Here is a 1100196-nt window from a genome sequence, read left to right as displayed (position 1 = left end):
CCTTCACTTTCTTCTTTCTTCAGAGCCCTGACACCGCTCCTCTCCTCTGTGGGTCCACCCCTTTGCTGTTTTCTCTGGGTGAGGGCCTCACCCAGCCTTCTCTGTTTTCTCGGACTCGGTCATTAGCATCATGGCCCTTAAACATTGGCACCTGAGGTCTCAATCTTGGCCCCCCTTTAACTGATGCCCCTATACCCTAACAAAAGCTCAAGCACTGGTTTTGGGGCCAAGTCCTTTGTATATTCATCTAATGTAATCCTTACAATAATCCTGTAAAAATAAAACACCAAAACTTGAGGTTCAGAAGGCTTAATCTCCTTGCCCAATTAGGCAAAGAAAAAGCTGGATTCAAACCCAGGCTTTCCTACTCTTAACCACCTCCTGGTTCTGCCTCCCCATCCACCTTCTCCCCTTCCCCTTCCCCCCAGTTCCAAGGCAAGCCCCAAAGCCTCTGAGACACAGGATGCATGGTTTTAGTCTCCCTTCCCCCACCCCCCAGCAGAATCATTGGACCCTGCCAGGGACCCCTGAGATATGACACAGGGAACAGGAGGGTGGTGGGGGGGGGGTGGTGGTCTAGGAGACAGAGCACAGAGCCAGAAATTGCTGTTTCCAGGAAAGAAGTGGACCATCTGCTGCTGCGGCTGGGGCCAGCTCCTCTCCCGAGCTGGGGGAGAGCTGCCTCTGATCCTTTTGCAAGCTTTAGGGAGAACAGGATGCAAGAAGCGATGGACGCATTGGGGCTGGGACACCTGGATTCCCCTGGAGTTTGGGTCTGAGAAAGGGGCCACTGGGAGGGTCTTGGGTAGATGGCTGGTTGACCAGATGCCTGGGTCACCTTTTGCCCTTTTTCTCCCACCCTGCCCCACAGTATGTGGCCTTCGCCTCCCTCTTCTTCATCCTCATCTCCATCACCACCTTCTGCCTGGAGACCCATGAGGGCTTCATCCACATCAGTAACAAGACAGTGACACAAGCCTCCCCGATCCCTGGGGCTCCGCCGGAGAACGTCACCAATGTGGAGGTGGAGACGGAGCCCTTCCTGACCTACGTGGAGGGCGTGTGTGTGGTCTGGTTCACCTTTGAGTTTCTCATGCGCATCACCTTCTGCCCAGACAAGGTGGAATTTCTCAAGAGCAGCCTCAACATCATTGACTGTGTGGCCATCCTGCCCTTCTATCTGGAGGTGGGGCTCTCAGGCCTCAGCTCCAAGGCCGCCAAAGACGTGCTGGGCTTCCTGCGGGTCGTCCGCTTCGTCCGGATCCTGCGGATCTTCAAGCTCACGCGGCACTTCGTGGGGCTGCGCGTGCTCGGCCACACGCTCCGCGCCAGCACCAACGAGTTCCTGCTGCTTATCATTTTCCTGGCCCTGGGTGTGCTCATTTTCGCCACCATGATCTACTACGCTGAGCGCATTGGCGCCGACCCCAACGACATCCTGGGCTCCAACCACACCTACTTCAAGAATATCCCCATCGGCTTCTGGTGGGCCGTGGTCACCATGACAACCCTGGGCTACGGAGACATGTACCCCAAGACGTGGTCGGGGATGCTGGTCGGGGCACTGTGTGCCCTGGCCGGGGTGCTCACCATCGCCATGCCGGTGCCCGTCATTGTGAACAACTTCGGCATGTACTATTCGCTGGCCATGGCCAAACAGAAGCTGCCCAAGAAGAAGAACAAACACATTCCCCGGCCCCCGCAGCCTGGCTCGCCCAACTATTGCAAGCCCGACCCACCCCCACCACCCCCCCTCCCTCCTCACCATGGCAGCGGCGGCATCAGCCCCCCACCCCCCATCACCCCGCCCTCCATGGGGGTGACTGTGGCCGGGGCTTACCCACCGGGCCCCCACACGCACCCTGGGCTGCTCAGAGGGGGAGCGGGTGGGCTCGGAATCATGGGGCTGCCTCCTCTGCCGGCCCCTGGGGAGCCCTGCCCATTGGCTCAGGAGGAAGTGGTTGAGATCAACCGGGCAGGTGAGGAGGGGTCACCAGGGGTGGAGGGGGGCGGAGTGGGCAGGCAGAGGTGGGGTAGTGCTGAGGGGGGCAGGAGGTATGTGCTGAGGCTCGGAGGTGGTCACCAACGGACACAGGAAAGAGGAAAGGGAACAGCAGGTGCTGAGGCCAGAGAAGAAGCAGGGAAGCAAGCAGTGATGGAGAAGCAGATTTCGTGTGAAAGAGTTTTAGGGAGAGACAGACCTACAGCCAAGGTATTCAGGGGGTCTGGGGGGAGGGCAGAGTGATCAGCCATATGGTGAGAGGGACTCAGAGTAAAGGGGGGTGGTTCAGAGAGACATGGGGAGAGAGTTTCACATGGGAATCGAGGACCAGAAACAGGCCAGGGGCAGCTGCAGCTTATGTGATGAAGGAAATGAGAGGAAAGTTGACTGAGCCTGTGCGTCCCTCCCCCCAGGGGAGTCAGAAGCAGGGATTGGGGTGACTGTCCGGGGGGAGGGAGAGGCTTGGGGGCCCCACCCCCATGCCTTAAATAGGTCAAGAAACGGAGCTGGGCCGCCCGGCCCCCCATCTTGCTCCCTCAGCCGCTGACCCAGTTTCACACCAATTAAAAATAGCTGGAGTCAGAGCCTAGGGGACCCCCACCTCCCCCTCCCTCATCTGTCACCTTCCCAACGCCTCCCCACTGTGCCCTTGCCAGCGTCCAACACCCCTCCCTAGACAACCACCTCCCAGCCTCCTCATCCCTCCCAGCCACCCTTCCAAACCTATCCCACAGCACGCACCCAACCACAGCTGAACCTCATTCAGTCCATTTCAACCACGCAGCCCACCAGTACCCAGCTCACTTCCCAGCCACCTCTTCTGTTCCCATCCCTCCAAACACCCAATGCCCTGTTCCAGTGCTGCCCTTCTCGGCACCCAGTGCCTGGCCTGACTCCACTTCCTGGCCTTCAACACCCTTCCCTGCTGTCCTTCCCAAGACTCAACACCCTCCTGGCCATGACCCTGCTCCCCAAACCCACCAGCCACACCCCCCTGACCCCCTGCACGTCTGGCACCCTCTCCTCCACAAGTTCCCACACCTCACTGTCGCCTTTGTGTCTCTGTCTGCCCCTCTGAACACAGATCCCCGCCCCAATGGGGACCCTGCAGCTGCTGCACTTGCCCACGAGGACTGCCCGGCCATTGACCAACCCGCCATGTCCCCGGAAGACAAGAGTCCCATCACCCCTGGGAGCCGGGGCCGCTACGGCCGGGACCGAGCCTGCTTCCTCCTCACCGACTATGCCCCATCCCCTGATGGCTCCATCCGGAAAGGTGAGGTGCCCTCCACTGGCCCCCACCTGGGACCCTCCCTCTCTGCCCTCCCCTAGGGGAGGGCAGAGAGGGAGATGGGGGAGGAGGTGCTGGACTTCCCTTCCCCCACCTCCTGGCCCCCAATTCCCTCCCTCTCAGACCCCCTCCCCCGAATTTCCTCACCACTGACCCTTCACCTGTCTTTATTGCATCTCCATTTCCCCCCCACCCCACCCCACCCCGGACCCTCTGGCCTCTTCCCCCACCCCCCAGCCACTGGTGCTCCCCCACTGCCCCCCCCAGACTGGCGTAAGCCAGGCCCCCCAAGCTTCTTGCCCGACCTCAACGCCAACGCTGCAGCCTGGATATCCCCCTAGTGGACGAACCCCCTCCCCCCGGGGTAAGTAGCCCCCATCCCTGTGAACCCCTTCCCTCCTGACTAACCCATCTGAGAACATGCAGCCCCCACTGACCGAGACTCCCACCCCCTCACTGTGAACAGCTCCATCCAATTAACCCCCAGCCCCGACACTGACCCCACACCCATCTGCCCAGGACTTGCCCTGCCTCTCACTAACTGCTAGAAATCACCCCACCCCTTCCCACCGTGTGCCTGACCCCCCCACCCCAATGGCCTCACGACTGACCTCCATCCTCACCCCCATCCACATCTCTTCCCCTGCCTCCCCACCTTGGTTTTACTTTTGTTTGTTTAATCAAGAAAAGGGGGCATACACCCAGGACGTTCTGAGTACAGGATGAGGTGAGAAAGACCAGCCACTTATGCAGTCACTTGTGGCTTGGACAGCACTTACCAAGCACCCACATACATGCTCCTGGTGCTAAGCACAGGGAATCAACGGGGAGCACATCAACCCTGTCCTCTACCCCCAGTTTGGTGGGAGAGGCAGATGCAGACCCAGACCTGAGGCAGGAGAGCAGGCTGAGCTGAGGAGCCCTGTCCTGGGATCTGGGAAGGAGCAGGTCAGACATGAGTGTGAACAAGCTCTGGGAGTTGGTGATGGACAGGGAGGCCTGGCGTGCTGCAGTCCATGGGGTCACAAAGAGTCGGACACAACTGAGTGACCGAACTGAACTGAGGTCCACTCTGGGACTTCATGAGGAGGCACTGGAATGGGGAGACTGCAGGTCGGGAGGCTGAGGTGGAGGCTGGAGTGAGGGTCCCAGGGGAGAGGACAAAGCCTGAGCCAGGGTCAGAGCTCCAGGGATGGGGAAGAAGAGAGGCAGAGGAACAGGGCCAGGACTGGACAGTGGGGAGGTCAGAGAGAGAGTGAGGGGACAGCAGGTGAATTATTCAGCAAACATAACTGCACACTTTCCACATGCCATATATTCTGTAATCCTCACAACAACCCCAGCTAACCCCTAACTTCATTCATTAATTCAGCAACTAATGATTGCGGGTGGAGTTCCAGGCAGTGGAGATTTGGCAGGGCACAAAGCACACATCTCCCATCACAGAGCTGATACTCTAGAGCCCTGTGACAACGTACTATAGCCAAGGGCCAAACCTCTCCGCCAGTTGCTTTGTAAATAAAGCTTTATTGGAACACAGCCACTGTGTACAACAGCAGAGTGGAATAGTTTCAACAGAGATGTATGTTATGGCCCACAAAGCCCTGGAAATATTGACTATCTGGCCCTTTACAGGGAAGTTCTCCACTCCATGAGTGGGGGAAACAGAAAACAAACAAGATAATTACTCTAACCAGGTCAGATAAAGGGGGTCTGTTAAGGTCTTTCTGAGAAGGCAACCTAAAACTTGAAGCTCAAAAAGGACCAGCGAGCAGAAGAAAGAGCAAGTTCAAAGGCCCTGAGGTGCTGAGGTGGGATGCCCTTGGTTTGTTAAAGGAATAGCAAGGAGGAAAGTGTGGTTGGAGTTGAATGGCCAAGAGGAGAGGGGAGGAGCCTAGGGGGAAGTGTTTTGGGCCATGGTGAGAGGCTGGATTTGATCTTAAAAGTGTTGAGAAGCCACCTGAAGGCACCTGGTCCATCACTTATTCATTCAACAAACACCTATGAGTCTTCCTTCCAAATGCAGCTTAAAGAATCCCTAGCTGCAGCCTAAGGAGATGGCAGAGCAGGACTCAGGGAGCCTCCAAGGAGAACCACATCTAAAGCCCCTTCTTTCACGGCCCTTTCAGAAGCTCAGAGAGGGCCATGGCCAACCGCCAGCCACAGAGTAGATGCAGGACAAGAAGTAGGCTTGCGGGCTCCTAGTCCAGAGGGGACTGTCTGGCTCTTCTTGTTCCATTCCTGGACCTCTCCTGTTGCAACCCTCACCTCCCCCATCATCCTCCACTGTCATCTCATTACCAACCCCCACCTCCCTGTTCCCATCTCAGCCCATCCCCGCTTGCACCCAGCCCTGTTGCCTACTCCCTTTGTTCCCCCACCCCCAGGTCTGGATGGGCCCCTATGAAATTGAGGGATGGGGCAGGAGGACTTGGGAATGTGGGTAAGGGAGGAGTTGGGGGATTGGCGGAGGTTGGCTTGGGGGGGGGGGTCTCTGCTTCTTTTGCCTCTAATGCAAAATCCATTCATTGAACTCAAATAATGGCTGGAGCTGATGGGGCTGGCTGAACTCCCTCCCCCGACTCCCCACCCCTTCCACACACCTGTCTTCCTCTTTTAACTTCTCCTTCACCCTCCACTGTTCCCTAGCCCCCCTTCTTTCAAGACCCTTCCTCCTGACCTGGTCCCCACCCACCCCATCAGCCCCCTTCTCTGTCTTCCCTCAGGTGCTGCTGGGTACAGCACCTGACCTGCATCCCCCCCTCCTCCCCAGTATTCCCCCTCCTCTCTCCCTTCATCCTCCCCCCACCCCCCCAAGCCACCCCGGAAGCTCCTTCCATATTTGATGTCTCTGGCCGCCCCCCATTTCACTGCTCCCCTCCCGCGGAAAACACCAGAGAGGAGGAAGAGATCCCGGCATTTCTCCGGCCCCCCAACAGTGAGGCTGTGTTGGGGGGTTCTCCCTGGCCACCCTCCCCCCGCCGTGACTCTGTGTATTTCTGTCCCCAGCTCTTGTCACCGCCTGAGACCTCGCGAGACCCTCGATCCCCCCCTGCCCCTTTCCCCCAGGTTAGCAACTGGGAATGGCTGGGAGGGGGTGACTCCAAGATACTGGGCTTCTGACTCCCCCCCAGGCCCTGTCTCCTCCTGTCAAGATGCCCACGTCCAGAGTGACCCATTGGTACTGGCTAGGAAAGCCCTAGAACAGCCCAGATACTGGCAGAACTCTCAAGACATTCCTAAGTTTTCAAGAAACCCCACACCTGCCCCTAAGCCTTAAATCCCTTGAGTATCCAGATGCTATCAGGACCTTCCCATCAGAAGGTTCCCATCTGAAAGCTTGAGCCTTTAAAGACAGCCCATTACAACCTTCGGCTGAGCCTTGCCGACATCAGACTGCTCTTGGAGCTGTCCTTCAGCACCACCCTGCCCCGGCCCCGCCCAGGGGGGTACTGCCGACTTGTGCTCCATTCAGCCCCTCACAGTCCACCCCGCAACGCCCCGTCCTCCTCTTTCTCCGTCTAGGTTAGCCCCCCACCGCCTGCGGCCCCACCCATCACTTCCCAAGCCCTCCCCACCAGCTGCTCGCCCACTGGCATTCCACCCAAGCTCCCTCCCCACGCCCGTGCTGCCCACCATCTGCCTCGCTGCCCTCCCACCTTTTTGCCTCAGACGAGGGGGCCAACTAGGGGGGACGGGGGTTGGGGGGGCGGGCGGTGGTGGGGGCAGGGTGGAGGAGGCTCGGTGGGTGCCACCTTGCCTCCTAACCCTGAGTCTCTCCCCCCTCCCCATGTCTGCACCTTTCTCCTCGATGCCAACTGACTGTCCGATTTGTTCACTTCTCTCTCGTCTCCTTGGTCCGCCTCTGTCCATCTACCCGTTTCCTGCCGTCTGTCTTCTTGTGTCCTGGTGTCCGGCTCTCTTGTCTCCACCGTCTCTCTCTTGCCTTCTGTGTCCCACCTTCTCCCTCCACCTCTTCCTGTCTCTGTCTCCGTCTTTCTCTCCATCTCGTATCCCTTCTGTTTGTTTCTCTCCTGCTTCCCTCTGTCTTGGGGTCCCGCTGTCTGCTGGACCCTCCGCCTGCACCCGCATCTCCTCTCTTCCTTTTGTGTTTCTGCCCTTTCCCCCGCCCCCAGGTTACGAGAAATCCCGCAGCCTGAGCAGCATCGCGGGCCTGAGCGGGGTGTCCCTGCGCCTCGCCCCCCTTGCCACTCCCCCCGGCTCCCCCAGGGCCGCCCGCCGCGCTCCCCCAACCCTGCCCTCCATCCTCTAGCGCTCCCCTCCCCCCCGTGGGGGGACTCGGGGGTGACAGGGAAGAAGGTCAAAGGAGCTGGGGGTGGGGGGTGGGGGAAAGGGTTTTTTTTACAAAAACAAAAACAAAAAAAGTCATTAATAATATGCAACGGAGACGACGACGCCAGCAGACACCCCCGGGCCCCTCACCCAGACCTGGGCCCCCAGGATGGAGGGGGAGGAGCCAAAACCCATTCCCCCAACTCTGCCCCTCCTTAAAAAAAAGCCTTCTCAGGTCTCCAGAGCCATAGGAAACCCCCGCCCCCCCCATCAACTCGTGTAAATACGTCCAAATTATGCCAATCACATTTTGGGTCGCCTCCCCCCAACTCTGCATGCCTCCTCCAACCTGGACCCCCGCCCTCTCCAACTCCACCTCAGCAATAAGCCGCGGGGGGCTGCATGCCGCGAGCAAGGGAAGGGACATTCTGGGAAGCGGGTGGGGACCTTCAAGGGGGTCGGGCTGGCCTTTAAGCCACACCACAGGAGGGTCTCTTAGCCTCCTACCCTTCACCCCAGGGGGGCAACCCATCACGCACTGATTTTTTAAAAAATTAGCAGCAGTGTGGGGGAAGGAGGAACAGTCACCCAAGCCAAAAACGGGAACTGAGCTCAGATGGTAGAAGCGGAGGCACGAAGGGGGGGCGGGGAGGGCCTGCGGACAGCTGCTCCCTCAGCCTTTAGGAGCATCCCGCTGGTGAATTTCACTCTTTCCGCCTCTCCTACCCACCCACCGCCCCCAACCCCAGGGATCTGCTCGCCTCTATTGCTGCATGGACTCAGACCTCCCATCCTGGTATTCCTGGGATGTTCTGGCCCTAGCACACAAAATTCTGCAACACCCCCTCCAGATTCCCAGGACATGAGACCTGCCCTCAGAATTCCTGAGGCCGATTCTGGCACGCATCTTCCAAATCCCAGCACGCTCCTGGGACTTAACCTCTCTGCACACAGATGCTACCCGCCCCCCCAAGTCCCCCCACCCCTCAGTCCTAACCCCTGGGCTGCATCCCAGCACCTCTCAAACCTCCAAGACTTGACCCAGCCCTTGAACTCACGTTCAGCCTTTGGGATGCTCCAATTTTTGCCACACTCTGAACACTTCCTGGACATCCTAAACCTGACATCAGACATCCAGCTCAGGTTCCCCTGACGCTAGAATTTTCAAGATAGGTTCAACCTGTCTGCAATTCCAGGGAACCAGATCTTTCCGGGACACCCCCCTTCTTATGGATAACCCTGTCCCCTCCAAGATCCCCTTTCTTTAAATGGTGTCCCAAAGGCACCTTCATAGACACCAATGTTTCCCAGAGGGTCGTATTTGCACCCCTGGCGATGTGCTAAGGTTTTAAGCAGTACAAGGACAAACACTTTTTGTCTTTCCTGGCATTTTGCATATAAGCCTGTAAGTCCAGATACTGCTGCTTGGCCAGGACACCGTTTATTTAGGTTAGAGGTGTCTACATTTAAAATGTAGAGACTGTTCCCGAGTGGAGGAACGCTGGAATATCAGAAGCTTGGGAAACTGACATATCCACCCGGGCTGGGGTTCCAGCTAGCCCCTCCCCCACGTTCCTCAACCCCCGACGCTCGCGGGTGGAAAATCATTTCTTACATCCCATCCTGGCTCAAGGATGCGCTACCTCCCCCATGCCCAGAGACCACACCGGTCCCAGAGTCCTTAGGGGACTCCCCTTTTTGGAGTTGGGGGCCCACGGAATTAGCAACCTCCCTCCCTCTGCTCCCACCGGCCTCAGGAACACCCCCTACCCGAGGGTTGGGGGGACGTCACTGAGCACGATTCTCGATGCAACGATTCCTATGCAAGGGGCATTTTGAGTCCCCCCATTCTGCCCTCGGACCCTGAACCCTGGCGAGCCAGGGGCGAGGGGTGGGGCGGGTTCTGGTGGGAGCGGGGTGGGGCGGGGTAAAGGGCTAGAGGCTTCAGACACCAGGGTATGGGGTTGAAGACTGATTATATTGCCAAAGGGTTTAACTTCTTAAAACCCCAGATACCCCTGACCCTCACGGAAGCCGAAAGGTGCGGGGAAAGGGGGTGAGGATTTTTCTAAAGGGTACGGACTTCTTCCCAACGTCTGCCCTCCCCCCCTCCGGCTCGCCAATCTGCCACACGTACCCAGCTTTTTAGTTCAGCTTTTGAAAATAACCACAATCATTACAAACCTCTACAAACGTTATTCTCGTTCCCTGTCCCCCAAGTCAACAGTGTGGGAGTCGGGGAGGGAGAGAGAGAGCTAAAGGGACAATTTCCAAGTCCCGCGCCCCTTTTCCCTCCGGCCGCCAGGGTGCCTGCAACTACACGCATGCGCTGCATGATGCGCTCCCCACACGCATGTCGCGCCCCTCCTGCGCTCCGGGAACGCACCGACAAGGGGCAGGGGGCGGGGTGATTGGGGAGGAATGAACGGCGGGGGTCTTTCTGAACACAGCGGCTCCTCCCCAACACGCACACAGCAATAAGTTTCTCACTCAAAAGTGGGCGGGGCGGGCCTGGCCTGTCTTTGGGGTGGGGGGAGTGGCAAGGGGGCGCTCTCAGGGATGGGGGAGGGTGTCCGGAGTCAGTCTGGGGAGGGGAGGTCTGCAAATCGTCCAACTCTGGTGCTAATGGTGGGTCTTCTCAACCCACCCCCAGGGCAGGGAGGGAGGGGTCGGCGTGGCCCCTCCCCCAAGCCTCCCCCACGCCCACCCTGGGTGCATGAACCGCCCGTTGCAGAAGCTGCCGCATGTCACCCCCACTCCCCAAAGAAAAAGTGTCATGCCCCACCGTTCCCACCCACCCTGTCACTCCCCACCAAAATAAAAGTTTCCTTTTCATTTAAAAGTTTCACCCTCCTTGTCTGCAGAGAAGGTCTCCTGAAGGGGGCTTTGGGGGCAGACCTAAGGCTTGGGTCTTCAAGAGCAGGGGTCATATTAAAATGGCAAGGGCATGCACTTTGAGGGTGCAGACATGCCCCTCATCGCTGGCTTTCACCTTGTGATTTGGGAGGGAGCAAGTATCTACCTCAGTTTCCCTGATGGTAAAAATGGGGATCCATGAGATGGTTGGATGGAGAAGGAAATGGCAACCCACTCCAGTGTTCTTGCCTGGAGAATCCCAGGGACAGAGGAGCCTGATGGGCTGCCGTCTATGGGGTCGCACAGAGTCAGACACGACTGAAGTGACTTAGCAGCAGCAGCAGCAGAGATGGTTGGATGGCATCACAGACTCAATGGACAGGAGTTTGAATAAATTCCGGGAGCTGGTGATGGACAGGGAGGCATGCTGCAGTCCATGGGGTTGCAAACAGTCGGATACGACTGAGCAACTGAACTGAACTGATAGCCCTAATTGGAAAGTCATATGACCCAGGTCATGTGAGCTCATAGATGAGGGTTTCTAGTCTCCAGAAAAGGGATGGACATGGATCCCCAGTGTGGGCTCAGAGGTTACCCACTCTGATGCCAGACTGGGTTCTATTTCTCAGTAGCTGTTTGTCCTTGGGCAAGTCTCTCAACCTCTCTAAGCTTGTTTCTACCACTCAGAAAGTGGAGGGGGTGCTCTATTCATTTGACCAATATAAAAAGGAGGGGGTGATCTAGTCATTCAACAAATATAAAAAGGTTAACTACACCAGGCAGTGTTCTAGACACTGGCAATGTCTAGAAAACAATGAAATCTCTACATCTACGGGTTGAGACTAATGTCCCAAATTTAGCACAGTTCAGTAAATAGTAACCAACAAACAGCTCAACGGTCACTACTGTCGTTGCTTTGCAAAGACTTGAGGGTCAGCTAGAGTGCAGCTCCCCCTCCTACCACTCGTTGACTGGAAGGCGTGGAGCCAGGGACCCTCCAGCTCTGAGCCTCAGTTTTCCCATCTGTATAATGGAGGGGATACCTCAGAGGGAGGCCGGATGAGAGGGGAATGATTTCTTCCACATTAAATGCTGGGTAAGCGGGAGGTCCCCGACACCAACACCCACCAGCTGAATTAGAACCAACCGACTACCCCTTACACATCACGACCCCTTGCCCGTACTGTCTCCCTACCCCCTGGAGGAACACACATAGCCCTCAGGGTCCAGTTGGGGTTGGAGTTTATTTCTGCCACAGTTTGAAGGCTGGGAGGGTATGGGGCCTTCTCCAGCCCCCATGGGAAACTCCAGCTGAACTGTGATCACAAAGAGCAACGGGAGGGAACCTGAGGGGAGGGGGGGATGTGTGAGGTCCCCTTAACCTGCCCTTCTGCAAAGGTCAAAGGCTCAGGGCCGCCTGGAGCTCATAAGGTGCTCCAGGGTGCTGTTGCTCATAAGTTCTGGGGTCGGTGGCTAAGTGGCGAGACAGGGAGAGGGAAATGAGAGGGGGTGGGGGGGGGGAAGGGGCATGGAGAGCCAAACTCCCTTCCCAACAAAGATCATTCATAACCGAAGGAAGGATTTGGAGCTGGATGGGAACCCAGCTTGCCGACCACACCCGAATTTCTCCCAAGTGAGATCACCCCAGTCCGCGATCCCTGCTTGCCCGCTCCTTTGTTTAGGGGTTCATGGAGAAGTCTCCCGGGACCCCCGGAGTGGGCTGGATAAGTGCTGTCATGCCGGAAGGCGGCACTTCCAAAGTGCAAGAAGCCAGAGGGCGGTTCTCAGGACAGGCACCTGGGGTGGGGGTGGGGGGGCGCCAAGGAGGGAGGGCCCGGCGGCTGCTGGGGGCAGGGTAGGGTCACTGTGGTGGGGCCGCAGCGGACCCTTCGGGCTCTGGGGGCGGCGGCCCGGACCCCGGCTCCGCCTCCTCCGCTGCCACCTCCTCGTCGGACGCCACGCCCTCCTCCAGCCTGAAGACCTGGCGCACCGTGCGGGTGGTGAAGGTGAGGGGTCCGCGCCTGGCGGGGAGAGGAGGAGAGACCAGGAGGCAATTACCGGAGGAAGGGAGAGAGAAAAGTGAGAGGCGGGGGGGATACGGAGAAACAGAATAAAATGGGGAGGTGGGCACAGAGCGAAGACAGGGGAGCTGGGGGTTTACGCAGAGAGGTTGCGCGTGCACCGGGTGGCCTTACCGGAGCCGGTTCCTCAGCGTGTTCAGCTCCCGGTTCATGGACTCGGAGGCCTCTGTGACATCCTCCAGCTCGTGTTGCAGTCTCCTGCGGACCGCCTGGGCCCGGGAAGCCTCCTCCTCGGCCTCTTCCAGCTGCCGCTTCAGCTGCTTCACTCGAAGGTTGCCCTTCTCCAGCTTTTGCGGGAGCCGGGGAGTCAGGTCATGTCTCTGGGTGCGGCTCTCACCCAGAGCTCCCCACGTCTCCATCCCTCCTCTATCCTTCTGTTCACACTTTTGTTCTGCTCTCCTAGATCCTCTCACCAGCCTCCAGGTCAGGCTCAAACGCGAGACCACCCGCCACTTGGCCTCAGAGGGGTCTCTCTATGCTCAGATCTGATCCTGCCTCTGCCCTGCTCAAGGTCCTCCCATGATTCTTCAGTGCCCTGGGACAAGGTCCCAGCAAGCACCTCAGCCTGGCGTTCCAGGCCCTTGCAGGGTCGTCTTCCCATAAACACATGGATTAGGCCATCTGGAGTGAGACCCTCCCCCGGACCCTGCCATCTCTCTCTCCAAGGAGAGGACACGCATAACCTGCCTCCCGCCAACTCCTCTAACCTCATGTATCACTCAACCCCCGCCCCCCCCACCCCGCAACCCCATTCTTCTCTCAAGTTATTCTGCTCTGCTTCTTTGCTTGGGACTCACTGAGCTGGTTTCCATAGCCCAGGGTCCTTGCACTTGCTATTCCGTCTTCCTGGCTCTTTCTCACCCTTCAGTATCAATTCAAATGTCACTTCCTTAGAAAGGTCTTCCGGACCACCTCCCTCCCAATCTAGGGAGGATTCTCCAGTCCTCTGTATTCCCCTCTCTCTTTATTATCTTTTTTCTTCATAACCCCTTTCACAATCTGTAATTATCTTTGCTTGTTTATAGGTTTTATGGTGGTGTCTTCCTCTTCCTGTGTTGAAAATGTGAACTTCATGAGGGCAGGGACATTCTCGGTGTCGTTCACAGCCATATCTCCAATGCTTTGCACAGTGCCTGGCACGCAGGTTGAGCAGGTGCTCAACAATTGTTTTGTGAAATAATTGGCGAATAAAACACAGCTGAGCTTTTAAGGGCACAGCAAACAGAGTCAATCACATGTGAGCCTGGGGTGGAGGCTGGCAAGAGGGTCTAGGAGGATCTGATCCAGACTGTCTTTATTAACTGTGTGACTTTGGGGCAAATTATACCTCCTTCTAAAGTTTCCATTTTCTCACCTGTGAAATGGAGCTGATGAGAGAATGCAAGCATGCTGTCTTTTTGTTTGTTTTAAGTAGGCAGCACAGTATGGGGGACACATTTACTGATCAATAAATAATTAAGGGCACAGATATGCAGCCAAAGTGCTGAAGGTTGAACTCTGGCTCCATCTCTTACTAAATAAATAATTGTGAGCAAGTTACTTCAGTTTGCTGACATGAATAAGAGGGAAAATAATAGTACCTACCTCATGAGTTCTGATTAGACTTAAGTGTTACTACATGTTATGTCTTTAGCACTGGCTAAAGAAAGCTCTCAATAAACACCACTTCATTATTTAAGCTGTGGCCTAGCCTCTGGGTAGGATTTAACTTCTGCCCTCTCATTAGCTGTCTCAGCTCCCCACCAGGGCTTTTCCTAGATTCCAGAATTTACGGATCACAAAGTCACTGATTCAGGCTCTCCGCTGATGCACCAAGGCCCAGGACCTTGTCTGCACTCGGTTTTAGTCCAGCACTCACACATTACCTCTTGTGATGGGAGCTCACTACCTCTAGAGATGTCACGTGCTACTTCTCGGTCAGTGGTCCCCCCCACTCCCACTGCTTCTCTATGATGTCAGCTGCTCACCTGGTCCCGGAGCTGGTCAGCCACCCTCCGCTCCTCCTCCACCTGGAGCACCACCTCTTTAAGCCTCTTCTCAGCCCTCCGCACTAGCTTGCCAGAGAGGATGCGCTCCCTGAGGAGAGGCACGAAGGGGAGAATCAAAAGGGTTGCTCACCCAGGGTTCTACCCCCGCCAAGCCTCGTCCAGCGGCTGCCTGTTCTCGGAGTGGCTTCTGCCCACCTTCCCACCCACCTACAACTGGCTCCCACAGTCAACTGAGGCCTGGTGGTACCAGGCTACCACCAGGGCATCTAATCCTTAACTTCAGCTAAGATGCTTGATGTTCCTAAAAGTGTCTCCATGTCTACACCAGTTTTCCACACCCCACTAGGTCTCTTATGTTCAACTGTATCCTCCACCCCGCTCCCAGTCTTCCTCCTCTCAGGGAACTGACCCACTGACTGCAAGTCTCCAAATCAGACCGCCAAGCACCATCCTCACCCATTTTCTCTCCTTTGCCCCACCCCCGGCCTGTCAGTACCCAAACTTGTCCCACTACCCCCTGGACTCTGCCCTGCCCCCTCCTTAGCCTCACAGCCCCAGCCCCCAGGGGTTCAGGATCTATCATCTCCCACCTGACCTCCCTTCTTTCTCCCTCTCTTCTCTCAATTTCCTTTTCAAGCTCTTTGTGTTTGTAGAACACTCTGGGAGCCCAAAACTCCATCCTTAACCATCTCTGCTATCTTCCTTTCTCACTCACACACTTTTCTTTGGACACGCTCAACTGTGCCCCAGGTTTCTACAACCATCAACAGCCTGGTGTCCACTAAATCTGTCTCCTGAGCTCTAGCCTGGTTCAGCCCCCAGCCTCGGCTGCCCACTAGACCCTGTACACCCTGCACTGGGCTCAATGCCTTCTCCCAAACCTGCTCCTCCTCCCAGTTCCCCATGATCCACCTAGATCTGCAGGTCAGACACCTGGCACCATCCTTACCTACTGTCTCCTGAATTTCCCTATTCTGATGCTCATCCATTCTCTCCTGCATGGACCATCATACTAGGGTGAAGTCCATATGATGGGGCCTCTAGCAATGGGTGGTGCTTGGCAACCATGACTGGATATTCTCTTATGTCTGAGCTGGCCACATGGCTTGCTTTAGTGACAGGATACGGCAGAAGTGACATTGTACCAGTTCCAAGTCTAGGCCCTAAGAAACGTTCTCTCTTGGAACCTTTACTCTGTCATATGAACAAGCCTGGGTCAGCCTAGAGCAGAGACAAGTTAGCCGAGTTGTTCCAGGCAAGGCTGTAGACATGTGAGAGCCCAGCCAAGATCAGCAAATCCATCTAGCTGACTTTCAGCTGAGCAAAGATGCGTGAGTGAGGCTCACCAAATCCAGATCAGCAGAACCTACCAACCATTCCAAAGACTCATGAACAATAATAGATGATTGCTGTTTTAAGTCACTGAAATTTTAAGGTGGTTTGTTAGGCAGCTTCCCTGCATATGGGGCTTCCTTTGTGGCTCGGATGGTAGAGAATCTCCTGCAACGCAGGAGACCAAGGTTTGATCCCTGGGTCGGGAAGTCCCCCTAGAAAAGGAAATGGCAGCCCACTCCAGTATTCTTGCTTGGAGAATTCCATGGGCAGAGAAGCCTGATGGGATACAGTTCATGGGGCTGCAAAGAGTTGGACACGACTGAGTGACTAACACTTGTTATGCAGCTATAGCTAACTGCTACATTACTGTTTAAATTATATAGTGGGAATGCAATTACTTGCAGCATAGAGCATCCTAAATGATACAGGAAACCATCAACCATTAATATCATGATGCCTTTTGGATGTTTCTAAACCAGGTGCTTGTAACACAGCTCCCCTGTGCCTCAATTGCTCAGAATGTGAGGGTTGCCCTCCAGCTGTGCCCTCTCTTCCCACTTACCTACTCTCCTGCTCCAGCTGCTCCTCAGCCTGGGCCAACTTAGACTCAAGGGCAGCGATGATCATCTTCTGGCGGGCTCGGGCCCCAGCGTCTTCCTCACCCAGGCGTTCCCGGAGCTCCTGGACCTGCCGCTCCAGCTGCTGCCGCCCGCTCTCTGCCTTAGCTGAGAAACTGCGCTCAGCTGACAGTTCTGTGGTCAGTGATTCTACCTGTAGCAGTGGGGAAGGCAGGACTGTCATGGTGGAGTCTCAGAGGGAAGGTGGGAGGTAAATGCCAGAACCTCCCAGAACTAAGTGAGCTGATGCTTGTTAAGTGCATAGCATAGAGCCTGGCACATAATAAACACTCAATAAATGTACTTTTCCTTGATTGGCTTATCAGCCAACAGCAGTGCCAACTCTGGGTTTTAACCTTTTGTATAGGTTTTTGCTATTTTAATAAGACCACAAGAGGAGAGTGGTGGTCCAGTGGTTAGGACTCTGAGCTTCTAATGCAAGGGGCTTGGGTTAGATCCCTGATTGCGTAATTGAGGTTCCACATGCTGTACAACTCAGCCCAATATATAAACAAGTCCAGAAGACTATCACAGGCTTGTTTAAATGCTGTTGATTCTTTGACTGTGAATGAGCCTATTCCAAGGGTTATCACATTTTTGTTTGCACCAGGCTCATCCAGAGAGCTTGTGGAAAAAAAAGAAAAAAAAAATGGACCACAGTATCCCACCCTCCAGAGATTCTCATTCAGCAAGTCTGGAATGAGGCCCATGAATCCACATTTTCAACAAGCACCTTAGGTGGTTTTGATAGAATGATATGCAGGATCGTTTTGAGAAATGCCAGCTCAATTAACAGGAGCTACTATATTGCTAATGTGTAACCACACCCCTAATAATAGTGCCTGTTTATTTATTCATCTCGTACTCTGAGTGAGGTCCTATGCTGGGGACACGGAAATGAGTCAGATGCAGTCTGATTCATACTTTACTTCATTTCACCCTCACAGGAAGAGACCGACGTGGTGATTAGCATATGCTATTTTTTTTTAACCTTTTATTGGAAAATAAAACCGTGAGACAGGAAAAGTAAAAAACAGATCAACTATATGGCTTAATAGGTTGGGCTTCCCTGGTGGCTCAGATGGTATAGAATCTGCTGCAATGCAGGAGACCCAGGTTTGATCCCTGGGTTGGGAAGATCCCTTGGGCAAGGGAATGACAACCCACTCCAGTATAGGTTAATAAAAAGCAAACATCATTGTCACCCCTGCCCAGGTCAAAAAATAGAACTTCACGCATCCACTCTACTAACAACCTCTTCCTTTCACCCCAAACAACATGTCATCCTAACATTTTTCTTTTTTTGGATGTGCTGTGCAACTTGTGGGATCTTATTTTCCCAACCAGGGGTTGGATCTGAGCCTCTGCACTTTGGGAGTGCAGAGTTTTAACCACTGGACCACCAGGGATCCCCCTCCTCCTGACTCCTAGGGTGATCACCCCCTTGGTTGGTTTGTTTTTTCCTTTTGAGTTTTATTATTCAAAGATGCATCCCTAGATTCTATAGTTGAATGCTGCCCATTAAATTTTTTTTGTACATGATTTTTAAGTCTCTCTTAATCTACAGTTTCCTCCTCCATCCTTTCTGAAGTGTGTTAGTTGCTCAGTTGTGTCTGACTCTTTGTGACCCCATGGACTACAGTCCACCAGGAGTCTACTGTGTCTCCTGCATTGGCAAGTGGGTTCTTTACCACTGAGCCACCTGGGAAGCCCATGCTGGATTGGGGTGGGCCCTAAATCCAATGGGCTTCCCTCTTCACTCAGTGGTAAAGAACCCACTTGCCAATGCAGGAGATGCAGGTTTGAACCCTGGGTCAGGAAGATCCCCTGGAGATGGAAATGGCAACCCACTCCAGTATTCTTGCCTGGAGAATCCCACAGACAGAGGAGGCTGGCGGGCTCAAGTCCATGGTGTCACAGAGTCAGACATGACTTAGCAACTGAACAGCCTCGCACTAAATCCAATACGACTGGTGTCTTTTCAAGAAGGGAAGGAGGCACAGACACACAAAGAAGACATAGGGAAGGTCACGCAAGGCAGAGGCAGAGACCGGGCTGATGGATCTACGAGCCAAGGGTTGCTGACAAGCAACCAGAAGACAGCCTGGAAGAGATGTTCCCTCAGAAAGAACAAACCTGATGACACCTTGATTTTGGACCTCTAACCTCCAGAACTGAGAGAGAATAAGTTACCGTCTTTTTAAGCCACCCAGTTTGTGGCAATTGGTTGCAGCAGCCTCAGGCAACTAATACAGTGACTAATTAGTATTTTTTAAAAATGTCATTGTGTACTTGAGGGTTTAAACAGATTTGATGGATTTAAATGAGTTGTAATTATGAGCCTGGTTGAAGCTCAAGCTGCTCCATTTGGGGCCAGTTGGGACACTTTCCATGTTGACTTCTAAATGCTTTTGAGATCACCAGGCTAGCTTCCTGGGGAACTGGTGTATTATGGGCTGAATGTTTGTTGCCCCACAAATTCATATGAAGTCCTAACCCCTAGTGTGTATCTGGAAATGGGGCCTTTGGGAGGTAATTAGGACTAGATGAGGATAAGAGGGTGGGGTCCCGATGATGGCATTAGTGCCCTTATAAGGAGATATCAGATAGCTCCCCCCACATGCACAGAAAGTCAAGCCCAGTGACTGCAGGATGAGATGATGGCCACCTATAAGTCACCACTTATAAGCCAGGAGAAGAGAGAGGCCTTGGAAGAGGCCTTGGACCCATATTACCAGCATCATGCTCCCTGGATCCAGCCTTTGAGAAACCTCAGAAATACAACAGAATGAATGCATCTATTCCACCCCCACCTAGAGAACTCCTATTCAACCTTCAAAACCCAACTCAAATATTCCCTTTTCCTATGTGAATTGAAAAAGGATTGAGGGTGTTATGGTCCCAGGTCAGTGGGGCCTCAAGGCTGGCAGGGGTGACCCAGCTGTGCTCACCTGCAGGAGCAGCTTTCGGTAGCGGTCATTGAGCAGCTCTGCATTGCTTTGCTCCTCCTCCAGCTCCTCTTCCATTTGCCCCAGGCGCCCTTCCAGCTGACGTTTCTCATCCAGAATGGCAGCTCTAGGGAGAACAGGCAGGGCAAGGTCAGGGGAGGTGAGAGGGCAGGATGGCCAGAAGAGGGCGCCCTGCCCCACATTACCATGGGCCACTCACTTGCTAAGGCTGCCGTTGGCCACCTCATCTGCCATCTCATCCCTCTCCTGCTGGGCCTGCCGCCGGGCACGGTCAGAGGCAGCCAGTTCCTGCAACGAGCAAAATAGGCAGGTGGTCAGCTGCGGTGATGGGAGGCTGGCTGAACACTGGCCTCCCTACCCCTCATGCCTCAAGTCTGTTGATCTTTTTTTCACTGCACTTGAACATGCTGCCCCTGGATAACCTTGGAATGAGCTTCAGTCTATAGGCAGATGTCTCCTAAATCCATCTCCGTAGCCCGTGATCCATGTCCACTTCTTGCTGCCCGCCTGCCAGGATCCCTCACCCTCATGGCCTCCTCACTGAGCCCAGCATCTCTTTTCAGACCAGTTCCTCCTCCAGTTTCCCTCAGTCATCAGGCCAGACCCCCTCTCCTCCCCTCCTCTGCCCCCTTACCACCCAAAGCCCTGTCCATCCTGCTCCTTTACGCTCTCTGTTTGTTCCCTCTTCTGCGTCCAGGCTCAGGCGTCATCGTCCCTCTCCAGCCCCCCTGCCCCCAGTCTCCCTACTCTAGCCCATCCCCACACCGACCCTGTGGCTTTCCGGTTCAGGACCCTAGCGGGGCTCCAAGACATCCCTGGCCCCGCCCACCCGCGACCCCACCCTCCTGAGCCCCGCCCACCCCGGCATCACCTCCTGCAGCCGCAGCACTTCCGCCTCTAGCCCCTTGAGGCGCTTCTCACTTTCCCGGTTCTGAGCAAAGATCTCCTCTCGAGAACTGCGCGTCTCCTCCACCTCGCGCCACAGCTCCTTCATCTGGGCCTGGGCGGAACGGAGCGAGTGAGTGGGCCCAGCCAGGTCACAGGGACTGCCCCCAGCCCCGCTACCCTCGCAGTCAGCCCTGTGGGGGCTCCCCGTGAAAAAGCAGAGTCCTGAGGACTTGGGCTTCTGCACCCCGCTCCCAGCCAATGGCTGTGTGACCATGGGCCAGCTCTCCCCCCGTCTCTGAGTCTCACTTCTTTAAAAAAAGAAGCACATCAAAATTAAAGCAAGCGTAAAGTGGGGGTAATATGTGGACTCTGGAGTAATAATAGAGTTGGGAGGGACTTCCATGGCGGTTCAGCAGTTAAGACTCCAGCGCTTCCACTGCAGGGGGCGCGGGTTCGATCCCTGGTGGGGGAACAAACATCCTCAAGTCAAGCAGCTTGGCCACAAAAAAGTGATGGAAAACACCGATCACTTACCTTGGGCCAGTCGCTACTCTGTACACATACTGAAAACCTTAATCCTCACAACTCCAGTTGGTGGGGACTATTTTCCTACCCAGTTTACAGATGGAGAAACTGAGGCACAGAGAGGTTCAGCAGTGCACTCAGGGTGGTGAGTGGCACAGTCACGATCTTAACCTAGGCTGCCTGACCCTGGCGTTTACACTTTCGGCCACTTTGCTACCTGGCAACTATTTATTTATGTCCCCATCCAGCGGCATGTGGGATTTTAGTTCCCTGACCAGGGATCAATCCTGTGCCTTCTACAGTGAAAGCGCAGAGTTTTCATCACTGGGCCGCAAAGAAGTCCCAAAGATTAAGCAATTTAAATGAAGGAACTAAAAAATATAAAAAGAACCAAATGAGCCTTTGGGGCATGGATAGAGCTGTTGTCTAACGTGGGTGCTGCTCCTGGGATCGAAAGGGCGGGGTCCGAGCTGGTTTGGGAGCCGGAGCGAGGGCGGGGCCTCCCCTTTCCGCGGCTTAAGCCCCACCCCTTACCTGCATCTTGCGAAGCTGCTTCACTGCCTCCTCCTTGCCCTGCCCGGCCGCTGTGGTCTGAGCCTTCAGCTCCTCCAGCTCGGCCTCCAGCTTCTTGCGGGCAGCCACGGCCAGAGCACGCTGCTTGCGTTCCTCATCGCGCTCTACCTCTGCGTCCCTCAACTGGGAGAGGGGAGGTCGGGAGGGGCGGGCTCAGGGGACAGGAAGCCCAGGCTCCCCCTACATGCCAGTGGCGTAGAGGTCTACCCTCCAGCCCCTGCCCAGGTCTCCAGCCCCACTCCTTCTGCCCCTTGCCTCTCTCTGCCACAAACCCAATCATCCTCTCCAACCCCACAGCCCTGGCAAGCTTTACCCCTCCCTCTTGCCCCAGCCTCCTCTTTGCTCCCATCACTCCTCTCCAGCCCATTCCTGAAGGCTCTAGAAAGGTCCTTCTACAATCACAGCTGACACTGCTCATGGCCCTCCTGTGGTTGGCTCCCTGGTGCCCTCAGGACAAAATCGTGCATGAACTCATGGCTGGATCAGTGGGGCCAAAGTAGATTTAAAAAGAAACGCTCAGATACTGCTCCCCATCCCGGCCTTGGATCATCTCTTCATCACTTGCTCTAGGCTTCCCAGCTCCAGTCTCCTCTGCTCCAGTCTGCTGACCACATGGCCCCAGAGGGCTCTTTCTGATATTCAGGGCTGACCCGCCCCTCCCACGCTCAGCACACATCACTGAGTGAAAAGCCTTGCCCGCTGCAGACCATAGGAAATTCCTCCACTGAATGAAGAATGAATGAATAAATGTGCAGAGAGAGAAATATGGAGTGAATGAGGAAGCAAGTGAAGAAATAAATGAAAAAGGAAGGAAGGTCATGGATGAAGTGGGGTGAAGACAAGCTGGTCAATGAGCAGGTAAATGGGTATACGGGTTGGTTGGGGGTGCAGAGGAGGTGGGTAGATACTGGGGTGGTTGGGCTGGAGAGAGGAGGTTGATTGGAGCGGGTATTGGGTGGATGGAGAAGTCGGATGCAGAGTTGGTTGTGTAGAAGTCTTGGTTGGTAGGGAGGCTGTGTACAGGCGGCTAGGCAGCTGGCTCAGTAGATGGGATGGTGGTTGGGTGGACCGGTTAGTGGATGGAGGGTGTCCGAATGGGTCCTTGTGCGTGTGGGTTCTTGGGTCATGGTGGGTGAGCGGGTTGGGGAACAGGAGGATGGCTGGCTAGTAGGTGGGACTTGGATAGAAACCCACAGTAGCAGGTGGGTGGTGAGACTTCCGGGCACACTGAGCTGGGCGGCGCCCTGCCCATACCTGCTTGGCCAGCTGCCGCCGCCTCTCCTCGCCCGCCTCGTCGCGGCCCTGCAGGTCCCGCTCGTGTTGCGCCTTCAGGGCCTGCACGGTCACCTCCAGGCGCAGCTTGGCATCCTCGGCTGCCGTCAGCTCGTCCTCCAGCTCCGTCACCTGCGTTCGCAGATCGTTCGCTGCCTGTTCAGCCACCCGGCGGGCTCGCTCCAGCTCATGCACCTGGGAGGGTGGGAAGCAGAACGAGAGTGAGCCCTGGGCACCTGGACCACCGAGGAGGCGGGAGGTTAGGCCCGGAGATCTATGCTAGGCTAGAGGGGAGGGGAGCTTTGATAGACGAGGGGGAGGCAGCGAGGTGACATGTCCATCCTAGCTCCTTCTTGTCCCGAGTTACCTACACACGCTGTGAGCGGCTCTCGTGGTCAGTGTGTACACGTGAGCAAGTGTGTTTGACGGGAGAGTCCGCTCACATTTCATGAACACGCACCTGCACATGGATGTTTTCTAAGAAGCTCTCGTGCTCAGTGTGTGCACATATGTTTGCTAGAAGATCTCCCCGTGTGCTGGGCCCATGAATCGTTGCCTGTTGATGCCTGGCTTTCCTCACTTCCCGGGTGTGTGCGTGAACACGGGGACTCTCTGACGCCGGTTCCCTTTGCCCTCCGTGTGGGAGAGCACACACGTGTGCCTGTGTGCCCCAGCGTCACGGGGTGGGGGTGGGGCGCGTGGTCGCCCACGTGTGTGTGTGCGTGTGTGTGTCTGTGTGTCCCGGGGACCTGGGGTCGCTCACGCTCTTGCCAACGTCGTCCTTGCTGCTCAGCAACGCCTCCAGCTCGGCCCGCAGCGCACGGTTCTGCCGCTCGAGCTCCTCGCGCGCCTCCTGCTCCTCCTCCAGGGCCCGGGTCAGTGACAGCGTCCGGGCCTCGCGCTCGCGGCCCTCGGCCTCCGCCCGCTCCCGCTCCTCCACCGCCCGCAGGACTGCCGCCTTCTCCTCCGCCAGGAGCTTCCGGGGTGAGGGAGATGGGGTGGGGGACACAGGTTAGCTAAAAGGAGTGTACAAGGGAATGGGGAAGAGAGAGGGGCCAAGGACGGAGAGACAGACAGACAGACAGAGGCAGAGACACAAGAGGGAGGTATAGGGATTAAAGTTTCCACTGGGTCCCAGACCAGCTCGCTCTTCAATGGATCCCTCTGTTGATGGGAATGTAAATTGGTACAGCTGCTCTGCAGAATAGTGAGGAGGTACCTTTAAAAACTAAAAATAGAGTTACCATGTGCCAGAGTGCTCAGTGGCTTCAGCCCTGTCGGACTCTTTGTGACCCCATGGACTGTAGCCTGCCAGGCTCCTCCGTCCATGGGATTCTCCAGGCAAGAATAGTGGAGTGGGTCGCTGTGCCCTGCTCCAGGGGATCCTCCCGGCCCTGGGATGGAACCCGAGTCTTCAGTGCCTCCTGCTTTGGCAGGCAGGTTCTTAGCACTTGTGCCACCTGGGAGGTCCTAGAGTTACCATATGATGGAGCAACCCCACTCCTGGGCAGAGAGCTGGAGAAAACTTTAATTCGAAAAGATATCTACACCCCAGTGTTCACTGCAGCACTACTTACAATAGCCAAGACATGGAAGCAACCTAAATCTCCATGGATGAAGGAATGGATAAAGAAGATGTGGCCTATATATACAATGGAATATTACTCGGCCATGAAAAAGAATGAAATAATGGCATTTACAGCAACATGGATGGACCTAGAGATTATCACAGTAAGTGAAATAAACCAGACAGAGAAGGACAAACATCATATGATATCACTTCTAGGTGGAATCTTGTAAAAAAAATGATGTAATTAAATGAATTTATTTACAAAACAGAAACAGACTCACAGATACAGAAAACAAACTAACCAACCTGCGGTTACCAAAGGGGAAAGGGGGGATGGATAGATTTGGAATCTGGGATTAACAGATATACACTGCTGCTGCTGCTGCTGCTAAGTCGCTTCAGTCGTGTCTGACTCTGTGCGACCCCGTAGACAGCAGCCCACCAGGCTCCCCCGTCCCTGGGATTCTCCAGGCAAGAATATTGGAGTGGGTTGCCGATATACACTACTATATATAAGACAGATAATTAACAAGGACCTGCTGTAAAGCACAGGAAACTCTACTCAATGTCTTCTAGTAACTTATAAGTAAAAGAATCTGAGAAAGAATACATGTATCATGTATAAATGTATGAGTCACTTTGCTGTACAACTGAAACTAATGCAACAGTGTAAATCAACTACACTTCAAGTTTTATAAAAAATTAAATGAAAGGAAATTTTGAGCCAAAAAAAGGAAAAACCTTAAATGGATCAAACTGATCAGCCCCTCGCTTTATATACCCAAGAGAGGAAAGGGTTTTCTTTCTTCCTCTTGTAGTCATAGTAGGAAAAAAAATACATAAAATTTGAAATGTACTTCAAACCTTCACTGTTTTTTTATGACATAGCAATTGATGAACAATAAAACTTACAAGACATGCAAATATATATATTTATATGTATATTTGTTGCTGTTCAGTGGCTAAGTTGTGTCGACTCTGCGACACCATGGATGGCAGCATGCCAGGCTTCCCTGTCCTTCATCATCTCCTGGAGTTTGCTCAAACTCATATCCATTGAGTTGGTGATGGTATCCAACCATCTCATCCTCTATTGTCCCCTTCTTCTCCTGCCCTCAATCTTTCTCAGCATCTGGGTCTTTTCCGATGAGTCACCTCTTGTGTTGTTGGAAGAGGGTGTTTGCTGTGACCAGTTTGTTCTCTTGGCAAAACTCTGTTAGCCTCTGCCCTGCTTTATTTTGTACTCCGAGGCCAAACTTGCCTGTTACTCCAGGTATCTCTTAACTTCCTACTTTTGCATCCCAATCCCCTATGATGAAAAGGACATCTTTTTGTTGTTGTTGTTGTTAGTTCTAGGTGGCCTTATAGGTCTTCATGCTGCTGCTGCTGCTGCTAAGTCGCTTCAGTCATGTCCGACTCTGTGCGACCCCAGAGACGGCAGCCCACCAGGCTCCCCGTTCCTGGGATTCTCCAGGCGAGAACACTGGAGTGGCTTGCCATTTCCTTCTCCAATGCATGAAAGTGAAAAGTGAAAGTGAAGTCGTTCAGTCGTGTCCGACTTCTAGTGACCCCATGAACTTCAGCCTACCAGGCTCCTCCATCCATGGGCTTTTCCAGGCAAGAGTACTGGAGTGGGGTGCCACTGCCTTCTCCGATAGGTCTTCATAGAACTGGTCAATTTCAGCTTCTTCAGCATCCAGTGGTTAGGGCACAGACTTGGATTACTATGATGTTGAATGGTTTGCCTTGGAAATAAGCTGAGATCATTGGGTCGTTTTTAAGGTCACATCCAAGTACTGCATTTCAGACTCTTTTGTTGACTATGAGGGCTACTCCATTTCTTCTGAGGGATTCTTGCCCACAATAGTAGATATAATGGTCATCTGAATTAAATTCACCCATTCCTCTCCATTTTAGCTCACTGATTCCTATAATGTCATTGTTCACTCTTGCCATCTCCTGCTTAACCATGTCTATATATATATAAAACACAAATTAATTCTTTTAAAACTTTTTCAATGATCTATGGAATAGTATTAAGCAATCGAACATACATGTATTTGGAGTTTGAGAAGAGGAGGGGAGAAAGAGAGAATGGGGCAGAAAAATATTTGAAAAAATAATGGCTGAAGATTTCCACATGTGATTAAGAACACTAACCCAAAGCTGTTGGAAGCTTGGCAAACTGAAGTAGAATAAACACAAAACCCCACAGCTGGATATCATAGTCAAACTGCTAAAAAGCAAAGATAAAGAGGAAAAAGTCTGAACCAGCTAGAAAACCACATCACATTACCTACAGGGAAACCATGATTTAGATGATTGTTAACTTTAAATCTGAAACAGTGGAGGCCCCAGAACATGGAATGATCTCTTCCCAGTGTGGAAAGAATAAAACCTGGAATTCAACAGCCAGTGAAAATTCCTTTCAAAAATGAAGGCAAAAATAAGGACTCTCCCATTTTCCAGATGAAGAAAATGAGGCAGAGAGACTGTGCAATTTGCCCAAGCCACACAGCCAGAAAGGGCCCCAACTGGGCTGTGAACCTCAGGGTTGCCTGATCTTAATGCTCTGGGGTTCTGAGAATTTTATTCCATTCTTACATTGTCAGATGCTTAGTATTATCCCCACTTTCAATTTTTTCTTTTTTCTTCTTTTTTTTTGGCTGTACCGCATAGCCTGTGGGATCTTAGTTCCCCAACCAGGAATCAAACTGGAGCGATGTAGTTCACAGGGTCGAAAAGAGTCGGACTCGACTTAGTGACTGAACGACAGCAACAGTACTGAGAGCATGGAGTCCTCATCACTGGACTGCCAGGGAATCCCCTTATCCCCATTTTCTAGACGGGCAAACTGAGGCTGAAATGGGACAAGCAGTTTGCCTGAGGTCCACAGTGAGTCAGCAGGAGAAGCAAGACGTGTTATTTCATTTCGCCTTCCTAAGTACACCCTCTGGTGTATCTGCAGGACGCCTTTGGGAGTAACACTGGGTACCAGCAGTAATTATTTGGGGGCAGGAGACATAAGCCAGGATCGATGGGCGTTCTATCCTACAGGGGCTCAGAGGGAAGAGGCATCTTCCCCGAAGGTCCTCGCAGGTTCACAGCTGAGCTGTGACATCACCTGTTACTGATCGCTCACGGTGACCGTGACGGGCAGCGTGGGTGAGCATCCCAGTTCCCCAGGTGGCTAACCCAAGGTGCCTCACCTGGTCGAACTTGCGCTGCTTCTTCTCCAGCGCGCTCACGAGCTGCCGCTGCTGCTCCAGGTCCACTGTGGCATCGTCCAGCTCCTGCTGCAGCCGCCGGCGGCCCCGCTCCAGCCGCTCCACCACTTCCGCCTTTTCTGCCAGGCGCTGGTTCAGGGCCTCAGCCTCTCGGGCCGCCCGGCGCCTAGCCTCCTCCCCTGCCTCCAGGGCCCCTGCCTCCTCTTCCTGGCGCCGCCGCCACTCTGACAGCTGGGGTTGGGGGTGGAGGAAAGAGAGGGAGGGTGGCACCCATGTTGGCAACCCGAGTGTGAGTTAGTGGGGCCCCATTTCCCAGGTGAGGAGACTGAGGCCCAAGAGGGAAATGATTCACTCCGTTGGGCACTTCTGCCTGAAGAGTAGGGATAAGGTTGTGAGTTCTCAGAGCCCCAGCTCCTCCAGGATGTTAAAATGGTTCCCACAGAACCAGAAGATGAATCAGACCTGGGTTCTGCCCTGGGGAACCCCTAGTCTGATGGGGGAGACTGAGTGTCACAACCAGGGTGATAGAGGCTAAGGTAGAAATAGGGAAGCCACAGGAGTCCACCAGACAGGCTCAAAAATCTATTGAGAACATTCAAGAGACTTCCTGGAGGACGGAGCATTTGTGATGGATCTTGAAGTATGCATAGGAGTTTTCCAGTTAAAAAATGATATTCACAGGCATACATTCATCATTCATTCAACAGGCATTTCTCAAGGCATCCCATACATAAGGCACTATGTTGGCTTAGGCTGGGGACCCAGATCTAACTCTGATGGGGTCCCACCTTCAAGGAGCTTTCAGTCTGGTCGGGGGACTCATGGGCAATGACAGTTCTAGCCAGTCAGGGTGACTGGAGTGGGGACAAAGGAGAAAGAAGGGTTAAGGGAGCTCAGAGAGGGCTGGTGAGTAATTTCTTAGAACAGGAGAGGCGGATGCTAAGTCCTAATAAATGAAAAGCGTTTTCCTACATGAAGTGAGGAAAGAGAGATGAGAGGTGAATATAGCTAACGATGGAAGAAGGCCAGAGAATGCAGGGTCTCTGACAACCTGGTGAGAGGCATGGATTTTGTCCAGGGTGGGTAGCTGGGGAGCCCTGGGAGGTGTGTGAGCAAGGAAAAGGCAGCATCAGCTCCGGCTTTATAAAGACCATGTGAAGGATGAGCCAGAAGGGGATAGACTAGAGGCAGGGAGGTTTGAAGGGAGGCTGAGAGGATACAGGTGACAGAGGATGAAGTTTGTGCAGGGCTGGGGCTGTGGGGACAGAGGAGGGGAGTCTGGCTTGCAGTGGTCTGGCTTGTGACATGCTGGCCTGTGGGGTCACCCCGTGAGCCACGGAACCCAGCAGGAGCCGGGTGGGGGATCTCCCTGCAGGGCTGTTCACCTGGGCCTGGGCGGTCTGCAGCTCGCGGCCCGCTCGCTCCCTGGCGGCCGCTTCCTCGTCCAGCTGCTCCCGCAGCCCGGCTGCCTCCGCCTCCAGGGCTCGTGCCCGGGACCCCAGGGCCAGCTTCGCTCTGGTCTCCTCCTGCAGCAGCTCCTGCAGGTGGATGAGAGGACGATGTTCAGTGTGGGCAGGAGAGTTGGGGGTGGTCTGGGTTGGGGAGCGAGTGGTGAGATGGGAGCTGGGGTCACCTGGGCATCGTGGAGCTGGGCCTCCATGCTGGTCAGCTCCTTGCTCAGCCTGATGGCTTTGGACTCGGCCTCGCTCAGGGCTCCAGACACATTCTCGAGTTCAGCCTGTGGGCAAGGGGCATCTTATAATGGCAGCTTCCTGCCAGCCGACCCCTCTGTGTACCTGCCTCAGATCCCCACTACCCACTGCTGGTGGGGATGTAGAAGGGTGCAGCTGCCGCGATAATCAGTCTAGCAGCTCCTTAAAATGGTTAAATGCAGAGTTTCCATGTGAAAGTGAACGTGTTAGTCGTTCAGTCCTATCTCACCCTTTGTGACCCCATGCACCGTAGCCCACCAGGCTCCTCTGTCCATGGGATTCTCCAGGCAAGAACACTGGAATGGTTTGCCATTCCCTTCTCCAGGGGATCTTCCCGACCCAGGGATCAAACCCTGGTCTCCTGCATTGCAGGCAGACTCTTTACCATCTGAGCCACCAAGGATGTTAAACCAGAGTTTCCACAGGGCCCAGCAATTCCGCTCCTGGGTCTGTACCCAGGAGAAATGAAAACAAGTCCATGCAAAAACCTGTACAGGGGTGTTCACAGAAGCAGCATTCACAACTGCCAGAAGGTGGAAACAACCCAAACGTCCATCCACGGATGACTGGATAAACAAAATGTGGTCTCTCTAGACAATGGAATATTATTCAGCCATAAAAATAATGAAGTACAGATGGATGCTACAACATGGATGAGCCTTGACAACACTATGCTAAGTGAGTGAAGTCAGACACAAGACACATATTGTATGATTCCATTTCTATGAAGTGTCCAGAATAGGAAATCTAAAGAGACAGAAGGTAGATTAGTAATTGCTAGGGCAGGGGGTGAGATTGGAGGACCTTAACCCTAACTCTCGTACGGGATTTCTTTCTAGGGTGATGAAAATGTCCTAAAATTAGATTATGGTGATAAATGTACAACTCTATGAATATACTAAAACTCGTTGTTCAGTTGCTCAGTGGTGTCCAACTCTTTGCAACCCCACGGACTGTAGCACACCAAGCTTCCTTATCCTTCACTATCTCCTGGAGTTTGTTCAAACTCATGGCCATTAAATCAGTGATGCTATCTAACAGTATCATTCTCTGTCACCCACTTCTCCTCCTGCCCTCAATCTTTCCCAGCCTCAGGGTCTTTTCTAAGAGTCGGTTCTTCATATCAGGTGGCCAAAGTATTGAAGCTTCAGCTTCAGCATCAGTCCTTCCAATGAATATTCAGGGTTGATTTCCTTTAGGATGGACCGGTTTGATTTTAAATGGGTGAGTTATACAGTATGTGAGTTATATTTCAATAAAGCTGTTCTCCTGGCACCCAAATCACCACCACAATGATCCTGGATGCAGCTCCTGGCCTCGTGTTCTCAGCAATAAACAGGTATTGGTCATTTAGTTTAAAAACATAATAAAATAAAAAGCCCACATCTCTCCTAACAATTACAGTATGACATTTTCTACCTGCAGGTTTAAATGTTCATCCTGGGTTTTTCTAATCAGACCATGGATTATTTACGGCCAGAAGATAAGAGGGTGAAACGTGGGCACTGCGGCAGGGTTAAGAGCCGCAAGGTTAGTCATGCCTGGATTCACGCTTTGGCTCTGAGGGACCTTAGACAACCAGCTTCACCTCCCTGGGCCTCAGTTTCCCTGTGTGTAAAATGGGAACAATATTAGCAGTTCCTTCAGAGGAGGGTCAGGAGGCTTTAGTAAAAATACACAGGATGTTTGGTATAAAGCAACCACTCACCCGATACTAGCTGTTAATGTGTGATAATGCTGAAGAAGTTGGCAGGGACGGCAGGGTTGATGTGGACCAAACCGAAGCCCAGAGAGGGCAGGCATCTCACCCAAAGTCACACAGCAGACACCACTGCTGAGCTGGCCGCCCCACTCACCTGGGCTCGCTGCAGCTTCTCTGCAGCCTCTGCTCGGGCCCGCTCCCCGTCGCCCACGCGGCCCTGCACCTCCTGCAGCTGTGACTCCAGGCGACGCCTCCGCTGCTCACCCTCCTGCCGCGCGGTCTGCAGGTTGCTGAGCTCCGTCCGCAGCTCAGACACTTCAGCCTCCAGAGTCAAGCGGGTCTTCTCCCATGTGCCTTTGCTCTGAGGTGGGAGAGGGACGGCAGAGATTTATGACTCCCTTTCTCTACCAGGCCAGGCACATGCATGCCCCATGTCCCTTGCACTATTTCCTCTGGAACCCCTCACCATTCCTTAAAGACCCAGGCACACTCCTGCCCCGGGGCCTTTGCACTGACTGTTCCCTCTGCCCAGAACATGTTTCCCAGGATGCCAAGATGGGGTCACCCTTCGCTTCCTTAATTTTTTTTTTATTATGACCTTATTTATTTATTTTTGGCCATGCTGGGTCTTTGTTTCTTCGAGGGGGCTTTCTCCAGCTGTGGTGAGCAGGGGCTGCTCTCTAGTTGCCATGTATGGGCTTCACATGGCCGTGGTTTCTCTTGTTGCGGAGCATGGGCTCTAGGGCAGGCGAGCTTCAGTAGTTTTGGCTCCTGGGCTCTAGAGCACAGGCTTAACAGTTGTGATGCAAGGGCTTAGTTATCCCAAGGCATGTGAGATCTTCCCTGCCCAGGGATCAAACCCATGTCACCTGCATTGGCAGGCAGATTCTTTACCACTGAGCCTCCTGGGAAGCCCTTTCCTTCAGCTTTTCACTCAGAGGTCACCTTTTCGTAGAATCTCTCCATGGCCTTCTATATTTCAAATCACAAAATGCCCCCCCTCGCCCCGCTATTGGCATTCTGACCCCGCTTTTTGTTCATCATTTTCCCATAGCACTTATAACCCTGATATATACTGTGAATCTGTTTAGATCGTTTACACTCTGCCTCTCCTGCTAAAACATCATCTCCACAATAGAAGTGTGTACTGATTGTCTGGTTCATATTTGGGGCCCTCAATATCACACCGGGAACATAGCACATATTCAACGAACGTTCGCTGAATGAAAGATGGATCGGTGGGCTTCCCTGGTGGCTCAGTGGTAAAGAATCCACCTGCCAATGCAGGAGACATGGGTTCGATCCCCGGTCCAGAAAGATCCCACATGCCTGCAGAGCAACTCAGCCCCGGGGCCACAACTATCGAGCCTGTGCTCTAGGGCCTGGGAGCCACAACCACTGAACCCCAAAAGCTCTAGAGCCTTGCTCTGCGGCAAGAGAAACCACTGCAATGAGAAGCCCGAGCACTGCAACTAGAGAGCAGCCCCCGTTCACCACAACTACAGAAAAGCCCGAGCAGCAGCGAGACCCAGCACAGCCAATAATAAGTAAATTATTTTTTTAAAAAAGATGGATCAGAGACATGAATACCTGAGAAGAGAAGCGGGCTGGCCTAGGACCAGCCAGACATACCTCCTCCACCCAGCATCCCACTTTGCCTCCCCATGGCTCCCCAGAAACCCCAGCCCCATCCCAACCCACCCTCCGGGCTTGCTCCAGCTGCTCCGCCAGCTCTCCCAGGGCCTGGCCGTGGCGCTGCCGCAGCTCCTGCACTGCCACCTCATGAATGCGCGTTTCCTCCTCCAGAGCCTTCTTCAACTCCGTCACCTCCTGTTCTCTCTTGGACCTTTTATTGGGGAAGGGGGACAGGGAATAGAATTTCAGAATAGAGGAAGACTGGGACTTTAGGGCAGCCCCCGACAGCCGGTTGTGCCTCTTCTTATTCTTTCCCTTCAAGGATGGGGACTTCATTCTATATTCCCCGAGGAGTATGGGTGGTGATGCTGCAGGAGGAGTGTGGCTTTAAGAGTGAGCTCCTATGCATCTGTCAAAACCCTATTCAAAATGCCCCCTTCTCAAGAAGTCTTTTTGGACTCCCTCCCATAGCGTGATACAGGGGTCTTCTCTGATCATCCACGATGGCCTGTCCTACTCCATTAAAGCTCACTTAGCTCTGGACCAGGTCTGTCTTTGCCTGAATCTGCTTACTCCCAGACTGGGAGTTCCAGAGGACAATGCCTGAGTCTGATCCATTTATGTCCCCAGCTTGGTCCAGAGCCAGTGCCCAGAAAACAACTGGTGAATGACTCAACATCTGTGCAGATGGAGAGTTTGGACCCATGTCCTTTTCCTCTCCTCCCAACCTGGTTCCACAGGTCCCCAACCGGTGCCAGCTGCCGGCCGCCCAGCCTCACCGGAGCTCCTGCTGTGCATTGGTGGAGTCCAACGTGTCCTCCAGCTCGCCCCGCAGTGCCTCCAGCTCCTCGCCCAGGTCCCGGCGCTGCTTCTCCGCCTTGGCCCTGGCCGCGCGCTCAGCCTCCAGGTCCTCCTGGGCTTCGGCCAGCCCAGCCTGCGCCTCCCTCAGGGATTTGAGTAGCTGGGCCCGGACTCCACCCTCTTCCTCTGCCCTGGGGGTAGACAAGGATCAAGGGGGTTAGTACAAGGACAGGCAGGGGGTGGGGATGATTTCTGGGGGCGTGGAGGGACTAGACATGGCCAGTTCCAGATTCGAATCCCAGCTCTGTCCTTGGACACGTGCCTCTAGGACTCAGAGCCTCAACTTCCCTAGCTGTAAAGTGGGGATGACACCACTGGTATCACGAGGATGCTTACTAAGTTCCCTCCACTTGAGAGCCCTCTGCCTTATCATCCCATGTGATGTTCATGCCCACGCAGGAAACTGGGGCGCAGGGTGGGAAAGTACTTGCCCTGGTCACGTGGTCAGTGGGTGGCTGACCCCTGAACTCCTCCTCATAACCCTTCTAGGATCAAGCTGTTGCAAAGAGGAGCCGGATGAAGGGGCAGTGTGGACTGCAGATTAAACAGCTCAGGGAAATATGCCGATCACAGTTTGTGTCCTCTGCTTGGCCACCTGCCCTGGCAAGTGACAGCCTCTCTGAACTGCAGGCTCCCAGTTTGTGAGAGAGCATGACCGCCCACGTCACAGGACTGCCAGGAGGGTGGTGATGGAAACAGTAATACATAAGTGCCAAAGGCTATGTGTTACACAACTCCACTTAGGAGAAGTAGCAAGAATCAGCAAATCTAGGCAGACAGGAAGCACACTGGTGGTTGCCGAGGGCTAAGGGGAGGGAGAGATGGGGAAGGATTGTTTAATAGGATTTTTTTTGAGGTGATGGTAGTGATTGCACAGCATTGTGAATGTACCAAATACCCCTCAGTGGTATGCTTTAAAATGGTTAATTTTGCTATGTGAATTTCACCTCAACGCAAAAGGGAAAAAAATAACAGTGATAATGGAAAGTAGGAACAGACACACCACAGCATCAATTGAGGCCCTAGGTTGTGCGAAGCATGTCCTCAGCGCCTTCTTATTTAACCCCCACACTAACCCTGGGCTTCCCTGGTGGCTCAGATGGTAAAGAATTTGCCTGCAACACAGGAGACTCAGTTTCAATCCTCGGGTTGGGAAGATTCCCCTGGAGAAGGAAATGTCAACCCACTCCAGTATTCTTACCTAGGAAATCCATTGGACAGAGGAGGCTGGTGGGCTACAGTCCATAGGGTCACAAAGAGTCCAACACGACTAAGCGACTATTACACTAACCCTGGGAGAGCTTCTATAATCACCCCCATTTTCCAGATAGAGAAACTAAGACTTGAGAGGTGATGTTATTCGGGTGAGGTCATGAGGCCAGAAAGGGGAGGAATTGGGATTTGAACTCAGAAGTCAGGCTGGAGGGTGCACAGTTCTTAACTCCCCTCCACCAACCCATGTCCCATCGATTCTGCAATCCACATTTCCCCAACATTGTAGCTGCTCTGAATTCCAGCTGCATCCATACACAAGGGCGCCTAAGGTCGCAAGGGTGAAAAGCATCTAAAACAGTGAGCGCCATATCTGGCATACAGTAAGCGCTCAATAATTGTGAATGGCTGGCATTATGATGATTATGATTCCTAAGACGGCCAGATCACTTATCCAATCACAGCAGATTCTGAGTGGTTCAGCTTTGAGAGGCTGGGGAGAGGAAGGGGGAGGGGGGATAGGAAGAAAAAAGCATTTTCTGGCCTCAGTGCAAGAAACTAAGTTACTAGACACGCAGGGCCCGCTTTCAGTTTTCCCTTAACCAGGAGGGCTTGGAACTCTGGCTGTGTCCATCTTACAGAAGGGTACACTGAATCTCTGTGGGTTAGCGGGTCTCAGCCGGGCGTCTCCATCGCCGCTAGGCGGCGCCCTCGTGCCGCGCGCCCCGCCGGCCCACCCCGCACCTGGCCAAGGCAGCCTGCAGCTCCTCCTCCTTGCGGCCCAGCTGGGCGCGCAGCTCTTCTGCCCGCTGCTGCTGTTCCGCCATCTGCTCCTGCAGCTCCGAGCCTTCCACGTCCAGCCGCCGCTTCAGCTTCTCCAGTTCCTGGCGGCTCTTCTCCTCCTTCCGGAGGCGGTCTGCAGGCAGGAGGAGTGTGGGCCACGCATGAGGGAGCCAGACCCACACCCCCAGGGAGACCCCCAGCCCCCTCGCCCCAGTCATCGCACGCACTTTCAGGGCGTCAGGCTGAGCTCAGCCTCTTTTTCCACCCCTCCCCATCTTTCCCAGCTTCCCCACCCCTGGGATAGCCCACTGGTCCTGATCCGCAGCAGACCCCAGAGGCCGTCCTCTCCCCCACCGCTCCCACGCCCCCGCCAGCCCCTGCCGGCCAGCCGGCTCGCTCTGCCCTGTCTTCTTCTCCCTGCACCCCCGGCCTCCTCCTGTGCTCCCTCTCTTCTGTTTCTGCTTCTGAGTCCTCAGCAAGGGACAGAGCGAGAAAAAAAAAAGTGTCTGAAACAGTTAGTGGAGCCATCAGCTAGAGTCACCCAAGATACCAAGGAGATAGGAAGAGAACTGGATTGGGAAGGAGGACACACAACCTGTCCCCAGCCTTCTTTCCTGCCCCCATTTAGCAGATGTGACCACTGAGGCCCCACAGCACATGAGGGCTGTCCCCCCACCCCACCCTCGCCCCTGCTGGAGTGTGCATAGGCCCCCCTGGGGGGCGGGAGCTCACCCTCCATGTCCGCAATGGTGGCCTCATATTTGAGTCGAAGCTTATTGAGGCTCTTGACTTTCTCCTCCTCCTCGGCTGCCTGGGATGAGAACTCGGACAGCCGCTCCTCCAGCAGCTTCCGCTCCTGAGCACAGTGGGAAGTGGGGGTGGGAGTCAGGGGCTCTGCTCATCTTGGCTGTCATTCCCATCTGTGTTTCTGCTCACCTCCTTCCTCCCCTGACCCTTCCTGCTCCCACCCCTTCCCTCCTTTCCCATTCCCTAGTGTCCCTAGTGTCTATGAACCCATCACACCCCCATCAGACTTAACCGCATAGACTCCCACTATTGGAAGGATACCCCCATTCATTAACCCGACGGCCCTCGGATGGATGCTCATGTTGATTCGAATCACCTGCTATTATAAACAACACTGCACTGAACATCCTTGCACTTCAGCTGCATGCACGGGTGAGCACTGGAGCCTCATCACTACTCCAGGTCTGATTCACGGACCAGCGTCATCAGCACCAAATGGGAGCTTGTTAGGAATGGAATCTCAGGGTCCCCCCCTCCAGACCTGCTGAGTCAGAATCTGCACTCTGACAAGTTCTCCCTGTGAGTCTTGGGCACATGGGAGTTTGAGAAGCACTGGCCTGGACCAGCACTTTTTTCTTTTCTGTCTTTTTATTTTTTTTTTACTTATTTTCATTATTTATGTATTTTTTGAGCAGCGTTTTTCATACTGTGAGTGGTTTTGGAAGTCTAGGCAGTGGGTTGGCACTACCTTAAAAAGGAAGACATAGAACAGAGTAGGAGAGAAGAGCCACTGCATCCAAGGAATGTTCCAGAAGACTCCTGTGCATCGTTGAGCTCTCAACTCAGGCAACACTGCCTCCGGGAAGCCTGTCCTGACCACACCTAGTGCAGGTCAGGCCATCCCCTTCCACAGTTTTCTGTTCTTTTCTGACAGTTTATAATTCGTTCGCAGTGTATGATTATGTTGATTTCCTGGGGTGACTCAGCTAGCTTCCCCCTTGCCCATGCCTTTGTGAGGACAGAAATGTTTTTCTAGTTAGTTAAATGCCATATCCCCTGTGCCTAGCCCAGGGGTTTAACCCTGAGCAGGTTAAAGATGGTGGCAGACTCTTCACCACATGCCCAGCCATGGACAGAGTCCAATTCTCCACCCCTTGAATCTAGACTGAGTCTGCTTTAAGCTCTGCTGCTGCTGCTGCTGCTAAGTCGCTTCAGTTGTGTCCGACTCTGTGCGACCCCATAGATGGCAGCCCACCAGGCTCCCCTGTCCCTGGGATTCTCCAGGCAAGAACACTGGAGTGAGTTGCCATTTCCTTCTCCAATGCACGAAAGTAAAAAGTGAAAGTGAAGTCACTCAGTCGTGTCCGACTCTTCGTGACCCCATGGACTGCAGCCTACCAGGCTCCTCCATCCATGGGATTTCCAGGCAAGAGTACTGGAGTGGGGTGCCATTGCCTTCTCCGGCTTTAATCTCAGTGGTCGGCAAATCACAGCCTGCAGGCCAAACCTGGCCCACTGCTTGCATTTATAAATAAAGTTTTATTGAGACATAGCCACGCCCATTTGATCACAGGCCATCTGTGGCTGCTTTCACATTACCACAGCAGATTTGAGTGGTTGGCACAGAAACAGAGCAGCCTGCTGAGCCCTGAATGTTTACTATTCGGCCTTTTAGAGAAAACCTTTGCCAACGCCTGATGCATAGAATTCAGAGAAAGTGATGTCAGTTCCAGGCTTAAGCCTTTAAGAGGCCTGGTTGCTTCTGCTTCATTTTCTGGGAGTCCTGAGCTGCCAGATGAGAAACCCAGGCTCTCCTGTAAGCAGAGAGGCCGCATGAAGGAGCACCCAGATACCACCTTCCAGCCCCTGCCATCATGTCATGGCAACTCTTTAAGGGGACCATAGCCCAGTGGACCCACAGAGCAATGGGATGTAATGAAATGGGGGTTGCTTTTAGCAATGAGGCTTTGGGGTGTCTGATGACACAGAGATAAAGAATGACTCATAATAGCTGCTCAGTAAACACTGGCTGGAGTGAAGCTGTGACAGAGAGGCTAGGAGATGGGAAAAGTTCAAGGGAGACACAGCCAAGATGGAGAATCCAAAGACTCCTAGAGGTGGGCATGCTGGGGGTGGGCGATGCAGAGAGGGACCCAGCCCACCAGTGGGCCCACACCCTCCACGCTTGGGGGCTCACCGGCCACTGACCTTGCTCAGCTTGGCGTTCTGATCTTCCAAGAGTAACAGATCTTCCCCCAGTTTTTTCAGCTTTGCCTCCGTCGTCACCTTCTCCAGCTGCAGCTTCTGCCGGGCCCCTTCCTCAGCCTCGAGGTGAGTCTCCAGCTCCTGGAGTGTGGAGGAGGTGGGGTGAGGACCCAGGGGTGGGGACTGGGGTGTGATGGGACGGACAGGGGTGGTGGGGATGGCTCACAGACCCCCGGGGCTTGTGGCTCAAACAGGTCCACACTCTGGGCAGGGCTGGGAAGGACCCAACTATTACTTTCATTCATTGGCTCAATAAACATTGACTGAGTGCCTGGCAGGGGGGCCAGGCACTGTTGGAGACATTGAACCTGGTGCCCAGCATACAATATCTATACACTGTCTACACTGTCTGTATAGATATCTATACACAATATCTCTATAGGATACAGATATTATATCCTGGGGACAAGACAGGGTATCTGCTTATCCTTGTCTAGTGCACTTCAATTACCTGGTAGTCCTTGGAATTATTTAAACAAAGTAATTGGGACTTCCCTGGTGGTCCAATGGTTAGGACTCCTCACTTCCAATGCTGAAGGCATGAGTTCAGAGGCATGGGGGTGGGGTCCCTGGCCAGAGAACTAAGATCATGCATGCCATGTGGTGCAGCCAAAAAATAAATAATTAATTAAATAAACAAACCAATCACATCTTCCTGCAGGGAAGTGGGGTCACCTCGTTCTCTTGTTACTACTAAGCCTGCCTCCCATAGCAGCAGCTGGTTCACTGCATTCCTGAGTGCAACCCCACTGTGACTCTCTATGTCACGGTGTCTGCCTTCCTCAGGCTGTGAGTATTTGTGACCAGTAACTTGCTTTCTAGCACATCTGCCCAGGATCAGGTGTGGTGTGTTAGGCCATCTCCATAACCGCAGGGCAGGGCTCTCCCTCTCCAATGGGGTCAAGAGGCAATGATTAAAATGCTACTGAGTTCTCAAAATGTGACCAGTCTGACTGAGGAGCTGAATTTTCAATTTATCTCAACTTCTCTTAAACTGAAAACCAGTCACTCAATTAATTACTGGGAAACTTTGAAGTATGTTTGGACCAAGTTGGGGATATGAATCTACGTGTTTCCACTGAAGAAGTTATGGAGCACAAATGCCGATGAAGTCCTGCCAGTGAGAATTTAGCATCTGAATTGAGATGTGCCTCAAGTGTAGAACACATCTGTGGATTTTGAAGGGGAACCAAGGGAGGGCAGCCAGCCTCAGAATGCAGCAGCACAGAGGCAAATGGAGCCAGAAGATGGAGAGAGGCAGAGTACTGAGGCGACTGCTTGAGCACCTGGATCCAGCCATGCCTGAAGCTTACAGAGTCTAGAGTCTCCCATTATTTGAAAAGAACAAACAAAAGTAGTCTCTTTGCTTAAGCCACTTTGAACTGAGACTTGTTTTTAAGAGGCAGGGCTTGCTGAAGCAGAGGTGGGCGGGGTCAACAGAAGGGGTGGGGGGAGGTGGCCTCGCGGCGCAGGCAGGGGGTGGGTGGGCAGACCTGTATGTGTTGCTGCAGCCTCTTCTTCTCGGTTTGCAGCTGGCGACTGCACTCCTCCTCCTCGCCCACGCGGGCCTCCAGCTCGGACACCACCAGCTCAAGCTCCTGCTTCCGGGCTGCCAGCCGGCCCCGGGTCTCCTCAGCCTCAGCACACAGCTCTGCCTCTGCGCGCAGCTGCTCTGCCAGGCGGGCACGCTCCTCTTCCAGCTGGGGAGGGGGTGGAGGGGAGGTCAGCGGCTGCTAGGCAGTGCTCCCAGGATGGCCCTCCGCAGAGCATCAGGGTCTCCTGCCCCCTGATCTAGTCTGGCCTGGGGGCCTGGGGGGCAGGAGGGAGGGATGGAAGACAGTCCCCCAACCTGCCCGTCATCTCAGGATGAGCCCCAGTCACCGAGTCAGCCAGCTGGGTTCCGCCCTCTCCCTCACTTCCCTATAGTCCGTCAGTCCCCCTCCATCCCCTGCCGCCCCACTCTGCTCCCATAACCCTAACAGGCTCAGGTTTCATCCTCTCCCAGTGGACTCTTCTCGGCCTCCCAGCCTCCAGCTTCTCCATCTCCAGTCCATCCTCCAGAGAAATGGCCTCTGGAGGACTTTCTGTCAGCTCACATTGCATTTACTACTCCCACGCCTAGAAATTCAACCAAAGGAAATAACTCCGAAAAAGCAAACAGAAAAAATGAACGAGAAGGGCTCTGTCTCGGCGTTATTTTAAGATACCAGAAATGCTGGCAACAGTGGAAGGTCCACCGCCTGCGGAGGGTGGCCCCGCCACGAAACTGGGCTTCTGCCCTGCCCCCGTGCTGGACCAGCTACCGAGCATCTTGTCTCAGCAGCACCAGCCCCACTCCCACCAGATACCTTGGCCACATCCCCAGGACCCTGCTCCCTGCATCTCACTGCTCACCACACCACAGTTTCCGCCCCCATTCCGCCCGAGTGAAACTCGGCCGGCAATCTATTCCTGCAGCGGGCTCCGTCGGAAGCCCCGCCCACCACCACCGGTCCCACCCACTGGCCCCGCCCCCGCGCGATGGCCCCGCCCCTTACCTGCGCCACCCGACCCTGGAGCTCGCCCACCTCGCGGGCACTCTGCTGCTGCAGCTCCTGCACTTTCTGTAGTTCCTGAGCCCGCGCCTGCAGCACCTCATCCTGCCGCGTTACCTGCAGCAGCGGCTTCACCTGTGGGGACAGGAGGGGGTGTGGATGGCTGGCTCCCACCGTGGGAGGCCACTGGGCTCGGAAGCTAACAGCTCACGCTCTGAGGAGAGTCCCATTCCTGGGTTCCCATGCCAGCTCCTCCACTACTGCCTGTGTCACCTCATCTAGAAAAGTGGGATGAGAGGGGCTTCCCGAGCGGTCCAGTGGTTAAGACTCAGCCTTCCAATGCAGAGGGCACAGGTTCGATGCCCTGGTCAGGGAACTAAGATTCCACATGCCTGCTGGTTTGGCCACAGATTTAAAAAAAGAAGAAGAAAAAGACTGTGCTTTCAATGAAGGGGGCGTAGGTTGGATCCCTGGTCCGGGAACTAAGATCCTACATGTCCCTCGCTGGGGCCAAAAAACAAACAGAATTGGGAATAATAGCAGCCCCTATTTCACAGGGTTTTCGGAATGCATGAATGACTTCATATTTACCAAGAGTCTAGAACAGTCCAGGGTACATGACAAGCAGCACTAAAAGTGTCCCATTTTGCTACGGGATCGCTTTGCCTACAGCAGCCACTGGCCACTCACAGTGTGCCTCAAAGTTCTTCATCCAAGTCCATGATGAAAGACGCACTTTACACTGAGTGATTCTGGCTGGAGAAACAGGCCAGCCCCACCCACACCTGAAGAACCCAAATGGAAGTCTGGACTATGCCCCGTGCGCCTTTTACCTTTCTTGACTTTAATGTCCATCCTTTCACTGTAATAAACTGTAACCACGAGTGGAACAGCTTTTCTAAGTTCTGTGAGTCCTTCCAGTGAATCCCTGAATTCTAGGGGATCTTAGGGACACCCAACTCAACCCTAGACCCAGCTGCACATAAAGCTATCCCGAATCTACTATCCATGCTGGTTTGAGTCGGATTTTCTGTCACTTGTTAACTGAAGAATCCCAAGGAACAAGTGTTGGGCTGATTGGTCCCATTTTACAGATGCAGAAAACTGAGGCCCAAACCAAGGAAGTCACTTGCCCAAGCAGACCTGGCCCCAAGGACCTGTCTCCTTGCCACTGGGGTCACCCCTCCAGATGCCCTCACCTTGATGAAGAGCCGCCACCACTGCCAGTGTCTCAGCTTGAGGTAAGCCGCACAGTTCCGCTGCATCACCCTCAGGGCGCTCTGCTGCTGCTGCCGCTTCTGGAAGGCCCTGGGTGGGGAGACAGGCAGGTGGGAGAAGGGACACGCGGCCCCTCCAGGCCCTGTCCCCTTAGCAACCATTATTAAATGTCTACTGGGCTTCCCAGGTGGCACTAGTGGTAAAAAACCCATCTGCTAACACAGGAGATGAAAGAGGCTTGAGTTTCATCTCTGGGCTGGGAAGATTCCAACCCACTCCAGTATTCTTGCCTGGAGAATCCCATGGACAGAGGAGCCTGGTGGGTTACATTCCATGGGGTCACAAGCGTCAGACATGACAAGCAACTTAGCCGCACCAGCCGTGTGCGAGCATTGTTCTATTGTCGGTAAATCTTGTGTGGGCAGTTCATCAGTCTTTCTGCCCTTGACTCTGCCCCTGCCTCAGCTTCAGTTCAGATCTCATTTTCTACCCCACCAGACACCCCAGCTTCCTTCCCAGCCTCCAACCCATCCCTGACATGCTTCCAGAGAGGTCTTTCTACGCCCACAGCTGACTCGGCCCTCTGCCACTCCCACTGCCCCTGGACACAGTCCCTGCCTCTCAGCCTGGTGTTTGGGGAGTCCTTTATTCTCTGATCCTTCCTCTGGGCCAGTTCCCAGGGAGAAGGGGACGTTCCTGAAAACTCGCCGCCTTCCTGAAATGTGCCAGGCTCTCACATCACCAGGCCTTGGCAGGCTGTCACTCCTGCCTGGAACACCTTTCCCGTGGTCTTTCATCTACCTGGTCTGCAGGGCCTCTCGCTGCAGCTCTACGACCCCCACTGAAGCACATCTCACCCTGGACTGTGACCCTTTGTGCTGGTGTATGTCTCCTCCTCCAGACTGGAGTCCCTCGAGGTACTGGCCACTAGGGTGACCACCTCAACCCGGTTTGCCTGGGGCTTCCTCTGTTTTAGCACGAAGATCATGCATCCCAGGAAACCTCCAGTCCCAGGCAAACTGTGATGGTTGGTCGCCCTATGGCTGAACTGAACTCTTCTCTGTGGTCCTAGCATCACTCAGGAGCCTCAGGGACTGTAGAACCAAGAAGCCTGGGCATCTAGTAGCTCCATCCTTTTGTATCTCAGCCCTTCTACCATCTCAGAGGCCCTGCCATCTGGACCCAGCTGGTCAACCTCTTCCTGCATCGCCTCTGGGGACATCTGATCAACCCTCCCTGAACCAGTCGTGGCCAATATGACCCCAAGAGATAGTGTGGAGCCCTACTTGCGAGCCAGGTATCCCCGGGCAGCTGCCTGGAAGGACACAATGATATCTGTGACCTTCAGGTCCCGCTCTTCCTCTAGCTGGGCCAGAACGCCTGCCCGGAAGAAGATCTTGCTTTGTCCCACGCGGTAGAGGTTGGGGTCCAATTCTAGGGCCTGGATCTGTGGGGTTCAGGGAGGGGTTGTGAGGAGGAGGGGCGAGGAGTGGGGAGGTTTCCAGCTCAACCTTCTCCACCCCTTGAGACCATACATACACACACACACACACACACACACACACACTTGCACTCCACCTCTCACTCACCATCTTCTCACAGGCCTGTTTCCCATCCATAAAGCCCTTGGGGATGGCATTGGGCGTCAGGATCTCATACCTGCAATGAGGGGAGAGGGGTAGGGTAGGGTGAAGAGTAACAGCAAACTGTCACCACGGCCAGGCACTGGGCTCAGAGGGACAAATAACAATAGGAACAACGACAATAGGAACAGTAACAGAAAGAAATATTCAAATATCACCGAGGGTCGCTCACCAGCCTGAGAGCATCGATATCACCACCAGAAGCAATGTCATCAATAAAAGCTCTCCTCCTGGGACACAGCACTTGCTGATTACAAGTGTTTAATTACACCAACACCATAAGTAATTGGGGCTTCCCAGGTGGCGCTCGTGGTAAAGAACTCCTCTGCCAATGCAGGAGACTAAGAGATACGGTTGTGATCCCTGGTTTGGGAAGATCCCCTGGAGGAGGGCATGGCAACCCACTCCATTATGCCTGCCTGCAGAATCCCATGGACAGAGGAGCCTGTGGGCTACAGTCCACTGGGGTTGCAAAGAGTTGGATGCAACTGAAGTGACTTAGCAAGAATACGTGCATAGGTCATTGAGATGTAAAAAAAGGTGCGTCTCGGAAGTGTGAGAATAACAAATGGGGGCTGATGTTTTTGAACTTATTACGTGTCAGGTCCTGAGTTAAGTGCCTTACAGATGTTTCTTTTACATTTCTCTGTGCAAATCCGAATTTGAAAAGTACATTTCATTAAACACATACGTGTCCATCCTCAGCGCCTTTCTCCTTCTATGCCCGCTCCCTGGATCATGACATTTCATTAAAAATATGGATATGATATATATATAACATACACACACACATATATATCATATGCATGATATATTAATGTCATATATTAATATGCCATATTTTTAAACTGGTGATTGGGAAATGTGTGTGTGTGTATCTGCGTGTATCAGAGTTTCTCAGTCACCAAGGATCTTGTTAAGATGCAGATCCTAATCCAGTAAGTCTGGGGAGGGGCCCAAAAATATGCATATCTAATAAGCTGCTGGGTGATACTGATGCTGCTGATCCAGGGACCACACTTTGAGTAGGAAATTGCAGACCTGAGCTGTCCAATGTAACGCTATTGGCCACACGCAACTACAAAGAGCCCTGGAAAGATGGCTGGGGCAACTGGAGACCAGGATTTGTAATTGCATTTCATTTTAATTAAATGAAACTTCAATTTGAAAACTGAAGCAGTGTAAAATATTTTTCTTTTCAACACAATTTCATTGTCTTAATAGGAGTATATTTCTCTTTGACCACTGGAAATTTGTGTCCAAGCTGAGATGTGCTATGGATGGAAGACATACACTGAACTTCAAAGATTCAGTAAGAAACAAAATAATGCACAATGTCTCACTACTAAATTTTTATATTGACTACATGTTGCGTGGGTGCTCAGTCGTGTCCAACTCCTGTGACCCCACGGACTGTAGCCTGCCAGGCTCCTCTGTCCATGGAATTTACCAGGCAAGAATACAGGAGTGGGTTGCCATTTCCTTCTCCAGATTACATGTTAAAATGATCTAATATCTTGGCTGTATTGGGTTACATAAACTCTCTTGCTATCATTAATTCCCCCTGTTTCTTTTTACTTTTAAAAATATGGCTAATAGGAAAATTTTAAATTGTATATGGGGCTCTCATTCTCAGTGAATGATTCTGCTACATACAGCTTGTGTGAAGCATAACTTTTGTTTTAATATTTACCGTATATATACATGCACATAAATATCATATACATAATATATTAATATCAAATATTAAAGTGCCATAGTTTTTATTGGTGATTGAGAAATGTGTGTATCAGACTTTCTCAATCACTAGGGATCTTATATGTTGATATTTTCTGTTCTCTTGTTCGACTGCATTTTTATAAGAAACGCTTGTTGCGATAACCGATTACAACGTAATGCTCTATGCCCTTTCTCTTGGGGAGCCCACTGAAGCGGACGTTGAAGGCGACGTTGCTCTCCCACAACACAGAGTAAGCTGAGACTCAGCAACCAAAGGAACTCGCCCAGAGGCCCCGCCCCTCCCCTCGCGCCGAGGCCACACCCCCGCCCAGCCCAGAAGTAGCGGCGCGGGAGAGGGGAGCTTTGAATGTAGATGCAGCGGCTTCCAAACCTGGCCCCACCCCACCCATGCCGCTCACCGCTGCCGGAACTCCTGGAAGAGGATGCGGTTGGGAAAGCCCTGGCGACAGATGCGGATGCCCTCCAGAACGCCGTTACAGCGCAGCTGGTCCAGCACCAGCCGGGGGTCCAGCTTCCCCGCCTGTGGAGAGCAGTGACAGACACGCGAGGTCAGCGGCCACCACACGGGGGCGCCATGCACCGGCCGGCAGCCGGCAGGGGAACACAGGTGGATGGCAGTTTGGGCAGGTGGAAAACGGTAGGCAGTTTCATCTGGTTCAACCTATAAGTTTGGGCTTCCCAGGTGGCCCTAGTGGTAAAGAACCCGCCTGCCAGTACAGGTAGATGTAACAGACGCGGCTTTGCTCCTTGGGTCGGGAAGATCCCCTGGAGAAGGAAATGGCAACCCATTCCAGTATTCTTGCCTAGAGAACCCCATGGACTCAGCCTGGCAGGCTACATACAGTCCATGGGGTCGCAAGAGTCGGACATGACTTAGCAACTGAACCACCAGCCTATAATTTACTGAGCACCTACTATACGCCAGGCAGAAATGCCTGCCCCCGGGGAAGCTCACTGTCCACTGCAAGAGACTGACAGTGAGGTCAAGACATCACTGCTGCTGCTGCTGCTGCTAAGTCGCTTCAGTCGTGTCTGACTCTGTGTGACCCAATAGACGGCAGCCCGCCAGGCTCCTCTGTCCCTGGGATTCTCCAGGCAAGAATACTGGAGTGGGTTGCCATTTCCTTCTCCAATGCATGCATGCATGCTAAGTCGCTTCAGTCATGTCCAACTCTGTGCGACCCTATGGACAGCAGCCCACCAGGCTCCTATGTCCATGAGATTCTCTAGGCAAGAATACTGGAGTGGGTTGCCATTTCCTTCTCCGCAAGACATCATTGATAAACGTCAAAAGTAAATGATTAACAGCGTTGCGTGGCAAAGAACAGAGTAGAGGGGAAGGCGCGCGGGAAGGCTGAATTTGCATAGCATAGTCTAGGAAGGTGAACAAAGCACATACATTATTATTTTGGGCAGTTAACTTTCAAGGACTTTCTTGTTGCTCCAGTGGCTGAGACTCTGGGCTCCCAATGCAGCGGGGCATAGTCCGATCACTGGTGGCAGAACTAGATCCCATATGCTGTCACTAAGACCCAGTGCAGCCAAATAAATATATAAATATTTTTGCTGTTGTTTAGTTGCCAAGCCGAGTCCGACTCCTTTGTCACCCTATGGACTATAGCCCCGCAGGCTCCTCTGTCCATGGGATTTCCCAGCAAGAATACTGGAGTGAGTTGCTATTTCCTTCTCCAGGGGATTTTCCCAACTCAGGGATGGAACCCTCATCTCCTGCATTGACAGGCAGATTCTTTACCACTGAGCCACCAAGGAAACCCAGGAAGTGTTCACCTCCTCCAGGGAGCCCTCCCTGGTTTCACTGTACCCCTACTACCTGGCACTTGGTAAAAATCTAAACACTACGAAAACCATGCATTCTAAAAGACAACTCTTGCCTTGCCCAGGCCTCCAGAGTAATCAACACAATAACCAGTTTTTTTTATGGACTTCTAGATCAGTTGTTCTCAACCTCATCTACATGCTGGAATCTCCCTGGAGTGACAGCTTGATACCATTGAGCACACCGAACACCCACATCTTAAACTCTAAGCACCATTTTCCACGTAAAAGGACCAGGGTTCTATGGAGACGTGGCTGAGTCCACGTATACCATGTTTCATCAAATATAAGGCACCCTCAATTATAAAACACATTGTTATTTTATATACCACCAAGAAAGAAAAACTCCTGCCAGTTACACCCTGACAGGTCACTGATTGTTAAGCCACTTTCCAACTTCAGAGGGGCTTCCCACGTGGCACAGCGGTAAAGAATCCACTTGCCAATGCAGGAAATGCAAGAGATGTGGGTCTGACCCCTGGGTTGGGAAGATCCCCTGGAGTAGGAAACGGCAACCCACCACAGAATTCTTGCCTGGAGAATCCCATAGACAGAGGAGCCGGGTGGGCTATAGTCCACAGGGTCGCAAAGAGTTAGAAACAACAGAGCGACTAACATACACACAGTATTTACAGAGAAGGGAAACACACACACAGAGCCACCTCCCCAATAACTGCAGCTCCTACTTCCTGAGGACAGTACAAGCCCCAAGCACCTAATTCTGTAGTTTCATCTTCTCTTATGTTGACCCTTCTCTACAGGGTCTATTCTCTGATTTTCCCAACTAGAAAACTTACTGATGGCCTGGAGGCCAGGCATGGTCTCCCTAGCTCCAGCGGCCTTTTTTCTATCCCTTGCACATTTCATACTCCAACCAACTACTGGGTTTTTGCACAAGCAGCTTGAAATACCACTTATCCTTCCAAGCTCAGACCTCACCTCCTCCAGGGAGCCCTCCTTGATTTCACTGTATCCCTACCACCTGGCACTTAGTAGGTGCTCAATAAAATGTAAGCCCCATGAATGAATGAATTTTCCTGACAGGGCCATGAGCCTGGGAGGGAAAGCAATGTACTCAAGGTCACACAGACAGACAGCCAGAAGTGAGCCTGGGACCAGACATAGCTCCAACTAAATTCAGTGAATGGGACTTTTCCTCCCCCCAGAGCCACCTTCCCTCCCCAGGCCAGGTCGCTCACCCTCTTCTCATGGTTGGGGATGATGCAGCGGACGAAGCTGGGGTTGGTGTTGCTGAGTGTGGCCATGAGGCGGCTCAGGGACTCCTTGTAGAGTTGTCCCACTGTCCGGAACATGCCCCGGCGCGGGCGGCCACCAGGCGGGCCATCCCCAAGGCTGCTCACTTGCTCCAGCCCCACGATGCCCTCCACTGTGGGAGAAAGAATAAAGTCAGGGGTCAGTTTTAGGGGACTGAGTTGGCCGAAGTCAAGGATCTCATTATTTATAAGACCTGATACTTTGTATATGAGCCATCTCTCATAGCCCAGCAAGGCAGGTATTATCAGCTCATTGGGCTGACGAGCAAACTGAGGCTCAGAAAGCTGGACAACTGTGCCCAAGGCCACACAACTTAGGATCTGAAGATCCAGGATCTGAACCAAAGTGGTGTGAATCCTCTCAAACCCTGACCCTTCTTCTCCATTTTCCTTATCAGCAAATGATGATGATGATACCAAATGCTTCCTTCGCACCAATTCTCTGCCCGGTTCTGCTCAAAGCACTTGACATACATTGGCTTATTTATAAGCCTATAAGAGTCACCCCCATTTGACAGATGAGGAAACTGAGGCACAGAGAAAGAAAAGGGTGATAACCACAGGTGCATTTTTAGGAACTTAAAACAGTCTCATGTTAAAAATGCAGTGAAATGTGGCTTTATTATGATATTTGAAAGAAGGTAATATTTAAAATAAGGCCAAAAATAAAAAAGAAATTTTAAAAAAGAAAAGAAAAAACAAATAATACCAACTACCTCCAAAGTCACCATTTTCCCAGAAAGGCCTGATGGTAACTTTGTCTTTTAAAAATACATATTTATTTATTTATTTGGCTGGCTGGGTCTTATTTGTCACACGTGGGATCTAGTTTCCTGAGCAGAGATCGAACCCAGGGCCCTTGAACTGGAAGCATGGCACCCTCGCCACGGGGCCACCAGGAAGGTTCTGTAACTTTGTTTTATTATTTGATGCTGTCACTTCAGCTAGAGAGCAATAGCCTCTCCTTTGTCACAAATTCAATGTATTAAATCACGTGCGGTTCCAGGACCTGCAGCTGGGGCAGAATCTGATGGCCTGCAATCCCCAGTCGTGAGGGTTATGGAATCAATAGATAATTCTCTCGGAAAGCAGAGCTTGGTGAGCAGTGAGGGTTCAGATATGATATTTTCCCTCCCCAGGACTAAGTCTCCCAGCCCCCACCGCCATGCTCCTAGTTATCATCGGAAGGACAGATGAGAGGGGAGGCTCTGGGTTCGAATCCCAGCTCGGTCCCTTACTGGCTGCGTAACCTCAGACAGATGACTTAACCTTTCTGGGCTTCCATGTCCTCATCTATAACAGGGTAAGAGCTCTAACACCTGATTGGGTGTCTGGAAGATTCCATGTGTTGATAATAGTAAAGGGCTCTGCGCAGCACACAGCACACACTATATGCTCGGTTAATGCCAGCTGATAGAGGGGTGGCCAAAAGATTCGTCCGGGTTTTTGTACAATATTACAAAAAACCCCAAATGAGCTTAATACTGTCATAATTGTTTGTATTTTTACATGTGGTTTAGTTCGAAGAAGGCCTTGTGCTGCTACAAAGAATCTGGAAACTGCTGAGGGAGCTGACAAGAGGGGGGAAAAGACGAGGGGGAGATCTCTGGATGGAGAGGAAAGGGGATAGACATTCAAAACAGGTTCCCGGTCCAAAGGGCCCACCCTCCTCGTGCAGGAAATCTCACCCGTTGATGCACAGCAACACCCACCCCCTGATGGAGAAATGGCAGAGCTGTGCCTCCCTGAAGATCCTGGGGGCGACGGTGGGAAGGAGCCAAGGAAAGAGAACTGCTGCAAGCCCCCGTGTTCTGGGGGGGCGGTGAGGACAGATGGGGGAAGAGTCAGGGAGATGGGGTAGGAGATGCAAGGGGAGCGGCATGAGAGGACAGAGAAGGCGGCAGGAAAGAAAAAGAGAGGGTTATCAGTCAACAGCACACAGCAAAGCAGGAGCGGAAACCTGATCTTAGCCATAAATTTTTTTTTCTTTTGGTCACACTGTGCAGCATGTAGCATTTAGTTCCTTGATCAGGAATCGAACTTCAGCCCCCTGCATTGGAAAGGCAGAGTCTTAACCACTGGACCACGAACTTTTAAGCCAGGGAGACTGTCCTATTCACATTTATGTTGACTAGTGATGGCACCAATGTTGGCTGAAAGGATAAATGTCCTCTGAGAATTTAATGCCCAGGGTTGCGGGGGTGGGGGAAAGAAAACCTCTTTCCCTAGAGGTTGGGTCTGTATCTATTAGGTATCCCCTTTTTGCCCTGGCTGCCAGGAAGCTCAGGACTAACTCAAGGTTCCCACCCAGCTTGTTGCGTTTGCCTCTCTGAAGAGAGCATGTCTCACTGGTCTCTTCCCCTGAGCTGCCAAGGATGCTGGGTACCCAATGCTGGGCTGTCAGGATGCCAGAAAGCAAAGCCGACTCTGGACTCAGGGCAGCTGTAGTGAAGACTGATGCAGAAATGGCCCCAGTTCCCCATCCCACTCTGGGACTGGCAGCTCCTTGAATCTGGGCTAGTCTTAGGACGTGCTTTGTTTGGGAGAACTGTGGAGGAGACAATACTGTGCTGGGTTTCAGACTAGGACACTCGAGAGGCTTTGCCACTTCTACTTTCTCTCTTGAAGCCTATGAGAGCCAAGCATACGTGGGGTAGAGAATGTGAGGGGTTGGGGGAACGTCACGTGGCCACGAATAGGGCATGAATTTTAAGGAGGTTGAGAGGGGAGATTTTCAGTCTGAAGGAGATGTTTCTCAGCAGAACCTGGTTCTGTTGCACGTGTGTGCATGCTAAGTCTCTCAGTTGTGTCTGACTCTTTGCGACCCCGTGGACTGTAGCCCGCCTGGCTCCTCTGTCCATGGGACTCTCCAGGCAAGAGTACTGGAGTGGGTTGCCATTTCCTCCTCCAGGGGATCTTCCCGACCCAGATATCAAACCTGTGTCTTTATGTCTCCTGCATCGGCAGGTGGGTTCTTTACCACTAGCACCACCTGGGAAGTCCTTCTGGTTCTGTTACTGAAACTCAAACACTGCTTTTCAAACCTTCTTGTATAAATGGCATGAGATACTGTCTAAAATCAGCTCACTGTATCAAGATGCCCTATGCCATTTTGCTCTGAGTTTGTTTTGGAGTGACTGTTCTTGATTATTTTGTTTTCTTGTGTAATTGCATGGGTGGACATTTCTACTTCCATACAAGATTAAAACAATTGACAGATTCTGGAAACCTGGAATCAGGGAAAACAGAGAGGCGGGTTTTGCTAGTTTTATAAATCATCTCTCAAACTTCCTCTAAGGATAGGAGACAAGCATGGACACAGCTTTTCTATCTGCCTCCTAGGAGTGTCCATCTGAAAAGACTGATGGCCAAACTCACATGGGTCTTGTTGGAGCGGGAAACCAAAACTCTCTCTTGGTTTCTGCTCCTTCCTTCTTCCCCGAATCCCTGAAGGGAAAGCAAAGTCTGAAAGTTGACTAACATGTAAAACATCACTCATCTGAGTTCTCTTGTTATTCATTCTTTTTCAGTCAAATCTCTTGATCTTTTTTTTGGGGGGGGGGTAGCATATGACATCTACAATTAACTTCATAGCTTCCTTTTGACTATTCATATGCTCGTTTATTTTGCTGGTCTGATTGCATAAACTACTATCACCAAAACAGTATTTCACAGCAGTGTTGTCAGGGGGCATCCTTGTTTCATTTCTGATTAAGCTGGAGTGTTTTATCACTTGGTGCGAAGCTGGTTTGAAATATCGATCCCTCAGTCACTAACTGGAAACACTATTGTGAGGCTGTCGGTCCTGATACCAGGTCCGTATCTGAGCAGACAAGTCAGGTTCAGAAACAGTGAAGGGAGGCACAGAGCTCCGGGGACAGGGCCGGGGGAAGCGCGTCCTCACCGTCTTTCCAGATCTCTGCCGTCAGCCGGTCTGTGCTCTGGTGGAGCAGGGTTGCGACGTTGTCATTCAGAGGGTCCATGTTTTTCATCAGCCACTCGTTGGCTTTGTAGTCGACCTGAATGAGATCGGGCAGAGGAGGGTGGTGCGGGAGTGGACTGAGGCTCTTCGGATTTCCCAAGGAGCCTCCCAGAAGCGCTGAAAACCCCCAGTTGGGGGGGCGGGGGGGACGGAGGGCGTGCTCACGGCTCACGAGCGCGCTGGCGCCACCTTGTGTCCCTCTCCTGAACTTCACCCACCCGCCCCCTGGCTCTTCCCTTTCTGCCTTTCGCTTGGGAGAACTCTGCCCCCGCCTCCATGACCTCACCCAGTATCATCGCTTCTTTCCTTATTTTTTCAGCCACACTCTTCCTCAAACGTGCAAGCGCCTTTCCACCTCAGGTTCTTGACGCCTGCCGTTCCCGCCTCCTGTGACTCGCCCCCCGCGGATTTTCACAGGGCCGGCTCCTTCCCCAGGGAGTCACAATCTTGGACCACCACGAGTCCCTGCCTGTGCCCTCCTGCCCCACCCTCCGGCGTGGCTCCCAGAGGCCAGGGTCTGAGTCTGAGTCAGAGTCCAGCACAGCACTGGGCACGCGGGCAATCTTAGAAAGTGTGTGGGAAACAGCTGAGTTCTCGGACACACGGCTTTCCTGCCGCTCAGCCCTGGGGTATGTGGTTCCCTCAGCCTGAAGACCGCCCCCTCTCCACACGTCCTTCACCAGGTAAGTGTTACTCATCATTTAGACGAGGGGTTGCCAGACAGCCCCTGTCCACAGGCCAAATTCAGCCTGCCACCTCCTTTTGTGAATAAAGTTTTATTGGAATACAGCTTTCATTTATGTGTGAACTTGTGGCTTCTTCTGTGCTTTGATGGCAGAACTGAGTAGTTGTGCCAGAGACTGCTCCACAAAGCTGAAAGTAGTGGCAGAAAATGCTTGCTGATCCTTTAGTTATTTATTTGGCTGCACCGGCTCTTAGTTGTGGCATGTGGGATCTAGTTCCCCGACCAGGGAACAAACCCCGGCTCCCTGAATTGGGAATGCAGGGTCTTAGCCACTGGACCACCAGGGAAGTCCCTGATCTTTGATTTAGAGCTCGATCAAGCATCAGTCTCCTCTGCGAGACCTTCCTTGGCTTTCCTCCTCTGGACTTTGATACTCTCTGTAGCTGCCTCCGTTAAGGCACCATCAGCCTTTTATGCCAATGGTCTGTATTAGTCTCCCTCCCAGATAAGGAATTTTGTGAGGACAGAATCATGTCTGACGTGGGTCCCCAGCTTTGCTCAGCACAGGGCTGAGCACACAAAAGGCATACGTTGGCCAAATGAATGAATAAGGAAAGGAAAGTGAAGTCGCTCAGTCATGTCTGACTCTTCGTGACCCCATGGACTGTAGACTACCAGATTTCTCTGTCCATGGACTTTTCCAGGCAAGAATACTGGAGTGGGTTGTCATTTCCTTCTCCAATGAATGAATAAAACGCATCTAATTCTCCACCTGGTGAACTCCTATTCATCCCTCAAAACCTACTGCAAATATCCCCGCCTTGAGGAAGGCTTTGCTGACTTCATCAGAGTCCTCACTCCTGGCCCCTGGCCTGGCTATGACTTTTCCCCTTGCATCCTCCCTTCATCCTCACTCCCACCCACGTGCCTCAAGGCTGCCCCACCACTCCCTGTTCCCTACCTTGCCTGCATAATGCAGGACACTGAAGTCGGCCTGATCCCGAAGGTGCCTTGGCCTCTGGAATTTGGGGTGACCACCCTGCTCCTGGGCTACCTTCTCCACAAAGGACTTGTCCGTGGCTTTTGGGAACCAGCACTCTTCATCCAGCAGAGCCAGGAGTCCGGGGGGGTTGGCCTGACCATTGAGAGAGCAGGGAGAAGCCTTAAGTCAGATCCCCCAAAACTGGACACTTAGGTTGCTGCTAATTTGTAGCTCTTGTGCCACTTGGGACCTACTAGCAAACAGGAGAACAACTATCACCGTTCTAGCTGTCAATCAGCCCTTGATTGGAGCCAGGCTGCTTGTAGGCACATTCTGGGTTCCAATCATCTAGGGGTCACACAGATCTAGACTGTTTTCCCCATTTAACTGATGGAGAAGCCCGAGGCCCAGAGAGGGGGAGAGGCTGGACCAAGTTGACACGGGTAAGTGGAGGGGTGGGGCGGGAGGGGCCGTGCGCTCACCGGCCGCTCGATGAGGTCGATGCAGGGCTGCAGGTCGAGGCCAAAGTCGAGGAAGGTCCAGGGGATGCCCTCGCGCTGGTACTCCTCTTGCTCCAGCACGAACATAGTGTGGTTGAATAGCTGCTGCAGCTTCTCATTGGTGTAATTGATACAGAGCTGCTCGAAGGAGTTCAGCTGCAGTGGGGGAGGGACGCATAAGAGAGAGGGGCGGGGATCCAGAGAGGGTGGATAAAGATCCAGGAAGAGGGGACAGGGACCCAGGGAGAGGGGGCAAGGACCCGGAGAGGGGACAGAGGCCCGAGAGAGGGGCACAGAGATCAGAGAGAAGGGGTCAAAGACCAGAGAGAGAAGGGGACAGGGACCAGAGAGAGGGGGATGGGGACCCGGGAGAGGGGGACAGGGACCCAGAGAAGGAGAGCCAGGCCAGCGTGGTGGAGCCCTCCCAGCCCCCACCAGACACAAAGAGCAGACCTGGAAGATCTCAAAGCCCGCGATGTCCAGGATGCCCAGGAAGGAGGCGCCCTGCCGGGGGCTGCGGTCCAAGGCTCTGTTGAGACGCAGAACTAGCCAGCGGAAGAGGCGCTCGTAGGTGGCCTTAGCCAGAGCCTCCAGCGCAAAGTCAGCCTGCGGGGCGGGGTGCACAGTGAGGACCCGGCCTGCCCGTCAGAGGCCCTGGTCTTGAGCCCTGGGGGCTGGCGGAGGGACTCTGGGTGCAGACACCGCCCTGTCGCGGCTCATCAAGAGTTATGACATTAACACTGGCGGACCATTACTGAAGGCCTACTGTGTGCCGGGCCCTGTATGAGGTGCTTGGGGGCTCATTAGTTCATGAATCCTCCACCCAACACTTGAACCAATTTCCACTGTAAAACAGGGAAGAGAGTGGGGTCTGGGGCCTAACACCAAGGTTGGAATCCTAGCGCTGCCACTTAAAGGCTGTGTGACCTGAGGCATGCGAATAAACCTCTCTGTGCCACAGATTCTTCATCCGCTCTTTCACTGAGAGTGGAACCTGGATCAGTGTGACACTCAGTCTCCTGTACCCCACTGTGCCAGCACCTCAAGTGCACTTGAGGGTCAGGCGGAGGCTGTAGCCCAGAATTGGATTCTGAAAATAGCTGGTCCGTGTTCACCTCTCCCCCCCCCCCCACCCCCACCCCGCACCACCTGTGTGCGTGCCGCTATCATCACTTCCCTGGACTGTGACAGTGGCTTCCTCCTGTCTCTCTGCTTGCACCGGTGCCCCCTGGAGCCAATTCTCCACATAGCAGACAAGAGAATTTTTATAAAAGACAAACTGAATCAAATTGGTCCCTGGCTTACATCCTCACTGGCCTCCTAAAGCACTTTGAAGAAAACTCACCTCCTTACTGTAGCCCTTAAGACCTTGGATAATCTGTCTCCTTCCAACCTCTCTGGCTGCAGCTTCTATCACCCTCTCCCCAACTCTCTAGCCTCACTGATCTCTTTAATGTTCCCAACTCACCAAGCTTGTTCCACCTTCAGGGCCTTTACACATGCTATTCCCTTTGTCTTAAACCATCCAAGCCTCAATTCAAATGTCACCTCCTCTGAAAAGGCTTTCTTGACCACCCCAACCCCTCTCTGCATAGAAAGCCTCCCTGTTTCTTCTATTATCTGATTCCTTACTACCTTGAGCTCCCTGAAGGCATGGTCCTTGTTTCCACGACTGCCTTTATGCTAACACCTAGACCAGAGTTGGTAATTGAACAGATATTCAGCCAAAGTTTGCTGAGTGAGTGAGAAAGAACAGGCATAAACTGCTTAAAAATCCAGGACTCTCCCTGTACCCACTGCCCCCAGCCTCGCCCACCTGTTCCTTGGTCTGTGCTTTCTGGACGTAGTCCCGGCCAACTTTGATGCGGGGGGTGAGCAGGGCGCGGGAGAAATCCGTCACCCCCAGGCCCAGGAGGCGGCAGAGCTTCTGTGCAGCTGAGGGCGAGAGGCACCAAGATGGGGTCAGCACTGGGAGGTGGGGACAGCGAGGAGTGGGGGAGAGGGTGCGACCTCCCCAGCTGTTGGTGGGACCCCAGCCTTTCCTGCTAGAGGTATTAGGGGTCCTAAAAGTGTGTGTTTTCTGGCCTAACAATTCTCCTCCTGGGACCCCAAGTTGGCAGAAATAAACCTGGAGGTGAGTAAAGGCTGGACTAAGAAGGTGTCCATCACGGTGTTATTTACAATAGAGAAAACCAGGAAGCAACCAGAATGCCCAATGGTTGGGGATTGGTTAGAGAGTCAGGGTCCATCCATTTGAACGAGTGTTCTGCAGCCACTAAGTATTATTATTATAAATAATTATTTAATAAGTAAACAATAATTATAAATTGTTACGTGGTACACTTAAGCCATGTACATTTCATGATATGTATGTTTCACTTCAAGTTCAAGAAAAAATTGTAAACAAATGTTGGACGCCAGTAAATGATACCCATGCTGAAGGGTCTTTATCAGTATCTGCAACTTTGAAATGTGCCAGGAAAAAAAGACAAGTGAACAGAGGATGGAAAGATAATCAATGAAGCAAATGTGGTAAAATGTCAATGGTAGAATCTTGGTGGTGGATCTGAGTGTTTGGTATAAAATTCCTTGAACTTTTCTGTACGTTGGACAGTGTCTCAATAAGATGTTGGGGGGACAGCTCTTGGAATAAGAATCCATTGAGGTGGCCAAACCCAAAAGAAATCTTTAAAAATTCATTGATCTTCCTTACTTCTGTAGGAAAAATAATTGCCAAAATGTCAACGGCTCTTTTGGCAGAAGATGGAGGCAGGACTGTGCGGGCAGTTATGTTTCTTCTTTCGCCTCTGAATTAAAATGATCTTTAAGAAGTGTTTCGAAGCTTCTATCACTTGCATCATGGGAAGTTAGCTACTACAAATACTCAGCACCAGCAAAAAGGAAATACACCTAGGAGAAGTTTTTCAGCAGTGGTTATTTCTGAGAGGTGATGAAGATTTAAATCTGTCTCTCTCTCTGCAATTGCAATTTCTAATTCATCTGCAGTGATTCTGCCTTATCCAAGAATATCTTAAAATGGAAAAAAAAAAAAAAAAACACACACAAAAACCCAAACCCAGCACGGAGTACCACACTGCCAGTAACAGGATGGCCTATCAGGGTTCTAAGCCCTCCATGTGAACTTTTTCTAAGGTTTTTTTTTTTTTTTTTTTTTTAATGTGGACCATTTTAAAAGTCTTTGTTGACCCCAATATGTAAACCAAATGAATGAATGAGTTCATACCACACACCTGCTGGGTGTGTGAACCCACCAGATGTCACAGGAATAGCTCAGATCAATGACACTATCAGAGGTGCTCCTTCCGGATTCCCCTAGTGGCCCAGTGGTTAGGACTCTGAGCGTCCACTGCAAGGGGCGCAGGTTTGACCCCTGGTTCAGAATTAAGATCCTGAATACTGCATGGCTCCGTACTGATATTGGTATACATCCCACCACCACGAAAAAAAAAAAAAAAGAGAGAGAGAGGGATGCCCATTCCTTCATATGCTCTGTGTCGCACAGCTTTTGAAAATGAGCCCATAGGGTTTCATAATCAGGACAGCAAGCTCTTCCCATCCCAAGGGGAAGGGGGTGTCAAGCACGATTCCATTTCTGTGATAATTATCTCCACGTTGATATAGACATAGAACAAAGCCCAGAGAGAGCTGCCCCAAAATGTGAGCAGTAATTATGGGTAATTTCCCTGCCTTTATCCTTCGCTGTCTTGCCAGAGTTTCTTCCCCATCCAGATTGTATTATTTTATAATAAAGAAGCAGAGCTATTTTCATTTTGATAAAAAAAGGAATATCAACTATACTCCTGCTTTTGAAAGGGAAAAAAAAGCAAAGCACAGAGGCCAGGAGGAGACATGCCCAGCGCTAATGGTGATTCTCTGGGAGGGGCTGAGATGATGGAGGACCCTGCCCACCCCCTCTTTGGCACACTGGTGTTGTTCACGTTCTCAGCAGAGCTCACACTCTGTATAATCAAGTAAAGAGTGGAAGGTGTTTTTCAGTAAAGATTCAGCCAAGGGCAGGAAATCAGGGCGGGCCTGGGGGGAGGCAGCTCTGTATGAGGGTGGGTAGCAGGCCAGTGGCGGTACCTGTGTTGTCGGGCATGGAGGCTTGGTCGGTGTTCCGTTCTCTCTTTAGGACAATGTTGCCAAACTGGAGAACGGCCGAGACCATCCGCAGCATGGCTAAGGGACAGCAGAGAGAGAGGTCACGACACGTGGCAGAGGGTGTGAACTAGCCCCTCAGAAACCCAGCAGAGACAACGAGGACGTGCCGCATAGCCCAGGGACTGTACTCAGTCTCTTGTAATAACCTATCATGGAAAAACATCTGAAAAAGGATATATACACATATAACTGAATCACTGTGCTGTACATCTGAAACTAACACATAATACATCAGCTATACTTCAATTCCTCAATTACAAAAGTAAAATTTTTAAAATAAATCTAGCTTAAAACCTTATGTCAAATTACACCTCCACCTGACTCCAGGCAGGTCTTAAAATACCTGAATGGATAAATGAATTCTGTATTTTACAGATGTGCGTCCATGCTAAGTCGCTTCAGTCGTGTCTGAGTCTTTGTGATCCTATCGACTATAGCCCGCCAGGCTCCTCTGTCCATGGGATTCTCCAGGCAAGAATGCTGGAATGGGTTGCCATTCCCTTCTCCAGGAGATTTTATATACGAGGTTTGCTTTATTGCCATTTGGTGTCTGCTCATATCTGTTTTGGGCTTCCCTGGTGGCCCAGCGGTAAAGAATCCACCTGTAATGCAGGAACCACAGGAGACACAGGTTCAATCCCTAGGTCAGGAATATCCTCTGGAGGAGGGCATGGCAACCCACTCCAGTGTTCTTGCCTGGAGAATCCCATCGACAGAGGAGCCTGGCGGGCTATGCACACTAGTCCATTTTATAAAGTTATGTATATAAGATTTATATATAAAAAACTATATATATATACACACACATATATATATGTATACATCACTCTGGTGTACAGCAGAAATTAACACAACATTGTGAATCAACTATATTTCAATAAAAAAATGTTAAAGACACCTTATCTAATATATATAGCATTGATCACATTGAACTCACAACCAACATTCACTATAACTGGAACCTGAAGGAAGCTTTTCTTACACACCTATTTTCTCTGTACCCAGCATCACAGTCTTTTTGCTCCTAGCGACACCGGATGGCATTAAGCACTATGCTTGGGGGAGCATTTCAAACAGTGAAATCGCCAACCAAAAGCATCCCCAAAGTGAAAAACGTGGCACTCAGTAGGTTGCAGAAAGGATACTGGTTTGCAGTATGAGCTAGAACAAGAAAGCGGACTGCAGCCCCCGGGACCTCGGTTGGGTGCACCCTGGGCAGCTCAAAACTTTCACTCCTCTATGAATGACCCCAAGGACCACACAAACACCAGGACTGTTGGCTTGGGGGTTACAAATAACTGCCGTGTGTAGCTGATTTCTCCAACTCGGACACTGTAAAAGATGGATTGTATTTGCATGTCTGTGAAGAAGAGCCTGGCTGGCTACGGTCCACGGGGTCGCCAAGAGTCGGACACGACTGAAGCGACTTAGCACGCACGCACCAAAGGGCTTAGACATCTCGCCATAAGTGGGCAATGCTGCCCCCTAGAGGACATCATGGGAACGTGCAGGGGTTGGTAGGCACAGGGATGGGCGCCACCCCAGCAACATATTGGGGTGTTTCTGGACATCACAGAGGCTGCGCGGGTGGGCACCAGACGTGACGCAGAAGCCTGTCTGTTCACAAAGAGATATCCACATCCTGAGTGATTCCGAAACGTCCCAGTGGACATTCGTGTCTATGAATAATGGTTTCAAATGCTCTGAGACTAATCCGAGCTGCTTTACATATACACACGAAAGTGTTTGGTGTTTGGTTTTAATACCCAGTGCATTTTCCAAGAGGGTAGTCACTATGGTCTTTTGTTTTGTTCAGAACTTGATCTAGATTTGGTCAGGACCTCCCTAGTGATCCAGTGGTTGATACTGGTGCTTCCAGTGCAAGCGGTCTGGGTTCAACCCCTGGTTGGGGAACTACGGTCCATATGCTGCCAAGCAACTGAGCTCTTGCACCACAACTAGAGAATCCAGGCGGCATAATGAAAGATCCACATGACTCAAAGATCCCAAGTGCTTCAACTAAGACCTAATGCAGCCAAATAAGTAATTTTTAAAAAGGAAAGTGCACAGAGTCTGTGGGTCTGCTTGCTCCAAATTCAAGAGCAGGCAGAATAATCTGTTCCAAATTCAAGAGGGCAAGAGGAGAAGGGGGCGACAGAGGATGAGAGGATTGGATGGCATCGCTGACTCAACGGACATGAGTTTGAACAAAGTCATGGAGTCACAAAGAGTCGGACATGACTGAGCAACTGAACAGCAACAACAAAATAACTCCATGCTGTTAGATGCCAGGTTACAGGGGTTTCTGGTGACCGGAAGGAGCTTGCGGGGACTTCAGGTGCTGATCATACAGGGTGTCACTTGTAGAAACTTTCCCAAGCTGGGTGCTTCGGCGCCAAGCTCACTTTTTGGCGTCTGTGCTACATAAGCTCCTGCACAACGTTTACTTAGGAGAAAAGCGTGGTGGGAGGTGGAGAGGGCAGGGAACTCTTCTGGGAGACCCGTGCCAAAAACACGTAACCCGAATCTAATCAAGAGAAAGTGCTCCCACACTGAGGAAACAACTAGCCTTTAATCTCCCAAAGTGTCAAGGTCGCAAAAGATAGAGAAAAATTCAGGACCAGTTCCAGATGGATGAAGAGTAAAGTGTGACAGCTAGATGCAACGTGTGTGATCTTGGACTGGGGAAGTGTGCGTGTGCGTAACTTTTTTTTTGTTTTTTTGTTTTGCTATAAAAGACATTACTGGGGAAATTGGCATAAGGTCTGTGAAAAAAAAAATTTTTTTTTGCCATAAAGGACATTACTGGGGAAATTGGCATAAGGTCTGTGGATTAGATAAACAGTACCCATACTGCCAATGTTAATTTCCTAATGATGACACTGCTGCGTTTGTGTCAGAGAATGTTCTTGGGCAGTATGCACTGACAGATTCAGGGGGTGGTGAGATGAATAATGTCCCTGCCCCAAATGTCCACGGCCTGAATCCCACGAATGTTACCTTGAAGGGAGAAACAGACTTAACCAACATGATGAAACTGAGGGTCTCAAGACAGGAGATTAGTCTTGCATTATCTAGGTGGGTCCTAAATGTAACGGGAAGGTCCTTCTAAGAGGGAGGCCAATGGGGCAGGCCACGTGAGCAGCGGTTAGAGTGATGTTCTTTGTTTCTGTTTTCTCTTTTTTGGCCCGGCCAGACAGCTTGAGATATCTTAGTTCCTCGACCAGGGATGGAGCCTGGGCCCCAAAAGTGAAAGCACTAAGTCCTAACCACTAGACTGCCAGGGAATTCCCTAGAGCAACGCATTTTGAAGATGGAAGAAGGGGCCACAAGCTAAGGCATGTGGGTGGCCTCTGGAAGCTGAGAAAGACAAGAAAACAAATCTCCCCAGAGCCTCCAGAAGGGACCGGCTCTGCTGACACCTTGATTTTAACCAGTAAGATTGATTTTCAACTTCTGACCAGGGGAGGGAAGTACTTCTGGTCAGGGAGTAAACGTGTTATTATGAGCTACGACATTTGTGGTCATTTGTGTCAGCGGCCATCAGGAACTAACACGAGGGGTGAAGGGGGCCCTGGGCAACACCCTTACTCTCAAACGACTCAGAACAAGTAATTAGAAAGACAGACGAGCATAAAGTAGACGTAGCAAGGTGGTGACACTTGAGAAGTCTGGGAGAAGGCATGCAACGTTTTTGTGGACTCTCCACTACTTTTCTGTAAACCTGAAATTATTCAAAATAAAGAGGGTTTAAAAAAATCCCTAAGGGACTTCCTTGGTGGTCCAGTAGCTAAGACTCATTTCTAGTTGGGGACCTAGATTTCTAGCTGGGGACCTAGACCCCACATGCCACAAGTAAGACCCGGTGCGGCCAAATAAATAAATATTCTTTAAAATCTCTGAAAACAGAAGTGGAGAGGGTGGTGGTCACTGGCTTGACAGCTTCAAGAAGCCTTGCTCTGGAGGACACACAAGAAACTGCTAACCGAGGTGGCCTCCTGGGAGCCCAGGACACTGAAACGATCACATACCTTTAATTTTTTTTTTTTTTTTAATTTCATAGCCTTTCAAATGTAAGACCTAGTCTGGAAAAAAAATCACTGCTGAGAAAAGACTCAGTTTCTGGAATTAGGCAGTGAGATTGCACTGATGATCACACAGCCTTGGGAATATAGTATTAATACAAATGCTGAGCTGTGTACTTGACAATGGTGAATTTTACTGGGATGTGAATTCTAGCCCTCAAAGAAAAAAGGAAAAAGGCTTTGGCAGAGTTTGTGGGACACGCCGGGGTGCGCAACAAATATTCATTTTTCCACCGAGATCATAACTCCTTGTCTATCGGTTCCTTATTCATCTTCTAACTGCTTCTAAGCCCTCCATCAATGTGTTCGTGAATGAACTTCAGCTTGCCACTTTAGGGGGCAAGAATCCCCTCCATAATCATCACTACCTCTGGGATTCAATCTAGTCCGTTGTCAGGATCCTTGGTACACCCTGTCCCCAATCCTCCCACCCGCTCCAGCCCAGGGTCCCCTCACTCCAACCAGCCAAGCCAACCACGCTCTCGACATGCAACACTCTCTTGCCCCCAGGCTTTTGCCCTGGGACTTCCCTCACCCTACAGGCCTTCCAGGCCCATACAGTCCACGGAATTCTCCAGGCTAGGATACTGGAGTGGGTAGCTGTTCCCTTCTCCAGGGGATCTTCCCAACCCAGGGATCGAACCCAGATCTCCCGCATTGCAGGCAGATTCTTTACAAGCTGAGCTATCAGGGAAGCCCAGTAGTACCATTGGCTGCTGCTGCTGCTAAGTCGCTTCAGTCGTGTCCGACTCTGTGCAACCCCATAGAAGGCAGCCCACCAGGCTCCCCCGTCCCTGGGATCCTCCAGGCAAGAACACTGGAGTGGGTTGCCATTTCCTTCTCCAATGCATGAAAGTGAAAAGTGAAAGTAAAGTCACTCAGTCGTGTCCGACTCTTCGTGACCCCATGGACTGCAGCCCACCAGGCTCCTCCATCCATGGGATTTCCAGGCAACAGTACTGGAGTGGGGTGCCATCACCTTCTCTGAGTAGTACCATCTCAGTTCAGTTCAGTTCAGTCGCTCAGTCGTGTCCGACTCTCTGCAACCCCATGAATCGCAGCACGCCAGGCCACCCTGTCCATCACCAACTCCTGGAGTTCACTCAAACTCATGTCTATCAGGTCAATGATGCCATCCAGCCGTCTCAACCTCTGTCGTCCCCTTTTCCTCCTGCCCCCAATCCCTCCCAGCATCAGAGTCTTTTCCAATGACTCAACTCTTCTCATGAGGTGGCTAAAGTACTGGAGTTTCAGCTTTAGCATCATTCCTTCCAAAGAACACCCAGGGCTGATCTCCTTTAGGATGGACTGGTTGGATCTCCTTGCAGTCCAAGGGACTCTCAAGAGTCTTCTCCAACACCACAGTTCAAAAGTGTCAATTCTTCGGCCCTCAGCTTTCTTCACAGTCCAACTCTCACATCCATACATGACCACTGGAAAAACCATAGCCTTGACTAGACGGACTTTTGTTGGCAAAGTAATGTCTCTGCTTTTCAATATACTATCTAGGTTGGTCATAACTTTTCTTCCAAGGAGTAAGCGTCTTTTAATTTCAGGGCTGCAGTCACCATCTGCAGTGATTTTGGAGCCCCCAAAAATAAAGTCTGACACTGTTTCCACTGTTTCCCCATCTATTTCCCATGAAGTGATGGGACCAGATGCCATGATCTTTGTTTTCTAAATGTTGAGCTTTAAGCCAACTTTTTCACTCTCCTCTTTCACTTTCATCAAGAGGCTTTGTAGTTCCTCTTCACTTTCTGCAATAAGGGTGATGTCATCTGCATATCTGAGGTTATTGATATTTCTCCCTGCAATCTTGATTCTAGCTTGTGCTTCTTCCAGCCCAGCGTTTCTCATGATGTACTCTGCATATAAGTTAAATAAGCAGGGTGACAACATACAGCCTTGACGTACTCCTTTTCCTATTTGGAACCAGTCTGTTGTTCCATGTCCAGTTCTAACTGTTGCTTCCTGACCTGCTTAATTCCTGCGGATCAATGGGGCTCAGCCAAGCGCCGCCCCCTCCAGGGGTTGCCCCACCCTTTCCAAGACACTACGCCCCCACCTCTCCAGTCCCTTCGCCGCCACAGTCACCGCACCATGCACCTTCCAGGGGTCACTCTTCCACTGGATCAACTTTAATCTATTTGTGTCATTTGATGCTCCCTGGGTCTCAGCGCTCCAGGGGGCAGAGGCTTGTTCTGTTTTGGCCACGCTTCCTTTCCCCCAGTGCCTGCAGAGATCCGGCCCGCAGATCCCATCAGGTGTCCAATGAATGAAGAATGAATGAATACACGACAAAGGGTTAACGAGTGGAGGTGTTCTCTGGCTGTGTGATCTTGGGCAAGCCGATGGCCTCCTGGACCTCGGGTTCCATCCCCTCCCCCTGCAGCACAGTGGGCGGGCTGGGGCTGGGATCAGGGGGCTGGCTAGACGGGGACAGCCAAGAATCCCGGAAACACTGGGAGGTTTTGCGGGGCGGGGAGCAGAGAGACACCTCCCAAAAGATAAATACATGAAGACATCTCCTGACGGACAAGGCCACCATCAACTGAATGATCATTCATCCTTAACGTCAGGCCCGACTCAGACTCGCGTTCCCCTGGTGGCCTTTAAATGGCCTTTCACGGTTGGCTTAGCAACCTTCGTAGGTGCGGAATACCTGGTGAACCTGACGCCTGAGGGGTTGGCAGTCAGCACTCCCTGGTGACTTCAGCCCAGCCGACCGCAAGCAAGCCCCGGCCTGCGAGGGTAGGGGCGTGGGGCTGGCGATGCTCTGACGGCCTCACGTGAGCGCGAGCCCGCCTCTCTGCGTGCCAGGCTCCCTGCGCAACCTCCCCGGTGGCAGTGGCACTGACGGCGCCAGTGTGGACAGGAAGTCGGGGGTGGGGTGGAGGGCTTCCCTCCACCGGCCTCCAGTGCTCTCTGCCCTGGGCCTCCCGAGGGTGACCCAGAGGCACACATCTGCCTCTCTGGGAGCGGATCAGGGGCTGGCTTTGGAGTCAAACTGGGTTCCACCACCTCCTGGTCAAATGTACTGACTAGGACGGACACCCCACTTCCCTGGACCTGTCTCCTTTTTCATTTTTGTCTTTTGGCCGAATTGTGAGGCTTGTAGGATCTTAGTTGCCAGATCAGAGATAGAACCCAGGGCCATCCCAAACCTACGAGTCCTAACCACTGGACTGCCAGCGTTATGTGTGTCTGTCTCCTCTTTTGTCCAAAGGAGTCTAGAGAAAAAAATAAAACCGCCTGACCCCACTCCTTGGAAGGGAGATACAAAATCACACTGTTATGAGACCCCAGCCACCTGCCACACCAGCAGAAGCGAAAAAGGTGACAACACCGGCTGCCGGCATCCCGTCGGGAACAGGTGCGACAGAGGCAGGGTTTGGAAACTAGCGCCCCCTTATGGGCGGCGGCGAGGTCGATTCAGCAGGATTCTAAAAACAGCCGCTATTTCCCTAGGGGTCCAGTGGTTAGAATCTCGGCTTCCAATGCAGGGGCCGCGGGTTCCATCCCTGGTCGAGGAGATAAGATCCCACATGCCGCGGGGCACCACCAAAAAAAAAAAAACAGTCAGGGGAAGAAAAATGGCGGTGACGGGATGGAGATTAGAGCTGAAGACCAAGAAGCCATGAGCAGGTAATTGTTGGTGCCTGGGGATTCATGACCTTCAGGGGTTAGTGGTAGAAACTGGCAGGAAGACTGCAAAGGGGCCCACGTTATCTTCTTGGGTCACTGAAAATGTTCTAAATTGATTTTGGTGATGGCTGCACAACTCTGTGAAGCTAAAAGCCACTGACTCATACACTTTAAATAGGTGAATGTTTTAGTATATGAATGATATTTCAAACAGTCGTTAAATGTCCTGCTAAGCTGGGTAAAATTTTAAAATGGCACTTCTCCTTGAACTCAGAATTTCGTTGCTAAGAACTGATGCTGCAGTTCTGTTCACCTGTGAGCACAGAGACCTACTTCTAAGGATGTTCTTGGGACTTCCCTGGTGGCCCAGTGGTTAAGAATCCATCTGTCAATGCAGGGGACACAGGTTTGATCCCAGGTCCCGGAAGATACCCACATGCTAAGTCGCTTCAGTCGTGTCCGACTCTGTGTGACCCCATAGACGGCAGCCCACCAGGCTCCTCCATCCATGGGATTTTCCAGGCAAGAGTACTGGAGTGGGGTGCCATTGCCTTCTCCATACCCACATACCACGGGGCAACTAAGTCTGGGCGTCACAACTACTGAGCCCAAACCCGAGAGCCCCTGCTGTGCATCGAGAGGCCACCACAGTGAGAAGCCCATGCACTGTAACTGGAGAGCAGCCGCCCCCAGCCTCGCCACAACTGGGCTCACTAGACCCAAGTAGCAGTGAAGACCCAGCACAGCCAAAAATAAATTTTTTTAATCATAAAAAGAATAGTTTTGGCCCCCTTTTGGGGGTATGTTTCATCCCAACAGCAATGGGATGCATTCACCTTAAGAGTGCGTCTGCAAGGGGCAGACATGTTCCAAGAGTCACAGTTCATCAATACAGTGAAAGAGTACTGCAGGAGTCATGGATTCGACCCCTGGGTCGGGATGATCCCCTGGAGGAGGAAATGGCTACCCACTCCAGTATTCTTGCCTGGGAGATCCCACAGACAGAGGAGCCTGGTGCGTTACAGTCCATGGGGTCGAAAAGAATCAGACACGACTGAACACACACACATGCCTGAACCTCAGTCCTGGAACTGGAGAATAATGTGTGTCTTTTCTTTCATGTCTAAGATATTTCTGGCAGGAGATGCAGGAAGCTTAACAGTGGGCAAACTAGGGCTCAGGGGGGCTGGGGGAGACTCGGTTTTCACACCATGACCTTTGATCATATTCAGATTATGTCATTACACACGAAGTCGGTGCTGCAAAATTTTTGTCTCAGGTTTGCAAAAATCGGGGCTGCTGTCCGTGCCCACCACACTGCAGGAGGGTTACTTGAGGTGACCTGTGTCCAGAGGCCAGGAGGGACCTGCAGGGCCCAGGCCCCCACCGTCACTTCCCTCCAGAAATTTGTCAGCTGCTCAGGGAGGAGAGCGGAGACACACAGGCGGGGCAGTTACGCAACCTGCAGTTGGGAAATAGAGCGAGGAGGCCTGGGACCCTGTGTCAATATGCCCGAGGAAGCCCGGCCTGTTTGCAGCCTGGGTGGACAGCCAAGCTGGCACTGGGCCTCCAGCCCTCCCCACTGGCCCTGGAGCCAACAATAGCTCCCGGGGCCTCCTGCAGCGCCGGAGACCAGAGGAGAATGAGACCCAGTCCGGCCCCTGCTCAGTCCTGGAAATCAGGGTCTTTCTCTACTGGACTGGTGAAAGAAATCACAGTTCATCCAAATAATGAAATGCCAGGCAGCCACAAAAAAGACTGAGATTCGCCCTCTATGTATGTGTCATGGGTTGAACCCTATCCCTCTGCTGCTGCTGCTAAGTCGCTTCAGTCGTGTCTGACTCTGTGCGACCCCATAGACGGCAGCCCACCAGGCTTCCCCGTCCCTGGGATTCTCCAGGCAAGAACACTGGAGTGGGTTGCCATTTCCTTCTCCAATGCATGAAAGTGAAAAGTGAAAGTGAAGTCGCTCAGTCGTGTCCGACTCTAGCGACCCCATGGACTGCAGCCCACCAGGCCTCTCCGTCCACGGGATTTTCCAGGCAAAAGTACTGGAGTGGGGTGCCACTGCCTTCTCCGTGTCCCTCTACTCCCTCCAAAAATATATTAAAGTCCTAACGCCTGGGACCTCACAGAATGTGACCTGATTTGGGTATTGGGTCATGGCAGCTGCAATTATTTAAGTGAAGACAGGATTACACTGGAGTCCAGTGACCCCTAATCCAAAATGATGGGCATCCTATAAAAAGGGGAGTCTGCAGACAGACGTGCAGGCAGGGAGGTGTGCCCCGTGAAGCTGAAGGCAGAGATCAGGTGATGCTTCTACCAGCCAGGGGAAGCCAAGCTGTCAGGAAACCACCAGAATCCAAGGGAGAGAAAGGAAGCAGAATCTTCTAGGACCAACCAACCCCGCTGACACCCTGATCTCAGACTTCCCGCCTCCAGAACAGGGAGATGATTGATTTCACGTGTTTAAAGCACTCATTTAGGCTTCCCAGATGGTGTTAGTGGCAAAGAACCCGACTGCCAATGCAGGAGAAGTAAGAGACCCAGGTTCGATCCCTGGGTCAGGAAGATCCCCTGGAGGAGGGCATAGCAATCCACTCCAGTGTTCTTGCCTGGAGAATCCCATGGACAGAGGAGCCTGGAGGGCTATAGTCCATGGGGTCTCAAAGAGTGGGACACGACTGAGCGACTTAGCACACCAGGAAGGCACTTGTACAGTACTCTATGATGGCAGCCCTGGCAAATGAAAACAGTACTGCAAATGAACTGTTGTCAGAACATACTGTTGGGTGAGAAAGGGGCGGGGCAAAGCAGCAGAGCACGGGCTGATGAGCCCAGTGCTCCAGGGCAGACTCGGGGCCACAGTCAGGGTCTTCCCTGTACCCTCATTTCAGCCTCCTCTAGCCTTCACACAACCCAGAGCTGCTCCTCTGCGGTTCCCAGCCCTCCCATGGCTCCCTAGTGCCCTCAGAAAAAAGTCCCCCGCCCCAACTGCCTCTGCGGCTTCATCTCCCCAACCACCTGGGTCACTGACTAATTGAGGCCATTCGAGAATTAGACAAGTTTCTTTTTTTTTTTTTTTTGGCCATACTGAGCAGTGTGCAGGATCTTAGTTCCCTGACCACGGCTCGAACCTGTGCCCCTGCGGTGGAAGCATGGAGTCTTAACCAGTGGACCACCAGGGAAGTCCCTCGAGAAGTTTCAATGCCTCAAACACACCATGCCTTTCCTGCCTCAGGGCCTTTGCATACTGTCCCTCCCCTCCGCCGCCTAGTCCGTCCTTCCCTGATAGCACCAACATTCACATGTGAGCTCTCCAGACCTCCGTGCAATCATCACCATCTCACCATGTCCCTCCTGATCCCCTATTTAAAGGTCCCTCCCTTCTCCGTTCCCTGTTGCAGTTTTCAAACCGAGCCATGAACGGCCAGGTGCCCCTCCTTCCCATGCAGCCCACAGCCCCACCCTTTACCAGGCAGGGTCTGGGCTCACTCACAGGTGATCTCCTCATGGGTGAATCCCAGGACCCGCAGGGACTCCAGCGTCTCCTGGAAGAGCTCGCGCTCCTGGCCCGGAGAGGAAGACGGCCCGTTGGTCAGGAAGCGGTAGTGGGAGAAGGGCTCCAGGAGCAGGTCAGCTGTAGGGGTTAACGGCAGGGGCCAAGGTCAAGAATGAGCCGTAGCGTCAGACTCGTGTCCTGGCTTCCTAAATGGCCACCCGAGGACGTGCATCTCTGCCCCACTAGGGACCTCGGGCTCTTCCTCTGTCAAATGAGTCGAGATCCTTTCTTCACGGGTTTGGTGGGAAGGGCTGGCCTGTGAAGTGGGTACTTAGCACATCTCAGACCTTTCCTCTTCCCTCCTTTCATAGTGATTCTCAAGACGCAGAACTGCCCAGAACAGGTGAGAGGCACCCACCGGCAGAAGCAACAGGGCTGCGGGTGCCCGAGTTAGCAGAAGCCACGGGACAGCAGGGCTCGGGCGGCAGAGTGTGTGTGGGTTCGGAAGCCACCGGGAGCGGGAGGCTGGGTGCGGAGGGATCAAAAGGCGACCCAAGCTACAGGGTGGAAGGAGCCAGAATGCGAGGGAGCCGCAGGGCAGCGGGGCCGCCATAGAAGAGAGAGCCTGGGGCGTTTCCGCAGCCAGAGGGCTGGAGGGGCGCAGAGCAGGAGACAGAAGGGGTCTCAGGCAGGAGACAGGAGGCAGGGGCTCAGAAGCCACGCAAACCACGATCATCATCGGGAACCACGCGGTGGCAAAGCTGGAGTCGTCACAACACGCGGCTGGAGGAAGCAGAGCCCCTTGGAGGTTCAGGAGAGGGTGGGCAGGAGCCATGTCCCCGCGGAGCTGGCGTGAGCAAGACCCAGGAGACAGCAGGAGCCAAAGGAGAGCAGAGTCTGGGGGCGGTGGAAGTCGAGAGGCAGCGGGATCCGAGAGGCGAGAGAAGCCGCCACCCAGCAGGAGCCTAACATAGAGCAGGTGCTGGACAAAGGTTAGCGCCTCCCACGTCCTCCTCCCCAGGGGGTCCGCATGCAACTCGCGCCCAGTCCCCCAGAGCCAGTCCCCCGACACTGACCCTTGAGCTGCTCCCCGGCGCCTCCCAGCAGCTGGTAGAAGATGTGGAAGCTACACTCGTCCTTAGCCTGGCGGATGGCCCGCGACTTCTCCAGCAGGTCTGGGCGGGCCGAGTCAAGGTGCCGCAGAGGAGGGGACCCCCTCCTGCTCTCTCATGGAACAGTAGAGGCACTCACAGACCTGGTGGGCAACCTAACTGGACCAGTAACTGTGGATGTGTCACTTCAGCCTCGTGCCTCAGTTTCTTCACCTGTGCAAGGAGCCTCATACTAACACCATCCATGAGTCCCTGAGGTGCCGTGAGGGTAAATGAGTTATTATGTAGCCAACACCTGAGCAGGTGCCTAGTTTGTCGTTTACCATGGATAAGAATACTTCCCATGAGGACTTCCCTGGCGGTCCAATGGTTAAGACTCTGCACTTCCAATGCAAAGGATGCAGGTTTGATCCCTGGTAAGGGAACTAAGATCCCACATGCCATGTGGCATGGCCAAAAAAAAAAAAACCTTCTGTCATCATGACCCTCCCAGCCTCGGTTTCCCCATACTGGGGCTCTCGGCTTCTCCCTTCTGGGAAAGCCAGATGGCTGGTTTACACACTAAAAATTGGCAAGACGCCTTAAAGGAAAATAAAACAATTGATATTTGGTGTAGCCATCTGTGTCCTATGCTCATGGACCACCAGGCACATGATACTTCCCAGGTGGCCCAGTGGCAAAGAATCTGCCTGCCAATGCAGGAGACACAGGAGACACAGGTTCAGTTCCTGGGTCAGGAAGATCCCCTGGAGGACGAAGTGGCAACTCAGTACTCTTGCCTGGGAAATCCCATGGACAGAGGAGCCTGGCGGGCTGTAGTCCATGGGGTGGCAGAGAGTTGGACATGGCAGTCCAATGGTTAACACTTGGCCTTCCAAGTCTTACAAGGGGGTGAAGATTCAATCCCTGATCTGGGAACCAAGATCCCCACATTCGCAGCCAAAAAACCAAAACATAAAACGGAAGCAGTGTTGTAACTAATTAAATAAGGATATTAAAAAAAAATGGTCCACATTAAAAAAAAAAAAAGCCTTAAAAAAAAATAGCATCTGCCTCACAGGGTTACAGATATGAGGGACTGAATTAACAGACAGAGAGTTCTCAGGGTAGCCCCAGACACAAGGTCAACCCTCCAGAAATGTTGGTCATGAGGGATGCTGGTGTGAAAGGGATCAATCCATCTGTTTGGGGGTGAGAGCATCAGTCCACAGCCTGGTCATTGGCCCTGAGGCAGAGACAGCCGAGCAGGAGAACTGTGCCCAGTGGGAGCAGCCCCAACGGGATGGGGAGTGTGGACAGGAGAAAGTTAGCATTCGGAAGCTGACAGGGAAGACACAGGTGAACAGGAGAGGTTGCTGGAACCCATGGGGTCCACGGAGGCTCAGGGTGGCAGGATGGAGGAGGGGGTGGGGCAGAGAGAGCCCTGGGCTTTAAGAAGCTGTGTGAGCAGGAAGCACCATGAAGTGGGGTGATGGGCCGCAGGAACTGTGGGGATAGGGGCTGGTGGCTGCAGGGGTCACGAGGCCTTGAGCCCAAGGAAGTGCTTACCAGGCAGAAGTAGAGTCTATGGGGCCCAGGGCTTGACAGGGAGGTCACTGCTTCCTTACTCCCTAAATATCTAGTGGTAATGAATCTGCCTGCCAATGCAGGAGATGCAAGAGACTTGGGTTTGATCCCTGGATTGGGAAGATCCCCTGGAGAAGGAAATGGCAAGCCACTCCAGTATTCTTGCCTGGGAAATGCCAGGGACAGACGAGCCTGGTGGACTACAGTCCATGGGGTCACAAAGAGTCGGACACGACTGAGCGCACACACACAAGCCCTCTTAGGAGAAACTCTTTGCCAACGCACTGCTTCTCAATCTCTCCCTGGATGACAGGGAGAGGAAGCAGGTATGCGATAGTGAGCTGACACCCCAGGGATGGAAATATGATTTGTTATTAATATGTCCACATTACAATTCATAATTATTAACCAACAATATTAACATATTAACATTATAAGGACAGTGCTAACTTCATCATTCATTTCTAATAATGATAGCTCATTCTTTTTTTTTTTTTTTCTTTTGGCCCATCCTTGCAGCGGCTTGTGGGATTTTAATTCCCAGACCAGGGATTGAACCCAAGCCCTTGACAGTGAAAGCACCAAGTCCTAACCTGGACCACCCACCAGGGAAGTCTCAGGTAGTTCAGTCTTCCTTTTTAAAAATAAACTTAAATATATATATATACATATATTTATTTGGCTGCACCGGGTCTTAGTTGCAGCACGCAGGATCTAGTTCCACTGACCAGGGATCGAATCCGGGGCCTCTGCATGGGGAACATGGGAGTCCTAACCTCTGGACCATCAGGGAGGAGCTGTGCTAAGAATGTACCTCACATTGTCCTTCAGACCCTTCAAGGGTAGCTTTTATGATTTCCCCCCTTCTACAGATGGGGAAACTGAGGCCCAGAGAGGTCAAATCACAGGCTTAAGGGCCCCCAGCCTCAAAGCCAGGATTCGAACCCAGGGTCAGTGTGATGTTTTCCCTTGTTCTCTTAAGTTTTGCACTCCTGGGCCTTCTGGGTTCTATCTTGTAAATTTCTGCTGCTGCTGCTGCTAAATCGCTTCAGTCTGTGTCCGACTCTGTGCGACCCCATAGACGGTAGCCCACTAGGCTTCCCCATCCCTGGGATTCTCCAGGCAAGAACACTGGAGTGGGTTGCTATTTCCTTCTCCAATGCATGAAAGTGAAAAGTGAAAGTGAAGTCGCTCAGTCATGTCCGACCCTTAGTGACCCCATGGGCTGCAGCCTACCAGGCTCCTCCGTCCATGAGAGTTCTAGGGAGCGTTTTTGCCACCGGTGGGGAAAGTTGGACACAGCTTGGCGGGAGTCAGCAGGCTTTCGAGGCCCGTCTTTGGCTGGTGTCTGGGAATCTGAACTTCAGGAGGCTGATAACACGGGCTCCCTGCACCTCAACTGTGTAAACCAAATGCTTTCTGCTGAACATCTGTTTTCCTTCCCGGACTCTGAAATTTGGGTACGCGCTGGGCAGGCGGTGCCTATGTGACCAGCCCCCAATAAAAATTTCCAGTGCGGAGTCTCTGATGCACTCATCACACGTGTTGTAACACCTTGGGATTAAGCACGTCCCACGTGACTCCACGGGGCTAGGGCTCTGGCCCCCACACGCCTTCCGCTTTCGCTGCATCGTTTCTCTGTGCTCCCGTACCCTCTGCCCCGTGGCGAGGTTGGGAGGGCGTTCTCTTAAAGGCTATGAGAGGCCCCGCCATCCTTCCCGCAACGTGGAGACGCTGCGCCTGCCCCTTCCTGAGGTTCTAGCGTCCCTCTCCTTCGGCAGAGCCGGAAACGGAGGCACAGGGTGGGCAGCAGGGAGCCAGGGTTCCGGGCGAGTGTGGACCCCTGTTTCCTATACGCGGTGAGACCCCGAGGGCCGCCCTCTATGGCCGCTACCGCTCTTCCCCGCCCCCGGGCGCCCCCTCTGGACAGTGAGAGGATACAGGTCTCGATGTTGGCGCCCACGATATACCCGGCAACGTCGAAGTTGATGCGGATGAATTTGCCCTGCAAGGGAGGCGGGTGGAGGGGCTTAGCCGAGGGTCCTGCGGGCCTGGGGAGCACCCCCAACCCACACTCACCCCTCCGAGAGTCAGCCTGTCTCTTGACTATCTCCCTCCAATCTGAACCCCTTCCGATCATGAGGTTCCAGCTGGGGCCGGGATGCGGTGGGGAGCGGCGCCTCCCGGGGAGAATTCAAGGTCCACGCACCTCTGACTTCTTTCCTTAGGACCCAGGTCCCCAGTTCCCCTTCATCCTTCAGGCCCAGGAGCCATGGATCCCAGGTACCTCCCCCCTCACGAACCCACACGTCCTGTCTCCCCCCAACCTTTCTTCGCTCCCAGTTCCAGGTTCATTAACTCGAGCCCAGGCCCTGCCCTCCCCCAGCACTCACGAAGCGGGAGGAGTTGTCATTCTTCACCGTCTTGGCGTTGCCAAAGGCCTCCAGGACCGGGTTAGCCTGAAGAAGCTGCCGCTCCAGCTCACCCTGCAGGGCGTCGGGGGATGGCTTGTCAGTGGCGGGGTCGGGGCGGGGGGGTGAGGGCACTGGCCCCGTTGGGGTGGGGGGTCTGGCTGAGTGTCTGTGTGTGAGGGGCCTTTGTGTGTCTATCTGGGCGTGTGCCAGCTTTCCCGGATCTGGGCTTGCCCTTCAGTCTGTTGTGAAGTGAATGAGGAAACTTCTCTAAGATCCATTGTCCAGCGGAAACAAAACCAAAAAAGCAAGTCTCAGGACAACACCTACAATGTGATCCTATTGATAATAATAAAAAAAAAATGAACCGAGAAAACAACACCACAGAACAAGACTCCCATATCTATACGTATAGATACATGTTTGTAGACGTTTAGAGAAAGGTCTGCAAGGATACATACCAAAATATCAACAGAGTAAGCCACTCCAAGGAAAGAGGACTGAGAGAAGGAAAGAGGAATTTCATTTTGCCTGGTTTGTTTGTTGTTGTTGCAGTGAATGCATACTCATGTATCCCCTGTGGACCTAAAGAAAAATCTATACCATCTATGTAGAGTTCCTCAAACTGTTTGACACAGAGTACACATTCAAGAAATGGTAGTTTCCTTCCCCAGTCAGGCTAATCCTTGAGTGGGGACTTTTTTTTTTTAAGACAGCAGTTTTAAAAAATTGAAGTATAGTTGATTTGCAATACTGAGTTAGTTTCAAGCGTACAGCAATGTGATTTGGATATATATATATTTTTTTCTGATTCTTTTCCCTTAAAACTTACAAAATATTGACTACTGTTTCCTATGAAAGTGCTAGTTGTGCAGTTGTGTCCAACTCTGCAACCCTGTGGACTGCAGCTGGCAAGGCTCCTCTGTCCATGTAACTCTCCAGGCAAGAATACTGGAGTGGGTTGCCATTTCCTCAGGGGATCTTTCTGAACCAGGGATTGAAGCCGGATCTCCCACATTGCAGGCAGATTCTTTACTGTCTGAGACTCCAGGGAAATTCAACTGTTTCCTGGGTATATAGTAAATCCCTGTTGTTTATTTATTTTATACATGGTAGTATGCATCTGTTAATCACCTACTGCCAATTTATCCCTCCTCGGGCCCCCATGGCTAGAGATCTTATTCTGAGCTTCCCTACAGCCACTTGGGTGTCAGAGCCAGGAACACAGTAGGTGCTCAATACATGACAACCCTCTTCTCCTCTTTCCTAACCAGGCTCTCAAAGATCCCGACTGTTTCTTTAAATGCCCTGTGAGCCCTCAGACACCAGCCTGAGCTGGGGGCACAGAGTAGGCCTGCCTACCATGAATGGCCCTGTGGGTCCCTGGGCTGTGTGATAGCGTGGTGTCTGTGGGCTCTGCCTACATACATTTAGCAGATCAACAATAAATGGTAGTTATAGGCTCTGGGTTGCTTCCCCCTGGGATCTGTGGCTGCTCTGCACAGATAGAGTAGGGCTAATATACACAGCTATGTGGTAGGGTCTGCACATGCACCACAGGACCACACGAAATGGCCCTGGCTGTGTGCACACAGTTGTTCAATCGCTAAGTTGTGTCTGACTCTGCAACCCCATGAACTGCAGCACGCCAGGCTTCGCTGTCCTTCACTACACAGTTGGGCTGCCATAAGCAACAGTGGGGGGCCCTGGGTATGTGCCCACTGTAGGGTTGCATGAAATGACAGTGTGGCGCCTGCTGTGCACATAGTAGGGCCATCAAAAGTGACAATGTGGCCTCCAGGCAGGGGTGACCGTCAGTGCCTTGGGACCTGTCTGCCAGGAAGACTGTGGGTTGGGGTGACCCGGGTGGTATTAGGGGTGGCAGGACTCGAGGTGATTCCCTGCTACTCACATAAGACACGGTGCTGGCGGAGGCCTGAGGAAGTCACAGGACACGAGACACGGACCAGGACACGGCACATGGAACATGGACAGACACACAGGTGAACGAGGTTGGGGGAGGGGCAGGGGGTGGGATAGAGAGACAAGGGGCTGGGGAAACTGGCCTGTGGAGCGGGGTGCCTGGGGGTGGGGAGCGGGCGGCGGCCCCATCACCTGGGGTTTGAATCGGGGCTAGCCCTTCCTGGGCGTGTAACCTTGGACAGCCGACCCACCCCAGGTGTGACTTTGCTTTCCCATCTTTAAACCACACCCACCTCACTGGGGCGTTACAGTAATATAAGTCAAAGGACTAGGGCTATATATAAACGCTCACTTACAAAGCAAACCTGGGCACTGCAGGAACCTAAACAGGCCAGACACATAGTGGGTGCTCTGGGATGTAAGCTCCTACTATGTGCCAGAGGCACTGTTCCAAGGGTCAATGAGGCGAAGGACTGGCTGTTGCAATTTTTATGTCCATCCTGCCTCGGCTCCCAGCACTATATATATCAGGCACATAGTAGGGATTCAGGGGTGGGGGTGGGGCAGAGGCAGCCAGGAGAAGGCCTGTGACTGTGTTCTTCCATGGGAGAGGTGGGGAGTTACTTAGGAGGGGAAGCAGAGCCTGAGAGGGAGGGAGCATCTGGTGGCAGGCTCCAGAGTACGTCCCAAGGCAGGTCACTTACCGGGACACCAGGCTCCTTCCGGCCCTTTGGTGATGATGCCACGTGGGCAAGGTACTGGATGACTTTCTTGGTGTTTTCTGTCTTCCCGGCCCCGGACTCCCCACTAAGGGGGGGCACAAAAGGAAGCAAAAAGGGTCAGCCCAAGTCACCAGGTAAGCCCCGTCCATTCCAAGCAGAGCCATGCCCAGCTGGGATCCCACTTCCTCCAGGAAGTCCTTCAGGATTACTCACGTGCAGAGAATGGACTGGTCCTCACGATCTGTAGGGGACAGAGGGGGACGGGTCACCTGGGAGGGTTTTTCCAGCGAGATGCTGGCCACCCTATTTTCAAAATCCTTCCCAAGGGCTAAGGAAAAGCTGGGTTTTTGACATATGATCTTCCTAGATTCTAATACCTGATCCTGACTCAGCCTCTTTTGGCTGTATGGCTCTGGGAAAGCAGCTGTCCCTCCCTGAGCCTCAGTGTGTCCTAACCTGTAAAATGAAGACAACAAACTCCAACCAAACAGAATGTAATTCACTCAACAAACTTCAATTTGAGCCCCTACTATGTGCTGCCTCGGGCTGAATGATGACATTCAAAGATGTGAGAGTGAGATCCTAGACCCCAGGCTCAGCCTGTAATAGCAAACAGGCCACAGAATGTAGTGATGGTGACTGATGGCCCACTGGGGGTCGTCTGCCCTGAGGGCAGAGAGCACAGCTCGGTCCCTACTATCTCCTCCTCCGCTCATCCTGGGTCTGACAAGTTGCTGTTAGTCATTCAGCCGTGTCCAACTCTTTGTGACTCCATGGACTATAGCCCCCCAGGCTCCTCTATCCATGCAATTCTCCAAGCAAGAATACTGGAATGGGTTGCCATGCCCTCCTCCAGGGGGTCTTTCTGACCCAGGGATTGAACCTGGGTCTCCCTCATTGCAGCCAGATTCTTTACCATCTGAGCCATCCCTTCAATAAATGCACACAGACCAGCTACTAAGTGTTAGACACCAAGGACAGTGGGAAGTGGCAAGGTTCATGGCTCTCCCTAGGCTTTCTGACTCTGCAGGTCAAGAGTAAAGGCTGAGTTGACATTTCAAACAAGTTCCTAAGTGATGCTGAGGCTAATGATGAGAGGACTACACTCTGGGAACCACTGCTTTGAAAATACAGCTTATATGCTGCCTACTATTAATGTCATGATAGAAAGATACAAACTTTAAAATGTTTAATATGTTTTTTAATATATACAAGTATTTATTAAAATAGATGACCTACAATAAATAGATAATGAGTGTATTACATGTACCACATGGAATTATGGAATTTTGCCCCGAGTAATCAATTGTCATGGAGTAAATGGCACCCCTCTGATGGACATCCTTATACAACGCACAACCTGCCCAGCTGTACACAGCGAGCCCATGCTGCCCATTCTCTAAGGGGTGGCATTCACTCACAACAACATAGATCGTGTCAGCAACATAAATGTTGAATGAATGAACGCTCTTAAGAGACACTGTTTCAAGAGGAATTTTTATAGAAGCCTGGAACCAATGAGCTTCCAAGTGATGCTTGTTGCAGGGAGGGGTAAACAAGGAGACAGATGAAAAGGGACCTGTCTGGTGGAACTCAGAGCCTTGCCCACTCGGCCCTCCATTTGTGTTCCCTCCTGCCCCACAAAGAAGCCTTGCAGAGTCTGAAATCCTTGAGCTGACATCTAATCCTGACCCCCAGCCTAGTCCCCATTGAAGAGGCACCTCCAGCAGCCCCTACCCCACACTCACCCTGGAGCATGCTTCGGTAGGCTCCCTCGGTCACTGCGTACACGTGGGGCGGCACTTCGTGGCGCTTCTTGCCCCGGTACATCTCCACGATGGCCTCCGTGTAGATGGGCAGCTGCTTGTATGGGTTGATGACCACACAGAAAAGGCCGGAGTACGTCTACAATGGGCAAGAAGGGAGAGGGCCTCAGCTAGCTACCTGCCTGTGACCCAGGGGCAGCACGGAGTTGCCATGTACAGCTGGGCAGGTTGTGCACTGCACAATGACATCTGGCAAAGGGACTGCCATTCGCACAATGACAATGTAGATTTAAGCATTTGTTATGGTTTCAGGCTGATGGTTGAAAAGAAGCTTTCCAAACTGCACAAAGGTGCTGTATGAATGAGGATTCACAAGGGGAGAGAATGGAGGCTTTGTAGCCCTGTCACTGCTTGGACTCACACCATGAAAGGACCAAGTGCAAGTTCATCTGTAGCATCATTCTTTTAAAATAACGAAGGACCGGAAACGATCTGGATGCATGGTCATGCAATGAATTCCTATGAGGTTTCTGGCCTCTACAGACAGAGAACTATCTCCGAAACAACATAAGAAACAAGGTAAGAACTTTGCAAGAAGAACACTTTTCTGAATCTGCTTGAATACACACAGAATATTTCTGGAAGAGTGCTTCCTGTATCTGCAGCCGCTGAAACTTGACGGGAACATGTCTGCGGTTTCTGTTGATAACAGACTCACAGGACCTGCGTACATGACAGTTTTGGTGGTTCCCTCTTATTGGAGGACATGCTAAATTTCAGGTTTGAGATGCGTGAAAATAAAGATGTAATTTTTTTTTTTTTGCATCCAAGTTTTTTTTTTTTTGCATGGATGCCCTGAATTTGTCCACACACCCTTTGGGCCTGAGTTCAGGACCTGGTAATCATTTAAGCACTGTTCCAGCTCTAACGGAGCCTCAGGTAGACGAGAGACAGGAGGGATCAAGGCAGTTAGACCGGCTAGAGAACTAGCTGACCACCTAGCTAACACAATCCAGAGAGCTAACTAGTTAACTTAGCTGGGTCAAGCTAGCTAATAAAGCCAGAGAGTTGCTTAGGGGCTCAGCTGCTGTTTAGTTGCTCAGTCATGTCCGACTCTTTGCGACCTCATGGACTGCCAGGCTCCTCTGTCCATGGGATTTCCCAGGCAAGAATACTGGAGTGGGTTGCCATTTCCTTCTCCAGGGGATCTTCTGGACCCAGGGATCGAATCCATATCTCCTGCACTGGCAGGCAGATTCTTTACCACTGAGCCACTGGGGAAGCCCCAGGGTCTCAGCTAGTTAACTATGAAACCAACTAGCTACTTAGGCAGCTAGTTAGCTACTTAGCGAGTTAAATGACCAGCTATTTACTTGTCGATTGACAGCAGAACTGCTTTAAGCTCCCAGACAACTTGAGCTTCTCAAGCAGAGTGAGGGTGTGGCCACCGCAGGCTGCCCGGTGCCAAGCTTTTAAGGATGGGAGAGTGGGTGGCCAGCCCGGAGCAGAACAACCGGTTTGCTGGGTGTCTGCCCGCCCTGCCAGCAGCTCCCCAGAGCTCTCAAAGGGCGGGGCAGCCAGACCACATTCCCAGGGAGGGTATCTCATGGCTGCTGGCGCCTTGGCCCCCACTTCTGGCTGGCTGAGGAGCCCCCTCCTGCACCCCATCCCCGTCCCAGCCCCCTCCTGCCAGCCATACCTTATAGCCAGGGCAACACCCTAGAGGGAACCTGAGCTGGCTGCCAAGGCCAGGGGGAAAGGGGCTGAGGCCGGTGCGCCTAGAGAGGGCCGGGGCCACCTGAGTGGCCGGCACACAGCTGCAGAAGCCTGGCTGGAAGGGCCTGGGGCAGGACTCTGAAGGCGGACCCGCCAGGTCCAACTCCCCGCTGCCACCGCCCCTCTGCAGCCCAGTGACTCTCCCCTCAGTCTCGGTTTCCTCCCTGAGAAACCCTCCCCAGCTCATTACCGAGGCAGTAGGGATTAAGGAAGACAGAAAATAAAAACCAGACAGCCCAAGGCGGGGCGATAAAAGGTGCTCCAGTCTTGGCGCTGAGACACACTCAGGTTCCCAGCCCACCCGGGAGCTAAGACTCAGACTCGGATGCTGTGTCATCCCACGTATCTAGCCTGTGTGACTGGACTCCAGGTGTTTGCCCTCTCCAAGCCCAAGTTTTCAGCTCTGGAGAAATGGAGCTCTGAACCTCCACCATCTAGAAGGATTCTGAGAGTGACATGATGTCAAGCATCTTCAGGTGCCTCCCGGAGCAGAGGGCACAGCCAGCGTCCAGCAGATGGGGTCCCCTTCTGCCCTGGGCATCTCAGGGAAGGGACCACATCAGGCCAAATAGCCTATGAGCAACAGGATCTGGTTTCTGGAATCCTGGACACCATCCACTGGAAGGCACTGTCTTTCCCTTTGGCCAGTTAGTATTTACTAAGCACAGCCCAAGGACAAGCCAGGTGGAGCTTGAATCAAATCTTCTAGCTGGGTGGCTTGAGCACACTCCTTAACTTTCCCGGGTCCCCTTTTCATCACACAGACATGGGAACAGTGCTTCTACAGAGGGCTTCAGGGAGCTACCCACAAGTTCATGTTGCGAGTACCGAGCTGAGCGTGAGCCCTGGAACCCTGTGTGTGCTTATTTTTTATTTATTTACTCAATTATGTCACATCTCAAAGCATGCAGGATCTTAGTTCCCTGGACAGGGCTCAAACCCGCACCCCCTGCAGTGGAAGTGTGGAGTCTTAACCACTAGACCACAGGGAAGTCCCTATGCACGCCTAATACATTAGCTGTTAACTACTCCTGGGCCAATGTCTTTTCCTCTCCAAGCCGTGGGCAAAGGAGGTGATGACCCCTACCTCACAGCCTTATGTGGTGAGGGGGTCAACAAGATCATACTGAAATGAAGTTTAGAATAGCACCTCACGGAGAAAGCAGGCACTCCCTGAGTACTAATGATTATTGTTAAGGCCGAATTTCCTTCCTGTCTGGGCTTCCGGAAACTTCCATCTCACTTTCATTTGTCAGGTCCCAATTCTCTGACTCTCAGACCACACACAGCCTTCACTCAGGCCTCACCATTTTCCCCCCTGAACTTTCCCAACACTCTTCGCACTGCTGTGGATAGAATGGGGGGTCTAGAGTCAGAAGGCCTAGGTTCAAATACTGGTTAAGCTGGTTGGTAGCTGGTGGGGCGTGGCCTAAGTCTTGGCCCCTCTCTGAGGCTAAGTGTCCCCACTGACAGAATGGGGATGATAGGAGATACCCTACAACATTGCTGTGAGGGTTCAGAGTGTTTACTAACAGGAAAGGGGTGGCTCAGGGTTTTGGGTGCCTCTCTGATCCCCTGACTTTGATGAGGTCCAGGGCAGTGGCCTGGACAGAGGCTCACAGAGCTCCCATGGCTCACAAAGACAAGTGAGGAATCCTAAGGGCCCCACATAGGCTGCAGAAGGTGTCACCTCAATCCAGGGCCAGATAATCCTGAGGTCAAATCCCACCTCTGCCACCAAAAGCTGAGGGGCCCTGAGCAAGCCACCGGCCCCTCTCACGGCCTCAGTCTCTCCCCCAAACAGGAGTCAGAATTCATAAAAATACCCTTATCTTGTGCTTATGACCCTTAACAGGGTGGACATTGAGGCCAGGTTATTTATTTTTATTTTTATTTTTTTGATACATCTCATCATTTAGTGACGTATTCTTTTATTACTTTCATGAAAGTTTTGCAGTTTTTATAACACATAAAACCAGCACTTTTCCTTTTAGGGTCTTAGGGAGATATTTTGCATCTATTCTTGACGGGCCAGTTTCAATGAGCAAGGCAGTGAGACTCCAGCCCTCTAAGCTGGTATTCAGAGTGTGACTCTGCGGCCAGCTGCCTGGGTTCAAATCCTTCACGTCCATGTGACCTGGGACCCAAGTCACTTAACATTCCTGAAACATCAGGCGATAAGGACAAGTCCCCAGCCCAGAAGTGAGCTGATAACCCACACGCAGCACTTAGAACAGTACTTGGCACATCATTAAGTGCTCGATAAATATTTGCTAGCCACCCATGATCATTATTTCTCATTATTATTGTCGACATTCCTTGTCAACATCTCTAATCCTGTTTGCTCTGAACGACACTCTGGCTGCCCATTAGAACCACCCTGGAAGCTTATTAAAAATGCCAGTGTCCATGTCACACCCCCCAGAGAGTCTGATTCAAATGGGGTGGGGCAGGGCTCCAGTGCTGGCATTTTGTAAAATTCCCCAGCTGACTATAACGAGAAGGCAGAGCTAAGAACCACTGCCCTACTCCACCTGCTTGCTGTTAAGATTAAACAACGTGAGACATTGAAAGGTTAACAGTGACTAGGGCACAGTCAACCTCACTGTGACCTGCTGCTGCTGCTAAGTCGCTTCAGTCGTGCCCGACCCTGTGCGATCCCGTGGACGGCAGCCCACCAGGCTCCTCCGTCCATGGGATTTTCCAGGCAAGAGTACTGGAGTGGGTTGCCATTGCCTTCTCCACTATGACCGGTCCTGTCTTAATCCTGCTGCTGCTGCTGCTGAGTCGATTCAGTCGTGTCCGACTCTGTGTGACCCCATAGACGTCAGCCCACCAGGCTCCCCCGCCCCTGGGATTCTCCAGGCAAAAACACGAGTGGGTTGTCATTTCCTTCTCCAGGGAAACTTCCCTACCCAGGGATCGAACCCACTTCTTCTGGGGCTCCTGCATTGCAGGCGGATTCTTTACCACTGAGCTACAGGGGAAGCCCAGTAAAGGAGCATCCACCCTTCTCCAGTACTTTTGCCTAGAAAATCCCATGGACAGAGGAGCCTGGTAGGCTGCAGTCCATGGGGTCGCGAAGAGTTGGACACGACTGAGCGACTTCCTTTTCACTTTTCACTTTCATGCATTGGAGAAGGAAAGGGCAACCCACTCCAGTGTTCTTGCCTGGAGAATCTCAGGGACGGGGGAGCCTGGTGGGCTGCGGTCTATGGGGTCGCACAGAGTCGGACACGACTGAAGCGACTTAGCCGCAGCAGCACTGTATAATATGAGACGCCTGCAATGGGGTCTGAGGCAGTCCTGGTAATCCAATAATTTATCACTTGGCAACTAAGGGTGGGCACTGTTATCCGACCTGAGGGGAGAATTAGAAACAGCCTCACGTCGGTTCCAGCTGGGGTGCTGACACCCAGCCGCCCCACCCCCCAGGCAAGGCCCTCCCGGGGAAGGAGGCCACTCACGTAGATGAGGCCGGAGTAGTAGCGCTCGCGGAGGTTGTGCAGCACGGAGGCCTCGTTGAGGCAGGTCAGCTCGGCCATGTCCTCGGCCTTGCTGAACTTGGGCGGGTTCATGCGCTGGATCTGGTCGCGCGGCAGCCGCAGCCGCCGGCCGCTCTCCGCCAGCTCCACCTCGGCCTCCTCGTCGCCCTCGTGCCGCAGTGCCGCCGCCTCGAAGCCGTGTAGCTCCGACGGCACCCACACCAGGCGCCGTGCCGTCCACTCCACCTGCGGGGACGTGCCCGAGCCCCCGGGCCCGCTGCCCACGCCCGGCCCGCGAGGTGCGAACAGGAACGGCTGGGCGGCCTCGGGCACCGGGCCCGGCCTGGGGGGCGCCTTCCGCCCGGGAACCGACACGGTCACTGCTGCCATGGTCTGCAGGGAGAGAGCAGAGCACCGGGGTCAAGGAGGGTTTCCATCCCCACCCCAGATTCCCCTGACAGTCGCCACTGCCTTCCCCACCAAACCTCAATTTACACTTCTGCAAAACGGGTTCACAGACCTCTTTTTACCCATTCTACCATCCACCTCTCTATCCACTCATTCAATAATTCGTGTGTGTGTGTGTGTGTGTGTGTGTGTGTGTGTGTGTGTGTGGCTGGACCACCAGGCTTCTGGGATCTCAATTTCCCCACCAGGGACTGAACAGGGGCCACTGGCACTGAAAGCTGGGAGTCCTAAGCACTAAACCGCCAGCGAATTCCCAATTCAATAATTCTTGAATAACAACCTTGAATGTCCATTGACAGATGAATGGATAAAGATGTGGCACATATATACAATGGAATGCTACTCAGCCATTCAAACAACAGAATGAAGTAATGCTGTTTGCAGCAACATGGATGGACCTAGGGGTTATCATATTAAATGAATTGTCAGAGGAAGACAAATACCATATGATACAACTTACATGTGGAATCTAAAATATGTAACAAATATACTTATCTAGGAATGAGAAACAGACCTACAGACATAGAGAATAGACTTGCTCGGGCCAAGGAGTGGGGGATGAGGGAGACAAGGACTGGAAGTTTGGGATTAGCAGATGCCAACTATTAGAGATAGAATGGATAAACAGCAAGGTCCTACTGTTGAGCCCAGGGAACTCTATTCAATGTACAGTGATAAACCATAATGGAAAAGAATATATATGTATAACTGAATCACTTTGCTATACAGAAGAAATTAACACAACATTGTAGATCAACTATATTTCAATAAAATACATTTTCTAAAAATAATTCTTTAATAAGCCAGTCTATGCTACTGTTCAAGGTGTCAGCCATATGGCAAAGAACAAGCCAGAAAAAGATTCCTGCCTTCCTAAGGTGTTTACATTCTAGCCCTGATCTGGCTATCATAGGAGCCATGGCCATGTGAGGCTACTGGAGAGTTGAAATGGAGAATCCACACTGAGATGGGTTCTGACCATAAGACACACACCCAGTTTCAAAGACAGCACAACAAAAAGCTCATTCGTGTTTCTTACATTTGGTAACATATTGGATTAAAAAAATACATCATCAGCACTTACGTCACTTGTTCCTTTTTATATCTTTATTTTTAATGTGGCTAGAAAAATTTAAATTACACATTTGGCTTGCATTGTGTTTCTGTGAGTTAGTGCTGCTCTAATCCCAGGAGACAGATTCAAAGATAAATAAGTAAATTATACCGTATGTTAAATGATGATACATGCCAAGGGGGAGAATGAAGCAGAGAACAGGGACTGTTAGGGTTGAGGGCCATTGAAGTTTTAATTGGGGTGGCCAAGGAAAGCCTCTCTGATGTGGCATCTGAATAAAGACCTGAGGGAGATGAAGGGAACAGGCCATGGGAATGTCAGACAAAAAAGCATTTCAGGCTGGGAGAACAGCCTGTACAAAGGCCCTGGGGCAGGCATGTGCCTCTATGTCTATGTGGCACTATGAGCTGCCAGTGTAGCTGGAGCCAGGTGATCCAGGGAGAACGGGTGGTAGGTAAGGAAAGATTACGGACAAAGGGGGTCAGACTGGGTCACGCTGAGGACCTTGACCTCATAGATGTAAGCCCTAGAACAGTGTCAACCTGATTTCTGTAACTCAGGTTCCCTGACCACCTCTAGGTCACTCCAGAACAGACCTGAATTTCATCACTTGGTTAGCAGTGGCTTTCTTCCCTGCAACCTGAAATCCTTCTCTTTACCATGGGCTGGCCCCATTCATTAACTTCTGCATTCACTCAACATTCCCTGAAGTTTTCTTAAGTTCTGAGCTCTGCCCAGAGTGAGTCTGGGGATCCAGATATGAGTCAGACGAGGCCCTGCTTCGAGGAGCACCTGATCTGGGGTCTCAGACACGTCTCAAACAGTCACAACCCAAGATGAGCTTTGAGATCTGAGCCAGCCTGTGCTAGACCCCCTTCCTGCCCTTAAAGGGGCTGCAGACCAGCAGGGAACAGAGCTTGGCAATCCCAGAGTAGTTTAAGCACCCTTGAGGAAAACTATGCCCCCTGTCCCTCACCGTGCCCTGCCCCTGAAGAAGCTGGACTCTGTTGTCTCCCACGGCCTCAGATGGCCACATCGCTGCCCACACACCAGTCACAGGACCCCCCAGTGCTCTGTCTCCCCCACCTTGGTGCTTCTGCCTCTGCCCTCCAGGACCCCCAGCCCCCAACTCCAACATATCTCTGGAGATGTCCCTCCAAACACCCAGCTCTTCTTGGACATCTCTGGATCTGATCCCAGCAGGCCCTTGTCTTTCCCTTACCTAGACACTCAGCTCCAGGCACACACCCTTCTTACCCCCAGGCACTCTCCCCACCACCAGCGGCCCCAGGCCCTCACCCTCACCCTATGACATTTGGTCCTGCTGCTCTCTGGCCTCAAACCCAAGGCCCCTGCATTCAAACAGCGGGCGTCTCCCGCCATCCAATGCCATATCTCTCTCCACGTCCCAGGCCCCAGGTCGCCCAGACTGACCAGGCCTCCTAAGTGGCCCTCATCCCTTCAGAGCCAAGTCCCATCCCTGGGACTTTACCCTTACCCTCACCCCACCCACTTCCTCTCCAGCTCACGGCCTTTGACCAGGAAGGGTTTGGGAGTTTTTTGCAATCACCCAGCCCTGTGCCTCCCTTCACTAGAGCCAAGAGTCTGAGCCCCAGGTCCCTCCTCCCTTGGACCCAGGAGTCCAGGCCCCCAGCCCCTCCTCCTCCAGACTCAGGAGTCTGGGCCCCCGGCAGCCTACATTTTCAGGAACCCTCAGACCTCTCCTCCCTTGGACCTGTGAATTCCAGCCCCCTTACCTCACTGCAGCCCGCTAGAGGCGAAGAGGCTAGAGGCGAAGAGGCTAGAGGTGAAGAGGCTAGAGGCAAAGAGGCTAGAGGCGAAGAGGCTAGAGGCGAAGAGGCTAGAGGTGAAGACGCCTGGGACCAACTTCTGAGAGCTGAGAACAGCTCTGATGGGGTGGCCTGGCCCTCTGGCAGCCCTGCCCTCCTTAACCAGCAGGAACACCTCTGCCAGGACTCATTTCTGTCACCAGTGCAGGTGAAAGCACCTGCCTGGGAGGGGCAGGGACTGCTGGCTGGAAAGGAAGGAGCCAGGGATCCACCCCTGGGGCAGGGGTTGGGGCCCTTGGCATCCAGCCCTCTGACCTCAGTCTAGTGCTAGGATCCAAGGGTCCTCTCTGCCTCCAGACTCAGAAATCTGGGCACTCAACCCCTCCTCCCTCAGACCCAGGAGTCCAGGCTCCCAGCCCCCTCTTCCCTCAAGATGTACACATTCCAGCTCTCAGGGGAGTCCTGGTCCCAGCGCCTTCCTCCCTCGAGACCCATGAGCCCAGCCTCCCAGAGCCGTCCTTAATCAGACCTGGGGTTCCCGGCCCCGGGGCCCCCTCCTCACATCCCGGAATCCCAGCGCGCAACCCCCATCTCCCTAAGACCCAAGTGCCTCACCCCGCGGACCCTGGGGGCTACCTGGAGGGCGCCGGCTGGTACAGGAAGCGGGAAGCTGGGGAGGGGGCCCAGGAATCCCCCGGCCTCTTCAGAGCTCCCAGGTGCGGCTACCTCCGCGGTCCAGCGCGGGGCGGGGCCACGTCGCGTCACCGGGAGGGAGCCCGGCTCTGATGTCACCTAGCACCTGCCCGGCTGGGGAAGGGGGCGGATCCCGGGGTTGCAAGGCCCTAGACAGGGGGATGGGGAGAGGCGGGGATGAGCCTGTTGCCAGGTGGGCGGAGGCGGCGCCAGGGCCCCTCCTCCTTTGGGCGAGCAAAGGTCAAGGACCCGCAGCGGAGAGGGCTGAGGACTCTGGAGGTTCGAATCCCGCTCAAGCTTTCTGGGCTTTGGCTTTCCTCTTCGCGAATGGAGGCCAATGAAATGAATAAACCCATGTGGGAGAAAGTGCCCAGCCCAGCGTTTAAACAAGTAATGCCCGGAGACATCATTTAATCTCGCAGAACTTTAGTTTCCTCAACCCTGGAAACGGGGCCGTACAATTCACAGGGAGCTCGAGACATACCGAAGAAGACGAGAACATGATTTTCTAGAGTCTGGAGCTTCAGTTCTCTGAACTGAGGACTAAATAATGGTAACTAAGTGCACCTACTATGGGCCGAGGGTTTTCCGGCTTTTAGAACAGTTGACCAAACTCATAGAATGATCTCAAAACCAGTGAGATAAGGACAATCAGCATCTCCATTTCCCTGGAGAAACTGAGGCATGGAGACGTGAAGTAAGTAACCGGCTCAAGGTCACACAGCCAGTAAGAAGGAGGGCTGGGGTTCAAGCCCAGGCCATTTTCTAAAGAGGGGATTTGGGTGGAATGCGTAGTAGGTCCTCAAAGATTTCTATTTCCTCTTCCCAAGTGGTAACTCTCAACCTCCTTCCCCATTTACTTCTTAGGAACTACAGCCTTCCTTAGCGGACTTCTGTTGGATTAAAAACGTTAAGGAACCCAGCACACAGTTGGTCTTCGAAGTGTTATTCTCGGCCCTGTCGCCCTGCAGTCACCGCCTCTGTGCGGCCTGTTTTTCTTTCTCTGTTAAATGGGTGCAATATAACCCATCTCGGGTTAATATAAAGTTAATTATTTAGTTATAAAAATAAAAGTGCCCAAGTACATCGCGGGGGCTCAAAGATGTCTTTCCCCACCCCTCTGCTCTGCCAGTCACGATGATCCCTGTCTCCGGTCCGCAATTTTTACACGTGAAGACAGAGACACAGTCATCGAGTGCGGGGAATTGAAGGCAATGACTCAGTATTAAAGCGCCCAATGTCCCAAAGCGAGCCTCAGTTTCCCCATCTGCGAAACAGGCCTGGGGCCTCCAGCGAGGACCCCAACCCGGCCTCTCCTAGAGGAGGAACTCGAGTTGTGGGGGCGAGTGGAGACGCCCCGCCCCACCCCGTCCCCAGGCCCCCAGCTGCCGTCCGGCTGAGCGCAAGGTGAGTGTCCACGTCACCGCCCCTTCCCCGCAGTTCGCGCCGGCCTCCGGAGCCCCGACCGCAACCTCGGAGCTCCAGCCTCCCGGGACCCAGTTCCACTCCCCGCCGCCTCAGGCGGGCAGCGGGCCCCGGGCACTCACCGGCTTCCAGGGCCGTCCCGAGGCTTCGGCCTGGGGAGAAGGAGGGGCGGGTCAGCCAAGAAAGCCCCACCCACACAAGCGCAACAGGGGCCAATCGGCGCCTGCTGCGACAAGCTATGGACTCGCCCACAGGGTGCGCACCCGCCAATCAAGAGGAGCGGCTGGCGGGAGGGGCCAATCAGAAGTTGCCGGAGTGTGCCAGCCGTGGGAAAAGAACGGCTCTGGAGCGTGGAGCTAGGCGGCACGGCAGCAGGCAAGACCCGAAGCCTGACAGGCAGGGGGTCCAACCAATGGCGAGGTACAAGGGGCGGCCAGGGGCGGGAAGCCCAAGGGACCAGGGTGAATGAGCCGCTTTGTGCACCAGACATGAATGAGGGCCTTTGTAAGGGTCGGCGTTGGGGGGGCGGCCGGAGGCCGGAATGCCTGGGTCCCCCGGGAGCCGGCAGGCATGAGAGAAGGGCGAGAGAATTCACTTTTGTCAAACGCCGACCGCGTACCACCAGGCACTCTCCAGGCTCTCACCCACCCAGAGGTGTGGGCATTACTGTCAGTAATAATAATAATGATCATTTATTGAGTGCCTGATGTATGCCAGGAGCTGTGCTAAGCGCTTTACCTGCATGATCTCATTTAATCCTTACAACTACCCCCTTGGAATTAGTGCTGTTAAGATCTTCATCTTCCAGATGAGGTAAACCGAAGCTTAGAAAGAGGATGTCTAACTGCTGGAAGTCATAGAGCTGGCAAGCGGCAGACCAAGGACTCGGATCCTGCCAAATCTGACGCTAGAACTTGCGCTTTTAACCACCAGGCTACACCCAGACGTTGGTTAATGCTTCCCAAATTATAGATGGGAAAACAGAGGCTCAGGAGAGAGGTAGGCACCTTCCCAAGGTCACAAAGTGAAGGCTCCTCTGAACCCTGAGGTGGTGCCCACTTCTGGAGCTAGCATGTTGCTGGTGAGCCGTGCACCACTGGTCTCTGACCTGTGTCCCAATTTTACAGGTGTACACTGAGACTTCAGGAAGGGTGAGCAGCTAGGCTTGAGAAGGGGGAGGGGAGGCTGGACTACACAGGACTCAAGTCCCAGACAGCCTGCCAACCTGTCTCCACTGCTCAACAGCTGTGGGGGCTTGAACCTGTTGCTGGCCTTTTTTTGACATTTTGACATTATTTCTGCGTCCGTCAAATGGAGAGGATGGCCCCTCTGCCCCCACCTTCACCACCCCTCCCCCCACAGCCTATTGCCAATGGGATCCTGTCAAACTTTGTCCAGACTGCACCCCTCCTCATCTCAGAACCTTTCATGGCTCCTTGTCAGAGTAAAAACCAAAGTCCTCATTGTGACCCACAAGACCCTGCATGATGTGGTCCCAGGGGGCCCCTGTGTGAGATCAACTCTCCTTCATTCAGCTCCAGTGATACAGGCTTTCCGGCTGTTCCTCAACTCCTCAAACACTCCCAAGGCATGGTTCTGCCTCAGGGCCTTTGCACTGGCTGTTTCTTCCCACAGATTTTGCATGGCTGCCCCACCTCACATCATCAGGTCAGATCCAATGTCACCTCCTCCAGAAAAGTGTAAGTGATAGTTGCTCAGTCGTGTCTGACTCTTTGCAACCCCATGGACTGTAGCCCACCAGGTTCCTCTGCCTATGGGATTCTCCAGGCAAGAATACTGGAGTGGGTTGCCATTCCTTTTGCCAAGGGATCTTCCCGACCCAGGGATGGAACACGTGGCTCCTGCATTGCAGGAGAATTCTTTACCATCTGAGTCACCAGGGAAGCACACACCTCCTCCAGAAGGCCTTTCCCAACCATTCTATAGAAAACATTTCACTTTCTTCCTTTGACTTCCTTGGCTTTTTTCCCCCATAGCACTAGAAGAGGTGTTTTTTGTTTGTTTGTTTACCTTTTTATCTTCTGTCTCTCCACTAGAACGTGAGTCCCACGAGGGCGAGGATCTTTCTTTTGCTCCGAGCTGGATTCTCAGGGTCTGGCACACAGGAGGCACTCCGTAAGTGTTTGTTGAACCAACAGTAGCAAGTCTTTGTGTGAATTAAATGAGTTAATACATGCAAAGAGCTGTCCTAGTATGGGGGAAAGATTAAATACACAAATTATGATTGCTATCACTATTTATTGCTCTACAAACAGTCTTCTGATAGCATGCAGGAGAGAAACAAGAGAGAAAGAAAAAGTCTAGAACAAGGGAAAGAAGCCAGAGAAAGGGGAAAGTTGACAGTTAAGAGATGGGGAGTGAGGAGACAGAAGGAAAGAGCTGGAGCTGGGCTGAGGGCAGACACGGGTGGGAGCATCCATCTCCCAACACCTACACTCAGCGATAGCAAAGGTGAGTCCTTATAGGCAAGAAGCTTTGAGATTGCCACAGTCGCTGCCCATTTCTTTGCAGGTGGGCAAACGGTTCCAAGGAGGGGAGGACCTTTGCAAGGACATCCTCAGTGATTATACGGTTCACGTGTACGAAGGCTGAGTGCTGGGAGCATGGTCGTCATCATGTTGATGCCTCCTCGTGCCAGTCCTGTAAGCTGGCACTGTCATTATTCCCACTTTCAGGCCTGCAACGTGCCCAGGGTCTCCTGGCTGCCTTTGAAGGCAGATCTGGGCTCAGACTGCAGTGGGTCTGTGCTCTTAGCCAAGACTCCCAGAGACAGAGGAGAGCACCTGTTACCCTAGCCAGCATGTCTACCGTGGAGTCCTCTTGCCATGAGGCTAACGGGAGCTGCTGTTGATTGAGTGCCAGCTGTGCGCGGGACACTGTGGCCTTTGTCTGTATCTAACTCATTGGATTCTCTCAACAATCCTAGGAGACTGATACTTTTATTATCTGCGTTTGATTGATAGAAAACTGAGACGCAAATAGGTGATAATCCCATGTGCCCCAGAGAAGAGTGTGGACTGGGACACAACAGAAATTCAAGTGGGAATGAAACCTCTGGCGAGTACATTCTAACCATTTTCTACCTGGTAACTGGTGATGTCATCATCCCCACCCAGGGTCTAAACTGAAGATGTCGTTCTTTCTGCTCAATCTATAGGATAATTGATGACATCACTAAATGATAATAGGATGCCTGTTGCTAAGCACTTTTAATAGTTGCTGATATTTACTGAGTGCCTACTCTGCGCCGGGTGGGCTTCCCTGGTGGCTCAGCGGTAAAGAATCTGCCTTCAGTGTAGGAGATGTGGGTTCGATCCAGGGCTTGGGAAGATCTCCTGGAGAAGGAAATGGCAACCCACTCCAGTATTCTTGCCTGGGAAATCCCATGGACAGAGGAGCCCATGGAGAGAGGAGCCTGGTGGGCTATATATAGTTCATGGGTTCATGAAAGTATGGGACACGACTTAGTGACTAAACAACAACAATTGTGTGCCAGGCACAGTTCCAGGTTCTTTGTATGTATTAACCCCATGATCCTCCCAATAACTCTAAGTGGTAGGTATTAGTCATACCCATTTTACAGTAAGGACACTGAGGGAAACCTACCCAAGACTACATAGTTAGAAAGCATGAGAGCCTCTGGATTTGAACCCAAGCAATCTGGCCCCAGTGTCTAGGGTGTAGATACCTATGTGAAATCACCAGAATGTACACCAGGTCAGAAGGAGGCACCCTGCTCCCTCAGAGCCCTCCATCTGGCCTCCATCCAAGTCTGCCAGAGAGGGTCCTCAGCATAAAACTTCAAACTCATTCCCTTGACAGTCAAGTCATCCCCACCATGGATGGTGGGTGGATGCATCCCAGCGTGCATCCATCTCTTCACCCCCAGCACTGGGACTGTCTCCATTAAACTGTGAGTTCCCAGCTCTCAGGGACTGGCTCTGATTGCTCTGTGGATCCTGAGGGTACAGGACAAACTGCAGTAAAGGAGAAACTTGGAAAGTGAGGACAGATAGAATACTGTGATCGATGTGTGTAAGAAGAAAAGGAAATTGGAGTGTGGGAGCTTTCTCAGTTCCCAGAGATATTCTGCCAGCTGGCACAGCCCCATTATTCTTAACTCATAACTGCCTCATTATGCAGAATCTGAGTAATGGGCATCGGAAGCATGGGGAAAAAAAAAAACAAAAACAGCTGGGACCTAAGTCATGTACAAAAACAAAACGTTGGAGTTGACAGGAGAGGAGACAGGAAAGTCAGGGAGGGGGGGCTTCTCTATGGAAGAGGGTTTGGGGGATTTTTTTAAGTGAGAAAAAAATGGGGGGAGCAGTTTCCACGCCTGGCAGGGGTAAAGGAGCCCCGAGTCTTAACGAAGAAAAATAAAAGGACGAAGAGTATGCTGAGTTTCTCTGTGGGTCCTGACTATATTCCTGCCTGAGCAGTTCCTCCGTGGCAGAGATGTGAATGGTTCCAGTATTTTATTTTTGGTCCCTGGGCTGTTGTTTTCCCACATGTGACTGGAACTGGCTCTGAGACAAGAGCAAGCTGGCAGCCTCGTGTGGGTCACAGATGAGAGACCGGCTCAGTTATGTGACAACAAATATTTACTGAGTGCCTACTATGTGCCAGGCCTTGTTCCTGACCAGGGGTCAGCACAGTTTTTCTGTAAAAGGCAAAACAGTAAATATTTTCAGGTTTGAGAGCCAGATGGTCTCTGCTGTAACTATTCTATTTAGCAGGAAAGCAGCCATAGATAATATGTAAACAAATGGGTGTGGGTTTGTTTCAATAAAACTTTATTTATACAAACAGAAAATCCGAGGATTTAGCCTGTGGGCCATAGTTTGCAGACCCTTGTACCAGAAGCCAAGGAGACAGAAGGGACAAAGATGTAGTTCCAGCCCTTAGAGAGCTCACATCGATCTACTCCTACATGGCAGGCAGAGGGAACCAGTTCACACCTAAGTTAGATCTTGTCCCTCCTCTGCTCAGCGTCCACCCCTAGCTCCAGTCTCAAAGTTAAAGCAAGGTCCTACCCCATCTGGCCCCCCTTGTCCCCTCTCTACTCACAGCTTCCTCCCTCTCCCCCTTGATTACTTTGCTCCAGCCACGCTGGCCTCCTCAATGAATCACCAACACACCAAGCTCAGCCCTGCCTTAGGACTTCTGTACACATCATTCTCTCTGTCCTGGAATGCAATTCCCTTAGAAAACCACTTGGCTCCCTCATCTCCTTTCAGTCTTTGCTCAGAGACCCACTTCCTCCACGACGACTTATCTGAGCAACCTCTCCTCTGAATCACTAATACCTCTCACTGGTTCTGTGTTTTCTTTGACCACAGCACTCATGGGTGCAGGCTAAGTCGCTTCAGTCATGTCCGACTCTTTGTCACCCCATCAGGCTTCTTTGTCCATGGGATTCTCCAGGCAAGAATAGTGGAGTGGGTTGCCATGCCCTCTTCCAGGGGATCTTCCCGATCCAGGGATCAAACCCTTGTCTCTTACATCTCCTGCATTGGCAGGCAGGTTCTTTACCACTAGTGCCGCCTGGGAAGTCCACAGCACTCAGAATTCTCCAACTTGCCAGTAATTTACTTAGTACACTTATTACCTATTGTCCAATGCCTCCCATTATAACATCAGCTCTGCACAGGTGAGGATTTTTGTCTGTCTTCCCAGTGCCTACAACAGAGCCTGGCACTCAGTCAATCCTCAACAAATACTTGCCGAATGAATGAATGTGTTCTGGTGGTGGACACAGACACCAAACAAACAGACATATAATTAGAGAGCACAGTGACAAGTTGGGGTAAGTGCTACAAAGAAAAAGTACAAAGTGGAGGGTCAAAGAGGGAAGGTCTCAGGGGGTTCTTTAGAAAGAGAGTCAGGGAAGGCTCCCTGAGGAGGTGACATTTGGAGTGAAAAGATCATATGACTTTGGATCTCTGAGATGAGTGAAAGTCATTCAGTCAAGTCCGACTCTTTGTGATCCCATGGGCTATACAGTCCGTAGAATTCTCCAGGCCAGAATACTGGAATGGGTAGCCTTTCCCTTCTCCAGGGGATCTTCCCAACCCAGGGATCGAACCCAGATCTCCCACATTGCAGGCGGATTCTTTACCAGCTGAGCCACCAGGGAAGCCCAAGAATACAGGACTGGGTAGCCTGTCCCTTCTCCAGCAGATCTTCCTGACCCAGAAATCAAACCAGGGTCTGCTGCGTTGACTTTGGATACTGATGAATAAATACATGAATGAGTGGATGTGTAACTGCTGGAATAAGTGGATGAATGCGGGCATAGATGACTGAACAGATGGATGGATGGATGGATGGATGGATGGATGAAGAGTATACACAATGAATAAGTGGATAGATGGCTGGAATAATCACTTACTGCATAAATGGAGGAAAAGCTGGACAAATGGAGGCAAGGATGGATGGACGGATGGATAAATGATCTTTCATGCCTCCATACCTTTGCACGTGCTGTGCCTCCTACTCGTTACGCCCCTCTATCTCTTCACCCAGGAACTCCAGATCAACTTCTCAAGGCCCGCTCTGTGCTCAGAGTGTGTTGAGGGCTTCCTGGTCTCACTCCACCCTATGCCCCACAGGAGTTTGCTCGCTCTCCTGTTGATGCTCTGATCACACTGGATTGGAATAATCTGTCTGTGAATAGCTTACAGACAGGCATCCTCCACCTCATTTCCCTAACCAGATGTACCCCCCAGTCATATCTGATGTGTATTCTCCACAAAAAGTTTACTATGTAATATTATGAGGTTCCTGACCCATTGAAACTGTAAAATAATAAATATGTGTTGTTTTGAGTCACTAATTGTTTTTTTCCATTATGCAGCAACAGGCTTGGGTAGTAGGCTCAGAGAGGTAAAGCAACTTGTCCCAGATTACACAGCCAGAAAGTGACAGAGCTGGAAATTGAACCCAGGCAGTCTGACTCCAGAGTCTACGCATTTAGCCATTCTGCCATGCTCCTTTTAAGCCTTGAACTTGCTGGAACATTCTTGGCACCTCCACCTTTACAAATGTCCACAGCATTGTCCTGCTGGGCACTGTATCTGCCTAGAATACTTCTTTTCCCATCACTGTCAGATCACTGTCAGTTCGTGCTCCTACTCTGGGCTCCCATAGCCCTGCCCCTCCTCTAATATACTCTGACCTCCCTGGGTCCTGCCTGTTTGAGCCCGGCATTTCCTTGCCCACCAGACGGAGGTCTCTGAAAGATGAGAAGAGGGTCTAACTTAGCACCTTGTCCCTGTATTCGTCGACACGGGGCCAGGTTCACTGGAGTCTGCAGGAAACTATGACTTCTTGGTGATCAGTTTGGCTCTTCGCCTGGTCTTTATCATCTTTGGAAGAGGGTGCTAATTATAGCTGCCCTTTATTGGGAGCTCGTGTGTGCCAACACCAGTTTAAATATTTTATACACAGGAACTCACTCAAATCATACATCAGCTCTAGGAGGCAGGTGCTGTCACAGTCCCCTCTCACAGATGAAGAAATCTGTGGCTGGGAGATGTCACCCCAGCCTGCACAGCTAGGAAGTGACAGGGCAGGACTCCAATCTGGGAACCCGCTCAGCCAGCCGATGTCCTGTCCCTGAGTGAACCCCCAGAGGGGCCATCATGGTTACCTTGGGGTCTGCAGTCCCCAGCCTTCACTCGAGGAACTAACTCAAAAAGTGGGTTCCTGCACCCTACCCTAGAGGTGCTGGTTAAGTAGACCTGAGTGGGCCCCAGGCACCTGCATTTCTATAAGTTCCCAGGTGATCTCGTGGCACGTGGTTCTTGGTCATACCTGGGTCAAAGAGCCTGGCATCATCCTTGATTCCTATTTGCTCCTTACCTCCAACATCCAACCCACATATTGTCAACTTGACTTTCAAAAAGTCTCCAGGATCTGATCCCATGTTGCCCCACCCCCACTGTGACCACTCAGGTCACATCCACCATGATCTCCTGCTTGGACCATGGCAGTCACCTTCTCTCTGGTCCCCCTGCTTCTGCTCGTTGCCTCTCTCAGCCCATTACCCTCAGTCAGCTCACATCCCTCTGCTCAAAGTCTTCCTATGGTTCCCATCTCACTCAGAATAAAAGCAAAGTCCTCACTGGGGCCCCAAGCCCTTCTGGATCTGACCTGCTGTCTCACCCCCACCCTCTCCCCATCACCCACTCCATCCATACCACCCTGCCCACCATTCCTTGAACACACTCGTGCTCCCACCTCAGGGCCTTTGCATGGGCTGCTCCCTCTGCCTGGAAAGCTCTCTCCCAGATAGCACCATGACTCTCTCCCTTTGTTCACTCAGGTCTTTGCTCAAACGTCACCTCGGCAATGAGGCCTTCTCTGACCAATCTCTACCATCGCAACCGGCCCCCAGGCACCCCAACCCCAGTCGCTTGTTCTCCTGTCTGTTTTCCTGTAGCGCTTTGAACTGTCCAGCATATTATGTCATTTACTTATTTACCGTGCTTGGTATTTCCTGTCTGTCTCTCCTTGATCACAGAATATTCAGCCATATAGAGGATGGGGGCTGTGCTTTATTCAAAACTCTCTCCCAGCAAATAGAACAGTTCCTTGTACCTACTCAGTGCTCCATAAATATCTATGGCATGAATGAAATAAATCCTTTAAGAAATTCTGCTTGGCCTTCCCTGGCAGTACAGTGGATAAGAATCCATCTGCAAGTGCGGGAGACACAGGTTCAATCCCTGGTCCGGGAAGATTCTGTATGTCTCCAGGCAGCTAAGCCCATGACTGCAATTACTGAGCCAGCGCTCTAGAGCCCGAGACTGCAACTACTGAGCTGAGGTGCTGCAACTCCCGAAGCCTGCATGCCCTAGAGCCTGTGCCCCTCAACAAGAGAAGCCTGAGCACTGTGACAAAGAATAGCCCCTGCCCACCACAACTAGAGATAACCAGTGCCCAGCAACCAAGACCCTGGCAACCAAAACCAAAATAAATAAATAAAAAAGAAATTCTGTTCAAGCTGGTGGGATGATGGGGAACTTTTTGTTCCTGGTTATTTTTACAGGCTGCTGCTATTTTGCAAAATGACGACCATTACCTTATAATCCAGGGGGAGGAAAGGTCACCAAGCTACTTTTAAAGCATTTCTTCTCTTTCAAATTCAAATTTTTCATTACACAAGGTGGAAAAAATTCACATAAGAGGGTAATATTTCCTTTGACCAGCACCTTCCTTCTCACTTCCCCTTTTGTACGTACCCATGAGAATATCTTGGTGAGGAGTCTTCTAAAAACATGTGCTATTTATTTACATCGGGGGTCTACAGCCTGTGTCTGTAAATAAAGTTTTATTGGCACACATTGGTTTATGTATCATCTATGACTACTTTCACACTACAAGGGCAGAGCTGAATTATGATAGAGATGGTGTGATGTTCAAAGCTGAAAATATTTACTCTTTGAGACTTTACAGAAAAATTTTGCCAACCTCTAATGAATACATAGAAACAAGTATTTAAGGAAATATTCCCACTAATTTCTTATGTTCAGGCAATGGAATTATACTTGATATATTGAACTGTGACTTATTTTTCTAGCTTATAATATGTCTTGGGAGACCTGATGCTCCTACATTTCACCTTAATCTTTTTTGCACCTGCATAGTATTCCACACAGAGAAAGCAATGGCACCCCACTCCAGTACTCTTGCCTGGAAAATCCCATGGATGGAGGAGCCTGGTGGGCCACAGTCCATGGGGTCGCTAAGAGTCAGACAAGACTCAGCGACTTCACTTTCACTTTTCACTTTCCTACATTGGAGAAGGCAATGGCAACCCACTCCAGTGTTCTTGCCTGGAGAATCCCAGGGACGGGGGAGCCTGGTGGGCTGCCGTCTATGGGGTCGCACAGAGTCGGACACGACTGAAGCAATTTAGCAGCAGCAGCCGTATTCCACAATCACAGTCTAATTCCTTTGACTTCTCTCCAACTGGTGGAGCTTTCAGTGACTTTCCAGGTTTCATCCTTACAAAAGAAAACCCAGCGAATGCCGTTCTTCCTCCTTCCTTATGAACATGTAGAGATACTGCTGGGTCAAAGAGTATAATGCAGTTAAGATTTTCATAGAAGTTGTCAAACTGACATCCACAAAAATACTAGTTTCCTTTTTAGGAAAGAAAATGAAAAAGAAACCAATCCGGTCAAGTATTTATTCCCCGGCTGTTCTGTGGGAGTATCTCCCTGTAGAGGAGGTGTTCCCCTATAGTTTCCTGACCCCTGGACACGCTGTGGACTTTCCCAGTCCTGTGCACTGGCTGCTCCCTTGCCCACCCTTCTCTGCCCAGCTTGAAATGCTTCTAGGACCTCCAGATCCACCTTAGATGACTGGACAGAATTTTGTGACATCAGCTAGGTGCTTATCCTCTGTGTAGCAACCCTGTTTCTAAGTAGGTACCCACAGGAAAGCATGCACAGTGACATAAGAGGATATATCCAAAGATGCCCAAGGCAGCGAGGTGGGTGGGAGTCAGGACAGACAGGACAGTGGGTGGCTGTCAGAACAGATAGCCACGGCGTCTGTTCCTTTGGGAATGGGCAGGTAAAAGGGAGTGGATTGCCTCATGGTGTTCAAGAAGCAATAAATCAGAGTTACATATGGAAAGAGGGAGAGATCCTAAGAACATATCGAGTGAAAAGAGTGAGACCCAAAACTGGGTCTATAGCACCATTTAAAAGATATAATTTCTCTTCCATATCAATTTAGAAGATAGAGTTATACCAAGTCAGGCTGCCCAGTGTGCAAGCGCTTATACCTAAAGGATGCATGGATGTTAAATCTGTTGGCTTTGTTAAAAGGGTACTGAGGAGGAGACAGGAGTGAGCCGAAGAATTAGAGAGAAAAAGAAAAAACGAAAGCAAAATAGGGTCTAGAGAAATGAGAGAGAGACCAGGACTGAAATTATGATGCATTACTCTGCATTTAACTCCATCCTCCATCTCAGGAGGTCATCTCTTCTCGGGGTTGGGGTCTCCCCAAACCCTCCACTCCTCTGCCCCTTGGTTCCCACCTCTTACCCCCATTAGAACCCAGGTTCACTAGACTGAGACTCTGTCCATGTCTCCCCAGCCAAAGTAGGGGCTTTTGGAAGTGGGGAACCAATTTTGTGCCTCAGTTTTCCTCATCTGTAGAAGGGGGATAATGGTAATGGTCACTATCTTATAGAGTTGTTGGGAGGTTAAATTAACTGATTCCTGTCCTGGCTTGGCACAGTGAATTTGGCACATTTCAAACATCAAGGTTGGGGGCTGTTATCATATTATTAGTATCAATATTTGGATTGAGATTGGCCTCAGGACATTGGGAAAGGCCTCTCCCTTAAGGAAGTCTTCCATGATTTCTAGCAGGGAGCTCTGCCAGTGCCTGGGGTCCTTTCAGTATAGCCTCTTCCCCAGGTAGGGGCACTCACCTGTCGCTCTCCCACACTGGGCAGGGAACTCCTCAAGGGCGGGGACCAGGGTTGGCTCCCCTTGGGTTCCTCAGAGCCCGACATAGTGGCCGGTGTCCCTCTGGCCTCCAGGACTGTCTTCCCACCTGAATGAAGTGCAGGCTGGGAGGGCAGATAAGGCAGGTGTATCATTAACGAATATACAGCAGGCTGTACATGATAATAGCCTGGTGACAAGGTAGAAACCATATATGGCAAAGAGTCCCCATCTGGTTTCTACCTGCCTCCTCTCCTCCCCACTCCCCTGGATCATCCCTGCGTTCCATCCTCCTGGGCGCACCTGGCCTGAGACCCAGCTCTGAGCCCCAGCCTGAGCCCATGCAAGGACCTCTCCTTGGAATGCCCTTCCTTTCCCTTCTTTAATTCTCACTGTGACAGGTGATTCAGACAATGCCCACAATTCACCCATGTGAATTCACCTTTCCACTCCGGATGATCCTTGCCTTTGTCATGAATCCCTTCAGCATCTGATAAAGCCTACAGACTCTTTCTCAGAATAGTTACGTTGGGTTCATGGAGGTATAATTTGTAGACGAACAGATAATCACATCATCAATATGAGCTTTCCTGGTGGCTTAGACAGTAAAGAATCTGCCTACAGTGCAGGCTTCCCTCATAGCTCTCAGTTGGTAAAGAATCCACCTGTGATGCAGGAGACCCCAGTTTGATTCCCGGGTTGGGAAGATCCCCTGGAGAAGGGATAGGCTACCCACTCCAGTATTCTTGGGCTTCCCTTGTGGCTCAGCTTGTAAAGAATCCGCCTGCAATATGGGAGACCTGGGTTGGATCCCTGGGTTGGGAAGATCCCCTGGAGGAGGGAAAGGTTACCCACTCCTATAGTCCATGGGGTTGCAAAGAGTCAGACACGACTGAACGACTTTCACTTCCACTTTTCACAATGCGAGGCCCCAGGTTCGATTCCTGGGTGGGGAAGATCCCCCGGAGAAGGAAATGGCAACCCACTCCGGTATTCTTGCCTGGAGAATCTCATGGACAGGGGAGCCTGGTGGGCTACAGTTCATGGTCGCAAAGAGCTGGACATGACTGAGCACACAGCACACACACAGCATCAGTATGTGCACAAGTTTCCAAGGTAGAATTCATTCTTTCTAGTGTGCAGTCCTGTGGGTTTGGACAAAGGCTGACAGCTGTGCAGCCACCACCAAGATCAGGATACAGGGCAGATCCATCACTCCCGCAGTCCCCTTGTCCAGATCTACAAGCAGTGCCGCACTCAGTCGACTATATAGCCTCAAGATTTCTTTGTGTTAATACATTCATGTCTTTCTCATTAAAAAAAAAAAAAAAAAGGGCAGCACAGAATTCCATAGCATAAACGCACCACAGTTTATTTTAGACAATCCCCAGTTGATAGGGGTGGATGGTCATTTAGATTAATAGACCGCCTGAGACTGTTTCCAGTGTTTCACTATTATAAACAAGGAAGTGGGGAGAACGCGGAGGTCCTAATAGGTGCCTTTCTGTGAACAAGGACCAGTTGTTTCTCTCTGTTGTTGTTTAATCGCTAAGTGGTGTCCGACTATTTTGGGGTGGATTCTAATAAATGGTACTGCTGGATGGTAGGGCACGTGCATTGTTCTCTATGCTTGTGAAACATATCAAGCATATGGAAACATTGGGGGAAAAGTATGCGATGAACACACAGTAACACTAATTAGATCCTATAGATGTTACCCTTTTACTGTATTTGCTTTATTACACTTCCTTCCTTCTTTCTCAGTGGTTCTGAACCAGGAACAAATTTGCCCCCAGGGAAGACATTTGGCCACCTCTGGAAGCATTTTTTGATTGTCACAACCTGTGTGTGTGGGAGAGACTCTCATTAGTATACTGAAACCCACAGGACTGGCCCCTCATCGTCTGGCCCCAAATGCTAATGGCGCTGAAGTTGAGAAACATTGTCGTCTGTCCACTCACTTAAATAATCAGTCCAGTTCATCCTACACACTTCATCACACACATGATCAGCAGGAGTTTGCTGTTTCTTCAGTGGATCTTTCTATGAGCAAATTTCTTTATATACAGCAAAATGCCCAAGTCCTAAGAACACCATTCAATGCGTTTTGACAAATACACACCCAACTATAAAAATACAGAGAACGATGGCATGCCCCAGAAAGTCACCTCATGTTCCCTCCCAGTCAATCCCTGTCTCCACCCCACCCCAGGCAACTACTGTTCTGATTTTTATCACCTTAGATTAAGTTTTATCTGTTCTAGACCTTTTTATAAACAGAAACCTACAGTAGGTGTTATTTTGTATCTGCTTGCCTTCACTCCACATCAAGCTTTTGATATTCATCCATGATGTTGTATGAATGGGTAGTCTCTTCCTTTTTTTAAAAATTTATTTTTATTATTTATTTGGCATCATTGCATCATGTGGGAACTTTCTGTGTGGCGCCAGAGCTTAGTTGCAATGCAGCATGTGGGATCTCAGTTCCCTGACCAGGAATCGAACTCAGGTCCCCTGTATTGCAAGGCAGATCCCTAACCACTGGGCCACCAGGGAGGTCCCTGTAGTTGCTTCCTTTTTACCACTGTTTGGTAAAGCATAAGCTGGAATCGAGATTGCCGGGAGAAATATCAATAACCTCAGATATGCAGATGACACCACCCTTATGGCCAAAAGTGAAGAGGAACTAAAAAGCCTCTTGATGAAAGTGAAAGAGGAGAGTGAAAAGGTTGGGTTAAAGCTCAACATTCAGAAAACGAAGATCATGGCATCTGGTCCCATCACTTCATGGCAAATAGATGGGGAAACAGTGGAAACAGTGTCAGATTTTTATTTTTGGGGGGCTCCAAAATCACTGCAGATGGTGGCTGCAGCCATGAAATTAAAAGACGCTTGCTCCTTGGAAGGAAAGTTATGACCAACCTAGACAGCATATTGAAAAGCGGAGACATTACTTGGCCAACAAAAGTCCGTCTAGTCAAGGCTATGGTTTTTCCAGTGGTCATGTATGGATGTGAGAGTTGGACTGTGAAGAAAGCTGAGCACCAAAGAACTGACACTTTTGAACTGTGGTGTTGGAGAAGACTCTTGAGAGTCCCTTGGACTGCAAGGAGATCCAACCAGTCTATCCCAAAGGAGATCAGTCCTGGGTGTTCTTTGGAAGGAATGATGCTAAAGCTGAAACTCCAGTACTTTGGCCACCTCATGCGAAGAGTTGACTCATTGGAAAAGACTCTGATGCTGGGAGGGATTAGGGGCAGGAGGAAAAGGGGATGACAGAGGATGAGATGGCTGGATGGCATCACTGACTCGATGGACGTGAGTTTGAGTGAACTCCAGGAGATGGTGATGGACAGGGAGGCCTGGCATGCTGTGATTCGTGGGGTTGCAGAGTTGGACATGACTGAGCGACTGCATTGAACTGAACTGAACTGAACTGTATGCATATACCCATTTGCTCATCCCTTCTCCTATAGATGGACACACATTTACAGTTTTGGGTTATTATGAATAAAGCTGCTGTCAATATTCTTCTACTGGTCTTTTCCATGGATACAAGTTTTTATTTCTCTAGAGTGGAATTTCTTGGTCACAGAGTAGATGTGAATTTAATGTCTAAGAAAATGCCACACCTTTTCCGGAGGTGACTGTACTAGCTTCCTATTGCTCCTATAAAAAAAATTGCCTATAAAAAAACCTGCATTGCAGGCAGTTTCTTTACCACTGAGGTACCAAGGAAGCCCATAGCCCTTGAGGAAGAACTAAAGACCCTTGACTATGCTTAATGACTACATTATTACTATTTAGTCTCCTTTGACTGTTTTCCTTTGCTTCTGTATTTCTTATTTCTCTCATTAAACTTATTCTTTGACTAAAGCTTTCCAGAGACAAAAGGCAGGCACAAGACATGGGGCTGGGGAGGTGAGTGAGGGGCAGTGGGCAGGGATCGTAGGGGTTCTGCTCCATGTCAAATCCAGAAGAATCCGCCCAACTCAAGATCCTGAATCTAACCATATCTGCCGAGTCTCTTTTGTCACACAAGGTAATAGTCACAGGTTCTGGGGATTAGGACATGGACATCTTTAGGGGATATTACTCTGCCTACCATTTACCTTCCTTCCAGCAATAAATGGGTGTTCATGCCGCTCCACCTCTTCATCCACATTTATCACTGTCAGTCATGTTAATATTAACCATCATGGTTGCCACTAGTCACATAATTCTAAGTTGAAATGAATTAAAGTTAAATAAGATTGAATATCTGGTTCCATAGTCCTGCTAGCCATATTTCAAATGCTCAATAGCTACTGTGTTGGCAGCACAGACGTGCAACAGTTCCCTTTCCAGAAAGTTCTAGAAGTATCTACCAGGGAAATCAACCTGTCTCTTGCAGAACTGACTGCCTTTCTTAAGATTACACAAATGTGTTATTATGCCAGACAACTGCCTTCCCACTAGGGTGAGAAGAGGAAGAAATAAAGAAGAGGTGAGAATGAGAAAAAAATCCAACCATAATAATAATTGTCTGGCACTTTATAAGCATTCATTACATTAAAAAAAATACACACTCAATTACCATCTAATGAGTATTTACTGAGTGCCAGGTACTTTCTTGACTAAGTTATCTGATGTGTGTTTATTCCCAGAGACATAAAGGAAAAGAGAGAAAGACACTTTTGTTGTTGTTCAGTCACTGAGTCGTGTCCTACTCTTTGCAACCCCATGGGCTGCAGCACTGCGAGGCTTCCCTGTCCTTCACTAGCTTCCTAAGTCTGCTCAAACTCATGTCCACTGAGCCGGTGATGTTATCCAACCATCTCCTCCTCTGCTACGCCCTCTCTCCTTCTGCCTTCAATCTTGCCCAGCCTCAGGTTCTTTTCCAATGAGTCTGCTCTTGCCATTGGGTGGCCAAAGTATTGGAACTTCAGCTTCAGCAACAGTCTTTCCAATGAATATTCAGGGTTGATTTCCTTTAGGATTGACTGGTTTCATCTCCTTGCTGTCCAAGGGATTCTCAAGAGTCTTCTCTTGGAGAAGCATCAGTTCTTCAGTGCTCAGCCCTCTTTATGATCCAGCTCTTACATCTGTACATGACTACTGGAAAAACCATGAAAGTGAAAAGTGAAAGTTGCTCAGTCTTATCCAACTATTTGTGGTCCCATGGACTGTATAGCTCGACCCCATGAATTCTCCAGGCCAGAATCCTGGAATGGGTAGCCATTCCCTTCTCCAGGGGATCTTCCCAACCCAGGGATCAAACCCAGGTCTCCCACATTGCAGCGGACCCAGGTCTCCCACATTGCAGGTGGATTCTTTACTAGCTGAGCCACCAGGGAAGCCCAAGAATACTAGAGTGGGTAGCCTATTCCTTCTCCAGGGGATCTTCCCATCCCAGGAATCAAACCCAGGTCTCCTGCATCACAGGCAGATTCTTTACCAGCTGAGCTACTAGGGAAGCCCACAGCTACTAGGTAAACCATAGCTTCACATGGAAAAACCATAGCTTCCATGTGGAAAAACCATGGCTTTGACTATACCAGCCTTTAAACTAGCCCTTTCTTTTCCAAATAGCAGAGGAATTAACTCTTTAAATTCCACATTACTTGGGGCCAGTCATCCTGGAAGAAATTCTCTCATGGGTGTGCCTTGCACTTACCCTAAAACAGGGCTCATTATCTTCCCTGCCAAACCTGCTCTAATACCTCTACTTTCTCTCCTGGTAAATGGCCTCTCCACACATCCAGTCATCTAGGTTGGCTAACAGGGACACCATCATCACTGCCTCTCATTGCCTACCCCCCACAACTGGACCATCTTGTCCCTGTCTGTGCCCAAGCCCATCTCTCCATCCCCAGGGCCACAGCCTCAATTCAGACCCTTACCTTATCCTCCTTCCAGGCCTCCAGGTTTCCTCTGTGGCCTGTCCCTCATATGGTTCCAGGTCTTTCTACGCCCAGAATTCATCCCTTGCTCAGTCCTCCCAGGGCTCCCAGTGCTTCTAGAACAATATGTCAGCCCTTCAATTTTCATCTCTGCACAAGCACTGCCCCCTTTCCCAGAATTCCCTCCCCCTCTCTCTTTGGTGAACTCCTATTCATCCTTCAACACCCAACTCAAATATCCTCTCTGCCTGGGACTGAGAAGGAGGTTAAGTGTCCTGGGATGCAGGGTTAAGATGCCTGGGTTAAGTGTCCTAGAGATAAAGCAGCCTGTAATACAGCCTGGAACAGTCTCATCAAACTAACCTGCTCTTTCTCCTCTGTGTACGCCCAGGGGGTTCCTGCCTCCTTACCTTTACGGAGTCTGTTCCCTCAACTTGAATGCCCAACCTCTCTCTTCCACTTATCTGAATTTTGCCCATCTTGGTAGTTTACTAGGACTGTCATAACCAAGTTCTGCAAAAATGGGTGCCTTAAACAACAGATGTATCATCCCACAGTTTTGGAATGTAGAAGTTCAGAATCAAGGTGTAGCTTCGGTTGGTTCCTCGTGAGGGCTGTGAGAATCTTCCCAGGATCCTTGGAGATCAGGACTCCAACATCTTTGGAGGGTTGGGGACATAATTCAACTTGTCAAAGCTCAGCTCAAACCCAGATTCCTCCTTAAATGTTCCCTCATTGCCCAACCCACACTAATCTATTTCCTAAGACTTCAGAGCCTTGTCCTCCAAAACCACTTCCTTTTTTCTTTTTAAATATTTATCTATTTGGCTCTTCTGGGTCTTAGTTTTGGTAAGTAAGGTCTTAGCTGCAGCATGTGGGATCTAGTTCCCTGACCGGGGATGGAACCTGGGTGCCCTGCATTGGGAGCCCAGAGTCTTAGCCCCTGGACCTACAGGGAAGTCCTCTGACCCATTTTGTATAGATTTGTCCAGTTGTTTTTGTCTGTATTCTGTAACTGTCCCCTTAGGATGGGAGATCACCGAGGGCAGTTTCAATGCCAAGACCAGACTCTCTGTCCACACAGGGCACTGATGTATTAATACAAAGAAAGTGCTTGTACATTTTCAGGAATAATAAATTAATTCAACACACATATATTGAGGACCTATTAATGACAAGCTCTGTGTTAGTCCCTGGTGCTGCAGCAGTGGACAAGAAAGACACACTATCCTTAATTTCATGGGTTTTGCATCCCAGTGGGACGAGAATAAACAAGGTAAATAAGCCAGAAGGTGATACACACTATATCTGTTTCCTAGAGTGGCCATTAAAAAAGTACCACAGGGGACTTCCCTGGCGGTCCAGGGGTTAAGCCTCTGCACTCCCAGTGCAGGGGATATGGGTTCGATCCCTGGCCAGGGAACTAAGGTGCCCCACGCTGAGTGGGGCAGCTGGATGGCTAAGAACAAAAGAAATTTTCTGTCTCAAGGTTCAAAAGGCTAGAAGCCTGAGATCAAAGTGTCTGCAAGGACGTGTTCCCTCTAAAACCTGTAGGAAAGAATTCTTCCTTGCCTCTTCCTAGCCGCTGGTGGCTGTCAGCAATCTTTAGCTTTCCTCAGCTTGCAGCCGCCCCCTCCAATCTCCACTTCTGTTGTTACATGGCATTCTCCCTGTGCTGTATCTTCACAAGGTGTTCTTTTTATAAGGGCACCAATCACATTGGATTAGGGGTCCACCCTGCTCCGGTATGGGCTCATTTTAACTAAATATATGGGCAATGACTCTATTTCCAAATAAGGTCATGTTCTGAGCTATTGGAGGCTAAGATTTCAACATATCCTTTTGGAATATGTTGATGTTAGCCCCTCACACACACTAAGATAAATCACAAACAGAGAAGGGGGACAGGAAGTGGTGGGGTGAGGGGCTGCTCCCTCAGATAGAGCAGCCTGGGAAGGTCTCTCGGCCACTCAAGTCACAGCCTGAAGGAGAGGAGTTGACAGCGTTCTCCTATGAGAAACATATAAATTTCATCACCTGGTGTTTATGACATTCCCCTTGGTATCTTGAATGTGTTTAATTTGTTGGGTTTTTTTTTTTTTTCCCTGCTCATTTCCTGGTTTGAAACCAGTGAGATTAAGAGGCAGTAGACTCATTGGGGGTGTGGTTCCTGTAAGAATCTGAGAATGTTTCCACCATGTCTAATTCACTCCCATCAGTTGTGAGAAGCCCCAACAGCTGTGAGGCTGCAAAATCCTCAGATCCTGATTCCAGCGAGAGGTCAGGGGGCCAGCTGCTGTAGTCCAGCCAACGCCCCTACCAGCTTTATTTAGACTAACAAGCACACAAAAGAAGGGCTCACACCATAGGTGCACAGCTCAATGAATTATCACAAAGCCAGTGCATCCTTGGACAGGGAGGCCTGGCGTGCTGCGATTCATGGGGTCGCAAAGAGTCGGACACGACTGAGCGACTGAACTGAACTGAACTGAACTGAACCAGTGTATCCAGGAAGCCAGATTAAAAAAGCAGGACACCTCCTCCCAAAGCCCTCCTTGTCTTCCTTCCCCCAAGGCTCACCTTTGTCCTACCTTCTAAAGCCATAGACTAGTTCTTCCTGTTCTTCTTTTTATTCTTTTGCTCTCTTTTCTTTCAGTCCTTGTTCTTGAATTTCATATAAATGCAATAGGACAGCCTGTTCTTTCACTTAACATAATGTATCCAAGTTCTGAGGGTTGGACCACAAAGCAGGTTGAGTGCCAAAGAATTGAGGCTTTCAAATTGTGGTGCTGGAGAAGACTCTGGACAGCAAAGGGATCAATCTAGTACATCCTAAAGGAAATCAACCCTGAATATTCATTGGAAGGACTGATGCTGAAGCTGAAGCTCCAGTACTTTGTCCACCTGCTGCAAAGAGCCAATTCATTGGAAAAGATTCTGATTCTGGAAAAGATTGAAGGCAGGAAGAGACGGGGACGATAGAGGATGAGATGGTTGGATGGCATCATCGACTCAACGGACATGAGTCTGAGCAAGCTCTGGGAGATAGTGAAGGACAGGGAAGCCTTCGTGCTGTACTCCATGGGGTTGAAAAGAGTAAGACACGGCTGAGTGACGGAACAACAATGACAATAATCCAGGTTCTATATTGTGGATTTTTTTGTATGTCTGTATTTATTTATTTGGCAGCATTGGCACTGGCGATCTTCCTCACATCAGGTGGGATCTTTCACTGTGGTGCACGGATCTCTAGCTGTGGAATGGGGGCTCAGGGATAGCCATCTCTCCCATTTAGTTGCTCTGTGGCATGTGGGATCCTAGTTTGCTGACCAGAGATCAAATTCGTGTCCCCTGCATTCCAGGGCTTATCTTAACCACTGGACCACCAGGGAAGTCCCTGTTGCGGATTGCTCATTCTCATTGTTGTATGGTGGGTGTTGGCAAACTAACTACAGCTTGGAGGCCAGACCCAGTCTGTTACCTGTTTGTTTAAATAAAGTTTTATTGGAACACAGCCACACCCATTCATCTACTATTGTCCATAGCCACTCACATGGCACAGTGGCTGAGGCAGAGATGGAAAGCTGAAAATATTTACTATCTGGTCCTTAACAGAAAAAGCTTGTCAGCCCCCAATGGATGACATTCCATTGTAGGAAGACAACACTGTTTATTCATCCAACTGTGAATGGATATTTGTGTAGTTTCCAGTGGGGGGGTATTACAATCAGGCTCCTAAGAAACATTCTAGCAGGGGTTGTCAAACTTTTTCTAATCTTTTTCTAATTAGATCAGTGATTCTCCGTGGGGAGCAATTGTGTCACTCAGGGGAAGCATGACAATGTCTGGAGAGCATTTGATTGTTGCTAAGGTCTGAATGTTTATGTCCCTTAGAGATTCATCTGTTGGAATCCTCATACCAAGGTGATGGTATCAGGAGGTGGGACCTTAGAGCGGTGATTAAGTCATGAAGATGGAGCCCTCACTACTGGGATTAGTCTCCTTATAAAAGGGGCCTCAAGGGACTTCTCTGGTGGTCCAGTGGCTAAGAAGTTGAACTCCAAATGCAGGGGGCATGCCGCAACGAAGACCTGGTGCAGCCAAATAAATAAAAAGAAATCTTTTTAAAAGTAAAACTTAAAAAAAGGGGGGCCCACCCCTACAAGCACGTTTAGATACAATGAGAAGCCTGTGACCCTCACTCAACCAGGCTGGTACCCTGGTCCTCAACTTTCAGCCTCCAGAATTGTGAGAATAAGTGTCTATTGCTTATAAGCTACCTGTCTATGGCATTTTGTTAAAGACAGACTAAGACAGTGGTCATGACTGGGGAGGAGGGGTAGGTGGAGCCCAGGGATGGAACTCAACATCCTACAGTACATAGGAAGTCAGCCCCAAATGTCAGGAGTGCCAGGGTTGAGAAACCCCCCGGCAATTCACGGAGCAGCAGGTCAGCAGCATAGCTAATCTGAGAAGCTTGTTAGAAATGTAGAATCAGGGACTTCCCTGGGAGTCCAGTGGCTAGGACTCTGCGTTCCCAATCCAAGGGGCTCAGATTCAATCCCAGGTCCCGGAACTAGATCCCACATTCTACAAAAAAAGATGGAAGTTCCTGGGTGCCACTAAGACCCAGCACAACCAAAAACAAATTTTAAATTTAAAAAGTAAAGTTTTTTTTTAAGGAGCCTTTTAGAAATGTAGAACTTCAGACTCCACCCCAAACCTTGATCAAAATCTGCATTCAGGGGAAAAAAAAGTAATTTAGAATCTGCACTTGAACACCTCCACCCCCAGAGGAGTTACACATTGCCAGGCTACATAAAGAAGCTGCCAGGGCTTGTATGCATAACAGTCAACATGAAAGCAACAGTTACCAACCCAGCCTGACGAGGGGACAAGTATGAAGTCAAAAACCAGGAGATGCTTTACTATTAGATGTGGGATTTTTTTTCCCCCAAAGGGCAGTCAACTCTTGCTAATGTTCCCAGGACGGTGCAAAATCTCTCAGTACACGTACCAGCCACACCCCTGGAACAGTTGGTATAAACCCAAACTGAAAAAGAGGTAATTCAAGTTTATAGGCAAAACAGAGTTATGTTCCAGGCTCAGGTCATTATAATCAGGTTTTACATTTACCCAGTTCTCTTCCCCTTGCCTGCCAGTACCCAAGAGGCTGATGTTCCTTGATTAAGACCATACAGGCAGGATTCTAACCCTCTATTCTTATCTTCAAAAGACAAGCACACTTCCTGCTTACTCCATTCCTGTATTTACTCGATCTTTTACACATTCATTCATCACTCATCCTATATATCCCTCCAGACTCATCTATCGCCTCCTCAATGGGCTCCCTGCTTCCATCCACAGCCTATTCCCTCCCTGGAAGCCAGAAGGATCCTGTTAAAACTTCAAACACCCTGCTCAAAATTCTCCCAGAATGGACTGAATGCTTGTGTCCCTCCCAAATGCATCTGTTGGGACTTCCCTGGTGGTCCAGTGACTTAGACTCCCTGCTCCCAAGGCAGGGGGCCCAGGTTCAATCCCTGATCAGGGAATGAGATCCAAGCTGCTACAACTCAGACCTGCCGCAGTTAAACAAATAAATAAAGATATTTTTAAAGCTTCTGTTGAAGCCTTAACCCACAGTGTGACAATATTAGGAGGTGGGGTCTTTGGAGATAATTGGGTTTAGCTAAGGTCATGAGGCTGAAGCCCCCAGGATGGGACTGTTATCCCCATAAGAACAGGAAGAGAAACCAGAGCTCAAGTTCTCTCTGCTGTAGGACAGAGAGAGAAACTGTCATCTGCATGCCGGGAAAACAGCTCCTACTGGGGAAAGTATCTGCTGACACCTTGATCTTGGACTTTGCAGCCTCCAGACTGTGAGAAATAAATTCCTGTTGTCTGAGCCACCCAGCCTGTGGTATTTTTTTATGGCAGCCTGAGCCAGCCAAAACACCGCCCCTGGCTCCTACCTCACTCAGAGGAAAGGCAAAGTGCTCACCATAAGGTCTATAAGGCATGCGTGACCCACCCCATCTCCCCTCTCACCCTGTTTCAGATCTTCCACTCTTTCCTGCACACACTCAGCTGTTGTCACACTGATTTCTTAGCTGTTCATTGAAAACCCCAAGCATGTTCCCACCCCAGGGCCTTTGCACATGCTGTGCCCGCTGCCCAGAAAGCCGTCCCCTGGAATACCCTCCTGCCTCACTTCCTCATTTCCATCCAGATGTCTCCTTCATCACTGAGGCCTCCTCTGGCAAAATGATGGAAATTATCAGCAGCCCCCTTTGGTCTCATTCTCTTTTCCACTTTATTTACTTCTCCTTGGTGCATAAGACCATCTAACAGTTTACATGTTTTTGTTTGGCTGGTTGGTTTTATTTTGACTGCACTGGGTGTTCATTGCAGGACACGGGCTTCTCTAGCTGTAGTGCATCGGCTCAGGTGCCCCACAGTATGTATCTGGGATCTTAATTCCCCAACCAGGGAAAGAAATTGCATCCCTTGCACTGGAAGGCAGATTTTTTTTTTTTTTTTTTCTTTTCAAGAGGTAAAATCCCAGTGTATTATGCCAAGAAAATAAGACCAACAAGAATAGATACAAATGAAATGACAGGTAATGGCAAAAATAAAATGGAAATTGAGAATATAGTGAATTGTGCTTTAAGCGTACAGATAAATGATAGTGAAGGCTTAAATATGATACCATATTTATACTTTAAAAAAGATTTTTAATTATTGCCTGTAACTCCCAAATCAGTGTTGCTAGTCCTCAGCCCTCCCCTAACCACCGCACTTATGTCCAACTAGCTGGTAGACATTTCAATCTACATGTCCCAAATATACCTCAAAGTCCTCTCCTCCCCACCGCCAAGTCCACTTCCCTTCTAATTCTCTTGATGACGTCATCATGTTCTCTGTCATTCAAGTCAGAAACCTGACAATCCCAAGTCCTAATGTTTTCTCATTTCCAGTGTTCAAACTATCACAAAATTCAGAATATTCTAGTTGTTCAAACGGAGAAGGCAATGGCACCCCACTCCAGTACTCTTGCCTGGAAAATCCCATGGACGGAGGAGCCTGGTAGGCTGCAGTCCATGGCGTCGCTAGGAGTCGGACACGACTGAGCGACTTCACTTTCACTTTTCACTTTCATGCATTGGAGAAGGAAATGGCAACCCACTCCAGTGTTCTTGCCTGAAGAATCTCAGGGACAGGGGAGCCTGGTGGGCTGCAGTCTATGGGGTCACACAGAGTCGGACACGACTGAAGCGACTTAGCAGCAGCAGCAGCAGTTGTTCAAAATTTCTCTCTTTATTCCTGAATCTGGAAGGCAGATTCTTAAAGTTACACGTTTAAAGTGTTCATTTGCTTTATGGTCTGTCTCTCCCTTCGGAACATAAGCTTCAGGGGTTTGAGTCTGTGTTGGTCACTGTTATAGCCTCAGTGTCTAGAACAGTGCCTGCGTGTGTTGTCTCTGTGAATCAATGTATGAAAGAATGAATTCAACCAATATTTCTGCTGTGCTCCTAGGACAGGGGTGTAGGCTGGGTTCTGGAGACCCACAGAGCTCAGATAAGGCTCGTGATTAGAGAGTTCAAGGTCTGGGCGTGGGGAGGGCTGGACCCCTAAAGGGAAAGAGAAACTGATATCATAATGCAGTCTGATAAAACCTGAGGGAAATGACTTTGGTGGTTGGAGGGGCATAGAAAACCTTTTAAAATAAACAGTTACCTCTTCTTCAATGCTAAAACAGATTTCAACTATGACCCATGGGCCAGCTGTCTGTTATGTTAAATAAAGTTTTACTGGAACACAGTCTCGTCTATTCTTTGATGCATTATCTGTGCTTCTGCCCAATAACAACAGTATTGAGTCATTGCAACAAAGACCATATAGCCAGCAAAGCAAAAAATGTTTACTAACTGACCCTTTACAGAAAAAGTTTGCCAACTTCTGCCTTAAAAACTCACATTTAATATGTATATGCGTGGTTCCCTTCTCACGATTTGTTAGTAATCTTCACCTCAGTCTTTATGATGGATATCCCATTTTATAGACAAGGAAATAGGGGTTCAGAGAGGTGAGGTGATTTTCCCAAGCTCACACAGCAGATGAGGAAAGGGCAGAGCACAGAGTCCACTTGATTTTGCACCTTGGTTTTCCCCTTAATAACATATCTTGAAGAAGTTTCCATCTGCAATTGTGGGCATCTATAAACTTTGTTTATTTTACAGTCTCCTCCTGAGGTTTTCCTGGCAGTCCCCTCCTGATGAACGTTTAGGGCATTTCCCCTCTAATCTGCTAGCATGCATAGGGCTATGGTGAATATTCACATGCTTAGTTCTTCAAGCTCATGCATGAGTGTTATCTGAAGGCTGAATTCAAAGATTGGAGTCCCTGGTCAAAGGACACATGCCAGGTTGTGTCTTGGGCGTGGAGTTGAGTCCACTGGGCAAAGTGGGGAAGGAAAGAATGGGGCAGACATTCTGCGCAGAGGGACCTGCCCAGACAAGGGTCTGGAAGTGTGAGTCTAGCTATTCTTGAGCGCTTGAATCTACACAGTAAAGGGCAGGAGATGCCGGGTGTCTCCAATGAAGGGCTGGGCTCCATCCTGGGGGCACTGGGGAGCCATGGGAGGGCAGAGAGCAAAGGCGGGACTGGATTAACTCTGCGGCCCTGGAACGGGCTAGATGGTGAGACTGGGGCAGGGAGGCCAGGGAGGGGGCTAGGGGAGAGGACAGAGGCTGAGTCTTTCCAATCAGAATTTCTGAATGGATCAATGGGACACCTCTCCTGCTGCTTCCAGCTCATGTTTATGGGGGTGGCACTTGCATCCAGGAGTCACGTACAGCTGTGAGAGTTGGACCATAAAGAAGGCTGAGTGCCGAAGAAATGATGCTTTCAAACTGTGGTGCTGGAGGAGACTTTTGAGAGTCCCTTGAGCATCAAGGAGATCAAACCAATCAATCCCAAAGGAAATCAACCCTGTACATTCATTGGAAGGACTGGTGCTGAAGCTGAAGCTCCAATACTTTGGCCACCTAATTCAAAGAGCTGACACATTGGAAAAGACTCTGATGCTGGGAAAGATTGAGGGCAGGAGGAGAAGGGGACGACAGAGGAGGAGATGGTTGAGTGGCATCACAGAATCAATTGTCATGAGTTTGAGCAAACTCTGGGAGATAGTGAAGGCTAGGGAAGCCTGACATGCTGCCATTCATGGGATTGCAGAGAATCAGACACAACTTAGTAACTGAAAAACAACAAATTGCATCTCAAGGGCAGAGGCCAGAGATGAGGCTAAATATCTTACGGTGCATGGGACGGCTCCCACAGAAGAATCATCCAGACTCAAAAGTCAGCAGGACCTCAGAAATTCTGATATTTATTAATAAACATAAGTTAACACTATAGAAGCCTCATAGCTCAGGGTGAGAGGTGGGGCCAGGGCCAGGTGATCTGAGTTCAATTTCTGATCCCATTACTTACTTGTTTGATTCTTGGGCAAGTCTAACCTGTAAACCCAAGTCTCTTTATCTGAAAACTGGGGGCAATGCCTTACCTCCTTCACCGGGATGCTGTGAGGGGTAAATGAGTCATCATGTCTGTAATCTTAGCCCAGGGCCAGGGGCAGAGTCACCAATGTTGGTTGTGGTCTTGATTGAGCCCCAGCTGTATACCAGGTGCCCTGAGGATATGTGGCAACTCCTTTCAGCTTCAAAGCAGCCCTGTGAGTGCCACAGTACAGATGGGAAATTAAGGCGGAGAGAGGCAAAGGCTCCTGCCCAAGGTCGCACACCGATTATGCGGCTCCCCGAACAGAGAGGAAAGGATGGGGCAGGAAGGAAGGAAGGAAAAGAAAAAGTAAACCGAGAGAAAGGAGAGCCATGGGAAGATGGAGATCCAGAGATGAAGGACAGAGACCCAGAGAGAGGGAAAGACAAAAAAGAGAGAAAAACAGAGTGAGGGGCCAAGCTTGAAGAAGAGGAGGGACCTGGGGAGGGTGTGGGCTGCCCTGGCCCCAGGAGCAGCCTCGGAGCCAAAGTCTGAACAGAAACAGGGTAGCCGCCCCGCAGCCCAGGGCGGGTGACAGAGCTGAGAGGAAGCTGGCTGGAGGGTGTGACAGTATTTGGAGCCTGGAGTTTGTGGGTGTGAGGGTGCCCCACCCCATGGGTGTGAGAGTCACTGAACCAGGGGAGAAGTGCCCCAGGAGATGCCCCAGGTGACAGGCGCTAGCTCTGCCTCGGGGTAACACCCAGGCACAGGTCAGGGTGTGCGTGTGTGTGTGTGTGTGTGTGTACTATTAATTCAGCAAACGGCATTGTGCATTATTTATTTTTATTTTTTAACTGAAGCATAGTTGATTTACAAATAATAAATAAAGCTCCTCTGTCCATGGAATTCTCCAGGCACGAATACTAGAGTGGGTAGCCATTCCCTTCTCCAGGGAATCTTCCTGACCCAGGAGTCGAACCTAGCTTTCCTGCATTGCAGGTGGATTCTTTACCATATGAGCCGCCAGGTAAGCCCACTGTCTACTGTACTGCAAAGTAATTCAGTTTTGGACTATACAGTCCATGGAATTCTCCAGGCCAGAGTACTAGAGTGGGTAGCCGTTCCCTTCTCCAGGGGATCTTCCCAACCCAGGAATTGAACCCAGGTCTCCCGCATTGCCCAACGTTTCTCATGATGTACTCTGTATACAAGTTAAATAAACAGGGTGACAATATACAGCCTTGATGTACTCCTTTTCCTATTTGGACCAGTCTACTGTGTGCTCCAAAATCACTGCAGATGGTGACTGCAGCCATGAAATTAAAAGACGCTTACTCCTTGGAAGGAAAGTTATGACCAACCTAGATAGCATATTCAAAAGCAGAGACGTTACTTTGCCAAGAAGGGTCCGTCTAGTCAAGGCTATGGTTTTTCCTGTGGTCATGTATGGATGTGAGAGTTGGACTGTGAAGAAGGCTGAGCACCGAAGAATTGATGCTTTTGAACTGTGGTGTTGGAGAAGACTCTTGAGAGTCCCTTGGACTGCTAGGAGATTCAACCAGTCCATTCTGAAGGAGATCAGTCCTGGGTGTTCTTTGGAAGGAATGATGCTAAAGCTGAAACTCCAGTACTTTGGCCACCTCATGGGAAGAATTGACTCATTGGAAAAGACTCTGATGCTGGGAGGGTTTGGGGGCAGGAGGAGAAGGGACAACAGAGGATGAGATGGCTGGATGGCATCACTGACTTGATGGCTCCTCCTCCAAGGAATTCTCCCAACAAAAATACTTGAGTGGGTTGCCATGCCCTCCGCCAGGGAATCTTCCCCACCCATGGATCGAACCCAGGTCTCCTTCATTGCAGGCGATTCTTTACCATCTGAGCATTAGCAAAAACTCAATGTAAAAAGACCCCACATTTCTGCACCTGCCAATTAAAAAAATTGTGTTCTAACGGTTGAAAGGTCCAACCTTGTATTCTTGCTAATGAAGAAGTGGTAGGGAGCTTTGCTGGCAGCAGCAGCAGGGGGTTGACACCAGAGGCCCAAATGAACATCATTAGGCAAAGTGTAGGTCCACGTGGGGCTTGTGAGGAGGAGGGTCAGTAACAGTCCAAGTACAGAGTTGGCAATGGGGCAACACAGAGATGTTAGCAAGGTTCATAGTTTAAAAATATTTTAAATATTTAAAAGACAATGTCAGTGAAAAAATTATAAAAATTAAAAATTTTCATTAAAAACCAAAAAAATATTTTCAAAAACCATAAAGCTGCAACACTTGTTTATTATACCTGGGTACCTGCTAAGTCGCTTCAGTTGCGTCAGACTCTTTGCCACCCATGTAGACTGTAGCTGGCCAGGCTCCTCTGTCCATGGGATTCTCCAGACAGGAATACTGGAGCTTGTTGCTATGCTTGCCTTCAGGGGATCTTCCCCACCAAGGGATCGAACCTGCTTCTCCTGCATTGGCAGGCGGGTTCTTTACCAGGAGGCCACCTGGGAAACCCCTTTTAACACCCAGTTACTGAAAAGGGAAGGAAAGCCCTGATTGGTTTAAAATGGGAAAAGGAATGCATTTTTACTAATCCACAAAAGAACACAGCGGGTTTATCCAGTGAGTCTCTTGTTGATAGACACTGGGATGGTTTGGGGATCCTTACAGAGAATGGGGGCTGGGGGCATCCCTGCCTCCTTGGCGGCCGCGTGCACCCATTTCTCACCGGCACACGCCGAGGAGGGGACGTGCAGACTGCCAGCCCTCCCGGATCCTGCCAAACTGTCTTCCAAAGGGCTTGTCCCAATTTCTCCTCCCACGGCAGTGGGAACAGGCCACTGTTTTCTGCCACCGCACGGTGTGGACTGGGGCGTGGGGGCGGGGCACGGGCTACAGACGGTGGGAAAACAGCTCCCTGCCCCACCCCCACCCCGGGCGCTGGCACGGCCATCTCTCATTCCTCCTCCCCTCCCCACCCCCGGCCTCCCCGGCTCAAAGCCAGATCCTTTCCCTGGCATTCTTTCCCGCCTGCCTCGCGCCAACGCCAAACCGGGCCACTGGTGTTGCCCAGGGGAGCGGCTCATGGCCGGGACCGCGTCCTTGGCTGCCGGTCCCCAACCTGCTTCTGTCTCTATTTACTCGACCCAGCGCAAGTGGCTTGACCCTGCTAATCCTGAGTTTCCACCACTATCCCATGGAGATCTTTTTTAAAAGTGGCACGACCGTTAAACGTACTAAATCATGCCTTCATTCAGGCAATACACCGTTTCATGTCAATTACTTTACAAGGTTCAGAGAGCACAGTAAATCCTCTGAAAATAATGGAGCAGCGGGCACCGCTTTTTACGATCACAATGGGTGCGTGGAGCATAACGTCTTTTCTTTATCATACAGTGTTCCAGAGCCTGGATGCTGGAACCCGACTGCCTGGGTTCAAATCCCAGCCCTCCCACTCTTTTTATTATTAGCTGTGCCTCCTTAGAAGAGTTTACTTAGCCTCTCCACTCCGAAGTTTCCCTGCTTGTCAATGGAGGTCAAACTGTACCTGCCTGATCCAGTCGGTGTTGAGATTAAATGTAAAGCACTTAGGACTGTGCCTGATGCTTAGCAAGGACTCAGTAACCATAAGGTGTTGTTCTGTGACCGAGTGATTGTCATGAGGATGACTTGAATTAAACACATGCTCAAGGGGAAATCAGATTTTGGTGGCAACTAGCAGGCTTCCCTAGTGGCTCAGTAGTAAAGAATCCACCTGCCAATGCAGGAGACACTGGTTTGATCCCTAGTTCAGGAAAATCCCCTGGAGAAGGACGTGGCAACCCACTCCAGTATTCTTGCCTGGAAAATCCCACAGACAGAGGAGCCTGGAGGGCTACAGTCCATGGGGTTGCAAAAGAGTCGGACACGACTTAGCGACTAAACAACCAGCAGTTTCGACCCCCATTTCCCTTGTGCCCCTGAGCCTATAGAAGTTTACGGCAACTTCTGATGTCCAGACACACACCCATTTCACCATATGGCTGCCAGAGGTGGTTTTAGAACATACTCACACATTCTTTGACCCTCCTCCCTTCAAAAGGTGGAGACTAATTCCCCTTCCTTTGAATGTGAGCCAGACTCACTGGCTTGCTTCTAACAGATAGAATATGCTAGAAGCCATGGTGTGTGCCTTCAGAGACGAGGTCACGAAAGACATGGCTGCTTCCTCCTGGCTTTTTTTTGGAATGTTCACTCTGGGGAAAGCCAGCTGCTATACATTGTGGACTCTTGACAAGCCTGTGGAGAGACCCACACAGCAAGGACACAACACTTTCTGCCAAGAGCCAGTGCCAGCTTGCCAGTGAGCCATTCTGGAAGCAGACTCTCCAGCCCCAGTCGGGCCTTCGGATGACTGCAGCCCAGGCTGAACGTCGCAAGACCCAGTGACAGAACTATCCACCTCCTAACACCTGACCCATAGAAACTGTGAGATAACAAGCATTTATTGTTGTTTTCAGGCAGTGTGTTTGGGGGGTACTTTTTTTTAAATTGGAAGATAATTGTTTTACAATGTCGTGTTGGTTCTATAAGTACACAAGTGTCCCTTTCCTCTTGAACCTCCCTTCCACCCCTCACCCCATCCCAGCCCTCCAGGTTGTCACAGAGCACTAGGCTGAGCTCCCGGTGACATGTAGCAACTTCCCATTGGCTATTTTGTACATGGTAACGTATGTTTCCGTGCTACTCTCTCAGTTTGTCCCATCCTCTCCTTCTGGGGGGTACTTTGTTACACAGCGGTAGGTGACTATTACACTACCCCACCATAATGGCATTAGAGAACTTTTCTGACAGGCTTGTCTTCTCTCTAAGCCAGCCCTCGACTTTCAGGGTAAGTTTTCTCAGCTCTCAGGTCCCTAAGTTTAAAGAAGGTTTCAAGCCGATCATTCAAGCTGCTCACACATATCCCAACCCTCAATCCTTCTGGACCCCTGAAAGATCATTCTTCCTCCCTCTGGTAAAGTGTGATGTGGCCTTGTGACTCATTTGGCCAACAAGCAGGTGTCATTTGAGAGTGAAAGCATTTAAGAACTGTGGGTTCTCTTCTTTTTTCCCCTCTGCCAGAGTTCTGACCAGCCAACCAAAATGGCATCACAAAAAAATAAGTTTGTGGTTTTAAGCCACTGAGATATTCAGCCTATTTGTTACGGAAGCATAATCCAGCCCACTCTGACTAATACAAGCATCTTACATGCCCCTTCACCCCTGCCATACTCAGAAGTCTCCACGCTCACATGCAAATCTTGTTTTCTCTCTCTCACAACTCTCTCCCCTGCCCCAGCTCAAAAGGCCTCCCTTTCCTTTCCATTTCTAATAACTTCAGGTGTATAAGATTAAGTAAATAATCTTCAGTTCCTAAAACGTATAAAAACTACTAGCTGTTAGATAGCACTTGCTATGTACTATTGTAAACTCTCTATATTGTTGTAGCTCAGTTGCTAAGTTGTGTCCGATTCTTTGGACCCCATGAACTGTAGCCTGCCAGGCTCCTCTGTCCTCCACTATCTCCCCGAGTTTGCTCAAATTCATGTCCATTGAGTCAGTGAAGCTCTCTAACCATCTCGTCCTCTGTCACCTCCTTCTCCTTTTGCCTTCAATCTTTCCCAACATCAGGGTCTTTTTCAATGAGTCTGCTCTTCACATCAGGTGGTCAGAGTATTGGAGCTTCAGTTTCCTCATCAGTCCTTCCAATGAATATTCAGGGTTGATTTCCTTTAGGATGGACTGGTTTGATCTCCTTGCAGTCCAAGGGACTCTGAAGAGTCTTCTCCAGCACAATTCAAAGGCATCAATTCTTCGACATTCAGCTTTCTCATATTTTATGTTGTTCATTCTTGGGAGAACCCTATAACTTCAGGACTCTTGTTATCCCATTTTATGGATGAGGCAGTTGAGGCACAGAGAGAATTACCTAATTTCATGGAGGGCTCCCAGTGATTAAGTGGCAGAGCTTAATTTTAACTAATTAATTAAAACGGGCAGTCTGACCCCAGAAGGACCCTTAACTGCCTGGTTCACACAAAAGCCAGTGTTTTATTTATTTCTTATTCATTTACTCCAGTTTGTCCTCACCACCTGCTCTCTTTTCCTTCCCAGCCAGAGTCACTATTTCATCATGTTTATTGCGGTTCTTTTCTTTGCAGGTGCTCTTACGCATTGTGTATTTTTGCTTAGGACACATGCATTTTACATTTATATAAACAGCACTGGGTTGTTAACTATTTTTCACTCAGATGTATTCCTGGTGTGTGAGCACAGCCTAGTCGGTTGCTTCCCACCCACAGAACCCTCCGTTCTGGACACCCATAGACACCTCCTCCTCCCCAGTGATGAACACCAACTTGCCTTTGACCCCCCCTCCCCCGACCACTAGAAACACCGCTGGGTTGAACACCTTTTTCCCTGATGGACGAGTGTGAGAACTACTTCAGCCTCTTCTCTAAAACCAGTGGGATTGCCAGACTGTGACACCTGCAGATAATCAATTTAACCAAATTCTACCAAATGGCTCTTTAGCGTGGCTACATCATCAGAGAAACCAAACCGGTTCTGCTCCCTGATTCTTCCTGCCTCCTACCTGGACCTGAGGCTTTGGGGCTTAGAAGCAGAGGAATTTGCAGTTGTTTCCCCACCTTTGTTTTCCGTCCCCTTCTGATAACTCCTTTTCTTAGGGCAAATAGCCCCTTGCTTCCCTGCCTGCCTGAGGCATGGTAATAGGGAAAAAGGAAAGGACGGAGAAGAGCATATCTCGATTCATGTCTCAAAGTTTGATCTGCACAGCATTAGCTGTAATTTTAAGTGGCTAATTCTGGGAAAGGTAGGCGAGGGCGGCAGGAAGCCAAGAGTTGAGATTTCTCAGGTGGAAAAGAGAATTTCACTGGGGTGAGAGCACCCCCTTGTGGTCCAATCTCCCCATTACACCTTGAGTCATTATTTTTCTTCCCATTCAGTTCAGTTCAGTCACTCAGTCGTGTCCGACTCTTTGCGACCCCATGGACCGCAGGACCTGTCCATCACCAACTCCCAGAGTTTACTCACACTCTTGTCCATTGAGTCGGTGATGCCATCCAACCATCTCATTCTCTGTCATCCCCTTCTCCTCCTGCCTTCAGTCTTTCCCAACATCAAGGTCTTTTCAAATGAGTCAGCTCTTCGCATCAGGTGGCCAAACTATTGGAGTTTCAGCTTCAAATCAGTCCTTCCAATGAACACCCAGGACTGATTTCCTTTAGGATGGACTGGTTGGATCTCCTTGCAGTCCAAGGGACTCTCAAGAGTCTTCTCCAACACCACAGTTCAAAAACATCAATTCTTCGGCGCTCAGTTTTCTTTATAGTCCAACTCTCACACCCATGCATGACCACTGGAAAAACCATAGCTTTGACTAGATGGACCTTTATTGGCAAAATAATGTCTCTGCTTTTTATATGCTGTCTAGGTTGGTCATAACTTTCCTTCCAAGGAGCAAGCGTCTTTTAATTTCATGACTACAGTCACCATCTGCAGTGATTTTGGAGCCCCAAAAATTAGTCTGTCACTGTTTCCACTGTTTCCCCATCTATTTGCCATGAAGTGATGGGCCCAGATGCCATGATCTTAGTTTTCTGAATGTTGGAGCTTTAAGCCAACTTTTTCACTCTCCTCTTTCACTTTCATCAAGAGCCTCTTTAGTTCTTCTTCACTTTCTGCCATAAGGGTGGTGTCATCAGCATATCTTGATTCCAGCTTGTGCTTCATCCAGCCCAGCATTTCTCATGATGTACTCTGCATATAAGTTAAATAAGCAGGGTGACGATATATAGCCTTGATGTACTCCTTTTTCTATTTGGAACCAGTCTGTTGTTCCATGTCCAGTTCTAACTGTTGCTTCCTGACCTGCATACAGATTTCTCAAGAGGCAGGTCAGGTGGTCTGGTATTCCCATCTCTTTCAGAATTTTCCACAGTTTATTGTGATCCACACAGTCAAATGCTTTGGCATAGTCAATAAAGCAGAAATAGATGTTTTTCTGGAACTCTCTTGCTTTTTCGATGATCCAGCAGATGTTGGCAATTTGATCTCTGGTTCCTCTGCCTTTTCTAAATCCAGCTTGAACATCTGGAAGTTCATGGTTCACATACTGCTTGCTGAAGCCTGGCTTGGAGAATTCTTCCCATTAACCCCAGATAATTCAGTTAGACTTAGAATCACATCTAATTCAATTCAAATGATACCTATTGGCACCATCTATGTGCTAGACCAGCGATGTCTAATTCAAACATAATTCAAGCCCCACATGTGATTTCAAACTTTCTGCTGGCCAAAATAAAAGGTAAAAAGAAACAGGTGACACTAATTATAGTGTTTTCTTTAGCTCAATAGATCCAAAATATTATCACTTCAACTTGCAACCAATATAAAAATTATTGAACTAGTTTACCTATTATTGTACTGAGCCTTTAAAGTGTTCTCAGGACAGCCCAGGTTAATGTGGACACTAGTTTTTTCATTAAAAACACTTGAGCTCTATTTCGACTTCATTACATTTACAGTTGAAGAGGTAGATTCCCATACTGAAATATTTTTCCAAACACATTTAAAAGGTTTAGATAACTGAATTAAGGTTCCATTTTTTTTAAATCTAAGTTTGAATAGATTACAGGTTCCCTCCTAGGGGTTGGGGACATGCTGGTAAAGAAGATACACATGGTTCTTGGCCTCAAGGGGCTCATCAGATGATATAAAAGAAAGACAAAAAATAATGATAATTAATGTTATGGCAGAAACTAACAGGATAATGAGTTAGAGTTAATGGCAAACCACCATGACTCTTCAGCTAAAAATAGTTTTTACATCTCTAAAGGTTAGTCATGTATGGATGTGAGAGTTGGACTATAAAGAAAGCTGAGCACAGAAGAATTGATGCTTTTGAAATGTGGTGTTGGAGAAGACTCTTGCGAGTCCCTCAGACTGCAAGGAGATCCAACCAGTCCATTCTAAAGGAAATCAGTCCTGAATATTAATTGGAAGGATTGATATTGAAGCTGAAACTCCAATACTTTGGCCACCTGATGTGAAAAGTTGACTCATTGGAAAAAGACCCTGATGCTGGGAAAGATTGAGGGCAGGAGGAGAAGGGGATGACAGAGGATGAGATGGTTGGATGGCATCACCGACTCAATGGACAAGAGTGTGAGTAAACTCTGGGAGTTCGTGATGGACAGGGAGGTCTGGTGTGCTGCGGTCCATGGGGTCACAAAGAGTTGGACACGACTGAGCAACTGAACTGAACTGAAAGGTTTAAAAAGTCTGAATAATATTTTGTGACATGTGAAAACCATGCAATTCGAATTTCAGTGTCTATAAATAAAGTTTTATTGGCACACACCTTTTCATTTCCATATTGTCTGTGGCTGCTTTCCTATTACAGTAGCAAGAGAACTATGGATCACAAATCCTAAAATATTTACAACCTGGCCCTTTCAGGGTGTAGGCTGATCCCGAAAATAGAGGAGAACAGAAGGAGACATGCTTTACAGGCAGGAGTAATGTGGGAGGACTTCTCAGAGGAGGTGAAGCAGCAAAGTGTCACGAGGCATTTAGGAAAGTCCGAATATGGTTAAACCAATCAAACCAATGTTAAATATCCTGAGTGTGAATTTACTCTAGGTATTCTAGGTACCTTGTATAAGCAGATTTATGCAGTATGTGTCTTTTGTGACCGGCTTTATTCCACTTAGCATAGTGACCACCAAGGTTTATCTGTGCGGTCACATATATCAGAATTTCCTTCCTTTTTGACTGAATAATATCCCGTTGCATGTGTATACCGCATTTTGTTTACCCATTTGTTAGTCGATGGGTTGCTTCCACATTTCAGTTTTTGTGAATAATGGTGCTATGAAGATGGTGTACAAAGATCTTTTTCAGTCTCTTTTCAATTCTTTTGGATAAATACCCAGAAGTCGAATTTCTGGGTCATATAGTAATTTTATTTTTAATTATTTGAGAAACATCCATACTGTTTTCCGTTGCAGTGGTGCCATTTTACATTCCCAATGACAGTCCACAAGGCTTCCATTTCTCCACATCTTTACCAAGACTTGTCATTTTCTGTTTTTTAGATGGTAGCCATCTTAATTGGTGTGAGGTGGTAGCTCATTGTTTTTTTATTTTATTTTTTAATTATTTCTTTTATTTATTTATGCTTGGCTGTGCTAGGTCTTTGCTGCCATACTCGGGCTTTCTTTAGTTCTGGAGAGTGGGGGCTACTCTGTAGTTGTGGTACCTGGGCTTCTCATTCTGGCGGCTTCTCTTGTTGCAGATCAGAGGCTCTAGAAGTACACGGGCTTCAGTAGTTGCAACACGTGGGCTCAGCAGTTGCAGTTCACAGGCTCCAGAACACAGGATCAGTGGTTGTGGTGCACAAGCTTAGCTGCTCCTTGGCACGCGGGATCTTCCTGGACCAGGGACCGAACCCGCGTCCCCTGCATTGGCAGGAGGATTCTTATCCACTGCACCACCAGGAAGGTCCTCTCACTGTGGTTTTGATTTGCATTCTCCTAATGCTCAGTGACGTTGAGCATCTTTTCAAGTGCTTATTTGCCATTCTTATATCTTCTTTGGAGAAATATCTATTCAAATCCTTTGTCCATTTTTAATTGAAACTAACACTTAATTAATCTCTACATGTTATATTTTCTTGAACAGATCTCTAGTCTTTCCTATTCTATTGTTTTCCTCTATTTCTTTGCATTGATCACTGAGGAAGGCTTTCTTATCTCTCCTTGCTGTTCTTTGGGACTCCGCATTCAGATGGGTATATCTTTCCTTTTCTCCTTTGCTTTTAGCGCCTCTTCTTTTCTCAGCTATTTGTAAGGCCTCCTCAGACAACCATTTTGCCTTTTTGCATTTCTTTTTCTTGGGGATGATCTTGGTCACTGCCTCCTGTACAATGTCATGAACACTATAATGTTAGTAGTTCTTCAGGCACTCTATCATATGTAATCCCTTGAATCTATTTGTCACTTCCACTGTATAATTGTAAGGGGTTTGATTTAGGTCATACCTGAATGGTCTAGTGGTTTTCCCTACTTTCTTCAATTTAAGTCAGAATTTTGCAATAAGGAGTTCATGATCTAAGCCACAGTCAGCTCCCAGTCTTGTTTTTGCTGACTGTATACAGCTTCTCTAACTTCAGCTGCAAAGAATACAATCCCTCTGATTTCAGTATTTACCATCTGGTAATGTCCATGTGTAGAGTTGTCTCTTGTGTTGTTGGAAGATGGTGTTTACTATGACCCTCTTAAAGTTTGCAAAACTGTTAGCCTTTGCCCTACTTCATTTTGGAGAGAGAGATATACAGTGGATGTGAGTGTTAATAAGGTATATTCGAGTATTTATTGTGCTGCTCCTACAAATTTTCTCTAGGTTTGAAGATTAAAAAAAAAAACCCAGGGCAAAAACAAAGTACATTTTCCTCTTCTGTGGCGTCACTGAATTTGTTAAATATTTATCAAGCACCTAGGGCGTGCCAGACATTAGACAAGAGCAGTGAACACAACCCTGACCTCGGGGCACTAGCATACCAGGAGCTCATCATATATCACAGGGTTTATTTGCTTCTCAGCACTTAATGCTGTGTCAGGATCTTATTTACTAATCTGTTTACTAGGTTTTACATTTCTTTTTCCAGCCGCACCTCCTTCCACCTCTGCTAGAAGAAACCCCGTTAAAAGGAACTGTGTCCATCTCCTTCAGTGTGTCTCCAGCGCCCAGTACATAGTGGGCTTTCCACTGACATTTCTTTAACGGTAAACTATGTGAGTAGAGACTATCTCTGTCTCCGAGCTCCATCAGGAGCCTAGAACTGGGCCGGGCACATAGTAGGTGTTCAATAAATATCTGTTGAATTAAAGAATGTAAGTGCTGAAGAGAACAAGGAGCTCCTGCTTTTCTCAGCTCTAATCCTAATTTCTGGAGGAGCACCTGGCATATAGTAGGTGCTCAGTACACATAAGTTGAAAGAATGAATGTTAGATCCAAGAGCACAGGACAGACTTCTGGGTTTTGAAGACTGTCTCCTTAGCTCCCAGCTCCACGCCTGGCACACAGTAGGTGCTCAGCCAACCCGCCCCAGCGCGCACTCCCCCGGGCCTCCCTGACTGCTCCTCTGCCTGAGGGGCGGGGCCGACCGGGGTGCCCTCTGTGACGTCACAAAGGCCCCGCCATGCCTCTAGCCTGGGCCCTTCTGCTGCTCTTGGGCCTGAGCGCCCGCCGAGACTGGGGCTGCCTGCAGTGTGACAACTCGGTGCGGGAGGCCCTGAAGCAGCTGCGCCTCGCCCTCATCCCCAGCCGGTTCCAACAAGGGCAGCTGCAGGCCCGCGCTCAGGTCGTGCTGCGGGGCATGGAAGGGCCTTTCTTCCGGGACTACGCGCTAAACGCCTTTGTGGGCAGAGTGGGTGCGTGCTGGGGCGGGGAGAGGGCCCTGGACCTTGGAGAAAGGGACCAGTGGGCGAGCCCGAGGCTGGGCGGGGAGGCCACGCCCTCCAGAGGGGGGACGGGGCCGTCCCGAAGGGAGATGGAGTCGATGATCCCTTGGCTTTCCCAGGGACCCACGGGAATTTCCTCCCCTCTCGTCCCCAGGGATAGACCGTCTGGACCTAGTGGCGTCCTTTGTCAAGAATCAAACAAGCAACTTAATGGCTAATTCTCTGAGAGGTAGGAGTTAAGAGGGAAAACCTTTTCCCAGCTCCCTTGCCCCTCCTCCCTTTCCACCGGTCCACTAGGCCTTCTCTTCATATAAAAATAAAAGCAATCGCATGTATAGCCTTTACTGTGTGTCTGACAGCGTTCTAGAAAAGCCTAGGACAGTTCATCAAGGTAGGCGTTGTTGTGACCTGCCCTTTACGGAGGGGAAGACTGAGACTCAGAGGGGTTAGGCAACATGCCAGCCCCATTGTTTTTTTTCTTTTTGGCAAATAAAGTTTTATTGAAACACAGCCACACCCATTTATGTAGGTATTGTTTATGTTGCTCCTGCTCACCAAGGCAGAGCTGAGTAGGGACAATGACCATATGGCCCTTAACGCTGAAAATATTGACTGTCTGGACGGACCTCCACAAAAAAGCTTATAGCCGCAGGTTTCAACTCAGGCTGTAGGCTGGAATCCCCTAGGAAACTTTTAAAACAGTCTAGGAGCCCAGGCCAATTAAATCAGAATATAGGGGATGGGGCTTGAACATCAGTCATTTTTAAAGCTCTCACCTTTAAAAAAAAAATGATTTTTATATTTCAAAGAACTTCTAATAGAAAAGTTGTATGAATAATACAATAAGCACCTATACACCATTCTTTTTAAATATTTTTAATTTGGCTGTGCCAGATCTTAGTTGCAGCATGTGGAATCTAGTTCCCCAACCCAAGGATCAAAGCAGGGCCCCCTGCTTTGGGAGCAGGAAGTCTTAGCCACTGGAAAGTGAAAGTAAAGTCACTCATTCGTGTCCAACTCTTTGCGACCCCGTGGACTGGAGCCTATCAGACTCCTCCTCCATGGGATTTTCCAGGCAAGAGTACTGGAATGGGTTGCCATTTCCTTCTCCAGAGGATCTTCCTGACCCAGGGATCAAACCTGGGTCTCCCACATTGTAGGCAGACACTTTACTGTCTGAGCCACCAGGGAAGTCACCATTCTTAACATTTCACTACATGGTAGCCTATTGCCACATTTGGTCTGTGTGTGTGTGTGTGTGTAACCATTTCAGAGTTAGTGACACTTTAAATTCTTTAGCAGGCAATCTTCTAAAAACAAAGAAAGACATTCTCTTGCACAATGAATGTAACTTGGAATTTATATTACAGTGTATACAGATTTATATTACAATTCCATACTATTATCTAGTAAGTAATCTTCATTCAAATGTTTCCAATTGTCTGAATCATGCCATTCATCGCTAGTTTTCTTTCAACTCTGGATCTGTTCTGATTCAGCTATCTTTTATAACAATGACATTTTTGAAGAGCCTGGGTCAATGATTCTACCAACTAATATTACTGGAGGTCGGCTCCATAGGCATGGAGCACCCAAGTGGCTGATCTTAGTTATTCTGTCTCCAGCTCCCCCAGAGATCGACCTGCTACCTTGTGGCCCACAGCCACCACCAAGAATCACATCGTTAGCACAGACTACATGGTGTGGCCCAAGGCTCCCAAGTAAAGAAGGATACACTTGACAGGCAGGATATTCCAAAGGACTTAGAGGTTACCTCCCAGGAGGCAGGGAGTCAGATGAGAGCCAAAGCTTTTGTGGAATGTGCACATTTGGACAACTCAGGCCTTCTGAGTTAACCCTTTACTAGACAATATGTCAAATGGGGCCAAATGCCATGGAGAAAAGAATAAAGCAGGGACCGGGGATAGGGCGTGCTGGGAATAGGGGCGCGGCTTGCAGGTGAAAACAGGCAGCCAGGGGACTTCCCTGGTGGTCCAGTGGTTAAGACTCCGCACTTCCACTGCAGGGGGCATGGGTTCAATCCCTGGTCTGGGAATTAAGATCCCACATGCAGCGTGGTGCAGCCAAAAATAAAAAAATAAATACATAAAAGGATGTTTTTTTAAAAAATAAGGCAGCCAAGAAGGATGTCACTGAAAGATTAGCATGTGAGAAAAGATGTAGAGGAGAGGGGGAAGCAACCATGAAGGGGTAGAAGTCTAGGGTAGAAGGCTGAAGGCAGAAAGAATAACCACGGTAATACCTGAGATGGGTCAATGATTGGCATATTCACAGAACCTCGAGGAGGCCAGGGAGGCTGGAGTGGAGAGAAGAGAGAGCAAGGGAGAACTGTAGAAGATGAGATTCTAGAGGTAACGGGGTGGGCATACATAGATTGGTACCCATTAATTAGTAGGGACTTATAATGGTAAGGACTTTTGACTTCTACTCTGGGTCACATAGGAGGATTCTGAACAGAAGCGTGATGCTAGTGAACTGCCTGAGCTTTTAATGGGGTCCCTCTGTCTGCAGAGAACAGATTTAGCAGGGCAATGGGGAAGGCTGGGGGACCAGTGGGAAGGTTGTAGCAATCAATGGCCCAGACAAGAGACGATGATGGCTGGCACCAGGATGGCAGCGGTGGAGGGGGTAAGAAATGTTGGATTTCTGGACCTCTCTTGAATATTCACAGACAAGATTTGCTCACATGCATGTTGACAAATTGCATATGAAATGTAAGAAAAAAAGAGTCAAAGCACCAAGGATTTTGGCTTGGGTAACTAGAAACATGATGGCTCCCTCAATGAAGATGGAAAAGACATCGTCTTCATAGATGGAGTTGCAAGTGGGTTTGGAGGAGGATGTCAAGATTCAGTCTTAGATTCATTGAGTTTAAGATGCCTGTTACACATTGAAGGTGGAGATCCTGAATGGGTAGTTGGAGATATGCCCCTGGATATCAGTGAGTGGTCTAGGTTAGTGACACCAGCTCAGGAGGCCTCAGTGTATTTAGAACAGTGCTGTCCAATGGAGATATGTGAGGCACAAATAGTCACACGGGTAATTTAAAAATTTAAGTAAAATAAACTTTAATAGATTTTATTTAACCTAATACCTAAAATATTACCGTTTGAACATGAGAGCAACACAAAACTATTGAGACGTCATAGTTATTTTTTTCATACCCTGTCTTTGAAATCCAGCATACGTTTTATACTAACATCATCTCTCAATTCAGACTAGCCCATTTCAAGTGCTCAATCCTCATGTGTGTCTAGTGACTGCCATATTGGACAGTGCGTGTCCAGGTAATATACAAAACTATTCAGCTGGATGAAATCGTGAAGGTGTGAGTGTAGACAGAATAGAAGAAAAGAGGAGAGCAGGTCAGGGAAAAGGAGAGGAGAGGTGCTCGAGTCCACCCTTCTATTACTTACCAGATGAGGAAACTGAGGCCAAGGCAGGATGGTTTAGCCTGGGTCCCCACAGTGGATCAGAAGGTAGACGTAGGTTCTCCAGGCCATAGATTTGCCCAGCGGATCCAGAGGAATAGACAGTCTTGCTTAGAAAAGGAGTTTCCTCATCCCTCCTCTCTTCTTTCAAATGTTTGTTTCGGCTGCATCTCAACTGGGGATAATCCTGCCCTCGGCAGTGAAAGTTCAGAGTCCTAACCAATGGACCAGCAGGGAATTCCCATCACCTGTTCTCTTTGAAGCTGCAGGTGAGGCGGCTTGCTGAGTGCCTCCCATCATATAAGGATCTGCTTCTTTCCTCAGATGAGCCTCTGCTGGATGAGCTGGTGACTCTTAGGGAGAGGGTAATCAAGGAACTCAAGAAAGTGTTAAGATCATATGAATTAAAAGGTGTGGCATCTCTCTCCACTAAGCCCCCTTCTCCCCTTCCTCATCATCACTTGATTCCCTTCTCCCACCTTGTCTTCCAGACTCCTCTCTTTACCTCCCCTATGACTCAGCCTTCTCTGCCTCTCCCCCAAATTCCCTTCTCTCCTTTTCCAATCTCACTCCTTCCTCCCTCTCCCAGTCCTTTCCCATTAAATTCTTAAATTGCTGGCCCAATCTAAGTCACCTCTGTTCTTTTCTCTTGCAGCCTGTGATCCCAAAATTTGCCGTAAGTCCTGGGTTTATTGTCTGTTCTTCCCTTTGCTACCCTCCTACCCTTTGGGGCTTCCCTGGTGGCTCAGCTGGTAAAGAATGCACCTGCAATGTGGGAGACCTGGGTTCAATCCCTGGGTTGGGAAGATCCCCTGAAGAAGGGAAAGGCTACCCACTCCAGTATTCTGGCCTGGAGAATTCCATGGACTGTATAGTTCATTGGGTTACAAAGAGTTGGACACGACTGAGCAACTTTCACTTCACTTTACCCCCTTTTGACCTTGTCCCCCCCAAATCAAGCCCTGCTATCATACCTACTCCATCTGGTATTTCCTCCACCCCAAAGCTATGGCACGAAGGGGTATCTAACTTTTGAGGGCTTATGAAAGTCATTGCAACCTGCAAAAAAGGATTTGTGGGGGAGATTTTAGGCTAGGATAGGCTATGTTGTAGTGAAAAATAAACCCCCACATCTCAGTGGTTTAACGGAAAAAGGGTTTATTTCTCTTTTGCCAAAATTCCATTGAAAGTTGAACAGATATTCCAAGTAGCTCAAGGATCCAGGCTGCACCTACATCATGGATACTAAGCTAGCTCCAGAAGGGAGAGTAAATAGAGAATCCCACAGTGCCTTTTATAACTAGGTCTGGGCGTGACATACATCCCTCTGCCCACCTTCCATTGGCCAGAACTCAGTCACATGGGTGCAACCTACTGCAAAGGAGCTTGGGAAATGTAGTCTTCCTGTGTGTCAGGAAGCAGCGAAGACAGATGAGTGAGCAGGCAGCCAACCTATGCCTCTGGGGGCAGCAGAGTGGGAACAGAGAAGAAAGCACATTCTTTTGGTAGGCATTTAATTTAAAATTAATTTAACATAATCACATGTCTACCAACTGAATGTTAAGTCAACTACACAACTAATTCCACCCTTCAGTGCTGCTGCTAAGTCACTTCAGTCCTGTCCGACTCTGTGCAACCCCAGAGATGGCAGCCCACCAGGCTCCCCCATCCCTGGGAGTCTCCAGGCAAGAACACTGGAGTGGGTTGCCATTTCCTTCTCCAATGCATGAAAGTGAAAAGTGAAAGTGAAGTCACTCAGTCGTGTCTGACTCTTAGCCACCCCATGGACTTCAGCCCACCAGGCTCCTTCGTCCATGGGATTTTCCAGGCAAGAGTACTGGAGTAATTATGTACAAATTATTTTTAATGTGACTCATCAGTGCATTGAGCAAAATGGGACCTCCAAATTCAGGAAGGCCAAGGGACTCCCTGTCTTCTTTCCCCTTCTGCCTTCCTACCCTTTGCCAGTCCTCTGGTATCTCCCCTCATCCCACTTCTCCCTTTCCTCTTGCTCAGGCTTGCTGAAAGAAGAAGTCCTGGATTGTTTACATTGTCAGATGATCAGTCCCAAATGCATCAGAGAAAAGTACTGTTTCAGTAAGCTCCTGGAGTAGGGGAAGGCATGGGACAGGTGCATGAGAGGTGAAGTCAGCCACATCCCAGTAATACGGCTTTTTAAAAAGATGTTTATTTATTTATTTGGCTGTACCAGGTCTTAGTTGCTGCATGTGGGATCTAATTCTCTGATCAGGGATGGAACACACCGCCCCCTGTATTGGGAGTGCAGGCAGAGTCTTAGCCACCCAACCATGAGAGAACTCCTGAATATGGCTTTTGAGGTCTCCCACATACAACCTTGAACCCTTCCCTTGCCATTTGATTACTGTATGGCCCAGAAGTTGCTTCCATATTCTGAAATTCACTTTCCTCCTACTAATTGGAAGACCCCTCTGTAACTTTACAATGCTTCTAAGGCCAAAATGGCAGGTACTAGAAAAGCATTTTATTTATAGCCAGTGCCATACTTGGGGAGTATGGCAGGACGTGCTGAATTCACTCATTCAGAGGCTTTAAAAATATGTATCTTTATAGTACAAAGCGTAATACAGTGAACTGCTATAAATCCATCAAGGTTGAATAGTTATGTTCAACCTTTTCACATGCTGTTCCCACTCTCTCACTGCTCCTCTTTCTCCCTTACTTCAATAAAGTCTCAGAATTCCCCTCCTCAGAGAGAACTCCCCGATCACAAACTAAAGGATCACTTCCCTGGGAGTTGTGGGTTTCCCTGGTGGCTCAGATGGTAAAGAATCTGCCTGCAATGCAGGAGACCTGGTTTAATCCCTGGGTCAAGAAGATCCCCTGAAGAAGGGAATGGCAGCCCACTCCAGTATTCTTGCCTGGAGAATTCCATGGACAGAGGAGCCTGACAGACTACAGTCCATGGGGTTGCAAAGAGTCAGAACTGAGGGACTAACATTTTCACCAAGTCCTCTCTGCCACCTCCACCTCCCATCCAATGAGATGCATTTGGTGCTGTGCTATGTTGACTGCTCCATGAGAGCAAGGATTTTGCCAAAGGAATTTCCAGCAGTATCCCAAAAGCCTAGAAAGGTGCCTGGGACACAGAATATGTGGAATGGATAAATGAAAAAGTCAGACCCAGGAAAGGGCAGGGACTAAGCAGGGAGAAGGGAGAGAGAGGCCCGACCCTAGCCAGGTTGCGGAGTGAGCAGGTGGGTGTGGGTGCATGCCCAAGGAAGGGTGATGACTTGGAGGTCGGGCTGTTTCCCCTCCCTCTCGACCGCCCACCCCTCCACCCCAGTCGACGGGCAGCCCCGCATGGACCTGCAGTATCATAAGAAAAATGAATTCCAATGGAGTCCTGGCCTGACTGGCAGCATCATTTCCGTGTGTCTTGCTGTCTTGGCCTTCGGTATCATCGTGGCTTCGTGAGTCATCCCTGCCCTCTCCTGAGGTCGCCAAATGCCCCCACTGGGCCCCTCAAGGAATGGCACTGCCCTGGATCAGTCACTGTGTCATTTGGGAATCTCCTCCGCAGTCACTTTATGCCTCTGTCTCTGTTTCCCTGTCTCTCTGCACCTCTCACTATCTCTTTTTTCTTTCTTTCATATCTCTCTGTCCATTTCTTTCTCTCCTCTCTGGGCCCAGGAGAGAGCTGGTGGGTGTGGCCCCATGCTCTCCCCCACCCCTGGGCCCCATTTTGTCTTTTCTGGGTCCTCAATCCAGAGCCTCCTGTCTTTTTCCCTTCTTTCTGTTTTCACATTTCATACCCTCTCTCCCAGTCCCAACTTTTCTCTCCTCCCTCCTCATGTAACTGATTGGCTGAGAACCCTGGAAATCTGCCCAGAGACTCATGATGTCACTGGCTGAGCCAAATAAAGCCAATGATTGGAGGGAAAGTTTTGGGTGGTCAGTAGACCTGGTGGGGTCTGAAGTTCTTTTTCTAACCGGTGGGCTTTGTCTCTCTGACCAGGGCTATTACATACAGGCGAAACCGAAAACTCCTGCTTCAGTAGGGCGCTGGTTTTGAGGTTTGTAAGGGGAAAGGAAAAGAAGTTTATTAAAGTCTGTGACAAATTCCTCAATGTCTCCATCAGTATCTGGAGGACTCTGCCTCAGCTGGTGTAGCTCTGCACACCTGACTGAGTGCATCTCAAGGTTGGGACCATGTCTCATTCATCTGTCGATTCCAATTACCCTAATTCAAAGTGGAAGTTATTTAGATTTTCAAGAGTGATCGATAACCTACGATGAGGACTTGAAGGGGGCAACCATTCCTACTTTGGGGGGAAAAAATGCATCCAAAAGGAGAAGTACTGTGGTGTGACCATAAAGGTCAAAAGCTTGCCACCTGTTGCCAAGATACCAGTTTTAATACCTGCACAGTAGAGCTCACTTTGACTGGGACGGTTTTGAAGAGAGATAACAGAGGAGGTGACCTTTGAAACAGAACCATCTCCAATTGAGAGGGTTTTAGAGTTGTTTCCAGCCTCTCCAAGCATAGGCATACTTCTCAGGAGGCTGCAGATGCTGGTTCCCTTGGCTACATTGCTCCTGACGCGCTCGCCATCTCCTTCACCTGCACCGCTGGCCTGTGCTTTGGGGGTACTGCAGCCCCTTCGGAGATGCTCACTTCTTAAGCTGGTGGGCAGACCAGTGCCTACCCCGGGAAAGGTTTTAGCTTGGGGGGATGAGGAGAGCCTCAGCTGGTGGCTTCAAAATGCTTTTTGCTTGGGTAGTAGTGTTGTTTTGGTTTTTAGAAATATCTTCACACTACAGGTCCAGCCACTGCCTAAGTTCCTGGGAATTTCATGGAGCAATGCACAATAAATGGGTACTTAAATTGCTCATAAATTATAGCGTGATAAAAAAATTATAGTGTGATGAGAGCTCCAGGAGAGCTCAGTCTGGGATGGGAGAGACAGTTACCTAATAATTACATTACAGCAATTATTATACTATCAAGTTAGTGGGAACCCAAGGGTGGGAGTTGCCAATTCTGGCTAGGCCAAATGGTAATGAAATGGAGCAGGACTCCATGGTCCTTCCCCCCATGTCCTCAGCCAGCCTTTCCCCACCCCAGCCCTGTGGAAAAACTTCAACCAAAGAATAAACATCATCAGAAAAATGAGAAAATGCAGAAGAAGAAAAAAAACAATCCAACAAGACTAAATAAGAGTTTAGTATTTAAGCATGGTTAAGGAACTTTAGTTCCTTCTCAGGGGTTATAGCTAATATTCTGAGCCACATCCAATGAGTTGTCTTGTAGATATTTAAATACCACCCCCATCACATGGCAGAAGTTATCTACATGATGGCCAGACTGTAGCTGTGACATAAACTGCCACAATTCTGAGAATTGGGCTCAAGGAAATAGTAACAAATCAATTTTGGAACTGAAGGTTAATTGTACTTAAAATAATCAAGATGACACTAGTCAGACGACCGATGACCAACTTCAAGATGACTGTCAGAGCTGACTGTTCTGTTTCTGCATGTAGCCCCCTCTCTCAGCCTATAAAAGCTTTGTTCACTGGTTGTGTGTTGGGGGGTGACCACTATCTCCCCAATTTCAGTTCAGTTCAGTTCAGTCTCTCAGTCACGTCTGACTCTTTGCAACCCCATGAACCGCAGCACTGTAGGCCTCCCTGTCCATCACCAACTCCCAGAGTTTATCCAAACTGATGTCCATTGAGTCAGTGATGCCATCCAACCATCTCATCCTCTGTCGTCACCTTCTCATCCTGCCCTCAATCTTTCCCAGCTCAGGGTCTTTTCCAGTGAGTCAGCTCTTCACATCAGGTGGCCAAAGTATTGGAGTTTCAGCTTCAGCATCAGTCCTTCCAATGAACACCCAGGACTGATCTCCTTTAGGATGGACTGGTTGGATCTCCTTGCAGTCCAAGGGACTCTCAAGAGCCTTCTCCAACACCACAGTTCAAAAGCATCAATTCTTCAGTGCTCAGCTTTCTTTATAGTCCAACTCTCACATCCATACATGACTACTGGAAAAATCATAGCCTTGACTAGACGGACCTTTGTTGGCAAAGTAATGTCTCTACTTTTTAATATGCTGTCTAGGTTGGTCATAAATTTCCTTTCAAGGAGTAAGCATCTTTTAATTTGATGGCTGCAATCACCATCTGCAGTGATTTTGGAGCCCCAAAAGATAAAGTCAGCCACTGTTTCCACTGTCTCCCCATCTATTTGCCATGAAGAGCAATATTGCATAGGAATCTGGAATGTTAGGTCCATGAATCAAGGCAAATTGGAAGTGGTCAAACAGGAGATGACAGGAGTGAACATCGACATTCTAGGAATCAGTGAACTAAGATGGACTGGAATGGGTGAATTTAACTCAGATGGCCATTATATCTACTACTGTGGGCAGGAATCCCTTAGAAGGAATGGAGTAGCCATCATAGTCAACAAAAGTATCCGAAATGCGGTGCTTGGATGCAATCTCAGCAACAGAATGATCTCTGTTCATTTCCAAGCCAAACCATTAAATATCACGGTTATCCAAGTCTATGCCCTGACCAGTAATGCTGAAGAAGCTGAAGTTGAACAGTTCTATGAAGACCTACAAGACCTTTTAGAACTAACACTCAAAAAAGATGTCCTTTTCATTATAGGGGACTGGAATGCAAAAGTAGGAAGTCAAGAAACATCTGGAGTAACAGGCAAATTTTATCTTGGAGTACAGAATGAAGCAGGGCAAAGGCTAATAGATTTTGCCAAGAGAACTCACTGGTCATAGCAAATACCCTCTTCCAACAACACAGAAGATTCTACACGTGGACATCACCAGATGACCAACACCAAAATCAGATTGATTATATTCTTTGCAGCCAAAGATGGAGAAGCTCTATACCGTCAGCAAAAACAAGACCAGGAGCTGACTGTGGCTCAGATCATGAACTCCTTATTGTCAAATTCAGACTTAAATTGAAGAAAGTGGGGGAAACCACTAGACCATTCATGTATGACCTAAATCAAATCCCTTATGATTATACAGTGGAAGTGAGAAATAGATTTAAGGGACTAGATCTGATAGAGTGCCTGATGAACTATGGATGGAAGTTAGTGACATTGTACAGGAGGCAGGGATCAAGACCATCCCCAAGAAAAAGAAATGCAAAAAAAGCAAAATGGCTATCTGAGGAGGCCTTACAAATAGCTTTGAAAAAAAGAGAAGCAAAAAGCAAAGGAGGAAAGGAAAGATATACCCCCATTTGAATGCAGAGTTCCCCCCAAGTTGCCAGCATCCAAAATAAAGCACATTTTCGTCTCCACCAGCCTAGTCTCTTTATTGGCTTTTGAGAAGCAAGCAGTGTGATCCCACTTTCACTTATAGAAATAGAGGAAAGTTTCCTACAGGAGGTTGTAAGAGCTTTTCCTGCAAGAAAAGTAGGAATTTTCCAAAAGTAGAAGAGAAAGGATATTGTGGGCAGAGGGAACAGAAAATACAAAGATCAAGAGATGGGAACTATTAATAACTTGACATAGATGGTGTTTTCCATCTACATCACATATTCTACTGGCATTACTTATATCAACCTATTCAAACTTCACAACCCAACGCAGAGGATATTTTTTAATCTCCCATCTGCAGTGATACTGAATCAAACTGGAAGGCGGTTGCCCAGGAAAATTGAACAATTAAGTAACAGGCTCGATTCATTCACCAGCAGTGTTAGTTGGTGTCTTGAAGACTTTTGCTTTAGTAGGAGATATTTCAGTTAGATGGGTTAACTTGCCTATGACGTCGCTTTCTGTGGAGGACAGTGAAAGACTCTGGCTATAATAGGAACACTCACTGTGCCAGCAGAGCCATGCATTTCCCAAATGCCATGATTTCACGAGCTGCAAAGCAGCTATTTACACCTGTTCTCTCTCCCGACCTTCTATTTCTGGACTCCATTTCCCAGCATTCCCGCGCTCTCAGAGACCCGAGGCCTGGAGGAGCGTGAGCCGCAATGGTTTCCGGGAAATGTGGTCCAGTTTGCGAAACCGAGTTTAAAGTACCGGGACTTGTGGTACCGCGCAGGCGCTCTCCGGGGCTCGAAGGAGGGCGGGAAGGCCTGGCCGCCGTGCACCACCCAGGGGCGCCCAGGTGAGTTCCGACCTGGCGGATCCGAGAGGTAGCAGCTGGGTGTGGGCTGGCCCAAGCAGGCAGGCAAGCACGTAGGGGGCGGGCCAGAGTCCGCTTGGGTGGGAGGGGAAGGGCGCTGTAGGCAACGCCCCGCCCCCTCCTGCCGCTCGCGAGGCGGCCCCAGAGCCGACAGCCTTCCACTCAGCGCGCAGCAATTGGGCGCCTGCTGTTTTCGAGCAGTCTATCCGAGTGCGGAAATGTTGCGATTTCTTAAAAAGGACAATGTACCAGTTCTTCACTTGGCAGGTGAAGAAAGAAGCCAAGGAGATTCCGTGGCTTCTCCCAGAACCCAGTGCTGATGAGTGGTCAACCTGGGCTCACGCCCAGGGATGTCTAGCCCCAAAGCCCTAGCCTACTCTGCACGGTCACGCCCTCGGTGCCTGTCCTGATACTGAGCGTCTGTTGCCCTCTCTTTGGGTCTCATCTTCCCTCTCTAATCTCCCACCATCACCCTAATCCCCATTCTGTCCCCCTCTCTCCCTAGGTCTCTGCTTCTTTATCTCTGAGTCTGCCCCCTTCTCTCTGTCTCTGTGTGCCCCCGGCCCCCATAAGTCTCTGTGTTTTTTCTAAAAACAAAGTTTCAGTTTACTCCAAAACCATTGCATCACGATCACACGAGGAGTGAACATCCATACAATACTATTGATTAGCTATTCTGCAAGCTTTCCTTAGATTTTGATAATTGTCCTAATGTCCTAAACGGCAAAAGAAAAATCCCATATCATGCACTGCATTCGTGCTCCTGTTTAGTCTCCGTTAACCTGTAACAGTTCAGTCTTTTTTTGACCTTCATTCATCTCGGCAATCCTGAATATATAACAGACTGTGTGCTTCTCCTATGGTCCCTCAGTTTAGACATGTTGAAGTTCCCTCGTGATTAGATTTAGGTCACATGCTTTTGGCAGGAATACCTTAGGAATGATGCTGTGTCCTTAACAGACCAGCAGCCTGTGATGTCAGCTTGGCCATCATCAGTCACATTGGTCTTGATCATTTGGCTAATGTGGTGTCTGCCAAGTTTCTCCGCTTAAAAATTATCTTCATTTTATAATTACAGTAGATCCCCTTCCCCTTGGAGGATACATTCCAAGATCCCCAATGGATGGCTGAAATCTCGGAAAGTACTGAACCCTCTATATGCCATTGTTAACTAAAGAATAAAACAACCAGTTATTTTACCAGCAAAATGGGCTTATTCAGGAATAACAGAGAATTGTAATTCTGGAACAGAAGGTTAGAGCAAAAGCCATGGGAAGTCCAACAAATGAGAGAGGAACTTTATTTTATAAAGAAAAAACAAAACAAGGAATTCGGGAAGAGTTGTTTCTAACAAAAGTCCATTGGAGAAAAGTGAGAGTTCCAGGCGATTATGGTTTCTCATTGGCCTAGTTGCTGCAGTAATTTCTTGAAGGAGGAGATGCAGTGTACATCTTTTCCAGTTTTATGCATGTCAGTCGCTAAGTCATGTCCAATTCTTTGCAACTGTAGCCTGTCAGTCTCCTCTGTCCTTGGAATTCTCCAGGCAAGAAAACTGGAGTGGGTAGCCATTCCCTTCTCCAGGGGATCTTCCTGACCCAGAGAATGAACCTGCGTCTCCTGCATTACCGGCAGATTCTTTACCATCTGAACCTCCAGGGAAGCCCCACTTTAAATGAGGTTCCCCTTTATTAATTTTCACACCATGTTTTCTTCTAAGCATTTGTACCTATGATAAAGTTTTATTGATAAATTAGGCACAGTAAGAAATTAAAAATAATAAAATAGTATATTATAACAATACACTGTAATAAAAATTTTATGAATGTCATCTCTCAAAAAATATCATTGTACAAATTTAATGCCTCTTGCATCTTAACTAAGCACTTAGGCACTGTGACTAACTTTGCAGGTTGAATTTTTTTTTTTTTTGGCTGTGCCACGTGACTTGCAAGATAATCCTTGACTAGGGATTGAACCCAGGGCCATGGCAGTGAATTGTCCTAACTACTGGATGCCAAAGAAGTCCTGAATTTCTTTTTCTTTCTTCACAATTTCACGGTTAGAAGATTAATTCTTACTGTAGGTCTTAGCAACCGCAGCATGATTTTTTCTTCTTTCCTTATTAAGTTGAAAACTTTCACCTTTTCACTTCAAGCTTCTTTTTGGCGTATTCAAGTGGCCAGCATCAGCATGACTACTCTTCAGCTTTGGGGCCATTATTAAGGAAAATAAGGGCTACTTGAACACAGGCAGTGTGATACTTCAAGAGTCAATCAAGACAACTAAGTGGCTATCACACGGGATGGAGCTTCCCAGGTGGCTCAGTGGTAAAGAATCCACCTGCTAGCACAGGAGACATGGGTTCGATCCCTGGGTCAGAAAGATCTCCTGGAGTAGGAAGTAGCAACCCATTCCAATACTTTTGCTTGGAGAATCCCATGGACAGAGGAGGCTGGTGGGCTACAGTCCATGCAGTCGCAAAAGAGTTAAGACATGACTGAGTGACTGAACACCTGACAGGATGCACTGGACAAGGAGATGATTCACACCAGGTGGGACAAAGCAGGACTGCACAATACTCAGAATGGTGTGTGATTTAAGACTGATGAATTGTTTCTTTATGGAATATTCCACTCTGTTTTTGGACCACACTTGACCTCAGGTAACTGAAATCACAGAAAGCGAAATTGTGGATAAGGGGAAACTCTGCAGTAATGAGTGACTTGTGAGGAGAGAGTTAAGACTGTGTAAGACCTTCATGAAAATCCCACCCACTGGTTTCAGGCCTCAGGTGCATGCGTTCCTGTGGAGCCAAGTGTGTACGTGTGGCTGTTCGCCACCTGTGAGGCTCTGAGTCTATTTCTGGACTGTGTTAGTTTCCCATTTCTGCTGTAACAAATTACCAGAAACTTACTGGCTTAAAACAACAGAGCTGTAGTGTTCTCCTACAGTTCTGGAGGCCAGAAGTCTGAACTCGGTTTCAGTGGGCTTCTATCAAGATGTCAGCAGAGCCATGCCTCCCCCCGCCCGAGTCTCCAGGGGAGAATCCATCTCCTTGCCTTTTCCAGCTTCCGGGGGCTGCCTGCATCCCTCGGCTAGTGGCCCCTTCCTCCAGCTTCAAAGCATGGTGCCTTGTCTCTCTGACTCCACTCCTCTTTACATCTGTCCCACCGCCTTCTCCTCCGTGTCAGATCGACCTCTGCCTCCCTCCTATAGGAACCCTTGTGATCATGCTTAGGGTCCAACCAGATAATCCAGGATGGCCTTCCCTTCTCAAGATGCGTGACTTACTCACATCAAAAGTTCATCCTGGGGGACTTTCCTGACGGTCCGGTGGTTGAGACTTCATCTTCCAATGTGGGAGATGTGGGTTTGATCAACCTGGTCAGGCAGCTAAGATCCCACATGTCTCGTAGCCAAAAGACCAAAACATGAAACAGAAACAGTATTATGGCAAATTCCATAAAGACTTTTTAAAATGGTCCACATAAAAAAAAATCTTTAAAATCCTGTTTAAAAAAAAAGAAGAAGTTCATCTTAGGTCTTCTCTGGTGATCTAGTGGCTAAGACTCTGATCTTCCAACGCAGGGGGCCCAAGTTTGATCCCTGGTTGGGGAACTAGATCTCACATACTGCAACTAAGGGTCCACATGCCGCAACTGAGACCCAGTGCAGCCAAATAAATAAATATTTTTTAAAAGTTCATCCTGGAGATATGTTTGGAGACCATTATTCAGCCCACCACCTGGTCTATTGCTCACACCTATTTTCCCCACAGGCAGAAAGTCCCTCCAGGGCAGAATCACAGCTTACTCATCTCTCTGCCCTTAAAACCCTAAGTGGATCCTGTTACTCACATGGGGCACAGAGCATGTTTGATCAATGAATGAAGGGGACCACAGTCTGAGCACCAGCTTCTCTGTCTCTCTTTCTTTTTTCTTTTGGCCGTGCCACGCAACATATGGGATCCTAGTTCCCTGATTAGGGATCAGATCCATAGCCCATGCAGTGGAAGTGTCAAGTCCTAACAACTGAACCACCAAGAAAGTCCCTGAACACCAACTTCTCTATGTAGAGGATTCTTTAACTTGGTTTCAGTAGCTGCAGTCTTTCTTTAAATGACATCTTAAGCAGGAGTCCAGGATCCTGAAGCAGGATTTTGGGACAGGTAAAAGGAGCTCTGCAAAATGTAAGGTCCATCCATACAATGGAATATTACTCAGCCATTAAAAGGAATGAGGAGGGACTTCCCAGGCAGTCTAGTGGTTAGGACTTCACCTTCTGATGCAGGAGGCGCGGGTTCAAGCCAGGGGTCTGGGAGCTGAGATCCCACATGCCTCGGGGCCAAAAACCAAGTATAAAACAGAAGCGATACTGTAATAAATTCAATAAAGACTTTAAAAATGGTCCAAATGCAAAAAATTTTTAAAAGGGAAACCATCACAATATTGTAATTATCCTCCAATTAAAAATGAAATAGGAATGAGGCACTGATTGTGTGCTGTAACATGGATGAGGTTTGAACACACTGTGCTGAGTGAAAGAAGCCAGACACAAAAGGTCATATGTGGATGGCTCCATTTATGTGACATGTCCAGAATAGGCAAATGCATTGAGACAGAAAGATGAGCGATTATGGGGGGTAGGGGAGGCTGGCACGGGAGAAGAGAGAGTCAAGGGCGACTGGTTAATAGCACAAGGTTTCCCTGCAGGGCGATGATGAACGTGTCCTGGAACTAGATAGCGCTGACGGTGGCACACCATTGTGACTGCATTGTGACTGCCACCAAGTTGTATATATTCAAATGGTTAAAATGGTATATTTTCTATGTGTTTTACTACAATTTAAAAATTATAAGACACTTCTATGTATAAGATAGATAACCAACAAGGACCTACAGTAGAGCACAAGGAAGTCTACTCAATATTCTGGGATAACCTGTAAGAGAAAATAACCTAAAAAAAAAAAGAATGGACATATATATGTGTGTGTAAGTGAATCACTTTGCTGTACACCTGAAACGGACACAGCACTGCAAATCAACTCTACTCCAATATTAAAAAATTTTTAAAAGATAAATAAAAATTGTAAGACAAAAAGGAGGGGTTGTTGGGATTTCCCTGGTGGTCCAGAGGTTAAGAATCCGCCTTGCAGTGGAGGGGACACGGGTTTGATCCCTGGTCTGGGAACTAAGATCTCACATGCCGTGGAGGAACTAAGCCCGCATGCCACAACTACTGAGCTGTTGGGCCACAACCAAAGAGTCCGTGTGCCACAGTGAAAGATCTCACAAGATGCCACTAAGACCCAACACAGCAAATCTGTAAAAAAGAATTAGCTCTGTGAGCAGACTTCTGGATTTGATTCTCCCTCCAACACTTGATCTTTCTGTGACCTTGAGCAATGACCTTGGCCTCTTGGGCTTGGATTTCCTCACCTGGGGATAACTGTAGCTACTTCTCTGAGAGCTGTTGTTTGGGTGCAGTGGGCTGAACCCCTTGATTGTGAATGGTGATGGTTACAGAATGGAGGCCTCAGGCAGCCTGTCCTGAGCCTCTGCTTTGGCTCTCAGGAGAGCAGGGGCCCCTCTATCACGAGGCGTCTTTGACAAAGTGTCTGTCCAAGCCAGAACTGACACCCTCTCTGTTCTGTCTTCCTCTAGTAGCTTTGTGGACTCAGGCCTGGTCCTTCCTTTTGGAGATGCATTCCTGGGACCCTGCAATGGCCATCAGGACCCTGACGAGCAAGGGCCAGGTGAGTCTGGGCTCCCTCTTCCTGGAGATAACTTTGTGGGCCCTAGAGGGCCTCCCTGCCTGTGTGTGTGCCCTCAAGACCTGCCTCTCTCAGTACTGGGAGAGATACAATGATGGGATTTCTCTGAAACTGGGAGGTGCGGGGTGGGTCACAGGATGCTCTGAACTGGGTAGGGTGTTAGATGAGGTCTAAAAATCAGTCATCTAACGCTCAGCAGTCTTTTGGTTACCAGGTGAAGTGGGTAGTGATGGCTTTGCTTCACCCCTGAGCCTTATTATTGGAGTCAGGAGTGAGGGTTGGGATCCGAGTAGGAGTCTAGGATGGAGTGTGACTTAGGAATAGCTCTGGCACACAATGACTTGGTAGTTTTTTAAGTGTTTCTCAGGGTTGTCATGTACAGGTGTGCAGGTTACGCACTACACAAAGGCACCTCCTCTCAATGGCATGATTTGCATATCCTCCCTCATACATCGATATATTTATTATAGCAATTTACACGCAGATGGCAGTCAACTGTCATATGCTAGAAATAATTGGTGTAGTATAACAACTTTCCACCAGATGGCGGTAAAGACGGGGGGGAGGGGGGACCGTGTTCTATACGGTTGGCCAAAAAGTTCGTTCGGGTTTTTGCCACCCTAATCTGCCGAGTCAGAATTTCAGGCCAGAGAGCAAGTGGTAGGCTCTTGACCCATGACTTGTCCCACCCCAGGATTCTAGAAAGACATGCCCCTCTGTGATGTAATATTGGCCCTGGCAGGAATCAGTGACCTTCAAAGACGTGGCCGTGGACTTCACCCTGGAGGAGTGGGGCCGCCTGGGGCCTGGCCAGAGGGAGCTGTATCGGGACGTGATGCTGGAGAACTACCAGAACCTTCTCTCTTTGGGTGAGGCTCTGCCTCCTGCCGTCCTCTCATGGCCTCTATGCCCACCCACTGCTTAACTGTGGGCATTCCTTCACTGGGGTCCTCTCTGCTCCTCTCCCGGGCCCTTGCTGGGTGGCCCATTCATCTGTCTCTCCAATGGCTTCTCCCAGAATCCCAGCATACCCAGGCCCCGAGTCTTCTGCCTGTCCCACCGACCCTTCAGCCAGTGCCCCTGCCTTCTGCTTCTTTTTAAAAAAATTTTATTTTAATATAGTTGATTTACAATGTTAATTTCTGCTATGCACCAAAGTGACTCAGTTATACATATATATATCCTTTTTCACATTCTTTTCCGTTTTGGTTTGTCACAGGATGTTGAATAGAGTTCCCTGTGCTATACAATAGGACCTTGTTGTTTATCCATTCTATATGTAATAGTTTGCATCTGCTAATCCCAAACTCCCATTCCTTCCCTCCCGCCCCCCCTCAACCCTTGGCAACCACAAATCTGTTCTCTATGTCTATGAGTCTGTTTGTTTCATAGAATGAAACATCTGTTTCATTTGCCCTGTACCCGCATTACCCCAATCTCTGCCTCTATCTTCACCTGGCCTTTTTCCCTCCCAATGTGTCTGTGTGTCTCTATTCTTATAAGGACCGAAGTCACTAGAATTAGGGTCCACCCTAATCCATTAGGACCTCATCTTAATTAGTTACATCTGCAAAGCCCCTTGTTCCAAATCAGGTCACGTGCTGAGGTCCCTGGGGACTCACTTCCCCCCACTGCAGGAAGAGAGGAATTGTTTGTTTAGTTGCTATGTTCAACTCTTTGTGACTCCATGGACTATAGCCCACCAGGCTCCTCTGTCCATGGGATTATCCAGGCAAGAATACTGGAGTGGTGTGCCATTTCCTTCTCCAGGAATGTCCCCACTCAGGAATCAAACCAGCATCTCCTGCATTGGCAGGAAGATTCTTTACAACTGAGCCACCTGGGAAACCCAAAGACAGCAGGTCTGAAAAAAAAAAAAAATCAGATGAGATGAATTTTAGTTATCTGTTTTGTGACACCCAATCTAGCCAAAGTATGATCATGTGGGCATATGCTGACATCATAACACCCAATTAATTATTAATGAGATCATTTTCTTTTTTCTCCATGTCAAGTCTTCAGAATGTGGTGTGTATTTTGCATTCAACTTGAACACAGAGCTGGAAGCTTAAACAGTGACGTCGGGGCTCAGGCTCTCTCTGGAATGGAGTAGGCACTCAGTAATTAAGTTTTGTGTTGGCCATTAGATCATCCAATCATTAGGCATCCAACGTATGCATCTCCTCTGTAGACCCAGGGCCTGGAGCCCAGCCCTGAAGCCTCCCTGTAACCATGGCCTCCATGGCCAAGTCTTGTGTCTTTTCCAGGAGCAGGGTTTCCTGGGGCCAAACCCGATGTGATCTCCCGCCTGGAGCGAGGGGAAGAGCCCAGGACGGAGAGGAGAGAAACCCAGCAAGTTACCTGTCCAGGTGGGTAAGTGTGTCTAGCAGGTGTGAGACATCTTCCCACCCCATCTGTTGTGATCAGTGATGGTTATTCAAGAGTGAGGGAATGTAATATACAGGCTGTCACTGCGGGCCCTGGATTTGAATCCAAACTCCACTACTTCCTGGCCCTGTGACCTTCAGGCAAGTCATTTAGCCCTTGTGTACCTCAGTTTCCTCATCTGCAAAATGGGATCAATGATAGTACCTGGAATTGGGAAGAATAAGTGAGTTAACATGTAGAGGGCAGCCTGGAGCTTCTCACCCAGGAAACCCCATGCTCAGACTAGGCTCCAGTGGTTATCATTGTGGTACCCAGAAGTGGTGCCTGGCCTGACATGTTAGGAGACAGGAAGAAGGCAGATTTCTGCCCCTACTAGCCCACAACCTCATCAGAGGAGGGAACAGAAGCATCTCTGTTTCCATCACTGTCCGTCCTGTTGTGGGACCAGGACTTGCCCCCTCCCTCCCCTTCAATCATCACATCAGGCTCCAGTCCTATCCCTCCTGCCCCTTCTCTTTGCCCAGTTCTGCTCCCCCTCTCCCACAGCACTGGCTCAAGGCCTCAGCGACCCTTACCTGGACCCTCACCCCAGCCTCCTCCCTGGCCTCCCAGCTTCTAGTCTTACACCCTATGGTTCATCTCACAAACAGCCCCAGAGCCCATCCCTCCCCTGCCCACAGCCCTCCTGTGACTCCCCAGTGCCCTGAGTCAGAGTCCTAGCCCAAACCTGGTACTCGAGGCCCTACATGGTCCAGCCTGTTCTGTCTCTGGCCTCATCTCTCATCACCATCCACCTGTGGTGATACCCTACACCCTACCTCACTCACCAAAGCCCCTGTCCCTCCCTGAACTTGAACATGTGTTCCCACTTTGGGTCTTTTCATATGCTGTTCCCTCTGCCTGGAACACCCTTCCCTGCTTTGTCTGCCTGGCAAACCCCTTTCATGTTCCTCAAGGATACAGGTCTCCTCTTCCAGGAGGCCTTCCCTGACTTCCAGGCTGAGTGACCTGCCCCTTCTTGGTGCTTTCACGGCTGCTTGCTTGAGCTACTATTACTGCACTGGTTCACGCGGCAGTGAGACTGTGGGCCCTAGAGCCAGACTCTCTGAGTTCGAATCTGAGCTCTGCCACTGACAGGCCATGTGACTGTGGGCAAGTGACTTAAGCTCTGGGTGCTTATATGTAAAGTGGGATACTAACAGTACCCACTTCACTGAGTTTCTTATGAGGACTAAGAGAACTCTGGACTCTTGAGACTCAAGTGGGTTTCCATGGATGAGATCATCTCCCATATGTCTTTGAAGTTCACATCAGTAGAGAAAAGCACATTCACGTGACTCTTGCAGAGAGGATGACTCAGAAGCCCACATGTGATCTCTCTAGCCTTTGCGTGCTAAGTCACTTCAGTTATGTCCGACTCTTTGCAACCCCATGGACTCTAGCCTACCTGGCTCCTGTAGGAGAATCCATGGGATTCTCCAGGAAAGAATACTGGCATGGATTGCTGTGCCCTCCTCCAGGGGATCTTCCCGGCCCAGGGGTCAAACCCATGTCTCTAAGGTCTCCTGCATTAGCAGGCAGGTTCTTCACCACTAGCGCCACCTGGGAAGCCCTTTACCCATACACATATTTGTTATATACTTTGCTGTAGAAACTTTAACTGGGCGTTCAACTTGTTGAGTCATGTAAATCCTTCCAGAAAAATCACCAAATGGGTGGATGGTGGTGGGATCACCTCCAGAGATATAACAACTAAATGCAGTGTGGGATTTTGAAAATAATCATGATGTCATTGGATTAGGCATTGGTTTCTTAGATATGACATCAAAGGAACAAGCGGCGAAAGAAAAAATAAATCAGATGACATCAAAATTTAAATTTTTTTGCTTCAAAGACACTGCAAAGAAAAGGCAACCCACAGAACACAAGACAAATTTTGTAAATTATATGTCTGGCAAGCAGCTGATAATTCATACAACTCAATAATAAAAAGACAATCTCGTTAAAAATAGGATGGCTTCCCTGGTGGTCCAGTGGCTAAGACACCACACTCCCAGTGCATGGGCTAGCTTCCCTCCTTGATCAGGAAACTAGATCTCACGTGCCACAACTAAGAGTTTGCATGCTGCAGTTAAAGATCCTGAGCACTGCAGCTAAGACCCGGTGCAGCCAAATAAATAAATACAAGGAAAAAAGTGGGCCAAGGATCTCAATAGCCATTTTCTTCAAAGACACACAAATGCTCAACAAACACATGAAAAGATGCTCTAACATTAGCCTATGTGTGTGCATGCTAAGTTGCTTCAGCCCACGTCTGACTCTTTGCAACTCTATGGATTGTAGCCCAGCAGTCTCCTCTGTCCATGGGATTCTCCAGGCAAGGGTACTGGAGTGGGTTGCTGTGCCCTCCCCCAGGGAATCTTCCCAACCCAGGGATCAAACCTGTGTCTCTTACATCTCTTGCATTGGCAGGTGTGTTCTTTACCACTGGCACCACCTGAGAAGCCCAACATTAGCATATACCTGCTACACAACCAGCCATGGTGAGGTTGAGGTCCACAAACCAGGTGCCAGGTGGACATCATGAATCCTCCACGTACAGTGAACAGTGCTGACAGCCTAGCACATCTTGACCCATGGTTTCGAGCACACCAAATTTTGAAAGGTATTTTTTACCTTTCAAAAAAGATAATTAATTTGTAGCTATGTAAACATCCCAGGAGTTCAGTGCTCAGAGCTTAGCCAAGTGTCGTTGCCATGGTTACAGAGATAGATAAAAACTGAGTACAGTGGACTTTCTGTGTTAACTCTTTACAGCGATGGTATGAGAATGCTCCTACCATCCTCATTTGCCAGCACTGAATATTTTTTAATATTTTCCAATCTAAAAAGTATCAAATGGCATCTGAGTAACTTGACTTTTTCGTAGAAGGCAATGGCAACCCACTCCAGTACTCTTGCCTGGAAAATCCCATGGACGGACGAGCCTGGTAGGCTGTAGTCCATGGGGTCGCTAAGAGTCGGACACAACCGAGCGACTTCACTTTCACTTTTCACTTTCATGCATTGGAGAAGGAAATGGCAACCCACTCCAGTGTTCTTGCCTGGAGAATCCCAGGGACGGCAGAGCCTGGTGGGCTGCCATCTGTGGGGTTGTACAGAGTCAGACACGACTAAAGTGACTTACCAGCAGCAGCAGCAGCAGCAGCAACTTGACTTTTTAGACTACCACTAATGTTGAGCATCTTTTTACAATATATCAGCCACTTGTTTTTCTGTAGAATGCCTGTTCACATTCCTGCTTCACTATTTCATTAGACTATTTCTCTTTTTCTTATTGATTTGTGAAAATGTGTTAAATATTATGGCTAAGAAATGACTATGCACATAAACTGCTTTGCCACTCAATTTTTTGTGTGTTTAGAGTATACTGAGTCCATCCTTCTGTGTCACAACATGAGTCTACCTCATGCCTTTTGAACTAGCAATATGAACTTGGAAGTCTTTTTGAGATTACAATGCCATATCTAAATAATCAGCTTCTTTTGTCCTGGGACAGATGAAGTTGATATTTTCCATTTCTTTCAGACTTGGAGACAAGCTCTGCAACTAATCAGGAGATGCTTCTAAAAAAGAATATTTCTGAAGAGGTGGCTTCCCCAATGGCAAAGATGGAGGGAATTTTAAGGGCAGTGCTTGGAGACGCCAAGCTGGGGGAGTCCTGGACGCGTGGCTGTCAGCTGGAAGACCAGGGCAAGCAGGAGAGGTGTTTGAGATGGTTGTTCGCTACTCCCAAGGAAGATACCCATGGGGAGAGGGGCCTTGGCTGCAATGAGCTTAGGAGAAGCTTCAAGAGGACCTCAGCCTTCATCAGGAAGCAAAGAGCGCCTGGGGGAGAGAGGCCTCAGAAGTGGACTGGGTCAAGAAAGAGCCTCAAATGCCAAAGGACCCTTGTAGAGAAGAAACCATTTAACTGCATGGAATGTGGGAAAGCCTTCGTCTACCATTCTGACTGCATTCTACACCAGAGAATTCACACTGGAGAGAAGCCCTACAAGTGTAATGATTGCGGAAAGGCATTCAGCAACAGCTCGTATTTCATCCAGCACCACATGATCCACACAGGAGAGAAGCCCTACGCCTGCAACGAGTGCGGCAAGACCTTTACCCAGAGCTCATCACTCACCGAGCACCAGAGGATCCACACTGGAGAAAAACCCTACAAATGCAAGGAGTGCGGGAAAGCCTTCACCCAGAGTTCCTCCCTCATCAAGCACCAGCGATGCCACACAGGGGAGAAGCCCTATAAATGCCACCAGTGTGGGAAGTTCTACTCCCAGGTGTCCCACCTCACCCGCCACCAGAAAATCCACACAGGAGAGAAGCCCTACAAGTGTAACGAGTGCGGGAAGACTTTCAGCCACAACTCATCTCTGACACAGCACCAGCGAGTTCACACTGGAGAGAAACCTTATGAGTGCCCTGAGTGTGGCAAAGCCTTCAGCCACAGTTCATCGCTGATTCAGCATCAGAGAATTCATACTGGTGAGAAGCCCTATGAGTGTCACGATTGCGGGAAGGCTTACACCCAGATCTCCCACCTCATGAGGCACCAGAGTATTCACATAGGGGAGAAACCCTATATATGTAATGAGTGTGGAAAGGCTTTTGGTCACACCTCCTCCTTTACTCAACACCAGACAATTCACACTGGTGAAAAGCCCTACAGGTGTAACAAATGCGGGAAAACCTTCAGCCAGAACTCCTCGCTTACACGCCACCAGCGAATTCACACTGGGGAGAAGCCCTATGAGTGTAAAGTTTGCAGGAAGGCATACACCCAGATCTCCCATCTCATTCAGCACCAGAGGATTCACACTGGAGAGAAACCTTATGAGTGCTGTGAGTGTGGGAAAGCCTTTAGCCGGAGCACCCATCTTATCGAGCATCAGAAGATCCACACGGGCGAGAAACCCTATAAGTGTAAGGAGTGTGAGAAAACGTTCAGTCACAGCTCATCCCTCACTCAACACCAGAGGATTCACACTGGTGAGAAGCCCTATGCCTGTAAGGAATGCAGGAAAGCCTTCAACCAGAGCATCCACCTTATTCAACACCAGAGGATTCACACTGGGGAGAAGCCCTACAAGTGTAAGAACTGTGGGAAAACGTATACCCAGATCTCACACCTCATTTAACACCAGAAAGTTCACAGGGGTGGCAAGCACTCTGCATGTAACAAATGTGGAGAGGATTTCAACTGGGGATCACACCTGGCAGAACACCAGAGACTTAATGCTATGCATGGCGTCTATGTCTGAGGTGATTTTGAAAAAGCCATTTCTTGGAGCATGCAGCTCGCTGATCAGAGAACTCATGCTGACTAGAGAGCCTGCGAGTGAAACAGATTGGTGATTCTGCTGTTGGATTCCATTCAGCCTTCATCAGCAGTTGTAACTTCCTCCCAGAGAGGAGCCCTAACACTATGTATTGAGAGAGTTGGTTCCTTTATTTTCCTAGAAGGAGGATGGCACCATTTATCACCAGCTGGGACAGCTTCTGATCATTTAAAGGGCTTCACCCTAAAACCCTGGCTTCCCCTCTATTTCTCAGCCTTTCAGTGTCTCCAGGTGGTGGTAGATATGGGGTGGTCTAAATGAGATGCATCTTCATCTGGGATCTTTAATGTCTCTCAGTTTTCTGCTGTTTCTCCCTTTCTGTTCTTATGAAGATTATGAAAACTGAAAATGTTAGTCATTCATGTCCAAGTCATCAGTCATGTCAAGAGTCAAGAGTCATGTCCAACTCTTTGCAACTTCTTGGACTATAGGCCACCAGGCTCCTCTGATGGAATTTTCCAGGCAATACTGGAGTGGGTTCCTGGGTTGGGAAGATCCCTTGGAGGAGGGCATAGCAGCCCACTCCAGTATTCTTGCTGGGAAAATCCCATGGACAGAGGAGTCTGCTGGGCTTCAGTCCATGGAGTGGCAAAGAGATACAACTGAAGTGATGAGCATGGTATGGCACGCCTAAAATATTTATTGGTATAATCACAAATATGTGATTTTATAAACAACTTTTTAACTTGATATAATGTGAATATTTTCCCATGACAATGCAAAAATATATATATACATATTGTACAAAATTAATATATATACATGTGTATATATCTGTCATCATTTGCCATTTTTAACAGCTGCATAGTATTTCATACTAGAGTTTCTTGAATTTATTCAACCAACCGCTGTTAATGGATATTTGTTTTATTTACTTTTTTTTTTTAATCACTGGACATACATTATTTAACACTTGTGCAAATTATCCCCATAAGATGAATTCCTAGAAGTAAGCTTATGGGATCACAGAATGTCCATATTTAAAATTTTGATAGTTACTGCTAAATAATCCTCAGAAAAGAATGAACCAATTTACATGACTCCTGAAAGTGTATGTGAGTGCATATTTCTTTGTTCCTCCATGTTGTTCATAAATACTCAATATTAGTCTCATTATTTTTAACATTTCTAATCTAATAAATAAAACATCCTACTGATAGGGAAATTAATGATCTTTTTATACATTTATTGATATTTTGTCTTCTTCAAATTGCTTCCTTGTGTATTTTGCGCATTTTTAATTAGGCTGCATTTTTTTTTATCAATTTATAGGAACAAGTCTATGTATTACACATATTAATTCTTTGGAATTTGTTTGTTATTTCTCTTAGAGTTGCTTATAGTATATTTGGCTATATAGAGTTTTAAAACTTCTATGTATTCAATTCTATTTTCTTTTCTATTTCTTGGATAAACTGTCATGCTAAGAAAGACCTTCCTCAGGCCCAAGATTATGAAAAAGGTTCTCCTGTATTTTATTCTAGTACTTTTATGATTTTTAACAATTAAATTTGTATCCCTTCTGCATTTAGTATGTCTTATGGTATAAAGTTTCAATTTCTAGAAATCACTGGCACTGATTCCTTGGCTGGTGGCCCCTTCATCCTTAAAGTCAGCAGTGTGGCATCTTTAAATAACTCATCAGAATATACTCCACAACATATGGAACTTTCTCAGCACTTTCGGTCCACTCCCTTCTCAAAGACTCACCCCTCCTTTACTAACATACTGGTGCGGAATAATTGGATTTTAGGTCTAAGAGAACCTGATTTTGAATCTTGCCTTTGCCATTGTCTTGCTGACTGATCCAGTTTATTTGTACTTAAAATTACAAAATGTCTGGGTTTCAGGTAACAGAAAACTCAAAACTACCCGAACAAGAAAGACAGTTTAGGGCTTCCCTGGTGATTCAGTGGTTTAAAAAACAGAAATCTGCCCCTCCGTGTAGGAGAGACGAGTTTGATCCCTAGTCTGGGAAGGTTCTACATGCCACAGAGCAACTAAGTCCATGTGCAGTAACTACTGAGCCTGTGCTCTAGGGCCTGGGAGTTGCAACTGCTGAAGCCCATGTGCCCTAGATCCTGTGCTCTACAACCAGAGCAGCCACTACAGAAAACCTGCACACTGCAAACAGAGAGTAATGCATGCAGCAACGAAGACCCAGCACAACCAGAAATGAAGCTGACCTACATATAGGTTTCTAAAGAGGCAGGTCAGGTGGTCTGGTACTCCCATCTCTTTCAGATTTTTCCACAGTTTATTGTGATCCACACAGTCAATAATACCAAACTGAAGCTTGTGTTACTTTTTATCTCACTCTTCATGGTAAGGGGGCTTCCCTGGAGGCTCAGACAGTAAAGAATCCTCCTGCAATTCAGGAGACCTGAATTTGACCCCTAGGTGGGGAAGATCCCCTGGAAAAGGGAATGGCTACCCTCTCCAGTATTCTTGCCTGGAGAATTCTATGGACAGAGGAGCCTGGTGGGCTACAGTCCATGGGGTTGCAGAGTTGGACACCACTGAGTGACTAACAAAAAAGTCTGAAATGCAGTACTTGGATGCAATCTCAAAAACAACAGAATGATCTCTGTTCATTTCCAAGGCAAACCATTCAATATCATGGTAATCCAAGTCTATGCCCCAACCAGTAATGCTGAAGAAGCTGAAGTTGAGCGGTTCTATGAAGACCTACAAGACCTTCTAGCACTAACATCCAAAAAAGATGTCCTTTTCATTACTGGGGACTGGAATGCAAAAGTAGGAAGTCAAGACACACCTGGAGTAACAGGCAAATTTGGTCTTGGAGTACAGAATGAAGCAGGACAAAGGCTAATAGAGTTTTGCCAACAGAATGCACTATGGCTCAGATCATGAACTCCTTATTGCCAAATTCAGACTTAAATTGAAGAAAGTAGGGAAAACCACTAGACCATTCAAGTATGACCTAAATCAAATCCATAATGATTATACAGTGGAAGTGAGAAATAGATTTAAGGGACTAGATCTGATAGAGTGCCTGATGAACTATGGATGGAGGTTTGTGACATTGTACAGGAGGCAGGGAGCAAGACCATCCCCAAGAAAAAGAAATGCAAAAAAGCAAAATGGCTGTTTGAGGAGGCCTTACAAATAGCTGTGAAAAGAAGAGAAGCAAAGAGCAAAGGAGAAAAGGAAAGATATACCCATCTGAATGCAGAGTTCCAAAGAATAGCAAAGAGAGATAAGAAAGCCTTCCTCAGTGATCAGTGCAAAGAAATAGAGGAAAACAATAGGATGGGAAAGACTAGAGATCTCTTCAAGAAAATTAGAAATACCAAGGGAACATTTCATGCAAAGATGGGCTCAATAAAGGGCAAAAATGGTATGGACCTAACAGAAGCAGAAGATATTAAGAAGAGATAGCAAGAATACACAGAAGAACTGTATAAAAAAGATCTTCATGACCCAGATAATCATGATGGTGTGCTCACACACCTAGAGCCAGACATCCTGGAATATGAAGTCAAGTGGGCCTTAGGAAGCACCACTATGAACAAAGCTAGTGGGAGCAATGGAATTCCAGCTGAGCTATTTCAAATCCTAAAAGATGATGCTGTGAAAGTGCTGCACTCAATATGCCAGCAAATTTGGAAAACTCAGCAGTGGCCACAGGACTGGAAAAGGTCAGTTTTCATTCCAATCCTAAAGAAAGGCAATGTTAAAGAGTGCTCAAACTACAGTACAATTGTACTCATCTCGTACATTAGCAAAGTAATGCTCAAAATTCTCCAAGCCAGGCTTCAACAGTACGTGAACTGTGAACTTCCAGATGTTCAAGCTGGATTTAGAAAAGGCAGAGGAACCAGAGATCAAATTGCCAACATCCATTGGATCATAGAAAAAGCAAGGGAGTTCCAGAAAAACATCCATTTCTCCTTTATTGACTACGCCAAAGCCTTTGACTGTGTGGATCTCAATAAACTGTGGAAAATTCTTAAACAGATGGGAGTACCAGACCACCTGACCTGCCTCTTGAGAAATCTGTATGCAGGTTAGGAAGCAACAGTTAGAACTGGACATGGAACAACAGACTGGTTCCAAATTGGGAAAGGAGTACATCAAGGCTGTATATTGTCACCCTGCTTATTTAACTTATATATATGCAGAGTGCATAATGAGAAACGCTGGGCTGGAAGAAGCACAAGCTGGAATCAAGATTGCTGGGAGAAATATCAATAATCTCAGATATGCTGATGACACCACCGTTATGGCAGAAAATGAAGAACTTGAGGCTCTTGATGAAAGTGAAAGAGAAGAGTGAAAAAGTTGGCTTAAAGCTCAACATTCAGAAAACGAAGATCATGGCATCTGGTCCCATCACTTCATGGGAAATAGATGGAGAAACAGTGAAAACAGTGACAGACTTTATTTGAAGGGGCTCCAAAATCCCTGTAGATGGTGATTGCAGCCCTGAAATTAAAAGACGCTTACTCCTTGGGAGAAAAGTTATGCCCAACCTAGACAGCATATTAAAAAGCAGAGACATTACTTTACCCCTAAAGGTCCATCTAGTCAAGGCTATTGTTTTTCCAATAGTCATGTATGGATATGAGAGTTGGACTTCAAAGAAAGCTGAGCACCAAAGAATTGGTGCTTTTGAACTGTGGTGTTGGAGAAGACTCTTGAGAGTCCCTTGGACTGCAGAGATCTAACCAGTCCATCCTAAAGGAAATCAGTCCTGAATATTCATTGGAAGGACAGATGTTGAAACTGAAACTCCAATATTTTGGCCACCTGATGCGAAGAGCTGACTCATTTGGAAAGACCCTGATTCTGGGAAAGATTGAAGGCAGGAGAAGGGGACGACAGAGGATGAGATGGTTGGATGGCATCACTGACTCAGTGGACATGAGTTTGCGTAACTTGAGTAACTCATGTTACTCCGGGAGTTGCTGATGGACAGAGAAGCCTGGCGTGCTGCAGTCCATGGGGTCGCAAGGAGTCGGACCCGACTGAGTGACTGAACTGAACTGAGTGACTAACACTTTCACTTTGTCATACCAGGTGTAAATAATCTCTCAGGAATGGAATGGCCCAAGCCTTGTGATGCTATTTTCCTGGTGAGTTTATCAGTACTTTCTGTTTCTCTGTAACAGCTGATATTTACCAAATAAGGATGTCTTCTGACTCAGCAGGGATTTGCTTTTATACAGCTTCTGATACAAAGGGAACAATTCGTTTCTATCTTGTTGGGACTTTCTTTACCAACAGAGAGGTAAGTCTACCCATAAGTTTCAAAACCAAGCAATTAAATGCTATAAGACCCCCCCTCCAAAAAAAGGAAATCTTCATTTAATAATCGCTTTTTTTTTTTTAACTGTACCACGCAGCTTTTGAGATCTTAGTTCCCCAACCTGGATTGAACCCTGGGACCAGGGCAGTGTTAGTGCCATGTCCTAACCACTCAACCACCAGGGAATTGACTTTTTTTTTCCCTTAGTTATAGCCATCCTAGTGGGTAGCATCTCATTGTGGTTTGGATGTGCATCTTGCTAATGATGTTCAACATCTTTCATGTGCTTCTTGGCCATTTGTGCATCTTCTTTGAGGAAATCTATATTCAGATCCTTTGCCCATTACTAAGTGGGCATTTTGTAAAATTGCCTTTTCCCCCAGCTCCTTGAAACCACTGTTTCTATTAATAGGTATGATTTTCCCAGACCAGTAACTTCTCAGTGTTAGGTATCCACATGCCACCTCCTTGGTTTATGCAGAATGGCTAACTTCCATCCTCCTAAGATGCCACTGCCTGTCTGAAGATTCTACTAATTTCAGTCTATGTCCTTAAAAACTTTCAACCACAACTATGATTGAATGATCAGTATCACTTGCCATGAATGGAAATTTGCACATTTTCAATGGACAGCAATGCCCACCCAAAGGGCAGAGTTTGGAGTCCTGGAGTGAGGCGGTGTTAAAGGTACTTTCAGCCACTTAAGGTGGATAGAGCAGATACAGCCCGACCCCTGCCAACCCACAGTGAACATGAAGCACTAGTGAGGGGAATGAACAGTTGCTGTGATCTGACACACAGTGATCAGATCTGGCAACTGGACTGCCATAGCATAATCTAGTTTATCCATTGGCAGGATGCAAGGCTTTAGCTGAATATTCCCCAACCTCAGTGATACACTGCCATCAAATTTTTTAGCTGCAGATGTGTGCCATACATTTTCCTTCAGATCAGCTTAAAAAAAAAAAAAAAACTTAAAATTGATTTATTTTTCAAGAGGACTTACTACCTTTCCAGGAGTGGGAAACTGGTATCTCTCATCAGTAGAGGATAAAGGGGGAGAAGGAAAGTAAAATAAGTACCAGGAGAGCAAAATAATGTTAAATTCTAGCAACAACTCTTGCCTGAGCCCAACTGTATCTTTTAACTAGAAAAATAAACAACATGCAGTCCACACTTCCTCCTTGATTAGGCAGAACTAATGAGGATGGAAAATTGCTGGCTGATGATGTGCTGACGAACAACTGAAAATGAGTGGCTCCCTAGTTGTCCTTGACCCTCCCGGGCTTTGGAAAAACAGAATTAACCATCTCATCATGGGATGGTTTTCACCATCAGGAGCCCTCCCCTCCCAGAACTGTGAGCACTTGACAGTTAGTGACTGTACATGCCCAGCCCCTGGCTGGGTGTGTGGCACTGAGCTGAGAAAAGCAATCAACCCTTAGAAATTAAAAAACTTTTAATCAGAGAACAAACACTCAAACATGAGGGTAGGCGTTTCTACCCTGGTCCACAGAACACAGATCATTAGTTACACAGATAGCACACACACACACACACACACACACACACACACACACACACACAAATGGCTGCCAACTTTCCACAGGGCCTCTGACTTCTACCTTTGGTGTCAAAACTCTTGCTTGAATACACTTAGCAATTTGAGTTCCCACCCCTACCCCACCCTTGGGTATATATCAGGCCCCTTGCTCAGATACAAATAAGGCAGAAGTTGGGCGTTTTCAGCCATTTGAAAACCAGTACACTCCCCACTGTGGTGTGGTCAGCTGCTAAGTTCCCATTTTCAACAAACCAACTGGTGCAACTCAAGGTGCAAGGTTTTAAATATCCCAGGGGCCCAGAGCATAGACTCTTGAACATTTTTTAGCACCAAAAATAAATAAATTTATATTTAAAAAAAAGAAAGAAAAATATGAAAGAATATTAAAAGTGCCAGAGTCCAGTATCTTTGTAAGATTGTTTGTGCTTCAGGTAACAGGTGACTGGATCATGTAGCAAGTGGAACACAAAAGCTCAGAGCTGAGGAGGTGCCATCAAAAGAGCTGGTCACGTGGTTCCCTGAAGTGAGACTCAGTTGTAGAACAGGCCTGGCCATGGTGAGCAGTGAATGCAAGGGCTCTAACTCCAAGGAATCACCTGGCAACGAATAGCACTCCTCTATGAAATGAGGCCATTCATTTCCCCGATTCCAGAAGCTTCAAGGCAAGGGCAGCACTTTAAAGTATTGGTGTTCCCCAACTTGGAGCCTATAGTAAAGTGCTTGTGAGTGGCCAGGTTGGACAAATGATGGAGGAGGAACATTCCAGAAGTCATTTCTGTGCATCACTATTTTTGCACCAAGCACATCTTCTGCATAGATCGTGTGAACCATGTGGAGACAATGATAATCCACTGCAGCTTTCATAACTGAATCCAGCTGTTTACAGCTTTAACTTTCATGATAAATTTGGTCTCGTCATTTAACCAACCATTTGAAATGGGAGACTATGGGAAGGGGTAGCATGTGGATGTGGGAGGGATCCTTTTGAGTGAGACGTTTGGGAAACTAGGAGTGGAAAGTTCTTTCTGTGAGATGTTAGATGTTACAGATTCTTCTTGGCTTTTTGTGGGTTAGTTAAGAAAGTACTAGGACAGACCTGAGATGAAGGGAAGGAAAAGGCTAGACTTTTTTTTCGTTTCAATAAAGAACAAAGTGCTGATATTTTGCAAACAATTAAACCAAGGGTATACTGAAGGAAAACTTTGAAAATTAAAGCCATGAGTAATATTAGTAACAGTAACTGCAATTGAATACAAATAGAGGGTTACTGAATCATCTCTTTGTTTTAATGTAAAAGAGTGTATTTGTTATATCTGATGCGTATTTGTAGCTCACACTTGGTGAGTACTCACTATCTGATAGGTACTTGGTTCTAAGTGTTTTGCATCTATTTATGTTCACAGTAGTCTTTTGAGGTAGTAACTAGGATTGTGCCCATCTTACAGATGAGGATACTGAATCCCTGAGAGGTTCCATGACTCTCTGTAGATCACCTGGCAGATGGCAGAACTGGGATTGAAGTCAGTAAACAGGGTCCAGTCTATCTGACTTCCAAAGCTCCAGTTTTCATTGTTTTAATGAAACGTGTGTAAATTTTCTAATCAAAATTTATCACCAGAGAGATTAATTACTCACGGCAGGGAGGGGCTTACACTGGGATGGTTTCAACTCTGGGCCTCGGAGGAACATTCTCAGATGTCTGGGAGCCTGCTGCTACCCAGGGGTCATGGGGAGGATTGCTACCTGCTACTTTGGGGTGTGAACTCACTGCTGTCGGCTGAGACCTGAGCAACAGCACAAGGCTTTCTGACAATGTTGACACTGATATGATTTCTCCTGGGTGTGAATTCTCTGGTGCTGACTGAGATGGGCCCTAAGGCGAAAGGCTCTCCCACACACACCACAAGCATAAGGCTTCTCCCCTGTGTGAGTTGTCTCATGCTGCATCAGATTTGTTTTCTGCGCAAAGGCTTTCCCACATTTAGCACACACATAAAGCTTCTCCCTGGTATGAACTCTCTGATGCTTAGAAAGGCATGAGCCCTGCTGGAAGGCTTCCCCGCACTCCTGACAAACGTAAGGCTTCTCTCCAGTATGAATCCTCTGGTGTTGGATGAGCGGAGTGCCCCGAATGAAAGCTTTCCCACCACTGTCACATTTATAAGACTTTTCACCTTTGTGAATTCTCTGATGCTTAGAGAAGCACGAGCTCTGGCTGAAGGTTTTCCCACATTCCTGACAAATATAAGGCTTTTCTCCGGTGTGAACTCTCTAGTGGTAAACGAGCTGAGCACGCAGGCTGAAGGTTCTCCCACAGTCACCACACATATAGGGCTTCTCATCTGTGTAAACTCCCTGGTGCTTAGAAAAGCATGAGCTCTCCTGGATAATTTCCCCACATTCATTCTGCTCAAAGGGCCTCTTTCCGGCCTGAGTTCCCTGATGCTGAATAAGGTGGTTACTGTGGGCCAAGACTGTCACACTTGTTAGGTATCAAGGGCTTCTTCGTAGTGTGGATTAACTGATGTTCTAAGAGACATGCACTTTGGCTGAAGATCCTTCCACATTCGTTACATTTAAAGGGGTGCTCGATCACGTGGAGGGACTGATGTTTGATGAGGGAGGTCCTGTAGATAAAGGCCTTCCCACAGTCCCCACATCTGTATGATCTCAATCTAGAGTGGATCTTCTGGTGCCAGATGAGATGTGAACTTTGCCCAAAGGCTTTCCCACAGTGGTTACACTCAAAGGGCTTCACCCTGGCATGAATCAACTTGTGCTGAGTCAGGTATTTTCTGCAGTGGAAGGTTTTCTCGCATTTGTTACACTTAAAGCGCTTCCCACAGATCCTTGGATGCTCTCTGTGCTCGGGTTTCTCATATAAGATCTCCTGGCTCTCACTGAGTCCTTTTTCTCTATTGTGAATGCTCTGGTGGCAAATTAGGGTTGAGCGGCAAACAAGTTGCTCACCACACTCCTGACATTCGTTAGGGGGTTTCCACAGCATGGATTTTCTGGTGCTGAACAAGGTGTTCATTGTGGCTGAAGGTCTTCTTGCATTTGGCACAGCTGTAGAGCTTTTCTGTAGCGTGCATGGACAGGTGTCGAATCAGGTGGGAGGGCCGGCTGAAACTCTTGACACATTTGTGACATTTGTGGGGCCTGTAACCCGTGTGAACCCTCTGGTGTTCACTAAGGTGACTGTTCCGGTAAAAGGCTTTCCCACATTCGTTGCATTTGTAATTCTTCTCTCCACTGTGAACCCTCTGGTGGATCTTTAGGGCCAGGCTATGGCTAAAGGTTTTCTCACACTCATCACACTTATAAGGCTTCTCTGCAGTGTGAACAGACTGCTGTTGGACAAGAAAGGAGCTCTGCTTGCAGGCCTTCCCGCACTCCTGATCCTCAGGGATCATTTTTGCAGCATGAATTTTCTGATGTTGGAGGAGGTATCTGTTGGAGTTGAAGGTTGCCTTGCATTTGGCACATTCATAGCATTTCTGAGTATGGGTCTTCTGATGCACAGAGAGATGAAAGGTTTGGCTAAAACTCTGGCCACATTCTTTACAATTGTAGGTTTTACCTGGGGGTGGTTTATGACACTCAAAAGGCTGTGAGTTGTGATCTGCTGGACAGTCACCATCTTGACTCTCCCATGGTTCTTCTTCAGTGTGAACTTTCTGATGACACAGAAGGTGTGTATTCTCACTAAAAGTTTCCCCAAACTTGTTATACACATAGGATTTGTAGCCTGTGTGAGTCACTGGTTGCATGGAAAGGCAGGAACGCTGGTTGACATCTTTCTCATACTCTTGAAGCACTGTGGGATGCTGCTCCCTGTTGTGAAGAATCCAGTGCTGGATCATATGGTAACTCTGGCTGAAGCTCTTCCCACACTCACTGCACTCATATGGTTTCTCCCCTCCCTGGATGGTATCGTGCTGGCTGTGGTCTGAGTAGCACCCAAAGTCATTCCCACATTCCTGAGACTTAGCTGGTGCCAGGCTCTTTTCAGGGAGATCAAGTGTCATGGAACCCGCTCCTGGGGAAAGGTGGGACTCAGGACTGAGGTCTATCTTGAGTTCATGGCTCTTGAATTTGTGGCTTTTGCATTCTGTGGGACTTTCCAGACTGATAATATCAGACCTCAGAAGACTTTCTGAATCTCCTAGCAAACTATCTAACCAGGTTTGGCCTATGGAGGCTTCTCCCAAATGGGAGTTCCAGAGATCATCCTTGGAAAAAGTCTCAGTAATCTCTTGGAAGAGTCCTGCTTCCAAGAAGTCCTGAGGCAGAGGAGAAGTCTCAGCTATGCCTGAAAGAGAGGGCAAGTGCAAATGTCTCCTGTTCCCTAGGAGTTAAAGACAGGAGCTGCAGGCTAAGAGTAAACAAGAAGGAGAGCAGGTGATGCATCCTGAGTCATCTGATGCATCCTGATGTTGGCTGGGAAGAGAATGAAGGAGGCAGGGCCAGCATGGTGATCCAGTGGGTACTGGCATCACAGGAAAAAGAGCCCATTTCAAGAGGTATTAGGAGGGGGAGCTGGGGGACTTGCTTAGTGACCCAGTGGCTAAGACTCATGCTCCCAAGGCAGGGGACCCCAGTTCAATCCCTGACCAAGGAACTAGACTCCATGTGCTACAACAGAGACCTTGACATAACTAAGACCCAGCACAGCCTAATAGACATTTTTAAAAAAGGGGGGGTGGGTGTGGTGCTGGGCAGCCATGGAGGTTCCAGAGGGATACTTGCCATCATCAGCCCCATCAGCTAAGGCATACTTCCTAGAGAAGTGCACTCGGGGAAAAGAGGTATAAATGATGACAACATAATACCATGTCACCACAGGAGGACTTATTTGGATGTGGCTACACAAGCTTGCAGTCAGCCTGGATGTCAAGGTGGCAGAAAGGGAAACGCATGGTGCCTAGGTCCATGTGAAACACCTGTGTGCTCAACAGGAGGCTACAGAAGGTCCACGCTCACGAGAGGTGAACCAAAAAGAGTTGCCTGCTGACGGCTAGGGTGCAGGCTGAGACTGAGCCATGCAGCCCCCACACCATGGCCTCTGGTTCAGGGGCCCTTCTCCTCATGTGAACCGTCAGTCTAACAATGAGAAAAGCTGCTGGCACCCCAGAGAGGGCTCCTGACTCTCCCTTCAGGGATGTCTCAACCAGCACACCCGGGAATCCTGACTGCCTGACTGATCCCCCAGAGAAACTGTGGCCTGGGAGAGGGCAGAGTGAATGCTCTTAGCTGTGTTTAGGCCCAGGCTTGAGTCACTGACAGACAGGCCATCTGCTGGGCCAGAAGGAAGGATGGGCCTGCCTGAAGGCAGGTGAAATAGGCAGACCGGGAGGTCCACAGTGCTCAAGGGGCACAAGACAGAAAGGAGGAGAGACTAACTCAGAGAATGGAATGCTGAGCCCTGCTGAGTCTGGAAGGATGCAGAGGGGACAGAGGAAGGGCACCAAAACAGCCATGTGCTGAACACAGAGGTACACGGAGAAAAGGTATGCAGGGCGAGGCTCCCCAGCCTGAAGCCACTGCATGGCAGAGTGAAGCCGAGAGGCAGGGGGTGGAGATGTGTCAGCAGACCTAGTGGGCGGGATGGAGGTCCTAAAGACAGAGGGCCTACAAAGGACCACACCCCGTGAGCTCCCTCCACCCTCCCCTGGGGGGGCCTGGCTGCCCACTCACCAGTGTCTGTTGACTCTGGGCTTTCTTTCACCAGGGCCTCCAGCTTTTCCCCACCATCTGGATGGAAGGTCAGGTTGGGTCCAGGGGGGTCTGTAAGGAGAGAAAGGCACTGTCACCAACCAGATGACATCAGGATGGGGGGCCATCGGGCTGCTAAGCAGGAACTTCCTGGGTGTCCTGATGATTATTCAGCACCTGATCCAGCTCTGCAGGGTTCCTGGCCCAGTGGAGGAGAGGGACCCGGTCACAATCCAGGGTGATCAGAGATGTGACCACTGGGGCTGGGGACACAAAGGATCTGTAACAGCTCTTGAGAGATAAAAGAGTTGCCAGGGAGAGTCATGTACCTCCTCAGTCATCTGTGATTCACTCATTCTCCCATGGACTGGACATACCAGAGGCCTCCATAAGATGGGCCCCATGATGGGAGTGTGTAGGGGGTCCCGAAGACCAATCTGCTTCCTACCCTCTGCAAACTTCCTCAAGGGCGGGAACAGAGTTGTAATCCCAGGGGATACATGCTACAGTGGGGAGACAGCCACTGCTGACTTCAGAGATGAGAAGCCGTGAGCACAGCAAGTAGGTTTCATCTGGCTTTTAGCTTGAAGAGGACAAGGAAAGAGATTCTCCCCAACGGCCCCCAGAAGGAACCAACTATGCCCATGCCCAGATTTTAGCCCAGTCAGACCCATCTCCAGAACTGTCAGAGTCAGTGTATGTTGTTTTCAGCCACACTTGTGGCATCTGTAAAAGTAGCTACAGGAAGGGAATACACTGCTAATAAATACACACAGATGAGTGTCTGGAGGACTAGAGGAGAGCATTCTAAGTGCTGGCCTGGCACAAGACCTAGTTCTTAACACACTGACTCCCGCTGCTCCCTCTTCTATTCATTGAGCCCTCAAAGCCAGTACTGTCTGTTCCAGACACAGGGGCTCCACCAGGGAGCAGCATGAGTTCCTGCTGCAGAAACTACGGCAGAGGGAGACAGACCATAAAATGAGCGGTGAGCAAGCCAGGCAGGGGAGAGGCAGTGAGTGCTCAAGGGGTTGCAGTTTGTCTTAAAGGAGTGAAGCCCCTGAAGTGTCAGCTGGAGGAATTCCTCTACCATGAGGAAGAGGAAAGTGCTGATGGAGCTAGAGGGCAAGCACAGGTTTCTCTTCCCAGGCAGTACTGACATGTGGGGTTGGATAGTCCCTGAAATTCTGGAGTGTGTGGCAGCACCCCTGGGCTCCACCCACTGGATTCTAGGAGTACACCCTCCACTTCTCCCAAGTGGTGACAACCAAAAAGGTCACCAGGCACTACTGATGTCGCAGAATCAGGCAACTAAGCACAGTGATCTGAGGCGCTCAGGAGCCAGGAGATCACCCCATGGGTGACAGAGAGCCATGGGTGATCCTGAGCAGGGCGGTGACTCCCAGGGCAGGGGTGGCACTCACTCAGCAGGAAGAGGTTCCAGTAGTTGTCCAACGCCATGTCCCAGAACAGGTCTCCCTGCCCCTGCCCCAGCTGCTCCCAGTTCTCTGAGGTGAAGTCCATGGCTATGTCCTTGAGGGTCGCAATTTCCTGGAATGCAGCGGGACGCCAATGGCTCACCTCAGTAGCCTCATCCGCCACATGCCAGGCCTCTGGCAAAAATCATCTTGTGAGACGCTTCAGATGTGAGATCTCATATTTTCCAGGCAAGGACAAGGAGTCTAGAAAAGGCGACGTGCTATCCCCTCAAGGTCACAGAGGCAGGTCTGCCTCATCCTAACATCCACCTACCTACCTTGACTTTTGCTTTTTTCAGTGTTCAAGATTTTAAGTTAAAAAAATTTTTTTTTATTTTAAAAATTCAAGCATAGTTGATTTACAACGTGTTATTTTCTGCTGTACAGAAAAGTGATTCAGTTGTATATACATTATTTTCCATATTCTTTTCCATTACAGTTTATCACAAGATATTGAATAGCTCCCCAAGTTATACAGTAGGACCCTGTTTACCCATTCTACAGTTTGCCTCTGCTCATCTCAAACTCCCAATCCATCCCTCCCCTACCCCCTCCCCTCTCTGCAACCACAAGTTGGTTCTCTATGTCTGTGGGTCTGTTTCTGTTTCATTTCCATTTTCATTCATTCATTCAACAAACACCTCAAGGCTTTCTGTGTGCCAGACTAGTAATGTCCCTAGGGACCCAGAGATGAGTCCCAATTAGTACCTGTCCCTGTGGAGTGCACAGTCTGATGGGACTGACAGATATGGGCAGAGACACCCCAAACTGATGGATCTGTGTTACAGTGGAGGAGGCAGGGGTGACCTGGGAGACCAGAGCAGGGAGGAGCTAATGCTGCCCAGGAAAGGTGGGGAGAATAAACTGAGTCTTGAAGGCTATGGAAGATTTACCAGCTGGAGATAGTGGCTGCAGTATATTCTAGCAGAGGGAGGAGCCTGATCAAAGGCAGGAAGCTGGAAAGTATGGAGTAATATTTTCACACAAGGCCAAGAAGGGAGTAGTACAGCTTGTGTGGGGGAAATGGAAGAAGAGGAAAGAGGAGGGCAGGACCCAAGCCATGCAGGGATGGGCTGAGAAACCTGGATTTTATCCAGGGGGCAATAAGGATTTCTGGAAGGGTACTGGGCAAGACAGTGATGGTGTGAGAGCTTTCCTTTGAGACTGATTGGGGGCAGGGGGCGGGCATCATAAGACAGTGAGCTGGAACAAGGCAGGCCAGATGTGCAGCCTCTGGGGATGACAGGTTGGGATGAGAGGGACACTTGACTCACCTCAGTTGTAGCTGATGGGGACCCAACAACCAGTTCCTCATTTAAGCTCCCCCTCCTTCCCCTCCACAATCCTAGCTGGCAGGGCGGCAGAAAGGACTAGGAAACTGGGAGAAAGTGTGCCTTCCTCCTAGAGCTGACTCTCTGGCCATGCTGGAGGAGCTCCCAAAACGTCCGGAAGTAGGAAGAGTGAGGACGTGCGTCTCCCTGCAGGAATCACACAATTCTATTTACTAAAAGCACCCAGCCCCAGTGCTGCAGAGCCTACACAGCCCCCCTTAGCACTTGTCAGGGTTAAGTACAGTCCGTAAATATCCACGTGGGAGATGTGGACGTTCAGATCTCTCACCTTGCTGGAACCTTCTGTCTTGCTCACCACTGTGGGCACAGTGCCTGACACACAGTAGGGACTTGTATCATCTCTAAGACTAGAGTTCAGGCAAGTCTCCAAGACTGTGCTATTTCTACAACAGCATGATTTCAACTTTTTTTTTAAACCATGACCCACAGTAATATAGATAATATATACTATGACTTCTCATTTGCATACATAACTGAACAAAAGCTTCGTGAAACAATACTTCATCTTACAAAGTAGGGTGGACTAGGATGTTTACCATTCTATTTACTTCACTTAAAAAAAAAATATATATACGGTCACTGCCCACTGGGTCATTCTCAACTCATAACAGGCAAAACACTGTACACTGGTGTGGCCTCTATGTACTTCCTTAAGTGGCGTATATCTATGGGTGTTGAAAGCATTCCACGTCATGAAGCCACACCACAGGTCCATAATTCTTAAGCTTCTGGGCCAAGTATGCTTTAATTCAGAAATTTTCAGATAATAAAAAGGTAATCCACCATACATGGCGTAGTTCATTAAAATCCCAGTACAGGGGGGAGGGGAGAGGAATAAGGGGAGCATTTCATAACTGAACACTTCAATATTCCAAGAGTGGAGGTAAAAATATCCACTCTAGCTAGGATAATTAAAAGTAATAAATCACAGCATTTCTAGTCAGGTTCAGGCATCAAATTCATGGAAAAAATATCTGGTTTTCAGAGCTTCTAGATTTTGTGACTGCAGATAATGGAATGTGATAGGCCTAAGAAGTGAAGTGAAGTGAAAGTTGCTCAGTCATGTCCAGCTCTTTTCAACCCCATGGACTGTCACCTGCCAGGCTCCTCTGTCCATGGGGATTCTCCAGGCAAGAATACTGGAGTGGGTTGCCATGCCCTTCTCCAGGGGATCTTTCCGACCCAGGGATCGAACCTGGGTCTCCTGCATCTCAAGCAGATTCTTTACCGCTGAGCCACCAGAGAAACCTCAGGCCTATAATAAGAGCTAATGTTTTACACAACAAGGATTTTCCTCACAAAGAGGTTAAGACTTGACTTGTGAGTGTAAGTCAATCTACAGATTTAAAAAAAATTTTTTAAGTATAGTTAATTTACAATGTTGTGTTAGTTTCTGGTATACAGCAGTGATTCAGTTATATGTATATATGTATATTCTTTTTCATATTTTTTCCATTATTATAGGATACTGAATATAGTTCCCTGTGCTATACAGTAGGATCTTCTTATCCATCTTATATATAGTAGTTTGCATCTGCTAATCCCAAACTCCCAATCCATCCCTCCCTCAGTCCCCCTCCCAATTGGCAACCACAGGTCTGTTCTATGTCTGATCCGCAGATGTTTTATCTGGCCTGAGTTGGCATAGAATGTTTGGTTTGTTTTTCTTTAAAAATTTTTATTTTGGGTTGCACTGGGTCCTCATCGTTGTGCAGGCTTTTTGTAGTTATGGCAAGCAGGGTCTACTCTGTGCTGTGGTGTGCGGGCTTCTCATTGCAGTGGCTTCCCTTGTTATGGAGAACGGGCTCTAGGGCATGCAGGCCTCAGCAGTTTTGGCTCATAGACTCTAGAGGGCAGGCTCAGTAGTAGTTGTGGCACACAGACTCAGCCGCTTCATGGCATGTGAGCTCTTCCCAGACCAGGGATCGAACCCAGGTCGCCTACATTAGCAGGCAGATTCTTTACCAGTGAGACACAAGGAAAGCCCCGGCACAGAATGCTTTGACAGAAAATTCTTCTAAGTAATCCCAAACTCAAAAGCTGGGAGATTTCACCTAAAAATTCAATTTCCAGTTTCTGAAAAATCCTAGGATTTGGCCACATGGGGTCTGCATTCCCACAGAGCTAGTTTGTTGGAAGCCATTTCGAGCTCTCCACCCCTTAGATGGGATGATCCCTCTGAGAGGCCGCACAGTCCTCACCCAGACTCTTCTCTTCATTTCCTTATCGGCCTGGCCCTCAGACATCTGAATTTGAGAACTCTATGGACAGTTTCCAAATCCCATTCTGTCCACATCTCATAAACTCTTAGACCTGGGAGGGAAGAAACTGGAGCCCTGAGGTGAAGCTCAAGGTCACCCACTCTGTCATAGTAACTTAAGGCAAATCATTACCAGACTGGAAAGTCTTAGGCCCTGGAGCCAGGGAGTCCTGCCTCTTCCTGGTGTGGGACCACGGCCACATCATTCACCCTTTTTGTGTGTCACTTTCTACATGTACAAAATAAAGCAGAAAAATAGCAACCCACAATCTCTTATCTACAATTCTAAAAACAAAAGGCTTAGAACCAGAACTTCATTCATAAATTGGTAGTCAAACTGAACCCAAATCGCCACAGGCTATGCATAGTCTTTATTCTCCTTCAGTGTGATTAACGCCTTTTCCAGCAGAAATATTCAATTTCCAAGAATTGCCCCAAATATCACTGGGGGTGTGGCTTAATTATGAAATACTGTTGTTTGGTTTGCGACTAGATGGACTGTAGCCCGCCAGGCTTCTCTGTCCATGGGGTTTCCCAGAAAAGAATCCTGGAGCGGGTTACCATTTCTTCCTCCTTCCCCACCCAGGGATTAAACTCGCATCTCTTGCATCCGCAGGCGGGTTCTTCACCACTGAGCCACCTGCGTGCCCCCGTGCTCAGTCGCGTCTGACTCTGCAACCCTAGGGACTGTAGCCTGCCAGGCTCCTCTGTCCATGAGATTCCCCAAGCAAGAATACCGCAGTGGCTTGCCATGCCCTCCTCCAGGGGATCTTCCCTACCCAGGGATAGAACTCGCGTCTCCTACGTCTCCTGAATTGGCAGGCAGATTCTTTACCGCTGAACCACTCACTGAGAAGCCTTGAGCCGCCTGGGAAGCCCCAGTTAAGAAATACGCACACTATTAACTTTCTAAAGTCTAGAAAATTCTGATGACGGGGTAGCTGCTGCGGAGATTACAAGAGAAAATGTGAGAACAGCACCTGGCACACAGATAGCGCTCAAATGAATGGTAAATATCTTGAATTCCTAAAGAACTCTAAATATCTTGAATTCCTAAAGAACTCTCATTCATTCATCCCCCAAGATCCTGCCCAGCTCTGCCAAAGACTTCAGGCAACTCACCACCTCCTTCAGTATCCGTTTTATCATCCGAATAAAATGAAATAGAATCGTTCCTCTCAGGGCGGCCGGTTAGCGTTGGAAAGCACTTTAGCAAGATGCGGTGGTGGTTTAGTCGCGTCCGATTCTTCGCGACCCCAAGGACTGAAACCTGCCAGGGTTCTCTGTCCATGGGATTTTCCAGACAAGAATACTGGAGTGGGTTGCCATTCCCTTCTCCAGGGGATCTTCCCCACCCAGGGATCGAACCTGGGTCTCCTGCATTGTAAGCGGATTCTTTATCAACTGTGCTACCAGGGAAGCACGTTAGCAAGATCCTGATCCTTTACTCCGAACCAGCGTTCGAGGCTCCACCTAGATAACCACAGCCCAAAGCGACGCGCCCAGAGCCGAAATCGCCCCAGAAGCATTCCGTCATCCCTCGGGAAGGACCTTGCCCACAAGGCTCCAGAGTCTTCAGTGAGCCCAGCCCCGGTATATCCTCACCTCGAGACTGCAATCCACTGGATTAACAGACACGACGGGAGCCAGGCGGGAGGCGGAGACGCAACTGCTCTCACGCGCCTCCTCGTATCCACTTCCGGTGCCGGGCGAATATCTTCACGACTACTTCACCCAAGAGCCTCTGCGCCAGAGCCAGGACTGTTTCCCAGAGGGCTGTGCGAAGGCCTTCCCTTGTCTTCCCATCTCCACAGCCCCTTGTCTTTAGCCGGCCCGCTGAGCACGCTGGGAAATAGACTAGAAAAACAATCGGCCCCAGGTGGCATTTGGGTATTGTAGACAAGGTTTTGATGGGCAACCAAATCAGTCTTCTGCCTTTTCGAGAAGATTGAGAGGGTTTTCCATTTCTGAAGGAGACAGAGTGTCACCATGGAAACACATTTAGGAGGAAACAATTCCTGAGGGGACGCGCGATGGTAAGAGGAGGAGTTGAGGCGGGAGAAATGAGACTGTGACCTCTGATTGGCGGGAAAATGCCTCGGAATGCGCAATAGAACCAGAAAGCGTTCCACTAAAGGTGGAATAGGGTTGGGCGATGAGGGAATAATCCATCCCCCAGCCTTGAGTCAGCGGACTGGCCTGCCGCAAAGGTGCCTGGGAAATGGAGTTCCCAGGCAGTCACAGTCCACAGGCAGTCGGGAAGTCGGCATAGGCTGCGCGGGCGCAGTCCTCCCTCTGGCGAGAGGATGCGCGCGCAGCGCCTCCCGCCCTAGCGGAAGTTTCCGCAGGGCAACTGAGAAGGTGAGTCCCAGTTCCCCTGGAGGGTCAAGAGAGTCTGGCTGCAAATATCTGTCTGCCCACTCAGCTCGCCAAATCCAGAGGTGAGGGGAAGACGAGGCGGAGTAGGGGCCTAGCCACAGTTCGGTCGTGGTGCCTGTGACGTCAGCGCGACCCTTTGTGGGAGACTGAGCCCTCGGGAGCGGGGATCGCGGGTCAGGATGAGAGAATCTTCTGGCCTCCGAGATAACCTGTCAGCTGCAGCTGTCCGGTCTCGGTGGTGGGCGTGGATACAACGGAGACGGGCAAAGCTAATGGAGAGTGTGACGGAAGCCCCGCCTTGGTACTACGTCATCCGTGGTCCCTGCAAAGGGAGGGGCCGAGGCAAATCATTTCACTGTTACTCCTCCTGCCCGAAGGTGGAGTCTAGCCGTTAGCTCTTTTGCTGTGCTGCGTTTCAGGACCTGCCAGGAGGGATACAATACTTAACACACTCCATATGTTCAGTAAATATTGAACAAATCAATAAAGAAAATGTATGAATGAATGATAAAGACTGACTTGAGTGTTGGAGCCTTGGTTTTGAGTCCTGAGCTAGCCAGATGACATTGAAATGGTGACTTCAGCCCTCGGATTCCTTTCTTCTATACATATTTATTGAGAGTTTACTATAGCTCTTTCCTTTTGTGACTTTTTAAAGTTTCTTACTTATTCGTTTATTAAGCTTGTGTTCCCCCACTAGAATGAGCTTTGTCAGGTCAGGAGCTGTTGGTTTCCTTTGCTGCTGTAGGAGTTCAGTGAAAAATTGAATAAATGAATGAACTTAGCATGTGTTGGTTGCATAGCCAATTCTCAATAAACATCAATCATTATTTTTTACTCCCACGTACAGCAAGCCTGAGTCAGCCTCTCCACGTTTATTCATTTCCAGGACACAGTTAAGATGGAGTTTCCAGCCCAGTGAATCTGAGGGCCAGATCGTGACCCCATAAAGGTACCATCCCCTCGGACACATGCCCCTGAAAGCCTATTCCCCACCAGCAGCCTATTCCTCTTCCATCTCTTGTGTGTTGCTTCTCTCAGACTTCATTCCCAGGAGGAAAGTTATCATGGGCATGGCAGTGGTTTCAAGGGCAAACACTGGAGTTTCATGAGTCTGCCCCAAGAGGAACTAGAGAGATCTGAGAGGCTCAGAGCTTAAGATAGAGAAAGAGGAAAGGGAGGAATCGAAATATTAACAAATGGAAGATGATAACCAGTAACGTAAAGGACTTTCCTGTTCTTTGCAGTTGATAGAAATGTATTCCACTTATGCCTCCAACCATTTTCAAATGTGAGCAGGCTCAGTTGTGTCTGACTCTTTGCAATCCCATGGACTTCAACCTGCCACGCTCCTCTGTCCATGGAATTTTCCAGGCAAGAATGCTGGAGCGGGTTACTGTTTCCTCCTCCAGGGATATTCCCAACTCTGGGAACAAACCCGCGTCTCATGTATCTCCTGCATTGGCAGGCAAATTCTTTACCACTAAGCCACCCAGGAAGCCGCTCTGTCAAATAGAAACTGTTAAAAGCCCCATTTCACCATTGAGAAGACTGAGGCATAGAGAGGCTAAGTAACAGGCCCAGCAAAGAGCACATCTGGAATTCAAATCCAGGCAGCCTGGGACTAAAGCCTGGGACTGTAAGGACTCCTCTCCTTGCAATTGCAACAGAGACCAGCCTTTAAAGTGAATAAAGGAAAACGTTTTAATTGGATTGAGCCAGGCACAGAAGGATAAGTACTCCATGATCCCACATATATGTGGAATCTAAAAAGAAATATCAAACTCGTGGTAACAGAGTGGAATAGTGCTTGCCAGAAGCTGTGGGGGAAAAGGGATATTGATCAGAGGGTACAGACTTCCTATTGTAAGATGATTAAGTTCTGGAGACCTAATGTATAACATGGAAACTATAGTAAATAATAATGTGCATCAGCTGCTGCTAAGTTGCTTCAGTCGTGTCTGACTCTGTACGACCCCATAGATGGCAGCCCACCAGGCTCCCCCGTCCCTGGGATTCTCCAAGCAAGAACACTGGAGTGGGTTGCCATTTCCTTCTCCAATGCATGAAAGTGAAAAGTGAAAGTGAAGTCGCTCAGTTGTCCAACTCTTAGCGACCTCATGGACTCAGCCTACCAGGCTCCTCCGTCCATGGGATTTTCCAGGCAAGAGCACTGGAGTGGGGTGCCATTGCCTTCTCCAAATAATAATGTGAGTGTATACTTGAAATTTGCCAAGAGAGTAGATTGCAAGTTTCCTCACCACACACACACATACACACAAGTTGGAATTATGAGAGGTGGTGGATATTTGAATTAGTTTTATTATGGTAATTATTTCATAATATATACTGATAACCAAAATTTCAGAAATGGGGACCTGATTAAAATAGGCATTTATTTGAGGTTTGTTAGGACTGCAGCCCAGGAGACCCAGATTCAAGAAGCACTTGAGAACATCCTAATAAATACATCAGGACTTCCCTGGTGGTCAAGTGGTTAAGAGTTCGCCTTCCAGTGCAGGGGGTGCACGTTCAATTCCTTATTGGGGAACTAAGATCGCATGTGCCTGGCTGCCAAAAAACACAAAACGTAAAACAGAAACAATGTTGTGAAAAATTCAATAAACACTTTTATTTTAAAAAGGTATACATATATTCGTATTTTGGTAAAATAATAAAAAGAAGCAACTTGAATTGTGTTCTGTTGGACTACAAGTGGAGGAGGCTTCTAAAGGCAAAAACTGCAAGGCCACAGTTAGTTACATGAGTTGTTTATCAAGAATTACAATTGGAGCTGGCAAGAAGTAAGGGTGCTTGTTAAGCAAGAATTAGTTGGGATCCAAAATGGTTGTTTGGTTACAGGGGAAACAACCCTGACACACAAGATGCCAGGTAGCAGATGTTTCAAACACGGTTTGTGTCCTTGGGTTAGGCAGCAGTCACAGAAAGTTCGAGTTCTCACAGACCCTCAGTGACCACCCAATTGTAGTTTTTTATGCCTGAACTATGATCACTGTTTTAATCTCAATTTGTCATATATGTATATATATGCTATGCTAAGTCGCTTCAGTCGTGTCCGACGCTGTGCGACCCCATAGACGGCAGCCCACCAGGCTCCCCCGTCCCTGGGATTCTCCAGGCAAGAACACTGGAGTGGGCTGCCATTTCCTTCTCCAATGCATGAAAGTGAAAAGTGAAAGTGAAGTCGCTCAGTCGTGTCCGACTCTTAGCGACCCCATGGATTGCAGCCTACCAGGCTCCTCTGTCCATGGGATTTTCCAAGCAAGAGTACTGGAGTGGGGTGCCATTGCCTTCTCATATATATATATATAGGCTTCTCTGATAGCTCAGCGGGTAAAAATTTGCCTGTCAGTGCATAAGACCCAAGAGACACAGGTTCAGTCCCTGGGGTGGGTTCAGTCCCTGGGTCGGGAAGATCCCCTGGAGGAGGAGATGGCAGCCCACTCCAGTATTCTTGTCTGGGAAATCCCATGGGGAGAGGAGCCTGGTGGGCTGCAGTCTATGGACTCACAAAGAGTTGGACACAACTGAGCACACACACAGGCATATACTTATACACACAAGTTTTACACTTTAAATATAGACAGTTATTTGTCAAAGGTAAATAAAAGTAAAAAGAAAAAAACCTTTGTCTTGCAAGGTTAAATGAAGTCATGAGCAAAAGTTTATTTTAACTTTGATTTTGATATCCCAGCTAATAACCCGGACTGTACACTAAGAACAAATAAAATAATTTTGCTTTTTTTCCTTTTGCTGTTTAAAATATATTCATTGAAAATGCCTGTTGTACTGTTATCCCTGTTGAGTTTCTCTACTTGTCTTATGAACTAGTTTCATCCTGCTCTCATGACCTGAGTTGTGTCCCACAAAAATTCGTTCACGGAAACCCTCAACCTGAGTATTTCAGAATGTGTCCATATTTGTAAATAGGGCCTTTAAAGAGGCAATTAAAATGAGATCTTTAGGGTTGGCCTGCTATGGCCTAAATGTTTGTGTCCTCCCAAAGTTCATATGTTGAAATGCCCAACGTGATGGTTTTAGGAAGTGGGGCCTTTGGGAGGTAGGTAGGCCATGAAGGTGGAAAGTGAAAGTGAAGTCGCTCAGTCGTGTCCGACTCTTTGCGACCCCGTGGACTGTAGCCTACCACGCTCCTCTGTCCATGGGATTTTCCAGGCAAGAGTACTGGAGTGGGGTGCCATTTCCTTCTCCAGAGGATCTTCCCACCCCAGGGATTGAACCTGGGTCTCTCACATTGTAGGCAGACGCTTTACCATCTGAGCCACCAGGGAAGTCCTGGAGAAGGTGGAGCTCTCATAAATGGAATTACTGCCCTTATAAGAGACCCAGAGAGCTTCCCAGCCCCTTCCTCCATATAAGGACACAGGGTGAAGTTGTCAGTCTGTAGCCCAGAAGAGGGCCTTTATCAGGACCCAACCACAGTGGCACCTTGATGTTGGGCTTCCCAGTCTCTAGAACTGTAAGAAGTAAGTTTCTATTGTTTGTAAGCCACCAGGCTATGGGCTTTTTTGTTTTGTTTAGTTTTGTTGGCAGTGTTGGGTCTTAGTTGAGGCATGCAGATTCTCTAGTGTGATTCATAGGCTCACTAGTTGCAGTGCTCAAGCTTGGTTGCTCCATGGCATGTGGGATCATAGTTCCCCAACCAGGGATCAAACCCACATCCCCTTCATTGCAAGGCAGATTCTTAACCACTGGACCACCAGGGAAGTCCCATGTCTGCAATATTTATTATATTTATTACGATTATTATATTATTATAATATTGATCATAGCCATTTAAACAGACTAAGGTAGGCCCTAATCCAATATGATCAGTATCCTTATAAGAGGAGGAGATTAGAACACAGACAGAGGGACAAGCACGTGAGGACACAGTGAGAAGGTGGCCGTCAGCACGCCAAGGAGAGGCCTCCGAAGAGACCAAACGCTCATACCTCGATGTCAGGCTTCTGGCCTCCAAATTTGTGAGAAAATACATTCCTGTTGTTTAAACCATCTAGTCTGTGGGAGTGAGTTGTGGCTGCCCAAGCTAGTGAATATACGCTGTGTCCTCATTTGTCACAAGCGCTGTATGTGATTTTGGCTTTGATTTTTGTTTAAAGTATTAGGAAATACTCCAGAAATACACAAGGCTTAGAGTGTATCATAGTGACCATCCATTATCTGACTAAGTTAGGATACGGTGGACTATGCTGCAGTAACAAATAAACCCTGAAATCCTGGTGGTTTGTAGAAGGAAAGTTTATTTGCCAATCACAGGCTTGCAGTGTGGACCGGGCAGCTGCCCTTCATCTCGTACCTCTGCTGCCTCAGGGCCATCCCTGCAGAGGAAGGCTGGCAGAGGAGGTACTGGGGCCCCTAACTACCTTGGCCGGAAAATGACTTCTGCTCACACTGCATTGGCCAGAACTAGTCATGTGGCCCTAATCTCACTGTAAGGAACTCTGGGAATTGCAGAGGGAGTATGTGGCTCTCTGGTGAGCACTAACCATCTCTCCCATCCCCATCACGTGGTTCAAGAGGTGAGCGTCACAATTACAGTTGAAGACCCTCCATGCTTCCATGATTGGAGCAGTTCTCCTGCCCAATTTTATTGACCTCAGGGCGTTCTTGTACCTTTTGTGAGCTCTGTATTTTCACTCTGCATTTGTTCTACTTTGCACCTGCCCTGGGCCCTTGGGGAGAGACTGGACGCAGAGGGCAGGAACTCATTTTAGAAGTGGCCATTTTGTGGGAATTCCCTGGTGGTCCAGTTGTTATGATGCTGTGCTTCCACTGCAGGGAGCACAGGTTCGAGCCCCGGTCAGGGAACTAAGATCCAGCATGCCACAGGGTGTGGCCAGGAAAAAAAAAAAAGGCTACTTTCTGAGAGGGTATTCCAGGTATGATAACTTTTCTTCCTTCTGCATTCTTGTCACCATGAGGAACTCAGGTGACTACTCGACAGCAATAGATTAAGTTTTTCAGCTTCCTGTCCCCCCCACCATTCTGTTTTGTAGCATGATCTGTCCAGACTGTGGCAAAGGTATTGAAGCAACATTCAAATTCTGCCCCTACTGCGGAAAACCTTTGCCTGCAGAGAAGCATGAGGGGTCCCAGTCCTTTGTCAAACCGTTTACATCATCCTCCCAAGGTAAGAACCGGGCCTTCGTGCTTCTCCCTGGAGGAGGGGTGATGTGTGTGTGCGCGTGCATCTAGGAAGAGGCCACAGACGCCTTTGCAGCTGGCCAGACCCCGTGTGGATACTAAAGCCCAGAGCTCAGGCTCACTCTCTCTACTCAGTCTCTCTCTACTCAGGTATCTTTAGCAGACTCACGACTCTAAACTAGACATTGACTCATTTCTGTCTCCAGCTTGACTCCTCCCCTGAAATCTATATCCATATAAATCAGACTGCCCGCTTGACATCTATTGGATGTCCCATATATGTCTCCACGTGCCCAGAACCAACTTCTTGATAGGCCTGCTGCCCCGTCTGCCCCTTCCAGAGATTTCTCCATCAAGGTAACAGCAACTCAGTTTGTCCAATTTCTCAGACCTTAGAGTCATCCTCCAGTTCTCTTTCTATCCCACCCCACAGCTGCAGCCCTCCAGCAGATCTCATCAGCTCTCCCTTTAAAAATCACGGCCGAATCAGACCACTTCCTCCCACCACCCTGGTCCATCTCACCCACACCAGTATTGTCGTAGAAGCTTTTTTCTCCCTGCTGTCCCTGCTTCTCCATCACCTGCGGTTCTCTTCAAGTGGCAGTCCAAAGGATCCTATTAAAACAAAGTCAGGGGACTTTCCTGCTGCTTCATTTCTTTCTCCAGAGGCTCTTCCTAACCCAGGGACCGAACCTGCATCTCCTGCACTTCAGACAGTCTCCTGCATCACAGGCAGATTCTTTACCGACTGAGCCACCAAGGAAGCCCTAAATATATTGTTTTACTCATTTATATTACTGTGCAGCTTTGAGCTCTGGAAGGAGAGGAGTTTATCCTGGTTTGTAAGCTCCGTTGATTGTGGTTTGTAACCCTGTTGTTTGCACAGCACCCAGGACCATGCCTGGCACAGATTTGGGTGCAGAGAAATCTTATTGATAATGAAGGAACAAAAACTAGTTAGAATTGATTAGGCAGAATTTTAAAGAACCAAATAAAATCTATGATAATAAAAATAAATATTGGGACTTCCTTGTGGTCCAGTGGCTAAGACTCTGTGTTCCCAGCACAGGGGGCCTAGGTTCACTCCCTGATCAGGGAACTAGATCCCTTCTTGCAACTAAGACCCAGCACAACCAAATAAATAACATTATGGCAATCAGAAACTCATAGTATGGTTTAGGCTGTGGACTAGACACAGCTTAAGGGAGAATAGTGAGTTGGAAGATAGATCTGAAGAGATTATGTAAAGGAGACCACACAGTGCTCTAGGATATAAAAGGGGTTCCGACCCATGAAGAGAATAACTAAGAGGGAGAGTTTGCTTAGATGATTCAGGTGATGGAAGTAGAAGTTGGCTGTGAGGGTCAAAGGGAAAAGAGTGGTTGAATTTGATCTCAGGGTTTCTGGTCTAATGGTTCCTGGAAAGGACCTTTGTAACTGCAGTCTGCATTCGGGCTGCCTCTCTAGGCTCAAGGAGAAAGACGAACACCAGTTCTGAAACATCTTCCAAGAAAGTGAAATGGTGCAGCTATGCTGCCTCCCCCTCCTTACCCCTCCCCTCAGAAGGCAAGAGTTCTGGATCTGAAGACACCTTGAGTACCAGTGGGAAACCCAAAGGTGAGAGTTTTACTCAACCTGGCTTGACTCTCGGTGAGGGGAGAGGAGGGTCATCTGCCAGTGGGGCATCATGCCTCTGCTCAGGCCTGCATCCCCCTCGCTGGACCCTCCTCCCAGCATCCTCCCCCGCCGCCCTGCCTACAGGCTGCCCTTGCAGTCCATCTCTCCATGGCTGGAGCTGACCTCTCCCCTCCCTGCTCACAGCTCCCTGCCATCCCCATGGCTGCCTTTGCTTTATTCTGACCATCCTCCTGCAGGGCACCTGAGCAGATCCCCAACTCCCCGTAGCAGCCCTCAGACAACCAGACAGAGCCCTCAGACCCTGAAGCGAAGCCGGATGACCGCCTCACTGGAGGCTTTGCCAGTGGGGACGGTGCTGACAGACAAGAGTGGGCAGCACTGGAAGCTGAGATGCCTGCAGACCAGGGATGACCAGGGCATTCTCTATGAAGGTACGCTGTGTGCACAGGCGGGCAGGTGCTGGGCTGGGTGGGCCGTCTTGGAGCCCAGGCAGAGGGGAGAGAACCCCTTTCTGAGAACAGAGATGAAAGTGTATCCCAGCAGCAGACCTGCCTCAAGGCAGCTTTCTCGTAGATTTGGGACTGCAGACGTAGTCACCTACAGCGTAGGTGCCTGCAGCTACCCGGCAGGTAGAGTAGGTAAGAGCAGGAGGCGGGGAGTCAGGCGACTGGGAGTGGTGGGGACTATGGCCAACCACAGAGCTTGTGCCCTGTGTAGAGGCTGCTCCTGTCCTCACACGGGAGTGCAAGCCCAGTGTGGCTGGGAGATAAGGACACTGATGACTGTTCTGTCCGCCCTGCAGAGATAGGATGGATGCATGCATGCTAAGTCGCTTCAGTTGTGTCTGACTCTTTGCAACCCTATGGAATGTAGCCCACCGACCTCCTCTGTCCATGGGCTTCTCCAGGCAAGAATACTGGAGTGGGTTGCCATGCCCTCCTCCAAGGGGTCTTTCTGACCCAGGGATTGAACTTGCGTCTCTTATGTCTCCTGCCCTGACAGGCGGATTCTTTACCACTAGCACCACCTGAGAAGCCCATCTCTGCCACCAGAGATAGGATGGACCCTGCCCCCGAACGTTGGTCGGAATCAGTGAATGAGAATATGAGGGTTTATTGCTCGCATTATGATACGAGGTCGGGGCAGGGAACAGCTCTACAAGAACAAGGACAAGCACCCAGCACAGGTTTTTGTTGTGGTTAAGAGGTGAGGTGGGGGTGAGGAGTCTACATGGGCCAGAGCTTCGTGCGGTTTGAATTTCCACCATTAGCAAAAGAGGGAGCTCCAGGCTTTATCAGCAGAAGGGGAAGAAGCAGGGCCGAGCTTAAAAACTGTCAGTAGGTAAACAAACCCCCATGGACGGAGGAGCCTGGTGCGCTGCAGTCCATTGGAGAAGGAAATGGCAACCGACTCCAGTGTTCTTGCCTGGAGAATCCCAGGGGGAGCCTGGTGGGCTGCCGTCTATGGGGTCACACAGGGTCAGACACGATTGAAGCGACTTAGCAGCAGCAGCAGCATGTAAACAAAAAAATGCAGTCCGACGCCTTGTTTCAATGAAGAAAAAAATAACTGCGCTGGAAATATTAGTCTTAACCTGACATTTACCATGTACATACTCCAGACCCAGACCCTGTCTAAGTAAGAACTTTATGTGGTTTTGTGAGATTTTTTTTTTGCCTTTTTAAAAAATTGAGATAAAATTCATATAACATAAAATTCACCATTTTAAAGTCTACAATTTAGTGGGTTTTAGCAGATTCACGATGGTGTGCAACCATCACTGCCATCTAGTTCCAAAATGTTTCTGTCACCCCAAAAGGAAACCCTGTACCTCTAACAGTCACTCTCATCCCCTGGCAGCCACTAATCTACTTTATGTCTCTATGGATTTGCCTGTTCTGGACAATTCGGGCAAATGAAGTGATACACTGGGTGGCCTTTTGTGTCTGACTTCTCCTCAGCACGATGTTTTCAAGGTCCATCCCACACTGTCGCCTTTGTCAGAACTGCCTTCTGTTTTATGGCTGAATAAGATGTGTCTGTGTCACATCTGGTTCTATTTATCGGTTGGTTTTAAGTGTGTCCACTTTGGGCCGTGATGAATAATGCTGCTGTGAACATGTGTGTGTATAGGTTTTCACATGGACATATGTTTGCTTCACATTAATCAGTTTAATTCTCACAACAGCTTCATGATGTCAGTATGGTCATCATCCCTGTTTTCTCGATGAGGAAAATGAAATCCAGAGGTGTTAATGACTAGCCCTGGCTCCAGAGAGCTTCCAAGTTGTCAGGAAAAGCCAGAAATTTGGATTTGGAGAGGAAACCTTGGACTTGGAAGTGCCAGGCAGACACTCGTGCAGGCAGTTCTGAGCCTCAGGTTGGTTGTCCTGCCATAGAGCCTGGGCGTTGGAGACAGACCCGGATAGAGCCGTGACTCGGCTCTGGTGCACCCAGTGAGCCTGGGCAAGCAGCTGTCCCTCAGCGTCCCCGTTGGAAAAGTGAGAGTGTCCTGCCCGCCTCCTGGGGCTGTTGACCCCAAAGCACGAGAAGGGACAGAGGCAGTGAGCTTGGAAAACTGTAAAGGGATCTTGTCAGGCAGAGGCAGAGTTAGGCGTGGAGGGACAGAAGGCACGGGCGAGAGAGAGGGGAGCGTGAAGGGACACTCGGGAGCTTGCACTCCCTGCCGGACACTGTTCTGGGCCACTTATTGCTCCTAGCCATGCTAGGGGGAGACACTCATGTTACCTCATCCTACCACTGGAGCACAGAGAGGGGAAGCCACTCACCCAAGGTCACATGGCCTCAAAGTGGCAGAACTGGGACTTGAACCTAGGTGTTCTGGCTTCATAAGCATTACACCACAAGACGGGGAGAGAGGGAGGGAAGAGGAGGGAATCTGAATGAGAAGGAGTGAGATGAGGATAGAGGGAGTGTTACCAAAATCTTGACCCCCCTCTGTCCATCGATGCTGGATAAAAAAAATTACAGAGACAGGGTTTGAAGGAAATAGAAGAATTAGCTTTATCACAGCAGGCAAGCACTTCAAGAACTGCGCTCCCCTCTCTGGTGAATAGGGAGAGGTTTTATATCCCAGTGAAGATCTTACCTTTTTGTTTTTCTTTCTTTGCAAAATTTCAAAACGACTGCAGCTAACATCAGGCAGCTCAGCAGCCGGGCGTGGTGTCCCTGAAGTTATCAGCCCATGACCTTCTTTCTGAAATGCAGGCTGCTACAGAAAGTGTAGGAGGAGAGGGACGCTGGGTGCAGAGCGCGATCTGTGTGGGGTCAGGGTAATGAACCTCAGGAAGGACAAGCCCAGCCACAGGTGTCTGTTAGTGGTGCCGCTCAACAGTAACCAAGATTGGCAAACTCGGCTGGAGGGAGAAAGATGGGGAGAGCCCCAGGGGGCGGGGAGGGAAGAGGGAGAAAGGCACACAAGGCAGGAGGCGTCTGAAGGCGGAAGCCACCCATGCCCTCACCCCAGCACCCGCAGTGGAAGGTCAGGCTCTGGGCCGCGTGTCTTCACCTTCGTGGCTCGGGTTGTTTGATGAAAAGAGCAAACCCCTTCCCAGCCTGCCAGTGTCATCATTCTTCTGCAGATACCCACCTGGTGCCAGGCCCAGGTGCTGGCGTGGGCACAGTGGGGCGGGGGGCTGCGTGTGGATGTGCTTCAGGGCGGTGTTACCCCAGGACGGTGCCCCTGGCTTCAGCCAGTCTGCACCAGTCGGGAGGACGTAGTTGAAAACTGACAGTAAAACAACAGCAGCAACCAGAATGGTGATTTGTATTACAGCAGCCGCCACTCCCGGCCTCCTCTGGGTGCCCCCTGCTAAGTCCTTTATGTCTGTTAACTCACCAACTCGTCTTACTCCCGTCTTACTCCCGTAACAGCCCTGTGAGATGGCACTCTCTCTTTGTCAAACACTGAATTGTAACATCACCCTCCCTGGTCTCCCTGGCACAATTTGGGAGGACCAGTCTAGAGGCTTCTACATCCGTTTCTGCAGCTGCTCACTGCGGTGTGTGTGGAGAGCTGCTCCCTAGAAGCAGCTAGGATTCAAGTTCAGGCCCACCCTCCGGCTCTGTGCCTGTACACGCCTTGTAGTTCCTTCCTGTGGCCGCCATCACAAATCACCACAATCTTAATGGCTGAAGACAGCACACATTTATTCTCTTCTGGTTGTGGAGGTCCCAAGTCTGAAATCGGTCTCACGGGGCTAAAGTTAAGACATGGGCAGAGGGACTTCTCTGGTGGTCCAGGGGTTAAGACTCCAGGCTTCCATTGTCGGGGGCAGAGGTTCAGTCTCTGGTTGGGGAACTAAGATCCTGCATGCCTTGCGGCGTGGCCAAAAAAATAAAAAGATGTGGGCAGGGCTGGTCCTGCCAGAGGCTCCAGGGGAGAATCTGTTTCCTTGCCTGTTCAGCTCCTGGAGGCTGCCTGCATTCCTCGGCTTGTGGCCTCTTCATCCTCAAAGCGCAACATCACCCCAGCCTCTGCTTCTGCCATCACATCGCCCTCTCCTCCTCTTGGTCAGATCTCCCCCTGCCTCCCTCTAAGGACCCTTGTGATTACCCTGTGTGTGTGCGTGCTAAGTTGCTTCAGTCGTGTCCGACTCTGAGACCCCATGGACTATAGCCCGCCAGGCTCTTCTGTCCATGGGATTCTCCAGGCAAGGATACTGGAGTGGGTTGCCATCTCCTCCTCCAGGGGATCTTCCCGACCCAGGGATTGGACCCACATCTCCTGCATTGGCCAGCGGGGTCTTTACCCACTAGTGCCACCTGGAAAGCCCTTGATTACACCGGGGCCCCCCTGGATCCTCCGGGACAGCCCCACAGCACAAGGCCCTTAATTTACTCACACCTGCAAAGTGTGTGGTTCTAGAACCTCCACTTGCAGCCCCTTAACACACCCGTGTGTTTCTCCCAGCAGCATGCCTGAGCCTCTCCCTGGTCCTCAGTTTCAGCTGCTTTGGGGGGAATTGTTGCCTCTCTTTTCCATGGGTTCCCCCCGGGGTCCCTTAGAGCTCGTTTTAAGTATGCCGTTTACCCTCTTATAAATTAGGCCAGGGTTTCTAAGCCTCAGCACCCTTGGCATTCACTGTGGGGACTGTCCTGTGCACAATAGGGTGTCTAGCAGCATCCTCGGCCTTTACCCACCAGCTGCCAGGAGCAGTAGTCCCCTGTCCTCCTCATGACAACTGGAACTGTCCCCAGACATTGACAGATGCCCACTGTGGGGGCAGAACCGCCCACCGTTGAGAACCACTGAGTCAGGCTGTCCCAGAGTACCTTCCAAAGACGGAGAGACCGTCGGCTAGTAATCCTCAGGTGGAATCCCTGTTCTTTAAAAAAAAAAAACACACACATTTGTTTATTTACTTGGGCTTCCCTGGTGGCTCAGTCAGTAAAGAATCTGCCTGCAATGCAGGAGACATGGGTTTAATCCCTGGGTCGGGCAGATCCCCTGGAGAAGGGAATGGCTGCCCACTCCAGTATTCTTGCCTGGTGAACTCCATGGACAAAGGAGCCTGGCGGGCTACAGTCCATGGGGTCGCAAAGAGTCGGACACGACTGAGCGACTTTCACTCACTCACTCACTTGGCTGCGTCAGGTCTTAGTCGTGCACACGGGCTTAGTTGCCCCACGGCATGTGGAATCCCGGTTCCCCACCCAGGTATCGAACCTGCGTCCCCTGCATTGGAAGGCAGATTCCCAACCTGGCTCACCTGCAAAATGGAGAGCTTTAATATTGACCTCACAGGGTTGTCGTTGGAGAGTTAAATGAGTAGAATAATGCAGACAGCAAGCAGCATATGAGTGCTGCCTGTTGTCATTCTGGGTTTTTTTTTTGTTTTTGTTTTGGTGGGGTGGGATTGGGGGTTTTGGCCACACTGAGAGGCTTTCAAGATCTTAGTTCCACAACCAGGGATTGAATCCAGGCCCTCACAGTGGAAATACCGAGTCCTAGCCACTGGACCACCAGGGAATTCTCAGTTATTGTGGTTATGATGGATGCCAGCATGGCATTCTTGCTCCAAGTTCAAGGTCACCTGTCTCTTGGCGATCGGAGGCTCTCACCTGCCTGCCTGCCACACTCTTGTCTGCCTTTGGCACATGTAGGGACCTTCCATACATCCATCAGGGGTCTCCCAGGTCACAGCATCTGGAGCTCCAGGGGTTTACATCCAGGCTCTCCAGGGGCCTCGGCCATGTCCACTGCCCTTCCTGGGTCTCTGCTCGCTCCTGTCTGTAATGGGAGTTTCCCAGCTGGCTCTCCAGCTGTCGGCGGGAGGGATGGTTAGAAGAGTGGAGGAGAAAAGCCCTTTGTAATCTGCAGAGCAGTGCAGGGAAAATGTATTTAAATTGCCAGCTCTCCTACCTGCTTCCAAGTGTTGGGCACGTAGGATAACGCTTTCATCGAGTGGTTGATTGAGTGGTACTTACCCTCAGACCTCGAGGTGACTCTGTGAGACAGATCCTGCTATTATGCCTACGAGGTGCCCCGGCCATTTCCTGGTTGCCCCTCGAAGATTCTCCCAGCCCCCTCCTCACAGGTGAGGAGGACCCCCTTTCCCCCGAGATCCAGCACCTTCCTAAGTTTCCCTCCTAAAGGCCAAGCTCAGGTCACCTTCGGCCTTGACTCAGTAAGCCCTGGTTCCCGCCCTGCTCCAGCCGGAGCTTCTTGTGGGCAAGCGTGGCTTCTCAGTCACTTTACCACCTCCCTGCCCTTTATTTCAGTGTCTTAGACGACCGCAGCCTGGGTGGTTAGGAAGGGTGGGGAAGACGAGAAAAAAGGATGATGCACAGGGCCCCTGGGACCCTGGGCGATAGTTCAGTTCACAAACTCCAGAATGAGCTGTGTCTCGGCCAAGGCCGCTCTGCCACTTACCAGCTGTGGGCCCTCAGCTGATGATATTAAAAGCTGCCACATATTGAGTGCTCCCGGCATGCCCAGACTGGTGCCGGGCTCTGAGGCTGGGAAGAGGGTCATTGAGTGGCTCATATGAAGGGTGAAGCTGGGACTTCCTTGGTGGTCCAGTGGCTAAGACTCCCAAGGCAGGGGGCCAGGGTTCCATCCCTGGTCAGAGAACTAGATCCCATGTGCTGCAGCTAAGACCTGGCATAGCCAAATAAATAAACATTAAAAAAAAAAAAAAAGTGACACTGAGGGATTCCCTGGCGGCCCAGTGGTTAGGACTCTGCACTCTCACTGCTGAGGGCCCAGGTTCAGTCCCTGGTCGGGGAACTAAGATCTCACAAGCCATGCAGCACAGCCAGGAAGAAAGGAAGCTGGCTGCGATTCCTGCTCAGTGGCACCACTGTTGTTCCTGCCCTCTGAACCATCGCATCCACTCTCCGGGGTGAGCTTCATTGCTCCTGCTTTACTGACGTGGAGCAGAGAGGCCCAGGGGGTGAGCCTGGGTGACACCAAGTCACACAGAGCTGACAGAGGGCCTGGGCTTGAGCCCAGATCTGCCTGGCACAGAGCCTCCCGTGTCACGTGGCCTCTCTAAGCTTCAGCTGTCTGGTCTCATCCGTGAAGTGGGAACACGGAACATTTCTCAGAGCTTTCTGAGATACTCTTCCCAGGTTGTAATCCTCAAATTTGGCTTGGATAAAATTTTTCTGTTTCTTTTTTTAAAAAAAAGAATGAGAACGTCCCCATTGGTCCACTGGTTAAAACTGCGCTTCCAATGGATGGGACGTGGGTTCTATCCCTGGCACTAAGATCGCACATGCCACAGAGCAGCTGAGCCTGCATACTGAAACTAAGACCCAATGCAGCCTATATATATATTTAATATAGCTAATGACAACCACCATAATTTTATGGTAGTAGATTCTTGTTTGATCCCTGGGCCAGAAAGATCCCCTGGAGGAGGAAATGGCAACCCGCTCCAGTATCCTTGCCTAAAAAACCCCATGGACAGAGGAGCCTGGCGGGCCACAGTCCATGGGGTCGCAGAAGAGTCCGAGGCGACTGAGCGACTGAGCACACAGACCTTCCCTGGGCTGTCATGAGCCGTAAAGGAAACAATGTGTGCAAAGTGCACACCTGGCACAGGACAGAAGCCTTGCAGGGTCTGTAATTAAGCACAAAGGGCCGAGCTCGAAGAATGTTTATGAGGAAGTGCCCCAGGGGAGATCGACACCTAAAGATGGGAAGGGAAGGAAGTGGGGACGCAGCGGGAGAAACGGGTAGGGGGGCCTCAGCTGGAGCTCTGGGCTTTGGAGCAGAAGTGGTCCTTCAGTATGGTTCTGTGCTAGGCCACCACCACTGGGCCTTCCTATCCCATACCGCCCCCCCCCCCCCCCCCCCCCGCCGCCCGCCATCAGCCTTTGCATACCGGCCGCCCTGGCACTTGGAGCTCAGGGGATCCCTGAGGGGCTGAAGGCTGCTGCAGGGGCCCTCCCCCAAGGGGAGGGAGCTTATATAGTGGTAAAAGACAGGAATAATGAATAGTATCCCCTGACCTGAGAAGGAACCTTGAGATTTAAAAAAGAGAAAAACGAAGTGGAGGGACTTTCCTATGGGTCCAGTGGTTAAGATAGCCACCTTCCAATGCAGGGGATGCGGGTTCAATCTCTGGTCTGGGAACTAAGATCGCATAAGTTCCCACGTGCTGCGGGGCAGCTAAGCCTGCAACTTCCGAGCCCACACACCACAACTAGCGAGTGTGAGTGTGGCAACTGAGACCCAGCACCGCCAAAAAAAACAAGGAACATAAAGTACAGTTATGAAGATTATCGTGGGTAACTTACATATGGATAGGATTCAGTGGTCAGCAATCCAGAAGCATTTGCAACTGCGCTGTGTTTTGCCAGAGGGGTGCAGAGGGATTTAAAAGGGACGAAGCTAAAGATAGAATCCGGCTACTGAGGGAGAAGCACGTCTAGGCCAACAGGAACCAGGGCGTTCCTCCCCCAGGGATCTCATGACCATTATTCCTCATGAACCATTAACCATCTGTGTCAGCAGAAGGTGTTCTTCCAGTTTTCAGAGGAAGGCAAGAGTTAAAGTTAATGAGTAACGCAGCTGGTTTGGGTACACTCCTCATAAGCAAAAGCTCAGTGGCTAAGAAAGGGGAGGGGGCAGAAGAGTGGGCCTAAGATGGCCCTGACAAGATGGAGTCAGTGTGGTTCAGCCACACACCCGTATATGCAGACACATGCATACAGCGGCTGAGTCAGGGGCTTCAGGACCACCCCCCAGGCTCAGTGATTCGCTAGGGGAACCCACAAGTGTGCACAGCTGTGTATTAGAGAAAGAGGTAGAAAGAAAGAAGCTGTTTGAAAATGAGAAGGTTCGGGTCTCTTGACCCCGTGGGAACTCATTAACCACAACTGCTGCTCATTACTCGGAGGACAGTGACCCTCATCTTCCCTGCAGATGATAACCTCGCTCATTTTGTCCATCCACAGCTGAGTCTGACTCCACCACTGGCAGCGAGTCAAGTCCCCAGAAACAAAGATTCTCACTTAAACTAGTGAGTGGGCCCAGGTGGGGTGGGCAGCCCTGAGGGGAGCGGAGGGGAGGGCTGGGCTGGGCTGGGCTGGACGGGCCAAAGAGCACAGCCTTGGCCAGCAGGGAGCAGTGGGGCCTTGGGCGGGGCACACCTTCCTCTGGCCTCGGGCTCTCCGACACGGAGCCCCCAGAGGCTGCAGTCAGGTCCCCAAGACCTGACTCGGATGTTTTCTGGCCGTGTGATCTTCACAAGCACCCAAAAACTGGGACAGCTAGTTCAGGTGCCCTCCCTTGGATCTAGATGGAGGGCCTGTGAGTGATTTGGAGTGAGGGCTCCGGAGCCAGACTCACAGATGAGTAATAGCACCTACTTGCTGAGAGCTTGTTCTGTGCCCAGCCCTGGTTCATAATCAAACCTTTAGGATAGTCACCGTGTGCCCCCATTTAACAGATGAGAAAATAAAATCTTGGTCACTTGCCCAGGGGCACCAGTGGGCAAGTTGCTTTGTTCACTGCTGTATCACCAATACCCAAAAGAATACTAGGCACATAATAGGTGCTTTATAGAAAGAATGAATGAATGTCAGAGCTGGGATTTGAATTCAGCTCTCTTTGATCCTGTGCTCTTAAGAACCCAGCTTTACTAGTTGTATTTAATTAAAGTATTTGGGTTGACTGCTTGGGAAAAGTGACCCAATGTTAGTAATGGCTTACACAAAAATAATATTTTATTGCTCTTTCACTTAAAAGTCTGGGGCTGTGGCCCAGGGCTGACATGGTGGTTCCATAAACAAAGGGTTAGTTTCCTTCTCTCTTGTTGTTCCAAACTTCAACCTATAATCATCTCATGGGCTGAAATGGCTGCTCCAGCTCCTGCCATCTCATCTGCATTCCAGCCAGCTGGAACAGGAGAAGAGAAGGGAGAGCCTGCCCTAGCCCTTTAAGAGCATAACCTGAAAGTTGCCCATCTCTCTTCTGCTCACATCCCCATTGGCCAGAACTTGATTGTGTGGCCATTCCTCGCTGCAAGGGAGACTGCAAAAATGTAGTGTTTAGCTGAAGGGCCTGTATCTAGGGAAAACTTGTGGATCCTGTCGTAAAAGAAAAAGAACCTAAGCAGTAACTCAAAGTCTCTGATACGTGGTCACATGAAGCAACCTAGGGTGTTGCTGGCATTACCCTGGGATGACCCACGGCCAGTGATGATCTGGGAGCCCTTGCCTGTGAGATTCCAGTGTGACAGCCTTTTCCCCTCCCCTCCCCCACTAGGATGCCAAGGATGGGCGCTTGTTCAATGAACAGAACTTCTTCCAGCGGGCTGCCAAGCCTTTGCAAGGTATTCCTCAGGGAAGTGGGCAGGTGGGGTGAGTTTGGCGGTACCAGCTTGGTCAGAACAACTGGCTCTATAATCTGAAGGTTTGGGAAGGGTGGGGGTGAAATTCAAGGCCCGGGTTTGCTCCCATCACCCTTCGGGCCTCGGGGGACAGACAACAGACATGGCCTGAGGCTGGCTCATCGTCCCAGCTCTTGAGAGCCGAGTATTACGTTTTCAAAAATACTGTAAGCCAGTTATTAAAACACAGCCGTCATAAACTAACTGTACCAGAGACTTCCCTGGTGGTCCAGAGGTGAAGACCACTCCCAGGTTCAGTCCCTGGTCAGGAAGCTAGATCCCACAGGCCAGGAAGCTAGATCCCGCAGGCCACATCTAAGAGTTTGAATGCTGCACTTCAACTCAGAATTCCCATGCCGCAACTAAGACCTGGCACAGCCAAATAAATAATTAATTATATCAATTTACAATCAGGTTAAGAACAAGAGTGGGCTTCCCTGGTGACTCAGTGGTAAAGAATCCGCCTGCCAATGCAGGAGACACAGGTTTGATCCCTGACCCAGGAGGATCCCCCATGCTGCAGAGCATCTAAGCCCATGCACCACCACTGCTGAGCCTGTGCTCTACAGCCCGGGAACCGCAACTACTGAAGCCCGCACCGTAGAGCCTGTGCTCCACATCAGACAGGAGCCCCAGCTCGCCACAACTAGAGCAAAGACCTCACAGCAACCAAGATCCCACACAGCCAGAAATAAAATGTAAAAAAGAGAGGAGCAAGGGTAATAAGCACTCGAAGCTTATCACTTCCTTATTATTTGTCTACATTTTCCATTACCTGTCATCTATAATCTGTGCTTTTTTTTGGCCAGACTGTGTGGCATGTAGGATCTTAGTTCCCTGACCGGGAATTGAACTGGACCCTGGCAGTGAAAGCACGGAGCCCTAACCACTGGACCACCAGGGAAGTCCCTATTATCTATCCCTTGAAGTTGCTTCCATTCACTGTATCCGTGTGTTGGAAATACCATATAAGGGCATGCTACTGCCTCTCACCCCAACTCTCTATCTTCGGTGATACCACATTGGTAGCTTGTAACTGGCTGTACTGGGAAACATTTACACCACGAAAGTCCACAAACATAAATCAGGGCTATTTTTTTTCCTGAACAACCCAGTTATTAAACTTTCATCCGCACACTGCTCCATGTCTACCATCCAGCTGAGATCCTGAAAGGTGGTCAGACATCTAGTGACACAGTGACCAGTTTACACTTTTCCCGATCTCATTAGCTCTGTGTGAGAATTCATGGGTTACACGGTCACTCTTCCCACTCCATTCACTCCAGACTTGTCAGTGCTTTCTCAAAACCACCTTCACACCCGCCATCATTCCCCCCTAGCCCTCACCCACCCAGAGAAACAATGTCTCTAACCAGGAGACCCAGGGTCTGGCCGGGACTCAGGTGCATTCTGCTTCAAGTCTCAGAATGGGCTGTGGTCTGCTGTGGGTGTGGGGCCAGGTGGGCCCTGATCTCTCTGGCCCCTACCTCCCGCAGTGAACAAGTGGAAGAAGCTGTACTCAATCCCCCAGCTGGCCATCCCCACCTGCATCGGTTTCGGCGTTCACCAGGACAAGTACAGGTGAGTCACTTCACCTGGCACTCGCTTTGCTGGCTGCTTCCTGTCTCTCTGTCTCATGCCCAGGTGTGGCTGGGACCCTAGAGCCACTGGCCAGTTAGTCGCTTCCTTCCTCCCGCAGCTTTGAGCCAGACCTATCCCCCACCCATCCAACCCTTCATCTCACCCTGGACTGGGACCTGGTAGTCCCCAGCCAGAGTCCCTCCTTGGTGAATGATACTCTGTCCCCGCCCCGGTCCTCTCTCCCACCTCCTGGGACGCCCGTGTCTTCCAGGTTCTTGGTGTTTCCCACCCTGGGGAGGAGCCTTCAGTCGATCCTGGATGACTTCCCAAAGCACGTGATGTCGGTGAGGTCTGTGTTCCAGATGGCCTGCCGGCTGGTAGGTACTGGAGGGTCTCAGGCTCCCATCCAGGGCATGCTGCCCCGGGTCCTAGTTTATCAGTCTGTTTGCCCTTTGACACATTCAGACCGCATCTGCCCCTGCTGGGCACTGGGGCATGCAGGGTGACTGGCACAGCTGAACCCCAGACCATTAGAACCAGAGTGATAAGTATTGCCATGAGGGATGTTCAGGAGGCTGTGGGAGTTTGAGGAAGGGTCCCAGCTTAAATTGAGGGGTTTGGTTGTGCTTCCTGGTGGAGTTTATTTCTAAGCCAAGAGTGGAGAATAGCAAGGTGCTGGGTAGAATGGGAGTGGAAATGCATGGGGAGAGCGTTCTAGCCCAAGGAAGTAGCTTAGGCAAAGGCTCGTGTGGGGGAGAGCGCACAGGACATCTGTCATTCATTCCTTCCTCCATCCATCCTTCCATGAAATATTTGTGCTGTCCCTGCTGAGTGTCAGATACCGTCCCAGGGCCTGGGAGTGCAGTGCGGGGCAGCACAGACATGGTTTCTATGTTTGCTGGGACAGGGTGAGTTTAAGCCACAGTTGCACCAGTAGTGAAAAGTGCTCTGGAGAGAAGTGTCCCCATGCTGTGACGGAGAAGAGGACCTAACTTAAACTGCTGGAGGGGGGACTTCCCTGGTGGTCCAGTGGCTAAGGCTCCTCCCTCCCAACGCAGGGGCCCCCCCGGGTTCAATCCCTGCTCCAGGAACTAGATCCCACATATTGCAACTAAGAGTTCGCATGCCGCAACTAAAGACCCCGCATGTGACAACGAAGATCCCATTTGCCACATGTGAGACCCGGAACAGCCAGATACACACACAGTGACTCCCCTGGTAGCACAGTGGCTAAGACGCTGTCTGCCAGCGCGGGGGACGTGAGTTCGATCCTGGTCCGGGAAGATCCCAGATGCCATGCAGGGCAGCTAAGCCCGTGCACCGCAGCTACTGAGCCCACGCTGTAGAGCCTGTGCGCCTCAACAAGAGAAGCTACCGCAGTGAGAAGCCTGGGCACTGCAGCAAGGAGTAGCCCTCGGCTGCCACAAGTAGAGAAAGCCCTCATACAGTGGTGAAGACCCAGGGCAGCCAAAGATAAATAAAAATAAATTAAATGAGAAATATAAATAAACAGCTGGCGGGATGGGTCCCAAAGGTATGACATGCAGTGTTTGCCGTGTGATGTGTCAAGGGTGAAAGGCAGGAGCTGCGGTTGGTGTGGAGGCTCAGCAGTGACCTGAGGACCCAGGGCCTTGAACACCAAGCTGAGGGGCGGGGACCCCTGTCCCGAGGGCACCGGGAACCCACGTGAGGACTGAGGACAGGGGAGGGGCAGCGTCAGTTCTGGGTGTAGAAGGACCCCGTGGGCCACGTGGGGATGGCTGGGGAGGGTACAGTGGAGGCTGAGTGAGGTGGGCAGGAGAGAGGACCAGGCCTGAGGAGGAGCTGGGCTGTGGGGACGGAGTGTTTGTGGAAGCAGCAGAATGGGGTGGGCAGTTAAGCCTTGGAGTCAAGGGGGTTGCAGTCAAGATACCGCGAGCACCTGGGGGTTCAATATATGCAATCAGAGCTCAGTGGAAAAGTCAGGGCTAGAAATAAAAATACAAAGTGCTCAACTAAATGTATTTCTGCTTCTTTGAACAAATAAGGAAACCTCTTTGGTATATATGAGTGTGAGTTGGTTTTTTTTTGCAAGGGTCAATAAGTAACCAATAAGTAACCAACTGTTTCCCCTCCAGAGATTTTGATCAACTAAGAAATAATGGGTTGGTCAAAAAGTTAATTCGGGTTTTCCTGTACCAGCTTGAGGACAAACAAACTTTTGGCCAACCCAATAGATACAAGAGATTGATGGGAAATGAAATATCAGCTTTAATACGGAATTTTTCAAAACCCTAATGTCTTCTAAGACATTCTTAGGTGTGCTGTCACAGCGGGCATCCAGATGCTTCACTCAGAATTAGTCAGGCTCAATCCACCACCGGGGCTTCCCAGGTGGCTCAGTGGGTATAGAGTCCGCCTGCCAACGCAGGAGACTCAGGAGACACGGGTTCAGTCTCTGGTTGGGAAGATCCCCTGGAGGAGGGCATGGCAGCACACTCCAGTATTCTTGCCTGGGAAACCCCACAGACAGAGGAGGCTACAGTCCTGGGTGGAAAGAGTTGGAAATGACTGAAGCAACTGAGCGCACACACAGGCAATCTACCAGTGTTACCAAGCCCCTGACAAGCAGGACCTCGTGACCCCAGGCCCAACAGTGGGGTTTCCTTCCAGGGCTTCGCATCAGAGCCTGTTTGTGTTGTCAGCGCTTCTCACAGAAACACTTGCTTTCCTCCCCTAGCTGGATGCCCTGGAGTTCCTCCACGAGAATGAGTACGTCCATGGCAACGTGACAGCTGAGAATATCTTTGTGAATCCAGAGAACCTGTGCCAGGTAACTGCCAGATCCTCGCCCTCCCTGGGGGCTCTCTGGGCTCCCGGGCTCGCCTGTCTTAAAACCTGCCTTTATTTCACAACGCTTATTGCAAAGAATTGCTATCCATCATGTATAAAGTGCTTCTTCGAGTAAATGAGGAGAGAGAAGCCACTTAGTAGAAAAATGGACAAAGGATAGGAAAAGCAGTTCATAGAAAAAGGAATCCACAAGTCAGTTAAATGTATGAAAAAATGCTCAACCTCCTGCAATTATTATTAGATTCTAGTAATCATGGAAATTAAACTTAAAATAACTACTACTTTTTACCTTTCGGGTGGACAAAATTAAAAGAAAAATAATATCTCTTGCTGATAAGTATGTGAGGAAACAGGAATTCTTTACTTATTGGAAGGGTACTTGGGCAAACTTTTTGGAAGGTAATTTCTTATAGCAGTCAAAATTTTAAATGTATATGGATTTTTGTTTTGCTTTTTGCAGGATTCACATTTATTGGTTCAAATACAGTACCTAACATTTGCTAAACATGCATTTCACACTAATTGGTCACCATTTCCACAGGCAGTCAGTGCACAGAAGAGGGCCTCTCCCCTGCCAGTTGTCGGGGTGGGAGGTAGCAGCGGGCCTGGGTAGCAGAGCCCACCAACTGTCATTTGGTTGCGCAAGATTGATGGAGCTAACTGCATAGGTTTTTTGATCTACCGGTTCCTCTGTGAGGAATTTATCCATTCCATATATTGAAAGATATATTACAAGGACTTCCCTGGTAGTCCAGTGGTTAAGAATCCGCCTTCCAATGCAGGGGACACAGGTTCAGTCCCCGGCAGGGAGCAGAGATCGCACGTGCCTCAGGCCAACTGAGCCCATGCACCACACAAGAGAGAAGCCCCAAACGAAAGATCCCTCATACCGCGATGAGGATATCGAGTGCCGCAGCTGAGACCTGATGCAGCCAAAAATAAGAGGAAAAGAAAGATACACGTACAAAGTGTTCCTGACAAAACTGATTCCGACAGTAAAATGGGAAAACCTCAATATATACTCCTGATAGCGTACTGATTAGTATTTACAGTAAATCATAATTACTCTTTCTAATGATAGAAACCAAATGTAACATGCCTTAAGCCAAAAAAAAAAAAAGGAGGGGGTTAGTTTAAAAACAGGGAGGTACTATTTATTGCTTCTTGGAGTGAAAAAATCCAGGACTTCACTGGCTTCAGGTGTGGCTGATTCTAAAAATTCAGAGCCTGTCATTAGGAAACTGGATCTTCGTCTCTGGGCTCTTGTGTTTGCATTGCTCATTATCAGGCAGTCCCTCTTTGCTATGATGACAACCACCAGCAAATGAGGCTTAAGTCCCCTCCATTTAGCCACCCCAGTGGAGATAGATTGGGTGAGCCCCACCTCAGTCACTTGGACTGAGTTGGAGAGGGGTGGTCTCAGAGAAAAATCCTAGAACCATATTAGGCAAAGCTAGGACTTCTCTGTTAGTCCAGTGGTTAAGACTCTGAGCTTCCAATACAGGGGTCATGGGTTTGATCCCTGGTCAGAGGACTAAGATCCCACATAGCAGGAGGCCAAAAAGAAAAAAAGAAACAGAACCAACAGAATGTGTATGTGTGTGTGTGTGTGTGTATACATACACATATATATGTATCTATGTATATATACAGAGAGAGAGGGAGACTATAAGAATTTGACTCAAATTCAAAAAGCTCAGAGTCCCTAGATCTGCAGTTGGCAAGCTGGAGAACAGGAGAGCTAATGGTGTGCTTCTGGTCAGAGTCCAAAGGCCCGAAGAAACCTGTGTGAGTTCCAGTCTGAAAGGTGGCAGACTTGAGACCTGAGAAGAGTTGGTATTTCTGTTCAAACCCAAAGGCAGGAAAATGCTGGTGTTCAGCTCAAGTGGACAGGCAAGGGGCATTCCCTTTCACTTAAGCCTTTGTGTTCTGTTCTTCAACTGATGAGATGAGGCCCACACACTAGAGAGGGCAGTCTACCATCCACTCCAGTCACACCCTCACAGACATACCCAGATTAACCTTTGGCGACTTGTCTAGGCACCGTGTGGCCCAGTCAGGTTGACGCACAAAAGTAACCATCACAAACTGACCAGAAGAATGTAGGTCTCGCATGGACAAAGCCAACAGGTGTCCCCTCTCCATTCAGCAGAATAAGAGGTAGCCATTAGAAAGCCGATGTGGCTGACTGAGTGTCTGGTGGCTAAGTACTTTGTGTTTTAAACTCAGTTAAGCCTCCTCACAGCCCTGCAAGGTAAGGACTATGATTATCTTCATTTGACCAATAGAGAAATCAAAGCACAAAGAGTTTCATAATTTCTCCAGAGTTGTATGGGCACTAATGGGCCAAGCTGGCACTGGAGTCTGGTCTGTCTGGCTCTGCAGTTAATACACTGTTAAAGTGCAGAAAGCTGTGTGCCCAACAGGAAGTACAGTGCATCCTCCTTATCCACATGCGTTTGCTGATTATTTAAAGAAGGTGAACATACAAGAAAGCTATTAGTGGTTACTTCTGGGAACTGGGACTGAGCAGTGATAGGAATGACTGGTTTGGGTTCTTTCCACATCCTCCTGTACTGTTTGGCATTGAGTTGTTTCAAATTGCACCCACAGTTGAAATCTCTGACTCCAGAATACAGATTCCTAATCTTCAAACTGTATGCCTTCTCCCACGTGCACACAGGTGACCCTGGCAGGCTACGGCTTCACCTTCCGCTATTCACCGGGTGGCAGACACGTGGCCTACACCGAAGGCAGCAGGAGCCCACATGAGGGGCACCTTGAGTTCATTAGCATGGACCTGCACAAGGGATGCGGTAAGAGGCCAGAGAAGGGGTTCAGGAGCTTGGAGACATGCTGCTCAGACGAGGGCAGCTCCCGATTGTCACAGCCATGGACAGCAGGTGGCCAAACGCAGGAGTCAGGCTGAGGCGGGGAGCCATGGTGGGGGTCAGAACCACGGACAGCATCCCCGCGCATCAGGCGTTGTGGGGCAGCACTGACACCAGTGATCGGTGGACTACCAGGAAGCCCTGCGAGTCCCCAGGCTCGAGTTCAGGACCTGTGTGGACTTAGAAGGCGAGAGGGGCTCTGACGTCATCCAGGAGGGGCTGCTGAACACCAGTTGTAAACCATTGACTATCCATCTCTGCAGCACACCAGTGAGGTCTAGACAGAGACCCAGATGTCAGCGCTATTTCAGAAGTTGTCAGTTGAAGCCCAGGAGTGAGATTATCCCGGGCAGGTGCACGGGGAGAGAAGAGCACACTTTGAGGAGATGCCTTGAGGAGGTCTTGGCCTCTCTCGCCCAAACCCCTTGAAACCATGGCCATCCAAGTCCCTGCCCGCATCCTCCCATTACACTAAGTCCCCCAGGGACGGGATGGTGCATGTGCCCCCAGCACCAGGTGGCAGAGGGTCCGACACAGTCAGCTCGCAGTGTTTGTCGAATGCTTATGTGAAGTGTTTAAATCATGTGATTGAGGAAGTGTAAGAAAACCAAACCCCGCTGTCTGCTTTGTTTGTCCTTCCCTACCAAGTGAGGCTGAGGTCAGTGGCCATCCTTCTAGGTACCTTCATGCCTTGTTACATCTCTCCACTGGACTGTCAAGGACTGTCAAGGGCTGGGACCCAACCAAACTCTTGTCTGGAATTTAAGACTATGGGAAGGAGGCCTTCCCTGGTTGTCCAGCGGCAAAGACTCTACGCTCCCAATGCAGGGGCCCCAGGTTCCATCCCTGGTCAGGGAACTAGATCCCACATGCTGCAACTAAAGAGTTCACACGCTGCAATGAAGATCAAAGATCCCACGTGCCAGTTAAGAGCCAGTGAGGCTAAATAAATAAATACGAAAAAAGAATGGGGGAAGGGGCTTGTCACCTGAGGCTCTGAGGATTCACGGAACAAATAGGTTCATGAATGAAGGACAGGTAGGTGAGGGGAGTGAGCTAGTGAAACCAGGGATGAAGAGATGACCAACGGAGTGAATGAGTAATTGACTCATGAAAGAGTGAGAGTAGGCAAGTGAAAAGTGGATGAACAGTTGAGAGCCAGTATATGTGGATGGTTGCGTGTGTGAGCACATGCTTGAGTTGGTGAGAGAGAGAAACGATGAGGGTGGGCGTGTCAGAACGTCTGCCTGAGTGGCCACGTTCCTTCCCTCCTCCCCAGGGCCCTCCCGCCGCAGTGACCTCCAGACCCTGGGCTACTGTTTGCTGAAGTGGCTCTATGGGACCCTGCCATGGACAAACTGCCTTCCCAACACCGAGGAGATCGTGAAGCTGAAACAGAAGTGAGTCTAGGGGTCAGCAGAGCCCAGTGCTGGTCCAGCACCCCTGCAGGTGGGGCAGAAGCTCAGAACCCAAGAAGGGACAGAAAAGAGGGGGAGGCAGCCTCGGGCCTCTGCAGTTCTCAGGCACGTGCTCTGCGTCAATTCCAGCGGACCAGAGCATGGGCTCTGGAGCCACACTGCCTGGGGTCAGACTCTGGCTCATCACTTCAGACTCCGTCCCCATCCCACCCACCACTGCAGGCTGTGAGGTGCAGCTTAACCTCCACAAGCGTCAGTGTCCTCCAGTGTCAAGGATCCTATTAGCGCCCACCTCAGGGTGGAAGGATTTGAGGGAGTTGGGTGCACAGCACTCAGCACAGAGCCTGGCCTGTAGAAAATGCTCACGGTGTGCAGGACACCATGATTCATTCACTCCCACAGGGACACACGGGCAACCTCAGCAGTTGGGCCTGGGCTTTGCCTCAGTATCTGGCAACACTGGCCTCTGGTGTCCACACTTCCCTCTCTTCTGCATGTGAAACCACCAGATCTTGCTAGTTCTGTTTTAGATGTTCAGCACCAAGGACAATGAGATAAAACCCGAAGTGTTGGGTGGTGTGGTTCAGCACCAAGGACAGAGGGCAGTGGGGGTACGTGTGGGTGGGTGCGCGGTTCAGCACCAAAGACAGAGGGGCTGTTGGCTGTAAAGGGAGGTGCTGCTGCGTGTGTGGACAGTAGACAACTAGACCCAGGGCAGCTCTGCAGGTCCAGAGCTCGGGATTCAAGCTGTGGGGTAGGCTTGGGGCAGGAGAGCTACCCCAAGAGGAGCCATTCAGGAGATGGTTGGGTATCACATCTGAAGTGCAAACTTGAAGTTCAAACGGAGACTCAGAGTTCAGCAGTGTCTCAGGAGCTGTCTGCAGAAGCCCTGGGAGAGTGGAAAGAGAGAAAACTCTCCAGTGAACAGCATCGAGTCTGTCTGTCTTCTCAGTTCCAAGCATGCTGTGTCGATGGTTCATGTTGAGCCTCTCACTTTGCCCCCTTTATTATCCCATCTTCCTTTACTCAACCATGGATACCCACTCATACATACTGAATATATATGTGTCCTACTGATACGCTTGCTTAAATGTATTTGTATCTTAAAATTGCATGACGCTCCTGGCACTGTATGTGACTCGCATAAATGTTACTCTGCTTCGAATCTCACCCGTTTCTGGCTTTCTTCACTCAATACTTCCAGTTTAACCCCAGTTACATGTCTGTCGAGTATACTGTTTCTGACTATTGCTTTTAAATAAGGTATAGGCACATCTGTGTCCTTAAACAACAGTTTTTTTTTTTTTTAAACGTGATGAGTGCGTTTGACTTGCATAAATGGTCTTGTGCTCTAAATCTCATTCTCCTTCTTTCACTTAATGCTTTATTTCTTTAACTTTTTACATTGCTAAAGAAGCTCAGTGCTTCTCAAGTAATTTTAGATGTAGCTGTGTCCTTGAAAAACACATTGTGTTTGATTTTTGCCAATCGAACACTCACCCATATGTGTGGTACCCCACCATAAGTGGTACCCCACCCCAGATCTCATCCTCCGTCATGTTTCAGCTTAGTCGTCACTCCCCAGGGAGCCCTTCCCTCACCCCCCACCGCATCGGGTCTCCCGCTTGTTCACTTCCGAGGAAGGGACACCTGTCACATTGGCCTGCCCGTAACGACCTGTTCACGGCTGACATTGCTGTATGCTTTTCTGCCCCAGGCAATGTGCCCACCGATTCCCTGTGTCAACTCTGAGGCCAGTGCTCTCCCGATCTGAAGCACAGAGATCTTAGGTGATCGGCCTGGGTCAACAGCTGATGAGAGGCGCTCCCAGGCCCTTTGACTCCCGAGGAGGCCCTTTCACCTGGAAGCTGGTACCTCCCAAGTGTGAGAGGCTCATCTCAGGGGATTGGCGGCGTTTGGATGCAGCCACCCTCCACTCACCAGATACTCACTGAGCACTTCCCTGCACTAGGCTCTTCTAGGGCCTGGGGATACAGAAAACTAAGACAGACACCCCTGCCCTCAAGGAACTCAGGTGCTAATGGGAGAGGCTGTGAACAGATAGTGAAACACAAAGCATGTCAGAGGTCAGAGGGTGGGGCAGTCAGCTCAGAGCCCTGGGCATCAGGGTGTGGGCAAGCCTGATCTTTTAGATTAAAGGGGCAGGTCTCCTGGCAATGGTGACAGGTGAAGTGACTCTAGAAGGTGAGTGAGGAGGTCCCACCTGGGTGCTAATACGCCCTAACATCTCTGCAGAAGGGGGAAACAGAGAGAGCAGCCCTCAGCAACCAGGCTTCTGCAGGCAACCTCTGCATTTGAAGGCAGCCTCAGTACCTGCCGTAACACAAGCCCATTGCCCTGTTTTCTTCTTTTCTTTTTGTACTTATTTTCTAGTTTTCCAGTAACTTTGTGTTTTTTGCAATGAAGCTAGGTGAAAACAATGGGTCTCAGGATTATGACACAGGTAGTCGGAGGACACAGCCCAATCGGTGACGTGTTTAGTGTGGCTGAAGTCTGAACTGCTCCTTGACGCACTCTGCTGTGTTAGCGATGAGACTGAGCTGCTCTTACGAGGAGACCCTGAGAGAATAAGTAACAGTTCCTTCCAGAACCCCAGATCCCAACCACAGCCACAGAGAGAGGGCCGGGAACATGAAGACGCTTCTCAGGGAAATGTCAGTGGTGATGCGGGACTCATTCTAGACCCCCCAGCCCAGCCTGTCAGCTGACCTGGGGGCCCACAAGGGGGCATGTTGCAATATGAACATTTTCTTCCCTGGCGGCTCAGATGGTAAAGAATTCACCTGGAACTCAGGAGACTTGAGTTTGATCCCTGGGTCAGGAAGATCCCCTGGAGGAGGGCATGGCAACCCACTCCAGTATTCTTGCCTGGAGAATCCCATTGACAGAGGAGCCTGGTGGGCTATGGTGCGTGGGGTCACAAAGAGTCGGACTCGACTGAAGCGACTGAGCGTGCGCACAGGCACACACACAGGTGAAACCAGGTGATGTATTGATAAGTTGGTAAAAATGTTGCAGTTGGAAGCCTGCAAGTACTTACGCTGCGCTTCCCCTAAACGCCTTGTTTAGAATTCACTCATCCAGTGTCCACGGTGACTCTCTCGAGCCGCGGTCCCCAACCTTTCAGGCGCCGGGGACTGGTTTCGTGGAAGACAGTCTTTCACAGACTGCTGGAGGGCGGGAGGATGGTTTCAGGATGACTCAAGCGCCTCACATGTATTGTGCATTTTATTTCTATGATTACGACATCACCCCCACCTTGGATCATCAGGCATTATTAGGTCCCGAAGTCTGGGGACCCCTGTTCTAGATCACAACTAATGAGAATAAGGAAAACTAGGGCAGGTCTACCAGACCTCCTGTTTCCGAAGGTGACTGTCCTTCCCTGAAAGGCCTTTCACGCGTGCCTCTGTCCCGTCAGGTTTCTTGACAACCCGGAGGGCCTCGTGGGACAGTGCAGTCGCTGGATCACCCCCTCAGGTATGTCCCAAGGGAGGGAGCAGGCGGGGGCCGCGGAGGGACCAGGGCTCGGGCCCATCCGGGGGGTGCCTGTCCTCACACCCCTCTATTTCCCTCGAGTTTTCCAAATCACATGTGTATCTGTGCCCCTCGTAGAAACAAAAATTTTCCCCCCGCCCAGATTCAGAAGTGTGTCTGAACAGTAACAACAGCAATGCACACAGACACACGTAACCACATACACATAATGTGTGGTTTTTTTTAAGAGTCATATCGCCTATATTTGTCTCTGACTTACTTTTTCATCTAAGAAGATTCCTTGGAGATTTTCTGTGTCAATACTTATAGAATTTTATGGATATTTTTTAAATTGTGGTAAAATACACTTAATGTCAGCTGAAACTGCAGTTGTGACTCATTAGTCAGTCATGAAATCCATTTAATGGGGATTTTAAAAGTGAAAAAGACAGGGACTTCCCTGGTGGTCCAGTGGTTAGGACTCTGGGCTCCCAATGCAGAGGATCCGGGTCCGATCCCTGGTCAGGGAACTGGATCCCACATGCTGCAACTAAAGATTCTGCATGCCGCAGCGAAGCTCAAAGATCCCACGTGCCACAACTGTAGGACCCCTTGCAGCCAAATACGTACAAATATATATATATAAACCACACATGGTCAGATCCCATTTTCATTATTAAAAGGTCTCATCAGAGAAGAAAATCTGCGAAGAAAGCATTGCAGAGGATGTGAAGCCAATGTTAACAGCAATTCTCAGGGATGGAGGGTCAGGTGGTTTTTTTTAAAAATTAAAGGACTTCCCTGGTGGTCCAGTAGTTAAGAATCCACCTGCCAGTGCAGGAGACGTGGGTTCGATTCCTGAGCTGAGAAGATTCCACATGCCAAGGGGCAACTAAGCCCCTGTGCCACAACTACTGAGCCTGCGTTCTAGAGCCTGGGAGCCCTAGCTGCTGAAATCACCCTAGACCTTGTGCTCTGCAACGAGAGGAGCCACTGCAGTGAGACGGCCAGGCGCCACAGCTAGAGAGCAGGCTCCCACTCGCCGCAACTAGAGAAAGCCCAAGTACAGCAAAGGAGCCCCGAGACAGCCAAAAATAAACAAACAGATAAGCAAAACTTAAAAGACAGAAAAAGTATGAGTGCCTTGCGGAAGGAAATGCTTAATGAGATACTAGCTTCCGTGATACATATTTATAGTCATATATATGTATGTGAGTAACGGGTTATAATTCGAAATACATATTTCATATGACAAAATGCCTTTCTAATTATACATCTGTTTCTGTTTTGTTTATAATTTCATTTGTATCTTTTGAAAAAACATCAAAAGAACATCATTTCGTGACACATGAACCCTGTGAGGTTCAAGCTGCAGCGTCCATCAGTAAAGCAGTCTTGGTGCACTGGCTTCCCGGCCTCCCTCTTTGGGCCTTTTGTGGGAGAACAGCCGAGTTTGGTCCTCCCCTCACAGGCTCCCTGCGTTCTGAGCCAAAAATATTTACTCTCCTGCACTTCACAGTAAAAGCTTGTTGGCCCCCATTTCAGAGATATGCACCAAATAGAGATAAAATCATATAATCAGCTGGGATTTGCTTTAAAACAATACAGGAGGGGGAAGCAGTAGGGGTTTTGCTGAAACAAGGTTGGTGTGAGTTGATAGCTGATGATAAATCCGTGCACCTCAGATTAGGCCTTGACCCCACTGTCTTTTAATTGGAATCACTCACCTGATGCCTGGACTTACCGAGGCTCAGATTCTTTTTGTCTCAGCTCAGAAGAGGCAAAATGATGGGCACGATGTAGATTTATTAATACAGGATGCTCGTGAGAGGTGCAAGCCAGCAGGCAAGTGGGCTCTGCCCCAGAATTAAGCGGGCTGTGTGTGTGTGTGTATGCCTGATCAGTTGTGTCCAACTCTGCGACCCCACGGACTGTAGCCCGCCAGGCTCCTCTGTCCATGGGATTTCTCAGGCGAGAGTACTGGAGTGGGTTGCCATTTCCTCCTCCAGGGGATCTTCCTAACCCAGGGATCGAACTCACATCTCCTGTGCCCCCTGCGTTGGCAGGCGGATTCTTTTACCACTGCACCACCGGGAAGCCCCAGTAGCTTTCTTGAGGCAGCATCAACTTAAAGTGGTCTCCAAAAGCTGCCTAGGTTTCCTCTCTATCTATAGTCCCCTACTGGGGCTTCTACATTGTCCTGACTAACTGTCTGTCTTGCCATAGTTGAGCCCAGGGTAGGCCAGCTGCAAGCCAGGCACCAGATAGGAAGCTGGAAGAAGATTCGAGGAGCTGCAGACACGCTTTGTTTGCAGCAGAAAGGCAGACAGGCTTTATTCTTCTCTAATGGTTGACATCACCCCACTGCGTGGCAAGGGCTTTTCAGGTGGAGCTTCTGTAGGCATGATTCTCCTGCGCAGTGCTGTAAACGATCTCAACTGTTCCATAACCACGCAGAGTCACTATTTACACAATGTGGACCAGAGCAAGCGGACCGTGGGACGGCAGTGAGAGGGAGCCGGGCGAGAGAGCCTGACCACTGCCATCTTGACTGGCTGTTGTTTCCCTACACTGTCCTATTCTGTCCCTATCAGTGACGCTAGGCGACAGACACGCTATTGCTCTTGGTACCACTTTCCCGGTGCTCATGTTTAATGTTTTAAAAAAACTAAAATCTAAGTGGCTGCAGCAGTGCCGGGCACAGAGGAAGCACTGAGCAAAGGAGCACCATGGCTGAGACCCTCTGGGCACGGCCCCCCAGGCTCTGGGTTGGGGGGCTGCTCCCCTCAGGCCTCCCCCGTGTCTTGGCCGCAGAGACCCTGCAGGAGTACCTGAAGGTGGTGATGGCCCTCCAGTACGAGGAGAAGCCGCCCTACTCCACACTGAGGAACGAGCTGGAAGCCCTGCTGCAGGACCTGCGGGCGTCCGCCTACGACCCCTTGGACCTCCAGGTGGTACCCTAGGTGGGTTCCAGCAGGAAGAACCGGGGGGGGTCTCAACCCTGTCCCTGGCTCCCATGGCTGTCTCCACTGATGCCGTGTGATGGGATGGGCACAGAGCGCTCCAGAAATACCAGGTTGTTTGTTCAGGAACCTAGCACACTGTCCACCTTAACCACAGACACTCTCCAAAAATGAAGGCATGACCTCCTCCACCCAGCTTGACCGAACCCCCCTCCCCACCCAGTCTCTGTCCCCACCCCCACAGCTGTCTGAGAGACCTCTGGCTCCTCCCACACCCCTCTCTCCCGCTCCGGGCAGTTGCTAAGTTCCTTCTAGTCCACCTTCTCCAGGGCTCTGCGTCTGTCCTCTGTCTGGGATCCCCTGGAGCATGGGCACTTGTCATAGTCACCTGCTGGCGATGAGCTCTGTGAGGACCAGGTCGAGTCTGTCTCTGCATCTCTGCGTTCCCCGCGCACGTCGCTGGCCTGGCTCACAGATGCCCTACCCATATTTACCGAGTGGGCCATCCGGTCTTCCTGTCGATGCTGGCCTGTCTTATAGTACCTCCCCGTCCAACCCATATGGTGGAAATTTAAAAGCAAACCTAACGGCCCCTTTCAGGACTGTAGTGTCCGGTCTGCTCAGTCTCCGAGGACCACTCACTCAGCAGCAGGGTTGTCCCTCGGTTAGGAAGTTAGTGAGGAGATGCTCCTTAAGGAGCCTGGGGACCTTGGAGTAACTTGGGGATCCTCTTGGCTCTGCCTAGGCCTGACTGCCCGTCCTCCCCTCAGATTCCAGCCCACGCGGAGATCAGTCCCACCTCAGGACCTTGGCATGCACCATCCCCACAGCCTGTGACCATTGTCCCCTTTGTTTTTGCCACGACCAGCTCCTTCACATCACCGCCCATCAGACCCCGAGGCCTCCCCAGATCGCCCCAGTGAGGTGCCTCCTGACCACCTCCCTTATCATATCTCCTGTTTTCTGCATACCCCTTGTCCCCTCTTGGGGGGAAGCGTGTGTTTAATCTGTCGTGTCTTCACAACTCTCCTCCAGCAAAGCCTCCTTGGTCCTCTTGTTTGTGGTGGTGTTGCCCATCCCTAGAAAGTATTGATGGAAAGCTGCTATCACACTGCTGCTGCTTCGTAGGGTCTTAAAGGGTACCCTTTGAATGAATGACACTGACAGCCATTTCTATTGTCTTATAGAACTTTCAGCCTGGAGTTTGAAAGAGAAAAAAAAAAAAAAAAAAAAGGAGCTATGTGACTGAAGGCCTGCTGTAGAATCACAGATAAGCTTCTCAAAAGATCCCTCAAATGTGCATTCCTGCCACTTCTTCAGGTGAAACTGCTCATCATCGGTCTAGATCAGCCTCAGGGAACCCGGAAGTTAGGCCCCAGATACTGTGAACTCCCTCCTTTCGACTGTCCCTCCCTTCAGCTATTGTCTCCCGCCAGCCCCTGGGGTTTTGGGCGGAGAAGACCCCCGATTCACAGATGGGGGTTGGGCTGGTCCCCTCAGTGGGGACACTGCCATTGGCACCACTGCGCTTTGACAATAAATTGTTTCATTGGAACTTGGAGAGTTGGCTGTCTGCAAAAGAAGTTCCTTTTGGAAAAATGTAGCTCATTTTTCTTCCCCATCCATCCATCTCCTCAACCTTTCATCCAACCATCCACTCTTTTTTTTTTAATATCTATTTATTTGGCTGTGTCGGATCTTAGTTGCTGTGAGAGGGCTTAGTTGCCCCAGAGCATATGGGATCTTAGTTCCCTGATCAGGGATTGAACCCACGTCCCCTGCATTGGAAGGCAGATTCTTAACCACTGGACCACCAGGGAATTCCCTCCACTCTTCCATATATCTGTCCACATTTTCGAGCAGACACTCATTCATCCATTCTTTCACTTATTCATCCATCATCTATCCATCCATCTATCTCTCCATGCACCCGTCCATACGCTTGTCCATCCATCTATTCACCCTTTCATCCATCCACTCATTTACCGCTCGTTCTCTCATCCACTTACCCTTCTTCTCTTCCACACATTCACCCTTCCTCTTATTCAACAAACATTCAGCAGACATGTCTTGAGTTCATGCTATACGACACCCATTGTGCTGCCCAGAGGATCCCGATGAACCAGACCTACGTGCCAAGGCCCTTGAGCTGATGGAGTCTACAGTCAAGCAGAAGGACACGACTTGGGGCTGTGATCGGCACTCTGAAGACAAAGCACGGGTTGTGATGGAGAATGAGGGTCCTCCAGACTGGAGGGCACCTTTAGGGGGAGCCTGGACACAGAGAGACCAGGGAGGAGGCCACAGGACAGACAGAGAGAGCCTGGGGAGAGGTTTCAAAGGCAGGCTGGCCGGCAGCATGTGCAAATAATTAGGCTGGGAGGGATTGCGGAGGAGGAGCTTCAATTAAAAAGAAAAAGAAAAAAAATGGAGGAGGAGATAAACATGCCTCCTTGAATTTCGCTTTGGATATTTTAAATTATGCACCCTGCTTTGGGATGGGAAGAATCAGAAGCCAGAAGCAGGGATAAACTGCTCAGAGAAGCCTCGATTCTCCCCCTTCTCTGGAGAGGAAAGAAGAATGAGCAGACTGATGACCATTTCCTGGCTGAAAGGAAGGGTGTATAACCCTTTGCAGAAGGATGTATTCCTCAGTGAGAGAGAAAACCATCAGAAAATCTCCCACTGGCAGCCCCTCTGTGTTCGCGAGTCCATAAGGGAAGAGGGATGTCAGCCACCCTTGGGGATCCCAGATCAGGCAGGAGGACTGGTCACAGTCGACGCCTGCCCCCCGACCCCGCCACCCTCCTGCCCTTGAACCACTTGGCCAAGGTCCAGCTACCCTCCTCACCCTGGTCCTCCCCTCCCCTCTCTGAGCAAGCCCAGCCAGCAGGACCAGCACTGTTCAAACAACAGGAGAAGCCCACATCCAGGCAGAGTGGCAAGAGTGTGGGCAGTGGGCAGTCTCCCTCCCTGTCTCTCAAGCAGCCTCTCTCTGTCTCCAGAGCCCAGGTTTTGACAGTTCATCCCAACTTCTGAAAGAGGAGGGTGTTGTTCTCAGCATTAATGGTCTTAGTTCTTGGAGCAGTGATCAAACCTGTATCCTCTGCGTTGGCAGGCAGATTCTTAACCACTGGACCACCAGGAAGTCCAGACACCATTTCTAAAGGTCATTGATCAAGAGATGCAATATAATCCTGAAAAATGGCAAGGCAAAATGTGCCACGAAAGATGGAATTAGGACCTTCAACACCTCTAGTTTGTAGAGCAGTTACAGCCTGAAGTTATTAACTGTATGCTAAAACATATTCCTGTATTGGCTCATAACACTACTGTTGGGCATGTTCCCTCATGAATGGAAACAATGGAAAAAGTTAAATGGACGCTCAGTGGGAAAAAGAACAAAAGCAGTTGGCCGTGACCCTTGTAAAAACTATATTACAATGTAAATGGATACAGAATGGAACTGCAAGGAATTTTATAAGCAGATTCTACAAAAAAACCTCTTTAAGGACCACAATATCAAGGACACAGAATTAAAAAGAACCTTGTCATTTATTTCAGATAATCAGTGAATGATTTTTGTGTCTGAGAAAATAGACAAGTTGGGTTTACAGGAAGCAGGCTCAGAGAAAGACCAGTTTGCAGTCTGTTTGCAGGAAGTGCCCCAGGGGTGAGTCCCAGTGGAAGGGAAGGGAGGGGCGGGCTACGGGGAGCCTAAGGATGGGATCCTGCCTAACGACAACCTCTGCTCAGCCTTGGGGGCAGGGGGAGGCACCTCTGGAGCTAGATAGCCCTGCAGAGTGGTCCCCATTTAGCCCAGCATGCCAGACCTTTATCCCAGCAGGTTGTCTTGGGAAGAGGTTTAAGCTTGGGTGAGATGCCCTTTGCACATTCATCCCCGTGGGACACTATATGCGTTAATTACTGCCTTGACGCCCCACGACAACCCTGTGAGTTAGGTTTGTGGTGTCCATTTTATGGAGCGGGAGACTGAGAAGGGAGAAGGTGACTCGCTCAAACTCACATGCATGGTTTGGTGACACGTCTGAAACGTGAGCCCAGTTCTGCCCATCACGCCACCAGCGGGACTCGCATACGCTAGCTGGTAGCCCGTGTGCATGGAAAACTGTTCTCTCAGGCATCGTCCCGGATGTCTCTCTTCCCTGAGAAGCCCCAGGTCCCCCAGCCGCAGGTTGCAGAAGGTTGCGGGAGGCGGGGTCGTCATTTAAGGATCTTGACCTCTGCATATTCGGTGGTGCTGGTGGCAGCCTGGTCCCGAGGCTCCCGGGGCCTCAGCTTGAGGAAACTGAGGGAGGCGTAATGAAGCTCCTGATCCTCCCCCGAGAGGGGGGTGGCCACGGCTGGGGGCGGGTAGTCCAGGGGGCTGCCTGGAGGACACTCATCCTGGTAACCCTGTGTGGAGGGGAAAGAAAGGCGTCATATTAGGATAACAGGGTCTGGGGACTTCCCTGGTGGGCCAGTGGCCAAGACTCCGCCCACTCAGTGCAGGGTCCCTGGTCAGGGAACTAAGATCCCACGAGCCACCACTAAAACATCCCACATGCCCCATGGAAGGTCAAAGATCCGCAGGCTGAAACTGAGACCCAACACAGCCACATAAAAATAAATAATTGAAAACATTTTTAAAGGGATAAAGAGATGGAAAAGAGCAAGAAGCGTCCACAAGTGAACCAGGAAACTGAACGTTCAGTCTTTTCATCTATTCACTCCAAACATTGGCTGGGCCCCCATTCATTCGTTCATTCAATGCTTGAGAGTATTAATGCCCGGCACTTGGTAATCAGTTGCCAGTCTTTTGGATTTCTCACAACAATCTACTTGGGAGACACTGTTATCCTCATTTATCAGGTGGAGATAAATGAGGGCTGTGGCAATAAAATTGGGCTTCCCTGGTGGCTCAGACGGTAAAGAATCCGCCTGCAGTGAGGGAGACCTGGGTTTGATCCCTGGGTTGGGAAGATCCCCTGGAGGAGGGCATGGCAACTCACTCCAGTACTCTAGCCTGGAGAATCCCCATGGACAGAGGAGCCTGGTGGGCTGCAGTCCATTGGGTCTCAAAGAGTTGGACATGACTGAGCGACTAAGCACACACACATCAGGTGGAGAAATTGAAGCTAAGTGAATGTCCCCAAGCCCGACATTTAATCTTTGGTAGGGCCAAGATTTATGCTAGGTCCTTCTGACTCCAGTACTGCCTTAAGGACCTGCTCTCCTGGTGCCAGGCGCTGGATATTCAGTGAGGAACAAAGACAATGCCACCCCCTATCTCGCAGTGGCAGTGGGGGAAGCAGACACTCAAGCTGTAGTCAGTTATATTACTATCTAATAGGACCGGAATGGGATGGATGTTATAAGAAGGTCAGGGATTTGCTCAGGCCTGGACTGACCTCAGGGACCACTCATCATTACAGAGTCAGGCAAACACAATCCCCAAACTGCATTATAAGCTTTTTTGTTTGCTTGTTTTTTGTTAATATTTATCTATTTATTTGGCTACACTGGGTCTTAGTTACAGCATGCCAACTCTTAGCTGCAGCACGTAGGATCTAGTTCCCCGACCAGAAGTGGAACCCGGGCCCCCTGCGTTGGGAACGTAGAGCCTTAACCACTGGACCACCAGGGAAGCCCCCATTATGAGTGTTATAATTGAAAGATCTTATGCCGGAAAGAGTTAACCTTGCCTGAAGAAAATTTGACCTTTTGCTCCAGCACCTGGGAGGGAACCTCTAAGCCCTTGAAATGTCTTGCCTGATAAGTTTGTCTCAGAACTTGCCTGGTGGTATCTTGGGGACCCCTGAAATTGATTTTGCTGGTAGTACATAGTAGTTATTTTGGGGAGATCCTTGCGGCATCCTGTCTTGGGGAGGTGAGGTAGGAAGTGGGGGCAACGTGGGTCTGGGGTCCAGAGAGAAAGGAGGAGGGCCCAGTTGGAAATAAATGCCATCAGTAAGATGGATTAGTGGTCCTTGGCTCTTGAGAGAGGAGCCAGAGGGCAAAAGGGAGGGGCTCCCAGGTCATTGGACTGAGTAGCTGTGTTGATGGGTTGTTGTTTTAGTGTCTGACTCTTTGCAACTCCATGGACTATATCCCACCAGGCTCCTCTGTCCATGGTACTTCCCAGGCAAGAATACTGGAGTGGGTTGCCATTTTCTCCTGCAGGGGGTCTTCCCAACCCAGGGATAGAACTCATGTGTCCTGCATTGGCAGGTGGATTCTTTACCAGCTGAGCCACCTGGGAAGCCCCATGCTGATGGGACCTAAGAGGAAAAGTCTGTGTGGGTCGTGATGAGCACCTGAGTCATCACGAGGACTGCGGCCATGGCAGTCAGCCAGGTGGGGAGTCAGCCAGCTGGGATCCTGAGGGACAGAGGGCTCATCACTCACCTGGGAGGTGGGACCCAGTGTGCAAGGTTCATCCTTCTCACGGGCTGCCTTCCTGCAGGTCTTCACTCTGAGAGGGGAAGCCAGGACCTCTGAGCAGCCCAGCTGGCTCAGAGCTTGCAGAGTGGCTATTGCCCCCTTCCTAACCCCCTCCCCATCCCCACTTGAGGCTAGAAGGGGCTGGAACTTCCCCTGGCAGGCCAGTGGCCAGTGGTTAAGACTCGGCACTTCCACTGCAGGCTTGATTTCTGGTTGGGGAACTAAGATCCCACTTGCTGCGTGGGGCAGCCAAAAGATAAGAAAACTTGAGAGAGAGACAGGCTAGAAGGGCTGACCAAGGCCAAGAGGTAGGGCACGCACCTCGTCTCATGACCTTCATAGCAACAATGGGCATCCTTCACCAATGGCTGCGGTGCATGGGGGGGGGACAGATCCTGCTCTGATTCCCTGACCCATGACCCGGTTCTCCAAAGCGCCATACCGTCCAGATTCCTCCAGAGGGGGCCCTCCAGGGATTCCAAGGCCATCCCCTTCCCCACCCTGCACTCGCCCGGCCCCCAGAGACGACACTAACCTGAAGAAGATGAGGCAGGAGCAGAGACTGAGCAGGCCAGCGGCGCCAGCTCCCCCGATGGCCCCCAGAAAAAATTCCCCTCCAAGCCTGGGCTTCCCTGCAGACGAGCAAGATTTACCCACGTGCCCCCTCCTCCTGTAGAGTTTGAGCTCTCCTGTCCTCAGTCCCCAGCCAGCCAAAGAACAGTTCTCTGCCCCCACCCCTGCCTCTCAACCCTCCTGCCCAGGCCCTTCTCCACACCAAGCATCATCTTCTCTAGGATGACTCCTGTCCCCTCTAAGCTTCTCCCCCTCCAACAGACCCCTGACCTGGCAGCAGCAGGACAGACCCGCTCCGGGCCCCGTGGACGTTCAGGGCCTCGCAGCTGAGGCTGAGGCCGGAGCTGAGCCCCTCACGGAGGCTCAGGGAGCCATTGGCCCAGGGCCCGGCGGAGCTGGAGGCGACCTCGAAGGAGGCGTTGCTGGTGTTGCTGAACTCCCCCTCCAGCAGCCCCTCGCCCAGCCACCAGCGCAGGGAGGGGGCCGGCCGGGCTCGGGAGGAGCAGCTGCAGCGCAGACCCTTGTCCTCCTGGGAGCAGGAGGGGCCCAGCAGCTGCGGGGGTGCTGCAGGGAGGGAGGAGAGTCAGTGGTGTCTGTCCCCTCCCTGCACCCGAGTTTCCTCTCCCCGGGGGGTTTTCTTCCCCCCTTCCCCCGCAGCTCACTCTGCACAGAGAGATGCACGGAGATCCACAGGGAGCCCCGAGGGTGCTGAGCTCGGCAGGTGAGTTCGCCTTCGTGGCCCGACTCCACTCGGGGCAGGTACAGGACCCCAGGGCTTGAAGGATGTGAGGGGCTCAGGGTCTGGCTCCCCCGGGACCAGCTCAGTGTGGCCGGGGGGTTGCTGTCGGTGTCGCAGGCCAGGCGCAGAGAGTCTCCTTCCAGAACAGGAAGAGATGAGCCATTCCCCAGGTGTTTTAGCTCTGGAGAGAGAGAGAGACACAGAGAGACATAGGGGCACAGACAGCTGAGCCCAGACTCTGAAGCCCTGTCTCTGTTTCTCTATCCTGTTTGTTTTTTTCAAGTTGCCAAGAGATCCCACAAGTAGCTTTAAGCAGCTTTATAGAGACATAATTCACAAACCATACAATTCCATTTACATACCACTTGAAAGTCACTCGGATAACCATCACCACAGTCAATTTTAGAACATTTTCACGACCCCCTCCGAAACACTCTGCACCCCTCAGCCATTTCCCCCAATCCTTCCATTAACCCAGCCCTATGTGACCACGACTGTCTCTCTAGATTTGTGTCTTCCAGACGTGGCGTGTAAACATCGGGCTTCTTCCCCTCAAGGTGATGTTGCTGAGGTTCATCTACGTGTATCCGGAATGAACGGGGGGTGGGGCCTGGGGGGGTGGGGCTCTCCCTTCTCTGAGATCCCTGCCATGCTGCACGGCCCTCCCTTCCTACCTGTGCCAATTCCTCCGGAGACGCTGATGGTCAGCTTCTGGGGAGGATCTGGGGGCAGAGACGCCATGGTGAGGAAGGGAGTCAGAGCTGCCCCTGCCCCAGCCCCCTTCCCAGGGTCCCCCACACTTCCGGAGGCACAGAACCAGAAGCAAAGCAGAACAGGACCCCCCCTACCCAAGCCCCTGGCCTGGGGTCACCAGCGCCCATTCCCAGCCCCACAGGCACCCTGAGGGCCTGGCCCGGTGCTCACAGGACACATTGAGCGTGACAGTCCTCTCCGCGCTCACAGAAGCCCTGCGGAAGGTCACCCGACAGGTGAGGCTCGTCCCGTGATCCTGCGGGCGGGGGGTGAGCAGGATCTCCGAGGAGTTATAGGCCTCCTTGGAGTCCAGTCCCGGGGGTCTGAGGGCAGCCCCGGTCCAAGAGATGGTGGGGGGCTTGGCCCAGTCACAGGCCTCGGGCAGGGAGCATTTGAGGTGGCTGCTGGAGCCGGACTCCAGGGGCTCCTCGATGTGGACATTGGGGGTCCATGTTCGTGCTGGAGAGGAGAGATGGAGAGGCCAGACCCCGAGGGGCACCCCTGTGTGTGCCCACCCTGATCTGACTGTGGGCCACTGTCCCCCACTGCCCTCAGAGATGGAGGAGCAGGGTCCATCCTTCCCACCCTCCCTGACCTCGGTTCCTGGGGACCCTTCCATACCGATCACGTTCACAGTGAGCTGGTTATTCTTGTAACTGTGTTCTGCAGCTTCTCTTATCAGCTGAAAATAATAGTTTCCACTGTCCCTCTTGCGGGCCTCTGCGATGCCCAGGGAGCAGTTGTTGGCCCTGGGGTCCCCAAGGAGGTGGAATGGGATATTTCTCTTCTTCTTCCCACCCTGGGCTGAGTTGTCTGTGGCCACAAGAACGTCCTCTTGGAGTCTATCCTCTTTCCGGAACCATGCACCGTAAACGTGTGTGGACTTGGCCCAGCCAAACTGGGGGTAGGAGACGTTACAGGGCACGGAGACGCACAGACCCTCCTGCACTGTCACCGATCCCTGCACTTGCAGCTGGTATAGTGATTCCTTCTCCGGGGACCCTGGGGGAACACAGAGGCTCAGCTGCAGCCCCAGAGCCAGCCCGGGACCCGCTCTCCCCATGACCCACTCACCCGCCCATAGCAGGGGCAGCAGGGGCAGCAGCAGCAGCCTCTCCATGTCCAAGGGGCCAGGAGTTCCCAGGGCAGTCCAGTTTCTGGACCTGCTTCTCTGTCCGTGAAGGAAGCTCCAACAGGACAGGGAGAGTGACCATCCACAAATGAGCAAAAGAGGAAGCTCGGAGCTGCCGAAGTCTGGTAAATATCTCTTCTGACTTCTCCTTTCCTGCTTGGACGTTGCAGGGCAGCTCTAATTCAGGATGCAGCCACCCTGGGTGAGCCTCGGGCCAGTGGGGCTCTCAAGGGAAATGGGTGGGGAGGGGCTGCAGAGGCAGGGATGCAGTCATTCATTCATTTGCCAGGCAAATGTCGACTCCATGAAGGAGCTGAGGGCAGAGGAAGGCAAGACCTCACAAATCCTGCCTCACTGTTTGTGTGACCCCAAACCCAGGATCCCCAAAGGACACAATCTCCCCGCCTGTCCTGGGGACATGTCTGTGTCCACATAAGGCCTCCAGCTCCACAGTAGGAAGTGAACTATTTACACAGGGCCCCATGCTCCGAAGGGCTTCCCAACTGAGGTTTGATGCTCTAAGAGGGTCATCTTGAAATTGCTAATAATTTTGATCTTTGACTTTGTGTTCTGTAAGTGAAATCTCATGGGATAAGGAGCACACACCTGGGGAACTGGAAGCTTGGATCACACCAGGTCGATCCAGGGACAGCCTAGATCAAGAGACAGGTTCTCAGCCCCCTTCCCACCTCCATCCCCCTACTCAGGCATAGAGAGAGTCTGGAACGTGCTGTGTTGAGTGCCTGTGAGAGTCTACACTGCTCACCCGCCCCCCAACTCCCAGTCAAACCTGAGGAATTGGCCATTAGCTAGTAAATTAAAAACACTGAAGAGGGACTTCCGAGGTGGTCCAATGGCTAAGACTCCGGGCTCCTAATGCAGGGGGTTCAATCCATAGTCTAGTTGGGGAACTAGATCCCACATGCTGCAATTAAGATTTGGTATGCTGCAATGAAGATCAAAGAACTAACAGCTGGCTCAGCCAGATAAATGTATTAATATATATATACGTTATAATTTATTATTATTATTTATTATAATATATATATATATATTTGCACAGGGCCACATACTTGGAAGGGGACTATATTTTAAAGTAGACTACTGGTTGCCTGGGGCTGTGGGTGTGATTGCTGATGGGTGTGAGGTCTCCTTTTAGGAGAGATGTAAAAGTTCTGGAACCAGATGGTGGAGAGGGTACCACACCATCGAGAATGCACTTTGTGTCATGGAATTGTATACTTTAAAATGGTTAAAATGGTAAATTCTACGTGATGGGTATTTTACAACAATTTTTTTTTTTTTTTAATTTGGCCACACTGCATGGCTTGTGGGATCTTAGTTCCCTGACCAGGCATTGAACCTGTGCCCCCTGCAGTGGAAGCTCTGTGTCTTAACCACAGGACTGCCAGGGAAATCCCCCATCAATTTTTTTTTTAATGCTAAAAAAAAAAGGAAAAAGGTTTTTCCTACTTTTTTTTTTTTTGGTCAAAGGGGCCGCCCTTTTTCATTTTGCCTGGGGGCCTGCAGAAGATTTAGGCATCTCCAGTGAGAAGCTTCCAGACTGAGACCCGTGCTAACAGGAGAGCATGGTCAGCACTGCCCAGAGGCTGAGTTGATGAGTGTCCATCCCTCTCCTGAAGGTCAGAACAAAATAGCAACGAAGGACGCGTATCTGGGGCGACTCTGTTGGCCAGCTCCAACCCAGCTCCCCAAGTGACTGGCAATGCACGTAGTCAAGAATTAACCTCGGGATTTCCCTGGCAGTCCAGGGGTTAAGACTCCATGCTTCCACTGCAGGGGGTTTGGGTTTAATCCCTGGTCTGGGAACTAAGACGGCCAGAAAAAAAAAAAATTACCTTCATCCAAAGAGAGGTGTGGGCTTTGCCCAGCAACTGTGAGGGAATGCTAAGCCCTTGGCATGCGTGTCTCGGTGTCCACATTTCCTTTTTTTTTTTTTTTTAAAAAAAAAAAAAGAATACCTACCAGTCATATTGGATTGCATGCATGCGTGCTAAGTCGCTTCAGTTGTGTCTGATTCTTTGCAACCCTATGGACTGTAGCCCGCCAGGCTCCTCTGTCTATGGGGATTCTCCAGGGAAGAATACTAGAGTGAGTTGCCATGCCATCCTCCAGGGGATCTCCCCGACCCAGGGATCAAACCAGAATCTCTTACGTCTCCTGCATTGGCAGGTGAGTTCTTTACCACTAGCGCCACCTGGGAAGCCCTCATATTGGATTAGGGGCCCCCCACCCCGACCATGACTTCATCTAACTTGATCACATGCAAAGACCTTGTTTCCAAATAAGGTCCCATTCACAGGGATTGGGGGTTGGGACTTGAACATCTTTTGTTGGGCGGGGGGACACAAACCTATAACAGGCCCCCAGTAAACACTAGACTCCAAGGTCTATGCTCCATCTGCGTTGTCACATGTTGCCCCTGGGTGTATTGGTCAGGTTTGAGTTGCCGTAACATACCACTCAGCTGGTAAAGAATCTACCTGCAATGCAGGAGACCCTGGTTCAATTCCTGGGTTGGGAAGATCCCTGGGGAAGGGATAAGCTACCCACGCCAGTATTATTGGGCTTCCCTGGTGACTCAGACGGTAAAGAATCTGCCTGCAATTCAGGAGACCTGGGTTCGATCTCTGGATTGGAAAGATCCCCTGGAGGAGGGCATGGCAACCCACTCCAGTATTCTTGCCTGGAGAATCCCCATGGACAGAGGAGTCTGGTGGGCTGCAGTCCGTGGGGTTGCAAAGAGTCAGACACGACTGAGTGACTAAGCACAGCACAACATATCACACTCTGGGCAGCTTATACAACATAAATGTGAAAAAAAAAAAAAAAACAGAAATGTACTTTCTCACAGTTCTGGAGGCCAGAAGTCCAAGATCAAGATCAAGATCAAGGTGTCTGCCTGGAGAGGGCCTGCTTCCTGGCCGGGAGATGATTGCCTCCTCACTGTCCCCTCACGTGGCAGAGACAGAGAGAGGGAGAGACAGAGAGAGGATGCTCCTGTCTGTGTCTCTTCCTCTAAGGACACTAATCCTATTGTATAAGGATCCCACCCTTATGACTTCAATAACCTTGCTCCCTTGTCTTCCTCTCCAACTACAGTCATGTGTGGGGGTTAGGGCTTCAACTTATGAACTGGAGGGGACACAGTTCAGTCCATAGCACTGGGAAAATTAACCACTGTCCACAGTGGAAGAGGCCACCAGAAGCGTGTGCCTGGCCTCCCCTCAATACTGCCTTGGGCAATTTTTACTTTGCAGATTCTATTCTACTTTCTATTCTCTTCTATTCTATGGACTTCCCAGGTGGCTCAGTGGTCAAGAATCCACCTGCCAATGCAGGGTACTGGCTTCTATCCCTGGGTTGGGAAGATCCCCTGGAGAAGGAAATGGCAATCCACTTCAGTACTCTTGCCTGGGAAATCCCATGAACAGAGGAGCCTGGCCAGCTATAGCCCATGGGGATCACAAAAAGAGTCAGACAGGACTTAGTGACTAAACAACAACACAACATTCTATTTTTCCCTTTGGCTGTGCCACATGGCTTGCAAGATCTTAGTTCCTCCACCAGGAATCAAAATCGGAACCTGGGCAGTAAAAGTGCAAAGTCCTAAACACTGGACCACTAAGGGATTCCCAGGTGTGCAGATTTTAATCTGTATCCTTCTGTTGTAACAAAGCATCAGTATAACAATTTCTCTGAATTCTTTAAGTCTTTCCAATGACTAATTAAACTTCAGAGTGGTTTGGGGGCATAACTAGAACAGTCTGTTTCCCTCCTCAGACTGCGGTGCAAAAAGCCATGGTTTCCCTAAGTGGGGGCGATGGTGCCCCCCTATGAGGGTCTGTCCAACCTGGGGACCAGAACTCACATTTTCGGGTGCCACCTGCCCCCCACCCCCGCTGCTGCCCCACAATCATCAGCTCTCACAGAGCTCAGAGCTTGTGTAGGATGGAGAGTTGCTGACCAGGAAAACTGCTGAGTTTTATTACAGATACTAGAAGGAAACAGGGGAAATGCAGCCTGAAAATGCACAAATGCTCAGTTCCTTTTCATCTCTGGCTAGTTCCTCACTTTACTTCCCTATTGCTTGGTCTTTCAAACAGGAGGCTACATCACTTTTAACTGAATGGCCCCCGCTGGTACCAAGCTGCGGCATGTCCCTCCCCTTGCCCTTGCTACTGTGTCATCTGCACCCCGGGCTGGGGGCCATGGAGAGCAGCCCTCGGGGCACAGGCTCTCAGGAGAAGGAGCACCAGGACCTCTGTCTCTGCTTTGTCTTGTTTTGAGTCAGTTTTCCAATTTCTGCTGAGTTGCAGAATGGGCCCAGAACACTTCCCTTCTTTCAAATCAATTAGACTGTTCATTGCTTGTCCAATAGATGGCCAGAAAGACTGGGAGCGGGGAGGTCAGCCGCTGGCAGGATTCCAGGGAGACCCAGGGCCACAGGACATGGGCACTTAGTGGGTGCTCAGGACCCAGGTGTCACTCCAAGTCAGGAACTCTCTTCCTTCTCTGCTGCGAGAGATGTCATTGCCTCTGGGTCTTCTTGGCCTGAAAACTATGTTCGGCTGCCTGAATATAGGGTTCCACCCCTCTCGGGAGAAATAGTAGGGTGGAGAGTGTATCCCAGATGTGTGTGTATGTAAACTCTTGCACGTGTCTGCAAGTGTGTTTGGGGCCCAGGACAGACCATCTCAAAATATGCTTCAGGACTTCCCTGGTGGTCCAGGGGTTAAGAATCCACCTTCCAGTGCAGGGGACATGGGTTGGATCCCTGGATGGGGAACTAAGATCCCACATGCTGTGGGGCAACTAAACCCACAAGCCTCAACTATAGAGAAGCCCATGCAACTGAGACCTGATGCAGCCAAAAATAAATGTTTTTTAAAAAAGAAGAAGAAAATGGCCAACATAAGACACTCTGACCCCCCTTTCTTTCTCCCTGAAAGCAGAAAATAAATCTCTCCTGTGAAAGGTATCCTCCCCATACCTGAAGGAGGACACCCTTATCAGCAGACATAGGGAATCAAGCCAAGAAGCCTGAGTAAACAAACCTTCCTGTGCTTAGTCATAGACGTGTCCGACTCTTTGTGACTCCATGGACTGTACTCTCCAGGTTCCTCTGTCCATCGGGATTCTCCAGGCAAGAATACTGAAGTTTGTTGCCATGCCCTCCTCCAGGGGATCTTCCCAATTCAGGGATCAAACCCAGGTCTCCCGCATTGCAGGCTGATTCTTGACTATCTGAGCCACCAGGGAAGCCCAAACAAACCTCGGGAAACCTTGGGTTACTGCCTTGATTTCCTGTCACAAGACTAAATTCTCTTTAGATTCTCACTAATTGGGCCCCCAAAGCCTCTTTATCCTGTCAACTCCTCACAGATTTATTGTTTCTTTGCCTGAAAAGTATAAATGCTGTCCAAGTTGGCCACTTCTTAAGTCCCATCCCAGGTGGAGGATTCTAAAACACAGTGTCTGTGACCAGCTGATAGCAGCCCCCAGAGACATCCTGGTCTTAATCCCTGGAACCTGTGACTATGTTACCTTGCAGGACAAAAGGCCTTTGCAGCTGTGATCACGTTCAGGATTTGGGGATGGAGAGATTCCCCAGGTGGACCTCACTGTGATCACAGGTTTATGAGAGAGAGGCAGAGAGAGGGAACTCGGACCACAGCAGGGGGAAAGGAGTAGACTGCAACACAAGAGATTGTAGTGATACCTTCAGGGCTTCCCTGGTGGCTCCCTGGGAAATACCATGGACAGAGGGGCCTGGGGGCTGCTGTCCAGGGGGTCACAAAAGAGTCGGACACGACTGAGCGACTAAACACGTGACGCCACCACCCAAACCTGCAAAAAGCAAGGAGGAGATTCACCTTAAGATCCTCTGGAAGAAACAACTGCTGCCAACATTTTGATTTTATCCCCCTGAGACTCCTTTTAGATTTCTGGACTCCAGAACCATATGACGATGTATTTGTGTTGTTTTAAGTTGAAATTGAAGCCCTGCTCCCCTGAGAGGCTCCAGGGGAGAACCCATCCTCCTGCCTCCGGGCCCCTTCTGCCATCTGCAAAGCCAACGGTGTCGCTTTCTCTGCCTGACTCCGCTTTTATCTGCTTTTCCATCACGCGTCCTTCTCTTCTGTGCTCAAATCTCCCTCCGCCTCCCTCTTAGGAAAATCCTTGTGGTTACATTTAGGGCCAACTCAGGGAACCCCTGATAATTGCCCCATCTCAAAATGCTTAGCTTAAACCACATCAGCAGGGTCCTTTCTACCACAGAAATTACCATCCACAGGTTTCCAAAGATAAGGACCTGGATACCTTGGAGGGCTCTGTTCTTGCACATAAATATTGCATGATTCCCTTTACACGAAGTGCTCAAACTGGGCAAAGTCACAGGGGCAGAAAGCAGATTAGTGGTGTCCAGGAGCTGAGCGGAGGGCAGTTTGGGGGGTGACTGACTGTTTAACTGGTTTAGGGTTCCTGTTTGGGGGTGGGGGAAGGGATGAAAAAGTTCTGGAGTGAGATAGCAGTGATGGTTGTGCCACATTATGAATGTGCCAAATGCCACTGAATTACACACTTTAAGATGGTTAAAACCGTAAATTGTACGTTATGGATTTTTAAAAAATGGAGTACAGTTGATTTACAGTGCGTTAGTCTCAGGTGTGAAGGCAATGGCAACCCACTCGTGTTCTTGCCTGGAGAATCCCAGGGACGGGGGAGCCTGGTGGGCTGCCGTCTGTGGGGTCGCACAGAGTCAGACACGACTAAAGCGACTTAGCAGCAGCGGCAGCAGCAGCAGCAGTCTCAAGTGTACAGCAAAGTGATTCAGTTACATATATACATACATATGTTCTTTTTCAGATTCTTTCCCATTACAGGTTATTACAAAATATTGAGCAGAGTTCACTGTGCTGTATACAGTAGGTCCTCGTTGTTCGCCTGTTTTATATATAGTAGCTCATATCTGTTAATTCCAAACGCCTCATTTATCCCTCTCCCTGCTTTCTTCTTTGGAAGCCATAACTTTTTTTTCCTGCACTGGCAGGTGGATTTCTTTACCACTGAGCCACCTGGGTCATGTATGAGTCATGTATGGATGTGAGAGTTGGACTATAAAGAAAGCTGAGCACTGAAGAATTGGTGCTTTTGAACTGTGGTGTTGGAGAAGAATCTTGAGAGTCCCTTGGACTGCAAGGAGATCCAGCCAGTCCATCCTAAAGGACATCAGTCCTGAATATTCATTGGAAGGACTAATGCTGAAGCTGAAACTCCAGTACTTTGGCCACCTGATGTGAAGAACTGACTCACTGGAAAAGACCCTGATGATGGGAAAGATTGAAGGCAGGAAGAGAAGGGATGATAGAGGATGAGATGGTTGGATGGCATCTCTGACTCTATGGACATGAGTTTGAGCAAGCTCCGGGTGTTGGTGATGGACAGGGAAGCCTGGTGTGCTGCAGTCCATGGGGTTGCAAAGAGTCAGACAAGACAGGGACTGAACTGAACTGAGCCACCTGGGAAGCCCAAGATGGTCATAGGGAACTCCAAGCGGAACTTGAACATGGTTGAACATTTAGGGCAAGACCACAGAGCAGCAGGTATGATACAGGTATCCTGGGACCTGGTCATGTAATTGGCCTGCACCTTCTGGCCCTGTTAGATCCCCTTCTCCTGAGAGGGCTAATGCCACGCCCAACCTTACTTCATAGTTCATCACAATTCAGAACTGAAGAGGCAGCTCCATGAATCTTACTGACCAGCTCACTTTCCTTTCCTTGTACATCTATACTTCAGTGTGGATGTCGTTGACAGTAAGAAAATGATTTATTTACTTGTCTGGCTATTCTGCTGACCCAGAGATAGGGCCCCAAGCTAGTTTCAGTCGTGATTCCAACACTGACTGTTGTGTTGTTGGGGCCTAGGCTCTGCTAGAGTATTTCACTGGCTTCAGCACCCACACCGCCCCCTCCTCCGCCCCACCACTATACCAAGGAAATGGGGTTTATTTCTACCCCAAGTTCTATGCCAAGGAAAAGCCTCTGGGCTGGGAATTGGGGATCACTGGGCTCAACTCAAGAGTTCTCCTTAGGAGAAAAAAAATATGGCTTTGGTGATCCCTACTCTGATCCTCAGTTTTCTTTTCTGTAAAATGGGAAATTTTAGCAATTGATTTAATAAACATACCAGACCCTTCAAAATAATTTACAAATATTAACTCATTTAATATTCATGATGACCCTATGAAGCAGGTGTTATTAGACCCATTTTAGAGCAGAGGAAATTGAGGCACAGAGAGGCTATGCAAGCTGCCCAAGGTCACACAGCCGGCAGGACTCCACCCGGGTTGTCTCATACAAGTCTAGGCGAGGAGGCCTCCCTGAACCGGCGGGGTGGTGAATTTGAGGTACTGTCCGTCCTCACCCACCAAATATGCGCTCTGGGAGATGCACGGAGGCGTTTAATGAACATTGTGGAATGAAGGGATAAGTGGGTATCTTAGGATGGCCACATTCCTTCGTGACCACCTGCGCCCTCCTGCCATGCTCTGTTCGGGGAATTCTATTCGTGGTCAGGGCTTCAGTCCCCGTAAACCCGACCCTCAGGGCGAGCTGGAACCCCAAGATCAAGCGCTTGGGCTGAGTAGAGGATAGAGGATAACTCATTCACGTCGGGGCACGGGCGCCCCCTGGCGGTAGAGTCCTGCTAAGACTCTGAAGTCTTAGCTGAAGCTAAAACTCCAGTACTTTGGCCACCTGATGTGAAGAACTGACTCCTTGGAAAAGAAAAGACCCTGATGATGGGAAAGATTGAAGGCAGGAAGAGAAGGGAATGATAGAGGATGAGATGGTTGGATGGCATCTCCAACTCTATGGACATGAGTTTGAGCAAGCTCCGGGTGTTGGTGATGGACAGGGAAGCCTGGTGTGCTGCAGTCCATGGGGTTGCAAAGAGTCAGACAAGACAGGGACTGAACTGAACTGAGCCACCTGGGAAGCCCAAGATGGTCATAGGGAACTCCAAGCGGAACTTGAACATGGTTGAACATTCAGGGCAAGACCAGGAGCCTCCGGGACACAGGAAACGTTTGCTTTGGGCAGAGTGGGATCTGGCATCTTAGAGTTGATAGTGATTGTATTAGGTGGCAGTGTCTGAAAATCAGTGTTATGATGCTGGCTGCCATCTACCAGTGGCTTCCAAACTTTTCTTACCGTGATGCAAAGCTATTACATCAACATAGTCTGGCAAAATACTACTGATACATGGTATTTTCTACTGTTCTATTCGTATCTTTCAACACTGGTCAGAACCCTTTAAATTGATTCCCAACTCTGTAATGGGTGCCCATCTGCACGAATTTTTTTCCAGCTCATAAAGAAAGATTATCATGGAGAAAGTGTTAGCACCCAGATCCGACTCTCCATTACCAGGTCACCGCTCATTTACCTCCTGACTTCCCCTGTAATCTCGGCTCTGACAGCGCAGCGAGATTGCTCTTCAACACCGGGTGCCCCACAACTGTGCTCCAGCCACCCGGCCCCTTTGGTGTCACCCTCTTTGGTGACAAGGACCAGGGGGAGCTGGCACCTTTGGCTATTCTTTCTTTCACTGTCTACATCCTAAATGGAAGTTAAAAGCGGGTCTTGTATCTCTACCAGTTCAATCAGTCTCATCTTGGCTTTGACCCTGTGTGGAAAGTGTGTGCTTGACTGTATTATGTTATTTCCATTATTATCATTATTGCCTTTGGTCTAAGACTGCCCTCCCCCCAGCTTCTCCTTTCAAAGACCAGACGCACATAATCAGAGGAAATTCTTCCTTTTATTTCCACTCATAAAGCCCCCTTCCAAAAGGATCAGTCCCTGCCCTCCCGCACCTCCCCCAACACCTTCACAAAACACTGATTTCCTTCCAGAGCTAAAACGTATACCCCGTCACCCATTATGGCCACTCCCCCAGAGCCCCCAAATATGCACCTGCTCTGCCAAGTCGGCTACCTCTTGGTTCCACCTCCAAATGTAGTTCCCAAGGTCACTTGGCTTGTTTTGCTCATTCCTTGGGCACCTTTCTTTGAGCCCTCCCTGACTTGGTCTCGAGATGGCTTCCCTGTTCTCCTTTGCACAGACGTTCTGCAGGGCTTCCTGGGCTCACTTCCCTGCTTGAGAGATGAGGTTTCCAAGCTCTCCCCTGCCTCCCAAATTCCTCATGGGTCTCTGTTCCTCAGATGTTACTTGAAGGGTGTAAATGCTGACTTATGCCAAACGTTTCATGATTCTGGGGGGTGGGAAGGGGAGGTAAGAATAAAAGGGGAGAGGGAGGGAGGAGAGAGGGAGAGGAGGGGGAGGGAGGGTTTGGAAGGAAGCTGGAGGCAGGGGGATGACTGGGGACCCTCCCCCCTCCGCCCCGGAGCCGAAGACCAGCGCCCCCTACAGCCCGAAGCCCCCGCCCGGCTAGCTGTTCCTGGTCCTCTGGCTGCGAGCTTTGTACACTTCGATGAGCAGATCCTTGACGTACTGGATCTCCCGCTCCACCGACTCCGCCCTCTCCCTCAGCTCCCGGTTCCGCGCCTCCAGCCCCTGGCACTCGCCCTCCAGGGCCTCGCCCTCTGCACGCTTCCTCTGGCGGTACCTCAGAGCCGCGGACTTGTTCTGGTCTCGCTTCTTTTGCTTGCGGTCCCCTCGGCTGGCAGCAGGACTGGGGTAGGGGGCGGGGCGGGGCGGGGGCGGGGCTTGCGGAGGTGGGGGCAGGGGCGCCAATCCCGAGTCCCCCTGCCCAGCCTCACCGCGGCAGTAGATGGCCAGCAAGTCGAGGGTGTCCAGGGAAGGGGGCTGGGGGAGGTCAAAGGTGGGCAGGGGGAGGGGGAGGGGGAGAGGGAGGGAAGGTGCCGGTGCCGGCGGCTGCGGCGGCGGCGGAGGTGGGGAGGATGGTGGGAGCAGAGGGGCATCGAGGAAGTAGTCTTCCATCTGCTCCAGCTCCTTCTTGAGCAGGGAGGCCATAGCTTCCAGGTCAGGTGGGGGTGGGGAAGGTGGGGGGAGGGCACCTGAGGGCAAGGGGGGCTCCAGAGGGAGCAGGGCTGTAAAGTCCACCCGTTCGGTCATCCAGTCAGAGAAGCCGTCTCCTGGAGGATTGCAGAGGGACAGAAAGCTCCTTGATTTCCTAATCCTCCACCCAACCAGATCTCACTCATGCCCACCTCATTCATCCCATTCATTGAGTTAAACCACCAGCCAGCCAGCTAGCCAATCAACAAATCATCAAACCAGTCAACAGACCAGCCAACCAACCAATCAATAAACCAAACATCTAACCAACCCGTTAACCAACAACCATCAATGACCCAAATGAGAAAACAGTCAACCAGCCATTTCTTCAACTGTTCCAACATCCTCCTTACTGATTACCCTGCATCTCTGGTTTCTTGATTTACTCTCTAGTTTATTATAAATGGCAAACTAGATCACATGTAAACACACCCTGTTTCATCTTTAATTATTGAAACCCTACTATGTACCAAGCATTTGGGATACACTTCCCTCATAGCTCAGTTGGTAAAGAATCTGCCTGCAACGCAGGAGACCCAGGTTTGATTCCTGGGTCGGGAAGATCCCCTGGAGGAGGAAATGGCAACCTGCTCCAGTATTCTTGCCTGGAAAATGCCATGGACAGAGGAGCCTGGTGGGCTACAGTTCATGGGGTCACAAGAGTCAGACACAACTTAGCGATCAAATCACCACCAATGAATAAAATGGGCTTCCCAGGTGGTGGTAGAAGTTAAGAACCCACCTGCCAATGCAGGAAATGTAAGAGATGCAGGTTCGATCCCTGGGTCGTGAGTATCTCCTGGAGGAGGGCATGGCAACCCACTCCTGTATTCTCGCCTGGAGAATACCATGGACAGAGAGAGGAGCCTGGTGGGCTACAGTCCATAGACACGATTTGGCGACTTAGCACCCATGCACGCAATGAATAAAATAATTCCTGCTTCAGGGGCTCTGCCTGTGCTGTTTCCTGCACCTGAAAAGCTCTTCCCTTGGGTCTTTTTATGGGTCATTCCTTACCATTCCTTAGGTCTCAGCCAAAATGTTACTGATTGGAGAGGGTTTCTTGGCTCCCCCCACCAAACTTGTCCTTGTTGTCATTTTTATTTTTTTTTTCTCATTGCCATTTTTAAACTCAGCTAAGTGCTTCCCACTTATTCCCATGCATCATATAATTTGTCTCCTGCGTGTCTTCCCAGTAGAGTGTGTGCTCCAAGAAGGCAGGGATCATGTCAGTCTTGTTCCCAGCTGTGTCCCCTAAAACAGTGCCTGACATATTATGCTGTTGTTGTTGCTTAGTTGTTCAACTTTTCAAGCCATGTCCAACTTTTTGTGACCCCATATACTGTAGCCCACCAGGCTCCTCTATCCATGGGATTTTCCAGGCTGGCGTGGGTTGCCACTTCCTCCTCCAGGCTTTCTTCCCAACCCAGGGATTGAACCTATGTCTCCTGTGTCCCCCGAACTGCAGGCAGATTCTTGACCTGCTGAGCCATTGGGGAAGCCCTATTACAGGTACTCATTAAAAAAAACTTATCAAATGAATGAATTTTTCTTTCTTCTCCCTCTCCCCCTAGCTCACCCCACCTCCATTCTTCACCTACTCTTACCTGCCAGGGGCTCTCCCCCCCCTGGAAGCCCGCCCTCCAGGGCTCCCCCAAGGACCTCATAGGGGCCCAGGGGGGCAGGGGCCAGGGGGAGTTTCCCATAGTCTACGAGCCAGCCCAGCCCGCTAGCTGGGAGCAGGGTCCTGTCCAGCTCCAGCCCCAGGGTCGCCAGGAGTGACATGGCTGCAGCACGGGCGCTGGGCACCGACGGCAATGGAAGAGGCTGCACCAACAGCTGGAAGGAGGCTCTGGAGGTTGCTCAGCTGGGCGAAGACAGGCACCAAGGCAAAAGTGGAGGGCCTGCAAGTGTGACACAAAAGTGAGTGGGTCAGGATCAGCCTCACCTGCTATTGCCAAAGCCACAGGGAAATCAAACCACGCCCGCAGAATCCCAGGATTCCTCATCCTTTCAGAATTCTAAACCTGTCCTTTCCCAGTATCTGAGCCCCACCCACTCCCAAGGGAATTCTCTTTACGTTTGGCTTATTTCTCAGAATTCCCAAGACCCAATCCTTCCAATACAGAAACCTAATGGTCTCCCAGGGAAATTTCCTTAAAGTCCTTCCCACTCACCCCATAATATTCCCTTTCATTAAAAAACAAAACAAAACCCACACTCAATCCCAGGGGAATTTTCTTCCAGTCACATCTCTTCCTCTAAAATATAACTTTTAGGCCCCACACCCTCCCTAGATTCCAGCTCAAATCTGTTCCCATGGGAATTCCCCCTTGTCCCGACCGGTCGTCAAAGTTATCCGTTCAAATCGCAGTTCTCCCTTTGAATTTTGGGGCTGATCTCCACTGCCTCTCGAAGTCCCGCCCCCACGATTTATTTTAGCTCCACCCCTCCCCGATGATTCCCCAGAGGCCCCGCCTCTTTCTCAGGCAGAAACCCCACCCCCCTCTGCAAAAGGTTTCGTTAGCCCCGCCCCTTCCACAATGGGTAACCCCGCCCCAACCTCGTCCTCGGCGACGCCTCTTATCCTAGCTCCATCCCCTAAACCGGTCGTTTCTAATCCCCGCCTTCTCCCCTGTCAATCTAAACCAGTTCCCGCCCCAGCAGGTGCCTGAATGAAAGGGAGGGAAGATGAGCTCTGCGCCTGAGCAAAGTGGGAGGCGGAGCTCTCGCTGAAGGCTACAGCGCATGCGCCATCTCCCAAGCCGCGCCACAGTTACCTCAGGCAACCGCCCTCCTGGAGACCAGTGCGCATGTGCGGCTGCTTAATGACCGCCCTTTGCGCAAAAAAAAAATACAGCCTCAGGTGGACAGCTGCGCATGAGCAATCGCTCGCAGACGGTCAGGGCGGGGATGGGGGGAAGCCATCGTGTCTGGGAACTAGTGCGCAGGCGCACACGCACGTGGCTCTCTTCTTTAAACACCAATTGTCTGGAAGAACGCACCCGCCCAAGTGCGCATGCTCGGTCGCGCGAGACCGCTCGCCTTCCCTCTTCTGCGCCTGCGCGACCGTGATTCCTCAGTCTCCCCACCCCCCCAGGCTCGGTCGCGAGGGCCGCGAGCTTCGAAAGGGCGGGAAAGGCGGTTGGAGAGGGAGGGGCGAGCGGTTACTCACTCCATGGCTGCGCAAAGGAGAGGCGGCGGCGGCCTCGGCTGAAGAGAGAAGGCAGGAGCGGAGAGCGCAGGCGCGGTGAGCGCGGAGACTGGCCGGGGGCACAGAGGGGTCGCGGCTACAGAGCCATGGCCGGGGGTACGCGGGCGGAGGCGGCGTGGCAGTAGAGTGAGGAGAGCCCGTGATCTGAGGGTGGGGAATGAGGCGGCCCCGGGGACTGGACACAGATATACCGCGGGCGGCGCAGCACGGCCTGCGCGGATCCTTCCGCGCCCCGCCCCGCGTGGCCCCAACCCGGAGGCGGGCCTGCACCCCTGCCCTCGGGGATCGGATCCTGGCTTTCGATCCCGGGGGTTCAGGCCTCTCCTTCCTTTTACCCGTGGCTATCTCTAGCCCCGCTTTTCTCCCGACTCCGGGGGTTCCGACCCTCCGTTCTCTCTGACTCTGAGGTCCGGCCCTCTGCTCCCTCTTATTCTGGTGACTCGGTAACCCCTCTTCCCTGAGACTCGCGCCAGTTCATTTCTCCTTTGCTTTCCCCTGCTTCGCGAATTTCCGGCCAGCCACATGCTACTCTCTTCATCCTTCAACTGCCGTCCCACTCTGAGAACCTTTCCTGTGGCTTAGAACCTGGTGTGAGTCACAGAGCGCGCTCCATTCAAATCACAGGCCGGCGAAGGTGGCCTTGGGCAAATGACCTGAATTCTCTAGCAGCCTAGATAGGAGACTATCTGTAAAACGCGGAGAATAATCAACTCTACCTGGTGGGGTCATTTGTGAGAATGAAATGAGTCGATGCCTGTGAAACTTGAGAGCCCACTTCATACATGCTCTCTCAACCTCTTATTGTGAGCAGGAAGGAACCCTGGGGCCTGGTGTCACCCTTTCCGACCCCGCTGGCAGGAACCCCAGACGCTAGACCATACAGCACTTGCTAAAAGGTCATCCTTGTGTCTCCTTTACCTCCTCCAAGGTATTTCCCAGCCATCCCGGCCTTTCCCATTCACAACATGGACGCTCAGCCCCATCTTGGTGCAGGGAGTCAGTTTTCGCCCTCAGGCCCGATATCTTCTCTGTGTCTCCTGCGCACCTACCCTCAACGCTTATCCTCAGCATTCCTTTGAGGCCAGTTGGTTCCTTCTTTTTCCATAGCCCCCACCTAGGCTCCCTTTCAGACTGTCCTCTACCTCAGCTCCCCCCACCCCACCATCAGTCGTGCAGGTCTGCCAGAAATAGGAAGATCTGTAATCCATTGCTCAAAGAGATGGGACTTCCTAGCCATCCCCTCCCAGCCCAAGTGGTTGTGGGTCTTTCCTGTGCTGCAGAAACCCCTCCTCTCCCCACCTCCGTTCATCCACAGCAGGACATTACAGCTGGAGTTGAGCTTTTCCTGGTGCTTATGAGACTGAATCAAGATCCAGAGAAGACAGGGGACCTTGATCTTGAGAGTTATCTGAGAATAAAGACATCCAGGCTTTTTTTTTTCTTCCTCTAAGTTCAGATGCTTTTTTTTTTCTTCCAGATTTACTGGGATATGATTGACATGTAGCACTGGGTAAGCTTAAGGCGTACAGCATAGTGATTTGATTGAACATACCTCATAAATTGATTAGTAAGTGTAGTGAACATTATCTCCTACAGATACAAAACTGAAGAAATAGAAAAGAATACATCCTGTTTTCCTTGTGATGAGAACTCTTAGGATTTGTAACAGCTTTCATACACAACATATGGTGGTATTAATTAGGTTTATTGTATATTGCATCCCTAATACAGGCTACTCTTGCATACCGGAAGTCCTTGGGATCTGACCACTTACTTTATCCACTCTGCCAGTATTTGAGCTCTTGCCCTATAGGGGCTATGTTTTTTACTGAGGTAACAGAGTAATGTTTAAGGGCACGCACCCTGGAGCCAAGTTGTTGGATTCAGCCCCTGACTACACCCCACTTAACTAGCTTACTGGCAATTTCCCTTCCATGTGTCTTGCTTTCCATGAATAGTTCGAGAATCAAATATGGAGTTGAGTTAATAGAAACATGCTGATGGCCAATGTATGTGGCCATCGACAGTACCTATTTCTTAGTACTGTTTTGAGGATTAAATGAATTAATCCACATCAGGTGCCCTTGGACTAGTGCCTGGCACAGAGTAAGGTGTTACATAAGGGGTTCATTGTTATTATTAAGGTGGATATGTTTTATGTCCGGTGCCCAGCAGTAGTGCTTCTAAAGGTGTTTTAAGTAAGGACTGACTTCCACTCCTCAGTGTTGAGTACTAGCTGGTGGGATTAGGGGAAGCCACTGGACAGGCTGCTGGCAGTGAGGGGGGACAGTCATCCCCCAGCCTTCTCGTCTAGATTATAACTGGCGGATTAGGTGGAGTATTTTTCTTTAAATAAACTTTTTATTTTGGAGTAACTGTAGATTGACCACAAAGCTGCCAAGACAATACAGAGTTTCCCGAGGAGCCCCTCACACAGCCTCCCCCTCCCCGTGGGCATCTTGTGTTACACTGGTGTTTGTCACAACTCGGGAGGCAATGTCAGTCTGTTTCTGTGACCTACCCCCTCGCCCACCCCATCTTCTGATTTCACCTGTTGTTCCCCAACCCCTTCTTTTCAGGATCCCCCCAGGATGCCGAGTTACACTTAGTTTTCACGTCTCCTCTGCAACCTCTGGTCTGTGGAGGCTTTTCAGACTTTTCTTATCTCCTGTGACTTTGATGTTTCTGAAGAGTGCAGGTTGGGTATTCTGTGAACTGTTCCTCTTTAGTTTTGTCTCATAGACTGGGACTTGGAGAAGGAAATGGCAACTCCTCCATCCACAGGATTCTTGCCTAGAGAATCCTGTGGATGGAGGAGCCTGGTGGGCTGCTGTCCATAGGGTCGCACAGAGTCGGTCACGACTGCAGCGACTTAGCAGCAGCATAGACTGGGACTATGGGGTTTTGAGAGGATGGTCAGGTTAGACAGTTAATAACTTGAGAATGAACTTAGTATCTGAGAAGACCCTGGGTACGCCGCGGTCCCTGCCCCGTGTGCCTCTTTCTCTCTTCAGCTGGGTCCCACAGAACTGAGTCCTGGTGCCAATCACCCTGCCCACGCGGCCTGACTCAGTCCTGCAGAGCGGGTGCCAGCAAGCACACGGCGCTCCTAGCCCTTCCCAGCCTATTCCATCTTCTGGGCAGCGGGTCATCAGCGGTGCCTGGGAGCCCGGGTCTTGGCACGCTGCGCCCTCTCCCCACACCCACCCCTGATCTGGATCCATGGGCCCTCCGGGACTCAGATGACTCCGCCTTCCCGAGCTTGGCCAAGTATTTGGGGTCCAGCTGCCCGCCGCCCCCGCCCCTTGCGCCCTTCAGCTCCTGGGCTGAGGCTGGGAGCCTGGGTGGGGCTGCTGGGGACTCTTTTTCATTGCGGAGGAGCCATGCTTGGGGAGTGAGGCGGTAGTTGCAGGCAGGTTGCGTCACCCCGGCTCTTTGATGGGGAGGGGGAGTGGGGGGCATTCTCTGGGGGCCGGTTGCACACCTGGCAACGGTTAGCGAAACCCTGGATTGGGGAGACGCCCCAGTCCAGTAAGGGAGGGGATTAGGCAGGAGGAAGGAGAGCCTGTGCAGTACCCTGGGAATCAGGCTCGATGCCAAGAAGGGGCTCAGATCACAGAGGCTGACCCGCGGGGCTTGCAGGGGGCAAGGCGGAGGCCCGGGGAGGCAAGAGGGATTGTGCAGGGCCACATTGCTGGTTAGAGCGCTGCCCCGCCACACACCTCCCAAGGGCCTGCAGGCCCCAGGGAGAGCCTGTCTCCTCTCAGACGTGTGGGGTCCCTGACCCCCAGCTTGGGACATAGCTTGCTGGGAGGCCGCCAGACCTGGACCTTCACCTCAAGTCTGCTGCTGCTTACTGCTGTCAGATTCTGTTGGTTGCCACCTGCCCCTCCCCAAGCCCCCCTGCGCCAAAGGAGACCCTCCTTGCCTGTTCTATCCCAGAACCCACTGCTTTCCCATTCACGGTGACAGCCTGGTGTGATGGAAGAGGCACCGGGTTTCCATCAGATGGACCCAAGTTTCAGTCCCATGCCCACATCACCTGATCTTGGCCAAGGGTGCTGATGTGGCCCTGACTGTTGGGCTTCCGCTGCGTTCTTACAAGTGGCTCCGGTAGCGCCTTGGCCTTTTGATCAAGGAAAGGTGGCTCAGAGCATTGTCTCTGGAGTCAGCCTGCTAGGTTCACGCTCCAACTCCGCTTCTTCTTTGACCCTCAGCAGGTGGCATCTTCTCTGTGTGACTCAGTTTCCTCATCCATAAAATGGGGATAAGATGACCCACCTCATAGGCTTATTGTGAGGATTAAATACGTAAATGTATGCAAAATTCCTAGAACGGGGCCTGCCTGCCTAAGTGTGAGCATTATTTCTCTCCAAGACGTGGGTGCTGAGAAGATTGTGTGAAATGCTGTAGGTAAAGCCCGGCACTATGGCCAGCCTGTGGTCGTTTCTCTTCCTGTTCCTACCACACTTCGTTCTGCTTTCAGAGCCCCTCGAAAGCAGATATCTGTGTGCCTGACTGTTTCCCTGAGCACTTAGAGGATAAGTCAGGACCTCCTCATTCCCAGGAACTGTTCCACACAGCCCCCAGCCTTCTGCTGTGGCCTCACAAGGCATCAGAACTTTTTTGCCTGGCTGCGCCTTGAAGCCTGCAGGCTCTCAGTTCCCCAACCGGGGATTGAACCCATGCTCCACCCCCCTGCGATGGGAGCATAGTGCCACCCACTGGACACCAGGAAAGTCCCGCGTCAGTTCTGATTTTGGCTTTGCTGGGTCTTTGTTGCTGTGCAGGCTTTTCTCTAGTTGCAGTGGGGGGGGGGGGTGCTCTTCGTTGCAGGGCATGGGTTTCTCGTTGCGGTGGCTTCTCATTGAGGGGCATGGGCTCTGGGGCGTGTGGGCTCAGTAATTGGGGCGAGTGGGCCAAGTTACTCCTGGGCATGTGGGATCTTCCCGGACCAGGGACTGAACCCGTGTCTCCTGCCTCTGAAGGTGGATTCTTTACTACTGAGCCACCAGGGAAGCCCTCACATCAGTTCCTTTTTAAAATGAGTTGCTGAGGCACAGAAACTGGGGAGTTCAATTCTGTGTTCCCTGAAGAGGCCCTCGGGCAGCTGTCTCGATCATGCAGGCCAGGAGCAAGGGTTGGGAGTGGGCGTCCTGGCAAACAAGGACAGGAAGGCCAAGGCCAGTTCAGCTGGGGAAAGGGCAGTGCTGGGGCCAGACACACAGCACAGGTCTGCCACGTGGCCTGGCGGCTCAGAGTCCGCCAAAGCCCCTTCTCTTAGTGGCTTCAGACAACACACATCGATTCCTTTTCCGTTCTGGAGACCGGCAGTCTTTAAAAGAGTCTTCCTGGAACAGTGATCCCAGTCTTCTAGGCACCGGGACAGGTTTCGTGGAGAACAGCCCCTCATCTCACTGTGCAGGCTGGTGCTAACAGGCCACGGGCTGGTACAAGACCATGGCCCGGGGGCTGGGGACTCCTGTTCTCAAGGCTGTAGGGGAGAATCCGTTTCCTTGTCTTTGGGCCCTTGTGAGCACTCTGGGGCACACCCCAATAATCCAGGATAGTGTCTTCACCTCAAGATCCTGAATGTAACGTCTGTAAAGTCCCTTTGACCGTATAGGGTAACATACTCACAGATGCTAAGGATTAGGATGGGGACGTATCCATCCCACCACGCCTCCCTCTCAGAGCCTCAGTTTCCTCATCTGAGAGCTGCAGGCCACCAGCCCTGGGGTGCCCCTCCTCACATGCATGCAGAGACTGGACAGGGCAAAGTGAAGGTAGTTGGCAACACAGTACCCTGGCCCTCGGGACACTCACTTCTCCCCGTGTGCCCTTAAGCAGGGCCCCGCACACCCGTGTGCTGCATCAGCGGAGCAGGGACAGGAGCGGGGCGGAGGACCCGAGAGAGTGCGGAAGGGTCTCGGATGACGCCAGCCCCTCAGGCACGCGTGCCAGCCTGGCGGTGCGGAGCTTCAAGTTTTACAGAAATGAGAAACAGACTTTTCCACAAGGTCCAAGTTTTAAAAGGTTGGTGAGTCACTCACAGAAACCCTGGTGAACTATGAGTGTGGAGAGGTGGGGGCCAAGGGCCCTCCTGACCTTTGCGTGCAGAGTCACCCCGTCACACACCCCAAAAATATGTCCTTCTCTGCCAGGGCAGAGACCAAAAGAAACTGAGAATTCTCAGGGCAGGGTCACCCGCTGGCCTGACCCAGGTTGAGAGGGTGCCAGCCTTGCTCAGACACTGCCGGGTCCTGTGTAAAGACGTGAGGGGCAGTGTTTGTGGGGAGCAGGGAAAGGGGTCTCTAAGAGTCATCTGGGAGGGTTGGGGGCCTCCGTCAGCCATCCATACCCCAACCAGATGCCACCACGGACACTTGTAGTTAAACAATTCGGGTTTCCTGCTTGTTGCAGTTGGGGGTGCCCACCCTGGGGGCCCACGGGGCATCTCAGGTAGGGGCTGGGCTGGGCTGAGTGACTGGGGAGGGTTCAGGGAGGCAAGCTTCGCTCTGGATCAGAGGCCAGCAGGGAGCAGGGGCGTCTGTGGCCAGCGCCAGTTATCCGTGGAGCCAGTGCTGTGCCGAGTGAAGGAGCGGCTGTCAGCTCTGAGTCAGGAGGGTAGTGGTTGGTCATTCTTATGCTTTGGACAGCATTTGTGTTCTGGTCTGTGTTGAGCTGTGCAGTGATCCAGCGGTCTGCGTGGCCTTGCCCGGTGCGTCCGTGGAGTTGTTTGTGCCCAGCAGGAGAGCACCAGGCGGCTGTCAGAGCTACTCTTCCCTCTCTCAGCAGATAGGCTTGTCCTGCCCGATGGGGGACGGGAATGGGGGCAGCCTGTACCCCTCCCTGGGTACATGTACCCCTGGGGTCCTCGAGCTCAGAGCAGAGGAGCAAGGCCGAGATGAAGGCGGCCAGCAGTGCTGGATGGCCGGTCACTGGGAGAGCTGGGGAAATGGGGCAGGGGTGGAGGCCGGGGCAGGGGAGCTCAGCGGGGAGACCTCCCAGGCCCCCCCACAGACCCGTGGGGACTGCCCCGTGGGGATGTTCGCGGGCCAGCAGGGCCCTGGACCTCAGCCCTGTTAGGTTTGCTCAAGAGCCCTTTGTCCCCTTCCTCCTGCCCACTCCCACCCAGAGCAGGAGCAGACTCCGGGGCGGGGAGCGGGGGGCAGGAAAGAGCGGCTGAGCCCCCCGTCCTCCAGGTCTCTAGGTGTCTAGCCTGCAGTGGGGGAAACAGGCAGCACTGAACTGGATTCTGGAGTGAAACCCGAACCACTGAACTAGTCTGGAAGGTGACGAGATGGCTTGGGATGACGTCAGGGAACAGGAAGGGGTACTGGGCGTAGCATGCAAGGGGGCGTTGTGTGGCGGTGGGAAAGGCCCCTCTGGAGAGGCTCCCGAGGCCCCGGTTCAGCTCTGGGGCCAGACGGCCTCAGTCATTGCTGCCGTCTGGGCGACTCTGGGCAAGTTACTGAAGTTCTCTCCACTCCTGTTTGCCCATCTGTGAGATGGAAACTCTGGTGGTTCCGCTCTTTGGGTTGTAGTCGGTACAGGTAAAGGTTTCCCAGGTGACTGAGTGGTAAGGAATCTACTTGCCAATGCAGGAGACGTGGGTTCAGTCCCTAAGTCAGGAAGATCCCGTGGAGGAGGAGACGGCAGCCCACTCCAGTATTCCTATCTGGGAAATCCAATGGACAAGGGAGCCTGGTGGGTACAGTCCATAGGGTTGCCAGAGGAGCGGGACACGACTTAGCACACACACTCAACAGCACAAGTAAAGCACTGCAGACGAGGCACAGGATAAATGTCCAGCGGCGTTGGTGTGGCGACTGCCAGCCAGGGACAGGTAGGAGCTGTGGCTGGTTCTAATCTCAGTCATAGCCACCCCGCCCCCCACCTCTGGTGGTTTTTACTTGGTTCCCAGAGAAACCATCTCCATGGCGATTGCCTCTCCCCTGGGACTCGGGTGTCGGTTGCAGGAGAGAGGCTGGGCAGGGGGAGCACAGGGCTGTGGATTTCTGTCTAGCTGCACGCACACATGTGTCCACCTGTGGGGCCCATAAAGCCCCTGGCCCTGGCAAGTCTCCCTCTCCGAGTCTTGTCTGAGTGGTCTCTCTGCTCCAGGCTGTGTTTCCACTGGAGTCCCCTGCTGGCCTCAGCTGACTGGAGCTTTTAGGCTCCAGTCTCCTCCCCAGCCTGTTCTCAACCAGCTTCACTCATCCCCAGAAAAAAGCACAGTCCCGCCTTTAGAAGCATCTCTGCCCAGCCCCTCCCTGGCATCCTGTGCTTGGTTGGTTTGTTTAATGGCTTTATTGAAATAGTGCATAATTCACATCCATTTATTAAACTGTATAAATTCAGTGGGTTTTAGTACATTCAGAGTTGTGAACCTATTACCACAATGTAATTTTGGAACATTTTTATCACTCCAGAAAGAAACCTTATACCTCTTAGCAGGCACTCCCCATGCCCCCATCCCTAGGTAGCCTCTCCTCTGTTCTCTGTCTCTGTAGATACTCCTGTAACGGGCATTTCGTGTGAATCGGATCATAGAGTAGGAGTCTAGTTTTTTAGGTTCATCCGTTTTATAGCATATATCAATAGGGTTTTTTAAAGACTGTATAATATTCCATTTTATCCACTCATCAACTGATGGTCATTTGGGTTGTTTTTACTTTTTGCTGTTACAGAATATTTGTGTGCTAGTTTTGTATGGGTGTATGTTTTCATTTCTCTTGGGAGAGGTCTAGGAATGTAATTGCTGGATCATAGGCCAACTGTATGTTTAAGGAACTGGCAGACTGTTTTCCAAAGTGGCTGCCCCGTCGTACACCCCCACTGGTGATGAATGAGGGTTCAAATTGCCCCACCCTCACCAGGCTTGCTGTTACCCACCTTCTTTATTATTGGCATCCTAGTGGCATCTGTAGAAGAAGGCAGTGGCACCCCACTCCAGTACTCTTGCCTGGAAAATCCCATGGACGGAGGAGTCTGGTAGGCTACAGTCCATGGGGTCGCTAAGAGTCAGACCTGACTGAGCGACTTCACTTTCACTTTTCACTTTCATGCACTGGAGAAGGAAATGGCAACCCGCTCCAGTGTTCTTGCCTGGAGAATCCCAGGGGCGGCAGAGCCTGGTGGACTGCCGTCTATGGGGTCGCACAGAGTCAGACACGACTGAAGCGACTTAGCAGCAGCAGCAGCAGCAGTGGCATCCGTGAGCTGGTATCTCCTGGTTTTGATTTGCATTTCCCAGTGGCTAAGGATGCTTTCCCTGTGCTTACCAGCTATTGGTATACCTTCTTTGGCATCCCGTGGTTTTGACACAGGGCATTTTCCACTGTTCCTCAAGGCAGCAGACCCTTGCCCGTCTGAGCTTTGTCCTGGAATGAGCTACTGATCTAACCTCTTCTCACCCTAACTCCTCCACATCCTTCAAAACAGATTTAAACACCCTTTCCTTCTCTAGGACAGTGTCCTTGTCCCTCCCCTGAGCTTCTAGTAGGTTCTCACCAAAGCCCTTGCACGGTGTCTACCATGCCATCCGATAATCTGATTCTTTGTTACCCTCAGTAAGCTCTGAATTATCTGAGGGCCGGGACCTTGTTTGACCCTGACTTTGACATTTATGTTGACGCTGAGCAGGTTTCTTAACTCTAGAAAGGAGATGCTAATGGTACGTACCCCACGGTAGGAACATTGTAGAGCTAAACCGATCATCAGTACATGAAGAGCACTTGGAATGGTAGCTGGCAAAAAGCAACCTGGACCTGTTTACTCGGTAACAAGCATTTGCGGAGTGCCTGCAGGAGCCCGCAGCTGTCCCAGACGTTGGGGTACAGCAGAGGAGAGCACAGACCCAAATCCTGCCCTTCCTGCTCTCTTCTAATGGGGAGACATACATCTAACGAGATGTGTAAATGGAATGTACCTTATTTCAGGTGGCGCTGGCTTCCTCAGGACAGCCAAGGGAGACGTCGCTGAGCAGGTGACACTTTACATTTTAGCAAAAACCTGAAGGAGGCAAGGGAGGAAGCCATGGCGCCGTGGGGAGAGTGTTCCACGGAGTGAGAACAGCAGGTGCAAAGGCCCTGGGGCAGGGGTGCTCTCGGCATGTGTGAGGAGCAGCAGAAGGCTTGTGGGACCAGAGTGGCATGACAGAGGCATGCGTTGCTGAGCAGGTGACACTTTACATTTTAGCAAAGACCGGAGAGAGGCAAGGGAGGAAGCCATGGGGCCGTGGGGAGAGTGTTCCACGGAGCGAGAACAGCAGGTGCAAAGGCCCTGGGGCAGGGGTGCTCTCAGCATGTGTGAGGAGCAGCAGGAAGGCTTGTGGGACTGGAGTGGCATGACGGAGGCAAAGGGCACTTAGAGGTTGGCGCATGGGCACCTTTTGGCCATTTGGGAGTAATGCTGCTGAGAACATTTGCGCACGAGTGTTTGTGTGAATACCTGTTTTCATTTCCAGTGGCTTTTCCTTCACCACATTTATAACACTGGGGTGTTAAGGACAGGCGGCCATGCCATATTGTCTTTTGTTTGCCCAGTTCAAGGCCTGTCTTGTCCCAAGTCTCAGTGGATGTTTGTTGACTGAATGAATGAGGTATGTTTATGGATTATCCACACACGTGGCACATAAGAGCACTGAATGGCTGGTGCGTTTATCATTATTTTTTTAATAAATGCAGTTGGTACATCAGATCGGCAGAACTTTGCTAACAAGGTGCTGACAGGTTGTAGGGAAATGGTTGTCTCGGGCACTGCCAGTTAGAATAAAGTGGATAGAGGCAGGTTGGAGAGTAGTTTGGTTGTCCCTAGTAAAACCAAGATGCAAATATGTGGCCAGTAGCTTCTCTTCGGGGATCTGCCCTGGAAAAGTGTCTGCGCCTGTGCCTGAGAGCGTGACTGCGCGCGCTTGTTGCAGCATTGTTTATAGTGAAGAAAAGCCAGAAGCGTCCTAAATGCCCATTGGTAGTTTGTTTCAGTTGCTCAGTTGTACCCGACTTTGTGACCCCATGGACCGCAGCACGCCAGGCCTCCCTGTCCATCACCAACTCCCAGAGTTTACTCAAACTCATGTCCGTTGAGTCGGTGATGCCATCCAACCATCTCATCCTCTGTCGTCCCCTTCTCCTCCTTCCTGCCTTCAATCTTTCCCAGCATCAGGGTCTTTTCCAGTGAGTCAGTTCTTCACATCAGGTGGCCAAAGTATTGGGGTTTCAGCTTCAGCATCAGTCCTTCCAATGAATATTCAGGACTGATTTCCTTTAGGATTGACTGGTTCTCCTTGCAGTCAAGGGACTCTCAAGAGTCTTCTCTAACACCACAGTTCAAAAGCATCAATTCTTCGGCACTCACCTGTTTTATAGTCCAACTCTCACATCCATACATGACTACTGGAAAAACCATAGCTTTGACTAGATGGACCTTTGTCAACAAAGTAATGTCTTTGCTTTTTAATATGCTATCTAGGTTAGTCATAGCTTTTCTTCCAAGGAGTGAGCGTCTTTTAATTTCATGGCTGCAGTCACCATCTGCAGTGATTTTGGAGCCCCAAAAATTAGTCTGTCACTGTTTCCACTGTTTCCCCATCTATTTGCCATGAAGTGATGGGCCCAGATGCCATGATCTTAGTTTTCTGAATGTTGGAGCTTTAAGCCAACTTTTTCACTCTCCTCTTTCACTTTCATCAAGAGATTCTTTAGTTCTTCGCTTTTTGCCGTAAAGGTGCTATGTATCATCTGCATATCTGAGGTTATTGATATTTCTCCTGGCAATCTAGATTCCAGCTTGTGCTTTATCCAGCCCAGCATTTCTCATGATGTACTCTGCATATATGTTAAATAAGCAGGGTGACAGTATACAGCCTTGATGTACTCTTTTCCCGATATGAAACCAGTCTGTTGTTCCATGTCCAGTTCTAACTGTTGCTTCCTGACCTGCATACAGATTTCTCAGGAGGCAGATCAGGTGGTCTGGTATTCCCATCTCTTGAAGAATTTTCCACAGTTTGTTGTGATCCACACACTCAAAGGTTTTGGCGTAGTCAATAAAGCAGATGTTTTTCTGGAACTCACTTGCCCATCGTTAGAGGCATGGGTGAACGTGGTCTAGTCATACCACATTTTATTTATCATTCCTTCCAGCTTACTGGTTTACAGCAGCTGTAAGGAATGAAAAGCCTGTTGAAAACTACAAATTGTGGAGTGACCCACGTAGTATGAGCCCTTGGGAGTAGAGAAAACATGTGAGTAAAAGTATTTCCTCTGGATGTGAACACGTGTGCAAGTGTATGTAGATAAGAGATATGTGACAGCTTTTCACCTGAGTACCTCACAGGTGTGGGGACCAGTAGTGACAGATAGTGATCAGGGGACTCTTGGCTTTGTCAGTGATAGCCAAAACAAGATTTTAAAGAAAGGACTGGTGTATTAATTGTTCCATTAAAATTTAAATGTTGAATGCACTTAGGTGGAGGGAGAAAAATCTTTCAGTACCAGAACAAGATCTTGTCTAGTCCTATTATATTAAGAGTGTTTCTAGAATCTTCCTTAAAATCTACCCCTCTGGCTGTCCTGACTTTTCCACACATCTAACCTGATTTGTTTTCCCTGTGGGGAAATTTGCCATTTCCCACCACCTGAGCTCCTTCGGGTGCAAGTTTGGGCCTCAGGAGTGAGAAGTGAGAAGGAGAGTGTAATTGCTCATTAGTGGTGAGGTGATTGCTTGGGGTAGAGAGGCTGTTTTCCAGGGAAGAAAGGGAGAAGCCAGATAGCTGAGAACCTCTGGGTCCAAGAAGCTTCTTTGTACCAGCTGGAGGCAGTTCAAAGGGCAGGAAGCCGAGGGGTTTCTGAGAGCGCTTCCTCCTCCATCTGGTGAGGATGATACGTGTGCGTGCTCAGTCGTGCATGACTGTTTGCGACCCCATTGGACTGCCGCCCACCAGGCTCCTCTGTCCATGGAGTTCTGCAAGAATACTGGAGTGAATAGCCATTCCCTTCTCCAGGGTATCTTCCCAACCCAGGGATCGAACCTGTGTCTCCTGCTATGGCAGGTGGATTCTTTACTACTGTGCCACCTTGGAAACCTCGGTGAGGATGATAAGCCTGTTTAAAATGACCTCTAAAATATTGTCAGTACAAAAAAGAGTGCTCCTGGCTCATGCAGCCTTGTGTGTACAGGGGGAGAGAGTGCAGACTGCATTTGCTTAAATGTGTCAAAAATCTCTGGAAAGAGGCCCGAAAAACCCGAAAGCTTGTCTCCAGGGAAGAGAGGTAGCTGTGGGGGTGAGGGGAGACCATGGAGACCCCTCTTGTATCTTTTGAACATAGAACCATGTGAGCAGACTATTCACAAAAAGTATGTAATTTTGTTTTTAAAAACACCCACGAGTAGAACACGTGTGCGCAGGCCTCCTGGGGGGTTGGTGTGCGGGGGCATTTGGGGATCTGTTCATGTGAGCAGGGCATGGTGGCAGGACAGGGGCCAGGCTTCCCACACACCCTCCTCCCCGCCCCCTGCAGGCAGGCAGGCACGCCTCCTGTTTGTCTGATGCCTGGGAGGGTGAGAGGCCTCCGGGGTGCCGTCCACACGGAGGCACAGGCCCACAGAAATCAGGACCAGAGCCCCGGCCACCTGAGGAGGTGAGAGGGCAGCTGGAAACTGCCTCTCCCTGGTCTCTGTCCTGCCTCCCAGTGGGGACACCTCATGCTGTGGAGGAGGAAGGGCCTCTAGCTGCCTGGTAGCGGGGCTCTGTTTCCAGCCCCTGGGACTGGCTGGTCCTACCGGGCAGGGCGGTTGGGTAAGAGCCAGGCGGAGTGGCCCAGGTCCCCAGCAGCTCCTGCCCGGCCCCTGGTGCTGTCTGCCCCCGCCCCCCACAGCCTGGATGAGTCTTCCTGTCCCTTCGGAGCCTCTCCTGTGGCTTCACCCCGCGCTCTGGTTGGACCCCGCAGGCCGCTTCGCTGCTCTGGAACCTGGAACAGCTGAACTCTGCCCCAGCTGAGGTCTGGGTAGCAGGCGGCTTGCCCCGATCGCCTGATTTCCATTCTTGCAGGACAGGCTCTCTGGGCTCATCTATCCCCTGAGGTTTAGAGGGGTTTTCTTTGACTCAAGGGAGAGAGGGGATCTGTTTCAAGAGATTTAAGAAGCAGGAGTTCGTGGGCTTGGGCCTGGCCTGTGGTGAGACAGCCCAGGGGAGGTGTGGGGGCAGGCAGGGGTGGGGGCAGTCCCTGCACTCACACTGCAGAGGTACCGGCCCGGCTGATAACCACTGGTGTCTGATCCCCTCTCTTCTCTCCCCTCTCTCCTCCCTTCCTCTGGTCTCTCCGAGCCCATAGCTGCACTTCCTCCAAGTCTTAAATGAAGAGCTAATTCTGCAGGGAAAGCGTAGTGGGCACTGAAGCTGCCTGACCTGCCTGGGCCCGGCTGGGCTCGGCACTGTGGGCAGCGCCACCAGGTGGCTGTGGGCGGGATGCCGGGAGCGGCTGCTGGGTCACTTCCCACAGCTGCAGTATTATTAACTGCAGTGATAGGTTGTTTCCTGGGCCCCAAGAAGGCACTGGGCACAGTACTAAGCGCTTGACACAGATCGCTGACCGCTTCATTTTCCCAGGGACCATATGATTCTGGAGCCATCATCCTGTTGTTTTCAGATGAGGAAACTGAGGCCCCGGGAGATGAACTTAAAACTAAGATCCCAGGGCTGGGAGTGGAGGAGCAGGGGCTCCGAATGACAGGCTGCAGCAGCTGCTTCTCGGTGCTGGGCTATGTCCTGCTGGGCGCTGACAGAAGAGCTCGGGCTGGACATGTCAAGACCGCTGCGGGCCTGCTGCCCTCCTCCCGGCCCGTTGGTAACTAGACAGCCCTGGGCATGGAGCCCATTGGCCAGACTCACTGCTGCCCCGAGTGAAGAAGAGTTAGTTACGAAGGAAGGAGGCGGCCTGTGGGGAGGCAGCTGCCCCTGCCTGGTGGAAAAGCCTTGCTTTGGGAGGGTCGCTCAAGCTTCTGAGGTGACAGGTGAAGGGCTGCGGGGGTCGGGCATGAAGCAGGGTCTTCCCGGCTTTGCTGTGGGTGTGTGGCCTGGCTGCCAGTTCTCCTCCATGACCGGCCCCTGACCCCGGCCGGCGGCCTGGAGGTGCATCACTCCCTCACTCCCTGGGCCACACGTCTGCCCGAGCACCCCACCGCCCCTCTAATACTGATTTCTGACACCTGCTCATCTCCTGCCCCAGAAGCTCAGCTCCCTTCCGGGAACTCCTGTTTGCTGCTGTGTGATCTTAGAGAAGTCGCATCACCTCTCTGAGCCTGTCTCCCGTCCAGGAAGGTTCGGTGTGCTGCCCCCTAGCGCTCCTGGCCGGTCCTGCTCACACAGGTGGCGCCCAGTGAGCGACACAGGGACATCCTGCCCCGTGGGGCTGACCCTGTCACTCCACGAGCCCCCTCAGTGCTCCAGGCCACCCTGTCCCTCCCTTTGTCATACACGGCCCATTGCGGCTGGGCGTCTCACACATCCACATCCCAGGAGGTCGCCCTGCGGCAGAGGCTGTCCAGGTTCTCAGAATCACAGCGTTCTTACCCCCTCGCCTGCAGCTGCCAGGCCCAGCGGTGGCAGCACCCTGTGTCCTCAGCCAGCACCCCCTTCCTCAGCCCATGCCAGGGCGGGTTTCCCATTCACTTACTTTACCACACCCAACCCTTCTCTTTCTTCGTCCCCGACTCTCGTGTTAAGTTCCTGTTGCTCTTGTTACACATGACCGCAAACTTAGCAGTTTAAGATAACACAGATATTTCCTTGCAGTTCGGGAGGTCAGAAGCCTGAGTCGGGTACCCAGGGCTGTGTTCCTTGTGTGGGCTCAGGGGAGAGTCTGGACTGTGCCTTTTCCAGCTCGCGGAGGCCACCTGCTCTGCTTGGCTTGTGGCCCCGTCCTCCAGCTCCAGAGCAGCAGCGTAGCTGCTCTCAGAACATCTTTCCAGGGTCACAGTCCCTCTGGCTCGCCTCTTCTGCCTCCCGATTCCATTCAGAGCTCTCATGATCACATCAAAAGCTCACGCAGGTAAGCCAGAGTCACCTGCCCGCTCGAGATCCTTAATCACATCCGTGATATCCTTGTTGCCACACGAGGTCCCGGGTTCTGAGATTAGGGTTAATCTTCCCTTTGGTCCAAGGCTGAGGTCTTCCCTCCCCTCGTATTCATTCCCAGACAGACACCCCTGTTCTGAGTATCTAAGGAAAGGGGAGCCCAGGGCTCAGAACAGTGCCGCCTGCCCCGGCTGCCCCCTCGCCCCTGCGCTGGCACCCCGCTGCCCCGCCCCACCCGGTCTTTCCTCCAGGACGCTGAGCCTCATCTGACACCCCGAGTACTTCCTGCTGGGATGTGAGGGCAGACTCCTCTGTCTCGTCCACAGCCTTATTTCCGGGGCCTTGAGCGGTGTCTGTGCAGAGCAGGTGCCCGCATATCCCTGTCGTGTGCTCTCGGTGCCCCCGTCCTCCGGGGATGGACCGTGTTTTGCTGTGTTGTTGCTGTACGTAGGGTAGGGCCGAGTCAGTGCTGGAGTGAATAAAGTAGGTGCAGCTTGGGCTTGGAGAGGCTGAAGAACTAACGACAGAGGGGAGGTTGGTGGATCTGAGCGAAGGTGGCAGTGACGGCACAAAACCTGCGTCCTTGAACCTGGGGGTGGGCTGCGCCTGTGCATGGGGATCCCAGACTCTCGGGGCTGTGGAGGCACCTGGATGTGGTGTGGAAAACAAGGGCAAGTGTGTGGCTGGCGGCTCTGCCAGTCTTGCCCTCAGTGGCCTCAAGGTAGCCCAATGGGCTAGAGAACCCGCTGTGGCCGTGGCTGCCCAGGCCGAGCACCCAGCCCCCGGCCACCTGCCCCTCCTCCCAAGAACAGCATCACTTCCCCCCAACAGCGTCCGCTTCTCTTTTAGGAAAGCTCACCCCTTTGGTAACAGTGGAAAAGCCCTCATAAAGGGCAGAGGGTTTTTTGCGTGTGTTTCACCATGTCTGTGAGAAACTCCCAGCGTTCTGGGGGTCAGTGGTAAGTGAGCAGTAACACCCAGGACGAACTGCCATCAGGTCCCTGGCATCCGAAGTGTTGGAAGGAGAGGAGGCGTTTAATAAACAGTGAACCGTTAAACCAGACAAGACACCGGGGCGGGGGCGGGTGGGGGAGATAGTCTTCTTTGTGGTTTCTTAATCATATAAAAAGTGAAAACTTTCTATAAATGCTTTTTGGAAAAATTTTAGCTGCAGCTTATTAATAGCAAAAGCTCTCTTGAGTGCGCTGTTGCGAACTGAGCCTTGTGGGAGTCCAGGCACTTCTGTCCGCTGGCTGGTAACAGACCCGGCTCGAGATGGCGCTGCAGTGAGCTGGGCTGGGGTCTCTTCATGCCCAAAACAAGGAACCCAACTTCATGTCTGAAAACAAGGAGCCGTCTTGCAGCTGCTTTTAGATGAAAAGAAACATGTGAGGGAGTCGAGTGGAAGCCCGGGTACAGAATAGTGGCCATGCACCCTGAGCGGGGCCGCTGGCCCTGTGACTCAGGGCCCACGTGATGAAGTAGAAATGAGAGCTTTACAGTGCGGGCTGCGGGGGCTTGGCTACTGCCCACCTGGGGGTGGGATTGCAGATTACTTCCGTCTGAGCCTGCCCTCCCCGATCTGTGCCCCGGGATCATCATCCGACCTCCTCGTAGGATGGGTGTGAAATTGGCTGGGGTGGGGGGCAGGGGGTGACAACGTGCTGGGCACACGGCGCTGTCGGTGCCCGAGCAAGCTGCCCCCAGACCACGCTCGTCTCAACCGGGGAATGGGTCACGTAGCCCAAGGCCCTGGTGGGCAGTGGCAGCCGACCGTGAGTTCGCATTAGACTTGAGGCTGGCTACCACCACAGTCTTTTCCTGAGAACGTCACAGCTGGGTTGGACTCACGGCCCCTCTGGGCTCCCTCCCTTCCTCCCCGGCTTCCAGAGGTGACAGTGCGGCGTGTGTCCGCGCGGGGACCGTGGCTGTGAGCACCGTGCCCTCCCGACTTGGCCACGCTCCAGGCCCACAGCGGCCACTCCACTTTCCTGACAAGGGCGCTGGGTCTCGGGGTCCTCAGGAGTCACGAGGTGCCCCCGTACCGTCAGACACTTTCTGCTCCCCAGCTGTGTTCATTTCCTGTGCTGTTCTCACAAATATCCCAAACTTAGCAGCTTGAAACGATGCACATTTATTCTTTTGAAGTTGAGATCAGGGTCCAGAATCGGTCTCACTGGGCTGAAATCAAGGAGGGCTGGTTCCTTTTGGAGACTGCAGGGGAGAACCATTCCTTGCCTTTTCCAGCTTGTAAAGGCCCCCCGCATTGCTTGGCCTGTGGCCCCGTCCTCTGTCTCCTGAGTTCAAGGCATGTTACTGCAGCCTCCGCTTCCACCTTCCAGTGGTCTCTTGTCTAGTCCGGTCTCTGCCTCCGCATTTCAAGATCCTTAGTCACGTCTGAAAATCCTTTCTGCCACTTAGGGTCGTTCGCCCCAGGCTCTGGGCAGCGGGGCCTGCATGTCTCCGGAGGGCCACATTTTTGGTCCTGGTGTTGGTGTTACATCCACGTGCTGGCTCCCTTGCTTCCTTCAGCACAGCCTCTGGGATCCAGCGCCGCCCCACAACCAAGACCAGGTGTGGCTGAGTGCCAGCCTGGGGGAGGTGGTTTAATTCAGTGACCCCATCTGTCCCGTTCATATGGTGATTCTAGAACCCGGCTGCACAGGTTCGCTGGTTCTTCGGAGTGAATTTACACTCTATAATTAGAGGGTCGTTTTCAAAAACCTGTGTTTATTGTACAGGCAGGAATGAGCACTTGGAAACTATTGCAGATTAGCAGGGAGGCCATCCATGTGTAGTCCCACATCTCGGTGTATTTCTTTCCAGCCCTCCTTGTTCAGGGTAGCTGTGTTTTTCCATAGCAGAGATCACACTGCAGTAGTAAATTTGTGTTGTGCTTCTCTGTGTTGTCATTCCCAGCGTTTCTTGAGTATAGTTAAGAGGCTGTATCAGTAGGTAGGATGCAGAGCTTGCCTTATATCTGATGCCCAGTTGCCCCCTAATTGGTACCTGTGCTGGACAAGGAGCTTGGTGGATTGGGCTTGTGGCCTGGGGTCAGCTCCTAGTAGATCACCGCAGCCCCCTGAGCCCCAGTTTCCTCATCTCAGACACGGGGACACCATCTCCGCCTCCACACAGCAGTGAGATGTCAGTTACGTGACAGCAGCCCGCCAGCAGTCAGTGCTTAGCCTGTGATCACTTCCCTGAAAACATCTCTACACAGGACACCCTCCAACTCTCTTCTCCAAGTCACCTTTGACTCTCCAGCTACCAGATGGCTTTGCTCGGGGCTTTTTCAGATAGAAAGCAGTCACCTTTCACTGAACAGGGATGTGCTGGCTCCCGGAGCTTCTAATGAAGACCGGGCGGGGTTAGTGAGCAGGACCAGGATTTCTGGCGGCTCTCTCACTCTCTGCCCTTTGCCTCTCTCTGCTCGCTCTGGTGGCGCTCACTGTCCCCCAGTGCTCATCCTCCGTGCCCTGCACCTGCAGGTGGGGGCGGTCTCTTGGCCAGCTCGAGTCTCCACGTCCCCTTGAAACCAGTCCCTGCGGCCAGGGGCCCCAGGTGCTCTAAGCACTCGGGTCTCCTGCCCACCCCAAGTTAGGGCGGGGGAGTGCGCCCGCGTGCCTTCTGTCCTCCTAAACCGGCTGGGGTGTGACCAGAGGGAGCCTTTGGCGCCCAAGGCCCTGTCGTAACTCAGCTTCCCGGGGCCTGTGTCTGAGGTCCAGAGGGGCACTCAGGGTGGTGCCAAATCAGCCTACCCCTCACCCATGTGCAGTCAGCAGGGAGACCTGGGGGCAGGTCCCAAAGGCTCCTGTGTGTGTCTAATCCCACTCGCCAGAGGCGCCTGCTCTTCAGCCCCCCCTACCCCAAGCAGTGGGCCTCTCGCTGGTACTGACCCTGCTAGGCCCCCGGGGCGGGGGCTGTGTCCTTGTCCGTCTTTCCTAGTTCAGCAGGGCCCGGTTAGGTTCCACAGCAGGAAGAGGAGCGGGGGGGGGGGGGGGGTGCTTATCAGACTTGAGTCCTGCCCCCTTGCAGACCGAGCTCCATCATGCTGCTGAGGTGGTTTTTCTAGATCTGCTGTCTGATCATGTCACTTCCTCTGCTTTGCAAATCTTCCCAAGGTTGCAGATACCGGTGGATTTGCTTGGAGCCGGAGTAGCTGCTGCCCCCAGAGTCTGGAGCCATGAGCGGGTTTAATTTTGGAGGCACTGGGGCCTCCACAGGAGGGTTCACATTTGGCAACACAAAGACAGCAACGACCACGCCCGCCACGGGCTTTTCTTTCTCTGCATCCAGCACTGGCGGGTTTAGTTTTGGGACTCCCTCCCAGTCAGCCGCCAGCACCCCTGCCACCAGCCTGTTCTCACTCAGCACCCAGACTCCCGCGACACAGACCCCGGCCTTCAGCTTTGGGACCACGACGCCTGCATCAGGAGCCACCGGATTTTCCTTAGGGAGCAACACCCCAAAGCTGAGCCTGGGCAGCACGGCCCCGGCCCCGGCCCAGCCCGCCGGCTTCGGGCTCGGGGGCAGCACGCTCAGCAGCGCGGTCTCCAGCGCCAGCACGTCCGCCCAGGGTGCAGCTCCCGGCGGCTTTGTGTTTGGCTCCGCCACCGCATCTGCCGCCCCACCCACCACATCCACGTCCGGGGGCTTCTCGTTCACGGGTGGGAGCACATCCCAGACTGGGACCTCTGGCTTCAACATAGGCTCCCTGGGGGGCCCGGCCCAGCCCCCAGCCCTTGGCGGGCTGCCCTTCACTGCGGCCGCTCCAGCAGCCACCGGAGCGGGAGCCGCACAGCCAGCCGCGCCCACCCCGGCCGCCACCACCACCAGCGCCGGGCCCTCGCTCTTCACCTCGCTGGCAACTGCTCCCACCTCGTCCGCCGCCACCGGGCTCTCCCTTGGTACCCCAGCGACCACTACGGGGACAGCAGGAGCGGGGACGGTGGGCTTCAACCTGAAGGCCCCTGGAGTAGCTTCCACCACCTCCACGGCGACAACCACCACGACCACGACCGCCGCCACCACCAGCACCACCGGCTTCTCCCTTAACATAAAGCCCCTGACGCCGGCCGGGATCCCCAGCAACACGGCGGCCTCTGGGAGTGCACCCAGCGGTGCCAGCGCAGCTGCCGGGGGGTCGGGCAGTGCTGCGCTGACCTATGCCCAGCTGGAGAGTCTCATCAACAAGTGGAGCCTGGAGCTGGAAGACCAGGAGCGGCACTTCCTGCAGCAGGCCACGCAGGTCAATGCCTGGGACCGCACGCTGATCGAGAATGGTGAGAGGATCACCAGCCTCCACCGCGAGGTGGAGAAGGTGAAGCTGGACCAGAAGCGGCTGGACCAGGAGCTCGACTTCATCCTGTCGCAGCAGAAGGAGCTGGAGGACCTGCTGAGCCCGCTGGAGGAGTCGGTCAAGGAGCAGAGCGGCACGGTGCACCTGCAGCACGCCGACGAGGAGCGCGAGAAGACCTACAAGCTGGCCGAGAACATCGACGCACAGCTCAAGCGCATGGCCCAGGACCTCAAGGACATCATCGAGCACTTGAACACGTCGGGGGGCCCGGCCGACACCAGCGACCCGCTGCAGCAGATCTGCAAGATCCTCAACGCGCACATGGACTCGCTGCAGTGGATCGACCAGAACTCGGCGCTGCTGCAGAGGAAGGTGGAGGAGGTGACCAAGGTGTGCGAGGGCCGGCGCAAGGAGCAGGAGCGCAGCTTCCGCATCACCTTCGACTGAGCCCGCTGCCCGGGGCGGGGGTGGGGGGCTGTGGCGTTGTCGGGGTGCAGGGAGATATGTGTTTGTGTGCTCCTGTCTTTCAAACAGTTGTGCTGTTGATAGAACTGTTCTGTGGTTTGACTTTTCGTCTTAGTGAATAGAAAGTATTCTCAGCGATCTGGGCTAGGCCGCAGCCTTGTAGGTGTGGTTTCTCCACATCCTAGACCCTCTCCACCTGCTACAGCCACCCGCCTCCAGTTGTGTTAGAGGAGGGCTGAGCTGCCAGAGAGCCGCCTGTCTCCCAGGCGGGGTGCCGGGCCACCACTCTGCCCGACAGAGTCAGAGATGCGGGGAGGAGAGCTTCATCCTCAGGGAGCCAGCCGCCTGGAGTGAGTGTGAGCGGCTCAGAGAAATGGCCTGTGGGTGGAGCGGACAGTGGGACGTAGGATCTCAGAGGAGGAGAGACAGGTCAGAAGAGAAGAGAGGTCTCCTTGCCTGGCTGACACACCGCGTCGGCCACCCTGAAGCCGGGTCGGTGTCGTCCGCGGGCCACTCCACGCTGAGCCTGTGAGCGCACACCTTTGGTGACACTGGCCACACTAGACTGTGCACACTACTCGCTTCTCCGCCTCACCGTGAGGTTGTGCACCTGTGGGCGGGGCCTGTTTCCTGTCCCCCCTGTGTACTCAGCACAGCAGTCCCTGTCACAGTATCGAACAGATGAACAGTAGAGATGAGACCGGCATAAAACGCTCGCCCACCGAATGAATGCCTGTGGAAGTGGCCAGGTTGCCAGGGGCAGCCACAGACTTGATTCTGAACCTCCCAGAGTCAAGGCCAGCCTGGTCGGTTCCAGTGAGATCCAGTGTCCAGAGCCAGCTGTGTCCTGGGTGGCTTTTGTGTTTGTCTTTATGCTCTGCTGTACTCTGAAATACCTACAGCTGTGTGTTGCTTTCCTAAATAAAACGTGGAATTTAAAAGCTGCTGTTTCTGTGGGTAATTTAGAAGGAGAAGGTTGGGAAAAGAGTAGGTTCCAGGTCATGCTTGGGGGGGAAGGTGCTCAGATCTTGCTCGTGGCACAGGGCGGGAAGTCTGCCCTCCGGCCTCCCTTGGCTCGCGCACACTAAGCTGTGTTTTGGCTCTGGAGTGCCCAGGGCTCGTTCCTGAACATACATGGTCCAGTTTCCCAAAGTCATGATCATGAGTCATTTCCTCAGGCCATCTTGGACTTCTAGAGAACACTGTCTCATCCAAGCAGAAGCCACGGAAGAGGGGGGGAGACAAACCAGAGGCGGGAGACCCCAGCAACCCCAGTTGCTTCTCCAAAGGCTCCACCCCCTGCAGCAGTGGCCCTCTGAGTAGTCTGGGAGCCGTGACCCCGTCCGGTACCCATATCCCACACCCTTGAGTCCCCTTAGGAAGTAGTATTTTACCTACATGTATTCATTCAGCATCCATCTTTGGAGCATTTGCTGCACACCAGATCCCAGTCTGGCACAGGGGTTTCAAAAATGGAACCACCCATGAGGGTCCCTGCCCACCCGTGAGGTCATCCTGGCAGGGGCCACATAGTCATGATAAGAAAAACAAATTTCTTTGAGCCTGCATTTCCAATGCATAGCATATACCTGTTACTTGGCATGTTAAACATAAGTGAAACTTAATTGCTTTCTTAGTTTTTTAGGTTGTTTGTTTTTTTTTTTAATCAGAGTTTCCTGGCTGTCAGTGATGGAAAGATTGAAAGACTTTGCCTTTCGATACGGGGGTGTGGGTTCAGTCCATTGTGGGCAGCTAAGATGCCACACGCCTTGCAGCCTAAAAACCAAAATGTAGAACAGAAGCAACATGGTAACAAAAACTTTAAAATTGCTTCATGTCAAAAAATCTTTAAAAAGACTGTAGTTCTAATAATTTCCTCCCACACCCCGAGGGGTCTCGCGCACAAAGCTTTTGAAGAACGCAGGTGGTTGTAATAAGTTGGCACGACAGCCATGCAGGAGGGGTGGTCCTGGTACTCAGGCACCATGGGGAGAATGGCCCCCAACGGCTTCCTGGGGGACCAGGGAGTCCACAGGATTGCAACAGGGCCAGCCGCTGTGACTGGATGCCACCCTGTGATGCCGGCTTCATTGTAACTGCAGTTTCCCTTTCCAGGAAGAAAACACACAGATGCGTTTCCCTGTCAGTGCAGACACAGTGCAGGCTTCTTAAGTTCCTCTTCATTCATTAACATGAAGACAAGTGTGGTGACTAAATTTGGAGTCAGAGGCTTTTAAAAAGGTGAATCTCTCTTCTCAGTAAGTGGTTACAGCATTTCTTCCCCCTATTTAGGGAGAAGAGTAGCAGCTGGGGGTTTATGGTTATGACTGTTCATCTCCCAAGACACCCTCAAACAGCTTACGGCCCATCCCCTTCCCCGGGAGAACGCCCCTGCCTCCTCTGGCACCGCCGGGCATCAAAAAGTCAGTGTTTGAAACATTTCCTGAGGGACAGCAGCCTTGATCTCCAGCGGGAGGTTGAAACATGATCCCCAAGCAGTGGCGTCCCGGCCAGTGTTTTAGCAGCTGGTCCTCCAGGGTCAGAGGTGGCACGTGCCCATTTCCACGGTGTGAATTCTCCCACTGTGGATGATTTCAAGCCACCAGGATGAAGTTGGCAAACACGAATTTGGGAAATGGATGCACACTGTGTAGATAGAACCAGTTTACCTGGAGAGTATATGTGTAATAGTAAAAGGTAATCAAATACTTAAGGGATGGGTTTTGAGTTTTACCCTTGTTTTTAATAAGACTCATTGTAAATATTTTCATCTTTTAATAATGGTTCACAAACCAAAACTGCAAAGAGATCTGCAAATTAAATAGTTCTCGTGAAAAGGTGTGAGCTGGCTCCGGCACACCACTGCTCCTGAGGTTTTCAGTCAACCTTGAAATCGCCTGGGTGCTTTGAAAATCTGCCCTCCTGGGACTTTCTCAGATTCTGCTTCTGCTGCAGGAGCCACAGGTTCAATCCCTGGTCAGGGAAGTTGAGCTGGTGCACAACACAGCCAAAAAAAGCCTCAGTCTTCCTTCAGAGCAGCGGCTCTCTGCAGAACGTCCCAGGAACGAGTTGCCTCACCCTCACAAGTCAGGTCTGCTCATGGACACCACCCAGACCTAACTGTCCCGAGCCGCCCCTGGGCCTGTCTGTCCCACAGCCCTCACACACCTCAGCCCTGGTCCCTTTCTTTGGACTCCAGTACCTCACCTGGGCACTGCCCACACCTCACCTCAGACCCATCCTGGTTCAGACGTCCAGAAATGTCCTTGAAGCAGTGATCAGATCTGGTGGGCTTCTCTCCCAGGCTCAGGCCAAGCCTGGGGTCTCATCAGATCCCCCCAACTCTCCCAGTTCTAGGAACACAGACCCCAAATCCACTAAGCTGAAAGTGACAATTAATGACAAGGATAGTATCACTCAGATGCAGTGTGGGCTCTTTGAATGTTGATTCAGCTGTTGTTTTAAAAAAAAACAAACATGTTTTGAGTCAATCAGGGAAGTATAAGCATTGGTTTTATGTCATTTTTTAATGTGATGATAATACTGGAATTTTAGTAAAAATTAATGCATATCTTTCAGAGCAGAGGTTGGCAAACTATGGCCCCACTTCCTGTTTCTGCAAATAAAGTTTTATTGAAACCCAACCCAGCCACACCGATCCATTTACACGTGACTGTGGAAGGATGGAGTTGAGTAGGCCAGGCAGAGACCACGGGGCCCCCAAAGCTTCAAATGTTTATAGAAAAAGTTTGCCAATCCCTGTCTTAAAGAAACACTCTCAAGCATTTACCTCCAAAGAAAGAGTAATGTCAAAGTAATCCAGTGGGGGAGGGAGAGAGTGTAAATGAAATAAGACTAGGCGGTGATCAAGGCACCTGGCTTCATCATCCTAGTCTCTCTATTTTTTGAAATTTCTCATAACAAAAAGCTTTCGAGACAGGAGGGCCTACGCTCCACAGCCTCCCAGCTGCTCCAGCCCCACACCAGGACCCTGGCATCTCCAGTCTAACAGGGGAAACAGGACAGAGCCAGAGCCACTCACCCCGGTTTCACCCTCACCCGACGATGACGTCCGTCCCGGGCTAACCAGAAAGGCCATGGGCACTGAGAGAGCCTGCCAGAGCCAGCCATGCAGTGAGTGCCCCCACAGTAGCCCTGGGGTTCTGGAAACCAGGGAAGGAGGGGCGGGGCGCCCTAGGGGAAGGGACCTCAGGTAAGTCTGTCTGCCTTCCACTCTATGTGCCCCCTGCCCCTCCAGGTCAGGACCCCTGACTCCCTCCTGGGGCCCTTGGCATCCTCCGAGTTGGCCCTGCCCTCCTCTGAGACATGGTGGAAGTTCTAATACTGACTGTGCAGGGTCTTGGGCTTCCCTGGTGGCTCAGTGGTAAAGAACGTACCTGCCAATGCAGAAGGTGCAGGTTCAACCCCTGGTTGGGAAGATCCCCTGGAGAAGGAAATGACAACCCAGTCCAGTATTCTTGCCTGGGAAATCCCATGCACAGAGGAGCCTGGCAGGCTGTAGTCCATGTGGTCTCAGAGAGTCAGAATGACTGAGCAACTAAAGAACAACTCGGGGTCTTTGTTGACCCAGAGGAAAGAACATATGTGAGGGTCTAGCCCTGTCCCCTGCCCATCACTGTGGCCGCCATCACTGTTAGCTGTCCTGAGGGGCCATGGAGGCTCCTGGGGGGCGAGAGCCAGGTCTCTGGCTGCTCTGGAGGTGACCTAAACCGGTTAGAACTGTCATCAAGGTTCCAGAAGCAAGTCAAATAAGGTAGGGCTTTCTCCCAAAAGACAATTTTTATCTGAGAGGGTTGACATTGTTTTTAGAAACACCAAAAGCACCTCCAAATCAACTGAAGCAACCGGTACTGGATTTGGTGGGCGGCCTGGTGCGTCTTGTGTCTCCTGCTCACAAGCTTTGGAAACCCAAGCTAACCTAACCCCCATTTTCCTGCCCCTAATTTTCACCCCGAAATCAACCCTAACACCGATCTCTTTGATATTATCAGGAATGACTCTGAGAGGTCCCGTTTCTACCCAAGCAATCCCCAAAAGACTCACAATCTCTTGACCCCAGAGTAACCTGTTCGATCGACTTTTCCTCCTGCCAGGTGTTTCCTGGATCACATCTGGCTGCTCTTGGGCGTTTCACCCAACATCAACCAAGCCCTAGCCCAGTGCTTCCCCCCAGCCTGGGAATGCAGACATCGGTGGGGGTTAAGCCTTGAGGGGCAAAGTGCTGCTGGCATCCAGAGGCCAGTGGTACTCCTCTCACATCCTGCAGTGCATGGGACCACCCCACAAAGATGGTCCCAATGGCCGGCCCGCCCCCAGTCCACGAACCTGAGCTAATAACCAAGTGGTTAAGAACACCGCCTGGACACGCCCAGACATGCCCTGGAGCCCCTTGGCTCCACTGCCTCCACCCTTTCTGTGTCCCTGTTCTTGCCACTTCCTTTGTGGGGCCATCGCTGTGCTGTTTGGCCTGTAGAGCAGAGGGGCCTCTGGGCAGGGCACGGGGACCTGAGGTCAGCTGGACTCCCAGCTCTGCGGTTCCCCACGGGGGCCCCCAGTGCAAATGCCCACCCCCGCCCTGCCGGGACAAGCCAGTTCCCTCCCTCAGAGGGCCTGACCAGGTGCCGCTCCCACCCTCCAGGCACTGAAGGGAGCTGGTGGGCTCTGCGACGGGAAGGCCTGCCAGTTCTGGGGCCTTGGGCAGGTCCGGGGGCGCTCCCCGGTCCCTCTGAGCCTCAGATTTCTCCTCTGTCCAGTGCAAAGCTCTGATCACAGACCGGCTCAGAGAGGGGAGAGTCCTTGACTCGCCCTTGGCTTTGTCTCCGAGGCTCTGTCCAGTTCACTGATTCTGTTTCCTTCTTGGCCACGTCTCTCCACCCACCCGTTTCAGATGCCTTCTGACTCACTCTGCGCACTCCCCAATTCCCTACCTCCACCAGACCACATCCCTCTTTGATTTAAGGTTTGGGTTTTCCCATCAGCTGAAAGGACCCGCTGCCCTCTGCCTTTCCTCCTCACCACCCGCCCGCCTGGTGCTCTCTCCTCCAACCCCAAGAAAAGTCCCCACAATCGCCTCTCCACACCCCCCCACCCCTTCAAGGGACCCATCGTACATCCCTTGGCTAAAGCCCTGAAGCCGTGAGCCAGGTGGGGGTTCCTTGGAGGCAGGTCAGCCTCTTCTCCCTGCCTGCAGCTCACCTCTCAGGAGAAGAGCACCCACAGGCAGCGAGTGGCGATGGCCAAAGGCAGGGACAGGCAGAAGAACCCAAGCGGTTTCTCTGAGGTCGCCCCCACCCCCACGCCCTGGCCTGAGTGAAGCGTCACAGTGGTTCCCAGTGCAGGCGCAGGGAGCACTCCCAGTGCAGGGCTGGGGTTTAGGGGTCTTCACTGAATCCCCCTGGGCAGCACTCATTGGTATTTCCTAAGAAGCAGCTTTTAGTCCTGACCCCAGGGGCTGTTCCTGGCCCCGACCTGGATTCACTGCCTGTTCCCACCAGTGCCGCAGTGGCCTCCACTTGACAGATGCAGGCCCGAGCCACAAAGGGAAGGCCTTCCCCGAGTGTCCGCTGGCAGGTGCCGGGCTCGGGACCTGGGCAGGCTTGCCCAGAGCTCTCCCTGCTGCCCACGGGTCCCCCTGCTGTGCCCATTTCACTGAGCAGGAAACAGGTTCAGAGCGGCCACATGGATAGGAGGGGAGCCAGTGAGGACCCTCCAGGGCACCAAGATGGCTGACACCCAGGAGGACTCAGGACAGGACTCAGCTGTCCCTGGGAGCATGCTGCCTCAAGGCCAGAAACGCACCCGCCCCCGCCCCCGCCTTGAGAAGGAGGCAGAACAGAGGGCAGGCACAGGGGCCAGCTCAGGGGGACCAGGGGCTCAGAGCGGGCCGGGGGCAGCCCCCACAGTCAGCACGGTCACCTGAGCGTGTACTTGCAGCCGCCCAGCTGCCCCTGAACTATTTGGGGCAAGAGGAAGAAAACAGATTGATGTGCTCCCCCCACCCCCGACCCGCTCCAGCCTTGAGTAGATTCTGAGCATCTGACCGGCAGCCCAGGAACGGAGTTTCATTTCCCACAGCTGGGTTTCCCAAAAGGGAGGGGAGGGCGGGGTGCCGCTGGGTTTAAGGCCAGCGAGGGGGACACGGTGGCAGGCAGATGAGCAGAGGGGCCGGAGGAGAGAGGGGTGCGCCTTGGAGCCCGAGGTGGCAAGGAGGCTGCGGACAGACGGGGCCCCACAGACCCAGACGGGGGACGGGGAGACAGGGCTAGCCGGGCAGAGGCGGGAGTAGCAAGGAGACCAGAGGAGGTGAGACAGAACGCACAGAGAAGAGACAGGCAGGACAGGAGAGCGGCGCTGGGCAGGAGCCAGGAGCCAGCCAGCCCAGGGTTAGGGGACGCACACGGCCCTAGGGGCGAGGGCTGAGGTGGGAGCCGGCAGCCCCCAGCGGGCCAGGCTTGGGGGACGCAGGCTCCTGTCACAGTGGCCTTGCTTCCCCTCCGACCCAGACACATCTCCAACCCAGACACGAGAGTCATGGACCCCTTGGGTAAGTCAGGAGGGGAGGGGGCAGAACCTGCTTTGCTCCAGCAGCCCCTGTCCACACACCTGCTGACCTGCCCACTGACCCTGTCCTCCTGCCCCCAGCCTGGCGCCTCCTCGCCCTGGTCCCCGTCTTCCTCAGCCTGGCGGCCTCCCTGGACTGGCAGACGGCCCACATCTATGACCCCTTCGAGAAATGCATGCACGACCCAGACTACGAGCAGCTGCTCAAAGTCGTGACCTTGGGCCTCAATCGGACCTTGAACCCCCGGAGGGTGGTTGTGGTTGGTGCAGGCGTGGCTGGGTTGGTGGCTGCCAAGGTGCTCAGCGATGCTGGACACAAGGTGAGAAGTGATGCTGGAGGTCTACTTCGAGTCTTTCCTGCTGCAGCTGGGAGTCCTGGGTGGAGGGGTGGGGATGATGGGGGGAGGGGAGAGGGATTTCTGCTTTCCTTGTGGTCTGGGGGTCGGGGGCCTGGAACCCTCTGCAGTAACATGAAACCCAGAGAGACTGCGCGTGTCTGCGCTGAGACCTTTCACTTCCCCTGCCCCACTCTCATCCTAGAATGAAGTCCCTGGAAACCTCCGCCCAGCTCCTGGGGGGGATTTGTGTTGGTGGAGAGGGAAGGAAAGTCCAGACAGGGGAAGTGCCCCCTGAAGTCGCACCACTGTCCCCCTCACTGAATCCAAGAATGAGTATGGGCCGGGCCAATGGCTTTAGTCTGCACAGGGAATCTCCCTACTCCCTAAGCTGGGAAGTCCCTCTGAAATCTGCCCAGCAGCCTTCCTGCTGAGTCTGGAAACCAACCGTCACACTGTACATGTTCACTGTGACTTTCTGTTCTCCTGCCAGCCCCTCACCTCCCCATAAAAAAGGGTCCTTCTCTGGTCTCCATCTTTGCTGCTGTGGGGATGGAAGGCGGGGTGCAGGGGGGCTGCCACAGAGTGGGGATGGGGGCCAGTGGGAAGAGCTGGAAGACCTGCTTGCCGCCTCTCCCCAGGTCACCATCCTGGAGGCAGACAGCAGGATTGGGGGCCGCATCCTCACCTACCGCGACCGGAAGACAGGCTGGATTGGGGAACTGGGGGCCATGCGGATGCCCAGCTCACACAGGTGAGGCCGGGCCTGGCAGCCAAGCAGGTGCGAGGCCACCCCAGCCCCGAGCCAAGGCTCAGTGGGATGCTCGGCTCCATCACTGCTCCAATGCCAGCACAGACCAACCCGGACCCTAAACTTGCTGCCCTGGTCAAGTCAGGCCTAGACTCCGCCCCCAAATCTGGCCTCCCGCCTCTAGCCCCACCACCGCACCCCTGAAGCGCCCAGGCCACCGTGTCCAGCCCTTCCAGACCCCCAGCTCTGCCGTCCCCGACCCTGGTCCTTTCCCCACCCCCAGCTCCCACCCCATCCAGCCCACTCTGTCACTATCCCACTTCACCCCCAGTGAAAGCAAGCCCTGAACTCCCGCTCCAAACCCTAACCCTCTGCCTTCCAGCCTTGTTCCCATTTCAGTCCCTGGTCCCTGGCACCGAGGACCCCCAATCTAGCCCATCCCTAAACCCCAAAACCAGCTGCCCCACCTACGCCCTTCCCTTCTCCAAGCCCTGCTGGGGAGAGGGGTCCCCGCCCCCGCCCGACTCTCACAGGCACCTCCACCCCCTCAGGATCCTCCATGAGCTCTGCAAGAGCCTGGGCCTCAACCTGACCAAATTCACCCAGTACGACGAGAACACGTGGACAGAGGTGAACGAGGTGAAGCTGCGTAACTACGTGGTGGAGAAAATGCCTGAGAAGCTAGGCTACAAGCTGAGCCCCAAGGAGAAGGGCCGCTCACCCGAAGAAATCTACCAGATGGCTCTCAACAGGGTAGGTGCATCCGCGAGCCCTGCAGCCCCGTTCCCCTGCCCCGTCCTCCCAGGCCCACATTCCTCCTCCTGACCTGGCTACCGTTTGTTTTCCCATTCCTTCTGGTCTCCCGTCACTGGCTCTTCCGTCTTTAGGTTCCCCTTAATTACTGCTGATCCCCATCTCCCATCCCCTTCTCAGTGGCCTGGACCACCTCAAGGGTGGGCACTTAGTGGAGGTCTTTTCTGTGCCCTGGCACTGCCCAGTTTAGGGAGTCCAGGAAAACATGAGGGGAAGGGTGAGTGTGAGTGAAGGGACACCTTCGGGGAGTTCCCTGGCCACCTGGGAGAAGCCAGGTGGACAGAGAGGGCTGAAATCAGAGGGGCAGGAGGCTTCCAGGATGGGAACAGAGCGGTGAACGATGGCCACTCAGGTGCCCTGCAGAGATGATATGGGGGAGCAGGAGCAGGGGCGCGGAGGTGGGGGGCCAGAGGGCGGTCTGGGCACGGGACACTGAGCTGTAGACCAGAGCTGCCCTAAGGGATGGTGACCAAGGGCCTGGCAGCCGCCTTGAACGCCAGGCCGAGGGCTGGAACTCTGTGGCTGCAGGCGCTGGGGAGCCACGGGAAGGCTGGGCTAGGGGAGGTGCCAAGAATAACTCCCCGGGAGGAGTCATGCCCTGTCAGGGCTGATGGCTGACTCGGCTTCTGTCTGGATGCACGGCGATCCAGATGACAAATAATTACTGGGCACCAGAAGGACACAGGGCCGACTGAGATCGGCTCCATCCCTGCCTGTGAAGGGCCGAGAGCTGGACAGGCAGGCAGAATAACACCCAACCAGGGCTGTGTGACGCTGTGACTCGGAAAGACTTCCCAGGGGGAGACACTGAGTTGCAGTGGAGGGCAGAGCTGAGGGCACAGCATGGGTCACGTCCTGGGAGCTCGAATGAGAGCAGTAAATGGGCGGCCGTGGGCAAGAGAGGTGGGCAGGGCCTCCCAGGTCCTGTCCCCACAGCTCAGCAGCTTGTCCCACCACAGGCCATCAAAGACCTCCGGACACTGGGCTGCAAGAAGGCAATGATGAAGTTTGAAAGGCACACGCTCCTGGTGAGTGGGGCCTCCGTGTCGCTACCTGAGCGGGAGTCGGACAAGGAGGGTGCTCCTGGGGCTTAGGCGCCGACGGAGTCAGAAGGCAGGAACCGGGGATGCCGGGCTTGGGCTTGCCACTACCTCCTTTCCTGACGAGGCTGGACACGCCCCTCTCTGGGCTTTGGTTTCCTTCATCTGTCACAAGAGGAGGGACCGTATCGCCAAGGTCCAGGGAACCGACACAAAGCGAGAGGCTCCGCGGGAAGCGCCCCCTCCCCCGCCCCCCGGGAGTAGGGACGGAGCTGGTCGGCCTGGCCTGCCTGGGCCCTGACGCGGGCCGCGCCGTCCCCAGGAATACCTCCTTGGGGAGGGGAACCTGAGCCAGCCGGCCGTGCGGCTCCTAGGAGACGTGATGTCCAAGGACGGCTTCTTCTATCTCAGCTTCGCCGAGGCCCTGCGGGCCCACAGCTGCCTCAGCGACCGGCTCCGGTGAGACTGAGGGGCGGATCCGGGCGGCCACAAGTGGGCGGGGCATGTGGATGGGGCGGGGCCGGGACAAGGGGCGGGGAGACACGCTAGGCCCCGCCTGCACTCTCCCTGCGTCTGGGGTCCTCTGGAGGAAGGAAGGTTCCTGGAGAGGGGCGTGGTCCAGAGGGGCCGAGATGGCGTGTCCGGGTCACATCGCTCTACCTCCCGGCCTCGAGGGGCGTCTGGGACGGGCGAGGGGGGCGGTGGACGAGGAGGCGGGGAATTAGAGGGAACCGGCAGGTGAGACCTGAAACGGGTAGCTCCCCGGGATGGGGGCCGCTGGGGAGGGGCGGGGCCCCAGAGCCCATCACACTCGCGCCCTGCCCGCAGGTACAGCCGCATCGTGGGCGGCTGGGACCTGCTGCCGCGCGCGCTGCTGAGCTCGCTGTCGGGGCCGGTGCTGCTGCACGCGCCCGTCGTGGCGATTAAGCAGGGCACGCACGAGGTGAAAGTGCACATCAAGCCCTCGCGCCGGACCCGGAACCTGAAGTCCATGATGGCCGACGTGGTGCTGCTGACTGTGAGCGGGCCGGCACTGCAGCGCATCGCCTTCACTCCGCCGCTGACGCGCAGGCGGCAGGAGGCGGTGCGCGGGCTGCACTACGTGCCGGCCACCAAGGTGTTCCTGAGCTTCCGCCGGCCCTTCTGGCACGACGAACACATCGAGGGCGGCCACTCGAGCACCGACCGCCCGTCACGGGTGATCTTTTACCCAGCGCCGGGCGACGGCGCGCTGCTGCTCGCCTCGTACACGTGGTCGGACGCGGCGGCCCCGTTCGCCGGCCGGAGCCTGGCTGAATCGCTGCGCTTGGCGCTCGACGACGTGGCGGCGCTGCACGGGCCCATCGCGTACCGACTTTGGGACGGCACCGGTATCATCAAGCGCTGGGCGGAGGACCCGCACAGCCAGGGCGGCTTCGTGGTGCAGCCGCCGACGCTCTTTCAAACCGACAAGGACGAGGGGCGGGAGTTCGATTGGTCGGTGCCCTATGGCCGCATCTACTTCGCCGGGGAGCACACGGCCTACCCGCACGGTTGGGTGGAGACGGCAGTCAAGTCGGCGCTGCGGGCCGCAATCTTGATCAACAGTCGGATCTCCGGCTCTGGCTCTAGCAGCAGCCTGAAGGAGCCCCGGATTGTCAACAAGGTGGGGCATGGGCACCTGACGCCCTCCCACCACCAGCACCACCACCACCACCACAGGTGCCCCTTCGAAAGTGGGCAGGGCACCCACTCTCCAGCCTCACATGCGGTAACCGCCGCGCACTCGACCCTAAAGAAGAGCCAGTATTAAAGTACTTTTGGAATCAGCCGTGTGGTCCCGCCCCTCCCCTCGCTCAACCGTTTGTTTCCCCAGTTCGCAGGAAGGAGAACCTGAAGCCTTCGCGGTAGAAGGCGCTGCGCCTGTCCGGGAGCCCCGGAAGAGGTCCTCCTCCTTCCTGCGCCGTGGGGCTCCGCTTGGGGTAGTAGGAGGTACAGGATGGACACCGCTTTGCGCCACTGGTAAACAGTGGTAATCATAGTGCCCTTCACAGTTGTAAACGACACCGATGCATCCTTGTGCAAGTAAAAGCCCAGCTGACAGTGGATGAAACACGAGTTTATTTTTCTCATAACAAGAAGCTGGTAGGCAGGGCCGAGCGCAGGCCCTGCCATTGAGTTAGGTCCGGGATTACCCCAGTTCATCTACTACGTGGCGGCCGCACACCAGTACCCCATCCTCGCTCCTCCAAAAGCCCCAAACTCAGGCAGGTAAGGGAGCCCTGCCTCCACAACCACCCATCACTCACCCACCCCCAAGGGGCTGCTTCTTACACTTCATCGACCAGATCAGGGTCACAGCAGTCAGACATCGACTCTGCAGAGCGGTCTGGGGAGACCATGAGCTGCCACCACCCGCATCCCCATCCAGGGCCAAGCCAGCGTGGTGGCCTTCCTCCTCCACCCCCTCGAGGCCACCTGGACAGGAAAGTGTCAGTTTCAAGAAATCAGCGGAGAGAAGGGAGGCGTGGGTGGAGGGCCCCGCCCCTCTGCTCCTGCGTCCCCAGACTCCAGCAGGGGCGGGGTCGTGGGGGGGGAGCTGGATAAAGTGTCTAGTCCTGTGGGGCTGCTGTGGTCACCCAGCACGGTTACGACTCGACGCCTTCCTCGTCGTCCTCCTCCTCAGGCAGGATCTCCAGGCTGCTGTCAGGCTGCGTGGCTGTGGCCGTGTCCGCCGGGGGCAGGGGAGCCGGTGGGGCCCGGGTGGGCGACAGCGGCAGTGGGGAGGCAGAGGGTGAGGGGCTTTGGGGCTCTGCGGGCGACGCCAAGCCTAGGACCTCCTGCACGTTGTGGGGTAGCTCCTGCAAGGTTGTGGGGTGGGGGGTAGGAGCGTCAAGTCAGAGGTTTCCTAGAGGTTGGGGGGAGGGTTTGGGGAGGGGTCAGGGACTCACCCCGCAGGCGGTCAGCTGCCGGTAGAGGGCCTCGGCCCGTGTCAGCACGTCCTCCACGCTCAGCTTCATGGTCAGCTCGTTGATGTGCTGCGGGAGGGGTAGGTCAGGCCCGCCTGCCTGCCAGCCAGTACTCAACCACCACCACCCCAGCGCCTGCTCTGTGCCTCTTGCTGGGGACACAGTGGAGGGAAGACACAAGGGGCTGGCCCTCTTAGGGTTCATAGTGGAGCCCGGGGATCAGGACAGGTCATGCTCTCAGGCTGCTTGCCAGGCACAGCATACAAGGAGGGGAAGGGCCCGCCCCACACTAGTGCACTGGGGGAGGGGCAGGTGGCCCACTCCTGCAGGGGCCACATGCTCTCTGAGGGACCCGGCGATAAGACGGGGCAGGAGACGCACAGAGCGCCCCCAGCCGCTGTGCCCACAGCTTAGCTCACCACACTTTCAACAACCCTATTCTGAGGACCCACCACCCAAAAGGACTGTAGCACAGGGGAGGTGCCCACCTCCACAGAGCTCACACCCTGCTGATGTGCCTCCAGGGGAGGGGACTGGGAGGGACCCAGGGTCTCACCTTCAGGATCTCATTGGAGCCGAAGCCGGAAAGCATGAGGGTGTCCCGCTCCATGTCCAGGATGGCGCAGGCCACCAGCAGATGCAGATTGGGGCCGGGGAGCCCTGTCCACAGCACCTGGCGGTGCCCGAGGTGGGGGGGGGGTCACTGGCAAAGCCTCCACCAGCCCCACCCAGGTCGGCCCCATGCCCTGCCCACCTCCCGTCAACGTCCCCGCCCGCCCTCCAGTCTATCTGCCTCAGTTCTCCCCCTCAACCCAGCTGGCGCACCTCCCACAGCCGGAGGACATCCGGGAAGGGGAATTCCCTCTTGAACCAGATGAGCAGCCACCGGAAGCAGAAGCAGAGAGAACCAGAGTCCTGGGAGTCTGGAGCGGGGGACAGTGGCAGGATGGGCAATGCTCTCTATCAACCCCAATCCCGCTCTAATTCACAGGGCACCTGACGTTTGGATTGGGCTCTAAGAAGTCATGCTGGTGGCTAAGAACCCACACCAGTCTCGCAAGTGGATAGAGAGCTCATGGGGGTGGAGAAGGTGGTGGGGGGAGCTGCTCCAGTCAGCAGGAACCCTTCCCATCCTGCCTTCCAGGCTCCAGATGCAAGGAGGCACTCCTGGTCTCCACTCTCATGTGGGAGGGAGGCAGTAAAACCAGTCCACTCAAAGGAAGAATAACAATCTGGTCAACACCCAAAGCTGGTGGGGAGGGGTGTGAGCGACTGGGCCCTGGTGTACACTGCTAGCGAAAACGTAAGCTGGCAGACCTTTCCAGAAAAGCAGTGATGGGAATGCATGTTTCAAAAGATGTAAAAACATGTGCGGATAGAAATCATTTCTTGGAATTTAAAAGCATTACCCACAAATAAAGACTTATCATGGTGAAAAACTATAAACAACCTAAATGTCCAGCAAGTCAGGCTAAATCTACTCTTGTACATCCTTAAACGGAACAGAACACCATATAGTTGATAAAACTGATGGTTTAGAAAACTTCCAAATGACAGAGAGAGGCAGCTAACGTCCTAGTGTCCCTGGAAGTGGTGTGTGCTTTCTAAGCCGTAGTTTTCTCTTTAGTGATGGGAGGCCAGCTACGTCTCCCCTCCCCAGTGTGACCCTAAATTTCGGTGAAGAAATGTCCACCAATCAACTAGCTTATTTATCACCATCTGTGTTCAAAAGAACAGTTCTAGCAACAGCAACTTCAACTTCCTTTCCCTGAATTGCCTGCATTTTTTATACTGAACAAGTAATGCAGACAAATTTTAAAGCCAAAAATGCAGCAGTCCCACCCTCAGGAGCCCAAAGAACCAGTATCCAATCCCTGGCTCAGGGGTGAGTGCAGATAAGAGCTAGATGGAGCTGGGAGTTGTGAGGAACCAGGCCCGGGTCCTTCATCTGAAAAGTATAACTGACGGGACACGGAGGAGCCACCTCACTGGGCAGCGGGGACATGGCGGGCGGGGAGGCGGGCGGGGGGTGCCCACATCTCCATTTATCGAGATTTTGCTCCACACCGCGGTCCTGCTTTTACACATCACTTCTGGGTTCTGGGGGCTTGTTTCTCCTTTGGACCACATCCACACGTCCACACGTTTGGATGTCATCTGTGGCCCCACCATCCCCGGCCCCACCCGCCAAGACACGTACCCAGGAAGTCGCAGAGCGGTGGGTCCAGCACTCTGAGGAGCAGCAGGAGTTGCCCGAGCTGCCGCTTCATGGTCTCCTGACTCTCCTCGAAGTTCCCATGCTGTGGGCAGAGGGCCTCGTGAGGAGTCAGAGCCCCCGGGGCCCGTCAGGGACCTGCCTCCCACCCCTGCCCTGAGCCTCACCACGAGCTCCATGAAGCCGCAGAAACACCAGAAGGCGTCCACCTCATTCTGGGTGACGTAGAGGATCGGGGAGAGAAGGTCACTCATGCCCTGGACGTAGCCTGGGGGGACACGGGGTCAGGGCCCAGCCCAGGCCTGCAGTGCCCCCCGGCCCCCTGGAAGGCCAGCCCCAGCCCCTCCCCGGATTGCAACGCACCGAGATCGAAGTGGTACATGCAGTAGGTTAGGAGGATGTCGTTCAGCAGGCCCAGCCCTGGGTTCTCGGGACCCTCATAGAATTTGTTGGTCCTATCGGTGCGGCTCACGTCCCGCTCTGCGGGGACAGAGGACAAAGTGAAGGTGTGAAAGGAGCGGGGTCCGGTCCCTGCCGGCCGCCAGCACGCCTAGGCAGCTGTGGGCCCTCCAGAGACCGTCTGGGCTGCTCCCACGGGAGGTGCTGCACCTCAACACTCAAGGGCTGGCCACGCCCTCCCAGCCTCAGTCACCAAACCAGCGACAGGTGGGGACACGGCAGCCCAGGGAGATCACATCACTTGCCGAGATCTCTCAGTGAATAGAGATTTGAACCCAGGAAGCCTGGAGCGCCCCCCGCGCCTCGCCTCGCCATCCTGGCCACTCACCCCTGCTTGCGCCCATCTTGCTCCCCCCCTCATCCCTAGACGACCTCGTTTCTGGCCTGGCACCCCCATCCCCGCCGCCACCCACCGATGAGGCTGCGGTATCCGTGTAGCAGGGAGTTCCTCCGCTCCTGCTCGGGGCTCACAGATTTCCACTGCAGCTTCATGCGGAAGTACTCATCCCTGAGGCGGGGAGAGGGGAGCAGTAAGGTAAGCTTAGCCCAGCTCACCGCCGCACTTCCCCTCTGCGGCGTCTCTCGGGACACAGGACACCCTTGTGGGCTTTGCTCACAGTCTGTCAGCCCCAGTGGAGAGAGAGCCCCAGGGGCAGGGACCAGAATACACAGCAGAGGCACAAGATAAGCCAGGAGAGGGGGCCGCACGGTGGGGAGGAAGCCCGCTGCACATCGGTGATATGGCATGGCCCAGGGATGAAAATGGCATCAGACACCGGCCCACTGCCTCCATCCCGCTATGTGTGGGCTGATGTCCCTGATCCCTTTGATCAAGGGATATGCGGTTGATCAGAAACCTCCAGTGGACTCGGGAGGCTGGGGCAGTCGGGCTGAGCCCAGCAGGGCAGGGGCCGTGCCTTCTCACTCACGTTTTCTTGCGCACGTGGGCCTTGTGCTCCTCCATCGAGCCCTCCCAGCTCAGGTACCCCAGGAGGAACTTCCAGGCCTCGCGCCGCAGGCTGGGGCTCAGACCCTGGGGGCAGAGGTGGAAGGCAGCTCAGAGGGGCCTCCCCTTGGCTGCCCGCCGCCCTGCCCCTCCCTGCCCTCCCACCCAGTTCCTCACCCCTGAGAAGATGCGGGCTTTCAGCTCTGGGACCCGCTGCAGGCGGCCCTCGGGACCTACGTGGCTGGCCCACTCCTCTTCTGTGACGGGAGGCGCCCGCTCCACGGCCGGCCGCGGGCCCAGCTCCACCTGGGGGACACGAGGCGAGGCGGGTGAGCCCAGGGCCTAGGCCGCCCAGCAGTCCCCAGCCCTGCCCCCCGGCCCCCTCCAAGGCATCTCAGAGCCTCTCTCAGCTGGACGGACACACAGAACATGCAGGGCTGGAAGCATCTCCTATGTGGCTCAGTGAGAAGCCCCCCACCATTAACCACAGGCGCCAGGCGCAGCGGCCACAAGCGCCTCCCGCACAGCCCGTCAAGCAGCCCGGTGAGGGAGGCGCTGTTAGAATCCGAGCCTAGGGAGACGCAGCCCCGCGCCCACGGTGGCTGCGAGAGCAAAGGCGACCACGCGGATACTCACACAGGAGATGACCTCGAACCCGGGCTCGGGCTCGTCGTCCGGGGCCGGGGGCAGGTCAGGGGAGGTCCCCTCCAGGTGCGGCTGCAGGGCTCCCCGGAAGAAGTTGGTCACACGAGAGAAGCTGCTGAAGGTGGTGGAGTAGGGGTCCTGGAGAAAGCGCTGGGGATGGGGCAGAGGAGTGGTCACAGCCTAGCCGCCAGCACGGTCCGCCCTGCGCTGCCCATGCCCGCCAGCCTGGCCCTGCGGACTCACAGACACCACGTTGGAGCTGTCCTGGTCGAAGAGCTGGAGGTGGTGGAAGGAGCTGGAGAGCGCTGAGGAGTCGTGGGGGAACACGAGGTAGAGGCGGGAGTCCTGCGGGGAGCTGCAGGGGGCAGTGGGGCGTGTGGGCGACCCCAGGCAGCGTCCTGACGGCCCGTGGGGAACCCCCATCCCAGGCCTGAGACCACAACTGCACCCCAGGGGCGGCCCGGGTCCCAGGGCTGGCCAACGAGGCCCTCTCACCGCCTGGCTAGCGTGACCAACTCAGGCACAGGCCACAGAGGGACAGCCCCAGGAAGTGCTGGGGTGTGGCCTAGAGGCGCTTTCTGCCCCCAGGCCCCCCAGAAAGTAATACAAACTGAGGGAAAGGAGACCAACTCTTTCCGTGATCTGGGGCCCGTCCAGCCCGATGCCAAACTACCCTTTATCTCGGGGTTATACGCGCCACGCCCCTTGATTCTCTTTTTCTGCCCTGAAAATCAATCTGGGTTGTATCTCCTTCCCAGCTCCGAGGGGTCAGGCTGTGGCCCGGGACCAGGCTCACCTGGCCAGGAGCAGGTAGCGGCTGAGGACGCGGAGCAGGGCGCGGGTGCCCCCACGGTGGAAGTGCAGGGCGGGCAGGGAGCCGCCAGCCTGCGTGACCAGCACCAGGTAGGCCCAGCTGAGGCCCGGCTTGGAACGGCGGATGGACCTGAGCTCCCCCAGACTCACCGAGAAGGCCCAGGAGCCCCGGGGGGAGCTGGGCTCCGCACCTGGAGGGGACAGGTAGCGGGAGGGGCTCAGACATCTCCTGAGAGGCCTCCCCACTCCAGCCCCGACCCCAGTCAACCCAGGCCCTCCAGGAAAGGACTGAGGAAAACAAGGGGAGCCCGGGGGAGACACGTGCCTGTTCTAAAATCTCCCTGGGCTCCCCTCAACCCCTCAGGTCTGTCCCCTGCGCCCCGTGTCTCACCTCCCACCCTCTCTTCTCTCCGGATCCCACACTCCAGCCACAGCAAAAGGCTGCGGTTTCCCAGCACCCCACACCTCTGGCCTTGCCACGGCTGCCCTGTCTGTGGGGAGAGAAATCACTCACACGTCCCCCAGAGCCCGTCTCTTGCAACATCTCTTTCTGGAAGGCTTTTCCATTCCCTGGGGGTTAGATACCTCCTCTGGTGCCCCCAGCCCCCCGTGTGACTCCAGGATGGCCTGAATTACCCTGTCACCCTGCGACTATTACCCCACAGCCTGGAAGACTCCAGGGGCAGGACTTACATGGGAGTGCCCACAGTCAATCAGGGAGCCTGGGGTAGGGGTGGACCAGGATGCATACCCCAGAGACACTGGCCATGGGCTGGCGACCACCCTGAACCCCCACCCACTCTCGGGGACTGGAGGCCAGTGTGGGTGGCCATCTTGACTGAGGGCAGCAAAGCCCATGGAGCCATGACCACTGAGGGCAAGTCATGTGTCTCCACCTGCCCACCCACCCCCAAGCCCGGGCACCAGGTTAGTCTACCTCTCTTGGGCTCTGAGTGGCGGGGCCGTGGCCGCACGGTGCTGATGACAGCCCAGTCGGGTTCATAGCCAGGGTCAAAGGTCGGTTCCTCCTCAGAGGTGCAGGAGTCACCCCCACTGGTGTCCTTGGGGGAAGACAGGAAAAGAGACTGAGGGACCGTGGATTTGGAGATTCCAGATCTGAGCCTCGAGGCCACCCTGGGAGGTAGCCCCACTGAACCAAAAGAAACTGAGGCAGAAAGAGGGCACCGCACTTGCCCTCAGGGTCACCCAGCTCAGGAAATTCCTGATAAAAAGGCAGCGACAGGAGTGAGCGTCCTGTTCAGGCAGGCCTCTGGGTGCCATGAGGGAAGAGCGGCACAGACAGCTGCCACAAGCTGCCAAACCAGCCCCTGGGTAGTTTCTGCCCTCCGTTTTGTGACCTCAAGAATTTTATACTTTTGCCAACATTTACACAAAACAGTGATAATTAGTAGCACTACGTGTCAAATGTTTGCAGCTGTCCATCTCGCAGGCATACATCAGGATGGATGATAGCTCACTGAACTCTACCGGCTGAGTGGAGACAGGCACCTAGTTCTGGCCAAAGGGCTGGATATATCACTTCCAAGATGGACCATTTAACTGCCAGGGCAAGACTTCTAGAGACTTCCTTCTACCACTAGGAGTGGAGACCTTTAGGATGGTGGCTGCTCTGGCAGCATGTTTCCTCGAGTAATCATGATGAGTAGAGCACTTCTGCCCACCTGAGATACACACGTAAAGTGAACAAAAACAGTGAAAAAGGCTGGAGCTCCAGCAGCCCTTTTGGGCCACAAGGATATGTTGAGGAGAGATGCCGTGTGCCGAGGATTACGAAGCAAAGCCGGGAGGAAGCTGAGTCACTGACACCATATAAACCTATACTGCTGCCTTCTGGGCTTGGTACAAAAAGAGAAATGAACTGCTGTCTTACTTAGGCCACTGGCATTCCTGTTTCATTTACAAACACCCAAATGCAACTCCTAACCAATATAGAAGACTTCTGGGAAATCTCTTGCTTTTCCTGATGAGAAGGATAGATGTGACTGGTACCCTACTGGCCCCCTTTTCCCTTTTTATATGCTCCTTCAAGCCCATATGGGCTGACAGCCCCTGGAACCTGAATCCACAGACTGAGTTGTCCTCTTGCACCCTGGCAGGGCTGTCCCAACAAGCAAAGGGGGTGAGGTAGCAGGCGCTGTCTCCACGGCCACAAGTCGCATGGTGTCTGCTTTCTTTCCGTGAATGGGCTTCTTCAGCCTCATTTCACAGAGAAGAGGAAACCAGGGGGGCAGAGAGAACTTAAGTCCCAACTAGGCTCATACATGCCCCAATGGTAGGTCTGGAATTCTACTCAAGTCCTTCAAATGCTTTCGACTGCTCCGACCTAGAAAAAAGCAAGCAGAGAAGGGGAAGCCAAGGAAGCCTACCTTCTTGGAGAAGAAGATTTGGGAGGAATCGCCAGCCTCCTCTATAGGAGCCCAGTGCAGGAGGACATCATTGTCCTGTGGGAAGGAAAGAGGGATTGGAAAGGCTACCCTCCAAACTCCCCAAAGCCTATTTCCAAACTTCTTCCCAGTTCTGAACTCTCAGCCTTAGAAAGCAAAGCCACCTCTCCTTCCTAAGATCCCATCGCTGACTTCCACACTGTACTCCTACAGGTGCCGCCCTCCATCCCGCTCTGGGCCTGCCCAAGCCCTGCTCTCTCCGGGCCCACCTTCTCCACAACACGGATGACGCCGGCGATGAGGGAGTCCGGGTCTTGGTGCTTCTTGGCACTGGTGTGCAGGTACACGCCTCCTTTCTCAAACACCACCTGGGAGCAGGTACCATTAAGGGGCGGGCCCAAGGGGCGGGGCCCCAAAGAGAGCCAATGGGAACAGACTCAGGGGAGGGGCTATTCACCAGGGGGCGGGGCCCCGAGGTACCTTTACCTAGGGGATGGGGGTCGGCGAGGTGAAGCCTGAATACCGACCACGCTTCTCTGGGACACTGGAAGACGGGGAAGGACTAAAGTGCATTCCAAAGAGGGCGGGGCCCAGAAGAGCGCCTCAGCAGCCCAAGGGGCAGAGCTAAACGATATGAGTCTCCCTAGGAAGTGGAAGGAAGGGGTGACAGCGCGTTTATTAAGGGAATGGTGTGCTTGTTAAGGATGTGCCGGGCTCCCAGAATCCCTGCAAGGCCTGAGAAAGAAGCAGGTCACCGGAGAGGGAAGTTTCGCATTGACAAAAAGAGAAAGAATGCGTCTCTGGTACTTACCCTGTAACCGGCTCCCTCCATAGCCGCGGCCGAAGCCCCACTGCCCCGGCCCTCTCCTTTTCCGGGTCAGCGTGCTGTCACATCCGGATTGGACACTCCCTGCAAGCCCAGACAGTGGTAGCGTCCCTATCTGTTCTAGAGCAGGAGTGGGTGTAACCATTTCCCAGAATGGGGTGATTGAGTTTGAACCACGAGGTTTTGAGTCACATGCTACAGACGCTAGAGGCGGAGCGGCCAGTGTGCAGGCGCAGTACTACATTCCTAACCACGAAGTAAACAAGGAGGCGGGTCCAGGAGCTCCACCCCCTCGATCAAGCTGGCTCCGAGAGGCCTAGTCCTTTCTCCATATTGCATGCTGGCATCGAAGCCAAAAGGGTGCCATTTTGCTCGAGGGCAAGGCCAAGGCCGGCGACCTGAGGCCATGTTAATGCGGGGCAGTCCCATCTCTCTGCGGGGCGCGAAAGCAGGGTCCTGGAAGAACAGGATAAAAGAAAAGGTGAGAGGAGCTGTGCATCACAACAGGCCCTGAAGGACTCGTGTTAAAGGGATGAAACCGTCGGTTTCCCCGGGAACGGAGCAATCCCGGATAAATTCCTAAGTCACCGTCGAAAGCGGCCTGAGCCGCCATATTGAAACTGGGCAAACTGAAGCAAGAGAGGCTGCCATGTTGGCTCTTTGCCAGTCTTGGTGCTGAAGGGGGATAGGCTTGGAGAGCCTATGTTTATGTTATGGACAAACGATGTCTGGCTGGTTGCCATGTCATTAATGGACATTGCTTGCCACTAGTTCTGTGGAAGAGGTTATTAGTGTGAGGGACGTCAGCTCGCTTGAGTTAGTATACTGTAGTCCTGAGTGTGCATGTAGCATTTTCCCTATATTTTGGGGGGACAAATCGAAATGTGGGTTTGTGTCTGGGAAAGTTGAAGCCTTTCTTTCACCATCTTTCTTATGGACACTGCCGTCGCCAATGCCCCACTGGGATCCGGCGAAACACCCGTGCCGCCATGTTGGTCTCCGGAGTCTGGTGTTAGGGAGGCGGGGTGTGCAACGTGGAGGCGGGGCAAAGACGCGGAAGTGACGTAAGATACCGCCATGTCTTTTGAGGGCGGCGACGGTGCCGGGCCGGCCATGCTGGCTACGGGCACGTGAGTGGAGGCGGCGTTGTGAACCGCGGTGTGGGGAGGATTTGGCCGTCCGGAGGAGAGGGGCGCTGGGTGGGCGAGCCGCTCGTGGGAAGGGTATAGCCTGCGTTGATCAGAGGGCAGAGATCGCCCAGTGACCTCACGCTGAGCGCTGGAAAGGTGTCGGCCGCGGGAACCGTTGTGTCTGACCCTAGGCAAAGCTTGGACAGCTTTATCCTCTGTCTCCAGACCCACTAGGATTCTTGACTTAGGCGTGGACCATGTCCACAGGGTCGGGGGGTTACTCGGTGAGGCCGCGGGGCGCCCCTCACCCGTCCAAAGGCGGGACTTCCGGTCCTGGCCCCTACCTGGGCGGGATTTCCTGTGTGCTTCCTAGAGAAGTGGGTCTTTACCTGAGCCCCCGGACCAAGTAGCGAGTTCTGTGAGCGGTAGAGAAAGACCCCGGACATTCACCTGCCCCAGGCCACAGGGTGCATCCCCGAGTTCCTCCCACCTTGGGCCGGGGAAGGGGTTTACTTCCAGTTTGACAGGTGATTGGGGGGGACTTCGCTGGCATGCTAGCATCCCTCATTCCTTGGGGGACTTTTCCTCTTTCCTCATCTCTTCCTGGAGTCGCTTTCCTCACCTCACCCCCCACCTCATCCTAAAAAGCCAGTCGCCTTACCTGTCCCTTCCTCCTATGGGGGACAGGTCTCACCTCCCTCTTTCCCTAATCTTCAGTTCAGTCGCTCAGTCGTGTCCGACTCTTCCCTAATCTTAAATACCTCTATTTGGAGGGAGAGGGGGTCTTCCATCTATCAGCTCCATGGAAGATAACAGGACTTCCTCTGGAACCTGAACGGCTGGGAGACTCTCCTGGGGTGGGGGGCGATACTTGGCTTGGCTACTCTCCTTTTAGGTAACCAATGCCAGAGACGCCCGCCCCAGCCAAGATCCCCAAGCCTTGGCAGAGGGGCCTACGTAAGTCACTCTCCTCCTCTTTGAGCTATGTGTGGAGCTCTTGTGACCCGCTCACTCCCACTTGACTCTTTCCAGGTATTCCCAGGCTCTTGGAGTTTGATCTGCTCTCAGATCTTCTCTAGGAGAGGAGCCATACCTTGATGTCCCAAGGAAGAGCCCCCTGGCCTGGCATTACCAGGCTGTGCGACCTTGGGCCACTCACTTTCCTGCCCTGAGCCTCAGTTTTCTCCATCAACTGGGACCCAAGGAGTGGCTGTGAGACCCTGGGTACCTCCCAGTTTGGTTGGGCTTTGGAGTCCGTCAAGCAGACCACAGTTTCACTTCACTTCTGCCCTTTCTAGCTGTGCGCCTCTGGTCAGTGCCTTAAGTTTCTGAGCCTCACTTTTCCCTTCTGGACTATGAAGTCATAAATCTTTCCTCATAAGATAGGCAGGGTGGCATTTAGGATTAAGAACAGGTTCTGGATCCAGGATGACCAATCCAGGTCCCAGCCGTCCATCTCGGTCAAGACATTGACCCCAGTCAAGACATTGAGTCTCCCCGGGCCTCAGTTTGCAGCTGTAAAGTGGGATGATCGTAGCTCCACCCTCACAGGGTGGTGAGAGGGTGGGATGAGACTGGATGACACGCTCAGGTTCCTGCCTGGCCCGTGGGAGGGGCGGTATCAACTTGCTTCAGGGTCTGTCCGGACTGGCAGTGCTTGTGCTCTGACTGCATGTGGCTTCCGGCAAGGGCTTTGTACTCCGTGAGCTTTGACTGTCTGGTTTGTGAGGTAACAGCTCCCACCTTTGTAGGTCAGGTAGCAGGGATCATGACCAGTGCAGAGTCCCTGCACAGAGCAAGTGCTCAGCAAACTCTGGCCTCTCTGATCATCAGTCCCAAAGAGGATGCGAATTGAAATCTAACTTCTCCGACCCGGGAGGGCTAGATCACAGTCCTGCTTGAATGCCTCTTTGGGGAGGCTCCTCAGCTGTCTAGCTCAACCACTGGTTTACAGGGAGAGGATACTGAGGCACAGAGAAGGCCTCTCAGTGGTCCGAGGTCACACAGCAGTCAGGGCGGGAAGTCAGGCTCCTGGTCCCTTGTTCTTCTCCGCTTGTAAGAAGATGCATCCAAGCAGGTCATCTACTTAGGGCAAACCTGTCCTGGGGACACAGATCCCTGACCTCGGGTGGCTTATAGTCTGATGGAGGAGGCAGCCAGAGGTACAGCTATCACAAGCTTGTGTGACAAGAGCTGTAATGGAGGTAGCCGAGGGCATTTTGGGTCGAGGGGAGGCATCTGATCCATCTTGAGGGATCAGGGGAGACTATCAGAGGACCTGCTGGAAGTGCAAGGACGTTGTGGGCAGAGCCCAGGTGCAGAAAGCAGCCAGCATCCCATTTTCTGCTCAACTCCAGCTTGCTGAGACCTGCCGTGTGTCAGGCAAGGCTGGTGTCTCAGGTGAATCTGACAGGCCTGGCCTCGAGGGCCTCCTACACTGGTGGGGAAATGGATGTGGATCCATCCACGTAGGGCTCCCAGAGGGATCTGGGCTAGAATGGGGATCATTCAGACATTGCAGGAGCCTGTGGATGGGGAGGGGCCCCCCTGAGATAGGGGTGGGTGCAGAAGTGACAAGTACAGAGGACAAGTGGTCCAGGCTGGGGGTCGGGTGGGGGGTTCACCTGGACTGAAGGCCTTGGGCTTCAGGAGTCTGGAAGTATGTGAGGCCGGGGCGGGCCTTCTGGTACTGGGCTGAGGGACTATGACCTTGTCCATGGGATGCTGGAGCAGGTCAGCTCCGGGGGTAAAAGGACCCTCTGCCCCCAGCCCGGGGCCTGGGTGCTACTGGACTGGAGGCTGGGGCCATGGTGCAGGGCAGCACAGTCCATCAGAAATATGATCTGAGCCATGTGTATAACTTCACATTTCCTATGAGCCACATTAAAAAAGTAGAAAGAAAACAGATGAGATTGACTTTTACCCTCTTATTTTATTTAGCCAGCATAAATAAACGTCATCATTTCAACATTTAATCAACTTCAGATTGCTCATGAGATATTTTCATCCTACCTTTTTGTGCTAAGTAAGCCTTGACAGTCCGGTGTGGATTTCACCCTCTTGGCACGTCTCATTTTGGATCAGTTACATCTCAAGTGCTCCCCAGTCACGTGTGGCTGATGGCTTCTATGCTGGACAGGGCAGGGCTAAGAGGAGAGTCGGGGGCTGAGGGGACAGGGTGAGGATGGGCCGGGGGCCCAGGACAGGGCCTGGAGGTCTGGATGAAGAGGAGTCCTGCAGAAACAGAGGGCGGGGTCAGGTTGGGGGAGGGGAGTGGGAGCTGGGATCAGGTGGCGAGCAGGGCTGGGTGTGTAGTCCAGGGCCTGGTGGACACGTGGGGCTGGGTGGACAGTGAAGTCTGCTGGGCCTCAGCCTCCTCTGTCCTGCTCTGCCCCCAGGGCGCGGATGGCGTCGGGGCGGCCCGAGGAGCTGTGGGAGGCCGTGGTGGGGGCCGCCGAGCGCTTCCGGGCCCGGACGGGCACGGAGCTGGTGCTGCTGACAGCCGCGCCACCCCCGCCACCCCGCCCTGGCCCCTGCGCCTACGCGGCCCATGGCCGAGGGGCCCTGGCCGAGGCCGCCCGCCGCTGCCTCCATGACATCGCCCTGGCCCACCGGGCGGCTGCCGCGGCCCGGCCCCCTGTGCCCCCACCAGCACCTCAGCCGCCCAGCCCCGCGCGAAGCCCACCCCGGCCTGCACTTGCCAGGGAGGAAGACGAGGAGGACGAGGACGAACCCACAGAGACGGAGACCTCTGGGGAGCGACTGGGCGTCAGCGATAATGGAGGTGAGGCGGCAGGGGCCGGGGTGGCTCTTGGTCAGTCGCCTCCTCAGTGGACTTTCCCAGAGGGGTGCAGCTTGCTTGTCCTGTGGGCTGGCCTGTAACTCACTCTGTGACCTTGAGCAAGTCATTTCTCCTCCCTGAGCCTGGGTTTCCTTTCATCATTCCCTGGGACCAGCTCTGCTGGGAGGTGCTGGGTACAGAGAAAGTCAACTCAGGGCCTTTTCTCTAGGTACTGCAGGTCTGGCCAAGGAATTAAGAGTCCTGGCATGAAGCAGTGCCCTGTGGAGGGCGTGGGGCGGGTGGGGAGGGAACCTTCTGAGCTGGGAGCGTGAGTAGGACAGGACTTGTTTGCAAACTTGGGGTGCCTAATGCCAGTGAGAGCAGAGACAGGAGTTAAAGAGGGTCAGGGGCACAAGCAACGATGGAGGGTGCAACTGGCTGCAGTGGGGGAAACAAGAGCTTGGATGCTTTCTAGAGACTGGACTGTAACATTAGGGTTTTGAAGAGTGAGTAGGAGTTCTCCAGCGGCGGGTGGATGGAGGGCTTAACTAAGTAGTTGCTCGCTTGTTACTGTTATTACCAACAGCTGACTTTCTCAGTGTTGCTGGACAAACCCATGGGGTTAAGGGCTCAGACTGTGAAGCCAGGTGACGTAGGTTCAGATCCTTATTAGAGGTGAGACTAAGGGCAAGTAAGTTCATCTGTGTGCACCATCGGGTGCTGGTTGTCAAACAGGGATCATAATCATCTCATCTCCCTCTCAGCCTGTATTTTGAGTCAGTTCATCCCAAATGAACCTTACAGATTTTGTGTTCATCCAACCAGTTGTTTTCACCCAGGGAGATACCAGATAGACAGAAGCTAGATTTATTTCTGCCGAAGGCCAGCCAGATAACCAGGGGAAAGGTGTGCGAGGCCCGAGGCTTGCAAGGGCCTGGCCAGTGCAGGGGATGGGAGGCGTTGGCAGTGGCCGCAGTCCAGAGCACTCAGAGCGCAGCAGGCACCAAGTGGCCGGGCCTCTGACACCACCCACAGGACTCTTTGTGATGGACGAGGACACCACGCTGCAGGACCTACCCCCCTTCTGTGAGTCAGACCCCGAGAGCACGGACGGTGAGTGTTGCAGGCTGTCCCCATCACCAGAGTGGGGGGTGAGGGGAGCTGGGATCAAGGCGGGGACAGAGCCTGGAGTCCACACTCTCTCCCAGATGGCAGCCTGAGCGAGGAGACTCCTGCTGGCCCCCCAGCTTACTCGGTGCCCCCGGCCTCAGCCCTGCCCACACAGCAGTACGCCAAGTCCCTGCCTGTGTCCGTGCCCGTCTGGGCCTTCAAGGAGAAGAGGACAGAAGCTCGGTCGTCCGATGAGGAGAACGGGCCGGTGAGGGGCAAGTGGGGGAGGCGGGGAGGAGGGTGTGGGGAAGGGCTCAGAGGTGTCTCCTCCAGGAAGCCCTCAGACATGGATGCCACGTTTCCCAGATTTGATCTGCCCCTCCTCACAAGGCTAGTTCTCGGGCGAGAGCCCTGCAGCTTTTAACTGCATCGTAGCCTTGTAGAGAGAGAGCGGCCTCTCCTTCCCCAAAACAGCTCTGTTAGTAGAATACCTGATCTGGACAGGGCGCACGTGTTTGGTGTCCCCTCCAGATGGGGAAACTGAGGCTCAGCGGGGTCAGATTGCTTTCCGGCCCCCACCCCTCATATTCCTGGCCCCTCCTGGAGTCTGTGCTACCTCTCTTGTCCTCCATTCCTCCCACACCATCCTACATGGATTCCTGGGCTGGCCTGGGTGGGTCCTCATCGCCCACCACTAAAGCTCGGAAGCAGAAGGAAAGCCGATGCACTGAGAGTACACATGACTTGCTGAGACTCAGCTGGGATTAGAACCCTTTTGGAAAACAGCTCTGGAGGGAGGTGGCCTTGGGTCCTGTGGTTCCCCCTCCCTATGACACTCAGTGTCCTCCTTTACAGACTGGCAGGGTTCACTAGCTGCTGCCGTCCTTGTTTGTTGGTGGAAACATAATTAACCGAACCTCTGAGGTCCTGGGCTGGCCTCCAAGAGGGCCTGAGTCCGGCTTCTGTCTGTGGCCTCTCTCACTCCGCTGGGTGTCAGGGCCCGAAGGAAGGTAGCACTGGGTGCTGGGGCTGCAGGTAGAATGAGGACCCCTCCCTGGTGGAGACTGACAGGGAGAGGGCTCCTTTCTCTACAGCCCTGGTGACTTGGTCGTTCAGCTTTCTTTAGCAATCACTATGGTGATTAGCCCACACCCTACTATCTGCCCCATTTTTCAGAGGGGAGACAGGAACCTAAAGAGATAAAATCCCTATTGACAGCTAGTGGCTGGCAGAAGCCTGATTAGAACATGACTGAGTCCCAAACCTGGTCCTCAGACATGAGACTCTGGGTGCACACAGCCTTGATGGTCAGCACCCAGGCAGCACTTCCACTCTGGAAGGACGGCGGTGAGACAGGCTGCAGTGCGTGCACAAAGGACCAGGCTGAGAATGCGGGGAGGAGAGGGGCAGGAAGGCTTCCTGGAGGACGTGGTGCCTTGAGTTGGGTAGCAGAACCCTAAATGGAGCAGGACAGGATGAACGGCCTGCCAGGCCGTAGGCGTCGCAGGGGCAAAGTGCTAGGAGAGGACCTGGAGCCCTGGGGTGCAGGCTCTGACCCCGTCCGTGTCGCCGGTCCCGCAGCCCTCTTCGCCGGACCTGGACCGTATCGCGGCGAGCATGCGCGCACTGGTGCTGCGGGAGGCCGAGGACACTCAGGTCTTCGGGGACCTGCCGCGGCCACGGCTCAACACCAGCGACTTCCAGAAGCTGAAGCGGAAATACTGAGGCCCAAGGAGCTTCCCGGCCCGGCGTCCGTCCCACCCTTACACTACACCCCTGCCCCGCCCCCGGGGCCAGCCAATCCGAGTCAGATCCGGGACCGGCCTCCCACCCCCGGGCCACCAGGATTGACCAGTTCCTGCAGATTCCCGCCACCCTTCCAGCCCACGATAACTCCCGCGCCGCCGAACGGGGCCTATCCAGTTTCCGGATTGGGTCTGTCTGCTCTCTGCCCAGCAACAGACTTTTTTCTAGTAAGGAATTGGCTCGCTCCGCGACCGGGGCGTGGCTAATTCGCAAGGCTTTGGCTCCATTCCCGAAAGTCAAGCTCCAGGATTGGGGGTAATGGTCCTCCCCTTCAGCATAGCGAATGGACAGCTCCTTCATTTGATTGACTTGAACACTGTAAAGGGCTTGACCAATCTCCCGAGAGGCTGAGTTCCCCCATTTGATTGGCTCTAGCCTCCTGGGGGCGTAGCCAACTCCTCCTGTGCCCAGGATTGGCCTGTGGCGTTAAATTTACGTTCTTTACACTACTGGGGCTGGGGTTGGTTTTCGCCGAAGTCCTGACAATTGTCCCTCTGGCACCCTCAGGGATGGCCTGACCCGGTTCTTGCGTCTGACACCCTCTCATTGGTTACATCCCACAACTGCCTGCCAATCAAACCCGTCCTTGCATCCAGGACGTTACCAGCTCCCGCCCCTCTCCCCCCACCCCCACAGGTGCCTTAAAGGGCCCTCGTCCACCCAAGGTGGGGGGCAGGGGGCCTCACTCTCCGGCCCTGGTGTTGGGGGGAGAGAGTCGGGGGTGGGGATCGGGAGTTGGGAGGGGCGCTCTGAGATTAAAGAGTTTTACCTCTGACAAATGAATATGAAGTGTGTTCTGGGTATTCATTCAACATTTTTCGAAGCCAAATGAGCAGGTCTCATTGCTTCTCAATGTAAAGTTGGGAATTGGGACTCGTCCCGATTTCACAGATAAGAAAAGGTAGATACACAGGGTGGAAGAAAGGATTCCATTCCTGTGTGATCGTGGAATCCCAATCTTCAGGGCTGTAAATTTCGGAATAAGCGTAGTTTTGAGTCGGTCTCCTGAGCCCACATGCTGCTGCTGCTAAGTCGCTTCAGTCGTGTCCGACCCCGTGCGACCCCCATAAACGGCAGCCCACCAGGCTCCTCCATCCATGGGATTTTCCAGGCAAGAGTACTGGAGTGGGGTGCCATTGCCTTCTCCGCTGAGCCCACATAGTGCCCAGGAACCCCCAGCTGAGGCCGGGAGGTTTCGGACTAATGTAAGACAGCTGGAGGTAAAAGAACAAACGGCTCTGGTCTGAGGATGCAAACGCGGAATCCCCGTCTCCCATCAGATCACCACCGATGGAATGCTAACGACAAGACTTCAACAGGGTAAACTATTACCTAGACAACTTTACAAATTATTTACATGTACTAACTCTATCTTTTACAACTCTAACTTTACAAATTATTTACATGTACTAACTCTATCTTTCCTTCCACAAAGTGGAAACGATTATCCTCACACTAGACGAGAAAACTGCAGCATTGCTGTCCCGACGGGGTTTCGTCAACTGACAATAACCTTAAAGAGAACTTCATGCCGCTGTAACTATCTCCGGCAAAAGGAAACATTAGACTTCAACGCGGAAAGAGGAAAATCTGTGAGCATGGAATCCACTCCCCCCTACAGGCCTGAGTCTCATACTGCAGCAGAGGAGATGAAGGTCAGAGCTGCAGAGGGACCTTAGGGTGCCTGGGCCTGAGAGGGCGGGGCTTATGCCGCAGCGGCGCCAATGCCCCGCCCACCTCGGTAGGAAGAGTCATTTCCGTGGGCGGAGAGACAGCAGCCAGCCGAGTCGCCGGCACAGCGCCTCCGGCAAGCCCTCCCCGGTCGGAAGTGGCGAATGAACCAAGCGGTGGGCAGGGGTGAGCGTGGGGCCGAGGCGAGAGCGCGAATTTTTCGGCCTTTGCCCTGGAAAGCGGGGGTCCAGTCTCCGGAGGTAGAGCGGGGCGTCGTCGCCTGGGAAACCGAGCTATCCCGAGGCCGACGAGTGGGTGGGACTTCCGGAACCTTTAGCGGAAGAAAGGAATTCCTAGTGGAGAAGGCGGGAGGAGGCGGGACTTCCTGTGGCAACTGAGGGCTGCCAGTCAAACCGGTTTCCCTATTTCCCCTTAGGCCGACTCCCAAAATGGCCAGGGTGGAGACCCAGGGTCGCCTGTGGCTGGAGAGCCCCGCTGGGGGAGCGCCTCCCATCTTCCTGCCCACAGGAGGGCAAGCTCTGGTCCTGGGCCGGGGACCCTTGACGCAGGTTACCGACCGGAAGTGCTCCCGAAACCAGGGTAGGCGGGGCGGGGCCTGAGCTGGACCGGGTGGTGTGGCGTGTGCTTAAGGAGCGGGAACACAGGCAGTTGGAAAGACAGGAGGGGATATGCTTGGCCACCATGCGGAACTGCGTGGTGCGGCCAGCCCCGAAGTTAGTAGGTGCCCCCTGTGGAGAGCACAGAAAGAAAAAGGGTACTTGACCTGGATTTAGCCAGACGCCTTGGACGGGAGCGGAGGGAGTCCATCCCGAGACACTTGTCACTGGGCAGAGAAGGGTAGTCACAAGTGCCGCGAAGACTTGAATGAGGCCACGACCCTTGTTAAGCAGAGAGCCGGTTCTATGGAGAAAAGTGCATATTGCGGGTCAAGCCCGGAATCTGCATCTTGTCAAGGTCCTACATTATCAAGGAGAAGCCATTTCTACACAGAAAAATACCTGCCGTCTCCCTAGGCGAGGACTAGTGTCCCAGGCAATTGTAAGGCCTTTATTGGCTCCTGCATGTCAAGGAGTGAGCCAGTCCTACTTAGAAAATAAACTGCTTCCTCCTGCCGAATGGCTGCTGTGGCCCCATCCTGTGGTTTGAAGCGGGGCGTGCTCCCCAGTAAGGAGGGAACCAGTCACCCAAGGATTCAGATCCTGACTCCACCCCTTCAATCTTCAGTGGAGCTGGTCGCTGACCCTGAGACTCGGACGGTGGCAGTGAAACAGGTACCGATTCCTTAACAAGAGGCAGCAGGCCTGGGGGTGAGGATGGAGGGTATGGAGAATCGTCACCCAGCGGGGAACGGGCCCAATTGGGAAAACCAGACTCTGGGAGGGGAACAGGTGTAGCCCGCTGCAACCGGGTAAACATCCATCCCCATTTAAAATGAGTAAGACTGGAGGCTGCTAATCTTCCCAGAGCCTGATTGGCGGTACACGGTGAAGAGGCGGGGCTCGAGGGTCTGATTGGCTGGTGGAGAACGGCGATTCCTTTCCCGGGTTATTTGATTGGAGGAGGTTGCCGGGGGGTGGGGCCAGCTCCAGTTACCGCCTCTCTCTACAGCTGGGAGTTAACCCCTCAACTGCCGGGACCCAGGAGCTGAGACCGGGTTTGAAGGGCGCACTGGGGGTGGGGGACACGCTGTATTTGGTCAATGGCCTCCACCCGCTGACCCTGCGCTGGGAAGAGGCCCTCACTCCAGAATCCCAGCCAGACACTCCACCCAGTACCCCTCCCGTGACCCGAGAGGGAGAGGAGGAAAATGTTGAGCAGCAGAAAAAGCGGATAAGGAAGTCATCCCCTGGCTGGGAGACCTTCGAGAAGCTGCTGGTGTTCACAGCACCTGGTGTGAAGGCTCGGGGCAAGGTGAGGCCCAAGCTGAAGACTGAGCTCTAGCACAGTCCAGTTAACACCCAAACAAAACTTAGCTCCCATTTGGATTTTCGTGGTTATTAGTCCCCAAAAGTGAAATGGAAGGAGGCTGGGTCGGATACGAAACCCATTTTAAAGATTGAAATACTGAGGGGCTCAGGAGGAATGGGAGGTGGTAGAGAAGATTTCACTCTCTGCTGTCCGGGTGGCATCCTTGTCCTTACATAGGATGGGTAGGCCTGCTGTGACTGGGTTTCCCCATCTGTAAGGGGCGGGCGGTCATAGTCCCAGCTTGCAGAATTGATGCGAACCAGCCTGTGAGCTAGGTGGACCAGAGGTGTAACAGTGCTGCTCTTTTTTCTGGGTGACGCCAGGTGGCTGGTTTTGATCTGGACGGGACCCTCATCACCACACGTTCTGGGAAGGTCTTTCCCACTGGCCCCAGTGACTGGAGGTGATTGGAGGCAGTAGGAGGGGATGCTGAGGCGCTTCCGGGCCCCAGGTCACCTTGCGCTTCCTCGCCCGCCCTAGGATCTTGTACCTAGAGATTCCGCGGAAGCTCCGGGAACTAGCCGCCAAGGGTTACAAGGTGTGTGCCCCGTGGGGGCCGGCTCACAAGGCGGGCCTGGGCCTGATGAGGGGCCCGGGTGACACCCCGTCTCCTTCACAGCTGGTGATCTTCACCAACCAGATGGGCATCGGGCGCGGAAAGCTGCGAGCGGAGGAGTTCAAAGCTAAGGTGGAGGCTGTGGTGGAGAAGCTAGGGGTCCCCTTTCAGGTATGGCTGCACGGGAGGCTGAAGGACTATGTAGAGGGACAGAGAGGCTGAGACAGGGGCCAGAGATAGCGCGGTGGGCCGGAAAGGAGGAAACAAAGACCCGGGGAGAAGGTGTGACATGGTGAGCCAGTTGGGGAGTGGGTGGGAGCCCCAGGGGTGGTTATGCTGACAGATGCCTTGTAAGTGGTGCTCACCTTGGTGAGGGTTGGAGTGGTGTCTTTGGGATTCAGGTGCCCTTGAAGGACTCTGGGTGTCGGAGCAAGAGTCAAGGATGGTGTCTGACCCCCACCCCACCCACAGGTGCTGGTGGCCACGCACGCAGGCTTGTACCGGAAGCCAGTGAGCGGCATGTGGGACCACCTGCAGGAGCAGGTGAGCCTCCGACTCCCAGGGCTCCGCGCCCGTCTGCCCACTCCAGGTCTCTGCTCCATGACCTTCCCTGTCACCCCCTCCCCAGGCCTGGCCGCCTCAGTTTTTTTGCTATCATGTCCTAGTGCTGGTGGGTGAGGCCAGTGCTTTTAAACTCGGAAAACCGGAGTGGTCTAGAGAGAAATCACCTGTGGATTCATTCATGGGTTTGCTCTTCAGAACAAACAAAGCTTCTTGAGCTGAACGTATTAGTGGACAAGACAGACCTGCCTGCGCCCGGGTGCTCCTGGACTAGGGAGGGCGCGGACGATGATAAGTGTGTTGATGGATGTGTAAACAGTGAGGGTGCGGCCAGGTGTTGATTAAAGGTGGTGAGGGAGCCGTGTGTCATCTGAGGAAAGAGCAGAGTAACAGCAAGTGCAAGGATCTTGAGGTGGATGGGGTCTGGTGTGTTCGCGGGCAGGGAGGAGGCCTGGGTGGCTACCGCTGAGCGGGTGAGGGGGGCGAGTGGGAGGTCAGACTGCGTGGGGTCCGGGGCCGCGCCCGGTGGGAGCGGGCGCCCTCTGGCGGCCGCTTGTAGAACAGACGGTGAAGCGGCTGAGAAGTGGCTGAGGTCTCAGAGGCTGGAGGGCACGCCTAATGCGGGGCACCGACGGAGGAGGACCCGTTAGTGCGACAGATGTGGGCGTGGGTCCCTTACTGCCTCTCATGTGTCCCCATCCCTGCCCAGGCCAACGAGGGCGTGCCCATCTCCATCGGGGACAGCGTCTTTGTGGGAGGTAAGGGCCTTGGGCTGGGGAGGTGAGTGGGTTCTGGGCGCTGATGGGGACGGGCCGCCCCCAAGGATGCGGGTGGAGACGGGGCTCCGTGTTCCAGACGCAGCGGGACGCCCAGCCAACTGGGCCCCTGGGCGCAAGAAGAAAGACTTCTCCTGTGCAGACCGCCTGGTGAGTGCCCCACACGATCCCGCCCCCGGAGCCCGCCCCCACCCCGCCCCATCCCACCCCACCCCACACAACTTGCGCCCTCGCCTGCAGTTCGCCCTGAACGTGGGCCTGCCATTCACCACACCAGAGGAGTTCTTTCTCAAGTGGCCCGCGACCCGCTTCGAGCTCCCAGCCTTTGACCCGGTGAGGCCTGAAGGGCGGTGCGGGGGGCGCACAGGGATGGGGCCGGGTCTCTCTCATCTTGTCTGTCCCTCCTAGAGGAGCGTCGCCCGCTCTGGGCCTCTCTGCCTCCCCGAGTCCAGCTCCCTCTTAAGCTCAGACCCGGAGGTGGTCGTCGCCGTGGGATTTCCTGGGGGTGAGACTCCCTGACCCCCAGAAGCCCCAGCCCCTTTCCGACTCCTCAGGCCCCACTCACCCTGCACCCTTCACAGCCGGGAAGTCCACCTTCCTCCGGGAGCATCTCGTGTCAGCCGGATACGTCCACGTGAACAGGGTAGGACTTGGTTTTCATTGCCCCCCGACCCCACAAGAACTGTCCTCTTGGTCTCCACTCCCTGGACAGCTGTCCTTTCTGACTCTCCGTCACTCTGCCTCGGTGTCCCCCCCCCACCGGCCCTCGGTCCCTGTGCCCCTGGGTCTCCCAGGCCCCATCCCTGATCTCTCTCTGGGTCTCCAGGACACTCTGGGCTCATGGCAGCGCTGTGTGACCGCATGTGAGGCAGCCCTGAAGCAGAGGAAACCGGTCGTGATCGACAACACAAACCCCGACGTCCAGAGCCGGGCCAGGTACCGGGGTCCCAGGGAAGGTCCCTGGAGGGCGGCCCCGGGCCCTTTACCAAGCCCCCCGCCCTCCTCTCCCCAAGGTACATCAAGTGTGCCCGGGATGCGGGCGTGCCCTGCCGCTGCTTCCTCTTCAGTGCCACCGTGGAGCAGGCGCGCCACAACAACCGGGTGAGCGAGCACCCCCAGCGCCCCCAGTCCCCCCAGACCCCACCGAGCCTTGGCCTCACCGGCCCCACCTCTGCCCCTGCAGTTCCGGGAGATGACAGACTCCTCCCACGTGCCCGTGTCCGACATCGTCATTTATGGCTACAGGTGGGGGCCGCAGGGTGAGGGGGGGGGGACATCGGGGTGAGCCCCAAGGTTGGGCCTCGCCTCCAGCCCGCACCCTCTGCCACCAGGAAGCAGTTCGAGGCCCCCACGCTGGCAGAAGGCTTCGCGGCCGTCCTGGAGATCCCATTTCGGCTGCATGTGGCACCGCAGCTCGAGCGGCTGTACCGCCAGTTCTCAGAGGGCTGAGCCATCCTGCACCGCACCCCCCCCCCACCCCCCCCCCCACCCGGCCCTCGCCCCTCACCACAATAAATGCTATTTTTCCTAACTCTTGGCCAGCATTTTGCTGGGAAGAAGTGTGGTTCACCCAGCCAGGCCAGCAGCACAGACCTGCTGGGCTCAGGGTCCCAGGAAGGCGCTAATGGGGACTCTGCCCCCTGGGGGGCCCCTGCCTCTCCTGGGTTGGAGAGATTTATGTTGGTGGCAGCTGGAACCTGCCTGGCCCTGCCTCGTGTCTGCTTCCAGCCGAGTGAGGCCCATGGAAGCCACAGGGCAGGGAGGGCAGCCTGGGAGCAGCTGCAGGAAGAACCCTGGAAGACTTGGAGCAGAAGGTACCACCCAGGCTGGGCAGCTCTGTGCGCGGTGGCATCCTCTCCCAGCTCAGATGAGGGGCCCGGCCTCTCTGGAGGCGGGAGTCTGAACAGAGCCAAGTGGCCAGACGGCTTTTAAAAGACTTTATTGGGGAAACGTACAGGGTGGGGGGCTGTCCTCGGAGACATCTCAGGACGTGGTCCTCCATCTCGCCGGGCGGGCACAGTCCCCAGAGGCCCCTGCTCAGAAGCATCTGATAGGGGTGGGGGGTGGGGGGCATAGAGGAGGACTGGGTGGGGGACCCCGCACCCCGCCCCAGGCCAGAAGCCTCCCAGGGGCTCAGCGGGGGCGGGCAGGCCTCTCCCTCTCTCATCTCCTGTAAGCCAGGGTCACACCACCTCCCAACCGCAGGCGTGTCCACGGGGCCCTCCTGCCCTGGGCCGGCTGCCACTCACCAGTCTTCGCAGGGGCCTCATCTGTGACTCCTGGAGAGGCCCGGCCCCAGGGGGGCCCACTACCCTCCCATCTGTGGGGAAGGACAGTAGGGAGGAGTCAGCCGCGGGCCGGGGCGGGTTGGGGAGAAGCGGCACAGCGAGGGGGGCCCTCACCCCTCGCTGCTGCTGCTCCTGCTCCAGGTTCCGCTGCAGCACCTGCTGCTGGTTGGCGATGACGCGCCGGATGCCGTTGACGAAGTTGCTCTGATCGTGGGGGATGAGGCCAATGAAGATCTTCTTCTCCGAGGAGTACAGGAGCATGAGCACGCGGACCTCGCAGGAGGCCTTGTAGGAGAAGTGCACGCAGCCCGCCTGGCGGCGCAGAGAGCAGTCACAGCCAGCCCTCAGCGCACTCCTTCCCTTGAGAGCCCGCGTCCAGAGGACAGAGCATTCCGGGCTGTCCCCAGGCCTGTCACCACTCTCAGGAGGGGACCTGAGACAGAAGCGCCTGCCCGAGGGTCCTCCCAGCACGCTCCGGTGATCCTGTGACCCCCACGCCGACTGGGCGAGCACCCAGGCACCAGGACCAGCCACAGCCGTGACGGACAGCACCGCACACAAGCCACCCCACGCTAGGGGAGAGACGGCGGGGCCCCAGGGCGGCCTCCACTGGGGAAACCCTAGAGGCAGTCGAGAGCAAGGAGGCTGGGCAGGTGACGCACCCCGTGGCTCAGCACCACAGCACCCACAGGTACCAAGCGCCTCCCGACCCATCTCACCGGATCCTCGCCCTCTGCAGGCCCGGGCGTCACCATCCCTATCTCCCAGGCTGAGAGCTTGAGGCCCCGCGGGCCCCCAGAAGAGGCTGTGCCGCCGTTGGCTGTGCGCCACCACGGGGACCAGCGGTGACAGGGCCAGGGGAAGGCGCTCCCAGCACCCACCGGAGCTGAGAGCCTGCAGGGGTGCTCACAGTAAGGTCTCCCTGAGGAAACTCTGAGCTTTTCAACTCTTATTTACCACAAAAGGCATACACAACCAGCCCCTCAAAGGCACTGAAGCACGACTATGATGCCTTCAGCTGATTTAGAAAGAAATGCTGAGCTAGGACAGCCGGACCCAGTAGAGCAAACACCCAAAAGCAGACACGGACAGCTGTGGCTTCAGGAGCCCAACACCCTTGCTTCCCAGAGGGAGAGACTGAGGCCTGCAGAGCAGAGGGACCAATTGAGACGCGCAGCAGATGAGACCCGGGGCTAAGAGCGCGGGCTGGAGGAAGACAGACCCCGACCCAGGGAAGGGCGAGGACACGGGGCAGTAAGGGCCTGGAAGCAGGGGTTAACCCAGACAGCGAGCAGGACCCAGAGGCCCAGCACGTGCGGGCACAGCCTCTGAGCCTCAGTTTCCCCATCTGTGAACCGGGGTCAGGACAAGTGATGTCCACGCAAACAGCACTGCATGCTTCCCCAGGGCTGGTTCTGGGGGAACCTCCCCTCCGTCTCCTTTCGGTTTCTGCGCCCCGAGTCGCTCTGTTTGGGGTCGTCAGCCCGGCGCGCGGCCCGCCCCACTCACAAAGCCATTGTCCATGATCCGGCACAGGCTCTTCAGCGTCTCCAGGTCCTTGGTGAAGTGGAACTGCACCAAGCGGGAGTTCCGGAAGAGCGGCACCAGCGTGGTCTGCAGGGCCCAGGGGCGGCTTCATGAGGCCCCCACCCAGTGGCCACCCGGCGACCCCGCACCTCACCCCGGCTGTGACCCCCTCGAAGCCAGGCCTGCAGCACCCCCACCCCCGCCCGGGGGTGGAGGCAGGCGCCCCTCCCCGCTCACCAGGAGCTGCTGCGGGATGAGCTGCATGTACAGCTTCCTCGGCCACTGCTCGGTCCTCCTGCGGGGACACGCCTGCAGTTCAGGAGGCGGGGCTCCCTCCAGCCCCGCCCCCGCCTTCCAGCCCCGCCCCCTGCCCACCACTCACAGGATCTCCCCTTGGTTCACATAGATGTGCGAGGGCAGCCACCGCTTAGACCGGCTGTGGGGCTCAGGCCTGGGCTTTTGCGGGGAAGAGGCTCAGGTCAGGAGTGGAAGGCGCCCTGGGTCAGTGACGAAGCACTGGTCCTAAGGTCCCCTTGGCCTCACCTCCTGCCACTCCATGACTCCGCTCCACGCCAGGAACTTGTTGTTGACGATCTGGACGGGGCCTGCCACGCCACCAGGTCCCACTGCCTGTGGGAGGAGACAGGTGGGCTGGTGCCCCAGGCTCCCCAGAGGAGCCTGGGAACCTGGAGGCTGCCCCAAGGCCCAGCCCCGCCTCGGACCCCTGCCGGGCTTGTGTTTCCAGGCTGCCCACAGGCCTAGAGGACTCCCCAGTGCTGGCCCAGCCCCGCTGCCCCCGTGCCCTCGGCTGGGACACTTTCAGGTGAAGGGGACGCTGTGAACCGCTGATGAGGTGGGAGCATGGTGCGCACACACCCCGTCCTGCCAGACTGCTGTGCCCGCCAGCCCGTCCAGCTCCCTGTGCCCCCCGGCCCTGCAGAGCCTCAGGGTGAGTGGCAGCCCCAGGGCACACCTGTTTCCGGGTGGTGATGACCTGCCGGATGGCGTTGACGAAGCCGCTCTGGTCGTAGGGGATGAGGCCCATGAAGATCTTCTTCTTGGACGAGTACAGCAGCATGAGCACGCGCACCTCGCATGGGGAGATGTGCGGGAAGAGCATGCAGCCCGCCTGCGGGAGGGCGGGCATCAAGGGGCAGAAACCCTCCAAGGGACCAGGGCCACCGCGGCCTAAGAACCCGCACCTCGGTGTCGGCCCCACGGTGATCTGGGGTCAGGACAGGGGCCCCATGTTGGGAGGTGAGGGTCCTGAGAGGGCTCCATCTCCCACGCCCGCCCCCCACCCCAGGCCGGCCCTGTCCCGGGAGCCTGGGCCCAGCGGACAGAGGCCACCACACCGGGGGGAGACGCCAGACCAGAGCCGGGGAGCAGACCCAGCTCTGCGTCCTCCTAGCTTTGACCCAAGGCAAGTCACCTCTGCACCTCAGTTACCCGATCTGTACAATGGCATAACAACAGTGCCCACAGCAAGTGCCACGTAAACGCCTGTTGCATGAGAAGCTACTGCCTCCTCGGTGGGACTGCAGGAGAACCTGAGCCCCATAGGCGTCCCTGTCCCCACCGGGGTGGAGCAGGCGTGCTCTCAGCAAACAGTGCTGAACCAGGCAGGAGAGACCCCCCCACACCTGTCAATCCCACGAAGAAAGGGAGGACCGCACAGCGCCCCCTGAAGACCACAGCCGGGAGGCAGGCTGTCCCAGAGGGGACGGAGGACTGGAGGGACCCCAGAGCAGAGCCCTCTGGGCAGCTTCCCTTGGGCAGCTGCTGGAAACGTGCCCACGCCAGCTGTGTCTGAACCCTGACTCTTAACAACCTCACCAGCTCGAGTTTACTGAGCACCCACTACTCTCAGACCACTGCCTCGGTTTTACACAAATGCCCTAGCTCCCCCTAGGGGACCGCAGATAAGAACTATTCCCTGTTCCAGCTCTTTCCCATCACCCCCACTTCCAGGTCCCTGCCAGGGGCTGTGGCCCCAACAAGCTCCTGGCTCGGCGGAGGGCGGGCCCAGGCCCCTCCCTTTGCTCCTGTGCTCCATGCCCGCCACGGCCTGGCCTGGCGGAGAGCTGGGTTCCTCTGCTGTCCCCTCTAAGCAGTGAGACCCCAGTTCACAGGGACGGGGGATGCCCCCGGAGGTCTCCCCGGACCCTGCCACCTGCCTGATTGTCCCAGCAGAGCTCTGCCTACCACTTTACTTGGTCACCACGGTGTTCCCAGGGCCTCTGTCCCCACCCGCCCCCATCACCCCTGCCCAACTCACGAAGCCGTTGCCCATGACCCGGCAGAGCCCCTTGAGGGAGTCACAGTCTCTGTTGGTGAAGTGGAACTGCGCCAGCTGGGAGTTGCGGAACAGGGGGCCCAGGGTGGTCTGGGGGCGACATGGGGGCAGCAGGGTCAGGGCTGGGCAGGTGCTCGTGGCCGGGGCGGGTAAGGGTGGGGTCTCACCAGCAGCTGCTGCGGGATCAGTTGCATGATCAGCTTCTGCGGCCACTGGTCAGTCTCCCTGCAGGAGGAGAGGGTCAGGAGGGCGCACCCCCTCCGCCACCCACCCTCGCACCCTGCCCGCACTTACAGGTTCTCGCCCTGGTTCACGTAGGCCTGGCAGGGAAGAGCCCGCTTCAGCTTCGCGGTGGAGTCCGAGTAGGGTCTGCGCTTCTGTGGTGGGGGCAGAGGGGTCTCTGGACACAGCCCAGCTGTACGGGCTGGCTGCCTACCTGCGGGACCCCCAAATCAGCCCCCACCCTGCAGACTCGCAGGCCGCGGGTGCTCACCTCCTGCCACTCCAGGACACCGCTCCAGGCCAGCAGCTTGTTGCTGAGCCGGTGCTCACCAACGGCCAGGCCCCCGAGGGCGAGTCCAGGCGAGGAGGGCCCGATGGGGCCCAGGGCCCCAAAGACCCGAGCACCTTGCTGCGGGAGAGGGGGAGGCAATTGAGGAGCTGCCCCCACACACCCCAGAAGGGACACCCCAACCTCCAGACCCCAGGCCCCCTGCGGCAAATTGCCCCAGGCAGTCTCCAAACCCTTTCTTCCAGAGCTGACACTCAGACTGGGTGGCCCCCACGTCCTTTTCTGCCCGGCCTGCCTGTCCTCTCAACGCTGGTCCCTGAAAGCGACCAGCTGCTTCCCCTTCAGCCTTTGCTCGGGCCAGGCTCTGCCCTGGCCTGCCATGCCCTCCCCTTCAAGAGATGCGCCCCACTCATCCTCCCAGGATCATCAATTTTGGGTCCCTCTATTGAGATACGACTCTCAGAACACCCCACGACACACAGCCAGACGCACACCAGCTTGCCCCATCCCGCCCAAGCACAGAACTCTCTTCCACGGTTCCCCCGGCCCTGGAGAGAGAATCCAGGCTCTCCCCCGGCTCCCGCCAGGCGGGCTCCAGCCCTCCCTCACGCAGCCCAGTCTGCAGCCACTTCAGGCTGACCCTGGGGAGGCGGGAGGAAGCGACCGGAAGCACAGAGAACAGAACTCTGGGAACCGGGAGCCAGACGACAAACGGAGGGTCTCCCAAACACAGTGTCTTGAGAGCATCTGCAGCACACCACAATGTTGGCAGGACAAAGCCAAGCAGGACACATCCTACTCGTGGGGCACTATCCCGTCATCTCTAAACACACACACACCAAAAACATCTCAAAACAAACAAGGGGGAGTTTTGGACTGCGGGGCAGCAGGAAACTCGAAAACCTCTCTAGTAGGCGCCTCCAGGCAGCCAGAAAAAATAAAAGTGGTTATTTTCATCTTACTACTAATGAGTATTTTTTTCCAAATTTCCTATAAAGCACACAGGTGTCTTCTGCCCCAGAATATGAGACAGGAAAAACTATATTTCGCAAGAGCTTAAAAGGCAAAGAAATCTGAGCCAAGCGTGCTCTCCGTGTGGGCAGGTGGTTCTGGGATTCAGACAATCCAGTGAGATCAGGAAGAAAGGCAGAGGGCTTCCCGCTCTAAGAACATGGTGGTGTGTGTTCCTGAGATGGAGATAGACCGTTGGAGCCCTGGGTGCGTAGGCACCACGGCCAGAGCCCATAACATCCAACAAACTAGTTAGATCACACAACTGTAGAAGCCCTTGGGATCCAGACAAACGCACTTAAGGACCTGGGTCATGTGAGCACCAGGGACACCTGTTTAAACTCCGCCGTATTTCTAGCCATCAGACTAACCACGCTTTAATCTGCGGGGTGAAGATCAGAGAAGCTTAAGCCCAGCTCTCAACGAATGCAGGATGAGCATCAAGGTGGAGGGGCACGTTTAAGGACTAGACCTAAATGCAATCCTAAAAGGAAATCTCACATCTGGACAGGTGTGCATGTAAACTGGCTGTACCTCCCACATGTGTTTTGCTAGTCACTGCATAGGAAGCCTTTTTAGTACTTGAAAAAAGATGAAAGCCTTAGGACGCACGTTTAAGGACCCAGGACACGCTTGTGAACAAGAGGACATGAACGCTAAGAAACTGGGAAGCAATGGAGTCAAGGGTGATGTTTAAGAGCAGAGAGGTGTTCAGAGTCCGGGCATCTGACTCTTAACATCAAGAAAACCTGCTCAAGGCTGGTGTGCAGCTGCCACAGGTCCCCGCCACGTACAACGGTGAGGCAGGGTATTTATTAATTAGCCCCAGGTTAGGGTAAACGGCGCATCTGAGCAAGCGTGTCACAGTTTAGCTGTGCGTGATTTTTAACGTTGGGATGTGTGAATTTACCGCCCCAAAAACCTTAGGAAGATTTTTGAGAAGTATGTACAGGTTGTGGGTCTGGGGAAGCGTGTCTAACTTAGCGTCCCTGCGAAGCTATGTTTATGTTTAAGATCTGGGCTTGCCGTGATCAGTGGGGACATCCCACACCTGGGCAAGCGCGCAAACGAACCCCGGGCGCACACGCCACGGGCGCCCTGCTGAACGCCCCCGGGGGCAACACCTGGGCGCCCGACTGCGAGACGCGGGGCCCCTCGCCAGCGCCCCCCGCTCCTCCCCCATCTCCAGCTTCCCTGCGCGGAGAGAGAGCAACTTTCCAATTGGAAAAACAACAGTACATGCCGACCGTCCGCCCGCCCCCCACCCAGCGTTCGAATCAGGCCGCGGAGTCAGCAGTAATTTGAGCCCTTGCCACCCCCGTACCCCACCCCCGCCACCCCATCCCGAACGCGAAACAAAGGGGAGAGCCCGGCGCGTACCACCCAGGGGGTTTCACGGGGGGAGCGGGTCCCAGGCGGGACCACCCTTCGGGTCACCGGAGAAACCCCCGAGGGGGTGGGAGCCGGGGGACAAAGACACCAGCCCGGGGGAGGGGCCGGCGGGGGCGGGGCCGTGGAAAGCTCTGGAAAAAGGGCGGGGGGCTCACCATGGGAGGGGCCGAGCGAGCCCGGATCCGTGGCGGCTGCGGTCCCCGAGGGCTGGCCGGCCAGGAGCGCGAGCGGGCGGCGCGCGCCGTGAAGGGCCGCAGGGGGCGGCCTCGACCCCCGAGGGGGCCCCCAGCGCCGGAGCGGTGCGGGGCGCGGCGCGGACGGACCATGGCGGGCGCGGGCCGAGCGGGCTGGGGGGCTGCCACGGGCCGCACGGGGGGCTGCGGGCTGCGCCGACTGAGGGGCGCGGGCGCGCGGCTCCGGGGGAGACGGGCCGGGCTGTACCAAGCGCAGGGGACGCGCCTCCGGAGAGGGGTCGCCGCGGCCGAACCACTGCGGCGAGCAGGGGAGCGCGGCGCGTACCAACCGCGTCCGCGAGGGGGCGTGGCCGGGGCGTACCAAACGGGGCGGAGGGGGGTGCCAGGGAAAGGGTGTGTGGGGCGGGGAACTCGGCAATTGGACGGGGCCGTGGGCCGCACGCGCACGAAATGGAGGGGCTGAGAGGACGTGAAAGAAACCACCTCAGGGGGCGGGACTGGGAGGCCACACCGAAGGGAGACGGGGCGGGAGGCGGGGAATGAACGTAGAGGGTGATACTAAGCGGGCTCCAGGCCTGGGGGGGCATGCCGGGCGGCGGAACCGGGAGACTACGTCGGGACGCGTCAGAAACAGAGGGAGGAAGGAATAATAGGCCTGGAGGCAAAGGAACCGACCTAGAGGTTCGGAAATACGGATCGTTCCAGAAACTCAGGAGAGGACTTAGGGTTTCAAGGCAGTGACGTGGCCAGGCGGGCGAGGGACCACAACTCCCAGCGGCCTCCGCGCGGCTTGGGCGGAGCCGGCGGTCCCATAGCTGCGTGCCCATTGGCTCCCGCGACCTAGGCTCCGCCCGCCTCCCTCTTCTCCTTGCCACTCGGCACTCAGGGCCATTCATTGATTCGCTCATTCACTGAGATTAAAGGACTGCGTATTCACATGCTGCTGCTGCTGCTGCTGCTGCTGCTGCTGCTAAGTCGCTTCAGTCATGTCTGACTCTGTGCGACCCCAGAGACGGCAGCCCACCAGGCTCCCCCGTCCCTGGGATTCTCCAGGCAACAACACTGGAGTGGGTTGCTATTTCCTTCTCCAGTGCATGAAAGTGAAAAGTGAAAGTGAAGTCGCTCAGTCGTGTCCGACTCTTCGCGACCCCATGGACTGCAGCCTACCAGGCTCCTCCGTCCTTGGGATTTTCCAAGCAGGAGTACTGGAGTGGGGTGCCATTGCCTTCTCCGATTCACATGCTAGTTCTTGTGTATAACATTTCTTGCTTCAGTTTCCTTGTTTTTTAAATGTGGATATTAGCTATCCCTAAAATGGCTATGAGAATCAAATGAGTTGATAAACCATTAGATCGGTATTTGGCACAGTGACGACGTAAATGATAGTTTTTCTCCTTTTAAAATCATTATTAGTGCCATTTCCAGTTCTGTGCTGGGCACCAATTGTGGTGACCAAAGAGACCAGCCCCACTGGAGAAAATAAATAATCGCATTTTGTGATGTGTTACAAATAGAGCAAATGCACACTATTTATGGGGGGTGGGATGATGATGACCGTGAGAACTCAGCAAAGTGACCTTTAGGCAGCCTGCAAGTCCACATAGGCTGCAAGAGTGTGCTAAGATGAGGGATCAGCCAGGGCACAAATCCTGAGAATGCAAGGGAACCGGGGGGTGGGGGGAGGTGGGGGGCAGCACGACTGGAGCAGAGTGAGGGTGAAGGAGAGCTGAGGAAGCAGAATGGCCAGGTGCCACAAGCCGGGTCCTATAGCCTCACGATGGAATTTGGATTTTAGTCTCACTTTGCTGGGGAACCATCAAAAGGTTTTTATCAAGGAAGTGACAAAGTCTCATTTACATTTTAAACAAATCATTCACAAATGCATAGAGTCATGCCCACAGTGTCTCTACAAGTCTACAGAAGAAGCTGGATCCAGAGTCACCTCTGAGGAGAGAAGACAGCAGATGGAAGAGTCAAAGACATGAAAAGGAGACTCAGTTCGTTCTTGTAGATTATTTGCAATTCTTACCATATGCAAACTTTTGAAATAGTAACATCTTTTTTTAAAAAGATCCCTCCAGCTGCTGTGTTGAATATGAGGTAAGGACTAGTGGAGCAGGAGGGCAGATAAGAGACTATGGCAATAAGCCAACTGAGAGTCACAGGTGGCTTAGATCGCAGGGAGTATGGCCACACTTTCACAATTTATTTTCAAGCTGAAACCCAGAGGACTTATGTGGGGAGTGAAAGTGAGAGGGAGAAGTGATTTCAAGGGTTTTGCTTGTAGAGGTGTCATTTCATGAAAGGGAAATAACTGTGGGAGGAGCAGGGTGGGGTGGGCGGAGATGGAACTCCAAATCTGACCTGGATTGTGGCCAAAGAGGGAATCACTACTCTCTGGACCCAGACTGCCAGCTAGATATCAACAGTTACCTCCAGAGGCCTGACTATGTCAGGAGACCCCACTGCTGGCAGTAGAAAGGAGAATCATAGGGACAGAAGTCCCCTTCTCTTCCTTAATGTGTTTCTGTATCTATGTGGTACATTTGCAATGTTGACTAAACAGTGTAAATGGGGGAAGGTCTAGAGATACAACTTTGAGAACCTTCAGTGTTTCATGAGAATGAATGACATCATGAGGAGGTGTGTGTGTACAGAGGCTGGGACACTCCATCCCTTTAGAGTTCAGATCTATGAGGAGCAATCAGATGGGAGGAGAAGCCCCAGGTAAGGTCATATTGGAGCCCCAACCTGAGCCCCAAATCTGACCTGGATTGTGGCCAAATAGGGAATCACTACTCTCTGGACCCAGACAGCCAGCTAGATATCAACAGTTATCTCCAAAGGCTGGACTATGTCAGGAGACCTCACTGCTGGTAGTAGGAAGGCAAATCGTAGGGACAGAAGTCTCCTCCTCCTCCTTAATCTCCCTAAATCCTCAGTTCTCACTATTCTTAGTACAAGCCATTATGATCTCTTGCATGGGTAATAGCCTTTTAGCTCTTGTCACCTTAACTTTCATTCCACTCATCAAAGACTCCAATGAGACTTACTTGGTGGCACAGTGGATGGGAGTCCTCCTGCCAATGCAGGGGACACGGGTTTGATCCCCGTTCGGGCAAGATTTCACAATGCCGCAGAACAACTGAGCCCGTGCACCACAACTACTGAGGCTGCGTGCTGCAACAACTGAAGCCCACACCTACAGCCCGTGTTCTGCAGCGAGAAGCCACCGCAGTGAGAAGCCCGTGCACCGCAACGAAGAGCAGCCCCCGCTCACCGCAACTAAAGAAAGCCCGCACAAAGCAATGAAGACCCAGTGCAGCCGAAGATAAATAGAAATACAAAAGAAAATGTTTTTTTAAAAAAGACTCCAATGGCTTCCGAGTGCCCTTAGAATTAACTACAAACTCTTCCTCTAAGGCCCCACATGGTGGGACCCCTGCTGCTGTCTCTAGACTGATCTCTTCTGCGTTCCACCTAGTTGATGCCTTCTCATACTTCAGATCCCATCAGGACAATGTCTTGGTATGAACCCCTAGGATTTTGTATAAGCATGGAGAAAGGTGTGCCAGGGTCCACTCCAGCATGAGCAAAATGGCAACATTTCAGAGTGAGAAGTGAAAACACAGGGTGAAATTCTATTAGTAATTACTGTAACTAGTACAATACAGCTCTCTGAAACCATCTAGCTTACCCAGTTTGCCGATTTGGAAGACATGGTTCATCGTATCTGTAAAATCTGCCCAGCCTAGCTGGCTACTATTATGACGAAGCAATTCTGCTCCCAACTGTTAAGCTGTACACTTCCTGAGGAGTAGCTGTCTGTTACCAAACTTGTTTATGCCAGTTAAGCCTCAGTTAATAACTTCACTCTATCAAATGAATCAAATATTCAAAGAGTTGTTTGTATGCAAAGCGTGTTGCCTGCATTGGAAAGAATAAAAGTGAGTTGCCTTAAAAAAATGCTGCCAGATGAATCGCAAGCAAAGTAACTGTAAATGATTAAACGGAAAAGCTCATAAAAACCTAGGAAAGTCCACCCTTCAGTTTGCTTAGTAAGTGTCTTTAGGTTCTCCTGTCACTTTTTAAAAAGAATTGGAAATGATAAATTACTTTTTATGGTTTATGGGTGCAGTTTATACAAGCATGTGACACAGAATGAGAACTGGGAGGCTGACTGGTTGTCAGAGCTGGTACCTGCCTGTAAACTTAATTTAAAAATATATCATTCTTGGAGAAACTTCCCTGATGTGGTTAAGACTCTGGGCTTACACTGCAGGGGGTGTAGGTTCAACCCCTGGTTGGGGAACTAACATCCTGCATGCTGTGTGCGGTGCAGCCAAAAATATAAAATTTTTTTAAAAAAATAAATCATCCTTGAAAAAGCAATAATAATAATAAATGTCTTAGCTCACTGAACCCTTACACACTAGGCCATGAGGGTGACCACCTTATTACCTCATTCTGCAGATGGGGAAACCAACAGTCCACAGCTGCCCCCCACACCCACTGTTTGAACACTCCCACATTGGAAAAACTCAGACTTCACCCATCTCCAAGCCCAGAGGGCTTTCTCCTTGCCTTCAGAAGCAAGGTGCCTTGAGATGGCTGTGTCCTGCCCAGCCTCTTCGATTGCAGTATCATTCACACTGGTGAACTGGCAAGAAATGAGTTGGTACAATCACTGACATGCCACATATTTTTTGGAGGGGGCAGTTTGGTCACAGTTTAAAATGGGCACCCTGCTAAAAAATAAAAATAAAATGGGCACCCCAAAAGACCAGAAACATTCTACATAACCAGTAAGAGACCGACTGAGAAAATGATGGCATTCCTCGGGGGAGTACTATGCAGCCATACAAATGGATAAGAGACTTCCCTGATGGTCCAGAGGTTAAGACCCCGTGCTTCCAACACAGCAGGTGTAGGTTTGATCCCTGGTCCAGGAGTTATTAAGATCCCGCATACCTTGCAGCCAAAAACCAAAACATAAAACAGAAGCAATATTGTAACAAATTCAATAAAGACTTTAAAAATGGTCCATTAAAAAAAAAAAAGGATATAAGGTTTTTTGCCCTGGTATAACCTGCAAGATACATTGTCAGATAAAGCAATCTACAGAATAAGGCAGAGCAAGTTCTAGAGACCTTCTGTAGCACAAAGCACCTGTGATTACTGACACTCTACCATGCACTGACATTTAAGAGCGTAGGTCTGCTGAAGTGTCCTTACCACACACACGTAACACAGAGAAGACCAAAGGGACACAGGAAAACTTGTGGAGGCGATGAGTGCCTGCTACCTTGTCTGCAATGATTCTTTCACAAGTGTATGTGCATATCCAAACTCAATCATACCTCCATCAAGCTGCTTATAAAAGTATAAAGTAAGCTGCCACTGGCCAGAAGAGCCAGAAAACAAATATACTTGTTTGCTTCTACCTGCTAGTCCAGATCATCAAAGAACACACAAGAAATCGGTTGCTAGTCTCCAGAGAGGGCTGGGAGAGGCCGTGCATTGGGTTGATTTGGAGGCCTCTAAAAGTGTGAACCACAGGAGGCTTTATTATGCAAAAAATAAGTTGAATTTTTTTATAAGTGAAGTAAATAAAAACAGAATCGGCATACACCTCAATTTGGAAATTCTCCACTTGGAAATATATCACACGGGAATCCCTGAACAGGAACTCCCCTGGCTGTCCAGTGATTAACACAGCTCACTTCCACTGCAGGGGGTACAGGGTTGATCCCTGGTCAGAGAATTAAGATCCTGCACGCCCCAGGGTGTGGCCAAAAAGAAAAAAAGGAATGCCTATACAAATGAAGGGGAAGAGATACATGTTCATGCTGATTCTCTGAAGCTTTTTTTATAATAGTGGAAAACTATACAGCTACCCAGCTGCCGCGAAGAATGTGGCAGAGCCTCAAAGACAGCCCCCCGTGACCCCACCTCCTAGTATTATAATCCTTTTATTGTCCTCTCAGCCTCACTGTGCGCTTGACCTAGCAACTGTTCTAATGAACGGAATACAGCAAAAGTGATAGGCTATCACTTCCACTCTTGGGTTACAGAAAAAACTGTGCCTCCCACCTTGGGTGTCCTGTGAAAAGGACTGCAAGGTGAGGGACCAAGCGAGACCTCCAGCCAGGAGCAAACAAGATCCCGCCCCCAGGCATGTGAATGAGCTTGGAAGCGGGCCCTCCCCCAGTGGAGCCTTCAGATGAGACCGCAGCCCCAGCTTGACTGCCACCTCGAGAGATCTTGAGCCAGAAGCACCAGCTAAGCTGGGCCTCGATTCCTGATGCGGAGAAACTGTGAGACAGTAAATGCTATTGTTTTAAGCCCTGGAATGGTTACATCAACAGGCAGTTTATGCAGACTGGATGGTCTGTGGGATTGGAATGCGTCCACTTAATGGACCAGGGGAAGCAACCATTTACTAAAAGCACACAGAGTTACTTGTAGTGAATGATGTGGACAAATGGCCATGATTCAAGCGAGGTGGGGAGGGGGAGGCAAGATCAAGAACATATAGAAACTGACCTCGTTTACATAAAACATTTAAGAAGCTATCAATGTGTGTCTACAACCGTAAGCATATAAACCCAAACACCAAACTGATAAACCTGCCTCTGAGGAATATTTCACTTTTTGTTCTACACTTCAGTAGTTTTTTTTCATCTTTATGAAACTAGATTCCTATGTAACTCAATAGAATTTTAAGGTTAATTTTCTTAAAAGCCCAAACTGATGGGAAAATATTAGTGAGTTTTATGTACCTTTAGACAAACATGTTTTTTAGAGGGTGTCATTTTTCTCATAAAATTTCTTCACAGAGGTAGGAGGTGGGCAGTCTCTCACCCAAAACAGATATCTAACCATTAACAAGTCAGTGATCTACCTTTTTTTTTTTTTTTTTTTAATTATGTTCTCCCACTTTTGCCAGATCTGTTCCTGTGCAAGAATTCTCATCAGTTTCCCAGTCTTGCTTCCAGTCCTACATGCCTGGCCCCAAAAACAAACTGGTCAGAAATGAAATGTTTCTAACCAGTCACTCACCCAAATTACAACCGTCATGGATGCCCTGGTGGTTCTGACAAAGTAGCATGCATGCAGTTCTGCCCTCTAGGAGCATATTTTGACCAGTGATGGCAACCGTGGCTAACGGCAGCTCTCCTTCGAGGGCTCAATTCTGCAGAAATCACTTCTAGCCACATGGGGTCAGAGATTCAGAGAGGCACGGGGACCTGCCTAAAGCCGCACAACCCATTGGTACAGAAGCTGGAGTCTCAACCCTGATGTTTAAGGCCTGTACTACTACACTGCAGCAGCTTTAACAATACCTCATGCTCAGAGAAAAACTTTCTGGAAAGATTGCTCTCTCAGTGTTGGCTGGTTCTGAGAGGCTGTTGTCTACACCTGGGCTGTGAAATGTGGAGGTGAGTGCTGCGTGGGTAGATCTCCTCTCTCTGGGCACGCTGTAACCCAGGGCTTCCTTCTCATCTGGGGTACAGTACGGGGTGATGACACGGGGACAGTCCCTTCAGTTCATCTAACTGGGTGCTGAGGTCTGGGGCCTCCAGTGACTGGGAACAGCCACTGGTTTGTTTGATCAATCTGTCCCAGGAGGACTCGAGCAGTGTCTGTTTGCGCCCATGGGGCAATGTCCACCCTGTGGGAAGAGCATAGCCTGCATCCTGCTAGTCCTCTTCCCTTTTGATGGCTTTGGACACAAGTCGGTCACTCTCTCCTTGAAAACACTCGTCTTCCAGAACACACCTGCCTGCTCCTCCTGTCTCCCAGCCCTTGCCCAGCCCTCACATGTGGGTCCTCCTCTGGCCTCTGGCCTTGTCCTTGCGTCTTCTTCTTCCAGAGGTCGCAAAATGGCAGCCCGGCGGCCTCCTGAGACCCACCAGCGGATTTTGTTTGGTCCTCACAGTGTTTTTTTTTTTTTGGTTTTAATTTGAATGCCGTGAGGTGGGGCAAGCACTCCCCAAGTTCGCCACAGTCCCCGTCAATCCCTGTCGTCTTACACCCGCCTGTGTCACCCATTTCCATCACCTGCCTGGCCCCTGGAGCCATCTGAGCTTTCGAGAACCCCTGCGACACACGCCGCCTGGGACACGTGGCCCGCTTTCCCTCCTTCGACCTCGTCTGCGTCAGAGTTGCCGAGGGAGCTTGCGCTTGATGCTGAAGCCCAGCCTCCCTCCCTCCCCCGATGGAGTATTCGCTTCGACCGTTCTAGAAGACTCTAGGGCAGGGATCGTAAACTCAAATGCCTGCAGGAGCCAGGTGGGCCACATAAATGAGTGAACTCGCCAGGTATAAGAAAAGTCGACGGCCAGAAATATAATCAAATGGAATCTTTACTGAACGCTGGTGAATGCATGGAACATAATACAAACAGGTATGGTACTGGAGTTTATCTTTCAAATCCAAATTGAAAAAATACAAATTGAAAAATAGAAATATTTAATTACTAAATTTTTTTTGTTTTCTCTTTCGTAATTCTTCTGCTCCCTGGACTATGAAGCCGGGGGGTGGGCCTCATCCATGCCACCCCCAGATGTCAAGGGCGGGACTGGTGGCTGAGAACTCGACCTGGACTCCTGAAGCTGGGGGCAGCACTGAACTTGATTCAGTTGTGTAACGGAAAATGGCTGCTCACAAGCGTGGGCGCTTCCAGACATGGAGATTCAGGCGACTGCTGGAGAGTGGTGAGGGCTGTCTTCCGAGGGAGCCCACTGGGCGACCGGCAGCCCACTGCCCTGGAGATCAGCGGCTAGTATTTGCGGTCCGCACTCACATGATCAACAGCAACCAAGAAAAGCAAATGGGGCAGTGTTCGTTCGTTTTCATCAAGTCTGGACGCCGGGAGCCTTGGGGCAGTTTGGTCTTTAGCCCCACGAGTTGAGTGGACGCTGTCCAGGCCATGCCCTTTATTTCTGGAGACCACCTGCAGCCACGGAAAGGGAGTCAGAATACTCCCTGCCAACGGCGTCCCCATTTCTGCCTGGACTGGGTGAACATGATCATACATTCAAGTAGCTATTTGTGAATGTCCTTGGGAGAAAAAGAATGTTCAGAAGGGTAGGAACTTTGACCCAAAGTCTCTGACTGACCTTCTCAGGGGGACCAAGGTATGGCTGCTGGCTCACCTGAAATGAGCTAAGCTGATGGACTGCAACAGTTCAGACTGCTTCCACATGTCACATGACAAGGTCGCAGAGCTTCTATAAAACACACTGGGGTCAAGTTCATCACCAGCCTGCCATGGTTAAGGTACAAAACCCTGTCACAGGTGCCGTGTCGTGTGTTCCACTGACCTCTCACGGCAAGGTCGGGGCCTGGTAATTGATGCGATGACCTGACTTGAGTCTCTGGCAATGACGCCCCCTCAGATTGAGGTAACCCGCCTACGTCCCCAGGGACACAGATGTCTTTCATCACCACCGCAGTCTGTAGCTGTGCTTAGGTGTAGACCAGCTTTCATGAAAAGTGTGTATTTCTCTTGACACACAGAAAACAAGTCACTTCCCAAGGTCGGGCCTGCCTTGGCACCATGTCACAGCTTTGTTCAGTCACATCGAGATTCTCCATGCCACAAATAAATAAAGCTAACTGGGTGGTGATAGTTCATGAGCAGCGATAGTAAAGGCCACGACTGATCTGACTCGGTCAAGCAACTGGACGTGTCGATCTTCAGATTTCTCTTCCCCTCCCGCGAGACGCGGATGCCTGCTGGACCCAAACGACGGTCCAAGCAGACGGGGGTTTCTGTTCGGGGGGCGTCTCTTCAGCTCCCTTATAAACTGGATGTCCGTGGGCTGGAACGCCTGGGTGATTTGTGTCACGTGATTCTGGAGCCTCGAGCGGCAGCCACGCCACTGCTTCCGTCGGCTTTCCGAAACCGGCCCTACTGACACTTGAGGCCCTTCTTCAGCTCATTGAGAATCGCGTCTCGTGTCTGCTCTGTGTACTGGTCGAAGCTCTTACTGTGCTTGGATTCATAGTGACGCTTCAGGTTGTATTCTTTCAACACAGACACGATTTTTTTGCATATTAAGCACGTAGGCATGCTCTTCACCTCCACAAAGAAATAGGCTCGCTCCCATTTCTCTCGAAACACGTGGCCCTCTCGTTCTCTCTTTCGTTTTGCCACTTTTGGTAGAGACATGGGTACAAGAAAGATTTCACTGTCTCCGAATACTACCCCGGGGACACCAACCGTGCCAGCCCCGTGCCAAAGGCGACAGCCTTCTGCCTCATGGTGGGGGAGTCAGGAGGGAGTGGTGGGGACTGTGGCGAACCAGAGAGCACACGCCCCGTGGAAAGGGACGGCTCCAGCCCGTTGTTTGCTGGGCGGGAGGGTGGACCCAGGGGAGCCAGATCTTCTGACTTGTCAAGAGAAGACAAGACTACAGATTTTGTGTGTGTGTGTGTGGGTGTTTGAGAGAGAGAATCATCCTGATTTTTACAACTAACTCGTTAGGGAAAAAAATGCCACATAGCCTAACACAGGGAAGGCCAAACAAAACTCATCTGTAGAGTGGCCCAGGGGCCACCAGATTGCAACCTCTCTCCTGGGAGGGGGTCTGGGCATCTGATACTAACAGGCATCTCAAACAATGCGGACGCTGGGGGTCCACCTCTAGACCACACTCTGAGCATCACTGCTCTGGGTTCGGTCTGACAACAGACAACCAAGTCTCTGCTCACAGGCCAAAGCAGCTGGCCCTTGGATGTCTCCCTAAGGACAGCCTCAGGCCCGTTGCCTCATTACACCCAAACCTGTATCTCCTCCTTAGATCCCCGCCGTGTCTCCCATCACCAGGATGGCCCCACTGTCCACTCGTCCAAAGCCCCAGAAGCCTGGTCTCTGCCTGCTCTCTCCACACGAGACCTCTTCTGTTCCTGTGTCTTCAACCACCAAGCACACACGCTGCCGCTAAAGACACACCCCGGGCTCCCAGCGTGGCCTCTGTCCCTCAGATGTCCCGGACCATCAGCGATCACCACTGGCTCCTTCTCCCGGCTCCTGCCTCAGGAAGGCCCACCGTCTACCAGCACCCAGGCCAGGTCCTGGGGACCACCCTGGACCCCACCCTACACCCACAACTTTTTCCACATGGGCACACCAGTTTCTGGCCTCACCCCTCCTGCCCCCCAACTCTGGCTGCTCCTCTGGCCTCTCCCTCCCCAGGAACATTGCCCTCGGCTCCTCCCTGCCTATCTTGCCCCATCACATCCCGCAGCCCACAAGGGGCTGACACCCAACCGACCCAGGCCTGGCCCTAGGGCCTGGCCTCCTGCAGCCCTTCCGTACGCCCTGGACAAGCCTCCAGCTGCTCAGTTTGGAATCTGAGCTCCCTCCCCACCTCTCCAGGCCCTCCTTCCCCCACAAAGGCTTGTGCTCCCAGAGGCCTCTGCTGACTTGTCCTCTGACCATCCCAAGCTTCCTCCTGCCCCACACTTTCCTTTCTGTCATCTCAGCACCTAGACTGTCACCACCTTCCTTCACTGCCTCACTGACTGCTGCTCACAGACCCCACCTGCCTGGCTGGCTCACAGGCCTCCTCTGGGCCCGCCTGGTACCCTCTCTACCTCCATGGGCACTCGTGGTCCTAGGACCTCTGCCTACAGCCTCCTCACCTCCCGGAAGCCAGGCTGCACCAGATGGCCTGACTCACCGCGGAGGCCCCGGCCTCACCAGCCCGGGGCCTTGGGGGCATCTGCTGAAGCGAGAACAAGGGCAGAGGTGTCTCCCCCCATCTCCTCCTGCCCAGTCCTGGGGGATGTCAGTGACGGGAGCCGGGGCGTGTGTTAAAAGGAACTTTATTGGGTGTCGGGGTTCAGATGAGGTCCATGAGGATGTCGTCCTCCATGACGCTGGGCTGCAGGCCCGGCTGGGGGACCGGGCCCCGGGGCCCCCCGCTGAGCAGCATCTGACCTGGGGGGCAGTGGGAAGGGACTGCATCTCCCGGTAGTCCCTGGGGCCCGGGAGGGCCCTGGGCCTGAGTCCTCCCTCCGCCTCTGGAGGCCCGAGGCACGGGGGGGTCGAGGGAGCCCCGGGGGGACCCCAGGGGCACCTCCTGACCCCACATGGCCACGGGCCGTCCACCTCCTGTGAGCCTGTAGGGGCCCATCCCCAGCACAACTCTCCGGCCCTGAGACTTTCCCAGCAACCCCAGAGGACACAGAGGCGGGGAGCCGGGGGGAGAGCACCTGCTGCCTTGGCTCTCGGTGCCCTGGGCTGTACCTCCCGGGGGCCCATGGAGCCCCCATGAGCCACAAAGGCCCAGGACTTCACTTCCCAGAAGTCACGGGACACTGGGACACTCAGCCCAGGCCCCGGGCCTCCCCCAAACCCCCTTACCTGGCAGTGAAGCCCTCGGGGGAAGCTGAGCAGGCCAGGACTGGGCTGGCGGCGGGTGCAGGAGAGGGGGCCCCAGCTGGGGCTGCCCCAGGCCCTGATGCGGTGGGGGCAGCAGCGCAGGGGCCCCTGGTGGCTGGAGGTGGTGGAGGGAGGCCTGAGGAGGGGGCACCCCAGTCTGGGGCTGGCGGGGGCAGAGAAAGTGGCTCAGAAGCCCTGGCGGAGAGCCCCCACCTGCCCCACTCCCTGGTGGAGCCTGTGGTCTTCCTTCAAAGGAATCTCGGCAGAAGCCCACGTAGGACATGTGGGGAATGGCCAGGCCGACCTCCAATCACCCACTCCCATCAAACCAACCTCCCGCCTCCACGAGGAAGGGAATCCGACTGTCAAGCCAAGAACCCCCGGCTCCCATATGACCCCCTCCCCAAATCTCACCGGGGGCGGGTTGAGGAGGAGGCTCCGCAGTTGGGGGTTGGCCCCAGGGTTCTGGGGCCGGAGGAGGGGTCCAGGAGGGGGCGGGCCGGGGGCTGCTCCAGGAGGGCCTTGCGGGGCGCCTGGAGGGGCCGGGGCAGCACCCTGGGGCTGGGGCTGCCCGGCGGCTGCAGAGGCCCCCACAGTACCCTGAGGCTGGGGCTGCGGTGGGCGGAGCTGGAGCTGACGGGAAGAGACACGGGTGAGGGATGGAGCCCCCAGACCCCTCCACCTCTTCAGCGAGATCAGAATCACAGTGTCCTCTACACACACCCCCACCCCCTCCGCGGCCCTGTCCTCACCAGGTTCTGCGAGGGTCTTGCTTGGTCCTCCAGAATGGGACCCAGCCCAGGGGGCGCCTGCTGGGCACCCATCTGTGTGGGGAGAGAGGGAGCAGGTCAGTGGCTGGGCGGGGAATCCCCATGCTGCGGAGAATCTGCACCCTGAACGGGACCCCGTCAGGAGCTGGGAACGTTTTCCCGGGCAGGGGGCGGGGTTGTCTAGGATGTAAACTTTATGCCCCTAAAGAGGGGACTGTGTCTTAGAAATTCACTAAGAATACTCTTTATAAAGGAAAGAAAGATTGCAGGGAAACATGGGGGGAGACTGAACTTGGCGGAGGAGGACGTGCCCAACACTGGAGCCCCAGGAGGGCCCCAGGGGTCCTGCCGTGAGAGCTGGGACCCAGGAGGGCAGCACAGGCCCCAGGGCGGGGGAGCCGCGGGGTCGCTCACCCCACGCTGCTGCTCCAGCTTCTGCTGCTGGACTTGCTTGTGGTTGGTGATGACCTGCCGGATGCCGTTGACGAAGCCACTCTGGTCGTAGGGGATGAGGCCCATGAAGATCTTCTTCTTGGACGAGTACAGCAGCATGAGCACGCGCACCTCGCACGGGGCCGTGTGGGGGAAGTGCACGCAGCCCGCCTGCGGGAGGGGATCAGAGCCATCACGCCCTGCAGGAGGGGGCAGCCCACCTCTCTGGGTTTTAGAAGCTTCTAGAAACCGCACAGGCCAGGCGTGGCCAGCTTTCTGCTCTGAAAGGTGGAGGAGGGTCCAGGTTTGGCTTGAGGCTGCTCCAGAGAGCTGGGTGCCCGAAGGAACAGGGTGCAGCTGGGACTGCTGCTAATGGCTGGATGGAGAGCAGAGGAAGCCCCCTCCAATCCTGCCCCCCTCAAAGGGCTCACAGCTGACAGGGAGGGAATTCAACATAGAGCTGACATGGGAAGTGCGTGCTCAGTGGTGGTGGCAGACACCCTGACGGACCAGGGATCCGAGAGGCCCCTGGGGTGCCACACCACCTCGACCTCAGCGTCTGCAGTGAAACTCACGGGAGGCGGTGCTCACACCTCAAGGGACAGACCCGGGTATCATGTCCACTGTCCTGCAGTGGGCTGTATACACAGGAAGTGCCCAGGGAACGCTAGTGAACGTGAAGCGAGGCCGTAACATGCAAGGCTTCTGGGAGAGGGGCTCTTAGTGGAGGAGGGGCTGATGAGCTTACGGAACCGGTGGAACCTCGGCCAAGCCAGTCTCGCTTTCTCAGGCGAGGCAGACCCTGATAGCTGCTTAACATCTGCCCCTCTCCCTGTGTGGAGAACCCCAATTCTGTTTGGGTAGCAGCACGTCTGGGCCCCAGGGCACTCATTGGTGCCTGCTCCCCCACGGTCTCCTCTGTCCCTACGTGGGGATCAGGGGCCCGGGTCTGGCCCAAGATGTGAAAGGAAGCCTGCTTGGTGTGGGAACGTGTTTTCCTAAAGAAGGGGAAATACAGGCTGATAACACACCTCCTTTTTGCCCTCCTACATTAAGTCAGACAGGACTCCTTGAGCTTCAGGAACCATCTCACAGTCACGAGAGAGAAACAAGGGAGCCCCAGAGATCCTGGCCCTGACGTCAAGGGGCTACAGACCTAGCCCTGAGAGTGCCCTCCTCTGGGCATCCTGTTACACGTCACAAGTGAACGCCTGCTTGTATCCGGCTCTCAGAACCCAGATGCCACGCTGTGAGGGAGCCCGAGCCACACGGGGAGGCCACATGGAGGCACTCGGAAGACCAGGCGCAGCTGAACCCCAGCTGATGGGCAGCACCATGAGAGGGGACCATCTTGATTTCCAGCCCAGACGAGCTTTCAGATGAGCACAGTCTTAGCTGCTATCTGACGGCAACCCCATCAAAGACCCCGAGCAAGACTAGCCCAGCTGAGCCCAGCGGACCCACACAGGACTGCGAGAAACAGTAAATTGCTGGTCCAAGCCTTCACCCCAAGCATCTATCTGTTCTAAAAAACCTGCCGGCTGGGTGTGCTGTTACTTGCTGTTGGAGGCATTCTTAACTCTCAGGATTGCCTTCTTTGGAGAATTTTCCTCAAGGTACCATGAGATAACCTATGAGGAGTCCCCTCTCCTGAAAAAGAGCTAGGTTCACAGAATGGACTCAGTAACTGGTTCTGGTCCTATTTAGAGACCCTCCCTTAGTGCTATGAGCTGAATGGTGTCCTCCAAAAACACGTTGAAGTTCCAGACCGTGGCACGTGGGAACGGGACCTTATTGAGAATAGGGTGCTTGCGGAGGTAACAAGTTAGGATGAGGTCATTCGAGTGGGCCCCAATCCAAATGACAGGCGTCCCCATAAGCAGGCACACACACCAGGAAGAGACCACCACGTGAGGACACATGGAGAGAGGACGGCCACATGACGACAAAAACAGGAGACAGGAGCAGGCTGTCTAAAGCCAAGCCCGCCTGGGGCTGCCACCCGCAGGAGGCAAGGAGGGGTCTTCCCCCAGAGCCTTGAGAGCACGCAGCCCTGCCGACGCCCTGATTTCGATCATGTTTCTCTCTTTCAGGAGCTCGAGAGAATGCACTTCTGTTGCTCTTGGCCCCAGGAAGCTGTGACACCCCGCAAACCCGTCAGAGCCAAGAGCTTTCTCCGATGGCTCCTGTCATACCCTGCCATGGTTTTAAAGTGAAAGAAACCTCAATCTGGGGCAGACTTTAGGAGCCCAGCATCACAAAGGCAGCCCCACCATCAAAAACAGCTCCCTGGGCCCAAGACAGGAAGCCACTGCCTGGCCACCCAACTCACGAAGCCGTTGCCCATGATGCGGTAGAGGCCTTTGAGAGAGTCCAGGTCCTTGTTGGTGAAGTGGAACTGGACCATCCTCGAGTTCCGGAACAAAGGGCCCAGGGTGGTCTGCGGGAGACACCCAGGTCAGCGGGCGTGCGGAGGCAAGGACAGAGGCAGGAGGGGTGGGAGGTCACCCGCCACCGGCCACTCACGAGCAGCTGCTGGGGGATGAGCTGCATGATCAGCTTCTGGGGCCACTGCTCCGTTTTCCTGGGGTGACACCAGGAGAAGCATCAGGAGACGCACATCCCAGCTCGCCACCCACCACACCCCTGGCCACCTACAGGTTCTCGCCGTGATTCACGTAGACCTGACAAGGCAGTGACCGGGTCAGCTTGGTGTTGGCGTCCACAGAGGCGGGTTTGGGCTTCTAAGGGGGAAGGAAAGGTGTATCTGGGTGAAAAGGGCCCTGAGCCACCATTTCTTTGACCTCTCCGCCCTTCCCGGGGAGCCCCAAAAGCTCAGGATAACCCCCCAGTTTAAGGCCCACAAGCCCTGGGCCCCTTCATCAGACCACCAACCCTGCAATCCTCCAGCCTTCGAATTCCATGAATGTGGGCCTCTTCCTCTTGCCCTCAAACCCTACCACCCAATGTCCCCTCCATGCCATGATCTCCTGGGTCCTCCCCGGACCGAGAAGCTGAGACTTCTCTTAACCCTGAACTCTGGGCTACCCATCCCAAGCTTCCTCGGGACTATCCTGAGAACGACAAATCCTATGACCCCACGGGCGCTGGTCCAGCCCTGCAGCACACCAGGGTTGGCCCAACAGAGCCGCTCACCTCCTGCCACTCAAGGACCCCACTCCAGGCCAGGAGTTTGTTGGAGACTGACTGCTGCCCGCCAAGGGCTGGGGCCCCGAGCTGGGCCGGGGAAGGGCCACTCACCCCGCCTGGGGCCACGGTGCCCGCCTGGCAGAAGGGAAAGAGAAGGAAAAGCCACAGGGCAGGATCAGACCATCTCCTGGGAGGGGCTGTCCTGAGAGGACCAGGTCAACAGGCAGAAGAGGACAAAGGTCCCTTCCTGTGTTTCCCCAGGCCCAGAACGCCACTGGGCCACACCTGGGGCCACAGATGCTCTAATCCTGGAGGATTCAGGTTCTCTCAAAGACCCTGGACTCCCAGGACCCTTTGGACTCCTCGGAACAGTCTTCACCCACCCGCAAGTACCCGCCGATTCTGCCCCCAGAATTAGTCTCAGCCTCGCCTGAAGCACAGGCTCTGTGAGCTCCCGAGGACCCCAAACAATAAGACCCATGTGCCCTCGGGCCCTCTTCAGGAAGGCCGACCTCTCCTCCCTGCACTGTTGGCGGCCAGGAGGCAGGCACCTACCATGGACGGTGCCCCGGGCTGTGCAGGGGGCGCCAGGCCCGGGCCTGGAGCCACAGTGGAGACCAGGCTGGGCTGGGAAGCAGGAGGTGGCTTGGGGGCACCGGGGGGCCCTGGGGGCAGCTGGGTGGCCTGGGTCTGGCTGTAGGGGGGACCCACTCCTGGAGTGGCTTGCTGAAGAGGGTTGATAGGCGAGACTGTGGGAGAGACCAAGGGAAGCGGTGTGGGTGGGGGTGCGGAGACCTGGCTGCCCAAACCCACGTCCCTGCTGGTACTCACAGCGAGGGCCCAGCCCCGCCTTCTGGTTCTTGGCTGCCTCCACGGCGTTCTGGGCAGCCACCTGAGCTGCACTCAGATTCCCAGGGACCTGGTGACAGAGGGGAAGAGCTGCTGAGGACCATCCTGCCCAGCTCCAAAATCCTAAGAGGACGTGACTCCTAGCCTGAAGAGTCCCACCCTCCAGTGTTTCAGGGGAGACTCCCCTATCCAAGACTTAACAATTCCAACCAGGTCTCTGCCAAGGGGCCAGGGCTTCCGCCAAGCCCTAGGAGCACGTCCCTCCCCTGGCAACATCCATACCTGGTACTGCTGGGGGACCGGTGGCAGAGGCTGCTGGGGGGCTGTTGAGAGTGTGGCGCCTGCGGGTGCGGCTGGAGGCAGGGGTACAGGTTGCTTGGGCTGGAGGGGGCCTGGGGCTGAGCCACCCCCAACTGAGCGCCGAGGATGATCGGTAGAGCCCATTAAGGAGGGGATTGAGAGACACGAAGCACATCTGAGTGAGAGGGAGCTGGGGAGGACACCCCCAACCCTGCCCCCCACCAGCCCCCGGGCTCACCGGGCAGCACAAGCCCCCGCACCAGCACCATGTGCCGTGGGTCCTGGCTCACGTCTGCTGGCGGCTGCAGGGGCTCCAGCATGGCTGGAGGAGCCGCCTTCTCGAACAGCAGCCTCAGGGCAGGCAGCTTCCGGGGGGACACAATGGAGAAGTAGATTCCTCGCTGAACAAGAGGGGACAAGCAGTCAGGACGAAGCCACGGGGCCAAGTTCCCACCAAGCTCTGGGACAGAAGACCCAAGACCTAGAGTAGCTGCCCTGGGCGATTCTGGGTTGTAGGTCTCCCAATAGGAGCCAATGGCATCTGTGCCCATCCTGAGACCCAGGCTGGCAGCCCCCTCCTCCCTCAGGTCAGGAGTCGTCACCTCTCCGATCTTCTGCACCAGAGTCTCCGTCGTGCACCCCGAGTACGTGGTGCTCTCGACAGCAGGCAGCAGGTACGGGGGTGAGTTGCAGATAAGGAGGCAGACTCGGTGTGTCTGGCCGCTACCGGAGACAAGCAAAGGTGAGGAGAGGGTGGCAGCAGGGACCCCAAGAAAAGACCCGAGCCAGCAGCAGCAGTGACCAAGTCCTCCACCCCACTGGAAGTCAGGAGTGGGGACCCATTTCCCAGCTGAGAATGCTGAGGCCCAGAGAGCCTCCTGAGTCACTGGAAGTCACCCAGCCACAGGGAAGGCAGGAGGCACACTCCGAGCCAGCTCCCCTTTCGGATGAGGACTCCGAGACAGGGAGTGGGCCAGGGGATACCTCCTGCCTCCTGGCTCCCAGGGCCCAGGACAGACAGCCCACCCAACGCCCCACAGGGAGGCTGGGGGTGGAGCCTGTGACCCACCAAGCGGGCTACGGGCCAGGTGGACAGATGGGTGTGGGCCCCACACCGGGCACACTCACATCTGCTCCCGCATCTTCTTGAAGTCGTCGAACAGCTGCAGGGCCGTGCTGAGGCCTTCGGCGATGAGGCTGCAGCTCTCACCACCCCCGCCCATGAACCTGCAGGGGGCAAGGGGTCAGCGCCTGGGGTGCCCAGGGCCACCACCCGCCAGCCCCCAGGCCACCAGGGAGGGGCCCACACTTGGGCCAACCCTCTCCGCAGTCTGTGCCCCTCAGGATGGGGACACTCAAGAGTGCCCTGCCCTAGCCCCAGTGGGCAGGGGCTGTTTGTCATCTCCTGAGAGGGAGTCCCTCTGGCAAAAGGCCCCATGAGAGCACAGAACAGAGAAAGGACCCGGGACACTAAGCCCAGGAGCCTACGCTGAGGCCCAGTCCCCATGCGCCTGCCCCACGCTGGGCCGTCTGCCCGGCCTTCCCCTACCTTCCCAGCCTGCTGTGGGGCCTCCTCTGCCCTCCCACCTTTAGGGGTGAAACTGCATCCTTCAAAAACGTATGTTGAAGTCCTGATCCCCCCACTACCACAGGAGGCAACTGGATTCGGAAACAGGGTCTTTACAGAGGTGAACAGGCCATGATGAGGTCGGCAGGGTGGCCTGAACCCAATATGACCAGTGTCCTTAGAAGGCGAACGGGGAAGCAGAGACAGACACGCTCAGAGGAAAGGGAACATGGATGTGATGAGAGAGGGGGCGGGACACCACGTGGAGATCAGAGGGACACCGCACAGGCCAAGGAACGTCTGGGGCAACCGGAAGCTGGAAGAGGCAAGGAAGGACGACCCTCCCCTACATGCTCCAGAGGGAGCATGGCACCCCACCACCCCACGTCGGCTCACGCTCCTGGACCCAGACTGAGGGGCGGTAACCTGCTGTGGCTGTAAGCCACCTTGTTTCCAGTACTTTGCTCCAGCAGCCCCAGGAAACTATGACACGCAGACTTGGTCTCTCCTCCACCTGATCCACAGAGGGGTCACCAGTGTCCGTCCCTGTGGGGTGGGTGGCAGGCCTCTGCCAGATGGCAGCTGCTACCACCATGACTCTCTGGGTCACGTGGTGGCAAGGCTGACCCTTTGCCACGAGGGACATCTGTGCAGACTGGGCCCTGTGGCTCTGGACCATGGCCCCCGTGTCTGTGTCTGCACCTGTCTCCCCCACCAGGCATGGATGAGGTCTGGACTGTTCTTGTCCCAGCCACACACGCCCCGCCCCCCCAGTATGGCACAGGGGAGGGCTTGGAACTGTGTGTTACATAAACAAACAGCTTCAAATCCAACCTTGGTCATCAAGAACAGAGCCAAGCCTGCCCCGCCCTGGGCCCTGCCCACCTTCCCGCTCCATCGCTCCCTGGGTGCCTCCGAGAAGGTCCTGGATGCCCCTGGAGTCTGTCATCCGCCACACACCCAGGTCTCTGCCTGTGTTATCCACCCGAAGACCACATAACGCCACCCACTCTGGCCCAGGAAACCCTGCATACCTATTCCAACTCCCAGCCCCGTGTCATCCTCCTCCAGGAAGCCTTCCCCACCTGCCACATGAATCACCCTTGATCACATGTCCCCCAATACCGTGACTGTCACACTTCCTCCTACAGCCCCAAGAAAGCGCAGCCCTCAGTGAGACCTCAGCCGGCTCTATGATGTGCCCGAGGACACACAGGCTCCGGGAAGTACCTTCTGAATAAGTGAGCCCCCAACTCGTGGCCCGTCCGTGCTCTACCTGGATTCTTCCCCAGTGTAGATTTCGGTCTTCTGCCCCCACACTCAGGGAGCTCAGCCTACACCACTCCCCCTCCCCGCCACCCACTCCCCAGACCTCCTCCTCCTCCTCCTCACCATTGAGACTCTGGTTTGCACAGGAATTTTAATGCCACAGAGCTGGGGCAGAGGCCGATGAATCAACCAATCCTGGATCCACCCTACTGCCAACTGCCTGTGCTAGAAGAAATCAAGCCATCTTCCCGGCCGGGCTAAGGGTAGGAGTGAGGGGTAGGGGGAGAGACAGGAAGCAGCTGCTGCAGGCATGCGGGGTCTTCTCTTAAGAGGGATGAAAATGTTCCAGAACTACACAGAAAAGACGGCTGCACAACATTTTAAATGTACTAAATGCCACTGACTTGTCCACTTCAAATTGACTGCTTGTGTTATGGGAATTTCACCTTAATTTCTAAAAAAAATAATAATTTAAAGGAAAGTGAGATTGACCACTCTGAGACCCTAGAGTTTGTTTTTTTTCAATGAATATTAAACATAAGCCATCTGTTACCAGCTCAGAAAAAGACACAAAACAAATATTTTGTCTAGAGAAAAAACTGGGGAGTAGGGAAAAAAAATATATGGCCAGTTAGAAGTAAGTTTTTAAATATTAAAAAATTTCAAATAAATCCCTCAGATTAGAAACAGAAAGTGAAACAAAAATGAAAGTATGCTGGGAGATACAGGTGGGATCTGACTCACTGCTTCCTTATCCTCACACCCCGCCCCTGAGGTCATGCCCCTGAGTCCTTGTCACTCACTTTCACGGGCTAAGGGGCCCCTCCTCTGGAGCCCCCCAGAGGGACTAGTCAAAATGAATGAAGGTGAACCGCAGCCAGCCCTGACCAATGACTGCCACAGCCTGTCACCCCAAGGAAACACCAGTTCCTTAGGGCCAGAACCCTGCTTGCCTTCTGCCCCCTGTTGAATGAATGAACACACAAACCAGTGAATGAATGAAGGCACACACGCACTGTCACAATGCTGTGGGGAAGTCACCTGGGCTGTCCCTTCTGATGCTGGGTCACTAGCTGTCGGGGGTGGGGGAACCGCCTCGCTTACATTTCAGACAGGAAATGTAACATCAGAAACGAATCTCCTCAAAGCAAGGACTTTCCAAAAATCACACTGCCTGCTTTGTACTGTAAGTAATGGATGTTCCAGGAGAAGATAAGATTTCTCCATGTGAACAAAACTTGCTGACTTTCTTTGTGACTCTGTTACAGACTTCCCCAGAACGTCACAGAAACTGAATTTAGATGGTTACATAGGGCCTGATAAAACAGTGATGACTCTGAATATTCAATAATGGCTTAAAATGTTTATCGGCTGATTGGGAGGATTCTGGTGAGCAGGCAGCACACAAAGCTTTCTTTTTTGGTTAAACAGGCAGTGTATTCGAAGCTGGTTAAGGGAGAGGGTGGATATGGGATGGAAGTGTTCAGAATATATTTCCCTCTTATCTTCCTAGTGCCCTTGACATTTTAAACAAGCGGGTTTCACTATTTCTCCTGACACCCACCAAAAGGTTCACTTTCCTGGTGATTCTCTTCCTTACAGCTTTCACTCGTTTATTTATTCAGCAAAGGTCTCCCATCTCAGGCAAACAGCAGGAGAAACACCCAAGGCCTGGACATTCACAGTCCAGAGGTGTGAAGCTGCAACAGGGAAACACCTGAGAGCAATGGGGGCGGAGGAGAGAGCAACTGACTGCTTGCCGGAATCAGGGAAAGGACGTTTGCGTTGGCTCTTGATGTTTAAATAGGCGTTTACCAGGGAGAACCAGAGTATCAGGTACATTCTGGACATTCGTTCATTCACTCGTTCTACAAAGTTTTCCTTAGGGCTCTTTCATGCCAGGCCCTGTGCTGGGTACTAGAGACTTGAGGGAAATCAGACTTGGACTTGAACCTCAAGGAGCCCCCATTCCACATCATTCAAGTCTCACCACAATCTGTTCCAGAGGTTTTCGACTGGGGCGGATTCTGTCCCCAAAGGGACATATGACAATGTCTGGAGACGTCTTTGTTTTTATTGTTTATCACACTGGGGACGGAGGGGACCACTGGCATTTGGGGGGTAGGAGCCGGGGATGCTACCGAACTCCTTACAACACACAGGAATGCCCCCCACCCCTCCACAACATACATACAATAATCATCTGGCCCAAAGGGTCAACAGTGCTGAGGTTGAGAAACCCCGCTCTGCCCTGACCATGAATTCTAACAACCATAAGGGGGGTAAGTGAACATGCAGCGCCTGGTCTAGCACATGAAGCCTGGAACAAACCAAGTGTTCAACAAACATTTGCTGCAGGGGCGAATGAAGATAACGGCAGCCCACGAATCCGTGTTGTTTAATGGACTCTGACCAGACCCTGAGCTGAACACAGTATGAAGATTAGCTTCTGTGACCCGCCTCTGAGTGCCCCCATGGACTACCGTTATCCCTCTGCAGACCAAGAAACCAAAACACAAAAGAACAGCAAAAGCTGAGGGAGCACTTAATCATGTCAGGCACTGTTTTCAACAGTCATCAACTCGTTTGATTCCCAAAGTTCCCTACAGTGTCACCAGAACTAGATCTGCGATGAGCGCCATCTCCTGGTATTCATGCCCCCTCCAACACTGAACAGAACTGACCTGGATACTAAACAGAATGTGACACAAATGATGGTGTGTGATTTCTAAGACTTGATTATAAAAAGCTCTGTGGCCTCCTTTTGCTCTTTCTGTTGGATTGCTCAGGCTGAGGAAGGCCAGCTGCCATGTTGGGAGGACACTCAAGCAGCCCCATCAAGAGATGTCTTAGGAATAACAGCTAGCAAGGAACTGAGGCCTCTAGCCAACAGCCACAGGGTTAGCCACCTTGGAAATGGATCCCCTGGTCCCGATCAAACAGTCGGATGACTGTGGTCCCAGCTCACCGTGACTGAAATCCCACGAGACAGTGAGTGAGAACCATCCATCAAAGCCATCCCTGAATTCCTTACTTAAGGGAAACAAGGCACTAAATAAGTTTTTTTCTTTTTTTTTGGCTGTGCCCCTCAGCATGTGGGATCTTAGTTTCCCCACCAAGGATCGGATCCATGTCCCGTGCAGTGGAAGCACAGAGTCCCAACTGCTGGACTGTCAAAGAATTTCCAAGTCAGTAAGCTTTAATCTGTTTTCCCAACACTGGATAAGTAACAGGATGACTGTAAATACTATTACCGTTCCCCTTTAAGAGATAAATTCTATTAGACACAGAGGACAGGGACTCGTGGGTCTGGGAGTCCTGTTGTGGTAGAGCTGAAAAGTGGCCCCAGGCTGTCTGCATCTGCAGTGTCAACTATCAAAATTTACTCCAAAGCACAGAGGCTTAGCCCCAGCCCTCTTGCACTCAAGCTTCAATGCCCCTGGTATGAAAAAGAAGGACTAGAGTAGAAAAGAGAAGCAACAGACAGAAAGGGGAAGAATACATGAGGAGTAGGACAGGGGTGCTGGACTTCCCCAGGCTTCCTTGACCAGGAAATTCTTTCTACTTCCAAGCCAGACAACACCAGCTGAGCATACAGAACTGACCATTTAAGTGACCTAGGGACAAAACCACAACCCCCATCGCAGCCCTTTTTAGCAACCAATGTGAGGGGCTGGATGCCGGCAGCTCAAATCCAGGCCACCATTCCTCTGCGGTCCCTCCCAGGTTCCCCCAACCCTTCCCGAAGCCAAGAAAAGAGCTCACTTAATGCCATCGAGCCAGGTGACAAACTCATAGGCGCTGCTGGTGGGAGCGTGACATTGTACGTAGGACTCTGGAGCGCAGTCCACCGTGTTGAACACCACGAGGCTGTACTGGGTGCCCCCATACTGGGAGGGGAGGACAGAAGAACTTTTCATCTGGGACCCAGTTTCTTTTTCCCTCAGGGGAGTCGGAGCTCCCAGCCCCTCCTCCCTCGGACCCAGGGGTCCGGACCCCGGTACTCCCACCTCAGACCCAGGACCCGAGCCCTTCCCGCCTCGGACCCAAGACCTGAGCCTCCTCCCCTCTCGGACCCAGAAGTCCAGACCGCAGCCCATCCTCCCTCGGACCCAGGACCCGAGCCCCATTTTCCTGGAAACCAGAGACCAGATCCCAGCTCCTCCCCGCTCGGACCCGCAAATCCCGACCCCAGCCCCTCGGACCCAGAACCCGAACTTCCCCCTCCTCGGACCCAGGAGTCCAAACCCCAGCCCCTCCCGCCGCCGACCCCGGAGTCCGGACCCGAGCCCCTCCCATCTCGGGCCCAGGGTCCAGGTACCGCCCCTTCCTCCCGCAGACCCAGTCCGGACTCCCATCTTCCCTCCAACTCGAGAGTTCCAAGACTCACGTCTCCCCCGAAGTCCGTCTCGGCAGGAGGGCCGCCATTAAAATACCTGTGAGGGTCGGAAGTGAAAGGTCGGGGTGAGGAGAGAGACTGGAAAACTAAACTCGGAGGGCGGGGCTGGGGCCGCGGAAACGGCACTCACTCTATGGCCGGGAGCAGGTAGTGCTTGCGGAGCCCCTCGAAGTAGGGCCCCAGATTGGCCGTGCCCTCAATTACAAACACCACGTCAGCCACGAGGCCCCCGGCGCGGGCCGGGCCCTCCGACCCGGGGACCATGCCCCGCGCCGCAGATGCCGCCGTCGCCGCCACCGCCGCTGCCGCTGCCGCCGCCGCCGCCTCAGACACCACGGGTTGAGCGGAAGTGCGCCTGCGCCGCGCGCGCCCCCGCGCAGGACCGCCTCTCGGCGCTGGCGGCCATGTTTGTGCGGGGCGCCCAGAGCGGGTGGGTTTATCTCCATCCTCCTTCGCACCCAGTGTGTGCAAGACTCAAAAAGGACCTAGAGAACTCCTTCGGGGACCAGAGGTGGAAGCTTGAATTATTGGCAGAACTTTCGAGGGCGAAATATACCGAAAGCGGCGCGTCAGAGGCCATTTTTGAGGGGGGCGACCTTTCCAACACCGGTTTCAATGGAAGGGCCAGGCGACCTGGTTGCTATGCAACGCATACGCTGCCCTTGTTTTCCTAAAAAGACAGATTAGGTTTCTAGTTAAGTTCTTTCTGGTTCTTGGGGGATGGGGGTGGGTGGGTCGTGTGAAGGGTCCAATCACAACGTCTGAAACGGGGTTACTAGGCAACGCTTTAAGGCGGCAATCAACTCAGAAGGGAGTGCAGCTGTTTTTTCCCGACTAAAAGAAGCCGAACTCTAACCCAAGTGGAAGTTGCTAAGCAACACCTGATAGTTGTTTTCTGGGAGAAGAGCCAGAAACTGGCCTAGGACATAAATACATTCCAGGTGGATTAAAAATGTAAATATAACAAATGAAACCATAACACTGTATAATCCTGAAGACTGGGGAAAAAAGAGTTTCTTATCATTACAGCAAAGCCAGAGGACGGAAAATATTAAACTGTTTGTCCGCAGAAGACTTCATAAACCAAGCTGAAAACGATACGGTAAACTGCGGAAGTCACTGTAACATATGTGTCGACAGAAATGTACTACCCAAATACGTATTACTGATCAATAAAAACTTAGGAAAGCAGAAATGCTTTTTTTTTTTAATTGGGGAGAAAACTAAGCAGGTTTTTCCCATACGCAAAAAAATATTAAAGTCGCTCATATGCACAAGTTAATAAGTGCTAACACAGAGTCCAGTGATATGTCATTTTATCTTTGTCATGTTAAGGTTGGAAAAATAAGTCCATGAGGGTGGGAAGGTTTGGGTGAAATGAGCAGGCTCAGACGTGATCTAGTGGAGATGGAAACCAAAACAGCTTGCGCAGTTTGTCAATGTATTTCAAGGTAAAAGGGTGCATTGCTTTGTACTCAACAGTATCACCATTTTGTCACATGTACTTTATTGATCCCTTTCTTTTATTTTCTTTGCTGAACGCTTGTAAAGCAAATCCCAACATCGTATCATTTTACCTCTGCCTGCTAGATAGGCATCTCCAAAAAGTTGCAGGTAACCACTATGCCATTAACACCTCCAACAAAATTCTTATTTCTTGGTATTGTCGAACACTTAAATCCATAATCAAATTTTCCCAGTTCTTGCAAAATGTCTTTTTACAGTTTTATTTGCATCAAGATCCAACCATGACTGAACCTGTGTTTAGACATCTTAAAATTCCTTTAAATCTAAAGCAGATCCCTTCTTTTGTATGCTAGCGTAATTAAATTTTAATAAAATCATAAGGAAGATAAAAGTAAACTGGAGAAAGGCAAAATGATCAACAGGTATGGAGCTTGAAATGGCACCTAAAATGCCCTCCTAACCGTAAGGAAACTTTCCTTTAGATAAGCTGAATGCATAATTGGTTCTGTTAACTGAGTTTAAACTGTTACCATGGTTACCATCAATGGATTACGAATGGTAAAACAATGAGATACTTTAGCTTGGACTTCAGCTTCTGGCATTGATAATTAGATGATATGACATTGTTTTTGCAACATTGGTGGTTTCATAAGAGGTATGGGTAGTTTTCAAGGATCTTACCTCCCCCAGAGAGGAAACAGAAATCGACAACAACAAAAAAAGATGGGGTTGGAAAAGAAATTCCAGAGGTGCTCATTGTCATTACCAAGAACCTGAAGGCAGCTGTGATGTGAAAAACTTGGTGTAGTTCTTCAGCTAAGCAATGGCCTTCCACAGCAGCTGATCTAATTCTGGGATAGTCTTCGAGCCTCTTACACAGAGTGAAGTAAATCAGAAAGAGAAAAACAAGTATATTAATGCAAATATATGGAATCTGGAAAAATGGTACTGATGAAATCTAGTAGAGGGACTTGTGGACACAGCAGGGGAAGGTGAGGGTGGGACGAACTAAGAAAGTAGCATTGACATATCTACACAGTCATGTGTAAAATTGTGGGAAGTTGCTAAATAACACACGGAGCCCAGCCTGACACTCTGCAATGACCTGGAGGGTGAATCCTCCCTAGAGGACTCCGATCAATAGCACAAAGACCACAGCTGCAGAGACAAGGATTGAATTTAGAATTCACAGAAACAAAAATTAACGGGATGTTGCCCCACTCCCACCCCCAGGATTCAGGTACAGGAATTGTCAGGTTCATAAAGTACCACAATATGCAAAATAATAGAAATAAAGGACACTATTTTAGTTACCTTGGGCTGTGTAACAAATTACCCCAAACTTTAGTGGCATGAAACAACAACATTGTTACTTTCAAGTTCCTGTAGATCAGGAATTGAGATATGGCTTAGCCGGGTCTGTGCTTCAGAGTTTCTTACAGGCTATAATCAAAGGGTCAGCAAGGGCTGGAATCATCTCAAGGCAAGACTAGAAAGGACCTGCTCCCGTGCTCATTCTTGTCATTGTTGGCAGGGTTCAGTTCCTCCCAGGCTATTGACTAGAGGTTCCATGTGTTACTGACTAGGGTCCTTGGACTTTTTAATCAATAGAAATTGATAAGAGGCCAAATGAGAAATTCAGGCAAGGCTTTATTGGGACTCTCCCACGGACTCTTAGCATGAGGGAGAGAAAAGACGAACAAGAAACAGGCACCCCTGCTTGCTTGTGAGGGGAAACAGGCTGGTTCTTTAAATGAGGCGAGGGTGGGGAGGGGTTGGGCTAGAAAGGTGGCTTAGGTGGTCTGCCCACCCCTTGGTGGTGCTGTGTGCAGGAATTGGGCACAGTACCCTGCTTTTGCTCCTGGAGCCTCAGAAGTGGCAACTGGTTTGTGGCCTTTTTGTATCTTATTGAACATTAATTAGGGCTCAGCAGTTAAAAAAAAAAAAAAAACTGCTTTCAATGCAGGAGCTGCAGGAGATGTAGGTTCAATCCCTGGTGGGGAAGATCCTTTGGAGGAGAGCATGCAACCCACTTCAGTGTTCTTGCCTGGAGAATCCCATGGACAGAGGAGCCTGGTGGGCTACAGTCCATGGGGTTGCAAAGAGTCGGACAGGAAGCGACTTTGCACATATGTACATAATTTTCCCCAACTGCATGCATGCAGTTATTTTTAGTCTCATAGTTTCTTTGTATTCTCTTGCTCAAGGAGATGTCTGTCTTAAGTGCAAGCACTCTAGTAAAGGTTGCCAAGTTTCAGGTCCCAGCCTGACTCACAAGGACCTCTTTTTGGGTAAGTCACAACACGGCGTTGGCTGCATCAGAGTGAACAAGAGAGGGCAAGAGAGAGAATACAAAGAAGGATGGAAGTTGCCACTTTATAACCTAATCTCAGAAGTGACATCCCACCACTTTTGCCAAGTTCTTTTTTTATTATTTATTTGGCTTTGCCGGTTCTTAGTTGTGGCACATGAAATGTTTAGCTGGGGCATGTGAACGCTTAGTGACAGGATAAGGGGTCTAGTTCCCTGTGCGTGCCATGTGCATGCTCAGTCCCTTTAGTTGTGTCCGATTCTTTGCGACCCCATGGACTATAGCCCGCCAGGCTCCTCCGTCCATGGGATTCTCCAGGCAATATACTGGAGTGGGTGGCCATTTCCAGGGATGAAACCCAGGAGCCCCCTGCATGGGGACTGTGGAATCTTAGCCCTGGACCACCAGGGAAGTCCCATATCCATGTAATTGTTTGTGTCTCTAATTCCAAAGTCCCGATCTATCACTCCCCTGGCTGTTCATTTTTATCCTTTGTAATATCCTTTATAATAAACCAACAGTAGTGAGTAAAATGTTTCCGTGGGTTCTGTGAACCCTAAGAGCAAATTATTGAACATGAGAATGAAATAGTGTACAAGCCCTGTGTCCTTGTCTTTTGAAGTAAAATGCTGACCCAAAAGTTAATGGTTTGGAAATATGAAGATGTAGAAACAAAGTATAGCTGTTGAATTGGGGAAATGGTAACAATTTAGACTATGATTCTGCCACACAGCAGAAATGCTGAAATCCCAGTTCCCTGAAAGATATAGATAAAGGCCTGACACACATTCCTAAGTTGTTTTTTACAGGAAGCAGACCCGCTCCAGATGAAAACTGCTGACCACAAAAATGTAGACCCTAGACTGGTTGAAACCAGAAAATTGATGATGCTTGAAACTTCACCTAAATGCCAACCAATCCAAGAATGGTCCACGAGCTGATCATGCCCTACTCCCTGAACACTGTGATACTCCTCACTGCCCGCTCCAGAGTGGGTCACAGTCTTTAGGACATCAGCCCACTTGGTCCCTTTTGCCTGGCAAAGAAATAAAAGCTACTCTTCTCTACTCCACCCAAAACTCTTATCTCCACGTTTCTATTCAGCACCAGTGAACAGAGGCCAAGTTAGGGCAATAAGAAGAGGGGGTCATGGGGATCCTTGTTATATGTAGGCCACTCAGACCGAAGTGTGGGTAACCTGGGGACCCACTACTTCTAATTGGTGTGTGAAGTGGCTGTAGTCTTGTGGATCCGAGACCTTAAGGATGTGAGTGTGTGTGTGTGTGTGTGTGTGTGTGTGTGTGTGTAACTCTAGGTGGTTGGTGTCAGAATTTAACTGGCTTATAAGACAGTCTGTGTCCACAGAAAACTGGGGAACTGCTTGGTGTGAAAAGCCTGCACATTTGGTATTAGAAATATTGTGAGTACAGAGTTTTCCAGTAGGAAATCATCTAGGAAGCAGGAAAATTTTCAGCTATCCCTAGAAAGTGATCTGAAATGCAAGAAGGAACAGGGAGGGCAAAATGAATCATAAACATACAATTACAATTGCCTGAATAAAATAAGAAAAAATATTCAATGAAGGCATTAAAAAAGTCAAGTTGAATGCTAGCGACACTAGTTGCTTACTCTGGAGGGAGTTTAATGGAATTAACTTGTCACATTCTTTGTAGTTTTTGAGAGACGGTTTAAAAATCTTTAACCTTTTGCTGAATTAAATGTGATGGCAAAATTTCAAAAATTAATAAAAGAGAATTAATGTATAAATTTGAAACCAGAAGAAAGAGGACAAAATGGATTGAGGAAACAAATCCAGTAAAAGGAGGAAAAAAAGCATGGAAAAGGCAGGACAACAAGAAATATAAAAATAAAAAGATAGAAATAGGTCCCTTTTGCCTCTGAGATGGCCCCCATGCTGTCTATGGAGTGTTCTACTTCTTACCAAAAAAATAAAGTGATAGAAATAAACCTAAGTATATCAGAAGTCTAAATAAATATAAGCAGACTAAAGGAAAAATTCATAGAACTACAAGGAAAAATTGATATTCTACTTCATTTGTTATCTTATGCACCTTATTCCTCTTTAAATTTCATGTAATTTAATGTGCAGAGTAAACGTCTTATTTCTTATCAGCTATTAGAAATCAAATCCAGAATGCAGGCAAAGCATGTTTAAAAGAAATAAATGCCTTCTTAATACAACTATATGTTTTGTAAATATATTTGCATAAATGAAGGCAACTGTTCTGAGAAAAACGATCTGATTAACTGATAATGAATATTTATCCCTTTAAACACATAGTGAAAAGAACCTAACATGTCAGTATAGGATGAGCTAAATATATTGTTACATCCATGATATAGGTTAGGATAAGACATTTTAAAAAGACGAGGTATATTTCTACAATTTCATGAGAAATACAAAGTTTGAAAACAACATTAGCACAGTAGTATCTGTGAAAACGTGAATATCCTGTGTTAAACTGTCAACTTTTTATTTCAGGGAAAGGATTTCGGTAGGAGTATTTTCACATTCTGCACTATACACTATCATGAATAAATTCATTATAAATATTATTTTACGATTCTGGAATATAAAGGACTTCATCTTCCTTCTTCTAATAACAAAAACAACCAAGTCATTTGTTGGTTACTAGGCAACTCTTGCCGGACCAAACCATCCTCGAAGGTAAGGGGGGAGATGGTGTCTTTCTCAATTTTGCTCTAAGGAAGATTGCTCGTGATTCGTCATGCGGCCATCTTTGAGAGGGGCACAGCTATTTACAGCCTTAGAAGGAAAATAAGACTGGTCGTTGCTAGGAAACCCCAAGGCAAGGTCGGCATCTTTGAGCGGGGCATAGTGTTTCTACTATGAAAGAGAAAGCCAAGCTAAAACGGTTGCTAGGCAACGCCTAGACGCCATCGCCATCTTTGAGTGTGGTACGGTTGTTTGTCAATTCAGAATGTGAAACACACTCGCTTACGTGGTGGTTACTAGGCAGCGCCTTGGGGTTGTCACTACCTTCACATTGGGCTTTTCATCCTCTTCTTTAAATAAACTCAAATCGCTTCAAGTAGCGACCAGTCAACTTAGCAAATACAAAACCGCCATCTTTGTTAGGGGTATTGTGACTTCCGGCGGGGGCGGAAGAGAGCGTAACGGGGCTCGGGGGGAGGCGCTGGAAAAGGTCTTGACGAGGGGTTTGAGTTGGGATGAGGAAGGCGGGAATTCAGTCCTCTTCCAATCAGCTCCCTATCTCGCCCTCTGGCGGCTCCGGACCGCAGTAGCCCGGCTTCGTGTGACTATGGGCGTGCTCAGAAGCGGGCATTGACTCTCTCCACGAGGGAACTGGGTGGCGAGCGTTCCAGATGGGGGAGGAGGGGACCGAGGGCACGATACATCTGCTGTGCCTCGCTGCATCTAGCGGGGTCCCCCTGTTTTGCAGGAGCAGCCGCGGTGGCGCCCCCGCCCGCCAACAGGTGGGACCCCGGGCGCCTGGATCTCTGAAATAGCAGGGTTTTAGAAGGACTTTGGGTCCACAAGAGAGTAGAGGCTGGGGACGTTTCAGAATTTGTTTAGACCGTCGAAGGTGCAATTGACCAATGATCCTGGTTCCTTGAAGAGGAGGGCCCAGGGGATCTAGAGAGAGGAACGGGGTTGGGGGCCTGAGTAATTGGTTCCCAAGGAGGAGGAAATTGGGGGGCTCTTGTCTCAAGTTCACAATCTTTCCCCAGCTCCCATTCTCTGTCATCGGCTCTCTCAATGGAGTCCACATGTTTGGGCAAAATCTTGAGGTGCAACTGAGCTCTTCGAGGACGGAGGACACAACCGTGGTGTGGAAGAGCTTCCACGACAGGTCTCCAAGGGCAGCTTGGGGGCAGGGCCAGGGGGACAGCCCCCGTTGAAGATGACCAGCTGAGACTGGGTTGTGGGATCTTTGACAAGGCATTCAGCCTGATTCCTGAGCTTCTTTGTATGAGAGGCCGGTTGTGCTGGGGCATGGGTCCAGGGCAGACCTACTCTCCTCTTTGCCTTGTTTACTTGGCCTGGACTCATCCTTCTCACCTTCCTTTCTCACAGCATCACCCTCATTGTTCTGTCGTCTGAGGAGGGCACCTCGGAGCTGAGGCTGGAGAGACTACTCCAGATGGTATTTGGGGCCATGGTGAGACTCCCTACTCCTCTTTTTTTTTTTTTTAAAGTTCTTGTTTGTTTTTGTCCACACCCTGTGGCATGTGGGATCACAGTTCCCAGACCAGGGACTGAACCCGCCCCCTGCTGGGTGGAAGTGCAGTGTCTTAACCACTGGACCACTACGGAAGAGAGAGAAGTTGCTCAGTTGTGTCCCACTCTTTGTGACTCTATGGACTGTAGCCCCCAGGGTCCTCCATCCATGGGATTCTCCAGGCAAGAATACTGGAATACTAGGAATACTGGAATACTAGGGAAGTCCCTCCTTAACTCTCTTTCCCAACCCCAGGAATCTGAGCTCTCAGCATCCCTCTCCCTCAGACCCAGGAGTCCAGACTCCAGCAGCCTCCTGTAGAACCCAGGAATTCTGGCCCTCAGTCTGACTCCTCCCTTAGACACAGGAGTCTGAGTCCCAGCCCCTCCTGTCTTATAACCAATTGTCCAGGGCCCCTACTCTCCTATATGTTTCTTCTAGGTTCTTCTCGTGGGACTTGAAGAGCTAACCAATATCCGCAATGTAGAGAGACTGAAGAAGGAGCTGAGGGTGAGGCTGAAGGACATGAGGATGGGAAGTTAGGGTACCTGATCACTGATATTTGGGAACTGTAGTTCCCAGAAAACCCTGGGGCAGCCTTATCCATTGGGCTCCCAGGGCATCTTGGTTGTCTGACATCCCCTAGCAAGGCCCAGTGGGCCAGTTTTCTGAGGAGGAGCCAGCAGATTTGGGTGCCACCCGCATCTTAGGCTCCTCCATTTCCCCTTCTGCTAGGCCAGTTACCGCCTCATCGACAGCTTCCTGGGGGACTCAGAGCTCATCGGAGACCTGACCCAGTGTGTGGACTGTGTGGTTCCTCCCGAGGGGTCCCTGCTGCAGGTATTGGGAATGCCTTGTAAACTTTTAAAACTATCCCTCTGGCCCTGGCTCAGTGTCCATCCTCTTACCTTTGGACCATTGCCTCTTCCTATCCTTTTGGCTTCCGGTCCAACTCCCACTTGACCCCGGAAGGATCTTTCTACACCCAGAGCTGACTCTGTCCCTCCCTTGGTCACAGCCCACCCGCGACTTCCATCAGCCCCAGGACAAGGTCCCAGCCCCTTAGTGTCAAGTTGAGGACCTGAGGAATCTGACGCCTGCCTGCCTTCTCGCCCTGACCTCTTCTAACTCCTAACTCCACAGTCCACCCTCTCCTAGCTGCCTCATGAGTCTCGCAAATCCCCACAACTCCCCAGTTTCTCTGCCCTGGCACATCCCGTTCTTTCTTCCACGGAAATCTCTATCTACTTTTCCTTAAATATCGATCTGATTTCATCTGGCATGGGTGCCTCCCAGCAGTGTGGCTCTGGGCAGGTGACGACCTCTCTGAGCTTCAGTAGATTGTGGATTGCGCCCACCTGGCACTTAATAGCACTCAATAAACTGTAGCTGCTGCTGTTAAAATTACTAGCTTCGGCAGGATGTGTCAGACTAGGCAGCGGTCACCCTACCTGTTTAATTTTACAGTGTGACTTGGGGATGGTAAGCTGCATGTGAAGGTGAAGGAACTCAGGCCCAGGGAGGGTGAGACACAGGAGCACGGCCACCAAGCTAGCTTTGAATTGTACGCCGGTGTCTTCCCCCTACTAACCCGCCTTGGAAGTCTGTCGCCTCTGCTCATGTCCTCTGACTTGCAGTCGGCCTGCCTCCCTTACCCAGGAAGCCCTCTCTGGGTTCGCTGAGGCGGCGGGCACGGCCTTCATCAGCCTGGTCGTGTCAGGCCGGGTGGTTGCAGCGACCGAGAGCTGGTGGCGGCTGGGGATGCCGGAGGCCGTGCTGCTCCCATGGCTGGTGGGGTCCCTGCCCCCGCAGGCCGCTCGCGACTACCCGGTGTACCTGCCGCACGGGAGCCCCACGGTGAGTGGGTGGGTGGGGCGGACAGGCGGAACGGTGAGGGCTGGGAGGAGCGCGCCAGGGGTAGGACCTGGAGGACCGCCTCTAGGAGCCCGGGCTTGACATGAGAAGAGGAGGGGCTCCGGCCAGCCCACCCTCCTCGCTGCTGCAGGTTCCACACCGGCTACTGACCCTGACGCTTCTGCCGGACTTGGAGCTGTGTCTTCTCTGCGGCCCGCAGCCTCCTCTCAGCCAGCTGGATGCGCAGGTGAATCGGGGCTCCGTCCCGCTTTTCTCCTAGTTTACCTTTCTACTCGCGAGCCCTGGCCTTTCTCTGAGCACCATGCGGGGCGAGTGCGCCTTTACCCTGGACCCGCCCTGTGCCCGCCCCGCCCCTCGCAGGCCCCGCCCCTAACAGACCCCACCTTCTCGTAGGCCCCGCCCCTTTGGGCTCCGCCTCAGTGGCCCCCATCCTTCCAGGCCTCCCTCTCTTCCCTCCCGCGGTCCCCTCTGCCTTTGTGGTCTCCTCCCCAGCTCCCTGGCCAAACTGCCTCCCCTTGGTACCGCCCTGACCTCGTCCTTGGGCCTCGCCTCTCTCGCTGATCACGCCCCCCTGCAGCTTCTGGAGCGCTGGTGGCAGCCCCTGTTGGAGCCGCTGCGGGGCTGCCTGCCGCTGGGAACCCGAGCGCTGCCCGCGGGCTTCCCACTGCACACGGACATCCTCGGGTAGGGCGCGGCAGGGGGAATGGGTTGGGGGTCCTCCGCACCTCTTTCCTGGCCGTGACACCTGTTTCCCCACAGGCTGCTGCTCCTCCACCTGGAACTGAAACGCTGTCTCTTCACGGTGGAGCCCTCGCGGGATAAAGGTGACTGGGAGGTGGGCGGGGCCGGGAGGGGCGGGGGCTGGGCAGGGGCTCTGCGTTACCGCACCCCTCTTCCACCTTCAGAACCGTCTCCGGAGCACCGCCGGCGCCTTCTCCGCTCTTTCTACACCCTGGTTACCGCCACTCACTTCCCACCAGGTCAGCGGCGGGCACAGCGACCCCTTTGCACACACTGGGGCACTGGGTCCCAGTTCTCACGAGGCGGGAGTAAGAGGCAGGGGAGGGGGAAAGCGGTAGGAGAAGCGTGGACTGGGGATGGCCGTCTGTGAGCCCCGGGCATGTACACGGGCACGAAGGGAAGAGAGCTGAAGGGAGGGGCAGGAAGGGCCCAGCCTGCAGGTTTCAGAGCCTCCTGGCTGACCCTAAACACCGAGACCTCATCTCCTGCCAGGTGCTTTTTGTGTATTGACTCACTTCTTCCTCGGGCTTCCCTTATAGCTCAGTTGGTAAAGAATCCACCTACGATTCGGGAGTCCTGGGTTCGATCCCTGAGTTGGAAAGATCCCCTGGACAAGGGAAAGGTTACCCACACCAATATTCTGGCCTGGAGAATTCCATGGATTGTATAGTCCATGAGATCACAGAGAGTCAGAGAAGACTAAGTGATTTTCGCATCCTCATAGTTGAAGGTTATCTCCTGTTACATCATTATTTCCATCTTATAGATGAGCAAACAGGCTTAATAAACAGCAGAGCTCTGCTGTGATTCAAACACAGGCAATCCACACGCTCCTGCTCTACTGCTAAAAATACAGGCTTTGGGTGGAGGAGGTTGGTAGATTCCACAGAACACAGGTCCAGGAGGAAAAGCTGTCACACAGAACCTGAGGCCCAGACAAAGAAAGGGACCCAGAGTGATACTACAATCCCAGCAAAGACCCTGATGAGTGTAACAAAATAGTGAAAAGTTCCATCTGGAGGGGCAAAGGACTGCCCCTTCCTAGCCATGCGACCCCACCTCCCTCACCTGCTTCCCAAGTGGGGTGGGGTCCTCTGGAGGCCAGTGCCTGGCACCTGGGCAGCATCTCTTGCATGTCTGTGATCTGTACTGCTAACCAGATTGCTTGGGGCTGCACACACAGTGTCCCCAGGAAAGTGGGGCACTGGGGCTGGAAGAGGGGGAGAGTCTGATCTCAAGTCCTGACAGCTGGCTGGAGCTGCGAGCCTCTTCCATCAGATGTTAAACTTAGCCCAGGATGGGGGTTGGCTCCCTCAGGTTGGCATTCTAGTTGTCCAGGCCTCACTGGTCACCTCGACCTTCGTTGTCCTTCCTTCAGAGCCGGGGCAGCCAGAGGAGAAAGCAGAAGAGGCCATCCACCGGGCCCAGGTAGCCAGAGCCTGCTACTTGGTGTTGGGGACTGAGGAGCCAGGCACAGGATGGCGGCTGGTGGCGCTGCAGTTGGGGCCACGGCGGCTGCTGCTGCTGCTGTCTGCTCAGAGTCCCACATACGGGCTGCGGGGCCTGGCCACCCACACTCTGCATGCCCTCACCCCGCTCCTCTGACCACTGGACCTGAACGCCAGACATAGACAAGGACGGGGGCTATTAGCGTCTCTGTTTATTCGCTCACAATAATACACAGCCCCTGGAAGGGAGAGGGCAGGAGGGGCTATGACAGGATGGGGTGGGAGGGGAGGAGGCACCCACTTCCCCACCCCTCTCCCCTCTGTGCTTCAGGGGGAAAGGGAGGGAGGGGGCTCCCCCTTACCCCCCAGAATGTAAACAGCAGCAGATAAACAAAAATAAAAATACAAAAGGCCGGAGGAAGTTCCTGGACATCCCCCCACCCCAGGGTCTTCCCTGTCACCAGCGGAGGTCCCTCGCTGCCCCATCCACCAAAGCTGCCTCAGTCCTGGGGGCTGCCCAGTGCCGGCCACATCCCCGGGGGGCAGAGTCCAGGGCTCAGAACTGCTGCGCCAGCAGCTCACACAGGTGACGGGAGACGGGTTCCTTGCTGGTGCGCAGGGTCAGCCGGTACATCTAGTGGGGACAGGGCGACTCAGGGGGGAGGCAGAGAGGATGGAGAGCCAGGGGAGGAGAGTTAGACACAGGGCAGATAAATGATGAGAAAGGATCAAGCGGTCAGAAAAGTAATATAAGAGAGGGAAAGGATGAAGGTAAAAAAGGTCACAAAGGGTATAAAGGATATAGAGACAAAAAGCAGGGAGGAAAAGGGAGAGGAAGACAAAAGGGCAGAGAATGCACAAAGAGCAGGCCTTGGAAACCACCACTCACCTGAGCCTGGGCATTGGGCTCCAGCCGGAGCAGACAGCCCACCTGCAGGGCTTTAGTCTGGATGATTCCAGCCCCCACGAAGTTCTCAGGGTTGGGGTCCACATTGTCCAGGAGAGCAGAGCCAAACCCCAGGAGCTAAGGGGGCGGGGGGCCCAATCTCTGTTAGCTCCCAGACAGCAGCATGCCAGTTACCCCAAACCCTTGGGAGTGGAAATTAGTCCGACTTTACCAATGGGAAAACAGGCTCAAGTAGAGCAGCCACCGTACCCCAAATCCCAGAGTTCGGGAGAGGAGAGTGAGGCAGGACTGGGATGGTAGCCCGCGTGCCTCTCCTGTCTAGCCTCTCACCTTGGCCTTAGTGACCTCCGCGTCCATGGGGTGGTTGGCTTTGAAGATTTTCTGGGCCTCCTGTTGGGGGCTAGGGGCAGGAAAAGGTCCAAGTCAGGGATCTGGAAGCCCCAGTCCCGCCCACCCTGAGGGCGGCTTTGGCTCCCCTCGCCCTCGGCTCACAGGCTCAGCTGCTTCCAACGCTGGAAGAAGTCCTGGGCCGCCATCTCCGTCGGCTGGAAGAACTTGTTGATGGTCACTGGGAGTTTCAGGGTGAGGGACTGGGGGGCGCCCCCGTACCTGGCGGGAGAGGGAGGGCTCGTCAGGCCCCGCCCTCGCCCTGGAGGCCCCGCCCACCCGGCAGCGCCTCGCCTCCTGACTCACCGGAAGCGCACCGACAGGAGCGGCGGCGTCAGGAAGTCCCGCAGACACTCAATGTTGAGCACCTGCTGCACCTGCGCCCCGCCGTCCACCTGCGAGGCCACCCGCTTGGTCTGCACGGCCAGCTGTGCCCGCCCGTGGTCAAGGAAGCCAGAAACGCGAGCGGGGGAGTGGGGAGGAATGGAGGGGAGCCGACGAGGGCTCGAGGACTTCACCATCACCTGATGGTTCAGAACTTCCCTGGCGCCCCCAGCCCTGCCATCCCAGGCTCATCCAACATGAACCAGCTCCAAAGTCCTTCCTAATCCAAACCTCTGACCTGGGTGCCTCTGGCTTTCCACAGTGGGCTCAGCCACCTCCATTACCGCACAGGTCATGCCCTGGCTCTGAAGGCTGACCTAGGCTTGAATCTCAGCTCTTCTTAGAGGTTAAGAAGTCACTTAACCTCTCTTAGCCTCATCTTCGAAATGGATATAAGTGTCCTCAGCAGTCAATGAAATAATCTCCCACAAGTACCTGTCAGTGTGTCTGGCACATGGTAAGTTCACTGAAATGGTAGCAATCAGTGTTACTACCATCTATCTGTGTCGACAACCCATTGGCAAGTTGGGGCCTTATTTCTCTCCTCCCGCCCCTGCCCAGAACAAAGCTGAGCCTCAAGGAGGTCTCTGGAAATGATGAATGAAACAAAGAGCTAAAATGGTCTTCAAATTTTGGGGTATAATCACTCTAATTTCCAAGTTGTGGAAACTGAGGCCAAGAGAAGGGGGACAGGGGACTGACACTGCTCAAGCAGTTCCTTCATGCCAGCACCCTTCCAGGGTCTTCCAGCCACACTGATTCTCAAAACAAGACTGAGAAGGAGAGGAGGGTCCACATTTCACTGAAGGAATTTCAGGGCTCGGAGAGGCCAAGAGACTGGCCGAGGCACTGGAATCACGGGTGTGGAGCCCGATGGAAGACAAGGTTAGGACACGGCGGAGGGGCCTAACAGGGACCAACTGAGGCCCAGAGCATGTGGGATTCAGGAAATAACACCTCCTGCATCCCTGTCATGTCATGTCAGTGTCCTCTCCTGTCCTGGGAAAGAGGCCCACTCCCTCTTACAGATGATGCTAAATCTCAGAGAAGTACCATGGGCTCAGGCTCTCAAGTAAGGAGGCCAAACAGGGATCTGGATCTGTTTCCCGGCTGCCAGGAAGGCAGACCTGGAGGGGCGGGGCTGGGCCAGGCCGAGAGGATATGAGTCTGGAGGTCTCCAGGGTGAACCACAGTGGGAGAGAAGTTCTGGAACTGCACCGAGGTCTTGTTGCCATAGAAGAGATACATGCGGCCTGAGGGAATGGAGGTGAGAGGCAGGGTTCTATCTGAGTTCCTTCCATGTCCTCCCCGAGCCGGGGTCTCCTGGAAACCTCACCCCATTGCCCCCAGTACCCACCCAAGTTCTGCCGGAACTCTGACTTGACTCCAATCTGCAGCAGCTGGTTCTCAAACAGGACCCCATTGTTCCTGCACACGAACCTGCATGGGGCAGTGGGGGGTCAGGATGATGGTGCCTGCCTGGGCTCTGCTCTGTGCTCCCTACTTGTCCCCACTTCCCTCCCCAACCTCACCCACAACTCACTTATTCAGCAGCTCATCAGCTTCTGGGATGGGCGGGCCAATGTCCTCAGGACCTGGGCTGCAGATGGGAAAAGAGGGAGATGGGAGGGGGCTAGAGGTCAAGGCCCAGAGCTAGTGGTGGGAGACAGCAAGCCCTGAAGGAACAGAAGCCCAGAATCCATATACCTTGATTCCCCACAGAGCCCCTCAATCAGACTGGCAATTGCCTCTGATGGGAATAGGACCCTGGCAGGAGCCATCACCCCCCTACCCTGTACCAGACAGCCCTGATTCTCACTCCCACGCCCTTGCAGCTCATCAGGAGAGTCTGCTGAGAGCTCCCAGTCCCCTAACCCTCCCTGGGGGATACAAGAGTCTGCCCCCCAACCCCCTGAGGCCACCCCTTACTCAGCAGCTGGAGCTGGGTCAGCCAGCAAAGCCATGGGGCTCTCAGGGGCAGGCGGCTCCAGCTCGCTGGGCCATCCAATCCCAGAGCAGACAAGAGAAGACAGGCGTGGCAGGCAGCCAGTCCCAGAGAGGCAGCAAGAGGGCGGAGAGAGAAAGAGAGAGAGACGGGAGGAGAGAAGGAGAAGGAAGAGCAGGCTGAGACGGTGACAGGGAAGGACGACACAGGGTGGCCAGGGTCAGCGAGAGCCCAGAGAGGCCCAGAGGGAGCGAGGGGGGAGACTGGGGCAGGCGGCAGCCAGGGCAGACACGAGGCTCAGGGAGAGGGGGAGCTGGGGTGGGGGGCAGATGAAAAGGGGGCCCACCCTGGGCCCAAGGCCAGTACCTGAGGAAGGCCTCCTCGGGGCTGGGCCCCAGGCCGGGCTGGGCGGCCGGGCTGTCGGAGAAGACGTCCACCAGGAGGTTGCCTGCACCCGAGGGGGCCGGGGGTGCCGCGGGGGGAGGGGCTGCCCGCAGCCCCAGGAGGTCAGCGGAGGGCGAGGGTGTGGACTGCGGGCAACGTGGAGGCAGGTGAGAAGGGGCCGGCCTGGCCGGGCCAGCCGCCCCCGTCCCCAGCCCAGCCCCCGGGTACTCACAACGGTGCTGGGGGTGGGCTCCACGCCCCCATTGATGTCGTGGCTGCTGGGGTCCCTCCGGCTGTCATCCAGGGCGCTGCCGGCCCCCGGCCCCTTCTTGCGCTTCAGCTTGGCCAGGATGGATGACTCACGCTCGGGGAAGGGTGGCATCTCCTCCAGCACCGTGGCCTGCAAGGTTCGGTCAGGGACGGGCGTCAGCGCCGGTCTTGGGCTGGAGCAGGGGCAAGGCGCAGGGGCGGGGCACGTGGGGACTGGGCTCTGACCAGGACGTCCGTGCTGGCCACCGAGCTCAGGGTGAGGTACTCGACAGCCCGCTGCTGGAGCTCCACGTCGGCGTTGCGCAGCTGGGAGCCGGCTCGCAGCACGCCCTGGATGGTGGCCTTGGTTTCCGGGAAGAGGTTGATGAACTTGATGTAGGTGGAGAGCAGTAGGGCCCGCGTGGCCACGCTGCACAGGTGGAACTTGGAATGCAGCAGGGAGAACTGCACCGGGGGGCTGCGGGAGTGGGCGGATATCGGTGGGTGGCCGGCTCCACCACCCTCTCCTAGAAGCCCCCACGGGAGGTGCACCCTCCCTCAGAGGGACCCTTCCCAGGACCCCAGGTGGGCCCTGGAGCCCCAGACCCCTCACCTGGAGCGGGGGTCCCCAGCAATCAGGTTTCCAAACTCCCCAAGGATGTAGCCGCCGACCTTCACCATGTTCTCATGGCAGGCGGGCGCCTGGAGCGCCTGCAGGTGGGGACAGCGGTGAGCAGCAGCATCCTGGCTCAGGAGTGCTCAGCATGTGCCAGGCGCTCCACTGAGCCCTTGACTCCTATTAACTGCCGAAGCCTGGTGACTGCTGCGGGTGGGTTTATAGCTGGGGAAACTGAGGCATGGAGCAGGTAAGTGACTAAACTGAGCTCACACAGAGAATAAAACGGAACTGAATGGGCCCTCTTGTCTGGGGTGGAAGGCGCGGGAAACTGGCGGCACCCAGGGACCAGTGACTACACAGCAGGCACCCTGTGCCCTGCTGACCCTCACATTGGCTCGTGGTGGCCCAGCCCCTCTGAGGATGAGGCCCGAGCCAGCTGGCCCCACAGCCCCAGCTGTCCTGGCTCTGCCCTGATGCCCCATCATGGGGTGAGACGGGGGCGCTGACCTCGAAGACGGTCTTGGCAGCGTAGCCCTGCACGTCGTCGCGGTTGGTGACGATCTGCAGCACGCGGTACCACACCTCCTCGCTCACGTAGTCGCCCGCGATGCGGATGAGGTTCAGGATGGTGTCCACGTACCAGCTGTAGTCCACGGCGTACTTCTCAGCCAGGATGGCCACCTTCAGGACCTGCCGGTCAGAGGGAAGGTTGGGCGTGCGTGTGTGCCCCAGGCAGGGGAGTTGGGGGTGTGGACTCGCCACGTCTGGGCAGGTCCCCACCTGGAGACCCTGGAATCTGGGTGCCTGGCCCTCCCAGGACTCACAATCTCTTCACGAATGGCGTAGTCGGCCGTTTCCAGGTACCGCAGCATCTCTGACACGATCTGCTTGGCGTTGCTCCGATCACACATGGCGTAGAGGAGGTCAGCCGCCCGCTGCCGCACACTGACGTCCCGCTCCGTCTGAGGAAGCAGAGCAGGTAGAGTGTGCTCTAGGCTCCCTGGGCTGGTCACCCAGGGCCGCTGGGTCCCCAAGCTGCTCCAAGGGAGCAGAGGAGCCATAGGCCAGGTCAGTGTGGCCAGGACAGGCTCCCAGAAGTTGCACCTTGAGGGCGTTGATGACGGTGTCGATGTGCGTCTTGACCGCCTCGTGGGAGAACTCGGAGCTGGCCAGCGTGCACATGCTCTCCAGGGCCAGGTAGCGCAGGTTGGTCTCCCGGTGCTGCAGGAACTGGCCCAGCTGGTTACAGGCCCGAACCAGGAGGTTGGGCTCACTGCCGGCGCGAGAGGGAGAGATGGCAGGTGGGGGCGGTGAGAACACACAGCTGACCTGAGGAGACGCAGGACTGGCCCCAGCCGACGCATCTCGTGTCCCCCTCAGGACCCCGCTCTGAGCTCCCGCCCTGTCCCAGTCACAGCCACGCTGGGGACCTGACACCTGGGCTGTCCAGCCTAGATACGGAGAGCCAGGAATTCTGCCCCGCAGAAGGGGCCCAGCGCCCACGAGTCACGGCAACACTCCAGAACCACATCGCCCTCCTACCTCGAAGTCACGTTCCCAGACCCCGTCCCCTAGGACCCGGGAGCCTGGCCCCCGCAGGCACCTGTCGTAGTGGATAATGAGGCTGATGGTCTCGAAGAGGATGGCGTTCTTGGCGTTGGAGTGCTGGACCTTTTTGGACTTGGGCGGCTCCTGGGCCTTGTTGAGCACGGTCTCCAGGCACTCCACCAGCCGCCCCTTCACGGCCGCGTCCTCTGAGGAAACAGAGGGCACGCCCCGGGTTGAGCTCCCTGCAGGCCCAGGCCCCCTGCCAGGGGGCAGAGGCCACGCCATGGCCCCTGTCCTCCAGAGGAAGAGGGCGGGCCCAGCAGCTTCAGGCTGGGGTCTTGACTTCCCCAAGCCCTTCTGGGGTCCCCAGGCCACACGAGGAAGCTGACAGAGGACAGGACCCCAGACCTGGGCTCTCGTCCTGCTCTGTTCTGATTCTGCTGGGCCAGAGGGAGCACCCTGGGAGCCCCCCTTTCCCCCCGCTGTAGCACCCAGGCCCTGGAGGAGTCTCACAGAGCAAAGACAGCGCCAGGAACCCTCCCTAGAGACACCCCCAAATCCGGCCCTTCCCAAGGAGGGGTCTGAGCGCCTGAGATAGCTGCCAACCAGGAGCTCACAAAGCCCGGAGAACCACCATTTCCTTGCCTGTGAGGTGACCCCAAGTGGACAGAACAGCTGGCCACTGTTCCAGCAAAGAATGAGGCACCCAGATCTATCAGAAAATTCACGAGACAGAAAACCAGCTAAAGGACCCAGGGAGCGATCAGCCGAATCCAGAACGTTTGACACACCACAACACAAAACTCTCCTGTTTTTTAAAAACCAGGCAGTAGGAGGCACAACTGTTCCAGATGTGGGGCAAAAAATGACAGACGTAAAAAAAAAAAAATGACAGTTGTAATCACAGTTAATTTGCAGTCCTGGACTGTAGTTTTTAAGCCCGCCCTGGGCACACCCCAAAATTATGAGGTGGGGCTTAGGCTCCAGCTGTACCTTTTCTTAAGGGGTGAGCAAAGCAGCTCAGCTTGGGAAGAGCCTTCCCCAAGGATTCACAACCAAATGCATCCCTGGCTTTCACAGGCTGAGAAGGGCCTTCTGTGTCACATTCATCATACACTCTGCTACAGTGTGTGCACACGGGCTGCAAGATTCAGGGCCACACACCAGCCACCATCCCCAGCAGGCGCCCAGCACCCTGGCTGAATAGAAAGGCACTGTCTCTCAAGGACCTACTATGTGCCGAGCACCTCAGCATAGGTGCTCGAAACTGCTCTGTGAGGTCAGACAGCCGAGGATCGGGATGTTCCGAGGGAGCCCGGCCCATGTGGTAGCGGGAAGGGGTTACGTGCATGGACTCAGGGGTCAGGCTCTGCTCTTTTGTCACTGCCCAGGGCCTGGAAAGATGCCTCATCTCCAAGCCCCCATTTCCGAGATGGCTGCCCCTCGCCAGCTCTGCAGGGGCAGCAGGCCACGCTGGTACAGCACCTGCTCACTGCAGGCCCTTCATCCACACCAGCGCTCGTGACCACGAGCACTGAGGGCGTGAAAACCCCTAACAGAGCTATGCTGACTCCTACCACACAGCCTGGAGTTACCCTTTGATCTGCTGGGTGACCCTGGGCAAGGCCCCCCTCTCCAAGCCTCGGTTTCCTCATCTGTAAGAGACAGGTGACAAGAGCCCTGACGTTCCAGGGCCAGGGCATGAGTCTGGCTTTACAGGGCCCCTGGCCCACAGCAGGGGAATCAAACAGCGATCTGTCCGTTCCCTGTGCTGGGGGGAGGGCTCCCTGCTGCAGGTGCCCTGCACCCCGGCCCCTCACTGTCTCGAACAATAAACTCGTCCCAGCGCCTGAGTGGGCCGTGGGCTCGGCACTGCCCCCACTGCAGCCTCACATCAGGGGCTGGAGGCACCAGGCCAGCCTCTGGGAAATCTGGACACAGACCCCTGGCACCCCACCCCGTGGCCAGCCTTGGGGTCGGAGGCCCCCAGACCCCAGCCCGTGTGGGCTTGTTGGTACCTGGTGGCGGGTAGCACTGCAGCAGCCGCAGGAGCTTCACGGAGAGCCAGGGCGCTGGCACGAAGTAGTAGGTGTAGTCCTGGAGGTCAGTGGAGGCCGAGGAGACGATCTGGGGGCAGAGAGGGGCAGGCAGGGGCAGGGGCATGGGGAGGGGCGGCTGTCACAGTGTGAACCTTTATGGAGCAGAAACTGGAGGCTCAGGGAGGGTGGTGAGGAAGCCTTGGGGACACAGAGTGTGACCGGGTGGATCCAAGCTAGGACTGGTCAATTTTTCCAAGTAAAGCTGGTGTTGGGTGGGCAGGGAATCTTGGCCAACCGATCCCCTTCTGTGAATGCCTGACGCCAGCTCGGCACCTCACAACACCTGGACCACCTCCACTAGCAGCTGGACCTCACCAGCTCCCGGAGCGCGCCCCCTTGCAGCTGTCCCCCAACACCGGAAGCTACTCAGGAACAGGAACTGAGTCTGACCCTTTCCTGGGTCCCTGGGCCTACTACACAGTCAGACAGGAGAAGGGCTCAGCAAAGGGGTGGGGGAATTAGTGAAAGAGCGTGTGACTTTACTGTCCTCACGGCAAACTCCTATGCAACTGTGAAAACCCCTTCTCCAAGAGGCAAGCCTCATCCTGCTCTGAGCCCCTTCCATGACAGTAGCTGCCCCTCCTCCACTGTCACTGTCTGTGCCTCTCCTACCAAGCGTGGCCCACAGGACTATTTGAATGTGTGGTGAATGACTGAAAAATATGGTTGAATGAATGAGCTGATGTTTTGTTCTCTTTGATTGAGAACCCAGGCCTCTCTTTACCTGCTCAGGAAATGTTTTTAGTTACTCCAAGTTTCAACTCAGGCAAGGATCACCTCCACCAGGAAGCCTTCCTGGACATCTAGGCTGGGTGGAGTGCCTTCTTTGGGGGCCTACAACGTCCTTGCTATCTCCATGACCATACACACTGTCCCTTTTATGATCATCTGTGCCTGAGTTGGCCTGTCCTGCAACGCATCCCTCCTCCGACCAGGACAAGAAGCCCCTGAAGGCAGGGTCTCACTCATCTGTGTCTCCAGTGTCAGCCTGCACAGAGCTGGACACAGAAGCAGCCTCAGGGCATGCGCCCAGGATAGGGGCGAAGGTGGTGAGGAGCAGAAAGGAGGGAAAGAAAGACGCATGAGAAGGAGAAGCCAGAGAAGAAGCAGGAGGAAACAAGAGGGTGCAAGAAGGAGGGAGACAGGAGAGCAACCTCCCTTGCTGGGAGCTCCGGGTGCGCTGGACCCTGTGCTCACACTCTGTCCAGGTTAACTCACAGCAGCTATGCCGTGAGGCAGGCACCTGGAATCATCCCGTTGAACAGATAAGGCCAGTGAGGCCCAGAGAGGTGACGCCACTTGCCTAGGGCCACACAGCCAGGGAGTGGCCGAGCAGGGATGAACTCCGCTCCAATCCTGCGTTCTTAACTGCCGGGCTAGGTGGTCTCTCAGGGAGAGCGAGGGGGACCAGAGGGGTGCCCAGGGGACAGGCGCACCAGGGCCACCTTCCTGCAGTTGGCACAGACACCACACCTACCCGGCTTAGGCGAGACACAGCCAGGGAGACGCACGTCTTGAAGTCATCCGGGTTCTTCTTGCAGAGACAGGTGATGAGGCTGACAGCGGCTGTGACCACGCCCTGCGGGGGCAGGAGAGAGGCAGCTCAGGGCCCGCGGGGTACTAGGGCATCGGGGAGAGGACAGCGGTCCACGTCTCTACGCTGGCTGGGCAGGCGCTGGGATGTGGGGGAAACCTCTGGGTGTCAGAAACAGAGGCTGGATGTTCTCTGAGGGGCGGGGTGAGTGATGGATGCTGGGGACACTGGACAGGACCCCGGGCAGCCAGGAGGGTGTGGTGTCGGGGACAGGGGGCCTCAGGCGTCCGGGGGTACCCAGAGTAGGGCGGGTCGTGGGGGCAGGGGCCTCACCATGTGCTGGTCGTTGAGCAAGTGCACCACGCGGGCCGTCCACTCGCCCATGGGCACCAGGTCGGGCGAGGCCTTGTAGAGCCGCAGCAGGCACAGGGCCGCGCTCTGCTTCACGCTGTCCATGCTGTCCCTGCAGGCACACAGAGTGGGTGGGGGGGCTCAGCGCGACCCCAGCCTGGCACACCCCCTCCTCCTCTCACCCCTCCTGGGAAGGCTGTCCAGCGAGAGGCGACAAGAGCCTCCCAGGAACCCTCTGCTACTGCCCTCACTGCCCACTGGGCCTCCGTCTCTTCCTCTGCAAAATGGGTTGCATCCCAGTGACCTCATGGGGTCACAGGCAGGGCAAGCGTGGCTCTGCACCTTCACTCAGTCACCGTCTGCTTATCTGAGCACCTACTGGGCACCGGGCGCTCCTGTCGGCACTGCGGACTGTGTGTGTGTGCTCTGTAGCTCAGCTGCGTCTGACTCTGCAACCCTATGGACTATAGCCCGCCAGACTCTGTCCGTGGGATTTTCCGGACAAGAATACTGGACAGAGTGGTGGACAAATTGGTCCAAAGTGTGTCCTCAGAGAGCTTATGTTCCTGCCAGGGCAGCCCCATCCTACAACAGATACTGTCTGGGTTCAGTGCTCCAGGGCCACCTAGCGCAGGAGCTCTGGGGATGGTGTTTAGGATGGAAGCCTCACTGATAAGGCACCAGGTGAACAGAAAACTGCGAGAAAACACTAAAAATCTACACAGATCTTCCCCGCAGACCCAAGAGCCTGTGGAGGCCCCCAGGCAGGTGCGCCTGTGTGTGGGAGGAGCCCGGAGGAGGTTTGGCGCCCCCTACAGTCTCTAGGCTATCTGAATCTTAGGATCAAGCTCTTGCATTGATTCTTGGATCTCCTTAGCTGTCATCTGTTCAAACACTGCCTCTGTTACGATTCTCTCCCTTTTCTCTTTCTAGAACTCTAAACGGTGTTGTTAGACTGTATCTCCCTTGACTCTTAGCCTCTCTTAAATTTTTCCACCTCTTTGCTTCTCTGGGCTGCATTCTGATCAACGTGTCCAGTTCCTCTGCCTATTTCCAATCCCTGCTTTGGTTCTGTCTACTCTGCTGCTAAACTAAAACACTTATTTTCTTTATGAAAACTCCCAGTTCTTTTTTTGGCTGTATTACGTGGCTTGTGAGATCTTAGTTCCCCAACCAGGGATTGAACCTGGGCCCTCAGAAGTGACAATGCTGAGTTCTAGCCACTGGACCACCACGGAATTCCCTGAAAACTCCAATTCAACTGTTATTTTCCGTTTTCTTTTTGCTGGCTCTCCTTCATGGCGCCTTGCAGCCTGCATTTAGTGATTTTCAACTGTGAGCTTCTCATGTAACCTGGAGTTTCATCTAGGGAAATTATAGAGGCTTGTGGTGAAAGTGGCTTTCTCCAGAAAAAGACTTGTTTGCGTCTGTCAGGCACTAGGGTACTAGCCGTGTGTATCACTTTAAACTACAGCTTGGCTTACAGATCTATGGATGATCCAGGAAAGGGAAAATCAGGCTGAAAACCAGTGTTGTGGCCTGTTCCATGCCAAGACTTGAAAGGGGTAACTCTGCCTATACTCCCTAAGGGGATTTATTTCTAGGTCACCCTCACTTTGAAGTGTGGCCTCTGGAGCCTCTGCTTGAACAAGCTTTGTCTTCTGTTCCCAGAGGCTGAAGGGCCCCAAAACCAATACCCAGGTTCATCCAGTTCAGCTAATGCTCTTAGCAAAATCCAGTTCAAAACAGCAATGGTTTTACCTGCTCAAAACACACCAATTGCTTCCCATTTCGATCAGAATAAAATCCAAACACCACTATGGAAAAACCCAAGTGAACTTTTTGGCCAACCCAATACAAAGCTCATACCCACCCAGGGCCTTTGCACTTACTGCTCCTTTTGCTTGGAACACTTTCTCCGATACTTCTAATTGTCTTCTCCTCCTCATTCCAGCCTCCAGGTACATGGCACCTCCGTGAAGACACCCTCCCTGATGAGTCTGATTTAAGTAGCCAATCCGCATCCTGCCACCTGTTTTCTTTCCTTCAGTGTAGCTGTCACTGTCTGAACTCAACTCACTTCTCTGCCTATGCGTTCGCTCTTTGGAGCGCCTCTCAGATGCCAGCTCCCTGAGGTTGGGGACAACTGTTCCCCCAGCTCCCTCCTGCCTCCCAACGCCCAGAACAGAGCCCGGGACTTTGCAGGTGCTCAAGAAATAATTGCTCAATGCCCTCCTGCTTTAGAAAGATCACAGGCTGATCACGGACCTTCATGCCTTTCCTTTTTCCACAGCCAACTCCTCCTCCTCACCCAGTTCTCAACCTAATGCCACTTCCTCTGAGAAGCCCTCCGACCCCCAGCCTAGTTCAAATGCTCCCACTAAATGCCCTTAGGCTCCTGTACCCCACAGCAGGGTTCCGAGAGGAAGTAATACGTTTCATCCTGCAATTATTCAATCAATGTTTATCTCCCACCTCTGGACCGTGAACACCGGGAGGATGATAAGCATGTCTGCCTCTGGTCATGGCTACGTCCCCAGCAACGAGCACGGCGCCTCACACATAGATGCCCAATAGATGATTGTTGAATGAATGAATGGAGAAGAGGCAAAAGTTCTGGAAGGCTGTCACCGACATAATTTAAGGTCATTGCCTCTTCTTTACCAGATGTTAAAGGTCAATCAGGAATTTTGCAAGTTTTATCACATTCAGTGATAGCCCCTTCATTCCTGCGAGCAAAAAGTCATTTAATTCATTTTGCAGGACGGCCACCCACTCCAGTATCCTTGCTGGAGAATTCCACGGACAGAGGAGCCTGGTGGGCTACCGTCCACAGTGTCGCAAAGAGTCAGACGTGACTGAGCGACTAACACTATCATTATATTTATTTCCAGTGTTTCTCATTACTAGGCCTGTGCTTCCTGTTATTTTTATAAAAAGGTTATTTCACTCTCTTTGTATTGGTTTATCTTATACCACATGGTAACCAACGTTGTATGAGAGTCAAAGGAAAATGCCTAGGAAACTCTCCAAGCCTTTCGACTGTCTCTTATTTGGGACAATACATTTTTCTAGTTCTTACCAAGAATAGTAAGTTATTAATAAACAGTAACAAATTTCTACTTTTTTTAACTGTACTTTTGACCTTATTTTTTCTTATGGTACATAAACAATAATTTATAAATATGAAAAAAAAAAGGTCAGTTAGACAGACATCCCACTGGCTTTGCTGGGGAGCTGCCTTACAAGGCCAAGTCAGACTGGTGAGATGATAGGGGACAAGCATGGGGCTGTCACCAAGCCCAGCATAACCCCCACGTCCCGGCTTGGAGACCTGGGCAGGCGACGCAACCTCTCGGCCCCTCAAACTGGGCTGGGGCTTGTCTAGCCCGCCCCAGCAGCTGGGTCCCCAGCGCCTCACCCGGCCACCAAGATGCGAGGGATGTCAGCGGCGAAGGCCTCTCCCATCTCGCGGCTGCCCACGTTGGCGATGCAGTGCAGGGCCAGGCACATGAAGGTGGGGTTGCGGCTGGCCAGGTCATTCTTGATGGCGTTGTTGATGAGCCGGATCAACTCGGAGTTGGAGTTCACCAGCACCGAGATGAACAGGTAACCCTGGGTGGCGAGAAGGAGGTGGGGGGCTTGTGGCTAACTGACCCTCAGCCCTGCAGTCTACATTTCTGGCTCCTCCCGACTCAGACCCAGGGGTCCAGCCCCCAGGCCCTCCTCCTGCAGACCCGGGGTCCAGGCCCCCAGACCCTCCCGACTCAGACCCAGGGGTCTAGGCCCCCAGCCCCTCCCGACTCAACCCAGGCATCCAGGCCCCCAGGCCTTCTGACTCAGACCCAAGGGTCTGGCTCCCGGCCCCTCCTCCCTCAGACCCAGGGGTCCAGGCCCCCAGCCCCACCCTCAGACCCAGGGGTCCTCCTCCCCAGACTCACAATCTGCTTCTCTGTGTACTTGTTGGAGCTCAGCAGGTTCACAGCCTCCATGTGCCCAAAGTCAATGTCGTGGCCAAGCAGGAAGATGAAGAGCAGTTTACACACATACTTTTTCTTGCTGTAGCCGTCCAAGGCTTTGTCCCCTGGGGTCAGAGGAAGGAGGACGGGGTGGCAAAAGTGAGAAAGGACTATACTTACAAGTCCCGGGTACTCCAGCCCCCAGCCCACTCCTCCCGCAGACCCAGGAGATGGGCCCCCAGCCTACCCTTGAACTTGGAGCGGATGTTGGCCAGTTCCTTGTTGATTCTCTTAATCTCTGCCTCCTTGCTCTTACCTGGGGAGGAGAAGGCAGGGCAGGTGAGGAGGGTCCCAGAGAGTTGAGCTGCCTGACCTCACTTTCCGGGGCCAGGACCCTCCCAGGAAGAAGGGCGATTCTCTCTATGCTGGGGTCCCGGTCTGGGGGCTGAAGTCAGGCCTCGGACTCCATCTCTATATGGGAGCTTCAGGGAGGTGAGAACGTTCACTCAGGGGTCCCTACCACCCAGAGGAAAAGCCTGACACATACTCTGAAGCAATCCCTGACCCCCTCCCTTCTTCCTCCTCCTGTTCCCATCACATCCATGGCTCTGCACCAGCCCCCAGCTGAAATAAGCCCCTGGCAGAGAATGTGTGATGAATGAATGAGTGAAGAGATTGGCTGCCCTCAAGCCAACCCCTGGGACCCTCAACCCCACATCCTCACTGAGCTCAGCATCTCCTGAAAACCTGCTCTGCCCTCAGCTTCCTAATTTGACTCGTTCACCAGGCCTTGCATCCTAAGCTCCCCGCTGCCCTCCCCTGCCGCCACCTGGTCCCTCCTCACAACCTGCCAGTTCTCTCCATACCCCATCCCACCCCCGAAGCCTGGCCCACAAACCCACTTCCTCCTTCCCCGCTACACGTCCATCTGCCACATCCCTACTCTTCTCACGAGACCCACCCAGAGGCGGACTCGAGAGGGCCTCCCTGGGCCCCATGAGCCTCTGTGCTCCTTGATGCCCAGGAGACCCCATCGGACCACGATCCGACTGGACAGTGACCTGGTCTCGGCCGCCCTCACCGCCAGCTGTGTCCCTCCCCCAGCCTCCCAGTCCCATTCGAGCCAGACTTCACCATCACACCCCTGACAGGCTTTAGCACTCACTCAGCTCCTCCGAGAAGAGAAACCTGGGTGTCCTCACCCCTCACTCAAGTTGTCGCCACGTCCTCTCTGTTCGACCTTCAGAACATGAGCCCAGACAACCTCCACCATGACCACCTTGTCCAGACCCCATGCCCGCCCACCTGGATCACTGCAGCAGCCTCCCTGCCTCCCAGGGCGGGGACTCCACCCCGGGGCCAGCAAACCCTCTGGCCCTGCCCTGGTCACCCCTCACATCTCACTGTGTGTCCTGCCTGGTGGGCCTCCGCCAGTTCCAGGGCCATTCCAACGCCCTCCCACCTCCAGGGCCTTTGCACCTGCTATGCCCATCTGTCCAGTTCTCATCTCATCATTTGGGTCTCAGCTCTTGTCACCTCCTCCATGTGGCCTTTCCTGGCCAGTTCTTTAAAGGCAATGCTTTATTCTTCGGTTTCCTCATTTTAAAAAATGTCCTCCCTGGCACATGTCACATTGCATAACCATTTATCTCTACCGTCAAACCTCGGCTCCCTCTTCATTACAAGCCATCATGAGGGAGTTTCTAGAACAGTGCCCAGCATACAGCAGGTGCTTAACAGATGTCTGGTGGGGACTTCCCTGGTGGTCTAGTGGCCAAGGCTCCAAGCTCCCAATGCAGGGGGCTGGGTTTGGTCCCTGGTCAGGGAACTAGAATATGCTGCAACAAAGACCTGGTACAGTCAAATAAATAAAAATAAATATTATAAACAATAAAAATAAACGGCTAGTGATATGAAGGGTGGAGACTGCTCTGACCCATGGCTTGTGCCAAGGCAACAAGGAGGTTCAGATGAATGAATAAATGAAGGAGCAATTGAGAGTATGTCCTCTCCTTCTCTTTAGAAACCCTGCCTCACCAACCACTCCCAACTTCCAGGGAAGCTCCCACAAGCCCCACTTCAGTGGCCAGCTCCTCCAGGAAGCCCCCTTTGATTAGCACCTCCTGGTCATTTCCAAGCAGATGCCTCCAGGAAGCCCCCTCTGATGAGCACCTCCTGGTCATTTCCAAGCAGATGTCTCCAGGAAGCCCCCTCTGATCAGCACCTCCTGGTCATTTCCAAGCAGATGCCTCCAGGAAGCCCCCTCTGATGAGCACCTCCTGGTCATTTCCAAGCAGATGCCTCCAGGAAGCCCCCTCTGATCAGCACCTCCTGGTCATTTCCGAGCAGATGCTACAGCTGCCTTGTGCAATGTGGCGGCTGTCAGCCAGGCAGCTCTCGAGCACCTGAAAGGTGGCTGTTCTCTACTGAAGTGAGTGGCAAAGACACATTTAGAAGACTCAGTGCGGGGGAAGAAAAGGAATGTAAACTATCTCATTGCAAAGTTTAAAATATTAATTATTTGTTGTTGTTCAGCTGCTAAGTTGTATCTGACTCTTTACAACCCTATGGACTGCAGCACATCAGGCTTCCCTGTCCTTCAACTATCTCCAGGAATTTGCTCACACCCATGTCCACTGAGTCAGTTGATGTCATCCAACCATCTCATCCTCTATCACCTCCTTCTCCTGCCCTCAATCTTTCCCGACATCAGGGTCTTTTCTAATGAGTCGGCTCTTCGCATCAGGTGGCCAAAGTACTGGTGCTTCAGCGTCAGCATCAGTCCTTCCAAGGAATATTCAGGATTGATTTCCTTTAGGATTGACTGGTTTGATCTCCTTGCAGTCCAAGGGACGCTTCTCAAGAGTCTTCTCCAACACCACAGTTCGAAATCATCAGTTCTTTGGAACTCAACCTTCTTTATGATCCAACTCTCACATCCATAAATGACTACTGGAAAAACCACAGCTTCGACGAGACCAGCTTTTGTCAGCCATGTGATGTCTCTGCTTTTTAATATAGATATGTAGTTTTGCCATAGCTTTTCTTTCAAGGAGCAAGTGTCTTTTAATTTCATGGCTATGGTCACCATCTGCAGTGATTTTGGAGCCCAAGAAAAAATCTGCCACCATTTCCATTTTTTCCCCATCTATTTGCCATGAAGTGATGCGACTGGATGCCATGATCTTAGTTTTTTCAATGTTTACTTTTAAGCCAGCTTTTTCACTCTCCTCTTTCACCTTCATTAAGAGGGTCTTTAGTTCCTCTTCACTTTCTGCCATTAGGGTGGTTTTAAATGAGAAAAAAAAAAATCTAAATACTGATAACATGTTGAACTGATGCTTTCAAATTGTGGTGCTGGAGAAGACTCTTGAGAGTCCTGTACACAGAAAGGACATCAAACCAGTCAATCCTAAAGGAAATCAATCCTGAATATACATTGGAGGGACTGATGCTGAAAGTGAAGTTTCAATACTCTGGGCACTTGATGTGACGGGCTGAGTCACTGGAAAAAACTCTGTTGCTGGGAAAGACTGAAGGCAGGAGGAAAAGGGGGTGACAGAGGATGAGAGGGTTGGATGGCATCACAGACTCGACATGAATTTCAGCAAATTCCAAGAGACAGTAGAGGACAAAGAAGCCTAGCATGCTACAGCCCATGGGGTTGCAGAGTCGGACACGACTGAGTGACTGAACAAGAGTGTATCAAATTACATAAATACATTAAAATTAATTTGGCCCATTCCTTTCTGCTTTTTAACAAAAATGTGGCTCCCGAGGAAGTTAAAAACCACACATGCTGCTCACACTCTGGGTAGGACTGCTCTCAGGCTTTCCCGGGGCTCCCCACACTGCCCGGGTCAGCGCTGCTGTGGTGTCTGGGTCTGCGCCGTCCCCAGACCACAGTGGGAACCACCTGAGGGCTGAGCATGGGCCACTTTTCTAGTAATGACTCCATGTTTCACAGGCTTACTGAGTGGCTGCGCTCAGGAAAGACAAGATGTGAAAAAATACAAAGAGCCTGAAGAGGTACAGTGACCCGCTCCCAGTCCTCAGGGAGGGAGGAGGTCTCCGGGACCTAGGCGATGAAGGGCCGTGATGAGGCTGAACCAGCCTGTGTGGCCCCAGAGCCCATCTGACGCTTCCTTTATTAATTACACGGTTCCTGAGCCCTGCGGGGCAGGCTGAGGAGGGCCACGCCGGGTACCCAGGACTACAGCAGTTCTGAGCCTCCCCCACGGCCTCCGGGCCCGGTGGGGCGCAGGCTGCATATCCCCCGCCCACACCTGAGCAAGGTATGCGTGGATGGAAGTCACGGGGGCACCCGTGGGGCCTTGCTGGTGGCTGCCGAGAGGAGGGGACATTTGAGGAGGGCCGTGAAAGATGAGGAGAGTTCAGGCGCAGTTCACCAGGGAGAACTAAGCCACTCTTCTGAGTGCCCAGGGGAGGGTGGCCCGGGCGTCAGGACAGCACCTCCCCTGGGAGCGGGGCAGGGGCGGGGACCTGCACCCACGCAGGTGGTGCGCATGCTCCACGTGTGCATGCTCCGTTCATTCTCCCAGCCTGTGCAACACTCTTAAGTTGACTTAAAGCTATTCTGTAGGAACCAGAAAAGAAATAAAAACAAAAACAGTTTTTCTAAATGGACCACATACCACACAGTGGCTGCCTAACCTTTACCACAGGCAGATGGAAACCTGAATGGTAATTACCTTTCCGACACTAAACCCCTCTCCGGCCTTTGCTTACACCTCTATTAAAAGCTTCAAGAAGCAGGCAAAACTAACCGAGAGTGTTGGATGACTGAGCAGTGAGCAGGGGTGCTGGGGAGCTGGGTAAAAATTTAAAATGAATAAATTATTCATTTATTATTTGTTCCTGCATCTGGGGGCCAGTTATGCAGCTGAGTTCAGCTGGGGAAAATTCATCAGATTTTGATGATGGCTTCATCAAAATTCATCATTTATGATCTGTGAGCTTTTTTATAGATACACTATATATATATACACCTATAAGTGAATATATATATTTGTATAGGAATATATATTAACATGTCTTTATAGTTAAGTACATCAAGGACATAGAAAAGAATATCAAACAGATAAGGAAAATTTAAAGAATATTCAGAAATTCCTTGGGACTTCCCTGGTGGTCCAGTAGCTTAGACTCCATGCTCCCAACACAGAGGGACCAGGTTAGATACCTGGTCAGGGAACTAGATCCTGCTGGCCACAACTAAAGATCCCGTGAGCTGCAAGTAAGACCCAGCACAGCCAAATAAATAAACAAACATTAAGGGACTTACCCACGGTCCAGTGGTTAAGAATCCACCTTCAATTAAGAGGACATGGGTTCAATCCCTGGTCAGGGAACTAAGAGCCGACGTGCGGCAGAGCAACTAAGCCCACCCCAAAACCTGCACGCCACAACTAAGACCCAATGCAGCCAAATAAATAAAAATTTTTAAAAAAGAATTTATGATAGTCAGCTGAGTGAATTATTCATTTATTATGCTATAGTTGGACATTTCAGTCCTTTAATAAAAAATATTAGTGGCTTCTATGTGTAAAAATTAAAAATAAACTTTAAAAAGTCTTTAAATTGTCCACATCTATTTGACATTGTCTTCTGGATCACCAATATACTTCCCTATAAAAAAAGAATTCACAGAAAGAACAAAGCATCAGGTCTCCCAAAGAGAATGCTCTGTGGCCCTGAGGAAGGGCATTCTGGCAGAGCACATAACCTCTGCAAATATCTAGTGCCCAGGTGCCCAGAGACAGCACCTGGGTGCTGCTGAGGGTAACGCATGGGACAAAGAGGCTATAGGCAGCTGTGACAGAACTGGGCTTTTGGAAGAAATTTTTCATCACTCAGGGGCAGCTTGCAACAGAAAGTGAGCTTCCTGTCACAGGAGGCATGTAAGCACTTCAGGGTGTTTATTATAAAGAGATTTCTTTATCTTCAAACATTCCCTGGGCCAGGCTCAGACCCTGCTCTGCCCTGGGGATGCTCCCTGATTGGAGGGGAGGCTGATAGGGCTAACGTGGAAACCTTTGACAGAGGCAAACACGGTGAAGGCTGGGAGGCTAGAATCAGATGGGAGGAAGAAAGCTTCCTGGTACCCAGCTCCTGGTATACTTTTTTTTTTTGGTGGCCGCACAGCAGAGCATGCAGGATCTTAGCTCCCAGACAAGGGCTCAAACCCATGCCCCCTGCAGAGGAAGCATGGAGCCCTAACCACTGAACTGCCAGGGAACCCCACTCCTAGGATTTGAGGCTCAAAGGACAAGGCTGAAATGCATCAAGCAGCAATAAGGGGAGGTGTGCTTGGGGTACGAAGGTCAGCTTGTGTGAAAGCCCAGGGGCTAGCACAGCAGGTGGCGGTAGACTGCAGGGTTCCCTGCAGGTGCTGGGGAGCCACGGGAAGGCAGGGGACCTCTTCTGCCTGCAGCAGTTGCTGTGAGGGCCGTGCAGGAGGGAACGAGGCCACCGTCTGGCTACAGGCCAGGGCAGGTGACTGCTGAACGCTCCACATATACCAGGGGACTCCTGGCTGGGGGAGCTGCAGCTTCCCTGAACATGTAACCTGGGGCATCGGGGTGGGGCTGTCACTGCCATCAAAGGGATCTTCACCAACCCTGACTGCCAAGAAGGGACTGTGACGCTTTTACAGCAGTCAGGTAACCCAGGCACTATCCGGCGCCTCACTGCCAGGCCCTTCCGTGCCTTCCAGACAACTGCTGTTTACAGTACAAAGGAGCAAATGTTTCTCTCTACGAGGATGTGCCCTGCTGTCTCCCACACAAGTCCTGACAGCCCGGAGTCCTCAAAGAGGCTTCTGGGAGATCAGACTGTTGACTCTGGATCCCTGTGAAGTTCACAACGTGCTATCCCCGCTCCGTCCACTAGGGGAGCCACTGGCCACACGCGGCCACTGGGCACTCCAAATACGGCTGGTGCCTCTGAGGGACTGGATTCCTAATTTACTTGTAATAAGTTAAAAATTAAAAAATGATCCTCCACTCAGTTACCGGGAAAGTATGTTTGGAACGACTTGGACCCTTTTGTGAAGCTTCTTTTTAACCACAAGTTTTGTAAACTATTCAGACAGAGCAAATTATTTCCAATGAAAACGGAGCTTCCGAGTGGAGAAAGGAACATAAACTGTCTCATTAATCATTGAAAAATATCGATTACACATTCAGATAATATTTGGGCCATCCTGGGGTAAAGGAAATAAAACATGTTAAAGTTAATTTCCCCAGTTTTACTTTTGTAATGTGACTCCTGGAAAATTAAAATGTCTATATGTGGAGGGACCTCGAGATTGTCATATTAAATGAAGTAACAAATATATGAGAGAGACAAGTATCATATGATATCACTTATCTGGGGCATCTACAAAAATGATACAAATGAACTTCTTTATGGAACAGAAACAGACTCACAGACATAAAAAACAAATTTAAGGTTACCAAAGGGGATAGCTGGGAAGTTGGGAGGGATAAATTAGGAGTTATGGATTAACATACATACACTACTATACATAAAAGAGATAAATAAGAACCTACTGTATACCACAAGGAACTATATTCTCAATATCTTATAATATCCTAAAATGAAAAAGAACCTGAAAAAGGATATATGCGTGTGTGTGTGTGTGTGTGTATATATATATATATATGAACTCAATTAAAAAACTGAGGTATAGTTAATTTCCAACTCATTGGAAAAGACTGATGCTAGGAAAGATTGAAGGCAAAAGGAGAAGGAGGGGGCAGAGGATGAGATGGTTAGCATCACTGACTCAGTTCAGTTCAGTCAGTTCAGTTGCTCAGTTGTGTCCAACTCTTTGCGACCCCATGGACTGAACAACTTTTAAAAAATGTACCTATGTGGATTGACATATGAAAGCCCCGGGTTAGATGTTATCAAAGTGCTCAACATCCCCTAGACAGAGTTTTCTCCTTGAGCAACCAAGTCATACCCTGTCATTCCCTGGCTTGAGCTCAGCTGCAAAGACCTCCTGAACTGCTTCCCAATATATGAAGAGGGCATGTGCTGCTCTGTAAACCCCAGGCCTCTGCCTGGGAACACTGGTTCCCCAAGGGCAGGGGTAGGAGCCCGAGATCAGGGCCAGGGCCCAGGGCAGTCCTGACACAGCGCTCAGTTGCTTCAGTCGTGTCCAACTCTTTGCAACCCCATGGACTGTAGCCCTCCAGGCTCCCCTGTCCACGGGATTCTCCAGGCAAGAATACTGGAGTGGGTTCCCATGCCCTCCTCCAGGGTATATTCCTGACCCAGGGATCGAACCCACATCTCTTGCATCTCTTGCATCTCTTGCATTGGCAGGCAGGTTCTTTACCACTAGCACCACCTGGGAAGCCCCTTGTCCTGACACAGGGGAGGTGCTGAATGCGATTGTGGACCGAGGTCACAAGAAACACAGCGAGAGGGAGAAAGGGGGCTCAGGCCTGGATCTGTCTGTTGCCGGCATCGAGCCAGTTCCTTTAACACACTGATGCTGGAGCATCACCAAAGTGGGACTCATTCCTTCTGCTGAGTCAAATCCTATTCCTTTACCGCTCTGAATCTCTCCCTGGCTCCCATCTGGCCCAGTGTAAAAGCAAAGTCCTTATTGGATCCACTAGTTCCCTCTCTGACCACAGTTCCCACCCTCTCCCCACATTCCTATTCCTCAAGCACAGTCCTGCCTCAGGGCCTTTGCACAGGCTGTCTGTGAAACCAAGAATGTCTTTTCCAGATTTCTATGGGCCAATCCACCCACCAAATTTTGCTCCAATGTCACCTCAGAGAGAGATTCTGACCAGCCAATACCAGAGTGCCATCCCTGACCTTGTCCCTACACCCCTTCCTTGCTTTATTTTTTCCCAGCACTCTGAACAGCTGAACACTATATATTTACTTGTGGGTTGGTCCAGCTCCCCACTAGAATGGGAGCACCACAGGGAGGGGACTTTTGCTCACCACTGTGGTCTCATCACTTAGAAGAGTGTCTGGCACTCAGTCAGTGCTCACAAAGATAGATTCGTTCATTCATTCATTCAATCAGCAAGTACCTCAAAAGGGCTCCCATGGGCCAGGGCCTGAAGAAGGTAGAACTGGGGACCCAGGGAGCAATCAGACCGGGGCCTGTGTTCCAGGGTTTGGGGAAGACTGCCACAAACAGGATGGGTCACAGTTTGTTGTAATATGTGCCCCCTGGAGAGCTCGGGGCACTGCGACAGCCCAGCACCTACTTCCCAGCACCCACTTCCCATCCATCACCTGCACTCTCCTCAGGCTTGGGGAGGGCTGGGGCCCTAGAGAGGAAGGAGCCCCGCCCTTGCCTTAGTGAGCTCCCAGCAGATAAGTGTCTGGAGGCCAGACTCCCCCTCCAGACAAGACAGGACCACGCCTTCAGGCCAGGCCTGGCCTCACCCCTCCCTTTCTTATCTGCAGAATTTGCCCTTCCTGGCTCTTCTCCTCAAAGCCTGCCTTCATCCCCTTCTAGATCCTCCCCCCAGCTCCACTGTGCCAATCATCCAGTAGGAGGCCTCCACTCTCCTCCTGTCCTCCACCTGCCCCCCCACCCCAACCCTCCTCTTTCCCTCACTCGGGCTTGAAACCCTCTCCAGCGCTCTCAGAACAAACACCATCCTGGCCTCTGCCCACCTCCCCAAGGTCAGATCACATCCCTCTCTGTACCAGCTGTAACACAGACCTTAGAGAGTCTCGACGGGGCCTCAGGACCTTTGCACGTGCTGTCCCTCTGCCTTCAGAGCTCACCTCCCCTTCCTCTGGCCTGGCTAAACTCCTCCACATTGTCTGGGCAATGCAATAAGACAGCTCCTGTTCTCCCAACACCATGGCCCTCTCCCTCATTGGACTTAGGGCGGCTACATTCTTTTTTTTTCCCACTTAAAAAAAAAAAATTGGGCGACTTCCGTGGTGGTCTAGTGGCTAAAACTCCAAGCTCCCAATGCAAAGGGCCTGGGTTCAATCCCCGTTTGGGGAACTAGATTCCACATGATGCAACCAAGACCCAGTGCAGCCAAACAAATAATGCATATAAAATTTTTGATGAGAACAAGAAAGGAGCCAGGATAGGGCTTTTAAACAAGTCGATATCAATTCTGAAAGTAAATTTCACGTGACTTTCTGAGGGGCAACAAGATATACCTCCCTGAATGCTTTGTAATATATTTAGATCTGACTTTATGTTACATAAAGAAAATAAATTTAATGTATCATCAAACAGTGGCATACGTGAAATAAAAGGATTTGCTGTATAGCACAGGGAACTATATTCAACCACAGTGGAAGAGAATATGCGAACAAAATACATATATGTGTAACCGAATCTCTTTGCTGTACGCCTGAAACTAACACAATATTGTACATCAACTGTACTTCAGTTAAAGAAAACTTGAGCTACAACTTACAGAGCACACAGCTCACCACTTGGCAGTGCCATTCAGGGCTTCTTTAGCAGATCCACAGTGCTGTCCATCTGTCACCACCATCTAACTCCAGGACATTCTCATTACCCCCTAAAGAAACCCTGTTCTCATTAGAAGTCACTCCACATTCCACCACCCCCTCGCCCTAGGCAGTCACTCAACTACTTTCCGATTCTCTGGATTTGCTTCTTCTGCACGTGTCATGTACTGGAATCCTACAATATGTAGCCTTTTATGTCTGGCTTCTTTCCCTTAAAATGGTGTTTTACAGGTTCACCCATGTTGTAGCCTCCACAGTACTTCATTCTTTTTGATGGCTGAATAATATTCCATTGTGTGGGCGTCCACACTGTGTTTTTCCATCCATCTGCTGTGGACATCTGGGTTTGTTTGTGCTCTCTGGCTATGGATCATCAATGATGCTGTACAAACATCCATATACGAGTGTTTGGGAGATGGACAGCTGCAATTTTTATGCAGTTCCTGTCTCCCTCTGGGTTCATGGGGGTACAGACAAGTCTGTCCTATCTACCACTGTGTTCCCGGCACCCATGATAAGGTTTGAAACATACCAGCCATTCAACATACACTCGATGAGAAAACCAAGGACAAGGGGCACCCTGATCCTCCAGTCCTGATTCTTTTGGCTAAACGATCTCCACTGCCCCCAAGTCGGAGTCTCTCCCCCATCCTATGGCTTCCCACTGGGGTCCAGCGGTGACACCCACTTGTTTTCTCTTTCCCTCCTCATCCCTGCCATCCAATCCCTTTGCAGATCCTCCAAGATCTATCTCTAACCCAAACACTTCTCACGGTTTCCTTCCCACCCCAGTCGAGTAAATCACCATCTTGTGCAGGGATGCCTGCAACAGCCCCCTAATTCTTTCCCTGCTTCCATGCCTACCTCCTTGGGTCTATTCTCTATCCAGCAGTCAAAGGAACTATTTTAAAACATCAATCAGGTCTCGTCCCTCCCATGCTCAAAACCTTCCCGCCGCCCTTGCTTCAGAGAAAGGCCAAGGTGCTCCCCATGGCCCACAAAGCCGTACCCACTCCCTATCCCTTCTCTGCCCAAACCTCCCACCTCTCCCACCCTCCCTCGCTTGGCTCCAACCACACAAGCCCCCTCGCTCTTATCTGAACCCTCACCAAGTGTGATACAACCTCAGGACCTTTGAACACGCCATTCCGCTGCCTGGACCCCTCTTGCCTCCAAAATCTGTACCACTTGCCCCTTCTCAATCCTGTTCCCTTCCCCCTCTTCCCATCCTTATTTTTCTTCACAGCACTAGTTATCATCTGTAGTTCCTGGCACGAATGCTCCAAGGGGCAGGAATTTCTGTTCACTGTGGTAGCTCTCGTCCCTAGAAGTGTCTGGCACACTGGAGTGATCAAAAAGCATTTGTCAAATGAGAATGAATGAATGAACCTTCAGAGGCAAGATGTTCTGGTCAATGGAGTCAGCTGACAAGAAAAGGGAGCCTTCAAGAGATTGAATGACTTGCCAAGGGTCACAAGGTAGGTGTCAGAGGCAATGCACACCTGCTTCTAACAGCTGCCCCCCGCCACAACCCACAACCCCTCAATGTTCCACCCCTTTCCTAACAAACATAACCTCCCTCTGCCACTTGTCCACCCTTCTTGCTCGCTGAGCACCTACTATGTGCCAGATCATCCCATACCTGCTAAATTCTAAAATCATCACTGGGCACTTGCAGAGGCCGCTCCTCAGATTCGGCCAAGTAACAAAAACAAGAGCCAAGACATCTAGTGCCTGGAATGTGTGAAACGCTTCACTCACATTCAGTTATCATCACAACCCCATCAGGAAGATGCCATCGGCAGCCCCTCCTGACAGATGAGGAAACTGAGAGGTGAAGTCCCTCATTCAAGGTCACAAGGCAAGGGGAAGGGAGCACTCAAACTCAAACCGAAGCCTGGCTGACCCCGGAGCCTGTGCGGATACAGTCTCTGAAGCTCTTGGCAGCTCCAAACACCAACACCCGCTCCCAAGAGCTGGGAGCTGACTTGGCGCCAGGCCTCCCATAGTCACGACCATTCTTCCTGCTGGTGAGGGCTGTCCCCATGTTGATGTGGTCAGAGGGGAGAGGGCTCCAGATTCAGGGCTGTCCTGCTCCCCGACTCATGACCCCTCTGGAACCAGGCTTCCCCCCATGCCCCCCAGCTTTCCAGATCTCTTCCCCATGGATGTCTAAGGCCCCCCCAGGCCCCTTCTTTGAGATCTGAGCTCTCTACCTTCTGGCACTTCCCGCAAGTCCCCACATTATAATGACCTCTCCTTTCCAGGCCCCCCAGCTCCCTGTTTCGGGTTCTCCCAAGACTATCCATCTGCAGTGCTTCTCCTCCGTGCTCCCCTCAATAATCCCTCTAGCCCCTTCTCCACTGCCCGCCACGTCTCCTAAGCAATCCTTCATCCAGGATCCCCTCTATGCCTCACCAAGGTCCCAGAGAGTCTCCCTTGTTCCCATCTCTCCTCCCCAAATCCCTGGGACTTTCTATCATTCTCAAGTCCTCTCTATGAACCAGCTGGGCGCCTCCGTGACCTGTCTAGCCCCTTGGTCTCTATAACACCCCCTCGCCCAGGCCCTCAAGCCCGGTTCCTTTTAGGTTTCCTGTGTTTCGCGTCCTCCCAGTCCTCTTTGGCCTCTTCCTACTCTACCTCTCCACAGGGTACCCCCACCCACCCTCCCCACCCACCCACCCATGCACCTTCTTCCTTTTTCATCTACAACAACAGGGATCTCTCTAACCCTACCGCTAATACGATTCCCCAGTCTTCCTTCCATTCCCAGGGGACACCTCTATGCCCTGTTCCCGGGACTTTACTAATCTCCTCTCTATTAAGACCCTCCGCGATGCCTCTAAACACTCCGCGTCGTCACCTCGAGAGACACACTATGACACCCTAACCCCCTCCATTCCCCCCAACCCACCCTTAAGTACCCCCGCCCCGGTGGCCTCTCTCGCCTCTCACTCTATGGCCGCAATGGATTTCTAATCCTTGGGCCCCTCCGTAACGCTCCCCCGAACCCTTCCATTTCACGCTCTCCCCCCTGCCCGATCTCCCCCGGCCGCGCTCTCACAGTTCCGGATGTCGGAGATGAACACGGCGAGCCCCCGCATCCCATCGCCCTTGGACACGGCCGGCATGATGGCGGTGGCGTCGGCTCCAGGCCTGGCCCGGCAGGGCACGGCACAGCGGGGGCTGGCAGGCGGTGGGGGGACCGGGAGGAAAGGACCCCAGGCAGCGCTGAGAAGCCGAGCCGGCCGGGGCGGGGGGAGGGCGGGCTGGCGGGCGGGCGGGCAGGCCGCGGCTCCGCCCCGGGCCCCTCCCCTCGCCTCCGCCGGCCTGCGCTCTCGGGGCCGCCTATAGGCTGCAATTACTGGCGCTCAGACACAGGCTCGGCCCCTCCGCCTGTCTCATTGGTCGCTGAACAAAGGCGTGCGGCTCCGATTGGCCCAGCGCCCCGCTATTTCCGCTCGGGAGTGGAGGGGGTGGGGGCGTTGCCCGAGCGACGGGCGGAGTTCAATGACGTACAGTGGGACCGCCCCCTCCGCTCGTCCGGGTGAGGGACCGATTGGATCCGGGGGCTCTCCCAGGAAGGAGGGACGGACGCGAAGGACGGAGGGGGCGTGAACTTGCAGAGGCGGGACTCACGTTGACGGAGGCCAATGGGCGGGTAGATCGCCCCCGTGGGCGTCGCGGATTCGCCGGGCCAGTCCTACTCCCGCCCTCGATTGGGCCGGCAAAGGAGGAAGGCTACGATCCGTAAAGAAGGAAGGAGAAAGGAGGGTCGTTACTCGCCTGGGCTGGGATAGGTGGAGCGGCTCCTGCAATTCCCTGCTGCAGAGGAGTTGGGAGGGGCGGGAGAGCGTGAGGTGCTTACTGCGCAAGCGTCTTTCTGTCCACCCCCCCCCCCCCCGCTTTTTTCCCCCCCTCCTATCCTCCACCCCCCGGACTCCTTAAATCTTCTTCCAGGGAGCCGTCCCTACCTCCTCCCCCTCCCTTCTTCCTTCCTTTCCCTTCTCTAGCCGCGTAGATGTTGGGACCTAACTTGTCCGGAAGCCTAGTATCCCAGAGCTGAAGAAACAGTAATTCAAGTCTACTCCCATTAAGCAGAGGTTAAAACTGACGTCCAGAGAGGTTGAATGACATGCCCAAGGTCACAGAGATCGGGAGGATTAAACTATATACTAACATTTAACTACTTTCTCATATACAATGGCTTTTTTTGTTGTTGCAACTGTAACACCATTAAATAGATATCAAATACAAATTGCGAGTCTTTCCACCAGACTTTGAGTTCTTCCTGAACAAGAAGGGGACCTGGTAATGAATGAAGAACGTTGCATAAGGAAAGCAGTCGGTGAGCCCGCTTTGTTTGACCCAACCAACACCGCTTGTCGCCCCAGAGACCTTCCTCATTAGACTGTATTTGGGGAAGGCAAAAACCTCAGAAACTCCAACGCCCCGGGCTATTGAGAAATTTGGGGCAAAGGGAACTGGAATAGTCCATTCTAGCACCTAGAGGAACTAAGCCCCCCATCAGGCTTTTCCAATATCAGAAGCCTAGTATGCTTGGATTGAGCCTTAGGTGTGTCACAGGTCCGGGAACATCCCCTGGGGGAGATGGGGACGGGGCAGAAGAGCCCATCTTCCAGGTTCAATGGATTCGTCCACTTGGGTTTCCAGGGATGGGGCTTGGGAAAATCTATTTTGGATTCTAGGAGGACAAACATCTCTGGTGTGGGGGGAGGCGGTCTGCCCCTGAAGACTATAGAATGGCCCCATAACCAACAATAACGACAAATTATTAGGACCAATAGGAGTTGGGAAAACTCCTTTTTATGGAAGATATGGCACCCTGCTCCAGTCCTCTTGCCTGGAAAATCCCATGGATGGAGGAGCCTGGTGGGCTGCAGTCCATGGGGTCGCTGAGAGTCGGACACGACTGAGAGACTTCAGTTTGACTTTTCACTTTCATGCATTGGAGAAGGAAATGGCAACCCACTCCAGTATTCTTGCCTGGAGAGTCCCAGGGACAGAGGAGCCTGGTGGGCTGCTGTCTAAGGTGTTGCACAGAGTCGGACACGACTGAAGCGATTTAGCAGCAGCAGCAGCATGGAAGATAACCTCAAGCAATCCAAGGACTGGAGGAGTCCATGACAAGGGAAGAAGCACTTTTCTCCCTGAGGATAACACCATTAAATATAGATAGATACCAGATAGATAGACAGATAATAGTGGGTTGGATTTAGTCTGCTTTTCAGGGGATGCAAAGAGAGCCATCCAGAGCTGGATGAACAGAATTATGTCCCTAAGGAAGAGGGAAAAGCCACCCTCTTCCTAGACTTCATGGGGATGGATGTGGCACCCCAGAGCTCATGGGCTCACCAGTGCCAAGTTAGAGCAGTGCCTTCCAAAAGAAATGCAGTGGGAGCCACAAATACAGTCACAAATATGCTCCTCCCGCGTTAAAAAAGTAAAAGGTGAGATGAATCTTAATAATATATTTCATTTAACCCCATGCACCCAAATATTGGGCTTCCCTGGTGGCTCAGTGGGTTCAATCCCTGGGTTGAGAAGATCCCCTGGAGGAGGGCATGGCAACCCACTCCAGTATTCTTGCCTGGAGAATCTCATGGACAGAGCAGCCTGGCAGGCTACAGTCCATGGGATCACAAAGAGTCGGACACGACTGTGACTAACCACAGCACAGGTGGCCCAGTGGTAAAGAATCCGCCTGCCAATACAAGGGATGCGGGTTCGATTCCTGGGTCAGGGTGATCCCCTGGAGAAGGAAGTGGCAACCCACTCCACTACCCTTGCCTGGGAAATCCCATGGATAGAGGAGCCTGGTGGGTTATAGTCCCTTGGTCACAAAAGATTTGGACATGACTTAGCGACTCAACAACAAACAACAACCCAAATATTATGATTTCAACATAGCTGACATATCATCCTAAGTGTCTGAAATCTGGTGTTGATAAACATAGCACATCTCAGTGGAAACTCACCATGTCACAATCGCTCAGCAGCCACGGGGCATTATCAGAGGCAGAAAATTAGAGACCGGATTTGAGCGAGACCATTCTGGGGTGCAAGGGCTCAGCAGGTGACCCTTTGCTAAGTTTTAAGACCATCATGAACAAGCTCATGTGTGGGGGTCTAGATGAGGTTTAGACAAGTCCTTGTTGGTTTCAGGATGGAGCACAAAGAGAACACGAGGAGTCCCTCGAAGAGCTCACAAGTTGAACTGCAATAGTTTCTGAGATTCTGACCTGAGCAAATCAACTCAATTTTCACCAGAAAAACAGGACTCATCCCCCGTCTTCCCATTTTGGCAGATGGGCCCACCATCAATCACCCAGGCACTCTCACCAGAAAGGACCCCGCCGTGTCCTTCACACCAAACCAAAGCCAGAACACACCCCCAAACCAGCCACCCCCTCCCACGGCCACTGCCTCCCCCTGTGCAGACCACCATCACCATCGTCTTTTGCTGGAACCTTGCTGTGACATCCCACGCTGTTTTCCCTGCTTCCATCCTGGCCACTCAGGGTGCTTTTTGCAACATCAATCAGCTGTGTCCTTCCCCAGCTTAAATGCATCAGCCACACTGGCCTCCTCTAGGCAACTCAGACCCTCCAGACTTATTCCTTTGGCCATCTGATGCGAAGAGTCAACTCACTGGTAAACACCCTGACGCTAGGAAAGATTGAGGGCAGGAGGAGAAGGGGGCGACAGAGGACAAGATGGTTGGATGGCATCACCGATTCAATGGACCTGTCTCACTCCAGGAGACGGTGAAGGACGGAGGAGCCTGGCATGCTGCTGTCCATTGCAGAGGGTTGGACGTGACTCAGTGACTAACAACAGCATGAAGACTCACTCGTGCCCCTGCCAACCCTGGCTTTCCCCGCGGCTGGCTTGTCCTTCAGGTCACAACAGAATGGCGCCTCTTCGGAGAGAAGTCCGGATTTAGGGATTTAAAGTGATCTTTCCCTGTTATACTTGCACACATTATCCAGTATTTTTTTTAATGTGTTTTAGCAATTCCATTCCTGGGCATATATACAGAAAAGACGAAAACTCTCCTTTGCAAAGACAGGTGCACTCCAGTGCTCATAGCCTACTATTTACAATAACCAAGACACGGAAGCAACCTAATAAATGTCCATCAACAGAAGAGTGGATAAAGAATATATGATCTATATATACAATGGGATATTACTCAGCTATAAAAAAAGAAGAAAATAATGTCATTTGCAGCGACACAGATGGGCAAAGAGATTACCACACTAAGTGAAGTAAGTCAGACAGAGAAAGACAAGTACCGTATGGTATCACTCATGTGGAGTCTTATAAAATGATACAGGGGGACTTCCCTGATGGTTCAGTGGTTGAGAATCCACCTGCCAATGTAGGGGACAGGGGTTTGATCCCTGATCCAGGAAGATCCCACGTGACATGGAGCAAATAAGCCCACGCGCCGCAACTAGAGAGCCCACATTCTAGAACCTGTGAGTCAAAAAATACTGAAGGCCGAGAGCCCTAGAGACTGTGGCCCACGATAAGAGAAACCACCGCAATGAGAAGAAGCCCGCACACCGCAGCTGGGGAGTAGCCCCCGCTCTCTGCAACTAGAGAAAAGCCCGTGCAGCCAAAAATTAATTAATTTTAAAAAATGCTACAGGGAATTCCCTGGCATTCCAGTGGTTAGGACTTGGTGCTTTCACTGCTGGGGCTGGGGTTCAATCCTTGGCTGGGGAACTAAGATCCCGGAAGCCACACAGCACAGCTGAAAAAAAAAAAAAAACAATAAAAATATATGTCAACTTTATTCAATAAAGAAACCATTAAAAAAAAAAAGTTGTAGACATCAATACACGTCAACCCTGTTATGGGTTGAATTACATCCTGCAAAAGATGTTCAAGTTCTAACCTGCAATAGGTGTGAATGTGCCCCTATTCAGAAGTAGGGTCTCTAGCAATGATGAAGTTAGGACGCAGTCATCTGGGTGGAAATGGCAACCCACTCCAGTGTTCTTGCCTGGGGAATCCCAGGGATGGGGGAGCCTGGTGGGCTGCAGTCTATGGGGTTGCACAGAGTCGGACACGACTGCAGAGACTCAGCAGCAGCAGCAGCAGCAGCATCTGGATGGGCCCTGATCCAGTATGTGTTCTTAAAAGAGGGGAAACTTGGAAACTGGTCCAGAGAGAAGACAGTGTGAAGAGTCCTAACCCCTGGACCACCAGGGAAGTCCTTAGTTTAGGGGGGTTTTAAATCAGCAGAATTCACACAATAAGAGGCTCAAATCCCAGGTGCACAAATCGATGAGCTTTGACAAATGTCCACTTTGTCACGCGGTTTTGATTCGCTTCATATCACATTCAGACTTTTTCGGTTTGTTGCTACTGCTTGTCTGTCTGTTCCCTTCCAGCCTCCCATTGAATGTGAGATCCTCCAGCGACCCTCCTTCCAATCCTCATCCTCCCCCAGACCCTGGGAAAGGGACAAGTCCAGCAGGATGAATCAAGTCTGACTGCAGGTGGCAGGGGTGGGGGTGGGTGGGGAGAGTGCTGAAATAAGAGAGTTTCAGGGAAAGGGAATTTGGACCCCTCCCAAGAAACAGTGAGGCAGTCCACGTTCAGAATGAATCAATTTCACTATGGTTCTGAAGTGGGGGAAAGATCAGGGCAGAACTAGAAACCTGGACAAGGAAGAGTTCACTGAACCCCTCTGGGGGAAGGTGATAAGTCACGTTTCCCACCCCTGTGCCCCGCCCCAACCCCCCACCCCCGCCTTACTGGAGCCCAGTGGTTGGGTCCTTTATGAGGCAGACTTGTGGGGACCGGGGACCTTGAGGGGCAGTGGTCAGAAGAGGTGGATAGTCTCGGAGGAAGGAGCCCCTGGGAGCCGGGCCCCCCACACGCCATGGCGAGCGTGGTGGTGAAGACAATCTGGCAGTCCAAAGAGATCCACGAGGCCGGGGACCCCCCTGCGGGGGTCGAGAGCCGCTCCCAGCTGGTCCCCGAGACTCCTGGGGGGGTGACCAGCCCAGTCAAGGGGATCGCAAAGAAAAAGAAGGCTGTGTCGTTCCACGGGTGGGTTTGTCGCACCCTGGCGGGGTCCTAGCCCCCAGCGCTGCGTCCGACAGAGCACGAGTCCCACCGTGGGTGCTGGAGGAAGGGGTGGGGAAGGAGAGGACAGCGCAGAGGAGAGGCAGGCAGGGGGCCAGTGGCCAAGGGGGACTCGAGAGTGTAGGAGGAAGAAGGTAGTGGGGATGGAGTCAGAGGGACTAGGGGATGTGCAGACAGGGAGGCGGGAGGGGCCGTGCCCTGCTGGGGCCACACCCTGACCCTCCTGCCCGTTTCTCCGCCCCAGGGTTGAGCCTCGCATGTCCCATGAGCCGATGCACTGGTGCCTGAACCTCAAACGGTCCTCGGCCTGCACCAATGTGTCCCTGCTCAACCTGGCGGCCATGGAGCCCACCGACTCCTCGGGGACAGACTCAACCACGGAAGACAGCAGCTCACTGGCACTGCCCGTGCCCCCTGCCTCCCCAACCCCACCCTGGGCACCAGATGACCCAGATATCACGGAAATACTGGTGAGGGGCCCCTGGCTGGGCTGGGGAAGACCAGGGCCCTCACCCTGGTGGTAGACAACTGAGGATGGAGGGGTGGTCTTCATGATTGGAAATGAGAAGGTTCTGGTCACCCTACAGGGCCCTGACAGGCAGCCACGAATCTGCTCCATAGAGGCTAAATGATGCATGTTGCTTGGGGTTGGTCTTCCATTCATTCAGTCACTTCCAAATGCCCTGAGTGAGACTGGGTTCACAGCTGGGAATCGGGCCAGGTCCCTGCTCCCAGGAAGCTCCCAGTCTGGTGGGAGTGACAGATACAGATGGAATGATAAATTCCATGATGGAGGTAACACCAGAGATCCCAGAAAAGGGCCCCTCAAACCAGACTAGGTATATCAGGTAAAGCTTCCTGGAGGAGGCGGCATTGACACTGGGCTTTGAAGGATGAGTATGAGTTCTCAGAGGGGACCACTTCAGAAGTTGTGACAAAACTGCCAGGTGAGCAAAATCTAGGAAAATTTAGAGGATTTCTGACTAGAGCATAGAATGTTCATGCTTAATTGTGTCCAACTTTTTGCAACACTATGAACAATAGTCCACCAGGCTCCTCAGTCAACAGGATTCTCCAAGCAAGAATACTGCAGTGGGTTGCCTGCCCAACTCCAGGGGATCTTCCCGATCCAGGAACCGAACCAAAGTCTCCTGTATTGCAGGCAGATTCTTTAACCAATGCTATACCTTGGTCCTTTAACTCCCCTATCACCTTCCACCCCTTGCCAGGTTTCTCCTGGGCCAGGCTCTGAACTAGGCTTGACACAGACATTGAGAATCACACTAACAATAACCCTGGTTATAATGATACTAAGATTCATTAGCAGATACTGAACACTTTCTATGTTCCGGAGCCTCAGTTTCTTCATCTGTAAAATGGAGACGCATGTGTATGTTCTTTCAAGAAATATTTCTTCAGTTCAGTTCAGTTCAGTCGCTCAGTCGTGTCCGACTCTTTGCGACCCCATGAGTTGCAGCACGCCAGGCCTCCCTGTCCATCACCATCTCCAGGAGTTCACGCAAACTCATGTCCATCAAGTCGGTGATGCCATCTAGCCATCTCATCCTCTGTCGTCCCCTTCTCCTCCTGCCCCCAATCCCTCCCAGCATCAGAGTCTTTTCCAATGAGTCAACTCTTTGCATGAGGTGGCCAAAGTACTGGAGTTTCAGCTTCAGCATCACTCCTTCCAAAGAACACCCAGGGCTGATCTCCTTCAGAATGGACTGGTTGGATCTCCTTGCAGCCCAAGGGACTCTCAAGAGTCTTCTCCAACACCACAGTTCAAAAGCATCAACTCTTCGGTGCTCAGCCTTCTTCACAGTCCAACTCTCACATCCATACATGACCACAGGAAAAACCACAGCCTTGACTAGACGGACCTTTGTTGGCAAAGTAATGTCTCTGCTTTTGAATATGCTATCTAGGTTGGTCATAACTTTTCTTCTAAGGAGTAAGCGTCTTTTAATTTCATGGCTGCAGTCACCATTTGCAGTGATGGTTAAACACCTACAAATGTGTCAGGCGCTGGTCTAGGAGCGGGAAATAAAGTCGCACCTAAGAGTTCTGTAGAGAACTTCTGCCTCCTCATGAGGTTGTCATGACAATGAAATGCAATTCATTCATGTAAAATGTGTAGCCCAAGAGTCAGCCGTATGCACAGAATACAGGTTAGTTGTTGTTATCCCCTCTTCACAGATGAAGATACTCAGGCTCTAGAAGGTTAAACAGCACCCCCAAAGTCACACAGCTTCTAAGTAGTGGGGCCAGGTTTAGGGGTCAGGGGTGGGGGGAGGCACCCTGCATTTATGGGGGCAGTAGAGGTCACCGTGAGAGCCCTGAAGAGCAAGGCCTTGGCCCAGCTGGCCGTGGTCAAGAAAGGCTTTCTCTCTGGAAGAGGCAACTCCCAGGTTGGATCTTAAGATAAAGAAGGTGGAATACAGGGAAGGGTGTTCCACCTAGCTGGAACAGCACAGACAAAAGGACAGGGGTTGAAAAGAGTCCCAGGGGGAGCAGGTCCTTGTGGCTCAATCATGGTGTGTGGGAGAGGTGAGGCTGGCAGGGGGTAGAGCACAGGACACAGAGGCTGAGAAGTGTGGACATTCTCCTGAGAGCAATAGGGAGCCATTGAGTGTTCCTGGGCAGGGGGAGAGGAGCCACGCTGGAGTCTGGGCTCTGTACCCATTTACTGAGCACCTACTATGTGCCAGGCACTGTGCCACATCCCTGTGGTGGGGAAGGGGGTCTCATTTTCCTCTCTGAGAAGTTCTGCAAAGCAAATGGAATAATGACCCATTTGAAGAAGAAGAAAAAAAAAAAATAAGTGAGGCAGAGAGAAGTGGCGTGACCCTCTGCGAGGTTAGAGAGCTTGTAAGAAGCAGGGCCAGGACCAGAGGTTTAGTGGGTCTGATGCTTTCTTTCCTTAGGAGATGCCTCTGGGCCCAGGTGGGACATGTTTGGAGGGGAGAGACTGGAGGCAGGAGGGCCAGAGAGGAGGCCAGGCGAAGATCCCGGGTAAGAGGACCAGGTGGAGAGAAGGGAGCAGGCAGAGAGAGTCCAGCTGGGATGGATGGCCTGGGAGGCATCTTCTCCCCGTCGCTGCCAGCATCGCTCAGGCATCTCTTGCAGAGGTCCACCTCCCACTGGAGCTATTTCTGAGTCACATCCCCCAGAGGACTGTGATGCCTGAGAAAGAGCCCTGGGCGGCCAAGATCAAGGTCTGCTGCAGCTGCGAGCTCACTGTGGGGCTGCGGGGGAGCCCCGGCCTCTATGAGGCTTCTCTGTAAAATGGAAAAAACTACTGACAGGCAGCACCTTGGGCTAGGGGCAAGAAGAGCGAAGAGGCGGGCAGTAACAGGGACTGGCTCACAGCGTCAGAGCTACATCAGGAGAGAAAGCTGGAGATGGACCGAGAGGAGCGGGCAGAAACCCAGAGATCAAGGAGGACCAAGATCCGGGGTAGGGGGGAGGGCAGGGACCCCAGAGAGAGGAGGACTTGGACCTAGGGAGGGGCACAGAGACCAGCTGAGAGGGAGACAGAAAACCAGAGACAGAGGAGGGGGCCAGAAACCTAGAGAAGGAAGGAACGGACACCATAGACAGAAGTGGGACAGAGAAGTGGACAGAAGAGGAAGACACCCCTGAGTGATGGAGAACCCCGGTGAGAGAATGACAATTCCCAGACTGGAAGGAGGGTCGGAAGAAGATGGTGAAGCAGACAGCTTTGGTTCGTGTTTTCCTTTTTGTTGTTTTTTTCAGCCATACCGGTGCAGCTTGTGGGATTTTAGTTCCCTAGCCAGGGATCGAACTTGCGCCAACAGCAGTGAGAGACAGAGTCCTCACCGCTGGACTGCCAGGGAAGTTCCTGGTTCGTGGCTTAAGCTCTGAGATCTTTATGAGGCCAGAGGATGCAACTGAGGAGGTGGTATTGCTTTTAGGAAACGTCGGCGCCTCCGTGCAGAAATGGCCAGATTAGGTCTTTGCAGCCTTGCTTCCCACTTGTCCTGCTGCCTGCAGCCTTCCCTGAGGCAGCTGTGCGATCTCAGTGTTAAACCCCTTCCTGGTATGTCCTGCCCTATTGTTACTTTTAATGATGCTGACTAATCATGGCACTTGCCTTATGGATCCTAACATCTTGTTGGCCCTTCCTCACCACCATCTGCCAAGGTATTATCATTCCCATTGGACAGGGAAGAAAACTGAGGCAGGCTGGGAATGGGGAATTGGACTGCCCAGCTGCATGGCGTGTGGGTGGCCAAGGAGGAGAGGTTTATCTCCAGATCTGGCTGCCGCCCACCTCCACCATGGGGCTTCCCCAGTGGCCTAGTGGTAAAGAAGCCGCCTACAACACGGGAGACGCGGGTTCAATCCCTGGGTTGGGAAGATCCCCTGGAGGAGGGCACGGCAACCCACTCCAGTATTCTTGCCTGGAGAATCCCATGGACAGAGGAGCCTGGTGGGCTAGAATGCACGGGGTGGCAAAGAGTCAGATGCCACTGCAGGGACTGAGCAGGTACACACGGATGTACCTCCTTCACGCCATTCACTTTTCGGCCAAGGCTAACAGGCTCAGCCTTCACTATTTCCCAAATGTGCTCTCAGAGAAACTAAAACTCACCTCCAGTGACCCCAGCTTTTCTCCAGTGCCCTTTCTCTTTCCCCAAGTGTTGACCAGCGGCCTTTGTGGATCAGCCTGTACTCTTCCCAACAGCAGCCCCGTGAAGGTAGCGATTAGTCCTTCCCTGTTTTACAAGGAGAGAAACAGAGGCTTAGAGAGGTGAAGTCCCCTCTCTGAGGCCTTACAGCTAATAAGTGGGAGAAATGAGTTGATCCCAGAACCTGCTCTCCTAGTTTTCCAGAACCTCTACCTACAAGAAGTCCAAGACTTTTCGGGTCTTCAGTTTTAAAATATCATTCTGTGTATCTGTTAGCGATTGCAGTGAAACAAACAATTCATGACCTTAAAACAACAAATCTGGAGTGGTTTAGTTGGGTGCTCCTGGCTTAGGGTTGCAGTCAAGATTTTGGCCAAGTGGGACTTCCTTGGCATGTCAGTTTTTAAGACCTCATGCTTTCACTGCAGGGGGTGTGGGTTTCATCCCTAGTCAGACAACTAAGATCTCACATGCTGCTTGGCCAAAAAATATTAAAAAAAGAAAAAAAGATTTTGGCAGGGGCCACAGTCATCTGATGAGAAGGAAATGGCAGCCCACTCCAGTATTCTTGCCTGAAGAATCCCAGGACAGAGGAGCCTGGTGGGCTACAGTCCATGGGGTCACAAAGAGTCGGACACAACTGAGTGACTAACACATAGTCATCTGATGCCTTCCCAGGTGGCACTAGTGGTAAAGAATCCACTTGCCAACGCAGGAGATACAAGAGACCTAGGCTTGATCCCTGGGTTGGGAAGATCCCCTGGAGGAGGAAATGGCAGCCCACTCCAGTATTCTTGCCTGGAGAAAATCCCATGGACAGAGAAGCCTCGTGGGTTACAGTCCATGGGGCCACAGAGTTGGATCCAACTGAGCAACTAACCACACATCTGAAGGTTTGACTAGGGATGGAGGGGGTGCTTTCAAGACGGCACACTCGTATAGCTCTTGGTTGGTGGCCTCAGTTTCTTGCCACATGGGCCTCTCCAGAAGGAGCTGCTTATGGCCTGGCAGTTATCATCCTCCAGAGCCAGGCAAGAGTAAGAAGGAAGCCACAGTTCCTTTCGTGAACTAGTTTTTTAAGTCACATACCATCACTCTGACTTATGCTATTTACTGGGTATGAGTCACTAGGTCCAGCCAACACTCAAGTGAGGGAATAAAGCACTACATTTGGAAACAGCCTCAAAAAATTTATGGGTATATTTAAAACCACCATGGCTTTGTTGTGGGTTTTATTGTTTTTAATTATTTCTTTTTTGTAGGTGCTTTTTACCAGGATGAGGAAGTTCCCTTGTACTTTTAGTTGAGTGTTTTTATCATGAAAGGATATTGGATTTTGTCAAAAGCTATTTCTGTATTCAGTGACATGATTGTATTCCACCCTCCCCTTCTCTTTTACTAATATGGTATGTTACATGGGTTAATCTTCATGTTGAACCAATTTTGCATTCCTGGGGTAAATCATATATGGTGTAGTGTATAATCCTTTTCTTTCTTTTTTTTTCTTAAGGGCTTCCCAGGTGACTCAGTGGGTAAAGAATCTGCCTGCAATGCAGGAAACTCGGATTCAATCCCTGGGTTGGGAAGATCCCCTGGAGGAGGGCATGGCAACCCATTCCAGTATTCCTACCTGAAGAATCGAATGGACAGAGGAGGCTGGTGGGCTCCAGCCCATGGGGTCACAAAGAGTCAGACATGACTGAGCGCACATGCACACAGTCCTTTTTATATGCTGCTGGACTTGGTTTGCTAGTATCTTGTTGAAATGTTTGTGGCTATTTCCAGAAAGGATACTGGTCTGTAGTTTTACTATCTGGTGATGTCTTTGGTTTTGGTATCAGGGTAACACTGGTTTCATAGAATGTTAGTTCCCTCCTCTTCTGTTTTTTGGTGAAGAGTTTGAGATGAGTTGGCAGCAACTTTTGGGAAAAAAAAAGATTGGTAGAATTCACCAGTGAAGACATCTGGGCTTTCTTTGTTGGAAGTTTTAAAATCACTAACTCAAACTCTTTACTTATTGTAGGGCTATTCAGATGTCCTATCTCTTCTCCAGTTAGTGTTTTGCAAGGAATTTTTCCGTTTCATCTAGGTTATCAAATTTGACACCATCCAATTGTTCACAGAGTTCTCTTGTAATCCTTTCTTTTTCCCTAAGACTGGTAGTAATGTCACCTTTTTCCTTCCTGATTTTAGTGATTTGAGTAATCTTCCTCTTTTTCATAGTCATTCTAGTCAAGAATTTGGCAATTTTGTCGATCTTTTAAAAAAAAACAACTTCCGGCTTGCTGATTTTTCTCTACTGTTCTATTTCATTTTCTCCACTGTAAACTTTTTTCATTTTCCTCTCATTCCAAAGTATAATTTCTCTTGTGATTCTTCTTCCACCCATTATTTATGAGTGTGTTGTTTAATTTTCGTATATCAATACTTGTGATTTCCTCAAATTTCTTTCTGCGTTTGATTCCTAATTTCATTCTACTGAGGTCTTTAAGTTCAGAAAGCACACTTTGTTTTCATATCCTTTAGTAGTATCTGTCCTTGACCATATGAAGAATGTTTCATTCCACTTGGGAAGAATGTGTATTCTGCTGTTGCGTGTTATGTTCTATAGATGTCTGTTAGGTTTGGTTGGTTTATAGTGTTGTTCAAGTCTTCTATCTCTTTGCTGATCTACTTTCTAGTTTTCAATTCATTCTTTCTTTTTGAGGGGGGAGGGAAGGGTGCTGTGCCATGCGGCATGTGGGATCTTAGTTCCCTGACCCAAGGACTGAACCTGGGCCCTCGGCAGTAAAAGCACAGAGTCCTAACCCCTGGACTGCCAGGGAATTCCCAATTCTGTTAGTTTTTGATACATGTACTTTGAAGCTCTATTAGGTGCATATATATTTATGATTGTTGTAATCTTCCCAGTGACTTGAGTCAGTTTTGGTCACTTTTTTTCATTGTTTTCACTGAGGGGTGGAATTTGGGGGTTTCCAACTCTTCTATTTTGCTGATATCACCTTAATACAGTATTTATCATGGTATTTATCCAGAGCAGTTGTGCAAGAAATGTGAAGTTGTTCCCATTTTACAATGAAGGAAGCTTGTTCTCTTTTCTCTTTGTGTATTACTTAAGCAGCTGTGAAAGAAATCCCAAATATCTGGTTGAAGCAGGATAGTTTATTGCTTACATAAACATCTCAAGTATAGCAGGTCAGAGGCCCCAGGGTTCTGGAGGCTGTTATTAAGTCACAAGTTTGGCCACTGTAACAAAAAAGACACAAAGTAGCAGTGTTGGGTTTTTTAAATATTTATTGGGCTGCACTGGGTCTTCCTTGTGACATGTGGGGTCTTTAGTTACCTTACTCAGGATATTTTTAGTTGTGGCATGTGTTTATGCAAACTCTTAGTTGCAGCATGGAGGATCTTACTTCCCTGACCATGGATCGAACCCAAGCACAGAGTCTTAGCCACTGGAGCACCAGGGAAGTCCCCAAAGTAGCACAGTTTAAACAAGGTGGAAAATATTCTCCTTCTCACATGTAAAGTATTCGAAAGTGGTTGAAATTGAGTATGGCAGCTTCACAGGGTTGAGAATTCAATATTCTTTTATCTTGTGTCCTCCATCTCATAGTCCAAGATGGCTGCTCTGGCTTTAGCCATCAACATCATGGGGAGAGAGAAAGGGAGGTATGTTCCCTACTTTCTTTTATTAAAGGCATGAATTGGAAATTGCCTACATTATTCCCACTCATATTCCATTGGCCAGAACTTAGTCACATGGGCTTGCCCAGCTGCAAGGGCACCTGGGAAATGTAGTCTTTGGCTGGGCAGTCATGTTGCCAGGCTAACTCTTCTATAAATGTGGAAGAGAGGAGAGTGGAGATCCTGTCACATGCGGCCTTCCTGAGCCAGTTTTTTTGACAGGGGTCACAAAGCATTTTATGATATAAGGTAGCTATGATCAGCAGCTGCACGGCATCATGGTTTAAAACAATGGTTCTGAGTATAAATTCTGACAATGGCACCTCACGTACCATGTACCTGGAAATACAAAGGAAATCCCCTCTCTGGGCCTCATTTGCCTCCCTTGCAAAATGCGCCAAAATAACCTCAAGAGGTGCGGTTATGGGGAATAAAAGGGAAAACGTGGGTAAGTGCGTGACTAGGTGCATAGTGAGTGCTTATATTTGGAAAGTGGGTTATCTTTAGAATTCTCCACTGCCTGGAGAGAAAGACAGGGCATGTGTTTTAACAGTTTATCTTATTTATGTCTCTGGACCCAAAGGCATTTATCTCAGGTTAAGAACATCCTCCTTCTCCCACATGTCTGAGCAACCCCCCACCCCCCACTCCCTCCTGGATCCTACTTATTTTTCTTCCCATCCACTAAGCAGAAAAAGAGTCTGCCCCCTGGCTTAATGGAGCAAGAACACCGAGAATCAAAGACGCGCAGCCCTGGCCCCCAATTCCACCAGCCATTCCAGGGCAGAATCAAGGTGTAAAGCCAGTTTTAAGACTTTCTCTTGGGGTTGGGGTTTGCTCCCCTACACCCACCGACCCCTGGCTGTCTCCGGTTCTTCCCCAGAGTGGGGTCAACAGTGGATTGGTGCGTGCCAAAGATTCCATCACCAGCTTGAAGGAGAAGACCACCCGGGTTAACCAGCACGTGCAGACGCTGCAGGTGTGAGGGCCACCCCGTCCCCCGCCAATACCTCCTCTTCTTTCGGGGCCACGTTCCCCTTCTTTGAGCTATCCTCCAGCTCAATGCACCCATAGCCCAGTTGGGGGAGACTGAGGCTCAGAAGGGAAAGGGATGTTCCCACCTCTCCTCCCCACGGGGTGTCCCCTGGAGGCCCTGGCTAACCCCTCCTCCCTTCCATGCTCCAGAGTGAGTGTTCTGTGCTGAGTGAGAATTTAGAGAAAAGGCGGCAAGAGGCGGAAGAACTAGAAGGGTACTGTAGTCAACTCAAGGTGAGCCGCTGAGGGGCAGGAGCGGGGCGGAAAGAAGGGAGCAGAAGTAGGAAGAGGGTGAGAGGAAATGGGGAGGAGTGGAGTGGTCGACAGGAGAGAGACGGGGGCAAGCGGACAGGGAGCATGGGAGAGGTCCGAGGACAAACTGGCCCTTTAGCCAAGTGAACCTTGGGCGGAGGCAGTCCTTGCAGAAGAAGTGGGTGTGTCTCAGCTGAGGTGGGTGGAGCCTGCATGGAAAATAACGGGGATAAGGGTTGGGAGACGGAACCAGAATGGGAAGGCAGGGCCCCTGCCCTGGTGTCCTGCAGGAGAACTGCCGGAAGGTGACCCGGTCGGTGGAAGACGCTGAAATAAAAACCAACGTCCTGAAGCAGAACTCTGCCCTGCTGGAGGTAAGGCGGAGGGGTCTAAGGGTTTGAGGAAGTTACTCAAGTACGTGAGGTACTTGAGGTGGACTTCGGGTAGGACTTGCCGTCCTGCCAATCACCTCTACCACCACCACCACCACCACCACCACCACCACCACCACCCTGCCCTTTCGTGTTCACGGTCATACGTCTCCACCCACAGTCATATTCAGGTCCCAGGGAGAGGAATTCATGTCAGACCTGGAGTGGGTGGGATTGCCTGTCCTGCCCACACGCCCACTGATTTCCCAACAGAATGTTAGAAAAGCTTCAGTTGTTCTTCCTGAACAGGAGGGACTGGAGTTTGAGGCCTATCGAGGATTAGAGTTGGGGTGGAGGGCTAGATGGAGACAGAGAGGCAGGCATTTAGAGGTTAAGGTGAGTTGGGACTCCAGCTGGGCGTCGAATGGAACCTCCCTCCCTAATCGCGTCCCCACATACATTTACTTTCTAGTGTCAGGAATTCATTGGGCGGATCTGGGGGGTGGAGGTGGCGGTGGTGAGAGGCAAGGGGCCGGATGCTCGAGCTAACCCTGCCTGCCTTCGCCGCCCAGGAGAAGCTGCGCTACCTCCAGCAGCAACTGCAGGATGAGACTCCAAGGAGGCAGGAGGCCGAGCTGCAGGAGTTGGAGCAGAAGCTGGAGGCTGGCCTCTCCAGGCACGGCCTGGGCCCCGCCACCCAGCCCCCAGGCTGCTCCGGTCCGCCCGGGAGCCCCGACGAACCCCTGCGACCGCGAGGCCTGGCCCCAGGCGGCTGGGGAATGGGGCCCCGGGCAGGGGAGGGCCCCATCGTGAGCGAGCAGGAGTTGCAGAAGGTCTCTGCCGGCCTGGAGGAGCTGAGGTGAGTGGGATCTCGAGATGGGCCCGGGGGGTGGAGCCTCGAAGAGCCTAGGAAGGAGTATTCTGGGGCCATGACCCGAAAGGGCAGGACTTCGAAGAAGTGAGTAGAGTATAGGACTGGTGGCAGGGAGGCCCGTGAAAATGAGGTGGGTGAAGTTTGGGGAGGTGGCAGGTGGCTCCAAACTCAGGGGAACAGGGTTGGGGCGAGTGGTATCTTGAGGAGGCAGTGTCTGGAGCGGTTGATGCAGGGCTGTGAGGCAGGCCGAGAGAAGGCCAGGATATCTGACAAGGGGATTCTTTCCGGGCCGGGTTCTGGAGGACGTGAGAGGATTCCAAGACATGGACAGGACGGGAGAATTCGGGGACTGGGTGGGTCCGGAGCCCCTGGCCGGGCGGACGGGGCGTGTCCAAACTTAGCGTTGCCGGGTTCCTTACCTCTGCCCCTACAGGAGGGAGGTGTCTTCGCTGACCGCCCGGTGGCATCAGGAGGAGGGAGCCGTGCAGGAGGCCCTACGGCTGCTCGGGGGTCTGGGTGGCAGGCTCGACGGCTTTCTGGGCCAGTGGGAGCGGGCGCAGCGCGAGCAGGCGCAGACCGCGCGGGGCCTGCAGGAGCTGCGGGGCCGGGCGGACGAGCTGTGCACCATGTAAGGGCCCACCCGAGAGCACTGTGGGAACCTGCGAGGGCGGATCCTTGAGTGAGGGGGTGGGCCAATCAGCTGGAGTCAATCGGTGGAGACTGTAGTACTGACAGGGGGGGGCCCCAATTAGAGAGGAGGGGAAGGGTGCTTTCTACCTAAGGACTGAGGGGCGGAGCCACTACAAAAGAGGAGCTTCTTGGACAGCTCAGCTGGAACAGAATCCGCCTGCAATGTGGGAGACCTGGGTTCGATCCCTGGGTTGGGAAGATCCCCTGGAGAAGGAAATGGCAACCCCCTCCAGTATTCTGGCCTGGAGAATTCCATGGACTGTATAGCCCCTGGGGTCGCAAAAAGTCGGACACGACTGAGCGACTTTCACTTTCACTGTACCTTAAAAGGGCAAGGGGAGGCAAATGGGAACAGGACAAACCAGTTAGAGAACAAGGAGAGGCATTCCGGAAATAAAAGGAAAAAAAAAAAAAGATGAACCCGTCAGAGCAGAGGCTGCACGTATGGCGAGGTATTGCAAACTGTACGGAGGCAGAGGTACTGGGCTAATCTTGGGTGGAGCCTTGCTGGGCCCTCACCCTGCTATACAAAAGTAGAGCGGTTCCTGTGAAACCTTTGGTAAGCCAAAATAACATAAACCGAAGAAGCAACTACCTTAGAATACATCTTGCCACCAGATGCACAAAATAAAGTGAGGTAAAGCACAGATGCCCACAGAACACAGTTCAAAGCTATGGTGGCGTGATGCCTAGACACTGAGTGCAGTTCTCAGAGGAGGAGCTTGGTGGCTCCACTCTCACTGCTTGTAGTGTGTCCTGCTTCTGTAAAAACAGGCTGAGCGCGGAAGAATCGATGCTTTCCAACTGTGGTGCTAGAGAAGACTCTTCAGAGTCCCTTGGACAGCAAGGAGATCAAACCAATCAATCCTAAAGGAAATCAACCCTGAATAGTCATTGGAAGGAAACTGATGCTGAAGCTGAAGCTCCAGTACTTTGGCCACATGATGCGAAGAGCCGACACATTGGAAACGCCCCTGATGCTGGGAAGGATTGAGGGCAGGAGGAGAAGGGAACGACAGAGGATGAGGTGGTTGGTTGGATGGCATCACCAAATCAATGGACATGAGTTTGAGCAAACTCCAGGAGATAGTGAAAGACAGGGAAACCTGGCCTGCTGCAATCAATGGGTTGCAAAGAGTTGGACGCGACAGCGAATGAACAAGAGCTTGCTACAAAACAAATGCTTTGTGCTTTTTTCATAAAAGCAAAAATCCTTTTCTGATTTCTTTTGGTTAGTGAAAACAGGTACTAATGTAGGTCTTTCCTAGAAATGGACTGGGATAAAGTGACCTTTCAGAAATCGGAGAATGCCTGTATTCTCTTTGAGAGGCAACCTCACTGCATTGCTTATTCTCACATCGCAGGGTGGAGCGGTCTGCAGTGTCTGTGGCTTCACTGAGGAGCGAACTGGAGGGGCTGGGCCCAGTGAAACCAATTCTGGAGGAGCTTGGACGGCAATTTCAGAGCTCTCGGAGGGTGTCTGACCTCTCTATGAACCTGGATCGGGGAGCCCAAGGCTCCTGTACCCGCTGTGCCAGGTAAGGGGGCAGCGCCTGGCTCCAGGTGCTGCTGCTGCTAAGTCACTTTAGTCGTGTCTGACTCTGTGCTACCCCATAGACGGCAGCCCATCAGGCTCCCCCGTCCCTGGGATTCTCCAGGCAAGAACACTGGAGTGGGTTGCCATTTCCTTCTCCAGTGCATGAAAGTGAAAAGTGAAAGGGAAGTCACTCAGTTGTATCCGACTCTTAGCGATCCCATGGACTGCAGCCTACCAGGCTCCTCCATCCATGGGATTTTCCAGGCAAGAGTACTGCAGTGGGGTGCCATTGCCTTCTCCGGCTCCAGGTGCATTCTGTGTCATATTGAGAACACAGCATCAAAGGAAATGAGACTTTAGCATGAATGGAGAGGGAGATGTGCTGTGGGACACAGGGCAGCCCCACGTATTATAGGACGGGCCAGTCTTGCTGCATTTGGGGAGTCACATTTCTTCCCTTCCCCACACGGTGAAGTCAGTGTCTTGTGGAACACAAGAAAGTCTTGCTTTGTTTCGAGCATCCTGGATTTCCAAGTGCATCATGGGAAGGTTGGGCAGTGGTACTGGTGGGAGGCAGAGTTGCCCAGTGCACTGTAGGGAAGTGTGAGAACTTGGGGTATTGGAGAGGCACAGAATACCATGTTTAACCTGTATTAGGAACAGTGGGGGCACTTCCAATACAATGTGGGATCAATTTTAACTAGCGCATTGTGAGAAGTGTGAGTTTTTGATGCCCTGAGGGCCATCTGGTGTCGGGAGTGGAAACCCCCAGGCACTGTGGGAGTTCCCCATGCTGTGGAAGCCAAAGTACACCAGATGCACTGTAGTCTGGCCCCTGTGCATGGTGGGAAGGTGGCCTGGGTGAAGGCAGGTTGGCCTGGGCCATCCGGGTCTGAGGCCTCTTTCATCTGGTGACTACCCCTCCCCCAGCCAGGGGCAGCAGTTGTCCACGGAGTCCTTGCAGCAGCTGCTGGAACGAGCGCTGACCCCGCTAGTAGACGAGGTGAAGCAGAGAGGCCTGGCTCCTGCCTGCCCCAGCTGCCAGAGGCTACACAAGAAGATTCTGGTACCAAGGACCATGGGCCACCGTGGTCCAGTTTGTGATCAGGGCAGGGGGAGGGGAGCCCCAGGCACAAGGATACTGCTGGTGTGTGGCAGGATGGGAAGGGTGAACTGGGGGCAGCAGGTGTTGGGGTTACGATCGGCTCTGATATGTCAGAATGGGGGGAGCAGGGAGAGCAGTTTGGTGGTTAGTGAGTCATAGGTCAGTCATTATGGAAGCTTGGGTGATGGACTTGGGCCTAAAGCATCATGGAACCTGGAACATGGACAGAGAAGACAGACACCAGTCTATAGCTTCGTGGAATATAAGCCTGATTTTCTACGAACCTTGAGAGGCAATGCATTATATGGGATCATTGCGGTCAGATGGGGGACCAATGAATACAGCTCACAGTAAGCTAACGCATTATGGGAAATGGGACCACAGCTCTTCCTGAGGCATTGCACACAGACACAGGCGCAATAGCAGGTGGAATCTGAGACCAGTGTACATTCTGAAACATAGCCATCTAGTATATTATGGGATATTGGCCTAATGTGTGATGGGATATGAGTTGTAGTGGGTAAGACGGACAAATGAGGCAGTAAAGGACCTGGGGCCTGGTGCATTGTGGGACACAGGGCACCAGAGCACTGAGGACTATTTATTGGGACAGAGAGCCCTGATAGATAGGAGATGTGGGGTCTTGTGAATTATGGGATGGTCACGGTCACCACGTGATGAGATGGGGCCCAGACGTCAAGTGCATGATGGCTCATGGGCAGTAAGGAACAATTTAACAGATGCTGATTTAGTGCTTACAGGGACAAAGAAGGCCAGTGCAATCAATAGAGGACAGATGGTGGGACAGATACAAGTCTAGTGCACAAGGGAATCAGGAAGGCCCAGTGCAATGTGGGAAGCTGGGGTCAGCCTCAGGCTCAAGGCATGATGGGATACTCCCGGGGGGATGCGGGCCCCAGAGGACCCTACCCCTTGCGCTTCACGATCCAGATCCCCCCTCCACCCCCAGCCCAGTCCAGCAAGCCCAGCGGCGCCTACGCTCCTCTCCCCAGGAGCTGGAGCGCCAGGCCTTGGCCAAACACGTCAGGGCAGAGGCCCTGAGCTCCACCCTTCGGCTGGCCCAAGACGAAGCCTTGCGGGCCAAGAACCTGCTGCTGACGGACAAGATGAAGCCGGAGTGAGGAAGGAGGCTGAGGGCATGGGAGGAGGGTGAGGTCTTGGGGAGAGGGCCTGAGACACCCCCACCTTCCACTTCAGCCCCAAGGCCTCTGGCCTCACCAGCACTAACTGCCCGCTATCTCATTACAGGGAGAAGGTGGCCGCTCTGGACTATCTACACTTGAAAATGTGCTCCCTTCACGATCAGCTCAGCAACCTGCCACTTGAGGGGTCCACGGGGACAATGGGGGGAGGAAGTGGTGGGGGAACTCCCCCAAAACGTGGGGGCCCAACCCCTGAGCAATAAATGGCCCTTCATGCTGGCATGAATTCAGTCTCCTGTTTGGCACCAAAAGAGAGCTAGTAAAATTGCACATGCCACACACCAGCATCTGTGCTCACTCTGACTTGATCCTCAGCCGATGGGATGTCGATGATGGTACACTCTTCCGAGTTCTGCTTGAAAGGGGAGTCAAGAATGAATTGATAGCCGGTGTGGAGAAATGGGAACAAACAAAGTTCAAAAGTCTGAAATTTATCTGTGTTCAACCAGATGTTCCCATTGTAAGTCTCAGGCTTCCACTCCTTCCCAATCAATGTCCCAACCTTCCTATCAGAGACTTAGCAAGGTTTTTAATTCAACTTGGTATGTAATTCTGGAACCCATACAGCTACAGCTTGTGTTGGATTTTCAGCCATGTTGACCCTGTGTTTACAAGAAATGTGAAATTCTTTTAGGGTTTCCATGGAAGCTCATTGGTTCTCTGAATGTGATTGGAGCTGAGAGTTTAAAGATCTCAGCTCAGGGGGTACAGGTTCCATCCCTGTTTGGGGAACTAAGATCCCACATGCTTTGCAGCCAAAAAAACAAAACAAAACATAGAAGCAATATTTCAAAGATCTGAGCTCATAATGTTCTTTCATTAAGCCTGTCAGGGCACTCAGAAGAAGCCACTGAATGCCACTCTCCTTGTGGCCATTGTTAGTGCCCTGATGGTTCATTGCAGCAGCCGCTCATCCCTGAAGTCACAGACTTCAGTTAGAACCTCGTAACAGTCAAGATGGATGCTAATATATGATTTACCATGATGCCACTGCAGACTGTGGAATATTAGCATTCCATTTCTTGACAAGGAGCTCATCACTATGTTCAAATCCTAAGAACCAACTAAACCATTTCCCAAACCAAATTTGAGAATTCACTTCCTATTGCAAATATTGATGTCAGCCAAGGTATATTCAGGAGACAGAAATCACACTGGTTATTTTTACAGAGATGATTTCATATAAGGAAATGTTACTTAGGTATAAAGAGTTGGTAACTAGGAAACTGAAAAGGCAAAAAGAGAGCGCTATGGTATCATAGTGGTAATAACTCGTGGCAGTGGAAGCAGCTTATAACACTGGTGAAGGACAAACAAATATGGCTTAGAATTATGAAAACTAAGCACTTGGGTGAGAGGCTCACCGAAGATGAAATCCGAGGAGGACAATGAGGAGGGGGGATTGCTCAGCTGCTGCAGATGTTATCTGAGCTTAGAGGACCACCAGGGACTGGGGCCTTCTCTGAAACCATGCTAAAATGGTACTGGCATTTCTCAGGGTGCGCAAGATTTGGAAAAACTGCAAACTGAACTTAGCAGCTGCTGCAGGAAGGAAATGCCTCAGCTGGGATAAAGAAGCTATGCTGGGTGATAACCGATGAGTAGGAAAAACTGACAGGAAATAAGCAGAGCGCAAACCGGAAGAGCCCAGTCTCTTAGCTTCCTTCAGTCCCTTTGGTGCCCCCTACTGGCAGAGTCGAAAACAGCCTGTTGGCAAAGAAAAAGTGGTTTTCGGTGTCCCAGATTCACAAGGGAGGGAATTTGAATCCGAGAGATAATAGCTTAATAATTGGCACACGTAACAGGAGTGTGTACCGATGATCAGCGATTATGAGTAATCCAATTCCATACCCCTAAGGCCCAAATGCATCTTTTAAGGAGTCCTTGAATACTTGAGAGACTAATTATTTTCCTGGATAACTAGTCTGAATGTTGTGCTGATGTTCATTCTATCCAAATTCTATTGTGGTTTTAATGAAAATTCAATCAAAATCCCAGTGAGATTATTTTTAAAGGAATTGACCCAATTATTCTAAAGGTCTCCTGAAGAAACACATAGATGAGAGAAGCAAAGTTTTTTGTTTCTACAGAAGAGTAATAAGATAAGTCTACAGCCAGTATGTTAAAATATAAAGTTACACTGGAAATTCCCTTGTGATCCAGTGCCTAAGACACTGTTTTGAGCTCTCAATGCAGGGGGCCCAGCTTTGATCCCTGGTCAGGGAACTAGATGCCACATGCCACAACTAAGAATTTGCATGCTGCAAAGACCCAGCACAGCTAAGTATCTTTAAAAAATCATATTTAAAAAGAGAAAAATAAATAAAAAGTTTAAAAAAGAACAAATCAGGCTGCTCTTTGGGGAACACTTATTGAAGATACCCCACAGACACAGAGAGCCCTGGCCATCCCATTTCCCAGGTGACCCTTCAGCTTAATGCAATGACCAATGACTGGTGACCACAACAAGGCCAGTGAGTCCAATTCAACCCAGATTGTATGATCGTGAGCATATTGAATGACTGGCTTTCAAAATTTTGGCAAAATATGCATCATATACAGTTTACCCTTTTAATCATATTTAAGTGTCTAATTCAGTGGCATGAATTACACTCACAACAGTGGGTAACCATCACCATTGTCTATGTCCAGAGCTTTTCATCCTCCCAAACAGAAACACTGTAGCCATTAAACAAAACCTCCTCATTCCCCATTCCTCCCTCCTCCCAGCTCCTGGCAACTGCCAGGAGCATCTTTTCATGGGCTTATTTGTGAATCTTCAGTGCAGAAATGTCTATTCAAGTCCTTGGCCTATTTTTTGAATGGGGTTGCTTGGCTTTTGTTGTTGGATTGTAGGAGTCATGTCATATATCTGATATTAACTCCTTATCAGATACACAATATGCAGATTATAGTCTCCCAACATGCCAGCTCTTTTCACTCTATTGATCGTGTCCTTGGATGCACAGAATTTTTTAATCTGGCTGTAATGCCATGTATCTTTTTTTTTTTTTCCTTTTGTTGCCTGTGCTTTGGCTATCACATCCAAGCTGAGAAGTCATTGCCAAATCCAATGTCATGAAGCCTTGCGCCTGTTTTCTTTGGAAGGGTTTTATAGACTGGGGTCCCCAACCTCTGGGATCTAATGCAGGATGATCTGAAGTGGAGCTGCCACAGTACTAGTAGAAATAAAGTGCACAATAAATGTAGGGCACTTGAATCATCCTGAAACCATCCCCCCACCCCCGCACTGGTCCATGGAAAAATTGTCTTCTACGAAAGCTGCCAAAAACGTTGGAGACCGCTGTTATAGAGTGCACGTGGTGGTCTCACAGACCCTCTTTCTTCCACAGTGTTTGGATGCGACAGACCCAGGGATGTCCCTTCCTCCAGCTTCCCACCACCCTCCAACATTTTTTTTCCAGTTGCAATCTTTGGAATCAGCTACGCAGCTATCCTCGGTCACCAAGACCAGCCGACACCATTTTTTGAGCTTAACTCCTTACTACTGATCAACCATGGGTTCCCAGATTCGTCAGAATCATTTCACCGAGGTAGAGGCCGCTGTCCACCACCTGGTCAACAAGTATCTGCAGGCCTCCTACACCTACCCGCCTCTGGGCTTCTTTTTCCACTGCCACAATGTGACTCGAGAGCGTGAGCCCCCTTTTCCTTGAACTGCTCTAGGAGAAGCGCCAGGGCACCCACCATTTCTTGAAACTGCAAAACCAGCATGGCTGCCATGCCCTCTTCCTAGACGGGCAGAAACTGTATCAAGATGAGTGGGGTAAAACCCAGGATGCTACGGAAGCCTTCGTGTTCATGGAGAAGAACCTCCATGAAGCAGGCCCATATGGATCCGCACGCCCTGGGTTCTCCCTGTGCAGACTCCCACCTCTGTGACTTCCTGGATCCTCAGCCTAGGTGAGCAGGTGACATTTATCTGCAAGATGGGTGATCACCTGACTGACCTCCGCAGGCTGGCTGGTCCCCAGGCTTGGCTGGGCGAGTATCTGTTTGAAAAGCTCAGCCTTAAGCACAACTAGGAGCCCCCCCGCCCCCAGAACCCCGCAGCCCTTGAGGAGTCCCCCTGATGTCAGGCCTTCTGCCCGAAGCCGCTCTCTGCAACCACTAGGCAGCTTGTTAACCACTCTGGTGAACCAGCCCCACCCCAATGACCTTTCCCCTAGTTTCCCCACTTACCAACTCATGGCCAGTATGGTTTCATCTATGCACCTGTGGTAGGCAGAAAATGGTTCCCCCAAAGATGCCTGGACCCTGTGCATATGGTATTCTACATGGCAAAGGGGAATTAGGTTGCAGAGGGAATTAAGGTTGCTAATCAGTTGGAGTTGAGATTAGGAGCTAATCCTGGATCATCTGGATGGGCTCAGTCCAACCACAAGGGTCCTTAGATGGCAGGAATCAGTCACAGGAGGTATGACTAGTGGAGAAAGGCATAGAGGGATGCAACAACGATGGCTATGAAGATGGAAGATAGAATCAAAACTGCATTAAGAATATTGGGGGATTCATTTGGGAGTTCTCAACCTTTTAAGTTTAGGGTGGGCAGGGACTCCCCTGGTAGCCCAGTGGCTAAGACTCTGTGCTCCCAAGGCAGGGGCCCCCAGGTCCAATCCCTAGTCAAAATCCAGGACAGCCCAATAAATAAGTATATATATATATTTAAAATGCAGGGTGGGCAGTAGGTGTTGGGGCAGCAGGAACTGAGCTCATGAAAGCTTGTGGGGTTGATTGGGATGGGTCTTGCATGGTTGGGTGTGGTGTGACTGGAGCTGAAAGGCAGTAAATTAAGCAGGTGCCAGGGTTATAGCTGACATGGTGACTGTAACTGAGAATTCATGGCAGAGCCTGGGGATGGATGGGAACTTTTCTCTTCCTCCACCATGACCCTCACCTCACCCATCCCTGCCCAGCCCAAGAGCACAGCAGACATCACACCCCCAGCTTACACATCTTTATTAGTCAGGATGTGGGATTTCCAAACCCAGACAGGCTGCCTCTGTCCTGCACCAGCCCAGCTGCAGAGACCTTCCCCCTAGTTCCTGGGGAGACCAGCTCCCCTCTGGAAGGCGTCAAAAGTTAGTGGCTGTCGTGGGGGCTCTGGAGCCCCCGGTAAGGCAGGGGAGAGAGCCACAGCTGTGCTCCGAGTCCTCCTCCCCTAACCCGAGTCTTCCTCCCCTAACCCTCTGCGCTTAAGACGCTGCCCCTCCGGGAAGAGGGCGGCCACGTCCAACAAGGCGTCCTGGATGCGCTGGCCCAGCCGGTGGGAGTCCTGGAAGGAGAGATGTGTCACGTGCAAGAGAAGCTGGGAGAGGGGTTCCGAGAGGCTGAGAAACAAGAGGGCTGGGGTCCCTGCCCCTGGGCCTGAGGGCTGCGGGGTTTGAGCACTGGGGCTCCGGGATCGTGGGCAGGCGGCAAGCTGGGAGTCTGGAATCCTGAGCTGTAGGAGAGGAGGGAGGCGGAAGTCCCGAGGGAGGAGGGGCCGGGGTGGGTTAGCCTCACCGTTCTTGTGCTTGATTTTTTGCTCGAGATGTGGAAGGTGATCACGTCATCGCCCATGAACATGTAGGACACACCGTAACCATGGTCATCGGCCTGCAGAGGGACGAGTGAGGGCAGCAACACAGCCCTAGGTCCCATCCCCCCGCCATAGGTGGGACGGCGGGCCTCCCAGCCCCCTCCTCTTTCAGGACCCAGTTCCACTCACAGGCCCGAATCCACCACCAGAGGAGACATAGTCGGGGTAATTACGAACGTCGAACAGGTGAATTTGCTGAACAGGAATCTGGCTGGTGGCCAGCTGCCACTGCTCTGAGTGAACCTGAGGGACAGAAGTCGGTCACGTTGCGCTAAAGACAAGCCACGGCTGCTGAACTGCCAATTTCTCTTCAAGATGTGCCACTCTGCCCCGCCCCTTCCTGACGTCACCGTGTGATCTTTCCCCTCTAGACCACACCCTCTCTCCTTGTTCCCGCCCTAACCACGCCCCTCTCACCAACTCAGAACCCGCCCCTCTCCTTGTCCCCGCCCCTAACCACGCCCCTCTCCCTTTCAACTCCTGACCCTGCCGTCTTCTAGACCACATTCTTCTCCCACTGGCCCCGCCCCTCCGCCCTGACCACGCCCCTCACATCCTTTCCATAACCTTGCCCACTTCTCTAGGCCCCACTTCCCTCTCCACTCCTTCCCTCTCTCTTGCCTGGCCTCCCTAGCTCTCTCCTCTGCTGATAACTCCTTTTTCCAACATCACCCTCCTTGCCCTGAAGTGCCTCCCTTCTCTTCTTTAACCCTTTCCCTGCTCCCAACCTGGTCCAGGAATGGAGACTGCAGGTGGAGGAACTGGGACACGATGTAGAGAGCAAAGAGGTGGCGATCGACCCCCTGTCCACTCATCGCTGCCTTCAGCAGAGCTTGGTGCTTATCCACCGCCAGGCGGAACAGGGCGAGGCACTGTGCGTCCTGGGGACCCCCGGGGAGGTCACAGGTCATGGAAAGACAGGAAATGGGCTTACTGCTGGGGCCTGTCGCACCCCCGGCCTCAACCCAGCTTGCAACTTCCCTGCAAGGCAGAGATATCAACTCCACTTCGCAGCAGGGATACAGGCACAGAGAGGGGAAGTCACTTGCCCAGGGTCACACAGCAAGGCAGAATCAGGTGGGTTCCCAGGTATCGAGGGCCCAAACTCCCTTCACTGAGCCTCAAAACAAGTAGGGGGAGAGGAAACAGAGGTGCCTGCGGGGTTCTGAGCGAGAGATTATGTAGGGAACATGAGGAATGGTACAAATGAAAGCTACAAGGTCACACAGAGGTTAAATAAAGAGACCTACATTTTGGAAACGGGTGCCCACTCGTGCCCTCTGTGTGATCCCCATTAAAGCATGTAGTACACTATGCTGAACTACCTCTGTCTCCCCCATCAGTGAGCTCCTTAAGGTCAGAGACTCGGCTTGTTCCTCCCCTGTCTCATCACAGAGCTTGGACCTCAGAAGGCGCTCCTTAAGTGTTTGTAAATGTATGAATGAGAAGGTGGAAATGACCGAAGCCTCAAATGAGGCCCACACCCACTGTCTTCTCTTTGTCCTCCATGGCTCTCACAAAGTCGCGGGCCTCCCTCGTGCAAGAACGCACCGTCTCTGTGCGGCCTTCCAGGAACAAGCGAGTCATGGTGGATTCATAAGTCAGGCAGAACTGACCCCTGTCCTGGGGACAAGGAGGAGACACGCCTGTCAGCCAGGCTCAGGAAGCCTTCACAGACCTGACCCACCTCTGTGTGGCCCTCCAGCCTCCTTCCACCCAGGAACATGCAGTTGGGAGAGGGCTCGATGGAGCCCTTAATCAAGATGGCAGACCCACCACCAAGGAGTCATGAAAGGGCTCGACAATACGGGTCTTGGGGGCCCAGGGGAACTGAGGTCCTGAGAGGGGGGCTGGGGTTAAGAACCCAACTGACCCGGAAGTGGGCCAGCTGCAAGGTGGTCTGGATGAAGCTGTCTGAAGAGAGATGGCAGCGTTTGATGAAATTCTTGCCAAAGTGGGAGAAGGGGAAGACGTGGCAGTCGATGTTTCCAGACAAGGTCTTGGCTGCCCTCAGGGCTAGAGAGATGGATAGATGGATCTGCCAGAGAAGGAGGGAGGGAGGAATGGCTGGGGGTTACAGACAGGAGGAGGTTGGAGTTGGGGCTGGTGCTGGCAGTGAAGGTCAGGATGGGATTGAGGTTTGGGGACAGGGATGGGATGGACAGGGAATGGAGCTGGGAATGAGGAATGAATTAGGACTGGGAATGGGGTTGGGATTGGGTATAGGATGGGATATGAATGGGGGTTATGTATGGGATGGGGTTGAGGAGGGCATGGCAACCCACTTCAGTCTTCTTACCTGGAGAATCCCATGGACAGAGGAGCCTGGTAGGCTACAGTCCATGGGGTGGCAAAGAGTTGGACATGACTGAGGCCACTTAGGATGCATGGGATGGGGTTAGGGTTGAGGATGGGATTGAATTTAAGCATGGTGATGGGGAGACTTTCCTGGTTGTCCAGTGGCTAAGACTCCATGATCCCAACGTAGGGGCCCGGGACAAGGAACTAGATCCCGCATGCCCCAGCGAAAAGACCCACATGCCAAAAAGACCCCACAAGATGAAACTAAGACCCGGCACAGCCAAATGAATGAATGAATGAGTGAATAAACCAAAAAAGAATGCTGCTGGAGATGGAGGTGGATATGAGTTTGGGATGGAGACAAAGTTGGATCTGAGTTCGGATAGAAGTAAATTGAGGTTGAGGATGGTGTGGAGATTGGGGTTGAGCAGGGGTGGTGGAAAGAGGGTTAGTTTGGGGTTAGGGTTAGAACAGAGGATGTGGTTGGGATGGGGTTAGATTAGAGACAGGATTGGGGTTTGGGTTTGGCTTGATTTGGGATGTGGGTTTGGAATTGGGCTTAGGGATGGGATTGATTTTTTGCTTGAGACTGGGGTTGGGGATGAGATTAGAGGCAAACCCAGGAATTTGGGGATGTGGAAGAGGAACCTAGAAACTTGGCCTCACCTTGTCTGGAAGGTCCCAGTGCAGCCTCTGGGGCTGGGGCAGCAAGGGGTCAGGGTGCCCCTTGCAGTGACCGTCTGCCGAGTAGCCCAGCTGAAAGCATTCTGTGGCCAGAGTGAACTGCGTGCAGATTGAAGCTGTCAGAGTCCCTCCTCCCGCTGGACCAAGCAAGGGGCATCGAACCAGGCCCCCCTTTTCTGAAGTCCCCTCTTAAGGGAGTCAGGACAATCTCTGAGAAACAGAAACCTCTGGATGGTCACAGGTGGGATCTTGGGGTCACAGTCATTGAGAGCAAGGCTAATACTAATACTCAGTTGGTGCTTACTGCCCTTGTACTTCTGACTGGTTCAAAGTATGATATGCAGAGATGACAGATGACAGGAAGTGTCTTGTAGGGTCTGAGGTTAAATTGAATTAAGAGTGTCATTTACCAATATAATCAAAGGCAAAAAAAAAAAAATTCGTTTTTTAAATAAAAAATAGGCACAGAGGAATCAGTGCTTAGCTAGGGCTGCTCTCAAGATCTAGAATCAGCCCTCCTTCCTCTCATACATGCCTGATCCTCACCCTGGGCCCTAGCCAACCCCTCATGCAACACTATGGAAGACTGGGAACCCAGTGGGATGCAGACACCACCCCCGATGGTTTAAAGACTAAATGAAACAGAGAAGAGAGAGAGGCTAAGTTTCTCAGGACTGCACAGGAGCTTAAAAATGAAAGAAAATACAATCCTTTCACTTGATGAGGCAGAAACTGAGGCTCAGAGGAGGGGAGTAATTTGCCCAAGGTCACACAGCAACCCAGAGCCAGAGGATGGTTCTGACTCAGGGTGATATGGTTGGAAGGCCTCACTCTGGCCTCAGAATATTCTGGATTTTTATTCTCACTCGGCAGCTTCTAACTCTGTGACTCTGGGCAAATCAGTTCCTTTTTCTGAGTCCCAAATGCCTATTTGTCAAAGAAAGGTCATAGGGAGTTCCCTGGCAGTTCAATGGTTAGGACTCATTTCTTTCACTGTGGGAGCCTGGGTTCCATCCCTGGTCAGGGAACTAAGATTCTGCAAACTAAGCAGCATAGGCCAAAAAAAAGAAAGGTCATAATCCTAGATGGGCTTCCCTGGTGGCTCAGATGGTAAAGAATCCGCCTGCAGTGCAGGAGACCGGGGTTCAATCCCTAGGTCAGGAAGATCCCCTGAAGAAGGGAATGGCAACCCACTGCAGTATTCTTGCCTGGAGAATTCCATGGACAGATGAGCCTGGCGGACTACAGTCCATGGAGTTGCAAAGACTGAGTAACTAACACTCTCCCTTTTCAATCCTAGATACCCTTCTTTATTGGGTGACCCTGGTCCGGTGTCTGCCTCTCTCTGAGTCTCATTTTTCCTCTAACCTTAAGGCACCAGAGAGGAAGGTCTTTGGAAATGGTGGGGGGAGGGTGGCGGTCGCCAGGGTGGAGGGCCAGCTGGCTTGCCGTACCTCCCACATGTGTCCTGAGATGGGGCAGTCAGCCCATGAGTGCTCCACGCTGAGGCCCAGCTTCCCATTGGAGAAGACGATTAGGGAGAAGGATTTGTCAAACCAGCTGCCGGGAGAGAGTTCAAAGCGGTCACCAAAGAGTCAAAGAGGCCAGGAGGGAAGTCAGGGGACTCTCTGTGGGAACTGAGTGGGTTTTGGTTGGGAGATCTAGGAATCAGGGCTGGGGGCCTGGTGTGGGGATCCCTAAGAAGGTAGGGGTCTCTAGTGGGGGGTTCTGATCATCTCTGAAATGTATCTCAGGATCATAGGGTTCAGGGGTTTTGAGAGAACATTTTTTTTTTTTTAAGTTCAAAAAAAATTCAGAAAAAATTTTAAAAGTTTTCAGGGTTTACAGGTGCTGAGAGCTTAGGGAAATTCTCCCAGGAGTCTCAGAAATCAGAGTGGTGCCTTGTGGGCATCTAAGAATTTATCTGAGAATCTCTAGGTAGGGGGTCCCAGGGCTGAGGTCCTGAATTGGGGCACCTACATTAAGGTCCGAGGATTCCATGGTCTGAAGTTCTGAGTCTGAGGTCCCCAGGCTTAGGGTCTGGCTGGCGGATTCCCTGGGTCCTAGATTTGGCACCTATTAATCCTCAGATCTGGGGTCCCTGTGTCTGCAATTGTGAGTCTGGAGTCTGGGTCTAGAGTTTCTCAAGGTCTGAGAATCCAGGTCAGGAGTTGGTGGTCCTGAAATCTGGGGTCCCTGGTCTAGAGGTTAACGGCCTCAGAGGTCTCCAGGTCTCAGTGCATTGGGTCTGGGGTCGCAGGTTGGGTGGGGGCCAGATCTGCGGGCTGACTCACCGGTCGTGGCCCTGGCCGGCCAGCAGGGCATGTGCGTAGGCGTCTAAGGAAGCTGCGGGGTCCTCCCTGGTGAGCCCCGCGGGCTCTGAGTCGAGGGATACGAAGAAAGCGGCCCCTTCGACAGCTTCCAGGGCCTCCTGGGCCTGGGTCTTCAGAGACCTCCGCACCTGGGCCCAGGTGTCCCTGCCGGAGGAGTGACTGAGTCCACCCTCCTCCCTGCCCAGCCTCCGCCAGGCCTGCGACCTCAGGGTTCTGGCCGGGCCTGGGGCCCCCAGACCTCTGACCCTCACCTCGGAGCAGCGGTCAAGGCCGCCAGATGCTCCTCGTGGGGGCAGGCGGGAGAGGGGTCGTCCAGGATTCGTTGAAACTGCTGCTCCAGGGCCCGCGGGGAAAGCAGGCGGCTTTGCGAGTGGGTCCCCACGCGGAAGAACCGGCCCCGGTGGAAGACAGCCACGTGTCGGCTGTCACGGAGGTGGCGGATGTGATCTGGGGTTGGGGGGGATACGTTGTAAGAATAAGGACCTTTGTTAGCCACTTACCAAGTGGCTTGCGGGTACCCTTATTGTCCCACTTGAGCGAAGAGGAAACTCAAGCTCAGAGAGGGTAATAACTTGCCCAAGGTCACTGAACTGAACTGAAGGTCACAGCTTGGGAGTTACGGAGCTGGGATTCGAACCCAGGTAGGCTGGCTCCAGAGAGCGTGTTCTTAGCCACTATACTGTTCTACCTCTATTAACGAGAGGGGTAGAGGGGCCTCACCTCTGTGGACCCCGGGAATTCGCGTGGTGTTGAATATCTTCTCATACTGGGCAGAGCACAAGGGTCGCATTCCCATCAGCAAAGTCTGCAGGAGATCACAGGCTCGTGACCTGCCTCCCAGGACCCAGGTGGTGGCCACACATCTGAGGACCACAGCCTCCATCCCCAGCCCGCAGGGGCAGCCCTCTTACTGGCAGGATCTCCTGGCGGTCCAGGCGGTGGCGGTACAGAAGGAGGGCGTGGACTGCGTTGCCCGCGCGCGCCGCCTGCACAGGAGTGGGCGTGACGTACAGGAAGTCCTGTGGGCCAGGCCAGGCGTCAGGTTTGCGCAAGATGGAGGCACTGACCTCAAACACAGGTCTTGATCCCAACAGGCGGGATGGTGAATTCCAGACTGTGATTGGGGTCACTGACCCTAAACCCCACATTCTAGCCAGACACCCCAGCCCTAGACCCGAGGAACAATGAACCCCATCCCTTGCCCACTTCCTAACCTCCGTCTCCCCTTCTCACCATCATGTAATAGTTGCTGTTCACCATCAGTGAGTTCCTGGAGCGCAGGTACACGAATTCTTCCCACCAGTCACTGACCTGGGAGTGGGGCAGAGACACACAGCTGGGGTGGTTGGGGTCAAGGGAGGGGGTAAATGAGGGGGTGGTCCCTCCAGACTTTGCTATGTCAAATGGGGAGCGTCGAGCTCAATGAAGCAGGTGTCAAGAGAGGTAACTAGCAATAACTTAGATGTCCATCCATGGGGGACCAGTTAGCTAAACCGTGCAACCCTCATGTTATGGAATAAGATAGCTGTTTAAAAAGAACAAGTTACATCTATATTACTGACAGAGAATGAGCACCAAGAAGGGCTGCACAGTGAAAAAGGATAGGCAAACAACAAGAAATGTGAAATGATCACATTTTATTAAAAAAAAAAAATTCTACTAAGACCCAACCTGTCCACCAAGTGGATGAATAGACAGTGTGGTCTATCTATACAACAGAATAAAAGGAATGAAGCTCTAATTCTTCAGAGTGACAACACAGATGAACCCTGAAAACACACTAACTGAAATGAGTCAGACACAACAAGACTAATAGTGTATGATTCCACATCTACGAAAAATCTAAAATAAGCCAATTCATAGAGACAGAAAGTAGAATAGAGGTTACCTGGGGCTTCAGAGAATGGGGACAGGAATTAAAAAAAATATTTAGGGACGTACCTGGTGGTCCAGTGGTTGAGAATCCGTCTTGCAGTGCAGGGGATGTGGGTTCAATCCCTGATCAGAGAACTAACATTCCCACGTGCCTCAGGGCAACTAAGCCTGTGCGCCACCACCACTGAGCCCGCGGGCCACAACTAGAGAGAAATCTATACGCCGCAACAAAAGAACCCACATGCCACTTGTTGTAAATAAATATTAAAAAATGTTTATTCTACTTATTTATTTGGCTGTGCTGAGTCTTATCACAGCATGTGGGATCTAGTTCCCTTACCAGGAATCGAACCCAGGCCCCCTGCATTGGGATCACGGAGTCTTAGCCACTAGACCACCAGGGAAGTCCCTGGGATAGGAATGTTTTGCCTATGGGCACAGAGAGTTTCTGTTTGAGATGATAAAAAAGCTCTAGAGATAAATAGTAGTTATGGTTATACAACACTGTAACTATACTTAGTAGTACCACTGAAGTGTACACTGGAAAATGGTTACGATGGCAAATTTTATATTATGTACCTTGGAATCACAATTAAAATTATATGATATTTATGTTATGTGGCTTCCCTGGTGGCTCAGATGGTAAAGAATCTGCCTGCAATGCAGGAGACCTGGGTTCTATCCCTGGGTTGGGAAGATCCCTAGAGAAGGGAATTGCAGCCCACTCCAATATTCTTGTCTGGAGAATCCCATGGACAGAGCAGCCTGGCGGGCTACAGTCCATGGGGTCACAACATTGTGACTATACTTAGTACTACTGAATTGTACACTGGAAAATGGTTACAATGGCAAAGTTTATATTATGTACATTTGAATCATAATTAAAATTATATATATTTATGTTATGTGTGTTTATATACTATATATTAAACATGTAATATGATATATAACATGTTATATTATTAAATATATTAAAATTATATATTATAAATAAAATATATATACCTGAAGAATATCTACATAACCCTGGGTATCAATATATGTATACATACACTCAGAAAAGACTCTGACCAAAGTGTTTCTCACAGGCAATGTTGGGAGGGACAAGAATTAAAAGGGAGGTGGTCAGAGATTTTTAGTGTTTTCTAGATATTTTCCTTCCTTTTTATTAAGGTTATTTTTTAAAAATATATTTAATTACTTATTTATTTGGCTGCACTGGGTCTTAGTAGTAGCCCACAGGATCTTTGGTCTTCCTTGCAGCATTTGGGATCTTTTAAGTTGGTGGTATCATACATTTCCTTAAACTTAGACCAGCCAGGATGTAGCTGTTATTCCCTGGGAATAGGCAACATATTCTGGAAAAATCCAGAAGTTTCCAGCAAATGGTAGAAAAGTTCTATACCTTGATCTAAGTAGGGGTTATCTGGTTATATACATACATAAAACTTAAGCCGTACGTGTAAGACGTGTGTGTTTTACTATATGTATAATATTGTAACATTATATCCATGTGATGCAACAGTATATGCAAGTGATGTCTCTACATTGGGTCTTAGTTGCTGCACGCAGGATCTTCATTCCCGCGGCCAGAGATTGAACTAGTGTCCCCTGCATTGGAAGGCAGATTCTATAAACACTGGATCACTAGGAAAGTCCCTAAGTGAGCTCTTTTTAATATACACCTGTTACTCAAGGTCGTTATGTCCTACAAAGTGCCAGTGAAGGCTGATTAGCCAACACTGAGCCATTTTTCCAAAGGGAAATACAGGGTCAGATTCCTTCCACTCTTGTTTCACCTCAGTGAAATGTGCACTTCAAGCCAAGTCAAAATTTTTGCAACCTTGCACAACTCTCCAAATGATCACGAAAGTGCCACGTGTACTGATTAGGGGTTACAAATATAAGTAGAAGAATCTCAAATACAGAATGTGTGAATAATGAGGATTGATCTGTATAAGTGATAAGAAAGCACTGTGTTAGACTTAATTCTTTTTCTTTTCTTGTCCATAAGGTAATGGTGCATGTTACAGCTGACAGTGCCTTAGAGGTATAATGAAATGTATCAATTAATATACATATGGTGTGTATATATATTATTTATATAACTATACATGTACATTATTTATACATTGTATAATTATTATGTTATTTAAGTGTTTTATATATATATATATATTTTTAAGAATGGACTCTAGTCTAAGAACATGAAGGAAAAAAACCCCTCTAAAACTAAGGCTTGCATAGAAAAGAATGAAATACTGCTATCTGCAGCAACATCAGTTCAGTCACTCAGTCGTGTCCGACTCTCTGTGACCCCATGCACTGCAGCACGCCAGGCTTCCCTGTCCATCACCAACTCCCGGAGGTTGCTCAAACTCATGTCCATCGAGTCAGTGATGGAGATTACCATACTAAGTAAAGTTAGTCAGACAAAGACAAATATTATATGTTATCACTTATACATGGAACCTAAAAAAAAATAACATCTATTTCTTCTTCACTACCTCCAGCACATCACATGCTGCCTGGCAGCTATTTATGGCTTCCTACAGAATGAGAGACCTGGAAGCCGCTTACAGGGCAATTCGATGCCTGGTTCTATGCCTCAGATTCTCAAGGAGTTTAACTCAGAGTGCTTTCTAGGACCCTAGTTCCTGAAATCAGATGGAAGTACGTTTAGGGCAGGCGTCTGTGCGCACAGAAGGCAGAGGAAAAGAACTATTCTAGGGGTAGGGCTTGGAGTCTCTGGCCACCAGGGGACGGACTGAAATGTTAGAAAGGGCCCGGAATTCCGACTTAAATACTAGAGGGTTGGGGGCGGAGTTCTCGATGTGGGCGGGTCCTGGAGGCGGAGCTAGATCATTGAAGACCCAGTCTCCGAATGTGGGAGCGTCGGGGATGGGGCCTAAAATGTTAGCACAGGATGGATGGGGTTCAAAATATTGGAGAGGTGAGGGGAGCCCAGAATATTGGAGCATCTTGAGCTAGGTTTAAACTATTGGAGCGTGGGGGCGGGACTCAATGGGCTCACATCTGGAGTGAAGCGCCAATCGCCGCCGGGCCTGGGGTTGTGGGCGGGGCGTAGGGCGGGACGTAGAACTCGCAGAGTTAGGAGCGCCGGTTCAGAAGCTTCGCCTACAGGACGCGGTACTCACGTAATTGGACGCCCACCAGGACTTGAGCTGCAAGTACCACTGCAGCAGTGAGGCCTGCAGCTTCAGGAATTCCTGCGCTAGGCCCGCGGTCCAGTCGAAGTCCTTGTCGGAGAGGACGGGTCGGACAGACTCCAGATACTGCGGGGCACGGAAGGGAAGAGGGCAGGTCCCATAGACAACCCCCTACCAGCTCGGCCGCCTCCCTCCCCATCCTGGGGTACCTGGCCCACCTTGCGCACAGTGTCCTGAACGGAGGGCACAGGCTGACGCGGAAGAGAGCGCTGGTAACTGAAGAGCATTGGATGGCGGCCGGAGAAGATGCGCACCAGGGCCTGGTGGGGAGCAGGAATTAGTAGTTTATTAAACGCCTCACTGCAGCCCGGGGCCAAGGTGCTGGGGTGGGGGTGGGGGCGCGGCGAGGGTGGCACTCCACAGAGAAAACAGGGCAGAGGGGGCTTGATCAAGGGCTCTGCCTCTCCCGTACCAGCCAGGTCTTGGTTGGCGAGGACATGGCTCCGTGGGGTTCGAGGAGCCAGCCGTGGTAGGACAGAAGTAGCCTCAGGGCCACATGAAGCGTGAAGATCAGAGCTCCCCACAGACAGGACGCAAACAGCGCGGCCGCCAGGACCCCCCGCAGCCTGTGATGCTGTCCACCCCTGGGGGCGGGTAGAGAAAAAGAATAGGCCAGCATCTCCTGGCCTCAGAACATCCCTCCCCTCCAGCCCTACCCAGCGCCTGCTGTTCCTAACACTCTCTGACTCTGATCTTTTGGCTGTTGGAGGAATATCCCGTAGAATTAGAGTCGGTCAGAAAAAGTCCAGTTTCCTCACTTGTGAAGTGCTAGAGGTGTGATTCTCTCTTGGTGTGCCCACCATCTCCCCTCAGGAATATGGAGACACCAAGTTTCTAATCACATCCCATGGAAATTGGTAGGAGTTTAATAAATGCGAGCTGCTATTTCTATTGAAATATACCAGATATCAGGCTTCCCTGATGGCTCAGTTGGTAAAGAATCCGTCAGCAATGTAGGAAACCCCAGTTCGATTCCTGAGTTGGGAAGATTCCCCTGGAGAAGGGAAAGGCTACCCACTCCAGTATTCTGGCCTGGAGAATTCCATGGACTGTATAGTCTGTGGGATCCCAGAGTCTGGCAGACTGAGCTACTTTCACTATACCAGATATGAAATTACACCCTGAGGCAGAGGTTCTCAATGTGTGGCCCTTGGACCAGCAGCAAGAGCACCCTCTGGGAGCTTGTCAGAAATACAAATTCCTGGGCCCTAGGCCCAGCAATCAGTGTTTTAACAAGCCTCCCAGATAACTCTAATACAAACTCAAGATTAGGAATGGCTGGTCTAAAGATACAGTAAGTCAACATGTTTGCAAAGTTGCAATAGGACAGACTATGAGCGAATCCCACCTGGAGGACTTGAAGGGAGTCACTTACCCTCTTCAGATTAGGTAAATCTAGCCTTTCTGGAAATTTCTACTTCCGATCCTAGATCTGCCCTTTCAGGCTATCTGACAACTTCACCTACATCTGATTTCCAGACAACAATAATCATTCAACTACTCCCATTTCATAACCTCCTAATGAGTGAATGAGTGAAGTCGCTCAGTCGTGTCCAACTCTTTGCGACCCCATGGACTGTAGCCTAACCAGGTTCCTCCATCCATGGGATTTTCCAGGTAAGAATACTGGAGTGGGTTGCCATTTCCTTCTCCAGGAGATCTTCCTGACCCAGGGATTGAACCCAGGTCTCCTGCATTGTAGGCAGACGCTTTACCGTCTAAGCCACCAGGGTAGATCCTAGTACCTCCTAGTACTGTACTATATATTCCACATGCATGATTTTGTTTAATTCCTCAACCACCCTAAAAACCAATCATTGTTTTGGCCCAAAAGTTCATTTGGGTCGTGAAGCCCCTGACACCAAGAACAGTGAGGTCTCTTGCCTAAGACCACACAACTGTAGATTAGCAGAACTCATACTTCTGTTAGTATATATAACCATACCTGGCCTTTGTCTAGTTTGCCAACATTCCCTTTAGCAAGAAGCAGCCAGGATGAAAAATGTGCAGAGACAATAGAGGAAATCACCTCCCTTTACTTGATGCTTTACCTTTATTAATCTGACCCCAGGTAAGTCTTAGAGGTGACTTTTCTTTAACAGGCACACATGCTGATACAGAAATGTCCTGGGTGGAGGCCAAGGGGTTAGGAGGTTACTGGGTTGAAGTGGGGAACCTCACCAGTCTGGCAGAGACTCTTTGATCTTCTCCATCAGTCCTAAGGAAGGATCCAGCTGGAGGAAGCAGGCAAGTTGAATTGCACTGAAGAGGAAAAGCCAGCTGAGGGGGCTAGCAGGGAACACACCTGTGAGAAAGTCGTTCTGTGGAGAGGAAAGGTCACCTATTCAATCACTTATCCCATCTGCTAAGCACCACTCTTAGATGTTGACTTAGCATTGAGATGCGTGCCCAAGATACTGTGAGGAATAAACAGATCTGGGTCCTGCCCCCAAGGAGGTCAGACCAGAATGCAGTGAGTGGTCATGGCGATAGGATAAGGCAGATTGCTCAGGCTGAGGGAGTCAGGGAGGGCTCCCGGAGGAGGGGTTACTCTCAGGCAGGACCCTGAAGGTGAGACTGTCAAAAAGGCAAAACAATTGATACAGCAGGGTCCAGAGCTCAGGGGCTGGCCTTGGAATGAATGAGGAATGAATGAAAATGTTGGGTTGGGATTCCCTGGTGGTCAAGTTGATAGGATTCCTCGCTTTCACTGTCATGGTCAGGGTTCAGTCCCTGGTTAGGGAACATCCCACAAGCTGCTGGGTAACTAACCAAACTCCCAACTCCCAGGGAAGTGATAACTAACATTTAATGAGTGCTTACTACATGCCAGGTGCCATTTACAAGTATAAACTTTTTTTTTTGACAAACTGTGCGGCTTACGGGAATTTAGTTCCCTGACCAGGGATCAAAACTGTGCCTCCTGCAGTCTTCCAGAGAAGCACACAATCCTAACCACTGGACTGCCAGGAAATTCCCAGAGATCATGGTTAAGACCTTGGGCTCTGGAGTCCCCACCCTCTGGGCTCAAATCTCTGCTCTGTCACTACCTAGCTGAGTGACTGCAAGCACGTGACTTTACCTCCGTGTCTCAGTTTCCTCATCTGTAGAATGGGAACAATCCAAATCTCAGTACTTGGCTCATAGGGCTGTCACGAGGGCTGGATGAGGAAATGTCATTCCACAAAGGCTTACTGCAGTCCAACAGCAGGGACAAGACAGCAAGATTCCTGCTCTCATGGGGGATAGAGACAACACCTACATAAATACAGGCTCTAGTGGAATGAGTCAGATGGCAAGAGGTGCTATGGAGAAAATGAAGCAGAGGGCTGGGGGTGGGGTAGGGTGGCACAGGGTGGTCAATTGCATAGCTCAGAGTCAGGCACACCATAGGACCTCAGTAAATATTACCATGTCCTCTTTGTCGCTAATCTTCTTCTCACTGGGGATTTATTTACTGGGCAATCTCCCTTTGGCTTGGCAGAAGGAGGTTACTGGCGAACCTGGTTATTTTTGTTGTTTAGTTTTTCTTTTTTTAAAAGATGTTTTCAGTGCTCCTATCTGGGGCTCTAGATTGCAACAGAACAGGGGCTTCCTAATATCAGAAATTTTCTCTATAGCATTTCCCAAGTACCAGGAGCATCATTAAATCATTTTGTCCCCCGTCACACTCAGTAAGATAGTAATTATTCGTATCTCCATCATATGGGTGAAGAAACGGAGGCGACACAAAGTTTGAAGACCTCATCCCAGGCCACATGGCCAGGAAGTGGTGGAGGCATGATTCGAATCCAGTCTCCTGGCTCCAGAGGGCACTGTCGATCACTCAAACCAGCCGGACGAGGGTACCATACTCTGAAGTCTTCTGTATCTCAGAATTTCATATCCTTTTGGAAACCATCTCAGGCAACACTCTAATCTCCTGCCAATGAACCACCTACACCAAAGCCACATGCTTGGCCCAGGTGACCCACTGCGTGTAATTCGCAACTCGTGGGCATCAGTACTGAGACCATGTTCTAGAAAAGCAGCCCAGGATAGTGAGGAGTCAGCATGGGCTCCAGAGCCAGACTTCTAATTCTTCCAGGTCTGCCTCTACTTCTGCATCATGGCAGCTGTGTGACCTGGGGGAAGTGAAAATATCTCTCTGAGTTTCTGTTTCCTCATCTGTAAAATGGGACTAATGATGGGCTTCCCTTAGAAGGCTCTAAATGAGGGAATTCCCTGGTGGTCCAGTGGTTAGGACCGCCATGGCCAGGGTTCAATCACTGATTAGCTGATTAGGGAACTAAGACCCTGCAAGTCGTTCAGCATGACAAAAAAAGAGGTCTTAATGAGGACCAGATGAGCAATACATTCAAAGGGTTTGCTTGGTGTAGAGCCTGAGATCTATTACTCTCTAGTATGGTTTTAGAAATGAGGAAGCAGAAGGCCAGAGAAGTTACTAACATGCCGGAGGTCACACAGCACCTGTGTGGTATGTGAGATAAGAACGGCCATGCTGGAGTCGTGACTTCTGTGAGTCAGACCTTCTCCTAAGACAACTAATGGTTACAACAGTCCCTCAAGGCAGGGGCTGTCAAGATTCCCATTTTTTAAGTGAAGAAATTCAGGCTTAGCAATGAGTCTATGGAATTACAGCTCTGGTGTTACTGAGGGCACAGCCCTCTCCTTGGGACCCAGTTCCAGGAGCTACGGCTTCAGGGTGGTTCCTGGGGTCCCTGACTGGAAAGGAAGGATGTGAGAACTCCAAGTGACCATCAGGGCGAGAGGCAGCTATGTAACTGAAAGGAAAGAGTCACTGTTACAATTATCAGTTATACTAATATGAGTGTCTGGTGGGGGCCACTGACCATCAGTGGCATTTGAGTCAGAAAGGAGTTTCAGAGCTGACTCGAATACAGGCGTTACAGATAAAATTTTTCGACATAGCAGCACCAGTTCAAATCCGTCTATAAGCATAGAAATCAGAACGGTGATTGCTTTGCAGTGAGCGCGAGGTAAGGGGTACTGGCAGGAAAGAGGCTCTAAGGAACATTCTAGAATGATGGCTATGCTGTTTTGTTGGGGAGTTGGTTACATAGGTATTACCCCAGTTACAAAGATACTACAAAATTCAAGGTCTGTACACTTAAAACATCCTCATTTTTCTGTATATAATTACATCTTAGTTTAAATACCTATTTATGTGTGTATGTATGTGTGTGTTTATTAAACCACAAGTTAACACTTTGGTTGCTGGATTGGCCTGAGGCCCAAGGGTTCCCAGGGGTAGGGCTGAAAGGGGTTCTCTGGGGGTTTGGGTTAGTGGCTATTTACTCACTGGAGCAGATACATCCCTATTTTAATAATCGTTTTAACAACCAATATGGCCATAGAAGTGCTATCCAGCCTGCTCAAATGTTGCAGCTTCCAGAGAGAACCCTGGGCTGCCCCTGGGTTGTATTCTAACATCTCCATGCTCCCTCTTCCCTGCCCACATTATCGTCCATTACAGCACGTCACCATCTGACATACTCTACATTTTGAGTACTTATCTTCCCCATGAGGAAAGGACTCTGTCTGTCTTGCTCCCTGCCATGTCCCCAGGGCCTCAAATGGTGCCAGGCCCTTCACAAATGCTCCACAGATATTTTGCAAATGAAAAACCATATTATAATCAAAAGCTAACACTCAGAGGGCTTCCCTGGTGGTGCGGTGGTTAAGACTCCTCGCTTCCACTGCAGGGGACACGGGTTCAATCCCTGGTCAGGGAAGTTCCACATGCCTTGTGCTCAATCATGTCCAACTTTCTGCGACCCATGGATTGTAGCCCGCCAGTCTCCTCTGTCCCTGGAATTTTCCAAGCAAGAATACTGGAGGGGGTGGCAATTTCCTTCTCCAGGCCACATGCCTCAAGGTGCAGCCAAAAAAAAGCTAACCTTCAGCACTTGCCATGGGCCAAGCACTCGACTCAAGGCTTACACGTGAGAGTTTGTTTAATCTTTGCAACTGTGCTGTGAGGGAGGTGCTACCATCACTCTTGTTTCACATGTGGGGACACTGAGGCTCAGAGAGATGCGCTTGCCCAAGGCCACACAGCTAGTCAGTGGCAGAGTCAGGACTCAAACCCAGTCCTGGTAGACTGCAAAGGCATTCAAGACCTGTGTTCACAAAGAGGGTGTGGCCAGCAGGGAGACTCCATGAGCCCATGCTAATTCACTTCAGTCATGTCCGACTATGCGACCCAATGGACTGTAGCCTGCCAGGCTCCTCTGTCCATGGGATTCTCCAGGCAAGAATACTGGAGTGGGCTGCAATTTCCTACTCCAGGGAGACTCCATAGATGGTGCCAGACTTCTAGAACTGGGGACCCCGGGGCTGACACGGGTTCTAGGTGGATGTGAGCATTCTAAGGCATTCTAGGGCAAAGGCAAGAAGTGGGAGTTTGGAATTCAGTCGGTGGAGGTTCACATTTCAGAACCAGAGGGAGGGTGTGCCACATACTGGAGAGGGTACTGGGGGCTGACAGCAGGGTCAAGGAGGTGGCGCAGAGAGCCAGTGGGCAAGGGCTTTGGGAAAGGGGGCCTTCAGGACTGGGGTGTGGGCTACCCAAGTCGTTGATCAGGCCATGGTGTTCTGGAACAGGGAGCATCTCGTTTAGAGCCTGGAGATGAAAGGGAAAGGTGAGAGGCGCACCACAGGTAAGGGGACTGAGTTCTAGAAATTGGGATGGAAGTTGTGTTTGTGGGGAGAGTGTGAAGAGCGTCCAGGAAGTGGGTACCACAGGTGAATGGCAGTTCTAGGCGAGGTTGAGGAACCCAGCAGTGAGCCACAGAGAATCCAGAATTGGCTTTAAGGGGGTTTGGAAGTGGACATGAAAACTCCCAGAAGCGGGACCACCCGGGATGCCAGGAAGGGAGCCTCGCGTATCCTGGAAACAGGTAACTGGATTCCCGGAAGGAAACCGCGTCGCAGCCCTTCTCACCCAGAAACGGGAGAGATGCCTTTTCCAAGAGCGCAGTCCGGAGAGGTAGATCTCCTGTAACACCGGGACACCGAGCTCCACTTCCCCCGCGTCCGAAGTCAGTGAGGGTCGGAAGCCCACCGCCTGGTGAGCTTCAGCCATGTCAGGCTACAGCCCTGGGAGGAGGACAGAGGGTCATTCCCCAGACCCCCAGCCCCTTCTCCGCAGACCCAGGAATGTAGGACGCCAGCTCAACCTTCCCTAACACCTGCGGGGTCCTGAGGGTCCTGGCCATAGACTCCAGTGTTGGGGGGGCTTCAGCCGGGGACCTCTGTGAACGCACAGAAAGGCAGGGCGGATAATTCGCGTTAACCCCTTTTGTGGCTATTCTGAGAACGTGGTGCGGGGACAGTGGCCCCCTCCAAAGGACTTTCAAGATTTGGGGGTCGAGGCGGGAAACTGGTCCAAGGTGAGTTGCGGGATCTCGGAAAAAGCGTTATTCCCAAACCGATTTTGAAATGAACACCTGCCGGACGTTGGCATTGTCCACTTCATTTCCGCTTCCCATTCCGAGGCAAGGACTGGGGGTGAGGGACTTGTGGCAGGGAGCGGGGGCGGAGGAGAGTTGAGGGGGGTTCTTGATAAATTCATGTGCTCTGGGGTGACCCAGCGTCCCGTCCCCCCGCCCCGGGCTGAAGGGGATGGGGGAGGAGGCACACTGCTGCGCATGCCTCGGGGATGCTGAGGCTGAGAGCAGAGGCGAGCGTCGAGGACAAGTGATGGAGATGCCCGCACTCCCAGCCCAAGACGCAATCCTCAGGCCCCCGCAGGAGTTCGCGCCCCTACAGTCCAGCACTTACCACGCTGAGTCAGGGGTCCGCCGACCGGATCCTGGGGACCAAGCCCGAGCACACATACACACCCGCCCCCTATTTAGAACGCCGGACTGGAGCCTCCCACTTGCATATGTCCCAGTGCTGTGAGTCCACGACTTGGTTAATGCGCCTCCGGAGCTCCTGTCGCCTCCGACTATCCAAAATCCAGGAACCCCAATTTCTGCCTCTCGGGTTCCTCGCTGGGTATTCAAGCCCCGGCTTTTATCCCCGCCCTCTTCTAATCTTCTATCCCCGCCCCCTTCAATTCTCGCTCAGTTCCCGCCCCCTTCAAATTGCAGCGTCCAATCCCCTCCCTCCATTGCATCCCCTGCCTTCAGACTCCTACCCGCCTGATTCTCCACCATTGGGCCTCCCCTGTTCTACGCAGCACCTCTCCTCCGAACCCCATGTTCTTCGGCTCCGGAGTCCACTCTTTGTCTCTTTTCTCTCCTTTCTCTTCGAGGAAAGAAGCTCAGCTTAGAGTTCAGCCCACGCGCGTGGGAGCCGGAGCGAATTTCAGCCCCACCACCCAGGGGAGGGAGGGGACTGCTTTGGGGTCCGGTAGACCCACCAAAACCACCCACGGGAGATGCAGCTGTAGGGACTGAGTTGGCGTGGAGGTGCTACAGCGGGTCGGATTCAAGTTAATCAGAGGGGCTTCCGTTGGGGGGTGGACTTGCCTGGATAAAGCGGAAAATATATTACAGACACGGCTCAAATTGGGAGGCCAGAATAGGCACAGACAAGCCGACCGAAACACGGAACTCTCGTTTTATTCAGTTCTGGTCGTTAATATTCTTTGTCCCTGCTGGGGCCGGTGTGCACGTGGGTCCAGCCCAGTCCAGCCCAGCCCTCCCTCCGAGGAGGTGGAGTTAGGGGGTCTTGAAACTTGAGGTCACGGCCCCAATACACGATGGGTAAACTGAAGTCAGGGGACGTGCAGAGATGTGCCCAGCATCAGCCAGCGAGGTGGGCATTGCGCTGGCCTTGCCGCAGGCTGGGGTCCTGGAAACGTAGCGGGACTCTGGCCTCGCGCCGCCGGCGGCGCCCGTAGCTGTGGGGATCCTGAGGCTTGCGGCCAGCCTTCCCTGAGGGCTCCTTGGTGGAGGCAGACCGGAGCCAGTATATGATCTCTGGCAGGCGGTGGGTCTGGCACGTGCCCAGGGAACAGAGGCGCCCGCGCTGCTGGGAGACCTGGGGCTGGGACCGCCTGGGGATGGAACGTGGGAGAAGACCGGGTTCAAACACCCCACCCGAGAAAGGGGGATCGGGGGGTACCCAGAACTCCGAGACGGGCGGGGCCCGTTTCCTGGCCAACTTCCCATTCCACTGAAGCGGAAAACGGCCTAGAGAGGGCGCACACCCACCGCGGTCTCCCTCCCGCCCCGTCCCCGCTGCCCTCGGCGTTTCTCACCTGCCCGCCGAGTCCGGGTCCCCCAGGATGGAGGAGGCGACGAGCAACAGCAAGAGAATGTGGGCGGTCATCGTGGGGGTGGGGCGGACCGGCGTTTGAGAAACCGGTGGGCGAAGCGGCTCCTCCGGGGTGCGGCCCCGCCCCCTCCCCGGGCCTGGAAAATGCCCTGAGCGCCTTCTTTAGCGTCAGGAAATCAGGGCGGCCCCACTTCTCAGACCGTGCAAACTGAGGCCGAATGAGCCACACCACGCCAGAAGGGCAGGATTAGGACTCGGAATGCCCACCTCCCGCACCACGGCCAAGGAGACCTCACGGGACCCGCGGTGCCGTCGATGCCCCTGGGAGGCCCCGGGAGACGCGACCCCTTTAAGGCGGAAGGAGGAGGGGCGGGGCAGCCGACACCTGCGAGTGGCGACGCAGTTTAGGGCTTCCAGGAAAGGACCGGGGGCGGGGATGCTGCAAGGCGCGACTTCACCCTCTTCTGCTGTTTTGGCACAGCAATGTCAAGGGACAGGCGACTTCCAGGGCGGGGGCTGGGCAATGCGGGGCACTGACAATTGGGACAGGCGGCAAACTGAGGCACCTCAAGTCGTGGAGTCAGCTTGGACCCTAACACCATGCTGGTAGAAGAGGAATGTGTGCAGATGGGTGTGGGGTGCCAGCAGGCCAAGCATTTCAGCTGTACTGAAGCAGCCGTAGGAAGGTCATGGAAAGGTCATGGGTTCTGTCTAGGGTGATCCAGGTCGTGTGGACAGAGACCTAGGGGGCCAGTGACTTTGGGACATGGCCTTGGGAAGGGCAGGGTGGGCAGGCGCAGGTACCACGTCTGCAGCAGAGGCTGGAGAGCCAGTCACTGGGAGCGGTGAAGGCCAGTGGGGTCTCAGTGTGCATCTCCAAGGTGGGGCAGATGGTGGGAACCCCCTGAGTTCCAAGCCAGGCTGAGGGAGGAAGCAGGCAGCCACCCCAACAAAGAACCGCCCCCCCACCCCCGACTCAGTTTCCCCAGGTGGAGAGGGCAGGGCAGCAGGCACTGCCAATCAGCCTTGGTTTGGCCTTGGAGGGTCCTGGACAGGAAAAAACAGCCCGAGAGGAACAATGTGTGTGATGGGGGAAGGCGTGAGAGAGGGCTTCTGGGAAACCTCAGAGGCCAGCTGTGCTGGAAATCCACACCCCAGCCCTCCCCCAGCCCGGCAGAGGCCCCTGTGACAGGAGGAGACATTAGATGGGGGTGGCGGGGGGCAGACTCTGAGAGCCAGTGGAGACCACCCTGTGAGTGAGCTGAGGGCCAGGTGGGACTTGAGAGTGGAGGCTGTGGAATCCAGGAGGCTGGGGAAAGGTAGCAAGACCCAGAGACACAGAAGTGGTAACAGAGACCTGAAGCCACCAGCGGGTGCTGTCTCTGTGTCCTGGGTGGTTTGGACACCTGCAGACAGAACCCCGACCCCACCGTGCCCCCCAGGAAGCTGAGGTGCCATCCCAGCTGAGGATTTATTGGCGTAAATGCAACCATATAAAAACATAAGTTATGAAAAACACAGTCACGATGTGCCCCCCCCACCCCCAGCCCCTAAAACCCCCTTCTGTGGGAGGGAGGGAGAGGAAGGGGGAGCCCCGAAACCGCCTAAGAACGCCACAGCCCCTGGGCCCTTGCAGGGCCAGCCTGGCTGGGGTGGGAGAAGCCGGGCGCCGCCTCAGCGCATCCGGTAGTCAGTGGAGCAGGAGAGCTCACACAGCTGGCCCTTGAAGTCCAGGTCGATGGTGAAGTCCAGGTCACGCTGTGGGGAGAGTGCGGCCATGAGGGGGGCTGGGACAGGGCAGGCAGAGACAGAGGGCAGCGGGGGGAAGGAGGAGGACAGCACAGCCCGCCAGAGGTGCCGCAGGCCCCCAGTGGTCCACACCCCCTCCCTGGAGACGCCGTGTTGCTGCTCCCACACCCAGCATCTGTCTTGACCCGGGGTGCCCGATTCCCCGTGAGGTTTTCAACGTGACATCCTCAAAACCACCTGGAACCCAGCCAATCCCTTGCCTTGGGGGGTGGGGGGTGGAGAGGGAAGGGAGGGGCAACTGCTGTCTCTTGCATCGTTAAGATTTCCTTTATCAAAACCAACCCTATCAGCAAAAGTTATTTCTTTCTTCTTTTACAAGAAACAAACCTCTTTCTAGCAAACTTCCTCCTCTCAAAAAACTCTGGGGCCCCACCCCACCGCCCCCCTCTTCCTCTCCTCCAAAGCTTCCTGGAGGCCAACCCTCCTGGGGCCCACCCTGTGGCCTGGGCTCCCAGCAACCCCTGAAAAGACTGGGGCAAAGCCACCAACAACCTCAAGAACTGATGCCCTCCTCAGACCTGACTGCACGTCACTCCTGGGTCCCTCTTCCCTCTTTGGGTCTCTTTCAATTTCTGGTTTGAGTTTTCTCAGCCTTTTCGCTACCAGACCACTCTTTTCCTGTGAGGGAGTCTTATCTTGTGCCCTGCACACGGAGCGGCTCCCTTGCCTGTCCACTAGATGCCAGCCGTGCCCCTTCTTCAACTGTGGCAAAAATGTCTCCAGACAATGACGTGGGGGGGGGGGGGGGGCAATACCATCCCTGGCTGAGAACAGCTGCTGAAACCAGCTCTTACCTCCCTGACTTAGAAAGTGGGGCCACCCTGGGGTCTCCCTTCCATCCAAGCTCAGGCAGTGCCACTCCTCCCTGACTTAGAAAGTGGGGCCACCCTGGGGTCTCCCCTCCAAGCTCAGGCAGTGCCACTCCCTGCTCCACTGACATTTCCAGCTCAGGCCACGCCCCTCAACTTCCAGACCTTCCTCCCGCCAACCCAGGAGTCCTCCCACCCATGCCTGAGCTCCTGACTTTCTCCCAGACCTGCTTCCCCGCCACATCTCAGCAGATGAAACAGCCCTCCTTTCCTTTCTCGCTCCCACTCCTGGGCCAGGATATCCTCCGGCCCTGTCTCCATCTGCTCCAGTACCTGCCGGCCCCTTTCCCAGCTGAGCACAGAAGTCATGACCAGCTGGCACTGACATGACTCTCCTGTGTCTAGAACTTGAACAGCAGGGGTCCGGCCTGATCATGCCTGGGTCCCTGGGGTCCCTTGGTTTCCAGTAGGTGCTCAATGAAACTGGTCACAGGCAGACCGGGGGTGGGAGTGTGAGGGGCACAGGCCAGACAGATGACTGCAGAACAGAGGGTAAGCAGGCTAGCTGGCGGGTTTGGGGCCGAGAGGTCCCCGGGCCCCAGAACAGGCAGAGGTGCCCGAGCCCACCCCCCAGCTGCCCCAGAGCCTCACGTTGTTCTTGGCGTTGGGCCGCATGCCAATGGTGCCAAAGATCTCCTCGCCTGTCTTCACCGTCAGGTAGTCCTCCATGTAGAACACTGTCTGCTTCCAGTGAGTGTAGGGGGACTCGGGGCCTGGGGGTGGGCGTGGGCGGCATCAGCCCGGCCCACCCAGCTCGCCGCCTGTCCCTCCCCACCCCCACCTTCCCTCCTCGGGACCCCCTCGCCCTCCAGAGCCCACTGACTGCGCAGTGACTGTGGTCCCTTCACCCCGATCAAGCCTGGGACGGGCTTTTTCTCGGGCGCAGAGACTGGAGCACCGTGCACTCGGACTGGCCGGCAGAGCTGCTGTCAGAAGCCTCCAGGCCCCCGGGGCTCCCTCTGACCACTCCTGTCGCAGGCCCCACTGTGCCCGCGCCCCTGCGCCCCGCCTCACTGGTGGAGAAGCCGGTCCTCTTGTGGCAGCGGGTGAACTCGATGTTGAAGTAGGCCACCAGGGCGTGCACGTAGTCGTTCCGCTTCACTTGCAGGCAGAAGGGGGAGGTGAAGGTCAGGTCTTCCACCTTGACTGTGTAGATGTCCACCTCCTGCGGGAAAAGCCTCGTGAGCCCCCTTCCCTGACCTCCAGCCCAGCGGTCAAACCTGGGGGCCCAGCTGGATCCCCTGCTCTCCCAACCCCAACCCCGAATCTGACAGGTCGACCTCCTAGAAGGAGTACCGCTCCTTGGAGAATCACCCAGTTTCCACTCTCCAATGCCTGCCCCCAGCCAGTGTCCCCACTCCGCTGTGGCAGCATCTTAACAAGGTTCCATGGCTCCCGCCTTCTCCTCCCACATCCCTTATCACACAGCCTGACAGCCTAGAAACGGATCACGTCACAGCCCTGCTTAAAATCCTTTGACTGCTCAGGGTAAAACTGGGGGTCCTGCCTCAGGCCACAGAGGCGTGCCCAGTCAGGGCGTCTGCCCCTCCCCATCTCCGTCCACAAACTCCCTCCTCCACCCAGTTTGGCCTGCCTCCCGTATCCTTGTGAGAGTTGATACTGGGGTTGAGAAGGGGATCCTCAAAAAATGATGGCTGTCGGTATATCAGGGACCCACGTGTGTATATAAGCTCCCGAGACCTCAAACAAGCAAGCATTCACGGTCCCACACATGGGCCAGGTGCTGGCTCTTCTTGGGCTGACCCTGAGCGACCCCCAGCCACCCTACCCGCTCACCTTGATGAGGCAGGCATTGGTGACCAGCTGCTTGGGGTCCACCACATCCACCAGGGGCTCCTTGATGGCCACGTCTTTGATGCAAGACATGTCGAAGCCGTACACATTCTCCCACCCTGGGGAGGAGGCGGGGAGGAGCGGTGAGCCCACGGGGTAACCGGCACCCAGCCAGTCCCCACCCCGTAAGCTCCCCGGGCCCCGAGCTCACAGTGGATCTTGTAGTCTTTGTACTGCCGGTCCTCGATGGCCGTCACGTACAGCGTGGCTCGATCTGGGAAGATGAGGCCATCGGGTGCCTACGGGGAGCAGGGCAAGGGCGTGAAGGATGGGGGGACTGGGCAAGGTTGCCCCATTTTGTTTCTTTATCCACCCGACACCGCCCTGGTCTGGGCTCAGCATTTCCCAGGTGGGCCCCTGTTGTGGCCTCCTCACTGGTCCCCAGCCTCAGTCTACTCCCCAGATAGCTGCCTGATGGCTCTGAGGAGCATCTAAGTCAGACCCCGTCCTAACCTCGCCCCTCTGAGGAGTAAAGCAGTCTTACACGTCCATGAGGTCCCACGAGACTTGCATAGACCCCTCCACCCCTCACCTCCAACTTCCTTCCAGATCCTCGTTCTACTGCAGGTTCCCTACACAGCCAACTCGCTGCTGCCCCAGGACCTTTGCACTGCCCAAAATCCTCTGTCCAGTGTGCCTTGCCCCTCAGATCCCATGTGGCTCCTCCCCGTCCAGGGTTCAGGTCTCGGTCAGCTCCCTGGGAGGCCTGCTGTGACAGCACCTGGGTCCATAGTCCCTCCTAATCCCTCTGGCCTGCTGTGGTTCTTTTCCAGCACCATCTCCCTGTCCCTGTCTAGCCTCTGGTACTGGGCCTCCTCCATCTTGCCCGTGGGCCTCCTAACATCCGTGTAGATGTCTTCCAGCCCCTGTACTCAGTCCCCGTGGTGGGAAGTACCGAGCATGGCTTTCCTTTTCTGCCTGGACCCCCACACCGGCTCAACAGCAGGACCCCAGCCTGCACGAGCTGCTCCCGCCCCACCGGGGACCTCACCAGCCACTTGTCTCGGGCATAGAGCACAGTGTTGAGCATCGACTCGTAGAAGAGGCAGTAGCCCATCCACTCGCTGATGATGATGTCCACCTTCTCCACTGGGAGCTCCACCTCCTCCACCTTCCCCTTGATGATGGTCACCACTGTGGGGCAGACAAGGGCACATGCCACCAGCCCCGAGGACAGCCGTCTGCCTGCCTCCCCTGGGGGCGGTGGGGACACCCCAGGGCCTGGGGACCCCACTGGGACAGCCTTGTCTTCTCAAGGAAGGGCTGGGGGCTGTGTTGGGGCATCTTTAAAGAACTCTGTGAGCTGAAGCCACACCCTGTCAACTTAAGTTTTAAAATTCATTCATCACGGGATATTTCTGAGGCAGAAACAGAACTTGACATGAATCAGGTATTAGGTGACGTTAAGATTTAGCCATTAACAGGCAGGACCAGGACCCGGCGCAGACAGCCCCTCGCTCTAGGACACGGAATGGGAAAGGCGGCCACCCTCTTACCCGTCACGCCTCACACACTCATGGGGAACCTGGTGCCAAACCATTTGCAGACAACCTGGTTCTGGGTCAGGGTTTTGTACGGGGCAGAGCAGCGCCCTTCCTGAAATCTACTAGAAGTCAGCCCATGGGATTCCCTGGTGGTCCAGTGGCTAAGAGTCCGTGCTCCCAATACAGGGGACTGGGGTTCAACCCCTGGTCAGGGAACTAGATCCCACACGCTGCAACCAAGACCTGACGCAGAAAAGTAATTTTTTTAAAGAGATTTCGCCGCTAACAGCCATGGCCATGTTTTGTTTTTCTGGCCGCACTGTGTAGCTTGTGGGTCCCTGACCGGGGACCGAAGTGGGGCCCTAGCAGTGAAAGCAGTCCTCACCACTGGGCTGCCGGGAAATTCCCGTGGTCATGCTTTTTTAAACAGCCTTGTCTACTAGAGACACATGGCAGGATTTATAGTCAGAATTTGCAAAAAAAAAAAGAATTTGCTTCAAAAGGAGGTATTTAAAGCTGAGTGATGGGAACTTGAGGGTTCATTACACTAGTTTCTCTTTTTTTTAAAAAAAAACCCCTTCAGCTTCTAGAATGCCAAGGGCCCTCATATCAAAAAACCCCACGTTCCCATGTTCTCCGCCCCTCAAACCTTGCAGGTGGGAAGGGCAATGTGGCACCTTCTGCCCAACTTTCTTCCACTTCTGATCCATGCAACCCGACTTTTATGAACTGACCTCACAGATAACACTAGTTCATATATGACTGATGATGACATTACACGTGGGGGACGGAAGTCTTGGAAGCTCAAATGCCCATGAGCAGGAACTTGGTTAACAGAGCTGGTGTATGTGCAAATAGAGGATGGCCGTCATCAAAAAGCAAGATCCTCTCAACATCGTGTCAGGTGCTAAACTACACGATACACAGGCAAAAATCGCAAAGGGCACATATGAAACACCATCTGTGTCAAAAACCAGCACGTGAATGCAGAACCATACGCACGCTTGTTTGTTCACCGGTATGAACCTCTCCAGGAGGGAGAGCTGGCTGCACTTAGAGAAGAGTGGCTGAGAGGCGGGCGGGAGACTTCTTACTATGGGCTTCATGTGCCAACTCACTGAAAAAACTCAAGATGCTTCTTGAACTTTTTTTTTGTTTTTTTTTTAAATAAAAGACTGAAGCACTAAGCTTGTGACTTCGACATGCAGATTCTAAGATGGCTCATCAGGTGATGGGTTCTGAGAAGGCTGGATTTTGGGGCTGTCGGCAGCCCAGAGCCCACAGGGGATGAACGCCTGAATTTGACTTCCATGGCCCCCATTCCCTTGCCGAGGGGCCCCAGGGAAGCTGGGATCCCCTGCTCCCTCCCCAAAGACCCCATTCTCTTCCTGGGCTCACCATGGTCTAACTTGTTGGCTTTGACGATCTTCACCGCATAATCAGAGATACTGGAACACTCGATCTGGGGGCCCAGGAAGAAGGGAGGGTGAGACCCCCCCAAGTCCCACCCTCCGCCCCCACTCCCCTCCACCCAATCCCTGAGCCCCAAGGGGCCCCCTTTCCGTCCCTAGGCCCAGGCCCGGCTGGCCACCGAGGACACTCACCCCGATGACCTTGCGGGCCCCAGCCTTGGCGGCAAACATGCAGAGGATCCCTGTACCCGAGCCCACGTCCAGCACCACCTTGTCTTTGAAAAGGTGCCGGTTGTGAAACATGGAGTTGCGGTATGTGAGGGTGCGGACCTCATCTTTCAGCATTTCCTGGCAGGGGTGGGAACAAAGAGATCATGAGGGGACTGGCGTCCCGAAAACCAGGGTGTCCTGGCCTCCAACACGCTGATCAGCTTGAGGACCAGCACTCAGTCCTCAAACCTGCTTTAGTCCCCTTGGGACAAGTTATTTCCCTTCCACACGCCTCAGTTTCCCTACATGAAATTGGACTGGATGGACCAAAATCCTATCTTAGGCACTTTCTACCCTTGCCGCCTCCCTGTAGAGCCTTGACTTTAAAAAGTCCTCAGTAAGCCAAAGCCACTAAACCGCCCACGTGAAAATGGTAAATTTTGCTATGCATATTTTATAACAATTAAAAAAAAAAAGGAAAGAGAAAAATTTTCCCACCCCATCTCTGCTGCTTTCTGGGACCTCAGCCTCCACCACATGCAAAAGGGGTGGAGAAGACTTTCGAGCCGCTGGGGGACAGTGCCGCTGCCGATCACTAGAGGGCGGCAAAGACCGGTAGGCCCTGACCTCAGGCTGCCGTCTCAGACGCACATGCGCGCTCCCACGGCGGCCTCCCAGGAGAGGACTGGTAGAGCGCCAGGCTAACCCCGTCTCCCAGGCAACGGCTGCGCGAGGCGACCCCGGAGTGTGAGCTCTGCCTGCGCAGAGGGGGTGGCCCGCTGCCAGGGAAGGGAGTGCGCATGCGTCAGAGGTGAAGCTCCAGCCCTCCCCAACATGACCCCCCGGAAGATTCGGCAGCCTTAGGAGTTGTCTGTCCATACTCACCTCGTGGATGCCGAAGTGAGCGTAGGAGTCAAAGTAGTAATCTTTGGACGTCATGTCCTCAGCGTTGGGCTTCTCGCTGCTTTCTGCCTGGCCACAGGAGACCTGGGAGGGGGTGAATGGGAGCAAATGGGGTCACATCTGGGGGCTCCCCACAGATTCGGAAGCCTCCAGGCAGGTCTCTACTGCTCCCTGGAGTATACAGAACACTCCCCAAACCGTACCACGGCAACCCTACAGCCCCCAGCTGCCGTCGTGCCTCTCCCAGGAATCCCCCACCCCCAGAACACCATCCAGGAGGGCACCCCCAATACCTCAGCCAGGCCTACCATCTCTCCAGTCTCTCTGCCCCCGTCTCTAGCTCAGCCCACAGCTGGGGAAGGGAGGGGAGAGGAAGGCAGAAGCAGGGCAGACACGGGGAAAGACAAAGGTGGGGTGGGGGGCTGTAAATGGAGTTAAGGAAGTAGCCACAGTACTGGGGGAGGCCAGGTGGGGGCCAAAACCTGGACGGAGTCTGGACTAAGTGTTTCGGGGCCAAGGGTAGAGTGATTTGAAGCCAGAGGGATCAGTCAGACCACTAAAAAGGGCCTGACATGTGAGGAGATATGTGTATGTGGGAAGGGGTCTCACAAAAGGATATTTACTTCTTCAAGAGGCGGCTGGAGGCTCATCCCATTAGCCAAGGTGGCTACAAAATTCTAGGAGAGAGTAACACGGAGAAAGGATTAGCTACCGGGAGCGGCTAGGGGAGGGCCAGGCCAGGCGACTCTGGCTCTTGGGGGAGAAAGATATGTTTCCTACAATTTTGTTTTTCCTTTGTGAGCAGTGGTGGGAGAAGGAACAAGTAAAGAGGCAAGGCTGTTTTCAACAGGGGTGTGGGAGATGTGGGGGGAGCAGGGAGGGGGTTCTGTCCCAGCTGCGGCTGGAGAGATGGCGGCCTGCCCCCACAACGGCCCCTGTTGGGCCAGGCACCTGAGCACACGCGCCTCCCCCATCCAGGCCAAAGGAACTGGCACCCGCCGGGCACAAGGGCACTGCCAGCTGTCACTCCCCCTCACCGTCTAATCTCCCCAGATTAGATGACACTTCCTGACACAAAGCCTCATCCTGGGGTACCATTCGTAGCTGGGGGAAGGGACTGGCAGGGTGTACCCACTGGGCATCTGCCACCTCTGCAAAGCAGTCTCTCATCTGAGAGGATTCCAGAAAGGAGGTGTGGCACACAGGCGCCCCCAGCAGAGCTGGCACGTGGGCTGCTAGCTCCTGCCTGGGACTCAGGGAGTCCCAAACAAAACAAGGGAGCGCCAATCTCCTGATCATGACCCTCTGCACAGGAGGGCAGAGTCCCACGGAGGAGGCCAAACCCTGGACCCCCCAAGCCCCTCTACTCCCCATTCGAACCACCATCTCAGGCCCCGAAACTCCCCAGGGGAGGGGCCGAGTCCTGGAGCCCCCTCTGAGGAAAATATTTCCTCCAGCCAAGAAGGCCCTGTTTAGCAGAGAGCCAAGGCGGGGCGGGGGGGGGGGGGGGGTGTCACTGGAGTGACTCCTGGGGGCTGCCCCCCAAGGTATGCATCTTGGGACCTCATCTCCCATTCCTGAGACTGCTACAAGCTAACAGGCGAGAATAAGAGGGCCAAACAGATTACAGCTCTTCCAGATGCAAGCACTCTCCAGGCGCCAAGAAGCGTGAAATCACAGACATAACCCCTGGGCTCCAAGCCCCACCTCCATCCTCCCCAAGCCAGTGAATGACGCGGATACAGAAAGACGGCGGGTGAGGGGACTTCCCACGGGGGCCCATTTCTCTACACCACCGACATCACCGCCAGACATGCCCCCAGAGCGCTTGAGACACAACATCAGGACAAGCCCCACATAGCTGCAAGAGAATCACACCTCACAGGACACCATTTCACGCAAGCAGGCTCAAGACCCTCAAACAGGGGTTCGGGGAGGAGGAAGTCACCTCCCACCTTCACAAATACCCCAGGGAGAGGAAGGGCCAGAAGGGGGTAAATCCGCTGCCTCCACTGCCTCACACCCCCTTCCCAGGACAGATTCTCTCTCCCTCTCTCTCCCTCGCCCGGGAGGGCTTCGACGGGGAGGGGGGCTTGGAGACACGCCCCATGAAAAAGATGTCCCGCCCACACACCCAGAAATGGCCACAAGGGGGTGCACAGCGCCTAATCGGGAAAGATCTCCTTCAGCTCGATGCCCCCCCATCGACCAGAGGGAGGTCACAGGGGCATGCCCCATCCCCCCAGCTCCCAAAGAGGGGGAGAATCCAGAGACAAGAAACTGGAGGGTAGGAGGGGTCCCAGAGGGAACCAATTCTTCGTCTTCCTCCAGTCCCAACGCAAGAGTGCACGAAACCTGGACGGATGCCTAAGCAGATGCCCTGGTCCCAGGAAGGGGTTTGTTGAGGGTCGAGACACACTGTCCCTCCCAAGAGCCTCATTACTGCGCGGAGGTCCCCACGTAAGTTCCACCCCGAGGTGCTTGTCACGATCCCCGGGGAGGAGGGCAGGGGGCCTCGGAGGGAGGGTCCGAGCCTCCTCTCCGCCCCCCCCCCCCGGGGCGCCCCTCCCCCGGCCGGGGGCGGGGCCTTTGTCCCGCACGTGGAACCCGCCGGGCCAGCGGGCACGGCACACCCCCTCCCCACCCACCGTGCCGCGGCCACGTGGGGGCCAGGCCGGAAGCGCCCCCAGCCCTCCTCCACGTGGGAGGGGGCAGTAGGCCCTCGGCTTGGCGTGGCGCCTCAGGCCCCCGAAAGCTAAGGAACCCGCACTTCAAACGGTATCCTCGGACACGGAGCACGCGACGCCCCCCTCCGTACAGCCGGGGGTCTTCAACCCCAATCCGGCGATTCAGAGCCCCTTCCCCACGGCGGAGGCGTAAAACACCGACTTCCAAACCGCCCCCCGCCCCCGGCGGCGCTCCTGGCGCTCACCTCCATGATGCAGTTCGCGGCCTCGGCTGCCGCCATCTTCACCCGCGTCTACTCCTCCTCCGGCCGCCGAGACCCCCCCCTTTCTCCGCACTCCCCCGGGACCGCCTTATACCGGAGGGTCCACGGCCCGCCCACCGCGACCCCGCCAGGAGATCTCATTGGTAGCGGAGGTGACCTGTGTGGAAATGCCATTTAGCCATTGGGCGAAGGAGACGCCCATCAAGGCTGAGGTGCCCGCCTAGTCTGGCGTGCCGAACCCCGCCCCCTTAAGTCGACGGGGATGGGAAAGACTGCCCGTCTATCGCAAGAAGCGCGACTGACGATTGGGCAGAATCTACTGGGAGTTCCCGCCCCTTCTCCAGTACCGCCTCAAAGCTTCCCGGCGGACCCTGCGCTGAGCGGACATCTTGAAATAGAGCTATCACCAAAAGTACCCGCCTCTTAATAGCTGCTATTGGTTTATTAACGATGTGACGTCATGAGGCTTTCGGCCTGCCTCCACCAAGCGGCTGGCCGCAAGGAGAACGTGACGATTGGCCCACGAGAAAGGAAAGCAGGCTTTAGGCTTCAGAGATTGGCTCAAACAAACTGTCACTCATCGTCCACTCTGTGGCTCTCCCAGTTTGTAGGGAATCCAAGGGGGAATAAAGGAGCTTGTGCCCATTTTCCTGCGGGAAAACTGAAGCAGTGAGAGGCTCAAGGAGAGGGAGGTCTTGGCCAGGATCCCGAATCAAGTCAGAAATGGGACTCAGGCATCGAGGTATTTAATCTCTAGCCCTCTACTTAATTGTTACAAGTTTTTTAAACCCAGTGACCCCACTCAAGCACTTGGCCTTTGCCGAGTCCTACCACGCTGGGAACACCCACCCGCTTCGTCTGGCCGTCATGAGTCAGTCCCGACACAACTCAGTCGCCACATCCTCCAGGTAGCTTCCCTCGACCTGTAGAAAAAGTTACTTGTTGAATGAAGGTAACTGCTACTTGTGGAATGTATCCATCACCCTAGAAAGTTCCTTCACGACCCTTTCTAGTCAACACCGCCCTCCCACCCAACCCCAGAAGCAATTACTGTGTTTTGTTACTATAGTGTATCTTTTCAGCTTCTAAAATTTCCGATAAAAGTATGTGTTCTTTTGTGCCTGTCTTGTTTTTCTCAGCATAATGTTTTCAAGATTCGTTCATGTCGCATATAACGATTGTCCAACCCTTTTTATTGCTGAGGAGTATTCCATTGTGTGGCTGGATCACATTTTCTTCTTGGTGGACATCTGGGTGGTTTCCAGATTGGGGCTGTTATGAATAAAGTGGCTATAAACCATCGTGTCCCAACCTTTCTGTAGATGTACACTTTGAATTCTCTTGGGGCAATCTAGGAGGACATGCTTGCGTCCTATGCAAGGTGTATGTTTAACTTGATAAGAAACTGCCCCAAAGTTTCCTATGGTGTTCTACCGTTTTGCATTTCCATCAGTGATGCGTGAGAGTTCTAGGTGCTCCACATCCCCTCCAGCACTTGATAAGATCAGTCTATAATTTTAACGACTCTCCTATGTAGGAAGAGATTATCTCCTGGTTGTGAGTTGCATTATTGCCCTGACCGCCAAGTTATTCAGCACCTTTTCATGTTTTCCTGTGCTTATCGGCTATTTGCATGTTTTCTTTCTTAAAAAAAAAAAAAAAATATATATATATATATATATATTTTTTTTTTTTCTAATTTGGCTGCTTCGGGTTTTAGTTGTGCACAAGTTCCAGAGCATGTGGGTTCAGTAGTTGCTGCAAGATGCCCAACCAGGGATGGAATTCACATCTCCTGCATTGGAAGGCGGGTCCTTAACCACTGGACCACCTGGGAAGTTCCCCTATTTGTGTATTTTCTTTTGTCAAGTGTCTGCTCAAGTCTTTTGTGTATTTTTGCAAACAGAGTTGTTTTCTTATTCATCAACTGTAAACGTTCTTTATAGATACAGGTCTCTGTCAGGTATACTGACTTTACATTTTTCTCCCAATCTGTGACCTGTCTTTTCCTTTTCTTAATGTTGTCTGTTGAAAAGCAGAGACTTTATCTGAACCCACATCTTGATCTTTATATGTTGTGTGGAATTTTTTTTTCTTTTCTATTTCTCCAAATATTTCAGCAGGGTTTTCGTGTCTTATCTTTTTTTTTTTTTCTGATTTCCAGTTAACCCAATCAATTACTTTTGCTTTTGTGTTGCTATGAAGAAGGAAAAATTATAACACATTCTCTACAACATTAGGAAATAAACCAATGTCACTGGGTATAGAGTATAGGGGCTTCCCAGGTGGCTCAGATGGTAGAGTCTCCCTGTAATGCAGAAGACCCAGGATTTGATCCCTGGATAGGGAAGATCCCCTAGAGAAGGGAATGGCAACCCACTCCAGTATTCTTGCCTGGGGAATTCCATGGACAGAGGAGCCTGGCAGGCTACAGTCCATAGGGTCGCAAAGAATTGGATACGACTGAGTGAATTCCACACCACAGAGAGTACAGCGGGGAGGTCTGGGCTGGAAGCAAAACTGGGGGAGTCTCAAGTGTCAAATTCTGCCTTCTCCAAGATGGCAGCCACATGGGACAACTGAGTAATGGGCCATGACTAGTCTTAGCTGAGATAAGCTATGGCTGTAAAACACCAGATTCTGAAGACTTCAGGTAAGAAAAGAATCTGTAATACTTCATTCATATTTTTTATATTGATTACATGTTAAAATGATTCTATTTTGGATAAATGGGGTAAGTAAAAATTATTGTTAAAATTAATTTAACTTTTTTACTTTGCTTTCATGGGGCTACTATTATATTCTAAATAACACCTATGGCTCATGTTATATTTCTGTTGGCCAGTGCTGCATTAGGTCATAGACCACGAAATGGACAAGATCACTGGAGAGTTCGTGTGATTAGAAAGGTGGTCAGAAGACCTGAGTCAAATTGAAGAGTTGGGTGTCTCTAATGAGGCCGCAATGATTCTGCTAAAACCAGCACTGGCAAGAGGCCCCCAGTCTCAGGTGAGACTGAAGCTGAGACCTTGATAGCAGCATAGTCATACCCTGAGCCAAGCACCCTGCTAAGCTGCACCCGTGCCCCTGACACACAGAGACTGAGATTAATAAATGCATTGTTGTAAGCCGCTAAATGTGTATGATTTGTCACACGACCATAAGTGATCCATCTCCAAATGTCATTCCTGCTCTACTTAGAAATCATGGTTATGAGACCCACCGTAGGTGTTTTTAATTAATGAGGAGGCATGTCTATTATTATACCACTAATTTTTATATTAATCTTGAAAGCTTTATTTCCACACTCGATCCTTATTTGCACTGGTTACATCCCACAAAGTCATCACAAACACTGAACTGGCGAACACCTTGTTCAGCCTTGATCCTGGGGGAGATACAGGGTCAGGTTGCCACAAGTGTCTTGTCACAACACTTTCATCAACCCATCAAAATGTAATCAGGTTTTCTGTGTATTTTGTTTGTAGAGACATTATTTAATGTATAGTGGGCCTATTCACATTGGTCTTGCAGCCAACAGCACTATAACGAAAACGAGCTACGACAAACTGTACTTAATTGTGGTACGTGGCAGCCTTCCTTCACTTAGGAATGCTGGCTAGGACCTTCGGGCTATGCTTTGGGGCCCTTTGGGACAGCGAAATCACCACAAGTAGCACAGAGACGTGAAAAATGTGGCACTGAATAGACTGTGGAAAGGATGTGTGTACACAGTGTGAGAGCTGCAACGAGAAGGCAGCGCTGCCTCGCCGACCTGAGCTGAAGGGTGCCCACTGGGTCAGTCCCATCGTTAGCTGCCCTGAGCACGTGCACGCCTACCAGTGAGTGCAAAGGCACGTGAGTACTCGTTTGGGGACTACAGACAAATGTTCAAGAGGAGGCGGATTCGAAAATCCGGAATCTGAACACCGAGGCTTGACTGTACTTGGCTTCCTTTGTAATCCTGTACTTTTCATTTTAGGCATTTACAGACATAATTCAGTGAAGGCAGTGATAGCCCTAAGAGGGTGACAACCTCTGGTAGACTGGTAGATGAGGAGAAACCAGCAAAAAAGGCTCAGAAGGAGCGGTGTGAAGAGAAAAATGAGAAGCGGATGGTGTTCTGGATGCCCCGTGAAGGAAGAGCATAGCTTTGTTCTGGAGATAGCTGTTCAGGTGGCAGGAGTTTGTAGGTGCCCCAAATGAATATTTCCAGAAGGAATGAAAATATTGGTTCTTTCCCCAATTTATAAACTAGAGAGGTCCCTGAACCAAATCTCCTCTACTTAGTCCTTTAGTTTTTGAGAGAACACATAATAAAATACTTGAAAAAGTTTTTAATGTGAAAACATTTTAAACAGTTTTTTTTTTTTTTTTTTTTGGCAAAAAAACAGGGCAGGCACCACCCCACAGCCCTGAGTAGAATAGGAAGGCTTGGAAAGAGGGTGCAGGGACATGAGGTCTGATCTTGCAGCAACTTCTGAGGGAGAGCTCAGTCCAAGGGTAAGTTCAAGTCCACGGGTGAAACTGCCAAGATGCCCTCCTGGAAGGGAAAAGTGGCGGATCCCCGTGAGCGGAGAGGCGTCCTCCACTCACAGCAGTGTCCACCTCCACTCACAGCAGTGTCCACGCTGGCCCAGTGAGAGCAGAGACCGGGAAGGCAAGGAACCAGAGAGGAGGAGGGGACAGAGACCCAGAGAGAGGCAGACAGGGATGAGAGGTGAGGGATGGAGACCCCAAGAAAGGATCAGAGACCTGGGGTGGGTGGAAACGGTCCTGGGGGTGGGTGGGAGAGGCAAAGCCCCACAGCTGGGGTAGAGAGACTGAAAGAAGGGGAATAGAGTCCTGGGGCTTTAACAATACAGAGCCCTGACTTTGCGTTAAAGTCCTAATTCCAATTCCCCACCCTGAATAAAGGACTTTCCCTCAGCCTCCATAAAACCAGGATAATAATCGAATCCTATAAGGTGGTTGAGGGGTATAGATGGGATCATTCCACTAAAGGCCTTGCCTGAGCACCTGGCCAAGCTTGCCTGTTATTCCTTAAAGAATAAAATGTTCTTACGACTAATCCAGCTTCTGCATTGAGCTCTGGACCCTAATATCCACTGTTCCATCATCATCTTGCATTGAGGTCTGAAGGTTCTCTCTCCCTTAACTGAACCACCTCTGATCACCTCTAACTCCTCCCCAAACCTGCCCCCCACCTTCCCCTCTACTCTGCTCTTCCTGGTCTCAGGGGACATCAGATGTAGCTCTGTAGCTGCTCAGGTCGGCATCTTCGGCATCATCCGCGACTCCTGTCTCCCATTTGGTCTCCCCATTCACTCCGTGAGCAAAATCTGTCAGGTCTATTTCCAAATTAAATCCGGAATTCTCCACTGCCCCGACCCTGGTCTGATACACCCTCATCTCCTCCCTGGACCAGCGCTGGTATCTTTCTGGGGCTCCCCACTTCCGCCCTTGCCCCCTACATTAGTCCCCATATGGCCGCCAGAGGGCGCCCGTGACCACCCAAGTCAGCTTGCATCCCTCTACAAAGAGCCCTCCTACAACTCCGGGCTCACTCTGTGTGCAAGTTCTTAAGCATGATCGCAAGGCCTAAAGACTTGACGATCTGGCCGCCTCTCCTGCTTTCATCTCCCATCCTCTCCCCCTCACCCACCCTGCTCCAGCCCTACTGGCTGCCTCTCTGCTCCTCAAACACACCTAGCCAGTTTCTGCCAGTCTGTGAAGCAATGACAGCCTGGCAGTGATGAGGCCGGTAAATGAGATGGTGTCCATTAAGCAGCCAGAAATTGATGTTCAAGGGGACGGGGACAGCAGCCAAAGGTCATTTAGTCCGTACACAGGAGCCCCATCCAGCTCTGAGCCCAGCGCTGGATTTAAAGCAGTGAGCAAGCATGGTAAGGTGGGAGGGTGTGGGGGTGACTGCGACTTTAAATGAAGACCAGGGAAGGCCTCACTGGGGGTGATACCTGAGCAGATGGGCAGAGGAAGCAAGGAAGGGGGATATTGGGGAAAAGGCATTCCCGCAGGCAGTGCTGCACAGACAGTCATCCCACAAAGACCAAGTACCTACAAGGATGATCCCATTTTAATCCTCACAATAACCCTTTGAGGTAGGTATTGGAGTTCTCCTGCCTTTACAGATGAGGGAATTTGTTTCTGACATAACTTTTTGTGTATACCAGAGTGGTTAAAGCTGGGCAGGGCATCTGCAGTTATCACGGCAGTGCCTGGTGTACAGTAGGTGCTCAACAAACACAGAACGGACGAACGGTGGAAGCGGGAGAACACCCGTGATGTCTGAAAGGAAGGTTAAGACTCCACCCCCGTCCTTCCCCGCCAATACACACACATACAATGACAATTAGGTAAAGAGAAGCCCAGAGAGGCTGTGGCGGCTCACCCAGCCCCCATGGGCCTGGATCCAGGGCGCGAAGCTGTGCACATGCTCTACACTGAGTCCGGCCAAGGTGCCCCCCAGCCCAGCCACGCGCCGGCTCAGCTCCATAGCCAGGGCCAGGCGGGCCAGGGGTTCCGGGGAAGGTGGCGGAGGCCCAGGGCACGGTAATGCTTGGCTTGGGCGAGGGCTGACATCTCGGCTAGAGAAGAGTTCCACTAGGCGGCTGAAGGAACTGGCAGAGAGGCGCGCCAGTTTGCGCTGTAAGGCTGGGTCTGAAGCCAGCTGTGGGACAGGGAGAGGAAGAGCTTAGGTAAGCCTCAGTCACACCCTCGTAGCTAGCCAATAGGAAGCTCGGAGGCGTGGCTTCAAGCGAGTTCTAGGTGTTACTGGCGCTCTAGGCCACGCCCCTATCCAGCACATCAGCCAATCACAAACTAGACTATAAGATCTCAGCCAAGCTACTCCCAGAAAGATGGCCAAGAACCGGCGAAGCCAAGCCACGCCCCTGCCAAGGGCCCAACAGCCAATCAGGGCCAAGCCCTAAACTTTCTATGCTATGCTGTCACTTCAGTCGTGTCCGACTCTGTGCGACCCTATAGACGGCAGCCCACCAGGCTCCCCCGTCCCTGGGACTCTCCAGGCAAGAACACTGGAGTGGGTTGCCATTTCCTTCTCCAATGCATGAAAGTGAAAAGTGAAAGTGAAGTCGCTCAGTCGTGTCCGACTCTTAGCGACCCCATGGATTGCAGCCTAACAGGCTCCTCCGTCCATGGGATTTTCCAAGCAAGAGTACTGGAGTGGGGTGCCATTGCCTTCTAGCTTGCTAATATTATAGCGACGCTTCTGTGGGCTTCCCAGAGACCCAGAGGCCAAGCCAGTGTCTACAACAACCTTGCCTTCTACCGTACAATGAATAAGACTGTACACTTTGCCCAAGCTCCTGAGCCAACTAGATTCCAGGACAGAGCCACAAGCCACACTCCCTCTGGCAGTCCATTTCTCCTACATTCTTTTTTTTTTTTTGACCCGGCCTCACCGAGGCGTTGAGAGGCGCGGGGACCGGACCGGACCGGGTCTGGCTATATCAGGCCAGGCGGGAAACTGATGCGAACTTCCATTTCTCCTACATTCTAAGTCATAGCCCTATATAGTCAATCAGGTCTTCAGATTTTAGATAGCTGCCTTTGGGTTACAGTACATTGGGTTGCAAAGACTCAGACACGACTTAGCAACTAAACAGCATCAGCAGCTTCAAACCACACCTCCCACCCTTTCCCATCACCATACAGTCCCTTACTTCCTCACCTGGTCCCAGTTTCTTTCCTAGAATGTGTTTCTGGTGGCCACAGTCTTTGCCTATAAGCCACCCCCCTCTAGCGATCAATGAAAGGCAGTAATTTAAGGTATTGCCCTGGCTTACCCTTCTACTCACTCTTTCACTGAAGCCTTGTACCACCGTTCCCTGTCCGACCATCCAGTGAGAATGCAGATTCAGCTTCAGGTCCCAGTGTGGAACCATGCTGCAATTCCTATCCTAGCTAAAGGGGGAACAGACCACCCATCACCTTCTGGTTGATGACTTCTGCCTCCTCTTCCAGCAAGGCGACCAGTTTTCGCAGCAGGGCTTCCTTCTCTGTGGGTGCGGGACCCTGTAATTCTGGAGGCAGAAGAGAATTTGGCTGGGGGCAGAACCCTGGTGACCCTTCTACCTGCATCCTTCTCCAGCACCCCTCTGCACCTCACCTGGACTAGGTGGGGATCTCAGTTGCTCTTGCACCAGCTGTTCCAGCCGCTGGGCCACCAGGGCATAGAAATCTGGGGTAGCAGGGCCTGGAATGAAAAGAGCCAGCGATGGGTCTTTAGGAACTTTGGACCCAACATCGGGAACTTGGGTATTCTCTCCTCGCAATCATCTTGCCAGGTAGCAAGGATTTCTACTTCAGAGTGGGGTAAACTGAAGACCAATGAGCAAACCTGACTAAAAAACCCCTTATACTCTTCCCCAAGCTGGACTTAAGAGTGTTTGGACCTTGAAAATGATCCCATCTAAGGAAGGCAGACATACGGCACACCCCAGGTTAATGACCCTTAGCATCCCATTCTACCCCTTGTCCTTTTCAGGCAACTCATCACAGAACTCTTCTCCCCAGCTGTGAAATCCTCTTCAACAAAGCCCCTGCAGTAGCCATTACTAGTCTATCCAGGCTCATGTGTGAGAAAAAACCTACCTATCACTCTTGATCAAGTCCAATTCCCACCCCTCTTCATTCCTACTTTGCTACTGGAGAAAAGGGTTCATGTAACCAAAACGGCCAGGCAACTGTGACTGAAAATCAGGTCTCCTGCCTCCCTATTGGGGGTACAGTTCAGTTCAGTCCAGTCAGTCAGTCATGTTCAACTCTTTGCGATACCATGGACTGCAGCACACTAGGCCTCCCTGTCCATCACCAACTCCTGGAGCTTGCTCAAATTCATGTCCATAGAGTCAGTGATGCCATCCAACCATCTCATGTTCTGTCATCCCCTTCTCCTCCCTCCTTCAGTCTTTGACAGCATCAGGGTCTTTTCTAATGAATCAGCTCTTTGCCTCAGGTGACCAAAGTATTGAAGCTTTAGCTTCATCATCAGTCCTTCCAAGGAAAATTCAGGACTGATTTCTTTAGGATTGACTGGTTTGACCTCCTTGCAATTCAAGGGACTCTTCTCAAGAGTCTTCTCCAACACCACAGTTCAAAAACATCAATTCTTCAGTGCTCAGCTTTCTTTATGGTCCAACTCTCACATCCATACATGACTACTGGAAAAACCATAGTTTTGACTAGATGGACCTTTGTTGGCAACGTAATGTCTCTGCTTTTTAATATGTGGCCTAGATTGGTCACAACATTTCTTCCAAGAAGCAAGCGTCTTTTTATTTCATGGCTGCAGTCACCATCTGCAGTGATTTTGGAGCCCAGAAAAATAAAGTCTGCACTGTTTCTATTGTTTCCCCATCTATTTGCCATGATCTTAGTTTTTTGAATGTTGAGTTTTAAGTCAGCTTTTTCAGTCTTCTCTTTCACTTTCGCTGAGAGGCTCTTTAGCTCCTCCTCTTCACTTTCTGCCATAAGGGTGGTGTCATCTGCACTTTTGACCTTACTGATATTTCTCCTGGAAATCTTGATTCCAGTTTCATCCAGCCTGGCATTTCACATGAGGTACTCTGCATATAAGTTAAATAAGCAGGGTGACAATATACAGCCTTGACATAATCCCTTCCCAATTTGGAACCAGTTTGTTGTTCCATGTCTGGTTCTAACTGTTGCTTCTTGACCTGCATACAGATTTCTCAGGAGGCAGGTAAGGTGGTCTGGTATTCCCATCTCTTTAAGAATTTTCCAGTTTGTTGTGATTCACACAGTCAAAGGTTTTAGCATAGTCAGTGAAGTAGATTTTTTCTGGAATTCTCTTGCTTTTTCTATCATCCAATGGATCTTAGCAATTTGATCTCTGGTTCCTCTGCCTTTTCTAAATCCAGTACTGGGGGTACTGGTGGCTACAAAAGTTTAGGGGCAAGGAAGCACGTGTAGAAAGAGAGAGATAATAGAGAGGGACCAAAAGCTCTCCTAAAGCAGCTCACAGAACTGACAGATAGCAATCCAGCTGGGTGTCGGGGGTGAAGGTAGGTGCTGGAGACCCCTCAGAGCTACTCCCTTAGCTGGGTGATCTTAAACTAGTTCCTTATCCTCTCTATGCTTTAAGAATCAAAGCTGCTGACCCTGCCAGTTCTTGGATGATTGAAGGAAATCTCTTACCAGGCTCTGAACCATAGCAGGGCCGGAGTGGCAGGGAGCAAGGCCGAGAGGACTCAGGGGGAACGGCTCCTCGCCTCAGGGAGCAGGGAAGACATCTTCGAAGGCGGCTCAGGAAGTCTGTTGGCTCCTCCTGGGCAGGGCTCCTGGGGAAGGGGACCTCAGAGAGTGATCCCAGAAGCTCTTTGCAAGCAGTCCCTTTGTCCTCCTGAGAGCCCTTCCCTGCAACCCCCAGGACAAGGAGTAGAGCGAGATATAAAGAGGCGGGGAAAGAGACAGACTGAGTCCAGGAGCAAGAGTTGGAGAGGGGTCCATCCCAAATGCAGCACCCTGAGGAAGGAGGGCAACTCCCTCTTACCTGGGTGGGGTCGGAATGGGAGACCCCACAGCCTCACCCCGCCTAAGGAAGGCAGCTAGGACCCTCAGCGTGTCCTCCCGGAGCCCCAGCTCTTCCGAGCCCGCCATGGGGGCACCTGTGAGAGAAGGAAATGGAGGATGGGCTCTAGGGTTCAGAGCGAAGTGAAGGCTGGGGCCCAAATTCCTAGTCCGGGAATGAGGAGGGAGCCAGGACTAATGAATCCCCAAAGAGGGAAGGGGATCCCAGGTCTTTTATGGGAGTTTCGGGGTCTGGGAGCCCCGATGCTTGTCTCTAGAGAGAGAAGAGGAATGAAGACAAAGACACCTTGATCCTGAGAGAGGAGACGTCTGGGGATTCTGATTCTTGGGTCTAAGGGAGGAGGGGTCTGGGGCCTGAGCGCTTGAGTTTTTGGAGAAGAGGGCTGGGGGTTTGAACTCCTGAGTCTAAGAGAGAAGGGTTAGGGTTGGGGCTGTGGCCTCAGACCCCTGAATCCCCGAGGAAGAAGGGCCTCTAGGGCTCCGACTTCTGGATTCTGAAGGAAGATGCAAAGAGACTGAAATCCGTAGAGGATCAAGAACTACCAATCCCAGCAGGCTTCGCAGCAAACATTCCCCTCGGTCCGTTACTGGTTCGCCGCGCAGCCTGCTGGGAGGTATAGTTCTACTCTCTGACTCACGCTAGAATTTGGGAGACTGAAGACGCTTGGATGTCGGGGGAATAGGACTGAGTTGCCCGCTCCTGGATCCCGGCTCCCTCTTCTTTCCTCCTCTCCAAGCCCGCGCTGACGTCCCGCTCACCTGATCCTGGGCCCCCGCCGCCGCCACCACCTCCTCCTCCTCCTCTGAACTTGTATTAAGTTTCCTTTCTTAGGACAACTTTCCCGCGCCTGCGCACTGGTTCGGATTGGTGAGGGCCCAAACACAGAGGGGCGGAGCGCTGGGTCCCGCCTAATTTGCTTGTGACTTTCCCAGCATGCCAATGGTCGGAAAACCTAAGAAGGGCAAGGGATGGGAGGTGAACGGACGTCACGACTCGCCGAGCCGCCTCTTTGGTTCTGGAGTCTGTCACCCAAACGACGATCAAGCCCTTTTTATTTCGAGAAATAGAGAGAAAAAGAAGCCCCACCTCTAAAGCTCAACTGACGGGAAGTGGGGGTGTGCAGCTGAGAGTTCGAGAGCTACGGGACCCCAAAGACAGGGCTGGGCCCTGGCACCCTGCGCGCCCCGACCCAACACTTAGGTAACACGGAAAAACTGAAGACCTGGTGGCGTCCAGGAGTGAGGAAGCGGAGAAAGGATGGGTGTGCATTGACAGTGGGGAAGGCGGGTAATCTGGGGAAAGTGAAACAAGCAGGGAAAAAAGTGAAGCAATAGCAGACGCCCAGGTCGGCTGTAAAACAAACAAACAAACAAAAACAAACGGAGTTGCAAGGAGGAGGGGAGAGGAGGCATCTATATTGGCTGATCTCGGGAGAGAAGGATCACTGCGAATGGGAGGCAGTCCACTCTAGAAAATGAGGATATGCTCTGGGGGAGGTTGTTTGGGAGAGACTGTGGATGGTCTACGGTGGAAATGGGTGAAAGGATCATGGCGGCGGGGGGAACTGTGGAAGGGTCTCTTCACTGGGGTAAGTGCGGGGGTGGAGGTCTACAGGTCAGTAGCATCTACACCGCAGTAACTAGGGGGAGGGCGCTACCTTGAAGGTGGGAGTATCTGCACGGGGTTATGTAGGTGGGAGGGAGAGGTATTCAATGGAAGAGAGGTCTACACCGGCGGAATTGACGGAAGTAGATATATCTACACATCAGAAGCTGGGGGGAAGAGGGGAGGGGTGTAAAATGAGCTTGGGAGGGAGTCCTCGCTGAATTTAGAGAGCCTCCGTGGAGGATGGGAGGTCTGTACCCCAGGAAAATATGTTAGAGACCTGCGACGTGGCCCTTGAGACGGAGGTCTGGGTGCGGAACTCTCCGACTGGGCGGGCCTGGGAGGCCGCCTGTGCCCAGGAAGTATTATCTGCGCGCAGGCCAGACCATGGGAACCCAAAAGCCTCGGATACTGCCCTGGCTGATATCTCAGCTGGACCGAGGGGAGTTGGAGGGCGTGGCCTGGCTGGGCGAGAGCCGCACGCGTTTCCGCATCCCTTGGAAGCACGGCTTGCGGCAGGATGCCCAGCAGGAGGATTTCGGCATCTTCCAGGTGCGTGCCGGCGGGGAGGGGCCGTCCCCGAGTGGGGCAGGGCGGGGCGGTCCCAAAGCGGGCGGGGCCGAGAAGGCGGGGCTAGCGCACCTGGAGCTGCCCGGTATTTGTGTTGGCTGGTGGAAGTGGGTGGAGTTAGAACTCGAAAGGGAGAAGGTGGTAGGATCCGCAGACTGGTGTGGGAGAGCAGTCAGGATTGGAGTCTCCTGGTTCTGGGAATAGAACCGGAAAAGGAAGGAAATGCATCCTAGGGGGTTCAGAGGCCCCTGGGGTGGGAATCTTGGTTGTAGGATTTCTGAGGGCCGGTCTTGGATATTAGAGGCAAGACTTGGCCCTGAAGCTAAGGTTTCTTACCACCAAACTGGGATACACCGGTGGTGGTAAGCCGAAGTAGAGTGCGAGGGGCCGAGGTTATTACAGAGCGTGTCCTCGGACAAGTTGGTGGCAGACATTCAAAGGGACCTGGAAGGCTGGCTTAGCAAGCACAGGTTTTCGAAGGGCGGAGGTAGTGGGACTTGGGACACAGAGAATCTGAGAATTTGGGGATGAAACCCTGACAAGTTAGAACGTGCCCGCGGAGAGGACGGTGTTCGGGCACGAGGAGACAGGGTTAGGACCCCTGGAGCAAGGTCTAAGTCATCTTCCCCACTATCTCGGCACCACTGGTCCCCTAGGCCTGGGCTGTAGCCAGTGGTGCCTATACTCCTGGGAAGGATAAGCCCGACCTGCCGACCTGGAAGAGGAATTTCCGGTCTGCCCTGAACCGGAAGGAAGTGTTGCGTTTAGCGGAGGACCACAGCAAGGACTCCCAAGACCCACACAAAATCTATGAGTTTGTGAACTCAGGTGTGCTGGGAATGAGGCTTCCCTTAGAGGGATGGGATTTCGAGTGTCCCCAGGGCCGCTACTACACTGCCCACTTTTCTCCATAGGAGTCAGGGACATCCCTGAGCCAGATACCTCTCAAGACAATGGCAGACACAATACCTCTGATACCCAGGTAAGAAGGCTCCCCAACCATGCTGCCCTCAGCCTCTACCCCATCTTCTTTCTGTGTTCTCACCAGCTTGTCCAGATGTCATCTTCCCCCGGGACCGTCACCCCAGGCTCCATTCTCTCCCCTGCAGTCTGTCCCCAACCTGACCCAGGTCTGCCCCTGACTCTTCCCTGTTCACAGCCCTCCCATGGCTTCCCAGCGCCATCATCAAGAGAAACCTCAGAGCTTTCACCAGCCATTCGAGGCCCCAATCCACTTTCCAGGATTTGACAGCTTTCCTCCTTGTGCAGGGTTCTCTCAGCCTCTTGTGAGCTCAGAACCTCACTATCCTTGATCTTGCTGATGTCTGTGCCGGGGAAAGTCCTCTCTGAAATTCTCCTGAGACTTCTCTGCCCAGGTCTTCTTAACAAAGCATTTATCTGGCTGCACCAGGTCTTAGCTGTGGCATGCAGACGCTTAGTTGCAGCATGTGGGATCTAGTTCCCTGACCAGGGATGGGACCCGGGCTGCCTGGATTGGGAGCACGGAATCTTAGCCACTGGACCACCAGGGAAGGCCCTCTGCCCACGTCTTGCTTGCAGAGCCAGTTCCTCAGGTTGGAATTAGCTGCTCCCCTTGGGCTATTGTAGTGCCCAGCATACACCCAGGCTGTCTGTCTTTTACTGTGCTGGTGGCTGTGTCTCCCCTGGGCTGGAAGCTCCTTGAGGGCAAAGCTCAGGTCTGTCTCCTCTCTGGGTCTCCACATGGCTGAACACAAAGCTTGGTTAGTGAGAAGTGTCCAGAAAAGGCCATGGAAACACCTGGATCTTTATTTTTTCCTGTCCAGGAAGACACTCTGGAGAAGTTACTGAGTGACATGGACTTGAGCCCAGGAGGGCCCTCGAATCTGACTATGGCCTCTGAGAAGCCCCCTCAGTTCTTGCAGAGTCCCGACTCAGACATCCCTGCTCTTTGCCCAAACTCGGGACTCTCTGAAAACCCCCTGAAGCAGCTGTTGGCAAACGAGGAAGGTGAGTGCCAGCTGCGGGGCAGGAGGGGCCAGGCCCCGGGTCGAGAACCCCCTCACACCCTCTCATGCTCTCTCCCCCTTCACGTTATGGCTGCTGTTGCTCAGATTGGGAGTTCGAGGTGACTGCCTTCTACCGGGGCTGCCAAGTCTTCCAGCAGACTGTTTTCTGCCCTGGGGGCCTGCGGCTGGTGGGATCAGAAGCAGGGGACAGGATGCTGCCTGGGCAGCCTATACGACTGCCGGACCCTGCGACGTCCCTGACAGACAAGAGCGTGACAGACTACGTGCAGCGTGTGCTGAGCTGCCTGGGCGGGGGGCTGGCCCTGTGGCGGGCCGGGCAGTGGCTCTGCGCCCAGAGGCTGGGGCACTGCCACGTGTACTGGGCCATAGGCGAGGAGCTCCTCCCCAGCTGTGGCCACAAGCCTGACGGCGAGGTCCCGAAGGACAGGGAAGGAGGTGTGTTCAACCTGGGGCCCTTCATAACAGGTGAGTGATACAGGGCCTTCACTCTGCTGTGGAAACAGGAGGCAACAGTGGTGAAAATCTCTGGGGTCAGGAGGTTGGAGATTGAATTCAGACCCTGCGGCTCTGCTTGTGCTTGAACCTGGGGAGAAGGATGGACTGCTCTGAACCTGTGAAATCTGCAGACTGTCTCCTCCCTCTCCTTACCTGCCTGGAGCTGGCAGGGGGCTCAGGCCCAACATACAGAAGCCACTCAGGGAATTAGCTGCCAGAGTTGTTATCGTTATTACCAATTGTGGTGGAAAGACAGATGCAGGAGAAAGATACCCTCTAGAGGCTTGCTATCCGAATAGACCTTTGTGCAGGGATGCAAATAGCACTGTATTTGCACTGCCCAGCTTCGTATCCACTAGCTGCATGTGGATGCTCAGTATTTAGATGAGGTCAGTGAAAATGAGGAAGTGAATTTTAAGTTTTATTTGATTTTAATTAGATACAATTAAAACTTAAATAGTCATAGCTAATGGCTACATAGTGGACAGTGTGGGCTTGGGGGGTTAAAGAGCAGTTACCACCACCGATCTGGTACTCCAGAACCACTGAGAATCCGTGGGGAGGAGAACGCCCCTCCTGGGCCTGTTTCCCCATCCAAAGGCTGGGGCTCTGGGCGGGGTGGAGGGTGCGGTGGGGTTCACCTTCCAGCCCCATCTTGATGAGAGGGAGGGAGGAGGAACATTTAAGCTTGTGCGTAAGTGGAGGGGCTTTCCCCAAATTAACAGCCCCCAGTCATGGTGGCAGAGGTATGCCGGGCTTTTGATCAGGAGAGAAGGTAAGGATGTTAATGAGGTTTTGGGGCAGAGGAGAGGGGCAGGTAGAAGGTCTTCTTCCCATCCCTGACTCTCTGTTCCTTGGCCCCCAGATCTGATCACCTTCATTGAAGGAAGCAGACGTTCACCACTCTATACCCTCTGGTTCTGTGTGGGGCAGTCATGGCCCCAGGACCAGCCATGGATCAAGAGGCTTGTGATGGTCAAGGTACTGCCAGCCCCAGGCTCCTGGAGCTGAGGGGTGGATTTTAAAAGAGAGGCTGCTTCCAGAAACTACAACTCCCATAGTTCTTCTGGCAGTCTCTGCAACTGCCAGTTCTTCCTCAGGGGCTTCTGGGCGTCCCTCCAATGGCCTTTCTCCCAGAGCCAATTTTGAGTTCACTCAACCATGTGGAAGTCGGTGGACTACAAGTCCTAGCAGCCTGTGTGAGGTACTTCAGTTTCCAAGAATCCTTCTGAGCACCAGCTGCTGAGCCCTAGCTTCTAGGAACCCCTTCAGCAGCCTTAGCCCTAGTTTTTGTGGCCTCCCTTGGTTGCGGGAGAAGGGGACGACAGAGGATGAGATGGTTGGATGGCATTACCAACTTGATGGACATGAGTTTGAGTAAGCTCCGGGAGTTGGTGATGGACAGGGAAGCCTGGCGTGCTGCAATCCATGGGGTTGCAAAGATACTGACATGGCTGACAGACTGAACTGAACTAAACTGAACTTGGGCGTGAATATGGGGAAAACTACAACTCCCAGCAGGCCTGGGCCTAATGGTTCATCCTGGGTTACAGTGGGGGATACTGGGATTTGTAGTCTACTCAACCCCATCCTGGGTAGAGGATGGTGTTGGCTGTCTCCTGACAATTTCTCCCCCATCTCCCACAGGTTGTCCCCATGTGTCTCAGGGTTCTTGTAGACATAGCGCGGCAAGGGGGTGCCTCCTCCCTGGAGAACACTGTCGACCTGCACATTTCCAACAGCGACCCCCTCTCCCTCACCCCAGACCAGTACATGGCCTGCCTCCAGGACCTGGCCGAAGACATGGATTTCTAGGTTGCTGGGGAGGCCTGAGCCCAAGCCCTTCACCTCGACCAATAAACTGGTTCTGGCCATGGTCATCACTGTGTGTCTGGTGTTCAGTGTCACTGGGCCAGCCCTGACCCAAACAAGGGGTTATTCCTCCTTAAGGCCTGTTTATCCACCTGTGCAAGCCACTCACATCGTAGGTGCTCATGGCCTGAGGGCCAGGCACTGTGCAGGGGGCAGCTGACACTTTACCTCTCTTCTCTGGGACCTAGTGAGTCACCCGTTTTAGAGACCAAGACACCGAGTCTTGGAGAGGAACAAAGGTCACAAAATAGGAAAACAAGGCAGGTCAGAATCCAGGTCTCATTCTTAAATGGCTGCTCTTTGAGGGTGGCCTTTGGGCTCAATTTGGAACATCCATCTTGCCTATAAACAGTTCAAGCCAACGGCCAGAGGCAGAGACTCTGTCAAGAGCCTCGGGTGCCGTTCTCAACTCCTGCTGGGCAGACCAGTCCTTTGCCTTTCTGGGCCTGGGGCCCCCTCTGTGTGGGCCTGCAAGGGCCAGTTGTAAAGACATTCTGACCCACCCCATGGGCTGGATGCCCCCACCTCGCCTCATCACTCCTGGTTCTGGGTAACAGGGACTGATGGACGGGGGAGAACAGATACACGTGTACGTTTGGTGAGTCCCTCTGCTGCCCACTTGAAACTATCACAGCGTTGTTAATCGGCTATACTCCAATACAAAATAAAGTTTAAAAAAAATAACAAACACCTTTTCAAGGTCCTATCAACCCATCTGACACAATTCTATTTACTTCTACTTTAAAAAAAAAAAAAAAAAAAACGGGCTGACAGAGGCCTGACTTACTGTGTGGCCCTCGCTACGCTGTGCTTCAGCTTCCCTCCATCTCGGGGGAGTCAGTTAGACGACCCCAGCCTCAGGGAAGCGGGAGAAAGGATCCAATTCAATGGAGGACAAAGATCCGGTTTCTGGGGCAGTTCCAAGGCAGGCAGATAGCACGCAGGTGCCCTGAGCTGGGCAGGCAGTGATCAGGTGGGTGGGGACCCTGCCCTCCCCTCACCACTGTCAAGAGCAACAGCTGGGGAGCTGCCAGGTCTGGTTCTAAGTGCTTCACCCGCCTTGGGTCTTTCCTAATCCTCACAGCCCCCACTTTATACACGAAGAGTGAGGCCCGGTGGGACGGCTGCACTTTCCCCAAGTCACACTGTCTATCCTCCCCGCTAACCACCCTCTCACTTGGGCCAAGTCTCCTCCCCAACACTTCCCAAACTGGACTCTGAGAAGGGCTAAAAATCATGGGGCTCAGGGATAACATTTCATGAAACCTTTAATGAAACTGAGGGAGGGGCACGAACAAAGGGTCTGGGCGCGGGGCACAGGCTCTGGGGCAAGGGAGATGGGCGTGAGACGGGGCAGGGGCTCTCCTCTTTCCCGCAGCAGCCCTCCCCCAATCATCCCACTGACGGGGGAGGGAAACGGGGAGACGGAGCCATAAATACGTCCAGAATTCCAGAGAGGCAGCGAAGGAAGAAAGGGGCGGGGCCGAGAATCTCAGAGAGGGGGCAAGGGCAGGCCCGGGCCGCCTTTGTCAGGGGGTCCTGGCTCCTTGGGTGGCCGCGGGGGCCCCGGAGGGTCCCCTGGCTTGCGGCCATGCTTGCGGAAGTAGCGGTAGCGTTGGACGTAGGCGCGCACCAGGTTGCTCACCTTCACGGGGTTGATCTCCCCACTTTTGCTGTGGCAGATCTGGGGGGCAAGGGGCAGCCGCAGTCACCACCAGCCCCCAGGGCCCCAGGGTGGGAGGACCACCCTTAGGTCCAGGCCGTCTGAACCTGCCCCGCTGATGCCGGCTGGAGGAAATCCTATCTCCCTCTCACCTTCCAGACTGACCCACCATCCCTGTCTGCCTGTCCGCTCACGTCCACCACGCTGTCTCCCCTCTGCCCACCCCCGCGCATCTGTCTCCTCGGGCCCCACCTTGTGGACGGCCTTCCTCAGGATGTCCTTGTACTCCTCCTTGGTGATGTCCTTTTTCTGATAATACGGCTTGATGGCCAGCTTCACCTCCTCCACCGCCCGCTCCTGTGTGTGCAGCTTCTTCAGATACTGGGAGGTGGTGACAGGGTGGGAAGAAGGGACAGCAGAGGCCGGGTGAGTTTCTGCAGAACCCTGCCTCGCTCACCGGCCTGCAGGTTCAGACTTCCTGACCACCCAGGTACTCCTGGAGGTGAAGTCCTGCTGAGGGTCTGCCCTTGCTGTGGTCACCCCCGCCAGCCAGGCCAGGCCTGGGCCTCAGTGTCACCAGCATTTCCTCCAGGCTGGACCCTGGGCTGGCCCAGGCATCCCTGACCAGGATCCACGTGTCCGCTGCCCTTTAGTCTATTAGGGAGACAGACCTGAGCCAGGCGGCTGCTCCCTGCTGCCTCAGAGAGATGGGAGCAGCAAAACCAAGGCCCGGGAGGGCAGGACACCCCACACTTCAGGGTCAGCATCTCCCCGGAGACAAGAATGCCAGCAGTCGGGCAAGCTGCTGGGGGAGGCATGGCCACCCCAGGGCGTCTCCTCAGGCCTCCCTAGCCCCACAGGAGTGGGTTCTAGACATGCGGCCAAGAGAAAGGGGGTGTGGCCCACCTCTGTCTAGATGTGCTGAGACAACAACGGCAGGGAACATACAGGGCAGCCTCGCCGGCGGCACAGGGACCTGCTGCTCGTCACAGAGCCCATACTGTTCCTGTCCTGCAGCCCATGGCACTGGCCACAGACAAGTGTCCATCAAAGCTGTGGCCCATCTCCGTTTATACGGGGTTTATAATACAAGAGTTTGTTCTGCCAGCCTTCTGGCACCGTACGTGGGCTGCAGAAAGGGTGAACAGCGCCATCATCTGGTGACAAGACAATAGTGACCAGCATCCAGACCAAAAAAGGGCACACAAGCCGAGACCCAGGAGCCAGCTAGAGGAGCAGAAAAAACCCCTGCTTGCCCTGTATCCTTTCTTCCTCCCTCCGTCCAGCAAGAGATGCTTGATTTTTCATTTGTATACCACCCCGTGCCCCACTTACACAAAAAGACTGGGGTCAGAGAAAGGGAGACAGGTAACCAAGGGGTAGACTGCAGTGGGTATACATATAAATATCAGTGTGTGTTCATGTCCATCTCTCTCTATCCCCACCACTATATGAAACTCTTAAAAAACCTGCCTAGCACTCTTTTCCCACCCACTCGTCTAATCAAGGACAAGTTTCCTTCCTTACAATTGAATGACTTCCCTTTTATCTAAGTCCTCATCTGCGGGCATCAGTCCACAGCTCTCCTCAAGCCCCTGCATCTCAGTATCTATCTGTAATCTCAGCAGAACCGTCACCATCAACCCACCTCTCCCAAGCCCAGTTCACCTTGTCTGTGTCCCCACGTCCCTCGGAGCTGCTGCTGCCCTCTCTCTTGTCAGACGCTGCAGCCAGCCCAGTGGGGGTGGGAGGGGTGGAGCCGCAGCCTCCCAGGGGGAGGCTGCCAGGCAGCAGGTAGCTGGAGGGGCCAGGGGGCAGACCCAGGGAGGTGGGCACAGGAGCTGGGGTCACCCCCAGACTTGAGGGTGGCTTCCTGTGGCTGAGGATCTGTGGGGAAAGGTTGGAGGATAAGCAGGAGGGGATGACGGAACCGGTACCCGTTCCCACCCTGATTTCCCAACAGTCCCAGAGGCGACAGGCTCCTCTTCTGGCTGATACCCTGCTCCAGAGCCTGCCAGGAGCTGTAGTCCTCTCCTAACCCGAAGCAGGGGACAGGAAAGGGGGCAGCGGGGACTCCTCCCCAGGAAGCCCACCTGGTTGGTGGCCTGGATCAGTTCCTGGGCCTTTGCTCGGCTCGCCAGATTGGCTTCTTCCATCTTGAAGAGAAGTGCAGTCACTGCAGGAGGTGGGGATCGGGAGTTGATGCGAGAGGAGAGGGTAAGCCTCCCCCAACCACTGCTGCCCCCTCGCTCCCACCCTGGCTGCAGGTCTCCGCTCAGGACCAACCAGGAGGAGGGGGCCTCAGGCACTGAGAGGGCCCGCCCACAGCCTGTGTGTTCTCAGGACTTCAGGTGTGTGGGCGTGGGGCTGGTCCCCAGCCCCGGTGGCCGTTCCCCACGTCTGCAGTGTAGCAGACTCCTGGCATCCCCTAAGGGACCCTGCTCTCTCCATTCTTCCCATTCTTCCTCCACCAAGCCTATTCCAGGCTGCCTCTACGCAGACCCCAGGACACAGCCCACCCCTCCCGGCTGTGTTGGAGTGGCCCAGCTGCCTGCTGCCCCTGTGACCCTGCTGCTCTCTTCCAGCACACCCAGACGTCATGGAGTCTTCTGGACAGATGTTGACTGGCCCTCGCCCACCTGAGGCCCTCCCGGTCCTGGTCATTATACACCCAGTCCTTCCAAGGTGTCTCCACCGCTGCCTCCAAGCTCATCCCCAAATGACCTTCTCCTCCTGGATCCCGTCTGTCTGCCCCCACCTGCCCTAGGTCCCCGGGGGACACTCACAGGCCAGGACGCCGCTGGTAGTGCAGTCCACGCCCGCGGGCAGGTTCCAGGGCATGGGCGGGGGCAGGGTGGGCAGCTGGGAGCCGCGGGGAGCGGGCCCGTCCTCCGCCCCCGAGTCACCAGCTGTGGACCCTGCACTCGGGGCAGCACTCGGCGCGGCCGCCGCCGTGCTGGTGGCTGTGGTGGTGGCCGGCTGCTGCTCCTCCTCCTCCTCCTCCTCCTCCTCCTCTTCCTCCTCCTCCTCCTCCTCTGCCCCAACCCGGACCCCAGCCTCCTCAGCGGCCTCTTCTGGCAGGAAGGAGACCTCAGGTGTCTTGCAGCTGCTGTCCACAGTCTGCGAGTCGGGCGTCAGTGCAGGGGGTGGAGGGGCCACCTTGGGGGGTGGGGTGCTGGGGGCCTTGGCTGCCCGCTCTTCCCCGGACCAGGAGGTCTCCTCGGCCCCCTTGGCTCCAGCGGCCTGGCTGCAGCTATCCGCCTTGGACTTCTTCAGCGTCACCGGGCCACTGCTGCCCCCGCTGCGGATCTTTTTCCTGGTCTTGGATGGCTTGGTCTTTCCCTTGGTCCCCTTGGTTTTCTTGGCCCCAGCCTTGGCCTTGACCTTGGTCTTTTTGGGCTTGGTGCTGCCCTGAGCTGCTTTGGCCACCTCCGCAGGGGCCCGCTCGTCTGGCTTGAGGAAGGGGGAGCGGCTCTCCCGGTCGCGGCTGAACTTGACTCCGATGGAGCCCAGGCCGGCAGAGGAGGCCTCCCTGGCCGGCGTGGTACTGCTGACGCCCTCGCGGATCAGCACCGCCACCTTGGACTGCAGCTTCACCTTCCGGGAAGACGACGAGGACGAGGAGGACGAGGAGCCCGAGCCGCTGCTGACTGGAGGCTTTGGCGGGGGCCCCGAAGAGGGTGCCAACTCCTTGGGGGGCCGGGTCTTCTTGGACGACCTGTCCCTGTCCCTGTCTCTGTCCCTCTCCCGGTCCCCCCCGTCCAGCGCCTTCCGCCGCGATCCCTTCTCCCGGGAGGAGGAGGAGGAGGAGGCAGCCCCCGAGCGCCGCCGGTCCTTCTCGCTGTTCTTGCCGCCCCGCTCCTCGGCGCTCAGCCCCTCCGAGTCGTACAGGACCTCCCGCTTGGGGGATGAGGCCGGGGCCGGGGAGGGGCCTCGGGTGTCAGACTTATCCGGCCGGCCCACGGTGATGGTCCGCTTGATGGCGAAGAGGTCGTGGTCCGTGAGGTCCTGGATGGAGGGCGGAACGGCCCCCCGCCGGCGGCTGTCCCGGTCACTGCCCAGGGAGGTGGAGCCGGAGGGCGGCTGGGCCGGGGGAGGGCCCTTCTCGCTGTCCCCGGAACGCTTCTCGCCCCGAGACCGCGACCGCTTCTTCTTCTTCTTGCTGCCACCGCCATCGCGGTGCTTGCCACGGTGCCGCTCGCGGCGGGAGGACGAGGAAGATGAGGTGGCCGGAGGCGGTGAGTTCGAGCGCCTCCGCCGCCGCCTTTTCTCCCGGGACCGTGACCGGCGGCTGCCCCCGCGGCGCCGGTCGGTGCTCCGCGAGCGGTGGCGGGTGGAACGGGACCGCGAGCGGCGGCGGGTGGACGATGAGGCGTGGGAGCCCGGCTTGCGGTCCCGCGAGCGGTGCTTCTTGGAGTCCCAGGGGGAGGCCGGGGCCGGCGGGGCGGGCTGCGCTCCGGAGGAGGAAGAGGCGGCCTCCTTGGCCTCGCCGCCGCTCCGCTTGCGTTCCCGCCTCGACTTCTTGCGGGTGGGCGGGCCGGTGGGGGCGGCGGGGGCGGGGGCCACGGCCGGAGAGGGCGATCGCTGCCGGTAACGCTCGCGCCGCTGGGTCAGGATCTTGCGCCGCAGGTCCAGGCCGCCCCAGCGCGTGTCGGCGGCTGGCGGCGCGGGGGCCGGCTCCCCCAGGTCCACCTGCAGGGCGCCCTCGCCGTCGGACTCCGCGTGCAGAGACAAGAAGTCGTCCCCCTCGGGGGCCCGGGGTGCGGGCGGCGGGGGCGGGGGCTGGGCCGCAGAGGGGGCCACGGGTGGGGGCCGCGCTGCCCGGCCGCCGGCGCGGAAGAGGGAAACCGCCATTCTGGGCTCCTCCTCGGGCTGGACGATCTCGCCCTCCTCAATCTCCGAGTCGCCCGGAGGCAGCAGAGGGGGCGGGAGGGCAGTTCCGCCAGCTGTCACCACCTCTACGGAGACCTTGCCTTCCCGACAGGCCTCCGCCTCGGTCCCCACTACAAAGACACGCCGGCGGGTGGCTCCGTCGGCCCTGGTGGAGTCGGCCTGGGGCGGTGTGCCAGGGGCTGGAGTCGGCTGCAAGGGCTGGGGGTCGGGGCCCGGGCTCTCGTCACCTGGGAAGTCCTGGCTCAGGCTGTTGTCGTCGTAGATGCCCGCCAGGGTCTCAGAGATGCGGCTGATGCTCTGTGACAGGCCCTCCTCTTCTTCCTCTTCTTCCTCTTCCTCCTCCTCAGGTGAAGGGGTCCCGGCTGATGAGCTGGGGTTGGAGCCTGTGGGCTCGAAGGGGTCGTACTTCTGCTCCGGAGCAGGCGGTGGGGAATAGGCCTCGTCGGTGGGGTGGAAGGGGTCATAGATATCAAACCGGGGTGCAGGAGGAGCTGGGGGCGCTGGGGGTGGTGGAGGGGAGGCGGGGAAGGGGAGGATGAGGAGGGCGAAGGGGAAGGGGAGGAGGATGCAGAGGAGGGGGCAGGGGGAGGGGCAGGGCCCCCGTCTCCAGTGCCCAAGGTGAGGAGGTGGCGGGCACAGGTGGGTCGAGAAGAGTGAGACTGCGGAGAAACTGCAAAGGAAGAGCAGAGACAGCAGGGGTCAGGGGCCTGTCCCGGTGTGGCAAGGGGCCCGCAGGCGGGCAGCACCCCGTCCGCTGGGCCCCCTCACTCAGCCCTCACTGCTCCAGCAGGCACTGCGCCCAGTGCTTCATGCAGTCAACACGGAGGACGCTCCTAACAGCTCCATGCCGTAGGTACTGTGACCCAGAGCAGCAGGATCTCCCCTGAGGGCGCAGTCAGCGCGGTACAAGTGACCCCTGGAGGCTGCCCTCTGATATCCTGAGAGGCAAGCAGGCCGGCAACCCAAGACCGCCCTGACCAACAAGAGCACTGACATTCCCACAGGAGGCATGTGCCGGGACTGGAGAGCCAGGTTCCAACCTAGCGCCACCTGCAGGGTCAAGCCCCTCTTGTGGGAATCCATCCCTTTGTACAGAAGGCCTATCAGGAGCCTGAGAAGGTGCGAAGTGGCAGAGCCGGTAAGCCCCGACAGGCTGAGTCCCCGTGTGCCCCCGGCCGTCTGATGAGCCCCATCCCCGGGGCAGTATCTGCTCAGGACTCAGACATCAATGACCCGGCCAGGCAGCGGGCTTTCCTCCCTTATTTCCTCTGCCCTCCCAAGATCTTGCTTTTGAAGCACTTCATGGCCTCCACACCACAAGTCATACACATGTAGAGCCAAGTGACCAGGGCTGCCCCCAGGCCAGGTGACGGGGCCAGGGTTCAGACACACACATCAGAGTTCAGAGGCCACTCTCTCAACCACAAGTAACAGCCAGGCTCCTGCACCAGCAGGGACCTCAGCAGGGTCACGTGGACCTCGGCAGGGTCATGCGGACAGCACTGGAGAAGCCCAGGGCTGAGATCGTAGCACCAGGGGCCACTTTCCACCTGGACCCCAGGCCCCAGCCCTCAACCTCAACCTGCCCACAGGCAAGCGACTCAACCCCTGTCTGCCTCAGTTTCCTCATCTATGAAATGGGAGTCTACTCATTCATTCAGCACTTTTTTCTGATCACTGATTAGGAGCAGTTTGGGGTACTGAGAGTACAACGGCACACAGAGATAAAAATCTCTGCTTTCAAGGACTCTCTGGCCAGGAGCTCTGACAACCCTGGCTGTTATTACAACCACCTCAGGCAAAAACCAAGCCTGCAGATTGAAGCAAAGCAAAACATCTGCTTCTTTACAGTTTTGTTTTGTTTTTGTTTTTGTTTTTGCAAAATAGGACTACAGGTGAGTTTCTTTTCTTTTTCTTGCATTCTTAACACATTCCAAATAAAGACCAAAAAACACCTAAGAAAAACAAGCCCATGGGCTTCGATGGTGATCCGGTGGATAAGAATCCGCCTGCCAATGCAGGGGACAGGGGTTTGATGCCTGCCATGGGGCAACTAAGCGCATGTGTCACAACTACTAAACTCGTGCTCCGCAACAAGAGAAGCCACCGCAACGAGAAGGCCACGCAGCACCACTAGAAAGTAGCCCCGCTCCCCGAGTGCAGTGATGAAGACCCAGCACAGCAAAAATAAATAAACCATAAAAAAAAAAAAAAAAGACAACAGATCCTAACCTCAGGATCCTACTGAAGACAGCTATTCCAGACCCACCTATGGATATCACTTTGGCCCAGGGGCCAAATCCCGCCCACCATCTGTTTTAGTAAATCAGGTCTGACTGTAAATAAGTAAATAGGTAACAGTGTCCGCCCACTTGTTTACTTATCCCCTATGGCTCCCGATTCTAAAGGAAGAGGGTGGCCACTGGTGACCCAGGCCTGAGGATTCGGGGCTTTCACTGTCCAGGCCTGGGACTCAACCCTCGGCTGGGGAACTGACAGCCCGCAGGCCGAGTGGTGAGGCCTGAATGAATAAACTTTTTAAAATAATAAAAGAAAAGAAAAGACCCCTGAGGGCCTCCAAGAGTCTGATGGGCCCCCAGCACCATGTTCGCTGAGTCTAGTGGATAAGGAAGTCATCCTGCATATGTGAGGGAAAAAAGAGATAAAACCTGACCTGCTTCACAGGATGTGCGAGCCTCTGGCAGAACAGCTGCTCACAGCTGACCCAGTGCCCTACCTTCCTCTCCTCCCCACCGCTCCCGATACGTATGGATACGCAGAAGGGAAGACTAAACCCAGGGTTCTCATCAGCGCCCCAGTGACCAGCAGCAGCAAAACCGGGGAATTAGTCAGAGTCCACCTGCAATGCGGGAGACTCTGGAGACGTGGGTTTGACCCCTGGGTGGGGAAGGTCCCCTGGAAGAGGGCATGACAACCCACTCTAGGATTCTTGCCTGGAGAATCCCATGGACAGAGGAGCCTGGCGGGCTGCAGTTTATAGGATTCCAGAGAGTCAGACACGACTGAAGTGACTGAGCACACACACACACACACACACACACACATCCCTGGGCCAGGCCACTCATGGATTAACGAATCCTCTGTGGTGATTCAGACGCCCAGAGCTGGGACACCCTCTGCTCTACAGTGCTCAGGAGTTCAGCCCGCACTGTGTGCGGGGCTGCGAGCAGACACTCCCTCAGACAGGTGCCCACCTTGGAAGAGAAAAACTCCAGCTTTACACAGAGAAGGCCCCAGACCCAGGACCACCATGAAGCAACTGCTGGTGCCACCTCGAGGAAGAACCTTCCCTCTTTCAGACTTTTCTCCCCCTGGAGTCAGCGCTCCTGAGAAGCCCCCATCCCAGAAAGCTGAATTCCTAACACAGCTACACTGATACACAGAGCCCTGGACACGCGCTCACTGCTCCCAGGCACTAGCTCTCACGTCAGTTTCAGCTTTACTTACATCGACACGTGCGTGCTTACAGCCTTTCCTGAAGTCTAGCAGGAAAGACGTTAAGGTACAGGTTTTGTCTAAATGACACCAACAGCACTACCACTGCTACCAGCGACAGCTAAGGCCTCGATTGACCCCTGCCAGGGCGGCCCTGGCCCCACATACCCGTTTTGCCTGTCCTCCAGGCCCTGAGACGGGGCAGCAGGCTGGGTACCGGCAGAGGGACTGGATCCCTGTCCCCAATTCGGACCTCGGCCACCAGCTCCAGCATGTCCTCGCTTCTGCAAGACAGGGAGGAGGGAGCCTCAGAGGTGTGTCCAACCCCCACGCCAGGGCCTCTCCCAGTCCAGCAGCCCAGATACTCACTCGCCAGGCCGCAGGTCCATGTGGCTAGGAACCCAGGTGTCTGGGGGATCCAGGATGCTCACCAGCCCCGCAAGGAGGCCGTCGGCAGCCATGTCCAACACCTGGAATAGGCCAGGAGGGGCTCCACCCTGTCCCTGCTCATGTGAGGACCACACATCCCATTTCCCCAGGCCCCAACCTCTCAGTAACCCAGACTCCTGAGACGCTAAGAAAACACAAGGATCCAACCAATTCCCTCAATGTGACTGCCTCTAGGACCCAAGGGACCAGGCCCTCAGACTCTTCCACACTGCCCCTGATCACCACCCCAGATCCAGGAGACTGGGTCCCCCAGCCCCATCTCTGGGGTCCAGGCCCCAGTGACCTTCCTGCCCCAGCCCCAGGAATCCAGGTACCTAGCCCTGTCTTCTTACTTACTGTAGCCGTGTCAGTCCCCCCGGATTCCTGGGAACGGGGCTCCGATCGTGGGCTCCGGCAGCGCCTCCATCGAAGGCCATGACACCGAGAGCCATCTGGAGAGACATTGAATGCGGGACTAGAGACAGGGGACTAGAGGCAGAGACCTTACACAGCAGAGAAGAAAGAGACCGCCTCGCTCTTGACAAGGGAACCGAGAACATCTGCCTACTTTCCTGGCCTCCATCCCACCATCTCCCAAGCCGGGTCCCACCAACACTTTTCAGAGGCCCCAACTCTCTCACCCGATTTGTGCCCCCAGCCATCTTTGGGATAAAGTCCAGATAGGTCAGCCTGGCCTCTGAGCTTTGCTGTAACCCAGTCTTCACTGGGCTCTCCTGCCAACACCCTCTGCCCGCCAGCCCCAAAGACCCATAACTCAGTCCAGCGGCCTCTGGGTCGTGTACCTGCTGCCTCTCAGGCTTTCCTCTTGAGCAGACAGTGCTCCTACGGCCTTAGAGACCAAGGTCACCTGTCACTTCCTCGCAGAAGCCTTCCTGGACTCCATCTCTCCCCACACTACCCTAGCTGGGCTGCCTTGGGTTACCTCTGTGATGGGACTATGTCTCCCCTCCACCAGACTGTGAGCCCCTCCAAGGCAGCCACGGAGGCCAACCCATCTGGGGCTCCCTGTGCCAGCACCAGCGGGGGCACCTGGGAGACCCGGGGAAATCATGTATGAATGAGAGCAGGAGGAAGAACACAGAGATGGGGCAGGAGTCTCGGAGGAACCAGACACCATCATACCTTTATCATTTGGCAGATCCCCCTGCAGGGAACTCCCCACAGCCTGCTGAATGGCCCGCTGAAGGCAAGGTGAGAGGGAAGAGGGTGGAAACAAAGATGAGTCAGAGATGCATGCCAAAGGTCACAAGCTCTGCTGCTAGGAGACAGCCATTCCAGACACCTCTACAACCAGACTCAAACCCTACAGACAGGCCACGAGTCCTGGCCCCAACCCGCCTCCTCGGGGGTCCAGGAGTCAGGGCCCAGGAATCTGGGCTCCCCTGCCCCTCCCTCCCTCGGCCCCAGGCGTCTGACAGCCTCACCAGGATAAAAGCAGGAGGAGAAAGCGTAGGGTCTCTGTCTGGCGGACCGTCGCCCCGATCCTCGCCTGACTCTTCCGTCTTCCCTCGAGACTCATCTTCTTCCTCCATGGTCACCTGGTGGGGGAGCGGGGCAGAGTCTGGAGTGGAGGCCAGTGGGCAGCGCATGGTGGTGTCAGGTGGCGGAAGGAGACGACGGACGTGGAGGCCTCAGTGGCCTCCAGCACTGCATCTGCTTCAGCATCCATCCTCCCCCAACCCCCACCTCATCCCCGGCCAGCGCTAAGCTCCAGGCCCAGTGCAGACCCTGGAGGGGCTTGGGCAACTCTTTCTGACTTTCAGATACCCCCTCTGTCAAAGGGCAGCCTTCCCAGTATATGTCCACATCCCACTCCCCAGTTCCCACAGCTTCCCCCACAACCAAACTTTAAGACCCCACAGGAGCCGAGACTTTTTTCTGGCCAGTTGTGATGTCAAATACTGCGTCCGGAAGTCTCAGAAACCCACCTTTCCCAAACTGAGATACGTGCCAGTGTGCTTGCGTGCGCCTCAAATGCCACGCCACTTCCTCAAGCATCGATTTTCCTCAATGGTGAGGGACCCGACAAAATGTATTTAAACACAGAAGATGGAACTAGGATACAATGATCTACAAAACCAGTGTGCCATCTTGAAGATGAAAACACGCATTTCAGGAATGCTGTCCACCAGACACCACAGGAAGCAACCTCCGATCACCTAGCTGCCCCCTTGTATGGAAGTGTGGCTAAAGCCTTTGCGTTGTCACAGAAATTCTTAGGTAACACGCAGAGATTGAAAGATCACTCTTCAGACTGATTGAGGGAGGGGCGGGGCTTGATTAGGGCTTCAGAAAAAGTGACTATTTCACTGTACGTTTCCCTGCAACCATCAAATCTCCTACTCTGAAAACAGCATCCAGTCCCACAGCTCCTAGAAAGCTTCAAAACCCCTAACCCCCAACTCCATCCACTTAACTCCAAGTGGGTCCAATAGGAAACTCTTCTCAAGAGAAAGGAGACTGCCTCCTGACACAAGAGTTAACAGCCCAAGCCCTCTATACAGAGTAACAATAATTATCATTAGCCTTTAATACCCAGGTTTCCCTTACTGTGGTCTCCCCCACACCGCTAGTTGCATACCTGCAAAACAAAGAAACCTCGGTCCTGGTTGGCCTCATCCCAGATTTTCAAAAAGCTCTTGTGCCGCCTCCCAGCTCTCTAAGAGCTTGCACCTCCTTCCCTAACTCCAATAGACACCTCTCATCCTGATCAGGCCCCCACCCCCACCCCCCGGACAGTTCCCGACCCTGGAGCTGCTCTCGGGCACCTCTGGGGGGAAGCACATACTTTGTATGGTAGGGCAGTGTCTTAAGAGGTAAGAGATGCTCAATCAAGACGTGTTGACTACAGACCTACATAGCCTCAAACCCTCTGTGGTATACAGATCCTCCCTTGTGTATTTAGATATGCCTCAGGCTTTGCAGACACACCCTGGGCTCCTTACATCTTTTAAGACCAGAGAAGCCTCTGCAAACACTGCTTGGTCACTCTAGATCAGTTTCCCAAACTTGGTAGCAATTGAGTGCTTCACAAATAGCTTGTCATCAAAGCAAATTGAACACACAAGGTTCTTCACCATACAGCACAAGTAAATGGAAATACTATTAATGGGACTTGAGTACTACATTCATATGACGGTGTACCCTGGGTCTCAATGAAAAATGTATTTCTCACTGTAGATCAAGGTCAAAAGAGTTTGAGAAGCACTGCAATAGATGGGTCTAGATGATCCTATGGACTTTCCCAGACCAATGTGGACTAATTTTAACTCTCTCTGTAGCCCCAGGGCCATGCAGAATTTTTCAACATTTTGCATTTCAATTACTTTCGAAAGGGCAAGTACAACACAGCCCAGCAAACTTTCCAAATCTCTTCATTGTCTTATTTTCCATGCAATTATCAGGTCCCCAAAGACATTCAAATTTGCTCCAGACATAGAGACTGCACTCCTGCAGTCACACTCAAAGCCACCTAGATGGTTCCAGGTCTTTCTAACTGCCCCAAGCCTTCTGTCACCCAGACTAGACACTCCTCAGACAGCTGGAAACCCATCCACGCCTCTCTGAGAACATCTCAGGATTTGTCTCCTTCCCTTAGTGGGTACATCCGGCTCCTCTGGGTGACTATAAAAGACTTCCCAGTCCTGAAACAGTTCTTCAGAGCCCACCTAAATGGCTCCTACCCATGTAGGTGAGCCGCATCCTTAGGTCAGCCCGTGCACACACTTCCCAGCGCTAACAGACATAGCCCAGGCGCTATAGTTGGCTCTGCAGATACTCTCCAGCTCTTGCAGATCTCTTTAACCCCTGGGACATATCTCAAGATCTCAAGATGGCCCCAGAACCCTCTAAACAGACCCTAGCCTCCGGTCAGCTCATAAAGACGCTCAAGAGTGCCCACAGAAATGACCCAAGGCAGCTATATGATGGAAGGCAGGCTTCAGTCTCAGTCCAGGCCCTGTGGACGCCCCCAGTCCTCTCGGGGACGCCCCGTGGATGCCCCCCGGCACCACAGACGCGTCCCGGGGCCTTCAGAAGGCCCCTCTCTGGGCGCCAGCTTCTGCCACCGCTACCGGGCCCGAGGCCACCCAGCCAAGCCCTCCAGGCCCTGCGGCGTGCCGGGAGGACCCCTGGACAACTAGCGACCCGACTCCGCCCCGCCCACCCCAATAGGCCCGAGCCCCGCTGCCCGGACCTCAGCCGCCATCTTACCCCGCCGCTCGGGCTGCGGCTCCGGCCCCGGCGCGGGGCGGGGCGGGCTGGGGCGGGGCTCGCGAGCAGAGGGAGGGGAGGGGTGGAGCTAAAACGCCGCCGAGCTTGCCGGGACTTCAAGTACCGAGCACGGTGCGGCGAAGGCTGGTGAGAAGGCTCCGGACTCACTTTCCCGGCAGCCAACGGGACACATGGGCAGGGTGCGCGCGATGCACGCCGGGAGGCGTAGTCTGCGCGTCGCCTTTGCCGCGCGGGGACAGCAAGGAGATGAGGGGTGAAGTGGGCGGGGTTGCGGTAGCCCGCGATTAGGCCCCATAGTGCCCTGCACGCGCGCGGAAAGAGCGGCGGAAAAGGAAGTTACGTAAAGAGCGGTCAGCCTGACAGAAGCAAGGGAGTTGTAGTTCCGCGGAGTGTGCCGTAGGGAAAAAAATGCAGGACTGGTTGGGAGCTGCCCCGCCTACATTCTAGGGATCCCCGAATCCCGATACCAAGTCCTCGCTAAATTTAGAACCTAGGAGCCCGACCCTACAGCCTCCTCCTCATTTAGGACAGAAAAGCCCACACTCCTCTCACTCAGAGCAGAGTATCCGAACTCATATTTCCCTCCTCCATGGGACTGTTGTTCAGCCGGTAAAGAATCCGCCTGCAATGCGGGAGACCTGTGTTCGATCCCTGGGTTGGGAAGTTTCCCTGGAGGAGGGCATGGCAACCCCCTCCAGTATTCTTGCCTGGAGAATCCCCACGGACAGAGGAGCCTACAGTCCATGAATCTGGCGGGCTCAGATTGCGTCCATGGGGTCGCAAGGAGTCGGACATGACCTAACGACTAAGCACACATGGGACTCAGAAGTCTGAGCCCTTCTTGCGTTTTAGATCCAGGAGTCAGGCCCTTTGGTCTTCCACAGACCATTCCTGGTCTCAAGCAAATACCTTACACTAACACAGGTGTTCGGGTTCACTAACTCCCTCGGGTCCAGAACTTTCGGTCCCTAGCCCCTGCAACCACTGGATCCAAGAGTCTGGGTTCTCAGATCTCTCCTTTACCGAACCTAGTACTAAGGACCCCCTGGCCCCCTCCTTCCAAAGATCCAGGAGTTCAAACATTCAGCGCTATTCTCTCCTAGGGACTCAGGGGTCTGGGCTTCCCTCCTAGAGACCCTGGCGTCTCAGCTTTCTCCTCTCTCATGACCCAGACATCTTGACCCTAGACCGTTCATAACCCAGGCATCCCGGCTTGAGCGAGCTGGCTCATGAATTAGGAATGCAGTGATCTCACGGCCCCTCCCTGCCCAGCTAGCCGCTGTCCCCCTCCAGGGCCCCATCTTCCCTCCCAGTCTGTCTTCCGCTTGGCTGGGACAGCAGGGACCGGAAGCCTGGGTCCCTTAGCGGGCGGAGCCTCTAGCATCCAGCCCAGACATCCGGGTCGGGAGCTTGGCTAGGATCCCAGGTCGGAGGCTGAGCTTCCCCTCAAGACTTGCTACTTTCTCGGAGCGCGCCTATATACGGCCGAGCGCGAGTCCTTGAGCTCCGCCTACTAGAACGAGGCCTCTGGGATGGCGTCCTAAGAAACTGCATCCCTGGGTTTCTTATTTGCATAGCCCCACCCCGAACGAGCTTCTCAACCCGTCCGCCGAGAGAATGAGGCCTTTATTAGCATAGCTCCGCCCCCAGGAGGCCCGGCAGCCGAGAGCGCGTGGCGCTGCTCCGGGTGAGCACAGCTCTCTGTTAGCATTCTCCAGCTCCACTTGGAATTCCCCTTCTTGGCGAACGCCTGTCGCCTACCCTTATTAGCATAGCTCCTCCTTTTCCCAGGCCTTGCCTCCTCCTTAAGTGTCCGGAGACACAAGCCTTTCTCGCTGGAGCTCATGATTATGCAGTAGCCTTATTAGCGTGGCCCGCCCCTACGCCCCGCCCGGTTCCCCCCCAGGCGGTAGCGGCGGCAGAGGCAGCGGTGGCGACATGAGCAGCGGGGCGGCGTCCGGGACAGGGCGGGGGCGGCCCCGGGGCGGGGTGCCGGGACCCGGGGACCCCCCACCCAGCGAGACACACAAGCTGGTGGTCGTGGGCGGCGGCGGCGTGGGCAAGAGCGCGCTGACCATCCAGTTCATCCAGGTAGAGGGCCCTCACCAGGGGGGGTGCCCCCGGGACCTAGAACTGAGCCCTTTGCGGGATCCCAGATCTCCCGTTGCCCCTCGATCCATCACTCAACCCCTCCTATGAGGCCCTCTAATCTTAAAAGAAATCCCCTCAGATGTGACTCTGAGCCCCTTGGGGCCTCCACCCCCCACACACGAGGGACGTTCCTCCTGTACGTGTGTCCTGAGACCCATCACCCCATCCCTAGTAATCAGAACCCCACTTCCCTGCTGACCTGACCCTGAGTGCCTCCTGGGAGCACCCTAAATCCAGAAGTCACCCCATCCAGACCCTAAGCACTCTCATGGGCCCCCACCCCCACCAGGTGCCACCTCCCCCAACCCTGAGCCCCATCTCCCCCAAATCCCAGATCCCAGCTTCCCAGAACCTAACTGGGAAAACGCCCCTGAGATTCCCCTAGTCAGATTCTGCCCTCTGGCCATTCCAGAGAACTCTGAGATCCCAAGTTCTGGGAATCCCCCATCCCCTGAGACCGATACCCTCCCCCCTGCCAGCCTTCCCCAAGGAAAACCAACCACTCCTCCATCTTGAGTCGTCCTCCACTCCGATTCCCCGAGTCCCTCTCTGAAAATCTGGCTAGTCCTCAAATCATCTCCATGGAGGAGGCCCCCAGACTCTTGACACCCCCGACAGACCTGCCCCTTGAGAGTGTCTCTGATATCTTAAATACGTCTCCAGGGTTTTTAAGACTCTCTAGACTCTATATTCTAGGGCAAATCTCCCAGATGCTCCTGAGCCCAGCCCCCAGTTCTCACCATTGAGCTTCCCCTTTGCAGACACACCCCTCAGTCCCCTAGGGCTAGATCCCTCCCTCACCAAACACCCCTCTAACAGGCAGAATGCAGCCTGCAGACCACCAGCTGCCAGGTCATCACTTCTCTCCTGAAAACCCACCTCTGCGTGGGAAACTTCCACCCCATTGCCAGGGGAAACCCTCCCACCTCAGAGAAACCCAAGAAAGGTGTCTGTCTGCTACTGAGATGCTACCGCAGAGCTCTCCCACCAAGAGACCCCGGCCAGCACCTGCCCGGGAGCCCCTGTCTGTGTAGAGAAAGGCCCCAGCCCTGGGCCCCTTGCACCCAGGGGCAGACCCAAAACTGGCCCAAAGCCTGGCTGGAGGCGGGCGGGACCGGGCAGGAAGGGAGGGGCCGGCCTGCGGGCGGGGCAGTTTCTCGCCGCCGGATTGGAACCCGGACCTTCCCTTGGGAGGAGACACTGCCCGAGGAGGAGGAGAAGGAGGAGGGGAAGAGGGAGGAGGAGGGGGTGAAAGGGAAGAGAAAAAGGAGGAGGAGAAGAGAGAGCTAGACAGGCAGATTCTGCACAAGAACAGTTCCCAATAACCAAGCACCTACTATGCCCAAGTGATGTGTTAAATACTGAACAGGGGTTTTCCCTGAATCTCACAAACCCTGGATTAAGCCTACAGCTATTTTTATCCTCATTTTCCAAATAAGAAAACTGAGGTTCAGAGAGGGGAACTGATTCAGAGAGGGAAGTGATTCGTCCAGTGCCACACAGCCAGGATGTAATGACGATGCCAGGAATGTACTTTATGCCAGAAAAAGAGAGAGAGGACCAGGAGACAGAGAGAAGAGCCTGGGGAAGGCAATGGGAAGACCCAGAGACCCAGAGAGAGGGAGACAAACTCAGGGGCGGGAAGAGACCCAGAAGGAAGGAGGCCGAGAAAGCCAGGGCTTGGAGGCCGGGCTGCGTCACCTTGGCTGGGACGCCGCACTAACGAGGTCCTCTCCCCATCCCACCAGTCCTACTTCGTGTCTGACTACGACCCCACTATCGAAGACTCCTACACGAAGATCTGCACTGTGGATGGCGTCCCAGCCCGGCTAGACAGTGAGGGCGGCAGGGGCGGCGGTGGGGGCAGGGTGGCAGGGCTGAGGGCTCGCGGGGGTGGCTGGCCGGACCCCCGTCCCCTTGGAGACCCTTCTCCCTCTCTCTGCAGTTCTGGACACCGCCGGCCAGGAGGAGTTTGGTGCCATGCGGGAACAGTACATGCGTGCGGGCCATGGCTTCCTGCTGGTGTTTGCCATTAATGACAGGCAGAGGTGAGAGTGATGGTATGGGGGGGGGTCGGCAGGGGGCTCAGGGAGAGAGCAGCTGGCTGGACCTCTGGCTTCATCCGCAGTTTCAACGAAGTGGGCAAGCTCTTCACGCAGATCCTTCGAGTCAAGGACCGAGACGACTTCCCCGTCGTGTTGGTTGGCAACAAGGCGGATCTGGAAACACAGCGCCAGGTCTGGGATTCCCCTCTACCCCCGACCCCAACCCCATCTCAGTCTGGGAGGTTCCTTCTGGTGCCACCTCCTGAGGCTCCTCACGTCAGCATCCTCCTCTGACTCCCTCGGTCTGCAGCCACACACCCCACTAGTCATAGCTTCTGAGTCCCCAGCATTGCCCACACGGGAGTTCTCAGGAGAGGTGGCTGAATGGTAAAAAGGAAAAAGGGTGTCTTTCCCAGGGTCTACCAGCCCCAGTGTTGTTCTGTCCTGACCCCTCCTCTCGTTCCCACCTGGAGCCTGGCCTCGGCCTCCTCTGGATTTCTCCCCTCCAGTCAACCTCCCACTCCACCTGCCCCTCCCCTGCTGACACCCCAGCTCAGCCACCTGGCCTTTGATGCCCACCCCCGCGGTCCTGTCCTTTCCTTCCTCTGCTCTCACCATTTCCCTATACACACAGACTGTGATTTCCACACAGAACTCATCTTTTTGATTAAGGCCTTGGAGCTTTGCTTGGGTCTCTGCTGGGAACACCCTGACTTTTCTCTGCCTGACAACTCAGGAAGGTCTGTGGCATCTTCTCTTACTCCCTACTTACATGGCACCCAGCCCCTTGGGCTCCTCTGTCGTGATCACCCCGGACCTTTTCCTCTACACTTGAGCCTCCACAGTACGTTACCCCAGTTAGAGCACACAGTCTGTCTTTCTGCCTCCCTGCCGGCTGGGACTAGCCTTGACAGCAGGCACCTGACTCCTCCGTATGCCCCCCGTGCCCCAGGTCCCTCGATCTGAAGCCTCCACCTTCAGTGCCTCCCACCACGTGGCCTACTTCGAAGCTTCTGCCAAACTGCGCCTCAACGTGGATGAAGCCTTCGAGCAGCTGGTGCGGGCTGTCCGGTGAGCTGAGCCCCCTTCCCGTGATCCTCCTCGTCCCCTAAGCCCCTACTCCACCCAAACTCACCAGCCTCTTCCCACAGGAAGTACCAGGAACAAGAGCTCCCGCCCTCCCCGCCCAGCGCCCCCAGGAAGAAGGCCGGAGGTTGCCCCTGTGTCCTTCTGTAGGGACAAGCTGCTCTCGCTGAGCCCCCTTCCCGATCTGGGTCTCCCAGGACACACTACACCCCCACCCGCGATTCCTGGCCTCCCCCGGGGGGCCGTGACCACCCTGTGCCTTCTGTCACCGCTGCCTTCCCCCACCCGAGCCCCAGGGTGAGGGCTCCCGGGCACCCGGGTCACTGCTGTATATAACTCCCCTCCCCAGAGAAATAAACGTCACTGCCAAGGAGGTGTTTTTTTATAAAAGGGACCGGGTGAACTCCAGGCCTGTGCACACTTGCTAAAGCCTAGCGCCACCGAGAACCATCAGATCTAAGACCCTTTGCTCAGGGCAGAGACAAGCTGAGCCAGCCATCTGACCCCCACTTCCTCTCTTAACAGATTCCACCCTTTTCTGTCTCAATGGGCATTTTGTTGGGATGAGGATTAATATTTGAGGGGGGACTTCCCTGGCAGTCTAGAGGTTAAGACTTTGCCTTGCAAGGCAGGGAGTATGGGTTGGATCCCTGGTCAGAGAACTAAGATTCCCACAGGCAGGCAGGCAGGGAGGAGCTGGTGACCGGGGCTGGGGTGGGGGTGGGGGGGCGTAAATAAAAAAATCTTTTTTTCTGGGAAGTTCTAGAACTGCACTTTTCAGTCTGGTAGCTGGAAGCTATATGTGGCTATTTAAATTAACTTCAATGTAAAAACTCAGCTCCTGAGTCACACAGCCACATTCAAAAGCTCAGTATTCACACGTGTGACTTAGTGGCTACTACCCACACCCCAGCCCCACCGCCGTGGGCAGGGCACATACACAATATTCTCGTTACTGCAGAAAGGTCTGTCGGACAGAAGTGGTGTTCTAGGAGACCTTGGAGACGAGCAGCAAGTGCTACGAACCGTGCCCACCTGCCTCCCACCTCCAATGTGTACTGAGAAAGGCGGTTTGGTTGCGCAGGGGAGAAGGAACAGGTGGGCTGAATGGTGTTTAAGCCGCAGACAGGCAGGTTCTCAGTTCCAGAAAGGTCTCGGTTGGGCTGACGTCTGACTCTCAACCTTGAATTCAACTGGAGGCTGGTGTGGAGGAACCTCCCTGCCAGCCTCTCCTCTGGGGGTGGGGCCGAAGTGTAGGGTGACAACGGTTTGGGGATCAGGACCCCCAATTCTGTACCGCAGCTGCTAACTTCGAAGACTGGAGCCAGAACCGGAGAACACCACTCCCCCATCGCCCAGGCCCATCAGAGAGGCCATCTTTTTTTTTTTTAATATTTCCTTATTTGGCTATACCAGGTCTGTTTTGGTATGTGGGATCTAGTTCCTGGACCAGAGATCAAACCCAGGCCATGTGCACTGAGAACTCAGTCAGCCACTGCACCACCAGAGAAGTCCCAGACAGACCATCTTTGAACTCCAACACACCACACCAGAAATCTCAACCAAGATGTCTGTGTCTCCTGGAACTTTGGTCCCCACCTGACTACTGTTAACAGTCAATGATCTCTTCCCCCTACCCTCACATTGGCTAATTCTCAACAGAATCTCTGGGCCCTGATCCCAAAACGCTCCCTTCACACCTACCCACCCACCCCAGAACCTGCTTCCTGGTTCTGGGGTGGACGATGACCCCGCGTGGCCCCTGGCAGCAGGCTGCCTGGGTTCCAATCCGGCGCTGACTCTCCTAGGCAAGTGCCTTTGTGCGTGCTTCTCAGTTTTCACATCTACAGAGTGGGGGAGACTGCAGTTGCTTCCCATGGCCACAGGCCTTTCGGAACCAAACCTGCACCCAGAGAATGAAAGCAGGGCCTGGGAGGTACTCCGCGCTCAGGAGCAATGACAGAGTTCTCCAGTCTTAGAAGCATGAAGGTCCCTCTGTATTCCAGATTAGAACAACGATTAGCTAAAGATCCCTTTCCGGGTTTCATTATCACAGAATCCTTGGCCTGGGTTCAACCTTCCGCCCTGGGAATAAGCGTGGCTCAGATGTATTGTGCTGCGTTTCCCCTCCCTTCCCCAGTGTCCACTCCCCCAGAAGAACCTCTGTTCAGCAAAGGCCTCCCCTTGTGGGACGGGGATGTTTCATTTAAGATCTGATATCTCCACCTAAGCCCCAGTCAGGGGCGAGCTCCTCTCAACAGGAACCAGGGGGGCCCCTGCTAACTCCTCTCTCCCCGGCTCCTACCAGTCTCGCCGCTAGCGGTCTTTTCTGTGTGGTCTAATGGGGTTAAGTTCTGGCTGGGACACCTCGTTTCTCAGAAGACCAAGATGCACTCTGAGAAAGTGACGAAAGCTACTGCTTGCCCCTAAAAAAGGCACAGATACAAAACCCACATGACAACTGGCACGCCATTTTTGGAAAGTTTGCAGCCACCACCATGCCAAAGCTGGTCAGACAACAGCAAAGAGGCTGGGCTGGCCCAGTTGGCATCTGCCTAGGTGAAGTGTGTGCCTGTAAGTCTCAGGTTCCTGCCCTCCCCTGGGCTTAGCAGGGCTTGTCAATGATTTCAAATCCCTTGGGGGTTTTAATGTCCCTCGCTTTATCCATCTTTATAGTTCTTTGCTTCTCCTCCCTTTTCACCATCTCTTGGACCGCTACCAAACCTCTCAGGGTCTCCTGCTATGCACTGAACAGTGCTTCAAACAAATAGCTTTCCTTTTTGACAGAAGCCCATTTTACAGATGACAAAGCTGAGGGTAGAGGCTATTATCCAACTTGTCTGGTCAATGCTGGAGCTGATACAGGAATTTGGACAGTTGAATTCTGAAGGCCAACCACAGGGTAATTCTGTCCCCAAAGGGATGATACTGCCTCCGCAGGTCACCTTCTGAACATTTCTTCTGAATTCTACCCTGGATCTCTACTCTGGGACAATCCAGGGAACTTTGGTCCCAATTTGACATCAGCAGCCCAGAATCCAGAAATGTGACTCCCTCACAGAGGCTGCACTCATGTGCTATAGGTCAGAGTTCAAGGGCACTAATGACTCATCTTAATTCCATGATTCTAGAAAGTAAATGGCTCATCATTCACTCTGTCATGGTCCTCAAATGTTACTAGCAGTCCTCTATTCTATAAAACCAGGTCTCTAAAACTTATCACATTGATTATGATCTAGCCAATATCCAAGGTTCTAGAAGAGGGGTTCTTCCTCAGTTTCATCTGGAAGAGAATCTAGTATGCTGATAATCCACCTTACACTTTCTGTTGGGTCTCTATCCATTGACCAGCCACCCTCAACGCTGACTCCAGAGTTCTAAAATACCAGTGGTCTCCTTTTGAGGATGCGTCCACGACTAGAACAATGGCTTACTCACTACCTTATAGGCTGGGTTCTAGTAGACACCAGGTGACCTCCAAATTGTTAACATTCTTATTCTACAACATTGTTCCTCAAACTTGAATGCGTATTAGAATCCTCCCAGGATTTTATTTTAAAAATGGGTTCTGACTCAGGGCTGAGAAAGAACCCAAGAGTCTACATCTCTACCAGCTCTTTGAGGATTCCAGGAAGGCGTGAGAATACAGGAATTCACATTCAACTCTGCAGGCTGACCTCTAAAATGCCAACCCACTTAGGATCTTAACCCTACCTCAAGTTTGAGAACCCTCAAGCCTACCTCAGGGAGCTAAGAGAAACCTGGTTAACTCCTGACACCCATCACGGCCTGGACTGGTTTAAAGGTAACACCTCCAAACTCATATACTTTCCCCTTCACAAAGTAGAGCTTGATTCCCCTCCTTGAGTGTGTGCTGGGCTTAATGACCCCCCTCTAATGAACAGTGTGGCAGAAGCAGTGGAGCACACTGTCTGAGGTTAGGACGTAAAGATTAAGTGGCCTCCTCCTTGATCTCTCCTTTCAATCACGCACTCTGGGGGAAGCCAGCTGTCACGTGTGGAAGACTCTTAAGCCATCCTATAGGCATAGTCCACACAGCAAGCAACTGAGGCCTCCAGCCAAGAGCCACATGAGAGAGCCACCTTAAAGCAGATCCTTCAACCCCAGTCAAACCCATGAGGGCTGCACCCTCACGACTGACCCTAATACCACCCAACTAACTGGCTCCCAAATTCCTGAACTCAGAAACCTTATGATAGAAATGTTTGTTGTTTTCAAGGTATTAAGTTTTGGGATGGGCTAATTTGTTACACAGCAAGACATAATGGAAAACAGTGACCCAGCCCAACCACCTTCCAGGGCTCTAGAAAAGCCACATTCCAGATTCCAGACTCTGCCCATGCCACCCCCCCTACCCCGCCCCACCATGCCGCAGGACAGAGGCACTCCAGCCAGCCGATAAAGTGTTTGCCGTTGGGTTTTCGTTTGGCTGGTTGTGTGTACACAGTGTATACAAGTTGAGTTGTACAGAAGCCCAAGAAAGAGCAAGAGACGAAGGGTGGTGGGGAGATGGGAGCAGAGGGGTTAGAGAGAGGGAGGAGGAGAGAAGAGACTGATAAAAAATAGAACCACATCCAGATGACAAGGGGGTGGGGGTGGAGGGAGCAGACACAGACAAATCGCAGTAGAAAAGGAGTGGGAGGGGTAAAGGGAGGGGACCCTTCTCCCCCCTCCACCTCCCCAGACCCCCGCCCCAGGTATGTACAATAAATAAGATTAAAAATAATTAACAAGATGCGTTTTCCCCCTCCCACCCGACGCCAAATGCCCTGGGGAGGGAATGGCCTTTAGCAAAGATCTTGGCCTGTGAGGGAGGGCTTGCGGGGAGGGGGAAGGGGTCCCCCAGCTCTCTGAAGCCGCCCCGCCCCCCTCAACCATACATAGACTTTTCCTGTACATTATGTACAAGGTGGAGGGGGCTGGGGCTATGGCCATGGAGGCGGGGATCGGGGCAAGGTGGGGGAGGGAAACCGTTACTAAATAGACATTTATACATATATATAAATAATTTCTCTGTACACCCGACAGTGGGAGGAAAGGGGAGGGAGTGGAGAGGGCTTGGGAAGTGGGGGGAGTCGAACTCTGAACCCTGCCCTGTGGGGGCAGCACGGACACACCCTGACCAGTGACCCCCCCTTCCCCAGCAACAGGGCCCAGGGGTTAACTCCTGAGGGCACAGTTCTGTCCCCATTCTTGGTTCATGGAGGAGGTGCCCCCCACCCAGGCCAGGGTGGGGTCACCCGCAGCGGCTGTGGGCCTGTGCTTGGGCCAGCAGGTCGCTGAAGGAGTCAAAGAGCTGTTCAAGCCACGGCTGATTCCGCATGCACTGCTGGACTACCTCCTCCTGGCCTAGGTCCTCCGCGCCGCCCTCGATGGCCAGGGTCTGTAGGGGATTAAACGTAGATCTGGGGTGGGAGGGGGCTGGGGGCCTCGGGGTCAGTGTCTCAGGGAAAAGGGGGCTGGGAGTGGGACTCCTGGGTCTGAGGGAAGACGGGTCGGGGACCTGGACTGCCAGGGTCCAGCCAGGAGCCTGTGATGGGCAGAATCCCAGAGTGATACGTGCGGGGCGTGCATGGGCTCACCTGGTCCCGGCAGCGCAGGAAGGTGTGGTACTTATAGTGGTGGAGTGAGTGGTAGAGCGTATAGTATCCCGATTTGTCCAGTTCAACCTTGAACTCCTGGGCAAGTGGAGAGGAGAAGCCTCAGTCACCCTGCCCAGCACGAGGCAGCCCCTTCTTCCACGCCCCGCCCGGACCCCGCCCTCCCGCAAGGCCCGGCCCCTGACCACACCTCTCTCAGGCCCCGGCCCTGACCCACACACCTCCAGTCTAGGCCCCGCCCCTGTCCCCCAACCTTCCCGTCCAGGCCCCACTCTCCGGTTACCCATCGCACCTGGGCTCGGACCACGCTCCTCTTGAGCTTGCTGAGCGTCTTGCGGTTGTAGGGTTCCCCAGCTGGCCGCAGCCGCACAGCTCCCTCCTCGGGGGAGCCCTCCCCACTCTGCTCCACTTGTAGCTGGGGGAACGTGTGCAGGGCGTCCTGCAGGAATCCGGTGGATCAGGGGGACCTCCCTGGACCCGCCCACCCCAGACCCACCCACCTCCCCGGTTCTCAGATTCCGAGTGGTCAGATGCCTGGGTTTCACCCAGAAAACCCATCAGAAAAGACACAAGCGTCTTGGTTTCCTCCAAGGACGGCAGAAACCTAGGCCAGGCTGGTGACCCTTATCATGTGCTCTGTGGCTCAGCCCAGGCCTTCCCGAGACAGCTAACATCCCACCCAAGCTTCTAGAGTCACTTGCACGTCCTACTCAAAATTCTGAGTTGGCCTGAAACCCAGAATCCCTAACATCCACCCCAGAATTATACAACCAGACTCATATTCCATCCCATAATGCTCAGACATACCCTAATGTTCTACCATGTAAATTTTTTTTTTTTTTGGAGAGGCGGGGCATGCCAACAAGACTTACAGGATCTTAGTTCCCTGACCAGGGACTGAACCTGTGCCCTCATCAGTGAAATTATGGAGTCCTAAACACTGGACCACAGGGAATTCCCATTACAGCGCAATTTTTAATCCTAGCACAACACCCAGCCCTGTCTTCTCAGAGCCAGACGAATAGTCAATCCCAGGCTTCTCAGAGTCATCCTGACATCCCACCCAGAGTTCCTGAACCAGATTACCCCATGTTTTCATAGTTAGGCTAATATCTAATAAGAATTTTTAGAGCTAGCCTAAAATCCATCCCAGAATTCTCAGAACTAGACTAACATCCCCCCCAACAAACCTTCAGGGCCAGACTAATATTCCATGGCTGAATTCTGAGCTGTCCTGATATTTCACAGCCCAATTCTCAGCACCACACTAACATCCCCATCAGAATTCTCAGAGCCAGATTAGTGTTATCTCCCAGAATCTCCGGAGCCACCCTAACATCCCATCCCAGAAGGGAAATTACATAGACAACTTCATGCTCGAGCCTGAAATTCAAAGAGCCTGAATTATGTTGACAAGAGAAGCCATCAGAATCTGCTCGACACTCTGCTCCAGCGAGCCCTGGGTCCAGGTCCTAGTTCACCTTTTGTCCCCAGATTTGTACTCCATAACCATGCTCTGCTGGGCCTGCCCAGCAGCCCAGCCCAGACCTTGACAATGACCCCTCCAGGCCATCGCAGCTTGTCTCTATCTGGGTGGGTGGGGATGCTGGGCCCAGAGATCCCCATGGAACATCTCAGCCTTCCACTACTCTCCTGGCCAAGCCTGAGCCTTCCAATGATCACCCCCTCCAGGGCCCAAAGCTCTGGGAAGGAGCACAGTGGCTGACGTGCACATGTCTCCTCTGGGCCTGAGCTCTGGGTCCCAGACACCGCTTGCCCAGCCCCCCAAGCACCTGCAGGGCTGGGCTCAGCGACAGCCGCTTCAGGACTTTTTTCTTGTGCTCATTCAGGAGGCCATCAATCTTCCGCATGGGTGGGAGGTACAGCTCGTCTGAAAGGGGAGGAGGGACATCAGAAAAGCTTAGCCCCACGACAATACATGGTGGGAGGAAAGCAGGGGTTAGGGGTCTGCGTCCACTTACCATGTGTGTCCTCCAGGGCCTGGATCATATCTGGGTCAAGTGCCGTGCTCACCAGCATCTCCACATAGCTCCGGTACATTTCCCGCATCGCCCGGGTCTTCAGCAGACGCCCAGGTACTGCCCGCTCTGGGGAGAAAAAAAAGGAGACATGGATCCATTATTCCAACTTCTGAGTCCACTGAGGGAAGACGCTCCAATACCAGGACAATAACTCTAAGGGTGAATCACAGGTACCATCACGAGCTCAGCCTGGCAAGTCAGGGAAAGCTATTAAAGGTCATACAAGCACCAAATCTTGAGATCGGAAAGAGAATTCCAGGTCGGTGACCTTTGTGTTTGACCAGTTCCACAAAGTTTCTGTAAAGTCTAAAGCAGCAGCAGAATTGGTTTCCAAACCGGTGAATCAAGTCTGAGAGATCAGATCACAAAGGGCAAGGTTGAGGGAGGAGGTGGGAACTGAGACTGCAAAGGTTAGTGTAGGCCAGACCACATGGGGCCTCCAAGATGAGGTGCAAAGGGCAGGGGCTTTTTTAGGGAGGGGTCCCAGGGAGCCATGGGAGAGAGCTGTGAGCAGGGAAGGGTGAAGGTAATTGGAGAGCAACCTCTCCGAGGCCATGTTGATGGATCGGAGAGGGAGACCAGAGGCCAGGGCAATGGAGCAGCTGAGAAAGAACAAGGCGGGGATGGGGCTGGAGGGACAGGTACAGAGATTTTGAGGGGCAGGAGGGCCAGTGTCTGGGCCAGGGCTGTGGGACAGGGCAGTAGGGTGGGGACAGTTGGGGTTGGAGGGGTGGGACTGGAGGTTTCCGAGCTGCAGAGGTGAGGGAGGGGCCTGGAGGGTCTGGCCTGGTGAGCGGGTGGCTAGTGGGGCTGCATCTGAGATACAGAAACCAGGACCTGCTCCGTGAACTCTGGAAGGGGGATGGGGGTAGGCTGGGAGGATGGCCAGGGTAAAGAAAGGAGTCTGAGGCTCACAAAAGTGGAGGGAGCCGGCCAAGTGAGAGGTACGGAAGGTCAAGCAACAGGATGGAAGATCATCTTCTTACTTTTTGTAGTGCATGCCACCTGGCTCATGGGATCTTAGTTACCTGACCAGGGATGGTACCCGGGCTTCTGCGGTGAAATCTCAGAGTCCTAACCAGAGAATCCCCCAAAGATAGCACTGGAGGGACACCCACTAGCAACTCAAGAAGGAGTAGCGGGGAGAAAACAGAAGCAGGGGGCCCACACATGAGAAGACCCCAAAAAATCCCTTAGGAAGAGGCCCGAGAAATGACCGCCTGATTTATCCACATGGACGGTCCTCGCTGACAGCAGTTTCAAAAGCCCAGAGTGACCACCTGGCAGCAGAAGTTAGACCCCGTCAAGCCTCGGCCTGAACCTTCCTATGGCTCCTGTCTCGCTCGTGATAAAATCCTGCCAGTAGGGCTGCAAAGTCCCAAGTTCCTTGTCTCTCCAGGATCTGGTCTTGTTCCTTCTCTGCCCTCACTTCCTCCAGTGCCTGGCCTCTTTCCTGATCCTCAGACACGCCCAGTCCAGAATGTTCTCTCCCCTAATGTCACACCACCCCAGCCCTGTTGCCTTCAGATCTTGGCTCCAATGTCACTTCCAGAAACCTTCCCCTACTCCCCCCTCTCCTGAAAATAATCACCCAGGATCCCACTCGGATCCTGTTTACCAGATTTATTTTTCTCTACTGCCCTTAATCCCAACCAGCCTTACACTGATGGTTTTTCATAGTTTTCTATGAAATTCTATTACATAACATCTTTATCTGATCAACTCCCCCAGAGAGTCGGTAAACTCCCATGGGGATACATGTTTTTGTCTACTCTGTTCAGGGTTAGAACCCCCAGTTCAGGGCACATAGTAGGTGTTCAGTTAACATCTGCAGAAAGGGACTGAGAAAGCCAGATTGAGAGTGGACTAAAGGAAGGGAGGGCACAGCCCCTTTTTAGAACTTTCATTGTGAATCCAAGGAGACACATCAGCTTCTAGCACAAGGAGAGTCACCAGTCTTAGACCAGTGAGAGGGTTGGTCTGAGGTCTCCTTGTCTGGGCAGAACCTTCAGGGCACCCAGACAGGAGTCAGGTTCACCCTGCCCTGGAGGGGCTCCTGGTCAAACGGGGTGAATGGACAAAGAACCAGACTGAGAGAAAGATACTGACCCTTGGCTGGGGAACAGCTTCCCCAAAGGGTGTAGAATTTATTTTTTATTTTTTTTTAGGGTGTAGAATTTAGAATCTCCCATTTCATAGGTTCAGAAAATTCTGGGCTGTCCATATAGGTTCACAGCAGCAGTAGCCAAAAAGTGGAAACAGCCCAAATGCCCATCAACCAGTCCACAAATAAAATGTGGCATATCCAAGCTATGGAATAGTATTTGGCCATAAAAAAGAATGAAATACTATAAACAACTATGTATAATAATAAATAAGCTACAGGGATATACTGTACAGCACAGGGAACACAACCAATATTTTATAATAACTTTAAATGGAGTATAATAAAAATGTTCAATCACTATATTGTACACCTGAAACTAGTATTGTAAATCAACTGTAGTTCAATTAGAAAAAAAAAGAATGAAGTACTGATACACACTACAACATGGATGAACATCAAAAACACGCTAAGCAAAGTTGCTAGTGCTTCAGGAGTGCACATCGTGTGATATCCCTTACGTGAAATATACAGAATAGGCAAATCTATAGAAATTAGTAAATTACTGGTTGCTTAGGGATGAAGAGGGGGAGTAAGGGAAGTGATGGACAAAGGAAGCAGGGTGTCTTTTAGGGGCAATGAAAATATTCTAAAGTTGATTGCCAGATGGATACACAGCTCTGACTACACTAAAAGTCAAAAGAATTAAACTGTTTTAAGAAACAAGTCCTGCAAATCTGGGCCTTTGGTTAAGCTCCTCCTTTGCCAGCATCTTCCCCTGACCCAGCTGTAACTGGCCAAGGGTGCCTCCACCTGGTCAGATTGAGCCCACCACCCACAGAAGACTGGATTTCCCAGGCTCCTTTGCAGCTAGGTGTGGCCATGTTATGAGTTCTGGCCAGTGGGATGAAGAGGAGACAGGATGTGGGCCATTCCCAGATCTGGCACTGAGCTGGAAGGCCAGTCTATCGCTACCCTTGGGTCCTTTCCTACTGGCAGGACTGGAGCTGTGGGGCTGCTGGGCTATGCCTCTCACCACGTGCTCGACGACAGCAAGCTTGGGGGCGGCAGAGCAACAAGAGGAAAAGAAACCCAGACCTGGACAACCTTGAGAGGAGCCTCTTATTCTCCACAAATCTTCTACTTCATCAGGACTTCGATGGAAAGAGAATTAACTCCATCTCTCTCATTTGACTGACGAGCTGTATGTTTAGCCTCCATTAAAACAGCTACCCCTGCACTACACCTCAAAGAGTAGGTGACCTTGGGCAAGTCATGGCACCTCCCAGGGCCTCAGTGTTCTCATCTTTAAAAATGAGGATAATAAATAAGTTAATTAATTAAAAAATGGTTGACAATAAAATGAGGCTAGGGACTTCCCTCGTGGTCCAGTGGCTAAGACTCCCATTGTAGGGGGCCTGGGTTTGCACTCTGGCTCTGGAACTAAGATCCCACATGCCACAACCAAACCCTGGTGCAGCCAAATAAATGAAATAATACATATTTTAAAATGAATGAGAATTCTAAAGTACCTAATCCCACAGGGTTTATCTACAGATAAAATGAGCCAATGTGTAAAATGCTTAAAATGACGCCTGTCACTTAAAAGAACTAAGTCAGCTATTATATTTTTATACATATGTGCACATATATTTTTGTTGTTCCTGTCATAATAAACCAGACATCATTCTAAGCAATGGAGCTCCCATCTGGTGCTCACTATAGTCGAGTACCCTCCTACATGCTTTACTGTGAATTTTTTTTACTTTACTTGACTTTATTATTAATCCATTTTACAGGTGAGGTCACTGAGGTGCTGCCGCCTGTTTCCTAGAGTCACCCAGCGGGTCATAGGGAACACCACTGTCTATGGGCTTCCAGGATAGATGCTGGTCCCCAGAGCTCCTCAGAACCTGCTTACGCGTGTGCATGCTTCAGTCAACTCTTTGCAACTTGCAACTCCTGGGACTCTTTGCAACTCTATAGACTATAGCCCGCCAGGCTCCTCTGTCGATGGGATTCTACAGGCAAGAATAGTGGAGTGGGTTGCCATGCTGTCCTCCATGGGATCTTCCCGACTCAGGGATCGAACCCCTGTCTCTTAGGTCTCCTGCACTGCAGGCAGATTCTTTACCCACTGAGCCACCTAGGAAGCCCGAGAACGTGCCTGTTCTGAGCCAAAACAGTGTGGAGGCACAGCCTAAGACTCTGCTGGATGCAAGCCAACTCAGGTGGGATTCCACACCCACACCCAGCTGTGCTGAACTCTCTCCACATCAGTTTGCTCACCTGTATTTGAGGATAATATGGAGTATCTACTTCATAGGGCCAAGGTAAAAAAAATCAAGCAAGTTAACATGTATAAACAACTTATGGGACAGCCTGTCACATGGTTAGGTGCCAGATAACCGTCAGCCATAGCTATGATTTTTAACTTATTACTACTATGACTGTCTGATGACGCTGCCTGGAGCCCTCTGTATAATAACCAACCATGCCTCTTTCTGAAAACCATGGGGTCACCTCCCCACCAGCCCAACGACTGCTGATGGCCCCTTACCGTCCTCACTGGGGGCCCCGGGGGACGACTCCGAGTCCGAGGAGCTGCCCGGTGGGCCCCCACCCGCCAAGGCGTTGCCTGCCGCCTCCTTCAGCCACTTCTTCCTCTTCTTAGGGGGCGGCTCGGCCTTCACCTTGGTGGGTCGGGACTTGGGCAGCCGGGAGGTGGCGGGCTGGCCCGTGGTGAGGTTCCGATCTGGCCGAATCTGCCGGCCACCCATGCCCCGCTCGCCCCGTAGCGGCCGTTCCGCGCGCGTTGCCCTCTCTTTCTCCTTTTCCTTCTCAGCGGGCCGTGGCGGCGAGGGCTTCGCGGGGGCAGGGGGCTCAGGCACGGCCGTGTCAGTTGTCTGCTCTGGGGCCTTCTCGGACGTCGTCTTGTCAGGGTTCTCGGGCTTAGGAGGTGGTACCGGGGCCTTGGGGGGCGGTGCAGAGCTACCCCCAGCAGACACGGGGCCCTTGGCCTGCCCAGAGCGCCTGGAAGGAGACATAGATGGGACTGTGCTCAGCAGCCCCCAAAACCCAAATTGTCCCCCTTGGGGTACCCGAGCCCCCACTACCTAGCCCACAGCTGAAAGCACAGACTCTCACGCAGTTGGTTTCTGTCCCCGTCTCTGTGAGGCCCCCACTCTCAGGGTCTCTGCACCCCCTTCCCGACTCTTGCTTAGAAGCATTTTGTACTTTAAAATGGTTGATCTTATGTCAATATCCCAGTATGTTTTACCCCTAGGACTGTTCGCCCCGCCCATGACCTGCCCCGCAGCCTCCAAGGTACCTGACAGGCACTGGGGGCCGGTGCCAAGGTTTCCGAGCACAGACCCTCACGTAATCCTTCTTGTTGACGTTTTCCAGGAACTTGACGTACAGGCGCTGGTACCGGTTTTTGGCGTCCCCAAAGTACCCCAAATACTACGAAAGTAAAGGAGCACGTGAAGAACTCCCGTCCACCGCAGATGGGCAACCCAACACCCAGCACTCCCAGCCCCGCCCTGCGCTACCGCGGGAGCCTGCCGGGGGCTGGAGAGCCCCTTCGGGACGCCTCTTAGACCCACGGTAAATCAGAGTCATGTGTGAGGGGGACCCCGGCTCCCCCCCGCCCCTGGCCCTCGCTGTCCTCCGCAGGCTCACATTACTGGTGGCACAAAACTGCCGCTGTCCATCCTTGATCTCCGGAGTGAATTTCTGCAGCAGCGCCTTCTGGACTCGCCAGATGGGTGGGGGCTCGCGCCCGGTCTGCAAGGCCAGCTGAGGGGGTGCACAGCAAGACCGCAAGGTCAACCCCCACCCCGGCCCTTCCAGACCCAATTCCTGACCTCTCTCCTCCCTCCATACCCCCTTAAGAGAAAAGACATCGTCGTCAACAAGAATCAACCAAGACGCAGCTGATGGGTATCTTTGGCTTCCTGATGCTCTCAGCTCTGGGGCTGCAGCTTCCATCTTGCCCTGCCTTCCTACAGCTCACCCAACAGAGCTTCTCTGACTTGCCATGGAGTTCCCTCCCAATAAACCGAATACACCTAAATACACCATACAGCATAGCTTCGCCCAGCCTGCCTTAAACGTTCTCAGAACACTAAGTCATCTAACACAAAACCTATTTTATAATAAACTGTAATCATCTCATGTAATTTATTGAATACTGGACTGAAAGTGAAAAACAGAATGGTTGTCTGGATACGGGAGGCTTGAAAGTGTATCACTTGTTCACCCTTGTGATTAACTGCGTGGCTGACCACGAACTGGAGGTTTCTGTTGCTCCCTGCTACTGCCCACCATCACAAGAGTATCAAAGCGTGTATCATTAGCCCAGGAATAGAAAAGAATTCAAAATTAAATGCCTATTGCATTTGCATCACCGTCAAATTGGAAAATCCTGAACTGAACCACTGAGGACAATGTGTATTTCCAACCGGGCTGTTCATTCTATTGTTTTTTGTGTGTTTCATTGTATTGAAGTATAGTTGATTTACAATGTTGCACTAGTTTCTGCAGTACAGCAAAGTGACTCAGTTACACATATTCTTTTTTATATTCTTTGCCATTATGGTTTATCACAGGACACTGAATATAGTTCCCTGTGCTATACAGTAGGACCTTGTAGTTTATCCATCTAATACACAACAGTTTACATCTGGTAATCCCAGACTCCCCATCCTTCCCTCCGCACCCACCACCCCCTTGGCAATCACAAGTCTGCTCTCTATGTCTGTGAGTCTGTTTCTGCTTTGTAGTTAAATTCACTTGTGTCGTATTGTAGATTCTACATGCAAGTGTTTTCACATGGTATTTGTCTTTGACTTCCTTCACTCGGTACCATAATCTCTAGTTCGGTTCACGCTGTTACAAATAGGCTGTTCATTCTGTGCTACCAGGTTTTACTTATCATAGCTTTACAGTGCGATTGTAGTTGTCGTTCAGTCATATCCAACTCTTTGCGACTCCATGGACTGCAGCATGCCAGGATTCCCTGTCCTTCACCATCTCCCGGAGCTTGCTCACACTAATGTCCATTGTGTCGTTGATGCCATCCAACCATCTCATCCTCTGTTGCCCTCTTCTCTTGCCCTCAGTCTTTCCCAGCCTCAGAGTTTTTTCCAATGACTTGGCTTTTCACATCAGGTGGTCAAAGTACTGAAGTTTCAGCTTCAGCATCAGTCCTTCTAATGAGTATTCAGGGCTGATTTTCTTTTTAGGATGGACTGGATTGATCTCCTTGCAGTCCTGCAGTCCAAAGGACTCTCAAGAGTCTTCTCCAGCACCACAATTTGAAAACAACAATTCTTTGGCACTCAGCCTTCTTTATGGTCCAACTCTCACATCTGTACATGACTACTAGAAAAACCATAGCTTTGACTAGATGGACCTTTGTCAGCAAAATGACGTCTCTGCTTTTTAATACGCTGTCTAGGTTTGTCATAGCTTTCCTTCCAAGGAGCAAACACCTTTTAATTTCCTGGCTGCAGTCACTGTACAAAGTGATTTTGGAGCCCAAGAAAATAAAATCTGTCACTATTTCCACTTTTTCCCCATGTATTTGCCAGGAAGTGATGGGACTGGATGCCATGATCTTCATTTTTTGAATGTTGACTTTTAAGCCAGATTTTTCACTCTCCTCTTTCACTCTCATCAAGAGGCTCTTTAGTTCCTCTTCGCTTTCTGCCATTAGGTATCATCTGCATATCTGAGGATGCTGATATTTCTCCCGACAATCTTGAGTCCCCCTTGTGATTCACTCAGCCTGGCATTTCACATGATGTACTCTGCATATAGGTTAAATAAGCAGGGTGACAATATATAGCCTTGATGAACTCCTGTCTCAATTTTGAAGGAGTCTATTGTTTTGTGTCCGGTTCTAACTTGACCTGCATATACGTTTCTCAGGAGGCAGTTAAGGTGGTCTGGTATTCCCATCACTTTAAGAATTTTCCACAGTCTGTTGTGATCCACACAGTCAAAGGCTTTAACATAGTCAATGAAGCAGAAGTAGATATTTTTCTGGAATTCCTTTACTTTTGCTATGATCCAACGGATGTTGGCAATTTGATGTCTGGTTCCTTTGCCTTTTCTATATCCAGCTTGTACATCTGAAAGTTCTCGGTTCACGTACTGTTTGGAGCCTAGGTTGAAGGCTTTTGAGCAATACCTTGCTAATATATGAAATGAGCACAATTGTACGGTAGTTTAAACTTTCTTTGGAATGACAACTGTCCTTTTCCAATCCTGCTGTGTTTTCCAAATTTGCTGACATACTGAGTGCAGCACTTTCACAGCATCATCTTTTAGGATTTTTAAATAGCTCACCTGGAATTCTATCACCTCCACTAGCTTTGTTCATAGTGATGCTTCCTAAGGCCCACTTGACTTCACACTCCAGGGTGTCTGGCTCTAGATGAGTGACCACACCATTGTGGTTATCCGAGTTATTAAGACCCTTTTTTGTATAGTTCTTCATGTATTCTTGCCACCTCTTCTTAATTTCTCCTGCTTCTGTTAGGTCCTTGCTGTTTCTGTCCTTTATTGTGACCATCCTCGCATGAAATGCTCCCTCGGTATCTCCAATTTTCTTGACGAGATCTCTAGTCTTTCCCATTCTACTGTTTTCCTGTTTCTTTGCATTGTTCGCTTAAGAAGGCTTTCTTATTTCTCCTTGCTATTTTCTGGAACTCTGCATTCAGTTGATGTATCTTTCCCTTTCTCCTCTGCCTTTCACTTCTGTTCTTTTCTGTTATTTGTAAGGTCTCCTCGGAGAACCACTTTGCCTTCTTCCATTTCTTTTTCTTTAGGATGGTTTTGGTCACTGTCTCTTATACAGTGTTAGGAACCTCCATCCATAGTTCTTCAGGCACTCTGTCTACCAGATCTAGTTCCCTGAATCTATTCTGGAACAAGCCATCTGCATGACTCAAAGAAATGACAGAATCTGAGCACTCACCCACCCACCGTCTTCTAGATATGGTGATGGGGACCATGGTAAGGCAGAGAACAAGGCTGACAAAGCCTTTTTTGGGGTTGTCATTACAGACATAATAAGACAAGCAAAGAAACAAAACAGGGTGAGGTAGTGGCTTGTGCCTAGAATAGACGCGTGGCAGGTTACATGAGACCATTTATTTCATCAGCCTGGCCACTGCAGGGCAGGACAGTGACACAAAGGCTCCCCAATCTACACTCCCCTCAGCATACTCAGACCCCCATCCCCAAACCCAAGGCTTATGTATCCCAGTAGGGCACTGAGAACAAAGGATGTCAGGCCCAGAATCTGATCTCAGGGAGTAAGAGGGGTACCTGGGAACCAGGCTTGGGCATAAAAAAAAATAGCAGCACAAGTAATAAATGTGCTGATGGCAGGTGTCCCAGAAGCCTAGAAGGACTCTGGACTCAGGCTCAATCCAAGAATGCTTCCTTGAGGAAGTGACACCTAAATGAGGCTGTGTCTCCCATGAGGGGGCTGGGTGATGACCAGGGACCGCCAGGTAACATGTAGGACAGCTATGGTTCTAGAAAAGAGCAACTGACAGGCATCAGTAAGTAAAGAATAAGAACACAGTGGGAAATACGCACTGGGCTTTGTGATAACCCAGAGATGAACGACAGGCAAGCCCTGGCATTCAAAGACTCCACAGTCAAGTGATAAACAAGATTCAGACGATAACGCCAATGGATTGATCATGGCTGCCCTGAGCACTAGGCTCAGGAGCAGCAAGTGCTGGGATCAGTTAGTGATGTCTGCTGCTGACAGCAGCTGCAGCTCAGAAGCCTGAATGCCACGTACTGGTTATCTACTCTTGGTTTTTGGTCAAATGTTTTCACATCCACGAATTTTTGTATCCTTCAGATCAGCCAGGGGAACAGAAAGGAGGAGTTAAAACAACCGAATGAAAATGAGGGTCAGAGAGGTTCTTGGCTGCAATCTCATTGGGCAGAATAAGGCAGAAAAGGAAAAAAAAAAAGGAGGCAGGATGAGACAGGGCTGTAGACCTCTCACCCCAAGTGCTTTCCCCAAGGATACCAGTTTTCAATCCTCACTCCTGGCTCCTCAGGTCAGAAGTCCGAAGATCAAAAAGTCTACTTCCCATCCTTTTCAAGGACTGAAAAGTCCATTTACATACTGCCTGCTCCAAAACCTTCCACCAGGGCCTCCAAAGCACATTCCACAGCCTGGCATAGAGACAGCCTCAGTTTCCTTTCCTTTCTCCCATCCCAGGCCATCCTGGGGTGGCCCTCAAAGCTCAGCACCCAAAGCCCAGACTCTCTGACTTTCAAGTCTCTGAATATGCAGGGGCCCCTGACTAGGGGTGCCTTTTTTTACCTCTCATTGTGGATATAACGTTCCTTGTTCCAGTTCTCAGATGTTTTTGAAAAAAATCCATTAGAGCACCTCTTTCTCTGTCTCTTGCCACTGCCAATCTCCTTTCTCTAAGGAGCCAGCTATTTCTCTTAACTGGACGTGGGGCCCTCAACTCACCACATCCCGATTGGGCTTGGCTTCTTTCCCCAAACCACTCTTCCTCCCAGGATCTCACCATCCCCCAATCATCCAGGCCCTGGCAACATCCTCCTTGCCTTCTCCCAAACCAGGGTCCGTTAGTCCCAAAGCCACGTCTTTCCTTTCCCCATGTCAATCAAATCACAGACCACACCCACTTCCCCTAAGTGGGAAACTTGCCCCACCCATGGCCCCTATTCAACAGAAGCCACAGCTGATTGGAGGAGACCTGACAAGGACAGCCAATCAGCAGGCACACCATGAAGCTCATCTTTACTTCAAATGCTGTGCTGGACCAATCAGATTGTCTTCTGGGAAAGTGAATGGTGACCAGCTGAGACAAGGGGAGTAAGCAGCAGGATATGAGTAAGGTAGAGGCACCCAGCTTGGCCATTAAGGAGAAAGCTACAGGGTCAGACACAGGGGAGTCTGTCACAGAACTGAGGCAGTGGACAGACTGTCAACAGGACTGCAGGTTCCCAGCCACCTCCCTGCTGGCCGGGGCAGAGAAGCAGCCAGACAACCCAAAGCAGATTCTCAAGCAAGGACCCCTGATCTCACCCCAGCATGATCTGGACTCTGCCCACCTTCCCAGCCTCGGCTCCTGCTGTCCAGACACTTAAGCCCTTGCTTCCATCCCAACACATCACATAGACATGCCTCACCACAGGGCCTTTGCACAGACTATTCCCTCTGCCTGGACTGCCCTCCACATACTTTTCTCTATCCAATAAACTTACATGCTCAGAGATTAGCTCCTGGTAAATCTTCAGCATTCCTAAGGACTGGGAGTTAATATTCTCATGCCCATTTTACAGGTGGGGAAGCTGAAGCAGAGAGGGCTGTTAACCCTATACTGTCCAGTTCAGTAAGCCCTCCTCACACATGGCTCTTGAGCACTTGAAACCCAGTTCACCTGAATCAACGTTCTGTAAGTGTAAAATATAGTCTGGATTTCAAAGACTTGGTAAACAAGAAAGACTGTAAAACAACTCACTAACTCTTCCTAAACTGTCCAGAAACTAAATATTTTAGATGTACTGGGTTAAAGAAAACCCTATGGCTAACCTCACACATCTTTTAACTTTTTTTAAAGAAGTGTAGATGTAAGAAAATTTTAAATGAAGAACATGGCTTGTATGATTATTTATACTGGGCTGCCCTTGTTTTACCATAAACTATGGCCAGTGGCCCATTTCTATAAATCTATGAGTTAAGAATGGTTTCTACTTTAAAGGATTGTGAAAAAGAAAATCAAAAACCAAACAAAACCAAAAGAATACCTGGCAGACACCATAAGCAGCTTGCAAAGCTTGAAGTATTTATTATATGTGTGCTGTGCTTAGCCGCTCAGTCGTGTCCGACTCTTTGCGACCCCATGGACTGTAGCCTGCCAGGCTCCTCTGTCCCTGGGATTCTCCAGGCAAGAATACTGGAGTGGGTGGCCATGCCCTGCTCCACAGGATCCTTCCAACCCAGGGATCGAGCCCAGGTTTCTAGCCTTTCACAAAAAAAGTTTGCCAAGCTCTACATTAGAGATTTGCCCAAGATCACTGAGATGAATAACAGAAGCAAAGTTCTGTTTTGTTTTTATTTGGCTGTGTGGCCATGAGGCATGTGGGATCTGTTACCTGACCAGGGATCGAACCTGTGGCCCCTGCACTGAGAGTGTGGTGTCTTAACCGCTGGACTGCTAGGGAAGTCCCAGAAGCAAAGTTTACAGGGTGCTTTCGACATGCCACCCACAATCAGAACACCAGACAGGCTGTAACACCTGAGTCCTCACATTATATGAAGGAATTCTAACACAATCAGCTCCCATTTTACAGATGAGGAAACTGAGGCTCGGGACGGTCAAACCCTAGTCCAGCATGGAAGTGGCACGGATTCAAGCCAATCAGTTTTGTGCCAAAGCTGGGCTCTTAATAACCATGCTGCCAGCCCACCCGGATTCCAGAGACACGAACAAGTCCTCATCTGTACGAGTGGCTCAATCCTGGCGCTCTGAGTTCCCCATCAGAACACATACCCGTGTTGTATTTTAAGCATCTGAGTCCTTGGCTGGCCCCCTCCCCTGCCCCATGCCAGCTGGGAGGTGGTATCAGATGGCCCTGGCTCCAATCCTGGCTTGGCACTCGCCAGCCAAATGATTCCCTCACCCTGAATGTGAACTTCCTCATCTGTAAACTGGGAATGGTCAGGGTCCCAGAGCCTGGCTCATCTCGTCCAGTACTGGGTGCCCAGAGGCACTACTAGTGTTTGCTAGAATTCTAATACCCAGAGAACAGCTGACCCTGGTGCTGAGAGCGTGGGCTCCCAGGGCCAGTAACTGTATCCAGGTCCCAAGCTGCAAAAGCCTGGAAAAGCCACTTTAATGCTCTGAGCCTCAGTTTCCTTCCCTGTAAAAGAAGGATAGTAATCCTTATAAAGAAAGTGATTACAAAGATAAAATTTACAAGTGGGGGCAATGGTGTGCATGACAATGTGAAAATACTTCATGCCACTGAATGGTACACTTAAAAATGGTTAAAACAAGGACTTCCCTGGTAGTCCAGTGGTTAAGACTCAGTGCTTCCACTGCAGGGGGTGCGTGGGTTCGATTCCTGGTCAGGGAACTAAGATTCCACATACGGTGTGGCATGGCCCCCTCCCAAGGAAAAAAAAATGGTTAAAATGATAAACTTCATGATGTGTATTGGTTATCATACATAACCGAAAAACCAAAAAACATAACCGAAAGGAAAAAAAAAAACAAATTAAATCCTGAATGTGATGCATCCCGAATCCTAAACCCTGGACTTCCCTGGTGGCCCAGTGGTTAAGCATTCACCTGCCAATGCATGGGACCCAGGTCTGATGTCTGGTCCAGGAAGATCCTACATGTCACAGAGCAACTAAGCCCATGTTCCACAACTACTGACCCTGAGCTCCTGAGCCCATGCTCTGCAACAAGATAGCCACAACTAGAGAAAGCCCACATGCAGCAAAGAAAGGCCAGTGCAGCCAAAAATAAACCCCCCCCCCAAAAAAAAAATCCTATCCCCTGAGAACTGGTAGCAGTTCCCATCACTGCTGTTCATCTGACATCTCCATCGCTTGTCCCAGCTGATGGCCAAAGAGTCTCAGAAATCTTGACGTCAAATGAAATGATGTGCACAGGGCACTAGCAGAGTGAGCACGACCGTGAGGGAGGTGGGAGGACCGGGCCGGGAGGGATACTGAGACGCAAGGCATCGGGAATGGTCCCGTCGCTGGCGGAGGGGTGGGGATGTGAGAGTTCATGCTAGCATTCACTCTGCTTTACAACTTACCTATCTCTCGTGAATGTTCGTTTGTATGTTATCGAATACCATGATATGAAGACGATAAAACAATGGGTAAGAAGACACAGCCTGGGATTGGCGGGCTGGGGCGGAGGAGGTAGAATGGTGGAACCTTCCTGGTGGTCCAGTGGTTAAGACTCTACATGTCCAATACAGGGAACATGGGTTTGATGCTTGGTTGGGGAACTAAGATTCCACATGCTGCGATGTGGGGCCAGAAGAAAAAGAAAGGAGCAGAAGAAGAATGCCAGGGTGGAGAGGAAGCAGGACCAAGAAAAAGGTGATAAGGTAAAAGCTGAGTGATGGATACACACAGCCCCCTTACTCTATTTGCTCTGCTGCTGCTGCTAAGTCGCTTCAGTCGTGTCCGACTCTGTGCGACCCTGTAGACGGCAGCCCACCAGGCTCCCCAGTCCCTGGGATTCTCCACACAAGAACAATGGAGTGGGTTGTCATTTCCTTCTCCAATGCATCAAAGTGAAAAGTGAAAGTAAAGTTGCTTCAGTCGTGTCTGTGTCCGACTCTTACCGACCCCATGGACTGCAGCCCACCCAGGCTCCTCTGTCCATGGGATTTTCCAGGCAAGAGTAGTAGAGTGGGGTCTATTTGCTCTACTCTTTCCATAATAAAATAAATTGAAAACAACACAGGAAAAAGCACATTAAGCTCATCTCCCAAAACACACTCTTAGTAACAAAGTATAATAATAGTGTCTATCTTTATAATGAATGCATTCCACAACCTCTCTATGGGTAACTGACAAGAAACAACACCCAAGGTGAAATTAAAGTTAAGATACATGGTTCCTGCCCCCTAGTGAATATCCAGTCAGTGACAGTAACTAACATAAAGAATGGCTTTACTTAGACTTTGGTATCTTGACCAGGGTGATCATGGCTTGCTGACCTGAGAACTCCTTCTAGCCCCATGCCCTGTGAGAAGCACCACACAGGCATCTGAATTCACCTACCCTTATCAAGCACTGACATTAACCCTCTGATCCAATTACCTTATTCAATGAACAAATGACCACAGGAGAGGTCAGTACACTTTTTCTGTAACAAAGTAGACAAGAAGTATTTTGGGATTTGTGGGTCAGCTCAGCTCTGCTGCAAATACCCAACTCTGCTATTGGATGGGAAAAGCGGCCTATGTATATGATATGTAAATAAATGGGCGGGGCCATGTGCCAATAAAACTTAATTTCCAAAACCAGGTGGGGTGTGTGTTTGTGTGTCATAGTGCACCCATCCCTGTATGAAGTAACTGGAAGTAGTAAATGGGCTGGTGTATATAGAGTATTTAACAGACTGCCCTGGTGTTCCAGTGGTTAACACTGGTTCCACTGCAAAGGGCACAGGTTCTATCCCTGGTCACAGAACTAAGATCCTACACGCCCTATGGTGAGGCAAAAAAAATTAAGAAGGGTTTAAGATGTGGCCTGACACACAGGCATTCCCAAACCATCAGCTGTGACTGTATAGGTGTGTGTTTTCAAAGGTACGGGTCACATCAATACCTCACCTTTCCATCTATAAGTGACAAGTAGCCTTTACAGCACCCATCGGCTTGTTAAAAGCGCCTGCTTCAGCTTTGTCCCTTAGTATGACCCTAACACTCACAGTAAGAGTATCTGGAATAACTGCCAACAATCATTTCACCGTATTTACCGGTGACATATGCATATACACCCGAGTAACAGCTCAGAGGCCGGGATCCTCCACACTGACTAGCAGGTCCCATCCACCTGCCCTGCCACGGGTCTTAGGAGGTGCAGCGGAGAGGCCCCGCCACCGCGGTACGTGCAGCCCCCAGCACCGGGCCTGTCATCCAACAAGGGCTCTGCGAACTCTCCAGCAGCCTCTCCAGCAGCCGAGGCAGCAGGCTTGCTGGTCCCCCGCGACGCCGGCGGTCGGGGGCGGGGGCTCACCTTGAGAGAAGGGATGTCCTCAGCGCGGATGACGAACTCGTCGCGCTCCCGGAAGATGCCCTCCCCGCCGCTCTCGCCCGCCTCCTCGTCCGTCTCCCCGCACACGGCCGCCGTCTCCTGTTTCTTGGCCAGGTGCAGGGGCCGGGCGTCCGGTGGCTCCGGGTCCTCGGGGGATGGGGCGGCGGGCTCCTCCGGGGGCGGCGGTGGGGGCGCGGTGGCCGGCGGGGGCGGCGGCGGCGGCGGCGGGGGCACGGGGGCGGGCGGCGACGGCAGGGCCGGCAGGGCCGGAGCCGGAGGCGGCGGCGGCGGCGGTGGCTGTGGCTGTGGCGGCGAGCTGGGTGCTGGGGTCACCAGCGGGGGCGGCGAGGGCAGGGCCGGCGGTGGGGGCGGCGGCTGCGGTGTTGGGGCGGGAGGCGGCGAGGGTGGGGGCTTCTCCTCCAGCAGTGGGGGCTCTAGGGGCGAGAGGGGCATCAGGGCTGGAGCCCCCCCTCAACCCACCCTCCCACCAAACATGTTACCTGCTGACGGTGAAAACTCTCTCAGCCTATTCTGGGGGGGGGCTCCCAACACAGTCCTCTTCCTGCCCTGTATCCCAACATCCCTCCTGAACAAACTGAGCTCTTCACCTAACAACCATCTCTGGCCTCAACCCCCCTCCATTTCTACTTTCCATTACTCTTCTGTTGCCCTTTCTCCTCCTTCAAAGAGGGTCCTTGTCTGACCCGCTCACTGTCCTCTCCCTGACCTTCAACACCTGCCCCATCCCCGACACCTACAAGAAGCCCACGTTCCTTTAACTCCTCTTTCCAATGTCCTAATGGGCTTCCTTGGTGGCTCAGATGGTAAATAATCCATCTGCAACGTGGGAGACCTGGGTTCAATCCTGGGTTGGGAAGATCCCTGGAGGAGGGCATGGCAACCCACTTCAGTACTCTTGCCTGGTGAATCCCCATGGACAGAGGAGCCTGGCGGGCTACAGTCCAGGGGATCACAAAGAGTCAGACGTGACTTATTGACTAGGCACTCAGGCAGACATGCCACTCTGGTCCTCATCTTTCCCCGGTCTTCGCAGACCCCCAGTGTCATAGGGCAGTTCTGCAACCCAACTGCATTGCTTAGTGTCCCCCCACCACAATGGCCAGGAGGCCTCTCTGGTCCCATCAAACCCCCCTCCTGGCTCCCTAGCCTAGTCCCTACAAATCTTCTGGCCCTGCCCTGCCCCCCAGTCTGCAAATACCATTCTCCATCCCAGCACCTCTGCTCTTGTCCGTGAATGTCTCTCCCTGTGCCAACAGCCCCTTGGCTCCTTCCTTATTGCCACTCAGCTCCCCAACAGTCCTCCTGCCACACCAGCATCCCTCCCTGAGACTCCAGTGAGGATTCTGAGCCCCTGAAACAGGTTCCCACAGAGTCCATTGTAGTCCAGAATTACCTTTGCTGTTTTGGGGTCCCAGTCTGGTGCTTACTTCCCATTTGTTAATGTCCCTCCTGATTCCTGGGCCATCCCCTCTGTATACCTGTTCCTTATCTGCTCAGAGATCTCATCCTCCTCTATCCAAGCTCTCCCCTTTCCTTTCCTTTCCTCAGCCTGCTCTTCGGAATTGCCAATGCCCTCTCCTTCCTGTTAAATACCCATGATATTTGAAACATCCTCACTCACCCAGCCCAACGCCTTGAGATCTCCTGACTCTTCAAACTGCTTTTGATCCATCCCTGGGTCCTTAGCCGTGAGCCTTCCTGACCCTTCCAAGGCCCTCTCTTTCCATGATGCTCTCTCCCATTACAGCCGATCCAGACGCTCTGCATAGAACTTGCCAGTCTTTCCCATCTCTTCCCTGATGCTTTCCTTTAGTCTCTCACTGTCTTACTCCCCATTTCCCACCTTCCAGAAGACGTCACCATTCCATAAGACTCCTCTGAGCACCTAAGCTTCATTCACTGCTCCAAACACCCTCCCCCAAACCTCAACTCTTTCATCCCCAATGCCCCTATCAAAGCCCCTGAAATTTTGTCCGACATGCCCTCTCAGGACTAAATGCCGTTCAGACATGACTGTACCCCTAGCCTTTCCTGATGCCCCACACCCCACGATCTGACTAGTCGTTGTTAATGCATGTTTCTTTAACCAACTCTCCCCAAGTCCCTGTCTGCTCCCCCAGACCCTCGTCTGTCCTCTGTCATACATCTCTAACCCCTAGAGGTCTTCGCACATCCCATGTCCCCTCATCAGTTTTAAAAGCTCTCTCCGACCCTGTCACCCACCTGTCCCCATCACTTATAACCTATGCTGACCAGTGTGTAACCTACACCATCAGACCTGTGCCCTGAATCTTGGGGAATCCCTGGCCTGCCCCCACAGACCTCCTTCCCAGCTCTCACCAGGTGTGCCGCTGCTGCTGGCGCTGGGGAGCCCCGGGAGCGGGGGTGGCCCGGGGACTGCAGCCTCTGCAGCTAAGGGGGGCCCATCTGGAGTGGAGACGTCCTTAGGCCCGGCCAGTGGCGGGTCATCGAGAGCAGAGATGGCTGAGGAGATGCTCTCCTGGAGGTCCCGGTTCTTGGCAACAGAGTCTTCCTCGTCAGAGGAGAAGGAGGGCAGGGTCTCCAGGTTCCGCTTCAGCTCCTCGTCCAGCCGCTTACAGGGTGACGGGCAGCCGAGCCCCAGCCCCTCGCTCTCGGCGGCCTCCAGCGCCCCCCCCAGCCCGAAGGCGCTGGTGGGTGGGGGGTGTGGCACAGTGGGGGCGGTGGGGGGCTGGGGAGGCAGGCCCCGGGCCGGCACAGTGGCCGGCACACTCTTGGGGGGGCTGAGCGGGGGTGTCAGGCCAGCCTGATAGAGTGGTGGATGGCGCTTGCCTGACTTGAGAAAGTCCAGGAACGAAGCCATGAAGCCGGACTTCATCTCGGGCTGCTTCTCCTCCACCTCCTTGATCTTGGCCTCGATCTTCTCCCGAGTGAGGCTGGAGTCCAGGCTGTTGTGGTCAGCTCCTGACACAGCATCACCCGATGAGGCTCCCAGACCCTCGCCGGCCTTGGGCACAGACAGCTTGATCTAGATGTGGGAGCAGTGGGCAGTCAGGGCCCACGTGTCCCGGCCCCTAAGTCCCCTCCTCCCTCCGACTCAGGAGTCTGGGGCCCCAGGCCTCTCCCTGCTTAAGACTATTAAGTTCAAGTTCTCAGCAATCTCAGCCTGCAGACCTAGAACTGAATCCCACAAACCCTTTTGCTCAGATTCCAGAATGACAGGACTGATATTCCTCCCTCATTACTGACTCCCTCCCACAAGACCCAGGAACCCAGGATCCCCACGATCAATAGTCCTGTGGGACCTAGAACCTAAGAACACAAGCACTATCTCCCAGCCTCCCTCTGGACACACAAATTTCAACTCTCAGATCTCTCCAAGCATGGAACTCTGGAGTTTGAGCCCTCTGATTCATTTTCTCCTGGGAGTCAGTTCATACCACATTCCCTATCCTGCCCAAGAACCTCAAATGTGGCTCCAACCCCCAAGCATTAGGGTCCAACCCCTCACCTTCAGTGGTTTCAGGGGCTCCAGCCGAGTGCCCCCTGCCTCCTCGGCCTTCCTGCCCCGGCCCCGGCCCCGGCCCCGAGGTTTCTTGGCCCCATCAGCAGGTGTGGAGGCTGAGGCTGGCCCGGCGGTGGTGGGGACCTCCAGTGGGCGAATTCGGGGTCTCCCACGTGGCCGGGGCGGCCCATCACGCTTGGCCTTGGTGGGTTTGCGACCTCTGCGCCGGGGGCCGTCGGGGCCTGGATTGGGTGGACAGAAGTCAATGTCACCCAGCGGGGAGAGAGCCGGGCGGGAGCGGCAGCTGGACACCAGGTCAGGCAGGCGCCGCGGGTTGAGGCGGATGTCAGCGGGCACGTCGGCTTTGTCCTCGTCGGCCTCAAACTCGTACTCCTGGGCATACAGTTTCTTGGGCGTCTGGAAGGGCGGGTCGCGGCGCCGCAGCAGGTGGAAAGAGGACGTCTTAAGCAGCTTCTTTGGCTTGGTAGAGCAGAAGATGGGCGAGGTCAGGCCTCCCTTGGGCTCCGAGGCAGGGGGCGGCGGCGGCGGAGGGGGAGGCGGGGGCGGGGGCGCCGCCTGGTGCGGCCCACTCTGGATCAGGCCCAGAGGCTCAGCGTTGACTGTGGAGGGCAGCTCGGGTGGCTTGTTGGGGTCTAGGCCCAGGCCCGGAGTCTCGGGGCCGGCTCCAGATGCCCGGCCAGGGCAGTAGGGCCCATAGGGATCATAGGCAGGGGGACCAGGGGGCGGCCCGGTCCCTGCCTTGGGATCACCCTCGTCCTCGGGTGGCCCAGCCTTGCCATAGTCATCCGCCGGCCCTCCGCCGAACATCTCCTCCATCGTGGGGAAGAAACTGCGCTCCTCGTCTTGGAGCAAGGAGTCAGGGAAGCAGATGGAAGTGAGTGGCACGAAGCGGGGGGCCTTGGTGCCTTGCGGGCTGGGGCTGCGGTAGGCACCGGAGGGATCCTTGCCTTCGGTGTTGGGTGGGCCCACGCCAGTGTCACCGGGTCCAGCAGGCAGCGGCTCCAGGGCCCCCAACAATTCTTGCATGGCGCCGGGTGGCTCCAGGCTCTCCTCCGGCCGCAGGCGGGGGCTGGGGGCACCAGGCTCCAGGCCATGGCTGCGGAGGTGGGCCTCAAGCTGGAGGGGCATGGGCGGTGGGGGTGGGGGAGGTGGCGGGGGCGGCTGGGGTGCCCCATCTCGGGTGGCCGGCTCAAGGAGGTGGACGCCGACTTTGGGAGCACTGGAGGAGGGGCTGGGAGTGTGGCTGAGGACTGAGGGGAGCAGCTGGGGAGGAGGGGGCGGCAGCACCAGAGGGAGGTCGGGGCCCCCTGCCTCTAGGAGGAGGCCATGGGGGGCAGGCTGGGCCGACTGGGCCGTGGGTTGTGGGGGCGGAGGGCTCTTTTGGAGGAAGGCCCCCAGCTCCTTGGCACCTGCCCCATAGTGGACAACCGAGGTGGCCAGCCCCTCAGGGGTCTCGCCACCCCGTTCCGGCCCTTTCTTCTTCTCCTTCAGCCGCCCCAGGCCCAGCTCCAGGGCTGCGGTGGCACCCTCGTCAAGGCTGGCGCTGGTCCGGATGACGCTCTGCAGATGGTACCGCTGGGGGTCTTCCTTGGCCAGCTCGTAGGGTGTGCCTGGGGGACCCCCAGCCCCTCCACTGCCCCCAAGTCCCTTGGAGGCATCCGCTGCCCCATCTTCGCCCACCAGGCCATCTGCCCCTGAGGTCCGCGGAGGGCTGGGCGCCTGGAGGAGGTGCTGAATGAGGAATTCTTCATCCTCCGTGCGCTCAGCAGGAGGCCCACCAGGGCCCGCCAGCAGCTCGGAGCCATCCCCCTTGCCCTTGTAGCCACCTGCTCCAGCTGCATAGCTGCTGGCCCCTGGGGGTGCCAGGAACGGGGCTGAGGCCAGGACGGAGCTCAGGTATTTGCCAGGGGCTCCTGGAGAGCCGACTCCGGGTGGGCGGCCAGGGGCAGGTGGCGACTGTAGTGGGCGGATGATGTGAGAAGGGCTGGCCTCTCCGCCGCCCCCCAGGGAGCTGGGCCCCCAACCGCCTCCATGGCCCGAGAGTGCTGGGGAATGGCCAGTACTGTAGCTGAGCGAGGGGCTTGCTGTGGGCAGACCCTGGGAGTGGGCAGCTGGCCCCGGATACGGCTCACCCTGCACCCCATACAGCTGCCCCTGCAGCTGGTCTGGGGAATAGCTCTGACACGTGGCTAGGCCAGGAGGCGGGGGACCACTCGGGGGCTGCTGTGGCCCCCCTGAGTAGCTAGGGCCTTTGCTCAAGTCCTGTGCTTGACCCCCTCCGAACCCCTGCCCATAGGCCTGGGGTCCTAGAAGCCCTTGGGGCTGACCGGGGGAATAGGCCTGGCCTCCGGCCCCTCCAGCCCCGGAGGCCTTCCCAGTGGCATAGGCCGCTGCTGGCCCACCTAGGCTCTGGCATTTGGGCGTGGCGGTCGAACGGGCTGGTGGGGGCCTACTGGCACCACCCGCAGCTGCCCCGTAACCACCTTTGCCCGTCTTATAACCAGGCGACTGAATGATGGGGCGGTAACCTCCACCGCCACCCCCTGCCCCACCTCCTCCGGCTGCCTCAGGGCCCGCGGCCCTGCCCGATGCCCCGGCCGTGGCTCCACTGGGCCCAGCTTTGCTAGGCTCACCAGCGCCAGGCGAGGGTTCTCCACCGCCCAGCGGGCTGCAGGCCAAGTTGGCCCGATGGCCCATGGAGGTGTAGCTGCCTCCGCAGCTCAGGTAGTGCTGGAGGGCATGGGCTGGGGGTGGGGGTGGGGGGGGCTGGGCACTGGCGGGCCGCTGGTAGTGCTTGATGACCGTGTCCTGGCGGGGCAGGGCCCGCTCGGGGGGTGGCGGGCCGGGGGCAGCACCCGAAAAGTTGTAGAGCTGTGGAGAGGACTGTTCGGCAGCGGCGGCGGCAGCAGCAGAAGAGGAAGCCAGCAGGTTGAACTGAGTCGGGAGGTGGCGGGGAGGTGGGGGTGGGTCTGGGGGACCAGGGCGGTAAGGTGGGGTTTGGGCTGGGCCAAGCCCAGCGGGCCCCAGGACACCACCCCCCGCCAGGCGCTCAAAACCTAGCGAGGAGGGCACCGTGGGTGCCTGCGAGGGCTTCAGGTGCAGCACGTCATGAGGGGACAGGAGCCCATTAGCTGGGGGACTAAATGGGGGATCCTGGAGGCTGAGGGAAGAGGGAACTGGGAAGGGGCGGCTGCCAAAGGAAGCCGGGTGCTGATAAGCCGACAGGGCGGAGGAGGATGGAAATGTGCTGGAACCGGGCAGGGCGCCTGAGATGAAGAGCTCCGTGGGGCCTGGCGTGTGCATGGCTAGGGATGAATGAGGGAGGAGACCACAGGTGAGGGTTGACCACAAGCCAGCCCCACCCTGGCCCTCCTGGGCTGGCAGCGGGCTTACCTGTTTGCCAGGAAGGACTGCGGAACTGGGAGAGGAGAGAGGAGGCAGAAGGGCCAGGCTGGGGGCCCCGGGACTCCAGGGCCGAGATGAGGTTCATGACGGAGGCGTCGGGCCCTGCTGAGCCTGCGTGATGGAGGCCAGTGTCGAAGAGTCCAGAGAGGCCTGGCAAGGGTGGGGGCAGGGGTTGAGTCAGCTAGGTGGGGGATAGGGCAAGGTCGAAAGGGGAAAAGAGCAAGCCAAAGGCAAGTTGGGTCAGGAAAGGGGGTTGGATGGAAGGTGCAGATTCAAAGAGGAGAAAGTAGGCAGAAACAAGGAGACAGTAAACAGGATGGAGTAGGATGCAATCCTAAGGGCAGGGAGCCCAGGAGGGGAAAGGTAGACAAAGAAGTAGAAAAATCCAGAAGTGAAAAAAAGTGGGAGAAACAGAGAGTTCCTATGGTCCAAGGGAGGCCAAAGGAGTTAGGCAATTCTAACAAGAAAGGGGAAGAGATGGGGTGATACTGGAGCCACTGGGAAGAACCAGAGAACAAGTCGAAAGGGGTTGAGTCCTAGTGAGAGGGTCCGGATTTTTTAAAAAAGGTGGGGGTGGGGAGAGGGATAAAGGGAAGGAGCCAACCAAGAGGGTCTTAGGGTCAAACAGGACAACAGTCTGGTTGCTGATCCATTTAGGAAAGGAAGCGGCAGGATCAAAGGAGAACCAACCCGAGGTACTAGAGGCCCGGTCACAGAAGAATCAGGTAGTGGGCAAATCTAAGCGAGGAGGCGGAGGTCCAAGAATCGGAGCCAATCAGGAAGAAAGGGAATCAGGAAGACAGAATTCAGAGAACCAAGAGGATGGACAAATCCAGAGGGAAGGGACCGGGTGGGCTGGAGAGGCGGAAAAGCCTGGAAGAGAAGGTGGGATTTGGGGGCTGAGAGGACCGGACCAATTGGAGCTAAAGAGGCGGGACCAGAAACAGGAGCGGACGAATCCGGCGAGAAATTGACCAGTCTCAGAACAACCAATCAGGGAAGAAGTGGCAAGGGGCGAGCCAGGACGGAGGGCACAGCCAATTAGGAAGGGTGGAACTTTCAGCAGCCAATCAGCCGCTTTGGAGGGAGGGCCAGGCGGGGCGGGACAGGGGCCGTACCTGCCGGGTGGTGGTTGGTGGCATAGCTTTGCAGTGGGTGGGGGGCCGCGTAGGCCTGGCGGTGTAAGATGTCCGTCTCGGGGTGTGAGGTCCTGGAGCTGCCATAGACCAAGCTGGGCGGGGGTGGGGGGAAAGGGAGGTGTTAGGGTTTCCTCCGAAGCTGCCCTCGGAGTGAGGAACTCAGCAAATCCCCCAGGGAGTTCGGGAGAATCTTCCAGCTGACTGGGGGTTATCATCAGGAACCTTGGGCCATAAAGGAAAGACAAGGGAATCGGGGTCCCCAACTTAAAAGAGCCATGGTCCCCACTCGAGCCCCAGTAAATAGATCCCAGAGAGCCTCACAGACATGCACAGGAAGGAGACAGGCTGAAGAGTCAGAGAAAAGTGTCTTAAGTTGAAAACAGGGAGTTTGCTCCCAGGGCCCCCACCCTGTAGGTGACACAAAGCCCTGGGGCCAACCCCGAGGGACGCCCCCTCTTCTTCAGACACGTGGGAACAGAGGCCCTGAACCTCACGAGATGGTGCAAACCGAGCCAGGGTCAGCAGCAGATTGTTCCCCAACAGCAGGGATGGGGAGGTGGGGTGAGGATAGGACTCCGGGAAAGTACCAGGTACAAGTGTGAACATGAACGTCGTCCATCCCCCGGATTGAGGTTCAGATGCATGGGCCTGTGCAAGGCCAGGTATGTGTGCAAACCAGTATTCAACTCACTCGTGGGGCAAGATACAGAGCGAGGAGTCCCACATGGAAAATACTAACTCACGTGGGGTCCTGCCCTGCCAGGCTGGGAAACCCAGGTGTGTGGGGAGAGGGGAGCAGGGGGCAGGTGAAGAGTGAGGGCGTGACACAAACAGCAGAAAAGGGGCAGATTCGCAGGTGAACTGGTTGCCAGCTATGTACGCCTGGGCCCACGCTCACACACACAACCACACACTGGAAAAACAGCCTCGTCTTCCTATGCAGCGGCCCCCATCCATGGCCCGGACTCAAGAGGTCAAACACTCCACTCCTCGCCATCAACTAGGATTCTCTTTTTTTGCGGGTGGGGGAGCTCAAGGGGGCGTGTCTCTGATGCCAGGACCCCCCCCTTACACACACAGAACCCCAGCTTAGGAAGGGGGCGGGGCCCCGTGCCCACTCTGCTCGCGGAATTTCGGGGGGGGGGCCCGCGTTGCGCGGCCTCGCGCAGTCCCGGAACAATAGGACCTGGAGGGGGGGGCGCGCCCCCCAGGTCTGCGTTCTAATTCTCTTTTCCTTCCCACCTTTGCAAGAGCAGAGCCTGGGGCGCGAGGGGGAGGGGTCAGCAAGCTGGGAATCCAAGGATGGGGGGAAATCCAGGCCTTGCTTCGCCAGTCCCTCCCACCTTCCCAAGGCCTCTCGATCAGAAATTGTTTTGCACCCCCATTTCCCCGCTGCATCTTTCTCTTTGCATGCCGGAGCTGGCTTTGGCGGAGTTTGCAATTTGCAAACTGGGGCGGCGGCGTTGTTGCAAACCGAGGAAGGCCGCTCCCTTGCAAGCCGGAGGGGAGTTTGCGATGCACGCGTAGCCGGGCGGGCCCGGCCGGGCTGGGCCCCCACCCCTTGGCCCCTTCCTCCAGGCCACCCCCGGCTCCTTACCTAGCTTTCGCTGACCTCTCGTAACTCCATCCCGCCCCGGCGCCGAGCGGGTCCCCGAAGCCGGCGCTGGGGTAGTTCCTGTCCATGAATTGGCCGCGGTGGAAATTGGGGGAGGGGGAGGGAGGGGGGAGGGAGGGGGCGCGCGCGCGCTCTCCTCCGCCGCCTCTCCCTCCGCTGTTGCTTTTTTTTCCCTTCTCTCTCTCTCTCTCTCTCTCTCTCTCTCTCTCTCTCTCTTTTTCTTTGCAGCCGCCGAAGGCCCGGGAAGGCCCCGGGCGGGGGAGGGAGGGGACAGGGGCGGAGGGGCGGAGGGGCGGGCAAGGGAGGGGGTGCAGCCGCCGAGCCAAGGAGGGGGGAAGGGGGGTTCCCCCTGGAGGGAAAGAGGGGGGAGGAGGGACCCCGCTGTCTCCGCCTTTGCCCCGGCCCTTGCAAGAGAGAAGGGGGGGCGCGCGCTCAGGAGGGGGCGTCCCGGGCGGCCCCGGGGTGGGTGCGGGCTCTGGGTGCTCGCTCTCGCCGCCGCCGCCGCCGCCTCCTCCTCCTCTGCGCTCACGGTGCAGCCATCTTTGCACAAGGCGGCTGGGGGAGGGGGGAGGGGAAGGGGGGGCGGGCGGCGGGGTGTCTGGCTGCGCTCCGCTTCCTCCCACAATCCCGTGCAAATGCAAAAAAAAAAAAAAAAAGAGAGAGAGAGAGGCAGACACAGGGCGCTAGCAGGGCCTGGGGGTGTAGGGTGCAGCGTTTGTACAGAAAGCCAGCTCCGCCGTGCGCAGACGCGCCCGGGAACGCAGTTCAGTTTATTTGATTTTTTTAAATTTTTGCATTATTTCACTCTTGCATCTCTTTTCCAAGGTGTTTTTATTTGGGGAAAGAGCTCAACTCCAGTCCCCCAGGTGCAGCGTGATTCTGCCCCCAACCGAGCTCGCTTGCAATACGCACCCCCCCCATCTTTTCCTGGGTTGCAAAGTGCCCCTGTGCACGCACGGGGAGCGCAGGGAAACACGCGTGTGCACAGGCGAGTCTCTGCGTGTCCGTGGTCCGTGACAGTGAGGGCGATGGCCGTGTCACACCCGCTCACATGCGAGTCTGCGCACCCAGACTGCGCTCCTGGGTCCGAGTTTCCACGCACTCCTACCCCGGGGGCAGGGCTGGCGGATACCCCCAGGTCAGAAGACCGTGGGGGCCTGCGAGGGGCCGGGACGCGGGAACACGTTGCCTGGGAACTTGCGTGTATCCGTACGCAGCGGAAACACGTGTGCTAGGGTAGGCCTCGGGCCGGACGACCCCTACTCCCATCACCCCTCCAAGCTCAGCTCCGGAGTTTAAGAGGCCTGGGGGTTTCCGGAATCCGGTGCGAATCTGGGGCACGGTTCAGAGAACCCCGGCTCCGCTCCGAAGCCGCTCTTCAGCTGTGTCTCCTGAGACTGCAGGGGGAGGATAACAGTGCGGAGTCAAAGGCCCGGCTGTTTTTGCCCCATCAACCAAGACCACTCCGACCCGCCCTGAGCGTCTCAGCCAATCCCGGACCCTCTGGGTACAAGACCCGCCCTCCTACAATATACCAGACACACACACACACACACACAAGACCCACCCTCCTATAATATTCCAGACACACACATACACACGGCTGGGCCACGCCCCCGTTCTCCAAGCCTCTCCCTGGATAATAAGCTCAAAATTCTAAGTCCCGCCCCTAAGCCCACGCCCCTCCTCCGGCCGTGCCCTCCCTCTGCGCCCCGCCCCCAGGCCGAAGCCCAGCCCAGTACCTGGTGTAGGGGGGCGGAGGTGCGTCGTGCACCCCTGAGGCCGCCAGCGCCTGCTCGTAGGTGGGGAGGCCTGGAGGTGGGGGTGGAGGCTGGGGCGTCTGCGGGCTCAGATCGCTAAGGGGCCTAATGAGTTCGACACTGGGGACAGAAGGTGCACTGTTAGCAGGGGAAACCTACAGGAGAGAGAGCCTTGGGAAAAGGTCAGACTTAGGGAGACAGAGACTCTGAGGGTCGTAGGGGGACAAAGTAAGGGAGATAGACCAGGGAAAAAGAGGGTCACCTTCAACCGAACTCTGCACACAGAAAAGCACCACGCAATGACAGGCAGTCACAGAAATCAACAGTTGCTGAGACAGGCTTATTCACAGACACATGTGCCCCGATACAGGCAGAGTCATGGAGAAACAGACAGCCCTGCAGAGAACACACAAGAAACAGACAGACACAACAGGAAAACACTCAGGCGCAAATTTCCCAGACCCACTCTTCCAACAAACTCTTCCTGGAAACCTCCAAATCCACTCCACTTGAAGACGGATGCTCCAGCACTCTCTTACACTCTGTCACTGAGAAAGACACACCTAGACAACTCACACGGACACACACACAAAGACAGCCTCATCCTGTCACCCCAGAAACTGACATCCCACAGACACCCACAGACCACAGGCTGCAGCCTCATCAGATACAGCATCCACAGGATGAAGATCACTGGTAAACCGGGTACTGCAAAGACAGCCAGGCAGCAAATATTGACGGAGTCCCTATTTGGTGCCGAGCGCTGTGGATATAATTGGATGCTGCAACTGGACACAGAATCTCACAGACTCTTCACAGGACGATCTCCTCAGATCTTTCAGCAGTGCCTACGTGCCCCCGATCTGGTCTGTCTCCTTAGGATGACCCTCCCTCCCTTGCTCACCCTGCTCTAAAGCTCTAAAGCCCCCAAAGCCCCTTACTCTTGAGGACAGGAACGCTGCCTGCGGCCCCGACGGCCATGTAGATACCAGAAGGCTCCTAGGCCGGCCAGGATGATGAGCACAACGCCTACTGTCAGCCCCACAGCCAGGCTTGCGACATCCACTCGTCCACGTCCTGCGGGGGGTGGGGTGTTTGCAGTTGACATGCCTAGTTAAGGTAGGGAGTTCAGGTAGACAATTTTCTGAGCCCCCATGCTGAGTACTGCCAGATTTTAGCAAATAATAATGAGGAGACCCAGTTGAATGTGAATTTTAGATAAACAATGAGTAACTTTTTCATATGTCTCATGGACTATATGAGATATACTAAAAAAAAAATTATCCCTGTGTATTTGAGATTCAAATTTAACTGGGGGTGTAGGGTGGGGATAAAATACAATCCTGTATTTTATCTGGCAACCCTGTCCCCTCTGGAATGCAGTCCCTTTTACCAACCAGCCCACAGAGGGGCGGGGCCTCACCACACAGGTCAGAAAAACTCATCTATCAAGGGGGACATCGCCCCTCAGTCACAGAGCAATGGGGTTTAGGACTCATGTGGACCCTTGGCTAAGGTGAAGTACCTTTAGCAATCAAGGTTTCATATCTGAGCAAAATGGGGGTGGGGCACAGGGAGGACCCTGGCTTCCTGAGGCCTTGCTAGGTCTTGCTGCTGAGGAAGTTTCCTTTAGGATTGGGTAGTGGGGGGACTTTCCTCAAACAGTAAACCCCAGGCTTTTAGCCCTCTTCGCAAAAAGCTGCACTCAGAAGGTGGGGCTTCCTGATTTGGACACGCTTCAGGTAGATTCAAGTAGCCACCAGGCCTTAATAGGCCTGTAGCAAATCAGTTACCTCCCCTAGCAACCAATGTAAGGATTCTAGCCCAGACTTAGGGCCTGTTGCTAAGGATACACTCCTAGCAACCAAGCCACTAGAGGGGTGAGACGCCTGGTACCTGGAGGGGGGTCCTCCTGTGGGCAGGAGGCCTTGGGTCCTGAGCCTGGCTAGGTGTGGTTGCTAGGGAGAAGGCCTCCTTAGCAACCAGGGCAAAGCCAGGATGGAGTTGTGGGGGAGGGGGAACCAACCAGGTAGTGAGTGCTGCTGGCTTCTTTGGTCAGGCCAGGCTTGGTTGCTAAGGAGCACCCCCCCCCCTTAGCAACAAGGCTGCAGCCACCAAGGGGGCCTCAGAACTCAGAGAGGGGTTGGGGTTGGGCCTGGGCTGATCCGGCAGGTGAAGACACACAGGCTTCCACCAACTGGCCTACCCTGGCCCCGTTGCTAGGGAGCAACCCCCTTAGCAACCAAGCTGCTGAGGCTCTGGACTCCAAAGATGGGCTCAGGTGGGCCGGGGCTTCTGAGTCTGAGGCCTCAGGGCTGTAACCTCTCCTTCCAACTGTCCCCCTTCTTGGGGACAGGGGACCTCCTCCCAGTGAGGTGTGGTGGGATTCTGAGGCAAGGGCTCTAGTCTCAGAGGAAGGGCTTTCTTTGACAACTCCCTCCAGGAACTCAGGGAGCGTGGAATCTGGAGGGGGCCAGTTTTGGGTGGGGGATGGTGGTTCAGCCTCCCGGGTAAAGCCTTGCCCTAGTTGTACAGGATGACAGAGCTCTCCCAACTCACCTCCTTTGCCATTGTAGATGTAGCTCTCCCAAAAGCGATCCTTGAATGGGCAGGAGGGAAGGCTGAAAAGCATTATCTGGAAGATTCCACATCCCCAGACCAGCCCACCCTGATCTCTGAGGCAGGAGGGCAGAGGGAGTTGAGGGGCAGGACCCCACCCCCAGGTCCTAGAGGGGACTCCTCGGGAGACCCTAGGTCCTCACCGTCAGAATATTATCCTCAAAGTACTCTCGCGCCTCTTCCCAGGAACATATCTCCTCTAGACACTCCCGCTCCAGGTTCCCTGGTGTGAACAACTCCAGGTCCCAGTAATTGGCTCTTGGAACCCGCTTACGGCTGCCCAGGAAGCTCTGTGCCTCTGGGGAGTCCAGGAAGACCTCTAGGCCCAAAAGACACACAGGGCATTAGTCGCTCAGTTGTGTCTGACTCTTTGCCACCCCACGAACTGTAACCTGCACTGGTTCCTCTGTCCATGAGATTCTCCAGGCAAAGATGCTGGAGTGGGTAGCCATTCCCTTCTCCAGGGGATCTTCTGGACCCAGGGATCAAACCCTGGTCTCCTGCATTGGAGGCAGATTCTTTACCGTCTGAGCCTCCAGGGGAACCCAAAAGACACAAGGGACAGAAAACGGAGGGCTCCTAGGACTGACACGTGTGTGTGTGTGTGTATGTTAGTCGCTCAGTTGTGTCCGACTCTTTGTGACCCCACAGACTGTAGCCCGCCAGGTGCCTCTGTCCATGGGATTCTCCAGGCAAGAATACTAGAGTGGATTGCCATTCCCTTCTTCGGAAGATCTTCCTGACCCAGGGACCAAACCCTGGTCTCCTGAATTGCACGCAGATTCCTTCCTGTTTGAGCTACAGGCAAGTCCTTGGGGACATGAAGGAGCCTGAACTTAGACGGAGAGCTATGGGGTCCTGGGGAGGAGGCGACTGGAGGCAGGGTTTCTCCTGGGCCAGAGGAAGGTGGGTGTTGGTGCCTGGACTCTGGCTCTTCCCCCCAACACTCACCTCGGCCTTGCTTCCCACTGGGTGAAGTGTCCAGGCAGGTGGCCAATCCCAGGTATAGCAGCAGCACAGAGGGGCAGCCCCTCATATTTTGTGGACACTAGGAACCAGGTGTGGTTAGATGAGAAGTGCCTCAGCCACTGAAGAATGAGGCCAGGTCTCCCTGATCAGACTCTGTGGTCCGTGAATTATAATAAGAGCAGACACTTACGTGGCCTGTAATCTGGACCAGAGACTGTTCAAGGTCATTTACCTCTATCAACTCAGTTTCATTTTCATCACAGTGCTATTATCTCCGTTTGATACAGGAGGAGACTGAGGCACAGAGAAGTAAAAGAACTTGCCCAAGTTCACACAGTTTGCAAGATTCAGAGGCAGGATTTCAGCAAACGCAGTGTCCCTCCAGAGACCAGAGCCAGGAGCTTATCTTTTTCCCAGCTGTGCATGCAGCACCCAGCATGGGTTTGGGCACATAGCAGGCGCTCGTAAACACGTCCATTGATTGGATCCCTTTCTTCCTGATAATCTCCATGTGCCCACTGCCACATCCACACCCATCTCTCTGTGCCCATTGCCATATCCACCTACAGCGTTTGTCGCTCAGTCGTGTCTGACTTTTTGCGACCCCATTGACTGTAGCCCATCAGGCTCTTCTGTCCATGGGACTTCCCAAGCAAGAACACTGGAGTGGGTTGCCCTCCCCATCTACAGGCGATCTTCTGACCCAGAGATTGAATCCAGGTCTCCTGCACTGTAGGCAGATACTTTACTGCCTGAGCACCAGGGAAACCTTTCCACCCACAGAGATCAAAGAGTATACAAGAAGTAAAACCAGAGGGGCATATCCTGGGGTCCAGCAGTTGAGGGAGGGGGCAGTGATCCTGGACTCCTGGATGTGGGGGCTCCAACAGCCAGGTCGCCAAGGTCCCCAAGCCAAGCTTTGCCTCCAGGGACATTCACTTACCTGCCTAGACTTCTGAGCACTGTCCTCTACTTAATCGGGGCCTCCTCGGCTAACTGCGGCCAGCTGTGAAGAGGGGCAGGGGAGAGGGGAGGGGAGAGGAACCAGAGGGTACTTTGTTCATTAAAGCCGGCACAATCCTGGTTCCAGGCAAGAGGGGCGGGGTTTTTTATTACCTGCCCTGGGCGGGACTCAGGTAAGGGACAGAGTATTTAAAGGGACCTTATGAAAAAATACATAAATAGATAAAGGGACCTTATAATTAAGGGTATAACGTCCAGAGCCTCATAGAGAGCCTGGGTCTCCTGACACCATGGGGACACTTAGGGTGTTGGATAGGCGCCTCCTCCCCTCCCCTCCTATAATTTCCTCCCCCCACCCCACCCCAGAGAGCTCGCCAGGCTGAGCTAGGGAAATGAACATCTAGATATCTAGCTATCTAGAAACTGGAGGGAAACGTATGCCTTAGTCCCTAGAGATAGGTAGGTATGCCGCAGTAAATTCCTGCTTCCTAAGACAATTTGAAAGGCTTTGACTTTCGATTTCTCAACTGCTCCATTTACAAAGTGGGGACAGAGGAGCTGTCCCTTCTCTATTGTTTCTTCTTTTGCGGCAGAAAAGTGGATGATACATACTTTGGTAAGCGGGCTTTTCAATTTCTGGGCAAAGTGGTTAGTCCTTAAACACAGGCTTGAAGAGACGCAAAGCCTAGGAACAAGCAGGAAATTGCCCGCCCAGGGAAACGCCTAGTATTCATTAAGCACGCCCCCTATTCACGCCAGTTTCACCGGCCGGAACCCTCGAGTTGCCACTCACGTTTCCGGGGGGAGGAAAAAAAAGAAAGGAGAATTTACGAAGCCAGAAGAGCTATCTCCGCCTTTAGGGGCAGAACTACTTCCGGTCTCTTCCCCGGGCGGAAGCGTCGGAGCGGAGAGGGAAAACAGCGCTCCTTTCCGGTGTAGGGGTACTGTTGAAGTAGCCACCGAGGAAAGAGGGTCGTCTGTGAGGTGAGTTCTAGGCGGTAGAAGAATAGTGTTAGTGCGATTGCCTTCCTGTGGGCAAGAGTCTTGTGGTCCTGAGGGAGACTGGGACAATATTTTGAAATGCTGACTTCCTGGCAGTTATTAATAGAGCGCTCTAGGTGCCTCAAGTTTAAAGCCGAATTGGAGGTGCTTTAAATCCCTTTAGGTAGCCAAACCTTCATCCGGCAGTTCTCCCCATAGTATTAATTCCAGTGCAGACGAATGGGCTGCGGATCCCAGGGCACGGAAGAGACTGGGACTCCTGGAGGTCTAAGGAGTGATATTGAATGAGAAGCAACCCCCGCACCCCCTTTCTTGGCCTCAGTTTCTCAGATCGTGATGGGGAGAGCGGGGAAGGGTTGTGCAGTCGCCGCCGCTGCCTCCTTGCACCTTTTTGACAGGCCCTTCCCTCTTGGAGTTGCTGTAGGTTAACGTTTTCCTCTGTGGAACTTTGGGGTTAGGCAGTCCTAGGTTCTCACCTTGATGGTGCTGCCGATTCGTTGTGAACTGAGGTCTTGATGGATCCTTAAAGCAGTTTTACTGTAATATTTTACTATGAAAGTGTCCCACCTGTCAGGTTAATGTCTCTTCCTCCGTTCTTGTCTCGTGGCAACAAAAATGTGGAGCAAATGGGTATTCTTTCTACCCCCTTCTGATGCCTATGTCAGAAGCTTTCTCTATCTCCTTTATACTTTAATAAAACTTTATTACACACACACCAAAAAAAAAAATGTGGAGCAATGGACGAAAAGGTGTAGAACAACAGACAAGTTACAGCTCCATTCAGCTCAAGCAGATAATCTTTTATTAATCCAACACTCCGTAGGAGTCCTCCTCATCCTTCCTGTCAAGCCTCCCTCTTTACACTTCCAGTCTTCTTTTGGCTTTGCCCCGTTCAAAGTAGGGCTTCTACCCACCACCAGTCAATGAAAGGGAATAGAAATGAGCATACGCTCAATGATTTAATTATAAATTGTATAGCTGCAGGCTGTGTTGGTTATGTCTTAATAGGCTCCTAACTGCCTCACCGCAGGTAAGGTTACTTGGAGAGGCCCCTGTGGTCATTTTGTATCCACTGTGTGAATAGGATACCTGTGCAGGAGTTGAAAAGTCTCTGTGGTTATATTTGTAGCATATTTGTGAGCTCTCCTGGGTGTGTCTCCTTCAGCCAGGCTTCCCCTCCTTGCTCATGTCTAACTTCCTACCTAACACAACTTACATAAAAGTGGGATCATAATATAAAAATTCCTATGGCCAGAGTTTCTGTTTATTAATACTTTTGCCATATTGGCTGGGTATTTTTTTTAATTAAATATATAAGGCAAAGCCTGTCTATCGTGACATTTCACCCCTAAATACTTTAGGATACATGTGTAAAAAGCAGAGACATTTTCACAACATTAAACTATACCTCAACTTTTTAAAAATTTTTCAACAATTTTTTTTTTAATTTTAAAAAGCATCAGATCAGATCAGTCGCTCAGTCGTGTCCGACTCTGCGACCCCATGAATCACAGCATGCCAGGCCTCCCTGTCCATCACCAACTCCCGGAGTTCACTCAGACTCACGTCCATCGAGTCAGTGATGCCATCCAGCCATCTCATCCTCTGTTGTCCCCTTCTCCTCTTGCCCCCAATCCCTCCCAGCATCAGAGTCTTTTCCAATGAGTCAACTCTTTGCATGAGGTGGCCAAAGTACTGGAGTTTCAGCTTTAGCATCGTTCCTTCCAAAGAAATCCCTGGGCTGATCTCCTTTAGAATGGACTGGTTGGATGTCCTTGCAGTCCAAGGGACTCTCAAGAGTCTTCTCCAACACCACAGTTCAAAAGCATCAATTCTTCGGTGCTCAGCCTTCTTCACAGTCCAACTCTCACATCCATACATGACCACAGGAAAAACCATAGCCTTGACTAGACGAACCTTTGTTGGCAAAGTAATGTCTCTGCTTTTGAATATGCCATCTAGGTTGGCCATAACTTTCCTTCCAAGGAGTAAGCGTCTTTTAATTTCATGGCTGCCGTCACCATCTGCAGTGATTTTGGAGCCCAGAAAAATAAAGTCAGCCACTGCTTCCACTGTTTCCCCATCTATTTCCCATAAAGTGATGGGACCGGATGCCATGATCTTCGTTTTCAGGCACACAAAAAAGCGGGAACATTTTCTTCCATGACCACAATACTATTATCATAATTGTATTATCATAATATCATACTATTATCATAATACTTACAAAAGCAACCCTAATAAAAATGTCATTTGTTTGAATCAGAATCAATTCAAATAATTGTTTTGTCTTTTAAATTCCTCTTAATTTCCAACAGTCTCCCCCTCCACACCATCCTGGTTTTTTTTCTTTTTAAATATTTATTTGTTTATTTGGCTGTGGTGGGTTTTAGTTGTGGCATATGGGATCTTTGATCTTCGTGATGGCATGTGGGATCAAACCTGGGTCCTCGGCATTACGAGCACAAAGTCTTCTAGTCACTGGACCACCAGGGAAGTCCAGTCATTTCTATTATTATAGTTCTTTTGTGATGTATTGACTGGATGGATGGTTCGTTTCATTGATTACACACCTACCCAGGCCCTATGGTTGGAAGTCGTTAACTAATACTATCATGCCATCTCTGTGCCCAGCCCCCACCCCCAGGTGCCAGGCAGTGCTGGGACCCAGCCTGGAGTCCAGCCCAGGCCCCACCTCTAGGGGGCTCCTAGTCTGGAGGGGGAAATTCTGAGATGGCTGTAATGGAGGTAAATCAGGGCGTTGTCAGAGCATCAGGAATGCCTCCCTCAGGCTTCCTGACGGGTCCTGGGAGGAGGAAGCGGATGGGATTTCCAGGGCAGGGTAGGGGGTGCACCAGGCCCACAGGGATTTCCAGGAGCAGAGCCAGGCCCTGCCTGTAGGGCCCATTCCACGCTGAGTCAGCACAGAGCCTGGGGCCACCTGCAGCCAGGCGGCACCAGCGATGGGATGGCCTCGGCCACAGACGCAGATGCCCGGGGCAACCCCCGGCTGCACTGGGCACCTTCTCCCTGCCTCTGTTTCCTTGTTTGTAGCAGCCATTTGTGCTGTGGGATTCGGTGGAGACTGAAAGTGAAAGTCGCTTGGTCAACTCTTTCCAACCCCATGGACTGTATTCTCCAGGCCAGAATACTGGAGTGGGTAGCCACTCCCTTCTTCTCCAAGGGATCTTCCCAACAGAGATCGAACCCAGGTCTCCCACGTTGCAGGTGGATTCTTCAACGTCTGAGCCACCAGGGAAGCCCAAGAATACTGGAGTGGGTAGCCTATCCCTTCTCCAGGGGATCTTCCCAACCCAGGAATCGAACCAGGGTCTCCTGCATCGCAGGCAGATTCTTAACTGAGCTATCAGGGAAGCCCTGGGATTCAGTGGAGTTAACATGTATAAAGTGCTTATAACAGGGCTGGGTTTACCAAACCTCTTAGATGAATACCAGTCACTATTAATAGAAAAATCTCAGATGTTCCCCTTTGCTTTTAGGGAGCCTCCCTCCTTCCTGCTTCCGATACTTCCTATATCTGTCTGTGAATTCCTTGAATGTAATTGGCCCTTTGGGTTCCCTTAACACAGGCTGGCAACCCACTCCAGTACTCTTGCCTGGAAAATCCCATGGATGGAGGAGCCTGGTAGGCTGCAGTCCATGGGGTCCCTAGGAGTCAGACACGACTGAGCGGCTTCACTTTCACTTTTCACTTTCATGCATTGGAGAAGGAAATGGCAACCCACTCCAGTATTCTTGCCTGGAGAATCCCAGAGTCGGAGGAGCCTGGTGGGCTGCCATCTATGGGGTCGCACAGAGTCGGACATGACTGAAGCGACTTAGCAGCAGCAGCAGCAGCAACACAGGCCTACACCCCCCTGGGACAGCCAGCAGCATCCATGTGACCCCATGCTCTTCTCGGGAGGGGACTTGTAGCATCCTTTAGTTCTTCTTTAGTTTTCTCATCCTTTAGTTCTCAGAGGGATCTCTGACCTCAGGATATTGAGGATTCAAACAAATCGACTGCAGAAAAAGACCTGGGGAGATAATAAGGGAGATTTGAATACCAGCTGGATAGTAGATGATGTTAAGGAATTATTAATGCATCCATGGTATTGTGATCATGTTTTTTAAACACAGTAGCCACGAGTCCCCAGAGGCTGTGGCGCACTTTGATACTTGTCTCAGGGCCCCGAGGGACTGTATTTTTTTTTTTAATCACTTCATTTTAATTAATTTACATTCAAGCACCAATACTGGATTCAGTCCCTGGAAAACTTTTAAGTATGTCTGGGGCAACCAGGACGTGTGAATGTACATTTGCTCCTGTAAATTTTATGAAATCTAAAATGTTGGACAAGTTCCTCCAGTGAAAATTGTTCTGAGTCGAGACATATTAAAAGGGTGGACTAGACTGTGGATTTTGAAGATTTCTTGGGAGAATGGGAGTGGATTAGCCTTTCTTCTCGGATTGTGACCTCTCTGGGAGGACTGCCAGCTGTCACGTGACTAAGGGGGGGCGGCTCTGGAGCCCAAGTGCCGGGTTCAAGTCCGGCTCTGTTGCCAGGGGGGCTCCACGGGCCTGGTTTCTCCTCTCTAAGAGGGGAAGGTTGATAAATAATAGCTGCTCTTACTTGGATGTGTCCTCTCTGAAGTGCTAGTGTTCTGTTTTCTGAGCCTGTCCTAACTGAGGAGACCATAAACCTGCCCACCCCAGTCAGCGGTTGTCAGACTTCTTGGTCTCAGGATCTTAAAAATCAGCAAGGACTCCAAAAAGCTTTTGTGTGTGGAAGTTCGATCCATCATAGTTGGCCACATCAGGGGACTTCCCTGGTGGTCCACTGGTTAGGACTCCGCACTTTCACTGCTGAAGGCCTGGGTTTGATCCCTGGTCCAGAAACTAAGATCCTGTAAGCCACAAGTGCGGCCAAAGGAAAAAAGACTTGCCTTATAAGATGAAAACAGACATGAAAGGGTCTTTATTGAAATATTCAAATAACAAAAAACTCATCTTAAAGTATACAACTCTGGTTTTTCATATAATCACTATTTTTGTAACCATCTCCACTTTCGGATTTCAGGACATTTTCATCACTGCAGAAAGAAACCCCATCCCCCTTAGCAGCCTCTCCCCACTCCCGTCCTCCCTTCTCCCAGCGGGTGGCAGCCACCAGTCTCCTTTCTGTTTCTGTGGATCTGCCCATTCTGGACCTTTCATATAAACGGAATCAACAATAGGGCCTTTTGTACCTGGCTTCTTTCACTCCGTACCAGACATTTTTTAAAGCCAGGGTTGTACAAGTACAAGTCGCACAGCCTCTGGAAAACTCCACCAGACGCTCATTAGGGAATGAGAGGAACAGAGGCAAATACATATTGATGTCATGGAAATCGTTCTGTGGGCCCCCTGAAAGTATCTTAGGGACCCCTGGGGTCTTGGCAGACCTTACTTTGAGAACCACTGGCTTAGGCAAGTGGCTTCACTTCTGTGCCTCTGTTTGCCTCTCTCCAAAGTGGAGATGCCGATGGAGCAGACCTCAGAGGGTGGCTGAAGTTGGACGCTTGATGACATGAGGCCGCGGGGAGTTGGCCTAGGGGTCAGGGGTCAAGCAGTGTCCCTTGTGCTTATTCCCGTGACAGCCCAGAGAAGTGATGATCCCTCTCTAGCAGTTCCTCTCTTCTCAGAGAGAAAATGTCCCAGTCCACAAAGCCAAAGAGCTTGGCCACAAGACAGGCAGCCCAGTGCCAAATACCACGGAGGGTCAAGGCAGTTGACAACTAAGAATAGAGTGGGGAATTTGTCCCTGCGGAGGTGAACTCGACCTTCATGAGTGGTGATGGGTGGGGGAATGGGGGCGGAAGCCAGGGGGCCAGGGTGGAGGAGGGGGGTGGCAGGTGAGCTGGGGAGGCAGCAGGTGCCTGACACCTGCTCCAAAGCTGGGGGGTGAGGGGAAGCCTGAGGAGAGGCCGTGGGTCGAGTTGGGGTGTTTCACCAAGGTGAACCGCTGCATGCAGCACAGTGGCTGCGGCTGGAGTGACAGGAATGTTCCACATCGCAATTGGGGCAGTAGTTAGGAGGGTGTATGCATCTGTCAAAACACATCAACTGCATCTTACGGGTCTGTGCATCTATTCTCTGTAAATGTACCTACTGGGAGGAAGACGCCAGTAGGGGGCGTGCAAGGTCCATAAGTTCCAGGAGAGGTTTATGTTTTGAAAGAGAAAGGCAAGTTTCTGAAAGCATCACAAACCAGAGAAATAAAGATGAAGTTGCTTTTTCATATTTTGGGAGCCCCTGGTGGTGCCCCCACCCCTGCTTTCTGACTCCTCCTTGCAGCCGGAGAACTGGAGAGAATAATTTCCTGAACATTCCATAGCCAGACTCTGTATATGACCTCATTTAATCCACACAGCCATCCAGTTAACATCAGGTTCAGCCCATGGTTCTCCGCACCTCTTACCCAAAGGGCGCTGAAAGGGAATTACCCATCCAGAGTCACCGCCAGGAGAGGGCCAAGGCCAGGCAGAAGGTCTTATTCCATTGATCCCATCAACCCTTAGCTTGTTCGATTGATTTACTCTTGTTAAAAGGGGATTACTCTTGTAATCCCCCTAGTCTTCCACTAGCTGGTAATGACCCTGCCTACCAATGTGGGAGATGTAGGAGATGTGGGCTCAGTCCCTGGGTTGGGAAGATCCCCTGGAGGAGGACATGGCAGCCCACCCCTATATTCTGGCTTGGAGAATCCCACTGACAGAGGAGCCTGGTGGGCTGCAGTCCATGGGGTCTCAGAGAGTGGGACAGGACTGAAGCGACTGAGCATGCGTGCATCCATCCCCTATCCAGTCCCCTCCCTTACATGGGCAGCCATTGTTACATGCTTGATCCTTTTGTTTGCAGGTGTTCAAAATGTAATGTTTGGTGCACGTGTAGATTGTTTTCTTTCCTTTTCACCCAGTGCCATGGCTTTAAGATCCACCCATGATGCTCTGTACACACCCAGTCAGGTGCATCTCACTGCTGGGTGGTCTCCTTGGTGGGCACTCACTGTCCGTTTCACCAGGGTGGGATATTCAGTTGCCTTCAGCTCCCCTCCAGGATAAATGACACCGCTGTGAACATCCTTGTACATGCTCCCCCAGCACCCCCTGCGGGGGCTCCTATTGCCAGCCCTCACCCTGGCCTTAGCACGCGCTCACGGTGCCACCCGCTGCCCTGGAGAGAGGAGCACAGTGACGTCTCGTCCTGGTTCTCCTGTGAGGAGAGCTTGAGGCATCCACCTGTCAGTCTTTGGGCCGCTCCTGTAACTCACCTGTTCTCACCCTTGGCGCGTTTTCCTATCAGGGTAGCTGGGTTTTTCTGGTTGATTTACCAGTCAGTTCTCCCTCTAACACTTGTTTTGAAAACTTGGAATTTTTTCCAATGCAAATGACACATGAGGGAACAACTTGAGCAACAGGCGCACTGCACCTAAGCGAATCCAGACGCGCTCAGTTGAAATGGGCGTGTAGCATCCACATGGGCTCAAGAACCCAGAGCATCTGCCTGGCGCTTCGTCTCCCACGTGAGTTCTGGCCCCACCCATTGCCTCGGATGCCAGAACTTTCTGTCAGATTGCACGTAACCCTCCTTCCACCACCTCAGGATAACTCGCAACTTGTGCCCCTTCCAACACCACTTCCAGAAGCAAACTTCAGGTCTTTTTCAGGATGGAGTGCTTTTTTTTTTTTTGAGGGTAGAGGCCTTTCTTAACCATTTAATGAGTACAAAACTATCTTCCCCTGCCCCACTCCCAGCTTCCCCATCAGGTCAGCTCGGGGACCATAAAGGTCCAGTCCTCTCTGTGTGGGCTCCCTCTGGTCACCACCGCCTTGCAGCTACCCCTTCCTCCCCGCCGGGATGACGCGGCACGGCAAGAACTGCACAGCAGGGGCCGTCTACACCTACCATGAGAAAAAGAAGGACACAGGTACTGGGTTTGCGAGGGGGGAAAATGGACCCCAAAATGCCCAGGTCGCTCACTTTGCCCCTCTGGTTGAGCTTGCTATGTGTGTCTTTCTCCTGACCGTGTTAACATAGCCCATGTGACTGATGGTCATAACCAGAGACATAACAGCCCACACAAGCCAACAACCTTTTCCCTGCTTGTACATTAAGTGCCTTCCTGCTTGAATTCGACTAAGCCTCCTAAACACCCACAGAGGAAGGAATCAGTGTTGTCAGCCCATATTCCAGATGGGGAAACTGAGGCCCAGAGAGATGCGGGCGCTTGAGCTGGGTCCCAGAGCCAGAAGGCCCGAGGGGAGTCAGCCACGAGCCTCTTCCCTCAGCTGGCCCTCGGGCTGCCTCAGAGCCTGTCACTTACCCTCTGGGGATGAACACCTCCTGTGGATGTGCCCCGCCCCCAACACACAGACCCCGGGCACAAGCGCCCCCCACCTCTGTTGTGTCCTCGCTGTGCCTTTCTCTCCGGATTTGCACAGGGGCACGTCCCCTGTCTCTCCGTCCGTCTGTGTGTTCCTGTCCCCAGCGGCCTCAGGCTATGGCACCCAGAACATTCGACTGAGCCGGGATGCCGTCAAGGACTTCGACTGCTGCTGCCTCTCGCTGCAGCCCTGCCACGACCCTGTCGTCACGTAAGCTGGGCACGTGGGTGGGCTGGTCGGGGGGCAAAGGGCAAGAGAGGGGCTGTACAGCCAAGGCACCCTAGACAAGCCACCTACCTTCCCGGAGCCTCGGTGTTCCCTCTGATAACTGGGCACGATCCTAGTATACTTCACGGGGTGTGGGAGAGAATACGCTCATAATAGAGGGTAGGGCTCCTGGGACACCGCCAGCCCATGATAACAGTTCACAGAGTGCTTCCCGTTATCTACCTCTTGACTGCAGAAGCTTCCCTGGTGACTCACATGGTAAAGTGTCTACCTGCAGTGTGGGAGACCCAGGTTCGATCCCTGGGTTGGAAAGATCCTCTGGAGAAGGAAATGGCAACCCACTCTAGTACCTTTGCCTGGAAAATTCCATGGACAGAGGAGCCTGGTAGGCTACAGTCCATGGGGTCGCAAAGAGTCAGAGATGACTGAGCGACTTCACTTCCCTCACTTGACTGCAGAGATCCAGCTGATGCCACATAAGCCATACCCCCCAGGCAAACCCTTATCAGGCGGGACATTCCAAGGGCTTAGAAGTACCCTCCCAGGAGCCAGGCACAGGCCAGGCCTTTGGTTGGAATATGCAGGGTGTGGACGACCTTGGCTTCCTGAGCTAACCCTTTATGGCACGAGATTTTCCCCTACGTGTTGGAGCACATTACAAAGCCAGGAGAGGTAAAACGGCGCAGTCACCTCAGAGAGCTAAGCAGAGCCCTGAGTGAGCTGCTGCCTGTAAGATGCTTAGGGGGTCTCCAGGACAGGGAGCTGATGTTTGGCGGGTGGCTGTTAACTACTGGCCATGCTTTCTTGTCCTATCCTGTCTTTGCAGCCCAGATGGCTACCTGTATGAGCGGGAAGCAATCCTCGAGTACATTTTGCACCAGAAGAAGGAAATTGCCCGGCAGATGAAGGTGAGCCTGTTTTATGGGTGAAGAAACTAGGGCCAGGAGAGGTCACAGCACTTTCTAGAGGCCACAGAGCTCATCAGTGACAGAGGCAGGGTTGAGCTCTGGCAGTCTGTCTCCAGCCAAGCTGTTGACCACTCTGCTGCCAAGGGACAGAAAAGCCACCGAGTCCCAAACCAGCTAAAAGGGAAATGGTTCAGGCGTCCTACAGTTGATGGGAGGAACCAGCCAAGGCAGCAGACACATGGCATATGACTGCGGCCACCAGCCGGCACCAAACAGAGCCTCTGCCCGGAGTGTCCCCTGGGTGGGTCCCGGTTTACCCTCCTTTAAATTCAGAGAGCCACCCTGCCCCCACCTAGGGTGCCCCAAACCCACAACCCACAGGAGGGTGCCCGGCTCATTGCTCCCTGGCTGCCTGCAGGCCTACGAGAAGCAGCGGGGCGCCCGGCGAGAGGAGCAGAAGGAGCTGCAGCGGGCAGCGGCGCAGGACCACGTGCGGGGCTTCCTGGAGAAGGAGGCAGCCATCGTGAGCCGGCCCCTCAACCCCTTCACCCCCAAGGCCGCCTCGGCAGGGAACGGCCCAGGTGAGAGAGATGAGTCTGCAGGTGGGGGGGGGGGGTCCCACAGGTGCCTCCGTGGGTGCGGCATCCTAGCCCCTCCCCCCCTCCCCACAGACGATGCCCAACCCGGGTCCAGTGCGGGCCCTGCAGGCAAGGACAAGGACAAAGCGCTGCCCAGCTTCTGGATCCCGTCGCTGACCCCCGAGGCGAAGGCCACGAAGCTGGAGAAGCCGGTGAGCCCCCTACCCCAGCGCGCGCCTGTGCGTACTCTTTGCCAGAGAGGGCCAGGTTCACCCCCACACACACACCCCCCGCCCAAACGGGGTTCCTGAAGGTCCCCTCACCATCCTCCCACCACCCGGCTCCAGCGCCGCCTGCTGACCCTGCCTCCCTCCCCCATCCCTACCCCCAGTCGCGCATCGTGACCTGCCCCATGTCCGGGAAGCCGCTGCGCATGTCCGACTTGACGCCGGTGCGCTTCACGCCGCTGGACAGCTCCGTGGACCGCGTGGGGCTCATCACGCGCAGCGAGCGCTACGTGTGCGCCGTGACCCGCGACAGCCTGAGCAACGCCACGCCGTGCGCCGTGCTGCGGCCCTCGTGAGTCGCCAAGGGGACAGGCCGGGGACCTGCTGGACGCGGCGGGCGCAGGTGTGGCCCACTGTCTGGGGCGGGGCCCCTGATCCACACCCCCCACCCTCACCTTCACCGCAGTGGGGCTGTGGTCACCCTGGAGTGCGTGGAGAAGCTGATTCGCAAGGACATGGTGGACCCGGTGACCGGGGAGAAGCTCACGGACCGTGACATCATCGTGCTGCAGCGGGTGAGTGGCGCCCCCTGGCCTTCCGGTAACCCCGCCCTCCTCCTAGAGGCCCCGCCCTTTTATCTTAGCCCCGCCCTCATCAAGCCGGGGCCTCCGCAGCCAGCCTCACCTCCGCAGCTAGGGAACCCTCATGGCACCCTCTCCTCCTACAGGGCGGCACCGGCTTCGCGGGCTCCGGAGTGAAGCTGCAGGCGGAGAAGTCCCGGCCGGTGATGCAGGCCTGAGCGCGGGAAACCAAATAAAAGGGGCTTGGACGCTACTGGCCATGTGGCGCCTTCATTCACCGCACCGGAGCCCAGGAGCCCGGGAATGGCGTGCGCTCCGGAATGACTGTGCTTTGAAAGCCTGGTCTGGGAATGTTTGGTGTGGTCTCACGTTAAGAGTGAAGTCTGAATGGAATGCAAACGCACAGCTGTAAATGGGTTGAGTGGCCCCAAGTCGGAATGTGAGCTGCGACCACCGGAGGGCGCCACGTTAACGGGCTAGATGGAAATCCCCGCGCATTCCTTTTGAGTTAAACCAAATTTGAAGCCTGGGAGCTTTAGCGGCACGTGTCTCCCATTGCAAAGTGTAATAAGACACCCAAAGGAAATGAAGTGCTGTGTCTGTGAGAGAGAGAGAAAGTTAGGCACCCGGTCTAGAGAAGGCTGTGAGGAACACCCCCTCCCCCGCCGGCTGAAGGCTGGAGGGTGGAGAGGAAGAGGAAACCGCAGTGCAAAAGCCCAGAGGCAGCAATGTGCTCGGCGGGTGTGAAGAGTGGGAGGAGGTCAGAGCAACCCGGTCTGGTGGACCTGCCTGGAGCTCGGACTCGGCTGGGAGGGCAGGGGGGCCCTTTCAAGCTACGTTTTTAATAATCGTTGAGTCAGAAAAACAGACCCTGTGCAGTGTGGAGAACCAGAGCTAAAAGCTGCAAAATACGGCAAAGAGTGTAAAAATAAAGACTGGAAGTCCTGCCTCTCAGAGCGATCCCCGGGTTCTGTCCTGCCAGGTCTTCATCAGCCAGGTCTTTCTCAGAGGAGTTTTTTCCACCAAAGAGATTTCCATGCACATACTTCTCCGTTAATTGAACAGTCTCTGCCCTTTCATTTTGGAAAATGGTCTTGTCATCCAAAGCCCAGACGAGATTCATAAGTGTCCTTGAATGCTAGGCAAGCTCATGTCTGGTGTAGGACCAGGGGGTGCATCTGGGGTGCTGCAGGGAAGAGTTATCAGTAGGAGGGTGGGTCATCCTTGCTTGCACCCTGGGGAGCCCCCAAAACCCAGCATTTCCTCCCTCAGACATTTCTAGAACCTTCATGCCCTGCTCTTGGGATCCCAGTCTCCAGAAACTAGCTGAGGTGCTGCTGACACTCAGGGCGCCCTTGCCCTCTGGGCCTGTCGGTCTACAGTGTGTGCAAGTCCTGGCCACAATCTTGAGGGAAGAATGCTTGTACCCATTTTGCAGAATAGCTCACTGAGGCTGAGAAAGCTGGCCCAAAGTCACACTGCTCAAGGCCATAGCTGAACCCAGGTTCCCCCAGAGATCAGCCACCTCTGGATCCCCTTCTTCAGTCCTGCCCTTCCCCCCTATCATTTTACGCTTCCTCCTCCCTCAGACTTGACACACTGCCACCCACACACCTCTCCACTGTGGCAAGCTCTCACCCCATCCCTTTATACCCAGAGTGATGAGATTAGCCCTCCCTGCTAAGCTAAGTCACTTCAGTCATGTCCGACTCTGTGCAACCCCATGGACGGCAGCCCACCAGGCTCCCCCATCCCTGGGATTCTCCAGGCAAGAACACTGGAGTGGGTTGCCATTTCCTTCTCCAGTGCATGAAAGTGAAAACTGAAAGTGAAGTCGCTCAGTCGTGTCCGACTCTTAGCGACCCCATGGACTGCAGCCTACCAGGCTCCTCCGTCCATGGGATCTTCCAGGCTAAACACGCCCAATCTCTGTCCTCCCTAAGAGCCTTTAACTACCCGGAGTCTTCTCTTGGAACCACATCCACCCAAGGACTCCAATCCTGTTTATGTGTGGTACAGGCCATTCACCACCCCAAATAAAGACTTAAAGGTGCAACTTGGAAATCCCAGATTTCCACAAGAAGCCTAAATCTCACTCCTTAATTCACAGGCCCTTTGAGATACCCTTTCCTGGGAGGGGTAGGGTGCAAGTCAAGGTCTTAGCTCTAAGAAATAGGTTTTCTTTAAGATTTCAAATGTAACAAGGAGAGGAAGCAAGAGTCAGACCACAGCAGAAGCTAAGGGTGGGACGGGAAGTGGAGACAAATTTTGTCTTTTCTCAGCAGAGGTTCTCTAGGTGGTGGTCTACAGTTTAGAGCAAGAAATGGGCATGGGGTGGGGGATGCTGCGCTTATCTTGACCTTCAGCATCAGCTAGCCCACAGACAGCATTTTAGGACAATTATAATTACTGGTTGAGATTTTTTAATGGGGAGACTTTTCTAGAAAGGGAGAACTATATATACAGGGAGCAAATTGTTGGTGTCTAGGGGAGCAGGAGGGATTGACTGCAAGGCTGGCATAATAAGAATTTGGGGCAGCATGATGGATCTGTTCAGTATCTTAATTGTGGTGGTCGGATGACTGATTTATCAAAACTCATAGACCTATACAGAAAAACAACTGGACTTTATCTGAATCAAAATTTTAAAATGCAAAAGGGGATATCGTGCAAGTAGATTTTCATATCCCTTTAAAAATGAGCATAGCAATTCCACTCTTACACATAGACCCAAGAAAATAGAAAACAATGTTCATGCAGAAACTTCAACATGAATGATTCTGCTGCTGCTGCTGCTAAGTCGCTTCAGTCATGTCCAACTCTGTGCGACCCCATTGACGGAAGCCCACCAGGCTCCCCCGTCCCTGGGATTCTCCAGGCAAGAACACTGGAGTGGGTTGCCATTTCCTTCTCCAGTGCATGAAAGTGAAAATTGAAAGTGAAGTCGTTCAGTCGTGTCCGACTCTGTGCGACCCCATGGACTGTAGCCCACCAGGCTCCTCCATCCACGGGATTTTCCAGGCAAGATAACTGGAGTGGGGTGCCATCGCCTTCTCCGATGAATGATTCTAGCAGCACTAATCTTCTAATAGCCCCAGAGTAGAAACAACCCAAATGTCCATTAGCTGATGAATGGGTAAACAAAATGGGCTGAATCCATGCAATGAAATATTACTCAGACATAAGGAATGATGTTCTGATCCATACTACAAAGTGGATAAACCTTGAAAGCACTATACAAAGTAAAAAGTCAGACGAAAGGTCACACTCTGTTACATAAAATGTCCAGAATAGGCAAATCCATAGAGACAGAAAATAAATTAGTGGTTACCAGGGGCTGAAGGGAGGAGGGAAGTTGGACGTTTCTATGAAGACCTACAAGACTTTCTAGAACTAACACCCCCCCCAAAGATGCCCTTTTCATTATAGGGGACTGGAATGCAAAAGTAGGAAGTCAAGAGATACCTCGACTAACAGGCAAATTTGGCCTTGGAGTACAGAATGAAGCAGGGCAAAGGCTAATAGAGTTTTGCCAAGAGAACGCACTGGTCATACCAAACACCCTCTTCCAACAACACAAGAGAACGCTCTACACATGGACATCACCAGATGGTCAACACCGAAATCAGATTGATTATATTCTTTGCAGCCAAAGATGGAGAAGCTCTATACAATCAGCAAAAACAAGACTAGGAGCTGACTGTGGCTCAGATCATGAACTCCTTATTGCCAATTTCAGACTTAAATTGAAGAAAGGAGGGAAAACCACTGGACCATTCAGGTATGACCTAAATCAAATCCCTTACAATTATACAGTGGAAGTGACAAATAGATTCAAGGGATTAGATCTGATAGAGTGCCTGAAGAACTATGGTCTGAGGTTTGTGACATTGTACAGGAGGCAGGGATCAAGACCATCCCCAAGAAAAAGAAATGCAAAAAGGCAAAACGGTTATCTGAGGAGGCCTTACAAATAGCTGTGAAGAGAAGCTAAAGGCAAAGGAAAAAAGGAAAGATATACCCATTTGAATGCAGGGTTCCAAAGAATAGCAAGGAGAGATAAGAAAGCCTTCCTCAGTGACCAATGCAAAGAAATAGAGGAAAACAACAGAATGGGAAAGACTAGAGATCTCTTCAAGAAAATTAGAGATACCAAGGGAACATTTCATGCAAAGATCGGCTCCATAAAGGACAGAAATGGTGTGGACCTAACAGAAGCAGAAGAGATTAAGAAGAGTTGGCAAGAATACACAGAAGAAAAAAAAAAAAAAAAAGAATACACAGAAGAACTATACAGAAAAGATCTTCACGACCCACATAATCATGATGGTATGGTCACTCACCTAATGCCAGACATCCTGGAATGTGAAGTCAAGTGGGCTCTAGGAAGCACCACTAAGAACAAAGCTGTGGAGGTGATGGAATTCCAGTGGAGCTATTTCAAATCTTGAAAGATGATACTGTGAAAGTGCTGCACTCAATATGCCAGCAAATTTGGAAAACTCAGCAGTGGCCACAGGACTGGAAAAGGTCAGTTTTCATTCCCAACCCAAAGAAAGGCAATGCCAAAGAATGCTCAAACTACCACACAATTGCACTCACCTCTCATGCTGTAAAGTAATGCTCAAAATTCTCCAAGCCAGGCTTCAACAGTATGTGAACTGTGAACTTGCAGATGTTCAAGCTGGATTTGGAAAAGGCAGAGGAACCAGAGATCAAATTGCCAACATCCACTGGATCTTCGAAAAAGCAAGCAAGTTCCAGAAAAGCATCTACTTCTGCTTTATTGACTATGCCAAAGCCTTTGACTGTGTGGATCACAATAAACTGTGGAAAATTCTTCGAGATAGGAATACCAGACCACTTGACCTGCCTCTTGAGAAATATGTTTTCAGGTCAGGAAGCAACAGTTAGAACTAGACATGGAACAACAGACGGGTTCCAAATAGGGAAGGGAGTACGTCAAGGTTGTATATCGTCATCCTGCTCATTTAACTTATATGCAGAGTACATCATGAGAAATGCTGGGCCGGAGGAAGCACAAGCTGGAATCAAGATTGCCGGGAGAAATATCAATAACCTCAGATATGCAGATTATGGCAGAAAGTGAAGAACTAAAGAGCCTCTTGATGAAAGTGAAAGAGGAGAGTGAAAAAGCTGGCTTAAAACTCAACATTCATAAAACTAAGATCATGGCATCTGGTTCCATCACTTCATGGCAAATAGATGGAGAAACAGTGGAAAGCGGAGAAGGCAATGGCACGCCACTCCAGTACTCTTGCCTGGAAAAATCCCATGGATGGAGGAGCCTGGTGGGCTACAGTCCATGGGGTCGCACAGAGTTGGACACGACTGAGCGAATTCCGTTTCACTTTTCACATTCATGCACTGGAGAAGGAAATGGCAACCCACTCCAGTGTTCTTGCCTGGAGAATCCCAGGGACGGGGGAGCCTGGTGGGCTTCTGTCTATGGGGTCGCACAGAGTCGGACACGACTGAAGCGACTTAGCAGCAGCAGCAGCAGTGGAAAGAGTGACAGATTTTATTTGGGGACTTGAAAATCACTGCAGATGGTGACTGCAGCCATGAAATTAAAAGACGTTTGTCCTTGGAAGAAAAGTTATGGCCAACCTAGATAGCATATTCAAAAGCAGAGACATTACTTTGCCAACAAAGGTTCGTCTAGTCAAGGCTATGGTTTTTCCTGTGGTCATGTATGGATGTGAGAGTTGGACTGTGAAGAAGGCTGAGCACCGAAGAATTGATGCTTTTGAACTGTGGTGTTGGAGAATACTCTTGAGAGTCGCTTGGACAATAAGAAGATCCAACCAGTCCATCCTAAAGGAAATCAGGCCTGACTATTCATTGGAAGGACTGATGCTGAAGCTGAAACTCCAATACTTTGGCCACCTGATGCGAAGTTCAGTTCACTTCAGTTGCTCAGTCGTGTCTGACTCTTTGCAACCCCATGAATCGCAGCACGCCAGGCCTCCCTGTCCATCACTAACTCCCGGAGTTCACTCAAACTCATGTCCATCGAGTTAGTGATGCCATCCAGCCATCTCATCCTCTGTTGTCCCCTCCTCCTCCTGCCCCCAATCCCCCCCAGCATCAGAGTCTTTTCCAGTGAGTCAACTCTTCTCATGAGGTGGCCAAAGTATTGGAGTTTCAACTTCAACATCAGTCCTTCCAATGAACACCCAGGACTGATCTCCTTTAGGATGGACTGGTTGGATCTCCTTGCAGTCCAAGGGGTTCTCAAGAGTCTTCTCCAACACCACAGTTCAAAAGCATCAATTCTTCGGCGTTCAACTTTCTTCACAGTCCAACTTTCACATCCATACATGACCACTGGAAAAACCATAGCCTTGACTAGACAGACCTTTGTTGGCAAAATAACATCTCTGCTTTTCAATATGCTATCTAGGTTGGTCATAACGTTCATTCCAAGGAGTAAGCGTCTTTTAATTTTATGGCTGCAATCACCATCTGCAGTGATTTTGGAGCCCCCCAAAATAAAGTCTGACACTGTTTCCACTGTTTCCCCATCTCTTTGCCATGAAGCGATGGGACCAGATGCTATGGTCTTAGTTTTCTGAATGTTGAGCTTTAAGCCAACTTTTTCACTCTCCTCTTTCACTTTCATCAAGAGGTTTTTGAGTTCCTCTTCACTTTCTGCCATAAGGGTGGTGTCATCTGCATATCTGAGGTTATTGATATTTCTCCCGGCAATCTTGATTCCAGCTTGTGCTTCTTCCAGCCCAGCATTTCTCATGATGTACTCTGCATATAAGTTAAATGAGCAGGATGACGATATACAACCTTGACGTACTCCTTTTCCTATCTGGAACCAGTCTGTTGTTCCATGTCCCGTTCTAATTGTTGCTTCCTGACCTGCATATAGGTTTCTCAAGAGGCAGGTCAGGTGGTCTGGTATTCCCATTTCTTTCAGGATTTTCCACAGTTTATTGTGATCCACACAGTCAAAGGCTTTGGCATAGTCAATAAAGCAGAAATAGATGTTTTTCTGGAACTCTCTTGCTTTTTTCATGATCCAGCGGATGTTGGCAATTTGATCTCTGGTTCCTCTGCCTTTTGTAAGGCCAGCTTGAACATCTGGAAGTTCACGGTTCACATATTGCTGAAGCCTGGCTTGGAGAATTTTGAGCATGACTTTACTAACGTGTGAGATGAGTGCAATTGTGTGGTAATTTGAGCATTCTTTGGCATTGCCTTTATTTGGGATTGGAATGAAAACTGACCTTTTCCAGTCCTGTGGCCACTGCTGAGTTTTCCAAATTTGCTGGCATATTGAGTGCAGCACTTTCACAGCATCATCTTTCAGGATTTGAAATAGCTCCACTGGAATTCCATCACCTCCACTAGCTTTGTTCATAGTGATGCTTTCTAAGGCCCACTTGACTTCACATTCCAGGATGTCTGGCTCTAGGTGAATGGTCACACCATTGTGATTATCTGGGTTGTGAAGCTCTTTTTTGTACAGTTCTTCTGTGTATTCTCGCTACCTCTTCTTAATCTCTTCTGCTTCTGTTAGGTCCATACCATTTCTGTCCTTTATGGAGCCGATCTTTGCATGAAATGTTCCCTTGGTATCTCTAATTTTCTTGAAGAGATCTCTAGTCTTTCCCATTCTGTTGTTTTCCTCTATTTCTTTGTATTCATCGTTGAGGAAGGGTTTCTTATCTCTCCTTGCTCTTCTTTGGAACTCTGCATTCAGATGCTTATATCTTTCCTTTTCTCTTTTGCTTTTCACTTCTCTTCTTTTCACAGCTATTTGTAAGGACTCCTCAGACCGCCATTTTGCTTTTTTGCATTTCTTTTCCATGGGGATGGTCTTGATCCCTGTCTCCTGTACGATGTCAGGAACCTCTGTCCATAGTTCATCAGGCACTATCAGATCTAGTCCCTTAAATCTATTTCTCACTTCCACTGTATAATCATAAGGGATTTGATTTAGGTCATACCTGAATAATCTAGTGGTTTTCCCCACTTTCTTCAATTTAAGTCTGAATTTGGTAATAAGGAGTTCATGATCCGAGCCACAGTCAGCTCCTGGTCTTGTTTTTGCTGACTGTATAGAGCTTCTCCATCTTTGGCTGCAAAGAATATAATCAGTCTGATTTCGGTGTTGACCATCTGGCGATGTCCATGTGTAGAGTCTTCTCTTGTGTTGTTGGAAGAGGGTGTTTGGTATGACCAGTGCGTTCTCTTGGCAAAACTCTATTAGCCTTTGCCCTGCTTCATTCTGTACTCCAAGGCCAAATTTGCCTGTTACTCCAGGTGTTTCTTGACTTCCTACTTTTGCATTCCAGTCCCCTATAATGAAAAGGACATCTTTTTGGGGTGTTAGTTCTAAAAGGTCTTGTAGGTCTTCATAGAACTGTTCAACTTCAGCTTCTTCAGCATAGGCTTGGATTACTGTGATATTGAATGGTTTGCGAAGAACTGACTCATTTGAAAAGACCCTGATGCTGGGAAAGATTGAGGGCAGGACAAGAAGGGGGTGACAGAGGATGAGATGGTTGGATGGCATCACTGACTCAATGGACATGAGTTTGAGTAAACTCTGGGAGCTGGTGATAGACAGGGAGGCCTGGAGTGCTGAAGTCCATGGGGTCACAAAGAGTCGGACACGACTGAGTGACTGAAGGGAGGAGGGAATTGGGTAGTGACTAATTAAAGCCACCTGCCTTGGAAGTGTGGCATCTCAACAGCTGGACCGCCAGGGAAGTCCCTGGGCAGCTTTTAATCATAATTTGTTCCCTACAAATTTGTTGCTATGTCTATTGTTTTGATTAAAAAAAAAAAAAAGTTTTAAAACAGTGTTGTTCAATCGCTCAGCTGTGTCTGACTCTGTGACCCCATGAACTGCAGCACGCCAGGCTTCCCTGCCCTTCACTATCTCCTGGAGCAGTCTCAAACTCATGTCCATTGAGTTGGTGATGCCATCCAACTATCTCATCCTCTGTTACCCCCTTCTCCTGCCCTCAATCTTTCCCAGCATCAGGGTCTTTTCCAATGAGTCGGTTCTTCTCTTTGCATCAAGTAGCCATGCAGCTCTCAAAAAGCTACAAATCTGCCCTACTCCTTCCTATATGGGAGAAGTACCAATAACCTGAGATATGCAGACGACACCACCCTTTTGGTCAAAAGTGAAGAGGAACTAAAGAGCCTCTTGGTGAAAGTGAAAGAGGAGAGTGAAAAAGCTGACTTAAAACTCAACATTCAAAAAACTAAGATCATGGCATCTGACCCATTACTTCATGGCAAACAGATGGGGAAATGATGGAAACGGTGACAGATTTTATTTCCTTGGGCTTCAAAATCACTGCAGATGGTAACTGCAGCCATGAAATTAAGACACTTGCTCCTTGGAAGAAAAGCTATGACCAACCTAGACAGCATATTAAAAAGCAGAGACATTGCTGACAAAGGTCCATCTAGTCAAACCTATGGCTTTTCCAGTAGTCATGTATGGATGTGAGAGTTGGACCATAAAGAAAGCTGAGGGCCGAAGAATTGATGCTTTTGAACTGTGATGTTGCAGAAGACTCTTGAGAGTGCCTTAGAGTGCAAGGAGATGCAACCAGTCCATCCTAAAGGAAATCAGTCCTGAATATTCATCAGAAGGACTGATGCTGAAGCTTCAATACTTGGCCACCTGATGCAAAGAGTTAACTCATTAGAAAAGACCCAGATGCTGGGAAAGATTGAAGGCGGAGGAGAAGGGGGACGACAGAGGATGAGATGGTTGGATGGCATCACTGACTCCATGGATATGAGGTTGAGCAAGCTCTGGGGGTTGGTGATGGACAGGGAAGCCTGGCGTGCTGTAGTCCATGGGGTGACAAAGGGTCGCACACAACTGAGCAACTGAAGTGAACTGAACTTCCTAAACAGAGTCTCCACCTTCCGCCACTAGGGGGCAGTGTGTTATAATTAAAAGCTTTGAGCCACAGAGATTAAAAAATTCCAACCCTCCAACAGGTAACAATTATAAACTCTGGGTAAGACAAAACAATTACTGTCTAGGCCTAACCCAAAGTTAAATTAGTCTCATGACATATTTTACTAATGCTCCTCTTTAACATAGGATTCATTTTCTCAGCTTTTCCTGTTAATTGTAATCTCCAGGACGAATATACTTTCCAATTGATTTGTAATCCTTTAGATATGTTTGGTTACACTGGAGACAAGAGCAAGGACACTGTCCCTTTGAAGGAAGTTGTTGTTCAGTTGCTAAGTCGTGTCCAACTCTTTGCCACCCCATGGACTGCAGCATACCAGGCTTCCCTGTCCTTCACTATTTCCCAGAGTTTGCTCAAACTCACATCCATTGAGTCAGTGATGCTATCTGACCATTTCATCCTTTGCCACCCTCTTCTCCTTTTGCCTTCAGTCTTTCCCAGCATCAGGATCTTTTCCAATGAGTCAGCTGTTCGCATCAGGTGACCAAAGTACTGGAGCTTCAGCTTCAGCATCAGTTCTTCCAGTGAATATTCAGGACTGATTTCCTTTAAGATGGGCTGGTTTAATCCCCTTGCAGTCCAAGGGACTCTCAAGAGGCTTCTTCAGCACCACAATTCGAAAGCATCAGTTCTTCAGCACTCAGCCTTCTTTATATTCTCTCACATCGGTACATGACTACTGGAAAAACCATTCAGTTCAGTTCAGTTCAGTCACTCAGTCGTGTCCGACTCTTTGCAACCCCATGAATTACAGCACTCCAGGCCTCCCTGTCCATCACCAACTCCCGGAGTTCACTCAAACTCACGTCCATCGAGTCAGTGATGCCATCCAGCCATCTCATCCTCTGTCGTCCCCTTCTCCTCCTGCCCCCAATCCCTCCCAGCATCAGTCTTTTCCAATGAGTCAACTCTTCGCATGAGGTGGCCAAAGTATTGGAGTTTCAGCTTCAGCATCAGCCCTTCCAATGAACACCCAGGACAGATCTCCTTTAGGATGGACTGGTTGGATTTCCTTGCAGAGCTTTGGCTATATGAACTTTCATCAGAAAAGTTATGTCTGACTTTTAATATGCTGTCTGCTGCTGCTGCTGCTGCTAAGTCACTTCAGTCATGTCTGACTCTGTGCGACCCCATAAACGGCAGCCCACGAGGCCCCGCCGTCCCTGAGATTCTCCAGGCAAGAACACTGGAGTGGGTTGCCATTTCCTCCTCCAATGCACGAAGGTGAAAAGTGAAAGTGAAGTCGCTCAGTCGTGTCCAACTCTTAGCGACCCCATGGACTGCAGCCTACCAGGCTCCTCCATCCATGGGATTTTCCAGGCAAGAGTACTGGAGTGGGGTGCCATTGCCTTCTTCAATATGCTGTCTAGGTTTGTCATTTTTTTCCCCCCCAAAGTGAAAGTGTCTTTAATTTCATGGCTGCAGTCAACATCTGCAGTGATTTTGGAGCCCAAGAAAATTGAAGGCTGTAAGGTAATCTTAATTGGGGAATAATTTCTTTAAGGAGGGTTTTCACCACTTCAGAGGCTTTTTCTGTCTGGGTGGGAAATGCCTCCACTTGTCCTGAAAAAAAAGCTGTCCACATGCACAAGCTGGTATCTGAAATTTCCCACAGCTTAAGGCATTTGAGTAAAGCCTATGTGCTGATCCTCAGTGGACAGACTGACTTTGTGTCAACTCTGTGTCAACTCGCTCCCTTCCTTTTCTTCCTGTATGATAGATATTCTCTTGGGTTTCTATTACCATTAAGTGACAACTGTCTTTTTCTCACCCTGATGTCATATACAAATGCTTGCACCTAGATAATTCCATTACTCTTCCTTGCTTCACCACAGAATAGCTACAGAGCCATTCAAAGACTCCTGTAAAACCATACATAGCAATTGAGCATCTCTAACCATTAAAAGATGACTTTTGGCCTTGGCATCCACCAAGTGGGCTGAATTCTGGGATAATTCCTTTAGTGATTTTAGGATCCAAGTAAAACCTTTCTCTTCTCCCAGTTTGGGACAGGGATGGACAGGTGTTTGTGTGTGTATCAGCAAGTGTGTCTGTATATGTGTATCTGTGTCTGTCTTCCTTTCCTCCATTTGACATCAGTGTGTAAATAAAGAAATGGTACCAAAGCAAAATGAAATTAAAAACCCCAGACCACAAGCAGAACTCTAAATAAATCCTCAAGTTTGGCCTCGAGGTTTTACGTATCACAAGAACCATCAACTCAACCCCTGGGCAATGTGACTCCTTGGAGAGCTGCTGTATCCAGACCAATGACCCAGGAGACTGCAGATGATGGAATTAACACAGCAAAGGTGATGGTACACGGGGCACAGAGTCCCAAGATGACCCCTCCCCAACCCTCTTGTGGAGATCCTAACAGGTACTGTGGTCACACATTGTTACGCATTAAGTATTATGTGCCTCTCAGTCATGGGTTTGTAGCTGTAATCAGATCATCTACCCAAGATGTGCCCTAGAGGGTTTTCTTTAGGGATAGTCGGAACATTCCTCAATTTGCAGAGACAGAAACACAAGAAAAAATAAAACGCACACAGCACACACAAACGCCAGCATCAGACAAACCGGTTCACAATTCAGGGAAAAGTTCAGCAATCATTGCCTCTCTCCAACAGGGTACCCCACTTCAACACAAAACAAACTGGCTTATTCTGGAGGGAAAAAGCCCCACCTGGAAGAAAAGTTTCCTCCGGAAATGACTTGCCCTGTTGTATGGAACCCAGCGGCTCCCACAGGTCAATTTCTTGCTCCAACTGCCAAGCGATGGGGCAGCTGGTGTTGCTTTGGGGGATTCTGAAGGGAAGATCCTCAGGACAAGTGGTCTCACAGCTGCTAGGGATTTACCCCAAAATTCCCTAACAGGGGTGGGTTGGCTAGGAGCAAGGAGGCTCCCAGTTGGCTTTGCCAAAACTGGTACTGCTCCTCCCACAACAGGCCAATAAATCAGAGATGAGTTGTCAGGGCAAAGAATAGTGACTTTATTCACAAAGTCAGCAGACCAAGAAGGTGGTGGACTAGTGTGTCTCAAAGAACCATTTTCTCTGAGTTAGAATTCAGACTTCTTTTATACTAAGAGGGGAGAGAGCAGGTCCGGGTTCTGGGTCAGAGCCTGGAGGGGATGTGTTCATTTCTTCCTTCCCACAATCACCCACAGGTGAACCTAGGTAGGTTTCCCATGAGTTACACAGGTATTCTGGCTTAATGCTCAGTATCTGGGAGGCTATGACAACCCTAGAGAGCATATTAAAAAGCAGAGACATCCCTTTGCTGACAAAAGTCCGTCTAGTCAAAGCTATGGCTTTTCCAGTAGTCATGTATGGATGTGGGAGTTGGACCATAAAGAAGGTTGAGCACTGAGGAATTGATGCTTTCAAAATGTGGTGCTGGAGAAGACTCTGGAGAGTCCCTTGGACTGCAAAGAGATCAAACTAGTCAGTCCTAAAGGAAATGAATCTTGAATATTCATTGGAAGGACTGATGCTGAAGCTGAAGCTCCAATACTTTGGCCACTGATGCAAAGAGCTGACTCACTAGAAAAGACCCTGATGCTGGGAAAGACTGAGGGCAGGAGAAGGAGATGATAGCGGATGAGATGGTTGGATGGCATCACCAACTCAATAGACATGAGTTTGAGCAATCTCTGGGAGACAGTGAAGGACAGGGAAGCCTGGCATGCTGTAGTCCATGGGGTGGCAAAGAGTCAGACACGACTGAGCAACCGAACAATAACCTGGGAGGCAGGGTTCCCCGAGATGGGTCATTATGTATAATTTAAGGAACAACCTCAAACCCTGCCCAACCCCTAGAGCCCCCTCTTCAAATGCCTAGTCCCTTCCTTCAGCCCACAGCAGTCCCCCAACTCCCAACACGTTCCTCTTCCAGTCACAGCCCCCGAGGCCCCTGTCCCCCCTTCAGAGAGACACGCAGCTGAGGCCCCAGCACTGGATTTTATTGCCTCCCTGGCAGAGAAGAGACATCCTTTGGGCAGGTGCTGGGGGCAAGTTCAGGGCACCCAGGGGTGTGTTTCTCCGTTGTGTGGGATGAAGCTCAGATTTGGAGCTGGGGGGTTAGTGGAGGCCTTTGGAGGCTGAGCCTGATGTCGGGGGGCCTTGGTCTGGGCTGGGAGACTCTGCCAGTGAGAAAGGGGTGATCCCTCATCTCATCATTTGGGCCTGTGAGCCCCTTTGGGGAGCTGGGAGGGGCTGCAGTGTCTCAGGGAAAGAAGTTGACCCAGTGGTGAGTCCGTGGAGCGCCCAGGGGCAGGGGGACACTGAGGTCGGTGTCCACCTCCTGCAGGGCTGGACAGGTGGGGGCCTGGCCACTGGGGCGCCCCAGGTCAGCCCGTGGGGCGACAAGGCGGCAGTGGGCTCATGGGGCTCAGAGCTCGTCGTGGTGCCGTGTCAGATCCTCGCCATAGTTGGTGGCCTGGCTGCCCACGAACATGTTCCAGTTGCCCAGGATCTCAGCCTTGCTCAGACGCCCGTCCTGAGGGGGTCAGAGGTCAGGGGACTGGCAATGGACCCCATCCGGGAGGCTCGTCCCTGAAACTAAGGATGGCCTCCCTATCTCCATCGCCCTCTAAGTCCCTGTCCCCCTCTCTTCTCCCTCCCCATCTCAAACTTTCTGTCCCTCTTCCTTTCTGCAAACAAGAACCCCAAAGCCCCAGGCCCGGGTTTTGGTCATTTCTGCGCATCCCACCCACCCGCCAGCTGGCCCCGTCCGCGCACCTTGTCCGTGTCGCTCTCGTGCAGTAAGTGGTTGGCCTCCACCAGGGGCTGGTCCTGGGCGGGGGGCAGCACCCAGTGGCCCACCTCACTCCCGTTCAGCTTCCCGTCCTTGTTCAGATCCCGGAAGTCCCGGAACTGCTCCCGCTCGGTCTGCACCCAGGCTGGCTCCTCCTCCCCGGGCTCCGCCGTGTACAGGTCAGCTGGGATGGGGGAGTCGGGGGCGAGAAGGGGTGACATCAGGGGCGGTTCCCGGGACCTCCCAGCCTGGTTCTGACATTTCCGGATCCCGGGCCTTTCACTGTCCTTTGCCTTAATTTCCTCTTCTGTTTAAATCTGATTAGGAACAAACCTGATTTACAGCTGATCTCTTATGCATGCATGCTGTGAGTGCTAAGTTGCTTCAGTCGTATCTGACTCTTTGAGACCCCATGGACTGTAGCCCACCAGGTTCCTCTGTTCATGGGGTTCTCCAGGCAAGAATACTGGAGTGGGTTGCCATGCCCTTCTCCAGTGATCCCTATGCTACACTTGAAACTGACTGCACTGATGGATTGGTCGTTCGATTGATTGAATCATCCATCCACTTGGTTGATACACCCGTGACACAAGAGTGTGCACTGCTTAGCACATGGTAGGTGCTCATGTGGGGGAGGAATGTGAAGGAGGAATGAGTGAAAATTTTTATAGGTGATCTTCTGAATCTACACTATGAACAGCTCACCACATCCAGAACATCCCTCAAGATTCTAGGAGCCCCTCCTTTGTGGCAATCATTTGTAAATGTTTGCAAAACCCTTCACCCCAAGGGCCCACAGATAGATCTGGAAGACATTACAAGCAGACAAGTCTTTTTTTATACCAGACACAAAGCCACCATAATTAGGACAGAATGCTTTCTTCTCCTCAGGGTTTGAACCAGGGAGCTGTCTTAGAGATGTCATCAAAGATGGAGCAAGCAGGGGAAAAAAATAATGGAGCAGGTGCTGGGCACACAATTACCCAGTTAACCTTCAGGCTTTTCTTTTTTCCTGCCACACCTCACGGCTTGCAGAATCTTAGTTCCCCAACCATGATCTGAACCTGTGGCCATGGAAGTGAAAGCGCCCAGTCCTAACCACTGTACCCCCAGAGAAGTCCCAGTCATCATTTCTTATGGGAAATGATGACCACAGTAACTGGAAGTTACATGGGGTTCTTTTTTTTTTCTTGGAATTGTGGTAAAAAGCCGACAACCTAAGATTCACCATTAGTGACACTTAGCACATTCTCAGTGTGCAGTCACCCCCTCCCTCTAGTTCCAGAACATCTTCATTTCCCCAAAAGACACCTGTGCCCATTCGGGAGTTACTCCCTATTCCTCCCTCCCTCCAGCCCCCTGGAAACCGATTATCTGATTTCTATCACAATGGATTTTCCTACTCTAGACATTTCAGATAAATGGGATCACGTACGATGTGGCTTTTTATGTCTGCTTCTTTCACTTGGCCTGATGTTCTCAAGGTTGATCCACATTGTTATATGGATGGTGCTTCATTCTTTTTTACAGCTGAACAGTATTCCATGGCCTGGCTGGATCCCCTCCTGTTTACCCATTCATCCATTGATGGGCATTTGGGTTGACTATATATATAGCTCCTACATGGTAGGTGGTCTATTATCTCCATTTACAAGATGAGGAAACTGAGGCGCACGGTAGGTGCTTGATACATGCTTTTCTGGTCTGGCACACCAAAGGAAGTCAATAAATGTTTTCTGGGCCTGGCACCCAGTGGGTGTTTGATCAAGATTTGCTGGAGGGCTTCCCTGGTGGCTCAGTGGTAAAGAATCTGCTCGCCAGTGCAGGAGTCATAGGTCTGATTCCCGATTTGGGAAGATCCCATATGCCCCGAGGAAACTAAGCCTGTGCACCACATTTACTGAGCCTGAGCTCTAGAGCCTTTGTGACGCAGCTAGTGAAGCCCCCATGCCCTACAGCCTGTGCTCGATAATAAGAGAAGCCACCGCAATAGGAAGCTCGTGCACCGCAACTAGAGAGTAGCCCCCACGCTCTCCGCAACTAGAGAAAAGTCTACACAGCCACAAAGACCCAGCACCGCCAAAAATAAATAGAAAAATACATAATTAAAAAAAATGTGCCCAAACCCAGCAAGTATACATCATCGGTAAAGGCCCCCCAGGCCTGACCCACAGCTGATGCTCCGTGAGTGTTTGGGTGAATGGATTCTGGCAGCCTCCACTCCAGAGGGTCTTTGTTCTAACGGCTGATACGTATCAGCTGCTACCCTTGGCTGGGGAGAGGACAGGCATCCTCGGGGGGAGAGTTTGGCCCACTCACCGATGTACTCCTCCACTTGCACGTAGCCGTCTTTGTTCCTGTCCAGATCCTCCAGGGTTTCCTGGGGAGAAAGAGGCATCGGGGCTGAGAAAATGCAGAAACAGAGGAAAGCAGTCAAACAGGACAAAATAATAGGAGTTTGGTCATTAAGTTCCTCTCAAGAGCTGTAGATAATATTCTGAGCCATAGAGACGTCCCTGGTGGTCGAGAGGCCAAGACTCTGCACTCTCAATGTAGGGGACCCGGGTTCGATCCCTGGATGGGGAACTAGATCCCACATGCTACAACCAAGAGTTTGCATGAGGGTGTCCCTGGTGGCTCAGTGGTAAAGAATCTGCCTGCCTAGAGCCCGGGAGCCCCAACAACTGAAGCCCACACATCCACGCTCCACAACAAGAGAAGCAATGAGAAGCCTGCTCACCGCAAGCAGACAATGGACCTGCTCACCGCAACTAGAGAAAAGTCTACACAGCACTGAAGACCCAGCACCACCAAATATAAATGTAATAAATTAATTTAAAAAAAAGAGTTTGCATGCCACAACTAAGACCCAGCGCAGCCCAATACATAAAAATAAATACTAAAAAAATATTCTGAGCAATATCCTTTGAGATGTCTAATGTAATAAAGATACTGAAACCCCCACCAGGTGGAACAGGTGGAAGAATTTAACTACCCCTAGCATGGGCAGGGGGACAGGGGAAATGTCTGGACTTTCCATTCAACTTTGCTATGAACCTAAAATGGCTCTAGAGATTAAAGTCTAGTGGAAAAAAAAAAGAGGGAGAAGAGAAAAAAAAATCCTGTCACTCTAGAATACAGACAGAGTTGGCAAAAAAAAAAAAAAATCATAAAATAATAGAAGATGGGGGGCAAGCAGAAATGGCCTCAGAGTGGACACTCCATGTCTAGGGTCGGAATTTTCCTGGGATTCAGCTTGGACAGGGTCTCCTCTAAGGCAGTTATGGAGGGGGGTGATTTTCTGAAGGTAGCCTGGGTGCTTGGATCCCAAATGTGAGCACAGAAAGGGGGAGGCCAGGGACTTCTCTGGTGGCCCAGTGGCCAAAAATCCATGCTCCCAATGCAGGGGACATGCATTCAATCCCTGGTCGGGGAATGGGATCCCACATACCACAACCAAGAGTTTTCAGGAAACAACTAAAGATCCCACGTGCAGCAACAAAGACCCAGTGCAGCCAAATAAATAAATAAATATTAAAAAAAGAAAAGTAAGGGAGAGGCCAGATTAGGAGATATTAGACACTAGGGGATGGAGGGTGGGCACTGGGGCCCCCAAGGTAAACGCTGGGACGCAAGTCTTGGCGTCAGAAGCCTAGGTCCCGGGAAGGGAGGTAAGAAGCCGGATTCCTCAGGCCCCACTCACAGCAATCACAATGTCCCGCATGTGAGGGAACTCCTCAGGGTGCAAGAAGGCCGTCAGCTCCTCCCGAGTGGCCATTGAGTCCCCATCCTGGTCAGCCACCCGGAAACGCCGCTCGTCCCGAGCCAGCATCTTCTTGTAAGTCTCCGCATCCTCCACATCATGAAATTCTTCACCTGGGGAAGGAGGGGTTTTGGTGGACTGGGCTTGAAGATAGAGGGATCTAACTCAGGGGAATCACGGCAGGGAGACCTCCACCGATTAATAATAATTAACAGTAATTAACCTTGTAGTGAGACCTGATGATGTGCTAAGCTCTTTATCTACAAACTGCAATTCATTCTCCCAAGAAGCGACTACAGTGAGTTATTTTGTTTGTCCTCACTTTATGAAGAAAACTGACTCTCAGAGAGAGGAAATCACTTGCCCAAGGTTATGCAGTCAGGAAGGATGGACTGTGAGTTGACACTGGCCCTCTGGGCCCTGAAGTCACACTCTGGTGCAGTTTACTGACTCAGCTTGCTGGGAACAGAGGAAGGGAAGAGCATTTTCAGCAAAGGAAATGATATGTGCAGAGTACAGAGGTTTGCAGAGCATGGTGAGTTCAGGGGAACTGCAGAAGATCCATTTAGCTGGGACAGAAAATGCAGAAAATTGAAAGTGGAAGGTTGGCTGAGGTGGGGCTGATGTGGGGCTGAGGTTGGGTGAGCCTGAGGACCCTGGGGAGTCATGGGAGACTGTGAGCAAAGGAAGGTCAGGGTCAGCTCTGAGTGTGGAACGATACCCCTGAGGGTATGTGAAGAAGTCTGGAGGGGGGCTGGGGTGAGGGTTCAGGTGCCAGAGGATAAGAGCCATGTTGGGGCAGAGGGCTTGGGCCTGGTGATGATAGGCGGAAATTCAGAGGCAGAGGCAGAGGAAATGGCTTTGGGGTTCTCAGGATGAGAAGTCAGAGGTCAAAGGTCAGGTTGATAGGGCTCCGGCGGTTAGATGTCCCTGGGCAAGAAACTGAGGTACCCAGTGGATGTCAGAATGAGAAACCAGAGATCAGGGATTGGGGGTGGGCCCTGGTCAAGGGTCAGAAGTCAAAGGTTAGGGATCTGGTTAACGTGGCTTGAGGTTCTCAGGATGAAGGTGTCACAAATGTCGGGGTCACGGTGTGTGAGGGGACCAGGGGTCGGTTCTCGCCGCGTACCCGGCTCATAGTGGCCGTAGGTGGCGTTGCGCAGCTCCTCCCAACCCACACGCCCGTCGCGGTCTGTGTCGTACGTGTTCCAGGCCGCGCTCACTGAGTCCCGTATGTGCCGCTGCTGCGTGTGTGCAATCCACGAGCGGAGCTCGGCCAGCGACACCCAGCCATCCCCGTCCCCGGCGCGGTCCATGCGGTCCACGATGCGCCTGCGAGCCGGAGTGGGCGCACGTCAGTCTCGGACCCCGCCCACCCCGGGTCCCGCCTTCTTCTAGACACTGGAGACACAACCCCATATAGAACTGAAAATGCTGTCCCCGCCGGCAAACCGGGGGGAGGAGTCTGTCAATCCCAGGACCACTCCCATCTTAGGGCTCCGCCCTCTCAATCCAGGCTCCGCTCCCAAAGGCGATAACCTCTCTGCCGAGACGCAGCGGGCCTGTGGCTGGCGCTCCGCTCTACAACTAGCCGGCGTGGGGGAAGGACCCATGACAATCCAGGTCCAACCCTCCACTTTGGCCCCACCTCTCAACCCTGCGCACGTTCCATCTCTCACTTGAAAGAGCTGGGAGGGGACGGAGGGCAGGGAATCACACCGCGCCCATCGCCCGCAGATTCCCTGTCCCAAGATTCACTCTGAACTCCGACTGCCAGGGCAACACGCGGTCCGGACCGCTCCCCGTCTCTGGCCCGCCCCCTTCCCTGGCTCCGCCAATCTTCTGGCCCGCTAGCCCCTCTAGCTCCGCCCTCTTCCCCGCCCCCTCCCTGGCCGCGCGGGTCTATCTCAGGCCAATAGCCCTGCAGTCCCGAGGTATGCTCCTCTTGCGCCTGGTTTTTCCTAGCCGTTATCAGGCTTTGCCCTATGACTGTCACCCCCAACACGGCGGGCTCGGCCTTCATCCACTCCTCTCCGAACTCCAGCCTGATCCTGCACACCTCTCTGTCTCAGGTCAAGCCCCTTTAGGCCACCACCTCATGCCCCTTTTCTCAGGCCACGCCTGTCGGTTCCCAAGTCCCATCCCTGGTAACGTCCCGTCATTGGTCTGTGTCCTCGCCCGACCGCTGACGGAGCCCTTCTTCCTGTCTCCATCCCAAAACCCCTTGACCCAGTCCCCAGAATCCAATTTGAGATGGCCCTGCCTAGGTCGCTGACCCGTCCCTCCAGCGTTATGTTGTCTCTGCTCTGCTCCGGCTACCCAGAGGTTCGAGCTGTGGTTAAGAGCTCGGACTCTAGAGCCAGACATTAAGATTCAAATCCTGCTGCCTCTTCTTGCTGGCCGTGTGACTGTGGACACGTCATATAACCTCTCTGTGCTTTAGTTTCCCCCTCTGTAAAATGGGAATACATAATAGAACATACCTCAGACTGAGGATGTTGGGATTAAATGAGTTAAGCCTGGTAAGCCCTTTGAACGGTGCTGGGCATTGTAGTAAGCGCGACCACAAACGCATTAGCCTACTTCATCCAACTCCATCCATGCACAACATTCCAGTCAGCATAGCTGACCACTACGGCTATCTCCACCCTGAGTCAGGATACCCTGGTCTCTTATCTCCCACCTGGAAGACTGCAGTCCCTTCCTCAATGGGCTCTCTACTTCTTGCTCCCTATAGTCTGTTCCCTGCATGGCAACCAGAGGGATCCTGTTAAAATCAAAGTTGGCTCACCTCCTCCTTCAGAGCCATTCCATAGCTCTCATCTCACTGGGGCCCCAAAGGCCCTGCACAACCTGATCTCTCTCTCTTCTCTCTGCTACTACCTCCTACTTTCTCCCTCTGCTCACTGGGTTCCAGTCACATAGACCTCTCCCTTTTTCAGATACACCAGGCACATCATTCCCCCTCCTGCCTCAGGGCCTTTGCACTTACAGTTCCCTCTGCCTGAATGTTATTCCCCCATATACCCATGTGGCTCAAATATCACCTTCTCACTGAAGGCTCCCCTAACCTCCCTCTTGAAAATTACTATCCTCCTTCCCCTCCATCTCTCTCCTACCCCAGACGAGCTTGACTTTCCTCTGGAGTGAGTTGGTCAAATTCCTTGGCCACTTCTCGTCCCAGAAAAGCCTCATGATCGTATTGGAAGTTCCCGTGAGCGTCATCATGAGGGGCTTCGCTCAGGGGGGCCGCGTGGTGCACCCTCCCCTGGCCATGAGGGCCGGCGTCAGGAGATGGCTTCCCCTGGGCTCCACGCCTGAGCAGTAACAGCAGCAGCAGAAGTGAGGGTGGCCACATCATCAGTCCCTGAGGAGTGGCGGAGGCTAGGAGTCAGGGTCACAGAGGAAAGGACAGAGAGGGGATGGGAGGGATGGGACGGGGTGTGGGGTGTGGGGTGGGGGTGGGGGGGATCCAGGACAGGACAGAGTGCTGGTAGCTGGTTGCAAAGTTTGGGCCTGAAGAAGGGACAGGAAGGGGGAAAGGAAGGCAGGATTCTCAGAGGTTAACCAGCTGTGGGGACTGAATCCTCTGAGGAAGTCCCAGAGAAGTACCCCAAGAGGGTAGGATTCAAGCAGGAGACGTGGCGCACTTCCCACGCGTAGTTCAGGGCAGGGTCGTGGCCAGAGAGAAATCTTGCAGGTTCCCGGGCATCGCTTTCAGCCTGGTCCCCAATCCTCCACCCAAGCGGACCCAAACCGTCCTCCCTGGACAGGCCACCCGCCTCCGCCTCCCTTTACCGGGTCAGATAGCTTCACTTCGCTCTCTACGTTCCACCCTGCGTTCTCCAAAAAGATGCCCAATTTGGCGGCTCTCCAGTCAGGCCCCGCCTCCTGAAGTGCAGAGGCCCCGCCCCCCAGCCAATGAGCGCTCTTGAGGACCTTACGGGGCGGGGTCAAAGAGAGTAGGGCGGACCAAGGGCGCCCCTCGCCACGTCCACAAAGGAAAGCGCGGCCCCGCGAGGCTCGGCCCCGCCCCTTCCCGGTGACGGCGAAGTGGGCAACTCCGGAGAGACACGGCCGGGGGAACTACAACTCCCGGCAGGCGTCGGGGCGCCCTGCCCGACCACCTCCAGTTGCTCTAGCTTCAAAGCCTCACGGGAGATGTATTTTAATCTCTTTCCCTTTGTCCGCAGGTTTTAGGAAGGGAACCTAGGAGCCAGAGGAGGCTTTCCTTTCCCTCAAGGAGGGAACACCTCTTCTGCTACACCAAGAAGTCAGATCAGACTCCAGCCAAGAATTCCTCAAAATGCCTGGCACAAACATCCAGTAAATATTTGTGAAATTTATTCATTAAAAATACATGACTTGGTATATAAAGTTGGCAAATTCCACCATGGCAACAAGTTAGCCTCAGGAGAGATTTGAAGCCCAAGGCTTACACCATTTATCCCCCCTCGCAATTCCCTAAAAAAGTCGAAACGATGAGAACACAACGATTCGGGCCCAAACCCATGTTATATGTGGAGCTGGAAAAGAACCATATATATCAGGAGGGGGATCTGAGGCAGATCACAGGAGGAGAAATCCAGAGGGAGGACATCGGGCTCCTTCCGGAGGCTCAAAAATACCAGGATTCCCGGAGGTCTCACAGCATGAAAAGGACCTGAGGACATTAGCTGGTAACAGCCAGGATGGGGGATGATCGGCAGTTGCTGGGAATGCATTTTTATCCTAAGATTCACCATCCTTGGACAGGCCGGGAGTGGGCAGGAGGGCCCCTACATCCTCCCCACGGAAAGAGATCCAAGGAGCTGAGAAAAGAGGGACAGGGGAGATCATTAGAAACTTTGAAATCCTCCAAGTCTCTGCCTGCCCCTCCCCACGTGTGTGTGTGTATGTGTGTGTGTGGTGTGTGTTGTTTGTGTGTGTCTGTGTCTTTTTCAGTCTCTGTCCTACTCTATGGATTTCTATCCCCCTCTGAGTCTCTTTCTCCCCTCCAGTTTTCTTTCTCCCCATCTCTCTCTGGGTCTCTGTCCCCCTCTGTCCCTGCAGGAATGAATCTCCCTATTTTGGAGGGGGTCTCTACCCCTCTCTCTGAGGCACCTCCCTCTTCCTGTCCCACACCTGGCAGCCCCTTCCTCATCCTTCTCCACAGGAGAGCTCCTCCCGCAGCCACTGTCAGGAGCAGGAATAAGCCGATGACGATCCCCACCACTGGCACCGAGGTCCTGGCTGGTGATTCTGCAGTCAGACAATGTTGTGAGATATTTAAGGGACCCTCCGCCACATCTGAGTCAGGACAGGGGATGGGGGGTTCGCAGTCCCTCCCAACCCCAGAGATCCCAGCACCAGGTTGTGGGGAGTGGGTGTGGGTAAAGGGAAGGCCACTCCCAGGATGTTCTAGATCTAGAAAGCCCCCAGGTTGGATATAAGAACCAGCTGTAGCAAGAGGGGTCTCAATCACTCTGGTCAAGGGACCTGTAGCAGCAGAGTGGGCGGTGTTCCAACTTGGAGAGGAGGGGTGGGCACAGAGCAGTAAAACATCAGACTCATAGAGGCCTGGCAGCAGCAGACAACGAATGGTCAGACTCCCTGAAGACTAGCAGCAGCAGGACGGAAGGTGGTCAGACTTAGGGAGGACGTCCCATAGCAGTTAACGAGTGGCCAGAATCAACGAGGCCAGCAGCACCAGGATGGAAGGCACTCAGACGTGGGGAGGCAAGCAACGCAGGACAAGAGGCTGTCAGGCTTTGGACGAACTGGCAGCGGTGGGGCAGAAAGCAGTCAGACTCAGGAAGGGTTGCTGCAGCAGAGGGAGAAAAGACAACCGGAAGTCGGGAGCACAGTTCCCCAGGAGGACCTCACCCAGCTCCACCGTGAGGGGCTGGGCCAGCCCCGCGTGCTGCACCACGCAGCGGTAGTGGTGCTCGTCGCCACTCTTGACTGTGAGTGATGACCAGGCGTAGAAGGAGCCGTCGCCGTTGGGGCCCATGTCTATCTCACCAGAGCCAATGGCCAGCCCGTTCCGCAGGAAGCGCAGCTTCAGCTCAGGTGGGTAGAAGGAGAAGGCGCTGCAGGTGAGCACAGAGAAGCCGGGACTGCCGGGTCGGGCCTTCAGGCGCATGGAGGGTGGCTCTGCAGACGAACAGGCAGACAGGCCTAAGCCCCAGGCCCAGGGACCCCCCAGGACCAGGCCCAGAGTTGCGCAGAGATGGAGAGAGGCCTCCATTCCTCCCCCTCTACCCAGCAGGTCTCACCATGTGCCGTGTGCTGCTCTGTGCTGTGTGCTCAGTCGCTCAGTCGTGTCTGACTCTTTGTGACCTCATGGACTGTAGTCCACCAGGTTCCTCTGTCTATGGGACTCTCCAGGCAAGAATACTGGAGCAGGTTGCCATTTCCTACTCCAGGGGATCTTCCGGACCCAGGGATCAAACCTGCGTCTCTTACATCTCCTACATTGGCAGGTGGATTCTTTACCACTGTGCCACCTGGGAAGCCCCCATACTACACCTGATCGTGCACTATGCTGTCCTGAGCCTAAAGGCCTTCTTAGGGGTACTGATATCCAACCTGCCCACCACAAGGGTATCCATCTCTCTTCCAGTCCTTCCTACAATGACACACGCATCTACCATGGGATGTGCCAGGCACTCTTCCAGACACTAGAGATACAGCAGTGAACAAGAGAGACCAAAGTGTTAGTTGCTCAGTCGTGTCCAACTCTCTGTGACCCCATGGACTGTAGCCCATCAGGCTCCTCTGTCCATGGGACTCTCCAGGCAAGAATACGGAAGTAGCCACTCCCTTCCCTACGGGATCTTCCCAACCCAGGCAAAGAACCCAGGTCTCCTGCATTGCAGGCAGATTCTTTACCACCAGATTCTCTGAGCTACCAGAGAAATGAATATTTGTGTATATGTAAATGAAAGGGAGGAGTTTGCTGGTGGTCCAGTGATTAAGAATTTGCCTTCCAATGCAGGAGACATGGGTTCGATCCCTGGTTGGGGAACTAAGATCCAACATGCTGCAGGACAACTAAGCCTGAGCACTGCAACTACCGAGCCCATGCCCTACAATTAGAGAGAAGCCCACTCGTCAAAATGAAGACCCCGAGCACCACAAGGGAAGATCCACAACTAAGGCCAGACACAGCCAAAAATAAATATTTTTAAAATAAATGAAAGGGAAACAGGCTATGAAAGTGTGGTGAGGGAAAATAAGACAGGCCCTACAGTCATTCAATAGATAGAGGATATGAAAAATTTCAAGCCAGCACACTTGAAATTTAAATGAACTTGACAAATTCCTGAGAGACACAATGTTCCCGAACAGACACAAGAAGAAATTTTACAATTGAGTAGTGGTCCTATAACTATTTAAAAATTTTAATCCATAATATAAAACTTCTTGACAGATAAATTCCAGGTTCAGGGACTTTCCTAGTGGCCAGTGGTTAAGACTGTGCTTCCAATGCAGGAGGCACAGGTTTGATCCCTGAGTAGCACAGCCAAAAAAAAAAAATTGAGCCATGTACTTTTTTTTTTGGCCACACTGTGTGGCATGTGGGTCTACTTCCCTGACCAGGGATTGAACCCTTGCCTCCTGCATTGGGAGCTCAGAGTCTTAACCACTGAACCACCAGGACAGTCCCTGAGCAGTGTACTTTAGATAGGTAAGTCACACCTCAAGAAAAAAAACAACAAAAAATGAAAGATGCTATAATGAATGAATGGACAAAAAACAGGGGCATGAGAGACAATAATGGGGGTACGACTGGGGGGCACCCTTTAGCCAGGGAGGGCCCTACTGAAGAGTGGACATTCAAGGTCAAACCTTTAGCATGAGAAGGACCCAGTCCTGGCCGGAGCCCAAGAAAGAGCATCAAAAGCAAAGGGAACACTGGGGACTACTCTGGTGGGCCAGAGATTAAGAATCCACCTTGTAATGCAGGGGACAGGGGTTTGATCCCTGCTCCGAGAACTAAGATCCCACATGCCGTGAGGCAACTGCATCTGGGCACCACAGCTAGAGAGAAGCCTGCAGTGTTGCCACAATGATGACCTGACACAGCCAAAAGTAAATTAATTAATTAAAAAAAAAAAAAAAGGCAGCGGGAACAGCTGGTGCAAAGGCCCTGAGGGAGGAAAGAACCTTACATACTGGAGGAAAGGGAGAAGTCCAGTGTCACTGGGGGCATTGTGAAATTACAGTGGTGGAAAGCAGCCAGACCATGCAGGGCTTGCAGGCCTCGGAGGCAAGTTTGGATTTTCATCCAAGATTAGCGTGAATCTGTGGTCTGGTTTTAAGCATGGGTGGGATGGGAGCTCATTTATGTTTTAAAACATTCACCTGACTCCTGGGTGGAGGAGAGTCTGAACTGAGGGCCGAGATAGAAGCAGGAAACTCAATGTTGGAGAGGCTGCGGACAAAAGAGCTCTAAACTGCAGCCCTTGAATTCCCTAGACATGCCTGTAATTATAGCTCAGAGTGACACGTGATGGATGGAATGGAGGTCACATAAGGTCCTGCGGGCGTCTGAAGGAGGCGAGAGAAAAACCTCAGGGCCAGAGTGGAACCTGACACCAGTGGCCTCTGGCACCAGAGAAACTGGCAAAGGTGGAGAAATGGGAGGGCTGGGGCGAGCTCAGGGGGCTCTGGGTGACTGTGTCTGGCTGAGTGGGGCAGATGGAGACAGGCGAGGCTGAGGTGAGGGGCAGAGGCCATGCCACGTGGGATCGCAATGCCAGGGGCCTGAGCCGTGCCCCGAAGGCTCTGGGAGCCACGGGAGGGCTGTGTGCAGGAGAGGGGCTGGAGACCACAAGGGGTGGAGGAAGACCCTCAGAGACGTGATTGTGGGCGAGCAGGGTGGACTGGAGTCAGGGGCGCCGACGGGGAGAGGCTGGGGAAGAGGATGAGGCCCTGGGAATGGAGGGGGCCTGCAGTGATCAGGGGTTGCTCACCTTTCCACTCCAGGTTGCCCCGGCCCCTCTCCAGATGCCCCAGCAGCCGGTGTGGGCAGGAGTAGAGGAGGAAGGTCTTCTCCTTGTTGACCGCCTCTGGCTGCTGCGTCCACTTGATACTGACAGTCCGGGACTCAGGCCAGTCACCATCCCAGATGCCCAGCTTGGGGTCAAACATCATGAACTCCTCGCCGTTCAGGGCAAACTTGGCCACCGGCACCGAGACATTGTCAGGGCCCAACTCGCAGCCCAACAGGCCCTGCATGGTGAAGGGGCCTGGGGTGCCCACACACGGATGAGCGGCCCGGGAGCAGGGGTCCGCCGTCCCCTCCTCCCTCAGACCCGGGATCCAGGCTCCCCGCCCAGGAAGTCCCCGTCTCACCTTCGCCTAAAGCTTGGAGCGCTTCGAGGAAGAGCGTCTCCTGGTTCCTCAGATCCATGGTCTCTTTCTCCCAATACCAGGACACCTGGCTTTCCCAGACCCACGCGCCGTAGGGCTCAGCCTGCGCCCGTAGATTATTGTAGCTCAGGTACTGCTGGGGCCCCAGCCAGCCCGAAACCCAGAAAGCAGGGGTCCCCGCTGCGGGGGCCGACACGGCGGTGAAGTGGTACTGGAGCGAGCGATAGTTCTCTGCCGGCGAAGAAAGCAGATGGGGCGGGGGACCTAGATGGGACAGACACCCCGGGAGAGAAAAGACCCCCACCCCAGACAGAGGGGCCAGACCCTGGCGGGGTGGGGGGGGGGCGGAGTCCCAGGAAGAAGGGGACAGGTGTTTTCCAGACAGACCGCCAGAGGGAGAAAAGATCGTGGGAAACCAGACGAAATGCGGCCGAGAAGGAAGTCCCCCTGCTCGAGCTGGGGATCTTGGATTTCGGTCATTTCCCGGAGGCTGGCACCTCCCTCGTGCCCGGCAGCCCCTCACCTGCGCTCAGCGCCCCAGGCAGGAGGACGAGCAGCAGACCGAGCCCCCAGGGCTGAGGCCGGGGAAGCCGCATCCTGAGTGGGAGACCTGGGGCGGGAGGGGGCACGTGACTCCTCCGGACCCCCGGCCCGCCCCTCCCGCAGCTCTGACCCGGCCCGGCCAGGCCCGGCTCGGCTCGGCTACCCAGCTCGCCCGCGGCTGCAGGTGGAGGAGCTCGATCCCGCGGGGAGGATGACAAGGCCCTCCTCCTCGATGAACTTTCACCCACTAATTTGATCCGCGCTGGTTAATTAGTTACAGAGCCTGGATAGGCTGAGATTCCTGGCTCAGACTTCGGCCCCGCCTCCTCCTCCTTCCTCCTCCTCCCTCAGACCGCGAGTTCCGTCCCCTCCTCCCTCGGACCCCAAAGTCCAGATCGCCGGCTCCCTAGTCCCTGAGACCCGGGAGTCCTGCGCCCGGCCCTCTCCTCCCTCGGTCTAGGGGCCCCAGCTCTGGACTCACTCACTGGCAGCCGCGATCCCTTCCCTCTGCGGCCCCAGCCGGCTCCCGTGACTGGAGACCCCAGTTCCTCTCTCACATCCTGTCCAGAGACGACGGCTCTTCGACTCCAGGAATATCCAACCCCGCCCCTACAGCTGTAGGGCACACCCCGGGCCCAGGGCCCGGTCTGGCTGAGTGTCCGTCTCTGCCTCTCTCGAGAAACTTTTGTCTTTTTTTTTTTTTTTCTCTCTCTTGCACTGTTGCTCCCTGATTTTCTTATCTTGAGAATGTCAGCCACCCAGCAAATTCATGACAAAGTTGAGAATCAGTATTATCCGAGTGCCAAATTTGGAGGTCTGTGTGGGTCCCCTCCTTACCTCCTTGTCTGCCCCCCATCCGAAAAGGTCACTAACGCCTGCGGTGATAAAAGTCCTCCAGCTTCCACATTTCTTCCTTCCTCCCGCAAGGGGCCTCTTAAAGTGCCCCTGCAATTCCTTGATATCTTCTGGTATGACCTCAGTAATGCACAGACCCAATATTCTACACCATACTTGGGACATCATCCAGCCTCCCACTTCCAGCCCACATTCCTGCTATAACGCTTCCATTCACTTGTTTTATTGTGGTAAAGTGCCCAAGACAAAGGAGTTACTATTAGTGACATTTGGTGCACTCACAATGTTGTGCAACCATCACCACGATCTAGTTCCAGAACTTTTTCATCATCCCAAAGGAGATCCCAGACACATTAAGTGGTCCCTTCTCCCCCCTGCCCCTGCAACCACAAATTTACTTTCTGTCACCATGGATTTGCCAATTCAGGACATTTCAAATTAATGTGGCATTTTATATCTGGCATCTTTCATTTAGTGTACTGTGGGGTTTTTCTTTTTTTGGCCTCCCCGCAGGACTTGCAGAAGATCACAATGAAAATGCAGAGTCTTAACCACTGGTTTGCCAGGGAATTTCCCAGCATGCCGTTTTCAAGATTTAGCCACATGGTAGCATGCGGCAGGACTTCGTTCCTCTTCACGGCTGGATGATACTCCGTCGTATGCATTGACCACACTTGGTTCATCCCTTTAGCAGCTGATGGACATTTGGTTGTTTTCACTTTTTTGGCTATTATGACTAATGCTGCTGCAAATATTTTCTTGCAAGGTTGTTGTTGTTTTTTTACATTTTTTTTCCCTGCATGTTGCTGCTGCTGCTGCTAAGCCACTTCAGTCGTGTCCAACTCTGTGCAACCCCACAGATGGCAGCCCACCAGGCTCCCCAGTCCCTGGGATTCTCCAGGCAAGAACACTGGAGTGGGTTGCCATTTCCTTCTCCAATGCATGAAAGTGAAAAGTGAAAGGGAAGTCACTCAGTCGTGTCCGACCCTCAGCGACCCCATGGACTGCAGCCTACCAGGCTCCTCCGTCCATGGGATTTGCCAGGCAAGAGTACTGGAGTAGGGTGCCATTGCCTTCTCCAGGAGTGGACTTGCTAGGTCATATGATATATTAGTCAGGGTTTCTTGGAAAAACAGAATCAACAGGATGTGTATATATAGAGAGAAAGAGACTTAGTGTAAGAAATTGACACACGTGATCGTGAAGACTTGGCGAGTTCAAAATGTGATAGAGGTGGCCGGAAAGAATTACAGTTCAAGTCCAAAGGCAGGCTATCTGGAAAACCCAGAAGAGCTCATCTTGCAGATGAAATCTAAACGCAGTCCGCTGGCAGGGTTCCCCTTTGCTTGAGGGAAGGTCAGTCTTCCACCTTCGACTGATTGGATGAGGCCCACCCACATTATGGTGGGGGGTGGTCGGCTCTACTCAGAGTCCACTGATTTCAGTGTAATTTCACCCCCAAACACCCACACAGAAACATCCAGAATAATGTTGGACCAAACATCCAGGCACTGTGGCCCCGCCAAGTCGACACGTCTTTAACCATGTACTTGTGTGTGCTTAGTTGTGTCCGACTCTTTGCAACCCCGTGCACGGTAGCCCATCAGCCTCCTCTGTCCATGGGCTTCTGCCAGTCAAGAATGCTGGAGTGGGTTGCCATTTCCTCTTCCAGGGGATCTTCCCTACCCAGGGATCAAACCCACAGCTCCTGTTGCTGTCTCCTGCATTGCTGGCGAACCAGGCAAGAAACTTTCCACATTTCTCAGGAACTTGCTGACCTTCCCTCTTCTAAGGACGCTTGTGATGACATTGGTCCCACCTGGATAATCCAAGATCATCTCCCCATCACAAGATCCTGAATTTAATCACATCTTCAAAGTTCCCTTTATTAAACAAGGTCATGTAATCACAGGCTTTGGAGCTCTAGGGCACAGGCAGCTTTGGGGAACACTATCCAGTCTAGCATGGTCACAGTCATGGAGGGTGCCCTCCCTTGGCTCTGCTGTAGAGTCCCCATTCAGGTCTTCCTTTCCTCCTGTCAGAATGACCTCGGGGTTTAGCCATGAGGCCTCTCAGAGGTCTGACCTGAACATTCCTCATAATGTTCCTCCTCCTTGCTTCAAAAGAAAAAGCTCTCAAGTTCCCTTAATACCCACCAGGAATCGCTGCTAAGTGTCGTGGAACCTTCTGTGTCTTCAGGGACCATTTACAGCATCTGCTGCCTGTCTCATATGCTCTAATGATCCCGGCTCATGCATGTTTTTTTTGGGGGGGTGGGGTGGCATTTGCAGGGTGTGCCATGCAGCTTGCAGGATCTTAGTTTCCCTGATCAGGGATTGAACCTTGGGCCCCAGCAGTAAAAGCACCGAGTCCTAACCACTGGACCACCAGGGAAGTCCCTTTGCCTATACCTTTTAGATTCCGTGGGGTCCTACTATCACATCGCCAGGGGCCCCTGATAAAGTAATAGAAAACAGCAGGACAGTTATGAAATGTGCAGAGCCCAGTGGGAAATGAAAATATGGGCGCTTAGTTCCAACTTCAAAACGAACCAAGGTGCCTTTGGAACAACAGCACAGGGAGCTCACTCATGATGCCGCCCTTGGTGTCTGGGGACATAGACCCTGGCAGTTCTGAGCTGTCTTCCTGAATCACCGCCTTAACATCGACCCCTCCTCTCTCCCCTGCACTGTAGCGCCCCCTCCTGACCCAAGGATGCAATCACACCAGAGTTTGAAACCAAACTCCCTCTCTTTCCGGTGGGCTTCTCTGTTCCTCAGTTTCATCTGGGAAGTAGGATAATTGTACCTCCTTCGGTAGAGAGGCTTCAATGAATCAAAGGTTTGGCACGGGGCACATAGTAGAGCGTAGAAGTAACCTGTTCCCCACACTGCCTCCCTCCCACTCAATGAGGTGAAAGTCCCCAGGGTTGCACTAGATGGTAGGCAGGCCCTGGCACTGTCTCGCTCACTCTTGCATCCCCAGGGGCCAGCACAGGAAGCATCAGCAGAATGAAGGAAGCTGGTAGTGAAAGACCCGGGGCAGGTTTAATAGGTCCCTAAAACTTTTCTAGAATGTTCTAGCAGAATCTATGTGCAGCCCTGGAACAATCTGTGGGTCTCTGTTAAATACAACAGAGCTCGGACCTACTGTAATGCGAAACTCCAGGGTTTTCCGATGATGGAAAACTCAGGGAAGTGCTAACATATGACAGCAAGGCTGCTCACACATCTGAAGCTGCTCCAATTCCATGTTCCTAGATTCCACTTGCAGTCCTAGGGCTAGTTTAATGAATCCAGGGGCCTGCTCCACGCATAATATGCATGTGCAGGCTCTCATATAACCCAGGTATTGCAACCACCAGTTACAACGGACGTACTTGGTGGTCCAGTGGTTAAGACTCTGCGCTTCCAAAGCAAGGAGCACAGGTTTCATCCCTGGTGGGGGAACTAAGATCCCACATACCATGCACTGTGACCACAGGGAAAATTAAAAAAAAAAAAAAAGTTACAAGACCCTGAGGTCCCACTACAATCTATTATAGGTCGTACTCTAATACCACAAGGGGCTGCAACGATGCTCGCCAGTCTGGCTCTAATAGAATATTCCTGTGGCCTGTTCTGATAGATGCGAGGCCACAAAATGTTATGATATAACCAATATTTGCCCTGTTTTCATGTAACAGGCCTGACACCTGCTGTCATCATAACCTGGGACCCTGCTTTGAAACATGCTTGGAGCTAATTTCCCTGGAAAATGACCACTGGGGACACCTATAAGAGGCATGCAACAGAATATTCCAGAAGCATGCTAAAATAGTCTCAAGATCCCATGACAAACCACCAGGATTTGCTGTAGTAGATCCAGGATTACATAACCATTGATACTTGTAGGGACTTCTGCCAAAGACTTTTTAGTTTTTAAATTTCTTTGGCTGAACCAGGTCTTATTTGCGGCATGCAGGATCTTTAGCTGTGGCATGTGGGATCTAGTTCCCTGGCCAGAGATCAAACCTGGGCCTCCTGCGTTGGAATCGCAGAGTCTTAGCCACTGGACCACCAGGGAAGTCCCCTGCCAAAGACTCTTGTCCTCTGGCTGGCCAAGGCGACTCAGCAAAGGCTTCGCCAAGGTCTCACTAGGCTTTGCTTTACAATAGGCTCAGGAATGTGACACAATCACTTCCTTAAGAAGTATCACTTACTAGAACTAGTTCTACCCCCAATAACACAGGTGAGTGTATCTCATGTTCCCGAAGGGGCAGGGAGGCAAGATTTTATAGATTAGGAAACTGAAGCCCTGTGGTTCCCAGCAAGGTTATGCAGCTAACGAGGGTAGGGCTAGACTCTGCAACAGAGCCTGCAGTCTTCATACTACCATTGGGAGATTTCTCTGTATGTTCACTGCTTCCGGTTACTCTGTGACTTGAGACCCAGTGTAAGTGGATAGGTTAGGGGGTCCCTGAAGACAAAGAACCAGGAGTGACTTTCTTGATGTAAGAGAAGCCATTTTGGCCTAAGCCATCTGTGATCTAAGCCTGGGTCCAGTGCTCGCCCTTGAACAGGTCTCAGTAATCCGTGATCTTCAGGGAAGTAAAGTGTGCAAGTAAAGTGTGCAAGTGTGAGACGCTCAGTCGTGTCCGACTCTTTGCGACAGGCTCCTCTGTCCCTGGAATTTTCCAGGCAAGAGTACTGGAGTGGGTAGCCATTTCCTTTTCCAGGGGATCTTCCCGACCCAGGAATCAAACCTTGGTCTCCTGCAGACAGATTCTTTACTGGAAGAGAGGGCATAGAGGAAAAAGGAAAAGCTGTCAAGAAACAATAAAACAGAGTCCTAATTCCTCCTCAAAGGATATACAGAACCATCTGATACAATCTTTGAGATCTGCAGTAACTAAGGCCCCACCCAGATGAAGGTAGAATGATATTGCCCCTCCAGACTTCAATAACTACAGTTAGGGCTCTGGTGAACTTTGCCCCAGTTCTGTGCTGATTTCTCCTCTGCTCCACGCCCCCACCCCCATGAATGTGCTTGTTCCCTTAGCTTAAAACTTCCCCAATTTTGCTGCTGGCGAGACACTCCTTTGGGGAGGGTCCCTGGTGTTCTCCTTACTTGTGGCGAGTTATAACAAACCTTCCTTTTCCTGATCTTTGGCTCAGTTGGGTCTTTCGGCTCAACACCCACCAAGAGATGGTTCTGGGGTAATGCTAGGGGTCAAGCCTGGCCTGTGAGAATGTGGGGATTTAACTTTTTAGAAAATTAATTCATTTGGGATTTAACCTCAAAAGGATTCATGCACTCGGGTAAATGTGTGAGGCGCACTCAACAGTTTGTTCCAGGTGCTGGGGTTGCAGAGATTTTCCCCCCTTCTTGGAGTTTATATTCCAGCAGTTAACAGGTTAACTAATAAGTGTGCCAGGCCATAGAGGATCTGTGCAACAAATATACAAGTATGCCATGAGCAGGCTTTCCTGTCTATGTGGGACATTCAGGCAGGGAGCGGGGACTGGGAAGGCTGGAGGTTCTGCCAGATGGAAAGAGGTTGGTGAGAACTAGAGGTTAAGGGGTGGGGGAAGCAGCAGGTAGAAGCCTGGGGTTAGAGGTTCCTGGCAGAGGGCACAGCCAGTGCAAAGGCTCAGAGGAGGGAGCAAGTCTGGGGAGCAGGGAGGGTGGAAGGACCAGGCAGGCAGAGGGCAAGCTCTGAGGCTGTGATCTGTGCCCAGGAGTCATGTCTCTAGCTGTCACAGGGCTCTAAGAAGGGCAAGTGGGGCCCCTCCTGGTGGTCCTGATCTCAGTGAGGCAGCAGTGAGCAGTGGCTTGAAGCGAGATTTAATTCCCTTCCAAAGAATTGAACTGGGCAGCCTGGAATCCTGGCCACCAGACCAGCAAGGACTAGAGGCTATAAACTGTTTTTCCCTGGCTCTTTGGCCCCAGTGAAAAATGCATTTATCACGGAGGCAGAAACTATAAAGGCAGGTACAAAGTTTATTGTTAGAGACAGAGCACAACAAGTGTGGGGAGAGCACACAGAAGTGGTTTGCTCTGTTAAGACAGAAGCAAGGCAGAGATGCACACCCAGAGAGGGTGTGGGCGTCCCCCGTAGCGAGGAGGAGTGCGGTAAAGAGGCGGTTAAGTTGTTTACATAGGTCAGTTCTTCCAGGTCTTTGTTTACCTTTAGCCCAATATCTGATTCCTTTTTCCACACCTGGCCTACCCTGGGACCCTTACCCTGGGTGCACACGCACCGCTCAGCCAAGATGGATCTCAAAGTGGAGGCTTCTGGGAGGAGCAAGAATCATTATGGCCTGGCGTTATCCCGACTTTTGGCCTCCAAGGAGCCTTTTTGCGCATGTGTAGGGTCTCCCTTGTCCCAAAAGAGGGGGAGTGAAGATCCCATAATCCTTTATTCAAACAGGGTTTTGCCCTCTTTGTCCTTGCCCTGACTATTACCTTGACTATTGCCATGACTATTGAAGTGTTTACAGCAGACAAACACTGGCTATTTACCCTGCTTCTGTTGTTACTTCCATTTTGCAGAGCAAACGGAAGGCTGATTGTAAATTCCTCCTGGATCTCATTTATCTCATCTCAGGAAATGCTAACAGTTGTTAAGGATCCAGCCTGAAGCCCACGTCTTTGTGCTCCGTGAAATGCAAACAGGAGGCCAGTTGTAATGTCTAACCTGGAGCCCCTCTATCTCCTGTCTCAGTCCAATGGTTAAGAATCCACCTTCCAATGCAGGGGACGCGGTTTTGAGCCCTGGTCGGTGAACTAAGATCCCATTTGCTGCGGGGCAACTACTGAGCCCACCCACTCTATAGCCCTTGCATTGCAATTAGAGAAAGGCTGCATGCTGCCACAAGGAGCCCGTTCGCCACAGGAAGACCCAGAGCAGCCAAAACAAACAGAAGAACTGCAGGTAAAGTCCCCGTCCAGGTCATCGCAACAGAGAATTGACACGGCCCTGGGGGCTTTCTCCTTGGATTTTGTGCACTGACCATCAGGAGGTCCCCACCAGGTCAGGGCTGCACCCGACAATGGGGTGCCAAGGAGCCGCCCAGCAACCCACCGCTGGGAGGAAACAGGGGAGCGGGCCTGTTGTTGTTGTAAACACGGTGGCCCCACCCCGAACGGAAACACCTGTGGGTGGGGGCTCCTGGAGCGGCCTCAGGTCCCCCTCTGGGTCTCTATTCCCCGTCCTGTCTCTCCGATCTGCCTTTCCCTCTCCCCCATCGCTGTCCCCCGCTCTCTGGGTCCCAGTGCCCCTCCGCGGAGTCTCCCACCCTCCAGCACCAGGTGGGGCAGGCTCGCAGGCTGAACCTCGGGGCGTGCCCCCTTCTGACCCGTCCCTGCCCCTTCCTGCCCTCTTTGATGCGGCCCCACTTCCTCTGGCAGGAACCCCCGCCCTCACCGGGCCTGGGTAAAAAGGAGCCCCCGGGCCGGTCCAGACGCAAAGTCCCCGGAGGCGGCAGCGGCAGCGGCGGCTCCTCTCTCCTCACGGCCCTGTCTCCCAACCCTTGTACCAGTGTGTGTCTCAGACCCTGGTACAGGTACGGGGAGGCAGGGACCTGGGGGATCCCAGCAGCGCCAGGCCTCCGGGCTGGAGTTAACGGGGTAACCAGTGCCTCCCCTAAACCTGAGCATCCATCTCTGCCCTGTTGTGGCTCAGGTGAGGGTCTCTGCTGTCTCCCTCTCCTTGGCATCTGTCTGCACCTGCCACCCTCCTGCCTCACCTGCTCCATGCATGTCTCTGTACCTGCTTCTGTCTCTGACTGGTGTCCAGCAGAGGGGTGTCTCACATCTCTCATCTCCGTATCTGACACTCAAGGTCCCTCTTCCTTTCCCCATTTGCCTCTAGCAGAAAGCCTTCCCTGTTAATACCAACTGTTAAGCTCTCTCCTCCTGAGTTTTTACCCCGACACTCAAGGTAGCCCTGTCTGGCTCTGTCAGAAATCTCTTCCCCTTCATTTGCCTTGCCCTCATTTTTCCCCATCTCCAATTTCTCTCCTCACCCAAAGCCACCCCATCTGGTCTGTCCTGATTCAGTCCCACCTGAGGGACTTCCTATCCATGCAGCCACCTGTGACCTTCACTGCTAGCTGGCCTCGATATGCCCTCTAGACCATTTTCCTCACTAGGACTTTTGGGCAAAGTAGTCACCATCATCTGATGCCTGTGGCTCAGGTACTTCCTGGGATCCTAAGCAGAGAACTTGCCCCCTCAGATGAGTTTGCTCATCTGCAACAGGCATGGTGCTCACTTAGGAGGGATGGCGGGATGTGTAGGGGGAAAGTGGGTGCCTTGCTTTCCCGTCAGAAGACAATCCCAGCTTGAGGTCAAGACCTTCAACTCCCAAACAGGCAGCTTTGAACCCAAGCCCACCCAACCCACCGACGCTGACACCCAGCAAAGCCAAGAGGGCGGATATTTCTTCCTCCCCCTCCCCTCAGAGACCAGAAAAGGCTCAGAGTCTAGAGAACCCAGGAACCTCCACCCTCACTCACTTCCTCCCCAGAGACTTGCGGGGGGAGCTCAACACCAGGTAGAAAGGCCTTATGAGCACAACACCAAAAGGTAACAAAGACCAAAACATCAGAGGAGGGCAGCGTCTTGATACAGGTTGTCTTCACCCAGACGTGAGGGCAGGAGGCAGGATGTGGTCCCCATCTTTATGCCCCCAAAGGATGAAGATGAATCCCATCTTCCACATCAACCCCTCCCTCTTGTAGGGGCACAGACAGCCAGAGCCTGCCCGAGATTGGGAAAATAACTTTATTGTGTTTGGGGCAGCAGGCAGAGGTCCAGTCTCAGAACTTCTGGAACTGCTTCTTGGTGCCGGCAGCCTTGGTGACCTTGAGGACATTGAAGCGCACAGTCTTGCTCAGGGGCCGGCACTCGCCCACCGTGACGATGTCGCCGATCTGGACGTCCCTGTGGAGGGAAAAGGGCTGGGTTAGGGGAGGCTCTGCTCTCAGCAGGCCCTGAAGGCGTCTTCCTGTCTCTAGGTGGAGCCTCTCAGCTTTGGCTCCTCCAAACCCCAACCAAGCTGCTATTTCCAGTTTCACCTGTCCCCAGGTAATTACTGAGCACAAACTACGTGTAAGACCCCGGGCTCCAGGCCATGCGGAGGATGGGCCGACCCTTCCAGGGACAGAAGGCCTCCATCTGTCATGTCCTTTGCAGGGCACTGGAGGCTCACAAAGATGGTGATGCATGACCCCTTTACTACCCACCCCCACAGCTGATGACCTCCACACGGCAGCCAGGGCGTCCTGTTAACAGCCAGGTCTGGTCCCACGTCACTCACTCCTGTGCAGCCCACCCCCTCCTCCCTGCCCGGGAGGGCAGCCAACCCTGCTCACCTGAAGCAGGGAGAAAGGTGCACGGACATGTTCTTGTGGCGCTTCTCAAAGCGGTTGTACTTTCGGATGTAGTGAAGGTAGTCTCGGCGGATGACGATGGTCCTCTGCATCTTCATTTTGGTCACCACGCCTGGGGGGACGGGGGGCAGTTCCTGGTCAGGCCCCACAGGGAAGGGAGCCATGGGCAGCCCGGGGTGTCCAGGAAGCAGGGGGCCGTTGAGTAGGGTTCCCAGGAAGCCCTGTTTCCAGCATCAGCTGTGCCAAGTGGCCTTCTCAGCACTGCCCAGGGTGGGCATCTGAAGACCATCGTGAAACAGACATCATTTGCCAAAAGTGTGCCCCCGGGGTCACCAGAAGTCTGCCAACCCCTTCCCCAACCCAGGACCCTGGAGCCTCAGTGTCCCCAGCCCTTCTTCCCTCAGACCCAGGAAGGTCCTCACTCACCAGACAGGATCCGCCCTCGAATGGAGACATTACCCGTAAAAGGGCATTTCTTGTCAATGTAGGTGCCCTCGATGGCCTGCAGGGATAAGGAGGATTAGGGAACTCTGAAAATAGTTCCTGAAAAGAACAAGGGGCGTGGCCTTTCTAAACACACAAACTACAGTTCCCAGCAGCAGCCACTGAGATGTGGATAGGTCAACTCAGTTTGGGCACATGTGCAGGGACACAGGGGTCTCCTCCTTTCTTCTGAGGGTGCCCGTACCTCCTTTGGAGTCTTGAAGCCCAGACCAATGTTCTTGTAGTATCGAGGGAGCTTTTCTTTGCCAGTTTCTCCAAGCAGGACCCTCTTTTTATTTTGAAAGATGGTCGGTTGCTTTTGGTACGCACGTTCTGTCTAAGGGGATGAGGAGGAAGCAGGTAAGACCCGAGCAGGCAACAACCTGGCCTGGAAAGCTTCACAAAATCCCAATACCACCTTGTCGGGTATTTAACTCCCTGAACGTTGGCCACCAGCGCCAAGCACCCCAGAATTATCTTCCAAGACACTAACCCAAATATATCTCTAATTCAGACTCAACTCTGAACCCAGGGTTACATCAGTATTTATGATCTAAAACACCTCCTACCACCTGGAGCATTCAATCCTTAAAGCCCCAGCGATACAAAACAAGCCTTAAACACCAAAACTGTTCAGCAAAAATTATTCAAGACACAAAAACATCCAACCAGGATGCACGCCTTAACTAACATAGGCGGCTCCAGAATTAAATACCAAACTGACGGGCTCCCTGGAGTGGCCCTTAGACGTCAGTTCTCAAAGGATTAACCCTACAGCCTAAAGCCTCCCCCCCCCCCAAAAAAAAGTACTCTGTAAATCTTGATTTTTGAAAAGACAACTTCCAAAATCCTTGAACCTTAAATTAAACCCCAAATGCGGAGCCTCCAAAATTTAAGTGTTAGTCGTCCAGTCGTGCCCGACTCTTTGCGACCCCATGGACTGCAGCCCACTAGGCTCTTCTGTCCATGAGATTTCCCAGGCAAGAATACTGGAATGGGTTGCCATTTCCTTCTCCAGAGGATCTTCCCGACACAGGGATCGAACCCAGGATTCCTGCACTGCAGGCAGATTATTTACCGACCGAGCTACAAAGGAACATTTAGGAGGTGCTAATCGAGATTAACGCCAAGACAACTGCCCTCTGCCCGATTTAACCCCTGGGAAATTAACCCCCAAACTGGAGCGCGGAGTCCCACTCTCCAGGACTCGCCTCTGAAACCCAGACCCCGCAGAGTCGGCATCGGCACGTAGCCCATACCTGAATGTCCGCCATCTTCCCGGCTGCCTGAAAAAAGGAAGGCCGCGGCGGCGTCCGGGTTTCCTTATCGACTGCACAAGGGTTAGAGAGGAAGTGACGACAAAGGGGCGGGACAAACACGGTTTGGGGCGGTGCCTTGGCGAGACTCTGATTGGCGAACGGTCCTACCTAAGCACGCGATTCGCAGACAGAACGAAAGCTGCCATGATGGTCAAGGCAGAGGAGCGGGAAGCGGCACACTGTCTCGCGAGAGTCTTACGCCATCATTGCGCGCCGGCATGCTAGGTCACGTTGGGAAGGCGTGGCCAGCCTTAACCAGCCTATGTTATCGCGACATTTATCGGAAGGCGGCCATGTTCCTGAGATGAGTGAGACCGCGTGGGGTTTGGGACCTCGTGTCTGTTTCCGTGCAAGGTTTGAACGGGCCGTGGCGGCGGCCATCTTTTTGCGGGGCGAGAGACCAGAAAGTGTTAGGAACATGCACGCGCTGCGAAGCGCCATCTTTGTGAGGGACGGACACTACCCATGAACTTCCTGAAGTTTAATAAAAGTCGGTTTCTTTTGTGGGCCGTTTTTTCCCCAGAGAGTGGTTTCGTTGAAAATTTTAATTCAAATTAAAAAAAAGACAATTTTAATTCGAATTAAAAAAAAAACAAAAAGGCCTTCTGCTAATTGTTGAACAGCGCTGTCCAATAGTACTCCCCGCTATGATGCAAATATTTTCTATCTGCGCTGTCCAATACAGTGGTCACTGGCACTGTAAGTGGGGGGCGTGTGACTGTGAACCTCAATTTTTAATTTTAATTTTATTCGATTTAAATAGCCACATGGAGCTAGTTATCCACTGCGTTGGTCAGTGCAGGTCTAAATCAGTATCAATTTATTATTTTACCAATTTTTGGAAAGCAAAAATCTAATAGCAATTACCATGTACGCAGAATTGTGCTAACACACTAAGGATGGCTCTGTTAATTATTCCCATTTTGCTGATGCGGAAACTGAGGCATAGTTGGGAATTTGGGAATTTAACCTGAGCAGTCTGTCTCCAGCCTTACTTAATCACCTACCTTTAGAGAAATTAAAAGACGGTTGCTCCTTGGAAGAAAAGTTATGACTAACCTAGACATCTTATTAAAAAGCAGAGAATTACTTTCCCGACAAAAGTCCGTCTTGTCAAAGCTGTGGTTTTTCCAGTAGTCATGTATGGATGTGAGAGTTGGACTATAAAGCTGAGTGCCGAAGAACTGATGCTTTTGAACTGTGGTGGTGGAGGACTCTTGAGAGTCCCTAGGACTGCAAGGAGATCCAACCAGTCCATCCTAAAGGAGATTAGTCCTGAGTGTTCATTTGAAGCACTGATGTAGAAGCTGAAACTTCAGTACTTTGGCCACCTTATGTGAAGAGCTGTCCACCTTATGTGAAGAGCTGTCTCATCTGAAAAGACCCTGATGCTGGGAAAGATTGAAGGCAGGAGAAGGGGACAGAAGATGAGTCGGCATCACCGACTCCATGGACATGAGTTTGAGTAAACTCCGGAAGTTGGTGATGGACAGGGAGGCCTGGTGTGCTGCAGCCATGGGGTTGCAAAGAGTTGGACACGACTGAGCGGATGAACTTAAATGAACTTTTTAAGAAGGAACACCAGAGTCCTTTTTACCTTCACTTCGCACTTTTTCGGAGAAGGTGATGGCACCCCACTCCAGTACTCTTGCCTGGAAAATCCCATGGACAGAGGAGCCCGGTAGACTGCAGTCCATGGGGTCCGCTCAGAGTCGGACAGGACTGAGCGACTTCACTTTCACTTTTCACCTTCATGCATTGGAGAAGGAAATGGCAACCCACTCCAGTGTTCTTGCCTGGAGAATCCCAGGGACAGGGGAGCCTGGTGGGCTGCCGTCTATGGGGTCGCAAAGAGTCGGAGACGACTGAAGCGACTTAGCACCAGTCGCACTTTTTGCGTACTGCGCCCCCTTCTGGCCAGTGTTGGCAACAACCCTCTGTCTTGTAACACCCTGCAGCTGCTACTAAGTCACTTCAGTCGTGTCCGACTCTGTGTGACCCCATAGACGGCAGCCCACCAGGCTCCCCTGTCCCTGGGATTCTCCAGGCAAGAACACTGGAGTGGGTTGCCATTTCCTTCTCCAATGCATGAAAGTGAAAAAGTGAAAGTGAAGTCGCTCAGTCGTGTCCGACTCTTAGCGACCCCATGGACTGCAGCCCACCAGGGCTCCTCCGTCCATGGGATTTTCCAGGCAAGAGTGCTGACTTGGGCCTTGTTGGGAGAATTCGAACTCCAGACTTTGGCCTCTTTCCTTAATTAAGTCTTGGCCTGAATTTTCCCAGCGCTCTCGCTGAGGCTTCACATTTACCAAAGACCTCAAATTTAGGCTTTTGCTAGACTTTTCCAGTTCAATGTACAAAGTTGTACTGAGTTCATAATCAATATATATAAGACTTAAGTGTATGTTTTATTCTGCTTCGAATTGCCTTTGAATTAATCATTTTAAAAGAAATCCTGGTACATTATTATATTTTTGTGGGTGTGTTAAATGCAATTTCTTTTAAAAATAAAAGTTGGTTTCTTCAATATAAATATTTAAATATTTGAGCAAATATTATGTCACATTTAAGTAAAAAGTTAACTTCTTTAATGCAAATATTTAAAATGTATCTTCTAGGAAGTCCAAAAATAGATCCAACTCTGAGAATTTAGCATATGATGACAGGTGCAATTAAAAACTCTGCGGAATATACAAATTATTCAGTAATTTTGTGTTAGGACAAGTGGGAGACCATCTGAAGATAAAGTTGGATACCTAGTTCCTACTTTATGCCAACGTAAATTTCTGATGTGTAGGGATAAAATTTAGGTAGGCTTGAGAAATGAAGCCATGAAGAAAAGAAGCTATATATTAGATGAAAACATGAGGTTTTTTTTTTGTTTCCACTTACAAGTCTAGTAAAAATTTTTTTAAGCACTGCATTTAGAATATACAATCTATGCTCCTAACAAACTTCTACAGGGGTCACAAAATATTCTTCTGATTTTTTTCCAATTAAAAAAAAAATTGAATTATAGTTTATTTGCAATGTTGTGTTTCAGGTGTATTGATTCAATTTTGCATATATATATATATATATATACACACATTCTTTTTCGTATTTTCCATTATGGTTTATCACAGGATATTGAATATAGTTCCCTGTGCTATACAGTTGTTTATCAGTTCTATATATAATAGTTGGCATCTGCTAATCCCAAACTCCCAATCCATCCCTCCCTCACCCCCTACACGGCAACCACAGGTTTGTTCTCTACAAAATCTATTTCTGTTTCATAGATAAGTTCACTTGTGTCCTATTTTAGAGTTCACATATAAGTGAGGAATGGTTCATTTTTAATTGTCACTGTTTCAGTCCCTCTGGGATAGCATTAAGGAAGAGAGACTTTTTGTTTTAAAACCTGCTGTATCTTCCTCTGTGACCTAGTAGTTGTTTTATAATTTATTTTTTTGAAGAAAAAAGTTCTAGAGTTCTTGAATAACTTGGAAAGGATTTATATTTAGTTTAAAAAAAGGGGGGACCTGGAGTTGCTGCCTACAATATGTGCTAAACTGTGTATGAAAGTTAATGTAGAAAAAAGCCTGGAAGGAAATACATGACAGCGACCTAGTGGTTTACATCTCCAGGTGGTGAGATTAGGTATGATTTCCTGTCTGTGTCTTAAATGCTCAATACTTTGCAAATTGCTAAGAGCAGCTGGTGAGATTTTGATGATAAGGGAAGAGCAAATAAAAAATACTGCTTCACTCTGAGGGGGTGAGGGCAGTTTGGAGATGTTTAGGTCCTTAGCTTCTAGGTGTTGATCACAACTCACAGTAGGAAATCCTTTTTGTATTGTGACCAAGCACACTTATCTCTCTCACCCTCCTCTGCCTTCGTCAACTTGTCTGATTTTTAAGTCTTTTAACTCTCTCCTTTACCTTCTCTGGTGGCTCAGACGGTAAAGTGTCTGCCTGCAATGCAGGAGACTTGGGTTCGATCCCTGGGTTGGGAAGATCCCCTGGAGAAGGAAATGGCAGCCCACTCCAGTATTCTTGCCTGGAAAACCCCATGGACAGTGGAGCCTGGTAGGCTACTGTCTATGGGGTCTCAAAGAGTCAGACACAATTGAGTGACTTCACTTCACTTTACCTTCTGTAATACATTTTTTTTTTCTTTTCATTTCTATTCAATTTCATTACTATTTTAAGGCTGCTTACAAACCACCACCTTGAATTTTTTGAACTGCGGTGTGAACAGCCTTGGTGCTCAGTAACAAACTTCAGCCAACTTTACTTATCACTTGAGGGTGTATTTCCCTGTCTCTGACAGATCTCAGACATTTCCTAGCATTTCACAAGGGAAATGCACATATTAGAGTACAGAACGGCCCCCTCCTCAGTGAGCACTGAAATGCCTGTTAAAACAAGCCATTCCTCTGTAGTGTCCAAGGTTGCTGTAGCCCAGGGGTTGAAGCTGATCTGGGACTAGAGTGCTCTTGCAGGGCGCTTTGGGCAGTTTTGGAACGTCCCTTCTGTTGGCCCAGAGGTCCTGATTCCCTGTATTTCTCCCCCAGGAATGATTAAGGTTATGTCTGAAGATTTCATTTATCTTCTTTAATGGGGAATGATGAGCATCTCTTCACATGCTTATTAGCATTTGTGTATCTTCTTTGGTGAAAGCTGTTTTCAAATCTGGGCCTAAGTTTTTGTTGGTTGGCTCATTGTTACTGAGTTTTAAGTATTTTTCTATGTATTTGGCATTCAAGTCCTTCAAGAGACATGATTCACCAATACCTTCTCCCAGTCTGACATGTCATCTTCTTCAAGTGTTTTAACATTTGGCTTAATACTTGACTGTACTGGGTCTTAGTTCCCGTTCATGGGATTTTAGATCTTTAGTTGCAGCAGATGGGACCTAGTTCCTTGACCAGGGATGGAACCCACAGGCCTTTTGCATTCGTAGTCGTCTTAGCCACTGGACCACCACAGAAGTCCCAATGTTGCATGTCTTTTGAAGTGGCAAGTTTTAAGCCAAAATTAAGTGGTTTGGGCAGCCTATTGTGCTGCTCTAACATAGTGTCATAAGATTTAAACTCTGGGACTTTCAGTTGGTTCTGGAGGCAGCTCTGCTGGAGCAGGAGCCCCAGGAGTAGCAGGGACACCACCCATTTGCAAAATGATCCTGAGACTTGAGCCTGTCTTGGACATTTTGGAGACTAAGCAGAATACAATGGCACAGTGTAGAAGTTATTACCTGCTCAGTGAACCAACACACAAGTACTGCCCACCAGTCTCAAAGGGCAGCAGGAACCTAGCTTTCCTCCCAGTACAGATGGATGTACCTTGGTCAAGCCAGACCCCTCCGGGTGTCATCAGCGCCGACACCACTGACCGCACAGAACCTCCTCAGTAAGATGGGGCAGCGGGCCCACCTGGGTGTTGGGAGGTGACCAAGGGCTGGGTACCCTGACCCTTTCAGGGACTCATCCTGGCAGATCTAACAGGTCTAGTTTTAATCTTAAAAAAAAAACCCTTCTCACTTCTCTAATACCTCATCACTTATCTCTGCATTACAGTCTGGCATGGTATAGACTGAACAGCCCACATGCCCCAGTGAGGGACTGGTTTTAGGGAAGAGTGGCCAATTCCATACTTTGCAGCTGAATTAGGGAGACAATTTTATGTAAAATGGGCAACACCTGTCTCTACAGGCCATAAATACCCACAAATCCACAGGCATCTCAAATCCCTTGGCATGTAAAATCTCTACCAAGGTCAACTCTTCCATGAAAGGCAGTTTTCTGATCCACCTGTGGAAAGAGCACAGCCAGCCTTATTCTCCAAGTCCCCCGTCAGCCGAGAGCCTTGCTCCCCGGGCCTGCCTCTACAGCAGACACACACTGAAAAGACGCCACATTTCTTTAACAAAATAATTTATTGGTTTTGGATCACAAAATATAGGGAAGACACGAGGGCGATGCCTGTGATCCCTTGGCTGGAACTTCTCTTCCAGAGATACTTTTTGGGCATTCTCTCACATCCTAACAGCTGCAGAGTATAGTATCTGACCACGTGGGAAGCATGAACAGACTCCCTTTAAGTCATGCCAATCCCTTCCAATAGTCTTCCAGCTCACGTCTGCCAATACTGCAACTGGACTGGTTGTTCCAACTGTTCATGTCTTAAAGGTCTCACGAACAAACAGGCTGCAGACCAACGATGCCTGCACAGCCCCTGGACCCGCCTACACTGACTAATGCCCCTCGGCTATACCCGTCTGCCTGTGGCACATGCACGGCAGCCCCTGGGGGCCCCCACATCCTAGGGTGGCGATGGAGGAAGGGCAGGCCAGGCCAAGCATGAAGAATAAACAGTCAATTTTATTTGGCTCAGACTAGGAATCCATGAGTCTTGAGGACCTCTGTGAATTTGCCAATTTTCTTCTCGATGTTCTTTTCGGCCTGCTTCCGTAGCCTCTGTGGGGCCAAGATGACAGATAGTGATCAGTGGCTGCTCCCTGGGACTGTCATCCCAGGGACCCAATCCCACGCCCCATTCCCACAGTGGGCCTTAGGCAGAGACTTCCAAAAGCCTAATAAAGAGGCGAGAGTTACCAGCTGCCTGGGAATGTGGGGCCCCTCCAGTACCAATCCCATGCTCACCATGAGCTGCTTCTTTTTCCGATAGTGGATCTTGGCCTTCTCCTTTCTCTTCTCCTCCAGGGTGGCCGTTACTGCCTGGTACTTCCAGCCAACCTCATGAGCCAGGCGCCCTAGGTAGGCAAACTAGAGGGGAGAGAGAAGAAACGAAGCTGTTAGAAAAGGAGGCCAGGGTGACTAGGGGAGGGGTGTTAACATTCTGTCCTAGAGCCTTCCAGCTTGTCAGGGAGCCATGCTCCCCGTTCCTCCTGGCATCAGCTGAGCCATTGGCATTTTCGGCACTGCCCGCAGTGGCATCCGCAGACCATCGTGAGAAAAAAAACCATCATCTGCCAGTCCTAGGACCCTAAGTGCACCCTCCCAGGAAGCCTCAGAACTCCAAGGGCATCACTCAGCAAATCTGGAGGCTCACCTTGCGAGTAGGCTTCAGACGCACAACCTTGAGGGCAGCAGGAACCACCATTCGCTTTTTCTGTTAGAGAAGGAGAGGGGCTTAGAGACCTGGAGCGAGGGACAGACAGGAAGAAGGCTGGCTGGGGCAGGCGTCTCAGCCGGTGCTCTTTTCACAGGGATCAAACAATGTAGGTAACTGCAGAACATCACCGACGCCAGCCATAGGGATACTGTCAGGGAGCTGGGACCTGCTCACCTTGTCATAGGGTGGTGGGATCCCATCAAACACCTTGAGGCGCTCCAGAGCAGCCTGGCCCCGCTTGGTCTTGTGGGGCAGCATGCCTGTGGACAGAGGACAGCAGGCCTGCTCAGTGGGGCCCGTGGGGGAGCCGCTGTCCCGCCCAGGCAGGCAGACAGGTGGCCTCAGATGGTAGTGCATGTGGAGTCATCTCACGGTCGGGAAACTCGAACACGAGTGGGAGAAGTCTTCATCACTGGCTACCTGCCCCCTCAGCACCTGCGGTCCCTGAGCCCAGCTCACCTCGCACTGTCCGCCAGAAGATGCGGCTGGGGGCTCGGAAGTGGTAGGGGCCACGGGAGGGGTTGGTGTTCATCCGCTTGCGGAGAAAGGCCAGGTATTTCACTGGGAAGAAGGGAGAGCGTGTAAGGCCTTAGAGTCCCCAGCCAGGCAGTAACTCCTTCCAACGCCACGACCTCACTTCTGAGGGCCTGCTAAGGAACTCAGACTTGCATGTCCCACCACTGGGGGGTCTGCTTCCCAAGTCTGTGAAGCCTGAGCTCCACACAGATCCAGCCTCTCCAGCCCACCTTCCAGGCCCTAACTCACACTTATTTCTGTAGAAATTGCCAGAAATGTTGATGCCCTCACAGCGCACGACCACAACCTTGCGGCCTAGAGGGAATGGAAAATGGAACAATCAAGGAGGGCAAAAGTCAGGAAGCCAGGTGCCCAGTTACTGCCCAGAAAGGAGACCCCAGCCCTGCCTGAAACTGGCCCCTGTGCACAAACACACCAGAAGACACCAAATCTCCTACCCCAAGTCAAAGAGCGCTAACTGGTGGAGCTTGTCTCATGCTCAAGTTCAATTTGTTACTCCAACAAAACATGTTTTGAATTCACAGCCCCTGACCCGGGAGGGGAGGATGCTGGCAGGTCTCAGAGCGGTGCATGGGGTTGATCTCACGGTCGTGAGACTCAAACGAAAGATGGTGATTTTTGCTCATCACTGACCTGCTGAGCTCATGTCTGATGGGAGCTGTGGGCAGCGGGCAGACTTACCCAGAAGCACCTGCTTGGCCACAATGGCCGCCAGGCGGCCCAGGAGATGGCCTCGGCCATCGAGCACCAGGACCTGTTGGAGACAGGTTTAAGAGCTCAGAAGGGCTCAGAGGCACCCACAACTTTGACTGCCCACCTCAACCAATTACTCCTCTCCATTAGTTAACTTACCTCCCAGAACACCTGCTAACCAGATATTAGACCCAAAACTAGAACTTAAGGCTCACTTTAGAGATGGCCAAGAAAGCAAATGACTCAGAATTTCAGTGAGCAGCTAAGATACAAAATAAACCAATCCCTCACATTTCAGCTGCTTCAAGGGCAGACATCTTTATGCCCAGATTATGTTCCATGGTCAGAGAATGAGCTACAATCTGAATCAACACTGATCACCCAGTTAGAAGAACTGGTAATCTGAATGCAACCTGTAGAACCTGGACAGAATCTGATTCTGTTCTGATCTCAAAGGTAGCTTTCTAGTATGAGTATCAAAGGAAACAGGTTCAGAGCCAGTGAAGCTAGGCAGGGTGGTCAAAAACCCAAGCTTCCTCTGGTACTGACTAGCTCTGCATCCTTAGGGAAGCTTTAACAGCTCAAATACTAATCTAATCCTTGGCTTCTTTTCAGAAGTTCCAGCTCTTACCAAGTGCATATTATGTGAACGCAGGGACCCGTGTTCAGAGAACTCTACCACTTCCCTGGCTTCAAACTTAATTTTCCTTCCTGAACCACAGACCCCATCACATGTTCACCCCTTCCAGAGCCACTCCCTCCCTCTATCAGTAATAGGTTACACAAGGAAGGAGCCGGAAAAGAGTCAGTCGTAAGCTTCTACCTTCCTTGAGGCCTTCTAGCTGGTTAAACAATTAAGGATGTTTCAAGGATCTGGAACATTTCATTCAGTCCAGTTGCTAACACCAGCACTTTTAGACTCCATCTAACCCCAAAGCAGACCAATTTGTGCCTGCCCCACATGCAAGAGGTCTCCCAACCTACAGCAAAGGTTTCGTGCCAAATTACCCCCAGTTGCAGGGGAACCCTGATGCACACTTTCACGTGGCCGAAGCAACCGGCGCCTGGGCAGGGCGGAAATACTCTCCATTTTGGCCTACCCCCGGCTTCTCACCGTCCCCAGGTGGCGTAGCCACCTTCAGCGTGCTTTCCCATTGGTGGAGACACACCGGTTCAATTCCGCCAAGATCTAAATAAATGAGGCCTAATTTTAAAGTAACTCTTTTTGTGTAGGAAGCAAAGATGACTGCCCCTCGAAGAAAAAATAATGCCGCATTCTTACCCAGCCCAAAGCGCAAAAACTGCTTTATATTCCCGTTTTGGATTTCTCTTACCCCGAAAGCTTTCTGCTTTGCTCAGTTATGTCCTTAAGTTCCTTATGTCCTTAAGTTCCACAGCACACTTACGAGAGAAAAGAGGTCCAACCCCGGTCCGGCCTGGACCCCACCCGGCCCCACGCCGCCCCGGCCCGCGCGGAGCCTGTACCTGCCCCTCCGCCATCTTCGGCAGCTGCCTGGGAAAGAAGGAACCTTAGACGCAGGGTTTCTTATCCCTTGAAACAGGGGCGGAAGAAGTGACGCAACACGGCCGCTTTCTGTCTTCTCATTGGCCAGAGTGTCAGCCGCGTGCGCAGAAATGCCCCACCGGGAGGCGGGTCATCTTCTGACTATCCAATCGGAATCGTTCCCATCGAGCCTAGGCGGCCATGGCTGAGCCGGGCGAGATCACGTGGGGTAGGGGGCGGTGCTTTTCAGCCTCAGTATTCTTGAGGGGCTGGTAAGCCTCGCGTGAGTTGCCCGCTGCTTGCTGATGGGCGGGGCCAAGAATGCTGGAGGACAGGCGGTTACCCCCTGAAGCGAAGTCGCGCTGCAGGGCACGTGGTGGCCTGCAGGGGGCCAGGAGGGCTTGCCCTTCAGCGCTCCGCCAAGGCTTAGAAATCTGAATTCCAGTGCCTGTCTGACTTGTGATCTGACTAAATCCCTGGCCGTGTATGGGCTTGTGTCCCCAGGTGGGGATAGTCTTCAGCTTGAGAGCTGGCGAATGAAAGAATGACTTCTAGATGCCTGAAGTGAAGTTGCTCAGTCGTGTCCGACTCTTTGCGACCCCATGGACTGTAGCCTACCAGGCTCCTCGGTCCATGGGATTTTCCAGGCAAGAATACTGGAGTGGGTTGCCATTTCCTTCTCTAGATGCCTGAGTGTTCCCCAAAGGAGCTTCTCACTTTCTGGATTTTCTGGACAAAGCCTTTGCCTTCACAGTGTCCCTTGACTAGGCTGCCGTCCCCTCTACCCCCACCCCCATCCCGTTTTCTAAAATCTGGCTTGAGTCCTTCCCTTTAGAGAACCTCCCTGATATCGCTCAGGCTGGCTCAGGTACCGCCTGGGGGCTCCCACAGTGCCTACGCCACCTCCATTAGAGCGTGTGTCATCGTGTACTGGGGCTCTCTGGGGCCGATGTCTCTCCCCTCTGAACCAGGAATCCTGAGAGGGCAGGGCTGGTTCCGACTCACGTCTGGGTCCCAGCATTGCCCTCTTTTGGCCCTGGGCCCCGGGAGGACTCAGAAAATAGGTATTGAATGAAACACTGCATTAACTGAAAAACCAAACCCGAACCCAAACGGCCCCATACACACACCGTGTCCCATCCACAAACAAACCTGGCCAGAGCTGGTAGAAAATGATGATTTATATACAATTTCCTGGGGACAAGGGCTTTGTACAAAGTGGGGAAGGGGGAGCCGATGGTGGGTGCTGGCGTTGCCTCCATCCCGGGGGGACAGTGACAGGAGCAGGGTGGCCAAGGAAAGGACCAGGTTCTAGCTGACTTCCTCCAAGTTCCGACTCTGTGTCCGCTGGCAGGTGACTGCTCTCTCTGGGCCTCAGTGTCCTCCGCTGTAAAAGGGGATGATAGATGACTCACTAGACTGTTTGAGGTTCCATGGACAGAGGAGGGGAAAGTAAGAAGCTCAGGGTACAAGCTCAAGTATAGACTTAATGCCCGAAAACAACTCCATTCACCGTGAGCACTCACTGTGTGTTTGGGCATTGCTGTCAAAGAAAACTTCGTGCAATGATGAACACGTTTTAGATCTGTGCTTTCCAAGACAGCCCTTGAGACCAGCCCCATGTGAAAACTGGGCATTCCTATTGTGACCAGCAAAACTGAGGAACTTAGTTTTTCATTTCATCTAATTTAAGCTTCAACTAATAGTGTGTTTATTGGGAGCGTGGGAAAACAGGGTATGAAAAGGGACAAGGATAAGAGAACAATTTCTCAATAGAAAATTGTATCTCAAAACCAAAAAGTACTGTCCAAAACAAATGCTGAAATGAAAAGAAAATCATTGAATTTAGAAACTGTTCCTTGATCCAGTTATTGGAAAACTTCTGTAGGTTTCAAAGAACTTGAGTATAGGAATCTACTTATGCAACTGTAAGTTTCATGGAATCTTGATACAGATCAAGTATTTGTAATAAAAGTTTCTCATATGAATTGAGATGTGCTGTGAGCATCGCATTACACATTGGATTCTGAAAACCTGGTATGGAAACAAGAATGTCAAAATATCTCAAAATTTTTAAAGTATTGATTGCATGTTGAGATGACAAGATTTTGGATACACAGGGTGAAATAACATAAATTCTTTAAGGTAACCTGTTTGTTTTTACTTTTAAAAAGATGCATTGGCACAATGTGGTAAATCAGCTATACTTCAATTAAAAATTTAAAAAATATATGCGGCTACTAGAAAATTTAAAGTCACATGTGTGGCTTGTATTCTGTTTCCTATGGACAGCATTGCTCTAGGGGGTTTTTTTGTGGTCCTTTCATTTAACCTCCTGACAACTCTAGCATGAAGGATGATTATGAGTCTATTGTACAGATAAGGAAACTGAGGCAGAAGAGTGAAAGGCACGGATGCTGGAATCAGAGGGCCGAGAGTCCAATCTTGGCTGTCACTCAGGAGCTGTGTGACTTTCAGCAAATGATTGACCTCTCTGAGCCTCGGTGTCCGCCAAGGGGAAATGGGGATAATGGCCACCAGTTTCTCAATTAAGTGAGTTAATTTGTAGAAAGCTCCAGCACAAGGCCGGAGGCACTGAGGCACACAACAGGTGAGCGAGTGCTGCCAAGTGTTTCCTTTGGGCACTAAGGAACCCACGGGCCCCTCCGTGCCTTTCTCCCTCAGGTAACCACCTCCACCCCCAAACCGGTTCCCAGGTTCGCCTCGGAGGCTTCTTGCTTCCCCAGGGTAGGAAGCCCCAGCTTCTCTTCCTTACCTTTGAGGTAAGGAAGATGTAACCTCAAACATCTCCCAGTGCCGTTTTGCTTTTTTTTTTTCACCCCACTCCCAGACTGGACAAAGTTGCTAGAATAACCTGAGCTTTTTCATACCTGGAGGGCTTTGCAGACCCTGCTCCTGGAGGCGGCTCTCTCCTGGCTTGCAGACTCCTGTATCCAAATACCTCCCCGCCCGCTGAGCTTCACTGTTCAGAATGCCGAATGCGGACTGTCCCTCCTCCTCCCAGGTTCCCGCTGGGCCAGACCCAGCGTCCTCTGCCTGTGCCCCTTCCCCTTCCCTGCTCTCCCCTCGACCCCATCAAGCCTGTCACTCTCCAGCCCCGTCCCTCCTGACCCCTGACTCTGCCTGTCCCCTCCTCTCCACCCCGTGGTCCTGTCCCAGCCCCTGCTCAGACCCTGTCCTCTCTTCCTGGACGCTCACCTGGCCTCCTCCTTGGCCTCCAGTCTGTCTGTCCCAGTCTGTCCCCCTCCATGAGGGGTCTTCTTACATCCAGAGCTAGCCCACCGCTTCCCTGCTTCCACTCTGTCATCCCCCACCCCCATGGCCCCCACATCAACAAGTCCAGGGTCCTCCAGGAGCCGCAGGAGCAGAGCATCCTGGGGGTGGGAGGGGCAGGGTACTGTGCCACCCATGGAATCCACCACCTCCGGTCACCCCCTGGACCCTCTCCACCCACTCTGCGCACCCTGCTGGCTCACCCTCTCCCCAGGGTAGCGTGTCCTCCGTCTCCTCCTCCACCGGCATAGGCACCAGGCAGTGGCCAGCAGCAGGAGGGCCACTGGCAGCAGCAGCAGCAGCAAGAGGAGCAGAAGAGGGGACTGAGGGCCCGGCAGGGACGTGGCTCCCAAGGCCCCAGGACTCCTTGGGGGCAGCAGAGTCGGGGAGTCTGCCAGGAGAGAGGTCAGGTGACTGAGAAGTAGGGCCAGGCCAGGGAAGGGGAAAAAAAGGCCTGCCTGGTGCTGGCTGTGTGACCTGGGGGAGGGGGTGGGGGTAGGCTGTGTACTTCTCTGGGCCTCAGTCACCTCATCCATCAAGTGGGTATAATTATTATACCGACTTCATAAGGTTGTCACAGAGATTAAGTGAGTGAATATACAGAAAGTGCTTAGAACAGTGCCTAGCACATAGTAAGGTTGCATTTTATTGATTTTTTTAAAGTCACTAATAGGACTTCCCTGGTGGTTCAGTGGTTAAGAATCCACCTGCCAATGCAGGGGACATGGGTTTCATCCCTGGTCTGGGAAGATTCCACATGCTACAGGGCAACTAAGCCCCTGGGCACAACTGCTTGACCCGTGCAATAAAGCCCATGCTTCAAAACAAGAGAAACCACTGCAATGAGAAGCCTGAACGCCAAAACTAGAGAGTAGCCCCACAACAAGGGCAGCAACGAAAACCCGCACAGCCAAAAGTATATTTAAAAAATAGTCACTAATAACTTTCTAAATTGGTATGCTTGTTTACTTGTTTAACCAGACCCTATAAATTTTTAAAAATATTTTTATTATTTACTTTTATTTATTTGTTTATTGACTGGGTGGCATTTGGGATCTTACTTCTCCAGCCGGGGATCAGACTTGTGCTGCTTGCATTGGAAGCTCAGAGTCTTAACCACTGGACCGCCAGGGAAGTCCCAATAATTCTTTATTTCAAATATATCATTTTACTTGTTTTGGCCTTGAGGCATGAAGGATATTAGTTCCCTGACCAGACCAAGGATTGAAACTAGGCCCCCAGCAGTGGAAGTGCAGCGTCCTAACCACTGGATCACCAGGAAATTTCCTGCATTTTAGAATTGGACAAACGTGTGTCTAGTGCTTACCTATTGATTTATATATTCATTTTCTTCCCCCAGTAGTCTATGAGGTCCAGGAGGGTGACAGGAGACATTGCCAGAACCTAATATTTCTTACTGTTGTTGTTTAGTCACTAAGTCATGTCCGAGTCTTTGCGACCCCAAGGACTGTAGCCCACCAGGCGCCTCTGTCCATGGGGTTTCCCAGGCAAGAATATTGGAGTGGGTTGCCATTTCCTTCTCCAGGCACCAGGGATCAAACCCCAAATCTCCTGCATCGGCAGGCAGACTCTTTAAGGCTGAGCCATCAGGGAAGCCCAAATAGTTAATTTACATAAATTAAATATCTGAGTGAATGGACAGATAATAGAACAATGAAAGATACTCTGTATGAAGCCATGATAGCTCACTAGGCCCCACTTGAGCTGGCCCCCTTTATTCCCTCTGTACCCTCACTCCACACCTTTTCCCCTTTGCTTACTTGGCCTCAGCCACTGGGGCTCCCTCTTGATTACTTAAACAGGGAGGCAGGTTTCTGCCTCAGGACCTTTGCACTACCTGTTCCCTGGTTTGCAACTTTGGGTGACTTTCCAGCCGACCACTTCAAGCCATGATTCCACCACCCCGTTTTAATGTGCCTGCATAGGACTCATTACACTCAGACACTTTCCTGTTTATTTATATGTTTACATGTTTATCATGTCTCCCTGATCAGCAGGTTAGCGCCCCATGGACACAAACTTGGTCTTGTTCTGTGCTGTGTCTCCAATGCCAAGCATCAAGGAGATGGTTAGTAAAACTTAGTTGAATGGATAATTAGTGATGCATGTAAATATGAACACCAAACAGCGGTTAAGTGGTTAGGAATTCACCTTAACATGCAGAGGATGCCGGTTCCATCCCTGGTCAGAGAACTAAGATCTCACACATCAAGGGACAACTAAGCCTGCACACCAACCAAAAGCCCATGTGCTGCAATGAAGACCCAGCGCAGCCACACACACACACACACACACACACCTTTTTAAAAAAAAGGAGGACTTCCCTGGTGGTGCAATAGATAAGAATCTGTCTGCTAATGCAGGTTCAGTACATGCTGCAGGGCAACCAAGTCTGTGTGCCAAGACTACTGAAGCCCTCCGGCCTAGAGTCTGTGCTCCCCAACAAGAGAAGCCACCGCAATGAGATGCTCACACACCGCAAGGAAGAGGAGCTCCCTTTTGCAGCAACCAGAGGAAGCCCACGCACAGCAACAAAGACCCAGAGCAGCCAAAAGTAAATAAAATTATTTTTTAAAGGGCTCTTTGTGATTGAAATAATTATCTTAAAAATTATAAAACTATGAGAATTAAATTAAATAGCATTACTGATTGCCAGGGCAGAGAGGTGGGAGTTTGGGAATGAGGATCAAGTTATGCAAACTCAGGGATTTCCCTGGCAGTCCAGTCCAGCAGTTCAGACTCCTAGCCCATTGCAGGAGGCACGGGGCCCATCCCTGGTTGAGGAACTAAGATCCGACAAACCGTGTGGTACAGCCAGGAGAAAAAAAAAATTTTTTTTTCATAAGATGCAATCCTAATCCCTAGTCCCTCAGAATGTGACCTTATTTGGAGATCAGGTCTTCAAAGATGTGATCAAGTTAAAATGAGATGGTTAGTAGTGGCCCTAATCCAATATGACTAGTGTCCTTATAAGAAACTGAAATCTAGACACAGAGATATGCATGGGGGAGAGCACCACGAACATGAAATTGGCCATCTACAAGCCAAGGGAGACAACTGAAACAGATCCTTCCCTCACAGCCCTCAGAAGGAGCCAGTCCTGCTGACTCCTCAGTTACAAGAGGATGAACTTTTACTCTTTAAATCACCTGGTTGGTGGTACCTTGTTACAGCAGCTGATACACACTACTTACTACACACACATGCATGCCTGCAGTTATGCATACATAACTGATAAACTCTGAAAAACTCTGTGGATTGCACCCCTGTCAATTTCTTGTGCTGTAATTAACATTACCAAGCAAAATGTACCACTGGGAAGGCTGGGTAAACAGTGTCCAGGACCTTCCTGTACATTTCTTTGCCCCTTTCTGTGAATCTGTAATTATTCCAATGTAAAAAAGTTTTAAAAATAAACCCACCTATAACATACTAAAAAATAACAAACACTAAAAATCCTGAAAAATAAGTGAATTTACCTTTTTAAACTTTTTAAACATGGCTATAAGGAAATTTACACTCAAACATGTGACTCTCATTCTGTTTCTATGGGATAGAGTTGCCTCAGAGAAACAGGCAAGGCTGGTTATTCCCTTCTCAGGGACAAGTAAACTGAGACCCAGAGGGGGGTGAGCTTGGGGAAACAGGCCCAAGTCACACAGCCCATGGGAGCCCTGAGTGGAATGGGTGAGGAGTGGGTGGGGCCGTGGGCTTGGGGGCAGTGGGAGGCTTTACCCGGCTGACACTGTAGTTCCAGGCACCGGGAGAAATTCCGGTGGGTGATCCAGGGCTTCAAGGCCTCCAGCTGCTGGTGAGTGTCCTGCAGGAGGTGGGAGATGTTGGCCTGGACGAAGCGAAGACAGCTGGGAAGGGGCTGGGGGCACGGGAGGGAGACGTCACCACGGCATCACCCCCAGCGTCACCTCAGGTCAAGGGTGAGGCCTGGGTCTCATGGAGAGTCTGGACCTTTGCTCCCCCTGGTTGCTAACAACCAGGCCCAGTCAGACCTGGATCAGGAGGGTGTTTAGGGTACCCTCCTTCTCCCTGTTGCTAGGGGTAAGAACCCCTTAGCAACATCCTTCAACAGGGCCTGAGAAATGAGCAGAATTGATGCCTTTGGCCCTTACCCCTGGGCATCCTCCAGTACTTAGAGAAGTGTCACCTCCCACACCAGGCCCCAGCAGGTCTGAGGTTCCAGCTCCACCTCCCTCGGGGTGCTCCCAGACAAGGGGAAACCTCCAGTAAGGCCTAGCAGACCTTTGCTGCCAATCCCTAGGAAAGCATCAGGCTCTCCGCACTTGTCCCCCAAGTTCAGGGCTGACCTGGAAGGCACATGAGGTGACAAAGTGTATCTCGGTGTTGACATCCTCCAGCAGTTTCTCCATCTCCGACCCAGCCACGGTCTTGAGCCGTCCCATCCAGCGCTGGGCCAGGACCAGACGCCAGAACGCCCCGCAGAGCTTGTCCTGGGGGGAGACCACCCAGGCTCTGGGTCCCGCGGGTGGGCGGAGGGGGCTGGGGGCCAGGACTCCTGGGTCCCCAGGGAGGGGGTGGCCTGGTGGGCACACTAGCCTGGCCCCTAAGGGGGCGGTGAATCTTGAATTTCTCCTTCCCACCTCCATCCTGGGCCCCTCCCGTCTGTGACTCACGTCCTGCAGGTTGGAGGCAACAGTGACCGGGTAATCTTGAAGCAGGTACTTGGACTGCGGGAGAAAACGGGGTCAGGCCTGCGCAGACGGGAGGAAACAAACTATGGGGAGCCAGAGTGAGGGGGCGGGGACCTAGAGAGAGGGGGCGGAGACCCAGAGAAGTGGGGAGGGGACCCAGAGTGAGGGGGCGGGGATCCAGAGAGAAGGGGGCGGGGACCCATAGAGAGGGGGCGGGGACCCAGCGAGAGGGGGCGGGGACCCAGGGAGAGGGGGCGGGGACCCAGAGTGAGAGAGAGGGTGGGGACCCAGAGAGAGAGAGAGAGAGAGGGAGGAGACCCAGAGAGAGGGGGCGGGGACCCAGAGAGAGGGGGCGGGGACCCAGCGAGAGGGGCGGGGACCCAGGGAGAGGGGGCGGGGACCCAGAGAGAGAGAGAGAGAGAGAGAGGGAGGAGACCCAGAGAGAGGGGGCGGGGACCCAGAGAGAGGGGGCGGGGACCCAGGAAGAGGGGGCGGGGACCCAGAGTGAGGGGGCGGGGATCCAGAGAGAGAGAGAGAGAGAGAGAGAGAGAGAGGGAGGAGACCCAGAGAGAGGGGGCGGGGACCCAGAGAGAGGGGGTGGGGACCCAGAGTGAGGTGGCGGGGATCCAGAGAGAGAGAGAGAGGGTGGGGACCCAGAGAGAGAGAGAGAGAGAGAGGGAGGAGACCCAGAGAGAGGGGGCGGGGATCCAGAGAGAAGGGGGCGGGGACCCATAGAGAGGGGGCGGGGACCCAGGGAGAGGGGGCGGGGACCCAGGGAGAGGGGGCGGGGACCCAGAGTGAGAGAGAGGGTGGGGACCCAGAGAGAGAGAGAGAGAGAGAGAGGGAGGAGACCCAGAGAGAGGGGGCGGGGACCCAGAGAGGGGGGACAGAGGGGGGCGGGGACCCAGAGAGAGGAGGTGGGGATCCAGAGTGAGGGGGCGGGGATCCAGAGAGAGAGGGCGGGGACCCAGAGTGAGGGGGCGAGGACCCAGAGAGAAGGGGGCGGGAACCCAGAGAGAGAGGGCAGGGCGGGGACCCAGAGGGGGGGGCGGGAATCCAGAGTGAGGGGGCGGGGACCCAGAAAGAGGGGCGGGGACCCAGAGAGAGGGGGCGGGGACTCAGGGAGAGGGCGGGGACCCAAAAAGAGGAGGTGGGGATCCAGAGTGAGGGGGTGGGGACCCAGAGAGAAGGGGGCGGGGACCCAGAGTGAGGGGGCGGGGATCCAGAGTGAGGGGACGGGGACCAAGAGAGAGAGAGGGCGGGGACCCAGAGAGAGGGGGGCCGGGACCCAGAGGGGGGGCGGGGACCCAGAGAGAAGGGGGCAGGGATCCAGGGTGGGGAGATGGGGACCCAGAGAAAGGGGGACAGAGACCCATAGCGAAGGGGGCAAGAATAGGGGGACGGACGACGGATGGGAACCCAGAGGGAGGAGGCAGGGGGCTACAGAAACTCTTGACAGGGGGAAGTCAGAGCCAGAGACAGCACCTCGGGCTCCGATTGGGAACAGGGACGCTCACCAGCTTGCCGATCTTGATGGCAAAGGTGGAGGAGATGGGGCTGTGGCGGAAGGAGCAGTCGGGGGTCCCTTGGAGGCCAGGGCTGAGCAGTAACAGCAGCAGCAGAAGGGAGGTCTGCGGGCGGGGCAGGGCGGGGGCTCCATGGACTCCACACACGCCCCCCTCCCTCGTGGAGGCTGCCTCCGGCAGCCCCCTGTTCTCTCTTCCCTCTTTCCCCTTTCCAGCTTTCCCGCTTCTCAGCCCCTCCTCCGCTTCGCTCCTGTGTGCCCACCTCCGACCATCTTTCCCTGTATCTCTCTGCTTCTGGACACGTGCTGACCAGTTTTCACCCTCCTCTGCCCGCCCTGTCTGTCTCACCTCCCATCTCCGCACCTCAGCCCATCTCTCTCCACTTCTGCTCACCTCTGCCCAGGATTTTCTCATCTTTGCCCATTCCTCTGTCTTTTCATGCTCATCTCTCCTGTTTTTCCCTAGATCTGAGTCCTATCTTCCCCATTTGCCCCCATCTCCCTGTTTCTTCCCCCCACCCCTGTCCATCTCGCCTACTTCTGTCCACGTCCCCCGACCTGTGTCAATTTCCCCCACCCCTGTCCATCTCCTCATCTCCCCCACCCCTGTCCATCTCCCCACACCTGTCCATCTCCTCATCTCCCCCACCCCTGTCCATCTCCCCACCTCTGTCCATCTCCTCATCTCCCCCACCTCTGTCCATCTCCCCCACCCCTGTCCATCCCCCCATCCCTGTCCATCTCCCCCACCCCTGCCCATCTCCTCATCTCCCCCACCCCTGTCCACCTCCCCACCTCTGTCCATCTCCCCCACCCCTGTCCATCTCCCCCACCTCTGTCCATCTCCCCCACCCCTGTCCATCTCCCCCACCCCTGTCAATCTCTCTCACCTCTGTCCATCTCTCTCACCTCTGTCCATCTGCTCACTTCTGACCACCCCAACTCTGTCCATCTCCCCCCACCCCTGTTCATCTCCCCACTCGTGTCCACCCCAACTCTGTCCACCTCCCCTCTAAGCTCTGCCCATCTTGACACTGCCATTCCCCCACCTTAACCCCAAGGGATACGCACAGTTGGGCTCCAGGCTGGCGCCAGCACTACCATTTCTGCCGGGGGCCCTTCATGCCTGTGGCCGGATCTTGGAAGGGACAGAAGAGCAAGTCTCGGACCCCCACACCCCAGCCCCTTCCTTGCCCGCCCCTTCACCTCCCCGCCCCTCCCTCGGTCCTTTGATGTGGCTAAGTTTCCGCCTCCTACTCTATAGGGCTTCCTGCGTAAAGCACAGTTACGGTGAAAACTCCTCATCTCCCCTTCTAAGAACTCCGACGTCCGGTGCCCGCAACTCTGCTCAGGCCAGGGACCCAGGAACCCGACCCCCCGCCGTCTGCGCTCAGCCCCAGGAGGGGGACCCCGGCCCCGCCCTTCGGGGACCCGGAGTCCATTTCTCCTCACGCACCAGGCTTGCCCCAGCTGGGTGTGGAAGGGGCCACGCCGGGTGACAGCCAAAGATCGAAAGTGAAAGGAAATTTTGGGGGGAGAGTGAGCTGGGGTGGATCGGGCTGGTGCAAGGGGCGCCACCTGGTGGTGACAGGTGGCAGCTGACGCCGCAGAGGGCGCTTTAGCGGGACTTACGCTCAAGGGGTCTGAGCTTGGGTTGATAGCCCGGGTGGGACACAGTGAATGTGGCGCGGGGGCTCCAACGTGGATCTGTCTCTGGCTAGAATCAACGCAGCTCGGGAAAGGAGGAGGTCACCCTGAGCCCTTCACCTTTGCCTTGAAACCCCACCCCCACTCTCCAACCCCCATCTCCTTCCACAGGGAGTAAGTGACAGCTCCAACCTTCCAGGTGTTCGGGCCCAAAGCCTTGGAGGGGACCTGTGACTCCGTCTGCCTCTCACCGCCCACTGACAGTCCGATCCATCAGCAAGTTTGTTGGCTGATCGTCAAAATGTGTTCAGAATCCCACCGCATCTCACCCCCGCCACTGCCACCACCGTCACCCACCTGAAAATCGTTTCCTCCTCACCCTACCAGCCTCCCTGCCTCAGCCCTCGCTTGCCAGTCTGTTCTCCATGTGCAGCCTGAGGGAGCCTGTGAAGATCTAAGTCCCCTCACCTCCCTCCTCTGCTCCACGCTGGCCCCTTACCCGCGCACCTGCCACACAAGTCCAAGTCCTCATTGTGGCCTAAACAGAGCTGGTCTCTCCTCCTGCCTCTCTCCAGTCCGGCCACACTGGCCTGAGGCAGGCACATTCCTGCCCCAGGGCCTTTGCACTGGCTGTTCCCTCAGTCGGGAATGCCCTTCCCCGAGATACCCACATGGCTCAACCTGATCTCATTCAGGTCTTTGCTCAAATACACGATGCAAAGGTGAGCTGCAACTACCGAACCCGCCTTCTTCAACTGCTCAAGCCTGTGTGCCAGGAGCTCATGCTCTGCAACAAGAGAAGCCACGGCAATGAGAAGCCCGCGCACTGCAGTGAAGAGGAGCCCCTGTTCGCCTCAAGTAGAGAAAGCCAGAGCATGGCAATGAAGACCCAGTGCAACCCCAAAAAAAATTTTTTTAAAAATACACAAGGTGAAGCCTTCCCCAACCAACCTTTTTCAAGTCGCAACCCCCTCCCAGCACTCCCACACACATGAGCTTTGCTTTCTCCCTTGTCACTTATCAGCTTCTGACACACCACTGCAGTTCATTTATCTTCTTTATTGTCAGTTGTCCCCATTAGGACTTCAACTCCAGGACGACCACAGTATCTGTTTATCCTGCTGGATCTCCAGCACCTAGAACCATGACTGGCTCACAGGTGCTCCATCAATATTTGTTAAATGAATGAACAAAAGGATCCTGGCCCCCTCTGCGTTGTTGTCATATACTGGATAATGCACCTGCTCCTGGGCTCTGTTTCTTGGGTGACAACCCCTAACTCCCTGGAACTTCCAGATAGGCGTGTCTCTGTTATTAAGAAGGGCTCCCTGACCACATCTGAGTTTACACTAATGAGGTGACTCAGGATGGGGGCTGGGCAGGACCAGAAAGTCCAGTCACATGACTAGAGGGCTGAAACTTCTCACTTCCAATCTCCAACCTCTCACCTTCAACTTTCAGGGAAGGAGGCAAAAAATTGAGTTCAACTTCTGTCTCCAACTTCACATGGCTTTTTCTCTTCCCCGTCCTCTCCTCTTTTGTCTCTCTTTTGGAATTATTTATTTTTGGTTGCACTGGGTCTTCATTGCTGCATGGGCTTTTCTCTAGTTGCAGGGAGCGGAGGCTACTCTCTAGTTGCAGTGTGTGGGCTTCTCACTGGTGGCTTCTCGTTGCGGAGCACAGGCTCTAGGGCACTTGGGCTTCAGTAATTGTGGCACCTGGGCTCAGCAGTTGTGACTTCCGGGCTCCAGAGCACAGGCTCAATAGTTGTGGCTCACGGGATTTGTTGCTCCATGGCATGTAAGACCTTCCTGGACCAGGGATTGAACCTGTGTCCCCTTGGCAAGCGGATTCTTTACCACTGAGCCATCAGGGAAGTCCTCCTCTTTTGTCTCTTATAAAAAAAAACAACTTGTATTTAGATACAGGGTCTACTTGGATAACCCAGGATATCTTATCTTGAGATCCTTAACTTACTTCCATCTTCAAGGATTATTTTCCAAGTAAGATCACATTCATAGGTTCCATGGATGAGGAAGTATTTTGGTGGCGCCACCACTGAAGCCGCTAGTTCCCTCAAAGCTGTTTCTCATCTCTGGGCCTTTGCACATGCTGTTTCCTCTGCCAGGGATGCTCCCTGCCCGCCACCTCCCCCACCACACCTTTTCTAATTAGATGCTCATTGCCCTTCAAGGCTCAATGCAATCACTATTCATTAGGGAAATACAAATCAGAGCCATGGTGAGATTATCACCTCACATAACTTGTTAGGTTGGCTAACAGGTTATGACAGAGAGGGGGAGGTCCTTGGTGGTCTAGTGGTTAGGATTTGGTGCTTTCACTGCTGGGGTCCAGGTTCAATCCCTGGTCAGGGAACTGAGATCCCACAAGCCAAGCAGCACAGCCAAAATAAATAAAATAAATAAATGTTGGAGAGGGGATTGTGGAGCTTGGTAACTTGGTACAGCCACTATGGAAAAAAGTGTGAAGGTCCCTCAAAAAATAAAAAATAGGGACTTCCCTGATGGTCCAGTGAGTGTGGGTTCAATCCCTGATTGGGGAACTAAGATCCGATATGCCAGGCAGTGCGGCAAAAAAAAAAAAAAAAAAAAAGATTGGATTATATACTGAGAAGTAGCTGAGAGTGGATCTTTTGTCCTCACCACAAATAGGTGACAGATGTGTTAACTGTGATACTCATTTCACAGTGCATTAAAAAATCCCATTGTAGACTTGAACTACTGATATATACAATGTTTAATTGTCAATCATACTTCCATAAAGCCGGGGGAAAAACTCAATGAGGATGGCAATTGCCTTGTGGAGATTCCTGCCATCTCTCATCCTCACTTCATATACAGACAGACACACACACACTTAAGTTGGGAAAGGTGTCTCCTTTGGGCTCCCAGAGTGCCCCGAGCTGCTTCTACTCTATAGTACTTTACCTGTCACCGTATGTCATGTCTGTGTGTCTTTTAACCCGAGCTGAGCCCACCTCTCCTCTGTTTACAAACTCTCTCTGGCTCCCAAGTGCCCTTGAGACAAATTCCCAGCCCCTGCTGACATCTTCATTTTATTTTAAATAATTTGACTGCACCACATCCTCGTTGCAGCATGTGGGATCTAGTTCCCTGACCAGGGATTGAACCCAGTCACCCTGTACCGGGAGCTTGGAATCTTAGCCACTGGACCACAGGGAAGTCCTAACACCTTGCTTGGTTTTGGCTCAGTGAGACCCACTGCAGCCTTCTGATCTCTGGAGCTCTAAGATAATACATTTGCATTGTTTTATTTAAGCCACTATCTTGTGGTCGCCGTTACAGCACTGACAGGAAGTGAATGCGCCTCTCATCCACTACATGAGCTCATGAGGCTAAGTAAGCTCTGTCTCGTTCATGGCTGTCCCCAGCACCCCACTCACAGCAGGCGCTCAACTGATTTTTGCTGACTGACTAGATGGCTGTCTTAACCAGGAGCTCTTGCCTCTTGGCCAGAGATGATTGGACCACTAGTAGACACCTGTGGCATTCATTGTCCTCTGTGGTCTTTGTTGGGGTTATGGAGACCTGCTGTAGTTGGCCTTGACTAATTAAAGCCTCAGGACTAATCGGAAGGTCACTGAGGCAGCCCATAGAATCCGGGAGGAAGCTGTTATCAAACCTCAGAGGAACTACAGCCTTCCAGGGACTTTCCTCCAAGATGTTCCTTGTGTCTTTCCTGTCTAAAATCCAGATTCTGGGAGAGGTGATTTATTCTGCCCAGCTTTAGCCAACTGCTGATAGAAGGTGTCCGTTTCCATTTGCTCCAGGACAAAATCAACCCCTAACAGCATGTTTGCATACCCATCACAGAATCTACCCAGTGAGCTTGGAACTATTAGCCCCAGTTTACAGATGAGGAAACCAAGCCTCAGAGTGGTTAAGAAGCTTTCCTAAAGTCACATGGCTAGAAGGATTTAGAATAAGTAGATCGACAGATACGAGACCCAAGAGATCACGTGACCCAGAGACCAGACCTGAATACACTTCCTGCTTGCATTCAGGTTCTTAGGACCTGTGTGTCTTGCCCTATTTTCCGTATCTCTGTAGCCGTCCAAAAAATGCCCTTTTATCCTAAGTTAGTGTGAGTGGGTTCCTTGCATCAAAAAGAATCTTCAAAGAGGACTTCTTCCCTGGTGGTACAGTGGATAGGAATCTGCCTGCCAATGCAGGGGACACGGGTTCAATCCCTGGTCCAGGAAGATTCCACATGGCCCGGAGCAAATAAAGCCCATGCACCAAACTACTGAGCCTGTGAGCCACAGCTGAAGCTCATTTGTGAGCTTAGAGCCTGTGCTCCGCAACAAGAGAAGCCACCGCAGTGAGAAGCCTGTGTGCCGCAACAGAGAATAGCCTTTGCTCACTGCAACTAAAGAAAGCCTGCATGTAGTAACTGAAGACCCAGCACAACCAAAAATAAATATACATAATTTTTAAAAAATTAAAAAAAAAAAACACTGTATGAAAACATAAGAGAATATTTTTTTAAAAAAAAAGGAATTCTCAAAACAGTAGTATGCTGGAGTGGCTCATAGGAGCTGACTGTTAAAAAATTCAGGAGTCGTCAGCCAGCGGTTCAATCATTTGGAACTTAAGATTGACACAGTAGATTTCACACCATGGACATTGGCCAAAGTTACTCACCAGGGATTTTATTTTATTCCAGAAAGCCACTGTATTTTACTATTCTTTTTGGAGTATAATTGCTTTTGTGTGTGTGTTTGCAGTTTACTTTACACCAGCACATCACAGATTTTGAGGCAAGGCATACTTAGAGAAAGCCAGGGAGCAGGAGCCACTGGATGGAAAAGACGAGAAGAGACAAGAGTCCCTAGAGCCCTGTCCAAAGCTTCTGCGTCCCCTTTATCTGTTTCACAAGCACTGCGTTGTCCTGGAGCCAGCCCACAGGGCTGCTGAGTCTCTGAATGAAATGGCCTCAATAGGCCAGAAGTTGCTATTTCCTCCCATCCTCCCCTCAGAAGCACAGCCAAGATTGGTCAGAGTTTATTGGAGGGCACGGGAACCATACTAAGGCAAGTTCCAGATGTCTGGCGTCAGTTGGGGTCCATGTCTTCTCTGTCCGAGATGGAGTGGGAGTGCTGGGCAATCAGTCCCCCATGGGCAGCCATAGGGCCTTGGTCCGTGCTGCCCGCCGCCCCAGCTCCGGGCCTGCCCCCTCAGCCTCCTGATCCCAGGCCCGTGGGCAGCCTCTGTTCACCCACACCGGCTTGAGGTTTCCTGCTGAGGCCCACTCCACAAACTGGGAGCCCTGGTGTGGGGAGAGGCAGAGAGGCATGGTCAGCATATCTACTGGCTTGGTTGCTAAGCACATGCTTCCTTGGCAACAAGGGCTATTACAGAAGACAGGCTTGACCCTTGACCTAGGCTCTGTGGCTAGAAAGTTCAGCTCCCAGCAAGCAAACCTTCCAGATGCTGAGAGAAACAAGGCTGACCTTTATGGCTGTGGAACTTTCTCTCCGTAACAGCCCACACTCAAAAGGATGGGGCCAGCGGTAACTGTTGACGAGGAGTTTCCATCTGTTACTATCAGGAGACCAAGAGGGTGGACTGTAGGCTTCTGACTCTGCTGCTAGGGTGTGGTCCTTAGCAATGGGTTGTCCAATGAGAGTAGGTCTTTGGGCTGGGCATCAGGCCCTTGTTGTTAAGGAGATCCTCTTCCTTAGTAACAGGGGCTCTAAAGGGGCAGGACCTCAGAACCTAGCTGCCAAGAAGTTTCTCCCCTTTAGCAATGGGAACTCTAAGGGGGTGCAGCCAGGATCCCAGAAAAGGTAGAGTTTGTTGGTGAAGTTTAAGACACTGGAGATGGCAAAACAAAAAGTACCTGGGCAGATCCGAAATACCACAGGGCCTGGATGTCCTGGTGCAAGGCGAGGCAGCGGGTTAGGTGGTCCCGGTCTCCTGTCACCACATTCACGAGGCCCGCTGGCAGTAAGGTGGCCATCTCCTAGCGGATGGGAGAATGGGTCATCCAGGGCTGGGAGGAAGGGAGTCAGAGACACTGGGGGCAGTCGGGAGGGTGAGCAGTGAGCATCTAGGGAGTGGCCATGGGGGTCGTGGCAGGAATGACTGGGGTCAGGACTGGGGTCATGACTGATAAAGGCTCACAGTCTGGAGAGAACCATCACTGGGACCACAAGGACTGAAGGCTCAGGTACCAGGATGTGGGTTACATGGTTACCAAGGGGGGTGGGGTGAGATCTGAGCTCCTGCAAGCCATGGGACATCTTTCATCCCCTCTGCTGCTCCCCAGGCTGCTGGGAGCAGCGGCAGGCAGGCGCGCAACTGTACCTGGCAGACCTCCAAGGCAGGGATGGGACAGGCCCCACTGGGCACCAAGACCACAGTGTTGCCGTGGGCCAGGGCAGGGGCCAGTAGAGACACGAAGGCAAGCAGGGGCCACTCGTCCGGGCACACAATCGCGAGCACGCCCAGCGGCTCCCGCAGCCGAAGCACGGGGCCTCTCAGCTCTGCGACCTGCAGGGACGGGAAGGAGGTCAAGGGCAGAGCAGGGGAGCTGACTACCCTCCTCCAACCTTCTCTATCACTGGCCCATTTTCTCCTCTCACCCCCAGTTTGCTTCTCCATGACAATTCCAATCATCATAATGTAGACATTCACATCAGCTGTGTGACCTTGGGTGAATTACTTAACCTCTCTGTGCCTCAGTCACTCACCTTTAAAATGAGTATAATAATAGTGCCTACCTCAGAGATTTGCTGTTAGGATAGAATGAGTTAACATGTGTGCTGCTAAGTCACTTCAGTCGTGTCCGACTCTGTGCGACGCCATAGATGGCAGCCCACCAGGCTCCCCCATCCCTGGGATTCTCCAGGCAAGAACACTGGAGTGACTTCACTTTCAATGGCAACACTGGAGTGGGTTGCCATTTCCTTCTCCAATGCATGAAAGTGAAAAGTGAAAGTGAAGTCGCTCAGTTGTATCCGACTCTTAGTGACCCCATGGACTGCAGCCCACCAGGCTCCTCCGTCCATGGGGTTTTCCAGGCAAGAGTACTGGAGTGGGGTGCCGTTGCCTTCTCCGGTTAACATGTGTACAGATCTCAAAACCTGGCCTATGGGCTTGTTTGCATGTGTGTGTGTGTGTATGTGTTTTAAGGTTTTCCTGACTATATTAATAATTGACTATCACTAAACGGCACACACTTTTATTTTTCTGGCTCCACCACCTCGAGGCATGTGGGATCTGAGTTCCCCAACCAGGGATCAAACCCGCACCCTCTGCATTGGAAGCAGGACGCCTTAACCGTTGGACCGCCAGGGAATTCACCTAAACTGCACACACTTTAAAGAGCACAATTTGATGAGTTCTGATATATGTATATACCCACAAAACCAACAACCACAATCAAGATAATGAGCGTCACCCCCCAAATTTCCTTGTACCCCTAGATAACCCTTCCTTCCTGCCTCTACTTGAACCCTCTGCCTCTGTCCTCAGACAACCAGTGATCTGCTTTCTCTTTATAAATGAGTGTGTGTTTTCTAGGATTTTCTAGATATAGAATCATACAGTCTGTACTCTCTTATCTGGCTTCTTTCATTCAGCATAACCATTTTAAGCTTCACACATGCTGTAACTTGTTCCTTCCTGAGTGTGAGTAGGACCCCATTGCATGGATGCCTTAAAAAAAGATTTTTTTTTTTAAATCTTTTAATTGCGTCACATGGCATGTGGGATCTTAGTTCCCTGAAAGGGATCAAACATGCACCTCCTGCATTGGAAGCCCAGGGTCTTCACCACTGGACCACTAGGGAAGTCCTTATGGTATGGATGGACCACAATTTCTTTCTCTGTTCACCTACGGGGGACATTTGGACTCCTCTTTTGGTTTACTGTGGGTAACACTGCTATACATATTTGTGCATAAGTCTTTGTATGGATACATGTGTTTATTTTTCTTGGGATAAAACCTAGAAATTGCATTTAGATAAATACCTAGGAATCATGTTTAAAGTATATTTAATTTTTTAAGAAAGTGCCAAACTGTTTCCCAAAGGAGTTGTCCCATAGATGGTCCCACCAGCAGGCTCCAGAGAGCCACTGGACCTCCAGTCTGGCTCTTTGCGGACCCCTTGCTCTGACCCCACTCCAGACTGCCTGCTCTGTCTGCCGGCCCACAGACCCCTCTCACCTGCAGGGCGCAGCCTTGGGCCTGGACCCGGGCCCCCCAGGCCCGAAGCCGCTTCACGCTCAGCTCCACCTCCGCCTTGGCGACCTTGAGCTCCACGCCGTGCCTCTCCAGCCTTGAGACCAGGTTGGGCTCTCGGCGTTGCAGCGCAGCCGCCAGGGCCCACAGCAGGGCCGCTCTGGCCGCTGGGGACTGGCTCATCCAGCTGTGGGCGGACGCGACCGTGCACACTGGGGGTTGGCTTCCTCATCCTGGCTCTTCCCAGTGCCCCACCTCTGTTCACAGGCCCTAGCCTGTTGATCCAGGCCCCACTGCCCGTCTGCCCAGGGAGGAAAGTGAGGGGCTGGAAACATCCTGTCAGCTCTGAGAGTTCAGATTCCGCATCCTGGAGTCCAGCCCTGGGGTTTCAGACCCTGTCCTCTAACACCCCATGACCCCTGGCCTATCTCAAGCAATGCACCCCGCCTCCCCCTTCCGACTTACCCGGGGGCGGCCTGGTGAGCTGCCTCCACAGCACCGCGGATATCCTTGGCTCCGCCCTCAGCCACGTAGCCCTGGAGACTGCCTTGTGAATCCCGGATGGGCCTGGAACTCCTGGCTCCAGGAGCCTGGAAACGGCCCCCCACAAAGAGCCCATAGGGGGGTGCTGGGCTGCAGGAGGATGAGGGGTGGGGATGGGTCAGGGCCGCCCCTGCCCAGAACCCACCCTCACCCCTCCCTGGATGGACCACTCCGGCTCCCACGAGCCTCTGCAGGACCCCGCACTCCTGGCCCCGTGAATCTCTGGGGGAGCACAGAACTTAATTGAGCGGAACTGAGACTCTTGTCAGGCCTGGCAGCTGGGGGTGAGGCTGTTAAGACTCAGAAAGCAATTCTCAGCGGGACTCAGGGACCCCCTCCTCCATGGCCCTAAAGACCCTCCCTTCAGTCCAGGGAGGATCCCCTCTTCCCCTCTTCCCCTCCACCCTCCACAAATTCTGGGAGTTGTAGTCCCTACACTAGCTCACCCTGTTTCAGGTCCAGCTGGTAGGGTTGAAGGAAGAGCAAGGCCAAAGGCGTCATAGTTGAGAGTCTTGGACAGGTAGGGAATCCAGGCAGGGGTCCCCGAAGGCCGCAGATACTCGTACAGACCCTGGGAGAGGGGCAGTGTCAAGAGGCCGTGAGATGGGCACAAGGTAGATGAAGGGGTGGTGCCATGCAGGGAGGTGGTTACTCACATCTTGCCCCCCATGCCAAGAAGACCCGCTCTCCTTGCAGCCACCCATGGGTACTGCAGGGTCCCTGAGGCCATGGGCATTGATCCAGACCGTGCCCACCTGGAGCCTGTGGGAAGCAGGAGACATCAGAGAGAAACGTAGAAAGTTGGGGGGGTGGTGAGTCAGAGAGGTGAGGATGGGATGATGGGAGAGACCCACAGAGGGGGAAGACATGGAGACGGAAGCTGGGGCCTCCCAGCAGACCCCCTGTGTGCCCCAGCAGGCGTCCACTGACCCGTAGGCTAGCTCCAGGGCCTGCCCCAGTCTCTCACTCCACACGCTGGCACTTCCTCCACGGGGCGTCCCGTTGGCCACAGCCAGGGCCTCCTTGGCTGTGCGGAAGGGGGAGGCCACCACCAGAGGCCATGGCACCTGGAGGGGGTGACAGAGGGGCTCAGAGGGCCTGGCTGGTCCCTCCCTCCAACACCCCATGACACCTTAGGGGTCCACAGCTAGCAGCCCCCAGACCCAGTCCAAATGGCCATCCCGGCGACCTCTGTGTGCTGCTGCTGCCCATGCCCAGCAGAAGATGGGTGGACGGAGTAGGGCCTTTGGGACCTAAAGGGCTCACCTCTGCCTGGGTACATGGGGAGGCTGGAGGCAGATCAGAGACCAAAGTCGGGGGGAAGAATGGGCTGTCTGAGGGCTCACTGCCAGCCTGGAAGACCTGGGAGAAAGAGGAAAAGACCTGCCAGTCCCTTCTGGTTCTTCCTCCCCAGGGAACCAGGACTCAGACCCCCAGCCCCTCTTCCCTCAGACCCAGGGGTCCAGGCCCCCGGCCCCTCCTCCCCCAGGCCCAGGAGTGAGCTCTCAGGCCCCTCCTCCTCCGGAACTCCAGAGTCTGTACCCCAGCTCACCTGTGCACCTTGGCTCTGGGCCTCGCTCACGTAGCGCTGCGCCAGGTCACGGGCGGCAGCCCCCCGGGCTCCCATGTCCACGGCCCCGTCTAGCCCGTGGCCGCAGCGCAGCCGCCCCATCCGCTCCTGGAGCCGCCTCATCGTCTCATCCCACACAGCCTCCTGGATGAGGAGCCTGAGGCCCCCCTGTTAGGAGAAGGGAGGTGTCAGAGTGGACTAACTCAGGGCCCACGTGGATGGGCCACAGACCCACAGAGGGCCAAGATGGGGGGACATCATGTAAAGGTCAGAGGAGGGTCTGGTCGAAGAGGCCAAGGACCCTGGAGACTCCCTGAGGCTCCAAACCCTAGGCAGGATGTGGAGTTACAGAAAGCTGGTGACGCAGAGTGAACAGAGAGCTTAGAAATCTAGGACGTGGACACTTAGAAAAAGGAAGAGTCCTAAAGAACAATAGCGGCTTCCCAGGTAGCTCAGTGGTAAGGAACCCGTCTGCCAGTGCAGGAGACACAAGAGACATGAGTTCGATTCCTGGGTTGGGAAGATCCCCTCGAGGAAGAAATGGCAACCTACTCCAATATTTTTGCCTGGGAAACCTCATGGACAGAAGAGCCTGACGGGCTACAGTCCATCGTGTCGCAAAGATCTGGACACGACTCAGCGACTAAAGTAACAATGAAAGATAGACACAGAGCCCCCTCATCTGCAGGACCGGGAGAGGCAGGAACGTGGAGACTCAGAAGCTTGAGGGGCGATGTCTGGCACAAGCGATGGTGTAAAGATAGAAGAGTCTGGAGCCATAAAGAACTGAAAATTAAAATGAAAGAAGACAGGCGGCCCCAAGCTCTGGTGACGGACATGCCCAGCCCCCAGGATGGGGGGCCCACGGGCGCAGGAGTCTCACCGGGCTGCGGTCAGACCAGGCTGCATCCACGATACCCTCCACGGCCGAGTCCACATCCGCCACTTCCGTCAGCAGCAGCAGCGACTCAGCCCCCAATGCCAGTCCCAGCTCGGGAACCCAGCCTGCCAGGGTCCGCCGTAGGGCGCGTCCTTCCTAGGGGTGTCGCACAGCCTTCAGCAGGGGGCGGAGCATGCTGGCCCCTCCCCAGCCATGGCCCCGCCCCCCCGCCTCCAAGATACCTCGATGGCTCCGCAGAAGGCCACCTTCTGGACTCCAGGTTGGGCAGCCAGAACAGGCCCCAGGGAGGCAGGGCCGCTGATCACATTGAGGATTCCTGGGAATGGGCCTAGCTCCCCTGCCAGCTGGGCCAGGAGGAGGGGCGTCGGGGAGGCTGGGGGCACCAGGACCACCACAGTGCAGCCTGGGGGAAGTAGGTAGTTCAAGACCGAGGAGTCCAGACTCCCAACCCCTCCTCCCTCAGACCCAGGATCCAGACCCCCCAGCCCCTCCTCCCTCAGACCCAGGAGTCCAGACCCCCAGCCCCTCCTCCCTCAGACCCAGGATCCAGGGCCCCAGCCCCTCCTCCCCAGACCCAGGATCCAGGGCCCCAGCCCCTCCTCCCTCAGACCCGGGATCCAGACCCCACCGACCACTTACCCACAGCCAGTGCAGGGCAAATCCTCCACATCATGTCCAGGAAGGGGAAGGTGGGGGACAGGATGAGACCAATCACTCCTGCAGGAACAGAGGAGACTGGGCACAGGCCCCGGGGGGAGGGCGAGGGCGGTGGGGGCTAGGGGCTGGAACTCCTGCGGCTCACCCATGGGCTCCCAGCCTGCCAGCGCCTCCTCCTGGGTGTGCGCCTGGACTGCGTGGTACTGGAGCAGCTGCTGGGCCAGGGGCACATCCCTGTCTCGAACTTCTCGAACGGCCCGTCCAGTAACCAGGGACTCCAGGGTCCACAGCAGCCGCTGGTGCTTCTGGATCACCTTGGCCAGCCTGTGGAGCAGGCAGCAGGGAATGCCCATTTCCCACCGCCCCTTGGCCAGGTAGAGTCTTGGAACACAGGCTGTGTCCCTGAACTATAGTTCCCAGGAGCCCTTGGGGCATCCCCACACTATTTACCAGGGGTGGAGGGCACCAAAGGTTTATGAGAAATGTAATCTGGGAAATACTCAAAACCTCAGGTTGCTGTGTAAAGATCTTGGCCACCTCCCCCAAAGGTGCCAGGAAATGAAAGCTTAACCTCGAATCTCAGTTGTTCTTTGGGGAAATGGCATCTTTGTCTCTAACTTCCCCAAGAGTGTTTTGGAGTGGGACTTCTCTGGTGGTCCAGTGGTTAAGGCTCTGCACTCCCAGTGCAGGGGGCCCAGATTCAATCCCTGATTAAGGAACCAGGTCCCATATGCCGCAACTAAGAGTTTGCATGACACAACTAAAGATCCCACATGCCCTGGTGGCTCTGTGGTAAAGCATCAGTTTGCAATGCAGGAGCTGCAGGAGACGTGGGTTCAGTCCCTGGGTGGGGAAGATCCCCTGGAGGAGGGCATGGCAACCCACTCCAGTATTCTTCCCTGGGAGAATCCCATGGACAGAGGAGCCTGGCAGGCAACAGTCCATAGGGTCACAAAGAGCTGGACACGACGGAAGCAACTTAGCACACACTCATCATGCTACAACTAAAACCCGACACATCCAAATAAATAAATATTTAAAAAACCCAAAAAACGGTTTTGGGGGCTTCACCAGCCCCAAGGAGCTGTTGAGAAATTGTGCCCTGAAGAGTCCCAAGGATATTCAGGGAATCAGGCTTTGTCATTACAAATCTCAGCAAACAGTGGGAAATGGATGTTTCAGCTGCTCAAAGGCAAGCTGGGAACATGAGCCTGAGCTGCCAATGAATTCAGTGTGATGTTGGGGAAGAGTCTTTGTTCTCAAATCCGTCTCCATCCCCTGGGGTCCACACCTCGAGTGCATCACCTGGTCAAATGTTGGGCCCGAATCGCTCCGGGTTGCGTGCTCCAGTTCTCCAATGAGGCTCTGGCAGCCTCCACAGCTGCTGCCACATCCTCGCTCTGAGCCTGCAGGCAACTGGCCAAGTTCTCTCCTAGGGAGATGAATGGGGGGACCCAGTTGGAAGGTGGGGGGAGCCTTTGTCAGAACTGGAGGGGGCTGACATTTCTGGAGCCCAGGAGTAGCCCAAGGCAGTAAAGCTGGTCCCCCGCCCCACTCTGGGTCTCAGTTTTATCATCTGACAAATGGAGATAAATCTACATAGGTCTGCCCACAGGCAAGGATGGGATTTTATGAGACAGCAACTTCAAAAGTGTCCACAGGGGCTTAGGACCATAGCTAGGAAGACTGTTATCAAAGGGAGCCAGAAATCTCAGCCTTCTTCTCCCACCAGCTGCTCCCTGCCCTCAGGGCCGTGAGCAAAGGGACTGGTGTGTTGTTGGTGGGGACACTTGGGGCCATAGATACCTCTCCCTCCCACGTCTGGGGGACATCATATACCTGTGATGGGATCCTGGCAAGGCACTGAACTCCTGTGTTCCGGTTTTAACCACTGTCCATTAACATAGTGACCCAAGTGCCGGTCCTGGGTGTCCAACCAGGCCTGGGGGAGGTGGAAACAGTTAGGAAAGGGATCTGAGAGGTGGCTGGGGGAGCTGGACCCCTACCCAGAGTCCTCTGGGAGAGGAATATCTGCCCCCTTTACCTCATCAGTTATTTTCCTGTGTAGGAAGAAAATACATATAAATATATATGTGTGATAAATCACTCAGTCTTTGTGACCCCACAGATCATAGCCTGCCAGGCTCCTCTGTCCATGTGATTCCCTAGGCAAGAATACTGGAATGGGTTGCCGTGACCTTCTCCAGGGGATCATCCCAAGCCAGGGATCGAACCTGCATCTCTTATATCTCCTGCATTGGCAGACAGGTTCCTTACCACTTTAAAACATTAAATTCACCATTTTTAAATTCTGTTTTTTTAAGTTGATATGTTGTATTTTCACTTTTATTCAGCTCAAGCTTTTTTTTTTTTTTGATATGATATTCCATTGTCTGGAGTGATGGCATTTGGTTTATCTACTCATCAGTTGATAGCCATTTGGGTTATTTTCTGCCTTTTGGCTATTGTGAATAGTACTGCTGTGAACATTCATGTACAAGTCTTTGAATACCTGTGTACTTCTTTTGGGTATATGTACCCCAGAGCTGCTGGATCATATAGCAATGTTCAGAGTAACTTATGCAGGAAACATCAAACTGTTTACTATAGCAACCACTTTACATTTCCCACCAGCAGTGTATGAAGGATGTCCTATTGACTTCTACACATGGAGAATGTGAACAAAGCATTAATAAAACTTTTTCTTCTCCATGGAGAAATGACCTTCTTGAATAGAAATGACTAGAACTTCCCTGGTGGTCCAGTGGTTAAGCATCTGCATTTCTAATATGGGTTTGCTCCCTAGTCAGGGAACTAAGATCCCGATGCAGCTAAAAAGAAAAAAAAAAAAAAGAAATGATTTCCCTGGAAATCTGATAAAATTAGTTATATTTCTAGACAACATTGACCCTTGACTGATCCACTACACCTGGACTGGGAAAACTGGGAATAGACCATAAAAATCCAGTGGGAGACATCACTTTGCCAGCAAAAGTCGAATAGTCAGAGCTATACGGAAGTCAAAGTCAAAGCTTTCCAGCAGTCACATGCGGATGAGAGAGTTGGACCATAAAGAAGATTGGGTGCCAAAGATCACTCCTTGCAAACCAGTCGCTCCTAAAGGAAAGCAATCCAGAAGAATTGATGCTGAAGTTCCAATACTTTGGCCACCTCATGTGAAAAGCCGACTCACTGGAAAAGATCCTGATGCCGGGAGAGCGAGGGCAACAGAAGAAGGGGGCAGCAGAGGGTGAGATGATTAGACAGCATCACCAACTCAATGGACATGAGTTTGAGCAAGGGTCACAAAGAGTCAGACACAACTTAGCAACGGGACAACAAGGACAACAACAACAATCGAGCGTTGCTGGAGTGCTCCGCATTCTTATGCTGGACACGTCCCTTGCCAGGACCCTGGAAGCAATGTCTAATGACTGTACCACTGCTACAGGGTCTCTTTGGGAGGTGGGACTTTTAAGCCAGGTGGCTTCCACATCTTCCTGTGTGAGGGCACTCTTAGCCTGGATCTTATAATACTCGGGCCTTGGCTAGCCCATCTGGAAGATGGGGATAATCAGTCCCTCCCTATGTCACAGGTCAGTGGTGAGAATTAAATGGATCACTATGTGTCATATGCTCAGAAGGGCACTTACTTAAGACTTTCTATTAATTTTACTGCATTTCACCATCTCTGCTCCCTGTTTCTTTCTCTCCCTGGTCCTGTCTTCCCCAAATGCTTGCTAAATCTAAGATATCCTTCCTACTTTTTTCTTTCTGCAGACTGTTTTCTCTTTGCATCCCCAATGCCTCAGTCTCCTGATTTTCTCTTACTCTACCAGGTAGGCCTTCTCATTTTGTTTACTTTTTTTTATAATTAATAAGATTTAAAAAATTCTTTACTTGGCTGCACTGGGTCTCAGTTGTGGTAAGTGGGATCTTCTATCTTTATTTGGCATGCAGGATCTTTAGTTGTAGCATGTGGGATCTAGTTCCCTGACCAAGGATTGAACCCACACCCCCTGCATTGGAAGCACAGAAGCTTAGCCACTGGACCACCAGGAAAGTCCTCGTTTTTCTCTTCTTTAAAAAATATTATTATTCTTATTTATTTATTTTTTGTCATCCCATGCAGCATGCCAGGCTTAGTTCCCCGACCAGGGATTGCACCCACAGCCCCTGTGGTGGAAACACAAAGTCTTAACCATGGGACCACCAGGGAAATGCCCTCATTTCTCTTTAAACAATTTTTAAGTAAAGTAAAAATTCAGAAGTTCCAAATTCAAAGGCCCCCATGGAAAGTCACATTTTGGAAAAAGCTGGGGATGTGTGAACATGAGTTGGACACTAGACAATATTAAAGAATGACTGTTCATGTTGCTAATGTGAAAATGGCCTGGTGGTTATGTTGCAAAATGAGTCCTTATCTGTTAGGAATGAAGATTCAAATATTTATGAGAAGTTAACAGGTCATCGGGTTTTAAATCACTCCAGGAAAAAAAAGAGAAAACAAAGAGCTACAACACTGGATGACTGTTGACATTGAGTGATGGGTGAATTAGAGTTCATAATTTAAGTCCTCTGTGAAAGTTTGCAAAATTCCACCCCCAAAGAAAAACAAAACCTGGAAAGAATGTTCCACAAGGTCCTGGCAGGCCATGCTGGGGTGAGAAAAGGCCACTGGTAGAGACTAAGAACTCAGGACTTGTCTAAAAAGACGGTTAGCTATTGGATCCAGATGGTATTTGTCAGGGAATGTGAGCCAAAGGTTGCCAAACTTTGGAATTTTATTTTCAAGAGAAGCTGGAATCCCGGATGTTTACTTGAAATTAGTTGTCCACTAATGCACATTTTAAAAAAATAAAGTTCAGGCCAAAGAAAACATGTTAGCTGGTTGAATCTGGTCCACAGATTGTAAGGTTGAGCTGCAGGGCAGCAGGGGGGTGGTGGTGAGAGTTGTGGGGGCCCATGGACTCTGGAATCCAGGGTTCAGGTTCAAATCTCAGTTTGACATTTAAGCTGTGTTGACCATCAGCCTATTACTTACCTCTTTAAGCCTCTGTGTGCTATCACTAAATGACAATAATCCCCTTTCACAACTGTTTTGGGGATTAAATGATATCATGCTGCGCACAGGGCTTTCCCTGGTGGTTCAGTCGGTAAAGAATCCGCCTGCAATGTGGGAGACCTGGGTTCGATCCCTGGGTTGGGAAGACCCCCTAGAGGAGGCATGGCAACCCACTCCAGTATTCTTGCCTGGAGAATCCCCATGGACAGAGGAGCCTGGTGGGCTGTAGTCCATGGGGTCGCAGAGTTGAACACAACTGAGTGACTAAGCACTTGCTAAGCACAGAGGCTGGAACATAGAAAGCACCCAACAAATATAAGCAATTTATTGAGTATTATGCCATTATTACTATTTCAGGATAGTCTATCTCTAACCAACCTCCAAGTGTGGGAATTCTCTGTATTCCATCCCAGATCCACTTATTTGAGTCTACACTGTGGCGTGCTCAGTCACTTCAGTCATGTCCGACTCTTTGCAACTCTATGCCCTGTAGCCCACCAGGCTCCTCTGTCCATGGGATTTTCCAGGCAAGAATACTGGAGTGTGTTGCCATTTCCTCCTCCAGAGATCTTCCTGACCCAGGGATCAAACCCATGTCTCCTGCACTGCACGCAGATTCTTAACCGCTGAGCCACCGGGGAAGCCCTGCACTACATTTCTAAATAATCTTATCATTCCCACTGTTCAATTCTCTTTCTTCTGTGAGCTCCCTGTCTCCAGATCTGAGGCCCAGGCACAGGCAGTATCTGACTCCTGCACATGACCCAAGGCTGTCCCCAGGTCCCTCTCATCATAGCTATGTGATAACCAAGCCCAACCTTTCTGCGACCCTACTCTTCCTGGGTGAGGTGGGAGGACAAGGACAGGGCCAGACACGAGGCATTGTCCTTGCCCTCTCAGTATCTCAAACCCTGTTCCTCCTGCATCTCTGCCTCATCCCCTCCTCCCCATCTCTACAGCCCACACCAGGCTCTGGTCTTATCTTCTTCCACGTATGTGAACCACTGTTCTAACCTCTTCCTCTTTCCCTCCAGAGAAGCCCAAGCTTCTCACACGTGGGTGCCAGAGGGCCCTATGAGATCAGGATGGCTCCGTGGGGGATTCTGAGGGACCTGTATAGAAAATTTGAGGCACTCTACTGATACAGAAGGAATAGGCTACCCACTCCAGTATTCTTGGGTTTCTGTTGTGAGTCAGCTGGTAAAGAATCCGCCTGCAATGCGGGAGAGAGACCCGGGTTCGATCTTTGGGCTGGGAAGAATCCCCTGGAGAAAGGAAAGGCTACCCACTCCAGTATTCTAGCCTGGAGAATTCCATGGGCTGTATAGTCCATGGGGTCGCAGAGTCGGATATGACTGAGCGACTTTCACTACTTATACAGGGAACCCCAAGAGCGTTCTGGGGGACTCTTGAGGGATCACTGGAGCCCCACGAGATTATTTTGCGGGGTCGAAGGTAATTATAGGAAGTTCTGATATATCCTGGGGTTCTGAGAGTTCCTGAGACTATAGAAACTTCACAAGTATTGAAGTGATGGCTAAGGAATTCCGGGGACTCTTTGGAGGTCTCCAGATGGTCAAAGGAGACCTCCTCCTGGAATTCTAGGACCCCGGGAGCCACAGGATGTTCTGAGGAATCACAGGAAATCTACCCAGGCTCTGAGCGCCCTCAGAATTCTGAGCGCCACAGGAATTCTGAGTCCGCGGGGATCACAGGAGGTTCTGAGGGGACCCTGAAAAACGACAGGACCCACTGGACGGATTCTGAAGACTCGGAGAAGCGGTACACTGAGTCTTTGGGCGTGGAACAGAACAGGCACGAAGACTCGCGAGAACAGACTAACCGGCAAAGACACAACAACCGTCAAAGGCCAAGGGAACGCCCTCCAGCCTGGATCCTGAGAAGCAGCGGGAGCCGAGGGGGCGGAGCTGCTGAGCTGCCGCGGTGGATCACGGGAGTCCGCGCGCAAAACTGGGCCCTGAAGACCGCGAAGGGGGATAGGCAGCGCGGATCCAGGCAAGCCCTCACCAGTGCGCATGCGTGGCTCTCCGGTGCCGGTCCGTATTCCAGTGTCGTGAAGATCTCGCAGGCCCGCGATGCTGTCCGCGTCGCAGCCATCACTCTCTCAGACCTTTTTCCACGGACTGCGGGGCTCTCTGCCCGAAGGAACCTGGAGGTCCGAAGGGCAGCACCGCCCCCTCTAGCCCAAAGGGCGGAGCTACAGGACACAGGGCGTAACTCCGCCTTAGCACCCGGTTACTCCGCTTATAGGTCTGTGCGTGGGAAGTGGTTTGAAGCATGCGCAGTGCTCAAAGGCGGAGGAATGAAAATGTGTGTGCTAAGTCACTTCAGTCGTGTCCGACTCTTTGCGATCACATGGACAGTAGCCCGCCAGGGTCCTCTGTTCATGGGGTTCTCCTGGCAAGAATACAAGAGTGGGTTGCCATGCCCTCCTCTAGGGGATCTTTCCAACCCAGGGATCGAACCCCTGTCTCCTGCGGCTCCTGCATTGCAGACTGATTCTTTACCGCTGAGCCAGCGGGGAAGCCCAGAACGAAAATATGGGTGCCTTCAAATAGTTCCGAGGCCTTCAGATTTAGAAGAGTGGCCGAATTGGTGTCTTCCCATCACCTTGTTCATATTGGAGATCGAAAGTGTGGTTTTAGTTCGAAATACCTTTACTTGAGAATCGAATCTACCTCTTGAGGACGAGGTGATTGAGATCAGACAGGAGTCTTTTAGGATGGACACCGAGGTAAAGGGGCTTCCCTGGTGGCTCAGACGGTAAAGAATCCACCTGCAATGCAGGAGACACAGGTTCGATCCCTGGGTCAGGAAGATCCCCTGGAGAAGTGAATGGCAACCCACTCCTGTGTTCTTGCCTGGAGAATTCCATGGACAGAGGAGCCTGGCGGGTTACAGCCCATGGGATCACAAAGAGTTGGCCACAACTGAGCGACTTTCACTTCATTGAGGTTAAGGCTTTAAAAGTGTGCTAGCTTTGCCCAGTAATCTGGCCGGGTGTGGCTGCGGGAAGGGGCGGAAGTGTAGCTTCTGTGGCTGGCGGGAAGGGGCGGAAGTGTGGCTTTAAACCACACAGGAAGTGTGTCATTTCGTGACTACCAATATTTAGTTTTGATTGGTTGAGATAGTGGCGTGGCTACAGACTTAGACTGGATTGGTCTGTGATTAGGAATGCGGTTGTAGGATTGGTGAATGAGCTTTGCGGTAGTAGGAAGTGTGGCTTACCAGAGTTCTTTGTTACGCAGAGACCGGAAGAGGGGTTGTTATTAACATATTCGGCACTTAGTCTAGAGATACTGGCTCCCGAGAGGTTTGACGCAGTATCTGGTCTGAGTGAAATTAGTCTCAGGCCAGGTTCGCAGATCTTCATACAGAATTGTGGGTGTCGGGAGTCGGTTGAGGGCCGGGAAGCAGGCCTCAGAGTTCGGTTCCCGGTGAAGGTTCCCCCACGTCGGGGTTGCTGAGGACGCCTAGGTCTGTTGCAGGGCCATGGCCGACTCGAAGATGCTGGTGCCGGAGCTGAACGATGCAGAGACCATGGGCGCTGAGACGTCGCGTTTCGAGGAGCTGCTGCTGCAGGTGAAGACTGAATGGACTCCTGGGCCCCAGGGGATTCAGGGGATTTTTTTTTTTTTTTTTTTTCTTTTTTTCTTTTTTGGTGGGGTGTGGTTTGTGAACGTGTGCGCGCGCGCTAAGAAAGGGGACGACAGTTCCCAGCATGCACTGGGGAGGCAACAGGGCCTATGGGAGTTGTAGTTGTTTAAATTTGCTACTCTTTGGATGAAATGGGAGTAAGATTGGGGTTGTTCTTCAGGTTCCTCAAAGTAGGAAGGGGACATAGTATGTCTTAGGCCCTGCCTGGCTCATATAGGTAAACAGTACTCACTGAACCCTTGAGGAACAAATGAGGGGGTTCTGAGAGCACAAATGCCAAACCTGGAAATTGTGTTTCTTTACACAGGCCTCCAAGGAGCTCCAGCAAGCCCAGACAAGCAGACCCGAATCCACACAGATACAGCCTCAACCTGGTGAGAAAGACAGAAACCCAAGGAGAGAGGGATAGAGTCCCAGAGAGAGCTGGGGACAGGGAGCATAGGGAGAGGAGGGGGGAAGGAGACACAGTAGTGGGGTATAGAGGCCTAGGGTGGCGAGAGTGAACAGAGACCCAGAGAAAGCAGGGAGGTTACTGAGATCCAAAGAGGGGAGAGGGGTAAATTAGGAGATTGAGATGGACATATATATATTACTATATGGTGGCTCAGCCGGTAAAGAATCCGGCTGCATTGCAGGAGACCTGGATTTGATCCCTGGGTTGGGAAGATCCCCTGGAGAAGGGAATGGCAACCCACTCCAGTATTCTTGCCTGGAGAGTTCCATGGACAGAGGAGCCAGGCAGGCTACAGTCCATGGGGTTGGAAAGAGTCAGACACGACTGAGTTACTAACACACACATATATAAAATAGATAACTAGGGGCTTCCCTGGCGGTCCAGTGGTTAAGATTCCAAGCTTCCACTGCAGAGGGCTCAGGTTCAATCCCTGGTTAGGGAACCAAGACCCCACATGCTACTGCTACTGCTGCTGCTAAGTCGCTTCAGTCATGTCCAACTCTGTGCGACCCCATAGACGGCAGCCCACCAGGCTCCCCCGTCCCTGGGATTCTCCAGGCAAGAACACTGGAGTGGGTTGCCATTTCCTTCTCCAGTGCATGAAAGTGGAAAGTGAAAGTGAAGTCGCTCAGTCGTGTCCGATTCTTAGCGACCCCATGGACTGCAGCCTACCAGGCTCCTCCGTCCATGGGATTCTCCAGGCAAAAGTACTGGAGTGGGGTGCCATTGCCTTCTCTGCCGCATGCTACTAAGAGTGGCCAAAAAGTAAAAAAAAAAAAAACAACAACAACAACACCCAAAACCTAATAGGGACCTCCTGTGTAACACAGGGAACTCTACTCAGTACTCTGTAATGACCTGTATGGGAAGAGAATCTAAAACAGAGTGAGTATGTATATATGTAGAACTGACTTGCTTTGCGGTGTAGCAGAAAGTAACACAACTATACTCCAATAAAACTTTTAAAAAGAGATAGAGGGAATGGGTGACTCGGGGGCCAGAGATTCAAAGAGAATCAGAAATCCCAAGGAAGAGACCCAGAAAGTGGAGGACTAATACTCAAGGAGGGGGAACAGATCAAAAGAAGGATGGACACTGAGACCCACACAGAGACAGATGGTCAAGGACAAACCCATTGCCACCAGGTTTCTGCATCAAGACCAACTCAGCTGAAGGGAAGGTTTTCATCAACATCTGTCACTCTCCCTCCATCCCTCCACCGGCTGACTTGACTGAGGATGAGCTGCTTCAAATGCTGGAGGAAGACCAGGCCGGGTTTCGCATCCCCATGAGTCTGGGAGAGCCACATGCGGAACTGGATGCAAGTCAGTGCCTTGAGAAGACCCAGGAATCTACCCCCCACCCCCACCCCCATGATCCTTTCTTCCCTAGGACCAAAGATTCCAGGACCCGGGATCACCCTCCCTCAGAACCTAGAAACTTGTTCCCCCGCGCCCCCAACCCCCTATCTAATCCTTTTCCCCAAGGCATATCTCTAACCTCCTGCTGCTGCTAGGTCGCCTCAGTCGTGTCCGACTCTGTGCGACCCCATAGACGGCAGCCCAATAGGCTCCCCTGTCCCTGGGATTCTCCAGGCAAGAACACTGGAGTGGGTTGCCATTTCCTTCTCCAATGCATGAAAGTGAAAAGTGAAAGTGAAGTCGCTCAGTCGTGTCCGACTCTTTGCGACCCCATGGACTGCAGCCTACCAGGCTCCTCCGTCCGTGGGATTTTCCAGGCAAGAGTACTGGAGTGGGGTGCCATCGCCTTCTCCCTCTAACCTCCTGGATATCCACAATCTCACTGGGAAGTCCTGGTTCTACTCAACTGGCCAGGCTGGCAGTTCTCCGTGCCTCACCCCAGGAGATAGTGGGGCTGAGCAGGTGCTCATTAGCTGATCTGACTCTAGTCCTTGGCGAGCTCTTACTCACCCCTGTTTTCTTCTGCACCCTTCTCCCCTGTCTCTATGTCTCTGCCTTGTCTCGTCTCTGTTGAGTTTCTGTCTCTCTATCCTTGTTTTTTCAATTCACATATGTCCCCATCAAGCCTTTGGGATGATGCCTTGGCCAGTGCCTTGGGGAGTAGGCACTTATCAAAACCCAGAACCTGCCCTTGAAAAACCTCTCAGTCTTGGATGAGGGCAAAGGAGACAGATGCGATTTCAATATGGTGTGATTCTGTGCTGGGCTGGAGGGGGTTCTTCACTCCCACTAAAGGATCAGGGAAGGCTTCCTGGAGGAGGACACATTGGATATAAGAGTGGAAGGAATCAGAGCAGTTCATCAGGCCAAGGTAGAGAAGAGGGTCTTAGGCAGAGAGGAGAGAGGGGTCCAGAGGCCAGAGAAATGATTCAATTGGTCAGTGAACAGTAGTGATGGGAGGAAATTTACAGGGACGAAGTGCGGGAGAAGTGAAATTCTCTGCAGCTGGAAGGGAGCTAACCACGCAGGGCCTCCAGCGCCAGGCTGAAGAACTCAGCCTTCTCCCATTGGCGCTGGGGAGCCCTGGGAGGACTGTGAACTGGGGAGGGTGAACAGGGTGAGCTCTGGGACTTGGTGGGAAAGGGCCAGAGGGGAAGAGACTGGAGACGAGGCGGTGGGTATGAGTCCAACTGGCAAGTTTGGTGTCTTTGACTTCCTAATTGTCTCTGGGTTTCTCTGGGTCTGTGGCTGCTTTCCTTGATTGTGTTTTCCTTAACTCTGCCTGGGCCTTGGGGTTCCCACCGAGGGCTGGGGGTCTCACCCCCTTTTCTCCCTGCAGAAGGCCAGGGTTGTACCGCCTACGACGTAGCTGTCAACAGCGACTTCTTCCGGAGGATGCAGGTTGGGGGCGGGGCTGCGGGGGAGGCCTGGGCCGGGGCCTCTCCCTCCACCTCTTCAGCGTCCCGCATGTCTTCCCTCTCTTCACCCCTAGAACAGCGATTTCTTGCGAGAGCTCGTGATCACCATCGCCAGGGAGGGCCTTGAGGACAAATACGGCCTGCAGCTGAATCCAGGTGAGGGGGTGGGGCCAGGGCCACCGGGAGGAGCCAGGCCCAGTGCAGTTCGGGGGCAGCTCCCGCGTGAAGTGGGACTAGTGTGGGCAGGGATTATACTAGCCTCTGGGCTGTAGGGGGCTTCCCAGGTGGCTCAGCGGTAAAGAATCCACCTACACTGCAGGAGACGCAGGAGACAGGGGTTCCATCCCGGGCTCGGGGAAATCCCCTGGAGGAGGGCATGGCATCCCGCCCCCGTATTCTTACCTGGAAAATTCCATGGACAGAGGAGCCTGGCACATTACAGCCCACGGGGTCGCAGAGAGTTGGGCATGACTGAAGAGACAGCGCATGCACTCTGGGCTGTAGAGTTCGGGGAGAGGGCTCTGGGAGGAGAGGGAAAGAGGCCCAGGATTTCAGAGAAGGGCGGGGTCTGAAGAACCCGAAGGGGCGGAGCTATCGCAGACAGGCTTTCTAAAGTCTAGCTTTCGGGTGTGGTCAGACGCCTGGCCTCCTAGGCAGAGGGCAGAGCCTCTCCTGTGAGGCTCTCCCAGCACAGGACCCTCTTCCCCTGCGGAGAAAGAACGGAAGGAAACCTGGACTCATGTGACCTCTGACCCTGTGCTCCTTCCCCTCAGAGTGGCGCATACTGAAGAACAGACCTTTCCTGGGCTCCATCTCCCAGCAAAATATCCGCTCCCAGCAGCGTCCTCGGATCCAGGAGCTGGGGAACCTACACACGCCCAGCTCCCCGAGACCTGAGGCAGGGTGAGCATTCAACGGGGCCCCTATCTCCTGTCTCCCCGACATTCTTTGTAATATCTCGCTCCATACTTCGGGACGGGGTCCTGGGGCTCTGGGAACACAGAAGGAAGCGAAGTGGAATTTCACCTGGGAAGGTGTCTTGAGGCCCCAGGACTGGGAGGGAGAAAGAGAGGCAATAGTCCTGGCCAAGTCCTGGCGGCTCTCCTGAATTCTGGGTCTTGTTCCTCCCCAGCCCTGAGAAGCCTCACCTGAGCCTTTGGCTGGAGGCCCCTGACCTCCTCTTGGCTGAAATCGACCTCCCCAAACTGGTGAGCGCATCCCCTGAGGTCTGGGGTCTTGGACAGGGAGTGATGGGAGAGATTGCAACAAATGTTGCTAGACCAGTGTGAGCCTGGCTAGTGCTGCCCCCTGAGCCCAGCTGCCTTCTCTGTTCCCCGGGGTCCTTAGGCCCACTTCCGGTGCTGTCCTTACAGTGCTCAGACCTGTATTACTGTGTCCCACCTTTTTCCGGGGCATCCCTGGTGGCTCAGATGGTAAAGAGCCTGCCAGCAATGTGGGAGACCCAGATTAAATCCCAGGGTTGGGAAGATCTCCTGGAGAAGGAAATGGCAAGCCGCTCCAGTATCCTTGCCTGGAAAATTCCATGGACCGAGGAGCCTGGTGGGCTACAGTCCATGGGGTCTCAAAGAGTGGAGCACGACAGTGACTAACACTTTGAGTTTCACCTTTTTCCTGGGAGATTAGACTCTTTTAATATGGTACCCCAACACGTGAGGCTTCTCTCTCTGGTCTGTGTTCTGATCATCCTGCTGCTGGGAAGGGAAGGGTGGGCTGATTCTCGCACACCTCCAGGATGGTGCTCTGGGGCTGTCGCTGGAAGTTGGGGAGAATCGCCTGGTGATGGGGGGCCCCCAGCAGCTGTACCATCTGGATACCTACATCCCCCTGCGGATCAACTGTGATGAGAGCAAGGCAGCCTTCCATCAGAAGAGAAAGGTACCTGGGGGCTGGGGGTTTGGGGAAGCTAGGAACCCTGGGAGGCCTAGACTCTTGGATCTGAGGGAAGAGGGGGCAGGGGGCTGGACCCCTGGGCTCTGAATCCTCTCTCTGTTTTCTCTTCTCAGCAACTGATGGTGGCCATGCCCCTTCTGTCAGTGCCTTCTTGACCGGATGTCTTCCTATGCTTCTGTGTTGAGGGGAGAGGCTGGTGGCTTCTCTAAAACTGAAATAAAAGATGTTTGCCTTTGTCTTGTGTGTGGCTAGGAGTACATGGGGAATGGGAGGGAAGATGGACATTGGGCTGGAGTCCCGTAGAGGTCACTGCCCCAGCTCAGGCCTCGTCCTCTTCCCCGGATGTTCTCCCTGGCCTCCTGACCTCTTGTCTTACCCCTTGTTTGTCCCCAACAAGGTCTCAGGGCTGACCTTGCCCGGCTCCTGTTCACGGCCCCTCCTTGGCTCTCCAGCACCCCTGGGAGAAGGTCCAAGCCCCTCCGCCGAGCACTCAAGGCTCTGTGCTATCCGGTCCCCTTCACACTCCATTTTGTCTCTTCCAGTCACTCAGGCTAGTCACGGTGAACCACACTGATTTTTTGCACCTTTCTGTAGTTCCCCTTCGTAGGATCCTTTTCTCGAGTACACCTACCCAGATCTACTCCAGTACATCTCGTTTGCCCTCACAGGGCTCATCTGACTTTCCACCCACACCTTGCCCCCACCCTCCCAATTTTCCTTTTTAGTGCGCTTTCCCTGGAAGGCCTTTCAATTCTTCAGGTTTTCTCTGATTTTCCCTGGTTTCCTCCTCTGGTGGTCCCCAGTACTCAGTGTTACTCTCATTAGTGCGATGTACCCTATAGTGTGACAATGCCTGACTCGCAGTTGTTCACTCCCTAAGTCTGTCCAACTGTTTTTGACCCCATGGGCTGCCAGGCTCCTTTGTCCTCCATTATCTCCTGGAGTTTGTTCACATTCATGTCCATTGAGTCGGTGATGCTATCTAACCATCTCATCTTTTGCTGCTCCCTTCTCATTTTGCCGCAATCTTTCCCAGCATCAGGGTCTTTTCCAATGAGTCGGATGGTCACAACAAGTGGCTAAAATATTGGAGCTTCAGCTTCAGCATTAGTAGGAACTATTTGTTCAGTTAATGAATGATTGCCAACATCCTCTTCTTCCATAGTGAATCCTAGGAGGATAGATAAATGCAGGAGCCTCAGTGGTAGATGTTGAAAGAACAGCCAGGTGGCCAATGTGGCTGAAAATGAATGAACTGAGTGGTGAGAAAGTCAAATGTTTTGGGGATGACATTGAATAGGATCCCTTGGTCCTCAGGAGTGAATTTGGGCTTCGTGTCCAACAGAGGGCGCAAAGCAACTTCAATCCATTGTCTCAGAGAACTACAACTCCCAGCAGCCCTTTGAGTATGCAGTCATTCAGAAGAAAACGGTGAAGTCCAGCGGCCGCTGGGACTTGTAGTTTGCAAAGGAACCCTCCGTGGGAGGCTGAAGAACTCGTTCCCGGGTCCCGAAAATGTGGGGCTGGGTCCTCTCTGCCTTCCGCGGTCTCCATGGTGATGGTTCCGGCGAAGGCTTGAGATCTGGCAGCGGCGGGGCTCCCCTCCCACTCCCTCCTCTTCACCATCTGCTCCACCTTCACACCTGGCTCGGAGCCGCGGCCGCCGCCTCCACACCCAGACCGGGGATTCTGCCGCCGCAGGGTGGCGCGTGCGGACGGCTCCGCGGGCTTCTCCCCTAGACTCTGGAGTCCGAGCTCCCGGCTCCCTCCTCCCTCGAACCCAGGAGTCCCAGCCCCCAGCCTCTCCTCCCTAAGAATTCGAGGTTTTCTCAAACACAGGCAAAACTGTGACACCCAAAGACTCAGCGAGGCAAAGCTAGAGGCGAGAGGCTGCGCCTCGTCCTTGGCGCCCGCCCGCCGCGCTGGCTGCTCCCTCCCACTCCCTCGCGGACCTGTGCCACATCATGAAATTTTAATCCCAAGTGCATTTTTGGCCCGACGCAGGGAGGCGATGGGGAAAGGAGCACCCTCCTGGGGGCTGTATCTGGAGGTGGACTCGGCGTCGGGGAAAGGGGCTGGCGGCGAAAGGAGCGGAGCAGAACCTGCCTTCGGGCTGGAGATGGCCGAGGACAGTCGAGGTTCAACCCCAGAGGGGCAGGGCTGGAATTCAGGGGGTGCAATAAGAGTTCAGAGGGCGGGGACAGATCCCAGGTGGCGGAGACAGATTCCAGAGGGAGGGACTAGAACTCAGGGGCGCGGAAAGTACTCACGGATGTATACCTGGATCGGGTTCCAGAGGGTGTGGGCAAAAATCAAAGCAGGGATAGATCCCAGGGGAGGGGACAGAACTCAGGGGTAAAGAAATATCCAAGGGGACACACTCAACGGGTGGGGACAGAACTCAGGATGAGAGAAATAAAAGGGCGGGGATAGATCCGAGGCTAGGGAGGGAATAATGACCTGCAAGAGGGTAGGGGGAGTATAACTGAAGAGATGAACCCAGAGGGAAGGAAATCAGAAATGAAGGAACTGGAAGGGGTGGTGGGCCAAGAGGGGAAATAGAACTGGAGGGACATGGAATCCAAAAGGGGAAAGATGGAAACAGGTGGATGGGGAAGAACTAGAGGGGACAATGGGTGGATCGAAATGGGGGTTGGAATCTACGAAAGGGGAAGGAATTCCCTGAATGAGAAAAGAACCTTCTGAATGAGAAAGTTGGAACTGAGGAAGCGGCGGGTTGGGGATGGCATGCCTGGGCAGGATGAGGAACTGGGGGGCACAGAAATTCGGAGAGGTAGGACTGGGAGGACAAACGCTGGAGGATATTTAGAGGAAGATGAAAATGCGAGCACGAAATTAGGGGAAACAAGCGGCGGGAGCAAATCTCAGGAAAGAACTCTGGAGGAGAGAGAATCTGGGATAGAAGGAGCTAGTGGGGAATGGGTGAGGGAGAAGTAACTCCAGGAAGGGACTGATTTGGGAGCGATGCAACCCAGACAAGTGAGTTCAAAACCCAGAGGCTTGGTCTTGGGCGAGGCGAGAACCTGGATGAATGGCAGCGGAAGGTGGGCGGGACTAGAATACAAGGGGCGGGGTATAGCAGGGTGGGCGGGGCCTCGTCCCACCCCACCCCGCCCCCGACGCTGAGTCCGGTGACAGCCCCCAGAAAGCCCGCACTCGCAGCCTCCTTCCCCCCGAGCGGAGCTGCGGGGCCGGCCGGGCCGGGGCGGACCCCGGGTACCCGGACGCGGCCGCCCGGGCCCGCGGGCGGGGGGATCGGCGCGGGGGTCCGGCAGCAGGGGCGGCCACCATGGAGTTCCGCCAGGAGGAGTTTCGGAAGCTAGCGGGTCGCGCCCTCGGGAAGCTACACCGGTGAGCGTGGTGGGGGTCCTGGGCGTGGAAGAACGCGAGGGTCCGAGGAGGACGCTCATTCCCACCTGGGCGCAGATGAACAGCTGGACAGGCGGTACCCATGCGTGGGGGGGCCACCCATCTGTCCAGTTTTCTCCCTCGGTCTCCGACGGTCCGGTCTCATCCATCATTTTTCTGCGCCCCACCCCATCCCTAGGCTCTCTGCCCTTTTCTCTGGGATTATAAATATATATCCCCCTCTTTTGGATCTCTGATTCCCTCGCCGGCTTCTAGGTCTCCCTTCACCTATATTCTCTCTGCCTCCTCTCTCCAAATCTCTGTCCACTCTCTCCAAGTCTCTATTTCCTTTTATCTCTGAGTTCCTGTCCCTCTCTCTTGCTCTCACTAGATCTCTACAACCCTCTCTCTGGGTCTTTGTGTCTTTCTCTGAGTCTCTGTCCCCCAACTCCCTGCCCTAGGATTTCTGACACTCTCCTTTAGGAACTCTGGCACTCTCTCTGGTTTTTTTTTTACTACCTCATCCCAGATCTCTCCATCTCTGTGTGTTTGTCAGTTGCCATCTCTCAGAGAGTTTAATCTGAAGCTAAATCGGATTGAGGTCCATTGGTCCTTGTCCTTGAGGAGAGCTAAGCTGGAAGAAGCCAGGGTATCCTGGGTCTCTGATGGAGAAGGAAGTTGCAGGCCAAACATTAGGCTCCTGGAGTAGGATGGACTTTCCAAAGGGTATAGACTAGGGCTGAAAGGGACTTCCTCCCAGTCAAGGAGATGACCCCAATGACCTGGGTGTCCCCAGAGCAGTCTGCTACACCTCTCCTGAGTCTCTCACCCCCAACCCCAGCCCTGGCTCCAAGTCAGAGAAATTACTCAGCTGCGGAGAAGCCTAAAAATATCTGGCCACAGTGCAGGGAGGAGTTGGGGCCTCATCAGCACCATGCCCCTGCTGCCATTCCCTCAGACCCTGGGGTCCCCGTGGCCCACAGCCCTGACCCTATCTTTGATTGATCTTCAGTGCAGCTCACTAGACCATGCAAGTCCTTCTCTAAGTCTAACACTAGTCCTGCTTGCTGCAGATTACCTCCACGCTCCAAACTCACCCCACCCTTTAGTAACCTGAGAGATAGGAATAAAGCTGGACAGAAGGGAGGGGGGCAGGAGGATGGCGCAGTGTTAGGGAGGGGGTGGAGGAGCTGAGATAACCTCACCCTTTCTTTTTCCCAATCTTCCAGCCCCTCCCCACCCTTTTTCTCACCTCCTTTCACGAGTTTCTCAAAATACATCAGCGTGAAGTCAGGAGAGGGAGAGAGACGTGCTGGTGGAGGGGGTTGGGAAGGGGGATGGAGGGAGGAGGAATGTGTTTCTCAGGCTCTCTTTCTTCCTCAGTCTCCGCTTCTCCTGTGTCTGGGTTTCTCTCTATCTGACTCTGCCTGATCATCACCTTTCTCAGCTGCCTTGGGAGCCCCTAGAGACCCCAGAGTTCAGGGTTCCCACCAGGACAGTCACTAAGGAGTTTGAGCCCAGGAGAACAATCGCATCTGAATCCTGGGGTCTGCTCTGGTGATTGCTGAGAGGGGGAAATGCCCACACCTGACTCCTTTTAATCCTCTAGACAAAGCTGGGGAAACTGATGCACCATTGGGAAAAGGGGGGAAGTCAGTGGCTGAGTACACATGGAATCTTTTGAACCCAGGTCAGTCTCCCGCCCAAGTCTTGGGTGGGGGCTGCAGATTTCCTCGAGATGAGTGCTGCTGGAGTGGGTGGAAAACTCCCTCAGATCAGGAAACACGTAGCAACCCAGGGCGACTTGGGACAGGGACCAGGGGGGAGAGGGAATACAGCAAGAGACAGGAGCCAATATGCCTCCTTTGAGAGCCAGGCCTGGGGTGGGGCAATTTGGAGGACCAGGAAGTGATCGGGTCCCACTGCTACTTGTGTGTGACCTTGGACATGCTGCTTCTGTTTCCTGAGACTCAGTTTTCTCAGTTGTACAATGGGAGGGTAAGGGAGAACCAAAGGGACATGAGGACAGAGATTGGGGAGGGGGGAGTAGGGGGGTGGGCTGAGAATCTCTGAGAAGCAGAGGCAGAGACCCAGAGATGGAGGTTGAGACACTCTTCATTTTGGGTGAAAGAAAGTGGAAGGGGGCAGTCTGACTCTACGACCTCATGGGTTGTAGCCTGTCAGCCACCTCTGTCCATGGAATTCTCCAGGCAAGTATACTGGAGTGGGTAGCCCTTCCCTTCCCCAGGGGATCTTCCTGACCCAAGGATCTAACCCGGGTCTCCCGCATTACAGGCAGATTCTTTACTGTCTGAACCACCAGGAAAGTGACCTACGTGCTCCCTAACCACTGCCTTTCATCATCACCAAGTTCCTAATCCTGAGTTCCAGGCATTCTGAGAGGGCAAAGCGATCTGTTCTTACCCTCCATGAAGCATTGGGGCCACCTTCACCTCTGCGTCTCTAGTTCTCCTGAAATGACAATGTCACCTTGAAGTTCCCTCCTTGTAACCTCACATTCTACTCGTGCCCCCATTTTACAGATACAGAATACTGAGACTGCATTCCGTGGTTTAGAAAACCTTGATCCGAGATCTATGTCCTCATATTAACAATGAATATCAAATTTCAGGGGCTGCAATCCCATCTTGAGTTTCAGGGTCAAACAGCATGGGAGGGCAACCTGGGTCAAAGTTTAATCTCATTGGCCGACCTGTTCTGATGGGAGGGGCCAGTCCCTACCACCGTGCACTATTCATTTTGGGGGGCTTCTGTTCCCCACTATCTGGCTCATTGTCCCCTACCCAGGGTCTTATTCCTCATCCCCCTAGTTTCTGTCCGTTCCCCCAGTCTCCCCACTTTCTTAACCCCCTCCCCCACTTCCTTAAGTTCCAGGATGGGGAGGGTTGCTGTGTTCCCATCTCTTTCACCCGCCTCCTCCCAGACCGTCTGGCTGTTCTTTCCTCCCCCGTCCCAGTCTCCCTCGCCTCCATCTGTTCTAGCCCCTTCCTGGGATCCAGCCGGATCCCCTGGCTGCCTACCGGCCTCGGAGAAGAGCCACGCCTCACACATTATGTCCCCAGCCTGTCTCTCCTCAGGCTCCTTGTCTTTCCGTCTTTCTCTCAGCGTTCTGGGTCTCTGTCTCTGCGTTCTCTCTCCTGGGTTTCTGTCCCCACTTGTGTTTGGGTCCCTTACTGGGTTTCAGTCCCTTTCCTTCTCAGGGTCTCTTTCCTGCCCCTCCCCCATCTTTTCTCAGGGTCTCTGCCCCGGTCTCTTTCAGACTGGTTGTCTGTTTCTCCCTCTCTGGGTATCTGTTTCCTTCTCTCTGAGTCTCTCTCCCTCCTGTGTTTCTGATCCTCTTTCTCTCAGTCTCTGTTCTCTCCACCCCCCGACTCCATTTCTGACATTCTCCTTTTGAATTTTTCCACGTCTGTCTCAGGGCACCTCTTTATCCCTGCAGCCTCTCTCTGGAATGGAGGTGGCCCTCCAAGTACCCTATCCCTCGTCACAGATTCAATCCTGGATCCAGAACAGGCGGGGGCGAGAGTCACGCTGGGGACTGAGCCAACCCCCCTACCAGGGCCATCTGTCCCTTGCCAGGACACCACCCGCCACTCCTCCTCCCCACCCCCTAGACTGACAGCCTGAACTCAAGTTTCCCCAGATATATCCAGCTGGGCTGCTGGATTCCAGTGCCCTGGACCTCTCCCCCCCCCCCCCCCCACCCCCGATCCCTGAGAGTGGGCTTCCAGTGGCTGAATGGAGTCAGCTGGATGTCAGCCCACACCTGGGCCTCGAAGCCCGGCAGGGCATGTCCCGGGCCAGGGGAGGGGATGCAGTATATATAGCAGATGTGGCTGAGAAGCATCTGTTCTTTTGACACCTTTGCTGAGGCATCTCCTTAGCACCTTTTGCTTCCACAAATAGACTCATATCTGGAAGACGGGGCTGGAGAGAGTCTCTGGGCCTTGCGGATGGGGGCTCAGGGCACAGGGTTTTGGATCACAAAGGGTAGCCTGGGTCTAAAACAACTGAGTTGAGAGGTGACAAGGCTAGTGGAGAAGGGAACTGGGGAGTTCCATACTCGAGTCTGAGGAAGGAAGGGGCTGGGGGCGCGTGGGAATTCCTCGTCTGAGGGAGATGGAGACCAGGGGTCCAGATTCCTGGACCCTGGAGGGAGAAGGAAGTTGGGGCTGGACTCTTGGGGAAAGAGGGGTTGCGGGTTTAGAATCCCTGGTCTTGAAAAGCAAGAAGTTTTGCCCCGACTCGTGTCATGGGGAGGAGGGGGCTAGGGGCCCGGACGTCCGAGTCTGATCCTTGCTGCCTCGCCGCAGTCTTCTGGAGAAGCGGCAAGAAGGTGCCGAGACGCTGGAGCTGAGTGCAGATGGGCGCCCGGTCACGACGCAGACCCGGGACCCGCCGGTCGTGGATTGCACCTGCTTTGGCCTCCCTCGCCGCTACATTATCGCCATCATGAGCGGTCTGGGCTTCTGCATTAGCTTTGGCATCCGCTGCAACCTGGGCGTGGCCATCGTCTCCATGGTCAACAACAGCACGACCCACCGCGGGGGCCACGTGGTGATGCAGGTAGCTCGGGGCCGGGAGCTGCCTGAGGCTGGGGGAAACCCTGCCCAGGCCCTCTGATGACGTCACACTCACCTACGCGAGGCCCAGACCACGCCCCTTCCACGCCCAGGCCTGAGTAGACCCGCCTTTTTGCGCTGCCGCACCCTGGGCCCTAACCAGGTGGCGCTAGTGGTAAAGAACCCGCCTTCCAATGCAGGAGATATAAGAGATGTGGGTTCGATCCCTAGGTGGGAAAGATACCCTGGAGACGGGCATGGCAACCCACTCCGGTATACTTGCCTGGAGAATCTCGTGGACAGAGGAGCCTGGTGGGCTACAGTCCATGGGGTCACAAAGAGTCGGACACTTGGCACAGAACCTCAGCTCCACCTCACCTCAGGGCTCTCCCTTCCTAAGTCCTGCCCTTATCTAAATGAAGCCCCGCTCCTGTTTGTTTCACCTCTCTGCTGTCAAAGTGTAGACTCTGCCAAGCATTTGGTTCCCTATGATATGGCTCCTCCTGTTTCATTTTGGGCATCCTAGCAACTTCGCTCCACCTGCATCTCCCGCACCTGTTCCAGTGTTGAATGTTACTCCCAGGCCAACTCAGGCTCCGTGAATTTGTTGTTGTTGTTGTTGCCGTAACTTGCGGCTTGCGGAACTTTCTCAAGCAGGGATCTAACCAGCACCCCTTGCAGTGGAAGCAGGGAGTCCTACACACTTGACCACCAGGGAAGTCCCTCCACCGTGAAATTTTTTTGTAAGATTTCTTTTTTTATATGGGACATTTTTAAAGTCTTTATTGAATTTATTACAACATTGCTTCTGTTTTGGTTTTTTGGCCATAAGGCATGTGGGATCTTAGCTCCCCTACCAGGGATCAAACCCTGTATTGGAAGGGGGAGTCTTAACCACTGGACCGCCAAGGAAGGCCCCATTGTGAATTTTGATTCTGGCTTTTTGAAAGTTCCACCGCTGCTTACATCCCTTCTCCATCTGCTCTGGCCATTAACCTGAAGCCCCTCTTCGTCTCAGATTTTCTGTTTTAATTTCCATATAGGCCATGCCCCTGCCTCCAAAAAAAAAATCCTGATTTGGGCTGTGGCCTACCTGCCCCTGTTCTTTTCCAATCATGCCCAACCCTTTGGCTACTTCTTGTCTCTTCCTAGAACGCATCCAATCTGCAAACAGTTTGTACATTGGTTAGAAGTGGAGGAAGAAACCCACCCCATATATGGGCTCCTACGCATAAGGGACCCTGAGGCAGGCAAGCAGACAGAGCTAGGCCTCTAGGCAGCAACAGGCTCTGTTGCTAAGGTAGTGCGGCCCTAGCAACATGGAGGAGCAAAGTTGGGGTAGATGGCCCGAGCTCTGATTGGCAGGTGTTTTGAAGGCGAGAGGGGATCCTTGTTGCTGATTGGCCGAGGGACTGTCTGCGGGTGCTGATTGGTGGAGAAGCAGAGCGTCTGGGGCAGGGGTGCTGGTTTGATGTGCCTTTTGGCCCACAGAAAGCTCAGTTCAACTGGGATCCAGAGACTGTTGGCCTCATACACGGTTCCTTTTTCTGGGGCTACATTGTCACCCAGATTCCTGGAGGATTTATCTGCCAAAAATTCGCAGCCAACAGGTATGTGGGGGGCGGGGCGGATGTCTCAAAGTGGGCAGAAACTACAGTTGTGTGGGTGGAGTTACAGGCTGTGGCCTTGCATTTGGGGGCTGACTCCGGGAAAACCGGAGGAGCCTGGGTTCAGGGCCGAGGCCCTAGAGAAAGGTGGGGTTTGTATTGTGGAAGCGGGGAGTCTCATAGAAGGTGGGACCTGGGATTCTGATTGGCCCGGGCCCTGGCGTGCTGAAGGAGGAAAGGGCAGAGTCCTAGGTCTGGCAGGATAGCTGGACTCTTCTCGGAACACAAACTTTTCCTACCAGGGTTTTCGGCTTTGCTATTGTGGCTACCTCCACTCTAAACATGCTGATTCCCTCGGCTGCCCGTGTCCACTATGGCTGTGTCATCTTCGTGAGGATCCTGCAGGGGTTGGTAGAGGTAAAGCTCCGCCCCCTATGACCCCGTTGCTGTTCCGACCCCACCTTTTCTCGTTGACTTTGGTTTTCTCTTCCCTAGGGGGTCACGTACCCTGCTTGCCACGGGATCTGGAGCAAATGGGCCCCGCCCTTAGAGCGGAGTCGCCTGGCGACGACAGCCTTTTGTGGTGAGAGGAAGGGGCTGGGATCCGGACTCGTGGGTGGGGGGTGCTGGAGTCTAGACTCTTCGGTGGAAGGAGGAGTGGGTTGCGGGCTTGAACTCCCGGATCTGAGAGAGGAGGGGGCTGGTGACCCAGACCTATGTGTCTGAGGGAGGAGGGGCAGTGGTTGGTACTTCTGTGTCCCAGGAAGGTAGGGTCTGGGAATCCGCACTACTGCATTTGAAGAAAGATGCGCTCTTCTCCATTCTGCACCCTCCCCGTTAGGTTCCTATGCTGGGGCGGTGGTCGCGATGCCTCTCGCCGGAGTCCTGGTGCAGTACTCAGGATGGAGCTCTGTATTCTACGTCTATGGTGAGGGGCCCGGACGCCTGGGTCCGGGTGGCGCCGGGGCAGAGCGAGGCCGGTGGTCACCTCGCTTCCATCCTCCTCCTGACCCCCTCCACCTACCAGGCAGCTTCGGGATCTTCTGGTACCTGTTCTGGCTGCTCGTCTCCTACGAGTCCCCGGCGCTGCACCCTAGCATTTCGGAGGAGGAGCGCAAGTACATCGAGGACGCCATCGGCGAGAGCGCCAAGCTCATGAACCCCGTCACGGTCCGGGCCCAAGCCTGGGGGGTGGGGGCGCGGTGGGGAGAGGAGAGCTATCAAGGCAGGGGAGACGGGAGGAAGAGGGGCTTTGAATCCGCACTGCGTGTGGATCTTGGTAGATCTACATAGACATTTCCATAGACATTTGGAGGAGACGATGGGATCGCCAGTTGGATGGCGCTAGAACCTAGGAGGCGTGATTAAAGCCCAGGGAGGACGGAGTTAGCAGGTGCGGAGAGCAGGGCTAGGTGGCGAGGTGGTCGGAACCACTGATGGGCCTGGTTAAACCTGCAGAAGCGGATTAGAATGTGGGGTTTTGCTCAGACCTCAGGATGGGTGAAGATCGAATTAGGGGGCATAATTGGGTGGAAGGAGACTCTTGGGTCCACATTTATGACTCTCTGAAGGTCAGCATGGGGTCTGGACACCCGCCAGCCTGAGGACCACTGAGGCTAGGATGTCAGCGTTCCCATGGGGACGCGGTCAGGCCGGCAACCCCGCCTCCTCGGCGGCTTTAGTGAGACAGGGAAATCTGGGTCTCTGCGGGACTATCGTGGGATCCCTGAAGGGACTCGGAGAGCGCCCGGGCCTGTTCTTTGTCCTAGCAGCCCTTCCCTCCTCTCGCCCACCACAGAAATTTAACACACCTTGGAGGCGCTTCTTCACGTCCATGCCAGTCTACGCCATTATCGTGGCCAACTTCTGTCGTAGCTGGACTTTCTACCTGCTTCTTATCTCCCAGCCTGCCTACTTCGAAGAAGTGTTCGGTTTCGAGATCAGCAAGGTTGGGCCCGGAAGGGGAGAGCTGCGGGCGCGGCGGGCGGGTGAGCGCGGGAAGGAGAGGAACCTGGATCCCAAGGGGTTGGAAAGGGGGCAGGGAGGAAGCCCATGGTACCTGAGCCGTGGTGAGAGCCCCGGGCAGGTGGCCGCTGAGCCGCGACTCCCTGTACGCCCGCCGGCGCAGGTGGGCCTGGTGTCAGCGTTGCCTCACCTGGTGATGACCATCATCGTGCCCATTGGAGGCCAGATCGCCGACTTCCTGAGGAGCCGCCGCATCATGTCCACCACCAACGTGCGCAAGTTGATGAACTGTGGGGGTGAGTGGGGCGGGGCCTGGATCTGGTATGGGACAGGGCTGGGATGCGCGGAGCATGGCTGGGCGGATCTAGAGGGCTGGACCATGGCGGATGGGGCGGGGTCAGAGGGCGTGTCCATGGGGGCGTGTCCAAAAAGGCGGAGGCGGAGCGAGACCAGGTCTGGCAGGAAGAGAATCTCAGGTGGCAGCCTCCGGGGCAGTGTCTGTAGAAGGGCAAGGCGGGTGTGGCTGCCCAGGTGAAGCAAAGGTGAGACCACGTTGGGTCTGGAAGGACGGGGCCTATACGAGGCTGGCCAGAGTAGGATGGGAACTGGGTGATTAAGAGGGACACTCAGAGAGACAAAGGTGTGAGTGTAATGAATGGGGACTGAGAGGGAAGCCGTGAAGGTGCCGGGGTGGGGCCTACACCCTCGGACTTCAGGGCGTGGTCTAGTCAGGGGGTGGGGCCATTGAGGTCCCAGCTGGGGCAGCGAAGCCTGTGCACGTGGTCAAGGGCCAGGCACTAGAGAACTGAGGGCTTGGTTAGGGCGGGCGCGGGCAGAATGGAGGACAAAGCCAGGGACAGGCGTGGAAGTGGCAGGACTGGGTCAAACTGGGGGAGGCTGGGAGCCGGGAGTGGGTCTGGAGAGGCTGTGCGGGGCGGCCTGTGCTCAGAGGGGGCGGCCCTCCGTAGGCTTTGGCATGGAAGCTACTCTGCTGTTGGTGGTCGGCTACTCGCACTCCAAGGGCGTGGCCATCTCCTTCCTAGTCCTCGCCGTGGGCTTCAGCGGCTTCGCCATCTCCGGTGAGAACCGGCGATCTGCAGCTTGAGGGTGGGGGGACTCTGCTCAGCTCAGTGGGGAACTTCCTGGCTCAGGTAGAGCACCTCCCAGCCTGGCGAAAGGCGGACTGGAAAAAGCGGAGCGGCCGGGAGGTCGGGGAGGCTAGGCTGGGGGAGGAGTCACTGGAGTGGGAATCGGTTGTGACGCCTCTCGGCTCGCCTCGCCAGGGTTCAACGTGAACCATCTGGACATCGCCCCGCGCTATGCCAGCATCCTCATGGGCATCTCCAACGGCGTGGGCACGTTGTCCGGCATGGTGTGCCCCATCATCGTGGGTGCCATGACTAAGCACAAGGTCCGTGCCTGGGCCCTGACCCACTTGCCCTCCAAATCTGTGTACAGCACCTTCCTGACACACGTCAACTCTCTGGATCTCCGGCTCCTTTTCCAGAGAAAAGGCCCGCCCCCTTCCTATTATCCCAGCCCCTTCCCTCTCCTATCTGTCCTCTGACTTCATTTCCCCGTTGTCCCCCCTACAGACTCGGGAGGAGTGGCAGTATGTGTTCCTCATTGCCTCCCTGGTGCACTATGGGGGCGTCATCTTCTACGGGGTCTTCGCTTCGGGAGAGAAGCAGCCGTGGGCGGAGCCTGAGGAGATGAGCGAAGAGAAATGTGGCTTCGTTGGCCACGACCAGCTGGCTGGCAGCGACGAAAGCGAAATGGAGGATGAGGCTGAGCCCCCCGGGGCACCCCCTGCTCCCCCTCCATCCTATGGGGCTACACACAGCACAGTTCAACCCCCAAGACCCCCACCCCCTGTCCGGGACTACTGACCATGTGCCTCCCACTGGATGGCAGTTTCCAGGACCTCCATTCCTCACATCTCTGGCCTGAATGACAGTGTCAAGGAACCCCAGTCCTCTCTGTCCTGCCTCAGGCCTAAGAAGCACTCTCCCTTGCTCCCAGTGCTGTCAGATCCTCCTCCCATCCTATTTGCCTCTCAGGGGTAGTGAAGCTGCAGACTGGCAGTTTCAAGGATACCCAAATTCCCCTAAAGCTTCTCTTCTCCACTCTTTTCTGCCTCAGTGGTTTCAAATCTCTCCTTTCAGGGCTTTATTTGAATGGACAATTCAGACTCTTCCTCTCTCTTGTGGTTTTGGGTACCTCCCCCTTTCCTTGAACCCCTGGGACTCTCAGGAGAACCCCTGAGATTACTCAACCCCCCTCCTCTTTCAAAAAAATTCAAGGTCTTCCTCTAGAAGTTTCAAATCTCTCCCAACTGTATTCTGCTTTTTCCAAGTTGGTTTAACTAATCACCCATCCCTGCCATTCTAGGGATTGATTCTCACCAGCGTTTCTGAGGGGAAATGGCAGTTTCAAGTACCCCCACCCAACCTTTTCATCCCTCCCCCACCAGCAGACTCTGCTGCAGCACCAAATTTCCCCAAAACCTTCTCCCAGCTTAGCACATTGCCTAGGGAAACAACCAAAATGGCAGTTTTAACAATATGCCTCTCTTCACCCCCATGCACTTTTTCTGACACGATTTTCAGGTCTAAGAAGAGCAGCTGCTCAAGTCCATCAACTCAACGGTTTGAAGCCACCGCCACTGAACTTCCCCATGGTGGTTTCAAGATGCTCCCCTTACCCCCAATTCCTTGCACTTTATTCTCCTGGGTGGTTTTGAACTGCCCTCATTTTCTCAGTGGCCATTTATTGCGTCCCTCAGGGGCTAAATGACTCCAAATCTGGGATCCTTCCCCTCTCAGACTCCCCTATTTCGGCTTAGAATTTGGGGGAACATATGTAAAGGAGAAGTCACAGAATCCCAGGAAAGGGAATGGGGCTGGGGAAAAGGGGTGTTTTTCCCCGGGGCAGGGTTGTGTCTTTGTGTCTCTGTCTCTGTGATTGTAAATCCTGCCCTGCCCCTCTCCCAATAAAATGCTTTGGTGTACACACTCCGTCGTCACTGGCCTTGGGAATCTCCAACCTCCTTCTCCCTCGGACCGAGGAGCCCAAGCCCCCAGTCTCCTTGACCCCAGCCACCCTCCTCTCCCAGGTCTTAGGCCAGAGGAGTTGTCCAGCTGTGGGAACATGCGATTTATTCGGTCTCAGACTGTGTTCTCCGCTGACATCTAAAGCATTTCAGGGTGTCCTCTATTCTAGAGGACCACTAGGTAGCAAAGCTGACCCTGAGGACAGGACCCCTGGGTGCTTCCTCCGTCTGGGGCTGGCGCAGGTTTGGAGAGGCTCACAGGAAGTTGTTTGGGAGCGTGGCAGGGGAGAGCGGTTCTAGGCGCTGGGGGCGGCCCCCGCGGGGCGGCGGAGGCAGCTTGGGCGGCAGCGGGGGGGTGGGTGGTGGCTGCTTGGTAGCGATGTGTGAAGGGACCCAGGCGTCCGGCGCGTAAAAGTAGAGGTCGTAGGGTTCCTTCGGGGCGTCCAAATGCATAACTATGGGGACAAAAGAGCGAGGTCGTCCCCGGTCTGACTGGGGGCCTGTCCCCTCTACTGAGCCGCTGGCCGACGAGGAGACGGGGGCAAGGACTCCAAGCTTCCACTGGAACCGGGTTTTCGAATAAAGGGGCCTTAAATAGCAAGGGGGCGTGGTGTCCGCGCAGCTGGGGCGGGGCATGCCGCGCGCTAGGAGGGGGAAAGGGGCGGGGCTTGTAGGGACCTGCAGTTCCCCTGCCTGGGGCAACTCCGCGCTGCGCTGGGGGCGCAACTTCACAGGTGTTTGTGAAATTTCCAGAGAATTGGGGGTCAGGGCTTCTGCTGACCTTGGATGGGGACCTGTACTTTTAGGTAGGGCGCCCTTAAGTGCCAGGCGAAACCAGGTTAAGGAAACGTGCAAGCACTTAAGGAGCGGGACGCTGCAGGAGTGGCTCACCCGGTTCATCTCCGTCGTTTGGGAGTCGGTGGTGTGCGAAGGGCCGGTGTCGAGCCGCCCGGCGGTAGAGACACCACAGCAGCAGGAAAATGCCAATGAGCAGCCCGATCCCGGCGAGGAATAGGCAGAGGGCCCCGCCTGCCGCGCCCCGGGGACGCCCCACCAGGGTCACGCCTGGAGGAATGAGGCCCAGGGACTGAGCAATCTAACCTCCTAGCCCACTCCACCCTCAGACCCGAGTCCAGATCCCGCCCTCCTCCGCCCTCGGAACCGGGAGTCCCGGCCCCCAGCCCTTCCTCCCTCACACCCGGGGGTCCAGACCCCCAGCCCCTCCTCCCTCAGACCCGGGGGTCCAGACCCCAGCCCCTCCTCCCTCAGACCCGGGGGTCCAGACCCCAGCCCCTCCCCCCTCAGACCCGGGGGTCCAGACCCCCAGCCCCTCCCGACTCAGACCCGGGGGTCCAGGCCCCAGCCCCTCCTCCCTCAGACCCGGGGGTCCAGGCCCCAGCCCCTCCTCCCTCAGACCCAGGGGGGCCAGACCCCAAGCCCCTCCTCCCTCAGACCCGGGGGGCCAGCCCCCAGCCCCTCCTCCCGCAGACCCAGGGGTCCGGACCCCCAGCCCCTCCTCCCCCAGACCCAGGATCCAGGCCCCCAGCCCCTCCTCCCGCAAACCCAGGGGTCCAGACCTCCAGCCCCTCCTCCCGCAGACCCAGGGGTTCAGACCTCCAGCCCCTCCTCCCACAAACCCAGGGGTCCAGACCTCCAGCCCCTCCTCCCACAAACCCAGGGGTTCAGACCCCCAGCCCCTCCTCCCGCAGACCCAGGGGTCCAGCCCCCAGCCCCTCCTCCCCCAGACCCAGGGGTCCGGCTCCCCAGCCCCTCACCGGTCTCCTGCACTCTCTCCAACACGATGATAGTGTTGACTCTCTCACCTCGGCTGCGCCGCTGGGGGGCCCGCGGAGTGGCTGGGGCCGGTTGACTGGGGGGCCCTGGAGGAGCAGGGGGCCCTGCAATCCGGGCTGAGGGAGGAGGGGCGTCGAGCCCTTTAGGGCTGGAGTTCTGGGGGGCTTTCAGATCAACTGTCCCCGGAGAATCTGAGGTGGGCAATTTAAGGGTGGTGGGCTGGGTGACTGCAAGTGCTTCTGGTTTGGGATTCAGGGATTGCTCATTAAGAGCAGTAACTTCTTCTTTGAAGGGTGCAGGAGTTTGTGGAGCAAGGCTAGTGGAGATTTCAGGGTCAGAGGCTGTGGGTATCTCTGTTGAGTCTTGGTAGAGGGTTGTGGGGAATTTTGTTTGGGGAATCTCAGGGGGGTTGGGCTCGTGGCCTATATGAGATACCGGGTGGGGTGTTTCAGTAGGGTCAGGATGGAGGGTCTGGAGGAATTTAGGGTTTGGGGTGTCAGAGTCATGGGTTTCCAGAGATTTGATGTCAGAGATTTTGGTGGGGTCAGAATTTGGGGTCTCAGGGGTTTCTTCAAGTGACATCTCAGGGGAGCTAAGTTTGGGAATCTCTGGGAATTCTTGATGAGGAGTTTGTGTAGGATCAGGGTTTGGGGTCCCAGAAAATCCTAGGTGTGAAGTTTTAGAGGGATTAGAATTGAGATTCTCACGGGATTCCGTCTGTGAGATTTCCGTGGAGTTAACCTTGGAAATCTCTGGGGATTCTTGGTGTGGAGTTTGGGTAGGGTCAGGGTTTGGGGTCTCAGAAAATGCTAGGTGTGAGGTTTTAGAGGAATTAGGTGTAGAGGCCTCAGGGGATTCTGTGTGTGGAAGTTCAGTCAGGTCAGCTTTGGGGGTCTCAGATGGTTCTGGATATATCATTTTGGAGGGGTTAATTTGGAGGGTGTCCAGGGACCCTGGTGTTGAGGTGTTGAATGAGTTAGGTTTGGGGGCCTTAGGAGGCTCCTGGTGGGGGGTTTCTTGGAGGTCAGTACTGGGGGTCTTAGTGAAGGCAAGCGGGGAGGGCTCCAGGGAAACCGCATGAGGTGTCTTAGAGGGCTCAGGATAAGCAGCCCCTGGAGATTCTGGGTTAGGTCCATAGAGAGTGGAATTTTCAGAAGCCGGAGAGTAGGGCTGGGAGGGGTGGTCTATCCCCAAGAAGTCGGAGCCCGCAGGCAGTGAGACTGTAGGGGCGGCCTTGGAGCCCAGCCAGGTGAAGAGGAAGCCGAGAAGGAAGAGGATTGGTCTGAAGGATTTCATAGCTTTGGGTGATACCTGTAGCAGCAGGGGAGCGGGAAGGAAGGGGTTAAGGTCAGAGCCTCCCGGGAGGACCCTCTGCCCACTCCGGAGGCCACGCCCAGTGGTCCCCAGATAGACCACATTAGCACCGCCCAGGTCAGAGCCAGGAAAAGGAGATGCCACCTGCAACTCCCCAGTAGGTTGTGGGGTGGAAGCCATGGTAGCTAAGGGAGACTGAGGCACAGGGCTTCTTGGGAGTCATAGTAAATTTCCTTATTTGTTTCCCCAAAGGGGGTCCCAGGAACATTGGGAAAGAAAGACACATTTCCGAGCCCCCAGATCATTGACTTTGGCTTCGAAGTGTGTAGACCTCTGAGGGGACATGGGATCAATTCCTCTTCAAGGGCCCTGGGGACATCTTGACTCAACAGTTGTTTACATTAGAGGAAGCTCAGAAGGAACGACTTGGGGGCCTGACCCCCTGGATTTGAGAGATGAGGGGGCCTAAATGCCTGTAACCTGAGGAGGTAGAAGGCTCCTGGATCCTGGTCAAGAAGGCTGCTTGGGGTTCAGACTCCTTGTTCCCAGAGGGTGGAGGGCAATGTGGGTCTAAATTCCTAATTCTCTAGAAAGGAGAGGCCTGAAGGTTCAGATGCCTAGAATTTTGAGGGAGCAAAGCTTGGGGGGTGGGTGGGTTGTGGATTGCAGGAGAGAAAGAAAATGGGTGTCTGGAACTCTTGGGTCCTGAGTTAGAAGGAGATTGGGAACTCTTGAGTCTCCTATCCTCCAGAGATGGGTGTGTAAGGGGTCTGGATTCCTCAGCCTTCAGGAGGAGACAGCTTGGGGCAGGACTCGTATCTCTATGGAGGATGGAAGCTGGGATCCCCAGGTCTCATGCTGGTCTCGGGCAGAGATACCTAGGTTTGTGGTTAGGTGAAGGTGGGGTGGGCATACACCCAAATGGGCTGGGGCCTCTTGGAGTTTGAGGTCTCTTACCTGCTCAGTGGGGTCCAAGATAACAACAGGTGAACAGAGCTGAATGCAGAGATCGGTGAATGCTGCAGAATGGCTCTGGGTGGGGTGGCGGGACATAGGATCCCAGGGGCACAGGTGATGCAACTGATCCCCACCCTTGGGATCCTGGGAGCCTAGCGACAGCTTGAGCTCTTAAAGGGCCAGAGATAAAGGATAGTGTCTCTGGAGTGGGGGAGGGAGTTAGGGACTGGATCCTTTGGTTGAGGGGTGTGACCCAACCCAGCTCTCCTCCCTGCAAACCCAAGGGTCCCAGCCCTCTGCCCTCTCCTACACCCACACCAAGCATCCAGGTCTCTGGTAGCCTCCCACTTCAATATCCAGGAGTTGGGACCCCTCCCCCCAGACCTCTCCCCTCAGATCCAGGAATCCAGGTTCCCAGACCCAGGCCTTGTTCCCCTCCTCTGGGGAACTAGGAGTCTTGGTTCCCACGTCCTGTCCATCTGAGACCCAGATTGCTGCTGCCTTTTGGGACTTCCCAACCTTTGCCTACCATCCCATCGTGAAGAGCTCACCCCGTTAAGAGCCAGTATTGGGGGGATGGGCCTTATCTTCACAACACCCCCAAATTCCTCCGCGGGAAGGGCTTGGACACAACTTCAGGGTAGTCAGGGTTCTTGTTTGTCTTTTTCCCTTCTGTGCAGGGTCGCTAAGACTTTCCTGATTTTGCCTGTCACTGTACTTGCCTTCACATCCCACCACCACACATCCCCTTTGCCTTCTCTTTCCTACCCCTGTCTCCCACCTCCCAGTCTTTCTGGTCTCTGCCTGCCTGGATTTGTCTCTGGACATCTCTGCCCAGGCTGGCTGGCTGGCTGTCCTTTCATCTCCTTCTGTCTTTCCAAGTGCCGTTCCCTTGATCCTCCATCTCATAGCTGCTCTCTTGGTCCCTTTTCCCTCTCTTTTCTCTCTTCCTTCCCTTTTCCTTACTTCCTCTGTTGCTCCCTTTCTCCCTCTCTTTCCTCTTCTCTGTCAGTCTTTGTCCTTCCCTCTCATGGTTGCTTCATCTCTTTGTGTCTCTGCATCTCCCCATCTGTCCCTCCTCTGTTCCTTCCCCTGTCTCTCTTTCTCTGTGTCTCTGGCTTCTGCTCTGATGGTCCTTCCGCCAGTCTCTATTTTTATCCCTCTGACACACCCCCTGTGTCCACTTCTCTGTCTGTCTGTCTCTCCCCCTCCCGATTCTCCTCAGGTCCCAGCTCCTGGTCCCAATTAGTGGGTGGCCGCCAAGGCAGCGGCTGGCCCCCCACCCCCGGCTCCTCATTACCGCTGGCAGCTCCTAATGAGCCTGGGGTGGGGGTGACCCGGTGCCCCCGGCCCCCTGGTCTGCGTCACTGGCCGCTGCGGGGGCTGTTGAGGCGATATAAGGGGGCTGCCAGCCTCGCTGCCGGGAGCCCACTGCGCGGTAGGGCACCCTGCAAATGGGCTTCGGGGGTGGGTGGGTGGATGATGGGGTCTGGTTTCTGGGCCCAGACACGGGCATCACTGAGCTCTTTCTTGTCTCTCCACAGGTGATGGAGACCCGCCAGGTACCCAGGAGCCCCCGGGTGCGGCTGCTGCTGCTGCTCCTGCTTCTTGTGTCCTGGGGCCACCGCACGGCCTCAGGAGTCGCCCTACCTCCTGCGGGGTCTTCAGGTAAGTGGGACATCCAAGTCTCCCAGGGAAGGGTGGGGACTCCGAGAGGTGGAAAGAGACCCGAAAAGAATGGGGAACAAAGACTCAGAAAGGGGAAATAGAGACCCAGAGAGGAGGCCAGAGATAGGAGGTTGACAGGTAGGTAATCTGCAAAATAAAGAGATACAAAAGGATTCTGAGAAAGGCTTTGAGAGACTTGAAAGGAGTCGAAGCAGGAACGAGTTTGTTCCTTGAGCAACGTTTATTGGGTCTGGGGTGTGTGCCACGCGTGCGCCGAGCGCTGGGGCGGGACAGGGGCATCAGACTCGGTCTCTGTACTCAGGAGGCTCGGAACTGGTGAACACTGAGCCGAAGACTCACACAGAGCAAGAGACAGGGGACAGAGACCGAGCCCCTCCGCATCTGGTGCAGTCACAGGGCTTCGAGTTAGACCGCGGGGAGAACAGGCGGCGGGCCGCGGGCCGAGACCCACGGTAACCGCCTCTTTCCATCTCCCGGCAGACTCCGCACCCCCGGCGAGGCTCGGGCGGGTCCGGCCACCCCCCAGTCGCGGCGGAGCCTGGCGCTGGCGGACGACGCGGCCTTCCGGGAGCGCGCGCGGCTGCTGGCCGCCCTCGAGCGCCGCCACTGGCTGAACTCGTACATGCACAAGCTGCTGGTGCTGGACGCGCCCTGAGCGCCTGCCCGTCCCACCTCAATAAAGACCGTGCTGTGCCTCCCGACTGCGCCTCCTTCCTGCGCCTCGTGTGCGTGTGGTGGTGGTGGTGGTGGTGTATGTGTGTGTGTGTGTGTGTGTGTGTGTGTGTGTACACGTGCAGGGGGCGGGCCCTGCGTCCGCTACGCTGGCCTCTACCCCTCCGTCCCCTCTGTTCTTTTTCCCTGCACTCATTCTTTTTCCCCTCTGCCCCACCTCCTCTACACTACTGCCCCAGCTCTGCCCCTTGCTCCCACTCTGTGCCTTTGTCCCTCTCCACTCGCATACCCGCTCCCAACCTACCCTGAGTCTCCATCCTCCCCCCTTCTCTTGCTCTCTGTAACCTTCCTGGTCTCTGTCCCCTCTGGGTCACTGGCCCTTCTCTGGGTCTCTATAGCTCACTGGGTATATGTCCTCCTCTCTCGGAGTCTCTATAAGTCTCTTCCTTCCTCCTGGCTTCCCGGCCCTCTGGGGATTCTTCGTCTCCTTTCTTCTTCTTTATGCCTAAAACTCTTCTTTCCTTTTTCTGAAAAATAAGGAACGCTTCGCAAATTTGTATGTCATCCTTGCGCAGGGGCCATGATAATCTTCTCTGTATCGTTTCAATTTTAGTATATGTGCTGCTGAAGTGAGCACCTTCCTTCAATTCTTAATCACTTTTTCTCTGCCTGACTCATTCATGTTCTTCCCCCCTACCCCTTTCTTCCTATAGGTCTCCATCTTTTTCATCCAGCTCTCATTTTCTCTGAATTCCTTTTTTCTCACTCTCTCATCACTTCCCGGCTTCTACTTTGGGCGCAGTGGAAAGATCGGAGGCGGTGGAATGGGGTGCGGGCCCTGGAGAAGTACTTGCTATTCAAAATCAAGACTCCCTGAAACCTAGTTGTGTGGTATTGGGAAGGGCTTCTAACCTTTCAGCTCCCTTTTCCTCATCTATTGTAAGACTTAAACCAGATATACAATTAGAAGACTTAAATACAGTGCCCTTCTGGAAGCAAAATGTATTATCAGAAAAGGGTTTCTGGGGATTCCCTGGTGATAGTGTTAGGACTCGACGCTTTCACTGCTGGGGTGGGTTCAGTCCCTGGTCGGAAACACACATCCCACAAGTCAAACGGAGCGCAACCCCACCCACCCTCAAAAAAAATAGAAAAGGCCTTTCTTGCAGCAGCCTGCAGCAGTTTCTGCAGGGTGTTGTTCGAACTGCGCGATTTCCAGATCCGGGTGCCAGTCGGGACGGGAGGAGAGGAGAAAGGAGACAAGCAACAGGTTCCAGGAGGCATGAGACGGAGGCGGGGAAACACCTGGCCCACCCGTGAAGGAAGCGAGGAAGCAGCTAATCAGAATCTGCCCCTCGCTTTTTTTGTCTGTGTCTGGAGGCTCCGCTGGCCCTTCAGTCTTGCCCTTCAGTGGTGACCATGGCAACCCACTCCCCTAACCGGACGCTGGGGGTTCTGAGTCATGCTCCCGGGGCAATTCGCGCGGACCGCGCTCTGATTGGGCTTCAGAAGAGAGGAGCTGGGCACGTCATCGTGGGGAAAGGGGGCGGGGCTGGCACGTTGTGATTGGCAAGTTCCCCGATAATTTGCATTCCGAGAGGCGGATCGCGCCCTAATTGGCCGTTAGGCTGTGGGGTGGGGCCTATTTCCCTGTTACTCAGAAATACTAAGCAATGAATAACTGTACTCCTGGTGGCTCAGTGGTAAAGAATCCGCCTGCCGATGCAGTAAACGCAGGAGACCTGGGAGACGCAGAGTCGACCCCTGGGTCGGGAAGATCCCCTGGAGTAGGAAATGACAACCCACTCCAGCATTCTCACCTGGAAAATTCCATGGACAGATGAGCCCGGCATACTACAGTTGATGGGGTCGCAAAGAGTCAGACATGACTGAGCATGCACATGTCACAAACACAAGGAGTTGGCCACAGTTTACAAACAAGACTCTGGCAGTCTGAGGGCATTTTCCCAGGTTGTCAGCGCTAGGAAAGGACAGAAGAACTGGAACCCAAATATGTGCAACTTCAGAAGTCTGATCATTCCTCTACTTTCATGGAGAAACAGAATTAAAATGTCATGAGGAGGCTTGTCTTCTGTTTGCTGAAGGGCCTGGTAATTGTGTCTTGTTGGATCCTGGCCTATGCTCTTCCTGTACTTTCTCCTCCCCAGATCTCTTTCCTAGCATTTGAGGCTTTTCAGAGAATGGTGCCTGGAACCCCTTCCCTTCTCACACTACTCCTCTCTCCTCAGGAAATTTCAGCAATCTCCATACTTCAATCACCATCATAGATAGTAACACCCAGACTCCATTTCCAGACTAAGAGCTCAAGGTTCAGGGCTCCAGCCTTCTTGGAACACTCCACCCCACATGAGTTCAGTGTCCCCCGAAACCCACTCCTTCTCATGGGGTCCCCACATTGGGAATGGCTCCACTGTCCACCAGTCACTGGGTCACATGCCGGCCCTTGCTTTCCTCCTTCAAGGCCTGGTGCTGTCCTTCCTGCTCTACCACTCTCTGCCCTGCGCTTCATCCACCCACCCACCCCAGCTCAGGCCTCATGCCCTCCTATCTCTTCCGTGCTTCCTGCCTCCAGTTTCACTCCATTATCCATCCCCTGTACAGGCTCAGGCGGTCTCTTTCCCACCTAGAGTTGATTCTGCCTCTTCTCTTATCAGAGCCCTTTCTCAGACAGTTGGCAGTACAGCTCAAGCTGGTGTTCAAAATGCTTAATGGACTCTTGTCTACCCATCTTACTTCTCTGAACTTTAAAGCATCAAATCCATCTCTGGCTTCATTTTTTTTTTTTTTTAATTCAAGCAACATAGTGCTATGTTTCTGCACACAGACAAGTTTTCCATCCACCTGGTCGTTACACATTCATTTTTTCCCTCTGCCTGGGATACGCTTCGCCGCCTCTGCTCACTATAACCAACCTTATCCATCTTTCAAGACTAAATGCAAAATCTGTCCCATATTTGGAAAGAAATCTCTAACTTTCCAGGCGGGGATAGGTGCTTTTTCTGAGCTCTCACAGAGCCTGGGCCACCTCTACCATGATCCCTCCCTTGCTCAAAGCTCTCTTGAAGAAGTCTCTGCAGTGCTGAAACTGCTTTATATCCTGACCTGGGTTTTGCTTTCATGGGTGTTTACATGTACAATAATTTATCCAGCTGATATTTGGGATTTGTCCATTTATCACTGTATGTCAGTTACAGCTTAATTACAAAGTAAATAACCAAAAACAAGTAACAAAACATCCCCAAACCCCTGTCATCCTCAGGAAAAAATCAACACTCTTCAGCCTGGCATTGGAGAGTCTGCTTTTCTGTCTTATAGATCTAGCCATGGCAAATAGATGATCACTAAGAATGAGCTGAATGAACAAAGAGCACATCCTTTCCTGCTGTTGGTGACATTTGTGTGTGTGTGTGTGCGTGGTGGCCCACATCTCATTCTCCCTCTTTCTGCCAGGAGTCTCCCAGCTGCCCTTACAGTGAGGAGTGGTCATGCCGAACAGTTCTGGCCAACAAGGCAGAGTCTGCTGCTGGCTCTGGGAAGGCTATAGCTTTCCTTTATAAAAAGGAAGGGATGTGTGTCCACTTCTCCCTGCAGACATCACTTGTGAAGCTATAGTGTCATCTCCTGAGCACAAGGGAAGGGCCAAGAGAGGTAGAGAGAATTACAGCACTCTGCCCCAGTGCTGTGGAGACTGAGCTGTGGGCTGACAGCTGCCCTTCTTCAGACTTGGTTTGTGAGGAAACTATAACCCCTAGTGTTTTGCTATCATTACAAAACCAAGAGACTTCACATAAAAACCCAATACAGAGGTGTGGCTCCTGGAGCACTGTATCTGGGGTCCCTGACAGCGGGATAATCCCAAGTCACAGTAGCACGACCACGGGAATAACAGGAGAAAGAGCCCTAGGAAGTCACCGAACTAGACATTGCTCTGCAGGGGTAGGGGGCATGGCTCACACTGGAGGAGGCTGGAGGTAGCAGAGCTGGAGGTGGGGCCACGTGGGGGGCGGGGACTGGCCCAGCAGCAGGACGGAGAGCAGCAGCAGCAGCAGCAGGCCCAGGAGTGGCGCTGGGATCAGGAGGTGCCGGGTGACCCTGCGGGGAGGCAGCACAGTGCTTGGCGGCGCCCTGGGGGGCCCGTGGTGTCCCAGATGTCTGACCACCACCCTCCTTCTGGAGATGCTGTGGGGTGCACCTGAGCCACCGGAGGTGCAGGGGCCACAGGCAGAGCTGGCCCCAGACCAGCCTCCTGACTGGGACCAGCTCCTTCACCATGGGCACCAGGGCCTGCTGCAGCTCTGGTTCTGAGGGGCTGCTAAGGACAAAGGAAGGCAGGGCAATGGTGTTGGTCTTCTCCTTGGCCCCCAACTCCCATCCCAGGCCCCTGGGTCCCGCTACCTCTCAGGAGGGTTTCCGAGGATGTCTCCAGGGTGTGAGTCTTCTGGATGGAGGGGTAGGTCCACCTGGAAGGACAAAGGGGACAAATGGCCTCAGGTTTGTTGGACCAGGAGAGGCGCTCGAGTCAGCCCACCGGACAGAAGTGAGCACGCGGAAGGGGGCGGGACACAGTGGTGCAGTGCGAGCGCCTCCCCAGCACACGCTGCTGCGCTGGGCTCCCAGCTCTGCCAGTTTCCTGTCGCGTGTCGCCTGCACATCACCCCACCTGTCAGGCCCCACTTTCTCCATCTGCCAGACAGAAGAGATGGCAACGCCCGCCTCAAAGGGCTGAAGTGGAAAATGAATGAGAGAAATGTGGGCAAAACCTAAACTATCAGGAGGTGGGCTTAGAACAGTGTCTGGTGGACAGCACCCAGTAACCATGTGAGCTACTCAGTATTATTATTTCCATTTTCTGTCTGACTCTGGAAGTACCCAAGCCCCCTGAGGTCAAAGACTATCTCCTCCAGGAACCCAGCCCTGGCCTGCGCCTAGTGCAGCATGGACACTCCTTGGGTCCATCTTCCTGCCCCGCACCGGGCCCAGCAGGTATTTTAAGATTAAAGCCCCCAATACTCCTTACTTTGCCACCTCATCCCCCATGTGTTTCTTTTTCCCTGTGTCTTTCTGAAAGGGTGTTCCCTCTGTAGATCTCAGGCTTTCTCATGCATGCCTTTGGTCTGGGGATGATGACTATGGCAGTAACAATACAATAATAAATGAGGAGTTCCAGCAACACCCTGGTCTCAGCCACTGTCTTCACCTCTGTCACCTACTGTGCGTCTGCTCTGTGCCAGGCACTTTATGATGCGATCCTTAACCTTCATCCCCACCGTGGGAGCTGGGTAAGATCGTCGTCACACTAGCCATGAGGAAGCTGAGGTGGGCCCCAGTCTCCACAGACGGGAGTGTGGTGTGGTGGGAAAGAGGTGGGCCAGGGAGAGCATCTTGGTCAGTGTGGACCCTGAAGAGTCCCAGGTGCCCAGAATGGAAGCTGGCACACCTTCTGGCTTCTGACCTCACGTTTCCTTCCCTCCCTTCCTCTGCCTGAGCACCAGGATTGTCACCTGCCGCTCTGAGGAGCAAAGGAGCTGCTGTGTGTGGTGCCGGCAGGGCAGCTATGACAGATGCGGTGCCCCAGGAGTTCTGGGCTGGCCGGGGAAGGTCTGGCTCTTCCGGAGTGTGGGCGTACATACGTGTGCATTTCCGCAATCCGGGGGTGTAGCCACGTATGTGGCGTAGAGGCTGTGGCCCCGTGTGCAGTGTGTGTGTGGGGGTCCCCTGGGAACATTCTGGCTGCCCACTGGCCTGAAGCCTCCCACTACAGCACCGTCTGCTCTCATTAGCTACAGCGAGGGCGTTGTTAACTCTTGGCCAAACGATTTTTCTGTCTGCTTGGGGGTGTGGGCAGGGGCTGGGGAGGAGCTGTGACTACAGAAGCCTCATCTGAGGGCCTGGTGCTGGGGACTGCCTACCATGACCTGGATCTCTGCTCCGTCCTCTTCCTCTCTTCTGGGCAACCTGGGGCGACAACAAAGTCACTGCAAGCATCCGTCTCCCCTGCCTGGCTCCCATTCACCAGCTGTGTGGCAGGACCTTTAAAGCAGGGGGTCTTCACGTACATGGACCTGGAGGGTGCCCTGGAGCCCCGCGAGCAGACTGTTGCGTGTAGGTTAGCATCTATATTTTTTCACCAAATTCCCCAGAGAGTCTGTGTGTGACCCCTAAAGGGTCAGGGGCCCCTCCACCTTATTGGCTTTCTCAGCTGCTCCTTTCCCAGCAGGTCCCCCAGGTGATCAGAGGCTTCTGGGTCTCAGACATCTCTGAGACCCTGCCTCCTGCCCCAGCTTCCTGCCTGGTGGGTTGGGCCATGCTCAGGGAGTCTGGGTCTCACTGCAACTGGGACTCCAGCTGAGGCTTCCCTGACTCCAGAACTCAACTCTGTGGATCCCACCCCCATCCCAAGTCATTTCTCTTAGGTATGGAAACCCCAGCCTCTGTGCCCCCCGTGGTCACAGCTGCCTGAGCCCCTGAAACAGGCACCTCTCTGGGGACTCAAGACACAAGCTGCCCAGCCCCAACGTCCCTTGGAAGCCGAGACGTCTGCACCACCCATCACCACCTTTACTGGGGACCGGGGACCCGGCGATCCAGCCTTAGCCACTAGTTTCAGACCCCACACCCTCAGGATACAGCTGTTTCCTCAACTCCGATTCAGTAAGGCACCCAGGCTCATTGGCCCCTAGCCTCTGGTCCAGTCAGATAACCAGCTGTCTGATCCCCTGGGATTTCTACGTGGGGTGGGGGGGGCCCGGCCCCTCTCAGTATCTGAGCCCTGGGCCACAGGACTCATCACTTCCCTCACACCCGGCTTCCCACTTTGTGGGCCATACTGCCCTCCCCCGCCCCAGGGAGACTGGGATGCCCAGCCTCTGCACCAGCCCTGGTCCCCGCTGCTGCTCAGCGCTGTCTTCTTTCCATTTCCTGGTGACGCAGGGGGAGGTTACAGCGCCGGGGGCCGCCATCCCGCCCAATCTCAGCTTTCCCAGACAAGTCCAATTAGAGGCCGTGGCAGGCAGCCTCATTAGCTGTCACAGCCAGGAGCCTGAAAGAGGGGAGGAGGGAGAGAGAGGCCCTGCAGGGAGGCAGAGGCCCCGTGGAGGAGGGTGGGCCCAGACATCCGGTGCTTTCCCTATCTTTGGAAGCAGCACATAAGCCTCGTAATAGTCGATTAACAGTCACAGGGCACGGGCTTGCCCCATCCCATCAGAGTAACTAAGCGGAGATCTGAACCCAGGCTGTGTGATCACACAGACCCCAGGGTCTCCCAGCTGTCTGAGCGCTCTGCTGGGGCACAATCTGGGTCTCATTTGCCCCAGGGCTCCTTGGGAGCCTTGGAGAAGTGTGTTCAGTCACAGTGACTGAGTGACTGAGCTGTCCCATCCGCCTGATGACTGTCTTCTTGCCTACGGGTCTCCTACATGAATATCACTCCCAGAGGACCCCACGCAGGGCTTCCTTCAAGTCTTCCCCTCAGGCGGGGTCAGGGGCTAGATGTCCTCCTGAACTACCAGGGTCTGGGGGTAAGGCTGGTCTGATTCATTTTGGTCCGCGGGCCCAGGGTCGCCTCTGTGGGAGTGAGGCGCCCAGAGGTCACGCCTCTGTGTAAGCCTCCCTTGGGGCTCTTCCAGGCCTGTACTCCAGCCATCTCAGAGTCACCCCGGGGCAGAGGGATGGCTCAGGGAAGACCAATCTCCTTACCTTGTCGATGGCTCCTCCCTTCCTTCCTGAGGGTGCGCTGACTCTTCCTGCAAGTTTCTCTGTGGGAAAGAAAAGCTTAGGTATCCTGGGCTTCCCCACCTACTTCTAAAACCTGCCCTTCTCCTGGGCTCCTCCTCGAGGGTGGCTCTACCTTCCCTCCAGGGGCAGAAGCCTGAAACTGGACCAGTTTTCCTTTGGGACCAGGAATTCAGGTCCTCCTGAACTTTTCACACTCACAAGCCTCTCTCACTCGTCTGGGCCCCAAAGAGGCTCAGCATTTCCCTTCCAACCCCCGTCTCCTCTGAGGTCCCCAGTTGTGGGCATCCACGTCCCTCTCTGTTTTCTCTGGAGACATCCAGCCTTGCCTGTGGCCTCAACCACCAACTAGACACCTTTCTAAATGCATCACTGAGCTCCACCCTTGTGCACCCACTGCCTCCGGGGCAGCATCCCTCATCCCTCAGGGTGCTCCCCTTAGGGGGTCACAAGGTAGGTTCAGTGTCTTTCTGTCTACCCCCTTTTCCAGAACCCAGAGCCCTCAGCCCCCTGTTGGTGAGTTGGCAGCTCTGTCTCCCCTGCCTAATTCTCGCTGCCTGTCCCTTTTTCTCCATCCCAGGGCCCTGGTCTGGCTCCAGCTTCATCCTCTAACTCTGGACCACTACCCCAGCCTCCTCCCTGGCCTCCCAGCCTCCCATGTGGCCCCAGAGGGATCTTTCTGTGCAGTACATCCAGAGCTGACTGCCCCTCCCCAGGCACAGCCTCTCAGCCTCACTGGCAGGGGATTCCTTTCATGATCTGGCCTTACCTCATCTCTGGCTAGTCGCCCCCAACTGCCCTCTACCTTCCAAACGTGTTACGTGGTTTCACGCTCCCATGTCCTCTCTGCATACTGTTCCCACTGCCTGAAAGACCTCTCCTTTCTCACACCACTTAACTTCTCTCTTTTTTTTCTTCAATATAAACTCAAGTGTCAGTTTCCCTGTGGTATCTCCTACTCCACACAGGCACTCCCTTCTCTGGGCTTCCGCAGGGCCCACCCCCGACCCCCTCGCACACAGATCATCCTGCACTGAGATGGCCCATTTTCACGATCTATCAGGTCCTGAGCCCCAAGGGGTCCCCAGGACCCAGTGCAGGCAGTACCCAGAGGCCTGGCTCAGTCTTCCCCTCCAGGAGGCACCTGAGCGCTCTCAGCAGCAGTTCTAAGGTGCACCCGTGGGCTTCCCTGGCAGCTCAGCAGGAAAGACTCTGCCTGTCATTGCAGGAGACATGGGTTTGATCCCTGATCCAGGAAGATCCCACATATGGAGGAGCAACTAAACCCGTGTGCCGCAACCACTAAGCCTGTGCTCCAGAGCCTTCTTGCTTTGGAGCCCATGCTCCACGACAAGAGGCCACTGCAATGGAAGCCCACGCACAGCAACTAGGGAGCAGCCCCCGCTGGCCTCAACTAGAGAAAAGCCCTCGCGGCAATGAAGCCCAGCACAGCCAAAATTAAATATAATTTTTAAAATGTATGCTTCCCCTGAGGGATGCAGCTGTGGCCCCCACAAGCTGTGTGATCTCTCTCTGAGCCTCAGTTTCCCAAGAATAACAGGGTGAGGGATGAGGGCGCCTACAGCCCTCAGAGACAGTGGGAGAGGGCAGCGAGGAATCCAACAGAAGATTCTCTCAGCTCAGGGAAAAAGTGAACAGAGAAACTTTCTCTTTCAAGGGTGGTGAGCAGCTAGGAAGCAGTATGATTTTCAAGACAATAAAGCATTGTTTACAGAACTTTTAGCAATATTTTCTTAAAAAAAAAAATCCTCCTGTCACTAACAGATTACAAATCTCACTTTTCAACTGTGAACACTGAAGATGAGCTGTCTTCATTGTTTCAAATGAGGTCTGAAATATTGTTCAGGTAAATACAGAAGTCATAAAATGATGGCTATTGTTGGATTCTGGATTACAGAGTGGGCTTGTTAAGTTTTTTCTTAAAAGTGACTTGTATTCAAAAGGTAAATGCTTAAAGTACCTACATGGTATCAGGAAGAACAGTTCACTTCCTCCCTTCCCACCTTGTAACATTTTAAATAAGGTGATTCCGAGACAGTGTTTTTGAAACCACCACCACCCCCATGAAATTTGCATGTTTGGTTGGCTCACTTCCACATCAGCAGGCCAGTCCCTGGAGGGCAGGGGTGGTGTCCTGTCTGGCCAGGGGCTCTGAGGCCAGCACCCATCAGGCCCTCAGTCGACACCTGCCTATGGGATGGGGAACAGTGAAAGCGTCCTGGGCCCTGCTCCCAGCCCCTGGACCTGGCGGTCTCAGGGCACTCCCGTGCTCACCTGCCCCCCAGGAGGGGTTTCAGGAGGAAGCCCCTCCTCCCCATCCATCTCGCTGACCACCTCCTCCCACGGCCACACTCCACACAGCGGGCTGGAGAGATCGACGGCTCTCTCCTCTTGTTTCTGAGGCCAGGGAGAGGCCAGTGACGGCAGAGGTCAGGGGTGGCATGGAGATGGGCTGAGGCACGAGGATGGGGGCGGGGGGAGTGATATGAGGGTGGCTGGGGGTCAGCAAGGCAGCACCGGGAAGGGTTTGGTGCCCCGACCAAGGACTGGGGTAGGGATGAGGTTAAGAACCAAGGTGGTCCTGGGAGAAACGGGGTGGGCTGAGAGTCAGGGCGGGGTCAGAGTTGCCGCTGGTGGTGGCTTAGGGTGTTCTGGGGGTGTCAGGCCCACCTGCTGAATGGCCTGGAGCTCCACACCCAGCGACGGCGGCAGCAGGTTGGTGCAGTCCACTCTCCTCACCTGGGCCCCTTCGGATAGCCTGGCCACACAGTCAGGAGAGGGAAGGCTGCCTCCATGCCCAACCACCTGTCAGCCAGCCTATGAGGCTACTGCCCTGCCCACCTTGGGGCTGGAGGCCACGGTGGGGGCTCCCTGTCCTTGGGCTCCCCTCCTGCTTCCTCCTCCCCCGTCGTTCTACTCACTCATCCAGCCCCTCCTGGGTCTGACTCAGCTGCTCCTCCAAGTGGGAGATTTCCAGCCTCAGTTCCTACAAAGGAAGGAGTAAAGGATCCCTGGCTCTGCCTTTTCCCCAGCCCCACGACTGGGCTCCTCTTCCAAGGCCAGGTCCACTCCTTTGACTTCTTTGGGATCCTCCATACACATACAGACAAGGAGAGAAGGGGAAGAAACAGTAGCAGAAACTTAGGAAGCCAAAGAGAGGTAAAGAGCAACAGGAACCCGGAATCTAACCTATCAGTCAGGAAAACTAAGAAAAGGAGAGCAGGGATGGAAACACATGGGAAAACGAGAGACACAGAAAGGGGTGTCTACACCCCTATCACACACAGATGGGGTGCAAGAGACTCTGAAGATAAGGGACAGAGAGAGGAGTCACCCCAGGAGACGGAGGAACTGACCCAGAGAGAGGCAGAGACTGAAACCAGCCAGGCAGAGGTGTAGAAACAGGGGCAGGGGAGATGCTGTGAGAAATCACCCACAGAGAATGGGAGATGGAGATACAGAGAGAGAGAGAAAGGACAGAGGAAAAGTGAACATGCAGAGAGAGGGGGAGAGGGAGAGAGACGCACACAGTCAAACAGCAGTGATGGTAGAAACAAGAGGTGGAGACTCAGAAAAAGATCATCAGACACAGGAGGCAGGACACCCCAGAGATGGCAAGAGAGAAGCACGGCCTGTGGCCGGGCCAGGGGGTTACCTGGGTTGTGGCTCTGTACTCCTCCAAGGTCTTGGTCAGGCTCTCCGCGTGGCGAGTGCGCTGGGAAAGCCCAAAGCTGACTGAGGCTGGGCTCAACCCACCAAAGACCCTGAGGTCAGGTCCGGGGGAAGGGGGTTCGGATGGATGGGATGGGATTGGGGGCAGAGCGAGACCTGAAGAGAGCATCAGCTTCCCTGGAAACCCTCTGACCTCTCTGGGCTGAGTTTCCAAGCATTAGAGTCTAGTATGCGTGCATGGCTAAGTCACTTCAGTCACGTGGACCGTACCCCGCCAGGCTCCTCTGTCCACGGGATTCTCCAGGCAAGAATACTGGAGTGGGTTGCCATGGTCTCCTCTACAGGATCTTCTCAACCCAGGGATTGAACCCGTGTCTCTTATGTTTCCTATACTGGCAGGCGGGATCTTTACCACTAGTGCCACCTGGGAAGCCCCAGAGCCAAGGAGAACTTTCCTTTGTAGACTTGAGGCAGGAGACACATCAAAGGCACATTTCCCTCCAGCCCACTCACCTCGGAGAGGATGGCGTCTCGCTGGCAAATGAGGTGTTCACATTCATAGAGCTGCCGCTGCCAAGGAAGGAGCCCGTCCATGTGTCTGGCCTGCCCTCCCTGGCCTATCCCGCTCTCTGGAGCTCCTCTCCTCAACCTCCCTTCATGTCTCTGGACATCAGCTACACTGAGAGGGCCTTCAGTGAGCTGCCCACTGGCCCTGGGGACCTCAGGGCTTGAGTCAAGTCCCTGATCTCACCAGACCACAGGGGCTGAAACTGGTGAGGGTAAAAACGGGCCTTGGGGAGGTAGGAAATCGTCAAGGCACTAGGGAGGGGTGGCACCTTCAAAATGTCCTTCTCCGAGGCCAGCTCCTCACTCCTCCTCTTCACTCCATCCCGCTCGGCCAGGAGCTTCCCATTCTGGAAGAAGGGACCCTGGTCACGATCACTTCAGCAAATGGCCATGTTAATATTCAGAGAAGACATGTGCTGAGCACATGATGTGCATCAGGCCTCATGCTTGGCACTCTTTCTTTTTTCTGAGCCTTTTAGATGCGGCTTTAATTATCCTTCAATGGCAGCCTTCCTAAGACTTTTTTTTCACTTTTTATTTTTATCAGGGTATAGCCGATTAACAATGTTGGGACAGTTTCAGGTGAACAGTGAAGGTGAACAGCCATATACATGCATCCATTCTCTCCCAAACTCCACTCCCATTCAGGCTGCCACATAACATTGAGCAGAGTCCCATGTGCTATATAGTAGATCCTTGTTGGTTATCCATTTTAAATATAGCAGTGTGTACATGCCCATCCCAAACTCCCTAACTATCTCTTCCTCTATCCATCCCCCTATTCCCTGTGCTCTGCTGCTGCTGCTGCTAAGTCGCTTCAGTCGTGTCTGACTCTGTGCGACCCCATAGACGGCAGCCAACCAGGCTTCCCCGTTCCTGGGATTCTCCAGGCAAGAACACTGGAGTGGGTTGCCATTTCCTTCTCCAATGCATGAAAGTGAAAAGTGAAAGGGAAGTTGCTCAGTCGTGTCCGACTCCTACCCACCCCATGGACTGCAGCCCACCAGGCTCCTCTGTCCATGGGATTTTCCAGGCAAGAGTACTGGAGTGGGGTGCCATTGCCTTCTCCGATTCCCTGTGCTCAGCTCTTCCTAATGTTTCAGCCCATTTAATCCCTCCAACAATCCTATAGGATCTCAGCTCTGATTTGCAGATGAAAAAATAAAAACAGCTGCAAAAATGGAGCTATGATGGGATGCATGTGAGGATTAAATGAACTAATAATTACTGCTAACATTTACGGAGCACCTTGCCAGTGCTAACTTACTTCTGTGCCCTCTTTTAAGGATAAAGATGGGAGTTCCCTGGTGGTCTAGTGGTTAGGATTCGGCGCTTCCACTACGGTGGCCTGGGTTCAGTCCCTGGTACAGAAACTGAGATCCTGCAAACTGTGAGGTGTGGCCAAAATAGATAAAATGAAGACAAAAATAACTGGCTCACAGAAAGACTGAGCAACTTTGCCCAGGTTATATACATGGGAATTCATGCAAATACACGTTTAATATATGTTAATGAACACAAACACATTTAGAACAATGCCTAGCATATACCAAAATTTGGTGTTATATTAAAAAGACATTTCTAAAACTTTGTATTATGAATTTTTAACCCACAAAAGTAAAACTAATGAAGTGGTGAACCCAGAAATTCCCCAGTGGTCCAGTGGTTAAGACTGTACTTTCACTGCAAAGGCCTGGGGTTCAATCCCTGGTTAGGGAACTAAGATGCCACAAGCTGCTCGACTCTGCCAAAAAAAAATTATGAACTCCCATTATCTGTCACCCAATTTCAGTAATTAGATACATTTTCCCTGTTTGTTTCTTCTCTATGCGCCAAGAGTTTGCTTTGTTTAACCAGATTATTTTAAAGCAAACCCCAGGCTTATTATTTCACCTATAACTACTCCAGCATTTCTATTTGCTACTTGAAGACTTTTCCTTTAGTAAGACCACAACGCAAGGATCACTCTCAACAAAGTTAAGAATAATTCCTTTGTATCATCGCACACCTAGTGCTCTTTTTTGGTTTTGGTTGTCTCACAAATGTTTTCTTCACATTTAGTTTGTTTGAATGAGGATCCAGACAAGGTCCACCATGGCTTTTGGTTGAAATGTCTCGTTTCACCCGGCAGTGATTCCCCCACCTTCCCAATCCGGGCACTTCTCCAGGCCCTTCATTTGTGGAAGAAACCAGGTTATTTTCCCTGTAGAATTGCTTTACTGTCTTCTTGTTTCCTGTGCAGGACCGTCTCCATGTTCCTCCTGCCTCATTATTCCCTATAAACTGATGGATAGATCCAGGGCCTTGTTCAGATTTTTGTTCAATATTTTGGCAGGAAGATTTCTTGGGCGCTACTCTCCTATCTGTGTCAGTCAAAGCTATGGTTTTTCTAGTAGTCATATATGGATGTGAGAGCTGGACCATAAAGAAGGCTGAGTGTTGAAGAATCGATGCTTTTGAGTTGCAGTGCTGGAGATCTCGAGAATCCCTTAGACTGCAAGGAGACCAAAACAGTCAATTCTGAAGGAAATCAACCCTGAATGTTAATTGGAAGGAATGGTGCTGAAGCTGAACTTCCAATAATTTGGCCACTTGATGCAAAGAGCCCACTCACTAGAAAAAACCCCGATGCTTGGAAAGATTGAAGGCAAAATGAGAAGCAGGGGCAGAGGACAAGATGGTTGGATAGCATCACCGACTCAATGCATGTGAATCTGAACGAAGTCTGGGAAATAGCGGAGGACAGAGGAGCCTGGTGTGATGCAGTACTGTGGTCACAAAGAGCCAGGCATGACTCAGCAATTGAACAACGATGTTCAACATGGTCGAGCAACAATGGCACAATGTAACAATGCCCACAACTATGGCACATCTGCATCAGAAGAATGTAAAGTCTGGCTGTCCCAACTATTCATGTTTACACTGTCACCATCCCCAGTTCTACAGAAGAAATTAAGGAGTGTAGGGGCTAAGAAACTTGACCAAGTTCACATGGAGAATAAGGTCAAATTCAAGTCTGATTCCAAATCCTGCACTTTTAGCTCTCACTCTCCTCTGGAGCTTGGGTGAGAATGGGGAACCAGCTTCACCCCTCATCTCAAGTTGCTCATCACTGGAGGTGGAGACTGACACAGAAGCATATGATAATAATGCCTGAGGTAGACTCTGAGGAGGCCTAGGACCTGGACCCTGTGGGAGCCCACAGCCTCCTTGCAAAAACCCTCTGGGAGCTTTTCAAGGAGGTTGTGCTGAGGCTGAGTCCTCAAGGGAGAGGGAGGGCAGTTATCTGGGAAAATAAGGGGGCCAACAGAGGGCAGCTCACACCAGCCAAAAATGGGACCTGATAAAATGGACCAAGTTGTAGCCTAGAGCTTTCCAGGCACCAAAAACCTAGCAAGCTGCACTGAGTTGTTTTTTTTTTCAGCACTTCTTTTCCTGGCTGTAGTGGGTCTTCATTGCTGCATGCCGGCTCTCTCTAGCTGTGGCGTGTGGGTTTCTCACTGCAGTGGCTTCTCTTGCTGTGGAGCACAGGCTCTAGGTGTGGGGGTTTCAGTGGTTGCAGTACATGGGCTTGGCAGTTGCAGCTTGCAGGCTCTCTAGTGTGGGCTCAGTCATTGTGCTGCAGGGGCTTAGGTGCCCGGAGACATGTGCAATCTCCCCAGACCAGGAATCGAACCACTGTCTTCTGCATTTCAAGGTGGACTCTTGACCACTGGACCACGGGGGAAGCCCTGCACTGAGTTTCTATATGGGGAAAGCATTTCAAAGCACAGAGGCAGTCAACTTTCCTTGGCCACACCTCTCCTCCTGGTGCCCCCGGGGAAATCAAGGCCAGCTCCTCCCTCACTCCAACCCAGCTCAGCTCCAAGTCTTCCATCAGCTGCCCTCACTCCCTGTGTCTCAGCGGGCCTGGGCTGCCAGGTGAAGGGCGGAGGAAGGACGGAGTCAGGAATGCTGTGTCAACATCTGTCCACCTGGCTGGGATTTGCAGGCTGGATCCTGGGCCGCTCGGCAGGGAACCTGGTTACTCAGCCGCTCTGGCTTCTTCTGCAGTAACCTGAGCCCCGCCCGCTCTGTGGGGTCTGTAGGAAAGCTGAGTGTCTGAGTGTCCCTTACTCCAGCATTATTCTGCGGTAACTTGAGAACTCCATCTATAGATGCCCTGTAGGCAGCTGCTGAGAGGGGAAAGGTAGGGGGAGGGAACCAAGAATAGCTGATTTATCGAGCGCCTAGGATGTCCCAGGCGCTGCTCAGAGCACTTCACCTGGCAGCAGGCCTTCTGGGCTGGAAGGAGAGACCACCGCTGACTGCCATTTGCCCTGCTTTCCTGGGGGGTCCACTCTCCACGGGAGTCGGGGAGAGGGGGTCCCAGCCCCAGGCTTAGAGGTGAATCAAGATGAAAATCTTAGCAGATTCCGGACACCCGGAATCTGGTTGGTCAGCTAACCCAGAGGCCATTCTCACCGCCTCTTACTCGCTTGCCTCCCACTGCAGAGGCCCAGCCTCTCTTGTCACGTGATCCACTGAGATGTAAGAGAAGTTTGTCGCTGCAGGGGTTGAGTTGGGGTGCTCTGGGAAAAATTTTTCCTTCTGATGAAGAGAGAGAGAGCCACGAGAGGAGCATTTGTCCCTCTTTGTCCTGCTTTGAGTGAGAACATGACATCTGGAGCTGTTGCAGCCATCTGGGATCCTAAGGCCACAGGCAGACAAACAAGCCAAAAAGCTGCCAGACTAGCCCAGAACCTTCAAAACCTCTTGTCAGTTAATGTTCTTCATATTGAAGCTGCCGCGTCTTCGGCATTTTCTTCCCTGGAGCTGAAAGTAGTCCAGACCTGTCAGTGGCTGTGTTACCCATGCCAGGGAGTGGTTTGGCTACAATCATTTGAAGTCTTCTTGGCCAATGAGATATAAGAAGGAGATCCCATCATGGGGCTTCAGGGAAAGTTCCTTCTTGTTCTTTTTTTTTTTTTTTTAATTTTCAAGTTTTTTGTGGGATCTTAGTTCCTCGACCAGGGATTGAAACCATGTCCCCTGAATAGTGCATAGTCTTAACCACTGGACTGCCAGGGAAGTCTCTCTCCTTATTCTTAAAAAGAAATGTTCTGGAAAGAACAGTCACATCCTGCCTGCAGCCCATGCTTCACACCATGGTAGCTGTTCTGCAGCAAGATTCTCACTGCCCTAAACAGAGAGAATTTTCATGAAAGAGCCAGGGAACAGTAGTGGAATACTTTTTGGTTTGAATGTAAAAGCCATAATACAGACATAGGACAAAGAGATTTTGGAAAACTAATGAACAGATACCAGACGGAATGAGTATTACTGCTTGGACTGGGCAGAGATTCTCAGGGCTGGGGAGGAGTTCAGGAGAGTCAAGGAAGAGAAAAACAGAGTGCAAATGCCTCCAGGCCAGCCCCAAGCAACCGGTTAGAGGGCTGGAGAGGAGGATGGATATAGTTGAACCACGGAACCTCTGGGATATCATCTGGAGGTTGTTTCCTAGCTCAGTCTGTGAACCAGAAACATATGTGAGTAAGAAAATAGAGGTGGTGGTGTGAGGAGTTAAAAGCCTAGAAGGCCCAGTGAGGCCCCTGTAGCCACAAAGTCACAGGAAAGCAGTTAGATCTCCTCTGTGCCCCTACAGGGTGTGGAGAACCCCCAATGGTATTCCTGGGTCGTGGGGTCCAAACGAGGGCCACCACCATCACATGCAGTGAGGACGGTACCCAGAGACCAGAAGGCAATGTCAGCCTCCCAGTGGATGCCAGCACGCAGTGGTGACTAAGGCTGAGGACCAGATGGGACAAAGAGCATCAATCTTGTGACCAGCAGAGAGAACAGACATTGAGTGAGGAGCACTGAGACGCTGCGTGGGTTTCCAGCAGCTTAGATGCCACCTTGTGTATGGGGTTTATTTCCCCCTAAAAGGACTAAGTGGACCGCGAATTAACTAAGATAATGTTTTCTGTCTCGGATAGAATGAGGCTTGAATCTGACCTGAGGCTAGACTGGGCCTGTTCATGTTATGTGCGAGGTTCCGGGATAACAGAGGCCATTTAATTCCCACAACAATCCTAATGAACAGATACCCTTCTCTCCTGTTCTTACAGAATAAATCTGTGGCTCGGGAAGGGGAGGTCACCCGCCTGCAGGCTGTCTGTTGTGCAGGGATGGACTTTGAATCAGGGCTGACTGTAAGGCCTGTTTTCTTACCATCATAAAAAAATACTAATACATGAACAGTAACAGCTAGCTTCTAGGGAGCTCTTCCCATGTGTCCTGCCTTGTGCCTCGAGCTGTAATCATCCCCTTGTTTAAATTTCACACAATCCAACCAGGGAGAGTCCGATATTTTGCCCTTTATCACAGATGAGGACACCGAGGCAGACAGAGAGGCGGACTGGCCCAGGCTGATGTCAGCAGCCTCACCAAAACCAGGAGTCAGCCAGGCGCCCCACACTCTTCTCAGCTGTAGCAGCCCTTTCATGCAGCCACATGACCTTCAGGGACATTCACATGTTACTGTGATTCTGGGGTCTCCTTCACCAGACTGAAGGGTGTTTGGGGAGGCAGTAGGCAGGAAGATCCTGAGGACTGGGGAAGGGGTGGGAGGGGGTGCTGGGCCTCAGCTCACCTCTTCCTGCAGAGTCTCCATCTCGGCCACCAAACGCTGCTGCTCCTTTTCCTGACCAAGCCCAAAGAGAGAACAAAGGCTTCTTTTGGGGCTCCTCTGCCCCTACGCTGCCCTTCTCCCACCCCTGGGAACATGACTCAGGTTGGGTCATGGAGGAGCAGGGCTGGGGGAACGGGTCTGAGGAGGCCTGCTGGCTCCTGCTGTCCCCTTTTGTCATGAGAGGGATGGCAAGCATCCTACTCAAAGTCTGGGGTGAGCAGGAAAGGGATTGAGGGAGACCTGGGTGACCTTTGCCCTTTCCCATTCTGTAGTCAAGCTCTGTTGCTCAGACTCCAAGAAAGTGGGAAGAAGAGAACAACTTTGTACCCCTTGCCCAAAACCCACCGTGTGCCGGGCCTGGGCCAGAAGGCTGCGGTTCTGTTCCTCCAGGCTCTTGGCCAGAGTCTTCAGGTCCTCCAGCTCCTCATCCACGCCCCTGGCCAACTGCAGAGCCTGCTGGGTACTGGTTGGGGTGGGGAGGTAGGCCACAGGAGAGAGAGGAAGATCCTGTGGTCACAGGTAGAGGTCACAGAAGTAGATCCCCTCAGAGCAACAGAGAAATCTCAGAGACTCAGAGGGGTGGGTACAGAGACCTACAGAGAGGGGCACAGAGACCCAGCGAGAAATGAAGGAAAGAGACAGAGTGGGCGACAGAGACCCAGTTTCTACTCAAACACCAAGAAAGTGGGAGGGAACCTGGGCCTGTGGGCAGGTAGGACGTGGAGGGTGCAGGACGGTGGACGTGGGGCCTGGCCTACCTGCGGAGCTGCTTGCGCAGGGCTGATATCTCCTCCCCGAGGCGTGCGGACCCCTCCTCGGCTGTCTCCACACTACGTTGCAGTTTGGCATTCTCCCCAGCCAGCCGGCGGTTGCTGAGCTCCAAGTCCTCCAGGCTGCTCAGCAGGTCGGCAGTGGCAGGCCTGGGGGCAGGGAAGGGGCAGGGTCACTGTCTGCAGCCCTGGCCTCCGTTCCCCAGGTTGGGTAGGTGCCGGTGGCAGGGAAATTGGCTCCTCCAGACAAACAGGAGACAGCCCTGTTCTCCCTGAGCTATTAGCCCAGCCTGCTTCCCTCACCCACTCCCCGGAGGACCCTAGGCCCTAGGCCAGGCCCTGGGCCCTAGGCCGCTGGAGGGCATGGGCAGGGGGAGGGCAGGGAGGGACTGAGGATAGGTACAACTCAGGTCTGGGGTCTTCGCCTCCGAAGCTCTCCAGATTGGCCGGATCCTCAACTTCTGGGCATCCTAGAGGGAGACAGAGGGTGGTGGGCTCCCAGGTGATCCGAGATGTTAGCAACCCCCGGACTCCAGCCTTGGTCCTCCTTTGGCTTCCACCCTTGCGTTCACTCTAGGTGATCCCACCTGCTCCTGGGGCTGCACTCATACCACCATCCAGAAAGCCTCTTGTTCATGGGCACCTTGAGCTCAGGCTAGATTTCCCCATGGGGCCCAACCACCCTACATTCATCACGCCAGACCCTGGGCAGCATTCCAGCTGCCCTGAACCTTGTCTCTCCTCTCAGTTCCCCCACTTACTCACCCAGCCCCTGGGCCGTCCTGGCTCCCTCCCTCCTCTTGCCTCGGGCCTCTCACCTTCTCCCCCTGGACCCTCACCACAGCCTCCACCCTGGCCTCCAGCCTCTCCCTCCTGTCCTTTCCCCATTCAGCCCCAAAGGGGTCTTTCCTCCCCCAGAGTTAACATCTTCTCTCCTTCGCACAACCCTCCCCTGACTGCCCCCAAGCCACGTTGGAGGAGGTTCAAGAGCATGTTAAGAAAGCTCTATTTTTTGGTTTTTGTTTTTATAAGGCTGGAGAAATGTAACACCAGTAACACCAGCACTTTTTTATGGAGCACCTCCTGTGTTGAAGGCTTTGGGGCAGAATGGTGAGCAAATCAACTGACAAAACAAGAGGGCAGGTAATGAGTCATAATCATATTTCTACAGGGAAGGGATGCAGATCTGTGCTGAGGATGCTGGAGAGAAAGGGACCTTCACTTGCAGCATCCCAGGCTTTCCCCACCAGGGCTTCCCTACCCCGAGTGAAGGATGAGGGAAGACGTGGAAAGTTCAGGCTGAGGAAACAGCCTGAGCCCAGGCCAGGCGGGAGATGGGGACAAGACCAAAGGGACAGAGGGTGCAGAAACTAGAGTGCAGGGAGGGGTGATGATGGTAAGAGGTGGGAGGGACCTCCGTGGCAGGACTGGTGTCAGGAGGAGGAGTTGAAAACAACCGATGAGGGAAAAAAAAGCAAACACCAGAGCTCAGGGCACGTGGGGAGGCAGTCATGGAGGTGCCTAGAAAGCTAGGTTAGAACAAATGTCTCTGGGGTCCGGCCCTATCCCCTGCTCTGGCCCCATGGGAAGTACCCCCCACTGTCTGACCCTGGGCCTGCCTGCTTCATTCTATATATAGTGATCTCACCAGATGGCAGTTGCTGGGAGGTCAGGGCTCCCTCGAAGGCTGTCTCCTCTTCCAGCTCTAATCCCCTGTATCAAAGGGATGAGGCTTAGGGCCCCTGCAGCCACCTCCCCCAATCCTGACCAGCCTCCGACAGGGGGTTGCGGGTGATGGGAGGAGGGGCCAGGTCAGGTGAGAGCAAGCACCGTGGGGAGGAAGGTGAGGCCAGATGGCAAGCGCCTGGGGCCAGATGGAAAAGCAGGAGGGGCAAAGACTGCCCCTGGAGGAGGGTTGGGGAGGGGCCTCTGTCAGCCCCTCAACATCCCCCTTCTCCTCTCTCCAGCCCCTTTCATTTCTGTCCTCAGACCCTCCCCTCACCCCAACCTCATCTCTATTCTCCTCTCTTCTCAGCCTCCTTCCAACCACAGCAGGTCCCTCTGCCCAAAGCGTGCTGGCTGCAGTAAGCAGGTATGAGCTTAGGTCTTAGGAAAGGTTTTCTGAGGGGGGCTGGGGTGGGGGATGGAGGTGCGGGGACCCACCCATCCAGCTGACAGGCAGTGATCCAGTCCCGCATGACCACCAGGAAGGTGTCCAAGTCCACGGTGGCCTGAGGGCCCTCCCCACTGGGGTCCAGGCTGCAGGCCAGTGTTTGGAGGCGAGCATCCTGGGGACCCCGTCCAGTCACGGCCTCCAGGTAGGCTAGTAGATGGGTCACAGCCACAGTGCCTGGGGACAGAGAGGCTGTGAGGGAGGCTGGGCCAGGAGAGGGGGAGGGGTGGGGACCACTGGCTGGGCTGGTGGCACCCCTGCACCGTGCCCTTTGGGCAACTCCCTCCTCTTCCCCGAGTCAACGTTTTCACCTGGAAACGGGGCCCAGTCATCTGCACCTCAGAGCTGGACCAAAGAGGACCAGCTGAGCCCACCAAGCCCCCAGTGGCTGCCTTTCCCCCCTTCCCCAGGCTCCAAAGCCCCGCCTTCCTCTGCTTACCCTCCTCCCCTAGGTTTCCTCCCCTCACCATCCCCTATCCATTTCCTTCCTGAAGCTTCCCAGTCACCCACATCACCCCAGCCCATCCCTCTCTCTGTGGCCCCCCAGTTCCCAGCCCCCCAGCTCTGTTCCTTATTATTCCTTGACTCTCTGACCTGTTCTCTGGGGGTCACAAGCTTCGAACGTGGAGTTGAGTATTTGCTCCTCTAAGCTGAGCAGTGTCCCCAGGCTTCTGTCCTCTGCCTGGTCCCAGAGGTACACTGAGGAGACAAGAGGGCCAGCCCATCTGTGGGGAGGGGGCCGATGAAGAACAAAGAGGGGCTCCTGCAGAGGGGAAGGAATTCATTCCAAGCTGCCTGGGCTTTGGGCTGGTGGGGGCCACAAGGTGAGGGTCTTTGAGTCACCTTCCCCATCCCCCGATTTGGGAATGTGGGCCCCCCCCATCTTTCAGGCCAGGAAGTGCCCCCGCTGTCTAATCCCTTGTGTCCAATCGGCTCAGGAGCCCACAATACTGAACAAAACCTCTTATAGCCTTTTTTCCTCTCTTCCCTGGCTTAGAGGGGGCGAGGGGCAGAGGAGGATGAAGAAGAGAGGATTCTGGGAGAAGCAGAGGGTGAAGGGGGCCCAGGAGCCAGGAACAATCCGATACTGCGCGGGCAGCCTGGATCGATCCCGCCTGCCCACAGATCTCCCGTCTCCCAGCCCGCCTCATGGCTGGGTCTCTCCTCCCCACATCCCCGAGGCTGGCTGGCGTCATCAGCACCCACGGGCTGGGGCCTGAAACAAAGGGGGATGGGACAATCCAGGCAGGGTGAATGGTGGGGGAGCGGTTCCAACCTCAGAGTTCCAGCCACAGGACTGTGGCCAAGTCTGTCTTCCTTTTGGAGCCTCAGTTTTCCCACCGGTAAAATGGGTGGATAGATTGATCCTCCCCCTCCCTGGGGCTGGGAGGGTGAGGTCTGTGTAAGTGAAGAGCACCTCCTGCTTCCCACCTCTGCACAACTGAACATCCTGGGGTCTGTCTGCTGCTGTATTCACTGTGCCCACACAAAGAAGCACTCAAAAAATGTTCCAAGATATAGAAAGAGCCTATACAGTCTCCACCCCTGGACCCACTAGATCTTTCCCAGGGCTGGAAGTGACTGCTGAAGCTCCCTGCCCTGCCCCTAATGCTGGGTATAGCAGAGTGCAGGCTGCAAGGTCTGGCAGACTCAAGCGCAACCTGGGCAAGGGACTCAGTCTCTCTGAGCCTCAGTTTCTTCCTATGGAAAATGAGTGGGTGGGTGAGTGGGGGTTACTTCCCTCCTAGAGAGGAGATAAGATATTAATAAAATCTGGAAGCTTGATAATAAAACTGAACATTTATCCAGCATTTACTAGGAGCCAAGCCTCTTCTGGGGGCTTCCCTTGTAGCTCAGTCGGTAAAGAATCTGCCTGCAGTGTAGGAGACCCGGGTTCGATCCCTGGGTTGGGAAGATCCCCTGGAGAAGGAAATGGCAACCCACTCCAGTATCCTTGCCTGGAAAATCTCATGGACAGAGGAGCCTGGTGGACTGCAGTCCATGGGGTTGCAAAGAGTCGGGCACGACTGAGCGACTAACACTAAGCCTCTTCTAAGCATTTGACATGAACCACAGCGGCTGCTATGATTAGTCCCAGTTTACAAACCAGGATGCTTAGGCACAGACAAGTGGGAAACTTGCCCAAGGTCACATGTTCAACATCTGACTGCCATTTCTCATCCCACTAACTCTTCAAGTGTTCTCTGTACTGAGCTAAAAATTCAGCCCCTTTGGGTTTGAACTTCGGCTTCTAGGGAAAGGGAGCAGGACCTACAGTTAGGGGAGACGTGGTGCCCCCCTACATTATGCAGGAGGACCCTGCGGCCCAGTGAGGTCACCCAGGACTGCCTGGCTCCAGATGTTGTGGGATCTGAGGAGCTGCATGGATCTACAGAGCAGATGCGACCCTCAGCCTCCCGGGGCCCCTCAGGAAGATGTCACTCTGCTTCTCTCCTTCCTCAGTGTCTCTACCTCTCTGTCTGTCCTGTCCTTTCTCTAGTTTTGTCTCCGACTCTTGCCATCCTCCTCCCCATCTCTTGAGGGTGGCCCTCAAGTCCCACCCATCCTGTCTCCACATCTTCCACCCCCATCTTCTTCTCGGTCTCTGTGCTGCTTCTCCCGTAACTCAGCGACTCTCCACTCTCCAAGGCTTCTCTCTCCTCACTCCACTGTTACTCTGTCTCTCTCTCTTCACCTGCTGCTTTCCTCAGTCTCCATCTCTCCTGGGTGTGTCCCTCCCCTTTCCTCTGGGAGTCTCCCAAAGCTGGCTCAGCCGGCAGCCACACGATCCTCGGTGGCCGCACACCCTCTGCTGGTGCACATGAAGTTTACACGTTCAGATGTTGGTCACTTGGTCAGCCTGCCCAGGTGTCTGCCTCCTGCCTTCACCTGGCAAGCCTCCTGAGGCCAGAGAGAAAAGACACCGGCTTTGAGGCTAGATGCTAGGAGCCTCTAAGAAAGGGGCCCTGTCTCTCTTCTAGGGTGGGAGTTTCCCTTGGGCTGTCTCACTGTTTAATAGATGAGTTTCAGAAAGGACAACCCAACATCTTCCTCCTGAAGCTACTTTCACACCCACTTGGTCTGTGTCCATCTGATCATTCAAAAGTTAGTAACTGGGTTCCAATTATACGTCAGGTATTGCTCCTGGGCAGCACGATCAGCAGGATAGCCAACGGCCACAGTGATTCTTGAGACCTGAACTGTGGTGAGAGTGAGATGAGATGCTCTATTGGTATAAAGTGGCTTCCCAGGTGGCTCAGTGGGTAAAGAATCCGCCTGTAATGCAGGGGACACAGGAGATGTGGGTTCGACTCCTGGGTCAGGAAGATCCCCTGGAGGAGGGCATGGCAACCCACTACAGTATTCTAGTCTGGAGAATCCCACGGACAGAGGAACCTGGTGGGTTACAGTCCATACGGTTGCAAAGAGTCAGACACGACTGAAGTGACTAAGCATGCACACACTCACATTAGTGTAAAGTACATGCCAGATGTTGAAGACTTAGTATTAAAAAAACAGAATAACTTCAGTACATTTTTATATTGATTGTATGCTGAAAGGACACTGTTTTAGATGTATTAGGTTAAATAATACTATTATTGCCATCTGTTTTGTCTGTTTCTTCTTTTTAATTCAATGTAGCTATTAACAAATTTAAAAGTATGTGTGTGTATATATACATATGTGGTTTGCATGTTGGCCAATGCTGCTCCAGGGGCTGGGTATACCAGAGTGAATAAAACTGAGCCTGCTCTGTGGAGCTCACGTTCTAGTCGGAGAGACAAAGTCTAAACAGACAGATGAAGAGATGTCAGTCCTCTGAAGAAAAGTAAAGAAGGAAAGGGGAGAGAGAGAGTAACAGGGGAGCTCCTTTACAGAAAGCAGAGATCTGCAAGAAGTGACGGTGAGTCTGTACGTCACTGGAGGGGGTGCTGCAGGCAGGGGGCACGCACAGAGGTTTCTATGCCTGCAGCTTGGCCTCCCCAGAACAAATAAGGTGTCCAGACAGGTGGGCACACAGCAGGTACCTCATCAAGGATTGTTCTCTGCATCCCACCCTGCCTCAAAGTGGAGGCTCAGCCACCCCAAGCCAGCTCTTCCAAGTCCCTGAATCACAACCTGGTGCCCTGCTCACCATTGCTTCCTCCCCACCCTCGCATGGGACAAACAGGGGCCCAGTCACTTACTTTTTGCGGTGGGGCCACCTGCCTGGTCCTCTGGCATGTCCATGGGCCACCCTGGCTGCTCTGCAGCTGGTGGAGAAGCTAACAGCTCCCCTCCGTCGCTGGAAGGGACCAAAAAGGGACTGGCTGCTCCCCAAGCTCCTAGAAGGACAAACAGGGAATGGCCTCCTCAACCAGCCACCCGAGGGTGGGGACCCGCCCTGCCCTCCTGTGCCCCAGGCCGTTCTGGGTTCTCAGAACCTGTTTGCCCACCCCTGCCTCGACCAGAGCAGCTTTCGCTCAGACCTGTTTTATGGATTGGAGGTGTGGGCTGGGAAAATGGGGGCCTAAGGAGTGGGTGGCAGAGATCAAAGCGGGGCTGGTGGGTGGGGGTCATTCCCTCCTGCCACCCCTCCTCCCCACAGTTTGTCAAGTTCCCCAACCCTGTCCCTCCTGCCCTATGATTCTCCCTTTCCCCTCCTTGCCTTCCCTACAGCTCGGGTCAGGTCTCAACCTCCCCTCCTGGCTCCTTGGCCCAGCCTCTTCCTCAGCCTCCTGCCTCCAGTCTCCCGCTCCAGTTCATCCTCACAAGCGCTGACCTGCCCATCCCCTGCACAGTGTTGCCCCATGGCTCCCAAGCACCCTAGGGACAGAGCCTAGACCTTGGACTTGATATTGAAGGCCCAGCTTGGCCTGATCCCATGTGCATCCGCCACCCTCAAACCCACTTGCAACCCTGAATCCTGTGCTGTTGACCAAACTGGGCTGGTTCTTCCCACCTCCAGGTCTCTGCCTGGGACATCCTTCTTGCCTGCCCTTCCTGTCTCGGCTCCCACGTCCCCTCCTCTGGAAACCGTTTCTGGGCTAGGTGATGTCCCTGGGTTCCCACAGTGCCTTGGGCTACTTACATTCTCGCCCATCAGCCTGTATTTGGAACTGTTGGCCTCCTGCTTGAGTTTGAACCCCATCTTTCTCCTGTTTCCAGCCCTCCCATGGTTCCCTAGTAACCTCAGGACTAACTACCTAGCCTTTTGGGCTGGTGTGGCACAGAGTGGTTCCTGCAACTCCTGGCTTCTTGTCATTTTTCTCTACCCTGGCCAACCTCCAGGTCCCTCACGGCTCAGGGGGACTCAGCATCTTTCCTGGTTCTCCCAGGCCGAGGGTTCCAGCTCCTCTGGGGAGCCTCCCCTGAGTCCTGGGAGCAGTTAGAGGCTCTGACATTCTGAGGGAGAAGTTTGACAGTTTTTGAAGTTTGACAGTATTTCTAGACGATTCTGACAGGATTTCAGGGGTCATCTACGAGATTTCCTGGAGGGTTCCCTTCAGTATTTCTGAGGAAGCTTGGTCAGGATTTTAAGACCTTTAACAAGACTTGGAAGGCCCTGATATTGGGGACTCTCCCTTAGGATTTGGGGGCTTGCCAGGATTTCGGGAGGGGCTCTGACACGGCTATTCTGGGAAGCCTCGCCACGGCCTGGGCGCACCTGGAGCCACGTCGCAGTGTTCCAGTCTCGGGACACAAATGAGGGCCACGAACGACAAACAAACGACAGTTGGGTCCTGAGGAGATGCGCGTGCGCTGTTCCCACCGGAAAAAGAAAGGTGCTAGGGCGCGACTGGGAGCGCACGAGGGGTCTAAGCCACGCCCCTCCCGGGCCCCTCCCCGGGACGCAGGCGCACACCGGGACAAGGAGCTCTCCTGTCGCTACGGTTACCTGCGAGGCCGCGCATGCGTAGGACTGACCGGGCGTGCCCCGACTGGTGGAGCAGGCGCATGCGTACTGGCTGAGTCGATAAAGGCGGAAGAGATTAAGGTTGCTAGAAGTGCCCAAGGCTGGGGTCTTCTCTGCGACCTTAAGCTTGGGTGAAATGGGCCCAGGCAAGGGAAACTTGGCCTGAGAGACCCTTTGTCCACCCCCACCCCCCCACTTCTTATCAGCCACTAAGTTGTGTCATTTTTGCCCTCTGTTCCGTGCCAGGCTGCCAATCCGTCACAATGATGTCCTGTCTGTCCTACCTCACTACTCCAATGCCTTTTTTTGCGGCTCCAGTCACAATGTATTAATAGGTCCCCGAAGGATTCTTTCCCAAACGGTTTCATTCCTCCCTTTTAGGAAAGAGTAGAGGAAAGATACAACTGAGAGACTTCATTTTCACTTTTCACTTTCGTGCATTGGAGAAGGAAATGGCAATCCACTCCAGTATTCTTGCCTGGAGAATCCCAGGGACAGAGGAGCCTAGTGGGCTGCCATCTATGGCGTCGCACAGAGTCGGACACGACTGAAGTGACTTAGCAGCAGAGGAAAGATAACCTCAGCTTTTCGGACTAGAGAGAGGTGCATGCTAAGCCACTTAAATCGTCCCTTGACTCTTTGCAACCCTATGGATTGTTGCCTACCAGGCTCCCTTGTCTGTGGGATTCTCCAGGCAAGAATACCGGGGTGGGTTGCTATGCCCTCCTCCAGGGGATCTTCCCGATCCAGGGATCAAACCCGCGTCTCTTACGTCTCGAGAATTACATCCCAAATTGACTTCTGAGCGTGCTCAGTCGCTTCAGTCGTGTCCGACTCTGCGACCCTATGGACTGTAGCCCGTCAGACTCCTAACGAGGGGCATTTAGGATAAAAGATGTCCCACCCGGGCTTCCCAGGTGGCGCTAGTGAACCCATCTGCTAATGCAAGAGACTTAAGAGACTTAAGAGATGCGAGATCTTCCTGGGTCTGGAAGATCCCTAGGAGGAGGGCGTGGCAAGCCACTATAGTATTCTTGCCTGGAGAATCCCATGGACAGAGGAGCCTGGTGGGCTACAGTCCAAAGGGTCACAAAGAGTCGGACACGACTGAAGCGAGTTAGCATGCACACGTGACCCACTCACTCGGCCTCTTTGCTAGCCCAGACCCAGAAATCATTTTACATTCTCCCATTCATCCCATCATCGTTCATTCAGCTGTTACTTCCTCAGAGAGTCCTTCCTCTGACACACAGTCTATAATTCAGACTCATCTCTCTACTTAGTTTTTTATTCGTCCTCGAGGCTCGTCTCTCCGCCGTGAAATAGTCTGTATTTGTGCACTGTCTTTGTCACCCCCTACTGGAATGTGAGCTCCTAGCGGTAGAAGGTTGTTGGGAACTAGAATATCCTTGGCCCAGGGTGAGTTCTCAAACATTTTTTGTCGAATGAATGAAGGGACAGAATCTACGCCTCAAAACTGTTGGACTGTGTAGAATGATGATAAGACTGGAGTCAGACATTCTTGGGTTTTAATTTTGACTCCATCACTCTCTACCTGTAACCTTGGCACAAAGGCTTACCCTCTCTCTGAGCCTCAGGTTTCTCACCTAGAAATGGAGATAATTGCTTTTTAGGTACCTTGCGGGCTTGAAGTAGTAATCCTTGTTGGGTGATAGTTATTATTTTGGCTATTATGTGGTGGCTTGTTATAACATTTGGAAAGAACCTGTTTAACAAGTGATGTGGTGATTGGTTAAAAGTGTGAGATTTGAAATCAGAAAGCCTAGTGCCATTGCTGTGTGACTTTGGCAAGTGATTCTACCTCTCTGAGCCTCCCCTTCTTCCCTAAAATGGGAACAAACAATAGCCACTTTATGGAGTCTTATAAGAGTTCAATAAGAATGTTTGCCTAGTGTTTTCTTAGCACGGCTGACAAGTGGTGGACCCTGCTGACGTTATTAATATGATTTCATTCTTTCATTTTTTTCTTTTTTGTTATTTTTCATTTTATTCCTTCAGTAGTTCTTGTTTATTTCCCTTTTTTTTTGAGGAAGATAATTTTGTAAGACCTAAAATAATTTTAAAAACTGTTTTATAGTATAATTGTAACATACATAAAGTGCTAAATTCTAGGTTATGGGTCAATTAAGCTTTTAATAGAGTAATACAGTAATGAAACCACCCATATAAAAAAAGAGAATATTGCCTGCAGCCCAGAAGTCTTCACATTTCCTCCTAATTATTGCCCCTCTAAAGGTGACCACTGTTAATTATGGCCTCTTTTGCTCAACATTATAAAATCCATTCCATGGCAGTAGGTCATTCATTTCACTGTCGTATAATATTCCAGTCTCTGAATATGCCACGATTGAACCATTTTACTCTCAATGGACATCGGTTGTTTCTGCTTTTTGGCAATTATGAATACTGTTTTAGAATTTTATTTATTGATTGATTCCTGTGCTGGATCTTTGTTGCTGCACGGGCTTTTCTCCAGTTGGGATGCGCGGGGGCTAATCTCTATTCAGAGTGCTGGGGCTTCTCATCGCAGTGGCTTCACTTTTTGCAGAGTGCAGGCTCTAGGTGCCTAAGCTTCAGTAGTTGCAGTTCCTGGGCTTCAGCGCACGGACTCAGTAGTTGTGGTGCACGGGCTTAATTGCTCTGCAGCACGTGGGATCTTCCCAAACCAGGGACTGAACCTGTGTCTCCTGCATTGGTAGGCTGATTCTTTACCACTGAGCCACCAGGGAAGCCATGAATACTGTTACTATGAATTATTTATTTAGATTTTCTCTAATTACTCTCAGTAATGTATCATAGTTTCCTGTTTAGAGATCTAGCAAATCTTTTGTTAGGTTTATTCTTAGGTATTTTGCTTGTTATGCTGATTCAAATCATATTTTTAAAAATTTCAGTAAAAATCTTTTTGTTCATAATGTTTAGGGATATAATTGATTTTTGTAGGTTAATATTATATACAGTGAAGGGTAGCAGAATATACCACTCCCAAAATATCCCACTATGACATAAGGATCATTTTGAGCTGAAGACAGTCGAGAAACAGATATAGATGCCCTTCTCTATTTGCCTAAAAGCTAGATATAAGTTGTTTCTTTTTTTTCTGCCATGCCTTCTGGCTTGTGGGATATCTTAGGGATGGAACCCAGGTCCACAGCAGTGAAAGCGCTGAATCCTAACCACTAGACCACCAGGAAATGCCCTGTATTTTCTGTCCTTATTCAGTGTGATTCATCTAGATTTTTTTTTGAGTTTATTATTTTTGGCTGCACAGGATGTGGGATCTTCACCCCCCAACCAGGGATTGAACTTTTGCCCCCTGCATTCACAGTGAGGAGTCTTCCACTGAAAGTGTGGACTTCCCCTGGACCACCGGGGAAGTCCCCAGTCTGGATATTGTCTCCCGATCTGTTTCCCACTGTGTCTCATCTGCTGTGAAACTCATCTACTGATTTTTTAATTTATAAATTCTAAAATATACATTGGATTCCATCTCCCTCTCCCCTCTCTTTTATTCTGTTTTCCCCTCTCTTTTAGATTCTAGTTTTCTGATGAAATTCTCCATCTTTTCATCTATTTTTTGAACTTATTCATCATAGTTACTTTAAAATCTGTGTCTTAATATTAGTATCTGGATCACATGTGGATGCATACTTCAACTGTTCTGCAGACAAACATCTGTTTCCCCAGATGCCAGATGTGGTTAAGGTTTATGGTATCCCTATGGACTGGGGGCTTCCCAGGTGGCCCTAGTGGTAAAGAACTCACCTGCCAATGCATGAGACTTAATAGACGTGGGTTTGATCCCTGGGTCTGGAAGATTCCCTGGAGGAGGAAATGGCAACCCACTTTTGTATTCTTGCCTGGGAAATCCCATGGAGAGAGGAACCTGGCGGGTTACAGTCTGTGGGGTCACAGAGTTGGACACGACTGAGCAACTTAGCATGCATGTATGGTCTGCTAGAGGGAGCAGACTTGTCAGAAAATTCTACCTAATCAAAATAGGTAGATACATCCCCTACAACCCAGCAATTCTTTTGCTGATTAGAGCCCCCCCCATCCTGTCCTTCTGGACCACAAAGGGGCTTATATACTAGTGTTTGCTGCTGCTTCTGTGCTGTACTTAGTCATACCTGGCTCTTTGCGACCCCATGGACTGTAGCCTGCCAGGTTCCTCTGTCCATGGAGTTTTCCAGGCAAGAAATACTGGAGTGGGCTGCCATTTCCTTCTCCAGGGGGTCTTCCCAACCCAATGCTCTAACCTGTGTCTCTTCCTCCTCCTACATTAGCAGGTGGATTCTTTCAGCAATGTGCCACCTGGGAAGCCCCGCGAAGCTCTCTACCAGTGTTTATTGTACCATTATTTGTAATGGTGGGAAATCAGAGGCAACTCAGGTGTGGATCACTGAGAGGGTGGCGAGGTTGACCATGGAACTGGGTGGATTTTGGATGTACCAGTGCAATATGGAGGCATCTTAACGATGGTACTGAGGGACTTCCCTGGCAGTCCGGTGGTTAAGACTCCGTGCTTCCACTGCAGGGGGTGTGGGTTCATTCTCTGGGGAACTAAGATCCCATATGTTCCACAATTCAACCAAGAAAATAAATAAAGATGGTACTGAAAAGAAAAAGGCCCACCGGAATGACATATGTAATACCACCAATGTAAATTAAAATTTTTTGTTGTTCAAGTAGCTCAACCGTGTCCAGCTCTTTGTAACTCCATGGACTGCAGCACATTAGGCTTCCCTGTCCTTCACTACCTTCCGGAGTTTGTTCAAACTCATGTCCATTGAGTCGGTGATGCCATCCAACTCTCATCCTCCATCACCCTCTTCTCTTCGTATCCTCAATCTTTCCCATCATCTTTTCCAATGAAAATTAAAGATACATGCATCAAAAGGAATTATATTAAATAAGACTACTTACTGTTAGGAGCTGAAATGTGTCCCCTGAAATTTCATATGTTGAAGCCCTTACTGCTGGTGCCTCAGAATTCTATCATATTTGGAGAAAAGATCTTTAAAGAGATAATTAAGATGATGGGACTTCCCTGGAGGTCCAGGAGGTCCAGTGGTTAAGAATTTGCCATATAGTGCAGGAGATGGAGTTTGATCCCTGTTTGAGGAGCTAAGATCCCATATGCCTCGCAGCCAAAATAAATCAAAGCTTAAAACAGAAGCAGTGTTGTAACAAACCCAATAAAGACTTTAAAAATGGTCCACATTAGAAAAAAATCTAAAAAAAGAATTATTAAGATGAGTTCTCAGGACCTCCTGGTGGTCCAGTGGTCAAGACTCTGTGCTCCCAATACAGGGGGGTGCTGGGGTTCGGTCCCTGGCCAGAGAACTAGATCCCAGATGCCACAGCTAACGATCCCATATGCCACAACTAAGACCCCTCAAAACCAAAGAAATAAATATCTTTCTTTTTAAAAAAGAGAGGAGTTCTCTAGGGTGGGCCCTAATCCAAAATGACTGATGTCCTTATAAGAGGAGGGAATTTGGACACAGATGTGTGCGTGCGTGAGAAAAGACCACATGAAGATACAAAGATGGCTGCCTACAAGTCAGGGAGGGAGGCCTTAGAAGACATGATACCTGTCAACAACTTGATCTCAGACTTCCAGCCCCAGAACTGTAAGAAAATAAATGTCTCTTGTTTAAGTCACTCACATCTGTGGTATTTTCTTAGGGCAGTCCTAGCTGACTAATATACCAAAAATACACTTACCAAAAATAAACATTAAACACAAATAGTTGTCAATGGTGGGAAAGTGAATGGGACTGGGGGTGGGTTGGGGAGAGAAGGTATGGAAAGGCCAATCAGGTTTTGATATTCTCCATGAAGACATATTGATGCTTATTTGGGATAATAAAAAAAAAATCTATTTTTCCCCCCAAAAGAAAGTTCTCTTTTATTTACACTCACATATTGCTAGTTTCCTGAATGTGCTGAGTCTCTGTGCAGGGTGATTCCAACTGGAACCTGGGCTTCGAGGGGGGAAAACACACGTTGTGTCTGCCTCCCCTGCAGGACCCAGCACCTAAAGACCCAGATGTGCCTTCTCAATGGTGTGTCTTGAGGGAGGTGTTCTGGAGGGAATAGGAGTTGCTCCAAGGATTTGGAAGGAATGGGCAAAGTGGACAGGGTGCCCAAGACAGGGACTGTGAGTTTCCAGGTGGCTGAGGCAGCAGGCCTAGCTCTCAAAGATGGAGTCTGAAGTGCCAGGCATGGAGGGACAGACAGAGGGACAAAGGGAAAGAGAAACAGAGCGAGTCAAGATGGAGTCAGCATATGATTTGAGAGGGAAGGAGAAGATAAAAATGAGGAAGACATCTCTGGTGGTCTAAGGGTTAAGACTGTGCACTTCCAATGCAGGGCACATGGGTTTGATCTTTAGTCTGGGAACCAAGATCCAACACTGTGTGGCATGGCCAGGAAAAAAAAAAAAAGATGAGAGTGGAAACAAGTGGTGTGGATGTGAGATGGAAGTGTACATGCATAGTTGGGGGCTGGAGGTGACAGTCTGGACATGCAGTGGGCAGAATAATGGCTTTCCCCAAAGATGCCATGCCGTGTTGAGTCACTCAGTTGTGTCCAACCCTTTTCGACCCCATGGACTGTAGCCTGCCAGGCTCCTCTGTCCATGGGGATTCTCCAGGCAAGAATACTGGATCGGGTTGTCGTGCCCTCCTCCAGGGGATCTTCCCAACCCAGGGATTGAACCCAGGTCTCGCACATTGCAGGTGGATTCTTTACCATTTGAGCCACCAGGGAAGCCCAAGAATACTAGAATGGTTAGCCTATCCCTTCTCCAGGGGATCTTTCAGACCCAGGAATCGAAGCAGGATCTCCTGCAGGCAGATTCTTTACCAGCTGAGCTCCCAGGGAAGTCCTCTCCCCCAAAGACGGCCCCCCTCTAATTCCTGGAACCTGTTTCATATGCTGTCCAGGTGGGCCCAATCCAATCCTGTGAGTCCTTCAAGGCAGAGAACTCTGTCCTGCTAGAAGAGGAGGAGGAAGGCATAAGGGAGATGGGGCAGAAGGGACATTCAGAGAAAATTTTTGTGTATTTTTGTGAGATTTGAGGTGTGGGACCCACATACAAGAACTGTAGAGAGACCTCCAGGAGCTAAGAGTGGGTGGCCCCAGAAGACAGCCAACAAGGAAGTAGGGACCTCAGTTGAACCTTCAGGGGACCTGATTGTGCCAACAACCTGAATGATCTCGGAAACAGAGGCATCCCGGGGCCTCAGGTAAGAACCCTGCTGGCTAACACCTTGATGTTGCCTTTGTGAGATCTGCACAGAGGACCAGCCCAGCCATCCTGGATTTCTGAACTATGGATTAGTGAGAGGATACATTTGCACTGTTTTCAGTGGCTAGGTTTGTGTGGCAGGGATAGGAAGCTAATGCAGAGTGGACAGAAAGGACTGGAGTAAGAGTTGGGAGCCCGAGGGCAAGCAGAGCAGGCGGTAACAGAGATGGAAGCAGAGGGTACAGGTGGGACAGAGGTGACAGAGGAGATGACAGAGTTGCTCAGTTGGAAGACAGATGGCGTCTGAATGAGGGAACAACCTGGGGACGCTGGCAAGAAGTTACAGCTCAGCCAGAGGCCATGCTCAAAGCTAGGCTTGGTTGGCTGAGGCCTGGGGACAGATCCCAAAAGGAGACGGTGCTGCTGGAAAAAAGGTTTAATTTCCATATGGTGCTGGGGTCTGGTGGAGGGTACAGGCAGGCTTCCCCGGGCCCCACCCCTACAACTGCTGGGAAGGCCTGAGGATGTACAGGAAGTGGGCCTTGCGGGCGGGCAGCCTGGAGTGAGAGGAGCTCTGCACGCTCTCTTCAAGTCCGTCCTCTCGGGTCCCCTCTCGGAGCCCATCCCGGATGGCCTGCAGACGGTGTCGCTTCTCACTCAGCCAGTGGCCGCCCTCCTGGGTATTCTGGTGGGACCTCCGCCGTGGCAGCTTCATGATCCAGACGGCCACTCGGGGATGGGGCTCCGGGTGGAAGCTGTCCACGGCCTTCGGGACCGGCGCCAGGGCCTCCTTCTCCTCTATCTTAGGAACCTGTGGAAGGGGGCGGGGAACAAGGAGACCCTCTCAAACTCCAAGGGTCAGCCTCAGGATGCTCCCCTGGCATACTCAACCCACTCTGCCACCTAGGGAATACTTTGGGAATTACAGAGTTGACCAAAAAGTTAATTTGGGTTGCTTGAACTGAACTGAACTGAACTGAACTGATAGAAGCATGTTAATCACTCAGTCGTGTCCTACTTTTTGGGACTCCATGGACTGTAGCTCACCATGGGATTTCCCAGGCAAGAATACTGGAGTGGGTTGTCAGTCCCTTCTCCGGGGGATCTCCCCCTACCCCCGCCCAAGGATCAAACCCAGGTCTCTTGCATTGCAGGCAGATTCTTTACTGTTGGAGCCACCAGGAAAGCCCTTTTCATACAAGCTTATGGACAAACCCAAACTTCTGGGCCAGTCCAATAAAGCTCACTTTGTCTTTTTTACAAAGGACTTGTGTTTTAGAAATAAAAATACTCTGATGTTTATAATATACTCTGGGTTTTAAAACACATTTTGGAGGTTTCAAAAGCACTTCCAGATTAAGCATCCCCCTGAGGTTTAGAAAGTAATCTGAAATGTACAAAGCTCTTTGGGATTAATGAATCATGAGCATAGTTGCAACGGGTGATCCTGGATCAAAATTGACTGAATCCTGGGTCAAAAATCATATGAGCTCCTGTGGACAGCTTTCGGTCCAGCAGGGACATTTCAGTGTCTGTTTGGTCCTTGTGACTCAAAGTGAGGGCTGTGGACCCACAGCATCAGCATCACTTGGGAGCCTTTATGTATGCAAATGAGCAATCCCCCACCAACCACCTACTGAATCAGAGTCTGTGTTTCAGTCACTTGAGGTTTGGGAGGCCTTATAGGAGATGGTTACATATTGAATTGTAATCCCTGCTCTCCAATTCATGTGTTGAGGTCCATTAGGACCCTAGTACAGGGGTTCTTAACCTCTGACATCTCATGTTTGATGATCTGAGGTGGAACTGAGTAATAATAGTAGAAATAAAGTGTACAATAAATGTGCTTGAGTCCTCTCCCAAACCACCTCCACCCCGGTCTCTGGAAAAACTGTCTTCCATGAAACTCATCCGTGGTGCCAAAGAGGTTGCCCTAATAGCTCAGAATGTGACCTCTTTGCATATAAGACCACTGTGGTTTTCATTAGGTAAGATGAGGTCATTAGCGTGGGCTCTAATCTAACACGACCAGTTTCTTAGAAATTTGGACCTAGAAATGCACAGAGAACTGCATGCGAAGATAAAGACAGATGGGGCTGATGCATCTACACACCAACAACACTAAGTAACTGTCAGTAAACCACCAGAAGCTAGGGCAGAGGCACAGAACAGGGTCTCCCTCACAGCCCTCAGTAGGAATCAACCTTGCTGACACCTTGATCTTGGACACCTAGCCTCCAGAACTATGAGAAATACACATCTGTTGTTGAAGCCACCCAATCTGTGAGACTGTTATGGCAGCCCTAGAAAACAAATACAGAGATAATTGACGTGTGTGTGTGTGTGTGTGTGTGTGTGTATATGCTGGGTCGATCACTCGTGTCCGACTCTTTGTGACCCCATCTACTGTAGTCTGCTAGGCTCCTCTGTTCATGGGATTTCCGAGGAAAGAATTTTGGAGTGGGTTTCCATTTCCTCCTCTAAGGGTTCTTCCTGACCCAGTGATTGAACCAGAATCTCTTGTGTCTCCTGCATTGGCAGATGGATTCTTTACCACTGAGCCACCTGGGAAGCCCTGAGATAATGGGTATCAATGTTACATTTCTTGGGTGTAAAAATGGAACTATGGTCATGGAGGTGAAGGAGATATCTGCTGAAGGGTTTAGGGGTGAAGTGTCATGATGTCAATCATTTACTGTCATATGGTTCAAAAATAAAAAGGTAAAAAAGAGTCCATCTGGTAAAATGTTATACAGGTAGTGAATCAGGTCAAGGAGATATTTTTGGTTGTCACAGCTGGAGGGGGTGGGTGCCTCTTCCGTCCAGCGGTGGAGGCAAGGATGCTGTTAAACATTGTATAGTGCACAGGACAGCCCCCACAACAAAAAAATTACATGGCCCCAAACACCAACAGTGATGCTGTTGAGAAACCCTGCTCTGTGGGAAAGGGGATACAGGTTTACTGTACTTTTTAAAAAAACTTTTCTGTAGATTTGAAGTTTTTAAAATAAAAAACTGGGAATGTGTATGGGAGAACCATGTGGGTTTACTAAGCACTTAAGGGTTCTTAAACCTTTTGAGGTTAAAAAAAAAGCACTTTGTGATCAGAATTGCTCTTAGAGGTTTACGAAGGTGAGATGCACAAAGGATTGGGGGTTCATAAAGTACTTAGGAATTATTTAAAAAATCACATTCTGACGTTTACAAGGGAGAGATTTACCAAGCTCTTTGGGACAGATGAAAAAATACTTGGAGGTTTGAGTACTTTGAGATCAAAACACTCTGAGGTTTATGAGGGTGAATCTTATTTGGGGAAAAATGCACTTTCTTTGGTTTACAAAATCCTCTAGGGTTTAAAGTAAGAGAGGATGTATCTCTGAGGTTGTAAACCTCATTTCCGAAAGCTGGTTAGTCCCTTTTGACAGATGACAAAACTGAGGCCCTGAGAGAGGAAGTCCAGCACAGAGGGAGTGGGAGAGTCAATTCATTAATCTATCATTTCTTGCTAAACTACAGAAAATGTTTGGGCTTGGACACTGCCAGGGGTGTGTCCTAACCTTCCAGTCACCCTCCAAACTCCCCTCTCCTGGCTCAATGGATGCCACCACCTTTTCGGAGATCACCACCTCTCCTGTCTTGTTGTCGGTCACCTGTGAGGACAGGAGGAGAGAGTGAGAACAAAACTGCCTTCCTCCTTTGCCTTCCTCACCCCCACCTCCACCAGATACTGCAACATGAGGGATCTTGGAGATACTCCAGGAGGGACTTCCTGGCATAGGCACCTTGTCAATCTGGAGGTGGCTGGAGAGAGTGTTGTTTCCCAGCCTGCGCTCCTGGTTCTCTTCTTGGTGGTAGTTCCTAGGGAGGCCCCGGAAGTCCATAGGGGCAGAGAAGAAGCTGTCCATGCCCCGCAGCAGGTCATCCTGGGCCAGAGGTGGAATCAGTGAGCTGTGGAACATCCAGACTCCCCAGGATACCTGGAGCCTTGTTAGGGTCCCCCTTCTCTCTCCATCCTCTGACCCTGAGGGCCTAACTCGGTCACCTCCTGCCTCCATATGTCCCATCACCTTTCTGTTCCTGCCCCTCATCTGTCTTCTGTCTCTCTGTCCCTATTGCCCTCTCCTCCCTCTCCCTCCCTCCCTCTGTCTCCCTCCCTCTCTTCCTATCTCTCGGTCTTTCCATCCATCTTTCTGCCCCTTGACTCCCTCTCTTCTTGTCTATCTTTCTACCTGGCCACGACCCCTCTCTCCCACTCTTTCTTCTCTGAACTCTTTCCGTCCCTCAGTCACCATCTGTCACCCCTGTTCCTCTTCTCTGTACCTCTTCTTTCCCCCAACCCAGGCCACCGCTTACTTTCAGGAAAAGGCGTGTGAAGCCTTGGAGTAGACTCTGAAGACCTAGAAAACCTGAGGAGCTCTCCTGGACGTCACCATCGCGGATCGGGGCTGCAGTGGAGGGGGGCACCGAGGCAGAGGAGAGCAGCAGCAACGGGAATAGCTGGTGCCACATGGCGGGGCGGGCCGGGAGGCTGCGGCGAGGACAGGGGTCAGAGCTCCCCCTTCCCTAGACAAGGACACTTCCCGACCCCTGGTCCGGAAACTCCTCAGACTCCGGCCATTTGCCCCCCTCCCCTTACCTTCTACGCCAACACCCCCGGTCCAGTCCGGTCCCTCCCCTCCCCCCAGACCCGGCTCTTCAGGGCTCGGTCTCACACAATGGATCTATCTCATTTCTTTCCTTCTCCCACATTCGTATCCAGATCTCATTCCTCCTCACCTTCTCCCACGCCCCGCCCCTTCTTCTGGGCCCCGCCTTTATGCTAGACCACAGCCGGGTCACCGGACTCAAGACTCCCGCCGTCCACGGACTGTTAAATCCAAACAGTTCTGTTCTCCAGCCCAGGTCGGATACTGGAGCGTTGGAGGGGCTCCGCGAGCCCTGGACCCGCCCCTATTGTCTGACCACGCCCCATCTGCTTACCTCACCCCTGAGGCCGGCCCACTATTGGGTAGTCTCACCCATGAGTAGGAGCCACGCCCCTTAAGCCAGAGCGGGGCATTGATTTCAAATTCACACCCCCATAGTCAGACCGCGTCCCTGTCGGCTGACCTCTGCCCTGGAGACTCAGTGTGGCCGGTATTCTCTGATCCTGGCCAAGTGCTGGAGTCTCGCTCCAGTCGAAGGTGGCCCCGCCCCGACTTAGGGCCACGCCCCACATCTAGGCCACGCCTCTGTGCCCTGGATCTTGTCCCTAGAGCCCTCAGTTCCATTCCTAGGCTCCCTCTGCTCTTGAAATACAGGTGTCCGAACAGTCCTTCTGATTCGCCCACTGCTTAGTTTTGTATCTATCTTTGAAAGCTCCGTGTCCCTTCTCGTAGTCTTTAGGTTTTGAAACGATTAAGGCGCTCAACAGGGGGCAATGTAGGGACGCTGAACTCCACGGTTCCACCAAAAAATTCCTCCCTAGAAACCCTAAAGACAGCCTTATGTCCCACCTTACAGGGAACCCGGAACCTGGGCTCCCTTCTTCCTCAGGACATGAGATTCTTGATCCAGCCCCTCTAGTCTTGTCAGTTTGAACACTCATCTTTAAGGGATATAATTAAGGGACTCTCATCTCTCTCCTCTGGCAACCAAGGCTCTCTCCTGGTCCTGGGACAGCGGCCACCTCTAGTCCACTAGTGCATGTGGATGTGGGAGTCTGCATCTTCGTGAACTTCCAATAAACTCCCAGTCGTCTTGCCCAAGATCCTTAACTCTGATGAGGTCACAAGGAGGCCAATCAATGAAGAGAAACCAATGGAAATCAACAAGAAACCCATCTCCATACTTATATCCTCAAAAATACACTTGAGGTTGAACAGGGAAGATTCTTTTGTGTTTCTATTAACATCAGTCACTTCCACATCTGCAACACACAAACTACACTGGAGGGTGGCTGGGAGGCCAGGGCCCCAGACCTTTCCTCCTCCAAATTCAGGAATCTTGGCCCCCAGTCTCCTCTTCCTTCAGTCCCAGGTTTCCGGGCCCCAATCAATTCTCCCTCAGACCCAGGTGTCCAGACCCTCCATTCCCCTCCTCTCTCTGGGATCCAAGCATCAGAATCTCGGAATTCTCACAGGCCCCAGCTAGACTTCACCTCTCTTTGGCCAAAGCAAAAATCCTCCCCGAAACTGTCACCGTAGGATCCCCCTTCCCGCGGTCCGGCGCCGGGACCCGCCCCCCCTCCGGTCCCTCCCACTTTTCCCAAACAAAGCTCCCGGGCAACTTTCTCCCTCGCAGCCCCGCCCGCCCGCGGCTCCCCAGCCCCAGGCCGGGAGGTAGGTAGGAAGGCGCCGGCGGGAGTCGGGGATCGTGCTTTGGGGTGTGTGAGTTCGAGTGGGAAGTTACACCTTATGAGTTGAGGTGTTCGTGGGATGGTCTCTGAATTGCTTGCCGCCCTCTTTATGCCGGGGGGCCGGAATTTGCGCTCTTGACCGAGTCTAAGTGTGGAGTTGCAACTTTCGCCAGAGTTGGGGTGTCTGTTGATGTGTCTGAGTTTGGGAGTGTGCGCCTGGGAGTAAGGGCTGGGGACGCTGAGGGGTGTGAGTGTCTGTGGAGGTGTCGGTTTCAAGTGAGAAAGGGCCCCATGCTTGTTTCTGACCGAATTGATTTGTGCGTGTCATTTATGGACGTTTGGTCCTCCTCGTGGAGAAAGGAGGCCTCCTGGGTGGCCCAAAGGGGGCTCCGGGACTTTCTGGATCCTTATCTTGTCTCTCTGGAGGTTTGGGACCTGGGGCGGGAAATTAAGGGGAACCTTTCTGACTCGGCTCCTCCGTCCCTTTGTCTGGCCACATGGGGGAGAGCTGGGCTGGGATTTTGGCCTACGGGGGTCCTGAATGCCGCAGCGCCACTGGGCTCGGCCTGGGGTCTTTGTCTGTCTGGACCGGGGCTCCGGGGTCCGAGGGAGGAGGGGGATGGGAGTCCGGACTCTGGGGTCCTGGGAAAGCCGTGGAAGACGTGGAGCCGCCAGGGAGGCGGGATCTGACTGTATTGGAAAAAGTTTCCCCCTGTTCCCGGCCTCCGGAAAGTCACTGGGAACTTGAGTTGGATCAGAGCCCACGGCGCAGGGACGGGGGGGAGGGGAGGGAAGGGGCGGGGCTGGGGGCCAGAGGGGAGGCGCCCTCGCTGGCCAGTCCCTCCCCTGATAGGGGTTGTGGGAAACTGGGGGAGGGGACGCCTGGGCCCTTTGTTCTGGCTCTCCTGATGGCAGGGCGCCCCTGCCCCCCAGTCTGTGGTTCTGTGGGTCTTTCCTGGTCTTGGCTTGAGTTTCTGCCCTGAGTCTCTGTCCTTCTCTCTCTAGGTCTCTGTCCCCCTGTCTCTGGATCTCTGGTCCCCCTCCCTCTGGGTTTCTGTCCCCGGACATTAGGTCTGTGTTTCCTCTCTCTGGATCTCTGTCCTCTCTGAGTCTCTGTGTCTGGATCTGCCCTCAGCCTTCCTGGGGCCTGTGCCCCTCCTTTTCTAGCAGCTGCTGCTCACACCCTGGCACCTGTTCTTGGCATGGGACTGAGAAGATCTCACCCACGTCCCCCTTCCCTGCAGCTAGGCTCTGACGCCTATCTTCTTTAAACCAGTAATCCACAGCCAAAGTTTCAGCCCTCCTGGACCCTAGGCATTGTTCTGGGGTCTTCAAGACTTCATCACAATCTAGGCTCCACTGAGAATACAGAGGAGAACCCTCTCACCCTAAACTTCCCCAGAAATCCAGCCCCTTTTTCTCCAGGACCCAGGAATCCAGGCTCCCAGTCTCCTGCTTCCCTCAGATCCAGGAGTTCAGCCTCCAGCCCCCTCCTCCCTCAGATCCGGGAGTCCAGGTGCCCCCAGCCTCTCCCCTCAGACCCAGTGATCTGGACCTCTGTTCTGAGGTCTCTCTGGGTGGATCCGGGGAACCTTGCTGAACTCTGTGTTCCTCCAGGCCCAGATGGGGGAACCCCGCGCTGGGGCCCCTCTGGACGATGGCAGCGGCTGGACAGGAAGTGAGGAAGGAAGCGAGGAGGGCACCGGCGGCAGTGAGGGGGCGGGGGGCGACGGGGGCCCAGATGCAGAAGGTGTCTGGAGTCCAGACATCGAGCAGAGCTTCCAGGAGGCCCTGGCCATCTACCCGCCCTGTGGCCGGCGGAAAATCATCCTGTCTGATGAAGGCAAGATGTATGGTGAGTCCAGCCCTCGTTTTTGCCTTAGCCCCCACCGGTTAGTAAAAATATTAAGGAACATTGGCGGAAGCTCTAATCACTGTTCACATAAAAGCACATCGTGTGCTCACGATAACTCAGGTAGGAGTTAGCATCACCGTTTGCACAGATGAGGAACCCAAAGCCCAGCAAGGCTAAGTGATTTGCCTGAGGCCACACAGAGCCAGTGTGTGGCAGAACTGGGATCTGAACCCAGGCTGCCTGGCTCCAAAGCCTGCAGTCATAACTCCTCTCCTGTGTAGCCCGCGGCTTGCTGAGGATATGTTGCGTCTCTCTCCTTCCCTGGTGTCTTCTTTGTTGGGAAGTTCTGCTGAAGGTCTAACTCTCTTCCATCTTTGACTTTTCAGGTCGGAATGAACTGATTGCCCGCTACATCAAGCTGAGGACGGGAAAGACCCGAACTCGCAAACAGGTTTCAGGACTGTCTGGTGGGCTTCTGTCTGGGGTGGGCTTGTCTTCTTAGGCTCTCATCCTCCTGGCAGATTCAGGTTAGAGGAGCGGCTTGTTCATGTGCTGCACCTTGGTTAGTGTGCGCTAACTGCGCCTGTTTTGGTATATAGTTCTCTTAGCAGTTGCATGGGAACCAGAGGGTAAGACTGAACAGAGGGCCAAAGAGAACAAGGTGTGAAAGGGAAATAAGACCTGGATTTACTGGATCTGGGGATGATTAGTAGTGTTCATGAGAAGAGAAAGGTCTTTATGGACACATCTGTTCCGAAGCGCAGAGATGACGGGCCCATTCTGTGTATTTGTCATCTTTCGTGTTCACCAGCTTCATGGGGGCACCTGGATGGGGGGAGGGAGGGAAGGGGTAGGGGATGCAAGGCGTGAGTGGCTGTGGCCTGAATCTGCTTCTTTGTCTCTCCCTTCAGGTCTCTAGTCACATCCAGGTTTTGGCCCGAAGGAAATCGAGGGAAATCCAGTCCAAGCTCAAGGTAGAGGTCAAGGAACTGTGACAGACACCTTGAGAGGGAAGCAGGCACTTTGAGAGAGGAGGACAGGCACCAGAGAGGGGAGACAGAGACCCAGAGAGAGAGAGGGCAGTAGAGATCCAGAGAAAGAGCGGAGACCCAGGGTGTGGGGGCAGAGACCTGGAGAGGGGGACAGAGTCACCCAGAGAGGCATACAGGGCAGGAGAGCAGAGACCCAAGGTGGGGGGTTCGTGGCCCAGCCAGGGGGTGAACAGAGACCCTGGGTAGAAAAATGTCATAGAGAGAGTGGGACTGAGATTTAGCTTAGGACAGGCCAGAAGGATGGGGTGTTGGGCTTCTCCTCTGACTGCTCCTGTCTTCCTTCCCCTCCTCTCCCTCTTCTCTCCCTGGTGTCATTGCTCTTTCCCCTCTTGTGCTGTGAAGATCTCCTCTTCGTCTCCTGGTTCATCTTCCCATGTGGCCCGCCTGCACTTTCTGTGCCCAGAAATCTTCATTTCCTTTTGGAGATGTTCATATCCCTTTACTTTTTTTTTTTTGCATCCTCTGGATTTCCTGTGCCCTCTTGGCCTGAGATCCTCGTTTTTCTTCTCTTCCGAGTTGAGGTCTTTTCTTGCTCTTCCCTAGGACTTGGGGACCACCGCTTCCTGGTCTTTTTGTATCCAGAAGGTCCCCTTCCCTTTCTAAGTCTGAAAACCTTCACTTCCAGTCTTTGGTCTTTTCTGGGGCTTGCTGTTCCTCCTCTGCCCTGTCTGGGCTGGGAAACCTTCAGCGTCTCTTCCCTCCGGGTCTAATAGTCTCATTTCCTGTGGTCTGCATATTCAGAAGCCTTCACTTCCGGCTATTTCTGAAACCTAGGAACCCTCATTGCTGTCTTATATTCCGGATGGGGGAGCCCCTTTCCCCCTCTAGGTTTGGCCTTCTCTATTTCTTGTTCCATATTCATCCCTTCCTCCCCCTTCCTCCCTTTGCTCAGCTCAGGGTGGCTGGGCTGTAGGGGCTGGGAGGGCAGGAAGGTGTGTGTTGAGGGGCTGGATGGGAGGAGTCCGGGCCTCATTTCCTAAGTTATGTTTTCTTTCCTTCTTTGGCACCCTCCCCCCCCCACCATGGGCAGGCCCTGAATGTGGTAAGTCCCCCTGCCCATCCTCCCACTCGCTCCCTTACCCAGACAAACATTCCTGAGGAGGCCAGGAGGGGCAGGGGGCTGTAGTGAGAGGGACCTAAACCCGCCCCAACGCTTTGTCTTGACTCCCCAACTCTGCATCTCCCCAGGTTTGCCCTGCCTTGTCCTTGTCCCACCCTTCCTGTATCCACTGGGACTCCCCATTAACATGGACCTCCAACTTCTCCTCCAGGACCAGGTTTCCAAGGACAAGGCTTTCCAGACAATGGCCACCATGTCCTCTGCCCAGCTCATCTCAGCACCTTCCCTGCAGGCCAAACTGGGTCCCGCCGGTCCTCAGGTGGCCTGGGCGGGAATTGTGGGGTTCAGGGCTGGAGGGAAGGGGTTGCAGTTGCAACAGGAAATTGATTGACACCACACTTCTTTGTCTCTTTTTCAGACCCCGGAGCTTTTCCAGTTTTGGTCGGGGAGTTCTGGGCCCCCGTGGAATGTTCCTGAGTAAGTTCTTTCTATTCCAGCTCAGCACCTGCTCCCCATCCCCCTACAACCCCCTCCCTCCTCCCTACCCAGACCTTTCTTGCTCCACCTTCCAGCTCCTAACTCCCTTGTGAAGGTAGCCTCTGGAGTCAGGCTGTCTGGATTTGGATCCCAAGGAGGAGTTTGGGGCAGTGGTCTGGAGAAGAGGAGCTGGTCTGAGCGGGGACAGAGAGATAGGAGGAGGAGAAATGAGGCTGGGGTCTGCTGGGGTAAGGAGGGAGGAGGCAAGGGCAGTGCTTGGGGTCTGGCTGGTGACTGGGGTAGGTGGGACCATCCAGAGATGTGCAGCCTGGGGGAGGAGTGGGTTTGGGGCGGAAATGAGCTCAGAGTGGGATTTGATGAATGTGAGAGTCCTGTAGGATGTCCATGGGGGTAATGGCCTCCCAGAGAGATTGTCTGAGTCCCAGAGGCTCATGGGAAAGGCAGTTGTAGATCCAAAGTGTTGGGAACCTCTGTAGGTCCAGAGGAATGAGTGGAGCCCCAGAGGCTCATGGGAAGGCTCATTGTCATCCCATAAAGGTGGTTCTTGGGCCTGAGGGTAGAGCAGGGATCCTTATCTTCTCTCAGGGTCAGAAGGAAGGAAATGGGCCCCTTTTCATCTCCGAGAGCCCTGAGGGTGACAGGATATGCTTCTAGTCCTGTTGTTTGTTGTTCAGTTGCTTAGTCGTGTCCAACACTTTGCAACCCTATGGACTGCAGCACACCAGACTTCCCTGTCCTTCGGTCTGGAAGACTAGAAATGGGCCACAGAGGTTCATGGAGTCTTCAGCCCAGAGAGGTGGCAGTGGATCCAGGCTAGGTGGGCATTGGTGGAGCAGTGTGGCCTCAGGATGGTGAGGCAGGAGCATGGCGAGTCTTACCAGAGAAAGACAGGCTGTGGGGTCCAGGCTGGGAGAGAAGAAAGTTCATTAGGAGCTGCTGCTGTATGTGGGCACAGAAAATTGTCTGAACAAGTCTCTGGGGGCCAAAGGAACCACAGGTTTGCAGGGGAGGAGGTTGGGCTGGAAGGAGAGGTGGTTCAGCATGCATTGCCCTGGGTACCGGGATCCCGTCTTTATGGAGTTAGTAGTCAAATGTGGGACAATGAATGTTAATTAAATCATCACCTATGTAAACACAAAATTGAAGTGTGATCCATATGCTAGTTTTCTTCTCTCAGTATTATGTTTTTCAGAATGTCTATTAAAAAAATTTTTTTAATTGAAGTATAGTTGATTTACAATGTTAGTTTTGGGTATATAGCAAAGTTATCAGCTACACATATATATACATTCTTTTGCACATTCTTTGCCATTATGGTCTATCAGAGGATATTGAAAATAGTTCCCTGTGCTATGTAGTAGGACCTTGTTGTTTATCCATCCTATATATAATAGTTTGTATCTGCTGATCTGTTCCCTGGGTCTGTGACTGCTTCTGTTTTGTAGATAAGTTCCTTTGAGTCATATTTTGTATTCCACATGTAAGTGATATAATATAGTATTTGTCTTTCTCTGTCTGACTTATTTCACTTAGTCTGATCATCTCTAGGTCTATCCATGTGGCTGCAAATGGCATTATTTCATTCTTTTTTATGACTGAGTAGTATTCCACTGTATATATGTACCACATTTTCTTTACCTGTTCATCTGTTGATGGACACACAGGTTGCTTCCATGTTTGGCTATTGTGAGATGGACAGCACTGTTTTAGATTCTATTGTACTGCTCCCTTACCCTGAACTTTGGCCTGATGTCCCGCTGGTCTTTTTCTCCCTACCTTCCTGAGCCTTCAGCCTCCTCTTTCTCCAAGTTCCCTATGTTTTGGTTTCTTCCCACCTCTTGAGACCCCATTTGTGTTCTCTTTCTGCCATTTTGTGAGAGGTACCAGAATATCCTCGAGACCAGGGGTCCCCAAGTTCCAGGATCTAATGCCTAATGATCTGAGGTGGAGTTGATGTAATAATAATAGAAATAAAGCACACAATAAATGTAATGTACTTGAATCATCCAGAAACTGTTCCCCTCCCTCCCACCTCTGGTCTGGAGAAGAACTGTCTTCCATGAAACCGGCCCCTGGTGCCAGAAAAGTTGGGGGCCCCTTAAGATCACAGGCTTTGTGGTTGGGGCTGATCTGGGTTTGAACCCAGGTTCCGCCATACCAGCTGTGTGACTTTGGGCAGGTCAGTTGACCCCTGTTTGTCTGTTTCCTCCTATACAAAATGAGAAGAGCAATCATCACACCTACCTTGATAGGCTGTGAGTCTTCAAGGAAATCGTGCCCATAATGTGCTTGCACAGGGTCTGGCTTGCCATGGCCCCTCAGTAATTGTTAGCTGGTATGATTAGCATCTTTCCTTCTTGCTGACCCCCAGCTTCCTTTCTCCTTCAGTGTGAAGCCCTTCTCGCAGACACCGTTCTCCTTGTCACTGACTCCTCCATCTACTGACCTCCCAGGTAAGAGCCTTTTCTCTGCCCTGCCTTGTTTTCCCCTCTCTTCTCAGCTCCAGCTGCCTTTCTTTCTACCTTCCATGAGTTAGGGGACACTGTCTTATTGAGATCTAGATCTGAGGCAGGGCCTGTGGGAGTGTGGAAAGATGTCCCAGAATTTGTAGTGGTTGAGATCCTTGCTTCTGTAACCAGATCTACTGGGTTTATGTTTGATCACTTGCTAACCTGAAGGATATCAGGGACATTGATATGTTAATCAAGATTCTTTCAGCTGCAAGTGATAAAAATCTAATTCAAGCTAGATGACCCAAAAAAGTAAAAAACAAAATGGAGAGATTCTATTGGTTCAGGTAACTGAAATTTCAGGAGTTAGGGCTTCAGGCATGGCTGGATACAGGAGCTCAAATGGTAGCAACAGGAGTTGCTTGGTGCTGCTTTCCTCTAAGGTGGCTTCATTCTCTGGCAGGCTCTGTCCACCTGGTAGCAAAGATGATTTCCAGAAGTCCATGCTGGGTGGTCCTAAGAACTCACATTGGTGAAAGAACTCTCAGGTTTCACAGATTCATCAAGTGGGAATGCTTTTGGCTCCAAGTTACAGAATATCCAAATTAATAGTGCCTTAAATAGTAAAGGCTTTATGATTCCATGTAACAAAAAGTCTGGAGGTGGACTGCTCCTTTGCTGGTTTAGCAGCTCAGCAATACCAGGACTGGCATCTCTCTAGTGGCCTCTGTCTTATCCCAAGATGGCTGTTGTGACTCCAGGCATCACATCCCAAGCAGGACTTGGCCAGAGCCAAATGCTCTCTCCTCCCAAAGTTCTATCTTTTTCATTCAGGAAGAAACTCCTTCCCAGAAGCCCCCCAGCAGATTTTCCATAACGTCTCATTGGTTAGGACTGTGTCACATGGCCACCTCTAGCTGCAAGGGAGGCTGGGAAAGTGAGTATTTAGCTTTTTCAGCTTCTAAGAGGAGGCAGGCAAGAGAGAACAGTGCTTGACAGAGTCAATCAACATTAGCAATTTTTACTGTTTGTTCTTCTCTCTCTCTAGGGTACGAGCCCCCCCAAGCCCTCTCACCTCCCGCTTTGCCCCCACCTGCCCCATCACCCCCAGCCTGGCAGGCTCGGGCTCTGGGCACTGCTCGGTTGCAGCTGGTGGAGTTCTCGGCCTTTGTGGAACCACCGGATGCAACTGACTCTGTGAGTACAATTTTGGCATAGTCACAGGAGGGTTTTGGAATGAAGACGGTTCTAGCGAGGGCAAGCATAAAGTAGTGGTTCTCCAATTTTACCATGCATCAGAATAACATGGAGAGCTTGTTAAAACATAGTTTGCTAGGTCCACTCCTAAAATTTCTGATTCAGTTGATCTGGTGTAGGATCTGAGAATCTGCATTTCTAACAAGCTACCAGGTGATGTTGGTGCTGCTGGTCCAGGGACCACACTTTGAGAACTACTAGAATAAAGGAACTGGGAGGTCATGGGGTCATGGGTTGGGAAAACCAGAGAAATCCCTCAGGACATCGCTCATTCATTAAGTAAACATTTTTGAATGCCAACTGTGCACTAGGCTTTGTGGTGGATACTGGGAACCTGGGGAAGAAAATCTTTCTAGGTGTGAGCTTTCCTGGCTTAGGATGAAGACAGGTGCCAATAACAGCCCAAGTGGACTGACTGTTAGAAGTAATAACTCCCAACCTGCAGGGGTTGACCATCATAGAAGTTTCTCACTCATTGACATTTCAATATGGCTGGTCGTTAAGGAGCCTTCCACAGAATGATTTGGGAAATCCAGGCTTCTTCCATTTTGTGGCTCTGCCATTTTCTAGCACTCTAGAAGATGCTGCTGGATGCTCTGCATCTGGCTGGCAGATGGTGGAAGGCAGAGAGTCAAGAACTATGCAAGTTTTATGAGTCTGGGTTGGATGTGGCGACTATCAGGTCTGCTCACATCCCATTGGCCAGAACTTAGTCACATGGTCACATCTAACTGCAAAGGAGCCTGGGAAGTGTAGTTTAGTGGTGGGAAAAGGAAATGGGGTTTGTGAACACAGCAGTATCTGCCACAGAGATCTAAACACCAGTTTCTGTATATCGTGGTCCTGGTAAAACCCGTCAAATTAGGTTAAAACCCTCCCATCTCACTTTGAGCAAAAGCTAGCATCATTCAGTTGCCGACAAGGCTCTGGGTGGTCTGGCCCTTATTCCTGTTCTGACCTTACTTCCTGTCCTCTCAACTTTGTTTACTCTGGTCTGGCCATACTGACCTCCACGCCCGTTTGGAAACATGCCAGACCCGCTCCTGGTTCAGAGCCTTTGCACCTGGATGTGCAAGATATCCCAGATATCCCCATTCTCTCTTTCCACCCATTCATTGCTTTGCTTGATTATCTTCTCAGATGGGCTTTCCCATGCCACTTTATGGAAATGCCAACTACCATCACTCTTCCCCTCATCCCTGTGCTTTAGTTTTTCATAGCATACATCACTCTCTGAAGGTTCTATCATCTAAGGAAAGATTTAAAAATTTTCCTGTTTCTGCCAGTAGCTCCCTGAGGTCAGAGACTTTGCCTTGTAGCCCTGGGACCCAGAATAGTCCCTGCAGTTTTGATAGATGTCATGTATGTACTGGGATAAGGGAAGCTCATGTGTTTCTGAGTGTACAGAAGAATCATATCTGGGGAGTGAGTGAAGACATCCCTGAGATGACAACATTTGAGTTGAGTTTTGAGGGTTACATAGGATTTTGCCATGTGCAGAACTGGATGCTTCAGACACAGAGATAGAAACAGCATGAAGTTTTCAGGAAAACAAATAATCGAATATGGTGGGAGCTGATTCTGGAGAAGCTGGCATTGCCAAGCTGAGTGAGGGACCCAGGCTTTGTCTAGAGGGTTATGGGGAACCATGGGAAAGGGAGGGTAGAGAGATGCCATCTGATTGCGATCCAGGGAGGCTTCCAGGAAAAGGCAGATTTGGATGGACTTGAGCCTGGGAAGATCAGAGAGGGGATTAGTTCTGGAAAAGAAGAAGGGGAATATTTTCAGGGTATGAACAGAAGTGATAAGAATAGAAGCAGAGGGACTTCTCTGGTGGTCCACTAGTTGAGAGTCCACGCTCCCAAAGCAGGGGGCCGGAGTTTGATCCCTGGTCAGGGAACTAGACCGACATGCCACAGCAAAGATTGAGGATCCCACATATGGCAACTAAGACCTGGTGCAGCCCCCCCCAAAAAAAAGGAACAGATAGGAAGTCCTGATGTGGGCTGTGTGGATTCCCATCCATCCATCCATGAAAACGTTTTTAATATAGGGTCAGGTTGAGGGGCTGTGGGCTTTGTCCTGGGAGGCACTGGGGAGCCATGGGAGGATTATGAGCAGGGTTGGTCAGCTCTGGAGCCATGTGAGTGATGAACTGGAGAGGAGAGACTGGAGGCTGGGAGGCCAAGGAGAAGGCTGGGGTGAGGGTGGGAGAGGAAAGGGCTGTGGGGATGGAGATCAGGCGACAGGGCAGAGAACTGGGCACTAAGGACAGGGCTTGGGGCCTGATGGACTGTGGGAGTGAAAGGGCAGCAGGGAGTGGGGACAGTGCCTGAGAGCTGGGCCCAGTGGAACAGTTTGCAGGAGCTGTGGAAGATGGTGATGGAGTGAGGGATGGGCTTGGGCAGTGAGGACTGGGGGTCCAGCCCATCTCCCACTCCTTACCCCTGGCCGTCCCTCCTTAGTACCAGAGGCACCTGTTTGTACACATCAGCCAGCACTGCCCCAGCCCTGGAGCGCCCCCCCTCGAGAGTGTGGATGTCCGGCAGATCTACGACAAATTCCCTGAGAAAAAGGGCGGTCTGCGGGAGCTGTATGATCGTGGGCCCCCCCATGCCTTCTTCCTGGTCAAATTCTGGGTGAGTTCCACCACTAAAAACAAAAGGGCTCATAAGTCACGTGGCCTCCCAGCTCAGGCCACTGGCTCTAAGGGAGACAGTCTCAGGACCTGCCCAGGTCAGCCTGAGCTTTACCAGTTCTCATGGCTCCCAGTGTCAGCTCCCTTAGCAGCAAGGAACAGGAAGGAGTTTTGCCCCCAGGGTGGGATGGATGGGACCAGTGCAGGTGTGGGGACCTCCATCCTCCGCAGACTCCACTAGACTTTGCTACACCCAGTCGTGCGACTGATACGGCCCTGGGGATTGGCTTGTGGCATTTCAGATTTCCCTGTGTCCCATCTGACCACACCAAGCCTCGTTGCTGATGAATGGCCCCATCCCCTTAGCAAATGAATCCTGGAGTGTTTGGTTTCTAAAGAGAGGATGAGGCTTTGCTGGGTTCCACCAGGCCCTGTTCCTAAGACTGTCTGGCCTTGGGACTTCCCTGGCGGTCCAGTGGTTGAGACTCTGCGCTTCCACTGCAGGGGGTGAGGGTTCGATCCCTGGGCTGTTTGTCCACTTGGCCACTGGGATTATGATGGGATGTGACCTCTGAGAATTGGACAAAAGGGCCTGGGAGAGTTTTCCAGAGGCATCGGGCTTCCCCAGACCTCACCAGGCCCTGCTGCTAGGGAGTAGGCGCTTGTCTTAGCAACCAGGGTCATGAAGGGCCTTGAGGGAGAGCCTCTGGTTGCTAGGGAATAGCTACCTCCTTAGTAACTAGGCTCTTGGCAGGGGCTGACCTCCTGAGCTGGAGGTTTCAGGAGAAAAACTTGAATTCCGGGGCCTCTTTGATGGGGAAGTTACCGGGGAGAGAGGGTCAGGGACATTGGGGGACCCAACTGCTGGAAGGAAGGGTGGGTTTTTTTTTCCAGAAACTGGAGAGGTGGGGACTTTGTTAAGGAAGACAGATGGTTGATTGCAAAGCAATAGGCGTCACCAGCCTGCGGGGCAGAGTTCCCACTTGAGAAGAGTTCCCACTGTTTATAAGGGCCATCCCTTCCAACTTACCTGTACCTCCCCATCCCCCAGGCGGACTTGAACTGGGGCCCAAGTGGTGAGGAGGTGGGGGCAGGCGGCAGCAGCGGTGGCTTCTATGGAGTGAGCAGCCAGTATGAGAGCCTGGAACACATGACCCTCACCTGTTCCTCCAAGGTCTGCTCCTTCGGCAAGCAGGTGGTGGAGAAGGTGGAGGTGAGGCTGGAGGGGTGGCACTCTGGGTGGGTAAGCACCCAGCCATCTGCTACTCGGGAGGGTGCAGACTAAACGGCCCAGGAGTTACAACAGCTCCGGGCCTTTGAGGGTCTGCGTGGTGGGGCGGGGGTACCCTAGCCTCTTTCACACATGGACTTAGAGCTAATCTGGAGTTCCAAAGTTATCTATAGGGGTCACTTTGAGGGTTTAAGGTTACTGTGTGGTACAGAGATTTACTGTCACTAAGATTCAAAAGGTTCTTGTGGATATGAAAGAATCCTCAGGGCACGGTGGTTAGGGGTCACACTTAGAGGTTGCTGAGGTCTTGAGGGGTCTCAAGTACAGAGGTCATACAGGGTTTGGGGAGCTCATGGAGGGATCTCTGGAGGGTTTGAGGGTATCTGAGGACCTGGAGATCCCATGAGTTCAGAGGTCTTTGAGGGTTCAGAGGACAGCTCTGAGAGGCTAGAGGGGTCCTTCATTGCAGGCTCAGTAATCCTGAACTGGGTACCTGAGGGTTCAGGCTTTCATCTCTGGTCACTGCAGATGGGGCAATGGAGAGCAGACGGCAATGGGGAGTGGGTGTGGCATCTGAGAAGTCGCACAGAGTGGGTTCGGACTCTGGGGGTGAACCCCTGTGTCTCTGAGTCACTGTCCTCCCTACTTTCCCAACCCCTGGTTCAGACGGAGCGTGCCCAGCTGGAGGATGGAAGGTTCGTGTACCGCCTGCTGCGCTCACCCATGTGCGAGTACCTGGTGAATTTTCTGCACAAATTGCGGCAGCTGCCCGAGCGTTATATGATGAACAGCGTCCTGGAGAACTTCACCATCCTGCAGGTGATGCGCTGGTTCCCTGCCTGAGCAGGGCCCCTGATGTGGAGGGGAGTGCCCACGACTGACCCTCAGCCTGTGAAACTGATACGGGGGCACCTCACGCTTGACCCGTCACTTAGGGGACCCCTTTACCCAGGAAACTGATATCGTGGGGGTTCCACAGCATTCTCATAAGAGGAAAACTGACCTGAAGGACGCCCCACAGTGGATCTTCAGCTTAGGGGACCCCCCTTCACAGGGAACCTAACCTGAGCCCATGGAACATGTTATGTATGGTAGGATATCCTTTAAGTCTGGGGAGTGTGATGACCCTGTAACATGATACACCATGTGATGTGAGGCCCTTCCCTGCAGACCCTCAGACCTAGAGCCTGGCATGTGGGGCATCCCGTCGACCTGGGGGAACATGACATGGTGGGGACCCCTTATCCCATGACATCTTGGTTGGGGGGTCCACAGTGTTCCCTGCTCTCTGTTCCAAGCATAAACCCCTTTCTCCTGGCCTCCTTGACAGGTGGTGACAAACAGAGACACCCAGGAACTGTTGCTCTGCACCGCCTATGTCTTTGAAGTCTCCACCAGTGAGCGGGGGGCCCAGCACCACATTTATCGCCTGGTCAGGGACTGAAGGGGGACCCCAAAAGTGGCTCACCCTCCAGAATACCCTCTCCTCCCAGGCAGGACCTCCAGCTTTCCCCATGCTTCTTACGTGGGGAGGGGACTGCTCCCTGTTAGGACTGTAAAAGCTGGGTGGTGAGTGGAATGGGCTAGGACTGAGAGGGGAAGACGGATCCTGATCTTGGAACCTCACAGGGGTGTCTGAAAGGACAGATCACCCCAGAGCATTAGGCACTGAGGACAGGAGTGAGACAACCCCTGGGATAGCACTGGTTTCTGTCTCAGACAGGTGCCCTCCCTTTTCTTTGTTCTGGATGTCTTGGAGGGCCCCAGTGACACATGAGCTCGTCCCTCCCTGTTTTTCCACATCTCCCTCTTCTCAATCTCCCTCTTCTTACCACCTCCATCCCGGGAACCCTGACATCAAATATTGAAGGTTAACCCTTTCTGTGCAGGGGCAGAGTCAGGTGGGCCCTGGAAATATATTATTATTTTTTTTTAATATAACGAGATATTTATAAGTGGGTGTTAGGGTTGTGACTTTTCTCAGCTGGGCAAGCAGTGGGGTGAGGCTTTTTAATCTCATGCCCTCTTCTAAATGTGCCGTGGGGCTAGACTGTGTTGCCTCCCTCTCCTCTCCCCACCCCCGCTCAAATGTGTTGGTTTGTGTTTTGACAGAGGATAAAGCTATTTTACCAAAACGCAGGGGATTTATTTGGGGCTTGGGCTAAAAATAAATCTAGTGGGAGGTGGTAGGCTGACAGCTGAGGCAAGGAAATGAGGTGTCTTTCAGGGCAGGAAGCTGGTGGCCGGAAACCCCAGGTCCCACGGGGGGCAAGGTGACAGCAGCGGGAAAGGCAGACACCTGGGTCCCCGAGGGGAATGAGGGCTCAGTGGCTGGGGCCAACTGGGGATTAAACAAATATTTACAGGCGACAGGGAACTCAAATGCCCTGGACACTTGAGGGGGTCGGGATGGGGCTTCGGGAAGGGCGGGGCCTAGCGGTACCGAGCGAGCCGATCGTAGACGTGGTCCAGGTTTCTGCACAGGAATATGGAGAGCGTCATGAAGCTGAGCTACAGAGAAAGGAGACGAGGTCAGAGAGGTCGAGAGAGTGCCAGGAGAATCGGGGGGTCCCTAGGGAAAAAAATCTAGGGGGTCGGGCCAGGGGCAGAAAACGAGGACCCGCGAGTTGGGCGGGGCTTTGCCTTGGGAGGTGTGGAGAAGGGAGTAGGTAGGAGGTGGGCCTGGTGGTGAAAGACTCAGGGACGGCAGTTTGGAGAATGTGGCGGCATTAGTGTAAAAGGGCTAGGGGTAATTGGGTGGGACACCAAAGATATGGGCAGGCCGGGGAGGGGTGGGAATAGAGTTTGAAGCAGGAAGGGCGAATAGGGCGGGGTAGGGGGAGCTCAGCTCCGTCTAGCATAGGGTCTAGAGTCTGAGAAGGAGTGTGATCCAGAGAAAGCCCAGGGTCCTTTATTCTGGAGACTCATCTATCTCCTCCTCCGTCTCTGCCTCTAATTCCATCTCGGCCTCCATCTCTGCGCCTGCACTTCTGGTCTCAAGTTGTTCCTCGTCTTGATCCCAAAGCAACCAGAGCCCCAGCACCTTAGGCAGCTTGCCCAGCGGGGCCTTGTCCCCCCAGTTGGGGCAGGCGTCAGCCATGCCCCAGCCACCCCACAGACTGCCGCTACGCCCACTGCTGCTCAGCACGCCGCTGCGCCCGGAGCTCGAACTGTAGGCACCCGGCACCTGCGGCTGGGGTTCGCGGTGCAACAGGCTGCGCGGTAATAGCAGGCTCAACCCCGCTACACTCACCTGCGGGGAAAGGGGGATATTGCGGCCAATAGCAAGGTATATCCCCAGATATCAAGGAGGACCAATGGGAGCCTCGTGAGGAAGGGCGGGAACGCCTGCTCCCGTGCAACCAATCAGGGCTCACAGAGGCTAGGCCAGGTGGAGTCCCAGGAAGGCCTGGATTGGCTGTACTTCTATCAATGCATGCGCCTTTCCCAGAGACTGGTTGGACGCGCAATTTGGGGCAGGGCCATCTAGGCCAATCGCGAGTGGGGGCGGGACCAGATCACCTCGAGTAGACCCACGCCGAGACAAATGCCCACTATGGAGATGAGGTTGTTGGTCAACCAGTTGGAGAGATTCCGTTCGCAGCCCTGAGGATACAGGGACAGGTTATAGGTAGGTTACTTTTGGGATTTGCCCTCAAGCCCGGAGCCCACTGTCCTCAGTCCCGCCTTAACCCCTCTTTCAGGTACCACCCCATTCCCTAGTTATCAGGGGTCTCTAGTCTCTGGGCTTCAGTCCATCCAAGCTGAAGACCTCATCCCCAGGTATCAGCGTTCCAGATTCTGCCCTTTCGCCTGGGCCTTTTCTTTAGGCCCCCGCCCTTCCAAAAGGTCTCGCCCCTTGTAGGGCTTCTGCCCCTGTTGTAAAACAGCCCTTTCCCGTAGGCCCACCCTGTCAGACCCCTCTGGTCCTGCGCTCCACATCTTCCCCACCTGTTGGTAGATGTAGCTGTTCGCGGGGACCGAGCAAACTTCTACATTGTGTCGGGGCTGCGCCAGTGATCCGAGCCGGCTAAACTGGGGGGAGATCTTATCGAAGATTGTGGAGTCGTTGGTCGCCGATGAGTTATAGCAGGAGCAGGGCACGCGGTCCCCTTCGGACTCGTTGCGTCTCATGCTGGGGATATGGAACCAGTCCTGAGGAGACTCCCAGCCACAGCAGCGCAGCTGAGAAGAACAAAAGTCAGAGGAACAGGGTACAGCAGAAGTTAACACAACATTGTAAAGCAACTACCAAAAAAAAAAAAAAAAGTCAGGAACAAGGACTAGAGAGATGCAAGATGCTTTGGGGGATCAGAGGACTAGGTGATGGGTGTGACTGGGTACTGGGTCATATTGAGGAGTAGAGGGCTAACAAAACTGGGCTGGGGTGGGATCACAGCAGGGCCAAGGGACAGTAGGGGTACATGAGGTTGGGAGAGAGGTGTCATGGGGGCGGGGGTCTTGAGGCTGGGGAAAGAGCTGCAGAATCGTGCTTTGGAGGATTAGGTAGGCAGTACAAACCAGCTGTAAGTAGGGGGATAATGGATGGGAGGGCGGGGCCATGTGAGTGACCAGGGAAAGGAATCTCGCTTGGGCCTGGTCCCTTGGGAACCAGAGTCGCTACTGGGCAGAGAGTGGGGTCAGGCTAGGGCCTTGGGACTGAGGGCGGAGTCTGTCGAGCCAGGGGGAGGAGTCACTGCAGGGGTTGAGAGCTGGGGGACTGGGCCAAGTCTCCACGGGCTGGAGGTGGCTTAGGTGGGTAGGGTTACGTTAGGGTCCTAGAGCTGGGAGCTTGGATCCCGTCGGGGCCAAGTCTCCTCCAGGCAGAGGGCGGAGCCAAGTCAGAATCCCAGAGCTAGAGGGAAGGATCCTGGTGGGCGGGGCCTCATGCACCTGAAACTGCACGTAGTCCCAGCTCTCCTCCGCCGCCGTCTCCTCCGGATGAGTGCGGTAGTTTTGGATGGTCTTCTGCACGACGTCCTTCACTTTCTTCTTCAGCTGATAGGCCGAGAGTGAGGCTGAATCCCCCACCTGCTTCCCCACTGCCCTCTGCTCCAACCCACCCCAGCCACTCCGTAGCCGTCCCAGCCTCTGGTGGTCTCTGAGCATCTTCGTGGCAGCCTCGGTGTTTCACTGAATGGCTAGCTATGTCTCTGTCCCTCCAAACCGCCCTCTGCCTGTTTCCCCCGTTTGTCTTTCCGGGTCTCCACTGTCTCCCACGATCTCATTAAGTTTCTCTTTCTTGGAGCTGTTTCTCCAAGGGTTTTCTTTCCTCGCTTCTGTTTCCCTTTGGATCTCTGTCTTCCTTTGTGTTGGTGAGTCTTTCTCTGACCCTGTCTGTCTCTAGATCCTTCTCTGTGTCTCTCTACCAGTCTCTGTCTTTCTGTCTTCTCTATCTCTCTCTGTTATTTATCTTTGTCTGTCTTAGCCCCTGTCTGCCTTTGCTTCTGTCTGTTTCCACTCTCTCCCTCCCCACCCACTAGCTCGGGTGAGGAGAGGAGAAGATGAGCTCACCTGGACTCTCTGAGTGGAGATGAGGATTCCTAGGGTGATCTGTGTGGCAAACAGGAGCAGCAGTGTCCCAAAATACTGGAGCAGGGAGGAAGACAGAGTGGGCAGGTCAGGCTGAACTCCCCAAGATGAAGGGGCTGCCAGGGCTCTATTTAAGGACAAGATGTGAACGATCCTAGAGGTGGAAGGGTGGAGGGGAACTCACCAGGCCCAGGAGGCAGCGGAACTCCTTCAGGGCCCCCACACAGCCCAGGAGGGCAAGACCCATGGTGAGGATTCCTGAGACGGCCAGGACCTTGGACCAGATCTGCAAGGGCATGAAGGACAAGCCTGGGAGAAATGGGAGGCAGTGACATTGGGCTCCATGTGCACAGCTCCAGACAGCCCCATTCCCCACCCACACACCTCCCAAGAGGGGAACAGTAAACTTGGGGTGGGGGGGCCTCTTCCTGGTCTCCTGGTATCCTTTTCTCTGAGTCTCTGTCCCTGTCCTACACTGAATCTCTGTCTCCTGGAATTCTTCCCACCTCTCGCTGGTCTCTGGCCCTCTCTGTCTTTAGGTCTGTGTTCCCTTCTTTCTGGATCTCTGTCCCTCTTTCTTCCTGGTCTCTGTCTTTCCCTCTTGTTCTCAGTCCCGCTTTCCTCCTTCAGCCCCTCCTCACCCTCGGTAGTTTCAGCCTCATCACTAGTTCTGCAACATTGGATCAGCCACCTAAACCTCCCTGAGACCTAGGGAATAATGATATCTATTTCCTAAAGTTGTTTTGAGGAACACATGGGAGACATGTGTTCAGTCTGCTCCTCTACACCAGTCCTCTAGTCCTCCTCATATTTAATAAATCTTGTAAACATTTATTAAATATGAGTTATTGGGATTTTGACTACTACCCAGTATTATTTTCCTACAATGATTATTAGTGTTAATCTGCTTTTCTACTTCCTTGCTGTGTGACATCCAGTGACTTCCCCTCTCTGAACCTCAAGAGAGGGAAGACTTATGGGAGAATCTGGTGAGCATCTCTGCCCAAGATCTGACACCTACATGTCACCTAAAGTGTGACACTGAGCTGTCTGGTACCTAAGTCCCTGAGAAATGGCCACTATTATTGTTATTGGTACGCACAACTCATTTGCCAGAGGAAGAATCTGAGGCTCAGAAGTTGTGGCCGTAGCAAGGAGTGGAGCAGAGCCTAAGATCAAACAAGAAAGCTGGGCACTGCAGGCCTCCCTGGGATGAGGGAGACCCTAGGAGTCCCCTAGGAGGAGAGCCCTGTTCATATCTGCTCCAGGAAGACCGCTCCACCCCCCCACCCCGACCCACAACGTCCCCACCCAGCCCCGGACTGCCTCAGCCCCCTTACCCACGAAGGACACGAAGCTGGTTTTGTCGATGAGTATCCAGATGCCGAAGCAGAAGATAAGACTGCCTAGGACCTGGGGAGAGGAGAGTATGGCTGGTGGGTGACACAGGGGAATGAAATGGGGTGGCTACGGCAGGGGCTGGGGCCTGGGCTCCGGAGCCAAGAGGCAACTTACGAAGAAGAAGAGGTTGAAGACGAAGAGGAGGTACTTGACGAGGCTGAGGCAGCCATCGTGGGCTGACATCTTCTCCTAGAGGGGTGAGACACCGGTGGGAGGGACAGGACAGAAGGGGTGGTGGCAGTAGGGAGAACAGGCAGAGAGACCTTGAGAGAGAGAGAGGGGGAGAGACTGAGACAGAAGAGAAAGGAAGAACTCAGAGAAAGAGGAAGTGCTGGGGCTGGAGCCCCACCCCCTGCCTCTCTACATGCAGGGTGACTTTCTTCTGGGTCTTCATCCCCATCTCCCCTTGCCTGACCCACTGGGATGCACACCCCAGTACCTGAGGGGTCTTGGAATTGATGGGCACCAAGGACATGCCAGGCAGTTCCTCCCAGATCTCCATGGCTCAGGTTGGGTGACCCATAGGGCATCCTGATGTACTTGCAGCCCACCTACTCTGGGCACCAGGACCCCAGGCTGGCCCTGGGCAGCAGCCGACCTCACAGACACTCTGACCTCACTGCCTGCAAAGACCTGCCATCTCTGCATTCATCTCTGCCCCCCGCCCCCCCCACCCCTCCACCACTTCCTGGCCTTTGCGATCTCTGGGTCTCTGTTCTTTTCTCTGTGGATCTTTATCACTCTCTTTACCTCTAGTTCTCTGTCCCCTTCCCCACCAGGTCTGCATCCTCTTCCTCTCTGGTTTCTGGCCCGTTATCTGCATGGCTCTCCTTCTTCTTCTGTTTATCTACCCACCCCCACCTTCCTATCATTTCCCGCTCTCCGAATCTGTGTCCAGTTCTTAGCAACAAGGTAGACCAAGGTGCTCCCATGTGCTGGGGCAGGGGCTGGGCACCTGGGGGAAGTGAAAGTGCTGCAGGCCCCAAGTGGGAAGATCCCCAGTGCAAAGGGGTGATTTGGCAGTACCAAAACACCCAGAGCGGAAGCTGAGCCTAGGGCAGTACTTCCTGCTTCAGCAACGAGGCCCCAAGAAGGGGAGGCCCCACAGGAGTCAAGACTGAGCCCAGGACCTTGGCCGTTAGATCCAGGTTTGCAATACCTGATCATCTTTAGGCCTGAGCTCCACAGCCAGCAGCCTCTGAAATCTCCCCTGACATCCTGCAGGCTTCTCACTTGTCAAGTCCCAAATCCCCATAGATGTTTATTTAACATTATGGATGTTCCTACCATCTCGACATGTACCCAGGAAAACCAGACCTCCTTAGAGAGCCAGTTCCCCCTCTCTCTTCTGAGCAATCTCATCTACCTTTTTTTTTTTTAAGGCTCTAAATGTAATTTATTTTCTTATTAATGTCATAAAAAATCAATTCATATTAGTAATATTCTGATTTTTAACTCTAGGCTTTCTTTTTTTTAGCCCCAATTTTATTGAGGAATAACGGACAAGTATGATTATGTATATTTAAAGTATACGGGACGATTTTATATATGTGTATTATATATATACATATATATAGTGGAATGATTACCATGCTCAAGATAATTAACATGTTCTTCATCTCACATAGTAAACAGTGTTTGTGTGTGTGTGTGTGTGGAACACTTAAATGTACTCTCAGCAACTTTCCAGCACACAATAGTGTATTAACTATGTTACCATACTGTACATTTAGACCCTCAGATCAGAACTTACTCCTCTTATAACTGAACATTTATACCCTTAGATCTATGTCTCCCCATTTTCCTTACTCCCCAACCCATCCTACCATTCTATAATCTGTTTCTATGAAATTGGACTTAAATTTTTTTTTTAAAGATTCTACATATAAATGATACCAGTATTTACCTTTCTATCTGTGGCTAATTTCATTTAGCATAATGTCCCCCTCAGGTTCATCCATACTGTTCCAAGTGGCAGGACTATCTTCTTTTATATGGCTGAATAATATTCCATTGTAATACATATATTAGAAATATATATATATATATATCACATTTTCTTGATCCGTTCATCTGTTGAAGGACATTTAGATTGCTTCCATATCTTGGCTATTGTGAATAATGCTGCAATGAACATGAGTGAAAAGATATCCCTTCAAGAAACTGATTTCATTTCCTTTAAATATATACCCAGAGTGGGATTGCTGGAGCATATGGTGCTTCTATTTTTAACTTTTTGAGGCATCTCCATATTGTTTGCCATAGTGGCGTCACCAATTTACATTCACACAAAAGTGCGCAATGATTCCTTTTTATCCATATCCTTGCCAAGACTTGATATCTCTTCTCTTTTTGATACCAGCTATCCTAACTCTTACGAGGTGGTATCTTATGGTTTTGATAGTTTTGATTTACATTTCCCTCATGAATAGTGCGGCTTCCTAGGTGGCACTAGTGGTAAAGAATCCGCCTGCCAATGCAAGACGTAACAGATGTGGGTTCAATCTCTGGGTCAGGAAGAACCCCTGGAGAAGGAAATGGCAACCCTCTCCAGTACTTTTGCCTGGGAAAACCCATGGACAGAGGAGTCTGGTGGACTATAGTCCATGGGGTTGCAAAGAGTTGGATGCGACTGAGCAACTGAGCATACACACATGTGCACACACACATGATTAGTGATGCTGAGCACCTTTTCATGCCTCTATTGGCCACTTGGATGTTTTCTTCAGAAAAAAATTGTCTATTCAAATCCTTCCCCCATTTTTTCAAATTGAGTTATTGGCTTTTTTTGCTGTTGAGTTATAGGAATTATTTATGTAATTTGAATGTTAGCCCTTTATCAGATACATGGTTTGCAAATATTTTATCCCATTCTCCATTGAAAAGGGTGTCTTTTCAATATATCATTTCCTTTTTTAAAAAAGTTGTATTTATTTATTTTTGGCTGGGCTGGGTCTTTGTTACTGCACCAGCTTTTCTCTAGTTGCGGTATGCAGACTTCTCATTGCAGTGGGTTTTCTTGTTGCAGAGCTCGGGCTGTAGGGCGCTTGGGCTTCAGTAATTGCAACGCCGGGCTCTAGCGCACAGGCTCAATACTTGTGGTGCATGGACTTAGTTACTCTGCATGTGGGACCTTCCCAGGGATGGAACCCGTGTCTCCTGTATTGGCAAGTGGATTCTTTACCACTGAGCCACCAGAGAAGCCCTTGATTGTTTCTTCTGGTATGCAAAAGATCTTTGGTTTGATGTGATCTCACTTGTTTATTTTAGCTTTTGTTTCCTGTGCTTTTGGTGTCTTATCCAATAAATTACTACCAAGACCAATTTGGTGAAACTCAAGGAACTGTTTTCCTATGCTTTCTTCTAGTTTTATAGTTTCAGGTTTTACATTTAAGTCTAATCCTTCTCGACTTTTGTGAGTGGCGTATGATAGTGGTTCAGTTTCATTCTTTTGCATCTGGGTATGCAGTTTTCCCATTTATTGAAGAGACTGTTCTTTTCCTATCATGTGTTCTTGGCACCCTTATAAAAATTAGTTGACTGTATATGCATGAGTAAATTTATGGGCTCTCTATTATGTTTCACTGGTTTATGTGCTAGTTTTTATGCCACTACCATATTGCTTTGATCACTATGACTTTGTATATATTACAAAGTTTGAAATCAGGAAGTACGATGTCTCCCATCGTGTTCTTTCTTGAGATTGCTTTGGCTATTCAGGGTATTTTGTAGTTCCATACAAATTTTAAGATAGTTTTTTTCCTATTTCTGTGAAAAATGCAATGAGAATTTTGATAGGGATTACACTGAATCTGTAGATTATTTTGGGCACTTTGGGGATTTTCACAATATTGGTTCTTTCAGTCCAAGAACATGGGATATCTTTGCATTTATTTGTGTCTTATTCAGTTTCTTTCCTCAGTGTCTTATAGATTTCAATTTACAGGTCTTCCAGTGTTTTATTGTTTTTGACACAGTTACCAATGGAATTGCTTTCATAATTTTTTTAAAGATAGTTTGTTGTTAGTGTATAGAAATGCAATTGACTTTTTTCTGTTGATTTTTATCCTGTAACTTTATTGAATTCATTTGTTAGTTTTAACAGGGTTTTTTTTTTATAGGTTTTTAGGGTTTTCTACAATAGATCATGTTGTCTGCAAACAGATAATTTTCTTCCTTTTTGATTTGGATAAGTTTTATTTCTTTTTCTTGCCTAATTGTTGTGGCTAAGACTATGTTGAATAGAAATGGTGAGAGCAGGCATTTTTGTATTGTTCCTGATCTTAGAGAAAAGGTTTTTAACCTTTCACCATTGAGTATGCTGTTAGCTGAGGGTTTCTCATATAGTCTTCATTATGTTGAGTTACATTCCGTCTATACCTAATTTGTTGGAAATTTTTATCATGAAAGGATGTTGAGTTTTCTCAAGAGCTTTTTCTTCATCTAATGAAATGATCGTATGCTTTTTTATCCTTCATTCTGTTAGTGTGGTATCACATGGTTGACTCCTTCCTGTGAATCATCAAAATTTCCCTCCCTACCAATACTTTCCTATTAGCACACAATCATGCTATTATTTCTTCCATCTAAAAACTCATTCATTGACCACACATCCTTCTACACCTCTGTCCCATTTCTTCCTCTTCTTGATAACAAAATCCATTAAAAATTTGGCTATACTCACTGCTACTTCCTCTCTTCCAAGTCTCTCAATATGACTTTCATTCTGACTTGTTCACCAAAACCACTTTGGTCAAAGTCACCAATGATATCCATGTGGTCAATTCTTGGTCCCCATCTTACTTGACTTCTCTATATCACTGGTTGCGGTCCCCACACATCAGCCTCAGCTGGGCATTTGTTAATATTCTCAGTCCTCATCCCAGACCTACTGTAGTGGGTTGAATGTGGTCCCTCAAATTCACAGCCATTCTGAAGGAGATCAGCCCTGGGATTTCTTTGGAGGGAATGATGCTAAAGCTGAAACTCCAGTACTTTGGCCACCTCATGCGAAGAGTTGACTCATTGGAAAGGACTCTGATGCTGGGAGGGATTGGGGGCAGGAGGAGAAGGGGACGACAGAGGATGAGATGGCTGGATGGCATCACCGACTCAATGTTCTTGTCCGAACCACTGGAACCTGTGAATGTGACCCTACTTGTTTTTTTAACCCTATTTGGAAAAAGGGTCTTTGAAGATGTAGTTAAGGATTTCAAAATGAGATTATTCTGGATAATCTGAGTGGGCCTTAAATCTAATGACAAATATTCTTAAAAGAGACACTCAAAGCAAAGGCACTCCTAGAGGAGAAGAAGACAGAGGCAGAGATTGGAGTTATGCAGATATAAGCCAAGGAATGCCTGGAAACTACCCTTAGCCCACACACATCCTATTGTCTGCCTAGAAGCCATAGGAATCCTTCTGTTAAAACATGAGTCACTTCTTGACTCAGAACCCTCTAATAGCTTCTTATCTCACTCAGGGAAAAAAACCCAACTTCCTACCATGACCTCCAAGGGCCTCCATAAAATACTCTGACCCTTATTACTTCTCTTATCTCACCTATTACCCACCTTCCCTTCAATCACTGGGATCCAGTTATATTGGCTTCCTTACTGTTTCAAGAACCTATCAAGTATACTTCTGCCTCCAGACCTTTGTCATTGCTGTTCCCTCTGCTTGGAATGCTCTTCCTCATGTTGTTCCTGGTTGCTTTCCTCATCTCCTTCAAGTCTCTGCCAATGTCACTTCCTCAGAGAGGTCTTACTTGACTACTGTCTACAGTTCTCTGTCTTGTCCCCTGATAACACTCTGTCTTGCTTTCTTAACAGCACTCCCATGCTCAGAAATTCTTATTTGTTTATGTTTCCTGCTTTTGCAACTAAAATGTAAAATCTTTTTCACAACAGCATCCTGAGGGTCTAGGGCAGTGTAGGGTACATCATTCATTAAATATTTACTGAGACTTCCCTGATGGCTCAGTGGTAAAGAATCCACCTGCCAATGCAGGGGACAAGGGTTAGCGCCCTGATCCAGGAAGATCCCATATGCCATGGAGCAACTAAGCCTGTGTGCCACAACCACTGAGACTGTGCTCTAGAGCCTGGGAGCTGAAACTACTGAGCCCGTGCACCTAGAGCCTGTGTTCCACAACAAGAGAAGCCACTGCAATGAGAAGGCCCTGAACCATAACTACAGGGTAGCCCCCACTCTCTGCAGCTAGAGAAAAGCCCATGCAGCAACAAAGACCCAGCACAACCAAAAATAGATACAATTTAAAACAATTACTGACTGACATTTTTCCTGGTGTCTAGAATTCACAAATTTTCCTGCTGCAGGGCCTTTGCATAGCCTCAGGGACTGAGATGTTCATATTCCATTTTACACTTAGTAAATTATCCTTTATGTCTCAGTTCCAGTGTTACTTCCTCAGAGAACTCCTCTTGTAACAGAGAAGAACAACCCTAACTGCATATCGGATCTATTCCTTTAGGTCTAAACTTTGTGCTCTATTCCCTGTGCTTAGTCATCCTGGCTCCGCACCTTTGTAAAAGAATGTTGCCTATAGCCTGAAATACACGATAGTCCATTCTCAAGGCTCTGACCTTTAGAAGTATAACACTCTTCCGTTCATATGAAGATAAAGAGCTGCAGAACAGAAAATAACTTGTCTTGTTGGACGCTTATAGGAACACTGTGACCAGACCCACATGGACAGCTTCAAGAACAGATTCCTGCACCAAGAAGTTTGCAACAACCAGCTACACCCTACCTCCTCTCTTAATATAAAAGAAGCCTGAATTTTAACTTGGGTAAGATGGTTCTTAGGGACACTAGTCCACCATCTTCTTGGTATGTTGGCTTTCCAAATAAAGTTTCTATTCCTGCCCCAGCAATTTGTCTCTGGATTTATTGGCCTGTTGTGTGATGAGTAGTATGAGCTTAGACTCAGTCATGCTTTCTCCAAATTAGGTCTCTGAGTTGAAGGATTGGATAATTTCCCTCAGATTGTGATGTATTTTTATAGCACCTAGCATTTTTCTTTATATCTTTTTGTTCAGTCATAATGATCTAAGCCTGTAGTCCTCAGAATGTGGCCTAAGGACTGCTGGTGGTTCCTGAGACACTTTCAGGGGTTCATGAAGTGAAAATTATTTTCATAATACTATTAAGATGTTATTTGCCATGTCACTCTCACTTTCTCTTGAGTATACAGCGATGTATTTTGGAAGCTACAGCATGTGAACTATTTTGACAAGCCGCACCACCCCCAACACCCCAAGCACATATGATAATGCAACTGTCGTCTATTAAGCCAGGTGTTAAAAGAGATTTGCAAAAATGTAAAATACTCTTCTCAGTTCAGTTCAGTTCAGTCGCTCAGTCGTATCCGACTCTTCGCGACCCCATGAATCACAGCATGCCAGGCCTCCCTGTCCATCACCAACCCCCGGAGTTCACTCAGACTCACGTCCATCAAGTCAGTGATGCCATCCGGCCATCTCATCCTCTGTCATCCCCTTCTCCTCCTGCCCCCAATCCCTCCCAGCATCAGAGTCCTTTCCAATGAGTCAACTCTTCGCATGAGGTGACCAAAGTATTGGAGTTTCAGCTTCAGCATCATTCCCTCCAAAGAAATCCCAGGGCTGATCTCCTTCAGAATGGACTAGTCGGATCTCCTTGCAGTCCAAGGGACTCTCAAGAGTCTTCTCCAACACCACAGTTCAAAAGCATCAATTCTTCGGCGCTCAGCCTTCTTCACAGTCCAACTCTCACATCCATACATGACCACTGGAAAAACCATAGCCTTGACTAGACAGACCTTTGTTGGCGAAGTAATGTCTCTGCTTTTGAATATGCTATCTAGGTTGGTCATAACTTTCCTTCCAAGGAGTAAGCGTCTTTTAATTTCATGGCTGCAGTCACCATGTGCAGTGATTTTGGAGCCCCCCAAAATAAAGTCTGACACTGTTTCCACTGTTTCCCCATCTATTTCCCATGAAGTGATGGGACCAGATGCCATGATCTTGGTTTTCTGAATGTTGAGCTTTAAGCCAACTTTTTGACTCTCCACTTTCACTTTCATCAAGAGGCTTTTCAGTTCCTCTTCACTTTCTGCCATAAGGGTGGTGTCATCTGCATATCTGAGGTTATTGGTATTTCTCGTGGCAATCTTGATTCCAGCTTGTGTTTCTTCCAGTCCAGCGTTTCTCATGATGTACTCTGCATATAAGTTAAATAAGCAGAGTGACAATATACAGCCTTGACGTACTCCTTTTCCTATTTGGAACCAGTCTGTTGTTCCATGTTCAGTTCTAACTGTTGCTTCCTGACCTGCATACAGGTTTCTCAAGAGGCAGGTCAGGTGGTCTGGTATTCCCATCTCTTTCAGAATTTTACACAGTTTATTGTGATCCACACAGTCAAAGGCTTTGGCATAGTCAATAAAGCAGAAATAGATGTTTTTCTGGAACACTCTTGCTTTTTCCATGATTCAGTGGATGTTGGCAATTTGATCTCTGGTTCCTCTGCCTTTTCTAAAACCAGCTTGAACATCAGGAAGTTCACGGTTCACGTATTGCTGAAGCCTGGCTTGGAGAATTTTGAGCATTACTTTACTAGCATGTGAGATGAGTGCAATTGTGCGGTAGTTTGAGCATTCTTTGGCATTGCCCTTCTTTGGGATTGTTATTTTTGGTGTGGAAATTAGTTATTAAAAATGTTATTTATGTTAAAGCAATGGATTTTTGTGTTATGATGCCAATACATATTTCAGAAATTTCTCATTTTAATATTGATAGATATAGCTCACATAAACACAATCTATATAAAAATAACCCACAAAAATAATTGAGGTCCTTCATTTTTAAGAATATCAAAGCAGTCCTAAGACCAGAAATTTTGAGTAAATCTTGGGTTTTAGAATCTTCTCTGTAAGCCCAGCATATTACTGAACTCTGAAGGCAAGATCCCCATCTGTCTTATAGGACATATATTTAGGGTTTGGCTAGTAGTATGGAAGCCTTAAGTATTACTGTCAAAAGGTTAGAAGGCAAGAAGAAATGAATGTGAAGAACGATTCCACCTCACCCTTGCTTCCACATTACTCAGGGACGTGGAAGTGAAGCCAGTGCTCCAGACTAGGGACTCGCCTTAGAGCCTGGACTGAACAGTGCCAGGAGGTAGAAAGGGAAGGGATTGGATACCCGGTCTAAATGGGAACATAAGGAAAGGCGGGATGGACGGACGCATGCGTGGAAGTAGGCGCATGTGGGTACATGCACTTACATGTACAGGGAGGGAGATAGCTGTTGAAAAGAGCGGAGGCACGGAGTCGCTCGCGCCTGCACGCGGGACGCGCATGCGCGCAGAAGAATGCGGGAAAGGCGCCAAGAGGTAGAGCGAGGAGCCTCGCGAGATGAGGCCTGTGGGGCCTGAGGCCTCGGTCGCTAAGCTTCTCAGTTGAGCCTTGTACACGCTCATTTTCGCCTGACTGACCAGACTGAAGAGCCCAGGCCTCGAGGGTGAGGTGAAATTGGCGCCTATGGGATCCCTGAAACGTTCATAAATCTCGGGTGTGTGAGGTTGGACGTCATCGGACTCAGCCAAGGGATAACTGGCCACCGTCCGGAGCCTCCCAGACTGCCCGGGCTCTGTGGAGCTGAGGGGTCAAACGGCCTGAGAGGACCCTCCTTTTTTCTCCCCTAGAACCTGGGAAACTGGTGTCAGCCCCTTCGCTCACCAGATTCGACTTTGAGGCCGTCCCAAGTCGCGACCCGCAGGCCGCGGTCCCCGCCCAACCAGGGGAGCCGATGGGTTCAGGCCCCCAGGCTGCAGAGACCGGGCCTTCACCGGCCTGTTGGGGACGAAGTTATTGCTTTTTTCTTGAGGAAGCTGGACACCAGCTCGTTCCTTTCGTTTTGGGGTTTATAGTTACAGGGAAAGAGGTAAAGGGGCACTTCCAGGAGCTCCGAGAGATCCCTGGAAGCAGTGGTTGAGGAGAGTCTTTGCGGGGAAGGATGAGGTAGGGTCTCAGGCGTTGGGCCACCATCAGGGCCTCTCGGCTGCTAGAACACAAAGGGGCTTTCAGGGGGTTGCAGGTGGCCCGTTTGCAGAATCTGTTCGCCCAAAATTAGTTCTCTCAGTAAGAGTCAAATTTACCAATTTACCAAAAAACTTCTAGATTCTGGTAAATTGACCAGTTTACACTTTTTGAATGTTTTTAAGAAAGGTGGATTTATTTTTCATAAACACAGTTTTCCTTTTTTTAGTGGAACTCAGTGTCAGGGTCAGTGTTAGCAAGAATTAGGGGGATCAGAAGTACGGGGGATCAGAAGTACTTCCTGTTATTTGAGTTATGGTTCATTTCAGTTGCTGGCAAACCATCTGGTAATAGTGAAGATTTGCCTTTCTTAGGTAAGCTGCCGGCTATCTGAGAAATATCTCCAGCTTCCTCAACTTGGTTAATTTTTGAACAAATCGAATTAAGATTTCTGTTCAATGCATGAAGCAGGGCACTCAAAGCCGGTGCACTGGGACAGCCCAGAGGGATGGGATGGGGAGGGAGGTGGGAATGGGGTGAGGGGAGGCAGGGGGATACATGTACAGCCCTGGCAAATTCATGGCACTGTATGGCAAAAACCACCACAATACTGTAAAGGAATTAGCCTCCAATTAAAATTAAAAAAAGTAAGAAGTACTAAGACACATACTGTTATGAATGATTTAACATTTGATAACATAATATGCTACATGGGTTTTTAACTACCTTTAAAGAATAAAAGTCACTTAAAAAAAAAAACCCAGATGAAAGAATTCCCTGTGGATACACTTTAGGGTTTATCTTACTTGATTTGTGTTGATAATTGGAGGTTCTTTGCTACTTTTTCCTTTTTGTGACAGCATTTCCTTCTGATGTTTCTCCTTGTTCTCTGGCCATTTCTTCTTTTCTTTATATTTTATTTCTAACGTTCTAAATCATGAAATCTGTGGCCACCAAAGGGCATAGAATGTATAAACAGAGTTTTAAATGAATAATTATAAAGCTTATATCTGTGTAATTGCCACCCAGATCAAGAAATAAATGTTACCATGGCTCTGGAAGATCTTCTGTCATTATCATTTCATAGTCCCTTCTTACCTTTTAGAGATAACTTCAAGTCTGACTTTTGTGCTGATCATCTCCTTGATTTTCTTTATACTTTTGCCATGATTTTGCTTCTGTTTTCAACTTAGAACTATGGATTCTCTGTCTAGAATATTTTATATTGTGCTTCTTCTGCTCAACATTGTGAAATTTATTTATACTGTTGCATGTAGCTGTAGTTCCTTTATTTTCTTCACATATGGATAGTATTCTTTTGATTGAAAAGTCTATGATTTATGCATTTTGCTGTTGATGGGCACTTGTGTTTTTCAGCTTTGTGACAATTATGAATAATGTTTCTGAAAACATTCTTGTGAGAAGTAGAAGAATGTAGTTGGTTAAGAGCTGTTTCTGAAACCAAACTGTGTTAAATCCTGACTACCACTCATTGGTAGTGTACAATTGAAGAAGTTGCTTCGTATTTCAATTTTTTCACTTTTGTAAAATGGGAGTAATAATAGTACCTACCTTACATGGTTATGGTGAAGAGTAATGTAATTGAAAAATATAGAGCATTTAGAACAGTGCCCGACATAAAGCAAGCACAATATGTTATCATTAATTATTACTGTATTCTTTGGCTCAAGTGAAAGAGTTTCTCTAGAGAATACATTGGGAGTTGTTGGGCCATAGTGTGTGTGTGTATTCAGTTTTACTGCTGGTACTAGGTTGTTCTCCAAGGTAGTTATAACCATTTACACTGACATTAACAAAGGATGAGACTTTTTGGTTGTTTTACATCTCATCAACACCTGATATTATTAAACTTTTCCATTTTTTTCCCAATCTGGTTGGTGTGCAGTGGTATTTCATTGTTATTTTAATTACCTTTCATTGACTGTTAATGACATAGAATTTGTAATGTTTATTGGAATAATTTAATTAAATGAATTATTTAATACTTATTTAAATATTATACAGTATTTTTGAAGTGCTTCTCCAGCCCCCTGCCCATTTTCCTATTGGGTTGTCTGTCCTTTTCTTCCTAATTTGTAATGTTCTTTATATCTTTTGAATATTAGTCATTTGTTGTTATGTAGGTTGTGGATATATTCTCCCACTCTACAGTTTTTCTTTCTATTCTCCTTTTGGAGCCTTTTGATGAAAAGCCGTTTTAAATTTTAATGTAGTAGAATGTATCAGATGAAAGTTTTAAAAATAATTTTATTGTTTATTTTATTTTTGGCTGCGCTGGGCCTGCGTTGTACGAAGGCTTCTCGCTGTGGTGGCTTCTCTTGTTGTGGAGCATGGAGTCTAGATGGGCAAGCTTCAGTAGCTACAGCACGTGGGCTCAGTAGCTGTGGCTCCCAGGCTCTAGAGCACAAGCTCAGTAGTTGTGGTGCATGGGCTTAGTTGCTCCATGGCCCGTGGGTTCTTCCTTAACCCAGGATTGAACTCCCGTCCCCTACATTGGCAGGTGGAGTCTTATCCACTGTGCCACCAGGGAAGTCCTCAAATTGAAATTTTATGGTCATTGTGTCTTTTACGAGAAACACCAAGGTGTTGTGCTTTAAAGGGCAGCATTTGCATCATCAGTAATTTTGTTCCCTGGAGTAGTATAACAGTGAGCCTCCATTCTTTTCTAGAATTTTATAGTATTTTTTTTCCACATTTACTTCTTTCTTCCACGTGAGATTAATTTTTGCACGCCCTTTGAGATGCTTGCTAAGTTGCTTCAGTTGTATCTAACTCTTTGCGACCCCATGGACAGTCATTTGAGGTAGGGGCCTTTTTTTTTTTTTTTCCCTGTATGGACGCCTAGTTGGTCCAGCACCGTTTATTGAGAAGTTCAGCCCCTACTCACAGATCTGCTAAGGCATATCTCTCATGTATCAGACTCCGTATAAGGATGGGTCTAATTTTAGGCTCTCTATTCTTTTCCACTAGGCTGTTTGTCCTTGTATCCATTCACACTGTCTTACTACAAATTTATAACAAAACTTAATACTTGTTAGAGCATGACTTCTCACTTTGTTTTTATTCAGAAGTATTTCAGCTATTTTTTGGCTGAAACTCAAAATTTTCAGATAAATTTTGGTATCAAGGTTGAGGTGGTCTTATAAGTTGGGGAGTGTTCCTCTTTCTGTTTTATAGACAAGTATATCTTTCTTAAACATTGGTAAAATTTGCCATTGCTGACAACCTGGTATTAGAAAGGTTTGTATATGTATGTGTGTAAGTGTGTGCATGAACACATGTGTGTTTAAAAGATTTTCAAGTTATTTAATGGCTACAGGACTTTGGGGGTTCTTTATTTTTCCTGAGATACTTCTTTGGTTAATTTTTAAAAGGTATTTGAGTATCTCATCTATTTTTTAAATTTATTGGTACAATAATGTTAATATTTATTATTATTATTTATTTAATATCTGCAGCATCTATAATAATGTCCCCTTCTTTTATTCCTGATACTGGTTATGTGTTTTCTTTTTTTTATAATTTTTAATTATTTATTTTTATTTTTGGCTGTGCTGGGTCTATTGCTGTACAGGCTATTCTCTAGTTGCAGCGCAAGGGCTTCTCACTGGTGGCTTCTCCTGTTGCAGAGCACAGGCTCTAGGGTGTGTGGGCTCAGTGGTTGTGGTGCATGGGCCTATTTGCCTGGAGACATGTGGAATCTTTCAGGATCAGGGATCAAACTTGTGTTCTTTTCATTAGCAGGTGGATTCTTAACACCTGGACCATCAGAGAAGTCCTAATTGTACATCTTTTAAAATTTGACATATAGTTGATATATTACATGAGTTGCAAATGTACAACATAGTGATTCACAAGTTCTAAAGGTTATACTCGGTATATAGTTATTAAAAAATATTGTCTATATTCCTTGTGTTGTACAATATATACTTGTAGTTTATTTATTATGTACATAGTAGTTTGTACTTCTTATACCCCTACTACTGTTTTATATCTTTTAATTAAGCAGTAGTTCTTTATATTCCCTAAACACAAGTCTTTTGTCATCGATGTATCTCGGGATCATTTTCTCCTAGTCTCTGACTTTGCCTATTAATTTTCTTAAGTTTCTTGATGAGCAGAGTTTTTTAACTTTGTGAAATCTAAATGATTAATTCTAAAGATTATTGCACTTTATGTTCTACATTTGAAACTTTTGCCTACCCTTAAGTCATAAAGGTACTCTCTCATGTTTTCTTCTTTTTTTTGATATTTGAAATACAACTTTATTCTGATTCTAAACGAAAAGGAATGGGAATGACAATAACAAACAAGGTTCCACTTCTCAGTATTGTCATGTGACTATAGCAGTCTTATATTTGAAACTCAAGGAGGAAACAACTGTGTTCCAAAACACCTAAATATGCAGGTCAAAAAAAAATGAAGGTTTTTTTTTTTTTAAACTGCCACATTCACTCCAAAGCCCATCCATCTCCTTAAGCATCCAAAGATTAAGCACACGTTCTGCTTAGCTATTTAATAAAGTGGCAAACACGCTGCACCGCTGACATCACAGGACAGTTTCCTATATAACTAGACTTCTGACGCTGGGCCCCAGCCTCACTTTCTCACAGGTCATCATCTTCATCCAGGAGAGCAGTTGTCTGAGCAGCCTCTAAATCACTCTCGTACTGTGCTGCTGAGGCTGGGTCCATGACCACCTCTGGCGGGGCAAGAGCAGGCACAGCGACAAACTCCAAGTTAGGGTCTCCAATCAGTTTTCTAGCAAGCCAGAGGAAGGGAGTTTCCAAGTTGTAGTTACTTTTGGCAGAAATGTCATAGTACTGAAGATTCTTCTTTTGGTGGAAGAGAATTGACTTTGCCTTAACCTTTCTGTCCTTAATATCCACTTTGTTGCCACACAACACAATCAGGATGTTCTCACACATTTGTACCAGATCTCTATGCCAGTTAGGCATATTCTTGTAAGTAAACTCTTGATGTTACATCAAACATTATAATGGCACTTTAAGCTTGTCTATCATAGCCATCTCTCAGTCCACCAAATTTCTCCTGACTGGCTGTATCCCATACATTGAACTTAATCGGTCCTCTGTTGGTATGGAACGCAAGAGAGGATAGACCTCAACACCCAAGGTAGCTACATACTTCTCAAATTTACCAGTCAGATGACGTTTCATGAATGTAGTTTTCCAGTACCACCATCACCAACCATTATAAGTTTGAACTGAACTTTGGGTTCTCCTTGGGCAACCATCACGATGTTCCTTCCACAAGTGACTCCGTGCCTGACTGAGGCTCTTAGGTTTTCTTTTAAATGCTTTTTAGTTTTAGATTTTCCATTTAGATTGATGATTCATATAAAATTAGTCTTTGTGTATAGCATGAAATAGGATTTGAGTTTCATTCTTTTTTTTCCTATTTGTATAATTCAGTTATTCCAGAAAGGACCTTTCTTTTCCAGTTGGATGTCTTTGTACTCTATTTCAAGAATCAAAGTCCATATGCTTATGGGTTTATTTCCGAATTACATTGCTACTTTTTTTGCCATGTGGTGGGATGTGCAGGATCTTAGTCCTCCAGTCAGGGGTCAAAGCAGCACACCTGCATTGGGAGCACGGAATCTTAAGCTTTGGACTGCCAGGGAAGTTCCCTACATTGCTACTTTTGTATGTTAAATCAACCATGCATTTCTGGGACAAACTCCATGTTATCATTAGTTATTACCCCTTTTGTATATTTCAGGATTCATTTGTAGTTTTTGTTGAGGATTTTTGTCTTCATCTATGTTCATGAAGATATTTGTCTTAAATGGTTTCTTTTACTAATATCTTTATCAAGTTTAGTCATTAGGGTGATGGTAGCCTTATAAACAGAGAAGGAAATGGCAACCCACTCCAGTGTTCTTGCCTGGAGAATCCCAGGGGCGGGGGAGCCTGGTGGGCTGCCGTCTATGGGGTCACACAGAGTTGGACACAACTGAAGTGACTTAGCAGTAGCAGCCTTATAAAATGGACTGGGAAGTGTTTCCTCTTCTGTTTTCAGAAGTACTTATACTTGGTGTTATTTTTTTTCTTCCAATATTCTATGAAATTCACTAATTGAAACCATCTGGGCCTGGAATTTTCTTGGTGGGAGGGATTTTGATAAGGAATGCAATTTATTTAATAGTCATAGGACTATACAGATTTCCCATGTCATTGGATATCAGTTTTGTTAAGTTGTATTTTTAAGGAATTCCCCCATTTCATCTAAGTTGTTTGTTGGCATGAAATATTTTCTTGTTATCCTTTTAATGTCTATAGGATATGCGGTAATAATCCTCTTTCATTCCCGATATTGGTGATGTGCATATCTCTTTTTGTCCCATCAATCTGTTGTGGGGTTTACCCATTTTGTTGATCATTTCAAAGAACCAGTTTTGGCTTTCTTACTTTCATCAGTAGTCTGTTTTCTGTTCCGTCCTCTATTTATTTATTTCTGGCTGCACTGGGTCTTCAGGGTGGTGCTCAGGTTCTCCGTTGCTGCACTCGGGCTTTGTCTAGTGATGGTGAGTAGGGGCTACTCTCTAGTTGCGGTGCCCAGGCTTCTCATTGTGGTGGCTTCTCTTATGGTGGAGAATGGGCTCTATGGCACGTGGGCTCAGTAGTTGTGGGACATGGGCTTAGTTGCCCCATGGCATGTGGGATTTGAGCTCCTGGACCAGGGATTGAACCAGTGTCCACTGCGTTGGCAGGTGGATTCTTAACCACCGGACCACCAGAGAAGTCCCTCAGACAATGACTTTAAACCTCTTTTCTGTTCTAATATCAGTGTGTAAAGTTATAAAATTCTCTCAGAGCATTGCTTTTGCTATATTCCACAAATTTTGGCATTTTATAATTTTATTATCCTTTAGTTTTAAAATTTTTATAATTTCTTTGTGATTTATTCTTTGACCTCTGAATTGTTTAGTAATATATTCTTTTAAAAAATATTTTATTTATTTGGCTTTGCCAAGTCTCAGTTGTGGCACACAGGACTTTTGATTTTTGTTGTGGCATTCAGGATCTTAAGTTGCAGAATGTGGAATCTACTTCCCTGACTGGGGATTGAATCCTGGACCCCCTGCATTGGAAGCACAGAGTCTTAGCCGCTGGACCACCAAGGAAAGTCCCAATTTTCTTCAATTTCCAAGTATTTGAAGTTTTCTTAAATATGTGGTTATTGATTTTAAATTTACTAACATGTAGTCAGAGAATATACTCTGTGTGATTTTAATCCTTGAGAATTTATTGATATGTGTTTTATGGTCGATATGTGTTCTGCAATTCTGAGATTGTATAAATATCAGTTAGGCCAAAGCTGCTGATAGCGTTTTTGGATCTTCATCTTTACTGATATTTTCATCTTCTTTTTTCCTGCCAGTTACTGAAAGAGTGCTAACTTCTATTAATATTATGATTTTGGAATTTATTTTTTCTTTAATTTTTGTAAACTTTTGCTTCATGTATTTTGAGACTTTTATGTTTGAACACATTTGTAAATATTACCTTCATGATGAATTGACCTTTTATTATGAATAAACGTCCTTCTTTCTATCTGATAATATTCTTTATCTCAAACATAATTTTGTTATACTAATAGGGCCACTGGGCTTCCCTGGTGGCTCAGTGGTAAAGAATCCGCCTGCCATTGTGGGTTCAATCCCTGGCTCGGGAAGATCCCCTGAAAAAGGAAATGGTAACCTACTCCAGTCCTTCTTATCTGGGAGATTCCATGGACAGAGGAGACTGGCAAGCTATAGTCTGTGGGGTCACAAAGAGTCGAACATGACCTAGTGACTGAGCGCACACACACATACACGATAGTGTTTGAGAATGGTGTGCGAAAAATAAAGACTCACCTACTCGAAAAAAGTTTTGCATGATATAACTTTTTCTAGTAATTTACTTTCATCTATCTGTATCTTTGAACTTAACAGCATATCTCTTCACCAGCATATAATTGGGTCTTGCTTTTTTATTCATCCTGACAAATTTTGCCTTTTAATTGGAATGCTTAAATTAAAAACCTTTAATGTAAATGATATGGTTGGATTTTAGTTTTCCATTTCATTATTTTTCTTTTTGTCCATTTTAGGCTTCCATTTTTCCTTTCTATCTTCTTTTAGATAGTTTGAATAGTTTTTTAGTATTCATTTTAATTTATCTTTTGCCTTGGTAACTGTAACTCTTTGTAACATTTATTTAGCAGTTGTCTAGGGATTACAAGTCATATTCTTAACTTTTTATAGTCTATTTAGAGAGAATATTTTATCAATTCATATATAATGTAGATATCTTGCAATTGTATATGTCCAGTGTATGCCCCCCTGCTTTCAATGTGTTTTACATCTACTATGCAATATAAAACCTACAACTTATAAACTTTTTGTTTTCTAATTAATTTTTATTGGAGTGTAGTTGATTTATAATATTGTGTTAGTTTCTGCTGTATAGCAAAGTGAATCAGTTCAGTTCAGTAGCTCAGTCGTGTCTACTCTGTGACCCCATGAACTGCAGCACTCCAGGCCTCCCTGTCCATCACCAACTCCCAGAGTCCACCCAAACCCATGTCCATAGAGTCGGTGATACCATCCAACCATCTCATCCTCTGTCGTCCCCTTCTTCTCCTGCCCTCAATCTTTCCCAGCATCAGGGTCTTTTCAAATGAGTCAGCTCTTCACATCAAGTGGCCGAAGTATTGGAGTTTCAGCTTCAACATCAGTCCCTCCAATGAACACCCAGGACTGATCTCCTTTAGGATGGACTGGTTGGATCTCCTTGCAGTCCAAGGGACTCTCAATAAGTTATACATATATATATATATATATCCACTCTTTTAGATTCTTTTCCCATATACATCATTACAGAGTATTAAGTAAAGTTCCCTGCACTTATTAATTATATATTTTATATATAGTAGTGTGTATACGTCAGTCCTAATCTCCCAATTTATCTGTCCCTCCCTTCCCCCGTTGGTAACCATAAGTTTGTTTTCTATGACACTATTTCTGTTTTGTAAATAAGTTCATTTGTACCATTTTTTAGATTCCAAATATAAGTGATACCATATATTTGTCTTTCTCTGTCTAAGTTACTTCACTCAGTATGATGATCTCTAGGTCCATCCATGTTGCCGCAAATGGCATTATTTTGTTCTTCTTTATGATTGGTACAATTATAATTTTTGTTTTTTAAAATCATAATTTTGTTTTAAAAATTCACAAGTAAGTTTTGTTTTAAAAATTCACATGTATTTTAAAGAAGGGGAAAATATAGTTTTACTATTTCCCACATACATACTATCTCCAACGTTCTTTATTTGTTCTTGAAGATCTGAATTTCCCTCTGATATTGTTACCTTCATTCTCAGAACTAATTTCATCATCTTTTGTTTTGTGGTCTGCTGTGATGAATTCTCTGAGTCTTTCTTTATTTGAATATGTTTTTGTTTTGTCTCCTTTTTAAAGAACAAACTTAAAAAAATTTTTTTATCTATTTTTTAAATTAATTATTTGTTTATTTTTGGCTGTGCTGGGTCTTTGTTGCTGCCTGTGGTCTTCCTCTAGTTACCCTGAGCCGTGGCTGCTCTCTAGTTTCTGTTCACAGGCTTCTTGTTGTGTTGGCTCCTCTTGTTGCGGAGTCGTCTAGGATGCACAGGCTTCAGTAATTGTGGCCCACAGGCTTAGCTGCCCTGCAGCATCTGGGATTTTCCTGGACCTGGGATTGAACCTGTGACCCCTTCATTGCCAGGTCCATTCTTAATGACTGGACCATCAGGGAAGTCTGCGGCTTCTTTTTTTTTTTTTAAAGGATATTTTTATTGATTATAGAATTCTGATGGGCAGTCTTTTTTCCCCTTTTTTTGTGCTTTGAAGATATTATTCCATTCCCTTTGGCCTCCATAACTTCTGATGACAAGTACATAGTATTTAGTATTGTTCCCTTGTATGTAATATGTTCTTTTTCTCTGGCTGCTTTCAAGATTTTTCTCTTTATCTTTGATTTCCAGCAGATTGACTGTGCTCATATTAGACATTTTTCTCTTTGTGTTTATCCTATGTGGTACTCTTTAAGCTTCTTTAAATAAAAATCTATCTCTTTGACCAAGTTTGGGAGGTTTTCTGCCATTATTTCTTCAAATATGTTTTTCTGACCTATTTTCATTCTTTTCTCTCCTTTAAGGCCTCTGCTTATCCATTGTTAGATCTTTTGATTGGCCACCCAGGTCCCTAAGACTATGACTTTCATATTTTCCTCCCTCTTTTTCTTTCAGAAATTAGATGATTTATATGAGTGCATCTTGAAGTTTACTGACTCTTTGTTCTATCACTAGACCATGCAGTGAATTTTAATGCGGTTCTGCTTGACAATTTTATTTTTTAAAAATTTTAAGTTTCAGGTGTTCAACAAAGTGATCCTGTTACACACATATATATTTTTCATATAGTTTTCCATTAGGGTTTATCACAGGATATTGAATATAGTCCCCTGTGCCATACAATAGGACATGGTTATTTATTCATCTTGTATATGGTTTTCATATACAGTTTGATCTACTCATTACAAACTCTCAGTCCTATCCTCCCCCACCCCATCTCCTCCTTGGCAGCCATATGTCTGTTCTCTGTGTCTGTGAATCTGTTTCTGTTTCATAGATAAGTTCATTTGTGTCTTACTTTATTGATAGATTTCACATATAAATGGTATCCTATGTTATTTGTCTTTCTTTTTCTGATTTACGCTTATCTGGGCTTCCCTGGTCGCTCAGCTGGTAATCTCTGGGCTCAGCTGGTAAAGAATCTCTGGGCTTCCTGGTAGCTCAGCTGGTAAAGAATCCACCTGCAATGCGGGAGGACCTGGTTTGATTCCTGGGTTGGGAAAATCCCCTGGAGAAGGGATAGACTATCCACTCCAGTATTCTTGGGCTTCCCTGGTGGCTCAGAAGGTAAAGAATCTGCCTGCAGTGTGGAAGACCTGGGTTTGATCCCTGGGTTGGGAAGATCCCCTGGAGGAGGGCATGACAACACACTCTAGTATTCTTGCCTGGAGAATCCCCATGGACAGAGGAGCCTGGTGGGCTGCAGTCCGTGGTGTCGCAGAGTCGGACACGACTGAACAACTAAGCACACATGATAATCTCTAGGTCCACCCATTAAATGACATTCTTTCTTTCTTTTTTATGGCTGAGTAGTATTCCATTGTGTATTTATACCATTTTCTTTATGCTTTTATCTGTCGATAGACATTTAGATTGCTTCCATGTCTTGGCTCTCGTAAGTAGTGCTGCTATGAACATTGGAGTGCATGTATGTATCTCTTTGAGTTATAGTTTTGTCTGGATATATGCCCAGGAGCAAGATTCCTGGATCATATGGCTACTTTATTTTTAGTTTTTTGAGAAGCCTCCATACTGTTTTTCATAGTGATTGCACCAATTTACATTCCCACCAACAGTGTAGGAGGGGTAGAGACCCTTTTTTCTACACCCTCTCCAGCATTTGTTATTTGTAGATTTTTTTAATGATAGCCATTTTGACTGGTGTGAGGTGGTACCTCATTATAGTTTTGGTTTGCATTTCTCTAATGATTAATGATGTTGAGCATCTTTTCATGGGCCTGTTGTTGCATTAATTGCCTTTTGAATGTTGTATTCATTCAGCCTTGTATACATGGGATACATGGGATAAGTCCTACTTGGTCATGATGTATAATTCTTTTTATACATTGTTGGGTTGTATTTGCTAATATTTTGTTGAGGATTTTTGCACCTATGTTTATGAGAGATATTAATTAATAGTTTTCTTTTTCTGTAATATCTTTGTTTTGGTGTCTAGGTAATGCTGGTCTCATAGAATTATTCCCTCTGCTTCTATCCTCCAAGAGATTGTAGAAAATCAGTATAATTTCTTCCCTAAATTGTTGGTAGAATTCATTAGTGAACCCATCTGGTTCTTGTGCTTTCTGTTTTGGAAGGTTATTATTTGTTGAACTTATTTAATAGAGACAGACATATTTAGATTGTTTCTTCTTGTATGAGTTTTAGAAGACTGTATCTTTCAAAGAATCAGTCTATTTCATCTAGTTCTAGTTTAATTTGATTGTGGACTGAAAGCAGACATTGTATGACTTCAAATAACAAATCTGAAATTTGTTAAGGTGTTTTATGGCTCAGAATGTGGTCTGTTGTGGTGAATGAACTTGAGAAAAATGTGTATTCTGCTGTTACTGGAGGAAGTAATCTGTAAACGCCAATTATATCCTTTTGATTGGTGGTGGTGTTGAGTTTAACTATATCTTTACTTATTTTCTGCCTGCTGATTTTCAGTCTTTGTTCTCTTTGCTTTTCAGATTTGGAGGCTTCTATTCAAGATATTCTCAGGCTCAGAGATGATTTTCTCAGCCATGTTTGGTCTACAAATAAAACCCATCAAAAATATTTTTCATTTCTGTTACAGTATTTTTAAATCTCTGTCAGTCCTTTTTGGTTCTTTCGTAGGATTTCCATCTTTCTGCTCACATTACCCATCTGTTCTTGTGTGCTGTCTACTTAATCTATTAGCACCCTTAACATATTACTCATAGTTATTTTAAATCCCTGGTCTGATGATTCAACATCTCAACCATGTCTGGTTAGTTAATTAACCATGTCTGGTTAATCCTTGTTCTCTCTTCAAATTGTGTTTTTTTACTTTTTGGTATGCCTTTTAATTTTTACCTTGATAGCCTGAACTTGCTGTAATGGTAAACTACTATAAATCAGCCTTTAGTAATGTGGTGAGTTGTAGGACGAGGGGAAATGTTCAATAATCCTGTGACTAGATCTCAGTCTTTTAGTGCCTGTGTTTCTGGACTGTGAACTTAACAAATGTTTCTCAGGTTTTTGTTTTTCCCCTTCCCTTTTAGGTGAGACAGGGTGTCTAGAGTGGGCTGGAGTTGGGTATTTCCTTACCCTAGGTCAATTTGACTCTGATATTAACAGATGAGGCTCTGGTTAACTAGTTTCTCTTGAGGGGAGGCATCATTAAGAACAGAGTATTCTAGAGTGGTTCAAAATGGTTCTTTTTCTTCATTTTTAAATTATGAAAATACGATAACACTAGCATGGTTCTTTTTTCCCCTTCCCTTGCTGGAAACCCAAGGGGATTTTTTCCTCTGATATTCTGTTATTCAGTGAATTTTTGTATTTGCCTATCTGTCTCTCCAGTCTTAAGGGCAGTGATTTTCCCTCTGTCCTCACTTCCCTTAGGGATCCAACAAGAGTTGCTGGTTTTTCAGTCTGTTCAGATTTTTTTCTTATTAAGATGGAGTGGCAGGCCCTCCTTACAAGCTCCTTACATGAGAATCAGACACTAGAAGTCCAACCCAGATGTTTTTCAAGTTCCAGCGTTAATTTTTTATTTTGACATAATTTCAGGCTTACAATTGTAATTTTGGACTTAAAATTCTTTTGTCTTTTCTTGTCTTCCTGACTTCAACATTTTTAATGCCTAGAGGTCAGTTACATTATAGAATGTCCGTCAGTTTGCTATTTCTTCATAATTAGATTCTGGTCGCACATTTTTGGCAAGAATACCACTGAAATGATGTTGTGTTCTTCTCAGCGCCTCAGATTGGGAAGCAGATGGTATCAACTGACTTTCACTATGTGGTTAAGGTAGTGTTTAAGACTGTAAAGATACTATTTTTCTATTTGGTGGGGAGGAGAGTATCCTGTGGGGAGACACATTATACTAAGCACTCATTTCTGTCCCTGTCAAACTTTCTTGTGTGAGCAATGATTAACAATTATTGCTTGAGTCAATTATTACTCATGGCAAATGATAATTTTCTAATTTCATCATTCCTATGCATTTATTAGTTTGCATTTTACTGTAAGGAAGAGATTTTCCTTTTCCTTATTTATATCACTGTGGATTCATAGATTCTTATTTTATTCTGTGTGTTCTTATCTGTTATTATTTATCTTGATGCTCCAGTTGTCCAAGATTTGGCTGATGGGAGCTCTTTCAATTTGACTTCTGTGTCCAGTATCATTATTTTATTTTTAGTTTTTATTTATTGATATATATTTTTATTGATAATTAAGTAACACTTTTAGACAATTTACTAGACTGATTTAAAATCAGAGGGAAGGCTAGAAAAATACCTATAATCCTTGTCCTCTATATATTAATTTATTTTCTTTTGGACTTTCTTTGCGTTTTTTTAATTCTTTTTTTTTTCATTGCATTTTTTTTTCATTGCATTTTAAAATGTAGTAGAAATAGAACTAAAGATGGAAATTTATATCTGAGTTGTTTTTTTTTTTTAACCTATCATTGAAATGTAAGCATTTCCTGAGCTACTTAAGAACTCTTTGGAAACAGTGTGTCTCACAGTTGATTTATCCTTGTGCCCTAGATGTGCCTGTGCTGTCTTGGCACCTACTCGCTGCCTCTGCTTTTGGGTGGCATACTCTTTCCTCCTTTGAAAGAAAACTCCAGTTCCCTCTCTTCCCCTCTTCCACATCTTGTTTTTTTCCTTTTCTATTCTCTTGTAGAGCATTTGAAGAGCCAACAACAGGTCAGAGTGGTGGAAGTACAGAGAACAGAGAGGAAAGTGGCCCTAGATATGAGGTAAAGCACCATCCACTTGTTGGGAACAGAGCAGTGGGGTGGGGAGCACGGTTAGATGTGACTAGACTAACCGTCAAGAGATAATCACATCAGGAGGTGAGAAATGCTATGAAGAAAAATAAAAGTAGGTTTGATGGAGAGAGTTGTGGGTAGGTAGAGTTGTGGGTAGGTAGCTACTATTTTCGGAGAAGGCGATGGCACCCCACTCCAGTACTCTTGCCTGGAAAATCCCATGGACGGAGGAGCCTGGTAGGCTGCAGTCCATGGGGTCGCTAAGAGTTGGACACGACTGAGCGACTTCACTTTCCCTTTTCACTTTCATGCATTGGAGAAGGAAATGGCAACCCACTCCAGTGTTCTTGCCTGGAGAATCCCAGGGACGGGGGAGCCTGGTGGGTGGCCGTCTATGGGGTCGCACAGAGTCGGACACGACTGAAGCGACTTAGCAGCAGCAGCAGCAGCAGCTACTATTTTAGATAGGCTGGCAGGGAAGGCGTCTCTGGTGAGGTGATAATTGAGCAGAAACCTGAGTGTTTTACAGGTGAAACAGCTCAGAGAAGTACAACAGCTTTCCTAAGATTGGCTTACCAGGCAGATTTAGTATTAAAGTCCTTTCTTTGATTCAGAAGCCCACTATAAATAGTACTATCCTCTGTATGGAGTGTACCTCAAAGTTTTCAGAAACTTTTTGAGTGGAATTCCTCACTATTAGCTTGGCTGTTTGTCTTTATCCCTTGCACTGAAACGTTTCTAAGAAGTAAAACTTACGTGAAAGATTCTTTTGTGCTTTGAATTTCAGTGGTGGAAGAGACAGAAATGGGTCTTCCCAGTGGTGCTAGTGGTAAATAACCCACCTACCAATGCAGGAGACATAAGAGATGCGGGTTTGATCCCTGAGTTGGGAAGATCCCCTGGAGGAGGGCATGGCAACCCACTCCAGTATTCTTGCCTGGAGAATCCCATGGACAGAGGAGCCTGGCAGGCTACAGTCCATAGGCTTGCACAGAATCGGATATGACTGAAGCCACTTAGCAGGCACACATGCATGGTAAAATCTGGGATTTCCCAGGTGGCTCAGTGGCAGAGAATCCATCTGCCAATGCAGGAGATGTGGGTTTGATCTCTGGGTCGGGAAGGTCCCCTGGAGGAGGGCATGGCAACCCACTCCAGTATCCTTGCCTGGAGAATCCCATGGACAGAGGAGCCTGGCGGGCTGCAGTCTATGGGGTCTCAAAGAGTCGGACACGACTGAAGTGACTTAGCATATACACACAGGGACAGAAATGGAAGGTTTCCTTAGGAGGTGTTGAGGATTGTTGTGTAACTCAGTCATCTTTTTACTTTAAAACCTAAAATCTAGTTTTTGGTGTCCTTCAGGTCTACTCACAAAATCAAATCCTCCCTTGCGAAAGTTGGAGCTGCTCCTGAAAGTCTGCCTGAAATTACAACAGACGCCCAGGCTTCAGGAACATCGTTGGCCAAAGTCTCATCTGCTGAAAGCTCCCCCGGAAGTCACGCTTTGGAAGACAAGGGCACTGCCACCTGGTCTCTGACAGCCTGGGTCTCCGAGGTCCAGGCTTTTGAGGCCCGGGCTGTGAGGGCTCAGGCCTGGGAGACGCAAGCTTTTGAGGCTCAGAGCAGGGCCAGCCATCCCAAGGCAACCCCTGTCACGGAGGCAGAGGCTGCCCCAGTCCTGAAACAGAGACTCTTACCTGAGAAAGTTCAGGTGCCAGAGAAGGAGAAGAGTGAAGTCCTCATTACTCGTCCATTCTGGTCCAACAAGGCTGAGTACCTCCTGGCCCAGATGGGCTATACCATGAGGCCGGCCAGTCTCTGGAGTTTTTGCTACCTGTGGCTTCACAGCGGAGGTGGTAAGTCTGGGTACCAGGAACCACGGATCCACAAGGGGCTAACAAGATGGAGGCCTGTCTAGACTTCAAACTCCCAAGGTCTCTGGGACCTGTAGAGGATAAAGACTTGGTATTCTGAGCAGGATAGGAGTCAGATGCCTGAACGTGAAGGATCATGAGAGGGGTTAGAGGTACAGAATATCTGAACAGGAGGATGGTGGGGCTAGAAGCCTGGGTCAAGGGTGGAGGTGAAGACTAGATGTTTGGGTCTTCCAGGAATTAGAGACCAAAGAACTGGGCGCCTGGAACTGTAAGGGATGTGGAAACAGTTGACCCCTGATACCTATGCCCCTGAGGGAGGTCACTGGTGGGGAACGAGTTTTTCTGTACCCATGAAGAAGTCCAGGTACCAAAAAGCCAGCTGGTTCTGAGAGCTCCTCCTTGAATCCCCTGTACAGGCATTTTTCTCATCATCTACATCTTCTTGCTGTTCTTGATCGGGATTCCTCTCCTCTTCCTGGAGATGGCAGCTGGCCAGAGGATGCGTCAGGGCAATATTGGTGTGTGGAAGGTCATCAGCCCCTGGATTGGTGGTGTAGGGTATACAAGCTTCATGGTGAGGAGTTCTGGGCTTCCCAGGCCTACCCTTTACACCCCATCCCCATCCTAACCCTCATCCTGGAATGGGTCCCAAGACTGCACTTCCATGGGTCAGATCCCTTCAGTTCCCCAATCCTCTGTCAAATCCCCTCCTTTTTCCTGATCCCTCCCTTCCTCCCCAGCCACCTCCTCCCTGGCCCCTAGGTGTGCTTCATCAACGGCTTGTTCTTGAATGTGGTCACTGCCTGGATCCTCTTCTACTTGAGTCAGTCCTTCCAGTATCCTGTCCCATGGGAGAAATGTCCCTTACTGGAGAACGCCAGTGGCTTTGGTGAGGAGGAAGTGAACGATGAGAAGGGGGAAACAGAGAGGTAGGAGGAAATTTGGAAGAGGAGAAAGGAGCAAGGAGTGATAAAGAAGAGGAAGATTGTGGAAGGAAGAAGAAATGGGGGGAAGGGAAAGGAAGAGGGGGAAGTGGGGGGGGATAAAGAAGAGGGGAGGGGTCATCCTGTCTAGCAGGCATGTCCAGAGCCAGGTCCCCTCAGATCCTGAATGTGCACGGACGACACCCACCCTGTACTTCTGGTACCGGATGACTCTGAAGGCCTCAGACAGTATTGAGGATGATGGGCCACCAGTGTTCAGTCTGTGCCTGCCTTTATTCCTGTCCGTGTGTCTTCTTGGTGTTTTCATGCTTAATGGGCTCAAGTGGACTGGGAAGGTGAGCCACCATTTTTTTTATATCTTGACATTCTCAGATGCTTTGGTCCTCACCTAACTTTGTTACTCCTTGGTTTCCTAATTTTTCACTCCCTCTGACTTTTTACTCCCAGTAGCCCCTGACCCCTGCTAGAAGCTGCCTTCTAACTCCTCCTTATTTCTGATTCAGAACTTTTGATTTTGCTGATTATTTGTTGACTCCCACTGGTACATGCTTTGTCCCACTCTCAATTCAGGTAATGTGCGTCTTGGTATCAAGCAGCGGTCTCATAATGCTCTGTTTTGTCGTGCGGAGTATAATGCTAGAAGGGGCAGTATTTGGCCTTCACTATATGACAATTGTCAAGGTAAGGTGTATCTTCCTCATTCCCCTCTCAGGCTTTGGAGGACATTTCCTGCTTATTCTTAGGGCATCCTTTCCCCATTATCTCTCTCTGTGTCCCCTCTCCCCCATTTTAACCCTTTTAAGATTCTCCTCTCCTTTGACATCTTCCCTTAACACTTGTCTTCTCCCTTTTAGATATCAGCTATATACAACGTGAACGTATGGCGCGGAGCAGGGAACCAAGTCTTGTGTTCCTTGGGCCTCGGCTTTGGCTCCATTATCTCCATAGCCTCGCACATTCAATCATCCAGCAGCTGTCTCAATGATGCCGTTATTGTGGCTCTGGCTAACCTGATCTCCATGATGCTTGTCACACCTTTTATCTTCTCTGTCTTGGGCTTCTGGGCCACACAACTCACGCACCGCTGCAATGAGAAGTAAGGCCAACCTCTTAGTTGAGGATCCCAACCTCAGGGAACTACAAAACACAGGGAGCCTAACCTTAAAGTTTCTACAAAGACCTACATTCACACATCTCAATCTCAGGTGTACTTGCAAGCCTCTACTTTTCCCTAGAGTGAAAAACAGACAGTAGAATCCCTGTCATATAGTATCCTTCTTAGAGCCCTTTTTTAGTCCTAGAAATCTTCAAACTCTGAGAATGCCAACTGTTTACCTCAGAGTACCACCACAGAGATATGAAAGCATTCAAGGTTACTCCAGTCCCAGATCGCATCCAGAACCACAGTCATCTGTAGAACTCTCCACTTCTTGAATGCCTTCATTCTTTACCGTCAGCTCCTAAATTTAGGGATTTCTGTTGGTCTGTCATCAGTTCAGTTCATTTCAGTTGCTCATTTGTGTCCGACTATCTGCCACCCCATGAACCGCAGCACGCCAGGCCTCCCTGTCCATCACCAACTCCCGGAGTTTACCCAAACTCATGTCTATCGAGTCGGTGATGCCATCCAGCCATCTCATCCTCTGTCGTCCCCTTCTTTTCCTGCCCCAAATCTTTCCCAGCATCAGGGTCTTTTCCAATGAGTCAACTCTTCGCATGAGGTGGCCAAAGTATTGGAGTTTCAGCTTCAACATCAGTCCTTCCAATGAACACCCAGTCTATCATACTTAACCCTAAAAGGACTCTCAGAACTAAAGCCTTTATTTTTAAATTATTTTTATTCTTTAATTCATCCCCATTTTTAATACTTTAGGCATTAATTTCAAAAACACTCATCAAACATTTAGAAAGTACTCCTTGTATAACATGAAGATTGGACAGGTGAATCAGACCATAGACCTTGCCTTCACTGAGTTTTAAGATTTGGAAGGAGAAGGGGAGGGGAATTAGATACTTGATTATATGGTCTTAAACTCATGATAACGAGGAGCAGAAGTCATGGGGAGGACAAAATACAGAGCTATTCATTCCTCCTAAGCTACTCAGAGAAGAACTCCCAGAGGAGGCAAACCTAAGCTGAATTTATCGCTGGTAATCCTAATCCATGCAAATGGCCACTGTTTTCCTTCTAGAAGGCTGGGCATATTCAGACGCACACCTGCAAGAGTTCTCTAATATATATGTTTAAGAATGGAATTGCTGGGTAGGGTTAGCACACCTATAGACTTAACATACGTTGTCTGATTTTCAACATGGTTTATGATAGTGAGAATTCCGTGTATTTCACTTTCTGCACAACACTCGATTAAGCTTGGTCAAACTTTAAAATTTTGCCAGCCTGGTAGGAGTGTAATGGTATTTTTAATATTTTAAAAAACATTTATTGTATATTGCATACATATAGAGGGACTTCTAATTATTACTTCTTTCCTCCTTCCTAGAGGTACCCATTATCAAGACTTTTATGATAATTAGTTCTTTGTTTTCTTTCCATTTTCTTATATGTATGCTTATCTAAGCAATATAGTTTAATTTGAACATTTATACAAAGCAGTAGTTTAATGTATCCATTTATGTAGTCTAATTTGTTCATTTACATACACATATTCTTTGTATTCTTTTGTGTTTTACTTTTTTAATTCAACCTGTCCTTGAAAGATTCATCCGTATTGTTGTATCTTCCTCTGCTGCTGCTGCTAAGTCACTTCAGTCATGTCCGATTCTGTGTGACCCCATAGACGGCGGCCCACCAGGCTCCCCCGTCCCTGGGATTCTCCAGGCAAGAACACTGGAGTGGGTTGCCATTTCCTTCTCCAATGCATGAAAGTGAAAAGTGAAAGTGAAGTCACTCAGTCGTGTCCGACCCTCAGCGACCCCATGGACTGCAGCCTACCAGGCTCCTCCATCCATGGGATTTTCCAGGCAGGAGTACTGGAGTGGGGTGCCATGTATCTTCCTCTAGTCTGTGCTTTTTTTAGTGCTGTATAATATTCCAGTAAATGAACATACCACAGTTTATTTACCCATTCTACTACTAGTGAATGTTTGTACAATCTTTCTAGTTTTTGGCTATTGAAACAATGTTTCTCTAAACATTATACATTTTCCTCAGTGCACTACCTGTGTGTACATTTTTCAAGGGTATATAAGTATAAGTGAAATTGTTGGAGTGTAGTTATCTATTACTGTGAGACATATCACTCCAAAAGTAAGTGGCTGAAAACAGCAGTGGTTTATTATTTCCTTCTGATTCTGTGGGTTTACTGGAAAGTTCTTCTTCTGGGTGTGGGTGGGTTAACTCACATGTCTGCATTCAGCTGGGCCCAGCTGGAGCAGCACTGCTCTGCTGTGTATGGTGGTAGCTGGGCTCACTCTGCTTGCACAGTTGGCGGGTCAGCAAAGGCTGTTCTCTCCAGGAGGCCTCACCTTGTGGCTAGCCTAGGCTTCCTCATATGGCAGCTCACAGAGAATAAAGGTGGAATCAGAAAAATGTCTTGAAGCCTAAGCATGAGATTGCTCCAGTTGTCACTGCTGTTACTTTTTTTTGGTCAAAGGAATTCACAAAGACATCCCAGATTCAAGGAGTGGAAAAATAGACTTTGTCTCTTGATGGAAGAGCTGTTAAATATCGTGACCATGTTTCTTCAATCTACTGCATCTATCTTCTGCTTCACTAGATAATGCAAATTGCTTTCCACAGTGTTTTTCTGTGTCTGTCTGTCTCTCACACACACCCATTGCTTAATTCTGATACTAGAATATGGCTTCCCTGATGGCTCAGTGGTAAAGAATCTGCCTGCAGTGCAGGAGACACAGGAGTCGTGGGTTTGATCCCTGGGTCAGGAAGATCCTCTGGAGGAGGAAATAGCAACCGACTCCAGTGTTCTTGCCTGGGAAATCCCATGGACAGAGGAACCTGGTGGGCTATAGTCCATGGGGTAGCAAAGAGTAGGACACGACTGAGCGTGCATGCACACACACACTACACTGATCCTATGTTCCAGTGTTCACTGACAACTTGTCTTTATCCTGAACTTTATGGCCAGAATGCTGTGTTCAAAACTAACTTGGGCTAGTTCTTTCTCCTCAGTTCAGTGTAGTTACGTTATTCACTTGAAATACAGTTATGTTCATTTGTTTCTGTTTGTATGACATTTTAGGGCCCCTAATTTTATTTTATTAAACATTAATATGGATTCCAAAGACAAAATTATACAAGAAGATACAGAGAAATGTCACTGTCCCAGATAATCACGGTGGTGTGATCACTCACCTAGAGCCAGACATCCTGGAATGTGAAGTCAAGTGGGCCTTAGAAAGCATCACTACGAACAAAGCTAGTGGAGGTGATGGAATTCCAGTTGAGCTATTTCAAGTCCTGAAAGATGATGCTGTGAAAGTGCTGCACTCAATATGCCAGCAAATTTGGAAAACTCAGCAGTGGCCATAGGACTGGAAAACGTCAGTTTTCATTCCAATCCCAAAGAAAGGCAATGCCAAAGATGCTCAAACTATCACACAATTGCACTCATCTCACACGCTAGTAAAGTAATGCTCAAAATTCTCCAAGCCAGGCTTCAACACTTTGTGAATCTTGAACTTGCAGATGTTCAAGCTGGTTTTAGAAGAGGCAGAGGAACCAGAGATCAAATTGCCAACATCCACTGGCTCATGGAAAAAGCAAGAGGGTTCCAGAAAAACATCTGCTTTATTGACTATGCCAAAGCCTTTGACTGTGTGGATCACAATAAACTGTGTAAAATTCTGAAAGAGGTGGGAATACCAGACCACCTGACCTGCCTCTTGAGAAACCTGTATGCAGGTCAGGAAGCAACAGTTAGAACTGGACATGGAACAACAGACTGGTTCTAAATAGGAAAAGGAGTACGTCAAGGCTGTGTATTGTCACCCTGCTTATTTAACTTATATGCAGAGTACATCATGAGAAATGCTGGGCTGGAAGAAGCACAAGCTGGAATCAAGATTGCTGGGAGAAATATCAATAACCTCAGATATGCAGATGACACCACCCTTATGGCAGAAAATGAACCAAAGAGCCTCTGATGAAAGTGAAAGAGGAGAAAAAAAAAAAAAGTGAAAGAGGAGAGTGAAAAAATTGGTTTGAAGCTCAACATTCAGAAAACGAAGATCATGGCATCCTGTCCCATCACTTCACAGCAAATAGATGTGGAAACAGTGAGAGATTTTATTTTTGGGGGCTTCAAAATCACTGCAGATGGTGACTGCAGGCATGAAATTAAAAGACGCTTGCTCCTTGGAAGAAAAGCTATGACCAACCTAGATAGCATGTTCAAAAGCAGAGACATTACTTTGTCAACTAAGGTCCATCTAGTCAACCCTATGGTTTTTCCAGTAGTCATGTATGGATATGAGAGTTGGACTATAAAGAAAGCTGAGCACTGAAGAATTGATGCTTTTGAACTGTGGTGTTGGAGAAGACTCTTGAGAGCCCCTTGGACTGCAAGGAGATCCAACCAGTCCATCCTAAAGGAGATCAGTCCTACGTGTTCATTGGAGGGACTGATGTTGAAGCTGAAACTCCAGTACTTTGGCTACCTGATGCAAAGAGCTGACTCATTTGAAAAGACCCTGATGCTGGGAAAGATTGAGGGCAGGAGGAGAAGGGGATGACAGAGAATGAGATGGTTGGATGGCATCACCGACTTGATGGACATGGGTTTGGGTGGACTCTGGGAGTTGGTGATGGACAGGGAGGCCTGGCATGCTGCAATTCACGGGGTTGCAAAGAGTTGGACACAACTGAGTGACTGAACTGAACTGAACTGACCTTCACCCAATTCTCAACCAATTCTTCAACCCTATTCTCACCTGTCCTCTGAAGAAAACTCATTATTTTTTACTTTATCCTTCTTGTATTTGTAAAAATAAGTAGAAAAATGTGTATCTTCTTATTTACTTTCTTTCTTACACAGAAGATGGGATACTATATATACTCTTGTTTTCCAGTTTTAAAGAATTTAAAAAGATATCCTAGAAATCACTCTTTCACATTTGTTCCTTTCTTATTAATTTGCCTTAGGCCTAGTGGTATTGCCTGCCATTCTGTATATCTGCTATTTTTCTATACTTCATAGAGTTCTCATTGCTGCTAGTAGGAGAGCCCTTATTATGGTTAATAATTGGACACCATTGGGATTAAAATCATTTTCTCTTTGAAAGATTCCATTAAGATAATGAAAGTACATGTTACAAAATTGGAGGAATTTATATATTCTGTACACAGTTGATTTTTGCACAATGCAAGTTTGAATTGCACAGGCCCACTTATACGTGGAGTTTTTTCAATAGTACTACACTACTACATGATCTGCGATTGGCTGAATCCATGGATACAGAACTGGATACTGAGGAGCTGCAGATGTGGAGGTCTGACTATAAGTTAAAAGTGGACTTTCAACCGTGCAGAGGGATGGCTCTCCCAACATCCCATTTTTAAAAAATAGATAACTTTCAATGAGCTTTTTTGAAAAAAATTTATTTTATTTTTGGCTGTGATAGATCTTTCTCTAGTTGCGGCACAGGGGCTTAGATACCCTGCAGCGTGTGGAATCTTCCCAGATCAGAGATTGAACCTGTGTCCCCTACATTGGCAGATGGATTCTTAATCACTGGACCACCAGGGAGATCTCTAACCCCCATTTCGTTGAAGGATCAACTACATGTTATTTGGAATATGTAAAGAAATCTTTCAACTCAATGAGAAGGCAAACAACCCAATAAAAATGTGCACTTTTTACAGTCTAATTAGAATTAATATTTTAACACTTTAAGTGACATGTAAAACTGTATAATCATAATAAGACCCTTTGTCTTCCCCACTTTGTTTTATGGTTGTCATATGTACCACATACACTGAAAATTCTATCAAACAATGTTATACATTTTACCTTCAACTGACATACGTATTCTCCAACTTAAGAGGAGAAAAATACCCTGCTATATTTACCTGGATATCATTTTTGTTGCTCTTCCTTAGTTTCTGAAGTTTGAATTTTCCCTCCAGTATTATTTCCATTCCATCTGAAAAACTTTTAGCATTTCTTTAATATTAAAGATATGTTGGCAATGAATTTTTTGAGATTCTTTCATCTAATAATGCCTTTTCAGTTCAATTCAGTCGCTCAGTCGTGTCAGACTCTGCAACCTCATGAATCGCAGCACTCCAGGCCTCCCTGTCCATCACCAACTCCCAGAGTTCACTCAAACTCATGTCCATCGAGTCGGTGATGCCATCCAACCATCTCATCCTCTGTCGTCCCCTTCTCCTCCTGCCCCCAATCCCTCCCAGCATCAGAGTCTTTTCCAATGAGTTGACTCTTCACATGAGGTGGCCAAAGTATTGGAGTTTCAGCTTCAGCATCAGTCCTTGCAATGAACATCCAGGACTGATCTCCTTTAGAATGGACTGGTTGGATCTCCTTGCAGTCCAAGGGGCTCTCAAGAGTCTTCTCCAACACCACAGTTCAAAAGCATCAATTCTTCGGCACTCAGCTTTCTTCACAGTCCAACTCTCATATCCATACATGACCACTGGAAAAACCATAGCCTTGACTAGATGGACCTTTGTTGGCAAAGTAATGAAAGGTTGTTGTTGAATCACGCGAATACACCGGGATTCTTGGCCCCCGGAGGAGAAGAATTCAATCCGGGGCCAGAGACGAGGCTTGATCGCTCAGAGCTTTTGTGTAGTAAAGTTTTATTAAAGTATAAAGGAGATAGAGAAAGCTTCTGACATAGGCATCAGAAGGGGGCAGAAAGAGTACCCGCTTGCTAGTGTTAATAATGAGGTTATATAATCCAAAGAATGTACCCCTCTCTCTTTGGGGACCCCTAGACTCCCTATCAACCTGCCTAGGAAATGACTCTCTCAGTAATATCTCTGCTTTTCAATATACTATCTAGGTTGGTCATAACTTTCCTTCCAAGGAGTAAGCATCTTTTAATTTCATGGCTGCAATCACCATCTGCAGTGATTTTGGAGCCCCAAAAAATAAAGTCTGACACTGTTCCCACTGTTTCTCCATCTATTTCCCATGAAGTGATGGGACCAGATGCCATGATCTTGGTTTTCTGAATGTTGAGCTTTAAGCCAACTTTTTCACTCTTCTCTTTCACTTTCATCAAGAGGCTTTTCAGTTCCTCTTCACTTTCTGCCATAAGGGTGGTGTCATCTGCATATCTGAGGTTATTGATATTTCTCCCGGTAATCTTGATTCCAGCTTGTGCTTCTTCCAGCCCAGCGTTTCTCATGATGTACTCTGCATATAAGTTAAATAAGCAGGGTGACAATATACAGCCTTGACGTACTCCTTTTCCTATTTAGAACCAGTCTGTTGTTCCATGTCCAGTTCTAACTGTTGCTTCCTGACCTGCATACAGGTTTCTCAAGAGGCAGGTCAGGTGGTCTGGTATTCCCACCTCTTTCAGAATTTTACACAGTTTATTGTGATCCACACAGTCAAAGGCTTTGGCATAGTCAATAAAGCAGAAGTAGATGTTTTTCTGGAACCCTCTTGCTTTTTCCGTGAGCCAGTGGATGTTGGCAATTTGATCTCTGGTTCCTCTGCCTCTTCTAAAACCAGCTTGAACATCTGCAAGTTCAAGATTCACAAAGTGTTGAAGCCTGGCTTGGAGAATTTTGAGAATTACTTTATTAGCATGTGAGATGAGTGCAATTGTGTGGTAGTTTGAGCATCTTTGGCATTGCCTTTCTTTGGGATTGGAATGAAAACTGACATTTTCCAGTCCTGTGGCCACTGCTGAGTTTTCCAAATTTGCTGGCATATTGAGTGCAGCACTTTCACAGCATCATCTTTCAGGATTTGAAATAGCTCAACTGGAATTCCATCACCTCCACTAGCTTTATTCATAGTGATGCTTTCTAAGGCCCACTTGACTTCACATTCCAGGATGTCTGGCTCTAGGTGAGTGAGGATTTTACACTTGTTTCTTGGAGGAATTGTGTGTTGACAATCCTTCTCTTTCAGTACTTAAAAAATGTACTGTTTCTTTCTGGTCTCCATTTCTGATGAGAAACACAGTCACTCAAATTGTTGTTCCCCTGTATATAATGTGTTGTTTTTCTTTGGCAGCTTTCAGATTAAAAACAATTGTAAAAAACTGAAGTATAGTTGATATACAGTGTTGCTAGTTTCAGGTATACAGCAAACTGCATACACAAATCCATATATTCCAGATTTTTTCATGTTTAGTTTTCATTTGTTTGATTTTGATGTGTCTAGGCATAGGTTTTTCAGGTTTATCAACTCCTGTTTAAGTTTCATTGAGATTCTTGAATCTAAAGTTTTATGACTTTGACCAAATTCCAAAGTTTCAGGGAACTTTTTCAGCCAGGCCACTGACTATTTCTTCTGTCATCTTCATTCTGTTATTTAGCCAGTCAAGTGAATTTTCTGTTATTGTATTTTTCAGTTATAAAATTTTCCACTTAGTATTTTTCTTGTATCTTTTGTCTGCTGATAGTCTGTCTTTCTACTTGTTTCAAGAGTGTTCACTCTGACTTCTCAGAGTATGATTATAATAATTGCTTTAAAGTCTGATAGTAAAAACTTCTATGTCATTTTGGGGTTGTTATGTGTTGATTATGTTTTTCCTTGTGGCATATTGAGATTTTCCTGATTCTTTATACATCAAGTAATTTTGTGTTGTATATAGTTATTTTAAACATATATGAGACTGTATCCATTTTCTTTGGAGAATTTTTTTTTTTTTTACAGTTTTATGAGAGAACTGCCCTGGCTAGATTTATGTTGTAAGTTTCTTCCCATCTTCTGTGGGCTGTGGTTCCAATGTCAGTTCAGTTTTTAATTTCAGTGCTGTTTGGATCCATTTAGTTGTGTGCCACTAATAGTTTGGAAGCTGGGCAGTGATATACCTTATTTTCTAGTTGTCCCAGTCTTTGGAATGCTGTTCAGGGTCAGATATAACCCTGTGCTACCAAGAATTTCATATAACATTTTATGGGGTCGCCTTCTTCAGCTCCTTCTTATCTGAAGTCTCCCCAACACTTTCCAGTTCTTAAGAAGCCCTGCTACTTGGCTTTCTGCCTAGAAAACTAGAGCTTTAGTTTCCCTGCTCTGCTACTCATTTCATCAACTCCATCTGCCTCCAGGGCTACATATTGAGACAATAGAAAAAATATTTAAAGTAACATGGATTTTCCTCCCTTATGCGTGTACTTGGAACCACAGTTTATTTGGTCAGAGGAGGATTTCCATCTCAGATGTATAGGTGCTCGTCCAGCCACCTCTGTCGCTGCAGGATTGTCTGACATGTTTGATAAAACAGAAAAGAACAAGAAAAATTAGGGGATTTCTCTTGTTCTCTCTGAAATTTGAGGCCTCTATTCCTTGGGCCAGAAATATCAGACTTTTCTCTTGGAATTATGTCCATACTCGATAGATAGTTCTTGGTTTCAGGCTACTTTTGAGTCCAGGTCAGGAGATGTTATTGGGAAAAATCATTGTAAATTCACTGCTAATACAGTGGTACTTTGAATTTGGCTTTCCTTCTCTGAGCTGCCTGTCGCTACCACTTACTTTTCAGAGTCCTTTCGTGTACAGGACTTTCAGTTGCATCAGATAAAAGTAGGGTAGAATGTACATCTGAACTCTGTCATTTCTGATGAGAAGACATTCAAAAAATGTTCATCCTACTTGGAATTGGCTAAGCTTTGTAACTTTGTAAATGTGTATTTTTCACCAACTTTGAGAACTTAACCATCATTCTCTCTTTAAATATTTTTTCTGCCTCATTCTCTCCTCCTTTTTGAACTCTAAACTACGTGTATGTATGTTAAACTCTGTTACATCCTGTAAGCCCCTGAGGCTCTGTTCACTATGTTCTAAAATATGGTTTCCTGCTCCTCAGATTGTATAACACTATTGATCTATATTTAAGTTCACCAACTTACCTCCGATTCAGTCCATCCTAGTACTTACTTATCTTATAACTGGAAGTTTGTACCTTTTGACTGTCTTCATCCACTTCCTCCTGCCCCCTGCCCCGATGCATCTGGTAACCACACATCTCATCTCTTTTTCTATGAGTTTCTTTCTTTTTGATGTATAATTGACCTACAACACTGTGTTCATTCTTGGCACATAACACAGTAATTCACTATTTCTCTACATTTCAAAATGTAAGTCTAGATATCATCTGTCACCATACAAAGATATTACATAAATATTGGCAGTATTCTCCACATGGTACAGTTTATACCTATGACTCATTTATTTTGTAACTTAATCTCCCTCACCAATTTCTCTCCTGCCTTAACACCTCCCTTCTAGCAACCATCTGTTTGTTCTCTATAACTATGATTGTATCTATGACTCTGTTTCTGTTAGTTATGTGCAGTCATTTGTTTTTTAAATTCCGTGTATGAGTGATTTCATACAACATTTGTCTTTCTCTGTATGATTTATTTCACTTAGCATAATATCCTCTAGATCCATTTGTATTGTTGCAAATGGCAAGATTTCCTTATTTTTTGTGACTGAGTAAATATTTCATTTTACATATATATATATATATATAGTTGTTGTTCAGTCACTCAGTCGTGTCCAACTCTTTGCGACCCTGTGGACTATAGACCGCCAGGCTGTCCATGGAACTATCCCTGCTAGAATACTGGAGTAGGTTGCCATTTCCTTCTGCAGGGGATCTTCGAGACCCAGGGATTGAACCTGAGTCTCTTACATCTGCGTTGTCAGGCAGGTGTGTTTTTTGTTTTTTTTTTTTTTTTAACCACTAGCGCCCCCTGGCGGAGAAGGCAATGGCACCCCACTCCAGCACTCTTGCCTGGAAAATCCCATGGACGGAGGAGCCTGGTGGGCTGCAGTCCATGGGGTCGCGAAGAGTCGGACACGACTGAGCGACTTCCCTTTCACTTTTCACTTTCCTGCGTTGGAGAAGGAAATGGCAACCCACTCCAGTGTTCTTGCCTGGAGAATCCCGGGGACGGGGCAGCCTGGTGGGCTGCCGTCTATGGGGTCGCACAGAGTCGGACACGACTGAAGTGACTTAGCAGCAGCAGCAGCAGGGCCACCTGGGAAGCTTGGTTTGTGTATGTGTGTGTGTGTATGTATATATATATATATATATATATATATCTTCTTTATCCATTCATCAATTAAAAAATTTTTTTTATTTTATATTGGAGCATACTTGATTAACAATGTTGTGTTAGTTTCAAGTGTACAGCAAAGAGATTCAGTTTTACCTATTATCCATTCATCTATTAGGACATTTAGGTTGAGTTCATATCTTGGCTATTGTAAGTAATAATGAACATGGGGTGCATATATCTTTTCAAATTAGTGTTTTAATTTTCTTGGGTAAATACCCAGGAGTAGAATTGCTGGATCATATGGTAGTTCTATTTTAATTTATTGAGGAATTTCAATACTGTTTTCCAGAGTGGCTGTAGCAGTTTACATTGCACCAACAATGTATAAGGGTTCCCTTTTCTCCACTTCCTCAGCACACTTTTTATTGTTGTTTTTTGATAATAGCTGTTCTGACAGGTGTTGGGTGATATCTTGCTGTAGTCTTGATTTGCATTTCTTTAATAATTAGTGATCTTGAGCATCTTTTCATGAGCCTGTTGTCCATCTGTTTGTCTTCTCTGGAAAAATGTCTACTCAGTCCTCTGCCCATTTTCTAATTGGGTTGTTTTTACGTTGAGTTGTATGTGTTCTCTGTATATTTTGGATTTTAGCCCCCTGCTAGTATATCATTTGCAAATATCTTTTCCCATACAATAGGTGGCCTTTTTTGTTTTATTAATAGTTTCCTTCACTGTGCATAAGCTTTTAAGTTTAATTTGGTCCCATTTGTTTATTTTTGCTTTTGTTCTGTTGCCTGAGAAAATACATTCTTAAGACTGATGTCAAAAAGTATACTAAGTTTTCTTCTAGCTGTTTTCTGATTTCAGGTCTTTATGTTTAAGTCTTTAATCTATTTTTAGTTTATTTTTGTATGTGGTGTGAAAAAGTCATTCAGTTTGATTCTTTTGCTTGTAACTATCCAGTTCTCCCAACACCATTTATTGAAGAGGTGGTCTTTTCCCCATTGTGTACTCTTGCCTCTTTTGTCACTGGTTGTGGATTGTGGTGTCTTAATTTTCATTTATCTCCTGGTATTTTAAAATTTCCTCTTTGATTTCTTTCCGTGTTTAGTAGCATATTGTGTAGCCTTCGTGTGTTTGTGGGTTTTTTTTTTTTTTAATTTTTGCAGTTTTTTCCTTGTAGTTGATTTTTAGTTGCATAGTGTTTGGTCATAAAAGATTCCAGTATGTTGTCTGTCCTCTGGTGGGTGGGGTTGAATCCTGGGCCCTCTAGTGGTTCGGACTGGGTCTCCATCAAGCTACCTGGTTGGCCTGAGGCATCCCAGGACTGGTGCCAACTGACTGGTGGGTAGATCTGGGTCCTGGGACTAATAAGCTAGAGGTACATTTCCAAAATGGCACTTGCCAGCTCCACTGTCCTCGTGGTAGAATGAGTTCCCCAAAATGGCTACTACCAGTGTCTTTGTCCCCAGGATGAGTCCCATTTGTCTTCCTCCTCTCTGGGAGGCTCTCCAAGATCAGCAAGTGAGTCTGGTTGGGGCATTCAACCCATTTACGTTTAAGGTAATTACTGATAAGTATGATCCCGTTGCCATTTACTTTATTGTTTTGGGTTCAAACTTATACACTGTTTTTGTGTTTCCTGTCTAGAGAATATCCTTTAGTATTTGTTGGAGAGCTGGGTTGGTGGTGCAGAATTCTCTCAGCTTTTGCTTGTCTGAAAAGCTTTTGATTTCTCCTTCATACTTGAATGAAATCCTTGCTGGGTACAATAATCTGGGCTGTAGGTTATTTTCTTTCATCATTTTAAGTATGTCTTGCCATTCCCTCCTGGCTTGAAGAGTTTCTATTGAAAGATCAGCTGTTATCCTTTTGGGAATTTCCTTGTGTGTTATTTGTTTTTCACTTGCTGCTTTTAATATTTGTTCTTTGTGTTTGATCTTTGTTAATTTGATTAATATGTGTCTTGAGGTGTTTCGCCTTGGGTTTATCCTGTTTGGGACTCTCTGGGTTTCTTGCACTTGGGTGATTATTTCCTTCCCCATTTTAGGGAAGTTTTCAACTATTATATCCTCAAGTATTTTCTCATGGTCTTTCTTTTTGTCTTCTTCTTCTGGAACCCCTATGATTCAAATGTTGTAGCATTTAATATTGTCCTGGAGGTCTCTGAGATTGTCCTCATTTCTTTTAATTCGTTTTTCTTTTATCCTCTCTGATTCATTTATTTCTACCATTCTATCTTCTAATTCACTAATCCTATCTTCTGCCTCTGTTATTCTACTATTTGTTGCCTCCAGAGTGTTTTTAATTTCATTTATTGCATTATTCATTATATATTGACTCTTTTTTATTTCTTCTAGGTCCTTGTTAAACCTTTCTTGCATCTTCTCAATCCTTGTCTCCAGGCTATTTATCTGTGATTCCATTTTAATTTCAAGATTTTGGATCAATTTCACTATCATTATTCGGAATTCTTTATCAGGTAGATTCCCTATCTCTTCCTCTTTTGTTTGGTTTGGTGGGCATTTATCCTGTTCCTTTATCTGCTGGGTATTCCTCTGTCTCTTCATCTTGTTTAAATTGCTGATTTTGGGGTGTCCTTTCTGTATTCTGGCAGTTTGTGGAGTTCTCTTTATTGTGGCTTTTCCTCGCTGTGTGTGGGTTTGTACAGGTGGCTTGTCAAGGTTTCCTGGTTAGGGAAGCTTGTGTCGGTGTTCTTGTGGGTGGAACTGTATTTCTTCTCTCTGGAGTGCAATGAAATGTCCAGTAATGAGTTATGAGATGTCTATGGTTTTGGGGTGACTTTGGGCAGCTTGTATCTTGAAGCTCAGGGCTGTGCTCCTTTGTTGCTGGAGAATTTGCTTGGTATGTCTTGCCCTGGAACTCATTGGCCCTTGTGTGGTGCTTGGTTTCAGTGTCGGTATGGAGGCATTTGATGAGGTCCTCCTTTCGAAGAGTTGGGTTGCTTTTCTGGGTGCCTGATGTCCTCTGTTGGCATTCAGAAGTTGTTTTGTGGAATTTACTCGATGTTTAAATGCTCTTTTGATGAATTTGTGGGGGAGAAAGTGTTCTCCCCGTCCTACTCCTCCGCCATCTTGGTTCCTCCCTCAGCAAGTGAGTCTGACTCAAGCTTTTTTCAAATTACTGCTTCTGCCCTGAGTCCTGGAGTGTATGAGATTTTGTGTGCACCGTTTAACAGTAGAATCTCTATTTCCCATAGCCCTGACTCTCCTGAAATAAGCCCCACTGACCTTCAAAGCCAAAGATTCTGGGGTCTCATCTTCCCAGTACAGAACCTAGGGGATGGAGAGCCCCATGAGAGGCTTGTACCCCTTGCTCCCTGGGGAGAACCTCTACAATTGTAATTATCCTCACACTTGTGAGTCACCTGCCCTGGGGTCTTGCTTGTACCTTGTCTCCACTCCTCCTACCCATCTTATTGTATTTCCTTCTTTATATCTTTAGTTGTAGAAGATTTTTTTCTACTAATCTTCTTGTTGTTCATATCAATAATTGCCTTGTAAATAATTTTAGTTTTGGTGTGCCTGTGGGAGGAGGTGAGCTCAGGGTCTTTGTACTCCACCCTCTTGGCCACGTCCCCCATGTAAGTTTTAGAAATAGGTTGTCAATTTTTTTTTTTTTTTTTACAAAAAGAGTTATGCTGTGCTGTTGAGATTGCGTTGAATCTATGGATCATTTTGGGAAGAACGAATAATTAACAAAATTTTGTCTTCTTGTTTAAGAACATGGTATATACCTATATGTTCTTTAATTTCTTTCAGTAGTATTCTGTAAATTTCAATATATGGCATGTCTTATAATATTTTGTAAAGTTTTTCTATAATGATTTTGTGTTTTATGTTCTATTGTAAATAATATTCTGAAATTTTAATCATTTAATTGTTCACTCTTAGTATATTGGAATATAACTAATTTATGGGTATTGGCCTTGATAAATTCACTTATTTTTGTAGCTTTAGGTTTTTATATATACACAATCACATATCTGCATATGAAGACTTTTACTTGTTCCTTTCTAACCTCTAACAAAATTATTTTACTTGCTTTATTTCACTGACTAGAATCTCCAGTAGAGGATAGAAAGAGTGAGAATGGACATTCACGCATTTTGCCATTTTCAGGGGAAAGCAGTGAATCACTAGTATGTACCATATTATTTGCAGGATTTCCTCCCCAGATGTCTTTAATTAGGTTAAGCAAGTTCCCTTATATTCCTTGTTTTGTGCAATTTTTTACATAAATGAATGCTGGAATTTTGTTATACAGTTACTCTACAACTACTGAGTTGATTGTTTATTTCTTCTGTATTTTTAGTGTGATCCATGATATTGGTTGATTTTTGAATGTTTAAACATTCTTGCATTCCTGAAATAAACTCCACTTGATCATGGTGTATTATATTTTTATCTATAGCTGGATTAAGTCTGTTGACTTTTGTTAAGGATGTTGAATCTAGGTTGATGTGCGATATTCTTCTAGTGTCCTTGCATGGTTTTACTATCAAGGTAATACTGGCTTCATAAAACAACCTGGGAAATAGCTCCTCCTTTTCTGGTTTCCAAAAGAATCTCTGTAATATTATTATTTCTGATTCAAATTATTTGACAGAATATGCCAGTGAGCCATTTGGGCCTAGAATTTTCTTTGTGGGAAGATTCTTAATTATACTTCAATTTATCTAGTATATTGTGGGGCTCTTTTTGTTTCATCAAGTGTTATTTTTTAAAAACTAATTTGAAGCATTTATTTATTTTTATTTTTGGCTCTGATAGGTCTTTGTTGCTGAATGGGCTTTTCTCTAGTTGTGGCATGTGGGGGCTGCTCTCTATCTGTGGTGTGTGGGCTTCTCATTTTGGTGGCTTCTCTTGTTGTGGAGCACAGGCTGTAGAGCACAAGCTCAGTGGTGGCGGCACACGGGCTTAGTTGTTCTATGGCATGTGGGATCGTCCCGGATCAGAGCTTGAAACTGTGTCCCCGGCATTGGCAGGTGGATTCTTATACTCTGTACCACCAGGGAAGTCTCCCCTGGTTCTTTTTTCTGTCTTCCATTTCTCTACTTGTTAGGTTCATATTTTTAAAAAATACTTTAACATTGTTTTTTTTTTTAAATAGATATTTTAATATCCCTGACTGTTAAGTCCTTCATCTGTCATTTATTGCTCTATTTTGTGACTGTTTTATTTACTGGTTTTTATACTGATCAAGGTCACATTTTTCTCTTTCTTCATTTGTTTACTAATTTTTGACTGGAGATTGGACTTTGTGAATTCTGTATTTTTGAGTGTCTGACTTTTTGTTGCCTTCCTTGAATGAGTATTGATTGAGCTTTGTTCTAGCAAGTAATTACAGTTTGATACTTTTGAGTTTTGATTTTAAGCTTCAGTAGGGTGCGTCTAGAGCCCTCTTTCCTCCAGGAGTCCCTCAGTCCCATTTGGAAGGCATGGCCCTCCTGGACTGTCTGCCAAATACCCCATTCAGATTGGATGTTTTCCAGTTATTGTTTCTACAGGAGATCAGCCCTGGGTGTTCTTTGGAAGGAATGATGCTAAAGCTGAAACTCCAGTACTTTGGCCACCTCATGCGAAGAGTTGACTCATTGGAAAATACTCTGATGCTGGGAGGGGTTGGGGGCAGGAGGAAAAGGGGACGACAGAGGATGAGATGGCTGGATGGCATCATCGACTCGATGCACGTGAGTTTGAGTGAACTCTGGGAGTTGGTGATGGACAGGGAGGCCTGGCGTGCTGCAATTCATGGGGTCGCAAAGAGTCAGAGCGACTGAACTGAACTGAGTTATTCTTTATATATAGCCTTGCAGATTTTCATCCTGTATGTGTGAATCTTAAAATTCAGCACACACTCAACAGACTGGATGCAAATTTCTAGAACTCTTTTTCTTCATAACTACATTTCCTCCAGAATTCTTCCCTGGAACTTCAACTTCTTTGGCCTCCCTGAACTCCTTCTTTGTCTCCCCAACTCAGTGAGACTGCCATGGTTTACTTGTGATCTTTTCTGCTCTGCAGATTAGAATGTGCTTTCAGGCAGAAAACCAGGATAATTACATGGTGCACCTCATTTGTTTTCCTTTTCTCAGGAATCACGGAGAAGGCAATGGCACCTCACTCCAGTACTCTTGCCTGGCAAACCCCATGGGTGGCAGAGCCTGGTAGGCTGCAGTCCATGGCGTCGCTAAGAGTCTGACACGACTGAGCAACTTCACTTTCGTTTTTCACTTTCATGCACTGGAGAAGGAAATGGCAACCCACTCCAATGTTATTGCCTGGAGAATCCCAGGGACGGGGGAGCCTGGTGGGCTGCTGTCTCTGGGGTCGCACAGAGTTGGACATGACTGAAGTGACTTAGCAGCAGCAGCAGCAGCAGCAGCAGCAGCAGGGATCACAGTTCTGTATTGCCTGTTATCTAATGTCTAAAAACAGTTGTTTTATACATTTTGTCCAGCTGTATAGTTGTTTAAAGTGGGAGGATAAGTTGTGCCCCTGTGCCTAATTGTGAAATTAGAATTATCCATACTGACTTTTAAATCTCAGTTACTTTTTATTTCAAGAGGTTCTGTTTCATTTTTAAAAATCGTTATGGTTGACTTATAGTTTCTTGTCTCCTGCAAATATCTCCAAGCTTGTCTTTTATTATTTAAGCATAGTAAACTTAGTTGTATTATATTTTTTTGTAATTCTAATATTTGTAGTAACTTTAGGGATATTTTTATTGTGTTATTTCTCATGATGTCTTGTTTTTATGTGTGTGGTTCTCTCCATGTCCTATTTATTTGACTATTATTTGTAAGAATTCTTTAAGGCCTAAGAAGAGGGTATATTCATCCAGATAGGACTTTTGCTTTTACTTGATACATAGGGACATTAGAAAGACTCCAACTTGAGTTTTTGTGACAACCGGGCTCAAATATTTGGGCTCCAAGTTTAAACTAGGGCTGGCTGTGGTTATGACATTCAGGATCCTTAAAAATTTGCCCTTGTTTTGCCCTTTTCTGAAGCAGCCCTCCTTGTGTTCCCCGTGGTGTGGAACAATTGGGTGCAAGCTTCTGGTTCATTTTTTATTATTGAAGGTGCAACCCTTTGAAATGCCAGATTTAGGGGAAGACCTTCTGTTCTGATCCTTACTTTGGGCATGCTCTGGTGCTTTTACATCAAACTATGCCTGGACACTTCAGGTATAGTTTGATGTATTTGACATACCCTTCAAGGCAAAATTGCTTTGCAAGTCTTCTTTCCCCACTGCTTTTGTTTGTACTCTGATTTTTGTCCAATACTGTAATTCCTTATTATCTTGTCAGTATTTTTATTTTTCAAGATTTAAAAATATCTTTGAGTCTTTTAAATTATTTCCAGTGAGAAGTTTGGTTCAAATATTTAACTTGCCTATTACCAGAAGAGCACATAGTATTTTATTTTCTAAAACGTGATTAGAAATGCCGCTTTATTGTTGCTGTTCAGTCTCTAAGTCATGTCTGACTCTTTGCAACTCCATGGACTACAGCATGCCAGGCTTCCCTATCCAGCACCATCTTTCGGAGTTTGCTCAAACTCATGTCTACTGAGTCGGTGATGCCATCCAACCATCTCATCCTCTGTCCTACCCTTCTCCTCTTGCCTTCAATCTTTCCCAGTATCAGGGTCTTTTCCAGTGAGTCAGCTCTTCATATCAGGTGGCCCAAGTATTGAAGCTTCAGCTTCAGCATCAGTCCTTCCAGTGAATATTCAGGGTTGATTTCCTTGAGGATTGACTGGTTTGATCTCTGCCACTTGCATTTTGCTATTATCAGCAAACCTTCCATTGAAGTTATTATAGAGCAATGAGCTGAAGTTTTAAGGATTTATAGGAATTAGCCCAAGTGAAGAATGATGGTGGGAGTTGGGTTGGTCTTGAGCATGAGAGAGCATCGCATGCCCTGAAACTGTAAGAAGTTAAGTGTGAGCTGAGTAGATCTGCAGAAGGTCATGGGATAAAATAAAGAGCAGGACCCAGATCAAAAAGTGCAAGAAGTTTCTCACAGCATAGTACAACTTCATGGGACTGTTATGCATATGGTACACTTAAGTAAATGCTCCCTGATATTCAGTTATACAAAGCTTAGAAGGTTGACTTCCACCTGTTAGTCTAAGAAAGAGGTAGGGCGTGAATAAGAGGTAGGGAGTGAATAAGAGACCCCATCATTAGAGCAGAGACTCAGAGTTTCCAAGAACTCTATAAGACTCAAGAAGACTATAGGAAAGGCTTCTCCTGCCCCATCCCCTTAGGGTCATAAATTATCCAGGCTCATAACAATTCATGACTTTGAAGGTGGATGGCTTCTAGATTTAATCTTATGCTCTACCTTACCCAGATCAGTAACATGATGTCCTTTCTTATCTGGAAGATAAGGGAAAAGCAGATCATTTTCTAAGAAGCAAAATGATTCTATGTGATTCAACTCCTTATCCTCAGGAATACTGAAACACTTTTGAATCTGGTAAACATGGGGATACTGCCTCCTGAGGCCCAGCCACCTCAAAATCTGATTGGCAACCCAACCTCCATCTTCACATCCTGGTTCAACAGCCTCTCCAACCCCATCAAGAAGGAGGTCCTCAGCCATGTGCCTGAGTGCAACTTAGAGGAGCAGTTTTTGAAGGTCAGTAAAAATAGGTGAATGAGTCCTAGAGTTCCTTCAAAACCTTTTGTAAAACAGAAATTTCAGCTTTTGTTGGCACCAGAAAAAAAATCCCAGAAGCACCAGGATAAGCTGCAACCTTGGTAATGCAAAGAACTATAGTTTGCAGAATGCCCTTCTATGAGTAATACTAGGTGGGATTGGTTTTCCATGTCAGAGGGTCAGCTTGGAAATCTGGTTTTCTCAGTGACACAGGGGTTTTAAGAACATTTTCAGGAAAGATAGGATATATCTCTGTACTTTTTGTTGTTTTTGTTAAATTCAAGGACACTTTAACTCCTGCCCTTTCTCCCCTTCACAGATTAAGGAGAGCACAAACTTTGCTTTCCTGGCCTTCGTTGAAGCCATGTCTTTCATTCCTGGGTCTGTCTTCTGGTCCTTCCTGTTCTTCCTAATGTTGCTGAATCTGGAGATGTCCACCATGATAGGGATCATGGACAGCATCATTACCTCTCTCCAAGACATCTTTATTTCTGTCCAGAAATATACAAAGCTGTTTACAGGTACTCTGACCTACATGTGTATACCCATCAATGACCCTGACTTCATTCAGATTCTTATCCAGCCCTAGTCTATCACCTCTGCCTAGCCCTTGTTACCCAGCCAGACCTCTGACCTTGATCTAAATCCAATGTTCCCTCCAGTGGTTGTCTTAATGATCATGTTCCTGTGTGGCCTCTTCTTCACTCGACCTTCAGGCAGCTACTACATCAGACTGCTGACTGACTACTGGACAATCCTCCCTATAATCATCGTCATCATATTTGAAAACTTGGCTGTGAAATGGGCCAGAGAGGCTAGCAGGTGATAGCTTGGGTCTATAGGGAAGGTTGACCCCTTTCTTATTGCCTGCCTCTATTTTCACTTGACAACAGTGACATAGGGACCCTTAACTTCAGGCAACTCCAGGGCCTTCTGAGAAACCTTTTATTCATTCATTCATTTAACATATTTCTGGGGTGCTTAATATGTGCTGGGAACTGTTTCAGTAATCAAGGACAGAGCATTGAGTAAAACAAGCATTGAGTAAAACTCCCTGTCCCCAGGGAGTTTACATTCTAGTGGTAGAGATTCATAATAATAACCAAATGAACAAATACAAATGTCAAGAGGTGATAACTGACAGGAGAAAAATAAAAAAGTGAGATAAGATGATCAAGAGTGGGAGTATGTGCTATTAATAACTTTGATAGGATCACAGGGAAGGCCTCTCTGGTAAGGTGACATTTGAGCAGACTCCTGAATGAAATGAGAGGAGGAACCATGAAAAAATTTTGAGAGAGCATTCCAAGTAGAGAAAACAGTAAGTACCAAAGCAAGAGGAAGCATCATTCCTGAAGTTTTTGAGCAATGAGGAAATCAGAGATTAGAATAGAATGTTACGAGCTGACACCAGAGAGGTAATGGGAGATGATGTAGGACTTTTTAGCTATGGCAGGACTTAGTTTTTTATGTAGAATGAGAGAGGAGGTATGGAAGGGTTTTGAGAAGGGGATTGACATTATCAGGTTTGTTTTTTCAAAAAGATACCTATGATTGATTGTTGTATGGTGAATAGACTATGAGGAATCAAGAGTGAAGCAAAGAGAGCAGTTAGGAGCTATTGTAATATTCCAAATGGGAGCTATTGAATGGCTCGGGCTAAGGTGGGAGAGGTGTAGATTGAGAGATGTGGTCTAATTCTGCAAGGAAAAGCTACTAAGGAAGAGGGAACAGGATAATCAGGAACATCAAGCATAACTGTGGAAGGAAGAGTGGGAAAATCCAAATAAAATACAAGGAATACAAACAACTCCCAGGCCCAATTTTTAAACAGGCAGATGTGTAGTCATCTAAGTGGTATAATTTAAGGGTAGAAGTTTCAGGTGGCAGGGTTTTCAGCTAACAGTGGTTCTTGGAGTCAGTTTACTCATTCATTAACTCACTCACATGTATCTTGAGTCTTTCTTTGTGTCAAGAAAGTCTTGTGGTACTGGGGTACAAATGAATGGAATAAGCTCCTCCTCTCAAAGAGGGCAGAGTCCAAGGAGGAAGACATGTATGAGCAGACAATCCCAGTACAAGAAGGAAAGCCTATAGTAGAGGTAGCCTGGGACATTTAGAGGCATCTGGAGAGTCGGGGAAAGCATCCTAGGCGAGAGGATGGTTGAGCTTAGTCTGGACAGATGAATATGCAGACAAAGAGGGAGAGAGAAGGGCACTCTAGACCAAAGGACCCCATTTGTGTATTCATTGAGATTGAGAACATGCAGTAAAGGAGGCTGAATATATTGGCTGGAAGAAGCTAAGAAAAGCTTGCGACCCCATAGACTGCAGCCTACCAGGCTCCTTTGTCCATGGGATTTTCCAGGCAATAGTACTGGAGTGGATTGCCATTTCCTTCTCCAGGGAAGAAAAGCTGAAGGAGGGCCAAATGTTACTCTTTTAGAGTCTGTGTTGTTCACTATGGATACCCAGCAACTAGAAGAATCCCTGGTATGTCATAGACACTCTCATATTCACAGTGAATGAAAGGGACTTGGCCTTTATCCTGAGGGCACTGATATCCATGAAATGTTTTGGAGCAGTAGAGGAATGTTTGGAATTTTTTCTTGAGTAGGGATAGAAGACTGACTGAGAAGAAGATAGAGGATGAGGCTTGAGCTGAAGTGGGGGCTAAGGTCTGGCTGATCTTGTCCTCCAAGACTGGGTAAGGCCCAACTGTAAGGCCCTTCTACAGTCCTGTGGCCCTTCCTCTCAGTTTCTTTGCAGACATGGCTAACCTGTGGGGCCATCCAATGTACTCCATCATTCGTTGGCTGTGGTCCTATCTAATTCCAGTTGTACTGCTAGCCCTGTCTGTGACCACTGTATTTCAACTATCTCTGAAGAATATCACCTATTTGGCCTGGGACTCAAGCACTGTAAGTCACCCTCCTCAGACCCCCGACCTTCATAGGGAGTGGGGGGCTAGATTTTTCAATCCACTCTTGGTCTAAAGACTATCATCTCATTCTCCGACTCCCTGAAAACCCTTAGTCCTCTGTCCTGGTTCTCCTCTGACCTTCCCCTTCCCCAGTCTTTCCTGTTCTGGGAACTTCTACATTCTGAACCCCTTTCCCATCTCTCCACAGTCAAAAGAAATTGTTCGACAATACCCATCCTGGGGGCTGTTCACATTGTTCGCCCTTTTACTCATTGTCATCCTTCCCATCCCTATATACTTTGTATATTGCTTCACTCATGGGATTCCCTTCAACTCCACCAGCTGGGACAAGCCTGTGATATCCTCCAAGTCCTTACCCCTAAGTTTCCAACTGACACCCATTAAAGAGGTCGAAAACGAAGAAATCCTCCAAGGTGATATTGAAATTGCTGATCAACCTGTAGTGTGACTTCCTAACTATTTATTTGGCCTGACATCATATATCCCTCAAAGCAGCTCTTAATAGGCAAGTCAATATCAAATTGCAACTGTCTTTGTCTCTAGACCCAGAGCTGCTTTTATTCCCAAGGATAGGGACATTTTTGGGCGGGGTGGGGGAGCTCATGGAGCCTGGCTTTGCAGTTCGTCTCCTAGACCACATCCTCCCTGGTCACTACTTTCATTGTGTTTTCCCCATCCCTGCCTGAGTATATACACTTACCATTTTATATGCCATTGGTGATGCCTACAGAACCTGCTTCTCAACTGGTTTACCCAGTTTCTGGAATGAATCTGGAGGAATAATGCTGTTGGTCAATAAATTAGTCCACTGGGTTCTAAGCACTGGGTGTGAGAAGATTTTTTTTTTTCTTCTTCTATAAATATCTCAGATGTTCAGTCTTCCTCTCATGAGGCTTCCATTCTTTTGAGAGCCAAATGTCCAGCCCTGAGTTCCTGCCTTTCCTTGCCATGGTAAATTAAATGCTAGATTATTCGACTTGTTTTATCCAAGGATTGACCTTGAGCCAGAAGAAACCCAGGAAATGGTGACTTCAATAAAGATGTAAAGGATATTAATACACTTGCTGATGGGAAGTGGTAACCCTATCATTCGTCTAAAAATTAATTTTCAATAGATTCCAGGACTGTTGTGGACTGTGTATCTGTGAATTGACACACAACCAGCTTGGGGAACTACCAAATTGTATTGCTGAGCCCATCAGGGTCCCATATCTGTTTGGTAAGAGAGACATGGCAGGTTTTACCACAGAGCTATGTCAAATGAATTTGCCTAGTGGATGATAGGGCTTCCCTGGTGGCTCAGACAGTAAAGAATCTGACTGCAATGCAGGAGACTCGGTTTCGATCCCTAGGTCAGGAAGATCCCCTGGAGGAGGAAACGGCAACCCACTCCAGTATTCTTGCTTGGAGAATTCCATGGACAGAGTAGCCTGGACGGCTGCAGTCATGGGGTCGCAAGAGAGTGGGACACTACTGAATGACTAACACACTTGGCTCCTCTGTCCATGGGATTCTCCAGGCAAGAATACTGGAGTGGGTTGCCATTTCCTTCTCCAGCGGATTTTCCCGACCCAGGGATTGAACCCATGTCTCCTGCACTGTAAGCGGATTCTTTACCGCTGAGCCGCCGGGGAACCCCCACAGTGGATGATAACTGAGTATTTCAAAACTTGTGGGAGGGGTGACTCCATAACAGCTGAAGCACTTCTCAAGAGGAGGTGGGGTCAGTCCGTTAGGGACTGGGGATTGGAGGCTGTGGGTCGAGGTTTTGGAGACTTCCGAAGATCCAGGGAATGGGTTTCCCTTAAACGCTCAAGAGATCCCAGGACTTCAAATTGCTTAGGACTCACAGGGAGGTTGTCCCTGTGTAAGTTTCTGTGACAAAAGAAGAAAGAGCGGACATCCTCAACCACTGGAGCGTGGGACCCCTAGGTGAGTCTGGTGAATGGGAAGAGCAGAGATCCCAGATATATCCGGACCTCGGACGTTTCGAGCTCAAGCTTGAAGACTGCAGGGCTGGAAGGGATGTGAACCTCCGGGTCATCACCCATTGGCTCCGGTACCTTGTAGCCCCACCCTCCCACGCTCCTTCCTTCCTGCCGCACCTGCCCACCCCCCACCCCAATCCAAACGATCCGTCTGCTTCAAGTCCCGTTCTATTGAGTCGGGTAAGGTGGGAATCAGAGAGAGGAGGCAGTCACCGTCTCATGATCAAATAGTCTTGAGTTTTCAGCCTCCTCCTATCTGGGAAACCGGGAGCTCATCCTCCTCTGTACTTACACCCTGCTGCTCCAGTTCCAGTTTGGGGAATAGAACCTGTCGGTGCAGGGAGGATTGAAAAGTAGGGTTTTACCGGATAAACCAAAGGGAGAGGAATGAAGATCTTGGTGTTTTTCTGCCTCCCACTCTAAATCTTTCTCTCCTCACACCACCTGTTGAATGTCCGTTGACACCTAACGTCAAGGATGTTTAAATTGGGAGTATCTCACATTGCTGTAAAGGAAAGTGATTAGAGATAGGCAGACTGATTTCTACAGAGAGTGTTTCTCTACTCTGGGTTCATATTGTCTAAAATTGGGTTTCGTGCACAGTATATGTGATGAGCGGATTTTCTTTTGGATTGTTTTTGGGAATCCCTGTCCGTGTTAGACAAAATGGAGCCCTGTTACTTGGGGAGGGAACCTTACACGTCTTCACTTTTATGCCTCACAAGAGTGGTGTGAGATAAAGATATTGTCATTTTCAAGTTTAATCGGGAACCCTGCAATAAGAGAGGTTCACACAGGAAGTCAGGGGTAAAACCTGAGAAAGATTCTTGTCTTGTGGCCTCTGGCCATTTTATTTTGGAAAATTTCAAACACATATGAAAAAATAATGTAGTGAATTGCTTTGCACTTATCACCCATCTTCAATAATGACCAACTTGCGACAAATATGATTTTCTCTCTCTCCTTCCCCACTACATGCCTCTCCATTGAAAAGTGAAGTCGCTCAGTCATATCGGACTCTTAGCGACCCCATGGACTGCAGCCCACCAGGCTCCTCCGTCCGTGGGATTTTGCAGGCAAGAGTACTGGAGTGGGGTGCCATTGCCTTCTCCATCGGAGAGGACAGAGCCTAATTAGGGGGCCCAATTAGAGGTGTGGCCAGGCTGGACGTAGCCCACTAAGACGCCCCGGATGGAAAGGAAACGTGTCACAGAGTGCCCAGGGTCAGACACAGATCCATGAAGAGGCCCGAGCTAGTCTGGGACAGGACTGTCCTACAAAGCTGTCCCAGCTAGAGGTAACCTTGCATCGGAGGCGGGGCTGGACCCAGAGTGGTCCTAGCAGGGTAAGAGGCTGTGCCCAGAGTGACCCACAAGGGAAGCTCGGCTCAGAGATCGGGCCAGGGGGTTGGCTTGACGGAGCGGACAGGGGTCTCTGGAGTCGGGTTTGCTAATTGTGCCTGGGGGAAGGAGACAGTCTATTTTACCTTCCTTAAGCTGCAATACAATCTTCTGCATTTTCTCCGCGGCATGAAGAAAGGCAACCCGAAAGGACCCTGGAGGGTGGAGGGAGTCCTTGTAGTAAAGACCCTTCCCCAAGGCTGCCAGGCTCGACAGGCCTGGCTGACAAGCTCCCTCCATTATTTTGAAGCAAATCCCAAATTTATCATTTCACCTGTAGATGTCAGTATATTCTCTAAAAAATAAAAACACTTTTAAAAAACCTGAAAAACTATTATCACACCAAAACCAAATAACAGTAATCCTTTAATATCATTAAATATCCATTCAATATTTAAAATTTTCTGATTGTTTCATAATTTTTTTCTGGTAGCTTTATATTTTTTAACAGATTTATTGAGATATAAGATATATCAATAATTCTTACACCATACAATCCACTCATTTAAAATCTACAATTCAATGGCTTTTAATATATTCAGAGTTGTGTGTCTATCATTGCAGCTTTTGTACATTTTCATTACCCCCAAAATAAACCCCACACTCCTTAGCCAGCACTGTAACTGCCCCAGCTGGCAACCTCAGCCTTAGATGAACACTAATCTACTTTTTGTCCTGTAGATTTACCTATTCTATACATTTCATGTAAATGGAATCATGCGATGTATGTAATTCTTTGTGACTGGCTTCTTTCACATAGCATGTTTTCAAATCCACCCATATGTAGCATGTATCGTTACACATTTCTTTTTATTGATGAATGATAGTCCATTGTATGGATATAACACATTTTATTTATCCAATTATCAGTTGATGGGCATTTGGCTTGTTTCCACTTTGGGGCTATTATAATAATAATGCTATTATGAGCATTTATGTAAAAGTGGGTTTTTTTGGTTGGACATATGTTCTTATTTCTGTTGACATATTTAGGAGTGAAATTTCTAGATTATATGCTAACTCTGTGTGTAACTATTTGAGAGACTGTCTCATAACTTTTTAAAAAGTTGGTTTGAATCATTATCCAAATAAAATTTATATGTTGCAATCCATTACTATACCTTTTAAGCATCTTTTAATGTGTAGGCCTCCCTCCCTCTTTTTTCCCCCCTTGAAATGTATTTATTGATAAAACTGGGTTATTTGTCCTGTACAATTTCTGGCCATCTGGAATTTGCTGATTACCTCTTGTGATGTTATTTAATATATTCTTATGTTTCCTGTGTTTCGAGTAAATTGGTAATTAGGTGAAGAAGATTATTACTTCTAGGTTCAATATTCTGGCAAGAATACTTCATGATTGGTTTTATATATTTCAATTAGGAGGACAAAAAAAACCCCTCAAATGCCCAGATGGCTCTCCTTTTGTGGTGTTAGCAGCCATTGATGATCATTGTCTAGATTCGCCTTTCAATGAGAGATAAGATGTGGTATTCTATGTTTATTATTCCTTCTTTTTTTCTTAGTTGGAATAATCCTAGGAAGAGAACTTCATGTCAAACATTCATTACCCTGGCATACACTTTGTACAGGAAAAGCAAAATAAATTTTTATTCTTTTCCTTTATTTACCAGCTTGAAAAATGAGTTCATTGCCTAATATCCTCTGAATATGATCACTGAAATTTTTTATTTTAGTATCTCTCTGAACTCACTGATTTAAACTTATTTGATGTATTTCAGTCCATTGCAGTCATTCTTATTGATGCTCAAATCATCTCATCTTGGACCCATGGGAGTGTCTTCAAGTTGACTCCTGAGTCCTTTTGACAAGACCCGAGTATATATAATATTTCCTTGCTTTCTGGTACTGACTGAATGGTCAATGAAATTAACCTTGAAATTATCTTACATTTTATGGCCCAAATCTGAAATCAGTTATTTTTCCAAGAATACCTAATTTATTTTAATGAAAAATGCTATTTCAGCTCAGTTCAGTTTAGTTCAGTCACTTGGTCGCATCTAACTCTTTGTGACCCCATGAACCGCAGCACGCCAGGCCTCCCTGTCCATCACCAACTCCCAGAGTCCACCCAAACCCATGTCCATCGAGTCAGTGATGCCATCCAACCATTTCATCCTCTGTCGTCCCCTTCTCCTCCTGCCCTCAATCTTTCCCAGCATCAGGGTCTTTTCAAATGAGTCAGTTCTTCGTATCAGGTGACCAAAGTATTGGAGTTTCAGCTTCAGCATCAGTCCTTCCAATGAATATTCAGGACTGATTTCCTTTAGAATGGACTGGTTGGATCTCCATGCAGTCCAAGGGACTCTCAAGAGTCTTTTCCAACACCACAGTTCAAAAGCATCAATTCTTTGGCGCTCAGCTTTCTTTATAGTCCAACTCTCACATCCATACATGACTACTGGAAAAACTATAGCCTTGACTAGACGGACCTTTGTTGGCAAAGTAATGTCTCTGCTTTTTAATATGCTATCTAGGTTGGTCATAATTTTCCTTCCAAGGAGCAAGCGTCTTTTAATTTCATGGCTGCACTCAATATCTGCAGTGATTTTGGAGCCCAGAAAAATAAAGCCAGCCTCTGTTTCCCCATCTATTTACCATGATGTGATGGGACAAGAGGCCGTGATCTTAGTTTTCTGAATGTTGAGCTTTAAGCCAACTTTTTGACTCTCCTCTTTCACTTTCATCAAGAGGCTCTTTAGTTCTTCACTTTCTGCCATAAGGGTGGTGTCATCTGCATATCTGAGGTTATTGATATTTCTCCCTGCAACCTTGATTCCAGCTTGTGCTTCCTCTAGCACAGCATTTCTCATGATGTACTCTACATATAAGTTAAATAAGCAGAGTGACAGTATAGAGCCTTGATGTACTCTTTCTCCTATTTAGAGATTACAATTTTGTGCTTGCAGTGTTTGTTGTATTGCATTGATCATTGTTTGTAAGCCATTTTAATAGATACAGGTAAGAAATCCTTTTTTCCCTAAAAATATATAATAAATGCATACTTTTTTTTTTCAATTCAAATTTAGGACTATAGAGTTTTTACTTAGCCTCTTGGATCTTACTTTATATATTTTTTTCTCTATGTGGTTTTAGATTCTCTCTCTTTTTTAAAAATCTCTTTATTTGGCTGCAATAGGTCTCATTTGCAGCATATGGGATCTTTAGTTGCAGAATCTTTGGTTGAGGCACGTGAACCCCTAGTTGCAACATGTGGGATCTAGTTCCCCGATCAGGGACTGAATCCAGGCCCCCCACGCCACATTGGGAGCTTAGAGTCTTAGCCACTGGACCACCAGGGAAATCGCCAGTTGAGGCTCTTGATGTTTGTTTCTCAGTTAGAAGTTGGTTCCCACGTGCCCTCACCCTCATCATTTCCCCAAATTGTCTCTTATCAATTGTCTCTCATCAATTTCCCCATCCCCAGACCTACATGTGTGTTCCCACCTAGGGAGTAGGGCAGGTGGACCTAGACCTGGTGGGTCTAGAGTCTAGGTAGGAAATTGAGCCGAACGTCGTTTTAGGACTCTTTGTGGTAGGGTTTGTACCCATCTAAAATGGAAATGTTCACATGTTCTCTCACTGTGTTAGTGGTCCATGGGCAGCGAGACTAATCCCAGATGTACTCACTGATGGCTCTGTTGTTCCAGTCCCTGTCTTGAGAGGCTTCTGGGCCTGGAGAGAAGAAAATAGCATTTGGAGACAAACAAATCTGTGTTCATGTTATACCATATCCTTAGGTCATTCTCTGAGTCTCTCGGCAAGCTGCTTTTTCTTCTTGTTCTTAGCTTTCTTATGTGTCAAATGGAGATGGTGAAACAATCCCACAGATTTGTTGGGTAAACTTAGTGTCTAAGCATAAGGGAATTATCACAAAATTAAAGAGCTAATAGAGATGATAGTATGCTAAGATTATGTAATTTTCTCTAAATCTGTACATTTTTTTTCAGATTTTATACACAGATAACTTTAAGTTACTAGAATGTAAGCTCAAGGTAGGTGGGACTTTTGTTTGTTTACTGCTCTGTCTATAAGGCTTAGAACAGTGTCAGACATGTATTTTTAAGGACAAACGGGCAGTCAAATATTTGTTCAGTGAACAGATTAATCCCAGGAGTTGATGTTTAAGTAGGTAAAAGCAGCTGCCAGTCTAAAAGCCAGAATTTTCCACTTTAAATTTTATTTCTCCCTTAATTAAAAAAAAGAAACCTCTTTAACAACAGTCTGAAGTGATAAACTACAAATATGAAAAGATTTGTTTTTTCCCAAGTATTATATTCACCTTTATGTTGACTTTCTCTTCCTGTGTTCCAGATCCCTTAATTTCTCATTTTCATTCATTAAAAATCTGTTCTAAGGTCAATTTTAAAACTGCAATCTTATCTGATTCCAAGCTGGCTATACCCCGTGCATTCCATTTTTTCCCTTTTTTTTTTAATTGTGGAAGAATACACATAATATAAAATTTACCATCTCAACCATTTTTAAGTGTCCAGTTCAGTGGTTAAATACATTCATAATATTGCATAACCATCACCAACATCCATCTGCATAACTTCTTTCATCTTGTGAAACTGAAACTCTGCCCATTAAGCAGTAATTCCTTATTACTCCCTCCCTCTAACCCTAACAATTACCATTCTACAGCTGTCTGTCTCTATGATTTTGACTATTCTAAGTATCTCATACAAGTGGAAACATATAGTCTTTGTCTTTTTGTAGCTGGCTTAGCAATGAACATAACGTCCTCAATGTTCATCCATGCTGTAGTATATGTCACAATTTCCTTCCTTTTTTGAGGCTGAATAATATCCCATTACATGGATATACCACATTTTGTTTACCAATTTATCTGTCAGTGGACATTTGGATTTCTTCCACGTTTAGCTAATGTGAATAATACTGTTATAAATATAAACGTACAAAATTCTCAAGACCCTATTTTCAATTACTTTAGGTATATAGCCAGAAGTGGAATTGTTGGATCATGTGGCAATTTTATTTTTAATTTTTTGCAGAACCTTCATAATATTTTCCAGACAGTAGCTATATCATTTTACATTCCCACCAACAGGGCACAAGGACTCCAGTCATTCCACATCTTTGTCAGCACTTGTTATTTTCTGTTTTTTTTTTTTTTTTTTTTTAAGTAGCCATTCTCATGGATGTGATATAGTATCTTATTGTAGTTTTGATTTGTATTTCCCTCGGAGCTCAGTTGGTAAAGAATCCACCTCCTGTGCAGGAGTCCACCCTCAGTGCAGGAGACCCGGGTTTGATCCCTACATTGGGAAGATCCCCTGGAGAAGGAAATGGCAACCCACTTTAGTATTCTTGCCTAGGAAATCCCATGGGCAGAGGAGCCTTGCGCACTACAGTCCATGGGGTGGCAAGAGTTGCACATGACTTAGCGACGAAACCACCATTAGTGATGTTGAGCATCTTTCCATGTGCTTCTTGATCATTTATATATCTTCTTTGGCAGAATATTTATTCAAATCCTTTCACCATTTTTAAATGAATTTGTGGTGTTCTCTAGGTGGCTCTAGTGGTAAAAAACCTGCCTGCCAATGCAGGAGACATGGGTTCAATCCCAGGGTTGGGAAGATCCCCTGGAGGAGAGCATGACAACCCACTCCAGTATTCTTGCCTGGAGAATCCCATGGACACAGGAGTCTGGCAGGCTACATCCATTGGGTTGCACAGAGTCAGACACAACTGAAGCGACTTAGCATACACACTGTATATTCTGGATATTGATCCCTTGTCAGACATATGGTTTTGAAAATATTTATTGTGTGGGTTACCTTTTTACTTTATTGGTATTATTTTTTATACACAAAAATTTTTTATGGAGTCCAGTTTATCTACATATAGTTTTATTGCCTGTGCCTTTGGTATCATATCCAAGAAATCAAATCCAGTATCGTGTAAGTTTTGCCCTATGTTTTTTCCTAGTAGTTTTATAATTTCAGATTTTACATTTAGATCTTTGATCCATTTTGAGTTAGTTTTTATATAGGGTGTTAGGTAAAGGTCCAACTTCATTCTTTTGCATGTGGATATCCAGTTTTTCCAGCGCAAATTATTGAAAATACCCCGTTCTTCTCCCATTGAATGATCTTAGCACCCTTGTCAAAAATCAATTTACTGTATATGTAAGGGTTTTATTTCTGGGTTCTTCATTCTAATCCACTGGTCTATATGTCTATCTTTATGTCAGTACCACACTGTTTTGATCATTGCAGCTTTGTAGTAAAGTTTGAAATCAGGAAGTATGAGTCCTCCAGCTTTATTCTTCTTTTTCAAGATTGTTTTGGCTATTCAGGATCCCTTGAGAGTCCATATGAATTTTAGGATGAATTTTTCTATTTTTATAAAAAAATTTCCTCAAAATTTTAAAGTAAAACTACCATATGATTGAGTGTGCAATAGCATTGTGTCTGAAAATTGTACATAATTTTAAAATATTTTATTGCTAAAAGAATGTTAACCATCATCTTACAGTGCAGGGTTGCCACAAACCTTCAGTTAGAAAAAAATGCAATACCTGCAAAGTGCAATAAAGTGAAACACAATTTTAAAAAAAGAGGTGAAATATCTATACACTGAAATCTATAAAACACTGATGAAAGAAACTGAATAAGATGAAAATAAATGGAAATGTGTCCTGTGTTCATGTATTGAAAGAATTAATATTGTCAAAATGTCCATACTACCCAAAGTAATTTACAGATTAAATGCAATCCCTATCAAAATTCCAGTGATGGTTTTTCATAGAAATAGGAAAAACAATCTTAAAATTTGTACAGAATTGTAAAGGATCTCAAATAGCTACAGCAATCTTGAGCAAGAAGAACAAAGCTGGGGGGCATCACATTTCCTAATGTCAAATTATATTGCAAAGCTATTGTAAATCAAAACAATATTGTACTGGCATAAAGACGGACACCTAGGCCAATGGAACAGAATAGAGAGCCTGGATATAAGGCCACACATATTCAGTCAACTAATCTTAAACAAGTGAAGCGAAAGTTGTTCAGTCATGTCCGACTCTTTGTGACCCCATGGACTATACAGTCCATGGACTTCTCCAGGCCAGAATACTGGAGTGGGTAGCTGTTCCCTTCTCCAGGGGATCTTCCCAACCCAGGGATTGAAGCCAGGTATACCGCATTGCAGGCGGATTCTTGACCAGCTGAGCCACCAGGGAAGCCCGAGAATACTGGAATGGGTAGAGTATCCCTTCTCCAAGGGATCTTCCCATCCTAGGAATTGAACCAGGTTCTCCCTTATTGCAGGCGGATCCTTTACCAGCTGAGCTACCAGGGAATCCCCAATCTTAAACAAAGGATCCCAGAATACACAGTGGGAAAAGGATATTCTGTTCAATAAATGGTTCTGGAAAAACTGGATTCTCACGTGCAAAAGAAAGAAATAAGACCCTTATCTAACCCCATACAAAACAATTCTGTGTTGTTTGAAGACCAGAGGCCATAAAACTCCTAGAACTAATGATTTGGAGGGAGGGAGTTATGATACCAAAAACACAGGACAAAAGCAAGAACAACTGCATTAAATTTAAAAGTTTCTCCTCAGCAAATGAAACAAAAAAATACAAAGGCATCCTATGAAATGGGAGAAAATATTTGCAAACCATGTATCCATAAGGTATTAACATTCAAAATATACTAAGGAACTCATACAACTTTGGCAAAAAAAAAATCCAACTTCAAAAATAAACATTTTTTCCAAGAAGACATAGAAATGGCCGCCGATAGTTTTATGAAAAGGTGCTCAAAATCACTAATCAGGGAAATGCGAGTCAAAAGTACAATGAGATATCACCTTACGTCTGTTAATGTGGCTATTATCAAAAAGTCGCAAGATAACAAGTGTTGGCAAGGATGTGGAGAAAAAGGAACCCTTATACCCTGTTGGTAGAAATGTAACTTGGAACAGCCACTATGGAAAACAGGATGACAGTTCCTCAAAAAATTAAGAATAGAGCTACCATATGATCCAGCGATCCCAATTCTGGGTATACATTGAAAGGAAATGAAATCAGAATGTTGAAGAGATATCGGCACTCTCACATTCATTGCAGCGTTCACCTCAACAGCCAGGAAATGGAAACAACCAAGTGTCCACAGTGGTTTAGTGGGGTAAAGAAAATGTATTAATAGCACACACATGTACACACACATACGTGTGCACCCTGGAATATTATTGACCTTAAGGAAACTACCATTTGTGACCACGCGAACCTCATGGACATTGTGCTGTGTGCTGTGCTCAATCTTATCTGACTCTTTTGCAACCTTACGGTACTATAGCCTACCAGGCTCCTCTGTCCATGGATTTTCCAGGCAAGAATACTGGAGTATTTGCCATTTCCTTCTGCAGGGGATCTCCTCAACCCAGGGATTGCACCTGCGTCTCCTGAGTCTTCTGTATTGGCAGGCAGATTCTTTACCGCTGACCCACGGGGGAAGCCCTCATGAACATTAACCAAGTGAAATAAGCCAGGCACAGAGAGATAAATACTGCATGATCTCACTTATATGTGGAATCTGAAAAAGTCTAACTCACACAAAGAGAAGAAGAGTGATTACAGGGGCAGAGGGAAGGAGGAAAAGAAGTTGTTGGTCAAAGAGAACAAACTTTCAATTATAAAATGAGTAAGTTCTCCATGTACAGCACGATGACTTTACAGTTAATGATGTATTGTAAATCTGAAATTTACTAAGAAAGTAGATCTTAAGTATTCTTACCACACTCACAAAATTAATGGTGTGAGGTGAGAGACATTAATTAACTTCATTGTAGTAATCATTTCACAATGTACACATATATCAAAACATCACATGTATACCATAAATATACATAATTTAAAGATATATATATACATGTATTTACATATGTATATATTTATTTGGCTACACTGGGTCTTAGCTGCAGCACAGGGGATCTTTAGTTGCGGCATGTGGGTTCTAGTTCCCTGACCAAAGATTGAACCTGGACCCACCGCACTGGGAGCATGAAGTTTAGCCACTGGACCACCAGAGAAGCCCCTACAATTTTTACTTGTCAATCATACCTCCTTAAAGCTGGAAAAATAATAAAAAATTTTAAAATAAGTCTGTGTAATAATTCCATCATCTGGGTCATCTCAGGGTTGACATCTATTGTCTTTTCCCTTGGGAAATGGTCAGATTTGTGCGTGTGTGTGTGTGTGTGTGTGTGTGTGTAAGTGCTGAGTTATGTTGGATTGTATCCTGGAAAATTTGAATATTATGTCTTGAGACTCAAGATCCTGTTAATATCCTCTGGAGAATGTTGAATTTGTTTGCTTATTTTGTTTTAACAGACCATCAACCTGGTTGAGTTCAGATGGAAAATTTTGTCATATCTTCTATGGGTGTGGTTAGTGTTAGTTCAATTTTCACAGCCTTTGTGATGCTATTTGGGTTAGCATGTGCCACCCCAGGGTTAGTCTGTGGCTTGGGAAGTTGTTTCTACACTGTTCGGTTTTCAAAGCCTTGCTGTACTTCTTTGCATTCGTTCCATACTTGTGTAGTTCAGAGGTGAGCCTCCAGGTTGTGAAGGGGAAATTGGTATTTCCTCCATCCTATTTGGGGGGAGGAGTAGGCATAGGAGCTCCTTTTCCTGGTCCTTGAGAAATAGGAGATTTCTCCTGGAGTTTTTTTTATTTAGTGCTTGTTGTACAGTTCTATGATTTGGCTTATTCTTGGACCGGAGACAAAGGAGGGAAAAAATGTGTGACACTCATTCTCTCCATTATAAGTCATTGTTCAAGTTAAATACCCATTCTGACTGCTGCTATTTACTTTTCAAAGTCCTCAGGTAGTTGCTTTTTATATTCTATCCAGAGATTTTAGCTAATTAGTGAGGATTGGTTATATATCGTTAGCTTACTCCACCTTGGCCAGTAACAGACGGTGTCTCTTCATTATTTTTGACACTTTATTCCTCTATATAAATTGTAGAGACTTCCCTGGTGGCCTGGTGGTTAAGATTGTACTTCCAATGCAGGGGATGTGAGTTTGATCCCTGGTCAGGGAACTAAGATCCCATATGCCGCCTGGCACAGCCAAATAAATATAGAGTAAAATCTTTGCTAGCTTTCGTGGAAAAAAAAAAGAAAGTTTATATTTTGATTGGAATTGCATTGAATCTATAAATTTGGGGGAGAAATTCCATGCTGAGTATTTATGCCCATGAACATAGAATATTTCTGCTTTTATTTAAGACGTTTAATGTTGTTTATATTTACTTCTTGATGTCATAAAGTTTTTGTTGCTACTGTGCTATCTTTCTTTTTAAAATCCACTTTCTGTTTATTGTTTTGTATAGAAATCCAGCTTTTTCCCCAAACGTTTATTTTTAGATAAACTTTTATTGAAGTATCACATATTAAGGCATGTGCAAATCATAATTATGGCTAGATAAATTGTCACAACGTGAACATGCTATCCTGACTTCTGATACCATAAATTTGTTTTGCCTGTTCTTATAAATAGAATTATATAGTATGTACTCTTCTGGGCCTGGCTTCCTTCATTCAAAAGATTTTTGAGATTCATCCAGATTGTTGCACATACCTGTAATTAACTCTTTACTGTTGTCTCCTCCTTATATGAATATACTCTCACTTATTAATTCTACTGTTGAAAGATATTTGAGCTGTTCTCAGGTTTTGGCCGGAGAAGGCAATGGCACCCCACTCCAGTACTCTTGCCTGGAAAATCCCATGGATGGAGGAGCCTGGTAGGCTGCAGTCCATGGGGTCGCTAGGAGTGGGACATGACTGAGCGACTTCACTTTCACTTTTCACTTTCATGCATTGGAGAAGGAAATAGCAACGCACTCCAGTGTTCTTGCCTGGAGAATCCCAGGGATGGGGGAGCCTGGTGGGCTGCCGTCTATGGGGTCGCACAGAGTCGGACACGACTGAAGCGACTTAGCAGCAGCAGGTTTGGCAGTTATGAATATTGCAGCTATGAGCATTCTTGGATGTGGTTTTTGGCGCACTTACGTACACATTTCTGTTAGATAATCACTTTGAAAAGGGTGATAACGTATGAGAATATTTAAAGTATGTGGGTACATTCAACTAGTTTTCTGAAGTGGCTGTAGCGATCTGTGTTCCTACCAGCAGTGTATATGAGTTCCAGAAGTTTCTACACATGCCATTATTTGGTTTAATCAGTCTTTTTCATGTTTGCTTGTCTAGTGGATATATAGTGGTATCTTATTGTGGTGTCCTTCAAAATATTTTATTGTGAAAAAATTCTTAAGCATACAGAAATGTTCAAAGATTTATACAGTGACCATCCATATACCCATCAACCTAGATTCTACAGTTAACATATTACCTTACTTGATTTATCACATATACACCCATCTGTTCTCATTTATGGTTTTAAATTACATTTTCTTATTGATGAATGAAGTTGAGCATTGAGTATCTTTTCCTCTTTCTTGGCCATTTGTATATCTTCTTTGATAATATGCCTGTTTGAGCTTTCTGTTTCCTTCCCTCCACTTTTTCCCTCCCTGCCTTTTGTTATTTATTTGTGGGTGTTTTTCTAAAAATAAATTTTAGAGGAAAAACATGCCCTTTTTGATTATGTATTTTGTTGCTGTAACAATAACTACAAACTTAGTGGCTTAACACAACATGAATGTATTATCTTACAGTTCTGCAGGTCAGAAATCTGAAATCAGTTTCACTGAACTAAAAGCAAGTTGTCAGCAGGCCTGTGTTCTTTACATAGGACCTAAGCTTTGCCATTTCCTAGCCTTTTCCACATACTAGGATTCATCTACATTCCTTGAATCATGACTCCTTTCTACATATTCAAAGGATATCACTCCAATTTCTGCTTCTGCTATCCTATTTCCTTTTGTGATTTGGAACCTGCTATCTCCTTCTTTCCCTTACAAGGACCCAGTAATTACATTGTGTCCATCATGAGTAAGTGGAGTGAAGTTGCTCAGTCATGTCCGACTCATTGCAACCCCGTGGACTGTAGCCCGCCAGGCTCCTCTGTCCATGGGATTCTCCAAGCAAGAATACTGGAGTGGGTTGCCATTTCCTTCTCCAGGAATTGCCATTTCTCTTACCTATGTGTCTATCATAGATAATCCCAAATAATCTCCCCGTTTCAAGATCCATAATTTAATCACATAGAAATGTGAGGTAACATATTGGCAGGTTCCAGGCATTAGGATGTGGATATCCTGGAAGAGGGCATGATTCTGTCCATCATGTACGTTGCAGATATCTTCTGTGACTTGTCTGTGTTTACTCAATTAATGGTAACTTTTGATTGAAAGACACTTCTATTTTTAATTTTGTCCAATATGTCAAACTTTTCCTTTATGACTAGTGCTTTTTGTGCACTACTGTCTAAGAAATCTGTGCCTACCCTCAAGTCATACAGGTATTCTCCTGGGGTTTTCATCTTAAATCTTGTTGTTTTACCTTTTATATAACTACAGTCTGCTGTGAATATATTTTTTTTTAATGTGTGAAGTTGAGGAGGCCGAGGTTCATTTATTGCTGTATAGATATCCAATTGCACAAGCAACTAGTCATTTATTGAAAGCAGTGTCCTTTCTCTACAGCTTTGCAGTGCCATCTTTGTTGTAAATCAGGTGTCTGTATATGTGTGAGTGTGTTTCTGAGCTCTCCCACTGGTATCCAGAGAATTTTCTGTGATAATGGAAATTATTATATCTGTCCTTCTAATATGGTATCCATGTGTCTACTAAGCATTTGATATGTGGCAGTATGATTGAGGAACTAAATTGTTAATGTTACTTAGTTTTAATTTAGATAGTCCCTGGCTAGTAGTTATCACACTGGACAGCGTAGCATATTACTCCATTGATTTATTTGTGCCGTAGATCCTTCTATCAATACCATACTCTTTTAATGACTATATCTTTATAGTTAGTCTTTCCATTTTTTCTTCTCCATCAAGATTGTGTTAACCAGTTTAGGCTTTTCATATACACTTTAGAATTCGCTTGTTGATTTTCTCAAAGACCCTGATGTGATTTTAATAAGAACTGTATTGAATCTATAGATCAAATTGGGCAACATGGATGTTGTTAGACTACTGAGACTTCCAATTCATGAGCATGTTAGGGCTTCTTTATTCTCTCAACAACATTTTATAGTTTGTGTGTGTGTGTGTAAAGGTCTTGCTTATTTTTCGTTATAAAATTATTCCTCATAAAATTATTTTAAGCCTTTTGGTATTGTAGATGGTATTGTTTTAAGTTATTATTTCCTAGAGATCTTTTCTAGAGTGGAGACTCCATATTCTTACCACATAAGGATAAGAAGGTTGGGGAGGCCTCAGGGGTTTTTTGCAGGATTAATCTCATCTTCCCTTTAGCTCATAAACCTAAAGTCTGCAGTTCTTAATGTCCTTAAGGTCAACGAGGAAGAAGGCCCCATCCCTGCAGAAGCAGGAATTAGAGTTCACCCAGGATGACAACTGTTAATGAAGACACGGAGTCTCAGGAAGAGAAATCTCAGCTGTCTGTACCTTCAACTTCCATATCCCTCACTGCTACTACCTCAGCTTACCAGTTAGTGTCCGAGATACCTACTGAGGAGAGCCAGAAGTTTGACCTGTCAGCACATGTTTGGTCTGATGAAGATAATGAAGACATACTGGAGACCCCAAACAAAGATGGGCCAAAGTATGAAGCTCCCCATGAACGGCCAATCTGGGCCAATAAAACTGAGTATCTCCTGGCCCAGGTGGGCTTCTCTGTGGGGCTGAGCACCATCTGGCGCTTTCCTTATCTGTGTTTTCACAATGGAGGTGGTAAGCCTGGGGACCAGAAATCATGGACCCACAAGGGGGTGAGGAGCCAGAGACCTGTCCTGGCTACTCTGGGATCCCTGAGATATGTAGGGGCTGAAGATTTGGGAAACTGACCTAGGCAGGGGCCAGGTACCTGAACCCCTGGAACCTTGGGAGGGTGGGAGCAGGATATCTGAATACTTAGTTTCATAAGAACGGTGAAGCTAGAGGCCTGGGTCAAGGCGAGAGAGACTAGGTATCTTGGTCTTCCAGGAATTGGGGTCTAGACACCTGGGACTGTGAGGGATGTGGAAGCAGTTGACCCTTGATGCCTGTGGCCCTGAGGGAGGTCACTGGTGGGGAACATGTCTTCCTGGACCTATGAAGAAGTCCAGGCCAGATGGCTGGTTCTGAGAGCTCCTCCTTGAATCCCTGCACAGGCAGTTTTCTCATCATCTACATCCTGATGATGTTTTTGGTTGGGATTCCTCTCCTCTTCCTGGAGATGGCAGCTGGTCAGAGGATGCGTCAGGGCAGCATTGGTGTGTGGAAGGTCATCAGCCCCTGGATTGGTGGTGTAGGGTATACAAGCTTCATGGTGAGGAGCCCTGGGCTGCCGAGGCCTACCCTTGACACCCCATCCCCATCCTAACCCTCATCCTGGAATGGGTCCCATGACTTCGCTTCCAAGGGTGAAGTCTGTTCGGTTCCCCAGCTCTCCCTCCGGCTAGCCTACCTTTTTCTCATCTCCAGAACTCTTCATGGTCCCTAGGTGTGCATCATCGTGGGCTTGTACTACAGTGTGCTCATGGCATGGAATCTCTTCTATTTGGTTCAGTCTTTCCAGTCTCCACTACCTTGGTTATTGTGCCCCCTATCAAAGAATTCCAGTATTGGTGAGAAGTGAGGGAAGAAAAGGGTAAATGGGAGGGCTGAGAGGACAGAGGAATGAAGTAGGAAAAGGATCCTTGGGAGAATACGATGAAATGGGACTGGAAGGAGTGGGTGGATGTGAAGAAGGGGGAGGCACACCTGGCCTTGCAGTTTCCTCCATGGCCAGTTCACCTCAGATTCTGAATGCGCACGGACCAGCCCCACCACATACTTCTGGTACCGGAAGGTATTGAAGGCCACAGATGAAATTGAGATAGATGGGAAACCAGTCATGCATTTGAGTGCCTCTGTCCTTGTGATCTGGTTAATCATCTGCATCTCCATGATCAAAGGGCCAAAGTCCACTGGGAAGGTGAGCTACCCTCTGACTTACTAATACGGTGGACTTCCTTCTATCTGAGATCCCCTAATATTCTCCTAACTTGATGCCTATACATCTCCAACTTCTCATTCCCTCTAATCTGACCTCCCTCTGATTCCCAATAGCCTTTGATCTTACTCTACAGACTTCTGCCTCTGCTGAACTTTTCTTTGTGAATCATACTTCCTACTCAGATGCTGTATATCTCAGTACTCCTTCCCTACATCATCCTTTTCTCTCTTCTTATCCGGAGTCTCACGATGAAAGGCGCATATTTTGGCCTCAAGAATTTGTTGGCTGCCAAGGTAAGGCATCACCCACTCTTTAAGTCTCTTATCCAAATAGTAGGGTTAATAGTCTGATAGAAACCCTCCTAGCTCCCTCTTTCACTCCCTTCTCATCTTCTGTTTCCATCATGGCTTGTCTCTCCCCTCTATGTATCCCCATTTACATGGTACTTTTCCTTCCCAGGTACCAGCCCTGTACTCTGTGGAAGTGTGGCGCCGAACAGGAAACCAGCTCTTTTTGTCCTTGGGCCCCGGCTTTGGCAGCTTCACAGCAATCAGCTCGTATATCCCTCGGTCCAATAACTGTGTCATTGATGCCTATGCTGTGGCTTTTCTCAACTTGCTTGTTTCACTGACTACCACAGTGTTTGTATTTGCTGTAATGGGCCACTTGGCCACAAAAAACAACGAAAAATGTTACTTGATGTGAGCCCAATCTTTCATATGGAGATCATCACAAAAACCAGTCTTAGAAATAGCCCACACAACTCCAGTCTAGGCTCCCATCACTCAAGGAAGTTGGCTGTCAATATGGGGTCCTCCAATTGGAGCATCCTAAACCTTAGAAACACCTGAATCCTACCACCTCTGTCTCTTTCAGAGATGCTTTTCTAAACTAGGAAATTCCCAAAGTTGGAAGTTTTCAAAAGTGTGTTCACCCCATTCTTAACTGGAGGCTGCCATGGACAAATTAGAGGATACTTTCAGCTGAACCATTAGACAAAAAAAGGTCCTGCTGCACCAGGGTCCCCATAGCCTGTTTTTTATAGCCATAGTCCCCATTTTCTTCTCCTATAATGTTCATTCCAAAAATGCTCGTCAGACGTTTATAAAAACATCTCCTATCTACCAGCCCCTGTGTTGAGCTCTGTCAGCACAGACAATGGTAAACTAGACTACCATCCCTGACTTCAAGAAAATGAGGAAGCAAATAGTAAACAGATAATCACAAACTAGATGAGGACTAGTGGTAGGGATGATGAATGGACACAGAGGAGGGAGCTACTAACTGGGAGAAGTCAGAGAAGGTTTCCTGGTAGAGGCAATCCTGAGCTGAGTTTGTTTCCTGACAAGTAATCACTGGGAGTGTTCTTTCAAGTGTTTCGAATTCACAGACCCGTTTATAAAAACATGCTATTTTTTAAAAAATTGGCCTATACCGTACTACTTTTCTGCAGTTTGTTGCTTTGCCCTCATAAGAGATCATGAACAGATTTCCATGGGAGTAAATAGTACAGTGAGCTGAGTCAGGATTTGGAGGAATTTGCCAAGTGGAGAATGTTTAGGGGGTAGAATTGGGGTACACTAAGTGCGGATAGAATAGGATAGTTCTAAGCAGAGAGAACATCAGGGACCAAGACACTAAGACAATCGAGAGAGCATGGCAAGTTGAAAAAGGCTTAGTAATTGAGGACAGCTGAAGTACAGAAGGTTGAGAGAGTTGTGAGTAAAGAAGTTGAAGAGGCCAGCAGGTCAAGAAAGCTGGGAAGCCATAACATTATCCTGAGATTGTCCAGTAGGAGGTAAAAATCTGAAAACCCTCAATGGTACTGTAGGAAAGACCCCTCCAAGAGTCTGCCTCAGTCAGAAATTCTCTGGCCTCACACAAACATTTCTGTGATTATGAAAATAGGTGTCATGCAGGATCCTGGATACCTAGGATTCAGTGCAGGCCCTACTTTAATCAAATCAAAAACTTTAGTAATTTCCCTCTTCATCTAGAGGCTGAGGGAGGAGGTTATCATCAAAGGCCAAATGGTTCTATATAATTCTACTCCTGTCCCCAGGAATGCTGAAAAAGTGATGGACCTGGTCACTGCCCAGGTCCTGCCGCCTGAGGCCCACCCTCCAGACAGTCTGTACCATGATCCGAGCGCCATCTACCCCAAGTGGCTCAACAACCTCCCTGAACACATCAAAAGCAGAATCCTACCCAATTTGACCGATTGCGACTTATCTAAGGAATTGAATAAGGTAGGTAGGGGGTTGGGGATAGGGCTGTAGAGTTCCCCTTAAAGCCCCCAGAGCACCAGAAACTTCCACATTGCTTAGATGTCTGTAGAATTCGGAAAGGCAATTCTCAGAAGCATCTTGGACAACCAAGACCAAGATTCATAGTATCCTTTTGTGATAAGGCAGTTGTAGCCTTTGTAGCACAAAGCACTAGAATTCATATAAGCTTCTTTACCCCAACCCCAAAGAGTTGCTAGACCAGGAGGAAATCTTCATGCCTCAAGGCCAAATGAGTATAATAATAGCCATGAACAGGGCTACAGATAGTTTTCTAGGGGAGAGGATGGAAACAGAGTTAGGGCTCCCCAGACTGAGCTCAGAGCCCTCACCGTTCTTTCCTTCATTCACAGGTTATGATCGGTCCAGGTGTGGTCATTGTGACGTTTAGTGACATCGTCTCTTTGTTTTCTGGACCCACCTTCTGGTCCATCGTTACCTTCCTGTTGCTGGTGAACCTGGGGCTGAGCACTGTGATAGGAATCATACAAGGCATCATCACTCCTCTCCAGGATACCTTCTCTTCCCTCAGGGAGCATTCAAAGCTGCTCACAGGTACTCGGACCTATGACTCTACTCCCACCTATGGCCATCATTTACTGTAACCCCAATGGGACTTACACAGCACAAGTTCGGTACTGATCTTGATTTATATCTGATGTTTCTCTCCAGTGGGTGTCTGTGTGCCTATGTTCCTGGGCAGCCTCCTTTTTGTGAGGCCCTCCGGCAGCTACTATGTGAACCTGCTGGATGACTACTGGGTATCTCTGCCCCTTTTCTTCATCGTCATCTTGGAGACCATCGCCATGGCCTGGATCTATGGGGCCAGGAGGTGATGTCCCAATCCTAGGATTTCCTGCCACACAACTAAGAGTCCCTTTTGCTCTCACTGCCAGGCTCTTATCACAGGGCATATGGAGAGATCCCAAGAGGGTGGGAAAAAAGAAGAGCATGCTGGTTCCAGGGGAATATCAATATAAAGAGGGAAAGTGGCGAGCAGTCTAGATCAAGTCCTAGGGGCTCCTGAGCTCTTCTTTCAACCAGGGTAGTGTGGACATCTGAAATGTGTAATCCCTTGCTTCTGAAAGCTTGCTCTGTGGATCAGTGGCATTGGCAGCACCTGGAAGCTTATCAGAGATGCAGACCCTCGGGCTCCACCCCAGACCTTTGGATCTGTATCTGTGTTTTAACAGGAACCCCAAGTGATTCATATGCACACTACCATTTGAGAGGCCCCGTGTAATCCAAGGGTGGCCATGTTTATAGGTGACAGTGACTCTTGGCATCAGTTTGTTCATTCATGCAACCAGTCACTCTCAAATATTTCTTAGAGCCTCCTATGTGCCAGGCAGGCCTTGTGGTGAGTACTGGGGGATACTGAGATAAATTAAATTTAGTTTCTGCTCTCAGAGTCCAAGGAGAAAGACATATCCTTGAGCAGGATGGAGGCAACTGAGGGCACTCTAGAAACACAGATTTTTATCTAAAGAAGATCGAAGAGTCAGTCAAGGAGAGGATGCATGAATAGAATATAGAAAGATGAAGGAGAAGTTTGTCAAGGGAGAGAAAGAGAGAAGGGTGTTCTAAGCAGAAGGAACCTGAATTGTATGTATTGGGATTAAGAAGGTTCACCAAAGAAAGCTGGATGTGTGGGCTTAAAGAACCTACTTTCAGAAAGTTGGGCTTTTATCCTGAAGGGTGATGGAGCAGAGAGATTTAAAAGAAAAACCCTGGGATGGGACAGAAACCAGACTGAAAGTGGATGAATTAGTGGCAAGAAGGCTGGTTGTGGAGGTGTGAACAGAAAGGTTTAAGAAATGTTAAGGGTTTTCTCCCAGGTTAGGTTTGGACTGACCCCCACACCAAGGCTGGGTAAGGCTTGAATGGGCCTCCCAAAGTCTTGTGACCCTTCCTCCCAGGTTCCTTACAGACCTGAGTATCATGATGGGCCACCCCATCTCCCCCATCTATCGTTGGCTGTGGTGTTTTCTGTCTCCATTTGTGCTGCTAGTCCTGTTTTTAAGCACCCTGATTCACCTGTCTGTGAAGGAGATCACCTACTTGGCCTGGGACTCAAGAATTGTGAGCCTCCCTCCCCAGACCCCCCTAAGGAGTGGACATGAGACTTTTCAGTCCACTTTTTTTCCTCCCCACTCCCACTCCTAAATCCACTCTTACAACTAGGACACACTCATCTGATTCCCTGGGGATTCATTTATTTAGTCTGTGGCCTTGGTTTGTCTCCTATCCCTACCCTCTTCAGCCTTCCACTTCAGAGAACCTGGGCATTCTAAACCTTCTTCCCTTTTCTCCATAGTCACATGAGGTGACCCGAATTTATCCATCATGGGCTAAAGCCTTGCTTATATTCCTCGTCGTCATCACCGTCCTGCCTGTCCCTGTCTACTTCTTCTACACCGTCATCATTCGGGTGGCTTCTCCTGTCTCCATGAGCCACAATACGGCCATAATAACCTTCCAACCTGAAGCTAAGGGGGACTCACCGAAGGTTGGTCCACGGCTTCAGGTGAGGCAAAAAAGACAAAAGATTATTAAAATGGATAAACCAAAAACAGAGGGAAAACTTTCTTTCCTGTGAATAATTCCTATTGGAAATAAAGACTTGGTTCATTTGGCACAACATCACTCCTGTATCAAGGTGGAACTCTCTGGTTGGCAACTTGTATTAGAAGAGGCAAATGCAGAAACTGCTAATGTAACTGGACCCAAATACTAGTTTTCCTGGACTGGCAGAGTTTTTCTGGCCTGATAGGGATTAACATTAGCAGTCATTCCCTGTGTTTCCCATACTTTCCCTCACCAGACCTATAACAATGGTGTTCTTGACTTCTGGTATTTGGTTAATGGTAAATGCTGATACTACTTCTCTTAGGCTACTTTCCTCTTGGAATTGGTGTATAAGGTCTGGTCCCTATGAAATCAGGGCAAAAATAATCCTGGTAAATTAATCAGTTCAGTGAAACTTTACTTTTGTCATAAAGAAAATCCCAGTTTCCAGTATTGCCTCCCATTGATTGTTAAATTCAAATGCTAGAACCCCAGGTTCTCTCTTCCTGGTTCTTCCTATAAGTACATTAGGCTAAATAGAGTAGAGTCACTGATTATGGCAAAGTAGTTAACTGTCTGCTAATTGGTGACCTTGTCAATATCTTTTAAATACCAAGGGGCTTAAAACTTCACAACATTGTATTTTCTACTAAGGTGGTCTGGGAGTTTGGAAGAAGGATATTTGGCAGGGAATGAGGGGGACAGTAGAGGCTGACTGCAGAAACTGAAGAAAACCCAAGGAGGACTCATTTTGGGCAACGTGACAAAAAAATAAGACAAAACACACTTTATTACAAGACACCTAAATGTAGCATAAAATATATCAACCATCCTCTTCAAATGTGTAAATGAGCTTAGAATAAATTAGAAGAAATCTTTAAGAGGCCAAAAATGATTTCTAAACTTGAATTAAGATAGGTAAGGTAGTAAAGCTAGTGATCACTTTGGGGGAATTGCCACTGTCTGGTAAGTTAGGGATTTTGATTTCAAAGGCTAGGTGAAGACAAAGCCTTGGTTCCATGAAAGAAAAAGAAACCCCTGTACATAGAAAGCTTAAGGACTGTACTCTCTGTGAAAGAGTTAAATAACAATAAAATGCATATGTCTGTTGCTGTCTTTGATAGGAGAGAAATAGTTTAGTTTTTGAGAATTTGTAACTCTTACGTGGAATTTTGGTTCAAATTCACACAACTGGCATAATCTGAAAAATCCAAGTTGGGATGAGCATAAAAGGTGTCTGGTGGATAGCACCTTGCCCCAGCACCTGTCATAAGTACATATAAATAATCTCGGGGAAACACAACTTCTACCAGGCTTCACAGGATTCCCACCAATAAACTACCAATGAACATGGGATAACAAAAAGAAATCACAAAATACACAAGGAAATGAGGCACCCTAAAGGGAGGATTAGCATCAACAATGAGCAGAATCAGACCTGCAAAAACCTTATATATCAGAATTATCAAGTATATAATATAGAATAAATGTGCTGAATATATTTAAAGACAAAAAGAAAGAGTTGAAACTAAGAATGAGGAGCAAGAGATTCTCAGAAATGATCAGGGTATTTGAAAAAGGACCAAAAAGAACTTTTAGAAATGAAAAAATCGTTTGGATTTAAAACATCAATGGGTAGGTTAAACAACAAATTAAAAAACTAAGAAGAGAGACAAATCTAAAGAGAGCATAATGATGTAGCACAGAGAAACCATGGCATTAAAAATATGAGTTTAAACCTAAGTGTCCATTGACAGATGAATGGATAAAGATGTGGTACATATATACAATGGATATTACTCATCCATAAAAAGGAATGGAACTGGGTCATTTGTAGAGATGTGGATGAACCTAGAGTCTGCCATACACAAGGAAGTAAGTCAGAAAGAGAAAAACAAATATCCTATGTTAATACACATATGTGGAATCCAGAAAAATGGTACAGATAAACCTAGTTCCAGGGCAGGAATAGAGATGCAGACAGAGAATGGACATGTGGACATACAGGGGAAGGTGGGATGAATTGGAGGATTGGGTTTGACATAAATACACTACTGTGTGTAAAGTAGATAGCTAATGGGAACCTGTGTTACAGCACAGGGAGCTGCTCAGCTTGATGCTCTATGGTGACCTAGATGGGTGGGACTGGGTGTCAGGGGAGATTCCAAGAGGGGGGAGGATATATGTATGCATATAACTGATACATATAGCTGATTTATGTCATTGTGAAGCAGAAACACAACATTGTGAAGCAATTATATTCCAATAAAAACAATATGAATTTAAAAGACATGGAGGATAGTGGGACAAAGTTCAACACACCTCTAATAGGAATTCCAAAAAGAGACCTTTGAAAGACTACAGGAGAGACAGTATACAAAGACAAATAAAAAGATGACCATATTCCCCAAATCAAGGAAAGACTCAAATCCTTGGACTGAGGAAACATAACAAATGGAAAAGATTAAATAAAAGGAAACTGCAGTATCCCCAAAATAAAGAGCAACCAGGCAGAAAAGACATTGCCTATAAAGTATCAACAGAAACAATAAAAATCTATTATTAGGACTGGAAAAGAGTTTTATTTGAGCCAAACTGAGAGCTACACCCCTGGAAATACAGAGTCGAGAAGCACTTGAATTGTGTTCTGCTAGACTACAAGATGGAGGTGGCTTATAAAGGCAAAAACTGCAGAACTATATAAGTCTTTTTTATCAAGATTATAATCAGAGGCTGCAAGAAATAAAGATGCTTATTAAGCAAGGATTGGTTGGGGCCCAAAATGGTTGCCTAGTTTTACGGGAAGACCTTGAGATCTCAGGTTGCAGCTGACAGCTGCTAGCCAACACTGTTTTGAGAATGGCTGGTGGTGTCTTTGAGTCTGATACAGTCCAGAAAATTCAAGTTCTCAGTTGATGGAGGAACCTGTCTGAAACCATATCCACAATGGCCATCCAGCTCCAATTTGGATGCCTGAACTGCAATTACTCCGTTTTTACTTTTTAAAATGCATTATTTTCTTTAATGGTTAAAGCAGATGTACAATGACTCGAAGGACATGAGTTTGATCAAGCTTCGGGAGTTGCTGATGGACAGGGAAGCCTGGCATGCTGCAGTTCGTGGGATGGCAAAGAGTCGGACATGACTGAGCGACTGAACTGAACTGAGCCACATATGTTTGATAGGCCACAGGCGGGCTGTTTTGGTTATCATAAAGCTTAAGTTACATCATGTATAAGTTAGAATGACTTTCATGTACCTCAATATGTGAAAATTTCTTCCATCAAAAGGAATGACAGGACTTCCCTGTTGGTGCAGTGGATAGGAATCCGCCTGCCAATTCAGGGGACACAGCTTTGATCCCTGCTCCAGGAAGAAGCCACCACAGGAAGCCCTCGCAACGCAACGAAGAGTAGCCCTGCTCTCGGGAACTGGAGAAGGGCCCTCCTGCAGCAGCAAAGACCCAACGCAGCCAAAAATAAATAAATAAAATGTACAAAAAGGAATGACAGTCCACAGCTGGTTTCTTATCAACTGCAAGAGAATCCAGGGTACAGCAGAAGAGTATCTGCCAAGAGGTGAAAGTAACCGTCAACTTAAAAACGTAAATCCAGCAAAACCAATTTCTCCAGGACAAAGCAAAATAGAGATTTTTCAGGGAAGCGCAACAGTTTTCCACCCACAAATCTTTGGTAAAGAATATACTTCAAGGAGGACTTCCCTGGTGATCCAGTGGTTAAGAATCCGCCTGCCAGTGCATGAGACACAGGTTTGATCTCTGATCCAAGAAGATTCCACACACTGCAGGGCAACTAAGCCTGTGCATTGTAACCACTGAAGCCCAAGTGCCGTAGAGCCCATGCTCTACGTAGAGTCCACTGCAATGAGAAGCCTGTGCACTACAACTGGAGAGTAGTCCTCGAACATGGTGATGAAGACCCAATGCAGCAAAAAATCTAATAATTTTTTTTAATTAAAAAAATTTTTTTAACTTTAAAAAAGAATATATCTCAAGGAGTAGTAAAATGATCCCAGAAGGCAGGTCTGAGACCTGAGACAGAAGAAATGCTGAGCCAAGAAAATGATGATAATGTGGGTAAATGTAAACACATACTAAGTCTTATAAAGCAATAATAGCAATAGTTAATTTGTATGGTTAAAAAACTGACAAATAGCTAAAATACCGGGCAGCTATATATAATACATAGCTAGAGATGGAGAATGATACACTCAGCAGAACAATAAACACTGATCTTTAGACGCCGATAAAAATGCATGTTAAAATTTCAAGGATAACTACTAAAAAAGGAACAACTTATAATTTCTGTATTGCTGCTGCTGCTAAGTCACTTCAGTCATGTCCAACTCTGTGTGACCCCATAGACGGCAGCCCACCAGGCTCCTCCATCCCTGGGATTCTCCAGGCAAGAACACTGGAGTGGGTTGCCATTTCCTTCTCTGATGCATGAAAGTGAAAAGTGAAAGTGAAGTCGCTCAGTTGTGTCCGACCCTCAGCGACCCCATGGACTGCAGCCTTCCAGGCTCCTCCATCCATGGGATTTTCCAGGCAAGAGTACTGGAGTGGGGTGCCATTGCCTTCTCTGAATTTCTGTATTAGCTAAGGTAAATAATGATGGCCTCTCTAACAGATCAAACAAAATCTCAGTGACTTCCAACAATCAAATTTTATTTCCTGCTTACACCAGAATACAGAACAATATAGCCTGGAATGGGGGTGGTGCTCTTTCTTTCATCTTAGGGCTCTTCCCTCCTCTAGGTTCTGGAGTTCTTTCCAGTGAGCTGGTGCACGTGGAAAGAGAATGAGTTTTATGGGCCAGATGTGAAAGTGAAGCATGTCACTTTTGTTCACACTCTATTCACCAGAACGAGAAGGCTGCAAGAACCGGGCAACACTGATCTTAGAAAACACTGGTAACTGCTGCTGCATTCACACACCAGCAGCGGGGGTGGGAATCAGTCCAAAAGAAGGCAGAACAAAATGTCGAAAGCTAATAAAGAAAAAGTGGGACAAGCAGAAGATAAAGTATTAGAAATAAATCCACACATACTAGTAATTGCAATTATTTACACATGGACTAGTAAAAAGGCAAATACTGAAGATTGAATTGTTTTAAATCCAGCTCACTGCTATTTATGTGTTGTTGTTCAGGCACTCAGTCGTGTCTGACCCTTTGCGACCCCATGGACTGCAGCATGCCAGGATTCCATGTTCTTCACTATCTCCTGGAGTTTGCTCAAACTCATATCCATTGAGTGCATGATTCCATCCAACCATCTCATCCTCTGACGCCCTCTTCTCTTACCCTCAATCTTTCCCAACATCAGAGTCTTTTCCAATGAGTCAGCTCTTCCCATCAAGTGGCCAAAGTATTGGAGCTTCAGTTTCAGCATGAGGCCTTCCAATGAGTATTCAGGGTTGATTTCCTTTAGGACTGACTGGTTTGATTTCCTTGCTGTCCAAGGGACTCTCAAGAATCTTCTCCAACACCACAGTTCAGTTCTTCAGCGCTCAGCCTTCTTTATCGTCCAACTTTCACATCCATACATGACCATTGGAAAAACCATAGCTTTAACTAGACAGACCTTTGTCAGCAAAGTAATGTCTCCACTTTTTAATATGCTGTCTAGGTTGGTCATAGCTTTTCTTCCAAGAGCAAGTGTCTTTTAATTTCATGGCTGCAATCACCATTTGCAGTGATTTTGGAGCCCAAAAAAGTAAAGTCTCTCACTGTTTCCATTGTTTCCCCATCTATTTGCCATGAAGTGAGGGGACCAGATGCCATGATCTTCTCTGTAGTGGGAATTCCCGATAATGTAATTTCACATAATGGAATTCTGTCACCTCCATTAGCTTTGTTCGTAGTGATGCCTCCTAAGTCCCACTTGACTTTGCACTCCAAGATGTCTGGCTCTAGTCCAGTGATCACACCATCGTGGTTATCTGGGTCATTAAGATCTTTTTTGTACAGAAAAGCTATTCTGTACACAGAATATTCACAGAAATAGCACCTGGGAAAACAGCATATATTAAGAAACTATGTTAATGATTATCTTTCACTTTTTTCCTAAGAATAATTGCCTTATTACAAACCCCAAGGCCAGACCCAGAAGGGAGTATGACTGGGATCATGAAAGCAAGGTCCTTGGAACACCGGGTCGGCGCCAGGCATTTACGCTGCCTATGCACTTGTTAATTCCTGAGACTAGCCCAGGAGGGAAAGGTCTGGGGTAAACACAAGGAAATCTGGACTATGTCAGTGTAGTCCATGACATTTAGGAGTACGTGATTAACACAGCATGAGTCTTGAAAAAAAGAAAATCTGAGAAAGTCTTGTAGTCTGCAATTAGGAATAAGAGCTGGACTCAGAGTGGACTCTGCACCTCAGTCCAACAGAGGTTGCAGGTCCCTGGACCCATTGCAACAGATTTCGTGTTCTGTCTTCATTCTCGTTGCTCGCTCCTGGACCAATTAGGGCAACACTTAGTTTTTTGAAAGTTGAGTTTTAAGCCAACTTTTTCACTCTCCTCTTTCGCTTTCATCAAGAGGCTCTTTAGTTTTTCTTCACTTTCTGCCATAAGGGGTGTCATCTGCATATCTGAGGTTATTGATATTTCTCCTGGAAATCTTGATTCCAGCTTTTGCTTCATCCAGCCTGGCATTTCTCATGATGTACTCTGCAAATAAGTTAAATAAGCAGGGTGACAATATACAGCCCTGACATACTCCTTTCCCGATTTGGAACCAGTCTGTTGTCCAATGTCCAGGTCTAATTGTTGCTTCTTGACCTGCATACAGATTTCTCAGGAGGCAGGTCAGGTGATCTGGTATTACCACTTCTTTAAGAATTTTCCACAGTTCGTGTGGTCCACACAGTCAAAGGCTTTGGCTTAGTCAATAAAGCAAAAGTAGATGTTTTTCTGGAACTCTCTTGCTTTTTTAATGATCCAACAGATGTTGGATCCAGCAATTTGATCTCTGGTTTCTCTGCCTTTTCTAAATCCAACTTGAACATTTGGAAGTTCAGGGTTCATGTACTGTTGAAGCCTGGCTTGGAGAATTTTGAGCATTACTTTGCTAGCATGTGAGATGAGTGCAATTGTGCAGTAGTTTGAGCATTCTTTGGCATTGCCTTTCTTTGGGATTGGAATGAAAACTGACCTTTTCCAGTCCTGTGGCCACTGCTGAGTTTTCCAAATTTGCTGGCATATTGAGTGCAGCACTTTAAGAGCAGCATCTTCTAGGATTTGACATGGCTCAACTGGAATTCTGTCACCTCCATTAGCTTTGTTCGTAGTGATGCCTCCTAAGTCCCACTTGACTTTGCACTCCAAGATGTCTGGCTCTAGTCCAGTGATCACACCATCGTGGTTATCTGGGTCATTAAGATCTTTTTTGTACAGTTTTTTTTTTTATGTATTTTTGCCACCTCTTCTGCTTCTGTTAGGTCCATACCATTTCTGTCCTTTATTGAGCCCATCTTTGCATGAAATGTTCCCTTGGTATCTCTAATTTTCTTGAAGAGATCTCTAGTCTTTCCCATTCTATTGTTTTCCTCTATTTCTTTGCATTGTTCACTTAGCTCATAGTTTCATTGAGTTAGACAAGGCTGTGGTCCATGTGATCAGTTTGATTAGTTTTCTGTGACTGTGGTTTTCATTCTGTCTGCCCTCTGATAAGGATAAGAAGCTTATGGAAGCTTCCTGATAGGAGAGACTGACTGATGGGGAAACTGGCTCTTGTTCTGATGGGTGGGGGCATGCTCAGTAAACCTTTAATCCAATTTTCTGTGGATGGGCAGGGCTGTGTTCCCCACCCTGTTGTTTGACCTGAGACCAAACTATGGTGGAGGTAATGAAGATAATTCAGGAAATGAAGATCATGGCATCTGGTCCCATCACTTCATGGCAAATAGATGGGGAAACAGTGGAAACAGTGTCAGACTTTATTTTGGGGGGCTCCAAAATCACTGCAGATGGTGACTGCAGCCATGAAATTAAAAGACGCTTACTCCTTGGAAGAAAAGTTATGACCAACCTAGATAGCATATTGAAAAGCTTTGCCAACAAAGGTCCATCTAGTCAAGGCTATGGTTTTTCCTGTGGTCATGTATGGATGTGAGAGATGGACTGTGAAGAAAGCTGAGCGCCGAAGAATTGATGCTTTTGAACTGTGGTGTTGGAGAAGACTCTTGAGAGTCCCTTGGACTGCAAGGAGATCCAACCAGTCCATTCTGAAGGAGATCAGCCCTGGGATTTCTTTGGAAGGAATGATGCTAAAGCTGAAACTCCAGTACTTTGGCCACGTCATGCAAAGAGTTGACTCATTGGAAAAGACTCTGATGCTGGGAGGGATTGGGGGCAGGAGGAGAAGGGGACGACAGAGGATGAGATGGCTGGATGGCATCACTGACTCGATGGACATGAGTCTGAGTGAACTCTGGGAGTTGGTGATGGACAGGGAGGCCTGGCGTGCTGCGATTCATGGGATCGCAAAGAGTTGGACATGACTGAGCAACTGAACTGAACTGAGCTGAATGAAGATAATGTTGACTCCGAGGTAATACACAAATGCTTGCACCTTGTTAATTGCACCTTGTGATTTCATGGCTGCAGTCACCGTCCACAGTGATTTTGAAACCCAAGAAAATATAGTCTGTCACTGCTTCCACTTTTTCCTCTTCTATTTGCCAGGAAGTGATGTGACCAGATGCCATAATCTTAGTTTTTTGAATGTTGAATTTTAAGCCAGCTTTTTTGCTCTCCTCTTTCACCCGCATCAAGAGGCTCTTTAGTTCCTCTTCACTTTCTGCCCTTAGAGTGGCATCATCTGCATATCTAAGGTTGTTGATATTTCTCCCGGCAATCTTGATTCCAGGTTGTGGTTCATCCAACCTAGCATTTCAAATGATTTACTTTGCATATAAATTAAATAAACAGGATGATAATATACAGCCTTGACATACTCCTTTCCCAATTTTGAACCAGTTTGTTTTTCCCTGTAAGGTTTTAACTGTTGCTTCTTGACTGGCATACAAGTTTCTCAGGAGACAGGTAAAGTGGTCTGGTATTCCCATCTCAAATCTCAGGAGACAGGTAAAGTGGGCTGGTATTCCCATCTCTTTAAGAATTTTCCAGTTTATTGTGATTCACATAAGTCAAAGGCTTTTGTGTAGTCAGTGAAGCAAAAGTAGATGTTTTTCTGGAATCCTCTTGCTTTCTGTATGATCCAACGAATGTTGGCAGTTTGATCTCTGGTTCCTCTGCCTTTTTCTTCATGGATCATACTTTGAGTTATATGGTTTAATTGACATTAGAACCATCTGTTTTTTTAAAGGTTAAACAAAACTCAGCACTGAACCCATCTGGTCCCAGTGCCTGTATCAATGGTAGACCTTTACTCATCTTCTAAATCATTTCTATTGATTCCTCCTACCCCCAAATTCTTGGATCATTTTTTAACAATTTAAACTTGCTAAATGATGTCAGTGTCCTCTAGGGTTTTAGATTTGTTGATCTAGAATTTCATATAGGATTCCCTTAAAATTCTAATTTTGGTGACGATGTTGCTTTTCTCATTCTTAATGTATACTTTTATTTTTACTTTTTTAAAATCAGGCTCACAAGCAGCATTTGGATTATTTAGTTTTTTTTTTTTTTTTACTTTTTTCACTTTCTGTTGCATTAATTCCACCTTTATTTTATTATACTGTTTCTAGCTTGTTTGGGTGTTATTCTGATTTCTTAGGGACTATTAAGTTCCTTTTATGCTTCATCTTTAGTAATGAATTCACCTTTTAAAATCCGGAGATGCAATACCACCAAACTACTATCTGCCTAGCAACAGATGATCTCACTCTAATCACAGCAAGGGATCCTCCTCAAAGAATAAACTTGGAGAGAAGATGCTCCAAGAAGGCAGGGATGATGGGGTGAAAGGAGTGGGAAGAACTGAACTACGCATCACACCTAAGCGCGCAGATCCTCAGGTTTCAAAGCTCTGGGAACCGTGGGGAATGCGGCTTCCTTCAGAGAGATAAGTCCAAGACGCCTGCAGCGGTCTACGGACTGTGGGTCCGAAGCCTAGAAGAGAGAGTCCACAGGGGCTGGGATAGGGGTCTGAAGAAGGCAGGCACCGCAGATGCGAGCGCATCTTCAAGGTAAATTGCCTAACTCACCTTTCGGCTACAGCGAGATATTAAAACCTCCTCTGACCCCAGTGGCAATGGTTTGCACCGGCCTTCATACCCTCGTCGCGTGCCCAGGCCGCCCCTCCCCTCCCCCAAGCGCCCGCAGAAGCGACCGGTCTTGTCCAGATGCGCGTGTCAGTGGCGGGTAAAGGTGGGGGGTGGTCCCAGTTCCTGACCTCTCTGGGAGCCAGGCGTCTGTTCCCGCTTCCTGCATCGCTCGGCCTCTGGACGCAGACCTCGGAATTTAGCTTCTCATCTCCCTTTCTTCCCAGGAATTTAGGGGTCCAGGATGCCCTGACCCTGGGAGGGAAGGGTCGGCCCCCAAGCAGGGTAGCAAAACGCCAGCGGTTAGAGCAGAAGTCTGGTGGCCCATCCGGCCCCCTCTCTGCTCCCCCGCTCGCCTCCCCTCTCTTCCCGCTTTTTCTCTCCTCAACCAGGCCTCGGATGGCCCCGACCTGGAGACAACGACTCCCTACAGCAGGAGATGGGGCTGAGGCCGGTAGGGTTGGGATGTGATAGGCGCGGCCTTCACTGACTCTAGACTCCTGGTACTCTCCCGTCTGAATCAAAGAGCAAACTGCAGGTGAGAAGCCTTGAAAGGGTGACAAGGGGTGGCTGCTGTTGGAGGTAGGGTGGGGGCTGGGAGTCGAGCGGGAAGCAGTGGGCTGTTCAGGTGCTAAACTAAACCGGCTGTGAAGCATACTCAGGAAGATTTAAGCAGACTGTAGATTTGGTCAGGTTTATATAATGACTCCAGAATATTACGTAGCCGTTAAAAATCACATTTTAAAAGAATGCCTTATTACCTAGGAAAATACTCATTATATACTCATGATATAATGGAAATGTATATTATATATATCCTATAAATCTCCAGTCTGTAAGAAATAACATATATGTTCATAGAGTATATATTAATGTATATTTATATACTCTGACGTTTGGGGCTTCCCAGGTGACTCAGTGGTAAAGAATCTGCCTGCAATGCAGGAGACCCTTGGGGTGGGTTTGATCCTTGGGTGGGGAAGATCCCCTGGAGAAGGGAATGGCAACCCACTCCAGTATTTTTGCTTGGAGAAGTCCATGAACAGGGGAGCCTGGTGGTCTACAGTCCATGGGGTCCCAAAGAGTCGAACACAGACTGATTGACCAACACTTTCACTTTCGTGTTACATTTAACGGTATTATCCAATATATATGTTCTATAATCGTATCTCATTTGTAAGAAGTAGACATATATGTATTAATAATTGTAGTTTTAAATTTTAATAATTTTAGTTTTAAAAACATTTATTTATTTATTTGGCTGCACCGGGTCTTATTTAAGGCACACGGGATCTTCAGTCTTCGTTTTAACCATGTCTGTTTATGAACAGATATACTAAATTCTAATAAACTCACCTTACCTATTGTTTTCCTTATGGTTAGCCCTTTCTAAGTTCTGTTTAAGGAATCTTTCTTAACCTCCACATCATGAAGATATTCTCCCATATTAATTTCTTTAGAAGCTTCCTGGATTAATTTTTGTATGTTGTGAGATAATAGTCAAATTTTGTTTTTTCAATATGAATATACATTTTACCCATCATAATTACTTAATTCTGTCATTTCCATGATCTTCTGAGTTGACATGGAATACCTCTCCAGTTACTCAGAACTTTTACTTCTCTCAGTAATCATTTGTAGGTTTTGGTATAAAGGTCTTATCTTTTGTTAGATTGGTTCCTAAACACTTGAAATATCCTCATGTTATTATAATCACTACCTTTAATTTTTTCATTACCTATCTATTTATTGTTGGTATTAGAAATGCTATTAGTATTCCATTAACTCTGTATTCAGCAACCTTGTTATTACTCACTTATTAATCCAATTATGTACTTATGGATTCTTTTTTATTTTTCACATAAATAATGACACTTTTCCTTCTCTTTCCAAACTTTATACTCTAAAAAATCTTATTCTACTTTCTAGGACCTCATATCAATTATCTATTGCCATCAAAATGCTGTTTAATACATCACTTCAGAATTCAGTGACTTAAAACAACAGGAACTTATTACTGTGTCTCATGAGTCGTTAGGCTGGGGTCAGCAAATACGTGTGGGGCTTCTGACTGATCTAAGCTAGCTTGAGCTGGGACCTCTGGAGTGGTTCAGCTCTGGTTTATATGTCTCTGTTTCAGCAGATTAGTCTAGATGGGTCCTCATGGTGATAGCAAAAGAGATAGTAAGAGATAGTAAGAGAGCAAGCAACAAAGCTTTTTGCAGCCTAGTCTCTGAATTAGCACACCAGCCTAGAGTTAAGTGATAGCAAAGTAGATTACAGCCTGTCTTAGTGAGAGGATCTTCAGAACATTGTGAAGGGAGTAGATAAAGGAAAATTTGAAGATTTGGGGCCATGGATGCTATTAACCTACCCAAATTTTAAATTCAGTTTGACTAGAAGGGGTGGTGTGGGCACCTTGTCTTATTACTGACCTCCAAGGGAAGGCTTTCAAAATTTTATCACTAAGTTTGATATTTGCTGTAAGCTTTTCTGTAAATAATCTCTATGAAATTAAGAATGTTCAATTTTAGTTGTGGTGCATGGGCTTAGTTGCTCCGAGACATGTGGGATCTTAGTTCCCTGACCAAGGATAGAACCCACGTCCCCTGCTTTGGAAGGAGGATTCAAGGATCTTCATTTTTAGTCCTACTTTCCTAAGAGTTCTTTTTTAATGAATAGTTTTTGCATTTTATCAAAAATTTACACAAATATTGAGATGATCTTATGACTTGTATCCTTTATTGTGTTATCTTGATTGATTTTTTTTTTAATTTATAAACTTCCCTGCATTACTGGAATAAGCTCAACTCAGTTGTGATGTTATGTTGTTCTTATGTGTTGATGTATCTGATTTGCTACTATTTTGTTTGGGAAAGACATAGGAATGTGATTTTCTCTCTTTTCATAATTCCCTGCCAGGTTTTGGTATTAAGGTGAGGCTGGTCTCGCTACTTTTTCTATTCTGGAAGATTTTTATTCAAGATTAGTAGTATTTATTTCTTTAATATTTAGTACAATTCATCAGTAAAATCACCAGGTCAGAAGTTTGCTATGGAGGAATATTGCTAATTAAGAAGCAATTTATTTAAAAGTTATAGGACATGTATCTTTTCAAGTTATGATTTTCTCAGGATATATGCCCAGGAATGGGATTGCTGGATCATATGGTAGCTCTATTTTTAGTTTTTTAAGGAACCTCTGTACTGTTCTCCATGGAGAAGGCAATGGCACCCCACTCCAGTACTCTTGCCTGGAGAATCCCATGGACGGAGGAGCCTGGTAGGCTGCAGTCCATGGGGTGGCGAAGAGTCTGACATGACAGAGCGACTTTGCTTTCACTTTTCACTTTCATGCATTGGAGAAGGAGATAGCAACCCACTCCAGTGTTCTTGCCTGGAGAATCCCGGGGACAGAGGAGCCTGATGGGCTGCCGTCTATGGGGTCGCACAGAGTCGGACACGACTGAAGCGACTTAGCAGCAGCAGCAGCAGCAGCAGTACTGTTCTCCATAGTGGCTGTACCAATTTACAGTCCCACCAACAGAGTAGGAGGATTCCCTTTTCTCCACACCCTCTCCAGCATTTAGCAATTTATTGTTTGTAGAATTTTTTGATGATGGCTACTCTGACCAGTTTGAGGTGATACCTCATTGTAGTTTTAATTTACATTTCTCTGAGTGCTTAGTCACTCAGTCCGACTCATTGCGACCCCATGGACTGTAGCCTGCCAAGTTCCTTGTCTGTGGGGATTCTCCAGGCAAGAATACTGGAGTGGGTTGCCATACCCTCTTTCAGCAGATCTTCCCAACCCAGGGATCGAATCCAGGTCTCCTGCATTGCAGGCAGGTTCTTTACTGTCTGAGCCACCAGGGAAGCCCAATAATTAATGATGTGAGCATCTTTTCATGTGCTTTTTGGCCAACTGTATGTCTTCTTTGGAGAAATGTCCATTTAGATCTTCCAACCCATTTTTTTTGGCTGCACCACGACCAGTGCTCCAACCAGGGATAGAACCTCCACCCTCTGCAGTGGAAGTGCAGAGTCTTAACCACTGAACCACCAAGGAAATCCCTGTCCTCATTTTTGGGCTGTTTGTGAAGTATTTTTTTGTTTGTTTTTAATTAAGCTGCATGAGCTGTTAGTATATCTTGGAGATTAATTCCTTGTGGTTCTCTTCATTTCAAATATTTTCTCCCATGTTGTGGCTTGTCTTTTCATTTTGCTCATGGTTTCTTTTGCTGTGTAGAAACTTTTAAGTTTATTTTTATTTTTGTTTTCAGTACTCTAGGAGGTGGATCAAGAAAGATCTTGCTTCGACATGTCAGAGAGTGTCCTGCTGATGTTTTCCTCTGGGAGTTTTATAGTACCTGGTCTTCTTGAATTCATTTTGAGTTTATTTTTGTGTTTGGTGTTAGAGACAGATTTAGGTTTAAATCTACCATCTGATTAGGTGTTTTGAACTTGTCTTATCTATTCTGTATTTCTTTTTCTCTTCTTTCTTAAATTCTTTGTACATTGATTTTTTTCATTAGTCCATTTTTTTTCTCTGATAGCTTAGGAATTATTCATTTAAACTATTGTTTTAATGATTCCCCCACATATTAAATATATATATATATTATCAAATTATATTATTTGTACTTTTATCCTCTTACTAGACAATGAAAAGTACTTACAGTAATTAAATTCCCATTTACCACCCTCCTAATCTTTGTTGTTATATATTTAATTCTCTACATTCCTATTTTTTTTCAGTTTCAATTTTATCCACATATTTTCAATTATTCTCAATTCTTTTCTGCATGTCTGACCTTTCTTCTGAGGTAAATTTTCTTCTTCCAGAAGAAATGTCTGTATTATTTTTAGTAGTGCCAGGCTTCTGGCAACAAAACTCCATGGTTTTGTTAGTCCGAAAATGTATTTACTTCATCTTCATTCTTGAAGAATATGTTTTCTAGAAATGGAATTCCAAATTCAAAGTTATTTTCTTTCAGCACTTTAAAGATTTAATTCCACTTCCCACTTGCTGTAACAGTTATTAAATATTTTGAAATCGATCTGTTGCTTATAAGATGAGAAAAAAACTGAGTGTCAGAGAAATGAAATTATCTTCTCAAAGTCAGTAACTCATGAGAAGGGCCAAGATTGAAACTCTGGCCTTCATTGGTCTAAACCCTTTTTTAAAAAGTTAATTTATTTATGTTTGGCCGTGCTGGGTCTTCCTGGCTGCTAGGGCTTCTTGCTAGTTTCAGAGAGCAGGGGCTACTCTTCATTGCAGTGCTCGAACTTCTCACTGCAGTGGCTTGTCTTGTTGTGGAGCAAGGGCTCTAGGGCACACGGGCTTCGAGTTGCAGCGAGTGGGCTCAGTAGCTGTGTCTCCCGGGCTGTAGAGCACAGGCTCAATAGTTGTGGCGCATGGGCTTAGTTTCTCAGAGACATGTGGGACCTTCCCTGACCAGGAATCGAACCTGTGTCTCCTGCATTGGCAGGCAGATTCTTTACCACTGAGCCACCAGGAAAGCCCTCTAAAACCTTTTCTGTCATGGGGTTTTACAGTCTGGTATCCTGAGACATGTTCCTTAACGTCTGCTCTGCTTGGTGACCCCAAGATTCCCTCAGGAGTTAGTGGGCCTGTAAGAAGAAAGTCATGGAGTCCCTTGAAGAAATATCAGAGGAAGAATCCCCCAAAGAACGCCACACTTCCTCAACACCGTCCTGGAAGCTCACAGCCAAGGAGATTCTGGCCACCAAGACCCAAAACTACTTTGCTCAGACTAAAAGAGCTGAGAACATCTTGATCCAGATTGCCTTCTCCATTGGTCTAAGCAGCATATGGCGGTTCCCTTACCTGTGTCATCTGAATGGAGGAGGTGAGGCCAGGGACCTGGATCCTGAGTTTAAAGAAGGAGTTTTCCGGCTGGGCACCTAGGCTCCGAGGATTTGGGGGAAGAGATAACTGGAGATTAAGAGGAGGGGGGCCAGGACTCCTGGCTGGCTGAGCACAGCTCCTGGTTCTCTTCTTCAGGCAGCTTTATCCTGGTGTACTTCTTCATGCTCCTCTTTTTCGGGGTTCCCCTCATGTACATGGAGATGATCATGGGGAAATGTCTGCGCGTGGACAACATCCGGGTCTGGAAGCAGCTTGTCCCCTGGCTGGGCGGCATAGGCTACGCCAGCATACTGGTGAATGAGGGTCCAGCCAGGGGCATCCCAGCCCACCCCTTATGGTCTCCAGGCTCCCTATCTCCACCCATCCCACCCCACCTCAGACCCACCATGTCCACCCCCAGGTGTGCATCTTGGTGAGCTTGTACAACAGCATTATCATCACCTGGAGCCTCTCCTACCTAAGCAACTCCTTTCGTTACCCCCTGCCGTGGGACAAGTGCCCACTGGTGAGGAACATCAATGTCACCGGTGAGGAGAGGGAGGGGGAGGCCCAGCAGAGCCAAGGGAGGCAGGGGAACCAAGCAGCAAGAGACAGGGAGTGAGAGCTGAAGGGGAGGCAGTGGCATGCAGGGGCAGCCACCAGGTGAGGTGGTACCTGAGGGACTGGCTTCCCCCAGACCTTTCTTGCCTTCAGACTGTAACCCACCAGTACTTCTGGTACCACACCACTCTGAACGCCTCAAACCACATTGAAGAAGAGGTCGAGACCCTCGTCCTGAATCTCACCCTGGGCATCTTCACAGTCTGGTTCCTCCTCTTCTTAATCATGATGGTAGGGCTAAAGATTTCAATGCAGGTAAGCCACTCTGACTGCTGGTCTCACTACCCCTTCACCTTTGCCAGGTCCAAAGATCCTCAGGCTCCCTGCCCCCACACCATCTAACTCCTTCCTGCTGACTTCTCTTTTCCAATCCTCATGACCCACACCCCCCCACCCACCCAGAGGGTAAGCTCAGAGGTGACCACACAGCCACTCCATCAGGGTCCTAAGGAAGATGGTGTACTTGCCCTCAGCAGTGGTCACTGCTCCTCTCAAGGAGAACCGCTCATCTCCCATCCGTGGCACAGAAGAGCACCTCAGACTGACCCAGTTCCCTCTTCCCCATCTCTCATCTGCATGCCACTGCATGTGGGGACCTGCAGACAGCCTTATAGATCAGACCATGGCCTCACTCCCTGAGCCTGGCTTACCCCACCTTCCTGCATCTTGACAGTGCCCATTAACCCCTAAAGGAGCCGACTGGCACTGACTTCAAAGTTTCTCATTTAGATTACTTTATTCCAATCCTTATTTCCAACCCACCCCCTTGGCACCTGGATATTCTCCTTCTGTGGAAAAGTAATGTCAGATTATCTTGGTTAACATTACCTGTACCTTCTGACCCCTGTATCTATGCAAGCAGTCAACTTTCATGCCAGGCATCCCTAGAAGCCCAGCTCACCATGTCTTTGCAGCCTTCAAAATAAGCCAGTCACACAAAAGTGGGTTTTACTAAAGGCTTAGTAGAGCACATGGTGGCAGGGAGGTGAGTTTCCCTTATCAATCTCTGAGCAAAAAAAAAAAAAAAAATTTAATTCCTATTAAGCATATCATCTTCTCACAAAGTCTCTTTTCCATTTCTTCTTTTCCCCTTCAGCTATGAAGGTGTTACATCCAGTCTTCAGCCTCACTGGTTCCTCTCCCCTTTGCAGTTCTTATCCCTAAATTTAAAAATAGGTCAGAATAACCAAAGCCCGTGAATTGATTGTATCCAACTGGACCACAGGGCTTCCCCGGTGTGGTAAAGAATCTACTTGCAATGCATCCCTGGGTCAGGAAGATCCCCTGGAGAATGAAATGGCAACCCAATCCAGTATTCTTGCCTGGGAAATCCCATGGACAGAAGAGCCTGGAGGATTAGAGTCCATAGGGTCACAAAGGAGTTGGACAAGACGTAGCAACTAAACCACAACTGCACCACCATTTAAAAGCCATCTTTACCCGGGGCCTCCACCTGATTGGTGGATTTTTTTTTTCCCCACACAACATTGTTGTCTCCTTAGAATAATCCTCCTGTAACTCCCTCTTGTCACATCCCGGCCACATTAATGCTGCTCACCTCACTGTCTCCGCTCCTGCTGGCCCCTGATAACACTTGCCTCTCTGTCCTATGCTCCCCTCCTGCCCATGTCTCCTGACTTCGGCTTTCTGTCCCGACCTCTCTGACCAGACGCTGATTTTCTCAGTATTCCTTCCCTACATCATCCTCCTCTGCTTCCTCATCCGATGTCTCTTCTTGGAAGGTGCAACCACCAGCCTCAGACGTATGGTGACCACAGAGGTGAGGCTGGGCACTCCAAACCTTCACCCTCCTTCTCTGAGTTTCCTTCCTCTGCATCTTCTCTCCTTCTGTCCCCTGCCTATCTCTTGTCCCTCCTGTTTCCACCCCAGCCTGCCCCCTCTGCCAGCCCACTGGTGGTTCTGCACTCTGAGCCCATTCCCAAACTCCTCTCGCCCACCACCCCAATCAACAGTTCTCTGCCTGGGCCTCGCTGGACCTGTGGCGTCAAGCAGGAGGCCACGTGCTCTATTCCCTGGGCCTGGGCATGGGCACCATCATCTTATTCTCCTACAAGTCTGGAGGTGACAACTATGCCCAGGTGGCCTCTTTGGTGATCCTGGTCAACTTGGTGACTTCACTGCTGACTACGTCCATCATCTTTATAGTGCTGGGGTTCTGGACCACCACCAGCGGGCATGCCTGTATCAAGCAGTGAGTAGTCGCAGCTTTGCAGATCCAAAAAGAGGTCCCCCTTCCTCTACTTCAGCAGTCCCCCAGCCTCAGGGACCTTCAAACTCAAACCTCTCCAATAACAACAACAGCAAGAATAATATCACATTACTCTCAGAGAAAAACAGCTAGAAGGGAATAGTCTAATATCCATCACTTTATAGATAAGAAAAGAGTCTCAGCTATATGACTGTCCAAATATTGGGCTTCCCTGGTGGCTTGGACAGTAAAGAATCTGCCTGCCATGCAGGAGACCCAGGTTCAACCCCTGGGTCAGGTAGATTCCATGACTGTCCAAAGGTTTCTATAAACTGCAAATGATGTAAAGAAGTTTTCAGAATCAATTGTTTCAGCTCACAGAGAGGAACGTTAGAGCATTCTGAGCCACAGTCAGTGGTTGTGGCCCAGGCAGTACATTGGAATCATTCGGGAAGACTTAGAAAATACGTACGTCTGTGTGCTCCCACCCCCGCAGAAATTCTCATTTACTTGGTCTGGAGTGCATTCAGGCACTGGGATTTTCTAAAGCCTCAGAGTGGAATTTTTCTTCCAGTTAAGATATTGAAGGATGCAAAAGTCCATATTTGTACAGCAGCAGCATTTTTTAGTGGATAAAATAAAGATCATACTTTGCTGTACAGTTATTGTGGCCACTGTAGACAGCACAGCTCTAGCGTAGTCATCAAAAACAAAACAATAAGAGATATACGTCAAACACTAGATTCCAAATATCAGTGCCCTCCCCTGCTTCAGTTGTAACAACCAAAACTGTCTCCAGATGTTGTTAAATGTCCCTGGGAAAAAGATGGGGGTATCACCCTCTGTTGAAAACCATTGTGTTAAGGATATCAACAACAGAAAAACAGTTACTGTCATCCTTTTTTAAAAAAATGTATTTACTGTATTTCATTTATGACTGCACTGGGTCGTCTTTGCTGCACACAAGCCTTCTTTAGTTGTAGTGAGCAGGGTCTACTCTCTAGCTGCGGTGGGCTTCTCATTGCAGTGGCTTCTCCTGTTGCAGGGCTCAGGCTCTGGGGCGCCCAGGCTCAGTAGTGGAGACTCGCAGACTCTAGAGCACAGGCTCAGTAGTCGTGGCGCATGGGCTCAGCTGTCCTGCAGCATGTAGAATCCTCCCAGGCCAGGGATCCAACCCATGCCCCCTGCATTGACAGGGGGAAACTCAACCACTGCCAGGGAAGTCCAATGTCATTCTTAATGGTTAATTATTGAACATTTTCCTCTAATATAAAAATAAGACAAGGGTATCTCTTTTCATCACATCTCTTCAATATTATAGTGAAGTTCCTAGCAGTGAAAGGAGGCAAAAAAGGAATATAAAAAGAATAGAGCATAGAAAGAACTAAAAGTGTCTTTATTCACAAATGGCATAAGTATGTACTTAGAAAACCTAAAAGAATTTCAAAAAAAAAAAAACTAAAATAAATAAGTGCATTTAGGAAAGCCACAAAAATAAAAGTCCCCATACAAAAACAAACAAGTTTTTCTACATGCTAATGGAAAACAGCCTTGACGTCCTCCTTTTCCTATTTGGAACCAGTCTGTTGTTCCATGTCCAGTTCTAACTGTTGCTTCCTGACCTGCATACAGATTTCTCAAGAGGCAGGTCAGGTGGTCTGGTATTCCCATCTCTTTCAGAATTTTCCACAGTTTATTATGATCCACACAGTCAAAGGCTTTGGCATAGTCAATAAAGCAGAAATAGATGTTTTTCTGGAACTCTCTTGCTTTATCCATGATCCAGAGGATGTTGGCAATTTGATCTCTGGTTCCTCTGCCTTTTCTAAAACCAGCTTGAACATCAGGAAGTTCACGGTTCACGTATTGCTGAAGCCTGGCTTGGAGAATTTTGAGCATTACTTTACTAGCATGTGAGATGAGTGCAATTGTGCGGTAGTTTGAGCATTCTTTGGCATTGCCTTTCTTGGGATCGGAATGAAAACTGACCTTTTCCAGTTCTGTGGCCACTGCTGAGTTTTCCAAATTTGCTGGCATATTGAGTGCAGCACTTTCACAGCATCATCTTTCAGGATTTGAAATAGCTCAACTGGAATTCCATCACCTCCACTAGCTTTGTTCGTAGTGATGCTTTCTAAGGCCCACTTGACTTCACATTCCAGGATGTCTGGCTCTAGGCGAGTGATCACACCATTGTGATTATCTGGGTCGTGAAGATCTTTTTTGTACAGTTCTGTGTATTCTTGCCACCTCTTCTTGGTATCTTCTGCTTCTGTTAGGTCCATACCATTTCTGTCCTTTATTGAGCCCATCTTTGCATGAAATGTTCCCTTGGTACCTCTAATTTTCTTGAAGAGATCTCTAGTCTTTCATCATGAGAAATGCTGGACTGGAAGAAACACAAGCTGGAATCAAGATTGTGGGGAGAAATATCGATAACCTCAGATATGCAGATGACACCATCCTTATGGGAGAAAATGAAGAGGAACTAAAAAGTCTCTTGATGAAAGTGAAAGTGGAGAGTGAAAAAGTTGGCTTAAAGCTCAACATTCAGAAAACGAAGATCATGGCATCCGGTCCCATCACTTCATGGGAAATAGATGGGGAAGCGGTGGAAACAGTGTCAGACTTTATTTTTTTGGGCTCCAAAATCACTGCAGATGGTGACTGCAGCCATGAAATTAAAAGACGCTTACTCCTTGGAAGGAAAGTTATGACCAACCTAGATAGCATATTGAAAAGCAGAGACATCACTTTGCCAACAAAGGTCCGTCTAGTCAAGGCTATGGTTTTTCCTGTGGTCATGTATGCATGTGGGAGTTGGACTGTGAAGAAGGCTGAGCGCCGAAGAATTGATGCTTTTGAACTGTGGTGTTGGAGAAGACTCTTGAGAGTCCCTTGGACTGCAAGGAGATCCAACCAGTCCATTCTGAAGGAGATCAGCCCTGGGATTTCTTTGGAAGGAATGATGCTAAAGCTGAAACTCCAGTACTTTGGCCACGTCATGCGAAGAGTTGACTCACTGGAAAAGACTCTGATGCTGGGAGGGATTGGGGGCAGGAGGAGAAGGGGATGACAGAGGATGAGATGGCTGGATGGCATCACTGACTTGATGGACGTGGGTCTGGGTGAACTCCGGGAGTTGGTGATGGACAGGGAGGCCTGGCATGCTGCGATTCATGCGGTCGCAAAGAGTTGGACACGACTGAGCGACTGAACTGAACTGAACTGAATGGCAAACAGCAGTTAAATTAAAATTTAAAAAAGCAAAACCGTTTACATTAGCATCAAAACCCATCAAATACTAAGGCTAAACTTAACAGATGGAGAAGGCAATGGCACCCCACTCCAGTACTCTTGCCTGAAAAATCCCATGGATGGAGGAGCCGGGTAGGCTGCAGTCCATGGGGTCGCTAAGAGTTGGATATGACTGAGCGACTTCACTTTCACTTTTCACTTTCATGCATTGGAGAAGGAAATGGCAACCCACTCCAGTGTTCTTGCCTTGAGAATCCCAGGGACGGGGGAGCCTGATGGGCTGCCGTCTATGGGGTTACACAGAGTCGGACACGACTGAAGTGACTTAGCAGCAAACTTAACAGAAGATGTGCAAGATCTCCATACTGAAAATTACAAAGCGTTGCTGACAGAAAGACCTAAATAAGTGAAGAGCTATGTTATGTTCATGGATTTGAAGAATCATTGATGTTGGGATATAAGTTCTCCCCAAACTGCCAAGTGAAATGGCAGTTCACATCCCAGCAAACTTTACCATAGAACTGACAAGATCACTCTAAAATGTATATGGAAATGCAAAGGATGTATATATCATCAAAACGATCTTGAAAAAAAAAAAAAAACCAAGTTGGAGACATACTACTTGGAATGTAAATAAGTATTATGCAGTACAATCCAGCAGTCAGGAGCAATAAACTTGATGCACATTCAGCAACGTATAGCTATCAGCAAAGGAAAAAAAAAAAAAAGGAGGAAAAGTAAGAAACAATGCTGTTTATAGCACAATGACACTTCAGTGACGACACACAAAACAACATATTTTTCCCACAAAGTATATCCATATTTGAAACACATGAAAGTGAGTCACTACAGAAGCAGAGGAAAGAGTGAAATTCAAAAATGAAGGAGGTCCAGTGGTGGTCCACTCTGGTGATCCAGTGGTTGAGAGTTTGCCTTCCGATGCAGGGGACTCAGGTTTAATCCCGGGCTGGGGAACTAAGATCCCACGTGCTGTGGGGCAGCTAAGCCTGTGTGCCTCAATGGAAGGGTCCACATACTGCAACTAAGGCCTGACACAGCCAATAAAATAAATAGTTTTAAAAAAAATTGAAGGAGAAAAAAGGTCAAACACACCAGTCCTCTCTGCTGGTTGAGGAAAACGTATCATGAACGCGCCTGATGAACCCAGCACTCCAAACTTAAGGTCCAAAAAGAGAAAATCTTGAGTGTATTCATTTTCTGATGCTGCCATAACAAAGTTCCACAAACTGGGTGGCTAAAACAACAGAAATGTATTGTCTCACAGCTTTGGAGGCCAGAAGTCTGAGCTCCATGCATTGGCAGGGCTGTGTCCTCCCCTGGGCTGTAAGGAAGAATTTGTCCCATGCCTCTTCTGGTGATTTGCTGGCAACCTTTGGTGTTCTTGTCTTGTAGATCTCATCGGCATTCTCACGTGTTCTTCTCCATGTCATGTGTGTGTGTGTGTGTCTGTGTCTGTGTGTGTGTCCAGATTCCCTCTTGTTATAGAAAGATACCAGTCACAATGGATTAGGGCCCCTCACCACTACAATACAACCTCACCTTTAATTATTTCCACAACAGTCTTATTTCTAAATAAGGTCCCTTTCTGAGGTAGTGGAGGGTTACGACTTCAACCGGATGAATCTGGGAGGCGGGGACACACAATTCATAACACTGAGGAATTAGCTACTGCAAATATAACATCTCCTGCTGCTCAGGTGGGATCCCCAGGCCAACTGGCTCCGAGTCCAAGTGGTTAGCTTCTGGTCCCTGCCCTCGTTACTCAGCTGCACTCATCTTGGGCAGCTCGCTTTCCTCTTCAGTCTTTGACATCCCTGGTCTGCCGTCAGCTCTGCACCACCTTTCCTTTCCTCTCTCCCCGCTTCAGGAGCATCTCAAAGCTGATGCAGCTGATAGACGAGGGGGTGCTGCCTCAGAATGCCAAGCCCCCCAAAGACATCCTGCTGCTGCCCACCCTGGACTACATAAAATGGATCAACAGTCTCCCGGGCCATCTCCGGCAAAAGGTCATCCACTTATCCCCATCCTGCAGCATCAAGGTGCAGAAGGAAATGGTGCGTGTTTGGGAACAGGAGGGGAGTTGGAGTCCTTAACGGCCCCAGAGGACCTAGGGATCTGCATTTCCTAGGGTCCTTGGCCGGGGTTGGGGGCCACCTAATCATCTTCTGAGGCAAGGTAACTGTTATAGTCACTTTTCCACCACCATTTCATATGTGCCCAGGCCTCTGGGGAAACTGTCCCTCTAATTCTCACATTGACCTCAGGATCCTCATGTATTAGAGATGGAAACTGAGGCCTCAAGAGATTAAGCTCTTGGATTTATGTAGTCCAGGGTGGGCAGCAGTTCCTGAAACCAAGAAGGGCACTTGGACCATCCATCACCACTCTGGCCTCTTTCTTCCACCCAAGGCAGACATTGCTAATCGATCACTGCACCATTTCCCTCCCCACATCCAGACCCACCACTGCCTCAGAGCCCTTCTCCCCCACAGTTCATGGAGGGCCCGGGCCTGGCACTCGCAGCCTTCTCCCAAGTCGTCTCGTTGTTCCCTGGCTCCTCTTTCTGGGCCATCCTCTTCTTCATGGCTCTGCTCATCATAGGCTTGAGCAACTTGATGAGGCTCTTGGAAGGCATTGTCTTTCCCCTCCAGAACTCCATCTCCATCTTCAGGAATTATCCCAGGATACTCTCAGGTACTGTGGATTCTCATCCCAGTGACAGCCTTGCCTGTGGCCCCTCCTTATCTGGCCACCCCCAGTCTCCAGGGCTCACTTTGACCCCTGAACCCAGTCCTACACATAGACCTCAAGTGTGGCCAAACCTGCCCCTGCCTTAGCGATCGTCTGCTTGGGAGGTTTTCTGGGCAGCCTCGTCTTCACCAGTCGTGCTGGCAGCTACATAATGTACTTGTTTGATGACCTCCTGGTCCCACTGACCCTCATCATCACCGTGGTCTTCCAGAACATGGCCCTGGCTTGGATCTACGGAGCTGGGAGGTAAATGCCCAAGCCCCCAGGGTTTGCCCAGCCAGGGAACCCTCCTCCCACCCTGGGTCTCTGAGGAGAGTTGGGGCCTGGTCTGGTCCCTCAGTCCTTCCCACAGCAGGGAGGTGCAGCTGAGGGTGCAGGGGTACAGGAGGGAGTGATCTGAGGGAATAATCTGAGGCTGGGGGGCCCTAATGGGACAAGCAGTCAGGATCCAGGGGACTCAGGGACCCTGCCATTGGCCACATGGGCTATTCTGAAGACAAAAGGCTGGGAGCGATGCATTCCCCCAGGATTGGGGGTAGGGGGGCAGTGTTTCCCATGGGGAGACTAGATGCAAGAGCCAACCCCAAGGAGGGCCTGGCAGGACTTGGCAGCTCTTAAATGTTGAGAACTTGTGAGAGAACCAGACGCCTGGAAAGCCCACCCTCCTAAGGGCCCCAGACCCCGGTGGCCAGAGGAGGGCTCCCTTCCAGACGTCCCTGACCGTTGCCCCCACCCCAGGTTCAGGGAAGAAATGTTCAGTGAGATGGGCCGCCCTCTGTGGCCCTTCTCCTCATTCCTGTGGTGCTACGTGACCTTGCCAGGGCTGCTGGCCCTCCTCACCATCTGCCTCATGCAGCTCTACCAGGGGACACACCTCTACTACACTGCCTGGAATACCAGTGGGGTGAGACTGCCCCACCCTGGCCTCCCACGCCCACCTTGGGGACCCCTTGTCAGAGGACACCCCGCGGGACCCCAAGTCTGAGCTCCTATGGTCTCCAGGGGCCCTCTGACCAGCTTGCCAGCCCCTGGGAAACCTGATCCCCAGCAGCATGTGGACTGAGACCCCACCACCGCTGCCTCTTTCTCCCACCCTGGTCTCCTCTCTCTCTGCCCCCAGAGCCAGGAAGTGAAACACCTCTACCCGCGGAACAGCCTGGGCTGGGTCATCTTCCTCAGCATCCTCACCTTCCTGCCGATTCCAGTCCACCCACTCCACCAGTGGTGGTCCCTCCAGGACTACGTTGCCCCGGATCCCTTTGGAAAGCTAATGTCTAAAAAGACACCCATGCTGTCCTCCATGTCCTCACAGAGGCCGAAGCACCACTCGGTGAAGTCCCCGGAGAGAACCAGCAACGCCTCAACCAGAGGGTTAAGTATGTCCTTACTCAGGTCGCTGAAACCCGAGTCAGGGTGTCTCAGCCAGGACTCAGAGAAGTATGAGGGCTCCTCCTGGTTCAGCCTGCCTCTAGTGACCTCCCTGTCGTCTTCCTTGACCATAAGGAGTGCCAGCCTCCGTGTCTCAAGGCAGGTGAGCCCAGCCTCGATAAACACAGACAGCAGCTACAAGGGCGGGGAGACCAAGGAAGAAAGCCCAAAAGAGACATCTGTTCACTAACTTGCAACACCGCCCACCTTTTCCAAGGCAGCAAGTCTGTCCAATGACTGGCGGCATTCGTGAACATTTTTCTACAGAAATAGTTGGTTCTGCCAAAAAGGAGGGGAAGGGGCACGTGGAAAACTTGCCTAGCAGTCGATGACATCAGTCATTTGACCTTGGAAGGAAATGGAAAACCCGGACGCTCTTTCCTCCCCTCCACCACTTTTGCTCAGTGGAACACTCTGCTTTGGGATGGAGGAACTCAGAAAGTCACCTCCATTGCTACCAGGACTGGACCTGGTGCCCCTTTCCCCCTGCAAAGTGGGGGCACCATGCTGGCGTGATGGCATGGGCACCACAGCACTTCCCAGGACCCAACTTCCAGTTACCATGGAAGACAGACAACGTTCTCTCCAACGCCCCCACCTCTGCCACCAGACTGGACTGGTGGGGTGGCTGACCTCTCAGGGGCTGCTCTCTCAGAATGAGGCTGAGACAACAATGCTGTGAGTTAATAAATGGGTCCTCTGGGACCCCACCCCGCTATGCACAGGCCTCAGGCATAGTGTTCTTTGGGTGAACAGCCCAGATGTCAGCCTCCGCCTGCAAATACACCCTCCAAACTGCCAACCTCTGGCAAACTGAGCATCCCAGTTTCCCCCTGCCTTTGAGACCCTTCTGTGTCCTGGAGTGGAGCCAAATTGTGTGGGGAACTTTGCAGCAATCAGTGTCACTCAATCCAGAACGTGTGTTAATCCCTAAAGCTAATTTGGTAATTGGCGGCCATACTGAATCTACCCCATAACTCTCCTCTCACAACTCCTACGAAGAGGGAAGTAAGCCTAGAACATTCCGATCCTCGCTAGCTAGCTGTTATGCTTCATTCTTACTTGGGATAGAGGCCTTCACCCGTAGTAGGTGGGTCACGGGTTTCCATGAGATCAGGAACAGGGAATCATAAAGAACTTGGGCCTTATTAGGGTTTTCTGTGGGAGCTAGATAACACCGCCCTGCCTCCTGAATGGGCTTCTCTGGTGGCTCAGACGGTAAAGAATCCACCTGCAATGCAGGAGACCTGGGTTGCGGGAGACGTGGGTTCGATCCCTGGGTTGGGAAGATCCCCTGGAGAAGGGCATGGCAACCCACTCCAGTATTCTTGCCTGGAGAATCCGCATGGGCATTGGAGCCTGGCGGGCTACAGTCCATGGGGTCACAAAGAGTGGGACATGACTGAGAATCTAAGCCCAGCACAGCCTCTCTGAATGTCACATGGAGTTAAGGCAGCTGGGGGGCAGGGCTGGAGGACCTCGGCCCTTTCTGGAAACCACACCCCTTAGCGACTTCCTGGGCAAAAATCCTTCTCTCCCACTGCCTACCCCCAGAGGTCATGACCTTGAGAATCAATGCCAGCTTCCATCATCCCCAACTCTGGTTCCCAATCACTTCTCAACTCTTCACATGCACCTGTATTTACCTCAAACATGTCTAAACATCTTTTATGACACTCCTTTATCAGCGCCCACTTCCTGAAAAAACATCCCCAACCTAGGTAGAAACTTTACCTGTGAACTCCCGTTATTCTATATACCTGACGTCAGTTAAGTTTCATTTGTTTTGCTCACCGGTTTAAAAAAAGTAGATGTAAGTAGAAATTCTAAATTTTTCTTCCTGCGTTCCCAATGTAATGGCTTCTCCAACCCCGTTTGGAGAGCCCTGAAAGAGGCAGAGGTCCCCAGGCCCTTCCTGCCCTGAGACTCCCCTCGTGGCCTCCTGCCTCCTCCCTTACTCTCCGTGGACCCTGGATCTAGGATGACCCAGCTCTGGAAGCGGGAGGTGAGTGGAGTGGGTCTGGTCCCCCTTCCACCCTCACCTTCACCTCTGTGTCTCTCCTCCCCTCTCGGAGTCAGGAAGGGCCACCATGAATCAGTATTGCCAAGCATCCGGTGGGGTAAGAGAGAGGCCAGTGTAGATGATGAGTCCTACACGCAGAGCGGTGATCAGAAGGTGCTTTTATGTGGGCTGGGGCGAGCGAGAAGTCCTGGCATGGAGGGCACCTTTCCAGATGCTATGAGAAGCCCCCTGCCCCTGTTAATACTTGACCAAGGCATTGACAGACAGGCCTGTGGCCAGTCTCCCTCCCCACCTCTCCTTTCAGGAAGTGGATGTTGCAGGAGGCTCGGAGAAAAGAAAGGACAGCCCTGTGGTCAAATTCACCAGTCAGCGACCCAGGTGGAGAGAGAAGCGAGGTGGTCTGGCTCCCAGTCTGGGATCCTTTCGTTTTTAATTTCCCCACCGGCTGGTTAAGTGCTTCTTGACCCTTGCGTCTAGGATACCGGCATGCGACCTGCATTCCCTGGTCTGAGGGCATCCACAAGCTTGGGAGGGAATTGATGTGCGAGGTGGCCTCTGTGTGGGGGGAGATTGGTGATCTTGGGAAATGTGGGGCAGGGGCCTCAGGGCCCTCTGCAGTGGCTGTGGAGGAAGAGGTGTCCAGGCTAGGACGGTCCTGCTGTGTGTATGTGGAGGGATGAGTTTTGTTAACTGTGATCCGAATGACCATGACATTGGCTTGGGGAAGCCACATGAGGAACTTCAGCAAGTAGTTTCTGCTAAGACAGTTCTGCAAGCTTTTCCTATAAAGGGCCAGATGATATTTTTGATTTTTCAGAACATGGTCTCTATGGCATATAATACTGACCCTCAGGATTGCTTGCAGGACCCTCCTCCCCACTCCCCAGATACCAAAATCTTCCGATGCTCAAGCCCCTTATATAATATGATGTAGTATTTGCATATAACCTACACACATCCTCCCGTATGTTTTAAATCATCTCTAGATTGCTTAATACCTAATATAACATAAATGCTATGTAAACAATACCCAGTGTGGGAAGTTTTGCATTCGAAAAATTTTTTCACATATTTTCGATCATGTGTGGTTGAACCCATGGATGGTGGAACATGTGGATACAAAGGGGGCCGGCTGTATTCTCTTTGATTTTTACAACTCTTAAAAAATGTAAAAACCACCCTTAGCTCATAAGCCAGATTTATCCCACACACAACGCGTGTAGTGTGCCAACCGCTGATCTAAGGCCATATGATGCCTACAAAAGAATGCTGGTGACTAAACCAGGAATCACTTTGAACTCTCTAGTTGGCCTACTTTGTGCCAGGCAGCCACCTGGAGGGTATGACCACCAGGCCGTCCAGCAGAAAGAAAGGTGACCCAAGAATGGTCAGCGGGCAGAATCCTAAATTCTCAAAATGGTATATATAACTCCCCCACCTCTTAACTCTCAGGAGATTAATTATCAGGAGGCAGCCAAGAAGAGATGCAGCCTCACTGGGAGGACCACATTCAGTACCCAACCTGCCCGACTAAGCCGTGTGGACCAGGAGGAGAAGGAGAAGGTAAAGTCAGGAATCTCTTTGAGTTGATTACTTAGGAGATGGGTCCAACAACCATTAACACCAGATGCATGTGGACAGGAGGGAGAATAGGAAGTCCCACCTTACCCTTGACTGCAGTGTCTTCCTAATTTGGCTCTGGAGTTGGATGACTGCTGTGAACCCTCCTCCAGTTCTTATAAATTTAAAAACTTTTTGGCTCCCTCGGGTCTTCGCTGCTGCAGGCAGGCTTGCTCTAGTTGTGGCGAGCAGGGGCTACGCTTCCTGGAGGTGCGGAGGCTTTTCATCATGATGGCTTCTCTTGTCGTGTGGCACAGGCTCTAGGGTGTGGGCTCAGTACTTGCGGTGCACAGGCTTCGTTGCCCGTGGCATGTAGGAACTTTCCAGACCAAGGATGGAACCCATTATCCCCTGCACTGGCAGGCAGATTCTTAACCACCGGACCACCAACCACTAGCTTTTCACTCAGCCCAAAAAGCAGTGATCCAGGCCTAGTCACTTTGAAGAACCTGTGTAAATCGAAGGCCTCACGAAACCAGCAGCTTTGCTTCAGGCAGTGTGTGTGTGTTTGGCGGGGTGGGGGGTGGGGGTTAAGTTTTCTCCAAATAGGAAGCCCCTACTTTTCAATTGCAAAACTCAGATGACCTGAGGATCGGCCTAGCTGTGTCTTTGAACATGCCATTTACATTTAACCATTTACCTTAATAGTTGAGCTACCCCAAAATGGAGGCATCAAGTCAGACAGTCATAAGGTCTCCATGGGTCAGGCAGTCCCTTTCAACAGAGCTTCAGTTCAGTTCAGTCGCTCAGTCGTGTCCAACTCTTTGCGATGCATGGACTGCAGCATGCCAGGCTTCCCTGTCCATCATCACCTCCCGCAGCTTGCTCAAACTCATGTCCATCAAGGTGGTGACGCCATCCAACCATCTCATCCTCTGTCGTCCCCTTCTCCTCCCACCTTCAATCTTTCCCAGCACCAGGGTCTTTTCCAATGAGCCGGTTCTTCACATCAGGTGGCCCAAGTATTGGAGTTTCAGCTTCAGCATCAGTCCTTCCAATAAATATTCAGGACTGATTTCCTTTAGGATTGGTTGGTTGGACCTCCTTGCAGTCCAAGGGACTCTCAAAAGTCTTCTCCAACACTACAGTTCAAAAACATCAATTCTTCAGTGCTCAGCTTTCTTTGTAGTCCACCTATCACCTCCATACATGACTACTGGAAAAACCATAGCTTTGACTATACAGACCTTTATTGGCAAAGTAATGTCTCTGCTTTTTAATATGCTGTCTAGGTTGGTCATGGCTTTTCTTCCAAGGAGCAAGCGTCTTTTAATTTCATGGCTGCAGTCACCATCTGCAGTGATTTTGGAGTCCCCCAAAATAAAATCTCTCACTATTTCCAATGTTTCCCCATCTATTTGCCATGAAGTGATGGGACCAGATCCCATGATCTTGGTTTTCTGAATGTTGAGTTTTAAGCCAACTTTTACACGCTCCTCTTTCACTTTCATCAAGAGGCTCTTTAGTTCTTCTTCACTTTCTGCCATAATGGTGCTGTCATCTGCATATCTGAGGTTATTGATATTTCTCCTGGCAATCTTGATTCCAGCTTGTGCTTCATCCAGCCCAGCATTTCTTATGCATATACGTTAAATAAGCAGGGTGACAATATACAGCCTTGATGTATTCCTTTCTCTATTTGGAACCAGTCTGTTTCATGGCCAGTTCTAATTGTTGCTTCTTGACCTGCATACAGGTTTCTCAGGAGGCAGGTCAGGTGGTCTGGTATTCCCACCTCTTAAAGAATTTTCCACAGTTTGTTGTGGTCCACACAGTCAAAGGTTTTGGCTTAGTCAATAAAGCAAAAGCAGATATTTTTCTGGAACTATCTTGTTTTTCTATGTTCCAGCAGACGTTGGCAATTTGATTTCTGGTTCCTCTGCCTTTTCTAAATCCAGCTTGAACATCTGGAAGTTCATGGTTCAAGTACTGTTGAAGCCTGGGTTGGAGAATTTTGAGCATCATTTTGCTAGAGTGTGATATGAGTGCAACTGTGCAGTAGTTTGAACATTCTTTGGCGAAACAGCAATTAATAGCGGTTGCTCAGGCGGTAAAGCGTTTGTCTACAATGCGGGAGACCTGGACTCGATCCCTGGGTCGGGAAGATCCCCTGGAGAAGGAAATGGCAATCCACTCCAGTACTATTGCCTGGAAAATCCCATGGACAGAGGAGCCCGGTAGGCTACAGTCCATGGGGTCGCAAAGAGTCGGATAGGACTGAGTGAATTTACTTTCTGTGGTGGTTCAGACGGTAAAGCGTTTGTCCGCAATGCGAAAGACCCGGGTTCGATCCCTGGGTCAGGAAGATCTCCTGGAGAAGGAAATGGCAACTCAGTCCAGTAGTCTTGCCTGGAAAATTCCATGGGTGGAGGAGCCTGGTGGGCCCCAGTCCTTGGGGTCTCCAAGAGTCGGACGCGAGTGAGCGACTTCATTTTCACTTTTCTTGAAAGGGGTGTATGTAGCAGGTTCGTCCGGAAGGTGGCGCTCTTGTACTGGGAAATGGCTTCTGAGTGCCTCCATAGCCATTAAGCAGTTAAAACTGTGATTTTCCTTTCTTCTTCTGGGCTTCCATGTGGTTTCTGAATCCTGCCATAAAGAGGACGACACATGCTACAGTCCCTGGATGGGAGAATACCCTGACACTTATGGAGCGATCACAGGATGAACACGTAAAACATCAGTCGCTCACTCGCCCAGTCGTATCGGACTTTTCGAGACCCCATGGACTGAAGCCCTCCAGGCTCTTCTGTCCATGGGATTTTCCAGGCAAAAATATTGGAGTGGGTTGCCATTTCCTACTCCAGGGGATCTTCCCGACCCAGGGATCGAACCTGCGTCTCTTGTGTCTCCTGCATTGGCAGGCAGGTTCTTTACCTCTGAGCCACCTGGGATTCTAAAACATCAGTACCAATTATATATTCAGTAAAGGACGACATAGCAGCACACTGAATTGGCTCAAAGGCCCCTACTCTGCAAGGTCACTTCCGCTTCCCTTCCCTCACAGTGACCCTTATCAATCGAATTCAAGTGCTCTTTCCTCCTTGAGGAACATGCATGAGTCAGGGACTACAGCATCAACTTTAGTGAAATTTCCACCTGGAGGATGTACTGTCTGCAAACTCCACAAAGACTGATCCTTGTTGAACATCCTTTGAAGTCAGGGAGTGCAGGACCAACAGTTTGTCTTTTCTAAGCTATGACATGTCTATTTAAGCCGGCTGCTGCTAAGTCACTTCAGTCGAGTCCGACTCTGTGCGACCCCATAGACGGCAGCTCACCAGGCTCCTCTGTCCACGGGATTCTCCAGGCAAGAACACTGGAGTGGGTTGCCATTTCCTTCTCCAGTGCATGAAAGTGAAAAGTGAAAGTGAAGTCACTCAGTCATGCCAGACTCTTAGCGACCCCATGGACTTCAGCCTACCAGGCTCCTCCGCCCATGGGATTTTCCAGGCAAGAGTACTGGAGTGGGGTGCCATTGCCTTCTCCGCTATGTAAGCCTAGATAGTCCTTAAGATGATGATTTGGACAGTAGGGTCTGTTTTTGTCTTCCTTCAAGACCCATCCATCCTTAGTTAACTGTGATTGGGTGGTGGGGAGTGCTATAGAAGCAGTGGAGGTCATTACTAAAAAACCATTTCTTCCAAAGATCTACAAATGGCTAAAAAGCACATAAAAAGAAATTCAGTGTCATTAGTCATTATGGAAATACAAATCAAACTCACCGTGACATGTCACACAGGATGTATGAAGTCGCTTCAGTCGTCTCCGACTCCGTGCAACCCCACAGACTGTAGCCTGATCGCCGCATAATGTCAGGGGATTCTCCCATCCAGGACTGTAGCAGGTCCTCTTCATGGCAGGCTACAGAAACCGTGTAGAAGCCCTGAATAGGAAAGGGAAATCACAGTTTTAATGGGCTGGCTTAATGGCTATGCAGGTACTTCTATGAGATTCTCCAGGCAAGAATTCTTGAGTGGGTTGCCATGCCCTCCTCCAGGGGATCTTCCCAATCCAGGGATCAAACCAGTGTCTCTTATGTCTGACGTACATTGGCAGGGGGGGTTCTTTACCACTAGCACCACCTGGGAAGCCCACCCACCAGGAGACCGAAACCGAAAAAAAAAAGAAAGAAAATAACTAGTGTTGGTGTGGATTTGAAGAATTTGGAACCTCATACACTGCTGGTGGAAATGTGAAATGGAGCAGCCACTGTGAAAATCAATTTGGCAGGCTTTCAAAAACTTTAATGTAGAATTGCCAGCAGTTCCACTCCTAGTTATATGCCTCCCCAAAAACACAGAAAACAAGTGTTCAAACAAAAAGTTGTACCTGAATATTCATAGCAGCATTAGTCCCAATATCTAAAAAATACAAACAACCCAAATGTTCAGTGGATTGATGGATTTTTTGAAGTTAGATCAGCCCTGGGATTTCTTTGGAAGGAATGATGCTAAAGCTGAAATTCCAATACTTTGGCCACCTCATGGGAAGAGTTAACTCATTGGAAAAGATTCTGATGCTGGGAGGGATTGAAGGGGACGACAGAGGATGAGATGGCTGGATGGCATCACTGACTCCATGGACGTGAGTCTGAGTGAACTCCGGGAGTTGGTGATGGACAGGGAGGCCTGGCGTGCTGCAATTCATGAGGTCTCAAAGAGTTGGACACGACTGAGCAACTGAACTGATCCATACTATGGATATTATTCAGCTGTGGAAAGGATGAAGTTATACTACAGCATCGATGAACCAGTGTGGTTAGTGAAAGAAGTCAGGCAAAGAAAACCACATATTCTGTTTATATGAAATATACAGAATAGGGAAATCCATAGAGATAAGAGCAGATTGCTGGTTGCCAAGGGGCTGGAGACAGAGGAGAATAAGTGAGTTCTTACTGGACGCAAGGTTACTTCGTAGGGTGATGAAAACATGGAACTCAACAGCGGTAATGATTGTACAATGTTGTGAATGGTCTAAATGCCACTGATTTATACACTTAAAAAGGGTTAAAATAGTAAATCTTACATTATATGTATTTTACCACACACACAAAAAAAATGAAAATTGGAAAGAATAAAATAAAATTGCCTCTACTTACAGGCAACATGACATAGAAAATTCTAAACAATCTGAAAAAATAATACTAGAACTAGTAAAGTGAGTTCAGCAAGGTCATAGAATACAAGGTCAATATACAAAAAATAGCAGTATTTCTGTATACTAACAATAAACAATTAGAAATTCTAAAAAAAAAATATCAAATACAACATCATTTTGTATAGGAATACATCTAACAAAATATGTGCAAGATTTGTATGCTGAAAACCACAGACATTCATGACAGAACCAAAGACCTAACCAAGATATATGCAATATTCATTGATGAGAAGATACAATACAATTAAGATGTCAATCACTTTGAATTGACCTGTTGATTCAACACAAATCCAAACAAAATCCCAACAGGTTGTTTAGAGAAATTGACAACCATATTCCAAAGTTTATATTAAAAAAAAAAAAAACAAAGCAATTAGGATAACTAAAACAATTTTGGAAAGGCAAAGCAAAGCTGGAGGACTCACACTACCCAATTTCAAGATTTATTGTAGTGTAAAGCTACAGTAATCGAAACAGTATGGCATTGGTGAAAAGATTGACATAGATGTACTGAACAGAATAGAGAGCTCAGAAATAGACCCACACAGGGACTTCTGTGGTGGTCCAGTGGTTAAGACTCCACACTTCCACTGCAGGGGGCATGGGTTAGAAGATTGGTGTTGGGGGGTGGCGGGGGGTGGGTGTAGGACTAGGATCCCACATGCCTCGTGGTGTGGCCAAAAAAAGAAAAAAGAAATAGACCTCTATCCATCATCTACTGCCAACTGATCTTCAACAAAGGTGCCAGGATAATAGCGAGAAGAAGTCTTTTTAACCAATGATGCTGAACAATTAAGTTACCCGTGTGCGAAAACACACAACCTCGACTATATGTATGTATAAAACCTATGTATTTAACCTATGTATAAAAATGAACTCAAAAGAGATTGCAGGGACTTCCCTGGTGGTCCAATGGTCAGTACTCTGTGCTTTCACTAACAAGGGCACGACTCCAGGAACTGAGACCCCGCAAGCGACACTGCACGGCCAAAAAACAAAACCAAAACAGATTGCAGACCTAAATGTAGAGCCTAAAACTATAAAATTCAAAGAGAAATCTCTGTGACTTGGGTTAGTCAAAGATCTCTCAGGACAGAAAGGCATCAACTGTAAAAGAAAATGCTGATAAAATTTAATTGCTAATTTAACAATTCTGCTCTCCAAAAGACACTATTAAGAAAATGAGAAAGTAAGCTTTTGAGGGAAAACATTTGCAAAGTACATATCTGATATAGGTGTATCTATAATACATTAAATTTTATGATTTATTGATAAGAAAACAACTTATTTTTTAAATGAGTGAAAGATTTGAACTGGCACTTCACCAAAAAAGCTATACAGATGGCAATAAGCACATGTGAAGATGCTCAACATCATTAATCATTTGGGAAAGGCAAATTAAAGCCACAATGAGACACCATTACAAACCTATTAGAATGGCTAATTTAAAAAATACTGATAACAGCAAGTACTAGTAAGAATGCAGAGAAACTGAAATTCTCTCATACATTGTTGGTGGAAATGCAAAAGGTACAACCACTTAGGAAAAGAGTTGAGTCACTTCAGATACAGTTATACAGGGGGAATTTCCTGGCAGCCCAGTGGTTAAGACTCAGAGCTTTCACTGCTGGGGTCCAGGTTCAATCCCTGGTCAGGAAACTAAGATGCCACTTATTATACAATCCAGACCCCCTCTATCTTAGGTATTCATCCAAAAGAGAAAAACATCTCTGATACTCAGTTTTTCTCTAGTTCAGTCTAGGTTTGCATATCAGCCCCTTGGTTTAAGTCTTTGCTCCACAGCAGCTACCAAATCCATTCCAGTTTTTGGCTGCAGCTCTGCACAGCCTTCACAGCTGTCTTCTCTAGCTCAGCTTGTCCCTTTAACATAGCAGGTCCTCAGCCTTCAGTCACCAAGCTCGTGCATTCATGAGTCCTCACTGCACCCTGCCCCCTCCTTTTCTCTGATGACCAGCAGTCTCTTATCTGGAGTTTTCTTTCCGTATAAAATAAACCTCTTGTTGAAATGACCTGCTTGTTTAGGATTTTAGTGGCTTGCATATTCTATGGATGGCGACTCTCCCTTCCCCATATCTGAGACTGGAGCAGATATAATTTTTTTGTTTGTTTTTATTATTTATTTATTTATTTGGGTTTCCCAGGTGGTGCTAGTGGTAAAGAATTCATCTGCCAATTCAGGAGATGTGAGAAATCGAACCCAGGGTTTGATCCCTGGGTCAGGAAGATCCCCTGGAATAGGAAATTCCACTTTTCCTGCCTGGAAAATCCCACGGACTGAGGAGCCTGGCGGGCCCTTGGGCAGGTCATTTGCAGTCCACGGTATTGCAAAGAATCAGACACGACTGAGCACATATTTATTTATTTAGGCTGAGCCTGGTCTCAGTTGCAGCAGGCAGAATCTTCAGTCTTTGTTGTGACATGCGGGATCTTTAGTTGAGGCACGTGGGACCTAGTTCTCCAACCAGGGGTTGAACCCAAGCCCCTGCACTGGGCGCTCGGAGTCTTAACCACTGGACCACCAGGGAAGTCCCCGGAGCAGATATCTCAGGAATGTGGTTCTCTTGCATCATAGGCTAGTGGATGATGCAGCTGTCCCATGCACTCAGCAGCCCCTCCAGAGGACCCTAGACTAGCAGATCATGGCTATGCTGCTCAATCTTGGTTGATGGACACCCAGTCACTAACTGGCCTTGCTGGTGACCTACCATCACTAAGAGGGATATCTTTCACCTTCATAATGGTCCAGGTAAAGTCTTTGTGGCTTCCAAAAACAGCACCAAGACAAGTGCTTTGTGGTCACCAGTGGTCATGCAAAGGGGTCAGGATACCCACCACACTAAGGCTGTGCAATGGAGAAGTAAAATGGGTGCTTTGTGGGAAAATATACAAGTAGGAAAGATTCAAATATAAATTTATAGTATTTTATAATTCCTCAAGGACACCTAGCCTCCTCTTCAATTCCAGGACATTCGGTTTCCAAAATTGATTTATGTGTGGAAATGACGTGGAGGTTATATCTCTCCATCTGATGACTCATGCTCAGATTTCTACCTGCCAGACCTGGAGTTTTCCTGTCATACAAATATTTCAACAGAAATAAATCGGGGTCTTCCAGTATATGCAAAAGTAGGAAGTTAAGAACTACCAGGAGTAACAGGCAAATTTGGCCTTGGAATACAAAAAGCAGGTCAAAGGCTAACAGTTTTGCCAAGAGAATGCATTGGTCATAGCAAACACCCTCTTCCAACAATACAAGAGAAGACTCTACACGTGGGCATCACCAGATGGTCAATCAACCAAAATCAGATTGATTATATTCTTTGCAGCCAAAGATGGGGAAACTCTATACAGTCAACAAAAACAAGACCGGGAGCTGACTGGCTCAGATCATGAACTTCTTATTGCCAAATTCAGACTTAAATTGAAGAAACTAGGGAAAACCACTAGACCATTCAGATATGACCTAAATCAAATCCCTTATGATTATATGGTGGAAGTGACAAATAGATTCTAGGGATTAAATCTGATAGAGTGCCTGAAGAACTATGGATGAAGGTTCATGACATTGTACAGGAGACAAGGATCAAGATCATCCCCGAGAAAAAGAAACACAAAAAGGCAAAATGGTTGTCTGAGGAGGTCTTTCAAATAGCTGAGAAAAGAGAAGTGAAAAGCAAAGGAGAAAAGGAAAGATATACCCATTTGAATGCAGAATTCCAAAGAATAGCAAGGGGAGATAAGAAAGCCTGCCTTAGTGATCAATGCAAAGAAATAGAAGAAAACAATAAAATGGGAAAGACTAGAGATCTCTTCAAGAAAATTAGAGATACAAAGGGAACATTTCATACAAAAATGGGCACAAGAAAGGACAGAAATGGTATGGACCTAACAGAAGCAGAAGAGATTAAGAAGAGGGGGCAAGAATACATAGAAGAACTGTACAAAAAAGATCTTAATGACCCAGATAACCACGATGGTGTGATCACTGAACTAGAGCCAGACATCTTGGAGTGCGAAGTCAAGTGGGCCTTAGGAAGCATCACTACGAACAAAGCTAATGGAGGTGATGGAATTCCAGTTGAGCTATCTCAAATCTTAAAAGATGATGCTGTGAAAGTGTTGCACTCAATATGCCAGCAAATCTGGAAAACTCAGCAGTGGCCACAAGACTAGAAAGATCAGTTTTCATTCAAATCCCAAAAAAGGCAATGCCAAAGAATGTTCAAACTACCGCAAAATTGCACTCATCTCACATGCTAGCAAAGTAATGCTCAAAATTCTCCAAGCTAGGCTTCAACAGTACGTGAACTGTGAACTTCCAGATGTTCAAGCTGGATTTAGAAGAGGCAGAGGAACCAGAAATCAAATTGCCAACAACCACTGGATTGTCGAAAAAGCAAGAGAGTTCCAGAAAAACATCTATTTCTGCTTTATTGACTATGCCAAAGCCTTTGACTGTGTGGATCACAACAAATTGTGGAAAATTCTTGAAGAGATGGGAATACCAGACCACCTGACCTGCCTCCTGAGAAAACTGTATGCAGGTCAAGAAGCAACAGTTAGAACCGGACATGGAACAACAGACTGGTTCCAAACCGGGAAAGGAGTACGTCAAGGGTGTATATTGTCACTCTGCTTATTCAACTTATATGCAGAGTTCAGTTCAGTTCAGTTCAGTCGCTCAGTCGTGTCCAACTCTTTGCGACCCCATGAATCGCAGTACGCCAGGCCTCCCTGTCCATCACCAACTCCCGGAGTTCACTCAAACTCACGTCCATCAAGTCAGGGATGCCATCCAGCCATCTCATCCTCTGTCCCCTTTTCCTCCTGCCCCCAATCCCTCCCAGCATCAGAGTCTTTTCCAATGAGTCAACTCTTCGCATGAGGTAGCCAAAGTATATGCAGAGTACAACATGAGAAATGCTGGGCTGGATGAAGCACAAGCTGCAATCAAGATTGCCGGGAGAAATATAACCTCAGATATGCAGATGACACCACTCTTATGGCAGAAAATGAAGATGAACTAAAGAGCCTCTTGATGAAGGTGGAAAAGGAGCATGAAAAAGCTGGCTTAAAACTCAACATTCAGAAAAAGAAGATCATGGCATCTGGTCCCATCACTTCACACAGCAAATAGATGGGGAAACAATGGAAACAGTGAGACTTTATTTTCGGGGGCTCCAAAATCACTGTAGATGGTGACTACAGCCATGACATGAAAAAACGCTTGCTCCTTGGAAGAAAAGCCATGACCAACCTAGACAGCATATTAAAAAGCAGAAACATTACTTTGCTGACAAAAGTCTGTATAGTCAAAGCTATGGTTTTTCCAGTAGTCATGTATGGTTGTGTAAAGAAGACTGAACGCCGAAGAACTGATGCTTTTGAGCTGTGGTGTTGGAGAAGACTCTTGAGAGTCCCTTAGACTACAAGAAGATCAAACCAGTCAATCCTAAAGGAAATCAGTCCTGAATATTCATTGGAAGGACTGATGCTGAAACTCCAATACTTTGGCCACCTGATGTGAAGAACTGACTCATTGGAAAAGACCCTGATGCTGGGAAAGATTGAAGGTGGGAGGAGAAGGGGACGACAGAGGATGAGATGGTTGGATGGTGTCACCACCTTGATGGATGTGAGTTTGAGTAAACTCCGGGAATTGGTGATAGACACAGAAGCCTGGCGTGGTGCAGTCCATGGGGTGGCAGGGAGTCAGACGTGACTGAGCGACTAAACTGGGAAAAGAAATAGAAGTCTCAGAAAACTGGGAAAGAAATAGAAGCACAGAGTTAGTACAGAAATAGTAAACTGCAGGAAGCAGATATCACCCCATGGAGATGTCTCTCCATTGAGAGACAAAGGGAAGAGAATAGAGTTAGCAGAACCTAAACTTTTGGAGAAGTGCTTCTGGGAGCTGAAACCCACTCTAGAAAAGGGGGCTGCCTGGATGGAGTGGGTGTGACTGAGGGCATACATGGAACTTGTCACGGGAGTGCTGGAGGGAAGATGAAAACTGCAATCAGAGAAAGCAATGCTATGAGGCTGTCCTCAGGAACCAGAAGCAAATAGGAAGCAGCCCGTTCCCTTCTTCCTCCTCCAGTTGCCATTCTCCTTCTGCTGTTGTTCAGTCACTCAGTCATGTTCGACCCTTTGCGACCCATGGACCGCAGCATGCCAGGCTTCCCTGTCCTTCACCATCTCCCAGAGCTTGCTCAAACTCATGTCCATTGGGTCAGTGATGCCATCCAACCATCTAGTTCCCGGTTGTCCCCTTCTCCTCCTGCCTTCCTTCTTTCCCAGCATCAGGGTCTTTTCTAAAGAGTCAGCTCTTTGCATCATATGGCCAGAGTTGGAGTTTCAGCTTCAGCATCAGTCCTTCTAATGAATATTCAGGACTGATTTCCTTTAGGATTGACTGGTTTGATCTTGCAGTCTAAGGGACTCTCAAGAGTCTTCTCCAACACCACAGTTCAAAAGCATCAGTTCTTCGGCGTTCAGTCTTCTTTATGGTCCAACTCTCACATCCATACATGACTACTGGAAAAACCATAGCTTTAACTATACAGATCTTTGTTGGCAAAGTAATGTTTCTGCTTTTTAATATGCTATCTAGGTTGGTCATGGCTTTTCTTCCAAGGAGCAAGTGTTTTTTCATACATGGCTGTAGTCACCATCTACAGTGATTTTGGAGCCCCCAAAAATAAAGTCTCACTGTTTCCATTGTTTCCCCATCAATTTGCTGTGTGAAGTGATGGGACCAGATGCCATGATCTTCTTTTTCTGAATGTTGAGCTTTAAGCCAACTTTTTCACTCTCTACTTTCACTTTCATCAAGAGGCTTTTTAGTTCCTCTTCACTTTCTGCCATAAGGGTGGTGTCATCTGCATATCTGAGGTTATTGATATTTCTCCCAGCAATCTTGATTCCAGCTTGTGCTTCTTCCAGCCCAGCATTTCTCACGATGTACTCTGCATATAAGTTGAATAAGCAGAGTGACAATATACACCCTTGACGTACTCCTTTCCCGGTTTGGAACCAGCCTGTGGTTCCATGTCCAGTTCTAACTGTTGCTTCTTGACCTGCATACAGTTTTCTCAGGAGGCAGGTCAGGTGGTCTGGTATTCCCATTTCTTCAGGAATTTTCCACAATTTGTTGTGATCCACACAGTCAAAGGCTTTGGCTTAGTCAATAAAGCAAAAGTAGATGTTTTTCTGGAACTCTCTTGCTTTTTCGATGATCCAGTGGATGTTGGCAATTTGATTTCTGGTTCCTCTGCCTCTTCTAAATCCAGCTTTAACATATAGTTCATGGTTCATATATTGCTGAAGCCTGACTTAGAGAATTTTGAGTGCAATTGTGCAGTAGCTTGAACATTCTTTAGCATTGCCTTTCTTTGATCTTTCCAGTCCTGTGGCCACTGCTGAGTTTTCCAAATTTGCTGGCATATTTAGTGCAGCACTTTCACAGCATCATCTTTTAGGATTTGAAATAGCTCAGCTGAAATTCTATCACCTCCACTAGCTTTGTTCATAGTGATGCTTCCTAAAGCCCACTTGACTTTGCACTCCAAGATGTCTGGCTCTAGTCCAGTGGTCACACCATCATGGTTATCTGGGTCATTAAGATCTTTTTTGCACAGTTTTGTGTATTCTTGCCCCCTCTTCTTAATCTCTTCTGCTTCTGTTAGGTCCATACCATTTCTGTCCTTTATTGTGCCTATCTTTGCATGAAATGTTCCCTTGGTATCTCCAGTTTTCTTAAAGAGATCCCTAGCCTTTCCCATTCTATTGTTTTCCTCTATTTCTTTGCATTATTCACTTAGGAAGGCTTTCTTATCTCTCCTTGCTATTCTTTGGAACTCTGCACTGAAATGGGTGTATCTTTCCTTTTCTCCTTTGCCTTTCACTTCTCCCTCTAGCGCCCCCTTTGTGCTGTGTGCTGAGTTGCTTCAAATCGGCCTTTCTAGACTCACTTCTGTCATCCTGGGGCCCTGCAAGGAGCTTCCCAGGTAGCTCAGCTGGGAAAGAACTGGCCTGCAATGCAAGAGACCCTGGTTCTATTCCTGGAGAAGGGATAGGCTACCCACTTCAGTGTTTTCAGTATTCTTGGGCTTTCCCGGTGGCTCAGACAGTAAAGAATCCCCCAGCAATGCAGGAGACCTGGGTCGCAAAGAGTCCGACATGACCGAGCGCATAAGCACATTACAGCAAGTGCTCTTTACAGCCCTATGGACTGTAACCCACCTTCTCCAGGCAATAATACTGGAGTGGGTTGCCATTCCCTTCTCTAGGGGACCATTTTCTAGCTCTATGACTTTGTGTGAGTCACATAATTTTCATTGTGCCTCAGTTTTCCAATCTGCAAAATGGAGACATCAGCACTTACCTGATATGGTTTTCATGAGAATTCCTTGATTTAGCACCCGTGAAGCACTTAAACACAATGCCAGGCACACAGCACTCTTATTAGCTGTTGTTGTTGCCACCATCGTCATTACTGATGATATTACTACTTGGGTTACTGAGAATTGACTCGGTCATCTTCCAGAGATAGCTGGCTGCCACAAAACACTTGGCAATATTTCAAAGCTACTCTGCACCCAAAGTGGCAGACAGTTGGAATTCCTCCAATTTGGAAAAAGGATGTTTTGGTTTTCATTTTTGGATGTGTTGTTGGTGGCTTTCTTGCTATTTTACTAATAATTGCTGTCAGTTCAGCCTTGTCATTACCAGTTTAGTTTGTTACGGGTTGTTTAGTTAAATGGCATGTATAATGATGCATATTTGCCTCAATCCCAGGCGTGTGTGGCCTGCAATTTTCCACTAATTAGACTTTTTAAAGACACATATGCAGTTATCTACTCAAATTTGCATCATCTGTTCCCCTATTGCCAAAGCAGATGTACACAGTGCCCACCCACCCCTCCTCCAGGAAATAATTTGCTTTTTATCTCCAAGTTCTTTTTGCACTGGTAGGCAGGAATGGGTGTTGGGGGGTACAGATGGATGGGGTTCTTGTCCCACTGAAGTGAGAGTCATCAAGCAGTGCAGACAAGAGGTGCTGGGCCTGAGTCAGACAGGAGTAGTGGGGCTGAGAGGAAGAAACAGCCCCGGTGAGACCTGAAATGCAGTAGTAGCAAATGGACCAAGGACCCCAAACACACCCCCCGCTTCAGCTGCCATCCCAAAAGGATCTAGCCACCCACCAATTCCCCAAAGAATCCAGCATTCAGACCCTACTCCTCTCAAATGGCTTTATTTCCCCAGTGTGGGGAGCTGTGATTGGACTCTGGTCCCTCTGCCACAAGGACCCGGTAGCCTTCTCCAGTCCAGCGGGCTGTGATACAGCCCTCAGAGAGGGAACGCCTGGGCTCCAGAGGCTCATCCTCCCAGAGTAGGGCTGGTTCTGGGAGGAGCCAGGCCTGCCGTGGTTTGCATGAGTGACCCTGACAGCATCCAAGGTGGTAGTCCACGGGCATCCGGTTCACCTCAAAGACAAGGTCGCCAGGTGCAGGAGTCAAGGACATGCTAGGCCTTACTCTGGGAGCAAAGCTCCCTCTGGCAGCTACTCCTTGACGTCCACCAGCAGGGCTCAGTCTGGGGGAAGAGAGGAGAGAAAAGAAGCGATGGGCATAGAGAGGAGGGCAGAAAAAATAAGAGACTGACAAAAAGAAAGATGCACAAAAAGCCCAAAAGAGACCAAGAATGAACCAGGGGCAAAGGAAGGCCAGTGAAAGAGAGAAACACTGAGATATGGGAAGAGACCCAGAAAGCAAGGACACAGACGTAGGTGGTGACAGACGCCAGACATACACACAAGTAGACGGTAAACACTGACCTTTGGGCCCAGGTGGGATTGGGGGGGGTGGTCCCCCTGGGGGAAGCAATGCAGAACGGCTCAGGGCCTCAGCTACCCAGCCCAGGACGCGGGTACAGTGCTGGACCTGGGGAGCAGCGGAAGACATCAGGGCACCCGGCTGGAGTCTGCTGCCCCTCACCCTAGCCGTCCTCCTCCAGCCTGGCCCGGAGCCCTCACCTCCAGTTCCAGCCCTTTCAGACGCTGCTCGTACTCGCGGATCTGTGTCAGCTGCTTCAGTGCTGTGTCCACCCTGGGGATCCAGGGTTTTAGGTGGGTGCCAGCAGCCTACCAGCCCCGCCCACCTTGAAAGACCCGCCCCCCGCAGCTCTGCTTTCCTCCCTAGCGTTCCAGGACGCTGCCCTGGTAGGCCTCGCCTCTAGCCTGGGCTTTTGTAGGAAGTAAATCAAGAGATCGATCCCGGAGGACAGAAGCCCCGCCCAGAGCCAGGCCCCGCCCTCACTTCTGCGACGTGCGCTTCAGACGTTCAGAGTTGCTCTCCCGTTTGTCCCGAGCACGCGCCAGCAAGAAATTCTCCTTTTGCACTGACTCCCACGTCAACAGCCTCCGCTCCGCTTCCTTCGAGAGGTGGACCCCTGGACAGTGGGGCCAGAATAGAGTCAAAGGGACTGCCCATCCTCGGGCCACGCCCGCTCCTAGACCCAGCTTCCCCACCCAAAACCTCGAGCTTCAGTGATCTCCCAGACTGCACCTCCTCAGCGTTTTTGGTCTTCCACTAATACCCCACGCCCAGCCCCTTAACAGACTAAGCCCTGCCCACTAGTGCTCCTAAGCGTCCTCCTGTATATACATGCTCTTGTTTCTCTCCAGGTTCCGCCCCCTGAGTTTTTCTCTTTTGGGCCAAGCCGGGCTCTCACGAAAATGCTCGACGTCTGGGGATGGTGGCAAGCGCGCCCGGCGCCTGCGAAATCGATGGATGAGGGAGCGCACGTGCGATATGAAAATGAGAGGCGGGGCCAGTGCGGGCCGAGAGTGAAATTCCCGGATGAGGCTGTAGCGCTGCGCCTTCCAGTAGAGGTCGCTGTTGCCCTGCACTTTGCCGAAGGTATGGCTGTAGGGACCAGAGATCAAGAGTCACTAGAGGTAGAGGCGCCCCTTGGAAAAGCAGATCAAGATTACCTGTCAGGCAATATCTGTTTGAAACCCAAGGCAGAAGGCAGATGTCAGGATTAATAAAGTCAGAGGCATTTGGTAGCTGGGTTAGGAGGCTCCAGAGTCGGATGTTAGAGATTAAGTTGGGAAAGCTAACACGAATTAGGTAGATTGGAGTCAGGTTCACAAGTCAGCCTGGACACAAGTAACTAAAATAAAAAATGAAAATGGGGACATTACTATCAACATTATAGAATCCTCCTAAAAACCATTATGTGTGTGCTAAGTCGCTTCAGTCGTGTCCAGCTCTTTGCGACCCTATGTGTAGCCTACCAGGCTCCTCTGTCCATCCAGGCAAGGATACTGGAGTGGGTTGCCATTTCCTTCTCCAGGGGATCTTTCCCAACTAGAGATGGGACCAGTGTCTCTTAGGTCTCCTGCACTGGCAGGCACATTCTTTTACCACTAGCACCACCTGAGAAGCCAAAAACCATTATAAGAGAATGCTATTAATAATTGTATGCCAACAAATTAGACAACCTAGATGAAATGGAAGAATTACTAGAAACACACAAATTACCTAAACTGACTCAAGAAGAAATAGACAATCTCAAAAGACCTATAACAAGTAAAGAGATTGAATCACTAATCAGAAATGTCCCAACAAAATAAGCCCAGGACCAGATGGCTTAACTGGTGACTTTTACCAAACATTTAAAAGAGAATTAACACCAATCTTTCTCAAACTCTTCTAAAATATTGAAGAGGAGAGAACACTTCCCAACTCATTCTGTGAGGCCAGAACTACCATGATGATACCAAGGTGAAAGTGAAAGTGAACTCACTCAGTCGTGTCCGACTCTTTTCGACCCCATGGTCTATAGCCTACCAGGCTCCTCCGTCCATGGGATTTTCCAGGCAAGAATACTGGAGTGGGTTGCCATTTCCTTCTCCAGGGGATCTTCCCCACCCAGGGATCGAACCTGGGTCCCCACATTGTAGGCAGGTGCTTTACCATCTGAGCCGCCAGGGAAATTAAAGTCAGATAAAAATATCACAATTATAGACCAATAGCCTTTATGAATATACATGAAAAAATCCTCAAGAATATATTAGAAAACTAATTCAACCGCATATTAAAAGGATTATAAGTGGGATGTGTGCATGCTAAGTTGCTTCAGTCGTGTCCGACTCTTTGCAACACTATGGACTGTCGCCTGCCAGGCTCCTCTGTCCATGGGATTCTCCAGTCAAGAATACTAGTCAGTAGGAAAATGCAAATCAAAACGAAAATGAAATAACAAGTTCATGCCCACTAGGATGTCTATAACCTCTTAATAAGGAAAGCACCTATTAGTAAGGATGTGGAAAAGCTAAACACAGAATTAACACATGACCCAGCATTTTATTCTAGAAATAAAATCAAAAGAAATAAAAACAGAGACTCAAACAGATATGTAAACACCAATGTTATTGCAGCATTATCCCCAATAGCCAAAAGATGGAACAACCCAAGTCTCATTAGATGAATGGATCAACTAAATGCCTTTTATCAGTACCTCAGTATTGTTCAGCCATAAAAAAGAATGGAGTGATCCATGAAAACATTACGCCAGACACAAAAGGACAAATACTGTATGACTCTACTTACCTCCAAGAGGCAGAGTCATAGAGACAGAAAGTAAAGTGGAGGTTACCAGGGACTGGAAGGGAGGGGAAAATGAGAAGTTATCCCTTGCTTAATGGTTACACACTCTGTTTGGAGTGATGAAAATGTTTAGGAAATAGTGGTGGTGGCTGTATAACGTTATAAATGTAATTAATGTCACTGCATTGTACACTTTAAAATGGAGAAGGTGGCAGTTTTTATGTTATATATATATAGCCACAATTTAAAAAATTTTAATCTTCAGCCTGGACTCAGAGAGCAGATCAGATTCCAAAGTCCAGGTCAAGAGCACACTCTGGCTGGATTTGGGAACAAGCCAGCATTAGATTTTAATCGGAGTTCAGAGACTAAAACTAGAATTACTTAGACTGGGATCAAAAATCATGCTGGGGTCAAGGGTTAAGCTGGGATCAAGAGTCACTCTGGGGTCAAGGGTCATGCATGAGGCCAGATCATCAGAGAGCAGTAGTGAAGTCGCTCAGTTGTGTCCAACTGTCTGGGACCCCATGGACTGTAGCCTGCCAGGTTTCTCCGTCCATGGGATTTTCCAGGCAAGAATACTGGAGTGGATTGCCATTTTCTTCTCTTGGGAATCTTCCCAACCCAGAGATCAAAGACGGGTCTCCCGCATTGCAGGCAGACTCTTTACCGTCTGAGCCACCAGGGAAGTAGGGACTCACCTGAACATCGCAATGAGCAGATTGAGCAGCAGGATGTTGGCCACCAGCAGGAAGACAACAAGGAGGAGCACCACCAGCCAGTTGGCATAAAGCGAGACGCATTTGCCAGAGAGGTTCCCTTCGGGGTGCCCCCATGAGCCCTGCCCCAGTGAACAGTTGCCGTGCTCCATGAGGGCCACTGTGAAGGAAGACAGTTAGAGATGGAGCCAGAGGGACAGGGACCTAAGGAAGACAGAAGTCCAGAGGGTGGAGGAGAGCAAAGCCCCGGGGAGAGGGAGACAGAATCCCAGAAAGAGAGGGGGACAGAGACGCAAAAAAAAAGAGGGAAGGGTCAGAGACCCAGAGATAGGGGAGGTGGAGGGGGGCTCACTTGGATGTCAGGTCCTCTCATCCTCCTTACCGTCCATCTCCCCCTGAGGGATCTGCCCAAAGATCTGCAGGTAGGGCCGGTAGAAGACACGGCGCAGGATATTCGGGAGGCTACGGTCCTGGGGCCTAAGGAGCCCCTCAGTGGCCACCCCGTAGGCAACCAGCCACACGCCGAGGAAGAAGAGGAAGAAGAACACATCCTTCACCTGCAGAAGAGGAAGATGAGACCAAGCCTGGCCCCGCCCTTCCCTACTCTAGCCCCGCCCCAGTACCCTAAGCCCCTCCTCCTCACCAGACGCCCAGTTACAGCGAATCCATGACAGCTTCTTGGCCCCGCCCCTTTCATCCTCAGGCCCCGCCCACACGAGCGCGACCCCACCCCTCACCATCTTGCTCACGATGACGATCTTGGGCCCCAGCTGTTTGTTGACTGTGAAGATGTGCAGCAGCCTCAGCGTGAAGATCATGAAGTCAAGGCAGAGGACAGTGCGGCCCAGGTCATACAGGCCCGGGGTCAGCCTGGGTATAGGGAGACGCGGCAGACGTCACTCAAGGGTTACAGGGTGCAAAGAAAGCCCCGAGTCTTCCCAACACCAGACTGAAGGCGAGAATGTGGCCTCTCCAGGGCCAGAATTGGGACACTCCCCACTCCAGTTCACCTGGGATTTACTCAAAATTTGGCACCGTGAGACTGCCAAGCAGGGCTTCGCAGGGCGCTGGTACCCATTAAATAATGGCTGTATGAAAAACGGCCTTAGCAAAAAGCTGGGAGGGAGGCCCCTATAACATCAAGTTGGGAAAACTGCAGGTATATTTGCCCAACCTATAAATGGCAAAATATGGAGCCTTCCAGCAAACCAGTAAGCAGAAGACAATGAACCTAACAGGAAAATGGATAAAGGTTAAGGACAGACAATTCACAGAAGAAGGTCAAACAGTGAATAATGTTAGCAATCCCTAAGGGGAAAACGAAAATTATATCCCTATTTTGCATCATCGTGTACTTCAACTTTGAAGGAATTAAAAACCTAAAGTTAAAGGTAAGACATCAAATCTTAATAAGAAAATATAGAAGAATTTCTTCATGAACTTGAAATAAGATAACTGTCATTAAGAAAAAGAGTCCTATATACAAGACACAAAATCATGGCAAAAGAAAATACTGAAAAGTTAACTACTTTGAAATATAAAATTTATGCATATTAAGAGATAACATAAATATGATGGACAGAGAAAGGCAAAATTCTCTGCCAAAAAATGTATAGCCTAAATTTGATCCTAAGGGAGTACTAGACAAACTCCAATGGAGGCAAATTCTCCAAAATAACTAGTCTGGACTGATTGTAAAAGTTAAAGATGGACTGCAAACCTGTCCCAGATTAGAGACAATTAAGGAGACGTGACAACTAAAGGCAACATGGAATCCTGGATTGGCTCCTGATCCAGAAAAAGGACATCTGTGGACAATTGATGAAATTTAAATAAAATCTCCCGGTTTTGATAATGTAAGATGTTAACATTTGGGGGATCTGGATGAATGGTGTATGGGAATTCTTTGTGCTGTTTCTGCAACATTTTTTATAAGTCTACGGGTTTTTCAAAATGAAAAGTTAAAGAATAAAAAATGTTTAAAGAACATATGAAAGTGAAAAGACAAGTTTCAGACTGTGAGATGACATTTAGAACAAAACCACCAAGGACTGGGATCCAGAGTAAAAGAAGAGCTGCTGCTGCTGCTGCCAAGTCGCTTCAGTCGTGTCCGACTCTGTTGACCCCATAGATGGCAGCCCACCAGGTTTCCCCGTCCCTGGGATTCTCCAGGCAAGAACACTGGAGTGGGTTGCCATTTCCTTCTCCAGTGCATGAAAGTGAAAAGGGAAAGTGAAGTCGCTCAGTCGTGTCCGACTCTTAGCGACCCCACGGACTGCAGCCTACCAGGCTCCTCCGTCCATGGGATTTTCCAGGCAAGAGTACTGGAGTGGGGTGCCATTGCCTTCTCCAATAAGAAGAGCACCTACCAAAAGTATATACATGCACGAGATCAGTTCAGTTCAGTCGCTCAGTCATGTCCGACTCTTTGTAACCCCATGAATCGCAGCACGCCAGGCCTCCCTGTCTATCACCAACTCCCGGAGTTCACTCAGACTCACGTGATGCCATCCAGCCATCTCATCCTCTGTCGTCCCCTTCTCCTCCTGCCCCCAGTCCCTCCCAGCATCAGTTTTCCGATGAGTCAACTCTTCGCATTAGGTGGCCAAAGTACTGGAGTTTCAGCTTTAGCATCATTCCTTCCAATGAACACCCAGGACTGATCTCCTTTAGGATGGACTGGTTGGATCTCCTTGCAGATCAAGGGACTTTCAAGAGTCTTCTCCAACACCACAGTTCAAAAGCATCAATTCTTTGGCGCTCAGCTGTCTTCACAGTCCAACTCTCACATCCATACATGACCACTGGTAAAACCATAGCCTTGACTAGATGGACCTTTGTTGGCAAAGTAATGTCTCTGCTTTTGAATATGCTATCTAGGTTGGTCATAACTTTCCTTCCAAGGAGTAAGCGTCTTTTAATTTCATGGCTGCAGTCACCATCTGCAGTGATTTTGGAGCCCAAAAAAATAAAGTCTGACACCATTTCCACTGCTTCCCCATCTATTTCCCATGAAGTGATGGGACCAGATGCCATGATCTTCTTTTTCTGAATGTTGAGCTTTAAGCCAACTTTTTCACTCTCCACTTTCACTTTCATCAAGAGGCTCTTTAGTTCCTCTTCACTTTCTGCCATAAGGGTGGTGTCATCTGCATATCTGAGGTTATTGATATTTCTCCCGGCAATCTTGATTCCAGCTTGTGCCTCTTCCAGCCCAGCGTTTCTCATGATGTACTCTGCATAGAAGTTAAATAAGCAGGGTGACAATATACAGCCTTGACGTACTCCTTTTCCTATTTGGAACCAGTCTGTTGTTCCATGTCCAGTTCTAACTGTTGCTTCCTGACCTGCATACAGGTTTCTCAAGAGGCAGATCAGGTGGTCTGGTATTCCCATCTCTTTCAGAATTTTCCACTGTTTATTATGATCCACACAGTCAAAGGTTTTGGCATAGTCAATAAAGCAAAAGTAGATGTTTTTCTGGAACTCTCTTGCTTTATCCATGATCCAGCGGATGTTGGCAATTTGATCTCTGGTTCCTCTGCCTTTTCTAAAACCAGCTTGAACATCAGGAAGTTCACGGTTCACGTATTGCTGAAGCCTGGCTTGGAGAATTTTGAGCATTACTTTACTAGCGTGTGAGATGAGTGCAATTGTGCAGTAGTTTGAGCATTCTTTGGCATTGCCTTTCTTTGGGATTGGAATGAAAACTGACCTTTTCCAGTCCTGTGGCTACTGCTGAGTTTTCCAAATTTGCTGGCATATTGAGTGCAGCACTTTCACAGCATCATCTTTCAGGATTTGAAATAGCTCAACTGGAATTCCATAACCTCCACTAGCTTTGTTCGTAGTGATGCTTTCTAAGGCCCACTTGACTTCACATTCCAGGATGTCTGGCTCTAGGCAAGTGATCACACCATCGTGATTATCTGGGTCGTGAAGATCTTTTTTGTACAGTTCTTCTGTGTATTCCTGCCACCTCTTCTTAATATCTACTGCTTCTGTTAGGTCCATACCATTTCTGTCCTTTATCGAGCCCATCTTTGCATGAAATGTTCCCTTGGAATCTCTAATTTTCTTGAAGAGATCGCTAGTCTTTCCCATTCTGTTGTTTTCCTCTATTTCTTTGCATTGATCGCTGAGGAAGGCTTTCTTATCTCTTCTTGCTATTCTTTGGAACTCTGCATTCAGATGCTTATCTTTCCTTTTCTCCTTTGCTTTTCGCTTCTCTTCTTTTCACAGCTATTTGTAAGGCCTCCTCAGACAGCCATTTTGCTTTTTTGCATTTCTTTTCCATGGGGATGGTCTTGATCCCTGTCTCCTGTACAGTGTCACGAACCTCATTCCATAGTTCATCAGGCACTCTATCTATCAGATCTAGGCCCTTGAATCTATTTCTCACTTCCACTGGATAATCAATACGAGATCAGTGAACATAATAAATTAACTGGGACTGAGAATATGAAAAGACAGGTGACAAAGTACATGTGCCATTAGATATGAAAGGTGCCCAACTTACCACCTAGGAGTCTTGGATGCATAAATTAAAACAAGGAGAGGTCCTTTTTACCCATCAGATTGGCAAAACATGTAAAGGTTAAATGGAGAGCTACAAACTCTCAGATTGAAAATATCGGGTATCATCAAGCATGTCCTCAAGGGGGCAGTGTCTTACCCAGATGGTGGGTGTGTAGCTGGAAGAAGCTATTTTTCCAAGGAAAGCAATGAACCTCAAAAATACACCTGCCCTTTGACTCACAAAATGTACGTCCAGGATGTAAACTTGTATAACTTTGGAATAATAAAAAATTAGAAACAACTGAAATGTCCATCCAGAAGGGACTGGCAAAATAAAACAGTTCATGCATTCAATTCTGGAGAATGCTGGAAATTTGTCCTGTGTAAACTGAGATTTTTGGTCTTTTTTTTCCCCATGCAATAATTCTTCCCCCATCTAGAACATGATGAGCTTGACAAAAATATCTAAAATATCAGTGGGATTCCTAAAGAACGTCAGCACATGGCCTTAGTCCTTTCCTCTCAGAAGATACTTGATACAAAACATGAGGAATAAACAGAAGCACAGTGTTCTATAAAACTTTCTTATCTTGCTGTTTGAAAAAATTATTCATTTCAAGGGACTTTGTACCATTTTTAACACAGCACAGAGGAACCATGCCTCTCAGTGTGTCAGAATATTTAAAAGAATAGAGGGTCATTGCTGTCAACTGTCCAAATTATGAAAGGGGGCGTCAGGACCCTTCATCCCCTACAAATAGTCACTAGGTTGTGACCACAAAGTTCTTTGCTGTCTTCAAAAGCAGTCATGTCCTAACAGCTAATACTTTATTTTTAAAAAATATATCATCAGAGTACTGGACTCAGAGCAGCTAATATCTGATTAAAACTTCATGTTATCTCAAGTAGAAAATGAAAGACACTTTAGAGAGAAATATTTGGTCTGATTCTCTCTCTTGAAGTTCAGAATCTTTGTCCCACTGCCTCATGAAAAGAATTCATTCATTCATTAAATCTGGCAAGGAAAAGGCTTTCCTGGCTGCTTTAGCTGCCAATGATTGGCTAAAGCCCCTTCTTCAGGAATTGGATGCAGCATTTTTAAAGAATAAGGAATATTTGCAAATACTAACATGGAAAGAATGTCAGGGACATATTATGGAGAAAAAGAAGAGGTTGCAAAAGAATACATAACATATAGTATCTTCAACAGAAAACAACAAAATTCTGTAAAGCAATTATCCTTCAATAAAAGAACGAATTTTAAAAAACTTATAGTATCTTCTGTGTATAATATCTGTGCATAAAAGAAGTATGTAAATGCATAGAGAAAGAACAGGCAGGATGTTCACCGAACTGTTGAAGGAGGTAACTACAGAGAAAAGGAGGAAGCTTGGGAAAAAAAAAAAAAGGAGAAATCTTGCAATGGCTGAGGAAGATAATTGGTTTCTGTTTTATTCTCTTCTACACTGGGACATAATCTTGTTCAATAAGGATGTCCTTCTGCATTTCTTTAGGAATAGACTATATTCAGAGATGTTTTTAGTTGCTGGAAGATGAGACAGACGGGGCTTGAGGAGTTTATAATCTTGCATTGAGAAGAGAGACGCAAAAGCCATGATCTAATCTCTATGGCGGGGAGCTCTCAGGATGTTAGGGGAACACAAAGGAGAGACCCAGAGTCTGAGAAGAAAAAAGGAGTTTCAGAGACAGACAGTAAAGCTGAGGCAGAAAGGAAGTACAGAAGGCTGGCCTGGCCAAGGAGAGGAGGGAAAAGCGTTTCAGGGTGGGCGAACAGCATGTGCCAAGACCCAAAAACAACAATGTATTCCCAAGAATATTTTGATTTTCCCTTTGCCTTCTCTCTGGGCACCACACAACATGATCTGGAAACTATAGAAGAAATGAACTAACATTACTGCTAAGTCACTTCAGTCGTGTCCGACTCTGTGTGACCCCATAGACGGCAGCCCACCAGGCTCCCCTGTCCCTGGGACTCTCCAGGCAAGAACACTGGAGTGGGTTGCCATTTCCTTCTCCAATGCATGAAAGTGAAAAGTGAAAGTGAAGTCGCTCAGTCCTGTCCGACTCTTAGTGACCCCATGGATTGCAGCCCACCAGGCTCCTCGGCTCATGGGATTTTCCAGGCAAGAGAACTGGAGTGGTGTGCCGAACTAACATTATTTACACATATATCCCAACCTGGGCAACAGAAAATACTTCAGGGTAATTCCCCACAATTTGTTTTATTAATTAGCTAAGAAATAAGCAGAAAGTCAAGATTTTTATGGAGTAAGTGAAAGTGAAAGTCACTCGGTCATGTCCAGCTCTTTTCGACCCCATGGACTGTATAGTCCTTGGAATTCTCCAGGCCAGAATACTAGCCTTTCCCTTCTCCAGGGGATCTTCCCAACCCAGGAATCAAACTGGGGTCTCCTGCATTGCAGGCAGATTCTTTACCAACTGAGCTATCAGGGAAACCCTGATTTATCAGGGAGTAAAAAGTTGATAAAACACTCAGGCTTCCCTGATGAAATTTAAAACTATGAAATTTGACCCAGGAAAATCAGACATGACAGAATTAAAGTCACAAAGTAAAATTCACAAACATAGTTTGAGCAGATTTTATCAAAATCTGAAATGGATTAAAAACACATACACTGAACCGAATACTTGTAAAACTTAACTTGAACAGTAATCAAACTGAAGTAATTTCAGAAACTGAAAAAGAAAATAATTGAAGCTGCTTTCACCACCCTGCAATATAAAATTGATCAAGGCCGTTTAAAGTAACTAGAAAATACTTCCTTGATAAGAATCTGTCAGTCGAATTCTGATTACCATTTTATAATCATGCAGATTCAAAATACCGAGGATCAAGGTCAACGCCACTGGCCTTGTGAAGAAGGAATTGCAAGTAGTTCTCAGAGAGGCTGAAGCGTAGACGAAGAAGAGAGAAAGGAATCAGAGAGGCACCCCTGCAGAGAAGGGCAGACCCAGACCAGGTCCAGGGACTATGGCGTGGTGCCGGGGAGCCCCGAGAAGCAAGGGAGCTCTGAGAGGCCAGCCCTGGGTATAGAAGGCCCCTTGCAGACCCTGTAGAGGATGGACTAGGGAGGGAAGAGAATGGGGTCCAGGAAGCTGCTCGAGGGTCCAGCTGGGACAGGCAGCCATGGAGATGAGTTGGGGATGGGACAGAGGAAGTCAGGGGACCCGAGGATGGGGCCTGGGACCAAGGACTGTAGAGGAAGAAGAGGGAGAATGTGAGGGTGGCTCTCGGTGTGTGGCCTGGTGTCTGGGGGCCAGGACAGGGGTGCAGCTGCAGGGCCAGGCTGAGGGCTAGAGAAACGTCTTGTGAAGTCCAGATCTATTAATAGAACAAAGAGCAGTGGGATTCTCATTTTACCCCATCAGCCCCAAAGCCAGATACCCATGTGTGAGCAAACGACTTACAGAACATCTTTAGCCAGTACTTTCAATCAAGGTGGGATCTGAGCTTTTTTAAGAAAAAATGTTGGGCACCTTTCATATCTAATGGCACATGTACTTTATCACCTGTCTTTTCATATTCTCTGTCCCAGTTTTTAATTTATTGTGTTCACTGATCTCGTGCCTGTATATGTTTTTTGGTAGGTGCTCTTCTTATACTCTGGATCCCGATTCTTGGTGGTTTTGTTCTAAATATCATCTCACAGTCTGCAACTTGTCTTTTCACTTTCATATGTTCTTTAAACACTTTTTTTTAAGAAAAAAAAAAGTGGAGTTGTTTTAAAATTGTGAACCACCATACTGTATATCTGTAAAGGATACCACAGGTGGCTCAGTGGTAAAGAATCCGCCTGCCAATGCAGGAGATGCAGGTTTGATCCCTGAGTCAGGAAGATCCCCTAGGGAAGGAAATGGCAACTCATTCCAGTGTTCTTACCTGGGAAATCCTATAGACAGAGGAGCCTGAGGGACTACAATCCGTGAGTCGCAAAGAGTCAGACACGACTTAGCAACTAAACAACAATACTGTATGCCTACAACTGATATAATATTGTACATCAATTACATGTCAATGAAAAAAAAAGAAGAAGCAGAATTGGATTTAGCTGCTGCCTGCTGCAGAGAAGCCAAGAGTTGAGGCCCCTAACCCCGCCCCTCACCTCCCATCCCCACCCTCCCACCCCCAGGAAGGAAGGGTCAGAGGTCGTGGGCAGGGCATGCAACGTCGCAGGGCACTCACCTGCAGCCCACGCCCAGAACGAAGCAGGCGAGGGCCACCAGGTCGCACTGGTTCCAGGCGTCAGAGAGGTAGAGTTGCAGACGACGGCGCAGTGGGGCCCGGTGGGAGTCTGTCCCGGGTCCCCCCATGGCCAGGCTGCCCAGGCCGCTGCCCAGGCCCTGGCGGAACTCCTCGCAGAGCAGGGTGAAGGCCCAGAAGTAGAGCAGCAGCTCCAGCACGCTGGGCCTCTCCGGCTCGAAGTCGATGAGCAGCACGCGCGCAAACAGCAGCAGGAAGAGGAGGTAGCTGACCACGTTGCCCATGAAGGCCGTCACCGGCGCCCCCCAGAACTGCGGCCAGCGGCGCAGGCGCGGCAGGCACCCCCCACAGCAGTCCCTGTGTCTGGGCGGCCTCAGTACCCCCAAGGGCATCTTCTCAGGGGGCTCTGTAGCCCTGTGCGGGAGAAAGGGGGAGAAGGGAGGAGGGCTCACCCTGATCTCTGCACCTGACTTTCACCACCATCAAGACTCAGCTTTCTGACCCTCCTCATCCTGCTTTCCAGTCAGTCCCCACCTTCACGCCTTCGGACACCCTCCATCTCCTCGAGTTTTGACCCCTGATCTAACCTTTGAAATCTACCTTCAACACTGCTGAGCTTCCACCCCTGACTTTCCCCACCCTTCTGACCTCTGGCCTCTGGCCTCTGGCCTGACTTCTGACTCTTGTCTGGCTTTTGGCTCCAAGTCCCTCTTCTTTCCCCCTCACAATCTCTGGCTCTCTTTCTGACCTTGGACCATCTACCTGACCTCTGGCCCTCATATATAACCTCTGACCTCCTCATTTCGCGACCTCGGTTCCCCAGGTTTGACAATTCTGTTAACTACAGTTGGCACTTGCCATCTACCTCTACAGGGCTTCCCAGGTGGCATTAGTGGTAAGAGATGTGGGTTGGATTCCTGGGTCAGGAAGATCCCCTGGAGAAGGAAATGGCACTGAAAATGGCACCCACTCCAGTATTCTTGCCTGGAAAATTCCACGGACAGAGTAGCCTGGTGGCCTACAGTCCATGGGGTTGCAAAGAGTCGGACACTGAAGTGACTGAGCACACATCTGCTCAAGGATTAAATCAGGCGCTGCTGCAGCTGGCTGACCTTCAACACCCCTTGAAGGGAATTCAGGGTGGAAAGCAGGAATGAGGCACTCTGTGCTCTGGGGAAAACTGGCAGAACAGGTTTTCAGATAGATATTTTCAGGTGCTGATCTTATGAACCCAATTCTTGCATCTCCTCATATCTAGAAGAGCACCAGATTCCTTCATGGAACTCCACCCTGAAAGTTAACTTCTGACCCGCAACCAATTGCAGATTATCCAGCTGCATTTTCTCAGTTAATTCTTCCTTCCTGATATCTGATCTCTCACTGTATAGCCCTACCTGAATTCTAACCTTCTTGGTCCACTCATATCTCTGGCACTTTTCACCTGAGTTCTGATACTCTTCCCAGTTACATCCTAATTCTTAATTCTGATCTCAAATCAGAAACAGCAAAATGAATACTACTACTAGTAATAAATTCAGAAAGCTAACAGGAAAAATAAACTGGCTTGGAAAGGCATCCTGTCTTAAAAAAAAATAAAAGCAGAAAGGAAACCCCAAAGTGGAGACAACCCAAATGTCCATCAACTGACGAACAGACAGATAAAAAAAGGTAGCGGATTCAAACAATGGAGTATTATCCAGCAATTAAAAAGGGATGAAGCACTGATACATGTTACACAGTGGATAAATCTTGAAAACATGATGCTACGTTAACGAAACCAGTCATAAAATACCACGTAGTATATGACTCCATTTACATGAAATATCCAGAACAGGCAAATCCATAGAGACAGAAAATAAATTAGTGGTTGCCTGAGGCTGGGGAAGGGAGGAGAGGGGAGTAAGACTGTTAATAGATACGAGATTTCTTGCTGCAGTGATGAAAATATTTTAAAATTAATTTTGTGATGATTTCACAACCCTGTGGATATACTGAAAACGACTGAGAATTGTACACCATAAGTGGGTGAGCTGAATGTATGGGAACTATATCTCACTAAAGCTGTTCTAAAACAAATAAGCAGAAAGCACAATAACAGGTAAAGAAAGTGAGGTGCAGAAAGAAGAACTAGTGATTTCCCTGGTGGTCCAGGGTTAACGTCTGCCAGTGCAGGGAATACAGGCTCCTGGAGGCTGCGCTCCACAACAAGAGCAGCCGCCAGAATGAGAAGCCTGCGCACGGCAACCAGAGAGCAGCCCCCATCATGGCAAATAAAGAAAGCCCTCGCACAGCAAAGAAGACCCAGTGCAGCCAAAAATAAAGAGTTTGAAAAAATAAAAATTAAAAAAAGAAAGGAGAATTAGCTCCCCAGTAACAGGAAAATATAGACCTGGTAACAAAAATATGTGGTGGGTCAGAGTGCTCCCCAAAGTCTGGCGTCTTAAATCCAAGCAAGACACACACAGATTCCTGGATGCTTCACTGAGGGAGCACAGGAATCTGTCCTTTAAGAAAGTTCTCCAGGAAGGTAGCTCTCCACAGCGGCTAAGAGCACAGATTTAGGAACAAGAAGATCTGGGTTCAAATCCCACCTCCCACCACTGACCAGTCAATCACATGATCTGAGGTGGGTGACTTAATGCCTCAGTTATTTCATCTGTAAAATGGGGATAACAATAGACATGATAGCATACAGTTGTTGAGAGAAGTAAATGAGCTGATTTCAAAATGGTTTAGTACACTGGCTGCCCACTGTAAGTGTTCTATAGCATCATCTATTTTTTTATATTTATTTTTATGTACTTATTTGGCTGTGCCTGGTCTTAGTTGCAGGATGCGGGATCTTCGATTTTCACTGGGATCTTTAGTTGTGGCATGCAAAGTCCTACTTGTGGCTTGTGGGATCCAGTTCCCTGACCAGGGATGGAACCCAGGCCTCCTGCATTGGAAGCACAGAGTCCCAGATGCCGGACCACCTGGGAAGTCCCCATCATCTCTTGTTGTCATTATCATATGGTACAAATGTTGGGAACTCACCAGGCAAGGACACCATTATGGATCCTGACACTGGAACCTTCTATCAAATTTATTTCCGATTTTTTTTTTTTTTAGTTTCCTCTTCTACCTTGACAAATATTTTATATTCTTTGTGCATTATCTAAAAAAAAAGTATACATACTATATTTAAATTTGACTTCACAGTAGGCGGTGTGTTTTACAGACTTCTGGCAGCCTGACTCTGTTTCTAACAGTTACCAGAAACATTTTTTTCTTCTAGAATATTCGGGCTGAGGTTCCTCCCTTTTCCTATTCAAGTGGTTAAAGTAGAGATGTGTGTGTGTGTATGTATATGTTAGTTGCTCGGTCATGTCTGACTTTGTGACCCCATGGACTGTAGCCCACCAAGCTCCTCTGTCCATGGGATTTCCCAGACAAGAATACTGGAGTCGGTTGCCATTTCCTCCTCCAGGGGATCTTCTTAACTGCGAATGAGTATACTGTATTACTATGGACCAAATATTTTGGTCCCTCCCAGTGGGAGAATTAGGAGCTAAGGAATTAGCATATGACTAGTTTTTGCCAATGAAATGTGGGCAAAAGTGACGTGTCACTTCCAAGTGGAGGCTTTAAGATCCAGTACCTCCCTGGTTGCCATTGAGGCTTCCCGGGTGGCTTAGACGGTAAAGAATCTGCCTGCAATGCTGGAGACCCAGGTTTGATCTCTGGGTCAGGAAGATCCCCTGGAGAAGGGAATGGCTACCTACTTCAGTATTCTTGCCTGAAGAATTCCAGGGACAGAGGAGCCTGGAGGGAGTCAGACATGACTGAGACTGACATACCCGGTTCTTGTCTCTTTTCCTGCTACCATGAAACCGACAACATCTCAGCTAGAAGGTGCTTGCTTATCCCAAAGTGGAGACCATGTAGAGCAGAGCCACAGACAACCCCAAAACGGAGCATGAATGACAACAAAGTCCTCACTGTTGCCAGCCACTGAGAGTTTGGGATGCTTCATCACTGTAGCATCACCCAACCGAACCTGACTAATACCGTACAACCTTCTTTTTATAGAAAAGAAAGTTGAGGCTCTTGGGTGGAGCCACTTACAAAGTCAAAGTCAGGATTTGAACCCAGGTCTGCTCGACTCAGGACCAAGTCCTTCATGCCTCTGTTCTGCAGAATTACCGAAGATTGGTAAGTATTCTATTGCATTTGCTTAGGGCTCTGATTTTGAAAACACCTTCATGGGTACCACAGCACGGAGATTAAGAGCAAAATTCTTGGAGACAGAAAAATAAAAGTGGCAAAAGATCCCTAAATGAACCAAATCCACCCAGTTCTACTTGCTCTGTCGAGACAGAAATACATGTAACATGAAGCAAATTGATTGCCAGTGAGGAACTCCTTGGCAGCAGAACCAAACCGAGAACCAAGCCTTGAGCTTGGCATCTGGGAAACCTCCTCGGTGTTTTCAGTGGCTTCAAGAAACCCCCATCTCCTAAAGCCCCACGTCTCCCCTCTGGCCTTGTTCCCAGTGCCTGGTGCTCCTGGGGCTGCCCCGGGTGCCCCCACCCCTTCGAGGTGCTGCTGCTTCACTCACTCGACAGGCCCTTCCCCATTGATGTCGCCATCCACGTCAAGCATCGGGTCCTTCTGCGTGGGCTCCTCATCTGACTTCCTGGCGTGGAGGGACACCCAGAGTGAGGAATAGGGGAGAGGGAGGGTAGGAGAGGAGTTCTCCAGAGAGACCCAAACTCAGCACCCAGAGACATGGCAGGAAGGAGAGGAATTACCCCAAAGGGACCTGCCCCCAGAGCCCTAGTCAGAAAGCAGAGGAATCGTATAGAGTCCCCCGAAAGCTTCCCCTCCCACAACGTGCCCCCAGTCTGGGGGAGGGAAAGAATGAACATGGTTAGGCAAAGCACTAGACAGACCACGTAGAAAGGCGGCCAGAACTGAGCAGGAAGGAGAGGCCGATCGCCCCACCCCACCCCCAATCCCGCCTCCTGCCAGTTTAACCCCAGGGACTGACCTGAAGGTGATGAGGTCGGTGTAGATGAGTGGGGGGCAAAAGAAGGCAAGAACCAGGGCCCAGATGGGCGTGGTGCTGTCCATCTCCCCCCACCACTTCTGTGTCAGCAGAGACTGCGGGGGTGGGGAGGATTAGGAGCCTGAATCTCCCCCGCAACCCCCTCCCGAAGACCCCAGGCAAGGATTGGACCCTGCTCCAGAGCCCAGGGCAAATGCTCCCTGCAGTGGTGGGGCTGGGGGCGGGGGGGACGGAAAGGGTCAAAGGCAGGACCACGTGTCGCAGATTTTAGTAGAGTTAAACAGCCAACATTTGTTAACACAATACACCAGATACTGGGCTAAGCACTTCGGACAGATCAGCTCACTTAAGCTTCACCACCCCGCCCCCCAGGAGGACAGGTATTATTATTTTCTCCTTTTCCATAGATGGGGCACAGGGAGGTTACGGAAGGGGCGAAAACTGGAACCCAGGAGTTTAACCATCATTCAAAGTAAAGGACTCTGGGAAAGTACTTGAAGTGCCAGCAAGTCATTCCGACAGTGAAGGTGGGACTCCCTGCTGCGTAGGCAAACCTCGTACTCTGGGTGGGACTCACTGAGCCCCTGTCAGATTTAGACTAAGGAAACCAAGAGAAGTTTCAAACTGTCAGGATTAAGGGCTTCCCTGGTGGGTAGTCCAGTGGTTAAGATTCCACATTTCCACTTCAGGGGGCGTGGGTTCGATCCCTGGTCAGGGAATTTCCACGTGCCACTGTGTGCCCCCCAAAAAAGAAAGAAAGTAGAAACTGACAACCAGAATGCAAAAATGCGGGGCTGAGTACAAATAATGAGGTACGAAATTTACTCCCAATTATCATAAATAAGTCTTTTTTTTTTTTTAATGTCAGGATTAGCAGAATGGGAGAGACAGAGGGGCACACAGAGCTTCCCAAAGGAAGGGTAGGATTCCCTAAACCAGAGTTTGTCTCCACCTGGAACACTAGGTAATTGTCCAGTGACGCCGTTCTGATTGTTGAAACCTGGAAACGGGGACCTCTCAGGGAAGTGGGAAGGACTTCTTGTGTGAGAGGCGGGACTTCCTACTAAAGTCACCAGTATTCCTGTATCTGGAATAGAATTTTTTTTTTTTGGCCACATTGCACAGGCATGCAGGATCTTAGTTCCCTGATCAGGGCTCAAATTTGTGCCCCGTGCAGTGGAAGCACAGAATCCTAATCACTGGACTGCCAGGGAATTCCCTGGAATAGAACTTTTAAAAAAATATTTGTTTGTTTTATTTATTTGGCTGTGTCTAGTCTTAGCTGTGGCATGTGGGATGTTTTAGTTGCGGCATGTGGGATCTGACTCCCTGACCAGGGATCAAACCCAGGCGCCCTGCATTAGGAACGCAGAGTCCTAGGCATTGAAGCACCAGGAATTCCTGGAATAGAACTTTCTAGAAGGGTGTGCTTTGCTGTGGGAAGGTTGGCTTTCCTGTGGCACGGCGTGGGGCTTCTTTGGGGAAGAGCAAGCTTTCTGGGTGAGGGCTGAGATTTTCTGGAGGAGGGGTGGTCTCCAGGAAGGGGGTCAAGACCATGGACTGCCCAGGGTCAAGACCATGGCAGTGGCTCATCCTCCAGACTTCCCAGAGTCCAGCTGAGGACTGTGTGGGTGTCTCAGATGCTCACCTGTACCCCATCCTGGGCAAAGAAGGCACGGGCATCCGCCTGTGTGGCGAGCTGCAGGCAAGTGGCATCACCCCAGAGTGGGCAGCGCCGAAGGAGCAGGCGGGCGGACCGTTCCTCGCTGCTGCGGTAGCATTCTCCAAAGAGGTCTGGGGAGGAAGAGTTGTGGGAAGACAGTGGGAGGGAAGAGATGAGGGGATCGCAGGGGAAGGGGCAGGGTTACTAGAGAAGGAAGGGGGAGACTTACAACCCCCCTTCCTGGCTGCTGCCTGTAGTGCCCCCAGGCACCCATACCCCACGCACCAACACCCAGCCCCTCGAACTTGGCCGCCAGCTCCTTCCTCCGCGCCGCCTCCTCGGCCTCAGTCTCCAGGCGCCCCAACACTCGCAGCAACAAAGAGGCCCCAAGAGCTGAGGCCACAGAATTGGAACCCTGGAGAGACAGAGACATGGGGTCATGGGTAGGGACAGAGTTTGAAGTGAGATTCATGGAGGTGGTAGAGAAGATGGGAGGAAAGTTTGTGATCAAGGAAAGGGACAGAGGCCAGAGGTCATCAGAAATTAACCAAGGAAATCAGGAACCAAGGATGTCTGCAGATGGATCTGGAAGAAACTGGATGTCAAGGGAACATGTCAGAAGTCAGATGGTTCAGAGACTGCCCGGGCTGGGCTGGAATTAAAAGGACATCAGAGCCGAGAAGCAGTCAGAAGTGTCACCTAAAATGGCAGAGGAAAAAGGAAGACAGCATCTCACATCTTGGCCAGACCTATTGAAAGATAGCTACATGCTCAGTCCGACTCTTTGTGACCATGTGGACTGTAGCCCACCAGGCTCCTCTGTCCAGGAGATTCTCCAGGCAAGAACACTGGAGTAGGTTGCCATTCCCTTCTCCAGGGGATCTTCCCGACCCAGGGATCGAACCTGAGTCTCCTGCATTGCAGGCAGATTCTTTATCACTGAGCCACCTAGTAAGTTGAGAGAGATGGCAGAGGCTGCTGCTGCTGCTAAGTCGCTTCAGTCGTGTCTGACTCCGTGCGACCCCATAGATGGCAGCCCACCAGGCTCCTCCATCCCTGGGATTCTCCAGGCAAGAACACTGGAGTGGGTTGCCATTGCCTTCTCCAGTGCAGGCATGCATGCTAAGTCGCCTCAGTTGGAGAGAACCTCAAAACTTGGTCCCTCCGCAACGGCAACAAATAAGCTGGCTAAAAAAGAAAAAACTGTCAGGATCAGCTTTTTCAGAATTCTGGAATCTAACATAAAATTTACAACAAACAGGAGAATGCTTAATGAAGAAAGATTTCAGTAAAAGAGCACTGTGACATTTTAACTGATCCACTTACCGTGGCCAGTTCCCCAGCACAGTGGTTGCCTTGAAAAAAATAGCCCATATTCTGCTGCAGGTTGTTCTGCCGAGGGAACAACTCAGATCTTAACTCTTTTTTTTTTAATGTCTATGGGATCTTCCCGGATCAGGGATGGAACCCATGGCTCTTGCACTGGCAGGCTGATTCCTTACCACTGAGCCACGAGAGAAGGCCCAGATCTTACTCTTAAATAACTGTGGTTGTGTGCATCAACCTAGCTGGTGGCTCTCTGAAGGGGCGGCTCAAGGGCTGGCGGTTGTTTCACTGTTCTTGCAGCTTCCCTCAGAGCAGGAGTGGCTTCCCAAGTGGTGTTTAAAAACATTAAAGACAAACATATTAGCCTTGGCTCCTTGACGCAAATAGTAACAGTCAAGGCAAGCGAGAGATACTCTGAACAACCCAGGAGGGCAGAGGGAAGCAGCAGGGAAAGGGGATGCTTGGGGGAGTGAGGGCTTTAAAAAGCTCCTACGTGGGGCTTCCCTGGTGGCTCAGTGGACAAGAATCCACCTGCCAATGCAGGAGAAACAGGTTTGATCCCTGGTCTGGGAAGATCCCACATGCCGCAGAGCAACTAAGCCCATGTGTCACAACTATTGAGCATCTGCTCTAGAGCCGGAAGCCTGCACACCTAGAGCCTGCGTTCCACAACAAGAGAAGCCACGGCAATAAGCCCACGCAGCACGACTAGAATGGAGCCCACTCGCTGCAGCTAGAGAAAAGGCTGTGCGGCAACAACTTGTGGTGTGCGTGCGTGCTCAGTCATGTCTCTTTGCCACCCCATCGATGGTAGCCCGCCAGGCTCCTCTGTCCATGGAATTTTCCAGGCAAGAATACTGAAGTGGTTTGCCATTTCCTACTCCAGGGGATCTTCCCAAACCAAGGATCGAACCCACATCTCCCAGGTCTCCCGCGTTTCCCAAGTCTCCCGTGTCTCCTGCTTTGACAGGCAGATTCTCTACCACTGAACCACCAGGAATACAGTTAATAAAGACTCAGTGCAGCCAAAAATAAATAAAATTTTTTTTAAAAAGCTGCTGTATATACCAGGAAATCTAGAAAATTGCAAACGACAGAGACTGGATGCGTGCTCAGAAAAGACTAAGGAAACCCCTAAGCTTTCACCTCTGGCTGACCTTTAGGCTCAGCCAAAGCAGGAAGCTGAAGTTAAAGCAGAATTGTAAACAGCCTACCCAAGTGTTGAAAGACAGCTCCACAAACAGCCAGTTTGCACAGTGGGAGAGTTTTATTCCCCCACCTACATGCATTTAAGGAAATCTCTGTCAAGTCACTATCTGACCACTAAGCTAACAGAACCGGATTTCAGTGGTCATACGTAATAAAGAAAATGGACTTTACAAAAATAGAAAAGTCACTAAACAAACAACAACCCACAAGCAGCAGCAACAACCCCTGAAGGAAGGAGCTAAGCCGATTTCCAGAGTTGCCATATTATAATAGTCAAAATGTCCTGTTTTCAACAACAAAAGATTATGAGTGTTACAAAGAACCAAGAAAGTATGACCCATTCACAGGACAAAAGAAATTAGGAAGCTGAGTCACTGGAATTACTAGAAAAAGACTTTAAATCAACTGTCTTAAATGTGCTCAAAAAGCTAAAGGAAATTATGAACAAAGAGCTAAAGGAACCCAGAAGAACGATGTCTCAGAAAATAGAGAATAGAAATAAAGATATAGGGACTCCCCTGGTGGTCCAGTGGCTAAGACTCCACACTCCCAGTGCAGGGAGTCCAAGTTCAATCCCTGGTTAGGGAACTAGATGCCACACGCCACAGCTGAAAATAGTGCCTGCTGCAACCAAGACCTCTCACAGCCAAATAAATAAATAGATTTTTTTTAAAAGAAATAAAGATATAGAGATTACAGAAAGGAACCAAGTAGAAATTCTGGAGCTGAAAAGTGCAATAACTGACATGAAAAACTCTTTTAAAGGGCTGAAGAGCAGCGTTAAGGAGGCAGAAGAAAGAGTTTGTAAACTAGGTCCACTGTGATTACCCAGCTTGAGGTGCAGAAAGAAAAAAAAATGAAGAAAAATAAACAGACCTTAAGAGATCTGTGGGACACCATTAATCAGACCAACACAGGCATAATGGGAACCCCAAAAGGAGAGGACAGAGAGAAAGAGACAGAAAGGATATCTGAAGATATAACAGACTGAAACTTCCCACATTTGACGAAATACATGAATCTATACTTCCAAGAAGATGAAGAAATCCAAGTAGGATAAGTTCAAAGAGATTCACACTGAGAAACATTATAACCATTTAAAAAATTAAAAAAAGCAAAAAAAAAAGAAGAAAGAAACATTATAACCAAATTGCTGAAAGCCAAACACAAAGAGAGTTTTAAAATCAGCAAGACAGAAGTGACTCATGTAAGATCAAATAATTATATATGATAGTTACAAAACTATAAAACTCTTAGAAACATAGGGATAAAACTTTATGACCTTGTATTTTGCAATGGTTACTTAGATATGCCACCTAAAGCACAAGAAATAAAGAAATAAAAAGGACAAATAGGATTTCATCAAAATGTAAACTTTTGTGCACCAAAGGACACTATCAATAGAAGAAAAAGACTGCGCACAGAAAGGGAGAATGTATTTGCAAATCATATATCTAATAAGGGATTAATACCCAGAACATATAAAGAATTCTTTAAACTCACCAACAAAAAAGACCGACAACCCAATTTAAAAATGGGCAAAGACTTGAATAGACATTTCTCCAAAAATATATAGATCGCCAAGAATCACATGAAAAGATGCTCAATATCATCGATCATTAAGAAAATGCAAATCAAAACCACAATGAGGTACCATTTCACACCCATTAGAATGACAATTATAAAAAAGAAAGAGACAGAGAGAAGAAGGAAGGAGGAAAAAAAGGGGAAGAGAAAAGAAAGTAACAACTGATGGTGAAGATATGGAGAAACTAGAATAACTGTGCATTGCTGGTAGAAATTTAAAGGGTAACCCCATCATGGAAAACAGTATGGCAGTTCCTCAAAAAATGAAACCTAGATGGTCCAGCAATTCCACTCTCAGATATGTACTCAAAATAATTGAAAGCAAAGACACAAATAGATGTTCATACACTAATCATAGCCATATTTTCCACGAGAGTCAAAAGGTCAAAACAATCCACATGTCCAGCAGCAGATAAACAGATAAAGAAAATATAGTATATCCATATAATGGAATAGTATTCAACCTTTAAAAGGAAGGATATTCTAACACATGCTATAACACTGATGAACCTTTATCTCAATTTTTAAAAAAATCTATATTTAGCTGATGACCAGATTACAATCCAAAGTTGAAGAACTCCTGTCAAGGTATTTCTTTGACACAAAAATAAGGTCTATCTCTGATCCTACTTGAATTTCATGACTTTCTTTTTAAACTTCTCAAATGCATCCCAACACCTCAGCTTTAGTCCAGGCCCCCATCCTGGCTGCCTGGAGGATCCCAGCTTACTTTCCCAGGCGCTGTCCTTGCCTCTAGTTTTCTCTGCTTCTGCATTGCAACCACAACAATGCTTCTAAACTGCAAGAACAGTTAAGGTGAAACGACATCCCATCATCTTCAGGTAACAGCTAACTTCCTCACAGAGGCAACTATTTGAAAGGATGAGATTGAGGCGTATGTACTGGTGTTGTTTAGTCGCTAAGACATGTCCAATTTTTTGTGACCCCGTGGACTGTAGCCTGCCAGGCTCCTCCATCGGTGGGACCCCAGACAAGAATACTGGAGTGGGTTGCAATTTTCTTCTCCTGGGGATCATGCCTACCGGGGTATGCAACCCACAATCTCCTGCATTTCAGGCAGACTCTTTACGGCTAAACCGCCTGGGAGAAGCCCCGATGCATATGCATGAACAGGGTAAATGCCCAGCATACATGGTGAATGGAAGAATGGAGTTACAAGAAATGCATAGTGGGAGAGGCAGGAGAAAGAAGCAGCACTCAGAGTCATATATCAAGAATGGAGGGGGACCTCCCCAGCAGTCCAGTGGTTAAGATTCCTTCTTCCAATGCGAGGGTGGGCGGGGATAAGGGTTCGATCCCGGGTCCGGGAACTAGGATCTCACACGCTGCAGAGTATGGGCAAAATTAAAAATAAATCAATAAAACTTAAAAAAAAAAAATGGAGAGGTGAGTGGGGGTACCAGAACCTTCCTGCTCAGGCACTGGAGTCCGGTAGAAATAAAGGACAGGAATGTAGGAGAGAGTAGAATCAGAGATCAAGTCAGCACTCACCATCTCCCAGAAGTACAAGGCCATCTGAGCCCTGTTGAGCAGCAGTGCCCAGAGGAGCAGGTCGCTCCAGGGGGCCTGCCCGGGGACAGCTTCCATCAGTCCAGAGGCAGCCTTGTCTGACAGCATAAACGACTGCAGACGGGAAAGGTGCGATGAGGGTTGGCTCCGCCCCAGACCCTTTCTGACTCCGTCCCAACCATCAACCCCACACCGCGTTCAGTCGCACACCCAGCTCTCTAATCACACCGCCTCCTGGCAGAGCCCCGCCCCCAGGTCCTTTCGTGCCCCCCCTGCTCCCAACCTCCTTTCTTACATTCTCTCTGCTGTTGTCGCTCCGGCGGGTGCCCCCGGCGGGGAACGTCGGCGCGCACGTCTTCCCCAGCAGCATGCGCAGCACCTGCCCCACCTTAGGAAACTGTGGCTCCTCAGAGGGTTTAAGGGCTGGGGCTTTGGTGCTTGCACCGTGTGACACTTGGTCCAGAAGGTTGTGGATAAGTGAGTTGGGGGGCGCTGCGTTGTAGAGCTGGGCCAGGCGCACTGGAGTCAGGAAATGGCCCAGGCTGAGGCCATGGGAGATAAGCAAGCGCACGAACTCCGGTCGGTCGTTCAGGAGGGCGTCCATGAGGGAGGCCTCCAGGTGGAAGGACTGGTAGGGGTGGAATGAATGGGGGAAGAGTTGAGCACAGAGACGGGCAGAAGGCCAGGTGAGGTCAGAGGTTAAGGACAGGAGATGGGAGTACAGAACCATGAGTGATGGACAGATGGGGAGAGAGGAAATAAGATGGGGACAGACAGACAACCAGAGATGGGTCGACAATTAAGAGAAGGCTGGACAGGCCATAATGGAAGACAGAGCCAGATGTCAAAGGAGTTGGAGAGGGGAGAACGCATCCCTTTTGTCTGGATCCCCACCTCCGGGCCCCAACCCCTCACCCGCCATTGGATGTCCCCCCGGAAGAGTTCACTCTGGGCAATGTCCACACGGTTCCAAGCCACAGCCAAACGCAACTCGTCCAGGTAAGCTGAGGCTTCAGAGCTCCCACAGGCTGAAAGGGTGACAGGGACAGGGGGCATGAAGTCAGGGCCGGGGGACTGAGAACAGGACGAGCATCTGTATTGCTTCTTCTTGAGATGCCTGACATTTAAACTCGGTATAAAGTGAGTGTTGTTGGGCAGAGTCTGGAGCCTTTAAGAAGCCAGGCTATTACAAGCATAAAGTCATTCAGCTCAGGGACAGAACACAGACCAGTGGTTTAGAGGCCCCAAGAAAAGGAAAAGGAATCATTTATATTCACTTTACATTTATTGAGGTAAGCTATGAGCCAGGTGGGCTTCCCTGGTGGCTCAGACTAAAGAATCTGCCTGCGATGCAGGAGACCCGGGTTAGATCCCAGGGTCAGGAAGATTCCCTGGAGAAGAAAATGGCCACCCACTCCAGTATATGGGGAATTTCATGGATGGAGAAGCCTGTGGGCTATAGTCCATGGGGTCGCAGAGTCGGACCTGACTTAGTGACTCAACAGCAACAACAACAACGGGCCAGGCAGTGAGAGAGATGGCGAGAGAAACTGGACGCAGGCTCTGCCCTGAAGGAACCTCATTCCAGGGAAATATGTCCCAGAATCACATAAACACCATCCCCTTGGAGGTGGGTGAAGAATGTGATCAAGGCCAGAGGAGGCTACAGTCACAGAGGTATGGAGAGACCCAAGGGAGCCTCCTAAAGGTGGACAATGAGGAAGGGCTTTTGAAAGACTAGTAGGATTTGTAAGTCTGCGTCTAAAATGATAAAAGAATCTCTGAGGCAGCAGGGGCAGCCCAAACAAAAGCCTGGGTGCAGGAAAGCACAGGATATGACAGCAAACGTGAGTCACTCTGGCTTCCTGCAATTGGGAGTATCTGTGAGAAGAAAGAGGAGCCCGTAGCAGGAAAAAAATTCCAAACATTAGCAGGGCTCCAGGAGACCCTGAGGCCATTCAAAAGAACAAGGAAGAACAAGTGGCCTTTAAAACTTTGATCTCAAAGTGTGCAGTCAACCTCGTGTGACCTTGGGCAAGTCACTGTCCCCCTTCTCTGAGCATTGTTTCTTCATCTGCAACCCGAGGAGACAATCCTTCTAGGCATGGGTGAAGGATCAGAGCAAAGACGTGTGCTACCCGCTCAGCACGGGGCCTGGGTGTTCCTAGACTCTAAGAAGCATCCGTCCCCTTCCCCCATTCCTTCTTCACCTGCCGAAACCCCATCCCTTCAACTCTGCCAACACTGAGCCTGTCCAGCCATCTCCAGTTTCCCCAGCAGAGTTGCCCTGCTGCAAGCCACAGACTTATACCACCACCCCCTCAAACCACATCTTAGAGGGTGGCTGTGTTTTCTCCCAGGAGGCTGGTGAGTTAACTTCTGTGAACTGAATCACATTTGCTCACTGACTGCCATCCTCTATTAAAGCATGTGTCCCCACAAGAAATGGAATCATATTAAGGAGAGCTCCCATTTATCAGGCTTCCCCTGGGGCAGGCACTGCTGAGGCTCAAAACACTCCTGCCAGGTATTATCTCAGTGTTTTCAGAGACAGAAACTAAAGCTCAGAGAAGGAAAGTGTCTTTCTCAAAGTCACACAGCAGAGAGGGGGGCCACGCTGGTATTCAGATTTCAGTTTTATCTGATTCCAGAGTCAAAAATAACTACCTCACCGCAGAATATGGTAGATGCAATTGGGGTGGGAACCTGGGGCTCAGAACGCATTAAAAATTCACACTATGCCTCTTGGGAGTTTTTTATCTAGGTGAGTGCTTTCCCTGTAAAACTCTTCTGACACCAAAATGACCCTCCTCACACACATCCCCACAGAGCCCTGGGGATCCACCTTAGCACTTATTTATCCCACTACCCCATCTTACTGACTCCAGGTTCTACTGGCTCTTCAAGGCCCAACTCAAATACCACCTCCCAATTGAATTTTTCTCGCCTTTCTGACAGCAGTTCCTCTCCATGTTTTTGTCTTGAATTTTACTTAAGATGTGTCCAAACAGCCCTGGTAGGAACTGCTTTTATCTCTGAAGCCTAAGCTAGTCTTGGCTGAATGAATAATGAGCTCCAACATTAGCCTCTACCATGTGGCCACTGCGCTCCCTGTCTTGGTTTTCATCATTCATTCCTCTAGTGAAATATCAGAAGTCCCTCACTGTGAGACGGCACTCTGGTTCATCTCTGATGCCACCACACCTCAGGGCTTAAAACATATCGGAGGCATGTAGGAAAGGCAGAAAAGGTGAGTGGGTGGATAGACGGAAGAATGGATGGATAAGATGGATGGATGAAAGAATGAATGGATGAAAAGATGGATAGATGACAGATGGATGGATGGATGAAAAGATGGATAGATGAAAAGATGAATGGATGGGTGGATGAATGGATGGATGGATGGATGAAAGGATGGATAGATGAAAGATGGATGGATGGATGAAAAGATGGCTGGGTAAATGAAAGACGAACGGATGGAAGAATGACGAGTGGGTGGAATTGTTAACAGAGGGGTGAATAGATTGGTAGAAGGATGGGTGAATGGCAAGATGGATGAATGGTTGAACAGCTGAAGGAATGGAAGGATGAAGGGAATAATGGATAGATAGATCAGTGTACATGTGGCTGGCTAGATGGATGAAAGGATGGGTGGATGGATGCAACAGAAAGAAAGCAATGTTGGAACATACTGAAAGTATCTTGGGACAACTGTTCAATAGCACCATGCAAAGCCCCAAAAGGCACTGACAAAAGGAAAGAGATAAAAAGAGGCACAACTTAGATTAGAGAGGATGGGTAAAGTGCCGAAGACAGGAGAGGTGTCCAAAGTGGAGCTGACAGAAGCAGAGGTTGGGGGATTCCAAGTCTTACCCTTGACAAGGGCCCTTAAGACGATGGTCTCAAATTCCTCAGGGCCGTCATCAGTTGAATAGACCGTCAGCAGCTCCTTCCGAGTCATGATCCTCTCCACCTGCAGAATACCAAATTCTGCCACCCCTACCCAACCCCCTGGTCCTGTCCACAGAGATAAAGGAGAACATTCCCCTGCAGGACCCCATAGTCTAGGTGCCCAGCACCCTTTACTCCCAGAACCTAGGGGTGTCAAGGCCCCCAGGCCTCTTCTCCCTCAGACCCAGGAGTCCAGGTTCCCAGGCTTTCCTCATATCCATGAGGCTGGGCCCCCATTCCCCTTCCCTTGGATTCGGGACTCCAAATCTTCAGCATCCTCACATCTCAAGACCCAGGAATCCAAGCCCCCAGCTCTCTCCCATCTCAGGTTCCACAGTTGGGCCCTCAGTGTCCTACCTGGGCCTGCAGGACCTCAGGGTCCCCTTTGGGGAAGAAACGCTTAATCAGATCTCGGGGTTCACGTCGCCTGCCCCCGCCACTCCCTGGAGCCAGAGTGTCCTCCAGGATCTCTGCCAGGCAGTCCGCAGCTCCCCCAGATCCAGCCACCAGGAGGCAGGGGAGCTGAGCCTGGGTGGCATCCTCTATCTGCTACAGAATAAAAGGGGCAGGCAGGTTAGAGAAGGAAAGCATTCACCCTTCCTGGAGCCTAGATTCCCAGCCCTCTTCTCCTCCAGGACTTGGGACCCAGGAGTACAGCCCCCAGGCCCCCTGGGCTCCTGTACCTTCAACATCTTCTCATCACCATCAATCAGGAGGAGGAGGACAGGGATGTCAATGCCAGTCCCTGCAGGGAGAACAGAGCAGAAGGCTTGGGCAGTTCCCATCAGCCTCTGCTGGGGATGGCAATCACATTTTCCAGGAGTCCCTGGGGCAAATGCTGGCTTCTGCCTAAAATCCTCAGTCCTGAGGCTCATGGGAACTGTCATGCCTTTGAGGATGTTGGGAGGAGCCGGATCTCAAAGACAGTAGTGTTCAACTTCTCAAGGGAGGACAGAGCTGGGAACCTGGACTCCTGGGTTCCTGAATGAGGCATGAGTCAATCCTGTGACTGATTAACTGACCTGGAGCCAGGAGAGGATGAAAGTTCAAACAGAAAATGAAGGAAATAAGGAATAGGAAGGACTATCCAAATACAATAAAGATATGTATTAAAGCCCAATGGCAAACTCATAAAAGTTTTCTATTAACTCTATTCCCATTAAAATAAGAAATGAGACAACATTACTACTAATCACACTTATCTGGGTGTCTTGAGCTAATGCAATAATGCAAGAAAATGAAATAACTAGAGTGAAACTTGTATTTTTTTTTTGAAGCTGGAAGAGACAAAGGTATTTATTTGAAGAAAAGATGATCTACATTCTCAGAAAATTGGAGAGACTCCACTCAAAATATCTAAATACTAATAAGATAATTAGGTTAAGTGGATTAATACAAGAAAAATATACAAAAATCAAAACCTTTTTTCCAGGTAGTAAGAATATGTATCTTATCCACATTTCCACAAAAATGATAAAATACCCAGGGATTAATTTGTATAGAAAGTTATGATATTTTTATAAGATTGATAAAACCTTATTTAAAGACAAGGTATGACTAAATGGAAAAGTAAATACTATGCTAACCTGTCACAATGTAACACAAATTCAATGCAGTTTGGGGAAAGAGGGAAGTCGAAGAAGGTTGGCAGTGTTTTTCCTTTGTTCTTTTTTAATGCAACAAAATAATTTTAAAATTCATACGAAAGAATAAATATTGAAGAGTTAAGAAATTATTGAAAAAGGACAGTGAGGAGGAACTTTCTCTGATATATATATTTAAACATCTTTAAACTGCTGTAAACAAAATATATTTTTGGCACAGGAATAGATACATAGAGAAGTAGAAGAGGAAAAGGTTTAGAAATAGTTCAGTGTATAAAGGAACTGAATATATAACTGAAGTGGCATTTCAATTTAGCTGCGAAAAGATAGTTTATTTATTAAATGGTCATGAAGAAAATACAGCTTCCCATTTAGAAGAAAGAAATGTAGACTCTACCTCAAAATATGTAAAAATCATTTCCAGATGGATTGAGGTTTAAATATAAAAGTATAGGATATTAGAAAAGAAGACTTAGAATATTTGTATAGCATTGGAGTGGAATGGACTTTTCTAAAAAGACCAAGAGAAACCAAGGGGTTATAAAAGGAACAAAAAATATATCGAACCACGTTAATATGATCAAATTTTCATGGAAGTAGACACCAGAATTAAAGTATCTTTTAAAAATTTTACAATGCATCTAACAGTTAAAGCTTTCCTATCAATAGGATACAAAGAATTCTTATAAAAAGATTTTTAAAAGAATCCAATTCAAAAAGGGCAAAGAATATGAATAGACATTTCATATTTAGTTCATATTGAATAGAAATCTGATCAGCCAACAAAATGTGTTTTTATCTTTTACTAACGGTTAGATAAATTAAAACATCAAATTAAAAGTGCGAAATCAGGACTTCTGGTGGTCCAGTGGTTAAGAATCTGCTTGCCAATGCAGGGGACACGGGTTCAATCCCTGGTCTAGGAAGATTCCACATGCTGCTGGCAACTAAGTCCGTGTGCCACAACTACTGAGCCTGAGTTCTAGAGCCCAGCTTCTCAACAGGAGAAAACACTGCAGTGAGAAGCCTATGTATGCATCACGACTGGAGCGTAGACCCCACTCGCAGCAACCAGAGAAAGCCCAAGCGCAGCAATGAAGACCCAGCACAGCCAAAGTTAAAAAAAATTTTTAAGTGATACATCACTTTCTACCCATCCAGTTGGCAAATAAAAGAAAAATTAAAGCAAGATTATCCAGAGTTGGTTAAGACTGAGTGGAAAAGAAAACTCACACATTGTTGATGAGAGAGTGAATGAAAACCGCTACACATTTTGAGAAAGTTACCTAGTACTATTAGTACGCACAGCAATCTCAGTTTCAAGATCTACTGTATAGAATTTTAAACACCTGGATGTTGGGAGTTCCCTGGCGGTCCAGTGATTAGTCCTGAGTTGCCTCTCTGGTTGGGGAACTAAGATCCCACAAGTGGTGGAGCACAGCCAGGAAAAATAAATTTTTAATTAAACAAAATTAAAATAAAACACTGGGATGTAATTATGGACATTTATACAAAGGTATTTTTTCAGCATTGTTTGTAGTGCCAAACACTGATAGCAGTTTAAGTAGCCACCAATTGAGAAAAATTTAAATAAGAGATGGAACAAACATTATAAAGGAATATCATGCAACCATTAGAAGGGGATGCAAGATAAAGAAGTTTGGACCTAAAAGGATGGTTATAAGAAAGTGATACGCATATGCATAGTATAAAAGAAAGACCAGAGAGGTGGAAATATAATCGCATAGGATTTTATAAACACAGAGAAAAGTATAAAAGGATAAACCCCAAACCATATAACACTGATTACCCCAATAGACGGGGCTGGAGCTGGGAAGGGAATTTTCTAACTTCTTTTTTCTTCTTCTTCTTTGACCTGTGGGTTATTTACAAACTACAACTCATGCAACGATAAGAATTTCCTTACATACTTTCGCATGGTTTGATTAGCTCCAATAAACACATATTAAAGTTGCCACATATTAAACACATGTTAATTTTTAAAATTTAATTAAAATATTAAATTAATATTAAAATATTGAGTGAAAGGAGGCAATTTCAAAAGGTCATATATTATATTCCATGTATTTATCTTCTGGAAGAGAGAGGCCTCATGTGATAGTAAACAGGTTAGTAAACAGGGCTGGGTGCCAAAGGAGTGCCTTGATGGGAACAGAACTGGTCTGTGTCCTGATTGTGGAAATGGCCACATGAATCTCTGTACATATGCCTAAACTCACAGAATTATACACCCCAAAAAGTCAGTTTACACCCCAAAAAGATAATTTAAAAAATAAGATTAAGGGAAACCTCCTACGTTGTTGGTGTGAATGTAAATTGGTGTAGCCACTATGGAGAACAGTAAGGAGGTCCCTTAAAAAACTGACAATAGAGCTACCGTATGATCCAACAATCCCACTCCTGGGCATATATTTGGAGAAAACCATGATGCGAAAAGATACATGTTCCCCAACGTTCACTGAGCACTATTTACAATAGCCAAGACATGGAAACATCCTAAATGTTTATCGATGGAGAACTGATAAAGAAGATGTGGTGTGTATATGTTTATATATGTGTATGCGTATTTATGGGCTTCCCTGGTGGCTCAGTGGCAGGACTGCACCTGCAGTGCAGGAGACCAGGGTTCGACCCTGGGTTGGGACAATCCCCTGGGGAGGGCATGGCAACCCACTCCAGTATTCTTGCCTGGAGAATCCCATGGACAGAGGAGCCCGGCAGGCTACAGTCAATGCGCTTGCAAAGAATTGGACACGACTGAGCGACTAAGTCAGTCCACTCCAGGGTTCTTGCCTGGAGAATCCCATGGACAGAGGAGCCTGGTGGGCTGCCATCTATGGGGTCGCACAGAGTCGGACACGACTGAAGCGACTTAGCAGCAGCGGCGGCAGAGCGACTAAGTACAGCACGTATGTATAAATATATGTGCATATGTATATAAGATGTGATGTGTGTATATATATAATTATAAATATATATATATTATATATAATGGAACACTACTCAGCCATAAAAAAGAATGAAATAATGTCATTTGCAGCAACATGGACGGACCTAGAGATTGTCATCCTGAGTGAAGTCAGACAGAAAAAGACAAATATCATATGATAATTGCTTATATGTGGAATTTTAAAAAATGGTACAAATGAAACTATTTACAAAACAGAGTCACAGATGTAGAAAACGAACTTATGGTTACCAAGGGGGAAAGCAGGGCAGGAGGGATAAGTTGGGAGACTGGAATTGACATATCACGCTAGGTACAAAAAGTGCAAGTGTTAGTCGCTCAGCATGTCCGACTCTTTGAGACCCCATAGACTGTAGCCTGCCTTCTCTGTCCATGGGATTGTCCAGGCAAGAATACTGGAATAGGTAGCCATTCCCTTCTGCAGGGGGCTCTTCCTAACCCAGGGATCGAACCCAGGTCTCCTGCATTGCAGGCAGATTCTTTGCCATCTGAGGCACCAGCAAAGGCTATTATGTATAAAGCCCAGTATGTATAAAATAGATAACTAATAAGAACTCTACTCAACACTCTGTAATGACCTGTATAGGAAAAGAATCTTAAAAATCATGGATATCTGAGTCACTTTGCTGTACAGCAGAAAGTAACACAACATCATAAATCAGCTATATTCCAATAAAAATTAATTATATAAAAAAAAAATCCCTACATGTGTGAGTCAGACTCTGGAACCACTGGGCCCGATAAACTAGTGTGTATGCCCTATACTTTGACTCTGATCAAGGAATAGTGGCTGGAAGGAACTTTGAGTTGTCTCTTCTGAGAGGGTGTGTTCTATGAGTGGGAAGAAAAATAAAGTGGTTCGTTAGCCAAAAATAAAATAAAATGATAAAAATAAGATTAAAATTGCCTCAAAACTAATTAAATGTCAAGAATTAGGTGGACACCTTTTAAAATATAAGAAACATTTATAAAGAAGCAGCTTTCTGTTCAGCTGATTTTCTACACTGGACATTTGTTTCTGTTTTAGTGATTATGCTCTTGTCTGTATCAGTTCATTGCTTCTACTTCCTCTAGATTTGTCTTGCTCTTCTGTTTCTTCTGTTTGGATCTTCCCTGGTGGCTCAGACAGTAAAGTGTCTGCCTACAATGCCTAGCATGTGAGAGACCCGAGTTCAATCCCTGGGTCGGGAAGATCTCCTGGAGAAGGAAATGGCAACCCACTCCAGTATTCTTGCCTGGAAAATCCCATGGATGGTGGAACTTGGTAGGCTACAGTCCACGGGGTCGCAAAGAGTCGGACACGCCTGAGTGACTTCACTTCTGTTTCTAGGATTTTTTTAAATTGGAGACAAATCATTGATTTTCAACCTTCTTTTTCTTTTCTTTATTATATACGCATTTAAGTCTACAGATTTCCTAAGCACTGTGCTGTGCTTAGTCGCTCAGCCATGTCCGACTCTTTGTGACCCCGTGGACTGTTAGCCCACCAGGCTCCTCTGTCCATGGGATTCTCCAGGCAAGAATACTGGAGTGGGTTGCCATTCCCTCCTCCAGGGGATCTTCCCAACCCAGGGATTGAACCCAGGTCTCCCACGTTGCAGGAGGACTCTACGGTCTGAGCCACCAGGGAAGCCCAAGAATACTGGCGTGGGTGTTCTATCCCTTCTCCAGGGGATCTTCCCGACCCAGGAATCGAATCTGGGTCTCCTGCATTTACCAGCTGAGCTACCAGGGAAGCCCGAGCATTAGCTGCCCCCCCCAAACATGTTGGTATGTCATGACATAACCATCACTCAGTTCAAAATATTACCTAGCTTCTTTTTTTTCCTTCTTTGATCCATGGGTTAATTACAAACTACAATTCATGCAATGATATGGATGAATCTCACAGAAGTAACGTTGACTATGAGAAGCGAGAATTTAAGACGTGAGGATGGTATGATTCTAGTCATATGAAACAGGTTCAGAACTACCCAACGCTGTGACAAACACGATGAGGTGGCCTTTGGGTGTGGTTAGGAGAAGGCTTCTGAGGGCTGCTATTATTCTGTTTTTTGATTTGGGTCCTGGTTGCCTAAGTGGGTTCAGTTTGTTAAAAACTCATCAAGCTGTCCACCTTTGTGCATTGCAGATTTCAAGATAAAGGATTTTTTTAAGCACAGCAAGTGATGGGAGAAGGCCCTTGACCATAGGAAACTCCCCCTGGCTGCAGTCCCCAGATTCCAACCAGAGGGGACCACTGGGATCCTGAGCAGTGAATCCCCAGTGGAGGAAGCCACTCACCTCCCACGCCCGTCTTCTGTTGGGCCAGGTAGGACTCGAAGCCCAAGCGGAAGCGGTTCTCGCCGCCCAGGCGGCCGTGTGTGCCGTCATCCACCAGGAAGAAGGCCGAGTAGTTGTAGTCAAGAGGGAACTGGACCCCATCCTCTGGGTCTCCGCGCCACCGGTACCTTGCGGGGAACGAGCCCTGGGGGGGACAAGTTGCCAGACCAGGGGGTCTCTCCATCAGGGCCAAGGGCACAGACACTCGGCGCTCATCCCTCCCCTAACCCTAAGCCCCAGCCCCCTCCCCACTCAGACCGGGGGCTCCAGGCCCCCAGCCCCCCCTTCCAAGACCCCGAATCCCACCTTGGGGTTGGTGAGAGTGTCTCTATTCCGCACCACGCCCCAGGGGGCCACGCCCATGGCCACCACTTTGCTGCCCCCAGTGCTGGCCGTCTGGTGGTCCCGCACAGCCGCACCGACGTGCCGGCCGATGCCTTTGTGCAGCCCTCCAGTGACAATCCAGGCCCCTACACAGGGACACAGAGAGTAGTGGTGAGGTCCAGAGACAACGCAGAGACACAGAAAGAGACCAGAGAGAGAGACAAAAGCCACACAGAGACGGCAGGGGAGAAGACAGGCATTCCAGGGAAGTGGGGGGAGATGGGGGCGCCAGGAGGCACAGCCCCACCCCGCCTGTCACCTGTGCTCTGGGCAGCCCGCACCAGCCCGCGTCGCAGCAGGTCCTGCAGCCAGGTCTGGAGGATGGGGCCCCCTGACCCCCCCAGCACTGACACCACCAGGTTCGGGGCCCGGAAGCCCCACACTTTGGTGACCAGAGTATAAACCGTAGCTGGATCCGTGCGGTCCGAGAGCCGGAGGAACTGTGGACACACGAGAGGAAGGGACACGGGGAGAGGGGACAGAGAGAGAGGGACAGAGATGCAGAGAGAGGAGTACAGAGATGGGGGGACAGAGACCCAGAGAGAGGAGGACAGACTTACAAAAGACAGAGGGGGTGGAGGGGACAGAGACCCAGGAGAGATGAAGACAAGGATGGGCAAGTGGGGAGACACAGAGTTCAGCTGGGATGCTGAGGCACACAGTCCCACTGGCCAACCCCAGCCTTGTCCAGACATGCTGGCCTCACATTGCTGATCTTGCGGCCGGCGCCCAGGAAGTCCAGGTCCCCGAAGGCATCTGTGGGCTTCTCCGTGGTGTGCAAGTCACTGTCCCATACGGTCACCACGGCTGCCCCGAATGCATCCTCCACAGCCACGGATGGGTGGGCACCCCGAGGATGCCCACACTGGCACAAGCTCCCCCTGGGGGCGGGGGGAGAAGAAGATGAACCCCAGGAGTGTCCGCACCGACCCCAAGCATCCTGCAGAAACATCCCTGTCTCTGTGTGTCCTCCCAGAGGCGCTCACAGTCCATGCTGACCCTGGCACTGCCCTTCCTTGGTAGGGAGAGACTGGGGCAGAACAAGCACAGTCACCTCGCCCAGCAGCTGGAAGCCACAGTGGCTCAAGCAAGCCTGGGCAGGGAGGTCTATGTACAGGGCCCCACACTCACTGTTGCCTTCAGGGCCTGAAGTGGGAAAGTTCCGGGGTGAACTTGCTGCCCCCGGTCCAGACAGATGATATTCGCATGAAAAGGGAAATCAAGAGAGTGATTCAGAGAGCATGCATGTTCTAGAGGCCAAGGAGGCTGTGCAACTTTGAGCAAGTAGCTTCACCTCTCTGAGCCTCAATTTCCCCCTCAAATGAAAAGACAATAATAGCACAGCCTACTTCAGAGAACTGTGAGGAAGGAGCCAATGAAATAACGTTTCTTCAGACGGGGGCTGCATACCAGATCCAGTCTCCGTGAACTCCGCACAGAGCTTTAAATAACCTTGAATAGCACAGTGAGAAAGTCATTCCTTTTTGAGCTCTCCTGATTACGGTCAAGCAGAGAGCTCTGCTCAGCTGAGTGCTAGAATATTTGTCATGCCTAACTCTTTACTATTTTTTTTTTTTAATAACAGAGACAAGTTAGCCTCGGGCTCAGAAAAAGGCTGGCAACAGCATCCATTTAGAAGGTAAATACTTCGGCTTAGTTTTTATTGTAATTGTCTTTTATGGCTTGTTTCTTTCTCTTTGTGGCAAATGGAACGGATTTTCCATTTATGGTGATCATATATGAGACATTTTCCCCCTAAATAAATATATAATTATCCCTAGTAACTTAATGGGATTGGCACCTGAGTTTTAAAAGAGCAAGCACCGAGGGTTGAGAGATGAGGGATTGGTTTGGAAAGGTATCTAAATTTCTTTGGTCCCTGATGCCAGAAGGGATTCAGATATCAGGGGAGACCAGCATTTATGTAAACAGTGAGTGAGTGATAGTCGCTCAGTCATGCCCGACTCTTTGCGACCCCATGGACTGTAGCCTGCCAGGTTTCTCTGTCTACGGAATTCTCCAGGCAAGAATACTGGAATGTAAACAGAGTAAGCTACAACTTAAACAGACTAATTTTCTAGAAGGAACAGCACAAGTGGTCCATGGATTTAGCAAAAGTTGTAAAGCCAACAGGGGCTTCCCAGGTGGCGCTCATGGTAAAGAACCTGCTAGCCAAGGCAGGAGACAAAAGTTAAGAGACTAGGGTTCAATCCCTGGGTCGGGAAGATCCCCTGAAGGACAGCATGGCAACCTGCTCCAGTATACTTTCCTGGAGAACCCCATGGACAGAGGGACCTAGCGGGCTACAGTCCACAGGGCTGCAGAGAGTCAGACGCGATTGAAGCCACTTAGCACACACGCGCACACGCAAAGACAACAAAAATAATCAAGCCATCACGCTGAATATACCAGCTCCTGGCAGAGTGAGGACTATGGGACACACACCTCCTCCTTTCTGAGTCAACCGTCAGGGTCCTGGCATGCCTCAGTTTACCCACCTGATCCTTTCACCCATCTCAACCCAGTCCCTGGGCGCCCCCCTCCCTCGTTCCTGTCCATCTACTTCCCATGAGCCCTTCCTGGCAAAATTTCTTCAAGGAATGTTCTAGAACCTGAACTCTCCAGTACGATAGCCTCTAGCCACACAGCGCTCCTTGTAGTCAAATAAAATTAAATACAATTAAAAATTCAGTTCCACAGTCGCTCTGGCCACATTTCAAGTGACTAGGAGCCACACGTGTGTGGCCAGTGGGTGCCATATTGGATGTGGCTATAGAACGTTTTCATCATTCCAGAAAACTCTAGTGGACAGCACTGGCAGACACCCCATCTGCCTATCTCATCTCCTACCCACCCCTTTCTCTGCGTGGCCACAGAAACCAAAACTGTACCCGAAAAAATCAGCGGTCACCTGCACGAAAAAATCAGCGGTTACCTGCATGTCCCCAAATACAATGGTTTCTATTCAGGTTTTATCTGACTCTGACAAAACAGCACCAGTCATGGCTAAAAGGCTCTGATTCTAGAAAACTTTTTCCTTGGCAGAGCACACCCGTTCCCCTGGCTGCCCTGTCCGGCCTCATCTGCGGCTTTCTCTTCCTCTGTGCCTCCCTCGAGTCCAGGTGTTCCCCAGAGCCAGGGCCACGTGCCTTCCCGACATGGGTCTCAAGCTCAGTGTCCCCGAGGGCCAGGCAGGTGAAAGAAAGAAGCATCAGGGGGAAGATTATAAGTGGGTGTGGTGGACACCGTCCTGACTTGAGGTAGCATGTCTGTCTTGAAGCATTCAGAGACACGTTTTTAAGGAACCCTCTTCCATGGCAGTGGGTGGGAGGTGGAGGGGTGGAAGGACGGGCATAGAATTACCCATTCGCAACATCCTCCGATTTTATGCTTTCTTCCCACGCCATCCTACTTCCACAGTTTCCAATACCATCTACAGCTGCTGCTGCTGCATCACTTCAGTCGTGTCTGACTCTGTGCGACCCCATAGATGGCAGCCCACCAGGCTCCCCCGTCCCGGGGATTCTCCAGGCAAAAACACTGGAGTGGGTTGCAATTTCCTTCTCCAGTGTATGAAAGTGAAAAACGAAAGTGAAGTCGCTCAGTCGTGTCTGACTCTTCATGACCCCATGGACTGCAGCCTACCAGGCTCCTCTGTCCATGGGATTTTCCAGGCAAGACTACTGGAGTGGGGTCCCATCGCCTTCTCCTACCATCTACAGTTAGGACTTCTCAAATCCTTCTCAAATCTAGGATGGAAGTCGCAGACCTCTCCTGAGTCCCTGACCCAGGTCTGCCGTGCCCTCGGTTCTCATGCTCCTGGGTTCCCATCTCTGGGGCTCCCGAGCCCCAGACCAGATGTCTAGGCCCATCCTCCCCTTGCCCCTCATTCCACAAATCCATCGGCCCCCAGGCTCTTGCCCCGTGACTCTTTGCCCTGACCCCTCCCCTCTGTGTCCCCACAGCCCTGGCTGCCTCAGGCCTCTTCTCCTCCCACTTGACCCTTGCCCGACATGGGTCTCAAGCTCAGTGTCCCCGAGGGCCAGGCAGGTGAAAGAAAGAAGCATCAGGGGGAAGACTATAAGTGGGTGTGGTGGACACCGTCCTGACTTGAGGTAGCATGTCTGTCTTGAAGCATTCAGAGACACGTCTTTAAGGAACCCTCTTCCATGGCAGTGGGTGGGAGGTGGAGGGGTGGAGAGATGGCCATAGAATTACCCATTCGCAACATCCTCCGATTTTATGCTTTCTTCCCACGCCATCCTACTCCCACAGTTTCCATTACCATCTACAGCTAGGACTTCTCAAATCCCTCTCAAATCTAGGATGGAAGTCGCAGACCTCTCCTGAGTCCCTGACCAGGTCTGCCATGCCCTTGGTTCTCATGCTTCTGGGTTCCCATCTCTGGGGCTCCCGAGCCCCAGACCAGATGTCTGGATCCATCATCCCCTCGCCCCTCATTCCACAAATCCATCGGCCCCCAGGTTCCTGCCCCCTGAATCTTTGCCCTGACCCCTCCCCTCTGTGTCCCCACAGCCCAGCCTGCCTCGGGCCTCTTCTCCTCCCACTTGGCCCTTGCCCAGCCTTTTCCCTGGCTTCCTGAACTCCCATCCATCTTCACGTGGCCCCCAGGGAGTTCCACACCCAGAGCTGACCCTGCCCCTCCCAGGGCTCCCTGGAACACCCAGACCCGGTCCCCAACCCCTCAGGGTGGCATTTGAGGCCCTGTAACTTCTGGTCCCACCCTCTTCCTTGGTTTCCTCTCTCCGATGGCCCTGGCACCCTGAACTCTGCCCTCTCTTCAATTCGCAATGTCAACAGGGGGCGATTTATACATGCTGTTCCCACTCCTGGAATCCAGCCCACCTTCAGCTGTCAAACTCCAACTCTGTCACCTTCAAATGTCCCCTCACTGGCACCTCTTCCTGTGTCCCCTCCCAGCCTTAACCAGATGCTCCCCCGGGGGCCAGCGGCGTGTCCTCTGCAGCTCTCACTTCCTTGCCTTAGAATTATCTTCTTCCCACCAGACCAGAGGTTTCTAAACTTCCTTGACCACCCTTCCCCTCAGTAAAAGTTTCTGAGCACTCACCCCCAAATAGTATTTATATTTACGCATCATTCAAGCCATCCTGCACTAATAGAATATATTCATAATAGAACACACCCTAAATTAGGAACACTGACATTTCCCATACCCCAAGCGTGGTCTTAAGGACACCAGAAAGCCAGAGCCTCCTTGAGAGACCATCACTGAAGGCCAGGAGCTCCTAAGAGCCGCCACTCTTCACCCCGACTTACCCAGCGCAAGCACAGGGTCTACGCACACGAGTTAGTAACTGTGACCTTCCAATGGGAGTCAGACATATTTGCCAGGGCTTACTAAGCACTGGGTGCCGTTTCAGAAATACCGCAAGCATTAACTTGTTTAATTCTCACAATAGCTTCAGGAACTAGAGCCTGTTTTTATGCCCAGATGATAGATGAGTACAATGCCCAGAAAGGTAAAATGATTTGCCAGAAGCCACCTAGCGCCTCAGTTGAAATTTGTATCTCCGTTCAAATGTGAACCATGGCAAGGGCCTGTACTCTTGCAAACAGTGCTCCCCCTTGGAAGTGCTGAGTGAGAGTTTCTTGGAGGAATGAAGGAAGGGATGAATGAATGAGACAGAGACAGCCAAGAAAGAAAGACAAGAGAAAGTGACACCAGAAGGCAGACACCCAGAAGGGAAACTGGGAAGGAAAGAAACAGAAACCTGCCCTGGGGCTTTAACACTGATCCTGAGCGCGAGGCCGGTAAGTTGCAAGTGTTTGCAGACTGACCCAAGGCCTCCCCGATATACAGGGCCACCGGGGAACGCCCTTGGGAGTGTCCGCAGTGACAGGACCCGGGACCGAAAGGACCCGAAGGGCGCGGTTTGCGGTGTGCGGGGCTCAGCGGGCCCGGGACGCTCGAGGGTCTGTCCCCTGGGCGAGCTCCTCACCCCGAATCTGTGGGGTCAGCGACGAAAGTCGTGCACGTCTTCTTCTTGAAGATCTTGGGAATCCAGCTCTGGGGGGACAGGAACAAGGGATGAGGGGATCCAGCTCAGTCCTGCGGACACGGAGTGACCCGCCCGCGCCCTAGTGGGAGACCCGGGAGTCCGCGACCCCCAGCATCATCCTCTCCCGGACTCCAGTGATTCGACCCCCACCCCCAGCCTCCCCGCTTCTATCCGTCCCCAGGGACCCAGGAGTCCCTGCCTCCAGCAACCCCCCCTCCTTTGTCTGACCCGAGAATCTAGGTCTCAAGCGCCCTCCTCCCCGCGAGCAAGGAGGCCCGGCCCAGGCTCCCTGTTCCCTCAGACCCGGGTCCGGCGCTGTACCTGCTCCTTCTCCGCACCCACCATGCTGCCACGGCCACAGCCACCTATCTGGCAGCCCGCACCCCCTCCACCAACCCGGGGCTGCAGACGCGCCCGGGACAGACCGGATCCGCCGCCTCCCCGCCCAGCCCGGGGCGGGACCAGGTCTGCGGGGCGGAGAGCACAGGGGATGCGTAGAGCGGGAGGCGGGGCCGAGGCTGGAACAGGACTCGGGGCAAGGGGTCAGGGACCAGAGAGAGGAGGTCAGGGACCAGAGAGAGGGGGACGGGGACCCAGGGAGAGGGGGACGGGGACCCAGGAGAGGGGGACGGGGACCAGAGAGAGGGGGACGGGGACCCAGAGAGAGGGGGACGGGGACCCAGGGAGAGGGGGACGGGGACCAGAGAGAGGGGGACGGGGACCAGAGAGAGGGGGACGGGGACCAGAGAGAGGGGGACAGGGACCCAGGGAGAGGGGGACGGGGACCCAGGGAGAGGGGGACGGGGACCAGAGAGAGGGGGACGGGGACCCAGGGAGAGGGGGACGGGGACCCAGGGAGAGGGGGACGGGGACCAGAGAGAGGGGGACGGGGACCCAGGGAGAGGGGGACGGGGACCAGAGAGAGGGGGACGGGGACCCAGGGAGAGGGGGACGGGGACCAGAGAGAGGGGGACGGGGACCAGAGAGAAGGGGACGGGGACCCAGGGAGAGGGGGACGGGGACCCAGGGAGAGGGGGACGGGGACCCAGGGAGAGGGGATCAGGGACCAGAGAGAGGGGGACGGGGACCCAGGGAGAGGGGGACGGGGACCAGAGAGAGGAGGTCGGGGACCAGAGAGAGGGGGACAGGGACCCAGGGAGAGGGGGACGGGGACCCAGGGAGAGGGGGACGGGGACCCAGGGAGAGGGGGACGGGGACCAGAGAGAGGGGGACGGGGACCCAGGGAGAGGGGGACGGGGACCCAGGGAGAGGGGGACGGGGACCAGAGAGAGGGGACGGGGACCAGAGAGAGGGGGACAGGGACCCAGGGAGACCCAGGGAGAGGGGGACGGGGACCCAGGGAGAGGGGGGACAGGGACCCAGGGAGACCCAGGGAGAGGGGGACGGGGACCCAGGGAGAGGGGGACGGGGACCAGAGAGAGGGGGACAGGGACCCAGGGAGACCCAGAGAGAGGGGGACGGGGACCCAGGGAGAGAGGGACGGGGACCAGAGAGAGGGGGACAGGGACCCAGGGAGAGGAGGACAGGGACCAGAGAGAGGGGGACAGGGACCCAGGGAGAGGGGAACGGGGACCCAGGGAGAGGGGGACTGGGACCCAGGGAGAGGGGGACAAGGACCCAGGGAGAGGGGGACAAGGACCCAGGGAGAGGGGGACAAGGACCCAGGGAGAGGGGAACGGGGACCCAGGGAGAGGGGGACTGGGACCCAGGGAGAGGAGGACAAGGACCCAGGGAGAGGGGGACTGGGACCCAGGGAGAGGGGGACTGGGACCCAGGGAGAGGGGGACGGGGACCCAGGGAGAGGAGGACGGGGACCAGAGAGAAGGGGACAGGGACCCAGGGTGAGGGGGTCAGGGACCAGAGAGAGAGGGTCGGGGACCCAGGGAGAGGGGGACGGGGACCCAGAGAGTGAGAGACAGAGTCCAAGAGAGGGGGGACAGAGGTCAGAGAGAGGGGGACGGGGACACAGAGAGGAAATGCCAGCGATGAGGGAGGGGTCCACTGACTACACTGACGAAGTGTTGGGGGGAAACAAAGACTTAGGTGGGGGCAGAGAGTTGGATGGGTGGAGGGCTACACTGACCCGAGACAGTGAGAAAGGCTTGGCTAGGTGGATAGTGTGCACACAGACACACTCAAGAGTGAGAAGAAGGGGACAGAATCCTCAGGACGGGGGACAGGGGTCCTGAGAGAGCAGGTGAAGAAGGCTGGGACCCCAAAGAGCTGGAGCGGCAGTGCTGGGATGAGCAGTGGGAGGTGTGGGTAGGCAGACGGGCAGGGCCGCATGTCCCCTGCCAGCTCTCTGACAGGGACAGCTGTGGCCGCCTGGGTAACCTGAGCCCCCCGCCCCCCTGCGCCACATTTATAGCCCTGGCCTGGCCCCATCCCCTGCCCCCAGATCTGAGTCCCAGGGACAGGAGGTCACGGGTATGTGTGCTGCAGCAGAATGCCTCTCACCCCTCGCCAGGGCCTCCATTCTGGCATCCACCATCTCAGCAGAGCAGCCCATTCTGGCCGGAAACTCCCGGGAATCTAACCCTCCAGTCCTTCCTTGGCAGGGGTCTCTCCCTTCACATACATCCCACCTGCTCCCCTCCCCCGGGGTCCAGGCTCCCCGACACTGGCCAACTAAAAATCTAGCCATTGTCTTGGCAGCTGCCAAACATGAACGCATTGGCAGCCCAAAGTCAGAGACCCTCGACTCCTCTCTCCTGGCCAAAGAGAGACCCCTTCATCCACCCCCTTCCCAGCTGAGAGGAGGAGGTGCAGGAGGGGAGGGGCAGGAGGGGACTGACCCAGAATAACTCAGGGCCCAGAGTAAATTTAGCCACAGAAAGGGGAGGGGAGAGACCCTATTGGCTGGGAAGTGGGAGGGAGGGCCTGCGAGGGGGGTCAGGGGACTCTGAAGACAGCCTCAGAGGGGTGTCCAGGGCTGACTGTGAGGGCCAGAGGGCAGAGACGGGGAGGGACACAGCAAAGGAACGACACACGGAGCCAGAAAGGGAAGGAGCCCCAAAGGGACAAGGAGCCCAACATCCATCCTTGCAGCCACAGCTGCAGTGGGAGCCAGCCCTGGGAGCAGCTCTGCTGCCCGTCTGTCCCCATGGGCCTCTGCGGGCCATGGCTGCACACTTCTGTCCTCTGGGCCGCAGTGGCTAGCCTGCTCCTCCCCCCCGCCATGACCCAGCAGCTGAGAGGGGCTGGACCCGGCCCCAGCAACTGGGACGACCATGCAGGAGCTTCGGGGTCCTCAGAAGACGTTTCCGGCAAGTCTGACCACCACGGAGGCCATGGAGATGAGAACAGGGATGTTTCCACAGACAATGGGCACCATTTCTGGGGCCACGGAGACCACGGAGAAGAGGATGAAGATGTCTCCAGAGAATCTCAAGGCCATAGGTACCAAGGCCGCGAGGTGGGAGATGAGAACATCTCTGACGAGGAGGAGTACCCCGAGCATGCTCAGCAGGCCCACGGACACAGATGCCACGGAAATGAAGACGCAGATGATTCAGCTGAGCGCGGGGACCACTTGCCCAGCCACGGGAGCCAGAGCCATCAAGACGAGGAGGAGGAGGAAGTTGTGTCCAGTGAGCATCACCAACATCACATCGTCAGGCAGGCCCACCGAGGCCACAGAGAAGAGGAAGATGAAGACGAGGAAGAGGAGAATGTCTCCCCTGGGTATGGACAGCAGGTCCACAGACGCCAGGACCGCGGGGAGCAGAAGGACGGAAACGGCTCAGAGGAACACGACCGCGGCCATGGCCCCAGCCACAGACATGGGGGCCACAAAGATGACGATGATGGCGGTGATGCTGTCTCCACCGAGCACAGACATCAAGTCCACAGGCACCGAGATCATGGGGAGGAGGAGGAGGAGGAAGATGACTCAGAGGAACATCACCACCACCACAGCCCCAGCCACAGACACCGGGGCCACGAAGAAGAAGATGATGATGAAGATGATATTGTCTCCACTGAGCACAGACATCAAGTCCACAGGCACCGAAATCATGGGGAGGAGGAGGAGGAAGATGACTCAGAGGAACATCACCACCATCACAGCCCCAGCCACAGACACCGGGGCCACGAAGAAGAAGAAGATGATCATGAAGACGATATTGTCTCCACTGAGCACAGACATCAAGTCCACAGACACCGAGATCATGGGGAGGAGGAGGAGGAGGCTGTCTCAGAGGAACATCCCCACCATCACAGCCCCAGCTACAGACACCGGGGCCACGAAGAAGATGATGATGAAGATGAAGATGATGTTGTCTCCACCGAGCACAGACATCAAGTACACAGGCACCGAGATCATGGGGAGGAGGAGGAGGAAGATGACTCAGAGGAACATCACCACCATCACAGCCCCAGCCACAGACACCGGGGCCACGAAGAAGAAGATGATGATGAAGATGATATTGTCTCCACTGAGCACAGACATCAAGTCCACAGGCACCAAGACCATGGGGAGGAGGAGGAGGAAGATGACTCAGAGGAACATCACCACCATCACAGCCCCAGCCATAGACACCAGGGCCACGAAGAAGAAGATGATGAAGATGAAGATGATGTTGTCTCCACCGAGCACAGACATCAAGTCCACAGGCACCGAGATCATGGGGAGGAGGAGGATGAAGATGACTCAGAGGAACATCACCACCATCATGGTGGCAACAAGGAAGACGAGGATGAGGATCTGTCCACGGAACACTGGCACCAGGCCCCCAGACATACCCACCATGGCCTTGGAGATGAGGAGGAGGAGGAGGAGAAAGAGGAGATCACAGTCAAGTTCAGCCACCATGTTGCAAGCCCCCAACCCCAAGGCCACAAGAGCGCTAAGGAGGAGGACTTCCCAGAAGATTATAAAAAAGCAGTCCCTGGCCATGACCACCAAGGAGTCCCCAAGGAGGAAGATGAGGACATCCCTGCCAGGCTTGGCCACCAGGCTCCCAGCCACAGGCAGCAAGACCACAGAGATGAGGGGACTGGCCACAGAGGGTCCATCAAGGAAGAGATGAGCCCCCAGTCCCCAGAACATATCGGGGTGAAGGATAGAAGCCATTTAAGGGAGAGCGATTCTGAGGAGGACGAGGAAGAGAAGGAAGAGGATCACAGCTCCCATGAAGAAGCCAACGAAGGTTCAGAAGAGGGAGAAGACACCCGCCATGGCAGCCTGGATGACCAGGAGGATGAGGAAGATGAGGAGGAAGGGCATGGCCTCAGCCTGAGCCAGGAGGAGGAGGAAGAGGAGAAGGAGGAAAAGAGAGGAGAGAGAGCTAAGGTTTGGGTCCCACTGAACCAAGACCACCAGGAGGAAGACAAAGAGGAGGTGGGGCTCGAAGAAGATGAACTCCCCTTCACCATCATCCCCAACCCGCTGACCCGGAAGGAGGTGTCTGGAGGTGCCTCCAGTGAGGAGGAGAGTGGCGAGGACAAGGGTGAGTGATCTGACTGGTTGGGGGTGGGGAGGAGCGGAGTCAGCCTGGGTCATTGCTGCCCTCTTGTCCCCACAGGTCAGCAGGATGCCCAGGAGTATGGGAACTACCAGCCAGGGTCCCTGTGTGGCTACTGCTCCTTCTGCAATGTATGTCTGCAACCCAGATCCACCCACCAAGCTGTTTCTAGACTTTGTTCCAGGGCTCTGGTGTGCCTTGGGAGGGTCGTGAGCAAAGGAGAATCAGCGACAGTTCTGAGTGAACAAAGACACTTCTGGGGCTACCTGGGGGGCAGACTGGAGGCCAGGAGGCTGGGGAGGAGGCTGGGACAATGGTTCAAGAGTGGGAGGGTGAGGCCTGAGCTGCACTTGCAGAGCCGAGGACAGGGAGGAGGGTGCAAGGCAGAGCCGGGGGGTGGGGGGGCAGGTGGTGGGACAGGACTGGAGACGGAGAGCAGGGAGGGAGGAGGTGAAGAGAGTATCCGAACGTCCAGCCCACAGTAACAAGGTGATGTCGCGGCACCTTGCAATAGGGAAATGAGAGGGTGGAAAGGAGGTTGGGGGAAGATAACTGAGCTCAGTGTTGGAGGTGAGGAGGCTGAGAAGTTGGGGAAACGTCCAGCCGGCAGGGTGGAGAACTGGTGGATGGCTCCCAAACATTTCCGTCTAACCTGGCTCCTCTGGTCCCCAGCGATGCACTGAATGTGAGAACTGTCACTGTGACGAGGAGAACATGGGAGAGCATTGCGACCAATGCCAGGTGAGACTTCTCCCAGACCCAAGGATCCCCCAGGCTCAGGATGGCCTGGGACCAGCTGAGCAACCCCAGCCCCAAATCCTGCCCTCTGCCGTCAAACCGACCTAACCCCTTACTCTTGATGTAGCCTGGACTCCAAACCCCATCCTACCTCTGACCTTAACCTCCACCTAGCTAGTCTCAGCAGCTAGTCTCCTGCCCTCGTAGTGCCCACGCCCCATCCTGACCCCGCCCCTGACCACCTTCTATTTCTCTCTCTCCGTGTCCTCACCCCCAGCACTGTCAGTTCTGCTACCTCTGCCCGCTGGTCTGCGAAACTCTCTGCTCCCCGGGTGAGCATGGGCGGGGCCCAGGAGGAACCCGGGTGAAGGGGCGGGGCCTAGTGGGGGCGGAGCCAACCCCAGGAGGGGACCGGAAGGCTGTAGGGCGTGGCTATGTGGGGAGGCGTGGCCCAGGCTGGGCGTCTTTGACAGGAATGGGAGGAGCACTGAGGGGTGGGGCCCGCACAGAGGGAAGGTTGGGGATAGATGCCAAAACTAAAGGGGTTAGGATTGCCTAGAGGATTGAGGGGCTAGCCGAGAACCGAGAGGGTGGGGCCAAAACAAGAATGGGGCTCCTGAAGAATGAGAACACCCAGAGCCGAGGGGAAGGAGTGGGCCCTTCAAAGGTGTCCCGGAAGAAGGAATTCATTTGGGAGAAGGAACCCAGAAAGGGGGGTGGAGTTAGTCCTGATCCTGGACTGAGTGAAAAGTGACCCCCAAATTAACCCGTGGTGTACCCCTCAAGCCTCTTCTCTCCCACAGGAAGCTACGTCGACTATTTCTCCTCGTCCCTGTACCAGTAAGTATGTGGAAGGGAAAGTTTGAGGGCTCCTTTAGAAAGGTGCTGTCCCGCTATGAATTACTAGACAACCCTGGGATTCTATTTCCCCCTTGGTGAAATGGGCAGGTTAAGGACCTCTAAGCGCCCTGGGGTGAGCTAGGGACACTTCGACTATCCAATCTCTGCGTCCTTCTCTCCAGAGCCCTGGCAGACATGCTGGAAACTCCGGAACCCTGACCCAGCCTCGTGGCTGCGGCGCAGACATACCTCCCTGGCCCTCCAACCCCTTTCCACGAGCCATATTTATTTCTCTGAATAAACGTGCTCCCCGAGACCTCACTGTCAGGCGTGGGGTCGTGGATTTGAGGGAGAAGGGGCCTGAACTCCTCGAGGTGTTTGGTTACTAGGTCCTGATAAATAAATCAGTCAACACGGGAGCTTTTTGAAACAGTTCTCTTTACCCGTGATCACTGAGTGACGCCTGGGGCAGGGAGGCCGACCAAGAGTCGGGGGCGAGGGCTCCCCCACCGTCCTTCCTCCCCCCACGCCACGTCGCCCAGTGGCATCGTGGAAAGAGGATTCTCCCATGCAAACCCCGGAGCCGGAGCGGAACGGGGAGCTCAGTTCTGCACCCCGTACCCCCGGGGCACGAACACGGCCACAGCACGGGGGGCGGAGGGGCCTCGGGGACACGAGACACTGGGGAGAGAGAGGGAGCCCCGCCCGCAGCTGACCCCAGGCACCAGCGACGGGACGCGGCGGGGCGGGGCTGAGTGGCACAAGGGGCGAGGCTTTTAGCAGCGAGTCCCCCCTCCCCTCCTTTCGGACGAAGAAGGAAGACTTGGGCCCCGCAATTGAGAAGAAAGAGGAGGGGTCAGCCTCTCCCCGCATGCGGCCCGGGAGGGAAGCCCCGCCCCCTTCCCGCGGGGAAAGGGCACCCATCTCCCATCGGAAACTGGTCAATAAATTACAAAGTAGAGGATAGGGAGGCGGAAGTTTGGGGCGGGATTTCTTCCTGCCCTCTTCTTCCCCCCTCTCAGTCCAGTGCATGTGGTTTGGTCCAGGCCCAGTCCATTTGTGAGGCGGGGACCAGCATTCCCCGTTCGTCTGTACAGATGGTCCAGTCCGCGGCGCGAGCTCCCCAGTACACTCTCCCCGGCGAGACCATACTGTGGGCAGGAGGGGGAACAGCCCAGCCTCTGAAAGGTTCTTCCGTCCGAGTGAGGTCACCTGCATTGACGCCAGGCGTGAAGATCCACTGTGCCGCCCCGATCCCCAAGATCGCCCAGTACGGTCCTCACCTGGAAGCCTACACTAGCAGGAATAGGTCCGGACAGAAACGCCATCTGCCCGGGAACTCCCAGAAGTCTGGCCTGGAGGGAGAATGAGCATTGGTTCAGCAAAGCGCAAGCGCAAGCGCGCGCGCACGCGCACACACACACACACACACACACACACACACCCCCCCCCCACACACACACACCCCCCCCCCCCACACACACACCCCTCACACACACACACCCCTCACACACACACACACACACCCCTGCCCAGTTCCTCCTCCACCTAAGCGTCCTCCCTTGGATTCTCCCTCCCGAGAAGCCAACGACTGCCTGACTCCCTCCAAGCCAGTTTCCATTCCTTTCTCAAAGCCTCCGATTCCTTCAAAATGCCCCAGGTGACACTGGACGAGTTCATTTCCCACCCTGGAAAACGGGGTATGCTGGGATTAATCCATTCCACACCCTAAGGAGGGAGTTGGCTTGTTGGAGCGGTCCATTTGTCGTGGGTGGGGAAAAAGGGACTAGACCATTTCAGAACTCGGGAAGGCTGCTGGAATGTGGAGATGGTCTCTCCCCCGACACCTAAGAAGGGGAGGGGAGCAGAGGCTGTCCCATTTGGTATCCGCCCACCTTCCGGCTGCAGCTTGCGGAGAGGGAGCCCGGGCGAGCCCAGAGCCCCTGCTGCGGCCGAACGAAAGTTGGGGGGCAACATCTCAGCTGAGTCGGGGGTTACGCCTCGGAGGTCCTTCTCTCGGAACATCTTCCGCCAGGATGGGGAGCGGCTGAAGGACTTGGCACTGTCCTAGGTATTAGGGGTGCAGCCAGCTGGTGAGGGACTAGGGCCGAGTTTGGACTCCGCTCCTCTTTTTGACCCCACCCCTCTCCGGCTCCCTTCCCTCATTTAGCCCCGCCCCTTCCCTGGCACCGCCTCCAACCGCGACTCCTTGGCCAATCAAGCCCCACCCCTTTAGCTGCGAGTCTAGAGGGGCGGCCGGGAGCGTGGAGTCCCCTACGCTTGCTGCTGCTGCGCCCACCTCATCCAGCCGCCTGTCTGTGCCCAAGGAAATGAGGTTGCTGAATTCCTTTTCCAAGAGCTGCCGGGCCTGCAGGGGAGAGGTGGGAGAGAGGCTGCAGCGTGCAGTCTGCAAGATGGGGATGCCCAGTGTGCCCCGGGCCCGGCGGCAGCTCACCTGTGCATTTTGCGTGGGGATCTGCAGAAGCAAGGCCAGGTCGGAGTAGTCGAAGGTCTCGTCCAGGGCGAGCAGTGCCCCGTGCACCCCGCTCTCCGTGAGGTTCGTGGCGAATTCCTTCAGGCCCAGCCCGGACACCCAACCCATGACCCGCTCATTGGACCACACCATCACGTCTGGGGATGGAAGGGACCCTCAGCTGCACCCTTCCTGGGGCCTGGTCCTTCATTTATCCTCTATCTCCAACCCCATTTCCTCTTCCTGTCTCCACCCCGTCTCCCCTGGCCTCCCTCCCCTTCCCTATTGATGCTTCCTCCAACCCTGTCCCAAACCCCTCCACATGGCTCCCAGCTGGACTCATACTTTTCTACTCACCTCGGATCTGGGTCTGACTCTCTTCCCGCCTCCGCTCCAAGTCCTTCCTGTCATAGTTGAGCCGTTTCAGACACATGATCCCATAATGCAGGCTCACCCTGAGTAGCAGAGATAGCAGAGTCACAGAAGAGCCCCACAACCCCAGTGACTGTTTTCCCTGTTGCTTGTGGTTTTCTGGGAGAGGCTGGGGAATTGCTCCACTGGATCTGTTCTATTGATTGCCGACCTTCCCAGGAGCAGGGATATTTTTTAAAAAGCAGTTCCTGTTCGCCAACCTGTAAGGGGTATGGGGTCAGATAGCCAAGCTGTCTCAGGACTTGGACTATTCCTACTGGGCCATCTTAATGGGTGGAAGGGGCACAGGAGTCTGGATTTCCTAACAATCCAGGCTAAAGGACCAAAGATAGTCCAAGATGAATTAATTCCCACGTCACTGGTCCTATTTGCCAAAGACTCTCTAGAAGTGGGGGCCTCCCCAACTTGGACTGTCGCCACTGGCCAGGCAACTCACCTGTGAAAGCTGTCCACCATCTTGAGCTGGCCCCGGAGTTCCTTCTTGTTAAGATGATCTAACATTCGGGCATCCACCAGCGACTCCATGAAGTAGCTGCGGTACTGGGGCAGCCCCAAGCTGGGCAGCCAGTCGTTCCCCACCCATTCGTGGTTCATGTCGCCATATGCCAGGATCTGGGGCCATGGGCAGGTGGGGGAGCAGTCAGGCCTTCTGACCCCTTCCCATGTGTGTATGAAAGGGTACAGTACCACCCTCTCTCTCCCAAATCCAAGGTTGTTCTTTCTCTATCCCGTAGCAGGACAATGGCCAGTCTCTGCTCAGGACAACGGGCAATCCAAAACTGTTTCCTTCTCCTTCATAATGACAGCACAGGTCCTTGTCTACTCAAAGCATCATTATCACTTGCGAACTTGCTGAAATTGCAGAATCTCAGACCCTAGGCTACTGAATCGAAATCCTCATTCTCACAAGAGCCTCAGGTGATCTGAACAGTATATCTAAGTACTAGTCTAGCATCGTCCCCAACTCAAAACAACTGATCAGTCCAATATCACTATTCCTCCAAGTCCGCACAACAGATTCTTCCAGCGTAGCTCCCTCCCCAGCAAAGGATAACGGATTCATCTACCACTCTTGCGCTGTCCGAAAAATACTAGCCCGATGCTACAATCTGGCTCAGGACAATATTCTGGATCCACCCCCAAGTCCTTCACTCCTCCCAGCATGAGCAAACAATCCATACCTTGGGCTGTTGGAAACAGACCCAACATAGCTCCTGTACTCAGGTGAGTTCATACCTTTCGCCCTCTTGAGAATAAAATGTACTTCCTTCTACCCAACTTCTTCTCAGCCTGATGTACCCTGCCCACCCGCAACCCCGCCCCAAATGCTTTCCCTTTTGCCCCAGTACAAAGTGAGGGGAACAGCCTCACTTCCCTCTGCCGTAGGGCAAAGAGCCACTCAGCGTTTCCCTCTAGTTACAGCAATGAAACAGCCCCTGGAGCCCGCGCAACCGACCATAGTGGGATGACCCGCGCACCACTGGCAATGGAACAGTCGGGCTTCTACACGGACCCCACCAAGTCACAGTGAAGCCCAGAGCAGAGCTCCGCGCAGCGCCCCCCCGCGGTGAGGATGGAATGCTCCGGCGAGGGGCGGGGCGGGGCGGGGCTCGGAGAAGGAGGGGCGTCCATGCAGCGTGCACAGCCTGTTCATGCGCCCACAGCCCGCCCCGCGCCCCCTACCTGCTCCCAGCTGATCTCCTTGGTCTCCTGACCAGTTAGTGGGAAGAGGGGAGAGAAGGGGTGGGTTAAGGGGCAGGCGGAGGAGGGCGGGAAGGACGAACGGACGGACAGACAGCCACAGACTCACCCGCCACCCGGCCCCTGCCCAGGGAAAGTTAGTGCCACCCCCAAGGCCACGGGCAGGGGGCACTCACAGGCTTGGTCGTCGCGGTAAGGGACTCCATCTCCTCGTGTGTCATCCACACATTTCCTGTGGACTGAGGGGTGAGAGGTGTTATGGAGGTTGGGAAAGAGCTTCTGGACAGGGGAGGGGAAGAGAGTCGTGCTCCTGGAGGAGCCGAATTAGGCATGGGAACACATCATTTTCTGTATGGAACAAAATGATAAAATGTTAGAAGGCAGTAAATGCCATGGGGTAAAAAAAAAAAAATAGGTGTTCATATATGATGGAGCTGGGGACTAGTTTAGCTGTTGAGTTAGGGAGGCCTCTTGGAGGTGGTGACATTTGAGCTGAGACCTCAGGGATGAGTAGGAGCCAGCCTTGGAGGTAAAAAAGAGGGAGGGGTGCTCCAAGAAAAGGGAGCAGCAAATGTCAAGGAGCAGAGTAGAAAAGGAGCTGGGAAAGGGGCCCCTCATCATGGGACTTGCAGAGAACCATATGAATTTGGGTTTTTTTTCCGGGATAGGATCCTTCTGCTGCGGTGTGTAAGACAGACTGAGGGTTGGAAGTAGAGGGGAGGCAGAGAGACCTGAAGGGTGTCCCACCCTCAGAGATAATCCAGTGAGAGACTGTGCGGAGCAGGGTATATCTGACAAGACAGAGCTAGAATGAGCGGACTCAGGACTGGCTACTCTGAGGACAGTACTCTGAGGATTGGCTACTCCAGCAGGGGCTGGGATTGGCTCTGGACACTCACGGTGCGAGAGGAGGCAGGAGCAGAGGGTGAGGTGAGTGAGACCATCTCCTGGATGGCAAGGCGCAGCTTGAGCCGGTGCAGTGGGTTGCTGATGCCGATCTCACGCTGGATCTCCGTGTCTGACAAGTTGGCCATGATGGCACCACTCTTGACATTGGCCCGGCAGGCGGCCACATACCATGCAGGCATGCCTACCCACAGCTGGACCAGAGGGAGAAAGTGAGGAAGGGGTGGAAATGAGACAGAGAGACAGAGATATATCACAGGAGAAATGGGAGAAGGACAGAAAGAAAGGGGGAGAGGGAGACAGAGAGGTGGGGAAAGGCAAGTGGGGGAGAAACAGAAAGACATGAGAAAATTGGCAGTGAGGCAAAGACATCAAGAGTCAGAGGGAAACACAAAGAGACGAAGGACAGTCAGAGAAGGGTGAGCCCAGAGTCAGAAGGGAGAGAGAGATGGGGAGAGACAGAGATGAGAGGCAGAGAGGCGGAGAGAAAGCAGCAAAGCACATTGAGAGAGAGAGACATGAGAAGAAGTACAGGGAATGACAAAAACAGAGAGATGAGGAGAGGCAGAAAAATAGAGAAAGAGAATCCCAGAGACAGAGGCATGGGAAGACACAGAGAGAGACAATAGGGGCAAGATGGGCATGGTGAAGGGCGAGGGGAGAAGGAATAAAAAGCAACAGGAAGGTCCACAAGAAACCTGACCCCTCCCAGGACCTCACCCCCCAGCTCCCTTCCCCGACACCTCTGGGCCAGGAGGATGGCACAGGGTCAGCCAGCCCTGACCATGGGATTCTCAGAGGGATTGGGGATGAAGATTCAGGACATTTCTGGACCCCAGTACCTCTAGCCAGGAGACCACAGTGGGCCCATCCCAGGCAGCAAAAGGCAGGCCCTGACGGCAGGCCTCTTCCAGAAGTTCATGCCTGAAGAGAGAGGGCCATGGCAGGAGGTCTCAGGGGTAGATACACCTAGCCCTCTCAGATAGCTCCCTTCACCAACTGCTCCCCGGCCCCATCCACAAAAACAACTTTTATGAATGTAGAAAACGTGGCAGAAGGTAAAAGAACACAAATACTGTGGTTCTTTATAATCCCCCTCCCCCAGCACACATGTACACACACACCAAACAAATGAAAAGAGGAGGGAAAAAAACCCCAACCCTCTAGGAGTTCCCAAATTTCCAAGCACGCTCAGGATCTTGGACGCCCCCTCCTAGAATTTTCTTACTTATGACCAACCCTCCCCCGCACACACACCACACATCCACACTCACTTCCTCTTGTTCCTCCGGTCCTTATCTCCTGGGCCCGTCAGCTTGGCTAGCCCCAGAGGGTCAGTGGCCAGTGTCTCGTCTGAGGGTGTTCCAGCTGGAGGCAGGGAGGGGCCAAAATTTGGAGAGTCTCAGAGGGGAGGCAGAATCTTTGATGCTGGGGGGTTGAGAAGGATGCCAGGAAAGCAGAGGCCCAGAGGGATTAGTAAATGAGGCCACACAGAGGGAGTGATAAAACCACACAGGAAGCAATGCCACCTCCTAGGCAAAGAATTGGAGAAACCCCCCAAATAGAGCTGATGCACTGGGCTGGCCTTGGTAAAGGTGGCAGTGCTATGCTGCTAAGTTCTTAACAACTGGGCTCCCTGGGGACGAAGAGGTATTTCCTGATTGGTAGTATTTGCCAGTTTCCATGGTGTAAATAATCCCACCAATTTCAGGCTACCAAATGTGATGTCAAAGCAGCTCATAAAATTCCTGAAAATTTGACTAACTTGGATTTCACAAGTCAGACAAGCAAGCTCCTCTCTATTAAAAAAAACAAAAACAAAAACAAAAAAAAACAGGTAAATGAAATAAATTCATTTGTCCAACCATCACTCAGGCAGGCCTCAGAGTACCCTTCTTGCCCCTTCTCCCCTCGACTTCTGCCAAGGTTCCAGTGCTCAAAATGCATTACCAAATGATTGTGGACAGGACTGTATGTCAAGTGAATATGTAAAGGAGGAGGAAGGAAGGAATAAAGAAAGGGAGAGGAAATCAGGGGACTCACCCAGAGAAGAGCTGTCCCGACCTGGTGGTCCCATTCTCCCCTTCTCCTTCTTGCCAAAGAGACGGCCTATGGACGACTTGATGCTCTTCTTCTTGGGAGCTTTGTGCAGGGAATCTGGGGTGCCCTCACTGGGTGAGCAGGACAGAGTGAAGGTAGATCCCATCTGGTAGGTTCCAAGTCTTTGTCCACTCCCATCTCCTCCTCCCAAGCAAGTCCCTCCCTGTCTCGTCCCTTATTCTTACTGACCTTCCCCGTGATGGCCCTCCATCCTCCAGGGATCCCGCCTGCAGTGCCAAGGCTTGTGTCATTCTCTCAAGGCGGGCAGAGCGAGGAGTGGGAGGTGGGGTGTCTCCTGGGATTGCCGGCCCCTCCCCTCGGGGAGCCACAGCTTCCTCCTTAGGGACATGATTCTGTAGACAGGCAGAGTTGCTACTGAGTCAGAGGGATCATGTTGGGGGCTCCTCATTAGTTGGGAGGTATACCAGGTGTCTAGGATACCCCTGATTTGGACTATCACTTCTAAAGATAGGCTAGATTAAGTGGGAGTGAATTGCAGAAATATAAAGGCAATAACTTCAGTCCCCCTGGAGCTTGATGAGCCCATATTTCTACTACCTTAGCTTCTGGTGTCAGGAGTGGGATCTGCTCATTTTCAAGAAAATCTAATGACTTACAAGTTCTGAAAATAGGAAAGCTGAGTTTAAGGCAATAAAACAGGGTTATAGCTCTTGTGCCTGCCTCTAAGGTCAATTCTGGGGCCATTATAATAGTTCTCAAATGTACATTTAGTCACAGAATATATATATTCTGTATCCAGTGGTTAAGTGGTTAAGACTTGGTCCTCTCACTGCTGGAGCCCAGGGTCTGATCCCTGGTTGGAGAACTAAAATCCAGAAAGCTGCATGACATGGCCAAAAAATTAAAAATAAAAATCCTATGCAGAAATTTAACGCATAAAATAGGTAAAAGTAGATCAGGTCTGACTAAAGTACAAGTTAGGGTTCAGGAATCTAGTGACTCAGCCTCCCCTTTGCCCCCTTTTTTAAATTTTGAGAATTATTTATTTTTAGCTGCACTGGGTCTTCATTGCTATGCATATGCTTTCTCTGCTTGCAGTGAGCACAGGCTGCTCTTTAGCTGCAGTGCACGGGCTTCTCATTGTAGTGGTTTCTCTTGTGGCGCATGGGCTCTAGGGCACAGGCTCAATAGTGGTGCATGGGCTTAGCCTCCCCCCAGCATGTGAAATCTTCCTGGAGAAGGGATCGAATCTGTGTTCCCTGCACTGGCAGGCAAATTCCCAACCACTGGACCACCAGGGAAGTCCTCCTTTGCCCTCTGAGTTGAGCTTTTAGGGGAAGCTAAGGTTGCTATCATTGGTGTGATGATTATCGTTGCTGTTTGTTAGAGAGCCCTGTTTATGACCTCCCACCACCACCACCATCACCACCAAGCTGAGGAGACTTACGAATACTCACAGCTTTGTCGGTGCCCTCACGGGCAGGGCTAGGGGGTGCCAGACGGGGTGTTGAGTGGCCAGAGCTGGGAGGGGAGGGGCTGGCGAGGGTAGAGGTGGTGAGGGAGGGGGGCAGTGAGCAGCTGCTGCGGTAGCGGCCCAGTGAGTCCAAGCCGGAGCCTGACACCCGGCTCTCCAGCTCTTCTGCCCTTTGTTCTGTTGTCTCCTTCTCCTCTTGGATTAACCTGAGGAGAGAAATGGGGAGACGGGATGAGAGGACTGAGGCAGGCAACAGGAGAGGGAGCCTGGGGGGACTTCCCTGGTGGTCCAGAAGTTAAGACTCCATGCTTCCAATGCAGAGGATGCAGGTTCAATCCCTGGTTGGGGAACTAAGATCCCACATGCTGCACTGCACGTCCAAAAGGAGGAGTCTGGGGATCCTGATGGACCAGGAAGGCTTGGTGGAGCAAAAATAATTCTGGGGAAGGCACAGTGAGGTCTTGGTGGATCCCTGATGGCCTCACAGGTTCAAAGGGAGTCAAGGGATCATGTTACGCTCTGGAGGTCGTGGAAAGATTAGGGATGGCAGGATGACCAGAGTGTGCCTCAGGATGACCCTGATGATGACCAAGTGGCTCTGGAAAATCATAAATGGATGACCATGGGCAAGAGGTCAAGTTCTAAGGAGGATACAAAGAGCAAGCTCATAATAAGAGAAGGCTGAGATCAGGGACTCTGAAGTCAATCTGGGATCTGGGAAGGTCATAGAGACATTTGGTGAGAGTCAATATCTCCAGTCAGAATGAGTTGGAATGGAAGATGGTGGTCAGGTTGATATGTTTGCTGGGGCCCATGCAAAGTGTGTTATCAGAGAATTGCTAAGTAGGGCAATTGCTGGGGAATCCAAGTAGACTTTACGTGATGGGGGAGTCTTAATAAACTGAGGATTTTTGTTATATCAGGTAGAAGTTCTTGTTATCTAGAGTCGAGGTTCTTGAGGTGTTTTGGATTGGGGACCTCGTGTAGAGATTCTTAGGGTACTGGGAGTCTCTGGGTAATGGCTGCTTGAAGTCATGAAAGCTGTGATATAATGGAGGACTCTTGATGGACTGGATTGTGATTTTTGGTATCTGAGGATGCAGTCTTGGGTATTTTGGGAAATTGTGAGTACTGTTTGGGGTGGGGAGGTGTATAATGTATAAGTAGCACATAGGAGACTTCTGGGTATTTCCTCAGACTATTCCAGAATAGTGTTGGGCTGGGAGAACTCCTTGAGGATGATTAGGAAAGGAGTTGGGCTTAGGTATTCAGATCAGTCTCCAGAGCCAGAGGGGCTGTGGGCTTAGTTCAGGCAGGACGAGAAAGAACTGGGCCAGTGCTCACTTGATCTCTTTGTTGATGGCCTCCAGCTGCTCCTGAAGCATGATGGCCAGTGTCTGAACATCTGCCTGCCCACTGGGGGACAGGAGCTCAGCTCCAAACATCCCCTCGGCCTCCTCTTCATCTGAGCCATCCAGCTCGCCAGGGAATGGAGGTGGCATGGACCCCGCAGGGGCAGACCTCTCCCACTCCTGTCTCTGTGTGGAGACAGAAGGATGGCAGGTGGACAGGAGCCAAAGGCAGATGCTGTGTCTTCCCTCACTGCTCCGGACCCTTCCCACCCTCCGTGACCCTGCCCTCATCCGTTGACACTAACTGCCCTCACCCTGTGATCCAGTCCCCACAGTTTCCCCAGCCCACCTTTCTCTCTTGGTGGGGCCCTTTTTTGACCCCCCCTGACACCCCCCACAACCTCCCCTGAGTCCACTGTTTCTTTTGACACAGCTCACTTCTTTTCTTCACTTAGCCCCATCCATTCTAGGATTCTACACCTTGCACATCATCTCCCCCAAAACCCTCTTCCCAGCCCATCATTCCTCTAAAGTTCTCACCAGGCAGCAGGACATCCACGCGAGGAGACATCAAGGCAAGCGGGGATGATGAAAGAAGAGAAGACAGTGTGGGCCCAGGAAGCCTTACTTCTCCACTAGTCCCCACCCAGAGCCCTGCATACTGGGAACCACCTCCTACTGCTGCCCTCCCAGGCCCTGCTCAGTCCAGGCCCCAGAAGTGGCTGCTGACCTTAGAGGGCTCATCCTTGACCCCTGACCAGCGGCCCCTCTTGCTTGCCCGGCCACTGCCAGCCCCATAGGGGTCCAGATGGGCACCAGAAGGTAAGGTGGGTGCCTGAGAGTAACGGAGCTCCAGGGCACTGCCAGGGAGAGATCTGTGGGCATGGAGAGGGTGGAGACCAAGGGGTCAGGAAAAGGAAATAGAGGTCAGTGGTCATGTGGAAGGGCTTGGGGTCAGAGGACTGGAAGAAGGATCTTATGTTAAAAGTCAGGAAAAAAGGGTCTGGGGCCAGAGATCATGAAATCAGGGGTCAAAAATAAGAGGGGCCAGTGGAAGTCTCAGGAGGACAGGGAGGGGAATCGGGAGACTTGGGAAGCAGAAGGGATGTGCTTGGCCAAGGGGGCCCCATGGGCACAGGAAAGTTACTGTCACCTGGAGTAGGACGACGGTGGCCTCCCCCGAAGCTGGTCAATCTCCATCTGCATCCGCTCCATCTCAGCCAGGAGCTGCTCCTGGGGGAGGAGGTTGGAGAGGCCAGGTCAGAATCTGCCCCCTTCTGAGATCGGTCCCTCCCAGCCGGGCTGATTCCAGCCCCAGTAAAGCCTGCTCCATTTCTCTGGCCCTCACCCCCCACGCTCCTCCCTACCTTGTTGAGCAGCAGCTCATCCTGAAGCTTCTTCATGTTGGCAATCTCCTCGCTTAGTGAGTTCTGTAGGGGGACAGGGGTGCAGTGAGGGGCCAGAACCTGGAAGAAGCCTCCAGTGCACAGAGGCAGGCCTGAGGGGACCCCAAGGGGAATGGGTGGATTGGAATGGTGAGCTAGAGGGTTGTGGAGTGAAGATGCTGCTGAAGAGGGGAAGTCCCTAGGAGCCCAGAATTCAGCATCCTGTGTAATTTCAGCAGATTCAGAGTTTGAGGGCCCATAGGGCTATAGGCTTGGGGAAACGCCAAGAATTCAGGGTATAGGTGCCCCAGAATTCAGCTCTAGGGTGTTCAGGTGAAATAGTGCTGGTCCCAGCAATAGAGCAGTCTGTCAGATTCGAATTCCGGATGCCTAGATTTGAGATCTCAGATAATGGTTTGGGGAAAGGTCTGGGCCCCCAAGATTCCAGTTTATGGGAGTCCTAGATTGGGGCGCACCTTCTCCTCCAGGGCCCCCATGCGCTCCTTGAGGTGAAGCTGCAGTCGTTCGTTGGACTCGCTCAGCAGCTTGTCCACTGTCTCGGACAGCCGCTTATTGTGGTCATCATTCATCTTCTCCCGCTGCCGGGCCTGCCCAGAGGAGAGCAGGGCACAGGTGCTGGAACCCTGAGCGCTGCCCCTGCTCCCAGCTCCCACCTACTTCAGCCCACCTTCTCATCTAAGGCTCATCCCCCAAGCCTCAAAGCCCCCTCACCCGCTGCAGCTCCTGGTTCTTCTCCTCCAACTGGGCCTCCAGCTGCCGAAGCCGCTCCTCAAAATTCCCATGACGTTCCTCAGCCTGGAAGGTGGAACCCATGGCATCTGACTGTTCCACTAGGACCCGTTCAGGCCCCAGGCCCCACCTCCTCCAAGGCTGGCTTCCAGGCCCCGCCCCTGGAGCTCTAGGCTCCTGTCCAACAAAACTCCAAACCTTGCACTTGAGTCTCAAGCCCTGCCCTCTTCTATAAGCTCTGTCCCCTTCTCAGTTCAGGTCCCACCCATCCTTTTAGTCCAAACTAGAAAACACTCCTGAGTCGGGAAGATCCCCCGGAGGAGGAAATGGCAATCCACTCCAGTATTCTTGCCTGGAGAATCCCATGGACAGAGGAACCTGGCGGGCGCTACAGTCCACAGGGCGACTTAGCAGAGAACACCACCTTCCACCAAACCTCTAGGCCTTTCCCCCATTCTAAGTCACGTCCCTTTCTAGATCCCAGGCCCTGCCTTTTCCATCTGAATTCAGGCTGTAGGTCTTCAACCCCTCCAGCCTCTAGGCCCCGCCTCCCCTAAGCCCCACCCCTTCGCCCCAGAGACTCAAAGCCCCGCCCCAGGTCTCCCTCACTTTATTGAGAGCCGCCACGCGCTGGGCCAGCTGGGCCTCAATTTCTGGCAAGGTCTCTGCTTTCTGCAGTGTCTGCTGGAGCTTCTGCTTGGCGTCGTCCAGCCACTCGGCCAGCTGACGGCTCTTCTCTTCACTCTGGGGGACACAGACAAGGGGAAGGGAGGAGCTTGGTCACATGGGCCACAGCCTTGCCCCTCCGCCCCTCCCCGGCCGTGCCCTCACCTGTCGGTACAATGACTCCTTGCTGGCCAACTCGTTTTCCAACTTGTCGTTGGCGTCGTGCAGAGAGGTGGCCTCGCGCTGGGCACTCAAGTAGCGCTTCTCTAGGGTTGTGATCCGTTCCTCCATATCCTCCCGCTGTGCCAGCGCCTGCAGAGGTGACAAAGGACCACGTGGACTACAGCTCCCACTAGGTCCTGTGGGTAGCCTAGGCTTAGAACCTCAATTCAGGCACCCCAGGGTACACTGGGAAATGAAGTCCCCTGCCATCTGGGGGTCAGAAAGATGGAACCACACCTGCCAAGAGCTCCTGAGAATAGCCAACATTACATTGCCTGCCCTCTGCCACCTGACAGATAAAATGGCGGTGCAGCACCTCCCATAAACTTCTGGGACAGTACTAGCTTATCATACGGATGACCTAAGGCCCAGGGGATGGAAAGTCTCCACTCTTCTTGGCCCACTCAAAAACCCAAGTCTTATATTTTTCAGCAACTTCTGGCACAACTCAGATTTAGAATCACAGAGCAAATGCCCTAGGGTCTCACAGAAAACAAATGTCCTTTCCATCTGGGAGGCAAAATCTCCCAAGACCTCCCAGGGTAGCACAGGTTTATAAAACCAGAGAAGGTGTTCCAGGGTATCGTGGGGGATGAACATCTGCCTGGAGGCCGGTGTGGTGAGACCACACTTCCTAATAAGCCCTCGGGCCATCCACACTTCAAATCCGAGGTAAAAGCCCCAGTGGATGATGAAAGCAAAAGTGCTCTCTCTTCTTTCTCATTCAGTGCTTTAAAGAATCCATGCCCTACATTTCTCAGCAGTCCCTGCAGCGTGGGAGTTGAGATCAAGGAGCGTCAGCCAGGATGGGGTGAAATACAGCCAATGGAGTTCAGCTAAGAGGTGGGAAAGAATTTCCCAGTGGTAACATAAAAACTACGACCAGATACTGGGTGACTACCATGTATGTGCCATGTACCAACTCTCTGACAAGGGCCATAAATCCCATTTTACAGGTGAGGAAACAAGCTCAGAGAGAAGAATCCGCACACCTTGTGGACTGAATCCAGGTTCATGAGTTCTGTGACTATGGGTAGAAGGGAACAGGGAGGGTTGGGGGGAGGGACAGAGGGCAGCCCAGCAGGGGCTCCGGCCTCACCTCCTTGAGGTCGCGCTGGAGCTTGGCGTTAGCTTCCTCGGCCTTACCCAGCTCGCGGTGGGCGGTGCCCAGCTCCTCCTCCAGCTGGCTCATCTGGCGGCACAACACCGCCAAGCGCTCCCGCAGCTGGCACACCTCCGCCCGCTGCCGCTCCAGGGCCTCCTCCAGCTCCGCCGTGCGCCGGTTCGAATCCCCACCAGGACCCAGGCCATTGGCAAGAGTCTGGAATGGGGACAGTGAGGAAGGAAAGCACAGAACTCAGATCAGGTAACAGAGATAGAATGCAAAGAGAAAGCTGATAGGGGTGAGGGGGAATCAAAGATCAGTTAAGGGCCATGGAGATCACAAATTTAGCTAGCTGACCTGAATCAGAGGTCAAAGGTCAGCAAGAGTCTGAGGGATTCAGATGGACTAGGGTCTGTGAGAATCATACCAAACATTAAAGGGACCATCGCAAAGTCACGGGGCTGAGTAGGACCACAGGGATGGGGGCCAGTGAAGAGCAAAGAGAGGGAAAGATGTCCACCTCTTACCTGCCCATCCCCATCCTTGCCGGGCTCCTCTAGCCCCGACCGGCGCCTAGACAGCTGCTCTCGAAGGCTCAGAGTCTGGCAACAGGAAAGGGAGATCAGAGTGAAGGGGGTCCTAGAATCCCTGTTTTACTTCCCACTGGCTCTGGTCCTGCTGGGCCTACCCTTATTCCATAGTCTACCCTTCGGCCCTGTGTCCTTGTCTCTCCTTAGCCACCCACCAGAGAGGAAGCCACCCTTAATCTTAACCTTAGCCTCCTTGTGCCCAGACTTACCCCACCCAACCATTTCCTCCGAAGTCAGTTCTTTCCCTTAGCCGCCCCCAGCCCTGGTTCTAACCCTAGTCTCACTGTCACAGAGCGGTACTCTACTCCCCTTAGTCCTGCCCAGTGAATTTCACCTTAGGAACCTGGTTCTCCACAGTCCAACCCTATTGGTCCTGTGCCCTAGTCCTGTCCCCAGTAGATTCTAGGACCCATCCAATCAGCTCCACCCCATTGGTAGTTCATTAGTCCCGCCTCCTTCTTGGCTACACCCCCACCTCCTGATTGCTCAGCTCCAGTTCTTCCTCTAGCACTGCCACCCGCTCCAGCGCCATTCGCAGCCGCTCTCGGACCTGAGGATGGGGGCAAGACCAAGTGAGATGGAGATCAGACCTGATCAAGGACAGCTGATGCAGAACACCTTGGGATGGACCTGATAGGATGACATTATCATTCCTCTATTTATAATAGGTGTGCAGCCCCAACCAGCTAGCAAGGCAGCTTCACCCCCTGGTATACCCCTATCCTATTACTTTTTTCCATTATCAGGTCTCAGTCAGCAGTAGTCTGTTTCAATCAATTTCAAGACAGTCAACATTCTTCCCACTTGGGCTATTTCCAACCAATCACAGCCAGAATTTCTGCCATTCAGGACAGCCCAGCCGACCACAGGTTTCTGTTCTATATGCAGTCTCTTCTGATTCTCATACCTTCTCATCCAGGGCCTTGTGATGCTCGAAGAGGGATTTTAGAGCCTTGAGTACTTCCACCTCGGAAGAGACCCCGCCCGGAGACTGGGCCTGGCGCTTTACCACGGTCATGCGCAGTGACCTCTCGTGCCTGGACACCAGGCATTCCAGGTGTTCTAGGAGAAGCTACAGGGATAGAGCACCGGGCCAAGGAAAAGTGTCAAGGGAAGAGAGGCAGAGTGCAGGAAGAGGATTCAGACAGGTGGGGCAGACACAGGGAAGAAGTGGAGCCAAGTAAAGAGGTGTGGAGAAACAGGTCCGGAGAAGAGAGGGATAACGGGTCGGGGGTGGGGCGGTCAGGAAGAAGTGGTACAGAAAATGAGAACAGTTATGGAGATAGGGGAGGGGACATGAAGGAAGGAGGGGACCAGAGGAGACCCGCCCAAGTTGTGGAAGCAGGAAGAAGAAAGGAAGGCAAGAAAGGGTATAAAAAGATGGGTCAGGCTGCAACACCCAAGGCCCCGCCCACCCCGCTTAAGTCCCGCCCCCAAGACGCCTCACCCGTGTATTGTTCCGCTCCGCCTTCAGCTCCGCAATTTCTTCCTCCCGTTCTAGTAGCTGCTCCCGACACAAGTTCAGCTCCTTCGTCAGAGCCGCAAACTCCTGTTCAGTGGTGAGCAGAACTGTACATTCAGATCAATCCTTTTCCCATCTCCCTCATTCCAAAGGACTGGGAGGTTAGTAAGTCCCTCCCCTCTTGGCCAAGTCCCGCCCCTTCAAGCGACCTAGGCCCCGCCCATTAGAGGCAAGCTCCTCCTCCTTCCAAGAGTCAAGTCCCGCCCCTTCCGGCCGCCCTGCCCCTTGCCTTCGCGAGCCGAGGCCCCGCCTCCCTCAGGCCCCGCCCTGGCCCCGCCCAGACCTGGGGCAGCGCGATGCTGAGCTGCCGCTGCAAAGAGTCCTTCTCGTGGCCCAGCTCGCGCAGCCGCAACTGCGCCGTAGCAAGCCCGTCCTGCGCTTCGCGCAGCGTCTCCAGCAGGCGCTCGCGCTCGGTGAGCATCGTGACCATGAGGCGCTCCAGCTCGCCGCCAGCCTCGTCCGGGCCCAGCGCCGAGCCCCGCCGGCCATCCTCGCTGATGGTGGGCATCACCTCGCACATCATGGCGGCGGTGCTGGCCTGCGTGTACCGGGAGGGGCCAGGGAACCGAGAGCGGCTTCGTCAGAGCGCAGGCAACGAAACTGAGGCACGGTCACTGGGATACTACATAGTGAGAACTGAGGCTAGACAACCCAAGCAAGTGCACAACAGAAACGGAAACCCATCCATTCCGATCATGGTGCAAGATAAACGGAAACCCAATGCTCTCAGGAAACCAGACCTGGGTGAGAGCACTTGGAGAAACTGAGGTCAGACTTCATCTGACAACGGGCAGCAAATCTAGACTCAGCCTATTGAGAGAAACCAAAGCCGAGTGACCCACTCCCTGAGAGAAAGTGGAAAGCTTGGAAGCCCCTCCCCTCCCACCCAAGGGCTTCCCAGGTGGCTCAGTGGTAAAGAATCCACCTGCCAATGCAGGAGACACGGGTTCGATCCCTGGGTGGAGAAGATCCCCTGAAGAAGGGAATGGCAACCCACTCCAGTATTCTTGCCTGGGAAATCCATCGGGTCCCAAAGAGTCGGACATGACTGGGTGCACTAGCACTCCCCTCCAGTCCAAATCCCGCCCCTGCAAGGGGCTCAGGCCCCGCCCATCACTGGCACTGTGGGAAAATCAGTCTACCTATTCTGGCCCTGCTGAGAATTCCCTTCAACCTCACTGTATGAATGAGAAAACTCAGGCCCAGGAGAGGAAGACTATGTCTTCAGGAGGTCTCTGGTAGGTAGTCAGCTGTATAATGTCACAGGGATGGCCCTGAACTGCTATTCAGCCCAATTCCTGCCTCCTTAATTGACCAGATATCTAGTTACAGGAGAATCTAAAGACTCTCTCCAGGCAGAGGGGAAAAAAAGATGGCATGGACCATGCTAGCCATTTCACACTACACAGGAATCCTAGATCCAGCTACATCTTCCCTCAGGTCACAGGAATCTAGGTTCCCCTGTCCCTTCTGTCTCCCAGAGAAAGGAGTCTGAGCCTCCATCCTTCTCTTTCCCAGACCCAGAAGTCCGAGACCAGATCCCTCTCCTTCCAGGGCACAAGAGCCTGGGCTTTCAATCTCCAACCGTATACCCAGAAATCTCAGCCTTCAGATTTCTCTTCCCTCGGAATCCAGGCCCCCAGGCCCCAGGAGTCTGGGTGCATGAGCTGTGGGCGGGGATGAAGGGAGCTCTCCGAGACACTCCCTCTGCTCACATCAGGTCAGACAGGTCTGGCTGGCCCAGCGGAAAGCGGGAGGGACTTACACTCTGTTCTCTCCTTTCTTTCTCTCCCTTCAGGCAGAGGAATAACCGGTTCTCAGAGTGGATAATTCCCAGCCCCACCCAATATTTGGACTATATCTACAGCCTGGGACTGGAACCTTGGACTCCAGGGAGGAGAGGTAGGGACTGAGAGCCCCAGGACCTGGGAGAGGAGACAACTAGATGCCTGTACCCTTGGGTCTTTGAAGAGGTATATCTGGAAATCTAGACATCTGAGTCCAAACACGGAGAGGTCAGATTCAAGAAAATGTTTATAAGAGAGCAAGCCAGACTTAAGGAAATTAAAAAAAAAAAAAAATTAGCATGGTATCTAAAACTCAGAACCTACTCATGAGATGCAGCTAGGGATGTTTTCAGGAGGCTGCTCTAGAACTTCAGATTCCCTAAGAAGGAAGCAAAACTCAACAAGGCTGACTGTAGACTCTAGACACAATAGAGCATGCAGAAAGGATATATGCTTCCATATATACAATGTGCTTGGGGTAAGAGCCTCACATGGGGCCAAATAGAGGGGCATATTCTGGAACCCAGGTCTAGAACAGTGAACCAGCCAAGAGCAATCCAATAACTTAAAAGAGTGTCTGGCTCACCCTCAGAACCCCAAACATAGAGGGGAGGGAGATGATATCTAAGGACAGACCTAACGCAATGCTTAACAAACCTAAGTCAGAAGACAAACAAGAACTCAGAACCTACCAGGGACGAAAATATAACACAGAATATAACAGACGTCACATTCTTGGTTTCTTCACATGTCTAGATAATGTTAGAACTCAGAGGGCAGAATATTTGCTCTAGAATTCAGAACATGCCCTGGAGCAAAGGAAAAAAACCTAGAAAATAGCAAGGAGTTTGCCTGGAACTTAGAATTGCCTGGGGGAGAATGCTGAAGGAGGCATTCTGGCAATTGAGAATTTACTGGCATAAGGACTGAGCTGGCAAAGGAGGTGGGGGTGGGGGTGGTGTGTTCTAGAAATGAGGACATTTCTAGGCTGAAGACTCCAGAACAAGAGAGGGCCTAGAGCATGTTTAGAATGCTGAAGTGGCAGATGGAAGAAGCCCACAATCCACCAGGGGACAAGTTCTGAGCCAAGGTCACACTGAGGGAAAAGATAGAGAAGGTGGGGATGGATGGGCTTAGAATACAGAACCTGAAGAAGGAAGGTGCAGTGTAATCCTGGGGACTTAAGACTGTAGAACTGGATGGTATATAAAATAGGGAGGTTCAGGGACTTCCCTGGTGGTCCAGTGGTCAAGACTCTGCCTTTCACTGCAGAGGGTGTAGGTTCGATCCCTGGTTGGGGACCTAAGATCCTGCATACCTCACAGCAAAGCCCAAAAATAAATAAAATGAAATACGGAAGCATATCCTAGAACTGATAACGTGGTTTGGAGAAAAGCTAGAGCCCATAAATGGAACACACACACACATTCTAGCAGAGAATGCCCCTGGGAAAACAACAGAATCTAGAACAATGCCAAGGATTGGCTAGAACCTAGAACACACCCAAAATGAAATTTTAAAAGAAAATAAGCAAAGACTGGCTTCTTAAAAATTGGAATATGTCAGGAATTACTTGGCGGTCCAGTGGTTAGGACTAGGCGCTTTCACTGCTGGGGCCTGGGTTGGATCCCTGGTCAGGGAACTGAGATCTGTGGGGGAGGAAGGAACATATCTAAGGAGAGGAAAGTGGGCTGGGAGCTTGGCTTGGGAGCACTAACTAGAAATTTGAATTTACCTGGGGAACATCATGACTCGAATTTAGCATCTAACCTAGAATTTAGAACATACCTTGGGTGAAAAAGGAACAGAGATGTTCACTGGGAGTATTCTAGGATTTAGAAAGAATTCCACGAAGCACTGCCAGGGTGCCTGTTTAGTTGGAAATATAGAAGACAATTCTAGATCACGAAATGAACCTAGGTCACAGAGCACATCTGGAGGAAGGGATGTATGCTCGGCTTATCAATCTGAGAATGTACTTGAAGGATAGGGCATCACGATATGAAAAAATCATAATGGGGTGCTGGAAGCATCTCAAGAACCTGGGTCTCAGGGGAAAATATTGGAAACCCCAGGAAGCCCAAAATCTGAGCTGATATGGGGATGAGGCAGGGGTTTTTCAAGGCCACCAGAATTGATGGGCAATAGTGAGGCTGCAGGGACTTGGGTCCCTAAGAGTAACAGCTGAGCAGCTAGATACTTTGGAGGTCAGAGTTGGGGAACTGGACTCCTGAATCTTTGTGGAGGCAAAAGACAGGAGATGGAAGTTTGGAGCCTGAGTCCTTGTTGGAAGGGAGGGCAGGGGTAGATGGCTTTGATGAGCAGTACAGAAGGTGGGGTCTGAACTCCTGAGGGGAGACAGGATCAGGGACAGGGCATTTAGGTCTTCAAGGGGGAGGACGGGCAGAAGCCAGCGAATTGCATTAAGAATTGCATTCTGAGCCCCTGAAAAGGAGGAATCATGTGCCTGAATCCCTAAGAGGGCAGATGTTGGGGTGCCAGGAGGCTGGGTATATTTATTGGAGGGGAACAGGGCTTTGAACTGGGTCTCTAAAGGGGGTAAAGGCTGGGAAACTGGATTCCTTCCTGGAGTGGTGAAGGCTACCAGCTGGGGCCTCTAGCCAGAGGAAGTAAGGACTGACAAGGCTTCCAGAGCCGGGTAGGATCTGGATCCCCGGATGCCAAGATCCCTAAGGTGGACCAGGCAAGAACATTCAGAAGCCCCGACTCCTCAAGTAGCAGCTGGGGTCACCACAACTGGGGTGCTGAGGATGGGGCTGAGAGCCTGGCCAGAGGAATCCTGAGGCCCGGGCGCCCAGGTCGGGGAGGGCCTGGGTATTCCCGGGTCAAAGGCGCGGCGAGGGGGATCCCCGCGCCGCCGGCGCCCCCTCCCCGGCGGCGGCAGCAGGAGATGGGGGAGGCAAGGCTGCCGAGAATGGTGACCATGGACAGCTCCAGAGCGGGCCTGTGTCCAGGGCGGCCGCTGAGCCGGCCTGGACTGAGGAACTCGGCCGGCTGTACAAGCCGGAGGACCGGAGATGGGCTGACTGGGTCCCCGAATGGGGGACTATGCGGACGCGACCGGGGGAGGGGGGCGGCTCTAGCTGGGGGAGTCTGACACAGCCTTGGCCGGTGTCGATCTCCCAGGACTGGGCCGAGGAGGAGGATCTTGGTCCAGAGGGGGTTCCCGGGGCTGACCTGGGAAATTAAGGCTCCTGGGCCCTGGAGGAGGCGCAAGGCGGCAGTACGCCTGGGATCCTAGGGTTCGGTTGGGGACTCTGAGAACCGGGAGGGACACGCCTGAGTCTCTGGGGTCGGGCTGTGAAATCTGGGCTGTGAGGTCCTCGGGGAAGGAGAAGAGAATTCAGGTTCTCGGGGAGGCGGGGGAAGCTCGGCGAGGGGTCCCCCGGGTGGGCGCTGCCAAGCGGGCCGGGCCGGGCTCTTACCTACCTGGTCCGCGGCGGCTGCGGGCGGAGCTGGGCTGCAGGAGGGACGTGGGGGTGGGGTGGGGGGACCGGGCGGGGCCCCTGGCGGCGGCCGGGGCCCGGATCTGTAGCTCTGGAGCCCGGTCTCCGCGGCTCGCGCGGGCTCCGCGTCTGTTGCTCCGGCTTGGGCGCTGGGGACCCCCTCCCCTTCACCGTCTAACAGCCCTTTACCCCTTAAAATAGCCCCCTGCCCCTGTCACCGTTCAGCCTCCCCCCGCGAGGCCGCAGCCGCCAGATCTAGGGGTGCTCACCAGCGCCCCCCAAATCCCACCTTCCCCCGCCAAAAAATTCCTCCTCCCTCCTCCCCCCGGCAACCAGCGCTGGGGCGGTCGTGGCCCCTTTAACAGGAGACTGACAGACGGCGCCGAATGGCCAATGGGAGGCGGTGTCGGCGCCGGCCGGCGGTTAAACCCCGCCCCCGCGCTGCCTGGGAGGGGTCGCGCGGGCGGAGAGCGGGAGGCGGGGCTAAGGCGGGTCGGCCAATAGGCATGCGGCGTGAGGCGGCTGGGGCGGGAGGCGGAGCCCGGCATGGGGATGATGTCACCTGAAGCGAGTGGCGCGCGGCGTGGAACGCCAGTCGCGACCCCGGATTCCGGCGGTGGCGCGCGCCTGCCCTCGCGCCGCACGGGACAGGAGGGTTGGGCGGCGGCAAGGTGGGAGTAAAAGATGGCTTTTAAGATGGGGGCGGCTCCCGGAAACACGCGCTCGGGTTATAAGGTGGGGTGAATGCCTGGTCGACGAGTGCACCTTACTCTGCACCCCCTGAGCCCGCCTCGGGAACTGCACGTGGCACCCCCACCTCCCGCGCAGACTATTGCGCGGCCGGCAGGGCTCCCCCGGCGGACTAGGCTAATGGTTCGCTCCGCCCCGCCCACACGGAGGCCGCCCACTGACTCTGGCGCGTTTCAGGACTCCTCGTCAAACCAGCTACAGAGAAAGGGGGCTTGGCTTCCGCCCTCAGAATCTCGGAAGGGTAGGGGGAGTTGTCTTCAGCTCTGATCCCGCGCTCAGACCCAGACCGGGTCCCAGCCTCCATCCTGGACTTATCCCAGGGAAGCCGGCCAGCCTCTGTCTTCGGACCTGGCAAAAAGTCTCAAGCTCCGCTCTCAGACCCTGAAAAGGGTCTGGTCTCGACCTCAGCTTCTCTCCCGCCCACATCTCCAGACACTCCAACCCCGGGATGCAGGACAGACACAGACACTCAGTGAGGGTCAAAGATCTTTAAATAAGGAGTTGGTGACAATAAATACTGTACAGGGGAGGGGGTGAGGGTCCAGATCTGTGGTTTCAGCCTCGAGACTCCAAGGACCTAAAAGGAGGGTGAAGAGAGGGGAGCCAAGCTCAGCGGAGGAGACAGCAGTAGGCATGGGAGAGAGCCAGGATTGGGGTTCCAGAGCCAAGAGCCCAGGGAAGTGGGTTGAGGGATTCCGGAGAGAGCAGGTTCCCCATCTTGGGGTGGGAGTGAGCTAAGTAGGGGCCCCCAAGGTAGTCAGAATGGCTTGGGGTGAGAGCCGGGGTCAAAGGCCAGAATCCCAAGGAAAGGAGCCAGGGCTGGGGGTGGCAATCAGTGTCTCAGAAATTACCGGCCTGGTCTGGGAGTCTGGGGATGAGGGAGGCAGAGGAGCCCCAGGGGTGTGGTGGCAAAGGGCTCACGAGTAGCTCTGATGTTGCTGGCGCCGCCGGGCGGAGCGCATCTTCTCAAAGCGGGCTTCCATCTCCTCCAGCACTCGAGGTGTGTAGCGTACCACCAGCTTCACCGAGCCCTGGGCAGCCTTCAGAAGCTCCACTGCCTTCTCATGCTGCTCGCCCTCAACGCTCTGCAGGGGCCGTTCAGACAGTTCATCTTTATCCCCTTCCTCCCTGGCAAAGCCTGATGACCCCCAATCCATCCCTCCTGCCCTGTTTATTGTCCCCACCACCTGGCCCCAGCTCAGACCTCATCCTCGGTGTTCTGGCCTCCAGTGTCTTATTCCCCCCAGTCTCTTATTCCCCAGAGTCCCAAGGGGGTCTTTCTATACTTCCAGGCTGAGCAGCCTTCCACTGCTCACAGTCCTCCCAAGCTGGCCCCAAGCTCTGCCTCCTTCTACTCTAACCACAGTGGTTTTAATTATCTGCATGCCCTAGTCCATCAGAACCAAGCCTTTTCTCTTCAGCTCATAGGAGTGCAGAGTCACAGTCCCTGCCTACAGTACCTTCAACCTAACACTCTTCACCAACTCCTACTCATCCTTCAAAACCCAATTCAAGGGGACTTCCCTGGTGGTCCAGTGGCTAAGACTCTGTGCTCCCAATGGAGGGAGCCCAGGCTCACTCCCTGGTCAGAGAACTAGATCCCACATGCTGCAACCAAGACCTAGAGCAGCCAAAAAAACAACAACAACAAACTCAAATGTTCTTAATCTCCAAAAACTTCCCTCATCTACACTGGTCTGGTGCCACATCTGGGCTCTCACAGTGCTCTGTGCTTTCTCATTCTCTCCCTGGTTTAGGATTATTTCAGCCAGGGTCTATCTCCCTCACCAGAGAGGGTGTCCTTGGAAGTAGCAGCAGAGGCCAGTTACTCTCAGTATGTGTGCATGCTAAGTTGCTTCAGTCGTGTCCAACTCTTTGCAACCCTATGGACTGTAGCCCGCCAGGCTCCTCTATCCATGGGATTCTTCAGGCAAGATCACTGGAGTGCGTTTCCATTTCCTTCTCCAGGGGATCTTCCTGACCCAAGGATCAAACCTGGGGCTCCTGCATTGGCAGGCGGATTCTTTACCACTGAGCCACCTGGGAAAACCCCTAGTTACTCTCAGGGTCTACAGCAAAGCCCAGAACAGGGTGAGACACAGAGGCAGTGTTCAGTGTGTTGAGTGAATATGAAAAACAGGGACTCTGCTACCTTGGGCAGACTATGGCCCCCAGCCCTGCCTCAGCCCCCAACTCACCACACCATTCACTGACAGCAGCTGGTCCCCACGCTTCAGGCCTCCGTGGCGGTCAGCCACACCCCCAGGGATGACACGGGAGATGTAGATAGGTGAATTCTGCTCCTTGCCCCCCATGATGTTGAAGCCCAGGCCCTCATCCGTCTTGGGCAGTTCCACTACCCTGGGATGTGCATGGCCCTCACTGGCTGTGAAGGCGGCCACCGTGGCCTGGGAAAGAGAAAGCCTTGGGAGGTGAGGACCCCCCACAATGGGCATACGCATTCAGGTAGAGGCTAGGCCCCTGCCCAGGAAAGGGATTTGGCCAGGGAGCTTTCCTCAAGAATGGGGCACCGGCCACACAAGTCAACACAAGATCACTCTGGTGACAGGACGTCAGATTTAGTCACTTTGGACACTTCACTTTCAAAGAGAAAGTCTCCATCTGGTGTGTGTGTGTCTTGAATCTCACTTTTTTTGCCAATCTCACCTTTTTACAGAGAGAAAAAAAGGCCTGGACAGAGAGTCTCAAGCCTCGAGCAAGCAAACAGCATCTAACCGTGGCTAAGTAAGATTTCAGTGTTTAACCCAACTTCATTGTTTTCATCATGTAAAGGTTTAAAGTTATCTTCTGGTCAGGCATTTCATACTAGTTTCTAACTGTACTTGCTAATTGCCAGGAGAATTCCATGGACAGAGGAGCCCAGTGGGCTACAGTCCATTGGATCACAAAGAGTCGAACACGACTCAGTGACTAAAACTTTCTCTTTTCACTTTCAAAGATACTTTTATATGACATTGAAGCTACAAATGTGAGACTCTTCAAAATACATTATAAATACTAGTAAAGGTGATAGATATGGCAAACATCATGAAGGAGGAAACAGGAATGACTGGCTTTGGGAAGACGCTGAGCTGGACCATGAGATTCAGTGGATACCATGAGCCGTGGGGTGGGGGGAGCCTACCTTGGCCGTGGCGTGGGCCCGGATCTCAGCACTGCCGGTGATGTCCAGCGTGTCGTAGAGCTGCTCATACACCTGGTGAGGACGCAGCCCTGCCTCAGGGAGCCGCCAGCCCAGCTCCTCAGCACAGGCGTCCAGGCCCGCAGACCCTCCCACACAAGGGTCCGCCCCGCCCCCGCAATCCCGAGGCCACGGAAACTACAACTCCCGAAGAACCCCTGAGCTGAAGCGCGGGCACCACCCCCGCAACCCCCAGGAGCGCCGCCCCGGTCGCTGCTGGGAGGCGTAGTCCCTCGGCTCGGGGAGACCAGGAGGAGGACCACGGCCGCCCGCCCCGTACCCCGGCGCCGCGGTGCTCTCACCTCTCGGATGGCAGAGCAGAAGCGGCTCTGCAGGACTCGCTGGAGGGCCTGCAGCTTCTGCGGGGGCAGCTCCCCGCTGCGCTGGAGCCGCTCGAGGAGCTCCACCGCCCGGGACACTTCTGCGGGGCGGGGGCGGGGCGCACAGACACACACAGTCAGAGACGCGAAGACGCAGAGAACACGGAGAGATTGCGGCCAGAGACCAAGTCAGGACGAACGCAGACCCGGGGAAGAACAGCCGCGTCCCGGCCGGACGCCCGCAGAGTCGCCGCAGGTGGCAGAGGAGAGACTGCGGCCAGCTGGGCGCCCTGCGTGCCCGGGATCCCCATAGACACCCGCGCAGAGGTGTGCGTGCAGCGGGCGCCCTCTCCCCGGCCCGCTCGCCCACGGACCCTCCCACACTCTCCGACGGCCCGACTCTCGGCGCCCCGCCCCGCCCACTCCCGCCGGGCCCGCCCACCCGCCGGGGTCTTGCCGGGGGAGGGGCGGGATACCGGGATGCAGACCCGGGGCCGGGTGGGCAGGGCCGCGGGGCGCACTTACCCCGCTCCAGCCCCAGCGGCTCCACCAGCGCAGCCATGTCCGCGCCGCCGCTGCGAGGCACCCGCCTGCCGGTCGCCGGCGAGGAGGGCGGGGCTTCGCGAGGCCACGCCCCGGCGACGAGCGCTCCCTGCGGAAGCGGGGCCCGGCGCGCGCGCGCCTGCCCACCCGCCTCGGGTCCTGTCTCGCTCCCCTTCCCTCAGACCCCACACGGCTGTTGGGTTAGTGACCCCTCCTATTGCAGCTTCTGTCTGTCTGCACCACCTTCCATCTCATCTGTCTGTCCTGCCCGCCTCACCTGTCTGTCTCCTTTCTATCCGTTTTTTCTACATTCATTGTGGAAAGATTGAAGGCAGGAGGAGACGGGACGAGAGAATGAGATTGTTGAATGGCATCACCGACTCAATGGACATGAGTTTGAGTAAACTCCGGGAGTTGGTGATGGACAGGGAGGCCTGGCGTGCTGCGGTCCATGGGGTCTCAAATAGTCGAACACGACTGAGCGACTGAACTGAACTATGTCACACATTGGGCCCAAGATCATGGATACAATGGTGAGCAGGGCAACTAAGCCCACTGCCCTCCTAGAGCTTATTCTATGACGCGGGTGGTGCTGGAGGCGGGTAGACAGATATGAGAGTAGGGAGGTGACGATGTAGGAGGGACACTGGTGGAAAGTCCTTGGAGGTAAGATCTTCAAGAGAGGCAGCATGGGTCACTTTCCAGGCAGAAAGAGCCCCCATGGCAGGATAGCAGAGTAAGGACTGGAGTGGTTTATGAGGAAGGCGGAAAGATTGACAGGATATAACTGATGCACTGCCTTGTGTGTTGGCTTATTCATGCTGAGGATTTTGGACTTCATGGTAACTCCTAAGAGTAAAATGCCATGGTCACATGTGTATGTTAAGATCACCGTGGACACTGTGTGGAGACTGGATTGGATGGGAGCAAAACTGGGATCAGGGGGACAGATCAGGAGGTCATCCCTGTAATCCTGTGATGAGCAGAGGCGTGGAGGGTATGTGGACAGATTTGGAGATGTTTGGATGTGTCTTTATTGTATATGAGGCCTGAGAGGCGGAGGAGAAGGGGATATTAAGGTGCGTGTGGAGCCTTTTGCTAAGATGGTCTGTGCTGGTGACGGGACAGTGGATATTTTGACTGTGAGGAGCTGGTGCAGTAAACCAAGCCTGCAAGCAGTTCTGAGAATTTAGGCCAAGGTGGTAAATAACACCAGAAGAGTGGACAAGTATGCTAGAGAGAAGAGAATATAGAATGAAGAGGATTGAGGACTGAGTCCTCAAAACTCCTATTGTATAAAAGTCAGGAAGAAGACAAAGAATGGCCAGAAAGGTAGGAGGAAAACTCAACTGGGAGAACCACAAGAAGAGAGTGTTTTTGTAAAAGGAAGTGAGCAGTGGTGTCAGATGCTCTAGAGAGTCAGAGACATGTAGATGCAGACGAGGCTGGAGAAGCCTGGCTGTAGTTCAACCATCATCGGATGCAGAAAGTGCATCCTCAGTTAACCTCACCATTAGTGGGATGGAATCCAGAAAGGGGTTTTTGCAAAGTGAGAGGACTGGAGCAGGTTTGTTTACCCTCTTGCCGTCATAGTATTTTTCTCTTTTCATTTTAACAACAACAAAGAACAGAACATAGTTATGGACTTTAAAACAAAATGAAATAATACAGGAGGATAAATATTTTTGTCCATTTTAATCTTTTCCCAAACGTTTTATTTTGTATTGGGGTATAGCTGATTAATAATGTCGTGGTTGCTTCAGGTGAACAGCAAAGGGACTCAGGCATACACACACATGTATCCATTCTCCCCCAAACCACCCCCATCCAAGCTGGCGCATGACTTTGAGCCGAGTTCCATGTGCTGTACAGTAGGTAGGTCCTTGTTGGTTATCCATTTTAAATATAGCAGTACATGACCTAGAAGGATGAATATTGAAAAGCACCAGCCCCATGGGGCTTTCCTGGTGGTCCAGTGGTTAAGACTCTGCACTTCTAAAGCAAGGGGTGTGGGTTTGATCCTTGGTCAGGGAACGAAGATCCCACGTGCCGTGTGTGGAGGCCAAGAAAATTAAAAAATAAAAACAAAACAACCCACACGCACACACAAAACGGAAAGCACCAGCCTCTGTCCCCGTCCCGATTCTCCTCACTGCAAGAGGCAGTAAGGTGTGGCTGTTTCACCCGCTCGTTGCTTCTGTAGCTAAGTAACATATCATTTCTCAATTTTTCAATTTTAGGTGTTAGCAATATATTACATATTGATTTTCTGCTCTTACAACCTTTCCCCTCTCTTCCCATGGTAGTTTTATGGTACCAGTTTTTAGGTCAGTCAATAAAAGGCTCACATTATGTCTAAGTATTCGATACTTACTGTTTGCTGTATGAGCTCAAGTATTGTCCTGTGATTACATTTCCTTTCTTGAACAGCTTCCATTTTTTCCCCCCTGTAATGTCTATCTATTTTGTTTCTTTCATCGCATTCTTAATTTCTTTCAAACTCTGCATCACAACACATACTTTATTGACTCTTTTTATCCTGAAGCTTCTTGTAAACTTTAATCCTCTGACTCCAATCTGGACCAAGAAACTGCCATCCTGGGATATCCCTCCACTGCTCTGCTGAACTGGATCATCTCTTTTTAAATCCCTCATTTCGGTAAAGTATATACCCCGTTATTAATAACTTCCTAAAAAGATTGTTGGGGGGAAACAAAGATTGCAAGATTTGTCCTTCAAGAAAGTTCCTCTAATGCTTTTTTCCTCTTGCACGTCTAGTATCTAATCAACTACCAATGGTGAAGATCGCTCGGTCGTGTCCGACTCTTTGCGACCCCATAGACTGTAGCCTACCAGGCTCCTCTGTCCATGGGATTTTCCAGGCAATAGTACTGGAGTGGATTGCCATTTCCTTCTCCAGGGAACTTCCCAACCCAGGGATAGAACCCAGGTCTCCCACATTGTAGACAGACGCTTAACCGTCTGAGGCACCAGGGAAGTCAATCAACTACCAAATGTGTCTACTAATTAATTGCAGATGGTTTTCAGTTCTGAAATTTCCAATAGACTTTTTATTAAGATTCCTGTTAAAACTTTACAGTTTTAAAGATCTCGTCAAATTCTTCTTTTTTCTTTATTTTGGGAACATAATTATTTCAGCCTCTGATAATTCCAACGTGTTCTTATTGTCTTTTTCTCCTTGAATAGATGCTAAGTTTTGGCACTAAGGGTTAGCCTCTGGTTACTCAGATGGTAAAGAATCTGCCTGGAGTCAGGAAACCCTGGTTCGATCCCTGGGTTGGGAGATTGCCTGGAGATGGGAATAGCGACCCACTCCAGTATTCTTGCCTGGAGAATCCCATGGACAGAGAAGCCTGGTGACTTACAGTCGAGGAGGTCGCAAAGAGTTGGACATGACTGAGCGACTAAGACACACACACATCGTACTAAAGACCACGTAGGCTCTCCCTTCCTCCAAAGAAAGTTAAGTTTTCTTCTGGCAGGGGAGAGGTCTGGTTTTAGGTTTTTCTTAGGCCTGGTCTATTTCACATGTGAGCTGACTCCAATACTGTGTTACTCTGGGAGCCTCAAGCACAGCCATTTCTCCACTGCAGGCCTGGAACCCCAACCTGTCTCCCCCGGGGTTACATGGCTGCTCAGCAACTTAGCCTCCTTTAGTGCTTTCTGATGAGCCCCCCTGGGGGTTTTGAAAGGACAGTGAGCTGCTTAGGAGTTGGCAGATGCCTGCGGGGAAGACTACATGTCCATTCTGGGACTCAGTGCCCCATCTGGGAGTTTCTCCCTCAAGTCCCACTGTCTGGTCCAAACTCTGTCAGCTCAGCCCAGTCGAGGATTGCCACTTTCTGAGTCTTTTCCACCACTTTTTTGAGTCTGTCCTGCCACAATAATTGGCAAATATCCTCAAGGGAAAAGTGAAAGAACATGTTAGTCGCTCAGCCTTGTCCGACTCTTTGTGACCCCATAGACTGTAGCCCACCAGGCTCCTCTGTCCATGGGATTCTCCAGGTAAGAATACTGGAGTGTGTTGCCATGCCCTCCTCCAGGGGATCTTCCCAACCCAGGGACTGAACCCAGGTCTCCCGCACTGCAGGGGGGTTCTTCACTATCTGAGCCACCGGGAGTGAATGTGAAGCTCACCTCTGTGTGCTTTCCCCTCCTGGTATCAGACCCCCTCAACTGGCCTACAATTGCTTGCTCCCCAAAGCCTTTCACAAGTTCCTTTTATATGTTTTGTCCAGTCTTTTATCTATTTATTTATGGCTGTGCTGGGTCTTTGTCGCTGTGTGCGGGCCTTCTCCAGTTGCGGCAAGCGGACTTCTCGTTGCAGTGGCTCCTCTTGTTGCGGAGCACACGTCAGGGAGCGCAGTAGCTGCAGTTTCCGGGCTGCTCAGTACTTGTGGTGCATGGATTTAGTTGCTCCAAGCTACATGGGATCTTCCTGGACCAGGGATCAAATCTGTGTCTGCTGCATTGGCAGGCAGATTCTTTACCGCTGAGCCACCAGGGAAGCCCTTGTCTAGTCTTTATGTACCTGGTCTCTTGGCGGGCTATGGTCCACAGAGTCACAAAGATGTGACTGAAGTGACGTAGCACTCACACTATGCCAGCAAAGTCCAAAATGGGCTGTTTTTCATAGCCAGCTCCAGAAGTATGGTTTCAACATCTGGAGTATCTATGAAAATACAGTAATTAGAAGAATTAAGTTGTTTTTTTTTTTTTTTCAATTATTCCCTAAACTGTTTTCTCCAGGACCAGTTTCTCTATTTATCTTGTGGTCTCTTTTGGCAGATTTTTTCCAGATGTCTGGGATCTTTGGTTATATGCTTGTAAAAACTGAGGCAGTTAAAAAAAAAAAACAACACTGGGGTGTGCAGTTGGATTTCGCTGACAGTTTGCCTCTAATTATCAGGCCAACTCTGCCTTCAGGCTGAGAAACTTGTATTTGCAAATGCCCAGCTCCTAGGCATTCTGATTGTGGAAACGGAGTGCAATTGTTCTGCGTACAAATCCTGTTCAAGTCTCCTATCCCAGGGACGGGGGAGCCTGGTGGGCTGCCGTCTATGAGGTCGCACAGAGTTGGACACGACTGACTAGACTTAGCAGCGGCAGCAGCGGCCTTCTTATACCTGAAGTTGCAGTCCTGAGCCTCTGTAAGTTCTCTGCCAAGGTCTGTGGATGGCTCCCTTCTCAAGTGGCCACCAGACTGACGTGTTCTCGCCACTGTCCTATTTCATCTTTAATCCAGAAATGTGCTGACATCTCGACCGCTGACGAAACCTTGCTTTGTTACTCCTCTGCTATCATTAGGAAGTAAAAACGCAGAAGGTGAACCTGCCATCATGAACTGGAGGCCATTTTCTGTCCTGGCCCTGTGAGGACCCTCCACTCTACCTGATTTTTATTTTATTTATTTATTTATGCTATGCTGGGTCTTAGTTGTAACACACAGGATCTTCTATCTTCCTTGCGGCATGCAAAGTCTTAGTTGCTGTATGTGGGATCTAGTTCCCTGAACAGGGATCCATCAAATCCAGGCCCCGTGCATTGGGAGCTGAGAGTCAGCTGCAGGACCACCAGGGAAGTCCCTCTACCCAATCTTTTTACATCTTTAAAATTTTTTTTTAAGTTTTTTTTAATTGAAGTACAGATCTACAATGTTTCAGATGTACAGCAGTGATTCAGTTATACATGTATTCTTTTTCAGATTCTTTTCCATTATAGATTATTACAAGATCTACTGAGTATAGTTCCCTGTGTTATATAGTAGGTCCTTGTTGTTTTATATATAGTTGTGTGTATCTATTGATCTATTAATCCCCAACTCCTAATTTATCCCTCTCCTCCCTTTCCCTTTGGGTAACCATAAATTTGTTTTCTGTGTCTGTGAGTCTGTTTCCGTTTTGTAAACAAGTTCATTTGTATCAGGGCTTCCCAGGTGGCGCTAGTGGTAAAGAGCATGCCTGCCAATCCAGGAGGCATAAGAGACACAGGTTCGATTCCTGAGTTGAGAAGATGCCCTGGAGGAGGGCATGGCAAGGCACTCCAGTATTCTTGCCCAGAGAATCCCTATGGACAGAGGAGCCTGGTGGGCTCCAGTCCATGGGGTCACAGAGTTACTTTAGCGACTTCAGTTACCTGAAGCAATTTAGCATGCACACAGCATGCATCATTTGTATCATTTTTTTTAAGATTTCACATATAAACAGTATCATATTTGTCTTTCTCCTTTTGACTTCACTTAGTATGATAATCTCTAGGTCATCCATGTTGCTACAAATGGCATTTCATTATTTTTATGGTTGAGTAATATTCTATGGCATATATAGTCCACATCTTCCTTATCCATTCCTCTGTCGATGGACATCTAGGTCGCTCCCATGGCTTGGCTATTATCCTATCTTTTTTGTTTTTTGGCCACTCCATGTGGCATTCGGGATTCCCTGGTAGCTCAGCTGGTAAAGAATCCACCTGCAATGCAGGAGACCCCAGTTTGATCCTTGGATTGGGAAGATCCCCTGGAGAAGAGAATGGCAACCCACTCTAATATTCTGGCCAGGAAAGTTCCATGGACTGTATCGATCATGGGGTCACAAAGAGTTGGACACAACTTTCACTTCAGTCACGTGGCATGCAGGTCTTTTTGAACCTGTGCCTCCTGCAGTGAAAGTATGGCGTCCTAACCACTGGACTGCCAGGGAACTCCCCTTGCTATTGTAAATAGTCCTACGTACATTGGGATGCATGTCTTTTCAGGTAATTTTTTCTGGACATATATGCCCAGGAGTGGGATGGTGAGTTATTTTTAAAAGTATTTTTAAAGGAACTGCCACACTGTTCTCCATAGTGGTTATACCAATTTACATTCCTACCAGTGGTGTGGGAGGGTTCCCTTTATCCACACCCTCTCCAGCACTTATTTGTAGACTTTGGGTGACGGCCATTCTGTCTGCTGTGAGGTGATCGTGTGGTTTTAATTTGCATTTCCCTAATAATTAACAATACTGAACATCTTTTCACATGCCTGTTGGCCGTCTGTACGTCATCTTTGGAGAAACGCCTGTTTAGATCTTCTGCCCATTTTTGGCTGGGTTGTTTGTATTTTATATATTGAGCAATATGAGTTGTTTGTATTTGAAAATATTTTCTCATTCTGTAGGTTGTCTTTTCATTTTATTGATTCCTTTGCTGTTCAAATGCTTTTAACTAGGTCCCATTTATTTTTGCTTCTATTTCCATTACTCTAGGAGTCGGTTCCAAAAAAGTATTGCTGTGATTTATGTCAGAGTGTGTTCTATGTTGTCCTCTAGTTTTATTTTTAATACCTGGTCTTACACTTAAGTCAGCAGTCCATTTTTTAAAAAACTGTATTTTCACTGCACTGGGTCTCTCCTGCTGCATGTGGGCTTTCTTTAGTTGTGGCAAGCGGGGCTGCACTGTGCAGCCTTCTCATCGCAGTGCTTTCTCACTGTGGCACCTGGGCTGAGCAGCTCCTTGGCATGTGGGATATCCCCAAACCAGGGATCAAACCCATGTCCCCTGCATTGGCAGGCAGATTCTTAACCACTGGACTACCAGGGAAGCCCCAATCCATCTTATTTTTGTATATGGCATTGAGGATGTTTTTTCTTTTACATGTAGCTGCCGGCCAGTTGTCCCAATACCACTTATAGACAAGCCTGTCTTTTCTCTTTACCTTTTTATCTTGCTCTCATGCTTCCTTTGTGAAAACATGGCCCAGAGCCCCATCCCCGCACCCAGCTAGGGGTATGAACAGCTCCACAAGAAATGTGTGGGAGCGCTGAAAAAAAGCAAGGAAGGAAGATACAAAGGCATCAAGGACCCTTAAGGAGGGCTTCCTTACCCTATTTTAAACAGCTCGCGTGTCCCAGGACTAGCCCCAGCCTTAGTTCATACAGTTCCAGTCCTGGAACACCAACCAGAGTGGGGCCATCTAAAGTCAGAAGGTGACAACCTCCTGGGGAAGACAGTAAGAGCAGTGAAGAAACCAAGCACCCATTATCAACAAGAAATTTTATTTTTAAATCCAAGAGACCAAAACAAATAAGGAGACTCCTACCCTTGGCTGGCAGATTTAGGTGGTGACCAGGAAGGTGGGGGAGAGGATGACAGCAGGGAGAGTAGGAACACGTCCAAGCAGCCGGTGAGCGGCCTCTTCACTCCGGCGCAGCCTCCATCAGATACCCGTTCTCCGGAGCGAGATACCCGTCGCCTCCCTCGGACTCCATGTACATGTCTCGGCCGTCGTTGCCCAGACCCTCGAGCCCGTTGTCCTGGCCACCGCCACCCCCACCTCGGGCCTCATCCCTGCCCCGATCGCCGCCCCGCTCCCCCCGCTTGTGCTCCCGGTCCCGGTCGCGATCTCGGTCCCGGCGCCGCTCCCGCTCGCTGCGGTGGCTTCGACGTCGGTCCCGGTCACGATCCCGGCCCTTCTCCTCTGGGCCGTCCGGGCCGTCGGGACCCAGCTCCCCGGGGGGCCCGTCATCCGGGGGCGCGTCGCCGGCCTCGGAGGGCTCGGCCATGTCGCCGCCGCCGCCTCCGCCGCCGCGCAGCTCCTCCTTGCGCTCGCGCTCCCGCCGCGCCCGCTCCCGGCTCCGGCTGCTGCGCCGCTTGCGGTCCCGGTCCTTGTCCTTGCTCCGCTCCCTGGAGCGCCGCCGCTCCTCCTTGTCGCGACTCCGCGACCGCCGCCGCCGGTCCCGAGAGCGGGAGCGTCGTCGTTCCCGCTCTTTGTCTCGCTCGCGGCTTCGCTCCCGGCGCTCCCGCTCGCGGTCCCGGTCCCGGTCCCTGTGGGGCAGCGGGGAGGGGCCGGGCCTGGATGAGGTGGGCAGAGGTTTGCGGCAGGGCTCCCCCACTCACCGCCCCGCTCCCAGGACACCGGGCCCGGCCTCACCTCTCATCGTAGCGGGAGGTGTCGTCCCGGCCCGAGTGCCGGATGTTGACGTCCGCCCCGCCTCTCCGGGTGCCGCCCAGGCCGCCTCCTGAGGACGGGCAGACACAGGCCGGTCAGGTCAGGGCGGGCGGGGACCCCGAGCCTCGGTGTCTCTGAGGCCCTGGCGCTCCCGGCGGCGGGCAGTGCGGAGATCAGAAGGGCACAGCGCCAGCTGGACGCGCCTTCATCGGGCTCCGAGCTCACTTCCCCCGCCGGGGAGGCCCCAGCCCCTGACAGACCCTCTCCCCCGGTCATCCCGGGCCCTGATCTAACTGAAGCCATGACCCGCCCTCAAAGCCCACAGTGGCTCCCAACTGCCCCAGCCAAGGTCAGAGGCCGGCCTCCTCCCTGTCTTTGAGGGCAAGGGCCCCTGGCTCTAAAGGTTCCAGGCATTTTCCAACCTCTTCATGGTCTCCATGTCCTTCCTGCCCAGTTTTGGGGATCATTCACACGTTCCCCTGGAGTCTCATCTTCCTTTCTAAACTCCCACTTACCCTCCGCACCTTAACCCACACCTCACTTCCTCACTCAGCCTGCCCTGACCTACCGGCTGAGGCCCTTCTCCACTCACAGACCACACACTCTCCTCAGAACTTCAGTGGAGTTTCCGATTTCACGTGTGTCTCAGGTGGAGTTTCCAATTTTGTGTGTGAATGTGTGTGTATGAGCACGTACAAGAGAGAGCTGATTAACAGCTGCCTCTCCCTCCAGCCTGTACTGAGCCTTCGATCAGGACGTGGGACCGGCAGCCAGGATATAAAGCTGGACGAGCAGCAAATGGAGATGAGGACAACCGGAAGCAGCAGCAGCTAACCTCCTCCTTCACGTGGGAAACAAACGCAGGCTGAAAAGCCACCTGCCCAGGGCGACTCGGCAAGGAAGGGCAGAGCGGAGACGTGACTCCCTGCTGACTCCAGAAGCTGCCCTCTCACTCACCCTTCTGCCCCCACTGCCTGGAAGGGAGCTTCGTGAAGCTATTTCATCTAAGGAATAGCTTTCAGCAATGAGGGTGAAAAGGGAAAAGAGGCAGCTTGGACATGGACATGAAACATCCGAACAGGGGACAAGCCACCCAGCAGGTATGCGGAGAAACAGACCAGTGCCTCCAATGTTCAGGTCACAACCCAGCAGTGGAGTCACATCACTAACTCTGACAGGATGCAACCAACACGTTTCTTTAAAAGATAAAGAAACAGAATATAAAATACTAGTATATACTGTAGAAAAAATAAATTACTGTTGCATCAAACTCTTGTTTGCGTTAAATGTATTTTTTTTGCATGTACGCTGGGTCAAAATGCACTGGCTATTACCATCAGGAAGTCGGAATGCCAATCAAACTAGAAGATTCTGAGATTCCAGCATTCTACAATGGCCAACAGGAGACTCTGAAGGACTCACTCCAACTCAAAGAAACCAGAGAGGAAGATGAGAACCTATGTATTGAGTTGACTCAGCAAATACGTGTGTGATATACTCAGTAAAGGCAAGTCAAGCATGAGAACAGTGGGCTGGGGGCAGAAATAAGATCAGAGGGTACTGGACCCACCTAGGGTGTCTGCCTAGGGAAGACTATTTTCTCTGACAATTGGGTCACTCCCCCTCATTGGAGTTGGTCCTCAATAGCCAAGTCTGGATGGCACGACCTCAGCCCCAGGTCCAGGCCCAATGCTGAGCCACTTAGATCCACCCACCCACAAGCGCAGACTCATGCAAGACTGCGTTGTGAAAGGCCACACTGGCTCAGTGGGGAGAGCCAGAGGGACCAGCTCGCACAGACAGCAAGCACACAAGGCAGAAGGCGCAGAGCTGCCTGAGGCCGCTCTGGATGCTGCAGGCTCAGCCACCAGGGCCTCAAGGTCCACAGACATCCCGTCTCTGGGCTCCAAACCACTGGGGTTTCTACACCAACAAGGCCAAGACACTGGGACTCTACACCAAAAGACCCCTGTATACTGTTTTCTGGTACTTGCTATTAACCTGACCTTGACTGAGACGGTAACTGACAATAAGAGACGACAGTGCGAGGGACTGAAGGTAGGAAGCTTTGAGGGCAGCGGCCAACCATGTATGTCTCATCCTTGACTAGAAGCCTACCATGCAGCTGGTGATCAAACCAGCGTTTACTCAGTAATCAATGAACGAACAGGCCGGATGAGCAGGAGCAAAGTCTAAGTGGATGACAGAATGACTTTTCAAGCCCCACTGTACACCACTTGCCAGGCTGTGTATCTGAGACGCTGAACTCAGTGAGCTCTTCAATTATTTCCACTTTCTAGGATGAGGAAAATGAGACAGAAAAGGGGAGAAAGCCACCTGCCAGGTAGTGCACAAGTCAGAATTTGATCCCAGACTGGCTTCTCCAGGTCAGTACTCTCGCTCCTAACTGGTAACCCAGAATAAAAAACAAAAACAGACCAAGAGAATGCTGGAGACCGAGGGGCTGAGCTGGAGAGGAGGAGAAGGAATATGAGCATGGAGAAGAGAAGACAGAAAGCAGCAGAGGCGGGAAGAGAAGGGAGAGGGAGCCGGCAGGACCCTGAGCCCAGCTGGAGCAGGGCACGCTCACCTAGCCGCCGGGGCCTCCAGCCCTTCACGGTGCGGCCCCTCTCCACGTCCACAAGCACTCTCCTGCCGTCAATCTTCTTGCCGTCTGCATGCTTGTAAGCGGCTGCAACAGATGCGGGGAAGGGGAGGGGGAGGAGTCCCCAGAGGGTCCTCTAGTCAGGCGACGGCCCCGCTCTGTGGCATCCCCACCCGCCATGTCCCCGTCAGCACACTTCGGCGCACACGCACGCACACACACAGGCCCACCAGCCAGCCAGGCAACTGACAGCCAGACAACCCTCTCCCAACCCGGGAGGGGCCTGCTCCATCTCACCACCTGCTTCCTCATCACCCCCAAACACTCGTGGGGGGGGGGCTGGCCCACTCCCAACCACTATGCTAACCCTAACCACTGCCCTGGGCTCCCAGGCCAGGCCTACTCCCCTTCGACAGAGCAGCCCCCTCCCACCAAGGCGGCCAAAGTCGCTGCAAAGAAACTGGAGGTTAACTTAAGGCTGGACTCTGCGGTGGGGGAGGGTTCCTCCACAACCCCAGGCATGCACCCTAAAACGTCATGCTGGGAGCAGAGGCCCGGCCGGCCACTCCGCACCCCAGTTCACACCGGTTTCCTTTTACTGTGGTTTTTGTTGGGGGAGGGTGAGCATGGGGGAACAGACATCAGAACAGAAAATGAACCAGAAGGGGGCAGGAGAAATCTTTAGATGGCAGGGAGTAGAGGGTGGGTTATGGGGGCCCCCTACAGCAGGTGGGGCACAGGGAAGTGGAGGGAGGCATGGGAGTCGTGCGGTGCTACTGAAAATCCCTGCCTTACCTGCCGAGACTGTACCCACCCAGCCCCCAGCCCAGCTCTCCCTCCACACCCCAGTGCAACACGCGCCGGGAGAGGCCGAGCCCGACCTGAGCCTCAGGAAGGGTGCGGAGTAGAGGGGGAGATGCGGGGAGGGGCGCGTCCCGCGGGTGGGCAGGACACAGCCAAGGACAGGCTCGAGCCTGGGGCTGTCTCACGTGGGGCTCTCGGGAGGCCAAAAATGTCCCTGTTTCCCAACCCCCAGCCCTGGCTGAGGGGGTCATCCTCAACCAGCCACAACACCCGGCCCCGCCCCAGCCCGCTCCCCCCCCAAATAACAACCAGAGGAAGAGAAAAAGGTGCCATTTACCGATGCCGGCCTTGCGGGTGTCCAAACCGAGCGGGATGGGGGGGGCTCGGCAACTCCTGGGGGCCTGGCGAGGAGGCGGGCTTCCCGGGGGGGGACACGGGACCGCTTACCTGGAGCCCCCAAGCTTACCTGAGCACGCGCACAGACCCCACACCCACCACCATGGGGTCAGCTAAAGCTACGGGGAAGGGAGCCAGGGGGTTCTAGGGAGCCCCTGGAGGGGAGAGGAACCACATCTCCTGCACCGCCTGGAGGCAGGCAGAGGAAGTGGTGGACCCCAAAGAAACCTCATGGAGGCCTTGGAAGACGGGGAGACAGGGTTAACATAGAGCTTGGGAACTTGAAAAGACTATCTTGTTTGAATTCTAAAAGGCGGCTAGGGAGGCCTTAGCAAACCTGTTCACCTTCAGCTTTTCCCCATAAAATCCACGCTCAGCTAGGCACAGGCCCCACCCCCTCTCAGCACATGGAATGACTTTTCCACCTTGAACTTCTCACTCCCTCCCACCACCTGCTTCAGCCCAAAGGCTGGCACACAAGGGGACAACTTCGGGGGTCCAGGAGATGGGAGTACTGCCCATGATCCAAAGGGAAGGGGCCGCTGGGCCCCTGAACCCAGAGGAGGGTAGCGGGGGAGGGATTTCAGGACTGGGGACACAGTCAAGCAAAGGACCCCTGCTCTGGTTATGTCCCAAACCCCAGAAGAGGCCCAACCCGGGAAGAACAGCAGAGAAAAATGTGACGTGTGTATCTCTAGGCTTCGCTCTCTCTCCCTCTCTTAGGTCTCCAGCCAGTGGAAGGGTTTTCAGTAAAAGCTCCAGCACCTTCAGCTGTTCACAGCCTGTCGCTCGACCCCTCCCACAGCAATCCCCAAGTCCATGCACTCTGGAGAGCAGCTGGGCTCCACAGCCTCTCGGGAGGCTCCACTGTGACACGGCAGACAGGACGTGGGCAGAGCACCCGAGTCTAGCAACCAAAAAGACTCTCCAGGGCTACCACAGTGATGGCCCGCAGAAGGGGCAGGGGCCGGGAGAGGAAGGAGGGCTGAAGGGTTCCACCAGGAGCCCTGGCCCCACTGTGTTCCCGCCGCCGTGCCACGGCCGTCGGGAAGCCAGGTATGCTTGGGGTTAAACCGAGCCCAACTGGAGAGGCCGGCTGCCTTTCCCATCGGGGAGCATCTTTCCCCTCCTGGGATCAGCAAGATTGTCGGAGAGCACCTGGATGGGGCCAGAAGGGACAGAGGGCACCCAAACAAGGAAAGGGCTCTGGGTGCGGGGAGGCGGAGGGGCGGCTGGGGGCGGGAGGAGGGAGGCCTCGCTGCTCCTGAGCTGCCTGGCTAAGCTGGGCTGGTGTGCGGTGCTGAGTGATCTTACCCATGATACAAACCCTTATACCAACCATACACTGAGGTGTTGTAAGGGGAGCGTAAGCATCAGCTGCAAGCCAGCTGCGTGGTGGCTGCAGTGACAATAAGAACAGTCAATTAATACGGCGGCCCCTGGACACGCCGCAGCCCTGCCCACCCCCGCCCACCCAGCCCTGCCCATGTGGACGCCGCCGCGGCCTCAACGGGGGCTTTGGAGATGTGGGGGCAGGCGCTGAACACGCAGACCAGCCCACTGCCCGCTGAGGAACAGGGTGGGGGGCCAGGGGTGGGGAGGTGGAGGGTCGGGTGGCCCAGCCCCAGCTCAGCTGGGGGGAGGAGAGGGCAGGTTCAAAGGCCAGTCCTCACTGCAACCTGGCCACCCCCAAATCTGCTGGGGGAAATGGGGAGAGGCTCCCCGAAAATCCGACCCCTCCCCCCACCTCCAACTCGCCCTAGCCCCCACCAGTTCCCTCCTTGCCCCTGAGGTTCAACGTGTGACACTTACCTCCCCAGGTTCACACACACACACACACACACGTTGTGGGGGATTTTGGTTTTTGTTTTTTAAAAAACATGTATATAAAAAACAAAAAAAAAAGATATATCAGAAACAGAGGGAGGAGGAGAAGAGACATCGCTAATGTCAGGTCTGGCGGGGAGGGGGTGGGGGACAGACGACGGGAAGGGGCTGGGGCAGCAGAGAAGAGAGAGGGCCAGAGGGCAGGGTGCAGGTAGGAGGTACTCACAGTGCATGTCCCGCTCGTGTTCGTACTCGATGAAGGCATAACCCCGGGGCTTTCCCGACCGCTTACTGTAGACCATGTGTATCTGGAGGGTGGGTGGCAGGAGGCAGAGGTCAGTTCTGACAAGGGGACAACTCACCCTATCAATCACACAGCTCTGGGCTGGATGATGCCAGCAACAGATACTTCTGACCCTCCCCCGGCCCCTTCAAGGACCCAGAGTGACTGATACTCTAATGGCCTTGGGCTTAGCAACTGATGTGCACAATGACCTCAAGCCCTTGCTAGAGCCCAGAGCACCTGAATAACTTCTAAATCAAATGAAAAAAATGTCCGTTATACATGAAGCCGTGCTCTAGAACAAGAGTCAACATACATTTTCTACAAAGGACCAGAGAGCAGATATTTCCAGCTTGCAGGGTCACACAGTCTGTGTCACACCTGCCGAACTGCCTCGCAGCAACAGCAGCTGCAGACAATAAAGTGGGCCTGGCTGGATACCAACAAAACTTCACTCACAGACACTAAGTCTGCAGTTTGTTGACTTGTGCTCTAAATCAGCAGCTAGTAATCGTGACCTCTTTGTTTTCCTTCTGCTACCCCGAGACTCCGGCATGGATGTGCAGGCAGGACAGAAACCCAGGCCGGGGAGTCTGAAGCCCGAAGTGGTGCAGCGCCTCCTCCCTCCCTCCGCACACCTTCAACTCAAGCACCCCTGCTCTGGTCTACTCACCCTTTTGATGGGTCCATACACCTCAAACTCTCTCCGGAGCTTGGACTCTGTCGTGTCATAGTTCTACAAGGAGACAGAAATGAAGTGAGAGAAGCCCTCAAACACCCCATGGACCAAGTCTACTGTCCACATCCACGCTCTCCGTAGCCTAGGGCTCCAGGGGTTGGGAGCTGGGGACTCACCACTCTAGCCACAAAGAGAGTCTTGAAGGCATCACCCTGAGCATTGGGATCATTGTGAGGGTCCCCTGTGCAGGATAAAAAAAAAATTCTGTGAGTAGATGTTGTCAACAGTATCACAGAGCAAGAAAGAAAGTGACGGACACAGGCCCAGAACTTCCGGTCACCTGGCCACCACGGGTAGGCCCCTCTCTGAGCCCCAACTGCCCTGAAGCACAGCAGACCTCATCTGAGTGGCTGATTTAGGCTGATTAAAGGAAGGCATGAGACTGACTTCAAGCTGACACGATGGCGGCCAGCCTACTGCCCCCCTTTTTCAGGCCTACATATCCTGAGGCCCAAGTCCCTCCCAGGTGGGAGTAGCTAAGCCCCAAGGGCATCTCTGGAGAAGCAGCCTGATCCTGCCAGGCACTGCTTCCTCTGCCACCTGCAGTGCCACAGTGCCACCCATCGGCAAGGCCTGCAACTGCAGCCCGTAGGAAAACCTGAGATCAAGCAACCCTTAGATGGCAACCCCTGATTTCTTCCCTGTGCCCTGTGGCCTCAGGGAGGAACCCACAGCTGGCCCTGAGGCCAGAAGGGGCGGATGGTGTGAACTCCCAGCCTTACTACTGCCAGACCACTGAGGACCAACCAGCTCCGCAGACAGAGCCAGACTCTTACAGAACTAATTCCACAGGTGATTCGGACAGTTACGTTCACCCCTGTGCCTGCCCCTCACTTCCTCACCCGAAGCCCGTCCCTCTGGGTTGTAACTGTCTGTGCCCATGTGTCTCAATCTACATCTATTCACCCAAAAGATATCTGTTAAGCACTATGTGCCTGAAACTCCCGTAGGTGCTGGGGTAACAACAGTGAAAAAAGGAAAAAAAGACCCCTGCCTTCCTGAAGCTCATCTATTACTGCAGGGAGGCTGCCGGTAAACAACCTAAGACCAACAATCATCCAGTTCTATCTAGTAACAACAGAGAGATGGGAAGCATTATTTTACTGGGAAGGTCAGGAAAGGCCTCACTGAAATACCATTTGACATGAAGGTGTATTTAACAGGAGACAAACTTCAGCACCACTAGGGGTAGGTGGTACTGCAGTGGCATTATGGGGGACCCAATGACTGCCTGCAGGAGCAGATGGAGCCCAAACAGCAGAGAGCAGAGCTTCTGCATGAGCAGCCAAAGGTGCCCAGCAGACAGAGGGAAACCACCCTGGCACAAGAGACGCTATGGTTTTTGCTTAACCAAGAGGCCCAGAAGCGTGACCCAAGGTAAAAGCTAGCGCAGTGCCCACGAATTTCAGCTAAGACGGTGGCAATAAGCTGAGGTTCATCAGCAGTTCACTGGCAGCACGCACACACCCTCGCGCCACTCCACCCTGCTGGCAGCTCTGCCCTCAGGGAATCCTTGGGCAAAGAGGTTATCTACGTAGCAGCCCAGAGCAGGGGCTCAAAGGACTAGACTGTGGGGTTGAAAAACGAGGAAGTATCTTAGAACTCTGACTCTTGCTAAGCGGACCCAGACTCCACAGACCTTCATTTTGTCTTAAAAACTGGAGTAACAAACCCTACTGCACTTGAAAGCTGTAAATAAAAAACACGAAACACAAGCAAGGTGCCCTTGAACAGTAGCTGTTAATGGTGGCAAGGCACAGCCCGTTTCTGCACTGGGGGACGGAGGCTCCTAGGGCAGAGAAAGCCTGCTGTACTTGAGCCATCCTTTTTGTTTCCTTTTCTATCATGGGGAAGTTCAACACTTAAGCAAAGAAAGAACAGTATAATGAACCCCTCCGAACCAACCTCAATGGTTACCACATGGCAACACTGGTTACATCTCTATCCCAAGCAGTATATTAAGGCAAACTCCAGATATATAATACCACTGTAACACCTAATAAAGACTTTAAGAAACAGTAACCACATTACCAGTATTAAACCTTAAAAAGTTAACATTAGTTCTTTATCTTCAACAAAACGCAGTGTTCAAATGTCCTCAACTGTTTCAAAACAAGCTTTCTGCAGGTGGCTCGTTTAAACCAGGACCCGAACAAGCTCCACAATGACCATCTGGCTGAGGTGCCCTTTGACTCTTTAACCCCTTTGGTCCACTCCCTTCCCACCTGCTTCCCCAGCTTTCATGTTTATTTATGGAAACTGGATCACAAGTTTGTCATATACAGTCTCCCATATCCTAAATTCAACTAACTGCATCCTCAGTACCGTTTAACATGCCAGGATTATTTTCTTTTCCTTTTTTTTAAACTCACGTGGGTCAGACTCCAAGGCCTATGCCCCAGCAACAGAGCTGAGAAGCCCCCCAAGTCAACTGCTGTCAACAGCTGTGTGTGCCAGGTCCTACAGGAGCTGGGGCCACAATGGTGAGCAAATTCCACCAGAACCCTGCTTCCTGCACTGTGAACCAATGTAACACAGATGTTCGTCAGTGAATTCCTCCCGCAGACTGAAATGACCAAGCTGCAGCAGGACTCAGGGCTTTTGGTGTGCAAGGGGACTCCACCCGAGCAAGGAAGCCATGAAAGGCTTCCCTGAGGAGTGATGCTGCCAGAGACATAAAGGGCAGTTGTATACACACCAAGGTACCATGCGAGACTGGTGGAACAGCCTGGGCAGAGCCCCAGCAACAGGAGACCATCTGGGAAAGAAGAGGCAAGAGAAGACGCCAGTGCAGGCTGGAGCAAGAGGGGAGGGAGCATGGGCAGAATGCACCCTCAGCGGTCAGGGAAGGGACTTTGGTCTTTAAGTTGAAAGCCAAAGGAAGCTATATAGGAATTCCCTGGCAACCCAGTGGTTAGGACTCTGCACTTTCACTGCAGAGGGCCCAAATTCAATCCCTGTTTGGGGAGCAAAGATTCTGAGGGCAACATGGTACAGCCCAAAGAGGAAAAAAAAAGCCGTTAGCAGAGAAAGGTATAATCAAGAGTTGTGTCTCAAAAAGCCCCACAGGACTTGCGGGGGACAGAGACGTAAGTAAATTCATTAGACTGCGTGTCCAGGCTAGAGGGGCCTTCGGTGGTGGTGGAGACAGAGAGGATGCTCAGATCTGTGACATTCCGAGAGTAGCATGGGTAGGTCTTGGTGACAATCGAAGGACACAGCAAGAAAAGGTGTTAAAAGCAAACTGAGTAGAAACAATTGGCCATGACTTGCAAAAGCTGGATGACCAATTTCCAGTAAAGGAAACATCGAAAGAAGACCAGGCTGGTGAGGAGAGGAAATCCTGATTGTGGTCCAGACACAGTGTAAGATGCCTCTGAGGCATCCAAGAAGACAGGAACGCAGTGAAAGCCAGAGTTCAGAGCGCTGAGGTGAGATACCCCGGTATTCGGTTGTCAGGTGTCTGTCTGATGAGCTCCATGAGCAATGGACTCCTCCAGGGAATGTGATTCAGAGTGACGTGATTCACCGGAGCCTCACGAGCATGGGAGGAAAACCCATCTTTTGACTATACAGTCCTTGCTCTAATAAGAAAAGGCCCCCTGAGGTTGATATGGGACTCTTTTGTGAAGTCTGGTTAATGACTACAATGTCCCTCCCCTAAACTCAGACTCCTCCTGTACCGGGAAGGGATGAAGCACTCCCAGCCCAAGGACCAGGGAGCTGAGGTGGAACCACAACTGCCTCATGAGTCCGGACCTCACTGCCTCGGCCTGGGAGACCCAGCTGGGCAGTGGCCGCCTGTCCAAGGGCAGACCCCTGCAGGAGGCAGCCCAGAGTATCAGGCTCCCTTTCTGTCTGCCCTTATTCCATGCTCTCCTGTTTAAAAGCCTAAACCAAATATAGGCCTTGGCAAATAGTGGGGGCTAATAAAGTGAACTGACAACAGCCCACATTCCGAAATAAGAGTCCTGGGGTGAACCTGGGGAAGGGAAACACAAGCATGCTTGAACAAGAGATGAAAAGAGGAGAGACTTACACATTTTTAGCTCTGTCTCGACTTCCTGCTGTCGCCGCTCAATCTTTTCCCGTCTCTGTCAGGAGAAAGGTAGACAACTGAATACAGATAGAAGGGCCCTGATATCAGGGAACATCCTAAAGTAAGATGCAAAAAAAAAAAAAAGATGTGAGGCAGAAGGCAAACGTTACATACCTTCCTCTCCATGCGTTCCTCCCGGGTTTCTGCTCGAGTTGGAGGAGGGGCATCTCGAGGGTCCTGGGAATAAGAAGAGTGACAGCGGTGGGAGGAAGGGGAAGACAGCCAGGAAGAGCCAATCAAGAAATAACAAACATCTTGGCCACACTCTCCTGCACGTTTACACACATGCCCACACAAACATGGACAGTTCCCAGGCCAGTGGAGGCGGGGGAACAGTGCAGATCAAAGCATGGTCCGTTGACGAATGCAATCTGTGAACAGTTACTGGTCTGTGACAAGAGAAGTAGAGAAACTGAGACAAAATACGCAGAAACGTCTACAGCAATCTAACAGAGTAGTTTTATGTTTATTTAACTTAGACGTATGATTTTCTTTAACTCTGTATTCTCTAAAAATACTAGAAGAGAGAAAACAATCCTCTCGCATTTATCAAGAGCATCGATCTGCAGTCCTCTATCATATCACACTGTGAACATCACAATACTCATCCTCTATTACAGACAGGAATCGGAACCAGGCCTGAAGCAAAGCAGAGCGTAGGGATAAGCAACTGGACACCCTCTGAGGGCCAGGGCAGTTCTTAAAGGCCTCAGCAAGCTCCCATCAAATAACTGGCACATGACCCTCGCCTGCCACACACCTACAGTTATTAAATTAGTTTAACTGGCTAATAACATTTTCCAAGTACCGGTTCACTGAGGGTGGCAAGTCTCACTAAAGACCCAATCTTCTGTCATCTCACTATTAACTTCTGGTCTGCAACTTCCTCCTCCTCCCCTTTCCCATTCATGCTAGAGGGTTAGTCTTCTGGCTGTGTGCCAACATACTCAGGTGTTCTTTGATCACCTTAAGACGTGGACTGTTATCCCAATTTCACAAATGAAAAAACTGAGGTCCATGAGCCTAAGTCATTTATTTATGTTTGTCCTGAGGGTACAAAGCTGAAATTCTCAAGACCACCATCTTAACAGCACATCACCTGGTGTTAACCCTTTAACGACAAAAGTGGTAAATAAAATAAGAATTATTGACCTTCACTGACTACTTGGTGCCAAGCCCCATAACAAAATTTCCAATTAATTCTGTCAATTATAACAAAGAAGATATAAACACTCCCTTGCTATAGATGAAGCGACCACAGGACTAAGAGGATCTGCCACTTGTCCAAGGTTACACAGCTGATAAATGTGCCAAGGACTACTTAACTGGACAGTCTGAATCCTCAACTGGTAGTCACTGTCACAAACTACTGAACTGTCACAAAAACTCAACAAGGGATACATAATGAACCCCAATCAAGACAAGAAAACTAAGACTTTCCTGGTGGTCCAGGGGCTAAGACTCCTCGCTCCCAGTGCAGGGGCCCTGGGTTCCATTTCCATCTCTGGTCAGGGAACTAGATTCCACATGCCACAGCTAACAGTTCCCATGCCGTGACTAAAACGGGGGGCAGCTAAATAAAGAAATAATAATCACCCAGCCTAGAAAACTGGCCAGACACTGGACTCTCCAATCCAGCCCCGCAACCCCCCAGAACCCAACCCAGGTCCAAGTCTGCTCACTGAACTCACCTCAAACTCTCGGATGTAGGGCGCGATGCCACAGTAAGGTTGATTGTGGTGTTTTTCATGTGGCAGTTTCTCCAAGGGTGGGAGGTATGGGATGGGGTCACGGGGAGCAAAGAGGGCCAGAAGGTTGGGCGGCAGGAACTGGGTCATCTTGCCAAGTCTGAGAGCAGAAGCCTTATATTAGGGTGGGCTGGGGGAGATAGGCTGGGAAGCCCCTATAACCCCTTGACTCCCAGGAAAAGAAGGAAATAGAGGCAAAAATCTCAGTACCAAAACAGGTTCTGTACAGCGCGCTCCTAAGTCACAAGGAAAAGGAATAAATCTGAATGAAAGAGGGTTTTGGTGGGAGAGCTGTGTGAAGACGGGCCAAACCGGTAAGGGAAACAAAGACTAAAAAAGGGTTTCTGAGTAGTGAAGTCTGAGTCCTGGGCAAGGAACCGCGGGGCTGAGGGTCCGTGAGCGGTTGTGGGGACATCAAGGATCCTGAGAAAGGGAGTCCAGGGCAGTGGCGGCTGGTGGTCCCATACCGTGGATAACAGGTTACGGGGCGAGGGTCGCAGGAAGTCTTGGATTAAGGAAGGGGGTCAAAAGTAGCAAGCCTCTCAAGCCAGGGGGTTGTGGGTAATAGATCTGGACCCCACAGGCGAAATGAATTATGGGTAAGGGTCCGCGGAGGCGACAAGAAAAAAAGCAACATACCGCAAGGGCCTGTGGGTAAATGCTGAGGGGGAGAGGGGCTATGGAAAGAGAGCTTAAGTGACCAGACAACTCTGGATAAGGGATGCAAAAAAGTGCTGTGACGGTGGCGCGGGAAAAGGACCCGGCCGCGGGGAAAGGACCGGGGCCGGCCGCGGGGAAAGGACCGGGGCTCACCGCAGGGGCTTGTGGGTAGCGGCCCCGCACCCGGTAAGGCCACTCAGTCACACTCACCCGCCGCGCGGCGCCCTCCTCGGCCTAGCGACGGTCCGGAGGCTCGCGGCGGCTCCGGCGGCCCCTCAGCAGCGGATACTCCGGCTCTCGCTCCGACTCCGGCGGCGTCCGCGTCCCTCAGTCTCTGTCGCCCGCCTAGCGCGCGCACCAGGCCGCAGCTCACGAGCCCGCGCGGCCTCGGCTCGCGACAGGGCCAAGGGGTGGGAACAGCCTCAAATCCCTCCGCCGTTCGCAAGGCGCACGCGCTACGCCAGTCAATCACAACTCACTCACAGGGACCCTGGGGCCGCCGCAGGCACTGCGCACGCGCGAAGCCACTACCCCCGCCTTCCGGCGTCTTAGACGCCTTTGCCGCGGCAGGCTGGAAGTCACAGTGCGCACGCGCGTGAGCCCCAAGCCGTCCCCTTCCACCTCGCGCTCTGGACTCCAACCGCCTCTGTCCGCGAGACTCTTCTGGATGCTCCACCCCTTACCCTAACACACTTCCCGGATCTTGGGCGCATGCGTGTATGATCAGTTACCAGTATTATACCCTTCCGCCGCCTAGCAAAGAGTCCCTACGTGGAGGATGTGCTTACCTAAGCTATTAAATCAATAACTTCTCCATCCAGCGCACCATATACTCGACACTGTTTGGATTCTGAGGATGTAGCATGTGACTAAAGCACAGTCTCCCTTTTTTGAGCTTGCATCGTGCGGAGGGAGGCAATAAAGGCATTAAAAAATTATCTTCTGATAGTGGCCGTCACAATAAAAAAAGGGCAGAATAAGGTGTTCAGATGTGAAAGAGGAGCTATTTTAGAAAGGACGACGGGGCTTCGTTGGTGGTGTAGTGGTAAAGTTCGCATTTCCACTGCAGGGGGCGCAGGTTCAATCCCTGGTCAGGGAACTAAGATCCCACATGCTGTGTGTTGCAGCCAAAAAGAAAAAAAAAAAAAAAAATTGAAAAGGATGATAATGGAAGACTCTTCTGAAGATGACATTTAAACAGAGGCCCAAGGAAAGGGAGATCGGGGCGGGGTTAACAGCAAGTGCAAAGGCCCTGAATTAGGAAGGATGGCGGGAGTCCCAGGTTGTTGGTGGAGAGAGTAGAAAACTGATTTAGGGTTCTGTAGACCTGGAAAATCCCTGGATGTAGACCTGGATGGAGGGGCCTGGTGGGCTGCAGTCCATGGGGTCGCTAGGAGTCGGACACGACTGAGCGACTTCACTTTCACTTTTCACTTTCATGCATTGGAGAAGGAAATGGCAACCCACTCCAGTGTTCTTGCCTGGAGAATCCCAGGGACGGCGGAGCCTGGTGGGCTGCCATCTATGGGGTCGCACAGAGTCGGACACGACTGAAGCGACTTAGCAGCAGCAGCAGCAGACCTGTAAAAAGTTAAGTATTTTTTAAGTTTTTTGGATAGATTCAATTGCCTATTTAATAATAATTGATTCAATTGCCTATTTAATAATAATTGCAGGAATTATTACAAATTTAAATGACTATTATGTTTTAAGTACTTTGACGTATGTACGTATGACGTAAGTACGTATGTATATGAGAACCCCCTGAACTATTTTTTTGGAGCCTTCCCAAAATTCTAAATTTGTTTCGAAATAAAAAAAATTAATTAAAATAAAGCTAAACGTGCTTTAATAATTTTTTCCCTGTATCATTGAAAAGTATATTTCTAAGGCACTGCACCTCTGAATGTTTCAGCATGCATCTCCTAAGATTAAGAGCATTCTTCTACAAACCACAAAACTACTTTCACCTCTGAGAAAGTTTATCCAGTCCCACAAAACTATTTTCACCTCTGAGAAAGTTTATCCAGTCTCTATTTCAGATTTATTCAGAAATCAGACTTTCCCAATAGATCCACAAGTATTTTGTTTTAATCTCAACCAGAAGTCAATCAAGTCTCACGCATTGCATTTGGTTGTCCTGTCTCTTTATCCTTTTTTTTTTCTTTTTTCTCTCTTAATATAGAATACAGACACAGGCACTTTTTCCCAAATTATGTTGTTGGTTTTTCCCCTAAGTTCAGACCAGTTTCCAGTAGAAAGTCCCACATTCTGGATTTCTGATTATTTCCTCATGGTGTTTGCAGTGTCTTCCACTAACCCTGTTTGCCTGTAAAATGGAAATTGAGTCTGAAGTTCGAATAAACTGATGTTGAGCATTTTTGGTAAGATCTTTTCCCTGGTGATACTGAAGACTTTGACTGCATCACATCTGGAGATAGTCCCACTATTATGATGCTGAATTTGGCCACCTTATCAAGGAGCTAACTGACAGATCTCAGTCTAGAAGTACATTTTCTCTTTGGTAATCTGAGCAGTGAGACTTTGCCACAGTTCCCCAACCATCTCATCTCTCACCCCCTGGTTGTAGCAGCCATTGCTGATCTTTGCCTGAATAAAGTATCACATGGGGGAGAGGGCAGATTTTATTTGAAAATAAATAAGAAGTTACTAAAGGGCTTAGATCAGAAGATGGACAAAGCATAATTTGCATTATTAAAAGATCACATCAATGGCAATAGACAGAAGAAAATGCAGGAAAGAGGCTGCAATTTCCAGGGAAGAGATGATGGCTTGGACTAAGAAGGTAGTGTTATTGAACTCAGGTTCAGCTACTCACTGCTGAGAAGTCACTACTCCAGAGATGCGTGTTAGTAGGAAAGGAACATTTGCTTTATTCAGGAGGCCAGGCACCTGGGGAGAAGGTGGACTCGTGTACCAAAGAACCAACTCCCCCCTACCAATCAGAGCACAAGAACTTGTATTTATTTATTTATTTTGACTGTGCCATGCCACATGGAGGAATCTTGGTTCCCCAACCAGGAATGGAACTTGTGCCCCCTACAGTGGGAGAGTGGAGTCTTAACCACTGGGCCACCAGGGAAGTTCCACAAGGACTTTTTTTTTTCCTCCCTCTCTCTCTCTAATTTGGTTGCTTAAGTAAGTGTTAGTCACTCAGTCATGTCCAACTCTTTGCGACCTCATGAACTGTAATCCACCAGGCTCCTCTGTCTAGGATTCTCCAGGCAAGAATACTGAAGTGGGTTGCCATTCCCTTCTCCAGGGGATTTTCCTGACCCAAGGATCTAACCCACATCTCCTGCATTGGCAGGTAGATTCTTTACCATCTAAGCCACCAGGGAAACCCTGGTTGCTTATTATTTATTTATAGTAGTGAAAGATGTTTATCAGTTTTCACAATCAGTAGCCAGACAAAAGAATAAAAGATAATTACAATTGCAAGCCACAATGGGAACACGAGTAACTTAACAATATAAAATAATTACATACCACTTAGGGGTCAAGCAGAGTGATGTGGTAAGTGGAAGTGCATACATGCACATGTTCTCATCCCCCCAGCCAGTCTATGTCTTTTGGTTGGTGCATTTAATCCTATTTACAGTTAAGGTAATTATGTATGACCCATTACCACTTTCTTAATTGTTTCGGGTTTATTTTCTGTAGGTTTTTCCTTGTCTTATGTTTCCTGCCTAGAGAAGTTCCTTTGGCATTTGTTGTAAAGCTGGTTTGGTGGTGCTGAATTCTCTTAACTTTTTCTTATCTGTAAATCTTTGATTTCTCCATCAAATCTGAATGAGAGTCTTGCTGGGTAGAGTATTCTTGGTTGTAGGTTCTTCCTGTTCATCACTTTAAATATATCGTGCCATTTCCTTCTGGCCTGTAGAGTTTCTGTTGAGAAATCAGCTGATAGCCTGATGGGAGTTCCCTTATATGTTATTTGTCATTTTTTCCCCTTGTTGCTGTTAATATTTTATCTTTGTATTTAATTTTTGTCAGTTTGATTACTATGTGTCTTGGTGTGTTCCTCCTTGGGTTTTTCCTGCTTGAGACTCTCTGTGCTTCCTGGACTTGATTGACTATTTCCTTTCCCATGTTAGGGAAGTTTTCAGTTATTATTTCTTCAAGTATTTTCTCAGGTCCTTTCTCTCTCTCTTCTCCTTCTGGGACCCCTATAATGCAAATGTTCACTCATTTAACGTTGTCCAAGAGGTCTCTTAGGGGTCTTCATTTCTTTTCATTCTTTTTTCTGTATTCTGTTGTGTGGCAGTGATTTCCACCATTCTGTTCTCCATGTCATTTATCTGATCTTCTGCCTAGTTATTCTGCTATTTATTCCTTCTAGTGTATCATTCATCTCTGTTTGTTTGTTCTTTAGTTCTTGTAGGTCTTTGGTAAACATTTCTTGCATCTTCTCCATTGTTTTTCTGAGATCCTGGATCATCTTCACCATCATTATTCTGAATTCTCTTTCTGGAAGCTTGCCTATCTCCACTTCATTTAGTTGTTTTTCTGGGGTTTTATCTTGTCCCTTCATTTGGATTTCCCTGATAGCTCAGTTGGTAAAGAATACACCTGCAATGCAGGAGACCCAGGTTTGATTCCTGGGTTGGGAAGATCCACTGGGGAAGAGATAGGCTAATCACTCCAGTATTCTTGGGCTTCCCTGGTGGCTCAGCTGGTAAAGAATCTGCCTGAAATTCAGGAGACCTGGGTTTGATCCCTGGGTTGGGAAGATCCTCTGGAGAAGGGAAAGGCTACCCACTCTAGTATTCTGGCCTGGAGAATTCCATGAACTATGTAGTCCATAGGGTTGCAAAGAGTTGGACACGACTGAGAGATCTTCACTTTCATCTGGAACATAACTTTCTGCTTTTTCATCATGATTCACTTTCTGTAATATGGTTTTTGTTTTAGCTGCTTGGGACTGTGCTTCTTCTGTCTGCCCTCTGATGGATGAAGCTAAGAGGCTTGTGTAAGCTTCCTCATGGGAGGGATTGGTGATGGAAAAAACTGGATCTTGTTCTGGTGGGCAGGGCCTTGCTCAGTAAAGCTTTAATCCAATTATCTGCTGATGTGTGAGGTTGTATTCCCTTCCTCGTAGTTGCTTGGCCTGAGGTGACCCAGCCCTGGGGTCTATGGGCTTTATGGTAGGGATAATGGTGAACTCCAAAAGGGTTAAGGTCAAGGGGAACCTTCCTAATCTGATGCTTTGAGTGCCTCCATCCCTGTGGTGAACCCCTGCCAGCCCACACATCCACAGGAGGCCCTCCAACACTAGAGGGTAGTTTTGGTTCGGTCACCTGTGGGGTCATTGCTCCTTTCTTCTGTACGTCGGTGCACACAAGATTTTGTTTGTGCCCTCCAAAGGCTTCCCTGGTGGCTCAGACAGTAAAGAGTCTGCCTGCAATGCAGGAGACCTGGGTCCAATCCCTGGGTTGGGAAGATCCCCTGGAGAAGGAAATGGCAACCCACTCCAGTATTCTTGCCTGGAAAATCCCATGGATGGAGGAGCCTGGTGGGCTACAGTTCACGGGGTCCCAAAGAGTCGGACACAACTGAGAAACTAACACTTTCTTTCTTTCCAAGACTGAACACTCTGTTTCCCCCAGACCTGTGGAAGTCCTGTAATCGAATTCTGCTTGCCTTTAGGGCTAGATTCCCTGGGGATTCCTAGTCCCTTTGTAAGATCTCCAGGCTGGGGAGCCTGACATAGGGTTCAGAACCTTCACAACAGTGGGAGAGCGTCTTTTGTATTATTGTTCTCCAGTTTGTGGGTCACCCACCCGGCAGGTATGGGATTTGATTTTATTGTGATTATGCCCCTCCTACCATCTTGTGGCTTCTTCTTTGTCTTTGGAAGGGTATCTTTGTTGGTGGGTTCCAGAGTCCTCCTGTCAATGGTTATTCAACAGCTATTTGTAATTTTGGTGTTCTCCCAGGAGGAGATGAGTGCACATCCTTCTACTCCACCATCTTGAACCAGAAGTGCCCCCACAAGAACTGAAACAAGAGTGTTTCAGGGATGTATAGGCAGAAGGAGGGAGCTACATGCAGAACAGTACAGCCATCTCCGACAATCATCTTGAAATTCGTCATGCAGTTGTCTGACCAACATCATCTTGATTGTTTTAAGTACAGTTAATCTTCAGTTGAACCATAAAGAAAGCTGAGTGTTGAAGAATTGATGCTTTTGAACTGCAGCATTGGAGAAGACCCTTGAGAGTCTCTTGGACTGCAAGGAGATCAAACCAGTCAATCCTAAAGGAAATTAGTCCTGAATATTCATTGGAAGGACTGATGTTGAAGCTGAAGCTCCAATACTTGGCCACCTGATGCAAAGAACTGACTCACTGGGAAAGACCCTGATACTGGGACAGATTGAAGGCAGGAGGAGAAGGGGACAACAGAGGACCAGATGGTTGGATGACATAACTGACTGAATGGACATGAGTTTGAGCAAATTCCGGGAGATGATGATGGACAGGGAGGCCTGGTGTGCTGCAGTCCACGGGGTCACAAAGAGTCAGACATGACTGAGCAACTGAACTGAACTGAATCTTCAGTTCCAGAGGTAGTTTGTTCCCATTTCTTTGAGGGCAGTTCGGGAACTGTGCAAGGCGAAGCAGCTTATGTCATGGCCACAGTCTGGTTATCATGCAGTTAACTTCTTCCACCTGGTGGAGGTTTTGGTATCTGCAAAACATCTCAAAGGAGACGGCTCAAAATATTATCTATAGCCCTTGAAGAAGAACTAAAGGTCGTTGACTTTGTTTAATGATTAAACTATTATTTGTTTGACTGCTCTTCTTTGCTTCTGCACTTTTTCATTTTTTTCTGATGAAATTTATTCTTTGGCTAAAGGTTTTTTTTACAAAATGCAGGCAGAAGACAAGGGCGGGGTGGAGGTTTGTCCTGGGAAGACCTCATAAGGTCCTGCCCAGTTACTATAGCAGTGGAGTGAAAAGAAGTGGTAAGATTTAGGATCTATTGTGAAGGTGACCTCATTTATTTAGTTGCTATAAGAGTGGAATTATTAGAAATAATTCCCAGAGGAAATTAAGGAGACAACTCAGTATAATGTGGGATCCTGGATTAGATTCTAAACTGGAGGAAGAACGTCACTGGAAAATTGCTGAGACTCAAATGAGGTCTATAGCATTATTTGTCAATGGTAATATACCATTGTTAATTTCCTGGCAAATAATTGTACTGTGGTTATGTAAGAAGTTGATGGTGAAAGCTGGGTGAAGGATATATGGGAAATCTGTGCTATTAATGCCTTTTGCAAATTTTCTGTAAGTCTGAAATGATTTCAAAATAACAAGCCTAAATAAAAACTTTTTAAAAGATTTGTGTTTGATGTGGGCCATTTTTAAAGTCTTTATTGAATTTGTTACAACACTGTTTCCGCTTTTTTTATGTTTTGGATTTTTGACCACTTGGCATGTGGGGTCCTCTCTCCCTGACCAGGGAATGAACCCACACCCCCTGCTTTGGAAGGTAAAGTTTCGATCACTGGACTGCTAGGGAAATCCCTAAGGAAAAACTTTAAATAAAGCTAATTTTCCATTAACAATAATCCTCACTCCTAGGTTTGTAGGCTAAGCGACTGGGTGACTGATGGTGCCATTCATTTAGAGAGGGAAGACGTGGGGAAGAGTGGGATTATCGAGGAGGAGTTCTGGGTTTGGACATGTCAAAGATGTCTGTTTGACACTCAGACGGAGCTGTGGAATTGCAAGTTGGAAGATATGGCAATTGCAGAAGAGTTCGGGGCTGGAAACCTAGATTTGGGAGTCATTGGAGTTGAGATGGTACTTGAAGCCATGTGACTGAATGAACTCTGCTACTAGAGAAGATGGAGAGGGGAACATGTCTAAGCACTGAGTCTCAAGGCCCTCCATCAGAATTGAGATAAAGCAAGAAGATTCATCAAAGGAGACTGAGTAGGAGGGATCACAAATGTAGGAGAAAAGCCAGGAGAGTCCAGATCCAGGAAGCCAAGAAGGAAAGTGCTTCAAGAAAGAGGCAGGGTCTGGGACTTCCCTACAATGGTTAAGACTGCAAGGGGCATGGGTTCTATCCCTATTCAGGGAAATAAGATGCTCTCATGCAGCGTGGGAGGGCCAAAGGAGGCTGGGGGGGGGGGGTGGCGGAGGAGAAGGAGCCAGTGTCAAGATATGGAAGCAATCTAAGTGTCAATCAACAGATGAATAGATAAAGAAGATATAGTATACAATGGAATACTGCTCAACCACAATAAAGAATGAAATGTTGCCATTTGCTGCAACCTGGATGGATTTGGAAGGCATTATGCTAAGTGAAACAAGCCAGAGAAAGACAAATAGTGTATGATATCACTTATATGTGAAATCTAAAAACTACAACAAACTAGTGAATATAACACAAAAGAAGCAGACTCAGAGAAATAGAGAACAAATGACTACCAGTAGGGAGAGGGAATAGGGCAGGGGCATGATGGGGTAGGGGGGAAAAGAGTAATTATGGAACTAGATGAAATCATGTGTGTGAAACTTTTGAAAATTGTAAAGCTCTGTAGAATTTAAAGAATCTTTAATTCAATTTAAAAAAGGAGGAGGATGGGGCTTCCCTGGTGGCTCAGTGATAAAGAATCCACCTGCCAATGCAGGAGACACGGATTCTCCCTGCTCCAGGAAGATCCCACATGCCGCAGACCAATGAAACCCATATACCACAGCTACTGAGCCTGTGCTTTAGTCCAGGAGCCCTACTACGAGCCCATGAGCCGCAACTACTGAAGCCCTCACGCCCTAGAGCCTGTGCTCCGCAACAAGAGAAGCCACTGAAATGAGACACCTGCCCGTTGCAATGAAGAGTAACCCCCGCTCGCCACAACTAGAGAAAGCCCTCACAGCGACGAAGACCCAGTACAGCCAAAAATAAATGAATTAATTAATTTTTAAAAAGAGAAGGTGATCTGAATCTTGAACCTTTATTCAAAAAAAAAGAGGAAGAAGAAGGAAAGTCAACTATACTTCAATAAAAAATAAAAGGAAAGAGCTACTGATATGCATAGCAGGAATGAATCTTCCATGCACTATGCTAAGTGTAAGAAACCACATTGAAAAGGCTACACAGTGTATGATTTTATTTATACTCCACTCTTGAACAAGTATAGATGAAACAATGTATCTACTTAGTGAATGTGTTTCAGCACTCAATACTGCAGTACTAAACCATTTGGCTGTTTGAATTCCTGAAAGTGGAAACATGAACATGGAGAAAACACAGTACTCAGATTTTCAACTGGGTAGACCATCAGCACTCCTTTCCAACCTGGAGTTACTCAAGGGTCGGCCTTATTTGACATTCTGAAAAATGCAAAACTACTAGAAAAGAGGGAGAGAAAACAGAGCAATAGTTTCCAAGAGCTGGAAGTGTGGGAGGCAGCTGACTACAAAGGGAAGAAGGGAACTTTGTGGGTGGGGAGGGAACGGTCCTAAATTTTTACTGTAGTGGCAGTTACATGACTATTCATTTTTCAAAATTCATAGAAGTGTATACTGTAAAGGATAAAGTTTATTGTATGTGAATTAAACCTCAATAAACTTGACCAGAAACCCCCCAAAAAAACTGGTTGTCCCAAGTTAATTCATTATTTACAAATGGAAAAATAATAACTTTATCATTGAAAATGAAGATCATGGCATCCGGTCCCATCACTTCACAGCAAATAGATGGGGAAACGATGGAACCAGCGACAGACCTTATTTTCTTGGGCTCCAAAATCACTGTGGATGGTGACTGCAGCCATGAAATTAAAGGATGCTTGCTCCTTGGAAGAAAAGCTATGACCAACCTAGACAGCATATTAAAAAGCAGAGACATCATTTTGCCAACAAAAGTCCATATAGTCAAAGTTATGATTTTTCCAGTAGTCATATGTGGATATGAGAGTTGGAACATAAAGAAGGCTGAGTACCAAAGAATTAATGCTTTCAAACTGTGGTGCTGGAGAAGACTCTTGAGAGTTCCTTGGATTGCAAGACGATCAAACCAGTTAATCCTAAAGGAAATCAACCCTGAATATTCATTGGAAGGACTGATGCTGAAGCTGAAGCTCCAATACTTTGACCACCTGGTGCAAAGAACTGACTCACTGGAAAAGACCCTGATGCTGGGAAAGACTGAAGGCAGGAGGAGAAGGGGACGACAGAGGATGACATGGTTGGATGGCATCACCGACTCAATGGACATGACTTTGAGCAAACTCCGGGAGATGGTGAAGAACAGGGAAGCCTGGTGCACTGCAGTCCATGGGGCCACAGAGTCAGACATGGCTGAGCGACTGAACAACAACAATTGAAAAACTCAGCAGATGCTCACCTAACCAAATGATCAAAATTAATGCCACTGATGATAAGATATAGCAATATAGTACCCCCAATGTGATGTGATGAAAAGGGAACCTCACCTATGTGTAGCATTCTCCCTCCTCCCACAGAAAAACTATCTATTCAGTTCAGTTCAGTTCAGTTGCTCAGTCGTGTCCAACTCTTTGCAACCCCATGGACTGCAGGACACCAAGCCTCCCTGTTCTTCACCATCTCCCGGAACTTACTCAAACTCATGTCCATTGAGTCGGTGATGCCGTCCAACCATGTCATCCTCTGTCGTCCCCTTCTCCTCCTGCCTTCAATCTTTCCCAGAATCAGGGTCTTTTCAAATGAGTCAGCTCTTCGCATCAGGTGGCCAAAGTATTGGAGTTTCAGCTTCAACATCAGTCCTTCCAATGAACACCCAGGACTGATCTCCTTTAGGATGGACTGGTTGGATCTCCTTGCAGTCCAAGGGACTCTCAAGAGTCTTCTCCAACACCACAGTTCAAAAGCATCAATTCCTTGGCACTCAGCTTTCTTTATAGTCCAACTCTCACATCCATACATGACTACTGGAAAAACCATAGCCTTGACTAGACGGACCTTTGTTGACAAAGTAATGTCTCTGCTTTTTAATATGCTGTCTTGGTTGGTCATAACTTTTCTTCCAAGAAGCAAGCATCTTTTTATTTCATGGCTGCAGTCACCATCTGCAGAGATTTTGGAGACCCCAAAAATAAAGTCTGACACTGTTTCCACTGTTTCCCCATCTATTTCCCATGAAGTGATGGGACAAGATGCCATGATCTTAGTTTTCTGAATGTTGAGAGGTAAGCCAAATTTTTCACTCTCCTCTTTCACTTTCATCAAGAGGCTCTTTAGTTCCTCTTCACTTTCTGCCATAAGGGTGGTGTCATCTGCATATCTGAGGTTATTGATATTTCTCCCGGCAATCTTGATTCCAGCTTGTGCTTCATCCAGCCCAGCATTTCTCATGATGTACTCTGCATATAAGTTAAACAAGCAGGGTGACAATATACAGCCTTGACATACTCTTTTTCCTATTTGGAACCAATCTGTTGTTCCATGTCCAGTTCTAACTGTTGCTTCCTGACCTACATACAGGTTTCTCAAGAGGCAGGTCAGATGGTCTGGTATTCCCATCTCTTTCAGAATTTTCCACAGTTTATTGTGATCCACACAGTCAAAGGCTTTGGCATAGTCAATAAAGCAGAAATAGATGTTTTTCTAGAACTCTCTTGCATTTTTGATGATCCTGCAGATGTTGGCAATTTGATCTCTGGTTTCTCTGCCTTTTCTAAATCCAGCTTGAACATCTGGAAGTTCACATATTGTTGAAGCCTGACTTGGAGAATTTTGAGCATTACTTTGCTAGCGTGAGATGAATGCAATTGTGCAGTAGTTTGCGCATTCTTTGGCATTGCCTTTCTTAGGGATTGGAATGAAAATTGACCTTTTCCAGTCCTGTGGCCACTGCTGAGTTTTCCAAGTTTGCTAGCATATTGAGTGCAACACTTTCACAGTATCATCTTTTAGGATTTGAAATAGCTCAACTGGAATTCCATCACCTCCACTAGCTTTATTCACAGTGATGCTTCCTAAGGCCTACTTGACTTCACATTCCAGAATGTCTGGCTCTAGGTGAGTGATCACACTATTGTGATTATCTGGGTCATGAAGATCATTTTTGTACAGTTCTGTGTATTCTTGCCACCTCTTCTTAATCTCTTCTGCTTCTGTTGGGTCCATACAATTTCTGTCCTTTCTTGTGCCCATCTTTGCATGAAATGTTCCCTTGGTATCTCTAATTTTCTTGAAGGGATCTCTAGTGTTTCGCACTCTATTGTTTTCCTCTATTTCTTTGCACTGATCGCCAAGGAAGGCTTTCTTATCTCTCCTTGCTATTCTTTGGAATTCTGCATTCAAATGGGTATATCTTTTCTTTTCTCCTTTGCTTTTGGCTTCTCTTCTTTTCACAGCTATTTGTAAGGCCTCTCCAGACAGCCATTTTCCTTTTTGCATTTGTTTTTCTTGGGGATGATCTTGCTCCCTGTCTCCTGTACAACGTCACAAACCTCTGTCCATAGTTTATCAGGCACTCTGTCTATCAGATCTACTCCTTTAAATCTATTTCTCACTTCCACTGTATAATCATTAGGGATTTTATTTAGGTCATACCTGAATGGTCTCATGGTTTTCCCTACTTTCTTCAATTTAAGTCTGAATTTGGCAATAAGGAGTTAATGATCTGAGCCACAGTCAGATCCCGGTCTTATTTTTGCTGACTGTATAGAGCTTCTCCATCTTTGGCTGCAAAGAATATAATCAGTCTGGTTTCGGTGTTGACCGTTTGATGATGTCCATGTGTAGAGTGTTCTCTTTTGTTGTTGGAAGAGGGTGTTTGTTATGACCAGTGCATTCTCTTGGCAAAACTCTATTGGGCAAACTGAGGAATAGTCCACTGACCTTCAATAGGGACAGTATTCTTCAAAAGTGTTGAGGTGATTAAAGACAAGGAAAAAGTAAAAAAAAAAAAAAAATTGCAGAATTGCAGGAGGCTAAGAGGACATCATGATAAACTGTGGAAAATTCTGAAAGAGATGGGAATACCAGAGCACCTGACCTGGTGGTCTTGAGAAACCTATATGCGGGTTTCCCCATCTATTTCCCATGAAGTGATGAGACAAGATGTCATGATCTTAGTTTTCTCAATGTTGAGCTTTAAGCCAACTTGTTCACTCTCCTCTTTCAGATATGCAGATGACACCACCCTTATGGCAGAAAGTAAAGAGGAACTAAAGAGCCTCTTGATGAAAGTGAAAGAGGAGAGTGAAAAAGTTGGCTTACCGCTCAACATTCAGAAAACTAAGATCTTGGCATCTTGTCCCATCACTTCATGGGAAATAGATGGGGAAACAGTGGAAACAGTGTCAGACTTTATTTTTGGGGTCTCCAAAATCACTGCAGATGGTAATTGCAGCCATGAAATTAAAAGACGCTTACTCCTTGGAAGAAAAGTTATGACCAACCTAGATAGCATATTAAAAAGCAGAGACATTACTTTGTCAACAAAGGTCCGTCTAGTCAAGGCTATGGTTTTTCCAGTGGTCACGTATGGACGTGAGAGTTGGACTGTGAAGAAAGCTGAGTGCCAAAGAATTGATGCTTTTAACTGTGGTGTTAGAGAAGACTCTTGAGAGTCCCTTGGGCTGCAAGGAGATCCAACTAGTCCATTCTAAAGGAGATTGGTCTTGGGTGTTCTTTGGAATTAATGATGCTAAAGCTGAAACTCCAATACTTTGGCCACCTGATGCGAAGAGTTGACTCATTGGAAAAGACTCTGATGCTGGGAGGGATTGGGGGCAGGAGGAGAAGGGGACGACAGAGGATGAGACGGCTGGATGGCATCACCGACTTGATGGACGTGAGTCTGAGTGAACTCCGGGAGATGGTGATGGACAGGGAGGACTGGCGTGCTGCGATTCATGGGGTAGCAAAGAGTCGGACACGACTGAGCAACTGAACTGAACTGAAGAGGACACGAAAGCTCAGTGCAACATGGTATTCTGGATTGGATCTTAGGAGGAAGAAAGGACATTAATCAGAAAAATGGAGGCAATTTGCACATCATTTAGTCAACAGTATTGTACCATTGTCAGTTTCTTCAACAAAGGAACCATGGCAATGTAAGACGCTAACATTAGAAGAACCTGGGTGAAGGCTATCATGAATTCTCTGTGCTATCTTTGCCTCTCTTTTGTAAGTCTGAAAATATTTCAAAATTAAAATAAATTTTTAAAAAAGGTCTTATTGTAACACAGGAACAAAAATGATACCAAGGAAGAGGAGAGACCGTCTCTTAGTTTCCTGTTACTGCTATAGCAAATTACCTCCAAATTGTGGGTGGTTCAATTAAGGGGTGACAGATAGGGGTGTAGAGTTTCTCTGGGGGGGATAACAAAAATGGTCTAAATTCGACTGTGGTGATGGATGCAAAACTCATGAATATAGGAGGAGCCATTGGGTTGTATACTTTATTTATTTTTTCAAAGTGTGTTAGTCGCTCAGTCGTGTCCGACTCTTTGTGACCCTATGGACTGTAGCTTGCCAGACTCCTCTGTCTGTGGGATTTTCCAGGCAAGAATACTGGAGTGGATTGCCATTCCCTTCTCCAGGAGATCTTCCCAACTCATAGATGGAACCCGGGTCTCCTGCATTGCAGGCAGATTCTTTAGCATCTGAGCCATCAGAGAAGCCCCTTTTATTTTTTAATATTTATTTAGGCTGCTCAAGGTCTTTGCTGCAGGACTCAGGATCATCAGTCTTCATTACAGCATGAGGGATCTAGTTCCTGGACCAGGGATTGAACCCAGGCCCCCTGCATTGGGAATGCAGAGTCTTTTTTGTGTGTGGGAGTGGTAAGTACAGAGTCTTAGCCACTGGACACTAGGGAAGTCCTCTGTGTAAATTGAAATGAGTGAACTGTAGCTTGATAAAACTTTAAAAATGGAAGGAAGGAGGGGGGAGGCAGGCAGGAAGGGAGGAGGCTGGGGTAGATCGGATGGAAACGATAGGCTCAGAGTACCAAGATACCACATGTGGATTATCTATTATTGTGGTATGTGTAACAAACCACTCAAAGACTGTGTGACTGAAAACAAAGACCATTCATTTTGCTCACAAGGCTACAAGCTGGGCAGGGTGGGGGGTGCGGTACAGGGAGAAGACTTATCTGTGCTACAGTGGGTAGCCTAGCTGGGGCAGGAGGATGCGCTTCTAAGATGGCTTACTCACGTGGCTGCAGGCTGATGCTGCTGATTAGCTGCAAGCTTAGTAGCCTAGGGTCCCTTCCACATTGGCCTTGTCATCTGGCCTGCACAAGTTTCCCAAGGAAAAGAGTGGGGTGGAAGGTTGCCTTTTATGACCTAACCTCTAAAATCACATAGCATCTCTTCCAAGGATAATTGTAGCTTTCCCTTTTTTTTTTTGGCTGCCATGCAGTTTGTGAGATATCAGGTCCTCTTCCAGGGACTGGAAGGACTGGGTCACTGTTAGGACCCGGCAGTGAAAGTGCCGGGTCCTAACCACTGGACCATCAGGGAATTCCCTATGGCAGTAGTTTTAGAGTAATGAATATGGAGCCAGGAATGAAACTCTTCCCTGAAAGAATGGGAGTGGCCAGAAAGGGGAAGGATGAGTTTTTACGGAAGGCTGGGGAAAGGTGTCCATGGATAGCTTGAGTGTCAGAGCTGAGGAAGGGAGAATTTTCTGGAAGTGAAAGAAGGGAGAATTTTCTGGAGGTAAAAGAGTGAGCCCACCTCCAGGCTCAGTAGTGGGAGGGTGTAAGAGATACGGCTATAGGAAGGAGGAAGGATCTGTTCATACCAAATGTTCAGAAACCCACAAAGAGAGGCTTCTGTGAGTTCTGAGAAAGAGAAGAAAAAGAGAGAGAGAGAAAAGACCAGAGAGAAGGGAAAAGGCCAGAGAGATGGGAGGGGGCGGCAGGGAGAGAGATTCAGTCACGGGAAGTGTCCAAGACCATGAAAGAAAGGGACATAGACACACAGAGAGGGACACAAATCCAGATGGATGGTGACAAAATATCGCAGAAACTGTAGACAGGAAAAGACCCTGATGATGGGAAAGATTGAGGGCGGGAGGAGAAGGGGACGGCAGAGGATAAGATGGTTGGATGGCATCACCAACTCAGTGGACATGGGTTTGGGTGGACTCCGGGAGTTGGTAATGGACAGGGACGCCTGGCGTGCTGCGGTTCATGGGGTCGCAAAGAGTCAGACACGACTGAGCGACTCAACTGAACTGTAGACAGGAAGAGGGCCAAAATTCCTAGGGAGCTAAAACCTTTAGTGGCTCTCTCCTCTCCCCCAGTAGAGGGCGTCCGGGAACTCATTCCCAGGAGTCTGGATGTCCAATCCCCACTGCCTCCCTCCAAGCTCAACCGATGGGGCTATTTTTACCCGGTGTCATTGGACACCGGTGGCTGGAAGGCCATCGTCGGTCTGTCCTTTGGTCCCTTCGAGTGACCCTGCGGCATCTCCCCAGCCCACCCCCCACCTGTTCCTGGCAGGCCCAGCCTTCTTTTGCACAATTCAGGGCCCCAGTTCAGGCCTTGCTGGGGCTCAGAAAGTCTGGCAGAGAAGCCAGGTGGAGACCCTGGGGTGGGGGTAGGAGAGGAGAGCGAGGGGATCCGGTGTGGGGGGCTCACGCTCATAAGCAGCTGCTGGAGCGTCCCCAGGATGGGGCAACCACCAGGACAGTGGCCGAGCCAACCTAGAGTGATGGTCGGAGAGAGATTCAGAAGTATGACTCCGGAGAGGCTCAGTGGTCCAGAGGCCCTGAGACAGAGACTTGCAGTAATCCAGAGAGACAGGGAAAGAAAGCTAGCTGAAAGGGAGCCCCAGAGAATCCCAGGGACAGAGATACAGCGAGCTAAGAGATAAGAGAGCCGGAGAGACAAGAAGCAGAGAGACGTAGGCAGAGATGAAAGACAGACACCAAGAGAAACAAGAAATAGAGACAGTGATATCTCTTTTCAGAATCAAACTGAAGACGGAGATTCAGAGACCAAGACACAGAGACTGCCAGGAATCCCCAGACACAGGTGACTTTAGAACGGCAAAAACCCAGAGAAAAATGACCCAGAGACATACTCAGAGATACATCCCTGAAATCAGACAGGCCCAAAGCGAAGACATAGCCAGAAGCAGAGACATTCAAAAGAATGAGAGAGATGGAAATTTGTGACTCCAACAGAGGGGCTCAGATGCTCATTTTAAAAAATAGATGAGACACACACACACGGAAACCCGGAGGGCCGCAGAACAGAGGTCTCAGGAAATGGGGAGACAGAGAGAAAGGGGCCCCGAAGGCGGAATGAACCCGGAGAAACCCCAGGGCGGCGGCGGCCAGGCGGAAGGGCGGGCGCCCCGGCAGAGGGCGCGCGGCCGCCCTCTGCCCCGCCGGGGTCACGGCGCCCCCTCCCCCGCTCGCTGGCCGCGCGGCCGGGCTATTTTTACGCGTGGACACCGGACACCAGGCTGGGGCGGCGGCGGCGGCGGCCGAGGCGGGGCCGGGCCGGGCCGGGTCGGGCGTCGGGGCCACACGTCCGTCCGCGGGTCGCCGGGGCTGCGCGCGCCATGGAGCCCGGGTGCCCGCCGCCCTGCGGCTGCTGCGAGCGGGTGGTGCTCAACGTGGCCGGGCTGCGGTTCGAGACCCGGGCCCGCACGCTGGGCCGCTTCCCGGACACGCTGCTCGGGGACCCGGTGCGCCGCAGCCGCTTCTACGACGGCGCGCGCCGCGAGTACTTCTTCGATCGGCATCGGCCCAGCTTCGACGCGGTCCTCTACTACTACCAGTCTGGTGGGAGGCTGCGGCGGCCGGCGCACGTGCCGCTCGACGTCTTCCTGGAGGAGGTGGCCTTCTACGGGCTGGGCGGCGCGGCACTAGCGCGCCTGCGCGAGGATGAGGGCTGCCCCTTGCCGACCGAGCGCCCCCTGCCCCGCCACGCCTTCGCGCGCCAACTCTGGCTGCTCTTCGAGTTCCCCGAGAGCTCGCAGGCGGCGCGCGTGCTCGCCGTCGTCTCGGTGCTTGTCATCCTCGTCTCCATCGTCGTCTTCTGCCTCGAGACGCTGCCCGACTTTCGCGACGACCGCGACAACCCGGGGCTTGCCGCGGTGGCCGCCGCTGGCCCGGTAAGGGGGCGGGGCCTGAGCGTGGTGGGGCGGGGTTTAGGAGGAGGTGGGTCGCGTCCACGGGGTCCTGGCCAATCATAAGGCGGGGTAAGGGGCACTGGGAGGCGGGGCTTATCAGGAAGGTGGGGCCTGGCCGTGTGGGCGGGGTATTGGGGTTGGAAAACCAAACGAATCAGAATGCCGGGCGAGGGGCTGTGCGTGCTAAGTTGCTTCAGTCGTGTCCGACTCTTTGCCACCCTAAGGACTGTAGCCAGCCAGACTTCTCTGTCCGTGGGATTTCCCAGGCAAGAATACCGGAGTGGGTTGCCATTTCCTTCTCCAGAGGATCTTCCCCACCCTTGGATCGACCCTGTATCTCTGAAGTCTCCTGCACTGGGAGGCAGGTTCTTTACCTCTAGCACCACCTGAGAAGCTGTGAGAGGGGCAGCAACCCAGGGACAGCGCCCGACTAGGGGATTCTACCATTAAAAGCTGGGCTGGGGAAGGGAAATGTATATAGCTTAATGGGGCGGGACCTGAGGATCTGAATAGGAGGACCTGCTTATCAGAAGGCGAGTGTTGAGGTAGGTGAGAAACCCGGCCTGTGGAGGGCAGGAGGAAAGGTGTATTAAGAAATCAAAACTGAAAAAAAAAAAGAAATCAAAACTGAGGGGTAAGGAGAAACTGAAAAATCGGCCGTCTGTGCAGCTGGCAGTAACCAATGGGAAGGATGGACTGGAGGCACTGAGGGCTGGGATCTGAAGAAAGCCACCTAGGGAGATGGAGATAGAGGGGTGGGGGGCCTGAGGGCTGGGATAAGAGGCCTCCATCGTAAAGAAAGTTGAACTGAGGTTAGTGAGAGGAGGAGCCCGGGTTTTGGCATTAAAGATAAGGTCTTCAACCATCACGGTCTAGGCTGGGTTTGGGGAGGCCGGGGCATAAGGGAGTGAGGCAAGGACTGGGACCCTCCCCGTCTGGAAGTTCAACGCTGGGAGCGGGATTTCGGAAGGGATGAGGTTGATCTCCACTCTAGCATCGTTTCAGGAGACCCTGCCAGTGAAGGATCAGGGATCCTAAAGTCAGCCTTACAGGGATGATCCCTGAGGTCCTGTCCTGGTAGGAAGGGTCTGCCAACTGGGTCAGCGGGGTTCTGGAGACAGAGGCTATTGCCCAATTTGTAAAGAAGTAGTTGAATATTTAACCCGCAAATATGGCCGTTCCAGTGTGTCCCAGCCCTGGCATGGTCCTTCCTGAATCCCTTCCTCCCTGCAGTTCCCGGCTCGGCTGAACGGCTCCAGTCCAGTGCCTGGACCCCTGCCTCGCTTGCCCTTCGATGACCCGTTCTTTGTGGTGGAGACTCTGTGCATCTGTTGGTTCTCCTTCGAGCTGCTGGTGCGTCTGGCGGCCTGCCCAAGCAAAACAGCCTTCTTCAAGAATGTGATGAACCTCATCGATTTCGTGGCCATCCTGCCCTACTTTGTGGCATTGGGTACAGAGCTGGCTCGGCAGCGGGGAGTGGGCCAGCCAGCCATGTCACTGGCCATCCTGCGAGTCATCCGACTGGTACGCGTCTTCCGCATCTTCAAGCTCTCCAGGCACTCAAAGGGCCTGCAGATCTTGGGCCAGACCTTAAGGGCATCCATGCGCGAGCTAGGCCTCCTCATCTTCTTCCTCTTCCTTGGTGTGGTCCTCTTCTCCAGCGCAGTCTACTTTGCCGAGGTGGATCGGGCAGACTCCCATTTCACCAGCATCCCTGAATCCTTCTGGTGGGCGGTGGTCACTATGACCACAGTTGGCTATGGAGACATGGCACCCGTCACTGTGGGTGGCAAGATAGTGGGCTCTCTGTGTGCCATCGCCGGTGTGCTGACCATTTCCCTACCTGTGCCAGTCATTGTCTCCAACTTCAGCTACTTTTACCACCGGGAGACAGATGACGAAGAGGCTGGGATGTACAGCCATGTGGACACGCAGCCCTGTGGCCCCCTGGAGGGCAAGGTCAATGGGGGGTTGGTGGATCCAGAGGTGTCTGAGCTGCCGCCTCCACTCTGGGCCCCCCCTGGGAAACACATGGTCACCGAAGTGTGAGGGACAGTTGAGGTCTGCAGGACCTCACATTTCCTTGGAGGGAGGGCGGGAAGGGAGGAGGGGAAAGTTGGGGGGAGGGTGTTGTTTCTAGGATGAACTAAGTTATGTGGTAATGAACTGGGGAACACTAAGTCTTATTGGGTCTTGAGGTGTGGATTGGTAGCTCCTGTGGGTACCTCCTGAGATGACAGTGAATGGCAATGGGTTATACTGAGTTGAGATGGAGGCTCCATTGGTTTGTATTGCACTGGGTTGTGCAATGCTTGTGGAGCCTTTTGGGGTAGTGTTGAGATAGGTTTGGTCACATAGTTTTGTGAGTTTCTTGGTTCCTTGTTGGGTTGGGTTGGGTTGGGAGTCTTGTCCAACAGCATTGTGCAGGGTTCTGTGGTTTTATGAGTCCCCTGGGGCCATGTTGGATCAAGTAAGGTGGTCACCCATGGCATTGTTGGGACTGATTGTGTGTTCATGCATGATGTTGTGGAGTTGAGTTGAGACATTGGAAACTGAGTGGCTTTGTGATTCTTCTAGGGCCATGTTATTTTAGGTTCTGTGAACTTGTGAGCCATGTAGAAATACGAAGAGTCAAGTGATAGAATGTGAGCTTTCTAGGTCATGTGAGATCAAGTTGGGTTGGAATGTAAATTCGTAGGAGTGTTTCAGGGTTCTGTCATGTTGAATTGCATAGCGTTATGTGGCTAGAAGTTTTCTGGGGCAACATTAAGTTGGATCGTAATGAGTTGTGTACTCATGTGAGTCTCATAGGGCTGGTTCACTTGTGTCGTAAAACTGAGTTGAGTTACATCAAGGTGTGTTCGCTGAGTCCTGTAGGAATGTTGGGTTGAGTTGCAGTGTATGTATGAGGTCTATAGGGCCATGTTGGTTTGCTTGCGTTTAGTGGACCTAGGGATAATAGCACTAGGAAGTAATCATGTGTCAAGGAGCAAATGTAGTGTGTGGACTCGAGGAGACCAACTGAACTGGTTTGCTCAGTGTCATCACTATAAGGGGGGCCAGGGCTGGTTTCTGTATCTGTAGATTCAGTTGGTCATGCGGAGGGCTTCTGGGTGAACTAGCAAGATGTAGATATCCCTTCCGTTTACCACATACCTGCCTTGTTTTACCATTCAAACCAACCCCTTCTCTGTCTTCCCCTAGAGTTTTGCTTCCAGGCACGGAGATCAGAGCCACAAGGGAAGAGAAAAGGGGTAGAAACTGTACTCTGTTCAGACCTGATTGGGGGATAGAAACCCAGAGGAGGGGCAAAGAGAGCTGGGGAGGTATAGAGACCTAAGACAGAAAGGGAAATCCAAAGAGGGAAAAAAGATCCTGAGAGGGGAAGACAGAGGCCCAGAAGGGCTGGGTATCAGGCACCCAGAATGAGAGGGACAGAAACCTAGAATTGGAAAAGAGACCAGAGCACCCCAGAGAAAGTGAACCAAAAAGGAAAAAGGCAGAAAAAGTCAGTGCCCCTGAACCCAAGAGAGATGCACCCATGGAATCACACAAAGATCCACAAGTGGGTACGCCACCCCTCCCGAGGTTCAAGAAGTGTATCAGACAAACTGCAGGGCCCGCTTTATTTCCCTGGGGAGAAACCAGCATCTCAAAGCATGGGAGTGGCTTCCCAAGGTCGTGTGGAATGTTCCAGTTGGGGGGGGGGGGAGGCAGGACTTGTGGCCGGCTGCCTGACCCCATGTGTCCCCATCAGCCTGCTGATCAGCACCAGAACTTAACAGCTTCATTTCTCACAAATGAGGAAACTGAGGCTCAGAGGGGAGGGGGTTACCCAAGGTCAGAGATCTTTCGTACTAAAAGGGCATTTGGAGGAGGAGGAGGACAGTGAAATCACTAACACATATAGGGCTTCCTATGTGCCAGGTACTTGTATTAATTCAAAGTACTTGTATTAATTTATTAAAATCCATCCAGTGGTTTACAGAGACTTGTTGTTGTTATTTTTAGCTAAAGACCCCCCCCACACCACCACCCCTTTCTTTTTTGTTCAAATGAAATCTTACTTAGCACCAGTGTGACAAATCAGAGTGTTTGAACTGGTCTGAGAGGAACCTACCCTTTATGGAATTTCTCTTAGTAACTTGGTCTGCAGCTAACAAATTCAGTTTGGAAACCCCTGATTTAATCCAACCACCTTTTTACACAGAGAGATAGAAGGTACAGATTGTGGGAAGCTTTTGATAAAGGTCGAAAATAATGTAACCTTTAAATAATTTAACACTTCTTTCCGAAAGCGAGGGAAAGGCACGTTTGAAGACAGAAATGGAGACAGACCCCCCCTCTTCCCATCGCAGTGACAGACATAAGGCAGAGTCTGGGAGGCAGGCACGGAGCCCCCAGCACAGGGACCCAAAGAGGACAAGACATGTGAACAGCGGACAGAGACACCCAAGGGGAGAAGGGAGAGGAGGAGAGAAGAGGGCAGCGGCCTGGGAGTGGGTAAGAGACACAGGAAGGGGGGCAAAGATCCAGAGAAGGGGGCAGAGGTGCAGAGGGGACGGACAGGGGACACAGAGGGGACAGGGACCCAGACAGAGGGAGATAGAGACCCGGAGAGAGGAAGAGACGGAAACTTTCCCATCTGCAAACTCACCCCTACTACCCCATCGGAGAATGGAAGTTCCATAGACATCTTCTGGTAGGGGATGGGGCAGGTAGGGTACTTAGGGATGGGGGAAACCTGGACAGGTCTGGGAAGTGACTCCAAAGGACACTCCCGTGGACAGGGCCCCTCCCCCATCCCAATAAACAACCGCAGCCACCTTCTACGTCGCCTTGGCCTGGGATGGGGAGCAGTGAGGGGAACACCCTAATCCGGGGACACCCTTCCTGCCACCTTGCCATGCTATATTTAGGCTGAGGGAGGGGTATGGGATGACCCCTGCCCCCCCCCCCACCAAGGCGGGTGTCAGTTTTCCTTCTGAAAATAGCTCCAGGGGAGGGGTGAAGCAGTTAAGTCTGTCCCAGGGACTCTCAGCTCCTGTCTGAGTCTCCATCTGTCTTAAGGTCTCTCTTTCTCTGGGCTTCTCTCCCCTTTCTCAGTGTGTCTGTCCCCTCTCTCGGTCTGTGCCTTCTCTCTCTCTGAGTGTGTCTCCCTCTTTTTCTAGGAGTCTGTCCCCTTTTCTTCTCCCCATCTCCCTTCATCTGTCACTATTCACTTTCTTTCTCCAGGCAGGTCATTCTGTTCCCAAACCATATCTTTGTCTGTCTCCAAGCCCTAGAATACCTTGAATTTCTCTTATCTGAAACTCAGGACAAGACCCTCTCCCCAGTCCCCACCCAGGAAATTCCAGCAGAGAGGACTTATGTGGGAGAGACCCCCGCATCTACCGTCTCCCCGGGCCTCGGGGCCTTATCACTCCCCGAACCCAGCTGGTTAATGTCTGGCCTGGAGCTCCTGGGAGCAATGGAGATGAGAGCAGAGGGTGGGAATCTGCCCGGGGATTGACACTAAACTGGCAAGAGAACGCAAAGGAATCTCAGGCCCAGACTCCTGGGTCTGCGGAGGAGGGAGTTTGGGGTCTGGACTCCTGGGTCTGAAGGAGGAGGGGGCTTGGGGTCTGGACTCTTGGGTTTGAGGGAGGAGGGGACTTGGGGGTCTGGACTTCTGGGTCTGCGGGAGGAGGGGGCTGGAGCTGAGGAAGAAGGGCTGGGCGGGGTTGGGGGGGGGGGCGTCCTAAGGAGAAGGAAGCTGGGGGCCCAGACTCCCGGCGTCTGCGGGAGGAGGGGCTGGGGGTCTGGACTCCCGTGTCCGCGGGGAGGAGGGGGCTGCGGACCCGGACTCCCGAGTTTGAAGGGAGGGAGGTGGAGGCTGGCGCCTGGCCTCCTGGGACTGAGGCGGGCTGAGGGCTGAGCGAGCCAGGCCGGGCTTCCGAGGTCTCGGCACGCGTGTGGAAGGCGGGATCCCCCGGCCCCTCCTCCGCCGTCGGGCGCCGCCCCGCCCCCGCCCCCGACCCGGGCCCTCCGGAGCGTGTGCAGCGAGGAGCCGGCGGGCGAGCAGGCGTCCCTACAGCCAGCGAGCAGGAGGAGGAGCCGCCGCCGCGCCGGAGACGGCCGGGGGAGCCGAGGAGGGCGCCCCAGGTAAGCGCCTCCACGCCTCCTCCCCCGGGATTCCGGCGTCCGGGTCGTCCGGCCCCCGGGTAGGGAGGGACGGGGGCGGGGCCGGCAGGGGCGGGGCTTGGCGGAGGAAACTGAGGCAGGAGGGAAGCGTCTGAGACGGACAGTCCGCGACCCCCAGAGCGGTCTCAGGAGTCCCGACCCCCAGGCTTAAACTTCCCGGGAGAGGAGGGGCCGGGGAGTCCGCGCTTCTGAGTGCCTGGGAAGGATGGGCTTGTACCCCAGAACTCTCGGGTCTGAAGGAGGACGGCACTGGGGGTCCGGACTTCTGGGTCCGAGGGAGGAGGGGTTTGGGGGGCCTGACTTCTGCATCTGAGGGCGGGATCTGGCGACCTGGGTTCCTGAAGGAGGAGAGAGCTGGGGAGCGGGGCTTTGGGGTCTGAGCGAGGAGCGGGCAAGAGCCTGGACTTCTGCAAAGGATGGGGTGGGGGAGGTGGGCCGCCGGCACCCACGACTCCAGGTCTGACGGAGAAGGCACCTGGGAACCAGGACTCCCGGTCTGAGGGAGGAAGCAGCTGGGAACCCACGCTCCCGGCTCTGGTTGGGTCAGCATGTACCCCTCTTCACATTTTCCCCTTCTCATTTCCCCATCTCCCAGCCAGGGCAGGCAGCCACTCCAGGTATGTGCAGTAGAAGTCTTGGACGGGCCCTGGCCTGTCCTGTGAGCGGAGAACATTCCAGGAAGCAGCCATGGGGGACCCAGGGCTTCTTAAGTGTGGGCCCTCGGGGACCCGGGTGTCCAGGCCAGCCCCGCCCCCGCCCCGTCTGTGAGATGAATGGGCCGAGGCGGATGTAATCTTTTCCAGCCTCCTTCGTCCTCAGCCTCTCCCCTTCCCTCTCCTCTCCTCCCCCCATCTGCTTTCCATCCAGGAGCCATCACCTGGGCAGAGCAGGGGCTTCTGGGAGGGGCTGCAGCCTTGACTCTTGGTCCCCTACACTTTCAGAGGAACACTGAGAAGCGGAGTGTTCTGGGGTTCAGGCCCCCTCCCCCACCTGCCTCTCTAACCTGCCTGTTCCCTTTTCCCCTAGGTGGTTGCCCCCTCCCTCTCCTGAGATGTCAGGAAGGAGGGGGTCACCTGTGTCCCCAGCAGGGGCCCCCCGGAGCCTGGGGGCCCCCAGCCCCGGAGCTCGGAGGTGGAGGAGGTGCTGACAGGTCCAGTAACCACCCACTGCTTCTCAGTCCTTTCCCAGAACCCACGGGCTTCCAGAATGTTCTAGAGAAACTGCAGCATCTATGCCCCCACCAGCATCTCCCAGCCCTGGCCAATTTCATGGATAGGGAAACCGAAGCCTCACCTGGGAGGAAGTGTCTTACCTTCTTACAGGCAGTTTTAAGCTGAACTTGGGTCTCTCTGGAACTACAGGGCATGACCATTCTCAGAAATTTTGGAGCTTCAAACCTCATCCAGGCTGCAGGACTTAGGGTTCCTTGGGGTTGTAGAGGCAAAATGGCAGAGTGGAGTTGCTGGGACATGTTTTGAGTCCCACCTCTGGCATTTGCTGGCTGTGTGACCTGGTTCAAGTTACTAGCCTCTCTGAGCTTGTATTTCCCCCTTTATTGGCTATTATTAATACTAATAGTAGAATAAGTATGATTAATCTAGAGGCTGGGCATTATCAAAGTCCTAAAATATAGGGGTCCTCCAAGCTTCTAGAACCTGTGGTTCTATCATGCAGATGCCCCTGGAGTAGCCATGTGTCCCCCCACGAAGTTATCATCCTCCTAATTCCAGCTTCCCTCTGTCTATCCTCAGGTGCTCAGCGAGATGCTCCCGCACCCCTCAGGCTCCCTCCCCATCCTCCTGCTTTTCCTCCTCCCCAGTGTCCCGATGGAGCCCCACCCCCCACCCTCACCCCTGCCCCCATTTCCAGCCCCTGAGTGGGACCTCTTGTCCCCCCGGGTGGCCCTGTCCAGGGGTACCCCCACGGGGCCCCCTCTGCTCTTTCTGCTGGAGTCTGGGGCCTTTGGGGAGCCAGTCGGCAGCCCAGCTAACCGCAGTCGGCGAGGGGTGAGCGAGACAGCACCAGCCAGTCGCCGTGGAGAGCTGGCCGTGTGTGACGCAGTCAGTGGCTGGGTGACAGACCGCCGGACTGCTGTGGACCTGCGTGGGCGTGAGGTGGAGGTGCTGGGCGAGGTGCCTGCAGCTGGTGGCAGTCCCCTGCGCCAGTACTTCTTTGAAACCCGCTGCAAGGCTGCCAGTGCTGGGGAAGGTGGCCCTGGTGGGGGTGGAGGAGGCTGCCGGGGTGTGGACCGGAGGCACTGGGTGTCTGAGTGTAAGGCCAAGCAGTCCTACGTGCGGGCATTGACCACCGATGCCCAGGGCCGTGTGGGCTGGCGATGGATTCGAATTGACACTGCCTGTGTCTGCACGCTCCTCAGCCGGACTGGCCGGGCCTGAGACCCAGGCCCAGGAACTGAGCAGGTAGAGGAAGAAGGAACTGGATGCTGAAAGACCTCAAGAGTAGCCTGGCTGCTCTAGGCCTCAGTCTGGGATCTTGTCAAATGGTCGCACAAAATCACAGTGCTCTGGTTTTGAGAGCTCATTCTGGGAAAGACAGATGATGAAACCAAATGGGGTTTTGAAGGATGAATAGGAGTTCTCCTGGATGAACTTGAGGGTAAAAATGATGATGATGATAGCCAATATTTTCTGAGTGCCTACTGTTTATGAACTCTAATACAACTTGTCAGATCAACTCTGGTGGATTTGACCATTGGAGTTCCCCAGCTTCTAAGCTGCTGACCATGTGATCTCAAAGGACATCACCTTGCTGATCCTGAAGAGAGTGACAAGGAGGGGATACTTGGGGGGGATTATAAAACTGTGGGGGGGATTATAAAAACTGGAACACATAGGCAAGTAGTTGGGAGCTGGGGTTCAAATAAGAAACCTTATTTGGTCAGATGGGGCAAATGCTTAGAATGCTCTGTTTTGAGGTAGTGAGCTACCTACGACAGGAGTACAAGCAAGGTTGAATGACCAGAGGTCAAGATGGTTAAGATTTTGGCCTTGGTGGGGAGTTGGAGTCAGGTTTCCATCCCCTTCCCTGTCCCAGGCTTTGCAATATACTCAGAAAGAAATAGACATTATCATTGTCCAGCTTGAGTAGGACATGAGGTTTTAACCAATTGGCCTGCCCCCGGCTGAGATCAAGGGAGAGTTGGACACTGATCAGTCTAGAATGAGCCAGGATAATCCAATAGGATAAGTGGCCCCAGAGGCCTGAATGAGGGGGGTCTGTGGAATCCTGGGGCAGCTGCAGAAGGCAGCCTCAGTTTTCCCTGTCTGAAGAATGGGTTGGTGGAAAGAGAATGGGGACTGAGAAGGCAGAGGCTTTGATCAAAAGGGTTTTAAAGTGAGGAACTGACAAGAGAACTCAGAGGTAGACCCCACACCCTCAGAACACCCATTCATATGTTACCACTCTGTAGGCACACATATGTGCACACTCGCACACATGCACACACACATTTTTGCCTTTGTTTCTACAATCTTGTGTTCTAGGTTTGTGGTTCCTGCTCTCTTCTGCCACCTCCTTTGCTGTTGCTGTCTAAATTCTTGTCCCATAATCTCTGGGTCACTAGCTCTCTTTCTGTCCCTGCTTCTCACTCGCTGTCTCTCACTCACTCTTGTATGTATTTTTCTCATTCATCAAAACTCTTTCCACATCCCCCTCTTTATTGCTAAGTATTTCCCTCTGGGTCCCTCCGTCTTCGCCCACCCCCATACCCAGGTGGAAGTTTTCAACCAAATCAAAGGCAGGCAGGACAGACGAAGCCGAAGCTGATGCTGACTCCTTCAGCACACACAGGGAGGGAGGGCGAACCCCGGGGAAGTCTGGAAATCGTTACCCACCCCCTCACCCCCATCCCCCCTCTGCCGCTAGAGGTGGGCTGTCCTGGCAGAGGGAGGAGGTAGCTAAGAAGGCTGGGACCTTATAAGGAAGTGGGGGGGGGGGTTGTTTCTCTTGGATTCCCTGATGTGCTGGGTGACTCTGTCCTCCTTCCACTCTGTCTCTCTATTTCTGGGTCTCTGACACGCCCCCAGGTCCCAGCCCCTCGCTCTCTGCTGCCCGCTCTCTGGGTCTCAGACTCTAAACTCTGAATTTCTATTCCCCTCCCTCCCTCCGCCTCTTACCCTCCTCTCCCTCTGGGTGTCCCCCCACCATTTATCTGAGCTTTTGTCCCCTTCTTGGGGGTCTCTGCACTCTCTCAAAATCCCCGTTCCTCCAAGCCTGAGTCTCTTATTCTATCCATCCAGCTACACACTAATAGGCCCTCCATTGGCTGCGTTCAGGGTGGGCGGGTTCTGTCACCCGGGGCGACAGCAACAACAAGCCTGCTCCTGCTAGGCTACGGGGCAGGGGTGGGACCATGGCGGGTCGGACCCTAGCTCTGCGCTACGGTCCCCCATGGTCCCCCATCTCTGGGACCGAGGTGCCTGGATCCTGGCCCAACTGGCATCTCACGAGCAGTGGCGTCGCCCACCACTTTATCCCGCCCGTGTCCTTCCCCCCGCCCACTGTGCAGGTGAGAGGACCCTAGCCTCTTGGCCAAGAGGAGACTGGGGTCCCAGACTCAAGGAGGAGCCTGGGGATTCAGACACTTGCTGAGAGAAAGGGCGATTTGGGGCTTCGACTCCTGTCTGACTGAAGGAGCGGGGTCTCAGGGTCTGGGGCCGAGAGAGGAGGCGCCAGCGAACCCAGATGCCTGGAACAGGCGGGAGGAAAGGGCTGGGAGCTGACCAGACTCCTGAGTCCTTTCAGCTGACTGCCCGCACCTTCTGCTCAGTCCACGGTCGCGGAGCCCCTGCCCCCGGCCTCAAAGCAGGATTTGCATATCTGGGCTTTCGACGAGGTCATCAGCAGATGGGAGACAACCTCGGGCTCAGCTCTCGTGCCTAAGACCCACGGAGGGCCCTACGCCCAGCCCAAGACCCCAGAACCTGCGAACCCCACCCGGGCTGTGGGGATCAAGGATTTAGGGGAAAAAGTAAGGTTCTGGGATGCCCAGGTCCGGGGTAGACAGGGCTGGGGGCTGCATTGGAATCCCGTGCACCCTCACGCTGGGTCCCCGCCTCGCCTTCTCTCAGCTCAGACATCGCGGCTGGCGCCTCCCTCTGATCACCAAGCACCAGTGCAGTGAGACGAAGGCGCAGTACGGCGGCTGGCCCGACCTGGACCGGGGACCCACCTCTTATTTCGGGCCCCAACCCCTAGAGCTTGCGGACCACCACCGAGGGGGCCCTTCCCAGGTAGCAGAGAACCGCAGTGGCAGGATCTGGCAGAACTTTGAGCTCCTGGGGTGGGGGGAGGGAGCTCAGAAGCTAGGAACCGGGCTGAGACCCTAGCGCAGGGTCAGAAGAAACTCTAAATCTAGGGGCTAAAGAATGGGACCAAATCTGAAGTTGCATAGACTAGGGGAGGGGTTTGGCACTTTAGAAGCAAAGCCAGAAGGAGACAGGGACTGGGAACCCGAAAGCCCAGCTCTGAGGCTGGTCTAGTAAATCCTGGGGCGGGCCTAGGAGCTAGGGGCGGAGCTACGCAGCCTAAAGTACTCGAGGGCGGAGCTCGAATATTCTGAGGCCGGTTTGGTACCGGAGAAAGGGCTGGCTTCTCCTCTTAGGGTAAAGTAAGGAGGAATGGTTTCTGCTGAATTCCAGTGGCGGGACCAATCTAGGGGAGGAGCCAGGGAGGTCTTTCAGTGACTGGGGACTTGGCGGGCAGAATACTTGGATTTTGGAGGTGAGGCTAGTAAGGGTTTTGACTTGCGGCGCAAAGTTGTGCACTGACGTGCAATTGACCAAGGATTCTGATTCTGGGGGCGGGTATCAGGGCCTGGCTCAGAGGGACTGTTGAGACCCAAGAAAGAGGAATTCTCAGTCTGGCACCCAGGACATGGAACGGGTTATGAAAGTTTTCTTGCTCATTCCTCCTCCCCCGATCTTCCTCAGGCTTTAATCCCTTGGACCAAGAACCCCGAGCTGGCCGGCCGGCCTTTCACAATTTCTGACCGGGGCATACTGGACCGCCATCAACTCTATCTGACCACTTCGGCCCGGGATTTTCGGCCCTATTCGAAGTGAGCCTGCGTCCTCGCTTGGCCCCGTCCCCCTGCACAACCCGCGCAGAGGCTGGTGGGATGCCGAGCCCCCCGGTGTTGACTGCCCCTCTCTGACTCAGTAGTCTCGGCCTTCAGTCCCTGAGCGGGCAAGAACCAGAAATTCAAACCCAGCCCCTACCTCTTTTAGCGCTCTGGTTTACTTAGTGTCTACTCTCAGGAACTAGGAGCCCGCAAAGGGCCCAAGAGGGAGTTCCGGATCTGAGGGCATGGCCCTGAGGGTCTAAGGCTGGCCTCTTTTGGTGTTTGAGTCCCCAGATAATTCCCCAGTCCCAAGCCTCCTAAAGGGTCCCAGACTCCTACAAATGTGTCCTCGAGGATCCAGCTGTGCCATCCCCATCCTGCCTCCACCCCAACCCAACAGGAAGGAGTCGTCAAGCTATCCTTGCAAGGATTCGATGACCTCAAACTTCGGGGAGACGCCCCAGGCCGGCGGCCACAGCCAGAAGCAGCTGCCTTGTCCGTCCTCCTCTCGGCCACCCCAGCGGGCGAAAATCCGCTTGCCTCGCGGCCGCCCCGTAATACCCGTCGTGCCTCACCGCGGGGCGCTGACTCTGGCTCAGGAATCTTACAACCTCCCGCTGCACCCACTCCGCCGGCTGGATCGTTTCTGCCCGCTGGAGCTGCCCTGGGGCGGCCCCCACTGGAAGCCGGTGTCAGGCATCTACAGCGTGCCTCATGCCTACCGCACCGAGAACTCCAACTACGGCAGCTTGAAGCCAGCGTTGGTCTGAATCAGACCAGCCAGCCCCGCCCTGGACACGCCCCCCGAGACGAGGCGGGGCCAAGCCTGGGAGACCGCGACTAGGGGCTCGCTGGTCGGGGCTAGGAGGGCCCCGCCCATCTGGGGGCGGACCAGATCTTGGTCCTTGGGCGGGGCGGATCTAAGGTCCACTCAATTGAGGGGGCAGGACTTCTGCGGCTGAAGGGGCACAGCTTATCTTTCGCTAAGAGTTAAAAGAGCCTAAATCATGCTCTTTGCTGGGTTTGGTTCCGGCATCCTGGCTTTTGGGACCCGGGTGTGGGGCAGGTGGGATTCCACTGAATCCTTTTTGGAGGGGCGGCGCGAGTGGACCCCGACTACCTCTGGCCACAGAATCCGATATTGAAGCTACGCCCCTCCTAAGAAGTCGGATTTAGGCTTTGGCCGCTGGAGCAGGGTTGAGGCTGCAGCCAATCACCATCGGAAAATTGTCAGAGGGGCGGTGCTGCAGCCTCTGCCGGGTCCCCTCATGATAGGTAGAGGCGCGTTCACAAGGCAAGCGGCACTGCTGAGGGCCTCCAATATCCGATTTCTTGCACTCCCACCACGACCTCCCTAGCACCTGGGGATTGAGCCTGTGAAGTCACCTTCTCCTTGGGTGTCTTCTGCTTCATGGTACGGGAGCCACTCAGGGAGTGGTGGGGGAGGGATGTGCCATTGAGCCACTCTTGCCTCTCCCTGACCTTGTCTGCCTCTCGCCCCCGGGGAGATTAGTGTCCAGGTTACCCCACCATGCTGCCACCCCCGGCGGCCTTGCCGCCCCCACAGCCTGCAGGTATAAGACCAGGTAAACACAGCAGGGGAGGCACCAAGGATGGAGATGTTCCAGGTAAGTCTGTAGGGCCCCTTGAGACTCCATCCAGGAAACAGCTGGGAGGAAGTGGGAGAGTCCGGGGATCTGGTGAAGGAGGCCTCTTTCTAGAAGGGTGTGGGGAGAACAGTAGGCCTGCCAGTGGGAGGAGGGCAGCAGGTGGGGCCTGAGGTCTTGGGGTGTCTGGGGTCCCTGGGGATGGGCAATCCTTGAATGGAAGGTGGCAGGCACAGGAGCTGGGTCCCTGAACGTGTGCATGCAGGGCTCGGGGGGTGGGGTGAGGGCTCTGGCTGGCCCTGAGGCACTGGCCTTGTCCTAGGGACTGCTGCTGTGGCTGCTGCTGGGCGTGGCCGGGGTGTGGGCTTCCAGGGGGCCACTGCGGCCGCTGTGCCAGCCCATCAACGCCACCCTGGCGGCTGAGAAGGAGGCCTGCCCTGTCTGTATCACTTTCACCACCAGCATCTGCGCCGGCTACTGCCCCAGCATGGTGAGCTGCCGAAGGCGGGCGGGTGCCAACTCAGCTCCAGGCAGATTACTCGGGGCCAGGCCCATAGAAGACCGGAAGTGGCACTGGGAGTGGAAGGGTGGCCTGCCGCTTGGGGAAGGGGCCGGGCAGGTGGGAGGGAGAGCACAGAGGGTCCCCTGGACGCCTGAGTCTGGGATCTGTGGGGTGCAGTGAGGGAGCTCGGGGGAGAGCTCGGCCCCACAGAGACACTCAAGCTCCCCACCCTCCAGAAGCGGGTGCTGCCTGTCATCCTGCCGCCCATGCCCCAGCGGGTGTGCACCTACCATGAGCTGCGCTTCGCCTCCGTTCGGCTCCCCGGCTGCCCACCTGGAGTGGACCCAATGGTCTCCTTCCCCGTGGCCCTCAGCTGTCACTGTGGACCCTGCCGCCTCAGCAGCACTGACTGCGGGGGTCCCAGAACCCAACCCTTGGCCTGTGACCACCCCCCGCTCCCAGACATCCTCTTCCTCTAAGGATGCCCCACTTCAACCTCCCATGCCCATCCTAACTCTGGAAACCAGCAGACACTCTTCCCCTCCCTTCCCAATAAAGACTTCTCAAACTGCACTCCGGGGTTGTCTTTTTGGGGGCTCGGGTGCGCGCGCGCACACACACACACACACACACACACACACACACACACACAATGGCTCCAGTTTCAGAACCATTTTATACAAAGTCACAGTGTCAGAACTCTAGTAGAAAACGGGGGCGGGAGGTGGGGGGGGAAGGGTGATCAGCTCAGGAGGTGTCCATGGTTTCGCCTTCTGTGGGGGGAAGGAAAGCCACATGGTCAGCACGGCCCAGCAGGCAGGGCCAGGGCTCCCTCCTCCCTCTCCGGGGCAGGCACAGTGGGGGACACTCACTGAGCTCATTGAAGAGGAAGGCATCTTGGTATTCCTTCATGTATTGCGTGGAGCGTGACTCGTCCAGGAAGAGAGAGTAGACCCGCTTGATGTCATCCACCTGCACCTCGGTGCCCTGATGGGGACACGAGACCTCAGGGGGGCCTCACCCAGGAGTCAGGTCACGTCCTGCCATGGCCACCTCCTGGCTGTGGGCCCCACCGCTCCATCCCTCAGTTTCTTTACCTGTAAAATGGACTTAACAGCATCAACTGCAGCCAACAGATATTTACCTAGCACCTCCCATGTGTCAGGCTGGGAGCCACAAAAATAAACCCAAGGGCCTGAAGTTCCCGCCTTCGAGAACTTTTAAGTTCTGGGACTAAATGCCACCGCCTAGGGAAAGTCCTGGGAGTAGCGTGTGGACCGCTCACTCCTCTGACACTGGGTGGACTCGGCGGCTCACCTTGCGTTTCCGGCACACCAAACTGGCAGCCGTGATGAGCTGGATGGCATAGCGTAGCGAGGTCTCCAGCCCGATGCGGGTCAGAACCGTGTAGGCATCCTCACTCATCTCCACGTCTTCTTCCTCACACCTGCGGGCAGGGAGGGGCGGGGGTGTTCAGCCAGGGACAGAGCCATGAGGAGTCAGAGTCCTTGGAAGCCCAGAACGCGGAGTGAGAAGGGCCACCGAGGCAGGAGCTGGACCTCAAACTCGGGCCTCCCGTGCCTCCCCTTTTCAGGGCTCTTTCCCAAGCGCCAGGCACCCGCATAGCCCCTCCCTTGTCCAAAGAGCCCCGGCCCCCCCCCATCAGAGGCCACTGCTCGGATGCCCCGCCCAGTCCTGCTTCTGGCAGGCCAAGTGACCTCCCCCGCAGACCTCAGTGGTCCCCACGTGTCAAGCAGGGTGGACACCAGCCCCTCAGGCCGGCAGCCTGGTCCTGCCCGGGAAGGCCAGGGGCCCCCGCCCGCACCGGATGCGAAGGATCTGCTTTGTGTCTTTCTCGCTGTAGGGGGAGGTGGAGACGATAAGCAGACGGTCCAGCAGGTCAATGGGGATGCCGTGGGGGCTCTGGTAGCTGGTGCCCCGGATCCTGCGGAGGAGGAGGAAGGGAGGGTCATCAGGGTGACGCTCTTAGAACCTGGCTCTCCCTTCTCTAACTTAGAATACCCCACCCCACCCGCCCCCTCCGCCACAGCCCACTCACTGGGCCAAATACCGCTGAGCCTTCAGCTTAGGGCTGGCGTCACTGCCTGACGTGGTAGCCGCCCCCTGACTGCGTCGCTCCCCCTCCGGAGCCAGACTGGTTTGAGCCAGAGATCTAGGTCTGGGATTACTGGATCAAGGTCCCACTCCTCTGCTGGACCCAGAGCTCCACGAGGGAGGGACTGGGCCCACCCTGTACCCCCAATGCACCTGGCCCAGCACAAGGTCAGGCATGTGGCGGGCGCCAGGAAATAGCAGATTCTTGTTATGTGTGGGAGCTGTGATCTATAACTGGGGCGATCACTCAATTACCATGTACTGAACCACTGCCCCGTGGAGGAAACAGTAACACATGGCTAGGCTCTTGGCAGCCTCTGTCACGATTTTTGGCCACCAGATAGCCTGGTTTCAGGTGTTTCTGTTTAAAGATATCCAATTCAGTATATAATATTGACTTTTCATGCTGAACTCAGGCCCACAGCCTCTGAACTTGTGCTTGACGGATGCTATCTAACAAGCGTTTTCTCCATACGGCCCATCCCTGCTGTGCTCAGAGACATTAGACAGCTGGGGGACATTTTATGATTAATTTTTTGGCTGCTCCACACAACATGTGGAATCCTAGTTTCCCAACCAGGGATCGAACCCCTGCTCCCTGCTTTGGCAGTGTGGACTCCCAACCATTTGACTGCCAGCAAAGTCCCCTAGGGGCCATTTTAAACTGCAAAATCATCAGGAACAAACAGCATACAGTGCGACGCCTGTGGCAACAAAGAAAAGGATGCTTGATTACAGCACGTGAGCTGAAACTAGGAGGCGGAGCATTGCCTGCTTTGACCCTCGCCTGGACTGTCTGCCGTGGGCCATTCGATGTTTCCCTGCTCTGCACACGTCCATGAATGACCACCAAAGTGTGGCAAATATCGATTTGGGGGCTACAGATCGTCTGTAGCGAGTAAGCATAATCACAAATATGGAATCTGCAGGATAATGAGGAGTGCCTGGGTTTGCAGCCTCTCACAGGTGATGCCCCTGATCCTGGCCTGACCTGCAGCTGCTACAAACGCGCTCATTTGGATACCAAACTGCAGCCCTGCTGCCTTCCACACGTGACCCAGGGCAAGTCACTGGGCCTTGCCGTCCCCCATCTTGAAAACAGAGCTGAGGGAACTCCTTGGTGGTCCAGTGGTTAGGACTCCGTGCTTCCACTGAAGGGGGCACAGGATTGAGTCCTGGTTGGGAAACTAAGATGTGGCAAGCCGTGTGGCATGGCCAAAAAATAAAATTAGTAAGATAAGGGGCTTCCCTGGTGGTCCAATGATTAAGACGCCAAGCTTCCAACACAGGGGGCACGGGTTAGATCCCTGGTTGGGAACTAAGATCCCACAGGCCCTGCAGTACGTGTCGTGCGGTGAAAGGAATGGAACAGAATGGGGCTGAGACGATATCTACTCCTGAGCTCCTTTTGAGGAAAGGCTGAGCCAAAAGCCAGGGGCAACTTGCTCATTATCCCTGGCAATCGCACCCCTTTCTTCCCTGTGCTTCAGCTGGCACAAGGCCGCAATCATGCACCTGAGCAGCCCCGGGCAGTGGGTCCAGGTGGCTGTGCTGGGTGCAGCCTTCAGGCCCCCGGCTCTTGTGAGCTCTTTGCCCCCCACTTTCTTCTCCCTTCCTTTTGAAGATGAGGTGAGGAACAGCCAGCAGGCATAACCGGGCACAGCAAAACCCTATGGCAGAGGTTCCCAAGTTTTATGGTATCTGGTACTCTTCCTGCCTCAGGGATTTTTCCACTGTATCCTTAGGTCAAGAGAAATACTAAGCTGCATTCCCTTTATTTCTATTCAGCAGTGAGGTATAAGCGACTTGCTCCCTGTTCTCCCAGGGGCCTCCTCAGGGGCCGGCAGGGCTCACCGGGTGATGCCGCGGTTGGTAGCCATGATGAGGACAGGCGCCATGTCACTCTCCAGGGCCCGGTTGAGGAAGGAGAAGCTCTCAATGTCCAGCATGTGGACCTCGTCGATGAACAGCACCTGGGGGCCATTGGGCAGGTGTCAAGCCCACCCCCCGCACCCCATGCCCCTCTTCTCCCACGCCCCCCACCTGGCCTGGCCCAGGTACTCACGCCAGGGATGATCTCTGCCTTGCCCTCCTCCCGCCATTCGGCCACCTTGGCGTTGATCTGCTCTCGGACTTCGGACTTGATCTCTCCTGTGTCGCCTGCGGGAGGCAGGGGTTGGGGTGGGGGGCAGAGTGTCAGAGAGGAGAAGGGATCCAGGGCCGGGGGTGGGGGAAGGCAGTGGACGAAGGCAGAGAGAGACGGGACGCCGGGGACACAGAGAGCAAGCTGGAGTGGTGACTGACAGTGGCTGGGGACTCAGACCTCCCAGAGAGGCAACAGATAGGGAGAGACGAACCAAACCACAGGTGGAGAAGAACGGAAGCCGGCAAAGAGGGATGGCAGAGAGAGGGAGAGGGGAAAGAGGGCTGGGAGGGGCGGGGGGAGGGAGCCGCCTGCGGGGGTGGGACGGGAGGGCCTCACCTGAGAAGAGGGCCAGGAAGCCCTGGGTGCGGGAGTTGATGACGTCGATCTCATGGAGAGACACCGTGTGCACCACCTCCTTGCGCTTCTGCAGCTCCCCGTCTGGGCACTGCACGAACTTGGTCTATGGGCCGGGGTGGGGTTCGGGGTAGACAAGGGCAGAAAAGAGCATGAAGCGGGGGCCCCGGGGCTGTCGAGCACATACGGGCTCCCTGGAATGGAGCTAGGAACCCAGGTGGGGGTTATGCAGAAACCCCAGGCCTGAGGGGTAAAGACTCGGGCAGCCCAGAGCACTGAAGGACACACGGGTTCCTGGAGGACCCCGGAAACCCCTGGCTGTCCTGGAGAGGACAGGGAAGCACCAGGAGGGCCAGGGCCACAGGGCTGGCTGACAGAAGGGTCCGGATGCTGCAGGAGCTGGGGGTGGGGGAGAGGGAAGCATGCTGGTGTCTGAGCGAGGGGGCCCAGGAGCCCTGCCCACCTGGGAGCCCATGGCGTCATAGTCTCGAGCCCGTGTGAAGGAGCGTCCCAGCTTGGAGATCTTGCCTGTAGCCTTGTCGATGGTGATCACGTCCCTGCAGGGGAAGGCGGGCAGGGGTGAGGACAGGAAGGGCCGGAGCTCCCCTACCCTGGCCAGCGGTGTGGCCCCCATTGCTCACCCGGCCTGGACCTTGTCCTTGGTCAGGGACTCGATCATCTTGGTGCCCAGGTCATATATGGTCTCCATCTCTGTGGTCTTGAGGGTCAGCTTGCCGACTTTGGAGCCCTGAGGGGTGACAGGTAAGGGGTTTAGAGGGGGCCCTGATGTCTCCCCAGCACAGCTTCAGAACCAGCATGACATGGGGCAGTGCTGGGGGCTTCATGAAGATATCCACTGTCACAGCCTCGGTGACAGCTTTGTGGGTATGTGTATGTCAAAACCTAAAATCCTGAAAACTTTCTGGGGCATGGCTTTTTGGAGGTCAGTTGCGCCTTAATAAAGCTGTTATTAAAAATCCAGTAAAGGGGACTTGCCTGGAAGTCCAGTGCATAAGACTCTGTACTCTTAATGCAGGGGACCCAGGTTCGATCCCTGGTCAGGGAACTAGATCCCATATGCCACAACTAAGACCTGGCTCAGCCTAAATAAATAAATAAAACCAGTAAAGAAACAAACAGGGACTTCCCTGGTGGTCCAGTGATCAAAACACCACACTGTCCAGGCAGGAGACGTGGGTTTGATCCCTGGTTGAGGAACTGAGATCCCACATGTCGTGAGCACTGCCCCTGCCCCCCAAAGAGAAACAAACAAAAACCTGAAAGACAAAATCTGTAAAAATAACAGGTACCTGAGGTCCCACCGAAGGGTCAAGGGGGAGGACCCACTCTAACATTTGTTTTTCATACCCAAATAAAAGGTGGTCTTTTGCTAACCACAAACCCAGAAGAACACAGCTAAACACAGCTAAGATAACAAAAATGCCACACCCCACCCCCAAGAGATAAGCCAAGAAAACAAAAATGCCATACACCCTCCCCACCAGATAAGCTAAGAAAACAAAACATCACACTCCCCGCCCCCCCAAGGTAAACAGTCACCAAGTCTGGGCTTTTCCCAGCACATCCTGTCTCACCTGTTTCCTGGAGGTGTTTTCATAGCGAGATGCTCCCTTTGTAGGGAGAGGTGGCAGGTGGGTTTGGGGAGGGAGTTAAAGGGAGTTTTGGTTGTTCATTTACAGTTTTTCTTTTTGGCTGTGCTGGGTCTTGGCTGGGGCATGCGGATCTTAATTCCCTGAGCAGGGATCGAACCCAGGCCCCCTGCATTGGAAGCACAGAGTCCCAGCCATTGCACCACCAGGAAGCCCCTGGTTGTTCATTTTGATGAGGATAGATCCATGGATTTCTTTTGTAATCTCTTTAAACTCTAATTTAAAGAACTATCTGGGGAATAGCTTTCCCTATACTTCAAGAGTCTTCCACCATGGTTTTTTTTTCTACCATGTTTTTAAAATTCAAAATTTAATTGCCAATGCTAAGTCGCTTCAGTCGTGTCCGACTCTGTGCGACCCCAGAGACGGCAGCCCACCAGGCTCCCCCGTCCCTGGGATTCTCCAGGCAAGAACACTGGAGTGGGTTGCCATTTCCTTCTCCAATGCATGAAAGTGAAAAGTGAAAGTGAAGTCGCTCAGTAGTGTCCCACTCTTAGCAACCCCATGGATTGCAGACTACCAGGCTCCTCCATCCATGGGATTTTCCAAGCAAGAGTACTGGAGTGGGGTGCCATTGCCTTCTCCGTTAATTGCCAATAGATAAGACTAATTTAGGAGGCTGTTACAAGTGCTAAAAGCGCAACTGACCGAAATTATTCACTTTAAGTCTATTTCCACTGAAAATGAGAAGCTAATGAAAAAAGAGGAGGATGTTCCTACAAGACACAGAAACAGAAGGTAGGACTGTGCATCAGGTCAATGGACTTGAAGCAATTTTAGATTTCCTTTTATTTAGCATTTTATTAACACCTGTAACTTAATATTTAACAGAGAAGTACAAACACGGATGAACCTCAAAGACATACACAAAAAGTCGTATATTGTCGGATTCCATCAGAGGCAAATCCATTAAGACAGGAAGTAGATTTGTGGTTGCCAGGGACTGCGGGTGGGGTGGGAGGGAAGGAGGAGCGACTCTGAAGGGGTTGATGGTTAGTTTATGTTGTGTGATTTTATGTCGGTGAAAAACAAGAGACCTAAGAGACCAAAGAGAGATCGAGATGAAGGGGAAACCAGACTATGAAAGAAGACTTAAAAGACATGAAGTTTTTAACATGGGCAATCTTGGACTACACAGGTGGGTGATAAAAGCTAATGAAACTCAAACAGGTGAGGGCGGCCATTTCTATGGTGTACTGCAGAAAGAGGCAGAAGGAAGGGGCAGGGGTGGGGTGCTGGCTAAGTTTTAGGTTTTTTACAAATCTTTTTTTTCAGTTTTGTTTTGGATGTGACCATTTTTTAAAGTCCTTATTGAATTTGTTACAATATTGCTTCTGCTCTGTCTTGGTTTTATGGCTGAGTGGCATGTAGGATCAATTCCCTGACCAGGAATTGAATCTGTGGTGGAATTGCGGAGCCCTAACCACTGGACCACCAGGAAAGTCCTGTTAATTCTTACTGGAGTATAGTTGAGGTATTAGGATTTATAAATCCAACGGGTCTGTAAGCCTATTAGGAATTAACTGTGAGAAACTTCAAAACCTCCTCTGTCATTCCATTGCTTAGTTTGTTTTTTTTTTGGGAAGTATAGTTGATTTACAACATTGCGTTAATTTCTGCTGTACAGCAAAGTGATCCAGTTAGACATAAATATGTTCTTTTCCATATCCTTTTCCATTGTTCCACCACTTAGCTCACAGCGCCCCTCACAAATAGACAAACCGCCATCAATTCAACTGACCCTCTCTTGCCGGCATATGGATGACTCTAAGCTGCATCTCGAATTTTCCATGGGATCATGACCTCAGTGCAGACCCGGCACCGCATTCCACCCCCCCCACTCCCACCGCCGCCGCCCTGCAGCCCTTGGGGTAGCCTAGACTCAGGAGCCGACTCACCGTCCCTGTGGCTGGCCGATCAATCTGGATCTCTACCACCTCCCCTTCGATGATCTCGGTCTCCTCCCTGGCGAGAGAACAGGTCTAAGGAGATAGGCCGTGGCCTGGGCCCTCAGGAACTGCCCACCCCTGTGGGCCCCTGGGCGCAGGACGAGCTGGCATCCCTCAGGGGGCGTCCCGAGGCTGCTGGGAGCTACCATCACTCCTGCTTACTTGATGCGCACGCCGATGGAGCGCCGGAAGGCCTGGGTCAGTGCCTCTGTCTTGCTCATCTCCAAGGAGAAGATCTCACTGCCTGCAATGGCTGTGAATGGGGTGTCGGGGCCCAAGGCCTGCGCCATGCCTGAGGAAGAGGGGAGGCAGTTTGGGTAGGTGGTCCAGGCACCAGGTCCCCACACCTCCCCAACCAGCTCTTCTCCTTCTTCAGACAGGAGGAGCAGGAGAGAGGGGCTGGGTGCTGCAGGGCAGACAGGGAGACTTGCAGAAAGCGAGTGATGGAGGGCCATGTTGGGAGGCCCTGGGTGGGACCCCCATGCTGCCCAGACCAAAAACTTTACGATTCTACAATCATGCCAGACCTGCCTCCCAACCTCTAAGAACTGTTTAGCCTCAGGGCTTGGGGGAGATGAGCAGGGGTGGAGGCAAGGGGCTGAAAGAGAAGGTTAAAAGAGACTGTGCAGGTTCGAATCCCGGCTTCAATGTTTAGCACCATGTTATCTTAAGAAGTCTAAGCTGCTCCCCAAGCCAGCCTGCCCCTCTGGGTAATGGGAACCATAACATAACAAGCGCTGGCAGAGGACGACATTGCTGCATAGGAGCAATGATGGGGGCGGGCAGGCATGCCCTGGTGCTCAGCCGTGACCCCGACATGTGACTGGGACCAGCACAGGGAAGGGCCTCCTCTATGGTCTGGAGCCTGGGGTCAGCTGGCAGACAGCAGGCGGTTCCTGCCATCACTCCAAGCTCCGGGCCTCTCTGCCAGCTCCCCTTCCTGAGGGCTCTACCCAGCTCTGAGCCAAGTCTCCCAGACAGGAAGTCATTGAACCCTCCTGACCAGTGCGAGGTGGCAACTCTTCCTGGTCCCCTTTCCAGAGGCATGCCACACTCTGCGCCTGGGTATCGCACTCCCTACTGTCTGTTCAGGAGACTCCCAGACTTGCTGCGAGTCTCAGTTACAGTACTGACTCACCTTGGATGTCCCTCCTGACAACTGCCACCCCATTCTCGCCCCATCACCCTTCATTGGAAGAGAAGCCTCCTCTGTTCTTTACACGGACAGGACTGTGTCCACGAACACCTGCCCCAGGCTGGAAGCCCCTTAAAGTCAGGACTTCAGTCTTAATCATCTTGGTGTCCCCAGATGTGAGTGTTATTTTTCCTTAACTGAGGACCTAGCTGTTACCTTGAGTCTCACTGCCTGGCCCCACAGTCCAGGCACAAAGGTGAGAGTGAGTGGGAAGAGAGGAGAGTCCAGGAAACCTTCAACAAGGAAAAGATGTCAGAGTGCAGTTTTGAAGGACAGATAAGAGCTCAACAAGGATAAGGGACAGTTGTGAGTAAAAAGCACTTAAATCACTAATGGATTGCAAAAGAGACTGCTGGTTGTCTATACAATGCTCATCTTTCACATCTTCCTTTGTTCCAGAACGCCCATTTCACTAAGGTAGCAGTAGTCCCAATTAACATATAAAAAAAATTTTAATGCCTCTTTCTCTCTTGTGCAGTAGAGTGTGGTCATTAAGTTCTAGTCAATAAAATATAAGCAAGAGAACGTGGGTGCCCTGAGATAGCTCCTTAAAAGGAGCTCCCTCTAGGAGGTACACTCTGATTGCAATTCCTTTCTCCTTCTTCTTATATGGAGTATGGGTGGGATGGCTGGAGCATAGGCCACCTCTTTGCAACCCAAGGTGTCCCTGACATGGAAGCAAGTAATCTTGAGGCAAGAAGGTAGGAGCCCTCATAGGACTGCTCAACAAGCCTGAATTGGCTTATGTTCAGACTCTTCTATGTGAGAACAAACCCTTAGTGTTTAAGCCACTTCCATTTTGTGCTGTCCATAAGACATGGTTGAACCTGACCCTGACTTACATGGGAGGATCATCCAGTGAGGCCAAAAGAGCTACTGCCTGGAGAAGTGCCTTACCCATGGCAATGGCTGTCTTCCCAGTGCCTGGCTGGCCAGCAATGAGAACCGCCCGGCCAGCGATCTTCCCTTCTCGGATCATCTCCAGCACCACACCGGCTGCCCTCCGGGCCGCCAGCTGGCCCACCATGCCCTGGGAAGCCTGGGGGTAGGAGGTGACAGAACATATAAGGAAGGTGACTTTCTACTGAGCTGCTACTGCATTTCGACCACTTCAGGCCCAAACTGTTGGCTAGGCCTTCAGAAAAAAAGGCTTTTCTCCATCCCCATCTTTTAGAGACCTGTGTGTGGCTGAATTGTATAAATACAGCATAGCCGAAGACCTGGAAGATCATAACACAGTCCCTACATTCCCCAGGGCCCTGGGTCCCCTCCACCTGAGGCCTCCCTGGAGCAGCCTTCCCAGCCTGACCCCCTGGGCTCTACCTGCCGTGGCTCCAAGGCATCATCGAGTCCCAGCCCCCGGATGTGGGAGTGAGCGCCTGCGTGCGGGGAAAGAACCAGAAGACACGGTTACCTGCCAGCTCCTGTTGATGCGTGGTGTGAGGGGTTGGGGCCTGGCAGGGTCCACCCCACCCCACCCCTGGGCATCTAATCTGTTCTGGAACTCAGGATCCTCCCTGCTTAGATAGGGGGAGAGATGGGGGGATGGTGTGCAGGACCTTCCCCTCTTGGGGTTCCTGGGTAGGTGGGCTCTGTCAAGGGCACAGGGGCCAGGCAGGCACTAGGGCCCATTCCGGATCCATGCTCACTCACCGATACGCTCAATCCGTGTCACATCACGGATCTCTGGAACCTTGGTTGTGGCTGTCTGGGGTTGGAGGAAGAAGCGTCAGTACAGACTCTGTGGTCCTAGCTGTCCCTCCTGCCCTCCTCCCATGAAACAGTCCTTTTCTCTCCTCCCCAGAGGCAGGCTGGCAGCCCAAACACCAGACCCTCCTTGGCAATCACCCACTAAGGCTGGTGGGTTGACCCCATGACACTGTCAGCCCCAGCTCTCTGTCACTAGGCCTCTGTGTGTGCAGGTCCCTGGGTCCTGTGCTCTCCCCACTCTCCTCACTGAATCACTCAAGCACCAGTCATTAAGGGAGGCCTTCCCTCACTCAGCCCCTGCCTGGCTAGTTCTAGGGTCTCTGGACATCCAAGCAGAAGGAAGGCCTCCCCTGGTAGATCAATCTCATGCCCATAAGAGACTCTGTTGGATCAACGTTCTCAGCTCCAATGGACGCTCTATCCCATAAAGGGCACAACATACATCTCACTGCTTTACCTCAGGGCTCAGTGTTTGGGGTATGAATGAATGACCTTCTGATCTCATTCAACAAGCAGGTACTGAGGCCTCCTGTGTCCCCAGCTCTCCAAAGAGCAAAGTCAGACACTATCCCTTCTCACGAAGGGGGGAGAGATCAGTAAACACTGCCTGGCATAATTCAAGAACCCAGTGGAGATCCTCTCAGATGCTCATGGCAGTGTTATTCATAACCCAAAATATCCATCAGTGGATGAACAGATAAACAAAATACGGGTAGCCATACAACATAATATTATTCAGCCATAAAAAGGTATGAACCTCTAATCCATGCTACAAGGGTAAACCTTGAACACACTATGCTGAATCAAAGAAGCCAGACACAAAAGGTCACCTGTCACATGATTCTATTTATATGCAATGTCCAGAATAGATAAATCCGGAGATATAAAGTAGATCAGTGGCTCTCCAGGGTGAATTCAGAAAGGAGGCCTAAGAAGCCAGCATACTGACCCAACTCCTTGGCCACCTGCCCACAACCCTGTTTCTGCTCACAGATCTCCTCACCAGAATGAGAGGAGATACAGTCATAGGACCCCCAGGAAAACCCTCCTCTCTGGAACCAAGAGTTCAGACTTCCTGATCACCATTAGGTCACATGCCTCCTCCCTTGCTGTTTGTGACCCTTCCCGCTCACTCTTCCTCAGAGGAGGTTGATCACTGCCCCCAAACCACTACCAGAAGATTGAGAACATACTCCCACTCACCCCTACAGAGCCTATCAGACACTACTTGAGACAGAAAAGAGACATTGATCCAGGAATCCCAACCTTTAGCCATCTCAACATAAACAGACCTGCCTCCTACAAAACCTTTCCTTTCACCATAAGCCTCTCCTACCCACTGCTGCCCACTGATCCCATGGAAACAGAGGTCATTATGAAATTCTGCCCCTACCATCCCCTCACACTTCCAATGCTTTATCCACACCCATGGGAACTGCGTCTCAGGAGGGTGGCCACTGCCCTTTCCTCTTCACTTCACCATCCACTCCCCTTTGCCATGACAACAGACACAGGGTGATAGTTCACACCACAGGCACCATCTCATCTCCATCCTAGCCCCATCTTGACTGGGGTTACCCTGAGGACTGAGGCCTCGGGGAAGCCATGTCCAACCCCCAAGCTAAGGCTACATTCTTTCTTTATTCAGACGTTTCTCAGAAAAGTACTTGGGGCCTGGCCCAGTATACTTGGGTCTCTCCAAACGGAGTTCACATGTATTCATTCAAGTGATAACCTATTGAGCATCCACACTGGGCATGCCCTGATGAAGTGCTAGGAATATGAAAACAGTTGAAACAATTCCATTACAAGATCTCAAGCCTCTGTGCCCCCAACCATTTTCGACTCTGCGTTCTCAACACTCTTTCTTTTGGCTCAAGACTCAGTAAGCAACTCCACGATCTGAAGCTCATACGGCAGGTCCCCGCCTGTATTTCTCCCTTGTACTCAGGTACCACCCACACCATCAACAACCCAAGACTGTTTTATGGCTTGGAGCCCAAGATACTACAACCCTTATCAGACTTCAAAGCAAAGGACTGCAGAACTGGCCACTGGTTGCGCCCAGAGGATTGGAAGTTGGAGTTCCTACAAGATGATGGAGTCGGATATGACCACTGATACCGTAAATATTCACTTGAACCCAGGATGCCGGGATCCTAGTCTCTTCTTTTTTCCTCCCTCAGATTCAGAGGCCCAGGCCCCCAGTTCCCTCCTTCCTCAGATCCAGGAGTCAAGGTCCTCAGCCTCCTCTCCACTAAGATCCAAGAGTCCCCGTCCAGTCTCCTGCTTGAGACTCCAGCCCTCAGCACGCCGACACTCACCACGGTTGCCATGATGCTCACCAACCGCCAATATCCTAGCGGAAACGGAAACGCGCTAGGAACGAAGTGTTCTGGCCCCTCTAGACTGCCAAGTCATCCAAAAATCTCGGTGGTTCTTTATAAATATGCAAGCTCTCCTTGTGGGGCGTGGTGTCACTTTTTAGGCCCCGCCCACGCGCCGAGGCTGCGTCCGTTCCTCTCGCCTCCTGGCTCCTCCTCCTTTTACCCAGAGCCTCCTCGCTAAGGCGATTGCAAAACACTTTTAACACTTCTTCGGGCAACCACACGTTCCCCACGCTTCCTTTCCTCCTTGTCGACCGTCTTCCCTCCCACTCCAACTCTGGGGCCTCAGCTTCGGATTGACAGGGTTGAAGGCCAATCAGCTAGCGCAGCAGCAAACCCCGTTCACCCGAGCTCCCTTCAGCTGTCGAGGCGGAGGCGGGGCCGAGCCGAGTGAACGCTACACTGTCCACCAATGAGAAGATGCGGGAGCCCCGCCCCCGGGCGCAGACCAATGGCGTTGGCCGGGGGGCGGGCGCCGCCTCCTGGTGGCCGCAAGGTTTCACTGCAGGAGCCCCAGGGGGCTCAGTGACGCTGCGGCCGCTTGCAGCCCGGGTCTGACCGCTCCGGGCGGGGGTGCGGTCGTGCAATAGGAAGCCGAGGGCGGTGCGAGCTTCCCGTCGGGCACCAGCTACCTGGCCCGGCGCCCTGCCCAGTGCATTCCTTCGACACCTCTAGGGCCCCCACCGGTGGCCCCCGGGAGCCCTCTAACCGCGTCGGCCATGCCTCTAAACCGCACTTTGTCCATGTCCTCCCTGCCAGGACTGGAGGACTGGGAGGATGAATTCGACCTGGAGAACACAGTGCTCTTCGAGGTGGCCTGGGAGGTGGCCAACAAGGGTGAGCAAATCGGGCAGAGGGAGCCGGACGAGAAGAGCAGGCGGGGATGGGGGCCCGGAATATTGAGTAACAGCGAACGAGGCTGCATGGCATGATTCTGGGTCCTGGGCAAGGAGCCTGTGACTCCTGTGCCCTTGGAGAGGGGCTGGAGTTTGTCTCCTGGGCCCTGGAGGGAGGGGATGAGTCGCATAAGATGAAAGGAGCCTGGAAACCCAGGTCCTGGGTCCTAGGGGAGAGGGAGTTAAAATGAAAAAGACCAGAGACTTGGGTCCTCGATAGGGAAGGAGATGCGGGGGAGGGGAGGAGGTTTTGGCACTTCAGAAGTGTGGCCCTAGGTGGGGAAGGATCTTGGGATGTAACTCCGGATTTGAAAGAGAGCCCACTTGGAGATGGGATGCACGAATCGTGGTGGGAGAATTTGGGGAACTGGTCATTTGAGAGTAAATATGTGAGGAGGCTGGAGACCCTAATTCTTAGCTCCTAGGGTGAGAGAGCTTTGGGGCCTGGATGGCAGGGTTCTGAGTGCCTGAGCTCCGGATTCGGAGGAGTAGAGGAGCCTCTTCAGACACATGAGCGCTGGATTGGGGGAAGACTGGGAAGTCCTAAGTTGGTCAGGGGTTGGGCCCTGGGATGGGAGTGGCTGGGGGTCTGGATTTCTGGGTCCCAGGCTCCAAAGCACCTGATGTTCTGGTTTGGAGAAGGCTGGGGCTGGAAACCCAGGAGCGATGCATCCTAGTGCCACAGAAGGAAGGAAGCTGGGATTTTGCATTACTGAGTTTGGGGAGAGAAAAGAGGGCAGGGGGTGGTGGGGCTGCGGGTGTCTGCAAACACGGAGCCATGGATCGCCAGGGTCCAGGCTCCAGGGGGTAAGGAGTCTGGAGGCCCAGACTCCTGGGTCTGGAATGGAGTCACGGGCGGGGCAGGGCCATGAGTGCCTGTGTCCCCCTGTGGGGAGAGAGAACTGGGGAACTGGTCGTCAGAGTCCCTGCTGGGTGAGAGATGACAGCTCTGGCTTCTTAGGGATGACTGTGGGAACCTAAATGAGGCCATGAAGAGGGATTCTCCCTTATTGTGTCCTGGAGCCTGACTCGGAATTTAAACCCAGCTCCCTTAAGCTGGCAATTCAAGAACTTGGGCCCTGGTAACCCTTGTCAGCTTCTGTCCTCCTCGGCCCCAGCCCCTAATTCTGTCACACCTGGGAGCCAAGGCCCCCAGTCTCTTCTCTTAGACTCAGAAGTCCAGCCTGAACCCTCTTCTCCCTCCAAGTCCTGACCCCAGCCCCCTCCTCCCATCGACCCAGGAGTACCATCCATCAACCCCCTCTCCCCTCCTCCCTCTGACCCTGAAGTGTGGGCTCCCAGTTCCCTCTTCCTCTGAGCCAGAGGTCCATGGCTCCTGCGCCCCCGCGCCCCTCCCAGGCCCCAGGTCTGTGGACCTCAGCTGGGGCCTGTTCTCATGTACCTGGGCCCGCAGTGGGCGGGATCTACACAGTGCTGCAGACGAAGGCAAAGGTGACGGGGGACGAGTGGGGTGACAACTACTACCTGGTGGGACCGTACACGGAGCAGGGCGTGAGGACCCAGGTGGAGCTGCTGGAACCCCCGACCCCGGCCCTGAAGAGGACGCTGGACTCCATGAACAGCAAGGGCTGCAAGGTGGGGCATGGCCCGGCCGAGCGCGGGGTGGGGGCAGCGGAAGGAGGAAGAGCAGGGGGTGGGCAGCCCCAGGGAGACAGGGAGGCCCGCACAGAAACTCAGGATGGCCCAGTACTTTCCCAGGCAGACATAGAGGAGGTAAGATTGACAGACACTCAGAGAGATCCAGGACTCTGCGAAGTGAGTGGGTGAACCCCCAGCTCTAGGACATTGGTGAATGAACACAGAGAGCAGGTACAAGACAGACTGAAAGGCGGTCCTAAGAGGAAGAGGCCAAGATCCTCAGATGCAGAGAGGAAAAGAGCTAGATGGACAGATAAAACCTGCTGGGTGTGGGGTGGGGGTGAGGCAGGAGGTCGGAGCAGTTGTTCTGGAGCCTGAAGTTCAAATTCACCGGCTCTGGGGACTTTCCTGGCAGTCCAGTGGTTAAGACTTTGCCTTCCAATGCAGGAGGTTGTGGGTTTGATCCCTGGTCAGGAAGCTAAGATCTCACATCCTTGGTTGCCAAAGAAACAAAACATAAAACATAAACAATGTTGTAACAAATTCACTAAAGACTTTAAAAATAGTTCACAGACACAAAAAATTCCCCTTCTCTGCTTCCTCCTGTGTGACCTTGACTGATGAACTTGCTGATAGCATCCACCGTAGAGATTTCTTGGGAGGATGAAATAGCTCATAAAAAGTCTTCAACCCAGGTCCTGGCATGCAGTTCGCACTGTCTGTGAGCTATTATCTTCGTGGTTATTATTATCACATCATTATTACTTAAAACAGCTTGCAGAGGGAGGTGGGCAGGTAGACAAACGAGATAGCCGATGGAGACATGCTGAGTGTCCCCAAAAGTGACGGTTGCCCAGGGATTAGAGCAACAGGGAAATAGAGTCTAGATAGGGAAGAGAGGTAGCCTGATGTTTTAGAGAGAAGGGTCTAGAAGGAGAGAGGAAGCTGGGTAACTGAGGAAGAGAGGCAGGCAGACCCAGGGGACAGAATTTCAGATGGGCAGAGTTGGGAATTAAAAAGAGGAGGGGAGGGGGGATAAATAACAAAGAGGAGGGCGAGAGTGCCAGGCACCTAGTGAGGACTGAGGATGAGAACAGAGGTTAGGCCTGAAGGCAACAGGGCTGAGGCATAGACAGGTTGGGTTCTGGGAGGGAGAGGTACATGCTTGCCTTCATTCATTCACGGCCTCTGGTTTGGGACGGGGTCTGGAGTCCAATCAGGAGGGGCTGTGTCCCTAAGGAACCCTAGGGCGGCCCAGTCCCTCCCCCAGGGCAGCTGCTGTCCACGTGCTGGGGGCCTAAGAATAGCCCCCCCAGCCAAAGGGCAGACAACAGCTGGGAGGGGGAGGGGCATCAGGGAAAAGCCTCATTGGGAGGAGTAGGGTGGCTCAGCCGGATGGAGGTGTGGCAGCAGGCCCAGAAGCTGGGCCACAGGAATCTGGAGGAAGCCGACAGATCAGAGAAACATGGCAGGGGGCAGAAATCCAACCTGGAGGCTTAGAAACTCCGCAGTGGTAGCCCCCAGGGTGTGGAAAGTGGGCGGGCAGTATTAGAAAGCAGGCTGCAGAGTGTAAGATGGGCTGGGAGCAGGGGAAAGAGGAAGCAGGTGAGGTATATGGTGAAAGAATCAGAAACAAGGCAGCAAGGGGTAAAAGCAGCAGCCAGTGAGCCTCAGAAAGGAAAGCTGATGGGAGAAAGCCGCTTGATGACTGGTGGGAGAAATGTGGCAGTGGACATAGAAACAAGGCAGCGGGTTGGAGAAATGATTAGCAGGGCAGTACGGGACTCAGAGGCAGGACATGAGCAGTGTAGGTTATAAGTAGTGAAGGGCGACAGCTGTTATAGCAACTAAGCAAGGGGGACTTTCCCACTCAGGGGGCACAAGTTCAATCCCTGATCAGGATCTAAGATCACACATGCTGTGTGGTGTGGCAAAAATAAACAAAAATTTTGAAAAGAAAGAAATGAAGCAAGGAATGGGGAGAGATGCCACAGCCGAGATGAGAAAAGATTGTGGGAGGAATAACTAACAGCAAACGGAGGAATAAGGCCACGGGTGAAAAATTAGCAGCAGATAAAGAAAAAGAAGGTAGAAGAACCCAGGCTGTGAGCCTGGACGTCTGCCTGGGGATGGAAGACACACAGATGCTGTGACCAGAGGCAGGTGGCCAAAACCCTAAGCCTTCCTGTGTTCCCTCTGCAGGTGTACTTCGGGCGCTGGCTGATTGAGGGGGGCCCCCTGGTGGTGCTCCTCGATGTGGGGGCCTCAGCCTGGGCCCTGGAGCGCTGGAAGGGGGAGCTATGGGACACATGCAACATCGGGGTGCCCTGGTACGACCGGGAGGCCAACGACGCCGTCCTTTTTGGCTTCCTCACCACCTGGTTCCTGGGTGAGGTAGGCCCCACTGTCAGCGCCTCTGTCACTCCTTTTGACCCCAGGTCCCAAATTACAACGGCCATCAGCCCCTGGCCAGAGGGTTGCCAGGTGGTTGGAGGATTGTTGGTGTCTCTTCTGCCCAAGCATTCTGGGAATTGTAGTCCTTTAATCCAGGGATTAGATCTAATCTTTGGGAACATGGACATCCAGGGGCCTAGATTGTTCTTTCTTCAGAGAGCCAGTCTCAACTCCAGATCATCCACTCCAGTCTTCCAAATATGGAAATTCCAAGCTCCTAGCTCTAGAGGAGGCTGGCTTGACGGGAAGGCTCACCCTAGGGAATTCTGGGAGTTGTAATTCTCTCATCCTATATTGGGCTGCTGCTGCTGCTGCTAAGTCACTTCAGTCGTGTCCGACTCTGTGCGACCCCATAGACGGCAGCTCACCAGGCTCCCCCGTCCCTGGGATTCTCCAGGCAAGAACACTGGAGTGGGTTGCCATTTCCTTCTCCAATGCATGAAAGTGAAAAGTGAAAGTGAAGTCGCTCAGTCGTGTCTGACTCTTAGCAACCATATGGACAACAGCCTACCAGGCTCCTCTGTCCATGGGATTTTCCAGGCAAGAGTACTGGAGTGGGGTGCCATCGCCTTCTCCATATATTGGGCTAGACTTGGCTTTCAGATGGGGCCCCGGATGTTTAGGAATCCCCAGCCTATCTGAGAACCAGGAATCCTGTTACTGACCCTCTTCTAGGTTTTAAAAGACTCAAGATGCTTTTCTTTCCCCACACCTTGGGACAAACAGTTTATAAACTGGCTGCTTCTAGGGCATCCTGGGAGTTGTCCTTCAGCAAGTGTTCAGTACAGGTCTACTCTTGACTGGCATAAAGGGTCTCCAAGAATTGTGTTCATGACCTGGGGAAAACTTTGGTCTTTCCAATCACCCCCGCTGGGACTTAGAAGGTTGGTCAAAAAAACAACTCCCATCAGCCTCTGGGGATGAGGTCAGGTAGTCCAGTGGCTTCAAGGATTGAGAGATCCTTGTCTGATGGGGATTACAGTAGGTCACCACCTACTCTGTGCAGTAGTGGGGGTAGATTTACCGCTCTCCTGCTTCCTCATCTACGTGGGGGATCACTGGTTGTCTTCACAAAATACATGGAGACACAGCGGCCCTGTCTCTATTGCCCCACAGTTCCTGGCCCAGAGCGAGGAGAAACCACACGTGGTCGCACACTTCCACGAGTGGTTGGCAGGTGTCGGGCTCTGCCTGTGCCGCGCCCGGCGGCTGCCCGTGGCTACCATCTTCACCACCCACGCCACGCTGCTGGGGCGATACCTGTGTGCTGGGGCTGTGGACTTCTACAACAACCTGGAGAATGTGAGCTGGGGATGTGGCAAATGGGGGTTGCCAATGTTACAAGACAGCCCAAAGCTGTCTTCAAAGCCCAAGGGGATCAAGTTCTCTCTTCTCCTGGGACCCAGGAGTCCAAATCCCCAGTCCTCTCCACCCTCAGACCCAGGAGTCCAGCTTTCAGCCCCCGTCTCACCCAAGACACTGCAGACTGGACCTTCTATCTTTCCCCAGTCCTTCTAACCTGATCGCCCTTTCTGCCTGCCCAGTTCAACGTGGACAAAGAAGCAGGTGAGAGGCAAATCTATCACCGCTACTGCATGGAGCGGGCCGCAGCCCACTGCGCTCATGTCTTCACTACTGTGTCCCAGATTACCGCCATTGAGGCTCAGCACCTACTCAAAAGGAAACCAGGTAGGAAACAGGCTGGGGACCGTAGACGTAAACGAGGTAGTCTGTGCCAAAGCCTGTACCAACCTTTTTTTTTTTTTTTTTTGCTGTAAAGAGCAGAGAACTACAACTCCCAGAAGGCCATAAGTTGCTGGCCTGAATATGAGGCTGCCTGACTGTATACCCTAGAGACTAATGGGAGGTGTAGTTTCTTTAATTTCAGAATGGTAAAATTCTTTTACTGACTAATATAGATATTGGTCTTACAAAGAGGAAGGAAGTTCCTTGCATTTTATTTTTGAGAAAAGCAGTGTTAGAACCAATTATTCTTTCCAAACTAGAGCATCTATTGTCGATGGGTGCAAGGCCTTTGGCTGGACAGCTCCTTATATTCCTGGAATTTTATCCCAGCAGCTGGTGGGGGTTATAGTTTTTCAATGATACAGTTTAATTTCTATGACAATAGCAAACAGTTGGGGCCATAAAAGAGGCTTGAAGGTAGAGAAACAGGATGGGGACATTGATTCATTCCCCCAGCTCAGGGTGCTGCTGCTGCTGCTAAATCGTTCAGTCGTGTCCGACTCTGTGTGATCCCATAGACGGCAGCCCACCAGGCTCCCCCGTCCCTGGGATTCTCCAGGCAAGAACACTGGAGTGGGTTGCCATCTCCTTCTCCAAAGTGTAGGGGAAACAAAAGAACTACAACTCCCAGAAGCCTTGATGCTGATCTGTTCCCTGTTTAGTTAGCCATTCACAGGGGCTGATGGGAATTGTGGTTAGGCTTCTGAAATAAGCAAGCAATATTGGGCAAGAAGGTGTCTGAGTGGTAGGGCAATTGGGTCACTGCAGGAACTCACAGAGGAGCTATCGAAACAAAAACATTGTGAAAGGAAAGGGGTCTTTCCTTCATTTATTCATTCAGCCACATTGATCTGAATGAAGAAATGAAGAAATGAAATGTGGGACCTTCTCCCCCAATCCCAGATATCGTGACCCCCAATGGACTGAATGTGAAGAAATTCTCTGCCATGCATGAGTTCCAGAACCTCCATGCTCAGAGCAAGGCTCGAATCCAGGAGTTTGTGCGGGGCCATTTTTATGGGTATGTAGGCCAGATACTTAGGTCTCGAGAGAGGAGGGGGTTGGGAGCCCAGACTCCTGGGATCAATAGAGGGGAGAGCTGAGGGCTCAGTCTCTTGAGTTCTTGAGCACCAGCACAATGGCTGAGTATTTAAGGAAATCCCTGTCTAAGGAGAAAAGAACCACAGTTCCCATGATGAGTTCCCATGATGCCTCTGTCCTAAGATGTTCTTTGCCCCAGTGGCTTCTGGGGTTTGTAGTTTTGAGGCTGGGGTGAGTGGGTGAGGGTCTTGGCTTCACCCTGGGTTGTGGCTTCTTTAGGCACCTAGACTTCAACTTGGACAAGACCTTGTACTTCTTTATCGCCGGCCGCTATGAGTTCTCCAACAAGGGGGCTGACGTCTTCCTGGAGGCCTTGGCCCGGCTCAACTATCTGCTCAGAGTAAGGCCTGGGCTGCAAGGGGTCAAAGAGAAGGAGAATGGAGACCTGGGGAGGTGGGGGCAGGGAAACCTATGTATAAAATGGGAGTGTAGGGACGACTCAGAAAGAAGATCAGAGTCCCAGTGGGGACGGTAGCTCTGTCCTATATTCTTGACAGGAAGGGACATGGCAGGGTCCTAGTGGTCTTGGGGGGTGAAAATGGGTGGGTGGTCTCAGCCTTCTCCCATGTGATGCTCACTCACACACACATACACACACACACACAAGGCCCTCCCTTTCCTCTGCCCCAGGTGAATGGCAGTGAGCAGACGGTGGTCGCCTTCTTCATCATGCCGGCTCGGACCAACAATTTCAACGTGGAAACCCTTAAGGGCCAGGCCGTGCGCAAGCAGCTTTGGTCAGCAGTCCTTGGCCCAGCATTTCCTGCGGCTCCCACTCCCATCTGTGTGCTTTGGGTCCCCCGTTTCTCCCGGAGTCTCAGTTTTGTCATCTGTAACATGATCAACCCATCCCCGACCTGATTCCTAGCAAAGTCACTGGCTTCAGATGTGTCCGGCCCCGGGGCATACGAAATTGCAGTCACAGGCAGGGTGAATGTGACTGCAGGACCAGGGCTCTGATATCCAACCAGCGAGTTCAGCTCACGCCCCTGTCCCACGCTGGCTTTGTAACCTGAGGCCAGCCACTCAGCCTCTCAAGCCTTTCTCTCTTCCTTCCTTTTCTTGGCTGTGCTGGGTCTTCATTGCTCTGCATGGGCTTTCTCTAGTTGTGACGAGCAGGGGTTACTCTCTAGTTTCAGTGCGTGGGCTCAGTAGTTATAGAGCTCGGGCTTAGTTGCTCCATGGGATGTGGAATCTTCCTGGACCAGGGATTGAATCCGTGTCCCCTGCATTGTGTCATATACGGTCGTGGAAGTAAAAGTCACTCAGTCATATCCGACTCTTTGCGACCCCATGGACTATACAGTCCATGGAATTCTCCAGGCCAAAATACTGGAGTGGGTAGCCTTTCCCTTCTCCAGGGGATCTTCCTGACTCAGGAATTGAACCTGGGTCTCCTGCATTGCAGGCAGATTCGTTACCCACTGAGCTATCAGGGAAGCTCTCTTTTTTCTTTTAATATTTATTATTTATTTGACTGCCCTGAGTCTTAGTTGCAGCACATGGGATCTTTCGCATGTGAACTCTTAGTTGCACAAGCCTGTTTCTTTTTCTTTTTTTAATTACTTATTTTATTTTTGGCTGCACCTGGGTCTTTGTTGCTGCACATGGGCTTTCTCTAGTCATGTTGAGCTGGGGCTACTCTTGAGCTGCAGTGTGCAGGCATGTCATTGCAGTGGCTTCTCTTGTTGCAGAGCACGGGCTCTGGGGTGCACAGGCCTCAGTAGTTGTGGCTCGCAGGCTCTAGAGTGTGGTGTCAGTCGTTGTGCACAGGTTAGTTGCCTGGGGCATGTGGGATCTTCCTAGACCAGGGATTGAACCTGTGTCCCCTGCATTGGCACGGGGATTCTTAACCACTGGACCATCAGGGAAGTCCAAGCCTCAGTTTCTTCAGCTGTAAAACCCACTCACTAGCCATTGGCTGGCTATTCCTTGAGCTCCTACTGTGTGCCAGGTGCTGTTCCAGGCATTGGGAACACAGTTGTGAACCAGAAAGGTAAAATCCCTGCCCTCATTGAGTTCACGTTCTAGAAAGTTCTATAGAAAGTGCTCTGGCCAAAAAAAAAAAAAAGGCAGGACTGGGATATGAGATGGGGTTGTCGTGATAGGTCACAGTGAGAAAGTACCAGCAAGTAGAGACCAAGAGAGGAAATGAGGGAGAGAGCATTGTGCATATCTGGGGAACAGCATTTCAGGCAGAGGGAACAGCAAGTGCAAAGGCCCTGGAGCATGTTTGAGAAACAGCAAGGAAGCCAATGGGGATGGAGCAGAATGCCCTAGGGAGATGGGGTAGAAAATGAAGCCAGAGCTCTGAGAGGACCATGAACAGAGGAATGTCAATGACATTGTAGGGTGGCACTTGGGTAGCTTTACTTGTGTCCATACATTTTCCCCTCTCAGAACGTAATTTTCCCTTTTAATAAAATGGGGCTTAGGATCGCTAGCACAAATCCTAATAATAGCTGACATTTCTGGAAGGTTCACTGTGTGCCAGGCACTGTGCATTTTTTGTCATGACCTCATTGAATTCGCACTGCAAACCTTTGAGGTTGCTTCTATTTTTATCCCCATCTGACAGATGAGTCACCGAAGTCAGAGAGGGAAGCCCATCTGTCCCTGGCCACACAGCTGATGCAAGGCACAAGGAAACCAAGCCTTCTAGGACCTAATACCCCGAGTCCCCATCCTCCAGCCCAGAAATCCCCAGGGCTTCTCTCTGCTCAGACCTCAACTTCCCAGCTGCCCCAGAAGCCTAACAATGAATGGCAGCTGGTCTCTATGTAATGTTGTCGCTCTGCTTCCTCCAGGGATACGGCCAACACAGTGAAGGAAAAGTTTGGGAGGAAGCTTTACGAATCCTTGCTGGTGTGAGTGCCCTGCCCTCAGCCCTGCATCCTCCTGGGCTCTAAACCCTCTCGTCACCCATGCCCAGATGCATCCCCCTGCTCGCCTTACAGGGGGAGCCTCCCAGACATGAACAAGATGCTGGACAAGGAGGACTTCACTATGATGAAGAGAGCTATCTTTGCCACACAGGTATGGTTTGAACTCCCGAGTCAAGAGATGGCGATTCCCAGAAGCAGCCCCTGAGGCAGACTGCCATGTTAGCTCTGACCCCAGAGATGGCTGGGAGTTCAGCTTTATCGCCAAGCCCTTATTCCAGGAATCAATTTTGAAGTCAGAAGGGTGTGAGCTGACTGGTATATTTTCAATTCCCAGAAGCCTTTAGGGTAGCCTGCTTTCCCACAGCTTATTCTGCCACAGAGGCTGCTGGGAGTTGTAATTCCTTTGAGTCCTTGGGGACTCCATGAACAAAAGGTAGAAGGGACCGTAGACTAAAGTCAATAATGAAAGTGTTAGTTGTTCAGTTGTGTCAGGCTCTGTTCAGTTTACTGCAAAAGGAGAACTACAACTCCCTGCTGACTTTGGGCTTTGCTGCATGCTACCTCTACCTCTTCCCCCAGAGGCTGCTGGGAGTGGTAGTTTTGTTGGTCCTCTGGGGGTAGACTGGGGTCAGCTGAAACACTCCTTGAAGAACACTGAAAATTCTCAGCAGTTGGTGTTTCTTCTCCCACTGGTTGTTTCTAAGTTCCCAGATAGCCTTGGGAGTTGTAGCTTCTTTACATACCTGGGGTTAATTAGAGGGATGGGAAACCTTAGAGCCGATCGGCAGCCACAGAATGAGAACTACAACTCCCAGCAGCCCCTGGGGGCTTTTTGCTACCTTGACTCTCCCTGCCCCCAGAGACTTCTGGGAATTAGAGTTCTTTTCTTCTCTGGAGTCATGGGTTTTTGGTATCTGTGGTCAGTGTTGGTGATCCATTACCTGGGGAATGGAAACCAAGACAGCCAAGTTGCTCAAATAAGGTGTGACCTGTTTTTGGCCAAACTAAAATTTCCAAAAGTTCCTTAGGCAGTTGGCCTCACTGAGGATGTTTCTGCCATGAGGCTGCTGGGAGTTGTAGTTTCCTGGGCTCCTGGAGTCAGTAAACTGAGGAGGAGTAGATATTTTAATGAGAGGAATGATGGGACAGCTGCAAAGAACTATACATCCCAGCAGTCTCTGGGACTGCTATTGCACTAGCTCTGTCTTCCTCTAGTGACTCGTGGGAACTGTGGTTTCTTTTGAGAGTGGGCTTTTGAGGGTGGAGGTGGAGAGGAGATCCAGGATTTTCATAAGAAAACTGTAACTCCCAGCAAGCAGCCCCTGAAAGGCACAGTCTCTGCACCCATCAATTGCTGGGAGTTACAATCCATTTGGGTTTCTTTGGTGACAGCCCAGAGTACAGAACAAGTTTAGCTACAATTCCCTGTATTCTGTGAGGCATGTTAACCCTGGCTCTGCCTCAAAGACAGCTGAAGATTATAGTTTCTTTTCAGCTCATGGTGGTTAAAAGGAAATGAAAACCTTTACAGATAGAGCCAAGTAGGAAATCTACAACTCCTGGTAATCTCCTGGGTTTGTTGCTCCACAACCTGGTGAGAATTGTGGTCCCCTTAGATCCCCAGGATCAGCATGGCTCATGGGGAAGGAGGGAGCCCTCTGGGCCCTTGCCTGACCCCACACCCCAACTTGTGGCCCCTACAGCGGCAATCTTTCCCTCCTGTGTGCACCCACAATATGCTGGATGACTCCTCAGACCCCATCTTGACAACCATCCGCCGAATCGGCCTCTTTAATAGTAGTGCTGACAGAGTCAAGGTGAGTGCACTGGCCAGGGTGGGGTTGAGCAAAGTCGGGGGGAGTGGTTTAGGAGGAAGGGGTGTGATATGAGGGATGGAGCCTGGCCCTCATGTTCCCAATCTACCCTAGTTTATGAAAGGACTGCAGTGTTTAGAAAGAACCTTTGCTTCTGAGGCAGACAGCCTTGGATTCCTATCTTTGTCCTGACACTGACTTGTGTGGGTTTGGTCAAGTCTTGCATCCTCTCTGAGCCACCCAGAGAGCACCCTGGGAGCTCCCTCCACCCAGGGAGGAGCTAAATAGGGTGCTCAGGTTGAGCCCTTGTTTTTCGCTGCCAGGTGATTTTTCACCCGGAGTTCCTGTCTTCTACGAGCCCTCTGCTCCCTGTGGACTATGAGGAATTTGTCCGTGGCTGCCACCTTGGGGTCTTCCCCTCCTACTATGAGCCTTGGGGCTACACACCAGGTGAGTTCAGCATCTGGCATGATCCTGAGCCAAGGGACTCGCCCTCCCTGAGCTCCAAGCTCCACCCTTGCGAAAGAGGAACAATGGGAACAGTCTGTTCATGTGTTTCTGTGACACAGCAGCTCATGTGATGAGTAACTAGAGGGCTGATGTCAGAGTTCACACGTGATTTCTCTGTTTGCTACTGTTTGGTTTCCGCAAACAGCAACAGCTTAAATGCACAGTTTGCTAACAATCCAGCTACTTTCCTATGTTTTTAAGGGTAAATAAATACCACATTTGCTGTAGTATTTCTTCAGTGATGAGTAATTTGACAGATCTTTTAAACAGTACTTGTGTGATGATTAGGAAACTTGCCAGTTTCGTTTTCATCCACGGTTAGAACGATGTGACCAGCCCCAACCCTATTTTTCCCATGGTGATGGTGGTTTAGTCACTAAGTTGTGTCCGACTCTTTGCGACTCCATGGACTGTAGCCTGCCAGGATCCTCTGTCCGTGGGATTCCCCAGGCAAGAATACTTCAGTGGGTTGCCATTTCCTTCTTCAGGAGATCTTCCCGACTAAGGAATTGAACCCAGGTCTCCTCCATTGCAGGCAGATTCTTTAGCCACTGAGCTAGAAGTGCTACCTCTAGCCTCTATTTTTTTTTTTTTTAATAAGCCTTGTCATATGTAGTGCCTACTTTTGCAGCTTACAGATATTTTTAGAAACACATAGGAAGTATAATAAACTCCTTGAAGCATTTCTCAGCATTATTTTAAGGTAGTAAATGAGGTATAGAAGGTGCTCTGCACACAGGGTTAGTAATAATGAGAGATCTTATCTTACCTCCTATCAAAACAGACTATGGGGACTTCTGTGGTGGTCCAGTGATTGAGGTTCCTGGCTCCCTATGCAGGGGGCATGGGCTCCATCTCTGGTTGGGGAACTAAGATCCCACATTCCACACAGTGTGGCCAAAAAAAAAAAGCAAAACAAACAAACAACAACAACAACAAAACAGACTATGAAGTTATGAAAACCAAAACAGTGTAACCTGGCACAGCAAAGTATCTTACAAGTTTTAAGGATTCGTTAAAATGGTCGACACTGGCCCAGAGTACCGGGCTCAATAAATTAGCATCTTTATTGCCCAATTATAGACTTTTTCTTACCCTGAGCCCTTGGACAAGTGAATTCCCTTTTCTGGACCTCTTAGCGTCTCCTCTAAGAAACAGGGACTATCACTCGTGGGCTAATGCACAGCTTGATTTTTTTGGCTTCTGATTTACTCAGCACAGCGCCCGGCACTTATTAAAGGCTCCAGTAGAGGGCGCCACTGAAGCTTTTATTGGGATTTAAGAGTTGACTCATTGGAAAAGACTCTGATGCTGGGAGGGATTGGGGGCAGGAGGAGAAGCGGACGACAGAGGATGAGATGGCTGGATGGCATCACTGACTCGATGGACGTGAGTCTGAGTGAACTCTGGGAGTTGGTGATGGACAGGGACGCCTGGCGTGCTGCAATTCATGGGGTCGCAAAGAGTCGGACACGACTGAGCGACTGATTTGATCTGATCTGAAGACAATACTGTAAAGACGGAAAGTAAGCAGACCTTTCTCACACCTTCCCGCAGCTGAATGCACGGTAATGGGTATCCCCAGTGTCTCCACCAACCTCTCCGGATTCGGCTGCTTCATGGAGGAACACATCGCAGACCCCTCAGCTTACGGTCAGCGTCCGGACTGAGAGCCGAAATATTTGAATCCTGGGAAAGAGGGGCGTGGACTCTTGGGCCACTAAAAGGAGGGAGTGGACTCCTTAGTCCCAGTGGGAGGGAGGCCTCCTGGTGCTCGCAGAGTCCCAGAGAGAATGAAGGTTTTCAGTCTGTTCTCTGAGACCCCCCGTCCTGGCCCCGACAGGTATCTACATTCTGGACCGGCGATTCCGCAGTCTGGATGATTCCTGCTCGCAGCTCACCTCCTTCCTCTACAGTTTCTGCCAGCAGAGCCGAAGGCAGCGCATTATCCAGCGGAACCGAACGGAGCGCCTCTCTGACCTTCTGGACTGGAAATACCTAGGCCGGGTATAACTCCCCTCCCTGTCCTCTGCCGGTGAATCAGTCACTTCCGGCTCTGGGTGTCTGATTCCCCAAGCCTCGAAAGCTGACACAAAGGGCACGCTCTCTTTTTTGTAACGCTTGCTGTCCCTTTAAGAAACTATCATCCAGAAGATACCTGGGTTGGAAGTTCTCTATTTGCATAAGGGTGTGGCCAAAGATGTACCTGATTGGAGAATCCCGACCCTCTTAGTGGGTGTGGCTCAGAGTCTGTCCATTCACAGCCTTGCTTATCTACATAAGGGGTGGAGCCTCGGTCGTGATTGGCCTAGAGGTTAAATGGAAATCACCGTGGCGTGTGCTGATCTGATTGAAGGTGTAGCCAGGACTCGCCCCGCCGCCAAATCTCGGGGGCGGGGTCTGCTCCTGCCCCCTGATGCCCACCCCACTTCTTTTCCTCCAACAAGTACTACATGTCAGCGCGCCACATGGCGCTGGCCAAGGCCTTTCCAGAATACTTCACCTACGAGCCTCACGAGGCTGACGCGGTAAGTGGATCCGGAGGTCCCTCTGGTGGGCCAGGAGCTAGAAAGGGGGTTGGGGGGGTGAGGTGGGGTGTCCCTCCTGGAATCGCAAGGCCTCGTTGCGACTGGGACGTTGGACGCCCAGGCTGGCTCTAGGGGGCCTCTGCTCACTCTGCGGTTTGTGGCCACACCTCCGTACACAGACCCAGGGCTACCGCTACCCACGGCCAGCCTCAGTGCCACCATCACCCTCGCTGTCGCGACACTCCAGCCCGCACCAGAGCGAGGATGAGGAGGAACCCCGGGACTTACCACCTGATGAAGATGACGAGCGCTACGACGAGGACGAGGAGGCCGCCAAGGACCGGCGCAACATCCGCGCCCCCGAGTGGCCACGCCGCGCCTCCTGCACCTCTTCCACCGGGAGCAAGCGTGGGTCTGTGGACACAGCGCCCTCCAGCTCAGTCAGCACCCCCAGCGAACCCCTTAGCCCCGCCAGCTCCCTGGGCGAGGAACGCAACTAAATCCCCAACCCCACACTATCCCTTCCCGCCCCCCGCCCCGCCAACCCTGCCTCCCTTATCCAGAGAATGGATGTGGAATGGCGCTGTCTCAAAACTTCACTCCAGATCTTCAACCCTCTGTGGGGTCCACAACCCCGCCTCCTCCGCCATACACTCCAGCCCCTCTAGCCCCGCTCTTGGAATCCCCAACACTCCAGTATCCACAACACTGTGCCTTTATTGTGCCCTGGAGTTCCCCCCCGGGCCGTCCCAGAGGCCAGGGATCTGCCATTGCCCTGCCGTGGTGCCAGAGGTTTTCAGAAACCTGCTCTGTTGCCTTTTATGCTGGGGCTCCTAGAATCCCTTGCGCTTACTAATTCTACAGCATACAGAGTCTGCCACGTGCAGGCCTGGCCAGGACGCCACTGAGCACTAGAAACCATGTGCCGTCTCTGCTAGTGAGACAATCAAGTCCAGAGCTGGCGCCCTTTCAGGGACTTAACTGAGTGCAGGTTCTCTATTTCAGCTCCAGAACTCGAGCTCCAGGCCAGTGCAGTCCTGTTTACTCTGAGGGAGCCCTCCCTGGGGTGTCCAACTCTGCCTGGAGGATCCCTCCACCCCAACTCCCTTCTTCCTCTGCACTTTGGCCAAGCAAGTGGGGGCAGAACCACTTGGCTTCTCATTCCTACTGGAGAACACTGTCTTGGTCTAGATGCCTTTCTGGCCTTTTCTGGACCAGACCCTACTCCTCCTTCCCTGAATCTGAATTCCCCCATATCTCTAGACTCCTGTGGCTTCCAGGGAATCCCTCTGTTGAGGACAACTGGCTGTCTTCTCCTGCACCCTCCCCCAAACAACCCTCAACTGCTAGACCCACCATGAAACCACTGGGTTCTGGGTCCCAGCTGCTGATTCTAGAACCCCGCCTCTGTGCTGCATCCTGGTCCCATCCCCTAGATCTAGAACTCAGCCCACTGGATTCTAGAACCTCCATATTTACCTCACCTCGAGGCTCTTCCATCCCCAAGCTGTGCCCTGTCCCCAGCTTTGGTGAAAGAGAGGGGCCCCTTATGTGTGCTGTGTTGTGTCTGCTGCACTTGGTTTGCAGTTGGGAGCGGAAGGCAGAAGGGGTGTGATTGAAGTGTGTCCAGAGATGAAAAAATACATATATATTTAAGAATCTCAGGTCTATTCTGATGTGAGGGCTTGGTGGACCTGAATCCTGGCCCCGCCCTCCTCTTTACTCCTATTCCTCCCCCTGCCCAAGGCTGGGTCCCTGTTCCCTTGTCTCACTCTGCTGTCTTAGAGATTTGGCTTGCCATTGGATTCCACTGTTATTTCAAAGGCACCTCTTGTTTTAGACTCAACTTTTAAGTGCCAAAGTTGGCTCAAGCTCTTTGGCAGAAAGGGGCTGTCACTGGAAAAAGGGCCTGTAGGGTAGCCATGAACCATATGTGGCTATTTAAATTCCTCAGTAGCACTAGTCATATGCAAGGGTGGCCACATGTGGCCCATGGCTACCCTATTGGATAGCACAGATAGAGTACATTTCCATCATTGCAAAAAGTTCTGTTGGACAACACTAGTTCAGACCATGTTTCTACTAGGGACTCTGGCCTCTGCACTTTGGCCTTACTGTCCCCTGGATGGCTATTTGTGGAAAAAAACTTTCAGTTCTAGTCTTCCCTAGGCTACATGTGCATCTCCAAACCAATCGCTTTTCAGGGGAGTAGAAAGATCTGGTTGTTTGAATTTGGACGTGTTATCTTCCTTCTGTTAGCCACTATTTGTACCAGAAACCAGAAGTCCCCTCCCCCACCAGCAGAAAGGGCATGGTGCTTGTCTACCAAAAACAGGATGGGGGTAGGAGGTCAGTTTTTGTCCCCATTCCCCCCCCACCCCGCCCCCGCTTGGACTTAGCAGCTGCCTGCTAAGGCATCTTCAAGCTTCTTTTCCCATTTGGGCAATTTCATAGTGCTGAGCCCTGAACCCTGGCTCAGTACCTGTTTCACATGATGTGGTCTCAGCTGTTCAGACCCACGGGCCGGATTCTACCTATTATGTGCCTTGAGTTCCACACAAGCAGCCGTTGGAGGTCAGATCTGGGTGTGCATTGTGATTACCATGGGTAATTTACACAGTAATTCTCAAGTCACCCACTAAAGGAGCTGGCAATTTTAATACTGAACCTCCCAGAATTGAGCCAGACAGTAACTTTCGGAGCTCAGCAAGTGCCTGGCAACATAACTCATCTGAACCAGTTTCTAGTTACTAATTAACAGCTGTCTGCTTCCAGTTACCAACCCCAGGTTTTACCAAACTCTCCCTGGAATCTGGGCTCTACCCTTTTACGAAGGGCAGTTAACAGCCTGGCGAAGCAGAGAACCTACTACTACAACACCCCACAGGTGTTATGTCTTAGACTCCTTTCTCCCTGCCAGCCCAGTCCAACCAGCTTTATGAAGAGACCCCACCTTTTCCCCACCATGATACACACACAAAACCAGGATATGCTGCAAAAAGCTTTATTGTTTCCATATGGTCCAAGGCTTGAGAGAGGGCTCCAGGGTGTTAAAAAAAGCTGCCTAGTAGCTGCAGAGAGGGGCTTCAGGCAGCCCTGATGTTAGGTGGGTTCTTCAATGGCCACTGGTCTCCAGAAGCTCCTAGTCGTGCTTGAGGGTGAGCCTTTCGAAGAGATACTCGCCCAACCCAGCCTGGGGACCAGCCAGCCTGCGGAGGTTGGTCAGATGGTCACCCATCTTCTTGATGAGTTTCACTTCCTCATCTAGGAAGTGGTTCTCCAGGAAGTCACAGATCTAAGGAACAGAAGAGAAAATGTTGCCACTTACAGATCTAATAATGGGACAGATCGGGCAGGGAGGCTCAGAAGAAAATCTGCTCATTCAAATGGTCAGTGCTTAGTTGGAATGTAAGTATCATTCTGGGTAAGGTCTTAGGATGGGCAGATGTGAAAGGAGATACTTACGTGGGGGTCTCCGCGGGCAGAAGCCAGGCCATGCAGATCCAACAGGGCTTGATTCAGGTTCTTCTCTACGAGAAGGGCGGCCTCCATAGCGTCCTGGGTTTTACCCCACTCATCTTGAGATGGCTTCTATACCGAAAACAGAAACGGCTCAGTACTAGCCACTCTGCAGCTGCTAAGTCGCTTCAGTTCTGTCCGACTCTGTGCGACCCCAGAGATGGCAGCCCACCAGGCTCCCCCGTCCCTGGGATTCTCCAGGCAAGAACATTGGAGTGGGTTGCCATTTCCTCCTCCAATGCATGAAAGTGAAAAGTGAAGTCGCTCAGCCGTGTCTGACTCTTAGCGACCCCATGGACTGCAGCCTACCAGGCTCCTCCGTCCATGGGATTTTCCAGGCAAGAGTACTGGAGTGGGGTGCCATTGCCTTCTCCGACTAGCCACTCTAGAAAGGACTAAAAACTGATTTTCCAGTAGTTGCTAGAGTAAAGGGTTTAGCCAGAAAAAAAACTCGAAGAGCGTGTATATTTCATCCTCAGTATCCTACAAACTACACGTCCCAAGACACCACACGCTGCGTCCTGGACCGCCGCGTCTTGGGTGAACGGCTGCGCCTCCATTTCCAGCCATAACAAATAACCCACACAAGACTGAACTCAGTCTCCCAAGAGCCTATGCAGTACCCAAACCGCTACAATCAAGGGGTCTCTCGCGCAGGGATTCTTGGGAGATGTAGTCCGCTGCCCACACACTATTTACCTGCACGTCCAGGAAGAGGGCGCGGCCGCCACGCTGGTTTTGCAGTTTCAAGAGACGCTCCGCGCCCTCGCGCTTCTCCTTGGCCAATTCGCGAAAAAAGTGACCCACACCCTCCAGGGCCACATCGTCGCGGTCGAAATAGAAGCCCTGCAGGAAGAGATGGCGGGAACAATGGTAAGCAGGAGGCGAGGCCAGGCAACCGGACTCTGCCTTCTGACTATCGAAGGGGACAAAGAAGGCCAGCGCGTGCGCAGAGGGCCTGAGGTGCGCAGCTGAGGGAAACTTGGGCTGGGGGCGTCTTGGGGAACCTCACCAGAGAGAGGTAGGTGTAGGAGGCCCGCAGTTGCATGTTAACCAGGCGGTTGACGGCGGCCTCCACCTCGGTAGAATAATTCTGACGAATCTGGGAGCTCATGATTGGTCGGTAATAATAAGGAGTTAAAAAATGGTGGCTGGTCCCGGTGATCGCGGACAGCTGAGTGGCTGACTCCGAAGGTTGCGACTGGAAAAAAGGTTGGAGGGTGGTCGGAGGCTGGAGCAAGGGGCGTCCCTGGGTCTGTTCCGTCCAAGCACTGTTGAAGCAAGAGACAGATCCGCGGGGCCGCCGAGCGCACTTCAAAAGCCTGTGGACAAGGCGGCTTCTTTTATAGCGCGCGGGCCCTCGGAAGTGGGGCGGTCAGGGAGAGCGGTCGGCCAATCTGCAGTGGCGGGAGGCGGGACCTAGTGCCCGGGAGTGACCAATCAGGAGCAGATGGGGCTTCCAGCTCCCCGCCCCGAGGTGGGAAAGTCACGCGCCTGTACCAGGAGGGAGTTGTGAAATGGAAATGGGGGGCTGGGGGTTTTCGCAATATTCAAAGGCTTTGGGGCTAATTCTGGGAAGCCAAGGGATTCTGGAGGGGTCTCGCTGATAGGTGAACGATTAATGAGGACACTGGGAGCTCTGCAAACTAATGATCCCTGGGTCCCCCGGGGTCTCTCAGGAAAGTAAGCTGGATTCTGGCGTTGTGTCAGAGCATGGACGTTACTGGAACCCCGGGGGTTCTTTAGAGGTGTGGAAACCTCCAGAAGACTGGAAATTGCTCTGGGAGATAAGAGGGTCCCCGGAGCAGTGAGAAGTTTGGAAAACTGTGAGATGATATTTCTGGAACCCCAAGGACCTGGAGCCTTGGGGTTCAAAAGTCGGGGGAAGTTTCTGCAGCTTTAGAGTTCAGTGGAAGTCCATATTTTTGTGGAAACTTCCTGGGGAAGATCTTTAGACCCTGGAGGTGATCTGCAAGATTAAGAAAACAGCTATAGAGCCCTGGGGTTCAGCCCCATAGTGGGGAGGGGGGAAATGTTTCTGAAAGTCTTGTAAGGGCTTTTTAAAGAGGTTAGGAGTCTTGGAGAATCCTTTGGAGCCCTAGGAAGATAAGTCTGGGCCACTTGGAATACCTAGGGGCTATTTTATGAGCCTCTCTTTTTTTTTTCTGGGAACTGAGTTTGGGAGGGGGTGAACCGGAACTTGGGGGGGGGGGTCTCTCTGAGACTGGATTTCCTGAAGATTATTTTGAAGGCAGCCAGAAACTGAGAATTCGTTTTTGGCTCTGAAGTAACCTCTCTGAAGTTGTCCCAGTCTTGCCTGACACATTCTTCAAGATCACAGAGAAGCCCTGGTTCCTGAGTAAACAAGAAGGGCCTGGGGACCTGTGGATGGATGTCTGTCTGCAACCAATGGACGTTCTTAACGTGTATCTGGGCCAGGCTGGTGCCTGTGTGGCAGATCTGGTTCACAACAGGACTCTGTCCTCAAGGAGCTCCCCATTTTTGGGGGGAAAGGAGAAACAAAGACAAGAATTTGACCCTCTGTAAGTGCCCTAATGGAGGCAGCTGGCGGGCTGGGGCAGAAAGCTGAGGCTGCAGGGGTGTTGGGGGCAGAGGTCAGGGCCCCTCCTTGCAGAGAAGTTTCTCCAAGCATCTTGGGCAGGGTACCACCTGATCAGGGGGAGGCCAGTCAGGCTGGTATCTGGGGTCCTCAAGGGGTGTCTTGGCCCAGAGCCAGACTAGTAGCCGTGCTGAGTCATGCTGAACTCAGCTCCGGAAGGGGCTCTGGGAGGGGGGCGGGAGGCGGGTGAGGCCCGCTCACTGACCTCATCTCCTGGGGGGTGTACTGCAGTCTGGCTGGGACCCGGGGAACTGGGCCTAGCTGGGCCCCAAGTCTGACCGCCTCCCGCAAGGTGCTGCCCTGAGTGTGCTTTGTCTCTTGAGTCTTACTGTCTTTTTAGTTCCCTTGATGGTTTCCCTGGGCTCCTCCTGCCTGTGTCCATATTGTCCCCTCTCTCTGGGCGGTGACTCAGTCTCCCCTTACAGCTACTTTTTCAGACCTCCATGTCTCCCCTCTCTGGGTGTCTCCGGGGAAAGCCTGTGGGGGAGGGGCAGTTGCCCCAGGCACACAGTCACAATGGGGCCTGAGTTATTCATTCACCAAATTGCATACCTCAGCCCAAAGACCTTTAGCCTCGGCCTAGAGGAGCAGTGACCTGGAAAGTGCTCTCAGGTGGAGGGAGAGGAAGGGTGTGATAAAGGTGATCTGAAGCTGGACTGTTGGATCGGGGGATGAGGAAAGACTGGAGACCCAGGGAGACAGGGACAGAGAGACAGGGAGGTCAGAGAAAGGCAAAGACAGAGGGGAACAGAGAGCCAGAGAGATGACAACCAACTCTGACTATCTCAGTGACCTTGCTACTGCCAAGTCACTTCAGTCATGTTCGACTCTGTGCGACCCCATAGACGGAAGCCCACCAGGCTCCCCTGTCCCTGGGATTCTCCAGGCAACAACACTGGAGTGGGTTGCCATTTCTTTCTCCAATGCATGAAAGTGGAAAGTGAAAGTGAAGTCACTCAGTCGTGTCCGACTCTTAGCGACCCCATGGACTGCAGCCCACCAGGCTCCTCGGTCCATGGGATTTTCCAGGCAAGAGTACTGGAGTGGGGTGCCATTGCCTTCTCCGTTCAGTGACCTTAGTAATCCCCTTTTCAGATTCCCCTTCTTTTTAAGAATTTTCTTCGTTTATTGTTGGCTGTGCTGGGTCTCCCTGGCTGCATATGGGCTTTCTCTAGCTGCGGCAAGTCGGGGCTACTCTCTAGTTGCGTGCGGGCTTCTCATTGGGGTAACTTCTCTTGTTGTGGAGAACGGGCTCTAGAGAGCGGGTTTGAGTAGTTGTGGCTCATGAGTTTAGTTGCCTCGTGGCATGTGAAATCTTCCCAGAGCAGGGATCGAACCCATGTTCCCTGCATTGACTGGTGGAGTCTTAACCACTGGACCACCGGGGAAGTCCTTTTAAAAGAAAAATAATTGCTTGGCGGCACCAGGTCTTAGTTGAGGACACAGGATCTTTGTTTCAGCAGAGGGATCTTTTAGTTTGGGATCTATTAATAGTTCCCTGATCAAGGATTGAACCTAGGCCCCCTGTATTGGGGGCACAGGGTCTTAGCCACTGGCCGGCCAGTGGCTCTTCTGAGCTCAGCATCTTCCCACAGGCTGGCTCCCATCCTGAAGGCACAGGGCCAGACCCCAGACTCCTCCCCCCAAAACCTATCAATCTCTGCTCATGTCCCTCCTCTGCCTAGACAATTCTTGCTCAGGCCGCCTCCAGAGTCTCCCTTGGACCCTCTCCAGCCTCCTCAGCCATCCAACCTCCAAGGGTTTTCCCAAAAGGCCTGAGCCCTACCCCTGTTCTCCTAGTCCTCCTGAGGCCTGCACACCCGCTTCTTCCCCGTTTCTCCTCCTCAGTAAATGTACAACTTCCTGTAGTCCCATGTGGTGGAAGCTTCCGGGCCCTAGTTCCTGGGGTTCAGGAGGCCTGCTTTGTACCCTGCTGTCCTGACCTCCACAACACCACCCCCCCAGCCTCTGTCAGGCTGGGGCCTGGCCCAGTGCTGCCTCCAACACAACACCCTGGCTGTGACAAGGACACAGGTGATTCAAGCCGCCTCAGTTCCCCTCAGGACTGTGGGCTCCTTGAGGGCAGAGCCACAATTTAACTCGCCACTGACCCACAGAGGGCACTGGTTACCCTCAGAAAAAGATGGGTCAGCGCATGAAGCCTGGTCTCCTGCGACAGCCAGGAAGCGGGCCCAGTGACTCAGACTCCAAAGTGTGGTCCGAAAGAGGTTTATTGTGCCCACCCCCCAAGACCACGCCTCCCTACCCTGCCCCACCCCAATAATTAAAAAAGTAAGAAAAACTCCATGGCCCCCAAATCCGCCCCACCCCCCTGAAAAATGCCATAATTTATGCAGAAAAAGTCCAAGGCAGTTGATGGCCTCAGCCCATCTTCTTCCAGATGGTGAGCGAGGCGGTGAGCACTCCAGCCACAAAGATGGTCACTGTCTGCCATGTGGGTGTCCCAAAGTAGGAGAGGAGGCCGTCCTGGGGATAGGGACAGCAGGCACTTCAGCGACTCAGCCAAGGGGCAGCCCCTGGGCCAGCACATGAGGGAGCAGGGAGGGGTCAGAGGGCACAAGTAGGGGCAAGGGCCTACGAGTGGGGAAGTTAAAGGATTATCATAGAACTTGAGGGATTCCAGAGGAATTGGAGGGAGGCACCAGGGAGGGCATCGAGGCATCGGGTCAGGGGTCACTAGGAGGTCAGAGGTCACAAGGAGGTCAAGGGTCATGGACAGGTCATTGGGCACCCTGTGAATCAGGGGTTGATCAGACATATGACCCCAAAATGGGGAAGGGGGCACTCCTATGGTGGGCACAGAAAGGCCCAAGGGCCCCAGAGGAGTGGGGGAATGGGGTGGGGTTAGAGGTCTCACCCAACCACCCTGGTCCTGGATCCAGCCCAGCAGCCGCTCTCGAAGGAAGTCCAATGTCCAGCCCATGATGGTCCTGATCAACTCGGGCACCTTGGTGCACAGGGCCTATGGGAAGTGGGGACTTCAGGGACTGAGCCTTGTCCCTACTGCCTGGGGCCACTGGCCCCCAGCCTCCCTTCTCACGCTCTGTCTCCCTCCTGCCCTTCTGCAGTCTCTTTTCCACTCAGCGTCAGAATAAGCCTCATAAACTGTAATATGGATCTCGTCCTTGTCACCTGCCCTGTTCACAAACCATCTTATGGCTCCTTGGTACCTCTGGGATGAACAATCAAAAGTGCAGCTTGGCCTACAGGGCCCTGTGTGAAGGCTCTGACTTGAACACATTCCACTTTTCCTCTTGGTTTCTGCACCTCATTGCCCTTCTTCCACATCTTCATTCCCACCAAATTCTTCACCTGCCTCAGGACCTTGGCACATGCTGATTCTTCTGCCTCAACAGGCCTCAACCTCTTCCATTCACCCCTCAAAGCCCAGGTCTAATGTCACTTCCCCAGAGAGGGCTTTCTGATCTTCAGGCCAGGTAAGGCCTGACACCCCCCATACCCAAGACCTACTCTTCAACTTCCTTAGCTTTCCTTCTCACCCTTTATCTCACTGCTTCTCACCTGTTGTCCCCAGCTCCATATAGAGCCCTCCTACCACCCTGACTGCGTTCCTCTCATCTCTTACATTCAAGCCCCATCAGCTCAATCTTGCAAACACATTAAGGAATCTACTTCCCCACCTCCACTGCTGCCACCTCAGTCATCCATTATAGGACTATTATAGGTACCCCTCATCAGCTTTCCAGTTTTTGCCTTTGTGCCTCAAGATCCCTTTTTCTACTCACAGTAGCCAAAATAATTTACTGGGGCTCCCCTCCCCCAGTATTTTATCATGAGAATCTTCAGAGAAACAAAAAGAATTTCACAGTCAAGAAGCATATACACACAACCTAGATTCTACAATCAACATTTTGCTGTCCTTGCTAGACAGAAGAAGAGATGGTTAGATGGCATCACTGACTCAATGGACATGAGTTTGAGCAAACTCTGGGAGACAGTGAAGGACAGGGAAGCCTGGCATGCTTCAGTCCATGGGGTCACAGAGTTGGACACAACTTAGTGATTGAACAACAACAATCCTTGCTAGAAAAATCTTTTCTGCTTATAAATTGGGTCATCTAACTCTTGTTTAAAACCAGCCAATCACTCTTGCTACACTCAGAGTAAAGCTGGCTGATCTTTACAGAGGCCCACAAGACACCTTGAAACCTGCCCTCATCACTCACCTTCTCCCTCTCCTTACTCTATCCTAACCACGTGGGCCTCCTCATTGCCCTCAACACACCAGGCTTGGTCCTACCTCAGGTCCATTGCATGTGCTGCGCCCTCTATCGGATACATTTCCCCCCATCTTTATATGTATCACTGCATCTTTCTTGTCATTCCATCTTAGGCTTTAATGTCACCTCCTCTGAGAAAAGGTCTTGTGGCTCCTTTGCACAATCATGTCACCAGAGTTTACTTTGCTCAGCAGTCATCATACAACACGGGCTTCCTGAGAGCAGGGACCTAACCTAGTTCTGTTCTGCGTCCTGGGTGCCAAGTACAGGTCGCACACATCATAAGCCCAATAAATGTTTGTTGAATGAATGTGTGTGTGTGTGGCGGGGGTGGGGGGGGGGGTCGCTCAGTTGTGTCCGACTCCTTGCGACTCCACAGACTATAGCTGGCCAGGCTCTTCTGTCTCTGGAATTCTCTAAGCAAGAATATTGGAGTGGGTTGCCACTTCCTTTACCAGGGGATCTTTCCGACCCAGGGATCAAACCTCGGTCTCCTGCATTAGCAGGTGGATTCTTTACCATCTGAGCCACTAGGGAAGCCCATGCTGAGTGAATAAATACATGAATGAAAAAGCTGATGAGTGGCCCATAGCTGACTCTCTCCATTCCCTCTGTGGTTTCCGGGCTGTCCCGAGGGTTGACCTCATGACTCCCAGGTCCTCTCAGGCCTGAAGGGAGCCTCCCTGGGCTCAGGGCCCTGCAGCCGCCCACCTTGAGCACCAGTTTGCTGGCAAAGTAGAAAAGGGCGACAACCCGGCCCCAGTTGAAGTTGCCGTCAGAAAACATTTCAGCCGCCACTCGGAAAAAGACCTCTCGGGGAGAGTCTGTGTCCACAGCTGCGATCATCCTGCAAGAGAGAGGAGAGCCAGTGTTGGGGAGGGAGGATCAGGCAGTGTGGCAACTCTGGGGTCCACCCAAACCAAAGATAAAACCCAAGACCTGAGCCAGGCTGAAATCAAAAGAGGCCATCATGGGGGAAAGCCGCAAGATGGAAACTGGGGAAAAAGACTCCATGAAGGAGAGTTTCAAGATCCCAGGGCACGGGAAGGCTGGGAGTCCAGAGTGCTGAGTTGAGTGATGGGACCCTGGACCTCTGGGTCTGAAAGAAAAGGGGGCTGGACTCCAGCCTCCCAGTGGAAGTGGGGGTTGGGAGCTGGGACTCCTGGGTTCTGAGAGAGAAGGGGCCAAGTCGCAGGACTCCTGGGTCCCAGGGGCCACACCTCTGCAGCTCCATGTTACTGTCCAATTCATCTCCGATGCGCTTCAGACACTCGCTCAGCTTCTTGGTGGATGCATCCTGGGGCACCTGCTCCAAGCCCAGCTCGGGTGTCTCTCCCCCCATTCGCCCTGCTCGATCCTGGATGAAACTAGGGTGGGAACGGAGTTGCGGGGATACAGAATCAGAATGGGGTCTCATTCCCCAAATCCGTTCCGCAATAATCAGACCTCAAACTCACCCCTGAAGCAAAAGGGCCCCTGTCTTCATGATCTGCTCAGAGCTGGTGGGCCCTAGAGGAGAAAGGAGGGAAGAGGTGCCTGGACTCTTGGGTCCTAGGAGGATCCAAGGAACTGGAGTGGCTCCTGATCTCTGGGGGAGGACAACGCTAGGGGGCTCTGCATTTCTGGGCCCCTCATAGATAAAGTGAAGTGGGAGCCCAAGCAACTGAATCCCCGATGAAGAAAGAAGCAGGGGTCCTGGGCCTGTTAACCTTCATTCTTCCCGGGGCGGGGGGAGAAGGCTGAGGAAACACTTCAAGGGTCCAGACCCCTGGCCTGAGGCGACTGAGGGGAGACCCGCCCCTCCCACCAGGAAGTGGTGCCGGCGACAAGCCCGGGCCTGCCCCCGGGGCTTGGATTATGGGGTTCTCCCGCTCCTTGGGGGCCAGAGAGCACCAGGCGGGAAGGGATCGGGATGCGGAGGCCGGAGAGTCGGGGACCCCCGGGGAGGGAGTGGGTGGAGGCTGGCAGCGCCGGACCCGGGAGTTTCTATGCCGGAGTGCTTGGCGATCGCACGGCCCCACACCGGCAGGAGGGATCGTGGGGTCGGTCGGCTGGGGGCTCGCCCTCCCCCCGGCTCGTCTGCCTCCCGCCTCACCCCCGCCTCTGGGTTGCTCCCCGGACCCGTCCATCACCGCCGCTCCCGCCGCCGCCTCTCGCCGGGTCCGCCCGGGCGGCCGCAGCACGCCCCTGGTCACGTGAGCGCCCCGCTGAGCGTACGTCCTCTCACGTGACCGCCCCTCAAAATGGCCGCCGCGCGCCTCTGCCCCGCAGGGCTGCGCGGAGTCTGGACCACACCTGCCTCACCTGCTTTTGGAGAGCTCGGCCCCTATCACGTGACTGTCCAGTCTGCACTTCCCTTTAGGAACTGGTCGTGGCGCCGTTTTACCGGCTAAGCAGTAGTCGCAGCTGTAACTTTTCTTCATTCCTGCAGTATTTTCAAAAGTTTCAGGGGGGACTCAAGCCCTTCTCAGGATAGAAAGAATATCAGAAGTCAAAAATAGCATTTATTGAGGCAGGACATTCCAGATGATTAACGTCTATGAATGTTTATGTGTGTGGGGGGGGGGGGGAAGGAATTTAAAGTTCAAGAAGTGATAGATTGGCAGGGTGTGGACAGAAAGGGACCCCAAGAGAGGCTCCTGGGGTGCTTACTTGAGCATGTGCTGTGCTGTGTTCAGTGGTGTCCTATTCTTTGGGACCCCTGGCAGACTCCTCTGTCCATGGGATTTCCCAGGCGAGAATACGGGAGTCGTTTGCTAGTTCCTTCTCCGGGGTTTTTTCCCAGCCCAGGGATTGAACCTGCATCTCTTGTGTCTCCAGAATTGGCAGGCAGATTCTTTAACACTGAGCCACTTGGGAAGCCCATGCACATATTTAAAAATTCCTTGAGCTGTACACATAAGATACACACTTTAATGTATGGAAATGATTATATCGCCTTGTAAAAAGAAAACAGAAGAAAAAAAAACTGAGATTAGAAAAATTGGCTGGGTCAAATGATGAATGGTTTAGCATATAAGAGAAGGGAATCTATTTCCCAGAGGTGCCTGGGAGCCAGGGAAATTGAAGATTATAGTGCCTTAGTCCATCAGCCTAACAACACCAGTTTATTAACAAGTTTATTGACGGTAAAGTTTATTGACCCATGAAGATGATAGAGATGACACAGCAGAGCAATCATGGAGCATCTTGACAGAGAAAAAGAGTTATTATTGGTTTGGAGGAAATGTAGAGTTTAGGTGATGACTATATGATAGGCTCAAAGCCAAGCAGTTGGTGGACTGTGAAAGGAACCAGGGTTCTGTATCCTTGCAAACTACAAGATTAATGTGGGTGTGGACCGTTGGGTCCAGAAACCCGTTGCTCTGCTCTTGAGTTGGAAATTGAAGCTGCTACTCTGTATCAAATGAGTTAGATCCCACAGGCAAGAGTGGGAGTGCAATGTTTCATTTTTACTGATTGAATTTTTAACACTTGATGATTTTAGAGAACAAAGTTTCTCTGTGAGTAAGAAAGCATGTCCTTGGGAGAAACAGTGTTTTCTATTAATTTAGAAGCTTGCTTTATTTGTGTGTTATTCCAGCCCAATGAATTAGCCCTCCTTCCATCCCAATTACAGAAAAGGAAGAAAGGGCTTTTAATGCTGCCACAGATGTCTAATGGAGAAGGCAATGGCACCCCACTCCAGTACTCTTGCCTGAAAAATCCCATGGACGGAGGAGCCTGGTAGGCTGCAGTCCATGGGGTCGCTAAGAGTCGGACAAGACTGAGCGACTTCACTTTCACTTTTCACTTTCATGCATTGAAGGAGGAAATGGCCACCCACTCCAGTGTTCTTGCCTGGAGAATCCTAGGGACTGTGGGGCCTGGTGGGCTGCCATCTCTGGGGTCGCACAGAGTCGAACACGGCTGAAGCGACTTAGCAGCAGCAGCACAGATCTCTAAACAGTACAACTGTTAATTAGTTGGGGGGGGGAACCTTTTTGATAGTTCTGAAGTCAAAATTGTTTACAATAATAAAGATGCTATATCAGAACTATGAAGTCCAATTCCATCATGGGCCCCCAATGAGACCTACAGGTATTCACGCCCCTGTGTATAGTCCCCTCCCATATTGAATAGACTGACAGTGTGACTAATAGGATATTGTGGAAATAACAAAGTGTAACTTTCAAGGTTAGGTCATAAAAGTCACTGCAGGTTCTGCCTGGCTCTTTCTTGGATCATTTGCTTTATTAGAGGAAGCAGCTGGCATGTTGTAAGGACATTCAAGCAATCATCCTCAGGGGAAACACACATGTGGAGAAACCAAGTCCTCCAGCCACGTGAATGAGCGGCTTTGGAAGCACATCCTCCAGCCCTAGTCAAGCCTTCTGATGACAGCTGTGCCCACCAACATCCCGATTGCAACCTCATGGGAGATCCTAGGCCAGAACCACCCAGCCAAGCCACTCAATGGATTGCCAACCCTCAGAAACTGTGTGAGACAATCAACATTTATTGTTGCTTTAAGTTGCTACGTTTGAGGGCAATCAGTTACACAACAACAGATAACTAATACGTCTAGGATAGTGAAAGTGAAGTCACTCATTCGGTCGGACTCTTTGCCACCTCGTGGCTCCTCCGTCCATGGGATTCTCCAGGCAAGAATACTGGAGTAGGTTGCCATTTCCTTCTCCAGGGGATCTTCCCGACCCAGGGATCGAACCCAGGTCTCCCACATTGCAGGCAAATGCTTTAACCTCTGAGCCACATCTAGGATAAGTACAGGCTATTTACAAATGAGGAAACCAGAGCCCGGAGAAGGAGATGGATTTGCCAAAATTGTCCAGTTCTTATGGGTGCTATCTCCAGGGCAACTGTATCACTTGGACAGGGCTTTCTTTTCTGTTGTTTGGTTCTTTTTTTTACTTTAAAATTTTTTATATTGTCATTTGCTCTTTCGTTTTTGACATCTTTTTAAAAATATTGATTTATTTGGTGTGCCAGGCCTTAGTGGTGGTACGAAAGATCTTCAGTCTTCTTGTGGTATGTGGGATCTTTAGTTGTAGCATGTGGGTCCAGTTCCCTGACCAGGGATTGAACCCGGGACGCCTGCATTGTGAGTGTGGAATCTGAGCCACTGGGCCACCAGGGAAGTCCTTCAGTGTATTTTAATAATAATGTATAGCGGAGGACTTCCCTGGTGGTCCAGTGGTTGAGAATCCACCTGCCAATGCAGGGGACATGAGTTCCATCCCTGGTCCTGAAAGATTCTATATGCCACAGAGTAACCAGGCCTGTGAGCCACAACTACTGATGCTATGCTCTAGAGCCGGGGAGTACTGAGCCCACACGCCACAACCACTGAAGCCTGAGTGCCCTAGAGCCTTTGCTTCCCAAGAGAAGCCACCACAGTGAGAAGCCCATGCAGCACAACTACACAGAGTAGGCCCCACTCACCCTCACCGCAAACAGAGAAAGCCTGAGTGCAGCAACAAAGACCCAGCACAGCCAAAAATAAAATAAGTAAATAAAAATTTTAAACAGCTTAGAAAAAAATATCAAAAAGTATATATATATGACTGAATGGTGGAAGTAGTGAAAGATTTCCTCTTCTTGGTCTCTAAAATCACTGTGGATGGTGACTGCAGCCATGAAATCAGGAGACTATTGCTTCTTGGTAGGAAAGCTATGACAAACCTAGACAGTGTGTTGAAAAGCAGTGACCCTACTCTGCCGACAAAGGTCCGTATAGTCAAGGCTATGGTCTTCCCAGTGGTCACGTGCGGTTGTGAGAGCTGGACCGTAAAGAAGGCTGAGCGCCAAAGAGCTGATGCCTTCGAACTGTGGTTCTGGAGAAGACTCTGGAGAGTCCCTTGGACCAGAATGAGATCAAACCAGTCAATCTTAAGGGAAATCAACCCTGAATACTCATTGGAAGGACTGATGCTGAAGCTGAAGCACCAGTATTTTGGTCACCTGATGCAGAGAGCCGACTCATTGGAAAAGTCCCTGATGCTGGGAAAGACTGAGGGCAGAAGCAGAAGAGGGTGTCAGAGGATGAGATGGCTGGACGGCATCACTGATGCAATGGACATGAACTTGGGCAAACTTCAGGAGACAGTGAGGGACAGGGAACCTGGTATGCTGCAGTCCATGGGGTCACAAAGTGTTGGACACGACTGGGTGACTGAACAACGTGACTGAATTACTTTGCTGTATACTTGAGAGCCCTGGTGGCTCAGTGGTAAAGAATTCATCTACCAAGCAGGAGACGCAGGTTTGATCCCTGTGTTGGGAAGATCCCCTTGAGAAGGAAATGGCGATCCACTCCAGTATTCTTGCCTGGGAAATCCCATTGACAGAGGAGCCAGGCTGGCTACAGTCCACGGGGTCACAAAAGAGTCAGATACGACTTGGCAACTAAACAACAGCAGCACTTGAGAGTAACACAATATTGTAAATCAACTGTACTTCAGTTTAAAAAAAGAAACTGACTGCCACGCCAGACAAAGAAGAACTCTTTGCACACCGAGGATGGGCCACAGAGGAGAGGGCTAATGTGCTGTAGATGTTAAGTTATTGAGGGTCAGAGGGCCCTGGTGGCTGATTTAGGTAAGTTTCTGGGGTGAAGAACAACGAGTAGGATTTCTGCTTAGACATATTAAAAATGAACCCATTTATCGGGTTATAAAAGTTATACTAGATGTACTGGTTCATTGTCACTGTGTAACAAGTCATCCCAGAGCTTAGTGGCTTAAAGCAACAATTATTTTATTATCTTTGATAGACCCGTGGATAGTGAGATTGAGCCAGGTTCCCTGGGCATTTCCAGCTTGGGGTCACTCAACGTCTGCAGTCAGATGATGGCTAGAACTGGAAGAGCAGGGAGACTGAAGGGTATTGGGACTTGATGGAGCATCTCTTTATTTTCATGGAACCTCAAGACTTTCCGTGTGGTTCCTTTTTTTTTTTTTTCATATCCACACAAAGAAACATTTATTAGGCACCAACGATGGACCAAAGAAAAGGACTTCCCTGGTGGCTCAGACAGTAAAGTGTCTGCCTACAGTGCGGGAGACCCAGGTTCAGTCCCTGGGTCAGGAAGATCCTCTGGAGAAGGAAATGGCAACCCACTCCAGTACTCTTGCCTGGAAAATCCCATGGACGGAGGAGCCTGGTAGGCTACAGTCCATGGGGTCGCAAAGAGTCGGACACGACTGAGTGACTTCAAGTACATACATACATGGACCAAAAACTGTTAAACAAATCCACTGATACAGACATTCAATTTTCCCTATAAATTTCATTGTTGTGTATATGGTTGTCTTTTCCAGTTAAGTTAAAGAAAGCTCAGAGACTCTTTTTAAATCTTAGAGGAGATTCTAATTTCTAAGGTTAGCCATTACATATAAATAGTAAAAGAATTCCCTAGTGGCTCAGTTGGTAAAGAATCCTCCTGCAATGCAGGAGACCTGAGTTCGAGTTCTGGGTTGGGAAGATCCCCTGAAGAAAGGAACAGCTATCCACTCCAGTATTCTGGCCTGGAGAATTCCATGGACTGTATAATCCATGGGGTCTCAAGAGAGTCGGACACGACTGAGTGACTTTCACTTTCACAAATATTAAAAAACTATTGAGTAGGAGTGTGGACAAAGTTGACCTTTTTTCCAATGCAGAAAATCCTACAAAGGATGAAAATTGGACAGCAAAATTGACAGGAGAATCCAAAAGTGATCATTTCACTTTGGCAGATGCTGAGCTGAAAGTGGTAGAAAGATACTCATCACAGATATTCACGTGTGTGTGCGCGTGCTCAGGCATGTCTGACTCTTCGCAACCCCATGGACAATAGTGCACCAGGCTCCTCTGTCCATGGAATTTCCAGGCAAGAATACTGGAGTGGGTTGCCATTTCCTTCTGTCCCTGTGATTTTTTAGTGTGGGATGGTTTCAGTTGCCTTACAGCTTGGTGGCTTTGGGACAGCCAAACTATTGCCTTATGGTTGAAGGTTTCAAGAGAATTTCAGCTAACAAAGAAGAAATTGCACTGCCTTTCCTGATCTGACCTCGAAAAGCATACAGTGTCAGTTCTGCCTTGTTGCAACAGCTACGTAGGAGTCAGGAGCCCACTGCACTTCTGGGGAAGGGAAACTAGACTCTACTTCTCAATGGAAGGATATGAGCAGGGAGAGGAGATATCTTTTGAAAATATAAGATGGCACGCCAGTTCAGCTGCTTTAGCAAAGATCAGCATAACAGTGGCTTAAACAATGCAGAAGTTTATTCCCCTCTCATGTCACGGTCCAAGAAGTTGCAACCCTAAGTGCTATTAACAGTGAGGATAGTTCCAGTGTCAGAAAGCATGATGGTTAATTTTTTTAAGATTTATTTTATTTATTTTTGGCTGCACTGGATCTTTGTTGCTGCCAGGGCTTTCTCTAGGTGCAGTGAGTGGCTGTAGTGCACGGGCTTCTCATTACAGTGGCTTCTCTTGTTGCGGAGCACAGGCTCTAGGCGAACAAGCTTCAGTAGTTGCGGCACATGGGCTCCATAGTTGTGGCTCATGGGCTCAAAAGCGCTGGCTTGGTAGTTCTGGCACAAGGGCTTAGTTGCTCCATGGTATGTGGAATCTTCCCAGACCAGGGACCAAACCCATGTCCTCTGCATTGGAGGTGGATTCTAAACCACCAGACCACCAGGGAAGCCCCTGATGGTCAACTTTACGTGTCAACTTGAGTGGACCACAGGATGCCCAGATGTTTGATCTAAAATTATTCTGGGTATTTCTGTGAGGGTGTTGTTGCATGAGATCAATATTATATCAGTAGACTTAGTAAAGTAGATTGCATAAAATGCCTGAATAGAACCAAAAGACTGACTGACCCTCTGAATAAGAAAGAATTCTTTCTGCCTCATTATCTTAGGACTATGACATTAACTTTCTTCCCACCCTTGGACTCAGATTAGAACATTGGCTTTTCCTGGGTCTTGAGCTGCCAGCCTTCAGACAAGACCTGTATCGTCAACTGTCCTGGTATTCAGGCCTTCAGACCTGGACTGGAACTAAACATCAGCTCTCCTGAGTCCAGTTTGCCAACATATCCTGAAGATCTTGGGGCATGCTTACTTCCATGATCATGTCTTTCTTCTAGCCTTCTATTCTAGCTTGTTGCCTCACCATTCACAACACAGCACTTCCATCTCACAGTATAAGGTGGACACACCGACGTCCAAGACATCTCCACACCAGGAAGGGAAAATCGGGATGGGTTGCCATCCTCCTTGCCTTTTAAGGCCATAACTCAGAAGCTGCCAGCATCCCATTGGCCAAAAGCCATTCACACGCAAGGGAGCCTAGGAAATGTAGTCTTTAGCTGTGCAGTCATGTGTCCAGTGAAACTTCTCTATCAGAGGCGACATCTAGGCATCTCTACCAACAATTAAATGGTTGAAACCAAGCAAGCAGAGGACTGAAACCCAATATGGTGATAGCTGAATGATGCATAGTGGGACTTGGAATAAGCAATGTTGTTGCTCAGTTGCTAAGTCATCTCCGACTCTGCAACCCCATGAACTGCAGCATGCCAGGCTTCCTTGTCCTTCACTCTCTCCCAGAGTTTGCTCAAACTCATGTCCATTGAGTTGGTGATGCCATCCAACGGTCTCATCCTCTATCACCGCCTTCTCTTGCCCTCAGTCTTACCCAGCATCAGGGTCTTTTCCAGTGAGTTGACTTTTCGCATCAGGTGGCCAAAGCATTAGAGCTTCAGCTTCAGCATCAGTCCTTCCCATGAATATTCAGGGTTGATTTCCTTTAGGATAGACTGGTTTGATCTCCTTCCTGTCTAAGGGACTCTCAAGAGACTTCTCCAGCACCACAGTTTGAAATCAGTTCTTCAACAATCAGCCTTCCTTATGGTCTAACTCTCACATCTGTATGTGACTACTAGAAAAACCACAGCTTTGACTATATGGCCCTTTTGTTTGCAAAGTGATGTCTCTGCTTTTTAATATGCTGTCTAGGTTTCTCATAGCTTGCTCCTCAGAAGAAAAACTATGACAAGGTATAACAAGCAAATAGAAAACTCATTTAACTGATGTCTCTCAGTGTTCTGAAATTTCTACCAAATTTCTTATTTCCTCATAGTGAGAGTTATTAGTGTCATAAAACCAATATGTCCATCTCATCTTCTGGAATGTGGTAGATATGAACTCCCTAGATTCTCTGTAGTTCATTCAGGTCACATGACTAGTTTTGGCCAATACATTCTGAGATTCTGTGTATCACTTTCACGTCAGAGCATTTATGTTTTTGTACAAAAGCTTCCAGGGTATTCTTTCCTTGGCCACACCTGACCAGCAGGACTCCAGATACTAGCGGCTCTGTCATTTTGGGTCCCAGAAAGATACAATCCAGAACTCTCAGTCAATATATAACACAAGTGAGGAAAGAACCTTGTTATGCTAAGCTGAGATTTGGGGATTGTTTGTTACTGTAACATAACCTAACCTATACTCACTGCTACGGTAAAATATGGAAATTAGATCTTTCTTAGAGCACAAAGTTAACCCTAAATGGTTGGCCAAGTGCCCACATACAGCCCCATTCTAACCCTCTGTAATTTGGGTGGGAATGACTTCCTACTCCTGCCACACAGAGGGGCATATGACCCAGGCTTTGCCAATAAGACCACTGAATACTTGTGAACATTCCTGTTGAAATGACTCTCTATATCTTCTTTTTTTTTTTTTTAAGCAAAGGTTTGTTTTGTTTTGATTGTAAAGATTATTTTTTTGATGTGGACCATTTTTAAAGTCTTTACTGGATTTATTACAATATTGCTTCTGTTTTACGTTTTTATTGTTGTTTGTTTGTTTTGGCCGTGAGGCATGTGGATCTTAGCTCCACAATTGAGGATCGAACCCAGAACCCCTGCATTGAAAGGTGAAGTCTTACCACTGGACCACCAGCAAAGCCCCTTGTTTTGAATATTTTACTTATTCGTTTATTGGGCTGTGCCATGTCTTAGTTTTGGAACTTGAGATCTTTGATCTTCATTGTGGCATGCAAAATCTTTAGTTGCTACATATGAACTCTTAGTTGCGGCATTTGGGATCTAGTTCCCTGACCAGGGATTGAACCCAGGCCCCCTGCATTGGGAGCATGGTATCTTGGCCACTGGACCACCAGGGAAGTCCCGTGATTCTCTATACCTTAATGGGAGCCTGGAGCTTCTGGAGGCCTGACCTCAAAGTGAAGGGCCATTGGCTAACATCTACAGAGAACCTACTGTGTGCTAGGGCCCATTTAATCCTCACCAGAAGGTGTTTAGTGTGGTATCTCCCATTTCCTGATGACGAGACAAAGAGAGAGGCTAGGGAGGGTGCAGTTAGGGATGCCTTCTACCCATACACTATTCCCCAGCCAAGGTCACACAGGCCGAGGCAGGCAAACTGTGGATCTTCCCACACATGTCTGTTCCAAGAGCTTGTGGGAAATACGGTCCTGACCCCACCTTCCCCCACTCTCATCCTTCCAACCAATTTATGCTCTAGTGACCTCTTTGATGGTGGGCTCTCTCCAGCTCCTATCGAACCACCACTGCCAAGATCTCTGTGGAAACACAACTTTATTATTTATTTTATTTAATTTTTGTATTTACTTTGCCATGCCCTGAGGCTTACAAGATCTTAGTTCTCTGACCAGGGATTGAACCCAGGCCCCAGAAGTGACAGTGCCGAGTCCTGACCACTGGACAGCCAAAGAATTCCCAGCATGTCTTTATTTGTTCAGAGCATACATCAGTGTTTGTCTTGGGGGAAGGTGATTCCAATGGCCTTCCTCACCTCCTCAAGGATGTCAGCCAGGAGCTCACTTTCCACCAGAGGAATCACAGGACTTTCCTTCAGGCCTGGGAGAGAGTGCAGTTAGGGACACCCTCCTACTCATATCCCCGAAGACCAAAAGAACTACAATTCCCAGAATCCCATGAGGCACACTAATTCATGGTTCTAACATATGGATGCCACAGGAGGTCCTGGGAGATGTAGTTCTAAACAGTTGCTTGAGTGGATGAGTAGAGAGGATACCCACCTCCACTACCAGGCTTGCCCTGCTACCCTCCCACCCTCCCACCCCTGTTCTCCACATGCTTACCTTTCTGCAGGCATTCCCGGACATGCTTGGCCTCATAACTCATGCCCATTCCATTTGTAAAATTGAACTCCTTGCCTGGGGCTGGAGGCAGTGGGAACTCCTTATGCTCCCCCTTCACCACCAGCTCTGTTGGGCTCCAGCAGGGGTCGAGGAGCTGAGAGAAGAGATAAGAGGTGGTCCCACCACCCTCACCAACAGGGCTGCTCAGGAGCTCTCTCTTGTCAGTTAAGCACCGATCACCCGCCATCCTCAGGAAGGGTTTGGGTCCCCACCCAACCTAGCCCTGCCCTGGTTGCTGGAGGATTATTTCTTAGCATCAGGATTGCCACAGTACAAGACTGTCTTGTCTGTTCATTTCCCCAGGAACAAACCTTTCTGTAACCCTGTGCTCAGGCCGTGAAGACAGATTATCATTGCCTCTGTGGAATCCCCCTTTGCAAGGAGGAGCAGAGACAACCCATCACCTGCTTATCCATTTTGTTTTAGCCCCTGGGGAAGCCTAAATTATTCCCATACCCAAGTCTAAGTCAAAATGGAAATACAGAGATACAGCTGGGGCAGATTCTGCAGTTCCAGTTTGGGGCAAGGTACAAATTCTTCTGCTGAGAATAGAATTTCTTTCTAGCAACATGGCTCCAGGAAGCCCCATGAAGCTGCCATTTGATAATGCCTGTATTCTGTCCTGAGTGCAATTCCAAAGGTGATAGCTGCTCTCAGAGGGTGGTGACTAAGAACTGGTTTCTCCCAAGAAAGGACTAAGGACTTTTGACAGACCAATGGGTTCACCCTCAGGAAGGAGCCTGGAGGTCCAAACTCCATCCCATGGCCTAGTAGCTGAGGATGAATTTCTTATCAATGGTGTGGGAAGAGGTACGTTCAGTCCCCATCCATCTCCAACAGCCACGACTGGCCTATTCCTCTCGCTAAGGGCCCTGGTTCCCAGTACTTGGAGCCATCCCAGCTCAGCCAACCGTGCCTCACCTGGGCCATGCCCTTGGTACCACTCACGGACACCGTGTTGGAGAGCTGGGCAGAGATGCTGCAGGTGAAGCTGCCGTGGACCCCTCCTGGGTACTGGAGTATCACAGTGACAGTGTCGTCCACACCTGGGGAAGGCACAGGACAAGGGCAAGCCTGGCCTCACATCCTGCCTGAGTGCTTCCCTGGAGGCTCATTGGTAGAGTCCGCCTGCCAATGCAGGAGAAACAGATTCGATCCCTGGTCTGGGAAAACCGCACAAGCTGCGACGCAACTGAGCCCATGCGCCCGCCTGCTGAAGCTATTGCATGTCCTGGAGCCAGTGCTCCACAAGTGAAGCCACCGCAACAGGAAACCCACACTGTGAGTACAGAGTAGCCTCAGTCGCTGCCACCAGGGAAAGCCTGAGCAGCAGTGAAGCCCCAGCACAACCAAAAAAAAAAAGTCCCGTCTGAAGAACTTTGGGCAAGATATCTTCTTTTCCCTAAATTGTAAGTATTTATTTGGTTGCACTGAGTCTTAGTTGCAGCATGTGGGCTCTTTTAAGTTGCAGCATGTGAAATGTTTAGATGCCCCACAAGGGAATCCAGTTTCCTGACCAGGGATTGAACCCGGGCCCCCTGCACTGGGAGCGCAGAGTCTTAGCCACTGGACCACCAAGGAAGTCCTGAGATTTCATCTTTAATATGACTGAAGCCAGAAGTAGTGATATGTCCTACCACATGGATGAACCCTGAAAACATGTCAAATGAAAGAAGCCAGACACAAAAGTCACACGTTGCAGGATTCCATTCATATGAAATGTCTGGCTTCATGTACTCAGTCGTGTCTGACACTTTGTGACTCTCGTGGACTGTAGCGTGACGAGCGCCTCTGTCCTTGGAATTTTCCAGGCAAGAATAATATTTGGCAAATCCATAGAACCACAAAGCAGATTTGTGGTTGGTTAGGGCTCAGGGGCCTGGGAAAATTGGTGGTTTTTGTTTTTGTTTTTTTGAGTAATGAAAATATTCTAGAATTGATTACACTTCAGGAGAGATAAAGTGGGAGAGATTGGGATCGACATATACACACTACATAAAATAGATAACTAATATGAATCTACCAAATAGCACAGGGAACTCCACTCCATACTCTGCAATAACCTATATGGGAAAAGAATCTAAAAAGAGTGGCTATAGTATATGCATAACTGAATCACTTTGCTATATACCTGAAACTAACACAATATTGTAAATTGACTATGTCTCCATGCTACATTTGCTGTATGATGCATGCACGTGTGTGCTAAGTTGCTTTGATTGTGTCGAACTCTTTGTGACTGTAGTCTGGCAGGCTTCTCTGTCCATGGGATTATCTAGGCAAGAATACTGCAGTGGATTGCCATGTCCTCCCCCAGGGGATCTTCCTGACCCAGGGGTCGAACCCACATCTCTTCTGTCTCCTGCACTGGCAGGCAGGTTCTTTACCACTAGAGCCACCTAGAAAATCCCATAAAATCACCTATACTTCAATAAAAATTAATTTAAAAATTGATTATAGTGATAAATGCACAACTCTGTGACTATACTAAAGCCACAAAATTATATACTTTCTTTTTTTATTTTTTTTAATTATATACTTTCAATGAATAAATTGTATGGTATGTGAATTATATCACAGTAAAGATGTAATCTAAATAAATAAATAAAAATATGCTAAAAAAGTAAAGAGAGAGAGACTTTACCTCTCTAAGCCTCAGTTTCCTCCATTGTAAATACCTGTTGTATAGGTTTGTGAGAATCAGTTACCTGATCTCTGAAATGGGGATAATAAGAGAATTTGCCTCATAAGGCCATTTCAGGTATTACATTAAGTGCTATAAAATGCACAATGTACTTAGAAGACTATTTAGATGACAATAAGTGATATATAAGCATTAGTTAAAAATTAAACACAGCAGGTAAAGTACTAGCCTGGTTCCACATCAGGCAGGCCACAGATGGAGGAGTCTACTGACTCAGCCCTCTCTCTTTTTGGAACTTGGGATCCTAGTTCCACCAAGTGGCATGGGGGAGCCTAATTATCTGACCAGAAATCAAACCTGTAGGCCCCTGCAGTGGAAATGCAGAGTCCCAACCGCTGGACTGCTAGGCAAGTCCCCTGACTCAGCTCTCTTTTAAGCCCAAGTTCTTATCCCAGGTCTGCTGTGTGACCCTGGATAAATCACTACCCCTCTCTGCACTTCAGTTTCCTAATATGTAAAATGGAGACAACTTTAATATATCAGAAAGGTCATATCTATAATAACCCTAAAGTTATAATCTATAATAACCTTAATATCTATTAAGGTAGCACTTAGTAAACAGGATCTGTTTTTATAACTACTATTTAGCCTAGGAACTGGCCAGATGTTAGACGGAGACAGTTTTTCTAAAGAGTGACCTTCCTCTCATGTACTAATTTCCTGGCTATTCATTGCTTTCTGCAGTTTGCAAAGATGGCCACAGCAATTCCTCTTGTTCCTCTATGAGCGCCTCTTTGCAGTAGCTTCTTCCATCAGGAGGTAAAGTCTATTTGCCCACCTCTGAAATCTGAGCTGATGTTGGGCCATGGAACAGTGGCAAATATGGTAGAAGCAAAGGTCTGAAAAGTGTTTGCATGCTGAGGTCCACCTTCCTGTTGCTCCACCTGGAACTCTGAGACCACCATATGAATGAACCTGAGTTAGCCAGCAGGAGAGGCCATGTGAAGGAGAACCAAGGCTCCCCATAGAATGACGAACACCTGCAAGACATAGTGAGGCCATCCTGGAGCATCCAGCTCCAGTGGGACAGCCCACCAACTGCAGCTACACGACTAAGACTAGCAGAAGAACCACTCAAGCTGAGCCCAGCCCAAATTGCCGACCCACAGGATCACAAGCTAATAAATGATTGTTATTTAAGGTCACTAAGTTCTAGGGTAGTTTGTTATGCAGCAAAGGCTAACTGAGACAAATGCAAAAAATAATAATTGTTTATATTCAATAACTGCTTACCATTTGCTTCAAAAATTACTTCATTAACTCCTTATGATAACTCTATTATTGACATTTTACTTAATTAAAACTAATTAGGTAACTAGTTGGTAACTGATTAAGACTCAGAGATGTTGTGTCCCTTGGCCAACATCACACAGCAAAGTCCCAGCACAGACCCTGCTCACATTCTCAACTCTGGGCCCAGGCTGGGGGTAGCTTGGGTGGCTTCATGTGGGAAGTTTCTCTAGCTGTCTAACCTGATACTCATCAGGGAGGAGACTTATCCCCAGTTCACTGCTCCCAGTAAGAGAGGATCCACTCCTATTAGTCCAGGATATTCCCTGGTGGCTCAGTGGTAAAGAACCCACCTGCCATTGCAGGAGACACAGGTTCGATCCCTGGTCCAGGAAGATCCCCTGAAGAAGGAAGTGGCAATCCACTCCAGTATTCCTTGCCTGGAGAATCCCATAGACAGAGGAACCTGGCATGTTACGGTCCATGGGCTTGCAGAATTGGACACAACTTAGTGACCTGACCAACCAACCAACCAAGTCCAGGATAGACCGTACCTGTTTCATGGCGCCTTCCCACAGCTGAAATCTTCTCTGGCTTCTGCCCACCGAAGACCATGGAGATGAACTGGAGGCAGTAGATGCCAAGGTCTAACAAGCCACCTCCCGCCTGGGCCCAGTCTGTGGCCCGGTGTACGTGGGTGAGATTCTTCCCAAATTCTGCCCGAACCACCCGAAGGTCCCCCAGAGTTCCCTGGGCCAGGACAGACCTCAGAGCCTCTACAGCAGGGAAGAACCGGGTCCAGATGGCCTGCAGACCACAGAGGGAAGAAAGCAGGATGCAGGAAGAGAAGGAAAACGATCAGGACCCAAAAGTTAACCAGTTTTTCTCTCTTCGAGGACTCAGTCTTGAGTGGGTACCCACCGCTCCCCAAACAAGGCCCCTCTGTCTTCCTTCCACAGCCTGGCAGTCCCCAAGCTGTGTCTAGCCTGACCCTCTCTGCCACCTTCTCTCCTCTCCAGTCCTGCAGCCCCAAGGCCGGCCTTGTCCTTCCTTATCTGAACCATTACACCAGTCCCCCAATGTCACGGGCTGAATTGTCTCCCCACCAAATTCATGTTGAGGCCCAACCCCTCCCCAGAACCCCCTAATGTGAAGTATTTGGTGTGTGTATATGTGTGTGTGTGTGTGTGTTTTGCCACATCTCGTGGCATGTAGGATCTTATTTCCTTGACCAGGGATTAAACATGCGCCCCCTACATTGGAAGCATGGTGTCTTGATCACAGGACTGCCAGGGAAGTTCCTGGAGGTGGGGTTTTTTAAGGAGATAATTAAGTGAAAATGAGGTCATTAAGGTGGGCCCTCATCCAATAGGACTGGTGTCCTTAGAAGAAGAGGAAGTTAGGACACAACTCTGCCCAGAGGGAAGACCATGTGTAGACACAGGGAGGAGGCTGCCATCTGCAAGTCACAGAGAGAAGCCTCAGGAGGAGCCAACCCTGCTGACACCTTGACTTCTCTAGCCTCCAGAGTATGAGAAAATATTTATTTTTAAAAATTTTATTTTTTTTTAATTTCTAAAAAATTTTATTATTTTTTGGGGGGGGCTTCACCATGAGGCTTGCAGGATCACAGTTTTAAACCCAGGCCACTGTAGTGAAAGCCCAGAATCCTAACCACTAGGCCACCAAAGAACTCCCCAGAAATATGGGAAAAGAAATCTCTGTTGTTTTAGCCACCTGGTCCGTTAGTAGCACTTTATTATAGGAGCCCTGGCAAATTAACATGCCCAGTCTCTCCGCTCCAGTCCAATCCCCACATGGCCCAGAGGGATCTTTCCTTCTCTAAGAGCTGACCCTGTCTCACCCCTGCCCAGTCCCCTTCTGTTGCTCCCCATTGCCTAACGTCAGCTTGCATTTGTTGGGTATATATTATGAGCAAGACAATATGTACATGCTGTGCATAATGAGTTCTCCCAACATCTCTGCCAGATAGCTATCATTATGTCCATTTTTTAAATCAGAAAACTAAGGCTCAGTTGAATCAAATTATTTGCCCAGGGTCACAGAGCTAGGAACTGGGCAACTGGAATCTAGAGTCCTCTGACTCTAAAGCCAGAAATCTTGACCTGTCCAAGATAAATTTCATACTGCTGCTGCTGCTGCTAAGTCGCTTCAGTCGTGTCCGACTCTGTGCGACCCCATAGACGGTGGCCCACCAGGCTCCCCCGTCCCTGGGATTCTCCAGGCAAGAACACTGGAGTGGGTTGCCATTTCCTTCTCCAATGCATGAAAGGGAAAAGTGAAAGTGAAGTCGCTCAGTCGTGTCCGACACTTCGCGACCCCATGGTCTGCAGCCTACCAGGCTCCTCCGTCCATGGGATTTTCCAGGCAAGAGTACTGGAGTGGGGTGCCATTGCCTTCTCCAAAATTTCATACTAATGAAATGAAATCTGCAAATTCTTGTTTTAAGTCTTAACTCTGTTTTCCCTCTCTGGCCTCTACCCACAAGAAACCTCCTTGATCATCACCCAAGTTGGGACAGGGTGTCTGTGCTCCATGAACAGCTCAGTCCTATGTCCACAAAAGCCCATGTCCATGGACATTGGGGTTACCCCTTTTCCATGACCTAAAGTGATCTTGAGCTCCTTGAAAACTGAGCCTCTGTCTTGTATGTTATGAATCCCCAGTTCCTAGGATTGAATCTGGTACACATTAGGTGCCAATAAAAATGAAGAAATAATAAATTCACAGAATTTTGGCACTGCTATCTCGACTACTTCTTGGGCACATAGAACTTTGCAGTCTAGGAGGCTCAGCAATACTGAGCGTATGATAACTAGACAGAACATGGGGAAGTAAGAGCTATTGTGACTACTGGCAGAACCTACAGCAAAATGTTTAAAAACCATAATACTCAGACTTCCCTGGTGGTGGTCCAGCAGTTAAGACACTGGGCTTCCAAAGGGGGCACAGGTTCCATCCCTATTCAGGAAAGTTCCACATGCCTCTTGGTGTGGCCAAAAAGGAAAAAGAACCATAATACTCCTTAACATGAAAAAAGCTTGGGGTGGTGGTGGGGCGGATGGTGTCATGTGGTGGCCATCTTAACTTCTGGCATTAGCCATTGGTGTTGGTGGCCATTTTAATTACTGGCAATTTGCAAGATGTCAGAGGTCCCTATAGGTAGCCAAGTCTGATAAGGGTAAAAACAAAGGCAGTTTGACATTGAGGTTTGGTAGGGGGTTCCTTGCTACTTCGGATCTCTAACTTTGTAAATCCACCCAAACTAAGCCCATTGCGGTTTTTGTGCTCCTTTCACTATCGGCATCTTTTTTGGAGACGCTGACGCACAATCCTTCAGGCGGCCATGTTTGCTAAGGGCCAAAAGCAATGGCTCCCACCCATGGGGAGATGTTGCTAGTAGATTCCCTGACATAGCTCAACGGCATCCCGACAAACGCAAGGACCCTGGTTCATTTTGTAGTCATCTTAACTCTTGGCAATCCACCCTTGTGTTCCTCCAAAACTGTTGACCGACAATCACGTTTAGCCATAGCAAGTAGCTCTAATGTGGGATATTGGAAGGGCCCTCCACCCTCACCTCCATAAAGAAGAGGCCTCGGGATCGGGCCTCAGCAACCATTTCGCGCACTTCCGCGGCGTTCACACCCATGGGCTTTTCGCACAACACAGCCTTGCCCGCTGTCAGGCAGAGTAACACTGCGGCCTTGTGCTGGGGGTGCTGGGTGCCAATGTAGGCCACCTCTATGGCGGGAGGAGAAAGGTAGAGATCAATAGCCCCACCCACTGAGACCTCCGGCACCGCCCACCGTTTAGAGGCCCCGCCCCCAAGCTTCCTGGAGCCTGTGTTCCTCCAAGCAGGTAGGAAGTCCTACCGCAGTGGTCAAACTCTAGCTTCCCATTTGGACGGTGCTAAGGGCTTCTGCTTTATTGACTAAGCCAAAGCCATTGACTGTATGGATCACAACAAACTGGAAAATTCTTAAAGAGCTGGGAATACCAGACCACCTGACCTGCCTCTTGAGAAATCTGTATGCAGATCAAGAAATAACAGTTAGAACTCGACATGGACCAACAGACTGGTTCCAAATTGGGAAAGGAGTATGTCAAGGCTGTATATTGTCACCCTGCTTATTTAACTTATATGCAGAGTACATCACGAGAAATTCTGGACTGGATGAAGCACAAGCTGGAATCAAGATTGCAGGGAGAAATATCAATAACCTCAGATATGCAGATGACACCACACTTATGGCAGAAAGCAAAGAACTAAAGAGCCTCTTGATGAAAGTGAAAGAGGAAAGTTAAAAAGTTGGCTTAAAACTCAACATTCAGAAAACGAAGGTCATGGCATCCAGTCCCATCAGTTCATGGAAAATGGGGAAACACTGGAAATAGTGACAGACTTTATTTTGGGGAGATTCAAAATCACTGCAGATGGTGACTGCAGCCATGAAATTAAAAGATGCTTGCTCCTTGGAAGAAAAGTTATGACCAACCTAGATGGCATATTAAAAAGCAGAGACATTACTTCACCAACAAACGTCCATCTAGTCAAAGCTATGGTTTTTCCAGTAGTCATGTATGGATGTGAGAGTTGGACCATAAAGAAAGCTGAGTCCCGAAGAATGGATGCTTTTGAACTGTGGTGTTGGAGAAGACTCTTGAGAGTCCCTTGGACAGCAAGGAGCTCCAACCAGTCCATCCTAAAGGAAATTAGTCCTGAATATTCATTGGAAAGACTGATGCTGAAGCTGAAACTCCAATATTTTGGCCACCTGATGCAAAGAACTGACTCATTGGAAAAGACCCTGATGCTGATTGAAAGACTGAAGGCAGGAGGAGAAGGGGACCACACAGGATGAGGTGGTTGGATGGCATCACCAACTCAATGGACATGAGTTTGAGTAAGCTTTGGGAGTTGGCGATGGACAGAGAAACCTGGCATGCTGCAGTCCATGGGGTCACAGAGTCGGACAGGACTGAACGACTGAACTGAACTGAAGGGCTTCCCTGATGGCTTAGAGGCAAAGAATCCGCCTGCCAATGCAGGCAACTCAGGTTCGATCCTTGGGTCAGGAAGAGCTCCTGGAGAAGGAATGGCAACCCACTCCAGTATTCCTTCCTGGAGAATCCCATGGACAGAGGAGCCTGGCAGGGTCACAAAAGGGTTGGTCACTACTTAGCGACTAAACAATAAAACCATTCTCTACTATCACTCTATTTCCTTCAGATTATTTCCAGTCTTCTGAAATTATCGTATTCACTCACTTAGTCCTCACAACACCACCAAGAAGTAGGATTATTATTTTGCCCGTTTCAAAAATGAGGAACCTGAGAAGGGCAAGCAGAAGAGGGGAAAATGCCCACTCAGCCAATCTGACTCCAGAGCCAGGCTGTTGTCCAACTACGCTGCCCTGCCTCTCCATCCAGGCTCCTCTGGAACGCAGAAGCCCGAGCCACACGGGTCGTATTTAAAACCTGAAAGGCCTCGCTCAGAAATTCAAGCCCTGCCTTTACCGCGGAGGTGTGGCCCCTACTCTTTATTTCATGCCGGACAGATAATTTCAGACGAAACCGGATCCTATCGTCCCGTCTCCCAGCCCAGAGTCCTTTCGGGCGCCCAGAGGGATTGGCTTATCGCGCAGAGCCTCGCTTCTTCTACGGAGCAGCCTGAAGGCAGCACCCCCCGTGACGCCCCCTCTCCCCCGCCGCCGCCCGGGCCACTCACCCACGTCGGGGTCCTTGGCCAGTTCCTCATAGGATCCATAGGCCTTGGGGATGTCGTGTTTCTTAGCAAACTCCTTCGCCCGGCTCAGGTCACGGGCCGCTACCGCCACTACCTAGAGGGACATCTGAGTCAGACTGGAGGGGCTGGGGCAGGTAAGGAAGACGGGTAGATGGGAGTGAGGTGATGGAGAAGGCCTCCGTGGGGATGGAGAAATTGATAACTCCCATAACGGGGGACGGGGGATGCGGTCCTGGGGGATGAGGTGACCGGGGGCTGGACACCTGGGTTTGGGAAAAAGAGATCTGAGGCAGACGATTATTCAACCCCGATTATTAAACTCCCTAATATTTAAATGTCTCTCTTACACAACAAATCAGATCAAGACTCTCCCAAACCTCGCGTAATTCGTGTTAAAAAGACAGAGGTGAGAAAAGAGCGATACGGATTTTGAGGTTGTTTCACGGCCTTGTGGGGCTCGGAAGTCCAGAAGCCTAGTTCCCTCCTCCCTCAGACCCCCCGCCCACTCTTCCCCAGGTCTCTGGAGAGAGGGAGGACCTGGTGCTCAGAGCGAGGCAGCATCCGCAGCATCGTCGTGAAGTCGCTGGAGATAAGGCCAGCCGACACGATGCCCCAGCGAAGCGCCATCGCCGCAACCCGGAGTCCCAAATGTCCCTACCTTTTCCCGGCGGGAGTTAAGGACCAGATGCCCGGCGCTCCGGGGGGCGTGGCCCTATTCCCCGCCTCCATTGCTCTTACGCCGCTCCTCATTGGCCACGGCGCCTGTGCGCCCTGCCAGTCCCAAAGGATATTTAATTCTAGCATCCCCATTGGAAGAACCCACCGAAGGCTCCGCCTAACAGGGATGGACCAAAAACACTTCGATAGTCGTCTTCCCTAGAGACTAGCCATGTGACACAAGGAGAGGCGCTTTCTTTTCCATTCAACTTCGAGCCTTTGAACTTACCCCTCTTTTGTTCAGAAAGCCGCGTACCCTTAGGAACTGTTCAGAGGGAGAGAGAGGATAATAATAGCAAAGGTAATATATTCACTAATGTTTACTAATATTTCTTAACTATTAATATTTATAGAACGCCCGTGGAAGTCCAAGGCCCCTAGCTCCGTGCTTTCCTTTCCCCATCCCTAATTTCTCACCACAGACCTGCGAGTGAGATTCTATTGTGCCCTATTTACAGACGCAGAAACAGACCCAGAAAACCATGATCATTTTTAGCTAGGAACGTGAGCAATAAATAAAAAGACTGGCCAACTTCACCCACAACAAATTCGTCAATTTTCCTTATAGACATTTAATCTGCTGTCGCCTCCTTCTCCTCCTGCCCTTAGTCTTACCCAGCATTTACCCAGTCTTACCCAGCAGTCTTACCCAGTCTTTTCCAATGAGTCGGCTTTTCACATCAAGTGGCCAAAGTACTGGGGCTTCAGCTTCAGCATCAGGCTTTCCAGTGAATATTCAGGGTTGATTTCCTGTAGGATTGACTTGTTTGATCTCCTTGCAGTCCAAGGGACTCTCAAGAATCTTCTCCAGCACCACCATTCAAAAGCATCAGTTCTCTAATGCTCAGCCTTCTTTGTGGTCCAACTCCTACATCCAAACACGACTACTGGAAAAACCATAGCTTTGACTATACAGACTTTTGTCAGCGAAGTGATGTCCCTGCTTTGTAATATGCTGTCTAGCTTTGTCATAGCTTTCTTTCTTTCCAAGAAGAAAGCTACTTTAAAAAAATTTCATGGCTGCAGTCACCGTCTGCAGTGATTTTGGAGCCCAAGAAAACAAAGTCTGCCATGGTTTCCACTTTTCCCCTATTCATTTGCCATGAAGTGACAAAACAGGATGCCATGATCTTAGTTTTTTGAATGTTGAGTTTTAAGCCAGATTTTTCACTCTCCTCTTTAACTAAAGAGCTTCATCCAAGAACCTCTTTAGTTCCTCTTCACTTTCTGCCATTAGAGTGATATCTGCATATCTGAGGTTGTTGATATTTCTCCTGACAATCTTGATTCCAGCTTGCAAGTCAACCAGTTCGTGATTTTGCCTGATTTACTCGGCAGAGAAGTGCAAATAAGCAGGGAGACAATATACAGCCTTGACATACTCCTTTCCCAGTTTGTTATTCCATGTCCAGTTCTAACTGTTGCAATAAAGCCCCAGCATGGGACTTACTCTGTTCACGTAGGCTACAGGTGCCCTCTCAAATCACGGGAGGTGCTCCACCTTAGGCACCTTCTCGAGTGGGTCTTAGAAGCCCAGGCAGGAAAGTGAATGCAGAGAGCCCCTGCGCTCCATGGAATCAGCCTGAATAGGAAAAGGAAAGAGAAAGAATGACATGCGGAGACCAAGCTTAGGTGAGCAAGGCCCGCACTTTATCTTCCAAAGTAGTTTTTATACCTTAAGTTGTGCCTAGAGGATAATGGGGGTGGGGGTGGGGGTGGCGGGTAGAGTCATGCAAGGTCAGCAGTCCTTGATCCTTATCAAAGCCAAGCTTTCTTTCTGCAAACTTATCATATGCAAAAGTTTTAGGTAATTTACATCATCTTCAGGCCAGGAGGCCTGTTAACATTTTATGACCCTTCAGAAAACTTATTTTTCTCTAAAGGTGATTATTCTAAAGTCAGGTGCCACCCTCTGAAAGCATTAGATGAAGTTGCATTCCTATAGGGCAAAAGTGTGGTGGGCTATAACAAGAAAAGAATTAACTCAAGGGTCCAAGGTTACAAACATTAAAGCTACTACTTACATTTTTATACATCAAAATATTAATCAATACACTCCCAGGGACACAGTAGGTAAGGGATATGGAAACTTGGCAGCAAGCATTAGCTCAACAAAGAAATCCTCTACTAGTTCTATTCTAACAATTTTAACTCTCTGAGAAGCTCTGCATTGTTAGAATGTCTTAAGCTTCCCATGCCTCTCATGGTTGGGAGGCTGTGAATCCGAACAAACCTGTCAGGCAAGCTAGAAAGTCATCAGAGGGGTTTGAATTGAAACACTCCTATTATGCCCAGGAGACATATTAACTAGAATTTTAAGTTGATTTTCTTACAGAGAAAGGTGGTCGGGGATAGCCCCCCGTTAATGTCAGAAGAGTTGGTGAAAGTCATAAAATAGTAAAACAGATTCTGGTTTTGGCGTAGATGCTCGGGCAGGTCCAGGGGGGCCCCTTGAGCCCTGACTCGCCTTTGCATATCAGGCCTCTCCGCATGACCTTTGTCATGGGTGGGCACTCCCGTGCTGGCTCCCAGCAGTCCAGCATACAGGTTTCTCAGGAGACAGGTAAGGTAGTCTGATATTCCCATCTCTTTAAGAATTTCCCACAGTTTGTTGTGATCTACACAGTCAAAGGCTTTAGTATAGTCAAAGAAGCAGGTGTTTTTTTGTTTTGTTTTGTTTTTAATTCTCTTGCTTTTTCTAAGATCCAGTGGATGTTGGCAATTTGATTTCTGGTTCCTCTGTCTTTTCTAACTCCAGCTTGTACATATGGAAGTTCTCAGTTCACATACTGTTGAAGCCTAACTTGAAGGATTTTGAGCATTAACTTGCTAGCATGTGAAATGAGCACAATTGTATGGTATTTTGAACATTCTTTGGCATTGCCTTTCTTTGGAATTGGAATGAAAGCGAACCTTTTACAGTCTGTGGCCACAGCTGAATTTTCCAAATTTGTTGACATATTGAGTGCAGCACTTTAACAGCATCATCCTTTAGTATTTGAAATAGCTCAGCTGGAATTCCATCACCTCCACTAGCTTTGTTTGTAGTAATGCTTCCTAAGGCCCACTTGACTTTACATTCCAGGCTGTCTGCCTCTAGGTGAGTGACCACACCATCGTGTTTATCTGAGTCTTTAAGAGTTTCTTGTACAGTTCTTCTGTGTATTCTTGCCACCTCTTCTTAATATCTTCTGCTTCTGTTAGGTCCATACCATTTCTGTCCTTTCTTGTGCCCATCTTTGCATGAAATGTTCCCTTGGTATCTCCAATTTTCTTGAAGAGAGCTCTAGTCTTTTCCATTCTATTGTTTTCCTCTATTTCCTTGCATTGTTCACTTAAGAAGGCTTTCTTATCTGTCATATTTCTCTGGAACTCTGCATTCATTTGGGTATATCTTTCCCTTTATCCTTTGCCTGTCGCTTCTCTTCTTTTCTCAGCTGTTTGTAAGGCCTCCTCAGGCAACCACTTTTCTTTTTTGCATATCTCGGATGATACATGTCGTAATGGTGGGAACACTCGGCAGTATAGAGGCTGGGGCTGGGGGCACTCGTAGCCGAACCTGAAGACCAGGAAAGCCTGGGCAGATGAGGGCATGATTGAAATGCAATTTGAAAGATTTTTTGAAAAGAGTGGATTGATTTATTTACTTATTTCTGGCTGTGCTGGGTCTTCACTGCTGCACGCGGGCTTTCTCGAGTTGTAGAGATGGGGGCTGCTCTCTAGATGTGGTTCACGGGCTTCTCACTGCAGTGACTTCTCTTGTTGCAGAGCACAGGCTCTAGGTGCTCAGGCTTCAGTAGTTGCAGCACAGAGGCTCATTAGCTGGGGCTCTCAGGCCCAGAGCACGTGGGCTTTAGCAGTTGTGGCGCGTGGGCTTAGTTGCTCCACGGCATGTGAATCCTCCCAGACCAGGGATCGAACCAGTGACCCCTGCATTGGCAGGTGGACTCATCCACTGCACCGCCTGGGGAGTGCTGCATTTTGCAAGATTTTGACGTAGGTTTTCCTGGTATAGAAACAGAGATGGCCTTCCAGACAGAAGAAACAACCCATGCAGGAAAAAAGCTGAATCCAGTTAGAATTGAGAGCTTGGAGTGCAGGGGACGCATGAAAGATTCATTTACAGACAATAATTGGGCCATTTGTGAAGGGTCAAAGAGCTCACCCTGCAGGTGATGAAGTGTGAAGGGGCAGGGAAAGGAGATGATGACCTTCGTCATATTCAAACGTTAGAAAAAAACCTGTGAAATTAAAGGTCACACAGAAACTGTCAGCCAGGCAATGACTGGGTGGATGGTGTGCTAGGAAGAGACCAATAGCATTTATACATTAACTCTTTTGTTCATCAGAATTTTTTGAGTGTACATGCTGTGCCAACCCCCCAACCCCCCGCCCAAACCAACCCCTCATCATTCTTCAGAGAGCGAACTTTGGATCCAGCCTGCTGGGGCTCCAGTCCCCACTCTGCCACTTACTAGCTGTGGGACATCAGGCAAGCATCTTGGCTTCTCTTATTAGCCTCATCTGTAAAATGGGAGTGATGAATGTTACCTCCCAGGGCTTTTGTGAGGATGAAATGAATTTTATTTATAATATATAATGTGTTTGGGACAGCACCTGCTACATTCTAAGTGTTGCGGGACTGTTAGCTACTGTGCATTCGTTTCCATCTGTTGCTATAAGAAATTACCCACCATCAGTTGGTAATATTAGGGTTTATACTATGAGAGTTCTGGTGGCTGCTCAGAGCCCATGAAAAAGGTGAGGAAGGTACATGATGGAGAGTTTAGACTATGTTTTGTTTTTTCAAAACAGCTTTTTTTGAAGCGTAGTTGGTTTACAATGTTATTTTCAAGTGTACCACAAAACGATTCACATATATTTGTGTATGTGAATATATATGTATGTGTGTGTGTGTATATATATATATATATTCTTTTTCATTACAGGTTATTATGAGGGGCTTCCCTGATAGCTCAGTTGGTAAAGAACCCACCTGCAATGCAGGAGACCCAGGTTCAATTCCTGGGTCAGGAAGATCCACTGGAGAAGGTATAGGCCACCCACTCTAGTATTTTTGGGAGTTCCCTTGTGGCTCAGCTGGTAAAGAATCTGCCTGCAATGCGGGCGACTGGGGTTCGAGCCCTGGGTTGGGAAGATCCCCTGGAAAAGGAAACAGCTACCCACTCCAGTATTCTGGTCTAGAGAATTCCATGGACTGTATAGTTCATGGGTCGCAAAACGTCAGACACGACTGAGCGACTTTCACTTCGCTTCACTTCATGAGATACTGAATATAGCTCCCTGTGCTATACAGTAGGTCCTTGTTGCCATGATCTTAGTTTTCTGAATGTTGAGCTTTAAGCCAACTTTTTCACTCTCCTCTTTCACTTTCAACTCTCTTCAGCCCCGTGGACTGTAGTCTGCCAGGCTTCTCTGTCCATGGGATTCTCCAGGCAAGAACACAGGAGTGGGCAGAATTTCCTCCTCCAGAGGATCTTTCTGACCCAGGGATTGAACTCGATTCTCCTGCATTGGCAGGTGGATTATTTACCACTAGCGCCACCTGGGAAGCCCTAGTTGTATAAACATGTCCACTTAATACCAATAACAGCTATTACTTGCTAACCTTATATTTCAGGCCAGAGGAAATGCCACTCATGTATAGGCTTATTAGATCCTTCAAAGAATGCTGCAAAGTGGCTACCATTTTAAGCCTAGTTTCCAGATGGGGTCACTGAGGCCCAGCTTCCAGTTTTCCAAGAGAAGCAGAGAGGCTGTGGCTGAAGTTTGTGAAGGTCATTGTTGAGGTTCCTAAGGGAAGGGTGGGTGCAGCACTATATCTTCCCAGTAAACTTCCTTGAACATTCCAGGATCTGGGAATATGTATTGCTTTTTTGTTTTTAAATTATTTTGCTTGCACTGGGTTTTCATTGCTGTGTGGGCTTTAGTAGCGGCGATCGGGGGCTACTCTTTGTTGTGCTGCGAGGCCTCATCATTGCTGTGGCTTCTCTTCTTGTGGAGTATGGGCTCTAGAGCACACAGGTTTCAGTAGCTGCAGCACACAGCCCCTAGAGCACAGGCTCAGTAGTTGTAGTACTCAGGCTTGGTTGCTCTGCAGCATGTGAAGTCTTCCCAGACCAGGGATCAAACCCGAGTCCCCTGCATTGGCAGGCAGATTCTTATCAACTGGGCCACCAGAGAAATCCTGAGAATATGTATTGTTAATGACCCTCACAGATAATTTTTAATCACTGGGGCCTCCTTTACATTTCTTCCTTTTTGTGGATGCTAAACTAGACCTGTCTCATTCTCAGTAACATTCTGGTAAACAGGCTCTGGGTGGGCTCAGGAGGCTGATTTTTAGCCTCTGCCAATTTCGTCAGTTGTCAGTGCAGACAGGTGTGACATCCAGAGCAGCTGCAGCCACTTTGGGACAAGAGGAGTACAGGTTCCCCCCACCTTCCATGCACACCTACCACAGCAGGGCTAGCAGATGGGAGAACCTAGTTCCCTGAAGGCTTTGGAGTCACTTTACTTTGAGACTTCTTGTTTGGGGCGATAATACACTTTTCTTTCTTGTGTAAGCCTAGGTTTGGGTTTTCTGTCCTTGTGGCTGAAGGGATTCTACTGAAGGTATGCACATGTGTGTAGGCAGCAGACCCATCAGGACAGGACAAAGATGCCACGATGGAGCCTCTCAGAAATGATGCTTGAATTGATTCTTAATGAAGAGGGCTTTGGCAGGTGAAGCACAAGTGGAGTTTCAGAAGAAACAGGGTTTCCAAAGAAACAGAGGCATGGATTTGTTCCAGAAAGTGTATTTGGATGGAACCAGCATATAGAGCAGAACAGGGAGCCGTGTGAGATAAAGCCAGAAAGGCTGAGGGGCTGGAACCTAATCCTGGGGTGGGGTCAGTTCTGTGATCCTTCTGGGGATGTGGAAGGAAGGGGCTAGGAGCCATGACATCAGGGAGGGGGCTGAGATGGCTGGAAACCAGGGGTCAGGAGAGTCAGGGCTCCTGGGATCAGAGTTGATCAGCGATGCAGAGGACTCTTCTGGCCCTCACACCCAGCTGTGGGGGAGACACTATCTTTGAGGCATCGCCAGTCCCACAAAATGTAGAGAAAGGTGTTGAGGGGCCACTGAAGCCCCACAGACCAGCGGAAGCTGGGCCCAGAGCAGCAGGCAGGATTTCAGCAGCTGTGGGGATGCGGGATGCTGGAGTGGCCACAACCTGGGCGTCAAGGCCAAACCAACTAGAAAGGCAGGTGTGAGCAGACCCTCCCTGGAAGGAGGGGGCTTCCCTCAGTGAAGCTGAGGCCAGTGAGCACTCAACTGGATACGAGAAGGCAAGTCCCTTGGAGGGGAACAGAAAGAGGGGACCACAGACTGGAAGGCTGTGGAGACTGAGGTGGCAGATACAGGGCCCGGGCAGCAGTATGAGAAGGAAACAGCCAGCCTGTTCCCCCTCCCGCAGGAGGCCACAAGTGTGGCCGGGTCCCCAGAGGAGGTTGATTGTGACACTCCACCCCCCTCCCATCAGCCTTGGGAGGAACCCTGAGTGTTGGGGTCCTGGAATGATCACAGGTGCTGTGAATCCAGCTGGGGAGGCTCAGGGGTCTGTTCTGGGACCTTCTTTTCTGAAGCATCCACATCCTTCTGGTCACCAGCTGGAGCTGGGACGGGTACATCATCTGAAAACGGAGGGAGAACATGGCAGGGCTAGACATCGCAGCCCCTCCTCCCTCAGACACGGAAGTCTGGGGCCCCAGCTCCCTCCCTGGCCCCTGGGCCCAGCGGGCCAGCACCTGTGTCCGGGTGGAACTTGAGCTGTCCCTCGGGGCCGGGGGCTGGGTTGTTGTGGCTTTGCTGCTGCTGTTTCCTCTGTTCCATTTGCAGAACGGCCTGCAGCGGGTGGGGGAGATCACAGAGGCAAGACGGTAGCATGCTGAGTCTCCATGGCAACCTGCTGTGTGGTCATGGACCAGTCCTTTCTCTAGGGCCTTCAGTTTTCCTCTCTCACTGAGAGTTGGACTTAATACTAGTTAAAGATCCAGTTCTCCCTTACCTGTCATGGCTTGTGTCACACCTTGGGACAGGGAAGCCGCTTCCTCCCTCTTTGGCCTTCCCCTCCTTTCCTGCTTACAACCTCACTGCCCTTATCCAACATGGCAGCTGCGCAGCAGCCAGGGATGAGAACAATGTCTGCCCTTACTCAAGATGGCGGCGGCTGCCACCCATGGATCTACCAGTGATTAACATAGTGGCCCCAGGCCTTCCCCACTTGTGGACACACCAGGACAAAGGCCACCAGGGAATCAGAGAATGGATCCATTTCCCTGGCCAGTCACCTGCTGCAGCTCTCTCTTCTGGGCCTCCAGGCGGCCCTGGGAGCGCCCCAGAGCCTCGGTTTCCTGGCTGAGGCGCTGGGCCTTGGCATTGAGCTCTGCCTCCCGGGCAGCCAGCTCCTCCTCAAAACGCCTCAGCTCCTCCTCCGTGTAGGCAGGGTGCATCTCTACCGTCTGCAGGGTGAGAACAGGGGCCATCGGCAGGGGGACTCCAGCCTTGCCCTGCTGATGGAGGAGGTTCAGGGAAGATGGGGAGGCCTGGGCCAGGCGTGTGGATGGAGAGACCTAAGCCAGAACTAGGGAAAGAGGATAAAGGCCAGAGTTGGGGGGAGAGAAATTCCAGGGGGTTGGGGGAACAGAGAGCTGAGGGTGGGAGGCCCAGAGAGAAACAGAAGTGGCCAAAGACCCTGAAGGAAGGGTTAGGTCTGTGAGAGAGGGATAGTCAGGACCCAGAGTATCACCCATGTCCTCACCTCCCAGCCCTCCCCGGTGTCCCCGAACTCCTTCCTCTGCGTGGATGCGAGGAACTCCTCCAGGGTCACGAGGCGGTCCTGGTTGGTGTCCACCTGGGGAGCCAGGTAAGGGTAAGCAACGGAGCAGGACCTCCTCCACCTACCTATCTCACCCCCGCCCACGACCCAGGTCCCTGCACTCACATTCTTCATCACGTGCTCGCGCATGCGCAGCCGCTCCTCCTCCATCTCCCGCATGTCATCGTCCTCATTCTTTGGGTCGTACACCTTCTCCAGCTGCAAGGGTCAAGTGAAAGGCAGGATGTACTGAGAGGTCCAGGGTTATGCTCCTTCCCAGGCTAACCTAACCACCGCCCCCCCACCCCGCCCCACACACAGACACAGCAAACTTCAACTCCCATCAGTCTTTGGGGTACCCTGCCACTCCTGGCAGCCTCTTTTTGCCCAAGGGACTGCTGGGAGTTGTAGTTTTCACCCTGAACCCACATCCAGGGGCACCTTAGGGGATCCTGAGGATCCTAAGGGGACATGTGGTTGATATGGGCATCCTTTTCACCCACGGCCTCCAAGACACACCTCCTTGGTGAAGAGGGCCTCTAGCTCCTGCTCATCCAGGACACCATCGCTGTTGATATCTGAAGAAGAGACAACAAGGTTTCTTGGGGGACTAAGCACAGAGTGGGTCAAGTCCCTAAGTGATCTGCTAGAGAAGATCTGGCTGATGCGAGGTCTATTCTCAGAGGACGGGCAACAGCAGGGTGGTTGTTAGGATGGTGGCCTTCAGACTTCAGTGCCCCACAGACCTGATGTTAGGACACCCCTTTCCCAACCATTCTCAAGAATGGAATAGATGAAGGTCAGGCTCCATTGGGACTATTCGTGGGCCCACTGTCTTGCAGAATAACTTGATCTCTAACTACCAGTGATCTGGCCACAGGATCAGCCCCTTTGCCCAGGATCCAGGGATGTCAGCGGCACCTCCCTGAGAACCACCCCAGGGCTGACTCCCATCGCCAGAGAAGCTTCTCCCTGCCAATGTGCCATATGTGCCTTGCTCACTGCCCCAACAGAGGTGGCCAGGAACCCTGATCTTGCAAATCCAATGGTTAGTCTTTAGCCTGCACTTTAACTTGACTTTCTGCCTTTGGCTCCCAAAACATCATTCTCTCCTCTCCAGCTGCCCTTATTTTCCTTAGCCGGCCCTGCCCTCTCCCTGACCTCTACACTTTGGTGTACCCCAGGGGTCAGGGTCATCTTTCCTATCAAGTATTCAGATTTGTCCATTACGGTTGCCACTAGTCAGATGGGCTGTTTAAATTTAAATCAGTATCAAATAAGATTAAAGTTTCAATTTATCAGTCCCACTTGCTACATGGCAAGCATTCAATACCCATAAATGGCCAGTGGCCGCCATATTGGGCAGCACACAGAACGTTAGCCATCATAAGGAAAGTTCAATTGGCCCAGACTTCCTTAGATGGATTTCCCTCACTTTAATGCCATCCATGAGCTGCCTCCACACTTGAATACCCCACTGCCTACTCTCCATCGCCACCTAAATGTCTAACAGACATCTCTTAACTTGATGTGAACAGACCCAGCTCCCAATCTTGTTTGCTTTTCTCTCCCATTCCTTCCAGTTGCTCAGGCCAAAAACCTCAGAGTCACCCTTGACTCTCTTGTTCCATTACAGTCCTCATCCAGTCCATCTCTGAGTCCTACCAGCTTGACCTTCAAGATGAATCCAGAATCCTATCACTCTTTCCTACTTCCATGGTCCAGCCATCAGCATCTCATGACTTCTGACTTGGATCCTGGTTTTGACCCTCGACCCCTACAGCCTGTCCTTGACACAGCACCCAGCACTCAGATGAATCCTGTTAACACTTGACAGGTGAGGTCAGTTCCTCTGCTCAAAATCCGTTTCAGTGTCTCACTCAAGACAGAATAAAATCCAGCTTTCTCACTCTGACTGTAGAACTGCTCTTATCCCCCCAACAGTCTTTCCTATCATTCTTTTCTTTTGGTTGAGTCACTCAGCAGGTGGGATCTTAGTTCCCCGACTAGGGGAACTAAGTAAAAGCTCGGAGTCCTAACCCCTGGATTGCCAGGGAATTCCATTTCTCATCATTCTTCTCTTCCAGCATTCTGTTCCAGTGACCTTGGGAAACCCACCAAGTTCATTCTCCCCGGCCTGTGTTTGCTGTGTCCCCAATTTAGACACGTATCTGTGAGACTCAACCCCTCACTTCACTGAGGTCTTGGTTCAAATGTCATCTCTCTTGAGCTGTGCTGTGCCATCCAGTGGCTGCTAGCTACACGGGGCAAATGAAATTTCAATGAGCAACAATCACATACAATGAAAAATTCATTTCCTTGACATTATGCTAAGGGAAATAAGCCAGTCACAAAGAAGACAAATGCTGTACAATTCCACTTCTATGAAGTAGTTAAGAGTCAAAAATCATAGAGAAAAGAAAACAGAAGTAACTAGGGGCTGGGGGAAAGGTCATGCGGAACTGATGATTAACATAGAGCTTCAGTTTTTGCAAGGATGAAAACACTTGCATAACAATGTGAGTGTACTTAACCCTATTGAAATGTACGTTTAAAAATGGCTAAGATCGTAGATTTTATGTCAAGTGTATTTTACTACAATTACAAAATTTTAAAAATTTAACTGCACACCCCCACCACTATACTGTTTCTTAGTTGTAAAACCCACATTTCAAGTCCTTAATTAATAGCCATGGGAACTAATGGAACACATGGGAACTAATAAGAACCGATTGTATGGCACAGGGAACTCTACTCAATACTCTCTAATGATCTACGTGGGAAAAGTAGCTTAAAAAAATAAGCTAAAAAAAAAAGCTGAAACTGAGTCACTTTGCTGTACAGCAGAAATTAGCACAACACTGTAAATCAACTATGCGCCAATAAAAATGAATTTAAAAAGAAAAGAACAAAGGATGCTGGGTTAATAAACTTCCTCATTCATTTCAAAAAAGACTTCGCTGGTGATCCAGTGGTTAAGACTCTATGCTTCTACTGCAGGGGGCACAGGTTCAATCCCTGGTTGGGGAACTAGGATCCCGTACTCTGTGTGGTATGGAAAAAAAAAAAAAAAGCAATTGGGCTGGCGGCTGCTGTCTTGGACAACACAGGCGTGGAACATTTCCATCAGCAGAGAAAGCTCTGCTGGACAATGCTTATCTAGTAAACACCTTTCCAGACCAAGTTATCTAAAAATCATCACTGTAGACCCTAAATTCCGATGTCGTTGTTTCCATGGTACATGTGACTCTCTGATCATCTACAATAGAACCAACTTCACCAACTCTAAAAATGTACTTTTTTTGCTCCCCATATTTTATCATGCATGAAATTGGGAGGTATCTTATCATTGAGGGTGTGTCAGTTTAAAGGGCAGTTTGTATAAAATTCGAGTGTGTCTTATACTCCAAGGTCACTTTGATTCACTGAAATAGAGTATTTGCCTGGTCACAGGCTCTGTGACGGCAGGGAGGCTTTCTTTTGTTCACATCTGTACCCACAGGGTCTCCATGAAACTCAGTCCTTAAGAGGTCACTTAGCAAACCTTTGTTGAATAAATGAATCAGACCCTGCTAAGCTCTGGTGACAGGCTATAGCTTTTGCGTGGGGATCCTGGGCACACCTGAGGGGGCCTGGCAAGAAGTGACATCAGGGGGATTCCCTGGTCATCCTGTGGTTAGGACTCTGCGCTTTCACTGCCAAGGGCCCCTGGTTCAATCCCTGGTCAGGGAACTAAGATCCTGCAAGCCTCAGGGCACAGTTAAAAAAAAAAAAAGTGACGTCAGGATATAAGACCCAGCACGGGCCAGATTTAGAGTCAAATTCCTGTCATTTGGAGGTTTTGGAATTTGAGGCTGGATACAGAGGTGATGTTTCCAGGCAGGAGGATGAAGGGGAATATGCCCCTGAATTTGCATGCAGAAGGGGCTTCCTGGCTCCTTGGAGGCCCAGTAACTAGAGCTCAGCACCCCCACCCCCCAACACCCCGCCTTAGCAATAGGACCCCCAGGGGGACCAGGGCTTCTGTACTGCCATGAAGTAGGGCGGGGGCCGGGGGTGGTCCATACCTAGCCAAGCCTGGTTTGCTCTGTTAGGGATACTGATCAGTCCTTACAACCCAGAAGTCTGGTGTACCTCAGAAGAAAGGACCAGCTCTTGTATGCAGGATCTTGGCCCCAACAACAGGGAGTGACAGGGTCTTTCTGACCACCAGGGGAGAGGGGCTCAGCATTCTTAAGCCCCATGACATAAGGGAGACCCCTTTCCAGCATTCAGGCCCCAGACAGGTCAGACCTCAGTGTTAGCCTGGGTCCTGGACTCCCTCCCCACCTTACCATGCAGTATGAAGAAGGTCTTGGGGTTAAACCTGTTGGGGTCCAATCCATCCAGTTCCTCCCATACCTCCTTCAGCTGGGCTTGGCTGCCCTGTGGAAGGGAGAGCCAGGGGCTCATGAGCAAGAAGGCTGGGTCCCACAGGATGAAGCTAGAGAGAACCATTTACCCCCATCCCTCGAATGTCTTACCCCTCAAACAAAAAAACTACAACTCCCAGCAGCCCCTGGAGGTAGCTAGGCACATTAAAAGGGAGCTCTGCCTTAAGGTCTGCTGGGAGTTATAATTTTTCAGCTGCTTTCCTGTGGAGCTCGGAAAGTTGGACATGGTGGGGGCTGGGCATAAATGGGGGTTCTTACAGGCACATTAACTTTGGGGTGTTCTCGGTGCCGGCGCTGTTGCTCTTCCAACTTCCTCTCCGCCTCCTTCCGCTGCTCTTCCCCCAGGGACTCCAGATAACGGCGTCTCTCATGTTCCTTGAGCATTTCGTAGCGTTTGAACTCTTCATGATGGGCTGCGTCGTACTGGGCCAGGTCCCGAGTAGCCTGGGGAAAGGCAGCTGGTCATTCCCACCTCACCTCTATACCCAGTTCCTAATTCCAACCTCTGAATAGCCAGGCCTTTGGCTCTGAATCTGGACACCCCACCCCCCGCCGCCTGCTTCCACCTGTGCTGGGTCTTAGGTCCCAATGTCACTTCTTGCCCCATAACACAGAGCCTCCCTTCTTTGCTCAAAAAAAGATGAGGATGGTTACACAATAGCAACATTAACTCACCTGTTTCAAGTCCTCCACAATCTCAAGATCTTGGAGGAATAAATAATAAGGAATAGCTCAGGAGGTGGCTTACAATGGAAAGCAGTACAGTTAAGAGGGTAAAGAACATGAGGGCTCTAATTATTCTGTCCAGGGTTCAAATCTAGGCTCTGTTATGTGAGCAAGTCCCAGTCGCTGTATGACGTGGGGCAAGTCACTCATTCTCTCTGTGCCTCTGTTTCTGCCTCTGGAAATTGGAGATAACAATACATAGTGGGTGGTCCAGGGTCCCCCCTCCCCCACCTCAGAATTCACGTGAACAGAACTGCAGAATGTGACTTCTTTGAAACAGGATCTTTGAAGATCTAATTAGGTAAGATGAGGTCCTGCTGGATGAGGGTAGACCCTAATTCTAAGGACTAGTGTCTACAGAGAGGACACAGAGAGAGACAGAGAGAATGCCATGTGATGGTAGAAGCAGAGACTGGAGTGAGGTGTCTACAAGCTAAGGAATGCTGGCAACCCCCAGCAGCTAGAAGTAGAAAGGAGCAGATGCCTCTAAAGAAACTTTGGTTTTGGCCCAGTGATACTGATTTTGGACTTCCGTCCTCCAGAACTGTGAGAGAAACCTTTGTGTTGTTTTAAGGCATGAGTCTGTGGTAATTTGTAATATGGCAGCAATAGAAAGCCAATACAGCTGTTGTGTGGGGAACAGACAGAGGTTCTCAACCTGGGCTGACTGCGGTCCCCAGGGGACAGCTGTCAATGTGTGCAGATATTGTTGGTCACAGCTGGGGGAGGTCTATTGGCATCTAGTGGGTAGAGGCCAGGGATGCTGCTAAACACCACACAATGCACAAACAGCCCCACAACAAATTATTCAGCCCCAAATGCCAAAAGTGCCGAGAAACCCTGCTGGCATGCGTGAAAGGCAGAAGCAAGAAGCCTATTTCTCAATATGATAGGGGTTGAGACCAGGAGAATGACAGTGGGGCTGGAGGAATGTTTTGGAAAGAAGCGGCAGAAACATCCCTCAGGGACAGAGGTCAGGCATGGACCCAATCAAATGACTGCTATTAGCTTTACAGCCACTAGATGGCGCTCCAATCAGCCAGGAAAGCAGGCTCAGGTTCAGGCTAGGAGGAAGGGAGTGGGTTCTGTCCAGGGGGTGCTGGGCAGCTTCAGCAGGGCTGTGAGCCAGGGAGAGGCAGAGGCGGGGGCAGGCCTGAGTATCCCTGGCCACTCCCCAGCCCCACACTTGGCTTTGCACACGAGGCACGGTTGTGGATCCCACTTCTCACATGAGGACTATTTAGTTGCTGGGCTAGTCTAACAAATTACTGCCAATTTTGTGGCTTAAAAAACACACACTTATCATCTTACAGTATGGAGGCTGGAGTCTGAAATTAGCTTCAGTGGGCTGCAATTACAGTGCTGGCAAAGCCGTGCTCCCTCCGGAGATTCTAGGAGAGAATCCTCTTTGCTTTTTCCAGCTTTTACAAAGACCTTTTTTTCTTGGCTGCCCTGATCAGGGAAATGAACCTGCACCCTCAGCAGTGAAAGCTCAGAATCCTAACCACTGGACCCCCAGGGAACATCCAGAAGTAAACTCAATTTCTTTGTTTCTTTGCCACGCAACACACTTGGCAGGATCTCAGTTCCCTGACCAGGGATGAAACCTGGGCCCTTACAGTGAAAGCCTGGAATCCTAAACTAGGATGCCAGAGAACCCTATAAGGACCCTTTTGATGACACTAAGGGCCCACCAGGATAACTCAGGTTCATCCCCCATCTCAAGATCCTTGGCTTAATCACATATGCACAGGCCCTTTTGCCGCATCAGGTCATATAGTGAACAGGTAACGTCTTTCAAGGGGCCGTTATTTTGCCTACAACAAGGACACAGAGGAGAGAGGGGAGAGATCTGAATCCAGGTGTGAGTGAAGCCAACTCCCCCCACCCCCCAACTCTGCTTTCCTGTAGAGAATCTGGGGAAGGCGTTTAGGCACAACCAGCCCTCTGCAGCCTGCTGGCCTGTGAGAACACCAGGCAGGGGTGAGCAGGCTCAGTCCTGGGCTCCGTCCCCTTCTTCCCCTGGGGGCAGTCCTCTGCCTTCAGGTCCCCTGTAAGTTACCGTCTGGATCAACAGCTCTAGGTCCCGGGCCTCGAATGTGTGCTGATTCTGAGGGTCCAGGTGTTCAAACTGCTTCAGGAGGTTCAGGTGATCCAACTGTATGTCTGGATGAGAGGGAAGAGTGGGGGGAAAGCATGAACTCATGGAATGTTCCTTCTTCCAAAATCCCTATCCTGGACTGGATGGGCTCTAAAGGAGGTCACAGAGGGCATGGAAGGATGTCACAGAGGACAGCATGAATGGGCCTGGAGCAATCAGGGAAGGCTTCCTGGAGGAGGCAATGAACACAATTGAGTCTGATGCTGAAAATGATAATAACCAACATGTGTCAAATACATATTATATGCCAGGCCCTGCTCCCTAAACACATTAAATATATTAATGCATTTACTTTTCACAAAAGTCTCACATAGGTTCTGCCATTATCTCACTTTATGGTTGTGGAAACAGGCTCAGAGAGGGGAAGGGACATCTAGGTCACCATCTAAGAAGAGGCAGAATGAAGATTAGCTGGGCTTCAGAGCACATGATACTCAGCCTCCTTATGGGTTGAACTGCCTTGCCCCCACATTCACACAGGGGTTCAAATCCTGACCCCCAGTATCGCAGAACTTATTTGGAGACAGGGTTTTAGAGGTGATCAACTTAAAATGAGGTCATGAGGGTGAGCCCTAATCCCATATGACAGGAGTCCTTATAAAAATGGAAAATCTGGGGGCCTCCCTCGTGGTTCAGTGGTGAAGAATCTGCCTGCTAATGCAGGAGACACAGGTTCAATCCCTGGTCTGGGAAGACCTCACATGCCTTGGAGCAACTGAGCCTGATCGCTGCAACTATCGAGCCTGTGCTCTAGAGCCGGGGAGCCGCAACTACGGAAGCCCACTGCGCCTGGAGCCCGTGCTCCACCACAAGAGAAGCCCCTGCACGGCAACTAGAGAGTAGCCCTTGCTCTTTCACTGGTGGTCTGCCCAGCAAGGAAGACCCAGCACAGCCAAATAAATAAATTAAAAGAAAAAAAATTTTTAAGTACATTGTGGTAGGAAGAAAATTTGATCAATCTTCTACACAGATTTTACAAAGGCCTTGAGAAGGAGGCCCCGAAGGCGCCCCCAGCCCAAATCACTTAGACGCAGGGGAGGGAGGCCGCCGGCCCCGCCCACCGTGCCGCCGGCCCCGCCCACCGCGCCACGCTCACTGGGCTCCTGCTGGGCGTCCATCTTGGCCTTGAGCAGCATCCTCAGCCTAGACACCTCCTGCCGCTTGAGCTCGTCCAGCTTGGTACGGACGTGGTGGCTGACGAAGTCCAGCTCCCGGCTCAGCTTCCCACTCTGCCCAGGAGAGAGGGGACACTGGTCAAGCCGCCTTCTCTGGAGCCTTCTGCAAGCTTTCTGATGCCTTCCTGGGGTGCCCCAGAGCCCCCAAAACAGGATCGACATTTAGCGAGGGCTGATTCACACGACACCCCCCACTCCCGTCCCTGAAACAGAGAAAGTGCTGCGTGAGCCTGTCTTTTTCTGGGGGTGGGGGGAAAGGCACAGAGGGGTGCGTCCACTTCCTCAGAAGAGCGTGAGGGGAGGGGCTGGGATTGGAACCCAGCACCATACCACTCCAAAACCCGCCTGCCTACGTGGCAGCGTTTCTGACGTTATTTTGCACTTGTATGACCTTGAACAAGCTAGGTAGGCTCCAGAACTGCTGTTTCTCTGGCTAGGCAGCGGGACGGGCTGGGCTCATTGATCTCTGGTTCCACCCATCCATTGTCGGGGGGTCCAGGTGAGTGGGGACAGATGAGAACCCCAGGGATGCTTGGAGGTTTGCGGGGAGCAGGGCTGCCCTCCTCATCAGTCCTCGGTCAAGGAGTTTGGGGTAGGGCGAGGAACGAGGCAGGCAGCCGTGTGTGTGTGTGTGTGTGTGTGTGTGTGTGTGTGTGCGCGTGTGTGCGCGCATTCTTTTCAAGAGACTCTGCTTAGGGGTTAGGGGATGGGGCAGGGTATGGGCTCAGGGCTCAGTCAGTCCAGGGACCGAGACCCAGGCCTCCTGGAAGGACAAACACTGCTACCAGGACCTCAGGGTCCGCCTCTGTAAAATGGGGAGAATCCCAGCTCCTCTGGAGGCTTAAGGTGAGAGTTAGAGGAGATGTGTGTGATGGCAGCATCTCCTGTGTTTTGAATTCTTCCTGTGTGGACAGCACTTTGCTGCGAACTCACAGAACCAGCCCTTTCAGGGTACAGACTGAGGACAGCCACTGTGCAGGTCCACATCTTTTACACATCAGATAGTCCTGTCATCACCCCACTTTACAGATGGGAAAGCTGAGGCACAGCGCAGGGAGGCCACACAGCTGGTAGAGCTGATACTGGAAGCCATGGGCCACCCATATCCACACTTAACCACACATTCTGTCTTCCCCGCCCAGATCCTTTCTCAGCTGTGCGACCTGGAGAAGCGACTTCTTCCGCAGGCTCAGACTCTGCCCTCTGAGCACGCATCCCCTCATCCCTGCCCAGCGCACTCGAAACCAGCCACAGCGCACCTTGATGTCCTCGGCATTGGCGGCCTGCAGCTTTTCCCGGAAGTGCCCATCAGTCTCCAGCACATTGATGACTTCCTGGAGGTACCGGTGATAGTACAGGCCTGTGTCCTAGGGCAACAAAGATGAACGTAGCAGTGCCAGCCCTGGGCCTCTCTCTGGTTCTGCCCTGCAGATAGGACCCAGAGACCACCCCACAGCCCTGAGCAGGAGATCTGCCCCATGGGACACAGGCTCTGGAGCCAGTGACCTCGGTTGCTCTGTAATCCCAAATTACCCGACCCTATGGGCCTCAGCTCTCACCTCCTCTTAGATCTGTCTGTGCTGGAGATGAAATTAAAATCACATGGGTAAACACCAAGCCCAATACTGCCCCCAGAGTGGACATACTGCAATTTATTGGCAAGCAGTGAAGCCGTCATTCATTCGATAAGCATTCACTCAGCCCCTACCATTTCCCAGGCACTGTTCAAGAGAACACAGCCAGTGAACAAGACAGACAAAAATCAGAACTTCCCTCATGGTCCAGTGGTTAAGACTTTGCACTTCCAATGCAGGGGGCGCAGGTTCAATCCTTGGTCGGGGAACTAAGATCCCACATGCCTCATGGCAAGGCCAAAAAAAAAAGACTGACAAAAATCCCCAGGCTCCTAGTCCTAGCCCTGCCACTTTTCTTTTCCAGGGTCTCACTCTTCCACAGACAATAAAATTCCCTACTTCTCAGAACTGTAGTGAAAAATGATGAGATAAAAAGCCTGACACATAGTAAGGCTTTAGAAGAAACTCAGTCTACCGTAGCAATCATTACATGTGTTGAGAAAAATAAATGGGAAGAGATTGCCCAGCTATGGGTGTAACAGCTTCCTATTGCTGCTCTAACAAGTATCACAAACTAAGCAACTTAGAGCCATAAAAATTTATTCTTTTACAGAATTCTGGAAGTCACAAGTCCAAACCGGTTCAGCAGGACTGGGCTTATTCTGCAGACTTGAGGGAACAATCTGCTTCCTTGCTTTTTCCAACATCTAGAGGCTGCCTGCTGGAGAAGGCAATGGCACCCCACTCCAGCACTCTTGCGTGGGAAATCCCATGGATGGAGGAGCCTGGTAGGCTGCAGTCCATGGGGTCTCGAAGAGTCGGACACAACTGAGCGACTTCACTTTCACTTTTCACTTTCATGCTTTGGAGAAGGAAATGGCAACCCATTCCAGTGTTCTTGCCTGGAGAATCCCAGGGACGGGGGAGCCTGGTGGGCTTCCGTCTATGGGGTCACACAGAGTCGGACATGACTGAGTGACTTCACTTTCACTTTTCAGTTTCATGCATTGGAGGAGGAAATGGCAACCCACTCCAGTGTTCTTGCCTGGAGAATCCCAGGGATGGCAGGGCCTGGTGGGCTGCCGTCTATGGGGTCGCACAGAGTCGGACATGACTGAAGCGACTTAGCAGCAGCAGTAGCAGAGGCTGCCTGCATTCCTTGGCTTATGGCCTTGCCTCACTCTGACCTCTGCTTACATCATCACATCGCCTCTGACACTGACCTTCTTGCCTCACTCTTCTAGAGGACCATTGTGGTTACACTGGGCCCATCTGAACAGTACAGGACATAGAGAAGGAAATAGCCAACCCACTCCAGTATCCTTGCCTGGGAAATCCCACAGACAGAAGAGCCTGGCGGGATCCAGTCCGTAGGGTCGCAAGGAGTCGGACAGGACTTAGTAACTCAACAACAAAATACTACAGTATACAGAACTGTGAAAAAGAAAGTGAAAAGTGTCAAGGAGAAAAACAAAGTTTGCAGCATGGAATGTTTTTGCAAGTCTTTCTGCACATGGATACTCCCTTGTGTATGCCAGCAACTAGACATATGTATTCAGATACAAGGTTTTTTTTTTGTTTGTTTCATAAAAGTAAAGTCATACTCTGTAAACAAAACAAACAATACAGGATTACTTCTCCACCTAACTCAATCACACCCGCAAACACTCTTTTGCCATATATTCACAGATTCTGGGCATGGACATCTTTGGGGGCCATCATTCAACCACACAGAGTAGGCTAAATCCCAAATCTGCCAATGACTAGCTATGTAATGACTAGTGGAACTGCTAGGATGCCTTCTTACATTTCAATTTCAGCTAAAACAACAAATAACTTTCAGAATATGGATACTTCATGGAGGGCATTTATATTAATAATTATTCACTGTGTATGTGAAACTCAATTTTAACTGAGCAAATCCTTTTTTTGCCAAGTCTTGCAACCTTAGTCCTTGGTCAAGATACTTAACTCTGTGCCTCTGTTTCCTCACCTGTAAAGTAAGGTTAAGGAATACCTACCTCATAGGCGCTGTTATGAGGATTAGAGGAGTTAATATCGCTAAATATTTAACTCAGAGCTTAGTTGTTGATCAGTTGCTCAGTCCTGTCTGACTCTTTGTGACCCCATGGACTGCAGCATGCCAGGCTTCTCTGTCCTTCACTATCTCCTGGAGTTTGCTCAAACTCATGTTCATTAAGTTGGTGATACTATCTAATCATCTCATCCTCTGCCGCCCCCTTCTCTTTTTGCCTTCAGCACTTAGTAGGAGCTGTCAGTGTTATTATGACTGCTGTCATCGCCATTTATAACCTTCTATTCACCTCAGTAAAGTCTCCACCATGGTCCACAAGGCCCCGTGTGATTTGCCCCAGCCCATCTCTGACCTCGTCTCCCCTTCTCTCACTCTGTCTCAAGCCACACTGGCTTCCTCTGCGTCCTTCTACTCACTCTGCTCTCCTCCACCATACAGCCGTTGCCCAGGCTGTCAGATCTCAGTTCAAATGATCCCTCCTTCCTCCCTGACTATCATCGCTGGTGGTCCATGCTTAGCAGCCCCAGCCTTTCCAGTGAGCTAGGCTGGTCTGAGAGGGCAGGGGGCTTGCTCTAAATGAACTAAGGGAAAGGGAACTCAAGCTGCACTTCTGTATCTGCAGAGAATTCACAAGGCAAAGGTCTCAGCTGCTGGGTGGGGACCTGCCACACCACACACAGGAACTCGGAATGATCTGTTCCAGAGACAGCAACGTGTCCATTCCTAGTGGAAGCTGTAGGATTCGGGCCACGAATCAGGGCTCTGGCCTTGAGGATCTTTTAAAGTTCCAAATTCCCTAAGACCATAGGTTTCATAGTGTTTGACAGACACGCACTGGAATAAATGAGCATTTTCCATGCCCCATGCCCATCATACTTTAAACTACAACTCCCATGAGCTCCCTGAAGTGAGAACACCCCACTTAGCTAACATCACCAGCTCAGCGTGCTACTGGGAAATCTTTTTTTTTTTTTTTTTCCCAGCTTCCTTCTTGAGGGGAGGGCGTCTTAAAGGAGCAGAGAGATTTAGGTGTGTGTGGGGTGGGGGGCAGGGGCCCGGGGGCGGGATGCAGATTTTCTATCTAAAATCTGACCTGATTCCCCATACGTCATAGTCAGAGAGAGACTTAAAATCTGACAGACAGACAGACAGACACACACACACACACACACGCCCTCAAGTTTTTCACCACGTCAAAGCCCTGGGACTGCAAAGAATGGCAGGCAAACTGCAAGCCACATCCGTAGCCACCCAGGGGCCACGGGGGAGCGGGAACTGTAGTACCACTGTAAACACATGGCTGGCAAGCAGGGCAGGGCCACTCACAGGGCTCTCGGTCGCGGGATTCTCCTCCTTGGGCGCCCCCCGCTCCAGGGGCACGGCCAGAACAGCGCGCAGCAGCAGTAGAGATGGCAGAAGGAAGAGGGCTGCACGGGGCCCAGAGGGAGGCATGGCGGCGGGGTCTGTGGGGGGCGGAGAGGTGGAATATGTCTGTCCCAAGACTCCTCCTCCCCTGGACCCAGAAGTCTGGACTTCCAGCGCCGCTCCCCGCCCCCTTCCAAGAATCAAGATCCCAAGCGTTTAGTTATCCGGACCTAGGAGTCTGAGCCTCCAGCCTTTCCTTCCTCAGACCCAGGAGTCCTGGCTTCCAGCATCCTCTTCGCTTAGACTCAGGAATCCGGGATCTCGACCCCCTCTTTGCCTAAACCCAAAGGTCGAGGCCCCAGCCTCCTCTTCTCCCAGGACCTAGAGGTACCGGGGTCCTCCCCCGAGATCCAGTTTTCCAGCCCTCCGGTCCCCCGCCTCCCTTCTTCCCAGGACCGAAGAGTCTAGGACCCTCCAGCCCCTTACCTCTCCTTCACCGCAGAGGGCGTCTTCCTGGCATAGGACCTCCGGAGCTTTCTTGGTGTTTTCCCCCCTAGGCCACGCCCACTTTCCCGCTTAGGACCCGATCTCAGCAGCCTGATTGGTCCACGCTGACTCCAGGTTCCTCGGGCCTCTGTCTAGCGGCTCCGCCCCTTGTCGAAGTCGCTGGCCTTTTCTCGAAAGCCTATCCTCCTTTCTTGGAAGCCCTACCTTTTGACGCCACATATCCTGCTTTTTAGGAGAAAGAACGGAGACTTTCAAAGAGAACTACAACTCCCTCTCGACCGGGGCAAAATAAGTCTACTTCCGCGGGCATCTTGGCCTCTTTGGCTCATGGAAGTTGTAGTTTTCTCATTTATTTTCTCGCCTGGACGTGGCTGTAAATTACAGATCGATAGTAGCTGGCACAGGTCACATTATAACTTTCTTATGTAAGAGAGAAAAGAGCTTGCGACGAGGCCCCTCGAAGGTCCCTTTAAGGAACACTTGCACGTTCTTCCAATTTAGAACCCCTGTAGTAGGGTTGCCTGGCTGCAGCAGAGGCCAAAGGTCATTGCTTTGTTGGAAGTAGAGCGCGGGGTGGGGTCAGAAGGGAGGGGATTAGGGCAGGTTCCAAGGGAATCCCCCGTCCTCCCTCTAAGCCCTCTTCTCTCCCCTGCTTACTTCCCAGAGACCCAGAGATTATGTCCCTGGTTTCCAAAGAGAGGGTCAGTTATGTTTAGAAATTGGCCAGACAGGCAAGGAATTGAGGTGTGAATGTGAAAAGTTTCTCCAGGTAGGAGAAGAGGTCTCCAGGATCCCAGGCAGGTGGGTACTGAGGGTCTGGGATCACTGGGGATGGGGTGTTTGGAGTCCAGTCTTGAGTTCTCATGTCTGGGTGAAGGAGAGAGTTAGGTATTGGGAGAAGAGCAAGCTGGACTCCTGGGCTCCTGATAGTGGTGAAAGCTGGAACAGGCTTCAGGGTCCCTAACAAGTATTAGCACTGGAATTTGGGTTGCCTGGGTCCAGGAGAAAATCTCAAGCTTAAGATCAGGTGTTGGAGGGCAGAGCCTATTGGGATGTTGGGTCTGGTTCCTGACTCCTTGTTTTGCTTCTCCAGAATGTCTCGGGAAAGTGATACATGGAAGAAAGAGTAAGTGGGGGAAATGGGATGGGCAAGGGTAGAGATGGAGGGGGCAGCACACCTCCACAGCAGCTGTGGATTATGCCCACACCTGCTCAGCAGCTCTGGTCTCCTAATGAGGTGTGCCTTGCAGGGAGGGGCTGGGGGCTTGGACTTCTGGGTCCTACCTACCTAACCGGAGGGAGCTACAGATGAGGACCCCTGGGTCTGAAAGAGGAAGGGCTGGAGGCTTTGAGTCCTGAGATAGGAGGGGCTTGAGATCTCTGACCCCTGGACTCTAGATAGGCCAGTGCAAGGAGAAAGAACTTAAGCACTGGCGGAGCAGACTCAGGTTCTATCTCTTCTGTGACCTCACAAGTGTTCAGAACCCTAAGTTGGGCAGCGGGAAGAAGGGGAAGGGCTCTTGGGCAACGGGGGTGCCCTGCTTGCTGTCACTATTAGCCTGCACCTCTCTCAGGGCCCTGGGAGATGAGCTAGCCGCTATGAGACTGCAGAAGCTGGAACAGCAGGTACTGTGCCCAGGAATCCTGCCAACCCTCCCCTTCTATCTTCCGTACCCCCTCAGGAGTCCCACCCCCAGGACTTGCTCTGGGAGTGGTCCTCGTTGTGTCTCTCGGAGTCTCAAGTTTTGCAATTGGGAAACGAGAAAACAGAAATTCGGAATCCTCAGGAAGCAAATCTTGGTGACGAGACTCTGAAATTTCTAAGGAACAAGAGTTCTGGGTCCTTAGGACTTCTAGGTCCTTCGGGAGGAGGGGCCTGGATGCCAGGACTCAGGGTTCTATGGAAGGAGTTGCTGAGAGACTGAAGGCCTGGAACTCTCCCACCTATGCAAGGACTCCCCTTGCCCCAGGTCCCCTTTCACCCCAGTCTTCCGGTTCGGTTCCTAGACCCCCCACCCCACCTCTTTCCCGCTCCCGCAGTGGCGTCTGTTTGAGAAGAAGCAGCGACGGAAGCGCCAAGAGCCCCTCATGGTTCAGGCCAATCCTGACGCTTCAGTGCGGCCGCGGAGACCGAGGCGGCGGGAGGAACGCTTCTCGGCTGACAGCGGTGAGGAAAGGTGCCCGGAGTCCGGCAGGAGCACAGGCTGGAGGGAGGGGCCTGTGGGTGTGTGATGGCGGGTGGAGCTACAGGGCCTAGAGGGGAGGGGCCTAGTGGAGCTCGTGGAGGGTGGGGGCGCTTTGATAGAGCGCGGGGGCGGGGCCTGTGAGAGTTCGGGGACGTGGCCAGAGAGATCGAGAGTGCAGGGTATGGTGCAAGTAGAGGTGGGCCCCGAAAGAGATCTGTGATTCGGCTAGGGTGGAGCCTGGGAGAGCCGGGGACCGCCCAGAGAGTGCGGGGACGGGGTCTAAGGAGTCGTGGAACTCGTGGGCTTGGGAGAGTTGGGGGAGGTGCCTGGAAAAGCGCCGGGACGCAGCTCCTAAGAAACTGGAGGGCTGAAGTAGGCAAAGCCCCGGGGCCAGGCCTGGGTGATTGAAAGCCCATTTACTGGAGAGCCCGCGTGGGACTGTTTACACACGGAATCGCGACAGTTTAGTGGTAGGACTGTGCTTCTTTGAGACTTGAGGTTCGGGTTCTGAGTGGGTCTCAGGGGTTTGGGTAGTCAATCAGGGACGAGGTTTGGGAGACCAGCGAGGAGGCGGATCTTCTCAGAGGACCAGGATTTTATGCTTCGTGTTAATGGGCCTCGCCACACCTTCTCCCAGGCCCCAGGAACCCTTTCCTTCAGGAGAATGTGCCAGAAGCGCATTTGTGCCCTGGATCCCACGGTATCCTGGGCACCGTGAGCTGCGGTGGAGATGGCAGTGGCGAGCGTGACCCTCTGTTACCGCCGACAGAAGCAGGTAATCTCAAATCCTTGGGCAGTTGATACCCCAGAACTCCACTCCCCCTAGAACCCAGAAGTCTAGAACCACTCAGTCCTTGATGTCTCCAAAGGACCCCCGCGGGCCCGGATATGCTTCACCGCCAGGAGTCCAGGTCATGAAACTTCTCCTCCAATACTCAGGAATCTGCATCTCCAGCCCTCTTCCTTCCCTGGTATTCAAAAATCCCAGTCTCCAGTTCTCCTCCCTTTCTTGACTACCAGGCAGTTCTGATCTGGAGCTGGAGGAAGTCTCCGTGGAGGATGTTCCTGCCTCGCCACCTCCTTGTGAAGAGCCTCCGGGGACTCTTTTGCAGCGCAAAGGCTGGCCAGCCCGCCAACGATCTGGTAATTTCTGTGACACTGGGTGAAATCTGGTGCCCTGGTCCATTTGGCACTTCCTCCCCCTTTTTTTTTGTAATAGCTCTGTTGAGATGTATTTCACATATTATACAAATTCACTCATTTAAAATTTTACAATTCCATGGTTTTCAGTGTATTTACTGAGATGTGCAACACACACCACAATGAATTCTAGACTATTATCATTACCCACAAAAGAAAACGCTATACATTTTATCAGTCACTGCCCCATCCCCCATTTCTCCCAGACCTAATAACTACTAACTTAATTTCTGTTTAGACATTTCATGTATAGAATAATACAGTATATAATTTCTTGTGATTGGCTTCTTTGGCTTAGCATGTTTTCAATGTTCATCTATTTTATAGCATTATCAGTATTTCATTCCTTTTTCTTAATACTATTCAATGGTAGGGAGATTTCCTTTTATTCTCATGACTTGACCAGTGATTTCAATAACAGGACTCTGGGTTATAACCCCAAATTTGCTCCCTCCTCCCATTTTAGTTCCCCAGTCTCTCGGATGCTCTCTCTGGGACAAAGGAAAGAGAGGACTTTAACCCCTCCCTGTCCTTAGATCCAGGGCAGTCACAGACTTCTCAACTTGTATAGACTCCTGTGCACATAGAGGAGGAGAAGAATCTGGCAAGTGAGATTGATGATAAATAAGTAGGAGTCGGAAACCTAGGAGTTCTGAGCTTCTCCAGCTAGCACTGATGACCTTGTCCCAGTGAGCTCTTGGGTCCCAGGTGTCCTGAGCTCAGTCTTTTCAGGGCTTTTTTCTACCCCTTAGGCGCCAGTGCTGAGGACAAGAGCGAATTACAGGATGTTGGAATTGAATACGAAGTGCCCAGTGCCAGATCAAGCCCTGGAATGGATGGTGACGGTGGCCTTGGAGACTTGGCCTCCAACAAGGTGGGAGGTGGCACAGCCAATAAGGATATAGGAGGAAGAGGGCTAGTCTCAGGCTCGCGGGGCGCTAAAATTCTGCAGTCTAATCAAGGGCCCTTTTTACTGGTGGGTGGAACCTGTTATGTTTGGGCTAGCAGAAGTTCTTTGTGTGCAGCATTTATTTTCAACCTAGAGGATCGGAATTGATGTGAGCATATACCTTAAAACCCAGCCCACCAAAAGGCAGTGAGCTTTGGAGAGGGTGAAATAGTGATAGGAAAGGGCCAGATGGCACTCATTTTGGTATGAATGAAAGCGAGATAGTTTCAGTCGAGAAAATCTGGGCGGTGTTATATGTTAATATATAGACCAGGTGAACACGGGTATTAAAGGAATGGGCAGTACTTTCAAGAGAATTCTCCAATTGGTAGGTGAAATGGGTGTGGCTAATGTTACTGGCCAATCAACAAATGAAGCGATCTTGGGGTTTGAGCTTGGGAATTGAACGTACTGGCCAATCAGCAGGCGGCTGAAATATTTGACCAATAGACAGAAACTTGGTCGAGAGACAGAGCTGGGATGGCCAATCATCAGTTGGCAAAGCAGGGAGCCGGGGAGGGTGAGCGGGCTGAGGAGGGCGAGTCTCAGCTGTCTCTCAACTTGAATTTGGTGCGTGGGCCAGGGCGAAGACCTCGAAGAGAAGAAAGAGGAGCCGGAGTTTACCATGAGGAAATCCCCAGGGACAGCCGACGAAGTGGTGTCCGAGGGCGCGCGCGGCGCGGGCAGCGGCGATGTGGGGAACTCGCCCCGCACGCCTCCCTGCGCCCCAGGCCCTCGGCTGGGCGAGGACATGAGAGCATATGTGCTGCGGCCAGCGATGCGCGGTCGCACGGTGCAATGTCGCATCAGCCGCGACAAGCGCGGGGTAGACAAGGGCATGTTCCCGTTCTACTATCTCTACCTGGAGGCGGCCGACGGCCTAAAGGTGTGGTCTGGCAGCTTGGAAACAAGTCCCACCTCGCAGGGTCTGAGTGAGGTCAAGACTTAGGCGAATCGAAGCCTAGCTCTTCATTGAACTAGGACTAATCAGCTCCAACGCCAGGCCCTGCCCTTCAGAAAACTGGGCTCCTTTATTCTCAGAGCCCAGTGGCATAGGCCCTCTCCATCCCATAACCCAGGCTTGTCCACTTTCGAATTGAGCTGGCCTTTATCACAGCTAGGCCACGCCCCCTCAGAGTCCCAAACCCCACCCCTTACAGACCCTCCAGGTATTGGCCACCTTTTGTTGGGGCTTCCCTGGTAGCTCAGCTGGTAAAGAATCTGCCTGCAATGCAGGAGACCCCGGTTGGATTCCTGGGTCGGGAAGATCCCCTGGAGAAGGGAACGGGTATTCTGGCCTGGAGAATTCCATGAACTGTATGGTCCATGGGGTTGAAAAGAGTTGGACACGGCTGAGCGACTTTCACTTCTCACTTGGTCCAAATCTAGGCCCTAGTCCCCCCCAATCCTGAGACAGGTCCCGGCCCCTCCCAGGAGCTAAGCTTTTCCCTTCGTGGATTTTCCACTGATAGCCAAGCTACGCCCCTTTGAGTCAGGTCATTTCTCTCACGTGTGACCGCCTCTCAATTATTCATTCTCCCCCAGAAAGAGGCTTTTCCCCTACTCAGTGCCAGACAGGGTTTTCACAGATGAAACACTGAAGTCCTGCTGTAATGTTCCAAATGAGGCCCGTCCCTATTCTAAAGCCAGGCCCTGCCTGCCAGGCAAGTTCACCCCCTGCCTTGGCTTTCCCTCAGCCCTGGGCCCAATATCCGAAGGATTAGGGGGAGATATTAAGATGTGAAATGAAACTCCCCTTTCGGGACCCAGCTGACACCCTGCATCTACCAGCAAGCCTCAGTTCAGTTGTTCAGTCATTTTCGACTCTGTGACCCCATGGAGTGCAGCACGGCAGACTTCCCTGTCCATCACCAACTCCCAGAGCTTACTCAAACTCATGTCCATGAGTCATGATGCATCCAACCATCTCATCCTCTGTCATCCCCTTCTCCTGCCTTCAGTCTTTCTGAGCATCCAGGGTCTTTTCCAATGAAGAAGACCTTTGCATTAGGTGGTCAAAGTATCGGAGTTTCAGCTTCAGTTATCAGTCCTTTCAATGAATATTCAGGACTGATTCCCTTTCCTTTCCAGCAAGCCTTAGGACACTTACTGCTCCATTACCCTTTCCTCTGTCTTGGGACATGGTATTTCCTTGTTTTTGAACCCCTGTGTGCACGCTAAGTCACTTCAGTCCTTTTCAACTCTGTGACCCTATGGACAGTAGCCCACCAGGGTCCTCTGTCCATGGGATTCTCCAGGCAAGAATATTGGAGTGGGTTACCATACCTCCTCCAGGGGATCTTCCTGACCCAGGGATTGAACCCTCATCTCTAAGGTCTCCTGCATTGGCAGGTCGCTTCTTTACCACTAGCACCACCGTCACCAGGGAAGCCCCAGTCTTTTGGACCCCTAGCTCTAGCCAAATATCAGAAGTCGATTCTAATGGGCTATTTATCACATCCACAGCACTTCCTTCTGGCGGGGCGCAAGAGAAAAAGGAGCAAAACCTCTAATTACCTCATCTCCTTGGACCCTACAGACCTGTCTCGGGATGGGGACAATTTTGTGGGCAAAGTCAGGTGGGCAGAGTTCTGATGTGTGTGCTAAACAGGTGGCAAGGGGTGGGAGGAAGGGGACAATTGAACTACACTTCCCAGCAGTCCAAGGGTACAAGTTCCACCTGTTCTAGAACTTTTTCTCGTAGGGACTGATGGGTTATGTAGTCCTTCAAGTTTTAACTCCAGGGTGGTTGGGAATAGAACTGAAGACTTCAGAGGCAAGGCTGGCATTAAAGACATTTGACTTCTTGAGCAGCAGGGAGCTGGGACTTCTAAGTTCCTGTGACAGAAGAGGGCTCGTGTATGTGAGTTCTGTCTTAGAGGAAGAGCGTTGCTAAAGGCCCAAGGCAGGAGCCTAAAAATCCTTCTCCCCAGAGGAAGAGAGGGACCTGGGACTGGTAGATGGAACAAGAGTCTTATGTAGAGGATGGATCAAAAGACTTGATGAGATGACATGGGAAAGCAAAACAGAAATAATTATTGTTTTTATTCTGACCATTTCCCTCCTGGAGCAGATCTAATGTCTTGGGCACCAAGTTCAGCATCTTCGACAATGGGGTGAATCCGGAAAGGAAACATTTTTTTCCGGAGACAGCTCGGATCAGGGAGGAGCTGGGGGCTGTATGTTATGTGAGTGTCCGGGGGGATGAGAGAGAGGAGTAGAACGGTGGGGAGGGAGAAAGAAGCAGGCCAAATAGAGCATACCACCCTCAGGAGACCAACGTCTTGGGATTCCGAGGGCCCCGGAAAATGAATGTTATTATTCCGGAAATCAACGCCCAGAACCAGAGAATCTGTGTCCAGCCACAAAATGTGAGTCCACCAAACTTGAGAATCTCTGGGTCAGTGGAGGAGGAAGGTCTAGGGGACCGGCCACAGGTGCTAAGAGGAGAGGGGGCCGATGGGTTGCATAAGGTCACATAAGCCTGGAGGATTTTGTCAGACTTAAATGTCTTAGGAAGGGAAAACTAGGGACTCAAAATTCTGCGTTCAGAAGAAAAAAGCTGGTTGGTAGTTGGCTAACCACGCCTCCTACTTTACCCTTAAGGAACAAGAATCGCTACTGAGTCGTCTCCAACGGGGGGCCAGCCAGGGCCTGGTCCTGCTGCAAAATAAAGCCCCATCGTGGAACGATGAGAGCGGCGCCTACGTGCTCAATTTTCATGGTCGGGTCACACGGGCCTCGGTCAAGAACTTCCAGATCGTTCATCCGGATGACCGTGAGCTCCTAGGAAACGGTTTACCTTGGCAAGGGGGCAGGAGGAAAAGTACTTCTCCCATTAGCACTTGAGCGTTTTTGCAGGGAGGGCCGACTCCACGCTATTGCAAAGCCTATGGGGAAGTGTAGTGTACATGGCTGAAAGTGAAGTCGCTCAGTCGTGTCCGACTCTTTGCGACCCCATGGACTGTAGCCCACCCGGTTCCTCTGTCCTTGGGATTTCCCAGGCAAGAATACTGGAGTGGGTTGCCATTTCCTTCTCCAGGGGATTTTCCCGACCCAGGGATCGAACCTGGGTCTCCGGCATTGCGGGCAGACGCTTTACCGTCTGAGCCACCAGGGAACTCGGCTGAGGGCCCTGTAAACACACTTCCGGGATTCTGGGCGGAATAAGGGCGCCGCACAGCCTCTCGGGAGTCGTAGTTCTCGCGGCTCAGAGGCCCGCGGCAGGGAAATAACACACCCTCAGTTCCTGACTTCCTCTTCAGCGGACTACCTCGTGCTCCAGTTTGGTCGTGTAGCCCCAGACACGTTCACCATGGACTTCCGCTTCCCACTTTGCCCGCTCCAAGCCTTTGCCATCTGCTTGTCCAGTTTCGATGGGAAGCTGGCATGTGAGTAAATTCAATAAACAACTCTCATCAGCGTCTGTGCCTGCTCATTTAAAGGAAGGGCCTCAGCATGCCTTTTTTTTACATGAGTTTACTAATAACCAATACTTACTAGATGGCGCCTGGGCGCCCCGTTCTGTGCTCTAGGGAGTGGGCTTATGGGCAACACTTGCTCTCCTGAAATCATAGTCTGATCATGGGGGATGGGTCTTAACAAAAATTCAAAATGCTCGCCTGCTATAAAGGAGGAAAATATAAGGTGGCTGGGTCAGAGCAAGGCATCTCTAAAATATATATACTTTTATGGTATATCTGAATAACCACAAGGAGCTAGCTGAGCCAGAGAGGTCAGGGACGAGCTACATAAGGCAGCGGCTCATACAAAGGTGGAAGGGGGATTAGTGGTTTTCGGAAAGGGTGGTGTAGCATCAGCTTGCTGGGGAACCAGTGGGGAGGCGCAGGGTATGAGGCTGGACCGGGTGCAGGACATTTGGAGCACTCTTGTTTGAACTGCTGAGAAGAGTTTTTGAAGTTGGCGCAATAAGTAGGATGGGTAATTGACATGCATGTGTGGATGAAAGAATAATTACAGTAATAGCCAACACTGAACAGGTTAACAAACATTGTTTTAATTATGACTTATTTTGGGATCTTACAAGCTCTTAAGGTATGTGCAGTTGTTAGCCGCATTTTACAGATAAGGAAACAGTTTATGGACATAGGATTTATAAATGTGAAATCAGGTACATTTATAAGTTTAAAAGTCTTGGGGAACTCACTACATCTGCCAGTAGGGAGGATAAGTCTTTGTATTTAAGGAGCACACAGAAAACTGGAGCTTAACCCTTTTTTAGGAATTAGTGAGTTCAGCTCCCAGACCCTTTGGGGATATAACTGTCCTAGGTTTAATAAAATGTAGGCAGAAGCCAAAAAAAAAAAACAAAAAAAGAAACCCGACAAAACCCACCAGTCCTTAGTTCAAAGAAGCCTCAGGATGGGAAGAGGCAGATTTAAGGGATGATGGGAAATGTAGTTTATCTTCCATGAAAGTGCTGGCCTTTATGTATTCCCCTAACCGTCCTGGGGACTCAGGAGTAGTGAATGCTGTCAGTTCAGACACACACGGAGACGCTACTTACTACAAAAAGCTTTATTTATTATATAAACCTACATTCAAATAAATAAATAGTTAACACAAAAACTACTTCACATTAGCCACGCCTCCCACTGAGGTCTAGGCTAGGAGACACACAGGGAGGGGAGGGAGAGGCCAGAGCGTGGCTCAAGGGCGTGGCCTGGATGGGGGACATCGGTGAGGTCTGGGTAGGGGCAGGGACAGTGGCCAGGGAAGTGGGAGGGTTCCCGAGACGTGCCCAGGCCCTGGCCCGGGCAGCAGGGGTGAGGTAGGGACCCAGCTCCTCTTGGACCTGGGCGATGCGTCGGGCGAAGCGGCTTCGATCCCGGGCAAACTGCTCCCAGGGGCCTCTGCGGGCGGCCTGAGCCGGTCCTGCCCAGACAACCAGGGGATGGATGGAGACCTTCTCAGAGAAGCGCACCTGGAGATGGACGGGCACAGACACGGGGAGACACACACACACAAGATCCAGAGGGCCGCAGGTGGGGAGAAAGAGAAACAACAACAACAAAAATGAGTTGCGCAACAATGCTTGTCATCTGGCTTGTTATCTTGCCTGCCAAGTGATTCCCCAGCTGACTCACTGAAGGTAGAGGTGGGGCCCTGGGGTTGACATGAGCTCAGAGGCTCCTTCCTCCCACAGGGGCCAGCCTCTTGCAAAGGATTGCATTAACGTGAACACAGCCCTCCCAATGGAGCTCACATGCAACCCTCTGCAAGTTGGGGGAGCCAGGAGTCGGGGCCTCCAGTCCTTTGGTCCCCAGGCCCAGGAGTGCCAGCTCCCAGCCCTCTCCTCCCTAACCTCAAGAATCTAAGTTCTCAGTACCCACCTTTCTGGTCTTCAGGAGACGTTCAAGGTCCTGATGCCTGGTGGGGGTTTGTGCAGACTTGAGCCGTCTTTGCAGTCGGAGGGGCAACCGAGGAGGATCCCAGGGAGGTGGGGGCTTCTCTCCAGGTAGATAGATGGCCACTCGGAAGGGGCAGGACTCAGCTTCTCCCCACTTCTCAGCAGCTTCTCCTCCGTCTGTTTTCTCTCCAGGCTGATAAATCTGGTCCCTGAGGAGGGCACTCTGGGTCTGAAGGGAGGGGCTGGGCCCCAAGTCAGCTGCTCCTGATTCATTATCTTCGTCCTCATACTCATCTTCTTCCTCCGTGTCTTCTCCTGGTCGATACACCCAGGCGCTCAGGAAGGCACTGGGGGGTGGGGTGGCAGAGGAGACCTCGGCTTCTCCCTCATCTTCAGTTGCTTCTGAATCACAGTCCTCCTCTTCCTCTGTGTCTCCTGGTTGATACACCCAGGCACTCAGGAAGGCACTTGTCGGTGGGGTGGCAGAGGAGACCTCGGCTTCTCCCTCATCTTCAGTTGCTTCTGAATCACAGTCCTCCTCTTCCTCCGTGTCTTCTCCTGGTCGATACACCCAGGCACTCAGGAAGGCACTGGGGGGTGGGGTGGCAGAGGAGACCTCGGCTTCTCCCTCATCTTCAGTTGCTTCTGAATCACAGTCCTCCTCCTCTTCATCCTCCTCCTCCGTGTCTTCTGGTTGATACACCCAGTCGCTCAGGAAGGCACTTGTGAGTGGGACGGAAGAGGAAGCCCCCATTTCCTCTGAATCACGGTCCTCCTCCTCCTCTGTGATCGCACTGGATGGATGCTGCCAGGTCCTGAGAGAGGGCCTCTGGGCTAGACTTGTGAAGTGTGGCCCTGGGTCAGCATCTCCTTTCTCAGCCTGTTTGTCCTTCTCCTCCTCCTCAGACTCCTTTCCCGAACAACATTCCCAGGCCCTGAGGTGGGAGCCTACAGATGAGGGGGACATGGAGGTCTTCGTGGCTGCTTCAGTCTGTGTTCTTTCTTCTGTGGCTCCATTCACCGGGCGGCACACCCTAACAGCTTCTCCATTCTCTTCCTCCTCTTCTTCCTCCTCCCCTGGGCAACACTCCCAGTGTGACAGAGGAAAAGAGAACGCGGTCACTTCGTTACCTCCACCTCCAGTAACGGCTTCTTCCTTCGATTCCTCCTCCCCAGGAAGGTCTGGCAGAGATCTTATCAGAAGGCTGAGGGGCAGGGGAGCAGGCTGGCCATCCATAAATTCTTTCTGCTCTCTAGGGACACCAGTTGCTTCTTCCCCACCGTACTTTTCATCATCATCATCTGAAAGTCCCCAGGCTTCGGGAAGAGAATGCTTGGCTTCCAGGTTGGGGCAGGCCCCCGGGGAGGCTTCTCGGTCCTCCTCAGCCGCTCCACTGTCTTTGGTCTCCTCTTGAGGGTGCCTGCCCCAGAGGGCATGGTAGGTGGCCAGAGAAGCCTTTGCTTCATCCTCCAGGCCAGCTCCTCCCTGATCTGCTTCGGTTACTGCTTCCACTAGCCAGGGCTCTGGAGGTCCTGGGGCCCTCAGGAGGCTCCAGGCCCGGCTGAGAAGGCCCATCAGTGGGGACAGGAGGAAGAGGGGGTGGGTACCTCTCCAGGGGGCAGGCTGATGGGGCATTTGGCCTGGAGCCATCTGTCTGGGCTGGGGAAAGGGGAGGAAAAAAAAAAGGGGTCAAGTTTAGAAGCCATTTAGGGAATAGCATCAGAGGATGATGACCTTGAGTCATCGCAAATAGCAACACAAATAGCAACGTAAGAGTTCCTGCCTCACATTCTTTTCTGATCCCAGCCACTCCCATCTCTGACCTTTGTTTCCCCACCTCTTCTTTCAAAACCCAGGAGTTCCTAGTTCTCTCCTTCCCTTAGTCCAACAAGCTCCCAGCCCCATCTGCTCTCAAACCCGTAAGTCCTGGTCCCAGGAAGCCAAAACTCAGGTCCTCTACTTGCTTCTCTTGGGAACAAAGTCCTAGTCCTTGCTTCTCTCAACTCCCGAGGACTGACAAATCAGCTCCCATCACCCACCCCCGCCTTGGAAACTCAAAAATTCCGGTCCCTAGATAGTTACTTTTCTGGGGACCCAAGAGTCTGGCTCCCAGACCCCTCCTCCGTCTGCCTCAAGACTCTCAAGTTCCCAATTCTTTCTGCTTCCTAAGTCGGAGCCCTGGGGTTCCTCCCACCCCTCCAGAACCCCTCAGGTTCCCAGGCCTTCCTTAGTACCCACCGGAATTGAGAAGTCTGACCTCCCGCCTTCTAACTGGCCAGGAGTCCGGTCCCAGCCCCCAACCCCTGGGAACCTAGGTGTTCCGATTCCCTCAACTCACCAGCTCTGGACTGCGCGTCAACCCGGAGGCAGGAGCGCCGGCTGAGGTTGCCACAAGTGATCGCAGGTTCGGACGGCTCGGGAGATCAGCGCGTTCATCTCGCCCTCCGGCGTCGGGCTCGAGGACTCAAGTTGTCACCGGCTGCTGCAAGCGCTGTCGCGACAAAGAGGCATACGATCGTCCAGGGAAACATACAAATACATCCAGGCCGGAAACTTCATGAAGAGGTGACGCCACCCTCAGCGTTTTTATGGACCAAGGCAGCCGGACGTGCTGACGTCAAAGGGGAGGCGGGGTTTCGAAACGTAAACGTGAGGGAAGGGAACGGAAAACAAGGTTGGACTTCTCGCGGAGATTCCGGGCTTTGTGACATCACGCGGCGGCGGTGTTTCCAAGCGTGGCCACGCCCCAAGGGAGCGAGCTGTCACTCAAGCGCGTGAACTGCTCAAGCAGAATGCGAGCTCGTTTAACCCTTGTTCCAGGCAAATGCCTCGCCTCTCTAATTTAAAACCAGGCCCCGCTACCTGGTGTGGGAGAGTATTATTGTTCCCATATCACAGATGGGGAAACTGAGGCTTGGGAATGAAATCACTTGCCCAAGGCGATCACAGCAGAGTCTAGATTCATTGCCAAAGAGACAGAATGTGTAAGGCCCCTGAAGGCAGGCACTTTGCTTTGCCCACTGCATGGCACATAGTAGGTACTCAACAAATACGTGGTGAAAGTGAAGGTGTTAGTCGCTGAGTTGTGCCCGATTCTTTGTGACTCCATGGACTGTAGCCTGCCAGGCTCCTCTGTCCCTGGAATTCTCCAGGCAAGAATACTGAAGTGGATAGCCATTCTCTTCTCCAGGGGATTTTCCCGACCCAGGGATCGAACCCAGGTCTCCTGCATTGCAGGCAGATTCTTTACCGTGGTGAGGGGATACTTAACCAAAAATTCACACGCCTTCCCTGTCTCGGGCACAAGTCTCCACTCGTAGGTTTCACCTGCTTCAAATTTATCAAAACAAAACAAAAAACCTCTGCTTACACAAACTGAAATTCTGGCTGTGTAGCACCAACGGACTCTTGCCTGGAAAATCCCATGGACGGAGGAGACTGGTAGGCTGCAGTCTATGGGGTCGCTAAGAGTCAGACAAGACTCAGCGACTTCACTTTCACTTTTCACTTTCATGCATTGGAGAAGGAAATGGCAACCCACTCCAGTGTTCTTGCCTGGAGAATCCCAGGGACGGGGGAGCCTGGTGGGCTGCCGTCTATGGGGTCGCACAGAGTCGGACACGACTGAAGCGACTTAGCAGCAGCAGCACTAACGGAACCTCATGGGAGTGGGGGGGGGGGTCTTCTGTCACAAATTCCAGGCCCAGGAACACAGTCCCAGTCCTCCCCCGCACCGCCCCCCCCCCCCCGCCACTCACCCCTTCCCTCCTGCCCCACCCCGTAATCCTGTTCTTCAAAATATGCCCAGGACTCAAGTCTCCCTCCTGAAGGGGTCATCCCCAGTATAGAATGGAATTCTCACGTGAATCCGAGGTGGACATTGACCCTGGCCACTTGACCCTGCTCGCTCAGGAATCTGGGCCACTCCTCGTCACTGGCACACTTGGACCCGTCCACTTAAAGCCACCCTTCCAGATCCCAGCTCCATTTACAGCCCAGCAGTCCTGAATCCTAGCTCACACCTTTCCAGGTGTCCAGGAGTCTGAGCCCCCGATCCTTCCAAGATCCTAGTGATCTCTACTCAGGGTGCGCCAGTGACCCCGGCCCTTGACAGCGACCAATCCACTGAGGCCCTGGAGTCCAGGCCCAGTTCCAACTCGCCAAATATTTAGGAATCCTAGCTTCAGCTTTTATGGGACCCCGGTGGCCCAGTCTCCAGTCCAGCAGGGATCTAGCGGTCGGGGAAGGGGCTGGACCTCGCCCCCAACCCCTCCCCTCGGCTGCGGGGGCAGCTGAGCCAGAGGTCAGGCTGCGGTGGGGAGGCCAAGAGGGGCGGGGTCAGCTGGGATTGGGAGGGGAGACAGACGCGTGGGCGGCTGGCAGAGGGAGGGAAGGACCCGCAGAGAGGAAAGAGAAACTGGGCGAGCGAGGAAGAGAGAAAGTGAGAAGGGGAATCCGGGAGAGGAGGAAAGAGCGGTCGTAGAGGGCCATGGAGAGAAAGAGAAAGAGATTGTAAGGGAGAGGGAGAGACGGGGCGAGACAGCGAGGGAGAGAGAGAGAGAGAGAGAAAAGGGGATGGAGACTTAAAGACGAGAACTCCGTGAGTCCCAGAGAAAGAACTGGACAGAAACAAGAAAGACGGAGAGAAAGTGGGGTGGGGGTGCTGCAGAGGAGAGAAGGAGTGAGGGAGAGACTGGGAGAGACAAGAGATTCGAGCGCCAGAGACGCGGAGACAGAAGGTGAGACTGGAGAGAGAGAGACAGGGTAAGAGGAAGAGAGATCGTCCGAGGAAGAGACACCATCAGAGACAAAGAGACAAAAAGGGTGTGGATGAGCAGGTGAGAGCGGAGGGCTATGAGAGGCGACCCCTGAGAGGCGGCCGAGTAGGGGGACTGAGGCTGGGTGTCCCAGCACCCACGCTGCCCTCGTGTGCTCTCTGCCCTCCGGACCCCAGAGCTGGTAAGTCCCCTGGCTGGGCTGCGAGGAGCTGCCAGAGTGCACATTCCTGGTGTCCTGAGACTTGGCAGGGATGTTTTAGGGGTGCAAGTGGGAGGGAGGGCAGGAGACAGGTAGCTGCTGGGGCGGGGGTAGCCCCGGAAAGAGTCAGGGAATGAAGGGTTCCTGAGCACAGAGAGGGTCAAATTCCTGGCCAGAGGGCAGGGGGGCAAGAATAAAGGGGCCCCTATTCTCTGGCCCGGGCTACAGATGACTCCCCTCTCCCCTCCCCACAGCTGCCAGGGCCGCCCACCTCTCTTGGCATCACTCTTGGTATGCGGTCCCAGGCCCGGGCCTCCCCCAGCACCCCCCAGGCTTCAAACAACAGGCTCTTTCTCCTCAGCCTCCTCCGACCTGCAAGCCCCTGACCCTGTCTCTGTCCCCACCCGGGTCATCTGCAGAGAGAGGCGCACACAGCTCTCTTTTTTCTCTCCTCAAGCCCCCAATGGAGGACGGCAGACCTCGGAGCAGTCTCAGCCTAGCCAGCAGCGCCTCGACTATCTCCTCGCTCAGCGGCCTGAGCACCAAGGTTTGACTTCTTGGTGGGGCTGGGGAGGAGCCAGGGGGTGCTCTGGGCTCCCCCATCCTCCTGTTTCCAAGCCCTGCTTTTGGCGCCACCCAAGGGACTCCGGTTGTCAAGAGCAAGGATCTTTAGCAATGGGGTCTGCCAGACCTAGCAAGGTCCCAAATTGCCCACCCGCCAAAGCTAGGAATTCAGAGGCACTCCCAGCTGTCCCCACCCCGCGGTATTTTCCTAATTTGAAGCCAGACTAACAACCCTGTATGACTCTGGTTGCTAGGATAAGGCCACTCCCCAGCCGTGACCTCCCCCCTCCCCAGCCAGGAACTCAGTGTCTACACTTATTAGGGACTAAGAAATCCTGTCTCTAGCCATGCCATCTCCCCAGTTCTGAAATCTGATAAAGGAAAGACCTTTCTCTGACCATAAGGCCTCATGGGGCCCGAGATACTTGCCTCCCAAATCGTCTTCCCAGACCAAAGTTCAGCAGTGACATTCATTTGCTTGTCCTCCAGCCCCTCCCCTCACTCATTTCCAGCTTCCCAAGTTCAGATTCTGTAGATTTGATTCTGACCTTCGTCAGCACCATTGCCAAGGAAGGGCATCCTTTGGGAATCTGGCCTGGGATATCCGTGGGGACGGGGGTTGGGGGGGTGGCATCTATTGGAATGGAGGGATTTGGAGCTCGCACCACCACCCTGGATGTGGTCACTATGGAATGCCATTCCCTGGCAAATCAAAGGTGTCCTTTGATTCCAGCTGACTCATCACCAGGGACTCAGCCATGTTGCTGGTTCAGATCCCAAAGGCTTCGGATCTCCATCTCTGGCTTTGGTGGCTAAGGGCATGATCTCCTTGGCAATGGACCCTTTATTCCCAAAGTCCCTCCCTAGTGGTCAATGGCCTTTTCATTGACTCCAGACACCTCTCTCCACCCATGGAAAGTGTCTCTTAACTCTGCACTATGCACATACAATTCTAATGCCCAAACTCAGCTCCCTCCTTGACCAGGTTTCTAAAGACAGCTGAGCGAGGGCCTTGGGTTGCCTGGGTCCCACTGCATGCCTTACCAAGCCCATCCCAAGTCCGTGTTCACTTCTGTCCTCCTTGTCTCCTCAGAAGTCCACCCGGGCAGTGAGCAAGGTGCACGCCTTCGGCAAGCGGGGCAATGCTCTCAGAAGGGACCCCAACCTCCCTGTGCACATCCGAGGCTGGCTTCATAAACAGGTAGAGTGAGTGAGAGAAGGGAAAGGACCCTCCAAGTGATGTCAGAGGCTGTGCCTTTGGCTGTCCACCGTTTCTCTCCTTCCAAGTCTCCAAATATGTTTTTTTGTTTTTTTTTTTTCCCTATCCCTGCTACCTCCCTTATTCTGTCAACTCGTTCATTCCTGCCATGACTACTTCTTGAACATTTACCCTGTGCCAAGCCCTGGGGCACATATCATGTCAATAAACAAGTATCTAGCTACATCCAAGATGGCAGGGATGAATAATAAATTAATGTATATAAAAATGGATTCGATGATTTCAGATGGTGGGAAATGAAGTGCTGTGAAGAAATAACACAGGCTTCCCCAGTGGCTCAGTGGTAAAGAACCCACCTGCCAATGCAGGAAATGCAGGTTTGATCCCTAGGTTGGGAAGATCCCCAGAGAAGGAAATGGCAACCTACTCCAGTATTCTTACCTGGGAAATCCCGTGGTTAGAGGAGCCTGGTGGGCCACAGTCCATGGTGTTGCAAAGATTTGGACACGACCTAGTGACTCAGCAGGAAGAAATAACATAGGAAAATGTGCTGGCAGGTGGCTGAAGGATGAGAGCTACATTTGACTGTTGGTCAGGGAAGGTGTCTCTGGGGAGATGACATTTGAGCTGAATTATATGTCAAGAAGGATCCCACTGTGTTAAGATCTGGGGAGCAGAGGGAATCTGAAAGCAAAGGACCGTGCAGCAGGCAAAAATTTGGTGTTTTGTGGAAGCTAAAGTGAGAGAAGGAGGAGCGACAGGAGGTAGGGAAGGGTTCTTTAAGAGTGGTCCCAGACCAGCAGTATCAGCATCACCTGAGAACTTTCTAGAAATCCAAATTGTCAGCTCCCACCCCAGATCTACTGAGTGGAGAACGCTGGGGGCGGGAACCAGGAGTCTGTGTTTTAATAAGCCCTGCTGCTGATTCTTATGTGTACCAGAGTTGGAGATGCCTTGTAAGGCAGCAAGTTAGGGTAAGGAATTTGAGATTTATTCTAAGTGTGACAGTCATCTCTGTTTTGAGCAGGGGATTCACATGATCTGATATATAATTTTAAGGAATCATGAGTGGGGACTTGCCCAGTGGTCCAGTGGCTAAGACTCCTCACTCCCAATTTGGGGGCCCAGGTTCCATCCCTGAATGGAGAAGTAGATCCTACACGCTGCAACTAAAAATCCCACATGCCAGGATGAAGATCAAGAGTGTTGCAATTAAGATCTGGCACAACCAAATAAATAAGTTAAAAAAAATACTTTTTTAAAAGATCATGCTGCTCCTGTGGGAAGGGATGGAAGAGAAGAGGAGAACAAGGTTGGAGATGGATTAGTTCTGTCAGAGGAAATGGGGAGATGCAGGGTATGGCTCAGCATCACCTTCTTGACCTCTCTGTCTCACATGCCATATTAAATGGGCCAAGTTATCCTACAGAAAGCTGATGCCAGTGTGTGGTGAAGTATCTTTCTGTCCCAGTCTTTCTGTAATTTCTCAATCCCCGAATGACAGATGAGAAACCATGAGGTTCCTAGTGGAGAAATGACTTGCTTAAGGGCACGGTGTGAAAGTGCTGGGGTTGGGAGTCATACTCAGGTCCTGCTGTGTCTAAAATCTGTGTCCCCTCAGCTGCAGCCCACTGGTTTCCAGTTCTCCACCTGAATCTGTTCCATCTAATATGTCTCTCTTTTCCTCCCCTTTCTGTGGGTCTTTGCTTCCAAGTGTCGCTGTCTCCACCTTTTCCCCGCCCCTCTCTACTTCCACTCTGTCTCCCCAGGACAGCTCCGGGCTCCGGCTCTGGAAACGCCGCTGGTTCGTCCTCTCTGGCCATTGCCTCTTCTATTACAAGGGTCAGTGCCCCAGCTGTAATGGGGTGGGCGGGGGCCCCCCTCCCCGTCTCCCTTTCCTCAAGTCTCTGGGCCTCCAGGTCTCTGTGTGATCCGTTATCCCAGCCTCTCTTTTGCAGACAGCCGCGAGGAGAGCGTCCTGGGAAGCGTCCTGCTGCCCAGCTACATTATCAGGCCAGATGGGCCAGGAGCTCCCCGAGGGCGGCGCTTCACCTTCACCGTGAGTCCCTTCATCCCCAGTGGGAACTAAGGCACTGGGCGGTGGGGGCAGGCATGCAGCATCCATTACTGGAGATAAAAGACCTTTACCAGGGTCCATGGCATCCTTCTTTTTAGAGGGCCCGATATCCTGGTCCCCCAGCTCTCTCTTCTCGCAGGCAGAGCACCCGGGCATGAGGACCTACGTTCTGGCTGCTGACACGCTAGAGGACCTGCGGGGCTGGTTACGCGCGCTGGGACGGGCCTCTCGCGCGGAGGGGGACGATTGGTGAGTATACGCCTAGGCCACGCCCCTGATCCTATACCTCCAATCTGGGCCCAGCTAATCATCCCAAACTCCTCCCCTTGAGACCCTGACACCTTCACTGTCTAATCACTGGTCTTCTAGCTAAGGCGACTCCGCCCTTCAGGCCCCACCTCCAGGAAACTTCATCTTCAATCGGCAAAAAGTATCTCTCTCCGCCGACCACTTTGTCCATCAATATTCAGTTCAGTTCAGTTTAGTCGCTCAGTCCTGTCCGACTCTTTGCGACCCCATGGACTGCAGCATGCCAGGCCTCCCTGTCCATCACCAACTCCCGAAGCCTGCTCACACTCATGTCCATGGAGTCGGTGATGCCATCCAACCATCTCATCCTCTGTCGTCCCCTTCTCCTCCCGCCTTCAGTCTCTCCCAGCATTAGGGTCTTTTCCAGTGAGTCAATTCTTCGCATCAGGTGGCCAAAGTATTGGAGTTTCAGCTTCAGCATCAGTCCTTCCAATGAATATTCAGGACTGATTTTCTTTGGATTGACTGGTTTGATCTCTTTGCAGTCCAAGGGACTCTCAAGAGTCTTCTCCAACACCACAGTTCAAAAGCATCAATTCTTTGGTTCTCAGCTTTCTTTATAGTCCAGCTCTCACATCCATACATGACTACTGGAAAAACCACAGCTTTGACTAGATGGATCTTTGTCGGCAAAGTAATGTCTCTGCTTTTTAATATGCTGTCTAGGTTGGTCATAGCTTTTCTTCCAAGGAGCAAGTGTCTTTTAATTTCATGGCTGCAGTCACCATCTGCAGTGATTTTGGAGCCCCAAAAAATAAAGTCTCTCACTGTTTCCATTGTTTCCCCATCTGTTTGCCATGAACTGATGGGACCAGATGCCATGATCTTAGTTTTTTGAATGTTGAGTTTTAAGCCAGCTTTTTCACTCTCCTCTTTCACTTTCATCCAGAGGCTCTTTAGTTCTTCTTCACTTTCTGCCATAAGGGTGGTTATCTGAGGTTACTGATATTTCTCCCGGCAATCTTGATTCCAGCTTGTGCTTCATCCAGCCTGGCATTCCGCATGATGTACTCTGCAATATAAGTTAAACAAGCAGGCTGACAATATACAGCCTTGACGTACTCCTTTCCCAATTTGGAACCGGTCCCGTTGTTCCATGTCCGGTTCTATTCCATGTCTATCAATACTGCTCCCCCAGAAATCTCCACCCCATGAGGCTGCCACCCAAACCATGTCAGATTAAAAAAAGGAAAGGCTCTAGGCTGTCTCTGTCTACTTGCCCCATTGTTCGGTCTGGAGATTCATAGTTTGGGCCCAGAGACATGGATGGACCTTGTGGCGTTGCACAAGACACTACTCAGGCCTCAGTTTCCCCATCTGCAAAATGCGGACAATGGTTGATAGTGCACTACCTCCCTTTTTTTTTCTTTGTAGATTCCTTGTCGGTGAAATGAGAATAAGGGCTGTTATAAGATTCAAAGGAGTGATGTCTTTTTTCTGTGTCCATTCTTTAGTGGGCAACCGAGGTCATCTGCACGGCCCCAGACTGGGGAGGGTCCAGGAGGCCCCGGTGGTCCCCCAGAAGTGAACAGGGGCACGGAAGAGGGGCGCGGCTCAGAATCACCAGAGGTGGCGCGGCTCTCCAGAGGTCGTGGCCGACCCGGGCTGCTCACTCCCAGCCCCACGGCTGACCTGCAATCTGGACCCCGAATTCGGAGGACGAGGAGCCCAGAGTAAGTTGGACGAGGGAGTCTGGGATGAGAAGGTTCTACAGGGCTGAGCTTCCGAGGGCATTCTGAGGGCGTGGCCGAAGGGCAGGGCTGGGACTGGTTAGGGGCGTGGCTTAGCGCTTTCTCGAAGGTGTGTGTGACTTGCTGGACGCTTGCTGGGTCAGAGTCTGTTGAGAAGTCCTAAGGAGGGGATGTCACAAAGAGGGAAATTATTCGGGATCGAGCTACTAGAGGAGGGTTCTGCTCCAGAGAGACAATGAGACACACTGAAGGGAGGCACGTCTTTGAGGCTGACTTGATGGATGGTGGGATGAGGAAGCTCTTGTTGACGCAGTTCGCCTTTTCTCTCCTCTCCACAGCCTGTTCACACCCCTCTCTCGTCCTCCCTCGCCTCCGAGCCTCCCCCGGCCCCGTTCTGCTCCTGCACGCAGACCTCCGCCCTCCTCTGGAGACGCGGCACCTTCTGCCAGACCCCATACCCCTCTGAGTCGCATCGATGTCCGGCCTCCCCTGGATTGGGGCCTCCAGCGCCAGACCCTCTCCAGGCCCCCCACTCCCCGCCGAGGACCGTCTTCTGAGGCTAGGGGAGGAAGGCCTCCCAGGAGTCCTCAGCACTGGAGTCAAGAGGCCAGAACACCGGTGAGCAGAGATGGCAGGGAGAGGGACTACAATGCCCATATGGCCAGCGGGCTGCCTTTCCAGGCCAGTCTCTAAGCCATTGGCCCCTGGGTATCATGGAGATTGTAGTTCAGCATAATCGCAGCTGGGTTCAAATGTGAAAGGGAGAGTGAACTTTATCTCCTCTCAGTTCTCAGGGCTGTCTTTAGGCTAGTCTTTGGCAGTTATTACCCCTTAAACATTATGAAATAGTCCAGAATATGCTCCTCTGATACAGTACTGTGAGAGACAGTGTGCATTGCATCTGCCTCGTGTGTCCAGTTTTCTCTTTCCAAATTGGTCACCTACTATTTTCTCTGAGCATCACGGGATTGCAGCCCAGAAAATCCAGAGCTAACCACAAATGTGAGAGTAAGAGTAGACTGCAACTTTCATTGGTCCCTGGGACTGTTTTGCAGGCTGTTCATTTCTTATCATCCTGCGTGTCGCCACAGTGGCACACAGCTGGAGAAAAGATAGTTGAAGTTCTGGGGGCCCAGTTCTGAACCTCAGAGAGTCTCCTATGGCACTTCAATGCCAGACACATCCTTTCTGTATCTGTTACTAAGACATGCCAATTTCTAAACATCTCTATTTGAATATTCCTCCCAGGCCCACTCTGGAACCTCCACATATCTCCAGCTCCCTCCAAGGCCTCCTGGGACCCGGGCTTCCATGGTTATATTGGTAGGTATCCTGGGGCACCTTGAATCTGCCAGAGCCCCTCCCATGCTTTCTTTGCTATAGTGAATGTCATCTCATTGACTAGTGTGCCTGGAGAAGGCTGGGCATTTCAGGGTGCCTGCATAGGTGCTATGTCAGTTTCCTAAGGCTCCTGAAAACTCAGCTCCTGAAAAACAGCCTGCGAACAGTATATGTATACAGAATACCTCTCCACCATTCACACAATCTTCTTGTTGTTCAGTCGCTCAGATGTGTCCAACTCTTTGTGACCCCGTGGACTGTAGCACGCCAGGCTTCCCTGTCCTTCACCAACTCCTGGAGTTTGCTCAAACTCATGTCTATTGAGTCAGTGGTGCCATCCAACCATCTCATCCTCTGTCGTCCCCTTCTCCTCCTGCCTTCAAGTCTCTACCAGTATCAGGGTCTTTTCTAATGAGTTGGCTCTTCGCATCAGATGGCCAAAATATTGGAGCTTCAGCTTCAGTATCAGTCCTTTCAATGAATATTCAGGATCAATTTCCTTTAGTATTGACTGGTTTGATCTCCTTGTAGTCCAAGGGACTCTCAAGAATCTACTTCATCTTTCATTTGAGTCTTAAAGTTTTTCCATAGAGATTTTGTGTGCCATTAGTTAAGGTAACACTGATAGTTTTTATATTTATTTGAATGGTGTATTCTTCTTTTTTAAAAATTATTTTCTATTAATAGTTATTGATGATGTAGAGATGTTTGTATCTTCCTTTTACATCAGGCATCCTTGCTGAATTCTCTTATTTGCTCTAATAATTTTTAAAGTTTTTTTTTCTTTTAATAATTTTTTTCTGTTGGTTTTCAGGGCAGATGAGTGCATCATCTGTAAATAATGATGGTTTTATCATTCTCCTTCCTACCCTTACACTTTTCTTTTTCTTAAGTTACAGCTTTTGTCAAGATCTCTAATACTGTGTTAAACTGTCACAGTGGCAGTGAGCATCCTTGTTTTATTCTCAATCACAAAGGAACTGTCTAAATTTTCTCCATCGGTTATTGTATTTGCTATAGTTATTTGGTAGCAAAGCCCACTGGGTCTTCCTAAAGCCAAAAATCTAGCAATTAGTCTACTGAGGTCTGCTTTGCTAAAGCTTGGAACAGAGGTAATAAGGACAAGGGGTGCCAGCCAGTAGAAATAGGGCTCAGCTCAGCACTGAGCTACAATGAGGACTTGTTTGGGCATGTGACCCCCAACTTTTCTCTTTCTCCTCAGCCGGGACCCCCTCTAGACTCAACCTTCCATCAAAGCTTGGAGACAGATGTAAGCGCTACTGATGCAACCCTTGTTGAATTCGCAGAATTGGGGATAGAATGTTTTGGAAGGTGGGAGGGTGGGCAGGGCAAAGAGCCATGTCTGGTCCATTAGCAGCTCCTGTCCTCCTTTCTCCAGACTCTGCTGACCAAGTTGTGTGGGCAGGACCGGCTCCTGAGAAGGCTGCAGGAGGAGATAGATCAGAGGCAGGAGGAGAAGGTACAGGACTCTGGGACAGGGGAGGGAGGACACTTGGCCTCTCCACCTGCCCTTAGCCCATCCTGACCCCCAGGATACGAGAGGATACCAGAAGCCAGCTTTTCTCTTGCCCTGAGGCTGGGTATGGTTTCAGAAGTCTAACCATCTTCTCTCTTGGTGCAGGAGCAATTAGAAGCAGCCCTGGAATTGACCCGACAGCAGCTGGGCCAAACAACCAGGGAAGCTGCAGCTCCTGGGAGGGCTTGGGGGCACCAGCGCCTCCTGCAGGACCGATTAGTCAGTGTGAGAGCCACTCTCTGTCACCTGACTCAGGTGAGCGTCTGGGAAGGGGCATACCTCCTAGGAGACCCCAGGACTCCAAGTGGTTACTAAAGGGAACTTTCCCCCAAAGACTCTTGGGAAGGTAGTTCTTGAGACTCCCCTCCATTTGAAACCAATGGTCTTGACAGTCTTAGAGGGTGCGGCGCAAGCAGCCAAGAAACAACAGTATTTAATTTAGACATTTACGGGGGGTGATTTTGATATGGACTTCCTGGCTTTGAATCTCAGCTCCCACTCACAGTTGCTGTGTGACCTTAGAAAAGTTGCTTAACCTCTCTGGACCTTAGATGCCTCTTCTGTAAACTTGAGATGATTAAAGTAATATTTACTTCTTACGGCCATTGTGAAGATCTCATAAATATATGTAAATGAATCACAGAATATTTAACGCCTATGCACCAAGTATATGGTAAGCATTACCTGTGTTAGCTGTAATTATTGTTACTGTAAAATGGAGACATTGATAGTACCTACCTCACAAGAATTAAGTGAGAGCTAAGAACAGTGCCAAGTAAATGTGCCAAATAATGCTAAGTAAGTGCCGAATAAATGTTAGCTGCTCTTGTTACTATTGGGACTGTCAAAGAAGTTTCTGCTGCCCCGTGGGGCATAAAGTTTGTAGCTTTGTCTGTCCAAGAATTCATTAGATCTGTGGACTCTGTCACCCTAGAGGAGTGCAGAGGTAATCCAGAAGATTCAGGAAAAGCTGTTCTATGTCTGCACTAGCTGTTCATTGAATGGCGGGTTCCACACAGATGCTGGGGTTCCCAGTAGTCTGAGCAGAGGCTCTTGGGATTGTGGTCCATATAGCCCCAGGGGACACTTCCTCCTGCTCAGCTAGGAAAAGATAGAATGGGGAAAGATATGGTGGGTGGGCATGCTAACTGTCTCTCTTTTTCTGGGACCTGAGGAGCGAGAGCGTGTTTGGGACACATACAGCAGCCTGGAGCGGGAGCTGGGCACCTTGAGAGAGACCCTTGAGTACCTGCTGCACCTCGGGTCCCCCCAGGTACACCCCTGCCCCAAGCCCCCAAGCCCTGCCTTGCTCTCCCAAGTTCACTTGGTCATCTCAATAAATGCAAGAAAAACAGTTATAAAATGTAATATCCTTTCAGGGTCTTCCCTCATAGCTCAATTGGTAAAGACTCCACCTGCAATGCAGAAGACCCCGGTTCGATTCCTTGGTTGGGAAGATCCCCTGGAGAAGGGAGAGGCTACCCACTTCAGCATTCTGGCCTGGAGAATCCCATGGACTGTATAGTCCATGGGGTTGCAAAGAGTCAAACACAGCTGAGCCACCTTCACTTGCACTTGACTTTCAATATCCTTTCATAATACAATCTCTCAGCAAAGTACGAATATAAACTACTTCTTTAACCTGATTAGGCATCGATAACAAACCTACAGCAAAGCATTGTTGTTGACAGTGAAATACTGAAATCTTTCCCCCGATGTTCAGAATAAGGCCAGGATGTATGTTATTGCCAGTTCCAGTTAGCGTTGTACCAGGGATCCGAAACAGTACAAGTGAGTCTAACAAATAAGTCAAAGGTATAAGGACCAAAGAGGAAAAAGTAAAGCTGTTTTTACTTACAGATGATGAAATTGTATATGTAGAAAATCCAAAATAATCTCCAAAATAATCTGTTAGCATAAGCAAATCCAGCAAGGTAACTGAATGCAAGAGTAATACACAAAAATCATCTTCCTGTATGCTAATACCAACAATTAGAAAATAAGTATGTATAAACACTAGTGTTTACAATTAACATAAATTAGCTATCTGAAAGAAGTCTAATGAAAGATACGCAAGACATCTACTCTGAAAGCCACAAAATGTCATTGAGAGAAATTAAAGAAGGCCTATATAAATGGAGAGATGTACCATGTGCATGGATAGGAAATATACTAGTATAAAGATGTGGTCTCCACAGATTGACTTCCCCAGCAGGGATCTGCTGTCCCAGTACAATATGTGGAGATTGACAAGCTGACTTTAAATCGTCTCTGGAAGTGCAGAAGGCCGAGAGTAAGCCAAGGCAGCCTCCAAGAACAAAGCCCGAGGACGAACACAACTGGATAGTGTCTGACTTTAAAGCTACAGTTAACAAGAAGGCAGTGTAGTACAGACACAAATTTAGACGAATAGACTAAAGGGATGGAATATTCAGAAACAGACTCATATTTACTTATATGGTCACCTATTTACAACAGAGGCAACACGGCAGAACAGTGCAGAAAAAGACAGTATTTATGATAAACGGTAATGGGTCAGTAGAATGGGGAAATTTCAGACCCTTTCCATGGCTTACCGACTTTAACCCTCCTTGCATTTTCCCACCTCTGAGTAACAGATTCCTTTCCTCTCTCCAGGACAGAGCATCTGCTCAGCAGCAACTGTGGATGGTGGAAGACACGCTGGCAGGTCTGGGGGGCCCCCAGAAGCCACCGTCCAACACTGAGCCTGACTCCCCATCCCCTGCTCTCCAAGGCGAGGAGTCCTCAGAGAGGGAGGTGAGGCCACACACATCTTTGCCACCTCCAGTTTCCTGTCCCGTCTGCCCCTGGCCTAACCCACTACCCACTCACCTCTTTAACCCTTGATCGGCTAACCAACCCCAGGTACATATCCTCTATTTCCTCGTTTGGTATTATGGTCATAGTCCAGATGTGTGCTTGACCCACAACACAACAACTTGGTGAGTTGCCAATACCTCACAAGGTCCAGTTGCCTGCATCTCAACTCCACACTCAGTGATGACACGTCGGTAGCTTGAAATTGACTATGGTGGGAGTATTTACACCATGGAAATTGGCAGACTGCTGCAAAGGAGGGCTCTTTTCTTCCAGAGGGCATTTGTTAAACATTTACCTGATACCACTGATCTTAATCCCTCCCCTGCAAGGTTTTTTTTGGGGGGGGGGGAGTTTTAAGTTTAAATATTTGTTTGCAGTTTATTTTGGTTTTTCTAAATAGACATTCACATCTGTAAACAGTAGGATTTTGGTTTCAGCTCCAACCCCCAATTCCTTACAAGTTTTTATTCTCACACATTGGCTAGAACTGCCATTTGTTGCTGTTCAGTCGCTAAGCCGTGTCCAACCCTTTTGTGACTCCATGGACTGTAGCACACCAGACTCCCCACGGGATTTCCCTAGCAAGGATACTGGAGTGGGTTGCCATTTCCTTCCCCTGCAGGGCTCTTTAGAAAGTGACTAGAAAGTGCCTGACATAGAGTAAGCCCTCAGGAACCAGGAGCCATTGTGGTCATAGCTGAGTAGAACTGTTGCCAGCCCTGATCATCAGGTCATGTATCTGGGAGACCTGGATTTTGATCTCACCTCTGCTGTCTTTGTGACATCAGTCATTGACCTCATTCTCTGAACCTCAGTTTCCCCATCTGTCAAATAGGGATAATAATAGCATCTCATACATTTACTGAGGGGATTCGATGAGATAATTCTGGTAAAGTAGTTAACACCATGCCAGATGCATAATCGTTATAAAACCTCGCACATGGACCAGTGTGGGAATCCCTGGTGGTCCAGTGGTTTGGAATTCACCTGGCAGTGCAGGGGACATGGGTTCTATCTCTGGTTCGGGAGGATTCCACATGCTTTTGGGTGACTAAGCCCAAGTACTCCAACTACTAAGGTCCGTGCCACCTAGAGCCTGTGCTCCGCAACAAGAGAAGCCACCACAGTGAGAAGCCCATGCACGGCAACTAGAGAGTAGCCCCACTCGCTGCAACTAGAGAAAGTCTGGGCAAAGCCACAAAGGTTTATGTGCCAGGCACTGTTCTAAGCGCCTTCCTTGTATCCATTCGGTCTTCATATCAAAAGGGTGAAATGAGGCACAGAGAGGGAAAGTAACTTGCCCAAGGTCACACAGCAAGCAAAATGGCAGAGCTGAGGTTTGAAAACAAGGTCTGGCTCCTGGTTTTCAATCTTAATCCTACTTATGCAGTGTCTGTACTGCTACGTGCTTGAAAACTGTAATCCTAGTGATCTATTATCCACTTTCCTGACCTCCCCAGAGCCTGACGGAGTCCCTGGAATTGAGCTCATCCCGGTCCCCCGAGGTGGACTGGGGGAGGCCCCCAGGGGGCGACAGAGAGCTCTCCATCCCTCGCTCAGGTGAGCATCTGGGGTTGGGAGGGACTCACTGGGCATTCTGCATCCTCACCACATCCTCACCCGTCCCATTCTGCTCCTCCAGGAATTGTATCTCCAAGGGTCTCCCGGGCTTCCAGCCCCGAGGGTCGCCGCCCCACTTCCCCTCAGCCAGGAACCAAGGTAGGCAGTCCATCCAATCTCCTGGGCTCCATTGTAACCCTTTGCCCACTACAGATCCCCTACTTCTGGGGAAACATCTGGGAGAGGAGCATTCTAAGCCACACCCCAGAGCAGAGAGAGAGAGATTTGTTAAGAGCACTGGGATTGAATTTTGTCTCTGCCACTTCTAACCTGTGTGACTTTGGGTTGGTTAAGAAACCTCTCTCCCTCCATTTTCTCATCTGCAAAATGGAGCTGATAGCAGTGTCTACCACCCAGAGCTGTTGTGAAGAGTCCAACTAGGTGAATGCCCCTGAAGTTTGAAAGTAGTGACTTTGAGCAAGCACTTCATTCATTCATTCATTAATCATTCATTCAACAGACATTTATTTAATGCCTTTTTTGCTATCTAATAAGGTAGCCAGCAGCCACATGAGGCTATTTAAGTTTAAATGAATTTAAATGAAATAAAATAAAAAATCACTTTCATTTGAGGAATTCAAATATTCAGGAGATACACGTGACCAGCAGCTATCCTGTTGAATAGTGAAAATATAGAATATTTTCATCATTCAGGAAAGTTCACTCAGGACACAAATGTGAGCAAGATGAGAAAAAAACATCCTTCTCTCATGAATCTGACATTCTAGTGGGAAGAGGTAGATAGTAAATAATTGACTAAATTATTTTATGTAAGTGCTAAATAAATAAAAACAGCCTGGGGAGGGGATTTGGAATATTGGCGAAGGGATGGAGTTGTAAATGTTTTGATCTGGGGAGGCTTCTGTCAGGGAAGGAGCCCTGGGGATGTCTGGTGGAAGAGCGTTAGAGGCAAAGGGAAGAGTGTTTGCAAAGGTTCTGAAGAGTCTGGCGTGTTGGAGGAGCAGCTAGAAAGTCAGTGTGGGTGGAACCGAGTAACCGAGTAAGGGGAAGGGGGTGCTGATGAGGACAGAGAGGTAATAGGGGCAGATCGAGCCGGGCCTTGTGGTCCAACGTGAGGACTTAACTTTGACACTGGGTGAGCTGGGGCCATGGAGAGTTCTGAGCAGAGGAACGGGAGTTTCCACAAATGGAGACTGGTGCTCTCTGGCGGCCACTTGGGGAAGTGGACTGTGTGGATACCGCCTGAATCATGGTTGAGGGGGCCAGTGGGATATTTGGCCGGGACTGATAACAATTGTTTGCACTGACTTAGAAGTGGCGACCGGAGAGGGCAATGGCACCCCACTCCAGTGCTCTTGCCTGGAGAATCCCACGGATGGAGGAACCTGGTGGCCTGCAGACCACGGGGTCACTAAGAGTTGGACACAACTGAGCGACTTCACTTTTACTTTTCACTTTCATGCATTGGAGAAGGAAACGGCAACCCACTCCAGTGTTCTTGCCTGGAGAATCCCAGGGACGGGGGAGCCTGGTGGGCTGCCATCTATGGGGTTGCACAGAGTCGGACACGACCGAAGCGACTTAGCAGTGGCAGAAGTGGCGACATCAAGAGGGAGTCAGATTCTAGATATACTGGGTTTTCAAACTTTTTTAAAAACCCTTGGGACCTCAGATGCCGTTTTTGTTTTTGTTTTGGCTGCTCTCCACCAGCTTGCCGGTTCTTAGTTCCAGGACCAGGGTTGGAACCCCAGTCCTGGGTGGTGAGAGTGCCAAGTCCTAACCACTGAGCTGCCAGAGTTTAAAATGCAAAATGTTGCAGATTCTAGACTGGTAATGTGGTGCTTATACTGTGTACTGTGTGTGTCTGGAGCAGCGTGTGTGTGTGTGTGCTAAGTCGCTCCAGTCATTTCCGATTCTGTGTGACCCTGTGGACTGCAGCCTGCCAGGCTCCTCTGTCCATGGGATTCTCCAGGCTAAAATACTGGAGTGGGTTGCCATGCCCTACTCTGTCTGGAGCACATGCTTCATCAAATACATTACCATTTCTCTAATAAAATGTATGAATCTGCATATGAAATGGGATAAAGGCTATAAATAATATCGCCATTTAAATGTCAAGCTAAAAGCAGAGCAGTAAATTACTTAAGTGAAGGAGTCAGTGGAATAAAATTAGATTATAATATCAGCCGCTTTTTATTTCTCAGGAAAAGGTTTAGTAAACATGTCACACATCCAAGTACAAAGGAAGCCAAGAACCTAACTATTCACACGCAGTGAATGCACACGACATCTGGTGGCTTGAGGACTCTGGGGACAGAGGTCATTGGTCGGGCCAGCAGTACCATCATCAAGTTGGACATAAGAGGCAGGACCATGGGTGGGGGTTCCTGAGGATTAAGCAGGTGACCTCTGTAGAGTTTCTTGCTGTGTCATCTGTTTTTTTTTTTTTTTTCCCCCAAGCTGCTTACTTCCCCAAACGGAACGGACCCAGGCCACAGCAGTGAAAGTGCCAAGTCCTAACCACTGGGAGTTCCCTTGTCTGCTCCCTAATAAAGGGTCTTGTCTGGGCCCTGTCCTTTTAATTGAGTACACTGGTTAGTCTCTTGGTTGCTCATAAACACAAACCCCTGAAGGTCAGCAATGAACTGACTGCTCATTTCATCATTTCGTCTGTGGGGAGTTTCCACTCTGTAGCCCCAAGGTCATCAACAGCATTGCTGTAATCTCCCATTTCAGAATCTCAAGCCACAGCCTCAGTTTCTTTGTCTCCCAACCAGTGCCCAATGAGCAAGTCATTGCTGGGACCAGTGGGAGCTTCCAGTTTTACCTGATCACCTTGGGTAAAAAGAACAAGGATCAGGAACTTCCCTGGTGGTCCGGTGGCTAAGAGTCGTGCTCCCAGTGCAGGGGCCCAGGTTCCATCCCTGGTCAGGGAACTAGATCCTGCATGCCACAGTCCCAGACTAGGAGACTTCCAGTGCTGCAACTAAAGTTTCCTTGTGACACAGTGAAGATCGAAAGTCTTGCAAGCACAAATCATTGGGGACTTCAGGGGACAGCTCCCAGGCCACCTGGACATGTTGGGGATGGTTTCCTGGAGGCAGACAGACCTTGAAGAAGGAATCCATGGCAAAGAATTTATCCATGGCAAAGCAGGACAACAGCTGGTGTAAATGTCTAGACTGAAGTGGGGATTTAGGAAGCCAGGGCTTCTATTAGCCTAGAGGATACCTTTTTTGTGAATTAGAGACAGGCGCCCCCTTCTACGTGGGCAGAACCTGGAGCCATCAATGGAGGGCTCAGCCCTTGGGCAGTGAGCAACCCATACAATTGCACATGGCCTCTTTCGAGCACAGAACTCTGACCTCCGGAATGCCATCCACCAACTGAAGGGTAGTTCAGTTCAAGTCAATGAATTTGTCAGACCCTTCCTAACTGCCAGGCCCTACAAGGCAAGATCCCCAGACCACGTCCTATTTTCAAGGACCTATGTTTCTGAGTTTGCCAGTGTAGTGAATCTCTGCATCACAATCTCTAGTTTTTTTTTAACTTTGTTTTTGCTGTTTATTTTTTTTGGCTGTGCTACATTGCATGTGGGATCTTAGTTCCCCAACTAGAGATTGAACTGGCACCCCCTGCATTGAAAGCACCCTGTTTTCCTGTGGCTTCCCCCATCCTGAAGCTGGCAAACAGATTCTGCAGGAAAAGCATGGCCGCTGGACTTGGCAGGACCATTCTGATGCCCACTAAACCATCAGCAGATGACTAATCCAAGTACAGTGTCAAGAGGAGTTGCTGTTTCTCTCTTTCTCCCTAAACTTTGGCGAGTGCAGGAAGAAACCCCAAATTCCCTTATTTGTTCAAGATTCTGATCTTCTAGGGGCCAGCCCATGTGGAAGGTGTTGGGGGACCTGCCAGGAATTATTCCTGATGCTGGAGTCTGATGGGGGAGAGGCATGAATGCAATCCTTACACACATCTAACAGAGTTAAGCTATTTCCTAGGGAGACTCAGCATTAGGAAGCCTTTTAAAGGTTAGGTAAGCAAAAGAGTTTGGACATGACTTAGCGGCTAAACGAGGACGACAACAATAAGCTGTGTCTGGATGAATGAAAAAACTTTGGCTGTGCAGGAAACTGTACTCCAAAAGGGAACAGGCTATGCATGTAAAGGCATGGAGCGGATAAAGGAAAAAGCAGCTGCTTTGTATAGGAAACAAAGCTGAATTTATTCCGTGGTGGCTCAGATGGTAAAGAAGCGGCCTGCAATGCAGGAGACCTGGGTTCAGTCCCTGAGTTGGGAAGATCCCTTGGAGGAGGGATCCCTTGGCCACTTGGGCAACCCACTCCAATATTCTTGCCTGGAGAATCCCATGGACAAGGGAGCCTGACGGGCTACAGTCTAAAGGGTCGCAGAGTTGGATACGACTGAGCGACTTGGCACAGCACGGGCAAGACGGACCTCTTGTAAGACCCAGCCGATCTGAGCAAAGCGAAGAGTTGATGTCATATGGCGTAGAGTTGGGACACGGGTGGACTTGTGGAGCCTGGAGTGTTGAGTTGTTCTATCATAAGCTGGGGAAGCTTTGTGTCTGTTGCTGATTGGCTGATTTTCGGAAACGCAGGGCCGGCGCTGATTGGCTGGCTTTTAGGGCGATGGAATGCCAGTTATGATTGCTTATTCGAATAGGTTTAAAAGCTTCTCTGTTGCTTCCTTACTATCGGGTGGAAACCAAATACTCAATCTGGCCTTTCTTAGGAAGAGAAGAACTATTTTCAGTGGTGTGTGTTAAGGATTGCTGAAAAGTGTTAGTCGTTCAGTCGTGTCCGACTCTGCGACCGCATGGACCGTAGCCCGCCAGGCTCCTCTGTCCATGGAATTTTCCAGGCAAGAAAACTGGAGTGGGCAGCGTTTCCCTTCCCCAGGGGATATTACAGACCCAGGAATCGAACCTGCATCTCCCGCATTGCGGGCAGATTCTTTGCCATTTGAGCCATCAGGTTGGGGCTGCACCAAGTAACATCTTGCGGGACTTCCCCAGTGAAGGTCCAGTGGTGAATGAAGATCCCGCATTTCCAATCCAGGGGGTGCAGGTTCAATCCCTGGTCCGGGAACTAAGACCTCACATGCGATGTCGCGCGTCAAAAAAAAAAAAAAGAATTATCTTGGGAATGTCTCCTCCCCCAACCCTACGGGCGAGGGGAGCCAGGAATTTCAGAACTGATCAAGGAAAAAGATATAACCACTAGGTGGCAGTAGGACAAAGAGCTTCAGTAGGTCCGTGGCTGACCGGTTTGCTTGTGGAATAAGTCCCTCACTGCAAGGGACACTCCAGAGGTCACTGCGTGGGGGCCACCGCCCAGGAGGAGAGGGACCGGGGACAAGGGGACTCACAGGAGAGAAGAGACTGGAGAAGGGACTTGAGGATCTAGGTGATGTGCTTAGCAGCACAGAGGGGAGTTTCCTAAGGGCAGCAGCCTGTTGAGGGGGTACGTGGGTGGGGTTTTTATAGCTACAAGTTAATCCTGCTTGTGGCTAGCAGATGCTGGTTACAACTTCAGGAAGAATTTAAAACAGGCAGGCTTCAAATGGCTAAAAATATCCACCCATGTGGGCTGTCTTTGAAGCAAGTGGATGTGTCAAAAGTTTCAGTTTGCCCCTGGCGGAGACTTTCGGGTCAGAGGTCTAGCCTGTTGTGAAGAAGTAGGTGATACAGGGCCAGGGAACTCCCTGGCGGTCCTGTGCTTAACACTCTGGGCTTTCACTGCAGAGGCGCAAATTCAATCCTTGGGAACAGAGATCCCACAAGCCCCACGGCTCGACACGAAAAAACAAAAACCATAGGGCCAATTTCCAGGGGGCCATGTGACCCAGGATCGATCAAATCAAAGCGAGTAAACTGCAGTGATTGGTACAGATCCAAGCTGTCTGCCTAGAATTTTCTAACTGGAGACTGCAGTCAAGAGTTCTATCCCCACTCACCTTCCCTTTGTTTTTTGCTTAAACAATAAATGTATTGTCTTGTAGTTCTGTAGGCTAGAAGCCTGAAATCTAGGTGTCCACAGGGCCACGCGCCTTCTGAAGGCGCTAGGGAAGGATCACTTCCTGGGCTTGCGGCATCATGACTTCACTGTCACGTGGCGTTCTCTCTGGGTTCACGTCTGTGTCCAAATTACCCCCTTTCCTGAAAGATAACACATGTTTGCTGCTCTGTTGGCCCCTTTCCTGCTCAGAGCATCCCAGATGTCCAACAGCCTTCCTTCATTTTATCCCGTCTCTGTCTCCTTCGTTTTGACTGGGCAGCTTTTCTGCTGAGCTGGTTTACTGGACTCACACATCACATGCCTGATCTCTTAGCAAATGGTTTTCCGGCCACACCCTTGGCATTCTCTTCAGAGCAAGCTTCCTTGCAAAGCAGATAGATTGAGAATGTTCCAGATTTCAAGTTCTCCTTCCGTTCATCCCCGTCCTCTCATGTTTTGAGTTCCTAAGGCTCTAAGCCCAAGATCAAAGTGTCGTCAGGATCATACTTCTGGAAGCTTCAAAGTTCCCTGGCTTGTGGCAGATAACCATAATTATCACAGGACAGTCTCCCTGTGTGTCTCTTCCCTCTGGTTATGAGGGCACTAAAGAACTTGTCAAGTCCTCCCTCAGGCAAACCCAAAATGATCTTCTTAATGATCTTAGTTACACAATAAATCTCATCCTTCATGTTAATGTTTTCAAAGCTGATTGAAACCAGACTTTTTTTTTTTTTTTTAAATCATGAGCAAACCAGAGTCCCGACTACTACTTCCAAGAGACTTGTTATGTCCAGAGAAGAGTGGGTGTTGATCAGGCTGGCACTACAGGTTCCAATAGGGCAGCTGATGGGCTTGAGGCTAGACAGGTGGGTGGGTAGCAACCAGTCACACAGGAAGTGTAACACCTTTGTCCTGAGAGCCCTGTGGGATATGGAAGGACTTGAGCATATCCAGCAGAGGGTCAGCCTGGGCTCCAGGTGTAGAAATAAGTCCTCAAGATCCAGGGTTGAACTTACTGGGAAGGGCAAGACACAGGAATTCTCCAGGCCAGAATACTGGAGTGGGTAGCCTTTCTTTTCTCCAGGGATCGAACACAGGTCTCCCGCATTGCAGGTGCATTCTTTACCAGCTGAGCCACAAGGGAAGCCCAAGAATACTGGAGTGGGTTGCCTATCCCTTCTCCAGGGGATCTTCTGGACCCAGGAATCAAACCAGGGTCTCCTGCATTGCAGGCGGATTCTTTACCAACTGAGCTTTGAGGGAAGCCCAAGACACAGGAGGCTGAGAGGTTCAGGGAAGAGAGAAAACAGAGGCCATGGTTGGAACCTCTAGATGTTTCTCATCTCCCCAGGTCCCCCTGGCCCGACCCCGGATGAGTGCTCAGGAGCAGCTGGAGAGAATCCGAAGAAATCAAGAGTGTGGACTGCCTCTCCCTCGCCCAGCCTCCCCCCGGCTCCTCACCCTGGGGAGGACACTGTCCCCAGCCAGACGCCAGCCTGATGCGGAACAAAAAGTGAGGGAAACGGGGGTGGGTCAGTGAAGTGGCAGTGGGTTCTCAGTTCCTGGTTGGAGCCTCAGTTTTCCTCTCTGTAAAATGGGGATTTTTTCCTTCCTCTATATCGGGTTTACTTGTACCTGTTTTGAATTCAGCATCCTGTCTCCCTTATCAGTGGAGAACAGGATGGGCCAGAGGCAACATCTCCATCCTCACCAGCATTCTCACTCCTCTGGGAGGAGTGGGTTTTAGAGCTGGATTGGAAGCTAAGTTTTCCTGTTCAGTTACTATGCTGTCAAAGGCAAAGAAAAAACATGTATTTACTCTGTTGCCATGGAGATCACACTGCCAATCTGAAGATCAAAGTGTCTGGGCAGGATGGTTTTTTCACTTGTTTTTTGTTTTGGGCTGTGCCACTGCACAGCTTGTGGGATTTTAGGGCTTGGGTTCAGTCCATGTTTGAGGACTTGGCTGTGGCAGCATGGAGCCCTGCCTACTGGACCACCAGGGAATTCCCCATGGATAGTTTCATCTTAAGACTCTTCTAGGAAGGAATTAGACAAGTGGGGTGATTTTGTGGTTGTGATTGTTTTTGTAAATGGGGGGGCATCTCAAGTCTGTTGAATATCAAACACTGATCTCTATGTCTAGCTATTTTTTCGGGGGCAACAAGCTTCATTAATCATTTATGACAAAAGGGATGTGAATTTGGAGGGTCTGTTTCTGGCCTTGTCACAGGGGGCTCATCTGTGAATCCTGTCGATGAAAATTCTATTAAAATCAAGTTAACAAGAAAAAAGGGGACTTTTATTTGAGCCAAACAGGATTAGAACTTTGGAGAGAGACTCAGAAAATTCTGAGAACTGTTTCACCATCTGTTAGAAGTCAAGAGGCACACTCGTATCTGTTTTCCAGACAAAAGATCGAACATCAAAATGACTTATTGACAGGACTTTCCTGGCAGTCCAGTGGTTAAGAGTTTGCCTCGCAATCCGGGGGATGAGGGTTTGATACCTGGTCTGGGAACTAAGATCCCACATGTCTCTGGGCAACTGAGCCTGTGCGCCACAACTACAGAATCTGTTGTTTAGTCACTGAGTCATGTACGACTCTTTTGCAACCCCATGGACTATAGCCTTCCAGGCAGTCTTCCTGACCCAGGGATGGAACCCACATCTCTGTTGAGCAAGTAAGTCTCCTGCATTAGCAGGCAGATTCTTTACCACGGAGCCACGAGGGAAGCCCCATGCACTGTGACAAAAGATCCCACATGATGCAACTAAGATCCCAAGTGCCACAACTAAGACTTGATGCAGCCAGACAAGTTAAAGCAAAGAAGCAAAATAACATAGTGATATTTCACCTAAAGTTCACCAAGGATACATAGTCTAGGGAAGCACATGCAAAGCCAGCAGCAAGTTACTATGATCCCTTGCAGACTGTGAAAGAAGCTATTCTTTTAAGAAGTTACATTGGTAGTGTCAGAAGAAAGGGAAAAAAGAAATGATCTTCAGAACAGAGCAAGCACTGCCAACTCTGAGGAGCTCTGGCAAATGTGTAATCCTGGTGCATACTGCACATTAGGGATGGAGGAGCCCCAAACAAGCACACAGAGAGACTTTGATCTTTAATTTTCCTGTCCTGTCTTAAAATATCAATTTCACATCATCAGGCTTATCTAAGTCATATGAAGCTGTTTACCAGAATGCAAAAAGGCGTGGGGAAGTGGTTGGGGGGTGGTGATTTTCCAAACTCTGTCCTCTTTCCCAGGAGTTCAGGTAAAGTTAAGAATTAGCAGTGTCTTTGGGGCAATTTTATCCTCTGAGCCCCTTCACCCTCAAAATGAGAACATGGGAACTTCCAGGGTGTGGAGTTCTTACGCCCCCATTCCTTTGCAGCCTGTCTTGGGACACTCAGGAGCCCAGAAATGGCTCAGAAGTTCGGGGTCCTGGAGCAGGTAAGGAATTGGAGATCGAGGCAACAAGGAGGGAAATAAAAAATAGAAGGGGAGTAGTATTACTGTTAATGTCTCTTGAGTACTAAAGTACAGATTTTAGAGTCGCTTGAGTTCTTGGGGAATCAGAAAACCCTAGTTCGCGGGGAGAACGGCAGTTCCTTGTTCTATAGCAAACTCCGCCCCCCTGTCAGGAAATCGGCGAAATTTTCGGGCAACTGGACTACAAATCCCACAATGCACGCGGGCTTCTAAAAAGAGGGTCGCTCCACGTTTAAAATTCTTTAGAGACACGTGCTAGGGACTACAACTCCCAGAAGGACACGCGCGGCACTATCCTTTACTGTACTGGCTAATTGAAGTTTTCGCCAAACTCTTTCTTTCTAGTCCAAGGAACACCACCCCTTATTTGCTGACATCCGAAGGGCACCGGGAGCGAGTCCTCAGCCTCTCTCAAGCACTGGCCGCTGAGGCATCGCAGTGGCGGGGAATGATGACAGGTGAGAATGAGCTGGGGACTTAGGACTTCTAGGTTTTAGGGATGAGGAGGGGTCGGAGGTCTGGAATCTCAGGTCGTGATGGGGAGGGGTCTGAGGGCCCCTGGGAATCCTTTGTCTTGATGAGAGAAGACCTGGACAGGGCTTGGGAGTGCTAGATTCCAGGCAGGAGGGGGCTGGGGTGCAGGAGTGCTGAGTCTAGGAGAGCAGGGGGCAGGGAGGCCGGACTCCTAGGTTTGAGAGGAAAGGCCTGGAGGCGGGGGGCGGCGGCTGGACTTCGGGATTCCTGAGTTTGCCATTCTCATTCCCCATCCGTCCTCACCAGGTGGAAATTTGGACTGTCGAGGGGACCCTCTTCCCCCTGCGCCGCCGCCTCGGTCAGACCCCACGCCCCAGGCGTCCTCACCCCGAAGATCTCCTCCAACAGCCAATTCCTGCTCCACGGGTTTCTCCCCCAGAGGTAGTGGGCGCGGCGCAGGCCCCGCCTCCTGGGAGCAGACCTGGGATTCCGAGCCCGCCCCCCCCGCCCTGACCCCCGACGAGGGGGCGTGGCCTCTGAGGGTCACCCTGCTGCAGTCCAGCTTCTGAGCCGCCCAGACGTGGCAGCCAATCAGAGCGTGAGGGCGTGGCCTGGCGGGACCACCTGAAGATCTGGAGCCTCTCGCCTCCCGTGACCTAGAAATGGTTTCTGTGGCCAAAGTTTGCTTTTCCCAGCACTTGTCCAAATTTGGATTAAAACTTTGAACTTTTTAGTCAATAACTTTTTGTCTGTTTGAGGTTGTGACCCTGGTGTCTGAGTGGGTGTAGAGCTGGGGTCGTGGATTTCTGGGTCGCAAAGGAGGAGGGGACCGGGACCTTGGACTTGTAGGTCTGAGGAAGGAGGAAATCTCAGGGTCCGGAGTACTGGGTCTGAGGGAAGAGGGAGATGGGGCCCTGGATTCTTGCGTCTGAAGGAAGACGAGGGACCTGGACTTTTAGGTCCGAGGGCAGAGGGCGGCCGGATGCCAGGAATCCTGAATTTGAGGGAAGACGATCTGGGCATCCAGACTCTTGGATCTGAGGGAGGGACCACGCTTCTAGGCTTCTGGCTTTCCTGGCAACGTCCCCCACCCCCACCCTCAGGGCCGGGCTTCCAGTATCCGGCCCCTATTTACGATTCGACCCACTACCTCACCCGACTTTGGAGGTGGATAGAAGCCCGGAGTGACTGACAGAGGAGAGGCGGTGTCTGGCGGAATGGCAATGGGAACGCGCTATGCTGGGAAGGTGGTCATCGTGACCGGCGGCGGCCGCGGCATAGGAGCCGGGATCGTTCGAGCTTTCGGTGAATGGGGTCTGGCTGGCTCTAAATATTGGGAATCTGGGAGAGGAGGGACCCCCGAGGGCTAACTAATGGGTGTGAGAAAAAGTAGGTCCTATACTGGAGTCTTGGAGAAGGAAATGGCAACCCACTCCAGTGTTCTTGCCTGGAGAATCCCAGGGACGGGGGAGCCTGGTGGGCTGCCGTCTCTGGGGTCACACAGAGTCGGACACGACTGAAGGGACTTAGCAGTAGCATACTGGAGTCTAGATTCTTATCTTACAAGATCCGGTTTGCAAAGTGAACGAAAAGGTAGGCAGTGGTTGCCTAGGGCCTGAGATTTTGGCAGATTTCCAAACGCCGTTTCTGTGTTCTCAGCTGTCTCTGCAAACAGGCGGTTTGGGGGACGATGTCTCTTGCAGATTTCGGGTTTACTCTGGAACCCAGGAAGGCAGGCTCAGGAGCCCCAGCAGGCACCTAGAGTAACCCAGAAGAGTATCTGTCAAAATTTCTGCCCTCTGTCCTAGGGAGTCATCATGAGACTTTGGGGTCACGAGGGGAGCAGAGTGGGAGACGGGCCCCACCCACCGTAAGTGGCCACTAGAGGGCAGCAGAGGCCTTCGCCAAGGTCTTCGCTGGGGTCACCTCTTCTTTTCCTATTCTCAGTGGAAAGCGGTGCACAAGTGGTTATCTGTGACAAAGATGGTGAGTGAGGGTCCCTCAGTCCTCATCCCCAACCCTCCAGGAGGAGTCCAGGCCCCTAGATCCCTCTTCTGGTAGACCCAGGAGTCCAAACCCCTGGCTCCCTCCTCCTTCAGACCCAGGATCCGGCCCCCCAGCCCCCTCCTCCCTCAGACTTTGAAGTCCAGACCCTCAGCCCTTCTCTTCCTGCAGAGGCCAGGGGCAGGGCGGTGGAGCGAGAGCTTCCTGGCACTGTCTTTCTGCTCTGTGACGTGACTCGGGAGGAAGATGTGAGGGTGAGCGTATTTTCTGTCTCTACTACCCGCCATGTCCAATTGGTTCTCTCTCCCCACGACCCCCCCTCCCCTGGCCGCCCCGAAAGCTCTTGCACATGCCGTTTCCCTCTGCCTTTCCCCGTTCTCCTGGCTTTATTGTACCGTTCAGCTCAGTATCACTTCAAGGCTTTCCCTAACTGTACTGACCAGGTCTTTTGTTTCCTGGGAGGATTTGCTTTTACCTCCCACTCATTCAAGGCTCTGTCACAGCTGTCACGTGGATTGGGATAAATACATTCCTCACAGGGGGTCTCGTTCTGCAAGATTCTTTTCTCTTTCCTCACTTTCCATTCCTTCTGTCTAGTCAGTATCTCCGACATCTGTCCCCAGTCCCAGGTCTCTAGGGTAGTGACCGCAGTGCAAATGTCACCAGCCCGCTGGGCTCCAGCCCCTCAACTGTGACTCCTGTCCCCACCTCGCCTTTGGGACCCCTGGCTCTATAAGACCTGGTGCCAGCACCGCTCACTCACAAGACCTCTCTCTCCCCAGACCCTCGTTTCTGAGACCATCCGCCGTTTTGGCCGCCTGGATTGCATAGTCAACAACGCTGGCTACCGTGAGTCGTGAGGCCTGAGGGCCTTTCCCCAGTGGTGTCAACCCACCTCCTGGCTTCTCACCCCAAGCCTGGCTCTACCCCTGCTGTGTGCTCCCAGGCCTGTGCCCTTAGTCCTTTCTGCATCCGTTTCTACATTTCTAAAATGAAAATGACCATTCTCATCATCGTTATAGAGTCATTGTACTGAACAGTGTAACCGCTCAGCCTTATAATTATGGGAACTGTCTTGGATGAATAACTTCCATCTTGTAGCCTGTTTCTTATCTAGGAAGCAAGGCTGATGGCCCTTCTCTTTTTCCATGACTGGGAAGACGTATTTTCCACACATGGGTTATAGGGCTTGGTGTGGAGGCTTTTAAGAGAAATTGCCATCCAATTAATGACTACCCTTTATAACAAGGCCTCACATTGCTACACTGAGACTCAGAGAGGCGAACTGATTGGACTGGGATCACACACCGTGGTAGAAAGAAGCCTTTCTTCTTGGCTGGGCAACGTTGAGCAATTGACTTACTCTCTCTGGGCTGCGCTCTCCTCTTGTTGTAAGGATTTAAAGAGATACTAGTGACTCCTTTCTCTCCATGTGCTTGATCCATTCGGCAGATATTTATTGAGAATCTACTATACTGCACGGACGGGGGAGCCTGGCGGGCTGCCGTCTATGGGGTCGCACAGAGTCGGACACGACTGAAGCGACTTAGCTTAGCTTTAGCTTATACTCTACCTTCTGTCCTAGGGACTGGAGATTTAGCAGTGAGCAAAATCCACCAAGCTTTCCTGTCTTCATAGCTCAGTTGGTAAAGAATCTGCCTGCAATGCAGGAGACCTGGGTTTGATACCTGTGTTGGGAAGATTCCCCTGGAAAAGGGAAAGGGTACCCACTCCAGTATTCTAGCCTGGAGAATTCCATGGACTGTATAGTCCATGGGGTTGCAAAGAGTCGGACATGACTGAGCGACTTTCACTTCCTGTCCTCATGGGATTCACATTGTAAAGTAAGGAAATAGACAATAAAAAGCAGATATAGTTAATACTCATTTATTCACAGATTCCGTATTTGCGAACTCACCTACTTGGTGGGGGTGTGGGTTGTAACCTCAGAATCCCACTGTGCTTTCTGGGTGTTTGCGGACAAGTTCAGAGAGGCAAAAGTTTGAGTCACCAGCAGCACGTGTTCCCAGCTAAGGTCAAAGAAGGTGATGCTCTGCCCTCTGAGTTCAGCTTTCAAACAAAGAGATGCCCAGAGGTGGAGACAGAAGAGGGCAGTGTCTTGTAAGCCTCCCTGGGGCTAGTTGGACAGGCTTGAATCCTAACTCTGGTACCTGGAGTGGGGCAGCCCCAGGCAAGTCAGCTACATTCCTGAGTCTCCATTGCTTTATTTGCAAAATAAATGAGTCCACCAGTCCGAGTTATTTTTAGGATTTAAGATTATAATCTATGTTAGAGAAACATAATTGTACACATGTACATATGTGCCTATATGGGCTTCCCCTGTGGCTCAGCGGTAATGCAGTGCAGGAGACGCAAGAGATTCAGGTTCCATCTTGGGTCCGGAGGATCCCCTGGAGGAAGGCGTAGCAACCCACTCCAGTGTTCTTGCCTGGAGAATCCCATGGGCAGAGGAGCCGGTGGGCTACAGTCCATGGGATCCCAAAGAGATGGACGTGACTGTTGCGACTGAGCAGGAGCACGATGTTCACGATACACATAACACAATATGTTCTGTCTTGGTCTGCTCATGCTGCTATAATAGAAATACCATGGACTCAGTGACTTAAACAATGAACATTTATTTCTGGAGGCTGGGAAGTCCAAGATCAAGTCAGAGGCAGATTTGGTGTCTGGTGAGGCCCCACTCAAGGTGGAAGGAACGAAGGACCTCACTGGGGTCTCTTTTATGAGGGCACTAATCCCATTCAAGAGGGCTCCATCCTCATGACTTAACTCCCACAGACCCCCGCCTCCAAATACCATCTTATTGAAAGTTAGGGGTTTTTTTCTTGTAACAGTTTATATATATATATATTGGCTGTGCTGGGTCTTTGTTGATGCACGGATTTTTCTCTAGTTTCAGAGACTGGGGTCTACTTTCTAAGTGCAGTGCTCAAGGTTCTCATTGTGATGCCTTGTCTTGTTGTGGAGCACGGGCTCTAGAGCGAGTGGGCTTCAGTAGTTGTGGCTCCAGGGCTCTAGAGCACAGGCTCAGTGGTGGGGCTTAGTTGCTCTGCTACATGTGGGATCCTCCTGGATCAGGGATCAAACCCATGTCTCCTGCATTGGCAAGTGGATTCTTCACCACTAAGCCACCAGGGAAGCCCTGAAGTTAGGAGTTGAATGTATGAAATCTGGGGGAGGACATAAGCATTCAGTCCATAGTATGTATATGTTATAATGTAATATTATATATACATACTTCCCCTTAGAAGCAGTGGGGTCACTATTCACTACTTCAGTGTTTTCTGTGACTTTGTGGACTATAATTGCCCCGAAGAATGAGAATTGGTTGTATATATTAACATATCCCGTAGTGATAATGGCCTTGAAGAAAAATAAAGCTGATTGAGGGCTTAGAGAATGGCAGGGGTGGTTTTGGATATAAGATCTGGGCTAGATTCTCTGAAGCTGAACTGTTTTCTGAAAGAAACAAAGCCATAAGCCCTGGGTCTCCAGGAGGAATACCCAACATTTCCTTAATTGTCCGTCATCTTGTTTCCCATCTCTCTTTCCTTTCATCCACTTTTATAATATATTTATTTATTTGGCTGTGCTAGGTCTTAGCTGCCGCACGTGGGGTCCAGTTCCCTAACCAGGGACCGAGCCCTAGCATTGGGAGCGTGGGATCTTTAGTCCCTGGACCACCAAGGAAGACCCTCTTCATCCACTTTGACTCCTAAAGCCTTTGGAAGGTTTGGGGGCCATTTTTCCCAGGTTTTTTTTTTTTTTTTTTTAATTTTCCTGTTCTTGTGCGTATCTTTCCTGCCTCTTTTCTTCTGAATGTTGATTTTCCTGTCCGTCTACTATCTACCCAGTTCTACTGACTTAAACACATTTATTGTACTGGGTGTCAGGCACAAATATTGACTTGTGAAATTTCTGAGAATGAGGTGTTACCCTCATTTTGCAAATGAGCAAACAGGCGCAGAGAAGCAAAGTGACTTGCCTGAGGTCACACAGCTAAGAGATGGCAGGGTTGAGGTTTGAACCCAGGTTTTCTGGCCCTGTGACTGCTTTCAAGTTTTTTTTTTTTTTCTCTCTCTTGCTGCTTCTTTTAAATTTTTTAATTGATGTATAGTTGATTTACAGTATTATGTTCGCTTCAGGTTTGCAGCAGAGTGACTCTGTTTTTACAGACTATATTCCATCCTGGGTTATTTCAAGATAATGGCTACAATTCCCTGTGCTATAGAGTATATCCTTGTTGCTTATCTATTTTATACATGGTAGTTTGTATCTGTAGGAGTTTGCAGACCCCTAGTTTTCTGATTTTGTTTTTTCATCTTGTATACCCCCAAATTTTCCTCCCTCCTTCCTTTACCCCTTTGGTAACCACAAGTTTGTTTTCGATATCTGAGTCTGTTTCCATTTTGCATATATTAATACATTTATTTATATTATTTGTTAGATTCCACATACAAGTGATATCATACGGCATTTGTCTTTCTCCATCTGACTTATTTCACTAAGCATAATATTCTCTAGGTTGCTGCAAATGGCAGAATTTCCTTTTTTAAGGCTGAGTAATACTCCATTTGTACATATAAACCACATCTTAAAATTTGTTTTTATTATTTTTTGTTGGCAGTGCTGTGTCTTTGTTGCTGCGTGAGGGCTTTCTCTGGTTTCGGAAAGCAGGAAGCTGTTCTCTAGTCGAGGTGCTGGCAACTGGTGAGGAGATGGCTTCTCTTGTGAAGCACAGGCTCTAGGCACAGGGGTTTCAGCAGTTGCAGCCTGGGCTTCGTGGCTGCGGCACGTGGGCTTGGTTGCCCGCGGGGCATGTGGAATCTTCCTGGGCCAGGGATCGAACCCATGTACTCTGCACTGGAGGTGGATTCTTAGCCATCGGCCCCCCAGGGAAATCCTAAACTCCATCTTCTTAACCCAGCTGGATGCTTATTTTTTTAGTAACCATTATGCAGCCTCCTTTCCTCTTCAGGACGCCTGACCCTCTCGTCTGCCACCCCCCATGCTCTTCCCCACCCCACGCTCTCCGCCCCCCACCCCCTTCCGCCCCCGCATGCCTGTTTCCCTTCCCTGTTCTCCTGTCTTCATGGTTCCCTCATCCTTTCGTCCGTCTCTCTCTCACCCGACCCTTAGACCCACCCCCACAGTGGCCCGAGGAGACCTCCGCCCAGGGCTTTCGCCAGCTGCTGGAGCTGAACCTGCTGGGGACATACACCCTGACCAAGGTGAGGCTGGGGTCCCCGCCACCAGGCCTGGGTGACCTCCTGACCATGAGCTTTTCAGACCCACTTTGTCTAAGAGCCAAATGTTTTGTGTGCCTTGCTTTGATCTTATTCCGGAAGGGCTCCGTTCTTCGTAGAAAAGAAATGCCCATAGATCCCTATATCCAGCCAAAGCTACCTGTGTTGGCTACATAGCCCCATCTTCTTAGCAACCTTCCAGAACCTTCCAGCATGGTGTGGTGAGGGATGTTAAGGATATGGAGGGAGGGGTTGGGACAAGGAGTCAGTAATAGACAGATACAGCTTTGCCATCCAACGAATAGCTATTAGGAGGAAAGAGCATCCCCCCTCTACCCCTATGCCTTTCCTCTGAAGCTTGCTATAACCGCCTCCTATTTACTGTCTCAGTTCAAATACCACATCTTCAGAAAGGCCCTTCCCGATCATCCTTGCTTATGTGGCATCTACACCTATATATGGGGCTTCCCTGGTAGCTCAGCTGGGACAGAATCCACCTGCAATTCAGGAGACCACGGTTCGATTCCTGGGTTGGGAAGATCCCCTGGAGAAGGGAAAGGCTACCCACTCCAGTATTCTGGCCTGGAGAATCCCAGTTGCAAAGAGTCGGACACAACTGAGCGACTTTCACTTTCACACCTATATGTTCATTCTCTATGATAACAGCTTGTTTTCATCAAAGTATTTTTTAAGATTATAGTTTACTCTCTTTTTTGGTAAGGTGTTGTTGTTTTTTTTTTTTTTGATGTAGACCATTTAAAAAGTCTTCATTGAATTTGGTGCAGTATTGCTTCTGCTTTATGTTTTGGTTTTTTGGCCGATAGGCATGTGGGATCTTAGCTCTCTGACCAGGGGTCAAACCCTCACCCCCTGCATTGGAAGGTGAACCACTGGACTTCCAAGGGAGCCCCATCATTAGTAAATAAAATAAATTTTAATTAGTTGATTACTTCTATTTTTTATTATAATACATTTTGGGGGCGCTACTTAGCAGCTTGCAGGATCTTATTTTCCCAACCAGGGATTGAACCCATGTCCCCTGCAGTGGAAACTTGGAGTCCTAACCACTGGACCATCAGAGAATTCCCCATCATAATACTTCTGTATTCACTCATTCAACAAACATTTATTTAGCACCAGACACATGCTAAGCACTGGCCGTGCAGCAGGGAACAAAACAGACAAAGAGCTGTGACCTTGGGGAGCCAACATTCTCATGGGGGAGACAGACAGTAAGCCAGGAAATATGATATAACATCAGGGAGTGATAAGTGCTGTGCCAAAAAGTGAAGAGAGGTAAGCGGATCAAGAAGGATGGGCAAGTGTAAATGCTATGTTATAAAACTTTTTCTTGTGGCATTTTACACGCATGCATGAAAACACAGAGAATTGTATTAATAGTACTGAACCCGCATACCCATCACCCAGTCCTAACAATCAATATTCTACCATTCTTGCTTCTTGTCAACTCCTCACTTTTTTCTTTTATCTTTTCTGGAGTGAAAAATGAAAGTGTTAATGGCTCAGTTGTGTCTGACTCTTTGCAACCCTATGGACTGTAGTCTGCCAGGCTCCTTTGTCTATAGAATTCTCCAGGCAAGAATACTGGAGTGGATTGCCATTTCCTTTTCCAGGGAATCTTCCCAACCCAAGGACGGAACCCAGATCTCTTGCCTTACAGGCAGATTATTTACCGTCTGAACCTCTAGGGAAGTAAATCTCAGATATCATATTTCACCTGTAAACAATTCAGTATAATCTTTACCAGATAAGGTTTTTGTTTGTTTTTCTGTTTGTGTGTGTGTATGTGTGTGCTCTTTTAGACAGGGTAGGTAGTCAGAAGGCTTCTCTAAGAGGTGACATTTGAGGCAAGCCCCCAAGGAGGTGTGTGAGCAATTGCAATCTAGCAGAGGAACAGCCAGTGCAAAGGCCCTGGGGTGGAAATCTACAGTGAGAAGGGAGCTTGACAACACAGGCGAAGCAGGGAGAGGACATAAGCTGACGGCAGATCGTGCTGGGGCTTGGGAAACCCCAGAGAGGACTTGGCTTTGACGCTGACTGAGCCAGGAGCCATTTATTTTCTTGGGCTCCAAAATCATTGCAGATGGTGACTGCAGCCATGAAATTAAAAGACGCTTGTTCCTTGGAAGAAAAGCTGTGACCAACCTAGACAGCATATTAAAAAGCAGAGACATTGCTTTGCTGACAAAGGTCCATACAGTGAAAGCTATGGTTTTTCCAGTAGTCATGTATGGATGTGAGAGGTGGACCATAAAGAAAGCTGAGCACCAGAGAATTGATGCTTTTGAACTGTGGTGTTGGAGAAGACTCTTGAGAGTCCCTTGGACTGCAAGGAGATCAAACCAGTCAGTCCTAAAGGAAATCAATCCTGAATACTCACCGGAAGGACTGATGCTGAAGCTGAAGCTCCAGTACCTGATGGCCACCTGATGCGAAGAACTGACTCACTGGAAAAGACCCTGATGCTGGGAAAGATTGAAGGCAGGAGGAGAAGGGGATGACAGAGGATGAGATGGTTGGATGACATCACCGACTCAATGGAAAGGAGCTTGAGCAAGCTCCAGGAGTTGGTGATGGACAGGGAAGCGTGGCATGCTGCAGTCCATGGGGTGGCAAAGAGTCAGACACGACTGAGTGACTGAACTGAACTGAGCCAGGAGCCATAGAGTATTCAGAGCAGAGGAACTCAAACTGCTGTAAGTGGGATATTGTGCCATCTGGCAGCCGCGTGGGGAACAGAGTGGGGCACGAGGGCAGAGGCCGCAAAGCCAGTAAACAGGTGCTGATGGGGTGGTCCAGGCTGGAGTAGGTGATGTCGGAGGCCACCAGTCTGGTGGATTTGGTGAGAAACAGTCCGATTCTGTATGCATTGTCATGGTGGATTGTAAAGATTTCCTTATAGTAGACTAGATGTGGGGGCAGATTTGCCAAAGAAAGGGGCGGTGGAGTCTGTTTCTGATTCGTTTGTTTCCCTCACCCCCATCCCCAGCAACTGGCAGAAGTGTGTGGCCATCCACTGCCCTGGGAAGGCCGGGGGAGAAGTACACGGCCTGGGGGACTGTTGAATGAGAGATGCTAACCGGATTCCCACGTGGGAGCCCTGCATCTAGAGCAGGGGTTGAGGCTTGAAGACATCAGTTTGGAGCCCGCTAGCCCAAGGCTAAAGGAGCTCAGAAAAAAAAAAAAAAAAAAACCTATAAACTGGAACTTCTCTGGGGGTCCAGGGGCTGACTCCACACCTCCAATATAGGTGGCTCACATTCCATCCTTTGTCAGGGAACTAGATCCCACAGGCCCCAACTGAAAAATATCCCGTGTGACGCAACTAAGACCCGGCACAGCCAAATAAGTAAATATTAAAAAAAACACAATATAATCAGAGGGCAGAGGCCCACTCTGTGGGCCAGGGGTCACCTGTGTGGGGATGCTCAAGTGCTCCCCAGATCTTGTCGGAGATCCAGGTGAAATGTCCCCAGGGAAACTGGATAATTTGTTGCTCAACCAGTCAGCCTTGGCTCCTGTCCCCAGTTTCTGTTCAGCTTCTAAGACTGGTGCCTAGCTCAGCTGGTGAAGAATCTGCCTGAAATGCAGGAGACACTGGTTTGATTCCTGGGTCGGGAAGATCCCCTGGAGAAGGGATAGGCTACCTGCTCCAGTATGCATGGGCTTCCCTGGTGGTTCAGACCAGTAAAGAGTCTACCTGCAACGCAGGAGACTTGGGTTCGATCCCTGGGTTGGAAAGATTCCCAGAAGGAGGGCATGGCAACCCACTCCAGTATTCTTGCCTGAAGAATCCCCATGGACAGAGGAGCCTGTCAGGCTACAGTCCATGGGGTCACAGAGTCGGACATGACTGAGTGACTAAGCACAGCCAGAATTCCCTGACAGTCCAGTGGTTAGGACTCTGTGATTTCATTGTTGAGGGTGTGGGGTTAATCCTCAGTCTGAGAACTAAGACTCTGAAAGCTGTGGGGCGTGGCATAATAATAATAAGAGGAAGATTAGCACCTCTGTACAGTAAGACAGTCATAAATCACAGCCCATAAAGGATATGTGTGTGCACATATATATATATTTTTTAATTTAATTAAAAATTTTTTGGCTGTGCTCAGGCTTTTGTCTAGTGGTGGAGAGTGGGGACTGCTCTGTAGTTGTTGTGAGCGGGGCCTCTCACTGCAGTGGCTTCTCCTGGTGCTGAGCACGGGCTCTAGGTTCCTCCTGCTTCAGTATTTGCAGCATGAAGGCTTAATTGCTGCACAATATGGGGGATCTTCCCGGACCAGGGATTGAACCTGTGTCTTCTGCATTGGCAGGTGGATTCTTTACTACTGAGCCCCACCAGGGAAGCCCTATATATATTTTTTCTTTCTCTCCCTCCCTCATTAGCTATCAGCATTTTTAAAAGGGAGAGAGAGAAATTTCTCATAAACAACCGGTTTTCTGGTTTCTCCTGGAAATTTGACAGCTGGACCCACAGGGAGAGAGACAGTCTGCCAGACGCGGCCTGACTCTCCCAGTCCCAAGCTCTCCCTCCTGGGTCTCCTTCCTGTGACTCTTACCTGTGAACGGCTGGTGCAGAGACCGCTGAGGGTCTAGATCTGGCATCTGCCTGCCTGGGTTCTCTGTCACTTCTTGCTTATAACATTGAGCAAGTTACTCAGTCTCTCTGCATCTAGGTTTTCTCATCTGTAGTAGGAAGCTGAATCAGTTCAGTTCAGTCGCTCAGTCGTGTCCGACTTTTTGTGACCCCATGAATCACAGCACCCCAGGCCTCCCTGTCCATCACCAACTCCCAGAGTTCACTCAAATTCACGTCCATTGAGTTGGTGGTGCCATCCAGCCATCTCATCCTCTGTCGTCCCCGTCTCCTCCTACCCCCAATCCCTCCCAGCATCAGAGTCTTTTCCAATGAGTCAACTCTTCACATGAGGTGGCCAAAGTTCTGGAGTTTCAGCTTTAGCATCATTCCTTCCAAAGAACACCCAGGACTGATCTCCTTTAGGATGGACTGGTTGGATCTCCTTGCAGTCCAAGGGACTCTCAAGAGTCTCCAACACCACAGTTCGAAAGCATCAGTTCTTCAGTGCTCAGCTTTCTTCACAGTCCAACTCTCACATCCATACATGACTACTGGAAATACCATAGCCTTGACTAGACGGACCTTTGTTGGCAAAGTAATGTCTCTGCTTTTGAATATGCTATCTAGGTTGGTCATAACTTTCCTTCCAAGGAGTAAGCGTCTTTTAATTTCATGACTGCAGTCACCATCTGCAGTGATTTTGGAGCCCAAAAAAAGAAAGTCTGACATGTTTTCACTGTTTCCCCATCTATTTCCCATGAAGTGATGGGACCAGACGCCATGATCTTCATTTTCTGAATGTTGAGCTTTAAGCCAACTTTTCATTCTCCTCTTTCACTTTCATCAAGAGGCGGTTTAGTTCCTCTTCACTTTCTGCCATAAGGGTGGTGTCATCTGCATATCTGAGGTTCTTGATATTTCTCCTGGCAATCTTGACTCCAGCTTGTGCTTCTTCCAGCCCAGTGTTTCTCTTGATGTACTCTGCATAGAAGTTAAATGAGCAGGGTGACAATATACAGCCTTGACGTACTCCTTTTCCTATTTGGAACCAGTCTGTTGTTCCATGTCCAGTTCTAACTGTTGCTTCCTGACCTGCATACAGGTTTCTCAAGAGGCAGGTCAGGTGGTCTGGTATTCCCATCTCAGAATTTTCCACAGTTTATTGTGATCCACACAGTCAAAGGCTTTGGCATAGTCAATAAAGCAGAAATAGATGTTTTTCTGGAACTTTCTTGCTTGTTCAATGATCCAGCAGATGTTAGCAATTTGATCTCTGGTTCCTCTGCCTTTTCTAATACCAGCTTGAACATCTGGAAGTTCACAGTTCACATATTGCTGAAGCTTAATAGCATTAGCTAATTCACATGGTTGTCCTGAGAATTGAATATGATTAAATACCCACAAAGCCCTTAGAACATGCCTGGCACCCAGTTTACTCTCTGCAAGGTATCACTGTTATTGTGAACCTTGCTCCATTTCTGTTTCTTGTGGCTACTCAGTCTGTAGTCTCTGATATACATATTGGGCAAATGAAGCCTGGGAGGAGTAGAAGGGAAAGGTTAAGGCTTGAGCTGAACTTTGAATGGAAGTGAAGGAAGTAGAGAAGTAGGATGTTTTGCTGCCCAAAGAGTAGCAAAGGCCCTGGGGCAGAAACCACCCAGGTAGATTTTAACCCGAGAAATTCTCCATCTCCATTTGCCTTTAGCAATTATAAATATTTTCCAAGGCAAATGTATTTTATTTATTTTTGGCCACGTTGTGTGACATGTGAAACTTCCTGACCAAGAAGTCTTAACCACTAATCTTCAAGGAAGTCCAATTATATTAGAAACATTTTGTTAAGCTTGTTGTATCCATTGCCTTCTACCATCCCGTACCTGGACATCATATAATTTCATTAGTAAGAACTTCATGAATACTACCAATGGATTAGAACATTTATTTATTTTTATTTTGACATAAATTAAGACTTACAGAATATTTCCCGTATAGTACAGAGAATTCCTGTATATCCAGACTCCCCGTTGTATTTGCTATATCCTTCTATCTCTGTATTTAGGAATAAGTTGCAATCTATTTTGAGGGCTTCCCATGTGGGGCAAGTGTTAAAGAACCCACTTGCCAATGCAGGAGCTACAAGAGACTCGCGTTCGATCTCTGGGTTGGGAAGATTCCCTGAAGGAAATGGTATCTCACTCCAGTAGTCTTGCCTGGAGAATTCCATGGACAGAAGAGCCTGGCGAGCTACAGTCCATGGGGTTGCAAAGACATAACTGAGCCTGCATGTATATGTATGATGTCTCTTTACCCATAGTGCTTTGGAGGGTATTTCCTAAAATCAAAAGAACATTCTTCTACGAAATCACAGTAAGACTAACATTGATACCATGGTCTTAGCTAATCTTGAAACTTTCTTATTCAGATTTTTAGAATTCTTGTCATCACAGTTTCGTGGCCACACCTGTGTTAGCTGGGGTTCCCCCATAAGCAGAGCCTAGGTGGGGATTGAAGGGCAGGGTGGATGGAAAGCCATCCCGTGAATTGCTGTCTTCAGCCTGGGGAGTAGTTGTCAGGGAGCCAATGAAGGGCATCACCAGGGCAAGTGGGGGCCACTCCCTGCGGACACTCTGGGAGTCATGGAGAAACATGAACCCAAGAGTTACCCTCCACTCCCAAGAGGCAAAGGACAGCCAAATACTGTTTTAATTTAAAAATACATTTAGGGAATTCCCTGGTGGTGCAGTGGTTAGGACTCAGTGCTTTCACTGACAAGAGCCCAGGTTCAGTCCCTGGTCAGGGAACTAAAACTCCCACAAGTGGCTTGGGGTGGCAAAAAAAAAAAAAAGAATAACAATGAAAAATTTGACTTCATGTTAAAAATTAAAATTAAGATTTTTTTACATGACCAAATTACTATTAGATCTCCTAAGAAAATGAACAGTAATTTCTTAATACCATTTAATGCCCAAGCCCTATTTAAAGTCACCTGCTGCTGCTAAGTCGCTTCAGTCATGTCCAACTCTGTGTGACCCCATAGATGGCAGCCCACCAGGCTCCCCCGTCCCTGGGATTCTCCAGGCAAGAACACTGGAGTGGGTTGCCATTTCCTTCTCCAATGCATGAAAGTGAAAAGTGAAAGTGAAGTCCCTCAGTCATGTCCGACTCTTCGAGACCCCATGGACTGCAGCCCACCAGGCTCCTCCATCCATGGGATTTTCACCTAGTTGTTCCCAAATGTCTTATTATTAATAACAGTTGATTTGTTCACACCAAGCTCCAAAGTCTGCCTGTTGCCTCTGGTTTTTCAGAGGGCAGAGACTTTTGTCTGCTTGTTTTTGCCTCTATCCCAGTGCCTATTGCAAAGAAATTTGTCAACATGCGTAAGTTGCTGCCCTTGCCACCACTGTCATCATACCCATAACCACCATGACTGCCATTGCCATCATCATCATCATTAACCTCATCATAGCCATCGTCACCATGATGGCCACCTTCACCATCATTTTAATCACCATCACTTCCATCACCACCACCATCATCATTTACCATCATTATCATGACCATCTTCAACATCATTGGCATCATACTCCCACCATCATCATCACTACCTTCATCACCACCATCAGGATCACCACCAGCATCCCTTGCAAGCCCTTTATTTATTTTTAAAAATATTTACCTGTTTATTTGGCGGTGCTGAGTCTTAGTTGTGGCACGAGGGATCTAGCTCCCTGACCAGGGATCGAACCCATGCCCCCTGCATTAGGAGCTTGGAGTCTTAGCCACTGGACCACCAGGGAAGCGCCTCCTTGTAAGCTCTATAAATATTGATTCTTGGGACCCCAGCCAGGCCTCCTGAGTCAGAATCTCTGGGTCTTTGACCTCCCTGGTGAATTCTGATGCGAAGTTAGCCATTCCCCGGGTTAGAGAAAACGCCAGAGGAGGTTGGGATGTTTATATAGTTAAGGAAAGAGAATCTTGTCAGGAGGGTGTTCACGGAAGGCATTTGAGCACTGGAGTGTCCATCGTAAGCGCTCAGAGCTGGATTGGTTCTTAGAGACCCATCCGTTCACTTATCTATTTACTCATCAAAGACTGAGCAAGCATTTGTAGGTGCTGCGGGGTGAACCACGTGGTCTTTGCCTTTGTGGAGTTTATAGTCACAGGGCAGCCAAGTGTTACCAAATAAACAAGAGACGAGTTTATATGAGTGAGTGTGTTCTGGAAGTCATGGTAGGCTTCCTGGAGAAAATGAAAGATGAGAGATGTTAACTCGGGGAGAGGTGGGAGAGATTGGTGTCTGAAGGGGAGGCAGTCAGGCGGTTAAGAGTCCGGTGGGTCCTTAATGGAGGTACACAGAAGTGCAGACATTCCTGGAAGGGAATAGGCTGTGCAGAGGCCTGGCCCTGAGAGAGAATTAGGAGCCCAAACACACTCTAGAACATTCCACAGTGCACTTGCATTTGCTTCTGGCTGCCTCCCCATGCAACTTGAGCTCCATGATGGCAGAAGTTTCTCCCAGTCTTGTTTCCTGCAGTGTCCCCAGCTTTTACCCTGTTACCTGGCACATAGTAGGTCCTCATGAAATGTTGGTTGAATGAATTAATGAGCAAGGGAATCGTAGAGATTCAAGAGTGCCTTGGTCTGTTGAGGACCCAAGGCTGAGGGAAGGGGTTGGTGCACGAAGGGGTTGAGGGGCACATACACGGGGCCTGGAGGGCCCTATTGGGGCATCTGGTCTTTTTTTTTTTTTTTAATTTTTCAGCCATGCTGAGTGGCACGTGGGATCTTAGTTTCTTGACCAGGGATAGAACCTGCGCCTCCTGCATTTGGAAGCGTGGAGACTTAACCACTGAACCGCCAGGGAAATCCCTGAGGCATCTGGTCTTCACCTCAAGAGCAGCAGGGAGGCATCGAAAGCATTTGAGCAAGAAGGTGATGTGCATGCTACATTCCTTCAGTCCTGTCCAACTCTTTGTGACCCTATGGAGTGTAGCCCAGCAGGCTCCTCTGTCCATGGGACTCTCCAGGCAAGAATACTGGAGTGGGTTGCCAGGCCCCTCCTCCAGGGGATCTTCCCGACCCAGGGATCAAATCCGTGTCTCTTGCAACTCCTGCATTGGCAGGCAAGTTGTTTACTACTAGTGCCAGCCGGGAAGATGATGTTAGCCCATGAATACTAAGATCGTTACTACTAACAGACAACTCTAGCTCTTGTATGAGGAAGAAATCAGAGGGCAGAGTGGGGTAGGAACTGACATCAGGAGGCGGTTGCATTTGCGCACTTGCATTTCAAGGCCTCACGCAATCTGACCCCTATCGCTCCTCTGATGTCACTTCCCTCCACAATGCCCTTCTTGTTGCCAAACACACCCCATCTGGTCTTGCCTCAGGGCCTCTGCACTCCGTGTTCCTGCTGCCTGGCATGGTTTTCTCTAAGAGATGCCCACAGCTCACGCCTGGACTCAAAATGCTCAAATCTGGGATTTCCCTGGCCATCCAGTGATTAGAACTCCGTGCTTCCACTGCAGGGGGCACAGGTTCAATCCCTGAGTCAGGAAGATGCCCTGGAGAAGGGAATGGCAACCCACTCCAGGATTCTTGCCTGGAGAATCCCATGGACAGAGGCGACTGAAGGCTTACAGTCCATGGGGTCTCAAAGAGTTGGACACGACTGAAATGACTGAGCATACACGCACTTTCCCAAAGCCTTCACTTGGGCACCCTGTTTGAAACTGCACCCAGCCCAACACTCCCATTCTCCCTTATCCTGCTCTCCTTCTGGTTCCGTGTCCCCAGTCACACTCTTTATTTGTTGTTTAGTCGATAAATTGTGTCCAACTCTTTGCAACCCCATGGACTGTAGCCCACCAGGCTCCTCTGTCCATGGGATTTCCCAGGCAAGAATACTGGAGTGGGTTGCCATTTCCTTCTCCAGGGGATCTTCCGAACCCAGGGATCAAACCCAAGTCTTCTGCTTTGGCAGGCAGATTCTTTACCACTGAGCCACCTGGGAAGCCCAAACACACTCTAGAACATTCCACAGTGCACTTGCATTTGCTTCTGGCTGCCTCCCCATGCAACTTGAGCTCCATGAGGGCAGAAATCTCTCCCAGGCTTGTTTCCTGCAGTATCCCCAGCTTTTACCCTGCTACCTGGCACACAGTAGGTCCTCATGATATGTTGGTTGAATGAATTAGTGAGCTAGGGAATTGTAGAGATTTAAGAGCACCTTGGTGATGGGTCAGTTGAGGACCCAAGGGGGAGTCACCTGAAGCCCCCCCCCCACATCTCCTGAGACTCTGATTTGAGACGCTGAGTGGGAGTGGACCCCACGTCAGAGACTGGGGGCCAGGGATGGGGGCAGGTTTGGGAGGACCCAACACTTAAGTTTTGCCCTTGAGACACAGAGATGGAAATGCCCGCAGGTGGCAGGTCCAGCTCCACAAGGGGGCTCCGAGGGAGACTTAGGAGGTGCCCATGGAAACCCAGGAACGTGGGCCTCCCATGGCAGAACAGGGAAGGCAAGAAGCGGACCCAGGAACCCCAACATTTAGGGGAAATGGAGTCAGGCCAGGGTGAGGCTACAGTGTGTCTGCTGAGTGAGCCAGGCTCTCTTAGGTCGGGTTGTCCAAGGGAGGGAGGCGCAGAGGTCAGGCTGATAAGAGACTAGCAGGTCCTTGATGTGGCCACACACAGGCATAGGTGACCTTGGCAGGAGGGGTGGGGGAGGAGCCAGCATGTGGGGAGGGGTTGGGGAGGAGTGTGTGTGAGGGTTGGAGAGGGGCCACAGGAGTACGGGACAAATATTTATTGAACACTAGCTGTGTGCCCAGTGCTGAGATGAGGTGGCGAATAAGCCTGGCTCAGCTCCCACGGACCTCACCTTGCCAGGGTAGGGGAGAGGAGGGAGTTAAATGGCTGGGGACCCAGGGATAGGCAGGTTGCAGTTTTAAATAGAATGGTAGGGACTTCCCTGGTGGTGCAGTGGTTAAGACTCCGTGCTTCCTCCGTAGGGGTGTGGGTTCAATCCCTGGTCAGGGAAATAAGATCTGAGGTGCTGCCAAAAAAGAAAGTCACAGCATGTTGAATGTATGTGTGGATGGCCACTTGGGATTAATAAGCCAGATTCTTACAGAGCTGGACACCTAGCCATCCTTTAAAAAAAATATATGTTTTAAATAGAATGGTCAGGGAAACCTCACTGAGGAGGTAACATTTGCACTAAAGTTGCTGAGGGGATAGGACTATCCCCTTTCAGCCCTGAACTGAATGTCCTGTGTCCTCAGAAACCCTTCACTCCTGGACAAACTGGGGAGAGTTGGTCACCCTAGGAGTAAGTCACATGCTATATCAGGAAAAACATTCCAGGCAGCGAGAATAGCAAGTGCAAAGGCCCTAAGGTTGGAACACTTGGGGGAATATCTGAAGATACAGCACTGAGGATGGGGCAGAGGCTGTTTTGTGAGGGAGTGGAGGTCTGCAAGAGCTGGTGGGGTGATACAGAAAGGGAATAGATTAGCTTCCCATTCTGAGTATCCCTTGGGGGGAGCCACCTTGTACCCATTAATCAATCTTTAGCGATAGGAATGGGCCTTGCCCAAGGCAAGCAAGGGGAGGGATAGAATTGGAATTTACTCAAGGTCATTCGAGACTGAGGAGCAGAGACAGACTGGAGTGAAGAGAAAAGGAAAGGGAGAGAGAGTTGAGAGTTAGTTTAGGGACCTCCGGGTGGCCAGGGGGTTGCAGGGTTGGCAGAGTAGGGAGTTCATTTCATGAAGGTCTGCCATGTCACGTTTGGACCAGAGTTTTCCCTGAAACTCAGAGAAACTTATCTTCCCCTTCATGTATAAAAGGGATTCCTCCCTTTTTTTCTTTTTTTGTAACATATGCAGCCATCTTGGTCTATCTTTAATTTTCCTATCTTGTAATGAACAGGAGTTTGAGTAATATACAAAGAGCTAGAGAGAGAGGCACAGGGACCCTGAGAGAGGGGGTCAGGGACACAGAAGGGGGAGGCAGAGACAGACAGAGGCAGAGAGAGAGAGAGAGAGAGGCAGGCAGGCCAAGAGACAGAAGGATCCTTCCCAGGACTTCCCTGATAGTCCAGTGGTTTAGAACCTGCTTGCCAATGCAGGAAACACACATCTGAACCCTGGTCCAGGAAGATCCTACATGCCTCGGGGCAACTAAGCCCGTGCACCACAAGAGAAGCCCTGTAGAGAATAGAGAGTAGCCCCCACTCTCCTCAGCTAGAGAAAGCCTGCCTGCAGCAATGAAGGCACAGTGCAGCCAAAAAAAGAAAAAGAAAGAAAAATTCCTTTCAGATAAAGACAGACTCCTCAAGGGCTGCTACTCAGAGACCACAGGGCAAACCACAGAAGGTGCCCTGGAGCCCTGGCTGCTGTCTGTACAAGGCACCCAGATCCGCTCGTGAGCACATCAGGGAGACGGCCAGGAGGCATTTCAACGGGGCTGGGGGGAGATCCAGGGGCTTGGGCAGCTTACTCCGCTCTCTGTCTCCCCAGCTCGCCCTCCCTCACCTGCGCAAGAGCCGGGGAAATGTCATCAACATCTCCAGCCTGGTTGGGGCGATTGGCCAGTCCCAAGCGGTTCCCTACGTGGCCACCAAGGTACACCGCCGAGATACCCTGCCCCTTCCTCCAGGTGTCTCAGCCCTGAGGTATGGCCTGAGGCACGGCCACCTGGCCTTCCTGGAAACAGAGCCTGGTGCAGCCGGAGGTAACCTGCAGAGAGAGTGTGACTTCCCTCTTCCGATGCCCCTGCTTGACGCCCCCTGGTTGGGTGCATGCGTGCCAGGTCATTTGCTCAGTCGTGTCTGACTCTTTGGGACCCCGTAGACAATAGCCCGCCAGGCTCCTCTGTCCATGGGATCCTCCAAGCAAGAATACTGGAGTGGGTTGCCATGCCCTCCTTCAGGGATGGGAGGAGACGGCAGAAGGAACCTCATTTCCTCTGAACTTTCTCCATGCCCTGTCTTCTGCAGGGGGCAGTGACAGCAATGACCAAAGCCTTGGCCCTGGATGAGAGTCAGTATGGCGTCCGTGTCAACTGGTGAGCAGCTTCACGTGGGTTGAGAGCCTCTTGAGGGAGTGAGCCCAAGGGGCAGTGTGTGCATTGGACTTCCCTGACCTCCTCTGCTCCCCCACCCCAGCATCTCCCCTGGAAACATCTGGACCCCTCTGTGGGAAGAGCTGGCGGCCTCAACACCTGACCCCACTGCTACAATCCGAGAGGGCACTCTGGCCCAGGTAGGAGTGGGGCCCGGGTCGAGGTGGTGTGGGCGTGGAGGTCAGGTGGGGGCTCCTCGTGACTCTCCTTTCCCCCTTGTCTCTCCCCAGCCCCTGGGCCGCATGGGCCAGCCAGCTGAGGTGGCGGCTGCTGCTGTGTTCTTGGCCTCCGAAGCCACCTTCTGCACGGGGACTGAGCTGCTCGTGACCGGGGGTGCGGAGCTGGGGTATGGGCGCAAGGCAGGCCAGGCCGCCCCGGCGGAGGCCCCCACCACCCCTTCCTGATCTCCCACATTTCCACCTGGGCCTCCTTGATGAGCGTCCTCCCACCCCAAACTCTGTCTCCCAAATCCCAGTTTCCACCCTCTGCCTCTGAGGTGCAGCACTCCACCCACCCCAGCCCCGACTGTAGACATTCAGACCACTCACCAATGTGCCAAACCACCCCACAGTTTCCCATAAAAGCACTTTGCAACCAGGAGGAGGAGGGCATCACTGCATTTATTTCCGACCCTTTATGAGTCCTACCATGCCAGGACCGGGTCCCCCGACCCCGCCCCACCCAGCTCCCACGCATTCCCACGCGTGGCTTAGACCCGAGGGACTACAACTCCCGGCAGGCCTTGCGGCAGGAGACTGCAGCCCAGGGCTCCTGGGAAAAGTATTGCAGGTTGGCTTCATCGGCGAGCTAATTAAAAAGGCCCGCAAGGGAGAGTCAATTAAGCTCTAATTAGGAGATAATGGAGGGGGTTAAGCAAACAGGCCTCCACTTTATTCTTGGCCCTTAGGGGAAAGGAGCTTTGACTTCGCTTGCAGCGGAGTAGGAGGCTGCCCAGCACCAAAAATAATGAGGGAAGAGAAAGCTAGGCGGTTGACATTCCCGGGTCAGAGGGAGAAAGGGCTGGGATCTGGACTCCAGGGTTTGAGGAGGAGGGAACTAGGCGGTGTGGACTCCCTGGCTGGGAGGGAGCGGAGTCTGGCCGCCCCCTCCAGATGGGGCGAGGGGCCCCATCGGGGGTAAGTCCCCCGGGTGCGGAGGTGGGGCTGCATCGCTGCTGCGGGATTGGCCGAGGCGGGGGTGTGTGCGGCAATCCTTGATTGGCCGCGGCGGAGGCGGGGAGCCGCCTGGGCGCCGCACCCTTGCGGCTCCAGCCTAGGTGGTAGGGGAGAAGGACTGGGCAGGTGGGAAGAAAAACAAGGAGACGTCCTGCGGGGAAGGACTCAGAATCTGACTGCCCGGGCCTGTGGCTTTTCGTACTGGGGAACCAGAAATTGGGAACAAAATGTCTCAGGGTTGAATTACGCAGACACAGTGACCTAAGGAGCGGAGTTTGAGGATACAACAGGAACAACAGTTTGGTGTCACTGTAACCTGGGTGCAGGAGATGGGGGAACTTTGACCACGGAAGATTTGGGGAGGGGGTGCGCACGGTGACCTCGGGGCACGATATAGGGAACACTGAAACAGGTTTGAATTGCTAGCGATTAGAGAGATCCTGAGGGGCTGTAGGGCTTCCCAAGTTGCTCAGTGGGTAAATAATCCGCCTGCAATGCAGGAGAAGCGGGTTCGATCCCTGCTGAGTCGAGAAGGAGGAGAGTATGGCAACCCACTCCAGTATTCTTGCCAGGAAAATCCCATGGACACAGTCGGACACAAATGAAGCAACTGAGCACGCACGCACTCAGCAGGGACTGTAATCGACTGTCTGCCTCTGGGGGTCATGAAACTGGGGCGACAATCTTGAAGGGGCGTAACCAGAGAATCCTGCCTAGAGGCTGCTCACTGAAGCTCATTGATGAACTGGCTGCTGCTGCTGCTGCTAAGTCGCTTCAGTCGTGTCCGACTCTATGCGACCCCAGAGACGGCAGCCCACCAGGAACTGAACAATTTCAGGCGTCCCTGATGAAAAGGGCTGGAAGGAGGCATGGTGAACTCTTGTGTGTTTATCTCTTTAAAAAGTTACCAAGAGTACACGTATATCTTCTGGTTGGAAAGGAAACCTATATTCAAACAGGGAAGTATCCGGACAGAGTCAAGCTCTCCCTTCATCCCTATCTGCCGCCCTCTTCAGAGTCCTTTCCCTTCAAAAGTGTATTTTTACATAACATCTGCGCCCACCGACCTTAATTGCGTGGTTTTTCACCAAGAATCGCGATATGTGAAGATTTCTGCTCCCCACCCCTCCCTTCTTTTCCCTTTAGCTCTCCACCACGGTACTGTACCTATTAAAATGCATTTCTGAAAACCGCTGAATGCACACTCCAGCGTCGGGGCTGGAAGGAAGATGTGTTTCAAGTTACTCCCTTCTGCTCGCGGGGTCTAGCGCATGCGCTCTGCGGTAGGGCCCTGCTCCCCGCGGGCGCCCTGCAACTGGGAAGGCCAGGCCCGCCTGGGGTGCTAGGCTGACAAACCATCCCACTGGAGGGGGCGTGAGCGGGGCGGGGCCGGAACGTCTTTATCCCGGGCCGCGCCCTGGGCGGGCACAGATACCAACCACACAGACCATGGCTACAGCGGCATTGAGGCAGGTGGGTTCGCGGCCCAGTGCCGGGGTCTGGGGAGCTCTTAGGGGAGGCGCACTTCCGGGACCACTCGCCGGTGGCCCATCCGGTGGGGCGCAGGTACTCCCGCACTCAGGTTCCGCTGCAGGGAGCCAAGGAGGAGGGGGCCCCTTAGAAAGGAGCACGAGGCTTTAATGGGGATGAAGGGAGAGAAGTAATCGGTGGGAAGGGGGACCTAGATGGGACTTCTAGGGATGGATATATGGAAGAGGAGACGGCAATGGGAGAAGCATGGGACTGGGGTGACGGGATGGATTAGGAGAGAAGGGAGACTTTGGGGGCGCCAGAATAAGATTCCCAGACCCTCTAGGTGTGGGAGCAGGATGGAGGCAGAGTTCAGTTTCAGGTCTGGACTGGGACTAGGACCCAAGGCCCTATTTTTTTGGCACTAAAGATAGAGGTAGAATGTTGTGCCCGGAAACCCCTTATCTGAAACTCTGCGCCAGGGTTGAAAATGAGTTAATACCTCATTGTCAGCGACAGAGATTCTCCTGCTGTGAGTGGGACCCTCCATTCTTACTGATACATGTCAACAGGCAGAGCTTCGGAGAGCCTGTGATTTGAGAGAACAGGGTTTCTCAGTGAGGAAGGAAACAATAACAACTCGAAGAAGGGATTCTTTATAACCCTTGACAGCTGCAGCTTAACGTTGGGAAAAATGGTTCCTGTTAACTTTGTACCTGACTTTATATGGGACTCTTAGCTTGATGGATAGCAGGACAGATGTTTCCTTTCTGAGTTGAGACGGAGACCAGCCTGGGCTGTGTCTGGGACAATCTTGACTTTACGATGACACTCCTGGGCCGTGGTGGTAGGACAGCCTTGGGCTGTGAGTGCTGGGGTCAGTGGAGATTCCATCATATTATAGAGCTCTGCTCTGTGCATACGCCACCCCAACTCCAACTATTTCTCATTTCCTAATTCAGCCCCAGAGCTTTTTATAACTCTATGTCCCTAAAGCTCAGGGATTATCTGAGATCTCCTTGGGGCCCAATCCCCCAATGGTTTGGGGTATCAGGTGGTGGAGCACCTTCCCTGAGGGGAGGTGAGACCCCTGCCCCCAGAAAAATATCCTGGGAGGGTGAAGGCAGCTTCTCCCAGTGTGACAGTGTCTCTATGGCCAGTACAGATTTATAATCTCCTGGAAACAGTGCCTGGCACCTTTTCTCTGCCTTGTGGGTGTGTTTTCCTGCTCCTCTCTGTCTCTCCTGGATATCTCTGTCTCCAAGCATTGCTGAGGTAGTTTCTCTCCAGGTGTTGGCATCACTCTGTCTCTGCTAGTCTCTCCTCATTTCCCTAGGCCTCCCTTTCACTTTGTGCTGTCCCCCGACATTGGGTCTTGATCTATTACTCTCCTTTCTCTTGTTCTCTCTCTCTTACGGCTTCAATTCATCTTGCCTTCAGTATTTTTTTTTTCTTGATTTCTCCAGGCTTTACCATGCCTGAATTTCCCTCCCTCGTGTGTCTTGTCTCAGTCTCTATATATATGGTGGTTGTGGTTTAGTCACTAAGTTGTGTCAAACTCTTGCAACCCCATGGACTGTAGCCAGCCAGGCTTCTCTGTTCAAGGGATGTCCCAGGCAAGAATACTGGAGTGGGTTGCCATTTCCTCCTCCAGGGGATTTCCCCCTCTCTCTGTATGAAAGTGAAAGTGTTAGTTGCTCAATCCTGTCTGATTCTTTTTAACCCCCTGGACTGTAGCCCTCCAGGCTCCTCTGTCCATGGGATTCTCCAGGCAAGAATACTGGAGTGGGTTGCCATTCCCTTCTCCTGGGGATCTTCTCGACTCAGGGATTGAGCCCAGGTCTCCTGTATTGATAGGCAGATTCTTTATTGCTGAGCCCCTCTATGATCATATCTAATTTTACTTCTCTTGGCCTTGGATTCCTGTTCCTTAATGTCCATGTCTTTTACTTCCTTGTCTCTTATTTTTTCTCATTCTTCTTCTCTACTTTTTTCCTTTCTGCCTTCCTCTGAGGGCTGCTTTCCTGTCCACCTGCTGCCTGCCTCCGCCCTGCCAGTTGGTGTTATCTCTATGCCGGGGGTGTCTTGTCCCCCTCCTGGCCAGTAACCTGGCCCTGGCTTGGTCAAGCCAGAGAGCGCCACCTAGAGGCCATCCCAGGACCCACACTCCAATCATCCCAGTAGCCCTCCAGTGCTCATAACATCCAGGACCACTCCTCAGACTTCATGGCCTAGACTTTAGGACATTCCAAACCCACAGCCCCCGTCTCACCATGACTCACCTACTGACCAGTGACTTCGGCCATTCACATCTGTTCTGGGTTCCCTCAGCTCACAGGGCAGGAGCAGGCTAGGCTGTTCTGTCTGCCAAACCTCATCACAGCTGCCTTCCCACTGGGCTGAGGAAAGAGGTATCTCGAGGTCAGAGACTGTGGGGGAGAGGCCATCCTGCTAGACGCAGACAGACCTTCTCTCCCCCGCTGGCCTCGGGCCGGACCACAGGGGAAGCGTTCATCTGAGCAGTGTCTCTCGATGACTGGGGTGGTCCCCGAGTGTATGTGGCTGCCCCTCAGTTCCCTACAGCCCTGGGAACCATAGGGAATTGGAATTGCTGGTGTCCAGGGTGTGGGACTCGGAGAAGGCAATGGCACCCCACTCCAGTACTCTTGCCTGGAAAATCCCATGGACGGACGAGCCTGGAAGGCTGCAGTCCATGGGGTCGCTGAGGGTCGGACATGACTGACTTTTCACTTTCATACATTCGAGTGTTCTTGCCTGGAGAATCCCAGGGACGGGGGAGCCTGGTGGGCTGCCGTCTATGGGGTCACACAGAGTCGGACACGACTGAAGTGACTTAGCAGCAGCAGTAGCAGGGTGTGGGACTGGGGCCTCAAGTAAGCTGAGCCCAGTTGATCTAATACCCCAAAGGGAAGGACTTGCAATTCTGGGTCTGAGGGCAGAGGGGGCTGGGGGTCTGGATCCTGAGGTGGGGGCCTGGAATCCAGGGTCTGTAATAGGAAGGGCTGGGGCCCTGGGCCCTGGGGGAGCATGACCTATGGGCCCTCCACTTTTCTAACTCTTTTCAGGATTTGAGTTCCCCCGGGGAGGCCTTCACTTACCTGCACACCTTCCCTTGTCGTCCTCTGTCTGATCTGGGCTCAGGCAGGGCTGGGGCCAAAGTTCCCTGGGGTAGGAGGTGCCTGTATTTGACTTTGCCCCAGCTTGGAGGAAGGGATGGGAGCCGATTCAGCTCTTTATTGAGATGGCCCTTGTGGGGGCAGGGAGCAGACTTGGCCTCCTTGGGGATCTCCTGCTCCATGCTGATCAGGGCAGGGGAAGGGACCTGGCCTGGAAGCACTGGGCCTGGGACAGAGCATGCCCGAGAACATCCCCAGTGCAGACTGTGGAAAAGATGGGTGCCAGGACCCCCTGCGCTCTCTGTCTCCTGGTCTCATCACCTTTCTTACTTCTGTCCCCACCCTCAGATTTGGATCCCCAGATTTCTCCCTGTTCCTTGGTTTCTGTGTGGTTCCAGAAGATATGCCTCATCCAGCTTCAAGGTGACAGTGGGGATTAGGGTTTGGATCTCAAGGAAGAGGGGCTGGGGGCCTGGACCAGTGGGTCTGAGGGAGGCAAGGGCTGGGAGCTAGCTTTAGGCATCTCCAAAAGATCCAGGGTCCGAAGGTGAAGGTGGGTGGCAATGGGTTAGCCTAATTGCTTGCCATCAGGCCGTGGAAAAGAGATGAAACTGCATGTCCCAGGAGCCTCTGGGACTACAGATCCTTCTTCTCTCTGGTTCTCAGCCCCAGGGGTTCCTGGGAGTTGTAGTTTTTCAGATTGGAAGCTGTGGTCAGACTCCAGGATGCCTATCTTTTCTCAGGCTGCTGACCTGCAGCTGGAAATGACACAGGAGCCTCATAAGAAGCCTGACCCCAGCCAGCCTCTGCTGTTCGGGAAGACATTCACCGACCACATGCTGATGGTGGAATGGAATCAGGAGAAGGGCTGGGGCCAGCCCCGAATCCAGCCCTTCCAGAACCTCACGCTGCACCCGGCCTGCTCCGCTCTGCACTACTCCCTGCAGGTGGCAGGGCGACTGCCCTCCCTCCCCTGCCTCTCCCTGCATCTCTTCCATCTTGCTGAGTCTCTTGCTGGGTCTACCTCCCTGGGTTTGCTTTTTGTGTGTTTCTCATTTCCACGCACTCCTCATCCATTTTTCTCAGGCTTGTCATGTTCCAAGTCCCATATTTATTGGGTGATGCCAGGTCCCCAGAGATGAGCAGACCCAGTTCCTTCACTTGAAAACCCCCACACTTTGGTGCTCACCCAGGGGGATCTGGACTCTGATGGAGGCAGCTGAGGTATTGTGGGAGGCCAGAAGAGGAATGCCCACCCTACCTCTGATTCGACCGAAAGTGGGGTCTTTCCTGGCAAAGAGGGGAGCTGAGGCTCTTAGTGGGAGAGGCGACATCAGTATAAAGACACAGTCCAAAGAAGAGCCTGGTATATTTGGGAGGGAAGCGTGGGGTTGGAGGCTACGGGGAGGCTGAGGATGCCATCAGAACCCCAGAGGAGCTGGGACCTTGTCAAGGGCACTGGGAGCTCCGAGGGCTCTGAGCAGGCACAGAGCAGGTAGAGTAAGACCCTTCTCAGGCCATGTAAAGGATGAGCTGAGGTCGGAGCCAGGGGGATCACCAGGAGTGGATGGGGCAGAGAAATTCAGGGATACTAGGGATTGACCGGCTGGGCTAGAGAAGGGCAGGGAGGGCTGAGGACTGTGCCCAGTGGTTTAGCCGGGTGACCATGTAGACCACGGGACCATGCCGATATGGGGACATAGGAAGAGGAGGATTGGCTTTGTGGGACTTGGTGAGGGCCCACGAGGAGAGAGATGCAGGAGACATTTGACCCAGTTTCCAGCTTCAAGCTATGGCTGAAAGCAAAGTCTTTTCCAAAGAAGCTTTACTTGTTGCAAAATTTTGGAGGGACACACTGCAGTTGTAGCTGGTTGGCACTTTGACTGATTTTTGTCCCTTACGGAGTCGTTCTCCAACATTAGGCATGTTCCACCCGCCCCCCCCCCTTTTTTTTCCTCTTTTCTTTTCAGAATTTTGATGGTTTTTCTTCCCACCTACTCTGGACATTTGATTCAAATGGATCAGTTCTGTGCAGAGGAGACCCAGCGTGGGGAACAGATACAAAGGATGGATGGTCAGGACGTGTCTACAGAGCCCCGCCCCCAGGAAGGTGGCTTTTGGAGATCACCATTTATTTGGCTCTCCTTTCAGCCCAGCATGACAGGATGTCCTCCAACAGTACTTTTGGAGGACAAAAGTACTTTTGGGGACCCAGTACTTTTTCTTTAGTAGAGTGAGTGAAGATGAAGGGGTTGAGCATGCAAAAAAACATGTCTTTCATGATAGCTCTTACATAGGGCTCCCCAGGTGGCACAGTGGTAAAGAACCCGCCTGCCAATGCAGGAGACGCAAGAGATGCGGGTTCGATCCCTGGGTTGGGAAGATCCCCTGGAGGAGAAAATGGCAACCCACTCCAGTATTCTTGCCTGGAGAATCCCATGGACAGAGGAGGCTGATGGGCTACAGTCCATGGGATCACAGAGTCGGACAGACCGAGTGACGAACACTTTCATTTTTCCTTCTTTTAATGTAGCCTAGAGATTCTTGGGCAGCCCTTGAAGAGCTTTGTCCTCCTTTTCTGCTGCTGTGTAGTATTCCATCCTAAAAATGCCTCCTTTAGGCAATCACCTGTTGCTGGAGACTTAGGTTGTTTCCAGTCTTGTGCTATTATAAACAGCACTGCAATAAACCAGCAAACACTTCACTTCCCTTAAAAGCAAATGTATCTCTCCTTTCAATTTCTGGAACTGTTGGCTCAAAGGCTGTATGTGCTTGTGATTGCTGACAGATGTTGAGCCATCAATATCTTCTGTGACAGATGTTATGACAGAGCTGTGTCAATTTTCACATTTACCAGCCAGGCCTGTTTTCCCTGTTCCCAGGATGACCCTTGTCAAACTTTTAGATGTCTTGTAAAGTGCTTTTAAAGGTACTAAGTGCTTTTAAAGGTACTTCAAGGTAATTTTAATTTGCCTTTTCCCCCCGATTATGAATGGAGTTGACCATCTTTTCACAATGGAAGAGCCATTTTTAGTTCCTTCCTGTGAACTGTCCATTTTCTTGGCTGATTTTTCTATTAGAGTGGGTTTCTGCATTTATTTGTAGGAGTACTTTGTGTATTAAAGATAAGTCATTTGTGATGTGAGTTCAAAGTTTCTACCCAGTTTGTTTATTTTTATTTTTATGCAGTCTTTTCTTTTTGATTTCTGTGATTTGTCATATTTAGAACACCAGCCCCAATTCAAAATATAAAATGGTCCTTTGTGTTTTCCTTTATTGCTTATAGAAGAAATTTCATTTAAACCTGAAAATTTTCCTGATGTGAGGTATGAGATAGCTGCTGTTGCTGCTGCTAAGTCGCTTCAGTCGTGTCCGATTCTGTGCGACCCCATAGACAGTAGCCCACCAGGCTCCACCGTCCCTGGGATTCTCCAGGAAAGAACACTGGAGTGGGATGCCATTTCCTTCTCCAATGCATGAAAGTGAAAAGTGAAAGTGAAGTCGCTCAGTTGTGTCCGACTCTTATCGACCCCATGGACTGCAGCCTACCAGGCTCCTCTGTCCATGGGATTTTCCAGGCAAGAGTACTGGAGTGGGGTGCCACTGCCTTCTCCGGTATGAGGTAGGGATCCAACTTAATTTTTCCCCCCAGAAATGGATATTTGGTTGTTCAGCACCATTTAACTGAATTGATCATGTTTTGTACAATTTTTACTTAAATACAGTTGGGTTACAACATTGTGGTGGTCTCAGGTATACAGCAAAGTGATTCAGCTATACGATAATCCACTTTCTAGTCTCTTGCATTGTTTGATCTGTCAGTTCATTTGTCAATGTCACTTCAAGTGTTGTAGATTCATAATCTGTTTTCATATGTGATAAGGCAGCTTCCCACTCTTACCTCTTGCCCTTATTTTTACATTTTTTCCCAAAATACTCCAATTATTTTTATTTTGCATTCTTCATTCATTCATTCATTCAGTCAGTCAGTCAACAGAAACCTACTATGCACCAAGAACTTACCTGGGGTTGGTGGGATTAGGAGGGTGGTTCTTTAGTGATTTATGTATTTGTTGATGAACATTTAAATTGCTTCCATATCTTGGTTATTGTGAATAGCACTGCTATGAACACAGGGGTGCAGGCATCTTTTTGAATTAGTTCTGATATATGCCCACAAGTGGGGTTGTTGAATCATACAGCAACTCTATTTTTTTTTGTTTTTTGTTTTTTTTACTGTTGTTGTTTTTACTGTATTCCATAATGGTTGCACCAATTTATATTCCCACCAACAGTGTAGGAGGGGTCCCTTTCTCTACACCCTCTCCAGCATTGGTTATTTGTAGACATTTGAATGATGGCCATATTGACCTATGAAGTGGTACCTCTCTGTAGTTTTGATTTGCATTTTTCTAATAATTAGCGATATTGAGCATCTTTTCCCTATTGGCCATCTGGGTGGACATTGTATGATTTCATCCATGGCTATTAAAGTATTTCTCTAAAACACAAAAAGGCTATTTAAAAAGATAACTTCTGGGAATTCCCTGGTGGTCCAGTGGTTAAGACTTTGAACTCTCACTGCCGAATGACCTAGGTTCAATCCCTAGTCGGGGGACTAAGATCCCACAAAGCATGTGGTGTGGCCAAATAAATAAACAGGTAACTTCCATGTCATCTTCATTCCTGAGAAATGGTCCCAGTAACATGGAAAGGGTTTAAAAAAGCGTGCTCCTTGCTCTGGGTCTCTCTGTTCTGCTTTCTCTGGCTTCTGTCCTTTGCTGTCTCCTCTCCTGGTCTGTCTGGATCTTTGCTCTCTCTCCTCCTCTCTGTGCTCAGTGGGTTAATCTCTTCCCTGCTCACTGTATTTTTCTGTGTCTGTATCCCTGTGTATCAGCCTGTGTTTCTCCCTGGCTGGGTGAGCTGTCTCCCTGAACCCTGACCTCCTGCCCTGCCTGTCTCTGCAGCTCTTTGAAGGCATGAAGGCATTCAAAGGTGGGGACCAGCGCGTGCGCCTCTTCCGACCTTGGCTCAACATGGAACGGATGCTGCGCTCGGCCCTCCGCCTCTGCCTACCGGTGAGGGGCCCCCGGCCGCCCAAGGAGGGTGGGGCAGGGGGCATGGGCGGGGGCCAGGGTCAAGAGGGTACCCTGACTCATCTTCATCCCGCCCAGAGTTTCGACAAAATTGAGTTGCTGGAGTGCATCCGCCGGCTGGTGGAAGTGGACCAGGACTGGGTCCCTGGCAGCATGGGCACTAGCCTCTACGTTCGGCCCGTGTTGATCGGGAACGAGGTGGGCCGGCTCCGGGGGCTGGGGAGCCACACTTGGGGGGCGGGTTGCCTTCCTGAAGGAGAAGGGCCGGGGACCTAGGCTTGGGTCAGGGAAGGGGTTGGGGGCCTGGATTCCTGGGTCCCTGATGTCCCCTTCCGCCCATCACAGCCCTCGCTAGGTGTCGGCCACCCTACTCGAGCCCTCCTGTTCGTCATTCTCAGCCCTGTGGGCGCCTACTTCCCTGGAGATGCCTTGAAACCTGTCTCCCTCCTGGCAGATCCATCATTCATCCGGGCCTGGGTGGGTGGGGTCGGCAACTACAAGCTGGGAGGGTAAGTAGTCCCTTGCCCACCCCAGGGTCTGGTGCACTGGGCGTCAGAGACACAGGGTGTGTCTTTGGATGTCCAGTGGAGAAACTCAGATTGGCCCCCAGGGAAGTCTCTAGAAATGAATTTACACTTAGCTCACTGGTCTCTCCTCCAGGTAGCCTCCCCTGAAAACCCAACCTTCCTCAGCTCCCATAATGCCCAGGGGCTCTGGCATCCACCACCCTGCCTGTGGACTTCCTGTGGATTTATCTGTCTTGCCAAGGGCATCAGCTCAGCAGGGCAAGGAGGGTTAGGATGGGGATAAGGCAGAGGGCGGGCTTAGGATGTATTGGGACAGCAAGTGTGGCCCCAGCTGGGAGTTCATTCAGATCCTTTCAAAACATATCTCGTTGAAGTTTCCTGATGGTCAACGTGAACTTCTCGATGTTCAAGCTGGTTTTAGAAAAGGCAGTGGAACCAGAGATCAAATTGCCAACATCCACTGGATCATGGAAAAAGCAAGAGAGTTCCAGAAAAACATCTATTTCTGCTTTATTGACTATGCCAAAGCCTTTGACTGTGTGGATCACAATAAACTGTGGAAAATTCTGAACAAGATGGGAATACCAGACCACCTGACCTGCCTCTTGAGAAACCTATATGCAGGTCAGGAAGCAACAGAACTGGACATGAAACAACAGGCTGGTTCCAAATAGGAAAAGGAGTACGTCAAGGCTGTATATTGTCACCCTGCTTATTTAACTTATATGCAGAGTACATCATGAGAAACACTGGGCTGGATGAAGCAGAAGCTGGAATCAAGATTGCTGGGAGAAATATCAGTAACTTCAGATATGCAGATGACACCACCCTTATGGCAGAAAGCAAAGAACTAAAGAGCCTCTTGATGAATGGGAAAGAGGAGAGTGAAAAAGTTGGCTTAAAGTTCAACATTCACAAAACTAAGATCATGTCATCTGGTCCCATCACTTCATGGCAAATAGATGGGGAAACAGTGGCAGACTTTATTTTCTTGGGCTCCAAAAACACTGCAGATGGTGATTGCAGCCATGAAATTAAAAGACGCTTGCTCCTTGGCAGGAAAGTTATGACCAGCCTAGATAGCATATTAAAAAGCAGAGACATTACTTTGCCAACAAAGGTCGGTCTAGTCAAGGCTATGGTTTTTCCACTAGTCATGTATGGATGTGAGAGCTGGACTATAAAGAAAGCTGAGTGCTGAAGAATTGATGCTTTTGAACTGTGGTGTTGGAGAAGACTCTTGAGGGTCCCTTGGACTGCAAGGAGATCCAAACAGTCCATCCTAAAGGAGATCAGTCCTGAGTGTTCCTTGGAAGGACTGATGTTGAAGCTGAAACTTCAATTCTTTGGCCACCTGATGCAAAGAGCTGACTCATTTGAAAAGACCCTGATGCTGGGAAAGATTGAAGGCAGGAGAAGAAGGGGAAGACAGAGGATGAAATGGTTGGATGGCATCACCGACTCAATGGACATGAGTTTGAGTAAACTCCGGGAGTTGGTGATGGACACAGAGACCTGGCGTGGTGCAGTCCATGGGGTCGCAAACAGTCAGATACGACTGAGCAACTGAACTGAACTGAACTGAACCCCTATGTTGGGTGAAGCTGGGGACACAGATAAGTCTGATCTGGGCCCTGCCCTCCATAGGCTCCCAGGCTGGTGGGAGCCCGAGTATCCAGGGCAGCACGTGCTCTGATGGAAATGACCAGAACATGGGAAAGTCTTCACAAAGGAGGTCCGATGGGTAGGCTGGAGATGGTTTCCTGAATACAAAAGTGGTGTGTATGTGAGTCGCCCAGTCATGTCTGACTCTTCACGACCCCATGGACTGTGGCTCGCCTGGCTCCTCCATCCGTGGAATTCTCTAGGCAAGAATACTGAAGTGGGTCGATTTCAAATCCTGGGAACACACCAGTGGAGACAGGGGGGAGGGGCAGAGTCACCAAAGTTGTCAGAGAAGAAAAATAAGTCTGGCTTTTGCAAAAGGCTTAACAGGTAGTCCCAGACCAGGCCCAGCCCTGAACACTGGACTGAAGGGCTGGGATCTTGTCCTAGAGGCAGTGGGGAGCCCCGAGAGGCTTGTGAGCAGACGAGGTGCGAGGTCAGCTCTGGGTGAGAGACAGTGAGTGTTAAATCAGGGCAAAACGGGAAAGCATCGAGGTGGCCAGTTGATCGCGAGAGCCCAGAGGAGGCTTGAAACCCAGCCTGGAGGTTCAGTAAGCCTCTCAGAGATGACGTCACAGCTGTTTGTGAATGGGGCGGGAGCAGGATGAGCGCTGGTCTAGAAAGACTCACATCGGGCCACGTCGGGGGAAGGCTGGGGGTCCCTTGACCTGGTCCACCATGTTGCTGTCCGCCAGGAATTACGGGCCCACCGTGTTAGTGCAGCAGGAGGCACAAAAGAAGGGCTGCGAGCAGGTCCTCTGGCTGTATGGGCCTGATCACGAGCTCACGGAGGTGGGCACCATGAACATCTTCGTCTTCTGGACCTATGAGGACGGGGGTGAGCCCACCCATGACCAACCCCAGGCTGGGCGGAAGTGGGCGGGAGCAGAAATTCTTAGTGGCTGCAGGTCTTGGGGCTTGGCTGTGGGTGGGGTGGCTCCTAAGAGGATGGGATGGTGTGAGGTAACACGCCCCCTCCCCCTTCTCTTCCACCTGACCCAGTGCTGGAACTGGTGACCCCCCCACTGGACGGCATCATCCTACCTGGAATAGTCCGACAGAGTCTGCTGGACCTGGCCCGGACCTGGGTGAGGGCATGCTGTCTTCGGGTGGCCAGAATGATGGGGTACTCCTCTGTTGCAGGACTGGAGTATTGGGGGTGGTGGAGGGGACTGGGCACAATGGCATGGCTCTTTTTCACCATCCACACAGAGCGGGGAGCAGAGCAGCCCCCCGGGCTCAGAGGTTATTCGTGTCTCGCCCCGCAGGGTGAATTCCGAGTGGTAGAGCGTAAGATTACCATGAAGGAGTTCCTGCGGGCGCTGAAGGATGGCCGGGTCCGAGAAGTCTTCGGTTCAGGCACTGCTTGCCAGGTCTGCCCCGTGCACCAAATCCTGTACCAAGGCAAGGTGAGGAAGGGCCAGCTTAGAGCGTGAGGAAGGGCCAGCTTGGACCGTCACGGAGAAGAAGGGGGTGGGGGCCCGTTCTTACCACCCTTTCTTCCCCAGCATTTCCACATTCCCACCATGGAAAACGGGCCCCAGCTCATCCTCCGCTTCCACAAGGAACTGAAGGCGATCCAGGTGAGGTGCACCAGCTGGGAGCTGGGCTGGATGCTTGGTTGCCCAAGAGAAGTTCACATCCCACTAGCCTCTGAACTGAGGCTTCCCTTCCCCCACCATAGTCCCACCAGCTGAAAATGGCTCCTTCCATTGGCCTCTGGGCCTCCGATTGAGTTTGCTTTCCTCAAGGCCCTGTGGCCTAGAACACTTCTTGGGACTAAATGGCGCTTCTCTGTGAGCCTCGGGAGCCCTGGCTTGAGAAATTCCCTTCCCATGAGCCTCCGGGACCTGAAGCCAACCTTCTGGCCACTGAGTTCCAAGTCCCAGAGATCCCCAGGAGCCCTGGGCTATTCCGCTGGCTTGAGAATCTTGCTCCTACCAGCCTCTGCACTCTGCCCCGACTCTGTGGCCTAAGAACGTTTCCTATCATAAGCCCCAGGAGGTACTTTCATACGTCTGAACCGAGCTATCTGGCCTTTCCTGGCACTGGAACTGGAGCTCCTTTTCTGTGAGCTTCTGTAAATTCCAGAGTATCTGGACCGAGAACTACACCTCCTGCCTATCCAGGTTTTCTCAGCGGAAGAACTTTTCCCCCGAGCCTTCAGGGCCTTACAAGAACTCCTCTTTGCAGAACTACAACTCCTTTGGGCCTCTGCGCCACCTTTGCCACGTTCGGTGGGCTTCCGGGAAGTGGCCTCATTTCCCGTGAGGCCCTGGGGCGTAACTTTGCCGGCGCTCAGGCTAGGATGCCCCAGGGCCTGCTGGGAGTTGTAGTGTGGTTTCCTCTCACCTCCGCCTGTGTTATTCTATAGTACGGATCAAAAGCCCATGAATGGATGCTCCCGGTGTAATGCTCTGGGCTACGCTGGACCACTCCACGGACCACCGACCTGTAGCATCCAGCCCCTGTTGGACCTTCACCTCCGTACCAATGACTCACCTGAAGTGCAATATGAAGCAAAAGACGGGGGAGCTCGGACGCCTGGATCTCCGGTGCCCCCATGTTACACTCCCAAAGCCATAAGGGCCTGACCCAGGTGTCTTGGACCCTAGCCCCGCCATTCAGGCCTTGGGGACCTGTACTCCCCGCTGCTCCGTGTTGTGGGTCAGGGATACACTTTGACCCCAAATCTGCATCTCCGTTTTCAGGCCAGATCTCCCGGTGCTACAGTTGATTTTTTTTTTTTCCCCCTAGCTGCGATTTTGAAATAAAATGCCAAAGAACAAGACATTAAGTTTCATCTTCAATGAAGCAATTCAGCGGCTCTAGCGTCTTAACCAGGAACCCACATGTTCAACCCATTTCATTTTCAAGGGCCCAGCAATCCAAACCCTCAGAGTCCTGATGGTTTCTCAGATGGGGAGATTTTTCCACTTGTCACAAATTGAGCTTAACATCTTCCCTCCCTAAAAAGGGACCCGCATCCCCATCTTGCAGGACAGCCCCACTGTACACTCCAGTCACTCTGCCAGACCCCTCTGCACTGTACTTCTACCCCCAAAAGCCTCTGAGTCCCCAGCCCTGTCCTCTTTCCCCAGACTCTGTCTTCTTGGCTTCAGCTCAGATCTTGTCTCCTGCCTGGACCCTTGTCCTGGCTTCCAGTTTGACCTGGAAAGGATCTTTCTACACTCAGAGCTGCCCCTGCAGGGCCAGGCACAACTGGCTACAGATCTGGATTCTGGATTCTAACTTTCTTCTGTTATCTGATCAGTGTGTAACTTGGGGTATGCCTGAGCTCTGATCCTGGGGGAGACCCTGTGGGACTAGTGGGTAGACTCCATTTGTGGCCTGTCCAGCAGCCATCAGCTTTGGTACCAGGACTCTGATCTGTTGAGACAGCAGGCAACCATTGCCTCATTGAGAATGAGGCACCCCCCTCATTCTCTTTTTCAATCGTTGTTCAAGGGAAGGCCATGGGCCAAGGGGATACAAGAGGAAATTTGCGTGGAGGCCTCTGGGAAAGCTGTCCTTCCTAAATTAAACATTCCAGAAAGGCTACGTCTGCTTTTCTTTCCTCTGTTTTGGCTTAGTTACAAGTGTGATGCTTGGAGCTGCTGCAGCCATTTCATGGCCAAGAGTGCCAGGCCTACTTTGAATATAACAGAGCACAAAGAAAGATCCTGGCTCCTCCAACTGGGAAGCCTCTGATTTCTGGATTGTTTTGTTTAAAAAAAAAAAAAGAACAAAAAGCCATTTAAGTCACTTTTGTCAGATGGTTTATCTTTTGTTATTTGCAATTGTATTATGTGTGTGTGTGAGAGAGAGAGAGAAACTTACAGTCAAAAACTTCTTTGCTTCCCTGGATCTTCTGTTGGCCAGAGCTGATCACATCAGGAAGAATTCCTGATTCTAGTAGCCAGGTCCCAAATGAAGACTTAGGCCAGATTTTTATCTTAGATTTGAATCCTGAGGGAATGATCAGGAAAGGGTAAGTAGCTGTCGCTTAAAAAAAAAAAACAAAAAAACTCAGAATTATGCTTTATTTGGTGGACAAAACTGAGGACTTAAGCCAAAGACATGGCATCTCATATAGTGAGAGATGCTTCAAAGAAGCAAAGAGTGGGGGAGCCAGGATATATAGGAGTTTTTGCAATGAAGACTAGGTAGTCAAAACATCAAGAGATTACTGTGAAATATGGTGGTCCAGTGGCTAAGACTCTGTGCTCTCAGTGCGGGGGCCCCGGATTCCATCCCTGATCAGGGAACTAGATCCTGCATGCCGCAATGAAGACTGAAAATCCTGTGTGCCGCAACTAAGACCCAGCACAGTCAAATAAATAGATAAAAATAAAATTTTAAAAAACAGATTGTGTGTGTGCTCAGTTATGTCCAACTCTTTGTGACCCCATAGACTGTAGCCCGCCAGGCTCCTCCATCCATGGGATTTCCCAGGCAAGAATACTGGAGTGGGTTGCCGCTTCCTTCTCCAGGGGATCTTCCTGACCCAGGGATTGAACCCAAGTCTCCTGCCTCTCCTGCATTGGCAGGCAGATTCTTTCCTACTGAGCCGACCCACCTGGGAAGCCAAAAACAGAGATAACTGTCAATTAAAGAAAACCAAATACCTAAAGTTAAGGAATTTAGCCCTTTTCTGTGTATGGTAAGATGCAAGAGTCTGCTCCCTGAAATCATTCCTTTGCTATGCTCCTTAGCTATCTAGGGTCAGTGTCTTATTCTTGTCCATCTTTGGTCTCTGAGTGCACTGCTGGGGAGAAGGGCGGCTGTAGCAGCTGACTGTTTGATGGCAGGCATTCTGTTTCTACCCTGAGTTCCCTCAGGGCTCACTGTCAGGGGGACTGTGATGTGCTGACTTGGTGGCTGTCACATCCTTTGTTTATGAGGTGGCAGGCAACATTTACCCAGCTTCCCAGCTGGCGCTGGTGGCAAAGCACCCACATGCCAATGCAGGAGACATAAGAGACCTGGGTTTAATCCCTGAGTCAGGAAGATCCCCTGGAGGAGGGCATGGCCACTCCAGTGTTCTTGCCTGGAGAATTCCATGGACAGAGGAGCCTGGCAGGATACAGTCCATGGGGTTGCAGTGAGTCAGACACGACTGAGTGACAGCACACACGCACGTGTTTTGTTAGTCTTCTTTAGCCACTATTAGGAGATAAGGCAGAAGCCCGCTCAATATTTTTTCCTTATTTCTCTGACCAGGGAACAAACCTGTGCGCCTTGGAGAGGAAGGGCAGAGTCTTAACCCCTGGACCACAGCTGTGTGTGTGTGTGTGTGTGTGTGTGTGTGCACACGCGTGTGTCCGACTGATTGCCATTTCCTTCTCCAGGGGATCTTCCCAATCAGGGATCAAACCTGTGTCTCTTGCGTCTCCTGCATTGGCAGGCAGGTCCTTTACCACTGATACCTTTGCTTCCCTGATAGCTCAGTTGGTAAAGAATCTTCCTGCAATACAGGAGACCCTGGTTTGACACCTGGGTCGGGAAGATCCCCTGGAGAAGGGATAGGCTACCCACTCCAGTATTCTGGCCTACAGAGTCCATGGGGTTGCAAAGAGTCGGACACCACTGAGCGACTCTCATTTTCACTTTCCTTTACCACTAGTGCCACCTGGGAAGTTCCTCAAGTCGCTTTTTGAAAATCACTCGAGGCAGTGGCATCTGAGAATAAACAGCGATATGTTTGACATGCCATAGGCTAAGGCTTGTTATCTTTAAATGAATATTTAAAGATATTATAAATCTTTAATATTTATAATTAAATATTAAAGAGATTTAATATTTAAAAAGATTAAAATATATGAATATTTTGTTCACCTTCTGTCATAATGTCTAATTCTATAAATATTAATAGATGTAACCCATATGAACTAAAACTCTTAACGGTTCTCAGTGATTTTTAAAAGTGTAAAGTGGCCTCAGGTCCAAAAAGTTTGAGAAATGCTGTCCACGGACAATGCCTGACTCTCAGCAAGCTGATGTGACCATTGGTTAAATAACAAAATAAACAACAAATCTGATCCAGTTGCAGTTTATCACAGAAAAGAACTTTGTTTCTTGTTTTGCATTCGTAGACATTTTCAGAGCCTTTTCTGTCTGAGACAAACATTCTGTAGGAAGATTCCAGTAGGCTTACTTGGCATTATTGCTTCATTTGATCACTTTTCACAGTGAGTAAGACACTCAGGTTGCAAATGAGAATTATTAGAGCACACACATTCACATTTCAGATACCCTTCATGCTTTGCCTAATTAAAAATCAACTTTAAAAAAAATTCTCTAATAGCTATGTGATGGGCTTCCCGGGTGGCTCAGTGGTAAAGAATCTGCCTGCCAAACACGAGACTTGGGTTTGATTTCTGCGTCAGGAAGCTCCCCTGGAGTAGGAAATGGCAACCAAACTCCAATATTCTTGCCTGGAGACTTCCACAGACAGAAGAGCCTGATGGGCTACAATCCATGCGGTCTCAAAAAAAGTCATCAGATATGACTTAGGGACTAAATAGTTACAACAACAAAGCTGTGTGATGTTGGGGAAGTGAGTGCACCTCTCTGAGCCTCAGTTTCCTCATTTCAAAAATGCAGATCATAGTACCTACTTCTTAAGGCCATGTCATTGCTGTTGTTCAGTCACTAAGTCGTGTCTGGCTCTTTTGAGATCCAACAGACTGTAGCCCGCCAGGATCCTCCTCTTTGGAAAAGACCCTGATGCTGGGAGAGATTGAGGGCAGAAAAGGAGAAGAGGGTCACAGAGGATGAGATGGTTGGATGGCATCACTGATGTGAAGGACAAGAACTCAGGCAAATCCCGGGTAAGGGTCAGGGAGACCTGGCCGCCACAGTCCATAGGGTCACAGAATCGACACGACTTGGTGACTGACCGACAACAAAAACAATGTTTAGGGGGCTGTAGATCTTAATGGCTTAAAAAATTGTGTGTGTGTGTGTGTTCAAAATATTATGTCATCTTCATGCTTAAGGATGTTCTTCATTAGAAAATAATAAATATACACTAAGTAGAAAGAGCAAAATGGGAATTTTCATTTAGTTTATTCAGAATTCTGAAAAGTTCACTAAAACTCCTTGGATTAATATCTAATAAAGCCATTTTGAACTTCCCTGGTGGTCCAGTGGTTAAGGGTCCATGTTTCCACTGCAGCGGGTGCAGCTTCCCATCCCGGTTGGGGAGATAAGATCCTACATGCTGTGTGGTGTGGCCAAAAAGAAAAAAGAAAACATTTTGTAAGTTTGATTGTCTGCAGCTATAAATACCCGTTTCACTAATCATGTTCAACAATCATGCTTTTGTATAATAATATTTTCATTGGTTTCTAAAAAACAAACAATAAGTTCAAAAAATCAGATTTAGTCTAACTGTGAATACTAAACTAGTTCTAAGTGATGAAAAGATCAGAGAAACTTATAAACATCACTTATGTTCTACGTTTACTCCTTGGAAGAAAAGTTATGACCAACCTAGATAGCATATTCAAAAGCAGAGACATTACTTTGCCAACAAAGGTCCGTCTAGTCAAGGCTATGGTTTTTCCTGTGCTCATGTATGGATGTGAGAGTTGGACTGTGAAGAAGGCTGAGCGCGGAAGAATTGATGCTTTTGAACTGTGGTGTTGGAGAAGACTCTTGAGCGTCCCTTGGATTGCAAGGAGATCCAACCAGTCCATTCTAAAGGAGATCAGCCCTGGGTGTTCTTTGGAGGGAATGATGCTAAAGCTGAAACTCCAGTACTTTGGCCACCTGATGCGAAGAGTTGACTCATTGGAAAAGACTCTGATGCTGGGAAGGATTGGGGGCAGGAGGAGAAGGGGACGACAGAGGATGAGATGGCTGGATGGCATCACCGACTCGATGCACATTAGTTTGGGTGAACTCTGGGAGTTGGTGATGGACAGGGAGGCCTGGCGTGCTGCGCGATTCATGGGGTCGCAGAGAGTCGGACATGACTGAGGGACTGAACTGAAATGACTGATGTTCTGTGTAGGAATATCCAGTAATATATAAAAATCGTGATATAAATAAATAAACAAGACAAAATAATGAGGAATAAGATTAAACAGAGGAAAAGAAAAACTGTATTGAAAGTAAAGATCAGCTAAAGTAACCATCATTGAGCGATCCGGCCTCAGGAGCCGCAGGAAGTGCCGCTGGCGCCATCTGGCGGCCAATGGTGGGATAAAGTCTCAAAGGCGGAAGGAAGAGCAGAGAGAGTCCAAACAAAATTGGTTTAAAACAATTTTATTGCATTATAAAAATTTACAAACACCTGGAGGGACACTGTTTGAGAAGACTCCTTTTCGAAGATGTATAGGAAACAGTGGTTTAGGATGAGAAGGGAAGGATTGAGAGTTTGGGGTGAGCTATTATACATATGATGATTAGACAACAAGGCCTTACTGTATAGTATAGCATAGAGAACTATACTCACGATCCTGTAATAAACCATAATGCAAAAGAACATGAAAAGCATGTATATATGTGTGTAACCAAATCACTGTTCTGTATGGCAGAAATTCACACAACACTGTAAATCAACTCTAATAAAATTAACAGCCACAACAAAAAAGAAACACTGGCTTGGGTATTTAAGAAGAACTGTCAGCAAACATCTTACTAAATGGTGAAAGACTGAAAGTCTTCCTTCTAAGATCAGGACAAGAAATGATGCTACCTTTGCATCTTTCACTCAAAAATGTAGCCGAATTTCTATTCAGAGCAGTTAAGCTAGAAAAAAATGAAAGGCAGTTAAGTTTGAAAGTTGTAAGGTTATCTTTATTTGCAGATAACATGATCTTATACATATAAAATGCTAAAGGGGACGCCCCTGGTGAGTCTCTGGTGAAGATTTCCCCAACAACAACAGTTAAAGAATCCACACTAAAAACCTACTGTGAGTGTACTGTAGCCTGCCAGACTCCTCTGTCAATGGAATTTTCCAAGCAAGAATACTGGAGTGTGTTGTTATTTCCTACTCCAGGGTATCTTCCCAACCCAGGGATCGAACCAGCATCTCTTGCATCTGCTGCATTGGCAGGCAGTTTCTTTACCTTTGCACCACATAATGGGAAGATGTCCTGTGTTCATGGATTGGAAGGCAGTATTATTAAGATGGCAATACCAAGCCTTCCCTGGTAGCCCAGTGATCAAGGCTCCTTGCTTCAAATGCAGGGATGAAGGTTCCATCCCTGGTCAAGGAATTAACATCCCACCTACTGCATGGCATGAGACAAAAAAAAAAAAAAGTCCCCAAAGCAATAACGCAATCTAGGGACCCAATATAATCTCTATCAAAATACCAAAATAAGACAAAACAAAAGCCCAGTCCTTATTTGCAGAACCGAAGAGGTGACTCTAAACTTCATAGGGAACCACAAGGGACCCCACATACCAAAACAATCTTGGAAATGAACACGGTTAGAGGATTCACACATCTCGATCTCAAAGCTGACTACAAAGCCACAGTAATCAGAACAATATGGTGCTGCTATAGAGACATAGAAATCAAGGGAGTAGATGCAGAGCCCAGAAGTAAACCTATCCATCAATGGCCAGTTGATTTTTGATAAGGGAGCCAAGTCCATTCAATGGCAGAAAGAGTTGTCTCTTCAACAAACAGTGCTGGGATAGCCAGATACCCCCTTGCAAAAGTCTGAAGTTGTACCTTTACATCATACCATATACAACCTTTAAACCATCAAAGTCCTAAATGTAAGAACTAAAACTAGAAAACTCTTAGAAGAAAATACTGGGCTAAATCGTCATGACTTGATTTGGCGATGAGTTCTTAGGACACCAAAGGCACAGGCAACAGAAGAAGAAAACAGGAAAACTGGACTTCATCAAAATGAAAGATTTTGTGCATCATCACGCTATCAAGAGAATGAAAAAACCCACAGAATGGGCAAAGTATTTGCAAATCATATAAGTGGTAAGGTCTAGATTCAGACTCTACCAAGACTCCTACAAGCCCCCTGTCCCCAGCAGGGCTCCCACAACTTGACAGAAAGACAATCCAAAATAAAGATGGGCACACCTGGAGAAGGAAATGGCAATCCACTCCAGCATTCTTGCCCGGAGAATCCCCAAGGACAGGGGAGCCTGGCAGGCTGCAGTCCGTGGGGTCACAAAGAGTCAGACACGACTGAGCAGGCACGGGCGCATCTTGTTGCATAAAAATGGGGAAGTGTCGCTAGTTAGAGATGCTGGGATACAGGATGCACCGATTCCAGCAACTAGGATGCTGGAATACGGGTCCTCTGGTTCCTACACACAGCATTCTGTCCTGGACTGTTGTACTGAATGTGTTGTGTAATGATGAATCCTTAATTAGCAACAAGCAGTTCTTAAAAAAATTTTTTTAATTCATTTATTTATTTTGTCTGTGCTGAGTCTTTGCTGCTGCACGTGGGCTTTTCTCAAGTTGCAGCGAGCAGGGGCTACTCTCTAGTTTCCGTGCGCCAGCTTCTCATTGCTGTGGCTTCTCTTGTTTCGGAACACAAGTTCTAGGCCACACGGGCTTCAGTAGTTGCAGCTACTGGACTCTAGAGCACAGGCTCAATAGTTTTCAGTTCAGTTCAGTCGCTCAGTCCTGTCCGACTCTTTGCAACCCCACGGACTGCACCACGCCAGGCCTCCCTGTCCATCACCAACTCCCGGAGCTTACTCAAACTCATGTCCATTGAGTCGGTGATGCCATCCGACCATCTCATCCTTTGTCGTCCCCTTCTCCTCCCACCTTCAATCTTTCCCAGCATCAGGGTCTTTTCAAATGAGTCAGCTCTTTACATCAGGTGGCAAAGTATTGGAGTTTCAGCTTCAGCATCAGTCCTTTCCGATAGTTGTTATATATGTTTATATATTAGTAAGCATTTTGGGGAGAAGGCAACGGCGACCCACTCCAGTACTCTTGCCTGGAAAATCCCACGGACGGAGGAGCCTGGTAGGCTGCCGTCCATGGGGTCGCTAAGAGTCGGATACGACTAAGCGTCTTCATTTTCACTTTTCACTTTCATGCATTGGAGAAGGAAATGGCAACCCACTCCAGTGTTCTTGCCTGGAGAATCCCAGGGACGGGGGAGCCTCATGGGCTGCCGTCTATGGGGTCGCACAGAGTCGGACACGACTGAAGCGACTTAGCAGCAGCAGCAGCAGCAAGCATTTTGGAGTAGGAAATGGCAACCCACTCCATTTCCCACTGGAGAATCCCATGGACAGAGGAGCCTGGTGTGCCGCAGTCTACGGGGTCGCAAAGAGTCAGACACGACTGAGCGGCTGAACAACAGCGAGGTTGAGCCCAGAGCCAGGAGAGAGTTGGGAGCAGAAAATCTTGACCGTCAGTAAATGGGAACAGGCGCCCTCTGGCGGCCGCGTGGAGGAATCGACAGAGGGCGGTGAGGGCGGTAGCCGGAAGCGTCCCTTGAGAAAGACGGTGAAGAGTCCGGGGGACTGTGGTGACTGTGGTGACTGCGGTCACTGCGATGACTGCAGGACCAGGGTGGTAACTGCGGGAGGGGCCAGAAGTGATCGGATCAGGGTGCCAGTCGGAGATCAGACCATCAGGATTTCCCGAAGTGTTGATTCACACCCCTACCGGCCACATGTGGGTGGAGAAAGGGAAGTAAAATAGGACTTCCTCAGCTCAACATTGTTTTATGAGATTTTTTTTTTCATGCTGTGTTGTTAGTTGGCTCATTGAAAACTTCAACTTGCTGTGTGCTGGCAACTATTAACACAGTATTTACGTGATAATTATAACTGTTTACATTGCATTTACATTGTATTAGGTATTATAAGTAAGTAATCTCATAGCAAACACCCTCTTCCAACAACACAAGAGAAGACTCTACACATGGACATCACCAGATGGTCAACACCGAAATCAGATTGATTATGTTCTTTGCAGCCAAAGATGGAGAAGCTCTATACAGTCAACAAAAACAAGACCCGGAGCTGACTGTGGCTCAGATCATGAACTCCTTATTACCAAATTCAGACTTAAATTGAAGAAAGTGGGGAAAACCACTAGACCATTCAGGTATGACCTAAATCAAGTCCCTTATGATTATACAGTGGAAGTGAGAAATAGATTTAAGGGCCTAGATCTGATAGATACAGTGCCTGATGAACTATGGAATGAGGTTCGTGACTTTGTACAGGAGACAGGGATCAAGACCATCCCCATGGAAAAGAAATGCAAAAAAGCAAAATGGCTGTCTGGGGAGGCCTTACAAATAGCTGTGAAAAGAAGAGAAGCGAAAAGCAAAGGAGAAAAGGGAAGATATAAGCATCTGAATGCAGAGTTCCAAAGAATAGCAAGAAGAGATAAGAAAGCCTTCCTCAGCGATCAATGCAAAGAAATAGAGGAAAACAACAGAATAGGAAAGACTAGAGATCTCTTCAAGAAAATTAGAGATACAAAGGGAACATTTCATGCAAAGATGGGCTCGATAAAGGACAGAAATGGTATGGACCTAACAGAAGCAGAAGATATTAAGAAGAGGTGGCAAGAATACACAGAAGAACTGTACAAAAAATATCTTCACGACCCAGATAATCACGATGGTGTGATCACTGACCTAGAGCCAGATATCCTGGAATGTGAAGTCAAGTGGGCCTTAGAAAGCATCACTACGAACAAAGCTAGTGGAGGTGATGGAATTCCAGTTGAGCTATTTCAAATCCTGAAAGATGATGCTGTGAAAGTGCTGC

General features: G+C 51.1%; 64 protein-coding genes, 9 long non-coding RNA genes, 9 other non-coding genes and 1 pseudogene across 209 annotated transcripts in view; 36 read left to right on the top strand and 47 right to left on the bottom strand.

The window, feature by feature from the left end:
• KCNC3 (potassium voltage-gated channel subfamily C member 3) overlaps positions 1-6687 on the top strand; it is a 12112-nt gene extending 5425 nt beyond the window's left edge. The window contains 5 exon segments of the mRNA XM_024978743.2: positions 872-1979; positions 3087-3278; positions 3531-3550; positions 3552-3657; positions 6303-6687. Coding sequence (XP_024834511.1) covers positions 872-1979; positions 3087-3278; positions 3531-3550; positions 3552-3657; positions 6303-6319 — 1443 coding nt within the window. The 3' untranslated portion in view covers positions 6320-6687.
• A 4980-nt stretch (positions 6688-11667) lies between these two features.
• On the bottom strand, positions 11668-90597 carry MYH14 (myosin heavy chain 14). 4 transcript variants are annotated; one of them, XM_059877086.1, is made up of 43 exons: positions 90550-90597; positions 88946-89151; positions 84959-85369; positions 79698-79854; positions 78163-78190; positions 77932-78034; positions 77217-77240; positions 75287-75379; positions 74835-74898; positions 71292-71390; positions 70213-70353; positions 58903-58998; positions 56615-56733; positions 55252-55404; positions 54781-54954; positions 54278-54451; positions 52554-52668; positions 48575-48762; positions 45938-46059; positions 43746-43815; positions 43443-43603; positions 42138-42246; positions 40942-41073; positions 39898-40104; positions 38348-38485; positions 36125-36248; positions 35354-35525; positions 33316-33528; positions 32603-32747; positions 31056-31262; positions 29121-29225; positions 28873-29025; positions 27470-27718; positions 23454-23666; positions 22673-22885; positions 21380-21541; positions 20304-20432; positions 19632-19720; positions 19415-19538; positions 16409-16617; positions 14491-14599; positions 12638-12810; positions 11668-12463 (listed from the first exon to the last, which is right to left on the bottom strand). In XM_059877086.1, exons 3-43 carry the CDS (start codon positions 85364-85366, stop codon positions 12304-12306), a joined length of 6024 nt encoding a protein of 2007 aa, XP_059733069.1. In that variant the 5' UTR covers positions 85367-85369; positions 88946-89151; positions 90550-90597; the 3' UTR covers positions 11668-12303. The 4 variants fall into 4 exon arrangements, with proteins under 4 accessions (XP_059733069.1, XP_010813541.1, XP_015313740.1 ...); XM_010815239.4 differs by lacking the exon at positions 88946-89151; XM_015458254.2 differs by lacking the exons at positions 88946-89151; positions 90550-90597 and adding an exon at positions 50362-50460.
• A 64-nt stretch (positions 90598-90661) lies between these two features.
• LOC104974912 (uncharacterized) lies at positions 90662-97282 on the top strand. Its single transcript, XR_812911.4, has 3 exons — positions 90662-90847; positions 92485-92563; positions 92960-97282. It is a non-coding gene; the product is annotated as an uncharacterized lncRNA (long non-coding RNA).
• A 32255-nt stretch (positions 97283-129537) lies between these two features.
• Positions 129538-148308, top strand: IZUMO2 (IZUMO family member 2). Of its 2 annotated transcripts, none has more exons than NM_001110097.2 (7): positions 129538-129774; positions 129959-130033; positions 133581-133667; positions 133912-133932; positions 135273-135353; positions 147078-147169; positions 147930-148308. In NM_001110097.2, the coding sequence occupies exons 1-7, from the start codon at positions 129543-129545 to the stop codon at positions 148110-148112; spliced, it is 771 nt and encodes a 256-aa protein (NP_001103567.2). In that variant the 5' UTR covers positions 129538-129542; the 3' UTR covers positions 148113-148308. The 2 variants fall into 2 exon arrangements, with proteins under 2 accessions (NP_001103567.2, NP_001421851.1); NM_001434922.1 differs by lacking the exons at positions 147078-147169; positions 147930-148308 and adding exons at positions 136582-136708; positions 137254-137360.
• A 13379-nt stretch (positions 148309-161687) lies between these two features.
• On the bottom strand, positions 161688-174307 carry ZNF473 (zinc finger protein 473). 2 transcript variants are annotated; one of them, NM_001435106.1, is made up of 5 exons: positions 174224-174307; positions 170281-170484; positions 168953-169079; positions 167511-167600; positions 161688-166125 (listed from the first exon to the last, which is right to left on the bottom strand). In NM_001435106.1, the coding sequence occupies exons 3-5, from the start codon at positions 169050-169052 to the stop codon at positions 164798-164800; spliced, it is 1518 nt and encodes a 505-aa protein (NP_001422035.1). In that variant the 5' UTR covers positions 169053-169079; positions 170281-170484; positions 174224-174307; the 3' UTR covers positions 161688-164797. The 2 variants fall into 2 exon arrangements, with proteins under 2 accessions (NP_001422035.1, NP_001422036.1); NM_001435107.1 differs by lacking the exon at positions 170281-170484.
• A 137-nt stretch (positions 174308-174444) lies between these two features.
• On the top strand, positions 174445-210430 carry VRK3 (VRK serine/threonine kinase 3). 14 transcript variants are annotated; one of them, XM_005219281.5, is made up of 15 exons: positions 174445-174654; positions 175887-175949; positions 181036-181169; positions 182651-182800; positions 183058-183252; positions 192251-192315; positions 193563-193629; positions 195183-195267; positions 195539-195644; positions 197987-198079; positions 200783-200915; positions 202270-202390; positions 205851-205909; positions 208721-208869; positions 210057-210430. In XM_005219281.5, the coding sequence occupies exons 3-14, from the start codon at positions 181037-181039 to the stop codon at positions 208867-208869; spliced, it is 1356 nt and encodes a 451-aa protein (XP_005219338.1). In that variant the 5' UTR covers positions 174445-174654; positions 175887-175949; position 181036; the 3' UTR covers positions 210057-210430. The 14 variants fall into 14 exon arrangements, with proteins under 14 accessions (XP_005219338.1, XP_024834031.1, XP_059732718.1 ...); XM_024978263.2 differs by having other exon boundaries at positions 182627-182800; XM_059876735.1 differs by having other exon boundaries at positions 175848-175949; positions 182627-182800.
• On the bottom strand, positions 185661-191828 carry LOC132342717 (uncharacterized). Its single transcript, XR_009491202.1, has 2 exons — positions 191591-191828; positions 185661-189106 (listed from the first exon to the last, which is right to left on the bottom strand). It is a non-coding gene; the product is annotated as an uncharacterized lncRNA (long non-coding RNA).
• On the top strand, positions 206364-206436 carry TRNAG-CCC (transfer RNA glycine (anticodon CCC)). The gene has a single exon. It is a non-coding gene; the product is annotated as a tRNA-Gly (tRNA).
• Positions 210431-212405: 1975 nt separating the features above from the next.
• Positions 212406-218707, bottom strand: SIGLEC11 (sialic acid binding Ig like lectin 11). Of its 2 annotated transcripts, XM_010815234.4 has the most exons (9): positions 218453-218703; positions 218000-218380; positions 217550-217837; positions 217300-217347; positions 216549-216806; positions 216157-216450; positions 215849-215945; positions 215278-215344; positions 212406-213285 (listed from the first exon to the last, which is right to left on the bottom strand). In XM_010815234.4, exons 1-9 carry the CDS (start codon positions 218496-218498, stop codon positions 213094-213096), a joined length of 1671 nt encoding a protein of 556 aa, XP_010813536.2. In that variant the 5' UTR covers positions 218499-218703; the 3' UTR covers positions 212406-213093. The 2 variants fall into 2 exon arrangements, with proteins under 2 accessions (XP_010813536.2, XP_059733072.1); XM_059877089.1 differs by having other exon boundaries at positions 217550-218380; positions 218453-218707.
• A 9633-nt stretch (positions 218708-228340) lies between these two features.
• On the bottom strand, positions 228341-232982 carry ATF5 (activating transcription factor 5). Of its 3 annotated transcripts, XM_024978225.2 has the most exons (4): positions 232755-232952; positions 231187-231483; positions 229053-229656; positions 228341-228812 (listed from the first exon to the last, which is right to left on the bottom strand). In XM_024978225.2, the coding sequence occupies exons 2-4, from the start codon at positions 231362-231364 to the stop codon at positions 228791-228793; spliced, it is 804 nt and encodes a 267-aa protein (XP_024833993.1). In that variant the 5' UTR covers positions 231365-231483; positions 232755-232952; the 3' UTR covers positions 228341-228790. The 3 variants fall into 3 exon arrangements, with proteins under 3 accessions (XP_024833993.1, XP_059732681.1, NP_001179351.2); NM_001192422.2 differs by lacking the exon at positions 228341-228812 and having other exon boundaries at positions 228989-229656; positions 232755-232982; XM_059876698.1 differs by lacking the exon at positions 232755-232952 and having other exon boundaries at positions 228341-229656; positions 230322-231233.
• Positions 232649-255585, top strand: NUP62 (nucleoporin 62). 2 transcript variants are annotated; one of them, XM_010814983.4, is made up of 3 exons: positions 246385-246439; positions 248593-248848; positions 252999-255582. In XM_010814983.4, exon 3 carries the CDS (start codon positions 253061-253063, stop codon positions 254621-254623), a length of 1563 nt encoding a protein of 520 aa, XP_010813285.1. In that variant the 5' UTR covers positions 246385-246439; positions 248593-248848; positions 252999-253060; the 3' UTR covers positions 254624-255582. The 2 variants fall into 2 exon arrangements, with proteins under 2 accessions (NP_001192448.1, XP_010813285.1); NM_001205519.1 differs by lacking the exons at positions 246385-246439; positions 248593-248848 and adding an exon at positions 232649-232829 and having other exon boundaries at positions 252999-255585.
• Positions 232749-266969, top strand: IL4I1 (interleukin 4 induced 1). Of its 3 annotated transcripts, none has more exons than XM_015458234.3 (9): positions 232749-232829; positions 256757-256882; positions 258570-258775; positions 262304-262542; positions 263199-263311; positions 263860-264061; positions 265081-265149; positions 265484-265620; positions 265990-266969. In XM_015458234.3, exons 3-9 carry the CDS (start codon positions 258739-258741, stop codon positions 266951-266953), a joined length of 1761 nt encoding a protein of 586 aa, XP_015313720.1. In that variant the 5' UTR covers positions 232749-232829; positions 256757-256882; positions 258570-258738; the 3' UTR covers positions 266954-266969. The 3 variants fall into 3 exon arrangements, with proteins under 3 accessions (XP_015313720.1, XP_059733068.1, XP_015313721.1); XM_059877085.1 differs by having other exon boundaries at positions 232749-238829; XM_015458235.3 differs by lacking the exons at positions 232749-232829; positions 256757-256882; positions 258570-258775 and adding exons at positions 261874-261964; positions 262165-262205.
• On the bottom strand, positions 257404-265484 carry LOC107131441 (uncharacterized). The gene is made up of 2 exons (XR_009491195.1): positions 265175-265484; positions 257404-262597 (listed from the first exon to the last, which is right to left on the bottom strand). It is a non-coding gene; the product is annotated as an uncharacterized lncRNA (long non-coding RNA).
• A 269-nt stretch (positions 266970-267238) lies between the features above and the next one.
• Positions 267239-276445, bottom strand: TBC1D17 (TBC1 domain family member 17). The gene is given in 17 exon segments (NM_001102012.2): positions 267239-268001; positions 268092-268178; positions 268666-268782; positions 268935-269032; positions 270310-270409; positions 270492-270592; positions 270688-270804; positions 271197-271291; positions 271713-271816; positions 271907-272035; positions 272366-272524; positions 272618-272729; positions 273171-273378; positions 274125-274248; positions 275575-275649; positions 275862-275960; positions 276404-276445. Coding segments are annotated over 17 exon segments (1959 nt in total). The 5' UTR covers positions 276425-276445; the 3' UTR covers positions 267239-267788.
• Positions 276446-276813: 368 nt separating this feature from the next.
• On the top strand, positions 276814-285028 carry AKT1S1 (AKT1 substrate 1). 5 transcript variants are annotated; one of them, XM_005219263.5, is made up of 5 exons: positions 276814-276899; positions 280947-281332; positions 282365-282442; positions 282538-282707; positions 284021-285028. In XM_005219263.5, the coding sequence occupies exons 2-5, from the start codon at positions 280954-280956 to the stop codon at positions 284162-284164; spliced, it is 771 nt and encodes a 256-aa protein (XP_005219320.1). In that variant the 5' UTR covers positions 276814-276899; positions 280947-280953; the 3' UTR covers positions 284165-285028.
• A 990-nt stretch (positions 285029-286018) lies between these two features.
• Positions 286019-297381, top strand: PNKP (polynucleotide kinase 3'-phosphatase). Its single transcript, XM_010815230.4, has 17 exons — positions 286019-286102; positions 286353-286516; positions 287162-287208; positions 287546-287848; positions 288229-288308; positions 288386-288443; positions 288525-288632; positions 288933-289004; positions 289732-289780; positions 289878-289948; positions 290039-290131; positions 290207-290303; positions 290380-290441; positions 290625-290734; positions 290812-290899; positions 290982-291043; positions 291130-297381. The coding sequence occupies exons 2-17, from the start codon at positions 286366-286368 to the stop codon at positions 291245-291247; spliced, it is 1569 nt and encodes a 522-aa protein (XP_010813532.2). The 5' UTR covers positions 286019-286102; positions 286353-286365; the 3' UTR covers positions 291248-297381.
• Positions 291722-299303, bottom strand: PTOV1 (PTOV1 extended AT-hook containing adaptor protein). The gene is given in 13 exon segments (NM_001083780.1): positions 291722-291845; positions 292048-292118; positions 292201-292398; positions 293596-293700; positions 293851-293908; positions 293996-294069; positions 294157-294243; positions 294587-294742; positions 295892-295999; positions 296077-296134; positions 296204-296286; positions 296403-296540; positions 298979-299303. Coding segments are annotated over 12 exon segments (1248 nt in total). The 5' UTR covers positions 299150-299303; the 3' UTR covers positions 291722-291845; positions 292048-292106.
• An 8065-nt stretch (positions 299304-307368) lies between these two features.
• MED25 (mediator complex subunit 25) lies at positions 307369-324509 on the bottom strand. 3 transcript variants are annotated; one of them, XM_024978362.2, is made up of 18 exons: positions 324281-324509; positions 324142-324187; positions 323517-323641; positions 318044-318142; positions 317518-317638; positions 317154-317316; positions 316898-317028; positions 316598-316685; positions 316322-316515; positions 315773-315901; positions 315275-315360; positions 315143-315200; positions 314949-315056; positions 312599-312787; positions 312167-312238; positions 311829-312047; positions 311397-311577; positions 307369-309181 (listed from the first exon to the last, which is right to left on the bottom strand). In XM_024978362.2, the coding sequence occupies exons 1-18, from the start codon at positions 324412-324414 to the stop codon at positions 308937-308939; spliced, it is 2388 nt and encodes a 795-aa protein (XP_024834130.1). In that variant the 5' UTR covers positions 324415-324509; the 3' UTR covers positions 307369-308936.
• FUZ (fuzzy planar cell polarity protein) lies at positions 320858-336833 on the top strand. 3 transcript variants are annotated; one of them, XM_059876784.1, is made up of 12 exons: positions 320858-320937; positions 330432-330617; positions 331664-331785; positions 332010-332094; positions 332596-332664; positions 332890-332994; positions 333814-334011; positions 334160-334255; positions 334607-334713; positions 334789-334853; positions 334935-335009; positions 336149-336631. In XM_059876784.1, exons 3-12 carry the CDS (start codon positions 331703-331705, stop codon positions 336373-336375), a joined length of 1110 nt encoding a protein of 369 aa, XP_059732767.1. In that variant the 5' UTR covers positions 320858-320937; positions 330432-330617; positions 331664-331702; the 3' UTR covers positions 336376-336631. The 3 variants fall into 3 exon arrangements, with proteins under 3 accessions (XP_059732767.1, XP_059732768.1, NP_001179596.1); XM_059876785.1 differs by lacking the exons at positions 320858-320937; positions 330432-330617 and adding an exon at positions 330685-330764; NM_001192667.3 differs by lacking the exons at positions 320858-320937; positions 330432-330617 and adding an exon at positions 331134-331408 and having other exon boundaries at positions 336149-336833.
• On the bottom strand, positions 336416-364345 carry AP2A1 (adaptor related protein complex 2 subunit alpha 1). Of its 4 annotated transcripts, none has more exons than XM_059877020.1 (24): positions 364155-364345; positions 350832-350900; positions 350567-350709; positions 350047-350240; positions 346608-346737; positions 346218-346319; positions 344660-344768; positions 342697-342847; positions 342198-342366; positions 341918-342055; positions 341601-341783; positions 341088-341185; positions 340721-340952; positions 340458-340625; positions 340208-340371; positions 339826-339891; positions 339440-339496; positions 339254-339336; positions 339061-339149; positions 337819-337943; positions 337618-337734; positions 337456-337525; positions 337108-337242; positions 336416-336852 (listed from the first exon to the last, which is right to left on the bottom strand). In XM_059877020.1, exons 1-24 carry the CDS (start codon positions 364219-364221, stop codon positions 336775-336777), a joined length of 2937 nt encoding a protein of 978 aa, XP_059733003.1. In that variant the 5' UTR covers positions 364222-364345; the 3' UTR covers positions 336416-336774. The 4 variants fall into 4 exon arrangements, with proteins under 4 accessions (XP_059733003.1, NP_001178369.1, XP_059733005.1 ...); NM_001191440.1 differs by having other exon boundaries at positions 337819-337942; positions 339060-339149; positions 364155-364308; XM_059877022.1 differs by lacking the exon at positions 339826-339891.
• A 1321-nt stretch (positions 364346-365666) lies between these two features.
• On the bottom strand, positions 365667-381595 carry LOC132342714 (uncharacterized). The gene is made up of 3 exons (XR_009491196.1): positions 381507-381595; positions 374832-374955; positions 365667-368873 (listed from the first exon to the last, which is right to left on the bottom strand). It is a non-coding gene; the product is annotated as an uncharacterized lncRNA (long non-coding RNA).
• Positions 369908-385868, top strand: TSKS (testis specific serine kinase substrate). 8 transcript variants are annotated; one of them, XM_024978532.2, is made up of 12 exons: positions 369908-370180; positions 370461-370686; positions 379248-379349; positions 379439-379534; positions 379741-379824; positions 380133-380216; positions 380786-381072; positions 381521-381715; positions 383142-383315; positions 384245-384380; positions 385390-385589; positions 385689-385868. In XM_024978532.2, the coding sequence occupies exons 1-12, from the start codon at positions 370011-370013 to the stop codon at positions 385843-385845; spliced, it is 1911 nt and encodes a 636-aa protein (XP_024834300.1). In that variant the 5' UTR covers positions 369908-370010; the 3' UTR covers positions 385846-385868.
• A 4737-nt stretch (positions 385869-390605) lies between these two features.
• Positions 390606-409744, bottom strand: CPT1C (carnitine palmitoyltransferase 1C). Of its 2 annotated transcripts, XM_002695120.6 has the most exons (19): positions 409474-409744; positions 408635-408789; positions 403849-403988; positions 402080-402251; positions 401826-401927; positions 401596-401733; positions 397796-397873; positions 397474-397581; positions 397283-397367; positions 396814-397009; positions 396524-396706; positions 395684-395789; positions 394212-394328; positions 393118-393282; positions 392733-392867; positions 391973-392125; positions 391374-391487; positions 391169-391261; positions 390606-390938 (listed from the first exon to the last, which is right to left on the bottom strand). In XM_002695120.6, the coding sequence occupies exons 2-19, from the start codon at positions 408773-408775 to the stop codon at positions 390825-390827; spliced, it is 2340 nt and encodes a 779-aa protein (XP_002695166.2). In that variant the 5' UTR covers positions 408776-408789; positions 409474-409744; the 3' UTR covers positions 390606-390824. The 2 variants fall into 2 exon arrangements, with proteins under 2 accessions (XP_002695166.2, XP_059733067.1); XM_059877084.1 differs by lacking the exon at positions 409474-409744 and adding an exon at positions 404750-404897 and having other exon boundaries at positions 402080-403988; positions 408635-408723.
• A 499-nt stretch (positions 409745-410243) lies between these two features.
• ADM5 (adrenomedullin 5 (putative)) lies at positions 410244-412281 on the bottom strand. Its single transcript, XM_003587281.6, has 2 exons — positions 410903-412281; positions 410244-410698 (listed from the first exon to the last, which is right to left on the bottom strand). The coding sequence occupies exons 1-2, from the start codon at positions 410971-410973 to the stop codon at positions 410446-410448; spliced, it is 324 nt and encodes a 107-aa protein (XP_003587329.2). The 5' UTR covers positions 410974-412281; the 3' UTR covers positions 410244-410445.
• A 95-nt stretch (positions 412282-412376) lies between these two features.
• Positions 412377-422477, bottom strand: PRMT1 (protein arginine methyltransferase 1). 4 transcript variants are annotated; one of them, XM_059876740.1, is made up of 11 exons: positions 421816-422477; positions 420084-420137; positions 419443-419544; positions 418540-418695; positions 418334-418397; positions 416443-416585; positions 415603-415690; positions 415395-415510; positions 414612-414762; positions 414189-414310; positions 412377-412677 (listed from the first exon to the last, which is right to left on the bottom strand). In XM_059876740.1, exons 2-11 carry the CDS (start codon positions 420108-420110, stop codon positions 412594-412596), a joined length of 1053 nt encoding a protein of 350 aa, XP_059732723.1. In that variant the 5' UTR covers positions 420111-420137; positions 421816-422477; the 3' UTR covers positions 412377-412593.
• Positions 422478-423012: 535 nt separating this feature from the next.
• LOC101905357 (uncharacterized) lies at positions 423013-425547 on the top strand. Its single transcript, XR_238460.5, has 3 exons — positions 423013-423152; positions 424970-425063; positions 425256-425547. It is a non-coding gene; the product is annotated as an uncharacterized lncRNA (long non-coding RNA).
• A 1185-nt stretch (positions 425548-426732) lies between these two features.
• BCL2L12 (BCL2 like 12) lies at positions 426733-433858 on the bottom strand. 6 transcript variants are annotated; one of them, XM_010815066.4, is made up of 7 exons: positions 433645-433858; positions 432969-433083; positions 432614-432756; positions 430563-430649; positions 430385-430476; positions 428823-429101; positions 426733-426953 (listed from the first exon to the last, which is right to left on the bottom strand). In XM_010815066.4, the coding sequence occupies exons 2-7, from the start codon at positions 433073-433075 to the stop codon at positions 426903-426905; spliced, it is 759 nt and encodes a 252-aa protein (XP_010813368.1). In that variant the 5' UTR covers positions 433076-433083; positions 433645-433858; the 3' UTR covers positions 426733-426902.
• Positions 433859-433988: 130 nt separating this feature from the next.
• Positions 433989-439566, top strand: IRF3 (interferon regulatory factor 3). 3 transcript variants are annotated; one of them, NM_001029845.3, is given in 8 exon segments: positions 433989-434207; positions 434992-435164; positions 435839-436010; positions 436097-436164; positions 436988-437171; positions 437276-437656; positions 438552-438667; positions 439334-439566. In NM_001029845.3, coding segments are annotated over 7 exon segments (1254 nt in total). In that variant the 5' UTR covers positions 433989-434207; positions 434992-434999; the 3' UTR covers positions 439502-439566.
• A 1242-nt stretch (positions 439567-440808) lies between these two features.
• On the bottom strand, positions 440809-454266 carry SCAF1 (SR-related CTD associated factor 1). The gene is given in 12 exon segments (XM_015458233.3): positions 440809-441242; positions 441474-441602; positions 442890-443108; positions 443315-443397; positions 444008-446632; positions 446635-446784; positions 449739-449854; positions 449940-450040; positions 450357-450451; positions 451143-451200; positions 451445-451558; positions 454216-454266. Coding segments are annotated over 12 exon segments (3894 nt in total). The 5' UTR covers positions 454228-454266; the 3' UTR covers positions 440809-441050.
• Positions 454267-456170: 1904 nt separating this feature from the next.
• On the top strand, positions 456171-459905 carry RRAS (RAS related). The gene is made up of 6 exons (NM_001038688.2): positions 456171-456344; positions 458153-458240; positions 458350-458452; positions 458533-458641; positions 459402-459520; positions 459601-459905. The coding sequence occupies exons 1-6, from the start codon at positions 456192-456194 to the stop codon at positions 459683-459685; spliced, it is 657 nt and encodes a 218-aa protein (NP_001033777.1). The 5' UTR covers positions 456171-456191; the 3' UTR covers positions 459686-459905.
• A 4050-nt stretch (positions 459906-463955) lies between these two features.
• PRR12 (proline rich 12) lies at positions 463956-493353 on the bottom strand. Of its 3 annotated transcripts, none has more exons than XM_002695118.5 (14): positions 492783-493353; positions 491165-491277; positions 490035-490196; positions 486627-489946; positions 485477-486143; positions 483098-483549; positions 472987-473103; positions 472634-472767; positions 471863-472335; positions 467139-467264; positions 466950-467047; positions 465449-465595; positions 465139-465234; positions 463956-464939 (listed from the first exon to the last, which is right to left on the bottom strand). In XM_002695118.5, exons 1-14 carry the CDS (start codon positions 492866-492868, stop codon positions 464793-464795), a joined length of 6138 nt encoding a protein of 2045 aa, XP_002695164.2. In that variant the 5' UTR covers positions 492869-493353; the 3' UTR covers positions 463956-464792. The 3 variants fall into 3 exon arrangements, with proteins under 3 accessions (XP_002695164.2, XP_059733065.1, XP_059733066.1); XM_059877082.1 differs by having other exon boundaries at positions 485477-486122; XM_059877083.1 differs by lacking the exons at positions 491165-491277; positions 492783-493353 and adding an exon at positions 490737-491120.
• Positions 493354-493614: 261 nt separating this feature from the next.
• PRRG2 (proline rich and Gla domain 2) lies at positions 493615-499856 on the bottom strand. 3 transcript variants are annotated; one of them, XM_010815029.4, is made up of 8 exons: positions 499724-499856; positions 499092-499154; positions 498131-498301; positions 497323-497498; positions 497120-497159; positions 495502-495637; positions 494543-494680; positions 493615-494197 (listed from the first exon to the last, which is right to left on the bottom strand). In XM_010815029.4, the coding sequence occupies exons 3-8, from the start codon at positions 498213-498215 to the stop codon at positions 494179-494181; spliced, it is 594 nt and encodes a 197-aa protein (XP_010813331.1). In that variant the 5' UTR covers positions 498216-498301; positions 499092-499154; positions 499724-499856; the 3' UTR covers positions 493615-494178. The 3 variants fall into 3 exon arrangements, with proteins under 3 accessions (XP_010813331.1, XP_010813330.1, NP_001029574.1); XM_010815028.4 differs by having other exon boundaries at positions 498131-498227; positions 499724-499855; NM_001034402.2 differs by lacking the exon at positions 499724-499856 and having other exon boundaries at positions 498131-498227; positions 499092-499230.
• Positions 499857-500016: 160 nt separating this feature from the next.
• NOSIP (nitric oxide synthase interacting protein) lies at positions 500017-512016 on the top strand. Its single transcript, NM_001075502.1, is given in 9 exon segments — positions 500017-500095; positions 507911-508083; positions 508645-508750; positions 509595-509676; positions 510095-510257; positions 510348-510466; positions 510646-510833; positions 510948-511056; positions 511209-512016. Coding segments are annotated over 8 exon segments (909 nt in total). The 5' UTR covers positions 500017-500095; positions 507911-508013; the 3' UTR covers positions 511281-512016.
• LOC132342713 (uncharacterized) lies at positions 511885-516418 on the bottom strand. The gene is made up of 2 exons (XR_009491194.1): positions 515665-516418; positions 511885-512248 (listed from the first exon to the last, which is right to left on the bottom strand). It is a non-coding gene; the product is annotated as an uncharacterized lncRNA (long non-coding RNA).
• An 8579-nt stretch (positions 516419-524997) lies between these two features.
• On the bottom strand, positions 524998-533427 carry RCN3 (reticulocalbin 3). Its single transcript, NM_001046260.1, has 7 exons — positions 533374-533427; positions 532695-532942; positions 530705-530907; positions 529516-529688; positions 528132-528192; positions 525797-525996; positions 524998-525554 (listed from the first exon to the last, which is right to left on the bottom strand). The coding sequence occupies exons 2-7, from the start codon at positions 532934-532936 to the stop codon at positions 525447-525449; spliced, it is 987 nt and encodes a 328-aa protein (NP_001039725.1). The 5' UTR covers positions 532937-532942; positions 533374-533427; the 3' UTR covers positions 524998-525446.
• A 470-nt stretch (positions 533428-533897) lies between these two features.
• On the bottom strand, positions 533898-540445 carry FCGRT (Fc gamma receptor and transporter). Of its 4 annotated transcripts, none has more exons than XM_024977965.1 (7): positions 540316-540445; positions 539459-539545; positions 538918-539166; positions 538536-538811; positions 535441-535710; positions 534700-534816; positions 533898-534386 (listed from the first exon to the last, which is right to left on the bottom strand). In XM_024977965.1, the coding sequence occupies exons 1-7, from the start codon at positions 540332-540334 to the stop codon at positions 534307-534309; spliced, it is 1098 nt and encodes a 365-aa protein (XP_024833733.1). In that variant the 5' UTR covers positions 540335-540445; the 3' UTR covers positions 533898-534306.
• Positions 540446-547816: 7371 nt separating this feature from the next.
• MIR150 (microRNA mir-150) lies at positions 547817-547916 on the top strand. The gene has a single exon (NR_030972.1). It is a non-coding gene; the product is annotated as a microRNA mir-150 (primary transcript).
• A 1174-nt stretch (positions 547917-549090) lies between these two features.
• RPS11 (ribosomal protein S11) lies at positions 549091-551521 on the bottom strand. Its single transcript, NM_001024568.2, is given in 5 exon segments — positions 549091-549261; positions 549693-549822; positions 550137-550212; positions 550399-550530; positions 551453-551521. Coding segments are annotated over 5 exon segments (477 nt in total). The 5' UTR covers positions 551468-551521; the 3' UTR covers positions 549091-549137.
• LOC112442424 (small nucleolar RNA SNORD35) lies at positions 549935-550021 on the bottom strand. Its single transcript, XR_003030518.1, has one exon. It is a non-coding gene; the product is annotated as a small nucleolar RNA SNORD35 (small nucleolar RNA).
• Positions 551522-557856: 6335 nt separating the features above from the next.
• RPL13A (ribosomal protein L13a) lies at positions 557857-561385 on the bottom strand. Of its 2 annotated transcripts, none has more exons than XM_024978612.2 (8): positions 561195-561385; positions 559849-559921; positions 559396-559461; positions 559090-559191; positions 558805-558890; positions 558568-558627; positions 558159-558281; positions 557857-557972 (listed from the first exon to the last, which is right to left on the bottom strand). In XM_024978612.2, the coding sequence occupies exons 4-8, from the start codon at positions 559160-559162 to the stop codon at positions 557886-557888; spliced, it is 429 nt and encodes a 142-aa protein (XP_024834380.1). In that variant the 5' UTR covers positions 559163-559191; positions 559396-559461; positions 559849-559921; positions 561195-561385; the 3' UTR covers positions 557857-557885. The 2 variants fall into 2 exon arrangements, with proteins under 2 accessions (XP_024834380.1, NP_001070466.1); NM_001076998.2 differs by having other exon boundaries at positions 561346-561382.
• LOC112442425 (small nucleolar RNA SNORD35) lies at positions 558401-558489 on the bottom strand. Its single transcript, XR_003030519.1, has one exon. It is a non-coding gene; the product is annotated as a small nucleolar RNA SNORD35 (small nucleolar RNA).
• On the bottom strand, positions 558696-558766 carry LOC112442485 (small nucleolar RNA SNORD34). The gene has a single exon (XR_003030572.1). It is a non-coding gene; the product is annotated as a small nucleolar RNA SNORD34 (small nucleolar RNA).
• Positions 558966-559050, bottom strand: LOC112442483 (small nucleolar RNA Z195/SNORD33/SNORD32 family). The gene has a single exon (XR_003030570.1). It is a non-coding gene; the product is annotated as a small nucleolar RNA Z195/SNORD33/SNORD32 family (small nucleolar RNA).
• On the bottom strand, positions 559720-559803 carry LOC112442484 (small nucleolar RNA Z195/SNORD33/SNORD32 family). The gene has a single exon (XR_003030571.1). It is a non-coding gene; the product is annotated as a small nucleolar RNA Z195/SNORD33/SNORD32 family (small nucleolar RNA).
• Positions 561386-562527: 1142 nt separating the features above from the next.
• FLT3LG (fms related receptor tyrosine kinase 3 ligand) lies at positions 562528-572388 on the bottom strand. Of its 4 annotated transcripts, none has more exons than XM_005219164.5 (8): positions 572129-572388; positions 571943-572009; positions 570864-570977; positions 569329-569382; positions 569002-569145; positions 568415-568553; positions 564862-565049; positions 562528-562751 (listed from the first exon to the last, which is right to left on the bottom strand). In XM_005219164.5, exons 2-8 carry the CDS (start codon positions 571973-571975, stop codon positions 562545-562547), a joined length of 879 nt encoding a protein of 292 aa, XP_005219221.1. In that variant the 5' UTR covers positions 571976-572009; positions 572129-572388; the 3' UTR covers positions 562528-562544.
• Positions 572389-577190: 4802 nt separating this feature from the next.
• ALDH16A1 (aldehyde dehydrogenase 16 family member A1) lies at positions 577191-591646 on the bottom strand. Its single transcript, NM_001101869.1, is given in 17 exon segments — positions 577191-577828; positions 578402-578524; positions 578869-579054; positions 580733-580934; positions 581213-581380; positions 581737-581861; positions 581947-582052; positions 582221-582357; positions 582557-582652; positions 582843-583028; positions 583744-583896; positions 583983-584164; positions 584401-584478; positions 584564-584742; positions 585724-585850; positions 586258-586360; positions 591512-591646. Coding segments are annotated over 17 exon segments (2403 nt in total). The 5' UTR covers positions 591602-591646; the 3' UTR covers positions 577191-577666.
• Positions 591482-598601, top strand: PIH1D1 (PIH1 domain containing 1). 3 transcript variants are annotated; one of them, XM_005219227.5, is made up of 10 exons: positions 591482-591754; positions 592993-593086; positions 593469-593535; positions 594761-594940; positions 596376-596437; positions 596529-596610; positions 597228-597357; positions 597587-597662; positions 598207-598350; positions 598479-598601. In XM_005219227.5, the coding sequence occupies exons 2-10, from the start codon at positions 592997-592999 to the stop codon at positions 598518-598520; spliced, it is 873 nt and encodes a 290-aa protein (XP_005219284.2). In that variant the 5' UTR covers positions 591482-591754; positions 592993-592996; the 3' UTR covers positions 598521-598601. The 3 variants fall into 3 exon arrangements, with proteins under 3 accessions (XP_005219284.2, NP_001068863.1, XP_024833847.1); NM_001075395.1 differs by lacking the exon at positions 591482-591754 and having other exon boundaries at positions 592788-593086; XM_024978079.2 differs by lacking the exons at positions 591482-591754; positions 598479-598601 and having other exon boundaries at positions 598175-598262.
• Positions 598602-601664: 3063 nt separating this feature from the next.
• SLC17A7 (solute carrier family 17 member 7) lies at positions 601665-612903 on the top strand. Its single transcript, NM_001098046.1, is given in 12 exon segments — positions 601665-601737; positions 606069-606321; positions 607809-607927; positions 608227-608341; positions 608420-608507; positions 608766-608852; positions 608952-609094; positions 609723-609872; positions 610053-610185; positions 610858-610968; positions 611173-611300; positions 611485-612903. Coding segments are annotated over 12 exon segments (1683 nt in total). The 5' UTR covers positions 601665-601675; the 3' UTR covers positions 611779-612903.
• On the bottom strand, positions 612236-616230 carry GFY (golgi associated olfactory signaling regulator). Its single transcript, XM_024979260.2, has 3 exons — positions 614717-616230; positions 613833-614006; positions 612236-613396 (listed from the first exon to the last, which is right to left on the bottom strand). Exons 1-3 carry the CDS (start codon positions 616227-616229, stop codon positions 613197-613199), a joined length of 1887 nt encoding a protein of 628 aa, XP_024835028.1. The 5' UTR covers position 616230; the 3' UTR covers positions 612236-613196.
• Positions 616231-617476: 1246 nt separating this feature from the next.
• Positions 617477-619935, top strand: PTH2 (parathyroid hormone 2). Of its 2 annotated transcripts, NM_001206281.1 has the most exon segments (3): positions 618554-618664; positions 618667-618674; positions 619176-619350. In NM_001206281.1, coding segments are annotated over 3 exon segments (294 nt in total).
• LOC112442461 (U6 spliceosomal RNA) lies at positions 619898-620004 on the bottom strand. Its single transcript, XR_003030552.1, has one exon. It is a non-coding gene; the product is annotated as a U6 spliceosomal RNA (small nuclear RNA).
• A 2534-nt stretch (positions 620005-622538) lies between these two features.
• Positions 622539-647200, bottom strand: KASH5 (KASH domain containing 5). 12 transcript variants are annotated; one of them, XM_024978530.2, is made up of 20 exons: positions 646874-647200; positions 645183-645320; positions 641590-641694; positions 640986-641172; positions 640471-640535; positions 639226-639292; positions 638811-638972; positions 638398-638515; positions 638014-638064; positions 631649-631726; positions 631326-631382; positions 630796-630855; positions 630062-630126; positions 629811-629898; positions 629415-629537; positions 627084-627142; positions 625298-625343; positions 623784-623848; positions 623590-623700; positions 622539-623480 (listed from the first exon to the last, which is right to left on the bottom strand). In XM_024978530.2, the coding sequence occupies exons 1-20, from the start codon at positions 646932-646934 to the stop codon at positions 623339-623341; spliced, it is 1848 nt and encodes a 615-aa protein (XP_024834298.1). In that variant the 5' UTR covers positions 646935-647200; the 3' UTR covers positions 622539-623338.
• A 7391-nt stretch (positions 647201-654591) lies between these two features.
• DKKL1 (dickkopf like acrosomal protein 1) lies at positions 654592-660392 on the bottom strand. 5 transcript variants are annotated; one of them, XM_059876876.1, is made up of 5 exons: positions 660310-660392; positions 658524-658698; positions 657953-658093; positions 657728-657820; positions 654592-654981 (listed from the first exon to the last, which is right to left on the bottom strand). In XM_059876876.1, exons 2-5 carry the CDS (start codon positions 658677-658679, stop codon positions 654670-654672), a joined length of 702 nt encoding a protein of 233 aa, XP_059732859.1. In that variant the 5' UTR covers positions 658680-658698; positions 660310-660392; the 3' UTR covers positions 654592-654669. The 5 variants fall into 5 exon arrangements, with proteins under 5 accessions (XP_059732859.1, XP_010813375.1, NP_001039934.1 ...); XM_010815073.1 differs by lacking the exon at positions 660310-660392 and adding an exon at positions 659280-659455; NM_001046469.2 differs by lacking the exon at positions 660310-660392 and adding an exon at positions 659151-659321.
• Positions 660393-660402: 10 nt separating this feature from the next.
• On the top strand, positions 660403-686377 carry TEAD2 (TEA domain transcription factor 2). 5 transcript variants are annotated; one of them, XM_059876486.1, is made up of 13 exons: positions 660403-660490; positions 662125-662362; positions 662749-662813; positions 663274-663336; positions 664445-664456; positions 664686-664793; positions 664893-664951; positions 667361-667425; positions 668471-668619; positions 671145-671318; positions 672369-672530; positions 673215-673367; positions 686171-686377. In XM_059876486.1, the coding sequence occupies exons 2-13, from the start codon at positions 662131-662133 to the stop codon at positions 686279-686281; spliced, it is 1353 nt and encodes a 450-aa protein (XP_059732469.1). In that variant the 5' UTR covers positions 660403-660490; positions 662125-662130; the 3' UTR covers positions 686282-686377. The 5 variants fall into 5 exon arrangements, with proteins under 5 accessions (XP_059732469.1, XP_005219190.1, XP_024833674.1 ...); XM_005219133.5 differs by lacking the exon at positions 686171-686377 and adding an exon at positions 673879-674683 and having other exon boundaries at positions 660406-660490; NM_001103347.1 differs by lacking the exons at positions 660403-660490; positions 686171-686377 and adding exons at positions 660517-660534; positions 673879-674683.
• MIR2330 (microRNA mir-2330) lies at positions 671065-671142 on the top strand. Its single transcript, NR_030854.1, has one exon. It is a non-coding gene; the product is annotated as a microRNA mir-2330 (primary transcript).
• CD37 (CD37 molecule) lies at positions 674673-679771 on the bottom strand. The gene is made up of 8 exons (NM_001046011.2): positions 679596-679771; positions 679421-679493; positions 678265-678389; positions 678063-678137; positions 677442-677546; positions 676500-676733; positions 676071-676154; positions 674673-675059 (listed from the first exon to the last, which is right to left on the bottom strand). Exons 1-8 carry the CDS (start codon positions 679662-679664, stop codon positions 674982-674984), a joined length of 843 nt encoding a protein of 280 aa, NP_001039476.1. The 5' UTR covers positions 679665-679771; the 3' UTR covers positions 674673-674981.
• Positions 686378-688826: 2449 nt separating the features above from the next.
• Positions 688827-731672, top strand: SLC6A16 (solute carrier family 6 member 16). Of its 6 annotated transcripts, none has more exons than XM_059877598.1 (13): positions 688827-689005; positions 704110-704185; positions 705563-706056; positions 706494-706651; positions 706840-706966; positions 707181-707356; positions 707592-707702; positions 707876-708117; positions 727702-727888; positions 728229-728430; positions 728572-728731; positions 730748-730830; positions 731041-731257. In XM_059877598.1, exons 2-13 carry the CDS (start codon positions 704181-704183, stop codon positions 731235-731237), a joined length of 2142 nt encoding a protein of 713 aa, XP_059733581.1. In that variant the 5' UTR covers positions 688827-689005; positions 704110-704180; the 3' UTR covers positions 731238-731257. The 6 variants fall into 6 exon arrangements, with proteins under 6 accessions (XP_059733581.1, XP_024835027.1, XP_010813528.2 ...); XM_024979259.2 differs by having other exon boundaries at positions 688828-689005; positions 728626-728731; positions 730668-730830; positions 731041-731672; XM_010815226.4 differs by having other exon boundaries at positions 688831-689010; positions 730668-730830; positions 731041-731672.
• Positions 694074-694732, bottom strand: LOC785326 (GTP-binding nuclear protein Ran-like; annotated as a pseudogene).
• Positions 731673-731763: 91 nt separating the features above from the next.
• Positions 731764-754310, top strand: LOC785933 (orphan sodium- and chloride-dependent neurotransmitter transporter NTT5). 3 transcript variants are annotated; one of them, XM_024979257.2, is made up of 12 exons: positions 731764-733021; positions 747735-748133; positions 748553-748710; positions 748885-749008; positions 749183-749358; positions 749562-749672; positions 749839-750080; positions 751442-751628; positions 752018-752219; positions 752337-752496; positions 753584-753746; positions 753982-754310. In XM_024979257.2, exons 2-12 carry the CDS (start codon positions 747791-747793, stop codon positions 754261-754263), a joined length of 2148 nt encoding a protein of 715 aa, XP_024835025.1. In that variant the 5' UTR covers positions 731764-733021; positions 747735-747790; the 3' UTR covers positions 754264-754310. The 3 variants fall into 3 exon arrangements, with proteins under 3 accessions (XP_024835025.1, XP_024835026.1, XP_059733582.1); XM_059877599.1 differs by lacking the exon at positions 731764-733021 and adding an exon at positions 738203-738257; XM_024979258.2 differs by lacking the exon at positions 753584-753746 and having other exon boundaries at positions 753982-754093.
• A 9756-nt stretch (positions 754311-764066) lies between these two features.
• LOC785907 (orphan sodium- and chloride-dependent neurotransmitter transporter NTT5-like) lies at positions 764067-781364 on the top strand. 8 transcript variants are annotated; one of them, XM_024979251.2, is made up of 13 exons: positions 764067-764410; positions 764878-765023; positions 770097-770357; positions 770513-770670; positions 770778-770904; positions 771054-771232; positions 772647-772757; positions 772951-773189; positions 778333-778519; positions 778958-779159; positions 779303-779462; positions 779955-780120; positions 780337-781364. In XM_024979251.2, exons 3-13 carry the CDS (start codon positions 770135-770137, stop codon positions 780832-780834), a joined length of 2250 nt encoding a protein of 749 aa, XP_024835019.1. In that variant the 5' UTR covers positions 764067-764410; positions 764878-765023; positions 770097-770134; the 3' UTR covers positions 780835-781364. The 8 variants fall into 8 exon arrangements, with proteins under 8 accessions (XP_024835019.1, XP_059733580.1, XP_024835021.1 ...); XM_024979253.2 differs by lacking the exon at positions 764067-764410 and having other exon boundaries at positions 764563-765023; positions 772951-773059; positions 773144-773189; XM_024979252.2 differs by lacking the exon at positions 764067-764410 and having other exon boundaries at positions 764563-765023; positions 770778-770882; positions 771071-771232.
• A 17341-nt stretch (positions 781365-798705) lies between these two features.
• On the bottom strand, positions 798706-849635 carry TRPM4 (transient receptor potential cation channel subfamily M member 4). Of its 5 annotated transcripts, none has more exons than XM_024979246.2 (25): positions 849566-849635; positions 841159-841226; positions 835884-836058; positions 835437-835617; positions 835100-835263; positions 834755-834938; positions 828562-828623; positions 828236-828427; positions 827801-827900; positions 824843-824955; positions 824223-824555; positions 823910-824041; positions 818561-818690; positions 818261-818406; positions 816595-816707; positions 816163-816240; positions 811545-811976; positions 803539-803671; positions 803184-803358; positions 802784-802961; positions 800200-800393; positions 799785-799917; positions 799502-799574; positions 799304-799409; positions 798706-799062 (listed from the first exon to the last, which is right to left on the bottom strand). In XM_024979246.2, exons 1-25 carry the CDS (start codon positions 849608-849610, stop codon positions 799058-799060), a joined length of 3645 nt encoding a protein of 1214 aa, XP_024835014.1. In that variant the 5' UTR covers positions 849611-849635; the 3' UTR covers positions 798706-799057. The 5 variants fall into 5 exon arrangements, with proteins under 5 accessions (XP_024835014.1, XP_024835015.1, XP_002695251.2 ...); XM_024979247.2 differs by having other exon boundaries at positions 828236-828424; XM_002695205.7 differs by lacking the exon at positions 849566-849635 and adding an exon at positions 841540-841639.
• HRC (histidine rich calcium binding protein) lies at positions 844199-848701 on the top strand. The gene is made up of 6 exons (NM_001102313.1): positions 844199-846689; positions 846765-846835; positions 847377-847445; positions 847720-847774; positions 848246-848282; positions 848465-848701. The coding sequence occupies exons 1-6, from the start codon at positions 844343-844345 to the stop codon at positions 848499-848501; spliced, it is 2616 nt and encodes an 871-aa protein (NP_001095783.1). The 5' UTR covers positions 844199-844342; the 3' UTR covers positions 848502-848701.
• Positions 848704-870452, bottom strand: PPFIA3 (PTPRF interacting protein alpha 3). Of its 5 annotated transcripts, none has more exons than XM_059877596.1 (30): positions 870159-870452; positions 865205-865459; positions 864847-864948; positions 864307-864471; positions 863875-863949; positions 863337-863411; positions 862804-863025; positions 861648-861794; positions 861426-861560; positions 860799-860882; positions 860543-860674; positions 860049-860111; positions 859835-859914; positions 859412-859556; positions 858674-858861; positions 857313-857535; positions 856084-856247; positions 855838-855965; positions 855069-855162; positions 854637-854718; positions 853788-853988; positions 853065-853127; positions 852871-852897; positions 851624-851799; positions 851113-851210; positions 850738-850913; positions 850582-850650; positions 850178-850349; positions 849566-849637; positions 848704-849433 (listed from the first exon to the last, which is right to left on the bottom strand). In XM_059877596.1, exons 2-29 carry the CDS (start codon positions 865442-865444, stop codon positions 849579-849581), a joined length of 3585 nt encoding a protein of 1194 aa, XP_059733579.1. In that variant the 5' UTR covers positions 865445-865459; positions 870159-870452; the 3' UTR covers positions 848704-849433; positions 849566-849578. The 5 variants fall into 5 exon arrangements, with proteins under 5 accessions (XP_059733579.1, XP_059733577.1, XP_010813510.1 ...); XM_059877594.1 differs by having other exon boundaries at positions 848704-849494; positions 870159-870451; XM_010815208.4 differs by having other exon boundaries at positions 848704-849637; positions 870159-870450.
• On the top strand, positions 850265-865338 carry LOC101903620 (uncharacterized). Of its 2 annotated transcripts, XR_001494200.3 has the most exons (6): positions 850265-850353; positions 852604-852754; positions 862433-862547; positions 862661-863070; positions 863908-864958; positions 865259-865338. It is a non-coding gene; the product is annotated as an uncharacterized lncRNA (long non-coding RNA). The 2 variants fall into 2 exon arrangements; XR_003030457.2 differs by lacking the exons at positions 850265-850353; positions 865259-865338 and adding an exon at positions 851796-852411 and having other exon boundaries at positions 863908-864308.
• A 946-nt stretch (positions 870453-871398) lies between the features above and the next one.
• On the bottom strand, positions 871399-875046 carry LIN7B (lin-7 homolog B, crumbs cell polarity complex component). Of its 5 annotated transcripts, none has more exons than XR_238425.5 (6): positions 874973-875046; positions 874430-874548; positions 874071-874142; positions 873124-873333; positions 871777-872010; positions 871399-871502 (listed from the first exon to the last, which is right to left on the bottom strand). XR_238425.5 is itself a non-coding variant. In XM_005219341.5 (6 exons), exons 1-6 carry the CDS (start codon positions 875007-875009, stop codon positions 871481-871483), a joined length of 624 nt encoding a protein of 207 aa, XP_005219398.1. In that variant the 5' UTR covers positions 875010-875046; the 3' UTR covers positions 871399-871480.
• Positions 875047-875533: 487 nt separating this feature from the next.
• On the top strand, positions 875534-885207 carry LOC101903913 (uncharacterized). The gene is made up of 2 exons (XR_238458.5): positions 875534-877649; positions 884670-885207. It is a non-coding gene; the product is annotated as an uncharacterized lncRNA (long non-coding RNA).
• SNRNP70 (small nuclear ribonucleoprotein U1 subunit 70) lies at positions 883028-897510 on the bottom strand. 3 transcript variants are annotated; one of them, XM_005219315.5, is made up of 10 exons: positions 897309-897510; positions 896382-896538; positions 894805-894867; positions 894631-894685; positions 890708-890772; positions 890526-890588; positions 889796-889877; positions 886528-886629; positions 883920-884007; positions 883028-883813 (listed from the first exon to the last, which is right to left on the bottom strand). In XM_005219315.5, exons 2-10 carry the CDS (start codon positions 896526-896528, stop codon positions 883186-883188), a joined length of 1293 nt encoding a protein of 430 aa, XP_005219372.1. In that variant the 5' UTR covers positions 896529-896538; positions 897309-897510; the 3' UTR covers positions 883028-883185.
• Positions 897511-914515: 17005 nt separating this feature from the next.
• KCNA7 (potassium voltage-gated channel subfamily A member 7) lies at positions 914516-919222 on the top strand. Its single transcript, XM_002695203.6, has 2 exons — positions 914516-915213; positions 916465-919222. Exons 1-2 carry the CDS (start codon positions 914659-914661, stop codon positions 917278-917280), a joined length of 1371 nt encoding a protein of 456 aa, XP_002695249.2. The 5' UTR covers positions 914516-914658; the 3' UTR covers positions 917281-919222.
• A 2024-nt stretch (positions 919223-921246) lies between these two features.
• Positions 921247-924056, top strand: NTF4 (neurotrophin 4). The gene is made up of 3 exons (NM_001304828.1): positions 921247-921375; positions 922441-922564; positions 923166-924056. The coding sequence occupies exon 3, from the start codon at positions 923178-923180 to the stop codon at positions 923808-923810; it is 633 nt and encodes a 210-aa protein (NP_001291757.1). The 5' UTR covers positions 921247-921375; positions 922441-922564; positions 923166-923177; the 3' UTR covers positions 923811-924056.
• A 1300-nt stretch (positions 924057-925356) lies between these two features.
• SAXO3 (stabilizer of axonemal microtubules 3) lies at positions 925357-928506 on the top strand. Its single transcript, XM_059877593.1, has 5 exons — positions 925357-925942; positions 926204-926404; positions 926505-926666; positions 927366-927493; positions 927897-928506. The coding sequence occupies exons 1-5, from the start codon at positions 925787-925789 to the stop codon at positions 928264-928266; spliced, it is 1017 nt and encodes a 338-aa protein (XP_059733576.1). The 5' UTR covers positions 925357-925786; the 3' UTR covers positions 928267-928506.
• A 79-nt stretch (positions 928507-928585) lies between these two features.
• On the top strand, positions 928586-930178 carry LHB (luteinizing hormone subunit beta). Of its 2 annotated transcripts, none has more exons than XM_010814991.4 (3): positions 928586-929124; positions 929426-929593; positions 929845-930178. In XM_010814991.4, the coding sequence occupies exons 1-3, from the start codon at positions 929110-929112 to the stop codon at positions 930082-930084; spliced, it is 423 nt and encodes a 140-aa protein (XP_010813293.1). In that variant the 5' UTR covers positions 928586-929109; the 3' UTR covers positions 930085-930178. The 2 variants fall into 2 exon arrangements, with proteins under 2 accessions (XP_010813293.1, NP_776355.1); NM_173930.1 differs by having other exon boundaries at positions 929110-929124; positions 929842-930084.
• Positions 930179-930262: 84 nt separating this feature from the next.
• RUVBL2 (RuvB like AAA ATPase 2) lies at positions 930263-943105 on the bottom strand. 2 transcript variants are annotated; one of them, XM_024978129.2, is made up of 15 exons: positions 942869-943105; positions 940688-940742; positions 940358-940413; positions 939932-940073; positions 938002-938131; positions 937789-937855; positions 934862-934968; positions 934684-934777; positions 934203-934326; positions 933786-933880; positions 933575-933693; positions 931431-931550; positions 930923-931052; positions 930478-930592; positions 930263-930378 (listed from the first exon to the last, which is right to left on the bottom strand). In XM_024978129.2, exons 4-15 carry the CDS (start codon positions 940059-940061, stop codon positions 930353-930355), a joined length of 1257 nt encoding a protein of 418 aa, XP_024833897.1. In that variant the 5' UTR covers positions 940062-940073; positions 940358-940413; positions 940688-940742; positions 942869-943105; the 3' UTR covers positions 930263-930352.
• A 556-nt stretch (positions 943106-943661) lies between these two features.
• On the top strand, positions 943662-960323 carry GYS1 (glycogen synthase 1). The gene is made up of 16 exons (NM_001101299.2): positions 943662-943968; positions 945442-945623; positions 947829-948020; positions 949197-949382; positions 949625-949769; positions 950730-950847; positions 951147-951267; positions 951558-951664; positions 953735-953794; positions 953885-953963; positions 955516-955629; positions 955950-956076; positions 957694-957789; positions 957980-958143; positions 958584-958664; positions 958844-960323. The coding sequence occupies exons 1-16, from the start codon at positions 943851-943853 to the stop codon at positions 959162-959164; spliced, it is 2211 nt and encodes a 736-aa protein (NP_001094769.1). The 5' UTR covers positions 943662-943850; the 3' UTR covers positions 959165-960323.
• A 1329-nt stretch (positions 960324-961652) lies between these two features.
• Positions 961653-963551, bottom strand: FTL (ferritin light chain). Its single transcript, NM_174792.4, has 4 exons — positions 963196-963551; positions 962883-963029; positions 962130-962255; positions 961653-961959 (listed from the first exon to the last, which is right to left on the bottom strand). The coding sequence occupies exons 1-4, from the start codon at positions 963295-963297 to the stop codon at positions 961807-961809; spliced, it is 528 nt and encodes a 175-aa protein (NP_777217.1). The 5' UTR covers positions 963298-963551; the 3' UTR covers positions 961653-961806.
• On the top strand, positions 962904-1023302 carry TULP2 (TUB like protein 2). 4 transcript variants are annotated; one of them, XM_059876543.1, is made up of 14 exons: positions 962904-963056; positions 1010207-1015346; positions 1015639-1015671; positions 1016120-1016171; positions 1016586-1016712; positions 1017369-1017506; positions 1017752-1017874; positions 1018684-1018805; positions 1019464-1019766; positions 1021347-1021459; positions 1021954-1022068; positions 1022153-1022251; positions 1022487-1022658; positions 1023146-1023302. In XM_059876543.1, exons 3-14 carry the CDS (start codon positions 1015640-1015642, stop codon positions 1023277-1023279), a joined length of 1530 nt encoding a protein of 509 aa, XP_059732526.1. In that variant the 5' UTR covers positions 962904-963056; positions 1010207-1015346; position 1015639; the 3' UTR covers positions 1023280-1023302.
• Positions 967023-971233, bottom strand: BAX (BCL2 associated X, apoptosis regulator). Of its 2 annotated transcripts, NM_173894.1 has the most exons (6): positions 971161-971194; positions 970523-970574; positions 970286-970432; positions 969777-969912; positions 967682-967786; positions 967186-967290 (listed from the first exon to the last, which is right to left on the bottom strand). In NM_173894.1, the coding sequence occupies exons 1-6, from the start codon at positions 971192-971194 to the stop codon at positions 967186-967188; spliced, it is 579 nt and encodes a 192-aa protein (NP_776319.1). The 2 variants fall into 2 exon arrangements, with proteins under 2 accessions (XP_010813291.1, NP_776319.1); XM_010814989.4 differs by lacking the exon at positions 970523-970574 and having other exon boundaries at positions 967023-967290; positions 971161-971233.
• On the bottom strand, positions 980663-991629 carry DHDH (dihydrodiol dehydrogenase). Its single transcript, NM_001076469.1, has 7 exons — positions 991508-991629; positions 990953-991064; positions 988802-988965; positions 985755-986007; positions 982188-982312; positions 981207-981360; positions 980663-980961 (listed from the first exon to the last, which is right to left on the bottom strand). The coding sequence occupies exons 1-7, from the start codon at positions 991595-991597 to the stop codon at positions 980852-980854; spliced, it is 1008 nt and encodes a 335-aa protein (NP_001069937.1). The 5' UTR covers positions 991598-991629; the 3' UTR covers positions 980663-980851.
• NUCB1 (nucleobindin 1) lies at positions 998493-1014558 on the bottom strand. 3 transcript variants are annotated; one of them, XM_024978019.2, is made up of 13 exons: positions 1014269-1014558; positions 1014000-1014136; positions 1010324-1010431; positions 1008986-1009118; positions 1007791-1007894; positions 1005261-1005446; positions 1004904-1004994; positions 1001089-1001147; positions 1000696-1000788; positions 1000513-1000605; positions 1000043-1000213; positions 999500-999596; positions 998493-999385 (listed from the first exon to the last, which is right to left on the bottom strand). In XM_024978019.2, the coding sequence occupies exons 2-13, from the start codon at positions 1014123-1014125 to the stop codon at positions 999273-999275; spliced, it is 1374 nt and encodes a 457-aa protein (XP_024833787.1). In that variant the 5' UTR covers positions 1014126-1014136; positions 1014269-1014558; the 3' UTR covers positions 998493-999272.
• A 1101-nt stretch (positions 1023303-1024403) lies between the features above and the next one.
• PPP1R15A (protein phosphatase 1 regulatory subunit 15A) lies at positions 1024404-1027809 on the bottom strand. Its single transcript, NM_001046178.2, is given in 3 exon segments — positions 1024404-1024824; positions 1025234-1026910; positions 1027590-1027809. Coding segments are annotated over 2 exon segments (2013 nt in total). The 5' UTR covers positions 1026902-1026910; positions 1027590-1027809; the 3' UTR covers positions 1024404-1024479.
• Positions 1027810-1029600: 1791 nt separating this feature from the next.
• On the top strand, positions 1029601-1054416 carry PLEKHA4 (pleckstrin homology domain containing A4). 5 transcript variants are annotated; one of them, XM_059876617.1, is made up of 20 exons: positions 1029601-1030210; positions 1030686-1030775; positions 1031886-1031993; positions 1033781-1033853; positions 1033970-1034070; positions 1034228-1034337; positions 1035852-1036070; positions 1036427-1036706; positions 1037337-1037411; positions 1038652-1038699; positions 1038829-1038909; positions 1039072-1039221; positions 1040141-1040239; positions 1041604-1041744; positions 1043268-1043367; positions 1043450-1043526; positions 1050763-1050924; positions 1052805-1052863; positions 1053248-1053360; positions 1053683-1054117. In XM_059876617.1, exons 2-20 carry the CDS (start codon positions 1030692-1030694, stop codon positions 1053943-1053945), a joined length of 2343 nt encoding a protein of 780 aa, XP_059732600.1. In that variant the 5' UTR covers positions 1029601-1030210; positions 1030686-1030691; the 3' UTR covers positions 1053946-1054117. The 5 variants fall into 5 exon arrangements, with proteins under 5 accessions (XP_059732600.1, XP_059732602.1, XP_059732601.1 ...); XM_059876618.1 differs by lacking the exon at positions 1029601-1030210 and having other exon boundaries at positions 1033726-1033853; NM_001205683.3 differs by lacking the exon at positions 1029601-1030210 and having other exon boundaries at positions 1030692-1030775; positions 1053683-1054416.
• Positions 1054417-1054550: 134 nt separating this feature from the next.
• Positions 1054551-1074960, top strand: HSD17B14 (hydroxysteroid 17-beta dehydrogenase 14; the record flags this gene model as incomplete). Its single annotated transcript, NM_174701.2, is given in 9 exon segments — positions 1054551-1054681; positions 1055324-1055362; positions 1055552-1055634; positions 1056163-1056229; positions 1060544-1060635; positions 1073779-1073883; positions 1074258-1074325; positions 1074426-1074522; positions 1074613-1074960. Coding segments are annotated over 9 exon segments (813 nt in total). The 3' UTR covers positions 1074787-1074960.
• A 2039-nt stretch (positions 1074961-1076999) lies between these two features.
• BCAT2 (branched chain amino acid transaminase 2) lies at positions 1077000-1091012 on the top strand. Its single transcript, NM_001013593.2, is given in 11 exon segments — positions 1077000-1077030; positions 1080513-1080587; positions 1080908-1081111; positions 1085132-1085242; positions 1085339-1085458; positions 1085606-1085769; positions 1088148-1088290; positions 1088455-1088540; positions 1088721-1088861; positions 1088961-1089035; positions 1089827-1091012. Coding segments are annotated over 11 exon segments (1182 nt in total). The 5' UTR covers positions 1077000-1077006; the 3' UTR covers positions 1089866-1091012.
• Positions 1077024-1080181, bottom strand: LOC101903281 (uncharacterized). The gene is made up of 3 exons (XR_009491448.1): positions 1080147-1080181; positions 1079310-1079426; positions 1077024-1077616 (listed from the first exon to the last, which is right to left on the bottom strand). It is a non-coding gene; the product is annotated as an uncharacterized lncRNA (long non-coding RNA).
• Positions 1091013-1100196: the final 9184 nt, after the last annotated feature.

The sequence above is a fragment of the Bos taurus genome, chromosome 18 (assembly GCF_002263795.3).
Source record: "Bos taurus isolate L1 Dominette 01449 registration number 42190680 breed Hereford chromosome 18, ARS-UCD2.0, whole genome shotgun sequence".
NCBI lineage: Eukaryota > Metazoa > Chordata > Mammalia > Artiodactyla > Bovidae > Bos > Bos taurus.
This window is presented reverse-complemented; position numbering and strand designations above follow the sequence as displayed.

What these genes read in the sequence shown, in the direction of transcription:
- MYH14 (XM_015458254.2), bottom strand. Translation starts at nt 85,366, where the DNA reads ATGGCAGCAGTGACCGTGTCGGTTCCCGGGCGGAAGGCGCCCCCCAGG. An exon ending in CTACCGAAGCATGCTCCAGG is followed by an intron (nt 78,191 to 79,697) that starts GTGAGTGTGGGG and finishes TGTCCCCTACAG; the next exon opens with ATCGTGAGGACCAGTCCATT. An exon ending in CCCAGCTCCACGATGCCCAG is followed by an intron (nt 29,026 to 29,120) that starts GTGACCCCAGCT and finishes ATCCACCTGCAG; the next exon opens with GAGCTGCTGCAGGAGGAGAC.
- IZUMO2 (NM_001110097.2), top strand. Translation starts at nt 129,543, where the DNA reads ATGCCTCTAGCCTGGGCCCTTCTGCTGCTCTTGGGCCTGAGCGCCCGC. An exon ending in AAGATCATATGAATTAAAAG is followed by an intron (nt 133,668 to 133,911) that starts GTGTGGCATCTC and finishes TTTCTCTTGCAG; the next exon opens with CCTGTGATCCCAAAATTTGC. An exon ending in CCCTGACGAGCAAGGGCCAG is followed by an intron (nt 147,170 to 147,929) that starts GTGAGTCTGGGC and finishes TGGCCCTGGCAG; the next exon opens with GAATCAGTGACCTTCAAAGA.
- ZNF473 (NM_001435106.1), bottom strand. Translation starts at nt 169,052, where the DNA reads ATGGACTTCACCTCAGAGAACTGGGAGCAGCTGGGGCAGGGGCAGGGA. An exon ending in CTGGAACCTCTTCCTGCTGA is followed by an intron (nt 167,601 to 168,952) that starts GTGAGTGCCACC and finishes CTCTCCTTACAG; the next exon opens with ACCCCCCTGGACCCAACCTG. An exon ending in CCCAGAGTCAACAGACACTG is followed by an intron (nt 166,126 to 167,510) that starts GTGAGTGGGCAG and finishes CCTCTCTTTCAG; the next exon opens with GCATAGCTGAGACTTCTCCT.
- VRK3 (XM_024978263.2), top strand. Translation starts at nt 181,037, where the DNA reads ATGATCTGTCCAGACTGTGGCAAAGGTATTGAAGCAACATTCAAATTC. An exon ending in ATCGTGAAGCTGAAACAGAA is followed by an intron (nt 202,391 to 205,850) that starts GTGAGTCTAGGG and finishes CTGTCCCGTCAG; the next exon opens with GTTTCTTGACAACCCGGAGG. An exon ending in TCGCTGGATCACCCCCTCAG is followed by an intron (nt 205,910 to 208,720) that starts GTATGTCCCAAG and finishes TCTTGGCCGCAG; the next exon opens with AGACCCTGCAGGAGTACCTG.
- SIGLEC11 (XM_059877089.1), bottom strand. Translation starts at nt 218,498, where the DNA reads ATGGAGAGGCTGCTGCTGCTGCCCCTGCTGCCCCTGCTATGGGCGG. An exon ending in CTCCGGAGGAATTGGCACAG is followed by an intron (nt 216,807 to 217,299) that starts GTAGGAAGGGAG and finishes CTCTCTCTCCAG; the next exon opens with AGCTAAAACACCTGGGGAAT. An exon ending in GTCTGTCCTGCTGCTGCCAG is followed by an intron (nt 215,946 to 216,156) that starts GTCAGGGGTCTG and finishes GCTCGTCTGCAG; the next exon opens with GGAAGCCCAGGCTTGGAGGG.
- ATF5 (NM_001192422.2), bottom strand. Translation starts at nt 231,364, where the DNA reads ATGTCACTCCTGGCGACCCTGGGGCTGGAGCTGGACAGGACCCTGCTC. An exon ending in GGGGGGAGAGCCCCTGGCAG is followed by an intron (nt 229,657 to 231,186) that starts GTAAGAGTAGGT and finishes GCAATCCTCCAG; the next exon opens with GAGACGGCTTCTCTGACTGG.
- NUP62 (NM_001205519.1), top strand. Translation starts at nt 253,061, where the DNA reads ATGAGCGGGTTTAATTTTGGAGGCACTGGGGCCTCCACAGGAGGGTTC.
- IL4I1 (XM_015458234.3), top strand. Translation starts at nt 258,739, where the DNA reads ATGGGCACTGAGAGAGCCTGCCAGAGCCAGCCATGCA. An exon ending in ACCAGATGGCTCTCAACAGG is followed by an intron (nt 264,062 to 265,080) that starts GTAGGTGCATCC and finishes GTCCCACCACAG; the next exon opens with GCCATCAAAGACCTCCGGAC. An exon ending in TTGAAAGGCACACGCTCCTG is followed by an intron (nt 265,150 to 265,483) that starts GTGAGTGGGGCC and finishes CGCCGTCCCCAG; the next exon opens with GAATACCTCCTTGGGGAGGG.
- AKT1S1 (XM_005219263.5), top strand. Translation starts at nt 280,954, where the DNA reads ATGGCGTCGGGGCGGCCCGAGGAGCTGTGGGAGGCCGTGGTGGGGGCC. An exon ending in AGACCCCGAGAGCACGGACG is followed by an intron (nt 282,443 to 282,537) that starts GTGAGTGTTGCA and finishes ACTCTCTCCCAG; the next exon opens with ATGGCAGCCTGAGCGAGGAG. An exon ending in CCGATGAGGAGAACGGGCCG is followed by an intron (nt 282,708 to 284,020) that starts GTGAGGGGCAAG and finishes CCGGTCCCGCAG; the next exon opens with CCCTCTTCGCCGGACCTGGA.
- PNKP (XM_010815230.4), top strand. Translation starts at nt 286,366, where the DNA reads ATGGCCAGGGTGGAGACCCAGGGTCGCCTGTGGCTGGAGAGCCCCGCT. An exon ending in GAAGTGCTCCCGAAACCAGG is followed by an intron (nt 286,517 to 287,161) that starts GTAGGCGGGGCG and finishes TTCAATCTTCAG; the next exon opens with TGGAGCTGGTCGCTGACCCT. An exon ending in CGCCGTGGGATTTCCTGGGG is followed by an intron (nt 290,304 to 290,379) that starts GTGAGACTCCCT and finishes CACCCTTCACAG; the next exon opens with CCGGGAAGTCCACCTTCCTC.
- MED25 (XM_024978362.2), bottom strand. Translation starts at nt 324,414, where the DNA reads ATGGTCCCCGGGTCGGAGGGCCCGGCCCGCGCCGGGGGCCTCGTGGCT. An exon ending in ACCTGGCTCGATGGCATTAA is followed by an intron (nt 318,143 to 323,516) that starts GTGAGCTCTTTT and finishes TGCCCCCTGCAG; the next exon opens with GTTCATGGGCGGGGGTGGTG. An exon ending in AAGAAGATGCGGGAGCAGAT is followed by an intron (nt 317,639 to 318,043) that starts GTGAGTGTGCCC and finishes TGTCTCCGGTAG; the next exon opens with CGGCCAGACACACCGAGTCT.
- FUZ (NM_001192667.3), top strand. Translation starts at nt 331,298, where the DNA reads ATGGGGGAGGAGGGGACCGAGGGCACGATACATCTGCTGTGCCTCGCT. An exon ending in CCGAGGGGTCCCTGCTGCAG is followed by an intron (nt 332,995 to 333,813) that starts GTATTGGGAATG and finishes TCCCTTACCCAG; the next exon opens with GAAGCCCTCTCTGGGTTCGC. An exon ending in TGCCGCACGGGAGCCCCACG is followed by an intron (nt 334,012 to 334,159) that starts GTGAGTGGGTGG and finishes TCGCTGCTGCAG; the next exon opens with GTTCCACACCGGCTACTGAC.
- AP2A1 (XM_059877020.1), bottom strand. Translation starts at nt 364,221, where the DNA reads ATGCCGGCCGTGTCCAAGGGCGATGGGATGCGGGGGCTCGCCGTGTTC. An exon ending in GCTGGGGACCCCCGCTCCAG is followed by an intron (nt 340,953 to 341,087) that starts GTGAGGGGTCTG and finishes CCACTCCCGCAG; the next exon opens with CCCCCCGGTGCAGTTCTCCC. An exon ending in AGCCCAATGCCCAGGCTCAG is followed by an intron (nt 336,853 to 337,107) that starts GTGAGTGGTGGT and finishes TGTCCCCACTAG; the next exon opens with ATGTACCGGCTGACCCTGCG.
- TSKS (XM_024978532.2), top strand. Translation starts at nt 370,011, where the DNA reads ATGGCGAGCGTGGTGGTGAAGACAATCTGGCAGTCCAAAGAGATCCAC. An exon ending in GCCGGCCTGGAGGAGCTGAG is followed by an intron (nt 381,073 to 381,520) that starts GTGAGTGGGATC and finishes CTGCCCCTACAG; the next exon opens with GAGGGAGGTGTCTTCGCTGA. An exon ending in GGCTACACAAGAAGATTCTG is followed by an intron (nt 384,381 to 385,389) that starts GTACCAAGGACC and finishes CTCCACCCCCAG; the next exon opens with CCCAGTCCAGCAAGCCCAGC.
- CPT1C (XM_002695120.6), bottom strand. Translation starts at nt 408,775, where the DNA reads ATGGCTGAAGCTCACCAGGCGGTGGGCTTCCGACCCTCACTGACTTCG. An exon ending in GGCATCTCTCCCGTTTCTGG is followed by an intron (nt 403,989 to 408,634) that starts GTGAGAAGGGCT and finishes TCCTCTCCACAG; the next exon opens with AACGACTTTCTCACAGGTGT. An exon ending in ACAGCAACTATTACATGATG is followed by an intron (nt 397,582 to 397,795) that starts GTGAGAAGGGGA and finishes CCTGGCCCACAG; the next exon opens with GACTTCCTGTACGTCACGCC.
- ADM5 (XM_003587281.6), bottom strand. Translation starts at nt 410,973, where the DNA reads ATGACCGCCCACATTCTCTTGCTGTTGCTCGTCGCCTCCTCCATCCTG. An exon ending in GACCCGGACTCGGCGGGCAG is followed by an intron (nt 410,699 to 410,902) that starts GTGAGAAACGCC and finishes TTCCATCCCCAG; the next exon opens with GCGGTCCCAGCCCCAGGTCT.
- PRMT1 (XM_005219283.5), bottom strand. Translation starts at nt 422,428, where the DNA reads ATGGCGGCAGCCGAGGCCGCGAACTGCATCATGGAG. An exon ending in AGCCAACAAGTTAGACCATG is followed by an intron (nt 416,586 to 418,333) that starts GTGAGCCCAGGA and finishes TCTGCCCCACAG; the next exon opens with TGGTGACCATCATCAAGGGG. An exon ending in CAAAGACTACAAGATCCACT is followed by an intron (nt 415,511 to 415,602) that starts GTGAGCTCGGGG and finishes CCTCCTCCCCAG; the next exon opens with GGTGGGAGAATGTGTACGGC.
- BCL2L12 (XM_059876808.1), bottom strand. Translation starts at nt 433,577, where the DNA reads ATGTTTGCTGCGAAGCCTGCTGGGATTG. An exon ending in CCCATTCCGACCCCACCCAG is followed by an intron (nt 432,757 to 432,968) that starts GTAAGAGGGAGT and finishes CCCCTTCCCCAG; the next exon opens with GAGCCCTGCCCAGGAGGAGC. An exon ending in TCCAGGCCCATGGGGGCTGG is followed by an intron (nt 426,954 to 428,822) that starts GTGAGCCGCCAC and finishes TTTCCCTTCCAG; the next exon opens with GAGGGCATCTTGGCAGTTTC.
- IRF3 (XM_059876709.1), top strand. Translation starts at nt 434,490, where the DNA reads ATGCTCTGGGGGAGGTTGTTTGGGAGAGACTGTGGATGGTCTACGGTG. An exon ending in AGGATTTCGGCATCTTCCAG is followed by an intron (nt 435,165 to 435,838) that starts GTGCGTGCCGGC and finishes CTGGTCCCCTAG; the next exon opens with GCCTGGGCTGTAGCCAGTGG. An exon ending in CTATGAGTTTGTGAACTCAG is followed by an intron (nt 436,011 to 436,096) that starts GTGTGCTGGGAA and finishes TTTTCTCCATAG; the next exon opens with GAGTCAGGGACATCCCTGAG.
- RRAS (NM_001038688.2), top strand. Translation starts at nt 456,192, where the DNA reads ATGAGCAGCGGGGCGGCGTCCGGGACAGGGCGGGGGCGGCCCCGGGGC. An exon ending in CGTCCCAGCCCGGCTAGACA is followed by an intron (nt 458,241 to 458,349) that starts GTGAGGGCGGCA and finishes CTCTCTCTGCAG; the next exon opens with TTCTGGACACCGCCGGCCAG. An exon ending in GCCATTAATGACAGGCAGAG is followed by an intron (nt 458,453 to 458,532) that starts GTGAGAGTGATG and finishes CTTCATCCGCAG; the next exon opens with TTTCAACGAAGTGGGCAAGC.
- PRR12 (XM_002695118.5), bottom strand. Translation starts at nt 492,868, where the DNA reads ATGGACAGGAACTACCCCAGCGCCGGCTTCGGGGACCCGCTCGGCGCC. An exon ending in AGTTTTGTGCCACCAGTAAT is followed by an intron (nt 472,768 to 472,986) that starts GTGAGCCTGCGG and finishes TTACTTTCGTAG; the next exon opens with TATTTGGGGTACTTTGGGGA. An exon ending in GGAGCGTGGTCCGAGCCCAG is followed by an intron (nt 465,235 to 465,448) that starts GTGCGATGGGTA and finishes CCACTTGCCCAG; the next exon opens with GAGTTCAAGGTTGAACTGGA.
- PRRG2 (XM_010815029.4), bottom strand. Translation starts at nt 498,215, where the DNA reads ATGAGGGGCTGCCCCTCTGTGCTGCTGCTATACCTGGGATTGGCCACC. An exon ending in CAGTGGGAAGCAAGGCCGAG is followed by an intron (nt 497,499 to 498,130) that starts GTGAGTGTTGGG and finishes TTTTGGGCCTAG; the next exon opens with AGGTCTTCCTGGACTCCCCA. An exon ending in TTGAGGATAATATTCTGACG is followed by an intron (nt 497,160 to 497,322) that starts GTGAGGACCTAG and finishes TGCCCATTCAAG; the next exon opens with GATCGCTTTTGGGAGAGCTA.
- RCN3 (NM_001046260.1), bottom strand. Translation starts at nt 532,936, where the DNA reads ATGATGTGGCCACCCTCACTTCTGCTGCTGCTGTTACTGCTCAGGCGT. An exon ending in TGCGGGACATTGTGATTGCT is followed by an intron (nt 528,193 to 529,515) that starts GTGAGTGGGGCC and finishes CTTTCTCCCCAG; the next exon opens with GAAACCCTGGAGGATCTGGA. An exon ending in ACGAGAGCGACACGGACAAG is followed by an intron (nt 525,555 to 525,796) that starts GTGCGCGGACGG and finishes TGACCCCCTCAG; the next exon opens with GACGGGCGTCTGAGCAAGGC.
- FCGRT (XM_024977965.1), bottom strand. An exon ending in GCCCCTCACGGTGGAGCTGG is followed by an intron (nt 534,817 to 535,440) that starts GTGAGGTCCTCC and finishes GTCTGACTGCAG; the next exon opens with AATCACCAGCCAGGACCTCG. An exon ending in GATGAGGAAGGGGCTGCCAG is followed by an intron (nt 534,387 to 534,699) that starts GTGTGGGACAGG and finishes CTCTTTTCTCAG; the next exon opens with CTCCTTGGATCTCTTTCCGT.
- RPL13A (NM_001076998.2), bottom strand. An exon ending in CAATTTCTACAGAAATAAGT is followed by an intron (nt 559,192 to 559,395) that starts GTGAGTTAGGGC and finishes CCTTCTTCCCAG; the next exon opens with TGAAATACCTGGCCTTTCTC. An exon ending in TCCCACCACCCTATGACAAG is followed by an intron (nt 558,628 to 558,804) that starts GTGAGCAGGTCC and finishes CTTCTCTAACAG; the next exon opens with AAAAAGCGAATGGTGGTTCC.
- FLT3LG (XM_005219164.5), bottom strand. Translation starts at nt 571,975, where the DNA reads ATGGTAGTGCTGGCGCCAGCCTGGAGCCCAACT. An exon ending in TTGCCTCCAACCTGCAGGAC is followed by an intron (nt 569,146 to 569,328) that starts GTGAGTCACAGA and finishes GTCTCCCCCCAG; the next exon opens with GACAAGCTCTGCGGGGCGTT. An exon ending in CACGCTACCCTGGGGAGAGG is followed by an intron (nt 562,752 to 564,861) that starts GTGAGCCAGCAG and finishes CCCCTTTTACAG; the next exon opens with CGGAGGACACTGAGGCCCAG.
- PIH1D1 (XM_005219227.5), top strand. Translation starts at nt 592,997, where the DNA reads ATGGCCGACTCGAAGATGCTGGTGCCGGAGCTGAACGATGCAGAGACC. An exon ending in TCCCCGAGACCTGAGGCAGG is followed by an intron (nt 597,358 to 597,586) that starts GTGAGCATTCAA and finishes GTTCCTCCCCAG; the next exon opens with CCCTGAGAAGCCTCACCTGA. An exon ending in CCTTCCATCAGAAGAGAAAG is followed by an intron (nt 598,351 to 598,478) that starts GTACCTGGGGGC and finishes TTCTCTTCTCAG; the next exon opens with CAACTGATGGTGGCCATGCC.
- GFY (XM_024979260.2), bottom strand. Translation starts at nt 616,229, where the DNA reads ATGGCTTCCACCCCACAACCTACTGGGGAGTTGCAGGTGGCATCTCCT. An exon ending in GGAGAGAGTGCAGGAGACCG is followed by an intron (nt 614,007 to 614,716) that starts GTGAGGGGCTGG and finishes TCATTCCTCCAG; the next exon opens with GCGTGACCCTGGTGGGGCGT. An exon ending in AAACGACGGAGATGAACCGG is followed by an intron (nt 613,397 to 613,832) that starts GTGAGCCACTCC and finishes TTGTCCCCATAG; the next exon opens with TTATGCATTTGGACGCCCCG.
- PTH2 (XM_024978531.2), top strand. Translation starts at nt 618,461, where the DNA reads ATGGGCTTCGGGGGTGGGTGGGTGGATGATGGGGTCTGGTTTCTGGGC. An exon ending in CCTGCGGGGTCTTCAGGTAA is followed by an intron (nt 618,679 to 619,175) that starts GTGGGACATCCA and finishes ATCTCCCGGCAG; the next exon opens with ACTCCGCACCCCCGGCGAGG.
- KASH5 (XM_024978530.2), bottom strand. Translation starts at nt 646,934, where the DNA reads ATGCGCCTGCTCCACCAGTCGGGGCACGCCCGGTCAGTCCTACGCATG. An exon ending in CTCCCAGCAACTGCCATCTG is followed by an intron (nt 639,293 to 640,470) that starts GTGAGATCACTA and finishes GTCTCCCTCTAG; the next exon opens with GATGCCCAGAAGTTGAGGAT. An exon ending in GAGCAGAGATCCAGGTCATG is followed by an intron (nt 623,849 to 625,297) that starts GTAGGCAGTCCC and finishes TTGTCCTTCCAG; the next exon opens with GTGGACCTACCCCTCCATCC.
- DKKL1 (XM_010815073.1), bottom strand. Translation starts at nt 659,440, where the DNA reads ATGGAACTGAGGGCTCTAGGGACAAGATCCAGGGCACAGAGGCGTGGC. An exon ending in ACTGAGTCTCCAGGGCAGAG is followed by an intron (nt 658,699 to 659,279) that starts GTCAGCCGACAG and finishes TCCTCGCCGCAG; the next exon opens with CCTCCCGGCCCGCCCCGCCA. An exon ending in GCCACCTCCAGATTGACAAG is followed by an intron (nt 657,821 to 657,952) that starts GTGCCTATGCCA and finishes CTGTCCTCACAG; the next exon opens with GTGACCGACAACAAGACAGG.
- TEAD2 (XM_005219133.5), top strand. Translation starts at nt 662,131, where the DNA reads ATGGGGGAACCCCGCGCTGGGGCCCCTCTGGACGATGGCAGCGGCTGG. An exon ending in TCCATCTACTGACCTCCCAG is followed by an intron (nt 667,426 to 668,470) that starts GTAAGAGCCTTT and finishes CTCTCTCTCTAG; the next exon opens with GGTACGAGCCCCCCCAAGCC. An exon ending in CACCGGATGCAACTGACTCT is followed by an intron (nt 668,620 to 671,144) that starts GTGAGTACAATT and finishes GTCCCTCCTTAG; the next exon opens with TACCAGAGGCACCTGTTTGT.
- CD37 (NM_001046011.2), bottom strand. Translation starts at nt 679,664, where the DNA reads ATGTCAGCCCACGATGGCTGCCTCAGCCTCGTCAAGTACCTCCTCTTC. An exon ending in TCTTCAACCTCTTCTTCTTC is followed by an intron (nt 679,494 to 679,595) that starts GTAAGTTGCCTC and finishes TCCTCTCCCCAG; the next exon opens with GTCCTAGGCAGTCTTATCTT. An exon ending in TCGGCGTGGGTCTACTCGAG is followed by an intron (nt 675,060 to 676,070) that starts GTGATCTGGTCC and finishes CTTTCTCTGTAG; the next exon opens with CTCAGCTTCATGACGCTCTC.
- SLC6A16 (XM_010815226.4), top strand. An exon ending in TAGGGTATACAAGCTTCATG is followed by an intron (nt 706,652 to 706,839) that starts GTGAGGAGTTCT and finishes CCTGGCCCCTAG; the next exon opens with GTGTGCTTCATCAACGGCTT. An exon ending in TGGGCCAGAGAGGCTAGCAG is followed by an intron (nt 728,732 to 730,667) that starts GTGATAGCTTGG and finishes CCTTCCTCTCAG; the next exon opens with TTTCTTTGCAGACATGGCTA.
- LOC785933 (XM_024979257.2), top strand. Translation starts at nt 747,791, where the DNA reads ATGACAACTGTTAATGAAGACACGGAGTCTCAGGAAGAGAAATCTCAG. An exon ending in TAGGGTATACAAGCTTCATG is followed by an intron (nt 748,711 to 748,884) that starts GTGAGGAGCCCT and finishes CATGGTCCCTAG; the next exon opens with GTGTGCATCATCGTGGGCTT. An exon ending in AACGAAAAATGTTACTTGAT is followed by an intron (nt 750,081 to 751,441) that starts GTGAGCCCAATC and finishes TCCTGTCCCCAG; the next exon opens with GAATGCTGAAAAAGTGATGG.
- LOC785907 (XM_024979251.2), top strand. Translation starts at nt 770,135, where the DNA reads ATGGAGTCCCTTGAAGAAATATCAGAGGAAGAATCCCCCAAAGAACGC. An exon ending in GACGTATGGTGACCACAGAG is followed by an intron (nt 772,758 to 772,950) that starts GTGAGGCTGGGC and finishes CCCAATCAACAG; the next exon opens with TTCTCTGCCTGGGCCTCGCT. An exon ending in GGGCATGCCTGTATCAAGCA is followed by an intron (nt 773,190 to 778,332) that starts GTGAGTAGTCGC and finishes TCCCCGCTTCAG; the next exon opens with GAGCATCTCAAAGCTGATGC.
- HRC (NM_001102313.1), top strand. Translation starts at nt 844,343, where the DNA reads ATGGGCCTCTGCGGGCCATGGCTGCACACTTCTGTCCTCTGGGCCGCA. An exon ending in GCTACTGCTCCTTCTGCAAT is followed by an intron (nt 846,836 to 847,376) that starts GTATGTCTGCAA and finishes TCTGGTCCCCAG; the next exon opens with CGATGCACTGAATGTGAGAA. An exon ending in AGCATTGCGACCAATGCCAG is followed by an intron (nt 847,446 to 847,719) that starts GTGAGACTTCTC and finishes CCTCACCCCCAG; the next exon opens with CACTGTCAGTTCTGCTACCT.
- TRPM4 (XM_024979246.2), bottom strand. Translation starts at nt 849,610, where the DNA reads ATGGCGTTTCTGTCCGGACCTATTCCTGCTAGTGTAGGCTTCCAG. An exon ending in CTGCTAGTGTAGGCTTCCAG is followed by an intron (nt 841,227 to 849,565) that starts GTGAGGACCGTA and finishes CTGTCCCCCCAG; the next exon opens with AGCTGGATTCCCAAGATCTT. An exon ending in TCGTCATCGTGAGCAAGATG is followed by an intron (nt 803,359 to 803,538) that starts GTGAGGGGTGGG and finishes CCTCTTCTGCAG; the next exon opens with GTGAAGGATGTGTTCTTCTT.
- PPFIA3 (XM_059877596.1), bottom strand. Translation starts at nt 865,444, where the DNA reads ATGATGTGCGAGGTGATGCCCACCATCAGCGAGGATGGCCGGCGGGGC. An exon ending in TGGGGGCCCTGGAGGAGAAG is followed by an intron (nt 860,112 to 860,542) that starts GTGCGCCCCAAT and finishes GTCCCCCTACAG; the next exon opens with AACTCACTAAGCGAGGAGAT. An exon ending in ATGAGCTGCTGCTCAACAAG is followed by an intron (nt 859,915 to 860,048) that starts GTAGGGAGGAGC and finishes CTCCTCCCCCAG; the next exon opens with GAGCAGCTCCTGGCTGAGAT.
- LIN7B (XM_005219341.5), bottom strand. Translation starts at nt 875,009, where the DNA reads ATGGCTGCGCTGGTGGAGCCGCTGGGGCTGGAGCGGG. An exon ending in GGGCCCACGCCACGGCCAAG is followed by an intron (nt 873,334 to 874,070) that starts GTAGGCTCCCCC and finishes TCTCTTTCCCAG; the next exon opens with GCCACGGTGGCCGCCTTCAC. An exon ending in TGCTGTCAGTGAATGGTGTG is followed by an intron (nt 872,011 to 873,123) that starts GTGAGTTGGGGG and finishes CGGCCCCTGCAG; the next exon opens with AGCGTTGAGGGCGAGCAGCA.
- SNRNP70 (XM_059876833.1), bottom strand. Translation starts at nt 896,528, where the DNA reads ATGACCCAGTTCCTGCCGCCCAACCTTCTGGCCCTCTTTGCTCCCCGT. An exon ending in TGTATGGACCCATCAAAAGG is followed by an intron (nt 889,878 to 890,525) that starts GTGAGTAGACCA and finishes CCCACCCTCCAG; the next exon opens with ATACACATGGTCTACAGTAA. An exon ending in CTGGAGGCCCCGGCGGCTAG is followed by an intron (nt 884,008 to 886,527) that starts GTGAGCGTGCCC and finishes GCCCGTCCTCAG; the next exon opens with GAGGCGGCCTGGGCGGCACC.
- KCNA7 (XM_002695203.6), top strand. Translation starts at nt 914,659, where the DNA reads ATGGAGCCCGGGTGCCCGCCGCCCTGCGGCTGCTGCGAGCGGGTGGTG. An exon ending in CGGTGGCCGCCGCTGGCCCG is followed by an intron (nt 915,214 to 916,464) that starts GTAAGGGGGCGG and finishes TCCTCCCTGCAG; the next exon opens with TTCCCGGCTCGGCTGAACGG.
- NTF4 (NM_001304828.1), top strand. Translation starts at nt 923,178, where the DNA reads ATGCTCCCGCACCCCTCAGGCTCCCTCCCCATCCTCCTGCTTTTCCTC.
- SAXO3 (XM_059877593.1), top strand. Translation starts at nt 925,787, where the DNA reads ATGGCGGGTCGGACCCTAGCTCTGCGCTACGGTCCCCCATGGTCCCCC. An exon ending in TCCCCCCGCCCACTGTGCAG is followed by an intron (nt 925,943 to 926,203) that starts GTGAGAGGACCC and finishes CCTTCTGCTCAG; the next exon opens with TCCACGGTCGCGGAGCCCCT. An exon ending in ACCGAGGGGGCCCTTCCCAG is followed by an intron (nt 926,667 to 927,365) that starts GTAGCAGAGAAC and finishes GATCTTCCTCAG; the next exon opens with GCTTTAATCCCTTGGACCAA.
- LHB (NM_173930.1), top strand. An exon ending in CCGGCTACTGCCCCAGCATG is followed by an intron (nt 929,594 to 929,841) that starts GTGAGCTGCCGA and finishes CCCACCCTCCAG; the next exon opens with AAGCGGGTGCTGCCTGTCAT.
- RUVBL2 (XM_024978129.2), bottom strand. Translation starts at nt 940,061, where the DNA reads ATGGTGGGCCAGCTGGCGGCCCGGAGGGCAGCCGGTGTGGTGCTGGAG. An exon ending in ACCAACCGCGGCATCACCCG is followed by an intron (nt 931,551 to 933,574) that starts GTGAGCCCTGCC and finishes CCTCCTCCGCAG; the next exon opens with GATCCGGGGCACCAGCTACC. An exon ending in AAGCAGATCCTTCGCATCCG is followed by an intron (nt 931,053 to 931,430) that starts GTGCGGGCGGGG and finishes CCCTGCCCGCAG; the next exon opens with GTGTGAGGAAGAAGACGTGG.
- GYS1 (NM_001101299.2), top strand. Translation starts at nt 943,851, where the DNA reads ATGCCTCTAAACCGCACTTTGTCCATGTCCTCCCTGCCAGGACTGGAG. An exon ending in CTGGGAGGTGGCCAACAAGG is followed by an intron (nt 943,969 to 945,441) that starts GTGAGCAAATCG and finishes CTGGGCCCGCAG; the next exon opens with TGGGCGGGATCTACACAGTG. An exon ending in TCTACAACAACCTGGAGAAT is followed by an intron (nt 949,383 to 949,624) that starts GTGAGCTGGGGA and finishes CTGCCTGCCCAG; the next exon opens with TTCAACGTGGACAAAGAAGC.
- FTL (NM_174792.4), bottom strand. Translation starts at nt 963,297, where the DNA reads ATGAGCTCCCAGATTCGTCAGAATTATTCTACCGAGGTGGAGGCCGCC. An exon ending in CCTACACCTACCTCTCTCTG is followed by an intron (nt 963,030 to 963,195) that starts GTGAGGTTCCCC and finishes CTCTTCCTGCAG; the next exon opens with GGCTTCTATTTCGACCGCGA. An exon ending in CTGCCCGCGGAGACCCCCAC is followed by an intron (nt 961,960 to 962,129) that starts GTAAGTATCTCC and finishes TCTGTTCCTTAG; the next exon opens with ATCTGTGACTTCCTGGAGAA.
- BAX (NM_173894.1), bottom strand. Translation starts at nt 971,194, where the DNA reads ATGGACGGGTCCGGGGAGCAACCCAGAGGCGGGG. An exon ending in GGGGCCCTTTTGCTTCAGGG is followed by an intron (nt 970,433 to 970,522) that starts GTGAGTTTGAGG and finishes TTCCCACCCTAG; the next exon opens with TTTCATCCAGGATCGAGCAG. An exon ending in TCCAGGACCAGGGTGGTTGG is followed by an intron (nt 967,291 to 967,681) that starts GTGAGACCTCTA and finishes CCCTATCCCCAG; the next exon opens with GACGGCCTCCTCTCCTACTT.
- DHDH (NM_001076469.1), bottom strand. Translation starts at nt 991,597, where the DNA reads ATGGCGCTTCGCTGGGGCATCGTGTCGGCTGGCCTTATCTCCAGCGAC. An exon ending in TGCCTCGCTCTGAGCACCAG is followed by an intron (nt 991,065 to 991,507) that starts GTCCTCCCTCTC and finishes ATGTCCCTCTAG; the next exon opens with GTAGTGGCGGTAGCGGCCCG. An exon ending in GTACCAAGGGCATGGCCCAG is followed by an intron (nt 981,361 to 982,187) that starts GTGAGGCACGGT and finishes CTCTTCTCTCAG; the next exon opens with CTCCTCGACCCCTGCTGGAG.
- NUCB1 (XM_024978019.2), bottom strand. Translation starts at nt 1,014,125, where the DNA reads ATGCCTCCCTCTGGGCCCCGTGCAGCCCTCTTCCTTCTGCCATCTCTA. An exon ending in ACACCGGGGAGGGCTGGGAG is followed by an intron (nt 1,000,214 to 1,000,512) that starts GTGAGGACATGG and finishes CTCACCCTGCAG; the next exon opens with ACGGTAGAGATGCACCCTGC. An exon ending in CAAGTTCCACCCGGACACAG is followed by an intron (nt 999,386 to 999,499) that starts GTGCTGGCCCGC and finishes CTCCGTTTTCAG; the next exon opens with ATGATGTACCCGTCCCAGCT.
- TULP2 (XM_059876543.1), top strand. Translation starts at nt 1,015,640, where the DNA reads ATGTCTCGGGAAAGTGATACATGGAAGAAAGA. An exon ending in ACGCTTCTCGGCTGACAGCG is followed by an intron (nt 1,016,713 to 1,017,368) that starts GTGAGGAAAGGT and finishes ACCTTCTCCCAG; the next exon opens with GCCCCAGGAACCCTTTCCTT. An exon ending in GCCAGCCCGCCAACGATCTG is followed by an intron (nt 1,017,875 to 1,018,683) that starts GTAATTTCTGTG and finishes TCTACCCCTTAG; the next exon opens with GCGCCAGTGCTGAGGACAAG.
- PLEKHA4 (NM_001205683.3), top strand. Translation starts at nt 1,030,692, where the DNA reads ATGGAGGACGGCAGACCTCGGAGCAGTCTCAGCCTAGCCAGCAGCGCC. An exon ending in GGCGGCGCTTCACCTTCACC is followed by an intron (nt 1,034,071 to 1,034,227) that starts GTGAGTCCCTTC and finishes CTCTTCTCGCAG; the next exon opens with GCAGAGCACCCGGGCATGAG. An exon ending in GTGGCGGGGAATGATGACAG is followed by an intron (nt 1,053,361 to 1,053,682) that starts GTGAGAATGAGC and finishes CGTCCTCACCAG; the next exon opens with GTGGAAATTTGGACTGTCGA.